Source organism: Myotis yumanensis, unplaced genomic scaffold, assembly GCF_028538775.1.
Source record: "Myotis yumanensis isolate MYYU_CA2020_CCGP unplaced genomic scaffold, mMyoYum1.0.hap1 SCAF_16, whole genome shotgun sequence".
Taxonomy (NCBI): Eukaryota; Metazoa; Chordata; class Mammalia; order Chiroptera; family Vespertilionidae; genus Myotis; species Myotis yumanensis.
In genome coordinates this window covers 16,075,313-17,220,575 of record NW_027223767.1, presented here as the reverse complement: position 1 = coordinate 17,220,575, position 1,145,263 = coordinate 16,075,313, and the positions used below count along the sequence as shown (strand labels likewise).

The window sequence follows — 1,145,263 nt, the reverse complement described above, 5'->3', positions numbered from 1 at the left end:
TTCCTTTCTCTCCGTGTCAACCTACAGGGCTGATCTCCTTGAGAGCAGGGACCCTGGGTGTGGTCCACAGTGAATACCCATTTGTCCTGAGACAGTGTCGCTTGTGCCATGGCGGGTGCCGTACAAGGCTGTAGTCTATCCTCACCAGGGGGTTCAGAGCACTGAAGAGGACTGATGTAAAAGGAGAAGCCAGGCTGTCTTCACAACCTTGTTCAGCCTTCGAGTGTCAGAAAGAATGGCTGCTGGGCTCTGATGAGACAGAAGAGCATCAGGAAAAACCCAGCTGAACCACAGTTCAGGGGCTGTGGGCAGGGAGAGGCTCTGACCCCAGAGGAGATTTGGAAGCTGTGACTCTGGAGGAGATGAGTGTGGACCCTGGGCCCTGGGACATTCCCTGTCGCCTCTTCAGTGCTGTGGGCCAACAGAGGAGATGATCAGAATGCTGCTCAGTGTGCGTGGAGCAGGGTGGACTTTCTGTCCAGGTGCAGGTGGCAGTCAGGGTTCAGGAACTGCCTGCTGCTGGTTAGACCCTACAGCATTCTGCAACGTGGACGCCAGGGGGCGCTTAGGACCACGCTTTGTCCATGTGCTGGTGGGAGATGAAGTTAAATGAAATGTGGGTTCCCAGGGGCAGCCCTGACATAAAGGTGCCTGCCCCAATGCTCGTCGGTCAATTTCCCCCAAAGTCCCATTGTCCTGGGCCTCAAGAACGTCACATCCTTAGAGCAGAAGGCTCCTGAGAGACTAATTATTTCCAAACTATGACTCATAGTTACACGACTCACACCCAGAAGAAACAGACTTGCTCAAGGCTCTGAAGGATTGTAGAGTTAAATTTTATAGAATCTAAAATAAATTTATGTTTAAGAGTATTTCATTACATTTTCTTTAATTAGTCTTTATGTTACTGAATAGTATAAGAAACATACAGCAAAGTTATAATCATGTATATGATAAACACAAATATTTTAAAACTTCATATAAAGGAGGGGAGGGAGCCCTCTGTCCTGGCAGCGGACACACGCTGTGGCCCAGGATCTAGGACCTCAGGTTCTGAAGGAGCTGAGGCGAGTTTCTCAAATGCTGCAGGTGGTTCCACATCTGGAATTTCAGTGACAGCTGTGCCTGGCGCCTGCTCTGGCTCAGGAGAGGGCACCAGAGTTGGCGGTTCCTCTTTAGGTGTTTCTGGATCTTGCTCTGGAGCTGCTTCTGTAGATCCAGGAAAAGAACATGTTACCACCATGACTGCCTTTTGTGTGCCTTCCAAGGAAGGGACCTCCCATCTCCATCCCTGAAGTCCCAGTTCAAGCCCCCACCCCAGGACGTCCTCCTACTGCAGGCCCTGGGCACTGACCTGAGCGGCTCTGTGCTCCTGCCTAAGCCCAGCCTCTAGGAGCTCTTCTCTGTGTGGGCAGCCACATCCCCTCCCCTCACACACACCACCCAATCCACATGCACAGCTCTCTGACTCCTTCCATTTTTGTGAGGAGAAGCCCTCAGACCACTGCCCTCTTTCAGAAATCTTGCAGACCCAGGGTGTTGCCACCTTCTCCAAGTCACAGTCCCCATACTCCCCTTAAGGCTCTCATCCAAAGCCCATTCACTTTTTCTGCTGGTCTAGAGATCCACTTTCTGCTTCACAGTACGTGTAGATCAGCGATACTTTGAGGTAGATGTCACATCGACTGTGATGTCGACGCTACCTGCCTGTGCAGCCCAGTGTGACTGAGTCACTCCTGACTAGAAGGAAGCGCTGGAGTGCAGTCCTGGGGCAGCGCATTTGCTGAATGAATGAGCCCAAACCACCCCCATCTCAGATAGCTGCGTGAGCCTGGGGTCCCCCTGCTCACCCCTAGAATTTCTAATCTGGCTTCACCCAGGACAGGGACCCCTAATGGAATCTTAAACGTCTTTATCAAAAGAGAAAATAGCTTAGCCTAAGGCATGAGAATCACAAATAAGGCAGGAGCTTGGTTAAGGAGAAGAGAAAATGGCCAATAGGAACAACCACAGCCCCTCCAGCACACCTCTCCAGTGTCCAGTTTCCAGTGGGCCTTTTCCCAGGGGGACCCTCCCAATAACCCCATGAGGCTGGGCCTAGGCACTCCCCATGTTCAGAGAAAAAACACTCTGATAGGTGCAGTGACCTGAAGACTCACAGCAAGCAGGCGGCTGAGTGACCACTGTGCTGTGGAGGGGCAGGGCTCACCTGGTACGTGGTTGGTCCCACACACATTGGTTAGTCCCGAATGTTCTGTATTAACACAGATGGGTGGGTGGGACCAAGGTGGGGAAGCTGCCTAGGAAGCTAGTCACCAAGGATAGGACCAGTTTATCTAATCCATGTTCCTGGGCAGTCTGCAAGGTACAGATATATATACATATATATACCCTCTGAGGGTCAAGTTTATTTGGAATCCAGAGTGAGTGGTGCTGGGGCCACTTGGCTGGTTGGCAGCTGAGGCCCAGGGCTGGACTGACAGGTCTCCATGATAGGCTCAGGATGCCCCCAATGGGAGGCCAGCCCTTGGCCTCTGGCCACCCAGCTCTGAGTCCGGGCACAGGGTGGAGCCAGCTCCCTGGGAAGCAGAGTCCTGGCTCCAGGAAGGGCAGGTGGAGAAGGTGAGGACAGTTCTCCCTGGGTGGGTCAGGGTCCAGAAAAACAGACTTGCTCAAAGCTCTGAGGGTTTATAGGCTTAAATTTTATAGAGTCTAAATTAAAGTAATATTTGGTAGTATTTCAGTAAATGTTTTCAACAGTACACTGTATGTTATTAAATATCATAAAAGTATAGTAAAATTATAAGTATATGTAACATGAAGAGAAAACTTCTAACACTACATCTAAATGGGGGTAGGGGGGCGCCCTCTCTGCCGTGGCTGCTGACACGCGCTGTGGCCCGGGATCTGGCACCACAGGCCTCGCAGGAACTGGGGTGAGTTGCTCCAATGCTGCAGGTGGTTCTTCTGCCTCTTGAAGTTCAGTGAAAGCTGGGCCTGGATCCGGCTCTGGCTCTGGAGAGGCCACTAGGGTGGCGTTGCCGCTTGAGGGTTTTCCTGATGTTGTTCTGGAGCTGGTTCTGTAGATGCAAGAAGAGGACATGTTACCACCCTCACTGCCTTTTGTGTGCCTTCCAAGGGCACACTCACCCACACCACCCCCAGAGGCCTCCTCCTCCTCCTGTCTCGGCCTCAGTGGGCTCAGGTGCTCCCGCTGTGAATGGAGGCACTGGGCCTGCTTTGGCAGGTGGGAGACTGGAAAGTTGAGCTCTAGGGAAGCCGACAGCATCATCAGGCTGGGAAATTCTGGCGGTGCTGGTCCAGCCCGATGCCCAGGATGCAGGAGATGGCCCTGGGGAGAGAGATAAGTTGAAAGCAGAGTCTGAGGCCTGGCCTTTCCTTCGACACGGCCCTCCCAGAGCACCACTCAGAGAGCCTGGGGTCCTGTGCCTGCTGCTCCTGCCCATCCAGAAGCCAGACCTACTCCTTGTCCACCTTCAACCTGGCAGTCCTGGCAGAGAGTGCGTAGTAACCCAGGAGTCAGAGAATTTTCTGAGAGGCTGACTCTGCCCCTGGGCTCCCACTGCTCTCCCACACCACCCAAATCCTAACTGAGAGTCTGGGTCAATGAGGGAACCACCTGTCCCCTTCTTCAGGGGAACCTGACATGCTCTCTCAGTGTCCCTGTCCCCTCCCATACCTTCCCACCGAAATGTCAACTCCATGAGGGCAGGGAGGGCTGGTGTCTACTCTGCTCATGTCACTCATTAGCACACAGTAGGTGCTCCAGGAATAGCTGACCAATGAGCAAACAAATGAACTCTGTCTCCGTCCTTGGCTTCCCAGGGCCTTCCTATCACCTCAAACTTTGGCTCCTGCACCTACATGCTGCATAACTCTCTAGCTCCCCTGTGAGGTTCTTTGCCTCCCACTGAAACTCAACTCCCTCAGGGCTGGGTACACTTGCCAAGCTGGCCCTGAGGAGGTGCTACCAAATCAGTGAGCATGATCCCTGATTAGGGGTGCAGGCAGACTTGGATTAGGATTGGACGGCTATGAATTTTCTGAGAGGCTGACTCTGCCCCTGGGCTCCCACTGCTCTCCCACACCACCCAAATCCACACGCAGAGCTCTCTGACTGTTGTCCTCATTCTAGGAGGAGCCTTCAGACCTCTGTCCTCTTGCAGAAATCCCACCATGTGTGGCATCCAGGGTTCTGCCAGAACCTTGAATTCACAGTCCCCATACTCCCCTCAGGGCTCTGACCCAAAAGCGACTCACGTTTTCTGCTGGAACACAGGTTCACCTTCCTCTTCACAATACGGGAAGATGCAGCCACAGGGAGAGGAGGCGCGGAGGATGTCACATCGGCTGTCCTGTGGACACTCCGAGCCTGTGCAGCCTAGTGTGACTGAGTTGCTCCCGACTAGAGGGAAGCTCTACCGTACAGGCTTGTGGTTTGCTCTGTGCACTGGATTATGGTCAGTGCCTACAGATGTGTCTGAACCTGGAAGACTCTGATATATTTGCTGAATGAATGAGCCCAAACCAGCCCCATCACAGATAGTTGGGGGACCCTGGGCCCCACTGCTCACCCCTGGGGTTTTTGCTCTGGCTGCAACCAGGACAGGGACCCATAACAGAACCTCCAGTCACTTTATGACATGAGACAAGAGCTTAGCCCTGGGCCCGGAAAGAATCACATATGAGGAAGAGAAAGGAACAATTAGCACAACCACAGCCCCTGCTGCAGACCTATCCCCTGTCCAGGCACCCACAGAAAGCTTTAGGGGAACACCCTACAGGTCCCAACAAAAACCTATGATGTTGCTCCTTGATTTACCTCATGTTCTTAGAAACAAACACTCAGAGGGATGCAGTGATCTGAGAGTTCACAGCCAGCAAGGGGCCAAATGACCACTGTGCTGTGGAGGGGCAGGTTGCTCACCTTGTAAATAGTTGGTACAACCGTTGGGTGGCAGCAAATGGTCTTTGATAACCTGAAGAGGTAGGGACGAAGGTGGGTCGCTGCCCAGCGAGGAGGGCACTGGTTTGTCCAGCCCGTGTGCCTGTGTGATCTGCACCATACAGCTCTTTCTATGTCGCCCTGTGAGACCGGAGTTCATTGGGAACCATAAGTGGATGGTGCTGGGGCCACTTGGCTGGTTGGCAGCTGGGGTCCAAGGCTGGGCTGGCTGGCCTCCGTGTCGTGCTGCAGATACTCCAATGGGAGCCCAGCCCTTTGCCTCTGTCCGCCCAGCTCTGAGTCTGGACACCAGCTGGTGCCAGCTCCCAGGGCTAAGCTGAGCCCTGGTTCCCAGGAAGGGCAGGTCTCCAAGGCCAGAACCCTTCTCACTGACAGTGCTGGGGGTCCTGAGGCCAAAACACACCTTCCATGATGCTCCATCTCAACTATGATGTCCTGACCTCCCACCTGCCGGAGTGTTCTGGTTATTGAACAGACCATTTGGGGGTCCCAGTGAGGGCAACCCCCTTAGGTTCCAGGCTGTGAGCGCATGCAAACTCAAAACAGTTTCTCTGTGTTTCCACGGTCTGTGTCGATAATTAACTGAACTGTTGACAGAAAAGCAGCTGGGTCCTCCTGGGCTTGGCCCAGGCAGGGTGAAGGGCAGGGGGAGGGGCGGGGCTAGAAGGTGGAATTGTTGTGTTCGAAGATGCAGACTGGGAAGTGCTTGACGTGGGAGGACCACTGGGCTGCCAGCTGGAAGAACGTCACGTCGTTCCACTCCACGCCGTCAATGAGGACCCGCTGCCTGTGCTCCTGGTTCTGGGCAGAGCAGACCAAGCGGCCAATGCCCTGGATGCACTGGCTTTTGGACTCCAAGTCTGGGCCCTTGTCTTTCTTGGACAAAGACATCACCTTCTTTTTCTTCTCCTCGGTGATCACAGTCATGGACATTGTGAGAGTGGCTGCAGCCTCGCCGCTGCTGGGCAGCCTGCTGACCTGGAGAGACCGGAAGGTGCCCCGGAGTGTGTTTTTGGTGGCAGGCAGGTCTCCCTTCTCCTCGTTCCTCTTCCTGTTGGTGGGCTGGGCTGCCTCCCAGTAATCCACCTGCAACTCCATCAGCTCAGCACCCACACTCTGGCCGGGGGAGGACGGGCCCCCACTCACTGACGACAAGGAAATTAGCTTGTGTGTGGCCTCCCTGGCGGTGGACAGAAGCACATTGGAGCATGAGGGGACGGCTTCAGCTGAGTCTCCTGAAGTGGCTGAAATTGGCTCCACTCTTCCAACTTTCACTGCCCACACAAAGGGAATGAACTTCTGTGAGGACAGCTCGTCCGGGCTCTTCGGCTTCGAGATGAGCATGGCCTCTGCGATGGGCAGCTGGAGGACACAGTTGGCCCCTGTGAGGTACTCTCTGATTTTCAACACAATGTTCTGCACAGCATCCTGGGAATCCAGGTGGTAGAGCAGTTCCCACCAGGCCAGGTCCCGTAGGAGTTTGTGGTAGCGGCAATCCACGGAGCCCAGGTACCTGGCCAGGGGGTGGGAACCCAGTGGGATGACCAGGAAGCGCATGTGGTCCAGCCAGTCCGGGGCCTTGTGGGACAGCTGCTCCACAAAGGCCCGCAGCACGGTGCTGAAGTACTGCTGGTCCCCCCGCCACCGCGATCTTCACTGGCATTGTGGCCTCGGTATTGCAGTTGCGGTATCTTTGTATCCAGGAGATGATGGAGCTGAAGGCCTCCTGGACATCCACCATGGAGCCGGTGCACACGACGGGCAGCGTGTGCTGCTGCAGGACGTCCGACAGGCACTGCCCCTGCCTGTCGGAGGTGTTGATGAGGATGATGTTCTTGGGCAGATAGTCGTTGGAGATGAGGCTGTGGTTCAGTTGGTCGAACACAGTCTTCCTGGGGACCTGCAGTTGGCTCTGTGGGACTGGACAGCGCTCCTTGACCAGGCTGTTGGACGACTCATTCAGGGACCTGCTCCAGCCCCGGCGGGCAGGCTGCTTCCCCTTGGAGCTGGTGGAAGGGATGACCAGAGACTCGGTCTTGGTGGTGCGCCTCTTAGTGAGCATGTCCTGGCCAGAGGTCCCTGCCTCCGGGCTGTCCCCAGGCTGTGCCGGCTGCGGCCCAGGGTTGGGCATGCTGTGGGCCACCCACTCGGAGTCACTGTCGCTTGACAGGCTTTCACAGTATAATCTGGGCCTGTGGGTCCTGAGGACTCTGTCGTCCTCCTCCATATCTGGGCTGGACAGGCTTTCAGAATATGTCATGGGCTCAGGCATGGGAGGGGTTGGGAGACGGTCATCATCCTCCATGTCTGAGCCACTGTCGCCGGGGCACACCACGCTCTCAAACAGAAAGGCCAGGTCTTTGTCCACATCGGGGACTTGCTCCTCAGACTCCTGCTCCGAGTCCAGGACCTCCACCGTCATTTGGTACCTGCCCAGCCACTCTGCGACTCTCTGCTGGTAGTTCTGTTGCCTGATGGTGGATCTCCTCCTTCCTATCGGGTTCTCCAGGTCCAAGTCATCCTGGTCCAGGTCATGCCTGTGGGCGGCATTATAGCTGACCTTCAGCTCAGACTCTCCCTCAGAGAAGCTATGCGTGGCCTCCGCCCTGGTGCCGGCCGGCATGGCGTTGTCCAGATGGTCGATGGTCTGGCTGGATAGGGACAAGATCCAGCTCTTGACCACCTCAGCGGTGCGTGGGGTGCTGTAGCCCATCAAATCAGAGACATTGCCACTGAACAGCTGACCGCCTGGGCCCTGGGTCTTCATGGGCATGTTGGCCGGCGGAGGAGGCTCATTCTGCCTCCGGGCACTGTGTAAGCTCCTCGTCTCCGTCTGCCAGCTGGAGTGTGACAATCCTTCAAAGTATTGTCTGGTCTTGGGCTTGGTGTTGCTGAGGATGCTGCTATCATCCTCTATGTCTGGGCCACTGTTGCTGGGATTCTCAAGGATGTCAGAGAGAAGGTCCAGGTCCTCCTCCATCTCGGGGGCATGCTCTGTAGGGTCCTGATCCGAGTCCAGGACCTCTTCTGACATGTTGGACCTGGGAAGCAGTGCCATGACTTTCTGCTTCAAGTTTTGTTGCAGGCATTGCTGCTGCTTCTTGGGCTGCTCCAGGTCAAAGTCAGCTTCTTCCAGGTCCTGCCTGTGTGTGAGATTGTAGCTGGCGTCCAGCTCAGTGAAGCTTTCAGATTTCCCCTCCATGTAGCTATCCATGGACTTGGCCTTGGGGCTGCCCTGCATGCTGCCATCCTCGTCGTCGATGGGCTGACTGGACAGGGAGGAGATCCAGATCTCAGCCACTGTGATGGAGGACCCCTGGATCCTGCTGCTGAGGCTCAGCACCTGGCCACAGTCGGGGGGTCGCTGCATCACCTCGGCCATATGGATGGCACCTCTGGCCAGTGTCTTGTAGCCCAGGATGGTCCGGTTGTTATTGCACTTCCTCTGCTGCAGCATGATCTGCAGCTTGTTGCCTCCTCTCTTGAGGAAGTGGGGGTACTCCAGGGAGAAGGTCAGCACCAGGTCAGTCTCCACTGGTCCGCTGCTGGGCAGCACAATCTCGTGGGATCTCAAGATGCCCTTGGAGCCCTGCATCTGCACTGCTATCACCATGGAGATGAGCTCCTTCTCCAGCTCCTTCAAGACCACCAGCTTCTTTAAAGTGAAGGTGCACAATCTGGGCACGCAGCTAGGTCTGGAGCAGTCCACCTCCCAGGTAGAGAAGAAAGTCATGGGCACTGGTGTGTTGGGCACAGTGGGCGAGCGGGCCAGGCCCACAGGTGGCGAGGAAGCTGCAGCTGCTTCCAGCGTACAGGTACTTGATGGTTTCTCCCCCTGTGGTGGGACAGAGGAGGGACATGATTGGTGGCAAGAGGTGGGGCCCAATGATCGAAGGAGAGAGTAAATGACACATAGTCACACGCTCATCTGTGACTAGCACAGGTAAGGCCTGCATGGTGGCCTTTCAAACTCAGAGACATAAATTAACCACAAAGTTAGCCTGAAGTTAAAACTTGTTACCTAAACGCTGTTTATGGTGAATAGTCATGTGCTAGGCCAGTGTCTTCCCTGACAAAGGTCAATCTTTACCTTAACTGAGCCTGTCTGTTGTCTTTTGGCATCTGTGATAACATACCTTTGGAATGTTAAAGGAATTTCCCTTTTTCTCATCACCTAGGAGCACAGGCACTGCTCTGTGCTCTGCACAGACCTCAAAGCTGCTCATTCCTATTGAGTTCATTGCTAACTATCCTGTGAGCACCTGTATAAGTGAGGTATGTGTCTCTCATTTTACTTTTTATCTAATCCCAGAGATTTCCCTGCTTTGCTTTCTCCTGCCTCCCTAAGCAATGGATTTCATGTGACCCACATACATCTCCACTTTTGATTGTATGTGTAAAAGCAGGTGCAATACTGCCATTCTTGGAGCACTACCTCAATACAGTGAGATTCTGTTTTCCGGCCACTGTTGACAGTTGGGCTCCAATAAACTCACAAAAGTTCTGCACAGGGTTGAATGCTGCCCACATGGATATTTACTTGGCTTACTGAGGCAAAGGTCACACAGGAACGCCCTGCAGACCCAGACCCGGCCTAAGATCCAGCAACGGGCCCGTTGGGCCTCCAGTTCCCTGCCAGTCAGGTGAATTTGGCCGAGTTATCTCTTGAATCCAGAACCTTCCTTTGCTTGTGATAGAGGGTTCGACTTTAGTTAAGCTGTACTTTTAAATCCCCAAGGTGGAACGAAGGTTAAGGGTTGACAGAATCAAGGCTAAGGAGAGACAAGAGGAAACTTTTTTAGAAAAAGTAAACAAACAAACAAAAGAAGCATGGGGTTGCTCCAAGGGTGTTTCCCCTTCTCACTGTTAGTTTGGGAGAACTTGAAATTATCATAAAAGAGGAAGCTACTAAGGCTCCTGTAGATACTGGGGCTATCTTATTTTTCTTAACCGCACCCACTAATTGTTTCTCCATCAGACTAAAACTTCTGTACAAAAATGTCTGTTTTTTAATCAAAACCTGTTTCCTTTCAACCAGGGGTTGTTATGGACCCATATATATATATATAGTTTGCTAATGAAATCTTTCCCAATTCACCTGATAGTTGAGGTTTTTTTTTCTTTTATATGAAATCAGTGATGCCTACATATGCTTTTCCCAGGATAGTTATATATTTAGAATAAATGAACCAGATACTGAACCAAAAGGGAAAGTAATGATTTTAAAGGAACCTTCCAGGAGGAAACTAACCTTGAGACTGACCGAAGGTTTGGTAATCATCTTTTCTTTATTAGTATCTTCCACCAGAGCCTGAGAGATGGCTTAACAGGGCACCCCCCCTATTCAGAATGTCTCCAGACAGCTCAGAGACATGCAAACATGTCTCTAACACTGGGCTTGCTCATAGGTCTCTCTATAGATGCGGAACCAGCCCACAGTGACTTGAGAGTCCTCTTATGGAGTACATACTCACCAAGTGGGAGAAACTTGACCCTGAGTCCCCCAAGGAAGAAGCCAATCTTCTTTTGTTACACCACCTACCTGGTCCCAATATAAAGTGTGTAATAGAGAGGTTTGGCACCATTAATTTTAAGACTATCATGCAGCTAGAACCTGTTTTTCATTCCCAAGGGAGATGGACAGAGGTTTCATATACCTGAAAGCCTTTATACCTCTCAGAGGTGTGTGCTTTCTGGAAGCTAGAAAAATGTTCCCAAATAGAAGGAAACATTCCCAAAATGGGCGAATGAATTTGTCAGTCCCTTGCCAACATTTGGGTGGCAACCCAGTCCCTGGGGTATTGAAAATGACTATCCTTGTTTTACGAATGAAGTTTTCAAGGGGCCAGAGGTTTGGCTGCAGAAGCAATTCAAAGCCCACCAAATCCTTTTACCTTCCCCAAACCACCCCCCTAATTCATTTCAGAAACTTATAGATAACTCGAGGCCCAGTGCACAACATTCGTGCACTTGGGGGGTGGGGGGGTTCCTGTAGATAGGCCTGCGCCCTTTAGCAGTCTGGGAGTCCTCAGGGGCTGTCCAACTCACGACTTAGGCCCGCTCCTCGCCTCCCTCCTCCCTGCCCCCCAGTGCACTGACCACAAGGGGGCAGCTCCTGCATTGAGTGTCTGCCCCCTCGTGGTCAGTGTGCATCATAGTGACTGTTCTGCCATTAGGTCGATTTGCATATTACCCTTTTATTATATAGGATTGGCTTCATGCAACCAAAGTCCCAGAACCTTTGAAGTGAAAATACCTGAGTTCATTTTTTAAAATAAAACTACAAATCTCTGGAAGGTATGTCTGATCCCAATAGAAAAAAAATACCTCATCCACCTACACAAATCACTTTAGCTTATTGCAACTATTTCTTTCTAACTTAGTAAATTTTAATGAAAGTTATTGAATAACTAGATATTTTGAAATAACATGAAATACTGAAACATTTATTGCAAGACAAGTTAACCTGCTTTTGGGTTTTTTAATACATAAGGTTTATAAAATGGGTTTGCAGCTGTTGATATAATGACTTGTGTTTTGTTGAAGATGTGTTTCTTGGAAGTGAGAGTGTGATTAAAATATGTTCACCAACGTCAATCTAAGGAATGCTGGTTGTTCACTTTTGTGCTTATCATTGGGGAAAGTAAGGCTCCTAAGAGTTAAAAGTTCCAGTTAAGTTGGAGAAATTATATAGTTGTGATAATAAAAGGCTTGAGGTAGGGAGAGTCATAGTTGAAGGAAAAGGACAAATGTAAGTTCCTGTAAGGAGAGTTATTTCTGAATGGGTAAGAAGGTTTGTGAAAGTAGAGAAAAGGTTTGTAAAAGGGGGTACAGGCTATAAAATTTTGTGAACGTTTGAACTTTATAAAAAAATTCTTGCATTTTCTCTGTACAAATTAGTAATTCAAATTATGTGTATGGTCTGTATGTGATGTGTTCATCTATGTGATATGTATGGTGAATTTTCAGCCTCCAGATGGCATTACTAGCATATAGTCTTTTAGTGGCCTAAAAAGATTAAATACTTATGTAAATGAAGGCAAATTCTGTAGTCTGGACAAAATATTTAATATTAAAACTGTTTCTAAGTGTGATTAATGTCTTTCAGAGTTATTTCCATGAGTCTGTGTTTGCTTTACTTCGATTTACAAAACGTCCAGGCTGTAAGCTTTTGTGTATGTATATTTGCAACCTTCACAAAGTTTCCAGTTTAAGAGACTTTTTAAACCAGCGGTTCTCAACCTGTGGGTCGAGACCCCTTCGGCGGTTGAACGACCCTTTCACAGGGGTCGCCTAAGACCATCCTGCATATTAGATATGTACATTAGGATTCATAACAGTAGCAACATTACTGTTATGAAGTAGCAACGAAAATAATTTTATGGTTGGGTCACAACATGAGGAACTGTATTTAAAGGGCCAGAAGGTTGAGAACTACTGTAATTTAAACAAAAGAATGACTTTGAGTTAATTCTAATGGGCCCTGGAATACTTCAAGGATTTCTTCTGTATCCTTATTGAAGGAATGTTTTTAAACTAAATTAGGCCTATTTTATATGCTTGAAATTACATGGGAAGCTTAGCTAAATTAAAAAATAAAAATGGCTGATCTATTTGTGTACATATGCTTTTATTACAATGGATGTTCTAAAGATTTCAACCTGCTGTATGAGGGACCCACCCACCAAGATTCAAAGAAAAGGTCAAATAGGAAGCTCTCAGGGGTAACAGTTCACTTGTCAGTGACACCAGTCCAGCCAAGAGGGATGGTTCCCTGTGAGGGCGTCTGGCAGTGGGACTCCAGATATTTGCGGCACAAACATTGGAAGTTTATGAATTATTTCCAGTGCTCAATACAAGAAGCCATGGACAATGTTTTAAAATCTTACATATTATTTGTTCTTCTATAATTGAAATTATGCATTGAATCTAAATATACATGTACTTATATATATATAATATTATTCTCTCTCATTTTACAGAAATTATTTTCCAAAAATTAATGTCTTAAAATGTTAAAGCTTACTAAACAAGCAAAGTTTTTTTTATCAATTGCATTATAATCAAATCTATAACCATGCCACTTTGTTTTGTCATTCATAGACAGTTATTGTTTTACTCTACTGCATTTTCAAATATGTTACATCTTTAGAAAAATCCCTGAAAAGAACTCTGACTTATTCCAGATTAAGGTTTCTAAGCAGGTCACAACTTTGAACTGAATGAAGAAGTATAGAACTCCAAGGAACAACTGAATTTATGAAAATACTGGCAAATAATCAGGATAAACCAAAAAAATGGGTATGGGACTAAATGAAGTGAAGATGATTATTGTTGTTATGACTCTGTTTAAAATACTGCTAATTTTTAAAATTTTTTCTTTTCAAAAATATAAGGAAAACTAGAAGCAGACATTCTACATTACTATCAATGACTCACTAAGGTTACAGGGAATGATAAATCAGTGACATTCATTTCACAGTACTCCCAAGAGACAAAGACTTCAAAGACCAAAACATACAACCAGGAGATTTTTGTTTATTGAAACACATTCATTAAAGACTCTCTCCAACGTGTTAAAAAGGACCTTACCTTATCAGAGGCCTAACCACAGATGGACATCTGTCTCTGACACTGGTCTCCATCCACCATGGACATTGAAGACTTGTCAAGGATGAGAAACCACTGGCCATGGGGGCCGACAGCTTCCCCAAGAAGTCAGCAAGGCCTGGATGCTCACAAATTACTGCTGCTCAAACCTTGTTCTTACTTCACTTCATTGTTATTGATTAAATGTACATCAGATGATTTTATATAGTTATTACCCTCCTTATGGTTTTCTAATGGAAACAATATCTATCTCCCCAGGCCCCTCACTTATTAAATATGAAAAGTTGAATTTGGATACTGCTAATTTTTCCCACCTACTAGACAATGACATTCTGATGATCAGTTATGATAAGGAAAGAGTGGAGAGTCTTAATTCATCTGGCCAAACATAGCATAAGTACAAGGGACAGTGGATGAAGAAGGAAAACATATAATTAGCTTAGTAAACAATTATGATAATACATGGAAAGTGATTTTTGGTTGGTTGGGATGCTTATTACCTTCAGTCTAGCACTAAACATTTTTTATTCCTAAATGGTGTTAATGCTTTAATGCTGTTGCTTTTGTTCCTGGTATGTAAATGTTATACTACATGCAAAATACCAAAATGTAAGACAAGCAGCAAGAGGACTCTGCACATGGTAGCTCAAAATATAAAGTTGATCCAGAATATTTTTTAACAAGGACATGTAGGATGATCTCATGGCCTCCCATTCTCCTGCCTTTTTATTTTGAATAATAATTCCACCTTGAATGCCATTTAAGGTTATAGTCTTGCTCATCCCCAATGGTCCATTGTTTAGCACGACAAAATACTAACACTGATCATCAATGCATAATTTGTATTAATTTATGAACAAAAGGAATATGTATGGATGAAAAAAAGGGCCCCATGCTAACCTGACTAGCTCAGGGAAGTCCTGCCTGGAGGCCTTGCAAACTCAGAGACCTTAAGTAACTACAAAGGATGGTCTGAAATAAAACACTAACTGAAAGGAGCTCATGGTGGGTAGTCATGTCCTAGTCTGGCATCTTCCCTGACAAAGGTCAATCTTTACCGTAACTGAGCCTGTGTACGGCCTTTTTTCATCTCTGATAACACACCTTTAAATTATCAAAGGAATTTTCCTTATTTTGGACAACACAAGCACAGGCACCGCTCTGTGCTCTATGGAGAACACAAATCCCCTCGGTGTTATTGAGTTCATTGTTGACTTGAAACTATCCTACGTCCACCATTGTAAGAGAAGTATGTGCCTATCATTGTACCGTTTATCCCATCACAGAAGTTTCCCCACTTTGCTTTCTCCTCTCTCCGTAATCTATCACCATGGATTTCATGGAACCCACATAAGTCTGCACTTTTCTTGTAACTTATAAAATAAGATGCAAAATTGCCATTCTCTGGAGCATTCTCTCAAACCATTGAGATTTTGCTTGCCTGCAATTATTGACACTTTGGTTCAAAAAAAAACAAAACACGCAATACTTTTTCACAGCTTTGAAAGTTTTTCACGTTGATAAGAGAAAAGGTTCTTGGCAGGAAAAGTAGAATTGCAGGTGAGGAATAGGAAACACATTAGTATCTTAGGTCATTTCTTAGCAGAGGACGGACAGCACATGCTTGTATTAACAGTGCCACCCATGCGATTTCTGACAGAACATCCCAATGTAAGATGAGACACAGAGGCTTTTCCTGGGGTGGAGGGTTTGGATATTAGCACATGTGATATGTCCAGGGTGGCACTGTTGTCATGGCAACAGAAGGTTATAAGGTCCAGGTCCCACAGCAGTGAAGAGATGGATCGCCAGCCCTGATAACAGGTCCCCCTCTTGGTATGTTGTGCAGCCCAGGGAGACCCTAGCTCCTGACCTGCAGGAGACGGGGACACAGATTTCTTTGAAAACTGGACGCTAGGAGGGATCTCAGGGGAGTAGCAGGGAGCCTTCTGGAACCCAGGTCCAGTTGACTCCTGGGGTTCTGGAGTTTGGGTTCACTGGGCCCCTACACTCACCCTGAGGCCATGCTGCATACTTGTGGGTGTATCAGGTATCTGTGCCTCCTGCAGGGGCATGGAGTTGAGGACCCCATCTGTGGGCTCTGGTCCAGTCTCCTGTGTAGAGCTCTGTAAAGACAGTTCCCAGTCACCAGGGGGAAAGCCTCAGAGCCCTGTTTTTGTAGGTTCTCTGTCACACGCACACAGTGTGATCTGCTGAGACCTTCACTGGAGGAAAAGGCGGGACAGTCTGAGGCCTAGGACTCCCATTGGCACAGATAAGGGACCCTCTGGAAGCCCATCTCCACCTGCCTGCCCTGTCCTGGGGTGTGATCACAGCAGGACGTCTAGGTGATCCACTGCCCTGAAATCTGTTCCTGCCCCGGGGTTCTCCCTTCAGGTTCCTCTTCCCACCATGTGAAGGGAAGGGATGTGGGCTGTACAGGGGTGGCCCTCAGAGGAGGCTGGCCTGGCGTGAATGGGTCTGACCCAGGCCACCTTCTCTTACCTGAGGGGATCTTCTTGAAAACGGCCAGAGATGTCGGACACGAGTGTTAAACCGTCTACAGAATCTGGAACAACTCTCCCTGCAGGGTCTCCGGGAACCAGAGCCCCGATAACTGGGAACACAACAAGAGAACATGTTGAACTGTCAACTGCCTCTTGCCAAGTGAGTGGCGGTTGGGCAGTTGCTAGAAAGTGGGTACCTGGTTACGGGGTTCCGAGTTCTATTAGGAAGTGACCTCACTTCCTGGGATTGCCCCCTCTGACTCCCCTCACCTAATAACAGCTATAGACAGTGCTGTGGGCTGCTGACTGCTCACCCACCTTCTCCATGGAGCACCAACAGTGTACACAGTGACACCAACACACCCTCTCCACAGCCCCCTAGAAAGTCTGGGCGCAGTCAGGGTCTGAGAGTTGAGGAGACAGACCTGGGTTCAGATTCAACCCCTCATTCTTACCTCTTCTTGATCCTGGACAAGTCACTGTTCCTGTTAGGGCCTGTCTCTCCTGCCTACACAATGGATTATTGCAGCATGTGCTTCTTAGCGATGTTCAGGCTCATGTGGGTAGTAGCTATAAAGTAGGAGAAATATCACTTATCAGTAGTGCCTCCAACCTCCTTTTTCTTCCTATGTCACCTGTGTCTACTTTTCTTCTAACCCCAGCCAAAGTCATTAGATCTAGAGTGTGTGTGTGTGTGTGTGTGTGTGTGTGTGTGTGTGTGTATCCCAGAACTAAGCACCCTCGTGGTCCCCGGATACTGAGGAATAAGCAATCTGTCAGGATTTGTAAATTTGGAGACCAACTCTGTAGGAGAGTGTGGAGCCTTGGCCTGGAAGGCCTGAACACTCCTGAACTCTGGGCTCTGAATGTCGTGGACATTGGTACATTGGGCAGCATCTGCCGCTCTACTGAGGTCAGTTTCCCAATTTTCCACTGAGGTTGGGTTCAGAACTGCATACTAGGAAGCCTGAGCTCAGAAGACAGGGGCCCAGCTCCCTCCACCTGGGGGGGGGTTGTGGACAGAGGTACACAGCTGTGGGTTCCAAAGCTGAGCTCCTTTTCAATACTGAGGAAATGACCATCCTGCCTGGTGAGACACACATATTCTAGCTGGAAGGAAACAGGTTTTGATTAAAAAACAGATATTGGTTAAATATTCCTGCCATTTGTACAGAAGCTTTACTCTGAAGGAGAAGACAATTAGCTGGATGTGGTTAGGAACAAATAAAGTACCTCCAGTATCTACAGGGGTCTTCATGGCTTCCCTTTCTATGATAATTTCACCTGCTCCCAAACTATCAGTGAGAAGGGGAAACACCCTTGAGTCAACCTTATGCTTGTTTTTCTTAGTTTTCTATTCCTAAATCCTATTTTTGTTTCCTATAATCCTAACAGTGGACAGATTTCTTTTCAGGAATTTTCTTACACAACTTTTTTAATAATTGTGTTACATTTGCTCGCAGAAACCAGAATAGCCAGGATTACATGTTCTAACAATTATATGTCTTTGTGAACCCAGCAGGTTATAGAGAAAACAAGGAACAATTGCTGGTTCCTCCCTGGCTGAGAGCAGCTTTTCTCCAAAGGGAGCTGGTAGAATTCCTATTCTCATCTTTCCTTAAGTCAGTAGGGAGTGCTAGTGGAGGGGACTGTAGGGGAAGGAAGAAGGGAGGGGAAAGTGTGAAGGATATAGTGGGGGAGTTAGAAAAGGGGCGAGATGGGGTGTTGGCATTTAATAGCTTCAGAAGACTTCAGGGACAGTCCCTAAAATTTCTCATTCCTTTCTTTTTAAAAAATAATTTATCTGTGCTTCCCCTTAGACTCTCCTCATTTCCAAATCAAGATATGCTTCCGTTCATTCATTCAGTCTAATGTTAGAGCTGGCATTTTTCTAATTCTTATTGCATTCCAAAAAGGTAATTGAGCCGAGCCGGTTTGGCTCAGTGGATAGAGCGTCGGCCTGTGGACTCAAGGGTCCCGGGTTCGATTCCGGTCGGGGGCATGTGCCTTGGCTGCGGGCACATCCCCACTGGGGGGCGTGCAGGAGGCAGCTGATCGATCTCTCTCATCGATGTTTCTGGCTTTCTGTCCCTCTCCCTTCTTCTCTGTGGAAAATCAATAAAATATAAAAAAATAAAATAAAATAACTTTAAAAAAAAAAAAAAAAAAAAGGTAATTGAGGCACGCAAAGACAACTGCGTTCTGATGGATATCTTCTGTATAACATGCCGGAGAACATGCCAGAGAACACCATACAGGTCTGTGGCAAACAAGGAGGCCTCACACATCCTTCTCTCCTCCCCATCCCTGAGTGGAGGCGTGTCCTCCCCCAGCCAGGGCGATGGCGCCAAGCTGATGGAGCTGCAGGTGCATTACTGGATGGCAGTCCAGCCCACAGACAGGAAGAGAGACACAGAGAAAAAAGACCTGCCTACCGCCAACAACACACTCAAGTGCACCTTCCACTCTCTCCAGGTCAGCAGGCTGCCCAGCAGGGCTGAGCTGCAGCAACACCCACTATCTCCATGATGGTGGCACCAAGGAGAAGAAGAAGCAAGCACTGGTTTTGCCCAAGAAAACCAAGGACAAGGTCATGGAGTCCAAAAGCCAGTGTGTGTGGAGGGCACAAGCCTCCTGACCTGCAGGGCCAAACACCAGCAGAACATGCTGCGGGTCCTCATCAAAGGTGTGGTGTGGAATGACATGAAGTTCTTCCAGCTGGCAGCCCAGGATGGCGGAACGACCAGTGGAATGACTGGTCGCTATGACATGACCACCAGGAGCTGCCCCCAGACTGCAGGCCTCAGGCCAGCCAAGGGGGGCCAGGAGGGGCTCCCCTGATCTTCCCGCCGGCTCCCTGGCAGAGGGAGGTGACTGTCCGCAATGGGGGAAAGAGGAGCAGGGCAAGGGGGAGAGGAGCACAGGAATAGTGAGCTGGTAGAGCCAGGCCGGCTATGATGGGTACCAGCAGAGGCCCCTCAATCACACTGCCGGTTGCCCCAGTGATCGGCCCTGATTGCTGGTCAAGCCTACCCATGCATGAATTTTGTGCACCAGGCCTCTAGAATATACATAATTTTGCTAAGTCCAAAGAGCATTAAGAATCGCCATAAAAAACAAAAATTTTTTTTAAAAAACCACCATAGGAGAACCTATAACATATGCCTCTCATTCTGAAGCTTGAACTGATCACATTTTGAATAACATTTGCTCAGCTGGGACACAGGGGAAAAAGCATGCTGTGTCAAAATATATCCCTAAGAGTTTAAGAGCATGAAGGCCATTGTCAAATAAAATATTGACTTCTGGTTTCCACTCTGACATATAAGACCTTGGAAGTCCTTACTGCCATCCTTACAAGAAAAAAAAAATCCAAGAAACAGGAACTTTTTTTCAATCCATCTGAAATTAACTATGACTATGAAATTAACCTTTGCACCTGCAAACCACTGACATTAGGGCTTCATTAGCACAATACAACCTCGCTGATCTTCCTCACAAGATGGAAAACATCTTTTCCACTCAAAGTGAGAGACAAAATAGAAAGGCATGATAAGAGAAGACAGATTTGACCACATCAAAATGTAATGCATCTATTTGGCAAAACACACATCAAATTGTGACAAAAGGCAAACTAGAGAAACCATTTGCAAGTTACATGGCAACAAGCTGACATCCATGACAATGGAGATTTCCTAAGAAGCCAATGGAAAAGAGGGCAAAAGGTCTCAAACTGAAGAAATCAGCCAAAAGTATGTGAAAGATACCCAACTGCAGTTTAAACCAGAAGGAAAAATTCAAATGAAAATATTGCTCTTTCCCGCCCTGGACAGAGTGCCTCATCCGTTGGTTGGCCAGTCACCTATACACCAAAATGTTGCAGGTTCAATTCCCGGTCAGGACACATACCTTGGTTGTGGGTTCTGAAAATGTTCTGGAATTAGAGTGTTTGTGATGCTATGGAACAGTTGTGAAAAATTGTGAATGTACTTGATGTTGGAATTTATACTTTGAAGGATCATAGAGTTAAAATTTATATAATTTAAATTTATTTTTAATATAATATTATTACATTTTATTTAAAAAAATTTTATTTTACTCAATAGTATGAGAAAAATACAATAAACTTCTAAGTATATGCAAGATAAACAAAAAAAATTTAATGCTATTATTGGGGAGGGGAGGTCCTCTCTGCTATGGCAGCTGAGAACACTCTGAGGCCCAGGACCTGGGACCACAGGAGTCACAGGAGCTGAGGCAAGTGGCTCACAAGCTGCAGGTGGGTCCACATCTGGAGGCTCAGTGACAGCTGTGCCTGGAGCCTGCTCTGGCTCTGGAGAGGGCACCAGAGTTGGCGTTTCCTCTTTAGGTGTTTCTTCATCTTGCTCTGGAGCTGCTTCTGTAGATACAAGAAGAAAACAAGTTACCACCATGACTGCCTTTGTGTGCCTTCCAAGGAAGGAACCTCCCATCTCCATCCCTGAAGTCTCAGTTCAAGCCCCCTCCCCAGGAAGTCCCCCAGACTGCAGGCCCTGGGCACTGACCTGAGCACCTCTGTGCTCCTGCCTAAGCCCAGCCTCTGGGAGCTCTCCTCTGTGTAGCCCAGCCACGTGTCCTCCCCTCACACACACCACCCACTCCTCCTCCTCCTGTGTCTCCACCTCAGTGGGCTCAGGTGCTCCAGCTGTGAGTGGAGATACTGGGCCTGGGTTGGCAGATGTGAGACTGGAAAGGTGAGCTCTATGGAGGCCGATAGCATCATCAGGCTGGCAAAGTCTGGCGGCTGAAAAAATGTTCAGGGTACTGGTCCAGCCAGATGTCCAGGATGCAGGAGATGGCTCTGAAGAGAGAAAAGTTGGAAGCAGAGTCTGAGTCCTGGCCTTTCCTTCCCACAGCCCTCCCAGAGCACCACTCAGAGAGCCTGGGGTCCTGTGCCCGCTGCTCCTGCCCATCCAGAAGCCAGACCTACTCCTGTCCACCTTCAGCCTGGCAGTCCTGGCAGAGACGCGCCTGGTCACCCAGGAGGGGCTGGGAGAAAGCCCTCCTCACTGAGAGTCTGGGGCAATGAGGGAGCCGCCTGTCCCCTTCCTCAGGGGAACCTGACATGCTCTCTCAGTGTCCCTGTTCCCTCCCATACCTTCCCACCGAAATGGCACCTCCGTGAGGACAGGAAGGGCTGGTGTCCACTCTGTTCATGTCACTCATTGGCACTCAGTAGGTGCTCCAGGTATAGCTGACCAATGAGTGAACAAAGAAAATCTGTCTGCACCTCTGGCTGCCCAGAGACCTGCTAACACCTCAGACTTTGGCTCCTGCACCTACACGCTGCCTAATTCACTAGCTTCGCTGTGGGGCTCTACTCCTCCGTTGACATTTAACTCCCATGGGTAGAGAGCAACAGACAAGCTGCCACTGAGGAGGTTCTACCAGATTAGTGAGCAAGGTCCCTGGACAGGGGTGCAGGCAGGGCTGAGATTAGGAGAGGAATGGTATGAATTTTCTGAGGGGCTCACTGTGTCCCCACTCACCCACACCACCCATGTCCACATGCACAGCTCTCTGACTCCTGCCATTTGTTCTAGGAGAAACTCTCAGACCTCTGCCCTCTTGCAGAAATTCCACCATGAGTGGGATCCAGGGTTCAGCCAGTTCCTGGAATTCAGGCCCCATACTCCCGGCAGGACTCTGATCCAAACACACGTTTTCTGTTGAACGGAGGTACACCGTCCTCTTCACAATACGGGAAGATGCAGCCATAGGGAGAGGCCAGGAGGACGTCACATCAGCTTTCCTGTGGACACTACGAGCCTGTGCAGCCGAGTGTGACTAAATAGCTCCCGACAAGAAGGAAGCTCTGGAGTGCAGCGTTGGGGTCTGCTCTGAGCACTGGATTATGGTCAGTGCCTAGAGACCTGTCTGTACCTGGCAGGGCTTCTCATATATTTGCTGAGTGAATGAGCCCAAACCAGCCCCATCTCAGACAGCTGGGTGAGTCTGAATTCCACCGCTCAACCCTGAAGTTTCTGATCTGGCTTCACCCAGGACCGGGACCCATAATGGAATCTCCAATCTCTTTATCTAATGAGAAACGTGCTTAGCCCTGGGCCCCGAGGAGAATCACAAATTTGGCAGAGACTTTGTCAACAGGAAGAGAAAATGACCAATTGGCTGAAACACAGCCCCTCCAGCAGACCGCTCCAGTGTCCCGGCACCAGAGGCACCACAATGAGACCCTACAATAACCCTATGGGTCTCACATTCTGGGGAACAATCACTTAGAGACATGCATTGACCTGAAGATTCACAGCAAACAGGTGGCCAAATGACCACTGTGCTGTGCAGGGGCAGGGACTCACCTGGAACATGGCTGGTCCCACACCTGTTGTAGCAAACGCTCTATAAGAACACGGGAAGGTGGGGACAAATGTGGGGTCCCTGACAGGAAGGTGGGCACCTGGTATTTGCCCAGTTTGACCAGTCAGTGAGCCCAGGTTGTCGGTACCAAACTGGTCCTTGGTTTTTCTCTTCTGTTTTGCCTCATGAGGATGGAGTTTATTGGACACCACGAGAGGGTAGTGCTGGGCCCACTGGGCTGGTTGGCAGCTGGGCTCCGGGCTCGATAACCAGCCTCTGTGTTCTGTCAGGTGCTCCCATGGGAGGCCAGCGCTGAGTCGGGCACACAGGGAAACTGGCCATGAGGTGGGAACCCAGCTGGATGAGCAGGAAGTGCATGTAGCCCAGCCAGGGGGACAGGGGCACAGGTTGTAGGACAGCAGCTTCAGGAAGAGACATAGCACCACACTGAAGTACTGCTGTGCCCCTGACACCACGATCTTCACAGGTTGGAGGGCTGGGCATAGTAATGATGGTATCTCTGTATCTAGAGGAGGATGGTGTTGAAGGCCACCTGGTCCTCAGCCTTGGAGCAGGTGCACAGCCCGGGCAGCATGTGTTGCTGCAGGACAAAGGTGGGAACTGCCCCTGCCAGTCAGAGGTGCTGAGGAGGAGGATGTTCTGGGGCAGCTGGTTGACAGAGATGAGAGGTGGTTCAGCTGGTGGTACACCATCTCCCTGGGGATCTGCAGCTGCCTCAGCAGGTGGGGGCAGTGCTTGTTGTCCAGGCTGTTGGCCTGCTTGTTCCAGGCTGTGCCTCCTGCAGCTCCTCGGGGATGTGCTCCAGCCCCAGCAGCCCATCTGCTCCCCCTGGATCTGGTGGAGAAGATGAGGAGAGACTCGGTCTTGGTGATGCGCCCGCTGTTTGCTTGGGGCTCATCTTCTCTGTCTCCTGGGTGGACCTGGAGGCTCCTCCTGGCGCTGGCACTGTGGGTGCTCTAGCCTCCATGTGCCAGGTGGGCTGGGACAGGTCTTCCAAGTATGGCCTCAGCCAGGGCTTCGCGGTCCTGAGGACACTTTCATGGGGCACTGCCACGGTTCTCTATTGAGGCATAGAGCAGACTCAGGTCCTCTGCCACCTCAGGGAAATGATCCGAAGACTCCTGCCCTGAGTCCAGGACCTCCTCCCACTCTTGCACCCTCCGGAGCCACCCCCTCACTTTTTCGTTGGCATCTTGCTGCCAGGTGGTGAGTGGCGATCTTCCTACCCTTTGGCCCTGCTTTTTGGGCTTCTCAAAGTCGAAGTCCTCCTCCTCTTGGTCCTGCCAGTGCCCGGGATCATAGCTGCCCTGCTGATCCGAGAATATTTCATACTCCATCTCTGAGTAATGAACCCGGGACTTGGCCTTGGGGCCGGGATGCTGGGTGCTGTCCTCGGGGTCGAGGGGCTGGCTGGACATGGAGGCGATGTTGACCTCAGCCACGTGGGCAGGTGCCTCCGTGATGGTGCTATGGAGGCTCAGCATCCGGCCACCCTCGAGGGGTCGCTGAACCACCTCAGCCATGTTGATGGTGCCCATGGCGAGTGTCCGGTAACCCAGGCTAGTCTGGTTGTTAAGGGGCAGCTTCTGCTGCAGCAGGATCTGCAGCTGCTTGACTTCTCTCTTTAGGTTGTGAGGGTACTGCAGGGAAAAGTTCAGCGCCAGGTCGATCTTCCCTTGACAACTAGGGGGCAGCAGAATCTCATCCGACCTCAAGATCTTTTGGGAGCCCTGTATCTTTACACTGATCACCACAGCGCTGAGCTCCTTCTCCAGCTGCTTGTAGATGAGCAGCTTGTTTAAGTTGAGGCTACACAGCCTGGGCAGGCAGGTGGGGCTGGAGCATGCCACCTCCCAGGTGGAAAACAAGTTCATGGGCACCTGTGTGTTGAGTGCGGCGGGCATGCTGTCCAGGCCCGCAGGTGCCGAGATGGGGGTCTGATTTCCATCCTGTGTGGGGAGAGGGGTACATGCCATCAGAGGCAGCTCATAAACTGCCAGGTGGGTTGGGGGCTGCAGCTCAGACCGAACCCCAAGCACTCAGTGATGGGTGCAAGAGGTGGGACAGGAGTGATCATAGGGACCTCATGCTCACCTGGCGGCCTTGCATATTCAGAGACCTGAAGTAACCACAAAGGATGGTCTGAAATTAAAGTGGGGTGTGTGTGTGTGTGTGTGTGTTTGTGTGTGTGTGTGTGTGTGTGTGTGTGTGTGTGTGTGTTTTAACTAAAAGCAGCTTCTGGTGGGTAGTGGTGTCCCAGGCTGTCATCTTCCCTGAAAAAGGTCAGTCTTTATCTTAACTGAGCCTGTCTATTGTCTTTTTGGATCCATAACAACATATTTTTGGAATGTCAAAGTAAGTTTTCTCTCTCTTTTTTTTTTTTTTAATATATTTTATGATTTTTTACAGAGAGGAAGGGAGAGAGATAGAGAGTTAGAAACATCGATGAGAGAGAAACATCGATCAGCTGCCTCCTGCACACGTCCCACCAGGGATGTGCCCGCAACCCAGGTACATGCCCTTGACCGGAATCGAACCCGGGACCTTTCAGTCCGCAGGCCGACGCTCCATCCACTGAGCCAAACCGGTTTTGGCTAAGTTTTCTCTTTAGTCAGACCCCTCAGAACACAGGCACCGCTCTGCTCTCTGCAGAGACCACACATCCCTCATTGTTACCGAGTTCACTGTTAACTGTCCCGCACACACCTCAGTGAAAGACATGCGTGTCTATCATTTTACCTCTTATCCAGGCCCAGAGACCTCCCTGCTGTGCTTTCTCCTGCTTCCCTCGTCTATCAGCAATGGATTTCATGGGACCCACACAAGTCTCCACATTTGATTGTGATGTATACAATGAGGTGCAAAGCTGCCATTCTCTGGAGCAATATTATCTCATGCAGTTGAGATTTTGCTTCACCCCAATTGACTACAATTTGGCTCAAATAAACTCACAAAAATTCTGCACAGGTTTCCATGTTTTCTACATGGACAAGAGAAACGGTTCTCTGCAGGCAACGTAGACTTGGAGGTGAGTTATGATGAGACACATTGGTGTCTTAGTTATTTCTTTGCAGAGGATGGACAGCACCTCCCTGTGTTAACAAGGTCACCCTGGGATTTCTGATAGAACATCCCACTCTAAGATAGGAACACATAGGCTTTTTCTGGGGTGAGAGGGCCTGGATATTAGGACAAGTGGGGTGTTCAGGGCAGCACTGTTGACAGGAGGGGATCACATCCATGTCCCACAACAGTGAACAGCTGGATAGTGAGCCCTGATAACAGGTCCCCCTGCTGGTATGCTGTGCAGCCCAGGGAGGCCCCAGCCCCTGACCTGGAGGGGCCACAGGGATGTGGTCCTTGGGGCAGCAAAGAGCAAAGCAACAGACTTGGTACCTTGAGTCCCATGTCCTTTCGGGAAAAGCATTCCCACTAATCATGATGATGTGTAAGAGTGGGAGAAGGTGTGTAAGGATTGTCAGGCCAACATGGACACTTGGAGAAGGGCATTGAAAAGGGAAAATCTGTAGAAAAATGCAAAAATACTCTTGACTGAACATGATGGGAAATGGTTCAAAGTCTCTCTTCTGATATTCCTAAAACTTTGTGGGCAGTGACTTTGCATCTCATCTGAAAGGGGCAGGACAGTGAGAGTGGGTTGTGGGGAGGACACGGGCCCCAGATTCCTTTGGAAATTGGACTCTAGGCAGCACCTAGGGGAGTAGCAGGGCAGCTTCTGGAATCCAGAGCTCCCTTTGACTACATGGACCCTGGAGTTTGGGTCACCTCAGCACCTGTACTCACCCTGCAGCCATGCTGTACGCTGGACGATGTATGGGGCAGCTCTGCCTCCTCCAGGGGCATGGAGTTGAGAACCCCATCAGTCAGCTCCTCTCCGTTCTCCTGGTCAGAGCTCAGGACTGGGAATGGAGACTGTAAAGACAGTTCCCAGTCACCAGGAGGAAAGCCTCAGAGCCCTGTTTTGCTGGTTCTCTACCACTGTGACCCTCCCCTCCAGACACACACACAGTGTGACCTGCTGAGACCTCCACTGCGGAGGAAAAGGTGCAACAGTCTGAGGGCTGGGTTCCCATTGGCACAGATAAGGGACCCCTCTGGAAGCCCATCTCCACCTGCCTGCCCTGTCCTGGGGTCTGATCACAGCGGGACCTCTAGGTGATCCACTGCCCCGAAAGCTGTTCCCGCCCCAGACTTCTCCCTTCTGGTGCCTCTTCCCAACACATGAAGGGGAGGGGATGTGGGCTGCACAGGGATGGCGCACAGAGGTGGCCTGGCCTGAATGGGTCTGACCCAGGCCACCTTGTGTTACCTGAGGCCAAAAGGCAGGAAGTGGATAGATACGTCGAGAAGGACGGTTGAACAAACGTCGGAGCCGTCCGAAAAAGCTCTCACTGCCGGGTCTCCGGAAGCAAGAGCACCAATCACGGGGAAAACAGGAAGAAAACATCTTGCACTGGCAAATGCCTCTTGGCAAGTGAGCTGCCTGGTGGGCTAGATGTGGTTGCCTGGTTACGGGGGTAGCAAGTCCTATTGGATAGTGACCTCATACCTGGGATTGTCATCCCTGAGTCCCCTCATCTCATGACAGCTATGCAAGTAGTCCTGTGGGCTGCTGTCTGCAGACCCCTCTTCTCCATGAAACACCTTATCTGTGCACAGTGGCACCAACACACCCCTCTGCCCAGCCCCCTAGAAGCTCTGGGTGCGGCCAGGGTTCCAGACTTGAGGAGACAGACCTGGGCTCAGACTCAACGCTTCAGTCTTACTTCTTCTTGATCCAGGATAAGTCATTGTGTCTGTCAGGGCCCGTCTCTCTCCTGCCTGCACAATGGGTTATGGAGCAAGAGCTTCTTAGGGCTGTTCAGGCTCCTGTGGGGGAGGAGCTGTAAAGTAGGAGGAGAAAAGTCACATGTAGGTAGTGCCTCCAACCTCTTTTTCCTTCCTGTTCTCACCTCCTCTGTGTCTGCTTTTCTTCTAATCCCACCCAAGGTCATCAAATCGAGAGAGAGAGAGAGAGAGAGAGAGAGAGAGAGAGTGTACATGCCAGAGCTCGCTTTCTGGATCCCAGAACAAAATGGCCCCCACATAGGGAGGAACAAGCAGGAGCTGCCCAATATGTCAGGATTTCTAATGTCCAGACCAACTCTGTGGGAGGTGGGAGGTGGGAGCCTTGGCCTGGAAGGTCTGAACATTCCTGAACTCTGGGCTCTGAATGTCATGTACCCTGGCCAATCCCTGCCTGACTATGGGCTTCAGTTTCCCAATTATCCAACGAGGGTGTGATCCACAACTACTAAACCATGAGCTGAGCATAAGGGGACCCGGCTTTCTCCACTGCGGGTGGTTGTGGACAGAGGTGCACCATCGTGATTCCAGATCTGGTCGACTTTTCAGACAAATACTGTAGAGGCTGCCAAGTGCCCACCATCTCCCCCATGCCATCTCCATGTCTGCACACGATTCCACCAGCACAGCCTTTCCCAGAGCCCTGAGGAAACCTGGGGGCACCTAGGACCCCACCTTTGAGGACACAGCAGGGTTTATCGCAGGCCCTGCATTCTGACCATCTGTGATCCTGGGCAAGGCATGGACCTCTGTGGTCAGGGGTTCTCTCCTCAGTGACTCCCCATGGTCCCCACCTTCCTCGTGTGGTGTGAATGTGTGCCTCCCCGTAAGTGTGGGTGTCAGTAGTGACTCCATAGAAGACGGCAACGGGATCCAACACGACCTCCATGATTTGGTTCTAAAAGTCAGTGCCTGGCCCGGCCAGAGTGGTTGAGCATCATCCTGTGCACTGAAGGATTGCTGTTCGGTTCCTATCAGGGCACATACCGAGGTTGTGTGTTTGATCCCTATCGGGGTGCATACAGGAGGCAACCAATTAATGATTCTCTCTCACATTGATGTTTCTCTGTCTCTCTCTCTCTCTCTCTCTCCTCTCAATTTTTTGAAAAAAAATTAATAATTTTAAAGCTATCCATTTTATTTATTTTTTAAAATTGTTATTGTTGAAAGTGTTACATATGTCCCCCTTTTTCCCCATTGATCACTTCTAGTCGATCCCTGCCCCCCTCCCCAGGCCTTCACCACCCTATTTTCTGTCCCTGGGTTATGTATATATGATTACAAGTTCTTTGGTTGGTCTCTTCCCACCCTGAAAAGTTTTTAAAAAGTTGCTGCTTGCCCACTTGCTCAGTCTGATCTGGTCTCTCTCTCTCTCGCTCGCTCTCTCTCTCCTTCTCTCTCTCTCTCTCTCTCTCTCTCTCTCTCTCTCTCTCTCTCCCCACTGAGGAATAAGTCTCTGTGCTGTGAGTAGCTATCTGGAGAGACTGATATGATCTAGCACTGAATGAGACCAACAGATAGAGAGGAAGTCAGGCCTTCCATCCAAACTGAATCCCAAAGACCACCTCCCCCAAGTGAGCACGGACCCTCAGTGACACAGATCCTGCCTCTGGTGAGACCACAGAAGTCCCAGCTGAGCCATAAGGGATTTCTGGTCACAGACGTGTGAGCTAATAAGTGTGTGTTGGTTAAGTCTCTAGTGTGGGGTAACTCTCAGCAATAGGTCACTAGCACAGACGTCCCACACCAGGCCCTGGGCCTGACCTCCTATCTCCCTCGTTTTCTCCTCCATGTTCCCTTCAGTCCCCAGCCCCTCATTTCTAACACCCTCTGCCTCCAGTTTGGAGGATGGCTGTGAAACTTAGAAAGCACCCTGCAAAGTAGAGCCAAACTGAAAAGTGTAATTTGAAATAGGAAACAGCTTCTGTTGAGAACACAGTTCTGAGCTTCCAACGTAAGGAGACGCTCCACACAAGGCAGGCGGCTGCCCCTCCAGCCCCATTGCTAGTGCGCGCAAGTGCACTGCCGTCACCATGGGCCTCTAAGGTAGACCTGCCCCCTGATTCCCAGACCTCATTTCATTTCACAGGCCTTCATCGTCTGCCGTTGTGAAATCAGGATGAAGAGGGCAGACAAGTACTTATTCATCTTTCTGGTTTAGGAATCGCATCCTAAAGAGCCTGTGCAATGTTCCCGAGATGGGCTCACGTTCTCAGTGCTTAAGGCCCTCAGGGTCAGCGGTAGGTCTCATCAGACTCCATTCGAATTTCCTTTCTCTCCGTGTCAACCTACAGGACTAATCTCCTTGAGAGCAGGGACCCTGGGTGTGGTCCACAGTGAATACCCATTTGTCCTGAGACAGTGTCGCTTGTGCCATGGCGGGGGCCGTACAAGGCTGTAGTCCATCCTCACCAGGGGGTTCAGAGCACTGAAGAGGACTGATGTAAAGGGAGAAGCCAGGCTGTCTCCACAACCTTGTTCAGCCTTCAGGCGTCAGAAAGAATGGCTGCTGGGCTCTGGTGAGACAGAAGAGCGTCAGGAAAACCCAGCTGAACCAGAGCCTAGGGTCTGAGGGCAGAGAGAGGCTCTGACCCCAGAGATTTGGAAGCGGTGCCTGTGGAGGAGATGAGTGTGGACCCTGGGCCCTGGGACATTTCCTGTCGCCTCCTCAGTGCTGTGGGCCAACAGAGGAGATGATCAGAATGCTGCTCAGTGTGAGTGGAGCAGGGTGGACTTTCTGTCCAGGTGCAGGTGGCAGTCAGGGTTCAGGAACTGCCTGCTGCTGGTTAGCCCCTACAGCATTCTGCAACGTGAACGCCAGGGGGCGCTTAGGACCACGCTTTGTCCATGTGCTGGGGGGAGATGAAGTTAAATGAAATGTGGGTTCCCAGGGGCAGCCCTGACATAAAGGGTCCCTGCCCCAATGCTCATCAGTCAATTTCCCCCAAAGTCCCATTGTCCTGGGCCTCAAGACCGTCACATCCTTAGAGCAGATGGCTCTGGAGAGACTAATTATTCCCAAACTATGACTCATAGTAACAGGACGCAGGCCCAGAAGAAACAGACTTGCTCAAGGCTCTGAAGGATTGTAGAGTTAACTTTTATAGAATCTAAATTAAATTTCTGTTTAAGAGTATTTCATTACATTTTCTTTAATTAGTCTGTATGTTACTGAATAGTATAAGAAAAATACAGCAAAGTTATGAACATGTATATGATAAACACAAATATTTTAAAACTTCATATAAAGGAGGGGAGGGAGCCCTCTCTGTCCTGGCAGCGGACACACGCTGTGGCCCAGGATCTGGGACCACAGGTTCTGAAGGAGCTGAGGCGAGTTGCTCAAATGCTGCAGGTGGTTCCACATCTGGAAGTTCAGTGACAGCTGTGCCTAGAACCTGCTCTGGCTCAGGAGAGGGCACCAGAGTTGGCGGTTCCTCTTTAGGTGTTTCTGGATCTTGCTCTGGAGCTGCTTCTGTAGATCCAGGAAAAGAACATGTTACCACCATGACTGCCTTTGTGTGCCTTCCAAGGAAGGAACCTCCCATCTCCATCCCTGAAGTCCCAGTTCAAGCCCCCACCCCAGGACGTCCTCCTACTGCAGGCCCTGGGCACTGACCTGAGCGGCTCTGTGCTCCTGCCTAAGCCCAGCCTCTGGGAGCTCTTCTCTGTGTGGGCAGCCACATCCCCTCCCCTCACCCACACCACCCAATCCACATGCACAGCTCTCTGACTCCTTCATTTTTGTGAGGAGAAGCCCTCAGACCACTGCCCTCTTTCAGAAATCTTGCAGACCCAGGGTGTTGCCACCTTCTCCAAGTCACAGTCCCCATACTCCCCTTAAGGCTCTCATCCAAAGCCCATTCACTTTTTCTGCTGGTCTAGAGATCCACTTTCTGCTTCACAGACCGTGTAGATCAGCGATACTTTGAGGAAGAAGTCACATCGACTATGATGTCGACGCTACCTGCCTGTGCAGCCCAGTGTGACTGAGTCACTCCTGACTAGAAGGAAGCACTGGATTGCAGACTTGGGCAGCACATTTGCTGAATGAATGAGCCCAAACCACCCCCATCTCAAATAGCTGCGTGAGCCTGGGGTCCCCCTGCTCACCCCTAGAATTTCTAATCTGGCTTCACCCAGGACAGGGACCCCTAATGGAATCTTAAAGGTCTTTATCAAACGAGAAAATAGCTTAGCCTTAGGCATGAGAATCACAAATAAGGCAGGAGCTTGGTTAAGGAGAAGAGAAAATGGCCAATAGGAACCACCACAGCCCCTCCAGCACACCTCTCCAGTGTCCAGGTTCCCAGCGGGCCTTTTCCCAGGGGGACCCTCCCAATAACCCCATGAGGCTGGGCCTAGGCTCTCCCCATGTTCAGAGAAACAAACACTCAGAGAGGTGCAGTGACCTAAAGACTCACAGCCAGCAGGCGGCTGAGTGACCACTGTGCTGTGCAGGGGCAGGGCTCACCTGTTACGTGGTTGGTCCCACACACATTGGTTAGTCCCAAATGTTCTGTATTAACACAGAAGGGTGGGTGGGACCAAGGTGGGGAAGCTGCCCAGGAAGCTAGTCACCAAGGATAGGACCAGTTTATCTAATCCATGTTCCTGGGCAGTCTGCAAGGTACAGATATATATACATATATATACCCTCTGAGGGTCAAGTTTATTTGGAATCCAGAGTGAGTGGTGCTGGGGCCACTTGGCTGGTTGGCAGCTGAGGCCCAGGGCTGGACTGACAGGTCTCCATGATAGGCTCAGGATGCCCCCAATGGGAGGCCAGCCCTTGGCCTCTGGCCACCCAGCTCTGAGTCCGGGCACAGGGTGGAGCCAGCTCCCTGGGAAGCAGAGTCCTGGCTCCAGGAAGGGCAGGTGGAGAAGGTGAGGACAGTTCTCCCTGGGTGGGTCAGGGTCCAGAAAAACAGACTTGCTCAAAGCTCTGAGGGTTTATAGGCTTAAATTTTATAGAGTCTAAATTAAAGTAATATTTGGTAGTATTTCAGTAAATGTTTTCAACAGTACACTGTATGTTATTAAATATCATAAAAGTATAGTAAAATTATAAGTATATGTAACATGAAGAGAAAACTTCTAACACTACATCTAAATGGGGGTAGGGGGGCGCCCTCTCTGCCGTGGCTGCTGACACGCGCTGTGGCCCGGGATCTGGCACCACAGGCCTCGCAGGAACTGGGGTGAGTTGCTCCAATGCTGCAGGTGGTTCTTCTGCCTCTTGAAGTTCAGTGAAAGCTGGGCCTGGATCCGGCTCTGGCTCTGGAGAGGCCACTAGGGTGGCGTTGCCGCTTGAGGGTTTTCCTGATGTTGTTCTGGAGCTGGTTCTGTAGATGCAAGAAGAGGACATGTTACCACCCTCACTGCCTTTTGTGTGCCTTCCAAGGGCACACTCACCCACACCACCCCCAGAGGCCTCCTCCTCCTCCTGTCTCGGCCTCAGTGGGCTCAGGTGCTCCCGCTGTGAATGGAGGCACTGGGCCTGCTTTGGCAGGTGGGAGACTGGAAAGTTGAGCTCTAGGGAAGCCGACAGCATCATCAGGCTGGGAAATTCTGGCGGTGCTGGTCCAGCCCGATGCCCAGGATGCAGGAGATGGCCCTGGGGAGAGAGATAAGTTGAAAGCAGAGTCTGAGGCCTGGCCTTTCCTTCGACACGGCCCTCCCAGAGCACCACTCAGAGAGCCTGGGGTCCTGTGCCTGCTGCTCCTGCCCATCCAGAAGCCAGACCTACTCCTTGTCCACCTTCAACCTGGCAGTCCTGGCAGAGAGTGCATAGTAACCCAGGAGGGGCTGGGAGAAAGCCCTCCTCACTGAGAGTCTGGGTCAATGAGGGAACCACCTGTCCCCTTCTTCAGGGGAACCTGACATGCTCTCTCAGTGTCCCTGTCCCCTCCCATACCTTCCCACCGAAATGTCAACTCCATGAGGGCAAGGAGGGCTGGTGTCCACTCTGCTCATGTCACTCATTAGCACACAGTAGGTGCTCCAGGAATAGCTGACCAATGAGCAAACAAATGAACTCTGTCTCCATCCTTGGCTTCCCAGGGCCTTCCTATCACCTCAAACTTTGGCTCCTGCATCTACGTGCTGCATAACTCTCTAGCTCCCCTGTGAGGTTCTTTGCCTCCCACTGAAACTCAACTCCCTCAGGGCTGGGTACACTTGCCAAGCTGGCCCTGAGGAGGTGCTACCAAATCAGTGAGCATGATCCCTGATTAGGGGTGCAGGCAGACTTGGATTAGGATTGGACAGCTATGGATTTTCTGAGAGGCTGACTCTGCCCCTGGGCTCCCACTGCTCTCCCACACCACCCAAATCCACATGCACAGCTCCCTGACCGTTGTCCTCATTCTAGGAGGAGCCTTCAGACCTCTGTCCTCTTGCAGAAATCCCACCATGTGTGGCATCCAGGGTTCTGCCAGAACCTTGAATTCACAGTCCCCATACTCCCCTCAGGGCTCAGACCCAAAAGCGACTCACGTTTTCTGCTGGAACACAGGTTCACCTTCCTCTTCACAATACGGGAAGATGCAGCCACAGGGAGAGGAGGTGCAGAGGATGTCACATCGGCTGTCCTGTGGACACTCCGAGCTTGTGCAGCCTAGTGTGACTGAGTTGCTCCCGACTAGAGGGAAGCTCTACCGTACAGGCTTGTGGTTTGCTCTGTGCACTGGATTATGGTCAGTGCCTACAGATGTGTCTGTACCTGGAAGACTCTGATATATTGGATGAATGAATGAGCCCAAACCAGCCCCATCACAGATAGTTGGGTGACCCTGGGCCCCACTGCTCACCCCTGGGGTTTCTGCTCTGGCTGCAACCAGGACAGGGACCCATAACAGAACCACCAGTCACTTTATGACATGAGACAAGAGCTTAGCCCTGGGCCCTGAAAGAATCACATATGAGGAAGAGAAAGGAACAATTAGCACAACCACAGCCCCTGCTGCAGACCTATCCCCTGTCCAGGCACCCACAGAAAGCTTTAGGGGAACACCCTACAGGTCCCAACAAAAACCTATGATGTTGCTCCTTGATTTACCTCATGTTCTTAGAAACAAACACTCAGATGGATGCAGTGATCTGAGAGTTCACAGCCAGCAAGGGGCCAAATGACCACTGTGCTGTGGAGGGTCAGGTTGCTCACCTTGTAAATAGTTGGTACAACCGTTGGGTGGCAGCAAATGGTCTTTGATAACCTGAAGAGGTAGGGACGAAGGTGGGTCGCTGCCCAGCGAGGAGGGCACTGGTTTGTCCAGCCCGTGTGCCTGTGTGATCTGCACCATACAGCTCTTTCTATGTCGCCCTGTGAGACCGGAGTTCATTGGGAACCATAAGTGGATGGTGCTGGGGCCACTTGGCTGGTTGGCAGCTGGGGTCCAAGGCTGGGCTGGCTGGCCTCCGTGTCGTGCTGCAGATACTCCAATGGGAGCCCAGCCCTTTGCCTCTGTCCGCCCAGCTCTGAGTCTGGACACCAGCTGGTGCCAGCTCCCAGGGCTAAGCTGAGCCCTGGTTCCCAGGAAGGGCAGGTCTCCAAGGCCAGAACCCTTCTCACTGACAGTGCTGGGGGTCCTGAGGCCAAAACACACCTTCCATGATGCTCCATCTCAACTATGATGTCCTGACCTCCCACCTGCCGGAGTGTTCTGGTTATTGAACAGACCATTTGGGGGTCCCAGTGAGGGCAACCCCCTTAGGTTCCAGGCTGTGAGCGCATGCAAACTCAAAACAGTTTCTCTGTGTTTCCACGGTCTGTGTCGATAATTAACTGAACTGTTGACAGAAAAGCAGCTGGGTCCTCCTGGGCTTGGCCCAGGCAGGGTGAAGGGCAGGGGGAGGGGCGGGGCTAGAAGGTGGAATTGTTGTGTTCGAAGATGCAGACTGGGAAGTGCTTGACGTGGGAGGACCACTGGGCTGCCAGCTGGAAGAACGTCACGTCGTTCCACTCCACGCCGTCAATGAGGACCCGCTGCCTGTGCTCCTGGTTCTGGGCAGAGCAGACCAAGCGGCCAATGCCCTGGATGCACTGGCTTTTGGACTCCAAGTCTGGGCCCTTGTCTTTCTTGGACAAAGACATCACCTTCTTTTTCTTCTCCTCGGTGATCACAGTCATGGACATTGTGAGAGTGGCTGCAGCCTCGCCGCTGCTGGGCAGCCTGCTGACCTGGAGAGACCGGAAGGTGCCCCGGAGTGTGTTTTTGGTGGCAGGCAGGTCTCCCTTCTCCTCGTTCCTCTTCCTGTTGGTGGGCTGGGCTGCCTCCCAGTAATCCACCTGCAACTCCATCAGCTCAGCACCCACACTCTGGCCGGGGGAGGACGGGCCCCCACTCACTGACGACAAGGAAATTAGCTTGTGTGTGGCCTCCCTGGCGGTGGACAGAAGCACATTGGAGCATGAGGGGACGGCTTCAGCTGAGTCTCCTGAAGTGGCTGAAATTGGCTCCACTCTTCCAACTTTCACTGCCCACACAAAGGGAATGAACTTCTGTGAGGACAGCTCGTCCGGGCTCTTCGGCTTCGAGATGAGCATGGCCTCTGCGATGGGCAGCTGGAGGACACAGTTGGCCCCTGTGAGGTACTCTCTGATTTTCAACACAATGTTCTGCACAGCATCCTGGGAATCCAGGTGGTAGAGCAGTTCCCACCAGGCCAGGTCCCGTAGGAGTTTGTGGTAGCGGCAATCCACGGAGCCCAGGTACCTGGCCAGGGGGTGGGAACCCAGTGGGATGACCAGGAAGCGCATGTGGTCCAGCCAGTCCGGGGCCTTGTGGGACAGCTGCTCCACAAAGGCCCGCAGCACGGTGCTGAAGTACTGCTGGTCCCCCGCCACCGCGATCTTCACTGGCATTGTGGCCTCGGTATTGCAGTTGCGGTATCTTTGTATCCAGGAGATGATGGAGCTGAAGGCCTCCTGGACATCCACCATGGAGCCGGTGCACACGACGGGCAGCGTGTGCTGCTGCAGGACGTCCGACAGGCACTGCCCCTGCCTGTCGGAGGTGTTGATGAGGATGATGTTCTTGGGCAGATAGTCGTTGGAGATGAGGCTGTGGTTCAGTTGGTCGAACACAGTCTTCCTGGGGACCTGCAGTTGGCTCTGTGGGACTGGACAGCGCTCCTTGACCAGGCTGTTGGACGACTCATTCAGGGACCTGCTCCAGCCCCGGCGGGCAGGCTGCTTGCCCTTGGAGCTGGTGGAAGGGATGACCAGAGACTCGGTCTTGGTGGTGCGCCTCTTAGTGAGCATGACCTGGCCAGAGGTCCCTGCCTCCGGGCTGTCCCCAGGCTGTGCCGGCTGCGGCCCAGGGTTGGGCATGCTGTGGGCCACCCACTCGGAGTCACTGTCGCTTGACAGGCTTTCACAGTATAATCTGGGCCTGTGGGTCCTGAGGACTCTGTCGTCCTCCTCCATATCTGGGCTGGACAGGCTTTCAGAATATGTCATGGGCTCAGGCATGGGAGGGGTTGGGAGACGGTCATCATCCTCCATGTCTGAGCCACTGTCGCCGGGGCACACCACGCTCTCAAACAGAAAGGCCAGGTCCTTGTCCGCATCGGGGACTTGCTCCTCAGACTCCTGCTCCGAGTCCAGGACCTCCACTGTCATTTGGTACCTGCCCAGCCACTCTGCGACCCTCTGCTGGTAGTTCTGTTGCCTGATGGTGGATCTCCTCCTTCCTATCGGGTTCTCCAGGTCCAAGTCATCCTCGTCCTGGTCATGCCTGTGGGCGGCATTATAGCTGACCTTCAGCTCAGGGAAGAGGATCTCAGACTCTCCCTCAGAGAAGTTATCCGTGGCCTCCGCCCTGGTGCCGGCCGGCATGGCGTTGTCCAGATGGTCGACGGTCTGGCTCGATAGGGACAAGATCCAGCTCTTGACCACCTCGGCGGTGCGTGGGGTGCTGTAGCCCATCAAATCAGAGACATTGCCACTGAACAGCTGACCGCCTGGGCCCTGGGTCTTCATGGGCATGTTGGCCGGCCGAGGAGGCTCCTTCTGCCTCTGGGCACTGTGTAAGCTCCTCGTCTCCGTCTGCCAGCTGGAGTGTTCCAGCCCCTCAAAGTATTGTCTGGTCTTGGGCTTGGTGTTGCTGAGGATGCTGCTATCATCCTCCATGTCTGGGCCACCGTTGCTGGGATTCTTAAGGGTGTCATAGAGAAGGTCCATGTCCTCCTCCACCTCAGGGACATGCTCTGTAGGGTCCTGATCCGAGTCCAGGACCTCTTCTGACATGTTAGACCTGGGAAGCAATGCCATGACTTTCTGCTTCAAGTTTTGTTGCAGGCATCGCTGCTTCTTCTTGGGCTGCTCCAGGTCAAAGTCAGCTTCTTCCAGGTCCTGCCTGTGTGTGAGATTGTAGCTGGCGTCCAGCTCAGTGAAGCTTTCAGATTTCCCCTCTATGTAGCTATCCATGGACTTGGCCTTGAGGCTGCCCTGCATGCTGCCATCCTCGTCGTCGATGGGCTGACTGGACAGGGAGGAGATCCAGATCTCAGCCACCGTGATGGAGGACCCCTGGATCCTGCTGCTGAGGCTCAGCACCTGGCCACAGTCGGGGGGTCGCTGCATCACCTCGGCCATGTGGATGGCACCTGTGGCCAGTGTCTTGTAGCCCAGGATGGTCCGGTTGTTATTGCACTTCCTCTGCTGCAGCATGATCTGCAGCTTGTTGCCTCCTCTCTTGAGGAAGTGGGGGTACTCCAGGGAGAAGGTCAGCGCCAGGTCAGTCTCCACTGGTCTGCTGCTGGGCAGCACAATCTCCTGGGATCTCAAGATGCCCTTGGAGCCCTGCATCTGCACTGCTATCACCATGGAGATGAGCTCCTTCTCCAGCTCCTTCAAGACCACCAGCTTCTTTAAAGTGAAGGTGCACAATCTGGGCACGCAGCTAGGTCTGGAGCAGTCCACCTCCCAGGTAGAGAAGAAGGTCATGGGCACTGGCGTGTTGGGCACAGTGGGCGAGAGGGCCAGGCCCGCAGGTGGCGAGGAAGCTGCAGCTGCTTCCAGCGTACAGGTACTTGATGGTTTCTCCCCCTGTGGTGGGACAGAGGAGGGACATGATTGGTGGCAAGAGGTGGGGCACAAGTGATCGAAGGAGAGAGTAAATGACAAATAGTCACACGCTCATCTGTGACTAGCACAGGTAAGACCTGCATGATGGCCTTTCAAACTCAGAGACATAAATTAACCACAGAGTTAGCCTGAAGTTAAAACTTGTTACCTAAACGCAGTTTATGGTGTGTAGTCATGTGCTAGGCCAGTGTCTTCCCTGACAAAGGTCAATCTTTACCTTAACTGAGCCTGTCTGTTGTCTTTTGGCATCTGTGATAACATACCTTTGGAATGTTAAAGGAATTTCCCTTTTTCTCGTCACCTAGGAGCACAGGCACTGCTCTGTGCTCTGCAGAGACCTCAAAGCTGCTCATTCCTATTGAGTTCATTGCTAACTATCCTGTGAGCACTTGTATAAGTGAGGTATGTGTCTCTCGTTTTACTTTTTATCTAATGCCAGAGATTTCCCTGCTTTGCTTTCTCCTGCCTCCCTAAGCAATGGATTTCATGTGACCCACATACATCTCCACTTTTGATTGTATGTGTAAAAGCAGGTGCAATACTGCCATTCTTGGAGCACTACCTCAATACAGTGAGATTTTGTTTTCCGGACACTGTTGACAGTTGGGCTCCAATAAACTCACAAAAGTTCTGCACAGGGTTGAATGCTGCCCACATGGATATTTACTTGGCTTACTGAGGCAAAGGTCACACAGGAACGCCCTGCAGACCCAGACCCGGCCTAAGATCCAGCAAAGGGCCCGTAGGGCCACCAGTTCCCTGCCAGTCAGGTGAATTTGGCTGAGTTATCTCTTGAATCCAGAACCTTCCTTTGCTTGTGATAGAGGGTTCGACTTTAGTTAAGCTGTGTTTTTAAATCCCCAAGGTGGAACTAAGGTTAAGCGTTGACAGAATCAAGGCTAAGGAGAGACAAGAGGAAACATGGGTGGCTGGTTTTTGACTCTGGGTTTTCATTTGGATTTGCTTTCTGAGAGTCTGAGCAAAAAACCTTCACTGTGTAAGTGAGAGCTGTACTTGCTCAGCTCCGAAGGGACACATCCTCCTTCTGACCTGAATCTCGGTTGTTCTTAAGCAACTAAGAATTTTTGCGGAGGTGTCAGAGGTCATTCCTCACGCCAAGCAGGAGCCCCATCGGGAGATTCCACCTCAACTGTAATTCACCTGACTGGCTCCTCCGGGGAGAGCCCATAAGGTTAGGTCCACCAGCTTCCCAGTCCTTCCTGTGGTTTTTATTTTTATTTATTTATTTATCCTCACTGGAGTATATTTTCCCCACGGCTTTAGCGAGAGAGGAAGGGAGGGGGAGATACAGAGAGAGAGAATGAGAGAGACATAGATTGGTTGCCTCCCCCAGGCGCTCCAGTAAGGGACAGGGATCAAGCTCCAACCGAGGTACATGCCCTTCACCTTGAATCAAACCCAGGACCTCTCAGGGCCTGCATTCTACCCATGGAGCCAAACTGGCTAGAGGCCTTCAGGTCGCTTTAGATAATTGGGAGAGAAGCCCAGGCACATAAGAGGGGTGTGAGCATAATGGAGCTCAATCTAGAAGCAGCACACTTCCACCCACCACAACATCCCTAGAAAACTTGCTCAGATTCTGCAAATATAAAATAACAACAATAACAATAAAAACAAACACACCTATAATTAACATGGGAAGATGTGCCTCCAGGGCTGGGACCTCCCAGACCCCAGAACTCATTAACCCGTGAGAGGAAGCCTTTTCTTGCAAGTGCTTTACAGAAATGGCAAGATTTAACTTGAAAATATCAACTGAAAAATGGCCAAGATAAATAAATTTTTTGCAGGAAAAAAAAGAAAACTAGCAATATGCTGGCCCCAAAATGAAAATGATTGAATAGGAAGCATATCTTGATTTGGAAATTAGAAGCTTCCAAGGAGAAGCACAGAAAATTCTTTTAAAAAATAAATTGAGAAATTGTAGAGACTATCTCTGAACTCTCCTGAAGTGAATAAATGCTAACACCCCATTCTCCCCCTTCTATAGCACGTCCACTACATCTTTTGCTCTCTGAGCTTCCTTGTCCAAATGTGTTCTTTCCCTTCCCTTCCTCCTTCCCCTTCGGTCTCCTCCACTACCCCTCCCTACTGACTTAAGGAAAATGAGAATAGGAATTCCACCAGCTCCCTTTGCAGAAAAGCTGCTCTCAGCCAGAAAGGAACCAGCAATTGTTCTCCATTTTCTCTATGGCCCTGATAGGCTCACAGAGAAATTTAACTGTTAGAACATGTAATCCTGGCTATTGTAACCTATTGCAATTAATATACTCCTGGTTTCTGGGAGCAAAAGGAAGAGAATTACTAAATAAGGTTGTAAGAAAACTCCTATAGAGAAGTCTGCCCACATTAGGGATATAGGAAAGTGAAATAGGATTTAGAAAAAGTAAACAAACAAAAGAAGCATAGGGTTGCTCCAAGGGTATTTCCCCTTCTCACTGTTAGTTTGGGAGAACTTGAAATTATCTTAAAAAGGGGAGCCACTAAGGCTCCTGTAGATACTGGGGCTATCTTATTTTTCTTAACAGCACTCACTAATTGCTTTCTCCATCAGACTAAACCTTCTGTACAAAATGTCTGTTTTTTAATCAAAACCTGTTTCCTTTCAACTAGGGGTTGTTATGGACCCATATACATATATATATATATATATATATATATATATATATATATATATATATAGTTTGCTAATCAAATCTTTCCCAATTCACCTGATAGTTGAGGGTTTTTTTTCTTTTATATGAAATCAGTGATGCCTACATATGCTTTTCCCAGAATAGTTATATATTTAGAATAAATGAACCAGATACTGAACCAAAAGGGAAAGTAATGATTTTAAAGGAACCTTCCATGAGGAAACTAACCTTGAGACTGACCAAAGGTTTGGTAATCATCTTTTCTTTATTAGTATCTTCCACCAGAGCCTGAGAGATGGCTTCACAGGGCACCCCCCCTACTCAGAATGTCTCCAGACAGCTCAGAGACATGCAGACATGTCTCTAACACTGGGCTTGCTCATAGGTCTCTCTATAGATGCGGAACCAGCCCACAGTGACTTGAGAGTCCTCTTATGGAGTACATACTCACCAAGTGGGAGAAACTTGACCCTGAGTCTCCCAAGAAAGAAGCCAATCTTCTTTTGTTACACCACCTACCTGGTCCCAATATAAAGTGTGTAATAGAGAGGTTTGGCACCATTAATTTTAAGACTATCATGCAGCTAGAACCTGTTTTTCATTCCCAAGGGAGATGGACAGAGGTTTCATATACCTGAAAGCCTTTATACCTCTCAGAGGTGTGTGCTTTCTGGAAGCTAGAAAAATGTTCCCAAATAGAAAGAAACATTCCCAAAATGGGCGAATGAATTTGTCAGTCCCTTGCCAACATTTGGGTGGCAACCCAGTCCCTGGGGTATTGAAAATGACTATCCTTGTTTTACGAATGAAGTTTTCAAGGGGCCAGAGGTTTGCCTGCAGAAGCAATTCAAAGCCCACCAAATCCTTTTACCTTCCCCAAACCACCCCCCTAATTCATTTCAGAAACTTATAGATAACTCGAGGCCCAGTGCACAACATTCGTGCACTGGGGGTGTGTGTGGGGGGGGTGAGTCCCTTTCGATAGGCCTGCGCCCTTTAGCGGTCTGGGAGTCCTCAGGGGCTGTCCAACTCACGACTTAGGCCCGCTCCTCGCCTCCCTCCTCCCTGCCCCCCAGTGCACTGACCACAAGGGGGCAGCTCCAGCATTGAGTGTCTGCCCCCTCATGGTCAGTGTGCATCATAGTGACTGTTCTGCCATTAGGTCGATTTGCATATTACCCTTTTATTATATAGGATTGGCTTCATGAAACCAAAGTCCCAGAACCTTTGAAGTGAAAATACCTGAGTTCATTTTTTAAAATAAAACTACAAATCTCTGGAAGGTATGTCTGATCCCAATAGAAAAAATATACCTCCCCCACCTACACAAATCACTTTAGCTTATTTCAACTATTTCTTTCTAACTTAGTCAATTTTAATGAAAGTTATTGAATAACTAGATATTTTGAAATAACATGAAATACTGAAACATTTATTGCAAGACAAGTTCACCTGCTTTTGAGTTTTTTAATACAGAAGGTTTATAAAATGGATTTGCAGCTGTTGATATAATGACTTGTGTTTTGTTGAAGATGTGCTTCTTGGAAGTAAGAGTGTGATTAAAATATGTTCATCAACATCAATCTAAGGAATGCTGGTTGTTCACTTTTGTGCTTATCATTGGGGAAATTAAGGCTCCCAAGAGTTAAAAGTTCCAGTTAAGTTGGAGAAATTATATAGTTGTGATAATGAAAGGTTTGAGGTAGGGAGAGTCATATTTGAAAGAAAAGGAGAAATGTAAGTTTCTATAAGGAGAGTTATTTCTGAATGGGTAAGAAGGTTTGTGAAAGTTGAGAAAAAGTTTGTAAAAGGGGGTACAGGCTATTAAATTTTGAGAAAGTTTTAACTTTACAAAAAAAATTCTTGCATTTTCTCTATAAAAATTAGTAATTCAAATTATGTGTATGGTCTGTATGTGATGTGTTCATCTATGTGATATGTATGGTGAATTTTCAGCCTCCAGATGGCATTACTAACATGTAGTCTTTTATTGGCCTAAAAAGATTAAATACTTATGTAAATTAAGGCGAATTCTGTAGTCTGGACAAAATATTTAATATTAAAACTGTTTCTGCCTTAACTGGTTTGGCTCAGTGGATAGAGTATCGGCCTGCGGACTCAAGGGTCCCGGGTTCGATTCCGGTCAAGGGCATGTGCGTTGGTTGCAGGCACATCTCCAGTGGGGAGTGTGCAGGAGGCAGCTGATCGATGTTTCTAACTCTCTATCCCTCTCCCTTCCTCTCTGTAAAAAATCAATAAAATATGTAAAAAAACAAAAACAAAAACTGTTTCTAAGTGTGATTAGTGTCTTTCAGAGTTATTACCATAAATCTGTGTTTGCTTTACTTCGATTTACAAAAAGTCCAGGCTGTAAGCTTTTGTGTATGTATATTTGCAACCTTCACAAAGTTTCCATTTTAAGAGACTTTTTAAACCAGCGGTTCTCAACCTGTGGGTCGCGACCCCTTCGGCGGTTGACGACCCTTTCACAGGGGTCGCCTAAGACCATCCTGCATATCAGATATTTACATTACGATTCATAACAGTAGCAACATTACAGTTATGAAGTAGCAACGAAAATAATTTTATGGTTGGGTCACAACATGAGGAACTGTATTTAAAGGGCCAGAAGGTTGAGAACCATGTTTTTAAACAAAAGAATGACTTTGAGTTAATTCCAATGGGCCCTGGACTACTTCAAGGTTTTATTCTCTATCCTTATTGAAGGAATGTTTTTAAACTAAATTAGGCCTATTTTATAAGCTTGAAATTACATGGGAAGCTTAGCTAAATTAAAAAAATAAAAATGACTAATCTATTTGTGTATATATGCTTTTATTAGAATGGATGTTCTAAAGATTTCAACCTGTTGTATGAGGGACCCAACAAGATTCAAAAAAAAGTTCAAATAGGAAGCTCTCAGGGGTAACAGTTCACTTGTCAGCGACACCAGTCCAGCCAAGAGGGATGGTTCCCTGTGAGGGCGTCTGGCAGTGGGACTCCAGATATTTGTGGCACAAACATTGGAAGTTTATGAATTATTTCCAGTGCTCAATACAAGAAGCCATGGACAATGTTTTAAAATCTTACATATTATTTGTTCTTCTATATTGAAATTATGTATTGAATCTAAATATACATGTACTTATATATATTTTATATTATTCTCTCTCATTTTACAGTAATTATTATTTTCCAAAAATTATTGTCTTAAAATGTTAAAGCTTACTAAACAAACAAAGTTTTTTTTATCAATTGCATTATAATCAAATCTATAACCATGCCACTTTGTTTTGTCATTCATAGACAGTTATTGTTTTACTCTACTGCATTTTCAAATATGTTACATCTTTAGAAAAATCCATGAAAAGAACTCTGACTTACTCTAAATTAAGGTTTCTAAGCAGGTCACATCTTTGAACTGAATGAAGAAGTATAGAACTCCAAGGAATAACTGAATTTATGAAAATACTGGCAAATAATCAGGATAAACAAAAAAAATGGGTATGGGACTAAATGAAGTGAAGATGATTATTGTTGTTAGGACTCTGTTTAAAATAATGCTGATTTTAAAAATTTTTGTTTTCAAAATATAAGGAAAACTAGAAGCAGACATTCCACATTACTATCAATGACTCACTAAGAAGGTTATCGGGACTGATAAATTAGTGACATTCATTTCACAGTACTCCCAAGAGACAAAGACTTCAAAGACCAAAACATACAACCAGGAGATTTTGTTTATTGAAACACATTCATTAAAGACTCTCTCCAACATCTTAAAAAGACCTTACCTTATCAGAGGCCTAACCACAGATGGACATCTGTCTCTGACACTGGCCTCCATCCACCATGGACATTGAAGACTTGTCAAGGATGAGAAATCACTGACCATGGGGGCTGACAGCTTCCCCAAGAAGTCAGCAAGGCCTGGGTGCTGACAAATTACTGCTGCTCAAACCTTGTTCTTACATCACTTCATTGTTATTGATTAAATGTACATCAGATGATTTTATATAGTTATTACCCTCCTTATGGTTTTCTAATGAAAATAATATCTATCTCCCCAGGCCCCTCCCTTATTAAATATGAAAAGTTGAATTTGGATACCTGCTACTTTTTCCCACCTACTAGACAATGACATTCTGATGATCATTTATGATAACGAAAGCATAGAGAGTCTTAATTCATCTGGCCAAACATAGCATAAGTACAGGGGACAGTGGATGAAGAAGGAAAACAAATGATTAGCTTAATAAACAATTATGATAATACATGGAAAGTGATTTTTGGTTGGTTGGGAATCCCTCAGTCTAGCAGTAGACATTTTTTATTCCTAAACAGTGTTACTGCTTTAATGCTGTTGCTTTTGTTCCTGGTATGTAAATGTTATACTACATGCAAAATACCAAAATGTAAGACAAGCAGCAAGAGGATTCTGCACATGGTTGTTCAACATTTAAAATTGATACAGAATATTGTTTAACAAGGACATGTAGGATCTCATGGCCTCCCATTCTCCTGACTTTTTATTGTGAATAATAATTCAACCTTTAATGCCATTTAAGGTTATAGTCCTGCCTCATCCCCAATGGTCCATTGTTTAGCAAGACAAAATAATAACACTGATCATCAATGCATAATTTGTATTAATTTATGAACAAAAGGAATATGTATGGACGAAAAAAGAGGCCCCATGCTAACCTGACTAGCTCAGGGAAGTCCTGCCTGGAGGCCTTGCAAACTCAGAGACCTTAAGTAACTACAAAGGATGGTCTGAAATTAAAACACTAACTGAAAGGAGCTCATGGTGGGTAGTCATGTCCTAGTCTGGCATCTTCCCTGACAAAGGTCAATCTTTAACATAACTGAGCCTGTGTACGGCCTTTTTGCATCTCTGATAACATAGCTTTAAATTATCAAAGGAATTTTCTTATTTTGGACAACACAAGCACAGGCACCGCTCTGCGCTCAATGGGGAACACAAATCCCCTCAGGGTTATTGAGTTCACTCTTGACTTGAAACTATCCTACGTTTACCATTGTAAGAGAAGTATGTGCCTATCATTTTACCGTTTATCTAATCACAGAAGTTTCCCCACTTTGCTTTCTCCTCTCTCCCTAATCTATCACCCATGGTCCTCATGGAACCCACATAAGTCTGCACTTTGCTTGTAACTTATAAAATAAGATGCAAAATTGTCATTCTCCGGAGCATTCTCTCAAAACATTGAGATTTTGCTCGCCCACAATTGTTGACACTTTGGTTAAAAAAAAACACGCAATACTTTTTCACAGCTTTGAAAGTTTTTCACATTGATAAGAGAAAAGGTTCTTGGCAGGAAAAGAAGAATTGCAGCTGAGGAACAGGAAACACATTAGTATCTTAGGTCATTTTCTTAGCAGAGGACGGACAGCACATGCTTGTATTAACAGTGCCACCCATGCGATTTCTGACAGAACATCCCAATGTAAGATGAGACACAGAGGCTTTTCCTGGGGTGGAGGGTTTGGATATTAGCACATGTGGTATGTCCAGGGTGGCACCGTTGTCATGGCAACAGAAGGTTATAAGGTCCAGGTCCCACAGCAGTGAAGAGATGGATCGCCAGCCCTGATAACAGCTTCCCCTCTTGGTATGTTGTGCAGTCCAGGGAGACCCTAGCTCCTGACCTGCAGGAGACGGCGACACAGATTCCTTTGAAAACTGAATGCTAGGAGGGATCTCAGGGGAGTAGCAGGGATCATTCTGGAACCCAGGTCCCGTTGACTCCTGGGGTTCTGGAGTTTGGGTTCACTGGGCCCCTACACTCACCCTGAGGCCATGCTGCATACTTGTGGGTGTATCAGGTAACTGTGCCTCCTGCAGGGGCATGGAGTTGAGGACCCCATCTGTCATCTCCGGTCCAGTCTCCTGTGCAGAGCTCTGTAAAGACAGTTCCCACTCACCAGGAGGAAGCCTCAGAGCCCTGTTTTTGTAGGTTCTCTGTCACACGCACACAGTGTGATCTGCTGAGACCTCCAGTGGAGGAAAAGGCGGGACAGTCTGAGGCCTAGGACTCCCGTTGGCACAGATAGGGGACCCCTCTGGAAGCAAATCTCCACCTGCCTGCCCTGTCCTGGGGTGTGATCACAGCAGCACCTCTAGGTGATCCACTGCCCTGAAATCTGTTCCTGCCCCGGGGTTCTCCCTTCAGGTTCCTCTTCCCACCATGTGAAGGGAAGGGATGTGGGCTGTACAGGGGTGGCCCTCAGAGGAGGCTGGCCTGGCGTGAATGGGTCTGACCCAGGCCACCTTCTCTTACCTGAGGGGATCTTCTTGAAAACGGCCAGAGATGTCGGGCACGAGTGTTGAACCTTCTACAGAATCTGGAACAACTCTCCCTGCAGGGTCTCCGGGAACCAGAGCCCCGATAGCTGGGAACACAACAAGAGAACATGTTGAACTGTCAACTGTCTCTTGCCAAGTGAGTGGCGGTTGGGCAGTTGCTAGAAAGTGGGTACCTGGTTACGGGGTTCCGAGTTCTATTAGGAAGTGACCTCACTTCCTGGGATTGCCCCCTCTGACTCCCCTCACCTAATAACAGCTATAGACAGTGCTGTGGGCTGCTGACTACTCACCCATCTTCTCCCTGGAGCACCAACAGTGCACACAGTGACACCAACACACCCTCTCCACAGCCCCCTAGAAAGTCTGGGCGCAGTCAGGGTCTGAGAGTTGAGGAGACAGACCTGGGTTCAGATTCAACCCCTCATTCTTACCTCTTCTAGATCCTGGATAATTCATTGTTCCTGTTAGGGCCTGTCTCTCCTGCCTGCACAATGGATTATTGCAGCATGTGCTTCTTAGCGATGTTCAGGCTCATGTGGGTAGTAGCTATAAAGTAGGAGGAGAAATGTCACTTATCAGTAGTGCCTCCAACCTCCTTTTTCTTCCTACTGTCACCTGTGTCTGCTTTTCTTCTAATCCCAGCCAAAGTCATTAGATCTAGAGTGTGTGTTTGTGTGTGTGTGTGAGCGTGTGTGTGTGTGTGTGTGTGTGTGTGTGTGTGTGTGTGTATTCCAGAACTAAGCACCCTCTTTGTCCCCGGATACTGAGGAATAGGCAATCTGTCAGGATTTGTAAATTTGGAGACCAACTCTGTAGGACAGTGTGGAGCCTTGGCCCGGAAGGCCTGAACATTCCTGAACTCTGGACTCTGAATGTCGTGGACATTGGTACATTGGGCAGCATCTGCCCCTCTACTGAGGTCAGTTTTCCAATTTTCCACTGAGGTTGGGTTCAGAACTGCATACTAGGAAGCCTGAGCTCAGAAGACAGGGCCCAGCTCCCCCCACCTGGGGGGGTTGTGGACAGACGTGCACAGCTGTGGGTTCCAAAGCTGAGCTCCTTTTCAATACTGAGGAAATGACCATCCTGCCTGGTGAGATACACATATTCTAGCTGGAAGGAAACAGGTTTTGATTAAAAAACAGACATTGGTTAAATATTCCTGCCGTTTGTACAGAAGCTTTACTCTGAAGGAGAAGACAATTAGCTGGATGTGGTTAGGAACAAATAAAGTAGCTCCAGTATCTACAGGGGTCTTCATGGCTTCCCTTTCTATGATAATTTCACCTGCTCCCAAACTATCAGTGAGAAGGGGAAACACCCTTGGGTCAACCTTATGCTTGTTTTTCTTGGTTTTCTCTTCCTAAATCCTATTTCCGTTTCCTATAATCCTAACAGTGGACAGATTTCTTTTCAGGAATTTTCTTGCAAACCTTTTTTAATAATTGTGTTACATTTGCTCGCAGAAACCAGGAGGTATATTAATTGGCATAGATTAGAAGAGCCAGGATTAGGTGTTCTAACAATTAAATGCCTTTGTGAACCCAGCAGTTCATAGAGAAAACAAGGAACAATTGCTGGTTCCTCCCTGGATGAGAGCAGCTTTTCTCCAAAGGGAGCTGGTAGAATTCCTATTCTCATCTTTCCTTAAGTCAGTAGGGAGTGCTAGTGGAGGGGACTGTAAGGGAAGGAAGAAGGGAGGGGAAAGGGTGAAGGATACAGTGGGGGAGCTAGAAAAGGGGGGAGATGGGGTGTTGGCATTTAATAGCTTCAGAAGACTTCAGGGACAGTCCCTAAAATTTCTAATTCCTTTCTTTTTAAAAAATAATTTATTTGTGCTTCTCCATAGAATCTCATTTCCAAATCAAGATATGCTTCCATTCATTCATTCAGTTTAATGTTAGAGCTGGCATTTTTCTAATTCTTATTGCATTCCAAAAAGGTGATTTAGGCACGCAAAGACAGCTGCGTTTTGACCAGTTTTAGGTGGATGCCTTCTGTATAACATGCCAGAGAACGCCATACAGGTCTGCAGCAAACAAGGAGGCCTCACACATCCTTCTCTCCTCCCCATCCGTGAGTGGAGGCGTGTCCTCCCCCAGCCAGGGCGATGGCGCCAAGCTGATGGAGCGGCAGGTGCATTACTGGATGGCAGTCCAGCCCACAGACAGGAAGAGAGACACAGAGAAAAAAGACCTGCCTGCCGCCAACAACACACTCAAGTGCACCTTCCACTCTCTCCAGGTCAGCAGGCTGCCCAGCAGTGGTGAGGCTGCAGCAACACCCACTATGTCCATGATGGTGGCACCAAGGAGAAGAAGAAGAAAGCACTGGTTTTGCCCAAGAAAACCAAGGACAAGGTCATGGAGTCCACAAGCCAGTGTGTGTGGAGGGCACAAGCCTCCTGGTCTGCAGGGCCAAACACCAGCAGAACATGCTGCGGGTCCTCATCAAAGGTGTGGTGTGAATGACATGAAGCTCTTCCAGCTGGCAGCCCAGGATGACGGACCGACCAGTGAAATGACTGGTCGCTATGACATGACCATCAGGAGCTGCCCCCAGACCGCAGGCCTCAGGCCAGCCAAGGGGGGCCAGCAGGGGCTTCCTTGATCATCCCGCTGCCCCTCGTCCCAGAAAATATTTGGAAATATATTTGCTGGAAATATTTGCTAGAATAGATAGCAAAGAGACACCTGGAATAAGTGGGTTCCCAAACCTTATCCTGTCAATTCCATCTCAAAAACTTTAGCCTTTTTATGAGTATTTTCTCACTGACATAAACATCCTCACGTGATGTTAATTGTATTGTATATGAACAGCATGGCTGACAAATTCATGTGACATGATGAAATGTGGCAAAGTGCTGTGATGGAGCCTAAAAAAAATAGAATGGATCATCTGTGTACTTTCTTCTGCTGTCATTTGTAAGTAAAATGATAACACTGGGGGTGTGGTGGGTGGAGAAGCAAAATATCACTGTAGGTGTACATATAACCACATGAATATTTTTTGTAGTTTTTAAAGTGTGAATATTATGGACTAAATGTAAAAGAATAAAATACATGTAGAAGAAATTGTGATCACCTGTGTTACTACTAAATCTTAAAATGCTGCCACTGCATGTGTGTCTTTAAATAGAACATTAGGGTGACCGTTGGGAGACGGTTGAACTGATTCCATCCCAGTTTTCCCTTCCCCAGAGCTACTTACTATCATCCACTCTGTGCTTGTCCTTAAGTGGGTTTCTATAATTTTACTCAAAAGTTGTGTACTCACAAAATATCCTCAGGGTTGTTTTTGTATTTTTGAAATTTTATTTCAATAGCATCATTCAGAATGTATCCTGACACTTGCTATTTCACTCAAATTACACTTTTGCTGCACATACTCCAGTCCATTATTTTACCGCTTTAATAGGTATTTACTATGATTACTTTATTCTCCTCTTGAAGGACATTTAGGTTATCTCTAGTTTTCCACCATCATAAACAATGCTGAAATGAACTTCCTTGTATCCTTCATGGGCACAAGAATGAAGGTTGTCTAGAGTATGTTGCTAAGAATGAGTTTCTAGGAGGAAGGCCATGCACACCTTAGGTCTCACTAGTGGGTGCAACTTCACTGGCTGGTTCAGCCATCCCCCCTCCCAGCTGCTGTGGATGTTGGCTGCTCATGGCCCCTGAGGGCCCTTTCCCTGTCCAGAGGGGGTAGGTGCTCCCCCTCCACTGCCCTGGGATGTAGGCTCAGCCAGAGGCCAGTAATGACTGGCACTGGGTGGACAAGCCTGGCTCCTGACCTCCAATGGGACTCACTCAGTGGGTACAATTCCTCTTCCAGATCCCCTCTCAAGCCCAGGCTGAACGTAATGTGCTGAGTCCACATCTCTGCTCACCTCCCTCCATCTTCTTCTTCTGAGGTCCCTCCTTCACTACACTCTGTCCCAGTTCCCAGGAGTCACTGCTTCCAGGGAACCTGGCCCAAGATGACTAATATTGCCAAAGTCTCTCCAAAAGGGCTGCACCAATGTCTACAGTTAGGAGAGGCTTGAAGGCTGAGAAAGAGAAAGCCCTTCCAAGAGATGAGGTGGGGGAGGGGGAGAAGGCAAAGGCGCTGAGATGAGAGAGCTTTGTGAATTCAGCAAACTGAATGAAAGCCAGTGTGGGGAGCAGAAGAAAGGGGGTACTGGTTGAGGTTGGAGATGTATGTAGAAGCCAGACAAGTAGACTTCATAGGCTGGTTTCCATTTTTTTTTTCCTAATTGTAATAGGAAGTTCTTTAATAGCTTTGAGCAAGAAATTGATAGGATTTGATTTAGACTAAGAAAATTTGTCTGTTTCTAGAGAGAATGGTTTGGAAAAAGACAAGAGAAGCAGGGATTTGAGTATCCACACTGCAAGCAGAGTAGATCATAAAAATTATAGTGTTAGGACAGAAAGTAAGAAACACTATGGGATTTATAGCACCACACTATATGTGTATAAAACACACAAGCATACAAAGACATGAATTATTCAAGCACACATACCTATTTTTAAGTGGCTACCTTTGTGGAGGGAAAAGAAGGGAATGGAGATTAGCTGTAATAAAAGACAATAATATTAAGAAGATATCATGCAAGGTATGGTGGTGATGAGGTATCATGAATTGAGGCATATGATTAACTGAGCCCTGCACCAAGAAAACAAAAAACCAAAACAACAGCAACCACCCACTCCCTACCCATTATTTTCCTTCTCCTTCTGGAGACTCATTTCTAGGATGAGGAACAGACCTAGGTTTCTGAGAGACCTTCCAAATAATCCAAACTAAAGATAGCGGAGACTTCTCTAGTGATCAATGCAGCATCTGAGTCAAGGAACCTGGAGGGAAGAGGAAGCAGAGCCTCCCTGGAGCCTCATTAGTAAGGACACAGATGGGAGCCCTGAGGCAGTCTCATGCCTGACCTGGTGGGTGCTCCTGATGCTCCCTCTCAGCCTAGCTCCTCCTTTCCCTGGGGCTCCATGGAGCCGGGTCTTGTTTCTGGGATCAGAGATAATCCAGGTTAATACGTCTTGTTATTTCCCCTTTGCACAAGTTTATGACCTGGTCCCAGGAGATCTGAGGACCAAACTTCTAGGCACAGGTAGCTCTGTGCCTAGGTGCCCAGGGCAGGAGCAGACACCCATTGGGTATCAATAAACGCCTATGGATCAAAAGTGATCACTTGAATCCTTGGTTGGGGGCAAGGACGGTGAGATGACATGACTCCTTTTTACAACTGCAGAAGTATTTCTTTATGTATGCACAATAATGTATTTCACTCAGTTGTCTATTGGTAGATGTTGGAGTAATTCCAAATTTTTACGATGACAATGTTGCCATAAATTTACTAGTACTCATGTTTTATTTTTATCACTGTTGCTTGAATTCCTATAAAGTTCAAAGAGTGGCATTGTCTCAAAAAGAATGAACATTTTAATTTTTATATATCCTCTAAATTACTTCTCTAAATTGACTGTGTAGCATACTTCTATGACTTTCAAGAAATATAAAATTAAATATACAAAAAACTGGAAGAACAAATGTAAGCAGTTTGATATTTGTTTCAGTGTCTAAACCTATCACAATGATTTATAGCATAAAAGAAGTTTCTGGATCTCAAGTGTCTGCAATAATTATCAGTATAATTTATGATTGTTATCCTTGCTTCTTGGAGAGATACCTTTCTCAATATTCGTGATTTAGCTCCAAAATATTCCTTTTGTTCTTTTCTTAAGGTATCGAATTAAATAAGAAAACTTGTGTATCTTCACCTTGATTTATCAGTAAGGAGAGCTGTGAAAATTAAACATGTTTCACGGATCAGATCGGCAGGGCTGCAAGTTGACTATGGAAGTTAATGCAGTAGATATCATAATAAAAAGTAAGATTGGCACATACAAAAAACCCAGCTGTGGGCCAACTTATTAATAAATATGACTACAAAAGCCTAAATAAAGCATTATCATATCAACTTCATTCATTTATACTGGAACACAAGTGTGGTTTAATATTAGGAGAGCTATTAAACGTGATTTGCACTACCCTTATGTTCATTGCAGTATTATCTATATATATAAAGAGCCAGGGTCCCTAACATCCAAAACAATTGAACGGACTACCGAACACCGGAAGTCAGTCCTGCAGCTGTGGGTGCCGCGACCCAGCATTGACTGCCGAAGGGACTGCAGATCAGGCCTGGAGAGAGGCCCGGAGAGAGAAGCAGGGTCTGATCCACAGCCCCTGTGGCAGTCAGTGCAGGGTCGGTGCCACGGAAGTCAGTCCTGCAGTCAGTGCTGTGTCACCACAACCCAGCATTGACTGCCACCACTGCGAACACGGTGATCCAGCCGTGACTGCTGAGGGGGCTGTGGATCCTGTGGGATCAGGCCTAAGCCGACAGTCGGACATCCCCCAAGGGGTTCCAGATTGGAGAGGGTGCAGGCTGGGCTGCGGGACGCCCCCCACCCCCCATGCGTGAATTTCATACACCAGGCTACTAGTTTACAATACTCAAGATACAGAAGTAACCTAGGTGTCCATCAACAGATGAATGGATAAAGATGATGTGGTGCATATGTACAATGGAATATTACTGGACCATAAAAAAGAAGGAAATCTTACCATTTGCTACAACATGGGTGGATCTAGAGGGTATTATGCTAAGTGAACTAAGTCAGGCAGAGAAAGACAATTACCATAGAGTTTTATTTATATGTGGACTCTAAAAACAAAACAAAAACAGACTCATAAAAAAAGAGACCAAAGTGATGGTTAGCAGAAGAGAGGGTGTGGGGGATGGATGAAAAGGAGAAAGGAAATATAGTCAATAATATTGTGATAAGTTTGCATGGTGACAGATGGTTATAAGAATTAGTGGAGTGATCACATTGTAAGTATAAAATTGTCGAATCATTTATATCAGTGATGGCGAACCTTTTGAGCTCGGTGTGTCAGCATCTTGAAAAACCCTAACTTAACTCTGGTGTCGTGTCACATATAGAAATTTTTTATATTTGCAACCATAGTAAAACAAAGACTTATATTTTTGATATTTATTTTATATCTTTAAATGCCATTTAACAAAGAAAAATCAACCAAAAAAATGAGTTTGTGTGTCACCTCTGACATGCATGTCATAGGTTCACCATCACTGACTTATATCATACACCTGAAATAATACAACCAATATAAGATTGTATACCAGCTATATTTAAATTAAAAATAAATTTAAAAATAAAAAAAGAAATGTCTCAGATGCTGTAGCTTTTTAGAAAATTAAACCTAGGAATGAATATTCTAAAATTTAAAAACATATCTTTATAAAAGTTAATAAAACATGATAGGCACTGAAAAGGCATCTGATAAAAAATGCAGCAGTCGTATCTGATTATTAAAGTACTATGGTCAAATACAAACAGAAAGATAGTTGCTAATATCTTTCACTTAAAATCCTCTAAAAGTCCTCATTGCATTTGGAATAAATTTTACAGCCTGAACAAGACCCTGCAGGCTCGGGACCCCGTTGGCCTGCACAACTTCCTGTCTCACTCTCTCCTCTTTACTGCAGCCACACTGGTCTGGATTTCATTCCTTCACCCCAGTGAGCTCTTTCCCACCTCAGGCCTTTGCACACACACCTCTCTGTCTGCAAGGCTCTTTGCTCAGGACTTCACAGGACTGACCTTTTTCTCCTTTACATCTCACCCAAAAAAGACATCAAATTGTGGAAAGTGTTATCTATCTCTACATCATAAAATTAAATGGAGTCTATTTATGTTCTCTCATTTTTTTATTTTTAAAATTGTCATTCCACCTGCATTAGATTTTTAAAAGGAAAAGGCACAGTAAATTCTTTTCATCTTAAATACATTTAAATGTTTTCTGTAAGATCTGAAATATTGATCTAAAGTTTTCCCCTCAGTAGTTGACCAGCTGTCCCAGTGCTATTTGTTGCCAAAGGGCCCCCATAATGATCCACTCAGTCCCACGTGTGCTCAGCCGTGTTCCTGATGTTGCTGCCCAGCTCCCGTGACCTGCTCACTCCAGCACCAGGACCGCACTATTTGACTGAGCAAGTCCCCTTCTTATATTCTTTTCAACCATTTCCACATTTGTTTGCATATTTACTTTTAGATAAAATTTAGAACAGTTTTTGTTTCCCCAAAGTCCTGTTATGATTTTGACTTCAAATGAGTAAATTTTAGATTAATTCAGGAGAATATGTGCCTTTGCAATAGTTTATCTCTCTATCTAGAAATTAGTAAGTCCATGATTTATGATTAAATGGAGAAATAGAGCACTGGAAGGTCCTGCACAATTCCCATTAACATCTTATTGTTGATGTTACACTTTGTATTTCCACCTGATGATAGTTTACATACATATGTATTTATGATCGTAATTGGCCATATATATTGAGTGTCCACCACATGCCAACTCTTTGTGTTAAGAACTTTATTAATATTATTCTTATGACTCATTTGCACATGAAAAAAGCAAATCTTAAAGAGCTCAGCTAACTTGCCTGAGGTTTCAGTGCAAGTGGCAAAGCTCAGACATGAATCCCAGCATCTGACAGCACAATCTTAACCATTGCATTGTATGGCCTGCTGGGAACATCACTGCTTTGGGGTCCATTCTCTATAAATGGCCACTTTACTGAAGTTGCTTTTTTAAAAATATATTTTTTATTGATCTCAGACAGGATGGTAGAGGGAGAGAGAGATAGAAACATCATTGATGAGAGAGAATCACTGATCAGCTGCCTCCTGCATGCCCTCTACGGAGGATTGAACCCACAACCTGGGCATGTGCCCTGACCAGGAATCTAACCTTGACTTCCTGGTTTATAGATTGACACTCAAAACTGAGCCACGCCGGCCGGGCTGAAGTTGCTTTTTATTTCTAATGGCATTTCAGTCCTTCACCTTAGGTTTCCCAGATAGGACATCTTATCAGCAAATAAGAATAATTTTTCCTTCTCCTTTCCAATATTTTTCTTCCTCCCCTTTGCCCAAAGGACAATAGCCATTTGTTATAATACATACACTGTTTTAAACATCATTTTTAAATCCAGTAAATATCATAATATAGTAATCTTTAAGCTCCGGAGTACTGTGAAATGTAGGGTTTGAAATAAGACAAGACATTATTCCTGCAATGTTGAGTATGTCAGATTAAAAGTAGCTGGGATGGCTAAGTTGCAAAAAGACTTTCCAAGTAATATGTCTGTGCCTGTTTTTATCTTCTTACTAATCTAAAAATATTATACAGTTTAGTGTAAGTTATCTTAATGCTAAGACTCTACTTGATTTTGCTTCTATGAATGTCATTGTTCAATTGAGGGCACTTAGGAAACAAACATTTGTTGGTGTCAATGTTGCAGACAGTTGAGGAGATGGATGGAGGCCACCAGAGTCAAGTCTCCGAGTTCCTGCTCCTGGGAACTCAGAGAGTCCTGCAGACCAGAAGGTCCTGTGTTAGATGTTCCTGTGTATGTACCTGGTCATGGTGTGAGAAATGCGCTCATTATCTTGGCCATAGGCACTGACTCCCACCTGCACACTCCCATGTACTTCTTTCTGGCCAATCTCTCCTTCACTGACCCCTTCTTTGTCACCAACACAATCCCCAAGATGCTGGTAAACATTCAGTCCCTGAACAAAGCCATTTCCTACATGGGGTGTCTGACACAGCTCAACTTCCTGGTCCCCTTGGTGACCCTGGACAACCTCATTTTGGCCACGAAGGCATATGACCACTATGTGGCCATCTGCGGCCCTCTCCACTACACCATGGCCATGAGCCCTGGGCTCTGTGTGGTGCTCCTCACCCTCTGTTAGGCACTCTCTATCCTCTGTGGCCTCATCCACACCTTCCTCATGCTCAAGGTGACTGTCTGTGGGTCCCAAAAGATCTAGTACATCATCTGTGAGATGTATGTCCTGCTGAGATTCACGTGTTCCAGCACTCAGATGAATCACACAGTGCTGATGGCCACAGGCTGTTTTATCTTCTTCACCCTGTTAGGGTCCCTGATCCTGTCCTATTCCAGATTGTCTGAGCCATCCTCCGAATACCCTCAGCCACTGGGAAGTATAAAGCCTTCTCCTCCTGTGCCCCACATTTGGATGTCACCTCCCTCTTCTATGAGACACTTGACATGGTATATCTGTAGCCTCTCCTCACCTATTCCATGAAGGACTCGGTAGCCACAGTAGGCTGTGGTCATCCCCATGATGAAGAACCCTTTCATCTATATCTGAGGAACAAGGACATGCATGGGGCCTTGGGAAGACGCCACCTAGGGAAAGCCTTCACAGAGATTGACGTGAGGGTAATTTGGGGCATTGAAATGGAGACTGGGAACTTGCTCCATCATGTGAAGAGCATTACCCTCTGGGGAACACAGGTGTAAACAGGACAGAGCTCCTGCTCAGAATGAGCTCACAGATCTGTGACGAAGAAAAGACATGGTAACCCAATATCTCCAAATCGCACCTGCCTTGGCAATAAATAAGGTCATGCAAACACTTATACTAGAAATTTGTAAGTTCAAATCCTTCACTTACCTGATCACAGGGCCACAGTGCCCCTAACCCAGCCTTTCAAAACATAGCCGGTTATGATCTGGGAGGGGTCTTATGTTCTAGCACACACCCACTCATGCTGGTGAGTGCTGGCCCTCTCTGAGGAGCCCACTACTTGTAAGCCATTTGGAGGAGACACCTTGCACTACCCTCCCTGCAAGTGTTCTCTGTGAGGCTGCCCAGGTCCTGATGCTCTGCTGGGCACAGCTCCCGCTGCTTCCGTCTGACCCAGAGTTTCTGGACAAAGCCCCTCCAATTCAGGCAACACTTGAAAAGTTCTCTCCTTTGCTCTGGGTTTATTTTTGTCTCTTGGGCCTTAACCAATAGTGACTGTGCCTTTCTCCTGCTTTCCTTTTCTCTGCGGGAAGACCCTCCCCCTGGACAGCCCATCGTATCCTTTATGACTGTGGTTCCTCACTCCATTGCCCTTGCAACAACTCCATTCTTCCCTCAAAACAAAACTCTCAAGCATATCAACACACATTCCTGAACAGGAGTGGTGGTAGAAGCAGTAGACAGGAAGGAGATAAAAGGGAGATCTAATCTCTACTTAGGTTCAACCTGCCCTGTACAATGCACTGGCTAGAAAAGGGATAGTAACTGATAACGTCATTGGAAGGTGGCAGTTGGGAAAAGAGAGCAATCCTTTACAGATGAGGCAGGGGAGCCAGCACTGACCTCGACTTGGAGACAGTTGAATTGGTAAGTTTCACTTCATTCCATTGTTAATGACCAAATGCCTTTTAGGCGCCTCAAGTTGAGCTCCAAACATGAATCAGGAGCTCACGGGGGACAGGGAAGAAGACAATTTTTAATGCAGTGCCTGAAGGGTTATGGTCGGAGCAGGAGAGTTGGGGGCACAAAGTAGGAAAGCCTAGCCTGCCTTGTCAGTGATGGAGGATTCAGGAAAGGCTTCCTTAAGGTGGTGACAGCTGAGCTAAGATTAACGAATGCTGATGAGTCACCCAGGAAAAGTGGCCAGGGGGAACTAAGATCACTCCCAGAGGGGCGGAGGCATGGAGTAGAGGGGATATTCCCATCGGCCTTGGACAGCTCTCCCCATCCCTAGGGTGTTTGTGGAAGTCACTCACCATTCTAAGTGTCCTCTTCTCCCCTGTAAACTGAGAACAACAGCATTGTGTCACTCGGAGGGCAGCTGTGAGGATTAAATGAGATAATATGCAAGATCAGAAGGCATGATCCATAGTCAGTGTAGTTGTTAGCAGAACAGCTGGACAAAAAGGTAGAGAGGGTGGGAACACCCGAAACAAGTAAAGACTGCCTCAGCTGAATGTAACTGGTGACCAAGCCGCAGCAAGCCCTGTGCCTGAGGAGGACATAGTGGGGTACAGGCCGCCAAGGCCTTGTTGAAGAACTTGGAATATATTGTGTAGGCGATGAGATACCACTGAATGTTTACTATTTTTAACTTTTATTGTTTTTATTAAACCAACAATATGCGTTACTGTAGAAATGTTCAAGTAAAAATAAGCCCAAAATAATTAGCTGTATTTAAATTTTACACTTTGATCTCAGCTAAATCAAATTATTTTGAAACTTGCTTTTTTACAGACTAACATCTATGTTAGTAAATATCCGGCTATATTACAACTTAATGCAGATGCAGTAGTTCAGTGTGCAATTCAATAAATATATCAGAATTCATTTAACGCACTTCTCAGTATTCAATATAAAGTTGCTTCCAGTTTTTTCCCGTTGCTTGCAACATCATAGAAAATGCCTTAGTTTTGTTCACTTACCTGATTGTTTCCTTCGGCGAAACTGGTGACGTGCACTTGCTGGGCCAAAAGCTTTTATTGTTCAGAGTGTTGGTACATTTTTCAAAAACGACCTCTACAAGTCCACCCCTACATTTTCACCAGGAGAGGGACACAAGCTGTGGTTTTTGTTTTGTTTGGGTTTATTTGCCTGTTGAGGTTCAGAAAGGTGAGAAAGCTGCGGGAACTCTTAAGTGCAATAGGCAAAAGCAAAAGTAACATTGTGTTTTTTAGCAACACAGTGCTCGTTAACATTCTACTACAAATAGGGGTATTCTTTCTCTCTTTCAGATCATCATGGAAATAGCCGCCCGGAAGTTCATTCAAGTTCCAACGGACACTCAGAAGTGGGAGCAGTCCTTTGTGAGCTGGCTCCCAGCTATTTTTGTTGTTATTAATCCTCATTGGAGGATATTTTTCCCATTGTTTTTTAGAGAGAGTGAATGGGAGAGGGAGAGATAGAGAGAGAGAGAAACATTGAGACACATCGACCGATTGCCTTCCTCACATGCCCCAACGAGGGCCAGGGAATCCAGCCTGCCTGCAATCCAGGTGCATGCCCTTGACTGGAATCGACCTTGAGACCCTTCAGTCCACTGGCTCCCAGCTATTAACAGGCTATCTGCTATGTCTCTTTCTCTCGCTCTCCAGCTGCTCTAATTTAATTGAGAACATCCAGAATTTTTTTCTGGTCTAATATAAAGAATTTTATTAAACTAACGAAGTCACATGTCCACATAGAGCCATCATCTCTGTGGCCAGGCCAGTGAGCTGTGCTGATACCTCCACTCTGGGACCCTGAACCGCACTTCCCGGAACCACCTGGATGTGGAAATTGGCAGGTGTTAAAAAGGGGGAAACAGAAGTCATGTCCCCCACAGGCCATTGTCAATGTAAAATGTCGACTTCTGGTTTCTACTCTGACATAGAAGAGCTTGGAAGTCCTTACTCTCATTCTTACAAAAAGAAAAAAGATGAACAACCCAGAAAAAAAGGAACTCTTTTTAGATCCATCAGATCATTGAAATTCCATGACTTTGAAATTAACTTTTGCTGCTGCAAACCATTGAGATTTAGGGTTTTGTTAGCACAATACAACCTAGCCTATCTTCCTGATAAGATGGAAAACATCTTTTCCACTCAAAATGAGACATAAAATTAAAAAGCCATGAAAAGACAGATTTGACCACATAAAAATGTAACACATCTGTTTAGCCAAACATGCATCCATCAAATTGAGACAAATGGCAAGCTAGAGAAACCATTTGCAAGTTACATGTCAAAAAGCTGATATCCATTGTTAACTAACCTTTTTGGTCTTGGAGGAGAGGCAGAATATAGGAATCAATTTCTAAGGAAAGCACCCTTAAGAGTTGGAATGACTGTTCAGGGGGAAGCATGCCAAGGCCTGGGGGTAAGAGATTACCCTTTGGGGTAATAGATGAGTCGGGAGTGGGGGTGGGGGTGGGAGTGGGGGTGGAGGGGAATAGTACTAATTGCTCAGAGTCTAGATGAAGTGGTGAAAATGTGTACTGGTAATGCCCTCAAAATATTTTCTGGGTTCCGCCCTAGGAAACAGTTCATCCAGAATAGTGTAACCAAAGGTAGTTAAATGTAAAGAACCATGGAGAGATGATCCGGTCCGGGTCCTTATGGAAAAGGTAGAAACAAGCCCACCCACAGAAAGGAAGTCTCCAAGGTCACAGAGCAGCGGTTACAGCCGATATGCCTGGTTTTCCTTCACGAGAATTTTGCCCTGAGAGAGAAGCTCATTCTCTCCAACCCCACTGTGTCTGCAGAACCAAGAGTGTCAGGAAAGCGACACACTTCAACTCTGCTCATTAGACTATAATTAGATACATCTTCCCTCCCTCTCCCCATCTGTCAGTCCTACCCTGACCTTCTAAGATGGTCAGCTAGCCAGAGGAATGATAGGAGGAGTTCCCAGACATCTTTGCATCATTATTCCTTTGGTAAAACTTAAACTTCTTTTTTTTCTTCTGGGAAGGGTGGGGGCTAACATTAACATCAAATTTGCTGTTTATTATATGGCCACAGCTAATGGGAAGTCGTTCCGTAGTATGAATTTTGTTCTTATCTCCAACCCCTGCTCATTCTGCATTTTCTCCACGTCCATCTTTGACCTCAACATTCCTTAGTCATCTTGCTTGATGCTCCTAATTCGCCCATCTTTTCTCATCTCCCATTTTCTCATGCCCTTTTCCTATTTTCTATCCTTCTTTCTGGGTTCAGCTCACCGTCCTGTCGCATCCCTCCCTATATCCTCACATCTCATCTTCATGCCTCCACACCCAATCCTGTCCCACGGCCCACTCTCATATCTTTTTCCCCATCCCATTTCAGCTCATCCTTCCAGTTCCTTGGCTCCAAGAAGAGATCACAGAGCAGACGAGCTCCAGGTGTAGCCATGGAGCAGTTTTAGGAGTGATACAGCTGAGGGATATCACAGCAGAACTGCCAGGACAGGGTAAGTAGCCTTCCGATGGAGGCTGAAGAAGAGACACAAATCAGGAATGGATGAGCTGAGGCTGGATGAACACCAAGAAGTGCAAATTCTCTGGGCTGGAGCTGCACTTTTGTACTAATCTTGAAAATAAATTCAGAAAGAAGCATTACTCCCAAGGACAACATGATGGATATTTTCTGAACTAGGAGGTTTGGGAGAGAAAAATAAGACTTTGGAGGAGAAGGTTATGGTGGACATTCTACACCGAAAAGTCTCAGGATCTGGTTGGAGCATAAATGCTTACTCTTTCAAAGGCTTTACCGTATATGTGAGGAAGATGACTCAATAAGAGAGAAAAATATGGCAGAGGATGGAGATGAAGCATACCTTTTTTGACCTGATGCTATGTCCTTTATGCATTAATGTAGCTTTTATTTAATAGGCTATTTCCCTTTCTAGGCCCTACCTGTCACCTAGCCATCCTATGGGATTTCTATGTTAGTAAAAAGAAGGAACTGATTTTCTTGGAGGTGAAAGGTGAACAGTAGAATAGAATATTCCTTAGCACTGGTTTAAAACAGCTTTCTGCACTCTTTTTTTAGAAGGAATCTCACATTTGCCACAGGAAGAAGACTTCACAGTGATATTATAGGTGATTAAGGAGTGATTAAGCAAATAATCCTTCCTTGCTGCCCAGAACTACCTGGCTTCCAAGGCTTCAACTCAACTCGGAAAGTGAGCATAGCTAAATACAAGGAACAACTTGCCAGGGACACTTGCTTTGCAGATCCTAACCGCATGTCCCCTTATCTACTTGTCTTTCTCTATAGTATGTATCACTATGTGATCTATCATACAGGATGCCTATTTATTTCATTTCTTTTTTTCTCCCTTCATTAGAATGTGAGTTGCATGAGTGTAAAAACTTTGTCTATTTTGTTCACCAGTGCCCTAGAAGAGCGTTTGGCTCATAGAAGCAATTCAATAAATGTTTATTGTGTGAATAAATTATGCAGGATTTCTTTGAGGACAAACACATCACACAAAATTTTTCAACATGACGATCTATACATGAATGGTTCATAATCATTTCTCGAGTTACTGACTTCATGGGAAATTTTCCTCAACCCAAAAAAAGGCAGGAAAGGAGAGACCCTATCACCCCTCAGTTCAGTAACCGCCTCCCGACAAGGACCCGCCACAGGGCACCCTGAACATCAGGGTTTCTGAGGCTGTAGATAAGTGGGTTCAGCATGGGGTTGATAACTGTGTTGAAAATCCCAACCCCTTTATCCTTGTCTGAAGCCTCCTCTGTACCCAGACGCATGTAGTTGAAGATACCAGTTCCATAGAAGAGGCAAACCACAGTGAGATGGGAGCCACATGTGAAGAAGGCTTTCTTCCTGCCCTCCACTGAGCGGATTCGTAGCACTGCAGCTGTCACGTGGATGTAGGAGGTGATGATGAGAACCACAGGTGCACCTGTCATAAGGAAACCCAGACCAAAGAGCAGCAGCTCATTGAGTTGGGTGCTGGAGCAAGAGAGCTGGAAGAGCTGTGGCAGGTCACAGTAGAAGTGATTGACTTCATTGGGACCACAGAAGTTGAGTGTAGTTAGGGCAATAGTGTGGATCAGTGCATTGGTGAGGGCACAGGCCCAAGACACAGCCACCAATATCCACTGGACTGAATGGCTCATGCGGATGCTGTAGGTGAGGGGCCGGCAGATGGCCAGGAATCGGTCATAGGCCATGGCTGTCAACAGGAAGCAGTCCACACCAGCCAACTGATGGAAGAAGAAAAGCTGTGTGAGGCAGGCTCTATAGGGAACTGCACGCTTGTGGGAAAAGAGGCGGCCCAACATTGAGGGAACAGTCACAGTGATGCACCCAATGTCCAGCACTGATAGGTTCCCCAGGAAGAAGTACATGGGGGTGTGGAGTTTGGGCTCCATCAAGATGGCAGCCAGGATGCTGAGGTTGCCCCCAACTGTGAGCAGGTAGGCAAAGAGGAAGAGCACAAAGACCGGAGACTGCAGCTTCTCTGTTTCAACCAGGCCTAGTAGAATGAACTCAGTAACAGTAGTCCCATTGGTCTCAGCTTCTGGATCCATGAGTCCCTGTAAGGGAATGTCCCAGGTGTGGAAGCATCAGTCTACCTAATGTATTTATTCAACACTAGAGATCAGTGCATGAAATTCATGCACGGGTAGAGTCCCTATACCTGGCTGGCGATCAGGGCTGAATGGGGCCTTCCGGCTGCTAGCCAAGGCCCCCCTTCCCTGGCTGCCAGCTGCTGGCCAGGCCTTCCTTAGTTCTATGCCGCCCCCTGGTGGCCAGCATACATCATACCAAGCATATTAGCCTTTTATATATATAGATAAATGGTTTAAACCACCTATTTTCACAACTCCCTGATAAGTTCCCAGTGCTCCAGCTGATGATTTCCCACTCCCCACTACCTCACTCACTGACCTCCCACCACCTCAAAGCCTGTACCCTATTCTTAGCTGAGATGCCCCAAACCATCATCATCTTGCCCCTCCCATACTCTCTTTATTGAAAGGGCCAGAATACTTGGGAAAATACATTAAGATAAAAGCAGATTTCCTCTTTGAATATAGTAAGATTAAGATGGAATTTCCCCATTTTACTCTGAGGGATTAGTCCAAACCAATAAGGAGATTTCAAAATAAAAATTTAATGATATTTCCAGTAAAAATAGATGGTCTTTTAAAACATAGCCTAATCTCAAGGCTTTTAGAAATAGTGATGAAGCAAAGATATGGCAGGAATCAAGGAGACGAACCTATGATTGTGGACATTGGACACTCTGGCCAAGTTCATTTTCCCAAGGTGAGAGACATACTCTGAAATATAAATTCAAAATCCCTCAGTCAATAAATTGTCAATGTTGTTGTCAATTAAGCCCTTCCTCTAGACTTTGAATAACAGCTTGATTTTAAACGATTTGTTTTTATGGTATCTGCTACCTGCTTCTGAAATAAAAATTGCAACATAACCTACCTGTGGTTGCTGCTATGGGCAACCCTAGGTGGTTGCTGCTGGTGGAGGCCACTAGCCTCCACTTGTCCTTGCCCTGGGCATGGTCGATTGACCAATAGCTCTAAGGAGAGGTCCTCACATGAAGCAAGCACATACGTAGAGCCAGATGGAGTTAGGTTCTTATAATAAACTCCTGGTCAAAATATATTTATGTGCCTTTACTGCCCATGGCATAAGCAGAGCTAGAGCTTCACTAAGAATAATGTTATTCCCCTGCAGAGAACACACTGGCATCAGAGGTTGGAGTCTGGTGACTCTAACAAAAGGGAAAGGGTGATGAGGGCCTGAGCTCACAGGGACAAAAAGTTGGATGCGGTGAACTCTAACATAGTCTTAAAATTCTAAGTGCACATACTTGGTAAGATGGGGACGGGGGTCATTCTCAGGGGTAATCATCATTTATGAAACTGATAATTGATAAATGCTTTGCAAGTTGACAAATCAATAGATGAATAACAGCTCTTTACATATATTAAAGAGTAACTATTTTTCACTTTCCCTTTTGTGTCCATTTAACCATAAGCATTAGATTACGATTCTCTGATTTTTTTACCTTTTTACTCATGCTGTTTTCTCTACCTGCAATGGCTTCCCTCCAACTCCACATGGCCAAGTTTATGAAGACTTGACTCAAATACTGGCTATGAATGAATTCTTTGGGAAAAAAAAAAAAAAGTCTCCATCTCAAAAGGGTCTCTCTCTCCCTATCTCACTCTCTCCTTTCTCTCTCTCTCTCTCTCTCTCTCTCTCTCTGGATAGATGATAGATAGATAGATAGATAGATAGATAGATAGATAGATATAGAGATATATAGATGATAGATAGATAGATAGATCTCAACTACCACTACACATTATTACTGTTTAGCTTCTAGCTAAGTAACTTCTCTAAAAAGCATATCTCCCCTACTTCTCTGTAGACTGATTCAGTTTTCCAATAGCAGTACTTACCACAATATTTCACACATAGTAGGTACTCAATGTTTCTTAGGTAAATAAATGATGGTTCCAGTGTTTATAGGATTTCAGAGAAAGAGGCTCTAGAATGAGCTGGAGTTGTTATGGAAGACATTGTGGAAATATTGAATTTGCACTAGACATTTTAATGCATTAGTCTGATGTAGTGGAGGGGGAGGGCCCAGTGCAGGGTACGAGGTTGCTGCAGGGACTACTGCTTTCCTTGGTTTTGATGGAACAGGCAGCAAATGTAGCAATCCACACACTGATAAGTTTCTTTTCATGTAAATCACCCAAAAGAATAAGGCCCCTTAGGTGGGTGAAACCTTCCAGATAAGTAAGTTATAGCCAGGAATAGAACAACAGAACAGCTGCTGCCAACTCTCAGGTGGCCAGAGGTACAACTTACCTGAAATCAGTGGGATTCTGAGATGACCTCCAATCATCCAGTGACATCTAGAGAATCTGACAGAGTCACCATGATGCCCAACATGAGGAGCCCTCCTGTATGACCACTCTTGGGGCCTTGTAATGAGCCCCAGGTTCTCCTCACTGAGCTAAGACAGCTCCCTACTCTGGACCTCCACCAGTTCCTCCCAGTGATGAAAAGGCTCAACAACCTGCTACTGGAATGAAGGTTCTAGGCTGCCTGAACCTTCACTGCCCAGGACGATGAAGTCATCCTGGGCAGTGAACTAGACTCAAGGAGTACCTTCCCACTCTCCCCTAAGAGTAACAAGGAGCAGGTGGCTTCATCCAGGAAAGGGGGCCATGGGCAAAGGGGCCAGAGAGGAACCAGGACCTCTGTGTTATCTTCCCAGATCTTTCCCTGAAAAGGCTTCCCTTTTTAGGGGCATCAGTTGCACTATATAGAGTTGGGTTTGAGCTGATGGCAACAGAGGAGCAAAGGAAGGATCCCTGAGAATACTCACCCTGACATGAGCATAGAAGCCAGTGGGTTTCCTTCAGGGAAGAAACCATGAGCTGTGCAGACTCGGTTATCTACTCAGAAAATGAGGAGCTACCAGGATATAAAAGAAAATGAGGAAAAACAAGCTGACAGCTTCTCTATCCAAGGTCTATTTTCACTGGGTGTTATCCTCCGGGGAGACCTCAGAAATGAGCCCTCCCAGGAAAGAGGGGACAGCTGGGGAGAGATACAAGTTGTTTTGTAAACAACTCAAGCCCTTCATAACTATAGCAACAAGTCTTACACCTTCTGGTAGTTAGATTTCCTTTAAAAAGGCCTTATCTCTGCCCTGGCCTATAGCAGGGAGTTGGGGCAGGTGATATAAATTCCACTTAATGGTGGGTTGCTGAGGCCTGCAGGACTTGTCCATATCCTTAAAGTCACCCAGCCAACTAGAGGTGTAATTAAGACTAGATGCAGGTTTCCTAAGGGACAGGCTTTCTTTCCCAGAGGCTAGCCCCACGCAGGGCTTTTGAGCAGAGACAAGCTCATTCCCAAACCTGCCTTAGTCCTGGGATGAGGAGGAGGCCCCAGAAGAGAGACAAGAGAGAGAAGCTTTCTCCAAACCCACTTTTCTAATGAGTTTCCAAGAATGTGGTGCTTTCCCCCTCGGGGCCTTGTTAGTGGGGGCTACTGGGACTGTGCCTTGGGGCGCCTGTAATGGTTCTGGAACTGGTTGTAAAGAGCTATACCTACTAGAAGGACTCCAGGGAGGCTGCCTACCAATATGATGATCTAGGCCAGGCCCTTGAAAATGGAAAGCCCTGGTGAAGGTCACAGATTAACAAACAGTAGATGCGTGAGGTGGAGACATGTGTTCCCCTGACCCCTATACCCACCAGTAACTACTCACCCAACACCCCATCCCCCAAGAGAGAGCGCTCTCTCTTCTCCCAGCAGAGACGCCTGGTGCAGGAAGAAAAGCACTGTAGACAGACCTGCTCCTCTGGTTACTAGTTGTTGCACTGTGTGCAAGCTCTTGCACCCTTCAGGGACTCAGTTTCCTCATCTATGAATGAGCATATCTTCTATCACAGGTTATTAGTGAAGATTATTAATGAACTAAGACTCATTAAGCTGCTAGTAGAGGGTCAACAGTACATGAACATACCAATTGATAGCATTTATGTGTGCTTGTTACAGACATGGGAATGTAGTCAGAACCTTTCAAGACTGGAGTCCCTATCTGTCCTCACAACAATTCTATGAAGTAGATTAGAGCAGTGGTTCTCAACCTGTGGGTCGCGACCCTTTTGGGGGTCTAACGACCCTTTCACAGGGGTCGCCTAAGACCATTGGAAAACACATATATAATTACATATTGTTTTTGTGATTAATCACTATGCTTTAATTATGTTCAATTTGTAACAATGAAATTGGGGGTCACCACAACATGAGGAACTGTATTAAAGGGTCGCGGCATTAGAAGGTTGAGAACCACTGGATTAGAGCATTCAGAGCTGATGTTCTGACTCACGTCTTGCTTGGTCCTTCTTCTGATTTCAGTCCTGGCTGGGTTGGAGAGTTCCCTGCAGGTTTCTGCTCACTGTGAGCTGACAGACTGTAACCACTTCCTTGGAATCTTCTAATGCCCTGAACAATAGAGGGCAGGGGTGAGGGTGAGGGTGAGGGGGCGGGGAGGAGGGGGCGCGGGGGAAAGAAGCTCACTAGATCTGAGCACATGTGGAGCTCAGAGACTAAAGGACAACTTGAAAGTAGGATACAAGAACCAGTGGATAAACACCCCACTGCCTCTTCATCAGACAATTCCGAGAGGCATTCTACATGCTCTCGCACAACCCAGACTCTGCTGTCCACAGCAGGGACCTTGGAAATGACCCTCAGTCAGGGACAGTTCTTCCTTCTTTGTCTCACTCTCTTCATCGCCTCAGTCTTGCTCCCCGAGACCACCTCCAAATAAATAAACTTGCTCTTGCTTCTGAGATGACTTCCTATTTAAACTGTACATGCATCTTGTCTTGGGCTCTGCTTTGATGGGAGCCCAATTCTGACAGCTGGCCATGGGATAGCCCTAGGAAGCATATCCTCCAAATGAAATTCTGGAACTGGACCATTCACCACTGCTTGGGGTAAATGGGGCTGGTGATAACCCTTAGCATAAGTACTCGCTTATGGTAGGTTGGGATGAGGTGCATGTGGAAGGTGAAACACTGGGTTGTGTATTAGTACTAGCACACTAATATGAGAACCATGGTAATTATAAGAATAGGGAAGTTTTAAGAATAAAGGGTGATCTTTGTTAACTTACTTGGAAGTCTTCACGAAACAGAATGATGGGCCCAGGTCAGCCAGCCAACAATTCGAGGTATGTTGTGAAAGCCAGGATACTTTCATGGCAACACTTAATGAGACATGAATCTTATGCTGCCACAAGGCAGACAGTGCTGAAAATTCAACCTTGGAGCTAATTGTAAGGGTGGTAGAGCTACAAGGGATGATGAATATGTAGCATCTCCTATGCTAAATCCTAGCCCTGATAGGGAAAGAATGCAACCTGAGTCCTGAATGGGGGTGTTTGAGAAGTTGAGCATGAGAATTTGGAACCCCCCAACGCTCCTTAACTTGATGGGTAAAAGTATCTCTGCTCCCTTGCTAGAGGAAGTTAACCTCCTTTTGCCTGAAGACCACACAAAGGAGGTGATTTTTGTCCTCCTCAAGAACTTCTTCCATTTCTTCACAGTGCCTCCAGAAAAAATAGGGTTAGTTCTAACCATATTCTGAGGGGGGAAATCCCATCGATAATCCAAGAGAAAATAATTTTCTCATTGAAAAGAATTCCCATGCTTGGCTGTGGCAGGCTGAATAATGGCCCCCAGATATATATATGCCCAAATTCCTGAAATAATCTTTTTATATGGTAAAAAGACTTTGTAGATTGTTAGGAGTCTTCAGCTGGGGAGCTTATCCTAGATTATCCAAGAGAGCCCTAAAAGTAATTGCAAGAGTCCTCATAAGAGAGAAGTAGAGAGATATTTTATTACAGAAGAGAAAAATGGAATATGATGATAGAAACAGAGATTGGAGTGATGTGGCCACAAGCCAAAGAATGCCAGCAGCCACTAGAAGATGGAGGAGACAAAGAATGGATACTCCCCTGGAGCCTCCAGGAAGAACTTTCCCTGCTGACACCTTGAAGCTGGCCCTGTAGGACTCATTTTGGATTGGCCCCTAGAACCATGAGAGAATAAATTTCTTTTGTTTTAAGTCACCAACTTTATAGTTATTTGGTAAAGGAGCAATAAGACACTAATACACTAGCTTTTATGTCCTGGCATAAACTGGAAGTTCCTTCAGTTTATAGAGGAGTAATATAGGAATGGACCATGAGGAATGAAGGAGTAGGTAGAATGTAAGGCAGAATAGGAAGAGTTATTGACATGGGGGCACTTGTCAGGATTCAGGATTTGACATTCTGGCAGGGATGCCTGGAGCTGGTCCCAATAAACTGCTGAGATGTCTCTTTGAAGTTGGATATTGATTATAGGGCCTCTGCAAGAACCACAATCAGACCATTTTGGCAGGCCTACCTGTGGGACCATGTCTTCCTCCAAGTCACTGGGTGGGCAGATGTGTTCCCAGCCTATGCTTCAAAGGGTAGGAGCTGGATTATGGGGTCACTTCAAGATCTGCAGTTGGGCTGAGGTCAGTGGGCCTACCTCTGAGGACACAGAAGAAGAATGTGTCTTCTGATAGGTCCCTGGACAAGCAGGATTTGGGGTTCAATTCACGGTCATGGCACATACCTAAATTGTGGCTTCGATCCCCGGTGGGGGCACCTGCGAGAGGTAAACGATCGATGTTTCTCTCTTACATCAATATCTCTCTCCCTTCCCCTCTCTCCAAAATCATTAAATATATCCTTAGATGAGGATTTAAAAACAATTTTTTTGCATACAGGGATCATGCTCTCCAGAGTTACTAGAGTACACATGACCATTCAGCTTCCCATTTGTCCCCTCTATATCTCAGGGCATCTTAGTGTGATAGAAAGAGATGAGCTGCATTTTTAGACTTGTAGAAGCCTGATGAGAGAAATAAAATAATCCTGATCTCTAGGCCTATGTTTAATTAACAGACCAACTATACCTGAACTCAACCTCCTGGTGGGGAAACTTACAGGGATATTTTGGGGAAACCAGGCCAAAGAGCCATTCTCTGTGGGATATGAACCTGTAAGCATTCAGGGCTCCCTAAGTTTCACTTCTACCCAGAAAAGGGAGCACACAGTGACTGAAGTTGTAATTTGTTGAGGGAACTGACACATTAGTTTGCATATCCATTGCCTATAGCTGGGCAGGGCTTCTTTGGAGAAACAATAATTATTATCCCTTACTAAACAAAAAAATCCTCATGCTCAGAGAGATAGCAGTTCTGAATCGTTTGTCCTAGCTCCTGGCCCCAGAGGATTTCTCCTTTAGTCCAAAAAGAGAAAAGAAGGTAGTGACGCTGGAGACCTTATCATCTCAGTGACCGCTTCCCTGTGATCACCCGCCAGAGAGCACCCTGCACATCAGGGTTCCGGAGGCTGTAGATGAGAGGGTTCAGCATGGGGTTGATGACAGTGTTAAAAACTCCAACAGCTTTATCCTTATCTGAAAGCTTGGTTGAGCCTAGTCGCATGTAATTAAAGACACCAGAACCATAGAATATGGCAACCACAGTGAGATGGGAGCCACATGTGGAGAAGGCCTTCTTCCTGCCCTCCACTGAGCGGATCCGTAGCACTGCAGCTGCCACGTGAGCATAGGAGGTGACAATGAGAGCCATGGGTGTACCTGCCATTATGAAACCAACAGCAAAGAGCAGCAGCTCATTGAGTTGGGTGCTGGAGCAAGAGAGCTGGAAGAGCTGTGGCAGGTCACAGTAGAAGTGATTGATCACATTGGGACCACAGAAGTTGAGTGTGGATATGGCCACAGTGTGGGTCAGTGCATTGGTGAAGGCACAAGCCCAGGACACAGCCACCAGTATCTTCTGAACCATCTGGCTCATGCGGGTGCTGTAGGTGAGGGGCCGGCTAATGGCCAGGAATCGGTCATAGGCCATGGCTGTCAATAGGAAGCAGTCCACACCAACCAGGAGATGGAAGAAGAAAAGCTGTGTGAGGCAGGCTCCATAGGGAACTGCACGTTTGTGGGACAGGAGGCGACTCAACATTGAGGGAACAGTGACTGTGATGCACCCAATGTCCAGCACTGATAGGTTCCCCAGGAAGAAGTACATGGGGGTGTGGAGTTTGGGCTCCATCAAGATGGCAGCCAGGATGCTGAGGTTGCCCCCAACTGTGAGCAGGTAGGCAAAGAGGAAGAGCACAAAGACAAGTGGTAGCAACCCCGGTGTGTCCACCAAGCCCAGCAGGATGAATTCAGTAACAGCTGTTCCATTGGCCCCAGATTTTGGTTGCATTAGTTCCTGCAAGGAAACATCCAAGGAGATAAAGAATCATTCTTCTCAATATATTCATTCAAAAAAGAAGAAAATAGACTCCTTTCTATGTGTTGAGCCCTCTATTTAGTCCTGCCTCTCCAAGGAATGACTTTCTTATTCCCAAGGACACACCACGACTATTAACTCTCTCAACATTTACCTCAATAGCTTTTCTTCATTCTCAGGTATATGGACAGGTGACATCATCACTCTAAACCTCCCTCCCTGTCTTAAGAGAAAGAATCTATTTGTAGAGATTTGAAGGACAAAACCCTTGGGAAAAATAAATAAATAGAAAGTGTATTTTTGATTTGAACATAGCAGAGTAAATCTGGAACTTTCTCTCGTCAAATCTCATCTCTTCCCAAGACAAACAGAGGGAGAAACCAAGATGGCGGCATAGGAAAACACCGGAAATTGCTGCCTCCAACAACAACTTCAAAAATACAACTAAAAGACAGAACGGTCATCATCCAGAACCATAGGAAGGCTGGCTGAGTGGAAATTCTACAACTAGAAGGAAAGAGAAGAGCACACAGACTCAGAGGAGCTATGAAAGTAAAGTGCAGAGGTACAGAGGCTCCGGTGCGCGGGGAAAGGGGCTGGCACCTGAGGACGTGGCTGTCTTTTTGAATTGGGTGGGAGTCACAAGCTCCCGACTGCTCTGAACTCCGGTTCCGGGAAATCTCTGGGTTCCTAGGGCTCATACGAGGAGAAACTGGACGGTCTGGCAGCAGGCAGAACTCTGAACTTGAGGGCGGCTTTCCCTCAGAGGTGCTTGCAGCAATTACAGGGACACTGAGACTCGCGGCCCCTTAGGGCAGGGCTGAGAATCAGCCATAGCTGCTTGCTCCGCCCTGTTGATTCCGAGACCCCACCCCATCCAGGCTGCTGCAAAGCCTTTTGCATATGAATACCCAGGTCCTTTGCAATCTGACAACTACCTAACAAATTGCAGCTGGGCCAGACAGACCCAGAACTTCCAAGAGAAGGCCCAAGGCCCCACAGCAGCTTGCATTGCTTCTCAGCTGGGCCTCATCTGGGCACCTCCAAACCCCCAAAAAAGGAAGGGGAATCTGCATATCTCTTCGTGGCTCCTGCTGGGTAGCCTCAGGCAGAGGCTAAATTAGCACCTCCTTAGATCCAAGAGCCAGTGTACCCAGTGGTCAGAGTGGGACCATCCAGATTACAACTCCTCAGATTCATAAGGAACACACTCAGGGGGCAGACTCAGTGAGCACCAAAGCCCCACTGAAGCAAGTCTTGCCCCAGAAGGTTGTCTTCAGCACAGAAGTTCTCCCACTGCAGACAAGGCTGATTCTCACTGCCAATTGGCCTGGAGGTCAATTCCTCCCAGTGACACCTAAAACAATCAAGGCATAGCTACAACAAGACTGTGCACAAAGCCCACAAAGGGGTGCACCAAGAGTGTCCACCTCAGGTAACTGGGGAGGCTGAGCCACTGGGCCCTGTAGGACACCTAGCACACAAAACCACTCTACCAACACAGGGAAGCAGACAAAATGAGAAGACAAAGAAACAGGTCACAAATGACAGAAATGGAGGACAGCAAACGACTGGATATAGAGTTCAAAACCACGTTTCTAAGATTTTTCAAGAATTTTATGGAAACCGCCAATAAATGTAGTGAGATCCTCAAGAAATCTAGTGAGACCCTCGATGTTGTGATAAAGGACCAACTAGAAATTAAGCATACACTGACTGAAATAAAGAATATTATACAGACTCCCAACAGCAGACCAGAGGATCGCAAGAATCAAGTCAAAGATTTGAAATGCGAAGAAGCAAAAAACACCCAACCGGAAAAGCAAAATGAAAAAAGAATCCAAAAATACGAAGATAGTCTAAGGAGCCTCTGGGACAGCTTCAAGTGTACAAACATCAGAATTATAGGGGTGCCAGAAGATGAGAGAGAGCAAGATATTGAAAACCTATTTGAAGAAATAATGGCAGAAAACTTCCCCTACCTGGTGAAAGAAATAGACTTCCAAGTCCAGGAAGCACAGAGAACCCCAAACAAAAGGAATCCAAAGAGGACCACACCAAGACACATCATAATTAAAATGCCAAGAGCAAAAGACAAAGAGAGAATCTTAAAAGCAGCAAGAGAAAAAAAGTCAGTCACCTATAAGGGAGTACCCATACAACTATCAGCTGACTTCTCAAAAGAAACCATGCAGGCCAGAAGAGAGTGGCAAGAAATATTCAAAGTGATGAATAGCAAGAACCTACAACCAAGATTACTTTATCCAGCAAAGCCATCATTCAGAATTGAAGGTCAGATAAAGAGCTTCACAAATAAGGAAAAGCTAAAGGAGTTCATCACCACCAAACCAGCATTATATGAAATGCTGAAAGGTATTCTTTAAGAAGAGGAAGAAGAAAAAGGAACTCTTACCATTTGTTACACCATGAATGGAACTAGAGAGCATTATGCTAAGTGAAATAAGCCAGTCAGAGAAGAATAAATACCACATGATCTCACTCATTTGTGGAATACAATGAACATCATAAACTGATGAACAAGGACTGATCCAGAGACGGAGAGGCATTGATTGGACTGTTGGGCCTTGGAGGGAAGGTAGGGGAGGGTGGGGGTAAGGGGGAAAGATCAACCAAAGGACTTACATGCAAGCATATAGGTCTAACCAATGGACACAGACAACGGGGGGGGGGGGGGGGCATGAGCGGGGGGGGGGGGGGTAGGGGGTAACGTGGGTATAAGGACACATATGTAATATCTTAATCAATAAAAAAAATATTTAAAAAAAATACAAACAAAACAAGAATAAAAAATTGGTAAATATCCAAAACTTTTAGAGCACAAATTAGATCAGAGGACTTCAAGAATAACTGACATAAAATAGGAGAGTGGCAGAAAGAATAAAATCCATGACCATAGGAAAGTCTAGAGAAGTACAATTCTCCACAGAAAAAGGGCACTCACTAGGGAATACAACCAAAAGCCCTTCTTTGCAATAATGGGAGTAGGGTGCATAGTGTGGCATCATTACCTCTGTGATCCTGAGTTGGGTTCAAGAAGCAGGGGAGAGCTAAATGACAAATCTCACAGGCAGGCTGTATTTGCAAGCTGTAGACAAAACATAAAGCTGGGGTGAGAGATAAAGAAAACAGTGCCTGTTACCTATCTACATGGATTACCAACAGGGAAATGCTAAAGTAACTCATCCCTATTATGTGCCAGAAGACATAATAGTTATGCAAATGAATGCTCCCAATATCTGGTATTGATACATACAGCCAAAAGTGCAGGATTTTAGGCAGAAATAAGATAATAGCTAGTGGATTTTATTGACTTTTATAATAGACTTAATTTGACAGAAAAGTAAGGCTCTAAGAGACTTTAATATAATTAATTATTCAAGAGGTAGAACTCATATGCTCACCTTTTCCAAGTGCCCATGAAACATTCACCCTCCCCAAAGAGCATATGTAAACTAGAAATTCAGCAAATTCTAAAAGAATAAATAATTCATACAATAATATTTAATCACAATCAAATTTAAAGAAAAATGATTTTTACAAATAAATCCTAATATTTTAAAAAATTGTTAAGAAACAGGTGGGCCAAAGAGGGAAACAAAACTAACAATAAATAATATCTGTGGGAGGAAAAGGGGAGATAATGAAATCTACACACACCAGAGTAAAGGGTTATCATTAAATCAATGTTCAGAAGAAAATTTATAACCTTAAATAAATATATTAAAAAACAAAAAGAAAGAACATTGTTTAAATAATCACATCAAGAAATTAGAAAAACTATAAGAAATGAGAGAGGTTGGTAAAAGGGTGCAAACTTTTAGTTAAAAGAAGAATGAAGTTTAAAGATCTAATGTATATGATGGTGACTATGGTTAATAATATGGTTAATAATATTGCATTGCATCATTGAAATTTGCTAAGAGAACTTCAGTGTTCTCACCAAAAAAAAGTAACTATACGAGGTGATGGATGTGCTAATTCAATTGTAGAGATCCTTTCACAATGTAATCATCATGTATGTTCACTTCAAACATATTACAATTTTATTGTCAGTTACATTTCAAAAAAATTGAGAAAAAAAAGTTAAAATAAAATAACATTTTATAAGCTCTAAAAAAAATGACAAGTCCAGGAATAGACCTAAGGTAATGTAGGAATTTAATACATGATGTAAGTGGCATCTTAAATGAATGGGAAAATGTATTATGCAATAAATTCTATGAATAGAAGCAATAACATAGCTATCCTGAAAAAAATGTAAGTTGTATACATACCTCATATATTTTGCAAAAATAAAATTCTAAATGGATCAAATATTTAAATACAAAATTAAAATTATTCGGGGGAGATGTGGAATTTTACTAGTGTAAGGATGACTCAAAAAATAGGAAAAAAAAACTTTAAAATAACCAAAATTGAGTAATCTATAAAAGTTTCAAAATGCCAGCTACTGAGCTAAACTGGATTACATTTCCGAAATTCCATTCTCTGTATGCTTCCAGGTTAGGATTGGCCACAAGGGGAATTTGCATGGTAGTTATCAGATAGAATTGAAAAGGAAAAAAGGGGCCCAGCTGGTGTGGCTCAAGACTGAGTATCAGCCTCGGAATCAGGAGGTCAGAGTTCAATTCCCCATCGGGGCACATGACAGGGTTGCTGGCTAGATCCCCAATGTGGGACATACAGGAGGCGGCCAGACAATGATTCCCTTGCATCCTTGAGGCTTCTATCTCTCTCTCCATCTCCCTTCCTCTCCGAAGTCAATAAAAATCTTTTCTTAAGAGAAATTTGGCAATATTTTTCAAAATTACGAAAGTGATTTTCCTTTTACCCAGAAATTCCACTTCTGAGAATTTATCCAACAGATATATGGGCACATGTGATAAGTGCCATATGTGTGAGGCTGTTTGTTGCAGCACTGTTTGTAACAGCAAATCACTGAAATAACCTATCTGTTCATTATTAGAGGACTGGCTAAACTCATAACAGTATATCCTTACAAAGGAATACTATGCAGCTGTAGAAAACAGCTCTGTCTGTGCTAATTTGAAAGATATCAAAGCTATATTATTAAATGTAAAATACAACTTGTAGAATGAATATTGTATGCTTTGGTTTTCATTGAAAAGGAGGGAAAGAACACACACCTGCACATTGATATAGTATAGTATAGTATGATTAATATAATATAATATAATATAATATGAATTTTTATTTGTAAATATATATTCAGAAGAATACTCGAGACACTGGAAGTACTGGTCTTCTCTTGGGAAGAAGATTGAGTAAGTGGGAGACAGAGTGATAGGATGAATGAGTAAACAATATATTAGAAAAACAAAAGAAAAGCAAATCCATTTAAATAAGCCAATAAACTGATATCTGGGCAAGTAAGTATAGGCAAGAAAAAAAATGGGTAAATGCAAGCAATTACAAATAGAAAATATTACAGCCAGAGATACACAAGAAAAAATAAAATAAATTTTAAGAGAATTCTCCTTATAGCTCTATATTACTTAAATAAAAAATCTAAGTAAATAGGCACAATTATAGAAAAATGTAAATTAAAATATATTTTAAATAGTCTTAAAATGCAAATTAAACAGAGAAAAAATATCAAAAATAATTACTCTAGTAGCAATCTCTAGGCTCACAAAACTGTTGAAAGAAAGTTTGTTTAAACTTTAATGAATAAAATATCCTCATGCTATATAAACTTCCCTGCAGCAGAAAAATATTAAGCACCCCAATACTGCAAAACCATACAACATCATATCATTTTAATATTAACATAAAAACATTCAACGCTCACACTCTCACTCACAGGGAAACAAGACTTGAAGGAAAGACCAACATGTATCCGTGATTTGAGTAATAATACAGGTGATTTTTATTATCTTTCTTCTAATCTTCTCCACTTTCTGATGTGTCTACAATGAATATCATTTACTCTAATAATATTTTATAAAATACCACCTCCTGTGCATGATCAAGACATACCTATATGCACAATAAACTAACAGAACGAAAGAGAAACCAGAAACTACTTCCCCTGTGATTTCCACTGCACAGGCTGCCCCTGATAATAATCATAGCTAACAGTTCCCAAGACACTGACTCTGGACTAGGCACTCTGTACAGGTCTAAGTGGGTTGCATGTATTAACTCATTTATTCCATTCCTATTAGATGCATACCATTTTTAATCCCTGTTTAAGTCACATAAGTCACATAAAGCAAGTGGCAGAGGCAGGATTTTAACCCATGTAGTCTGACTCCAGAGCCTGCCCTTAACCTTCACACATACCGCTGCTCTAAGAAAACCAAGGTATCTCAAGGATCATAAGGCCATGTCCTTCTCCTGCAATTCTCTCAAAATCTATTTCTGACTCATTCTTATGACTCAAAGACCCAGTCCCACAATCACTGTAGCTGTGCCCTTTTAGATTCCAGTCTGCAGTAGCTGAAGTCCAGATGAGTGCCTTGGGTAGGTCACCGTCACAGTCAGCAGCTGCCCCTTAATTTCCCTTTTTGTTTTAACCCATGTCATCAGATTGCAAACTTTGTGACTTCCTATATCCCCATCTTTGCTCATGCTATCTCCTCTATGTAGAATGTCCTTGTTCCAACATCACATGGTCAAAGTTTTTCAAACTCAGCGCAAATGCTCCCTCCTCCAGAAATACCTCCCTGATCTGTGCCCACCTTAAAGTGATATTTACATCGTCAACATTCCCACTGCACTTTGCCTTCTATGTGGCACTCACCACTTCACCTTCTGGCCCAATCAGTTAGTCGTTCAGTGTACTCCTACAGTCCATTTTAGGATAACAATCGAGACTGACTCAACTTTGAGAACTATATGCACAAATTCGTTTTAGCTATGTTCCATTCACAGATAAATTAATATATTCTGACAAAGAGGGCATCATTGTGGCCTACAGGAGTTGGTCTTAGGGAACTGGTCAGGCTGCCTAGTAAGGACTGGGTTCTGAGCATGGAATTCGAACAATGAGTTTCACCTCACTCACCCTTAACAGAATAAATAAAAACAACCAGCTTTCATCTAAAAGAGAGAGAACTGATAGAGATGCCTGAAGGAGGAACCCCAATCTCTGGGTCAAAGTCCCAGCTCTTCCTCTCACCTGATATGTCATCCTGAGCAAGTCTCTGATTTTTGCTTGTGAGACCTTGGTTGCTGCATCTGTAAAACCAGGAGGTTTGACTACTCAAGTCCCTTCCCTCTTACATGGGAGCAGAGGGAGGGCCATGAAAGAACTCACCTTGCATTGGCACAGAGGTCAGTGGGGTTTATGAAAAGGAGTTTAAAGGGGGCGAGAATCTGCCCAAGCTCCGCCAGCTACTCAGGAGGCAGACAAGGGGCTATATATATGGAAATGAGATAAAGAGGCTGAGACCACCTCTGACATGGATTTCTCCACCATAGTATTATCCTCATGGGACCTCACAAAGAGCCCAGGAAGGGGGAAGAGAATAAGGGGAGAGCTAAGCACAGATAGATAATATAAGCCCTAATTAATACTACAGCGGCCAAGCAGTGGGGCCTCATGACTCTGTGGTGATTTAGAAATTCTCCAAACATTACTTCTATTTCCCCTCCTCCCCCCCCCCCCCCACCCGCCCCATATTAATCTGCGGGATAATTTGGGCAGTTACCTTAATAACTCCACTTAACGCCTAGGACATAGGGGAGTTGTTTGTCACCCAGGGAACTTGGCTCTCTCAGTTGTGTAGTCCACATAGGACCTGTGGGCAGAGACAAGCTGACTTCTGAAGCTGGAGATGAGGGAGAAACCCAAGAAAGGAGGCAAAAACTGGAGAAACCTTTTCAAACGTCAAATTCTTAATGAATTCTCAGGAACAGCGTACATTCTCACCCGGGGCCTTGTTAGTGAGGGCCACAGAGACCGTGCTGTGGGAGTCCCATAATGATTCTGAGAGGGGGCGGGAGCACTGTGCTGTGCTGGGAGGGCCCGGGGGCCCCTGGGAAGATGCACCCCACCACTAGCTTCTGGGCCAGGACCTTAGGGATGACAGCCTAGTGGGAGAGAGAAGGAAACACAGGAATTTGGAGAGGTTGTATAGTGCAGCCCTTGGACGCTCATGTCCTCCTCAGTGAATTACTCCCATCGTCCATGTGAGAGCCTACCCTCTTCTGGACTTTGTAGAAGAATAGATCTGCTCTCCTGTTACTAGCAGCTACTGAACCCCTTTGGACCCCAGTATTCTTGCCTTTGGAATAAGAGTACTATCCCCTCTTCAGGTTGCTGGGAGGATTAAATGAAGTAATACACAAAGTTCCTAGTAGGAGACCACGAATGTTGTCACTAACATAACAATTGGTAACACTTGTCATGTGCTTGCCATGTATGTTACACCATACCATGAGCTTTATATGCACTGAATCCCAATCAACCTTTAATCAATTCCATGAAGTAGACCCCTTTATTATTTCCATTTTACAGATAAATAAATTCACATTCAGATGATCCAGTAATTTGCCAAAGGCCACAGAGTTAGAACTTGTATTTGTCTGATTGATTCCAAGGTACATAATCTCAACAATTATGTGATGTGACTTACTCCCCCACCTTCTTCCAATCAATCCCTTTTCCCCAAACAATATACTTTTAGCTCCTGTTGTTTGTGGTAAATACTGTTTCAAATATACCACAGACTGTGCTCTAGGATTGAGCCTGAAGCATTCAACCCTCAAGTAATAGCAGCCTCAGCCCCTCCCCAATTAGCTCAGTCTGTAGCACTGAGATCCACATGCACCTATTACCTCCAGTGTCACTCTCTTGTTCTCCCATTGTATCGGCTACTTATTCTCAGAGTAGCAAAGAATTATAGACTTGGTGTTCATATTGTGAGTTGACCCTCCAGAGTTAGGCTTGCATTGTTGGCCTAGGGATGTAATGTGTGAATGTGAAGGCTCTTCATCATTCAGAAACATTTTTCTAAACATAAAAAATTATAAATGATAGTAGAAGCTTAAACATCAATAAAAATCCACAACAAAATCAAATACACTTTTAAAATAATTTTCAAGTAACAGAGGAAAACTACTACTGCAGTATTTACATTTATGCAAGAACCAGCCTTCATATTAATTTTCAGCCTAGTTACACATGATCTTGGTGGTCAGAAATCTTTAACCAGTTTAAAGCTGTGCTGGACAAGTAGTGCCACTGTTATAGACTGAATTTTGTGTCCCCACCAAAGTTCAAATGTTGAAATCCTAATCCCTAATGTGATGGTGTTCAGAGGTGGGGTCTTTGGCAGGTAATTAGCTCATGAGGGTAGAGGTCTCATGAATGGGATCAGTGCCCTTTAAAAGTGACCCCAGAGCCTGGCCAGTGTCTCTCAGTGGTTGAATGTCAACCTATGAACCAGGAGATCATGGTTGGATTCCCAGTCAAGGCACATGCCCATGTTGGGGGCTTGATTCCCAGTTTGGGGCCTGCAGGAGGCAGCATCATTGATGTTTCTCTCTCTCTCTCTCTCTCTCTCTTTCTCTCTCTCTCTCTCTCTCCCTTCCTCTCTGTAATAAAAAAACACATACATTTTTTTAAATAATAAAATAAAAGTGACCCAGAGCCCTAGCCAGCATTGCTTGATGGTTAGAGCACCACCCTGTGCACTGGAGGGCGGTAGGTTCAATTCTGAGTCAAGGGCACATATTGTGGTTGCAGGTCTGGTCCTCACCTCCAGTCAGTTTGGGTGCATGTGGGAGGCAACGAATGTATGTGTTTCTGTCACATGGATGTCTCTCTCTCTCTTCCCTTCTCTCTCTCCCCTTTCTCCCCTTCCTTCCACTCTCTCTAGAATCAATGGGAAAATATCCTCACTCCTTGAATGAGGATTGAAAAAGTTATAAAAGTAACCCCAGAGAACTCCCTCACCCCTTCTGCCATTCATCCCTTCTGTCCTGTGAAAACTCAAAGGGAAGATGGCCAGCTAGGACATGGACCAGGAAGTGGGCCCTCACAAGGCACAGAATCTGCTGGCACCTTGGTCTTGGACTTTCCAGCCTCCAAAACTGTGAGAAATTAATTTATGTTTTTATATGCCCTCCAGTCAGCCTATGATATTCTAACAGTCTGAACAGAATAAGAGAAGCAGCCACCAGGTACCACCAGAAGCAGAAACAAATCATCTTTGAAAGAAATGAATGATCTCTGGGAGAACATACCTTCATCTGAGGTATTAAATTATTCATATAAGTAACTTCTCTAGAACCTAGTCTGATTAGCACATAAAGATCCGACATAATCGTTTTCTAGAGCTTCCATAACAAAGGACATCAGACTGGGCTGCTTAAAATAATGGGAATTTTTTGTCCACAGTTAGATGCCTGAAATCATGGTATTGGAAGCACTGTGCTCCCTTTGATATTGATAAGGGAATCCTTCTTACCCTCTGACAGGTGATTGGATAAACAAAATGTGGTATGTCTATACAAAAAATATTATTCAGGCCTGGCCAGTATGGCTCACTGGTTGAGTGTCGACCTATGAACCAGGAGGTCACAGTTCTATTCCCGGTCAGGGCACAGGCCTGGGTCATGAGTCAATCCCCAGTAGGGGGCTGTGCAGGAGGCAGCCAATCAATGATTCTTTCTCATCATTGATGTTCTATCTCTTTCTCCCTCTCCCTTCCTCTCTCTGAAATCAATAAAATATAGATTCAGGCACAGAAAGAAGAAATTATTGCCACTGTGACAACATGGATGGAATTTGATGACATTATGATGAGTGAAATAAGCCAGATAGAGAGAGACATGTTCTGTGTGGCATTGAAACCAAGTGCTGCGTTCAGACTTTGCAGGTTTGTTGTCTTGCAAAACTGAACAATGAGTTCATGGACAAAGAGGTAAGTGAAAGTTTACTGAGAGTTAGACAGACTCCCCCTAGCACAGTGGGGACCCAAGTGGGTTGCTGCCGAAGCACTCTGTCTAGGAGGGATATACATATATGCCCTGCTGGCTTCTGATTGGTTCTTCTGCAGAAGCTCTCTGTCTAGAGGTTGCTAAGGCAAGCTGTTTGTATAGAGGTAGGGGAAACTCTCTGTCTAGGGTAGTGGTTCTGGCCCTTTAAATACAGTTCCTCATGTTGTGACCCAACCATAAAATCATTTTTGTTGCTACTTCATAACTGTGATGTTGCTACTGTTATGAATCGTAATGTAAATATCTGATATGCAGGATGGTCTTGGGCGACCCCTGTGAAAGGGTCGTTCGACCGTCAGAGGGGTCGCGACCCACAGGTTGAGAACCGCTGGTCTAGGGGTAGGGGAAACTCTCTGTCTAGGGGTGTTGGTCTTCCCTGCCCAGTTGGCTTGTCCCAGCAGCTCCCTCCTAGCTGGGTGTTTGCCCAGCCAGAGGGCCTTAGCCACTAGTCAGCAAGCTGTATCCCAGTGATGGCGAACCTTTTGAGCTCAGCGTGTCAGCATTTTGAAAAACCCTAACTTAACTCTGGTGCCGTGTCACATGTAGAAATTTTTTGATATTTGCAACCATAGTAAAACAAAGACATATTTTTGATATTTATTTTATATATTTAAATGCCATTTAACTAAGAAAAATCAACCAATAAAATGAGTTCGAGTGTCACCTCAGACACACGTGTCATAGGTTCGCCATCACTGCTGTATCCTGTCACTCTTGGACTTCCATATTTTCCTTTCCTCCCATGGTCCCGTCCCTAACTACCAATCCCCTCTTCTATCTCCTCAATATCACTTGTATGTGGAAACTTTTGTTTTAAGCGAATGTCATGGAAACAGAGAGTGGAATTTTGGTTGCCAGGAACTAACTGGGTGGTGGGGAAAACGTGGAAGGAGGGAAATGGGGAGATCTAGGTCAAAGTGTACACCTTTCAGATATAATATGAATAAGTTCTGTAAATTTAATGTACAATCTTGGGAAAAAATAATTTCCAATGAGGAAATACTAATGGATTGCATTAGTCAGCTCAGGCCTCTATTTGAAAAAAAAAAATATCAACAACAGAACTGTATTTCATTACAGTTTTGGAAGCTGGAAGTCTGAGATCTGGGTGCTGATGTGGTCAGGTTGTGGTGGGAGCTCTCCTCCTGGCTCACAGAGCTGCCTTCCCACTGTGTCCTCACATGGCAGGGGAGAGAGCGTTCCTCTCTATTTCTTCCTCCCGTCTAATGCCATGGTCCTATCGATTAGGGCCCCATCCTAATGTAACCCCAATTACCTACTAAAGACCCTATGTCTATCTCACATTGGGAGTTAGGGTTTCAACATATGAAATTGATGGGACACAATTCAGTCCATGTCATGGATAATAAACATTTGAAGATATATTCAACCTTATGTGAACATCAAAGACATGCATATTAAAATAATAGTTGGTAATTTTCAACCACTATATTCTCAAAAATTAGAATAATTTATTGACATTAGCCTCCGTTGACAAAGGTATAGGGAACCTTTTCATTCACCACCGGAATAATAAAATTGTGCAAATTTTTGTATGCTAAGAAGGAAATATTTATCAAAAATCTAAATTTTTATTTAGGAATTTTTATTTATTCAATTCAGTAATCTTATTAATTAGAACTTATTTTATGGCAATTCTTACAAGATAATGGAGACACATATTTAAAGACTATTCTTTACATTATTGATCATAATTGCAGTAAATCTAGAAACAGTCTAAACTCCAACAAAAGGAATATGGTTAAGTAAATTATGATTGGTTCATAAATTAACATTAGGCAGTCATTAAAATAGATAACGTAACTTTTAGGTATTTGACTGGTGAAAAAGTCTACCATGTCAACAATAAAACATGGCATAACATGCCCTTATTGATAGAAAATATACAATATGTTCATATTGTATAAACATGTTAATATTAATATAAAAATTATAAACATGTTTATATATGTATAAAAAATGGAAAAGCACCAAATTCTTAACAGTGGTGTCTTTTTTCTTGAAAATTAAATTATTAAGGATGAGAACAAATGGAGTGAAGTTTTTTACTTTAATTTTTCACTGCTAAAATTTTGTCTTGTTTTTATTTTTATAAACATAATTTCTAATGAAAACTTTTAAATCAATATATATTCCATTTTAGAAAAAAGAAGGCACCTAAAACGAAATATAAACTCTGCACTGTTAAATACCCCAGCATCTTGCAATGTAGACAGGGCACTGGAAATCAGTGTCTCAAATTATACTGCACTAGGTCTGAATCCTTTTTTTTTTTTAATCTGTTTTATTGATTTTTTTTACAGAGTGGAAGGGAGAGGGATAAAGAGTTAGAAACATTGATGAGAGAGAAGCATCCATCAGCTGCCTCCTGCACAACCCCTATTGGGAATGTGCCTGCAACCAAGGTACATGCCCTTGACCTTGACCGGAATCGAACCTGGGACTCCTCAGTCCACAGGCCGACGCTCTATCCAGTGAGCCAAACCTGTGAGGGCTGGTCTGAATTCTTGTGGGGAGTCCTGTGTAAGAGCAGTTGGGGAGCTGTTTCAGGGGAAGCCGACAGGAGGGGGTGCTAATACTTGGAACTAGGCTGCGCCTTTCCATATTCCAGTTTGGAGAGAATCTTTGTTGGTGCATTTTTGGGGACCCAGGCAGAAAATAAACAAAGGGCTGCCTGTAGGACCACCAATCTCCCAAGATACAGAGCTTCCTGGGTTGCAGAAAGCCACCATCCCACTGTGTCCTCACATGGCAGGGAAGCACATCTGGAGTGAAAAGGGTAGCTAGGTCAAAATGGCAATGAGCCAAGGATTCTGGTCTAGAGAACCTGCACACCCTTTATCAGGGAGAGCCTCCTGGGGAACAAGAAGTCTCACTCCTAACAAGTCATCAGGCTCAAGGATCTATGAAAGGGAAGGACCAGGTGCTGTGATTCTACCCTCCTGAGACACCTCTCATGCAGGGGCTCACTTCCCCATGAGCACTTTGTGCAGGGCACCCTGCACATCAGGGTTCCGGAGGCTGTAGATGAGTGGGTTCAGCATAGGGCTGATGACAGTATTGAGGATGCCAATCCCCTTGTCCTTGTCTGAAGCCTCCACTGAACCCAGACGCATGTAACTGAAGATGCCTGTCCCATAGAAGATGGCGACCACGGTGAGGTGGGAGCCACATGTGGAGAAGGCCTTCTTCCCACCCTCAGCAGAGCGTATTCGCAAGACTGCAGCTGCCACATGGATGTAGGAGGTGACAATAAGAATCACAGGTACACCTGCCATTATGATACTCAGACCAAAAAGTAGCAGCTCATTGAGTTGGGTGCTGGAGCAAGAGAGTTGGAAGAGCTGTGGCAGGTCACAGTAGAAGTGATTGATCACATTGGGACCACAGAAGTTGAGTGTGGATATGGCCACAGTGTGGGTCAGTGCATTGGTGAAGGCACAAGCCCAGGACACAGCCACCAGTATCTTCTGAACCATCTGGCTCATGCGGGTGCTGTAGGTGAGGGGCCGGCAGATGGCCAGGAATCGGTCATAGGCCATGGCTGTCAACAGGAAGCAGTCCACACCAGCCAACTGATGGAAGAAGAAAAGCTGTGTGAGGCAGGCTCTATAGGGAACTGCACGCTTGTGGGACAAGAGGCGGCCCAACATTGAGGGAACGGTGACTGTGATGCACCCAATGTCCAGCACTGATAGGTTTCCCAGGAAGAAGTACATGGGGGTGTGGAGTTTGGGCTCCACCAAGATGGCAGCCAGGATGCTGAGGTTGCCCCCAACTGTGAGCAGGTATGCAAACAGGAAGAGCACAAAGACAAGTGGTAGCAACCCCGGTGTGTCCACCAAGCCCAGCAGGATGAATTCAGTAACGGCTGTTCCATTGGCCCCAGCTGTTCCATTTAGCTGCATTAGTTCCTGCAAGGAAACATCCAAGGAGATAAGGAATCATTCTTCTCCATACATTTATTCAAAAAGAAGAAAATAGACTCCTTGAGCCCTTTATTTAGTCCCGCCTCTCCAAGGAATGACTTTCTTATTCCCAAGGACACACCACGACTATTTTTTTAAAATATATTTTTATTGACTTCTGAGAGAAAGGCAGAGAGAGTGAGAGAGGCACACACACACATCAATGATGTGAATCATTGACTGGCTGCCTCTTGCACGCCCCCTACTGGGAATTGAGCCCGCAACCCAGGCATGTGCCCTTTACTGGAATCAAACCCGGGACCCTTCAGTCCACAGGCCGACGGTCTATCCACCAAGCCAAACCAGCTGGGGCCACACCACAACTATTAACTCTCTCAACATTTACCTCAATAGCTTTTCTGCATTCTCAGGTATATGGACAGGTGACATCATCACTCTAAACCTCCCTCCCTGTCTTAAGAGAAAGAATCTATTTGTAGAGATTTGAAGGACAAAACCCTTGGGAAAAATAAATAAGTAGAAAGTGTATTTTTGATTTGAACATAGCAGAGTAAATCTGGAACTTTCTCTCCTCAAATCTCATCTCTTCCCAAGACAAAAAAAAATAAGAATAAAAATATAGATTCTATCTTCAAAGAAATTGGTAAATATCCAAAACTTTTAGAGCACAAATTAGATCAGAGACCTTCAAGATTAGTGGACATGAAATAGGAGAGTGGCAGAAAGAATAAAATCCATGACCTTAGGAAAGTCTAGAGAAGTACAATTCTCCACAGAAAAAGGGCACTCACTAGGGAATACAACCAAAAGCCCTTCTTTGCAATAATGGGAGTAGGGTGCATAGTGTGGCATCATTACCTCTGTGATCCTGAGTTGGATTCAAGAAGCAGGGGAGAGCTAAATGACAAATCTCACAGGCAGGCTGTATTTGCAGGCTGTAGACAAAACATAAAGCTGGGGTGAGAGATAAAGAAAACAGTGCCTGTTACCTATCTACATGGATTACCAACAGGGAAATGCTAAAGTAACTCAACCCTATTATGTGCCAGAAGACATAATAGTTATGCAAATGAATGCTCCCAATATCTGGTATTGATACATACAGCCAAAAGTGCAGGATTTTAGGCAGAAATAAGATAATAGCTAGTGGATTTTATTGACTTTTATAATAGACTTAATTTGACAGAAAAGTAAGGCTCTAAGAGACTTTAATATAATTAATTATTCAAGAGGTAGAACTCATATGCTCACCTTTTCCAAGTGCCCATGAAACATTCACCCTCCCCAAAGAGCATATGTAAACTAAAAATTCAGAAAATTCTAAAAGAATAAATAATTCATACAATAATATTTCATCACAATCAAATTTGAAGAAAAATGATTTTTATAAATAAATCCAAATATTTTAAAAAATTGTTAAGAAACAGGTGGACCAAAGAGGAAAACAAAACTAACAATAAATAATATCTGTGGGAGGAAAAGGGGAGATAGTGAAATCAACAAACACCAGAATAAAGGGTTATCATTAAATCAATGTTCAGAAGAAAATTTATAACCTTGAATTAATATATTAAAAAACAAAAAGAAAGAACATTGTTTAAATAATCACATCAAGAAATTAGAAAAACTATAAGAAATGGGAGAGGTTGGTAAAAGGGTGCAAACTTTTAGTTAAAAGAAGAATGAAGTTTAAGGATCTAATGTATATGATGGTGACTATGGTTAGTAATATTGCATTGCATCATTAAAATTTGCTAAGAGAACTTCAGTGTTCTCACCAAAAAAAAGTAACTATACGAGGTGATGGATGTGCTAATTCAATTGTAGGGATCCTTTCACAATGTAATCATCATGTATGTTCACTTCAAACATATTACAATTTTATTGTCAGTTACATTTCAAAAAAGCTGAGAAAAAAAAGTTAAAATAAAATAACATTTTATAAGCTCTAAAAAAAATGACAAGTCCAGGAATAGACCTAAGGTGATGTAAGAATTTAATACATGATGTAAGTGGCATCCTAAATGAATGGGAAAATGTATTATGCAATAAATTCTATGAATAGAAGCAATAACATAGCTATCCTGGAAAAACGTAACTTGTATACATACTTCATATATTTTGCAAAAATAATATTCTAAATGGATCAAATATTTAAATACAAAATTAAAATTATTCAGGGGAGATGTGGAATTTTACTAGTGTATGTATGACTCAAAAAAGTGGAAAAAAAACTTTAAAATAACCAAAATTGACAAATCTATAAAAATTTCAAAATTCCAGCAATTTAGCTAAGCAGGATTACATTTCCAAAATTCCATTCTCTGTATGCTTCCAGGTTAGGATTGGCCACAAGCGGAATTTGCATGGTAGTTATCAGATAGAATTGAAAAGGTAAAAAGGGGCCCAGCTGGAGTGGCTCAGAGACTGAGCATCAACCTATAAATCAGGAGGTCAGCGTTTGATTCCCCATCAGGGCACATGCCTGGGTTTCTGACTAGATCCCCAATGTGGGACATACAGGAGGCGGCCAGACAATGATTCCCTTGCATCGTTGATGTTTCTATCTCTCTCTCCATCTCCCTTCCTCTCCGAAGTCAATAAAAATCTTTTTTTTTAAGGGAAATTTGGCAATATTTTTCAAAATTACAAAAGTGTTTTTCCTTTTACCCAGAAATTCCACTTCTGAGAATTTATCCAACAGATATATGGGCACATGTGAAAAGTGCCATATGTGTGAGGCTGTTTGTTGCAGCACTGTTTGTAATAGCAAATCACTGAAATAACCTATCTTTTCATTATTAGAGGACTGGCTAAACTCATAACAGTATATCCTTACAAAGGAAAACTATGCAACTGTAGAAAACAGCTCTGTCTGCTAATTTGAAAGATATCAAAGCTATATTATTCAATGTAAAATACAACTTGTAGAATGAATACTGTATGCTTTGGTTTTCATTGAAAAGGAGGAAAAGAACACACACATGCACACTGATATAGTATAGTATAGTATGATTAATATAATATAATATAATATAATATAATATGAATTTTTATTTGTAAATATATATTCAGAAGAATACTCGAGACACTGGAAGTACTGGTCTTCTCTTGGGAAGAAGATTGAGTAAGTGGGAGACAGAGTGATAGGATGAATGAGTAAACAGTATATTAGGAAAACAAAAGAAAAGTAAATCCATTAAATAAGCCAATAAACTGATATCTGGGCAAGTAAGTATAGGCAAGAAAAAAAATGGGTAAATGCAAGCAATTACAAATAGAAAATATTACAGCCAGAGATACACAAGAAAAAATAAAATAAATTTTAAGAGAATACTCCCTATAACTCTATAATACTTAAATAAAAAATTTAAGTAAATAGGCACAATTATAGAAAAATGTCAATTAAAATATATTTTAAATAGTCTTAAAATGCAAATTAAACAGAGAAAAAATATCAAAAAATAATTACTCTAGCAGCAATCTCTAGGCTCACAAAACTGTTGAAAGAAAGTTTGTTTAAACTTTAATGAATAAAATATCCTCATGCTATATAAACTTCCCTGCAGCAGAAAAATATTAAGCACCCCAATACTGCAAAACCATACAACATAATATCATTTTAATATTAACACAAAAACATTCAATGCTCACACTCTCACTCACAGGGAAACAAGACTTGAAGGAAAGACCAACATGTATCCTTGATTTGAGTAATAATACAGGTGATTTTTATTATCTTCCTTCTAATCTTCTCCACTTTCTGATGTGTCTACAATGAATATCATTTACTCTAATAATATTTTATAAAATACCACCTCCTGTGCATGATCAAGACATGCCTATTAAGTGCCACATCACAATAAACTAACTGAACAAAACAGAAACCAGAAACCACTTCCCCTGTGATTTCCACTGCACAGGCTGCCCCTGATAATAATCATAGCTAACAGTTCCCAAGACACTGACTCTGGACTAGGCACTCTGTACAGGTCTAAATGCGTTGCATGTATTAACTCATTTATTCCATTCCTATTAGATGCATACCATTTTTAATCCCTGTTTAAGTCACATAAGTCACATAAAGCAAGTGGCAGAGGCTGGATTTTAACCCATGTAGTCTGACTCCAGAGCCTGCCCTTAACCTTCACACATACCGCTGCTCTAAGAAAACCAAGGTATCTCAAGGATCATAAGGCCATGTCCTTCTCCTGCAATTCTCTCAAAATCTATTTCTGACTCATTCTTATGACTCAAAGACCCAGTCCCACAATCACTGTAGCTGTGCCCTTTTAGATCCCAGTCTGCAGTAGCTGAAGTCCAGATGAGTGCCTTGGGTAGGTCACCGTCACAGTCAGCAGCTGCCCCTTAATTTCCCTTTTTGTTTTAACCCATGTCATCAGATTGCAAACTTTGTGACTTCCTATATCCCCCATCTTTGCTCATGCTATCTCCTCTATGTAGAATGTCCTTGTTCCAACATCACATGGTCAAAGTTTTTCAAACTCAGCGCAAATGCTCCCTCCTCCAGAAATACCTCCCTGATCTGTGCCCACCTTAAAGTGATATTTACATCGTCAACATTCCCACTGCACTTTGCCTTCTATGTGGCACTCACCACTTCACCTTCTGGCCCAATCAGTTAGTCGTTCAGTGTACTCCTACAGTCCATTTTAGGATAACAATCGAGACTGACTCAACTTTGAGAACTATATGCACAAATTCGTTTTAGCTATGTTCCATTCACAGATAAATTAATATATTCTGACAAAGAGGGCATCATTGTGGCCTACAGGAGTTGGTCTTAGGGAACTGGTCAGGCTGCCTAGTAAGGACTGGGTTCTGAGCATGGAATTCGAACAATGAGTTTCACCTCACTCACCCTTAACAGAATAAATAAAAACAACCAGCTTTCATCTAAAAGAGAGAGAACTGATAGAGATGCCTGAAGGAGGAACCCCAATCTCTGGGTCAAAGTCCCAGCTCTTCCTCTCACCTGATATGTCATCCTGAGCAAGTCTCTGATTTTTGCTTGTGAGACCTTGGTTGCTGCATCTGTAAAACCAGGAGGTTTGACTACTCAAGTCCCTTCCCTCTTACATGGGAGCAGAGGGAGGGCCATGAAAGAACTCACCTTGCATTGGCACAGAGGTCAGTGGGGTTTATGAAAAGGAGTTTAAAGGGGGCGAGAATCTGCCCAAGCTCCGCCAGCTACTCAGGAGGCAGATAAGGGGCTATATATATGGAAATGAGATAAAGAGGCTGAGACCATCTCTGACATGGATTTCTCCACCATAGTATTATCCTCCTGGGACCTCAAAATTAGCCCAAGAAGGGAGAAGAGAATAAGGGGAGAGCTAAGCACAGGTAGATAATATAAGCCCTAATTAATACTACAGCGGCCAAGCAGTGGGGCCTCATGACTCTGTGGTGATTTAGAAATTCTCTAAACATTATTTCTATTTCCCCTCCTTCCGCCGCCCCCCATATTAATCTGTGGGATAATTTGGGCAGTTACCTTAATAACTCCACTTAACGCCTAGAACATAGGGGAGTTGTTTGTCACCCAGGGAACTTGGCTCTCTCAGTTGTGTAGTCCAAATAGGACCTGTGGGCAGAGACAAGCTGACTTCTGAAGCTGGAGATGAGGGAGAAACCCAAGAAAGGAGGCAAAAACTGGAGAAACCTTTTCAAACGTCAAATTCTTAATGAATTCTCAGGAACAGCGTACATTCTCACCCGGGGCCTTGTTAGTGAGGGCCACAGAGACCGTGCTGTGGGAGTCCCATAATGATTCTGAGAGGGGGCGGGAGCACTGTGCTGTGCCGGGAGGGCCCCCTGGGAAGATGCACCCCACCACTAGCTTCTGGGCCAGGACCTTAGAGATGACAGCCTAGTGGGAGAGAGGAGGAAACACAGGAATTTGGAGAGGTTGTGTAGTGCAGCCCTTGGACTCTCATGTCCTCCTCAGTGAATTACTCCCATGGTCCATGTGAGAGCCTACCCTCTTCTGGACTTTGTAGAAGAATAGATCTGCTCTCCTGTTACTAGCAGCTACTGAACCCCTTTGGACCCCAGTATTCTTGCCTTTGGAATAAGAGTACTATCCCCTCTTCAGGTTGCTGGGAGGATTAAATGAAGTAATACACAAAGTTCCTAGTAGGAGACCACGAATGTTGTCACTAACATAACAATTGGTAACATTTGTCATGTGCTTGCCATGTATGTTACACCATACCATGAGCTTTATATGCACTGAATCCCAATCAACCTTTAAACAATTCCATGAAGTAGACCCCTTTATTATTTCCATTTTACAGATAAATAAATTCACATTCAGAGTGATTCAGTAATTTGCCAAAGGCCACAGAGTTAGAACTTGTATTTGTCTGATTGATTCCAAGGTACATAATCTCAACAATTATGTGATGTGACTTACTCCCCCACCATCTTCTAATCAATCCCTTTCCCCCAAACTATATACTTTTAGCTCCTGTTGTTTGTGATAAATACTGTTTCAAATATACCACAGACTGTGCTCTAGGATTGAGCCTGAAGCATTCAACCCTCAAGTAATAGCAGCCTCAGCTCCTCCCCAATAGCTCAGTCTGTAGCACTGAGATCCACATGCACCTGCTACCTCCAGTGTCACTCTCTTGCTCTCCCATTGTATCTGCTACTTATTCTCAGAGTAGCAAAGAATTATAGACTTGGTGTTCGTATTGGCAGTTGAGCCTCCTGAGTTAGGCTTGCATTGTTGGCTTGGGGATGTAATGTGTGAACGTTAAGGCTCTTCATTATTCAGAAACATTTTTCTAAACATAAAAAATTATAAATGATAGTAGAAGCTTAAACATCAATAAAAATCTACAACAAAATCAAATATACTTTTAAAATAATTTTCAAGTAAAAGAGGAAAACTACTACTGCAGTATTTACATTAATGCAAGAACCAGCCTTCATATTAATTTTCAGCCTAGTTACACATGATCTTGGTGGTCAGAAATCTTTAACCAGTTTAAAGCTGTGCTGGACAAGTAGCGCCACTGGTATAGACTGAATTTTGTGTCCCCATCAAAGTTCAAACGTTGAAATCCTAATCCCTAATGTGATGGTGTTCAGAGGTGGGGTCTTTGGCAGGTAATTAGCTCATGAGGGTAGAGGTCTCATGAATGGGATCAGTGCCCTTTAAAAGTGACCCCAGAGCCTGGCCAGTGTCTCTCAGTGGTTGAATGTCAACCTATGAACCAGGAGATCATGATTGGATTCCCAGTCAAGGCACATGCCCATGTTGGGGGCTTGATTCCCAGTTTGGGGCATGCAGGAGGCAGCATCATTGAAGTGTCTATCTCTCTCTCTCCCTTCCTCTCTGAAATAAAAAACATATACATTTTTAAATAATAAAATAAAAGTGACCCCTAGCCCTAGCCAGCATTGCTTGATGGTTAGAGCATCAGCCTGCGCCCTGGAGGGCAGTAGGTTCAATTCGGTGTGAAGGGCACATATTGTGGTTGCAGGTCTGCTCCTCACCTCCAGTCAGTTTGGGTGCATGTGGGAGGCAACCAATGTTTGTGTCTCTGTCACATGGATGTCTCTCTCTCTCTTCCCTTCTCTCTCTCCCCTTTCTCCCCTTCCTTCCACTCTCTCTAGTATCAATGAGAAAATATCCTCACTCCTTGAATAAGGATTGAAAAAATTATAAAAGTAACCCCAGAGAACTCCCTCACCCCTTCTGCCATTCATCCCTTCTGTCCTTGAAAACACAACAGGAAGATGGCCAGCTATGACATGGACCAGGAAGTGGGCCCTCACATGGCACTGAATCTGCTGGCACCTTGGTCTTGGACTTTCCAGCCTCCAAAACTGTGAGAAATTAATTTATGTTTTTATATGCCGTCCAGTCTATGATAGTCTAGCAGTCTGAACAGACTAAGAGAGGCAGCTGCCAGGTACCACCAGAAGCAGAAACAAATCATCTTTGAAAGAAATGAATGATCTCTGGGAGAACATACCTTCATCTGAGGTATTAAATTATTCATATAAGTAACTTCTCTAGAACCTAGTCTGATTAGCACATAAAGATCCGATATAATCATTTTCTAGAGCTACCATAACAAAGGACATCAGACTGGGCTGCTTAAAATAATGGGAATTTTTTGTCCACAGTTAGATGTCTGAAATCATGGTATTGGAAGCACTGTGCTTCCTTTGATATTGATAGGGGAATCCTTCTTACCCTCTGACAGGTGATTGGATAAACAAAATGTGGTATGTATATACAAAAAATATTATTCAGGCCTGGCCAGTGTGGCTCACTGGTTGAGTGTCGACCTATCAACCAGGAGGTTACAGTTCAATTCCCGGTCAGGGCACAGGCCTGGGTCATGAGCTCAATCCCCAGTAGGGGCTGTGCAGGAGGCAGCCAATCAATGATTCTTTCTCATCATTGATGTTTCTATCTCTTTCTCCCTCTCCCTTCCTCTCTCTGAAATCAATAAAATATAGATTCAGGCACAAAAAGAAGAAATTACTGCCACTGTGACAACATGGATGGAATTTGATGACATTATGCTGAGTGAAATAAGCCAGATAGAGAGAGACATGTTCTGTGTGGTATTGAAACCAAAGTGCTGCGTTCAGACTTTGCAGGTTTGTTGTCTTGCAAAACTGAACAATGAGTTCATGGACAAAGAGGTAAGTGAAAGTTTACTGAGAGTTAGACAGACTCCCCCTAGCACAGTGGGGACCCAAGTGGGTTGCTGCCGAAGCACTCTGTCTAGGAGGGATATACATATATGCCCTGCTGGCTTCTGATTGGTTCTTCTGCAGAAGCTCTCTGTCTAGAGGTTGCTAAGGCAAGCTGTTTGTATAGAGGTAGGGGAAACTCTCTGTCTAGGGTAGTGGTTCTGGCCCTTTAAATACAGTTCCTCATGTTGTGACCCAACCATAAAATTATTTTCGTTGCTACTTCATAACTGTGATGTTGCTACTGTTATGAATCGTAATGTAAATATCTGATATGCAGGATGGTCTTAGGCGACCCCTGTGAAAGGATCGTTCGACCGCCAGAGGGGTCACGACCCACAGGTTGAGAACCGCTGGTCTAGGGATAGGGGAAGCTCTCTGTCTAGGGGTGTTGGTCTTCCCTGCCCAGTTGGGTTGTCCCAGCAGCTCCCTCCTAGCTGGGTGTTTGCCCAGCCAGAGGGCCTTCGCCACTAGTCAGCAAGCTGTATCCCAGGGATGGCGAACCTTTTGAGCTCGGCTTGTCAGCATTTTGAAAAACCCTAACTTAACTCTGGTGCCGTGTCACATATAGAAATTTTTTGATATTTGCAACCATAGTAAAACAAAGACTTATATTTTTGATATTTATTTTATATATTTAAGTGCCATTTAACAAAGAAAAATCAACCAAAAAAAATGAGTTCGCGTGTCACCTCAGACACACGTGTCATAGGTTCGCCATCACTGCTGTATCCTGTTATTCTTGGACTTCCATATTTTCCTTTCCTCCCATGGTCCCATCCCTAACTACCAATCCCCTCTTCTATCTCCTCAATATCACTTGTATGTGGAAACTTTTGTTTTAAGCCAATGTCATGGAAACAGAGAGTAGAATTTTGGTTGCCAGGAACTAACTGGGTGGTGGGGGGAACGTGGAAGGAGGGAAATGGGGAGATCTAGGTCAAAGGGTACACCTTTCATTTATAAGATGAATAAGTTCTGAAAATTTAATGTACAATCTTGGGAAAAAATAATTTCCAATGAGGAAATACTAATGGATTGCATTAGTCAGCTCAGGCCTCTATTTAAAAAAAATATATATCATCGACTGGATAATTTAAACAACAGAACTGTATTTCATTACAGTTTTGGAAGCTGGAAGTCTGAGATCTGGGTGCTGATGTGGTCAGGTTGTGGTGAGAGCTCTCCTCCTGCTCACAGAGCTGCCTTCCCACTGTGTCCTCACATGGCAGGGGAGAGAGCGTTCCTCTCTATTTCTTCCTCCCGTCTAATGCCATGGTCCTATCGATTAGGGCCCCATCCTAATGTAACCCCAATTACCTACTAAAGACCCTATGCCTATCTCACATTGGGAGTTAGGGTTTCAACATATGAAATTGATGGGACACAATTCAGTCCAGGTCATGGATAATAAACATTTGAAGATATATTCAACCTTATGTGAACATCAAAGACATGCATATTAAAATAATAGTTGGTAATTTTCAACCACTATATTCTCAAAAATTAGAATAATTTCTTGACAATAGCCTCTGTTGACAAAGGTATAGGGAACCTTTTTATTCACCACTGAAATAATAAAATTGTGCAAATTTTTGTATGCTAAGAAGGAAATATTTATCAAAAATCTAAATTTTTATTTAGGAATTTTTATTTATTCAATTCAGTAATCTTATTAATTAGAACTTATTTTATGGCAATTCTTACAAGATAATGGAAACACATATTTAAAGATTATTTTTTACATTATTGATCATAATTGCGGTAAATCTAGAAACAGTCTAAACTCCAACAAAAGGAATAAGGTTAAGTAAATTATGATTGGTTCATAAATTAACATTAGGCAGTCATTAAAATGGATAAGGTAAGTTTTAGGTATTTGACAGGTGAAAAAGTCTACCATGTCAACAATAAAACATGGCATAACATGCCCTTATTGATAGAAAATATACAATATGTTTATATTGTATAAACATGTTAATATTAATATAAAAATTATAAACACGTTTATATATGCATAAAAAATGGAAAAGCACCAAATTCTTAACAGTGGTGTCTTTTTTCTTGAAAATTAAATTATTAAGGATGAGAACAAATGGAGTGAAGTTTTTTACTTTAATTTTTCACTGCTAAAATTTTGTCTTGTTTTTATTTTTATAAACATAATTTCTAATGAAAACTTTTAAATCAATATATATTCCATTTTAGAAAAAAGAAGACACCTAAAACGAAATATAAACTCTGCACTGTTAAATACCCCAGCATCTTGCAATGTAGACAGGGCACTGGAAATCAGTGTCTCAAATTATACTGCACTAGGTCTGAATCCTTTTTTTTTTAAATCTGTTTTATTGATTTTTTTTACAGAGTGGAAGGGAGAGGGATAAAGAGTTAGAAACATCGATGAGAGAGAAGCATCCATCAGCTGCCTCCTGCACAACCCCTATTGGGAATGTGCCTGCAACCAAGGTACATGCCCTTGACCTTGACCGGAATCGAACCTGGGACTCCTCAGTCCACAGGCCGACGCTCTATCCAGTGAGCCAAACCTGTGAGGGCTGGTCTGAATTCTTGTGGGGAGTCCTGTGTAAGAGCAGTTGGGGAGCTGTTTCAGGGGAAGCCGACAGGAGGGGGTGCTAATACTTGGAACTAGGCTGCGCCTTTCCATATTCCAGTTTGGAGAGAATCTTTGTTGGTGCATTTTTGGGGACCCAGGCAGAAAATAAACAAAGGGCTGCCTGTAGGACCACCAATCTCCCAAGATACAGAGCTTCCTGGGTTGCAGAAAGCCACCATCCCACTGTGTCCTCACATGGCAGGGAAGCACATCTGGAGTGAAAAGGGTAGCTAGGTCAAAATGGCAATGAGCCAAGGATTCTGGTCTAGAGAACCTGCACACCCTTTATCAGGGAGAGCCTCCTGGGGAACAAGAAGTCTCACTCCTAACAAGTCATCAGGCTCAAGGATCTATGAAAGGGAAGGACCAGGTGCTGTGATTCTACCCTCCTGAGACACGTCTCATGCAGGGGCTCACTTCCCCATGAGCACTTTGTGCAGGGCACCCTGCACATCAGGGTTCCGGAGGCTGTAGATGAGTGGGTTCAGCATAGGGCTGATGACAGTATTGAGGATGCCAATCCCCTTGTCCTTGTCTGAAGCCTCCACTGAACCCAGACGCATGTAACTGAAGATGCCTGTCCCATAGAAGATGGCGACCACAGTGAGGTGGGAGCCGCATGTGGAGAAGGCCTTCTTCCTGCCCTCCACTGAGCGGATCCGTAGGACTGCAGCTGCCACATGGATGTAGGAAGTGACAATAAGAATCACAGGTACACCTGCCATGAGGATACCCAGACCAAAAAGCAGCAGCTCATTGAGTTGGGTACTGGAGCAAGAGAGCTGGAAGAGCTGTGGCAGGTCACAGTAGAAGTGATTGATCACATTGGGACCACAGAAGTTGAGTGTGGATATGGCCACAGTGTGGGTCAGTGCATTGGTGAAGGCACAAGCCCAGGACACAGCCACCAGTATCTTCTGAACCATCTGGCTCATGCGGGTGCTGTAGGTGAGGGGCCGGCAGATGGCCAGGAATCGGTCATAGGCCATGGCTGTCAACAGGAAGCAGTCCACACCAGCCAACTGATGGAAGAAGAAAAGCTGTGTGAGGCAGGCTCCATAGGGAACTGCACGCTTGTGGGACAAGAGGCGACTCAACATTGAGGGAACAGTGACTGTGATGCACCCAATGTCCAGCACTGATAGGTTCCCCAGGAAGAAGTACATGGGGGTGTGGAGTTTGGGCTCCACCAAGATGGCAGCCAGGATGCTGAGGTTTCCCCCAACTGTGAGCAGGTAGGCAAAGAGGAAGAGCACAAAGACAAGTGGTAGCAACCCCGGTGTGTCCACCAAGCCCAGCAGGATGAATTCAGTAGCGCCTGTTCCATTGGCCCCAGATTCTGCTTCCATGGGTCCCTGTAAGAAGACATCTCATAGTGGAAGGGACGAGTCTTCCCAATTTAGTAAATTCTCAAGTGTCTTAGTGGTTATTTTCCCAACCTGTAGGCTGTGCCTCACTTACTAACCCTCTCTCTGTCTTCACTTCAGTCTTTACCCAGCTTCTAGGTGAGTTGCCTGGTGCCTTGGGCCCCCCACCCCCAGGACCTCATGAAAGATATATAAATTATTACTTCCTTTCTTCTCTAGATTCAAGGAATGAAGTCCTCCCATCAACAATCTATATGAGATTTTGGGGGGAAATAATGGGGAAAGTAGAAATTATCAGATGGTAAAATAAAAACGAATTAAAGAATTGATTACAAGTTTTTTTTAAAAAAAAAACAGTACAAAGAAATAAATACCTAGAATGTATCTAATCAATAAAAATGTAAAAATACACAAAACTAGGGATTGAAAAATTGGTATAACCACAGACCAAAAATAAATAATAATGGAATACTACCTACTCCTAAATTTTAACAATCAATTCAAGGACAGTCCTCACACCACATAAACTAGTTACAAGGGAAAAATATATTGTCAATAATGTATTTCCACGTGTAGGCTCCAGGCTCACATATTTCTTATACAGATTATGTTAAATTATCAATATAAATAAAATTATCATGTAACAAACTTTTCTTACTTAGAAAAAATGGAAGCTTTTCAACTCATTTTTTAAAGTTAGCAAATCTTAAGACTAACAGCCAAAAAAAGGAATTACGCTATTCTCATTGATAATCTTTATATATAAAAGCCTAAGCCACCATTATGACCGAACCACCAGTACGACCAGTCACTATGACACACACTGACCACCAGGGAGCAGATGCTCAATGCCGGAGCTGCCCCCCGGTGGTCAGTGCGCTCCCACAGCGGGAGCACCGCTCAGCCAGAAGCCGGCTCATGGTTGGCACGCAGCTGCTCACTCCCTCCCCCCACCACCACCACTGCCAAAGGTCGTCTTCCTCTGCGGGGCAAACAGCAGGGTGATTTGGGGGCCCCCGCTGGCACCCACCGTGGCTGGCCTGGGGCCTGCAAGCTGGGGGCAGCTCCTGCATTGAGCGTCTGCCCCCTGGTGGTCAGTGCACATCATGGTGACCAGTCATTCTGCTGTTTGGTCAATTTGCATATTAGCCTTTTATTATATAGGATTAGCAAGTTAAATTTTTTAAATTATATGCAAGTCAATAGGTACCTTATATGCCAACAAGGGTCAGCTATAAAACCCAAAAGTCCCAATTGTAAGATAACTTTCATCATATAAAATGAAAGGCAAAGCACGAAATAGCTTATACCTGAATTACATATGCGGGTTCCTAGAAAAATGACCCAGTACCATTGACTAGTAGGAATATGAGAGATTTTTTTAATTCTTTTTTTTGCTTTCAAATGATCTAGAATGAACCTGAGTACTTTTATAATAATAAACATATACTTTCAATGTTCTGTATTTTCCAGATTACAGAGATCTTCAAAGGCTGCCAATAGGAGCTCAGTAGCTCCTTTCTGTCATGTTTCCAGAAAGTTCAAGGTGCTGCTAGCCAGCAGATTAAGTAAAGGTTTAGACTGCTGTATGGATTCAAATTTGCCTCACTGCTCTATGAAGGAATAACATTTGCTCCACTGTGCTTCTTTTAAAAATATATATATGTTATTAGTACATGGAAATACTTAGGATTTTTAGAAGTATATATGCACTGCTATGTTCATAGCAACGTTATTTACAATAGCTAAGATCTAGAAACAGCCCAAGTGCCCATCAGTAAATGAAATGATTTAAAAACTGTGGTACATTTACACAATGGAATACTATGCAGCTGTAACAGGATCTCTTATCCTTTGAGACAGCATGGATGGACCTGGAGACTATTATGCTAAGCAAAATAAGCCAGTCAGAGAAAGAAAAATATCACAAGAATGAAATGAACAAAATAAACTGATTAACAAAAAGATCAGAGGCATTGAAGCATGCCACAGACTGATGTATTTCAGAGGGAAAAGGGAGAGGTGGGGTGAGATTAATCAATGAATTTATCTGTATATAAGCATAACCCACAGACAGAAAATAGTGTGGGGAAAACCTGGGGAAGGAATGGGAGCAGGTGAAGGGAGCCAGTGAGGAGGGTGGGGACATCTGTAATATTTTCAACAGTAAAGGTAAATTTTTAAAAAGTGTAATTAAAAGCATCATAGATAATAATAATTAAAAGCTGTGATATCTGCAACTGTGTTCATCATGAGGTAGGAATAATGAAAATAAGTTCCTAAATATTGAGAAACAACAAATCCAAGATGCAATGTCAGTTTCCCATCAATAACATAGACCCTGAGTCACGGTGGGATCCACTGTGGATAATATTCAGCCAGAATCCACTGGTACAGGGTAGCAGTCTGGTGTTTGTTAAATATTTTTACCATAACCTCTATAATGGCTTTGTTAGTACACTTAGTTATATTCAGTATACCATGTATATAATATTATTGAGTCAAAGAAGGACCTGGTTGGTTGGTATCTTGGAGAGTATCTGCTCCCTCATTACACTAATGAGGAAACTATGGTGACGCATTTTGGGGTTAGATTTATTGGGATTAGAATAAATACCAAATGTACTGACCAAATGTCTGGTTTTCATATATATATAATTGATTTTAGCAAGGAAGGGGGAGGGAGAGAGAGATAGAAACATCAATGATGAGAGAAAATCATTGATCAGCTGCCTCCTGCCCTCTCCCCACTGGGAACTGAGCCCACTGCAATCCTGGGCATGTGCCATGACCAGGAATAATACCATGACCTCCTAGTTCATAGGTTGATGCTCAACCACTGAGCCACACTGGCCAAGCCAAATGTCTGGTCTTCTTTTTTTTTGTTAAGTACCTGTTGCTGAGCCATCCCGCTGTATGTTTACTAAAACCCAAACAACTATGGGGCCACCAGAGAAAGGATTGTATGAGGACACCAGAAATGTGTCTAGTGGTCGGACCATCCCAAGATGGCTGCTTCCAACCAAGTCCTCAAGGTCACTCCTGATAGATACCACGTTCTTCTGCAATTCTCTCTGGAGCTGCTCTGGACCCCTCTTCTGACTGAGAAACCTGTTCCCACACTTTGTGGCTGTGCCTTGCAAACCTCAGGCTCTCTTATTCGCATACAGACCTGTCCCAACTAGCTTGTGAACAAGCAGGCTCTTTCGATAGGTAGGTCACAGTTACAATCGGCACCTGTCTCACTTCATTCTGCTTCTCAGTTAACTCTGGGACTCTCCTCCCTCACCCATCCTGTGAGAACCTTTCCTCTGATATGTCTGCCTGGTTCAGTTTTTCTAAATCTGCCACCAAATGGCACAGAACCACAGGTTTCTAAAGGCACTTCTCGGGCACCAACAGCCTGCCTCCCAGCCCTCTGCTTTCTGTTTTCTCCAAAGATTGCCCAAAGCAGTGGTCACCAACCTTTTGGACCTCACAGACCACCAGTGGTCAGCAGACCACCAGTGGCCGACCACTGGCCCAAAGGACACCAGCCTGCTTTTCATGCCTCTTCAATGTTGTATCCCATGGACTTCCACTGTGGAAGGCAGGCCACAGTCTCTCCCACCCATGCCTTTGCAACCACCCCTCCACCATCATAATCATCACTCTTTCTTGCTTTCCTCTCAAAATAGAACCTGAGTCTTTCCCATGTTACCAGTTTTTTCTGAAAATTATTTATAGTGCATAAAAAATGACAAATTATAGAAGTTTAGAGTATCTTGCAAAGTCCTTGCCATGAATATCCTCTTGTTCTCTCTGGACAGCCCCTAGAAACCACCCCAGGCCTCTGGCCATCTTCTTCCATCCCCTGCTCTCTTGGCCAACAGACCCTACAGACATCCTCTTTTCTATAAAGGTTTGCTTTACATATGCAAACAAGGCAGAGCAGCCACTGCAGACATGCTGGGATAGGTGGTGGAAGCCTCCAGAAACCAAATTAGGTCCCCATGTTGTGTGACTGTCAGTTCTAGGGGATCCTGCATAGAGGATTCCATATGAATGAGAGAGAAATCTGATGCTGTGTCTCCTAAAATCTCTGAAATCCATTATTCTTGTTGTGTCACCCTCTGGGTCTAATTATAGATCTAGATCTAAACTCATTCAATAAATACTACCTGCATTGACATATCAATGGGAGCCAAACATCTCCCACACATATCAAATAATTAAAGAATAATTAAACTGCCTTCCAATTACCCTCCCAAATCCACTCTAACTTGAGTTATAAGGTTTCACACTCTTTCATTTCATACCTCCCTATCTTTGCTCAAACTGTTCATTTTATCTGGAATGTTCTCTCACTAACCACAAGTGCTCAAATCCTTTAAGATTCAACTAAAAGTGTTTCTCTTCTATAAAAGTTGTCCTGATCCTTCTCCTTATCAAACTCATCTGCCTAAACTCCTGCAACACTTTACTTGTATACTTCATAGTGCTTATATCTGCTAACCTCTCTAGAGCACCCCATTACCCCTGTACCCACTCTAAGTGGTTTCAGGACAGACTTATGCCTGACCCACCTCTGCATCCTCAATGCTCACCATAACACTTTGCATACAGTAGGTGCTCAATATTTCTGAAATAAATGGATGAACTTGGCAACTAAGAGCATAAGACAAACAAGTTTTCAGTGAAAGGGGGTATCAGGTTGGGCTATCAGTTAGGAAAGGCTTTCTGGATGAGCTGGCATTTCCGCAAGACATTGAAGAACTGGTATGATTTAAGGGCGGTGTAAGTCTGAGTAAAAGGCCAGAAGTACTTCTGTAGGAGTTTCCACTGCCTTTGTCTAGATGGGGCATCAGGAATAATTCAGACAGCAGTTCAAACAACCCATCCACTGACATCTGTCTTTTCTTGAAAACAGCCCAAAAGAATTTGGCAGCTAGGAAGGGATAGCCTCTATTAATAAATACATAAGGCCAGGCAAGAAGAGGACACCCCACAGAAATACAATATAACCTCACTCTGTAGAGATAACACTTCTAACAAGATTCTAGGGTCACCAACAAGATTCTAGGGTGACCACTGGTCTATCATCTAAGAAGTCCATCTTAAACAAATCACCTTGGTGAACTTAACTGAAGAGGCTATCGTAGATTACCATTCAGATGTCCAGAAGGAGCCAAGGCTGCCTGATCTGACATTCCAGCTAAATCCTTTATACTTTTGATGATGAAGAATCAATCAGGGCTCTGATGTAGGGTGTGGCTGCCTGAGAAATGGATCCAGCAGGAAGGTTGAATTTGATGAATGTCCTCATACTCACTGATAAAAACAGAAAGCAGACTTCATCCAAAAATGAGAGGCATTGGCAAAGTGGCCAGGCATAGAAGGGTCCCGGCTCTTTTCCTCACTTGATGTGTTACTCTGAGCAAGACCCTTTCCCCCTACTATATCCTGTGTGAAATAGGTTTGACTCACTGACTCACTTGGTAACAACTCAAGTTCCTTCTTTATTATTAGGGGGCTGAAGGGGGGCCCTGGAGTTGACTCACCTTGTTGCAGGTACAAAGCCAGAGAGGTTTCTGTGCAGGGAAAGGAAGAGGGTGAGGCACTGTGCGGGCCTGAGCCGCAGGAAGCTAGGAAGGGCCATATGTAAGAAAATGAAAGAGAGATGAGATCATCTCTGTTGTGAGGCGCTACCCTCTACAGTACCATCGCCTGGGGACTTCAAAATTAGCCCTCCCAGGAAAAGTTGGGGGTTTGGGGAGCCACAGACCTAGAAACAACCCAGCCATTAATGGACCCAGTAATGATGCTTCACAACTTTGTGATGCTTTTGATTTTCTCCAAAGGGCTTCACATCCAGCTTTACTCCACCTCTCATATTGGTTTCATGAGGGTGACTTGGAAGTGTTATTAATCTCATTTATCGCACAAGGACAGTGCAAAGTTCATCCATATTCTCAAAGTCACCCTTGGAGCTAATGGTGGAGCTGAGACTCGACCACAGTCCAGACTGAGTGCTTTGCTCTACCAGATTCTTGGCCCAGAGAAGGGCTCTGAGCAGAGAGCAGCCCACACCAAAGCTTACTTGATCTGGAGATGAAAGGAGGCACAAGAAAAGAAGCCTTCTCCACAAAGTTTCCTAAGGAGTCATCAAGAATGCAATGTCTTCCTCGTTAGGGCCTTGTTAGTGGGGGCCACTAGGATTGCATCTTGGGGGGGTGGGGGAGAGGGGATATCTCATAATGATTCTGGAAGTTACAGTGGAAAAATTGGGTGTGTCAGAGGGACCATGAGGTCCCCAGAGATGTCATCCCCATTCTGATTTTCTAGTCTAGGCCCTTAGAAGCTGAGGGTCCTAGTGATGAGATTAATGAACAGAATGTATTGAGGTATCTAGCCCTCCCTCACTGTTGTACTCCTTGATGAAACAATTACTGCTCACCAAATACATGTAGACCTTGAATCTCCTTAGTTGCAGGACCCCAACTTCTCATACTTTGCCAGGGCAGCTTGGTGTGATAAGAAAAGCTGGGCACGATGTATAGTTCAATTATTAATGTGTGACCTAGGACCAGATGTTAAACTCCTCTGGACTTCAGTTTTCTTATCTGTGAAATGAGAACAATATCTCTGACCACACAGGGTTGGTCTGAAAATTAAACTAAAACATGTTTACAGTACTTGGTAGGGGATCAACAAATTAATAATAACAGTGATCACTTATATTTATTGTATTTTAGTGCATGATCTCACTTAATCCTTCCAATAGCTCTTTGATGTAGTTTCATTATTTGCCCCACTTTGCAGAGGAGGAAACGAGGCTCAGAGAGATTTAGTAACTCATCTGATGTTATACATCTAGAATGTAGCAGAGCTGGAACATTTGTGTTTCCTCTCCTGTGAAATCCTTGTTCACGTCTTTTGTCTATTTTCTACTGGGTCTCTTGCATTGTTCTTACTAGTTGTAGACATTTTTTATATATTTTGGATACTCCATGACAGCTATATGTGCTGCAAATCTCTTCTAATTTGTCATTTTCTTTCCACTTAAAAAGTGTCCTATGATGAGTAGAGGTTTTAAATTTTTATGAGGGCAAATTTCTTATGGTTAATACATTTTTGGACTTCTTTAAGAGCGAGTGATTGAACTCCTAGAAGATCATGAAGATATTTCATAGATTATTTGAAAGATTTTATATCTTTATTCTTCAATGTCTGGCATGGTAAGGGCCTCCAGGAGCCTCCTAAACTCTAGGTTGGCATCTATTCTGATTGGTAGGTGTTCAGGGCACATAATCTCAGCATTCAGTAGACATAAATTAAGTTCCACTGTGTGCCTCTCACCCCCTTTGGCAGGTTCAAGTCGCCTCCCACTACCTCTCTCAGCAGTGGCCTATGGAGCCAGGTGCCTGGGGGAACAGGACACGTGTCATTGAGTTCATCCTTCTTGGCCCAACAGAAGCAACCCATCCTTTTTGCTGTCTTCCTCTTTGCCTATGTAGTCACAGTCAGGGGCAATGTCAGCATTCTGGCTGCCATCTCTGTGGAGCCCAAACTCTACACTCCCATGTACTACTTCCTGGGGAGCCTGTCTCTGCTGGACAATGGGTGCATCACTGTCACCATTCCCCAATGCTGGCATGTCTCCTGGCCCACCAATGCAGAGTTCCCTATGCATCTTGCATTTCACAGCTCTTCTTTTTCCACCTCCTGGCCAGTGTGGATTGTCATCTCTTGACAGCCGTGGCCTATGACCATTACCTGGCCATCTGCCAACCCCTCATCTATAACACCTGCATGAGCTGTGAAGTCCAGGGTGCCCTGGTGGGCATTTGCTACACCATCTCCTTCATCAATGCTCTGACACACACAGTGGCTGTGTCCATGCTTGACTTCTGCAGCCCTAACGTAGTCAACCACTTATACTGTGACCTCCTACCCTTTTTCCAGCTCTCTTGCTCCAGCATTCACCTCAAAAGGCAACTGCTTTTTTCAGGGGAGGGATATTTTCAAGGGTATGATCCCCATGATCCTCATCTCAGTGTCCTATGCCCACATCCCAACTGCTGTGCTGAGAATCCACTCAGCTGAGGGGAGGAAGAAGGCCTTCTCCACATGTGGCTCCCACCTCACCTCGGTCTGTATCTTTTACGGAACCAGCTTCTTCAGTTACATGCATCTGGGCTCAGTCTCAGCCTTAGACAAGGAACAGGGGATTGGGATCCTCAATACTATTCTCAGCCCAATGCTGAACCCAGTCATCTACAGCCTCCAGAGCCCTGATGTGCAGGGTACCCTGAAGAGGGTGCTGACAGGAAAGAGGCCCCCTGAATGAGAAGGCATTCAGACACCCCTTCCTCCTGTGTGTCATGAGAAAAAACATTCAGAATAGTAAGTTTTGTTTTTATTTTTAGTGGAAAATGCACTGGTTCATATTGGACATTCTGTTTAATATGTATGTATAGGTGATTACTAAAGGGAGGAGACTATTAAGAAAAGAAAAATAGAGGGAGATGCTTTTTGGAATTTACCAATGAATAAATACTGGAAATCAAGATTTTACCAAACGGATGAAACTAAGGCAATCCAGAGGTTTCATGGGCTTTTGAGACCATTTCTATAATTTTTCTGAGAACCATTTCAGGCACTTCCCAGCCAAGAAGTTGGAAGTCTAAGAAGAGTGACCTTACCCAACAGGCTTATTAATTGCTTGAGGAGGGAGGCATGGAACCCTTAAGCTGCCTGAAGCCAAAGCCGAAGACATGGCTCCATCTGTCAAGTTCAACAGTCATCTGCATATGTCTAGTTGGAGATGCTCTCAAACACATCTCAACAATGCCTCCTACCCCCACATCCATTCTACCAGCTGCAGGCTTACACGTGTTCAGCACAGAGAAAGGTACTCTTTTGACTGAAGATAATTATAACTAAAGTACGGTTTCTCTTATTATTCCATTAGTATTTACAAAGCACTTTGACATCTATGTTCTCATTTGAATATTCCAACTGCACAGCTGAGTGTCACCCACAACCAGGGCCAGGATTAGACAGTAAGAAGGCCAGCTTTTATTATCCTCACTTTGCAGTTAAAAAAAAGCAGAGCTACAGAGAGGCTAAATGATTTTTCAAAATCTATAGTGTTAGTAGATAGGACAGCCTCCGAGGGCTGAGTCCTAGCCCAGTATCTTTGCCTCCCTGCCTGCCTGTCTCTAATAAATCGCCAAAGAATTCTACACTAACAGAGCAATACTGATGCTGGAGGCAATGAGTCTCAGAAACAAAACTCTGAAAGTAGAAATGCAATACTGTTGAGCGAAGAGGGCCTAGGACAGAACATCTGGAGACCTGGGTTCTAACCAGTCTCTTCTACTTAAGTCTACATGAACGTTCTCTCTAAGCACTAATTCCTTTATCCATAAAATTGGTCCCTTGCATGTATCTTGAGCTTTTTTTCATTCACCAACTACATAGTTAATACTCAACACACAGGATGCAGATGTTGTGCCCAGATTTCAAGATTCCCAAGAAACCACATCAGGGAGCCAATTCGATGTAAAAGCATAAGAATCTGTATTCAAGCTAGCTTGGGTTCCCCATCCACCAGGCTCACCGACATCAAGGCAAAACCAAATGGCTGAGCGAGCAAACCCCGCCTGAAGACCGGTTATATAGGGGGGATTGGAGTAAGGGGAGGAGAAAGAACTGTGCTCTGCCGCCTGGGTGTGGCTAGCAGAGTAGGACGTAGCCCCTACCCTGGGGCAACCTAGCCCTCGCCCTTTCAGCAGAAGGCTGGAGAAAAATAATGGATCATGGGCAATTAAATGGACAGGTTATAAGGTTGCGAACAGGTTTAAAACCAGGAACAATTCATGCACAGTGGATCTCTGATGGGGAAAAGTGGGCTCTTGGGCTTCGGCAACTGGAGAGATGCCCAGATCGGACGTGGTAGCAGTGACCCAGGCCGGGATGTGAAGGCCTGGAAGGTAATAATAATAATAAATTGAAAGAAGTGAGCTTGGGAAGGAAACTCGGAACTCAGCCAGAATATATCTACCCTTGTTTTCAGAGTTTATGTTTGTAGGATCTGAGGAAATAGTAGCAAGGCCTTAAAAGTCTAAACCTTTATTTGGTATTTACAGGTCGTTATCTAAGCCAGGATATAAGGAAAAGCAAATATGAATCAAGCATCTCCTATGTGCCAGGCAGCGAGCTGAGAAGCCCATGCATTAAAGCAGCTGTGGTCAAGTGAAGATGGCATTCGACTGAAGAGCTGGCAGATCTGGCTGTGAGCTACCACTACTACTGGCTAGCTGTGTGACACTGGCTGGGGCAGGTCATTTCCTCTCCGGGAGTTCAGTTTTCTCATCTCTAAAATGGGAATCATAATATTTCAAATGATTATTCTGAGGATTAAATGAATTGAAATGCAGAATTATTGAGTTGACAAATATAATGTAAAAAATGCTAAAATTATGTTGGATTTCAAGTAAGATGCCATTTCTGGAGTTTGTGCTCTCTCTCTAATAAGGACCAAAACATTCATTTACACCCCCACCCACCCACCCAAAACTCCAGCCTTCCAGCCAGCATTATGCCCTTTGAATCACACTGGCCCTCACTTTCCTTACCCTTAGCCAGTGAAGGACTCAGATCTGTAGAAGCTGCTGCCCCACCCCTCCCCCATAATTAATCTCTTGGGCCCCCAAACACTTCAGTAACTTTTGGTCTGTTAGACAAGAGGCTGCTATGTGATAAACTTTACTAATTTCCCCAGCTCTGCAGGGCCTCAGGAGGCACGTGCTTCCGGAAACCCTTCTAATGAAGGTTCCCACAGAAACAGCCAGGCCGGGGATTGGGGAATGAAGTCCTTGCAAGTTCCATAAACAGAATCCTCTAATTAGCTTCCAAACATGAGTTCAGGAGAATCGGTCGGGGCTTGGGGGATTGGGGATTTGCTGACTGACTTTGGCATCTCTGCTAATAAGGCCAGAGGGAAGGGACACCAGGGGGGAAATATTGCTTTTTTTTTGATCCTTTAGACAGAAAGGAACTAGACCTTAGAGAGTGTAGAAGGCCAATTAGTGATGAGTGGTTTTAATAGCGTCCTTAGCAGACTCATTAGCAAACTTGTGAAGTGAGGAAATATCAGCCTGGGTCCCAGCCTCCCAGCAAACACTGGGCTCCCATTTCTTCACCCTGGGTCTGATTTTTGGCGTTGTGTTCTTCCACCCTTCTCCACACCCCAGAAACCTCCCGTTCTCCCACGCCTCCTCCCATCCCAGCCTTGCCTTTCTTCAATTCCATAAGAAATAAATGCACCTGCTTCCTTGTTTGTGTGGCTGCATCATTTTATAACTGCATCAACATTTCCTTAATCAGCCCCTCCACATGGAACCTTTAGGTTGTTCCCAGGTTTTCACCGTTAAAGGCAAAGCTTTGCTATGTCTTTGCATAGCTATTTCCTTGAATGGATCAGATGCATGTATATATTTTCAACACTTTTATGAATTTTAACAAATCATCAGCTAGACAGATTGAACAGTTGCCTAACCCCAACCAACCTTAGTTATTACCATCTTTAAAAAACTTTACAACGTGAATCACTATTTCTATGGCTGTTTTGGTTTGCATTTCTTTGATTGTAAGAAGACTGAGCTTTTCTTACGTTAATGCAAGTGTTATCTCTTTTTCATATATACTGCAAAAGTTTTCCTTCTGTGTGTTTGTGTCTCATTAATACTAATGCTGTTTTTGACATCCTCACTGTTTTATTTTATGTAACCAAGTACCGAAATATTTTACTTTATGACTTCTGTCTTTGCTGTGACACTTGAAATTATTTTCCCCATTGCAACTATATATGAAGCATAGGCTACCTTATTCCAGCAATTACCTCTATGTTGTAAAAACTACTGTTTGAAATTTTCTACTAAAATGGTCCTTTGTTCTGTGAATTAACTCTGGTATTCTTGGCTTCTGTAAACACGCTTGCTTGCATAACAGGGAAAATGAACTCGCTTATCTGGTCCTGCAAGACCTGTTTACTTAAGTACTTACTCCCATTTTAGAAAGGCCGTAAATCATGAACAATACAACCCCCAGCTGGAGTTATCAATACTGGCGCCAGGCCAGGCCTTGAGATATAGTCTCACTGCCCATCCCAGCACATAGGGTTTTTTACAAAGCCTGCGAAAGGTCTGGAAACCCCATTCCATATCTGGGAGGCAAAGAAGCTGGGAAGGTATAAAGAGAAAGTTTTCTCCCTGTTATTTTGCTCAGATACTGGAAACAATTCCTCTGAGACCACTAGTGTAATAAAGACTCCAAAATTTGGCTTACTAAGGCATCCTCTGTTGAGCTCGCTGATTTACAATATAACATATACATACTCATATATATTTTCTACTGCTTATTTTCTGATTTCATTTTTTCATTTTATGCTTTACATTTTTGACACCCAAAATTCATTTTAGCACATGATGTGACAAGGAATACGACACTGTGCTTATAACTCTTGAGCTTGTGTCCCATGACTATTCCCAGTCACTTGAAGTACCTCCTTTTATCAAACATGAAATGTTTTTATATACTTGTGTCTGTTTCTGAACTTCATATTCTGTTGCCCCTTTCTGTGTGGTAGGTACCACAGTGCTTCAGCCACTGGGGGTTTAGAGTAAATATTCACATTTCATTCTGGAACTATTCTATTCACATCCCATCCTCACAATCTCATCACCACTCTCTTTCCTCCCATATGTATTTGACTAGTCTCACATGTGTTCTCTAACTTTTAAACTATAGACTCATTTTTCTGATTAAAATCTTCTACCAAGGGAATTTTATTGAGAATGAATTAAATTTATAGATAATTTGAGAATCATTGACAGCTTTGCAATATTCGATCCTTCCAGATAAGGACATGGTATGGTCTGTCCATTTATTCAAGTATTATTTCTAGGGAAGAGTTTTATAGGCTTTTAAAAAGAGAGTGTCCACCTTTTTTCCCCTAATGCATTTCTTTTATTTTGTTTTTATTATTATTTTTATTGTTGATATTATTACAGATGTCCCCCATTCCCCCCACCTTTGTCCACCTCCACCCAGCCATCCCTCCCCTCCCCTCCCCTTCACTAGATTTCCACCTTTTTTATTAAGTTTATTTGTAAGTTTATAATAGGGGTATTTTTACTAATATGAAGTGGATTTTTAAAAATATTTTTATGTATTTCAGAGAGGAAGGGAGAGGAAGAGAGAGATAGAAACATCAATGATGAGAGAGAATCATTGATTGACTGCCTCCTTCTGGGGATAGAGCCCACAACCCAGGCATGTTCCCTGACTGGCAATGAAACCATGACCTCCTGGTTCATAGGTTGATGCTCAACTGCATGCCAGCCAGGCTAAAGTAGATATTTTAATGTGAGATATAAATATTTTAGGATTCTAAGTACTTTTTTTTTTTTAAGAAACAGCATCCCCTGGTGGAATTGAAATGGGAATTTTAGGGGTAAAATAGAACAGGTTTAGGAAATTTTAGAAATTAAGGGGACCATGGAGGAAATACAGGGCTGCAGAGCAGCAAAAGGTATTTTTCCATAGAATCGGGCAGCTGAAAAGCTGCAACAGGTACATTTTCATAGAATGAGGGAGCTGGGAACAGCAAAAGGTCTATATTTACAAAATAAAGAGAAGGAAGCCCTTCGGCCAGAAGGGGAAGAAGAAAGCCCAAAGGGAATAGGAAAACAATAAAGAAGGAGGGGGGGAACCCATGCGAGAGGTTCAACCTTTGAGTTCAGGAGTTACTAGTCTAAGGCAGTGGTTGGCAAACTCATTAGTCAACAGAGCCAAATATCAACAATACAACGATTGAAATTTCTTTTGAGAGCCAAATTTTTTAAACTTAAACTATATAGGTAGGTACATTGTTATTAACTTAATTAGGGTACTCCTAAGGCTTAGGAAGACCCACACTCAAGGGGCCAAAGAGCCGCATGTGGATCAAGAGCCGCAGTTTGCCGACCACGGGTCTAAGGGAATAGTGACCAATCAAAGGGGATATCAAGGCATCAAGATCTGTAGCCTTTATAAGCCATGGGAAAAGGAACTCAGTGGGACCCTTTCTCCCTCCCCACGTGGGAGTCTGTACTTGTTCTTCAATAAATCTCCACCTTTGCTATACCACCTTCTGTCTGTGGATTCATTCTTTGGCAGACAAAGAATCAGGGTTCCAGTCCAAAAATTCTGCTTCAGAGTCACTGCCCCAGGACAGCCAACTAAGACAATTGCAGTTTCAGCCACTCACAGGAATGAGACTTGAAGCAATCATTCTGAAACTTTCTGATCCATGCTGGTGAGGTAATCTGCGTGACAAGACCCTTGCCACCCTTCCCCCGAAGGAAGTGACCTTGCCTGAAAGGATCCTCTCTCTTTTTTGCTAATAACTCTCTTGTCCCACCCAGTTCTGCTCTTAAAAACCTTCCATTTTATACAGCTTCTCAGAGCACCACTACTTACTAGGTGGGATGCTTGCCTAGTAATTGACTTTATTCATTTGTTAAAGCCAATTGGATCTCTAAATTTACTAGGTTGAATCTTTTTATAATTGAATTTATTAGGGTGACATTAGTTCACAAAACCATACAGATTTCAAGTGTACAATTCAACAAAATATCATCTGCACACTGCATCATAGGCCCATTGCCCAAAGCAAAGTCTCTTTCTATCCCCATTTATGTCCCCTGTGTACTGTGTTGAATCTTTACTCATCAACAATACACATTGTTGATGTGGGGGTGGGAGGATGAGAAGGGATAAACCAAAGAACTTACATACCTACTAGAGGCCTGGTGCATGGATTCGTGCACATTGAAAGGAAATTAATTAGAAGGTGGCTAGTGGGGTGGGACTGAGCAAAACAGGCTGGACACACCCTGGAGGCAACCTCCCGAGATCCCTCCCTGGCCGGCCACACCTGGGGTGGTGCCAGGGCTCTAAGGGTGTCTGCAGAGTGAGCGGGGTCCCTTCGGCATGTGGGGTCCCTTGGCCTGGCCTGTGGGTATCAGGCCAAAACCAGCAGTCCGACATCCCCCGAGGGGTCCCGGAGTGTGAGCGGGCACTCTGCTAAGTTGCTGTCACTCAGCAGCTCCTGTGTTGAGCATCTTCCCCCTGGTGGTCAGTGTGCATCATACCTACCAGCCAGTTGCTTAGGCTTTTATATATATAGCTATGCATCACCCATGGACTCTGGCAATAGGATGGTGAAGACCTGGTGGGGAGGGGAGGGGCGAAGAGGAGGGGAATAAAGGGGGGGGTGTAAATGAGAGGCATCTGTAATGCTATCAACAATTAAAAATATACATAAAAAGCAATACATATTGCTAATCTATCTACTGTTAACAAAATTACAGAAGGAATTAAAAGAGAGTTTTATTCATATATGATCTGCAAATCAAGGACATAGCCCTCAGTATGAACTGAAGACACTTTCTGGAGTGGCAGGTAAAGTTTTTAAAGGCAAAGTTGCAAGGAGCTAAAGAGATGGTTTGGTAGGGGAAACAAGATCTCAAACTTATCGTTCATTTTCAGATTGGTAGGGGCAATGGTCAGCTGACTCAGTGGTCAAGCAAGTGGTGTTTATGAGATGAGAACAATGGGTAATACACATATGATTAAGCATTTATCAGCATCCTAGTTTCAGCCCAGGCCTGCAGAACGAAGGTGCTTTTTTTCTCTCTCTCTCTTTTTTGATCTTTATTGTTGAAAGCATTATACCTGGTATATGTCCCCTTCCTCCCTCTCCCCCGCCCCCATTGATCTCTTCTAGGCCTCCCCTGCTTCCCACCCCAGGCCTTTACAAAATGCTTTTTTTTAAATCAAACAATTACAGTACAGGAAGTGTTATTGATCAAGGATACGAGGAGTACAATTTCTAAAACAGTACAATAAGCATAGGGCAGGGCTGCTTGCCCTACAGGTGGTTTGGGAGACCAACAGGGGAAGTCATGTCTTGTAGCAGCTTCAGAGTTCAAGTTGCAAAAATCCAAATGTTGGATCATAAATTACGATACTAAAGTTTTTGTAAGTCTGCACTAGCAACAAGAAAGTGGCAACTTAGTCCCCATTTAAAAATGATTCACGTCCATTTCACCATATTGAAACAGAATTTTTGAACTGGGACCTGTATTCTTTGTCCATCGGAATGGAAGAATAAATCCATGGACAGAAAGTGGTATAGCAAAGGTGGAGATTTATTGAAGAACATGTACAGACTCCTGCATAGGGAGAGGGAAAGAGTCCCACAGAATGGACTCCCAAATAGGGAGGGAGGAAGGGTCCCACTGAGTTCCTTTTCCCTATGGCTTATAAAGGCTGCAGATCCTGGTGCCTTGATATCCCCTTTGATTGGTCACTATTCCCTTAGACTGGTTACTGTAGTAACTCCTGGGCTCAGAGGTCAAACCTCACGTGGGACATGTGAGGTTCTTCCCCCCACCCCTTCCTTATTGTTTTCCTATTCCCTTTGGGTTTTCTTCTTCCCCTTCTGGCTGAAGGGCTTCCTTCTCTTTATTTTGTAAATATAGACCTTTTGCTGTTCCCAGCTTGCTCATTCTATGGAAATGTACCTGATGCAGCTTTTCAGCTCCCCCTATTCTATGGAAATATACCTTCTGCTGCTCTGCAGCCCTGTGCTTCCTCCATGGTCCCCTTAATTTCTAAAATTTCTAAAATTTCCTAAACTTGTCCTATTTTACCCCTAAAATTCCTGTTTCAATATCATCACCAATATTAATTATTTTTAATCATTTCTAATTTGAGAGACTAATATATGTAATAATTTTACTTTGTTCTTCTGTTTGCTAATAAAACTGAGGATTTTCTCCTGTTATCTATGTTTGCATTTTTCTCTTTTGTAAATTGCCTTTAATGTTCTTGGTTTACTTATCCAATAAGATCTCAATGTTTTCACTTCATTTTTTTCAATTTTTTGGTATATATTTCTAATAGTTAATAAATGCAGGGTAAATATATTAACCTTTTCATAGTTTCTGAAAATTTTCTTCAAGTTTGTTGTTTGGCTTTTAATTTGGGTAACTTTTTATATGTTTTTTAAAATGTTATGTGATCGAGTCTGAAAGGGCGAGGGCTAGGCCCTCCACCTTGCCCCAGGGTAAGGGCTAGGCCCTCCACCTTGCCCCTGGGTAAGGGCTAGGCCCTCCACCTTGCCCCAGGGTAAGGGCTACGCCCTCCACCTTGCCCCAGGGTAAGGGCTACGCCCTCCACCTTGCCCCAGGGCAAGGGCTCCATCTTACCTTGGCCACGTTTTTGGCAAGGAGCTTCTTCCCGGAAGTCTAAGCCTCTGCTAGCCACACCCAGGAACAAGACACCGACTTGTGCCTGGCCAATCAGCAGAGCACAGTCCTTTCTCCTCCCCTTATTCCAACTCCCCCTATATAACCAGTCTCCACACAGAGTTATCTCTCTCTCTGCTTCCTGTCACTGCGTCGGCAAGGTGGGGGAGCCGAGCTAGCTCGAATAAAGACTCTTATGCTTTTGCATCGGACTGGCTGGCTCCCTGATGTGGTTTCTTGGGGATCCTGAAATCTGGGCATAACATTTGGGGGCTCGTCCGGGATCCCCAAAACCATTGAGGGACCCCCCCAATCCGTAGAGTCTGACTGGCCGCGGTAAGTGTCTGTGTGTTGTGTATTCTGTTCTGTGTGATATATGTTATCTCTAAGGGACTTTTCCTGTATCTGGAGGAATGGCTTCTAGATGGTACTCACCGTCAAAACTCAAACTGGCTAAGGGTTTGAATCTGGCCTATCTTTTTAAAAAGGTAGAAGAGAAGCATTCCTAGGCAGTTTTCTACTGCCTCTGTTCAGGGACTTGTTCTGTATCTGTTCTGTGTGAGCTCACTTCTGAAATCTGTAATCGCCCGCAATGATCTACGTGGACGCACAGGGGGATCAAGGGCAGGAGGAGTCGGGGGACGCCTCGACCCTCCATCTGGAGGGGTGTAGTTTTGCTTCCGTGGAGTCGGAAGGTCTGTAGGAACCCCCTCAATCTGAGAATCTGAGACGAGGCGGGTCGCTCCCGCTGGTTTGGCGTAAGGCCATCGTCTAGTTGCTTCCATGGAGTTGGAAGGCTGTTCTTTGGGGCCCTCTGTTTGTCTGTGTCTGTGTTTTTCTGTTTTCTGTGGACTTACTGGACGGATGTTATGGGACGGACTCAGACTGCTCCTTTGGGTATTGTGATTGATCATTTCAAGGAGATTGGGGGAGGCTGTAGAGCTCCCTCAGGAGTTGGGAAGTTGTTATTGTTTAAACTCTGAGTGAATGTCTGGTGAAAGTGTGTGAGTGTGGAGGGAGGGGGCCTGCCCTCTCCCCTCCTTTGTGTGGCTCCATGACTTCGGTCAGGTGGGCATCTGAGTGAGGATCTGTGAAAACAGGTCACCCCCTCCCCAAGTAAATGCGTCTGGGATTTCTGTGCATGTGTAGAGAGAAAAGCTGGCTTAAAACTAATGCACGCACTGTCCGATTTTGGATAGAGTTTTGAGCTAGAGTCTCTTTGCAGATGTGCAGGATGGAGCCCAAGACTGATCATTTACCCAAAGAAAAAAAACGGATGCTAGCTAGATTCTAGACTGATTGAGAAATGCTGAATATTTTGACTTGCCAGCTAAAAGTTTAAGGTTCGGATTGAATTGGGAAAAATTGTGTTATTGTGGTAACTAAATGCCTTTGCTTATTGGTACAGCCACCATTTTAGGCTGCATGACTTGGCAGCTGCCATGTTGGCCGCATGGTTTGCCGCTCCCCTGGGGGCCGCCATCTTGAAACAGCAAAGGCCCCTCCCTCTGATTTAGTCAGGGGTGGAGCTTTAAGGCGGAGTTTTATGGGGCAGAAGTAAGCTTGCCTCGCGGATTTATTTTTAAGCTGATCTCTTAAATCTAGAAAACCCTGCTCTCCTTAAACTAAGGACAATCAAAGGTTATGTCAAAGTCTTTAAAAGGGACTGATAGCAGTAATCCAATTTCTAAAAGTCAGATAGAGACTGTGGTTTCATGCTGATATTCAAGGGCATATTTTTCCTTTGCCTGGGAGGGACAGTGCAGCTGTCCCAGGGTCGGGAGGGCTCCAGCTAACTTGCAACTCAGTGTTTGGGAGACCCAGGATATGCCTAAGTTTAACATAGGTTACCCAAGGACTCTAGATAATGTGTTTACCCACAGCTGTGGTTTGGATTGCATGCTGTCTCTGCTTCTGTAAATTAATCTGTCCTTATTGCTTAAATATGTATCCTTGTTGTTAAATTTGAATGTATTGTTAATCTGAGGACATGTCACCTAAAAATTAAGGCTAAAAGTTTTAACTAACTGAAAAGTATGGCTTTGGTGTGATGGGAGGAAAGAAATTTTGAATGGATGGTAGGCCAGTAAGCTGGAACTGGTCACTGGTGGTGGATTGTGAGAAGGGCTGGACACTGCCTAACTTCTCCTTCCTTGGTACCCCTGAAACATCAGAGGGTACTTTTGGCCTTGGTTTTCTTGGTTTCTGGTTTTGGATTTGTTTGTTTGTTTGTGATGAAAACCGTTTCTATCTGAATGAGACATAGGTCAAGAATCCTGTCCTGGAATGTGGGAAAGGGAAGACCCCCACATCTGTTCCTGTCAGGCCCCCATCAGGGGACTTGGGCGATGTTCCTGTTATCAGCTCAAGAGCCAAAGACTGTAAAAATACTTGTTCACTGAAAAGGTGTAAGTGTAAATGTGTATTTGATGTTTGTAAGCATCTCTGTTTGTTTGCTGGGAACTTTGATTTGCTATGTGATATTCTGTGCTGGGTTGGGATTTTGGAATTCTGGGGTAAATTTAAAAGGTATCTGTGGCTTTTCTAGTCTGATTGGGACATTTAAGGATGGGGCTCACAGTTCCTCAGGACAGAGATTTCATGGGCCCTTCCCCCTGCCTGTGAAAGGAAGGCAACGGGCTCTAGAATCTGTACGAGACCAGCCCAACCCCAACTCCTCCTCATCAGCACAGACCAGGAGATTGGGTCTACGACAGAAAGCACCGCCAGGAGAACCTCGAGCCACGTTGGAAGGGTCCCTACACTGTGGTGCTGACTACCCCCACTGCTCTCAAGGTAGAAGGCTTCGCGACCTGGGTCCATCTGTGATCCGGGAAGACTTCGTCACCAAATGGAGCGTCGATCGAGATCAACGCAACCCGCTCAAGCTCAAGCTACGGCATGCTCGACCTGCCTGATGCTGGTAACATTGCTTGCGATCACTCCTGCTACTGGGAGCCCCCACAATACTGTGTAATAGACTGAGATGATGCCTGCATCTTCATGGACATGGCTCCAAAGAGACAAGGATAATTCATAGGATGTTATATTGACCTTTGATTCTCTTGCAGGTTTGAATGTATGTTGGCTGTCCTGGAAGGGGACTGTGTGGGGTGAACCCCAAGAGTAGAGGGTGTCTTGCTGCCAAGAGGGCAGGTGCCCAACTGGGCAGGGAAGGGTGCCCATCAGGTTTTGGTCTCTGTTGAGAGACAGTTGATAGTTGGCAGCCTGTGTACTGCTTGCAGGCCTTTGTGACGATGCCCATGTCAGGGGTAGTAAGCTGGAAAAGGCCTGCTTAGAATAGAAGGTCTAAGGCATGGTTATGCATAGAAAGAAAGTTTAATGCCAACAATTAAAAGGAATTGGCAAGGAAAGTCAGAAAATCTTAGAAGAGTAGATCAGTATGTCTTTCTTATGTAATTCCTCCGAAATTTGGCAATGCTAACATCAGGACATTTCTTTGCATAGATTCAATAAGACTGGTTCCTAATAGTGGTTTTATTAATGGAAAACTTTGACTGGAGTATCATGTTTTAAAGAGCTCTGTCTGAGCTCTAAAGACTTGAAGCCAGTAAGAATGCCATGAAGAAAGCCTGGTATCCTGCTTGGAAGCCCTGAAGATGGCTGGCGCTGGAGTGTCAGGCCGATGCCCTACCATCACTGGTGGTTGGTAAGAGTAGAAGGGGAGCAGTAAAGATGCTTCTGCATCCCTGCGGAACCCCCACACACTCTGGGACGCAACAAGTAGGAGGGCTACTGAGATGGGCCTTAAAGCCTGGAGCGTGGGCTCAGGTGGAGTTGCTACAGGTGAGGGATTCACCTAACTCAGCAGATACTGCAGGCGGGCCTGATGGCAGCTGGGTGGCTTGGCTTCCTGGCCCTATGGGGCACATTAAGATTCAACCATGAGATTCCAGCAAAGGTAGTCAGTTACCATTCTTGTTGTGTTTATGCAAACATAATCTTAATTTGGCTTTTTGATAGCCATGGAGGAATTTTAAGAAGAAAAATCCTATTTCAATAGAAGTTGTTAAAGCTAAAATGGTTTCTTTCCCTTCCACCAGACCATTTGTTAAGATATGCCCAGTACGGGCCTCTAGCAACGGTGGAATAGAAATGCAGTCCGTCTCATGACTGAGCCGGAAGTTCCAAGACAAAGGGGGGAATGAAAGGGCGAGGGCTAGGCCCTCCACCTTGCCCCAGGGTAAGGGCTAGGCCCTCCACCTTGCCCCTGGGTAAGGGCTAGGCCCTCCACCTTGCCCCAGGGTAAGGGCTACGCCCTCCACCTTGCCCCAGGGTAAGGGCTACGCCCTCCACCTTGCCCCAGGGCAAGGGCTCCATCTTACCTTGGCCACGTTTTTGGCAAGGAGCTTCTTCCTGGAAGTCTAAGCCTCTGCTAGCCACACCCAGGAACAAGACACCGACTTGTGCCTGGCCAATCAGCAGAGCACAGTCCTTTCTCCTCCCCTTATTCCAATTCCCCCTATATAACCAGTCTCCACACAGAGTTATCTCTCTCTCTGCTTCCTGTCACTGCGTCGGCAAGGTGGGGGAGCCGAGCTAGCTCGAATAAAGACTCTTATGCTTTTGCATCGGACTGGCTGGCTCCCTGATATGGTTTCTTGGGGATCCTGAAATCTGGGCATAACAGAGTCTATTGATCCCTTCCTTTGTGCTTCCTTCCATTGTTTGTTTTCCTAGATTTTCTGCATCATTAATAGGTATGATAAATATTCACGTATATGTTCCCTTGGTCTTTTCAATTGTATTTAACACTTAAATCCATGCTGAATTTGTTTTGGCACATCGTGTAATATAAGCATCCAAGAGGTCTTTCTTTTTCTTTTTTTTTCTTTTTTAATTTTTTATATTTTTAGAAAGAGAGTGAAAGGGCGAGGGCTATGCCCTCCATCTTGCCTGTATCCTCCATGTTGAGGCCACGTGCGGCCTTCTTCCCGGAAGCCCAGGCCTCTGCTGGCCACGCCCGGGATTTTAAACTCACCAATGACAATCAAGGGAAGTGCGCGCCATAGATATGACCACATCCTGTGTAATGGGTCACCAGCTCGCACCTGGCCAATCGGCGGGGGGCACAGCCCCCTCTCCCGCCCCTACTCCAACCCTCTATAAAACCCCTGGTTCGAGCAGACTGCTTTCTCTTTGCCACCTGCTGCTGCGTCAGTAAGGAAGGTAGAGGAGCTAAGCCCGGGCTTAAAATAAGACTCTTTGCTTTTGCATCGGACTGGCTGGCTCCCTGGTGGCTTCTTGGGAATCTTGAAATCTGGGCATAACAGAGAGGATGGGGGGAATAGAGAGAGAGATTTGTTGTTCCACTTATTTATGCATTCATTAGTTGATTCTTATATGTGCCCTGACCAGGAATTGATAACTTTGGTATATCTGGACAATGCTCTAACCCAGGGGTCGGCAAACTGCGGCTCTCGAGCCACCTGTGGCTCTTTGGCCCCTTGAGTGTGGCTCTTCCACAAAATACCACTTGCGGGCGCGCACGTACAGTGCTATTGAAACTTCGTGGCCCATGCGCAGAAGTCGGTTTTCGGCCTGGGTGAGTCTATTTTGAAGAAGTGGCGTTAGAAGAAGTGGGGGGTGGACATATAGAGAGGATGAATGAAAGGAGGTAGACGAAACAAGTATACAAGAAGAGTGTGGATGGGAGAGTTGGAAGGGGTCGACCTCAGCCAATGTACCCCAATCAGATTGAGGACGTTTTTAGCAAAGGCCAGCTTAGGAGTACCCTAATTAAGTTAATAACAATGTACCTACCTATATAGTTTAAGTTTAAAAAATTTGGCTCTCAAAAGAAATTTCAATCGTTGTACAGTTGATATTTGGCCCTGTTGACTAATGAGTTTGCCGACCACTGCTCTAACCAATTGAACTATCTGGCCAGGGCCTAAGAGGTCTTTATTTTTCAAACGAACAATCAATTGCCTCAACACTATTTATTAAATATTCCATCCCCTGTCCCACTGATTTGCAATGCTCAATTTCAGCATATATTAAATTAATTTAAATCCAAAAAATGTATTTATGGTCTGTGTCCTCCACTCCATCAATTGCATATCTCTAAATAAGTTTCAATATGTTTTATTATCGATAATAATAATAATAATAATAATTACCTCTACTTATTTCCATTTATTTAGGAACTAACCAGAGACTAGGCTTTACAGATATTATCTCATTTAATTCTTATAGTTAGAATTTTTTATTTTACAGATGTCAAAAGCCCCGGCGGCGGGGGGGTGGGGGGGGGATTCTAATTCTGATAGAAAATACATTGTACTATTGTCTTAATTTTTTTCTATTTTGTTTAAGGGCACATCACCTGGCTTCTCTCAATCCCAAGTTATGTTACTAGGCATCCTCCAGAGCACCCGCACTGCCTCTCCTGCTGCACCTCTCAAATGGGTCAGGGGCCAGGACAGCAGAAGAGCTGCCAGAGGGGCCATAGCATAACAAACACTAAACTGTCACCTTATTCCCACCCAGATGGCCTCACCCAACTCCCTTCACAACTGGAAAAATACAAACTCACTGCCCATCCCTGCTGAAATACACAGAGCCCTCCAGTATACTTCCAGCAAAAATTTTTAAAACTCTCCTTGCCAATGCTGACCTACTTTGATCAAGAGAGTTACAAAAACCATAAAAATTTAACTTACCAAAATAGTCTCCGTATGCCCTACCCAATGACTCATTTTGAAGAATGCTAAGCTTTTTAAAAAATATATTTTTATTGATTTCAGAGAGGAAGGGAGAGGGAGATAGAAACATCAATGATGAGAGAGAATCATTGATCAGCTGCCTCCTGCACGTCCCACGCAGGGGATCAAGCCCACAACCCAGGCATGTGCCCTGATGGGGGATCAAACAGCATATATTACATGATGCTATGCTGAGCTATGCTGGCTGGGCAAGAATGCTAAGCTTTTAATGTGCTGCTTCTTGCTTTCATTGTCATGCATGATAGATAAAAAGAAATAGAAACCATGGCTCCTCTCTGCCTTCCAATCACATGTCATGAGGAAAACTAAGACATGCACTCAATAATCCGGGTTCAAGGTGAGGCAAATGGGATAAAGAAAGAGTGGGGAGAGAGTATTCCAGCTGTCAGTGCTGTTTCGGACACTACAGCGTTCTTTTGGTCAAAGCTTGCCCAGTGTCCATATCACCCTTCTCCCTTTCTTCACAGCAATCTAATGTTCGCCATACCTCACCCACCCTGATGCACCCATATGCTTCGGCAGAAGGTGGGTCCAGCCCCACCCAGCCCCCTTGCCTCACGACTGGTCCAGGTAACCACTCAGCACTTGAAACTCCCTCACATCGCCATTGGCAACCTATATAATCAAAGGAGCGGAAGGAGAGGTTTCTGATCCTACTTTGTCTAGGCACCTTTTCTCATCCTTATTCATGATTTAAAATACATCTCAGTGTTTCTTCCCTTGTTCTTTTGTTTTCCCACTTAATACATAGGAGATCTTGCCCTATTGGCACATATGCAGCTTGATTTGGGGCTGCTTCTTTTGGTGACCTATTAGATAAATGAGACGAAGATGACCTCTCGGTGTTGCCTTCTGGGTTGTTTGCTCTGTCTTCACTGCAGGCTGAGACCTGTTCGCTCAAAAGCCCCCTGACATCAAACTCAGATTTGTACACATCCAATTATTTTTAAAATAAAGATGACTCTCTCCCCTGGGAGTTGCCTTGCCCTCCTACCCTTCTGAGCAGTAACTCTGGGGCTGTAGCCTCTGTCCAGTCTGCTGTTGTGAGGATGGCCATGCATGCAAACCTGTCAGTTTTGCTCAAGTGAATATGTGTGTGCTACTGCCACCTTGTAGTTATATCTTTTCCCTTGCTCAGTCTCCAAATCCCTCAAATCCTCCAAATAACCACACTGATTTCCCTTGCGTATCCCATGGATTTCTAATCCATGAGTCGGGTTGGGCTGCATCCCAGCTCTAGATATGGCCAAGCAGTGTCCTCAATCCTCCAAGGTTATGGGTTTAGGGAAGGGCATGTGACCCAGGTTGGTCCAACCAGGGTGAGTCCTAGACCTCATGCTGAGCCAGGCAGAGGGAAAGGTTCCTTGTCTCCCAAGAGACAAAATAGGGAGAGTTGCTGCAGCAGCCATCTTGCCATCCCGAGGAGAAAGCCTCTCACAGGTCCAAGGGATCAAAGTTGCTAGAACTCAGTTTCTCTCTATGTCTTAAAACTGCCTTTTTCTGCCCTAGCCGGTTTGGCTCAGTGGATAGAGCCTCGGCCTGAGGACTGAAAGTTCCTGGGTTCGATTCCAGTCAAGGGCATGTACCTTAGTTGTGGGCTCATCCCCAGTAGGGGGTGTGCAGAAGGCAGCTGATCGACGTTTCTCTCTCATTGATGTTTCTAACTCTCTATCCCTCTCCCTTCCTCTCTGTAAAAATATATATATATATATATTTTTTTTAAACCCTGCCTTTTTTTATTTTGGCTTCATCCTCAAATGGACTTTAAAAAAAAGGATTTCCTCATTCTTCACAAGAAGAGCGAACAGTCTCTAAAAGGCAGGCAAGGGAGGATGAAATCCAGACAATAGGTAGAGCGGTGGATGCCAGGAAGGAAAGAAGGAAGGAAGGAAGAAAAGGAGTGAGGGAAGATGCCATGGTGTTGATGTAGAGTCAATGAAAAAAAAAAAAACCTGAATCTTCTAAAATATTAGAAAATTTTTTATTTATGGGCTTTGCTGAGGACTATTAGCCTGGGAGCAGAGCTTCCAGAAGCTGTGAAACAGGGCTCTAACTTCACAAAGGGGACGGGATGCTTATATAGGCAGAGGAGTAGGCAAAAAGTACACCTAGCGGTGTGTTAGAAGTTTCAGTTAGGGTTCATGCAGTTCAGTGATGAAGAATTTTACATCAAATGGAAGGAATGAATAGAAAGATAAGTTGAGTTGCCAAACCCCCGGTGTTAGAACATTTTAATTAGTGTCTGGAAACAATAAAATTACTTCAAACTCTTTGAGGTGATTTTTATCAGGATGTAGAAAGAACAGGCGTAACAGAATGAAATGCTTGAGTTCTCTGATTCCATCTTGTTCAAGCCTGCTTTGTTCCCATGGCCTCAGGCTAATAGCTGCTGCTTAGTCTTGCATATAGACATGTTAATCATCAGAGGAATTCTGCTTATGGCTTGAGGAGCTAAGGGAAGTATTTTGTTAATCAAAGATTTGCAAGAACTTTCTGACTCAGACTCACAGTGACTAGCACAGTCTTCTTGGATCCCTGCTGGCGCCCAGATGTCTGTGGTGGTCAATCACCTTTTGCCCCTCCCATTTCCCCTTCTCTTGGCATAAAATAAGCCTGAACTTTGTAGTTTATTAAAATGGATCTGAGAAACCAGTAGACCTCCCATCTTCTCTGTTGATGCCTTCTCAATCAATAAACCTTTCCTTACTCCAAATTCTGACATTTTGAGTTTGGGTCTTTTTGAAGCTTAGGGAACACAGACTTTGGACCAGTGACACAGGCACCGTTACCTGTAATCACTGATCTGTAGTGTTGAAACTGTAGCGGATAGACATGGTTTGTGCCTCAGGAAGAAAATTTAGAAAAGCTCATTGTTCTCTCTAGGTCCCTGATTGAGTCAGAGAAGCTGAAGCACCACTTCCTTTCTCAATAGGATGATAAATTCAGTGGAAAGATGTAGGCCCAGGCAAATCATTAGAAGATTTATTTCTCAGGAAGCTCCAAGGACAAGCACAAGATAAATGCATTCCTATACCAATAGTTAGAGATCAACCAATTAAATAGTCCAGTCCTGTCTATTGTCCCACAGCCTCACCCTGTCACAGAACTTCCAATCGTCTTTTGGGGGCCTCTGCCTTAAGTAATGAGGACAGTCAATATCATGTGTGAGAAAGGAATAACAAGACAGAAACTGCGAGCAAAAGGGGGAAAAACAAAAAGAAGTAACATGGGGTGGGGGAGAAGAAAAAGAAAACTATAATAAACATCCTTATAAAACAAAGGAGATTTTGAACCTATGAAATAAAAACAAGAGGCCTTAAAAGGGAATAGTTAGATACCAGAAAAGAGAGCTTGAGAATGTAAAATAGGATCACAGAAACTCATTTAAATCAATACCAAGGGGCACATATACAAGAATATTCATAGAGCATTATTCATAATAGCCCATGAAAACAAAATGTCCATCATCATTAGAATATGAAAATATGCTGTGGTATATTAATATGAGAGAATGTGATACAGCAATGAGCATGCACTTAAGCAACACCTGAATACTTGGAAGAATCTCAAAACATAATTTTAAGGAAAAGAGGATGTATAGATGATGTGAACTCCATATACATATGGACCTCAGGAGAGGGTGTCCATCTGGTCTGTCTCGGATCCTGGGCCCTCTCCTTAGCCAGGGAGAACCTGGCACTGGGATTCAGACCCATCAAACCTATCCACAAAGGAAGGGAGAAAAATTCCAAAAAAGGAAATGGGTAGAGAATTAAGAGAGAATGAATGGTAAGTATGGGGGGGGGGGGGGGGGGTGCCCACTATAGTCTTCTTTATATTTTTTAATAAATTATTTCTAATTTTTTTCTAGAATCCTTCCTACAAATTTTCTAGAACCTTGCTACTCAAAGTATGGTTGCAAAGCAGCAACATCTGCTTTATGTGAAGCTTGTTGGAAAGTCAGAATCACAAGCCTTCCCCAGACCTACTAAATCAACATCTGCATTTAAATAAGATCGCCACATACTGTGGATGCATAATGATGTTGGAGAAGTTATAGAAGTTGGTTTTAGAAACTTATTCCATATTCTACAGTGATAACACTAATTTTTTATTTTAAAAATTGAGAAGGGGGTTTTCCCAAGAACTCTTTCCTGTTGAGCACCTTTCTTTACAAAGTTCTCTTGGTTTAACAAGACAAGACCTTGCAGGATCTCACTGAGAATATGCCTTAGAACTTTTTAGCCTCTCCTGTGTACTCTATTAACACTGTTCCAATGAGAACCATCTATTCAGATTATTCAGCTGGGCTCTCCCTCCTGGCTGTCTACTCACCTTCCTCCATTTGTTGATCCCGTCCTGTAGAAGTTCTAACTTGCAGCATAGTGAGAAAGCATGAGTTCCCTAAGCTTCTGTGCAGTTTCAGGGGGGCCCAGTGGGGATGGGGTGGTGGTGAGATATAGATAGGCTGGAAACACCTCTGTGGACGAAAGGGGCCACATGCTGACCCGACAAGCTCAGGGGAGGCCTGCATGGCAGTCTTGCAAACTCAGAGACCTAAAGTAACCACAAAGGATGGTCTGAAATTAAACTTGAACTAAAAGCAGTTATGGTGGGCAGTTATGTCCTAGGCCAGTATCTTCACTGACAAGATCAACTTTGATCCTTACTGAGCCCATTTGCCTTTTTGCCTCTAAGATAACATACGCTTGAAATGTCTGGGTAATGTGTCACTTCCCTTTTTCTGGAGCCCCTGGGGCACAACCAAATGTGCTGGGCGCCAGGACAGATACTACAAATTCCTTCATTATCATGTTAATTGATCCTGCACCCACCTAAGTATGTGTCCATCATTTTACTTTTTATCCAATCCCAGGGGTTTCCCTGCTTTGCTTTATCCCTCCTCCTTAATCTATCACCAATGAATTTCATGTAACCCACCTACGTCCCTCCTTTGATTGCAAATGTATAAATATAAATGTAACCCCGCCATTCTCCGGAGCATTATCTCAATTCCTTGAGGTTCTGCTTCCCAGCATATGTTGACAGTTTGGCTCAAATAAACTCACAAAAAATTCTTTACAGGTTTCAATGTTTTTTTTTGTTTGTTTGTTTTTTTTACGTTAACACCTCCAATAAGCAATATGGGGAAGACCTGAGTTCTCAGAGCCAAAAATCAAGAAAAGAAAATTAATATTGAAAACCATAACAGTATTTCACAGTTGGGAGAAGGCATGTTCAGACATTGCTGATGGTAGCGTAATTAGTAAAAATCGTGCTTGATGAATTCCTTCTCCACATTTATCAAGAGTTTCAGAAATGTTTGCCTCTTTGACCCTGGATTTTCTTTCTGGGCTCTCAGAAAATCTTCCAGGAAGAAAAAAAAAGGCTCATTTTGACATACCTTCCTTAATAATTTCTTCAAAATTACAATGATGGTTAAATAACTTGTGGCATGTCCACAAGGTAGTGCCTCTTTATTGCTGACCAATCTCATTTCACGTTTACAGGGGAATGGAAAGATTCAAAGAGGTTCCTTTAAAAAAAAATCCAGATCCAGACGGTGAAAGAACAAACCCTAAAACACACAGTAGAGACGGCCCGAGATAATAACAGTAACAGCCAACTTGTAGCCAGTGCCGCTGTGTGCTGGTGCTGTTCTAAGGGCTTCCCGTTCGCTAACCCATCTGGTCCTCCCAGCATCCCTGTGAAGCAGGTTCTGCTACCTTCCCATTTTGCAGGGGAGACACTGGTGTGCAGGTAATTGGCACCTTTCCCCAGGTTTCACCGCAGCCAGTAAGAGCCGGATGCCAGAGTCCCAGGGAAGTGGATAGATGGGCCTTCTCTCCTCCTGCAAACGTGTACAGGCAGCCTCTTCCTCCCTTTGTACTTCCCGGAGCCCCCTCTGCAGAGAGCTTCCAAGATGCACTGCCCTCCCCCACATCCAAATCTTCCCATCCTTCTCCATTTAAACCCCAGTTCCTCCCAGAAGTGCTCCCTGAACACCCAAGTCACAGCTTTTCTTCTAAGACCCAAATCTCTCCCTGACCAGAATGTCGACTTCTAGGTGTATCCTCAGAATGCCCCATCCTCCCACATGAAGGGATCATCAGACTCTGTCAGTTCATCCCTCTCCATGTACCAGTAAGGAAACTGAGACGCAGAAGGGAAGGGAGACTGGTCCGATCTCCCTCAGCTGGTCAGGACTTGATATCTCCCTCGTTCCATGACTTCTCTGATACTCCCTGAAGGCCAGTTGGACCAGGCGCCCCAAAGTTGCTGAACAGTGTTTTCAAGAGAGGCTCATCCCCTGAGATGTGGCGACCAGTTCTGTGAGCATTAAAAGACACACCAGGTAGAAGAAGGGCAGATGAGAGAGAGAGTAGGTAGTTGGGGGGCGGGGGGTGACGGAGACTATCCTCAGGGGAAATTTATTAGCTTGGGAATTAGGTCTGCCCCCACCAGATTCAGGAGGGCTGCTTTGCCAAGCCAGAGAGGACAGAACAGTCAAAAGCTTTCAGAACAAGGAGCAGTAATCATCTTGCCCTGGCACCAACTGGGTAGGGCTGAGTTACTGGCATCTCTGACCTGGGCCATGGGGAGACGGAGAACAGCACCCCTGTAATCCATCAAACGTAACTCCTCAAGTGTCCCCTGATCCTGCTGTCCTGGGGTGAACCTTCCAGCAATTCCAGCCCCTTTTCCCTCCTATGATTTCTGAGTCAGGTGGGATCTCTGGGGCTGAGGAGGGCCTGGGGCTCAGGGAAGGGTTTTGGGGGGGGGGGGGGTCCGTGCTGGGAGACTGGGCACCTGGGTCCCCAGCTTCACTTCCCTGCTCTGCTCACAGTGGGATCAGAAGAAAGGGCTCTTCCCTGAGCAAAGGAAGCACAGTGAAGTCGCAGCTCTAGGGGTGATGGCTGCAGTTCAGCACGGGTCCAGCCAGGGACCCCTGGCTGTGTGATCTGTCACCAGCCCTGCCCTCTTGAGCAGAAAGAGGCAGAGGAGTGATAGCATTCTCTGAGCACAGTGGGCCAGCACAGGTGGTCGCCACACTGAGGGTTGTCCATCCCAACCTGGGTTCCCAGATACCCTCCTTCCCTCCAGTCCACTCGGTCTCTCTAGCAGGGGAGGAGGGGAGAAGACAGCTGGCGGGGGGAGCTAACCCTTGGCGCTAAGGACTGGAGAAGGAAGCTGGGAGCGATGGTGGAAAGCTTCCGATGCCCAGCTGAGCAGCTTGCACTGTACCCGACCGGCCACCGGGAGCCTGGCAGGGCAGTTAAGCTAGGTGGAAAGTACATGTCTCAGAATTCCCAGGGCCTTACAGCTCTGGCTTTCTCTCTCCCTAAGGCTGCTGCCCCAGCCCGCAGGAAACACGCTGAAGTCTCTGGGTGGAGACAATGCATCTGTCCTTAAGACCTGGGACCTCTAGCCTGGAGGGAGGCCAGCCCACACACTTTGCGGACAGACTGGAGGCCTGGCATGCTGCCCTTCAGGTGAGAAAACCCAACATTCCTCTGCGTCTTCTCACCTGGGTCCTATCACCCTTCCATCCACCACACTCCGCCTTACAGCGGTAAAGAAGAGGAGGCCATATTTTAGCTCTCCCCACCCACAAAGCATCCTCCTCTGCCTCCGCATTCTCTCCCCTGCCTGAAATGCCCTTCCCACTCCCAAGTCTCTAACTGGTGATCTCCTACTCATTCTTCCAACCCCAGTTTAAATCTCACCTCTTGTTGGGAATCCCCTCCCAATCAGCCAAGCAAAGGAAATCGCTGGTGCTCTGTCCATGCAGTTAGTGTAGTGTTTATTACGTTGAGCATGGCTGGCGGGCAAGGACAATGGCTGACCTACCTTTGGGTCCTGAGACCAACACAAGGCCTCACCCAAAGCAGGCATTCAATAAACAAGCGTGAGGTGTAGAGCTGAATGGCTATACTGCCACCTGGGAAGTCCACACGGCCCTTTTCCCAGCTGGAGCACTGTGTCCAATGAAGAAAAATGCTGACAAAGCACAGGGTGACCACAGTGAAAAAGGATCTGGTAATCGAGTCTTTTAGGAAAGAATGTAAGGCACCAGGGCTGCTTGGGTTGGAGAAAAGACGACTTCTAGACCTAGAATAAATCCTTTCCAGCGCTGTGTGAAAAGCTGCAGAGAAAACAGATTTGATATATAGTGCTCAGTTGCCAAATCTTGTAGAAGTTACAGGGAAGCAGATTTCACCTGAGACTAAGAAAAAATAGGTATATAGCCTAGCCAGTGTGGCTCAGTGGTTGAGCATCAACCCATGAGGTCACGGTTCGATTGCTGGTCAGGGCACATACCCGGGTGGTGGGCTCGATCCCCAATGGGGGGTATGTAGGAGGCAGCTAATCAATCAGTAATTCTCTCTCTCATCATTGATGTTTCGATCTCTCTCTCCCCCTCCCTTCCTCTCTCTGAAGTCAATAAAAACATAAAAAATAGGTATATAGTTATGGCCTTCCAGCAGTGCACTGGATTGCATCCGGTAGCCTCAGGGAGCAGGGAGAAGCCATCAGAAGTTGAGGGAAAGGGGACAAATGTCCACTGAGCACCCATTCTCTGCTATGTGCATATACACACATGACCTCATTTCATCTTGATGGCAACCATGTAAGGGGAATAATCCCCATTTTCTAGATGAGGAGAGTGGAGATAAAATGAAGGGAGGTCCATGTTTACACAGCCAACCAGGATTTAAAACCAGATGGCTCTGACTCCAAAGCCAGTGCTCTTTCCTCTCCGTCACACAGCTGCCCATTGGGGGTGGGGAGGGAGGGTCAGGGGCTCTGCAGAGGAGAACCCTGCACCCCACAGGAGGATGGGTTGGAGATGTGCAAGGTTCTGGCTCTTCGACACTCCTGCCTATGATGGAGTGGAGGGAGGGATGAGGTTGGTATAAGCAGATTATTTCTCTAGGAAATCATGTCAGCCAATGGGTGGTAGAGATAGAGAGGCAGAAAAATGAAAAAAAAAAAAAAGGGGGGAACTAGCCAGGGCTTCTCCTGAAAGGTGACAGGAGGGGACACAGCAGTTTGCCCACAATCTCCTCATTTCCGCCCTCCCTTTACCTCTCTTTTCACTCATTGCTCTTTAAAAGCTTCACTCAATGATATTTACTGGTAAACTGTGTGGGCAGATCACTGGGCAAGACAATGAGCTGCAGCTCCTTTCTGAAGAGCTTCCCTGCTAAGGGCTGACAGTCCATCTCTGGGATTTCACCAAAATATGACCCTCTTTCCTGGAAAAACAGGAGCAGGCTAGGCTAGTGAGAGAACATTTCCAGAAGTTTTGGAGCAACGGAAGGGGAAAAAATGTGTTTTAAGGAAGCAATTGAGTGGGGGAACGAATGAATGCATTGTTTCTGAGATCACTGAAGCCACTTGACTCAATTTGAAGTTTTCTGTCAGTGAGGTCAGAGCAAAGTCAAACCTTGCCCCGTGTCAACCCATGCCTCTAACAATAACCCCATGCCTCTAACAATAACCCCATGCCTCTAACAATAACCCCATGCCTCTAACAATAACCGCACACAATCCCTTCCCCCGGTCGGATGCCCTCCCCCTCCCACACCATGCTGTGCCCGCTGGGTAAAACCCTGTTTGTTTTCTAAGACCCAGTTCAAATCTTTGAATTCTTCTCAAAGTCCTCCTGACAGAATAATTTACCCTCACTTAGTTCAGAAAATTAGTAAAGTATGAAATACTCTGTAAGCTACACTAGGTCAAACTGTTTGCAGGCAGAAACTAAGACTCACTCGTATCTCTATTCCCCAAATACCTAGCGCAGGAGTCACCAAATTATGTCACAAAGGCCAAATCATTCACATGTTTTGTGAATAAAGTTTTATTGGAACACATCCATGGCCATTCATTTACATATCTTGATGGCTATTTTCATGCTACATCAGCAGAGTTGAGTAGCTGCAACAGAAACCATATGACCCACAAATCTAAAATACTTACTATATGATCCCTTACAAAAAAGGTTTGCCAATTCCAGAGCTAGCTCATAATATGTGGTGAATAAATGAATTCAGCAAGGTGCTTTGTGAGTAAACTTCGAAGGGTGTTCAGATGGCCTGGGGCCCAATTCTGCCCCTAACTCCTTGTTTGATTAAGCAAATGATAATGACAGGTGGATAGATAGATAGATATAAACACTTTTGAGTGCTTTTATATACTCGATACTATGATAAGTATTTTAAATTTATTATCAACTTTATCCTCACAACCAACTCCAGGATAGCTACTAGCACTTTTCTCGTTGAAAAAAGAAGAAACTGAGGCTCAAAGAGGTCCCACCACTTGAGTGGCAGAGCCAGACTCAGTCTGATCTGATCTACTCCAAAGCTTGAGACTGCCCACTACCTTAGGACGCCCTTCTGAGATTCAATTTCTTCAGAAAATTAGGATTACTGGGTGAGAGCAATGTGGTTTTCAAGCCATTTTTAGCAAGCAGACATTTCAAAATATTACATGGAACCCGACATGCAGAAGTCTACCTAGAGGTGTGAGAACTTGGCCCAGCTGCCTCCTCTCGCCCCCGCCCCCCTGGGGACCCCCACCTGCCTGGCCAATGCATGGCCCTGGACAACCTCACCTCCGCCCCCCAGTTCCTCCTCCTCGGCCTGATGGATAGCACAGACCCCCACCCGCTGTTGTTCCTGCTCTTTCTTGGCATCTACCTGCTCAACGCCCTGGGCAACCTGAGCATGGTGGCGGTGGTGCGGTCCGACGGGGCCCTCCGCTCCCCCATGTATTACTTCTTGGGTCACCTGAGCCTCGTGGACGTCAGCTTTACCACGGTCACGGTCCCCAGGCTGCTGGCCAGCCTGCTCCACCCGGGCCAGGCCGTGCCCTTCGGGGAGTGCTTTGCCCAGATGTACTTTTTCTTGGCTCTGGGCATCACCGAGAGCTACCTCCTGGCAGCCATGTCCTATGACCGCGCGGTGGCCGTCTGCCAGCCCCTGCACTACCCGGCGGTCCTGACGCCCGGGCGCTGCACGGCGCTGGTGGCCGCGTCCTGGGCCCTGTCCCAGCTGCACGCGCTGCTGCACACGCTGCTCCTCTCTGCGCTCTGCTACCCGCGCGCCTCTCCTGTGCACCACTTCTTCTGCGACATGACGGTGATGCTGAGCTTGGCGACTTCGGACACCTCGGCCCCGAAGGCTGCCATCTTCTCCGAGGGCCTGGCTGTGGTGCTGACCCCGCTGCTCCTCGTGTCTCTCTCCTACGCGCGCATCCTGGTGGCGGTGCTGGGATTGCGGTCGGCGGGGGGCCGGCGCCGCGCCTTCTCCACTTGCGGGGCCCACCTGGTGGTGGTGTCGCTCTTCTTCGGCTCTGTCCTCTCCGTCTATTTCCGGCCATCGGCTGCCTACTCTGCCCGCTACAACCGCCTGGCCAGCGTGGTCTACGCGGTGCTCACCCCGACCCTGAACCCTTTCATCTACAGCCTGCGCAACAAAGAGGTCAAGGGCGCCCTTAGAAGGATGCTCAGACTGAGGGCTGCACCCTGAGAGCTGTGAGGGCAGGTCTGTGTTCACTGGCATTTCAGTAGTAATAATTACAAAAGCCCCCCCCCCCCCCACTTCCCCTCCTTTTTAAGCTTTCCAAAGCACTATCCATTTTGATCCTACAGTGTCTTGTTTCGTGTTAAATCAAAAATTGCATTGGAAGCAAATGTGTTTGTTCATGGGGATGGGTACATAACTAAACTAAACTCGTTTCTGTATTGCCTGAATGTTTGAAACAGGGTCCACTTTTTAAATTTTGGGGAAGTGAAGGGGGGTCCGATAGGGGAGCGGGAACATGCCTTGTAGCACATGGAGAGGGAGAAGGAAGAGTGTGATCAGCCAGGTGAGTCTGAGAAACAGTGCAGGTCTAAGGTTATAACGAGGTTTTATGGGGTGTGCTGCAGTGTAGACACACCCTTGCACACTCCTCTTTTGGAAACTTCAGGAAAGATATAGCTATCGTTGTATTTTTAAAAATATTCAATTCCCTACATACTATATCCATCGTATTCATGGTAAAGAATAAGACAGAGATAAAGATTAAGTTCTCCTTGACTACTGCCCAATGCAACCTCCACTCCCAACCCATTTATCAGCTCAGTCCTTCCCTTTCTCTCCATCGCTGCCTCCATCTTTCCTCCCCAGGTTTGAAACATAAATAGTATCGTTCTCTACATACTACTCTGCAATGTCCCTTTTTCATGAAACAATATGTCTTAGAAATCTCATATCACTACAAAGAGGATGTCTTCATTTTTAACTTCATGATATAGCACCCTATACTCTAATGTTCCACAGCTTAACCATTTCCTTATTGATAAATACTTATGCTTTCCCAATGTTTCACAATAATGTAATGATATCCTTATAATCTATATCAATAAAAGGGTAATATGCTAATTAGGGCAGACGTCTTCCAGACGTCCATCTGGACAAAGCCACAGTGGCTGCTAGGCCAGGGGCTCCCGGCAGCCGTGAGCTCATGGCAGCCATGGGCTCAGGCAGCTGTGAGCCCCAGTGGCTGTGAGGACATCCCCTGAGGGCTCCCAGACTGTGAGAGGGGGCAGGCCGGGCTGGGGGACCACCCCTCCCCCCTCCAGTGCACAAATTTTCATGCACCAGGCCTCTAGTAAAAATGCTAAAAGAAAGCATTTAGTGAGGAATGCTCATGTGCCAGGCACTGTTCCCAGTGCTCTACATACATGTCTGGTTTAAACCTCACACGATTCCAGGGGGAGATTATTATTCTCATCGCACAGAGAGGAACTGGCTTGGAGAAACCAAGCAGCTTTCCCAAAGTCATAAGGCTAAGACATTCCTCTTCTTCAATGATTTTAGTCTATTCAATTTTTCACCATACTGAGAAAATTTTAGTAATATTTAACTTCTTAAAATGTAATTTTCCTGCCGAACCGGTTTGGCTCAGTGGATAGAGCGTCGGCCTGCAGACTCAAGGGTCCCAGGTTCGATTCTGGTCAAGGGCATGTACCTTGGTTGCAGGCACATCCCCAGTAGGGAGTGTGCAGGAGGCAGCTGATCGATGTTTCTCTCATCGATGTTTCTAACTCTCTGTCCCTCTCCCTTCCTCTCTGTAAAAAATCAATAAAATATATTTTTAAAAAAATGTAATTTTCCTCACATTTTCAATTTTTTCTTTTAAAGTTGTATATAGTGTTCTCATGGTTTTAAATGGCCTCTTCAGCTGTTCTTTTGCTCATTTTCCACCTCTAGAGTTCTGTATTTATGTTTTTCTCTTTTTTTCTTATTTTATACTAGTGGTTCCGTGCACGAAATTCATGCACATTAAAAGGGAATTAATTAGAGGAAATATTTAAATATTGCTACTTGCCCTTTCTATTTTATAATAGAGGTGTCAGAGATGAAAGAAAATTAGTAAAATGTGTATGAAAATCTCCCTCCTGTCAGAGTTTGGGGCGTGCTGCGGGACTCAGAGTCAAGTCCCCACCCACCTGCGTATGCGTCGAAATCGTGCAAGACCCAGACCCGGCCAGGCCAAGCCCTGTCAAACCCCGCAGGGTGGAGGGTGCAGCCTCAGGTCCCCTGTCAAGCCCCGCTGGGCGGGGGTGGGGGGGGTGGGGGGGGGTCACAGCCTCAGGCCCCCTGTCAAGCCTGGCTGTGTGGGGGGCACAACCTCAGTTCTCCTGGCCCATTGCTGGGGTGGGGGCCACAGTCTCAGGTCCCCCAGCCCAGCCTCAGGTCCCCTGGCCCTGGCGCAAGGATGTGAGGGTTGCGAGGACATGATGACAATTTGCATATTAGCTCTTTATATATAGGATGCCAACATTTCATCTGTTATTAATATTTCCAAAGAACCAACATTAACTTTGTTATTATTACTCTATTGTTTCTTGATTTTCCACACTAATTTTTCACTTTCATAGTTAGTAAATCCTTCCTCCTTTTTCCCTTGTGTTGATTTTGTTACATTTTTCTAGATTCTTGAGGCTTATATATCCTCTGACTTCAGGAGGGGGCGGGTGTCTCTGCTAATGTCCACTGCTGATGGATCTTGGCATCTCTCCTTTTAGCATTAACAACACGTGAGTTTTCTTTGAGGAAGGGAGCTGATGGCCTTCTCAGGGCTCTCTGCTTCTGCTGATTCTCTTAAACTCAACCATGTCTTCCATCTGGTTCTGGGCTCTGACTTCAGCTGCTGCTACAGGGTCCTTCATACCTTATTCTGGTAGCCTCTGGAGACACACTGGCTCTCACCTCCCAGTGACTGTCTGGGCTCCACCAGTGCATGTAAGAACTTTTCAGATCTTCATGGCCCAGGTGGTGGAGAAGATTCATGTTTGTGTGCATGTGGAGGTAGAGTAGAATTGGAGACACTGTGACCCTGCTCAGTGCTGCCATGATGTGGCTGCCCCATGCAGCGGTGGGCTTTTCTGCAAAGCTGCCTCCTCCCAGAGAACCAGCCAACAAGTACAGAAATTTCACGATGCCTTCCCAGTTCACCGTGCCCCAAACCATTTGGAAGGTTCTAGCATTCTCTCCCTTAGTTGTTGGAGAACAAAGAGCAGGGCCCCACACTAATGTTTCAATTCTCATTAGAAACACGCTCATTTTACATTATTCTTGAAGCAGTATTCAAAGCAATTAGAGAAGAGAAAAAACAGAGCTAAATATTTGAAAGGAGTATGTATACTTATCAATATTCTTATCTTTGATTGTATGTCTCCAGTACCCCACTGAAAATCCTTAGAAAACAATAAGAGAATTCAATAAGGTGGACTGTTGCAAAGTTCATATACAAAACAATTAATAACTCTTCTAAGTACAAAAATAATTACCTCTCTAAAAGCACAACAGTGACCGCCCCAAACATTTTTGAAGATGCAAAATATCTAGGACTAAATGTAGAAGTCATATACAGGTACCAAATTAAGAAATCTACAGCATTTAACTAAGAAAAAAAAACTTGAATTAATGGAAAGATAGTCCTTATTTATAGTTTTTAAGACAACTGTATAAATAGCTAACTCTCCTTCATAAGTCAATGTAATAATTCAATGTCATTCCAGTTAATTTCCCAACAGATTTTTGTTAGTATTTAACAAGATAGATCTGAAAAGATGTATGTGTTGGGAAAGTTTTGGAAGATAAGTATATTGAGGAGGGCTTATCACACAACACATTTAAAATGTATAATTATGAAGGTATACCTTATATAATACTAGTACATAAATAGGATGACATCAATATAATAGAGTCCAGAAATAGATTCAAGTATATATGAATACTTAGTAAATTATAAAGGTAGTTTTTAACATCAGCAAAGATGGGGACAACTAACTTGCTGGGCAAGTGAAGGAGGTAGTTGCCTTTAAGCCAAATTTCAGATGGATCAGAGATAAAGATATGGAAACTAAAATTGTACAAGAACTAGAAAAAAAAGGGAATTGTGGCTCAGTGGTTGAGCATCGACCTATGAACTAGGAGGTCCTGGTTCAATTCCCAGTCAGGGCACATGCCTGGGTTGTGGGCTCGATCTCTGGTAGGGGGTGTGTATATATATATATATATATATATATATATATATATATCCTATCTAATAATAGACAAACATGGTAATTGACCGTACCTTCGCTACGCCTCCCATTGGCTAATCAGCATGATATGCAAATTAATCCAACCAAGATGGTGGCCAGCAGCCACGCAGCTGAAGCCTTTGAAATGTTAAATCTAAGATGTATAATAAAGTGCACTGTTGACTAAAAAAAAAATCTACTCAAAGCAAAACACGTGCACAATAGCACACCAAAGGCAAATGACTAATCAATATAAAGAGGTATTTGATCTTATTAACACATACAGAAATTCAGTTTAGAAAAAAATAAAATCTCACCCAGCCAGTGTTGCTCAGTTGTTGAGCACCACCTATGAACCAAGAGGTCACCAGTTCGATTCCTGGTCAGGGCACATGCCTGGGTTATGGGCTTGATCCCCAGTAGGAGGCATGCAGGAGGCAACCAATTGATGATTCTCATAAATGTTTCTATCTCTCTCTCCCTACTCCTTCTTTCTTAAAAACAAACAAAAACATATATTAAACATTTAAAAAGTAAAATCTTATTTTTTGAGCATCAGGTTGATAAATACTTTGAAAGTAAAGTGTATCCAGTGTTGGAAACATCATAATGAAGCAGCTACTCTCCTTTACTTTTGGAGGGAGTTTACCTTAGAAGAATTCCAGGGAGGCAATTTGGCAGTTTCTACCCAATTATAGAATGTTCATATCCTTTGATCTATTACACCCATTTCTAAGATTATGTCCCTAGAAACACAGCCCAAGTCCACCAAAAACGTATGGACCAGAAAATAAAATCTAAGCATTGATGGAAAACTGAAAACAATCCAAATGTTCATCAAGAACAGATCATTTAAATAAATTATAGTTAATGCATCCACTCAACACACTACATAGCTTCTAAAAGAGTTACATGTCCTTGTATGAGAATACGAATTCAAAATGTATTTTATATGAAAACAATGAGAAAGTAGCATGTATACGTTAGCCCTATTTAATTATTATATGCAATATTAATCTGTTCATTAAATATTTTCCAATGTTCAACTGCCTCATGAGAGGAAACAGAGTCCTCAAATTCATGAAAGACCCTCACATTCTGTCTTATTATTATTTCTTTATTGTTTGGATATTTCCCAGTGAGAATGTATTATGTTTGTAATAGAAATAATTTTTGAAGAACAAATGAAGTCAATTTTGTCATTATTAAGAAGCCTTATAAAAGGTGAGCTTTTTAAAGTATAAATTAATTTCAAAAAACTTGGAAATGCATTCAAATCAAATCAATAAATATTTATTCTACATCCAGCTGACACAGGATACTAAACAAGGCACTGTAGAGATTAGAGAGCACTTGGTAAGAAAGGAAATAAACAAAGGAAGCACCAAATAATTTCAGCATCATGTTCCAGAGGGGAAATAATCTATCTGGAAGTCATAAAGAGATACTAATCCTTCTGCCATTATTTGCTTTACTTTAGCCTATATAGAGGCTACCATTTAATGTTTATAACTTAAGCAATTCATAACAAAACATAATGGTCCATTTCATATCATATAATTTTAATTCAAACGAGGAATTCTCTTCCAAAAATATATTATCATGCCGAAACCGGTTTGGCTCAGTGGATAGAGCGTTGGCCTGCGGCCTGAAAGGTCCCAGGTTTGATTCCGGTCAAGGGCATGTACCTGGGTTGTGGGCACATCCCCAGTGGGAGATGTGCAGGAGGCAGCTGATCAATGTTTCTCTCTCATCGATGTTTCTAACCCTCTCTATCTCTCTCCCTTCCTCTCTGTAAAGAATCAATAAAATATATTAAAATATATATATATATATATATATATATATATATATATCATCAAAAGAAGTAATTTGTCATTAACTGACAAATGATTGGTACAATTAAAGAAAAAAGATAATTTTAGAATGTGATCAATAAATAGGTAAATTAAGAAAATTGAGAACCAAATAGATTAGCAAGAGGAGAAATGATGATCCTGGAGACTGAAAATTTTAAAAGCATGAACATAATAAATTGGAAGATATTCTTCATGGAATAGATACGTTTGGCAGAAGCAAGGTACTGAAGTGGCAGAGTCATTTGGATTTATTGGAGAATTAGGAACCACTGTACAATTTTTAAGTACAATAAATACCAAGGTTGAGTGGTATTTCTTCAAGATTGAATAATAATCACTGAGCATCTTGTGCTACGTCACAAGTAAGACGCAGTGATAAACCCAAGAGGCACAATGACCCACCTCTAGTGACACGTGGGGGAACTCCTCCCTGGAAGTGCTCTGGGGGTTGCGTTAGCAGTGCCACGCTTGAGTGCTGCTAGAACTTTAGAATACTACTCCTCATCATTATGACACCTACTGTTTGAAAGCATACTTTAATCTTTAGAGTCACTGTCTCAAAGAAAACTGAATTATCCACTTAGTAAAGATTCTTTGCAAGGCTCCCTTTATGTCCTGATTCCTCAGGCTGTAGATGAAGGGGTTCAGCATGGGTGTCACCACAGTGTACATCACAGCCATGATAGTCTCCTTAACAGTAGAATTGCTGGCTGAAGGGCACAAGTAGAGGCCAATGATCGTCCCATAGAACAGTGACACCACGGAGAGGTGGGAGCCACAGGTGGAGAAGGCCTTCCTCATACCTCTAGCAGAAGGGACTTTGAGGATGGATGACACAATTCGTGCATAGGATGCAAAGATCAACAGGAATGGAACAATAATAACAAGCCCTCCCAAGATAAATATCATCATTTCATTTATCTGAATGTCAGAGCAGGCCAACTTTAGCAAAGTTGACATGTCACAGAAAAAGTGAGGGATCACATTGTCACCACAGAAAGACAGCCGAGCCATAAGCAAGGTGTGCAACAAAGAGATCAAAGTTGTCAGCACCCAGGACAGCGCCACCAGGAAGAAACAAAGCTTGGGGCTCATGATGGTGGTGTAGTGCAGGGGGAAGCAGATGGCCACATAGCGGTCATAGGCCATGGCCACAAGGAGGAAGCTCTCCAGGTCTGCAAAAAGCAGGAAGAAGTACATCTGGGTCAGGCAGCCTACGTAGGGGATGGATGGGACCTGGCTCTGCATGTTGTGCAACAATTTGGGAATGGTCACTGAAGAGAAGCAGAGGTCAGAGAAAGACAAATTGCTGAGAAACAAATACATGGGCGTGTGGAGGTGGGAGTCCAGGTGAATGAGCACGAGGATGAGGAGGTTCCCCAGGACGGTGGTAAGATACATGGCCAGGAACAGGACATAGAACAGGTCTCGTTGATCTGGTTCAATGGGCAGGCCCAGGAGGAGGAATTCTGAAATGATGCTTTGGTTTCCCATTTTCATGTTGCATCTGGTTTACCTTTTCAAAATTGAGAACAATTTGTATTACAGTATTTTCCCAAGTCCCCCTGCCCAACTCCACTCCCTTCAATGAGCCCCGCCCTTGGTGCCAGTGGGGAAGGTGTGGAGGAGCACTGTGGGTTGGAAGAAGCTCCTGGCCCTGAAGGAACAGACTGGAACCCCATAGTGAGGATCTCCTCTCAACTTATGATGAGTTGAACCTCTACCTAGACGTGTATATTATTAGAACAGCTCAATGGAGGGTGAGGAAAACTGGCTTCGTGGAAAGGGGCTCCCAGGATGGTGGTCCCTTAGGCTCTGTTTACCTCGACCCCAAGCAAAATAGTCAGGAGCCAAGAGGAGTCAGGCGTCATTGTTTACTGGCCTGTGATGTTGGCAAATTGCTGACGTTTTCCAACTTTACCAGCAAATCTTACACACCGCACAGAATTGTGGGTTTGGAATGACTGATATTTACAAAGTATAAAGTATTTGGGTGAGTCTCAGTTGCATTTGGAGATGGGAATCACTGTGAGGATGGAAAACAGTGAGGATGAGGACTTCTAAATCATCCTAACGGAGTTGCACTATAGAATTATGGAAACCCAATATCTGTTAAAGAGGGTTTTAGAATAACTACTTCTCCTGAACTCCCTCCCAGCTTACCTCGCTTGTCTGAGCGTGGCTTCAGAGCCTGCCTCCTGTTTGCTACTTCCACGTCTTGCATTTCCAGCCGGAGTCCCTGCCATTGTGTTTTGGCTCGGCTCTTCTCTTCCACAATGCCCTGCCCCCTGGGATCCCTGGGTCCCAAAGAAACCCATTAGTACAAACCCGGTGCTTGCCTCCAACCCTGCCTTCCTCAGGCACGTTTCTGAATGAATCGTGTCCAGAGACAGAATTCTGGATTCACCCCAAGTCTGACCTTCACAGGGAAGCTTTCCCTGACCACCACAGCCCGTGCTAATATCCCCCTTCCCCATCTTCTGCAGTGTCTGGCCTTCAATATTTTTTAAATAAATATATTTTTACTGACTTCAGAGAAGAAGGGAGAGGAAGATAGAGAAACATCAATGATGAGAGGGAATCATTGATTAGTTGCCTCCTGCATTCTCCCTACTGGGGATTGAATGAGCAACCTGGGCATGTGCCCTGATTGGGAATCGAACCGTGACCTCCTGGTTCATAGGTCGAAGCTCAACCACTGAGCCATGCAGGCCCAGCTCTGGCCTTCGATATTTAATGAGCAACTACCATGTGCAGTTATCAGCACCAAATACTATTGCACTTGATCACCACTCTCTTATACTGTCCAGTGAATGCTTCTATATATGCCAATCATCTCTCCTCACCTGGACTTTAAGCCCTATGATAGCAAGAAATGTGTTGATCAATTCACCCCAAAAATACATAATCCACTAGTTCATTAATGCATTCCTTCAAGAAATATTTAATGAGCAACTACCGTGTGCTCTGTGAAAACTGTGGTTAGGTAGATATGGTCCCTGCCCTCAGATAGCTTACAATCTAACTGGAACACATGACAACTAGGTAAGCTACTACCAAGTGTCACAAATGCTGTCTGGGGGGAAATGCAGGATGTGATAAGAGTAAGAACACCTAACCTCATCCAGCAGGTAAGGCATTTTTTTTATCCCATAAGAAGCTATAACTTTATTAATAATAGAAACAGAACAAATTTCAAACCAAGTTGCAGTACTCTTTTGTACATTTTTAATTTCATAACAGCATTTATAATATCATTACTGTTGCTCTTCGGGGCTCAGACTGACTGCTCTTGACACATTTGCGTGTGCCTTGACCAATTCTATGTCCTTCATTTTCATGCCTGTTTCATCAGCCTCTTCCTCTTCCTCTTCACTCTGCTCTGAAACAGTTGGAGTCTGTGTGTTTTCTTGAAGGTTTGAGACAGCTTCACCTTGAACTTTTGAATTTCTCAGCAGATGCTAACTGTGCTTGCTGAGATAAATCCTCAATCTTGGCTTCCCCCAAAACTATGTAGGTATCTGAAGCTGGGCTCTTGTAGACATCTGCTTTTGTGCTGGCAAAGAGAATAGTCTTAAATTTCAGGATAGTGACCCTAGAAACCCCTGTAAAATGTCAAAGACCCAGTTTGGACACAGCCTTCCATGCTCTCTTTTCACTCCTATTTTGCTCTACTGACCGGTTCTGCATCAATTTCAGCTGTGCTGCCAGCTGGGCCTGCTGCGGGTGCCTGTGTGGAGACTTGTTCCTCCAGCTCTGGTGCTGCTTCCTCACTGTCAGATTCTGGTCCTGCCCCTGGCGCAGCCTGGGGCCAGCAACTCCTGCTCTACAGCAGGGCCGGCTTCTGCAGCTTCACTGGGCATTTTGTGCAGGGAACGTGGAACCAGGAAGGTGGCAGATAGAGGGCGAGGAGCATGGGGCCCACGCCTGCTGTAGAAGGCAAAACATCCTTTTCTTTTTCTCAATAAAGTTGAAGAGGAATCTAAGGAGTCTTCTAGGAAAAGAGAATGAAAGTGTCCAGAGAGAAGAAAGAGTATATGAAAAAGCCCAGAGGTGAGGGAGCCTGGAGCTTTTCACAAGTTCCGGAAGGAGGGCAGAGGATAGGGGGATGGTTATCAGGAGAGGGGGGAAGGTGAACAATATATTTTAGTGATTCCTCAAAGAAAACAGAGGCGCTCAACAAATATTTGTACATGAATGTTCATAGCAGCACTATTCACAATAGGCCCAAAGAGCAAATAAACATTCATTGATGACTGGATAAATAAAATGTGGTGTACTGTCAGAATGGCTACCATCAACAAATCAACAAATGACAAGTGCTGGAGAGAGTGTGGAGAAAAGCAAACCCTGGTACACTGCTGGTGGGAATACAGACTGGTGCAGCCACTATGGAAAAGAGTATGGAGTTTCCTCAAAAAAATTAAATACGGAACTGCCATTTGACCCAGTGATTCCACTTCTAGGAATATATCCTGAGAGACCCAAAACACCAATCAGAAAGAATGTATGCACTCCTATGTTCATAGCAGCACAATTCACAATAGCTAAGGTCTGAAAACAGCCCAAGTACCCATCCGTAGATGAGTGGATTAAAAAGCTGTGGTACATTTATACCCTGGAATACTATGCAGCAGTAAAAAAGAAGAATCTCTTACCCTCTGAGACTGCATGGAGGGACCTAGAGAGCCTCATACTAAATGAAATAAGCCAGTCAGAGAAAGACAAGTATCACATAATCTCACTCATATGTGGGATCTAAGTAACAAAATAAGTTGATGAATGGAATGGATCCAGAGACATGGAAGCATGGAACAGAGTGCAGAAACTCGGAGGAAACAGGGGGGAGGGTGGGTGGGTGGAAGGTAATCAACCAAAGGCCTTATATGCATATATGCATAACCCATGGACACAAACAATAGGGTGGTGAAGGCCTGGGGCGGGGATGAGGGCAGGCTGGAGGGGTTCAATAGGGGAAAAAGAGGGCATATGTAATACTTTCAACAGTAAAGAATTATTCTTAAAAAATAAATAAATAAAATAAAAAATAAAATTTGATAGAGCCATACAATGGAGTATTATTCATCAGTAAAAATAAATGAAGTAATGATACATATTACAACACATAATGAAAACATTATGCCAATTGAAAAAAGCTAGTAATAAAACCCACCTATTATTTGATTCTATTTACATGACATTTCAAGAACAGGCAAATCCATAGAGACATAGATTGGTGATTGATAGAGGGAAATGGGTAGTGATTGTTAATGGACATGGTTTTTCTCTGGGGGTAATGAAATGTTCTTACATTGATTATGGTGATGGTTGCACAATTCTGTAAACATACAAAAATCTACTTAATTGTATACTTTAAATAAATAGTATGGCAGGGAAACTATAGGTTAACAAATCTCTCATATAAAGAAGTCTATCATTGGAGAAATTTTTACTAATGTTATAATTTTGGTTGCAATAATAACACTGTAATTATGTATGGGAATGTTCTTGTTTCTAGGAGATTCTGAATGCTGAATTTAGAGGCTATGTGTCTTGATGTTTGAAAACTATCTCAAATGGCTCAGCTATTTTTTAAAAAGGAGAAAAAATAGAAGAAAGAGGAAGAGAGGCCGAGAGGGAGGGAGAGAAAGAGGTTGATATGTGATAAAAATATGAGCAAATGAAATGTGGACCGACTTGAGCAATTAATACAGTATAAGAAAGACAAGCTAATTTGAAATTAAACTTGAAACTTTTCTTTCGAATGTCACAGGTTAATTGATATAGGATTTTATTTTTTATTTTTGTGTATGTGTTATGACATTTTTCCCTTTTTTCAGTCTATAAATTCAAGTATAAATCTTGTTTCTGCACTAATAATATTTATAGAAGCATAATATTATAAATTCGACTTCACTTTTTAATTTGTATAAAATAAAGTTATTATTTTTATATAGATAGATTGTAGTGCATAAATTTCAAACCTGCTATAAAAATTATTGGTCTTCGCTGCCGCAAACAACCATTTCAAAAATACAACTAAAAGACTGAACGGACATCACCCAGAACCACAGGAAGGCTGGCTGAAGAGAGACTCTACAACTAGAAGGAAAGAGAACAGCAAATCGAGGCTCAGAGGCGGCGCAGTGTGGAAAATACAAAGGTACCGAGGTGCGCGCGCAAAGCGGGCTGGTGGCTGAGGGCGCGGTTGTCGTTTTCTGTCGGGAGTGAGTCTCAGACTCTGGGCTCCAGATCCGGGCGAGTCTCTAGGGACCCAGACTCAAACGGGAGAAGCGGGATTATCCGGCATCAGTTGGGACCTGAGGGCAGCTTTCTCTCCGAGGTTTGCAGCGGCTGCCGGGGTTCTGAGAAGCAGAGCCTCTGGGAACGGGACTGAGCGTGGCCATAACTGCTCCCTCCGCCCGCCCTGTTGAGCCCACCCCGCCCAAAACCTGCGCACAGCCATTTGCCGATTGCCTCAGGCAAAGGCTGGATTAGCACCTCCCCAGAAGGCAGACGTTTTCCACACAGCTGATTTCCACAGCCAGCCGGCCTGGTGGTCAAACCCCTCTAGTGTTAACTGCAACAATTAAGGCTTGGCTAGAACAAGACTGCGCACAGAGACCACAAGGGGGTGCACCAAGAAAGCATAAAAGATGCGGAGACAAAAAAACATGACAGAAATGGAGGATATGGAGCTAAGAATCGCAATTTTGAGGGCTTGCCATAAATTTGTGCAGAGCCTCACGAAAACTAATGAGACCCTCGATGCTACGATAAAGAAATTAGAAAGTAAGCATACACGGACTGAAATAAAGAATATTATACCCAATAGCAGACCAGAGGAGTACAATAATCAAACCAAAGATTCGACAAAAAACACCCAATTGGAAAAGCAAAATGAAAAAAGAATCCGAAAGTGTGAAGATAGTGTAAGGAGCCTCTGGGACAGCTTTAAGCGGTCTAATATCAGAGTCATTGGAGTGCCAGAAGATGAGAGACAGCAAGATATTGAAAACCTATTTCAAGAAATAATGGCAGAAAACTTCCCCCACCTGGTGAAAGAAATGGACTTACAGGTCCAAGAAGCGCAGAGAACCCCAAACAAAAGGAATCCAAAGAGGACCACACCAAGACACATCATCATTAAAATGCCAAGAGCAAAAGACAAAGAGAAAATCTTAAAAGCAGCAAGAGAAAGAGGCTCAATTACCTACAAGGGAATACCCATACGACTGTCAGCTGATTTCTCAACAGAAACTTTGCAGGCCAGAAGGGAATGGCAAGAAATATTCAAAGTGCTGAATACCAAGAACCTACAACCAAGATTACTTTATCCAGCAAAGCTATCATTCAGAATTGAAGGTCAGATAAAGAGCTTCACAGATAAGGAAAAGCTAAAGGAGTTCATCACCGCCAAACCAGTATTATATGAAATGCTGAAAGGTATCCTTTAAGAAGAGGAAGAAGAAGAAAAAGGTAAAGATACAAATTATGAACAACAAACATGCATCTATCAACAAATGAATCTAAGAATCAAGTGAATAAATAACCTGATGTACAGAATGAACTGGTGATTATAATAGAATCAGGGACATAGAAAGGGAATAGACTGACTATTCTTGGGGGAAAAAGGGGTGTGGGAGATGCGGGAAGTGACTGGACAAAAATCATGCACCTATGGATGAACACAGTGGGTGGGGAGTGAGGGTGGAGGGTGGGGTGGGAGCTGGAAGGAGGGGAGTTATGGGGGGAAAAAAGAGGAACAAATGTAATAATCTGAACAATAAAGATTTAATTTTAAAAAAAAAAATGAAAAAAAAAAAAAAAAAAAAAAATTATTGGTCTTGCCCTGGCCAGGTTTGCTCAGTGGATAGAGCATCGGTCTGTGGACTGAAGGGTCCCAAGTTCGATTTCGGTCAAGGGCACATACCTCGGTTGCAAGCTGAGGGAGGCAACCAATAGATGTGTCTCTCTCACATAGATGTTTGTCTCTCTGTATCCCTCCCCCTCCCTTCCATTCTCTCTAAAAATCAACGGAAAAAATATCCTCAGGTGAGGATTAACAACAACAACAAAATTATTGGTCTTAATTAAGAATGAAAAAAAAATGGGACAATAATAATATTCCAAGATATAATAGTAGAAATCTCTTTTGAAATGAAGAAAGATGAAAGACTTGTAAATCAAAAGGCATTTGGTGTGTTACTACAAAATTGTAACAAAAGAAAATTGACACAAAAACAAAATCTGATGAAATTATTAAACTTCACGTTTGGAGAAATAATCCTACAAGTTTCAAGGGGGAAAGATGGCCATGTAAGGGGTGGGGGGAAGAGGGAGTAGTCAGCCTTACCTCAGATTTTTCCACAGTTACTTTGGAAAATGGATTGTAAGCGGGAAAGCAAATGTCCTCAAAAGTCTATACCTAGCCAAGTTGTCCTTCAAATGTAAACACAAATACAAAAGAAAAATCCAAAATATGTGACACTTTAATAGATACAGTATTCAGGTACCATTCTTATTTTTAAAATGACCTGAAGATGGCCGGAGGGAAGCGGGTTAGGGACTGGGTGGAGGCAAGTAAAAGCGGGGGAGGGGAACATCTGTAATAGTGTCAACAATAAAAATAAAGTGAAAAAAAATGACTTGAAGATGCAATCCAACAAAGGTATTAATCAAAATATGACCCTATTAACCAATGTCACCCCAATCAATTTAGTTTTAAAAAATCAAAGTATAGAATGAAGGACGAAGAGCACACTTGGGGGAACATAAAGAGTTCAATGATGTGCACGTTGACATTGAACTTTCACAGACCCTCAAGTGAGGATACCCATCAGCAGATGAGACTAACACCTGGGAGTTCCCGAGAACCGTCTGGGCTTCAGATGGAGATGTGGAGGTTGCCAGAGTATGCGAAAAGGTTAAAGTGGTAGGTTTGGGTGCCATCACTTAGTGGGAACAACTAAGGATACAAATGGACCAAGTTTGGAAACCTAGTCCACGCCACAAACGGAGCCAAGAGGTTTTTGTTTTGTTTTGTTTAAACTGTTGACACTGTTACAGATGTCCTGCTCCCCTTTTCGTTGAAGTGGAAGAAAATGAGAAGAACCCATAGAATCACATAGTCGGGGATCTTACATACATTCAACAATTGACACACAGTGTGACTTGGCGAGTAATTGAATGCCATATTTTTCCACCTGCGAAATAGTGGTAATATCATCTATACTTATGTACAATTGCCATAAGGGTAGAATAAAGATATAGATAAAAAGTTATTTTATGAAGTCCAAACTACCAAACAGAAGAGACGCATCCTTCCACTTTGAATTTGTATCCTAGCTTCTACCATCTTTTCCCATTCCTGGAGAAACAAATTTTAGGGCCCCTAAAATTTATTATTCCCATGTAAAGACAAAATCTACTCATGCAGTAAAAGGGTTATAAAAATCAATTTCAGGTTGGAAAACACAAGGTAGACACAAAAATAAATCAGAGAGGGAAAACGGCTAACAGATAAACTATGTGACTTGTGCAGGGAGAAGTATGTAGGAGGCATTTAGAGGGAAACTGGGAGCTGAAATATTTAGTATTGACCTAAGAGTATAGAGATTTATTTATTTATTTTTTAATATATTTTATTGATTTTTTACAGAGAGGAAGGGAGAGGGATAGAGAGTTAGAAACATCAATGGGAGAGAAACATCGATCAGCTGCCTCTTGCACACCCCCTACTGGGGATGTGCCCGCAACCAAGGTACATGCCCCTGGCCGGAATCGAACCTGGGACCCTTCAGTCCGCAGGCCGAGGCTCTATCCACTGAGCCAAACCAGTTAGGGCTAGAGATTTATTTTTAAATGCTACTGCCATCAAAGCAGAGTTCTGATTTTAAAAATAATATACTGTAGTGAATAAGTTAAGAATGTAAGTCATAAAGATCACTGAAAATGGTACTTCTTAATCTGTGCTTTGCCAAGGTCGCCGTGGTATGGGGAAGACAAAGATGTCACAAACACCCGCTTACCTGGTTCAGCTCCAATTTATCTGTTTTACATACTGAGCAATTGTGCAGCATGTCATTTTAATTGAAGTTAACATGGTGAGGGAAAATATCTGGAATAATAGTCCAATATTAATATATGTAAGAAATAAAATTATGAAAAAATATAAAGTGTTATGATCATAAATAACGAGAAAATATCTTTCTACAAAAGACTCTTCCCAGGGCTCCCTTCATGTCTCTGTTCCTCAGGCTGTAGATGAACGGGTTCAGCATGGGCGTCACCACAGTGTACATCATAGCCATGACCATCTCCTTCACAGTAGAATTATCAGCTGATGGGCATAAATAAAGAGCAATAATTGTCCCAAAGAACAGTGACACCACAGCCAGGTGGGAGCCACAGGTGGAGAAGGCCTTGCGCATACCTCTAGCAGAAGGGACCTTGAGGATGGATGACACAATTCGTGCATAGGACAGGATGATGAGTAGGAACGGGATGACAACAACGAGTCCTCCGACGATAAATATCACCAAGTCATTAACTCGCGTGTCAGAGCACGACAGCTTCAGCAGAGCAGACATGTCACAGAAAAAGTGAGGAATCACATTGTCGGCACAAAAACACAACCTGGCCATGAGCAGAGTGTGTAACATGGCATGCAACGTGGTCAGCACCCAGGACAGAGCCACCAGGGAGAGACAGAGCTTGGGGCTCATGATGGTGGTGTAGTGCAGGGGGAAGCAGATGGCCACATAGCGGTCATAGGCCATGGCCACAAGGAGGAAGTCCTCCAGGTCTGCAAAAAACAGGAAGAAGTACATCTGGGTCAGGCAGCCTGCATAAGGGATGGATGGGTCTTGGCTCTGCATGTTCTGCAGCAACTTGGGCATTGTGACAGAGGAGAAGCAGAGGTCAGAGAAGGACAAGTTACTGAGAAACAAATACATGGGCGTGTGGAGCTGAGAGTCCAGGCGAATCAGGAAAATGATGAGGAGGTTCCCCAGGACGGTGGTAACATACATGACCAGGAACAGGGCATAGAACAGGTTTTTCTGCTCTGACTCGATGGGCAGGCCCTGGAGGAGGAACTCTGTGATGGCAGTTTGATTCCTTCCTGTCATAGCTGTCTCCAGTATCTTTAGGAAGAAATAATAGTGTCCATTAACACCCAAATTTAAAAATGAACACATTTCTATGATACATGATGTTGTAGGTACTCTACAAAAATACTTTACATCACCTTTTCACCATCATTACAATCTCTAGATTTCAAATCTCTATAATCAGAAACTCTTATTAAAAATCATTCATTTTTTTAACTTTGCTTTAATACATAATAATGTTCTAACCTTTTTGAAATACTCTCATCCACTAGCTACTAAGACACATAACGTTTCAGTTTTCCTCATATCTGCTGGGTCAGACAGCCTCAGTAACTATAATTGTCTCCTGCTCAGTCAAAATCTTACAGGATGATGTTCCCTCAGGGCTTTTTCCTCAACACTCTTCTACTTCAAAGACTTTGATTACCATTTAAAGTTTATCAGTGGTTCTCAACCTGTGGGTCACGACTCCTTTGGCGGTCGAACGACCCTTTCACAGGGGTCGCCTAAGACCATCCTGCATATCAAATATTTACATTACAATTCATAACAGTAGCAACATTACAGTTATGAAGTAGCAACGACAATAATTTTATGGTTGGATCACAACATGAGGAACTGTATTTAAAGGGCCAGAAGGTTGAGAACCACTGCTTTAGATGTATATGTCCCTCTAATCTATGAGAGTATACACAGTTGCTTAATGATTTCCTTCCCTTGGCTGTATGACAGCATTTTAAGCTCAGAAAATCCCCCCAAAAAATCATGACCTTACCTTGCTCCTCTTCCACTCTCCACCTCTTCTGATTTACCTCATCTCATTAAAAGAGTTCCTAGATCTCCAGCCATAAACCTAAGGCTTTTCTTTCATTCCCACCTTTCTCTCATCATTAACATCCACTCCTTCAACAAGTCTGATAGATTCTGCCACTTAATTCTCATTCATCCATTCCTTATCTCCACTTTCATGACCCTATACCAACTGACCTCATGCCTTATTTATACTATTGAAACAGTCTCACTGTGGCACTCTAAGATGAAAATCTGATCATCATTCTCCCTACTGTCCCTAAGAACAATGGATCCTCATTGTTCTTAAGATAAAGGCAACATTCCTTTCAAATAATGCTTCATCTTTTTCACCCATCCAGTAAAGGAGAATAGAGCCAATGATATTGGGATAACTGTGCATGGTGACAGATGCTTACCTAGAGGTAGTGTGGTGATCACATTGTAAGGTACATAAATGTCAAATCACTATGTTGTACACCTGAAACTAATATGATATTTTATGTCGAATATATTTAAATTAAGAAGTGACCCTTTCTGCCCCCACAGTTTCATCTGGCCCCCCAATTGCACTCACATTCTTCACTCCAGCAATGCTGGACCTCAATGTCACAACTTCTTGCCTCCAGCCTTTTGCACTTACTGTTCCTCTTGCTTAACATTTTCCTCCCCCTGCTGTCTCTTCATCTGGCTAGCCCTTACTTACCCTCCAGGTATAGTACATGTCACTTACTCAGCTAAACCTTTCCTGCCTCCCAGACCAGATGAGAACCACTGCTGTGTTTCACATCACACTGTGCAGGCTCCCATAGCCCTCAAAGCCATTGAATTATTGGTTTATACCTGATCCTTACTAGACTGTAAGATCCATACAGAAAAGGCCATGTCTGCTCATGACTGACTGAGGCTGAGACATGTATCCAACTTTACAGGTAGCAGGAGTCCTTTTAAGTAAGAGTCACTACATCTAAATTTTCCCAGAGCAAGAAGTCTCTAGCCTCAAGCATGTAACACTGGATATGACACATTATTATAGAATTTATGAATGTGATCTTGTGCCCTTGGAAAATGTAGGGTACCACAGATTCACTACTCTTGCCATTAATGTAAATGATAAAGGTAATAGAGCTATATAGCTAGATGGATAGATATGTAGATAGATAGATAATCACCTTTTGGTCTTATCTCTCTGGAGCACCATGACTAAGACACCTTACTGTGCCTCAGAACAGACAAAGAAAGCAGAGGGGAAGGACTAAAAGATGTGGGAAGCTCCAGTTGCTGGGATTTCCACCGTTTGATGCTGTTTGATCCAGCCACATAGATAGGTTTTACACTTTAACACTATGCGCTGACAGTACAGGGGGGAAAACATGAAGTGAAGCACACAACTGGTTTCTCTGAATTTTGTTTCTCAACCACCGATAATGCAATAAGCCTCTCATCTTCTTCACCCACTAAGTCAGTAGTGCTCAGCCTGGAATGCACATAAAAATCTCGGAGGGGAGTGCTTCTGAAATGAATGTCCATGCAGATCACCTGGAGTTCAAGGAAAACACTGATTCTGACTCAGGAGGAAAGCAGCTACTTTGTAAATTATCATTCTGATGACGCCCATCCTTCTCCACTAATGACACAGTGAACTGCAAGTAGTAGTAACTATGATGCTATTGAAAATAAAGATCACTGGTCTCCCTAAGAGAACTTTAGAGAAGAGTCCTATGCCAAGGTTTCTGAAACTCAAGGTGCTCCAAAATATAGCAAGGGCTAGAGCTATTGCATTAAAGGCTGTCATTATAATTATATTACACTGTGGAATACATTACATAGGAAGTAATATTTATGGATGCTATTATTAATAAAAAAGATCGTAACTGGTGGACATTCAACAATATGTTTTAGGATTCGGGGAAGTCTTGGAGGCTGAGAGGTGGAGAAGAGGAGGGTCATCATACCTGAAAATACCACAGCAGAACATCACACAACCAGAGAAAGCAAGACCATCCTGTTACAAGGGCCCCAAGAGACCATCTCATTCACCTGCTGCCCAACTTAGTCTGTGTGAGGGTGATTTCTGGACCCTTGTCTGAGATTCTGCTCCCCTTTATACACTAAGCCATGTCAAGTAACAGCCTCTGTAGTCATCATCTGTGCCTGCAACATCCCTTCTCACATCTCCTATACTACACAACGCTACACCAAAGGGCCCTGGATCCCAGAGGAATCTAGATCCTGGAGAAACTCATTAAAATCAAAGTAATTATCCAGGATGGTTCTAGGACGATGATCTCAGAGTCCTGGAACAGTGACTGGTTATAGTCACTGATTACACATGACTATACTTGCCGGAAGCCAATTCCAGCATGACAGCAGTGCTGAATCTGGGAATGGCTGATGGCATTTCCCCAAACCTGAATGGGATACATTAAATTGATTGTTTGCTGCCAGACAGCTCAGGGCATCTTAATCTACATGTTATTGCCTCCTACTGGCCAAACACCTGAACAGCCTTAGGCTAATTCCCCCAAATCTGACAATGGACTCTGTATACTAAATCCTGACCTTTTGAAGAGTATAGCTCCACCTCGGCCTCAGGAAAATTTGTGTTAATAAAAAGCATGAGGTCCTGAGACAAAGAGATCTTGGTTTCCTTTAAAATAGGCTCCTCTGACCCCCAAATGCCTTTCAAAATTATATTTCAACTCTGGACTCCTATTTAATCTATGCACAGCCTTCTCCAGATTTCAGAACCCTTCTAGATGGAGGATCAAGACTTACCAGCATTAAATATCACCCAAAGTCCGGCATTATATACTTTGAGAGAAGTCCATGTATGGACAATTAAGCACTATCTGTTTAATGGACATTAGGCCTGTGAGGCTGGAGCCTACACTTTCAGAGGTGAAGGAAAATGGTTGGAGAAGCCAACTAGCAGAAATGAGAGTATGAATATCCTAAAATATCTTAAGAGCGTAGGAGGCTTTACCTGTGGGCAATTAGAAGCAATCAATGTTCTTTGGGTAAAATGCCATGAAAGATACATATTTTGGAAAGATTCTCAGGTGGTAGAATCTCTCACTGTACCCCAAGTCCTCATAAGCATACCCTGGGGGAGAGATATATCAGCAGCTAACACCTATTAGATCTCTATGACACAAGGATATGTAAGTATGTGGAAAACTTAGAGTAAGAGAAAAGATAAACTCTCCCAGATCATGTTCAATCTTCCTCAATCCAAGATTGAAAAAGAAAACTAGTTTTCATCCCATTGAGATACTTGCATCTCCTTACTTCTTTAAGAAAACCTTAATACACTGGCCTATGGGGCGCGGGTACAGTGTTTTGGCCAGGTTCAAGCCTCGGACTAATGAAAGGACAGGGTCCTCTCATTGCCTCGTGCAAGTCCCAGCTGGAAGGGCAGGGCCCTCCCAGCACAATTATAGCCAACGGCTGTGGTTGTAAGCTTGAACATATGGTCCAAACACGCAGACTCATGTCCCTTTTGATAGAGTTCGTGTGCATGTAGTTAAGTGTGGTTGAAACTCATGAGAATGCTGTAAACAACGTGATCATGCCCCTACTTTGCCTCGTGGCATCTGCTATAAAATAAAGACACGGCTTTGTTATGCCCAGATTTCAAGATCCCCACAAACCAACAGGGAGCCATGTTCGATGCAAAAGCAAAGGATCCTTTATTATTAGTAGTACAGACCCGGGTCTGGCTCCCAGCCCCCTCTGACCCAACAGCCAGAAGGGGGGAGTGACCGCAGTGAGAAAAACCAGGGTTTTAATAGGGGGTGGAATGAGGGGACTGTGGGCCCTGCCGATTGGCCAGGCGCAAGCCGGGTCTTGTTACATAGGATGCAGTCGCACATCCCTCAACTGTCTTTGGTTAGTTTAAAGAAATCCCAGGCGTGGCCAGCAGAGGGAAGGGGGTCTGAGCACATGGCTCCTACCCCAACATGGAGGATACGGGGCAAGATGGAGGGCATAGCCCTCACCCTTTCAGGCTTGTGGGCCCTGAGGCTGTCTCCTCATCAGGGAGCAGCGTCCCACCAAGACCCAGCTTTCATTCTCTTGTCTGTCTTTTCTCAATCCTTTCACCCCCCCACTCAGGGTCACTGAACCAGGCTGAGCTGGCATGGCACATAAGGCGCCCTGGGGCTGAGTATGCCATGGCCGTGCCGGCTCCCGACACTGGCCACTATCATTATCTCTACTGCTCTACAAGTGTGTCAGATTAACTCCTAGTCTCCACATATTTCCTTTTTTGCAATTGATGACCATGGTTGACTTATAATTCCTTTTTCACCACCCATTTCATGTTCTCCTTGACCATCATCTCAGCTGGATAGAGTTCTTTACATAGTGATGTTATGCAGACCTTCATTTCTGGGATACCTGCATCCTCACTGATCCTGCTTTTATTGGGTTGCTATAATCTTCATAACATTCATTATTAGACATAACAATACTGAGCTATAACAAAAGAATTTCACAGTATTTCAGACACAGTCTTCTCTGATCCAGTTGTGTAAAGCATCCTAGTTTTCCATCTGTAATAAATATGGTCACCCTAAGCAGAATGGCAATATTGCTCTTTGTTTATTTGTTCACATAAGAACTTCAAAATGGCCGAAACTGGTTTGGCTCGGTGGATAGAGCGTCAGCCTGCGGACTGAAGGGTCCCAGGTTCGATTCCAGTCAAGGGCATGTACCTGGGTTGCGGGCACATCCCCAGTAGGAGATGTGCAGGAGGCAGCTGATCGATGTTTCTCTCTCACCGATGTTTCTAACTATCTCTCTCCCTTCCTCTCTGTAAAAAATCAATAAAATATATTTAAAAAAAAAAAAAAGAACTTCAAAATGTCCAGTTGGTAGGCTCAACTTCTCAACCAATGAAACAATTGTTATAAGCACTTCTCCCTTGAGAACTATATGAAACCCATCTTGTGTGCCATTTTTAATTCTCTCAGCCTCATCTCTTCTTCCAGCCACAGGTGCAGCAGCCAACTCTGCACTGACTTCGACTAGCTTTAGAGGATGCAACCTAAAACCACTTCACCTCATTTATGCTCTACATGCTCCTGACTTCCTGCTCTGAACTTCTCTGACTCCATGACACAGGATGTCCTGGGGGAACTCCCTAAGTTCACATAAAAATATTTAGGTATCTGCCCATGTTGAATGAATTGTATGGAGTGTGAGCTATAGATTTTGATTCTGTTTTGCATATGGAAATTCAATCTCTCAAGTACTAATGGTTAAAAATACTATTTTCCATTGAATTGTCTTTAGATTTTTGTCAGTGATCAATGGATGATACATGAGTGGATCTATTTCTGGACTCTATAAGCTATTCTATAGTCTCTATACCTATCTATATTTCTATCTTTTCTCTAATACCACAATTTCCTGATGATTTTAACTTAATAGTACATCTGGAAACCAGAGCTATATGAGTCCTCCTACGTTGTTTCCAAAATCAACTTTGCAGTTTTAGTTTCTTCACATATAAATTTTAGAATCAGATTGTCCATTTATACCCCCCATTGTAATTCTAATGGAAATGTGTGGAATCTCTAGATTAGTTTCAAAAATGGCTATATCTTAACAATAGTATTGAATCTTCCAATATTTCCCATTATATTTATCCATTTCTTCAGATCATCTGTGATTTCTTTAATCAGTGTTTTGAGAGTGTCAAGATATAAATCTTTGCACATATTGTGTAAGATTTATAGCTAAGTAGTTAATTATTTAGTGCTATAATAAATGATACTTTAAAGTGTTTCTTCACTTTCTACATCTTCATTACTAGTTGATATTAATATAAATTATAATGTGGTAATATTTCTTTATTTACATACAGAATAAAAACTTAATATATGGGAGAGTTTAAAAATGCTGGCAGAAGTAAGTGGATGCTGCACAGACATGCTCCCAGGAACAAACTGGAATTACAACTAAAATACAGAAAATCTTCCTGAATAATCAATGGAAGACTGAGAGGAGGGAACCCTGATGCCCGAGGACCAAAAGTGGAGACTGCATAGAGACTGGTAGGAGGGGCAGAAGCATGAAAGGGCTGGCTGGGCACCCACAGACAGCAATTGAAGTTTCAGAGAGATATCTCAGCTGTGGGGGGTTGCCACTAAGTACTCTGGGATCTAATCCCCAAGTTGGACCCCTACCAGAGAGCACCACAACTGAGAAGGGTACCCACATAACATCTGGCTGTGAAAAGCAGCAGGGTTGCTCTGCCAGGGAATGACAGTGGAAAATTCAGGCTCCCTCTTAAAGGGCCAACACACAAAATTCCCTGTGAAGTCCCTTCCCTTCCCCACAATCCCCGTACTCTGGGAGGGAATGTGAAATGTACTGGAGTTGTGTGAGCAGAAGCCAGTATTGGGGATTTGGGGGTTAGAGCTCATTAGGCAGACACCCCCAATTTCCTGAGCTGAGTCATTCCCTCACACAGCAGAGGACATCTTTCCCACACAGACATTTGCCTTTCCTGGGGGGAAGACAGCTAACCCACTCTATTGAAAAACGCCTTGCCCTGAGGCCACTTAAGAAACTAAAAATCACAATTAGCCTCCAGGCAGAAGCAACTGTTGAAAAAAACTCTCGCCACACTGGAAGACGATTGCCACACTTGAAGATGATTGCCACACTTGAAGACGATTGTCTGGTGCCATCCTAGATGGAATCATATCAGTATATAGGCAGAGGCTGTCTCTGGAGGCTTTGAGTCTTTGCCTGATCTAATTAGTAAAACACAGAGTTTGACACTGCCCTGCACTAAAGATTGAGAGGTGCAGAAAATCTACCTAATACATAGTCACAAACCCAAACAGACAACCAAAATGAGGAGACAAAGAAACAACCCCCAAATGAAAGAACATTTCAAATGAAAGAATGGGAGAACTCTTCAGAAGAAGAGATAAATAAAGCAGAGATAAGAAATCTGTCTGAAACAGAGTTCAGAGTAATTATGGTAAAGATGCTCAACAACATGAAAAAAGATATGGTAAGTATAAAAATAAAACAGTTGGAAATAAAGAATGACATAACACAAATAAAGAACACATTGGAAGGAATACACAGCAGATTAGGGGAAGCTGATGATCAAATTAGTGAATTAGAAAACACAGTTGAAAAAAATCACTCAATCAGAGAACCAAAAAGAAAAAAAACAATTAAAAAATAGGAGGACAGTTTAAGGGAACTGTGGGACAATGTGAAATGTAACAATATTAAGATAGCAGGTGTGCCAGAAGAGGCAGAAAGGGAAAAGGGGAGAGAGAACGTGTTTGAAGAAATAATGGCAGAAAACTTCCCTAACCTGGTAAAGGAAAAAGTCACACAAGTTCTGGATGCACAGAGAAACTCCAAAAAAAGGAAGAACCCAAACAGGCCCACACCCAGGCACATCATAATTTAAATGCCAAAAATTAAAAACACAGAGAGAATCTTAAAGGCAGCAAGAGAAAATCAAACTGTTACCTACAAAGGAACTCCCATAAGGCTGACACCTGATTTCTCATCAGGCCAGAAGGGAATGTCATGAAGTACTCAAGGTAATGGAAAGCAAGGATCTGAAACCAAGATTACTCCTCCCTACCCCCGCAAGGCTATCATTCAAAATAGATAGTCAAATGAAGAGCTTCCAAGACAAAAAAAAAAAAAAAGGTTAAAGGATTACATCACCACCAAGCCTGCATTACAAGAAATGCTAAAGGTACTGCTGTAATGAGAAGAAAAACAGAGAGAAATCTCGGCATATCCTATATAATAAAAGGGTAATATGCAAATTGACCCTAATGGTGGATGACTGGGAATGACCAGTCTCTATGACATGCACTGAACACCAGGGGGCAGACCCTCAATGCAGGAGCTGCCTCCTGGTGGTCAGTGTGCTCCCACAGGGGGCGCTCCGCTCAGCTACAAGCCAGGCTGACGGCTGCGAGTGCAGTGGCAGTGGCGGAAGCCTCTCCCGCCTCCTCAGCAGTGCTAAGAATGTCTGACTGCAGCTTACGCCTGCTTCCCATGAGGAGCAGGCCTAAGCTATCAGTCAAACATCCCCCGTGGGCTCCCAGACTGCGAGAGGAGAAGGCCGGGCTGTGGGACCCCCTGAGTGCACAAATTTTTGTGCAGCAGGCCTCTAGTAGAATTAAAATGGCAATAAATAAGTACCTATCAATAATAACCCTAAATGTAAATGGATTAAATGCTCCAATAAAAAAGGCATAGGGTAGCTGAATGGATACAAACACATGACCCACCTATATTCTCTCTACAAGAGACCCATCACAGAAGTAAAGACACACACAACATGAGCATGAAGGGATGGGAAAAAATTTCTATAATAAATGAAAAAGAAAAAAAGCTAGAGTAGCAATACTCATTTCTGAAAAGTAGACTTCAAAATGAAGGTCATCACAAGAGACAACAAAGGTCACTACATAATATTAAAGGGATAGATCCAACAAGAGGATATATAACCCTGGTAAACATATATGCATCCAATATAGGAGCACCTAAGTATATAAAAAAATTCTAGAAAATTTTAAAAAAGAGATCAACAACAATACAGTCATAATAGAAGACTTTAACACCCTACTAACTACACTGGATAGAGCTTCCAGACAGAAACTTAACAAAGGTCAGAGGAAAGGTAGGGGAGGTTGGGGGTAAGGGGTAGAAATCAACCAAAGAACTTGTATGCATGCATATAAGCCTAACCAATGGACATGACAACAGGGGGGTGAGGGCATGAGTTGGGAGGTGTAGGGGGCAATGGAGCAATAAAGACATATATGTAATAACTTAATCAATAAAGAAATTTTTTTTTAATTTAACAAGGAAACAGTGACTCTAAAGGACACACTGAATCAAGTGGATTTAATTGACATTTATAGAACATTTCACCCCAACTTGGCAGAATGTATGTTCTTCTCAAATGCACATGGATCATTCACAAAGATAGACCACATGTTATGACACAAAACAAGTCTCTACAAGTTCAAGAAGATTGAAATCCTATGAAGCATCTTCTCAGATCACAGTGGAGTGAAATTAGAAATCAACTACAGTAAAAACACCCCAAAACATTCAACACATGGAGACTAAATAGCATGTTATTAAACAATGAATGGGTTACAAGCAACATCAAGAAAGAAATAAAAAACTTCCTGAAAACAAATGAAAATGAACAGACAACAACCCAAAATCACTGGGACACAGCAAAATCAATCCTGAGAGAGAGTACTGTGAACACTAACTGAGGAAGACGTAGGTTAAGAATTTGTAGTCAACAACAAAAAAGTCCAGTTTAGCAGAGGTAATCAAGAGAGTGAGAAGTTTGTGTTTTAGTCAATATTGACTTGGGAGAACAAATATTTTTAAAGCAGAGTTTTGGTTAAAAAACACATTAAATTATTGCTTCATTAACTGAAGACACATAGATCAGTTCAAAGTTTTTAAATAATGCTTCTTCAGGATCACCAGCAATAATAAAAAGGAAGACTTTGCTAACAAGTCACTGAGATCCGGTTTCTGAGTTCAACTATGCATCTCCTCATCATCTCTTTTACTTACTGTACAATTGTTAAGAATGTCATTTCTTTTAAAAACATCAATTCTAAAAAAAGAGTAGGTTAATATTACAATATTTTTTTACAAAAAATATCTTTTAGTTTTTAATTTATCTTTATTGTTTAAAGTATTACAGATGTCCGTCTTTCTCCTCCATTAACTCCCCTGCTCCTCACTTCCTTCCCATCCCCAGTCCTTCACCCCATTCTGGTCTGAGTCCATGGGTTTTTAATATGAATTTTTCTAGAGGATAAAATTATTCAAAAATACTAAGCTTTATCATCATACAGAAAAGGGAGTTTTTTTTCTACAAAAGACTCTTCTCAGGGCTCCCTTCATGTCTCTGTTCCTCAGGCTGTAGATGAACGGGTTCAGCATGGGCGTCACCACAGTGTACATCATAGCCATGACCATCTCCTTCACAGTAGAATTATCAGCTGATGGGCATAAATAAAGAGCAATAATTGTCCCAAAGAACAGTGACACCACAGCCAGGTGGGAGCCACAGGTGGAGAAGGCCTTGCGCATACCTCTAGCAGAAGGGACCTTGAGGATAGATGACACAATCCGTGCATAGGAAGTGATGATGAGTAGGAACGGGATGACAACAATGAGCCCTCCGATGGTAAATATCACCAAGTCATTAACTCGCGTGTCAGAGCACGATAGCTTCAGCAGAGCAGACATGTCACAGAAAAAGTGAGGAATCACATTGTCGGCACAAAAACACAACCTGGCCATGAGCAGAGTGTGTAACATGGCATGCAACATGGTCAGCACCCAGGACAGAGCCACCAGGGAGAGACAGAGCTTGGGGCTCATGATGGTGGTGTAGTGCAGGGGGAAGCAGATGGCCACATAGCGGTCATAGGCCATGGCCACAAGGAGGAAGCTCTCCAGGTCACCAAAAAACAGGAAGAAGTACATCTGGGTCAGGCAGCCTGCATAGGGGATGGATGGGACTTGGCTCTGCATGTTCTGCAGCAACTTGGGCATTGTGACAGAGGAGAAGCAGAGGTCAGAGAAGGACAAGTTACTGAGAAACAAATACATGGGCGTGTGGAGCTGAGAGTCCAGGCGAATCAGGAAAATGATGAGGAGGTTCCCCAGGACGGTGGTAACATACATGACCAGGAACAGGGCATAGAACAGGTTTTTCTGCTCTGACTCGATGGGCAGGCCCTGGAGGAGGAACTCTGTGATGGCAGTTTGATTCCTTCCTGTCATAGCTGTCTCCAGTATCTTTAGGAAGAAATATTAGTGTCCATTAACACCCAAATTTAAAAATGAACACATTTCTATGATACATGATGTTGTAGGTACTCTACAAAAATACTTTACATCACCTTTTCACCATCATTACAATCTCTAGATTTCAAATCTCTATAATCAGAAACTCTTATTAAAAATCATTCATTTTTTTAACTTTGTTTTAATACACAATAATGTTCTAACCTTTTTGAAATACTCTCATCCATTAGCTACTAAGACACATAACGTTTCAGTTTTCCTCATATCTGCTGGGTCAGACAGCCTCGGTAACTATAATTGTCTCCTGCTCAGTCAAAATCTTACAGGATGATGTTCCCTCAGGGCTTTTTCCTCAACACTCTTCTACTTCAAAGACTTTGATTACCATTTAAAGTTTATCAGTGGTTCTCAACCTGTGGGTCGCGACCCCTTTGGCAGTCGAACAACCCTTTCACAGGGGTCGCCTAAGACCATCCTGTAGATCAGATATTTACATTACGATTCATAACAGTAGCAACATTACAGTTATGAAGTAACAACGACAATAATTTTATGGTTGGGTCACAACATGAGGAACTGTATTTAAAGGGCCAGAAGGTTGAGAACCACTGCTTTAGATGTATATGTCCCTCTAATCTATGAGAGTATACACAGTTGCTTAATGATTTCCTTCCTTGGCTGTATCACAGCATTTTAAGCTCAGTAGATCCCAAAAGAAAATCACGACCTTACCTTGCTCCTCTTCCACTCTCCACCTCTTCTGATTTACCACATCTCATTAAAAGAGTTCCAGGATATTTAGCCATAAACCGGAGGATTTTCTTTCATTCCCACCTTTCTCTCATCATCTACATCCACTCCTTCAACAAGTCTGATAGATTCTGCCACTTAATTCTCATTCATCCATTCCTTATCTCCACTTTCATGACCCTACACCAACTGACCTTGTGCCTTAATTATACTATTGAAATAGTCTCACTGTGGCACTCTAAGATGAAAATCTGATCATCATTCTCCCTACTGTCCCTAAGAACAATGGATCCTCATTGTTCTTAAGATAAAGGCAACATTCCTTTCAAATAATGCTTCATCTTTTTCACCCATCCAGTAAAGGAGAATATAGCCAATGATATTGGGATAACTGTGCATGGTGACAGATGCTTAACTAGAGGTAGTGTGGTGATCACATTGTAAGGTACATAAATGTCAAATCACTATGTTGTACACCTGAAACTAATATGATATTTTATGTCGAATATATTTAAATTAAGAAGTGACCCTTTCTGCCCCCACAGTTTCATCTGGCCCCCCAATTGCACTCACATTCTTCACTCCAGCAATGCTGGACCTCAATGTCACAACTTCTTGCCTCCAGCCTTTTGCACTTACTGTTCCTCTTGCTTAACATTTTCCTCCCCCTGCTGTCTCTTCACCTGGCTAGCCCTTACTTACCCTCCAGGTATAGTACATGTCACTTACTCAGCTAAACCTTTCCTGCCTCCCAGACCAGATGAGAACACTGCTGTGTTTCACATCACACTGTGCAGGCTCCCATAGCCCTCAAAGCCATTGAATTATTGGTTTATACCTGATCCTTACTAGACTGTAAGATCCATACAGAAAGGCCATGTCTGCTCATGACTGACTGAGGCTGAGACATGTATCCAACTTTACAGGTAGCAGGAGTCCTTTTAAGTAAGAGTCACTACATCTAAATTTTCCCAGAGCAAGAAGTCTCTAGCCTCAAGCATGTAACACTGGATATGACACATTATTATAGAATTTATGAATGTGATCTTGTGCCCTTGGAAAATGTAGGGTACCACAGATTCACTACTCTTGCCATTAATGTAAATGATAAAGGTAATAGAGCTATATAGCTAGATGGATAGATATGTAGATAGATAGATGATCACCTTTTGGTCTTATCTCTCTGGAGCACCATGACTAAGACACCTTACTGTGCCTCAGAGCAGACAAAGAAAGCAGAGGGGAAGGACTAAAAGATGTGGGAAGCTCCAGTTGCTGGGATTTCCACCGTTTGATGCTGTTTGATCCAGCCACATAGATAGGTTTTACACTTTAACACTATGCGCTGACAGTACAGGGGGGGAAACATGAAGTGAAGCACACAACTGGTTTCTCTGAGTTTTGTTTCTCATGTAAATTAGTGGCACCTGACTCTTGTGCCGATAGTGTGCTGGAGATGACAAATAGGAAACAGAACTTGCAGATGCTACCACCGATGATGCAATAAGCCTCTCATCTTCTTCACCCACTAAGTCAGTAGTGCTCAGCCTGGAATGCACATAAAAATCTCGGAGGGGAGTGCTTCTGAAATGAATGTCCATGCAGATCACCTGGAGTTCAAGGAAAACACTGATTCTGACTCAGGAGGAAAGCAGCTACTTTGTAAATTATCATTCTGATGACGCCCACCCTTGTCCAGTAATGACACAGTGAACTGCAAGTAGTAGTAACTATGATGCTATTGAAAATAAAGATCACTGGTCTCCCTAAGAGAACTTTAGAGAAGAGTCCTATGCCAAGGTTTTTCAAACTCAAGGTGCTCTAAAATATAGCAAGGGCTAGAGCTATTGCATTAAAGGCTGTCAGTATATTAAAATTATATTACACTGTGGAATACATTACATAGGAAGTAATATTCATGGATGCTATTATTAATAAAAAAGATCGCCGAGACCGGTTTGGCTCAGTGGATGGGGCGTCGGCCTGCGGACTGGGGGGTCCGGGGTTCGGTTCCGGTCAGGGGCATGTGCATTGGTTGCGGGCACATCCCCAGTGGGGAGTGTGCGGGAGGCAGCTGGTCGATGTTTCTCTCTCATCGATGTTTCTGACTCTCTGTCCCTCTCCCTTCCTCTCTGTGGAGAATCAATAAAATATATTTTAAAAAAAAAAGATCATAACTGGTGGACATTCAACAATATGTTTTAGGATTTGGGAAAGTCTTGGAGGCTGAGAGGTGGAGAAGAGGAGGGTCATCATACCTGAAAATACCACAGCAGAACATCACACAACCTGAGAAGGCAAGACCATCCTGTTAGAATGGCCCCAAGAGACCAGCTCATTCACCTGCTGCCCAACTTAGTCTGTCTGAGGGTGATTTCTGTACCCTTGTCTGAGATTCTGCTCCCCTTTATACACTAAGCCATGTCAAGTAACAGCCTCTGTAGTCATCATCTGTGCCTGCAACATCCCTTCTCACATCTCCTATACTACACAACGCTACACCAAAGGGCCCTGGATCCCAGAGGAATCTAGATCCTAGAGAAACTCATTAAAGGCAAAGTAATTATCCAGGATGGTTCTAGGTCCTCTAGGACGATGATCTCAGAGTCCTGGAACAGTGACTGGTTATAGTCACTGATTACACCTGACTATACTTTGGGGGAAGCTGAGGAAGGAGAGAAGCTCATGTATGGACGACTAAACACTATATGTTTAATGGACATTAGGCCTGTGGGGCTGGAGCCTACATTTTCAGAGGTGAAGGAAAATGGTTGGAGAAGCCAACTAGCAGGGACCAGACTGTGAATTTCCTAAAATATCTTAGGAGTGTAGGAGGCTTTACCTGCTGGACAATTAGAAGCAATCAATACTCTTTGAGCAAACTGCCATGAAAGATACATATGTTGGAAAGATTCTCAGGTGGTAGAATCTCTCACTACAACTCAAGTCCTCATAAGCATATCCTAGGGGAGAAATATATCAGCAGCTAACACCTATTAGATCTCTATGACCCAATCATATGCAAGTATGTGGAAAACTTAGAGTAAGAGAAAAGATAAACTCTCCCAGATCATGTTGAATCTTCTTCAATCCAAGATTGAAAAGGAAATCTAGTTTTAATCCCCTTGAGGAACTTGCATCTCCTTACTTCTTTAAGAAAACCTTTATACACTGGCCACTATCATTACCTCTACTGCTCGACAAGTGTGTCAGATTAACTCCTAGTCTCCACATCTTCCCTTTCTTGCAATTGATCACAAGATCATGGTTGACGTATAATTCCTTTTTCACCACCCATTTCATGTTCTCCTTGACCATCATCTCAGGTGGATAGGGTTCTTTACATAGTGATGTTATGCAGACTTTCATTTCTGGGATACCTGCATCCTCACTGATCCTGCTTTTATTGGTTTGCTATATTCTTCATAACATTCATTATTAGACATGACAATGCTAAGCTATAACAAAAGAATTTCACAGTATTTCAGACACGGTCTTCTCTGATTCAGTTGTGTAAAGATCCTAGTTTTCCATCTGTAATAAATATTGTCACCCTAAGCAGAATAGCAATATTGCTCTTTGTCTATTGGTTCACATAAGAACTTCAAAATGTCCAGTTGCGCCCTAACCTGTTTGGCTCGGTGGATAGAGCGTCGGCCTGCAGACTGAAAGGTCCCAGGTTTGATTCCAGTAAAGGGCATGTACCTTGATTGCAGGCACATCCCCAGTAGGAGATGTGCAGGAGGCAGCTGGTCGATGTTTCTCTCTCATCGATGTTTCTGACTCTCTATCCCTCTCTCTTCCTCTCTGTAAAAAATCAATAAAATATATTTTAAAAAATGTCCAGTTGGTAGTTTCAACTTCTCAATCAATGAAACCATTGTTATAAGCACTTTTCCCTTGAGAACTGTATGAAACACTTCTTGTGTGCCATTTTTAATTCTCTCAGCCTCATCTCTTCTTCCAGCCACAGGTGCAGTAACCAACTCTGCACTGACTTCGACTAGCTTTAGAGGATGCAACCTAAAACCACTTCACCTCATTTATGCTCTACCTGCTCCTGACTTCCTGCTCTGAACTTCTCTGACTCCATGACACAGGATGTCCTGGGGGAACTCCCTAAGTTCACATAAAAATATTTAGGTATCTGCCCCATGTTGAGTGAATTGTATGGAGTGTGAGCTATAGATTTTGATTCTGTTTTGCATATGGAAATTCAATCTCTCAAGTACTAATGGTTAAAAATACTATTTTCCATTGAATTGTCTTTAGATTTTTGTCAGTGATCAATGGATGATACATGAGTGGATCTATTTCTGGACTCTATAAGCTATTCTATAGTCTCTATACCTATCTATATTTCTATCTTTTCTCTAATACCACAATTTCCTGATGATTTTAATTTAATAGTACATCTGGAAACCAGAGCTATATGAGTCCTCCTACTTTGTTTCCAAAATCAACTTTGCTTTTTTAGTTTCTTTCCTTCACATATAAATTTTATAATCAGATTGTCCATTTATACCCCCCATTGGAATTCTAATAGAATTGTGTGGATTCTCTAGATTAGTTTCAGAAATGGCCATATCTTAACAATAGTATTGAATCTTCCAATATTTCCCATTATACTTATCCATTTCTTCAGATCATCTGTGATTTCTTTAATCAGTGTTTTGAGAGTGTCAAGATATAAATCTTTGCACATATTGTGTAAGATTTATAGCTAAGTATTTAATTATTTAGTGCTATAATAAATGATACTTTAAAGTGTTTCTTCACTTTCTACATCTTCATTACTAGTTGATATTAATATAAATTATAATGTGGTAATATTTCTTTATTTACATACAGAATAAAAACTTAATATATGGGAGAGTTTAAAAATGCTGGCAGAAGTAAGTGGATGTTGCACAGACATGCTCCCAGGAACAAACTGGAATTACAACTAAAATACAGAAAATCTTCCTGAATAATCAATGGAAGACTGAGAGGAGGGAACCCTGATGCCCGAGGACCAAAAGTGGAGACTGCATAGAGACTGGTAGGAGGGGCAGAAGCATGAAAGGGCTGGCTGGGCACCCACAGACAGCAATTGAAGTTTCAGAGAGATATCTCAGCTGTGGGGGGTTGCCACTAAGTACTCTGGGATCTAATCCCCAAGTTGGACCCCTACCAGAGAGCACCACAACTGAGAAGGGTACCCACATAACATCTGGCTGTGAAAAGCAGCAGGGTTGCTGTCTGCCAGGGAATGACAGTGGAAAATTCAGGCACCCTCTTAAAGGGCCAACACACAAAATTCCCTGGGGAGTCCCTTCGCTTCCCTCCCAACCCCCATGCTTCGAGAGGGAGTGTGAAATGTACTGGAGTTATGTGAGCAGAAGCCAGTATTGGGGATTTGGGGGTTAGAGCTCATTAGGCAGACACCCCCAATTTCCTGAGCTGAGTCATTCCCTCACACAGCAGAGGACATCTTTCCCACACAGACATTTACCCTGTCTGGGGGGAAGACAGCTAACCCACTCTATTGAAAAACACCTTGCCCTGAGGCCACTTAAGACAATAAAAATCACAATTAGCCTCCAGGCAGAAGCAACTGTTGAAAAAAACTCTCCCCACACTTGAAGACGATTGTCTGGGGCCATCCAAGTTGGAATCCTATCAGTATATAGGCAGAGGCTGTCTCTGGAGGCTTTGAGTCTTTGCCTGATCTAATTAGTAAAACAGAGTTTGACACTGCCCTGCACTAAAGATTGAGAGGTGCAGAGGATCTACCTAATATATAGTCACAAACCCAAACAGACAACCAAAATGAGGAGACAAAGAAACAACCCTCAAATGAAAGAACATTTCAAATGAAAGAACAAGAGAATTCTCTAGAAGAGATAAATAAAGCAGAGATAAGAAATTTGTCTGAAACAGAGCTCAGAGTAATGATGGTAAAGATGCTCAACAACATGAAAAAAGATATAGTAAATATGAAAAAATTCAGTTGGAAATAAAGAATGACATAACACAAATAAAGAACACATTGGAAGGAATACACAGCAGATTAGGGGAAGCTGAGGATCAAATTAGTGAATTAGAAAACACAGTTGAAAAAAATCACTCAATCAGAGAACCAAAAAGAAAAAAACAATTAAAAAACAGGAGAACAGCTTAAGGTCATGGTTGGCAAACCACGGCTCACAAGCCACATGTGGCTCTTTGGCCCATTAAGTGTTGGTCTTCCACAAAATACCACGTGTGGGCGCGCACGTACAGTGCAATTGAAACTTCATGGCCATGCGCAGAAGTCGGTATTTTGTGGAAGAGCCAATATTTTGTGGAAGAACCACACTCAAGGGGCCAAAGAGCTGCATGTGGCTCGAGAGCTGCGGTTTGCCGAGGCGCAGTTTGCCGACCACTGGCTTAAAGGAACTGTGGGACAATGTGAAATGTAACAATATTAAGATAGCTGGTGTACCAGAAGAGGCAGAAAGGGAAAAGGGGAGAGAGAACGTGTTTGAAGAAATAATGGCAGAAAACTTCCCTAACCCGGTAAAGGAAAAAGTCACACAAGTTCTGGACGCACAGAGAAACTCCAAAAAAAAGTAAGAACCCAAACAGGCCCACACCCAGACACATCATAATCAAAATGCCAAAAATTAAAGACAAAGAGAGAATCTTAAAGGCAGCAAGAGAAAATCAAACTGTTACCTACAATGGAATTCCCATAAAGCTGAAACCTGATTTCTCATCAGGCCAGAAGGGAATGGCATGAAGTACTCAAGGTAATGGAAAGCAAGGATCTGAAACCAAGATTACTCCTCCCTACCCCCGCAAGGCTATCATTCAAAATAGATAGTCAAATGAAGAGCTTCCAACACAAAAAAAAAAAAAAAAGTTAAAGGATTACATCACAACCAAGCCTGCATTACAAGAAATGCTAAAGTGACTTCTGTAATGAGAAGAAGAAACAAAGAGAGAAATCTAGGCATACAAAATTAAAATGGCAATAAATAAGTACCTATCAATAATAGCCCTAAATGTAAATGGATTAAATGCTCCATTTAAAAGGCATAGGGTAGCTGAATGGATACAAAAACATGACCCAACGATATGCTGTCTACAAAAGACCCACCACAGAACTAAAGACACACACAGGATGAGAGTGAAGAGATGGAAAAACACTTTCCATGCAAATGAAAAAGAAAAAAAAAAAAGCTGGAGTAGCAATATTCATATCTGGCAAAGTAGACTACAAAATGAAGGTCATCACAAGAGACAATAATGATCACTACATAATACTAAAGAGATCTATCCAACAAGAGGATATAACCCTGGTAAACATATGTGCATCCAATATAGGAGCACCTAAGTATATTAAAAAAAATTCTAGAGGATTTTAAAAGAGAGACCAACAACAATACAGTCATTATAAAGGACTTTAACACCCCACTGACTTCACTGGATAGATCTTCCAGACAAAAACTTAACAAGGAAACAGTGACTCTAAAGGACACACTGGATCAGATGGATTTAATTGACATTTATAGAACATTTCACCCCAACATGGCAGAATGTACATTCTTCTCAAATGTACATGGATCATTCACAAAGATAGACCACATGTTATGACACAAAACAAGTCTCTACAAGTTCAAGAAGATTGAAATCATATCAAGCATCTTCTCAGATTACAGTGGAGTGAAATTAGAAATCAACTACAGTAAAAACACCCCAAAACATTCAACACATGGAGACTAAATAGCATGTTATTAAACAATGAATGGGTTACAAGCAACATCAAGAAAGAAATAAAAAACTTCCTGAAAACAAATGAAAATGAACAGACAACAACTCAAAATCACTGGGACACAGCAAAAACAATCCTAAGAGAGAGAGTACTGTGAACACTTGCTGAGGGAGACATAAGTTAAGAATTTGTAGTCAACAACAAAAAAGTCCAGTTTAGCAGAGGTAATCAAGAGAGTGAGAAGTTTGTGTTTTAGTCAATATTGACTTGGGAGAACAAATATTTTTAAAGCAGAGTTTTGGTTAAAAAAACACATTAAATTATTGCTTCAATAACTGAAGACACATAGATCAGTTCAAAGTTTTTAAATAATGCTTCTTGAGGATCACCTGGGATAATAAAGAGGAAGACTTTGCTAACAAGTCACTGAGATCCGGTTTCTGAGTTCAACTATGCACCTCCTCATCATCTCTTTTACTTACTGTATAATTGTTTAGAATGTCATTTCTTTTAAAAACATCAATTCTAAAAAAAAAGAGCAGGTTAATATCACAATATTTTTTTACAAAAAAGATCTATTAGTTTTTTAATTTATCTTTACTGTTTAAAGTATTACAGGTGTCCCTCTTTCTCCTCCATTAACTCCCCTCCTCCTCACTTCCTTCCCATCCCCAGTCCTTCACCCCATTATGGTCTGTGTCCATGGGTTTTTAATAAGAATTTGTCTCCTGGATAAAATCATTCAAAAATACTAAGCTTTATCATCATACAGAAAAGGGAGTTTTCTTTCTACAAAAGACTCTTCCCAGGGCTCCCTTCATGTCTCTGTTCCTCAGGCTGTAGATGAACGGGTTCAGCATAGGCGTCACCACAGAGTACATCATAGCCATGACCATCTCCTTCACAGTAGAATTATCAGCTGATGGGCATAAATAGAGACCAATAACTGTCCCATAGAACAGTGACACCACAGCCAGGTGGGAGCCACAGGTGGAGAAGGCCTTGCGAATACCTCTAGCAGAAGGGACCTTGAGAATAGATGACACAATCCGTGCATAGGAAGTGATGATGAGTAGGAACGGGATGACAAGAATGAGCCCTCCCATGATAAATATCACCAAGTCATTAACTCGAGTGTCAGAGCAGGACAGCTTCAGCAGAGCAGACATGTCACAGAAAAAGTGAGGAATCACATTGTCGGCACAAAAACACAACCTGGCCATGAGCAGAGTGTGTAACATGGCATGCAACGTGGTCAGCCCCCAGGACAGAGCCACCAGGGAGAGACAGAGCTTGGGGCTCATGATGGTGGTGTAGTGCAGGGGGAAGCAGATGGCCACATAGCGGTCATAGGCCATGGCCACAAGGAGGAAGCTCTCCAGGTCTCCAAAAAGCAGGAGGAAGTACATCTGGGTCAGGCAGCCTGCATAGGGGATGGATGGGTCTTGGCTCTGCATGTTCTGCAGCAACTTGGGCATTGTGACAGAGGAGAAGCAGAGGTCAGAGAAGGACAAATTACTGAGAAACAAATACATGGGCGTGTGGAGCTGAGAGTCCAGGCGAATCAGGAAAATGATGAGGAGGTTCCCCAGGACGGTGGTAACATACATGACCAGGAACAGGGCATAGAACAGGTTTTTCTGCTCTGACTCGATGGGCAGGCCCTGGAGGAGGAACTCTGTGATGGCAGTTTGATTCCATCCTGCCATATACTTCTTCAATGCCTTTAAGTAGAAACAACAGTGTCCATTAAAATCTCAATTTAAATAAAACATATTTTGTACTATGTGGTCTATTAGACGGTCTGCAAAAATGCATTATATCAGTTTCATCACGATAATATAACCTCTAGACCCCAAATCTCTATAATCAGAATCCTTATTATGGAAAAGCCCTATTTTCATCAATTCTCTTTAACAAGTAACGATATTCCAGCCTTTTTAACACACTCTTATCTATTTCCTTTAACACAATAGATATTGCTTTTCCTCGTATCTGCCTGCCCAGAAAGCCTCAGTAACTGTACTTGGCTCCTGCCCTGTCAATATCTTACATGTTGAGGTTCCAGGGCTTTTCATAAACATTGTTCTCTTATAATTCCACACATACCACCAAGAAAGACTCAACAATTCCAAAGGCTTCAATTACTATTTAGAATTGAGTTGTAGATGACTCTCTAACTTATAAAACTGTGTACCCATTTGCCTAATGATTATCTTTCCTTGGATGTATCCCACACATTTTAAAGTAAGCAGATTCATGATCTCATCTCGCCTCTCTGCCAATCTTGACCTCCTCTAATTTCCTATATCCCAGTAAGAGAGATCCAGGTTCTCCAGTCAGAAACCGGAAAGTTTTCATTCCTTACTCTCACCATCATACAATCTGCCAACTGTCCTATAGATTTTCTGCTTCTCATCAACTCCTTATCTCAAACGTCACTAACCTAGACCAGGAAGGCATCATATCTTGTCTGTACTATTGGAACAGCCTCTTAATTCATCTCCCTGCTTCCATGCTTGGACACTTTCCTTTGATGTCCTTCTTTGACACTGTGGACGTCTAAAATGAAAAACAGATCCTCATTCTTCCTTAAGTCTTCCTGGATTCTCATTGCCCTGAAGATACAGGCAAATTTCCTTTTTAAAAAAAAAGCAATTCGTTCCACCTGGCCAGGCAGCTTGCTCCCTCTGCTCCTTCCCCTGGCTTGCCGCCACTTAGTCCCTCTCTCCCCAGACCAGATGAGAACCCAATACTATGTTTCCACAGCATCCTGTGCTTATCCCCACAGCACTCAGTCCCATGGGGATTATTTGTTTACAGCTGTCTTTCCTATTAAATTGTAAAGTCCATGCAGAAAAGGCCCTGACTGCCGAAGGGCTAGCACCTGGCACAGTGCCTCAATGAAACTGATGTTTCATAAATATTTATCGGCTGTGCTTCAGGCTGAAACATGCATTTCTCCAACTTTAAAGTCAGCAGAAGTTCTTGTAAGTGACTGTCACTACTCCTACTAAATTTTCCCAGAACAAGAACTCACTGGCCTCAACACTTTCACACTAAATATGACAATTTATTACAGAATATCTGGTTGTAATTTTGTGCCCATGGAAAATGTCAGGGTACCTCAGATTCACTATGCTTGTCACTAATAGAGATTATAAAGATAATAGAGATATACAGCTATTTAGATAGATGATAGATAGATAGATAGATAGATAGATAGATAGATAATCTATTGGTTCTATTTCTCTGGAGCACCCTCACTAAGACACCTTAATGTGCCTAAAAGCAAACAAAGAAAGCAGAGAAGCACTAAGAGACAGGGGAAGCTCCTTCATAGAGACGTAACTGAGTCCAGTTGCTGGGATTGTTGCCCCTGATGCTGTTTGATCCAGCCACATAGACAGTGTTATACTTGGACACTCTGCACTGACAGCACAGTGGGGGGAAATCTCAGCTGAATCACACACCTGGTTTCTTTGAATTTTGTTTCCCAGGTTAATGAGTGGGACCTGACTCTTGTGCCAATAGTGTGCTGGAGATGACAAATAGGAGACAGAACTTGCAGATACTCCCACCGATAATGCAATAAGCCTCTCAACTTCCTCGCCCATTAAGTCTGTAGCTCTCAGCTTGGACTTTACATTAAAAAAACAAAACCCTAGGGAAGTGCTTCCGAAATGAATGTCTATGCAATTACCCTGGAGTTCAAGTAAAATACTTATTATGATTCAGTAGGAAAGCGGCTTTTAATTCAGTACCCAGCTGATACCAATGCTATTGTCCATAAACTACACAAGGGGTTGCAAGGATATATGATGCTTTTAAAAATAAGGATTACTGATGCCCTCATATAAATTAATCACAATCTCTGAGAGGGAGCCTGTGCAAAATTCTATAAAGCTTCCATGTGGTTCTAAAATAAAGCAAGGGATCAGAACTATTGCATTAAACCAGCCGTGGGCCAACTATGGCCCAGGGGCCGGATCCGGCCCGTTTGAAATGAATAAAACTAAAAAAAAAAAAAAAAAAAAAAGACCATACCCTTTTATGTAATGATGTTTACTTTGAATTTATATTAGTTCACACAAACACTCCATCCATGCTTTTGTTCTGGCCCTCCGGTCCAGTTTAAGAACCCATTGTGGCCCTCGAGTCAAAAAGTTTGCCCACCCCTGCATTAAACTCTATCTCAAAAGTTGCCATTATCACCTAGCCAGTTTGGCTCAGTGGATAGAACATTGACCTGTGGACTGAAAGGTCCCAGGTTCGATTCCGGTCAAGGGCATGTACCTTGGTTTTGGGCACATCCCAGTAGGAGGTGTGCAGGAGGCAGCTGATGGATGTTTCTCTCTCATCCATGTTTCTAACTCTCTATCCCTCTCCCTTCCTCTCTGTAAAAAATCAAGAAAATACATTTTTTAAAAGCTGCCATTATATTGGAATAATATAATCTTGTGGGAATACATTTATGCAATAGATAATATTTATGAATGCTGCCATTAATTAAAGAATTGCATTGATGAGTATTATTCAAAATATTCCTAGAACTTGGGGAAGTCATGGGAGGCTGAGAAATAGAAAAGAGGAGGGTCATCATACCTGTAAACTCTCCAGCAGAACATCACACAACCTGAGGAGTCAAGACCTTCCAGTTAAAAGGGTCATTTGTCCAACTTACTCAGTCTGTCTGAGGGTGATTCCAGGCCCCTTGTTTGAGATCCTGCTCCTCTTTATTCACTAAGGCACACGACGTAACAGCCTCTGTTACTTCATCACTGTGTCTGCAACATTCCTTCTCATGTCTCCCATTCTACACATCCTTGGGTCTAAGGAACTTTGGATCCCAAAGGAAGCTAGATCCTAGAGGAATTCATTAAAGGCAAAGCAATTACCCAGGACCTCTCAGGACAATTCTCTGAGTCTTAAAGAAGTGACTGATTACAGTCACTGATAACACTGATATACCTGGGGGGGAAGGTGGAATAGAGAAAAGTTCGTAAATAGATGTTTAAATACTGCCTGTCTAAGGAATGACAGTGGTCTTGTGGGGCTTGAACCTACATTTTCTGAGGTGAAGGTAGAGGGAGAAGTCATAAAAATTAGCAGGGATGAGAGTGTTGTGCATACTCACAAAAGATGTGGTACATATATACAATAGGATACAATAGAAAGGATAAAGATGGCAGTGAATCACTTTGGGAATATGGACATTTCATGATATTAATTCTCCCAATCCATGAACATGTCACATTTTTATATTTATTTATGTCTGCTTTAAATTCTTTCAGCTACATTTGATGGTTTTCAGTATACAAGCCTTTCACATCTTTGTTGAGTTTATTCCTAACTACTATTTGATGCGACATCAAATTAAAAAGTTTCTGTACACCAAAGAAAACAATCAATAGAGTAAAAAGAACTCCTGCAGAATGGGAGAAAATAGTTTCAAACCATCTACCTGATAAGGAGTTAATATTCAAAATATAGGAGATTCTCCAGAACTCAGTAGCAAAAAAATTAATTATCCCACTTAAAAAAGTGAAAAGTGCTTCTCCAAAGAAGACATACATAAGGCCCCCAGGAATATGAAAAAGGGGCTAAACATTACTAATCATCAGGAAAATGCAAATCAAAACCACGATGAGATATAACCTCATACCTGTTAGGATGGGTGGATATTATTTTTAAAAGATGAGTGTTGGCGAACCTGTGGGAAAAGTAAACACTATACACTGTGGGTGGGAATGTAGAATGGTGCAGTCACTATGGAAAACAGTAGGGAGGTTCTTCAAAAAAATAAAAACAAAATTACCATATGAACCAGTAATCCCAAATCTGTGGCAAGTACATATCCAAAGAAAATTTAACCATGATCTCAAAGAGATATCTGTTCTTCCCCGTTCACACTAGCCAAGATATGGAAACAACTCACATGTCCATCAATACATGAATGAATTAAAAAATGTGGCATATGCATGCAGACAGTGGAATATTATGCAACCTTTAAAAAAAACCTTGACATCTGTGACAACATGGATGAACTCAGAAGACAGCGTGTTAAGTGAAATAACCCTGTTACAGAAAACAGATACTGCATGACTCCACCTATATAAGATATCAAAATTAATCAAACTCCTAAAAGAACAGAATAAAAACGTGGGTGTCAGGGACTGAAATAAGGGGGACATTGGAATGACTTATCAATATGTAAAATAAAATAAAGTTTCTTTTGTGTAAGATGAGTAACTTCTCAAGGTCTGTTGTACAATATCGTCCCTATTGCTGATATTATGGTATTGTGCACTACAAAATAGGTTGAGGATAGGACTCATGTTCAAACATTCTTTAAAAAATTTTTTAAAAGACCAAGTACACAAGAAAATTCTTGGAGGTAACAGATATGCTTAATACCTTGGTTGTGGTGCTATATCATGGCTGTATGTATATGTTTAAATTCATTAAGATGTATAGTTTAATGTGTACAATTTTTATCAGTTTTACCTCAATAAAGCTGTAAATGGAATATAAAACAAATATGGAGGAAATATAAAAAGTTCATATTTGTATACTAAGATTAAAGTGTTCATAGAGTATTTAAAGTGGAGTTGTCTACTATGAAGATAAAAATAAAAATTAAGAACTGGAGAAAAGTATAGGCTGCAGATAGAGATGTGGAGGTAAGAATACATGAGAGGATTAAAATTATGGGTTTAGATATCATCACTTAGTGGGGAGAATAAGGAAAAAATGGACCTAAGTTGGAAACCTAGACAGTGCCATATATGGAGCTCAAATTGAAATATGCAGGCCTGCTACCTTTACTTCCGAGGTGCAAGAAAATGGGAAGAAACCCTAAGTTCAAATATACTGGGATATTAAATAAGCTTAATACTAACCCACTCTGGGACCGGCAAGTCATCAAATCCCATTTTTCTTTCTTTTTCTTTTTTCCCCTTTTTTCTCTGCATACTCACAACTATAAACCCACTTTTGCTCCACCTTCTATATGTGCTAGTTATATTATTAGGAAAGATATGATGGATCAGATGCTCCTAAAGGCAGGAAATTGTCTTTTTCAAATTTTTCATCTTTTGAAGATTTATCTTTGTTTTGCACATAGTAAATGTGTATATATTCAAATTCCTTTTTTTCAATCTTTAAAAAGGTGATAAGATTCCACAAAAAGGAGCAGAATTTGTCACAAGAATAGATTAAGATGATGAGTCTAAAATTTTTTGATAATTTCCAAAATACTGCACAAGAGTGACAGTGAGACTGTTAACCAGACTCTGGCTTTCTTTCTCATGCCTGAGGGGGAATGTTAAGGACTCCAGGTGTTAAGTGAGCTCCCAGGTAAAGACAAACTAAACTATTGTAGCAAAGAGAAAATCCATTTATGTAAGCTTCAGGTCAAAAGAAATGAAAGTAAATCAGATAACGAAAGGTTAAAAGAGAGTATTGTGAGCACTTGCTGGAGAAGAGGTAAGTTAAGAACTTGTAGCCAACAATAAAAAGTCCAGTCTAGCAGAGGTAATCAGGACAGTAAGAAGTGTGAATTTTATTTCATATGGACGTGGGAGGACAAGTATTTTTAGAGCAGAGTTTTGGTTAAAAAACACATGATATGGTAAATTACTGCTTTAGTAATTAGAGACACATAGATCAGTTCAAAGTTTTTAAATAATGCTTCTTGAGGATCACCTGGGATAATAAAGAGGAAGACTTTGTGAACATGTCACTGAAATCCCCTTTCTATGTTTAACTGCACACCTCCACTTCATCTCTTTTACTTACTGTACAATTGTTTAGAATATCATTTCTTTTAAAAACATCAATACTAAAAAAGAAGAGAGTAGGTTAATATCACAATATTTTTCTTACAAAAAAGATCTATTAGTTTTTTAATGTGTCTTTGTTGTTGAAAAGTTGTCCCTCTTTTTCCTCCATTAATGCCCCTGCTCCCTATTTCCTTCCCCTCCCCAGTCCTTCACCCACTATAGTCTGTGTCCATGGGTTATTAATATGAATTTGTCTCCTGGATAAAATTATTCAAAAATACTACGCTTTATCATCATACAGAAAAGGGAGTTTTCTTTCTACAAAAGACTCTTCCCAGGGCTCCCTTCATGTCTCTGTTCCTCAGGCTGTAGATGAACGGGTTCAGCATAGGCGTCACCACAGTGTACATCATAGCCATGACCATCTCCTTCACAGTAGAATTATCAGCTGATGGGCATAAATAGAGACCAATAATTGTCCCATAGAACAGTGACACCACAGCCAGGTGGGAGCCACAGGTGGAGAAGGCCTTGCGCATACCTCTAGCAGAAGGAACCTTGAGAATAGATGACACAATCCGTGCATAGGAAGTGATGATGAGTAGGAATGGGATGACAAGAATGAGCCCTCCAGTGATAAATATCACCAAGTCATTAACTCGCGTGTCAGAGCACGACAGCTTCAGCAGAGCAGACATGTCACAGAAAAAGTGAGGAATCACATTGTCGGCACAAAACCACAACCTGGCCATGAGCAGAGTGTGTAACATGGCATGCAACATGGTCAGCCCCCAGGACAGAGCCACCAGGGAGAGACAGAGCTTGGGGCTCATGATGGTGGTGTAGTGCAGGGGGAAGCAGATGGCCACATAGCGGTCATAGGCCATGGCCACAAGGAGGAAGCTCTCCAGGTCACCAAAGAACAGGAAGAAGTACATCTGGGTCAGGCAGCCTGCGTAGGGGATGGATGGGTCTTGGCTCTGCATGTTCTGCAGCAACTTGGGCATTGTGACCGAGGAGAAGCAGAGGTCAGAGAAGGACAAGTTACTGAGAAACAAATACATGGGCGTGTGGAGCTGAGAGTCCAGGCGAATCAGGAAAATAATGAGGAGGTTCCCCAGGACGGTGGTAACATACATGACCAGGAACAGGGCATAGAACAGGTTTTTCTGCTCTGACTCGATGGGCAGGCCCTGGAGGAGGAACTCTGTGATGACAGTTTGATTCCTTCCTGCCATAGACTTCTTCAATTCCTTTAAGAAAACAGTGTTCATTAAAATCTGAATTTAAATAAAACATATTTTATACAATATGGTCGGTGTGATGGTCTGCAAAAATATGTTATATCAGTTTCATAACAATAATATAACCTCCAGATCCAAAATCTCTATAATCAGAATCTTTATGATGGAAAATGCCTTATTTTCTTCAGTTCTCTTTGACAAGTAGCAATATTCCAGCCTTTCTAAAACTCTCTTATCTATTTTCTCTCTCCCCTTTCCTTCCACCCTTCCTTCCTCCCTCAATAATTTTTTAAAATCCTTCCAAATGGGCTTCATGATCTGACACTTGCCTATCTCCACAGCTTCATCTGGCTCCACAGTGACACAGTCCTCTCTCCACCAGTACAGGACTTATACGTCACAATTCATTGCCTTCAGCTTTTCGCACTTACGTTCCCCTTGCCTAGCACCTTACTCCCTCTGCTCCTTCCCCTGGCTTCCCCTACTTATTCCCTCTCTCCCCAGACCAGGTGGGAATCCACTGCTAGGTTTCCACAGCATCCTGAGCTTATCCCCACCGCACTCAGTCCCGTGGGATTATTTGTTTATAGGTGTCATCCCTACTGAATTGGAAACTCCATGCAGAAAAGGGCATGACTGCAGCAGGACCAGCAACTGGCATGGTGCCTCAATGAAGCTGATGTTTCATAAATATTTATTGGTTGTGCTTCAGACTGAGACATGCATTCCTCCAACTTTAAAGGCAGCAGAAGTTCTTTTAAGGAAAACAAAAAAAGGTTCTTTCAAGTAACAGTCACTACTCCTACTAAATTTTCCCAGAACAAGAACTCACTGGCCTCTACCATTTCACACTAAATTTGACACTCTATTACAGAATATGTGGGTATAATTTTGTGTCCATGGAAAATGTCAGGGTACCTCAGATTCACTACTCTTGTCACTCATACTGATGATAAAGATAATGGAGATGATAGATAGATAGATAGATAGATAGATAGATAGATAGATAGATAGACTATTAGTTCTATTTCTGTAGAGCACCATGACTAAGACACCTTAATGTGCCTAAAAGCAGACAAAGAAAGCAGAGAAGAAGCACTAAGAGACATGGGAAGCTTCTTCGGTAAAGACATAATTGAGTCCAGTGGCTGGATTTTCGGTCCCTGATGCTGTTTGATCCAGCCATATAGACAGTTTTTGTACTTAGACACTCTGCACTGACAATACAGTGGGGAAAACATCCAGGCAAAATCACACACCTGGTTTGTCTGAATTGTGTTTCCCAGTAAGTTCATGGGAGCTGACTCTTGTGCCAATAGTATGCTGGAGACAGAACTTGCAGATGCTACTACCGATGATGCAATAAGCCTCTCATCTTTGCCTATTAAGTCTGTAGTTATCAGCTTGGATTTCATATTTTAAAAAAACAAAACCTAGGGCAGTGCTTCTGAAATGAATGTCCACACAATTATCCTGGAGTTCAAGTAAAACACTGATTTTTGATTCAGTAGGAAAGAGGCTACTTTTTATTGAGTACCCAGCTAATACCAATGCTATTGTCCATGAACTACACAAGGAGTTGCAAGGATATATGATGCTTTTAAAAATAAGTATTACTGAAGCTCTCAGATAAATTAATCACAATCTCTGAGAGGGGTCTGTGCAAAATTCTATAAAGCTCCCATGTGGTTCTACAATAAAGCAAGGGATGAGAACTATTGCATTAAAGTCTACCTCAAAAGCTGCCATTATATTGGAATAATACAATATTGGGAATACATTTATGCAATAGATAATATTTATGAATGCTGCCATTAATTAAAGAATTGCATTGATGAATACTAATAAAAATATTCCTAGAATTTGGGGAAGTCATGGGAGGCTGAGAGGTAGAGGAGGGTCATCATACCTGTAAATTCTCCAGCAGAACATCACACAACCTGAGAAATCTGGTTAGAAGTGTCATTTGTCCAACTTACCCAATCTGTCTGAGGGTGATTCCAGGCCCCTGGCTTGAGATCCTGCTCCCCTTCATTCACTAAGGCATGTGAAGTAACAGCTTCCGTAGCTGTCACCTTTGTCTGCAACATCCCTTCTCACATCTCCCATTCTACACATCCTTGGGTCTAACTAGCCTTGGACCCCAAAGGATGCTAAATCCTGGAGGAATTAATTAAAGGCAAAGCAATTACCCAGGGCCTCTCAGGACAATTCTCTGAGTCTTAAAGAAGTGACTGATTAAAGTCACTGATAACACTGATATACCTGAGGGGGAAGGTGGAATAGAGAAAAGTTCATGAGTGAAGTTTAAACACTGCCTGTTTAGAAGACAGTAGTCCTGTGGGGCTTGAGCCTACATTTTTGGAGGTGAAGGAAGATGGAGAAGCCATAATAACTAATAGGGATGAGAATGTGAATATCTTAAAATATCTTAGGAGTGTAGTAGGTTCTACCTGGTAGATAATTAGAAGCAATCAGTGTTCTTTGAGCAAAGTGCCATGAAAGACACATATTTTGGAATTATTCTCAGGGTGGTAGAATCTCTCACTACAACCCAAGTGCTCATAAGCATACCCAAGGGGAGAGATACAGCTGCAGCTAACAAGATTAGACCTCTATTACCCAACCACATGCAAGTATATGGAAAAGACTTGAGTAAAAGATAAAACTCTCCCAGATCATACTCAATTTCCTCAATCCAAGAATGGAAAGGAAATCTAGTTTGAATCCCACTGACATATTTCTATTTCCTTACCTCTTTAAGAAAGCCTTAATACACCCACCACCACCATCTTCTCTACTACTCTACATATGTGTCAGATTAACTCCTAATCTCCAGCTTTTCCTTATGTTGCAGTTGATCACAATACCATGGTTGACATTTATAACTCCTCCTTTCACCACACATTCCATCTTCTCCTTGGCCATCATTTCAGCTGGATGGGGTTCTTCACATGGTGATATTATGCAAACCTTCATTTCTAGGGAATACGCATTTTCATTGTCCTTGTCTTTATTGGGTTGTTATAGTTTTCATTAACATTTATTATTAGACATGACAATACTAAGCTGTAGCAAAAGAATTCCCCAGGATTTCAGACATGATCCTCTTTGATCCAGTTGTGTAGAACATCCTAGTTTTCCCTTCGTAATCAATATCCCTAGACAGAGCAACAATCATGATCTTTGTCTATTGGCTCACATAAGAACTGCAATTTGTACAGGTGGTAGGCTGAACTTCTAATTCAATGAAACCATTGTTAAATTCTGGGGGAAGCACTCCTGAGACACTGCTTGTGCATCATTCTCAATCCAACCTTACCTCTTAATCCAGCCACAGCTGCAGTAACCAACTGTGCACTGACTTCAAACACCTTTAATAAATGCAACCTAATAGCACCTGGTCTCAATTCTGCTGCACATACTCCTCTATTCCTGCTCTCAGCCTTCCCTAGCCCCATGAAACAAGGCTTTAGGGAAACTTTCTCAGTATTCATACAAATATTTAGGTACATAATCCTTCATTGTAGAGTGTGAGCTCTTGATTAAGGTATTTTGCATATGGAACTCCAATTTGCAAGCACTGATAGTTGAAAAGATTGTTTTCCACTGAACTGCCTTTGTACCTTTATCAAAAGTCAATTGATGACACATGAGTGAATATATTTCTGGGTTCTATATACTATTGTATGCTTTCTATACTGATCTATATTTCTATTTTTTCTCTCATACAACACTTCCCTGATTATATTTATTATATTAGTGAGTTTGGAAAGCAGGCAATGTTAGTCATCCGATTTTGTTATTCATTTCCAAAGTTAAATTTACTATTTTAGTTTTTTGCCTTAACATATAAATTTTACAATTACATTTTAATTTGTAACCCAAAATAAATCTTTTTGGAATTTTTAAAAATGTTTTCATTGATTTTTAGAGAGAGAGGAAGTGAGAGGGAACGATAGATAGATATACTGATGAGAGAGAAACATCAACATTAGCTGCCTCCTGCGTGTCCCACACTGGGGATCAAGCCTGCAACCGGAGCATGTACCCTGACAGGAATTCAAACAGGTGACCTCTTGCTGCATGGGTCAGCATTAAATCATTGAGCCACACTGATCAGGCTCTTTTGGAATTTTGATTGGTATTGTTTTGAATCTTTATATCAGCTCCATAACAGTCAACATCTTAACAATATTGAGTCTTCCAATCCCTGTACATGTTATATCTATGATTTCTTTAATCAGTATTTTGTGACTTTCAAGATATAAATCTTTTTATATATTATGTAAGATTCATATGTAAATGTTTAGCAGTTTGGTGCTGTTGTAAATGGTACTTGAAAGTATTCTGTGGTATGTCCTAGATGGTGGCATAGAAGGTTGTTTAACTCACCCCTCCCATGAACACACTAAATATTCCCTTACATATAGAACAATTCCTGCTGAGAGACAACTGAGGGCTGACTGACCAGCTTTTGTACAACACACAAGAGATGACACCACATAAAGAAGGTTGGGGGACTTCAGAAGCTCTTCAGGATATGTGCCAGCAAGTGCCATCCATTTTTTACATTCTCCCTCTACCTAGAGCAGTGGTTCTCAACCTGTGGGTTGAGACCCTTTTGGCGGTCGAACAACCCTTTCACAGGGGTCGCCTACGACCATCCTGCATATCAGATATTTACATTACGATTCATAACAGTAGCAACATTACAGTTATGAAGTAGCAACGAAAATAATTTTATGGTTGGGTCACAACATGAGGAACTGTATTTAAAGGGCCAGAAGGTTGAAAACCACTGCTCTATCAAAAGTTCTGGCTGACCTGCACATTCCTTGCCACACTGCCCTGAGCCCACTTTGGCCCTGGACAGTTATAGCATGGATGTATGTGCATGTACACAAAGCCCCCCACCTGGAACCAGCTCCAGCCCAGACAGCCAGTGCCCCAGGTACCACACATGCTGACCTTGGCTACAACAGGCCTGACAAAATCACCCAACATACAGAGTCTACACAGAGGTCGTTTATATACCAGGTCATGTTTTCAAGATTGGGAGAGATGGCTATTTCATCTAATTTATAAAAATAAACAGAAAAGTCAAACAAAATGAGAAGACATAGAAATATGTTCTAAATGAAGAAAAAAGAAAAAGACCCTAATGAACAAGATAAGTTATTTTCTCGAAAAGAATTCAAAGTAATGGTCATAAAGATGCCCAACAAACTTGGAAGTAGAATAGAGGAAGTCAGGACTTCAACAGAGTTATAAAATGTAATAACAATCCAATCACAGTCATTTTCTTTAACAAATATAAAGGGAGAAGATGACAGAAAATCAATAAGGAAATAATGACCTTAAACATCACATTAGACCACATAAACTTAATAAATTTACAAAAACAGCTTAACACATATTCTTTTCAAGTGAACATAAAATTTTTGCCAGGATAGATTACATATTAGGCCACAAAACAAATCTCAATAAATTCAAGAAGACTGAACTCATATCAAGCATCTTGTCTGACTGAAACTAGAAATCAACTACAGGAAGTAAACTGGAAAAAAACACAAACAACATACCACTAAATAACAAATGGAACAAAGAGAAAATCAGAAATTATATTTAGTCAAATGAAAATGTAAACAGAAGTTTTCAAAATCTATGGGATGCAGTCAAAGTAGTTCTAAGAGGGAAGTACAGAGCAATACTGGCCTACCTCAAGAAACAAGGAAAATCCTAAATAAGCAATCTAACTTTACACTAAAGCAACTAGAAAAATAATAACAATCAAAACCCAAAGAAAATAGAAGGAATGGAATTTAAAAATCAGAGCAGAAAAATAGAGACTAAATAAACAACAGAAAATATCAATGAAACTAAGAACTGGTTCTTTGAAGCAACAAACAAAATTGACAAACCTTAAGCCAGACTCTATGTAAAACAGGGAGAGCCCAAATAAATAAATAAATAACAGAAAAGAAGTTACAACTGACACCACAGAAAAACAAAGGATCATAAAAGACTGCTATGAACAATTATATGCCAACAAATTGGGCAATCTAGAAGAAATAGATAAATTTCTAGAAACATACAACCTTCCAAGACTAATCTAAAAAGAAAGAGAAAATCTGAATAGACTGATTACTAGTAATACAATTGAATTGGTAACCAAGAAACTCTGAACAAGCAAAACTCTAGGGCCAGAAGGTTTCACAAATGAATTCTACCAAACGTTTAAATAAGAATTAATACCTACCCTTCTCAAACTTATTCCCCCCCAAAATAGAAAAGGCTAGAATACTTCCAAACCCATTCTATGAAGCAAGCATTTTCCTGTTACCAAAACCATACAAAGACACTACAAAAAAATACAATTACAGGACAATATTCTGGATGAACATAGATGTAAAAATTCTCAACAAAATATTAGCAAACCGAATGCCATGGTACATTCAAAGAATTATCCACCATGATCAAAGTAGGCTTTATTCCAAGATGCAGGGATGGTACAACATCCATAAATTAAGAAAAGCTATATATCACATTAACAAAACCAAGGATAAAAATCTTATGTTCATCTCACTAGATTCAAACATTTGACAAAATTTCAATGTCCATTAATTTTTCAAAACTCTCATCAGCGAGGAAAAAGATGGCGGCTGGCAGGATGGAGGTGAGGGATAGGAAGTGAGTGAGGGGATGAAAGGGGAGTGTGTGGATGTGTGTGTTGTGTGAGTGAGGGAGGGACAGTAAATCCGGCAGGAACAGCAGAAGCTGGCAGACCAGGCTCTCTGGGACAGGGAGAGACTAACACCGCTGCGGGCACTCCCCGGACTGCTGGACTCCAGCACAGAGCCCACGACATCTTGAAAGGGAGAGCAGCCTCTTCTAGGAACTCATCAGCATCACCACCCAGACAGGCCTTGGACACTGCCCGCGACCCAGCAGCCACTCCAGCCAAAATCCTGCAGCCACACCCGCAGACTCCCAGACCCTGGGATCTCCACCTCCAAAGGAGCACCTTGCCCGCAGCAGTAAGTGCAGCCTCCCCCTCCCCCGGGCAGACCTCCGACATAGCATTCGCGTGTCTCCAGCGCGCAGGTCTCCGAGGCACACCACACCATAGATTTCTCTTAGGAGTCACTGTGAGCCCCAGCTGGGTGTGATTTTGTACAGACACAGGCGCACTGCCCCCCAGTAGAAACTCTGAATTCCCTCTGCCTGAATAACTGCCCACACACACCCAACTGCACAACTTAAGCGCCAGGGCCCTTCAGCACCAAGGCCCCACAGAGTGCGTCAGAGCTCAGCGCCCGGCAAAGACACTGCCACAGTTACTCATTCCCCCTGAGCCCATCTATCCACAGGGCACTTTGGGAAGCCGCAGTGAGCCTCCACTGGGTCTGATCTTGGACAAATAGGGACGCACTACCCTGGGCAGTAGAATTCACCCATCCTGGATACCTGCCCAAAGACTCCTTGATTAAGCGTGCCAGGGGCCTTCAGGGTGCTTCAGTGCGCCTGCGCTACCAAACTCACTGCAGGTGCTCCTGTGTGCCACCACCTGGAACATGTGCCTATCCACCACAGGTGCATCAGCAAAAACTGAGTTTCCCCACCCCACATCTGCAGAACTCTGGGCACTGTAGTTGCATGCTTTTCCAGTGTGCAGGTCTCCCAAGACAACAGCTCCACAGGCAGCCCTGGGGCCCCACTGTGAGCCCCTCTGGCAACAGAGGACACTGGTGTCTTTTTCACTTGGGAGGAAGTCTCAAGCTCCCGACTGCTCTGAACTCCAGTTCCGGACAAGTCTCTGGGGACCCAGACTCATACGGGGAGAAACTGGACTGTCTGGCATCTGTTGGAACTTGAGGGTGGCTTTCTCTCAGAGGTGCTTGCAGCGATTACTGGGACACTGAGATGCGGGGCCTCTTAGGGTAGGACTGAGGAGCAGCCATAGCTGCTTGCTCTGCCCTGTTGATTCCCTGAGACCCCACCCCACCCAAGCTGCTAGCAGAGGATTTTGCATATGAAAGGCCTGGCCCTTTGCAACCTGAAAATTACCTAACTAACTGCAGCTGGGTCAGAGAGACCCAGAACATCCAAAAGAAGGCCCAAGGCCCCACAGCAGCTTGCATTGCTTCACAGCTGGGCCTCATCTGGGCACCTCCAAACCCCAAACAAGGAAGAGGAATCTGCAGATCTCTCCGTAGCTCCTGCTGGGTAGCCTCAGGAAGAGGCTAAATTAGTACCTCCTTAGAGATCTAAGAGCCCGTGTACCCAGTGGTCAGAGTGGGACCATCCAGATTACAACTCCTGAGATCCATAAGGGACACACTCAGGGGGCAGTCTCAGTGAGCACCAAAGCCCCACTGAAGCAAGTCTTGCCCCAGAATGGTGTCTCCAGCACAGAAGTTCTCCCACTGTAGACACAGCTGATTCTCAGACAATTGGCCTGAGGGTCAATTCCTCCCAGTGATACCAACAGCAATCAAGGCTTAACTACAACAAGACTGTGCACACAGCCCACAAAGAGGTGCACCAAGAGTTTACACCTCAGGTAATTGGGGAGGCTGAGCCACTGGGACCTATAGGACAGCTAGCACACAAAGCTACTCTATCAACAGGGAAGTAGCCAAAATGTGGAGACAAAGAAACAGATCACAAATGACAGAAATGGAGTGAGGCAAATGACTGGATATAGAGTTCAAAACCACAGTTATAAAGTTTTTCAAGAATTTTCTAGAAACCGCCAATAAATTTAGTGAGACCCTCGAGGATATGAAAAAGGACCAACTAGAAATTAAGCATACACTGACTGAAATAAAGAATAATATACAGAGATCCAACAGCAGACTAGAGGATCCCAAGAATCAAGTCAAAGATTTGAAATACAAAGAAGCAAAAAACACCCAACCAGAAAAGCAAAAAGAAAAAGAATCCCAAAATACGAAGATAGTGTAAGGAGCCTCTGGGACAGCTTCAAGCGTACCAACATCCGAATTATGGGGGTGACAGAAGAAGAGACAAAGCAAGATATTGAAAACCTATTTGAAGAAATAATGACAGAAAACTTCCCCTACCTGGTGAAAGAAATAGACTTACAAGTCCAGGAAGCACAGAGAACCCCAAACAAAAGGAATCCAAAGAGGACCACACCAAGACACATCATAATTAAAATGCCAAGGGCAAAAGACAAAGAGAGAATCTTAAAAGCAGCAAGAGAAAAAAGAGTCAGTTACCTACAAGGGAGTACCCATAGAACTGTCAGCTGATTTCTCAACAGAAACTATGCAGGCCAGAAGGGAGTGGCAAGAAATATTCAAAGTGATGAATATCAAGAACCTACAACCAAGATAATTTTATCCAGCAAAGCTATCATTCAGATTGATGGTCAGATAAAGAGCTTCACAGATAAGAAAAAGCTAAAGGAGTTCATCACCACCAAACCAGTATTATATGAAATGCTGAAAGGTATTCTTTAAAAAGAGGAAGAAGAAGAAAAAAGTAAAGATAAAAATTATGAAAAACAAATACATATCTATTAACAAGTGATTCTAAAAATCAAGTGAATAAAAAATCTGATGAACAGAGTAAACTGTTGAATATAATAGAATCAGGGGCATAGAAAGGGAATGAACTGACAATTCTTGGGGAGGGATGGGAAAGGGTGTGGGGAGTGCGGGAAGAGACTGGACAAAAATCGTACACTTATGGATAAGGACAGTGGGGGGGCGGTAAGGGGAGAGGGTGGGGTGAGAACTGGGTGGAGGGTAGCTATGGGGGGGAAAAGAGGAACAACTGTAATAATCTAAACAATAAAGATTTCTTTAAAAAAATAAGAAAACCCACTGCATGGGAGAACATATTTGCCAATGATATCTCTGATAAAGGTTTAATCTCCAACATTTACAGGGAACTCATACAACTTAACAAAGGGAAGATAAACAACTCGATCAAAAAATGGGCAACGGACCTAAATAGACACTTTTTGAAAGAGGACATACATAAGGCTGAGAGACATATGAAAACATGCTCAAAATCACTAATCATCCAAGAGATGCAAATCAAAACGACAATGAGGTACCATCTCATACCTGTCAGAATGGCTATCATCAACAAATCTACAAATGACAAATGCTGGCGAGGATGTGGAGAAAAAGGAACCCTCATTCATTGCTGGTGGGAATGCAAACTGGTGCAGCCATTGTGGAGAACAGTATGGAGTTTCCTCAAAAAACTAAAAATGGAACTTCCATTTGACCCAGTGATCCCACTTCTAGGAATATATCCCAAGAAACCAGAAACACCAATCAGAAAGGATATATGCATCCCTATGTTCATAGCAGCACAATTTACAATAGCTAAGATTTGGAATCAGCCTAAGTGCCCGTCAGCAGATGAATGGATTAAAAAACTTTGGCACACCTACACAATGGAATACTATGCTGCTGTAAAAAGGAAGGAACTCCTACCATTTGCAACAGAATGGATGGAGCTGGAGAGCATTATGCTAAGTGAAATAAGTCAGTCAGAGAAAGATAAATATCACATGCTCTCACTCATTTGTGGATTATAATGAACATCATAAACTGATGAACAAAAACAGACATAGAGACAGAGAAGCATCAATCAGATGCTCAAAACTCAGAGGGAAGGTAGGGGAGGGTGGGGGCAAGGGGAAGAGATCAACCAAAGCACTTGTATGCATGCATATAAGCATAAGCCATGGATGTGGACAACAGGGGGTGAGGGTGAGGGCAGGACTGGGGGGATGAGAGGACATTGGGGGGATAAGGACAAATTTGTAATATCTTAATCAATAAAGGTAAAATTTAAAAAAAACTCTCATCAAGCCCTAGCTGTTTTGGCACAGTGGATAGAGCTTCAGCCAGCAGACCAAAGGGTCCTGGGTTCGATTCTGGTCAAGGGCATATACCTCAGTTGCAGACTCCTCCCCAACCCAGGCCCTGCCTCAAGCCTTCACTACCCTATTGCGTGCAGGAGGCAATCAATCAATGTGTTTCTCTCACATCAATATTTCTCTCTGTTTTTCCCTCTCTCTTCCACTCTCTCTAAAAAATCAATGGAAAAATATCCTCGGATGAGGATTAAAAAATAAAAATAATAAAAGTCTCATCAAAGTGACTTTAGAGGAAATATACCTTAACACAATAAAGAAACCAACTAAATCCAGAGTGAGAAAAGTAAGGAAACAGCCAAAATCAGAGCAGAAATAAGTGAAATAGAGCCAGAAAACAACAGAAGAAAAATAAAACAATTAAACTAAGAGCTAGTTCTTCAATAAAATGGCAATAAATACATCTATCAACAATTGAATCTAAAAATCAAGATAAATGCACAAGGGATCTAATGAAAATAAATTGATCAATAAAATAAAACCAGAGGCATGGGAACATGGGACTGACGAATCTCAAGAGGGAAGGGGGAACAGGAAGAGATTAACCAAAGAATTTATATGCATACTAGTGGCCCAGTGCATGAAATTTGTGCACAGGGGTCGGGGTTTGGTGTCCCTCAGCCTGGCCTGCACCATCTCCAATCTTGGACCCCTCGGAGGATGTCAGAACCGGCAGTAGGAAATCCCTCTCACAATCCAGGACCACTGGCTCCTAACTGCTCGCCTGCCTGCCTGCTTGATTGCCCCTAACGGCTTCTGCCTATCCACCTGATTGCCCCCTAACCATTCCCCTGCCAGCCTGATTGACACCTAACTGCTCCCATGCAGGCCTGATCGCTCCAACTGCCCTCCCCTGCCAGCCTGATCACCCACAACTGCCCTCCCCTGCCGCAACCCGCCTCCTCTTGCCACGTGGAGCCATGAGACCCCCAGGCCTCACTGCACAAAGCAGTGGGCGGGCGCCACCTCAGTTGTGCATGTGGCCATCTTTGTGGCGGCCATCTTGTGGTGCCAATCTTGTGACGACATCACAGGCAAGGGCCACTTAGGCTTTTATTAGTATAGATATGCATTACCTACGGACACAGACAATAGGGTGGTGAAGGCCCGAGGCAGGGCAGGAACTGGGTGGAAGGGGATAACGGGGGAAGGTGAGGGACATCTGTAAAATGTCAACAATAAAGATTTTTTTAAAAGGTCAATATTTTAAAAGAATCATAGTTAATATCCCAATAATAATATCAATATTATGTCACTGGATATAATTGTACAAGAATTCCATTTTATATCCCACATATGAAAGAAATCGTGGTTCTTAACTTTTTCTGTCTGACATATTTCACTTAGCATGATATTCTCAAAGCCCATCTATACTGTTGCAAATGGCAGTATTTCATCTTGTTTCATGTATCATAGAAATGTACACTTGAAACCTATAAAATCTTATTAACCAATGGCACTCCAATAAATTTAACAAATATATAAAAATTCAAGTTTCACCATCATATAAAGAAGGAAGTTTTCTTTTTACAAAGGACTCTTCTCAGGGCTCCCTTCATGTCTCTGTTCCTCAGGCTGTAGATGAATGGGTTCAGCATGGGTGTCACCACAGTGTACATCATAGCCATGACTATGTCCTTCACAGGAGATTTATCAGCTGATGGGCATAAATAGAGAACAATAACTGTCCCATAGAACAGTGACACCACAGCCATGTGGGAGCCACACGTGGAGAAGGCCTTGTGAATACCTCTAGCAGAAGGGACCTTGAGGATGGATGAAACAATTCGTGCATAGGACGTGATGATGAGTAGGAACGGGATGACCAGAATGAGCCCTCCCATGATAAATATCACTAACTCATTAACTTGAGTGTCAGAGCAGGACAGCTTCAGCACAGCAGACATGTCACAGAAAAAGTGAGGAATCACATTGTCGGCACAAAAACACAACCTGGCCATGAGCAGAGTGTGTAACATGGCATGCAACATGGTCAGCCCCCAGGACAGAGCCACCAGGGAGAGGCAGAGCTTGGGGCCCATGATGGTGGTGTAGTGCAGGGGGAAGCAGATGGCCACATAGCGGTCATAGGCCATGGCCACAAGGAGGAAGCTCTCCAGGTCTGCAAAAAACAGGTAGAAGTACATCTGGGTCAGGCAGCCTGCGTAGGGGATGGATGGATCTTGGCTCAGCATGTTGTGCAACAATTTGGGAATGGTCACTGAAGAGAAACAGATATCAGACAGAGACAAATTGCTGAGAAACAAATACATGGGAGTGTGGAGTTGAGAGTCCAGGCGAATCAGGAAAATGATGAGGAGGTTCCCCAGGACGGTGGTAAGATACATGGCCAGGAACAGGGCAAAGAATAGGTTTTGTTGCTCTGGCTCAACCGGCAGGCCCTGGAGGAAGAAGTATGAGATGACAGTTTGATTTCTTCCTGTCATGGTCTGTGTCCAGTACCTTTAGGAAAAAAATAACAGTGTCCATTAAAAATCTGAATGAAAATGAAGATATTTCTATGATATATGGTCTGCTAACTGTTCTGCAATAATTTATTTCATTCTCATTATTTGTAACAACACTCTCTGTTACCACAAATATATCACCAAATATAAGCCACTTTTCAAACTTATTTTCTTATTTTTCATTAATTAACATGTCACAATATTCCTCCCTTCGAATCTCTTATCTTCTATGTGATCACACTGGTTCTTCTGATACTTCCCTGGGCACTTATTCTCAAAAGCTGTGATTGGTTTCTACTCTAACAGGTTTCGTTTTTTGTGTTTGTTTGTTTGTTGTTAATCCTCATCTAAGAATATATATATATATATATATATATATATATATATATATATATATCAGAGAGAGAGAGAAGCGGACGGGAAAGGAAGAGACAGAGAGAGGGAAACATCGGAGTGAGAGAGACCCATCAATTAGTTGCCACCCGCATGCACCCCGACGAGGGGCCGGGGATCGAGCCTGAAACCGAGGTACCTGCCCTTGACCAGAATCGAACCCAGGACCCTTCAGTCCACAGGTTGATGCTCTATCCATGAAGCAAAATTGGCTAGGGCTCTAACAGTCTTTTTTGTTGTTGTTGTTGAGAACATTAGCTGGTATTCAGTCTTTTTATTTTTATTGTTGACACTATTACAGATGTCCCTCACCTCCCCTTTTTACCCACCTTCCCCCAGCCCTGGCTCCCCCTTCTCTCCGGCCATCACCACACTGTTGCCTGTGTCCATGAGCTATGCATATATGTTCTTTGTCTCATCTCCTCACCTTCTTTCATCCAGTCCCTCCCTCACCCACCTTCCCTCTGACAGCTGTCAGTCTATTCCATGTATCCATGCCTCTGGTTCTATTTTGTTCATCAGTGTATTTTGTTCATTAGATTCCACATATAAGTGAGGTCATATGGTATTTGTCTTTCTCTGAATGGCTGATTTTGCTTAGCATAATGCTCTCCAGGTCCATCCATGCTGTTGCAAAAGAACTCCTTCTTTTATAGCCATGTAGTAGTCCATTGTGTAAATGTACTATATATTGGTGTTTCTTTGGGCTTTTTCTTAAACACTATTTCTTCCTAAGTCTCCATATACAGCCCGAAAGAGCTTGCACATCCCATGGCATCAATTGCCATATAAATCTCATGGGTAAAATTCTGCCACCTTCAGAATTGCATCATTAATTGTTTAGTGATTATCTCCCGATGTAATATCACAAGCATCTTCAGCTCAACAGATCCCAAATGAAATTCATAATCTCACCCTGCCCCTCTCCCGACCCACTCCTCCAAGTCTCTCACATCTCAGTAAAAGAAATTCAGACCCAAGTCATCAACCTCCCAAGTCTCCACAGATAAGGTGAGAACCCGCTGCTAAGTCCCCACAGCACTCAGTCCCATTGGGATTATTTGCTTATAGCTGTCTTCCCTACTGGATCATAAACTCCTTGCAGGAAAGGCCATAAACTGCAGCAGGGCCAGCACCTGGCACAGTGCCTCGATGTAGCTGGTGTTTCATAAATATTGGCTATGCTTCAGTCTGAGACATGCATCCTTCCAACTTAAAGACAGCGAACTCCTGTTAAGTTAGAATACCTACTCCCACTAAATCCTCTCAGAACAAGAGCTGACGAGTATTGGGCACTTTATTACAGAATTCCCAGATGTAATCTCAGACTTATAAAAATATTAGACTACTTCAACCACACTACTCTTTATCAGGAATAGAGAACCCAGGATATACATCCACACTGTCATTCCCTGCTTGTGCTGATATCCACAGTACATGATGACATTGCTGTGAAAAATAAACCTGATGGAGAGGTTTTGTAATTGCGGGCGGGGGGAGGGGGAGAAAATGAAGGAATAAAGATAATTTCTACCCTGGGGACCTCTAGTTCTTCTCCACATATCCATACCTCAGAATGTGCCTCAGAGCTGATGAAGCCGAGGAGCATTAAGGGATATGGGCTGAGTCGAACTGCTGGGATTTCCATCCTGCTGGTGCTGCTTAACTGAGCCACATTAATAATTTTTTAAAGGTAGACATAATGTGTTGGCTTTGCAATAGAGAAAACCATCAAGTGAAGTTTCATATACCTCGTGTCTCAGAATTTTACAGCCTTTAAAACAAGTGGGACCCACCTCTGGTGTTAAGAGTTTCACTAGGAACCGCAAGCCAGAGAGCCAGCACTTGCAAGCTGCTGCCACCAATCAGGCTTCTGTGCTTTGGCTGCTCAATGATGCCTTGTCCTCTTAACCTGGTGAAGCAGTAGTTAACTGCACATGAGAGTAGTGCTTCTGAAAATGTAATATGCATGTAAACTACCTGTTAAAAGCTGGTTTTGATTTAGTGAGTCTGTGGTGGTGCCTAAAATTCTACATTTTATAAGCACAAATTTTATATTTGGTGATGCCAATTCTGCTGGTCTGTGCACAACACTCTGAGTAGCGAGAACATGCAACACATTTTAAAATACAGATTACTGAACCCTCCCCCAATAAATGTAATCAGAATGTCTGGGGAAGGAGAGCCAATCTAAAATATCTTAATTCCTTATGTAATTCAAATACAAGGCGTTCCAAAAATGTATATACACACTTTAGCAGCTGATAGTTCAATTTTGAAAGTGAAATGTATTTTAATAAACACTGCCTTTATAATTATTCAAAGTGTGTGTATGCATTTTGAGGACACTCTCTCTATATATGGTCAGTCAAGGATTAAGAACCTCTGTATTGAAACGCTTGCCTCACACAGATGTCTGTTGTTGAAATGATACAATCTTAAGAGATACATTACCTAGTAACATTTATGAATTCTATCATTAAAACCGGTGAACATCAGTCAAAATATTTCTAGAATATGAACAAATCTTGAAAGGCTGAGATGTGGAGAATGATTATTACACTTGAAAACCTATCCTGCAGAACAACACAAGACCCTCTGATTAGAAGGACCCTACATGACCAGCTCATTCATCCTTTGTCCAACTTACCCAGTCTGTCTGAGGGTGATTACAGGACCCTGGCCTGATATCCTGCTCCCTTTTATTCACTAAGGCATGTGAAATAACAGCCTCTGTAGTCATCACCTGTGTCTGCAACATCCCTTCTCACTTCTCCCATCCTCACCTCTGTGGACCTAAGGGGCCCTGCATCTCAGAGGAGGCTAGATCCTGGAGGAACTCATTAAAGACAAAGTAAATATGTAGGACTAATGCTCTCAGAGTCCTGAAACAGTGACTGGTTATAATCAGTGATCATTACCTGACTACAGTTTGGGGCAGTAATGGCGACACGCGACATACTTCTTGTGTATCACTTCAGAGGTGACACGCGAACTCATTTTTTTTTTTGGTTGATTTTTCTTTGTTAAATGGCATTTAAATATATAAACTAAATATCAAAGATATAAATCTTTGTTTTACTATGGTTGCAAATATCAAAAAATTTCTATATGTGACACGGCACCAGAGTTAAGTTAGGGTTTTTCAAAATGCTGTGGCACGCCAAGCTCAAAAGGTTCACCATCACTGGTTTGGGGGAAGATAAGAATGGTGGGAGAGAAGCTATGTACAGACGATTAAACACTATCTGTTTAATGAACATTAGGCCTGTGGGGCTGGAGCCTACACTTTCAGAGGTGAAGGAAAATGGTTGGAGAAGCCAACTAGCAGGGACCAGAGTGTAAATATCCTAAAATATCTTAGGAGTGTAGGAGGCTTTACCTGGTAGGCAATCAGAAAAAAGTGCCACGAAAGACATATTTTGGAAAGATTCCCAAGGTGGAAGAATCTCTTACTATAATCCAATTTCCCATGAATATACCCAAGGGGAGAGATACATCTGCGGCTAACAAGGATTTGACTTCTATTACCTAACCATATGCAGACACATGGAAAGGACAAGAATAAGATACTCTCTCCCAGATTATGCTCAATCTTCCTCAGGCCAAGATAGAAGAGAAACTCAGATTTGCATTCCATTAAGGCACATCTAGCTTCTTACCCATCTAGGAAAACCTAAACAGCACCCCACCACTACCATTATCTCTACTACTTTACAGATGTGTCAGATTACCTCATTCCAGCTCCTCCTTACCCTGCAGTTGATCACAAGGCCATAGCTAAGGGTATAACCTTCCATACCTATTCCATCTTCACTTTGTCATCACCTCAGCTGAATGGGGTTATTTACATTCAACCTTCATTCCTTGGCAATCTGAATCCTCAATGTTATTGCCTTTGAGTTGTTATAGTTTTTAAATTAACTTTTACTAAGTGGTACCCCAAAGAAACTCCTAGGTATCCAACATGGTCTTTCCTTTTCTCATGAAGAGAAACCCAGTTTTTGTGGGGGGTTTTTGTTAATGTGGATTGAATTACCCAGACAGTTTAGTAACTCCTTTGTTTGCCTGTTGGTTCAGTGACCCAAAATGGCCAAGTGACCATCTCAGCTTCCAGTAAAAGAATCACTGGAGCAGTATGTACAAGTGTTCCTCCCACCGGAGCTGCATCGGATGCTTCTTGTGGATCACTTCAGATTCTCTGACCTAATTTTCATTCCAGCCAGTTCTGCACAGATTCAACCAGCTTCACATAGATACAACTTGACAGCATTACCTCAGGCCTGCTCTACCTGCTTCTTTTGTCCTGCCATTCCTACCATGGGGTTTCTCTGATTCCCTGAAGTAGAATATCATGGGAGGTCAGCTTAACACTCATACACACACAACCTGTAAGTGTAAGGGTGTTAATTTATCTTTATTGTATTACAATAAAGTATTACAGATGTTCCTTTTTTTCCCCATTGACCCCTTCTAGTCCACACTATTATCTGTGTTCATGGGTTATGCATATAAATTCTTTGGTTAATCTCTTCCATCCACCTTATGTAACAGATGCTGAGAGATGTTTAATATATGCTTCTCCTGTTTTCACTTAGGTGGATGGTCCTATCATGCATTTCATCAAGGCTTATTCCTTCCTGGTGGTGGCCAACTCAGTAAGCCACCCCACTATTGGTTCTCCCTTTTTCCTTACTTACCGCCTCTACTGTCACTTCTCACATGAGATAATATTCCCAAATAAACTACTAGCAAATAAGACATTATCTCAGTCTCTGCTTTTTGGGCAACCCAAGCTATGACAGAAATCTAAGATCTCTAAAACAGGAGAGCCCAAAATTGTGAGGGTGGGAAGCAAAAATTCTGTGAGTATATTACTTGATCTGATAATGACAGAAATTGGTCCTGCCACCACATCCCTTAATTCCCAGACTCATGAATCATGGCTATGGGGGAAAGAGCATCATATATGGGTTCCTGGTTCAAAGTATATACCATATTCTATAGGACTTTACACCAATATTTCTGGATGAAATCTCCCAGCTGTCACAACTGAACCTTTGTATAGGCAGTAGCCTTAAAGCTAGAAAAGAACATGCTATCATCCTCTGCATCCTCCTTTCATGCACCTTCCAGGGGATCCATCCACCTTGATTGTACTTGGTTGATGCACAGAACAGTGAGCAACAGAGATTTAATGAATGAGGGCAGAAAGAGAATGTACAGAGGAAAGGCAAGAGTGCAGATATGTTTCAGAAGAACAAGGCTGGGGAAATAGAGAATTAAGGAAATTAGGTACACATATACACACTAGAGGCCCAATGCACGAAATTCATGGAAGGGGCTTGGCCCTCACAGCCCCAGCTTCGTCTGGATGTGGAACGTCATCCTGAAGGACATTCAGAAGGTCGTTCGGCTATCTGGTCTAATTAGCATATTGTGCTTTTATTATAGATAACAAGAAATGTGCACGATTTTATTTTTTTAATATATTTTATTGATTTTGTACAGAGAGGAAGGGAGAGGGATAGAGAGTTAGAAGCATCGATGAGAGAGAAACATTGATCAGCTGCCTCCTGCACACCCCCTACTGGGGATGTGCCCACAACCAAGGTTCATGCCCTTGACCAGAATCGAGCCTGGGACACTTGAGTCTGCAGGCTGATGCTCTATCCACTGAGCCAAAACAGTTAGGGCGAAATGTGCAAGATTTTAATCAACAAATTTATAAAACTTTACTAAAAGACTAAGAGAAGGTCTAAGTAAATAAAAATAAAATACTCCTTAATGAGAAGATTTACTATTAAAACTTTGTCCACTCTCCCCAGTGTAATTTATAAATTTGATGCAATCCTAATCAAAATTCAGCAGGGCTTCTTTTATTAAATTTATTGGGGTAATGGTTAATAGGATTACATGGGTTTTGAGGTGTACAATTCTGATACATCATCTGTATATTGCATTGTGTGCCCATCACCCAAAATCAAATCTTTCATCATTGGATAAAGAAGATGTGCTACGACTATATAATGGAAAACTACTCAGCCATAAGAAAAGAGAAATACTGCCATTTGTGACATGGATGGATTTTGGGACTATCATGGTAAGCAAAATAAGTCAGACAGAAAAAGTTAAGAAACACATGATTTTACTCACATGTGGGATATAAAACTGAAAGCAACAAATGAAAAACAAACAAAAATTCATAGACACAGACAACAGTATGGTGTTACCAGAGGGAGGGGAGGTGGGGTAGTAAAGGGTAAAGGGAGCTAAATATATGGTGTCCAACAGGATTTTTAAAAGACTTTAGGGAGATACCTGTAAGAATCCCTAATAAATCAATCAAAAAGTGTTTAAAATAGACATGCTTGCACATTTGATTTTATAATAAACATGGTATTTCAAATCAATATGAAAATGATGTACTATTCAAGATATGGTGTTGAAATAATTAGCCACCTATTTGGGGGAAAAAAAAGAAAGTTAAACCTCTATGTTTGCAATCTTCATAAAGGTAACTTCTAAATGGATGAAAAAAATATCCTCGGGAGAGGATTAACAAAAAATAAATGAATGAAAAAGCAAAATATATAAAATAGGATTAGAAAAAAATAAAAACTTTAGCATAAAAAACTTTAAATATTTTCCATATCGTTTCCAGTGGTTCCAGTATCACTTATTGAATAGTTTCTCTTTTCCACTGATTTCAGATGCTATCTTTATCATTAAGTTCTCTATATACTTGAGGCTATTTTCCTACTTTAAATTCTGTTCCATTGATCTGTCTATTCATAAACCAGTACCATATTTTTCATGAACAAATATGCTTTAATACATGCTGGTTTTAAAATGTCTGTCATTTCTTTGAACTCTTTCCTTCAAATGGTGGAGCCTAATTCCCCTCTTCTTAAATGTGGTCACAAATAGACTGTAGTACACTGATGTGACTTCCAAGGCTAGATCATAAAAAGGATAGCTTCCACCTGGATAACTATTAGATCACTCACCCTAGGGAAGCCAGCTACCATATCATGAGGACACTCAAGCAGCCCTTTGTAAAGGTCCACATAGTAAGAAACAGGCCTCCTTCCAACAGAAAGCACCCCTTGGCAGTCATTTGCATCAGCCACCATACCATGCAAGTGGGTCCTCCTAAGAGACCACAAGCCAAAACTGCCCAGCCAAGTTACTCCTGGAACGCTGGCCCACTGGAAGTGTGAGAAGAATACTTATTGTTTTAAGCCACTAATTTGGGGGTGTCGGGATAATTGGCTAGGCAGAAATAAATAATATATTTAAGGCTTTATAATATACAACAAAACTATTGTCTATTGTTGTTTTTGGAGTTTTCTTGACAATTTCTTTTTTTTTTCTTACACAATCTTTATTTTCAGCTTGGCGTGTGTGTGTGTGTGTGGGTGAGAGAGAGAGAGAGTGTGTGTGTGTGTGTGTGTGTGTACATAGAGGAAATTACATGCTACAAATTAATTTGAGAAAAACATATTTTATTTCTATCCAAGAAAATTATTTTTCCATTTGTCCAAGTCTTTATTAAATATTAATTTACTTCATTAATATTTTAAAGTTTTATTCATAGATTTTCCATATTTACCATTTAGTCTTAATTAGTATTAGAATTTTTTCTATTTTAAATGGTATTTTTATCCATTTTACACTCTAATGTTTATGGGTCACTTAAATACTATCTAACTAATGATTTATGCATATTAAGTTTATTAAATTATCTCATTTTTTGCAGTAGTTTCTCAGTTGATTTTCTTAGGTTTTCCATGTATACTATTATATCATCTGCCAGTAGCAAAAATTCTTATGTCTCAATTTTTTATCTAAAGTATTCTCTGGGACCCAGATTATAAATTCCATAAGTTCAGAGATTTTTGTTACTTTGTTCTTTGTCTCCAGCACTTGAAACACTGCTTGGCACAGAGTATGTGCTCACTAAATAAGTGAAGTAATTAAATAAACTGCATAAACTAGCAGCTCCAGTACAGTGCTTAATAACAGTACTAATAGTGGGCACCCTTGTCATCTTGTTCCTGACATTAGTGGGAATGTCTCTATATTTCCCCATTAAGTTTGATGTTGAATTTGGGGCTAATTCAAATGTATTATTATCTTATGTTAAGTAAGTATCTATTTCCACTACACTGAACATTTTTATCTGAAATGGTTATTGAATTTTAGCAAATGTGCTCTTTTTATGAAAGACAGTAACATTATTTTTTCAAAAACTCTTTACACATTTGAAAGCATTTAAATATTTTAGTTCAACAACTGAAATACAGAAAAGCAATAGCTATAAAACTGTGCAGATGCTAATTTAAACAATAACAGAAAAGTGCTTTAAGTTATAGTATTTAAACTTCACTATTTAAATTTCATTCATTACATTGGTATAATATCTCATCTCAGTATCTACAATTTTGACAAATGCTTGAAAAGTTTTTTGTTCAGAAACAGATGCTGGTCTGACAGAAACACATTTGAAAATATTATTTTTCTGGTCATAGTTTCCAACACACCTATGAACTCGGCCTCTAATCAGTCTTGGAAGTTCACGATCCTGTTTTTAAAAAGATAAATATCAGTAGTCATTTATTACTTCATCTAAATTTCAACTGTTTGAAACTATATGACAAACTAAATATGCTATACTCTCTTACCTGATTTCGGGCCCCACTGCTGACAAGACCATGACAGCTGGAATTATGAGTGCCCTGTCACAGAGCAAAGACCTTTACTTGGGTAGGGCTTCTTACAAGCTAGCAAACTGCTGCTCCTTAAAAGACTGACTGATTCTCAATGTAATGGCACATGAATTACTCACTTCTAAAAGACTGCCAGAGTTCTACTTTCAACAGATGGCAGAAAGGTAGTTCATACCAACTCTCCAAGAACAACTGGAATAGCTGGGTGAAATACTTAAAAACCTCCTCGTAGATTTCAGAGAGATACTAAGGCAATGAGGAATTACAGACTCCATCTGGGAAAGGAGAGGAGTCCAGAATGGGGCCTGATATTTGGGGATGCTTTCCCCTTGAGGTATCTGTCAATCATAGTCAAGGCAGTGAGAGTCTAAGAAACTGAGCAGAGCTTTTGACAGGCTCATGGGGGAAAAACAGAATCAGAGGCTCATAAGAAAAAGAGATTCTGGTAACCACCCCCATCCATCCCAGACTTAGGATTGGGAACCAAAAGGGCTATGTCTTAATGGGACTAACAAACCAGAAAAAAGATCATCCAGCATCAGAGCCTCTTGATCATGAGTATATTTAAACTATTCTGGGATTGCTTTCACTAAATTGTCATAAAAAGCATTAACTATAAGGAAAGATGTTGATTACTGCTAAAAGAGCTATATTAAAGTGAAGAATTTCTGTTCCTCAAAAGCCACCATTAAAAGTTAAAAAGCAAACCATGAAGTATAAGAAAATATTTGCAATATACATAATGGACAAAGAACTTGTACCAAGAATAGTATTTTTTAAAATCTCCTATAAATCAATAACAAAAATACAAATAATTCAATAGAAAAAAAGTCCATGAACCTTAGCCGATTTGGCTCAATAGAGCACCAGCCTACGGACCAAAGGGTCCCTCAGTTTGATTCTAGTCAAGGGCAGGCTCCTCCCTGGCTCAGGCACTGGTCAGGGCGCATGCAGGAGGCAACCAATCGATGTGTTTCTCTCACACTGATGCATATGTCTTTCCCTCTCTCACCAACTCTCCCTAAATATCAATGGAAAAATATCCTTGGGTGAAGATTAACAACAACGAAAGGAAGGGAAGGGAAGGGGGAAGGGAAGAGGGAAGGGAAGAGGAGAAAAAAGAAGGAAAAGAAAAGAAAAAGAAAATAAAAGAAAAAAGAAAGAAAGAACATGAGTCCTGAATAGGCTTTACAAAAGAAGGTATCTAAATGGCCAGTAAGTATATAAGATGCTCAACTTCATTAGTCACTGGGAACTGTAGAGAAATGAGATAGCACTAAACACTCACTAGAACAGCTAAAATAAAGAAGACTGACATACTAAGTGTTGAAAAGAATGAAAGAAACTACACTCACCTATACTGATTGTAAGTGTGTAAATTGGCACAACCCTTTGGAAATTTCTTTGGCAGTAACTACTGTATTAGACCATAGACATGCACTATGATGCAACAATTTTACTCCTAGGTGTATACCCAACAGAAATGCATGCATATGCACAAGAGACATATACAAAAATGTTCAGAGCATTACTCACAATAGCAAGAAATCTGGAAATAATCCAGATGCCAATCAATAGTAGGATGGAAAACTAAACCGTGGTATATTCAAACAACAGAACATTCTACATATAAATATAACTAAATGAACTATAGCTACATACAAAAATAAAGATGAATCTTACATTGTGTTCAGTAAAAGAAATAAGACATAAAAGAAAACATACCAGGTGATATTTATATTTATTTATTTATATAACGCTTTAATAGAGGCAGAATTAATTTATGACATTAAAAGTTAGGAGACAGGAGGTAGTGAAGGGGAGGAAGCACAAGGATGCATGGAGTAATAACAATGTTCTATTTCTTAACCTGGTAATGTTCACTTTGAGATACGTCACAGAATTGTACAGTTATGAGTTGTACACTTTGTTGTATAAAGACTTTTGTTTTAAAAAGTCTTAAGACTAGAAAATAATAAACACTCAAGATAATTTAGAAATTAATAACCTGACAATTACTTTTTCTTAATCATCTACTATGTGTCAGAAATGCTATATATTCATGTGTTATTACCTAAGCTCCAAAACACCTTTTCAAAGTGAAAACTAGTCTCCTCACTTTACAGATAAAACAACTGAAGCTCAGAAAGTTTAAGTAGCTTACTCAAGGTCATAAAGCTAGTAAACAGTGGAATAAAAACTAGAATCCATGTCTGATTTCAGAACTACAGTCAATTTCAGAATTAATGCCAAACTCACAAAGTATGTAAGTCATATAAGGCCTCCAGACTTCCTTTGTCACCCCATTCTTCATCACCAAGCCTCTTCCTTATATCCCAGCCCACTCTTTGCCTTCCCCCAACCTCAGGACTACTATCTTAACCCCCATCACTTACTAACTCTACACTCTGATAACTATAAACTACTTGCAGTTTCCTATACAATCCAGGCTCTCTCTCAGCTTCTTGCCTTTGAATATGCTGCTCTCTCAATTTAGCGTGCTTTCCTCCCTACCTCTCTTTTCCCAAACACACTTTGGTTATTTAGTCCTTAAATATCTAAAATAAGGTTACTACATTCTTTTAATCATTTCCTGATCTTCCTATCCACTTTTATAGCACCCTGCACATATCTCTAGCATACCATTTATCATACCACAATGTAACATTTATATAACCGTCTTTTACTGAGATTACCATCCCTTTGAAAGAGCCATTTACCATTCATATTCCAATTTGTATCTGTTGCATCTAGCACAGGGCCAGGCACATAGTAGGCTCTCCATATTAGTTAAACAAATAATTGTAAAATCATAACTAAAACCAAACAAAATGTTGAAAGTACAACTAAAGTGTTAACATCATTTCTACTACAATGCAATTACAGTCTACATTTGTATGTTTTGTTGGCATAGGCTTTGCAAAGAACACTTAGACAAATACTCACTATTTCATAAAATACACAAGGTAAAGTATTTTTCCCATCTCTCATAAGAAAAGTCTTTGAATAATATGGTCCAGGTGTAACAGCTGAATCGAGAACACCTAAGTAACATTAAAAAAGGGTAGGGGGAATCATTAATGGCAAATGCAAATAAAATTTAATAAAGAGAAGTTGATATTTAAATAACTATTCCCATACCAACTCTCTCATAGTTTTATTTATACAATAAGAAAGAAGACATTTAAAGAGGAAAAGATATTTCTGAAACTGTTTTATACTAAGGGAAAGAAAATTTCTGGCCTTCTCCAACTAAGGAACAGGTCATATGCCAAAGTTCATGCAACTGACAATAGCTGGCCATCTGAATCTATCTCTTAGAATGTATTCTATAGAATGGTTAAATACCCAGATCAGACTATTACATAATAATAATGAAATACACACATACAACTAATAAGCATTGTGGTTTAATGAAAAAAACAAACATTGAATTAAAATCAAAAGGCATGCATTTGAGTCCCAGTTCTTCCACATAATAAATTGAGAAATTCGTTTTAAACTCTTTCAAATCTGTCTCATCTATAAAATGCAAATAATTATGTTTATCTCAAGAAAGTATCAAATGAGAGCATTTATTCCTTTAACAGCCACCTGCTGAAAACTGATAATGAACATTTGTTATTTTGAGGTCAGCCTCCATTTCCCCTATTAATACCTAGATTTTCCTTTAGAAAACCTCTCCTGTGCTATTCTTAGCCATATAATTTGAAATGAATTTGTCCCCAACCCCAAATGCAGGAGTGAGCTGAGATGGACTTAAACCAATTAGTGTATCCCATTCCCCAGCTTCAGACCACAGACAGGGTTTAGGTGATGGACTTGGTACCAGTCAGAAAATTATATGCAGGAGGTCATTTGCTAGCCTCTGGAAAAGAGCAACCAAAAGAAATCATTGAAGAATGTGGCACTGTGGTATAAGGATGGGTGGTATAAACAACTTTGATAAGCAACTTAAAGCCAAAAGGAAAGAGTCAGAAGCTGCTGAACAGGCCACAGTTGGAGCTCCAAGATAAAGACAATATTGTGGCAGGACAGAAAATGGCTAAATCCAAAAACATAATGCTGGCTGAAAATGCAAGCTGTGTATTTTAAAGCACAAACATCAATTAAAAGTCCACATAAATTTATGAAATCACATATATATAGTAATATTATAAAAGCATGGACAGGAAAGATACCACAGTGATTATCTCTAGAGAAGAAAAATGGACAGGAGTTTCACATGTATAAGATGGGAATATGGGTATTCTCTATATTTTTCTGTACATTTAGAATATTTCATAATTTAAATTAAATATTTATTTTACTTAAACTATTGAAAGAAGTCTGTTCTGAATCTCTTTTACTTGTTTATCTCTTCATTCTAATAAAATCAAATTCCAGAAACACTCTATAAAACTCTTCCACTTTTAAATATTAATTTAGGAAACATTATTTATAGGGTGTTAATATCAGTAAAGGGTTCTTTACAAAAGTTCTTTCAGAGTAGTTAAAATATGATTGAATTTATACACAAAATTACTACTGGATTTAGTCAAGTATAGTAGAAATAACACTAGATTGAGAATAAGGAACTTAGATCCATTTTTGCTGTTGACTAGCTTTGTGATTTCAGTCAAGTCTATTTTATTTGCCCCATTTCCTCACAAACTTCAAGGGTTGAGTTAGATTACTTGTAATAATCTTTTCAGTTTTAACATTATGAATCAGAAGAATACTGCATAAATAATCAAATACATCAAGTCACAAATCAATGACAGATCCAGGAACTAAAAAAAAAATCCTAATTAACTAATATCTCCTTGTGCAAGATATTTTTTCTTTAAGATCTCATAGGTATTCCTATCGACATTGAACACTATTATCTAATAGTACTACGTAAGTATTTTTGAAGTTTTATACCTACCCAATATTTCAAAAAGAAGTACAGTTTTGGGGGTATGTTCACGCCAGTACTTCATGCTTTCAATAACTGCTGATACAATTCTTAAAGAATGATCTTTTTCCTTAATCTTTAACTGATACAGTGAGGCATCCTTTTGAAAACATAAAATGATAGTATTAGAAAAACAGTCATATTTTCCATCACACTTTCACTTTCTTTGTAAGGATTCTAGGGGTTTATAATAGGAACATGTATAAAATATGTAAAAGAACTATTGAAAATTTTAGTAGTTACTCCCATAAATTAAAGGCATCATTAGCACTTTATAGGAGGAGAAACTAGGATACATTTGGAAGCAATCAAGAAGAAAATTATTTCTATGGGCATCCTTTGGTTCATTCATTTGTTGAATATTTTTTTAAATGTCGTGTACCAAACCTGTGATAAATATAGCTGAAAAGAACACAATTCTTTTCCTTAATGTTCTCATCCTCTAGGAGGGGAATCATTCATTCATTCGCTCACTCAAAAAGTACAAATTGGTACCTACTATGTGCCAAACTAGCTAATGAGGAAACAACAGTGAACAAAACAGACAAGATATACCCTCATAGATTTTGACATCCAGTGGGAAATTCAGAAAATAAACAATAAATATATAACAGAATGTTAGGAATTTATATATCTTATACATTTGAAAAACAGGATAAAAAGCTAAAGAGAGACAGATAATTATTTTAAATAGGTTGTTGAGTAAGGACTATGGGAATAGAAAGTGTAAAAGGCCCTGAGATGGAATGTGTTTGACATTTTTAAAGATCAACTAAGAATACAATGTGTTAAGATACTAATTTTTAGAGGATGGTGGCGGCACTTTCCTTTGTGAGGGCAAAGCATATCTAAGAACACGTGATGGGACATTGTTTCCCAACTATAATTACCTTTCCTCCCTCTCCCCCTCTTAACTAAGGTATGAATGTCTCCTATAGAGGAGTACTGCCATAATGAGCCACTTTTATGAAGGTCACTATGTTGTATCATTCTTATTTATAAGGAAACCTAAGGTTGAGAACCACTATATGACATGCTATTTTAGTCAGATTTCCAGTAGGGAAAAAGAATTTACCTCAAATGAAAAGACTGCTCACAGACATGTGGGCAGAACAAATCTATGACACTTAAGCACTCAAAAACTAACAACAATACAAAACTTTTACCACTCGTTGGCTGAAAGGACAAGGGGAGGAAATGAAATTACCAAACCTGTGAAAGCTAGACTCTTGAAGGGACTATATGATGCAGGGACACAGCTACTGCCAGTGACACTACATTTAAGCCGGGAGGACATAGAAAAACCCAACCTCTCTCCTCACCCTTTGATGTCCTGCCAGTGACTCCCACTGGCTGACCCCTAACAGAAGTCAGCTAAGGGATCCTAAGATGATGCACTATGTAGTACAATTCAGCTTTCCAGAGGACAGAGGGTAAACAATCCATTGGGCCAGGGGACAGGGAAGGAAGACAGCAAACCTGCTATATAGTATAGACATTTGCAAAGAACAATAACAGTAAAGAATGGAAACAGGAAGTAAGGCTGAAGGAAGTACAAATATAGGAAGAACATAAGCCAAAGCAGAGTCATATTATCATGTATATCATGTTTAGAGAATTGTGAATATCTGAAAATGGCAAGTGCATTGCAGAATTAGTGGAATATGAAACATGAGGTTAGAGGTAAAATAAAACCAGATTATAGAGCAAAGGTCAGCAAACTACAGCTTGTAGTCCATATCTAACCTGCTGTGTTTTTGTAAATTTTTATTGGAACACGCCACACTCATCCATTTATGTATTGTCTATGGCTGCTTTTAAGCTACAATGGCAGAGTTGAGCGGTACAGCTGAGCAGTTGCAAGAGAGACCATGTGGCCCATAAACAAACAATATTGTATTTACCCTCTGGCCCTTTATAGGAAAAGGTTGCTGACCCTTGTTACTTTGACTGACATATGAAGAGCTTGGAGAACTTCTGCAAGCAATGGATAAACTGTCCTCATCTCAATGATTAGTAAACAGTGAAATTCAGAACCCAGTAGGACACAAAAGCAACTATGAAAAGAAGCAGCCGTTCACAACCTCTACAGAAATATTTTAGAAACTAACATTCATTCACTCCAATTGACCTGCCTGCCATGGGATTGATTTCAAATATTCTTATCACTGTACTTATCTAAATATTTATTTTATTTTTTACATGTAAATACAAAAATGTAAATAATTCATACTTTAAAATTTACCTTGAGAGCGTTTTCTTCTGGAATATCACCTAATGTTTTTTTCTTGAATTGATTTTGTTGGATATTGGGCTTAAATGCCTGTAATGTACTGTTTTTTCCTAGACCTCTCATTGTGGAGCCAGGTGTTTTTGAAGAGTGTGCTTGTCTGAGTACTTCACATTCTCCTTGGTGAGGTAAGTTAGGAGGCTGAGATACTCTTAGCTGTTTCTGTTGTTGCACTCCCAAACTCCCTGGAGAAGAATTTATTCCATCATTTGCCGCTAGGTTTGTTCTTTTGCATTGAGGCCTAAAATCACTTCTATCCCAAGTTTTGAAGCTGGTATTTTTGTTGCCATCTCTGTAGCTGGAATAGTTTTTTTAAATTAGTATTAGCTTTTGTTTCCATTTACATTTTCTTAATTTAAAAATTAATAATTAATTCTTATTTCTGAACTAGAGGACCAACGAATCTGTGCACCAGTGGGGTACCTCAGCCTGGCTGATGGGGAGAGGAGGCCAGCCATCTGGCTGGGGAGGGACGGCGGGAGAGCTCCAGGGCATGTCCAGCCCATCTCGCCCAGTCCAGATGGGCCAGACCCCAGCAGCAAGCTAACCTACGGGTCAGAGCATTTGCCCTCTGGTGGTCAGTGCATGTCATAGTGAGTGGTCGAATGGTCGAACGAACTGTCAGACATTTAGCATAGGCTTTTATTGTATAGGATAATTTTCCTGGAAATGTCACAAGAGGGCAAATAATACAACTCATCTCTTTTAGGAAAATCATTTGTAACCAGATATAAATACAAATTGTATAAGATCTGAAGTTTGTATAATTTGGGGAGCCTTCTTAAGAAAAATAAGTACAAAATTTGGTATGAAAATAATGAGAAAATAAATAAAAAATAATTTCAAAATTTTAAAAGGTGATAAAAACCACAAACATCACAATATTCAGGAAAAATATTATTAGTATTATGATTAATTACCTGATATACCTCAATAAGACATTTTTCGTACACTGATCACCTCTTCATATAATAGCAATTTTATTTTCAAGAGAAAGAACAAAAATAACTTTGTCTTCTCTCTCTATGGCTGGGGAAATTACTTTTTTTTTTTTTTAAATATATTTTATTGATTTTTTACAGAGAGGAAGGGAGAGAGATAGAGAGCTAGAAACATCGATGAGAGAGAAACATCGATCAGCTGCCTCCTGCACATCTCCCACTGGGGATGTGCCCGCAACCCAGGTACATGCCCTTGACCGGAATCGAACCTGGTACCTTTCAGTCCGCAGGCCGACGCTCTATCCACTGAGCCAAACCGGTTTCGGCTGGGGAAATTACTTTTATTATTCATAGTTTAGAAAAGTTTCTTTCAGCTTCACAATTCCTTACTGGTAATAGCACATCTGCAACTTCCTCCAACATTTTTGCTCAGGAGGTACTCCTAGCCTGGACAAGCCCGCTTCAGTAGTCAATCCAGCCTAGCCAGATCCTCAATATCCCAACTAGACCATGAGGCCTAAGTTGTAGTGGCTCCTGAGCAGGGCAGGGAGCAGTGTCCCACTCAGATTCTTCTCTTCAGAGACAAAGATAGGGTCCAAGAGGTCAATAAGATCCCCCCAGACAAGCTGTTGTTGGGGGTAGATGGATGTGAAGGTAAAGCCTAGATTCTGAACCTAAACATAGAACCAGTTAAAATATCTTCAGCGGGTTATGAACTGCCTAGTTGAGTTTTCAAATGTTTTCTGTTCCTGGATTTTCTGTTGTTTTATTCTAACTGTCTGACAAATTACCTATTATTTCAAACTGGATTATCTAATATTGGGTGACTGCCCAGATTATAATCTATTACCTAATTCTCAGTCTAATGCCTATCACAATAGACTTTCTCCTAGCACCTGCAGCTGAAACTAGGCCTCCAAAAACCATCTCAAAACTATTAATAGGCCTAGTTTCAAGCCCTAGTCCTGAAGAAAGTAACTGAATGGTCCTGAGGAAATTAGCATAATAATAAAATCAAAACTCATTTTTAAAAGTGAAAATATTGTTTTGATGTATTTATTAACAACTTTATTAAGTTTCCCCTTTTTAAAAATATATCTTTAATAAGATTCAGGGTAATATTAACTTCATAAGGTTGTTGTCAGAATTAAAATAGCATAAATAATAGTAAAAAGCATTAAATAATTACTAATATATATGTTTGATGCACTTTTTCCAATACTTTGTTCCCCAAATTAATACACAGCTATTTCTGACTCTTTGCCTATTTTCAATTAGATCACTAATAATCTATAGAAAAATCATAAATTCATGGTGATCAATATTGGTGGAAATTTCATTATAACATGAAGAAATCTTTGGAAATATAATCACTGCCAAATTTACCTAAAGTCTTTTCAACTTCTTTTATAAAATGTAACTAATATTGCTATAGTTGTTGGTAAGCATAGAAATTTCCTAAATGTAATTCTGTCTAAGAAAGGAGGAAGACATAAAGAAGAGAGGGAGAAAGGGAGAGGAGAAGGAATAGAAAAAGAAAGAAATCTTAAGTAGACTTACCTCCAACCACTCTTGCTCCTTTCAGTGTTTGGTTGAATAGACTTAGACACAGAATCTTGACTTCTCAAGGGATGAGAAACTGAATGTGGTATTTGCCTTTTGAGGAAACATATCTTATCAAATATTAATAGTTTGTTTCCAAATTTAAAAATGTAAAATATACATAGAAGAATAACATCAATCAGTAACAGACACACATTCATTGATGTATGTTTTCCACATACCCTGTGTTGATTGTTTTTGTTAAAGGAGGCAACTCTGGATTCATTGCTTCCCAGGCCCAATCTCAAAAGTAAACAGAAAGAAAAGTAAAATAGGTAGCATTTAAAAATAATAATTATTTCATACTTATTTGACGGTTGAAAGCTTGAAGAAAAGAACTTAAAGATATGGACTTGTTCAACAGCACTTTGTTGAGGAATCTCTCACAGCATGCCTTACTAATTTTTATAGATGTCTTTCTCCCCATTGTGTTTTATGCAAAGGCAATAGGTTTATCTGTATCTTTTCCACAATCAATCTCAGTATAGTACCTTCTACTGTGTAACATGAATTGAATGTAATCAATGTTTCTTAAACTTTTTTACTCCAACCCACCGCAAGAAATACATCATAACTCAAAACATACTTATGTGTGGTGTGCATGTGTGGGTATTGGGCGGGGGGAGAAAGAACATAAAATTTCACCAATTGTTATTCTTACTATGTGTGATACAGTCTGGTATTTCTTATTCTACTCTACTCTCTTCTATTTTTTTTTTAGAGATTGATTGTTTCCCAACCTATCTTTCAAAATTTCAAAAACATTGATCTAGTCCTCTCTCTTACCCAATATAAGAATCTCATATATGACAGTTATCCTGGTCAGAGCCTGTAGAGTTCAGTATTTTAGGAGGATACAAATTTCTCTATGGAGCAGCTCAAATTTTTGTTAATATATAAGGTCAACATTATGCTACTTATAAAAATATTTTAACTGGTGGAGAATTTTTTTATTTTTTATTTTTGTTAATCCTCACACGAGGATATTTTTTTATTGATTTTTAGAGAGAATGGAAGGGAGGGGGAGAGACAGAAACATCGATGTGAGAGAGACACATCTATTGGTTGCCTCCCACACACACCCTGATTGGGGCTGGGGATCGAGCCTGCAACCAAGGTACATGTCTTTGACCAGGAATTGAACCTGAGAGCCTTCAGTCTGCAGGCCAACTCTCTACCTGCTGAGCCAACATTTTTTAAATGGCAGAGTTGGAATTTTTTAAATGGCACAGAATAACCAAATACCCATTTATGCATATTCATGTGAATATTTTATCAATAAAAATGGGAAAATATGAAATCCGTACTTCAAATTCCTCAAATGTGGAAGAATATAAATTTAGAAGTAGATTAAAGTCTATGGTTGAACAGTGGATAAAATTAACAATACAAGTATTGTGAAAGAGACTGATTGATTGATTTTAAAATTCTAATTGCATAAGAGTCTATTATTTTTTAAGAAAAATGTAAGAGTATATAACCAACATGCATAAAGTTTATTTCAGAATGTCTTTCTGTCCGTGCCTTCTTTCTGAAGATAAGTAAAAAATCAGTAAAGTTTAAGACCTCCCAGGGTCTAGAATTTGAAACAAGAGATACAGATGGAGATCAATATGGGCTCTGAAAACTAGACTTAAAAGGTTATGTTAATTCTTAGCAAAGGCAATTTAGTTAATGTATTTGTTGAAACTATAGGAAGCCAACAAAATAAAGATAAAAATGCTATAAGAGAAAAAATGACTGAGGCTAAACACTAGAAATTCCTGGGCTTCTACCCTTCCTAAGGTCTTCTACCCCTCCTGTGTTCCCATGCACACTTGAGGCAACTTGAGTTTCTTCATTCTCTAGCACCAAATGTCTAAAGCTGCAGTCGACAAAGTTTTGGACCTCACGGACCACCAATGGTCCACGGACCACAGTTGCCGACTGCTGGTCTAAACCACAATATCCATATGTATCATGAAAAAGAAAAGAAAATTATTTACAATATAGGTTACCACTTCATTAAAAGAAAGGCTCTAGATCTAAGATACTCCATTTAAAATTCTAAGCCACCCTAATAGACAAAGAAACTCAAACTACTGTACTGGAATGCTCAGAAAAAGTAATCCCTGTATTTGGATAATGGAAAGAAGAAAAACATAAAAAAGAAATGGTAATTTTCTATAATCCTAGTTCTTACTTTTTAAAAGTTTGCAACTTATTTTCTTACCTGTTGGTAGAGGAGGGAAATCATAACTGTCAGAAGTAGTACTGATACCTGGATCATTTTTAAGTGGATTGGAAGTTAATGGCTGTCTAGTCCTCTTTTTCTGATTGAACAAAGGTACAGGCAAGCAGCCTAAATGGAATGTTCCAAGAAATTAGTATATATTAGGAAAATAGATCTAGTTATAGAATAATTTGTCTACTGCTATATGTTAATTGTATATTTATTATAAACATATTTTATAGCTTTGATTGATTCGTACATTCTTTTTAAGATCCTAAATAGCCTCATTTGTCTCTCTAAAATCTCCTTTTTTATCATTTTATTTTCAATTGCAGCTTACATTCAACTCTACTAGTTTCAGGTGTCAGTGTGCAGCATAGTGATTAGACAATCATATATTTTATCCAGTAATCCTCCTGATATTTCAAGTACCCACCTGGCACCATACATAGTAATTAAAATATTATTGACTAGATTCTCTATACTGTACTTTCCATCCCTGTGACTGTTTTGTAACTACCAATTGGTACTTTTTAATCCCTTCACCTTTTTACCTGGTTCCCCCAAACTCCCTTTCCTCTGTCAACCATCAGTCTGTTCTCTGAATCTAGGAGTCTGTTTCTATTTTGTAAAAACTCCTTTCTTGTTCTAGGTCAGTGGCCAGCAAACTGCGGCTCGCAAGCCACATGCGGCTCTTTGGCCCCTTGAGTGTGGATCTTCCACAAAACACCACGTGCGGGCGCGCACATACAGTGAGATTGGAACTTCGTGACCCATGCACAGATGTCGGTATTTTGTGAAAAAGCCACACTAAAGAGGCCAAAGAGCCGCATGTGGCTTGCGAGCCGCAGTTTGCCGACCACTGTTGTAGGTTAACACTGCCTTATTTCCTCTTGTTTGGAAGTAATTCCCATCTCCTCCCGCCACCCCCCTCCCCACCCCAACCCTTTCCAAATCTACTTTTTTATTCCCTTATTTCGCACCTATGATTGCCTATTACCATATCAACTAGAGGGGACCCTTCAAGTACAAAAGGGGTAAAGGAGAACCAGACATTGACCCATGTTTTCAAAAACCCTAACCACTCTTTGGACTATGGCCGCATACCCTTTAGTGCCATGGTTCTCACACTTTAGTTTGACTAAGATTTCACTGGAATTATGCTTAACATGCCAGTTCCTAGACCCTACTCTCATAGGTTTTATTTCAATAGAAACTCTGAAATTTTAACAAGCACTCCAGGTATATGGAATGCATATTTTCTGTGGATCATGTTGACAATGCATTAGAGTGATAATATCCAATCCAAATGAGAACAAACACTACCCCCACACCCTCCAGATAAAAGACCTGGGATCTCAAGTCAAGCCAAAAGTCAGAATTTATAAACAGTAAAACTAGAAAGGATCTCAGAGGAAAACAGGTCTTAAAAGCTTGCACATTGCCACAGGGGAGAACCTAGATAGAACCCAAGCTTCCTCAGTCTCAATTTACACATCTTGCTTCTGTACCATACTCTAGCTCAGTGGTTCTCCATCCTTCCTAATGCCGCGACCCTTTAATACAGTTCCTCATGTTGTGGTGACCCCCAACCATAAAATTATTTTCGTTGCTACTTCATAACTGTAATTTTGCTACTGTTATGAATCGTAATGTAAATTCTGATATGCAGGATGTATTTTCATTGTTACAAATTGAACATAATTAAAGCACAGTGATTAATCACAAAAACAATATGTAATTATATATGTGTTTTCTGATGGTCTTAGGCGACCCCTGTGAAAGGGTCGTTCGACCCCCAAAGGGTCGCGACCCACAGGTTGAGAACCGCTGCTCTAGCTGGTCCATCAAAACTTGTACTACAGGAGAGTTTATTAAGAAATAAACAGTTGCCGAAACCGGTTTGGCTCAGTGGATAGAGCGTCGGCCTGCGGACTCAAGGGTCCCGGGTTCGATTCCGGTCAGGGGCATGTACCTGGGTTGCGGGCACATCCCCAGTAGGAGATGTGCAGGAGGCAGCTGATCTATGTTTCTCTCTCATCGATGTTTCTAACTCTCTATCTCTCTCCCTTCCTCTCTGTAAAAAATCAATAAAATATATTTTAAAAAAAAAGAAAAGAAATAAACAGTTAGACTCTGTGATAACTGATGAAATGATATGGGCTCTGGCATCAAACTTCCTGAGTTTGAATTATGACTTCAAAGTAGGGTGGAATTACATACAACTTCAAAGTATAAACTTGGGCAATTTTCTTAAACTCATTGTGCCAACAGGACATACTGAGAGGCAGGATAATACAATGATTAAGAGTATGAACTCTAGAGCCAGATTTCAAGGTTCAAATCCTGGTTCTGCCACTTCCTAAGTCACTTTTTAACAACCTCTTTGTGCCTTAGTTTCTCACCTGGAAAACAAGGATGATAATGCCCATCTCAAAGGACTGGTGTAAGAATTAAATATTTTACTACACATAACTGAATGTCTAGCAATACAGTACATTCACAATAAATAATAGCTATTATTATCTTCATTGTCCATTATCATCATTTCCCTGGTTCTCTTCATTCTTGTCTTCTAACTAATAAATCGGGAAGCAGGAATAATAAGGAAAGCTTTTAGGGAGACAACAGTGCTTCTGGAAGTACTTTAAATAAGTCATAAATACAAATAAAAACAGAACTCAAACACATAGGGTTTGTAGGAAGACCACTCATAAACCCACGGAAGTATGATTTTACTACCACTTCTGCCACTAAATGTTTTACCTTAAATTATTTTATTTCCTTGGACCTAAATAGTAAAGAAGCTAGACTACATGTTCATTTTTTTAAAAATTACTCCAAAATGCTCCATCTATAAATTACACAAGCTTTACATAGTGTATACAAAATATAGAAAATTTTAAAATGAAAGTTGTTCCTACCTGCTGTACTTCGGGTTGAATTTTCATTTAGGTTTCTCTTCATTTCTGTCAATATCCAAGTCTATACCTTTGTCTTTAGCACATGAAGTTATTGGACTAAACCTTCAAAGCAAGAGACTTGTAACTCATACTGTGTCAACAACAAAATCAAATTCTTAGCCTAGTAATTACTGAAATCAAGGTTTAAAAACTATGGTTTCAAACCTGATCCTGTTAAAGCTTTGTGGAGTCTTTCATCTCTGACTGAGAATGAACAACGTGAACCGTTTTCTCGGCTCTCTTCCAAATCAGCGAGGACCAGGGTGACTATAACCTCGCCTCCTCGTGTGGCCATTTCACAACAGCCTCTGTAATTAACTTTAGAACCCATGACCCACAGAGAGGATAATTCCGAACCAGGTCTGACAGAACAGACGGGCGACGACACTGGCCAGCTCTGTGCCTGGAAGGCCGGGAGGCAGCACCGGCCACAGCCCTGGCCGTGGGGAAGGGACGGGTCTCTGCACAGCACACCATGGCGGTCCCCTCCCCGTCCTGAGCCTGAGACCTCTGGGCTACGGAACCACAAAGACTGCGTCAAACCTCAGAGGGAAGGTGGGGGAGGGTGGGGGGGAGGGGGAGATCAACCAAAGGACCTGTATGCCAGCATATAGGCCTCACCAGTGGACACGGACACCAGGGGGGGCGGGCATGAGTGGGGGGGGGGGGGGAATGTGGGGATAAGGACTCATATGTAATAACTTAATCAATGAAAAAAATAAATAAAAAATTTTTTTAAAAAAGACTGTGGCCTCACTTAATACCCAGAACAACCGAAACGATGTTTCCACTCAGCGTTTCCAGAATTTCAACAAGACAAACACATTTCTCTGCTTGCTTGCTTGCTTGCTTTTACAACAGAATTTCCGCTATAATTTTTTTCTATATGTAGCCTCCTAATATAGTTCATCCCCAACCAAATTCAACAAACTCTTCCCGAACTTTCATGACCCAGTGAGGCAGGCAGACAGGAACGCAACTAAGTCATGGCGAATCGGACTGAGGTAAATGTTAATTCCAAACACAGACATAAAACCTGGGGACCGTAAGGACGGGGACGGCCTCCGCTTTGTTTCCTAACTTGGGCGTGAAGCCCCTTAGAACATATTCCTGATGCCATTCTAGGAACCCAATCGGCGGTTATGAGGCTTTTTCTCAGCCCAAAAATGCCAACGCCACGCGCACCCGAACCCGGAGGGTGGTGGGACAAGGGCTATGATGGTTCCGAGTTTCACGCAAACAGAATAAACGTGCAACGTCCGCCCCCAGGACCACGGACCCTGGGCCAGGGCTCTGAGTTGCCCCCACCCCAGCTTCCAACTGGCATTAATGTGGCCGGCGACGAGGACAAGCAAAAGGTTTGCTCGATCTACAACCCGAGCGCGCACCCACACACACACCGCACCCCCAAAGCCCACTGCCTCAGGGGGAGGCCAGGAGGCCTAGTTTGACCCCTCGTGGGAGAGGGGTTCCAGTCAGGGCTCATGCTCTCTTCCAACATCCTCTCCTCACGCTGGGAATGGGGTAGTTTGGCAACTAGCGACAATACGGTCTTTCCCTTCTTGGCTCTCCAACCAGCACCATACGCAACTTTTACCCACAGGTTTCGCCGCCTCGGTCAACGGTCGCCTCAGTCAACGGCCGCCGCGGAGACTGCCCAGTCCACGACTTCAGACCTACTAAAAATCGCGGGAAGTCGAGCCCTGCGCAGGCGCAGGCGTGCTGGAACCTGCGCAGGCGCACCTCAGACCCCCCGCTGCCAGGCGTGTCTCAAGTCTGCGCAGGCGCACCTCAGACCGCACTGCCCTCCCATCTGCCCCTTCCCCCTGCCCTGCGCAGGCGCAGAGGCCACCACCTTGGGCGACAGCGCACAATGGCGCGGGGCCTTCTGCTGAGGAGGACAAATACCCTCTCTCCCAGGAACCATGACGTTGACACGCCTCCCTTGTGTCCTCACACTGTCATGTACGAGGTGCAGGGATGGCGCTACCGCTTTAAAGTTCTGCCCAGAGAAGAAAGACTGTGTTCTAGTCACGGGTGAGACGATGGCAGATCTGCCCAGCCAGTTTCTGCCCCAGATTTGTCAGAATCTGTGCGAGGGCTGGTCGCCCTGCCCCCTGCCCACCCCCGGGGTCATTTATTAGGTTCCGGGCGTCAGTCCGTAAGATGCTGGTGGCAACCGCGTGTGCCTGGAAGAGAATGAGTCGAAGGCCGCCGGCCTTAGGAAGCGGGTCCAGGGTCTCCTTGGTCGGGCTGCGTTTCCCAGGCACAGCCATCAGGGAACCGGCCACAGGAGGCCGCCGGGCTGGTGCGAGAGCTGAGGCCTGGGTCCAGGAGACAGCCCTGCAGGTGGGCAGCGGCCGCCAGGGCAGGGCCAGGGCTGCAGGAGCTCGGAGAGCGGAGCACGCGCCTCGCAGGCCCGGCCAGAAGGAGCGGGATGGAGCCGTGACCCTACCGCTGACCTCCCACTCCAGGCGGCTGCTTCCGGACCTGTGACCTCGGGCAAGTTACTTACCCCCTTTAGACCTGCATTTCCCCGCTTAGTGATCAGAAAAACAATATTTACTTCATTGCCCTCAAAATAATAAAGAAGAAAATGCTCTCTAAATGTTAGCCCTTATGTATAGCAAGCTGCCAGCTACTGAGTGCTCACCATAGGCCCGGGCTAGTGACTCTCCCTCTGTCTGGGTTCCAAGACCATGTTTTGGGGTTACCATGCGTTCCAACCATTCGAGGTCTGGAAGGGGTGAAGGAGGAGGTGTAGAGAGCACAGAGGTGGAGGGAAGGGTGTTAGTAAAAGCCTAGGACTAGGGCACTGTTATGCCCAGAGTTCCGGGGTCCCCAGTAATCCACGACCAGGGAGCCTTTTCCGATGCAAAAGCAAAGGGTCTTTTATTCAAGCCTGGGACTTGGTCCCCCTCCTGCCTCCATTACTGGATGCAAGAGAGAGCCCCGAGTTCCAAGAGAACAAAGAATTTATAGGGCTTGGGGTTGGGGGGTGGGGGTACACTCTGATACCGGTTGGTTGAGTGAGGGCCGGGGGCTAGTGACGCAAGGGCAGCGTGCAGCTAGGGTCTGGTTACACAAAGACAGGGGGGTGGCTAGCATACTCTTGGCCTTGGGCTAGTTTTCCCCACTTTCCCATTGGCCGAGATAAGGGCAGGCTGAGTAACTGATACATTCTGTGGCTTTTTCTTGGAAGAGGGGTTAAGGGCACAGCTATCAGTCCTGTTCTGTCCTTTCAGCACCATGAGACCAAGAGCGGTTTCTTTGAAAATTAGGTCCAACAGAGGAGGATGTGGGGAGATAGGATTCGAGGTGGACTGAGACCGGCTAATACGGAACCTTGAACGCTAAACTGCAGAAACAGTCTGAAGAAACAGTCTTCATTTAATCTGGAAAAAAAGATTTTAAAGTGTCTGAAAAGACTTGTTACTCGTCATGGTTCCAGAGAGGAGACATTAAAAAAAACAAATGAGTAGAAGCTTCAAGGAAGCCAATTTTAACCTGATACATACATATTTACATAATATATACATATACACACAACGCCCACCTATCCCTGGCAAAATAGAGATCTCATTAAAAAGAAAACTATAGCCCTGGCCAGTAGGCACAGTCCGTTGAGCATCACCCCATGCACCAAGAGGTCGCCAGTTCGATTCCCGGCCAGGGCCCATGCCTGGGTGTCAGGCTCAACCCCCAGTGGGGGGCATGCGGGAGGCAGCCAATGGATGTGTTTCTCCCTCTCACTTCCTCTCTCTCTAAAATCATTTTTTAAAAAAAAAATTTAAAAAGGAAAACTGTAAACCCACTATGAACAACATCCTGTACTATATCTGTAAGGAATCACATACATGAGCAATGTGGAATCTTTGATAGCAGCTGACAAACTTATCTACCTTATCCCTATCTTGTCCTGGTTATCATTTATTTCCACCTAGAAAGTTGTTCAGGATGGTGGCAGCAATATGGCCCTAGGGGAAGAAGAAAATTAAAGTAGAATAGTTTGGTTACATGACTGCTGGACTACCACATTATATATGAGACACCTTTAAGATAGTATTGGAAAAAAGATCCTCTTTATCTCTCAATCATACTATTTTTGAAAACAATCCCACCTGAAATTTGACTCCCACAAAATTTCTGGCATTGATCTGTTGGACAGCCATGACTATAAAAAGTTTACTCTCCCTTTGCTTTAAACTACATTATTTTACCAATAAATCAGACACCACCACCACCACCCACACACAAAAACATTTGTAGTGCTGGAAGTTATTAGGCTTATTCTTTTAAGTACTTCAAACATTAAATATTCAACCCAGTAGTGAGATTGTGACAACTAGAAAGGGTTCCACTTTGCATACTATTAGTTCTCTGAACTTTCAAAAAACTAGACTAATTCTTTTTTTTTAATCTGAACTGGAGGATATTTTTTCACTGATTTGTAGAGAAAGTGAAAGGGAGAGGGAAATACAGAGAGACAGAAACATCGATATGAGAGGGAGACATCGACTGGTTGCCTTCTGCACGTGCCCCCACCAGGGCCAGGAATTAAGCCTGCAACTGAGTACATGCCCTTGACTGGAATCGAACCAAGGACCCTTCAGCCTGCAGGCTGACACTCTATACACTGAGCCAAACCGGCTAGGGCTAGAATAATTTCTTTAAGTGGTTTATGGGGGGCTCTAAAATTTAGTGTGCTTTGGGAAACAGGGAGTTAAAATCTTTCGGAAGTTAACTGGGTATAAGAGTATGAAAAGCCGCTTGCTCTGGCTCTAAGGAAATGCTCTCCTTTTCGCTAATAAAGCTTTCCACAGAAGACAGACTCTAACAATAAACAAGGTAAGAATGGGACAGATTTACAGGAATTTATTAACTATCAAAAAAAGTTACTCATTTTGTATGTAAGGGAAACTTTACTGATGAATGTTAAATGGGCTTCAAAGTGCTGACCTGTTAAAATTCCATGAAACAAGTCTCCAAATACGAGTCATCTGTGCCAGCCATGAGTAAGTAACTGCAGCAGCTCTTCCAGAAAGACTAGGGCAAAGGACACAACTAACCCCAAATCGTCAGAAGCCCAAACGAAATATAAGCAAGTGTTAATAATTCACCATAGTTACTGCTCTTAAAACCAAAGTAGCTACACAATACGGCTACCATCTGTTTGTACTTATGCTCGTTTTCAGCCTCTCCACACTGAAGTGTTCAAATGTACAGTGACGTGGGTAGAAAATCAAAAGCTACGGGGGCTTTTAGTTAGGGTAGGACAGTCATTTTAATATGTAAATTTAGGTTTCACTGTTTTGCTTTCACTATCTCTACGTTATAATCTTTTAAAGAAAGCACATAGGAATTGGTTGAATAAATGTTTTGAAGTTTTCACATTTTATATTTCTGTTATGTATTTTGTTTGTATGCTTGTTTGTTTCTGAGGCACACTGGAGTGACTGTTTACGTGAATTCCAAAGGAGCAAAATTTTGGGGAAGGCCAAAATTAACAGGAAGCACCCTATTGTTCTGGGAAAACACTGAACTTGACCTTAAAATCAGAAAACCTGGGTCCCAGGCCTGGTTTTCTCCTGGCAGCTGAGGAACCTTAATCAAGTTGCTTAAGCTATCTTTCCTTTACCCCTGTAATGGGATGTCAGTACCTACCACATCCTATTTTAAAAGTGGATACGTGAATAAACTGACATAACATATTCAGAAAAACATGACAGATTAAGCTGCTCTGCAGTGATGGATTCCTCTTGTTGCACCCCTAGCAAACAGCCTGGCATCACTAGTACACACAGTGTTTCCAGTACTTGATCACATTTGACTTTCTGGATGGTTGAGCAGGAAATCAAATCAGATTTGGTTCAGAACCATATCTCCAAAGGAATGTAGCCATCTTCGTGTTCTGGCTAGTCTGCCCTAATAAGACCCCCTCTTGAGTAACACAGTCCAGTGGAGAGCCTCTGCTGCCAGTACATTGGGCTGACTGTGTCTACATAAACTCATACAATCTGGCTAGTGCATGTAGCATGCCCCAAGACATTTTCAGGCATGACGAAGACTTGAAAATTACTAACAGTTACTTTTTCTTGAGCATTGAGCCAAAAAAAAAGTGAGCATTGAGCCAGAAAAGAAAGATTCCTAAAGAAGTTGACACAGAATTACCAAAAACTTTATGAGAAATAAATTAAAGGCATGTTTCAAAGTAGCTTTTTAAGTCCCGGTGGTCATTGATTTGGTTCTTGTGTGTCTGACAGTATAAAAGAATTCTGAAAGACAGGATGCAGTTCCAGAGGAGGTCTCTGAGGACCGGCCTTTGAAACTGTTTATAGAGCTAAGATTCAAATGCTCTCAGATGAGGTGTACCAGAACTCCTTTCAGAGAAGAAATCTTTTTAAATACAAGTAGAAATTATAAATATTGAATAATAATATGCATATTATATTTTTATATTTAGAAAAGTATCAACTTTTTATAACTACAAATGGTCATGACAGCACCATTAGATGGCATTCTAGCTGAAGAGAAAACACAATTTTTGTCTTATTATGAGATACTAATTTATCACTGCATTTAGATCTACCAGCCATTTGAGGGAGTTAGAAGTTAAAGTAAATAGCTGTAACTTTAGGTAATCTCTGCATATTTTGATCCAAATATGGTAAAGGGCAGGGCTAAAGCAGGGAGTGCCCTATAATAAACAGGGCTCAGACTTGCAACAGAAAATTAAAATACACTCCACTCAAGAGAACTCTGCACTTTGCACTTTGGTAAAAGTCTCATTTAGGTTTAGATTTCTTAAGAAAGTAAGTTTTCTTTGCTCTTTTTTCTTCCAAATTGCAGAAATCAGATAAAAATTACTTGATAAAATGACTTATCATGTTGTTGAAGATCCCATAAAAAATGTTGCTATCTTTGGAGGAACTCATGCGAATGAGCTAACAGGAGTATTTCTGGTTAAGCACTGGCTAGAGAATGGCGCTGAGATTCAGAGAACAGGACTGGAGGTAAAACCATTTATCACCAACCCAAGAGCAGTGAAGAAGTGTACCAGATATATTGACTGTGACCTGAATCGAGTTTTTGACCATGGAAATCTTGGGTAAGACTATATATTGTGAATGCATGTGTGTATGTGAAAAGTGGTATATGTGGGAGAAAACACATGTGTGTGCTATTCGTGTCTATACATATAGTGGCTATTGCGAATAAGATCACTTTCACTTTAATCACACTCCATTATGAATTATTCATTTCTCTAAACTGGGCATTAACATGCTCTTTCATAAACCTTTTTAAGCATCAGACTATCCTTCACTAATTTTTTAAATGTATTCTGTACAGACTGACCAATGTTTTATTTTTAAATCTATCTTTTAAAGAACAGAATTAATAGTCTTTTACATTAAATTAGTGTTTGGTCACTGTACTTGGGTACATATGTATTTGTTAGCTTTCTAAGTGATTCACTACTATGTTTTCATGCAACTATATTTATGATAGTACATAAAGTTCTAGTTAAGAAAAATGTTATGTTTTGATTAATATTTGTTTAATGAAAGTATTCAACTATAACACTCCAGGTATGTTTTGATTAGTTATTTTTGCCTCTGTTTACATTATTATAGCTACTATTGTAGATATGTAGATTCCTAAGTATTTTCTTTTTACCACTTCTTTAATTTGTCTAAAAATATTATTAAATACCTACTTTTCACGGGGCACTGTGCCAGGTACTGTGGAAGTACAAAGCTATGTGCAAACATGGTTTCTACCCTTAAGGAGTTCATAGACGAGTAGCTAAGATATAAGATGGGGCCAGGAACTACTAAAACAGCACTGCTTTATGTACTCATTTTCTAATAATTGCTCATTTGCATCTAGAGGGTTACTTAAGTATAATCTCACCTCAGATCAAAAGTTGGTTACTGCCCTAACCGGTTTGGCTCAGCTGATAGACTAGAGCGTCGGCCTGCGGACTCAAGGGTCCCAGGTTCGATTCCGGTCAAGGGCATGCACCTAGGTTGCAGCCACATCCCCAGTAGGGGGCGTGCAAGAGGCAGCTGATGGATGTTTCTCTCTCATGGATGTTTCTAACTCTCTATCCCTCTCCCCTCCTCTCTGTAAAAAATCAATAAAATATATATTTTTTAAAAAGTTGGTTACTAATTTTAGTACAAATATGCCACACTTTATGGAATAGATTTTTTTCCAGGGCAATTAGACATCAGTCATACTTTGTATATCCAATCCTATTTTTACTAGCATAAATTTTAATTTCAAAAATGCTTTATCTTCATGACTGAGGTTATATCAATACAACTAAAGTTTATCTATTCACTTAAAATAGTTAACTGACTAGTATTATAAGAATTTGTTGAAGTATAACTCCTATAGATAACATGTTAACTTCTCAATAACTCTTAAATGGACTAGGATGAGTTTTCTTGTTATGACCGCTCAGTAGTATGCATTTCAGTGAGAGCAGTCTTTTAAATTAAATTTGCCTTCTACTTCTTACATTTTAACATTATTCAGAGGCTAGACAGTTCTCTCTCAGGGTGGTTATGGGCATTTATGAGATACATAAATTGATTTCCTTCTCCTGTCCTTTCTCTCCCAAATTAGTTACTTTTTCTGTGTTCTCCATCTGGTATGATTTAATGGAAAGAGTTTGTCCCATGTACCCAGGAGAACCTGGGTTCAAATCCTGGCTTTCTCATTCACTAACCTTGGACAAGATACATTGCTTTCCTCATTTGATAAAGTTGACATAGTAACATTTACTTATATAGCTGTTTAAAACCTTAAACGAGATAAAGTAAAGCATTTAGCCTAATATCTGGAAGACAGGAAAGATTAACTATTGTTTTTGTTTCCTTTGAGTTTTTGACAATAACTAGGTAGTTCTAGTAGGAGATCATAATGTAGCTATTCTTCATTGCTCATTGAAGGAAAGCTGAATGCTTTGATTGCCAGGCATGGAAGCAGCATAGCTGACATTGTTATCAAAACTGAGAGACCTGTCTTGAATTCTCATTCAAAGACCTGGACTACAGGGTTAGAAACAACATTCTTTAAGAGCAATACTAAGCTAAACAGTAAGTGTAAACACTGATTTAAAAAAACAAATAACCAAATCCATTCTGAAGGAAAATGTATTTCATATTCTTTAATCATGGTTCTTGAGAATTCAATGTACATTTTACCCAGGAAGCTATGCATCATTCAATTTATATGTAGTTTATTTATGTTTTCAAAGCTTTAAGAACAATATTGGATTTTAGAGTATGTTTTATAAAGCTGTCTTACTAATTTTAGTTGATATAGTAAAACATATTGAAGACATTATTGACTCTCTAGCAGCAAAGAAAACAAAACATATGGTCTTGACATAATAAGAAAGATGTTTTCAATTCATTTCAGACTTCTTTGGCTCCATTACCCTGCTATATTTATCTTATTGAGCATCCTTCCCTTAAATATGCAACCACTCGTTCTATAGCCAAGTATCCTGTTGGTAAGTCATATTTCACATTGTCACAACTAAACAAAGTATGTCCTACATGAAACTCTGAGAAAATTATTTTTTTTTTTTGAGGGAGAAAAAATTCTTTATTGATAAATAGGTTATAGTAAAATAAAGTGATGTGTTTTTGGGGGGAATAAAAACTCTGAGTCCTAGTGTCTCTCCACCCCGCCTCTAGCTCTTGGCTTCTGCCTTCACCCTGGTCTCTTTGGATGATGAGGCCGTGGTGGACGTGCCAGGCCTTCTTGGGCCCCTGGGGACCTCTGTCTTCCTGGTCAGTGGTTCAGGTACCATCTTGGACTCGCTGTCCTTAGGAGCAGCAGCAGCTTTGGCTTTCGACCCTTTCCTGGCCCCCTGGGCAGTGGCCTCTTTAAGGACCTTGTTCCCTGTCTTCTTTTTGGCCGGGGCAGTCACACCATTTTCACTCTTGGGGACTGTGGGTTTTGAGCTCCGAGTCCCAGCCTTGGTCTTCCTGTGGGCCTTGGCATCTGGGCTGTCCTTCTTGCCTTTAATCTTTAACTTCCCATGGGGCCCGCTGGCACCAGGAGGGGCCTCTGTGGCCTTGTCTGGCTGTTGGGGGGCCTTCCTGGCCTTGCCCCCTCTTGCCTCTTCGCCCTTAGTCTGGCCATCTTTCTTGGGGGCCTCCTCCTTGGCCTCACCAGGTCTCCGGGGGGCCGACACGGTGGCTGTCTTCCTGGGCTGGATTTTTTTCTTTTACTTGGGAACTAACTTGAAGCTGCCAGTGGCCCCCCTGGCCCTGGAGTTGATGGGCCTGATGAGGAGGCCGCGCTGCATGCCCGTGTCCAGGGCCCGCTTCAGCAGGTACTTGAGCCGGATGGCGTCCACCGTAGGGTACTTCTGCAGGATGTACAGCTTGATGGCCATCACCGAGGTGCCCCGGCGCTGCTTGCCCGCCTGCAGCGCCTCCAGCACCATGCGCAGCATCGGGGGGTTGCGGCGTGGTGGTGGGACGGCATGTTGGCGCGGGCCTGGCTTGAGAGTCCCAGACCATCCAGAGGTGGAGGTCATGGAGGTTAGCGAGGCCGAGGAGATCAAGGTGTCACTGGAGGCCAAGCTCCCGGGAGCCATTGCAGGCTGACACAGACACAGAGATCTATTTTTAAAAAATATTTATGGCTACCTTAACTCATCACTGTGACTTATAATGATCAAGTAGTAAGCAAACTCACTCTGGGCAGGTTCAAACTATATAAAATTTCCTCAATTTCACTGAGCAACTTTCTGCATTTCATGTGGGAAACAATAAGCTGAGAGAACTTGAGTCTTTTATAATGTACAATAAACACGCCTGCCTTTTGCTCCAAGGAAGACACCATTCCTGGTTTTCAATACTGTTCACTATATAAACGTTCTTGAAAAATAATTTGGAACCAAGGCAGTCAGCGATTTGCTGGTAAGATGTGCAGAAACACAAAAGATCCATGGAAAGTCTTCTCCCAACATCCCACTTAGCCCCTTCTTTGCAGTAGAGTGTCCCATAGCTATTATCCATTCACGTGTTCGCCCTATCAGTTACTGGGCTGTGAACTCATCTTTACTTTTCAGAACCTCCAGCATGCAAGCAAGCACTCTCATAACCCTCTCACACAGAGGGTCTCTTATTCTATATTCCATTCTCTTTCCTAAATGCCCTATTAGCATAACTGTTGGCAGACTGCACTATAATCATTAAAATGGCTGTCACAATTTTACCAAGAGCAATTTAATTTCAAAACAAGTTGTCACCCTAGCTGGTTTGGCTCAGTGGATAGATCATCGCCCTGTGGACTAAAGAGTCCCGGGTCTGATTCCAGTTGAGGGCATATGCTTGGGTTGCTGGCTCTATCCCTAGTGGGAAATGTTCAGATGTAGCCAATAAATGATTCTTTCTCATCATAGATCAGTGATGGCGAACCTACGACATGCGTGTCAGAGGTGACACGTGAACTCATTTTTTTGGTTGATTTTTCTTTGTTAAATGGCATTTAAATATATAAAATAAATATCAAAAATATAAATCTTTGTTTTACTATGGTTGCAAATATCAAAAAATTTCTATAGGTGACACGGCACCAAAGTTAAGTTAGGGTTTTTCAAAATGCTGACACGCCGAGCTCAAAAGGTTCACCATCACTGTCATAGATGTTTCTGTCTCTCTTTCCCTCTCCCTTTCTTTATGAAATCAATAAAAATCTATATATACAAAAGGCTAATATGCAGTGTCCCTGCAGGAGTTCGACTAGGAGACTGGGAGTTCTATCGCTTGCTATGACGTGTGCTGACCACAAGGGTGTGGTGTGGAATGAAGGAAGGCTCTGGCCAGCAGCCAGAAGGCCCCGATCAGCCCTGATTGCCTGCCAGGCCTACGGACCCTAGCCATGCAAAAACCTCTTGTATATAATAAAAAAAAGTTGTCACACAATGTAAGCAAATTTAAAATCATTTTGCTTACTTAATCAGTGGTACTTTTGGTGCATAAACAAGGGTTCAGTTAGAGCAAGCTAAATATCCAAGTCTAGGTAATTATTTGAAACAAATTAATGCTTAACAATAAGGGATAGAAAACCTGTTTTTCTGTGACACCAAATAAAGCATATGATTCCCAAACGTTGAAAGAGCAATCTTTTTTTTTTAAATTAAATCTTTATTGTTCAGATTACATTTGTTCCTCTTTCCCCCCCCCATAACTCCCCTCCTTCCAGTTCCCGCCCCACCCTCCGCCCTCACTCCCCACCCACTGTCCTCATCCATAGGTGCACGATTTTTGTCCAGTCTCTTCCCGCATCTCCCATTCCCCTTTCCCCCCCAAGAATAGTCTGTCCATTCCCTTTCTATGTCCCTGATTCATTATAATCACCAGTTCATTCTGTACATCAGATTATTTATTCACTTGATTCTTAGATTCACTTGTTGATAGATGCATGTTTGTTGTTCACAATTTGTATCTTTACCTTTTTCTTCTTCCTCTTCTTAAAGGATACCGTTCAGCATTTCGTATAATACTGGTTTAGTGGTGATGTACTCCTTTAGCTTTTCCTTATCTGTGAAGCTCTTCATCTGACCTTCAATTCTGAATGATAGCTTTGCTGGATAAACTAATCTTGGTTGTAGGTTCTTGGTATTCATCACTTTGAATATTTCTTGCCATTCCCTTCTGGCCTGCAAAGTTTCTGTTGAGAAATCAGCTGACAGCCGTATGGGTATTCCCTTGTAGGTAATTGAGTCTCTTTCTCTTGCTGCTTTTAAGATTCTCTCTTTGTCGTTTGCTCTTGGCATTTTAATGATGATGTGTCTTGGTATGGTCCTCTTTGGATTCCTTTTGTTTGGAGTTCTCTGCGCTTCTTGGACCTGTAAGTCCATTTTGAAAGAGCAATCTTGGTGTATGATGTCTGTGGGGCAATGCTGCTCTTAGCTAGAATACATATCTACTGATATGTTTGGCAGCTTTTTATATCGCAGTATATATTTGCCCATCCCTTTGACTATATTATGATTTTTTTAATTTTGGCAATATTGAATAAAATTTAAAGAAAAAACCCAAGATCTTGCAACTATAACATAACTGATTTTTTATGTTCTCTCCTAGTCTTCATTCACTTTGCATAGAACTTGTACATGTAAATGTTAGGCTTTAGTTTATGCCCAACATTATGTCTCAAATAATTTTTTTTTAAATATATTTTATTGATTTTTTACAGAGAGGAAGGGAGAGAGATAGAGAGTTAGAAACATCGATGGGAGAGAAACATCGACCAGCTGCCTCCTGCACATCTCCCATGGGGGATGTGCCCGCAACCCAGGTACATGCCCTTGACCGGAATCGAACCCAGGACCTTTCAGTCCGCAGGCCGACGCTCTATCCACTGAGCCAAACCGGTTTTGGCAAATTTTTCATGATGCTACATGGCCTAACTTTGTACCAATTTTTCATGATTGGAATTCTATATCTTGATATATTGAAATGTTAATTTTATACTCTAATATATAAATGTGACTATCTCCCCGTTCTGTACCTAGGTATATATAGAAGTTGGTCCCCAGCCTCAAGGTGTTCTGAGAGCTGATATTTTGGATCAAATGAGAAAAATGATTAAATATGCTCTTGATTTTATACATAATTTCAATGAAGGTAAGTAGTAGGCGGGAGTTATCTTAATGGTTAGCGTGTGCATGTGTGTGTGTGTGTGTGTGTGTGTGTGTGTGTGTAAATATATCAGAAAAGGAAGATGGGCCCTAGCCAATTTGGCTCAATGGATAGAGCATCAGCCTGCGGACTGAAAGGTCCCAGGTTCGATTCCGGTCAGGGGCATATGCCCTGGTTGCGGACTCGATCCCCAGTAGGGGGTGTGCAGGAGGCAGTGAATTAATGATTCTCTCTCATCATTGATGTTTCTATCTCTCTCTCCCTCTCTCTTCATCTATGAAATCAATAAAAAATATATATTAGAAATGGGATGAGCACACATGCTAACTTCACCGCTAAATACTGAAATAGCAATTGTAGCCTATATCAAGTTTGCCATGCTCAGGATATTAGGTGTCTTTTAAAAGTTTATTTACTTAAGCCATTCCTCAATGACCAGAATAGACACATTCAAGAAAAGCCATTACCAATTAAAGCTCTCCTAATTTTCCTATTAACCCCATTTTAAAAAAACAACGATATACTAAGAAATACAAATGTCCAAAAAGCATATGAACAGATGTCCAATATTACTAGTAATTAGAGAAATGCAAATTAAAATGAGAAAGCATTTTCTCCCATTAGAGGAGGAAAATATTAAAACCTGATAATATTGTGTTGGTAAGGGTGTAGGAAAGGGGGATGGGAAAGACATGCTAAAGAATAATTTTACAGTATCCACTTTTGAAAATGCACAAATCCTATGATGCAGCAATTCCACATCTCAAAGAAACACAAACACATGCACACCCAATATGTCATCTACAAAGGTGGCTTCCATAGCATTGCTTGTGCCAACAAAACAATAGAAACAACCTGAGTATCCATCAGTTGGTAAACAGTCACACTACCATGGAAGGAGCTTCAAAATACATTGTTAATTAAAGAAAGCAAGTTGCAGACCAAAAAATGCAATATACCAATTTCCCCAAAACAATAATAAACACTTGCTAGAATATGTATACATATATATGTTAATGTTCAGGGAATGTCCTTAAAGAAAATACACCAAACTGTGATTATTGAGGAGAAGAGGAGGAGGAAAAACAAGTTAAATTTGTTTTAATTGTTTCCAAGAAGAATTATGTGTTGTAATTAAGAAATAAGACCAGCTGGTGTGGCTCAGTGGTTGAGCGTCGACCTATGAACTAGGAGGTCACGGTTCAATTCCCGGTCCAGGCACATGCTGGGGTTGTGGGCTTGATGCCCAGTGAGGGGTGCGCAGGAGGCAGCCTCTCAATGATTCTCAAGGGAATGAATCCAAGAATACTATACCCAGAAATGCTACCATTCAAAATTGAAGGTGGAATCAGGAGCTTCACAGACAAAAAAAAGGGCTAAGAGAGTTTATTACCACCAAGCCAGCAATGCAAGAAATGCTAAAGGGACTGCTATAAGAAGAAGCAACAGAAAGACAAGAAGAAACACAAATATTAAGAATAAAAATGACCACAAAAAAGTACTTTTCAATAATAACATTAAATGTAAATGGATTAAATGCTCCAATCAAAACACACAGGGTAGCTGAATGGATAAGAAAACATGATCCATACATTTGCTGTCTGCAAGAGACCCACCTCAGAACAAAGGATTCACACAGAGTGCGAGTGAAGGGATGGAAAAAAATTTTTCAGACAAATGGAAATGAGAAAAAAGCTGGGGTTGTGATACTTATATCTGACAAAATAGACCTCAAAGTAAATGCCATAACAAGAGATAAGGAAGGCCACTACATAATACTAAAGGGAGAAATTCAACAAGAAGATATAACTCTGGTAAACATATATGCACCCAATACAGGAGCACCCAAATACATAAAACAACTTCTGGAAGATATAAAGGGAGAGATCTATAGCAATACAGTCATAGTAGGGGACTTTAATACCCCACTGACACCACTGGATAAATCCTCTGAACAAAAAATCAGCAAAGAAACAGCAATCCTAAATGACTCTCTAGATCAGATGGACTTAATTGACATCTTCAGAATATTTCACCCCAAAGCTACACAATATACATTCTTCTCCAGTGCACATGGGAAATTTTCAAAGATAGACCATATATTAGGACACAGGCAAAGTCTCTTCAAATTCAAGAGAATAGAAATCATAACAAGCATCTTCTCAGATCACAATGGCATAAAACTAGAAATCAACTACAATAAAAACATTGAAAAAAAATCAAACACTTGTAGGCTAAATAGCATGCTATTAAACAATGACTGGGTTACAGAGAGATCAAAGAAGAAATAAAAAGCATCCTGGAAACAAATGACAATGAAAACACAACAATCCAAAATCTATGGGACACAATGAAAGCAGCCCTGAGAGGGAAGTTCATAGCTCTACAGGCCCATCTCAAAAAACAAGAAAAACTGGTAATAAATGATCTAACCCTACAACTCAAAGAGTTAGAAAGAGAGCAACAAGAAAAGCCCACAGTATCCAGAAGGAAGGAAATAATAAAGATCAGAGCAGAAATAAACGACATAGAGACCAAAAATCAATCAAAAAGATCAATGAAACCAAGAGCTGGTTCTTTGAAAGGATTAACAAGATTGATGAACCTCTCTCCAGGCTCACCAAGAAACAAAGAGAAAGGACCCAAATAAACAAAATCAGAAATGAAAGAGGTGAAGTAACAACAGACCCTACTGATATACAAAAAATTGTGAAAAAATACTACAAACAACTCTACTCCAACAAACTGGACAACCTCGATGAAATGGACACATTCCTAGAAAAATACAAGCTTCCAAAACTCAATCAGGAAGAATAAAAAAACCTGAATAGGCCAATAACTACGGATGAAATTGAAACAGTAATCAAAAAGCTTCCAGCAAACAAAAGCCTTGGACCCGATGGCTTCACAGGTGAGATTTACCAAACATTCAAAGAAGAACTAAAGCCAATACTTCTCAGACTATTTCAAAAAATTCAGGAGGAAGGCACCCTTCCAAGCTCTTTCTATGAAACCAGCATTACCCTAATCCCAAAACCAGATAAAGACACCACAAAGAAAGAGAATTACAGGCCAATATTCCTGATGAACATAGATGCTAAAATCCTCAACAAAATTCTAGCAAACTGGATCCAACATTACATTAGAAAGATCATACACCATGACCAAGTGGGATTTATTCCAGGAATGCAAGGCTGGTACAATATCTGCAAATCAATAAACGTGATACATCACATAAACAAGTTGAGAGACAAAAATCACATAATCATATCAATTGATGCAGAAAAGGCATTTGACAAAGTCCGACACCCTTTCTTGATAAAAACTCTCAGCAAAGTGGGAATAGAGGGATCACACCTCAACATAATAAAAGCCTTATATGACAAACCTACAGCCAACATCATACTCAATGGACAAAAACTAAAACCATTTCCCTTAAGAACAGGAACAAGACAGGGATGCCCACTTTTACCACTCCTGTTCGACACAGTACTGGAAGTGCTAGCCAAAGAGATCAGACAAGAAGAAGAAATAAAAGACATCCAAATTGGAAAAGAAGAAGTAAAATTGTCATTATTTGCAGATGACATGATACTGTACTTAGAAAACCCTAAAGACTCCATCAAAAAATTATTTGACCTAATAAATGAATTTGGCAATGTAGCAGGATACAAAATTAATGCCAAGAAATCTATGGCATTTTTTTGTGCCAATAGTGAACTTACAGAAAGAGGAATTAAAAAAACAATGCCATTTACCATTGCAACAAAAAAATTAAGATACCTAGGAATAAACTTAACTAAGGAGGTAAAAGACCTCTACCCAGAAAACTACAGGACATTGAAAAAAGAGATAGAGGAAGATATAAACAGATGGAAGAACATACCATGTTCATGGATTGGTAGAATCAACATCATCAAAATGTCCATACTACCCAAAGCAATCTATAGATTCAATGCACTCCCCATTAAAATACCAACAGCATATTTCACAGATCTAGAAAGAACTCTCCAAACATCCATCTGGAATTAAAAAAAAAAAAAAAAAAACAAATAGCTGCTGCGAGCCTGAGAAAGAAGAACAAAGTAGGAGGGATCTCAATACCAGATATCAAGCTGTATTACAAGGCCACTGTTCTCAAAACTGCCTGGTACTGGCACAAGAACAGACATATAGACCAATGGAATAGAATAAGAGAACCCAGAAATCGACCCGAACCAATATGCTCAATTAATATTTGACAAAGGAGGCAAGAACATACAATGGAGTCAAGACAGTCTCTTCAATAAATGGTGCTGGGAAATTTGGTCAGACACATGAAAAAAAATGAAACAAGACCACCAACTTACACCATACACAAAAATAAACTCAAAATGGATAAAGGACTTAAACGTAAGACAGGAAACCATAAAAGTATTAGAGGAATCCACAGGTAGCAAAATCTCAGATATATGCCGAAGGAATTTCTTCACTGACACAGCTCCTAGGGCAATGGAAACTAAAGGGAAAATACACAAATGGGACTGTATCAAAATAAAAAGCTTCTGCACAGCAAAAGAAACCATCAACAAAACAACAAGAAAGCCCACTGCATGAGAGAACATATTTGCCAATGATATATATCTGATAAAGGTTTAATCTCCAACATTTACAGGGAACTCATACAACTTAATAAAAGGAAGATAAACAACTCAATCAAAAACTGGGCAACGGACCTAAATAGACACTTTTTGAAAGAGGACATACATAAGGCTGAGAGACAAAACAACAATGAGGTACCATCTCACACCTGTCAGAATGGCTATCATCAACAAATCTACAAATGACAAATGCTGGCGAGGATGTGGAGAAAAAGGAACCCTCATTCACTGCTGGTGGGAATGCAAACTGGTGCAGCCACTGTGGAGAACAGTATGGAGTTTCCTCAAAAAAACTAAAAATGGAACTTCCATTTGACCCAGTGATCCCACTTCTAGGAATATATCCCAAGAAACCAGAAACACCAATCAGAAAGGATATATGCATCCCTATGTTCATAGCAGCACAATTTACAATAGCTAAGATTTGGAATCAGCCTAAGTGCCCGTCAGCAGATGAATGGATTAAAAAATATTGGCATACCTACACAATGGAATACTATGCTGCTGTAAAAAGGAAGGAACTCCTACCATTTGCAACAGAATGGATGGAGCTGGAGAGCATTATGCTAAGTGAAATAAGTCAGTCAGAGAAAGATAAATATCACATGCTCTCACTCATTTGTGGATTATAATGAACATCATAAACTGATGAACAAAAACAGACGTAGAGACAGAGAAGCATGAATCAGATGCTCAAAACTCAGAGGGAAGGTAGGGGAGGGTGGGGGTGAGGGGGAGAGATCAACCAAAGGACTTGTATGCATGCATATAAGCATAAGCGAATGGATGTGGACAACAAGGGGTGAGGGTGAGGGCAGGATTGGGGGGATGAGAGGACATTGGGGAGATAAGGACACATTTGTAATATCTTAATCAATAAAGGGAAAATTTAAAAAAAAAAAAAACTCATCAGCCCTAGCTGTTTTGGCACAGTGGATAGAGCGTCAGCCAGCGGACCAAAGGGTCCCGGGTTTGATTCTGGTCAAGGGCATATACCTCAGTTACAGAATCCTCCCCGACCCAGGCCCTGCCTCAAGCCTCACCACCCTATCACGTGCAGGAGGCAACCAATCGATATGTTTCTCTCACATCAATATTTCTCTCTGTTTTTCCCTCTCTCTTCCACTCTCTCTAAAAAAATCAATGGAAAAATATCCTTGTATGAGGATTAAAAAATAAAAATAATAAAAGTCTCATCAAAGTGAATTTAGTGGAAATAAACCTTAACACAAAGAAACCAACTAAATCCAGAGTGAGAAAAGTAAGGAAACAGCCAAAATCAGAGCAGAAATAAGTGAAATAGAGCCAGAAAACAACAGAAGAAAAATAAAACAATTAAACTAAGAGCTAGTTCTTCAATAAAATGGCAATAAATACATCTATCAACAATTGAATCTAAAAATCAAGATAAATGAACAAGGGATCTAATGAAAATAAAGTGATCAATAAAATAAAACCAGAGGCGTGGGAACATGGAACTGACTGACAAATCTCAAGAGGGAAGGGGGAACAGGAAGAGATTAACCAAAGAATTTATATGCATCCTAGTGGCCCGGTGCAGGAAATTTGTGCACAGGGGCGGGGGGGTTGGTATCCCTCAGCCTGGCCTGCACCCTCTCCAATCTGGGACCACCTCGGGGGATGTCTGAACCTGCAGACATCCCTCTAACAGTTCGGGACCACTGGCTCCTAACTGCTCACCTGCCTCCCTGCCTGATTGCCCCTAACCACTTCTGCCTACCAACCTGATCACCACCTAACCACGTACCTGCCAGCCTGATTGATGCCTAACTGCTCACATGCAGGCCCGATCGCTCCCAACTACCCTCCCCTGCTGGCCCAATCGCCCACAACTGCCCTCCCCTGCCAGCCTGATCACCAACAACTGCCCTCCCCTCGCTGTGTGGAGCCATAGGACCCCCAGGCTCATGGCACAAAGCAGCCGCCGGACCCCGCCTCAGCGGTGCACGTGGCCATCTTGTGGTGGCCTTTTTTGTGGCGGCTATCTTGTGGTGGCCATCTTGTGGTGCCAATCTTGTAACAACATCACAGGCAAGGGCCACCTAGGCTTTTATTAGTAGAGATATGCATTACCTACGGACACAGACAATAGGGTGGTGAAGGCCCGAGGCAGGGCAGGAACTGGGTGGAAGGGGATAACGGGGGAAGGTGAGGGACATCTGTAAAATGTCAACAATAAAGATTTTTTTAAAAGGTCAATATTTTAAAAGAATCATAGTTAATATCCCAATAATAATATCAATATTATGTCACTGGATATAATTGTACAAGAATTCCATTTTATATCCCACATATGAAAGAAATCGTGGTTCTTAACTTTTTCTGTCTGACATATTTCACTTAGCATGATATTCTCAAAGCCCATCTATACTGTTGCAAATGGCAGTATTTCATCTTGTCTCATCTATCATAGAAATGTACACTTGAAACCTATAAAATCTTATTAACCAATGGCACTCCAATAAATTTAATAAATAAATAAAAATTCAAGTTTCACCATCATATAAAGAAGGAAGTTTTCTTTTTACAAAGGACTCTTCTCAGGGCTCCCTTCATGTCTCTGTTCCTCAGGCTGTAGATGAACGGGTTCATCATGGGTGTCACCACAGTGTACATCATAGCCATGACTATGTCCTTCACAGGAGATTTATCAGCTGATGGGCATAAATAGAGACCAATAACTGTCCCATAAAACAATGACACCACAGCCATGTGGGAGCCACACGTGGAGAAGGCCTTGCGAATACCTCTAGCAGAAGGGACCTTGAGGATGGATAAAACAATTCGTGCATAGGAAGTGATGATGAGTAGGAACGGGATGACCAGAATGAGCCCTCCCATGATAAATATCACCAACTCATTAACTTGAGTGTCAGAGCAGGATAGCTTCAGCAGAGCAGACATGTCACAGAAAAAGTGAGGAATCACATTGTCGGCACAAAAACACAACCTGGCCATGAGCAGTGTGTGTAACATGGCATGCAACGTGGTCAGCCCCCAGGACAGAGCCACTAAGGAGAGACAGAGCTTGGGGCCCATGATGGTGGTGTAGTGCAGGGGGAAGCAGATGGCCACATAGCGGTCATAGGCCATGGCCACAAGGAGGAAGCTCTCCAGATCTGCAAAAAACAGGAAGAAGTACATCTGGATCAGGCAGCCTGCATAGGGGATGGATGGGTCTTGGCTCAGCATGTTGTGCAACAATTTGGGAATGGTCACTGAAGAGAAACAGATATCAGACAGAGACAAATTGCTAAGAAACAAATACATGGGCGTGTGGAGTTGAGAGTCCAGGCGAATCAGGAAAATGATGAGGAGGTTCCCCAGGACGGTGGTAAGATACATGGCCAGGAACAGGGCAAAGAATAGGTTTTGTTGCTCTGGCTCAACCGGCAGGCCCTGGAGGAAGAAGTATGAGATGACAGTTTGATTTCTTCCTGTCATGTTCTGTGTCCAGTATCTTTAGGAAAAAATAACAGTGTCCATTAAAAATCTGAATGAAAATGAACATATTTCTTTAATATATTTTATTGATTTTTTGCAGAGAGGAAGGAAGAGGGATATAGAGTTAGAAACATTGACAAGAGAGAAACATCAATTAGCTGCCTCTTGCACACTCCCTACTGGGTATGTGCCCGCAACCAAGGTACATGCCCTTGACTGGAATCGAATCTGGGACCCTTGAGTCCGCAGGCCAATGCTCTATCCACTGAGCCAAACCAGTTAAGGCAAAAAATGAACATATTTCTATGATATATGGTCTGTTAGCTATTCTGCAATAATTTATTTCATTCTCATTATTTCTAACAACACTCTCTGTTACCACAAATATATCACCAAATCTAAGCCACTTTTCAAACTTATTTTCTCATTTTTCATTAATTAACATGTCACAATATTCCTCCCTTCGAATCTCTTATCTTCTATGTGATCACACTGGTTCTTCTGATACTTCCCTGGGCACTTATTCTCAAAAGCTGTGATTGGTTTCTACTCAAACAGGTTTTGTTTTTTGTTTTTTGTGTTTGTTTGTTTTTTGTTAATCCTCATCTAAGAATATATATATCTATATATTTTTTTTTTTAGAGAGAGAAGCAGACGGGAAAGGAAGAGACAGAGAGAGGGAAACATCGGTGTGAGAGAGACCCATCAATTAGTTGCCACCCGCATGCACCCCGACCAGGGGCCGGGGATCGAGCCTGAAACCGAGGTACATGCCCTTGACCAAAATCGAACCCAGGACCCTTCAGTCCACAGGTTGATGCTCTATCCAGGGAGCCAAATTGGCTAGGGCTCTAACAGTCTTTTTTTTTCTGTTGAGAACATTAGCTGGTATTCAGTCTTTTTATTGTTGACACTATTACAGATGTCCCTCACCTCCCCCTTTTTACCCACCTTCCACCAGCCCTGGCTCCCCCTTCTCTCCGGCCAACACCACACTGTTGCCTGTGTCCATGAGCTATGCATATATGTTCTTTGTCTCATCTCCTCGCCTTCTTTCATCCAGTCCCTCCCTCACCCACCTTCCCTCTGACAGCTGTCAGTCTATTCCATGTATCCATGCCTCTGGTTCTGTTTTGTTCATCAGTGTATTTTGTTCATTAGATTCCACATATAAGTGAGGTCACATGGTATTTGTCTTTCTCTGAATGGCTGATTTTGCTTAGCATAATGCTCTCCAGGTCCATCCATGCTGTTGCAAAAGAACTCCTTCTTTTATAGCCATGTAGTAGTCCATTGTGTAAATGTACTATATATTGGTGTTTCTTTGGGCTTTTTCTTAAACACTATTTCTTTCTAAGTCTCCATATACAGCCCTAAAGAGCTTGCGTATCCCATGGCATCAATTGCCATATAAATCTCATGGGTAAAATTCTGCCACCTTCAGAACTGCATCATCAGTTGCTTAGTGATTATCTCCCGATGTAATATCACAAGCATCTTCAGCTCAACAGATCCCAAATGAAATTCATAATCTCACCCTGCCCCTCTCCCGACCCACTCCTCCAAGTCTCTCACATCTCAGTAAAAGAAATTCAGACCCAAGTCATCAACCTCCCAAGTCTCCACAGATAAGGTGAGAACCCGCTGCTAAGTCCCCACAGCACTCAGTCCCATTGGGATTATTTGCTTATAGCTGTCTTCCCTACTGGATCATAAACTCCTTGCAGGAAAGGCCATAAACTGCAGCAGGGCCAGCACCTGGCACAGTGCCTCGATGTAGCTGGTGTTTCATAAATATTGGCTATGCTTCAGTCTGAGACATGCATCCTTCCAACTTACAGACAGCAAACTCCTGTTAAGTTAGAATATCTACTCCCACTAAATCCTCTCAGAACAAGAGCTGACTAGTTTTTGGCACTTTATTACAGAATTTCCAGATGTAATCTCAGACTTCTAGAAAATATTAGACTACTTCAACCACACTACTCTTTATCAGGAATAGAGAACCCAGGATATACATCCACATTGTCATTCCCTGCTTGTGCTGATATCCACAGTACATGATGACATTGCTGTGAAAAATAAACCTGATGGAGAGGTTTTGTAATTTCGGGTGGGGGGAGGGGAGGAAAATGAAGGAATAAAGATAATTTTTACCCTGGGGACCTCTAGTTCTTCTCCACATATCCATACCTCAGAATGTGCCTCAGAGCTGACAAAGCTGAGGAGCATTAAGGGATATGGGCTGAGTCGAACTGCTGGGATTTCCATCCTGCTGGTGCTGTTTCATTGAGCCACATTAATAACTTTTTACATGTAGACATAATGTGTTGGCTTTGCAATAGAGAAAACCATCAAGTGAAGTTTCATATACCTCGTGTCTCAGAATTTTACAGCCTGTAAAACAAGTGGGACCCACCTCTGGTGTCAAGAGTTTCACTAGGAACCGCAAGCCAGAGAGCCAGCACTTGCAAGCTGCTGCCACCGATCAGGCTTCTGAGCTTCGGCTGCTCAATCAATGATGCCTTGTCCTCTTAACCTGGTGAAGCAGTAGTTAACTGCACATGAGAGTAGTGCTTCTAAAGATGTAATATGCATGTAAACTACCTGATAAAAGCTGGTTTTGATTTAGTCAGTCTGTGGTGATGCCTAAAATTCTACATTTTATAAGCACAAATTTTATATTTGGTGATGCCAATTCTGCTGGTCTTTGCACAACACTGAGTAGCGAGAACATGCAACACATTTTAAAATGCAGATTACTGAACCCTCCCCCAATAAATGTAATCAGAATGTCTGGGGAAGGAGAGCCAATCTAAAATATCTTAATATAATTCCTTATGTAATTCAAATACAAGGCATCCCAAAAATCTATATACACACTTTAACAGCTGATAGTTCAATTTTGAAAATGAAATGTATTTTAATAACACTGCCTTTATAATTATTCAAAGTGTGTGTATGCATTTTGAGGACACTCTATATATATATGGTCAGTCAAGGATTAAGAACCTCTGTATTGAAACGCTTGCCTCACACAGATGTCTGTTGTTGAAATGATACAATCTTAAGAGATACATTACCTAGTAACATTTATGAATGCTATCATTAAAACTCGTGAACATCAGTCAAAATATTTCTAGAATATGAACAAATCTTGAAAGGCTGAGATGTGGAGAATGATTTTTACACTTGAAAACCTATCCTGCAGAACAACACGAAACCCTCTGATTTGAAGGACCCTACAAGACCAGCTCATTCATCCTTTGTCCAACTTACCCAGTCTGTCTGAGGGTGATTACAGGACCCTGGCCTGAGATCCTGCTCCCTTTTATTCACTAAAGCATGTGAAGTAACAGCCTCTGTAGTCATCATCTGTGTCTGCAACATCCCTTCTCACTTCTCCCATCTTCACATCTGTGGACTTAAGGGGCCCTGCATCCCAGAGGAGGCTAGATCCTGGAGGAACTCATTAAAGACAAAGTAATTCTGTAGGACTGTTCTAGCACAATGCTCTCAGAGTCCTGGAACAGTGACTGGTTATAGTCACTGATCATACCTGACTATAGTTTGGGGGAAGGTAAGGATGGAGAGAAGCTCATGTATGGACGATTAAACACTATCTGTTTAACGGACATTAGGCATGTAGGTCTGGAGCCTACATTTTCAGAGGCGAAGGAAAATGGTTGGAGAAGCCAACTAGAAGGGACCAGAGTATAAATATACTAAAATATCTTAGGAGTGTAGGAGGCTTTACCTGGTGAGTAATCAAAGTGCCATGAAAGACATATATTTTGGAAAGATTCCCAAGGTGGAAGAATCTCTTACTATAATCCAATTTCCCATGAATATACCCAAGGGGAGAGATACATCTGCGGCTAATAAGGATTTGACTTCTATTACCTAACCATATGCAGACACACGGAAAGGACAAGAATAAGATACTCTCTCCCAGATTATGCTCAATCTTCCTCAGGCCAAGATAGAAGAGAAACTCAGATTTGCATTCCATTAAGGCACATCTAGCTTCTTACCCATCTAGGAAAACCTAAACAGCACCCCACCACTACCATTATCTCTACTACTTTACAGATGTGTCAGATTACCTCATTCCAGCTCCTCCTTACCCTGCAGTTGATCACAAGGCCATAGCTAAGGGTATAACCTTCCATACCTATTCCATCTTCACTTTGTCATCACCTCAGCTGAATGGGGTTATTTACATTCAACCTTCATTCCTTGGCAATCTGAATCCTCAATGTTATTGCCTTTGAGTTGTTATAGTTTTTAAATTAACTTTTACTAAGTGGTACCCCAAAGAAACTCCTAGGTATCCAACATGGTCTTTCCTTTTCTCGTGTAGAGAAACCCAGTTTTTGTGGGAGTTTTTTGTTAATTTGGATTGAATTACCCAGACAGTACAGTAACTCCTTTGTTTGCCTATTGGTTCAGTGACCCAAAATGGCCAAGTGACCATCTCAGCTTCCAGTAAAAGAATCACTGGAGCAGTATGTACAAGTGTTCCTCCCTCAGAATCTGCATCGGATGCTTCTTGTGTACCACTTCACATTCTCTGACCTAATTTTCATTCCAGCCAGTTCTGCACAGATTCAACCAGCTTCACATAGATACAACTTGACAGCATTACCTCAGGCCTGCTCTACCTGCTTCTTTTGTCCTCCCATTCCTACCATGGGGTTTCTCTGATTCCCTGGAGTAGAATATCATGGGAGGTCAGCTTAACACTCATACACACACAACCTGTAAGTGTAAGGGTGTTAATTTATCTTTATTGTATTACAATAAAGTATTACAGATGTTCTTTTTTTCCCCATTGACCTCTTCTAGTCCACACTATTATGTGTGTCCATGGGTTATGCATATAAATTCTTTGGTTAATCTCTTCCCATCCACCTTATGTAACAGATGCTGAGAGATGTTTAATATATGCTTCTCCTGTTTTCACTTAGGTGGATGGTCCTATCATGCATTTCATCAAGGCTTATTCCTTCCTCGTGGTGGCCAGCTCAGTAAGCCACCCCACTATTGGTTCTCCCTTTTTCCTTACTTACCGCCTCTACTGTCACTTCTCACATGAGATAATATTCCCAAATAAACTACTAGCAAATAAGACTTTATCTCAGTCTCTGCTTTTTGGGCAACCCAAGCTATGACAGAATCTATGATCTCTAAAACAGGAGAGCCCAAAATTGTGAGGGTGGGAAGCAAAAATTCTGTGAGTATATTACTTGATCTGATGACAGAAATTGGTCCTGCTACCACATCCGTTAATTCCCAGACTCGTGAATCATGGCTATGGGGGAAAGAGCATCATATATGGGTTCCTGGTTCAAAGTATATACCATATTCTATAGGACTTCACACCAATCTTTCTGGATGAAATCTCCCAGCTGTCACCACAACTGAACCTTTGTATAGGCAGTAGCCTTAAAGCTAGAAAAGAACATGCTATCATCCTCTGCATCCTCCTTTCATGCACCTTCCAGGGGATCCATCCACCTTGCTTATACTTGGTTGATGCACAGAATGGTGAGCAACAGAGATTTAATGAATGAGGGCAGAAAGAGAATGTACAGAGGAAAGGCAAGAGTGCAGATATGTTTCAGAAGAACAAGGCTGGGGAAATAGAGAATTAAGGAAATTATGCACATATATACACACTAGAGGCCCAATGCACGAAATTCATGCAAGGGGTTTGGCCGTCACAGCCCCAGCTTCCTCTGGAAGGTCGTTCAGCTATCTGGTCTAATTAGCATATTACACTTTTATTATAGGTAACAAGAAATGTGCAAGATTTTATTTTTTAATATATTTTATTGATTTTTTACAGAGGGGAAGAGAGAGGGATAGAGAGTTAGAAACATCGATGAGAGAGAAACATCGATCAGCTGCCTCCTGCACACTCCCTACTGGGGATGTGCCCGCAACCAAGGTACATGCCCTTGACCGGAATCGAACCTAGGACCCTTGAGTCCACAGGCTGATGCTCTATCCACTGAGCCAAATGTGCAAGATTTTCATGAACAAATTTATAAAACTTTACTAAAAGACTAAGAGAAGATCTAAATAAATAGACATGAAATACTCCTTAATGAGAAGATGTACTATTAAAACTTTGTCCACTCTCCCCAGTGTAGTTTATAAATTTAATGCAAACCTAATCAAAATTCAACAGGACATCTTTTATTAAATTTATTGGGGTAATGGTTAATAGGCTTACATGGGTTTCAAGGTGTACAATTCTGATACATCATCTGTATATTGCATTGTGTGCCCATCACCCAAAATCAAATCTTTCATCATTGGATAAAGAAGATGTGCTACGAATATATAATGGAAAACTACTCAGCCATAAGAAAAGATGAAATACTGCCTTTTGTGACATGGATGGATTTTGGAGACTATCATGCTAAGCAAAATAAGTCAGACAGAAAAAGTTAAGAAACAAATTATTTTACTCTTATGTGGGATATAAAACTGAAAGCAATAAATGAAAAGCAAACAAAAATTCATAGACACAGACAACAGTATGGTGTTACCAGAGGGAGGGGAGGTGGGGTAGTAAAGGGTAAAGGGAGCTAAATATATGATGTCCAACAGGATTTTTTTAAAGACTTTAGGGAGATATCTGTAAGAATCCCTAAGAAATCAATCAAAAAGTGTTTAAAATAGACATGCTTGCACATTTGATTTTATAATAAACATAGTATTTCAAATCAATATGAAAATGATGTACTATTCAAGATATGGTGTTGAAATATTAGCCACCTATTTGGGGGGGAAAAAGAAAGTTAAACCTCTATGTTTGCAATCTAAATAAAGGTAACTTCTAAATGAATGAAAAAAATATCCTCGGGTGAGGATTAACAAAAAATAAATGAATGAAAAAGCAAAATATATAAAATAGGATTAGAAAAAATAAAAACTTTAGCATAAAAAACTGTTTAAATATTTTCCATATCATTTCCAGTGGTTTCAGTATCACTTATTGAATAGTCTCTTTTTTCCACTGATTTCAGATGCTATATCACTAAGTTCTTTATATACTTGAGGCTATTTTCCTACTTTAAATTCTGTCCTATTGATCTGTCTATTCATAAACCAGTACCATATTTTTCATGAACAAATATGCTTTAATACATGCTGGTTTTAAAATGTCTGTCAGAAGAAAATGTCGGAGGAACCAAGATGGCGGCATAGGTAAACACCGGAGTTTGCTGCCTCACACAACCACTTCAAAAATACAACTAAAAGACGGAAAGGATATCCAGAACCACAGGAAGGCTGGCTGAGTGGAAATTCTACAACTAGAAGGAAAGAGAAAAGCATATCGAGACTCAGAGGAGGCGGAGTGCAGAAGTAAAATACTAAGGTGCGGAGTGCATGCAGAGCAGGCTGGCGGCTGAGGGCGTGGTTGTCGTTTTCAATTGGGAGGGAGTCTCAGGCTCTGAGCTCCAGTTCCGGGCGAGTCTCTAGGGACCCACACTCATACGGGAGAAGTGGGACTGTCTGGCCTCGGTCAGAACCCGAGGGCAGCTTTCTTTTAGAGGGGCTTGCAGTGATTACCCAGACACTGAGAAGCAGAGCCTCTGAAGGCAAGACTGAGAGCAGCCATAACTGCTAGCCCCACCCTGTTGATCCCATGGGACCTGCCCCGCCCAAGCCCTGCAGGGAGGCTTTTGCTGGATAGCCTCAGGCAAAGGCTAGATTACCACCTCCCTAGAGATCCAGGAGCCAGGAAGCCCAAAGGTCAGAGTGGGACCATCCAGTTTTCAGCTCTGTGGAACCATAAAAGACACACTCAGGGGGCAGACTCAGTGAGCACCAAAGCCCCATTGAAGCAAGTCTTGCCCCAGAGGAGTGTCTCCAGCACAGAAGTTCTCCCACTGCAGACACAGCTGATTCTCACAGCCAATTGGCCTGGAGGTCAATTCTTCCCAGTGATAACTACAACAATCAAGGCTTAATTACAACAAGACTGTGCACAAAGCCCACAAGGGGGTGCACCAAGAGTGTCTACCTCAGGTAATTGGGACACTTAGCACAGAAAGGCACTCTATCGACACAGCGAAGCATAAAAAATGCCGAGACAAAAAAACAGGACACAAATGACAGAAATGGAGGAAAGTAAACTGCTGGATATAGAGTTCAAAACCACACTTTTAAGGTCTTTAAAGAACTGTCTAGAAGCCGCCGATAAATTTAGTAAGGCCGTCGAAAAGACTGGTGAGACCCTCGATATTGTGATAAAGAACCAACTAGAAATTAAGCATACACTGACTGAAATAAAGGATATTATATAGACTCCCAACAGCAGACCAGAGGATCGCAAGAATCAAGTCAAAGATTTGAAATATGAAGAAGCAAAAAAACCCAACCGGAAAAGCAAAATGAAAAAAGAATCCCAAAATACGAAGATAGTGTAAGGAGCCTCTGGGACAGCTTCAAGCGTACCAACATCCAAATTATAGGGGTGCCAGAAGAAGAGAGAGAGCAAGATATTGAAAACCTATTTGAAGAAATAATGACAGAAAACTTCCCCTACCAGGTGAAAGAAATAGACTTACAAGTCCAGGAAGCACATAGAACCCCAAACAAAAGGAATTCAAAGAGGACCACACCAAGACACATCATAATTAAAATGCCAAGAGCAAAAGACAAAGAGAGAATCCTAAAAGCAGCAAGAGAAAGAAAATCAGTTACCTACAAGGGAGTACCCATACGACTGTCAGCTGATTTCTCAACAGAAACTTTGCAGGCCAGAAGGGAGTGGCAAGAAATATTCAAAGTGATGAATACCAAGAACCTACAACCAAGACTACTTTATCCAGCAAAGCTATCATTCAGAAGTGAAGGTCAGATAAAGAGCTTCACAGATAAGAAAAAGCTAAAGGAGTTCATCACCACCAAACCAGTATTATAAGAAATGCTGAAAGGTATCCTTTAAGAAGAGGAAGAAGAAGAAAAAGGTAAAGATACAAATTATGAATAATAAATACACATCTATCAACAAGTGAATCTAAAAATCAAGTGAATAAATAATCTGATGAACAGTATGAACTGGTGATTGTAACAGAATCAGGAACATAGAAAGGGAATGGACTGACTATTCTTGGGAGGGGAAGGGGTTTGGGGGGTGCGGGAAGAGATTGGACAATAATTGTGCACCTATGGATGAGGTCAGTGGGTGGGGAGTGAGGGCGGAGGGTGGGGTGGGAACTGGGTGGAGGGGAGTTATGGTGGGAAAAAAGAGGATCAATGTAATAATCTGAATAAAGATTTAATTTAAAAAATAAAATAAAAATAAAATGTCTGTCATTTCTTTGAACTCTTTCCTTCAAATGGTGGAGCCTAATTCCCCTCTTCTTAAATGTGGTCACAAATAGACTGTAGTACACTGATGTGACTTCCAAGGCTAGATCATAAAAAGGATAGCTTCCACCTGGATAACTATTAGATCACTCACCCTAGGGAAGCCAGCTACCATGTCATGAGGACACTCAAGAAGCCCTTTGTAAAGGTCCACATAGTAAGAAACAGGCCTCCTGTCAACAGAAAGCACCCTCTTGGCAGTCATTTGCATCAGCCACCTCGGAAGTGGGTCCTCCTAAGAGACCACAAGCCAAAACTGCCCAGCCAAGTTACTCCTGAAATGCTGGCCCACTGAAAGTGTGAGAAGAATACTTATTGTTTTAAGCCACTAATTTGGGGGTGTGGGGATAATTGGCTAGGCAGCAATAAATAATATATTTAAGGTTTTATAATATACAATAAAACTATTGTCTATTGTTCTTTTTGGAGTTTTCTTGACAATTTTTTTTTATACAATCTTTATTATCAGCTTGGTGTGTGTGTGTGTGTGTGTGTGTGTGTGTGTGTGTGTACACAGAGGAAATTACATGCTACAAATTAATTTGAGAAAAACATATTTTATTTCTATCCAAGAAAATTATTTTTCCATTTGTCCAAGTCTTTTCTTCTGTACTTCATTAATATTTTAAAGTTTTATTCATATATTTTCCATACTTATCATTTAGTCTTAATTAGTATTAGAATTTTTTCTATTTTAAATGGTATCTTTATCCATTTTACATTCTAATGTTTGTGGGTCACTTAAATACTATCTAACTAATGTTTTATGCATATTAAGTTTATTAAATTATCTCATTTTTTGCAGTAGTTTCTCAGTTGATTTTCTTAGGTTTTCCATGTATACAATTATATCATTTGCCAGTAGCAAAAATTCTTACGTCTCAATTTTTTTTATCTAAAGTATTCTCTGGGACCCAGATTATAAATTCCATAAGTTCAGAGATTTTTGTTACTTTGTTCTTTGTCTCCAGCACTTGAAACACTGCTTGGCACAGAGTATGTGCTCACTAAATAAGTGAAGTAATTAAATAAACTGCATAGACTAGCAGCTCCAGTACAGTGCTTAGTAACAGTACTAATAGTGGGCACCCTTGTCATCTTGTTCCTGACATTAGTGGGAATGTCTCTATATTTCCCCATTAAGTTTGATGTTGGATTTGGGGCTAACTCAAATGTATTGCTTTCCTCTTGAGGTATATTTCCACTATACTGAACATTTTTATCTGAAATGGTTATTGAATTTTAGCAAATGTGCTCTTTTTATGAAAGACAGTAACATTATTTTTTCAAAAACTCTTTACACATTTGAAAGCATTTAAATATTTTAGTTCAACAACTGAAATACAGAAAAGCAATAGCTATAAAATTGTGCAGATGCTAATTTAAACAATAACAAAAAAGTGCTTTAAGTTATAGTATTTAAACTTCACTATTTAAATTTCATTCATTACATTGGTATAATATCTCATCTCAGTATCTACAATTTTGACAAATACTTGAAAAGATTTTTGTTCAGAAACGGATGCTGGTCTGACAGAAACACATTTGAAAATATTATTTTTCTGGTCATAGTTTCCAACAAACCTATGAACTCGGCCTCTAATCAGTCTTGGAAGTTCACGATCCTGTTTTTAAAAAGATAAATATCAATAGTCATTTATTACTTCATCTAAATTTCAACTGTTTGAAACTATGTGATCAACTAAATATGAATCATCCCAAATGCTATACTCTCTTTCCTGATTTAGGGCCCCACTGCTGACAAGACCATGACAGCTGGAATTATGAGTGCCCTGTCACAGAGCAAAGACCTTTACTTGGGTAGGGCTTCTTACAAGCTAGCAAACTGCTGCTCCTTAAAAGACTGACTGATTCTCAATGTAATGGCACATGAATTACTCACTTCTAAAAGATTGCCAGAGTTCTACTTTCAGCAGATGGCAGAAAGGTAGTTCATACCAACTCTCCAAGAACAACTGGAATAGCTGGGTGAAATACTTAAAAACCTCCTCGTAGATTTCAGAGAGATACTAAGGCAATGAGGAATTACAGACTCCATCTGGGAAAGGAGAGGAGTCCAGAATGGGGCCTTATATTTGGGGATGCTTTCCCCTTGAGGTATCTGTCAAGCATAGTCAAGGCAGTGAGAGTCTAAGAAACTGAGCAGAGCTTTTGAAGGCTCAAAGGGCTAGGGGAAAATATTAGAATCAGAGGCTCATAAGAAAAAGAGATTCTGGTAACCACCCCCATCCACCCCAGACTTAGGATTGGGAACCAAAAGGGCTATGCCTTAATGGGACTAACAAACCAGAAAAAGATCATCCAGCATCAGAGCCTCTTGATCATGAGTATATTTAAACTATTCTGGGATTGCTTTCACTAAATTGTCATAAAAAGCATTAACTATAAGGAAAGATGTTGATTACTGCTAAAAGAGCTATATTAAAGTGAAGAATTTCTGTTCCTCAAAAGCCACCATTAAGTTAAAAAGCAAACCATGAAGTATAAGAAAATATTTGCAATATACATAATGGACAAAGAACTTGTACCAAGAATAGTATTTTTTAAAATCTCCTATAAATCAATAACAAAAAGACAAATAATTCAATAGGAAAAAAAATGAGCCCTAGCCGATTTGGCTCAATAGAGCACCAGCCTGCGGACCAAAGGGTCCCTGGATTTCATTCTAGTCAAGCGCAGGCTCCTCCCTGGCTCAGGCCCTGGTAAGGGCACATGCAGGAGGCAACCAATCGATGTGTTTCTCTCACACTGATGCATATCTGTCTTTCCATCTCTCACCAACTCTCCCTAAATATCAATGGAAAAATATCCTTGGGTGAAGATTAACAACAACAAAAGGAAGGGAAGGGAAGGGGGAAGGGAAGAGGGAAGGGAAGAGGGAAAAAAAAGAAGAAAGGAAAAGAAAAAGGAAATAAAAGAAAAAAGAAAGAAAGAACATGAGTCCTGAATAGGCTTTACAAAAGAAGGTATCTAAATGGCCAGTAAGTATATAAGATGCTCAACTTCATTAGTCACTGGGAACTGTAGAGAAATGAGATAGCACTAAACACTCACTAGAACAGCTAAAATAAAGAAGACTGACATACTAAGTGTTGAAAAGAATGAAAGAAACTACACTCACCTATACTGATTGTAAGTGTGTAAATTGGCACAACCCTTTGGAAATTTCTTTGGCAGTAACTACTGTATTAGACCATAGACATGCACTATGATGCAACAATTTTACTCCTAGGTGTATACCCAACAGAAATGCATGCATATGCACAAGAGACATATACAAAAATGTTCAGAGCATTACTCATAATAGCAAGAAATCTGGAAATAATCCAGATGCCAATCAATAGTAGGATGGAAAACTAAACCGTGGTATATTCAAACAACAGAACATTCTACATATAAATATAACTAAATGAACTATAGCTACATACAAAAATAAAGATGAATCTTACATTGTGTTCAGTGAAAGAAATAAGACATAAAAGAAAACATACCAGGTGATATTTATATTTATTTATTTATATAACGCTTTAATAGAGGCAGAATTAATTTATGACATTAAAAGTTAGGAGACAGGAGGTAGTGAAGGGGAGGAAGCACAAGGATGCATGGAGTAATAACAATGTTCTATTTCTTAACCTGGTAATGTTCACTTTGTGATACGTCACAGAATTGTACAGTTATGAGTTGTACACTTTGTTGTATAAAGACTTTTGTTTTAAAAAGTCTTAAGACTAGAAAATAATAAACACTCAAGATAATTTAGAAATTAATAACCTGACAATTACTTTTTCTTAATCATCTACTATGTGTCAGAAATGCTATATATTCATGTGTTATTACTTAAGCTCCAAAACAACTTTTCAAAGTGAAAACTAGTCTCCTCACTTTACAGATAAAACAACTGAAGCTCAGAAAGTTTAAGTAGCTTACTCAAGGTCATAAAGCTAGTAAACAGTGGAATAAAAACTAGAATCCATGTCTGATTTCAGAACTACAGTCAATTTCAGATTTAATGCCAAACTCACAAAGTATGTAAGTCATATAAGGCCTCAAGACTTCCTTTGTCACCCCATTCTTCATCACCAAGGCTCTTCCTTATATCCCAGCCCACTCTTTGCCTTCCCCCAACCTCAGGACTACTACCTTAACCCCCATCACTTACTAACTCTACACTCTGATAACTATAAACTACTTGCAGTTTCCTATACAATCCAGGCTCTCTCTCAGCTTCTTGCCTTTGAATATGCTGCTCTCTCAATTTAGCGTGCTTTCCTCCCTACCTCTCTTTTCCCAAACACACTTTGGTTATTTAGTCCTTAAATATCTAAAATATTACTACATTCTTTTAATCATTTCCTGATCTTCCTATCCACTTTTATAGCACCCTGCACATAATCTCTAGCATACTACTTATCATACCACAATGTAACATTTATATAACCATCTTTTACTGAGATTACCATCTCTTTGAAAGAGCCATTTACCATTCATATTCCAATTTGTATCTGTTGCATCTAGCACAGGGCCAGGCACATAGTAGGCTCTCCATGTTAGTTAAACAAATAATTGTAAAATCATAACTAAAACCAAACAAAATGTTGAAAGTACAACTAAAGTGTTAACATCATTTCTACTACAATGCAATTACAGTCCACATTTGTATGTTTTGTTGGCATAGGCTTTGCAAAGAATACTTAGACAAATACTCACTATTTCATAAAATACACAAGGTAAAGTATTTTTCCCATCTCTCATAAGAAAAGTCTTTGAATAACATGGTCCAGGTGTAACAGCTGAATCGAGAACACCTAAGTAACATTAAAAAAGTGTAGGGTGGAATCATTGATGGTAAAATGCAAATAAAATTTAATAAAGAGAAATTGATATTTAAATAACTATTCCCATACCAACTCTCTCATAGTTTTATTTATACAATAAGAAAGAAGACATTTAAAGAGGAAAAGATATTTCTGAAACTGTTTTATACTAAGGGAAAGAAAATTTCTGGCCTTCTCCAACTAAGGAACAGGTCATATGCCAAAGTTCATGCAACTGACAATAGCTGGCCATCTGAACCTTTCTCTTAGAATGTATTCTATAGAATGGTTAAATCCACAGATCAGTCTATTACATAATAATAATGAAATACACACATATACCTAATAAGCATCGTGGTTTAATGAAAAAAACAAACATTAAATTAAAATCAAAAGGCATGCATTTGAGTCCCAGTTCTTCAGCTTACTAAATTGAGAAAATTGTTTTAAACTCTTTCAAATTTGTCTCATCTATAAAATGCAAATAATTATGTTTATCTCAGGAAAGTATCAAATGAGAGCATTTATTCCTTTAACAGCCACCTGCTGAAAACTGATAATGAACATTTGTTATTTTGAGGTCAGCCTCCATTTCCCCTATTAATACCTAGATTTTCCTTTAGAAAACCTCTCCTATGCCATTCTTAGCCATATAATTTGAATTGAATTTGTCCCCAACCCCAAATGCAGGAGTGAGCTGAGATGGACTTAAACCAATCAGTGTATCCCATTCCCCAGCTTCAGACCACAGACAGGGTTTAGGTGATGGACTTGGTACCAGTCAGAAAATTATATGCAGGAGGTCATTTGCTAGCCTCTGGAAAAGAGCAACCAAAAGAAATCATTGAAGAATGTGGCACTGTGGTATAAGGATGGGTGGGATAAACAACTTTGATAAGCAACTTAATGCCAAAAGGAAAGAGTCAGAAGCTGCTGAACAGGAAACAGTTGGAGCTCCAAGATAAAGACAATATTGTGGCAGGACAGAAAATGGCTAAATCCAAAAACATAATGCTGGCTGAAAATGCAAGCTGTGTATTTTAAAACACAAAAATCAATTAAAAGTCCACATAAATTTATGAAATCACATGTATATAGTAATATTATAAAAGCATGGACAGGAAAGATACCACAGTGATTATCTCTAGAGAAGAAAAATGGACAGGAGTTTCACATGTATAAGATGGGAATATGGGTATTCTCTATATTTTTCTGTATGTTCAGAATATTTCATAATTTAAATTAAATATTTTACTTAAACTATTGAAAGAAGTCTGTTCTGAATTTCTTTTACTCGTTTATCTATTCATTCTAGTAAAATCAAATTCCAGAAACACTCTATAAAACTCTTCCACTTTTAAATATTAATTTAGAAAACATTAATTATAGGATGTTTATATCAGTAAAGGGTTCTTTACAAATGTTCTTTCAGAGTAGTTAAAATATGATTGAATTTATATACAAAATTACTACTGGATTTAGTCAAGTATAGTAGAAATAACACTAGATTGAGAATAAGGAACTTAGATCCATTTTTGCTGTTGACTAGCTTTGTGATTTCAGTCAAGTCTATTTTATTTGCCCCATTCCCTCACAAACTTCAAGGGTTGAGTTAGATTACTTGTAATAATCTTTTCAGTTTTAACATTATGAATCAGAAGAATACTGCATAAATAATCAAATACATCAAGTCACAAATCAATGACAGATCCAGGAACTAAAAAAAAAAATCCTAATTAACTAATATCTCCTTTTGCAAAATATTTTTTCTTTAAGATCTCATAGGTATTCCTATCGACATTGAACACTATTATCTAATAGTACTACGTAAGTATTTTTGAAGTATTATACCTACCCAATATCTCAAAAAGAAGAACAGTTTTGGGGGCATGTTCACGCCAGTACTTCATGCTTTCAATAACTGCTGATACAATTCTTAAAGAATTATCTTTTTCCTTAAGCTTTAACTGATACAGTGAGGCATCCTTTTGAAAACATAAAATGATAGTATTAGAAAAACAGTCTTATTTTCCATCATACTCTTTCACTTTCTTTGTAAGGATTCTAGGTGTTTATAATAGGCACATTTGTAAAATATGTAAAAGAACTATGAAAATTTTAGTAGTTACTCCCATAAATTAAAGGCATCATTAGCACTTTATAGGAGGAGAAACTAGGATACACTTGGAGGCAATCAAGAAGAAAATTATTTCTATGGGCATCCATTGGTTCATTCATTTGTTGAATATTTTTTTAAATGTCGTGTACCAAACCTGTGATAAATATAGCTGAAAAGAACACAATTCTTTTCCTTAATGTTCTCATTCTCTAGGAGGGGAATCATTCATTCATTCGCTCACTCAAAAAGTACATATTGGTACCTACTATGTGCCAAACATAGCTAATGAGGAAAGAACAGTGAACAAAACAGACAAGATATACCCTCATAGATTTTGACATCCAGTGGGAAATTCAGAAAATAAACAATAAATATATAATAGAATGTTAGGAATTTACATATCTTATACATTTGAAAAACAGGATAAAAGGCTAAAGAGAAACAGATAATTATTTTAAATAGCTTGTTGAGTATGGGCTATGGGAATAGAAAGTGTAAAAGGCCCTGAGATGGAATGTGTTTGACATTTTTAAAGATCAACTAAGAGTACAATGTGTTAAGATACTAATTTTTAGAGGATGGTGGTGGCACTTTCCTTTGTGAGGGAAAGGCATATCTAAGAACACGTGATGGGACATTGTTTCCCAACTATAATTACCTTTCCTCCCTCTCCCCTCTTAACTAAGTTATGAATGTCTCCTATAGAGGAATACTGCCATAATGAGCCACTTTTATGAAGGTCACTATGTTGTATCATTCTTATGTATAAGGAAACCTAAGGTTGAGAACCACTATGAAACATGCTATTTTAGTGAGATTTCCAGGAGGGAGAAAGAATTTACCTCAAATGAAAAGACTGCTCACAGACATGTGGGCAGAACAAATCTAAGGCACTTAAGCTCTCAAAAACTAATAATACAAAACTTCTACCACTTGTAGGCTGAAAGGACAAGGGGAGGAAATGAAATTACCAAACCTGTGAAAGCTAGACTCTTGAAGGGACTATATGATGCAGGGACACAGCTACTGCCGGTGACACTACATTTAAGCCGGGAGGACATAGAAAAACCCAACCTCTCTCCTCACTCTTTGATGTCCTGCCAGTGACTCCCACTGGCTGACCCCTAACAGAAGTCAGCTAAGGGATCCTAAGATGATGCACTATGTAGTACAATTCAGCTTTCCAGAGGACAGAGGGTAAACAATCCATTGGGCCAAGGGACAGGGAGGGAAGACAGCAAACCTGCTATATAGTAAAGACATTTGCAAAGAACAATAACAGCAAAGAATGGAAACAGGAAGTAAGGCTGAAGGAAGTACAAATATAGGAAGAACATAAGCCAAAGCAGAGTCATATTATCATGTATATCATGTTTAGAGAATTGTGAATATCTGAAAATGGCAAGTGCATTGCAGAATTAGTGGAATATGAAACATGAGGTTAGAGGTAAAATAAAACCAGATTATAGAGCAAAGGTCAGCAAACTACAGCTTGTAGTCCATATCTAACCTGCTGTGTTTTTGTAAATTTTTATTGGAACATGCTACACTCATCCATTTATGTATTGTCTATGGCTGCTTTTAAGCTACAATGGCAGAGTTGAGTGGTGCAGCTGAGTAGTTGCAAGAGAGACCATGTGGCCCATAAACAAACAATATTGTATTTACCCTCTGGCCCTTTACAGGAAAAGTTTGCTGACCCTTGTTACTTTGACTGACATATGAAGAGCTTGGAGAACTTCTGCAAGCAATGGATAAACTGTCCTCATCTCAATGATTAGTAAACAGTGAAATTCAGAACCCAGAAGGACACTCTAAAGCAACTATGAAAAGGAACAGTCGTTCACAACCTCTACGGAAATTGTTAGAAACTAACATTCATTCATTCCAATTGACCTGCATGCCATGGGATTGATTTCAAATGTTCTTATCTCTGTAATTTTCTAAATATTTATTTATCTCATTTTTGCATGTAAATACAAAAGTGTAAATAATTCATACTTTAAAATTTACCTTGAGAGCGTTTTCTTCTGGAATATCACCTAATGTTTTTTTCTTGAATTGATTTTGTTGGATATTGGGCTTAAATGCCTGTAATGTACTGTTTTTTCCTAGACCTCTCATTGTGGAGCCAGGTGTTTTTGAAGAGTGTGCTTGTCTGAGTACTTCACATTCTCCTTGGTGAGGTAAGTTAGGAGGCTGAGATACTCTTAGCTGTTTCTGTTGTTGCACTCCCAAACTCCCTGGAGAAGAATTTATTCCATCATTTGCCGCTAGGTTTGTTCTTTTGCATTGAGGCCTAAAATCACTTCTATCCCAAGTTTTGAAGCTGGTATTTTTGTTGCCATCTCTGTAGCTGGAATAGTTTTTTTAAATTAGTATTAGCTTTTGTTTCCATTTACATTTTCTTAATTTAAAAATTAATAATTAATTCTTATTTCTGAACTAGAGGACCAACGAATCTGTGCACCAGTGGGGTACCTCAGCCTGGCTGATGGGGAGAGGAGGCCAGCCATCTGGCTGGGGAGGGACGGCGGGAGAGCTCCAGGGCATGTCCAGCCCATCTCGCCCAGTCCAGATGGGCCGTACCCCAGCAGCAAGCTAACCTACGGGTCAGAGCATCTGCCCTCTGGTGGTCAGTGCATGTCATAGTGAGTGGTCGAATGGTCGAACGAACTGTCAGACATTTAGCATAGGCTTTTATTGTATAGGATAATTTTCCTGGAAATGTCACAAGAGGGCAAATAATACAACTCATCTCTTTTAGGAAAATAATTTGTAACCAGATATAAATACAAATTGTATGAGATCTGAAGTTTGTATAATTTGGGGAGCCTTCTTAAGAAAAATAAGTACAAAATTTGGTATGAAAATGAGAAAATAAATAAAAAATAATTTCAAAATTTTAAAAGGTGATAAAAACCACAAACATCACAATATTCAGGAAAAATATTATTAGTATTATGATTAATTACCTGATATACCTCAATAAGACATTTTTCGTACACTGATCACCTCTTCATATAATAGCAATTTTATTTTCAAGAGAAAGAACAAAAATAATTTTGTCTTCTCTCTCTATGGCTGGGGAAATTACCTTTATTATTCATAGTTTAGAAAAGTTTCTTTCAGCTTCACAATTCCTTACTGGTAATAGCACATCTGCAACTTCCTCCAACATTTTTGCTCAGGAGGTACTCCTAGCCTGGACAAGCCCTGGAAGATCATGCCACACACAAGCCCGCTTTAGCAGCCAATCCAGCCTAGCCAGATCCTCAATATCCCAACTAGACCATGAGGCCTAAGTTGTAGTGGCTCCTGAGCAGGGCAGGGAGCAGTGTCCCACTCAGATTCTTCTCTTCAGAGACAAAGATAGGGTCCAAGAGGTCAATAAGATCCCCCCAGACAAGCTGTTGTTGGGGGTAGATGGATGTGAAGGTAAAGCCTAGATTCTGAACCTAAACATAGAACCAGTTAAATTATCTTCAGCGGGTTATGAACTGCCTAGTTGAGTTTTCAAATGTTTTCTGTTCCTGGATTTTCTGTTGTTTTATTCTAACTGTCTGACAAATTACCTATTATTTCAAACTGGATTATCTAATATTGGGTGACTGCCCAGATTATAATCTATTACTTAATTTTCAGTCTAATGCCTATCACAATAGACTTTCTCCTAGCACCTGCAGCTGAAACTAGGCCTCCAAAAACCATCTCAAAACTATTAATAGGCCTAGTTTCAAGCCCTAGTCCTGAAGAAAGTAACTGAATGGTCCTGAGGAAATTAGCATAATAATAAAATCAAAACTCATTTTTAAAAGTGAAAATATTGTTTTGATGTATTTATTAACAACTTTATTAAGTTTCCCCTTTTTAAAAATATATCTTTAATAAGATTCAGGGTAATATTAACTTCATAAGGTTGTTGTCAGAATTAAAATAGCATAAATAATAGTAAAAAGCATTAAATAATTACTAATATATATGTTTGATGCACTTTTTCCAATACTTTGTTCCCCAAATTAATACACAGCTATTTCTGACTCTTTGCCTATTTTCAATTAGATCACTAATAATCTATAGAAAAATCATAAATTCATGGTGATCAATATTGGTGGAAATTTCATTATAACATGAAGAAATCTTTGGAAATATAATCACTGCCAAATTTACCTAAAGTCTTTTTAACTTCTTTTATAAAATGTAACTAATATTGCTATAGTTGTTGGTAAGCATAGAAATTTCCTAAATGTAATTCTAAGAAAGGAGAAAGACATAAAGAAGAGAGGGAGAGAGGGAGAGGAGAAGGAATAGAAAAAGAAAGAAATCTTAAGTAGACTTACCTCCAACCACTCTTGCTTCTTTCAGTGTTTGGTTGAATAGACTTAGACACAGAATCTTGACTTCTCAAGGGATGAGAAACTGAATGTGGTATTTGCCTTTCGAGGAAACATATCTTATTAAATATTAATAGTTTGTTTCCAAATGTAAAAATGTAAAATATTCATAGAAGAATAACATCAATCAGTAACAGACACACATTCATTGATGTATGTTTTCCACATACCCTGTGTTGATTGTTTTCGTTAAAGGAGGCAACTCTGGATTCATTGCTTCCCAGGCCCAATCTCAAAAGATATAACAGAAAGAAAAGTAAAATAGGTAGCATTTAAAAATCATTATTATTTCATACTTATTTGACGGTTGAAAGCTTGAAGAAAAGAACTTAAAGATATGGACTTGTTGTTCAACAGCACTTTGTTGAGGAATCTCTCACAGCATGCCTTACTAATTTTTATAGATGTCTTTCTCCCCACTGTGTTTTATGCAAAGGTAATAGGTTTATCTGTATCTTTTCCACAATCAATCTCAGTATAGTACCTTCTACTGTGTAACATGAATTGAATGTAATCAATGTTTCTTAAACTTTTTTACTCCAACCCACCGCAAGAAATACATCATAACTCAAAACATACTTATGTGTGGTGTGCATGTGTGGGTATTGGGCAGGGGGAGAAAGAACATAAAATTTCACCAATTGTTATTCTTACTATGTGTGATACAATCTGGTATTTCTTATTCTACTCTACTCTCTTCTGTGTGTGTTTTTTTAAAGATTGATTGTTTCCCAACCTATCTTTCAAAATTTCAAAAACACTGATCTAGTCCTCTCTCTTACCCAATATAAGAATGTCATATCTCTGACAGTTATCCTGGTCAGAGCCTGTAGAGTTCAGTATTTTAGGAGTATACAAATTTCTCTATGGAGCAGCTCAAATTTTTGTTAATATATAAGGTCAACATTATGCTACTTATAAAAATATTTTAACTGGTGGAGAATTTTTTATTTTTTATTTTGTTAATCCTCACACGAGGATATTTTTTTATTAATTTTTAGAGAGAATGGAAGGGAGGGGGAGAGACAGAAACATCGATGTGAGAGAGACACATCTATTGGTTGCCTCCCACACACACCCTGATTGGGGCTGGGGATCGAGCCTGCAACCAAGGTACATGCCTTTGACCAGGAATTGAACCTGAGAGCCTTCAGTCTGCAGGCCAACTCTCTACCTGCTGAGCCAAAATTTTTTAAATGGCAGAGTCGGAATTTTTTAAATGGCACAGAATAACCAGACAAATACCCATTTATGCATATTCATGTGAATATTTTATCAATAAAAATGGGAAAATATGAAATCCGTACTTCAAATTCCTCAAATGTGGAAGAATATAAATTTAGAAGTAGATTAAGGTCTATGGTTGAACAGTGGATAAAATTAACAATACAAGTATTGTGAAAGAGACTGATTGATTGATTTTAAAATTCTAATTGCATAAGAGTCTATTATTTTTTAAGAAAAATGTAAGCGTATATAACCAGCATGCACCAAGTATATTTCAGAATGTCTTTCTGTCCGTGCCTTCTTTCCGAAGATAAGTAAAAAGTCAGTAAAGTTTAAGACCTCCCAGGGTCTAGAATTTGAAACAAGAGATACAGAAGGAGATCAATATGGGCTCTGAAAACTAGACTTAAAAGGTTATGTTAATTCTTAGCAAAGGCAATTTAGTTAATGTACTTGTTGAAACTATAGGAAGCCAACAAAATAAAGATAAAAATGCTATAAGAGAAAAAAAGACTGAGGCTAAACACTAGAAATTCCTGGGCTTCTACCCTTCCTTAAGGTCTTCTACCCTTCCTGTGTTCCCATGCACACTTTATTCTTGAGGCAACTTGAGTTTCTTCATTCTTTAGCACCAAATGTCTAAAGCTGCAGTCGACAAAGTTTTGGACCTCACGGACCACCAGTGGTCCACGGACCACAGTTGCTGACTGCTGGTCTAAACCACAATATCCATATGTATCATGAAAAAGAAAAGAAAATTATTTACAATATAGGTTACCACTTCATTAAAAGAAAGGCTCCAGATCTAAGATACTCCATTTAAAATTCTAAGCCACCCTAATAGACAAGGAAACTCAAACTACTGTACTGGAATGCTCAGAAAAAGTAATCCCTGTATTTGGATAATGGAAAGAAGAAAAACATAAAATAGAAATGGTAATTTTCTATAATTCTAGTTCTTACTTTCTAAAAGTTTGCAACTTATTTTCTTACCTGTTGGTAGAGGAGGGAAATCATAACTGTCAGAAGTAGTACTGATACCTGGATCATTTTTAAGTGGATTGGAAGTTAATGGCTGTCTAGTCCTCTTTTTCTGATTGAACAAAGGTACAGGCAAGCAGCCTAAATGGAATGTTCCAAGAAATTAGTATATATTAGGAAAATAGATCTAGTTATAGAATAATTTGTCTACTGCTATATGTTAATTGTATATTTATTATAAACATATTTTATAGCTTTGACTGATTCTTACATTCTTTTTAAGATCCTAAATAGCCTCATTTGTTTCTCTAAAATCTCCTTTTTTAACATTTTATTTCAATTGCAGCTTACATTCAACTCTACTAGTTTCAGGTGTCGGTGTGCAGCATAGTGGTTAGACAATCATATATTTTATCCAGTAATCCTCCTGATAATTCAAGTACCCACCTGGCACCATACATAGTAATTAAAATATTATTGACTAGATTCTCTATATTGTACTTTCCATCCCTGTGACTGTTTTGTAACTACCAATTGGTACTTTTTAATCCCTTCACCTTTTTACCTAGTTCCCCCAAAATCCCTTTCCTCTGGCAACCATCAGTCTGTTCTCTGAATCTAGGAGTCTGTTTCTATTTTGTAAAAACTCCTTTCTTGTTCTAGGTCAGTGGCCAACAAACTGCGGCTCGCAAGCCACATGCGGCTCTTTGGCCCCTTGAGTGTGGATCTTCCATAAAATACCACGTGCGGGCGCGCACGTACTGTGAGATTGGAACTTCGTGGCCCATGCACAGAAGTCAGTATTTTGTGAAAGAGCCACACTAAAGGGGCCAAAGAGCCGCCTGTGGCTCGCGAGCCACAGTTTGCCGACCACTGTTCTAGGTTAACACTGCCTTATTTCCTCTTGTTTGGAAGTAATTCCCATCTCCTCCCGTCCCCCTCCTCACCCCAACCCTTTCCAAATCTACTTTTTGTTTTCCTTATTTCCCACCTATGCTTGCCTATTACCATATCAACTAGAGAGGACCCTTCAAGTACAAAAGGGGTAAAGGAGAACCAGACATTGACCCATGTTTTCAAAAACCCTAACCACTCTTTAAACTATGGCCGCATACCCTTTAGTGCCATGGTTCTCAAACTTTAGTTTGACTAAGATTTCACTGGAATTATGCTTAACATGCCAGTTCCTAGACCAGGGGTGGGCAAACTTTTTGACTCGAGGGCCACAATGGGTTCTCAAACTGGACCGGAGGGCCGGAACAAAAGCATGGATGGAGTGTTTGTGTGAACTAATATAAATTCAAAGTAAACATCATTACATAAAAGGGTACGGTCTTTTTTTTTTAGTTTTATTCATTTCAAACAGGCCGGATCCGGCCTGCGGGCTGTAGTTTGCCCACAGCTGTCCTAGACCCTACTCTCATAGGTTTTATTTCAATAGAAACTCTGAAATTTTAACAAGCACTCCAGGTATCTGGAATGCATATTTTCTGTGGATCATGTTGACAATGCATTAGAGTGATAATATCCAATCCAAATGAGAACAAACACTACCCCCACACCCTCCAGATAAAAGACCTGGGATCTCAAGTCAAGCCAAAAGTCAGAATTTATAAACAGTAAACCTAGAAAGGATCTCAGAGGAAAACAGGTCCTAAAAGCTTGCACATTGCCACAGGGGAGAACCTAGATAGAACCGAAGCTTCCTCAGTCTCAATTTACACATCTTGCCTCCGTACCATACTCTAGCTCAGTGGTTCTCCATCCTTCCTAATGCCGCGAAACCTTTAATACAGTTCCTCATGTTGTGGTGACCCCCAACCATAAAATTATTTTCGTTGCTACTTCATAACTGTAATTTTGCTACTGTTATGAATCGTAATGTAAATTCTGATATGCAGGATGTATTTTCATTGTTACAAATTGAACATAATTAAAGCACAGTGATTAATCACAAAAACAATATGTAATTATATATGTGTTTTCTGATGGTCTTAGGCGACCCCTGTGAAAGGGTCGTTCGACCCCCAAAGGGTCGCGACCCACAGGTTGAGAACCGCTGCTCTAGCTGGTCCATCAAAACTTGTACTACAGGAGAGTTTATTAAGAAATAAACAGAAGATGGCGGCGATATAGGCAGACGCGTCCCAGGTCTTGTCCCGGAGCAAACGGAGTAAGCAGCTGAAACTAATAACACCCACCCCGAATTGGCAAATTTACTCAGCTGGTGAGACGGCTTGCAGCCTGGAAGGGCAGACCTCCCCTGGAAAGGTTAAAAACCAGGGATCTGGGCAGGAAAGTTTGCCAGACCTGAGCCCAGAGGGTCGGAGGGAGACCGCATGGCAGACAGCCGCGTCTCTTGGGACAGACACAGACCCTGACCAGGGTAAGGAGTTCCGCGGGTTTGCTGGCGCCAGGAGATTTGAGATTTGGATTTTGTGATTGCGGAGAACTGAGACTAAAGGGGGCATCCTGAGGAACTGATCAGACCGTGCAGTGCCCATAAGAGAGGAGCGTTTCCCAGACCATGCAGTGCTGGTAAGAGGAGCGTTTCCCAGACCGGTAAGAGGAGCGTTTCCGCGGCCGGCCGGCGTTTGTCTGTTTCTTTGTTTTCACTGAACCCTGCTCATAGGACAGTTCGGATACAGACACTCACCTGTGCTGAAGAGAGGGTGAAGGTGCAGACGAGGGGAATCTGGGGAGAGGCTGAGGAAAGAGGGGGAGCCGGAGGAGGTGGCAGCGAATTGAGTGCTGCGACACCCCTGGGCCCAGGACTGGGGCAGCCATTCCTCCAGAGGGTGGAATTCCTCCCCCCAGCCCCCCAGGCAAGGAGCACAGCCACACCCAGATTCCACCCTGTATGAGATAAAGGACTAAAACAAGCTGATTAGTCCCTGGGAGTTACCAGGGTCTGGCCTATAGAGGGATTTTCAGTCCCACCAACAACACAGAGCAGGGTAAGGATTAAAAAAGGATAGAGAAGCTGTATAGCCTCAGAGGCCAACCCAAAAACACTGCCACCCAGAGGTTGAGCCACAAACTGACTCTTAGGGGAATACAAATTAAGGCAGACTGGATCACAAATACGGCCTGCTTTAAAATCAGGACTGTGATTTACAACACGGAGGAACAGTGTAATGCAGGCAACACTCTCCTAAATACCTGGCAGGACCAAGGCGAACCAGGCTGAAGAGTAGAAGAACCGAAAGACCATCACTACTGCAAATTTTTTCTTTTTCTTTTTCTTTTTAATTTTTTCACCTTTTTACTAAGAAACCAATTTTTTTTTCTCTTTTTCTTCTTTTTCCATCACCTGATTTTACCCTTTCAATTACCACATTTTTATTTTTAACCAGTATTATTACTCCTACCATTTTACCATTTTTTAAAGTGCCATTTTATTTTCTCTTTATTTTCTTTTGGGATTAGTGTTCTCCATTCTATTTTCATCGTTCCTTTAGCATTAATTTTCCCTATCTCAATTCCACCTCTTTGCTAAAACCCTCTTCCTTACTTTTCCCCTTTTGGTGTCCTGTTTCTCTTACCCTATTCCTGCTCCAGACCTTCCCAATTCCCTCTTTTTACCCCCTGTCTAATTCCACCCTACTTATATATCCTATTTCCAATCTACTGCTCTAAATCCTTATACACCTATTCTTTATCCTTCTTCACTTTCCAACCATTTTTTTTTCTCTCTTATCTTTCTATTGTTTTCTTGATTGTTGAATATATTGGGCTTTTTTTTTTTTTTTTTTTTTTTAAATTTGTTTGTTTGTTTTGTTTTGTGTTTTTTCTTCTTTTTTAGGACTGGTTGTGAGGTTGTTTTTCTTTTTCTTTTTCTTTTTCCTTTTTTTTTCTGCTGGTTTTTCCCTTCCCTCCCCCACCCCACCCCAGCTATTTTTGTGCTTCTGTTTTCCCTTACCCCTCTGGATATTATTGGTGGTTTGTAGTTTGCATTCATCTCCAGGGATCTGTTGCTGGAATTTGTTGAGATTAGTGGCAGTTCTATTGGAGTTTGCTCCTCATACGGGGAGTCTCTTCCCCACTTCTACTTCATTCTCTTTTTTCGCTCTCTTTTTTCCCCCCTCTTTTTTCCCAATTCTATTTTTGCACTCCTTTTTTGTTTGTTTTTTTCTTATTTTTCTTTTCTGTTCTCTCTTTTATCTTCTTCTCTTCTTTCTCCCTTATCCCCTAATTCTCTTAATTCGGTTGGTCACCTTTATTTGGAGTTATTAATATTGTGAATATACTTGTGTTCAGTGCCTGGTACGTTGTGCCTTGCTCTGTTGTATTTTGTGCCTTTAAATCAACGCAGCAGATCCAAGCAACAGCAGCCCCCTGATCACCGCAGCCTCCTGATCACCACAGCCTCCTGATCACCACACCCTCTGTCTGTGGAACAGCAACTGTACGTGAAGCCTCCCCCCACCAGCCAGAAGAGCCAACACAGCTGTGAACAACACCCACCAGAGGAGCTGCTGCCAACTGGAAAGCAGCTGCTACCGCAACCGTCTGAGCAGCAACCACAACCCAAGGAGCCCCTGCCACCCAGGGAGCAGCCACTGAACACCTCAACATCTACATATGTCAGCGAGATCAAACATGGGTAGGCAAAGAAACCCCCAAAGGAAAGAAAAGGAGGACTCGCCAGAAAAGCAGCTAAGTGAGACAGAGATATGCAACATGACGGAAAAAGAATTCAGAATAAGGTTCCTAGAGTACATGCACCACATGTTCAAGAAGCAAGAAGAAACAGATGAAAAACTCAACTACTTATGCAAGAAGCTAGAAGAAACAGATGAAAAAATCAACAACTTAAGTAAGTCCCAAGAAGAAATGAAGAGTGACATAGCTTCAATAAAAAACTCCATTGAAAGTATCAACAGTAGACTGGGAGAAGCGGAGGACCGAATTAGTGAATTAGAAGACAAGGAAGCAAAACACACTCAAACTGTACGGCAAATGGAGAAAAAAATTAAAAGACAGGAGGAGAGCCTAAGGGAGCTTTGGGACAACATGAAACGAAACAACATACGAATAATAGGGGTGCCAGAACAACAGAAAGATGAACATGGATTAGAAAACCTATTCGAAGAAATAATATCAGAAAACTTCCCTGAGGTGGGGAAGAAAAAAGTCACACAAGCCCAGAGAGTCCCAAACAAGGTGAACCCGAAAAGACCCACACCAAGACACATCATAATTACCATGGCAAATGTTCAGGATAAAGAGAGAATCTTACAGGCTGCAAGAGAGAGACGGAAAGTAACATACAAGGGATCTCCCATTAGATTATCAAATGATTTCTCAACAGAAACACATCAGGCCAGAAAAGAATGGACGGAAATCTACAAAGTGATGCAAAGCAAAGGACTGAATCCAAGAATACTCTATCCAGCAAGGCTATCATTCAAAATTGAAGGGGAAATAAGAAGCTTCACAGACAAAAAAGGGCTAAGGGAGTTTATCACCACCAAGCCAGCCATGCAAGAAATGCTAAAGGGACTGGTGTAAAAAGAAGAAATATCAAGCTCAGAAAGAAAACAGCCACACACACACACACAAAAAGAAATGGCTACAAACAAATACCTTTCAATAATAACTTTAAATGTAAATGGACTAAATGCTCCAACCAAAAGACATCGAGTGGCTGAATGGATAAAAAAACATGACCCATACATCTGCTGTCTACAAGAGACCCACCTCATTAGAAGGGACTCACACAGACTGAAAGTGAAGGGATGGAAAAATATCTTTCACGCAAATGGAAAGGAAAAGAAAGCTGGGGTAGCAATACTTATATCTGACAAAGTACATCTCAAAGTGAAGGCCATAACCAGAGATAAGGAAGGCCACTTCATAATACTAAAGGGATCAATACAACAAGAAGATATAACCCTGGTAAACATATATGCACCCAATGCAGGAGCACCCACATACATAAGAAAACTTCTGGAAGATATCAGGGGAGAGATCGACAACAATACAATCATAGTAGGGGACTTTAATACACCACTGACATCACTGGATAAATCCGCTAGACAAAAACTCAGCAAAGAAACAGCAATCCTAAATGACTCACTAGATCAGATGGACTTAATTGACATCTTCAGAACACTTCACCCCACAGCTGCGGAATATACATTCCTCTCAGGTGCTCATGGGACATATTCAAAAATAGACCACATATTGGGTCACAAGCAAAGTCTCCACAAATTCAAGAAGATTGAAATCATAAAAAGCTTCTTCACAGACCACGATGGCATAATGTTAGAAATAAACTACAATAAAAACAACCCAAAATACTCAAACACTTGGAAGCTGAATAGCATGTTATTAAATATTGATTGGGTTACCGATGACATCAAAGAAGAAATTAAAAACATCCTGGACACTAATGACAATGAAAACACAACAATCCAAAACCTCTGGGACACAATGAAAGCAGTCCTGAGAGGGAAGTTTATAGCTCTACAGGCCTATCTCAAAAAACAAGAAAAAATGGTAGTCAATCATCTAACTCTACAACTCAAAGAATTAGAAAGAGAGCAACAAGAAAACCCCAGAGTGAGCAGAAGGAAGGAGATAATAAAGATTAGAGCAGAAATCAATGAAATAGAGACCAAAAAAACAATACAGAAAATCAATGAAACCAAGAGCTGGTTCTTTGAAAGGATAAACAAGATTGACAAACCCCTAGCCAGGCTCACCAAGAAGCAAAGAGAGAGGTCCCAAATAAACCAAATCAGAAATGATAGAGGCGAAATAACAACAGACCCCACAGAAATACAAATGATTGTTAAACAATACTACGAGCAACTCTACTCCAACAAACTGGACAACCTGGAGGAAATGGACAAATTCCTAGAAAAATACAACATTCCAAAACTCAATCAGGAAGAATCTAAAAACCTCAATAGGCCAATAACTATGGAAGAAATTGAAGCAGTCATCAGAAAGCTTCCAGCAAACAAAAGCCCAGGGCCAGACGGCTTCACAGGGGAGTTCTACCAAACATTCAAGGAAGAACTAAAACCTACCCTCCTCAGACTACTACAAAAAATTCAAGAGGAAGGAACGCTTCCAAGCTCATTCTATGAAGCCAGCATCACCCTAATACCAAAACCAGGTAAAGACATCACAATGAAAGAGAATTACAGGCCAATATCCCTCATGAACATAGATGCCAAAATCCTCAACAAAATCTTAGCAAATCGGATCCAGCAGTACATCAGAAGGATCATACACCATGACCAAGTAGGATTCATCCCAGAGATGCAAGGATGGTACAACATCCGTAAATCAATAAATGTGATACATCACATAAACAAATTGAAAGAAAAAAACCACATGGTCATATCAATTGATGCAGAAAAAGCATTCGACAAAATCCAACACCCATTTTTGATAAAAACTCTCAGAAAGGTGGGAATAGAAGGATCATACCTCAACATAATAAAAGCCATATATGACAGGCCCACTGCCAACATCATACTCAATGGACAAAAACTAACACCATTTCCCCTAAGAACAGGAACAAGACAGGGATGCCCACTCTCACCACTCCTGTTCAACATAGTACTGGAAGTATTAGCCATTGCAATTAGGCAAGAAGAAGGAATAAAAGGCATCCAAATTGGAAAAGAGGAAGTAAAACTGTCCTTATTTGCAGATGACATGATATTATACATACAAAACCCTAGAGACTCCATCAAAAAGCTACTAGACTTAATACATGAATTTGGCAATGTAGCAGGATACAAAATTAACCCCAAGAAATCTGAGGCATTTCTATACACCAACAGTGAACTTTCAGAAAGGGAGATCAGAAAAACAATCCCATTTACCATCGCACCAAAAAAATTAAGATACCTAGGAATAAACTTAACTAAAGAGGTTAAAGACCTCTACTCAGAAAACTACAGGACGTTGAAAAAAGAGATAGAGGAAGACATAAACAGATGGAAGAACATACCATGTTCTTGGATTGGTAGAATCAACATCATTAAAATGTCCATACTACCCAAAGCAATCTATACATTCAACGCACTTCCCATTAAAATACCAATGGCCTTCTTCAAAGATCTAGAACGAACTCTCCAAAAATTCATCTGGAATAAAAAAAGACCCCGAATAGCTGCAACGATCCTGAGAAAGAACAAAGTAGGTGGGATCTCAATGCCAGATATCAAGCTGTATTACAAAGCCACTGTTCTCAAAACTGCCTGGTACTGGCACAAGAACAGACATATAGATCAGTGGAATAGAATAGAGAGTCCAGAAATTAGCCCGAACCAATATGCTCAATTAATTTTTGACAAAGGAGGCATGAACATACAATGGAGCCAAGATAGTCTCTTCAATAAATGGTGTTGGGAAAATTGGACAGACATATGCAAGAAAATGAAACTAGACCACCAACTTACACCATACACAAGAATAAACTCAAAATGGATAAAGGACTTAAATGTACGACAGGAAACCATAAAAATTCTAGAAGAATACAAAGGCAACAAAATCTCAGACATATGCCAAAACAATTTCTTCACTGATACAGCTCCTAGGGCAGTTGAAACTAAAGAGAAACTGAACAAATGGGACTACATCAAAATAAAAAGCTTCTGCACAGCAAAAGAAACCATCAACAAAACAACAAGAAAACCCACCTCGTGGGAAAACATATTTGCCAACGTCATATCGGATAAGGGCTTAATCTCCAAAATTTATAGGGAACTCATACAACTTAACAAAAAGAAGATAAACAATCCAATCAAAAAATGGGCAAAGGATCTAAATAGACACCTTTCAAAAGAGGACATTCAGAAAGCCAAGAGACATATGAAAACATGCTCAAAGTCACTAATCATCCGAGAGATGCAAATCAAAACAACAATGAGGTACCATCTCACACCTGTCAGAATGGCCATCATCAACAAATCAACAAACGACAAGTGCTGGAGAGGATGTGGAGAAAAAGGAACACTTGTGCACTGCTGGTGGGAATGCAGACTGGTGCAGCCACTATGGAAGGCAGTATGGAGGTTCCTCAAAAAATTGGAAATGGAACTCCCATTTGACCCTGTGATCCCACTACTAGGAATATATCCCAAGAAACCAGAAACACCTATCAGAAAGGATATATGCACCCAGATGTTCATAGCAGCACAATTCACCATAGCTAAGATCTGGAAACAGCCTAAGTGCCCATCAGTAGATGAATGGATTAGAAAGCTGTGGTACATCTACACGATGGAATACTATGCTGCTGTTAAAAAGAAGGAACTCCTACCATTTGCAACATCATGGATGGAACTGGAGAGCATTATGCTAAGTGAAACAAGCCAGTCAATGAAGGAAAAATACCACATGATCTCACTCATTCATGGATAATAAAGACCATTACAAACTTTTGAACAATAATAGATACAGAGGCAGAGCTGCCTCAAACTGATTGTCAAACTGCAGTGGGAAGGCCAGAGAGAGTTGGGGGGCAGGAGGGAGGGGAGTAAGAGATCAACCGAAGGACTTGTATGCATGCATATAAGCATAACTAATGGACATAAGACACTGGGGGGTAAGGGAGGGTAGTGGTTTGTCAAGGGCGGGGGGGGGGGGGAAAAGGATACTTATGTAATACCCTTTGTAATACTTTAAGAGGAAAATAAAAAAAAAAAAAAAAAAGAAATAAACAGTTGCCGAAACCGGTTTGGCTCAGTGGATAGAGCGTCGGCCTGCGGACTCAAGGGTCCCGGGTTCGATTCCGGTCAGGGGCATGTGCAGTAGGAGATGTGCAGGAGGCAGCTGATCTATGTTTCTCTCTCATCGATGTTTCTAACTCTCTATCTCTCTCCCTTCCTCTCTGTAAAAAATCAATAAAATATATTTTAAAAAAAAAGAAAAGAAATAAACAGTTAGACTCTGTGATAACTGATGAAATGATATGGGCTCTGGCATCAAACTTCCTGAGTTTGAATTATGACTTCAAAGTAGGGTGGAATTACATACAACTTCAAAGTATAAACTTGGGCAATTTTCTTAAACTCATTGTGCCAACAGGACATACTGAGAGGCAGGATAATACAATGATTAAGAGTATGAACTCTAGAGCCAGATTTCAAGGTTCAAATCCTGGTTGTGCCACTTCCTAAGTCACTTTTTAACAACCTCTTTGTGCCTTAGTTTCTCACCTGGAAAACAAGGATGATAATGCCCATCTCAAAGGATTGGTGTAAGAATTAAATATTTTACTACACATAACTGAATGTCTAGCAATACAGTACATTCACAATAAATAATAGCTATTATTATCTTCATTGTCCATTATCATCATTTCCCTGGTTCTCTTCATTCTTGTCCTCTAACTAATAAATCGGGAAGCAGAAATAGTAAGGAAAGCTTTTAGGGAGACAGCAGTGCTTCTGGAAATACTTTAAATAAGTCATAAATACAAATAAAAACAGAACTCAAACACATAGGGTTTGTAGGAAGACCACTCATAAACCCACGGAAGTATGATTTTACTACCACTTCTGCCACTAAATGTTTTACCTTAAATTATTTTATTTCCTTGGACCTAAATAGTAAAGAAGCTAGACTACATGTTCATTTTTTAAAAAATTACTCCAAAATGCTCCATCTATAAATTACACAAGCTTTACATAGTGTATACAAAATATAGAAAATTTTAAAATGAAAGTTGTTCCTACCTGCTGTACTTCGGGTTGAATTTTCATTTAGGTTTCTCTTCATTTCTGTCAATATCCAAGTCTATACCTTTGTCTTTAGCACATGAAGTTATTGGACTAAACCTTCAAAGCAAGAGACTTGTAACTCATACTGTGTCAACAACAAAATCAAATTCTTAGCCTAGTAATTACTGAAATCAAGGTTTAAAAACTATGGTTTCAAACCTGATCCTGTTAAAGCTTTGTGGAGTCTTTCATCTCTGACTGAGAATGAACAACGTGAACCGTTTTCTCGGCTCTCTTCCAAATCAGCGAGGACCAGGGTGACTATAACCTCGCCTCCTCGTGTGGCCATTTCACAACAGCCTCTGTAATTAACTTTAGAACCCATGACCCACAGAGAGGATAATTCCGAACCAGGTCTGACAGAGCAGACGGGCGACGACACTGGCCAGCTCTGTGCCTGGAAGGCCGGGAGGCAGCACCGGCCACGGCCCTGGCCGTGGGGAAGGGACGGGTCTCTGCACAGCACACCATGGCGGTCCCCTCCCCGTCCTGAGCCTGAGACCTCTGGGCTACGGAACCACAAAGACTGCGTCAAACCTCAGAGGGAAGGTGGGGGAGGGTGGGGGGGGAGGGGGAGATCAACCAAAGGACCTGTATGCCAGCATATAGGCCTCACCAGTGGACACGGACACCAGGGGGGGCGGGCATGAGTGGGGGGGGGGGGGGAATGTGGGGATAAGGACTCATATGTAATAACTTAATCAATGAAAAAAATAAATAAAAAATTTTTTAAAAAAAGACTGTGGCCTCACTTAATACCCAGAACAACCGAAATGATGTTTCCACTCAGCGTTTCCAGAATTTCAACAAGACAAACACATTTCTCTGCTTGCTTGCTTGCTTGCTTGCTTTTACAACAGAATTTCCGCTATAATTTTTTTCCATATGTAGCCTCCTAATATAGTTCATCCCCAACCAAATTCAACAAACTCTTCCCGAACTTTCATGACCCAGTGAGGCAGGCAGACAGGAACGCAACTAAGTCATGGCGAATCGGACTGAGGTAAATGTTAATTCCAAACACAGACATAAAACCTGGGGACCGTAAGGACGGGGACGGCCTCCGCTTTGTTTCCTAACTTGGGCGTGAAGCCCCTTAGGAACATATTCCTGATGCCATTCTAGGAACCCAATCGGCGGTTATGAGGCTTTTTCTCAGCCCAGAAATACCAACACCACGCGCACCCGACCCGGAGGGTGGTGGGACAAGGGCTATGACGGTTCCGAGTTTCACGCAAACAGAATAAACGTGCAACATCCGCCCCCAGGACCACGGACCCTGGGCCAGGGACCCAACTTCCAACTGGCATTAATGTGGCCGGCGACGAGGACAAGCAAAAAGTTTGCTCGATCTACAAACCCGAGCGCGCACCCACACACACACCGCACCCCCAAAGCCCACTGCCTCAGGGGGAGGCCAGGAGGCCGATTTTGACCCCTCGTGGGAGAGGGGTTCCAGTCAGGGCTCATGCTCTCTTCCAACATCCCACCTCACCCAGGAAACGGGGTAGTTTGGCAACTAGCGACAATATGGTCTTTCCCTTCTTGGCTCTCCTACCAGCACCATACGCAACTTTTACCCGCAGGTTTCGCCGCCTCGGTCAACAGTCGCCTTGGTCAACGGTCGCCTCAGCCAACGGCCGCCGCGGAGACTGCCCAGTCCACAACCTCAGACCTCCTAAAAAGCGCGGGAAGTCGAGCCCTGCGCAGGCGCAGGCGTGCTGCGCAGGCGCAGGCTTGCGGGAACCTGCGCAGGCGCACATCAGACCGCGCTGCCCTCCCATCTGCCCTCCCCCTCCCCCTCCCTCCGCGCAGGCGCAGAAGCCACCACCTTGGGCGTGAGCGCACAATGGCGCAGGGCCTTCTGCTGAGGAGGACAAATACCCTCTCTCCCAGGAACCATGACGTTGACACGACTCCCTTGTGTCCTCACACTGTCATGTACGAGGTGCAGGGAGGGCGCAACCTCTTTAGAGTTCTGCCCAGAGAAGAAAGACTGTGTTCTAGTCACGAGTGAGACGATGTCAGATCTGCCCAGCCGGTTTCTGCCCCAGATTTGTCTGGTCGCCCTGCCCCCTGCCCACCCCCGGGGTCATTTCTTAGGTTCTGGACGTCAGTCCAATAGATGCTGGTCACAGCCGCGTGTGCCTGGAAGAGAATGAGTCGAAGGCCGCCGGCCTTAGGAAGCGGGTCCAGGGTCTCCTTGGTCGGGCTGCGTTTCCCAGGCACAGCCATCAGGGAACCGGCCACAGGAGGCCGCCGGGCTGGTGCGAGAGCTGAGGCCTGGGTCCAGGAGACAGCCCTGTAGGTGGGCAGCGGCCGCCAGGGCAGGGCCAGGGCTGCAGGAGCTCGGAGAGCGGAGCACGCGCCTCGCAGGCCCGGCCAGAAGGAGCGGGATGGAGCCGTGACCCTACCGCTGACCTCCCACTCCAGGCGGCTGCTTCCGGACCGGTGACCTCGGGCAAGTTACTTACCCCCTTTAGACCTGCATTTCCCCGCTTAGTGATCAGAAAAACAATATTTACTTCATTGCCCTCAAAATAATAAAGAAGAAAATGCTCTCTAAATGTTAGCCCTTATGTATAGCAAGCTGCCAGCTACTGAGTGCTCACCATAGGCCCGGGCTAGTGACTCTCCCTCTGTCTGGGTTCCAAGACCATGTTTTGGGGTTACCATGCGTCCCAACCATTCGAGGTCTGGAAGGGGTGAAGGAGGGGGTGTAGAGAGCACAGAGGTGGAGGGAAGGGTGTTAGTAAAAGCCTAGGACTAGGGCACCATGAGACCAAGAGCGGTTTCTTTGAAGATTAGGTCCAACAGAGGAGGATGTGGGGAGATAGGATTCGAGGTCGACTGAGACCGGCTAATACGGAACCTTGAACGCTAAACTGCAGAAACAGTCTGAAGCAACAGTCTTCATTTAATCTGGAAAAAAAGATTTTAAACAAAGTGTCTGAAAAGACTTGTTACTCGTCATGGTTCCAGAGAGGAGACTTTAAAAAAAACAAATGAGTAGAAGCTTCAAGGAAGCCAACTTTAACCTGATACATACATATTTACATAATATATACATATACACACAACGCCCACCTATCCCCGGCAAAATAGAGATCTCATTAAAAAGAAAACTATAGCCCTGGCCAGTGTGGCACAGTCGGTTGAGCATCACCCCATGCACCAAGAGGTCGCCAGTTCGATTCCCGGCCAGGGCCCATGCCTGGGTTTCAGGCTCAACCCCCAGTGGGGGTATGCGGGAAGCAGCCAATGGATGTGGTTCTCCATCTCACTTCCTCTCTCTCTAAAATCAATTTTTTAAAAAACGTTTTAAAAAGGAAAACCGTAAACCCACTATGAACAACATCCTGTACTATATCTGTAAGGAATCACATGCATGATCAATGTGGAATCTTTGAGAGCAGCTTACAAACTTATATACCTTATCCCTATCTTGTCCTGGTTATCATTTATTTCCACCTAGAAAGTTGTTCAGGATGGTGGCAGCAATATGGCCCTAGGGGTGAAGAAAATTAAAATAGAATAGTTTGGTTACATGACTGCTGGATTACCACATTATATATGAGACACCTTACAGATAGTATTGGAGAAAAGATCCTCTTTATCTCTCAATCATACTATTTTGAAAACAATCCCACCTGAAATTTGACTCCCACAAAATTTCTGGCATTGATCTGTTGGACAGCCATGACTATAAAAAGTTTACTCTCCCTTTGCTTTAAACTACATTATTTTACCAATAAATCAGACACCACCACCACCACCCACACACAAAAAACATTTGTAGTGCTGGAAGTTATTAGGTTTATTCTTTTAAGTACTTCAAACATTAAATATTCAACCCAATAGTGAGATTGTGACAACTAGAAAGGGTTCCACTTTGTATACTCTTAGTTCTCTGAACTTTCAAAAACCTAGACTAATTTTTTTTTTTAATCGTCACCGGAGGGTATTTTTTCACTGATTTTTAGAGAAAGTGAAAGGGAGAGGGAAATACAGAGAGACAGAAACATCGATATGAGAGAGAGACATCGACTGGTTGCCTTCTGCATGTGCCCCCACCAGGGCCGGGAATTAAGCCTGCAACCGAGTACATGCCCTTGACTGGAATCGAACCCGGGACCCTTCAGTCTGCAGGCTGACACTCTCTATACACTGAGCCAAACCGGCTAGGGCTAGACTAATTTCTTTAAGTGGTTTATGGGGGCTCTAAAATTTAGTGTGCTTTGGGAAACAGGGAGTTAAAATCTTTCGGAAGTTAACTGGGTATAAGAGTATGAAAAGCCGCTTGCTCTGGCTCTAAGGAAATGCTCTCCTTTTCTCTAATAAAGCTTTCCACAGAAGACAGACTCTAACAATAAACAAGGTAAGGATGGGACAGATTTACAGGAATTTATTAACTATCAAAAAAAGTTACTCATTTTGTATGTAAGGGAAACTTTACTGATGAATGTTAAATGGGCTTCAAAGTGCTGACCTGTTAAAATTCCATGAAACAAGTCTCCAAATACGAGTCATCTGTGCCAGCCATGAGTAAGTAACTGCAGCAGCTCTTCCAGAAAGACTAGGGCAAAGGACACAACTAACCCCAAATCGTCAGAAGCCCAAACGAAATATAAGCAAGTGTTAATAATTCACCATAGTTACTGCTCTTAAAACCAAAGTAGCTACACAATACGACTGCCATCTGTTTGTACTTATGCTCGTTTTCAGCCTCTCCACACTGAAGTGTGCAAATGTACAGTGACGTGGGTAGAAAATCAAAAGCTACGGGGGCTTTTAGTTAGGGTAGGACAGTCATTTTAATATGTAAATTTAGGTTTCACTGTTTTGCTTTCACTATCTCTACGTTATAATCTTTTAAAGAAAGCACATAGGAATTGGTTGAATAAATGTTTTGAAGTTTTCACATTTTATATTTCTGTTATGTATTTTGTTTGTATGCTTGTTTGTTTCTGAGGCACACTGGAGTGACTGTTTACGTGAATTCCAAAGGAGCAAAATTTTGGGGAAGGCCAAAATTAACAGGAAGCACCCTATTGTTCGGGGAAAAACACTGAACTTGAACTTAAAATCAGAAATCCTGGGTCCCAGGCCTGGTTTTCTCCTGGCAGCTGAGGAACCTTAATCAAGTTGCTTAAGCTATCTTTCCTTTACCCCTGTAATGGGGTGTCAGTACCTACCACATCCTATTTTAAAAGTGGATACGTGAATAAACTGACATAACATATTCAGAAAAACATGACAGATTAAACTGCTCTGCAGTGATGGATTCCTCTTGTTGCACCCCTAGCAAACAGCCTGGCATCACTAGTACACACAGTGTTTCCAGTACTTGATCACATTTGACTTTCTGGATGGTTGAGCAGGAAATCAAATCAGATTTGGTTCAGAACCATATCTCCAAAGGAATGTAGCCATCTTCGTGTTCTGGCTAGTCTGCCCTAATAAGACCCCCTCTTGAGTAACACAGTCCAGTGGAGAGCCTCTGCTGCCAGGAAATTGGGCTGACTGTGTCTACATAAACTCATACAATCTGGCTAGTGCATGTAGCACGCCCCAAGACATTTTCAGGCATGACGAAGACTTGAAAATTACTAACAGTTACTTTTTCTTGAGCATTGAGCCAAAAAAAAAAAGTGAGCATTGAGCCAAAAAAGAAAGAAAGATTCCTAAAGAAATTGACACAGAATTACCAAAAACTTTATGAGAAATAAATTAAAGGCATGTTTCAAAGTAGCTTTTTAAGTCCCGGTGGTCATTGATTTGGTTCTTGTGTGTCTGACAGTATAAAAGAATTCTGAAAGAAAGGATGCAGTTCCAGAGGAGGTCTCTGAGGACCGGCCTTTGAAACTGTTTATAGAGCTAAGATTCAAATGCTCTCAGATGAGGTGTACCTAAACTCATTTCAGAGAAGAAATCTTTTTAAATAAAAGTAGAAATTATAAATATTGAATAATAGTATGCATATTATATTTTTATATTTAGAAAAGTATAAACTTTTTATAACTACAAATGGTCATGAAAGCACCATTAGATGGCATTCTAGCTGAAGAGAAAACACAATTTTTGTCTTATTATGAGATACTAATTTATCACTGCACTTAGATCTACCAACCATTTGAGGGAGTTAGAAGTTAAAGTAAATAGCTGTAACTTTAGTTAATCTATGCATATTTTGATCCAAATATGGTAAAGGGCAGGGCTAAAGCAGGGAGTGCCCTATAATAAACAGGGCTCAGACTTGCAACAGAAAATTAAAATACACTCCACTCAAGAGAACTCTGCACTTTGCACTTTGGTAAAAGTCTCATTTAGGTTTAGATTTCTACACTTTTCTTAAGGAAGTAAGTTTTCTTTGCTCTTCTTTCTTCTGAATTGCAGAAATCAGATAAAAATTACTTGATAAAATGACTTATCATGTTGTTGGAGATCCCATAAAAAAGGTTGCTATCTTTGGAGGAACTCACGGGAATGAGCTAACAGGAGTATTTCTGGTTAAGCACTGGCTAGAGAATGGCGCTGAGATTCAGAGAACAGGACTGGAGGTAAAACCATTTATCACCAACCCAAGAGCAGTGAAGAAGTGTACCAGATATATTGACTGTGACCTGAATCGAGTTTTTGACCATGGAAATCTTGGGTAAGACTATATATTGTGAATGCATGTGTGTATGTGAAAAGTGGTATATGTGGGAGAAAACACATGTGTGTGCTATTCGTGTCTATACATATAGTGGCTATTGTGAATAAGATCACTTTCACTTTAATCACACTCCATTATGAATTATTCATTTCTCTAAACTGGGCATTCACATGCTCCTTCATAAACCTTTTTAAGCATCAGACTGTCCTTCACTAACTTTTTAAATGTATCTGTACAGACTGAGATAAATAGCAAATGTTTTATTTTTAAATCTATCTTTAAATTAACAGAATTAATAGTCTTCTACATTAAATTAGTGTTTGGTCACTGTACTTGGGTACATATGTATTTGTTAGCTTTCTAAGTGATTCACTACTATGTTTTCATGCAACTATATTTATGATAGTACATAAAGTTCTAGTTAAGAAAAATGTTATGTTTTGATTAATATTTGTTTAATGAAAGTATTCAACCATAACACTCCAGGTATGTTTTAATTAGTTATTTTTGCCTCTGTTTACATTATTATAGCTACTATTGTAGATATGTAGGTTCCTAAGTATTTTCTTTTTAACACTTCTTTTATTTACCTAAAAATATTATTAAACACCTACTTTTCATGGGGCACTGTGCCAGGTACTGTTTAAGTACAAAGCTATGTGCAAACATGGTTTCTACCCTTACGGAGTTCATAGACGAGTAGCTAAGATATAAGATGGGGCCAGGAACAACTAACACAGCACTGCTTTATGTACTCATTTTCTAATAAATGCTCATTTGAGTTTAGAGGGTTACTTAAGTATAATCTCACCTCAGATCAAAAGTTGATTACGAATTTTAGTACAAATATGCCACACTTTATGTAATCGTTTTTTTCCAGGGCAATTAGACATCAGTCATACTTTGTATATCCAATCCTATTTTTACTAGCATAAATTTTAATTTCAAAAATGCTTTATCTTCATAACTGAGGTTATATCAATACAATTAAAGTTTATCTATTCACTTAAAATAGTTAACTGACTAATATTATAAGGATTTGTTCAAGTATAACTCCTGTAGATGACATGTTAACTTCTCAATAACTCTTAAATGGACTAGGATGAGTTTTCTTGTTATGACCGCTCATTAGTATGCATTTCAGTGAGAGCATCTTTTAAATTAAATTTGCCTTTTACTTCTTACATTTTAACACTCTTCAGAGGCTAGACAGTTCTCTCTCAGGGTGGTTATGGGCATTTATGAGATACATAAATTGATTTCCTTCTCCTGTCCTTCCTTTCCAAAATTAGTTACTTTTCCTGTGTTCTCCATCGCAGTGATATCACCATTACCCACCAAATCCTCTATGAAAATTCATCTTAGGCCCTAGCTGGTTTGGCTTAATGGATAGAGCATTAGCCTGTGGACTGAAGGGTCTCAGGTTCAGTTCTGGTCAAGGGCACATGCCTAGGTTGTGGGCTTGATCCCCAGTAGGGGACGTGCAGGAGGCAGCCAATCAATGATTCTCTCTCATCATTGATGTTTCTATCTCTCTTTCCCTCTCCCTTCCTCTCTGAAATCAATAAAGATATATTTTTAAAAAGAAGAAATGAAGAAAATCATCTTAGAACCTTCCTCATTCCTCACCCCTCCATGTCTAGTGGGTCACTAAGTCTTCCCAATTATATTATCTTCCTCTGCATTTTCACCACCTTAGTTTATGTGTTCTGTGGGCAGTTGGAGGAGCCTCCTGAAGAATCTTTCTGCATCTGGTCTACTCCAATCCTTCCTGCCATGGAATCATCCTAACATACAAATCCTATGTCTCTATCCTACAGAAAATTCTTCACAAATCTGTTACCCAGGATAGATTTCAGTAACAGTTTGGCTAATGCACCCTTTAGGATCTTCCCCTGCCTATTCTTTCAGCTTCCTCCTCTGGAACTCCTCTTGAGGACCTGACCTCCAGGCTCGAGGCATAAAACTTCAAGCCTTGACTCTGAGCAACTGGGTGGGAGGATTAGAAGCAAATCAGGTGAGGGTGGGAGGATCTAATGGAGATGTTCCATGAGGTAACGTTTTTTAATCCTCACCCAAGGGTATTTTTTCCATTGATTTCTAGAGAGAGTGGAAGGGAGGGGGAGAGAGAGAGGAGAGAGAGAAACCTCAAAGTGACAGAAACACATCAACTGGTTGCCTCCTACAGGCCCCCTGACCAGGGGCAGGGATCAGACCTGTAACCCAGGTACGTGCCCTTGACCATTCAACCACTGAGCCATGCCAACCAGGGCATGAATTAATTTCTTGTTATTTTTTCCCTTTTATTGAATTTATTGGGGTGACACTGGTTAACAAATTATGCAGATTTTAGGTGCACAATTCCACAACACATCATCTGTACAACTGTATATATTCATTAGGAACTATGTTTGGTTATATACAATAGAAACATAAAGACAGTGGCTTAAACAAGTAAGATTTTCTTTTTTACAAATAATAAATCCAGAGATGCAGTGGCTCAATTATATCATAAATGCCGCAGGTTCTTCCCATCTTCCTACTGCACCATCCTTAGCATGCACTTTTGTCCTCATAGTTTTTGCTTTCTACAAAAGACAGCTGCTCCACCTTCTTGATTATATTCCAGGCAGGAATTACCCAGATGCAAAGTCCCTTGAAGATAGTAGAAAAAATAGTCAGGAAATAGAAATACGTAGATGGAAGTATACAGGAATGGTTGGTTTAATTCGGGAAAATAAATTTAAATCATCATCATGTATAGTAAGAAAAAAAATGTATCCTAACCATTGCTGAAAGGGGACGAGGACAGGTAGAGACTCAATTCAGAATTCAATAAAAACTATTAAGCTTTATCCCAGAAAAAAAAAATGCATATACCTGCAAAAGTTTTGCATTTTCTCAGGGTTTACAAACTCGTCTGTAAAGCTTATCCCTAGATCACTAGTGGTTCCCAGACCTCAATTAAGAATGTGGCCAAAACCGGTTTGGCTCAGTGGATAGAGCGTCGGCCTGCGGACTGAAAGGTCCCAGGTTCGATTCCAGTCAAGGGCATGTACCTGGGTTGCGGGCACATCCCCTGTCTCTCTCTCATCGATGTTTCTAACTCTCTATCTCTCTCCCTTCCTCTCTGTAAAAAATCAATAAAATATATTTTAAAAAAAAAGAATGTGAACATTATCTAAGTTTAACTATTTTTATGCACTGGAATTAGCTATAGGACAAAAACAATTCCATTTGACTGTCTATCTCAGGGATGGGAAACATCCGGCCTGTGGGCTGTATAAGGCCTGGGAAATCATTTGGTCTGGCCTTGCCAAGGCATTAGGGGTGAAGTAACTAAATGTTTAACCAAATATAGCAGGCTAATTTTTAAGTTGATAATTTTGCATGGTCTGCAAATGATGTTATAAATATCCAAATGGCCCTTGGCAGAAAAAAGTTCCCCACCCCTAGACTAGGCCCAGAATATCTCAGTGCACATAACTACTAAGAAATAGTTGATTAAATCAATGAATATATTTTGTTTGAAGTTGAAGTCAAGTGGTAAATTCTGTTTGAAATGTCCTTCCTTTGACAACCACATAATGAAATATTATTTGCAATCATGCCGATGCAACAGTACATAGAATCAAATGAAGAAAAATTGTAATTTTTCATTTGTAAAGTTTTCAAATAAGTTTCCACTTCCCTCAGAGGTTTTTCATATTAAAGTTTGTCAACTGGTTCCTTACACACTGTGTTCTTATTGTATATTTGTGTTATATTAGCCACAGATATTTTTAATCTTTCTCTTTTTGCTAATAACAGCAAAAAACTGTCAGAGGATATGCCATATGAAGTGAGAAGGGCTCAAGAAATAAATTATTTATTTGGTCCAAAAGACAGTGAAGATTCCTATGACATCATTTTTGACCTTCACAATACTACTTCTAACATGGGATGCACTCTTATTCTTGAAGATTCCAGGAATGACTTTTTAATTCAGATGTTTCATTACATTAAGGTAATGTCAATGTTACTAATTTATAAGTTAGCAGAAGACCTGTCCTTTTAAGTCAATTATAGTTATAAAACAAACAGAAAAGTGTTAGGAGGGTGGATTTAAGAGAGATGGGGAAGTGGGAGGAGCACCAGAATGGAGGTTGTGGTGACAAGCAGGAGAAAAGGGAGAGGAAATGAGTCACATGATAAATACAGTGAATAAAATCATAAAACATTGATAGATTCTTGTATCTATAAAATTATAAATCTTTTACCTAGACAGCTGTCAAATCATAGGCTATTTGGTAAAATTAATACCAAACTTTAAAATTGTGTGGTGGAAGTAGTTCAATTACAGTTTTAGGAAGCTCCAAAAATAGTCATTTAATGTTGACTCTAGACGACCAACGATAAAAATATAGTCTGTCCTTCTCTCCATTTGATTCAGATACCCCAGCACACATCTGATCTTTCAATATTTCATATAGCTAATCATTTTAAGGCTCAGAAATCTACAAGATGAAAAATTTAGCAATACAGTACATGTAGCTAGAGAAAAATTGGTAGGAAATAACAACCAAGCAAAAACACAAATAATCATCTGTATGCTTATTATTGTGTAATAAATGTCCTTCCTTCTTTCCAGAGAGCTGGTATGATTTAATGGAAAGAGTTTGTCCGATGTACCCAGGAGAACCTGGGTTCAAATCCTGGCTTTCTCATTCACTAACCTTGGACAAGATACATTGCTTTCCTCATTTGATAAAGTTGACATAGTAACATTTACTTTTTTTTTTAATTAAATTTTTATTGTTCAGATTACATTTGTTCCTCTCCCCCCCCCATAACTCCCCTCCTTCCAGTTCCCGCCCCACCCTCCGCCCTCACTCCCCACCCACTGTCCTCATCCATAGGTGCACGATTTTTGTCCAGTCTCTTCCCGAATCTCCCATTCCCCTTTCCCCCCCAAGAAGAGTAAGTCCATTCCCTTTCTATGTCCCTGATTCATTATAATCACCAGTTCATTCTGTACATCAGATTATTTATTCACTTGATTCTTAGATTCACTTGTTGATAGATGCATGTTTGTTGTTCACAATTTGTATCTTTACCTTTTTCTTCTTCCTCTTCTTAAAGGATACCTTTCAGTATTTCGTATAATACCGGTTTAGTGGTGATGAACTCCTTTAGCTTTTCCTTATTTGTGAAGCTCTTTATCTGACCTTCAATTCTGAATGATAGCTTTGCTGGATAAAGTAATCTTGGTTGTAGGTTCTTGGTATTCATCACTTTGAATATTTCTTGCCACTCCCTTCTGGCCTGCATAGTTTCTGTTGAGAAATCAGCTGACAGTCGTATGGGTACTCCCTTGTAGGTAACTGACTTTTTTTCTCTTGCTGCTTTTAAGATTCTCTCTTTGTCTTTTGCTCTTGGCATTTTAATGATGATGTGTCTTGGTGTGGTCCTCTTTGGATTCCTTTTGTTTGGGGTTCTCTGCGCTTCTTGGACCTGTAAGTCCATTTCTTTCACCAGGTGGGGGAAGTTTTCTGCCATTATTTCTTCAAATAGGTTTTCAATATCTTGCTGTCTCTCATCTTCTGGCACTCCTATAATTCTGATATTAGTCCGCTTGAAGCTGTCCCAGAGGCTCCTTACACTATCTTCACACTTTCGGATTCTTTTTTCATTTTCCTTTTCCAGTTGGGTGTTTTTTGCTTCTTCGAATTTCAAATCTTTGGTTTGATTCTTGTGCTCCTCTGGTCTGCTATTGGGTATAATATTCTTTATTTCAGTCCGTGTATGCTTACTTCCTAATTTCTTTATCGTAGCATCGAGGGTCTCATTAGTTTTCGTGAGGCTCTGCTCAAGTTTATTGCAAGCCCTCAAAATTGCGATTTTTAGCTCCATATCCTCCATTTCTGTCATGTTTTTTTGTCTCCGCATCTTTTATGCTTTCTTGGTGCACCCCCTTGTGGTCTTTGTGCGCAGTCTTGTTCTAGTTGAGCCTTAATTGTTGTAGTTAATACTAGAGGGATTTGACCACCAGGCCGACTCAGTAACATTTACTTATATGGCTGTTTAAAACCTTAAACGAGATAAAGTATTTAAAGCATTTAGCCTAATATCTGGAAGACAGGAAAGATTAACTATTGTTTTTGTTTCCTTTGAGTTTTTGACAATAACTACGTAGTTCTAGCAGGAGATCATAATGTAGCTATTCTTCATTGCTCATTGAAGGAAAGCTGAATGCTTTGATTGCCAGGCATGGAGGCAGCATAGCTGATATTGTTATCAAAACTGAGAGACCTGCCGAAGCCGGTTTGGCTCAGTGGATAGAGCGTCGGCCTGCGGACTGAAGGGTCCCAGGTTCGATTCCGGTCAAGGGCATGTGCCTGGGTTGGGGGCACATCCCCAATGGGAAATGTGCAGGAGGCACCTGATCGATGTTTCTCTCTCATCGATGTTTCTAACTCTCTATTTCTCTCCCCTCCTCTCTGTAAAAAATCAATAAAATATATTTTAAAAAAAACAAAAAAAAACTGAGAGACCTGTCTTGAATTCTCATTCAAAGACCTGGACTACAGGGTTAGAAACAACATTCTTTAAGAGCAATACTAAGCTAAACAGTAAGTGTAACCACTGATTTAAAAAAACAAATAACCAAATCCATTCTGAAGGAAAATGTATTTCATATTCTTTAATCATGGTTCTTGAGAATTTAATGTACATTTTACCCAGGAAGCTATGCATCATTCAATTTATATGTAGTTTATGTTTTCAAAGCTTTAAGAAAATATTGGATTTTAGAGTATGTTTTATAAAGCTGTCTTACTAATTTTAGTTGATATAGTAAAACATATTGAAGACATTATTGACTCTCTAGCAGCAAAGAAAACAAAACATATGGTCTTGACATAATGAGAAAGATGTTTTCAATTCATTTCAGACTTCTTTGGCTCCGTTACCCTGCTATATTTATCTTATTGAGCATCCTTCCCTTAAATATGCAACCACTCGTTCTATAGCCAAGTATCCTGTTGGTAAGTCATATTTCACATTGTCACAACTAAACAAAGTATGTCCTACATGAAACTCTGAGAAAATTATTTTTAAAAAATATTTATAGCTACCTTAACTCATCACTGTGACTTATAATGATCAAGTAGTAAGCTAACTCACTCTGGGCAGGTTCAAACTATTAAAATTTTCTCAATTTCACTGAGCAACTTTCTGCATTTCAAGTGGGAAACAATAAGCTGGGAGAACTTGAGTCTTTTATAATGTACAATAAACATGCCTGCCTTTTGCTCCAAGGAAGACATCATCCCTGTTTTTCAATACTGTTCACTATACAAACGTTCTTGAAAAATAATTTGGAACCAAGGCAGTCAGCGATTTGCTGGTAAGATGTGCAGAAACACAAAAGATCCATGGAAAGTCTTCTCCCAACATCCCACTTAGCCCCTTCTTTGCAGTAGAGTGTCCCATAGCTATTATCCATTCACGTGTTCGCCCTATCAGTTACTGGGCTGTGAACTCATCTTTACTTTTCAGAACTTCCAGCATGCAAGCAAGCACTCTCATAACCCTCTCACACAGACGGTCTCTTTTTCTATATTCCATTCTCTTTCCTAAATGCCCTATTAGCATAACGGTTGGCAGACTACACTATAATCATTAAAATGGCTGTCACAATTTCACCAAGAGCAATTTAATTTCAAAACAAGTTGTCACCCTAGCTGGTTTGGCTCAGTCAATAGATCATCGCCCTGTGGACTAAAGAGTCCCGGGTCTGATTCCAGTTAAGGGCATATGCCTGGGTTGCTGGCTCAGTCCCTAATGGGAGATGTTCAGATGTAGCCAATCAATGAGTCTTTCTCATCATAGATGTTTCTGTCTCTCTTTCCCTCTCCCTTTCTTTATGAAATCCATAAAAATCTATATATATAAAAGGCTAATATGCAAAGTGTCCCTGCAGGAGTTTGACTGGGAGACTGGGAGTTCTATCGCTTGCTATGACGTGTGCTGACCACAAGGGTGTGGTGTGGAATGAAGGAAGGCTCTAGCCAGCAGCCAGAAGGCCCCGATCAGCCCTGATTGCCTGCCAGGCCTAGGGCCCCTAGCCATGCAAAAACCTCTAGTATATAATAAAAAAAAGTTGTCACACAATGTAAGCAAATTTAAAATCATTTTGCTTACTTAATCAGTGATACTTTTGGTGCATAATCAAGGGATCAGTTGGAGCAAGCTAAATATCCAAGTCTAGGTAATTATTTGAAACAAATTAATGCTTAACAATAAGGGATAGAAAACCTGTTTCTCTGTGACACCAAATAAAGCATATGATTCCCAAAGGTTGAAAGAGCAATCTTGGTGTATGATGTCTGTGGGGCAATGCTGCTCTTAGCTAGAGTACATATCTACTGATATGTTTGGCAGCTTTTTATATCGCAGTATATATTTGCCCATCCCTTTGACTATATTATGATTTTTTTTTAATTTTGGCAATGTTGAATGAAATTTAAAGAGTAAAAAACCCCAAGATCTTGCAACTGTAACATAACTGATTTTTTCATGTTCTCTCCTAGACTTCATTCACTTTGCATAGAACTTGTAAATGTTCGGCTTTAGTTTTTGCCCAACATTATGTCTCAAATAATTTTTCATGATGCTACATGGCCTAACTTTGTACCAATTTTTCATGATTGGAATTCTATATCTTGATATATTGAAATGCTTAATTTTATACTCTAATACATAAATGTGACTATCTCCCATTTTGTTCCTAGGTATAGAAGTTGGTCCCCAGCCTCAAGGGGTTCTGAGAGCTGATATTTTGGATCAAATGAGAAAAATGGTTAAATATGCTCTTGATTTTATACATAATTTCAATGAAGGTAAGTAGTAGGCGGAGTTGTTATCTTAATGGTTAGCGTGTGTGTGTGTGTGTGTGTGTGTGTGTGTAAATATATCAGAAAAGGGAGATGGGCCCTAGCCAATTTGGCTCAATGGATAGAGCGTCAGCCTGCGGACTGAAAGGTCCCAGGTTCGATTCCGGTCAGGGGCATATGCCCTGGTTTGTGGGCTCGATCCCCAGTAGGGGACGTGCAGGAGGCAGCCAATCAATGATTCTCTCTCATCATTGATGTTTCTATCTCTCTCTGCCTCTCCCTTCATCTCTGAAATCAATTTTATATATATATATATATATATATGTATGTATATATATATACATATATATATGTATATATATATGTATGTATATGTGTGTGTGTGTGTATATATATATATATATGTATATATATATATATATATATATATATATATATATATATATTAGAAAAGGTAGATGAGATGAGCATACATGCTAACTTCACCACTAAACACTGAAATAGCAATTGTAGCCTACATCAAGTTTGCCATGCTCAGGATATTAGGTGTCTTTTAAAAGTTTATTCACTTCAGCCATTCCTCAATGACCAGAATAGACACATTCAAGAAGAGCCACTACCAATTAAAGCTCTCCTAATTTTCCTATTAACCCCATTTTAAAAAAACAACAATATACTAAGAAATACAAATGTCCAAAAAGCATATGAACAGACGTCCAATATTACTAGTAATTAGAGAAATGCAAATTAAAATGAGAAAGCATTTTCTCCCATTAAAGGAGGAAAATATTAAAACCTGGTAATATTGTGTTGGTAAGGGTGTAGGAAAGGGGGATGGGAAAGACATGCTAAAGAATAATTTTACAGTATCCACTTTTGAAAATGCACAAATCCTATGATGCAGCAATTCCACATCTCAAAAAAACACAAACACATGCACACCCAATATGTCATCTACAAGGGTGGCTTCCATAGCATTGCTTGTGCCAACAAAACAATAGAAACAACCTGAGTATCCATCAGTTGGTAAACAGTTACACTACCATGGAAGGAGCTTCAAAATACATTGTTAATTAAAGAAAGAAAGTTGCAGACCAAAACATGCAGTATACCAATTTCCCCAAAATAATAATAATAAACACTTGCTAGAATATGTATACATATATTATGTTAATGTTCAGGGAATGTCCTTAAAGAAAACACACCAAACTGTGATTATTGAGGAGAGGAGGAGGAGGAAAAACAAGTTAAATTTGTTTTAATTGTTTCCAAGAAGAATTATGTGTTGTAATTAAGAAATAAGACCAGCCGATGTGGCTCAGTGATTAAGCGTCGACCTATGAACCAGGAGGTCACGGTTTGATTTCCGGTCAGGGCACATGCTGGGGTTGTGGGCTTGATGCCCAGTGAGGGGTGCGCAGGAGGCAACCAATCAATGATTCTCTGTCATCATTGATGTTTCTATCTCTCTCTTTCTCTCCCTTCCTCTCTCAAATCAATTAAAAAATATAAAAAAGAAATAATTTAATTGGTAGATATATGAAATTTTATGTACTGTCTATTCATATATTCAGTAAATCTAAAACTAAAGCAAAAACAAGTAGTCTATTAATTATTTTTTAGAATAAGTTTACTTTAAATTTTTTAACATAATAATAAAAATAAAATTAAAAAGACATCCTATGTAAATAATTATTCCAACAGGCTGAATTCAAATTGTTGTTGAGGAATGGGTCATTACAGTGACAAAGCTGGTGAATAGTTCAGTGTCTATGGGGAATATAATTCCTTAAGTTCAGACTGTGCACCTTACTGCAATCACAGGCATTTTTTTTCTGTGGTTGGGAATCCTTTGACTCCAAAGTCATAAAGACTGAAAATCAGCTTGTCACCACCTTTGTGGTCTAGTGGGCCTCGTATTGGGAAGGTCACCACCTAGTCACACCTTCAAATAGTAAGTGTGGGATTTAGTATGCTAAGAAGTGATGCCCTGAGTAGAAGGCCAGAAACCTGAGTGGAAAAACATGGTTTTCAAATCATAGTCCATAGATTCCTATCAGAGGGGTGGGATCTAGTAGTTGTCCTAGTAGCTCCATGACAGCCAAACCCCTGCCCTTTAACCAGAGCAGTTCTTCTATCTATTAAGCAAAGGATTCTGTGATTCAAACATTTTAAGCCACTATTAATTTAGACTATCCATCTTGGTGGATTTTTACCTAACGTGGGAAGAGCGCCATTATCCAAAGAATGCTGATCATAACCACCTGGAGAAAACTCTCTGGAAATGTGCAGAAGAGCTCCATCCTTGGCTCTGTGCTACTCAACATTATTATCGGTGACTTGGATGAGACATGCCTTTATATAAGTGATAGGTGGCAGGAAGCCTGCAAGAAAATATCCGTTCAGAAGGTGGAACCAAAAAGTCCTGACAATCTTTAACAATTGTCTAAACCAGATGTTTTAGGTTAAATACATCAGGAACAAAGTTTTGCTTTTATGTTGTTGTTTTTTTAAATCCCAGGATGAGGGTAGTGATGGTCTCTTTTTTGCCTTGGATAAACAGCACCTGGAGAATTGTGGATAAATTTTGAGTCCATATTTCAGGAGGAATGTCTATAAAGTAGAGGTTAGCCAAGGAGAAAGTTGAGAATGTTGAAGAGTTTGAAAACCATGATAAAAGTAATCCCTCAGATGCACATAGAACTTCAGTTTTCAAAGTACCTTCACATATATTCTCATGGACCTGCCACATATGAGTAGTGATTGATAGAACTCAGAATGCTGAGACTGGCCAAAAGAAGGCTTAAGGGTGATTTTATTTTACAGCTTCAGAAGTGTTATATTGGAGAGCCGTTAGACACGTTCTCTGTGACTCAGAGGGAAGAATAGAATCAGTGGGATCAAGTTAACTGGAGACAGAAATTTGCAATTAACAAAGCTGACCAACCGTGGAATGGACCACACTTGGCCAGAAAGATATGGAGAATACCCGAGCATCGATGAAGTCAGGCATTCGAGGCTCCTTCTAACTCTGAGATTCTAAGTAGCAACAAACATACTCCTTTGTGTCCTACCTCTTTTTCCTTTCCTCCCAATGGACCTTCTGGCTTAAAAAGGTGACATCTGGTAAGTTTCCATCTTCACCTTGACAGGTTTGATAGATTGTAAAAATGGCCACAAATTAATTCCTTCCCTGCATCCATGTCCTTGCAATGTGATGTATTAAATCCTTCTACCAAGAGATGGAGTCAATTTCTCTACCCCCTGAATTTGGCTTGGCCACATGACTTATTTTGTGTCACAGAAGAGGCTTGAAAAAGACTTGCACCTTGGGGCTTGCTCTCTTGCTGCCCTTGGGAACCCCGCACTGCCATTATGTGAATCAGTCTGCTCTATGCTTCTGAACAATGGGAAGCTGAGAAGTAGAAGACTCTGACACCCCAGCCAATAGTCCTGCAGCTCCAGCCGATGCCTGTCAAATGCTAGACGTGAGAGTAAGGCCATCTTAGATCACCTAACCTCCAGCTGATCTGCCAGCTCACCACAAATGCATGAGGAAGCCAATTAGAAATCAGCCAAGCCTGCCTAAACCAGAGGAGCTGCCCAACCAATCCACAGAATCATGAGATAAATTAAAGGATCATGGTTCTACGCCACGAAGTTTTGGGATAGTGTGTTAAGCAGACACATCTAACTGATACAGAAGTGACCACAGGATATCCACCTCCCAACCCTGGCTGTACTTTCTGCTCTAAGGGCAGAGGAAGATTTTCCTTTGAGTTGCAACCATAGCTCACTGTGGGCTCTACACTTGATGGAAGTTCATTCTGTTTGCTCAGAGATTGCCTGGTGCATGTAAACTACTCCTTTTTCAAGTTTCTGGGCGTTGGGTTGCTTCATGTTGCTACATCTTTGGAAGTTGGACTCCACTGGTGGCAGACTGCCTGCATCCCAAGATCTGTCCGGTGGTTAATGTACTTAGTTAAGAGAAGGAGCATGATGCTGAAGTCACCTAACCTGCTAGAAGTCTCCTGAGCATATGCAGGCATAAAATGTCAGAGCTGGACGGCAGCTCCAAGACCCGCTGATTCAAACCTTCCTTTGACAGGTAAAGAACATGAGTCTCCAGAAGTGAAGCCTCTTGCTCGGGGTTACACAGTGAGGAGATTAGAGCCCTGGAGTCCTGACTCCCTGCCCCAGGCTCTTTCTCTCACACGGGCTTTTTAAGCTGTTTTCTTCCGCTGTCCAGCAGTGTACTTGTGAACGTGTGTTGATAGGAATAATTTGAGAACATCTTTTGGCTTCATGTTATTTATGAACATCCTCAACTGACATCGTGTGTGCTCCCTGTGACTGTCTTTTTTTCTTTTTTTTCCAATGACATTTGACATTCAATCTGCAACTGTATGTCTTCACTTTTTGGTTGTTGTTCTTCCCTTAAAGTATGAACTTCCTTTTTTCAGTTGCCATTTTATACATTTTGTTTTTGCCTTAGGGAAAGAATTTCCCCCTTGTGCTATTGAAGTCTATAAAATAATGGAGAAAGTTGATTATCCCAGGAATGAAAATGGAGAAATTGCTGCTATTATCCACCCTAATCTGCAGGTAACATTTGCTGTTTCTTTAAGATATTCAAAATATGAGCCCCCCGCCCCCAGTGAGTAGTTTTATACTTCATAAAGGATCTTACATATGTTGGCTCATTTGTTGTAATCTCAAACACACTGCAGTGTAAGCAAGGTGTGCATACCTTCATGTGATAAATATTTACTGAGTGCATCCTGTGCTGGCTGTAGGATACATCATTGAACATGGTCTACTAGTATATTCTTGTGGAAGTCACAGTCTAGGTCAGTGGTTCTCAACCTGTGGGTCACAACCCCTTTGGCGGTCGAACAACCCTTTCACAGGGGTCGCCTAAGACCATCCTGCATATCAGATATTTACATTACGATTCATAAGAGTAGCAACATTACAGTTATGAAGTAGCAACGAAAACAATTTTATGGTTGGGTCACAACATGAGGAACTGTATTTAAAGGGCCAGAAGGTTGAGAACCACTGGTCTAAATAGACTAAAGTCTAAAGTGTAGGTTAAAATAAAGAAAACCAGATGCTCTAAGAGAATAATGAGGCAGGGAGGGGTGGTCAGACAAGAGCTGTCAAAGAAGGTAAAATTCCTGCCAAGTGGGTAGGAATGATTATATCCATTTTAGCATAAGAAAGCAGAAGCTCAGAAGTTAGATCTTTCCCACAGCCATCGAGCTATCAGTGGCAGATCCAGAGCTCATGTTCTCTGCAGTTCACCACACTGCTGCCACCTCCCTGTGACCACCGCTGAGTAAGTTAGAGCACAACGATCAAAGCCTCTTTCTTTGGAATGTTTTCTGCCATTTCCTGACTCTCTCAGGTCCCCAATATCTGCTGCTTGTCTGGTTTGATCAGTAACAGCATAGTGAAAGGGGGGTGGCTCTTGGCAGAGTGTAGGAGGTTTGTATCTCTTTTGACAGAATCCAGTGCTAAATGTTTCAGTTGTCTACAGCCTCACACAAAAATGTTTAAAGTAGGAGAGAAACCGAATGTAATTTATGTATTTTGTTTCCTGAGAGGATCAAGACTGGAAACCACTGCGCCCTGAGGATCCTGTGTTTTTAACTCTTGATGGAGAGACAATTCCATTAGGTGGAGACTGTACTGTGTACCCGACGTTTGTAAATGAGGCTGCATATTATGAAAAGAAAGAAGCTTTTGCCAAGACAACTATACTAACACTCAAGGCAAAAAGCATTCGCTCCTCTTTACATTAGACATCACTTCTGGTTCACTTGTTAGGCGGTATCTTGAAAAGCTCCCCTAGTCTGTAAGCCCCCAAAGGGCAGGGTTGCGCTGGATTTAATGTGCCTTATTCATATCCCCAGCACCTCCTTCGGGGCCTTGCACACAGTGGGCATTTGGGCAAATTCTTGAATGAATGAATAAATTAATTAATGGATATCTTTTACAGGTAGCATATTGTGTACATAGCTTATTCAAAGAGGTGTATTTCTTATTTCTGTAAAGCTTTTTATACATTATACTTTGATTGTTTAACATTCTTAATAAAGTTTTTAAATTCAAATTTTTAAGTTGAAATAGATACTATATACAAAAACTTATTAACTTGAGCATAGAATTAAATATATTTTCAAGTAATGTATAATGCTACTAGAAACCAATGCAGACTTACAGTTTTTAAATTTTCCATAGTTGGATGAATGATAATCCAGCCTGTGAACTTTAGTTGTAATATCAGTAAGAGATTTTTAAATGCTCTTTTGAAGATTACATGTGAATGAGAAATGAGGGCTGATTGTAAAAGTGACATTATGAATAAATAAAAATCTCTGAATGCCCTTTGTCCACAGACAGTAACCCTCAGAAAGCCTCGCTGCTCAGGCCTGTCCACTTGTTCTGCGCTGACCTCAGGGAGCTGAGAGCCTCCTTCTTGAGAAGCTAAGGTTCCTTCCCAATTTGGGAAAGTCGGGAGAGGCACATTCCTCACAGCTGTCACTTCTCCTTTTGAAAGAACGCACTTGCCCTCATTTGCAACCAACATATGAGGAAGTCTTTGGGTCCCCACAGCATAGGCAGTAAAGACAGAAATAGCAGCGAACAGTGGACACTAGTGGAAATGTGCCCAGACCCAGGTCTCTGGTTCTTAAATGCATTCTTTCAAGAGATTGTCCTCGTCCTAAGTGCCCACATCCCTCACATTACATGATTCTTCTTTTCAAAGATCTTCTGGCTGGAATGCTGCCTCCCTCCCTCTCCAGCCCCTCCAGGAGCCTCCCCTCTCTCTGCCCTTAGTCACAGCAGCAAAGTAAAGAACATTGTTATCCTAAGATTTGGACCCAATGGAACCCGTGTTTATGGTTTCAATTGTATTTACCAAAGTCATACTAACATTATGTGGAGCGTATATACATAATCATTTTCATTCTTCCAGAGCAAATTCCATTAAGCCAATTTCATTCCATACGTAATGGAATAGAGCACAAACTTTAATTTTTTCCACATTTATTTTTGCACTTTAACAAAATCCTTTTCATTGGAATAAACTCTCTTCCTTCTGAATTCTTTAGTAAAACTTCAACTTACCTATCAGTTTTTGTGCATACCAAGCTTCCTTCTCCCACTGTGAATGTTCCTTTGTGTTTTATGTCTGAGTCCAATTTTCCTGGGTCAGTTTTGTCCAGGTGTACATTTTAGCAAGAATACCTTATTCTTCCATCAAATTTAGTTACTTATAAAATTTACAAGGCTCACTGTATGCATATATATATATATGTATGTATATATATATATATATGTATATATATGTATGTGTGTGTATATATATATATATATATATATATATATATATATATATGCATTACCCATGGACACAGACAATAGGGTGGTGAAGGCCTGGGGCAGGGGGCGGGGGTGGGCTGGAGGGGATCAATGGTGGGGGAAAGGGGACATATGTAATACTTTCAACAATAAAGATTTTAAAAGGAAAGAAAGAAATTAGGACTTAATATTTTTTTTCAAAAAATGCAAGGTCCAGTGTAAACCACTGTGGTTTCAGTTTTGTACTGATTATTTCTAGCAAGTCTAATTTTCTCTGACTCAAAGCTTATAGTCTTCAGAGTTTCTAATTAAGTGTGATTTTTTAAAAAATCTATTACATATTGCTGTGTGGCTTTAGCCACTTTAGTTTTAGTGTATTTTCGTTATTTCTAAGTCTGCAGACTTGGTTTTCTCATTTATGAAATGGGGATAATCATAATATCAATGCCCCTCTTATAGGATCATTGTGAAGAATAAGTGAGCTAATGCATGTAAGCACTTAGCACAGTGCCTAGCACAGAATAATAAATTATTCAAGTTCAAATATCTAACACAAAAGGCCCTTTATGATCAGCCCCTCCTTCCCCCACCATCTCTCGACTCATCTCCCTTCAGGTCCTCTCTGTTCCAGTCTGCTTTGTGTCATTTATTTCTTTTTCCTTCACAGAAGATGGTCCTTCCACCTCGAATTTTCTTCCTCCTTTCTCCATCCCTCCCTCTCCGCCCCCCAGACGTCACTCTAGCTAATTCTTACTTTTCCTTGAAAATGCAACTCAACTCACCCTAGCAGGTTTGACTCAGTGGATAGAGTGTTGGTCTGTGGACTGAAGGGTCTTGAGTTCAATCCCAGTCAAAGTCATGTACCTCGGGTGCAGGCTCGATCCCCAGGGTGCATGTGGGAGGCAACCAATTGATGTCTCTCTCTCACTTGTCTCTCTCTCTCTCTCTCTCTCTCTCTCTCTCTCTCCTTCCCCCTCCCTCTCACTCTCAATGGGAAAATGCCCTGGGGTGAGGATTAACATAAATAAATAGATGATAGATAGATAGATAGATAGATAGATAGATAGATAGATAGATAGATAGATATATAAGCAATTCAATCTCATTTCATCCATAAAGCCTTCTTGGCTTGCTCCTTTCCTCTCTCTGCTTCCATCCCATCTCAAGGATATAACCAGTGTCGTTTTTTGGTGTGTGCAATCTAATAAGTGCCAAATAAAGTTTAGTTGAATAAATGAGTGTGCTCTAACATCCCTTCTCTACTGAAAAGTCTTCCTATTACACCCATGTCTGTGCCTTCTCTTTGCCTTCTTTTCTTTCTCAGTCACTTCCTGACCTCTCCCATCTCCCAAGTGAAATTCACTCCATTCCACACCCTCCAGACAGTTACTTTGTCCCAAAGAATGGCAGGCAGGAAAACACACTCTTTTAAGCCTGCAACCCCATACAAAAACAGATAAATATTAACATTCAATAATTCCCCCTATACAAAACTTTTCTTTTAGTGGCTTCCCCAAACCCTTGATATGAAATCTCAAGACCTCACCTAGGCCAAACAGGTCTTTTGTGTTCTGACCTCTACCCTGCTCTCCAGCCCAATTTCATGTCACTTGCCCCCTTGCTCCAAGCAATTTGGCCACACAGAGTTCTCTATCCTCAACTACCCTGAGCTCCCTACTACTCTGGGGTCTTTGCCCATATTATTTCCTCTTCTTGAAACCTTATTCTACCTCCGCACTCCCTTTACCTGTATGACACTCTTTTTTTATTGATTTTTAGAGAGAGGAAGGGAGAGGGAGAGAGAGAGACATCAATGCAAGAGAGAAACATTGGTTGGTTACCTCCTGTATGTGCCCAGACTAGGGATCCAACCTACAGCTCGATATGTGCCCTGACTGGGAATCAAACTGGCAACCCTTTGGTGCACAGGATGATGCTCCAACCAATTGAGCCACACATGCCAGGGCAATGACACTTATTCTTAAATGTGTTATACAAGCTCACTGACACTATTAGACTAGCACCAGTGAGCTTCAGTTTTATAAATGGGAATCATACAATATCAAAGGCTAAAAAAAATTGCAAAATACCTTCGGAAGGTAATTTTTCATAATATCAAGAGCCATAAAACTGTTCACACTCATTGATTTAGGCATCACACTTTAAGAATATATCCAATAACAGGGATTTCCACTCTTTTTTAAATCAGTCCATTCAGAATGTTCCCATAGGTGGCACATCCATTCCTAGATTATAGCTAAAGCCTATTTGATCTAGGATGTGGATTATGTACAATTCCATTTCTTGCCACTAAAGAAAACACATTCCATTAAAAGATGTTATTCTGGGATTAATTCAAATTAAGTAAATAATTCACCAAATGCAGCATTTCACTTATTAATAAATTGTTTGGAAGTTCTGCAACCTATCAAGACACAGCAGTGTCTTGGCATTTAAATTGAGAACTGTCATCGTTATGAAAGAATGAAAAGGTGCAAATACATATGAGTTGGGTAATAATGGTGGTAATAACATCAGCTCTTTCATAACAATTTCCTCATTGCCTCCTCACAAAGGTCCTGTGAGGTAGAAAGAAGGGATTTATACTTTCTGGTCTCCAGTGGGGGAGCCAGCAGGGCATGATGGGTAGAACACGGCCTGGGGGTCATATGTCCTGAACCATGTTTTCTGGCTGTGACTCCTTAGGCATGTCATTCAACTCCTGGGTCTCATTTTACTCAAACTCCTTCCAGAGTTGTTGAGGGCTTTCAATGGGGTACTGGAGGTGAATGCACTCTGAGAGGTCAACACTGTACAAAGATGACCTGTGTTATTGTGCTGGCTCTGTCCCTGAGCTGGGACCAATAATAATGCTTCAGGTCCAAGAGGTGGCTTTCCCTTTATCCACTCATGTTGAGTAACACTCCAGGATTCCTAGTAGGTCTTTATATTGGCACCCTTAATACAAGAAAACCCAATTATAACAAGGCAAAATAAATATTTATTAGAAATCATAAAAGCATTTCTTCAAGGACACTAAAATGTTCCTACTCTATGACTTCTTTCTTGAACATAGAGTCTCACACACACAAAACTAAGAACAAGTATGTAAATTAGAATTTACAAGGATAAGGCACATTCAATGAGAACAAGATGATAATTCTGCATTTGGAACCGAGATCACAGTAAAGAACATGTAAACCAATGCAGAAATCAAGTATGGCTTACAGGCCAGGATGAGGGCCCCGCTGCCTGGGTCCCGCCCAAAGCAACAGGACACAGCTCTCCAGGCCCTGAGGAAGGAAAGGAACGTCAATAACACTGGGCTCTCTCGGGCAGGAGCCTTCTAAGAGCTTCATGACTTCACAGTACAACCTCGCACACCTTCTCCCACACCCCAGGGAGGAAGGTAAGCACCATTTTTATTCCAAATAGATTCATCACATGATGTCTAGATTAATGGATTCTTCCTGAGGCAGAGTTTAGCTAAGGAAAATTTCCAGCGCAAATCATTACCTGAGCATGGGAGATTCTATCCCTGGAAAATGCCTTCCCCTTAAATTGCTGAAATGTAAATCATGGCGTTTTAACATGCCCTAATATGCCCATGGATTTAGTGTGACCTGGTGTGTATTTGTGTGTGCGTGTGTGTGTGTGTGTGTGTGATTTTATGCACATCGATCATAGGGACCATGTAGACCGTCATCATGAATCACCTGAGCAAGAAGCCATAGCCCGCTGACATATGCCAACCACAAAGGCAGACTCAAATTTACTGAGTAACCATTTTTTAAAATGATGGTGCAGGGGGACATCTGTGGTCCAGAAACCTGAACACTCCAGTTTCAACAGCTCTGCTATGACTTCCTGCCTGACTATGAGTAAGTGTGCTTTCCTTTCTGAGCTTTAGTCTTAGGTGTAAAATAAGGGGACTCGTCCTTTTAACCTGATGCTCTTTGGCCCACTGCTTCCCTTCACCTGAGAAACCCATCTAGGCTCAGACTCGCTAGGCTGAACGCCTTCTGGGGATGATTATCCAGAACAGCAATGGTCCTGCCAACAAATTCCATCCAGCCCCACAGCTTTCCGTACAAAGATCCCATTACTGCCGAAACCGGTTTGGCTCAGTGGATAGAGCGTCGGCCTGTGGACTGAAAGGTCCCAGGTTCGATTCCGGTCAAGGGCATGTACCAGGGTTGCGGGCACATCCCCAGTAGGAGATGTGCAGGAGGCAGCTGATCGATGTTTCTCTCTCACTGATGTTTCTAACTCTCTCTCTCTCTCTCCCTTCCTCTCTGTAAAAAATCAATAAAATATATTTTAAAAAAAAAAAAAAGATCCCATTACTGATTTCTACTTCCCTAACCTCCCAAGAAATGGAAATGGCTTTATCCATGCATATGGGAGTCAAAGCAATTCTGGAATTCCCAGCTCCAGTGTGTAGAGCATGGCGCCATGGACCCAAATGGGCTGCCCTTCAAACCAAGACATCTGTTCTGGATGTATGTAAACGGGTAACTCTAGGTACAGGATGCCAATCTGCAGGCTAAAAGGACCTTAAAGTTCACCTGACTGTGTTCTTTAACATCATCCCTAATAGGTTCTCAACCAGCTTCCACTTAAACATCTCCAATATCTAGAGCAGTTGTAGGACTGAATGGAACCAAAATCTTTCCCCTGAAATTTCCCACCTTTGGCACTAGTGCTGCCCACATCTGGCACACATCTGCTCCTCCCGCCTCCGTGACAGGCCTTCCCTTTCCCAGAGGACATGCCTAGTCCCTGCTCACACCTGAGCCTGGTCTAACCACTGCGGTGCAGAGCATGGTTGGCGCCTGGGTCAGCTGGAAGGGCACGGGCTGCTGCAGATTGTGTGGCTCTCAGGCTGCATCCTTGACCCATCCCATCTCTCCCTGACCCGGCCCATCAGGGGCACAAAGGCCAAGTTTCCACTCACCCAGGTGCTGGCACACAGAACAGCCCAGAGCCGAGAAACAGCCCAGAGTGGCTGCCTGGTTTGCACTTCTGCACTGGCCTCGAGTCAAATTAACTAGCTAATTGCCACAACACCTAAAGGCCAAATTCATCTTTGTGGCATTTCAAATTAAATTCATGGCTAATATATTTGTCAGTCTGCCTCAACAATTCCCACATGAATCCCTTTACCAGACAACCGAGGCGGAGTGGCTCCAGACAACTGGAACATTTCTTCCACCTCAACTTCATTTCTGCCCCCAGACTGGCTCCGTGTGTTTTCAGGGGGAGGAAATCAGAGGATGAGGCTCTAAAAGCCAGCCACTCATCTTGGCAAATGCGCCTTTCGCAACCTTTTCCTCAGCTTCCAAACTCACAGTTAACAAGAATATTTACTGCCAGAGCATTTCAGGTATTCTGTTGAATTCCTCCGATGAGAAACACTGATGTATGAGAGTCACCTCTGGGGTGTCAGGTCATATAAATAGAGCAGCTGCTATTTCTGTTTCAGACGAGGCTGGGACCCAGCTCGGAGGCGGGCACTACTGCAGGGCCGGGGCGAGGAAGAGAGCCGGGCTCTCTCACCCCATCACAGCCTCCAGCTGGCTCCGGAGTCAGCTGCCAGTGCCGGGGCTGCCTCACACTGTGCATGTCTCATCTGGACTTTTGTGTGCGCAAAGAAAAGCTTTTTGTTTTTGCTCCGGCCACCCTGAGGCCTAGTACACAATACTTACATCCAGTCCCAAATCCTCAAATCTACTTCTCCGCTTTTAAAATCATGGACTTCATCTGAAGTGTTTTTCATTTAAAACTGAAATGTCCTTTTTCTATTGAAAATAAAATAATAATAATAATAATAATAATAAGTGTTAATTACACTACGAAAAGTCTCTCACTTTGAGACAATTTGAGCCTTGGGTGCCAATGGGCATGCATTCCAAGGGTAGTTTCTGTTCCCTGAAGGTTCTAGAAGGGCATTTCCATAACTCACACCCTCCCTCCCCCAGGAGATCGGACTTGCTCAGTCCCCTGTATGTTCTGGGATGGGACCAGGAGTCCCTTCAATTCAGAAGCCCCAGTCACAGCAGGGGAGAGGAGGGATGTGTGGGCTGCGGCTGGGGCTCCCAAGGAGATGTTGGCAGGAAGAAAGTTCTGCTCCTCGGGCCCCGCCCCTTCCCTACGGCTCCTCTCCCAGCCAAGCTGACCTGGTCACCAGCTGGTGAACCCAGGGATTTTAGGAACCCCAGGTTCAGGACTGCTGGCCATCCGTCTACACAAACTCTTCACCAAGTAACAAAATCCAAGGTCTTTTCCACGCAGAAAACTGACAACTGCCTCTCAGTTCAGCCCGAGGGTGCTTTCTGCTTCCAGGCGGGCAGAGCCAGGCTCCATCATGAGGCAAAGCCCTCAGCACGCAGTCCCAGACCAGCCTGCAGCACCCATGCGCGCACCAGCTCCGGATTCTGCTGCTACACTGAAGTTTCCGGAAACTCATCTATTTCTTCGAACGCATTGAGGGTGGTTTTGCTGTTGCTCCTGGAAGAATCTTGGATTTTGTTGAAATCTGCTTTAAAAAAACACAAAACACTGTTTTAGAAATACAACAGTCTGCAAGGTCAGTAATTCCATACCTCACTGCACCACCCAGTTTGCCGCTGCCTGATTTTTAGAAGTTATTCCAACTGGGGTTCTAAAACATCAGAATTGGAAGGGGCCTGAGAACCAATTTAATTCAATCCTCCCATTTCACAGATGGGGAAAATCAGGGCCCTCAGACTCAGTTTGCCCACGGTCGCACGGTCAGGCAGGAATGGCTGTCACACGTCCTACCTGTCCGCCTCACGGACCCGGGATCTTCGTTGAGGAAGGAGACGTGTGTTTTCCATTCAGTCCACTTCACCTCGTTGATCCTGCGAGTGTAAGAATCATTCGCACTATTTCACAACTGCACCTCATTAAACACAAACAAATAGCATGGCCTTTGGGGGTCCTAGACAGCTCCCCTCTGTCTGTCCCAGGGATCAGGGTTTGAAACCCGCCCAAGTCCCCATTTTCCCAGGCCTCCGCGGCTCAGTCTCCTCCCAGTGTGTGAGACCCCAAAACTCAGAGAGGCATCATGGGGAATCTTCAGACAGCAGCAGTGTGCCTGACTGGTGAGGGCGGTTCTTGGGGAAGGAGGGAGGGAGGGGAGGAGGGGGGAGGGAGGAGGGGTTAGGGCCCCAGCTGAGCGGATGTGAGGGTGTGAGGGTGTGAGGATGAAAAGCATAGACGGTTAACTAGGGTTAAGGTGGCACTAGGAGGTGGTTGGGATTCAAACCCCTAAAGGGTGAGCAGTGTCTACGGTGTTGGATCACAACTGGCAGTGGCAGTTTGGCTAAAGTTCACACTCAGAGACCATCTCTAGAGTGAATATGTCAGAATCAGAGACAATTACAATCGGAAATGATGGCAGGGTGGGGGGGGGGCGCGGGGGGCTATCTCAGTCAGAGAAATAGAAAGGAAGGTGGTCTGCAGGGTCAGGCAGTCAGATGGGGTAGGAAGAGGTGGACTGAGCAGGAAAGATGGTCATGGCAGGTGCAAGCACTTTTTTAAAATCAAAAAAACGTGTTATTTGTCAAAGGCAGCTGCCTCATTTCCATCGCCAGTGGCAGTGTGCCTCTGTCCCCTAGTGTCACTGAAGCCACAGGGTGGACAGAAGGACAGAGTGCCCCTTGGAAAACCTTCCCTAAACCAGACACTGGAAAGGGAGAGGCTGTGGGGGCCCATCCACCCCCACAGAGAGGGGACCGAGGCAGCAGAGTCTCCCTTCCTGTCTTCCTGCAGCTCAGGAAGCCTTGTCGCAGGCCAGCGACCCCGGAGGGGCACATTCGCCTTCTGGAGGGTCCAGAACAGAGCGTGGCTGTGGGCGGCACGCAGGGGCGGCACTGCTTCTCTAGCATTCACCACCCGGCCCTCCTGACCCCCCAAAGACCACCCCAAAGGGCCTTCTCCCTCTGTTACCGCAGACACAGCCGGAAATCTTCCTCTGCCACTTTACACAGCTCTCCCATCCGGAACCTGCTCCTCAGCCATTCTGGCAGCATCTTCTCAAACTCCAAGATAGTCCTGGCTCTCTGGGGACAGAAACCAGCCTAAGCACATCGCTGAGGAGCCAGCCCAGGAGCAGTGTTGTGTGTGAGTGTGCATACATGTACACACACACACACACACACACAAAGTGCACACACACAAAGTACACACACACTAGTACGTGTACACATCACACACAAGTGCATGCATACATAAGCACGCACACACAAATACATATACACATCAGTGCATGCATGCATACACACACTAAGTACACACCCACAAGTCCATGCACACATACCACACAACTACACACGCACAAAGTACACACCCGCTAGTGCATGCACACGTACGCACACAAGTGCACACACACAAAGTACATACCCACAAGTCCATGCACATATACACCCACAAGTGCATGCACACATACACACACAAGTGCATGTGCACATACCACCAAACGGCCCACTCCACCCCCACTGGAAGCTTAGTGCATAGATCCTAAAGTTCAGCCAATCTACAGAATTCAAAAATGAAAAACCAGAAAGCTCGGGGAAGGTGTCCAAATTGCTTTAAACGTGACATAAACAATGTCTCTGGAAGTCCAGGCGCGTCCTAACTGAAAATGTTAGGATCCTGGGTCCCACAGTGACGGGAAGTGCCGGCGTCACATGGTCCCATTTCCATCCCAGGCTTGGAATCCCCTCGGTAGTTTTCCTGGCAACAATTTGTCCAATCGCTCCTAAATATTATCGACAAGCCGATTAAGAAGGCCCTAATCACTAAAAACTTCCTTGCATCAAATCAAAGCTTTTATTTTTCTTGCAGTTGCCCCATATACTTCAGTTCTGCCTTCTGGGGTCATAGAGGGAAGTTGCTCCCTCTTTCAAAAGTAGCTCTGCAGGTACCTGAAGAGATATACCTTTGTCAAGCCTAGCTTCAGTGCCATTTCTTGTAAGGCATGGTTTCCCGGCCTCTGCAAAGCCTGCTCACCACCTCTGGCCATTACTGTAGTGGTGTCCTCAGCATGTAAGGCCCACATTAGGTGAGGACTGTTGAGGCCAGGATGGAGGAGAGCAGAATTGACACCTCCATTGTGCTGTACCCTTATACTCCTCTTGATGTAACCTAAGGTCACATTTCAACATCCACATATCACACCAGGACTCTGAGCTGAGCACCCCCGTAAGCCTGAGTTGCTCTCACACCTGCTGTTGACCCTCTACTCAAGGAACCTAGACGAATGCTTCCTCAAACCTGGCCAAGCACAGGGACCTTATGCAGATTCCCAGGCCCTGCCCCAGGTCCACCAGTGCTGATGGCCAATAACGTGTAGTGAGCTGAGTCCCCAAGAAGGCTCCCACACCAGGGTCTCCACCAGGCTCACCTGCAGGCGCCAGATGCGCTCACTCTCCTTGGAGACGTTCTCAACAGTCTCTCCCATGAGGGCGATGAGCATGTTGAGGAGGAGGACGAAGGTGAGGATGACGTAGGTGATGAGCAGGAACAGGAAGAGGATGGGGTACTTGGAGTTCTGCTGGATGTTCAGGTCGCCCAGGCCTATGGTGAGTTTGAAGAGTTCCAGCACAGCATCGCTGAAGCTGCCATAGGAGCTGCAGTCCTTGTGGTCCTTGGGACACTTCTCAATCAGCGAGGCCAAGGCTGGGAGGACATCACAGGGTGCTCTCGTCAGCCTCTGGGCCTGGTTAATTACCCAACAAGCTCATGCCTACTTGCAGGTACACACACGCCCCCACACACTGCAGGCCTGCCTCCTGCCCGCTTCCTCTGGCTCTTTCAGTTCCATCTCCAGCCCCAGCTCTTCCAGAAGCCTCATCAGGCTGATTCTCTGCAGAAAGCCCTTCTTGCCTAACAAAGCCCATACCCTTCTGTGCCTCCTTTGCCTCACCGTCCAGCCCTTGATCGCCCACAGCCTTGCGGAGTTGCTAATTATAATCTCTGTGTGGCCCTGGCTCCCCATCTGGGCTTTGAGCTCCCGACTTCCTGTAGCCCAGGTCATCTCCCCCAGACTGTGAGGTCCTGAGTGTCCTCCCAATGCTCTGTAGTGAGATTCCCTGGCCGAGGCCTAAGCCCTTTCTTTTCTACAGCAGTGGCTCTTTGCTGGCTGGATGGGTAGGTGGGTGGGTGGATGGTCAAATTAATGAGTGAGTAAATAGATGAATGAATAAACAAGATAATGAAAGATCAAATAAATAGGCAAATTATGACAGAGAAAGTGTATCAGGCAGATGAAAACAGATGCTTAACCAAATGCCAATGACCACTGGGGGGAAAAACCGGCATGGAAATATAAAACCTCATCTCCCCATGCAGAGGTCAGACATAGGACCAGGTTGTGCTGTTCCCATCTGTTGTAGATGGAGAGGTTTTAAGAGGAGGCTCCCCACCCCTTGGTCCCCAGCAGACCAAAGGCTCTCACAGGTCTGTCTGAAGCGAACCCTGAGATAACGTAATGTGGAGGGCCAACGGGGATTACCTCAGTTCATTGCTTCCCTCCTAGTTTTCAAAGGCCATCAATCACATTTCTGTGAATTCATTTCCCCGTCTGTAAAATGAGGCCCAAAACACCTGCCCGGCCTCTCTCAGGCTGTGAGGGTCACATGGGGGGATGTGAAAGTGGGAGGCATATCCCACAGCGGGGATGGATAAGAGTGACGGGCCTGGTCAAATCCTAGAGTCTAAGCCTCAGTCACCGTATGATCAGGGATGATGATTCCCCCTTGACTGAGAAGCGAGAGAAGTAAAAAGATGATGATTGGAAAATGCTAAGCACAGCAAGGCTCTGTTGGTAGCTGGTGTAATTGCTGCTGGGGCCGCTATGTGCTCTGTCATTCTGTCATCTGCATAAAGTGCTTTACAAATGTGGGAGTTACTATTATTTATAAATCACTTACCTACTCCGAATCCGAGTAAGAACACGATATATACAAACAAGAACTTCAGAACATCGTGCAAAATGACCTACAAAGAAAAAAGAATGATTTGAGGGCAAGATCTGAGGACGGAATCACCGTACACCGATCTCGCTGCTTCCCACGCTCTCCCAGGCTCCCACCCTAACCATGGCCTCAACTCAGGCCGTTCTCCCTCACCCTTGGCCACGTCCCCCTGGTGCTCCAAAGCTCAGCTCTGGACCCCACCTTCTCCAAGAAGCCTCCTGTTCCTGCTCTCCGCCCTCCTCCCCACTCCCTCCTGGAAGACAGTCGATCTCTGTCCCTGCGGATTCGCCCTGTCCATGAGCACCTCTCTTCACAGTCTCGCATCTGGGATCCTCCCTCTTCCTGGGGCAGTGGTGTGCTGGAGCCAGCTCATACCAGCTCACCAGAGCTGACTACTACCATTTCCTGAATTGTGTGAGCTGGTTGTTAAACATGGCCACTAATAAAAATTAAATCATATCAACTTATAAGTAAATATATTATATGAAAAATAGAGATAATAGTCAAAACTCGTCACTTCTTAGTTATTTTACTGCATTTTGGAGTTATTTATGCTCTCAAGATTATTTACATCTATTGTAGCTATATGGTGGAAATACTATTAATAGTGTTATTGTGCATCTCTTCCCAGCTCCGTATTCAAAGATGTCATGTTGGTAGCTGGAACCGTTAGGGTGGGAGTAGTTATACCATAGAAATTGGTAAATGTGCCCGGCCGGTGTTGCTCAGTGGTTTCGCATCGACTCATGAACTAGGAAGTCATGATTCGATTCCTGGTCGTGGCACATGTCCGGGTTGTAGTCTCGATTGTGTGTGGGAGGCAGCAGATCAATGATTCTCTCTCATCATTGATATTTCTATCCCTCTCTCCCTCTCCCTTCCTCTCTCTAAAATCAGTAAAAATATATTTTTTAAAGAAATTGGTAAATGCTATAAATCAGAGATTGACCCATTGTTTTGTTGATTGCCTAGATCTAGATGTAAGACAGCAATGGAGAAAATGTTAAAGCAAATTAAACTTAAAAATGTGTCCTATCTGTAGCTGCTACATTGTGAGTAACACAATAATAATGAAATCGTCTTCCAGTATTTGAACACTATTATCCAACTCAGAAAAGAAGTGGCTCACATCATTGACAAACAACTGAAGTTCCGCCATGTCTTCATTTTCACCTTCATTTTATCCCTTAAAGAAAAATATCAACCAACACTTGTGTTGGAAGAACACTCGTTTGTCAGTTGAAACTATTGGTTAGCAACAGATACAGGCGTTCAACAAAAATCAACAACTTACTCAGTGAGACTCGACTAGTTATGTGGAATTTACTGTACGGAGTATTGTATGTTTTATTCGGAAGGAAACTGTGTACTACCTCCTTTAAATAGTAAATTTTATAATAAACATTTATGTATCTGTGTGTGTGTATGTGTGTGTGTGTGTGTGTGTGTGTGTGTGTGTTTCCCAGAGAGCCAGTTGTTAAATATTTACCAGCACACCACTGCCTGGAGCTGAGAACATTCCTTCCCAAAGTGTATCCCTGCTCAATGCCCAACAAGCCCAGGCATTTTAGGGTCTGACCAAAGCTGACCAAAGCTGACCAAAGGCAAATGGAGACAGTGGCATTCAGAACAGAGAGCAGCAGTCTGCCCCGTGGGCAAGCCCCCTTTGCTCTCCAGACCTCAGCTTCCCCATCTGAGAAGTGACCATCCCCTGAGGGCCCTCCCAGCCTGCACATCTCTGACGCTTGGAGGCCCCAAACGAACCTTCTGGATCATGACGCTGTACATGCCCATGGACTGGAACCCCCGCGTGTAGTAGAGCATGTTCGCCCAGCCCAGGGCCATGGCCAGCACGAGGCAGGCGAGGTACTCTTTGTAGGCAAACAAGTACAAGAAGACAGACAGTATCACAAGCACAGCTTGGACAAAACTGTTCAGGAGACACAGGAGACAAGGGCCTTACTTACTTCTCAGCATCAGGGCAGGTAGGCAAACCCACACCTCCCTTTAAACCCTGAACCGGCACCCTGGGGGCTGATGCTGAGGAGATGGATAAGGCTGCCCAGACCTGTCAGACTGGGCAGTCTGGGGCCAGCAGGGGGCTGGAGCAACGGACTTTTTAAAAACACAGATCCCCAAGGCCCCACCAGATTCGGGTTCAGAAGACCTGGAGAGCAGCTCCGGAGGCTGTATGTGTTTCAGTCCCCACATGATTTCTTTGTTAAACCCCTCTATGATTCTCACATAGATTCATAGAGAAAGGGTGCAATGGATAATTGCATTTATAATCAAAATGATAAAAGCTGACATCTATACTTATAAGCCAATCATAACAAAAGTATCCTCAAACCTACTTTTTTTAAAATCTTTCAACAGCATGGACCAACCTGGAGATGATTATGCTAAGTGAAATAAGCCAATCACACAAAAAATAAATACTGTATGATTTCACTGATATGATGTCCTTAGAGTGGTCACATTCATAGAGACAGAAAGTAGAATGGAGGTCACCAAGAACTGGGGGAGGGGAATGGGGAGCTGTTGTCTAATGCGTATAGTGTCAGTTTTGCCAGATGAAAAGAAATCTAGAGATTGGCTGCACAGCGTTGTGAACACTTAAAAATGGTTAAGGTGGTAACTTTTATGTTATGTGTATTTTCCCACAACTTAAAATGTTTGAAGCACCACATATACCAAATGTACAAGATCAAAACCTACTCCTAAGCAGTGTGTGCACACCATCAGTAACTCGGACATCTGGGTAAAAACCTTCTCTCGCTTATAACATCAGACAGTCTGCACCGTTGGAAAATGACCGGTTAAAGCTAGGACACGGGCCGCCTTGTTTTTCTCGTGCGGTGAAAAGCAAATGCTTGGGTGATGGGTGCCTTTGGGGCTGAAGGGAGGAAGCACATCCACACCTTTCCCTACGCTAACAAAACAGCCAAGAAGCAGAAAAGCGTGACCATGCACTGGTGCCTTTTGTCTGCACTGGAACCATTGGCTGCCTAAATGGTTTTTCTCTGGAATCACCATACTTTCCAAAGGGGGCAAACTCTCATGTGACTGGTATCGGGGGGCAGTGCCGGCCCCCGCCCATCCTTCACTGCAGTATCTGGGGGCCCCACCTGCCCACAGGGATGAAGAACCCAGTTCACACCTCTGGCAGGCAGGTACATCCTGAATGAAACACCTAGGAGGCGGTTGGAAACATCAGGCCAAGCTTCCAGGTCCTATAGACCCACCCTCCCGGAGAACTCAGAGCAGGAACTTCAGGGGCATCCGCGCAGCGAGGAAGCCAACATTCTTCAATGCTTGCTGCAGGTTTAATCAGCCTCTGCTCAATCAGAGATAGGACCTCTGAGGTCAGCCGCACATGACCTCCTTCAGGCAGGTCTGGGCTAGGCTTCCTGGCAAGAGCCCAGTGGTAGCCAAGCTGCACTGGCATGAGGAGAAGATGATGGAGAGGCTGGGACTGGCTTCAGTACCACTGAGGTTCCGAGTGACTGTGCGGGACTCACTTCCCTGCTCTGGGCCTCAGTTTCCATACCAGCAGGTGAGACTCAATGATCCTCAAATACTTTCCAGCTCCCATCTGCCAGGGTCCAAGATGGTACGTCTAGACCCCATGCAACTTGGAGGAACTGGGCTGGAAGCCTCCATAAGAACGTAAACAGCAGGGCTGAGCCTCTCTGTGCCTTCCCCCAGCTGCCTGCCACCCGGGGCTCTGTGGCAGGGTGGAGTCAGCCATCCCTGCAGCCAGATGGTGGGCACTGTCCTCGTGTTTTCTGGGCCTCTCTCTGGGCATCTATGTGTCTCTCTTACCAGAAGTGAGCGAGGCGGTCCCTCGCCACGGGGGTGGAGCAGAATGGCTGGGACAGGGTGACACAGTAGGGCACTTGTTTCAGAGGGACACAGCAACCGCCAGATAGGACCTCAGCCCTGCCTGTGAGGTAGCAACCGAGGGGACGGACCGACTTACAAGACAAAGTGAAACCAGGCATCCGAGAGGATGGACTGCAGATCCGAGGGTCTCAGCAGGAAGATCGCGATGCCCTGAGGCCAGAAAGCAAAGAAAGGCTTCAGCCTCCGCTTGCCTCTCAGTGGGGGGTCTGAGGAAGGGGGTGTCTCCCCAGGACTGAGACTCAGTGTGTGAAGGCCCAGCCAGAGCCCAGGTGGGGGCTACTGAGGGGCCCTGTGGCTGGAGGACAGGTGAGCCCAGGTGCAGGCTCCTCCGATCTTTGTGTATCTCTCACTCTCACCCTCATGCTCACCCCAGAACCTGCAAGGCAGCACAACATGTAGCTACCTGCCAACCCTTCAAACACAGGGATGGCAAAAGTAGGCGAATAATAATAATAAAGAATATAATAATTAATCAATAATGATACAAGAATCAGTTCTGTGTTTCAAGTACTCACAACTGTGGACCTACATTTGCCCGCCCTGTGTAGTCCAGCTTCCACCTTGGAGCTTAGTTCATACTGTTCCCCATGCCTGCTCAGTAATGACCTTCTCCCTCATGTCCTCAGGCCCACTCCTACCACGGTAAGTGCCATCACTGCACTAAAGCCTTCCCTCCTTCCCCTGCCCCAGTAAAGGTCATCTCTTTTCCTCTGAGCACTGGTCTGAACCCAATGCAGGGCCTTTTCACAGTCTATCGCAGAGTCTAGAAGTTTGTGTCCCTCTGAAATCCCCTACCAGACTGTGAGCTCAAAGAAGACAACTTTCCCTCCTTATCACCTCCCCCAGGGCCCCACATTAGTTGATGTTCAGAATCTACCTGTTGACTCATTGGATGGATGGATGGATGGATGGATGGATGGACCAATCAAGTGATCAATTGATAAATAGATGGAAGGATGGAAGGACAGAGGGTAAGGATGAATGGGTATTCAGATGGATGAATGAGTGGCTGGGTCACTGAGAGAGGGCAGGTGATTGAATGGGTGGACAGAGAGGAGAGGTAGATGGGTTGCTGAGTGGTTGGGACGGGTGGATAAATGGTAAATAGAAGGATAGATGGATGGAGGGGTACTTAGATGAAGTAGGTAAGATAGACCTGCTTATTTATTTCCACTTTGTAACTAAGAAATCTAAAGCTTAGAAGGGGAATGGCTCCCCAGAGCCCCCCAGCAGTAATGGCAGAGCAGGGTGGGATCAAAACCAAGCCTGCTGTCACCTGCCTGCATCACAGGCCAGTCCGGAGCGTCTAGTGGCCCACTCACCTCCTTCACAGAAATGCACATGGCCCAGATGAGCACGAACATCCTTCCCAAGAGCTGCAGCCACCCCATCTTGTGCGTCAGGGCCAGGGGGTGCGGCAGGGCCTGAGAAGAAGGGGGAGGAATGGATGGTGCAGGATGGGGGGTGAGGAGGGCAGGGGTAGTGCCAGCTCTGGAGGGACCTTGCAGAACCCTCAGGCGGGGCCAGAAGCCAGCAGGGAGCCCTATCTCTGTATGGGGCTAGAGGAGGAATGGCAGCCCCCGCCCCTGCCTTCCCCACCCACGCTGGGAATCCAGATCTCCACAGCGAGGAACATGCTAACAGCCCTCACGCCTCCTTACAGGAACCATCCATATCCAGACACTCACAGGACCTCATCACAGTCAAATGAAGCTGAAACTCTGTGCCCCGGGGAATGCATGGAAGCTAAGGCCCAGAGTGGCGGGAAATCTTGTATGAGTGACCTACCCCGCCCCCTCACTGCCCCACTCCCGTATCCTGTGGCCCTCACATCAGAAACACACAATCAGCTCTAGATTTAGGCAGAGCCTGGGCTCTGGGTCTCCTAATCCTCTAGTTCCCCTCCCAACATGGGTCAGCCTGAGGCTGAGCACCTGGGGCTCAGCCCAGCTAAGCTCCGGAGACATATTCCGTTCCCTAGAAACGTGAGGGATGACAATTAGGGAAGCCGAGGAAAATCTCGGCCTCTCTGGGCCTCAGTTTCCCCATCTGCACATGGGACGGCTCCAAGCTCCTGCAGCCCTGACCACCCCATTCCCCGCCCCCCCCCCCCGCCCCCGCCATCAAGGGGCCCACGTACCTCCTCCTCCCGAGGTCGGTAGTAAGAGATGAGAGTCAGGGTGATGTTGTAGAAGAAATAAAAGAAGAAGGACAGGAAGAACATGTACTTGGCAAACTTCTTCCACTTTATACGCAGCAGCGTGTGCAGGGGCTCCAGGGTCAGCATCTCGTGCCGGTTCTGGGGGTACACACCACAGTCACCACGGAGACGGGGAGAGGAACCACAGTCAAAGGCCCCCCATTTCAAAGGAAGCTCTGAGACAGCGCTGCCCTGCAGGGGGCAGTCATTATGTCCAATGGGCTGGTTCGGCAGGAAATGTGAGGAGAGTAATTTCCAGCTCCCGGGGCTCCTTGCCAGTGGGCCCAGGCGGCAGCCAAATGCCACAGGAGCTGGGCTCCCAGCAGGAGCATCTGCTGCCCCGTGGGAAGCAAGGGCTGGGAGGGAGAAGGAGTATGACTGGGGGTCTGGCTCCAACTTAGCCCCTCTTCACTGTGTAACCTCAGGAAAGCCCCTGAGCCTCTCTGGTCCTGCACCTCCTCGTCTATACAACTGACATCAATCAAACTGCCCTACCCTCTAGGCTGCCTGAAAGGTCCATGAAGAACCCAGACAAGGCAAGCTCTGGGAAGCATGATTCTTGATAAAATGTAAAGAGTGAAGATCCAGCCGAAGCCGGTTTGGCTCAGTGGATAGAGCGTCGGCCTGCGGGCTGAGGGGTCCCGGGTTCGGTTCCGGTCAGGGGCATGTGCCTGGGTTGCGGGCACATCCCCAGTGGGGGATGTGCAGGAGGCGGCTGATCGATGTTTCTCTCTCATCGATGTTTCTAACTCTCTATCTCTCTCTCCCTTCCTCTCTGTAAAAAATTAATAAAAATATATTTTTTAAAAAAAAGAGTGAAGATCCAGTCTGCTGCTTCATGTCCCCCCAAAGCCAAAAACTTCTCACTGCTGATCCTCTCTCTTCCCCTCACCGCCCCTTCTTGCCTCTTCCAAGGAGGCCTCCCTGATTGCCGCAACTATGCACTCCCTGTCCCTCACTTGGGGCCATGTTTGAGGGAAAAGGAATTCTAAGCACGGCCATAGAGAATGAGTAGGGTGGTGGGGGAGAAGATCAACACCAGCCATCCCCACTCCCACCACCATATCCACACTGCCCAGGATTCTGGGGCCAGGAGACCCTCACCCAAGGAACCCTGGGAACAAGTGAACCCCACACAGGCCCTGCCATATTGTGCCAACTCTGTCCATAAGGCAAAGAAGTGGGGGATTGCAGCCATGTCCAGCTAGTGGTCTTCCCAGTGGCCCAGAGCCGCCCCTCCCCCTGTGCCCTTCCCCAGTCCCCTGGGAGACCCACATCAATGTTGGTATTGTAGACAATGATTTCCAGCACCGAGTTGTCTGTTGTGGTGTCCACGTTGGTGAGGTCGTAGAGCGAGGATGATACAGGCCCATATGCCCAGTCGGTGAACTTCCTGGACAAGCTCCGGAGTCGCTTCTCCTTGATCTCACGACTGAGGATGTACTTCAGGATCTGGGGACAGGAAGTGGGACAACTGTCAGCCACAGGATGGAGCTTGGGGCCCAGAGAGCCAGGAAGAGGCTCTTAAAACCCAGTTCAGTGAAGAATCTGGGAACTGACAATTATGAGAGATAATTTCTGTTTGGCCTGGATCTGAGAAGAAACGAGAAGTTTTTCCAGCTTCCCCATCCCACCCTCAATCAAGACCTGCCAGCTGAAGCTCACTGCTCTGGTCAGACACATGGAGATGCAAGACACCAGCCTTACAGAAAGGCGGGGTACCCCCTCTAAGTCAGTGATCCTCAAACTCTGCTGCATATTAGGTCACTGGGGAACATTAAAAAGTCCCACTCCACCCTGGCTGGTTTGGCTCAGTGGATAGAGCATCGGCCTGAGGACTGAAGGGTCCCAGGTTCGATTCCAGTCAAGGACACATACCTCAGTTGCAGGCTCAATCCCTGGCCCAGTTGGGAGGCTACCAATCAATGTGTCTCTCTCACATTGATGTTTCTCTCTCTCTCTGTCTCTCCCCCTCCCACTCTCTCCAAAAATCCTATATAATAAAAGGGTAATATGCAAATTGACCAAACAGCTGAACAGTGGACTGACCATCCTGATGACCATCCGGACAACCATCTGGGACCAAACTATGACACCCACTGGCACCAGGCCAGCCAAGGCGGGTGTGTTGCTATTGGTCAGGGGCCTGGCCATCGCCCCATGATTGCTCCACAGAGGGAGGCCCAGGCCACCGACCAGCAGGCTGCCACAGGTGGGCAGAGCCTCCCTCTGCCAGGGAAGCCCGGGTCCTGGGTGCTGGAGGGAAGCCAGTGCCTGCAGCTGGGGGAAGGAAGGCCTACTCTTGCACGAATTTCATGCATTGGGCCTCTAGTAAATAAATAAATACATACATAGTCCCACACCACTGACTGACTCAATCCAAATCTCTGGAGGGAGCCCAGGCAACTGTAGCTTGTAAAGCTTCCTGGATGGTTCCAAAGGGCAGGCCAGATGGGTAGCCTGCTCTCCAGCTCACTACTCCCCAAAAGCTGAGTTTTGGGGCACCCTAGTACCCTGGGGGCCAGGGCTTCCCAAGGCACCAACCCAAGGCCCAGGAGGAGGGACCTGTTAAAGAGGACAGTGTCAGAGCCCTGATCTCACGTGAGACAGTGGGGTTCCCATCTCATCTCACAAGGGAGCCTTATCTGCACAGCCCAGGCAGAGAGCTCCTAGGGACAGGACAGGTCTCCCCAAAGTCAGTGTCTGTGTCTTAAGCACAGAAACAGAGGAAGCGCGGGGGGGGGGGGGGGGGGGGGGGGGGGGCGGAGACACAATTCCTCCCTTTGTCAAAGCTGTTCTCCATTCCCTCCTCCCCCAACAAGACAATGAAAAGGCCCCTTGTGGGACCAGCCCTGACCACTGCAACAGGACCCACAGCCCTCGGGGCACCCGCTTCCCACCCCCCACCTTGATCTCAGACCAAGCGTGGCTCCAGGCACCAGGAGATGTGAGCCCACCCCAGCTCGAGTCTCCACCAAGGCTCCCGGGCAAGCCTTGAGTTTCACGGCCGCATCACAAGCACAAAGGGCCAGAGCAGTCACGTGCTCTGCTGGGCTCTTGGCTCCAAGTTTCAACCTGAGGGGCAGGCTGGGATCTCTCCAGAGTCAGGACTAGCAGCCCATGGCTCTGGACCCAGAGCAGCCATTCTGGGGCTCCTGTCCTCCTGAGAGGCTGAAGGGCCCCAAGGGTCAGACACTCAGCCACACTCAACACTTGCCACCCAGGAATCCTCAGCCACAGGCATCTGAGATTGTGTCCTACAGCCTTAAGGCTCCCCCACTCTGGCCCCAGAGAGGGGGCCCCCAGGGCAGGAGATAGAAGAAGCATGGAGTATGAGGGACTGAACTCCAGAGGGTGGGCCCACGCACTGCATCTCAGTGGCTCTGTGTGGTCATCAGAACAAACCCAGCTCGGGCCACAACTGCACTTCCGGACCTAAGCAGTTCCCCTGCCGAGGAGTGGCCTATGGGGCCCCAGGCTGGTGGATGGTAGAGTGCCTCCTGCCCTCCCACCTGCCGCCAAGCCCCACCTCGGCCTTGCCCATCTTGGCGGCCAGCTGCAGCGGGGTGAGGCCGTCATTGTTGCGCATGGTCTCCAGCTCCCAGTTGCCACTCCTCAGCAAGATCATGTCATACATGCGCTTAACGAAGTCATTCTGTGTCTTAAAATCTTCGGCCACCGTCACCAGCGCATGTAGGATGTTGTTGCCCCGTGAGTCCTGCGAGGTGATGTCTGTCTGCTCGTTCTCCATCAGCAGCTGCACGATCTCGGGCTGGTTGGTACATGCTGCCAGGGCAAGGGGTGTCTCGCCTGGGGAAGGGAGAACACTGGGGCTCAGTTCTCTCATGGAACAGGGTGGTGTTCCCCAAGTCCCAGGACTGAAACCCATATCCTGACCATCTCAGTAGGATTGACCCCTGAGGCTTCCCAGCTCCACTTGTATGGGAAGAAACTAAAGCTAGATCATTGCAATAACCCCTTTTATTAAACACACCAGGCATTTTCCTACCTCAGGGCCTTTGCACAGGCTGTTCCCTCTACCTTTAATGCTGTTTCTCAGATATCTGCATCACTCCCTCCCTCATTTCCTTCAAGTCCTTGTTCAAATGTCACCTTTTCAATGGGTCTCCCTAACTGTCCTATTTAAAATTGAACTCGCCCTAGCTGGTTTGGTTCAATGGATAGAACATCAGCCTGCAGACTGAAGGGTCCGTGGTTTGATTCCAGTCAAGGGCACATGCCTGGATTGCAGGCTTGATCCCTAGTAGGGGATGTGCAGGAGGCAGCCAATCAATGATTCTCTCTCATCATTGATGTTTCTATCTCTCTTTCCCCCCCTCCCTTCCTCTCTAAAATCATAAAAATAAATAAATAAATAAATAAATAAATAAATAAATAAGTAAAATTGAAATCCACCTCTTTCCTGCCCTAGAACTCGGTTTCCACTTCTCCTGCTTTACTTGTTATTTTTCGATAGCGTTTATCATTTTCTAACATGTTAATTAACATTATTTACTGTGTTTATTATTGATGTTCTCTTTCCCATCTAGAATGTAAGTTCCATGAGGGGAGGGACCTTTGTTTTGCTCACTGATACATTTCAAACACCTAGAACAGTACCTTCTGTATACTGTACAGTGAGTGCTCGAGAAATATTTAAGAACGAAGGCAGGTGACTCACACCTGGTCACACCGCAAGCCTGGGGCAGAACCAGGACGGGATAGCAGGGGTCCTGCGGCTCACCTCCCAAACTCCATCCTGTCCCCTTTCTTTATCCCACCCCACAAATGTTCCCCAACACCGGCTTCAGCCAGACCTGATACGGGGCAACGGACTGGACAAGACCTGCCCTCAAGGCCACCCAGACCCATCTAGCCCGGCTGATGCAGAAACCACCCAGAAGAGGAAACAGGTCAGTGGTTGTCAGTCAGTCAGCGCTGGGGTGGGGTGAGAAGCAAGGCTGACTACAACGTTGTACCAGGACAATTCTCGGTGTGACGGAGCTGTTTGCTTCCTGCCCTAGCCTGGCGGTATGCATTTGTGGACAGTGGGAGAATTTTCATACTCTCACTGTTGACTCCGCTTGCAGTCCTGAGGCACTGAGCACAGAGCACAGAGGCTGAGCTGGCAGCCAGGACGCCCACACCAGTCCTCCTACACTGGGCAGCTCATTCCCCTGCCCAGAGCCTTCTCTGCGCCTGGGACCCAGGGCTCTGCTTGCTCTCGCTCCCAGGTCTCTGTTCCTTAGGCCAGTGATCGGCAAACTCATTAGTCAACAGAGCCAAATATCAACAGTACAACGACTGAAATTTCTTTTGAGAGCCAAATTTTTTAAACTTAAACTATATAGGTAGGTACATTGTTATTAACTTAATTAGAGTACTCCTAAGCTGGCCTTTGCTAAAAAACGTCCTCAATCTGAGGGGCCGACCTCAGCAAACGTACCCCCATTTCTTCTAACGCCACTTCTTCAAAATAGACTCGCCCAGGCCGAAAACAGACTTCTGTGCATAGGCCACGAAGTTTCAAGCGCCCACACGTGGTATTTTGTGGAAGAGCCACACTCAAGGGGCCAAAGAGCTGCATGTGGCTCGCGAGCCTTGGTTTGCCGACCACTGTACTTAGGCCACCGGGGTGCCTTCTTAGACTCTCCCCGACTGCAGGCTCCCCGCCTCCCAGCCCCGCCCGCTCTGGCCCAATTCAGAAGGGTCGCCCCTGCCCCCACACTGGACCAGGTTCTGCTCTCGGGACAGCTGAGAGCCGGCCTCCAGCCCCCAGCCCAGCCCCTAGCGCCTCTGGGGGCCGAGTCCGTGGGGCGGCCCCTCCCTCCGCCCTCCTGCCGGACCCCGAGCCCCAGCCCGGCGGCGGCGGCACCCACCGAAGTAGAAGCCCTCGTGCTGGTACTTGGGGTTGAAGAAGACCCCCTTGGCGTGGGCGTTGACGTCGGCGCCGGCCGCGATGAGCAGCGCTGTGATGTCTCGCTGCCGCCGCTCGATGGCGATATTCAGCGCCGTCTGCCCTGCGGACAAGGTGGGGTGCGGTGGGGGTCGGGGGGCGCTCAGGGCTGAGACCCTGGTGACACCCTGCCTGGCCTCTTTCCCACCCTCCACGGAGTTACGGCGAAGTAAGCCGCCTGTCTGGTGTTGGTGTCGCCAGCTGGGGGCGCAGTGCCCGCGGGATGCAGTTTTGCTTCTCGTTCCGCAGCAGCACAGTCTCGCTACCACACAGGAGGGGGCGCTCCAGGACCGGGGCAGGGGCTCTGCGTCCAGTCCCCGCGCTGAGGGCCTTCCCAGAGCGGCCTGGAGGCCCATCGGGTAAGTTTCACGAGGCTGGTGGGGCCAGCTCAAGGCCTGCTAAGCCAGGTGAACCTTAGAACCTGAGCCTAAGGGCCAGGGGAGTCAGCAGGCGTTGAAGCAGGGAAGTGACATGACCCGAATTTGGGGTTTAGGGCGTGTGCATTTTTTCTGGCTGCAGAATTGGAGGAGGTCTTAACGAGATCCCAGACCTATGTGGAACTCTGCTCCGTGGAGCGAAGAACCCTAGGAGAAAGAGCCCTCAGGATGGTCTGTGGGGCTTGGGGAAGAAGGCGTGTCTGGCCTGGGAGCTGGGTGACTGGTGCTGGTGACTGAGGAACGGAACAGGGGTCAGGAGCAGGGAGGTGGAGAAGGGACATTAACCCTGTTGGTAGAGCCTTCAGAACCCTCCCGTGCGTGTGTGTGTGTGTGTGTGTGTGTGTGTGTGTGTGTGTTGCGGGGGTGGGGGTGGGGGGGTGGGGGGGGGCTGTATCTCAGGATGTCCCACCAGAAACAGTATTTCCCAAAGAGATGCTGTCTTGCCATACATAAAAATAAATTCCTGGTGGGTTAAAAGAACTAAGCTTTTTTTTTTTTTAATTGGAAATTTTGTTTATAACTAACCCTTTGGTACAGAAAACCTTCTTAAGCAAGATCCAAAATGCAGAAACCATAAATAAAAAACTGACATGTTTGCTTACATAAAAATTAAATATTTCTGTATTTTGAAAGACCTCTTAAAGAAAGGTGAAAGGCAATTGGTAGGCCACGGAAAATATTTGAGACATATAAAAGAGACCATGTATTTTTTTAAAGTCCATAGTAAGAGCTCTGCAAATCAATAAAAAGACAAACAACCTAAAAGGAAACAAGAAAAGAATATTAAGAACCCCTCAGAGAAGAAAATACACATCGGCAATAAAGAAACTGAAAGATATTCAGAATCATTGGTAATCAGGAAAATGAAAATTTGAACCTAATGAATTACATTTGAACCTAGTGAGTTAAAGACTTTTTAAAAAGGGGGGGATTAGCGAAGAGTATGGAGAAGGAATAACTTTGTATTCTTTTGTGAGGGGAGAGTAAAGCAATACTTTTTGGTGGCAAATTTGTCAAGCATTCTAATTTTTTTTTTTTTTTTTTTTTTTTTTTTTTAGAGAGAGAGAGGAAGGGGAGGGAGAGAGAGATAGAAACATCAGTGTGAGAGTAAAACATAGATTGGCTGCCTCCTTCATGCCCTTTACCAGGGATCGAGCCGGAAACTCAAGCATGTGCCCTGCCTAGAAATCGAACCAGCAACCTTTCAGTGCACAGGATGACACCCAATCAATTGAGCCACACTGGCCAGGGCAGTAACCATTCTAATTTTAAATGTGCATGCCTCTGAACCCAGAAAGGCCAATTCAAAGACTTTCCCTAAAACTCGTGTTCACTGTGCACAAGGTCATAGACAAGAGTGTGCATCGAGACGTTCTCATAACAAAATATTGGAAACCACCTGGATGTCTGTCCACGGGAAAAGGGTGGCATTAGCCACAGTACAGTTATACTCAGACTAAGCAGGCGAAGGGGAGGCAGACTTTAATATTCTGGCATGAGAAGGTGTCAAAGATGTATAGTTAACCCCCAAAAAAGTAAGTTGTAGAACAGTACAACTTATTTATCACTGCTCTGCGTTAAATAAGTAGATAAATGAATAAATAGTCATCTATTTGTATGTGCACATACACACATATGTCAAAAACCTAGGAACGTCCTCAAAGCATACACCCCATACTAATCTCTGGAGAGGAGAGTGAGGAACAAGCAAAGTGTTCCTCTTTAACTTAATTAAAATATTCGAATGTTTTACAATGAAATTCTATTTATGTAATTAAAAATAACAAAAACTCTTATGAAACTGTGCAGAGTTTAAATGAATAAGTAAAAATAAAATGACTTTATCCCATGAGAATAGGTAAGGGCCCAACCTAGACTCCCACCTGCAAAAAGCTGAGACGTTTCGTGCCCCTGGCATATCAGTAAGGCAGCGTCCGTAATCCTTGAGCCCAACATTTTTGCCACAAGCATCTCATTAGATCCTAACGGGATGTTTATTGACTCCAAAGATTCAAATGAGGATCCACCTTACTGATTATTCACAACATATTTCCTGGGCAGGGAAACACTATCCCAGGGGGTCTCCTTGCTCCTCCCTGGTCCAACTGAGAGAGAAACCACAAAATTGAGACCCAACTGGGGCAGTTGATAATAATGACAGTGATGATACCAATAGTTGCCATGTGTTGGCCTCGCCCAGCTCTCTAACCTCATCTCCAGCTTTCTTTCTCCATCACTCCAATGTACCTAGTTCCTTCCTATCTCAAGCCAGTGCCTTTTCCTTATTCTACGATCCTTCTCATCAGACAGACCTCAGGTCAAAGGTCACCTCTCTGACCATCCACCCTAAAGTTGCCCATCCCAGTTACTTTCGGTCACATTAACTTCTTTCATTTTATTTTCAAAGCATTTTCCATAAAAAAATTACCTGTGTAGAGCCATGGCCTTCATCTGTCATGTTCGCCACTGCACCCCGGTGCCAAAAACAATGACTGGCATGTGGTCGGTGCTCAAAATTATTTGCCAAATGAAGGAAGGAAGAGAGTGCCGAGTGCCACGCTATGTGCTTTGGGCTTTCAATGATCTGTGTGGCCTGGCCGTCACCCACAGTCTGCACACCCCTCCGCCAGGCAGGTACCTTCATAGGCCTCCTCGGTATACTCGGCGTTGATGAACCTGCCCAGAATGTCGTTCTCATCAGCAAAGGCGAGCAGGATCCGCACGATCTCCTTGGTGTTGGGGTTGATGTTCAGCAAGGCCTTCATCAGGCAGGTCTTCCCTGTGTCTGAGGCCGTCAGCTTGTGCATGAGGAAGTCTGCAGGCAAGATCACAGGGTGGAGCTGCAGGAGGGGCCCAGAGGAGGGGAGCCCAGGGTGTGGGAGCTGCAGCCTCAGACCTCAAGACCTTGTGCATGGCCCCTGCTAGCCTCCCGGAACCTACACACCCCACTCTCCAGCTCCTTTGCTGGATCCTCCTTCCCAGAGGCCCAGGAGAGCCTCATCTTTCACTCTTCGGCTTCTTCACCCTCTCCCTGGCAGGAGGCAATCTTACCAGTACCCATGGCTTCCCACTGTCTAGAAGTAGACAAACGTCCTGAAGTCTCCAGTCTGCCCCTCCTGGTAGCCTACAAATAGAGCTCAACAACTCGCCCTAAACTGCTACTCCCTTAGTCCCCTAGACAGCTTGGGCTCCACCATCCACCAAGTCACCAATGGCACCACCCGACTCCTTCCTCTCCCTCACTGCCCACGTCCTTGAGTCCTGCCAGCGTCGCTGCCTGAATGCTGTTCCCCTCCCTCAGTCCTCTGCTGGGATCCTAACTCCACCTGGACAGCAGCCTCCTTCAGCTTCACCCCCATCCTCCAGGCAGTAGCCAGACCATGACCCTCACCTGTCTAAGCCCCTCCATGGCTCCCTATTGCCCTCAGAGTCAGGTTCAAAGTCCCTAACCCAGCACTCAAGGCTCCTCACACACCAGCCCCACGGGTCGGTGGGAGGGAAGGTGGACAGTAGGAGCCAAGCAGGGACCCCAGCCCCGCACCCTCTGCCAGGGCCTGGCACTGACCGGGCACGTCCAGGTTGCGGCGCCTCTTGCAAAGTTCCTGCAGCTCCACCAGTAGCTGCACCAGGTCCTCCACGCAGCCCTCGGACACAGCCGCAAAGAGGCACTTCTTCAGCCGCTTCTTTTTCCGCCTCTGCTCTTCTTTGGCCAGGTTTGCACTGAGGCCAGAAAAAGTTTCCAACTCACCACACGTGCACCCCCACCCCTACCCTCTCCTCGTTTCCCACCAGAGCTGCCGTGCCTACACCCCCAACTGCACCCCCAACATCTCCGCGTGCCTGTCACAGTGCCTAGTAACCCCTCCATTCGCACTCCAGGCCCCTGGGATCCAAGGCATCCTACGCAGTCTCCCCTTCTAATCCAAATGCAACCACATTTATCAAAATGTGTATTTGTATACACGTAGTAATGAATAGGAAGGTACCTGTAAATACCTTGAAAGTGTGGGATTAGGGGAAGGAAAATTTCATTTTCATATTTTGTGTTGTTTGAATGTTTTTATCTACCCCTCCCCGCCCCCACACTCCAAATAGGCAACCATGGTAACGCGTTGACGTGTATCCTTTCTGTGTGTGTGTTCTTGCAAAATGTACACTTGTTTGGTGTTTCACCACCTCCTCCAGGCCATAGGCAGACCATGCATCTTAAATTTGCATACATGGTATTGCATGAAGTTCCCATTGTGCTGCCTGCTGTAATGGATGGGTATTACTTTTACAGCTTATCAAATGTAACACTCCCCTCCCCCAATACATTTCCTACACATCACAGCCATGGGCCCGGACATTTGTCCCAGGCCCCAAGAAGGACGGCTTCTTTCTCTCTCCTTCAGGGTTCCAGGGCCTGTCCTCCCGGCATCTGCCTGGTGGGCACTGGGAGGAGGGGGAGGGCAGGCTCACCTGGGACTGTTGGGATTGGATGGGGTCTCTGTCGCATCATCCTGAGGAGATTGCGGGGAGTCCATGTCATCACAGTTGCCAGAGAGGCTGGAGGGGAGAGGGAGGAGAAGGAAAGTGGGTGACTTTAAACATAAACCATGTTAGCACGCCACAACCAGGCCCGGCCATTGGCCCAGGGCCAGCCCCTGCCATCCTCTGGAGCTGAGGGCCGGCCGGGGCAGGGGGGTGGGCAGCGGGTGGTACTCACCACTGCCGGATGTTGGAATCCATCGGCTTGGAGAAGATGGGGGGAGAGGTCTTGGCGACTGTGGGGTTGGGCTCAAACCCTTCAATCTCCAAGAAGAAGTGTGCGCTAGGGGGACAACCAAGCAAGGCCATTAGAGCAGGGGGGGTGGGGGGAGCAGGGCCTTTCTCCCTGCGGGTCCTGCAACCCTGCTGCCAAGGGTGCCGCCCACTCCACCAGCTCCATGCTAGACTCCGGGCCTCACAGCAGCCCTGAGAGGTGGGTCTCATCCTTCTCGCCCGCATTTCATAGGTGGGCATGTGGGGGCTCTGAGGTCACACAGCTGGTAGGTGGCAGAGCCTGGATTCAAAGCTGCTCTGGGTGACTTCTCACTAGAAACACTGGCTGGATGAATCCAGTGGTCTCTGCTGGGGTGGCCTGCCACCTAAGGAGGGTTTTCCTGTCCGCAGCTGCCTCCAGGTGCAAAGGACTCAGCAGGGATGGGGAACATGCCAATGGGAGCTAATTCCTCCATCCCCACCCCCTAACCCCCAGCCCCCATTGCCCCTCCCACCTCAGGCCTAAAGCTGAACCTTCCGGAGAAGTCCCAAGAGCCTGAGATCTACAGGGGCCTTTCTTGGAGTTACACTGGCTGCTCAGGTACAGTCCCCACCCCACACTCCACCCCCTTCTATCATCTCTCATGCTGTCAGGAAGGAAAACTCAGGAAAGCACTTTGGAAGTGGAGGTGAGGAGCACTGGAGGCATGAGGGAGGGGCCCGCCTTCAGACACACCCACAAATGCAGACATGACACGCATACTCTCAGAACCCACAGTCGCACACTCAGAGACACACCTTCTCGTGACAACCAGGATGGTGAGGATCAGGCTGAGGATGACCTCGGTGGCAGCAACACCCCCACCCATGGCCGCTGCAGTGTAAGTGCTGGCTATGACCTGGCTCCGTGACCCGGCCTGGACTGGGCCTTCTGACCAGGTGGCCTCTCTCCTAAGCATCTTTGCTGCCTGCCTCCCTCCCAGGCCTAGAGGATCAATACCCAAGACCACAGAAGAGCTCCCAAAGTACAGTCCCAGTCATACCAAGTTCAAGGGAGGAGAGCAGAGGAGGGATGGTGGCCCCATTCTGCAGAAGGGGGAACCAAGGCCCAGCATGGAGAAGCCACTCATCCACAGTCACCCCTGAGCATAAAAGCCAAGCTAGTCAGAGAACCTGACTCCTCACATCCAGCCTCAGGCTCATGCCACTCTCCATGCTGCTCTGCTCTCCCTTCAGCCCTCTGGGTCTGCTTCCCACCAAACCAGCTCCAGGAATTAGCTGCAGAGGGAGGCCACCCAACACAGATACCTCTGGGATGGGGCAGGCAGGAGGGAGACCCAAGCCTAGCCTAGGGAATCCCTCTCCTCTCCTCTCCTCCCTCTCCTCCCCTCCCCTCCCCTCTCCTCCCCTCCCCTCCCCTCCCTTCCCCTCCCCTCCCCTCCCCTCCCCTTTCCTCTCCTCTCCTCTCCTCTCCTCTCTTCCAGCCACAGACAAGCCTGGAAGGCTCAACTAATCCAGAAATGGGCATAAGTGGGGTGGGGGCAGTGTCGGCTGATACATTGGCCCTCACCTTCCTGTCTCCTTCCCACCAAGAGGAACCTTCTGGCCTGACCTAAAATCAGATCCTTCTTCCAAAAGAGAAGACAAAGGAAGGAGTAGACCCCTGGCTGGGATCCTAAGGCCTGAGTTCTATGCTGGCTCTGCCTCTGCCTCTGCCTCTGCCTCCTGTGTGACCCCAGGTGGTCTCTTGCCATCACAAGGCCAAGTGTCCTCACCTGGGTAGAGAATGGCCGGGTCAGATGACCCCCAGGGCTTGGACTCTGGAGCAGGGGAGCGCTGGGGTAATCACTTATGGACTGTCCAGGTGAAATGGGCATCAGAGGTCATCGAGTCCAAGCACCATTCCCCTGCCCCCTGCAGTGCCCCCACAATGGCCACCCCAAAGCTATCCCTGCCTGTCTGGGCTCCTCAGCAGTACATTTACTCAACAAATATTTGTTGAGCACCTACAATGTGCCAGGCACTGTTCTAGGAACTGGGGATATAATGGTGAACACTTGTGCAAAATCTCTCTCCTCACAGAGTTACTGTTCTAGTGGATTGGCCAAAACTGGCCCCAAGGATCAGACCAGGGCACAGCACAATGAGGCCATGGCTTTTCTTTTCTTTTTTAATTGACTTTTAGAAAGGATGGGAGAGGGATAAAGAGAAAGAAACATCGATTGGCTGCCTCCTGCAAGCCTCCCACCAGGGATCAGGCCCACAACCCAGGCATGTGCCCTGACTGGGAATCAAAGTGGAGACCTCTTGGTTCATGGGTCAACGCTTAACCACTGGGCAACACCAGCAGTCATTGTTTTTCTTGCTCTAAATAATGTACTGTCCTTCAGCTACAAGTTTCTCAATGCAGAAATGATAGTTGTTTTATCCTTGATTCACCAGAACCCAACACTGGTCCTAACACTCAGAAAAAACTAACTGGATGAACAGGGAGATGGATAGGCAATGAGTGAAAGATAAATGAATGAAAAGAAGAATGGCCAGTGGGATACATGGACAGATGAGTGGATGGATGAATAGATGGATAGATGATGAATTCATGAATGGATGAAAGGGAAGGAAGGAAGGAAGGAAGGAAGGAAGGAAGGAAGGAAGGAAGGAAGGAAGGATGGCTGAGGTGGATAAATATGTAAATAGATAGACTGGTGAACTGGACCAATAAGCAAACAGCCCAACACAAGCTTACCCTGCAAATGCTGTTTGGAGGTTGCATCCCTCAAGTGACTCCCCCTGGGCTCTCAGTTGCCCGAAGTCCTCACCTCTCATTCTCAGTTTTACACAAGAAGTTGGAGAGAGGTCCTTTGGCTCTCTTCCACTCCTCCTCCTTCTCAGGGCCTCCTCCCAGAGCCCACAGGGGTCTTAAGAACGGTCCAGAAAACCAAATCATGGAAGTATCTATCCACTCCAGGCCTGGAGACTGAGGGCCCGAGGGCAGGGAAGAAGTGTGTCCTCATCTCTCCGTGAGGTGTTCTCACTGATGCTGAGGGACTGTGCTGAGCCAACAGGCTGCTTACTCATCAACCCACCCACCCCTCTCGTTGTCTTGCCTGCTCCTTCACTGACTCACCCACTTACTCCACAACTATGAGTATGCTCTGCATAGGAAACCTGGGGGCAGGAAGGGAAGAGATGACCTCTGGAGAGGCCCTGACCTCAGAGATCTCAACCAGAGCTAAGACATTGTCCTAATAACTAACTGTGCTACCTGTTCAGAGAGACTATGGGAGCTCAGGGGAGGCAAAGGTCCTCCCAGTTGAGGACAGGGATGGGGAAGGTTCTGTGATCTGTTGGGTAAGATTTGGGCAGGATCTTGAAATAGACCTGTGGTTTGGGAAAAGCCCTGGAAGCAGAAAGAGCAACAGGAGAGAAGCACCTGGAAGGGAGGTAGGGGCTGTGTCTGAGAAGGGAAGTCTTTGGGGGCTTGGAAGGAGAGCGGTAAGAGCCAGGATCTAACTCCTGGGGCAGGGAGCTGCTGGACCATGAAGGCCTGTCCCTTGCCTATCCTACTTGCCACCGCACATGCCATCTCTCACCCTCCATCACAAGCAGATGGCAAGGTCTTGTGACATCCTGGCTCCTGACCGGCAGCAGATACTGCTTGCTTATTTCTACCTTTGGCCCAGACCAAAGGGCACCACCTGGATGTTGTTAACACAGGTGAGCAGACAGCTCTGCATTATTTCTCCTGCATTTCTGTCTCTTTGAAGGCAAAGAGCTGCTCCCTCAAGCAGCCCCAGGGCTAGGGAGGAGCCTGTCTCCCTGCTTTGTCCCAATAAATGCCCAAGCTCTGAGTGCCAGGAGGCCAACTCCTCCACAGCCTTTATCAGCCTCATCGCTGTCCCTGGGCATCACCTTGCCCAGTAAGATGGTCACCGTGCCAGCTACTCACAGGAGTGGCATGCTGGTTCCGGAAAAAATCTCTCCCCGATCTAGACTTCTTGATGCCTTCAATTCCACCACTTAGTTCACATTTCCTTAATGGTCACAATTTCCATCTTTATTTACATATAATTTTTCTTTTCTTTTTCTTTCTAGACCTGAGGAGCTCTATCCTCAGTTCTGAGGGAGATGCCCACATTTTCAGGGTCTTGGGAGAAGCAGGCACACATAAAAAAGGCCTTCCAGAAGGAGAAGGGGCCACCACGTCCTGAGAAAAAGGTCACATCCCACACCCAGGCCCTTGGCTGATTAAGGCCATAGGCAGAGCGGAGCCTAGAGTTAAGTTCACAAACAGGCATGGGCTCAAAATCATAGCTTGACTACGGGAAGAACCTGGGATTTTCCTGAAAACCTGTCGTCAATCCTCTGAGACTCAAACCTCCTCTGGGAACATGAGAGGGAGGGGGAGGGGAAGAGAGCCAGGAGGGTGGTGGTTGGGGGCTTGCCTCAAGGATCTCTCTGCTCTTACTCAGACAAGCCCACCAAGATCCAAGCCACCCCATGGTCCTACTGAGACCTGTCTGATCTCCATGTCTGATCTCCGAGTTTACTCTCCTGTGCTCCGGGATGGAGCTTCCATCTGGATGTCCCATGGGCACCTCTCAGCCAACATTTCACACCTGAACTTGGCTTATTCCTCCTGACCTTGCTCCTTCTCCTCTGACATGCCCATGTCAGAGATGGTCCCATCATCCCTCCAGGTCCCCCCATCAGAAGAAGGGGATGTCTTTTGTTCTTCATTCTCCCTCCCCTTCCATAGTTGATCCTGTGGACCCCATGATCATAATACCTCTCTGATCGGTCCCCTTTTCTCTACCCCTAACCACCCAGGCTCAGACCTCACCACCTGGACTTCCCAACAGTCTCTCCTCCAATCCGTCATCCATGCAGATCACCCAGAGTATCCTTTCCAAAATGCAAATTTCGCCATGCCCTTCCTTTCACACCAAACCCATCTATGTCCCATGCCCCTCCTTTCACACCAAACCCTCTGTGGCTCCCCACTCAGTTTTGTCCACTCTCCTTAACCGACCACCGAGGCCCAGCCCCAATGGAACTCATCTCCTCAAATTCCCCCACTCACCCAGCACTTCAACCACATGGGTCTCCTCACTGGTCCCTGCCCCAGACCTGATACATAGAAGACCTCAGTGATTATTGCTCAAACCAATATAAGGGAAAGCACCAAGCTCACCTCTGGCCAAGAGGGCCTGGGACAGGGACAGAGGAGGCAAGGCAAATGGGCCAGCCTAGACCAGTGGGCCCACCCCAGGGCCAGGGGAAGCACAGCTGGGGCAGAGGAGGGGCATTCAGGCTTGAGGGGCAACAAATAGGCCAAGGGGGTGGGAGGACAACAGTGGAGGCAGCTCAGGGGCCAGGTGTGACCCTGGAGACGTGCTTTCCCTGCTCCATGTTCCCAGCTGGGAAGTGATCAAAACATCCTAGCCCTGCCCCGTTCCCAAGGGCCCTGTGGAGTGTTGATGACAATGACAATGAAACTCAAGGTTACAAAAATACTATCAATGCCAACACGTGCTGGACACTGACTGCGGGTCAGGCACCGGGCTGAGTACTTGGATGGCACGATCCCAATTAACCATCATCCTATGAGTTGGTGCCGTTGCTGGTGTCCCCATTACACAGGTGGCGTTAGGCTGAGTGACCTGGCTGGGCACACAATGGTTGTGCATGAAAATAGTACCCAGTGTGGGGTCCTGACCACCTGTAATGTCACCCACCTTTTGCTCCTTGTCTCCACATGGCTCCAGCAATCCCTTACCTCCCCCAGGAGTCTTCCTATAGGTTCCTGCCCCAGTGCCCCCAGACACCCCCCCCCCCCCCCGCTGATGATTCCAGTCACACTGACCTCCCCGGCTCGGCCCCCTGAGTCTACGACATGGTTTCCCCGCCCACCCGGTTATACTTAGTTGGGCACCAGGCCACCGCAGATGAGGCTGAACCTCCTGGTCCGGCCCAGGCAAGGGCTCCCTGAGGGTGAGCACCAGGACTCCCGCACAGCACCCAGGCCCAAGCCTGCCCGTCCTACCTCTTCTTAGTGGGGGTGATCTCCGCTGGCCGCTTCTCCTGTAGGACGACTTGGTTCCCACTGGTGACGGTGGCTTTTCTGCCCATGAGGGGCACCATCTCCTTGGTGTGGGCATTCATGGCTAGAACACAATCACAGCACAGATGTTCAGGTTGACTCAGGGGCATGGAGGAGCTTCGGGGGCTTCAGACCCCCTGGGGCCCTTGCTTATACCCCTAGGATGGGGAGCTCACTCTCTCCCTTCCCAGGCCACCAACCCCTCTCAGGGGCAGGGAGACTGTCGCTGAAGCTGCCCCTGCTCCCTGCCCCCTGCCCCTTGCCCCCTGCTCCCTGCCCCCTGCTCCCTGCCCCCTGCCCCCTGCTCCCTGCCCCCTGTTCTCTGCCCCCTGACCCCTGCTCCCTGCCCCCTGCTCCCTGCTCCCTGCTCTCTGCCCCCTGCTCCCTGCCCCCTGCCCCCTGCTCCCTGCCCCCTGCTCCCTGCTCCCTGCCCCCTGCTCTCTGCCCCCTGCTCCCTGCTCCAGCACCCCTGCTCATGTCCAGCCCCGCCAATCTCCGGGTAGATTGCTGAGAATAAGCTCTGCTTTCTCTTATTTGTTTGTTTGTTTGTTCAGCCTCACCTGAAGATGTTTTTCCATTGATTTTTTTAGACAGAGTGGAAGGGAGGGAGGGAGGGAGAGGAGAGAGAGAGAGAGAGAGAGAGAGAGAGAGAGAGAGAGAAACATCGATGTGAGAGACACATCGACTGGTTGCCTCCAGCTCGTGCTCTGACCGAGGCTGGGGATCAAATCTGCAACTCAGGTACATTCCCTTGACAGGAAATCGAACCCGAGACCCTTTGGTCTGCAAGCCAATGCACTAACCACTGAGAAACACCAGCCAGGCCAAATGCTGTTTTCTCAATGCTCATCTCAAATTTTGTGTTCAGAGCTCTCCGTGACAGAACAGGACTTGTTACCTCCTTTGCTCTAGAGTCTAGACCAGCGGCTCTCAACCTGTGGGTCGCGACCCTTTGGGGGTCGAACAATCCTTTCACAGGGGTCGCCTAAGACCATCGGAAAACACATATATAATTACATATTGTTTTGTGATTAATCACTATGCTTTAATTATGTTCCATTTGTCACAATGAAATTGGGGGTCACCACAACATGAGGAACTGTATTAAAGGGTCACGGCACTAGGAAGGTTGAGAACCGCTGGTCTAGACACTATGCTCCTAATGACACAGCTTCAGCCCCTCTGGTTTCTGGATTTCTCAGCACCTGGTGGTCTCTGTAGCTAACACACTGACCAGCTCTCTCTTGCCCACACAAAGCACAGTGCGACCAGCCTTGTGTCTGTCTGTTCGCGTGGAGGGAGCAACTGAAGAGGCAGCTTCTCCGTCCAGACCTGCTTTATGGACAGTCAGTGTGGCTGGATTGCACGCTGGTGGGAGGCAGATGCTGGAAAGAGGGACCGAAGCATCTTCTAAGGAGACTGGAGGAAGGACAATGCCAAGACCAGGGGTCAAAAGGTTGAGCGAGTGGTAAGGAGCTGGTGTGGTTGTTCATGGGGAGCCCCGATAGCAAGAGGCTTGGGAGCAGGATGGGTCAAGTTGTGAGGACCTGGATGCCAGTCAGGTGCTGTGGCAGAGCCCCAGGGCAGCGGGGGACATGGGAAGGCCCCAGGTTACATAGGAGACAGCCACCATAGAGAGAACAGGCTGTGCGTGGGACGGGGAGACCAGAGGCGGGGGTCAGGGGAGGCTGCTGTGGGGGCCATCAGGATGGGAAGGGTGGGCTGGCCATAGGAAAGGGTTGTGTGGACAAGAGATGACTCTGTAGTTAACGGGGGCCATTCTCAGCTCGAGCAGCACTGAGGGAACTCCCTCGGAGTCAGGGAGGTGGGGGTGAGGGACAGATTTCTGTAAGAGCCCCGTTGGGTGGAGTGGAACTGGGGCCACTGGTGATCCTGCCCCAAAGAAGAGAGCTTCCTGGAGGAGGTGTCTGGAGCAGGCTGTCATCAGACTGGAGTGTGGTTTACAAATGTCACAGCCCCTACACACACACACACACACACACACAGACACACACACACACTACAGGTGAACAACTTGGGGAGAGGAGGAGTCGTTCATGTCCACAGAATGCCTTTGGCCCGGAGTATGGGCACCTCAGGGCAGGGAGCTCGGAGGAAGCACCGTAAGGCCAACCAGGTGCAGCAGCCCATTGAGAGACCATTGTAAGCGGCCAGATGCACGGAAGTGAAGGCCAAGAGTAAAGAAGAGGGATGAAAGGCCTGTTTCTCATGCCTCCTTGAGCCTCTGTCTTCTACTCTGAGAAATGGGCTGAGTGGTCCCCAAGGGCCCTGTATCTCTATGCATGCAGCCGCCTGCTCCATCCTCTCTGCCCTGGGCCCGCCTATGGGTGTGGGCAGCACTGGGCAGCTAGGCAAAGTGGCTCAGGAAAACTCGGACTGGGACATCGGCAGCTGTAATTAGCTCCCTGAGTCACCCGGGAGGCCCTGCATTCTCACCAGCCAGACTCTCTCGATGCCGCAGCATCCCTCTCTCTGGATCAGGCTTCCACCTGGGAGGTAGGAGGTTGTGCCTCTCCAGCCCGGGCACTGTCCACAGGCCCAGGGAGCCCCACGCCTCTGGCCCGGCACCTGTGGAATGAATGCCTGGGCCCTGTCCCTCTCAGCTCAGAGCCGCCTCCCCCATCCTGAAGTCCCATCACTCCTGCCCACAGAGCCGCATCCCTGCGCCTGCTAGAAAGACAGGCGCCTCATCTTGGCCCTGGGAGCTGTGAGCTTCTCCCTCCCCAGATCCCCGGCCCTCGGGGAAAGGCTCCTGGCTCCATCAGACCCTGTGCTCTGGCACACGCCCCAGGGCCAAGAGCTCAGCCCGAATCTGGCTTTGTTTCCCCTGCTAGAGGCTCACACTCCCACCAACACTCGCCTGAGGCCTAGCAACAAAGGGTAGACATGGCCCAGAGGACGCCATAGGTCCCCTCGCTGGGCTCCCCCTGGACTCCCCGGGGCTTTGAAGGGCACTGGCTGCCTGTGTGGCCACTCACCTGGTGAGGTCGGGTGGCGGCGGCTGCCCTTGCTCTGAGATCACCGCATGCCCGGGGCCCAAGGCCCCCCGGTGGGGCACTGGCTGAGGCGGCGGGAGGCTCTCATCACAGGTAGAGAGATGGCTGGAATGAGGCTTCAGAGGCAGAACTGGCTGGGCCACCTGCCCTCGGCGCCAGGCAGGCCACACCCACCAGCCACAGCTGCAGTGCCCGCCCGCCCACGTGCCATGCCTGACTCACCTCCACGCCCACACGGCAGCCTCACCCTGACCCAGGAGAAGGTGAGGAGGCAGCAGGTGTCAAGGCCAAAGTTCTGGTCCCGACTCTTCCCATCAGGAGCCTCCGTTTCCCCATCTGAGAAATAGGAGCCATACGGGCTACTTCCCAAGGATGCTGTGAGGAGTCAGAGACTCTGCCGGCGGGAGGGCCCAATGCACAGTCAAGTGCTCTGTCCTGGCCCCTCCAGGCAAGGCCACAGCTGAGGGCTGGCCTGAGTGACCTCAAGGCGGCCAGCCCCAAGACTTGGTATCAGTCCTTCAGAGTCTGGAACCAGGTCCCCTGAGAGACAGAAGTCCCCATTCAGTGCTCCCACCAGAAGTTACGCACCACAGACCTTGGTGTCAGACAACCTCACCCATTTCTTACTGTGTGACCCGACAAGTCACTCTCCCCAGCCTGTTTCCTCGCCTTTGAAATGTGCATAATAAACCACCTTCCCAAGTCACTGAGTTCCTGTGGGGGTTAAATGGGAGACCACAAAAAACAAGGCCCAGAGAGAACAGAAAGAACTCCATAAACGGTGACAGCTATTAGCCATGATTGGTTTTGTCATGCTGATCCATTCTCCCAGCAACTGCCCTGGACACGGGCCTCCAAGGCCAGAGCATCCGGGAAGACTCCTGCCCTCCCTGCGCTCTGGCCGCAGCTATGACGGGGGCGGAGCAAGGCTGGCTGGCCCTGCCTGTCTCCACGTCTCTCGGGAGTCACACACCTGTTCCCACAGGCGAGATGGAACTGGGATGGAGCAGGAAGTCTCTGGTGACAGGGATAGCACTGGTGACTGATGCAGCGGGGACTTCCCCTTGATCCCTCATCACCACCACCCACCAGCCTGGGGAGGGCCAGGAGGCGGGGTCAAGCTTCTGACATGGGACAGCAGGCCCTGTGCCCAGGAAGGAGCAGGGAGCCTGGCTTGGGGCCAGCAGGCCTCCGGTGTGCGTGATGTAGGGGCTGCTTTCGCTGTTTAAGTCTCGGATCCCCATGCGCACAATTCAAAACCTCATCGCCGCCTGGAATTCCACATGAAAGCTCCGTCTTGGACCAAGCCTAGTCCTCCCTCTATTACTCAGTTAATTGCCCCTCCTGACTGAGTCCCTCACCCCTCCTGGCGGCTTCTGTCTGCCTGAGAACCCTGGGGGCAAGGCCGTCACCAAATGTCGGTGTTTATGCTTTGCCTGGTGTCAGCACATTTCCCAAAGGCCAGGCTGGAACTGGTTAAAAAGGCCCGTCACCCACCCAAAAGGCATGCACTGTGCTCAGCCAGGAGTGAGGCGATCCTGCTCTGCTGGGGGCGGGAGCAGGGGCCACGTCCCAGCCAGAGACAGAGCCATGCCCCCACGCCCACCTCAAGCACATGGAGCCAGCAGCTCCAGCCGTTGGGCTGTCTACACTCAACCCTGTGTAATCCCACGCAGGGCGACAGCCCAGGGGGACAGGCAAGGCAAGGAAGCCAGGGGCCAGGGTGGGATTCAGAATGGAGAAGGTGGTCTCCCTCCAGGAATGTGGAGCCCTCACCCCCCCACCCCCCCAACCCCGCCCCCCCCCTCCCCCCCCCCCCCCCCCCCCCCCCCCGGCAGGTTGTAAGGACAAGAGGACTCAGGCACCGAGGAGGGATGAAGTCGCTCTGATGGGGCGGTGGGAGGTGGGTTCAGGAGAGAGGGGGCGTTGGGGTTGGGTGTGGAAGGAGGGAGGACAGTCTCCACAGGGAGAGCCACAGGAGCAGGGACTCGGAGGCCACAGACCACAGACGTTTGAGGAGTGGTTGGCGAGCTTGGGCGACATTTGAACTCAGTGGAGTGTCAGAGATGCTCTGCCCAGTCCGGCGGCAGCCCTCGGAGTGACCCCAGACCACCAGGTCAGCCCTGGTCCCTGTCACAAAGGGCTGTGCTGGCCTCGCCTTACAGGGCACGGGGTGCAAGACCCTGCTGGGGATGCTATCACCACCGTGGCCTGGCAGGGAACTGACCAGCGGGCTGAGCCAGCACCTCATACCAAAGGCAGTGCCTCTGCCCATCCAGACGCCAGCTGCTGCCTGCCCAGTGGGACTCCTGATCTGTGTTAGGGGGACTGTGGAGCTGCGGTCCTGCCTCTTTCTACCGAGCCTGGACCCCCTGCAGAAGTGAGTTTTGCCCGCTCTGCCTTCACTGTGCCATGTGGGTGCCCTCGAATGCTCATTCACAGCAGCCCAGCACCTGGGAACCAGGGAGCCTGGTGGGGGGCGGGGGAGGAGTAACAAGCTGCCCCCACGATCCAGCTCCTCATTTCTGGGAGCTGTGAGCCACGCTGTGCCTACCCTTCTTCCGTGACCTGCGCTCCCTCTCTGAGATACGGTCCCAGGAGGGACCTTTCAAACTGGCTGTGCCCGTGGAGCGAAACATCAGGGAACCTGGGGCCAGAGGCCCGGGTGGGAGGCAGGCTGCAAGAGAAAAAGGGCCGCCTCTGCATATTCCTGACCCGGTCCTGCTCCCCCCGAACCCGGAGACCTGGGTTTCAGGCGGCCCTAGACATCTGCCAGCACACCCCGTGCCCGCCTCCTCCTCTCCAGGCTGAGATCAGAGCGGAAGCCTCAGTGGGCGGGTGTCAGTCAGCTCCACATCTGTCTGCTGTGGAATTTAAATGCCCACAGACAGATGCCCCTCCCTCTCTCCCCGCACCTCCTGTCTTGCAGACATCGGGCCCCAGGCAGGTCCACAAGATCCCCCCAAAGAGGGAGGAATGAGAGAAGAGGTGTCTGTGGGTGGGTGCACCCAGGAGGGCTGACCCCTTGACCCACTCTAGGAAACAGCCCACTTGGTGCCGCGAGGAAGGGACCAGGCAGAGCTCCATCGACAGCCTTGGGCCCACTCCCCAGTGGTCAGCAGAGGGTCCGTCTTCGTCCTGGCAGCCCCAGCTGTCCTTGGGCTGAGCAGGGCAGCCTCCCTATCGCTGATTCTGGGTTGTGGCTCATCCTGCCTCCACGGGATGGAGGGGGGCACCTGGGGACAGAGAGATAAAGAGACAGCGACAGGAAGAAACAAAACAGAAATAGACTATAGATACAGAGAACAGCCTGATGGTTGCCAGAGAAGAGGGAGGTTGGAAGACGGGGTGAAAAGGTGAAGGGGCTGAGAAGTACAGGTTGGTGGTTACAGAATAGTCATGAGGATGTGAAGTGCAGCTTAGGGCAGTGATGGTGAACCTTTTGAGCTCGACGTGTCAGCATTTTGAAAAACCCTAACTTAACTCTGGTCCCGTGTCACATATAGAAATTTTTTGATATTTGCAACCATCGTAAAAGAAAGATTTATATTTTTGATATTTATTTTATATATTTAAATGCCATTTAACAAAGAAAAATCAACCAAATAAATGAGTTCGCGTGTCACCTCTGACACGTGTGTCATAGGTTCGCCATCACTGGCTTAGGGAATAGAGTCAATGATGTTGTGATAACTATGTATGGGGCCAGGTGGGTCCTGGAAATATGGGGGGGAACACTGTAAGTATGTGGTTATCTAACCATTATGCTATACACCTGAAACTAACAGAAAATAATATTGAATGTAAAGTGTAATTGAAAAAAAAAAATTAATTATAAAAGAGACAGCAACAGATTAAAAAAACACACACACACACAAAATGGCTAGTTGCAGGTGTGTCCTCCGCAAACCGCCCAGCTTCACAGCAGAAGGTTGTGAGCCTTCATTTTACAAAAGAATACCCACAAGGCAGTTCAAAATTTATCCAATTTGCAAAAATGTGTGGATAGTTCACATCTACACGACATTTTCCGAGGAAGACCTACAGGTGAAGCAGGGGGTCCCAGGCCCACGACAGGAAGTGAGAAGCCCTCACGTGGCTGCGTCCCCTCTCCTGCCCTGCCAGGCAGCCCAGCTCCGCAGTTCGGTTCCGGGCTTTGGAGTCAGACTGCCCGGGCGCAGACGCAGGCAATGCTGTTTCCTGGGTGTGTATTTTACTAACTGTCGCAGCCTCGTTGTTCTCATCTATAAAATGGAGCTAATGATAGCTTTTCATAGGCTGTTAGGAAGCTTGAAGGCTAATGCACTTTGTATGAACACTCAATACGTGCTGGCCACCAGTATCCCTCCTCTACGTCCATTTGCCACGGTCAGGCCACGGCTCACCTCACATCCTGTCAGCAGCCCTCCTGCCCCTCTGTCGGGCCTCATGTGTGGAGACAGATATGACGCTGGAGAACGTGGTAAAGGAATCCCATTGTTTCCCCCAGATACCTCTCTCACAGGAGTGGAAGCCCCAGCCTCAGCTGATGCCAGCCCTGTTTTCATGAACTGACGTCCAACAATTCCATGCCTGGGCAGCTCATCCCACACCCCACAGACATTACCACCACCCCGCCGACGGGGGCAGCTTCTCTGGATCTCTGTTTGCTGGGTTCTCTTTCGTAAAAGCAGGAGTCAGCAAACTTCCAGGCAAAGGACCAGAAGGTAAATATTTCAGGTTTTGCAGCCTATTTGGTCTCTGTTGCAACTGCTCCGTCCTGCATTAAAAGCCGCCACCAACAGCACAGAAGTGAATGGCCAGCTTCGTCCCAATAAAAGTTTATTTACAAAAACGCTGGCAAGCTGGATTTGGCCCACGGCCCATGGTTTGCTGCGCATGGTAGTTGTATGCATGAAGGAGTACCCTCACCCACTGGTAATAATGAGGTAAACACATGCACACAGAGAACACGCACATACACATGTGCATGCACGCACATACACACACAAACTGCACAGAGCCGATGACTGGCATGAAGTGCACACTTGATATATGTTTATTGATTTCATGGGTGACAGGAGGGGTGGAGGCGGAAGGACGTACCACTACAGGAGGCTTAAGATGACTACAAAAGGAAGATCACTAAAAAATTCTTGCCACGCGGCGTTAGGCCGTGGTTCTTCACTTTCATTTGAACAGCAATAGAGCTAATAGGTTTGGAACTGGGATGTGTCAATGCAAGATGAAGTCACTCTGAAAGAAACCTGATTCTGGCAGAGCTGGGAATGGGACCGGCCTTCCCCACCTTCTCTGAGGAAGAGAAATGACAATACCCCAGACCACGTGGGGGGGGGGGGGGGGTGAAAGCACAATGCAGAGTCGGCATTTTACACCAAGGGAAGCATTTTGCTCTAAAAGGTGTTTTTCTGGGCTTCATTGACCTTTACTTGCAGTAACACAAGATCAGAGAAGACAGGGCGCCACATATGTCCAAGAGGTTCGTCACGCGTGATGTTTAACAAAGTCAGTAAAACCTTGAAAGCAAGATCCTTTCCTGTTAGAAGATCCACTTGGGGACGGGGAGGGTTGGATGGGTATCTCTTCCCACGCACCCAGCAGCGCTTCCCTCAGCTCATCCAGCGCAGCCGAGGAAGGAGCCTGGGCAGGCGCAGAGGGGCCAGGCTGCCGAGAGGGCACAGGTGTCCCCCACACACACCCCAGCGACCGTGTGCCATCCTAAGGCCCAGTGTTGAGAGCCTTAGGGGTCCCTCACTTTTCCCCAAAAACAGCAGGATCCTTGAAGACCTCCGCATCTTCTGGCTTGAGGGACCCTGCAAAGTGCCTCAGATGGACCTCCTCGTGCTGAGCAGGCTGCCTTTCTCGAGTGCTTGCATCTCTTAAAAGGGGGACCAGGGCAAAGTTCTTCCAGTGTCTCCCTGAAACTAAAGGGTAAAACATCATTATTGCCTTGGATGCAGCAAAACAATAACAAACCAACGGTTACCAATCTCCAGATAAAAGGGGCCCAGGCGTGCCGGTGCCTCCTGAGGCACCCGGATCGGAGCCAGTTCCTCTTGCCTCAGCTGCTCAAGGGGCCTCATCCTCTCTGGCGGCTCCTTAAATTCGCTCCCTCCGCCCCACCCTGACTTGCTTCATGAGCGTCCACTCTCCTTCCTGCCCACGTGGGAGGGAAAGCAGATCTCCACAGAGCAATGCTGGGGCCTGCCCCACGACCTGCTCCACACCCGGTCAGGTATAGGGTGATAAACACCAGCCAAAGAATCAAGGTTTGGTCGAGGCTCCACCTGGCCATGGCAGATTGGGAACAATGCCAAGGGAACCATCGTGACACTGGGCCTCGCACGGGGATCTCACATGTGGCCTGTAATTCCAAGAAGCTCCGGAAGAGGACTCACCCTCATAGCCATCTCCAGCTCCGCCACCTCCGAGAAATGACAGGCAGGAGAGAAAGCTGTGTGTGCACTCCTTCCACCTGCCAGAGCCCTGGTCAGCCAAGCCCTCGGGTGGCCACACCTCCCACCCCCAGACCACGATTCAGGTCCTTCTACTGGAGTCCAACACTGGCCACATCTCAAAGGCATCAGGAATGCCGGAGGCTGGGCCTTTTGTGACTACTCCAGCTTAATACTGGCCTGTCTCTGAACCCCAGTTTGACTCTAAGCACCAATCGCTGAGAGACAATCCCTTGGGGAACCCAGGGATAGAAGCAAGAGAGCATTATTGGGAAATAGGCCAGATGCTCACTGAGACACCACCTTCTGGCTGACTAGGTGGTAGGGAGACCCTGCCTCAGGGACTGCTTGGCCCAGCTCCAGCTCCAGGGCCCTCAAAGGAGGTATGGGTTTTCCAGTGCCCACTTCCCACAGTCCTGATGCCAAGACCCCCTCATGTGCTCACCCTAGCTCAGTTACTAGCTCAGTTCCCTGCCTCTGTAACAAATGGACCAATTAACAATTAAAGACAAGCCTGGCTGGTGTAGCTCAATGGTTGAGCATCGACTTATGAACCAGGAACTCATGGTTCAATCCACAGTCAGGGCATATGCTTGGGTTATGGGGTCAATCCCCAGTGTGGGACATGCAGGAGGCAGCCAATCAATGATTCCCTCTCATCATTGATGTTTCTCTCTCTCTCTCTCTCTCTCTCTCTCTCTCTCTCTCTCCCTTCCTCTCTGAAATCAATAAACGATACTTTTTTAAAAATTGAAGACAAGGTCATCAAGTATTATGAAATGGCACAGGGAGTGCTTCCAATGAGACTCATGGGGCAATTACAGGACTGCAGGAGGCCCTTGGGAAAACGTATGAAGCCCTTGAGTAGTTTTCCAAAAGTAAGTCTCTTGATAATATGATTTCCACTTCCAGTTCTGATTGTGTCTAGTTCTGAGCCAGCCATCCTGTTGTAAACAGCCATAAAACCGGACAAAATATAAGCAGCAAATGCATGCCTTGTTTGCATGGACAGCAGAAGTGAAAAACTGCAACACTGAGAGAAATGAAATTCACAAGGTGAGCCCCATGGTTACCATGACATTTGCTTAGGGACAAGGTCTCTGACTGTGGTACAGTGAGTTGGAGCCCAAGCAGAGCAGCGCAGTGCCTCTGAGCTGAAGCAGCTAGAATCTGTGGGACCGGGTAAGGCAAAGAGGAAGAAGGGAACTTGGGTGTGGAGGGCCATAGTCCTTGGCTTCGAGCTGAGCTGTGATTGCATGGGGTGAGACTGCATTGGTCTAACAGAGAGTACCACTGTGAGGTTGAAGGTGGGACAGGGATGCTAGAAACTGAGCAGTGCTAAGGGATAGCGGAGGTCCAGCCCAGCCAGAGTGGAGAGACCTCCTCAACACCCTTTCTCTACTCTGAGAATTGAGCTAAAATACCAGAAATACCCTACTTACTCTACATGACCTATAGAGCAGGGTCTACTCAAGACCCACCCAACAAAGCCAAAACCAAGCCCTTACAAGCTCCTCAGTGGAAGGTTTGGATGTCCAGTCCCACAAGATTTATGGAATTGGAAAACACCTTGAGTGTCCTCATATCTAACCCTATAAAAATTCAAGGTGATTCATGAGTAACTGAACTGCCAACTAGAACAAAAATCCAATCATAAGTCTCTACAACATATTATCTGAAGTACCCAGTATACAATTAAAGGTTACTAGATATAAAAAGAGACAGGGAGCCCTGACCAGGTGGCTCAGTTGGTTGGAGCATCATCCTGTACACCAAAAAGGTTGGGGGTTCAATTCCCCACCAGTGCACATACCTAGCTTGCAGATTCAATCCCCAGATGACACGTGTACAAGAGGCAACTGATCAATGTTTCTCTCTCACATTGAGGTCTCTCTCTCTCTCTCTCTCTCTCTCTCTCTCATAAAAACATATCCTTGGGTAAGGATTTAAAAAGAAAGATACAGGGAAATATGACTCACAGTTAACAATCAATAGAAACCTACCTTAAAATGGCCAAGATGTTGAATTAAGCAGACAGACCATTTAAAGCAGCTATTATAGGGTTGGCAAAAGTAGGTTTACAGTTGTTCATATGGAAAATAATACAATAATTAATAAAGAATAATACAAGAATAAACTGTGTTTCACATACTCACAACTAACTATAAACCCACTTTTGCCTCACCCTGTATAGATATGCTCAAAGAAGCAAAGAAAAATATGGTATTAATGAAGGAACAGTTAAGGAATCTCAGGAGAGAAATTGAAACTATAAAAAAGAACCAAATAGAAATTCTAAAACCAAATAGCACAATATTTGGAATGCAATAAATATTCATTGAACAGGCTTAACAGCAGTTTGAAGATGGCTGAGGAAAGGGTCAGTGACTGTGAAGACAGAACCGTTTATCAGATTTGAGAAACAGGAAAAAATGAACAAAGCCTCAAACACCTATGGGACTATATCAAATGGCCTAACATACATATAATTAGAATCCCAAAAGGAGAAGATGGAGAGGATAAAGCAACACATAGTTCCCCACTGTGATGAAACATTGATGTACAGATCCAAGAATCTCAGCAAACCCTGAGCAAGATAAGACAAAAAAAAAAAATACCTAAACACACCTTATCAAACTTCTGAAAACCAAAAATTAAAAGAGTATTTTGAAAGCAGCCAGAGGAAAAATGACACATTACAGCAGGAGAATAACAATGCAAATAATGGGTGACTTTTCATCAGAAACAATGGCGGCCAGACTACAGAAGAGAAACATACTTAAAGTATTCTAATGTTCAAAAGAAAAAAGAAACTGTTACCCCAGAACTCTATACCCAGTGAAAATATCTTTCAAACATAATGATAAAATTGACATTTTCAGCTAAATAAAAGCTGATATAAAACTAATCTATAGCCCTGGCCGGTTTGGCTCACTGGATAGAGCGTCGGCCTGGGGACTGAAGAGTCCCAGGTTCGATTCTGGTCAAGGCATGTACCTTGGTTGCAGGCACATCCCCAGTAGGGGGTGTGCAGGAGGCAGCTGATCAATGCTTCTCTCTCATTGATGTTTCTAACTCTCTATCCCTTCCCCTTTCTCTCTGTAAAAAATCAATAAAATATATTTTTTTTTAAAAAACTAATCTATATAGTAAGTCCTCACTTAACATGATCGTCAATAGGTTCTGTGACTTTAAGTGAAACAACATATAATGAAAACAATTTTACCATAGTCTAATTGATATACATATATAAAAGTTAAGTTCCTATAATACTGGGTTTGGCAATAATTTCTTGGATATGACATCAAAATAACAGGCAACAAAATAAAAAGATAGATAAATTGTGCTTCGTCAAAATTTAAAACTTTCGTACATCAAAGGATTCTATTGAGAGAGTAAAAACTAAAACTCACAGAATAGGAGAAAATATTTGAAAATCATATAGCTGATAAAGGATTATCCTGAATAGGTAAAAAAAATTCCTATAATTCAACAACAATAAAACACAAATTTTAAAATGAGCAAAGGACTTGAGTAGGCATTTCTCCAAAGAATATCTATAAATGGCAAATAAGAACATGAAAAGAGGTTCAAATCCATTAGTAATTAGAGAAATGCAAATCAAAAGTGCAGTGAAACACTACTTCACATCCATTGGGATGGCTATAACTAAAAAAAAAAAAGACAAGAAATGTTGGTAAGGATGTGGAACCTTCATGCATTGCTGGTGGGAATATAAAAGACATAGCTGCTTTGGAAAATAGTTTAGCAGTTCCTCAAAAAGGTGAACATAGAGTTATCATATAATCCAGCAATTCCACACTCCTACCCAAAAGAATTAAAAGCAATGATTCAAACAAAAACGTATACACCAAGTAAAATCTCAGACATCTCACGTAGCAGTATTTTCACCGATACATCACCTAGGGCAAGGGAAACAAAGAAAAAAATAAACAAATGGGACTACATCAAACTAAAAAGCTTCTGCGCAACAAAAGAAACCATCAACAAACTGAAAGGGGAACCTACTATATGAGAGAACATATTTGAAAACGATAGGAACTCTTACCATTTGTAACGGCATGGATGGAACTGGAGAGCATTATGCTAAGTGAAATAAGCCAGTCAATGAAGGAAAAATACCACATGATTTCGCTCATTCATGGATAATAAAGACCATTATAAACTTATGAACAATAATAGATACAGAGGCAGACCTGCCTCAAACAGATTGTCAAACTGCAGTGGGAAGGCCGGAGAGGGTTGGGGGGCAGGAGGGAGGGGGGTAAGAGATCAACCAAAGGACTTGTATGCATGCATATAAGCATAACCAATGGACATAAGACACTGGGGGTAGGGGAGGCCAGGGGACATATGTAATACTTTTTGTAATACTTTAAGCAATAAAACAATTTTAAAAAAAGAAAACGATACATCTGATAAAGGGTTAATTTCCAAAATATACAAAGAACTCATACCACTCAACACCAGAAAGACAAACAATCCAATTAAAAAATGGGCAAAGGACTTGAAAGATATTTCTTCAAAGAGGACATACAGATGGCCTATAGACATATGAAAAAATGTTCAACATCACTAATCATCAGCGAGATGCAAATTAAAATTACAATGAGGTATCAGCTCACACCTGTCAGAATGGCTGCCATCAATAAATCAACAAATGACAAGTGCTGGCAAGGATTTAGAGAAAAGGGAACCCTAGTACATTGCTGGTGGGAATACAGACTAGGGCAGCCACTGTGGAAAACAGAATGAAGGTTCCTCAAAAAATTAAAAATGAAACTGCTGTTTGACCCAGGGATCGCACCTCTGGGAATATTAGTATATCCTAAGACTCTCAAAACATCAACCAGGAAGACTATATGCACCCCTCTGTTCATGGCAACATTATTTACAATAGCTAAGATCTGGAAACAGCCCAAGTGCCCATCAGTAGATGAGTGGATAAAAAAGCTGTGGTACAACCCAGCCAGCATGGCTCAGTGGTTGAGCATGGACCTATGGACCAGGAGGTCACGGTTCGATTCCCAGTCAAGGCACATGCTCAGGTGCAGGCTCGATCCCCAGTGTGGAGTTTGCAGGAGGCAACTGATCAATGATTCTCTCTCATCGTTGATGTCTCTCTCTCTCTCTCTCTCTCTCTCTCTCTTTCTCTCCCTTCCCCTCTTAAATCAATAAAAATCTATATTTTTTAAAAGCTGTGGTACATTTACACAATGGAACACTATGCAGCTCTAAAAAAAAAAAAAAGAAGCTCTTGCCCTTTGAAACAGCATGGACGGACCTGGAGACATTATGCTAAGCGAAATAAGCCAGTCAGAGAAATATCACATGATCTCACTTATATGTAGAATCTAATGAACAAAATAAAGTGGCAAACAAAATAGGTCCAGAGGTATGGATGCATGGAACAGAATAAAAGATCTCAGTGGGGAGAGAGGGGGGACAGGAGGAGATTAACCAAAGGAAATATATATATAAATATACACACACACACACACATATATGTGTGTGTGCATAACCCACAGGACACAGACAATAGCATGGGGAAGGCCTGGGGTGGGGCAGGTTTTGGTGGAGGGGAGCAAAAAAGGAAACAATGGGAGACATCTATAATACTGTCAATAATAATAATAATAAGCCCTGGCCGGTTTGGCTTAGTGGGTAGAGCATAGGCCTATGCACTGAAGGGTCCCAGGTTCGATTCTGATCAGGGGCATGTACCTTGGTTGCAGGCACATCCCCAGTAGGAGGTGTACAGGAGGCAGCTGATCGATGTTTCTCTTTCATAATGTTTCTAACTCTCTATCCCTCTCCCTTCTTCTCTGTAAAAATTCAATAAAATATATTTTTTAAATAATAGTAATAAATAAATAAAAACTAAAAATGTATGCACCGCTATTCATAGCATTATTCACAATAGCCAAAAAGGATGAAACAATCCTAATGTCCCCCAACAAATAAATGGACAAAGAAAATCTGGTATACCATATACATACAATGGAGTATTATTCAGTCAGGCATATATGCTATAATTCCAATTATATAAGGCACCTAGAATAGGCCAATTCACTGAAACTAAAGCAGAAAAGAGGTTACCAAGGATGAGAGAGGGGTGTACATGGGGAGTAATTGCTTAATGGGTACAAAGCTGCCATTTGGGATAATAAAAAAAGTTCTGGAAATATATAGTGGTGATGGTTGCACAACATTGTAGATATCATTATTAGCACCTAATTGTACACTTTTTAAAATAGTAACAATGGCAAATTTTATTTTATATATATATGTGTGTGTGTATATATATATGTATATACACACACACACACACACACCACAATTTTTAAAAAAAACTAAAAACAAAGAATTAGTGAGGAGTTGTACTTATAACTCAAAATGTGCTCAATGTAAGGTAAGTTCGCTTCCTTTTTAAGTAAGTATATTCAATTAGACCTTTAATGTCTACTATTAAATGTCTACCATTAACTGTCAAAGGACTTTTTTCTGGTAGTGATTTTCTGCTCAAGGGCTATCCTTCCCTCCCCTGCCTGCCTGGATGTGGCCACACAAGGTGAGTGTTCGCGTGGCCCTGTTGGTGCCCACAGGCCTCACAGAGCTGAGTGCAGACCCTGGGGGTGAGGCACGGGCCAGAAAAGACAGGACAGCCCACAGCGAGGCCAGCCATCCAGGTGGCTGGATGTGGGCGGACCTGCTCCCTCTGAGGCACTGAGGACAGGTGCCTGGGCCGGGTTCCTGAGCCGGGTGCCTGGGCACGGGGAGCAGTCGGCAGTGCAGGTGCACGTGAGAGCACGAAAAAGCGCCCGTGACTGAGTATGAGGGTGATTGACACTTGGAGCAATTCCAGCACCTGGCCTGTGGGGTGAGGAAGGCCTGCAAAGAGTGGGGGCAGCCAAGGCCCCACCTACCCAGCATGCCCAGCACCCCACACACACACTCACCTCTGCCCGAGCGCAGGGAGAAGCTCAGGGTGCGCTTGATGCCCTCGCAGTTGCCCGGGTCTTCATTGATGATGCCCACGTTGGTGTTCCAGGTGGTCCAGTTCACCTCATCCACCCTGCAGGGCGAGGAGATGGGAGAGCAGGGAGCTGGCGGCCTGAGGGCATTGGCCAGCTTTCCAGGTCGAGGGCTTGGGCCCACAGGCCAAACCCAAGAAGCCCAGCAATGAGGATGGGGAGACATAGCTGGTGGGGGAGGGAGGGGAGACAGACCTGCCTTTTGGGCACCACCCTGGAGATATGTTCTCAGACCACACCATGGGCTCCAGGTGCTTTAAATATTAGATTCTTGGTTAAGTCTCTAATTACCAGGTGACCCCTTCTGGGCACCTCATTTTCTAAGATTTAACACCTGGGTCTCACCAGCTGAGATCTAAGGTGGGCCCACTATGCCCACAGCTGAGCACAGGGGCAGATCCTGGACCCATAGCTGGCTCTGGGTGAGCCCCCATGCCCAAAGTGAGCCCTGAAGCAGACCTCTATACCCCTGTACCCACAGCTGGCTCTGAGTGAGCCCCTATGCCCACAGGTGAGCTCCAAACAGGCCTCTATACCCCTGTACCCACAGCTGTCTCTGGGTGAGCCCCCATGCCCACAGGTGAGCTCCAAGCAGGCCTCTATACCCCTGTACCCACAGCTGTCTCTGGGTGAGCCCCCATGCCCACAGGTGAGCTCCAAGCAGGCCTCTATACCCCTGTACCCACAGCTGGCTCTGAGTGAGCCCCCATGCCCACAGGTGAGCTCCAAGCAGGCCTCTATACCCCTGTACCCACAGCTGGCTCTGGGTGAGCCCCCATGCCCACAGGTGAGCTCCAAGCAGGCCTCTATACCCCTGTACCCACAGCTGGCTCTGGGCGGGTCCCCAACATCCACAGCTGGTCTGAGCCTCCCAGGCTGTGGTTCCCGCTTGGGCTTTACCTGAAACACCACCTGTAGTCATCCTTGCCGTCAGGCGTGTACCCCACCTGCAGCAGCTTGCCTGAGCGGAAGGCCTTCCGCATACACTTAAGGAAGCTCTTCTCCGTGTCCAGGATGGTGATGGCTCTCTGCAGGAAGACACAAGGGCAGAGGGGCAGAGGGGCAGAGGGCTCGTCCAGGGGCCACGCTGGCTGCCAGTGCTGCCAAGGTCAGCCTCCCCCAGGTCTCTCCCGGGCCCGGCACCTCGGAGCAGGACCTGTGCCCTCTGCACAGGCTTGTTTCCGAAGCCTTGTGGTCGCCCCTCCACAGAAGGAGCTCAGCCCGCCCGGCCCCCACCCTGTCAGGCCCCGCTAGTGAGTGGTGAGGCCATGAGTGAGGTGGAGTGGCCCAGCCCCAGACCCTTCCCTGCGGAGCCCGGGCCGCAGGGGCAGCATAGTAGAGGTTAAGAGCAGAGCCTCGAGTGAGAGACTGCCTGGGCTGGCTCCTGGCTGGGCTGGCTCCTGGCTGGGCTGGCTCCTGGCTGGGCTGGCTCCTGCCTGGGCTACTTGCTAGTTGCCCTGGACACAAAGCCCTAACTTCTCTGTGCCTCGATGCCTTCATCCAAAAAGTGCGGGTCGTGAGTACCCACTTCAGAGCATTGTTGTGAGGATTAAATGGGAGCATGTAAGTGCCCGGCGCAGAGTCCAGGCTACTCAATAAGAATGATGCTGTTATTATTAGTGGGAAGGCAAGCGTGGACCAGGGGTCTCAAAAGTGTCGCTGTTGGGGCCTGCCCCATAGTAGCTGCTCCGCCAGACTATGATCTCTGGTGCCCACCCTCAACCAAGTTCCCCTGAGATGGGCACCTCGTGGATGGGGCTGAGCCCTCTGTCTCCTTCCCTCAGGGCCCCCCCCCGCCCCAGCCCACAGTAAACACCGAGTCTATGAACACGGGCTAATGACACTGGGCAGGGGAACCCCGAGGAGGAGCCAGAGGGAGGTGACTGAGGGAGAGGCTGCTGCCTGATCCGGGGACCTGGCTGAGCTTTCTGCTCCTCCTCAAACCCTGCAGGGCCCATGCGCCCAGCTGACGCCCGCCTGCTGCACACACCCCACCAACCTGCCCACCTGCAGCTTCCAGATGTTCTTGCTCTCCTGCGCGATCTTGTTGACCGTCTCCCCCATGAGGGCGATGAGCATGTTGAGCAGGAGGATGTAGGTGAGAATCACGTAGGCCAGCAGCAGGATGATGAAGACGGCCTTGAAGTCGTAGTTCTCGGTGAATTCCAGGTCGCCCATCCCGATGGTGAACTTGAACAGCTCCAGACACGTGGAGTATAGGCTGTTGTAGGAGCTGTCGGGCGGCCGGCAGCCAGGCCCCCGCCACCTGTGCGATGTGGTCTCAGCCACAGTGTCGTTCTTTCCGTCCTCAATCAGTGTCACCACCGCTGTAGGTCATGGGGAGGGAGGGGTGCAGCTGAATGGGATCCAAGACCTCAGGCCCCCCCCAACATACACACCCACTTCCCCGGGTGGGTCTGCAGCGGGGACACTGGCTATGCAGCACACCTTTGTTTGCTTTGTTTGTTTTGGTAGATAGATGATAGATAGATGATAGATAGATGATAGATAGATAGATAGATAGATAGATAGATGCATAATATGCAAATCGACTAGAGGGCGGAATGACCAGTCGGCTATGACGCACACTGACCACCAGGGACAGACGCTCAACACAGGAGCTGCTCCCAACCCACAGACCCCGATCGCCCAGTGGGGAACAAGGAACCGGGAATTGGGGATGGGTGGCGGCTGATAGGGGTGACACCGGGCCCCAATAGCCCTGCCAGTCACCCCACACATAGAGGGTGACCACAGCAACAGTGGCAGGGGGCAGAGCTAGCTTCCAACAGCCAGGGAAGATAAGCCCTGATTGCAGGCCAGGCCTAGGAACCCTACCCCTGCACAATTTCATGTGCCTGACCTCTAGAACATATAGATAGATAGATAGATAGATAGATAATATAGATATAGATGAATATATTTATTTTTTTATTTTTTAGAGGGATCATCGATTGGCTGCCTCTTACATGCCCCCTACTGGGGATCCAGTCCAAAACCTGGGCATGTGCCCTGACCAGGAATTGAACCAGTTGAGCATGGTTCGGTCTCTAATTACCAAGTGACCTCTTTGTTCTTGGGTCAATGCTCAACCGCTAAGCCACATTGACCAGGCACACACCTTTGTTTAGATGTTTTAAAAAGCACCCCCTTCTTCAAAACTATCAGAAAATGGCCATAATACTATTTGGTTACAATAAGAACTTTATTACCCTGGTCGGGTAGCTTAGTTGCCTAGAGCGTCCTACCAATACGCCAAGGTTTCGGGTTCAATCCCCGGTCAGGACAAGTACAAGAAGCAACCAATTAATTCATAAAAAGTGGAACAAATCAATGTTTCTCTCTCCCTTCCTCTCTCTCTCTCTCTCTCTCTAAAATCAATAATAAAACTTTTTAAAAGAACTCGATCATCTGCTATGAAAACATTTGTTAAAATAAATATACATATCTATCTGTACAATGTAAATACAGTCAGCTTTGTGCAGTGCACCACCTGCTGAACCTGACATGGCAGCCCTGGACCCACACCCGCTGTCTCAGTCACACCATCTGCCTGCACCTCTGAGAGAGCCAGAGCCACAGGCTAAGCAACCACACTCTGCACTCCTCTGTGGGAACGGTAGTCCAGAGCCTGAGAGCTTTTGTTGCAGCTGTGCCCATGGTTACTACATAACTACTATCTAACCCATAACCACTATCTAACCCATAACAAGTATCTGACCCATAACCACTATCTAACCCATAACCAGTATCTGACCCATAACCTATATCTGACCCACATGGCTTCATCCCCTCCTGAGGCTACTGAAAACAGGGCCTTCGGATCAGGGCCGGGAGCCCACACCATTCCCTGTCAGTCCAAGCTCCTAGTTAAAGCTGCCTATGGCCCTAGCTGTTTTGGTTCAGTGCATAGAGCAGCCGTGGGCAAACTACGGCCCGCGGGCCGGATCCGGCCCGTTTGAAATGAATAAAACTAAAAAAAAAAAAAAAGACCGTACCCTTTTATGTAATGATATTTACTTTGAATTTATATTAGTTCACACAAACACTCCATCCATGCTTTTGTTCCGGCCCTCCGGTCCAGTTTAAGAACCCATTGTGGCCCTCGAGTCAAAAAGTTTGCCCACCCCTGGCATAGAGCATCGGCCTGCAGGCTGAAGGGTCCCAGGTTCGATTCCAGTCAAGGGCACATACTACGGTTGCAGGCTCCTCCCTGGGCCCTGGTCAGGGTGCATGCAGAAGGCAACCAATTGATGTGTTTCTCTCACATTGATATTTCTCTCTGTCTTTCCCTCTCTCTAAAAATCAATGGAAAAATATCCGCAAGTGAGGATTTAAAAGTAAATAAATAAAATAATAATAATAAAGCTGCCCATGACTCCCAGACAAAGATTTCAACATGGGCTGCAAGACAGGGACAGTTACGTGTGAACCATGTAATAGCGGGACTCAGATGAGGATCAAAAAATTATGTGGGTGTGTCAAAGGGCATAGGAGCCAGCTTGAAGGGGCTCCCAATGACAATTTCTCGGACAATTTGAGCATCAAACTAGATGGCGATAGTAAGGAGTAATAAGCCATTTTAAAAAGCGAGAACCCATAAAAAGAAGAATCTATTCTATGAGGCTATATTTAGGTACATAAATAAACGTGTGTAAATGGAAAGTTCTCCCTTATACCAGCAAATAAATGTGGAAGGGATGATGGAGTTAGGAAACCATTCTTTTGACCATCATTGGGATTAGTTGACTCGGGTGTGAATAAATCAGTGGATGCTGAAAGAATTGGATGAAAGTTTGATGAGAATATTTACATAGCCTCAAAGCCCCGCCTCGAAAATAACTTACCAATCACAAGGGGAGAGATAAGAACCTGACCGTGGGAGAATCTGGCAGACCCACCAAAACAAAACAATCAAGGCTAAGGTCACCAGGAATGGGGCACGCAGACACGTGGGACCCCCAATACAAGGCCGAGGGAGACACGCCTCACTTCCTTGAGCGGCTGACCAAGAATGCACCCCTGGATCTGACCATGAGGAAATGTCAGACAGACCCAAATTGGGAGACATTGTAAAAACTGGCCTTGACTCGTCAAAAATGCTAACGTCGCACAAGACAAGGGAGATTTGAGGAAGTGCCGCAGATTGAAGGAGACTAAAGAGGCATGACAACTGAATGGAGTGCGTGATCTGGGATTTTCATTCCCGTGAAAGACGTAATTAAGGCAAATTAGTGAAATCTGAACAAGGTTAGTAGATTAGCTAATAGTACTGTAGCAATGTTCATTTCCTGATTTTGATCATTATACTGTGCTTAGAGAAGAGAATGTCCTGTTGTTTAGGAAATACTATTTGGTGGTAAAGGCTGATCTTGTCTGATCATAAAAAACTTACTCTCAATCTTTTTAAGTGGTGTGTGGTGTGTGTGTGTGTGTGTGTGTGTGTGTGTGGCAGGGAGAGAAACTGATAAAAAGAGTGGCACATTTTGAGGAATCAGGATAGAGTGTAGAGCGTTATTTGCACTATTCTTTAAAAAAAAAAAAAAAAACTTAGCCAAAATGTAGCTATCCTACAGGCAAGTGGCACTTGCTACCTCAAAAATTACTTAAACATCCTAAGAATAAAATTTCCAGGTTCTCCTGCTCATTTCAGTGTGTCCTTTGTCTATCCACTCTGCCATCTGTAAACACACATCCCAGTGGGTCCCTCCCTCCCAGCCCCTGCAGAGCCTTCAAGGAGCTGAGGTGAGCAGAGTCCCTTCCCCCAACAGCCCTGACCAAGCCTGTTACCTGTGGAAAACCCGAACAAGAAAACAAGGTAGACAAACATGAAGCGACACAGGTCTCTCAGGATCATCTGCAGGAGAGAGCAGCTTGTCAGAATGGAGTCCAGCCCCAGGCAGGGCCGAGGGGTTAATGTTCAGCCCAAGTGGAACCCGAGCACATGCAGGAAGTATGTTTGGTGGCTTGTAGCTCAGGTGTCGTTTAGGAATCATTCACAGCTCCCCCCCACCTGGCCTTTGTTCTGGTGGCAAAGGGGGTCTGTCTGGTAGGCAGAGGGTCAAGTTTTAGGGAAGCTCCCAAACCCGGGTCAAGTCCAGATTGCATGATTGGGGTGTAATTAGCTGGGGAAGGAGGTCTTCAGCCAAACCAGCATCTCCTCCGACAATACAGAGAGGATGGATGAAGTTTGTGGGACCGGGTCCCACATACCCATGAGGGAAACGGGCTCTGTGGAGAACCCCCTCGGGCCCTGGCACCCACCTTCTCAATCATGACGGCATAGATGCCCATCTGCTGGAAGCCACGGGTGTAGTAGAGCATGTTGGTCCAGCCCATGGCCAAGGAGAACACCATGGAGGCCACGTACTCCTTGCGACGGCAGAAGTACAGCACCACAGTCCCCACCATGAACAGTGACTGCACAAAGCTGAGGGTGGAGCGACAGGAAGCGCTGTCTGAGGGCACCCAGGAGGCCTGGCAGCCCCACAGACAGGAAGACCTCAGCTGCCTGGGTCTCTCCTCAGAGGCACAAAGCACAGGCCATGGTGGGAGGTAGGGCTGGCTGTCCTGCCTCCTTTAGCGCATGGTTCTCAGTGGGAGCAGTATTGCCTTGATGGGGACAAATGTTGGTTTGGGGTGGGTTGGGGAGTGAAATCGTATGCTCTTTATACACAAAGCACAGATATAGATAGAGTACATAAACCATAGAGTATATATCTGGTATTAAAATTTTATGGGAGGGGCAATTGTAAAAAATATTATCTAAAAAGGTTGAGAAACACTGCTTTAGCCCCAACAACCTTCCTGCCCAGTCCCCAGGAAAACAGCCTCATGGATAACAGAACCTAGGAGGTTCCTATGCCAGTGAGAAAGGACAGGCCATGCTCTCCTGGGAAACCACAAGTAGAGTCTGATGGTCACACCCTCAAACACAAGAGCAGAGCCAGGAAGAACGTCCCTCAGCCCCCTTAGGCTAGTGGGAGTGTCCACGTCAGAGCCCTGGACAGGGTGGACATCTGGATGATCCTATGGCAGAATCTGCTCAGTGGTCCCTTCTTTCCTTATTCGTCCCAGGCTTCCTTGCTCATCATGACCTCCTCCTGAGAGCTCCCCCAGCTGCACTAACACTGTGGACCACAATGACCACCTCACTCCCACTGTGTGAGGGAACCCAGCAGAAAGCTGCCACTGTCCTGATGGAAGTCTATTAAAAACGGATGTCAATAAACAAGCCCATCAATTGAAGTTCTGTCGAAAAGACAAACCCCTGCATTTGCAGAACCTTGGCCAAATAAGAGCTGGTGCCAGCTGAAGTAGGGAAAGGGTTGCCTCGGGTGGAAAATAGAGTCCCCATATATGGATTTTGGAAGCTGGGAAGCAGTGGACAAATGGAAACTCACTTAGTAGACCAAGAAAGCCAAATCTGAATCATAGTGAAAGCTGAGAGCCAACTCTTTTAACCAAGGAGCCTCAAAAAGCTTAGGGGCGTCTGGAAGGGAGGTGATAAGGGACCTAAAATAAGAAAGAGTGGAGCTTTTGTTGCCGAAGAGAGGGTTTTTGGACACAATTTAATCAAATACCAGTGAAAGCAAAAGGATGGAAAAAGGAACAAGGGTGCATCTAACTCAGACTATAAACCACATGAGCCCGTGAAACAGGTCTGGCATCCCCTAGCGCCTGGTCCATACCTGGCATAGAGTGGACCCTCGGTATTCATTCACCCCAAAGCGTCTATTAAGTGCCTTCCATCATTCATTCAACAGGTTGTGAGGTCCTACTATGTTCCAGGCTGAGTGCATGCGAGAGAATGAGTGAGAGCTGATTGCTGTCACCTCGGGACTGGGCCAAAAGATGTTGTCTGCTACGGAGGCGTTAGAGCCAAGGGGTCACTTACAAAAGTATCTCACTGTAGCTGTCCACAAACAAGGACTTTAGTGACGGCCGCCTCTGCAGGAAATATTGAATCTGCAGGTAAACAGACAGAGTAAGGTCCCAGGAAAGGTTAGCTGTGGCTCAGTGGTGAGCACCCACACTGCTTCCCAGATGGCACCACATGGACCGTGGGAACGTGTCCAAGCAGAGGTTTTCGAGGGACGGGGAGGGCATGAGTCAGGTGAATGGGGTGATGTTACGTGACTCGGTCAGGAGAGAGCTGTACAAACAGAGAGTGCAATGACAGCTATAGCTACAAGTAGAGACAGGAAGGAACATGGCCAAACGTTATCAACTGTGGTGCTTGAGTGATGAGATTGGGCAATTTTTTTCTTCTTTTTTTAATTTGGGCTTTTTTCCTAATTTTCTTTAAGTATGCATTACAGTAAAATTTCTTTAAGCAGATTAACCAGTGCTCTCCCCTCCCTGAAAACATTGTGACTGATGCCCACTGCGCTGCTGAACGCTGGCGGCTCTAGGAGACCCTCTCCAGGACACCCACACACTCCCTACCCTCCCACCTGTTGATCCCGGGTTTGCCACGAGTGCTTTATGCCTGTTGAAAAAAAAAAAAAAAAGCTCGCCGAAACCGGTTTGGCTCAGTGGATAGAGCGTCGGCCTGCGGACTGAAAGGTCCCAGGTTCGATTCCGGTCAAGGGCATGTACCTGGGTTGCGGGCACATCCCCAGTGGGAGATGTGCAGGAGGCAGCTGATAGATGTTTCTCTCTCATCGATGTTTCTAGCTCTCTATCTCTCTCCCTTCCTCTCTGTAAAAAAATCAATAAAATATATTTTTTTAAAAAAAGCTACTGCAGTGGCTTTTATTTTATTATAATATAAACTATGAGAGTGAAAATAAAGGTAATTGTTTCCATGAAGACAGAGTCTGGTGATTTGGAAAGATTCTTTAAAGGATACTTAAAAAAAATGGATGTAGCTTAGATTAAGGGGGAAAAATCACAATAATATCAAATTCTTTGTATATGTAACAGTGATCCTACATTCAAAGAAAAGACTGCTCATATAATCAAAGAATGGCCAAGGAATGTGCATCTATGCGTTTTCAGTTAAAATAAAATGGTTCCAGTACACCCGGAGATTTCTTTCATTGTTCTGAGCTTTAATGGACTGTTTTGATTAATTAAGCAACTACCAATCATCATCTATCTCTTAAGAGGCTTCCCCTCTACTTCTGTAATTAAATATTACATTTGGTAGCGATCCCTGACTGTCTGTATCCAAGACTGACGGCCTGCGGGGACCCACCTATGGACGCCCACCCTCCAGCCCTGAATGCCTGGAGCCCTGAGTGCCTGGTCAGCTTTTATCTTCACCTCTGCATCCCTGGGCTCCGCAAGCAGGGCCATTTCCTGTCCGATGAATTAAGCAGTGAGGGAGCACTGAGTGGTTCTCCTGGCTTTTTGTTTTGGTGACAATGGACATTCACAGTGTGGAAAAGAATGCTTACCCCTCGGAAAAAAAAGTAGACTCCCCCTGATACAGAAAGAATCTCTCCAGTGACTCGGAAATAGTCGCCAACAGTGTATCGCAGCTTAAAGGGAGGCTGCAAGGTGCAGAGATGTTAGTGACTCCATTCATTCATTCACTCATTCATTCATTCATCCATTCGACAAACATTTACCAGGTGCCAAGCTCTGTGATTAAAACCCAGTCCCTGCCTGAGAGGCTCAGCCTCCATCAGGAGAGAGACACGAATAAAAACAATACACTATTATGGGGACACCCATACGGACGCTCCTCTGTGGAACCTGATTCCCAAAGTGGCGGTTCCAGGTGCCAAGCAGACATCCTTACAGTGCCGTGCTGTCTCTCAGACAAGTCGCAGCCCAGCGTCCCGCTGGGAGAAGGGTGATGGCATAGGTGGAGGCACTCTTACGGACCCAATGCTACCAGCTTCCCGCCCCTCCCGAGGATGGGGGTGAGCCCTGGTCTCCCAGAACTGTCAAGGTTTCCCAAGGAAGGTGGAGACACCCCACATGGGTGTGTCATCCCTGTGTTTCAGCCACCATTTCCTTTTAGCCTCCCATCAATGCTTCATAAGCGCTGGTTCGCTAGTCTATCTTATTTTCACTCCTCTTTTCTCTTAAAATGAAGTCATTAAATGGCCTTAATAGGTAGATAGAGATCAGGTTTCACCCAACTAGGAAGTTGAGTTTCTAAATCAAATTTGCAAGCAAGGCACCCTGGAAATAAAAGCAACAAAATTAAGTGTTTGGGTATTAATTCAGAAACTCGAGGGAGTCTATGTTTCCTGCAAGAGGGAAAAAATCTGGTCTTAAGCTGACCTGATGGATGGCCCAGGGCCTGGCACAGAAGAAGTCTCAAAGGTATACGCCCAGGGAATGGATAATGAGCGACGAGTGAACAAAGGTGGGCGGGTAAGCAGGATGGCAGTGGGCTTAGGGCTTATGCCATCCCAGGACCCTGTGGACACCCGGCTTAGGGGAGAGCTACTTCCTGAGCCCTAATTCCTGCATCCTTTCTAACCTAGGACTCCCCCTGTGCAATCAGGGACCTCAGCCGCACAGAACCAGAGGCTGAGGGAGCAGCAGGGAACAGGAGAGTGGGCAGGTTTCCAGGACAGCCCGGAGAGCAGGAGAAGAGTGCAGGGCCCAGCCTGGGTCTGGGGTCTTGAGGGTCATATAGGAACGCCCCTCCCCTCTCCCCACACCCCACGCCGAGGCCCGAGCCCAGGCCGCACCAAGCCGTCCACAGGCCTGTAGTAGGCGGCCGTGGTGAAGATGATCATGTACAAGCAGTAGACGAAAAAGTTGAAGTAGAAGATGCGCTTGACAAATCTGTCCCACTTGTCCTGCAGGAGTCGGTTCAGCGGCTCCACCAAGAGCATGTCATGGCGATTCTAAGGGAAGCAAAGAGAGGTGAGGCTCACTCCCCCCCAGGAACCACCTCGAGCCTTCATCAGCCGAAGGCACTCCTCACACCCACATCTCTGCACAGGACCCACCATGACCACGCCCTCGGCCCACACAGCCTGAGGGTCACAGACCTGAACCAGCAGGCCCCTCTGGGCCTCGTGCTCCTGTGTGTACAGTGAATGAGTGAAACTGCACACATGACCCTAAGTGCCCCTGACACCTAAGAACTAGCAAGGGTTGCCCGAAATTCTATGCCCATTACCTTTGATAACTCACTTCTGAGCGCCTACATCCTTATTATTCCCACAATCTTGGGAAGAGGCTGGCACAGGCAGAGTCTGGCACGAGGCTGCTCGGGGAGGGGCTGAGGGCAGATGTGAAGAGGCCTCTGGGTTCTCACATTCCCAGGCTTGGGTCAGGCAGGCTATCCAGGCAGAAGTGGTAATGACCGATGCATGAGGCTGAAGGCAACTAGACCAGTGGTTCTCAACCTTCTGGCTCTTTAAATACAGTTCCTCATGTTGTGACCCAACCATAAAATTATTTTCGTTGCTACTTCATAACTGTAATGTTGCTACTGTTATGAATCGTCATGTAAATATCTGATATGCAGGTTGGTCTTATGCGACCCCTGTGAAAGGGTTGTTCGACCGCCAAAGGGGTCTCGACCCACAGGTTGAGAACCGCTGAACTAGACAGTCTTCGCTGCTGTGGGTGGGGCTGTGCCTGGGACATCATCATTACACGTGTGCTTTGGGGCAAAAGTCTGGTACCCAGGAGATCTCTGTTCAAATTCAAATGTCCCCGGATGGAGGAGCCAAAATCAGGTCACCCCAGCCTCTTCAGACTATCGAGCCCAACCCCCCAGCCCGAACTTGAGCTTCTCCAACGAGATCCTTGTTCAGTGTCTTCTTGAGTGACTTTGGGAATGGGAAGCTCCTTGCTTCCTCAAGAAGCCTGTGTCACCCCAATAAATTCAATTTCAAAAATTACAACAATGAGAGAGCATTTTTTGCCCCGGTCACTTGAAGTAGTCTTAAAACAATAAAAAGATTGATAATACCCAGGTTGGCAGGGCTAAGGGCAACTGTGTACCTATTGGTGGTGGCCAAATGCATTGAAAAAGTTTTTTTGGAGGACAATTTCACAGTAGCTATTAAAATATCAAAATGTACATACTTTTTGACTTGGCAATTCCAACTCCAGATATCCTTCATAGAAAAAATCTCAAACCCGTGCCAAGTGGCCTGTAGGCATCGTAGTAGCAAAAACTGAAAATAACTCGAACGTCCTCCTATGGACCTGTCTCCCCGTCCCTGCTGTGGAATACTATGCAGCCCTGTTTTTAAATGCAGCAGGCCCATGTGGACTGATATGAAATTGTCTGCGAGACACATCAGTAAGTGAAAATATTGGTTGCTCTACATCATGTACAGCATGACCCCATTTGTGTAAACAAAATGAAGTTGCCTGTCTGTATGGGATAAAAGGAGGATTCTGTCTGTGTACTTCTGATTTACCTTGTTAAGGGAGTATCATTGTATAGTGTTTGGTGATGAAGGAAACCATTCAGGGGGAATGAATGGGTTGATGAGGCTGCAGGGCCTAGACCCCCGGGCAATGGGTTTTCATTGATGAGAACACAGGGAACCGCCCCAGGGCGGGCTGAGGGCAGGGGTGTGGTGAGACCAGAAGCCTCCCTGGCCCCAGCCCCGGCCCACTCACAGGGGTCTCACTGCTGCTGTAGGCGATCACCTCCAGCACCGAGTTCTTCTCGCAGGTGTCGATGCAGGACAGGTCGTAGAGGGAGGAGTGCACGGGCCCGTAGGCCCACTCGGTGAACTTCCGCGACAGGTGCCTGCACTCCGGCTCCTGGATCTCCCTCTGGAGAATATAGGCCAAGACCTGCCATGGGAGTACAAGAGCCTGTTAGAGACCAGCCTGGTGCCCGCCACAGGCTGTGTCCCCACTGGCCACCAGCTCTGCTTCAGGAATAATCCTGCTTCCCAGCCCAGCTGGAGGCCCCACCCAAGCACCTGCCCCCTTCCAGCAGCCTCCTGCAGCCGCATCAAGTGATCACACCTGGCTGATCACATCCATTTTACCCCCGATGCCCAGGTCCCAGCACCCCACCCTCTCCCCGTGTCTTGTTGGTGATACTCAGAGTTAGAAATCAGAAATGGTGCCCTGGCTGGTGTGGCTCCGTTGGTAGGAGCATCATCCTGTACACTGAAAGGACATGGGTTTGATTCCAGGCAGGGCAATACCTAGGCTGCAGGTTCGATACCCCGTTGGGGCATGTTTCTCTCTCACATCTCTCTCTCTCTCTCTCTCTCTCTCTCTCTCTCTCTCTTCCCCTCTGTCTGAAAAATCAATGATAAATGTCCCAAATGAGGATTTAAAAAAAAAAGAAATGGCCACATGTGGACTTGGGTTGGTAAACTCACAATACAACATACAGATGAGGTGTTATAGAATTGTACACCTGAAACCTTTATTAGCCAATATCACCCAAAAAAATTCAATTTAAAAACATAAATAAAAATAAAGTTCGCAAGAGCCAGTAGTTTAAACAAATAAAAGCATCTCTTGTGATAATTAGATTAAATGCTTATGTTTACATTTAGGTTTGCTTCCGTGAGACAGCAAATGAGTCTAAGAATGGAGAACTTTTTTTAAAAAAACCATTTGCAGTGAGAGAAAGCAAATTAGTAGCTGTGTAGAGTGGGGAGGGCAAAGGGGTAGGAAGACTAACTGCAAAGAGCAAGAGAGAACTACTGGGCAACAGCAGTGCTCTGTGTGTTGGTTGGGGTGGTGGTTGCAGCTGTATACACATCAAAACTCATCAGACCGAGTACTTTATGTTGTTGTTGCTGTTAATCCTCATCCAAGTATATTTTTCCATTGATTTTTTGATAGAGTGGGAGGGAGGGGGAGAGACCGAGAGAGAGAAACATGGATGTGAGAGAGACACATCGATCGATTGCCTCCCACACACGCCCTTCAGTCCACAGGCCGAGGCTCTATCCACTGAGCCAAACCAGCGAGGGCCAGACCAAATACTTTAAATGTTTCCATTTGTTTGATGTAAATCACAGCTCAATAAAGTTGATTTAAAACCAGAAAAAGAAAGAAATGGCCACGTGTGCAATGCTGGGTTCTGCTTGGCTCTCACATTTCCCCTGGCCTACTCAACAGCCTCACCCCCACCTGCCAGGTGCTGTGACAGCATCAGGACCGACACTGTGCACGTGTGTGATCACAGGCACGCACAGCGAGGCGGGCAGTCCGCTCCCACAGCACCCACAGCTCCGCGCGAAGCCCCCTCCCTACCCCAATCTTCCCGCTGCTGGCGGCCAGGGCCAGTGGCGTCAGCCCCTTCTTGTTGGTGAGCTCCTCCAGCTTCAGCGTCGGGTGGAGCTTGGCCCCCAGGATCAGAATCTCGTTGTACATGCTCGTCACAAACTTGGTATTGTCGGCCGTGTTGTCGGCCACTTCCACCAGCGCGTGCAGCACTGTGTTGCCCACCGAGTCCCGGGCACTGATGTCTGCCGGCTGCCAGGAGTTCTGCAGCAGGAACTTCACGATGCCCAGCTGGTTGGTGCACGCGGCCAGGGAGAGGGGCAGCTCGCCTGCAGCCAACACAGGCACACAGTGGGCCTCGGGAATAGACAGCCTGGGCCCTGCACCATCCAGCCTGCCTCTCCCTCTGTCTCCACCCCAAACCCCCCCTCAGCAACCATCACTAAGTCACGGGTCTGCCACCTGGTCTCCCTACCAAAGTAGAAGCCAGGCCGCCCTTTGGTTTTCTTAAAGAAGTCCCCATTGGCCGCAGCCTGGACGTCTGCCCCGTTCTCCACCAGGAGGGTCACCAGCGCCATGTTCCGCCTCTCGATGGCGATGTGCAGCGCTGTCTGGCCTGTGGAGGATTCGTGCTGTTGGCTTTGTGCTCATGTCCTGTGGGGGGTGCCCAGACAGGTGCTGGGGAGGCCTGGGCAGAGAGTGGCAGATGCCCCCCCAGTAGAGGAAGCCTGGCCGGGAGCCCCTGAGGGAGCCCGTGAGGCAGGACTAGAGACCTTCAGGAATGGGGACACCAGCCTGGAAGCTGGAAGAGTCACAACTGCCCAAGGACGAGGAACAGCAGCAGAGAAGGAAGCCACCAGGTCCAGAGGTCAGGAGCAGCAAGCCCACCGAGGGGAGGGCGGGACCCTGAGCACTAGGAGGAACCAAGCCAGCAGCTGGGGGGCAGGGACCCCAGGACCAGGAGATGCCGGCTTGGTGGCTGGGACAGGGAGTGAGCTGCTCAGAGGCTTGCTGAGGCTCACCGGCAACCGCCTGGCCCCAGGAGGGCTGGTGGGAGCTGAGCCGCCCCCGCCCCTCACCCTTGTAGTAGCTGTCTGTGTAGCTGGCGTTGACCAGCTCCGTCAGGCTGTCCGTCTGCCGGGCAATCTCCAGGAGCAGGGGGATGGTGCTGTTCTGCCCGTCGTGCAGGTTGAGCATGGCCTTCAGCAGACAGGTCTTCCCCGTCTCTGGGTCTGCAAGATAAAGTGAGGGTCAGAGCAGGTGGCAGCGGGGGTGCGCCCGGAACCCACCGCCTCCGGGCCCACCTTTGAACTCGCTGTCCATAAGGTGCTTCTTGCTCTTCTGCAGGAAGAGCAGCAGGCTCTCCAGCTCCTCGCAGTTATTCTGGGCGACAGCTTCAAAGATCTTCCTGCGGTCATAGAGCTTGAGCTTCCGCTCGGTGCCCGCTGGGACGGAGTCCTGGGATGACTGCCTGTGGGCCAGAACACACCCTGGTCTCCTACACTGGGCACCCCTGGGGCCTGAGGCTTTCAGAGCTCGTCAGGGAGCAGGATGAAACCCCAAGGCCCTCCAAAAGGAGAAGACACATGATATACTAGTAAACCCACCCCTCCATCGAGGTGACTGTCCAGGAAGCGGGTGTAACAGGGAACAGGGGTTGCACAAGCCCCCATTCTGTCCCCACCCTGCCTGTAGGCACCAACTACAAGCATGTCAAACTCATGGCCTGTGGCCCACCGGCCGCGAGTGTGACATGCTTGATCTAGAACGTCTTTGCTGCCACCGCTTCCTCCAACAGGCAGGCCCCTCGCTTCTCTGCCTGCTCGGGAGCTGGGGCCTAGAAGGCAGTTGCCTAGAGGGGCTGGACGCAGGGTGTGGCTGGCTCCAGCTAACTCAGAAATCGTCCTCACGCTGGCCTTGGAGGAGGCCGGAGGGCTAGTGGGCTCCTCACTGGAGCTGTTTTGTACTCTCTAAAAGCATATCTTGTCCTTAAGCTTTCTGACCGGAAATCCAGGTGTCTGGGCTAGTGAGCATTCCAAGTCTGGACCCCTGAGATCAGCCGGCAGCTAGGGATCCGCATATATGCCAACGCCCCTTGGTGACCACTGAAGGTCCTAGGAGTACAGATGCTGGAATAGACGACCCCTGAAGGCTCCCAGGCTCCCCAGCTCTATGACACTCAGCCCATTAGCTGGAGCACCTCATGGTGTCTCCAGGGCTGGGGCCTGAGCCAGCTGAGCCAGTGGGCTCCGGTGGGGAGGGAGCCAGGCTCCAGGTGCTGCTTACCTGGCACAGGTGGGGCCATCCCCAGTCTTCTGGACGACGACCACAGGACTGACCGTGATGGCCGGGCAGGAGGCTGGCTGCCCTTCCTCGTAAGAGCAGTCCATAGGAGAGGCCTCCTCCGAGTCACACTTCCCAAAGAGCCGGCTACGGCTCTTGGCCGTGGGGAAGATGCTGGGCTTGGCCGGAGCTGGCCTGGAGTTGGGGTCACCCTCCAGGGGTTTTGGGTGGGAGTCTTCTTGTGGCAGGTCCTCAGACTCCCCTGAGTCTGAACTCCCCCATTTCTTCATCCTTGTCCAAGAGGCAGCCTGCGGGCAACCACCAAGGTCGGGTTTGTTCCCAGCTCAAGGACTGTAGGACGCTACCCCCTAATGACCCTCCTTGCAAAGGCCCCCATGAAGCAGGGCATCCCAGAGGTCCAACGCGGCTGCCCCGGGCCCCCAGAATGGAAGCTCTCAGAGGTGCTGTACCTCCCACCCCAGAGACCCAGTAACAGCCCCAGGGGCATCAGCCTCTGGGAGTGGACGGGCCCCAGCTTGGAGGCAGCAGGCTCTGAGGGACCGGATGGATCACTCTGGATGCAGACGATACCACTGCTCTGCATCCCTCCAAGATCAGATAAGGGAAACAAGGGGAGTGGCTGTCTCTGGGTGTGCATTCAGGCCAGAGGGCCAGCTCAACCCCAAAGAGCGAGCAGTCTTGTCATGGAAACAGGGTCGCTGGCGGACATGTTCACATTCCAGTCGGCACAGGCCCTCCTGCCCCAGGCATCCCATCCTCAGCCACGCCCTCCCCTGCCTTGGCTCTTCCACCTGGCTGCTGTAACCATTCGGTTTGTAGAGGGGTTTTTTGTTTGTTTGTTTTTGTTTTGTTTTGCTTTGCTTTGCTTTGGTCGTTTTTGTGACATTATAATAGGCCAAGCATCCTGGCCCTGAACTTTCCTGCCTTGAGGGGCTGGCGGGCCTTCGGGCCTGAGCACCTGGAGCTGAGCTGGCAGTGAGTGCCAGCACGTGGGGCCGTAAATGTGTGTAGATGCTGTTTTTCACTCCCTTCCTAACCTCACCTCCTGCTCTTCCCTCCATCTGGCTGGGCATCCCCACACCCTGGGGCCAGGGCTGCCCACATCTCAATGGCCTTTGCTCCTGCTGTGCCTCTCCTTGGGGTGCTTTCTCCTCCTTTTCTTCAGATGCCACCTCCCTTGGGGTCCAGTCTCCTCCACACCCCCTAATCCCTGCACTGGTCATGCTCCTCCCCCTCCAGAGTGGCCCAGCTCGTTGGCCATGGGTCCCTGAAGGCCGTCTTCGCACAGTCCCTTCTGCTTCTCACTTCCTAGGGCAGTGATGGCGAACCTTTTGAGCTCGGCGTGTCAGCATTTTGAAAAACCCTAACTTAACTCTGGTCCCGTGTCACATATAGAAATTTTTTTATATTTGCAACCATAGTAAAACAAAGACTTATATTTTTGATATTTATTTTATATATTTAAATGCCATTTAACAAAGAAAAATCAACCAAAAAAATGAGTTCGCGTGTCACCTCTGACATGCGTGTCATAGGTTCGCCATCACTGTCTTAGGGCCTAGGTCTTGAGACGTGCATTTTCTTTATTTTTTTTTTTAACTTGCAGTATGTTGAAGAAGGGGACGAGTATGACTACAAGCCTTGAAACCACACTTATCCTGATTCAAATCCCACCTCCAGCTCTTACTGTCGAGACATGCATTTTCCAGTGAAATTTCAGGCAGTAAAACCCAGCGCACATGGCGGGGTCCTGCAATAAATCAGCTGTGATCCAATGCCCCGATCCCTGGGGGAGTGAGGCACTCTCTTAGCTCTGTTCCCGTGAACAGGACAGACAGCTGGCTGCCGGCCCATTTCCCCTCCTGCCTGTTATTCTACTTCCCGGAGGACCAGAGTCTTTCTCTGATTCATCCATCAGGTGGAAACCTTGCAGCAGGAAGTGCTCCTGGCCACAGGAAGCCCCACTTGCAACCACTCACACACTCATTCAGCCATCACTCAACACCCGCCTACTGAGTCCTGCTGAGTGCCTGGCCCTGTGCTGGGGAAACCCAGAGGACTCAGACCCCATCTGAGACAGAAACCAGGTGTGGCTCAGGTGTGGGGATGGCAGGAGGGGCCAGGGTGCTGAAGAAGGCTGCATGGAGGAGGTGGCCGATGAGCTGGGCCTGGAGGGGAGTAGGGTTGGGCTAGGCCGGGGGGAGAGAGAGAGGACCCCTGGAGAAGCCAATGAAGAGAAAGCCAGTGGGACTGGAGGATCAGCAGCGAGGTCAGAACCAGATGGCTGTTGGCCTTGAATGCCAAGGCCACAGGATGTGGGTATTATTGTGCGGATGGTAGGAAGCCATGAAAAGCTCCAGAAGGCTGACCCTGGTCACTAGTCTGTGCTTCCAGAAGATAACTTCCTGTCAAGGACTGTTCACTGTACAGGGAGCCTGTCACCATTTAATAGGCACAGGAGGCTCTGGCCAGTGTGGCTCAATTGGTTGGGCTCAGATCATGTTTCGCTCTCACATGGATGTTTCTCTCCCTCTCCCTCTCCTTTTCTCTCTCTCTAAAAATCAATTTAAAAAAAAACCTTTTTTGTTGTTGTTGTTGTTCCTCTTCATCCGAGGATATTTTCCCATTGTTTTTTTTCTTTTTTAGAGAAAGAGGGAGGGAGGGAGAGAGGAAGGAAGGGAGGGTGGGAGGGAGATTGAGAGAAACATCCATGTGAGAGAGACACATCGACTGGTTGTCTCCTGCACATGCCCAGACTGGAGCTGGGGATCAAACCTACTACTCAGTTATGTGCCCTTGTCTGAGAATCAAACCTGAAACCCTTTGGAGTGCGGGCCAACGCTCTAACCACTGAGACAACAGCCAGGGCAACAGAAATATATGTTTTTATAAAAATAACAGGCACAGGTGACTAGAAAGAATGAAAATAACTGATGTGCTTGAGCACATGCTGTGCAAAGGTGAGCACTGTTCTAACCCTGCACAGGCCTCACTCACTTCATTCCCACAGCTCTAGGAGGCACATATTTTACAGAGAAAGACACTGAGGCGCCGAATGGTTACATCATGTTCGAGGTCACACAGTAAGAAACAGACCTGCGTTGGCTCCCAGGCAGCCTGGCTCCAGAGCATCTCCAGCTCTCCACCAGCTCTCGGGAAGGTTTGGGGATCCTTCTCAGCCAGGAAACTCAGCCCCAGACCTCACACCGGAGCCTGGGGGCCAATCAGACCCTCGGCGCTGGGGCCAGGCGGCTGGGGACAATGCCTTTCCACTCCGAAGCCCCAAACCTGCGCCACCCTCTTGCTCAAACAAGTGTCCCAGGAAGTTCAAAACCCAAACGAAGTATAAATAACACCCAGGCCCTACGCCAGGACTGGCTCGCCCAGGAATGTCTCCCCTTGAATAAGGCTGGTCACAAAACCAAGAATAAGCCTGCTGCCTGGCTAGCAGCTCTTAACAGGCCAACAAGAGAGCACCTACCAACGTTCTGGCAATGATCCTTCTTAGCAGCTCCCCCTCTTCCTCTTCTTCCTCTGATCAACCCAAATCTAACCCGACCCAGTAAATATGAAGCAACCCACTCAGTCCGTCAACAAACCCTGGATCTGTTCTGCACGCCCTGCACCTGGTTCCCTGCAAAAACCAAGCTTCTCCCAGAGGAGAGAGCAGGGTAAGGACTGAGGGGCCATCTGCTCTGGGCGGGGAGGTGGACAGGGACAGGATAGTCTGTCACTGCCAGGCCTGGGATGCGTCCAGCAGGTGAGCCCCATTGGCAACCCCCCTGTCACTGTCAAACCTTCTACAGTGATGGGGGCATTCCAACAGCGACTCGGGGTGTCTGAAGGAGATGGTTGTTCTGCTTTATACAAGATTCACAAACTCACCATTTAAACTAAAGGCCAGTCCTGACAGAAGTACCTGCCCGGCAAAGACCGGAAGGACACTGCCCAGCCCCCGGGAGAAGCCTCCGTGCTCCTCTCCCCAATCCAAGTGAGCCGTCCTAGGGCGTGGCTCTCCCGCTGCCCCGTCTGCCCAAGCTTCTCTCTGCCCCCCGCTCCCTGCAGGCCCTGGTCATTCTTGTCCCCCCGGCCTCCTAAAGAGAGATGGAGAGCTGGGCGCTTCACAACCCACGGACGAAGAGCCAGAGGGACTCTGCCAAATCCCGAAAGAGAGAATGGAGCCGGGACAAGAACCCAGGGCCCCTGCCCGCCTTCACTCCAGAGAGAGCAACCCCTGAAACCTCCAGCCACAAACCGCTGGCCCTGGCAGCGGCCGCGGGCTCTTCGCCCAGATGACTCTGGTGCAAACACAGCCCGTGGGTAACAGCGACCTCCGCTATCACTTACCAAGCGCCTGCGATTAGCCAGGCTGAGTGCACCGCAGCTCCAGCTTCCCTTACGCCTCAAGCCGCCTTTGAGGCAGACACTGTTATGCTCCCAGTTTTCAGATGCGATCACTGAGGCGCTGAGAGGCTAGCGGAACTGCCCATAGTCACACAGCTGGCAGATGGCAGGGCCCAGCTCTGGGCAGCTCGCGATGCCATTCCACAGCTAACAGCTGCGTTGGCCACCAAATAACAGAAGGGGACTCACCAGCTAGACGCAGGCACACCCCCTAACAGCGGGGCGCGATGAGCTCCGGGCCGCTGCTACTTGAAGGGAGAGTTGGGTGGTGTGGGGAGAGCTGCCTCCCCTGCCTCCGAGGGTCCCGGGCCCCTCCGTGGGCCGCGCTGCTCCGCGCTGGCAGGGATGGCTGTGGGCGCGCTCTGGCACTCAAGGAAAAACGTTTCCAGCGATGGTAGCAGCTGCTGTTGCCGCAGCTCTGATTCCCAGAGGATCCCAAAGCCTTTCCCATCATTTTTGCCCTTTTTCAGAAACCACTTAGCCGCTGCCCCTCCTCCCACCAGGCCAGGGCTGCAGTGCACTTAGCCACACACAGCCCAGACCAGCCAGAGCTGTGACCTCAGCTCTCAGGGAAGGAGGGCGCTGCTCAGGCCTCCCTAACCCACCACTCCACAGGCAGGGGGTCCTGAAGCAACAGCTCAACAAAGGCGGTGTCCCAGCCCATCTGTAAGGCCAGGTGACAGGTGAGACCGATGGAAGCTGAGATTCAGTCATTCAAAGCTCACCTCCTTCAAATAGCCTCCCGTCACCCCCACGGACCTGGCCTGAAATGCTCACCTCCCCACTCCTGCAGAAACCTCAACTGTGCCTTCCCGTGGCCACTGGTGCCTGTGATCCCAGTGACAACAATAACAGCAGTGAGCTCTCCCCGGGCCCATGCAGTGTGCGGGTTCTGGGCTAGCACTTCATCTGCACCATCTCATCCGCCCTCACAGAGTTTCATGAGAGTGAGTAGGATTCTGCCCCCATTTTGCCCCAAGGACAGTGGGAAGCGTACCGGTCTTGTCTGGAGCTTCCTAAAGCTTGCATTGAGTTCTTATTTCTCTGATGTTCCTATCTTGCTTCACAGATTTTAACGACTCCAGACCCTCCATTTCCCTTCTCGAAGCCTCGCCCCGTGCCTTGCCAAGGAGCATGCTGACTGCTCTGAGTGGCACTGACACCGAGCGGCGGTTCTGCTAAAACTCATGAGATGGTGGTGGGGACAAGACCACAGGGCTGGGCCTCGCCGCCATCCGTGCGGTTTTCTGGATCATGATTTGAACAGGGTGTTCTTGAGTTTATGTAATGATGTACCCATTAAAATTCCCTATAAATAGATCATGTTTTAATAATGACTTCCAGTAGGGGGTGCTTCGCCAAGCTCGTGTGTGATGGGGACAGGAAGCAGTGCAGGTGGGTGGGCCAAGTCTTTTTTTTTTATAACTTTTTTTATTGATTTTACAGAGGCAGGAAGGGAGAGAAGAAGGAGACAGAGAGAGAGGGGGAGAGAGAGAGAGAGAGAGAGAAGAGAGAGAGAAGTTTCCTCCCATTCACACTCCGGGCGGGCATCAAACCCACAACCCAGGTATGTGTCCTGACCGGAATCGAACCCATGACCTCCCAGTGCACGGACAACACTCCAACGAACTGAGCCACACCGGCCAGGGCAGGGTGGGCCAAGTCTTATGCGACCTCCGTTAAAACTGCTAATATCGTGAAAGGCCAGTTCTCCCACTTCGTGTACCACCAGGGGGCACATTGACTTGCACTGAGCTCTCAACCTAGCAATAGGAGCCTAATTCATTTTCTTCATCTACCCGGGCTCCTCACAGATTTGAAGCCAGACTTTCTGGCACAGTTAGCAGCCTGCAAACTCCCATGTGCAGGAAAAGCCTGATCACCACAGCCGGGAACCGTCAGCCTGGCACCTCCAGGAGGGCAGGACCCGGGCGCTGCCAGCCCCAGCCCCAGGGAGAGTAATTAAGGCACCACTGGCAGGTCCCTGTCACCCACCCAAGGGCAGTGACAACTCTGCCAGTCTGGTCTCGAGCTTTCTAAATCTTGTTTTAACTTCCTGACTTCTGTGTCTTGCCTCTCAGATTTGGAATGGCCTCCGGGGTCCCAGGTCCAGATGACAAACTACAACCCTGAAAGCAACTTACTTTCCTTTCTGCACTTGGCCTGCGCAGGAGTGTCACCAGGTGTCACCGAGTCTGAAAGACCAGCTCCCGCGATGGGCAGGGCTCTACGGAGGGCTCAGCACGCTCCGAAAGTGGGTAGAGGCTCAGGGCTGTGCTGGGGGCAGGCATCCGCTCAGCACCTGACTCTGCACCTGACAGCCGAGCCTGCTCTGCAGAGCTGGGACCCAGGGCAGGGACTGGAGCAAGAGCGAGGAGCCGCTGCACGGTCAAGGTTGTGGGCAGGGAATGGAAGCGGGGAGAAAAGGCCGGGCCGGGCCAGACGCTGGCTGCATGAACCTGGGCGGCGGCTGAAGCTCTGGGCCTGCTCCTTAATCCACACCAACGGCAGAGTGCCTGCCCTGCCTGCTTGGCGGGGTTTTGCTGGGGATTAACGAGGACACGGGGTGTGAACGGGCTCTGAGCGGCAGAGCTCCAGGCAGGCACGGGGGTTGCTCTCATCCTCATTATTTCCTCATGAGAACCACATCTGCTGGCTGCGGAGCTCATCCGGCCATTAGCTTGAGGTTGGGACTAATTGTTTTTTAATTTTAAAAAATTTGCTTAATGTTTTCTGAGTCACCCAGGGAGCATCTCCATAGCATGAATATCTCACTTTCGGATTAGCCTGTCTGTAACTGTGGCTGCAAAGAGGTCAGTGCCACCGGCCCTCTTTCCTGCAGGCCCACTGTGCACGTTGTGAGCACATGGTAGTGAGTGGGGTGAATGAGATGGTCTCTGCCTTTAAGGAGGCCAGGACGGGTGAGAAAGGCAGGTGATGCTTACAGAGCGGGGCTCCCTGAAACAGGGACAAGCCAGGGGCCGGCAGGATGCCAGCAGTCACTGTGATGCAGCGGCAAATGTGCTGCCAGGGAGACTGCAGCAGGCGATGGCGTTGAGCTGGGCCTCAGGAGGGGCAGGGTCCTGCCCTGTGAGGAGAACATTCCAAAGATGGGCCCCAGCCCAGGTTAATGTAGGAAGAGGACAGGGCAGAGAACCCCTAACAGGGACCCTGCCCTCATGGAGCTTTTCAGTCCACTTGAGAAGAAAATGGAGAACATGAAAGCCACATAAACATGATGTGGGTATAGCAGTTCCCAGGGAAGGCTGTGTGTGGCAGAGGGCAGGGGAGCAAGCAGTACTCGGCACCCTGCAGAGGCTCCAGCCACGAGCAATAGAAATAGCAGCAGGACCGTTCTCGGACAAGCCTGGGCCACGGGAAGCTCAGCCCTCAGGGGTAGAGTGGGAAGCGGCCACACTGGATGTTGGGCTGGGCTGCCCGGGCTTGCAGGACACCATCCGCTCCCAATCTTATATTTACAGGCTCCATCCACAGCCCCCTGGCAATGCAAGTCAGAAGCCAGCTCCCCTGACCGACAGGGCTGTCAGCTGTCCTTTGGCTTCTCCTGGGGGGCCTTCTCCCCCAGGGGCTCCAAGATGACCTCACTCTGGCTGAGAGAAAAATTATACAACTTTGCTGAGTAATCTGTCTCCCCAAAGCAGAGAGATGTTTTCATTCAAGCGACAACGACAAGGCTCGAGAAGAATGAGTTTTAGTATCTGAAGTTCAATCAGCACAGCCAGGCAGAGGCACCTAAGAGCTTCAGACAATCACGAAATTCACAAAGTGACATTTACAAACAGACGGCATGACTGCTTCCCCAACACACAGCTGCCTGGGTGCCTCGGCGTCTGCCCAAGGCTGGGATGGCCCTGGGGAGTCTGGAGGCAGACACAGCGATGGCAGCCTTCTCCTGGAAGCCACGCCATGGTCATCCCCGCCGACCACGGGAAGGGTTAAGATGCTCCGGGGTCCCTGCAAGGCTCTGTGCCGACTCCAGTGGGATGTTTCTGCGAGCCAGGCCCACACCAACAGAAAGAAGAGCTGGGGCCTCGGGGATAAGGGGTCCTCTCTGATTAACTCGGCCATCTGTCCGGGGGGAGCATGCCTGGGTGCCTCAGAGTCTGCCTGAAGGCTTCCAAGGTTGTGCAGAGGCAAAAACACACTGCTGCACAGACCCACTCCCAGAAAAGGGTCCTGCCTAGTCAGACTCATGGGAACAATGTGAGTGGTGGGGCCACACAGCACCCACCCGCTGCTGGCCATGCTGTCCGACTCTCCTTCCCTGTTCCCTGCCCTCAGGCCAGCTGTGTTGTGAGGATCCGGGGCCGCCTCAGCACAGCATCCTCTCCTTGGGGGGAGCCCATGGCAAGAAGGCAGGCACAGACCCCTGCATCTTCACCTCAGCCCGCCTGCCCCACACAACCAGCTGTGGCCAGGGGAGACAGACTGGAAAGGGCTCATGTGGTCCAGTCCAGGGGGAAGGACTTTTCTGACAGTAATGTGACCCGCAGCAGAGCTACCTATCCCTGGAAACAACCAATCCGTAAGCTGGAGGTGGGGTGGAGGGCGGGTCTTCTCTTCGGACTCGGAGCCACAGCCACCAGGCATTTTTGGTGTCTGAAGTCCACATTTATTTTCTCTTTGTCTACAAGTGAATCACAGGTGAGCCTGCTGACCATGATGCTGGGTTACTTGTCTCTTTTCCTTTTTTCCACCTTTACACTGGCAGCCAGCTCCCAGGTGAGTCTCTGTCAGAGGCACTGACTGGGGACCTGGTGGCTGACTTTTGGCTGCATTAGTAGAGTGTGCCCTGGAGGAAAGTCCTTGATCAGGATGGTGGCCTGAGAACAAACATTGTTTAAAAGCTGCCCACAGAGCTGTCCAGGAAAAGGATGACTCCAGGATCACATCAGGAATGTTAATTAGATAAAATCGGCAACAGTGCTTTGGCTAAAGAGTGTGCGCACTAAGACTCCTCCTGGTGGAGGTTTCTCTGGAGCATGACCAGTGCTGCCCCCACGGCTGCGTCCACATCCTGCCCAAAGGACACTGGGAAAGGGAAAGCCCGCTGCACCTCCTGCTTCAGCACCTCGTTCCTGGACAGCGCACTCCCACTGCTGACCACCCGCTCCACGCCCCACTCCCTGAGCTGCTGGGACGGAAGCATCGAGTGCAGGTTCTGAACGATGCCTCGGCACAGCGCCCGCGTCACGTGCCCCAGCGAGAGGGCCGCGGAGGAGATCCTGGTCACGGAGGCCAGCTGGTCTGGCAGATGCCTCTCGCCCAACACTGTTGGCGTGATGGTGAGGCAGGTGTCTCTCTGCTCTGCAGCTGCCTGGATCATGCGTGAATACACAGTGGATTCTTCGACCTCCACGCCTGCCAGCAACAGAGAAGACCGTGTGAGCTCATGCACCCCTCGCTGCAGGATGAGACAGTACAGCATTCCCTGGGCAGGAGAGGTCTACTAACTGCTTCTTCTCAATGTGGCTGGCTGCTTCCTGCTCAGGGACTCACATAACCTGACTAGTCATGCTCTGCCCCAGATCTCAACCAGCTCTCTCACTGCAGACCCAGCCCAGACTTCAGGGAGAGGTCATATAAAGGTTTTTATGCGAGCCCCTAACCAGCTATGAGACCTTGGTCCCAAGGGGCCATCATGCACGTACTGATCAATAAGTACCATCACAGCTCCACCGGACTTATTAGCAGAGTCACAGAATCCCAGGATCCCAGGGCTGAGCATGGTCTAGCCATCCCCCGCAGAAGTGGAGAACCACCAGTCTAGACCGGTGCTTCTCACATTTGACTATGTATAGGAATCATGTAGGGATCTTATTAAAATTACAATATCCAGATAAGGGAAGTAAACCGAGAGTAAAACCATCAGCACATTTAACTTATACAAACTCCACTATAGCCTAGCTGGTTTGGCTCAGTGGATAAAAGCATCGGCCTGCAAACTGAAGGGTCCCGGGTTCAATTCCGGTCAAGGACACATGTCTGGGTTGCAGGCTCGCTCTCCAGTAGGGGACACCCAAGAGGCAGCCAATCAATGACTCTCATCATTGATGTTTCTATCTCTCTCTCCCTTCTCCTTCCTCTCTGAAATCAAAAATATTTTTTTAAAAAAACAACTATATTGTACATGCTCAGGAACTAGAGAGAGAGATTCTTTTTAAAAGGTCTTTTTGCATTTTCATGGTTCTTATTTTGAGGAAACAAAGAGTGTTTTGAAGGTTCGTGGATTCCATGTAACTTAACCTTTTATGAAAATGTTACAATTATGTCATTTTATTAAAAAACATATAAGTGCAAATACAATCACATGTATTTAGATAAGACACATTTTTTAACCAGAAATGGCAATATTACAGCATAAAGTACAAAAATAAAACTCTTATTGTATTCAGAATACCTTGAATTTGCACAGTCAAAATTTGATCAGCAGGACTCTGGTTAAGCTCTGCTGAATGAGTATGTGTCTTTCCTCTAGAAATTCTACTAAAATGTCAGAAAACTCACATACTTGGTGGGTAACCTATGACAGGTGTCCAAGCTGTACATCTGTAGGGCTGAGTCCTTGGAGGGGAACTGCTAGGTCCAAAGATATGCACATGACACTCCCTCCTTAGAAGCTGTACCAATTTACACTGCACAGCAACACATAAGAGTGAGTCTCTCTATGTCCTAGCAAACAGAGTGTGCTGGAAACTTCTAGAAGCACAGATATAAATGTAAAGCCATCAACTAATGGGGGAAAAGGGAAGGGGATAAAGAAAAACAGACCAATCAAGTAGAAGACAGAGAGACTAAGGAGATGTGATGACTAAATGCAATGTGTATCCTGGATTGAGTCCTGGAACAGGAAAAGGGCATTCGTAGAAAAATCACTGAAACACAAATAAAATCTACAGTTTAAAAATAATAATAACGTGTATTTCTTTAATAAGAACTCAAAAAAATGTTTTTATTGCTATCTTTGTCGCAACAGCACATTCTCAAAACTTCTTTTGAAGCCTCACCTGAAGATATGTTTATTGATTCTAGAGAGAGAAGAAGGGGGGGGAGAAAAACACCCAGAAACACTGACCGGTTGTCCCCCATACACGCCCTAAACCCACAACCTGGGTATGTGCCCTGACCAGGAATGGACCCCTCGACCTCTCAGTTTATGGGGCGACACTCCAACCAACTGAGCCCCACCAGCCAGGGCCGTTACAGTGTTATTCCTCACTGGCAAACACCCAGGCCCCACGCAGGCCTTGTGGAGCCTGCAGGAAGGTGTTCACAGCTGGAGGCCTGGGAGATCTGGCTTCTAGCCCGTTTCTGTGTGCCTAGGCTCACCGCCTCATCCGAATCCATTGGTGAGATTAACTGCTGTGAGTTGCCAAATGTCCACACCACGGGCTTAGAATCATAGAACATCAGAGCTGGGAAGACAGAGAAGGGAAGGGACGTCCAAGGCCACACAGTGACCTGGAGACAGAGCAGGGAACCGAGGTCACGCCCCTGGGTTGAACCCGCCACACAAACCTTATTTAATAAGCGTCATATCACACTCACTACCACTACGGGCCAGACACTGTTCTAAGTGTTCATAATATTGACTCACCGAATCCTCACAGTCCTAGGATGACCCCCATTTTCAGATAAGGGAGGTAAAGCACAGAGGAGGTAAGTAACCTTCCCGAAGGCACGCAGGAGGAGGCAGAGCTGAGATTCCAACCCAGGCCACCAGCCCCAGGGTCCTGCTCTAAACTACCACCCGAGTGTAGAACCCTAGATTCCAACCTCGGGAACAAAATGCAAATCCAGGGTATTCTGAATACAGCAAGAGTTTTATTTTTGTACCTTATGCTGTAACATTTCCATTTCTGGTTAATAAATGTGTCTTTTATCTAAGTACATGTGATTGTATTTGCACTTACATGTTTTTCAATAAAATGACATAATTGTAACATTTTCATAAAAGGTGAAGTTACATGGAATACATGAACCTTCAAAACACTTGTTGTTTTCTCAAAATAAGAACCAAGAAAAGGCAAAAAGGATCTTACAGGGAAAGTGAATATTCCCAAGTCTTTCAAGGGCAAGGAGAAGTGTCACTTCTGTAGAAAGAGAAACACTGGCCAAGTCGGTAAACAGCTGAGAGACCCAATCCAGTTAAACCAGTGCCTAGATAAAGGGCTGGCCGGACGGTTCTCAGGACTGGTTCTGCGTCTTGAAAACCTCCCCTGGTGCAGGTAAAACAAAATCCGAGTCCTGTCATTTAAATGAAGCTAACCTGAGGAGACCCCAGCCAAGGGGCCAGAGCTCCCCCCAGCCCCGACCTCCCTGAGACCCACGGGAGTCAGCAGCACTGACTGGTGACTGAAGGTCAAAGCCTCGCTGCTCCCTGCTGCCTGGCCTCCCCCTGTGACCGTGCTGAGTGCCTGATTCTGGGAATGGCCTGATTTTGAGCTCCTACTGGTAACCAGTGAGTCTGCTCAACATGATATCCCTAGACTGGAAATTTCATTTCTACCTTAAGTGGCTGGAGAGGTTTCATGTTTCCCTGTGAGTGCAGAGCAGAGGAAAAGCCGAACCGACTCTACCCTGAAAACTGGAGACGAGAGCAGGAGGACCCCAGAGTCTCCAGGGACCCTCCTGAGACAGGGACTCGGGAGCTACTGGCCAGGATTAAGTGCTGTGAGGATTTTATAATATTGTAAAATACCAGATTTTTCACTCGTCCGTGTTTGATCCTTTTATTTTCAACTGTCTGTAGTCATCAGAAGGAAAACCCCAACTGCAAGGGACCCAGGGGCTCACTGACAAAGAAAGTAAGACAGCAGGGCAGGGGAGAACTGGGAGACTATCTGACACTCCACAGTCAAGGTCAGGAGAGAGTAGGGGGTGGCAGCTCAGGAGATGAGAGGAAAGCTAGAGGCTCAGATTCCTAAGGAAGGAAGAGAGGGTCTGCCTGGGTCTGAGACGTGGATCTAGAAGCTTCCACAGCACGTTCACTGGCGTGATGGAAGGACAAGCAGAGAGGCAGCGCTGCGGGGGCACATCTTACCGAGATCCGCCATCCACTGGACCAGCATCTGGACGAACGTGGCGAGCACATTGCCCCCATTGAGGGAGGCTGCCACCGCCAGGTAGGTTCTGTCGAAGTACGGGAAGTAGGCGACCGGAGCTGCAGGGTCTGGAGTCTGCGCTGGCTGGAACCCTGACGGCATGGAGGCTGCCAACTGAACCGAAGTGCTGATGTTGAGAACTGGGGCCCAAGAAAAGCAAAGGTTAGGTCTGTCGGGCTAACTTGGAGGTCACAGTCACAACCAGGCAGGGGCGAGTGTGCTGGTTTGAAAAACACGTCCAGCCCAGCCGGCGTGGCTCAGCGGTTGAGCGTCAAACTATGAACCAGGAGGTCACAGTTAGATCCCCAGTCAGGACATATGCCCGGGTTGCAGGCTCAATCCCTAATAGGGGCCATGCAGGAGGCAGCCAGTCAATGATTCTTTCTCATCATTGCTGTTTCTATCTCTTTCTCCCTCTCCCTTCCTCTCTGAAATCAATAAAAAAATATATTTTTAAAGGTCCAAAATTCTTTGATACTATTTCTTTCCTTCAGGAAGTAGAGCCTAAATGCCCTCCCCCTGAGTGTGGGCTGGACTCAGTAACTTGCTTCTAGTGGGAGAATAAAGCAGAAGTGACAGTGTGTGACTATGGAAAAAAGTCACAAAAAGCACAGCAGCTTCTGCCTCAGATGGCTCGCTCTGGGAGGAGCAGGCAGTACTGTGAGCGGTGCTGTGAGGAGGCCCACGCAGCAAGGAGCTGAGCCCCCTGCTAACAGCCACCTGCGGGAGCTGAGAAGGGGACCCTCCAGCCCGGTCAAGCCTTCAGATGAGGGTGGTCCCAGGGCCACCAACAGCTTAACTGCAATGTCATGAGGGAGCCTGAGCCAGACGCTCCAGCCACACCCACACTCCTGACTCTCAGGAACCATTTCATCTGTTTTAAACACAGACGTTTACAAAATAATTTCAAACGCAGGTACACACACACACACACACACACACACACACACGTAAAAGAACATGTGTGAGATAAGAAACGTTTGGTGTTTTTAGGCTACAAAACGCCATGGGGTGATTTGCTACACAGCAGTAGACAACTATTTAGAGTAAGACTTCAGCCGAAACGTGTTATTCTCTGCGGAGGTCTCGTTCATGTTCAACCAGTTCTCCTTCCTCTCGTTTCCAAAGTGTTTTTCTTAACCTCCCCACGAGCAGGGGAAACGCCCAGATCCAGCACAGAGGGGCCGACTTCCTCCTCTAGCTCAAGGCCAGGCCTGCAGATGCTCCAGGAGTCTCTTCTCCATTTCTCATAAGACCTGACCAAAAGGCCTGTTCTTCTCCATCTGCTGGGGGCCAGGCTAACTGGGGGGAGCAGCCCATGTTCCCCCGCACCGGGGGGTCAGAAGCGAGGAGAGCAAAAACAAACCTCAGAAAGCCAGTAACGCCTACTTCCCGCCACATCAAGCCTCCCACCATCACCAGAAGCCAGAAGCAACATGCCCTCCGCCTGTCCCCTCTGGTGGCCATGTCAACAATGGGGGCCAACTTTGCCCGTGAACATGCCACAGCTGAGCACAGGCTAGCAGCCCATCTAAAGCCAGAGACTACAACCCGCTCAGTGAAGGCGGAGCCCAAACCTCACCTTCTTCCCATCGACAAGCCCCTCACTCACCACACAGCAAGCTCTCCGGCATCCACACCTCTGTGGAGGGAACAGCCTGATATTTGAAAACCACCAGGTGGGAGGAAAGAACCAGGCCTTTGCGGGCACCACCCCAATGCCTCACAACTGCCCGGGAGGAAGGCACCGACACCCTCACCAGGGGTGATGACAGGGAACCAGGAGGAAAAGCGGCTTGCCCAGGTCACCCAGAGCGGCTGACATTCCAACCCAGGCCTCAGCGCTGGACTCCAAAACCCACTGCGTTCCCTGCCGTCCACGCTTTGAGATGAAGGTATATACGGAGAGAGATGGTGTACTGGGAAAATTAAGTCACAGAATAAACTCAGCATGCTTTCCTGGGGCATTGATTTTAGTTGAAAATTGGGGAGAAAAGGGTGTTTGAACTTTTTGACCTTAAGTGATTTTTATCACAAACAAAAAGGACAGAATTTCACCTTTCCTGCTCAGCTAATCGTGAATTAATAGGAATTACTACCAAAACCAGTCACTTGAAATTATTTCTTAAAAATGTAATGAAATGGGGAATAAACTACTACACAGAGGCTAGTGCCAGTCAGACTTTTTAAACTCAGAGTTGAACTGTAATAGTTCTAACTGATGGAGGGAATAAAAGATGTGAGGACAAAGAGAACCTGGGTAAAATGAAGGCATTCTCTGCCCCCCTTGATAACCAGGAGGGGCTCCCAACCAGGACTAGCTCAGCCAGGCTGCCCCCAGGATCAATGGAAACACTCATCTTGCAACCACCCTGCTCGGCAGGCAACCCCAAGCCCCACCCTAGCCCAGGGTAGACACCAGCTGTTTTGGTATGGCCCAGGAGATAAAAACAGCTTTTACTTTTTGTGTGTGTGATATAAATGTATTGATATGTAACTCACATAAATTTGCCATAAAATATACCCCTGTAAAGCACACAATCCAGGGGTTTTTAGAATACTCACAGAGTTGTACAACCATCACCACAATCTAATTTTAGAACATTTTCATCACTCCAAAAAGAAACCCCATACCAGTCAGCAATCACCCCTGGCAACCATTAACTCCTTCCTGTCCCTATGGATTTGTCTACCCTGGACATTTCACAGGCATGGAATCATACGATGGGTGGCCTTCTGTGACGAGCTTCTTTCTTTCTTTCACTTCCATGCACATGTTGTGGCATTTTAGCTGTGTGGATGGACCACATTTTTTAAATCCCTTCATCAGTTGATGGGCATTTGGGTCGTTTCTCCTTTTTGCCTAGTATGAATAACACTGCTAACGACATTCACGTACAAGTTTTAGACTGTTTTCCAAAGGGGCTGCACTATTTTACAATCCCGGAAGCATGTTCTTACATTTTCAAATGGTTGAAAAGAACTCAAAGGAAGATTTTATGACATATGAAAATTATATGAAGAGAAACCAAGATGGCGGCATAGGTAAACACAGGAAATTGCTGCCTCGCACAACCACTTCAAAAATACAACTAAAAGACAAAATGGACATCATCCAGAACCACAGGAAGGCTGGCTGAGTGGAAATTCTACAACTAAAAGGAAAGAGAAAAGAACATTGAGACTCAGAGGAGGTGCGATGTGGAAGTAAAGTGCAGAGGTACGGAGGCACACGTGGAAAGGGCTGGCTACTGAGGACACGGTTGTCTTTTTCAATCGGGAGGGAGTCTCAAGCTCCCGACTGCTCTGAACTCCAGTTCCGGACCAGTCTCTGGGGACCCAGACTCACACAGGGAGAAACTGGACTGTCTGGCATCGGTTGGAAGTCGAGGGCGGCTTTCTCTCAGAGGTGCTTGCAGCGATTACCAGGACACTGAGACCCAGGGCCTCTTAGGGTAGGACTGAGGATCAGCCATAGCTGTTTGCTCCGCTCTATTGAACCCTGAGACCCCGCCCCACCCAAGCTGTGCTCAGAGGCTTTTGCATATGAAAGGCCTGGCCCTTTGCAATCTAAAATTACCTAACAAACTGCAGCTGGGTCAGAGAGACCCAGAACTTCCAAAAGAAGGCCCAAGGCCCCACAGCAACTTGCGTTGCTTCACAGCTGGGCCTCATCTGGGCACCTCCAAACCCCAAACAAAGAAGAGGAATCTGCAGATCTCTCCATAGCTCCTGCTGGGTAGCCTCAGGCAGAGGCTAAATTAGCACCTCCTTAGAGATCCAAGAGCCCATGTACCCAGTGGTCAGAGTGGGACCATCCAGATTACAACTCCTCAGATCCATAAGGGACACACTCAGGGGGCAGACTCAGTGAGCACCAAAGCCCCACTGAATCAAGTCTTGCCCCAGAGGGGTGTCTCCAGCACAGAAGTTCTCCCACTGTAGACACAGCTGATTCTCACAGCCAATTGGCCTGGAGGTCAATTCCTCCCAGTGATACCTACAACAATCAAGGCTTCACTACAACAAGACTGTGCACAAAGCCCACAAAGGGGAGCACCGAGAGTGTCCACCTCAGGTAATTGGGGAGGCTGAGCCTCTGGGCCCTGTAGGACACCTAGCACAGAAAGCCACTCTATCAACACAGGGAAGCATAAAAAATGCAGAGACAAAGAAACAGGTCACAAATGACAGAAATGGAGGAAAGCAAACGACTGGATATAGAGTTCAAAACCACACTTACAAGGTTTTTCAAGAATTTTCTAGAAACTGCCGAAAATTTAGTGAGACCCTCAAGAAATCTAGTGAGACCCTCAATGTTGTGATAAAGGACCAACTAGAAATTAAGCATACACTGACTGAAATAAAGAATATTATACAGACTCCCAACAGCAGACTAGAGGATCGCAAGAATCAAGTCAAAGATTTGAAATACGAAGAAGCAAAAAACACCCAACCGGAAAAGCAAAATGAAAAAAGAATCCAAAAATATGAAGATAGTGTAAGGAGCCTCTGGGACAACTTCAAGTGCACCAACATCAGAATTATGGGAGTGCCAGAAGAAGAGAGAGAGCAAGATATTGAAAACCTATTTGAAGAAATAATGACAGAAAACTTCCCCTACCTGGTGAAAGAAATAGACTTACAAGTCCAGGAAGCGCAGAGAACCCCAAATAAAGGAATCCAAAGAGGACCACACCAAGACACATCATAATTAAAATGCCAAGAGCAAAAGACAAAGAGAGAATCTTAAAAGCAGCAAGAGAAAAAAAGTCAGTTACCTACAAGGGAGTACCCATACGACTGTCAGCTGATTTCTCAACAGAAACTATGCAGGCCAGAAGGGAGTGGCAAGAAATATTCAAAGTGATGAATAGCAAGAACCTACAACCAAGATTACTTTACCCAGAAAAGCTATCATTCAGAATTGAAGGTCAGATAAAGAGCTTCACAGATAAGAAAAAGCTAAAGGAGTTCATCACCACTAAACCAGTATTATATGAAATGCTGAAAGGTATCCTTTAAGAAGAGGAAGAAGAAGAAAAAGGTAAAGATACAAATTATGAACAACAAATACACATCTATCAACAAGTGAATCTAAAAATCAAGTGAATAAATAATCTGATGAACAGAATAAATTGGTGAATATAATAGAATCAGGGGCATAGAAAGGGAGTGGACTGACTATTCTCGGGGCGGGGAAAGGGGTATGGGGGTGTGGGAAGAGACTGAACAAAAATCATACACCTATGGATGAGGACAGTGGAGGGGGAGGGTACAGGCAGAGGGTGGGGTGGGAACCGGGTGGAGGGGAGCTATGGGGGGAAAAAAGAGGAACAAGTGTAATAATCTGAATAAAGATTTAATTTTTTAAAAAAAAAAAATTATATGAAATTCACATCTCGGTGTCTATAACGAGTTTTATTGGAGCACAGCCATGCCCATTCATTTATGAACAGCTGTGGCTGCTTTCACGCCCCAACAGCAGAAACTACATGCCCACGAAGCCTAACGTATTTGCAATCTGGCCCTTGGCAGGAAAAGTTTGCCAACCCCGGCCCTACACTGCTGCTTCTACCTCCCTGTGGCTCTTGGACACCAAATGCAGAAAGGACTCTAGACTTTTAATCAGATGGGGCGAAACTCTCCCTGACAAACACACAAAGACAAAAACCCTCGTCTCCTCATCTATTTTCTTGGTCATGGAGTGACACACAGAAACCAGCCAGCTAGGGAGCCATCCCCTGCCCTGGTCCTCGGGAGGAAAGACACAAACCAGGGTCAGGGGCAGAGCTGGGCCTGCTGAAATGCAGGCTCCCAGAGCGGGGCCTCCACCTGCAGGGGGAAGGTGTTTCTCACGTTCACAGAATAACGGTGGAAAGCAGCTGAGGCTTCCCGGAGTGTGTGCCTCTTGGACCCTCACCCAGAGCAGAAGTCTGAGGAAAGGACAGAAGACTTACCTGCATCTGTCCTTTGGGCCATACAGGAATAGACGGAGGCCTGTAAATCACCCAGGGCCACGCCCACCCGGGTGCCTTTCGGGATTTCAAACCACGCACGGGCTGTTCTGCCTGCCACGCTGGCGGGCTCGGCGATGTCGGGGAGCAGGTGCATGGGAAAGCCGGAGGCCCTCAGTCTGCAAACGAGAAGTGGACAGCGCCTTGACCGGTGCCTGGTTTTCTGCTATTTGTTGTTTCCAGAAAACTCAACAAAGGAAAGTGCTACAAGTCGGAGAAGGGAGGGGAGAGGCCAGTGTTTTCACAGGGGTCTCTCTGGCTTTTTGAAAACTATGAGAAATAGGCTGGGATTTTTTAAAGAGTGAACATTGGCCCGGCTAGTGTGGCTCAGTGGTTGAGTGTCGACCTATGAACCAGGAGGTCACACGCCTGGGTTGCAGGCTGGATCCCCAGTCGAGGGCGACAGGAAGGTTTAGATAAGAGCAGGAGGCATTGGCATCTGACCCCTGTGTGTGAAGGGAACACAAATACCCTGCAAAGGGAATTTCAGTGCAAAGTCACGGTCAGTTAGCATGGGCCACACCAAAGTCAAACCCATCGGTCACCTCCTGAATACCAAATGCACTCATCACTCGGGGTTAGTGAGCGGGGCTGTCAGTGTTATGAAGCATGCTAGAAAGTCCTTTACCTGAACTACCAGGTGCTTTTTGTTTTATTACAGAGCTCAGAATTGGGGCCCTGAAGGAAGTGGACTTATAGGGCACTGGACTTCTGGACCTGAAAAGGCAAATGATTGTTTAAACAGAACTTAAAAGGCATCTCTCGCACCTACTGCTTCCATTTCTTAACCTTATTTTAAAATATATTCTAGAGTGAAAGTTGTTCTTTGAAATCTGTAGGTTGGGCCGGGTCACAGAGAACCGGGGAGCCCACCCTAGGTATTGGGGACCGTGGGGAAGCAGGGCGGCCCTCCCCAAGGGCTTCACTTACCACCCGGCCCACCCATGCCCCAGCGCCTGGAATGCCCACTGTTCCCAAATGGGAACGCCCAGTGAATCTCCGCTCCGGGGTCCCGCCCTTCGGCTGGAGCCAGCCCGCAAGGCTATACTCACATCTCCACGTTCCAGCTTTGGCTCTGGGTGTTGAAATATCCCCAGCTGGCGGCATTCTGGTCAGACATCAGGGGTCTTGGCAAGCCACACAGCATGGCAACCACGTAGTCATGGATGGTGCCAGCTGCGTCGTAGGACTTCAGGAACTCGGGGCTGTTTTCACACCAAAAATAATTCAACATGGTCTACCGGTGACTGAAAAGCCTGGGCTGCACCTAGCGGTGGGCAGTGCGGACCAGACATGGCAGAGCTGAGTGGCAGCCGGAACCCCACGTGTGTGGCTCCCCCAAATGGACCTCTGGAGGTGTGGCCCTCCAAGCAAAGCTGCCTTTAGGGGCGGGGACATCAACCATTCTCTGCAGCCCTGACCCCACCATGAACTCACCACATGACCCTTGGCAAATCCCTTGTCCTCTCTAGCCCCTTCTCTCCCCGCTGGTTAGAACAGGATAACCAACAGAGAGCCCTCTGGGAAGCGAAGCAGCTCTAGACCGAGTCTAGGTCACATCACTGAGGGATGGAGTGATGCTGACCAGCTGGAGGAGCAGCCCCCCGGGAAATACAGCACCCGATGCAGAGAACAGTTGTCTGTACCTATTTTTCAAAAGCCAGAAGATGGTTGCACAGCCAAACCCCGTGGCCACACTGAGATGGGACTCTGGCCGGGGCAGAGAAGCCAGGAACTCACTGTCACATCGGCCATCCTGCCACGTGACCAGGTGGCTCACAGCTCTGGGTGTGAAGGCAGCCCCTCCCTCTGTCCATTCACAGCCTGGAACAAAGGAGATTCGCAAAGTCAGAGAAAAGGGCAACTGACCAGCAGCAGCCTGTCCGTGAGATGCTCTGCCAGTGAGGTTCCAGCAGACCGTGTCACCCATGAGAACGCTCCACTCGTACACATGGTCCCAGCAGGGCACCTGGGGTCAGCACCCAGCTCCCCATCGACAGCTATGGGACTCTGGGCAAGTCACTCCCTCCCTCCATTTGTCCCACTTTTCCTAAGTTCCTTTTTATTCATTTTTTAAAGTTGATAGTATAACCCCTCCCCGCCCCAGGTAAGAAAAGAAGTGTAGCACACTCTCATGTCCCCTAACCTCTGTCCTTTGAACCTGCATCATAATGAGATTAGCTAAACTTGGATGCCAGGGATACAGACCATAAGCAGCAAATACACAATACCAGGTACTTTTAGTTGCTATGAAAAATATACAGCAGGGTAAAAGGCGTGGCTCAGTTGGTTTGATTCCCAGTGAGGGCACGTGCCCAAGTTGCTAGTTTGGCCCCCAGCTGGAGGGTGTGTGGGAGGCATCAATGTTTCTCTCTCTCCCTCTCCCTTTCACACTCTCTAAACAAATCAATAAAAGCATATTTTTTAAAAAGAAGAAGAAGAAGAATATCTGGGGATGCGTGTGACAGATAGACGGAACTCTGAGGGTTCTGTCAATCTCTGGTGGGTCTCCCTGGCCAGTACCCAGAGGACCAGGGAGGCGTGTGACAGATGCCCGCACCTGAAGCATCGCACGCTTCTCCTGGGGGATGGGTGGCTCCTCCTCAGAGTCATCTACCCTCACAACACATTCCTACCTCAACCTAAAGCTGGGTTCTTACCCAGCCCTAAAGCTGGATCTCTGCGGCTTTTCTTCAACCCCGCTATCTGCTTCCAAAATTCTTTTGGCATTTTTATTTTTAGACTATCACATTTATTTTCTTTGTATTATGAAACAAATACAGAGTCCTTACCAAGTACCCGGTATTATTCAAAGCACTTTAAAAATATTAATTCATTTAGTAGACATAATAGCCTTATACCATAGATGTGATAACTGGCCTCACTTTACACATAAGAAAAATGAAGAGCAGAGAAGTTAAAAATCATTTGCCAATGTTCACTTAAGTGGTAGAGCCGTAGCCTGCTTCAGTACAGAATCTGGCCTGACCGATACTCTTTCCTCTGTTTCTTCTTCTTTTCTTTTCTTTTTTTTGTAAAGAATTGATATTTTAATTTTTTTAATTACACACACGCCAAGTGAATGCATTCTCAATATAAAATGTTCAGCCGTAACCGGTTTGGCTCAGTGGATAGAGCGTTGGCCTGCAGACTGAAAGGTCCCAGGTTCGATTCCGGTCAAGGGCATGTACCTTGGTTGCAGGCACATCCCCAGTGGGGGGTGTGCAGGAGGCAGCTGATCGATGTTTCTCTCTCATCGATATTTCTGACTCTCTATCCCTCTCCCTTCCTCTCTGTAAAAAAATCAATAAAATATATATTTTTTAAAATGTTCAAACATTACAGATCAAGCAAAAGGCCAGCTTGATGACTCCCCCAGAGTCCAGCCCCCTTCCTGTCACTGTCAGCACTTGCCGGGTAACCACCCAAAGTTTACGCTCACACACATATTTTGGTTGGTTTGGTTGGTTTGAGTTTGGTTTGGGGATTTATTTTTGTCTATTAAAAAAAAAATAGTACTCTACTGCATTTATTTTTCCAGGGGTTGTGTTTATCACCCAACAACATGTTCTGGAGTTCTTTTCATGTCCGTATACCTGAAAGGGCCTTATTCTTTTTAACTAGTGCATATTACTCTACAGCGTGGGCATCCGAACATTATTTAACTGTTCCCCTGTGATGAAGTGCCACAGTGTTCACTACCATAAACAAGGATGCAGTGGGCGGCCATGATTATGCCTCCCCACGCACACATGTGTGTTAAAATGCTTTTCCTGAATAGATTCCCAAGTAGTAGCGCTGTGGACTGATAGCAGCTGTCTTATTTATTCTTCCTTTTGGTAGAAGCTATCTTGTTTTTAATAGGCCCCGCCACACTGTCCTTCAAAACAGCGCTGCTAAGTGACACTCCCAACAGCGGTATTTAAAAGAACCAATTTTCCACCCCTTTGCCAACTCTGGGCATTTTGATTTCTCGTGGCCCAGTGGGTGGAAAATGATTTCTCACGGTTGTTTTCATCGGAGCTTCCCCTAATTACTAATGACACTGTCCTTTCTGTTATTTGTTCTTTATATGGACCCATATGCGTCCTCTGTCTACTACGCACCAGCAAATCTTTCCTCCCCGTCTGCTGCCTCCCTCTTGGCTTGGTTTTATGATCCCCACTTCTCTCCTGCTGTTTCTGCGCCTGAAAATGGAGTCTGGAAACAGGCGTAACCACAGGCCTCTCAGAAGACGCTGGTCACTCCCTCCCACTCCTCCAGCTGCCTCAACTGTTCCCTCGTGGAGGCACTTAGCTCTCTGCGCCGGTTACTGGTCCCCATCTATGCCGACTGCCTCGAGTGTGCCCTGAAAGGTGGGGGCTTCATCCATTCCTTTCTGTGGCTCCCTCGGGGCCCAGCACAGAGCCTTATACTCCGTATATTGTAGGTACTAAACCCAAACTGAATTACAGCCACCGTTAAAAGCGGGACAACCTGATCCCAAATTGATTTCACCCAGCTCTGCTAAGCAGGTACAATCATCATCCAACAGTGGCTTTCCTTCTTCCCAGAAACAGAAAACAAGACAAAAAGGCATGCGGGCTGGCTCCATGAAATATTCAACAGCCTCTCCAACAAGAGCGATGGCTTGTGTGGCTGTGAGAGTCCAGGAGACGGACAAAAAGGAAAGCGTGGGACCAGACCACAATCATCAGATCTCTGCTGTCCTCTTCGGAAAGGGTTTTAGTATTAAAAGGGCATTTATTCTCGTTAATGCAAAATTAAGGAGTTTAAAAAGCTTTTACAACCTAGACTCCCTCTGAGAGGTCAGTTCTAACACCCTAACCGGCCTCTGCTCCTGCTACCGACGGGAGCCGAGCAGCGCCTGTGGTCCCAGCTGTCCCCACAACAGGCAGCTGAGAGGGAGGAAGGATGGAGGGAGCCTGCACTGGCTCACCCGGGCACCCAGCCCATCCAAGGATGCAGCCCTAGACGCCAGTATGAGAGGCAAGTCACACTCACTTGGCCCAGGGGAATCAGAATCGCTGACTCTGGGGTGAATCCAACGTTCAAATGCCCTTAACAACAGCCCCCCAAAGTGGCCACCCATCCTCTGCTTAGGACACCTGCAGTAAAATGTTGGCATTTTTAAAGCTGGGTGATGGGTGTATTGGTCCCTAATACTATTCTCCTTACTTTTACATCAATATAGAATTTTTTATAATTGCCAAAATATTTTCAATGCTTGCCATAACCGGGAGCACACAACTTCCTATGGAGTTTAATCCCTCCTGGGACATGCTGTTGGGAAGTTCTCCCCTCATTAAGCTGTTGTGCCCCCTGTAGCTCAGGTCCTCCCAGAGGCCTTTAAAAGTTCAGCGTCTGTACTCAGACATTCTTGGGTTGAAAAGCTGGAGTCACCACTTGCTGCCATATGACCCCAAGCATATCCTATATAATAAAAGGCTAATACGCAAATCAACCAAACGGCAGAATGACTGGTTGCTATGACATGCACTGACCACCAGGGGCAGACACTCAACGCAGGAGCTGCCCCTTGGTGGTCAGTGTGCTCCCACAGGGGAGCACCGCTCAGTCAGGGGGAGCGTGTTTAAGCCAGCAGTCAGACAATCCCTAAGGGCTCCCAGACTCTGAGAGGGTGCAGGCTAGGCTGAGGGACCCCTCCCCCACCAGTGCATGAATTTCATGCACGGGGCCTCTAGTATATATATATATATATATATATATATATATATATACACACATTTAATATATTTCTATTGATTTCAGAGAGCAAGGGAAAGGGAGAAAGAGACAGAAACATCCATGATGAGAGAGAATCATGGATCAGCTGCCTCCTGCACACCCCCACTGGGGATCGAGCCCGCAACCCGGGCATGTGCCCTTGACCGGAATCCAACCTGGGACCCTTTCAGTCCGCAGGCAGACACTCTATCCAGTGAGCCAAACCAGCCAGGGCCCCAAGCATATTATTTAAATCTCTCAGAATCTCAACTTTTCATCTCCACAGCGGGGGCAGTAATGTAGCTTACGTCACAGGGCGTTGGGAAAGTTCGATGAGATCATGCAGGTAGCATCCTTTGCCTAGCACTTGGCATGTAAACTGCTCAATGCTATTTCGCTGGCTTAATTCTCCTCCTGGAGGCCAAACAGAACAAGTCGCCCACCTCAGCACTAAGACAGACCTCCTGATATACGATGATCAACTAAATAATGCCTCGCTAGCAACTGAGCCCATGGAAAGGACACACCCTGGAATTTCAAAATCACAAACATCTGTGATTATATTAACAGTAATTTTTTTAAAACAGAAGAGTTTCCTCTGTGTCTTGGCATCTCCTACAGCAATATGACCTCCTGGCTGCCAGCAGTCACGCTCTGAGACACTGACATACAGAGAAAGCAACAGAAAACCCACAGCACGGAATCCTGCAGGGAATCCGAGAGAACTCCCTCTCCTGTTCCTGGCTGATGGGCTGATGATGTCGAATGAATGGATAGTTCAGATTCATTAACACATCTGTGCAAGTCAGGACGTACACAAAACACGAGGCAGGCTGAGCCACTGCATCCCCACGCTGACCCTCCAGACAGCGCTTGGCAGCGCTTTCTCGTTCCACGGTGATACTTCAGAGCGTGTGATCACCCCCGGAGCCCCGCATACCTTGGCCTGTTTTCCAAAACAGGACTCCATGCATCTGTCCTGACACTCCGATGCCACCGACTTGGCGGAGCTGCTGCCGGGGAAGAGCAGCAAGGCACTCGTTTAGGGCTTGGATGATTCTACTCACATCCTGCTCCCGCGCCTGGAAACAGAACAGACACATAGGGCCAGGGCCTGCAGGGATTTCCTGGGCGGTGGCTGGCCCAGATAATTCCACTGGGGTCCTGTGCTGACCGGCCGCGGGGAAGAGATGCGAGACTGAGGGTTCTCCCCACCTCCCCCTGACTTGGAGCAGGAACGTGGTGGGCAAGGTTGCACTTCCTCCCTTTGCGATGAGGCACAGCTGCAGACGAAACTGGGCAAATGGCCCAGGCCCTGCCCGCCCCTTCACTGTGGGTGCAGTGAGCTGAGGAGAGCACTGCCCCTGCCCTATAAGAACTTACAATCTAGCAGGAAGGGCAGGAAAGCACAAGACAGACCAGGCTATCAGGAGGAATAAGGTAAGGGTCTCTCCCAACGCACAGAGTGTTGGAGTACGAGAAGGATGAAACACAGCAGCGAGGAACATTTCCTAAGTGCCCTGAGGGCCAGGCCCTGGACTTGGAAACAAAAACCCACCTAGAGAAGGCAGGCATGAGGAAGGCCAGGGAACACCTGGTACAAAACCAGGGGAATAGGCTATGCAAGGGGGTGGTGGGTGGTGAGGCTGGAAAAGAGGAGAGGCTGGGACCCAATCAGTGGGCTTCAAGCCCAGGGTGAGGGGCTCTTCCAATGGGTCCGGGCTGCCTGTCACTACTTGAGCCAATTCACCAGACACAGGATTGAATCATACATGAGCATTCATTCCAATACTGCCGGTAGTATGGGAGAGCAGCAGGTCATCCATGAAAATCTGCTCTGCACCCCACCATAAGCCAGCTGCTTATACGGAGTAGGATAAAGATTACGTGGGGAAGTAGAGATGACAGGCATGGGGAGGTAGGCTATGCAGGCTGGGGTGGAACTCCACTGTTTGGGCAACACGGTTGTTCATCTTTCCATGAGATTAGGCAGTTCTTTTTTTTTTCTTTTTATATATTTTTATTGATTTCAGAAAGGAATGGAGAGGGAGAGAGAGATAGACACATCAATGATGAGAAAGAATCATAGATTGGCTGCCTCCTATATGCTGGCCCATCCTGGATCGAGTCCGCAACTCAGGCATGTGCCCTGACTGGGAATCAAACCGTGATCTCCTGGTTCATAGGTTGGTGCTCAACCTCTGAGCCACACCAGCCTGGCCAACAGGCAGTTCTTGAATGAGAATGGACCGAATTCCAAGGTTGACTCCCAGGTCCAAGGTGGACTCCCAGGTCCCGGGGCATACAACTTCAAGCCAGGTTAAAATGTTCTTTCTTTAACCAGAATAAGGCAATTGAGGTTAACAGAGCATGATTAATCAATTTTATCCAATAATTCGATGAAAAAACACCATTGCACCTGTTATTTTGTACTTTTTAAAATATGTGTACTAGAAAATTGAAAATTACAGGTGTCAGGAGGAGAAGGAGGGGAGGAATGGGAGATACCTGCAATACTATCAACAATAAAAAATTTTTAAAAGATAAAATTTAATTTAAAAAAAAGAAAATTACAGGTGTCGCTCACATTTGTGGCTCAAATTTCTATCGGACAGCCCTGGTTTAAAGAGTTCACACGTGGCAATCAGATGGAGAATCAACCCAGGACAGAGGAGCTGCTGTTTAAAATGGGCCCAGGGCAGGTGAGTTGTGTGGGTGGGGACCGTGGAGGAGGGAAACAGGCCAGATGGCAGTGAAAACAAGGAGACAGTGTTCAGCAAGCAGCTGGTTGCAGTTGTAGGGTGCGATGGGGAACAGACAATGGGCATGCCCACATGTGACAGGAAAGGCACTCTCCCCATTCCTTGGCTCAGATTATCAACTGGTCTGCATCCAGATCAAATCCTAGAACTTCAGAGTTGAAAAACTAACCTAGAAACTCAGTCAACCCTCCTCCTTTAAGCCTTTTTGCAAGTGAGGAAACTGAGGCCCAGAGAGAAAAAATTAATAATGCAGAAAGGGTCACAGAGCTTCCCTCAAAAACCCTAGTTACAAATATCGAAAGCCTGACCTTCCACATAGCTGCCAAGCTTGACCATGGTGTACACCAGTGATTCCCAAAGTGGGCGCTACCGCCCCCCGGTGGGCGCTGCAGCGATCCAAGGGGGCGGTGATGGCCACAGGTGCATTTGGGGGCGATGAGTAACTGCTATTAAAATTTTAAAAAAATTAATTTCCAGAGGCTGAGTAATATTTTTTCTGGAAAGGGGGCAGTAGGCCAAATACGTTTGGGAGCCACTGGTGTGCACAATTCTTCTTAAGACTAAGAAGTATGGTCATGAGGGAAGAACAGAACCATCAGCTATTCCAGTGATGGCGAACCTATGACACGTTCACCTCTGACACGCGAACTCATTTTTTTGGTTGATTTTTCTTTGTTAAATGGCATTTAAATATATAAAATAAATATCAAAAATATAAGTCTTTGTTTTACTATGGTTGCAAGTATCAAAAAATTTCTATACGTGACACGGCACCAGAGTTAAGTTAGGGTTTTTCAAAATGCTGACACGCCGAGCTCAAAAGGTTCGCCATCACTGAGCTATATTCTATCAATCAGTGGTTCTCACCCCGGTGATTTCTGTCCCCTGGGGGACATATGGCCATATGGGAATGTTCTGGGGGTATCACAACTGGGGAGGAGAATTCTGCTAGCGTGTCGAGGCCAGGGATGCTGCTCAACATCCGACAAGGCACAGGACAGAGCCCCAACCACGAAGAATCACCCAGCTCAAAAAAATCCACAGTGCCAAGGCTGAGGAGTCCTGCCATAGATGAAATTACAGGAATACAGTTTGTCCCAGAGCACAGCACACATGTGGGGCTTGCCAGGGGGGCTACCACAGGCCTCCCCTACACCCCTCAGTAGGCAGGTGTGGTGCACTGGGTGTGTCTGTAAACACAGAGGTGCCTGCTACGCTGGGGGGAGTGGGGACAGTAATGCTCAAGAAGTGGCCTATTTCAGAATAGGGCACTGCCTACACCCGCTCCCTGTGATCCCGGCTCTGCAGCTCACTCCCACAGAGCCAGAGTCCTGAGGTGAAATAACCGTTCTAAAAGGCCCTGGTGCGCCGGCCAACCTGACTTTGAAAGCCTCTATGAAAATGCAAAATGTTCCTGAAATCTTAATCCTCTGAAATGCTTCTGAGCAAGACGGACTCTGAACCCTAACGAACTGCGTCCAGATATGTGGCAAGAGTTGGGAAGACAGCTCCTAGAAGTGGTGTTTGGCTCGGAAATGGAGGCTGGTGGCTAGATGGGGCCAGAGGCCACCTACTTCAAGTCGGAGAAGAACAAGCTGAGATCCAGAAAAAAGGTTACTCAAAGTTCCCTGGTATTAATTTCTGTTGTCAATTAACTAAACATAGAGCCGCCTTTTTCAGGGAATTAATGGAATCCAGCTCTGAGGGACTGACACCTTTTCTGAACCCACATCTCACAACAGAGCCCTCTGTGGTGAAATCCTCCAATTCTCTCTTGCAGCTTTGACAAGACTAGTTGTAGTGCATTATTACCACATTTCACAAGATAAACCGTTGTAGGGTATCATCATCAATCTGAACTTTCTAATGACGGGTCTTTCGATATCTTTCTGTCGGTCTGTCTTTCTTCCAAAGTCTTTCTATCTGTCCTTCTATCTGTTTTTCCTCCAAAGTGTCTCACTCAGCCTTTGGGGCCTTGGGATGGGGTAGGGGTGGGGGGTGGAGGGGGGTGACTTTTGTGGACCAGGTGTTTGAGTTGTTCAGTCCACATTTTGCTCTGTTAGGCCTGATTCTGCATCTGATTCCCGGGGGGAAACCCAAACTCTGCCCTGGGGAACAAACTGATTCCTGAACTTGAGGACACAGGCAGGTGCGCGGAGAATTACCCAAGGAGAGGAATTCCCCGCGGGTCAGGTACAGAAAGTGGAGGGCAGAGCGCACGGGGTAAGCACTGAGGGCAAGCCCTAGAGGAGGCCAGAGAGTGGGGCGATCGGTGCCGACTGGGGGTGGGAGGGGGTGTGCAACAGGCAGGTGGAGGGCAGGCAGGCTGGGGCAGTCAGGGAGACTTCTCCGAGGACGGGGGTGTTGGGGCGGCCCCCTAGAGGAGGAAGAGGGTGGTCAGGGGGCCCTGGAGGCGGCACAGCTCCGGGACACAGCCTCACCTGGGGCCCGGCCGCCGCGCTCTGGGCCGCCGCCTCGGCCCGCGCGGCCCGGACACAGCTGGCCAGGACCACGAACCCCGATGGGTCGTCGGGCGCCGCCTCCACCACGGCCGCCTTCACAGACGTGGTGCCCAGGTCGATGCCGAGCACGACCGACCGTGCCGCCATGGCCGCGGGACCAGCGTAGGTTTTGTCCGCTGGGCGGTGCTCCCTCCCGCACCCTCAACCCAGGACCGAGCGCGGGGGCGTGGCCTCGCCGGCCAAGCTGTCAGCCACACGCCAAGTGAAGGCTGGTCGTCTTCCCATTGGCCGAGGAAGGGGGAGCCGCTCGGCGGGCCCGGCGATAGGCGGAGAGACGGCGGAAGGCGGGACCTGGAGGGCACCGCCCTGTCGGGCTGGGTTCCAGGACAGTGGTAGCGACTGCCCCCGCCGGACAGCCTCTGCCTCGCTCTCAAAACGAATGCAGGGTCCGCGGACAGTCGCTCGGCGCTCGGAGAGCCTCTGCGTCCCTAAAAGCGGCTGAAGACTCCCTCACACCGAGCCTCCATCCCTGCTCCGCCCCAACCCTGCTTCAGACTCGTCAAAACTACCGCTCCCAGAGTGCATCGCGGGAACCTAGTGATCCGCGAGTCAGGTGACTGGGGTCAGGTGACTTCGGGCCCGCCCTCCCGCAGATCTAGCCGGACCGGGGAAGTGGGTACAGCTCAAGCATCTTCTACGTCTCGTGGGTCGGTCCCGGAGCCTCCGAGGATCTCAGGTGAGAGCCGGCGCGGCCCCGACAGCCTCCTCCCGCTTCCCCGAGTGAACCCCCTGAGGCCCTGGGGCTGGTGCGGCAAGCCGGTCGGCAGCCCGCCGCCATCCAGCCCTGCTTAGCGGCGCCGGGGTCCATCCCTTGCCACTTGTCCCGTCCTAGCGACACCGGACATTCCCCAGGTGCGAGGGCCTGGGTGGAGGTGGGCGGAGGTAGGGCTCACCGTGCTGTCGAGGTGGTGGGGGTGGTCCAAGCCCCTTCCCCGCCTCCCGCTTAGTTGCCGCCTGAATCTGATCGCCGAGTTTACCGGTTGCTTTGGAGAAGGGAGACTCAGAGGGGACCCTTCCGAAACTCCGGTGGAAGTAAGTGCTGAGCTCTGGGCTGGGCTCCAGGGCTGTGGGCAGGAGCCGGCGCCGCCCTCCGGGGGCTTTTGGGCTGAAGAAAGGAAGAACAGCTGGGCTTTGCCTTTTTTGACAGTTTGGAGGAAAATAACAACCCTTAGGCTCTTATCCCAAGATAGGGAATGAAGTCAATTTCCTTAAGGTTTATAGGTTCACAAAGTCAAATATCTGACCACAGTTTTAATAATTTGGGGGGGAAAAGAACTCTAAGCCAGTAAAACTGCATTCTTTCTGTCAATTAAGTGGCAAGAAGCAGTTGAAGAGGAGAAAATTCAGTATTTGCCTACTTCCTCAGAGTGGGCCCTTACACAACCCACTTAGTGTCTCTGAGCCCATTTCGCTATTAAATTAAAGATAAGCCCTCCCTGGAGTCCTGTTCTCCAAGCTGGTGAGGCAAAGCCCATGAGGCCACAGGCGTGAAGTGAAAGTCCTTGATGAACAGTTCATGCCATGGTTCCAGGGGGCATATTGTCCAGGCGGCATATGGCACTTCTGTGGCCACTACCCCACGGGGCATACTGTTGCTGAGCTGACCCAACTTTAACCTGAACTTCTCTTGCTCTTTGTTTTTCTCACTAGCTCTTTGAAATTGAGGAACATGATAAGGAGTTGGCTGATTGTTTTTATCCTTTTTCCCCTGACGCTCATAGAGAAATGTGGTAAGTTTGGAAATGGGTCAGCAACTTTGTAAAGAGGGAGATAGAGTAAGGAGCCTGACCTGTTTGTAGCCAAGGATTTAGGACTGCCCAGACTGCGTGGGCTTGCCGGGCCCTTGGTCAAGCAGCCACAGGGTGGTGGAGCAGACCCAGGTCTGGGGTCCAGGAATTTTACAAGGAATCAGATGATTCCATGAATAGTTGGCCTTCTGGCGCTCTCCCTTCAGGGAGCACACCTGTGCCATTCCCTTCCCCCTCTCTTTCCCTGATAAGCACATATCCCCTAACTTCTAAGGACCCCATGAAACTTGCAACCAGGGGAGAAATGGCCCTTGTTTCAGTTTCCTAAATATGTTTTTAATGCAGGCAATGCATTCTTGTGTGCTTTTCTAAATAATAAATAACTAATCAGACTTCTGCACTGGGGTCCCTATTACCTTATCTGTATTACCAAAATCAAACTGTGGGTTTCCTACAATCTGGGATAATATCTGTAAAGAAGGGCTTGTGTTCCTGCCCTGTGGACCTCACAGAGGGAGGTATGGGCTCTGGGAGATGCTGCAGAAGCGTGATGTGGCCACCTTGTTGAGGCTGGATCTGCCAGGCCACAAAGTCCTAAAGAGTCTGCCCAGCATCCCCTCGTAAGATGAGAAAACCATTCCCTTCAAGAGGGACTGAGGAACAGGGCCAGGGGGGCCTCGCAGAACCCTGGCTCGTTGTCCAAAAAACACACCAGGGTCTGTACATCCTTACAGGGCGTGACTTTTAGTGCAGGGCTCTTAGAGGCCTGTATCATTCTATTAATTCTCCCACTGCCCCAAACACGACTGAGATTCCTTCCACAGAAGGAATTTGTGCGGAGCACTTCTAGGACCCCAGGCCCGTTATTCTGGCCACTGTCAAAACTCAGACAGATCTTAAAATCCCTGACCAAAGATTTCAAATCAACCTTGTTCAAACAATACAAATCCTATGCAAGCTTGTCAAGAGCCCGGTGCAGTGGCTGTCTACCATCACAGTTATCCGGCCTCTTAAATCTCTGAGAACATAAGTACCTGACCAGCTCTTCCAGGTTTGTTAAAAAATCAGCCGTGTTACTTTACAGTCACACCTTGTGGATAAGCAGTTTCCACGTGCTGCCTGGTGTTTCTTGGTACAGATGCCAGAGCCCCACTCCAGACCTGCTGGGTCACATTCTCTTGGGCTAAGGCCCCGGTATGCATATACACGGCATTGGCAGGCTTTACATGAAGCTCCATTAGTAATGCTAATGCATTGCTCTAGAGAAGAACAGCAAACCCACCTCAATTATACAGAGGGGAAATTTAGGCCCAGAGAGGGTCAAGGTCCTCCCCAAAGTCACAGAGCTAGACAGTAACTAAGATGGGAGCTGAGTAGGGTCCCTGCTCCATTTTACCATTCTGCCTCCTTTCCTGAGTGTCATAAACAGTGGAAACCACCATCAAATCAATAACTGGAATTGGCTTTCTGAGCTCAGCCTGGCGGGCCTGTCTTCTCCTTGCTTTGGGGAGTGATCGTCAGGGCCATTAAGTTGGCTCAGTGGTTGAGCATTGACCCACGAACCAGGAGGCCACTTTTCGATTCCCAGTCAGGACATATGCCCGGCTTGTGGGCTGGATCCCCGGTAGGGGGCATGCAGGAGAGCCAATGATGATTCTCTTTCATCAATGATGTTTCTATCTCCTTCTCCCTCTCCCTCTCTCTGAAATCAATAAAAACATATATATATGTATATACATACATAAATATATAGAGATATAGATATGAAAACAGACTCTCCTTAGAGGTAACTTGGGGTCGTCTCATTAAGATTCACTTGGTAATTCCAATGTTGTGTCCAGAGACTCCTGCCCCAGGGCAAACTAAAGTGTGCTTTCCCAGGATATGATGCCAGTTTTCTAACTGCCTCCCACTTAAAAAAAAAAAAAGTCCTGCCTTGTTTACATGGTGTTAAGAATAGTCAACAGCAATTGTTCAGCACTCAGTGTGGAAAGTCGCACACATCACTTTCTCTTTACAAAGCCCTGTGAGGTGGGTAGTACTATTCTCCCCATGTTACCGGTGAGGAAACAGGCTTACGTACACCCAGGGTCACACAGCTAGGGGGCGACAGAGCCAGAATGGGTCTGTTTGATCTCAGAGCCCAGTCTCTCCACTGCTGAGCACTAAGTGAAAGGGAAATAACCATCCCTTGATCTGGTTCTTTGAGTGTCCACAGACTCCGCTTTTGAAATAGAAAGACGGTGGAAGAGCAGAGGCCATGGGGATCGCCCACTCACCCTGATCACAGTCCCGGCAGAGCCCCGGGGACCCAGCGGTGTTGGTGGCTGCCTGGCATCACTTTCAGTGTCCCTGTCCTGGGTACCGTCCTGTCACAGTCTTGCTTATCCGGTATGGTCCTCAGCTCTAGGTGGAAAGTAACAGCAAGGACCTCCCCCAGCTGTGCAAGCCCAGAGCAAAGCCACAGGTGGTCTATGGGAGCAGTGAGTGAAAAAGGAGAGGTGGAGTTGTCAAAGCTGCCTCCAGGCCTCAAGGCTACACGTAAGGGAGGGACTTTCCTACTCTGTGCAGCTTGGCCTCTGCAAGGGCCGGGGGACGTGCCACGCAGAGCGACCCTGGTGGAGTCAGCTGGAGATTTGCAGACACGGGACAAAGTCTGCGTCTGCATTCACACGTGCAGGGTCAGCATGAGGAAGGTGGCTCAGATAGGGTCTGAGAGGTCTCGGGTAGCCGAGCCAGGCCCACGAGTGCAAGTTCCAGGCTGGCCCTTCCCTTGGAGGAGATGGGGTTACTCCTTCTGGGTGTCCACGCAGAGGAAGAGAAACTGCTAGGTAGGAGTATTGAGAAGCGGGATCAGACAGTGGAGAACCTCTAAATGCTCTTCCCACCTGGGCGCCTAAACTCAGTTCTTTACCTTCTGCCTTTCATGGTCTGGGGAGAGGGAGGCCTGGGCCCTGCCTGCGGCTGTAACCCAGCAAAGACCATCTTCATCAAATTGAGCATTTGCTTTCCCATTGTGGGCCCCCTTCCACTTCCATTCTAGATTCATGCCCATCCCTTATGCTGTGCGTCATCCTGAAGGCCTGGAGGTGAGGGAGGGGAGGTGGACAGGTGCCTGGATCTGTGAGCATACCTGGGATGGCGGGGGCGGGGGGGGGAGGTGCTGCCCTAAGAACACAGGAAGAGGTCAGAGAGAGGCTGACTCACTCATGTTCTGTAGCCAAGTTGCTCTGGGGTGTTTCGCCTCCCACACCTGCTTCTCCCCTCACCCTGGACGCCTGTTTGTCTACCTCATCCTAAGCTAACACCTCAAAGCCAAGAGGAAATCAGACTCCCCCCGCCCAGTCCCCAGCAGAGTCGGCCTCAGGAAGGGGGATCAGCGAATGGGTTGAGCTGGGCTCAGGTTCATATGGGAACCCAACAGGGTTTTTTGAGAAACAGGTTAGCTGGGCCCATGTGTCTGAGTATAAGTATTTCTCTCCTGGACCTCGACCAGCACGGCTAGAGAGCAGGCACGAGTCCTGAGTAGGGGCGATGGGGGATTGAGGAAAAAGAAAGAGACAGACACAGAGACAGTAGGGAAAGCTGGGACCGGGTGGGACAGCTGGCCCTCTGGTGCAGCACATGTATTTAATACAGTATTATTCCAGGAAGTTTTACTAGAGTTTAAGACAAAGGAAATTATGTGAAGTCATGGTTAAAGATCAAGCTGTAGTTCTTCATTCTTGTGGCTTCATTGTAATTGTCACTCCTGGCTGAGCCCGGGTAACTGCGTCCGTTCCTTGTGCCTGGCTGAACTTAGATAATGAAACTCACCCCCTGGCACCTGAGCCCTGTTTCCAGGACGTGGCTCTGCTGACGCCACTGGACTCAGCTGACAATAATCAAAGAAATGCGCAAGGAGCGGCCGGACCCATTCTGCAGGGCCACTGAAGCTCCACAAACAGAGAGACGCCTGTGCCTTCCATCTGAAGAGGTGGTTCAAGTCTGCGTTTTCCAGTCCCGGGTTGTGGCTTGAATGCCTTTAGTTTGTAAAACTGTCTCCAGATAACTCGGCTGCACACCCTCAGAGCCCGTGATGTTGGGGAGGAGGAAGCGGCAGCGTCTCCCGCTCAGGCCTGTGTCTCCCTCCAATGGCAGCAGGAGGTGAAAGAGCCTAATGAGGGCTTTGGTTTCCAGTCGCATCACTTAGTCCCTCAGAACCTCCGTGTCTTCACCCAGAAGATAGGGGTCATCATGGGACATAGTTCCTGAGTTCAGATGGCCGGGGCCCTGCTCCGTCTCTCCTTGTGGGCCTAAGTCTCTGACCTCGTGACTAATGCCACTGATTCGGGTCCTTCCAGAGTCGACGGTCAACCTTGCTGTTCCTCCCACGGTGAAGCTGGAAAATGGGAGCTCAACCAATGTCAGCATCGCCCTTCAGTAAGTGCCCAGGCCCAGAGCTGCCCTCGGCCCAGCTCATTGCCCCACGGCCGGCTCCGGCCCTTCATATCTCAAGTGTGATGCTCGTGCCTCTTCGCTTTCAGAGAAGCCAGAGGAAGAGAGGCCCCAGCCCTGGGCTGCAGACCGAGGTCCCGGAGTCTCTCTTTCCCCACTCACAGAGCCCTTGTTTCCGGGGGGAGGAGCAGGAAGGGGCTTCTCCCCAGTCATGGAGCCTTTTCCCCAGCCGAAAAGAGTCCTTGAGTGGCCAGCAGTTGATGCCAGACTTGAGAGTGGCTCTTCCAAGGCTCTAAGTATTTGAGGAGAGCCCTGAGGTCAGGGGTAAGGAGCTGAGCACTCGTTAGATCACTTTCTAAAGCAGAAGGGACTCCATCTGTGGATCCCGTTTGTGAGACCCTCACACTTAGCCTCCACTGAGAGTCTGTCTTGCTGACCTCTGCTGGGTCAGTCATGAGGCTGCCGACCGAGTTCAGACTGTGCTGAGAGCCTCCCTCTTCTGCATCCTTCACTGCTTCCCCCTGCACCTGCCTCCCAGTCACATGGATCCTGTAGAGGAAGGTCTGGAGCCCTGTCCTTTCTCTCTCCCCCTCTCCCTTTCCTCACCCCTCCTGGGAAGTCTGTTCTCAGCCACAGCTTTGGTACCAAGGCTCCCCAACAAACCTACATTCCGTCTATAGCCCGGCTGCTTGCACCCAGACACCTGGTGAATCTGACATGTCATCCCCTCACCACAGCTCTCCCCTCTCCAGAACCCTGGAGTGGCTTTCCACAGCCTTCTAAACTAACGCCGGGCCTCTCAGTGCAGACCTGAGCCCCCTGGGCTGCCCAGACATACCTCATGGCTTTCTGGGGACACAGTGCTCCCTGCTCAGACCTGAGCCTCTCCGAAGCCTTTCCCACCAGAGCAGGTGTCATCGTCCGGTCGGCCTCTGGACACCTTATTTGGCATTCACAGCCAGTTTCACACCTTCTTGTGGTCTCAGTCAGCACCAGTAGGACATCTTTTCCTCTGATAAAGATAGAAAGCTCCTGCCTGGCCGGTATGGCTCGGTGGGTGAGCGTTTACCTATGAACCAGGTAGTCACGGTACAATGCCTGGTTTGTGGGCTCCATCCCTCGTAGGGGGTGTGCAGGAGGTGGCCTATCAATAATTCTCTCTCATCATTGATGTTTGTATCTCTCTCTCCCTCTCCCTTCCTCTCTTCATCTCTGAAATCAATAAAAATATATATTTCTAAAAAAATAGAAAACTCCTAAGGAGCAGGGAGCCCACCTTCTCTCCCCTTAGAATGAGCACATAGCACTTCCTCACCCTAACTGCTTGAGAAATGACAGGCCCCGTGGGAAGTCCAGAGGTGGGTTGAGATCGCACAGTGTCCCACTCTGCACTAGTAATCAGACTCTTGTCCCCCACAGGCATCCCCTAAATGCAACCTTGGTGATCACTTTTGAAATCACATTTTATTCAAAAAACATCACTATCCTTGAGCTGCCGGATGAAGTAAGTAATGAACCTTAACTGGTGGGTAGAGAACTGCTGGGTAACAAAACACATTTTAATTGAGTGCTTCTGGAAGTGGGCCACCTGGTTTATAGGCCGTGGGCTGCCCCCGTCCCATCCCTCTAAAAATCTCTGATTTTGGCTTTGTTGGTCTCCTTGAGGATGGGCGTCTTATGCTGTGTAGACGGAATTAGGAAGGCGATGGTAAGAAATGTAAGGCAGAAAATGTTTCTGTGAATGTAGAAGAAATTCTTAAGGTAGTTTTCTAAGACTTTGCTACTCAAAGGGTGTTCAAGGCCTAGCAGCATTGTCCCTGCTGGAAACTTTTTAGAAATGCAGAACTCCCGGGCCCCGTGCCAGATCCACTGATTCAAAATCTGCACATGAGCATGATCCCTGGATGATTTGAGTCCACATTAAGGTTTGCAAAGCACTGTTCTGAGATCCCATTGGTTGAGTGTTATTTCCAAAACCCAGTGCTAGAGTCTGTCTGGTATTACAGCGATAACTATTCATAGCCCTATGCCTTTGTCTGTTAGTAAACACCCTGCTTCTGCCTTACTAAGGATTTGAGCCAATTACTGATAAATTAGATAAAAAACATCAATGGAGAGGCAGTATAAAGTAAACGAGGGTTTTAACAAAAAAACAGACAAGATAAATGGAGGGATGAAATTGGCCATAAGGCATGCCACGAGGCCCTGTGTGGTTGTAGAAATGGGCTGCAAACTGGCCCTGAGCCCCTTAGCAAGCAGACCATGTGGAAGCATGGGCTTCCTGTGAGAAGGGAATCTCAGCTCATCCCATGGTGAACATCACACATCATTGGACCCAACTTCTCCCGCCCCAGGGTATCAGGCCTGCTGCGGGCTAAGAAAAGCCAGTGGTTCTAACAGCAGGTCCTGGCATTCAGCTCTCTGAGGTCTGGCTTGATCCACAGATGGCTGGCTGGGGAGAGAAAGGGAGCCGTCCCATGTTCCCTCAGAGATGAGCCAGGGGTAGGCCCAAGGGCAGAACCACGTTCTGCTCAGAAAGTCTAGCATAAGACATCGGTGTATGGGGGTTCCAGTTGGCTGGTTGGTGGTGTTTCTCCCTTTTGTTAGTAAGCTCCCGGAAGGCGGGGAACCCTGTGTGATCTGTCCCCACATTCCCTAGTGCATAGTCTGCAGCGGGGCACTCAGGTCCCAACAAATACATGGCACTGGATCGAATTCAGTTTTCCTATAGGTTGTGGTGCCTCCCGGAGCGACAGAGTCCTCTTTTCAAGTGACATCTCGAAATGTGGGACAGATTACTGTTTTTCTGCACGAAAACCATTCCAGCCAAACCGGGTAAGCTGGGGTTTAAGTGGTGAGAAGAAAGGCAGTGCTGACCCGTGGGGGTTTCTCTCGGGAGCCCCATTTCAGCTCATCCTGGCCTCCAAATCCTTTCCAGCCCAAGGATACGCTTCTTGGTGATCCGCAGCAACGTCGTCAGTGTCATAAACCAGGTGGTTGGCTGGATCTACTTTGCGGCCTGGTCCATCTCCTTCTACCCGCAGGTGATCATGAACTGGAGGCGGAAAAGGTAATCTGCTGAGCTGTACGCTCGGGGTCGTTTGGTGCCCGTGTGACGGGCATTCCCCCGAGGCAGTCGCTAGCACGGTTCAGCCCGTCCCCCTCTGCCTATCTCCTTTCTGCCCTTTCTAGAAAGCTGTTGAGGTGAGAGCGCCAAGAGCCCGTGGTGGCACTTGTCCTGCTGGGCAGTTGGTCTCTCGCCCAGTTTAGCTCCTCTCTGTGAAAGCAACACAATGGGGCTTCTCGGTGAAGGGAGGATGGGCTGAGTGGGGGCGACGTCCCCCCAAATATTCTCTTATCTCGGTCCGTCCAGCCCTGGAGGAATTAAAGTCAAGCTGTGCTACAGTACCGGAGGTGGATCCTTCAGCCTTGGAGATTAAACCTTCCCACCTTGATTATAAAAACAAAGAGGGAGGCGAGGCCAGGTTATGGGTGTAGGAAGACCCTGAACTCATCTCCTCCCACAGACATACTAGGAATATACATTACATATAGAGCAGTTCCTGCTCAAAAACTGAGGGCCTAGCCCTAGCCGATTTGACTCGGTGGACAAAGCATTGGCCTGTGGACTGAAGGGCCCTGGGTTCAATTCCGGTCAAGGGCACATGCTTGGTTTTGAGCGCAATCCCCAGTAGGGGGTGTGCAGGAAGCAACCCATCAATGATTCTCATCATTGATGTTTCTATCTCTCCCTCTCCCTTTCTCTCTGAAATCAATAAAAATATGTTAAAAAAATAAAGAGAACTGAGGGCCTATTGAACAGCTTCTGCACAACAAAGGACAGAGGGACCACATACAGAAGAGTAGGAGAGATGGAGACATGGTAACGAAGGGCAACCCATCTCCCACACGGAGGCCTGTAGCAGGGAGGGATGTTACCCAGGGTCCTGTGCGAGGACTCACCCATCCTGGGGCACAGCAAAACTCGTTTTAAAGGCACCTAGACTATATGTGGAGGAAATACATTTAAATTGCATTTCTATACACGAATAACAATGTTTCAGAAAGAGAAATTAAGAAAATCCTATTTACAGTTGCATCTAAGAAATTAAAATACCTAGGAATAAATTTAACCAAGGAGGTGAAAGATCTGTATTCTGAAAACAGACATCAATGAAAGAAATCGATGAAGATACAAATAATAGAAAGATATACCATGCTCACAGATTGGAAGAATTAATATTGTTTTAATGTTCACTCTTACCCAAAGCAATCGCAGATTCGATGCAATCCCCATCAAATTACCAAAGGCATTTTTCACAGAACTACAACAAGGAATCCTAAAATTGGTATAAAACCACAAAGACCCCAAATAGCCAAAACAATCTTGAAAAAAAAGAGGTATCACATTCCCTGATATCAAACTATACTACAAGGCTGTAGTAATCAAAACAGCATGGTCCTGGCACAAAAACAAACACAGAGATCAATGAACTAGAATAGAGAGCCCAGAAATAAACCCACACATACACAGTCAATCTATAACAAGGGAGTTAGGAATATACAATGGGGTAAAGTCAGTCTCTTCAATAAATGACATTGGGGAAACTGGACAACTACCTGCAAAAGAATGAAACTGGACACTATCTTACAGCATTTTGATTAAAGACTTGAATGTAGTAAGACCTGAAACCATAAAACTAGAAGAAAACATGGGCAGTAAGCTCTTTGATATCAGTCTTAACATTTTTTTTGGATATGTCTTCTCAGACAAGGGCAACAAAAGCAAAAATAAACAAATGGAATTCCATCAAACTAAAAAGCTTTTTGTATAGCAAAGGAAACCAACAAAACAAAAAGGCAACCCACTGAATGGGAGAAGATATTTGCAAGTCATATATCTGATAAGAGGTTAATAGCCAAAATGTACAAAGAACTTATATAAGTAAGTATCAAAATAAGTAAGCTACTCGATTAAAAAGTGGGTAGAGGACTTGAATAGACCTTTTTTCAAAAGAAGGCATACAGATGGCCAACAGGCACATGAACAGATGCTCAACATCACTACCAGGGAAATGGAGTTCAAAAACCCCAAGATAGTACCTCACACCTGTGAGAATGGCTATCATTCGAAAGTCAAAAAATAAGTGTTGTAAAGGATGTGGAGAAAAGATACACTAGTGGCAGTTTAAAATGATGAAGCCACTGTGGAAAACAGTATGGAAGGTCCTCAAAACATTAAAAATAGGACCACCATGTGATCCAGCAATTCTACTGGGGATTTATCCAAAGATGACAGAAACACTAATTTGAAAAAATATATGCACCCCTGAGTTCAGTGCAGCATCATTTGCAATATGGAAGCAACCTGAGTGTCCATTATAGACAAATGGGTAAAGGAGATGTGGTACATATATACAATGGAACATCACTCGGCCATAATAAAGAATGAAATCGTGCCATTTTCAACAGCACGGATGGACCTAGAAGGTGTATGCTAAGTGAAATAGAAAAAATAAATATTGGATGATTTTATTTATAATATGAAATCTAAAAACAGAAACAGACTCATTGGTATAGGTAACAAACTGGTGGTTACCAGAGCGGGGTAGTGGGGAGTAGGCGCCATAGGTGAACGGGATGAAGAGGTACAAACTTCCAGGTGTGAAATAAATAACTCATGAGGGTGTGAGGTATAGCACAGGGAATATAGTCAATAATATTGTAATAACTTTGTACAGTGACAGGTGGTAACTAGACCTATTGTGGGGATCATTTTGTAATGTATATAAATAACAAATCGCTATGGTGTATTTCTGAAATGAAAAGGATATTGTGTGACAACTATACATCCCTGGGAGGAAAGAAGGACAAAGTGGGCCTGCGATTGCGTCTTCGTGCAGCAAGGACACAAGCTTTCCCACAATCACCTCGCCATGTGGGCCTCTTGTGGGGCTGCTGAGCAGGGCGCCAGGGAGGGGAGGCACCTCCTTTCTGCAGGAGGCCCCAAGCTTCCCTCGGGGGCCAGGACTTGAGGCAGGAGGAACCTGGTTCCCAAGAGGGTGGGATTGAGTGGCATCGACTGTGGCATGAAGGGGGTCCCAAGGCCAGTGCTCCACCAGGCCCTCCTTCCCGTGTGCTGGGGGCTCTTTCCCCTCCCCTCCCCTGCCTTCACTGGCCGTCTCACCTGCCCCGTCTCCATCTCCCCTCCCACAGTGTTGTTGGTCTGAGCTTCGACTTCATTACCCTGAACCTGACGGGCTTCGTGGCCTACAGCGTGTTCAACGTGGGCCTCTTGTGGGTGCCACACATCAAGGTATGGCCCTGCCCGCCCACCACCGCCCAGCCCAAGCAGTTCCTGGCCTGGCTGCCCCTCACTCAGCTTTGTCACCCCCCTCAACAGGAGCAGTTTTTCCACAAATACCCGAACGGAGTGAACCCTGTGGAGAGTAACGACATCTTCTTCAGCCTGCACGCCGTGGCCCTCACCCTGGTGGTCCTGGTGCAGTGCCTCTTGTACGAGGTGAGAGATGGGATGGCTCCTGCCCGCTGTGGCTGCCAGGCAGCACCCACCACCACCACCTGCTACCCACACCTGCTGTTTCACTACAGAGACACAGAGACCCTCAGAAAGGTCACGTGTTTGATCGCTCAGCATCTGATTGATGATTGGGCCAAGATAATAGGCCAGGCACAGGGATCACAGCACGAGCCCAAGTTCTTGTCCCCTCACCCCAGGTCTGGAGTGAGGGACAGAGAGAGGCATGATGATGGCCTAGCAGGCGAGAGCTGAGGGGAGGGGAGAGCATGGCCCAGCCAGCGAGGAGGGGGAAGGAGGGCGTCAGGAATTTGTGTTTACTGTGGTCCATGGGGTGAGTAATGTTCCTGTGGCCATGGGGAAGAGGGACAGGGTGGGGCATCTCCAGGTGGGGCACCAACTGTGAAGGCCGAGGGGCAGTGAGAGCCACCATGAGCCGGTGGAGGTAGCTGGGGTTCAGTGTGAGGAGGAGGCTCACAAGGGCCCCGAGAGGTCCTGGGGGGTCTGGACTCAGCCGCGTTGGGCCATGTGTCTGGTCGCTGACGTGGTGTTTTCTTTCACTTCCCCGTGGGCGCACCACTTCCCTCTCAGAGTTCCCTTCATACACGCAAGGCCTGCCATGCTGCTTGGGCCCCACCTTCTCGAACCTTCCAGGTTTTCTTACTCTTTGCTGTGGAGCTTGGGCGAAGGAGCCTTCTTTGGGGAAGGGGAAGGGGAAGGGGAAGGGTGGGGACAGATTCCAGAGTGGCTCCCTCTCTGCATCATGGAATGAACAATCCTGGGCTGGGATGGTGTTGGGTTCCATCCCCAACATTCTTCGTTCCTGGGGGGCTCTGGGAGGCACCCAGTTCTGCATTGTGGAAACAAGAAGCAATTGGGCTCTGGAAAGTCCAAGAAGGACTGAACTAGAGACCCCGATAGTGACAAGAGCATTGCCCCCACCCACGCCCACCTCCCACTTCCCCCCTCTCATCCCCAGCGCGGCGACCAGCGGGTGTCCTGGCCCGCCATTGGCTTCCTGGTGCTCTCGTGGCTCTTCGCGCTCGTCATCCTGATTTTGGCTGCAGTCGGGGTAACCACGTGGCTGCAGTTTCTCTTCTGCTTCTCCTACATCAAGCTCGCGGTGACACTGGTCAAGTACTTTCCGCAGGTACTTCTGGGGCCTTCCTTCCCTTCCATGTGGCCACCGGGGTGAGGGGGTGAGATACAGGCCACCGGTCCTGTCCTGGCTTCGGGGAGGACCAGGCACAGGAAGCCTCAGCGGGAGCCATGGGCCCAGCAGGATGGGACCGGGTGAAAGCTGGCCACACCGCCGCCTGCTCTTCTCTGGTGCCAAAATCTCACAAAGACTTCAGCGGAGACTGAGCTCACACTCAGCTGAGAGTCAGGGGTGGTGCAGGTCTCTCCCTCCCAACCTTCCTAGCGGCTTCAGTTCTGCCCCATTACCACAGCCAACAGCCCTGAAAGATCAGGTGGGAGGAGGAACCCACCACTGTGACCTCCACTCCCATCCAGGCCTTCCTTGCGGGCCCTCAGCAGCCTCCTTCGAGCACTCAGACAGGCCTCTGCAGACCCAGGGACTTAGAGTCAAGCATGCCTGCCCCATTGCTGGAGTGGCCGGGGACAGCATCGCTTATGACATAAGTGCCAACTGCAGACTCCACTTACAAGTGGAGGCCTTGTTCTCACCTCGTTCTCTGTGGAGAAGCCCCTTTTCAGCTTCCCCAGCACAAGGAACCTCATGCCCGTGGGCTCAGGAAGGAGAACGTTTTGGCCAGAGTCAAGGCCAGTCTCCTGGGGAGCCTGAAACAGAGCCAGACCCTGAAGGATAAACAAGACTCAGTTCTGTGGACAGAAGAGGGGGAATTCCAGGCTAGGGGCAGCTTACACAGCCCGCAGGCAGGAAAGCGCGGAGGCAGCAAGGACACCTGGCAGGCCGAGCAGTATTGAGCTAAAGGAAGGTGTGGCCAGGCACCAGGGGCTTGGGAAGAAGGCTTTGGGGTGGGGGCAGGTCTTGGGGGAAGTGGGGCCTGGGTCCCTGACTGTGGGAAAGCTTGGGGCTGGGAAACCTGGGAGGCAGGAGTCCCAATTTGGAGACGTTTGAAACTGTCCAAGACTGGAGAGGTGGCAGCAAGTATGGAGAGGGTGGGAGAGGACAAAAAAGGGGACCTGGCTGATGGCTGACTGGGAGAAGACCCCTCCAGAGGCCTAGCAGAGGAACCCGGAGGGTGCTGGCAGCAGCGGGACGGGGTGTCCAGTAGATCCGCCCACTAGACCTGGGAAGCCTGAGCCAGAGACCCCGGCGCCCAAGTAGGGCTGAGGCGGGAGGTAAGCCCACTCTACAGCTGGAGAAACCAAGGCTAGGAGAACGCCCCAGGCAACGGGCGCCAGTGGTGGAGCTGGTGTTCCAGACCAGGCGGTTCTCCTAGCCCGGGTCGCAAGCACAGCATGGAGTCCAGGCTGAGGGGGGAGTCTTCATGGGAGATGAGGAGGAAATCCGAGTGGCTGGAAAACCACAAAAGGGCTTTGTCCTGGAACGGGGCGGGGGGGGGGGGGGGGGGGGGGGCAGAGGGCCCTGCTCACTGTGTGTGCGAATGACACCCCAGGACCACCCAAGCTGTTCTCCGCCAAGCCTTGTCAGAGCCCAAAGGTCACCGTGTTCTTTGGAGCTGAGGCTGGAGCACACGAGTGGGAGGAATTAGAGCCGCTCTTGTCTGGAGTGGCCGTCACGAGGCTCATGAGGCAGCCACCCAGCCCCCTCACCGCCCTCCATGTCTTTGTCTGGCTGCCCAGGCCTACATGAACTTTGTCTACAAGAGCACCGAGGGCTGGAGCATTGGCAACGTGCTTCTGGACTTCACTGGGGGCTGCTTCAGCCTCCTCCAGATGTTCCTCCAGTCCTACAACAATGGTGAGAGCTCCACCCCCCAAGCCTGCCCCACGGCTTGGGAATCCAAGCAGTCCCAGCCCCTAGGTCCCCCCGGGGGCATCTGCAAGGGCAGGGTTGGTGGTTTCCTGGACAGGTGAGGACCCCCACCCTCCACAACCCCGGGAGCTGCCAGCCTAAAACTAGATTCTGTCCCCTCTGGCGAACAGACCATTGGACACTGATCTTTGGAGACCCAACCAAGTTTGGACTCGGCATCTTCTCCATCTTCTTCGACATTGTCTTCTTCATCCAGCACTTCTGCTTGTACAGAAGGAAACCCGGGTATGAGCAGGTGAACTAGCACCCAGGGCACCAGTGTCAGTGGCCAGGGCCCTGTGCCCAACCAGGAGGCTGGAGAGCGGCCTGGAGTGCAGGGCTGGCTCGGTGTGCAACATCGGAGAAGCGTTCTCTTCCTCAGGGCCAAACACCGTAAACGGGAACCAGCCTGCCTTTGTCCAGGACTTTCCAGGGCCGGGGAGAAACCTCCCTCTGAGACAGACGCCTGACTCTGCTCTGAGATTAAAAGGCTGGCTGCTGGCGGCCCCTCGGGTCTTACTGGCCAGTCACCTGGCCCCCCTGCGACTTGATGCTGCCATTTCTATTTTCTTTAAGGCTTCAGGCAGCACCCACAGGTTCTGAGAGCCATGCCAAGCAGGACTGGATGTGGAGCTGGGATCAGGCCTTGCCTCAAGCAACCAGTGTTTCTGGGAGCAGCTTGAAGGACTGAACTTGCAGCTTTGGTGCCACTGCTGTCCCCAGAGACCAAGCTGCCAGGTGCTGTGGCCAGTGGACTGAGGGGTGCTGTGCTGGTGCTGGTGGCAGAGGGGCTGGGACTTTGGGGTTAGGCCTTGGGGTCCCTTCTCTGAGTCTGAACACCCTTCCTGACACTTATTCTACATAACCCAGCTTCCACGACTGCAGGCACAGGCGGCCCAGGCCAGCGCCTAGTAAAGAAACAGTATTTCTGGGTCTTGAGGTGCCCAGCACCCTGTGGTTCTGAACTGGGCTCACTCCCAACACCCTGTGGCTCTTTATCACACTAACACCCCTTTTGGCTTTTTGGTAGGGATGTTTTGGAAGTGAGTGGCTGTCTGCCTACCTCCACTTTCCAGTCAGGGGCCCACGGGAAACCCTCAGCTGCTCCTTCCCGTGTCTGGATACAGGACACACACACACTCACACTCACTCATTCCGTGCCTTAGAGGCCTGTTGGACCCGCCAAATGGTGAGCTCCCCTGGAGAAGGGCAGGCCTGTCTTCCCTCACTTCCCCCAGACCTGAGACTCGCCAATTTGGGGCTGTTCAGTAGCCTCGGAGGACTTGAGACCACCTCACATAAGACCCATGGGCCAACCCTGATCCCAAATCCCCTTCCCTCCAAACCCAACCAGTTGACACCAGATGGCAGCCTCTGGAAACATGCCTTGTACATGCCTTGAGATTGTCTATCCACTCTCCAACTTTTTACTACAAGTTCAATGAGGGGCCTGTATCCTGGATTAAAACCCATTTCCTTTTGTGCGCTGAGCATTTGCCAGATGCAGGTGTGTTGGCTTCACAACCAAGTCCTTGGGGCTTAGGGAGATGGCCTCCCAAGGTGACCACGTGCCGACCTGGCACTTCATCAGGGGACCTGCTTGGGTAGTGCCAGACGCCTGCCTGCTCAGGGCCAGGTAGGTCCCACGGGTCCCACACCTGCATTCCCAGGGGCACGCTGCTCAAGCTTTGGTGGTGAGCAGGGGTTGGGTGAGGTCTTAAAGGGCACACCACCACTGGGAGGGATCTGTTTCCAGATTCTTCATCAATCCAGGGGTAAAAATACCAAATAATTTAGGCTCTTGTTTCCCCAAAGCAGAGATTGCAGCCTGACCAAGTATGCACACCTGTTTTATTTGGGCCACCCAGTATGTTACCAGGTGCCACACTTTAAAAGTGGGAGATTTCAAAAATCTGATTTGTCAGTGGGTCCATGAGTTGGCAACAATTCCCAGAGCTGGTGGTGCAGCCCATGGTGGGCCAGCCAGAGGCCTGGAGGGCTCCAGGCACCCCATTTTGTCAGGTGGCAGCCTCTGGAAACATTTGGGGTTGCATCCTGGCTGTGATCAACTGAGTGCTCTTAAGAGCCTTAGGGGGAGGGTACTTTTCCCATGAACCCCTTGGTCTTCATGAGGCTCCTCCTGGGTGGGGACTGAGACCCGATTCACAAGGGAAGTTGGGTGAAGGTGGGTGTGGCCAGGCCAAGCCCATGTCCTATGGGCCTAGAAACAGTGGGGCTTCTTCCCCGAGTAGCCAGGGCCAGGTCCGCCGACCTTACAAAGCTGTCCTCGTAATCCACCCCCAAGTACCCCAGCCCTGCCTGCACCTTAGCAAAGACCCCTGTGAATCCCAGCTCTGTTTATTGGGCACAAGGTGTGTGTGTGTGTGGGGGGGGGGATTCATACTGCCCCATTTCCACAGTAACCAAAATCAGGTTCTCTAATTTGCTGAGTCATTCCCAGATTGAATTAGTAAGCTAAATTCAAAGTAGAACCGGCATCTCCAGATAGTAAGATAAAAACCCTTTGTATCAAAGTGATTAAAAAAGTACAAAAGTTAAACAGGCATAGAGGAGATTGGCAATCTTGAAAAATGCCCTCAAAAGTCAGCCTCAAACCTCATCTAAATCTTGTAAGCTGGTGAACCCTGGAAGGCTAGCGCCCCTCGGAGGAGTGGGGGAGCGATGGGTGAACTGAGCCTGCTGGCTTCCATGCTGGCAGACTTCTGCTGCCTCTGAAGTGTCGAATCCCCTCTGAGCAACGGGAATGCATGGGGCACAGGCACTTTGGAGCTGAGACAGAGGGCAGAGCTGGCCCACCAGGCGTTCTGCTTTGCGGCCGCTCTCAGGAAGTGGGGGCCCTGCTCCCCTGGGCATTGCTGAGACCAGGCAGCAGGGTCTGGGGGCTGAACTTGTGGTCACTACAAACTGACTACAACTCAGCTCCAGGCCATTGTTTCCAGTCCTCGGTGACCAAGGGAGGGCTGGTCCCAGAGCCTCAGGCCACTGGTGAGAGGGGAAGGCAGGCCAGTCAGGCCTCTGGGACCAGCTCTTGCCCTTCGGAGTGGGCGCCCAGCACTCAGCAGGAGCAAGGACGAGGGGCAGACTGTGGAAGTAGTGTCACTGTACAAGGAGGCAGCAGGCACACGTCGGGACCTCGGCGGGCTGCTAGGACAGCATGGACTGCTGCACGGCCTTCTGCAGCGACTGCCGCGTCACCAGCAGGCGCACCACCTCCTCCGAGCGCTTGGTGAGCCGCTTCCGGGCCTGGTCGTGTGTGACCATGGTCATGTCCCAGCCGTTCACCTGACCCAGGGAGAAAATACAGCCACCTCAGCTCCCCACCCTCTGGGATCTGGAAGTAGGATGGGGTCTGGGGAGCCTGGGTTACCCAAAGAGGCCCCAGGCGGGTGACCCCTGGATAGGGGATGCCAAGCACCAGTTGCCACACACAGAAGAGAGCCAGCTTCCTCTGGGGCAAGGCCAGCGTGGGCTCCGAGATGGCTGGGGTGAGTCTCCCAGGAGGCAGGGGCAGCCTCAGCCCCACTCCCACATGCTTCAGCCCCTCCAACCCAAGCCTTGTTTTCCTCGTTTGGCACTTCTGTTACCTGCATGATCTTGTCTCCAATCTGTAGCCCAGCAATTTCAGCAGGGCCTCCTTCCGATACCCGTGTGACATAAATGCCCTGAAAACAGACAGCCCACGTCAAGCCCTGGGTTCACTGGACTGGCCCCTTATCCACAGAGCAAAGTCCAGTAGGCATACGCCCAGCTGTCCATCTGTCTATCCCTGCACTGAGCCTCCTTCCAGCCCCCACCCCCAGGCACAGGCTGTGCCAAGACAGCCAAGGGGATAGTTGGCTGCCCCAGGGATGCTCCAGCCCCTGCTGCTCCTGGGCTCTGGGTAAACGGGCCTTCCTCCGGCTGGGCAGCCCACTCCTCACTCCCACCCCTATTTATTCCCACCAGATCACTTCTTAGACCTTCTTAGAGGGGACTGCTGGCGAGAGACTAGGTCTGCTCCTTCCACAAAGGCCCGGGAAGCAGAGACCCACCATCTCAGGCCTCTGCTGCACGGAGAGGCCCCAGGACTCTGGTCCTCACCTTATCCGTCTTGTCTTCTGAGAAAGGATTCTGGGAGGGATCCTGGTCAATTCCACCTCCAATGCTGAAGCCCAGGATTAAATTCTCACCTTGACGCAGCTTATGAATTTCAACTCTTTGCTGGCAAAGAAAAGAATGAGTTGGGGGTGAGTAGAGAACAAATCTGGTCTGTATCTCCCACAGCCACCCCAGGCTACTGGAACAGCGCAGCCATGCCAGGAGGGTGGGGACCAGGACCCTCTGCAGAAATCCAGCTGGTCACCAGCCTGGGAGGCCGGGGGGTTGAGACTCGACTCGGCCACATCAACTCTCCCACATCACACTCTGTCCCAACCTCTCTCCCCTTCCTCTGTCTCAGGCATCAGCCTTAGTCAACAGGTGCTCTCAGCCCCGGTTGCTATGGTTGCTACGGATGGGGGGGCTGTATCCCAAGGGAGGGATCACTCAGGGCAGAAGGGGTCAGGCCCTAAAAAAACTGCAGGCAGATTGCCGAGGCAGCCCAGGTCAGGGCAACACAGGATGCTCAGGAAAAGTGGAGATCAAACTCACACAGGAAGGAGAGGAGGGGCTGTCCTGGCCAAGGGAATAGGAGCAGAGGCTTGAAGGTGCCATACATAAAGGTCCATGGAACCAGGGTGTACAGCGCAGGACCGGAACTGGGAGGTGAGAAGAGGCTAAGAGGCTGGGGCCAGGCAAGAAGGCCCTGGAGACTGGGCCCCAGGGAGGGTCTTTTCCCTAAGCCCCAGGACCTGCTCTTGTGCAGTGGAGGAGGTGGAGGAGAGTCCTAGGGTTCTCCTACCATATCTGGGGCTGTGGTCCCCAGCTGTTCCAGGCTCCTTTCAAAGCCCTCAGCAGACATGCTCCAGTCACCAAATACTGGAATCAGATCAGATCACACCACTCCAAAAGGTGACTTGATCTGGACCTGAGGGAGTGACCAGGTCGCTGTGACCTGATCTTCATTCTGGGCCCACTGGAGCGCTCGAGAGTTGGGAAGTAGGGCTGGTTGTGATCGGGTTAGATGCTAGAATGACCACTTGGGTAGTAGGGAATGGATTCCTCTTAGAGGTGGGATGTAGAGGCCAGGGGCCATGAACTACTTGTAAAGTGACATCAGTAGACTTGAGGGCTGTTCATAGCACAGAGGAGTCAAGGGGAGCCTCTAGCCACCTGGCCTGGCTGAATACAACCATCTCATGTTGAGTTTGAGTGCCAGGAGCCATTCAGGCAGGTATCCAGAAGGCAGATGGGCCTGTGGAGCCAGAGTTCCCAGGGGCCAAAATGGTTTCAATATTCTCAAGATGTTAACTACACCCGGCCAGCGTGGCTCAGTGGTTGAGCATCGACCTATGAACCAAGAGGTCAGGGTTCCATTCCCAGTCAGGGCACATGCCTGGGTTGTAGGCTCGATCCCCAGTGTGCGGGGTGCGGCAGGCAGCTGATCAAGGATTCTCTCTCATCATTGATATTCCTATCTCGCTCTCCCTTTCCTTCCTCTCTGAAATCAATAAAAATATATTTAAAAAAAAAAGATAACTACATGGAAGATGACAAGGGCCAGGGAGGAAGCCTCTCCCACCCATCCCTAGTCAAACACACCCCACCCACCATGTTCAGACATGTGTTAGAAGAATTGGGAGGTCATGGTCCTACAGCTTGGAGGAAGGCCCAGGGACCAGCCATGACACGTTAGAGGGGGGAGCAAGAGCATAACCCCTGAGGCCCACCAGGCCTAGATCCTCATACCCTAGGTCCTCCAGGCCTGCTCCAATACATACCTTTGACCCACCTTCAAGGTAAAAAAGTACAGAAAAAATAAAAAAAAAAAAGTGCAGCCGAAACCGGTTTGGCTCAGTGGATAGAGCGTCGGCTTGCGGACTGAAAGGTCCCAGGTTCGATTCCGGTCAAGGGCATGTACCTGGGTTGCAGGCACATCCCCAGTAGGAGATGTGCAGGAGGCAGCTGATCGATGTTCCTCTCTCATCGATGTTTCTAACTCTCTCTCTCTCTCCCTTCCTCTCTGTAGAAAATCAATAAAATATATTTAAAAAAAAAAAAAAAAAAAAAAAAGTGCAGGCCCTTGGGCTGGGAGACAGGCCCTGTAACTGAGTTGGGTGAAATCAGGCCAGTTACTGTCACCCCTTTTTTTCCAGGTAAGGAGGAAGCCTGGCCCCTCCTCCTCTCTGGGCAGCGAGGGATCTGGAAGTCAGGCTGGTGTAGCAGGCTGAAGGTTAGGGTGGCTTGGCAAGCCCAGCAATGTTTCCTCCTGGCCCAGGCCTGCCTCTGTGCTCACCTTATCAGTGACTTCACACCACACCACCTGACTCCCAGCACACCCATCTGAGATCATGACCCCAGAGCGGGGACTTCCACCTGACCCAATGCCTGCCCAACAGGCATTTCTTCTCAGAGATCCGGGTCTGTCCTGAGGGCTTCTTTTTGGGGCTGGCCATGACCCGACCTCTCTGGGACTCACGTCCCCACCTCCTGGCCTGCAGGTCCCATCCAGCTGTGGCACTGACATCTAGGTCTAATGTCCCAGCCTCCCTTCCTTCCTTGGATGATTCCAATTGCACCTGACACCCAAGACAAGCCAGGGGGAGGGGAGAAGTGGGGGGCCTGGGGCCTGAGCTGACCCCAAAGGGTCTCTCCGGCCCCAAGTCCCAGGCAGGGGACCTGGACTTTGCCCCAAGGACTGGGGATCCTAGCAACGTTCCGAGCGGGACCGAGCCAGTTGTATGAGCCTTCGCTCTGGACTGGGCGGTGGCGAGTCCAAGGAAGCAAGGCTGGACGTGAGCAGGGGTAAGGGGCGGCGGCGCCCCTGGCGTGGAGGGAGCACTTCCTCATTCCAGAGGCTGCGACTCACGGATGTCCGGGCCGGCGCCCGCCCCCCGCGGCTACCCAGCTGAGATCACAGGTCCGGGAAGGCCATGGGTGCTTGACTAGGTCCCCACAACCCGGCCTTTCTCCTCTGTCCTCCGCCCCGGCCGGCTAAAAGGAGTCCAACGCGGGGGCGGCGGCCGGGGACTGGCCAGGTCCAGGATCTGAGGCTCCTGGGTCCCGGCCTTGCCTGTTATGGCTGGGGAGCCCGTGGGTGAAACCAGGACCGAAGCTCTGGCCGCGGGTTTGCAGGAGCCCGGGGTTCGCCGCTTTGCCAACCTGTATGGGGTGTCCGTTTACCGCTCTGCAAAGTGGGAGCAAGCCAAGGGGAGAAGGAGCCCCCGCGAGAGCACTCACCACCACGGCCGTGACCGGCTGGCCCGGGATGTAGGACATCGCGACCCCAATCTGGCAGCCAAGTACCGCTCAGCGAAGCCCGCGGTGAAAATCCCGGCGACCGCGCCCTCGGGTTAACAAAGGCCGCCCGGCTCGGCCCGCCCCCTCATGAATAGTTAACAAGCCTCCAGCCAATCACCCGTCGGGTCGCTGTTCCGCTTTCGGAAGTCCCAGAGGATGAGTAGTAAAGCGGGAGAAGAGGCGGAGCCTGCCTGGGCGCCCCGCGGCGCATGCGCTAGAGGGCGGGCGCGAGGTCTGGACGCGTGCGCAGCCCGGGCCCTCCCAGCAGGCTCTGGGGCAAGATGGCGCCGCTGGGGTCTGCACCGCCGACTGTCTGAGGGGACGCCGAGGGACGGCGACCCTGTTCCAGGTAAGCGGGCGAGCCTGGGCGGGGGATGCAGACGTGCTGCCGCTCCCCGACCCCTGGCTGGTCTCCTCGGGCCGCGGGAAGGTGAAGCCCCAGCGGGGAGGAGCGGCGTGAACTCCGCTCGCCACGTTCCCGGCGCCACTTGCCCCTCGGTTTTCTCCGCAGCTCCGCGGGAAAGCAGAGGCCGAGCGCCAGGGGCGCGATGGCCGCGGTGGTGGCCAAGCGGGAAGGGCCGCCGTTCATCAGCGAGGCCGCCGTGCGAGGCAACGCCGCGGTCCTGGATTACTGCCGCACCTCGGTGTCGGCGCTGTCAGGGGCCACGGCCGGCATCCTCGGCCTCACCGGCCTCTACGGCTTCATCTTCTACCTGCTCGCCTCCGTCCTGCTCTCCCTGCTGCTCATCCTCAAGGCGGGCAGGAGGTGGAACAAGTACTTTAAGTCCCGGAGGCCCCTCTTCACGGGCGGCCTGGTCGGAGGCCTCTTCACCTACGTGCTGTTCTGGACGTTCCTCTACGGCATGGTGCACGTCTACTGACGCGGGGCGGGGCGCCCCGGCTCTCGGAGAAAAGCAGACGGTGACCGCGTGTAGACCGACTTCGTGTTTAAGTGGTTGGATTTACTGCTTGTTCTGTAACGTTATAACTTAGACCGGAGGACGGAGAGCCTGTGATAGCCTTCAGATTAAATTGAAGCGTGAGACGCCTGACGGAGTGTTTCCTGCCTGAATGCACCCTCCCCGCCCTCGCCCCAACCCCTCGTCTGTCGTGGGTGCAAAAGCACCAGGTGTTGATGCTCCTGGAAAGCCGGGAGTGAGGCGTGGCCGTCGGTAACGGAGAGGACTTACTGTTCACACCTGTAGAGCCAGTAACTGGGGGTGTGTAGTCTGTGCCCTGTATACCAGGCGTGATGCCGCGTGGGTTTTACACGCCCATGATCTCGTTTGATTCTAGCCTTGTCCTCATGGAGTAGATGTGATCCTTGTCCCCATTGGTGCACCTAAGGCCCCAGAGGAGGCACAGCTCCGAAGGACAGAGCCTGGATTCACATGTAGGTCTCTTCCCCACCCCAATATATTTTTCTTGATTTCAGAGAGGAAGGGAGAGGGAGAGAGAAACATCAATGATGAGAGAATCACTGATTGGCTGCTTCCTACATGCTCCCTACAGGGGATCGAGCCACAACCAGGGCATGTGACCTCCCTGTTCATAGGTCCACTCTCGAACCCTGAGCCGCCCCGGCCGGGCCTCGGGTAGGTCTCCTAATTGCTCTTGCTGTATTGGCTGAGTGTACCTTTTCCAGCCCCGCTTTCCCTTCCACTACCCACTGCTTTCAGGTGTGAGTGGTGTCCTGTCAGTTCTGTTTCACCTCGTTACAGCCAGCTGTCATTTCCACTTAAAAAAATTAATTCAAGCTGTCTTCTAAAATATGTCTCATGAAGATTAGACAGATTGGATGTTTGTAAACTAATCTGTGGGCTTGTCTAGAGGATCAGTGCCTCTGTATGCTAATTGGTGATTCCTTCTTGTCAGGAGGAATCTTATAATAAAATTCATATTTTAATTGAGGGATAAGTATTGCGTTAAAGTTATAGTAGTGAACATGTTGCTCATGAAATTTATAGTCTTAACTGGGAAGACCAGCATTACCTCATTTCACAAATGTTTAAATGATGGTAAGTGCTATGAAGAGACTACATAGGCACTCCAAACTGAACCCAGGTGGGGAGGGGGGTCAAGAAAGTCTTCTTTGAGGAAATAACATTAGAAAACCGAAGGCTGAATAACAGCCAAGTGTGGAGAAGGGTACTTGGAAGAAAGAACGTGTGTGAGGGCCATTGGGCAGGAAGCGGTTTGGCCTGTATCTGAAGCTGAGATAGAGCTGGACCAGAAAGAACATGGTGGAGAGTGGCTTTGATTCTAAGAGCAACTGAGGGAAGTCTTTAGGAGTTTTAGCCCAGAGTTATGTGATCAGATTTGGATTTTTTAATCAGTTTTAAATCAGAAGGGAAATAGATTGAACCCAAGTCCCCTTTTGCAGACAGTATTGGGCCATGGCCAATAATGGAAATGGGTCTGGAATCCAGGCTGCCTGAATCCCATTTGGGTTCTGGGCTACATGCTTGCACAGGAAGCCAAGAATCGGAGGCCACAGCTTTGCCTCCCTCTCCTCCAGTGGCTTCCTCTGAACCCACTCCGTTCACCACTGAAGATAATCGCTTTAATGGTTTGCATCCCCAATCCTCTCGGGGCCTTTTCTGAGTGGGAAGGGGGAGTTCATTCCTGATGTGGGCTAAGGAGGAAGAAGCAGTGGGTCCTACTTGGGAGGGTAGGAAGGAGGGGAGGTAAATGAGCTGATTTAACTAACCATTCCTCTGTTGTTAGGCAGTAAGGTTGTTTGAAATGATCACTATTACAAAAATACTGCAATGAATGTCTACATATCTATATTGTTTTGAGAATAGGCTAGAGCAGAAGATTAAAACTTAATTTCAAATGCTTTCCAGAGTATTACCAGATTACTCGTTGAATGAAAAGTGCCAGTTTTATCAGTGCCTTCTTAGTCTTAATGTTTGCTCATTTAAAGAGTTTCCTTACTTTCATTTTAATTTCTTTGCAAGATAATAAGGAACATAATATATTGTCCGCTAATGCTTTCTGTGTCTGCCTCTTTTGGGCTCCCTTTCTCCTTACATTTTAATCTAAAACATGGGTGACCATGCAGACGTGAAGGGGGAAAAAATCATGACACATCTAAAGTTAACCTTTGTGTCGTTTTATAACCAAATTAAAATGTCAGAGAATACATACACTGGGCCATCCCAGAAAATGTGCCAGCTCCCTCCCCCTCCCTTTAGTTCTGTGTACTGGCCTGAGGGGAAACCAACAGCTGGAAGGAAGGTGTGCCTTAGGGGGAGAGCATTCTTGTGTCCACTGGAGAGTGTGCTCTGAGGAAAGGTGCATCACTTGGGTGCAGGGGGTGGGTTGGAACGAAGTGGAGCCCTTTTCCAGATACACAAGATGCCATTCCAAGTGGAATGACTTAGCGACTCTGTAGTCCCTAGGCAGAGTGCTGTAGTCCTTAACCTGGTGCTTAGAGACTCCTGGAGGAAGTCACATTCCCCCTTCACAGCTGGTCCCCCAGTTGGCAGTCAGCCACTAAGAAAGAACTGATGGGGTGGCAGGGGAAAAGGCAGCTGTGATTGGTCAGTCCTGATGGCCCCTGCATCGGGTGGAGAGTGCACTGAGCTCTTTGCTGGCTGGTCCCTGTGATGTCATATTGATGGCACCCAATTTACAGATTTATTTTTGAGCTGTAGCATGGCACTCCCGAGGCGTGGAATAAAAACAGCAGCAGCAGGAGAATGTGCAGAAGCAAGGGGATGTGGGCAGTGTGCAGCTGTCCAGTGCTGTGAGGGTCACTGGCTTTTCTCAACATGGTGTCCCTGACAGGTAGTAGGGAGGCCACCTAGACAGCTTTTCTGGACTTGAAGAAATAATTAGGTTGAGCAGGTCCTCTATGGCAGTGAAGTTTATTGGGGCAGCGCTTAAAGTAAGTTGAAAAGGCCTCACAGCTCCAATCACAGTCCATCCAGTTCCTTACCTGGAATGCTTCCTCCGTCACCTACTTAGAGTGCTACTAACCATTCAGATGTGAGCTTATATGTCGCTTTTTTGGGGCAACTCTCTGGCTACTCCACCGAAAACTCAGTTCAGTCTGTGGTGTGTGTGACTACCGGTTATTAAGGTTTAGCCCCAGCACTGGAAACACTCCAGCAGGGACTCCGTGTTGCTTGCCATTGTGTCGCTAGCATTTAATCCAACACTTGACACAGTAGGTATTCAATAAATATTTACTGACTGAATAGTGTAGGAGGACATTTTCATTCCAATATAAAATAAACAGTATAACTGTTGTTATGTTTTATGGCTCCTGCCAAGCAATTCCAAAAATAGGTTAAGAGAAACCAGATCAACCCTGAGCAGCCATGCCCCTGCCCTTGTTACTTCCTGCTAAACATAAAAGAGGCTAGATTACCCAATCCAAGAGTTGGCTTTAGTGATGAAGTGAAACATCATAATGGATTGCCCCGATTTTTCACTTTTTTAAAAAATACATTGATTTTTTTTTTTTTTTTTTTTACAGAGAGGAAGGGAGAGGGATAGTTAGAAACATCGATCAGCTGCCTCCTGCACACTCCCTACTGGGAGATGTGCCTGCAACCAAGGTACATGCCCTTGACTGGAATCGAACTTGGGACCCTTTAGTCCGCAGGCCGATGCTCTATCTACTGAGCCAAACCGGTTAGGGCGATTTTTCACTTTCTATTCAGAGAGCAGGTGGGCTGTGGACTGGTTACCAGGCAGCCCATGGTGAGGGAGCTGCTTGCTCCAAAAGGGTTCCTGTTGCAGGGACCACAAACTTCTGCCCTGGTGGTGGAGCCTCACCAGAAACCTTCCAGCCCCTTCTGACCCTCTCCAAAGACCCCAGGGGAAGGATGCTCACCCCTCCTCTGTGTGCAGGGAATCAGGCTCCCCTGACTCCAGGGAGGTCCGAGGGAGCACTTCCAGAGAGGAGTTCCCCAGTGTCCTGGCAGCTGTGCAACGGGCACTGCAGGCCTTTGCGGCCATAGTTCAAGCAGAGTTCTAGGCCTCTCCCCCTGGGTTTACACAGGGGCTCCCAGACACGGGGAGGGAGAAGCGAGCTCTCTGGCTCCCAGACCATTCCATCGTGTCCCTTTCTGACAGGAGACGTGGTCTGATGCTGCAGGCATGAGGAAAAGTTCACGTCCTGAGTAACAAGTGGATTCTCAGTTTGAAAACGAGGGAACCTCTTGGAATTGGTAACACAGGTGGCCTCAAGAACGGGTGGGAGGGAAGCTTTTGCTATTCTTTTGTACCTTTAAAATTTTGAATCATGTAAGTGTTGCCTAAAATATTTTGATTTATGTGAATTGAGTGTAATGCTCCTTTCCCGGAGGCAGGAAGGGGGGTCCTGTAGTCTCAAGGGAGAATGTGTGTACTAGTACGTTTGGCCTGGAAATTGGCGCCACCCACCAAAGCTGGCTCTTTCCTCCCTCGGAGCCAGGCTTTGCAGAGCTCCTCACCCTTGCAGGGCTTCTGAGTGTAAGGAGCACACGAATCCCCTGGGAGCCCCATTGCAACACAGGCCCTGATTTAGGAGAAGGGAAGGGCTAACAAGCTCCCAGGTGATGCCAAGGCTGCTGGTCCAGGCACCACACCTTGAGGAGAGTCGCTCTACAGACAGTAAGGGAGGGAGCAGCAGGGTGGGGTGGGGAAGGAGGGTGAGGGGTGAGGGCCTCCCTAACAACTGCTCCCACCTGCTGAGTGAGCACCCTGTCCTTAGCCCTTCAGACCCAGCCAGCCTTTGAGGAGAGAGGAAGGGGAGCTGGGCAAGGACACCCAACCCCACAGAACAGCAAGAGCCAAACCAGAGACAGTGTCTCCCATCTGGGCGAGATGCTATGTCCAGAGCCTCCCCAGGCTGGGCAGGTGAGACTGGAGTGAGGCCTCCCTGCCTCCCCTCTGTGAAAGTCAGCTAGAGGCTGGAGGAAGGCCAGAATGGCTGAGCCTGGCTGTGAGTCTGTTGTCTCTAGAGGGAATTACACAGTTGCTCAGTTCCCTGAGGGCCAGGTCAGGGTCTCATTTAAGCATCTCTTGGATAGGGCCCAGCCCACAGCAAAAATAGTTTACTGCATGTATGAATAAATGAGTGAATGAATGCCCAACTAGGTTCTCAGAAAACATGAAAACACCTAGTATCATTTACACCCTGGCCTGCCCCTGCCCTCTCCAGCGTTTCCCCTCCCCCACACACAACAAAAGGCTTGTAGCAAGATCCCAAAGTGCAAGAGGGATGGTGGCTCCTGGAAGCCCCAATCCATGCAGACAGAGGCTCCTCGCTCTTCCCGTTCAGAGCTGCAGCCGGTTCTGCCCGACGTCTTCACTAAATCTGCTCTCAGCCGCCTCTGGCTACGCCTCCACTGTCTGCAGGTTCTGCAGCTGCTCCACAGTCACCTTTCCATTCCCCGGATGGCCAGACCTGCGTGTGGGTGGTGAGGGGCACACCGAGGACACAGAGGGTGGTTGGAAACCTGTGGACAGGGACAGCCTCGCACAGGCAGCACTGCAGGCAGAGCATCCGCAGAGAGGGGCAGTGCCGGGGTCCCTGCTACAGCCCAGGCACTCAGATGCTCAGTCCGGGCCTCTGGAGCTGCCCCAGCAATGACAGCAGCCACCACTTGACCAGTATGGTGGCTATTCTTCCCTCTCACAGGCTAAGGAGCTCAGGCAAGCACCCAAGAAGTGACAGGCAGCTCAGGGAGCATGTGGGGGCTGCTTGGTGCCCAGCCACCCCAGCAGATCCCCAGCCTCCACTGTCTCCTGGCCCCAGCTGCTGCAGTCCCTACAACCTCTCCTCACTCCTCTCCATCCTCTGCCCTTCCTCTCTGTCCTTTCCCTGCCCAGGCCCAGCTTCTGGTTGGAGGCTGCCAACTCCTGAGTTGGCCAAGAATGAAAGCTGGGGTGGAGAAAAGTCCACCCAGGCCAGTGAACTCCTCCTGGGATGTGGTTTACAAGAGGAGAGTCACAGAATCATAGCCTGACTGAACATGGGGGCTACTCTGTGCAGCCCCCACTGGGAAAAAAATTGGGGGAGGGAGGCCAGAAAAGGCCAGGCCCCTGCTCAAAGGCACAGAGCAAGGCAGAGGGGCCAGGCGGACCTGAAGGCCACCTCCTGCACCAAGTTGAGGTTCCATCTTCAGAACCAACCGTACTGCCCAGGGAAGGACCACCTGTCAGCAGAGCCACCACCCTTCCGAGCCTAGGGCAGCTGCAGAATTTCCACTGAGAGGCACTTAGGGAAGGCATCTGACTGGGTGAGGGGGTGGGGGGCTTGGTAAAGCAGAATAACCTGATGGAAAAGAACTGATTCTAGACACACTGCCTGGATTCAAACCCCAGCTCTGCCATTTATTAGCTGTATGACTTAACTTACTTAACCTTTCTGTGATTCTCTTTCCTCATTAGTGGAATAGAGACTGTTAGTGCCCAGCTCATTAAAGTTGCTGATGTGAGTTCACATGTACAAATTGCTCAGAGCTGTGCTGGGCAGAGAGTGAGCCTGAGTAAATGACAGCACTGTTGTCTTAACGCTGGGATAGCACAGCAAGCAGACTGCCTTGTGGTTGCTTAGAGGGACTGGGGAGCTAATGAGGGTCATGGAGGGGCTAAAGCACCACCAGCACCCTCTCCCCCCAGAATCCAGCTTGGTTGGGTGCTCCTGGGTCCTGCCTTATGCACAGGTCACCACAGAGCAGGGACCACAGCAGCCTGCTCCAGGAGGTGCCAGCACGCTCAGCCATTCTCCTGGCCACCTTCGTCCTGTGCCCAGCAGCCCAGGCCCCTCTTCTTCCTTCAGCCTCTGTGACCCTGTTCTGCTGCAAGGACTCTGTCCACAGGGCAAGGATCTCTAGGCACCTGGGCAGGACTTGCCATTAACCTGGCCTGCACAGCCTGGCCTTCCCCCAAGGACTGGTGGGGCAGGCCCTGCAGACGGTGCCCCTCTTCCTCCAGCAGCTCAGTTGGGGTGGCAGGAGCGGTCAGGGCTCAGCCTAAGAACCAGGCTGGGGTTCAAGCCAGGTGAATGATGTGAGCTGGCCACCTGCTGTCTCAGGTTGTGGTGGGACTGAGGGAGCACCACTTCGAAACCCCATTCTAATCCCAGCTCCTCCAGGGAGCCTTCCCAAGGGCTGGACTAGAGCCTCTGCCCCTTCCTTCCCACCCACAGACACACACAGCCCAACAAGCCCACAGCCAGGAGAGCCTGGAAATGGGCTCCTGTAGTAAAAAAAAGGAAATCCATTTTTTTCTTCCCTTACCACTCCAGCCTCAACCCCAGCCCAGGACCACCTAGTCCAAGAATACTAGATTGTAACTGCAACAAGTCACTGTATATAAACCAATTCTCTCATTTTGCAGAGAGAAATTGAGGCCCAAGGAGGCCTGGAAACCAGGTCTGCCCACCAGGTATGTGGTGGCTTTTCCCTCTGCCAGCTGCTCTGAGGCGGAGTCTGGTTCTGTAGAGCATGTACTCAGAACAGTCCACCTTCCCTCCCTTCCGGGGCAGCTCCCCATGTTCACCCCTGCCTCCACCCACCAGGCGCAGCCATCCACCCAGGGTAAAGGTCCTAAGACAGGGAGGGGGAGGCTGGCTCCACACGGTTCCCCTGGGACTACGGGGGAGGAAGCATAACTGACCGTACTTCCTCGAATTTCTTGTTGCGGTAAAAGTGGCTCTTTTTGATGAAGTAGATGAGTATCAGGTCGCAGAAGAAAGACCCCTGCAAAAGAGTTGGGGGTCCCTGACTCAGACCCTAGACTTCTGGAGAGCCCACAGGCACCTGACCACTGTATCCTGTTTGATCCTGTAACAATCCCAGAAGCGTGCATCATTGTCCCCATTTCATAGATGGGGAAACTGAGATCAGAAAGAGGTGCCTTTTGCCCTAGCTGGTTTGGATCAATGGATAGAGCATCGGCCTCAGACTGAAGGGTCCCAGGTTCGATTCCAGCCAAGGGTACATGCCTGGGTTGCAGGCTCGATACCCAGTGAGGGGCGTGCAGGAGGCAGCCGATCCATAATTCTCTCTCATCACTGATGTTTCTATCTATCTCTCCCTCTCCCTTCCTCTCTAAAATCAATAGAATATATATATATATATATATTTTTTTTTTTTTTTAAGGCACCTTTAAGGTCACAAAGCTGGTCCACAGCAGAGCCCAGGTGAGTCTGAAGTCCATCTAATCATGTTTAACAAACATTTGCGGAGCATTCACACGTGCCAGGTACTGCCCTGGGGTGCAGGGAGGACTAAGGCAATGAGACCCTCTGAGGACTCTCCCTCTCTGGTGCAAGAGACAGGCATGCAACTTATGACACACGGTGATGTGTCTTACGATGGGGAGAGGAGGAGCAAGGAGAGCGAAGGCAGGACTTGACTCAGTCTGGGTTGAGTCTTGAGGGCTAAATAGGATTAATACAAAAAGCTCAGGAAGGGCATTGCAGCAGCAGGAACAAGCTCGTCATGCCTGGGAAATCCCACAGGGCTGTGGGGAAGAGGAAAGACACTCTGGAGAGCTGGGTGGGGCCAGCCTGTGACGCTTCCTGAAATGTCTTCAAGGCACTGGTTCTCTTCCTCTCGGCAGCACTGAGGGTGTTGAATAGGGCAGAACACAGTCAGCATTGCAGCATTTTGAAAAGATCCCTCAGGGAATCAGTGTAAGAGATGGGTGGTAGGGGATCTGAATAACAAGGATGCCACAGCGATGGCCAAGGAAAGATGAGGCAGCCTGTGCTAACTCAGCTGGGACCCGCTGACACTTGAGCACATGCACTTCAGGCAAAAGTGTGTGGTGCAACACCTGTCTCTTCCACCAGAGGGCGAATCCACCTCAACACACAGCTGGTTTCCAGAATGAGTAAGGGTGGGGGGTGGGAAGAGTTGATGGATGGGCCACAGGTGAACCTGGTCCTCTGACCCTGGGCTCTGCACACCTTCTCCCCCCCCCCCCCGCAGATGCTAGAAATGCTTTTTTATCAATCTCTTGTTCCACAGAGTCATGGTGGAGAAACCCTATATATATAGGTGGACCTTACCTCTTTTTAGAATTTTAAAGTTCAGGGGCTAATCCAGCTGTTGTATATTTACCCCATAGAATACTATGCAGCTCTAAGAAAGAAGGAACTCTTACCCTCTTCGACAGCATGGATGGACCTGGAGAGCATTATGCTAAGCAAAGTAAGCCAGTCAGAGAAAGACAAATACCATATGGTCTCACTTATATGTGGAATCTAATGAACAAAATACACTAACGAACAAAATAGAACCACAGGCATGGATACATGGAGCAGACTGACAGGTGTCAGAGGGAAGGGTAATGGGAGAGACTAGATGAAAGAAGGTGAAGAGATTAGCCAAAGAACACATATGCATAACCCGTGGACACAGACAGCAGTAGGGTGAAGGCCAGAGGGAGGGGTGGTGGGGGCTGGCTGGAGATGGGCAAATGGCAGGGAGAACAGGGACATCTGTAACTGTCGATAATAAAAAATAAATAAAATTCAGGGGCTAATCCTGTATCCCAGAGAACCCCCAGCTCCTGAGAAATAGGCAGATGCCACTGGCTCTAGAAAGAGAAATTCTGGCAGTTCTCTGCCCCCTGGGGCCACTGGAGGGGCGTGAAGTCCCAGAAAGCCCTCTTTACCGGCTCCTGCGCTGACCTGTCAGTTCTTTGTTTCTGGGGCATTTGGACAACTCCCCCTCCACCCACCAGTGTGCAGAGGGTAAAGGGGAAGGAGGGGAGAGGTACTCACAACACCCATGAGTGCCACCCCTGAGCCCACGTTGATGATTGTGGGGATGATGTTGAACTTCCCTGCCTGAAGCACAGAGAGAGACAAGGCAGGGTGAGGGAGCAGGTGGATAGCAGGGTCCCTCCCAACATGCCTGCCCCGCCCTGGACCTGCCCAGCCTCCCAAGGAGAGCTGCAGCTCACGCACCCTGCCATTCACCAGGACATCAAAGCGGATCCCGTAGGCTTTGATCAGGGTGCGGAACTCCACCCCGGCTTCATCACGGTAATATTTGGCAAACCTGGGGAGACACAGCCCAGGGGAGACCTCAGCCTTCCTGGGCCTTCCCTGTTTGGCAACAGACTCAGTTGCTTTTGAGATTTATAAGCATCCCGGGACCTCGTTCACAGCAGCCCCGGGAGAGGTTGCAGACCCTCTTGCTGACATGCCTAAGATTCATCCAGATCTTTGAAGTCCCTGTCAGACATCCCCAAGAGGCAGGGGCTTTCCCACTGCACACTGGGCCAACCGGGGGCCACCAGAGAACGGATAGAGCTCAGCCAGCTGAGAAGTCAGGCCTCAGCTTCGCCGGGAGCCCAGGGCGATGACTCACCCTCTCTCCCCTCCCAGAGGCCATCCCTCTCTCAGCTGTCTCTCCCTGTACCTCCTCTGACATCCCCAAGAAGGGGTGTCACAGCGCTGGCACCCAGGGAAGGACACGAAACATGGACAGAGTCATAGGCAGCAGGCCCAGTCTGTTACCTGAAGTTATACCCGGAGGAGACAGAGTTTCCGGGAAACCTTCGGTCCAGCCGGCTAAAGTAATAGCGAGGGTTGCATTCAGAAGGAGCTTTGTCGAGATCACAGTCCCACTCAATCTGGATCCCTATCACACCGCCCTGGATGGGAAAGAGGAATCGGGTCTGGGAGGGCAGCTGGACAAGACTGGCCTGGCTGGAGCGTCCTGGAAGGGAGGTGGAAGGCCCAGGAGGGGCTGGGGAAAGTGTTGCCGACAGCCCCTAACCCCCTGCCGCCTCCTGCCTCCTGCTTCAGAGAAGACGAGAACTCCCCGGTGAGCACCGACTACACTATGGGCAGGCACCTTACACACAGCCAGGATGTGCCCGTGGGGCTCCTTTTGGTTCAGTTTCAGCTGCTGCCCAAGCGACTAAGAGCCAAACGGCAGGTGCTGAGTGTGCCCTCAATGAGTGCCCGAGGTCCGAGCGCAGGCACAGCCGGCTGTGTCACAGCGAATTCTGAAAACAGGAAGTCCCTGGGGCAGGTGACTTTGCAGGGCCACCCCCACCCCATGGGCCCCCCCACACACCCCTCCCCATTCAGACCCCTGAGGCCCCAGGGAAGGCTCTCTGAGGGCACGCCACCCACCTGCAGGGCTATCTCCTGGAAGTTGCTCCCCGTCCAGCTGACCACAGACCCCAGTCGGAAGATGGGGCAGTAGGGGTCCTTGGGGCCAAACCGACAGGACCTCAGGTAAGCTCTGTCTTTGGTGTCCAGCACATTGGTCCTGAGGGGCGGCCATGAACAGACGGTGAAATGAAGGGAGACTTGCTGTTTCCAGGCTTAGTCCCTGACTTTAGCCCTCAGCCGGAACCCCAACCACATCCACACTAACATCCCACCGCATTCAAGAACAGACCCCCACCCCACAGCAGGGAGGGGCGCCCAGCATCCCCCTGCGGTCCATTCACACACACACATACACAGGGGCCTATGCACAGCCACCAGGAGGGCCAGCCATGGCCCCAGCCCTGGGTCCCCATAGCCGAGCCCCACATACTTGGAGAAGTTGAATTTAGGGAAACGAATGAAGTTCTTTATGTAAATGGTGAAGTCTTCAGCCTTGCCCAGGAGAGGCTTCCTGAAAACCCAGCCAGGACAGCCTGCTTAGGAAGCCCGCCCTCCACGCCCCACCCCCCCCACCCTCTACCCCCACCCCTCACCCCCCACCCCCAGGCCTATGGTGGGCCAAGGCCTGCTGTTCCCAGGGTGCCCTGGAGCCTCTGCCAAGGACAGTTAACTCGTTCATGGTGGGGTGGAGTTCAGGCCTTTGTGGGTGTCCTTGGGATGAGGGTCTGGGAGTGGGCCTGTCTCTACCATCAGACTTGGACCCACTGCCCAGGACTGGGAAACCCCTTGGGGTCCCAAACCATAGCCACGTACTCTGGCCTGGACCTTGTTTCCACTGGGCACCAGGCGAAGATCTCGCAGGTGCCCCTTTGCATGTTCTCTGCCCGCAGGCAGCGGCCAGTCCTCACTCCTGCAGGGGGACAGGAGTAGTGCCAGGAGCCTCCAGGCCCCAGCCCCTCAGCCCCCCAGCCATAGCCATCCAGGCCTCACCATTTCCAGTCACGACAGGCTCCCCAGGAGGACAGTCACTGTCCTCGGAGCACACGGCATCAGGAATGCTTTCATTCTGCCAGGAGAGAAGGGGTGCCTGTGTAAGGGCTCCCCTGCAGGTTCCCAGCTCAGCCAGTCCCACCCCAGGGGTAGGACAAGGCTCCTCCCCTGCCTGGGGCCACACACCCTTTGAGAACCTGTTTCTCCCTGAAAGAGTACAGGTACATGCACCGCTGTACCTCCCGCCCCCTTCTCCCCACCCCCACCCCTCACCCGCCCCCCGCCCCCGTGCTAGGGTCTTCCACCACCTCCCAGCTCTGGCACCAAAGCAAACCTCAGCACAGGTTTCCTGGCGCTGGTTGGGGGTCACAACCAGGTTGGTGATGACGAAGAAGACATTCTCCCCCTGAAGAACCAGAGAGGATTTAAGGAACCTCCTTCTGCTCTCTTGGAACCCTCCTTCCCAGGGCTGCCTGGCAGGGCGCGGGGCCTCTGCATGGGTATTGAGGACAATGGAGCCATAAAATCAGTGGATCCCATCTGCCCACTGTCCTAAGTCCTTTAATAGGTTCCTCCCAGACCCACACCCACAAATCGCCCCTGCCCCACAAATCCCTATTTTGACCTCAGCCCCTGGCGTCCAAGCACAGATCCGGGAGGAGAGGAGCAGTAATGGGGCAGCTCCGCCCTGGCCCAGGGAGACTGTGATCAAGCCAGGGAGTGGATCTAAGGGATTCACACCAACTTGGAAATTCTCTGAGCCCCGTTGGTCTCAACAGGCTCAGGGTTTGCTGGGAGTAGAACAGTTCCATGAGGCACAGAAAAGGAAGGAGGGCAGGAGTTGGACTTGGGGGGAGGATCTGCGTAGGATCTCTATGTACAAAGCCTGGCAGCTGTTCTGGGCCACGGGAGACAATGAATGGAGGTCCCTGGGTCCCAGCCCGGCCAGCCAGGGTGCAGACCTGGGGTGGGATGACGTAGTCAGCAACATCCCAGAGCCGCTCCCCCAGCTCCGAGGTGTTGGTGAAGATCACGCCCTTGACTTTGGTGATGATGCTGCTCTGCAGGGAGGTGTCGGTGTCTTGGTAACTCTTCTTCACTAGGAACACCCAACTGCGCAAGAGCCAACAAGGTGGGCATCAGCCCAGGGTGGGAGGGGCGGGGGCGGGCTTAGGCTCCACCCTGCCCACCAGCTCCTGGGCTGGGTCACAACTCCCACTGCTGCCTGGAGCCCCATCCTGCAAGCAGCAGAGGTGACAACCCCAGGTAATAGTGGGCTGCTCTCGGTGGGGCTCGGATGAAACCTGCTCACCCTGGAACTGGCTATAGGACCTCCAGCAAGCCACCGAGCTCGGGGTAACAGGGTAACAGCGCCTCCCTCCAGGTGTGAGGAGGGTTAAAGGTCATGGTGCATGACCTGAACCAATCATGGGGGGACCTCAAACCCAAAAGGGGCAGTCCATAAAATTCGAGAGCATGAAAAACTAGATAAGTTGGACTTTACCAAAATTAAGAACTTTTATGCATCAAAATACACTATCAAGAAAGTGAAAAGGTAATTCACAAGATGGGAGAAACATTTGTGAATTATATAACTAGTAAGGACCTAGAACCCAGAATATATAAAGTCTTATAACTCAACACACCAGAAGACAACCCAGTTTAAAAATGTGCCAAGGATATGAATAGACATTTCTCTAAAAAGATATACAAATAGCCAATAAGCACATGAAAAGATGCTTAACATCATTAGTCATTAGGGAAATGCAAATACAAACCACAACGAGATATCACTTCATGCCCAATAAAATGGCTATAATAAAAAGGAAAATAGCAAATGGTGAGAATGTGGAGAAACTGGTACTAGTGATAGGAATGTAAAATGGTGTAGCTGCTGTGGAAAACGGTTTGGCAGCTCCTCAAAAAGGTTACCTTATGACCCAGCAATGCTACTCCTAAGTGTAAACCCAAGAGAATTGAAAACATGTTTACACAAAAATGAGCACATGAATATTCTTAGCAGCATTATTCATAGTAGCCAAAAAGTAGAAAACAGTCCAAATGCCAATCAACCAATGAGTAGGTGAACAAAATGTGGTATATCCATACAATGGAATATCATTCAGTCATAAAAGGATTAAAGTACTGACACATGCTTCAACATGGATGAACCTTGAACACGTTATGCCAAATAAGTCAGACAAGGAAAAGCCACATAGGGTATGATTTGATTTTCTAAGAAATGGCCAGAATGGGCAAATATATAGAGGCAAAAAGTAGATTTGTGGTTGCCAAGGGATTAGGGGTAGGGGAGAATGATGACTGACTGGTAATAGATGCAGGTTTCTTTGCCCGGGGGGGGGGGGGGGGGGGGGGGGGGTGTGTGTGTGTGCCGGGGGAATGATAGAAATGTGCTGGAATTAGGTAGTAGTCATGGTTGTACAACACTGTGAATATACTAAAAACCATTTAATTGTATAATTTAAAATTATTAAAATGGTGGATTATATGCTATGTATATTTTACCTGAATTTAAAAATGACTTATAAAAAATTCTGTATTCTTAAAAAGTCGGCAGTGTCACAAAACACAGAGAAAGACTCAGGAACAATTCCAGATTGAAGGAGCCGAAGGAGACATGACAGTGAGTGCAAGGCGTGAGCACACATTATTGGGACAATTTACAAAAGGCCAATAGCTTAAACAGTATCATTTCTATGCTAATTTCCTACTTATACTTAGTTAAATAAGATAATTCCTTATTTTTAAGAAATATACAATGAAGTATATAGGAGCAAAGAGGGATTGTGTTTGCCATCTACTCAAACAGAAAATAATGCCTATATATATGGAGACAACACAAATGTAGTAAAATAACATTTGGAGAATCTAGTTAAGGGCATTTTAAAAGTATTTTTACTACTCTTGTAACTTTTCTATGTCTAAAATTATGTCAAAATACAAAAAAATATTTTTAAGAACTGAGATGGTGCATGTAAATTGCTTAGCACAGAAGAGTGCCTGGCACAGAGGAAGAACTCATTGAATATAACTCATCAGTTTATTGCTGGTGCTACTGTTAATATTAGAGACTGTGCAGGTTAATTGAACCCTGGGAAAGTTGGGGAAACTGAGGCCAGGAGAGGTTATGCAGTAGTGGTGTGGGATGCCCTGCACCTGCCAGGGTGCCAGTAAGGGTTCTCTGCATAACTGGGGTCATCTTCATCTCTGGGGGCAGAGCTGGCGTGTCTTGGGCCCTAGACTGGCCTGTCGCTAAGGAACTCTGAGAGGGCTGTGACCCTTGAGCCAACCAGCCATTTTGGAAGGGACACACTGGGCTCCACCTGGACAGAAACATCCAGCAAATACTCAAGGAACATTCATTCACTCATTCATTTCACACCCATTGTCCGAGTGGTTAGGACTCCATGGTCGGCAAACTGCGGCTCGAGAGCCACATGCAGCGGCTCTTTGGCCCCTTGAGTGTGGCTCTTCCTAAGCCTTAGGAGTACCCTAATTAAGTTAATAACAGTGTACCTACCTATATAGTTTAAGTTTAAAAAATTTGGCTCTCAAAAGAAATTTCAATTGTTGTACTGTTGATATTTGGCTCTGTTAACTAATGAGTTTGCCAACCACTGGGTTAGGTGATGCCAGGCCCCTTCCTCATGATCAGTGGTTCTCAACCTTGGCTGCACATTAGAATCACCTGGGAATCTTTTTAAAATCCTGATTTCTGGGCCTCATCCTCTGGAAATTCTGTTTCTTTGTTACGGGGTGAGGCCACAAATTAGTAACAAAGAAACAGAATTTCCGGAGGATGAGGCCCAGAAATCAGGATTTTAAAAAGATTCCCAGGTGATTCTAATGTGCAGCCAGGGTTGAGAACCACTGATCATGATGTTCCAGCCTGATGGGGAGTCAGACACAGACATTAAGCAAAGGAGCCTCCAAACAAGCATGTAATTACATTGTGGGGAATTGTGTGACATGTGGGAGGAAAGCAGAGGGAGTTGTGGGAGGTCCCAGGTCGGAAGGAGGAGCAGACACTGCCCAAGTGGAGGAGGAACGGCACCCCTGGCTGAGCAACAGCGAGTTCAAAGGCCCTCAGGCGGGAGACAGGAGGGCGAAGCTGGGGAAATGCCAGGTGGATCAGGGCCTCCTCCCGGAGTCAGGAAATGGGAGGGACAAACCGCATTCACTGGAGGAGTAGGAGAGGCGCACCTGCATCCCAGTCCTCCACGGTCGTGTCCTCCCTCCACCTGCCCCCTCCCTACTCAGGGGCGAGGGTGCCCGGCGGAGCCACCCCCAGGAGCTGCCCCTCTGCTGCTGGCACCAGCTTCTGCCAGGTGGGAGGGAGATGTGAGGGGCCCACTGGGCAGGTCCCCCAGCTGGACGCCGGGGAGGCCAGCCACGGTGGGGTGAGTTGACCAGAGGGACATGCCAGCCTCATGAGCGGCCCCCGCCGGAGGCTTGGCTCTGAGCTCAGTGATTATAAATAACCTCCCTGTGTGGGAGGCTCGGGGCGACAGCTGCAGCCCAGCCCCCTGCACCCTGGCCCCTTCCCACCGCCCAGCGCCGGGGGCTCCAGGCCTGGAGGAGGGAGCTGCCCCGGAAAGCCTCCTAGATCCCCTGCCGCGTCTTGTCACCTCCGGAGCCGGGGTCCCGGGAGGAGGGGGTCCCTCCTTACGCCCACCCTGACCCCCACCCCCACCCAGGGGACACTATGTGACCCAGGCCGATTCCCGACCCCGGGGAGGCCCCCGCCCCGCCCCGCCCCGCCCCGCTTCCCGCGGGCCCGCACTCACACCACCAGGTAGGTCAGGATGGAGACCTGCAGCAGCCGGTAGAGCAGGCCCACCTTCTTGTTCTTGGCGATGACATATTTCTCGGTCTTGTAGTCGAACAGCGACTGGTAGAGCCCCTTGCAGCTCGCCTGCCCCATGGCGCCGGCTCACCTGGGCCTGGGAACCGCGCCGCCACGCGCGCGTCTCATGGGAGCCGCCCGCTCCGCGCTGCGGCGCCGGAGCTGCGGGAGCGCAGGCCGCGGGTGACGCCTGGGGCTGGGCAGCCCTGCGGAGCGGGCGGGGGCGGCGGCGGCGCCGGGCGGGACGCGACCTTGCCGCCACCTCCTCTGGCCTGACACGGCGACACCAGCGGCTGGACCGTCCGGAGGCGCGCCGCGGGAGGCGTGAGGATCGCGGGGTGAGAGGGGGAGGGCTCTTCCGAAGCAAACCTCCCTCCCCCTCCTCCGCTCCGCAAGGAGTCCGCGGCTCCTCCCGGGGATGGATGGGGAAACGGAGGCCTGGAGGAGGGACCTGCTGCACAGGAAGCGGATGTGAAGAGGGAGAAAGAGCACGTGCAGGTAAACGCAACAGGTGTTTCTTGCTCCCGGGGAGAGCCCGGGTCCACCACAGGCTGGGAGAGAAGGAGGATTTGACGAACGCGCCTGCTCGTCACCCAGTGGGCGCTCCCGTGGCCGCTGTGGCCGGTTGTAACCCCCTCCCAGGGCGTCCGTCGCCCGGCAGGTCGCAGTGCCCGCAGCCTGCATCTCTGCACCCACCTGGGGCAGGTGGGCTGGGGTGGAGGCGCCGGCAACCAAGGCCCGGGATCATAAGGTACATCTGCAGAGAGGGCCTGTGCCAGCCGTTTGAAACGTCCCCAAAGCACGAGCTAGACTAGCCTAGGCCGCCAAGACTGCACCCTCGTGGCCCTGATTAACTGAGGGAGTGGGGCAGGGATGAGGGAGGCCACCGCAGAGAGGGGGGCCTGGGGAGCTCTCCCTTTGCGTGAGGAGCTGTGTGTGCTCATTTTCTGCCTCCTGCCATCCAACCAACCGGAACCCTGCCCCTCTCCCTAGCCTACACACACACACACACACACACACACACACACTGAGAGCTTCCTCTCCCCAGCCCGCCATGGGCTCTGAGAGTCGGAAGGAACCCTGAAGTCCACCAGGTATGGTCCTCTGTGGAAGGCAGAAGGCCTCCAGTTTCAGTGTAGACGAGAATCATTTGGGAGGAAAATGCAGATTCTGGGCCCTAATGTCTTTATTTGCTAAATAGAGCCTAGAAATCTGTATTTTGCTCTCAACTGACATTTTGGAAGCACAGATCCTTGTACCTTTTCATCTATTTCAACTCAAATGCCATTTCCTCAAAAAGGCTTGTTCTTATTACCACCCACCAAAAGGCGCCCCCCCCCCCCCCGTCACTTTCTCTCATTATCCTCTTGCTCCCTCAGAGCACGTCACTCTTGGCTATGATCTCCTTTATTTGTAGACTGCCCCCCCCCCCCCCCACACACACACACTAAGATCACATAGAGCTCCAGGAGGGTGGTCACCTCCCCTCTGGACAGCTCTGCATCCGCGCCCACTGCTGTGCCTGCCATACAATAGTTTAGGACGCATTTGTTGAGTGAACAAGCTCAGGCCCGATTCTTAAACAAGGGCAGGATTGGGAGCTGCCATGCCATCCCTGTCATGACGAGGATTTTAGAAGCTGAGGTCATCCTGGAGGAGAGGCTCGGGAACTGTCGCCAGGCTCCCCTCCGCGCTCTCCTGCAGCCTCTTCCTCAGCCCTCCCTCACATGGTTCTCCAGCACTGAGGAGTTGCCGCCTCAATGGAGTGACATGTATGAAGGTGCCCCCAAGCTGAGCCCAGGGCGGACGGTGGCCTTTCGGGATCTTGCGGTCTGGCCTGGAGAAGAGCTCAGGCTGGGCCCCCACGTTGCACGGGCAGCATGTACGATGGTGCCACATTGGGTCTCCGCTCCCCAAGGGAGTCCCAGGCTCGATGGTCTATTCTGCTGGGGGATCCCTCAGAGACCAGGCCTTCATTTTGCAGGTGGAGTAACTGAAGCCCCGGGCCACAGAGGAGAGCATATGACTAGCCCCAGTCCAGGGCACTCTTCCCTGTTCTTGCTGTGGCTTAAACCTTTACTGAGCACCTACTGTGTGCTGCTGGAGATGCTGAAAGGCCAGGCTCCCTGCCCTGTGGCTTGTTAACTACCCCTCTGGCCTTAGAGAAGGGGCTCTCATTTGCCCTCAAGTGTAGGCAGGCCCTCCTGAACCACCCCAGGCTTTAGAGACCCATGAGGGGTGGCCAGAGGGAAAGAGCTATTCTCAGGCTGGGCTAGATCCTCCTGGGCTCCCTCACAGCACAGCTTCTTAGACTACCAGGTCCAGATCCATTGGTGCATCATGATGTCAATTTATTGAGTTACCACCAACATATGGTGGGGGGGGGGGGGGGCGGGCGGGGGGAGAGAGAAACATCAGGGTGCATTTAAGAAAGTGAGGTTGGTCACGGTTTTGTGAAACTTGTTTGATGTATGAGTGTGTACAGTGACATCATTATGTGGAATATATTTCTGTGGGTCATGGTCAAAGCAACTTGAATAATACTTCTCACAAGTTGCAAACCCCCGTATCTGCAATCTACTTCCACGCGGCTGGGGCCAGCTCATCACCCCACAAGGTCAGGTCCAACATCCACTATGCCCACAGGAGAAGGGGCCTTTGCTTTTACATTTGCATTATTTAAAGTCCAAGGAAGAGATGTTCCTAAAACCAAATGAGATAATTCCCCATGAGAGAAAATTGCCAGCTGCTTTTGAGTGGTTTCTCCAGTTTCTACTAACCCCATCTCAACAGTCTCAGAGCCCGAGGCACTGTCTGAGGGACCTTCCCCACCATTACCATGGCGAGCACTCATCAGTACTTACCACTTGCCAAGCACTGACTCATTCAATCGTCACAGCCCTACATCACTGGTACAATTATCACCCTGATTTTCCCCTAAGAGGTTAGATGTGTCTGTGATCACACCACTAGTAAGCACCTAGATCCCCAGCTAAGCAGTTCTCTCTGTGCTCACTATGAACACGCTGCCTTAGTATCTTCTTTTAAAATGTTTTTATTGGCTTGAGAGTGGGAGAGAAACATCAATGTGAGAGATAAATATCTGCTGCACCCTGCGGGCCAAGGATCAAGCTCATAACCCAGGCATGTGCCTGACCAGGAATCAAACCGGTAACTTTTCAATTCATGGGATGATGCTCAAGCAACTGAGCCACTCCAGCTGGGCACAGTGCCTTAGTTTCCACGTCACCTAGCTGACTCACTCTGTGAACCCAGCCAGAGATGTAGCTGTCCCATCCATTTCACTGGGTGGAAGGAGGCTGAGGTCATCTGAGAAGCTGGACTAGTAGGTTATAAGCCATCAGTTGGACATCCCCCAAGGGCTCCATACTGCGAAAGGGTACAGGCTGGGCTGAGGGACTCCACCCCCGGAGTGCATGAATTTCATGCACTGGGCCTCTAGTTATGAAATAAACTTAGAAAGGGTGTTCCTCTCTTATCTGACTTGCTCCTAAGATTTGCCAACATTCTAAGTCTGTTGTTCTGTGTGGTTTGGATACACTTCGAGGGCCAACTAGGTGTGCTCTGGGTCCTGGGACAGTCCTAGTAAGAACCATGGTGGATCCTCCAGGGTCTCTACCCCTCCACCCCCTCTAAGAAACGTGCTGCAGATCTACTTGGGGGAAACAGACCCTGCTGCCTCTGACTCCAACCTTCCCCCCATACCATTCTGTTCCTTCTATGAATTTTATAGATTTCAAAGGAGGAAATATAGTGCAATGGGGTGAGCCTTTGGAGGCAGGAGAATCATAAGATCACTCCTTCAGTCCCCACTCTCTAGGGCAGTGGTTCTCAATCTTCTAATGCCACGACCCTCTAATACAGTTCCTCATGTTGTGGTGACACCCAACCATAAAATTATTTTCGTTGCTACTTCATAACTGTAATGTTGCTACTGTTATGAATTGTAATGTAAATATCTGATATGCAGGATGTATTTAGGCGACCCCCAAAAGGGTCACAACCCACAGGTTGAGAACCGCTGCTCTAGGGGATGAGAAGAAGTTTCCAAGAGGGAACATGTTGGTTGTAGGATAGTGGCCAATGGCATCATTGTGTTTCCATTAGCAGCTTGGAGGTGGCACTTGGTCACCCTGCATCCTCCAAAGACACACGAGTTCCTCCTTCAGCCCGTGAGGACTTCCCCTGGTACTAAAGCCTTCCCCTTAGCCTGAGAGCTAAAACTCAAAAAAGGTTCTCCAATAACTAAAGGAAGCAAATGAAGAACACAGAAACCCCATAACTCCCATCAAATACTGTGGTTCTTGGGATAGAGGTTCAGATGTTACTGACACAGTGACTGTGCCTCTATTTCCACCTTAAAGGAGGAGGGTTCATGCAAGGCCTGGAGGGAGGAACTGAGTCTGTTCCCGGCCACACAAGGAGGTCATCACAGGCCTTCGAGGACCAGGCACAGAGCCGCATTCTTCGCAGTCCTAAGTATCCTGGGTGGCCCAGAGGGACATGAGGGGGAAAGGCGAGGGGTGGAAAGGGTTTCACAAATTAGCCTTTAATTTTTCTTCTGCTCTGGCAGTCCTGCTACGATAAACACATTCCATTAATAGACATTACTGGTCCACTTAAGAAGTAGCAGATGCATTATTAATGTCATTTTGATACAGTTAACAGGAAAAAGAAAGGCTCCTCTCAGTGGACGCATTTCCAAGCCCATCAAAGCACCCATGACCCATCTTAATTGACGGGTTGTTACTCATTCCTTAGTTCTCACTCCACCAGGGGAAAAACTACTGAGGTTCCAAACACTTGAAGAGTAAAGATTGCTTCTCCACTGGCCTCTGAAAAGGATAAAGATTCAAATTCAGGCCAACCACACCCACAGAGTAGCAACCATGGACACCTCAGCGCAAGCTCACCTTGTTCTTCCTCCTGCTTCTTATAGTAGTTTCCTACGCAGACCTCGTGAAATTCCTCCCACCCATCCCCTCCTCTCCACTCTCAAGTTCACAGGACTGTGGTGGTAATGAAACAAGAATGAGCAGGAAATCTTCACATAAAACTGCAAGTGGTGTGGCCATAATTCCTGTACACAGTTCTGTAGATGCTCGTTTTCCATTGCGATTTCTGTCCCCACCTGCCCTTCAGCGACATGCCCCGGGACACACACGTGGCTCAGAGCCTGGCTCACCAGCTTTATCACATCCTTCCCTTCCCAGCCTCCGTGCCTTTGCACAGGCTGGTCTCCCCTCGGCCCTTCATGGCTTCGAGGCTCAGCTTACAAGGGTCTATCTCCATGAAAGCCTCCTGGGTCTCTTTTTCTAAATCTCCAAAGGACAGGATCTGTGTGATTTACAGTTACAGTTGGGTATGTATCTGATCTTTTGTTCAGGGCCATGAGGGCAGGAAAGGGCTTTACCACTCTGCCACAGGACCCTGAAGAAGGAAGTCAGGGAAGCCTGTAGAATAACAGGAGGAAGGGAGGGAGGGAAAGAGGACGGAGATGGGAAGGGGAAGGAGGAGAGGAAGGAAGGGAGGATGGATTGATTTCTGATCACCCTACCTCTGCCACTAGCCTGAATATTTAAAGTGTCTGGGGTAGGGTGACTGAGCCTTTATTTTTGCAAGTATCCTATATAATAAAAGGCTAATATGCAAATTGACCCAACGGCGGAATGGCTGGTCACTGTGATGCACACTGACTGCCCCCTAGTGGTCAGTGTGCTTCCGCAGGGGGAGCGCTACTCAGCCAGAAACTGCATTCAAAGCTGGCAAGCGCAGCAGTGGTGGTGGGAGCCTCTCCCGCCTTTGTGGCGGCACTAAGGACCCCTAAGGGGATGTCCACCTGCCAGCTTAGGCCCACTAACCACAGCAGGTGGACATCCCCAAGGGGTCCCGGATTGCGAGAAGTTGCAGGCCTGGCTGAGAGACACCCCCCCTTCCAGTGCACAGATGTTGTGTACCGGGCCCCTCTAGTCCTATCTCATAAAAGCCTAATATGCAAATCGACTAACGGGGGGGGGGGGGGCGGACCAGTAGGTGGGGAGGGAGGGGGCAGGACCAGCAAGCAGGTGACGCCAGGCTAGCCAAGGCAGGTGGCAGCGGGCAGAGGGAGGGGATGGCTATGCGGGGGGGGGGGGGGGGGGGGGGGGGGGGAGACAGCATGGGGGGTAGGGCCAGCCGCCCAGCAGCCAGTGCTGTCTCCTGACAGACCCACCGGTCACCTCCCGCAGAGGCCAGACTGCGGCTTAGACCTGCTCCCCTCTACACCATCAGTCGGACATTCCCCAGGGGCTCCTGGACTGTGAGAGGGCGCAGGCTGGGCTAGGGACCTCCCCGCCCAGTGCACGAAAATTCGTGCACTGGGCCTCTAGTATTCATAAAGATTTCAAGAGATAATTCTACCAGAGAATGAAGTTAAATTTGTCACCTGAAGCAGCTTCTTAGTCACCAAGACTTCAAGCATAATCTCATAGCTAGCATCTCACAGGGTGTGGCTCGTGCATCAGTCACCTCATGTGCTTGCCAAAACAGTAGGTGCCCGGGCCCAGGCCAGGCTTGAGCATCAGTGTCTTTAGTGTGTGAGGCCAGGGAACCTGAAGAGCTCAGCTCCGCTCTGACTCTTCTGCCCAGCGAAGCCTGAGAACCACCACACTCCACGTCAGCTCCGCCTTGCCCCGTGTGTAATACGGGTTCTGTGGAAAAGCTATGAGACCTGGAGATCCAAAAATTTCCTACTGGAAGACGGCTCTGCCTTATACCCAGCCCTGTGGCCTTGGCAAGTGGTTTCCTCTCTATAAAACAGAGGGAATACTGCCTGGAGTGACCAAGATCTGCTGCAAAAGTACAAAGTCCAGGCAGGACACGAGCTTTTATTAAATGGACCTGAGTATGTAGACAAGGAAGTCTGTGAAACTGGACGGAAAAAATGTTCCTTCTTTGGTTTACTACCCTTTAACTGAAACTTAACATTTCCTCAATTAAAAGTGTAGGCAACAAACCATCATAGGATTAGCAGTATCTATATTTAACATCAATAGAAATTCAGGAATTTTCCCATCACCTTACAGGTAAATACTTCAAAACACACTTAAAGGTCATCATGATTTGAAAGCAGCATAGTTAATAGACTTTCTACTTAGTGCAGTAATGAAGAAGCACATGTATCTCCATATCATAATTTTTTTAATATTCTGGTCATCGTGTTCAATATAATTGGTTCTTTGTAAACTTCCATATATTTAAAAACAAGCTGATGGATGACTAGATGGGAAAATAGGCGATAAAGCAAGCATAGTAAAATGTTAATGGAAGAAACCAGGTGGTGGGTAGACAGGTCTTCACTGTAAAATTCGACTCTTCTGTATATTTGGACGTTTTCATAGCACAATGTTGGGAAATCATGAGAAGGGCTCCCTAGGCTTCACCAGACCACCAAAGCAGCCTATGGCACACACATGAGTTAGAAACCCCTCACTTAGAGGTACGAGTGGCCCTAACAAGCTAACCAGTCCACCAGGAGCCTTCATCCAGGATGCAAAGAGCCCCAAGCCACAGTGTGGAATTCCAGAAATTAGGCTGGTAGCCTTCTCCTAGGCTAGGAAAGCTAGCAGAACCCACATGGGCGTGTTTTCTCCCTCCAACATTGCAACCTTAGTCGCAGACTTCAGGGCTCTAGAGGAAAGATTCCCCAGGGTAGGATGCTAACCAGAGCCTGAGAACACCTGCCAGAGCTCTGGGCAGGGCTGCCCAGGCCCTGGACACAAACCACACCCACTGCTTCCTCATGCCCACCAGCACATCTGCCAGAATCCCCCATCCTGGAGGGCACATTGCTCTCAGATTCTACTTAGGCCAAATCCCTTACTTGCCCAGAGGCTCTGAAGTTCAAAAGGAAAAATGCACTTCTACGCCAGATGACACAGTTCAGAAAGAGCTGAGAAAAAGCCAAAGCCACATTTTAACTGGACAAGAAAGAAAAAGTAAAGCCCCAAGCAAAAAAATTGTCATCTTATTTCATAGGAAGGTACACAGTCTCGCTGTGAATCAAAGCTATGATCATATACCCATTAAAAAACAAGCAAAGTGAAACGGAGGTCCCAGGACATGTTCTTGTGGCTGATACCTATCTTCTGTGGTTTGGTCCTTCTGGAAAGCTTTTTGGCACAGCATAGCGATTACAAAAATATCTTTCAGTCCACTTTTGGAAAAAGCTGAAAGGGCTTCTTTACAAATGGTAAAGAGCTACACAAATTTATTAATTCCACATAGACATGTTAACCCACGGTACTACCTCTCCCTATCCCACTCTCACCCAGCATTTTTTTCTGAAATCATTCCTTGAAAAAGATCACAAATAGCAGAATATATGATCCTAAAAAAAAAAAAAAAAAAAGTGTTGTGTGTGTATGTGTGTGTACTAGAGGCCTAAAGGCCTGGTGCATGAAAATTCATGCACGGGGGGGGTGGGGTGGGGGGGAGGGGTCCCTCAGCCTGGCCTGCGCCCTCTCGCAGTCCAGGACCTCTCGGGGGATGTCCACTGACAGCATAGGCCAGCTCCTTGGTGGGCCTAAGCTGTCAGTTGGACATTCTTAGCACTGTGGTGGAGGCTCCTGCCACCACAGCCATCAGCCCGGCTTATGGCTGAGCGGAGCTCCTCCTGTGGAAGCGCACTGACCACCAGGGGGCTGCTCCTGTGTTGAGCGGTTCCCCCCTGCTGGTCAGTCTGTGTCATAACAACCGGTTGTTCCCAATCATTCTGCTGTTAGGGTCAATTTGCATATTATCCTTTTATTATATAGGATACATATACACACACTTCAGTTGACTTTTTTTAACCGTGTGAGTCCCAGGGGGTATTGAAAAAACACTGTCGAAGAATCCCAAACAGTGCAACCGCGCTTTCTCTAAATGAGTACGAAAAGACCCAAACAGCGTGATAGCGCTTGTTTTATTTTATGTCGAGAAATACCAAGCAGCGCGATTGCGCTGCTTGGGACTCAAATGGATATTAATTAAAAGGAGCTGTGTGATGTACTTGCGTCAGTAAATCTGAGCGTGCGACTTCGACAATCGGTAATGAACCGTCAGCTGTCCACAATGTTCGAAATGTGCTGGGTTTTCTCGACATAAAATCTCAGCAGCGCAATCGCGCTGCTTGGGACTCAAACGGTTAAAATATATTTTTATTCATTTTTTACAGAGAGGAAGGGAGAGGAATAGAGAGTTAGAAACATCAATGAGAGAGAAACATCAATCAGCTGCCTCCTGCACACCCCCCACTGGGGAAGTGCCCACAACCAAGGTACATGCCCCTGACCGGAATTGAACCTGGGACCCGTCAGTCCGCAGGCTGACGCTCTATCCACTAAGCCAAATCGGTCAGGGCAACTTGACCTTTTCTTAAATCCTCACCCCGTAGGACATGATTAGAGAGAGAAAGAGGGAGAGAGGGCAGGAGGGAGGGAGAAACTTCCCAAAGGGGCTGGGGCCGAGGACAGGCTGTGAGGCAGGCAGAGGAGGGTATGCAAAGCTCCCATTAAAGTCTGGCAGAGTAGCCAGGCCAATGTGACTCAGTGTTTGAGCGTTAACCTATGAACCAGGAGGTCATGGTTCGATTCCCAGTCAGGGCATTTGCCTAGGTTGCAGGCTTGATCCCTAGTAGGGGTCATGCAGGAGGCAGCCGATCAATGCTTCTCTCTCATCATCGATGTTTCTATCTCTCTCTTCCTTTTCCTTCCACCCTCAAATCAATAAAAACATATTTTAAAAAATAGAATAGCCCTAGCCGGTTTGGCTCAGTGGTCAGAGCGTTGGCCTGCGGACTGAAAGGTCCCCGGTTCGATTCTGGCCAAGGGCACGTGCCCAGGTTGCGGGCTTGGTCCCCAATAGGGGCCATGCAGAAGGCAGCCAATCAGTGATTCTCTCTCATCATTGATGTTTCTATCTCTTCATCCCTCTCCCCTCCTCTCTTAAATCAATAAAGAAATATATTTAATGCCCTAACCGGTTTAGCTCAGTGGATAGAGCCTCGGCCTGTGGACTGAAAGGTCCCAGGTTCGATTCTGGTCAAGGGCATGTACCTTGGTTGTGGGGCACATCCCCAGTAGGAGGTGTGCAGGAGGCAGCTGATCAATGTTTCTCTCTCATCGATGTTTCTAACTCTCTATCCCTCTCCCTTCCTCTCTGTAAAAAATCAATAAAATATTTTTTTTTAAATGAAGCTACAGAATAAAATCCTAGTCTTGTCTTTGCCTCTCCTCCTAGTGCCTGTTTTGATGACTTTTGTTTTTATACTTTTTACATTTGTTCTGGGAGGCTTTTTGTGGCCTGATTTGAAATAACAGGCAAGAGCTGAGGATGTTGAAATACCAGAGTAGGAACCGCTTTTAACCACTGTCCCTGCAGGATGAACTTCATAGCACACTATTTTGGAGACATCAACAATAATGACGAGAAAAACGCATTCTTACACAAAGTTGAGAAATGCTATATAATTTCTTGGGAGGAAAAAAGAATTACAAAGTATATTATATGTGTATATTAAAAACGCTTCTGTAAAGAAAACAGTTTAACACCATTTAACACCAAATCTTTCCCAAGTTCATTTTTGCACATGCAGAGGCACTTTTGGGACGATGTGTTATTGAAAAACAATATTGTATTGACAATTTGTCAGATCCTGCCCTGCATCCTCATACAAGACCAGGTCATCAGTACGACACGAAGTCTCCAGGAGTTGAGGACTAGCTGACAATCTCTCCCAGTGGACGAGGAGGGTGGTCCTCACCTTCTGCGAGCTGATTCTCTGATTTCAGCTGGGCCTTCCTTATGCTCTCCAAGTTCAGTTGTCGATATTTTCTTTTAAAAAAGCCACACTAAAACAAAGGGGGGAGCCCAATTTCAGACCAAAGATGCCCATCTGTCCCAGAAAACCATTTACCTGCTGGTTGTTGCCAAAAGAGCCCTTACATTCCTTGACTTCTCAGGCTCCCTCTGAATCTCTCCCAGTTCACCGTCTTCCAAGACCTGTCCTAAACACTGCCTTTCCACAGCCTTCCTGGTGCTCACTCCCGTAGGAAGTGACTTTCGAACTTTCTCTGAAACCACGGAGCTCTTTAACCTTTTTAACTTTTAATTGTGCAAAGTATTATAGTTTTGGCTGTACCGGATCTTATTTATGTAAAAGTACTCAGCCCACTCTGCTGAGGTAGATGATCAAGTACGGTGTCCTACAGCAAGGAACGCACAATCTAGTAGAAAGAGAAGTAATTAACACACAGAGCCACTTCTGGATTTCCAGCAGGGAGCTCACAGGAAAAGCTACACCTCAGCTCAGAGGACTCCAGAGTCCCTGGGCTGGGTTTTAAGGGAAGAGTGTGAGCAAGGTGAAAACGTGAAAAACAGCCTGGGGCTGGGGTGGATAGCTTGACTGCCAGCACAGACACAAGCCTATTTAGTTCAACTCTGGAGACAAAAGCAAGACTTAGGGTGAGCTGGTAGAAGCCAGGGAGTGAGAATCTTGAACAGCAGAAAAAGTTTGAATATTAAAAGAGGGGAAGGGAAGGAAAGGATTTAAACAGGGAACAACCATCAAATCTGTTTCAGGAAAATCTCTCTTTACTCCAATACTTCAATTCGGTTTTTATTTTTTTCAGACAGAAACTGTCTTACTCATTTGCCTACACAGATGTGTGGTGGAAGGAAGAGGGTAAAGTGGCCACACAGCCAGGCAGCTGTTCTAAGTCAGGGGCTGGTTGTCCCAGAAAGTACTGTGCCCAACCCCAGGGCCTGTAAAAACACAATAGAACTGACCTTGAATAGCACGACTATAATCACTATCAAAACCAGAAAGCCAGCGACACTGCTTCCGATGATGAGAGGCAAAGGAAGGTACCCCTCCTCTTTCAGGAAGATGACCGTGATCTAGAACAAGACAAAGTTGTGTCAGGTAAAGCAAATGAGAAAAAGTGCCACACATTATTTTAAGGAGCAAAATATGAGTAGAAGCTTACAGTGCTGGGACAGAAAACCTGAACTACGCCCTAGCCCAGCCCTGGGCAAACTACGGCTCGCGGGCCGAATCCGGCCCGTTTGAAATGAATAAAACTAAAAAAAAAAAGACCGTACCCTTTTATGTAATGATGTTTACTTTGAATTTATATTAGTTCACACAAACACTCCATCCATGCTTTTGTTCCAGCCCTCCGGTCCAGTTTAAGAACCCATTGTGGCCCTCGAGTCAAAAAGTTTGCCCACCCCTGCCCTAGCCGGTTTGGCTCAGTGGATAGAATGACAACCTGCAGACAGACGGGTCCCGGGTTCGATTCTGGTCAAGGGCACGTATCTTGGTTGCAGGCTCCTCCCCACCCCGGGCCCTGTTTGGGGCTCGTGTAGGAGGCAACCAATCGATGTGTTTCTCTCACATGAATATTGCTCTTTGTCTTTCCCTCTCTCTTCCACTCTCTCTAAAAATCAATGGAAAAAATATCCTTGAATGAGGATTTAAAAAAAAAAAAGGAAAGAAAAGCTGAACTATAATTGATGAACTGCTGGAGGCTCAGTGTGGACAACTCTGAGAGTTAAAAACACCAGGAAACCCAGTCATAGGGGCCCCCACCACATTGAGATTTACCCCCAGGAGCTTGACCAGGTTCCCACAGTAAATACTGGAGAAAAATCTCTTGGCTTCCCAACAGGAAATATGCCATTTTGAAATACACCAGAGCACTCTGTTCTTTTTTTAAGCAACATTACTCATGTTTGATAATTTATTGATCTTTAGAGAGGAAGGGAAAGGGGGGGAGAGAGAGAAACATCAATGTGAGAGCAGAACATCGGCTCACTAACAGACTGAGACCTACTTATAGGATGATATACACTTACCTTCCCCCCATACCTCACCACATTACTAAAGGCCTATTTATAGCAGTTCCTAAAGGCAAAAAACACAACTTGAAGAGACAGAGCAAGCATGAGAACTAGACATAGCAAGGATGTTAGAATTATCAGACGGGGAATTTAAGACAACTATGATCAATATGCTAAGGCCTCTAATGGATAAAGCAGACAGCACGTAAGAACAAAGATAAAGAACAGATGGGCAATGGAAGTGGAACAGTGGAAATCCCAAGAACCAAAAAGAAATGCTCAAGATAAAACACTGTAACAAAAATGAAGAATGCCTTTGATGGCTCATTTGTAGACAGAACTTGGCTGAGCAAAGAATCTCTGAGCTAGATAATCAATAGAATCCTCAAAAAGCCAACAGAACAAAAACTGAAGGGAAAAAAAAGAGCACAGTAACATGATCTAATGACCAAAATACTTTATAGAAACTATTTTGATTTGTAATGCAGGAATAGAGCTAAGTCTGTCAGGAGACTGTGACCTTCTGTTAAGGATTCTCTGCCAGTTTAACAGAGGGTCCCATGGCAGTGAGGTCTTCAGGCTTTAAAGACTGACCGAAAATTAAGATTCTACACCCAGCTATGCCATTATACATCCTTGATCCCCAAGCTTCACCTTCAAAATGATGACTTTTTTGTAAATGATCTTCCAGCTCTGTTTTTTTTTATATATATATTTTATTGACTTATTACAGAGGAAGGGAGAGGAATAGTTAGAAACATCGATGAGAGAGAAATATTAATCAGCTACCTCCTGCACACCCCCTACTGGGGATGTGCCCAAAACCAAGGTACATGCCCTTGACCGGAATCGAACCTGTGACCCTTCAGCCTGTAGGCCGATGCTTTATCCACTGAGCCGGACTGGTTAAGGCATTCCAGCTCTGTTCTGACAGCTCTTTTTGAGCTTCCACAAATCCCTAAAGTCTGATAATACACTTTCCCTCACCCGAAATATAAGACAAACACACTGTTCTGCTCCTCACCAGACTAAAGTATATGTTACTTTGAGACGGGAAAATAATGCAAAACAGCACCCATGTGTACAACCTGTAGAGCTCTTCCTATAGCAGCCGTCCCCAGCATTACTGTCTCAACTTCAGAGTCTAAGCTGTCTTTTCACAAAGAAGACTCAGCTGGGAGCTTAGGGGATGTGCTTCCCAAGTGAGACACAGATAGGAACATCCCAAGTTGTGGCCAGCATACACACCACACATCATGGTCCCAGGACTTAAGTGGGGCCCCAAGGGCCAGCCAAGCTTCTCTGCCTGGCCCCAGCCAGGTAGCTCAGTTGTTTGGAGCAACATCCCATGCACCGAAAGGCTGCGGGTTCCATTATCGGTCAGGGCACAGATGGAGGCAACAGATTGATGTCTCTCTCTCTCTCTTTCTCCCTCTAAAATCAATTTTTTTAAAAACCATATAAAACAAACAGACAAACAGGAAAAAAAAAAAAAAAAACAGCTTTGCCTGCCCAAAACAGTGAGCTCCTTTCACACAAATGTTTAAGCACCCAGGTCAGCAATGCTTCGGAGAGAAATTCTGTATGGGGGGTGGAAGGCTGGACAAATTTATCTGTGAGGCCTCTTCCTGTTGAGCTACAGATGGTGGATACTTCCTAGGGCTGACCCTCCAGGCACTAAATACACAGCCGACCTTACAAGGATTAGGTTCTAGGCCTTGACAGTTAGGGGGGAACAAAGCAACAGGGAGGGAGGAAGACCAGGAAGGGAGCTTGTTTTTTCTTCTGTGGAAGTGAAGGGGGCAAGGACAAGGAAAGTGATGAAAGGAAGCCCCAAGGTGACAGTGGTTTACCAGACCAGAACTGAGTGGAAGAAACGCTCCTATTTCTCAAAGTCTCTTCCCTTTCTCCGCTCCCAACCCCACAGGTTTCCAACGTGCCCCAGGGCTGCCCGGTGAAGGTGAAGGGGGAAGCAGGACACAGGACACCACTGCTTGTAGCAAATATCGATGGGGGTCTCCTCCACAGCCATTCTCTCCTTTCAGATTTTGTTCAGAAACCATGACTGGTCTAAGCTCATCAAGACAAAGCCTGGTTGCCCCCTTTGCCAAGGAGACAGAGGAGCCAGACCACTGCCCCTGGTCTGCCTCCCTCCTTTTATGGTACCCGCAGCTGACATGCACTTGGATATGCTGCTACTTATACTCATAGATTCACTGTAAGTCAGGTGCTTATTGTCAGGAACTAGTTAATACTTTGCTTAGGGTATCAAATTTAAAGAAAATAATTATAATGAATCTATACTGTAGAATAAAAATATCAGTAAGAGGAGCAAGTACCTAAATAATTTAAGAATATGCATATCAGCCAAACCGGTTTGGCTCAGAGGATAGAGCATCGGCCTGCGGACTGAAAGGTCCCAGGTTCGATTCCGGTCAAGGGCATGTACCTTGGTTGCGGGCACATCCCCAGTAGGAGGTGTGCAGGAGGCAGCTGGTCGATGTTTCTCTCTCATCGATGTTTCTAACTCTCTGTTCCTCTCCCTTCCTCTCTGTAAAAAAATATATTTAAAAAAAAAAAAAAAAAAAGAATATGCATATCAGAAATTGTTAACATAACCTCCCTTTGGGAAGAGGAAGTTGGGGTGTGGGAAGAGGGGAAGTAAAGGAACCATCATTTTTCATTTGGTATCTTTCTATAAGGCTTGGATTTTCTTCTAAGCATTATTGGATTTTTTTTTTTTTAATCTGGGCAATGGGATAATGGGGCACTTCTCTTTCTTTGTATCATTTTCTGTATTAGAAATGCCTAAAAATAAAGGGAAATGTTATTCCTGACACGTCTAGAGAACTGTTCCTTTCTCTTCCTCCTCCAGAAAGAAAATCAGAGGACCCAATATTTAGCAATCCAGTCTCACTCTCTTAACATTCCTTCTAATAATGAATCATGCCTAACTACAGAGCTCACAGATGGAGCATCTCGAAAGCCAGCAGCACATCTAGGTGAGTGTCAACAAGAATGACAGCTCAGGGGAGCACACACTCCATTTGGCCCACAGATCACAGACATCCATTTGACCTGTGGTCAGACTTCAGCAGAACAAACCCCAGGAGTTCCAGCACTGAGTCTAAGACCTGTCAAAGAAGTATGCACTCGGAGTATTGTAACTGGTTAATATTATCATTAAACTCTGACATTACACACTAGAGAGTTCATGCCTACAAACAATCATTTCTCACTTTGGGAAAAAAATTTTAAATACCTTTTCAAATCAAAGCATATGTAGCTTATGGTTCCAGCTTAGTTATTTCAGTTTAGACAACCTCAGCTTAAGCCTCTTATGTAATTGCCTCATTTCACAGATGGAAAAATTGAGGCAGAAGCTGACTAGCTCAAGGTCACAGAGGCAGTTGGTGGCAGAGTCAAGATCGGAGGTGATAAGACTGAAAACAGGAACAGGGCCACAGCAGAGTGCACTACGGCTGAGCAGTTCTCCTAGGACACCACCCCGAAGACAGGGCTTACCTTAGTTCTGTGGTTCTCTGCATTCAGACCCTCATACAGAGATTTGTTGAAAGAAATTTCACCAAGGATCTGCAGTTCAGTTACATCTCTTAGGAACTACAAGGGGAGAGGGGGAGAAAACATGTTTTAGATATGGACTTACTGTGTCTGTACAGCATTCACCATCCTTCCTGTTATGTGTTCCATCCTATGTATTCCTTAGATTAATGAGCTCAGCAACCACAAAGTTACCCAAGCAAAAAACCTGTGGTTATTCCACAACTTTCCCCTTTACCTCATGTCACACCCTCACCCACCCCGCCCAAGTCAGTTTTCTTGACCATTTTTTCATTCATTCATTCATTCATTCATTCATTCATTGGTTAATCCTCACCCGAAGGTATCTTTCCCATTGATTATTAGAGAGTAGAAGGGAATGAAGGAGGTGTGGGAGGGAAAGAGAGGGAGGAAGGGGGAGAAGGAGAGAAACATTAATGTGAGAGAGACTGGGGCTTGGGATTGGACCTGCAACCCAGGTATGTGCCCCTGACCAGGAATCGAACCTGCCACCCTTTGGTGCATGGGCTCTATGCACTGAGCCACACTGGCCAGGGCCCTTTTTCCTTTTTTGAGCCTCTCTTGCACCTGTCCCTTTGCCTCCATTCCCATAGCTATTTCTTCAGTTCAGATCTCATCAGTCATCTGGATCACTGCAAGACGTTACACTGGGTCGTAGTTCCCACTTTTGAATGAGTATTCAAGGAAGGCCTCTCCAAGAAGGTTACGTGTGAGCTAAATACAAGAAACCCCACACATGAAGATCTGGGAGAAGAACACTGTCACGGAGAAGGAATAGCAAGTACAAAGGGCCTGTGGCCAGAACAATATGGAACAATATGGAGGCACAGAAAGGACAGAACAGCTGGAGCATAAGAAGCTGGGCAGAGGAGAGTACGAGGAGATGAAGTCAAGAAGAAATCAGAGACCAGATCACGCAGGGCCTTGCAGACTACTGAAAAGGTATGAATTTTAGGACAAATGTATTAAAAAGCACAAAGTTTGTTTTTAAAAGGTAGCTGTTCCCCTAGCCAGTTTGGCTCAGTGGATAGAGCTTCGGCCTGGGGACGATTCTGATCAAGGGCATGTACCTCGGTTGCAGGCTCCTCCCTGGCCGAGGCCCTGGTCAGGGTGCGTGCAGGAGGCAACCAATCAATGTGTTTCTCTCACATCAATATTTCTCTCTGTCTTTCCCTCTCTCTTCCATTCTCTCTAAAAATCAATGGAAAAATATCCTAGGGTGAGGATTAACAAAAAATAAAAATAAAAAATAAAAGGTGGCTGTGAGGAATGTTCGGAGAAGGGCATGGCAAGGGCAGAGGCGAGAAGAGCAGACAGAAGGTTGGGGCAACGTTCTGGGCCAAAGAGGGCAGCCTGAACGACAGGGTAGCAGTGGCCAAGCAGGAGTGAACGGACTTAGAATGTATTTTGGAGGTGGGTGGAATAGGAGAGTTTGCTGTGGGTATAGACATGCGCCAGTAAGAAAGGGAGGAGGCCCAAGAAGTTCCTAGACAGTAACTGGAGAGGTGAGCTGCCCCGAGTAACGGGGTAAGGAGCGGGTTGGGGCCGAAGGGGGGCCAAGGACATGTGATACTGGAGATGCGCGGTCCGGCCACGGCTCTTTCTAGGGGAGACAGATGCCGGGAGCTGCAGGACAATCCCATCTGGAGCATTTCGCAGCCTCAAGTACCTGCTCAGACTGACTCGCGGCGAGCTCCGCTGCCACCGTCACGTTTTCTCTGTCGGAAGCGATGGCACAGCGCACCGAACGCCACTCCTCCACGGGCTGGGAACGGAAAGGCGGGTGAGCACCATCCCTGTCACTGTCACCCTCAGCACACGGGGCACCTGAAGGTCCCGGGGCAGATGTGAGCAGCTCCCTCGCTCCCCTGGCGGAAGCAAAGCCGCAACCTCGGCACACGAGACCCGGGGAAGAGACCGAGGAGGGCGCTGGGGCCGCCCTGCACGTGCTTTCGGGGTAAACTGCGGCCAAGTTGTCCCCGGGCCCTTCCGGTCACCCGCTTCAGACCCTCCTCCCTCCCTGGCCTCTCGGGGCCGCCGCGCTCACCTGAACCGCCTCGCTCCCACAAGCGCGCTCCGGACGCTGGGTGCACACGGTGTGAGCCTGGAACGAGAGCCATCCCCGCGACGAATGAGGACGCGAAACCGCCGTGGGAAAGCGTCCCCTGCCAAACCCGCGAGCCCGGGGTGATACGCATGCGCGCAGGAGGGGCGGCGCTAGGACCCGACGTGCCGGCCGGCAGGGGGGCGTGTCCACGTCCACGCCAGCGTCCTCCGGAAGTCTCGCGATGTTTGCATTTGAACAGTTTGGCGGGTGAGAGCCATGGCGGAGCCAGTCCCGCGACCCCGGAACCGGCTCTTACGAACGTATGGGGCTGTGGGCGGCGGGGGGCCGCGGTGGCGGTCGGGCCGGGCCGGCGCGCAGTGGTTCGCGCCTCAAGATTCAAAGCGTTTCTTCAGCAGCACCAGCAGCAGCAACGCCAGCAGTGACGACCCCTCGCCGCCCGCCGCCTCCGACGACTCTGACGACCCCGACTTCTGCAGCGAGGTGGGTCCGCGGCGGAGGCGAGCTGGCGGGCGAACCTCCAAGGCCCGGCCGAGCCTGATCATGACTCCGAGGCGCCTGAGGCTGCGAGCGCGGCCGCCGCGGAAGTGCAGCACGCCCTGCAGCCCTCTCGGGCCGCCGCCCTTCCCCAGCAGCACCCCGGGCCGCCTCAGCCCGGACCTCAGCGTGTGCAGCCAGCCCAGCGACGGCGGCCAGCTGGGCACCAGTGCCTCCCTGTTTAGCTCCCCAGCCTCTCCTGGTCCCGGCCGCGGGTCCCCAGCGCCGGGAGACAGTGTCATAGGTACCGGCCCCTCTACCTCTCTGGATGCCACCTCTCCGGACCAAGCACCTCATTCCTGCTCCCAGGAGGCAGCAATAGGAGGAGGCGGGTTCACCAGCTTGGCCCGCCAAGCTCGTGCCAGCCTCACGTCAGTTCTCTTTAGCCTTACGGACTCGGGGGACCCTGAGGATTCTGAGTTTGGGACAGGTGGGAAGGATATGAGGGAGTCCCGCTGTGCAAGGGAACTGATGGGGAAGAGGCTGGAGAGCCCAGCTTTGTCAAGCAGGCGGAGGAAGAGGGCCACAGACAAGGACTCTTGTCGAGAGACTGGGGCTCAAGAGGCTGTCCAGACAGAATGTGGGGAGGCCAGTGGTTGCAAGAGCTGCAAAGGACCCGGGAAAACCAACAGACCTGAGAGAACTGGGCCAGGCCAGAAAAGGAAACATCGGGAGGCAGTAGAAACCTCCCTCCTCCATCACGACCAGTTTAAAAAGGGCCACAGGATGGGCAAAGATTCACTCCTTACCCAGGACCTGACTCCATTACCGAATGACTGCTCTTGGACCAAAGCCAGGGCTTCCTTCAGTTTCCATAAGAAAAAGGTCGTGACTGCTGTGTCAGACGTGAGCAACAACGCCACTACCAGTTCTCCCTCGGGGTCCTTCATGTCCGAATATTCAAACCCGCCTGTCCTGAACAAAACAACAAGCAGTGCCCCGTCCCCTTGGCACTCCTCTTCCATGTATTTGCTCACCCCCTTAAAGACACTTCATGTCGCAGACCAAAAGGCATCTGATGCTGAAAAGGTTTATAGGGAATGCGACCAGGAGGGTCCTATCCCCTTTAGCTCTTGCCTTTCCACGGAGGAACTGGAAAGCTGTGAGAAGATTGGGGAAGGAGTGTTTGGAGAAGTGTTTCAAATAATTGCTAATTGTACACCAGTAGCCCTAAAAATCATTGCTATTGAAGGACCGGATTTAGTCAATGGAACCCATCAGAAAACTTTTGAGGAAATCCTCCCAGAGATCATCATCTCCAAAGAGTTGAGCCTCCTGTCTGATGCTGCATGCCACCGCACAGAAGGCTTTATTGGGCTGAACTCAGTGCACTGTGTTCGTGGACCTTACCCTCCCTTGCTCCTCAAAGCCTGGGATCACTATAACTCAACCAAAGGGTCTGCAAACGACCGGCCTGACTTTTTCGACCAAGACCAGCTCTTCATTGTGCTTGAATTTGAATTTGGAGGAATTGACTTAGAGCAAAGGAGAAAGACGTTGTCCTCCATAGCTACTGCAAAGAGCATTTTGCACCAGCTCACCGCATCCCTTGCCGTTGCAGAGGCATCGCTGCACTTTGAGCACCGAGACTTACACTGGGGGAATGTGCTGTTAAAGAAAACCAGCCTCAAGGAAGTCCACTACACCCTCAGCGGGAAGACAGGTACTATCCCCACCTGTGGGCTGCAAGTCAACATCATTGACTACACCCTGTCACGCTTGGAGCGGGATGGGGTCGTGGTTTTCTGTGACATTTCCATGGATGAGGACCTTTTTACAGGTGAAGGTGACTACCAGTTTGAGATCTACAGGCTAATGAAGAAGGAGAACAACAACTGCTGGGGTGAATATCACCCTTACAGTAATGTGCTCTGGCTACATTACCTCACAGATAAGATTCTGAAGGAAATGGTCTTCAAGAGGAAATGTAACACCCCAGCCTTGAAGCAAATAAAGAAAGACATCATACATTTCCATGGGACAATGCTGAACTTCAGCTCTGCCACTGACCTGCTCTGCCAACACAGTCTATTTAAGTAAGTCAAAGGTGCCTTACCGCCCCAAAGGGAGAGAGACCACTAGCCTTGAAAGCCCCCAGTGTTGTTTTCGATTTCTATCCCCAGGGGAGGGTGAAATTCCTATTCTAATCAGCTTTTCAAACAAGAATTTTGTTTCCAAGTGGAAACTGAAATGTTTGTGGAAATCTTTAAACAGCAAACATTCTTTAAAAATAAACTACATGTGAGAACCAGTGTTTACAACTTTTAAGCCCTCTGTCAGCAGAGTCTATTCTGTAGGTTTCTCTCCATTTTTTCATTTTTGAGCCTTGACACTTTATGTAGCCTAAGGGGGGGAAAAAATTCAGGAAAGCCCAAGGTCTCAGCTGTCATACTAATCAGAGCCTATAGGTATTGGCAGGCTGGCTTTGGGAACCATTCTACAGCTCAGGAGTCAACCGAGGGAAAGAGGCAGTAGCAAAGCAGAGACCAAGATAGACAGACTGGAGGGAGAGAGAAAAGGAAGATGGTAAGACAGTTTATAGGAGACATGCAAGAAATGCCATATATTTATCAAGCTCATTTGCCAGTCACACAGAAGTAGGATTTAACAATTTTCAACAGGAAAATAAATGTCTCCATGGCTACTAAAAAAGTTTTGAGTTTTTGCTTATTTTTTATCAAGGGAAGTAAACAAATATTGCTTTAAGAGGTGGGTGGTTGATAATCCTTCTGAACATGACTTTGATAATTTACTCCTAATGTGTTCTCAGGTCAACTAATCTTGTTTTTACTCTTTTTCTAGAACTCTAGTTTTTATACCTTTAAGAATCTGTAGTCACTGAAAAGAGATGCAATTGTGATAGAGTCAAGAACCGCCTCTAAGTACCTGTGTCTTTGTCAGTTTCTTCACTCTTATAAGCCGGAGCCCTTGTATTTTAATTGGAACACAGATTTGCAGCTGGAATTCGGCTCCAAAGAAGTTTTCCCCATGGATCTGCAAAGAGTAGGAAGTCAGAGCTGGTGTTGCTTTGTCACTTGTAGCTTTGCAATAATAAGTACTAAGCACTTACGTTGAAGGAGAATTCTTTGTGATCAGAAAGCCCCTGGCTTGTGTTCATGTACATCACTGCTGGTCTGCAATTGAGAGGACATGTGTTAGCCTCAAGGCCCCCTTGTTTTTAGAAGCTGAATGCTACTAGTTGGGTACATTAGCACCAGATCCTTAAGAGGAATCAAAGCTAAATATTAACATGTAAATTGGTGGTAGGGCAGTTGGGAGCAGGCAGAATATTTGAATAGTATATATTTGGGTTGGTTCTTTATCTAATTATCATTCTTCAGAGTGGCCTTACTTTTCTCCTTCCTTTTCAATCCCATAACCCCTCTCTTCTTCCCTTCTTAGCATCATGTCAGGACCCTTTTGTAGCAAGACCAGTTGACAATACTACTTTGATTACTACCATGGGCTTCTAGGAACCACTGTTAGTGTCCTAGAGATCGATGGGAGCCTGAGTTTTAAGCAGCCTCTTCTCAAAGAAAGGCAGTCCCCATATCCAGCCTGCCCACCGGTTCCACCCACAAGAGAGAATGCTCTAAACTGTCCCCTAGGTGTTGGCCCCTTGGAAGTGCTTACTTGGGAAGAACTGCAATGAAGGCATGCTTGAAGTGAAGTCTGTGGGTCTCTCTGACCAAAGAGCTTCTTCCATTGGCACTAAGAAATAAGAGTGTCAGTGCACAGCACACCTGCTTTGTACATATGGCCGCTTCTATACCTTGGCTTCCCAGGATCATCAGGGGTCAGATAAGAAAAGACTCTTGGAAATAAGCAGAGTGCAGAAGAGTTGCTAGAAGTCCAGGCTTGGCGAAATTGATTTAGAAGGGTTTCTCAGCCTCAACAATATTAACATTTTGGGCCAGATAATCCACTGTGAGAAGCTGTCCTGTATATTGTAAGATGTTTAGCAGCATCCCTGGTCTCTACCCACTAGATGCCAGTAGGACCCCCCCCCATGTCGTGTCAATCAAAAATATCTTCACGTAGCCCTGCCGGCATGGCTCAGTTGTTGCGTGTCAACCTATGAGCCAGGACGTCACGGTTCAATTCCTGGTCAGGGCACATGCACGGGTTGCTGCGGACTCGATCCCCAGTGTGGGGTGTGCAGGAGGCAGCCAATCAATGATTCTCTCTCATCATTGATGTCTCTCCCTCTCTCTTCCTCTCTGAAATCAATAAAAATACATTTTTTAAATATCTATCTCTAGGAATTGCCCCTGAGGGACAGTATCACCTTTATTTGAGAACCCTTCCCCAACACCATATCCCATCCTACCCCCAAACATAGAGGTTTTGCAGGTGAAAGCTTCCCCAAAATTAAATGAACCAGAATTAGAACTCCAGTCCAAGGCTCATTTTTCCACACTATACCGGAGTTTTACTTTGTGTGTCAATAAAAGAATGTTTAAATATATTTGATAACCATGGGGACACAGGTGCCTTCTCTGGGCTCACTGAAGTCCCCTTCTTCTCGGGCACGTGGGAGGAAGATTTCTTCCAGGGCCGTAGCCTGGGTCTGCTGTGGCACAGACACTACTTACTTTGTGACTGTCACAGTGATGTCAGCTGTCCTGTTTGGGAAGGCACTCTCCTCTAGCTGCCAGACTACTGAAAAGTTTGCCTATTTTGAAAAAAAGAGAGAGAAAAAAAAGTCACTTCTCTATACCACTCACAATTCAAACTACTTCCTACTAACGAGACAGACCTGGGAAATAGTTTATTTTGCTCACATTTTTGTATCATAGGCTTCCGCATTTGTTATTCCATGTCACCTTCTTATTCCCTTTTACAACTGAGCAAACATTTCAGAGATTCTCACAGCACAAAGATCCTCCATGGCACATCAGGGACTCACCTCAGGACTAATAACTTGGGGTCTGATGACCCTTCCATACTACGTGCTATTTCACTCTGTAGTGAGCCAACAATTTGTCTGGCTGTATTCCCCCTCCCACCTCTCCCTACTTTCAGAGCGGATTTGGCAGTTCTAAGCACAGCTATGGATTGACTGTACAGTGAAGGGAAGCATGGGACCACAACTGAGATTCCAATGGGACAGGAAAGTAGAAGACACCAACTCCAGGTGTCTATTGACAAGTCAGCCAATCAAAACACTCACAGATGCCCTCCTGAGTATGGGGTGACCAATCTTGCACTTCATGACCAGGACAGAAGCAGCTGGCTTAGGGTCATCACACTGAATATTTGGGGAAGGAGGCTGTTAACACAGAAAAGACTGTTCTTAAAAGGTAAAAAAGAAAACAGTTTTCTCACACCAATTTAGCATCATTTCCTCATTTTTTTTCACATTCAAGACACCTTGTCCAGAGCTGAGGACACAAATCAGACTTGGTCCCTGTCTTCCTCGCAAGCTGGGCAGGAGGGCTCAGTGGTAGATGGTTAAGGAATTTAAATACAAGGCCTAAGGAGTGGTTCTGTGAGAGGTACAGAGAACAGCAGTAGAGGAAGATGAATTTCAACTTGGATGAATGAAAGTCTTCCTAGGGAAGGAGACATTTGAATTGGGCCTTGGGCCAATGCAAGTTAACATAACTAAGATGGACTAGAAGGCTAGCATGAGCCCCAGCACCACCACGCTGCCTTTTTCAATCATGGCTCCTTATCGGGACCACTGAATACAGAGAATAATTTGAGTATCTGCTTTTTTTTTTTTTTTTTTTTAACTATTTTCTTAATTCTCCAAGGAGGGTGCATCACCAGTTCCATTCTGGATGCTCAGGAGATCATTTCATTCTTTCCATATAATGGATGCTGTCTTAGGCCAAATAGCCTAAGACCTTCAGGGACAGACCGTAGTCTGACAAAGCTGGGTTTATTGATTCCTTATAGAGGAAAACTTCACTGGTGTGTCTTACCAAAGGAAAAGACAGTTACTGAAGGACTCCCGGGAATGGTGGTGGTGAGGTGAGATGTCAATGAAGCAGTGTTTTGATAGGTTAAAAATAAAGCAGGGCTGTGTGTAAAAGGGTCACTCAACATCAGGTCTGCACTGCGGAGTGGACCCAGGGACCCATGTCCTTGGGAACTATTCGGATGGATGTGAAAAGTTTTGTCCAGAAATGCTATACGTGCAGCTCTGTACCTCAGAAGGATATAGGCTGTTTCTCTTTGTCAAAGTGACTTAGATTCTCCAGGCAAGCGTGAGGTGGTTTCTAATTACAGATACAACTTCAAAAAGCAAAGTTTCTGATTTCCAAAGACTTTAGAGAACACAGTTGCTCAATGTTATGATACTTTATAGCTGCAGGGTGTCCTTGGGAAAAATACCATTTCCTAGTATCTTGCAGCTGGCTTCCTGTCTGCAATCCCAGGCTGATGAATGGCAGGGCAGACTTTACATTTCAGTCCCAGCTAAGTTATTAGCGATTACTTCTCTCTCAGAACCTGGGTTAGGAAAGGCTGCGGCAGGGAGGAGTGATTGTGCGGCAAATGGCACCATTGAAGGTTTGTGAGACAGAATGGCATGACTGGATCCATGGCATGTAGCTGCTTGGAGGGGCTTCATCCAGTTAATTTATTTTTTAATATATTTGTATTGATTTCCAAGAGGAAGGGAGAGGGAGAGCGAAACATTAATGATGAAAGAGAATCATTGATCCGCTGCCTCCTGCACACCCGCTACTGGGGATCAAGCCCACAACCCGGGCCTGTGCCCTGACTGGGAATCGAACCATGACCTCCTGGTTCATAGGTTGACACTCAACCACTGAGCCACTCCAGTTGATTTAAATCATTTGTTGAATGGACCAAGATGAAGCTGGAGGCAGTTTGGAGGTTGCCATAGAAAAAGAGAGTATGCAGGGAGGAAAAGCCATGAGTGGCATGTCTCCTAAACTGCTGTCATAGTTACCTTTTGTATCCTCTTAAACTGTAAGTTTCTGGGGTAAGTCAAAGCCATGTTTGTCATGTAGGAATCTTCCCCAGAGTTAGTTAGGCTGATGTTCATTGTCAGCTCCTTTGTGACACCCACCACCAATTCCGTCCTGCACAGGGTAGCAAATAGATAAGTGTTACCAGTTTATTCTGTAAAAACCTCGATGCAGTGCAATAACACATTCAACTCACTTCTTAGGTAAATTGCCTAAAGGATATATTTAGCCTAGATTTTCTTCCCCTTAACATAATCAAACACCTGGACCTCCACACCCACCTCAGTTGCTGTGTGAGATAATAATAATGGCTACCATTTATTTAGTCCTTTCCATGTGCCAGGGACTGTGCTAAATGCTTCACATGCTCAGTTTATCCTCATAATAATCCTATGAAATAGGACGGTTAATCATCGTATAGAGAAGGAAACAGAAGCCAAAAGAGGCTCACTAATTTGCCTGAGATCTAGCAACCTCAAAAAGGAATTGGGAGAATTGGATCTAAATCCTCTTTCTGTTACCAATTCTCTGTGACCGTAGTCAAAGCACTCCCTTACACAAATCCATCCATTTCATATCTATCTATGGAGTAGCTTCCCTGTGTCAGATTTCCTACTCAACACAAGAGTGACAGTGGGTGTGAGACAGACACCATCCCTGCCCCTTTCCTGGCCTTAGCTTTCCCTCCCACAAAATCATTCAGCCCCTTCTCATTTAAAGGCTGTGGTTTAAACCAGGAGTCTGCTCAGCCTGGTGAAGAGACTTGGGGCTTTGTGAGAGCGTCCTTCAGTCTGCTGAGGTGCAGTGGGGCCCCAAAGTGCAGAACAACTACCAGTCATTGAAATCTGTAGGAAAATGTGTCACCAGGACAAAGAAAACTTTCTAGCCATCTGACATAGCCCAAGACGGAATAGGTAGCTCTGGGAAGCAACCATGTGCTTTGTTGTGTTGTTTTTATGACAGCTGAAAAGAGGGCAGATTGATTGGAGGGAGAGGGGTCAGACGGATCAGCCTGCTGTGGAGATCCATCTGAGGCAGGGGTCCTCACACTACGGCCCGCGGGCCACATGCAAATACAAATATTGTGTTTGTTCCCGTTTTGTTTTTTTACTTCAAAATAAGATATGTGCAGTGTGCATAGGAATTGGTTCATAGTTTTTTTTTTAAACTATAGCCCGGCCCTCCAACGGTCTGAGGGACAGTGAACTGGCCCCCTGTTTAAACAGTTTGAGGACCCCTGATCTAAGGGATGGCACATGTCTGAAATAAGACAGTAGTGGTTGGGATGGAGAGAACAGATAGAAACCAGAGATGGTAAGGCTGTGCTTGCAAGCAGAGCACAGGGAGAGAGGACTCAAGGATGAGTCCCGAGGTTACAGCCTGGATGACTGATGAGGGAGAGACCACAGGAGCAAGGGCAGAGGAAGTCGACAGAAGAGTTCAGTCTGGGACATGGTGAGAGGTGTTTATGGGATAACCAGGCAGAGACGTTGAAATGTCAGTTGGATGCACTGTTCCAGAACCCAGGAAAGAGATCTGAGAGTTGTCAGAATATTTTAACAGGGACAGTCTCAGAGGCCCCGAATGCAAACACTGATCTGTGCACACGTGATCTTCTAGACCAGTGGTTCTCAACCTTGGCTGCACATTAGAATCACCTGGGAATCTTTTTAAAATCCTGATTTCTGGGCCTCATCCTCCGGAAATTCTGTCTTTGTTACTAACGTTGTGGCCCCACCCCATAACAAAGAAACAGAATGCGATTGAAACTTCGTGGCCCATGTGCAGAAGTTGGTATTTTGTGGAAGAGCCACACTCAAGGGGCCAAAGAGCCGCATGTGGCTCGCGTGCCGCAGTTTGCCGACCGCTGCCTTAGATTCTTTGGGTGATCTATGTCCACAAGGTCAAAAACCACTGAAGTGTTTGGATGCTAAAGATTAGGCTTAATAATACTTTTGAAAAACAAAGAGGCTGCTTGCTATGTATGTACACTAGGGGGTGATGTAGGGCCAGCTGTGTGTGCTATGTCTCTAGATCACACACATTGGCTAAGAGGGCAGTGCTTGGTTTCATTAATTCCCTGTTGGAAGCAGCTGTGTCTGCTTGTTAGGCTGGATTCCAAAGTACTCAAACGTCTTGAATTGGATCCTTATCAATTGAGATGGGCAGCGCTAAGCCATGCACATCTGAAACACAAGTCTTGCAATCGTAGATTCAGCACTGGCCATCGGTACCATGTTATACACGCAGCACTGGTAGCCGGGAGGGCACTTAAGACCACCTACATCCCAAACCAAACTCGTGCTCTCTTCCTCCCCACCCTGCCTTCCAAAGTCATTCTTCCAAAGGCTTCCCCAGTTCAGTTCTTGGCATCACTGCCGTCCTAGAACTGCTGCGGTCATGGAAGTGGTTATTGCTGTGCTGTGCAGTATCACTAGCCATACGTGGGTACTGAGCACCTGAAATGTGCACAGAACAACTGAGGGGCTAAAATTTTAATTTTATTTAATTTAAATTAAAATTGGACAGCACAGTTCTAGATGCTCAGGCTGAAGCCTTGAAAGATTTCTTAGACCCCTCTCTTTCCCTCCCTCCCCACCTCCACTATGTCATCAAATCCTATGGGCTTTAACTTCAGAACATAACCACCTTCACTGCTACCACCCTGGCCCAAGGCACCATCCCTTCTCCCCTGAGTTATTGTAAGAGCTCCTTGCTAGCTCCCTGCTTCCACCTTTGCTCCTACAGTCTGTTCTCAACACAGCAGGAAGAATGACAAGGTGACAAATGAAAGATCATCCATTCCTCTGGCTTCCCAGCTCCCAGTAACAGCCCCATGGAAGAAGGCCTGTGCAGCCCCGGGTGACCGTCCCCTGCCCACACATTGCCTCTCTCCCCTCATGCTCCTGCAACCACTGCTAGGTCCTGCCATTCCTCCCATCCAGGGCATTTGCACTTGCTCTTCCTTCCAATACCCACATAGTCATTCCTCGACCTCCTGTGTGTACCAAAAAGCCTGCTCAGCGAGCCCTTGCCTGACCACTCCGTTTAAAACTGCCACCCCACCTCCACCCCGTACTCCCTCCCACCTTCCCTGCCTTATCTTCATAGTACATCTTGACAACATAATATTTACTTATTTGTTATCTTCTCCCCTTAAAAGCAGCAGGAAGGCAGGGCTCTTTGTGTTGTTCGCTGCTGTATCTGCAGCACCTGGAGTGCTTGGCACAGAGTAGACGCTCCATAAACATTTACTGAATTAAGTAATTTGATTAAGAGGTGAGTCGGGGAAGAGGTTGCCTCTAACTGACACAGGCTTATGAAAACAGCATTGCCCAGGATGTCGGAGACCTGGGTTCAAGTCTACGAGGTGACCCTTGTGACTCCACGCAGGCTCCCAACTACTGAGTCTATTCTCTAATGTGTAAAATGGGAAAGCAGATCTCTGTGTTGCCTCCCCTTATGGGATGGCTGGGGAAGCAATGAGATAATAAATGCAAAGCCCTTTGTGGGCCATGAGGGGAAGGAGAGGGAATGGTCGGTTCAGGTAAGTCAGGAGGAAGTTTACTACAGAAACTGTGATGACTGGATCCGACTCACGGAGAGGTGGTAGCCAGCTGTAACTCAGCAACACAAAACAGCTTATTCTTGCAGGCCTTCTCGTAGGGCAGCTGTAATGAGACAGGGGCAGGATTAGCCCAGGGACCCCGCCATCCCCGCAGCCTTCCCTCGTGATCTCCTTAGGACATGCTGGACAGGCTGGGCTGTGTCCACATGGCTGTGACTGTGACATTCCTTGATCTGGCAGCGGTAGGAGGAACAGTCGGGTAACAGATGGCAAGTGACAGCCTGTCAGGTAGGGGGTGTGCTTGGTCCTACAACACAGGTACACCATGAGTCAGGCCTCTGGCCAAGGTAAAAAATGGGGTGACCTTCATGGAATGGTGGGAGGGCCTGTCACATTTCTATCAGCAGAATGAAGCACCAACACTCACAACTCACTGTGTACTTTGAAATTTTGGGGAGGAAAACCTATATGAAGAAGAGTTTTCTTAATCCTTTCAAGTAGAGGTAGGAACAGCAGGGGCACAAATGGAAGAAACCTGATCAAATATTGTCAAGATCCAATCCTGCACACCCTCTGATTCCGTGGGCAGTCTCTGGGGGTTAAATATTCCCCTTGCAATCACTCCTACACTAAACCAAACTAATTCAGAGAGTCACAGAGGATCCACAGGCCCAGTCAAAGTTGAAAAGCCCTATTCAGGTTGAAAAATCAAAGTTTCTAAAGAATGTGGTGTTTCTGTTTGTTTGTTTGTTTTATTGATTTCTGAGAGGAAGGGAGGGGGAGAGAGAGAGAGAAACATCAATGATGAGAGAGAATCATTGATTGGCTGCCTCCTGCAGGCCCCCCACTGGGGATCGAGCCTGCAACCTGGGCATGTGCCCTTGATTGGAATCGAACCCGGGACCCTTCAATCCGTAGGCCGACGCTCTATCCATTGAGCCAAACCAGCTAGGGGTGGGTTCATTTTTTATTATGAAGGAAACAGCCAGCTCCTTAACTGAGAAATCTCTGCATTTGTCTCCCCAGCAGCCAGTGACCACATCAGCAGCTTACGCAAGGACTCTGCCCAGGGCCTGAAGCGGGAATGGAGCCAGAGTTAGAAAGGAAACCTCCTACTTCCTGGAGACTGGAGACACAATTTGCAGAAGTCAGAGCTTGACACTCCGACTGGGTCAATAGTTTGGGGCAAAGTTTTTTGGATTTTCTTTAGTTTTGTTTTTATTTTTTATTTTATTTTTTTAAAATATATATATTTTATTGATTTTTTTTACAGAGAGGAAGGGAGAGGAATAGAGAGTTAGAAACATCAATGAGAGAGAAACATCAATCAGCTGCCTCCTGCACACCTCCCACTAGGGACGTGCCTGCAACCAAGGTACATGCCCTTGACTGGAATCGAACCCGGGACCTTTCAGTCCGCAGGCCGATGCTCTATCCACTGAGCCAAACCAGTCACGGCTAGTTTTGTTTTTAATACAGACAAGTAGCCTGCTCTCTTTCACCCAAACCGAGTGAGCGTGAGCAAGGTTAAACTACCTTAAGCTCCCAGCTGGAACTTATTCTCTGGAAACATCTGTGTGCTTAAACTAATACCAAATCACGCCTCCTCGTCCATTTTATCAGTAGAATAAAAAATGTCTTTGCCAGACCATCAAAGTAATCATTGATTCAGATAAGAATCATGAATGGATGTTAAACAGGATACATTCATAATCTCCAAGCATCGCCTCTAAGATACTTATTCATGACCAGGGGAAACAGCACCAGTCGTGGGACAAAGCAGTGTACCCCTGACATGACACCTAGAAGGACCAACTTCACTTCTATGATATTCTTGCTCCAAACGCACAATCTAATCTAATCGTGAGGAAACATCGGACAAATTCAAGTTGAGAAACATTCTACAAAATAACTGGCCTGTATCCTTCGGAAATGTTGAAGTCATTAAACAAAGACTGAGAAACTGCTCCAAATTAAAGGAGACCAAAGATAAGTGATGACAAAATGCAATAAATGATGCTGGACCGGCAGAAAGTTTTTTCTTTTGCAATAAAGGACATTAATAGGACAACTGGTGAAATTTAAGTAAATTAGGTAATAGTATTTTATTATTTCCTGATTTTGATCATTGCACTGAGGTTTTGTAAGAGAATGTCCTTGTTTTTAGGAAATATATACTGAATACTGGAGAGTAAGGCATCAAATCTATAACTTACTCTCAAATGGTTAAGAAATATAAATGTGTATGTGTGTGTAATTTGTATATATGTATATGTACTGTCTATATATATCGAGAAAGAATGATAAAGCAATGTGAATAACAAAACGTGCAGATGTTAACATTTTGGAAATCTGGATAAAGAATGCATGGGGAGCCCGGCCAGCATGGCTTAGTGGTTTAGCATCAACTTATGAACCAGGAGGTCATGGTTCAATTCCTGGTCAGGCCACATGCCCGGGTTGCAGGCTGGATCCTCAGTGTGGGGCGTGCAAGAGGCAGCTGATCAATGATTCTTTCTCATCATTGATGTTTCTATCTCTTTCTCTACCCCTCCCTCTCTGAAATCCATTAAAAAATATATATATTTTTTAAAAGAATGCATGGGGATTATTTTGGAGTGTGCTTATAACTTTATAGTAAACCAACTAATTTAAAATAAAGTTTTTAAAATATATATATAATTAGCCCTAACTGGTTTGACTCAGTGGATAGAGCGTCAGCCTGTGAACTGAAAGGTCCCAGGTTCGATTTTGGTCAAGGGCATGTACCTTGGTTGCGGGCACATCCCCAGCAGGAGGTGTGCAGGAGGCAGCTGATTGATGTTTCTCTCTCATTGATGTTTCTAACTCTATCCCTCTCCCTTCCTCTCTGTAAAAAATCAATAAAATATATATATATATATAGATATATAGATATATAGATATATATATAAAATTAGTGATCATCTACTTATTGACAAAACTTTATTACATTAATTCTCCCAATCTTTTTTTCATCTAACTTGCTGTCAATACCAATTTTTTTTTTTTAATACCAATTTTTTAAAAAATTCTTTAGCCTGGTCGGTGTGGCTCAGTGGTTGAGCATCGACCTATGAACCAGGAGGTCACGGTTCAATTTCATGTCAGGGACACTGGGGCCTGCAGGAGGCAGCCGATCAGTGATTCTCTCCCATCACTGATGTTTCTATCTCTCTCTCTCACTTCCTCTCTGAAATGAATAAAAACACATTAAAAATTTTTAATTCTTTACAAAATAAATATACTATTATACATTTAAAATAAAGTCTCTTGCCTAAAAAATTAAGATGTCAGTCTTTGTTCATAGACGAACCTGTTCCCTCTCTTCCCGGGCAGATGAGCAGTGAAAACAGTCACCCTGATTGTGTTACTCTTTTGTTTCTATTTACTATTTGTTTTGTTTTGAGAGAGAGAGAGAGAGACATCACTTTGTTGTTCCACTTATTTACATATTCATTGGTTGATTCTTGTATATGGCCTGACCAGGGATCAAACCTGCAACCTTGGAGTATCATAATGACTCTCTAACCAACTAAACTACTCAGGCAGGGCTCTATTTACTATTTGTGATTAATACATTAGGTATTGACCAAAACTGGAGCTAAAAATCTTGTATAATTTAATTAACAGAACATTTGGGTAAAAAATATTGGACAGTCGGGACTGTCCTATGATTACCTGGAAATAAGTTACCTGAGCTTTTTTGTGCCCACATGAACAGAAAAGCTGTTTGCTTTTTAGTTCAAATTTTGGAGACTCAACTCATCCCAACTGACTGTAATTATTACTCTCTAAGGCTCACGTTGTCACTTCTTTGATCCTGCTGACTTTTCTATACCCCATAACACTCTCTAAATGTAGACAGATAGAATATTCCAGAGCCTGGATACAAGCAAAATCACCTTAGATATCATAGAGTCAGGAAATATGACTGTTTGCTTTCCCTGTCTGGTTTCCCTTGGTAATGAGAAAAGTTTCTTGTGACACTACCTTCCCGTTAGGGGCAAGTTAGGTGGGGCCAGACATTCAGCCCAAAGGCCCTGAGCGGGACCTGGGTAGACAGCTGTGCCAAAGGGCATCCTCTCTCCCAGCAGGACAGGGTGGCTCCAGTCCAGTCCCCACATGGGACCCCAGCGCACGGTCATCAGACACCCTTGCCAAGTCAGGCAGTGTGTTCAAATGCTTCATTAAATATTTAGCAAGCACTCTGAACACAAAGGAACTAGTTTGGAGACGTGGTTACCCACCAGTGAGGCCCTTGGTGCAGCAAGGGGCCCAAATGCTGTCTGAAGACCCTCCCAATTCTAACATTCTTTGAAGTTAGGGGAGCAGGTGCTTTGGAGGATGGTGCCCCGAAGGGTCTGGTCCCAGCTGTGGGTACAGTCACCTGGAAGATGGCGGAGGGCTCACTGTAGATATCCAGGACAGGGTGGGGATGGCTCCTCTGGTCCTTGGAGTTCTGGAGGTGGTAGCTGACCTTGACTGTAATGTTGGAGAAGCAGTCCTCTTCACAGAGCTGCAGTCACCAGGAAGGCGGAGTTGCAGTCGGATGTGGGGCAGAAGATGACAAGGAGAATGCCTTTAACTCCGGTGTAGTCATGAAATAAACCATGACAGTGGAGAGCCAGAAGTCCTAAGCCTCTTCCCAACAAGCCAGGCTGAAGGGAAGCTGTCATTGAACCAAGCTGCCAAGAGCATTAGAAAGATCCCTGGATCTGCTCTCAAATCTCATAACTCCTTATGGTTTCCACCCCAATCCTAAGGAGTTAAAAACTGACAACTTTGCCCAGCCTGTGTGGCTAAGTGGTTGAGCATCAACTTACGAACCAGGAAGTGGCAGTTCAATTTCCGGTCAGGGCACATGCTCAGGGCTTGATCCCTGGTGGGAGGTATGCAGGAGGCAACCGATCACTGGTTCTCTCTCATCATACATGTTTCTATCGCCCCCTCTCCCTTCTCTGAAATCAATAAAAATATATGTTAAGAAAACAATATATTCTTTAAAAACCTGATGATTTTATTCAGAGAGCAAATGGGAGGCACTGAGGGACGACTCATGGTCACATCTGTGTTTACAGAACAGCATGAAGGACATATTAGAGGTGAAAAACAAAATGCCATCCTGGGATGGCATTTGCCCTTCTCTGTGTGTGAGCCATGGTAGAAGCTTCGAGCCAGGAGAGTAGGTGAGCATGACTCCTGGTGGAAGGAGTAGTTATGCTTCTATTAAAGAAGCCACGGACTCACTGGAAACTCTTTCTTAATCCTATTAACAACTGGAACAGATGTGGGGACAGATGTGTGGTTAGAAGCATAATTCATGAGGTTGTTGGAATAAATGATCCTTATAGGTCCAAAGTTCTAGGGCCAGTCAGGCCCTGAGTCCTGACAAATACATTTTCTTTTTTTTTTTTTTTCTGTTTGAAAGAAATTTTTTTTATTGTTTTATTGCTTAAAGTATTACAAAAAGTATTACGACAAATACATTTTCTGTGAGTGTTTGTAGACACCTTTGTCAGGTGGAAACCTTCGTAAATAATAACCTTTGTCCTTCTATTTCTACTTTCTCTCATTCAGTTTTTCTGATAATGATTTGAAGAAGGACCCTCAGCTCCACTTTTAGGTCAGTTGACAGGGGAAAGGAATAAACAGCAATTAGAATATTTCACTTTCTGTTCAGATGCTAGGAAGCTCAGAGATATAGTTAGTGTTCAATTTCAGCACATTTCTTTCATTTGGATTTCTAACAATTAACTTCATCACCCATGCTATTATGTGGTTCCTGATCTATCATTTTTAAAAAATATATATATATTTAAAAATATTTTTAAATTGATTTCAGAGAGGAAGGGAGAGGAAGAGAGGGATAGAAATATCAATGATAGGAGAGAATCTTTGATCGGCTGCCTCCTGCACACCCCCTACTGGGGATCAAGCCTGCAACCTGGGCAGGTGCCCTGACCGGGAATCTAACCATGGCCTCCTGATTCATAGGTCAATGCTCAACCACTGAGCCACACTGGCTGGGCTATTATGTTAATTGTCTAGTTTGTATGGACGGATACATACCCTTCATTGCACACCCCTCAGTTCTTGTATCATAGCACAGACCCCTCTGGACTTTCCTAAACTCACTCACCTCTCCCTCTGCGGGGCTGAGCAGGCGGGACTCACAGAGACGGGGCCCACTGCCCCACTCCCGAAGGCAGCTCTGACAAGCTCTCTGGTCCGCACACCGCAGCCTCTTCCTCTCCTTCAGCACATCCACGTCCAACGTGAAATTCAGAGACGTCCCTCTGAGGCCTGGGAGTGAAGACCAGACCTTCCCGATGAGGCTGGGATGGGCCTGCCCCAGACACAGCACACCCAGCCCGCCTGAGGCTCCCCGGGAGCCCCTCCAGCGTGTGGCCCCGCCCAGGTGCTTCCCTGGGGCTGGACTTCTGAGTTTCTTCACTTCGAAGGTACTTTTCTCATGGTCTTCTGGCACCTGGCTAGCGTCCCTCAGTGTCCCAACCCCCAACCCAGAGCAGCACATTCCCAGGGCTGAGGCTTTCTTCCCTAGGAGAGGGAGGACTCAGGGAGGAGGCTGGGATTTAGGGAGAAAAGAAGGAGGAGAGGAAACAACACGGAATGGAGAGAGAAACCAGAGTAACACCTGAGGACAGCAGAGCTAGAAGCACCTTACCGATTACCTGGGCCAACTCCTTTACTGTGCAGAACAGAAACCAGGACCAGAGAGGGAAAGACACCTGCCTAGTGTCACACAGCTGCTCAGCAGCAGCCGTGCGGGCTCCACGGCCTGAATCATTCCACCTGTACAGCTGGACCTGATAGGCCCGTCATTTCCTCTCCGCATTTGATAATGGCCTCCTTCTGCAGGAAAGCCACCCACCCCGAGAGAGCTTTCTTATTTGCAGGAACCAGAGACATTTCAGGGACTGCTGCTGAGACTCGACACCTTGGGGACTCTTGCTGATGGGTGGCTCTGGAGGGGAGGTCTTGGGCTGCCAGGAAGTGCCTGGGCTGCGAAAGCCGGGCCCACCCTCTGCCTCCTGGAAACCATCTCCCAACCAGTGCCAGGAAGGGATGGGAAGAGAGGCCAGGCCTCCACCTCCGGCAGGTCATCCCATCCCACCTGGGCCAGGGAGACAGAGCGAGGAGGGCAGGGACGAAGATGTAAATCAGAGAGGAAGAGGAAGAGCACATCTCAGGGTCCCCTGCACACCCGTGGGCACTGTGGGTGGGGATGGAGAAACGGCTGCCCTTTCCTGAATCTTTTTTCAGAAACTCAACCCTTCACACCTGAGGAAGGGATCCAAGGTCCTCCTTCCCAACAGGGTCAGAGACACCCCTGCAGAGTGCGGGCTCCCCAGCAGGTCGGCCTTTTCTAGGGCACTTCACCCTGAACGGAACCTAATGTCAAAGGAGCTAAGCTCCGAATAGAGGGATTTCAAACCCCAGAACCTCATCACTCACATAGCCCCACCCACCCCATCCTCTTTCCCTGCCCCGAAGCCAACAGGAATGACCCCAACACTGCCTGGGCCGGCTAGGCTGCCTGTTACCTGACGTGGCAGCTGTGGTCTCGGAGCTGATTTCAAAACACAAGTTCACGTCCACACTGCTGTTGAAGCCAATGGGCAGCACCTCGGGGGTGAAGGTGACGGACACCACCAGGCGCACCACAGGTCTTGAGCTAAGCAAGACAGCAGAGAGGACCATGAGAAGTGACCGCAGTCTTCTGTATCAGTGCTTGGCTCATTCATTCCTTCAATGGATATTATCGAGCAACTCTCATGGGCCACTGCTGTTCTGAGTCTTCAGCAAAAGAGACAAATCTCTGCTCTAGTGGGAAAATAGACAACAAGCAAATAAACAAGAAGAAACAGTAAAATACTATGTTCGGGTAAGACTATGATCAGGATAAAGTAGGATAAGGTCATGGAGACTGGGGGCTCCTTAGGTTGGGTAGTCAGGGCAGCCTCGCTAATGAGGAGACATCTAAGTTGAGATCTGAGAGCCAGCTATGTAAAGATCCAGGCAGGAGGGACAGCTAGTGCAAAGGGCCTGCAGTAGGAAGGAGCCTGGTTTGAGGAGCACAGGGGTCAGCATGACAGGAGCAGTTAGTGAGACAGAGGGTAGCAAAAGACAGGGAGGGAGGAGGGGCAGGGCAGGTCGTGGAGAACTTCTCAGGCCGGGGTAGGGAATTTGGGTTTCACTCTAAGTGGGAGCCATTGAGGGGTTTTAAGCAGCAGAATGAAGGGATCGCTGGCTGCTGCGTGGAGAATGGAGCACAGGGAGGGGGCAGGGAAGAACGCCGCCATGGCGGTGATCCAGGCGAGAGGTGACAGTGTGTGGTAGGGGGAGCTATTTGGGAGGCAGAGCCAACAACGTGTTGACGGGCAGCAGGGGAAGGAAAAGGAGAATCAAGGATGACTCCTGGGTTTCTGTCCTGAACAAATGGTGTCATTTGCTGCGATGGGCAGCCCAGGGAGGGGCTGGTTGGGGGAGACTAAGAAGATGAGGGCCATTGTAGACATGTTGACTCTGAGATGCCTGGGAGCAACAGCACGAGGGGTGCTGAGTTGAGAGCCAAGTCTGGGGCTCAGTGGAGAGCACAGGGCAGATGGGCGCCCCGTCAGCTTACTTGGTCATTCGCTTAGGGACGGGCACAGGAGCACTGACATCCACGATAGCAATAACGGCAGCCACCATGGGGCACTGTGCTAAACTCTAGGCATAGATTCTCTCCATGGATCCTCATAACTCCGTGAGGTAGGCGCTGCTATTATTCCCATTTATAGATGAGAAAGTTGGGACTTAGAATTCACCAACCTGCCCAAGCACACAGCGTGAAGTGAGAGCGGAGGTTCAAATCCAGAGCCCGGCCCCTAACCACCTACTCTCTCTTGTCAGTGCCTGGCATCTTCATGGGGTCCCGTAGGGCAGGGCAAGTGGGTGAGGCTGGGGCCTGGGACCCCAGAAGGCAGGGCAGACCCCTACCGGAGCACAGCCGCCCGACCAAGGGTGCCCACGGTGATGTCAGCAAGGCCATCGCCGGTCACGTCCAGACCACCGTCCACGGACATGCCGAAGTAGTGGAGTCGGGGAGCGACCGCTGCGGCCCTGATGTGCTGTGGAGGGAGAGACACAAGGCAGGGGGCGGGAAAAGAGTCCTTTGGATGTGACTCAATCAGCAAATCAGCATCGGTCCCCACCTCTCAAGGGGACCCCTCGATTACGTAGAAGTTGGAAAGAGCAGGGCAGGGTCTCCCAGGGAAGAGGCGTTTGGATGGAGCCGGGAAGGGCGTGTGGGACTGGACAGGGGAGATGCAGGAAGAGGGGTGGCCGAGCAGGGAGGTCTAAGGAAACAGCCGGGGCCATGCTGGGAACAGGAGGGGAGTTGGGTGCAAGGAGGCCTGATGTGGGGCTGGGGTGTCTAATCACACACAGGGCGGGAGACGCAGAGGAGGCAGGAGGGCAGGCTTGGGAGAGAGCTGGAATGTTGGGATGCACACGGGGCTGACAGACTGTGCCCAGTGTGGGCGCCTGGGATTATCCGGGTGTTGGGGGGCGGAAGGGGGGGGGGAGGCGGGGCCCAGAGGAGCCGCAGGTCTCGGGGGAAGAGGCTGCTTTCTGTTGGGCAGCAGGAGAGTGAGCTGCTTCGGAGCCACCCAGGCGAGGTGCCCAGGAGGCAGCTGGACATACAGGACTGAAGCTGAGGAGAGAAGCCAGTTGGAGGGGGTGAAAGAGCCATAAAAGATATAGCATGAGCCTAGCCGGTTTGGCTCAGTGGATAGAGCATCAGCCTGAGGAATGAAGGGCCCCAGGTTCGGTTCCGGTCAAGGGCACATGCCCGGGTTGTGGGCTCAATGCCCAGTGGGGGACTTGCAGGAGGCAGCCCATCCATGATTCTCTCTCATCATGGATGTTTCTATCTCTCTCCCTCTTCCTTCCTCTCTGAAATCAATAAAAACATATTTTTTTTAAAAAAAGAATCATGTGTCTATCATTTTACTTAAAAAAAAAAAAAAGATATAGCTTGAGAGGTTGGCAACAGAGCCCTGGGGGTGAGAGCTCAGGCAGGCAGGGTTGGATGGAGCCAGAGAAGGGCCAGCAGGAGAGGGAGGAGAAGCTGAGGCAGGGCCACGGCCGGGAATGCCAAGGAAGGGGGTACAGGTCAGGGTAGACAGATGTTGCCACAAGCTCTTGCCCCACCTGATGGGCCGGGAACCTCCCACCAGCCTGAGTGACTTCTGCCCTGCACTGGGGACCCCCAACCCCGTGGGACTGCCTGGCACTTAGACCTGGAGCGGACTTGGGGCTCAGGCCATTACATCGGGGGTGGGGGGAGGGGTCACTGTCCCAGAGGAGAGGCAGGAGAGAGCCCTGCGGGTTACCTGCGAGGGGCTGGTAGAGAGGCCGCCCCGGCGTCCGTTGTAAATGTACACACTGCCGAAGCTGGCGCCATCACCTGCCCCCAAACCCTCCAGGGGGGCGCCGATGGCCACGTCCGTGAGCTTATCCTGACTGATGTCCCCCACTGTTGCCATGGCAAAGCCAAATCGGGCATCAGGGAACCCAGGCTGCCCACTCAGCGTGCGTACCAAGGAGAAGGAACCGCCCTGTAAAGCAAGCAGGCAGCTCAGCCCTCCAGACAGGCAAGGAGGGGGCCCAGCCCATCGCCACCCGGGAGGCCTGCTCCCTGGCCTTGTCAACGCAGAGTCCCTGGCAGGGAGTCTGAGGCTCAGCAAAGGCGGGGGCCTTCCCAAGCTGGCTCAGTGGGCCAGTGGTAGAGCCGGGTCCTGTGCTCTCTGCTCCTGCAGTTGGCAGCACTGGCCTGGCCCTTGGGAGGCCTGGGTTCTGGTCTTGGCTCTTCCCCACACTTGTATGTGAACTTGGACAAGTTTTAGCATCACTGAGCCTCTGCTTCCTCGCCTGTAAGGTGTGAGTGACAGCTACCTCCCAGGTGCTAGAGAAACAGGTGAGGTAACAGGCAAAGCCTGCTTTATGCTTTATCAGCTGCTGCCACTCGGGGTGTTGTCACCACCAACAGGAGATGATGAGGTGGGGAAAATGAGGAAGTGGGGTACGGGGGGTGGGGTGAGCCGCTGTCCACCCTGAGCACCTCCCCATCACTGCCTTCCCACGCAAGACGGGGCCAGGGCCATTCGACCTCCCCCACCCCTGGGCCGGGCCAGTGGCCGCAGCCTGCACCAGCGTGCAAAGACGGAGGCTCTCCCACCTGCTCACTCAGGCGGTACACGTAGACTCTGCCTTCCTGTCCGCGAACGTGGTAAAACGGAGCCGCCACCAGCAAGAGGTCCGTGGTTCCATCCATGTCGGTGTCCACAGGACACAGCTCAGAGCCAAAATAGGACCCCATCTACGGCCCAGGGAGAGCTCGCTGACCGGGCGGCGGGAGGCCCTCCCCGCCCCTCAGCAAGGACACCAGCTCTGGGTCATTCCAGATGGATCTGCTCTCCAGAGGAACACAGGAGCCCCACGCGGGGCACCGCTGGCAGTCAGACACGCCGGGCCAGGGCAGAGGCGCTGAGGTCTGCCCAGGCTGGGCCCCCCACCCACGGTGTGCCCTGGAGCCCATCCCTTTCCCTCGGGCCTCCGATCCCCATCTGTAATGGAGGGTCCGCGGTCCCTCCCCGGCAGGCACCTGCTCTCCCTCCAGCACTGGCATGACGTTGGTCTCTCTGCCCTCCTTCCAGAGCTCAAACACGGCCCCTCGATGCTTGTGCCGGGGAGCCCCGGCCACGTAGAAAGGACCACTGGCCTTGTGCAGCTCGGCCAGCGAGTAACCTGGGGCAGGGGTGGTGTGGCTGTGATCAGGAGCTCCCACGGGCCACGCCTTTGCCCTCCGCCCCCTCCCCCATCACCTTCCCAGCCAGGCCTTCGAAGTGGCCCGCGCAGGAGGACAAAATAGGAGACTGTCAGTCTCATCGTCTTCAAATTGGCATCAGGGAGCTCTCCCACTTACCCACTGTTGCTGGTCACACACTCCTGCCCACCACACAGATGTGACATACACACATCATCATGTATACAGCTCTGCTCTAAATACACGCATCCGCACACCCAGTACGTAAGGACTGAGGTGAGGGGTGGAGGGAGGCCCCGCCTTCCCTAGGCAGCCATCCAGGGCCACCCCCTGAATCCGGTACTGAGCAGGCCCTGTCCCCTCCCAGGAGCCCTAATTTTCAGCTTCCAGATCCCTAACCAGGGTCCATCCCTCAGTCCATGGAAGTCTAGTGCAGCATAAGGTGAAACCTCAGTGTCCGGCCCCACCCTCACCCAGGTGGTCTCCGGCCCGCCCTCACCCAGGTGGTCTCCCGGCCCCGCCCTCACCCAGGTGGTCTCCGGGCCCCGCCCTCACCCAGGTGGTCTCCAGGCCCCGCCCTCACCCAGGTGGTCTCCGGGCCCCGCCCTCACCCAGGTGGTCTCCAGGCCCCGCCCTCACCCAGGTGGTCTCCGGGCCCCGCCCTCACCCAGGTGGTCTCCAGGCCCCGCCCTCACCCAGGTGGTCTCCGGGCCCCGCCCTCACCCAGGTAGCTGTGCTTTCCAGCCTTGCTGTCCACCACCGTCTGGTTCAGGAACTGGCCCCGGCAGCTGTGCCTGTCATAGAGCAACACGCCCCCGGACCAATCAAAGGCCCCAACAGCACCGAGCAGCAGCTTCCCCTGCAGGGGACGAGGAGGCCGTTTGAGCTGGAGGTGCCCGGGGTCAGCCGCTGTGACCTCGGGTCTACTGCCAGCACAGCGAACCTTGTGCTGTGAGGGAAACAGGGGTGTTCCGTGGCCCCAGGCCCCTGGCCAGCCATGCAGGAGGAAGGTGGGGTGGCTGGTTCCTGCCTTGTACCCATGACCTTCCCTCTAATACCAACCCCAGAGCAGAAGCCATCCTGGCCCAGGCGTGAAGGAAGCACTGAAAGGAGACAGAGAAGAGAGTGCTCGTCTCCTTCTTCCCAGATCGCCCAGCCTGGGCCGAGTGACAGTCCTAACTAACCGGGCTTCTACCATGCCCTGCCCTCCGTGCCTGCGTCTCGGCCCACCTGTGGGAACAGTGCCAACTTGGCGAGCTGGCCCAGGCCAAAGCCTGCTCCTAGTGCAGTGATGGCGAACCTATGACACGCGAGGTGACATGCGAACTCATTTTTTTGGTTGATTTCTCTTTGTTAAATGGCATTTAAGTATATAAAATAAATATCAAAAATATAAATCTTTGCTTTACTGTGGTTGCAAATATCAAAAAATTTCTACATGTGACACGGCACCAGAGTTAAGTTAGGGTTTTTCAAAATGCTGACACGCCGAGCTCAAAAGGTTCGCCATCACTGGCCTAGTGTGTATTTTAAGAACAGCTCAATCCTTGAGCACACAGAACAAGACGACCCCCGGGATGAACATGGCCATTCTTTTGTCTACCTCAGGGTCCCAGATTAGGGGGAGCAAGCGGAAGTTTTCCGTTATCCGAACGTGGCTCCTTCAGCGGCATGACCAGGAGGCAGAGCTGCTCTGTGGGGGGCCCCTAGTCCCTGGGTATTGCTGGGCCCTTCTCTATGCTGAGTTGGCCATGTACCTCTTTCAGGATCTGGGCGCTGAACCCAACCTGTGCCAGCTGGAAGTGGAGGGCTTCTCCGACCGTGCCTGGAAGCCAAGACACCCAGTGAGACACTGCTCTGGGCAAGGTGGAGGGAGCAACCAAGCCAGGGAAGGGTCCAGCCTGGCCTCGCTCCCAGACGGAACTGGGTTTGGTGTGATGGGAACAGAACCAAGCTGAGAGCGGAGATGTGGGTCCTGCTTTAGCAGCTACCGGACGAGAGCCTGGGCAGTTCCCTCCCTCCTTCGGGGCCTGGGTGTCCACGCCCCAGTCATCCTTCTTTCTCCAGCACCAGGCCAGCTCATCAGAGCTGCGTGGAGACTCAGGGAAGTGCAGAGGCCTGGGGATACGGTCGCCTTTTTAGAGATGGAACAGCCAAGGCTCAAAGAGGTGACGGGAGTTGCCCTGAGTGTCACAAGGAGGGAGCCCCGGGGTGGGGCTGGAGGGCAGGGCTCAGACCTCCTGCTGAATGCCGAGGGGCAGCCACAGGGTGGCGAGGCCCCTGGAGCCCTCACCTTCCATGGGGACGATACTTTGCTGCAGTTGGCTCAGCAGCCCATCCAGCGCCGCGTAGTTGGTCACCTTGAAGGCGTGGGTCTCCGGGGGGTGCGAGGCGATCAGCTTCAGCTCCTGCTCAGTCTTAGGCTTCGTAAATGCCTCTCCCACCTGCATAGAGGCCCCGGATCCGTGGATCCACACCTGAGGGCTGGCTGTTTCCTGAGCCCCGAGGCCTCTCCAGGCCCAGGGAGAGGGCCGGCCTCGCCACCTGGCCTTCAGGGCCTCCACCTCCTGCCCCCTACTTTCCCTGCTCCCTGTTCTCCCTCAAACACACACACCGTCGTCTTACCAGTCTACATGTGTTGTCCTGAACACACAGGCTCCTTCTCACCTCTGCACACACTGTTCCCTCTGCCTGCAGCGCTTTCCCCTCCTCCCCTGGACCCTCGGCCAGTTACTCCTGCCTGTCCTCCAAGGCTCAGCCCACCACCATCTCCTCTAGGACCAACCCCCCACCCCACCCTGATGTGGGCTCCCGGAGTTGCCGCTGCTCTCCCCATCGCTGCTGAGCAAGTGTGCTATGACCACGTTGGGGAAATGAGCCTCTGTGGGAGTGGGTGTGCTGCCCCGGACGAGGCGGGGAGAAAAGTTGGTGAGTGTACACAGAACAGGGTTTGGTAAGCTGCTTACAGAAGCCCCTCCCAGGAACCCTGGCTCCACCCCTACAGAGACTTAGGAGGCGCCCCCTGCTCCTGGCCCTTACCCCAATGGCAAAGCGCTCAACACCTTGCATCTTTGTGGAGTTGATGACAGTCGTGAGGTTGAGGGGGTCCATGAATATCTCCCCATCGGTGAGCACCACCATGACCTTGGAGGCCTCTTTTCTGGAGCCGTGGCTTGGTGAGAAGATGTTGTCTCTAAGTAGGGAGAGTAAAGGAAGTGGAGGACTTGGCCAGAGAGATGGCTGAGCTTGGGGAGATTTTATTCACAAACCTGTTTTAGAATTGGAGAGGTGGTTAAGGTGCCCTCGCAGGAGAACAAAGGCCCAAGGAGGGGTGAGGATGCCCCTACGGCCCACAGCAGGGCTGGGTGGGGGTGGGGCACCTGCTCCCAACAGAAAGGTGCTGGGCAGCACAGGGAATAGATGTGTGTGGGAATAACAATGACATTAAGAACAGAGGCTAATATTTACAAAGCACTTATGTGCCAGGCACTCTTATAGGCACTGTATGTATTTTAACCCATTTAATCCTCACAGAATCCTCTAAGGCAGTGGTTCTCAACCTTGGCTGCACATTAGAATCACCTGGAAATCTTTTCAAAATCCTGACTCCTGGGCCTCATCCACCGGAAATTCTGTTTCTTTGTTATGGGGTGGGGCCACAACATTAGTAACAAAGAAACAGAATTTCCGGAGGATGAGGCCCAGAAATCAGGATTTTTAAAATATATATATATTTCATTGATTTTTTACAGAGAAGAAGGGAGAGGGATAGAGAGTTAGAAACATGGATGAGAGAGAAACATCCATCAGCTGCCTCCTGCACACCTCCTACTGGGGATGTGCCTGCAACCAAGGTACATGCCCTTGACCGGAATCGAACCTGGGACCCTTGAGTCCGCAGGCTGATGTTCTATCCACTGAACCAAACCAGTTAGGGCCAGAAATCAGGATTTTAAAAAGATTCCCAGGTGATTCTAATGTGCAGCCAAGGTGGAGAACCGCTGCTCTAAGGCAAGGGCTATTATTATTCCCATTTTACACGTAAGAACCAAGCACGGAGAGGTCAGGCACCCAGGTCTCCAAGTACAGACAGGCGCTGGGATGTGGACCCAGGCAGCCCGGCCACTGAGCCCCCACCCCCACCCACGGTCTGCTCTGTGCTCCACTCTTAAGAGGAGTCCTCAGAAGGCTCTTTGTAGGACTGTCCTGGGGTGTCATTCATCAGCCAAGGCTGGACTGAAAGACCTCACATTCTCCTCTCAACCGAGGAGGAGCTAGAACCCTGATCCTCTCCTCTTTACCGTTCTGTCCTGCCACCTCTCCAGGCATGACGCCTCAAAGCCTCTAGGCAGGGATGCCGGCGAGCACCCAGTAGGTGTTCAGGTAAGTCCCGCTGCCCTCATACTCACAGGACATGCTGCATGGCAGAGGCTGTCTTGGTGACTTCCTTCACTTGAGTGATGTTCTGGACTTTGCTGAGGGAGGCCATCACATCCTGGCTGTACCGAAGGTCAAACTCAGTCTGGATCACGCCTCCGTACTGCACCAGGGCAAAGCTGCACTGGAGGGAGGGGCAGAGGGAGGAGGAGGTTGGCAGAGTGGCCATGCCCAAAGCCCTTGAATGGCTCCCCCTGGACGCTGAGGAAGAATCCACTCATTCCTTCTTGTTGAAGGCAAGAGGAGGTGCTGAGGCAGAGGGAGATGTGACAGTGACGGCTCCCAGTGGATCGCAGACTTCTCCCTGAACCCACATCCACGTGTACGCCCTCTCCCGTTCCTAGCCACCATGTGACTTTCTTTGGCCTTTGGGATATCAGCAAATGGGATACAACCAGAGACATGAAAAGTGCTTGTGTGCATTAGGTCTTGCCCTCTTGGAATGTTGCAGCCATGAAAACGTTGGGCTGACCTGCTGTCTGACCACACATGGCCAGACAAGTGAGGCCAACCAGTCCCAGTCAAGTAACCAGACGCCTGCAGCTGCAGGAGAAAATTCAGGCAAGACCAGCAGCAGAAGAACCGCCCAGCTGAGCCCAGCCCAAACAGCTGACCCATAGAACTGTGAGCAGATCAATGGCAGCTGTTTCGAGGTGGTTTGTTCATAGTGATAGATAGCAACAGACTGTGTGCGTCTAGCTCCTAGGGAAGCCCACCTCGAAGCACTTCTCGTAGATCTTCCTCATCATGTTGGAGATGAAGTCTTTGGCTCTCTGGAAGTCGGGGGGATCAATGCTTCCCGAGCCATCCAGGACGATGGCGATCTCGGTGCCTGGGCCAAGACAGGGAGCAGGTCCAAAGTGGGCATGGAACTGGGGCAGGAGTGAGGGTGGCATGTCCTGCCCTATAGGACACCCACCCCATTCAAGCCCCAAGGGCTCAGTTCAGGGAAGAAGTTGGTGAAGCTCCCAACAGTGAAGCCTTGTCTCAGAGACTGCGAGAGAGCCAGGACCTGCTCAGGCTCTGACTCTGCGAGCCACTCCCATCACTCCCACTCTCTGGGCCTCAGTTTCCCCATCGGTAAGATGGAGGGGGGCAGAGCTGGAGGTGGTCAGGCCTGTAGAATCCAGACAGTAAAATCCAGCCACTGTTCCCCATCTCCCAGACCTAGGCAGCTCTCACCCGTGAAGTTGCCAGCCTAGGCATCAGCTCTGAGAGCCTCAGAGAGCAACCCAGATCTGCCTCTTCTCACCAGCTCCCTCCTCCTCCTCCTCCTCCTCCTCCTCCTCCTCCTCCTCCTCTTCCTCTTTGGCCTTCAGATCCCGGCGCTGCCTGGCTGTATTCCCAGTGCTGCCTTTTTTGTTCGTGTAGCAGTCTCCAGCATCCGCATGTGCCTCAGGATCCAGGAGATTTTCTTTAAAAATACACATGAAAGAGCTCAGAGTCAGACAGCCTCCTTGTTCACCTCGGGGCAAGCTCACAGCCTAGGCCCAACTTGCCCTCTCTGGGCCTGTGTCCTTCCGTATCTTCCATGGGCAGGTGCCCCTTCTTGGAAACTCAAGGAAACCTCCTTAGAGCTGCCAAGGCCAGCGAGTATCCTTACCAATGTCGTTGAAAGAGAACAGGGCCTGGTGACTGAGGTTGGAGGCCAGCAGGCTGCAGGTGCCTGTGAGTTCTGAGCTGAGGCTGTGGGGCCGCCGGGCCACCACTTGAATGCAGATCTGGGGGAGAGAGGGAGAAAGGGAGAGGGAAAGTCTGGGTCACCCCCAGCCCAGGCCCCTGAGTCACAGCTGCCTAGAACCACATGCCTCAACCAGGCAGGGGATACGGGAACAGCTTGCTCACCCCTCACCAGGGGTAGACGTTGGTGCCAGGGTCAGAGCTGAGATCAGCCCTGGAGTTGGCACCAGGGACACACCTGGCCTTGGCCCTGAGAATAGCATGCCAGTCAGGACTGGCATGAACACGGGTTTGCCACAGGGGTCAGTGCCCGCCTCCTGAGGCCCTCCAGCCCCCTGCCCACGCACACTCACCAAAACACCGTGGTGGTTCCGGGCAACTGTCACGCCCCGGTGCCTCCCCTTCGGGATGGGGACATGCTCTGAAACAGTGAAGTTCAGGTAAGGTGGGAGGGACACAGGGAGGCCACCGTGGAGCCCAGGTCAGAGAGGGCACAGGGCTGGGCCAGATGGTGATGGGGACCTAGAAATAACTGAGACGGGTGTAGAAGCGGCTATAGGGTTAAGCCTCGGACGGACCTGTTGGCAAAGCCACAAACAAGTCCAAGCTTAGAGGGCACAGCCCTCTTAGCATAATTAGGCTTGACCTTATGATGCCCCCTAGATCCTATCTGGAGAGCTAATGGGCTGTGGCAAGTGCAGCAAGTGCTGCCAAAACTCACAAGAACATTGTAACTATGGTGACCACTACCTTGTTTACCTTTGGCTAAAAAATAAAACCTCAGCTTGCCTTCTGGGTCTCTCTCTCGGTGGCCTCAGCCAGGCACAGGAGATCCTGCTAGAGCCAGGGGTGGGCAAACTTTTTCACTCGAGGGCCACAATGGGTTCTTAAACTGGACCGGAGGGCCGGAACAAAAGCATGGATGGAGTGTTTGTGTGAACTAATATAAATTCAAAGTAAACATCATTACATAAAAGGGTACGGTCTTTTTTTTTTTTTTTAGTTTTATTCATTTCAAACGGGCCGGATTCGGCCCGCGGGCCGTAGTTTGCCCAGGGCTGGGACCCAGCTTATTCTCTTTGTCTGCCTTTTCTACATCTTTCACCCCCCTGCCCCCCCCCCCCCGCCCCTGCCCCGCCCTCAGGCTCACCAAACCCTTGATTGTGCTGGCCTGGCACAACTGGGGCTTTCCTCCAGGGCTCCCAGTGTGGAGGGGCAGGTGGGTAGAGAAGCAGGAGTGAGTGTGTGCAGCGCGGGGGAGGTGTGCAGGATGCTGAGGGACTGGCTATAGGAACCATGGACCCTCCAGTCTCAAAGACCATCTCTGGGGAACCTTACTGCCCCAGGGGCAGATGCTGTCGCTCTGTCCTCTCCCTTCCCAATGTGGGCCTGGGGACGCGGTCTCATTTTGAACCACTAGATCACCTGTTACCCCCTGGACTGTGTCCCCCTCTGAGGCTGTTCAACACGGTGCCTCTCACAGAGACAAGGGTTCTGCCATACACAGCTGAGGGCCCACCAGCGAGTGTGTGCCGTGAGTCGGACTGAGTGGGATGGGCAGAGTTTGGTTAATAAATGAAGATGGTCCATTCATTTGTTCGTTCATTTATTCAAACAACATTTACTGAGCACCTAATATGTGCTGGACATTAGGATGGCCACAGTTAGATGGGGAGGGGAGGGATGGATGCCACTGAGGTGTGATCAGTTGGGACAGGTGAGGTTTTGGAACCAGGTCAAGCTGGGTTTGCGTCTGTGGTGCCCCCAATGCTATTTGTGTGACCTTAGTCATCTGGTCACCAGAGGACTTCCCTGAGCTGGAGGTTCCTCTTCGGTCAGATGGTACGGTTGTGAGGGTTAAAAGTGGATGGAGAAGTACTTAGGATGGGGAACATGCAATACATGTTAGCTAGGATTTTGCTGTTAGGATTGGGTCAGGAGAGGTGGGCGGGGATTAGGTTTGGGTTGGGATGGGATTGGGCACTGGGATAGAAAGTGAGGGGGGGTAGAGTCTGGGGGGAGGGGCTGGATTACATGGGGCTGGGGTTGGAATGGTTTGGGCTGGATGAGTGGGACTCCTGGAAAAGGGTCCTGGGAGCATTCCCTGGAGCTGGGCCTGACTTACCTACAGGCTGGCAAAGGAGCTCATCCCGGGTGAGGGAACACTGGTGCAGGGGCCCCGCTGTCCTGTTGGTTCTAGGGCTGGTGACCAGGAGCCTGAGTGGGAGGGCAGACCGCAGGGCTGAGCCACTGGCTGATACCCTCCTCCTCCTGCCTGCCCACGCCCCGCCTGCCCACCCCAGGCCCCGGGCTCCCAGGCTCCGCGCCTGGAAAACCACGGAGCGGGCACAGACCTGGGAGAGGCAGGCAGACTCCCCGCCCAGGGTGGCAGGCACCACATTCCGTGGAAGCCATGGCTCAGCCTCTACCTTTGCACAGCTCCAGGCAGGAAATGGTTAATGGCCCCCCCTGCCGGAGAGGGTGATAGTGGTGGTAAACAAGGACTCTGCTCTTCGGTGGGTGGTGGCCGTGGGGGGACCCAGGAAGCCACTAGCAGCACCGTTGGTTATACTGGGGGCAGTGCCGGATTTTCAGTGGCTGCCCCAGCTGGTGCCCCTATCCTGTGAGTCAGTCAGAATTAGAGGTCGGGGGTGGGCGCCTCAGCCTGATTAAGCCTCAGAAGATGTGATGCCCAGCAGCAAGCTTTGCCCCCCAACCCACCCACCCACCCCAAGCTCAGCCTGAACCTTCTCACTGCCCATGCTGCCCGGGGAGGGCTGGGCTGCCTGAGACAGGGAGTGAGCTCCCCATCCCAGGGCTGTGAGGGAGGAGTGCTGGGGCAGCGGCCCTGAGTCTGGGCTTGCTAACAGCGACAGCAGTAGGAAGCCACAGACGACTTTATAAAAGGGAAGAACAAAATTAGTCTACGGCTTGAAAGGTCATAATGAGGCTATAGTGGGCTGGGCGGGGGGGAGGGCAGGAAGGAGGTACTGTCTCCACTTCCTCACCTCCCATCGATCTACATCTTTTAAAATTATAAAATGGCCCTTTTGTCCGACACCTTATCGAGGCAGCAGTGGTAGCAGCTGCTCTTCGAGTGCCTCTACGCCGCCCAAGGACGACAACAAGAAGAAGAAAGATGCTGGGAAGTCGGCCAAGAAAGACAAAGACCCAGTGAACAAATCTGGGGCAAGGCCAGAAGGAAGGATGGTCCAAAGGCAAGGTTCAGGGCAAGCTCAATAACCCAGTCTTGTTTGACAAAGCAACACACGACAAGCTGTGTAAGGAAGTTCCCAACTATAGGCTTATTGCAACCCCAGCTGTTGTCTCTGAGAGACTGGAGACCCCCAGTTCCTGGGCCAGGACAGCCCTAGGGGCTCCTTAGTAAGGACGTACTAACCTAGCTTCAAAGCACAGAGCTCAAGTCATGTACCAGAAACCCCGAGGGTGGGGACGCCCCAGCTGCTGGCGAAGATGCATGAGCACCAGGTCCCACCAGCTGTACATTGTGAACAATGAAAACTTTATTAAATTTTAAAAAGTGTAAAATACATCCTTCACTCATCTCCACGGTTGATAGGACAATAATAACATCTGCACCTGTGTGTGTGCCCCGCCAGCTTAACCCACCCCAAGCTGACTTCCACCCAAGGTCCCCAGTGGTCCCCACGTTGCCAGAGCCAATGGACATCTTTCTGTCGTCATCTTCCTCACCCTCTCAGCAGCCTGGGCGTAAGTGACAATCTCCTCCTGCCACCCTTTCTCCTTGACCTCCTCCGACCTCTCTCATGGCTCCTCCCCAGGCCCCTTCGCTGGCCCCTTCGCTGTCTGACTTCTGACCGGAGTCCTTGCCAGCACAGCTTCCCCAGGGCCCCCCCGCCGCCCCATGGCTCCCATCCACCCACAAATGCTGAGATTCCCACCTCGGCATCTGCGGGCCTAGCATCCTTCCAGCACAAGGCAGACTGGCCTGGCCGTAGAAAGCAGAATAATGTCCACCGCACCCCGCCCCGCCTCCCCGCCAGATGTCCGCGTCCTAATCTCCAGACCCTGGGACTACGCTACTTTTCATGGTCAAAGTGATTTTGTGGACTTGGTTAAGTTAAGGGTCTTATTATGGGGAAATTATCCTGGATTTTTTTAATTTAAAGTTTGTTTTTCTTCTTTTTTAAAATGTTTTATTTTGAGGAATGTCTTAATTTTTATGTTTGACTGAAACTTTGTCTTTTTTATTATTTTTTTTATTTTTTGTTAATCCTCACGGGAGGATATTTTTTCCATTGATATTTTTGGAGAGAGGGAGAGAGAGAGAGAGAGAGAGAGAGAGATCAATTGGTTGCCTCCACACACCCCCCGACAGGGATTGGGAATTGAACCCATGACCCTTCAGTGGGCAGGCCCACACTCTAACTACTGACCACACTGGCCAGGGCTAAAGGTTATTTTTCAGTTACAGTTTACATTCAATGTTATTCTGTACGAGAGGCCCAGTGCACGAATTCATGCATAGATGGGGTCCCTCGGCCTGCCTGGCGATCGGGGCTGAGGAGGTTGGCCAGCCGGGGGGAGGGGCTGCAGGAGGTTGGCTGTGGGAGCGTACTGACCACCAGGGGGCAGCCTCTGTATTGAGTGTCTGCCCCCTGGTGGTCAATGTGCATCATAGTGACCAGTTGTTTGGTTGGCTGGTCACTTAGGCTTTTATATACATAGATTAGTTTCCAGTGGACAGCATAGTGGTTAGACAATCATCCACTTTTACAAAGTGATTCCCTGATGTTTCAAGTATTCACCTGGCACCACACATCGTTGTTACAATATTATTGACTATAATTCCTATGTCATACTTCACATCCCCATGACTATTTTGTGGCCATTTTGGAGACTTTGACCTTCAGAATGGAAAGGTAATAAATTTGTATTGTTTGAAGCCAGTAAATGTATTATAACTTGCTGCAGTCGCAACAGGAAACGAATACAACCACCACCTGCCCGTTGTCTAAGAGGCATTGCAAACTGGAAATGTCCAAAGCAGAACACATGGTCTTGACCCCCGAGCCTGCCCTGTCTGCCTTCCCCAGCAACCACCACAGTCTACATCCCCGAGCCTGGCGTCCTCGCTTCACCTTTCACTCGCCCCACGTCAAATCCACGCGTAAGCCCTGTGGGTTCTTTCTCCGACCTGCATCTGGAGAGCATTTCTTTCTTCATTTTTCAATTTGTCAATATTACAAATTTATTTTAACAAACGCCAGTCAGAATTTTTTGAAAATGTGACATTTTTCCTAACATTTAAGCGGAAAATTTTAAGTCCGGAAATATTGTACACTTTGAAAACGAACAAAAAGAAAGTGGAAAATACGAGATATTGAGAGATATTTTAAAACAAAAACAAGTTAAAAATGGTGAGGCTGTTGCAGAAACCAAACAGAACAAGCAACCGACCAAAAAACCCATGTTTGGCAGGTCAGAATCCCAGCGTCTAGGAGAGACCGGGACGTGTGATTAGAGATGGGAACCTGGTGAGAAGCAGCAACAGAGCGCATTCCTTCTCTCCCTCCCCTGCCACCATCCTGACCACCATCCTCTCGCCTGATCTGTGGCAATACCATCCTAACTGTTGTTTTTGCTTGTAATTTACACAGTCACTCCCCTGCTTCAGTAGCTTCCCGTTCACTTAGCGCCCATGTCCATACCGCTCGCTGCAGCCCACAGGGCCTCCATGATCCTGCCCCGCCTGCCCCTAAGACTTCGCCTCCCGCTCCTTCCCTCTCCAAGCCCCCTCCACACTAGCTGGCTGCTGCTCCCCAGGGCCCCCAGCCCCCAGCCCTCTCTGCCTTGCTGGGCCCTCTGCCTGGATCTCTCGCCTCCCATGCCCCAAGGCTGGCTCATTCTCATAAATGCCTTCTCCAACCAGCCCCCCCTCACCACAATCCCTCTGCTTCAATCGCCCTGTTTTTTTTGTTGTTGTTGTTTTTGTTATATTTTATTGATTTTTTTACAGAGAGGAAGGGAAAGGGATAGAGAGTTAGAAACATCGATGAGAGAGAAACATCGATCAGCTGCCTCCTGCACACCCCCTACTGGGGATGTGCCCGCAACCAAGGTACATGCCCTTGACCAGAATCGAACCTGGGACCCTTGAGTCCACAGGCCGACGCTCTATCCACTGAGCCAAACCAGTCAGGGCACCCCCTGTTTTATTTGCTTCGGAGCCTGTCCCCTCATAGTATCCTGCTCACATGTTTACATGCTTCTATCTGTCCCCCCCAGCGGCCTGGCAGTTCCCCAAGGATCTTGTCTAGCCCGTTATTCCCAGGGTCTGGAACAGTGCCTGGCGCAGAGCACGGGCTCAGTAAGTATTTGTCGAGTGACGACAACGAAATGACAGCCCAGGCAGCAGGTGAGGGGACTAATCTTGGGCAGGGCTGAGGAGTGGAGAGCTGGGTGCAGCTGAGCTCTGCAGGCTCTGCAGCTGAGCCCCCAAATTAGGTCACCTGCTCCGCACCCCTGCCTCTCTCCCTCCCCAGGCTCCTCCCCAGCCTGAGCCTCGGAACTGCGCTCTGCCCCAGGCCATGCTTTGGTGGGGTGTGCTAGGGTGAGGGACTGCGCCATGGAAGGGTTACAGAATGTGCTGGGAGAGGGAATTGACATATGAAAAATTATGTTGCCAGGATATGAGAATTGTATATGTGCTGGGAGGAGGGACTAATGAATGGAGGGGAGTTGCAGGGTTAGGAACCATGGAAGAAAAATTGCTAGATTGTCTTAGACCAGCCAGGTGTGACTCTGTTTACCCCCCCCTTTGTGCTTATGAACTTTCTGTGAGCTTCTAAGGTAACACTGTTTTGTTATAAAAATCATAATGCACACTTGCTCTTTGCCACATGCCGCGAGGCTTCCCAGAGGGGGAAGGTACGGGCTGTGGTCAGCTGGCCAGCTTAATAAACGGCTTTCAAATTTAAATTCTGAGTCGGTGGTCTATCTCGTTGAGCCAACCCATAACATTTGGAGGCCCCAGCGAGATACCCGGCAGGGGTGAGAGGGACCCCTTGTTTAGGGCTGGAGGCTCTCCCCCGGCAGGGGTGAGAGGGACCCCCTATTCAAGGCAGGAGGCTCTCCCCCGGAAGGGAGGAGAGGGACCCCCTATTCAGGGCAGGAGGCTCTCCCCCGCTTGTCGCCGGGCACTCAGCGAGATACCCCACACCTGTGGAGAATGACTACCAAGGAGGCCTCCAGTCCACCCAAAACTTTCAATTCGGAAACCGAGCCACCTGGACTCTCGAGAGAGGTAAGGGACTGGTCGTTAAACAGGAATTGGGACGTCCCACGGAAGGACCTATATGGAGGGCTGGACGCAGCGGTACTCCTGGTCCTGACCCGCGGCCACGACGGTGGCTGGGGTCCCTGGTTCGTGCGGCTGTAGGCTGCACTGGGTTTGTCTGTCTGGTATTTGTTTGTCTTGGTATTTGTTGTCAAGAAGTTGTCTGCTTCTGTGTACACCCTGCTGCAATGTGTTTTGAAAATTTTCAGGACTCCAAGGAGCAAGCTGCAGGTTCCGGGCAACCTTAGGTTGCATTTGGCTGATTTATTTTGTCTTTGTTATTTGTTGTCTTTGTCTTTGTCAAATGGGATAGGGTCAGTCATCTTTGTCGACCCCCTATCAGTCAGGCCCACTCCGGGTGAGTGGAAGGGGAGCTTGATCACCTCCCGGGAAGCTATAGAGCTCCCTCAAGAATCAGGAAATGGTTAGGAATTGGGTGAATTGTTTAAACTCTGAGTAAATGTCTGGTGAAAGTGTGTGAGTGTGGAGGGAGGGGGCCTGCCCTCTCCTCTCCTTTATGTGGCTCCACGACTTCGGTTACGGAGTCCGAGTGGGCCCCAACCTGCGGTTCCGCGATTCGTCATATGGCATAACGGTGACTCACCCCCATGTGGAGGTGACCAGGCCCGGGGTTTATACGGGTGCACCTTAGCTACGACGAATCTAAGCTCCCAAGGGACGCGGCCAGGCGGGCACCTGCGTGAGGATCTGTGAAAACAGGTCACCCCTTCCCTTGTCTGTCTCTCGCCACCGGTCATCATGGGGTCGGTGCAAAGTTTGTTTGTGTGGGACTGGCCAAATTACTACAGAGAAGGGAGACTGGATACAGCTCCAGCCTGGGCTGGTCTATTAAGAAAGTGTAAATCATTACTGGTCTGTGTAAAGTAAGAGCTACTTTGATTTATCCTGCTTTCTGTTGATACGCTTGGCTGAACGTTTGGGCTGGGCCCTTGGCAGTCTGCAAAGTCTCTCGGCAGCTGCGAGAATTATTTTTCTCAGAGTCTTTTGTTCACTGTTAAGGAGAATCAGCCCACTTAGTTAATAAAGATTTCTGTCTATCAGCTGCTCTTACCTAGGTTGTAATTTACTGTATTAAACTGAAGTTCTAGGGTAAATTTAAAGATTATAATATTAATACTTTTGATTTACAGCGATTCTGTGAATGGGAGTGGCCCACTTTCCAGGAAGGGTGGCCGGATGCAGGGTCTTTTGATCTGACCACTGCCTACCGGGTCCATTACGTCATACACGGCCGCCCGGGGCATCCTAATCAAATTCCTTATATTCAAGTTTAGGTTGACATATTGTCCAAGAAACCCCGGTAAATGAGGGCTTGCCTCCCGAGGAAAAATTGGGACAGAGACAGACAATTCTTTTGGCCGGGCCCCAGAAGGGAAAAGCTCCCCCGGTCCTTCAGGGAGAGAGGGGGAGAACCTCCAGGACCTTGCGACATCTGCCAGTCCTGCAGTTCCTATGTTGCCACTACGGCAGGCCGGCCCTCTAGGTCTGGGGCTAGACAAGCAGCCCTCTGGGGAAGCAAGGCAGACCAAGGCGTTATTCCCAGCTCCAGACCAGATTGGGGAGTGAATGAACAAAGAAGGGAGGCTGGATGCCTGAGCTGCCTGCAGTGGCCCTAAAAAAAGAAAAAAAAAGAAGCAGCAGCAGCAGTAGCAGCGAGAAAGTACTTGGGCCTTTGGCTTGCAGGCTACAGCAGTTAAGCCGTAAGCCAGTGACTGGTACTAGCCTTCCTACAGCCCCAGGAATAGAGCAGCAAGCCTGAGATCTATGAAAGCTGCAGATAGAGTTAGTAAAAGTTCCCTGCTTGCAAATGTACTGAAAGGGTTTAGTACCTATTGCTGCTGGAAGAGGAGGGGCTGATATCCCCTTCCAGTACATTCCCTTCAAAGAGGCCTGGTCACTGTTCTGCCATAAAGGGGACTGATGGGAAGACAAGGAAAGCAGGGCCCTGTAACTAATAAACAGAGAAGGGCACTCTCCCTAGACCTGGGAGCCATCGGGACTTTGAAATTCTCCAAGAGAGGAGAAGTCTGACTCAGAGACTGGCCGAAAAATCGTTGGGTTAGAAGGACCGAAGGCTGCACATTGAACTTATAGACTGCAATTTGCTAGGCAGAGATCCAAGCCCAGTTGTATAGGGATTAAGCTACCTATATACAGCAAAACAACTTTCTCCTGTGCCAGAATACATTTTAAGAAAATTGGACAAGCTGTATTTGTAGCTAAAAAGAACTGGCCTATGTGTAAACTATCCTAGAAAAAGGCTATGTAAAATAAACCCAAAAAGTAAAAGATATCTAGCTGCCAAGAGGGCAGTTGCCCAGGTGGGCAAAGAAGAATACCCATTAAATTTTGGTCTCTATTAAGAGACAGTTGACAGTTAGCAACCTGTATACTGTCTTACAGGCCTGTGTGACCATGCCCATGTCAGGGGTGGCACAAAACCTCAACTGTAGGAAACTGGGGAAGGCCTGTCTAGAACAGAGGGGTTAATAAAGTGGTGAATACTAGCCCTCTGTTACAGGAATTACAGACCCTGTGAGGTCCTGTGACATATAAGACCCTGTAGGGAAATAAAGCTCCTTTAGTCCATTCTGAAAGAATAAATAAAAGACAGATTGAAGGCTGTGTTTCCCTCCAGGCAACCAAACTGGAACCCCTATAGTGACAGGGGAAAGGAGGCTCTCGATCGGTATCGCCAGACTCTATTAGGGGGCATCCGAGCTGCTGCTTGGAGACCCACAAACCTCTCTAAGGTGACAGAGACAATCCAGGGGCCTAACCCTGATGCCCTGGAAAGTCGGAGGGCTGTCAATGTTGCATTTGTTTCCCAGTCGGCCCCAAATATTAAAAAAAAATGACAAAAGTTAAAAGACTTTGAGGAGAAATCAATCTCTAAGTTGGTTGAGGTGGCCCAGAAGGTTTTTGACAATCAGGAGGACCCGACAGCAAGTTTAAACACCCAAATGGCCAAGGTCCTCCTGGCCCTAAACGAGGAGGAAGGCCCAAGGGGCCGAAAAGACAACAAGGGCAAAGAAAAGCCTCGCGGAAGAAAAGGAGTCCAACCTAGACTTGGGAAAAATCAATGTGCATTTTGCAGAAAGGAAGGACATTGGAAAAGGGAGTGCCCTGAACGTGCGGGGGAACCGACTCCCTCCCATGCTGGTGGAGGAGGTGGATTGGGGTTGTCAGGGCTCAGCTGGCCCCCAGGAGCCCAGAATGACCCTGACAGTGGGGGGCCAAAAGGTGGACTTCCTTGTGGAACTCATAGCACTCACTCAGGCCCTCTGGTAGGAAAAGGGAAAAAGAGTAAACATTCCAGCTTCCTGAAAACAGCTGCCTTGAACCCTGCCACACTCCTCCCTGACGAGAAGGCAGAGGCCCCTTTGCCTGACTGCGAGGAGACACTGACTACCCTCACTTCCCTCCGTGAGGACCTTGTGGACCAGCCCTGCAGGATCCGGATGAGACTCTCTACACGGACTACCGGAGCAGCTTCATAGAGGAAGGTACCCGGTAGCGGGGGGCACATGAGGAGGAGCCAGGAAAGATCTAAGAAGCCCTGGTAAGCGCCCCGGCACTGGCCCTGCCAGACCTACCCAGGGACTACAGGAATATATCTCCTCACACTGCCCTTACAGGAGGACACGGGAGCCACCTTAAAGAAGTCTCCTGACCTCAGGAGGAAAGGAAAAAGCTCCTGAGATACTTAACCACCTGGCAGCCATATAGAGGCCAAGGAAGTGACTAAAAGACCAATAGGGCCCCTAGAAGTTCTCGTAGCCCTGCCAGCACGAAGGCTCCCAGAGAAGCCTACTCATCTGCCAGAGGAGCAGAGGCTAGCTGAGAAACTAAGGGCTCAAGAAGGAGGGGCTGGATGGCTAATTCTGCCAGATGAGAGGCCTATAATGCCAGAAGCCCTGGGGCAGACCATCGCTTTCCAGACCCACCAGAGCACCCACCTGAGGGGAATGAAACTATCAGAACTACTGGGAAGAGAATTTTACATCCCTCCAGAAAATATCTCAAAAGTTGACTAGAAGATGCCAAGTGTGTGCCCAGGTGAACCAAGGGCCCCTGTTGTGGCCGCTCCGGGACAGCGAATCCGAGGTCAGAAACCCGGAGAACACTGGGAAGTGAACTTCACCGAGATACCAGGAGGACAAGGAGGGTGTAAATACTTGCTGGTTTTCATTGATACCTTCTCTGGCTGGCCTGAGGCATACCCAACCAAGGCAGAGACAGCACAGGTAATAATTAGAAAACTCCTCACTAAAATTGTCCCCTGGTTTAGCCTGCCACTATACATGGGGTCCGACAATGGCCTGGCGTTTATCGCCAATGTTACAATCCATAGTTAAATCCCTAAAAGTTAAATTGCATACAAATAGAAAAAATAAATTGAATCTTAAAAAAAACATTAACTAAATTAAAATTAAAGACTGGCAAAAACTGGGTAAGTCTCCTTCCTTTTGCCCTCCTCAGAGCTAGGTGCACCCCGTATATAAAAAGACTCACCCCTTTTGAAATTATGTTTGGTAGGCCGCCACCTCTTCTTCCCTGCCTAAGTGAGGAAGAAATTGCCCAGCCGTCTACCCAAAGTTTGCTTAAGTCCTTAGAGGCTTTGCAGAGCAGCGCCACGTCAGCACAACGGATGATGAGAGCAATACGGGAGGAGGACGCACCGAGAACCAGTCCAACGCAGCCTGCCTTCTCTCCGGGTGACCTCGTCTGAATGAAACATCATGACCCTGGCAGCCTGGAACCTAGATGGGATGGACCCTACCAGGTGGTGCTGAGCACTCCAACCGCCATCAAAATCTCAGGAAAGAGGCACTAGAAATTGTAACCCTGTCCTCCTCATGCCTCTCCTGGTGAACTGACCAATAGGAAAAAGAAAAGACATGGGAACTAAAACTCTATATCAGTGGCCGAGACGCTGGCCAATTCTTCACCATACATTGCCAAATGCCTCCTCAATTTCATATCGTAGAGGAGGGCGCTGAATCAAAGATTTGATTCGGGCATAAGACCAGTAGGGAATGTGCTAGGGTGAGGGACTGCGCCATGGAAGGGTTACAGAATGTGCTGGGAGAGGGAACTGACATATGAAAAATTATGTTGCCAGGATATGAGAATTGTATATGTGCTGGGAGGAGGGACTAATGAATGGAGGGGAGTTGCAGGGTTAGGAACCATGGAAGAAAAATTGCTAGATTGTCTTAGACCAGCCAGGTGTGACTCTGTTTACCCCCCCTTTGTGCTTATGAACTTTCTGTGAGCTTCTAAGGTAACACTGTTTTGTTATAAAAATCATAATGCACACTTGCTCTTTGCCACATGCCGCGAGGCTTCCCAGAGGGGGAAGGTACGGGCTGTGGTCAGCTGGCCAGCTTAATAAACGGCTTTCAAATTTAAATTCTGAGTCGGTGGTCTATCTCGTTGAGCCAACCCATAACAGGGGCAGGTGCGAGCCTTCCTCCCGCAGCCTTTGCCCAAGCTGCCTGCTCTGCCTGCAGTGCCCTCCCCGCCCTCCTCCTGCTGAGAGTCATCCCATCACCAGCTCCTCAGGAAGCCTTCCCCAAAGAAAAGGAGCAAGGTGACCCTCCAAGCCGGCCAGGGGCCTGACTACTGGAACCCATCCCACCCCTGGCTTCTGTTCCCACCTGGACCACCAGGGGCAGCTGCCAGGCTGTGCCCTGCGGAGTCCAAGGTGGCCATTCACATCAGTCACGCATGGCTGCGGCCAGGGGAGTCTGAGCTGCCTCTGCCGCCCACCTCCTTATGGCCCCACCACGGTGGGTGGTCTCTGGGTCTCCAGGTTTGCTGACTGAGTAACTGATTAACTAACTAAGCAATAACTGAACCTACCATCAGCCGACAACCCACCTGATGGATTCACCCAACTGGAACCTGTCTCTCATCTCAGCCTATTCCCACACCCCCTCCTCCCCTCCCCCTCCCCCAGAAGGCCTTCCGTCTGTTCCACCCCATCCTCGCTGTGGCAGCCACACCCGTGATGCTGCCAGCCTGGCTGCTATGTTTTAGGGAGATGCAGCATGAGGGAGAGGGGACCTGGCCTCACACGCAGGGCAGGGAGGCCTGCTCCTCTCTGCGGCCTGGTGGCCCACGGGGCACTTCCTGCCCCCGCCGCGGGCGCGTGGTCTCTGGCTCCGTCATTGTGGCAGGAACCCAGGAGCGCCTCCCACCACATCCTCCGTGAGCCCCTCCACCTCAGCAGGTGTGCAGGGCCTTCATGAGCCCCAGCGCTGGGTGGGCTCAGAGCTCCTGTCCCAGGGCTTCCAACTCCCCTCCTCCGCGGAGGCCTTTCAGCTGCGGAGGGAGGGAGCCCTACGCCTGCCAGGTCTGGAGCTGGGGGGCCCCGCCCAGGCATTGGTGCGAGGGGACCGAGGGGGCCATGGGCATCCATCACTCAGACTGACACCCCGTCAGAAACACTGCAAAGTTTGAGAAACTGAATGCGAGGCCAACGCATTAGCCTGATCCAGCAACTCCAGTGCTGGGCACGTGCTGGAGGGAGGGAGGGAGGGAGGGGAACGGGTCCACTGGGAGAAAGGGCCCGGCCCTGCTACTCAGAAAGCCCAGGGAACAGCCCAAATGCCTCCATCAGCACTGGTCACACCGGACCAATTCTAGCAACGAGAATGAGCCCCCAGCCTCAGGCAAGCCCCTGGGGGAATACACAGGCTATGTGGAGGGAGAGACGCCTAACATAATAGTGCACCTACTGTGTGCCTGGTTTATAATACCTTCAAGGCCCTGACCTGTTTGGCTCAGTGGCTAGAGCGTCGGCCTGTGAACTGAAGAGTCCCAGGTTTGATTCCAGTCAAGGGCATGTACCTTGGTTGCGGGCACATCCCCAGTAGGGGGTGTGCAGGAGGCAGCTGATCGATGTTTCTCTCTCATGGATGTTTCTAACTCTCTATCCCTCTCCCTTCCTCTCTGTAAAAAATCAATAAAATATATTTTTTTAAAAAATAAAACACAAGCAGAACTGCCCAGCTGGCGTGGCTCAGAGGTTGAGCATCGACCTGTGAACCAGGAAGTGGGGGTTCCATTCCCAGTCAGGGCACATGCCTGGGTTGCAGGCTGGATCTCCAGTGTGGGGCGTGCAGGAGGCAGCCGATCCATGATTCTCTCTCATCATTGATGTTTCTCTCTCTCTCTCCCTCTCCCTTCTTCTCTGAAATCAACAAAAAAAATATATTTAAAGAAATAAAAAGTAACCACTGCACACACCTCATTCATTTGACCTGCTGCTAGTACCGATGGCATGATTCACGGCGTATTTCTTCCATTTTCGGAACAATGAGCATGCCTGTCTGTCGCCACTCCAAGCAGGGCTACCATAAACACCCTGCCCCCACGAGAATCCTCCAGGGCTGGCATCTGGGAGTGGCATCACTGAGCCCAAGGCCACAGGCATCTTCAGTCTGACCACACGTGGCAACCTTGGTGGTCTCACCAGTTTACGTCCTCGCAAGTTTCTGTACAGCCACATCCTTACCAACAGAATGTCATCAGATTTAGGTTTTTGCTCGTCTAATGAGTGCGTACAGATGAGATCTTCAAAAGATAAGATACCGTGATTGAGCTTTAATTTGGCCAGAAACTATGCTAAACCCTTTAAAATGTGCGTGAACTCAGCAGTCTTTGCATCACCCCTGGGAGGCAGGCGAACCCTGCCCCGTTGGAGAGACGAGAAGTGAGGCTGTGGGGGAGACGTCGTTACAGATACAGATGAAGCTGCCACCAAGCCACGGCCACCAGACCCACAGCTGCCTCTGAGCCACCACCCCCTCCTGCCTCAGAATTTCCATTTTATTTTATTTTTTTTAATTATGTTTAGATTGGTTTTAGAGAGAGAAAAGGGAGAGGGATAGAGAGATAGAAACATCAATAATGAGAGAGAAACATCAGTCGGCTGCCTCCTGCACGTCCCCTACTGGGGATAGCGCCTGCAACCTGGCCATGTGCCCCAACCTGGAATTGAACCAGCGACCTCTTGGTTCGTGGGTCAATGTTCAACCACTGAGCCACACCGGACGGGCCAGAGTTTCCATTTTTAAAAAAATATTTTTGTCACTGTCCAAAATTCCTACACTGAGCATGTGGTACTTTTGTAAGAGACAAAGGAGCCTTAAAAAACCTTATTTTAAAATAGTTTTGAAGTCCCCCCACCCCCACTTCAGCGATGAGGAAAGAGGGGCCAGGTGAGGAGAGGGCCCGGGGGACTGGCCTGGGGCTCACAGCCTCTCCCTCCTCTCTCTCCTCCACGCCCTGGGGAAGTGCACGGAGGTTCTCCCCAGACTGGAGGGGTGAGGGGGTGCCAAGGCCGTCTCTGGGGCCCCCTCGGTCCTCAGGCTGCCTGTGCCGGGCCCCACTCACCAGGTCTGGTTGCTGCTGGGGTCTTGGTGCAAAAGGGAGCTGAGCACATACGGCCCGTGCTCCTCGGGCGTCACCCGGATCCAGTTCTCATCCACGTTGAAGGCCCCCAGAGGAGGCAGGCCTATGAAGAAAAGAGGGATATTTAACAAAGCAGGTGCCTGGTGAAGCCATGGCGGGGCCTTTTCGCCAGTTATCCCATCAAGCCCTGCCGTGTCATCATCCCCACCGCACAGATGAGAAAAGCAAGACTCCCGAGGACCTCCCCCTTGTCCAGGGGAACAGGACTGGAACAGGTGTGTCTGACCAGGGCCCTGATCCTCCTACGGAACCTCGCCGTGTCCGCACCAGGGTCCCTTCTCCAGGGGGTCTTCCCCGGGCCTCCCCCAGAAACACTTCTCACACCTCTCACCACGCACTTCCTGTACCTGTCACATAGCACACGCTCATCACTGAGTCTTTGTACCGAAGTAAAAATAGTAAGTCCCAGGGTGAGGGCCTGCATACATTCAGACTATGTACCCGCAAGTGACTCGAGAGAAAACATATGTCCTCAAAAATACCTGCACAAGAATGTTTATAGCGGCTTTATTGGTAACAGTCCCAGACTGGAAACCACCCAGATGCCCGTCAACGGGGGAAGGGATAAAATATCTGTGGTCTCTCCACACCATGGAACACTACTCGGGAGTGAAAAGGAACGGACAACTGACACACACAGCAATGTGGGTGAGTCACAAACATCTTTATGCCGAGTGACAGAAGCCTAACATTAAAGAGTATCTCCTGTATGATTCCGCTTGTATAATGTTCAATCTAGGACCAGCAAAATGAAACTATAGTAAAAAATATTGCCCAGCTGGTATGGCTCAGTGGTTGAGTATCTACCCATGAACCACAGTTCGATCCCGGTCAGGGCACATGTCTGGGTTGAGGGCTTGATCCCCAGTAGAGGGTGTGCAGGAGGCAGCTGATCAATAATTCTCTCTCACCACTGATGTTTCTCTCTCTCTCTCTCTCTCTTTCTCTCTCTCTCTCCTCTGAAATCAATTAAAACATATCTTTAAAAAAACAGCCTGTGGGGATTAACAGGGATGGGACAGGAAGGAACTTTGTGGGGTGATGGAAATATCGTATATCTTATTGGAGAGTTTGGATTACATGTGCATTTGTCAAAAACACATTGAGTCGTCCACTTAAAATTTGTGTGAATTTTACCTGAAAAAACAACCCTATGCAAATATTGAACTCTAGTTGATATATATGCTGAAATATAAGATAGTTGATGGATGAATGGATAGATGGATACAGATACATATACGGGTGGATATATACTAGTATATACATATATGTGTTATGTAATATATAATATAAATATATAAACATATAAATATGGCCCTGGCTGGGTAGCACAGCTGGTTAGAGCGTCGTCCTAATACACCAAGGTTGCAGGTTTGATCTCCGGTCAAGGCACATACAGGGCATAAAGAATGCATAAATAAGCGGAACTGCAAATCAGTATTTCTCTCTTTCTCCCTCCCTCCTTTCTCTCTCTCCTCTTTCCTCTTTCTCTCTAAAATTAATTAAATATATATATATGTATATATATGTATATATATATATATATGGCATTCCAAAAAAATGCATATACACTTTGAATAATTATAAAGTCAGTGTTTATTAATACACCGTTCATTTTTCAAAATTTAAAGGAATCTACATAAATGAATTAATTTTTTGTCAATGCCTGTTTTCAAACTGATGACCATTCTGGTCCAGGCACTGCTGATAACGTGAAGCAATGGAATAAAAAACATAAAGAATCATTTCATTTGATATTTGTGTGCCCTCAGTTCACCTACTGTTGCCAGTTTTGTACTGTAAACTGTATCTTTAATGTATCCCATAAAAAAAGTCTAGTGGCACTTGAGGATAAATTTTCTTTGTTCAAAGCTTAGTCTGGCTTCACCCATTATTTCAAATCAGTTAAACCTAAAAAGGAGTGAAAATTAAGTGAGCTGTCAGCCGTTCAAGTGTGTATACATTTTTGAGACACCCTACATATACTATTATATACTATGTGTGATCGTGAAAAAATAAAATGTTGACCATTGTAAAATCTAAGTGTGATGTGTGGTTGTTCACTGTACAATTTTTTCAAGTTTTCTATGTTTGAAATTTGTCATTAAAAGTTTGGAGGGAAAATTGATATATCCAGATTGCCCCCCAAAGAGGCTGTGCTGGTTCATACTCCGACGACAGAGTAGGAGGCCTGCTTCCGCCCAGCACTGCTTCAGCTGACTGTGTGCAACCTTGTCGTTCTTGTTTTAAAAGAGCATCTCATTATTTTGTTCCAAAACTTTTTTTTTTATTGATTTCAGAGAGGAAGGGAGAGGGAGAGAGAGATGGAAACATCAATGATGACAGAGAATCATTGATCAGCTGCCTCCTGCACACCTCACAGTGGGGATCAAGCCTGTAACCCGGGCATGTGCCCTGACCAGGAATCAAACTGTGTCTTCCTGGTTCATAGGTTGATGCTCAACCACTGAGCCAGGCTGGCTGGGCCCAAAACTTTCTTTTTTTAATATATCTTTATTGATATCAGAGAAGAAGAGAATGATGAGAGAGGATCATTGATCAGCTGCCTCCTGCATGCCCCACACTGGGGATTGAGACCACAACCAGGTCTTGTGCCCTGACCTCCTGTTTCATAGGTGGACGCTCAACCACTGAGCAACGCCGGTGGGGCCAAAAACTATTTTTTAATTGTAAGTGAGGTCAAGCCTCTTATCAGCTCATTTAAAGCCTATTCATATACGTTATCTATTTTTATGAGGCATTTATTGTTTTCTTATTCATTACAGCTTTTTGAATCCAAAAGAAATGGTCAGCGTAACAGTTAGTGTTTCTCACTTAGCCCTTTGACTAGCATATTATATGTTTTCCACGTCTACACTTCTTATGGAGTCAATTTTTTTTTCCTTTCTGACTCTTGAATTTTTTGTCATGCTTCCCTACTCAGAGGTTTGTTTTTTTTCAATTCACTCAATGTTTTCTTTGATATTTTGTTTCATTTCTTATGCTTGAATCTTTGATTCATCTGGATTTTATTTTTGTGTGTAGATTGAAACAGAGATTCAGCTTTACTTCTTCTTCCCCCAAATGAAATGATCTCAACCTAATTCCCACAGATTTGAAACACAACTTCTCTCATTCTCAGAATCCTCATATGGGCCTCTGTCGGGACTCAGTTCTGCTCAACTGACCGCATTGTTTCTTACTTGGACACCTTCTTTAGTCCCCTGACCTTTCCCTTCTAAGACTTGTCCCTCTGGCTACATCCTCTCTCAACCAGCTGCCAACAGAATTTTTTTTTTTGAGAGAGAGAGAGAGAGAGAAAGAGAAAGGAAAGAGAAGTGGGGTGGGTGGTGGTGGTAATTGACCAGGAACTGGGTTTGGTGCAGGGTTGGGGGAGGAGAGACATCAATTTGTTGTCCCACCATTTATGGGTTCATTGGTTAGTTCTTACATGTGCCTTGACTGGAGATCAAACCCGCAACCTTGTTGTATGGGACAATGCTCTAACCAGCTGAGCTGCCCAGCCAGGGCTTGCCAGAAAGAATTCTTAAAATCATGGTCTGACCATGCTACTCCGCTGTTCAAAATTTTCCATGTACATAGAAAAAGGCAGGTAAAGTTCAGTCTATAGACTTATCTGTTCAATTAACTTTTTGCCGTAATGACTCTTAAAAAACCTATACTGAAGCATCCATCTTATATAAAAACTGCTATTTGAAATTTTAACGCTGCTATTTCTGGCTTCTGTAGATGCTTGCTGGCTTAAATAATAAGGAAAATAAGACTACTCCCATTTCAGAGAGGCCATTAAACCTTCCCCAGATGAAGTTATCAGTGCTGGCATCAGGCCAAGCCTTTGGTCAAGGTCTCAAAGTGCCAGCACATAGGGCCCTTTAAGAACTTGCAAAGGGAACCGGAAAAACCACATATTTGGGAGACAAAGAAGGTAAAATGGTATAAATACAGGAAACTTCCTGTGTGATTTCGCCCAGATTTGAGAGGCATTTTCCTCTGGGCCCGCGCGTAATAAATGTAACTCCATCTCTCTAAGTGTTGCTTGGTTCTTCTCCGGTTTTTCTGTAACAATACCACTATAGTATAATGACTTTTTCTTCCCTGAATATACCAAATAAAATGCCATAACGAATGACATTCTGACAGCACACTTTCAGGGATGTCAGAATATAACCGTTTGTAGCCCAGTGATGGCCTAGGGCAGTGGTCGGCAAACTGCGGCTCGCGAGCCACATGCGGCTCTTTGGCCCCTTGAGTGTGGCTCTTCCACAAAATACCACGTGCGGGCGCGCACGTACAGCGCGATTGGAACTTCGTGGCCCATGTGCAGAAGTCGGTATTTTGTGGAAGAGCCACACTCAAGGGGCCAAAGAGCCGCATGTGGCTTGCGAGCCGCAGTTTGCCGACCACTGGCCTAGGGAACAAACCTGCCTTGCTTGCCGGGTTCGGGTAAACCCCATGAGCTTTGTCTTGCACTTGCCCATCAGAGGGCTGCAGAGGCGGCTTCCATGGTCTGTGCTCTGTTGAGTACACAAGCTATTTCCATGTGTTTCAAAGGGCTTCCTTTGCCCTCAAGACATTTTTCTGTGCCATAACTTCATTTTTAAGTAAACATTTTGTAAGATAGCCATAAGTCTCCAGAAGGTTGAAAAACAGTGAAGAAATGGTGTCGAGAGAACTATGTACCTTCTCAATAATGATTCCCTCACACCATCCTTCATCACCCACATTAAAAGTCTCCATTACTCCTTTAACGAGCACAATAGACCTTCATTACAATAAGTTTTATATATAAACTGTATCTTTACACTTGTATTACTGGGTTTTTAAAAATATAAACTTGATTTATTGGTCAGTTAATAAATTTTCCCATCAGTAAAAACTGTTTGGCTATTGGGTTGGATGGACTGCATCACAATTTTTCACTGAAATTGAAGGAAGTATGTTTTTCAAAGAATGGCTTTTCACTTAGCAGTAGAGTTTTAGGCACAAATAAAAGTAAGTAAGCAAAGTACAGGTTTATAGACTATGCTATCTACACTAATAAAAGAGAAACATGGTAATTAGCGTACGACCGCTACCCTTCCCATTGGCTAATCAGCATATCCTTATGCAAATTAACTGTCAGCCAAGATGGCGGCCGGCAGCCATACACTGAAGCGAACAGGGAGGCTTGCTTGCTCCAGTGATGGCGGACTCCAACGTTCCCCGCCTGACTTGCCGGCCTCTCAGCTGCAACTCTAAGCAACTACGTTGCAAATATAGAAGCTAAACAAAACCCCAGAAACCGGCTTTCAGTCAGCCAGGCTTCAGCCAGCCGGACCGCAACATTGTATCAAATACAGAAGGTAAAGGCCAGAAACCTGCTTTCAGCAGCGAGGCCTCAGAGCTAAGGCTGGCCCAGAATAGAAAAAAAAAAAAAAAAGGAGCAGTTGGGAGCTTCAGTCAACCCGCCAGCCTGAAAACGGCCCTCAGCCCCTCAGCCAGACTGGCCAGGCACCCCAGTGGGGACCCCCACCCTGATCCAGGACACCCTTCAGGGCAAACCAGCCGGCCCCCACCCATGCACCAGGCCTCTATTCTATATAATAAAAGGGTAATATGCCTCCCAGCACCGGGATCAGCGGAGCAGCGAGGCCTCCTGGCACCGGGATCAGCGTGACAGGGGGCAGCGCCCAAATCCCCTGATCGCCCTGCGGCTCTGTGTGTGATGGGAGCGGAACCACAACCTCCCTATCTGCCCTGCTCTGTTCGTGACAGGGGAAGGCGCCCCAACCCCCTGATCAGCCCTGCTCTGTGCCTGATAGGGGGGAGCTCCCCAATCCCCTGATCGCCCTGCGGCTCTGTGTTTGACAGGGTGCGGCGCACCAACCCCCTGATCGGCCCTGCTCTGTGTGTGACAGGGTGCGGCGCCCCAAGCCTCCCACCCCCACGGGCCTTGCTCTGTGTGTGACAGGGTAGAGCCATAACCTCCCCATTGGCCCTGCCCTGAGTGTGACAGGGTGCAGCGCCCCAACCCCCTGATCCGCCCTGCTCTGTGTGTGACAGGGGGTGGTGCCCCAACTCCCCTATCGGCCCTACTCTGTGAGTGACAGGGTGCAGCGCCCCAACCCCCTGATCCGCCCTGCTCTGTGTGTGACAGGGGGTGGTGCCCCAACTCCCCTATCGGCCCTACTCTGTGAGTGACAGGGGGGAGCTCCTCAACCCCCTGATCGGCCCTGCTCTGTGTGTGACAGGGGGGGAGCTCCTCAACCCCCTGATGGGCCCTGCTCTGTGCGTGACAGGGGGGAGCTCCCCAACTCCTTGATCGACCCTGCTCTGTGTGTGACAGGGTACGGAGCCCCAACCCCCCTGATGGGCCCTGCTCTGTGAGTGACAGGGGGCAGCGCCCCAACCCCCTGATCGGCCCTGCTCTGTGAGTGACAGGGGGCAGCGCCCCAACCCCCTGGTCGGCCCTGCTCTGTGCGTGACAGGGGGTGGCGCAGCACCCTCCCCATCGACCCTGCCTTGAGTGTGACAGGGGGTGGTGCCCCAACCCCCCAATCGGCTGTACCCTGAGCGTGACTGAGGGTGGCATCACAACCTCCCGATCCGCCCTGCTCTGTGTATGACAGGGGGCAGCGGCCCCAACTCCCCAATCGGCCCTGCTCTGAGCCTGACCAGGGGCTGCACCTAGGGATTGGGTGTGCCCTCTGCCACCCGGGAGCAGGTTTAAGCCAGCAGGTCGTTATCTCCTGAGGGGTCCCAGACTGCGAGAGGGCACAGGCCGGGCTGGGGGACCCCCTCTCCCCCCCGAGTGCACAAATTTTTGTGCACCGGGCCTCTAGTGTATATATATAAAAGCCTAAGCAACCAAATGACCAAACGACCGGTCGACCGGTCACTATGACGTGCACTGACCACCAGGGGGCAGACGCTCAATGCAGAAGCTGCCCCCTGGTGGTCAGTGCGCTCCCACAGCGGGAGCGCCACTGAGCTGACTGACGGGCGCCAGACACTGGGCTCACTGCTAGCAAGTGCAGCTGCAGCGTGAGCCTCTCCTGCCTCAGTGGCAGTGAGCTACAGAGCAGTGACGGTGCAGGCACAGCAGGGCCAGGATGAGTGGGAGCGGCACAGCGCCCGGCCGCCTGCCACTTTGCGCACTACTACATCCCCCCAGGGGTCCCAGATTGCGAGAAGGTGCAGGCCAGGCTGAGGGACCCCACCAGTGCATGAATCTGTGCACTGGGCCTTTAGTATTTTATATAAGAGAAGGAAATATACACATACAAACATGTTGTTCTTCATCCATCAAGAAGTTATAACAATTTAAAATATGTATATAACCAATAACATTGCTTTAAAATATACATAGCAAGAATCGACTGAATTAAAAGGAAAATATAAAAATCAACAACGGCCCTAACTGGTTTGGCTCAGTGGATAGAGCGTCGGCCTGCGGACTGAAGGGTCCCAGGTTCGATTCCGGTCAAGGGCATGTACCTTGGTTGCGGGCACATCCCTTCCTCTCCCTTCCTCTCTGTAAAAAATCAATAAAATATATTTATTTATTTATTTTTTTAAAATGGAACCCTTCACGAATTTGCGTGTCATCCTTGCGCAGGGGCCATGCTAATCTTCTCTGTATTGTTCCAATTTTAGTATATGTGCTGCCGAAGCAAGCACAATAAAATATATTTTTTAAAAAAATCAACAACGAATGTGGGAGACTTTAATGTTTTAGCAAGTCTTTCATAGTAGCTCTAAAAGCAGACAAAAAATCAGTAAGGATATAAAAGATCTGAACAATACAATTAACAAGCTTGGGTTAATTGACTAACAGAACACTCTACCTGACAAAGGTAAAATAAACAGTTTTTGACATGCACGTAAAACACTTACCCAAACTGACCACATGCTAGCCTCAATAAATTGCAATAGTTTGAAATAATTCAGAATATATTCTCAGTCTCTACTGGAATTAAACTAGAAATCAATAACAAAAAGAAAATTTTAAAAATCTGAGTGTTTTATAAATTAATGCACTTTAAATAATCTAGGGTCCAAGATGAAATCACAACAGAAATTCTAAAATATCTTGAACTGAAAGAGAATTAAGATATGACAAATCAAAACTTGTGGGGGGCTTCTGTAGTGTGGGGGCATGACTCAGCACAGGGACCCTGGCAGCTGTCCTCTCAGCTCTCTCCCCAGAGCCACCCACCCCAGAGAGAGAGATAGAGAAGAAATCAAAACACTGCATTGGAAGTAATGAGGGAACCATCCCCTTATTCTGAAAATTGACTATTAAAAGGAAAGTACTAAGCAATTTTCTTGTCTTTCCTATGAGCTGCATCTCAGGCTCACCAAAGAGTCCTAGTTGATGAGAAAAAGTTCTTTACAGAAGAATTATTACTAATGAATGTGGGAGGCATAATAAAATCACAAAACACAATTTTGCAAGCCATTATATCACTAACTCGGGCCACGATCATCAGCTGATGAAGCTACTGACGAGTTTGGTTGAGCACTTGACAATTAGGCCGACATCCGTCCCCCGCCACCCCCCAGACCACTAGTAAACCTTAGTGTCCCCAGATGGGTCCCCAGCATGTGTGCCTCCAGGTGTGACACCCTAGGAAAGACACAGAGACAACAAGTGCTCAGTGACACCCATGCAGCTGGTCATCAGACCACATTGTGAGTAGCAAGTGTGTGAAATACTTTGGCAAAGGAAACAAAAAGAAGCAGGAGGGATGGCAAAATCCTCAGGACTGTTAGCGTACACTTGCCAAAAGTGTTTAGTTGAATTTAATTGAAGTCATTAGCACCGACCTCCAGGTCTGGGGAAGTTTAGGGGATAGAACAAACCACACCGAGGGGAAGCCAACATGCAAATCCTGACGGAGCTGGTCTACGTCTAGGACAAGTACCGAGCTCTACCGGAAAGCCAGGACTTAGAAAAGGCACACGAGCCACACGATGGGCTGGCGAGGCGGCCCCTTTGGACCTTCACTTGAACCAACTAACCGTCAAAGAACAGGAGGATCTGGGTCAGCATGGGCCGTAAATGATACCCCGGAGCGACTGGTGATCGGTGAGGCGGTAGAAACGTTGCAGCTCTACCACAGAACATCCACACATGACAGGAATGTGCACTGAAGCATGTGGGGGAAATGACAGGTGCTGGGATTTGTTTTTATGTCACGCTTCCGAAACATTCATGTGCAGATGACTCACCCAGGCCTCCTGTTAACATGCAGCTCCCGCGTCAGTGGGTCAGGGAGTGGGGCGAACCAGCTCCTAAGCCAGTGATGGCGAACCTTTTGAGCTCGGCGTGTCAGCATTTTGAAAAACCCCAACTTAACTCTGGTGCCGTGTCACATATAGAAATTTTTTGATATTTGCATCCATAGTGAAACAAAGACTTACATGTTTGATATTTATTTTATATATTTAAATGCCATTTAACAAAGAAAAATCAACCAAAAAAATGAGTTCACGTGTCACCCCTGACACCCGTGTCATAGGTTCGCCATCACTGTCCTAAGTGATGCCATGTGCTGGTCCCCACACCAGGTTTTGAGCAGCAAGGTCTTAAAACCTTTGTCGAGCCCTGGCCCGTGTTGCTCAGCGATTGGGCGTCATCCCGTGCACTGTAAGGTCGTCAGTTCGAGTCCCGGTCAGGGCACTTGCCCAGGCAGTGGGTTTGGGCCTCAGCGAGGCATGTACGGGAGGCAACTGATTGATATTTCTCTCTCACATCGATGTTTCTCTCTCTCTCTCTCTCTCTCTCTCTCTCTCTCTCTTTCTCTTTCTCTCTCCCCCTCCCCCTTCCCCCACCCCCTCTCTCTGAAATCAATTTTTTTAAAAAACTGCTTTGGTAAAAGAAACAACAGGAGACATTGAAATACATGCAGCAAGTGTAGCAAATGCTTGCTAACAATGCCATCTGTGTGATGGGTCTATTGGGCTAATCATTGTTGTTTTCTTGACTTTGGTACATGCTTAAAATTTGTTATTAAAAACCAGCCTTCCAGAGGCTCAGGAAGGAGGCAGTGTGAGGGGCTTGGGGGCGGATCTCTTCCTGAGCCGGCACAAAGCGGCACCTGGACCTCACCCTTCCCTGCGCACCTCCGCCTTCCCCCGCATGGCTTGTGGTGACTCATCAGAGACACCCTACACTAAGGTCAAGCGTGTTTTAAAATAATGGGGCAGGTGGAATTTTAGAAAAAGGACAGAAGGAAAATAATCAATAGAAAAAAGTAAAAAAAAAAAAAAAAAGAAGGGGGCCGATCAAAACAGAAGGAAGCTGAGAGCTAACCTGTGTATCAAAGAGCCAGCACTTTCTATGATGGGCCAGCGCTCGCCTCTGCACACTGCACAGCACGCAGTAGGCACGTAATGCAATTATTTGTGGAATAAATGAACAAATAATGGAACTTTCTCGAAGTCAACGTAAGGACTAAAATGTTCAGTTATGTCATTCACAGCATCCACAAAACTGGGGCGGAAAACTCAAAAGCTATTCTAGTGTAGCAAGAAAATAACAGAAAACAATTTCTCTTAGCAAGAACATTGAATGATACCTTAATCAATAAAGAAATTTAAAAAAAAAAAAGAACATTGAATGAACTGGGACAGAGTGGGGTGGGGGAAAAAGGCACTGAGTGAACAAACCTGCACCCCACGTTTCCCGGGTCTGTTATTCATGTCCTCCCCACCATGCCCCAAAGTAGAATGCAGACAATGCAACCATGAGCTCTTCCGTTTGGGGGCCTTGCATCCCTTTGCAGATTTGAGGGGAGCATCAGAACCCTCCCAGCCCCTCAAGTGCACATTTGCACAAATCTTGGCCTCCCAGGGGCTCTGCTTGGAGGCTGGCCCCGGCCCCTCCTCATCCTCAGCATGCACCTCCTCGCGAAGCCGCCCTGACCCCCAGGCCCCCACCTAGCCACTCCTCGCCCCACAAGCCTTTCTCCAGTTGGAAATGACCTGTTCATGCCCTGCTCACGTACTGCCTATGACTGTTCCCCCCCGCCCCGCCCAGGGATCCCCGAGGGCCCAGACTGTGGCCAGGTGTTGGACGGGTCAAGGGGGCTCACAGACCCCCTGTGGCCTATCCATTACCCTCAAGGGCTCCAGAGCAAGACACCAAGTGGGGAAAGGGGAGCCCTGTCCTCTATGAACAGTTTGGATCAAGGAAGTCCAAAGGGATTTGGGACTCCTTGGCCTGTGCCCAGCCCTGTGTCTCCGGGTCGGCCAGGCCGGTTGAGAGTGGCCTTCGGCACACTTCTTACTGCGTAACTGAGACATGACTTAAACCCCTGAGATAGTCCAGGGTCCTCATCCGGGCATCTATGGCACCCCCCTGCCTAGCTCCTCTACACCCCCTCCCTGAACACCATCTCACACTTCCCACCTCTGGGCCTTTGCACAAGCGGTTCCACACCCAGCCACCTTCCTCAGCACCTGCCCACTCTGCCACCCCTGGGGGCCGCTCAGGCACCCCGGCGCCAGGAGCCAACCCAGATCCCCAGCCAGAGTAATTCACTGCAAGGGGTCAGGGGGCTCCCCTTCCTAGCCCCTGGGATCCTGTGGTGTCTCCGTCTGGCTCTGACTAAGTCCTGTCTGGGTCAGAGCGATCTGTGATTAAGTCTGTGTCCCCCAAACGGTGATCTTCTCTGAGTCACCCATGACAACCCCACGCCCACCGCGGCGAAGCCAGCTCAGCAGAGCCAGGCCCAGAGTGGTGTCAGGAGATGTCAGCAGGCCCATTCCGGATCCCACCCCACCCCCATACCATTCCACCCCCATTTTCACTTTGTTCAACCGAGGGACCTTGATGCAAGACCGGAGGGCGGAACGGGGAGCGGACAATCACAGCTCTCCCAGGCCCGCCGTCTCCCAGGCCCGCTGTCTCCCAGGCCCGCCGTCTCCCAGGCCCGCCGTCTCCCAGGCCCGCTGTCTCCCAGGCCCGCTGTCTCCCAGTCCCACTGTCTCCCAGGTGGTCCATGGGGGAATTAAATATTTGTGTCTGGGCCCAGGTCTGCCTGAGTCCAAAACCTCATTAAAAGCTTGAGGGATGGAATCCGAGAGCAGGTCACAGGAGCCCCGGCGCTGGGCATGGCCCCCAGTTGTGCCAGCAGCTCACCGAGCTGGGGCAGAGCTCTGGTTTAGAGGCTGGTAAGTAGGTCAGCGAGGACCTGTGTGTGTGTGTGTGTGTGTTGGGGGGGGGTCCCCGTATTTGCTAAGCTCTCCTAGGCACCAGCCGCCAACCCTCCGTGCCAGGCTCCGCCAGGGGTGAGTCATTTGCCAAAGTAGATCCCTCCCAAGCCCCTGACCACCTTTGCTCAAGTGACCCCTTCATCGGGTGACCCCTTCCCTTCCCACTGCCCACTGGGGCTCAGGAAAAATGGCATCGGTCCCTGAGGGAGACGGTCCTGGGTTCAAATCCTGACTTTGCCACGGAATTGCTGAAGGACCTCAGGCCTGTCCGCCTCAGTTTCCCCATCTGTGACGGGGGGCTGTGCAGACCCAATGAGGCAACGCCTAGCCCAGCATCAGACCTGAGCTAGGCGCACGGCATGTGGGTGCGATGCTCCAGCGCTGTAACCACAGGGAGGCCTGCCATGCGCTCTGACAGCCTCACCCTCCGCCTGAGCCCCCCCGCAGGCTGTCAGACCTGAGCCCGGCGTCTGTCACCACACCACCCACAGGCTGCCGCCCCCATGCTGTTCCCAGCCGCAGGGACCTGCTGAGTCAGACTGCGACCCTCCTCCATCCTGTCAGCCACCACTGCCCGCCCCCTCCGCCCCGAACTCCCCTCCCCACCTCCCCCAACCCTGGGCATTTTGAATATACGTCTCACAGCCCCATTTCTGCTTTAGCAAACTGAGGTCCGGGGGGCATGGTCTGCCCCAATGTATACAAGGAACCAGTTGTGGACCTGGGACTAGACTCAGGTGTCGGGACACCCACCCAGAACACCCCGGTGGGCCTTGGGGGAGGTTATGCCTCAGAGGCGCCTGCAGGGCGCCCATCCGGTGCAGCTCACCCCTCGGCCCACCCACCTTGGTCTTCCCCAGGCCTCGGACACCGTCAGTCCACCTAACAGTGGCCATCAGGTCTGGGGCGCTCACAGTGCCCGCACCGTGTCCAGTGCTTGGGGGTTTTCTGATTTTCCTCCCATTTCTCACGAGTGCCTCCTCCTCCACACGCTCACCAGCCCAGCACCCCTGGACCTGCCCCGGCAGCACCCAGCATCGTCCCGCCCGCAGCACTGTCCTCCCGGCTGGCCTCCTGGCCGCCCTTTCCCCAGGACTCCGGCTCACACAGCACGCAGGTCTCACTGTCACTACCCCTCAGCGCTGCCCCAGGCCAGGTCCCAGCTCCCTCAGCCTGGCCCTGTGCCCACCCACATGCCCCCCATACGCAGCCCACAAGACAACCCCCCAGAGATGGTGGGCGACTCCGGGTCCTACAGGGCCTGCACTCCCCACCTGTCTTGCCCACAGGCATGCACGTCTCTGACATATTACCTCTGCCTGCAAGGTCCTTCCCCTCCCCCATGGGAGACCTGAAGGCAGCCTCAGGGGCCTTTGCCCTGGGGCTAGAGGGGCGAAGGGGTGTGTGTGTGTGTGTGTGGTGTGTCCTGCTTTCTTTTAACACAGAGGCTCCAGGACAGGGACTGCACCATGTCCTGGTTGTGGGGGGACAGGCAACATCAGAGCGGACAGCTTTCTGCTGCCACTCACACCTCACCCTGCATTTTCCTAAATAGACTCCTCACACCCACCTCTTTGTCCATACCATTTTTCCTAGACAGAAACCACCCCCTCCCCCCAGACAGAGCCGAGTCTGCAGCCCTCCTCTGCCCGGAGGGGCCCAGGCCTCAGCCTGAAGGTCACCACCACAGAGGAGCGAGAAGGCAGGAGCGCCCGGACTCTGGCTCCTTTGCCACTGGGAAGGCTTTGTAGGCTGACAGCAGAGTTTCCCTTCTCGACATGAGGGATGTAGACTCAACCTCAGACCCCAGGAGGAACAGTGAGCAGCTGTGGTCAGAGTGAGTCAGGGATGGAGTGACCTGGGGTCAGCAGGCCACTGGGGAACAGCCTGCGCTGGGGCTAGAAGCGGGGCTTGGAGCAGCTGCAGTTTCAGTATGTCTGGCATCTGCGCCTGACTCGAAACCTCTCAGACAATTAATGCCATCCCATTGGCTCCCACTCATGAGAAGTGGACATCCCCACAGTGGGTGGCCTGGGAAGAATGGAAGGTCAAGGTCAGGCCAGTGGCCTAGGGAGGCCCAGCCGGGCACAGGGTTCAGAGCCCTGAGCCTGGGGTGGTGGTCTGAGGGGGTTCCTCCCACCCTCCCCAGCACCTCCTTGTCACTTTCTCAGACTTTCCTCAATCCTCTAGACTCAGGGCTAGTTTCACCTCCTCCAGGAAGCTCTCCAGGATCAGTCATCCTATCTCAGGATATCATAGCTTAGAGTAGAACTGTCACAATTTCATTTCCCCACCCAAATTGGAGCTGCTGGGACCCTGCTCCCACATCCTTCCCATAACGTAGCCGAGTTTTGGGCTACGTAATCTCATAGCAAGCCCACTCCATCTTGCTCTCTGCTGTCCGTCAGCTTGGGGAGTGGCTAGGCCTCAGGAGGGGTTCGATAAATGTCATCTGGATTGACATATCTGAAAAAGGCCCCAGGCCATGGGGTGTTCTAGAGCTGGGAGGCAGGACAAGAGGCCTGGGCTGGACCCTCGTTTCCACTACTTGCTTGTAACCCTGGACGGTCACAGCTCCTCTGGGCCTCAGATACCTCCTCCACACTGGGGGAGCGGGGGGGCGGGGGGGGGGGGGAACCAGAATCTAAGATCTTCTCCGGACATTCTTGGTGATGGAGGGTCAAAGCCATAAGCTGTGAAGAGGGAGAGCCTCTCTGACACCGTATAAAACTGAAAATAAAAGTGTAAACTGTAATATAAGGAAAAGAAAGTCCAACCAAGTTCTCACCTTTCTACGGCTTTGATGTTTTTGTAATATTGTCTATTAAAACATGTCTCCAAATACTTGCTTTGCTGGTGCCTTGCACATGCTTGGCCTGCCCCTGGGTGCTCGGCCCGTGGTGGGCGCTCATCCTGAGCCTCTCCCAGCGTGGACTCAGCGCTCAGACACGGGCTCGCTTGCAGCCCCGGCCCGTCCCTCAGGGGAACTGCTTCTGCCCGATGTCCATCTCATTCTCCTGTCAAGCTGCTGCCCAGAGCAGGAGACCCCAGGACGCCTGCCCGATCACCAGGCAGGACCACCCCGGCCTCACGCGTGGCCCGAGCAGTCTCCGGGAGCTGACTGTGCTCAGTCCCATCCCTGCGGCCTGTGGGCAGGTGCAGGCTCAGGGCTCGGCTTGCCCCAGGTGGCTTCCCTGGGAGGCTTAAAGGCCAGAACGGGACTTGCAGGGAGTGGGAAGAGGAAGTGTCCCGCTCCCCCCACCACACACACATGCTCTCATCCTGGCCCCAACAGCAGTAACAGGAAGGTGACTCCCCCAATGAATTCAGCTCTGCCACACAGACACGACCCCAGTCTCTGGTCAACACATCCTCACAGGGCCCTCACCTCATCAGCGGAACCCCTGGTCTGTAGACGGGTGCTTTGCTGGGGGAAGGGAGGTACCTAACGGTGCCTCCACTCTGAGACCAAACTCGGCCCAGACCCAAGGACCTGCCCAGAGTGGGTGTCATAAGGAAAGGGCCTGGGAGGGGAGAGGGCCTGGGTGGGGAGGGAGGCTGGGTGGAGATGGAGGCTGGATGGGGAGAGGGCCTGGGTGGGGAGAGGGCCTGGGTGGGGATGGAGGCTGGGTGGGGATGGAGGCTGGGTGAAGAGGGAGGCTTGGTGGGGAGAGGCCTGGGTGGGGACGGAGGCTGGGTGGGGAGAGGCTGGGTGAGGGAGGTTTGGTGGGGAGAGGCCTGGGTGGGGACAGAGGCTGGGTGAGGAGGGAGGCTTGGTGGGGAGAGGCCTGGGTGGGGATGGAGGCTGGGTGAGGAGGGAGGCTTGGTGGGGAGAGACCTGGGTGGGGACGGAGGCTGGGTGAAGAGGGAGGCTTGGTGGGGAGAGGCCTGGGTGGGGACGGAGGCTGGGTGAAGAGGGAGGCTTGGTGGGGAGAGGCCTGGGTGGGGACGGAGGCTGGGTGGGGAGAGGCCTGGGTGGGGACGGAGGCTGGGTGAAGAGGGAGGCTGGGTGGAGAAGGGACGGGGCAGCAGAGCTCTGGAGTCCGAAGCCACTGGCTGTCAGCACTGCCGACAGAGCCCCCACTGTCCTTCAGAGGAAGCCGGGGAACCTCACCCTCGGAGGAAGATCATCTCCCTGGGGACAGTCTCACACTTTCTCCAACCCCTGGCTCTGACTTAGCCCATTAGACAGATGACAGAGGACAGACAAGGCTGCACGAGGGCACAGCAGCCCCTCCGGGCAGGGGTGAGGCTGACTTACTGGTCACGCAGAGCAGAGTGTGGAGGAGCCACATCCTAGCTGAAGCGGAGGCGCGGAGTGGGCCTGGGCTGGCTCAGCTTCCCCTCCTCCGCGGGGCGCCAGGAGGCGGGGACAGACACACAGACACAGGCCAGGACCCACAGGCAGACAGGCGTTTTCAAGCACACACAGGCGCTCCCACTGGTACCCGGCTGCTGGCCGGGCTTCCTCGGCAGTGGTGGCTGAGTCCTGGGAGCTGAGACACACCTGTCACCACATTTCCTGCAGCAGTGAGCTGAGCCGAGGCCTGGACACAGCTCCGGGGGCCTCAGCCAGGAGCAGTGTTCACCCGGCTGCTGTTTATCATCCATGTGAGTCCCAGCCCTGCCCCAGACACACCTCCAGGACACCTCAGCCCAGCACCTCCTCCGGGGCCCTTGGTGATGGTTCCCTGGGCCACAGGAAGTGCCTTCACAGCAGAGCTGGGCTCCTGCACCAGCCCCGCACTCCGGCCCCGGGCCATGGAGGGCCAGGTGAGGGGAAAGATCCAGCGCCCTGGCTGCAATCACTTCCTCAATTCAGCTGTGGCTGCTCTTTGCTAGTAAATCCTGGCCACCGCGCCGCGATGCCAGAAGCGGTTCACCAGAGCGCTGGGCTGGCAGAACAACACATGTAAGATCCCATCGATCCCCCACTCTCTGACCCGCCCCAGCACCCGGAGGACACAGCCGGCAGCCTGCAGTCACAGTTTAACGCCAACTCCACCATCTGCCAGATTCTCCGTGTGACATCTGTCGTGGAAGGAAGCTTCCGGCCCCGAGTCCCAGGCTGCCGTGCAGAGCAGCGCTGTCCCCCGAGCGTTCTGCGCTCAGTCCTGTGGCCGTCACCAGCCACAGGTGGCACCGGAGCCCTGCCCTGTCACCAGTGCCACCAAGGACCGGGCTTGTAAATTTTATTTAATTTTAATTAATTTACATTCAAAAAGGCAGGGGACTGGATGTCTCTTCTCACAGGGAAGACTGTATCTCGAGGGAGAGTCCTCTGAAATGTGGATATAAGTGTTAAAGCACAGAGGACAATGGTGTTGACTTAATGACAGTGAAAATCAATTTTATTTAGTTTCTCACATTAAAAGCTCGCTTTGCCAAAGTCTTGTAAAGTTTGGTGACACTTAAAACATTTTTGCATTGTCTGCTTTGGTCTGACCAAACACCGACTAGTAAGATAGTTCCCTGATGTTACATGGCTATTACACAGATGACAATTCATCATTTTCATACCACAACCACATGCCATCAAACAAAGAAGTTAAACAGCTCAGAAAGCAAAGCTCCAGGTCTGATCATCTCCCTCCCGGACCACGATAAAGACCAGCCCATCACAGCTCGGTCCCCAGTGTGGGGCGTGCAGGAGGCAGAATCAATGATTCTCTCTCATCACTGACGATTCTATCTCTTTCTCTCTCTCCCTTCCTCTCTGAAATCAATAAAAATATATTTTAAAAAAGAAAATGGAAAAATAAAAACAGTTGGAAACCACATTATTGGAACAGTTGACAAAATTGAAATATGAACTACAGATTAGATACTACTGTAATGATTAGATAAAATTATACATTTATCAAATTACCCATGTCATAGGGGAGGCCTGGCCCGTCTCCACATCACAGTGCCCCTGCTCGGTGGGTCAGGGGCACCTGGCAGAGCCACAGGAAGCCCCTCTGCACACCGAGCCGGAGCAGACCAGCAGCGGGGCAGGCTGGACCCCAGGACTGCAGCCTGCTCCAGACTTCTGGGAGGCAGGACTTCACATCTGCAGCGTGACCTTTGGGCACTGCAGGGGGCCAGGCAAGGTTGGTGCCTGGATGCTGGACCAGGCACAGGGCCGTTTTCTGCATCTTTGGTGATGTCTAGAATGAGGATTCATCCAAGCTTGCTGACGCCAGCATGGCAGAGCCCTAATCATGAGCATACACAGGGGCCCTTCAAACCCATCTGACAGCGTCGCTATCCCCACAAACCTCATTTAAGGTCCCAAGGACTGTGTACAAACCTGGCTGTTCAGCAAGTACATATGTATCCAAAAGGAATGTGAAAAAGACTTTAAACAACTGTTAGAGGGCCAACTCAAGGGATATTCCACAACACAAATGGACTGAACTCTTCAAAAATATTAATATCATAAAAGACAAAGAAAGGCTAAAGAATTGTTCCAGATTAAAGAAGAATAAATGTAGTGCGTGACACTGGATTGCATCCTAGACCAAAAACAAAAACAATTTGCTTTAAAAAACATTATTGATTTAGCAAAATATACCATTCCTGGGAATGGTAACCAGAAAGTCCAGTCTCTGGTTATGGACAGAAAGATGAGAGGTGAAGGGTATGACTGTGGAGAGTTACACAAAAGGCATCAACTCTACCTGAAATTTATTTTCATTGAAAGCAGTGGGGCCTGGCTGGCGTGGCTCAGTGGTTGAGTGTGACCTATGAACCAGGAGGTCACAGTTCGATTCCAGTCGAGGGCACATGCCCAAGTTGTGGCTCGGTCCCCAGTATGGGGCATGCAGGAGGCAGTCAATCAATGATTCTCTCTCATCACTGATGATTCTATTTCTTTCTCCCTCTCCCTCTCCCTTCCTCTCTGAAATCAATGAAAATATATTTTAAAAAAGAAAAAGGAAAAATAAAAACACAGTGGGAAACCACATTATTGGAACAGTTGACAAAATTGAAACATGAGCTACAGATTAGGTACTACTGTACTGGTTAGATAAAATTATACATTTATCAAATTAAAATTTGATAACTATACTATACTATTCTCTCATAACTATGAGAGAATGTCTTTGTTCTCAGGAAATGTTCACTAAAATATTTAGGGAGTAAGGGACACGACTGTGTAAGTAACCCTCAAATAGTTCATGGTTCAGAGAGGGAAGAAGGGGGAGAGGCAGGGAAAGAGTAAATGATAAAATGTGGCAAAATGTTCTTAATTCTACCCTTGAAACTGTTCTGTAATTTCAAACGAAAAGTTTTAGGGCTGGAGGGGCCATGTTCAGCTTTAGGGCTGGAGGGGCCGTGTTCAGCATGACGTAGGACTAGCTACTCTGTCTTGAGAGTCCAAGCACCAGCGGATGAGGGTGTTCCCACAGCCCTGCCTCAGGGCCCCAGCCTCCGGAAACGTGTCCAATCCCCCCCCTTGCCTTCTGAGTCCTGGGAGAGCATCTGGAAGAGTGAGGATGTTACTGAGACTAGAGAGGACTGCAGTGGAGGCCAGGGTTGGCGAAGGGGGCTGGGGGACGACTGGAGAGCAGTAGTCACCACCCCCGTTGAACGGGCACTCAGGAGGGAGCCGCAGACTCTGTCCAGGGCCTTCCTTGGAGCCCCCGTGGGGTCCTCACAGACACCCTGCTGGGTCATCCGATTTCACCAACGAGGGTGCTGGCTCAGAGGTGGTGAAGGAACTTGCCCAAGGCAAATGGCTAGTAAGTGGCAGAGTTGGGACTCAACCAGGTCCATCTTCTCCAGACCCAGGACTCTGAACCAGTAAAAAGCTGGTGCCTTCAGACCCAAGGGTCTATCATGAGCTATTAAAAAGCAGGGACCTCATTCCACAAACATGCTGGGATCCTTGCATCACTGGGTGCCATGCACTGAACTGTGTCCCCCGGAACCCCCAAATTAGTATGTTGAAGCCATAACACCCAATTTGACTATATTTGGGGATAGGGCCTTTAGGAGATATTTAAGGTCATAAAGGTAGGGCCCTAATCCAACAGGCTTAGAAGAGGAAGTGATCCCTCTCCCCAAGTGCAGGCAACAGGGAAAAGCCATGTGAGGACACATGAGAAGGCGGCTCTCTGTAAGCCAGGAAGAGAGGCCTCACCAGAACCCAACCATGCTGGCACCCTGATCTTGGCCTCCAGATTGTGAGCAAATAAATTTGTTGTTGAAGCCACCACATCTTGCTATGGCAGCTCAAGCTAATATACTGGGCCACCTCCTAAAAATACCTCCCAAATAACACACGGAATGGTGTGTGTTGGGGAAGGGGGGCTTAGTGGAGAGGGAGCAAGAGAGAGGATCCTCTTGGCTTTTCATGGCTGAGGGGCTGGGAGAGGGGGTTAGGGGTTGCACTTGAGTCATGGAACCAAGGGTCCAAGGTCTTAGACCTCCTGCTTGCCTCCACCTCCTTCCTGTCCAGCTTACAGGACAGGAAGCTCCCTGGGAAAGTACAGCAAAGAGCTCACAACTCACATTAACACTAAAACTGGAGATCCCTTCATGTGACAGATGGGGAACCTGAGGTCCCAAGAGGAGAAGGGACTTGCTTCGTCTTTTCCTGTCTGTACATGGGACCAAGGGAGTTCCCTGGGCTCCAGCCCCGGCTGTAGCCTCCATACTATTGAACTCTGCCCCAAAGACACTCTACCTGAGCCAGGAGTGCTGCATCCTGCTCACAGGCCCCCTGAGGAACCCTTACCAATGACACATCACAGGATTAAACACACACAACTCCAGGAAGAGATGGGAAGGCCACGTCTTCTCTCCTGCCAACTGTGTGGGCCTCTTGCCCTCACTAACCTGCACTGGTCCAGGGCCTCTGGAATTGCTCAGACAAAACATCTAAGAGCCCCAGGCAGGGTATGACTGTGGTAGATTAAACACTAATCACACTCTGGAGTTTTACTTATACCACAGCAAAACCCCACTTCAATGCCTCACAACTATTTGAAACAGGCTTGGAGTTGGCATTTCCCTAATTGCTCCTGGAACATCAAAAGCCTGTGAAATGTTCATAAATTTCATTTTTTTAAAATGCTACAGTAGTTTTTCTTCTAAGACTTTCTTTATAAACATGTAAGAAAAGTTCTAGGTTATTGGTGGTGAGATTACACAATAGTAATCTGCCTTGAAGTGTGCTATTCTCGAGATTATAAAAAAAATTTTGGTCTTTTTAGTTCTTAAAAGAAAAAATGGTTTAACTTCTAATTTACTTCTTATTATAAGGTTTAAATGCAAATAATTATACATCAAGCTTACTTGTGTAGCAGTTAATGAATCTGTGAAGCCACGAGTTGCTGTTAACTTTAACCCACACAGTCTGTCAGCATTTCGCCATCATTTTAAGAACGCTCCGTGTGAGAGCTGGAATGCTGCTGGAGGCAAAGGGCTGCTGCGGGGAGAGCTGCTTCCTTTTGCCTTCTCTGGGCTGCCGTCCAGTTCCTCCCCAACAGGACCAGAGGCTAGGCCAGTGATGGCAAACCTTTTGAGCTCGGCGTGTCAGCATTTTGAAAAACCCCAACTTAACTCTGGTGCCGTGTCACACATAGAAATTTTTTGATATTTGCAACCATAGTAAAACAAAGACTTATATTTTTGATATTTATTTTATATATTTAAATGCCATTTAACAAAGAAAAATCAACCCCAAAAAAATGGGTTTGCGTGTCACCTTCGACACACGTGTCATAGGTTCACCATCACTGGGCTGGGCCGTCCCAGCAGTCCTTCTATGGGGTTCCGCCCACCTGCCCTCTTCCTGTCCGGCTCTCCTGCCTTCTTGCCTACGTAATTCTCTAGCAAACTCTTCCAAGAGCTGGCTAAGTTTCTGCTCAGCTATGGCCAGATCACCCAAATGGAAATTTTATCAAGGGTTTAATGAGATGTTTCTGTTATACAAGTATGCACTGCTGAGCAACCTTCCTCTGAATCTGGTGGTCTTTACTAAAAGTAGATTGACGTGGAGACAAAAGTACCAGAGCTGGGTTAGGTTACCACAGTCCATCTACCAAACACTCTTTAGGCGCCACTTACTCTGGCATGTTGGGAGGACACAGAGGCGACAACAGGAAGACACCTGCTCACTGGGAACTCGCAGGCTGGCAGGGACAGTAAAACAAAGACAAAGTATGGTGGGTACAAGGCAGGAAAACAAGGACTAGCCAGGACTCAGCGGAGGGAGCTGCTCCTGCAGTGGGGGTTGTGCACACCCAGCACCTGTCCGTGGGGGGCCTGTCAGGTGCCAGGCATGGTGCCAGGACTGGGGAAACTCCAGGAACAAGCCAGAATGTCCCTGCTCTCACAGAGCTTACAGTCTAGCAAAAAGACAAACTAGGAACCGGGAACTACAATCCAGTGTAAAGGGGGCAGGCTTGGGAGAGGAGAGAGCTTTGGTTATCATACACTTCACTTAGGCAAACACTATGGCATGTGTCTGCGGAAAAAGAGACAAGGGAAAAGGGAAATAATTTTAAGTCGTTTGGCCCATTCTGCCTGCCCTCCCGTCACCCAGCAGAGGGCGGGAGGGCCGGTGGCGAGCTCAAGCTCTGCTGCTTCTGTGGCCTCTCAGCCCCCAAGCGCCTCTTCTCACCCGAGTGGGACTATGGCCCGTCAGCGCAGACCTGACACTTCCCCTGGTGCTCAACCACAGACACCGTGACCTGTGCCACACGGGCAGGAGCAATGCACTCATCATGGGCCTCCTGATGTGGTCTTCAGCACAGCACTCCTCAGGGTTTCCAGGAGGAACTGTGGGTACACTCAGTGTTTACCTGGGTATGCTTTTCTACTCTAACCCTGGAGTAAGCCAGGACTTCCATGTGGCAGTCCCGTGGGGCACAAAGCAGGGACCCAGACTCTGGCTCTGGGAGCTGGGGTCGCCCGTGGAGGGGTCGCTAAGTCCTGGAGCATGGAAAAGAGAAGGCAAGGCAGGAGGGGACAGGGCCAGGGGGTGCCAGTGCGGGAGGACAGCACTGAGCAGAGCCTGGGAAGATAACGATGAGCCCAGGGAAGTAGTGAGCAGAGGGCAGGGGAGGGTGGGCCAACAGGCCAGAAACAGTGCCAGAGACTAGGTCTCGACCAGCCGTGTGAGTATCAGAGGAGTTTGGGATTTATTCCAAGGGCAATGGCGACGCTTTGGAAAAGGTCTTAAGCAGAGAAATAACAGAAAGTTCATCCCGAAGCACATGAAAAGATAGCCAACATCTGTAGTCATCAGGGAAATGCAAATCAAAACCACAAGATACCAATTTATATCAGAAAATAAGTTGCTGTCAAAGATGTAGAAAAACTGGAACCCTTGTATATTACTGGGGGGAATGAAAAATGATGCAACCACTTGGGAAAACAGTCTGGCAGTTCTCCAAAAAATTAAAGACAGGGTTGCAATATGACCCAGCAATCCCACTCCTAGGTATATAACCCAAGAGTAATGAAAACGTATGTCCACATAAAACTTGTACATAAATGTCCATAGGAGCACTATTCAGAATAGTCTCAAAGCAGAAACAACCCAAATGTGCATTAACAGGTGAACAGATGAAAGTGTGCTACAGCCGTACAATGGAATATTATTCAGCAACAGAAGGACATAAAGTACTGACACATGCTACAACATGGATGAAACTTGAAAATATGTTTAGTGAAAGAAGCCAGTCACAAATCATACAAAGTGTACGATTCCATTTATAGGAAATGTGCAGAATAGGCAAATCCATAGCGACAGAAACAGTGGTTGCTGGGGGGAGGGGGACAGGGAATGAGGAGTGACTGCTAATGTACAAGGTTTCTCTTTAGTGACGCAATGTTCTAAAATTGATTATGACGATGGCTGCACTTCTCTGTGACTATACAGAAAGCCACTGACGTGCACAATACATAAAGTATATGTCAATAAACTGCTAACAACAAGAGTTCATCCTGGGTATGGTGCAGAAGAGAGAGGGAGAGATGGGGCAGAGACCAGTGAAGAGCTGCGATGGAGATGGAGCGGGAGATAGTGGTTGAACTTCGGGGAGGGATTCAAAGAATGAACGAGACGAGGCCAGATGAGGAGAGTGTACATCTGTGGAGCTTCTGCAAGTTCCCCTGGGTAGCTGGTACCTCTCCCAAGAGGTAGAGTGGGAAACAGAAATGAGGTATCTAATTATTATCAAGCAGCAAAAATGTATTTAAAATCTTGTACGTATAAAGACGAAGAGAAATCTGAAAAGTGCGGAGTCCTGCTGCCCACGTCCATGAAGTGCCCCGTGTAAAAGCCCACTGAGCTCCTGCCAGGGGACTGTCCTGACTGTCCATTCTCACTCCCAAACTCCAAAGGAAGGGCCTGGGCACTCGGGGCACGCCTAAGATATTGCACAATCTGAGTATCTGAGTACAGGCTGGAAAGCAAGAGAGGTTGAGACCAATAACTTTCAGAAATACACTGAAAATCCTTGAAGATCCTTTTCTGGGTTCTGTGTGTTTGTGAGAATTGCCAAGCTGCTAAAGTGGGCACTTTTCTTGGTCAAGTCAAAGACCCGGTTTTGACTACAAACCACGACTCACCTGCAAGTCTCCCCTGGTCTCTACCGGGGACTGGGAGGACCAAAAGGCCTGGGACAGATAGGCCTGCACCGCTGTGGGGAAACCCAAAGGAAATCCTAGGAGGGGGCACTTTCTGAAACTACTGAGACCGTGTCAGTTGGGACCCTGGCCACAAAGACTCTGTCCCACCCAGAGACTGGAATGGATGGGGTAAGTCCCTGTCCACAACCTCATGCACAACCTCAGTTGACTCCTTGACCCTTCCCCCGCCTGCAACAGAAACCAGTGCTGGCCAGCTTACTGCAGCTGTAACTGGGGCAAAAAGTCAAACACCACTGAGACACACCAACAAAGCCAGAAGCTCTGGTTCCAGCCCATTCATTTGCTAAATGGGGAAACCAAGGCCCAGGTCATGGAACACAGCCAGGGGTGGCACCCAGTCTCTGACTCTCAGGGACTCATAGTTCTCACTCCATCAGCTCCCAATCCCTCAAGAACCTGGTTCTCAGTGTGCTTCAAAGAGCAAGAGGAGCTGAGGAGCCTCAGAAACCTTAGGTCTCAACCGGCAGAGAAGCCTCAACTCTCTTTTCTAGAATCCTATTAGGAAGGTGAAACGTATCATGGGCCTGTTGTTCTAATCTTTCTAAAGGGACAGAAAAAAGCAGGTAAAGCAACAAAATACAGACAGGGCAGGCTTTGCTGCAGCCCTTTACTTGATTAACGACAGTGTCTCCAGGGAACATTAATGAACTCAGCCACAAGACGGGGAGGAGCTCTAGAACGCAGGGCTGCACCGGGGACTGGGATGCTCCCGGCAGGTGGAGAGTTGTGACATCACAAAAGGCTCAAGGCTTCACTATCCCTAACTCCCAGGTGCTGGTGAACTGAAGTGAAACACCCTTTTTAAGCTGCAGAGGAATGCAAACATTAAATACTTCAAAATAAAAATCAGACAGGAAAACAAACTAATCTACTGCCTTTTAGTTAAAATAATGGAACTAAAACTAGAAATAAATGAACAAAATTTCTATAACTATGTCATTTGCCAGTTTGGAAGATGTCTTCAGGTGTCAGAAAAAAGGTCAATGCGTTACGTCTAAAGGGATAATGAACAACAGAGCCCCGTCTCGGATGGGTGGATGTTTTCCTACAGCGGCCAAAGGCAAGCTGAACTCTATGTACAACAGACAATACAATTAGGATCATTTAAAAATAATGAGACTCCTCTCTTTGCCTTCTTCCAAAGTATATAATATATATTTAACAGCACATTAGACACCACTTGAGCTTCCCTGGTAGCCAACAGGAAGTATTTTCACATATAAAAATTAAAAATTTAAACCTTAAATCATTAATATTTTTTAAACATAATACAGACTTAGAAATTGCTCAACATTACCCCATGACCCCACCCCTAGCACAAAAAAATCCATCCCAAATCCAGAAGTCACAGTTTTTTGTTCCTAAAAAGCCCCCAGTACTGAACTTGATCTTCACGGCAAGCCGACTGCTAACAAGAGGTCCCTAACAGGCATCTCCAGGAGGAACGGAAGCACGACGGACGCTGTGTCTGTGATCTACCTGGCAGCACTGGTGCACCTCTGAGGTCAGGTCCATGAGATTCGGCCCCCACACTAGGGTCCTGGAAGAGTGAGCTGGCAGCTTCCCTCATCTTCCCCCTCGAAGGCTGTCCAATAAGCACCTGGGAATTGACTTTTCTTGGGAAAAGGGTGCTGGTAACAGCTGTCAGGGCCAAGGCAATAGTGAGAAGTTCAGTTCTCTGCTCTTTGGATGAACTGTGTAAAACATTTTTTTTTAAAAGACACAATGTTAAAAATATTAAGAAAAACATCTACAAAATCTGGAGGGCTGCCTTTTTCTCAAAGGGTAAAGCTTGTGGAGTGGTAGGAAAAAAAATCGAGGGCCCAGAACTATAACTTTGCAGCAAAAGATAGATAGATGCCCGTCAAACATGTCACATTCTTAAGAGGTCTTGCTAAAGTAGCAAGAGCTGAGGGTGACTGTGTGAGTAAAAGCGGGAGGGGCACCAACTCCTGCAGGGGAGGTTCCTACTGTGCACCCACCCTGCGCAAGAATGTCAGGCTTTAGGGCAGCTGCCATCGGCCCCAAGGGCATCAGGACTCTGCCTCTGAACCAGAGCTGCTTTCCCGACTAACTTCAATCTGGAGAGATGGTAAGTTATCTAACCGGCTCTTCTTTTGGCGAGACTGTTCTTTCTCCTTAATGAGAGCCCCCCATGCCCTTTGCAGCTCGGAGTCATCTTCCTCAGTGCCAGGAGCCCTACGATCCACTTTCTTCGTGTTCTTTTCTTTGGTCTTGGATGCAGATCCTAAGCGAGTCCATAAACTACCTGTTTGAATGAGAAGGCATTTTAGTTTTGGTAGTCAATGCTGAGGAAGCAGGGGTACTGCCAACACCTGATGAGCAGGGAACAGTGGTGGTGGGGGTGAGGGAGGAGGGTCTGTGGCACCTGCAACCATTGTGCAGCCTTGCACAGGTAATCTCATCTCCCTGGTTGCATCCCCTGCCTGCTAACTGAGGGATCTGGACCCAAGGGGAGATTCTCACAGCCAGGGAACATGGCCTCCATGCTAAGCATTTTAGAATCACTGGGAAGTCTGTGGGTGGGTGCACAGTAGGAACCTGCCCTGCAGGAGTTAGTGCCCCTCCCGCTTTTACTCACACAGTCACCTGCCCGCTCCCTGGTGAAACGCACCACCCTGTGCACAGCTGCATTCTGCCAGGAGTGGGCCATCCCCAGATCACCCCAGCTATAACGTTCTACAAATTGATCGGCCTGCAACACTGCAAACTTTTAGAGATTCTGCCCACCCTCCATTATATTTTAAAAATATACTTTATCAATATCTAATAATAGAGAAATATGTGTTTAGAATTTCATAGTATAGCCACACTATAAGGCAATTAAATTTTATTTATAAAGAATTTAACCTGCCCTAGCTGGTTTGGCTCAGCGGATAGTGCGTCGGCCTGCGGACTGAAGGGTCCCAGGTTCGATTCTGGTCAAGGGCATGTACCTTGGTTGCGGGCACATCCCCAGTAGGGGGCGTGCAAGAGGCAGCTGATTGATGTTTCTCTCTCATCGATGTTTCTAATTCTCTATCCCTCTCCCTCTCCCTTCCTCTCTGTAAAACATCAATAAAATATATTAAAAAAAAAAAAGAATTTAACCATGTAGAAAAGTGACTATGGTAAAACACTATATGAAAAGGTAGGATATGTATTTGGACAAAGACTGGAATGGCATACATGAAACTAAAAAGTAATTGTGCTAAACTGAAAGAACCAGGGATGGGTCTTTATCAATTTACTAAAATTTCCATATTACTGCCATTATTGTTGTTGTTGTTGTTATTACAACTATTATGAAAGAGAAAAAATATTTTTGGTACCTGCTATCTACTGCCTTCTACTAACAAAGTATTTCAATGCCTTACCCATTGTCCTTGCTCTTCTTACCCAATTCCCATCCCCATCAGTTTTAAGTGTTACCAACCTGATTTCTTCTCCCGAGTATCAGAATAGAGGCCTTTAGTGTCTTGCCTGGGAACACCTAGCCTACTATGAACATCAGAAAAGGGCTCTCTTCGAACGACGGGGTTACAAGCCTTTTCTGGAGAATGTGGTCTTTTTCCTAACCGCTGGCGTATATCTAGGAAAGAAAAGTACTACTGTTACCAAGTGTGTGTGCTTTGCTATCTGTACTGTCAACCTGGGATCCTTACAGGACCTGGTCCAGATCTCCCCGAGTGAGGACCAAGGGCCCATACACTCAAGCTTCTCAACATCTTCTCTCCATGCCAGTGATTTTCAACCTTTTGCATCTCATGGCACACATAAACTAATTACTAAAGTTCTGTGGCAGATCAAAAAAAGGTATAATTTTGATTCATCCACATGGGACAACATGTTGGCTGCTGTCATTCTTTTATTTGACAATCTAAGAGAAAAGAGGTCAGTGCCCCTGACTAAATAGTCAGGACCGGTTGAAAATCGATACTGTATGTAATCTAGATTTCCTTAGGAAAATTCAGATGTAAGGGTTCCCAGCGGGGAGGGGGGGGGGGGGGGCAGGTTCTCACCTGACTGCTCCAGAAAGGAATTTCTGTGGCAGAATCAACTGTCTTTTTTTTTTTTTTTTAAGTAGAACCAAGCAGACCAAATGATTTACAAACATTTTAGTTAACAAGCAATATTGCAAAAGCCGAGGGCAGAAGCCACAATCTTTGAACATATAAGTCAGAGGTCCTCAAACTGCGGCCCGCCGAAAACATTTATCCGGCCCGCCAGGTGTTTTTGCCGCCGCTGCCTGTTGCTTAGCAGCCGACTAGTTTTTTTTTAAACTATAGTCCGGCCCTCCAACGGTCTGAGGGACAGTGAACTGGCCCCCTGTTTAAAAAGTTTGAGGACCCCTGATATAAGTTCTCAATAAACTTATTACACTTAACAATAAATGTAATGAGAGTGGTGAAAAACAAAGGATTAAGGGAAAATGTCCCAAATCAAATTTGTTCTTCTCTATACCCCCTCCAACCCCCAAAATCTGCCTTTCCTCCTGAGTTCCTTCTAACAGTAACACAATAACAGCAACAACAAAACCACCTTTATTAGCAAATGGGCTCCTCTGAGCCTTGCTTATTCTCGGAGAATAGCACCCCATCATCCCAGTCCCATTGACCTGGGTCCCTTGGCTTCTCTCCCTTTCCTCCCTCACATCCCAGTGCTGAGTCTTCTTCCTTCACAATGTTTTTTTTTTAATAATTAAATCTTTATTGTTGAGATTATTACATTTGTTCCTCTTTTTTCCCCCCATAACTCCCCTCCTCCCAGTTCCCACCCCACCCTCCGCCCTCACTCCCCACCCACTGTCCTCATCCATAGGTGCATGATTTTTGTCCAGTCTCTTCCCGCATTTCCCACACCCCTTCCCCCCCCAAGCATAGTCAGTCCATTCCCTTTCTATGTCCCTGATTCTATTATAATCACCAGTTCATTCTGTTCATCAGATTATTTATTCACTTGATTCTTAGATTCACTTGTTGATAGATGCGTATTTGTTGTTCATAATTTGTATCTTTACCTTTTTCTTCTTCTTCCTCTTCTTAAAGGATACCTTTCAGCATTTCATATAATACTGGTTTGGTGGTGATGAACTCCTTTAGCTTTTCCTTATCTGTGAAGCTCTTTATCTGATCTTCAATTCTGAATGATAGCTTTGCTGGATAAAGTACTCTTGGTTGTAGGTTCTTGGTATTCATCACTTTGAATATTTCTTGCCACTCCCTTCTGGCCTGCAAAGTTTCTGTTGAGAAATCAGTTGACAGTCGTATGGGTATTCCCTTGTAGGTAACTGAGTTTCTTTCTCTTGTTGCTTTTAAGATTCTCTCTTTGTCTTTTGCTCTTGGCATTTTAATTATGATGTGTCTTGGTGTGGTCCTCTTTGGATTCCTTTTGTTTGGGGTTCTCTGCGCTTCCTGGACTTGTAAATCTATTTCTTTCACCAGGCAGGGGAAGTTTTCTGCCATTATTTCTTCAAATAGGTTTTCAATATCTTGTTCTCTCTCATCTTCTGGCACCCCTATTATTCTGATGTTGGTACGCTTGTAGCTGTCCCAGAGGCTCCTTACACTATCTTCACACTTTCGGATTCTTTTTTCATTTTGCTTTTCCGGTTGGGTGTTTTTTGCTTCCTCGCATTTCAAATCTTTGACTTGATTCTTGCGCTCCTCTGGTCTGCTGTTGGGAATCTGTATAATATTCTTTATTTCAGTCAGTGTATGCTTACTTTCTAGTTGGTCCTTTATCACACCATCGAAGGTCACATTAGATTTCCTGTACATCTCATCAAGTTTATCGACAGCCTCTAGAAGCCTCTTGAGAGACCTCAAAAGTGTGGTTTTGAATTCTATATCCAGTAGCCTGCTTTCCTCCAGTTCTGTCCTTTGTGGCCTGTTTCTTTGTCTTGGCATTTTTTTATGCTTCGCTGTGTCGATAGAGTGGCTTTCTGTGTTAAGTGTCCCAATTACCTGAGGTAGACACTCTTGGTGCACCCCCTTGTGGTCTCTGTGAGCAGTCTTGTAGTCAAGCCTTGATTGTTGTAGGTAATTACTACTTGGCCTCCAGGCCAACTGGCTGTGAGAATCAGCTGTGTTTGCAGTGGGAGAACTTCTGTCCTCTAGGGAGGTGCTAATCTAGCCTTTGCCTGAGGCTATCCGGCAAATGGCTCTGCGCAGGGCTTGGGCGGGGTGGATCCCACGGGATCAACAGGGCGGAGGAGGGAGCAGTTATGGCTGCTCTCAGTCTGTCCCCAGGGGCTCTGGCTCTCTGTCCCAGCAACCGCTGCAAACCTTGGAGGGACCGAAGCCAGACAGTCCCGCTTCTCCCGTTTGGGTCCCTGGAGACTCGCCCGGATCTGGAGCTCAGAGTCTGAGGCTCCCTCCGGATTGAAACAGACAACCGCGCCCTCAGCCACCAGCCCGCGCTGCGCACACTCCGCACCTTTGTATTTTACTTCAGCACTGCGCCTCCTCTGATTCTCGGTTCCTCCTAGTTGTAGAACTTCCATTCAGCCAGCCTTCCTGTGGTTCTGGATGATGTCCGTTCCGTCTTTTAGTTGTATTTTTGAAGAGGTTGTTCGAGGCAGCAAACTCCCGCGTTAGCCTATGCCGCCATCTTGGTTTCTCCCCTTCACAATGTTTGACATTCTCGTCCACTCTGCCTCTGTGGTCCCTGACCTAGTTCAGGCCTTTGTTACTTACTTAACCCTATACCCTACCTCGCTCTGCTCCTAAGTTATCTTTCTAAAATAGATATAAAATCAGGTTACTTCCTCAAAAAACTGTATTTGCCAACTGAGATCCTATTCTCTCCCCACATTCTCTAAGAAGCCTTCCACAATTCTGCCAGAAAATCCAGCTTCCCTCTCTGCTCCCACAGTCCACTGCTTATAGGACTATCAGAGCACTTCCTCCACTCTGCTTTCGGGGGAATGATCTGAATGTGTGCACTCGTGTTTCTCCATCAAAGTTCTAGGATGATTCTGCATCCCCTCTGAAGACTTTGAACACCCCCAGCACCTAGCCCAGGGCCTGGCACACAGTAGGCATGGCCAAGTATCCACTACACGCCTGTCTAGTCCAAATTCTTAACCATTTCTACAACAATTTCTACTACCCTGACATATAAAAAATACCAGTGATTGTCCAGCCGGCATGGCTCAGCAGTTGAGTGTTAACCTATAAACCAGGAGATCACGGTTCGATTTCCAGTCAGGACATATGCCCAGGTTGCGGGCTTGATCCCCAGTGTGGGGCTTGCAGGAGGCTGACGATCAGATTCTCTCTCATCATTGATGTTTCTATCTCTCTCCCCCTCTCCCTTCCTCTCTGAAGTCAATAAAAATATATTTTAAAAAATACCAATGACATACATAGTAAAATAATTGTTAGGTGCAAAAATTCTGAAAGATAGTATTAAAAAGTCGGATTTTTCAAGTCCTGAAAGCCAATGCCTAACCCAAAATTTAGAAGTAATGAACCAGAACAACTAAATCCGTCCACAAATGACATCATTTAATCTAAAAACCTATCCCTGCCCGTGTGCCTTCTGGAGCTCAGAACGAAGCCCAGAAGCAGAGCTGACCGACAATACCTGATTTAGTGCTGCTGCCTGACGGCCGCGGACGTGTGTGCTGACGTTTTTCATCTAATAAATGTCGGACGTCTGCAAATTTCTCAGGTGGCAATTTGTTGCCGATTCGGTTTTTGATATTGCTTGTTGATATAGTATCTGACCTCATGGAGTTCCTTAAAAAAAAAAAAAAAAAAAAAAAAAAAGACACAGCTAACCACTTCAACTATGGGACAAAGCCCACGCAACAATCACACATACTTCTCTGGAAACAATTAAAACCCAATCTAATCTAACATTCACTTACAAAGACTACACACTGATAATTATTTATTTACGAAAATCATGATCAGCCTGATGTAAAGAGACCAGCCAGGTGAGCAGTTCCAAGGTTCCCACACCTGGTATCTGTAAGCCATCACGAGCATGTAACTATGAGTCTCCTTCTCTTGGGACGAACACTGAGAGGCCTCTGCTCCCCGAGGCTGTAGACCAGATACAACAGAGTCTGCAATCCCTTTCTTTAGGGCTGACTTCTCCGTCAAAGACATCTGCTACCATGCTAGGAAGCAGCACGATTTTGGCAGCATTTGTCTTTACAAAGTTCTGTGAAAACTAAAAATAAGGATGTGAACAAAGCCATACAAACCAGCTTGAATGGTTCCTTCCTTTCCCCAAATACAGCGCCAAGAACACTTAGGGAGAGCATCCCTAGATTACAACCCTTTGAGTTGTGCATATGCTATCTGCCCTCAGGAATATGCTCATCCTCATCCCCACTAGTCATCAAAGAAAAGCATATTAAAATAACTGTCTTTGTCCTGGTTGGTTGCTCAGTGGTTAGAGTGTCGCCTGTGGACCAAAGGATCCCGGGTTCATTCCCGGTCAAGGCCACGTACCTTGGTTGCAAGTTCACCAACCCAGGCAGGGCTCGTAAGGGAGCAACCAACCGATGTGTGTCTCTCATGTTGATGTTTCTCTCCCTCTCCCTCCTCTCCTCTCTCCCTTCCACTCTCTAGCAATCTATGGAAAAAAATATCCTCGGTGAGGATTAAAAGAAAATAACTATTTTTTTGGTCCATAAAATTAGTAAAATTTAGAAAGTTATACCTAACATTGATGAATATGTAGGTAACAGGTGAAAATGTGAGTGAATAAAATCTCTCTGGAATGAAATTTCGCATACCACATATATTTTTTGTGCAATAATTGTAATTTAAGGAATTTATTTATTAGTGAGATAGTAAGAAAATAGAAACCTAAGTGTCCATCAATAAGAGATTGGGTTAAATAAACCATGATACTTTCAAACAATGGATTACATACAGCTGAAAAAACAGTGGATCTCTATAACATATTAAATGGAAAAAGCATACTGCAAAACAATATAAATAGCATAACTTCACTTTTGTACAACTATGTCTATAATTTCTCCATGTGTTATGTGTATGCATGAAACTAGCAGGAAGGTTATTTACCCAGCTGCTGACAGTCCTTGTCTCAAGAGAGGATGACTATACAGGTGATTTTCACCTTTTATACGGTCTATAACAAGGATCTCTTCTTGTATATTTTGAGGAAAAATCAAACACTTTTATTCAAACTCTACAAAGGACTAAAATTAGAACAGATAAAGTGATTATAAAACTAAGAGGAATTAAAATGAAGTTAGTAATTAGTATTTAAAACCAAATTAAAAGCTAGCACTGACAGAAAGGAGAAATAATCTTACCTAATATTTTTCAACTGAGATTCCACTTCATCAGCATACATAGTCATTTTCATGCTTTTCTTTGGTGAAGGAGTGGAAATCATTTTCAGTTCTAGATCATAGTCCATTTCATCAGAGTCTGAGCTGCTGGCACTGGACCTCCTGGATGAGCTCCGCTCCCGGGTCTGCTTGAGAGCTGGGAGCTCCTCATGGTACTCTACTACCACCCTGTCGTCGGCATCCATGTCCTGGTCCTCCTCCTCCTCCTCTTCCTCTTCTTCAATGGGTTCCTCAGGAACATTCACTAGTCCTAAGGAATTTAACCAAAAAACATTAGGAAGAGCAATGACAGGTCTAAATTTCTATTTACTTCACTGACTTCTTTAAAAGAAAGGGTTCCCATGCCCAAGATGTTACTGACGCATTATCTGTAACAGAGCCAATCTGGCTGCCATTCTGATACCTACAACAGAAGAACGGCTAGGTCAAGTATGATCTAGCAGCCCATGGATTATGAAATTACCTCAATTACAGTCAACTGCCATTATTCACAGATTCTCTATTTTTGATTTTGCCTAATTTATTTCTAACTCCAAAATCAATGCACACAGTGCTTTCATGGTCATCAGTGGACATGTGCAGAGTGGCAAAGTAAGAGTCGCCACACATGCACCTTCCCAGCAGAGGTCAAACGAGGCAGTGCTCTTTCTTCTTGCTCACCTCACACTGTAAATGAGTGTCCTTTCTGCCGTCGAGTGAGTGCCATGTCTTTCAGTTATGTGCTGTTTGTTGGTGATTTCACTATGTAGTAATGCCAAAACTGTCTAGTGTTCCTAAATGTAAGGAGGATGTAATGTGCCTTAAGAGGAAAACATGTGTATTATATCAGCTTTGTTCAGGCAGGAGTTATAGTGCTGTTGACTGTGAATTCATGCTGATGATTGTATTAAATGTATGTATTAAAATAAGGTGCCTTTAAACAGAAAGACAAGGTTATATATTGATCAGCTGACAAAATGGTATGACCAGATTCTCAAAGGTTCAGTATTTGCTCCTTCAAGGGTCACGGTGACTTTATAAACCATAATCACCAGAAATAATGTAACTTTAAAGTTCATGAAAAAGCACATATAAGTAGTGGAAGAAGCAGAATATAGAATATATATATGTTCACAAAAATTATAATATTTATTATGAAACGAAATAGGAAAAATGTAAAATGAAAGTCAGTATATTATAGTGCTAGAATTAAGAGCAATTCTCTTTTTAATGTCTTTAATATAAAGATTACATGATGAAAATATCTTAAATATCTAAATGTAACTGCATAAAATGCAAATTTTACATACAATTTTCTATATACACATTAGATAAAAATGTACAGATGTCACCTCTCCCTGTCCTTGTTACAATGATAAATGTGTATGTATGTTATTCCATGTTTGTATGTTGACTTAGTTAGTTCTAGTTTTATCAAGCATGTGGAAGATCCCACAACTTGGATTCAAAATAAAAAAAAAATCTTTATAAAACATAATAAAAATGACTCTTTTACAATAAGCAAAGAAAGAAAAAAAGAAAGACGAGAAGAGAAGGAAGAAAAAAAAAACAAGTCATGATATCCTATTTTTCTGGAGACATTCATGTGCACAAGCCAATATGCATAAAACACTAGATATAGCAGCCTATTTTCATCTTCAGATAAAAGAACAATAAAATCAGCTCATCTGATAAAATTTTTTTTTTAAATTTTTCATGCAGTTTTTGATATAAACAGAAAAAAATAGATTCCTAAGAATAGTTTTATTTTCATTTTCCCTATGTCACATTTGGGCTTTTTTATTAGAACAGCTTTTATAAAACCATTTGACCTCTTTGTACGGGCAATTTAAAATTAACTCTGACTTGACTTACTTTCCTATATGTTGGCAGAGGGTGAGGGCAAGGAAGAGAGGATGATAAAGTTTGGAACCTTAAAAGACTGTATTAAGAACAAAAATATGATTTCGGGAGCCAAACATGTGTCTACCCAAGAGCTGAGCAGGCAACTACCGGAATGTCGATGTTTATAGGACGTCAAGCCAACATCATCCCCAATCATGGCTCTCTTCTTGATCACATCCCGCTGAATGCGACGGGAATGATATCTTCGCTTCCTGCAACATTGCCAAAATAAGCACATAATCAAAGACCAACAGGAAGGACCATGAAACCCACTGGTTAATTTCAACTACACAGTGACAAGTGTCAGGTACATCTGAAATGAAACTGAAACTCAGTACAGTGGGGCCTTGACTTACGAGTTTAATTCGTTCTGTGACGGAGCTCATAACTCAAATTACTCGTAAGTCAAATCATTAAAGTGAAAGAGTGAGACACGTGATGCTGGGCTGATGTTGTGGCGTTCACTGTGACATTCACTGCACCAACTAGCAGTGGGGTGTCTGAAGCTGGCTCGTAACCCGAATTTTAGCTCGCAACTCAAAGCAAAAAATTGGCCGAGAGACGGCTCGTATCTCGAAAAACTTGTTAGTCAGGACACTTGAAAGTCAAGGCCCCACTGTATTCTCGCACCTTTTACCACAGTTAAGAATCTTGCACTCTTCCCTCTTGTCTTCCTTCGAGTCCACACATGGTGTTGACATTCCACTGCAGAATACCAACTAAAGGATTAAGAAAAGTTTAACTATTGTGTTTTATACTTTTGGACTCACCAAGAATTACTAAGAATTCCTTTCATGCCTCCGTAATTTGGATTCCCATATTTCATGTAATACTGACTTCTTCTGGCTGCTCCAAGTTCTTTTTTGTCATCTAAAAATTAATTACAACAGTTACCTAGGATTTCCTGTGGGTGTGAAAACAATGTGTAATAGTTAAAAATAAATAAATAAGAAAGACCGTTTTGCATAGCTGGGGTCAGGTCAGCACAATCAGCCAACAAAAGGGAAAGATGCACTGCAAACATTCCCTCTCTGTGCACCCACTAAGGCACTGTGTGTGTGTGTGGCGGGGGCGTGGGGGGGGGGGGGCATGAGGGAGGAGCAAAGCAGAGATGAATGAGGTGAAGCAGCTGTCAAGGAGGAAATGCTTCATAGAGGAAATACCACTATAAAACCCCAACAATATAAGACATAAGGTTCTAAGAAGCCTGACAGAGCTTCAACCATTACAAGTGCTCAGGCTCAAGTGGGCTTTTAAGGTGGCATTTTCACTGCCCCCTGAAAGGTAATATTAATTCCTTAAAAAATATATATATATATATACACACACACATATTTTGTATTAATTTCAGAGAGGAAAGGAGAGGGAGAGAGACAGAAACATCAATGATGAGAGAGAATCATTGATCGGCTGCCTCCTGCATGCCCCACACTGGGGATTGAGCCTGCAACCCGGGCATATAACCAGAATTGAACCTGGGACCCATCAGTCCGCAGGCCAACACTCTATTCACTGAGCCAAATCGGCTAGGACTAATATTCATTTCTGAATGATAATACACCAATAACACAGAATCGAGATTAAAGAAGCAGACATACATAATTCCACATATTTGATAAACTATTTTTTCCAGTTTATCGTGATTTCCTCAAAATGGCTTAAAGTACCATATGTATATCTAGAATGTTCTCAACCACTCAAATCAGTAAATGCAGAGATCCCTTTGTTAGGTTAAAAGGTCCATTAATAGGAAAGAAAGGAGGTCAGTGGTCACACATACATATAAAGGACTTGGACAGCTCTTTGGGCACTCACTGACTGCAAAGGACCAACCCCAATGTAAATGTATCAGTGCCGTGGGTAAACGCAGTCACACAAATTAGTATGCGCCCCTACAAAAACACATGCCTGAGGAGAAACAGCTGGTTCCAGATCAGAGGCAGGGAAAATACAAGTTGGGTCTGGAAAAACAAGATGTTTTAGTGTGCCATAAAGAAAGTGGTCCAAGAATCGTGGGGACATGTCAAAAGCACACAGCTGGAAGCGCTCTACTGGCCAAATCCAAGACAATTCGTGAATCAAGATAATGATAACAATGGATGATAGCCCAATGAATAAAATAAAACTCCATGAGTCTAAACTGATATAAATAAGTAAATAAATAAATGTGTAAAAGAAAGCTCTTCCTTATAGCAGACTGCCAACTAACAAAGAAACGATGGAGTTAATAAGTCAATGGATGTTAAAGCTACTGCATGAAAGCTTGATGAGCAATAGGCTACTTACATAATCTCAAAGTATCTTTCCACAAATTTTAAAATCACAAATGGAAAAATAGAAACTTGACAAGAAACCTGATGATCATTACCTTAACCAAGTGATAAAAGGTATGGGACAAGTTATCATGTGACTCCTGATATGAGGCACTGAAAACAACACAATATCACTTCTGTGGTATTCTTGCCTAAAATGTACAACCTTAATCAGAAAGAGACACGAGACAAGACCAAACCAAAGGGTTGTCTATAAAATAATGAGCCTATCTCTTTAAGAAATGGTTCAGTGAAGGAAAACAGCAGAGGAGCAGGTCCAGATCCAGGGAAACTGAGGAGACATGGAGTACTTCAACATGGTCTGGAGTGGACCCCAGGTTTGCGGGGGGGGGGGGGTAGTAAAAGGAAAGTTCACATTTATTTGACAATGATCATCGTCGTCATCATAAAAAACTGCTACACACAGCACTCACTGTGTGTCAGGCAGTTTAATATACAGAATGGGGAATTCTTGGAACAACTAATGAAATCTGAATGTGGATTATGGATTATTGTGTATTAATGCTAAATTTCTCGATTTTGATAAGTGTGCTCTGTGTAAGACAAAGTCCTCATTCTTCAGGAATACATATTGAAGTATTCAAAAGTGAAGGGTCATTTCTAATTAACTGTCAAACAATTAAAAAGAAACTGTGTGGGGGTTTAATGTGCACCGAAAATCACTGTGTATAAAAAGCCTTACAAATTATTATAGACTTGACTTAATTCCTTAGAGAATTAGACCTGAAGGACACTATGAACAATGTCCAACAGGCTATTACTGTGATAAATAAAAATATACAATTTTAAAAGGTTTTCATAGTTCAGATGATAAATTGGCTGAAAAGCACATAGCCAAACCAGCTTTAACAGAAAATAACTTATTTTAGCCAGAAATCACAAAAGAATACAAATAGTTAATATTTACTTTCAAAGTCTGAAATTCCAACTCGGGCAGCAAGCCATCATTTCATAAGCACAAAATATTACAGTTTGAGATTACTTGATCTAACCTCTGATTCAAAAGAGAAGGATGTCACTCAATAATCACTTTAATAATAAAAATCAATAGCAAATATCACACTTACCTTTTGTAGCAAATCTCATGAATAACTTATTTCCTTTAGCAAGTTTATTAGCTGGACGAAGATCATTTCTTAGCAGAGATTCTTCTTCTACCTGAGATAATGTTTCCAACTTAAGAAAAAAGAGCATTTCAATATAAAAAATTAAAGCCATTTTCACTTTTATTCAGTAGCAAAGTTACCATTGATTAAGAAAGCATTCTGCCTTTAATAACACTCTCAATATTACAGCACCAGTTCTAAGTCAGAGGTCTTCCCTGATCACTTTGTCAAACAATGGTTTCCATCACTCTCTATCCACTTACTCTTCCTAACTTTCCTCATGGCAATTATCACTGCCTGACATTATATTACATACCTGTGTATCTTATTCTCTGTCTTCTCCACTAGAATGTAGGCTCCAAGAGAGCAAACACTTTGCTTGGCTTGAAGCTATATAATGCATATTTATATATGAATACACTTTAATTTTTTCAACAGTAGTACATAATCTGTTAGGAAATATGCCATTTCTTGCTTTTTCCTAATTTTACTTATTAGGTAACACTTTAAAGTATTTCTTAACAAAATCATTTTCTCTTACAGAAGTGTGAGTACTATTCTAAGATCTCAAGATGAATCATTCATTACAGTCACACAAACTTAAAAACCAAGGGTCTGGCCCTAACTGGTTTGGCTCAGTGGATAGAGCGTCGGCCTGCTGACCGAAAGGTCCCAGGTTCGATTCCGGTCAAGGGCATATACCTTGGTTGCGGGCACATCCCCAGTAGGGAGTGTGCAGGAGGCAGCTGATCGATGTTTCTCTCTCATCGATGTTTCTAACTCTCTATTCCTCTCCCTTCCTCTCTGTAAAAAATCAATAAAATATATTTTTTAAAAAAACAACAACAAAAAACCAAGGGTCTGGTGCACCCTCAGGAAGTCTAATGGTGAGAGCCAGAGGAAGAATGCAACTTACTAAGTCTTTAAGCCTTAAATAAAAACATAGCAAGCAGTTTTTTACAGTGAAACCTTACACACAAACACACACACATACACACACACACACAAATATATATATATATATATATATATATATATATATATATATATTTTTTTTTTTTTTTTCCCTATTACTAACCTCTACATCACTTGAGTTTTCATCTTCAACTTCTCCTTCTTCAGCCTCATCATCTGAACTGTCTTCCTGCTTGTCTAAAATTGAATGTGAGGGACAAGATGAACTTTAACATAACTCCATCTCATATCATTTAAAAGTTCGATTATTTTCTCCATCTATTTACTAATGATCCAAAACATCAAAGCCTATTTCAGAAATAACTAGTGATGAGATACTATGTAACACTTTGCACGGAAACCCAAACCAACTGAGTAAATAATAGGACATTCAGCCCAAAAGTCCCTCCTCTGTGTTCAGTTACCTTTTTTGCTTTTCTCAGATGACTTGTCCTCATTGGCATCCCTGCTTCTTATCTTATCCAGGTCTGGCAGAGAGCTCATATTGATAAGGGCTCGTGTGGCTGTCATTTCATCCAGCCAAACCACATTACCTAAAATAAAATGTAAAATAAAACATTATATCACATCCAAATAGTTGTTTCCTAAGAGCAGAAACTGCATCATATTCATTGTTAAACCTCATCTAGGTTCAGACTGAGAGCAATAAATATACAAACCAACGAATGAAAAGAATAGGAAGTAGTAGTAAAACTTCTTTGATGAAATTGGCCTTGAGCTGCATTCCCCAACTGGGTTCCACAAAATAATGATCAAAGATTCCACAAAAAAGTGTTTATATAATAAAACTGCCCGGCACACAGTGCTATGTGTTAGTTCTTGATGAGAACGATGATGATAATTATCAAATAAATGTGGATTATCCTCTATACCACTGCCCCTCCAGGGAAGCCCTATGCTCTTCCTTATCATCCAGACATGCTTTTAAATGTCCACCCACTGATGATGGTACCATCACGGATATATACAATGGAGACATAACAGACACTTGGCTTTGTAGCAACTAATTGAATTTGCTGCATTTATATCTCAAAGTTGAGGTCTAAGAGTCTCACCTTTGTTACCGACACGCCATGTGGCCTTAGGCAATTTCCCTTCTCTGTTTCTCAGTTTCTTGGTTTCTGATGCACAATACGAGGTAGCTGAACTGGATAATTCTAAGGGTCCCTCCAACTGCAATATCCCTTACCTAGTTTTAATGACTTAGAGCAGTGGTTAGCAAACTAAAACCTGCAGGTCAAATCCAGCCCATCATCTGTCATTTATTTGTTTATATTTGTACCTGATTTATTTAGGTATAATTAATGTAAAATAAACTACACATCCACTGCCTGTTTTTGTAAAATAAAGTTCTATAGAAAATAGCCAGGCTCATTCAACTACATACTGTCGATGGCTGCTTTCATGCTATTATAGCAGAGCTGAATAAATGACAGAGACTATATGATCTGCAAAGCCTAAAACATTTACAACCCAGCCCTTTATAAAAAAAGGTTTGGCAACCCTGATTTGGAAAATGTAAGTTAAGGAAAAAGAAAACAGGAGAAAAATAGTTTACTCTGTCATGTTTCTTCTTATTTCAATGAAAACGTTGAATCAATATATCTTAAAGAAAGCAGCCAGAAAAACCAGGCTGCTATACAGGGCACCACCTGGTAGGCCAGCAAGCTAGCAGTAAGTGAGTCAAGACAAGAAGCCAGTAGCGTGGTCACCAGAATCAGAACAGACTTGGAGTGGGGAGGCAAGTTAAAAATTACAGTTGGCTCACAAGTTAAACAGCTCACAAGTTAGTGCAAGCAGGTGAAATTCCAGAAAACACAGTCCAAAGCAAGCAGAGATGAGAGGTCTGGTAAAGTGGCAGGGATTCTGACATAGTTCTAGGTTAGAGACACTGAGGCAGAGCCAGCCCCTGGATAGTCAATTGTATGGCAAGATGCAATGACAAAGTCTAAAGCCCTGAAAACGCAGCCCTCAGCTCAAGTCTACACAGCTGGATCCACCCCTTTGTTGGGAAATCGTGGGAGTTAAAGAGGCCTTAACCGTGTACACTGGGCTCAGATGCCAGCAACCAGATTTATAAGCCCTGGTCACCACTCTGAGCTGTCTTAGAATACTCACGGGGTGTAATTTGGTAGACTGATTAATGTATCTGGATTTTTTTTCTCTTCTACGCTAAGGGCAGAGGTTAGGCACAGACAAGTAGTCTGGGCCATAGTCATTCACCGTCTGAGGTGGCAAGAACAATTTCAAAATCATAAGCAAAAACATATTCAACAGAAAACTTGGTATACTTACAGGAGGTATCATCCAACCATTCAATGTGAGCCGGAGGGTATTCTTTAAAATAGGAAAAGATATCCTGGGTACTCATCTCATCTACTCCACAAATGTAGATTGTCTCCAGTCTTACTTTGGGGATTGCTAAAAACACAGGACACAGAAAAGATGATAGAATTTTCCCACCCACTATTGCACATTCCACCCTATTACACAGTTCAGGTAACATGTGTTTAGAAAAGAAATATGCTGAAAGAGATGACATTTATTTTAAAGAAAATGATAGATGACAGCAAGGTACACTATTTTGCTTTTTATCACAGACCAAACAGCATTAAATCAATTATTTAATTCAGAACAGGCTTTTGGCTGAAAAAGATTAAACAATTAATGTTGATAAAATACACAATACCTCTCCCCAAATTAACCTGCAATAATTAAAAGCAATACCAAATTCAATAGGCTTTTTCATTAAACTAGGCAAGCTGATTCTAAAATCTATATATATAAAAAAGCCTAAGCAACCGGCAGACCGGCCAACCATCCAGTCGCTATGACGTGCACTGACCACCAGGGGGCAGACGCTCAACACAGGAGCTGCCAAGCTGTAGTGACTTGGCAGTGGAGGTTCTCAAGTGACACCCCCAAAACCAGAGAGGAGGGAGCCCAATTCCTCACGGCACTGCACGATTTCACCTTCAGCCGTGGGTTATGTTGCTGGGGCACTGTTGGGCCTGAACGCAAACTTGCGTTTGCATTCCACACCCTGTACGACAGCAACTTTGCAGAGTGCCCTCTCGCACTCCGGGGCCCTTGGGGGATGTCAGAGCAGGTTTCGGCCAATCCCTGCAGGCCAGACCAAGGGACCCCACCTGCCAGAGGGACCCTGCTCACTCCACAGACACCAGGGAGGGACCACGAGAGGTTGGCTCCAGGGCGTGTCCAGCCTATCTCACCCAGTCCCGCCCTGCCAGCCACCTTCTGATTAATTTCCTTTCAAATGTGCACGAATCCGTGCACAGGGTCACCAGTTGTTAAATATTTATCAAAGAGCCCTGACCGGTTTGGCTCAGTGGATAGAGCATCAGCCTGTGGACTGAAAGGTCCCAGGTTCGATTCCAGTCAAGGGCATATACCTTAGTCGCGGGCACATCCCCAGTAGGGGGTGTGCAGGAGGCAGCTGATCAATGTTTCTCTCTCATTGATGTTTCTAACTCTCTATCCCTCTCCCTTCCTCTCTGTAAAAAATCAATAAAATATATATATAAAAAATATATATTTATCAAAGAAAAATATGAAACAGTTCAGCCATTTCTGAAAAAGAAGAGATGCTGCCCCTGGATATAAAGCAAAGAAGGAAACTAGAGTAAGGACATCCTACAAATACTGAGAAAATGACAGCTTAAAATAAAAACAGGCAAAGAACATGAGTAGACAATTCACACAATAGGAAATACAATAAATATATGAAAAGATGGCTGACCTCACAATCAGAAACACACATACAAAAACAAGATGCCACTTTTCAATTACTACAATTTTTTAAAATTTATGTGTTTTATTATCAATTGTTGGTAGTGTGGAGAAAAGAGCCCCTCCCTCTGCTGGTGGGATTGTGAAGTGGCACATCCACTCTGAAGGACAAATTGGAAGTGTCTATTATAAATGTAATTTAGCACGTGCCCTTTAGGCAGTTACTCCTGTGGGTTCACACAGTAGCTCACACAAAGATGTTTGTTTTGTCATTTTGAAGGGTAAAAGGTTTAAGGGGAGCCCATGTAGGTTCGTGCAGACTACCTGGTAAATCAGGTGATACCTTCCTGCCACCCAGATGATGAAGATGGAGACACCATTAAGACCTATATGCCCTGACCAGTTAGGCTCAGTGGATAGAGTGTCAGCCTGCAGACTGAAGGGTCCCAGGTTCGATTCCGGTCAAGGGCATGTACCTTGGCTTCGGGCGCATCCCCAGTGGGGAGTGTGCAGGAGGCAGCTGATCGATGTTTCTCTCTCATCGATGTTTCTAACTCTCTATTCCTCTCCATTCTTCTCTGTAAAAAATCAATAAAATATATTAAAAAAAAAAAAAGACCTATGACTCTCAGGAAGTCCTTATTAGTGACCAGTGGTGCAACAGTGAACAAAGGCCCAAATGAGACAGGTGTTCACAACATCCAGGTGGGAAAATTGAAGGAGTCAGACCAGGGAGCCTTTTCAGTTCTTGGAGCTACAGCCATGAGTATGGATGAAAAAGGTCCCACGGGAAGTAGAGAGGGAACAAACAACAGGAAGAGCTCCTGGAGATGGCAGAGAAAACAGACCAGGGAAAAATATCTGTGGAAGACTTGTTGACCTGATAATAGGGTTTAATCATAAATAAGACAAGCAATAAATAAATAAATAAATACCAAAAGAACCGACAAAAATAAATACCAAGAGCATCATAGCACTGTTCTAACATTATAATGCTTTTATTAAAAAAAACAACAACAACACAACCCTGCAGAAATGGCTTAAAAACAAAAGATGGTAAGGAATAAAACTTCTGGCCTCAGACTGTCTTTATTTAAAATTTTTTTAAATTGATATTTTGAGAGAGAGGAAGGGAGAGGAAGAGAGAGATAGAAACATCAATGATGAGAGAGAACCGTTCGGCTGCCTCTTACACGCCCCCCACTAGGGATCGAGCCTGCAACCGGGCATGTGCCCTGACTGGGAATCGAACTGTGACCTCCTGGTTCATAGGGTGATGCTCAGCCACTGAGCAATGCTGGCTGGGCTTTATTTTAATGTACAGAGAATGGTATACACATCTAGAAACGGGCAACGAACAGTCTTGTTCATAAGAAGCAGGTATAGATACAAAAGCCATTATCACTACAAAGACAAACGTTTCAATGAGCTGGAAGAAAAGTTCATTCTCAAAAGTGAACCAAACTGACTGTGGCAAGACCCACTAGAGATGGAAACCTTGTTAAGCTCAAAATTTGATGGAAAATTGCCAAAGGAAAATGCTCAATACTTCCTCACCTTGCTGACAATGTCGCTGCTTAAAATAAAACAAAGCAGGAGCCTACATTTGTGCCCAATCAATGAGGAAGGGCTAACTGCTGAGATGGCAGTGAACAGATGGATGAGGGAATGAGAACTGGCCATTTACTGAGTGCTGACTACCAGCAAGGTGGTGAGGGCAGCATCTTGCTTTTTTTTAACAGGAAAGAAAACAATGAAAGACAGGGAGTAAGAAAGGAGATTTCTGAAAATCCAGAGAAAAAGAAGCCAATCCCACGGCCTCACACTAGAATGTTGAAAAATTTATAAGACATTAAATATAGTTACGCAGAATATGAGAGGTGATTCCCAGGAAAGAGAAGGCAGCAAAGCTTGGGTGAGAACAATCTGCCAAATAACACATATGGGAGACAGACAAAGGGTAAATTACTAAAGACAAAGGTAGAAGAATAAATGTAAGAATCTAAAAGACCAGCATCAGGCTATACAATGACATGGAAATGCAAATGGCAGATTGTCAAGTGAAAAGGACAAACAAAAATAAAATCTGCATACAGAAAAGATTAGAAGGAAATACACAAAATGTTGACAATGACTGGGTTTGGTGATAGACTGTGGGCAACTTTTCTTCTTACTCTCCAAGTTTTCTTTGGTGAACATGAGTTGTTTGTGAAACATCTAATGAAGAAAAGGGTACAGTTCAGAATATATAAACTCATCAAAAATGCTGATGGCTTTTTTTTTTTCGTACACGGAAAGTTACAGGTTTGATCCCCAGTCAGGGCACATACCTATGCTGTAGGTTTGCAGGGTTGCTTCCCAGTTGGGGCACATACAAGAGGCAGCTGATCAATGTAATATCTCTCTCTCTTTCTCTCCCCCACCCCTTCTCTCTCTAAAATCAATAAAACATATCCCCAGGTGAAAATTAAATATATATATATAATTTTTTTTAATTAATGTCATTCTCTGGAATTTTTAAAAAGTAGCTGATCAAACAGAATCTACAATCCCTTAAGTCTACCAGGCCTGAGGCCCTGAACCTAACTGTCCCCTATACCTGGGCTCCTGAGCATTAAAGAGAAAAAACATGATATAGAAAATTGTTAGTTACATGCAAACAAATGGTTAGAATAAGATGGAACTTGGAGACATTGTAGAAAATAGGTCCACCTTTCATCTACCTTTCATCTAGTACCAATATTCCACCTTTGTGTGGAAATTACCTAAAAATTGGTAAAGCAGTCTGGTAGGGTTAAGAAACCAAGTCTCGCCCTAGCCAGTTTGACTCAGTGGACAGAGTGTCGGCCTGTGGACTGAAGGGATGCAGGTTTGATTCTGGTCAAGGACATATGCCTTGGTTGCAGGCTTGATCCCTGTCCCTGGTCAGGGTGTGTACGAGAGACAACCAATCGATGTGTGTCTCTCATAACGATGTTTCTCTCTATCTGTCTCTCCCCCTGCCTTTCACTCTCACTAAAAAAATCACTAGAAAATATCCTCGAGTGAAGAGTTACAAAGCAAACAAAAAATGAAACCAAATCTCTCCCATTGGAAATGACGTGAGTTCTCTAAGAAGCAAGCTACACGAACCTCTTTTCTTTTTTTGGCAGCATTACCCCACACCAAGAAATTCAAGTTCTATCTCGAGACCATTAAGGCATGTAATCTAGTTCCTCATGACAATAAAATGAAATGTGGACCTGATAATAAACTAAGGCTTACAATTCACGGATCTATGTTTCATGGCATGATAGGGGATTATCCTGATCAACATTTCCAACAACTGGATAAAGATGCAGAGGCCTGGCATACCAAAGTGAGGAATATAGCTAAAATGCTAAAAGGTACAGTTAAGATGAAAATGAACTCGACAGACTGAAATGGAGTCTTGAAATTAATAAGAAATAATTTGGTAAAGATAAATAAGAAAGTAATTTTTAAACAGTGCCTCAAGTACAAGACAAGACCGCTTTGATGGGGAGAATTCCTAGGGAAAAGACCAGGGTGCTTCGGTTGACTGGAAGGTGAGTACACTATGAAATAGGTAAGACAGAAATCATGGTGTAGCCCTGCCATACTCTGCATGAATCCAACAATATCTGAATCTACACTCACCTTATGAAGGACATTTAGAGATTGAAAAGAGTGTAGAGGAGAAAGGCTAGAAAGTCAAGTCACATAAACAAAGTGTAGGAAATGGGCTTACTGCTCATTCACCTGAAGGATTATTATGTGAATGAGGAAAGAACATAATGTTGTTCTAAGGCTCACACAATAACTAAAAGACAGAAATTATTAGAAAGCAATTTCTGTTCAACATGAGGAACATGTACTAACATGAATCCAAAAATTGACTGCTTCATAAGTAGTTCTTCTGCCGTCACTAGGAAATGTTCAAGCAGAAGCCAGAAGACCATTGGGAACTTTGCCAAAAGGCCCGCAGCGCTGGGCAGGAGGTGACTTTTGATGACCTCTAAGGTTCCTTCCAACCACGAAGGCTTTGATCTTGGGGATAAGGAAACGAAAGCTGCTCGACCCTGAGTCGCTAAGAGTAAGTAGCAAGTCACTCTTGATGCAGAATGATCAGTGCAGCACATCCCACACTCTACCTGAGAGCTGGCAGAGGTGAGGGACACCGGCTTCAGCCAGACCAGCCTTCAGATCCAGCCTTGCTACTTACCTAGCTGTGGGACCCCAGGCAAGGTTCTCAGCCTCTCAGCACCTTAGTTTCCCCACCAGTAAAACAGAAATGATAATGATGCACAGGGCTGAGTGGCATATAGTAAGCAACAACCAAACGTATCTTTGTTGCCATTGGTATTAAAAAGAAGCAATAACTTGACACCTAATGTGGCTGCAGGAGTCAAGATGTTTATTCCAATGTTCCCATTCTCCCAAGAGGCTAGGCCACTTAGAAGACTGCTGGGAAGATGGAAAATGCCAGATAATGAAAATAACAACTAACATTTATTGGGGACTTACTATGTACCAGACATAAGAACTATAACATTATGCTAGAGCAGCGGTTCTCAACCTGTGGGTCGCGACCCCTTTGGGGGTCAAATACCCCTTTCACAGGGGTCGCCTAAGACCGTCGGAAAACACATACATAATTACATATTGTTTTTGTGATTAATCACTATGCTTTAATTATGTTCAATTTGTAACAATGAAATTGGGGGTCACCACAACATGAGGAACTGTATTAAAGGGTCGTGGCATTAGGAAGGTTGAGAACCACTGTGCTAGAGCCTCCCAACAACCCTATGAAAACTACTGTTATCTGCCTCTCCATATGAAGAAACTGAGTTTCTTAGAGCCTAAGTAACTTCCCCAAGTCACGGAGCTAGAAAGGAACAGGTCAGGATTTAAATATAGGCACCCAGGCTTCAGAACCCACACTCTTTTCTTTAAAAAAAACAAACTGATTTTAGAAAGAGGAAGGGAAGGAGGGAAAGGGAGGGGTAGAAGGGAGAGGGGAAAAAGGAGAGGGGAGAGGGAGAAAGAGAGAGCGAGAGAGAGAGAGAGAGACCGACCTAGACATGAGAGAGACACATCATCAATTGGTTGCCTCCCACATGAGTCCCCACCAGGGCCAGGGAACCTGCAACCGAGGTACAACCCCTTGACCAGGAATTGAACCCACAACTCTTCAGCCCATGGGCCAATGCTGTAACCATGGAACAAAAAGGCCAGGGTCAGAACCCACACTCTTAATCACCATACCAATGGTTCTCAATCTTGACTGTACATTAGAATTACCTAGGGAGACAGAAAAATAACTATCGCTGGGACCTATACAAACCCCTCGCCTACCTCCCATCCTAATTTAAAATGATCTGGGATAGGCAGCAGGATTCTCCAGAGTTCAGGAATACTACCCTAGACTATGCTGCCTTCTGGATGAAAAACAGATTAAAATGAGCAACGTGTCCCAGCTCATCCAGGCAGGTCTATTGCTTTTTATGAATATCTTTAGAACCATAAGATTAGAATTGCTTTTCAAAAAAAAAAAAAAAAAATTTTTTAAATTTAACTCCAGAAAGGATCCTATTTAGGTAGGTATCATATTCTCACTTTATTAAACAAGGAGATTGAGACCTAAAAAGGTTTAATAACTTGTCCACATTCACAAAGGAACTGAGAAAAAGATTCCAGGAGGGCACCTGCACCAACAGAGGTAAGAAATTTGAGTGGGTGACTAGGGCTTCATGGGGAAAATGACATCTGAACAAGAAAAAGCATGGGACAAGGAAGGGCAAAATCAGCAGAACGAAAAGGCATGAACTGCCACAATGGACGCTCACCTGCTAGAGGTAAGCAAACTGCAGTTATGAGAGGCGTCAGAGCTCTGCTTGGGCCCAGACTGAGCAGGCACATGAATGCCAAGCTGCACAGCTATCCTTAGCCTTCAAAGGACTTTTCCTGAAACAGAAGTCCACTCAGGTAGATGCCTGGAAACCCAGCCTGCAAGGGAAGCAAGGCCATATTTCCAACTTGAACTCATGAGGCAGAAAAAAGTGTAAAGCAGGATTCAGAGTTGAGCTCTGCATCCAAGCTACTCTACCCACTGGGACAGACTGAGGAGATTTGGGTCTGTGCTGTCATATCGCATACATGAGGCGATAGAGCAAAGCAGTTAAGAGCAAGGCTTTAGAGTCAGATAAACCTAGGTCGAAATCCTGACTCCACTTTTACGAGCTGCATAACCTCAGGCATTTACTAAACTTCTTTGAGCCTATTTCTACTTCTTTGTAAAACAGGAATAAAACATATATTCCTCATAGGGTTGTTGTGAGAAATGAATAAGAAACAAATATGCAATATGCCAACTAACACAGTGCCGGGTAAGACAGCAAGTTCCCCCAAAATAGTTACTCTTTCGTTCATTCAACATGCTTTTATCAACCAAGCAAGCCTAGAGAAACTCGTACAGCAGAGCACAGACTTTTAACATGCAGAGGTCTGCCTATTAAGTCCTTCAGAAATACCCAAATTTGCAAATACAACAGAGGGAGACCTTTTGTACTCATGGATTGATATTAGCGTGGAATAATAAATATGGCTATGAACGCACTAAACATTTTCCCTTTATTTTATAAATTGCTTCAGAAGACTGGGGCAGATTACTCTTTATAATTCAGGGTGAGTTCCAGGAAGCAAAACACTTACCCTAATAAAACAGAAAAGTAAGATAAAATCACAAGCCTGCATCTAAAGCTGACAGCTTTAGAAGCACTGACAGCTTTCCCCCCAATTCCAATATTGCTCTGACTCCCCTGAAAGAGGTCTCACTGTGATATACTTCTAATACATTTATTTTATTTTTTTATCCTCATCCAAGGGTATTTTTTCCATTAATTTTTAGAGAGAGTAGAAGGGAGAGGGAGAGAGAGAGAAAAACACCAATGTGAGAGAGACACGTCGACTGGTTGCTGCCTGCATGCCCGAGACCAGGGCCGGGAGCCTGCAACCGAGGTATGTGCCCTTGACCAGAATGGAACCCGGGACCCTTCTGTCTGCAGGCCAACTCTCTAGCCACTGAGCCAAACTGGCTAGGGCTACTTCCAATACATTTAAAAACACAGAAAAGTTAAGCTTTCTATGATAAGAGCAGGAATGGGTGAGTCCATAGAAGCATAGGTTCTAATCTCAGCTCTGCCACTAACTGGGTGACGTTCTTTGAGCCTCCTCTGACAAGACAATCTTTTTTTTTCAGCTCTAACATCTGAGACACAGCTAACGCAACTTTAAACAGACCACCTCAAAAATAGAGACTTCCTTTCCTTTGGGAGTATTTGAATGAGGACTGGACATACAAGGCGAGGCCAGAAGCACCAGCCATGGTAGGAAAAAGTTACTGTCTGGGAAATGTGGAAAAATTCCCCCCAAACACCCAGTACCTTTCTTCATCATGTCTCGGTCCAAGGCTATATTTCTTTGGGCAAGATCTACTTCTGATCGTAAATGGAAGCGCTTGGCTCGTTGTTCTTTCTTTTCAATTGCTTCCTAGAAGGTACAGAAAAAGCCATGTTTCAATGAACGAGAAAAGTTCGATCGCACACACAATCACAAATACAACATAATGCATCAGTGACAACCCTAAAATAAATCAGAAGAAATAAGCAACAATGTACCTTTAATAATTTTTGCAGAGAACTGGATATTCAAAGTCAAAGACTGGGAGGGTGTACATTAATGCTGCTATAATTTGTAATAATCTCCATGATGATTCAATGCCTATCACTGTGTCTGAGGCAGAGTAGGAATTCAATCAATATTAGTTGATCCAATGAGTAATAAGGAATGCTTAATTCTCTGACATTTCATTTATTAGCAGTCATGATTCAAACAAATTACAACTAAACAATCTCAAATCTCAATTTTCCAGGTGCAGAAACTGAAGCACAAAAAAGTTAAAAGGTTTGCTGGAGGAACTTCAGCAGTAAGTGGGGCAGAACTTCTGATCTCAGTGCTATTTCTAGGAGCCCGCCCCCATCCCCATTTCACTGTCTATGTGCATGGTAATCACACCTATCACGCTCGTCCACATTATGTCTGCATGAGCAGTCCACTCCCTAAGGCTTTTTCCTGGTTTAAAAATAGCTTTGAGGCAAAGAAACTCTCTCTCTTGTAGGCTTGTGTCCATGGACTTGCCAGTTTTCATTTTTAAGTGACAAAAAGCATTGACGCTTCACTGAAAAACAAAATAAGCAGCTTCGTAAGTTTTTTTTTCCAAGAGCTAAAATAAATCCAGATCCAACTGTGAGTTTCTGATAGCTCCTGGGAACCCTTCGCTAATTACATACTGACTTTGCCACACTAATTGAAGGTCTGACTGTATAGAAAGCTTGTGGGGATTGGTAAAGCAACAACACTTCTGTTATTTCCCAACAGTTATGCTAATTTTCTTCCCTGAAATCTTCACAGTGCAAACAGCTAATCTACCTTTCTTTAGTAACAATTTAAGTACAAATTCTGGGACTACCACCCTTTCCCCCATTATATTTGTTTAATATAATGGCAAACTGTGTAGGATCAAGAACAGTACAGTCTACTTCTGGTTCAATTACAATAAGAAAACATCTTGACTTTATTTTCTTGTTTGTCTAAAAGATCACTTCTTTCTTTTGGCCTTTAAGCCATCTAAGACAGATTGAGTTCCAAATAAAATATAAAAATGTTAAGTATGACATTTTTATTTTTTATTTTATACATCCAATATAGCAACACAGTACTATTATTCAGAATTCAAGATTCTATTCCACTCAATTGCACACATTAACGTGGAAAGAATGCCTAAACTGGATGTCACCAATTAAAGCAACAAATATGCACTATTTATAATAAGGAAAATAATAGGTTTGGCTCTGTGAGGAATTACAGTGAAGTTGGTAATCTAGTAATCAATCACTAGATAAGACAGTATTCCCAGGTACTGAGAATAATTCAGCTGACTTGGTCTTCAAAGTTTAGATAGCCACACAGTAAGGAAATCCTATTTTTCTGGGTTTTTTTGTTTGTTTTTGTTTTTGTTTTTAGAGAGGGAGGAAGGAAGAGAGAGAGAAAAAAATAACATCGATGTGAGAGAGATACATCAATTGGTTGCCTCCCGCGCGCACCCCAATCAGGGATCAAACCTCACAATCTAAGTATGTGCCCTGACCAGGAACTGAAGCTGCGACCTTGTTGCACAGGATGATGCTCCACCAACTGAGCCACACCAGCCAGGGCAGGAAATCCTATTTTTCTAAGCCTGCAGCCAGTGAGGAATAAAAGACATTTACTAAGAGCCTACTATGTGCCAGGAACTTTTCATGTTTTGTTTCATTTAAAGTAAAAATAGTATATCACTTTTAAAGAATGTATACAGCATAAAAAAGCATTTGCAGTGCAGAACTTTCTCTTGGATATGATTGAGCACAGGTATAGTGATTTTATCTTAGCATGAACATGAGAATACACAAATACTGCCTGGATGTTTCCAGAATGCACAACGGCATCATTGTGTAATATAAAATTAAAGCTAAATAAATTTTAATCCAGCAACTAAGAAAACAGGTGGTAAAGAATAACTGCAGTTCCACTAATCCTAGAAACCAAGTTCACCCGCGTATCAAAATGAATAAATAAATCATGGTCTGTCTTACCTTGGAGGTGACATCAATTCCAGTGATGAAACTGCCAGCCTTGTTTTCATATCTTCTGCTTGTGTCCTAACAGGAGGGGAAGAGTAAGAAATGCTGGCAGCAACTGACGTAAAATTCATGATAAAAACAGCTGATGCTTTTTGGATAGTCACGCTCCTGAGCAATCCTTCCCCCACGCTGACAACCCCTTACCCCGAGGAAGCCCATCGCCGTGCCTGCAGTAGCAATCACTACTCTAAGGAGAAGTCACTTCCAGATGAGGGCCTGTCCAAACCTCAAACAATCCCATCTACGGAAGTTATCACGTCAATGGAACTCTACAAGCTTTTGTGAAAAGCATCCAAGATGGGGCACCGTCACTCATCTCCCCGACCCAGCCCGGCCCGATCCATCAGGCCCGGCCACGAGGTAAACAGAGCACACGTCTTCATCAAAATGCAGAAAATCCAGACTCGCCCAGACCTACGGAAAACACAGCACAGGGCAACGAAAGGAGAGTGGGATTGGGAAACCCAGGCCTGAAAAGGCAGCTCTGACGTTCTCGGGCTACGTGACACTTTATGGTTCCGGTTCCGTTGGCCTCTCTGGGCCTACGTGTCCTCCATGGCATCTGCCCACCTTCCTGCCCGCTTACTGCTCTCATACTTGTGCCCATCTCAGAGCCTTCTGCTGACTGTTGCCCCTACTGGGGACACTTCCTTCCAGGTCTGCACACGGCTGGCTCCCTTGTGTCACTCAGCGTTTGGCTTAAACGTCCCTCTCTCAGAGGACTTCCCGGACCATCCCACCCCACGCAGCTTCCCGCTCCGCACACCCTCCCTGCCCTCTGCACTCGCGATGCCATTAACATGCTTTATTCTGGTCACGGCACTGACCACGACCAGAAATCACGTGCTTACGCTGTCCCCCAACTGAACATAAACTTCGGGAGGGCGTTTCATCGTGAGCAAGTGCCCAGGACCGTGCCTGGCACCTGGTGGGGGCTGCCAGAGGTGTGACACCGAATGAGTTCAGGGATGGCACAGACTTCACAACCGCGGTGACAGTGAAACGATATAATGTGGTCAACGGTGCAGGGACACTGTTCATTATTATTACCGGAGTCACTATCCTGTGCTGTCTAGAGGGATCCACTTTCACCTTTCCCCATCATTTCAGTTTAGAAGCAAGGCTTGCTGACGTGGTAACAAGTCCTTCCTTCGTCCTGGGTGAGCAAGGAGGGGCCGGAGAAGGGCCAGGCAGGCCTGAGACCGGCCCCCAGGAGAGGGCAACGGGCCACGAAACACAAGCAAAACGCCGCTCGCCGGGTGCTGAAAGGCGGGCCAGAGCCTCTGCGCATTCGGGGATGTTTTGGTTTCATGAAAGGTCAGGTGTCGGGGCCGCGGTGCGGGGGCCCCAGAGCAGTGGGGCTGCCAGATGACCCTCAGTCACCCCCTCCCCACCACACATACACACACACACACATGAGCTCCCGCTGCTGTCAGGCGCAGCCCGCCCGGAAGACACCCCGAGCCCCGCTGACCGGCACCGGCCCCCCGCCACCCGCTGCAGGACGCGCCCGGAGCCCCGGGTGCCGCGCCGCCGGCCGTGCCATCCGGGCCGCTCGCGGTTCGGTTCCCGCCCAGACAACCCAGCCCCTCCTCACTCACCCCGGGCACAGACGGGCTCGGAGGGGCGGGAAGGGGACGCCCTCAAGCCCCTGCAGCTCCCCCGCCTCCTGCAGCCCCTCAGCACCCATTTCCGGGCGCCCGGCGTCCTTTCTCTCGCTCCGGGTCTCTCCAGCCAGGCGCCCCCGCCCCCGCCCCCCGGGCGCTCGCTCCCCTCTCTCCTTCCCCCGACTCTCCCAGGGCCGGGCAGCCAGCCGCCTCCCCTTCCGGCCCGTCCAGGCGCGGGGCACTCGCTCGCCCGGCGACCTCCCCCTGGCCCCCCCGTACCGGGATCAGTTCTTTCAGCGAGCGCCGCACCGGCACCATCTCCAGCTCGCCCTCCTCCACCTCCATGGGCTCCGGCTCTCCACGCTCCATACCGGACTCCGCCTCAGGCGACGGGAGCCCCAGGGCCGGCCCCGCCGAGGCCTCCGCCTTCACCGACACTCGCAGGCCCCGTACGGCCGCCATCGCCGCCCGCCGGCCGCACCACTGAGAGCCCGCCCCGCACACCCGACGGCTAGAGCGCCGCCGCCACTGCCTCCGAGCAGCCGCCTCCGCTGCCTAGAGCGTCACCCGCTTCGCTAGAAGGCCCCCTGCAGCGCCGCGCCCCCTGGTGTCGGGAGGAACCCGGCGGGCTGCAGCAGGACCTGGGAAGGAGGAGGCGGGACCAATGGGGACGAGGGTGGGGCCTGTTGGAGGGGGCGGGGCATGGAAAAAATAGGTGTGGTCTGGATTTAGAAAATGCTTTAAACCTGTAATAAAAGCTAGCTTTACTGTGGTCATTATGTGCCAGTGACTATTTCAAGTGCTTCACTCCTACAACAGCCCTGTTAAGTAGGTACTGTTATTCCCATTTCACATGGGAAAAACTAAGGCACACAAATTTACCCAAGGTGACAGGCTATCCTATCCTATGTAATAAAAAGCTAATATGCAAATTGACTGAAGACTGGTCGCTATGGCATGCACTGACCACCAGGGGGCAGATGCTCAATGCAGGAGCTGCCCTCTGGTGGTCAGTGCACTCCCACAGGGGGAGCCCTGCTCAGCCAGAAGCCGGGCTCACGGCTGGTGAGTGCAGCAACAGTGGTGGGAGCCTTTCCTGCCTCTGTGGCAGCGCTAAGGATGTCTGACTGTTGGCTTAGGCCCACTCCCCGCAGTCGGACATCCCCCGAGGGCTCCCGGACTGTGAGAGGGTGCAGGCCAGGCTGAGGGAACCCCCTGAGTGCATGAATGTCATGCACCAGGCCTCTAGTCCTATCTAATAAAAGAGAAACATGGTAATTAGCCGTACCTCCGCTACCCTTCCCATTGGCTAATCAGGGCGATATGCAAATTAATTCCAGCCAAGATGGCGGCCGGCAGCCATGCACTGAAGCAAACAGGGAGGCTTGCTTGCTCCAGTGATGGAGGACTCCAACGTTCCCCGCCTGACTTGCCGGCCTCTCAGCTGCAACTCTAAGCAACTATGTTGCAAATATAGAAGCTAAACCAAACCCCAGAAACCTGCTTTAGTCAGCCCGGGCTTCAGCCAGCCGGACTGCAACATTGTATCAAATACAGAAGGTAAACAAAGGCCAGAAACCTGCTTTCAGCAGCCAGCAGCCAAGGCCTCAGAGCTAAAGCTGGTCCAGAATAAAAAAAAAGAAAAGAAAAAAAGGAGTGGTTGGGAGCTTCAGTCACCCGCCAGCCTGAAAACGGCCCTCAGCCCCTCAGCCAGACTGGCCAGGCACCCCAGTGGGGACCCCCACCCTGATCCAGGACACCCTTCAGGGCAAACCAGCCAGCCCCCACCCGTGCACCAGGCCTCTATTCTACATAGTAAAAGGGTAATATGCCACCCGGCACCGGGATCAGTGTGACAGGTGGCAGCGCCCCAACCCCCTGATCCGCCCTGCTCTGTGTGTGACAGGGGGCAGTGCCCCAACTCCCCTATTGGCCCTACTCTATGAGTGACAGGGGGGAGCTCCTCAAACCCCTGATTGGCCCTGCTCTGTGTGTGACAGGGGTGGCGCCGTAACCTCCCCATCGACCCTGCCTTGAGTGTGACAGGGGGTGGTGCCCCAACCCCCCAATCGGCCGTACCCTGAGCGTGACTAGGGGTGGCATCACAACCTCCCGATCCGCCCTGCTCTGTGCATGACAGGGGGCGGCACCCCAACTCCCCAATCAGCCCTGCTCTGAGCCCGACCAGGGGCTGCACCTAGGGATTTGGCCTGCTCTCTGCCACCCGGGAGCAGGCCTAAGCCAGCAGGTCGTTATCTCTTGAGCAGTCCCAGACTGCGAGAGGGCACAGGCCGGGCTGAGGGACCCCCTCTCACCCCCACCCCCAGTGCACAAATTTTTGTGTACCGGGCCTCTAGTATATATAATAAAAGGGTAATATGCAAATTGTCCCCTTGGCCGGGAATTCAACCAGGGGGTGGGGACAGCCTGCCAACCGCCCGGGGTCCCTCCCTCTGGCCAGCCCTACCCCCATCGGCCCTCCACACCCCGATCAGGGCCAGCCAGCCGTACCCTACCCGTGCACAAATTTGTGCACCAGGTCTCTAGTATAAGGGATAAAAACCTGAATCTGAGCCTAGGCAATCAGGCTCCAGAGCCCAGAATGAGCTTTGGTCTATGACCTCTGAGCAATCTGTAGGTTTACAGTGGACTTGCTTTACCAACCTATGTCTCTTTCAAGTCTCCCAATAATTGACCCATTTTACATACACAAAAATGGAGCTGCCCAAAGGCCAGAGCTTTCCTGACTCCCGAGGGCCAAAAACCATGGTTTCTGGCATGTTCTAACAAGAGCCTGGGGGGGGGCGCGGCGGGGAGGCGGTGTCTTTAGGCTCCCAGAGGGCTCCACTGGTCAGTTTTCGCTTTGAGTCCTGACTTTGCACCTTACACCCTATGTTACCTTGGGCTAGTCTGGCCCCTTTCTGGGCCTGTCTTCCCATCTCAGGAGGGTGTAGATGGGGCCCTAGGGTCTCAGAGGCCCTACCAGCTCTGACCATGGAGGAACAGTCAGCTATAAACCAAGGGAGAACATGACCAGCATCAGACACACCTGCGTTTCAAGGGGGCAGAGTCTGCCCCTTTTACCACGTGTGATCTTGGGCAAGCCGCTTAACCATCAGAACCTCATTGCCCTCAGCAGTCGTATGGGACAATGTTACCCACCCCCCAAAGGAGGTTGTGGAGGTTAAATAAGTGTAGCCACCAGTTCACAGTGGAACTTGACTTAGGTCTCTAAGTTGGTTGGCCATCGGTGACTTTGATGAAACCAAGGTGCATGAAGGAGAAGGTAGCTTAGAGATGGAATTTGAGGAAGTGTGGACAACTCTCTTAGAAATTTGTGACGATGGAGGTTAGGGGACAAAGAGGGTATTGAGGGTCTTCTAAAAGATTGGCTGAAATTGGCCACTCCCTCTCCTTTCTCTCACCCTCTCCCTTCCAGGGAGGAGGAGAATACATAATGGAACCTACCTCTCCTGGGATAACACAGGGGAAAATCATTGAAAGGTAACATGAGCTCCTATGGTGAAATCAAATGCTACCGGCGGACTGGTAACACGGTCCATTGGCCTGAGGGAGTGTCCTGCTGACTCAAGCAGAAGGACACTTTGATGCGATTTTAAATTGGACACCCACAAACCCACACCCCCAGTTCATGTCCTTGGACTACTTGCAGGTCGGTAGTTAAGGAAACGTTTCTACAGTTATAGAAAAGGCAGCTGACCCTGATGCAGGAGGAGCACCTGTGCTCTGCCCAACCCTACACAGTGAATGATTGAAAGGACTGCCTTCCCTCACTTCCTCCGCGTGACCTGCCCACTCAGCAGCATTGACACTGATGGTCACTCCCGGGTTCTTGAAACCACACACACTCCTGATGTGGTCACACGGGGTTTCCCTTTCACCTCCCAGGTGGCCCCTGCTCCAGTGCGTTTTCAGGTTCTTCCTCTTCCCCCTACATGAACAGTCCCGCAGGGCTCCATCCTGGGTCCTCTTTCTTCTCACCCCAGGCACACTCCCTAGGGCCTAGGCCATCTCATCACACCCATGGCTTCCAGCTCCACTGCCATCCCTACCCTGAAGACCTCCAGGTCTCCATCGCCAGTTCTCCCCTCTCCTCTGAGCTCCAGTCCATCTGTATAAATCAGCGGTTCTCAACCTGTGGGTCGCGACCCCTTTGGCGGTCGACCGACCCTTTCACAGGGATCGCCTAAGACCATCCTGCATATCAGATATTTACATTACGATTCAAAACAGTGGCAACATTACAGTTATGAAGTAGCAACGAAAATAATTTTATGGTTGGGTCACAACATGAGGAACTATATTTAAAGGGTCTGGTTTGGCTCAGTGGATAGAGCGTCAGCCTGCGGGCTCAAGGGTCCCGGGTTCAATTCCGGTCAAGGGCATGTACCTTGATTGTGGGCACATCCCCAGTGGGGAGTGTGCAGGAGGCAGGTGATCGATGTTTCTCTCTCATCGATATTTCTAACTCTCTGTCTCTCTCCCTTCCACTCTGTAAAAAATCAATAAAATATATATTTTTTAAATAAATAAATAAAGGGCCAGAAGGTTGAGAACCACTGGTCTAAATGCTTCCTGGACATCTTCCCTGGAATGTCTCAAGGCACCTCAGACAACCTACCTGAGACTCAGAATCCCCTTTTCAAGCCACATCCTTTCCTATGTTCCCGACTTCCCTGATCAGCATCATAGGCAACCCAGGTGTGCAAGCCTGGAAAGCGAGGAGCCACCCTGGACCCCTTCTTCTCCCACCCCCACAGCCAGGCCACTCATAATTCTTGTCTGGCCTCCCACATCTCTCTCATGTCCACCTGCTCCTCTCCATCCTCTCAGCTGCCACCCCTCAGCTTCTTTCCATCCCAGCCACCATCATGTCCCCTCTTGTCTGGACACTGCAGTGGCCTCCTCACTGGTTTCTCTGTTTCTCTCGTTCCTCCAGCCCCATCCCTCCCCTACACACTGTAGCCAGAGGGGTCTCTTCAGCACATTATCCAGCCCTGCCCTCCTCTCCAGCTTCATTTTGCCCTACTCTCCTCCTCACTCCCAGCATCACCACTTCAGTTCTTGGGAAGCACTATGTCCCTGCTAACCACAGGGCCCTTGCACAAGCTGGTCTCTCTACTTGGATTTTTCTTTCCTCCCCCTTGGCCTAGCTAGTTCTTCCTCAGCCTCAGATCTCAGCTGGAGCTTCCCTTTCTCTGGAAAGCCCCCTAACTATTCTCAGAGAGCCACCACCACAGGCCTTTCCTATAGAGTTGCTCATATCAGTTCCAGATCATCCATACATGTGCATGGCGATTTGGTTAATGTCTGACTCCTGTGATGGACTGTGAGCGCCATGAGAGCAGGAACAGTGTTGCAGTGGTTCTCAACCTTCCTAATGCCACGACCCTTTAATACAGTTCCTCATGTTGTGGTGACCCCCAACCATAAAATTATTTTCGTTGCTACTTCATAACTGTAATGTTGCTACTGTTATGAATCGTAATGTAAATATCTGATATGCAGAATGTATTTAAAGGGGTTGCGACCCACAGGTTGAGAACCGCTGGTTTAGTGTCTCAGTGCCTGGTTATAGAAGGCCCTGGGCAAATATTAAAAGGATGGATGGAGGATAGATGGATAGATGGGTGGATGGAGTACATATCAAAAGGAAATGAGACCTTTTCCCACATTCAATTTAGAAACAGGCACCAGATTTCTCCTCACCACCATCACCACCCTTACCAAATTCTAGACCAGAGCTAATCATGTCAACTATCACTGCTCATTAAAATCATCAACCTATAGGCCCTGAATCAAGACCAGTGGTTTTTTTGTAGCTGTTGGTTTCAAACAGGAGCCAAGAGCAATGTCTTCCTGTGGTTTGCTGGCCATTCAGGACCCAGTGGGAATGGCCAATTCAATTGGAAGAAACATAGTAAAAAAAAAAAAAAATCACCAACCTAGCGCACATACTCGCAGTGGGAAGATACATAAGTCCTGGAGATCTAATACACAGTACAGTGGTTATAAACAACAAAACTATTATAAACATTGAACTGGCTTAGAGACTAGATATTTTTTTAAAATATCTTTTTATTGATTTCAGAGAGAAAGGGAGAGGGAGAGAGAGATAGAAACATTAATGATGAGAGAAAATCATTGGTTAGCTGCCTCCTGCACACCCCTTTCTGAGGATGTGCCCTTGACTGGAATAGAACCTGGGACCCTTCATTCTGCAGGCTGATGCTCTATCCACTGAGTCAAACCTGCTAGGGCATGAGACTAGATATTAATTGTTTGTATCACTAAAAATTTTCATTATGTAACAAGACAGAGGTGTTGGGTGTTAGCTAATGTGACAGTGGCAATCATATTGCAATATATAAATGTATCAAGTCATACACCTTAAATTTATACAATGTTATATGTTAACTAGAGGCCCAGTGCACAAAAATTCATGCACTCAGGGGTCAGGGGGGTCCCTCAGCCCAGCCTGCGCCCTCTTCCAGTCTGGGAGTCCTCGGGGGATGTCCACCTGCTGGCTTAGGCCCGCTCCCCGGGGGATCGGGCCTAAGCTGGCAGTCAGACATCCCTCTGGCAGCCTGGGAGCCAGACTTATGGCTGAACAGCACTCCCCCTGTGGAAGGTGGCAGCTCCTGTATTGAGTGTCTGCTCCCTGGTGGTCAGTGCACATCATAGTGACCAGTCGTTCCCAGTTATTCCGCCGTTAGTGTCATTTTGCATATTACCCTTTTATTATATAGAAATATATCTCAATTGTAAAAATTTTAAAAATCACCTAGGAAGCTGAGGGGATTACCTGCTGTATAATTCTAACTATATGACATCCTGGAAGAGGCAAAACTACAGAGATGGTAAAAAAGATCAGAGATTGCCAGAGGATGGGGGTGGGATGGGGAGTGAGGGGTGGGAGGGAGGGAGGGATGAGCAGGTAGAGCACAGGGGATTCTTAGGGCAGTGAAATGATTCTTATGATACTGTAATGGTAGGTACACAGCATTACACATTTGTCACACCTAGAATATACAACACAAAGAGTGAACCCTAAAATAAACTGTGGCTTTAGTTAATAAGAATGTATCCGTGTCTGTTCATCAGTCGTAACAAAGTGCCACACTAATGGGAAACTGGTGGAGGGATTATATGGTAAGCATCTGTACTTTCCATTCATTTTTTCTATAAACCTAAAGCTGTTTCAAAAAATAAAGTCTATTAATTTTAAAAAATCCAGACACCCAGGCTACATCTCAGACCAACTAAATCAGGGTGGGGCCTAGGCATCAGGAATTTTTAAAAAAAACACTTTTACTGATTTGAGAGAGAGAGGAAGGGAAAGGGAAGAGAAACATTGATCCCTATGCACCCAGACTGGGGACCCAACCCACAACCTAAACATGTGCCCTGACTGGGAATTAAACCAGCAACCTTTCGGTGCACAGGACGCCGCCCAACCATCTGAGCCACACCGGCCAGGGCAGCATCAGGATTTTTAAAAGCTCCCTAGGGCCTAGGCGACGCTAGCAGGTAGCCAGGTCGATAACTACTGTTTAGGCTGAATTGGGAGGGGCAGACCACAGCGGGAGCCCTCTCTCAGCTTTGGGGTGGGTTCCCCGAGGAGGTGGGTGGATGTTGGCACAGATTGCCTGAAAGCAGGAGAGGAGTGCACCTGAGGGTAAGGGGTCCTCTCCCGGGAAAGCTCTGGCACCTTGAGGCTGGTGCCCTGGACTCTGGGAGGCCAAGACTGGAGTTTAACCAGCCCCTTCCTGTGTTCTAGTCCCGCACTGTTCTGGTTCCGTTTCTTCAGCACAGACCAAAGGACTGCTGAGGTCAAAGGGCACGCAATGTAGAGAGCATCGGCCAGTTGCATGAGCTGCGGCTAGAGCAAACAGTGACCAGTCCTGCTGGAGATGGGACAGTGAGCTGGGCAGTAACAGGGGACACAGCCAGTGCCGAGAGCATCTGAGAGAGAAGGCAGGAGGGCTGCCTCACAGTGGAAATCTGGGCCAGGCCGAGGAGCAGGAACAGAGGACCGGAGAAGGCCAGAGATGTGCAGGCCCAAGAAGGAGCTCACAAGGGATCCGGTGGGGAGAATGGGGTTCCCAGAGGGAAGGCCCCCTTCTTGTGGTTTTGCTGAGAGATGCTCTTCGATGGCCTTCATTGTGATGGAGCTGTGAGTGGGCAGATAGAAGCTGTGAAAGTTCTAATTCCTGGCCCCGATTCCAGTCTTGTAGGAGGTGGACCAGACGCCGGACCACATGCCCAGGGTGCCTCTGGGGCTGTGGACCAGGGAAGGCTACCTGGAGGAGGTGACTTGGAGAGAGTGGGGGCCTAGGCAGTAGGGAAGGCAGGCAGAGGGACTACAAAGCCAGATGCGCCAATGGCAAATTGGTCAGTCCAACCTGCGTGGGGACTGGCAGCTGCCCTGGAGGGCGAGCCTGGACCCAGACTTTATTTCCTGAGTCATCCTAGCTGGAGAAACAGAGTGTCTGAGACCCAGGTCTGTATGTGTATGGGGGAGGGGGCCAGGAGCAGGAAAGGGTCATTTAAGCTGTGGATGCCCAGGCCAGCAGGAGGCTGGAGCGGTGCAGGGAGTCCTTGCAAGCCAGGGACTGTCCTGCAGGTGAGACCAAAGGCAGATCCCTTCACTGGCTCTCCGGGGCCTCAGCTGGCCCCTCAAGCCCAGGCCTGCTCATTTGCCCAAGGAGAGGCTGTGTAGGTGTGCCAGCCTGTGTGTGTGGAGGAAGGGAGGGTGAGGAGTGTGGGAGGGGAGGGATGCCTCCGTAACCTGTGGGTGTTTATATGGGGCCCAGTATGTGTCAGAGTGTCCCTTTGGGAAAATCAGAACCCTCAGTGACCCTGACCGACCCTCTCACCTCTCCCCCAGGCTGAGACCTTATAGGATGATAGCGGGTGGGGAGCGCAGAGAGCAGGCAAAGGGCCTGTGGGGTCTTCCAGAGAGAGCAGCAGGGCTGCTGGCAGGGACCTCGGATGTCAGGCTGAGCCCTGTTGGGAGCACAGGTTTCTGAGGGCTGGGTGTGCTCAGGTGAGACCAGGATCACCTGGCAGCTGGAGAGGGTGGGCTGGAGAGCTGAGGACCAAGGCCAGGAGACCATGAGGAAGTGAGAGGTGGTGGGTCCCAGGTTGAGGGGCTGCAGTGGTGGGGAGCAAGTGGGTGTAAGAACCCACTCATCAGTTGTGGTGATTGGGGAGTTTCTGCCTCACCACCGGCACCCCTGCTGGAGAGACTTTCCCAGGATGCCCAGGGAGCGGGCAGCAGCAGCTCTGGCCTCCATCTCTCAGATGGGAAAGCCGGTCACCATGCCAGGCAGCCTCTGGCGTGGTCTCCTTCTGTTTGGTCTCCAGTGTCATCCAGCTGGAGCTCCACCGATGGGCAAACACGCGGCCTGTGCCGAACCCGCGGCCCCTGAGGCTGGTTCCGGGCAGCCCCAGGGCAGCACGTCCTTTGCTTTCCCTCGCTGAGTGCCCACGCTGTGCCAAGCACTGTGGCAGACGCTTGGCACAGGACTTGGTTTAGCCTCAAAGAACCCTGAGGAGGTGCTATGATCCGCATTCGATCGATAAGGAAACTGAGACTCCTCCAATGACTTGCCGAGGTCACACGACGATTAAATGGCAAAGCTGGATCCAAGTTCAAGGCTGTCTGACCTCAACGATGACTCTTTTCATCGTGGCCATGAGGGCCCTAGGATCAGCAGGAAGCTGTGGCGTCGAACAACCCCAGGCCAGTGCCCAAGGCTAAGGAGGCACAGGGAGGACATGGGGCCCACGTCACAGGGCTCCTGTAAGGCTCCACTGGGACTCCTGCCACACGGGGAGCAGACAGCCCCGAGGACCAGACCCCGGCGCCCCTGGGCCCCTGTGAAACAGGCCGGGTGCCCCACGAGCAGCCCATTGGCTCCCCAACACCCTGTTGTTCCAAGCAGGAGCCACAGGACTTGCTCAGCAGCCTGAGCCAACCCTCCTCCCTCCCTCTTCTCTTCTCCTTCCCCCTAGAGCCCCTCCCACCACGGTCCTGCTCAGACCTTCCCAGAAATGCAAGCACAGCCAGCTGGCGAGAAAACACACCCAGGAGCACAGAATACACACACAAAGTGCTGTTGTTTTAACTCAAGAAAGGGCTTTTAATGTTTTTAACTCACTTCCTGAGAAGTTAATGTTTATAACACTCTTATGGAGTTTATTCATCACTTGTGCTACGTTCAAAAACGATGCCAACCCAAACCCACGGTGGTGGGGTCAGCACGCCATCCCGGCTGTGACCTGGCCCACGAAGCCAGGCTCACCTTGGAGCTCTGCGAGGGCAAGTCCGATGGACATCACCCCCTTGAGGCCCCACCCGCCAGGCCCCAGCGCAGAGATGCTCAAGGAAAGCTTGCGGGTCGGTGACCGGCCTCCCACGAACTCTATGACAGTGTTCTTAAAAACAGTCCCGAACTGTTTCCTGGTTACAATGCCTTAGCGGAGAGGAGCCAGGGAGAAACGTGGACCCATTGATGACGGGCCACATGCTGCTCATAGTCTTAAATAGACATAGAAACTATATTACAGATGCATGTGCCAGTGCAAGACATGCGAGTGTGCTGTGCAGCGGATGGGCACGCACATGCGTGTGTGCGGAGGCGCGACGGACACCCACAGGCACGGAGATGCGCGGGAGGGACCCTCCTCCGGCCCGGCCTCCCTTCCTTCTCGGCACAAGTCCTCTTGCGAGATGAAACCCACGCCCGCCACTGGACCCCCTTGTTTGGCCACGTTTTCAGGGGAGGTATCTGATGAGTCCTGCTTTGCTTTCCTTTGGAGGCCAATCTCTTGAGCATTTGGTCAGCGAACACCACGCCATCAAGGAGTCCCACAGAGATGTCTGCCCCAGCCTGGCCGAGTCGACACACACAGTCCAGCCCTCCAGCTCGGGGCAGGCTGGATGGCGACTGTCCTGGGGTGAGGCAGTGGCGGAAGGCCTGCTGCTCCATGGCCGCCTGCCAGCATGCACACCCCACCAAGGGCCCACTCTAGGGCGGCCTTCACCGTGGGCAGCTTGTCCTTCAGCGTAGGAATGTGAGGGCAGCTTCTGGGCCAGATGGGGAGGCCAGTGTACGATTGGAGATTGGGTTCCAGTTACTTCAGCATCTGCAAGGCCACGGCCCTGTGAGTCCAGGGCTCTCAGGCCATTCGGCCCCTGGTGTCTCTTCTGCAGCCATGGCTCTGAGGAGCCACAGAGGGAGTGATGCGGGCAGGGAAGACGTGGTGTTCCTGGCTCAGGTCTCTGCTGAGAGTTGAATTCAGCCCTTTCTCTGGCTAGTGCTGGGTGTGAAACACAATCCAGCAAGGTCAGTTCAGCTCACCTGGCTGCACATAAGGGTGGGGTGCACTAGGAGCCACCCAAAGCTTTGGAGAGGTCATTGGCTGTTCCCAAGCTGGTCTTTGTAGCCCCTTGCCCCCATGTAAAAAACAAAAGTAAAAGACAACAGAACAAGAATCTGAATTCTCCAATACTGGCCCCTGCCCCAGTGAGGCCCCGGAACACCCATCAAAGACTCAGAGACTCCGTACCAGTGTTCTCAGCAGACTCGAGCTCTGGCAGCGTCCCCCCAAGGTGGCAGGGAACACCCCTCCATGTGCGTGGCAGCTGAGCCCAGCCTGCCCAGCCCCGGTGGGAGGTCTCTGCAGTGGTGGTAAGCCAGGCCTCCTCCTGCCATCTTGGTTGCTCGCCTCCTGCCTCTGGGCCTTGCCGACGAGCCACGTGGGGTTTCTAAGGCACCGAGCGTACCTACCTTCCCCACAACGTGGGTTCCACGGGGAGAGCCAAGACGAGGAGAAAGGCTCGAGGGAGCCCTGCCCACCAAACCCCAGATGACACATATTCCAATCCTGTCTCGGACACGCGCAGAGGTCATGCAGCATGACGGGGGGAGGGGAGCCAGGAGAGGGTCCACAGTCCCCAGCCCCCTGCCCGCAGGGGCGGCTGTCGGCATGAGTGCAGGGGCCTTTGGAGGCGCAGGATGAGCGTGTTGCTGGGTGGCCCTGGGCGCATGCAGGGGCTCAGGACGCAGCCTCATCTTCTTGGACACCAGGGAGCTCCGGGCTCTTGATGCCTTCACCACACCCGTCTTTCCTGTTCAGGGGATACAGGGGCAGAGGGACCTCAGGGATCAGAGCATACACTCAGAAAGGACACTCTCCCGCACACTCACAGGCACCCCAAGCTCGCCTTCCTGCGTCGTGGCCCCTTGCTGGTCTCCCTACCCCAAATCTTGGCTTACAACACTCCATGGCTCCCTACTGCCCAGAGATGAAGTCTGGAGCCTCACACGTTCTGACTTGGCTGACTTCCCTGCGCCCTCGCAGGCCTTCCACGTAGGCCTAGATCAGCCCCCACAGTCCTGAGCAGAGGGGCTTTGGTTTTACATTTTCTTTGTCTTGTGCACAGGTAGAGTAACCCGTCAATCTTGGGATGATGTCACACGTTCAACAGATTCCAGTATCTGATTTCCCCCCTAAGACCTTTCTTTTTAAAATGACTAATGAACGGGTTTTGATATCTTAAAAAAGGATCAATTCCATTTAACTTGACTGTAGAGCTTCAACTATTATCCCAAAGCATACAAAATAGAGTCAATCAAGGACAAATTTAAAACCTGCTTTTCAAAATTAAACTTGAGTCACAGAATTGCAGAATTTTATAGCTGGAGAGTATTAGGCCCAATACTTAATAAAGGGAACTGGCCTGTCTCCCCATTAGCATGGCTATAAAAGGACAATGATTCCCTTCCTCACTTGCAGTCCAGCCCTGGGCGAGGCATAGATTAGGTGGGTACAGGATGTCTTTAGCCTGTGACTGGCCTGTCCCACCACTAGGGGGCGCTGAGTCACAGGCACTGAGCTAGGGTGACCAGATGTCCAGGTTTGCTGGCATGGCTTTGACTATGTATGTAGTCCTGGCATAGTTAGTAATAGCTTCCTCTTTCACTCTCAGAAGCGGCTGCGCTGGATGCTAAGTATGTGATTCCTTGCACTAAGCCCAATTCCATCACCGAGGCCTGCAGACCTAGAGGAGCCAGAGAAGCCCTTCCCCAGGCCTGGCCAACTTACTGAAGAGACAAGGGAATGGGAAGTTCAGTGACACCGAGGCCTCTCCCAGACTCTACCCCTCACCCCTCACTGACCAGAAAGTTTGTCAAGAGGAGGAAAAGAGGTTGGTATATGGATATCCTTGAGGGTAAGCAACCTCTGGCAGGGAGCAGACACCAGCTTGTCCATGATGAGGGGACCGGCACTTCTAAAGGGCCCACTCATGAGAGGGCGGCCTGAAAGAGCCCTTGTCTGGGCACCTGGACAGCACAAGTGAACAGACTCCTTCCTGAGAGGCCGAGGTACCTGGACTGTGTCTGGCTCCCTCTGGGGAGCACGCCTTCCCCACACAGCAGGCTGGAGACACAGCTCCTCCTCCCTGCAGCTCCCTTCCCGGCCAGAGGAAGGCACCCGCGTCTCAGGGCCAAATGCGGGTCCAGGACCCTCGCCTGGCTTTCTGTCTGCAGGTCTGTGCGCAAACTCCAGTAGACCTTGTTGGCATCCCCAACTGACTTTTATTTTATTTTAGTGGGAGAAGGTAGACAAGCTGAAGACCAGGCTCTCGGAGGTTTGCGGAACTGCTTTTCTGACTTCTAGCAGGTGGTGACCGCACATGCCTGGTTCACAGTAGGGAGCCTTCAGCAAAGGAGGGTTCCTCTTCCCTGGCCCGGACAGCTGGCCTGCTCATGCTCACTTGCTGAACAAGCGTTTACAGAGCGCTGACCAGGCACAGGGCCTCCGCAATGGCTGGAGGGAGCATGGGCCACTCAGGAAAGCAGCCAGCACTGCCCCACGCCGGGAAGTCGGCAGAAGCTCCCTCCCTCCACAGCCGAGCCACCCTTCTATGAGGAGCAGACATGAGGCCTTGCTGCAAACCCTACCATGGGCTGAGGAAAGACGTGCAAACAGGGCACCTCGGAGGCCCAGCTGAGTCTCCCCCTGAGGAGACAGAGGGAAGCTAGGTAGACAGGGACCGGGACCAGGGAGGGGGAAGCAGAACCAGGGAACCCAGCTAGGCGGAGTTATTAAGACAGCCCAGCTGGGCGGAAAAGAAGGGCACATGCAGGAGACATATATAGATATTACTAAGACAGGCAGCTTGCAAATAACCAATCACAAGAATATTACTAAGGCAGAAGTCTTTGAAAGAACCCATCAGAAGCTAGCAAGCATGGATACAAAAGAGCGTGCAATTCCTCTCCCTCATTCTCCAGCATCCGAGGTTCCTGGCTCCGGTGCCATAAGCCACCTGGGACTCTACACATGGGACTAATAGACTTTAGTTGGCTTGGATGCTGAACTACACCCAACTGCAACATGGAATGGAAGCTCTGGACACTGGCCGGCTTTTGGAACCCCAGCTGTACCTTTTCCAGGACTGGCTTCTCTCAATAAACGTTGCTTCCACTAACCCCTTCTGTCTGCGAATCCATTCTTCAGTTTTGTGAGACAACAAACTCGACTCAAATCCCACATTTTGGTTTCAGCTCAGCCTCACAGCCCAGTGACAGTGAGAGTGGGAGGATGTGCCCCCACCCCGCCCCACCCCAGGGGGTGCCCTGCAAGTCTCAGCCCACCGGTACTTACAACAGTAAGTTTCCTGGGACAGACATGGAGCGCTCTTCCTTCCGTGCTTGGGGCTCAAACGGGTTCCCAAAGGAACGCTTCCTCAGCATAGACTTCACCAGGATCTAGGGAGGGCAGGTCAGTCAGCATGAGGAACACAGGCCCCCAAGCACCAGACCCACTGGCAGCCTCTGCTCGGAGGTGGGCCCTGCTGAGTGGGCAGAGAAAGGAAGAGTATTCCAGCAGAGGGAAGGATAAGGGCACGGAGGACGATGGTTGAGGGTGAATTCCGGGAATTGGTAGGAACCCGGTGCAACTGGTGCCTGGGGGGCTCAGAGGCCAGAAGGAGGCCTTGAGGGGCCTGGGATGTCCAGCTGAAAGTGGGGCTTTATCCTGAGGGCATGGGAAATGCCTCCTAGCTGAGGCGGGAAGGATGGGGTGAGGAGTGCTTGTGCCAGACAGCGCAGAGGAAGCTGTGCAGCGGCCTGAGGGACATGCCAGGAGAGACTGCTGCACCCTGGCTCTCCGACCCTGTCCCTCCTCCTGCCACAAGGACAGTTCCAGGAAAGCCAGCAGAACAGGGGCCTCCGGTAGCATTGGGGCTGGCCCGCCAGGCGGCCTTTTAAACCCCGACAGGGCCCAGCAGAGAGCTAGTCTCGGGCAATGGCCACGCCCTCCTCCCAGCACCCCTCACCCTCTTACCACTGTGGTCCAGCTGGGGATGAGCTTGACCGAGTTCTTCACCTCCTCCTCGGTCACCTCCACCACGCTGCAGTGCTCCTCCTCTGAGGGAAGGGGGTCCTCCCCGTTCTTGGTCACCCACGGGTGCAACTGCAAAGTCAGGAGGGCAGGGAGGGTCAGGGACACACGCACAGACACCCAGTGAGCAAAGGCCCATGGGCATTCCACCACCAACAGCCTTGAGAGAGCCCAATGCCCACAAACCCACAAGGCCTGGGGTAGGGCTCACCACAGGAGAAACTGAGGCCTATGGTTCTCCCACCTTGATGTCTGGCACCCCAATTCTCCTTTCGGGATTCTTGTCTAGCATCTTCAGGATCAGGTCCTTGAGCTCCTCGCTGACCTTTGGCCTAAAGAGAGGAAGGAAAGAGATGAGGGGAAATGGTTGATGAGGACCCTTTCCTTCCCACCTCTCCCTTCCCATCCTGCTTCTGGGGTTCCCTGATTAGCACCCCAGGGCAGAGACACACCCATCCCTCATTGCTCAGACAGCAGGGGGGCACCCCTAGGGATGCCCCTGGAATAATGTGAAGAGTCACTTTATAGGACATCAGACGCTGCCACTCAGCATCTTATCCTCTCCTCCACCTGGGAGGTGGCAGGGAAGATTCTCACATGATAGAGGAGACCGAGGCCCAGAGAGGTGAGCGGGTTAGCACATGGCTGCTTAGCAGGGAGGAGGGACTCAGGGGACAGGGGACCAGGACAGTCAGCCCCACATCAGCCTGGACTGTCTCTGCCCAAACTCTGGGCTTCTTTGCTACCATTCTTGGGGAGCCCATCCCTACAAGCCTGCAGAGAGGGAACCCACTCTTGGGACTGCTGGCCCCGGTGCCCTCTGCTGTCCTAGGTGCTGAATCCTGGCTGGGAGGACGCTGGCCTGGCAGGGGTCCTGCAGGAGCAGAGGCCCAGGAGACTGGCAATGGCAGGGAAGGGGCAGAATCCGATGCCTGGTGCTGCAGGGCAAGGAGGCTGTGTGGTGGCAGGACCCAGACATCCTGGAATGCCAGGGCCAGGGCGTGGCCTCTCCCTGTGGGCTCTGGGAAGCCTCGCAAAAAGCTGAAGATATGGTGAGATTTATTGTGCTTTATCAGGGTCAACCTGGCCTGACTGGTGGCTGGGCTGGATGGAGGCTGACAACAGGGAGACCCAGGCAGGCACCCAGGTGGCAATGCCGCTAAGCGATGGTAAGAGGGGGACTTTAGAGGACTTGGGGACCAGACAGGCAGTGGGCACAGGAGAGCAGAGGTCACTGAGGAAAACTCCTGGGTTGGCTTGTGACCTGCCTTGGGCACTTTGGGCAGATGGCAGGAGGGGCCTGAAGATGAGGAGCCTTGGTAGCCAACATCATTATCAGAAGAACTGTGGACGAGCAGGGCGGCCTCTCTATACAGTCTCTCTGGGCTCAGAGACCTCAGTCACAAAGGGAGGGAGAGGAGGGACTGGCTTCCAATCCCAGGCCCACTGATAACTTTCCCCCAGGACTCCACTTTTCCATCTGTGAAACGGGGCAGCACATTGGCATCTGGAAACCCCTGTCCACCTGTGGGGGAGGTGGGGGGAGGTTCCCTATGGGCCCAGGGTCTGCATGGGGGTGGTGCCCTGGCCCCCCTGGAGGCCTTCTGTGAAGGAGCAATGTGAATGTGTGACATGGTCACCCTGCCCCATTCCCAGCCTCAGAGCTCCATCTGCACAGGGACCCCTCCCACTAGATGTCTCAGAGGCCCTGAGCCAGTCCCACCTCCATCTGCTCAGGGCCCTCCCAGGAGCAGCACCCCCACCTCCAGATCTGCAGGCGGGGGTGGGGCCTTCAAAGGGCAAAAGCTCTGCTAAAGGCCTGCCTCCCTGGGGGTGGACAGGAGCCCCAGTGGCGGACTACTCACTCCTCAGGAAACACCACGTCCTCATTCTTGATCTTCCTGTGCAGGGCCAGGATGTAGTCATCGATGAACGGGCACTGGGGTGAAGAAGCAGATGAAGGATGTAGGCCCAGAGCCTTAATGCGTGCTGGAGACCGGCCCCATCTCTCTAGGACCCCTTAGTCGGGAGGAACCTCATCTAACTTTGGTCCAGGGCCTGGCACACAGCAGGTGCTCAACAAACACTGACTGACCAAATCAGTCACTGAGGAAACCGCGAGGCTGGGTGTACCCATCAGGTACAGCTGCCAGCAGGGAGGCCGCCACTCCGAGGCCTGGGATCTGGGAACATGCTCACTGAGGTTCCCTCCTGCCCCTCAGTGCGGTCACTAGAGCGGGAGCACCTGGGGACAGGGATCTCGGCCAAATCAGTGTCGGGTGTCCCCAAGGCCCAGCCTGACCCAGAGCAGGAGTCAAAACCGATTGGTTGAATGGATGACCAACTGAGTGAATGTGTGTAAATGAATGGCATCGAGGGACCGGACCCGGAGCACTCGGCTGGAGCGGTGGCGACACCACCATCCATCCCTGCCTTCGGGGTGTCTGCTGTCCCAGGACGCCTACACATGAATCCCCTCCCAAGGGGATAAGAGAAAAACAGAAAAAGCCTCTTTTCCCTCGGTCTTCTCTGAGACCAGTGGCCCCTTTCAAATGTCAGGTCACTTTAGCACACAGAGGAAGGGCCTGCTCCTGTCAGCCACCCTGGTTTGGCTGGGCCCAGCCCATGGCACCAGCCTACCCAGCACTCACCTTCCCATAGACAAAGCAGTACAGCGTGACCCCCGTGGCCCACACATCCAAGGCCTAGAAAGAAAACAGCTCCCATCAGTCCTCCCAGAATGAACCAACACCCCTTGCCTGCCAGTTCCGGTGGGCTGTGGGAGAGGGCGTGCAGGGAACCTCCTTCCTCAGTCATGTAGTCACTCAGCAAACACTCCCAGGCCCTGGCTCCCTGCCCGACTCTGTGCTGAGCCCTGGGGCACAGGGATGACCAGAACAGGACCCTGGCCTTCAGGGATTCTAAGTTTCTTTGGAACAGGCCCAAACTAGATACATTTTCAACTCAACAGGTGCAAACCTCTTTTACCTCTAGGTCACATTTGCTGTACCCATCACACAGAAGCGGCCGGAAACGATGGTGTATCGAACTTACACATGCTAAACCAGCTCATCATCCCTCGTCCTGATGATCCACTGGAGAAGCCACCATATGCCTTCTTTCGGACCCCAGAAACAGCCCTGCCCAGGCCGAGGGCCAGTCCATAACTCCCCCAGCTCCCCCACACTCTGGTTCTAGCATGTGCTCTCGCCGTTTCCCCTTCTGGAACCCCACCTCCTCTCCTGGTATCCGCTTTATCTCGTATGGGAGTATATTCTCAAATCTCTACCTACATATTCTCGCTACAGATGCCTCATCTGAATCCAATCCAGGAACACAAACAAACGCAAACTGACATCATTCTACAAAGTAACAGGCCTGTTCTCTTCAAAATGTCAAGGTCAGGGGAGAGAGAGAAGCCAAGCTCTTCCAGATGAAAGGACACCAGGGATGTGACAAGTGGATTAAGCAACGGGCTCTGGATCCGGCCCTGAACCAGAGGAAGACAGGGCTCTGAGGACAGTATCGGGACAAGTGGTGAAATCTGAACAAGGCTGATTAGATAACAGTCTTTCATCAGTGATACATTCCCTAATTTTGATCATTGTACTGAGGTTATATAAGAGAATGTCCTTGTTGTTTTTTTTTTTTTTTAATTCGCTGAGGTTTTTAACAATAAAGGAGGAGGAGGACTCCAACTTAACTCTCCAATGGTTCAGAAGAATGTCATACGCTTACACATAAACACAGGGAGAGTGGTGAAAAGGTATATAGGACAAAATGTCAGTAACTGGTGAATCTGGATATATATATATATATATATATATATATAATTTCTTATATTTTTTTTCAGTAAATTTGGAATTATATCAAAATTGAAAATTAGCCCAGTTGGCATGGCTCAGTGGATTGAGCGTCCTCCCATGCCAAGAGGTTGCTGGTTCAATTCCCAGTCAGGGCACATGCCCAGGTTGCAGACTCGATCCCCAGTGGGGGGCATGCAGGAAGCAGCTGATTGATGTTCCTATCTCCTTTCCCTCTCCCTTCCTCTCTCTCTAAAACAAATCAATAAAAACATATTTTTAAAAAATTGAAAATTAAAAATTAAAAAAGAATCTCTATTTATACCCCTGACTTCTCTCTTGAGCTCCACACCCACACCCCACACAGGCATCCACATGCCTCCTTGGCAGGATGGGGGGTGCAGGGGGGGAAGCCATCATTCCACAGGTGAGAACAGGCATGTGCGGGGGACACGGGGAACTGCAGCCCCTGCTCAGAAAGCTTTGCCCACTGCCTCTCACTCAGGAGAAAACCTGAACTTCCAGGCCTCGCACTGCCCAAGCCCCACCGTGCCCCAAGCCTGTGCCCCCATGTTCTCTGGGCCCCACCTCCTCCTCAAATCCTCCCCATTCTTCAAAGCCTAGTTCAAACCCTGCCACCTCCAGAAGGGCAGAGAGCTGGGCTGTCTGGGCTCTGCCTGCTCCAGAGCCCCGTCCAGAACTCAGCACAGAGCAGCTGGCAGGGGCGCCTTGGGGACATTTTGCTGGAACACGAGAGGAGGCCGAAGTTGGGGCGTTTGTCAGACTCTAGGCAGAGGTAATTATGAAGGAAGGGACTGTGTTCGGTGTTCACACCCGAGATACAGGACACGGGCATCCTCAGCTTGGAAATGAGGCCTCACTGCAAACTACCCCACCCCTTCACCTGAACCCCAACTCAGCCCAGGCCCTGGGAGCCACCTTCCCGCTGAAGCTCTGGCCGGTATCGGAGATGGCCTCGGGGGCCATGAACGCCGGGGTGCCGGCCGTGCTGGACAGCTGGGCGTCGTTCCCCTCAAACTGGTTGCTGACGCCGAAGTCGGCGATCTTCACGTGCCCGTCGTCCCCCAGGAGCAGGTTGGATGGCTTGATGTCCCTGTGGACGATCTTCTGGCAGTGCACTGCGGAGAGAGGCAGCTGGAGCGCCGGCCGGGACCGCAGCCCAGGCCGTGGTCCAAACCCGCCGCCCGGCCAGGGAAGCCTGTCTCAAGGCAGCTAAGAAGGCGCCCACACACACTCCTCTCAGGGGGACCCCAGAAGAGGACTCCAGGGCCCTCTGCTCTGCTCTGCAGAGAAGGCACTGAGGCCGGGCCAGGCGGTCCAGACCTAGGACTGGACTCTTAGGGGCCTTGGGACTCCAAGTCCAGTGCTCTCTCCATGGCGATCAAGGCACCTGTTACTGAGGGGCAGGTCAGAGGAAACTGGGGGAGGGGAGTGCACGGGCCATCCCTGGCTCTCCCAGAGATGACGTGGGTACAGTCTGCAGGCCCAAAGCCTATCAGGCTTCCCCAGTCCCATCCCCCACCCAGACGGACAGAGATGCTCCTGCTCCTTGGACTCGGGGTGGGATTGCAGGGCATCCTGCAGAGGCACTGCCTGAGCCCTATGGACTCTGGGCTGAAGGAGATCCAGGGAAGGGGGCATCCCAGGCCTTGGGCCTACAGGATGCACATGGCCAAGTAAGGGTCAGCCTTCGCTAGCAGGCTGGGAACTCTTCCTGCTTCTTGGGCTCAGCACTGCTGGGAAGAGACAGGCAGCTCAGGCGGGGAGAAGGCACTGACCCCGCCCCACTGCCATGCACTGTAGGCTCCCTCCTCAGCAAACACCTTCCCCTGGACAGACCCAGGATGCTGGGAAGGAGGAAAGATGGAGAGGGAAACAGGAGAGGGGAGCAGAGGAGGGGAGGAAGGCTGGGGGCCAAGGGAACGAGTGAATGAGGGTTCTATAACAACAACACCAATGGTCCTGCAGTGATGGTACCAGATGAGCACAGGGATGTGACACACACCTATCCGTCTCAAGAGGCTGTGTATTTGACCATGGAAAGTGTCTCAAATTCTTATCTCAAACCCTGGCCTCCCCCCTGAATGCCAGGCTCTCTGTCCACATGGATATCCAGTAGACAGCTCAATCTTTCTCAAGAAGACGTCTAATCCAGAACTCCATTTCTCTGTCGGGAACCCCCACCACCGTCACCGCCAAACAAACAGAACAGAAAACCCCTGCTCCTCGGCTAGTCTTTTCCTTTCTGTTAACAGCGTGTCGCCCGTTGCTCAGGTCTCTCTCTCTCAGACCCCACAGCCAACTCATCAGCAAGTCCCACGGACCCAACTCTAAGATCTATTCCAGATCCAGCTGCTCTCACAGCTACATCACTGAATTTGCTCCATCTGTAAGCATCAGGCTGGACGCTCCCGCCAGAGCCTTCCTGGGCTGCCTCAAGTCTGCCTTCGAGGGACCAGAAACATGAGGCCGTCCTCAGCACCCCGAGCCTCCACTCGCCTGCCTGTCAGCCCCTGGTGCTCACCCATCCACCCAGGAAGCCCTTCACCTTCATTAGCTGGGTATTGATGAGGCTTTGCCCAAAAGTCAGGTGGGATTCGCTTATTTTTGTTTGTTTGTTTGTTTTGGGGGGAGTTGTTGAGGGGAAAAGAGGGTGGGAGATAGATCCTCAACTGAGAAGAAAGTCCCAGGATAGGGAAGGGGCGGAGGCCAAGCTGGTGCACCCACCAATGACCACGCCCAGAGCAAAAATGCCCCCTGCCTAGACCTCAAGGCCCTTGCTAGGGACTTTCGGCAAAGCCTTCCTCTCTCTGTGCCTCAGTTTCCCCATATGTACAAAGAGAATATTAATCTGGGGGCATCAGAGTGGCCCAAATGCGATAAAGACAGTCCTGGTTCCTGTCACCTCTGCTGGGCTCTCATCCTGTCTTCCCAGGGCAAGGATATGCTCCTGACAAACCAAGCTAAGATCTTAGAGAGAGGGGCCCCACTCCTGCTCCCCAAACCAGGCCAGAAGCCCAGGTGTCTGGGGGCCCTCCCCAGGACTGGTGCTGGCCACCCCACCTCCTTCCTGTCTCCTTCCACTGCCACTGCCCTAATCCAGGACTCACCATCTGTCACTTGGCTGTGCAAACAGCCTCGTCCCTAACCAGCTGGCCGCCTCTCGCCCTTTAGCCAGCCACCAGGCAGCTGCTGGACAGAGCTTTCTAAGGTGTCACCCTATCACGCCTCCCTGCTCCTCAAAGCCTCCGAGCTCACAACACAACAGCACGAAGTCAGGAACGTCCTCTGTGGAGGCATTCCCGGCCCTCATGCCTCAACCAGACTGAACTTCTTCCCATCCTCCAAGAGTCCACGCCCACCCGCTCTGTGCCTCTGCCCACCCAGTTCTCTCTGCCTGCTGTATTTCTCCCACCATCCCGCAAGCCTGGCCAACGAACTCCTACTCATCCTTCAGGACCCTGGTCCCAAGTAGCATCCTCCAAGAAGCCTCCCTCGGCCCTCAGTGCTCTGACAGCCCCATGCCTACCCAGCTCTGGCAGGCACTGCACTGTGTCATCTGCCTGCTTAGATCCCTGTCCCTGCTACTGGGCATGAGATCCTTGTCAACTCCCTGCCCCCAGCTATCACTCAGTAGATACTCATAAGTGAGTGAATACGTAGGAATAAAGGGACTTGGAGATAGAGGCTAAGATAACATCCTCCCTCCTGAGCTCTTGTCTCGTGGGGCCCCTCACAGTAAACCCACACTGCCACCACCCACAGGCTCCACGACAGCACAGGCTCCAAGCGGCTGGACGTACATCTCTTCCTTCCCACCCCTCTTGAGGCCCTGGAGAGAGGCTGAGCGTGGCTAAGAACTCAGCAGGGGAGAGAGCCAGACAGAACACCCAAGGCGCAGAGTCACTTGATGATGACCAGGCACCAGGAAGGACCCCATCCCCCTACCAATGGTCAGCAAACTGCAGCCCCTTGAGTGTGGCTCTTCCACAAAATACTATGTGCGGGCGTGCACGTTCAGTGCGATTGAAACTTCGTGGCCACACTCAAGGGGCCAAAGAGCCGCAGTTTGCCGACCACTGCCCTAGCCTTTTAGGAGGTTTAGGCCTCGCCCCCAGGTCCATGGTCCCATCCCCAACTGAAGCTGATTGGCAGATCGGCACTGACTGACAACACAGGCTCAGAGCCTTCTCAGCCTGGGCTCCGCCCCCTCCGGTGTCTCCCACCCCTGTCCCCTGTCCCCTGCCCCCTGTCCCCATCCCCAGTCCCCAGTCCTAGGCGGGAGGCAGGCGGCCCCTCACTCACAGTACTCAAGGCCCAGGATGATGTCCCTCAGGTAGAGGCGAGCTTGCTCCTCCGCGAAGGGCTTGTCGCAGGGCACCTCCATGACCGGCCTGTGGAGGGAGGGGCGAGGGGAGTTCAGCCGAAGCAGGTTGAGTGGAGGCAAGCAGCAGGGGAAGGGGAACCAGGGCGGGGACCTTCAGGCCACCTGAGACCTCCCAGGAGCCCTCTATCCTCAAATGGGTCCCCAGAACCTAAGATATTAGCTTTTTCCTCCCATACGTGATACAAATTTAGAAATACACATAGACACAAATATCCCTTCAGATCACTGTCATTTTAAATTAGCTTTATCTTAATTTCTGATGGGCGATAATCCTTCTTCTAAGTACTTTATTACCTATAATCAGACAGTGGTAAAGATGCCACATAGAGCCATCTTTTTCACACTGCAGGTCCAGACCCAATATAGAGCCATGAAATCAATTTAGTGGGTGACTACCCCAAGCTGAACCCTGACACTGCTTTTTTCCTAATGAAGTAGAATATATCCGAGTAGATCATGTGTAATATGGACATGCGCTGTTTTGTAAAACTTTGGTTTCAGTGACAGATGCAAATGGCAGTGTGAACCATGCTTCTCCCTTTGAATGGAGGTCAAAAACATTTGCAAGGCCCTGAGCAAGCAGCTCAATTGGTTAGAGTGTCATCCGGACACACCAAGGTTGCAGGTTTGATCCCCGGGCAGGGCACATACGAGAATCAACCAATGAATGCATAAATAAGTGGAACAACAAATCAATGTCTCTCTCTCAAATCAATAAATTACAAAACACACACATTTGAAAGCCTCCGAGTCTGAAAGGGACACCACGGCCTGTCTCCTCCCCAATAGGTCTTTAGAAGTCCCCCAGCAGAGAGACAAGTTATAGCCTGGATTCAAGGCCTCAGCAATCAGGGCTTCCAGTCCACCCAGGCCCATGGCCACTGTTCCGTGTCTGCTGCTTTGCAAACATCCCGAGACGGCCGAAGAAGGCAGACGGAGTGAGACCCCTGGGTTTCATCAGTGACTTGCTGTGTGGTGCTGGGCAAGCCCCTTACCGCTCTGAACCTCAGCTTCCCCTCTTGTAAACGGGAGTGAATGGAGTCCCACCCACCCAACTCACAAGCTTAACAAGCCGCAGGAACTGCTTGCAATTTGAATACAGGTAAGAGAGGTAGGAGTTGAGTCCCTTCTCTACACTTTTGCTTGAGAAACACTCCGTTCTCCTCCTCTTCCATCAAAATCTTCTTTCCAGTTCTTCCAGGCCTGGTTCAAAACACACCCCTCTTCCAGAGGCCTCCCTGGCTACACGACTCCGGCCTCACTGACCTCTTTCAAAGACCTGCCCTCTTGGTCTCTCATCCCCACCGCCCAGCCCAGAGCTTCCCAAAGCAGGGCCCGGGCCTCTGCCTTCTCCCAGAGCAGCTGACCCTAGGACTAGGGACACAGGAAGGGAAAGGAAGGCCTGGGTGAAACTTGACCTGCCTGATCGGAATGGGGAACTCACCCCTTTCTCAGGAGGTCAAACACTGAAAGAAAAGAAAAGAAAAGAAGGTAAGGTGCAGCCAGGCTGGCAGAGCAGGGGATGCCAAGGCCCCTCCCTGCTCTGGAGGGTGAAGGAGGGGGCAGGCAACCAGGCATCCTTGCGGGAGGGACAGGACAGGGGTCCCACGGTATCAGAGGAGGTAAATGGGTAAGAGTGGGGTCTACTATGGACCTGCCTCATCTGATACAGCGTGGACCCCTTTCACGGGGCAAGGGTGGGGTAACTGAGGCCCAGAAGGGGCAGAAATTTTCCTAAAGGTCATAACAGATAGGCAGGTAGGAGAGGGAGTGGAGCCTAAGCCTTGGCCTCTCATTTGTAAGCCAGTGTTCATTCCTTCTGCCCCTTTTCCTGTGGCCTCCAGAGCCCAACCACGAATCAGGCACCGGGAACTTAATTTAACAACAACATTAGCATTCACAGTGAGTACGTCTTCTCGCATGTAATGACTCATTCACTCCTCACATCAACCCCATGTGGCAGATACCACTATTACCCCCATTTTACAGGTGAGGAAACTGAGGCACAGAGCTATCAGACAGGGTCTGGGAACCCACATCAGGGAGCCTGCTTCTTGTGTCTACTCAACCCATTGTCTCTCTGGTCAGCAGAGTGGGCACTTGGAAATATCTGTTGGACTCAAACTGGATATTCTGAGCCTGGTTCAGCAGGGCTGGGCAAGGGGACCCAGGGCCGGAGAGTGTGTATTTCCTCCCTGGCCCCCTGAAGGCCATTGTATCCCCGAGGAGCCCCTGGACCGACCCCAGGTAAGCTGCTTTGGGAATGAGTTGGGTCACTCACCCAAATAGAGATTGTCCTCAGCTGGGTCATCCAGGACCTGGTCAGGGGGAGCAGACGTGGGGGTAGGGCTTGAGGAGGCCTGGGGTGGAAGTGCCAAGCCTCCTTGTCCTCCCAGCCCCGGGCCCCCCAGGATACTTTGCCGCTATCCACCGACAGATGAGGCCTCAGGAATCACCGACGCTCACCCTCAGGGAGACCGCGAGAACATCCCAGACCAGCCTGAACTGGCGCCTGAAGCCTCCCTGCCGTCCCTGCCCCAAGTCTGGCTGTGTCCTTGGAGGCCTCAGCCACACGTGTCTCTCGGCAGGATCCCTGGGTCTGTGCTCTACACGACTCGGGCACAGGTACCCACCCGCTCACCATCACCTCCTACCTCGATCAGCTTCACCACATTCACGTGGTCCAGCTTCTTCAGGATGGCGATCTCCTGGTACACCCGGTCCAGGGGCAGCAGCTGCTTGGCTGGTCCTCCCTGGGCAGCCTGGGACCCTCTCGGGGGAGGGCGACCTGTGGCCAGGAAGAGGAGGCAAGCCCGTTGCAGGAGTCTGGGCCCCCCTGTCGCCTCGCAACCAGCCTCAAGCAAAAACTTGCAAGACCATGGTCTTGTCGCCCACACACCAAGCATATGCCCACCACCAGACCTTTGCTCATGTTGTCCCTCCTCCACTCCCAGTCCCACCAAAAACTAGCTAGGGGGCTGAGGTCTCCTTCTCCTCTGTCCCCCCCCCCCCGCCCCACCGCACCCTCCAACTCACGCCCCAGCTAGGGGCCCCCAAGCACAGGGCCCAATAGATACATACGTGGAAAGCCATACTGCTTTAGTAACTTCTTTTTGGAAAGGACTTTCATTGCCTAAGGAGGGAGGGGTAGGCATGTCACTTGTGTGCAGCCACCAGGGGGCAGTACAGGCCGGTCACATGTGGCACCTGTCATGCCACTAAGGGTGTGGTTGGAGTGGTTAAGCTGGTGAGGAAGTGGCCACATCTGAGTCTAGGCCTGACCCTTCTCCAAAATGCCCTTCTGGAGCTCTGCCCTCAGAGGTATCAGCCTCTGATTGCATGTTACCAGGGTCAAGAAGGTCACTTCCTTTGCATACCCCTAGGGACAGGGAGTTCCCTCCCTTCAGAGACAGGGTCGTCCTCTGTCTTCCCAGCACAGCGTCTGCCCACCCCCCAGGTTTCCAGGGCCGGGCTTGGGCAACACCCCCCTCCTATCCCTAGACTCACATAGTGCCTGTCTTCACTTTCGTTATAGGCCAGCCTCACCACGCCGTAGGCACCCTGCGAATAGGCACAGGTCAGCCCCGCCTGGGCAGAGCAGCCTCCCCCAGGGCCGGTTCAGGCCAAGGGGAGCCCCAACAGCTCTGGCCCCCTCCTCCTGCATCCCATCTCCACTCCCACCACCAACGGGCTTACATTTCAGGCCTGCCTTGGTAACTGACCCTGCCTGGCTCAATGCAGCTCCATGCCTCCCCCAGTCCCTCCTAGTCTTCCATCAAAACCCTGGGGAGCCCTGGCCAGTGTGGCTCAGTGGGTTGAGGATCATCTCATGTACTGAGAGGTCGCCAGTGTGATTCCCGGTCAGGGCATATGCCCAGGTTATGGGCTCAATCCCTGGGGGGGTGGGGGGGACATGCAGGAGGCAGCCAATCAATGTTTTTTTTTCTCTCTCTCCCTTTCTAAAAAAATCAATAAAAACATATTTTAAAAAAACCCACAACTTTGGGGAGTCAGGAATCAGGACTCATCTCCCATCAGCCCCACCCACACCAGTCATTTCCTACAGGAGACAGAATTTTCCTCACTCCCAGGCCTGGGCCTTCCTGTCTCTGCCTCACATTCCCAGAGGAGAAGGGGCTGCACCAAGCAGAGCATCCTGACAGCCTGCCTGCAAAATCCCAAACTAAATTCCCGCTGCTCCTGACCAGCCCCAGTCCTACCTTGCCAATCTCACTCTGCAGCTTGTACTGGTTCAACTGCACACAGTCCTGGGGGGGAGAGGAAGCATCAGGTAAAGCTTGATCCAGAGGCAGCATTGTTCTCACCTCGGGATCCTGTTCAGGGATCAATCCGGGCCCCAGGCCCCTTACTCCCAGACCCCAGGGGGTTTCAGCAACATTTCAAGTTGGGGTGGGGGAAACTTGGTGGTGACAAGACCACCAAGAGTGACAAGAAGCCTCATGAATGGGGAGCCTGGCTAAGGAAAAATGCACTGATTCCTGCCTGGAAGCTGAGGTCTGGGAGACCCAAGTCTGTAAGAAAGCCATGAGCAAGCATTTCCAGAGGCGCTGGATGTGAGGTCTAGATTACACGAACAAGGATGAGAAGAGCGATGAGAGACCGGAGCCCTTGCTCAGGCATAAAAGGCTCAGCCTCTGAAGGCTATAGATTGCTCCATACTCAGGTTCACGTTTAGACCTAAGTGGCAAGGACAGAGCCAGGGGGAGCCCGGAGGCTGGCAGCATGCTGGCAGCTTCTGAGTCAGAGTAGACTCGAGGAGGCAGGATTCGAGGTGGGGTTCAAGCTGGGGAAGTCTTGGGGTGGGAGGACACTGTGTCTGTCCTCAAATCTCTAAGAGGACTTCTTGGGGGACAAGGGCGGGTTTCCTTCCAAAGTCCGGGTGGGGTTGGGAATGGTGGGATGTATAGGATGCAGAGGTCGGGTCAGTTGGAGGTTCCCTGGGTGGGAAGAGGCCTTATTGTGAGGTAGTGAGCTCCTCAACTCCGAGAGTATGCAAACCAAAAGCTACAACAGGGATAGGAAGAGAAAGGGTCTTCACTGAGGACTACTGAGAAGTTCATGAGCACCCCCTAGCTCTGCCCCACCCACCAACCTCTGCATCCGAGATGGCCACGCGGTGGGACTCGATGGTGGGCCTCCGCCAGGCCCGTGGGGAGATGTGGCTGGCAGGCCCCGTGGTGTAAGGCCCAGCCTGGGCCTCCAGGCAGCTTCCTGCTGGCCGCTCCTGCAGAGACAGCTTCCTGGTGGAGAGGCTGGGTCGGGGTAGGGGGAGTCCTGAAGCACTGCTGGGGATCATGGAGGCAGCTCTGGCCCGTGGTGGGGGTTCCACACCGTTCCTGGCAGGCCCCGGGCCACCATCTGCCTCCTCCAAGCGGGCCACATCGATGGCTGCCACTCGCTCCACCAGCTCTGCCCGAGGATCCTGGCAGCAGACCGCTGGGCCCCCCTCCATCGCCACGGTCAAGGGGGTCCTCCGTGCAGCCTTATTGGGAACCTGAGAAATGAGGGCAGAAAGGGCTTCAACTCTGGCCATGGAGCAAGGAGGTCAGAATTCTAGGCCCTTCTCCCATTGTGGCCACAACCCTATGAGTCCCACCTCCATGCCTTTGTTCTGCCTATTCCCTCTGCCTGGGTTGCCAGTAGCCAATCTTGGACCCGTCCCTACTAACTGGAGGATTTCCAGGAACTCATCTGGCTCTGCTGCACACCAGCCCTCTAGACCTCAGTATTCCCATCCATAAAACAGGCACATTTATGTCTGCCTTGCTGGCTACACAGGGAAGCAGGGAGAATCTGATGATCTGGAGTCAGAACAGACAGACACGGGCAGAACACGGGAGGCCCAGCAGCTTTGGGAGAAACAGAGTACAGGGTCAGCTGAGGCCGGCATCCAGCAGACAGCCCAGTGACTCACCAGCCTCACCCCTCGACAGTAGACAGTGGAGCATTCCAAGGCTGCTGCCTGGAAGCTGAGCTGGGCGCTGGTAACGCAGAGGCCTCCCTGGTGCTCCAGGCCCATGCACCTCCTGCACCTCCTCCTCCGGGGAGGCCTCTTTGATATTCGAGCCCCTGACCCCCACCCCTCTCACTGCTTCCAGGAAGATTTCCCAGGGGCTCCCAGGGCCACAGGGCAAGTCTCCCATTACTCCCAGCAGAGCCTGCAGCCCAGGACAGGGTCCATCAGGGCAGGGGCTGCTGCTTTGGGGGCTGTCCAGAGAATTCACTTGCTTTTCCAGTGTATTTGTGTGGCCACAGTGTATGCCACATCTGTTCAGGCTGAGATGCTCCCCCTGGCCTGGCCTCACACCCTCCCTGGCCCTAGGGCAGTCTGAGCCCCAACCCAGGCCAGAGGCCAAGAACTTGAACCCCGAATCCACCTCCAACCTCCAGCCCTAGCCCTTACCCTTGCCCACAGTGCTGGGCTGAAGCTGGACCCCAAGCTGAACGCCCGACACTCAGGCTGGGGCTCCATTTCCTCCTCGGCCAAGCACTGGCCCCACCCCAGCTCGATGCCCCACCCCCTTCCTGGGCCAAACTAGGCATCTTCTCAAGAATAGGAAGTGAGTGACCCCTGACCCTCTGCCCTTCCTGTCTGGTGGTAACTTCCTCTGACCCAGTAGAGCAACTGGAGAACACGGTCTGTTTCACCCCCTCGTTCCCCCGTCACCTTGCTTTGACAGCTGTCAAGGAGGCAGGGCTCACTGGAGTCCTCTGGCCACAGAGGAGCCCGGGCTGGCTTCCAGTCCCACTAGCCAAGCTCCTGTGGGGCCGTGGGCAGGCTCCTTCCTGACTCAGAGCCTCAGTCTCCCCATCTGTACTAGGGATGCAAGACCTTCCCTTCCCAGAGTCCCTAGGGCCATAGCAAGGCTTGGAAAAGGACCGTGGGTGAGGGGGCATTCCAGGCCCCTGTGCCTGGCACCCTGTGTTGGATGAATGGAAGCCTGGAAGTGGTGGAGCTGCTGTTGACATACAGAAAGGAAGGGGGAAGGGAATCCAGACTGGTAACAGGCAAAGAGAGGAGGCTGCACCTGGAAGAGTGAGAGTGTGTGTGTATGGGGGGGGGGGGGGGGATTTTCCCTGGAGGAGATGAGAAAGGAGAAGAGCTGGCGCATCAGAGAGGCTCCCTGGAAGAGCTGAGAAGGAACAAGTGAGTAGGTTGGAACAGGAGAGGCCTCCCTGGAGGAAGTGAAAGGGGGCAGTGAATGGGGTTAAAGGACCAGGGAGGCTTTGAGAACCAGGCCCCTTGCAGGAGGGAAGAAGCCAAAGTTGAAGGGAGCCCTCCAAGCCTGGCCCACCCATCCCCCTCCTCCCGGTTGGTGGCCCACCCTGGGGTCTGCTGCCTGTCCCCCTCACTCTACAGGCCCCTTTTCTCCCACCAGAATATAAACTCCGTACATTAAGGCTCTTGTCTGCCTTGTCTCCATAAAATCATCGGTGTCTGCAGCAGTGCCTGGCACAGAGTAGGAGCTTGGTAAGTATTTGTTGAATGAATGAATGGTTGCCATAGTGATCATTACAGCCCTATCCCCATTAGACAGATGGGAAAACAGCCTCAGAGAAGGGACCCCAACAAGCCTAAGGCCCCAGCCCACAACAGGGAATGAAGCAGTGCCCTCTGGACCAGGGCAGGCACCACGGGACAGAGCCCCCACCCACAGAGGGTAAAGGTGGCCCTAGCCCATAACATTTGCATGATTTTCCTGAGGAAGGCTGTTCCCTGAGCCCATCCTACTTTATTTCCCTTTCCCTTTTCTCAGAGGGGGAAAGGCCCAGCCAAGGGCAGGGATGGCCCTGGGGTCACACACAAGTCAGGGCAGAGCCTTCTTGCTTCTTACAGAGCCTGGGGCCTGGACCTGGTTTAGGCCCTGCACCTTCCTGGCCGCAAGCCCACGGGCAGGTGACTGCACCGTGCGCCTGGGTTTTCCTCGCCTACAGAATGGGGGGACTGGCCTCTCGGCTCCCTGAGCCGGTTGGTGGTGAGGAGTAAAGGAGTGAACGCCCATGCCGGGCTCAGAACTGGGCCTGCGGCAAAGGAAGCCCCGTAAAAGTGAGTTGTTGTGCTGCTGCTGCTGTTGTGATTGCCTGGCACACGCTGTCGCCCAGATGGATGCGCGGGCGGGCGGCACAAGGCGGCTGTGAGGGCTGACGTCAGGCCCTCCCCCCTCCCTCCCGCCTGGATCCAATTCAGGTGACTAAGCACGTCTGTGCAGGAGGCGGCCCGGGAGGCCCGGGAGGCCCCAGGCTCCTGCCTCGTGTCCAGGCGACAGGGCCTGGCGCCCCGGACTGTGCATGTGAGGGCATGTGTCCACACATGAGACAATGTGTGCAAACAGAGCTGTGGGCCTGGGGTGACAGCATGTGTCTGTGTGTATGTGGGGGGGGGGGGGCGCACATGGGCACACATCTGCATGGAGACAGAAGTCTATCAGTGCGGTCTACATGGGTGTGTAAGTGTGATCATGTGCACTGTGGGGCCATGAGAACCTGAACACCGGTCTAGTTTGAACTTCCCACACCATCACCTGTTCACCATCCTGAGGCTGCCTGCTGGGCTGGGCTGTGTGTCTTGGGCAGGCCCCAGGTCTCTCTGGGGGCTCCCCTAAGAGGTCTCTCCAGGCCTGCCCCAACCTTAGCCCTGGTAGATGTTTTATAGCAACTGATTCTGCAGATAACTAGGGACCCCATGGGCAAAGAGGCAGACAGAGTGGCTAGGAGCCAGGCCCAGGTCAGAGCAAGGACTCCTCTGGGCAGGCGGGGCCTCCCGGGTCCAGCCCAGGCCTGCAGCTGAGAATGGTTAGACGACGGCCTTCACGCACCAGGAAAAGCTACCCCAATCCTGTCCTCACAGGCTCGGGCTGTGCTGTCCTAAACAAGACACTGAGTGTGTTAGAGCCTCAGTTTCCTCATATGCGAATCAGATGGATGGCTACCATCCTGCCAACGCCCAGAGCTATAGAAGGAAGTGGATAAGACTGGAAAACGAAGCCGTTTGTGCCGGGGCAATGTGGGACTGGGATGTGTTGTCAGGAAGCCACCAAGCAAGAGCCTGGATGTACATAGTAGAACCCCTATCTGTCCCCTGGCTCTGGGAAGGCCTGGCCCAGTGCCCTGTCAGGAACGTCCCCCACCCCCAGGTGCCTGGCTATCCCAAGGGATGCAGACTCCGGCTCCAGATCCTGCTTGGCCAAACCTTCTCCTTAGGATGAGTCCCATCCACCCGGGCCCCTGAGAGAAGGCCCGGAGCAGGACAGAGCAAGCAGCTCCTGCCCTCGTCGCAGCTGGTTAAGCAGCACCGGCTGGGGTGACTTCAGGAACAGTTCGGCCTCGGTCTGCGTCCTGGAAGGCTGTGTGGACGCCAGGGCCAGGCTGAGCAGGGGACCAGCTACGATCCAGACAGAGAGCCCAGGGCCTTGACTGGCAGAGGACCAGCCAGAAGGGAAAGTTGTGAGGAGGCCGTCTAGCCACCCGGGCCAGACACAGAAGGTGGCCCTGACATCAGAGAGGCTCCTGTGTTTATGCTCCTGACAAGTGTTTGGATGGCCCAGGCAACGGGTGCCCTTGGCGGCTCCCGTTCCCCGCCTCTGCCTGGGATGACTCATTCCCCTCGAGGGAGGCCCGGGCGTCATCTGCTGCCAAGTCATGCTTGAGGATGCCTGCTGCGAGGACACCCCCTTCCACCATCCCCGGGGAGAGAGGCCCCAAGCACCAAGGTGGGCTCTGCCCGATTCTGCACAGCAAACCTCAGCGCAACCTCAGTGCACTCGGCTGATGGTGTCCAGACCTCACCCTTTACCAGGGCACCTCTTCCTCTGCAAACCAGGTATGCGCCTCCAGTCCAGCTCTTCCCACCCAGCTGTCTCCTCCCCTCCATGTTGCTGGGCGGCTCCGACTCAACAGGGCCCCGATTTAACTCAGCGTGTCCCCCAAGTCTGCCCTTTCTCCTCTGTTCCCATCGCAGTGATGGCACCACCACCCTCCCAGTTCTCCCAGGCCAGGACCCCAGGAGCCCTCATCACCCATCCTCTTCCTTCCGCCCAGCCTTGCTCCCCCTATCCCCACTTACTCTCCACTCTGGCCGCACCACACCACTCACGGCTTCCTGAACGGCAGACTGGGCGCTGCTGCCAGGCCTTTGAAGAAGCTGTGCCTTCTGCCGGGAGCACACCTCCCGCTCCTTTGTTGCCGGAGGACAACTCGGACATCTCCTCTGGGAGTCCTCCCTCCCGGATGTCCCCACTGCGGGGGGAGGTCACCAAGTTGATTCTCTCTAAAAGCCCAGATTCAGCCTCCACTCTCTTTTCCAACTGCTTCGGCCACACAGGTCTCCCCACTCTAGGTTCACATCCTGAACGAACCCCATCCCATCCTCCACACCAAGGACTAGAGGGAACATCTCTATTATGCAAATACAAGTGGCCCGGTACACAAATTCGTGCACATTGAAGGGAAATTAATTAGAAGAAATATCTTAATATCGCTATTGCCCTTTCTCTATAATAAAGTGTCAACCAAATTCACGATTGACAATGACAGATCGAAAGACACGCATGCGATTGGTGCCAGCAAGAGCTTTATATGTATCACACATGCGGGAGTCAACTTAGCCCTTTATAGCAGCGGTTCTCAACCTGTGGGTCGCGACCCCTTTGGCGGTCGAACGACCCTTTCACAGGGGTCGCCTAAGACCATCCTGCATATCAGATATTTACATGACGATTCATAACAGTAGCAACATTACAGTTATGAAGTAGCAACGAAAACAATTTTATGGTTAGGTCACAACCTGAGGAACTATATTTAAAGGGCCACAAGATTGAGAACCAGTTTTACAGATATAGAATAAACGTGCTTAATTAGACCTGCTTTCTAATTTAACTAAACTTTTTCCAGCCCAGCGAAGCACCCCAACTTCTCTGTCAGGTAATTGTCAGCAACACAGCAGTAAATATCAACACGAAGCAGGATTATTATTGTAGATCACGCAGGGAGAACAAAGGGTGAAATATTTAACTGCAGCAGTGTTTGACTATATTCTGCGCAGTGAGAAAACCTGAAGTCATTTTCAAGGTCCACCATTTCTTACTTCTTTTCAGTTGGGTCAAGTTTCTAAGCTTTCTAAATTTCCGTTTTCCAGCAAGTGAAAAGAAAATAGGATTCCACCAAGTCTCCTATCTACCTACTCCAGGACTTCTGTGAGGATCAAATGAGATGAGGCACGGGAAAACACTTCACAAACATTTGGTTACCGTGTAAAGGGTTTGCAGCTGGTTATAAAGCAAGTCGTGTTCCTGGGCTGAAGAACTGCAAGGAGGCTAGTTGTCGCTAGGGAGAGGAAGCCAGGCGTTGCTATGTGACATCATTACCCGGACAGAGGGAAGGACACTTAGCATATCAGCCTTTTATATAGATAGGTGGTCACCCTTCTCCCAGACCAGGAACTTGGAATCTGGAGGACAGAAGGGCAGGAGACCTACCCTCAGACTGGGGGCTCCGAGGCTGGGGAGCAGCCAGGGACACAGACTCCTGGATACAAATCCAGAGCCATTCATTCATGCAACAAATACTCAGTGAGCACCTGCTACACGTGCTGGGAAATAAAGCAGTGAAACAAAAAGATCAAGGCCCTGCTTTCATGCAGTTTAATGTCTACTGGGGGCAAGAAGAAGCAAACAAGAAAGCCTGTAATTAACAGATGACATGTCAAGTACCTGCTATAGAGAAAAGTACAACGTGCAAGGGAAATCGAGTGAGGGGCTGGGGTGTGGTCAGGAAGGGCCTTTCTGATGCATTAATCGAGCAGAATCTGAAGTGAGGGAACAAGCAGTGTGGACATCTTGGAAGGGCACTTCAGGCAGAGGAACAGCAACTACAGAGGCTGTGAAGTGGAAGCATGCTCCCTCTGTCTGAGGAACAGCAAGGCGGCCAATGGGGCTGCAGGGGGGTGTTCCCCATGGGAGAGGGGCCTGATCACCATCCGAGTCATACCTGGGTGAGAAAGCCCTGTCATTCACGGTGCCTGGCCTCAGGATGGCTTCCTGGAAGAGGTGGTGTTTAAGTTCTTTCATGAACACTGAGTAACGATTTCAGAGGGGGAGAGGGTGGAAGTTCACACTGTCCATGACAGAGAGCCATTTCCTGGCTGGGGACTCGGGGACTGGCTTGCAGGAGGGGGAGCGGGGCGGAGGGGGCGGGGGGGGGGGGGGGGGGGGGGGGACGACGACGACGACGACGACGACAGAAACCAGAAGGGCCTCAAAGGCCAGAGGAGGATTCTGAGCAGGGGAATGACTCAGACCAGTGAGGTTCAAACTGATACCTCTGCCTGCTGTGGGACTGGGGGTGAGAGGTCAAGGAGGAGGTAGGTGTCACCAGAGTCTGTGGGCCTAGGGCTGGGTCTGGCACACAGTGGGTGCACAGTCTGTATGTGCTGAATGAAGGAGTGCGGGCTGCGGGGGAAGCCGGTGCATTTTCCCTGGGATCCTCAAGGACACACGCCGTGTGCTCCTCCTGCACTCCTCCGCCCACTCGGCAGATAGACAACGCCCTCTGCGCCCATCCAGGTGCAGTCCTGTGACCCGGGACATAACTTTCTCCACACACCCCTGTGCCCTCAAGACACACACGCCCTCTCTGGGAGAGGGGGATGCCAACGTCCCTGTAACCGGCCCTCACACACCACTTATCCCTGTAATGCACCCCCCCCCCCCCCACACACACAGAGGCACACTCGTGTCCACGTGACACACGCACACCCGCCTCCAAACACCACACACAGGTCTCCGCGCACGTGTGCGCCCTCCGAGCCACCAGTTCTGTGCCCCCAGAAGACGCAGCGCCCACCGGCACCGCCCTGCTCCATCCCCTTCCACCCCGCCCTAGCCCGGGAGGACTGCGCAGCTAAGGCCACACGCCCCAACCGCCCCATTCAGCTCCCGTCCCCCTCTCCACCCCCCGCCCCCCAGGTCTTGAACGAAGACTCAGGGGAGGGCCGTGTGGGAGGAGCGCTCCGCGCAGATCCACACGTGGGTGCACCCGTCCCGGCCACCCCGCATAGACCCGGCCTCCCACCGGGAACTGGGGCGGCGGTGGGTGGTGCGCCGGGTGTGCACGCAGCCCCGCAGACCTGAGCCGGGGAGAGGACGCAGATGGCGGGGCGCCCGCATAGATGCGGTCCCGCTGCCGGCGCAACAGAAGCAGGTTCTGGGAGACACCGCGTAGCCCCGACCGGCCCCGCAGATATAAGGGGGAGGACCCCGCAGGGTAGAGGTCCCGGCTGCCCTCCTAGACTCGGCCTCGCAGACCCCCGTCTCCCGTGCAGGCTCCCAGCAGACGTTCGGGCGTTCGCCCCCTCCCGCTCCCCGATCCAGGTCCCCTCCCGGCAGACTCCTACCTCGGCGCCGGGCGACAGTCTCCGCGGCCCGGGGGGAGGCCAGGCTCGCTCCCGCGGCGCGCGCCCCACCCTGCCTGCCACGCCGGGGCCCGGGATCACCCAGCTCAGACCGCCGGCGCCGCGGCTCCAGGCAGCGTTCTCTACCCCGCCTACCGCCGCACCGGGCCCGCGCTCATTGGTCAGACCGCGCGGCCTCCCCGGAGCCGCCCAATCAGAGCCCGGGATTTCCGCCCTGCTCCTGAAGGGGCGGGGCCGCGGCGCGCCGGCGGCTCCCGGGGGCCTTTCCCCCTGCAGCGGGGCCGAGCCTTCGACGTCCCGGCGCCCCGAAGCAGTCTGGCCGGAGTACCCCGAATTCTTCCAGCCCGCGGCCTGGGCTTCCTATAGGGGACCGGTGTTTCCCTCAGAAAACCCTTTGTCCCCCGCAGTTTCGGCCTGGCCTGGGCAAGAGCGCCCCGCCCGGGGGCGCGCGGTGGAAGCGAGGTGCGCACTAGGGGAGGGAAAGGCGAGGTTGGCGACGAGGAATGGGTCGAGGTTGAGAGCCGGGGAGAAAGGCCTTGCATGCCAGTCAAGGGGTTCGCCATCTGCTGGGTGCGTAAGGGACACGGAAGCAGTTTCACATTGGGGAAGGGCTCTGGGCAGTCGGCAGGATTGGCTTAGCTGGGCCAGAAGGGAATGGAGGGGACGCCAGCACGGCATGACCCTCAAGGCGGCTGTTTCCGGGGACTCTGCCCCCAGCTCTCCCCTGGCGAACTCACCAACTCTTGGCTCAGTTATGCTGTTCCCCAAATGTGAATCCTCTGGCGCCTCACCTTACCACTTGTCCAAGACACGGCCCGTATCTCCCCCAATCCTGGCTTCTTGAGTTTCTGTTTCAATCTGGAGCCAGGAACTTGGGAGTCACTCACTGTAGGCTCCCCTTTTCCCGCCCAACCAGTCCATCCCCAACCCTGCCCATGCTGCCTCTTAAGTGACCCTGGAATCCAGCCACTTCTCTCCACCTCTCCGCCCCTCCCTTAGCTCAGGCCACCATGGTTTTGCACCTGGATTGCTGCAGCAGCCTCCTCATTAGCCTCCCACCCCTACCCAGTCCCACCACCCCACCCCAGTAGCTTTTCTCCACCTGGCAGCCAGAGACCTCTCTCAGAAACACAAGTCCAACTAGTCAGCTCCTGCTTAGGAATTCCATGGCTCACCAGTATCCCAAGAATAGGTCCAGTCAAGCCCTCCATGACCTCAGTCCTAACCATATGCCTAATTCATTTCAGTACCCTTCCGTCAAAGACCCTTCCCTCTGACCTCCTCACGCCCAGTGCCCAGTGTGGGTTACCAGCCCCTCCTAGGGACTTCCTTGTAACCAGCATCTGTTTACCTGCCTGTTCTCCCTCTGGACTGGGAGCTCCATGAGGGCAGGGACTGTGCCTGATTCATGTTTGTCAAATGAATAACTAATTAGGTATGGTAATTAGGGGAGGGGGGTGGGGTTGGAGTTCAGGAAAGAGGGCTGGGCCAGCAGACAGTTTTGGAAGTTGTCGGAAAGGATCCGTAGTTGTAAGTAGAGCAATGGGAAAGGGTGAGATAACGCAGAGCAAAGAAAGCAGGGTCCAAGGACAGAATATTCACTTTTTTAAAAATATATTTTTATTCGTTCCAGAGAGGAAGGGAGAGGGAGATAGAAACATCAGTTGATGAGAATCACTGATCGGCTGCCTCGTGCACGCCCCCTACTGGGGATCAAGACCGCAACCCAGGCATGTGCCCTTGACGGAATCAAACCCGGGACCCTTTAGTCCAAAGGCTGACATTCTATCCACTGAGCCAAAGCAGCTAGGGCCAGAATATTCACTCTTAAGGAGGAAAGACTTCTGTACCAGTTTTGACTTCGGTAACAGATATCCCACATAAGGACCTCAGGGAAGACAGTCCTGGGCTGGTATGTCAGATGTGCTCCACACACTTCCAGATATGGCTCTTTCCACTCACTGCTCCAGCAACCTCTGGGTATGACACTTGTCTTCGCGGCTCAGGGTGGTGGCTAGAGCTCCAGCCATCCCATGTACACTCCAGGCAGTGGGATGAAGACAAGGACGAAGAAGAAGAGGGTAAAGGATTTGCACCTGCTGGCTTTTCAGGAAAGTTCCCAGAAGGTGTCACTTGACACGTTCACATATATTTCACTAGCTGAAACTTAGTCACATGACCAGGCCCAGCTGCGAGAGGAGGTTGGGAAATGCAACTTTCATTCTAGGCAGCCACATGTCCTGCTAAGAACCAAGGGCTGTGTCACTATAGAGAGAATAGATATCTGGGGACAACTAGGTGGTTCCACTATTGGAAGAGAGGATAGAGCACTACTGTATACCAGGCTCTGTGCTAGGCACCTTCATATCTTATCTTATCCCGACCTGAGTAGAGGCTATTATTATCCCTGCCACACACACAGAGGAGGCTTAGAGTGTTAAGCAACCTGCCCAAGGACACACAGTGACCATGCCAGAGCTGCAGTTGAAACCTGTATTTTCCCTGCACGCCCAGCTAACTGGAAAATCAGGAGCAGACGGGTCCTGGAAGCTGCTGGAAGGAAATCTTTCGATAAAGGAGACTTGGTCAACAGTATCAGAGGCAGACAGGCCGAGCAGGATACAGCTGAAGTGTCTACTTGGATTTGGCAACAAAGATGCTGCTGGTAACTTGGCAAGGGCATCTGGGAGAAGTGGGGGCGGGGACTGGAGGCCACCTGCTGAGGGTGGGACAAGGGAGGTGTGAACTGGTCTTTCTGGAAAGGTAGCAGTGAAGGGGCAGGCAGAGCTGCAGGGGAACGTGGGCGGGAGTGAGAGAAGAGGTGGCTTCTGCTGGGAGGCCTCTGGACTGGGTTGGATACAAAGTTGGAATCCTCTACTCATTTGGGAGGGAAGGGGGCAGGAGGTGCAGAAGCAGGTGGGGCTGGAGAAGGAAGAGAGGAAAGACGAAGGAGTTCCTGGGGTTATAAACTCTGAAGTATGGTTCCTGGCTGGGGAAGAGGGCAGAAGGCCAAGGGCCTGCGAGCCTGTCCGATGTGGTAGCCACTAGCCATGGGTGGTGATTTCAATGCATTACAAGTGGATAAAATAAAACATTCCATTCCTTGGTTGCACTGGCCACATTTTAAGTCCTCAGTGGCCACATGTGGTTGGTGACTACTGCATTGGGCTGTGGTCTAGACAAAGCATGGTGATGGGGTGCCCAGAGACCCTGCGTGGTTCTAAGTTCAGATGAGTGGTCATGCTCTCTGCTTGTCCCAGTGCCAGGCCTCCTCTGCATGGGAGGGCTGTGTGGAGGTTGGGAAGAGCTCCAATGTTCAGGGCTGTGCCAGGACAGTGGCCTGTGGATAGAGGTGAGCTATCCCCCAGCACTGACCCTGCTGGTCTCAGGGCAAAGCGTCAGCTCACCGCCACCCACCGACAGATCCAGAAGGACCTCAAAGGTCACTCAGCTCAACCCACAGTGCACGGATGGGTTTCCGAGAGGCTGAGAAGAAGGTACAGAGGCAGAGGTTTGTCCTCATTCCTTTTATTGTACTCACCCCTCGCTTTCCCCCCCCCAACCTTGTGTTCAGACAGAGCCGGGCAGGCCTTGGAGGCTGGGGCTGGGCCACAGGCAGGGAGCCCCGAGTTTGGCCAAGGCTCACACCTGGCCAGAGGTAGCTGAGTAAGGATTCATGGCCGAAGGGCTGTCCTGGCCTGACACACGTGGGAGAATCATGTCCCACGGAGGTGACATGGTATGGACCAGGTGTCTGTGCTTGGGGGTGTGGGTGTGATCAGATGGTTGTGTTTGCAAGGCCCAAGCTGTTCAAATACACAGTGTGGGTAGAAGGGGGGTGTGCATTCAGGTGAGTGTGCACATGAAGGCGCGTGCACGACACACTGTGGGGCTTGTGAGCACACCACACACCTGCTCACTACCGGCACCTGACAGGCGCTGCAGGCCCAGGCTAAGTCTGACACCCGATCGGGAATCTTTTAATGAAGGTCCTCAAAATGGCCTGGGGTGTTTGCTCGCCTCACAGATCCCAGTGCAGGGGGTCTGGGGTGGGCCAGGGGCCTGCATGGTCGATAAGCTCCCCACGGAAGCCCGAGCCCGTGAGAAACCGGGCCGTCCCAGAGAACTCTCTGTGGTGCTGAAATGTCCGCACTGTCTCAGACGGCAGCCACCGCCCCGTGTCTCCTTGGTGGTTATAATGTGGCTGGTCTGAGGAACTGCTTTTTATTTTATTCCATTTTAATTCATTTAAATTTAAATAGTCACGGTGGCTAGTGGGTGTCGTATGGGAGAGCACGGGCCTAGAGAGTGGGATGGGTGGACCCAGAGCGAGAAGCACGAAGCTCCAGCTGAGGAGTGTGCGAGGGCGGCCCAGCACCAGCACCTCCTCTGCGCCCGGGGAGGGTGAGGCTGGGTGAGGTGCGCTTGGCGGGGTGCAGAGTTGGCGCCAAAGCTCAGAGTTGCACAGGTCTCTCCCCGCGTCCCCCCTGAGCTGCTGGCACACTGGTGTCTTTCTGGCTGGGAGGGCTGGCGAGCCCCAGAGGAGACCCCTCGACCCTGGCTGGGACCCCACCAGGGCCCCGCCCGAAGCCTCAGGCTGCGTCCAGTCAGGAGCCGGGGCTGAGGTCAAGACGTCTTCATGTTCTCCTGCAGGCCCAGGGTGGAGCTGGTGGCCGCGGGGTCCCGCTCCCGCTGTGTGAGCATTGGGGGGACACGAGTCAGCCTCAGGGGAGTGGCTGACTCCCCACCGCAGACTTAGAGGCCGAGGCCTCTGAGGGGCCTGACTCCGGACGTCTCTTACCGCCTCGGGCCCCATGTCCTCCGCGTACTTGAACTTCTTCTGCTTGTAGTAGTGCCTCTTGGGCAGGATGTGGAGCAGCAGCAGGTCACAGAGAACCGTGGCCTGGGGGCAGGGAGGTGGTGGCTAGAGCATGGGAATCCTTACTGTCTGTGAGGCCCTGACCGAATCCTGCCCTATCCAGACCCGGGTCCTGGAGGGGGGATGAGGCCCTGAGGCCCCTCGGGGAACCGAGACTGCCCATCCCCCCTGGGTCCTGCCCCAGCTGTGGGCCTCAGTTTCTGCAGACATACTGTGTGTCTAGGGTGGGGGGTGGGCTCAGTAAGGATGGACCATTACAGTCAAGTTATGGGTGAGAGACTTGTTGCTGCTACTGAGATGTGGAAGAGGGGGACTGACCCCAGCACAGTGACCCCATGTCCCCAGCACTTACCACCCCGAAGATGCCAATCCCGGAGCCGATGGTAGTCATTGTGGGGATGATGTCAAACTTCCTAGCCTGGTGGGGGGCCCCGGTGCGGAGGGGAGAAGGGTTAGCAGTCAGCAGGGGCCCCGTTGGAAAGGTCTTTCTCAGAAGCCCTAAGGCCAGGCAGTGTCCCTTCCACTGTCAGCTGGCCCACTGCCTGCTGCCCCTACATGCCTCTACATGCGACTCAGGGGCTGGTCAGGAGCCTGGGTTTTGACCTTGGCTCTGCCTACCTGGACCCAGGGAGATAGTGCGGGAGGGTGGTCACAGCTGGAAGGCCACCCTCAACAGTGCCCACGCCCATGTGCGATGAGGAGAACTGCTGAAGGAACCACCTGCAGTCGTCTGTAACCACACGTGCCCAACGGGCACTTGCAGGGCCCGAGAGCATGTCTCTGGCCACCCCTCACACTCACTCACCTTGCCGTCCACGAGGATGTCGAAGCGAATCCCAAACACCTTGAAGAGATGCCGGCAGTTGGTCCCATTCTCCACGAAGTACTTGGCAAACCTTGGGGAAGGAGTGAGGTTGCAGGGGGGATGATGGAGAAGCATTCTCGGTGGGGAGTTCCCAGAGCATCAGGGATGCAGGGGCCCTTGGAGGTCCCTGAGGATAGTCCCCCCTAACATTATAGAGACGGGGAGCCGCAGGCAGGGTCCCAGGCCTCGTGCCAGGAATGCTGTACTTCACCCTCAGCCTGGCTCCCGAGGCCAGCCATTTCCCAGCCAGTCCTGGCCAGGTGGGCCTCCCGGGGACCACGAGCAGGGCAGGGGCTCAGGCCTCCAGGGTCTTGCTCCCTGCTGGCTCCCTGTGTGGTCAACCCCAGGACTATAGGAGCTACCCGGCTCCTGTGCTCCCCTCCCGGGGACACCTGCTTGGCCCTGAGGGTTCTGGGAATAGAAGAGCCCACAGGACCCCGAGGGCAGGTGCCCCGGAGGGGCCTGGCAGGCACCTGAAGTTGAAGCCTTGAGCCAGGTCTTTCTCTTCATTGAGACTGTGGAACTCGTAGATGGGCTTGCAGTGCTGCACACGCCAGTCCAGGTCGCAGTTCCAGTCGATGGTGATGCCTATTGCCCCACCCTGCTGGGACACGGGCGTTAAGCTCTGGGGTTTCAGGGCAGGAGACGGCCTTGCAGCTGGGCCGGCAGCCTCTTGAAGAGGGAACCTGCTTGGGCTTGACAAGAGATGCTGAGAAACTGCTTCAGTGTCAAGCCTGTCACCCTCTCTGGCCCGCCTCCCACCCCCTACACTCCAGCTTTCTGCATTTCTACAATACACCGAGTTTCCCCTTGGGCCTTTGCACAGCAGTCCCGCCCCCCCCCCCCCCCACTCCCTCCCCCCATCCCCCACCCCGTTTCCCACAAGGCTGGCTCTTTCTCATGCTTCTCTCCGAACCCAGGTGGCCATGTGGATCTGGCCCCTGGAATTCCCAGGGTTTCTCAGGGCCCTGGGATTCGAGCTGCTTTTATCTGCTATTTTAAGAACAGTGGGACCTCAGCAGACATCCAGATGACCACATCTGCCCATGCCCATTCATTCTGGGCACCTCCTCTGTGCCATTCCATTCCAGGCCCTGCTGAGGAGACAGGCCTGACCCTGCCTCCCCAACATTAGAGGATAAACCCATTATACTCAACCCACACAGGGAGGCTGGAGGCGGATTAACTGGGCCTGAAAAGCCTTGATTGGCTTGACGATCCCAGGCCCAGCCCTCCCCACTCGCTGGCATAATACCTTCTCGGCCAGGGTGCTGAAACTCTGCCCCGACTCCCGCGCCACATAGCCGAGATTGAAGACAGGGCACAGCGGGTGAGAGATCTTGTGAAAGAGGCACTTCTTCAGGTATTTGGCGTCCACCTCTTCCACCAGGTTGCGCCTATGGGGCAGAGGGCATTGGCAGCAGCAGTGTGCCAGCTGGGAGGCGCCCACCATGCCCCGAAGCTCTGCAGATCCCTCGTGGGCCCCAGAAATGCCCCTCCCACAGCCCACCCCAGGGGCCCAGCGTGAAAGCAGCAGGAGCAGGGGTGACACAGGCAGCTGAGGCCAGCAGCTGCAGCCTCCTGGAGCCGCCTGCCTATCTTCCCGCTTCTCCCACGAACCTGTTGACCCCGAAGCGTGGAAAGCTGATGCTGTTCTTGATGAAGAGCGTGAAGTTCTCGGCCTCTCGGAGAAGGGCAGGGCTAGAGGAGACCACACTTCCTCACCACCCCTCCCCAGCAGTCCCCGGGCACCCACCAGGGCCTGGCAAAGTGTGTGTGTGGGGGTGCACCCTCCTGTGGCTTTGGGGTGGTGTGCTGTAATAGTGGACTCTCAGGCCTTTGACCAGGGCCCGAGGGGCTCTTTGGCCTGGGCTGCACAGATGGAGAGAGGGTAGGGTTGGAAGAAGGGGGGCCTGGTCCTACTAAGGGACCCTCTGTCTGGGCTCGGGGATCCTGCTCCCAGCTCCCTGGAAGGAGCAGGTGTTACCGTGGGACGCTATCATCTACTTCCACGGGGCACCAGCCAAAGATCTCACACGTCTTCACGGTGTTATTGAAGGCCACACACTTGCCTGTGCGGATGCCTGGAGAAAGGGAGAAAGTCCTGGGTGCAGCTGGGGGGCGGGGGGTAGGGGGGACCCTCCAGGCTCCATCCCTAGGACTCCCCATGGATGAGCCCCCCAAAAGCAGAAGCCCGAGGAAGGAAGTGTGGCTGGGTCTGGGACAGGGCAGGCCAAGGTCAGCATGGCAGGAGGGGAGAGGGCAGAAAGGACATCCTGGTAGGGGAGGCCTGGAGCTGAAAGGGGCTGAGGAGGGGACAGGAGGAGGCGACCTTACCTTGGGCCTTCCTTTCCGCCTTCCCTGGAGTGCAGCCACTGTCGTCCTTGCAGATGCCCCCTTCCGGATGCTGGGGGAGGGGAGAGCTGCTGGCTCCAGGCCCCTTGGCTGGGATCCTGAGAAGAGCCCCTCCCGCCCCCAGGGCCCTAGGGAGGGTGTGGGGCAGAGTCTCAGATGCCTTTGGGGTGACCTTTGCAGAAGGCCTCCTTCCCCGCTCTGGGCTCAGGCCCAGCTGCTGGGAAGGTGGGGGCTTGTGGTTGGGCCGCACAGAGGCTCAGCACCCCGCTTGGCACGCAGCTGGCAGGGCAGCCCAGCAGGGTCGAAGGGGGCCTGTGACTCCGTGTCAATCTATGCCTGGGATCCCTCCACGGCGGCCCCCGCAGGAAGCCTCCCCAGCTTCACCTCCAGTGCCCAGGGGACCTCTCCGCCCATGTGACTTTCCCCTCGGGGTGAAGGAGGAGGGATGGTTGGCGGCCTCACCTCTGCACAGTAGCCTTGGGCCTGATGGGGGGTCACGATGAAATTGGTCATGACCACGAAGGAGCTGTCCCCCTGGAAGTGAGAGGCAGGGCTCTGGGCTGGGAGGACAGCCCAGGAGCCAAGCACTGCCCAGCGGCTCCCAGAACCCACCCGGCGCGCAGCACAGTCCTCCACACGCCCCGGAGTCAGTGTGCGGGGATGTTAGCAGGCTGCGTGCGCCCTTCATCCCAGTCAGGGAAACGGAAGCCCAAGAGAGGTAGGAGCTGACTGGTCCCACAGGGAGGAGGGAGAGAGCCCGCCCCAGCTCTGAGCCAGGACTCCGGGTGGAGGGTGCCTCCCTGAGTCGGCTCACCTGGGCTGGGAAGACGTAGTCAGCCACGTCCCAGACCTGGGGGCCCAGGCCCGGCAGCTGCGTCACAGCCAGGCCCTTGAGTTTCACAGACACGCTGCTGATGAGGCCGCTCGAGGTCTGGTAGCCCTTCTCATAGAAAAAGACCCACCTGCGGAGAGCGGGAGCACAGGGGTCGCTCAGGACGGCTGTGCTGGCACCAGCTGGACAGGCCAAGTCCTTTCCCTTTGCCTCCCAAGATGCATTTCTGCCCGGCCGGCGCGACTCAGTGGTTGAGCGTCAACCTATGAACCAGGAGGTCACGGTTCGGTTCCCGGTCAGGGCACATGCTTGGGTTGCGGGCTTCTCAACCCCCAGTGTGGGGTGTGCAGGAGGCAGCTGATCAATGGTTCTCTCATCATTGATGTTTCTATCTCTCTCTCTCTCTCCCTTCCTCTCTGAAATCAATAAAAATATATTTTTTTAAAAAAAGAAGAAAAAGATGCATTTCTGAGCCACTCTCTGCTCCTAAAGCTACACCTTGGGCTGCAGGCAGAAGAACCACTGCCTCCCCCCGCTGGCCAGTGCCTGAAGTTCCACCATCCTTTTCGTCCCGAAAATAACTAATTCCCGGGGAGGTGACCCACTGAAGGGCTCTGCCAGGTCCTTTTCCAAGAGCAGAATTTGCTGGTGCCTGAAGGCCAAGCATCTCGAACCCCAGTCCTCATGACCCGCACGCCGGGCAGCCTCTGGCCCCCGGTCACGGCCCTTGTGGGAGTGGCTCAGGCGGAGGCCTCCCAGCTCTCCTGGGGAATCCTGGCCTTCTCTCCCCAGCATCGAGAACCCCTATTCCTATGCATTCTCCACTTTCAATCTGGAAGGTTCCACGGGGCCCCCCTCTCTTTTAGCCCCAGGGGTAGGCACATGAGCAAGGCTTGTCAATCAATGTTCCATCACCCTAGCAACAGTGATGGGTCTAAGGATGTGCCAGCAGGGAGGCCAGGATTCTTCTTGGAATTATTGGGGAAAAGACATCCTCTCTGCTGGGTGGCTAAGCAAGGTGGCTTGGAGATCAAAACGATGGCGAGTTATCTTTGCTCCTCACAGAGCAAGCGTGAGAAGGAAGCCAACTTAGAGAAAGCCAGGCTGGGAAATGGAGGGTGGCAGACTCCTGCCATGTTGTTTTAGCACCTGGACCCAGCCAGACCTAAAGCATGAGAAATCTACTTCTGGACTTTTCATGAGCTAATAAATCCCCTTCCTTTATGTAAGCCAGTTTGGTTTTGGTTTCTGTTGCTTACGACCGACAGTCCTGGAAACACTTCTATCCAGGGTGTGGTTCTCTTCCTCAGATCCCTGTAACTGTGCGTGTTTGTGTCCAGAGTTTGTGGCTTCGTATCCCCAGGGCAAATCTGTGAGCGCACCTATGGGCAGTTCTGACAGGGCAGGTGTATTTGTGCCCCCTTCACCCCTCACTCTACTCTCAGTCTACCTGTCCAAGCGGAGCTCAAAGGCCCTCTCCCGTGCCCGGTAACAGAATCCCCCCCACCCCCCACTCCGGTGCCCAGTAACGGAATTCCCCCCCCACTCCCGTGCCCGGTAACGGAATTCTCTCCCTCTCCCGTGCCTGGTAACGGAATCCCCCCCCCTCTCCCATGCCCGGTAACGGAATTCTCCCCCTCTCCGGTGCCCGGTAACAGAATCCCCCCCCCATGCCCGGTAACGGAATTCCCCCCCTCTCCCGTGCCTGGTAACGGAATCCCCCCCCCCCCCCCCGCTCCCGTGCCCGGTAACGGAATTCTCCCCCTCTCCCATGCCCGGTAACGGAATCCCTCCCCCTCCCATGCCCGGTAACGGAATTCCCCCCCTCTCCCGTGCCCGGTAACGGAATTCTCCCCCTCTCCTTTGCCCGGTAACGGAATCCCCCCCCTCTCCTTTGCCCGGTAACGGAATCCCCTTCCCCCCCCCCCCCCCCCGCTCCCGTGCCCGGTAACGGAATTCTCCCCCTCTCCCATGCCCGGTAACGGAATTCCCCCCCCCTCCCATGCCCGGTAACGGAATTCCCCCCCTCTCCTGTGCCCGGTAACGGAATTCTCCCCCTCTCCGGTGCCCGGTAAGGGAATTCTCCAGGCCTCTGAGCCCCAGAGTCACTGCTAGCTCTCCAGGAGCTGGCTCCCTGATCCAGGCCCAGGAAGGCAGCCCACCAATGTCCCCCTCTTGCCTCCTATAGTCCATTCCTCTTTCTGCAAGCCCCTCGCCCTGCCAGGCACTGGAGCCAAGCCACCCAACCCCCACCCCATGCCTAAGCTGGGTCACTGCTGCCCCCTGCAGGTCCCAGGAGGCAACAGGTAAGACATGACAAAGGCCCCCAATTCTGGGTCCTGAACCTGTCTCACTGCCTCCTGCAGCCGCAGGGAGAGTGGGCATCACCTATGCCCCACCCTCCTTAGGTTGCTTCCTCCAGAACGGCCTCTGGCTTCATGCCCAAGCTGCAGAGGAGGTCACTGGCCTCTCTCTGGGCACCCGGGACCCCAGTGTCCAGCAGCATTTCTCTCATTGCCCCACACCGACTCCTCACAATATAGATGAGAAAATGGAGGCCTGGGGAGCATCTCTGCCGGGTCAGAGGGAGACCCAGGCTCAGGGCCGCAGCCCAGGACCCTGCCCCTCCACAGGGCATCAGGTGTGGCCAGGAGCCAGAGGTGTGGGGGTTGGGGGAGGCAGCAGAGGCCCAGGAGGCTGCACGCTGGGCCGGTGCAGCCACTCTTGACTTTGTGCCCTGGGGGCTGTCAGGCCTGGGGGTCAATGGGAAAGATACAATCTGGCATCTCTGGCCTCAGTTCTGGTTAGTAAAAGAATGACCATGGTGCCAGGCCCACTCCTCCAAAGCCTGACCCAGCCTTGCTGTCACCACTCTGGGAAGCCACCATGGGCACCTAATGCCCCAAACACCGGCCGTTTTTGAAGTCCCTCACCTTCCAGAAATTCTCTTTCCCTTTCTACCCACCTCATTCTCAGCAAAGCCCTCTCTCTCTTCTCCAGTGGCCTCTCATGGAAGAGGCCACATGTTGGAACGGCCTAGAGGCCGAGGTTCAGGCATCAGCACTGCCACTCACCGCTGTGTGGCTTCTGGCTGGAGACTAAACCTCTCTGAGTCCTGGCTTTCTCAGTAAAACAGAGGTGGTGACACCTCCCACAAAGACTGTTCATTCCACAAATACAAGCAGGGCCCGACCACGCATGAGCAGTGGGCTGGCCCCTGGAAGGAAAAGAGGGGAGGTGACTGGGGATTCCCATGAGTTCCCATTAAATGAATGAGCATGCATAGGCACACAGTAAGTCAGTCTCCTGTTTTCACTGTCCCTACTCTTCCTTCACTAATTCTTTAAATGTCCATCTGCCCCCCATCGGCCTGGTCTCCATCCCCAGTCCAGGCAGAATCCCGTGCGAGCTATCACAGACCCACTGTGCGCCAGGGTTCCTACCTCCACTTCTTTACTCTCTCCCCAAAATTCAATCCCACGCATTCATTTGTCATTCAACAAATATTTATTTATCAACCCCTATGACAGGGGGAACGTCGGGCCCTCGGGCCGTATAAGGCCCGCGAAATCATTTGGTCCGGCCCTGCCAAGGCACTAGGGGTGAGCTAATTAAATGTTTGACCAATGGTAGCAGGCTAACTTTTAAGTTGATAATTTTGTATGGCCCGCGAATGATATAAATATCCAAACGGCCTTCAGCAGGAAAAAGGTGCCCCACCCCTGCCCTACTGTGTGCCAAGTACTTTCCTAGACGCTAAAAATACAGAAGTGAACAAAACAACCCAAAAGTCTGCGCTCACCGCTTGGTGACACACATTCCTCCCCTCTGCCCCGGCCCCACCCAGGCACCCCACAGGCTCCTCCAACCTAAGCCGACCCTTTGGAAAAGCCAGCTCAAAAAGGCAGACATGGAATTTCCATTTGACCCAGCGATTCCATTAATAGGTATCCTGACAACGTACGTCCATGCAAAAACATGCCCGCGAATGTTCACAGCCACATTCTCCGTGAGGAACCAGAGCGGAAACAGCCCAGATGTCCTTGAACCAACGAGTGGATAAACAACACGTGGGGGGTCCACACCGTGGAATATTATTCAGCCACTGAAGGGAAGGAAGCACCGATACACCTGAGACCTGGACGAGCCTCACAGATGGTGTGCGAGCTGACAAAAGCCAGCACACAAGACCACACGTTGTGTGACTTGACTTCTGTGAAATGTCCGGGATGGGCAAGGGGCGTGGGGGGGAGGGGAGACTGACTGCTCAGGGGCACAAGGTGGGGTTTGTTTGTTCGTTATTTTTGAACAGTGAAAATGTCTGGAATTGGATAGCGGTGATGGTTGCACAAATTTGTGATTATGCTAAAACCCACCAAATGGTATATTTTAAAATGGTGAATGTGATCGCATGTGAATTATATCTCAAAGTAGAAATCCAACAGGACCCACTAGAATGCCTCGTGTGTCCCCAGAACTTGCTCCTCTGGTGCCCCGTCCCCAGGCCCAGAACCCGGGCGTCATCCTCCCGCCCTTCCTGTCCTTCATGCCCATTCTCTGGTCTCTCCTGGCCGCCCTCGGCTTTCCTCTAAGGGCCAGAGGGGTTTGTTGTGGGAGCTGGGAGGAGCTGGGTGGATGCTGGGGCAGCTCTGGCTTGGGGCAGGGAGGGCAGGGGGTCACCCGGGCACAGGCAGGAGCTGACCAGGCCTCAGACGAGCTATGGGGCAGAGCAGACTCGGGGAGGGGCAAGCCAGACTCGGAGCCAGGAAGGGGCTGAGTTCAGAGCTGGGGCCCACGCTGGGGCTCAGAGGCTGGTCAGCGTGCAGTCAACAGATAAGTCATGCTGATGATTTGTTTTTAAATGTTTGAATGAGTTTCCAACCTCCGCAAATAAAGAGGGTCCTTTCACCCGTAAGTTCCAGTTTCCCACTGCTCCTAAGAAGTCGGAAACTCTGGCTGTGCTGGGCACATGTCCCCCTGCAGCAGTGAGGGGCAGGAGCTGAGCAGTGAGGGGCAGGAGCTGAGCAGTGAGGGGCAGAAGCTGAGCAGCGAGGGGCAGGAGCTGGGCAGTGAGGGGCAGGAGCTGAGCAGTGAGGGGCAGGAGCTGAGCAGTGAGGGGCAGGAGCTGAATGTGGCCACTCTGGTGTGGGGCCCGCCAGAGTGATGACCTCTGTCGTCCATACTCCCTGCTGCTGCCTCTTCATGGCTATCCTGCCTCTGGCCTCACCCCCACCCCAGCACCTGCCTGCCCAGGCCTTCCCCTGCTAGACACCCCTCAGAGACAGCTGCCTGCAGGAGGAAGCCCACGCTGCTCAGCCCCGGGTTCAGAGGCCTGAGCCAGTGGCCCCGCTCATTCCTCCAGTTCCTTTCCTTGGCTCCTTTATTATTTTTTAAAAATCCTCACCAGAGGACATTTTTGCCATTAATTTTTTAGAGAGAATGAAAGGGAGGTAGAAGAAGGGAGGAGAGAGAGAGAGAGAGAGAGAGAGAGAGAAACATCAGTTGGTTGCCTCCTGCCTCCTGATCACACCCCAACTGGGGCCAGAGATCGAACCTGCAACTGTGGGAATCAAACCCCATACCCTTCGGTCCTCGGGCTGACACTCTAGCTACTGAGCAACACTGGCCAGGGCTGCCTTGCTCCTTTCCTGCTGGCCCAGGGCCTTTGGTCACACGCTGCTTCCCCACAGCCCTGCTTGGACAAGGCGGGCATACAGCCGGGCTCCACCAATCAGGGCATTCACTCCTTGGCCACAGTGATTGGTTCTGAGCTGGGTTCATGACCCAGCCTAGGCTAGGAAGCGATGGACCCAGGACTTCTGCTGGAACTCCCGGGAAGGAGATGTTCTTGTGCCCCAGGGGAGGCTCAGCTGGTGGGATGTCAGCTCAGAGTTGCGGGGGGCCATTTTGCCACTCGAGGACAGAGAGCCTGCCTGAGGATGAAGCCTGCCAGAGGATGAAGCCTGCTGGGGAGAGCAGAGCCGGGGCAGAGGGAGCTACATCCTGGCTAGCTTCACTGGAGAGCCCAGACGGGACCAGCCTGAACTCCCCGTCTCCTGGATGAGATGTAGAGCTTGCTCCTCCATGGAGGCCTGAAGGCTGCATTGGTTTTTCAGTTACATAAATACAGTTTGATCAGTTTCTGTGTCTAGGAACCAAAGGAGTTCCGGCTAATTCATCCTCATCTCCTTGTTCTCCCCTCTGCCGACCCTGTCCCCACCTCTGTCCCATGAAGCCCGACACAGCACCAGGCATGGAAAAGATGCTGCAGAAATGTCTTCAGCCCTGGCTGGTTGCTCAGTGGTTAGAGCGTTGGCCCTCGGACCGAAGGGTCCAGGTTTGATTCCTGGTCAAGGGCATGTACCTGGATTGCAGGCCCGATTCCAGCCTGGATCAGGCCATGTGCAGGAGGCAACCAATCGATGTGTCTCTCTCACACCTTTCTCTCTTTCTCCCCCCTCCTTCCCTTCCACTCTCTCTAAAAATCAATAGAAAAAATATCCTTGGGTGAGGATTAACAACAACAAAGAAATGTCTTCAGATACATTTCTCCCAGCATGAATTTGTACCTGCTCTCATCCCTGGTTGGTGTGCTCCAGGATCCATTTGGAGGTCTTAGGAGTGCATGATTCAAGAGCTGTATGTGGGTGCGCAGGGACAGGGTCAGGACTGAGGTGAGAAGAGGCCTAGGGGGCCCTGAGGAAAAGTTCAAGGTTGGCTCCACCACTGTGTCACCTCCTCCAGGAAGCCTTCCAGGCTCCCCTCCCCAAGCAGCATTCACAAGTCCCCTTGGACTCTCCTGTGTGCCCCAGAAAGATCTTTCTCCCCCCTTGACCAGAACACCCCAGGCAGGGACATGTCTCAGCACACCTTTTATGGGCCTGCTAGATCGTGGACGGCAGCCCCACTGCCTGCACACCACCAGTTATGGAGAGCTCATTGCTGCCCAGGAGAAATGCCACTACGAATTAACCACCATAATTTGAGCCAAAAAAAAGTCTTCGCACAGCCTATCAGGGCCTCAGGCCCACCTGCTCCCTCCTCCTGCCCTGGGCTTCCCGGAACAGTGCGCCGGATGAGAACACAGCCTCAGCCCCCCTCCTCGGAACCCGGTCAGCTTCTCAGCACCTCAGCCTCCCTGCCTGCCTCAGTAACTCTCTCCGTTTCTAAGTCTCAGAGCCTCTCTCTTCATCTGAGTGGTTGTCCCCCAATGTCCCTCTGTCCAGTTCTGTCTCTGTGGCTGCCCATCCCCCACCCGGGCTGTGCCCCTGTCGCTGGTGTCCGGGAGCCTGGCATTTCTCCTGCAACACCCTCAGGACCAGACACTGACGGACGGGGGCCTTGGGAAGAGGTGTGTGTGTGTGTGTGTGTGTGTGTAACTGAAGAAAGGCCATTCTTTCTCAGGAGAGAGAAATGGTTGAACTTCTGTGCATGCTTTTAGAAGGGTTTTCCCCACCCAAGCTCCCTGGGGCAGTTGGGAAATTGAAGACTGAGAGTAAAACCAAATCCAGGCTGGTTTCCGCCTGCAGCTGTGGGCAGTGGCCAGACGAGGGCGCCAGAGACAGCGGGAGCCCCAGCCCAAGCAGGGGTGGAGGCTGACTTCTAGACTTGAGGGTGGGGCTGAGCGGTGCTGGAGGGACCCTGCCTTCTGGCTCTGCGCTGTGACCGGGGTGGTCAGTCCCCGTCCCCCGAGTAGGTTTCCCTTGCAGGATATCAAGGCCGACTTTGGAGCCACACAGTCGGATTCATGTCCTGGTTCGGCCACTTTCTAGCTGTGAGGTCCAGGCTAAACCCCTCAGTGCCTCTGAGCCTCACTGAGGCTGAGGAGGCCGCATCTATTTGGAAACGGAGTGGACTGTCTTAGGAGGGTGGAAGCGGGGGAGGGAGGTAGTGAGGTCCCCGGCACTGGAGGTCTGTGTTCAGGACTGAATGGTGGCTTGAGGCATATGCTGCACCGGGGATGGGGTGTGGGGGGTGTGGGAGGACTGTCCCTTTCCCTGGACAGTTGTGACCAGAGGGCCCTGGCGCTGCTCCCAGCGCTGCCCTAGAGCAGAGAGGGAGCCACAGGGCCACGGAGGACAGCATTCTCCCTGCCTCCCTAGAGGGTAACGGGTGGGCAAGCAACCTCTTTCCTCCCTGGAGGGTGGATGTTCAGGCCCGTCTTGTGTTAGAAAGGGGCCCTTGTGAGGTAGGAATGCAGAGGCAGAGCCGGGCCCCGGGGTCTGGAGGCCTCAGCTCTAACAGGGACTGTCCTGTCACCAGAAACCACACTGCTCCTCTCTGAGCCTTGATTTCCCTCACAAGCTCAAACGACACTGCAGATGTCAAACTGGTTTGTGAACAGGAGAGAGGAGCCGGAAGGGGTCCTTCACCAGCCCTGGCTGCCCTTGACCGCTCTCAGGCCTTGGGGTCCAGGTGGGGCAGAGGGAAGGCTGTTGGACGCCAGAGGCCCTGGGGGAACAGGACTCTTAAGCTTCCTGGGCTCCAGGCAGCAGTCCTGGTTTGGTCCCACGCAAAAATGGGGACACGGAGACCAGAGGGGCAGGGCCCTCGGGATCACATAGCAGTCAGGCCGAGGCTGCCAGGTGCCCCCGGACTCCCCAGCAGGGGCTGAGCTCCCCTAGGAGCCCTCTGCTGTGATGCTCCCCCCCCAATCAGGGGCACATGCACCAGGCACCCACCCACCTCAGCCACAGGGCATGCACAGGTGGGCATCCAGCCCCAGGGGCACACCCAGCAGCCACACCCATTGGACACACACTGACACATGAGGGCACACGTACCCACAGAGAGCTCTGGGTACGACACATGCATCCACACACCACACACATGTGTGTTCATACAAGCACACGCGTGTGCAAGCCCCTGCCAGGCTGGCCTTGGCTCCCAGGGCAGCCAGACTGATTTCGGGAAGACGGCCATGCACGGTCCCTGGAACATCCAGGCTGCAGGGGATGCTCCCCTGGCTTCCATCCCTGAACTCCTGGGACAATGGGACAGGCCCAGGAGGCCCAGAGAGGAGCTGTCATCCCTGGGGCCAGGATGACCTCCAACCTTTGCCTGATATGCCCCCATTAAGGCCCAGGTGTTCTCAAATACCCCAGGGTGCTTCTCATTTAGGCAGGGCCTTAGGAGCTGGGCCTGTCGGGTGGGGAGGGGCTCTGCCTCAGGACGGGCTGGCTCGGCTGTGGGGTCAGAGGTAGAGGGACCCTGGCTGAGCCCCCGAAGCCACTCACTGCTTCAGGGAGCGGGTCCTGGCGAGTCTGTCCCACAGAACCCGGCGGGTTTGCCCTCGTTGCCCAGGTGACCCAGGACGGGGCTCCCCTCTGTGCCTCGGAGTCTCCATCTCGCCAGGGAGCTACTGGCTCCCACTCTTTCTCACCAGCCCCAGGGTTTGTCCGGAAGGACGACAACCAGTGGCAAGAAAGAGGGGCTCCTTGGGGTCCCGGGGGGCATCCCGGAGCCTAGAGGGCAGGCCTGGCATCAGAGGGCAGCAGGGAGGGGCCCCGACTCACCCGATCACGTAGACCAGAACCACGAGCTGGATCAGGCGGAAGATGATGCCCACCTTCTTGTTGCGCACGAGCACCATGCGGGGGGTGTCGTACTCGAAGAAGAAGGCGGCCAGCTCATCCTGCAGCCGCCGTGCCATGCTGGCCCGGTGGGGCGAGAGCCGAGCCCGCGCAGCCTTCGCCCTCTGGGTGCGCGACCACCAGGTCCCCTGACCCAGGGCAGCTCAGGGCGGGCAGGTGGGGCCAGAGGTCAGGAGTCAGAGGTCAGCTGCAGGTGCCTGGATGGGGAGGGAGGACCTTGGGTGCCCAGAGCAGCTTTGGGTCCCTGGCAGGCAATGGACTGAGGGACAGCCGAGCCTGTGGACAAATAAATTCCCAAAGATGGACGGGGGCGGAGCTGGCAGGGTCACCAGCCCAGCCCCGCCCCCGGCCGCCTGCACCCTGCTGGGCCTCCGGAAACAGAAGCTGTTGGCAGGAAACCACGCACCCATCACACGGCCAGATAAGCTGTCAGCCCCCCGCACGGCGGGCAGCCTGGCTGCAGGCTGGAGGGCCCCCCCCCCCCATGCCAGGGACCCACCCCACAGCCAAACATCCCCACCTTCAGCCTGGGGCAACAGCCAGGACTGCAGGGAGGAAGGAGGGCCACTTACGGTCCAGCCCTGACACTTCCGGCGCCTACAGCGGGACCCCCAGCCCCGTCCTCGGCTGCCCATCCACCGCCCACCCACCATCCCTGCCTGGCCCAGGCACCCTCAGCGTGAGGCCTGGCACCCTCACCCCTGACCTCGCCCACCGTCTGTCCTGTCGCAGCCGCACCTCCACCTCCCGGATGAGCAGAGGGAGCAGGGGCCAGGCCAGGGCCACATCTGGTGCACATCGCCATGGCACCCCGAGACCCAGCGAGAAAGCCTGCCATCAAACGGGCTCGGTGACCATTCCTGGCCCTGCCACTTGCTGCCTGGGAGGGAAGGGGGGGGTTGAGGGGGGGCTTTCCCGTCCTCTCTGAGCCTGCTTCCTTATCTGAGAAATGGGGACCACATTGGGATTTCCCCGGGGGGACGTGTCCTGATAACACTGAGTTCAGAGAGCTCGAGGCCACTATTGAGCTTGGGGTGCAGCCCCTCTTCGGCTCCTGCCTTTAACCCCCATGCAGGCCCCGAAGGCAGGGGCCCCCAGGATGGGGATAGGGTGGGGGGTCCCCGTTAGCTCTCAGAGCCCTTAGAACTGGAGGCCTTCCTCAACCCCCACCTCCTGTTGCAGATAAAGAACGTGGAGCTGCCCTGGCCGTGTGGCTCGGTTGGTTGGGCATCATCCGGGGCACCGAAGTGTTGCTGTTCAGTTCCCTGCCAGGACCCATGAATGCATGAATGAGTGAAGCAACATTGATCTTCCTCTCTCTAAAGTTAATAAATATAAATTTTAAGAAATAGAAGCAAAGAGGAGCTCAGAGAGGACAAATGAGTTGCCCAGGCTCACCCGGCTGTACTGAAGGACCCGGCTGGAAGCAAGAAAGTCTCCCTGGCCTGCAATCCGGCTGCCTGTCCCTGAATGTCCCCAGGCTCCCTCCATGGAAGCTGGGAGGTGAGGCTGGGTGTCCTCAGAGCCACTGTGTCCCCCAAGTCCGAGCTGCCTCACCCTGAAGGCTGATAGGAGTCATCTTCCTGGCAGGCCTTGAGCCAGGAAATTGCTCTGGGCAAGGAGCCAGGCCCGGGCTGGGAAGCCCAGCTGCTTGTCTGAGCAGAGCCACTTTCTGGACAGCAAGGGGCCTCATTCCGCACCCCAGGCCAGTCCCCCTGTCAAACAGATCAGCCTCACCCCACACAGAGTTCCTGCCAGTCTCAAGCTCAACAGTCTGTCGGACGCCATCTTCAAGGGGGCCAGCGAGAACCACATCCTGGGCTTTTCTAAGAAAAAATCCAGAGAATCTGGGAGCCAGAGCTGTGGCGGTAGCATCCCCTTGGCCCCGTCTTGACCCCAGACAAAAGGGCCTGCTGCCTTCCCAGCTGACCCTGTGGCACTGGGAAGAGCAGGCTCAGGACGAGAACTGCTTGGGATGGGGAGTGGGGGAGGATGCTGACACTGTGTCTAAGCCATCTGTGTCCACTCCACTCACATCCCCACTGGCGCACCACCCTCAGGAGGGCAGCAGGTGCTAAATAAGGGGGGACGGGGCAAAGGAGAGGGGGAGAGGGAGGGAAGTCAGGCAGTCATTCTCCAATCGGTGCCTGTCCCTTTCATACCATTACCATGGCCGCCGCCTCCTCCTCCTCCTCCTCTTCCCCCTCCTGCTCCCCTCTTCCTTCTCCTCCAAGGATCCAGGCTTGCTGATGGGCAGATGGACAAATGGACTGATGGCCTCCCCTGCCTGGCTAAGATTTCACTCCGTGGAGTGTGGAGGGGCCTGCGTCCTTCCTGGAGGCCAGCCCAGGCCTTTAAGCGGGGTGGCCACAGGCTCCAGTGGGTCCCCTCAGCCACTCAGACATATTTGCTTGGGGTACACACATATGTTGCTGTTATGGCCTCAGTTCTAACCCTGACACTCAGAAAACAGATTGGCAAGGCCCTAGCCGGTTTGGCTCAGTGGATAGAGCATCGGCCTGCGGACTGAAGGGTCCTGGGTTCGATTCTGTTCAAGGGCACGTATCCCGGTTGCAGGCTCGATCTCAGTCCTGGTTGAGGTGTGCGTGGGAGGCAAACAATCGATGTGTGTGTCTCTCTCTGTCTCTCCCCCTCCCCTCCCCTCTCCCTTAAAATCAAAGGAAACTATCCTCAGGTGAGGATTAACAAAAAAACCACAGCAGACCGGCAAGGAGGACTGGCTCACCTGGGATGTTACCACATCCAAAGAACGCCCAAAAGAAAAAGAAATAAAAGCAGTAACTTCTCGCTCCCCAAATTAATTTTCTGTTTAAAAAAATTTTTTTAAATATATTTTTAAATTTTTGTTATTGTTAATCCTCACCCAAGGATATATTTTCCTTGATTTTTAGAGAGCGTGGAAGGGAGAGGTAGAGACACAGAGAGAGAAGCATCGATGTGAGAGAGACACATCGATTGGTTGCCTCCCACACCCACCCTGATTGAGCCGCAACTTAGGTGTCTGCCCTTGACCGGAATGGAGCCCGAGACCCTTCAGTCCGCCGGCTGATGCTATAACCACTGAGCAACCCAGCTGGGGACACATTAAAGTTTTTGCTACTAAGTCCAAGAGTCACTGGTGAGGTCAATGTCTCTTTTCACTGGTTCTCAGATAGACCTTTCCGTCTGCGGCCTGTGCTTTCTGTCCCCGACACAGCCCCAGCCTCCCAAGGACAGACACCTGTGCTATTCTAGGCGTGGGGAACGGAGGTGGCAGGGCAGGGGTTGGAGTTTATAGGGACACGGTTCCTACACCATCAGTAGGTGTTTTAAAATCAGCCCTGGGAGGCAGGCACCCGAATCCTCATTTTACAGACAAGGAAACTGATGCTCGCAAGTTGAGTGCCTTGCCCAAGATCATGCAACAAGTAGCTCCCATGTCTGCTGGTCGCCAGGAAGGAGGCTCCCCAAAGTCTGAGAGCTTGGCCCAGAGCCCACCCCAAGACTCCAGCACTTGGGTGTCTCCAGACCGGCCTTATAAGCCCAAAGGCCGGGTGTCCAGCTTGGGCACCGGCCAGGCCTTGTAGGGAGACAAGGCTGTGCTGCCAAGCGCTCGGCCCCAGGACAGCCTCCCCTGCCTGGCTAAATTTAGCGGCCCTGCGGAGCGTGGATGGGGCCGTGTGCCCATCCTGGAGGCCGGCCCGGGCCCTCAGGGGGTCAGCACAGGCTCAACGGGTCTCCTTAGCCTTTGAGAGTTCCATGGCTGCAGGGGCCACACCTCTGCCCGCAGAGTTCAGTCCAACCCCCCACCCCACCTGGGAGCCACCCAATGTCACAGCCCCTCAGGTGCAGGCTGGAGCAGGTCCCTGAGCCGACCTAACAGAGACTGCCCAGGGGCGGTGGAGGAGTGGGCAGCTGTGGTGTGGCTGCAGTGGGGGTCCCCAAGGGTGACTTCTCCCCATTGCTCAGACCTTGTCCTGCTTCTCTGGCTTCCTTTATGCCCCCACTATGATCAGGGCCGGCTGAAGCCTCTCCCCCTAAGTATCTGAGGCATTGCCCCCCCCCCCCCCGCCCGCACTCTCGCCCCCCGCCCCCCCGTAATGCTCCTGCTCTTGGGCTACTTCCTCTTGGTCCCCAGCCTCTTCATGCCCTGGATGTGGGGTTCCTCACTGCCCCTCAGACACTGAGCTCCCTTGGGAGGTGGTGGCCTCCCCGTTTACCGAGGATGCCAACTCCCCTGCACCCACATGGCAGCTGCGTGCCTGCCCCACCTCCTCTGGCTCCTCTTGTTTTTTCTTCCAAATCAAACTACATCGAGGGCTACTTCACATGCGATTTAAAAGTGCGCATTTCAGGCCCAGGCCCATGAGCTTTGATAAATGCATGTGACCCCCCACCCGGGTCCCTGCCAGCCCCTCTCCAGCCCCAGGCCCTGTGACCTGCTTGCTCGCTACGGACGTGCGCTGCCTGTTCTGGGACCTCATGAGGTGGGCACAGGATCCTCTCTCTTGGTGTCTGGCTTCTCTTACTCAGCACCAGGGTTTTCAGCGCCATCCGAGCCGCTGCATATATGGGCATGTTCCTTTTTATTGCTGCATATCCCATGGTGCAGACACACTGCTGTCTGTCTGTCCTTTCCCTGCTGATGGACATCTGGGCTGTTTCCGGTTTGGGGCTACGATGAATACAGCTGCTAGGTCACCTGCATTTGGGTCTTGTATGGGCATCGGTCTTCGTTTTCTGTTTTTGTCCCTTCATTTCTCCCAGTGCAGCCCCAACTGGGGTCCCTCCTACCCTGTGAGGGGTGCAGCGTGGGGACATGGGGAGCACCAAGTCCTGGTGGCTGAAGGGGGTAGGGGGAGGCCATGAGCGTTTTGGCAGCTGCACCTCTGAGCCCGCGGGAAGCGTGCCGGGCTTGCCCTGGAATTCCCTCCTGCCCCTGGCGAGCGGCGGTGAGGTGGGGAACCTCTGTTTACCTTGGCTGCTCCATCTTGGCCGGTCGGGCTCTATGCTGTGGCTGGACAAGGCCAGACTCAGGCCGGCCTGGCCCTGAGCCCCGGCGGCGGCCGGAAGCCCCGGGCTCATCTTATCTCCAAGCCCTGCCCGTCTGCCTCCCTGCGGCCGGCCCGGTGCCAGGCTCTCAGGGGCCTCGGCTCCTTGTCTGTAAGGTGCGCCCTGACCCTGCCTGGCCCGACGCACGGCGCTGGTCGAGGACCCTGCAGACGAGGAGGATGGGAAGGTTTTTGTGGTCTGAGAGGGCTGGATGGCCCTCTGCCCTCCCCCCAACTAAACCCTGGGCGCTCCCGAGGGCGGGCCTGGCTCCTGCGGTCACAGCTGGCTGCCTGGACGTGCGGCCTCTGGGACCCCGCGTTCAGAAGGGCCTGCGCCGGGTTCACTGTGCTGCTATCAGTTATGACATTCTTAATCTTTGAGCAAGGGGCACCACATTTTCATTTGGCACTGAGCCCAGCACATCATGTGGTCAGTCCTGCCTCGGGCCCTGTGGGCAGCACCGCTTCCCCTTCCCAGGGCCGCTGAAAAGATCTGGAACCTTCGCTAGTGAGTCTTCCCCCCAGGGGGTCACCGGGGATGGGGGAACAGGCAATTTGCTTCCCAGAGACCCTGCTCCGGGGCAGGCCCCCAGAGGGTCAGGAGGGGGCCTCCAGCAGCACGAGCTGAGGCTCCAGACTCTGAGCTGAGGAGGCCTCGGGAGGCACATGGGGGCTGGGCTCAGAAGGGCCAGAAGCAGATGACATCTGGGCTCCAGGAGGGGAGGGAAACCGGGCGAGAGAAAACTCAGGGCGTCATAGACCCTCAGGGCATCACAGAGCAGCCAAGGCTCCAGGCCCAGCCCTGCCCCAGGCAAGTTCTGAACCCCTCCTCCCCAGCCTCAGGCTCCTCCTGGTGACGTGTGAATTGGCATGTGTGTAAAGCAGCGGTTCTCAACCTGTGGGTCGCGACCCCTTTGGGGGGGGTCGAACGACCCTTTCACGGGGGTCGCCTAAGACCATCGGAAAACACACATATAATTACATATTGTTTTTGTGATTAATCACTATGCTTTAATTATGTTCAATTTGTCACAATGAAATCGGGGGTCGCCACAACATGAGGAACTGTATTAAAGGGTCGAGGCATTAGGAAGGCTGAGAACCACTGCTTTCAAGGGCTTTGAACACGAGCACAAACGGTCAAGTGCGGTCCCTGGGAGGAGCAGGCTCGGGAAGTCCGGGCCTCCCCTGGGCCTGGTTTCAGAAGAAGACAAGGATCCCTGGCTGGCGACGGGGCGCCTCGGACCTTTGCGGAGCTTTCTGGGGTGGGGGACCCCAGGTAGACGAGGGCAGATGGTGGGACCACTTTCCGGGAACACAGACACCGACGTCCTCCCATGTCCCAGGCACTCAACCTTTATTTCACCAAACTGCACGTCAGCAGGTAGGCAAGGTCCTGCCTCCTCCAAGATCCCCCCCACACCCCCACACCCCCAGCCCAGCTCCGCATCTCTCAGCCCCTCCAGAACCTGTGAGCGAGGGGAGGGGTGGGGGAGGTGCCACAGAACCTGGTGCCATAGAACCTGGAGCCCACTAGTCGCAAGGCAGGCCGAGGGGAAGGGGGGGTGGGGGCAGGACAGGAATGTGAGTCTTGATTTGCATATAAATAATCACTTTGTGCACTCGGTAGGGAGAGGACACAGTCATTTACTCAGGGCTTCCTTCTACAACTAATTCTTGCCAAAGGGGCAAAAGCTGGGTTACAGGAACATTCTGTCCATCAGAGGCTCTCCCTGCCGCCAACAGGATCCACACGGATCTTGCCGGAGGGAGAGAAGTGTCTTGCCAGCTGGCCATTCTGAGCGACATCCTTTCAGCTCTCGGGTGTGTGGGGTTGGGGGCCAGGAGTGAGGCCAAGAGCCCAGGGACTCAGGGTCACCCAGCCGTGCGGACCACGAGATGGGCAGGCGTGGGACTGGGTGGGAGGGCATGGCTGTCAGGGACGCAGGAGAGCTGAGGTCTCAGCTGCCAGGCACACAGAGGGCAGGCCCGGCTCCTGCTGGGTAGACAAGGCAGCACCGAGAGGACACGTGTGTCGTCTGCTTAGGACCGAGAACCTGAGTCCAGGAGTGAGCGGAGCAGAGGCAGGCAGGCTGGCTGTCTCCCGGGAGAGGGTCCTGGCCTAGCCTCCTCCCCCCACTCCTGTCTCTCTGACCCTTCAGCTCCCTGCGCACATAAACAGAAAGAGGCCCAAGCCCTCAGGAGCCGACTCTGTGGAAGCAGCGCAGAGTGTGTGGGGGTGGCCTGCCCTGGCTGTGCACAGCTGGGCCCAGATGTCCCCCCTCGCACCCCCAGCTGACCAGCTCCCAGACCAGGCACTAAGTGAGAGGTCACAGCTAGAGGGCGGGGCCCGAAGGAGTCCTCTGTCGGTAGAGACGCCTGGCACCGAGGAAAGCCCAGCCTCCAAGCAAGGGGGCGCGGGCTCCGGAAGGTGCTCGTGGATTTGGGGGTGCAGGGCTCTGCGTCTCAGGATTGGTCACCAGCTCTGGCTTCTGGGCAGGCCCCTCCTGGTCCAGAGCTTCGAGGGCAAACTCCCCAGGAGCTTCCCGGAGACGGAGACATGCAGTAGGACCCCCAGGCAGACAAAGAGGGGACGACGGCCGTGGGGACAGGACCGGGAGCCCGTCCAGCCTCAGTCGGGAGGGCTTGGTGGCGAGTGGCTGGCCGGCGTGGTGGCAGGCGGGAGTGGGCGAATGCTGGGCACCATCAGGATGAGGTACACGCTGGAGAGTCCGCTCTGCCCCTGCGCTCACTTCCGGTCCTTTTCTTCTGGAAGACACACCGGAGAGTGTGTTAGGCTGTGTGATGAGGGCACACATCCAGGCTGGTTCCTTCCGCCTTTCCACCCCGCGTTTCCCCCACACAACCCCACTCAGCGGCCCCCGGACCCTGCATCTCCTGAGCGGCAGCCCACGCTCCCCCGGATGCCCCGGCTCCTGCACACCACGTGTTCTGTCAGCCCCCAGCTCCCGCCCCACTCCTCCCCCGCCCAGTGCATCGCTTCTGGTTTTTAATGTTAAGAACCACAGTCCAGCATCATGACAGCCAGACACCATGCCTCTCTCTCTCTCTCTCTCTCTCTCTCTCTCTCTCTCGGGTGCAAGGCCTCTCAGCCTGCCTTCAGCTGCCATCTTACCTCACCATCACCCTCCCACCCCTGGCATCACACCTCAGATCCAGCCCATCAGCCCCTTGGGGTTCCCCACCGCCCTCAGAGTAAAGGCCAGGCTGCTGGGCCCTCCCAGGTCGGACCCCCTCGGCCTCTCCAGGCTTCCCCTCCCCTCAGCTCAGCCCGCGGGCCTCTGCCTGACAGCTGCTCCGCCACACCTGGGAGAGCCAGTGGGTGGGCAGGAGGCCCCCCCAACCCCTGGTGTTGACCCGGGATCCACAATTCTCCCCAGGACACACCCCATAAACCACACGGAGGCCATGAGCATCGGGCCTCAGCAAAACTTCCCTAAAAGGCCACCAGACTGGCTTGGGAACGGAACAGGGTCCCCTCTCTCACCCCCGCCCCGTCGGCTTGAGGAGGCCCCAGGGACTGCAGCCGCACAAGGAGAGCGAGCTGTCTGGGCTCCAGCGACAGCAGGGCACCACCTTTTAAAGCCAAACCTCTCTGGGACCATGGTCAGCATCTCAGGTTAACGGTGGACGCGGAGCGGTTGCCTGGGACTAGCTCTGGGTCTGGGTCTTCTCCCCTGACCAGCCTCCTGCCTTCAGTGTCACCCATCTGCCCGTCCATCCTCCATGCTCACCCATCCCTCCCATGCGTCCACCCTCTGTGGCTCCCACGGCCCTGAGGATAATGTCCGGGGTCCTCACCTCTGGCCTCACCTCTCTGCCCTGCACTCCAAGCTCCAGCCCCACGAGGGACGCCAGCCCTGCTCATCCCGCCCTCCTCCAGGCCCCGTTCTGCCCCACCTGTCCCATCGGCCAGGGCCCCGCGCCCTGCGCCTGGGCCCAGAGTCCTTCACGCCAACGGCCCCAGCTGGGCAGTGCCCACGACTCCGGCTTTCCCCATTGGCCGAGACATTTTTTCACCTTTATGTTTTGTCAAGAAAATGAGCCGAACCCCTTGGCAGCTGTGGCCACTTGGGGAAGGCTCTTGAGGGAGACGGAGAAGCTGCCCGAGCCGGCCACATGCCCAGGAGGTGTGGCTTCGCAGGTGAGTCAGTGTGGTCAAGGTTGGCAGAGGATTTCCTGGTTAGACCACCCTGTGCTCCCGTGGATGGGGTTTTAGGCCACAGACCCATTTCCCTACCTGCACCTCCCCAGGAGTATCCACGCAGGATGCCTTGTACGGCTCCCCCTCCCCCAGACAGGGGCTGCCCCTACCCCACCCGTGGGCTCCAATAGGCCTTGCTTTGTCTGAGCACCCACCTCCACCCTCCTGGGCTCCCCCACCCCCCACATGCCAGGCCCCCCTCTGGACAGATCTGTGGTGGGCCAGCTTCGCCAGAGAGAGAAGCACAACTTTTTTCAGCCTTTCTAATAACATAAAGTATTTGCAGCACCCAGGAGGGCTGGCTGGCGTGGGAGATGGGGGGGAGATGAGGGATCGCATGCCCTCCCCCAGTGAAGTGACAGCACAGGCTCTATTTCTAGCCCTCCAGGCTCCCTCCCCTGGGGCCGGGACACATTCCTGCTGAGATGGCCTCAGGGACCCAGCTCCCAGCCGGGCCTCCCCACTGCCACTGCGGGTCGAACCCTGGCTTCCAGCAGCCTGGCCATGGCGCTACCTCCTTGGCTCCAGGTCCCTGGAACCAGGAATTTCTCGCCTCTGCTTCCTCCCTCTCCCTGGCTGCCTGACCATGAGGCGATGCCGCAGGGCAGAACCACCCACTCTGAGGCCCTCAGGCAGAAACCCTCACCCCAACCTCTGCCCTCCTGCCCTTGATTCCTAGGTTAAGGCAGACCTAGAGCTGTGAATTCAGAAACAGAGAATCACCCCTCTCCCCGCCCACAAGGTGACACCAAAGAGGCCAACCCGGTGTGGTCTGGGGGCTGGTGGGTCGGCGCTGCCCACTGACGCCTGGGAGACTGTCCTGAGGAGGTCTGGATAACGATAGGCCGCGTTCAGAGAAGTCGGAGGCCAGGCCTGGGAGGACCCAGCGAGCCTGGCCGTGCAGGGCTGGTGGCAGGAAAGTGAGCGAGAGGCAGCGTGGCCCTGAGCAGCGCCCCCATGGGCTCCCAGGGTCCCTACCCCTGCAGACACCTCGGTCCCAGCCACCGGAGCCCCTCATGTCCCCCACAGCCACAGAGGCTGATGCCAGCACCGCTCGCAGCAGCCGGATGGCAGAGGCGGGCAGGAGGGGCGGGGGGGCTAGGGCTCCCACTCACCGTGGTGCCGGGACAGGTACTTGAGGGCCTCATCAAGCAGGATGACGGGCAGAGAGATCTGGAGCACCACCCCCCACTGGCGCCCACTCAGTGGGGTCACCTGGAAAATGAGCTGTGGGGGAGGCTGGTTAAAGGAAGGGCTGTCCCGTGCCCCACAGGCCACCGGCTCATCCCCCAGGCAGCAGGGACTCTCCCCGAGGCCCCACCCCAGATCCCTGTGCACCGGCTTTCTCTGCTACAAGTGCCCTCCCAGCCTCACCCCAGGACCAATCCCCCTGGTCCCGTTGGGCAGTGGGAGGGATTCTGCACCAGGGAAGAGCGTAGTCTGTCCTCCTGCCCCTCCCTTGGGGGACCCCCACCCCTTCTGTTCCCCAAGTCTGGGGGCTGCCGATGTGGGGACCTATCTGGAGGATGGTGGCTTGTCATGGGCTGAGCCCAGGCCCCGTGCGGTGAACCTCTCAGACCTCCCCTTCCCATCCTCCAGGGCTGCCCAGGGCAAAGCCACCAGGCCTGGGCTGTAGGTCAGAGGACTTGGACCTGGTCGCTCGGGAGCTGCAGGAGGGCATAGGGGGGGCGCCCCACTCACAGGCAGGGGCGGCACGAGCAGGATGAGGAAGTGCAGGGCCATGGACATGATCACAGCTGCCAGCAGCCAGGGGTTCAGCCAGGGTGGCATCCGCAGCAGCGACTGGTTCTCTGAGACGCTGCCAAGGGCACAGGGCGCTCACCTTGGGCCAGGATGCAGGCAGCCCTGCCGTGGGCCCATCCACCCCCGTGTGGAGGTGAGGGGTGGCCTGAGCCTCAGCATGTCCCTAATCGGGTCTGCGGACGGAGCACTTCTGGGAGGTCAGTGCGCCTGAAAGGGGTGTGTCCCTGCTGCCCGCTCAGCCCACGGGGGCTTGGACGCCTTTTCTGTCCCTCAAACCCAATCCTGGCCCCTCTATTTCTTCAGACCCCAATCTTGGCTTTCTTGGTCCTCTGGGTTCCCATTGTGGCCCCATTGACTCGTAGAACTCTCTTTAGATCCCTCTGACTCCCAGACCCCAATCCTGGGCCCCCCGAGCCCTCATACTACAATCCTGGACACCTGTGACCTCAATCCTGGGCCCCACCTGACCCTCAGCCCCCTAGTCTGAAGCCTCAGCCGCCATGCCCTCACCCCCAGCTCCGGGCCCCTCTGCCCAGCTCACCTGTTGAGGGCGTTGCACATTTCAATGGTCACCAGCACAGACAAGGCCATGGTCGTGGGGAAGCGCGACTCGAAAACCTCGCAGTCGATGCCGGCAAAGAGCGGGTTGTCCTCAGAGCACTTCAGGAAGTTCCTCTGAGGGAACGGTGGTGGGGTCAGGTGTGGTCAGGCGGGGTCAGGCGGGGTCAGGCGGGGTCGGGGACAACAGCGGTCAGGGACGGACGGCGCCGGTTGTGGGAAGGAAGCCTCATTCCACCTCTCGCCCACATCTGAGGACTCCACACGGCCAGGGAGAAAGGGCTGCCACGCGGTGGCTCGAGGGAGGGGTGCTGGCCCAGATGGGGCAGGTGGCCAGCACTGGGCCAGGGAGAAGGGCAGACCGTCTGGGACAGAGAGAGCGGCTGGCATTAGGCTGGGGAGGACAGTGGGGGGCGGGGGAGCTGGGCTCAGGGGGAGGGCCCAGGAGCGGGGCTGGTGGTGAACTGAGAACACTGAATACGTCAACATTGGGAAAACCTGTAAAATGTTGCTTGAACGGAGTTCACCTTTGGAGGGTAGAAAGTGAGTACATGCGCCCTGATCAGTACTGATACGTTCGATTCCTTTCATCCCTCCTCCATTTATGCCACTGAAATGGGGCTCCGCCTGATCTGCCCTTTGCTTTTGAACTAAGGAATCGCCAGACACCGTCTCACTGCCCCTGTCCGCCTCCTCCGTAATCAGCAAGAAGCACTCAGGGCCGCTCAGGAAGTGGCCCTCGCCCGCCTGCGCAGCCCCCAGGGAGTTTCCTCCACCCTGAACCTGGCTCCCGGAGCTGCTGTGACAAGTGCAGAACCGAGCCCCGCGGGAGCGCCCGGCTCGCTCCCTTCCGCGTCACCGGAGGAGTGTGAACAAGCCTGATAACAGCACCCTTGTCCTGTAACGTACGTTTGTCCTCTGGAGTCTCCTCTGAACTCAGATCTTTGAAGCGAAGGGTGTAGAAACTGGGGCCATGGGCTGTGAAAATAACCCTCAAAGAGAAACCCGTGAAATGACTGTCCGTCTGACCTCCACTTTCCCACACTGCACAACCACGGGGGCGCTGACTCAGCCGGAACGGGCTGCTGGCACGTTCATGCAGGGTGAGAAAGTACAAAAGTCGGTGGCCTGGCTACATGTCTTAGCTTAGTAAAAAGAGGTAGCCTGGCTGGTGTGGCTAAGAGGTTAGAGCAGCGGTCTCAACCTGTGGGTCGCGACCCCTTTGGCGGTCGAACGACCCTTTCACAGGGGTCGCCTAAGACCATCCTGCATATCAGATATTTACATGATGATTCATAACAGTAGCAACATGACAGTTATGAAGTAGCAACAAAAATAATTTTATGGTTGGGTCACAACATGAGGAACTGCATTTAAAGGGCCAGAAGGTTGAGAACCACTGGGTTAGAGCGTAGGCTTGCACACCAAAAGGTCAGGGGTTCGATATCCGGTCAAGAGCACGTACCTCGGTTGCAGGTTCGATGCCCAGCCCATTCAGGGCTTGTGCAGGAGGCAACCAATTGATGTGCCTCTCTTACATCGATGTTTCTCTCCCCCGCCACCCCCCCGACTACTCTCTCTCAAAAAAAAAAAAAATCAATGGAAAAAATATCCTTGGGAGAGGATTAACAAAAATATTTTAAAATAAAAAATAAATAAATAAATAAATAAATAAATAAAAAGATAGAGTCTTAAGTAGAAAGTGTGATTTTTCCCAAAAAGCAAGCTCTGGGATTTGGTTGGGACAAGTGCATGTTTTCGTTGCCTTGAACGTATACCTTGAACCCACCCAGTGGCCAAGAGGGCCGAATGCTCCGGCCATGGCAGTGACCATGGGTACATGTACACGCGTGCAGTGCACACCTCCCTCTTGGGCACCTGCGTGCTCACCCAGATCCTTCTGCCTGTGCACAGGGAGGGAATCTGAACAGGGCCACAGCAGATGTTTCAATCAATCTGTTGCTCTTGCCATAAGCACCCTGCCCTGTTCAGACCTTCTGGGTCTCACCAGGGAGCACCTGCCACACACGATGATACCTGGTCATGGGTCACAGTGAGGCCTCCCAACTGCTTATTAGAAGGTGCTCAGGCCTGTCTCACGGGTCCACGGGGAGCCCCTGTGGAAGTGGGGCCCGTTTCTTTGGGTGAAGCTACTGCCCTTGCCTTTGCCTCCCTGGCTCTTCCCCTTTTGCCTTCTCCTGCGAGGCTCCTCTGGGCTTCACGAACTTAATCAACATGTATATATGTGCCCTGTTGGTCTAAACCAGTGGTCGGCAAACTCATTAGTCAACAGAGCCAAATATCAACAGTACAGGATTGAAATTTCTTTTGAGAGCCAAATTTTTTAAACGTAAACTATATAGGTAGGTACATTGTTATTAACTTAATTAGGGTACTCCTAAGGCTTAGGAAGAGCCACACTCAAGGGGCCAAAGAGCCGCAGGTGGCTCGTGAGCCGCAGTTTGCCGACCACAGGTAAGCACTTGACAAGTATTGACTTGATTAACCCTCTCGATATGCTATGAGACAGGGACCGTTGTCCGTTTTACAGATGAGGAAAGCCACCGCGAGGTTCAGTAGCTGTCCAGTCACCCCGCTAGTGTGTGGGAGAACGAGGGTGTGCACCGGGGCTGGGTCCGGCTCCGTGCTCCGTGCTCGGAACCACTCTGCTGCCTTTGGGCAGCTTATTCCAGTAACTCGAGGGCTCTGGGCTCCTCTCCCGAAACTCCAACAACTAGAGCTGAGTTCTACCTGAGGTCTAACCCTGGACCACCTCCGGTCCCACGGCCACCTGCCTTGTCTCTGCTGAAAGCCTTCCCACCTTGACATGTGACTGCCCATTTCCAAGGCTCTCCCGCTCCAGACCCCAGCTCTCTGCAGACTCCGCCGGCTCGGGCACTGCCACAGCCCTGGTCCTCTGTGCCTGGCACAGTCGGTGCCTAACAGCCATTGGTTGGCCAAGTGGATAAGTGAGAAAGGGGATGACCAGAGAGGACTGTTGGGAAGGTGGCACCGGGAAGACTGGAGGCCGATGGGGAATATGTGCTGGCATGACCCCCAGGTGTCTGGCTTGGGTGACGGGCAGATAGTGAACCTGAGATGGGGAGGGAGGAGAGAGAGGATTTGGGGGCGGGTAATAGGTTTGATTTTGGAAGTGGTGCGTGTCATGGGTCTGTGGGATATCCCGGAGGAGAGAGCCAGCTGGACACATGGGTCTGCGGTCAGAAGGTCGGGGTGGGTAGGTCCTTGGAGATTTGGGATCCGCAGTATAAAGGATGGTAGTAAAGACGGGGCTGGAAGAAGGCCGCCGAGGGATGGTCAGCACAGCCCCCTCTCCACCCTGGGCTTCCTGCTGGCGGTAAATTAGCTGAGGTGCTCGAGCACCTGCCATCTCCTGAGGGCTGGGGGCACCAGCCTCTGGGGTGAGAGCTGGGCCCATGCCCTGCACTGCTGCCCACGTGCTTGAGGGCTGGCAGGTGCCAGGAAAGTGTCCCTGGACTGCCTCAACCTAGATGGGAACACCGGGGAACCCCTGAAATCACAGGCTCCCCAGGGAGGGCCAGCGATGGTAGCCCGGCCCAGGCACTGCCCTCAGGGCGGTCCCCTGACACTCCAGGGATAGGGCAGGAGTCAGGGCCCCTCCCGCGGGTTCTTCTGTCTGCAGGAAAGTAGCAAAGGCGGCACTCAGAAGGAAACCCTGCGTCCCTGCCGCTCTCGGCTTTCAACAACAAACCCACACACCCGCCGGAAGGCTCTTGCAAGCAAAGGAGATACCCTGGCTGCTCAGACAGAGGGACAGACAGACAGAGGCTGGGGAGGGGGGTCTCCTTGCTTGCTTCCAGAACTGTGCTGAGCTAAGAGAGCCCTGTGGAGGGCACCTGCCAGCCAGGTGACTTCAAGAGGTCAGGGGGGGTCCCTGCTCTGAAAAATATGTTGGTTTTTTTGGGGGGGAGCCTGGCAGGTTCCCGATCTCCTCAGTTTGACCCTCTGCCTGAAGCTGCATCCTTTAGGGCAGTGGTTCTCAACCTGTGGGTCGCGACCCCTTTGGCGGCCGAAAGACCCTTTCACAGGGGTTGCCTAAGACCATCTTGCATGTCAGATATTTACATTACGATTCATAACAGTAGCAACATTACAGTTATGAAGTAGCAATGAAAATAATTTTATGGTTGGGGGTCACAACATGAGGAACTGTATTTAAAGGGCCAGGAGGTTGAGAACCACTGCTTTAGGGGCTCATCTTTCTGAGCCTTCAATGTTTTGGGGGCTCCTCAATGCAGGTAAGATGCTCATGGGCAGTCATGCCCCTGGTCCCCCCTAAGTAAAAGCCTGGGAGAGGGAGTAGCCTCGTGTCCAGCTCGGGGGCCGGGCTGCTCTCTGAGCCCCTTTCCCCTGAAACTCCAACTCGGAAATCACCCCAACAGGCTCCCTGGCTGTCACTCACCAGCTGGTAGAAGGTGATGTGAGGTCCGTCGGCATCATACAGGAACCACCAGGTGGCAGCAGCCACGGTGGCCAGGCCCACATACACTGCAGGGAGGGCAGGAGGAAACCAGCTACAGCGGACAACTGTGGTTTTCCGGCATCCCTTCCCCTCCCCAATAATTCCCTGACACCACCCTCTCCCTCTCTAGGCCACATGAACCAGGGGTGGGCCCTGACTGGCACTCGGCGTGTCACACCCCTGGCCACAGTGATTGGCTGAGAGACAAGCAGGTAAACCGATCTGGGCCAATGAGAACAGGCCTGAGGCTTTTACCCTACTACTGAGGGTGTAGTATGGTAACAAGCTCTTTCTCCTATTGAATTTGGGTTTGCAATGGAGTAAGCACGAGGGCTGGAGCTGCCACAGCCATTCTGCCACCACAGAGGTACCTGCCTGAGAATGGAGCTGAGGCAGAGCCAAAATATGCCAGGGCTACGACTGTTTGAGGCCTGGGTCCAGCCATGCCTGAAGCCTGCTCTAGTCTGTTCAGTTAGATCAGCTCGCACAGTTTCTTTTGGCACAAGCCAGGCTGAGCCATACTGTCTGCAGTTTGCAAGCCTAACTGATATAGGGTCTTAGGAAACTCCTGGAAACCTCCCCCTGCCCAAGAGCTGGGGTCCCCCATTTACCTCCAATAGCCAGATATCGAAAGAAGAGCCAGCCACTGATGAGGGCCTCACGGGGGTTGCGAGGCAGCTTCTCCATGATGTCCAGGTCTGGAGGGTTGAAGCCCAGGGCGGTGGCAGGCAAGCCATCCGTCACCAGGTTCACCCAGAGCAGCTGCACAGGGATCAGGGCTTCAGGCAGGCCCAGGATTGCCGTGAGGAAGATGCTGGAACCAGAGTCATAGGCTCCAGCCCCCGCCAATGGAGGGCCCAGCTCCCACCCTCCTCAGCAGCCCAGCTTTGCCCTGCCAGTTCTGACGTGTGTGCATGAGTGAGAGGTGTGTGTACATAGCTCTGCCTCACACTGGGCCCCTGGCTCCCCCAGTCCCAGCTCTGGAGCCTGGTCATATCTGCTCTTCAGGCCTCTCCTGCTAGGACATAGTCCTCTTCGGGGCATACACATGTGGACAGTGGTGCCCAAGCATACACATATTTGTTCACAGACATGAGCAAAAACCCAGCGCAGGATACACAATCCCACAAACATCAGCAAACACCTACACGCTTGCCCCACATACAGAGATGAAGAATTCACGTGTCCAGGCAAATATGAGCTCCCCATTCCCCACAGCCATCTCTCACATGCTAACCTAAATGTGTACACAACTATACACCTGCACAGATCCCTGTGCCTGTACTCACCCCAAAGATGCAACAGAACACAGGTGCACACACATACACACACTTCTCACTCAGGCACCCACACCACGTGCACTCACAACCATGTGCAGCCTCCATGGACACACACAAACACATCACCGCCCAGAGGTGGGGCTAGTTCTCCCATCTTGCATGACTCTGAAAGAGGGAAGGTTAGGGCTGGAGGGATGATAGAGGACTTTTCAGGCACCTCCTCGGGGGCTGGGTACACCAGGGCCTCGAGAATGACAAGGTGTCCCCGTCCTGGCCCACCTGAGGTGAGACCCTGTAAGGCCCCAGCCAGGGCAAGTCATGGGCTTCTCCATCCCAGCAGCCCCATCCCAGGAACGGGCGCTTCCCTGGTCTCAGGGATGCGTATGGTCTAGAACAGGGGTGGGCAAACTTTTTGACTCGAGGGCCACAATGGGTTCTTAAACTGGACCGGAGGGCCGGAACAAAAGCATGGATGGAGTGTTTGTGTGAACTAATATAAATTCAAAGTAAACATCATTACATAAAAGGGTACGGTCTTTTTTTTTTTAGTTTTATTCATTTCAAATGGACCGGATCCGGCCCGCGGGCTGTAGTTTGCCCACGGCTGGTCTAGACGCAGGGGTCCTCAAACTACGGCCTGCGAGCCACATGCGGCCCGCTGAAAACATTTATCTGACCCGCCAGGTGTTTTCGCTGCCGCTGTGTGTATAGGAATTTGTTCATAGTTTTTTTTAAAACTATAGTCCGGCCCTCCAACGGTCTGAGGGACAGTGAACTGGCCCCTGTTTAAAAAGTTTGAGGACCCCTGGAGAGAGCTGGGAAGAGGGGATGGAGCCTCACCAGACGACCTCGCCCACATTGGAGGAGATGAGGTAGCGGATGAATTGCTTCATGTTGCTGTAGATGGCCCGGCCTTCCTCCACTGCAGCCACAATGGAGGCAAAGTTGTCATCTGACAGTACCATCTCTGCTGCTGACTTGGCCACGGCGGTGCCGGAGCCCATGGCGATGCCAATCTCTGCTTTCTTCAGGGCTGGGGCGTCATTCACCCCATCTCCAGTCTGGAGACCAGGTTAGGTGGGTTCACACCTGAGACAGTGCCTTTCTATCTCCCCAACTCCCTTCAACTCAGCCTATCCCCAAGCTCAGAGGATGTCCCCACAAAAGCACACAGCTGGACAGATCAAATGGTGGGGTCATGAGCTTAGAAACTGGGCTGAGGATGAGGCTAAAGGGAAGGCCAGGAGTGAAGACAAGGACAAAGTTGGGGAGCAGACCAGGTCTAAGGCCAGAGGAGATGGTGAGGTGGGCAGGAGGGTGGGTCAACAATGAGGGTGGGGATGAAATTTAGTTTGGATGTAGGGCAGAAGATAAAGTTTCTGCTAAGGACAAAGTTAAGGGCAAGTCAGGAATGAGGTCAAGGTTGTGGCTCAGGTCAAGGACCAGGTAAGTATTATCGTCAAGGTGAAGGCTGGAGTCAAGGGGGAAGGTCAAGGCCAAGACTGGACGCAGGCTCAAGATTAAAAATTAGATTAAGGTGGAGGTCAACTCAAAGTCAGAGGCCAAATCAAGGCTATGGCCCATATCAGGAGTGATGTCATGGTCAAAGTTGGCATTCAGTCAAAGTCAAGGTTGGAAGCCAGACCAAAGTTGAAGTCAACATAAAGTATTGAGTTGGAGGAATCAAGATCAATGTCAGGGATCAGGTCAGGGTCCAAGTAAAAACTGAAACCCATATCAGGATTGAGCTAAAAGTAAAGAATCAGATTCAGATGGTCAAGGTCAAGGTCAGGGACCTTCTTTGTGAATGTCAACAATACAGTCAAGAACAAGATTTCAAGTAATCAAGTCAAGGTTGGTGCCCAGTTCATTATCCAAGTCCAGGCTGAGCCACAGGTCAGGATTAAGGTGAAGGTAAAGGACTGGGTTAGGCTGGAGGTCAAAATTAATAGCAGAGGCCAGGTCAGGGATGAGGTCTAAGTCAAAAGTGAGATAGTGTTGATGAATAGGTCCGCAATCAAGAATGAGAGAGGCCCCAGCTGGTTTGGCTCAGTGGATAGAGCAACAACCTGTGGACTTAAGGGTCCCAGGTTCGATTCCAGTCAAGGGCACATGCCCAGGTTGCCGGCTCCATCTCCAGTAGGGGACATGCAGGAGGCAGCCGGTCAATGATTCTCTCTCATCATTGCTGTTTCTATCTCTCTCCCCCGTCTCTCTCCCTTCCTCTCTGAAATCAATAAAAATATGTATTAAAAAAAAAAAGAATGACAGAGAAAACTGAGCCCAAACCCCACGTCCATGCACAGGAGAAAGAATAAACTGTGGTGGACTCACACAATGGAATGCTACTCAACAATTAAAAAGGCAATCATCTACTGAAGCCCGCAGCAACACGGATAAATCTCAAAAGGAAGAAGCCAGACACAAAAGAGTACACACTGTGTGATTCCATTCACATGAAAATCCAGGACAGGCAACACTGTCTTGGAAAAATCAGCACAGAGGTTGCCTGTTGCCTGTTGCGGGAGAGGGGCCTGCGGGGAGGAGCAGGTGGGAAACTCACAGGTTGATGGTAATGCTCCCTCTAAGGGTTTGGATGACACAGGTGTGTCATTTGCCAGAACTCACCAAATGAATGGCAAGCTTAAAATGTGTGCATTTCACCGCATGCAAGTTTTACCTTAAAAAGGGGAAAAACGGAACCACAAACACTGCTCTCTAGAGCATGCATTCGGAAGCACGTGAGGGCGAAGGCAACTGATGCCTACCACTTCCAAAGGCATCTAACAAAAGATGGATTAAGGATGGACAGATGGCTAGGTATGTGCTAAAGCCATTATAACAAGAGGTGATTTGCAGAACCTAGATGGTGGATATATAAGCTCTCGCTATAAAATTATTTCAGTCTGTCTGTGTCTTGGAGATGTTTTGGTAACACAATGCTGGAAAAAATAAGCCTGAAGCAGAGGCAGGGGTTCACGGTTGCTCTTTCCAAGCCGTGTGGCAGTGCTCCCCCCACGCGCACCACCTCCCCCGCCTGCGGCCTCACCATGGCGGTGATCTCGTTGAAGGACTGCAGGTACTCCACGATGCGGGACTTGTGTGCGGGCTCCACCCGGGCAAAGCAGCGGGCGGTGCGGCAGGCGTGGCGCTGCTGCTCCGGGCTGAGGTCGTCGAACTCGCGGCCCGTGTAGGCCTTGCCCACCACGTCCTCCGTGTCCTTGAAGATGCCGAGCCGGCGGCAGATCGCCACGGCCGTGCCTTTGTTGTCCCCCGTGATCATGACCACACGGATGCCTGCCCGGTGGCAGCGTTCGATGCAGGCAGCCACCTCGGGCCGCGGAGGGTCCAGCATGCCCACGCAGCCCACGAAAGTCAGGTCCGTCTGTAGGGAGGGGCAGATGCCAGTGGGGCCCGGGCCCATCCTCCCCTTGGTGCCCGCCCAGCCGCCTCAGGCAAACGCCTGCCCCTGCCCCGGGGCCACCAGCACCCACCTCGTACTGCACAAACTTGCTGCAGTCATCCAGCTGCATGTCTTCCTTCCTCGGGGGCGCGTCCCGGGTGGCCAGGGCCAGGCAGCGCAGCGTGTCCGAGCCTGAGCCCCAGTCCCGGATCTTGGCTAGAATCTGCTCCCTGGAGGTGGTGCTCAGGGGTACCGTGCGGCTCCCCACTCGGACTGAGGAACAGCGTTCGATCACACTCTCTGGAGCCCCCTGCAGCATGGGAGGGGCAACTCTGTCAGTCAGGACCCGTCTCCTCCCTCCTAACCCACCTGGAAACTGCGGCCCAGGAATGGGGACAGGCCACCCAGGGGGACATGCGGCCAAGCAAGGACCAGAATCCGCTCTCTGAAAGCTCAGAGTGGGAACCGAGTGGCCCCGCTGTGAGAAGACCCCAAGGGAACGGGCGGGCCATGGCCCCCATGGATGGTGCCCTCCCCCCACCAGCCTGTGCTGAGATGACTGCAACATTGTGGGGGGAAGGGGCACCCTAATTCTATAGAGGGGCTCAGCAGCAGGAGGCAGGCTGGGCCCTGCTGGGGCACCAGAATAGAGTCACACACAGGGTGTGGTGGGTGTGGCTCTGAGAAGGGGGTTTGGGGGTGGCAGGCTCCTCAGTGACCTCGAGGTTGCACCTCAGACCTCCCCCCACGCCTGGGAATTGCCCTGAACATTCCATCAGGGCCTTCTCCCTTTCCCCGAAGGCAGGGCTGCGTTCTCGAAGCCGCCCAAGCCGCCCACAGAAGCCTTTCATTCCAACAGGGGCTGACGCCGCCACTGCAGGTGAAGTCAGAGCTGCGATGCCTCCTTCAGGCTCCAAAGCAGCGACAGGAGGTGCTGCGGGCAGAGGTCTGGATGGGATGGGGCGGGTTCCGTCCCTCTCTGGGAAGGAGCACCGAAGAGGGGCACCAACCACCTCCACGCCCCCAGCCAGAGGCACAGGGCTGCCAGCCTAGCCCTGCTATTCAGATGGGGAGCCTGAGCCCCCCAGCAGAGCATGGGTGACCCCAAGGTCGTGTGGCCAGGCAGTGCCTCTCAGCCCAGAGCGGGGACCATGGCGAGGGGCAGGCCTCAGCTCCTGTCCCTGGCCGTCCCTCCACCACGTCCAGATCCTGCTCCCAGTCCCCCCAGGCAGGCAACCACCCTGGTTCCGGGTCCACTGTTTGACGGTGAGCCTCACACCTCCCTTTGTCTCTCACAGCTGCAGCCTGTGCTCTTCAGAGGCCTGGAGACCAGGGACCCCAGGGACCCCGCGCATGTAGAGGCCCCAGCCACTCAGGCAGCTCCCACCTTCACAAACATCTTGCTGCCCTGGGCCGCCTGGCCGGGGCGGGTAGGCGTGCAGTACACTGACATAGACTTCCGGTCTCGGGAGAATTCCAGGGTGAACTCCTTCCGCATCAGCTGACGGATGACCTGTGGGGCCCAGGTGGGTCAGGGCGTGAGGGGCAGAGCCAGCGACCTGCTGCTTTCTCGCCAGCCGCTCCGCCTCTAAAGAGCCTCTTGCTATAGAGGGACAGCGTCTCTCCTCTGCCGTCTCTCCTCTGCCCCCGGCAGGAGGCCTCCACCTCCCTCTCCAGCCCCCGAGTGCCGTAAGGTTGCCGATTCCTCGCCATGCCATGCCGTGCACTTCCCAACTCCAAGTCTCTGGCCTCACTCGGTGTTTTCCTCGATTTTCTTCCTAGCCAAGGAGTCCGAGGGTCTGAGGTCCTTCCTCCCCCAGAAGCCTCCCAGGACTTGTCCTCCTCTCTCCCTTCCCCAGAGGCCCCAGAAGGCCCAGCCATGTGGCCCAGCCCCCACCCTGCTCACCGCGTTGCAGGCGCCAGCTCGCTCCACGCGGGAGAGGTCCTGCAGGGTGGTGTCGAACACGTTCATCTTCTCCACCAGGCAAGTCAGGGCTGTCTCTGTGGCCTCTCCCACCTTCTCATACACGCCCTTGGCCTGGAGGGGCCCAGGGTACAGGAGTAAGGGGAAGGGTGGCCCCCAGAAGGCTCCCAGCCTCACCTCCCCGCCACTTCCTGCCCCCTGGAGCTCCCTCTGCCAGGTACCTGTAGCCTCCTTTGCATCAGACCTGTGTGCCCTGCCCAGACCAGCTCACCTGGGGTCTGAGTGGTGTCTGGCACTGATGCTCACCTTCCCTTCCCACCCTCCCTTCTCTGGCACCAGTGGCCTTGCACCCTCTCTCCCTCCCTCCGCCTCTCTCTCCTGGCCCTCCTCAGCCTCCTTCCCAAATCCTTCCTCTTCGTAAATCCTGCTCTCCGATGCTGCTCCTTCCCTCCCACCTCTCCCTGAGGTCTCATGTGGCCCCTGCCTACCCCACCCTTCACGTGCTCACGAATGCCAGAGCCCGGCCGGCCGAGACCGCCCCTGAGCTCTCAGGCCTCCTGTCCAGCTGCTGCCCGCTGGCCTTTGTTCGTTGGGGACCGTCAGGCCACCTCGCCTCTCCCTATAGTTGCTACCTTAGTAACTATAGTTACAGCTACAGCCTGACATCCACCTCCTTCTCATCCAGCCAGTTACCCAGTCCCAGGGTCTGGGCTCCTAAGTCTCTCTCCAACCCTCCATCTTCCTGAGGCCGCAGCCAGCAGCTCCCTGGCCTGGAGGACCACACGGGGCTCCCTGGCCCCAGGCTTGCCCTGCCTGTTCCATCCTCCACACAGAAGCCTGGGTGGCATTTGTAAATGTAAATCTGACCATGCCACTCCCTTGGTGAAAGCCCTTCGGTGGCTACCGACTGGCCTCAGCCTGGCATTGGGCCTGGCCCCATGTGGCCTAAACCACTTCAGGCTGTTGTGGTCTGTTCGCCTTTTCTGGGCTGTGCCTTCTGCTTTAAACACCCTCCCTGGCCCTGCAGCCCCTTACATTACAGTCCCCCACAGTCCTAGAGCCCCGGGGCAGGGTTCCAAATCCAGTGGAGAAAGAGGAAGGGGTGGCAGTTGGGTGTGTGTGTGTGTGTGTGTGTAGGGGTGGCAGTGCTCCTGGGGTGTGGCACTCCCAAACGGCCGGTGCCACCAATCCTGGGAGCTTTGAGACCCTGGGAGAAGGGTCTGTCCTGGGAGCTTGGACACCAGGGAGACCATAAAACAGAGTCGCGGCCCACCTCGTTGTAGTCCAGGGCGGAGTCGTTGCACAGGGCACAGATGGTCGCCAGCTCCACCAGCCCATCGAACTGCCCGCAGCGCACCGGCTGTTCTCCCTGCAGCCTGAGGAGCCAGGCGGTCAGCACCAGGGCCCTGGCCCTGCCCACCAGGAAGCCCCGCCCACCCACGGCCCCTCGCCCAGGACTCACACTTCGCCCTCTGGGGTGTAGGTGGTGCCGGAGATGGTGAACTCGTGCAGACGGCATGCGCCAGCTTCTGCCTCTGCTACCACGAACATCTGAGGATGGGGAGCACGGGGGCCTGCTGAGGTGGGCCCTCACCTCCCTCCGCCTTGGCAGCCAGTCTGAACAAAGCCTGGCCCCAGATTGGGGTCCTGTGGGTCCCCATTGGAGCCACCGGCCTTCCCTCCCACAGGCTCACAGAGGTGCTGTGCACAAGTACAGAGTCCAGGCTGAGGCGGAACCTCTGCTCTGCCCAGGTGTGTGGTTCTGACTCGTCCCTTTGCTCTAGACCCCTGAGCGCTTATGGCAGACTCTTCAATGTTCTGGGGCCCGCTGGGAGCTTGACAGAGCCCTGAGCTGGGGCAGGAACCTGGGTCCTGCCCTCCTGCAGTGTGAGCCCTGGCTGAGCACTGAGCCTGTTTCTCCACCGGTGACTTGGAGAGAAAGTGGGATCAGCATCCAGCTGCCCCTTCTCTCCCTTCAAGGGGAGGGGTTCCTGGCCTCTAAGGGAGAAAACCCACAGCCTGTTCCGGGGCACAGGACCCCTCCTGTCCAAAGGTGTCCATACACAGTGAGCTCCCGCCCAAAAACCCTACTGGGTTCCCCGGGCCCTGCCTGTGCCTCTCAGAGATGGGGGCTCTCCCTGCCCTGGGCCGCCCACTCCCTGCCTGCCGGCCAGCTCTGCCAGGGAGACAGACTTGCTTCCTGGAAACTGCCTCGCTGCACATTCCCACACCCGTGGCCAGCCCAGCACCCAGCAGGTGCTCAACAAATGCCCCTTCCCTCCCGCTCCCCTCCCTGCTCCTGGGGCAGCCCTCCAGCCAGCACAGCCCTAAGAAGTCAGATTTCTCAGCCATCGCCCAGCACGCAAGGCTCTACTGCCCTGTCCTGTGCTTCTCAGCCAAGGACACTGTTCAATGAAGTCCCACTAGGGATTTTAGCAGGTCAGGGGCTGCCCAGCAGTCAGGCCGCGGGTGCCCCCTCCCCTGCGGCGGCCTCTGATGGGCTTCCATAGGGGTTTGAAGTCTCAGACACACTGCCTGGATTTCCAAGGCCCAGTGGGCAGGTTGTGGGAGCAGAGGTGGGACAGAAGTGCTGCGGGGGCGGGGGGGAAGGGGGGGACCTGAGACAGGTGGGAAATCCATAACCTTCACCATCACCTCACCCACCCGTCTGCCCGCTGCACCTGCCAGAGTCTCAGCCAGCATCCCTGGAGCATGTGGGCAGCAGGGCCAGGATCTGGGATCGAATTCCAGGGAATGAATAATTCCTGCCCTGGCTCTTCCCAGGACACTGGAGCTGGCGGATCTGATGACAGGCGTTGACCACAGGGAGTCATGGCGGAGCAGGATAGAACCTGGGTCCAGGCCCGGTTTGGCTCAGATGCCTCAAGGCTGTACTTGACCCTCTCCTGTGTCTTTTATGGCGACCGGGCAGGGCTGACATACCCACACTTCAGATGAGGAAACTGAGGTTCGCAGGCGGGCAATGACCTGCCTACTGACACATGTCCAGCCAGATTCTGCGGCTCTGCCCCACGAACACCTGACTCTGTTCCCCACCAGGGGGCATCCTACCGGTTCTCTCCTCCACCCCCGGCCACAAAGGAGCCAGGGAGCGACCCAGAGAGGAGCGAAGCATCACTGAGCAACACCAGTGGGACCCCAAGCTGGCCCGGGACACTCACCCGACAGACAGACATCTGATTGGTGGTGAGCGTGCCCGTCTTGTCGGAGCAGATGACGGAGGTGCAGCCCAGGGTCTCCACGGAGGGCAGACTCCGCACGATGGCGTTCTTGCGTGCCATGCGCCGCGTGCCCAGCGCCAGGCATGTAGTGATGACAGCCGGGAGGCCCTCGGGGATGGCGGCCACAGCCAGGGCCACGGCGATCTTGAAGTAGTACACAGCACCTCGGAGCCAGGAGCCGCCATGCGCCGGGTCGGCGAAGTGGCCGATGTTGATGACCCACACGGCCACGCAGATGACGGAGATGGCGTGGGACAGCTGTCGCCCAAACTCATCCAGTTTCTGCTGCAGCGGCGTCCGCTCTGGCTCCACGGCCGCCATCTGGCTCCGGATCTTACCCAGCTCCGTGCACAGGCCCGTGGCCACGGCCACACCCACTGCCTTGCCCGAGGCGATGTTGGTGCCCTGGCCAGGAGTGAGGGAAGAGCTGTTTAGCACCAGGGAAAGGGCCCAGGACCCCTGCACCTTCAGGGCCGGGCTCGCATCCCCCGCGTGGCTCTCTTTCTCCATGTTGCTTAGCGCCCCTGGACTCACACAGCTGTACAGTGTTGAGTTACTGCTGTCATCTCCGTGACAGTGCCAGCTCTACGAAGGCAGGGGCTTGGTTCAGCACCATATCCCCAGTGCCTACCCTGGGGCCTGGCACAGAGGAAGCTCCAGGCCAATATTTTAAAAACTATGTTTTTACTTATTTCAGAGCAAGGAAGGGAGAGGGAGAGAGAGATAGAAACATCCATGATGAGAGAAAATCATCGATCACCTGCCTCCTGCACACCCACTACTGGGAATCACTGTCTGGGAATGGAACCATGGCCTCCTGGGTTATGGGTTGATGCTCAGCTACTGAGCCACACCTCCTGGGCCCAGGCCAATATTGACAGTATAATCAACCAGCACAACGCAGCACCAACCCATCAAAGTAAGATTCATAGACAAGAAAGCGGCCACGCAGGAATGTGCCTGCCTGTGATCACAGGTAAACCACCCGTAAATATTCACGGACGAATCCGGGAAACTTGACCTTAAGTCCATCCATTTCCAAGGCCCGAGTCAAATCCTGGGCAGCCAGGACTTTAAGGGCGAGTGTAAGGGCCGGCCAGCCTTGAGCTTCCAGGTCCTCTTCTGAAAAATGGTCCAACAGGGGCCCAAGGCAGCTGCTCCCGGAGGCTAAGAGCTCAGTACCCCTCAGACGGTGGCTGAGCTGAGGATGGAGCGAGGGGGGTGCTGGTGGCAGCCTCAGCCTCTCTTCTGCCCTGAGCCATGCAGCCCCCGCCCCCACTCGCAGGCCCTCAGCTGAGGAAATGACCTGCGGTTAGCCAGAGCAACCTCCTTACAGGCTGCTAGTGACGGCTGCTGATCCCCGAGCACGCCCTCAGCGTCCCCTCCCACCCCAAGGCCTCCCTGCCTCGAGGCAGGGCGCCGTCCTCAGGAAGAGCTCTGGGTGAAGATCATCTCCCACTGCTGCTCCCTTCCAGGGAGGCTCTCTAGCCCCTTATAACGTGGTGCCCTGGCCCTGCCCACCGACCTGAGCCATCCTTGTGGCTTCCGTGCTCGGCTGCAGGCTGTTTCCGGGCAGCCTGAGAGCATCACTAGTTAAGTCCCTCTGAGCCCCAGGGACAGGTCACTCCCAACAGGGTTGAACCCATCAATCTCCCTGAAAAGAACCAGGGGGGCCTGGCATTGTGAGGTGGGGGGTGGGTTTGCTCCGAGGAGAAATGACTACTCCTGCCATCCTCCACCACTTTAGCAATCCTCTTCCTCTAGAACAGTGGTTCTCAACCTTCCTAATGCCGCAACCCTTTAATACAGATCCTCATGTTGTGGTGACCCCCAATTTCATTGTTACAAATTGAACATAATTAAAGCATAGCGATTAATCACAAAAACAATATGTAATTATATATGTGTTTTCCGATGATCTTAGGCGACCCTTGTGAAAGGGTCGTTTGACCACCAAGGGGGTCGCGACCCATAGGTTGAGAACCGCTGCTCTAGAACATTCTCCGTTGAATGACTATAGGCAAACTCGACCCCTCTCCAGTTTAAGGCAGGATAAACCTAGCAGGTAAGAGGAAAAGCTCTGGAGTCAGAATGTCTAAATTCACATCCCAGCTCTGCCAGTCACTGGCTGTGTGACCTTGGGCCACTTACTTAACATCTCTGTGCCTATTTCCTTGCTGGAAAATGCAGATAACCAAGGTGTTGTCTTGTGAAGATTAAATAAACGAACACAGGCACAGCTACTATTTTACTATGAACTTATGTGTTGTCAATAATCGATGAGGTTCTTCCCTGTAGGGCTTTACTTGATCCATCTAAATGTTATTCTCTCTATTATCATTGTCCAGGTAAAGGCCCATGGACTTACAGAAAACAGCATGTTCTTCTTGTCCTGGTTCACGGCTCTGGGATCTGGGATGGCATCTGTGTGCTTGGTCACGGACACGGACTCACCTGGTCATGGAATCGGAAATTAGAAGCCCCGTGTGAAGACACCCCCAGGCCCTGACCCAGCCCCGCTCGGCACCGCCTCCGGGCCTCGCCTGTCAGGATGGACTGGTCCACTCGCAGCGTGGTGGACTTGATCTCCACGAGGCGGAGGTCAGCAGGCACTTTGTCTCCCACTGCGGAGGGAGAAAGGCTTGGCTGAGGGTGGCTTTGGGCACCACCCCGGCCTCGGGTTCCGGGGAAGAGCCAGGAGGGCTGCCGGGACCCAAGGCTGGGGCTGGGAGGCAGGATCCCAGCTGTGACCCCTCAGGTGGGCCCTGTCCTCTGGCCTACGGTCTCACCTGTCCAACAGGGTTTGGGCCAAGAGCTTTGGAGAGATCTACATGGACAGCCAGAAAGACGGGGGCACCGAGAGGGATGGGCTCGCCAGCATCACCACGGAAGAGAAGGGGCCCCCAATGTACCCGCCACTTCCACGATGTCTCCAGGGACGATGTCCCGCGCGCGGACCCTCTGCACACCGGTCCGGTCGGAGCGCAGCACCTTGCCCATCTCGGGCTCGTACTCCTTCAGGGCCTCGATGGCACTCTCGGCGTTGCGTTCCTGCAGCACAGGGCGGGTGCGGTCTGTACTCCTGGCCCCAGCAGGCCCCCCTCTTGGAGGGACACCCTTGGGGCTTGGGCTGGAGCTGGAAGCAGAAGGGCCTGCAGGACTCCAGCACCAGGGAGAGATCGCACCCAGCAGCCCAGCCCCGCCCCCATGTCTCCCACCTGCCACACGCCCACGACTGCATTGGCCACAAGGATCAGCACGATGACCAGGGGCTCCACGAAGGCCGTCATGGTCTCCTCGCCCTCCTCGAACCAGGCCAGGACCTGCCGGGGTCAAAGCTGGTGAACTGGGGCTCTGCTGTGGGCCAGGGTCTGCTGACCACTTCCTTTGTGCCTGGGTCTCCTGTCTGCTCCCCTGCTTTGGGGGAAGATGCCCCTGGGGGCGTGGAGAGGGCTGCTCTGAGAAGGCCGTGGCGGACACGCAGCCTCTGTGGGTAGCGACCACCACAGCCCAGTCCCACCCGCCAGCTCTCAGGGACCTGGGCCGGTTGCACAGCTGGCAGCTGCAGGTCTCACTGTCTGCCTAGCTGAGGTTTTCCAAGCGTGGGGCTCCCACCCCCACGAGCAGCAGCACCACCTGGGAACCTGTTAGAAATGCGATTCTCGGGGTCCATCCCAGACCTCCGGAGTCAGCAGCTCCGCAGTCTGTTTTAACAAGCCCAGCTGATCCTGCTTCCGGCTCCCGCCCGGAGGCCGGTGGCCAGACCCACATGATTGCAGCCAGAGCCCGGGCCCGAAGCAGGAGACCCGGTGCCAGTCTCATTCCCACCGCTCGGCCTAACTGGGAACTTGCCACTCCCCTCCACTGCCTCCGTGTGTCCGTCCGTACCAGCACCCTTTCGGCTCCGCCATTTTAGGGTAGACTTTTTTCTCTGTAAGAGTCCTCTGTTTCCACAGGGACAGGGAGCGGCCAGGAGGGCTAGACACAGCTGGCTAGACGGGAAGGGTCAGTCCCACCAGGGCCCTGCTGCCCCTCCGCTCCAAGTTCCCAAGACCAGGTCTCCGCCCAGGCCCTGCTGGGCGCTGGATGGAGCAGGAATCCCGTCTACCCTCAGGGCAGCCATGTGTCTGCATCACCTGTGGGTCTCTGCTGCTCACTCCCCAATGACAACCACTGCCCCCCTCCCCACTCCATCCTGACCCCATGGCCCTGCGGGTCCAGGAGGGGTCCGGGCAGCTGGAAGGGGCGAGAGCAAAGGGATGCAGCAGCCCTGGGAGGTGGCAAGAGGTTGCGGCCTCAAGTCTTCTGAGGGGCACAGGGAGCCACAGAAGGGGCCCTCAACCAGGGTGACTTCGTTTCCTGGGGACATTAGGCAACCTCTGGAGACTTGCTTGTCACAACAGGGGGTGCCACTGGATCTGGTGGGTGGAGGCCAGGGGCGCTGCTAAATACTCTACGGTGCCTAAGACAGCCCCCCAACAGAGATCAGCTGATCCAAATGTCAGTAGTGCTGAGGCTGAGAAACCCTGAGCTAAAATGGGCAGGGGCAGGGGCAGATGCTGGCAGCCAGGGCGGGACAGATGGGAGTGGGGTCCAGTGGGGGCTGCAAGGGTTCACAGGGGAAGCTGACCTCTGAGCAGAGCTGGGTGGGCAGGGGCCCAAGGATGCCAATAGCGGGGAAGACAGCCCTGTGTTCAGAGCCTGGGGCTTTGAGCACTGGCCCGGCCTGGCTCCCCGCCTCCCACCGGCTGCCTGATGCTGTGGGACGGGGCCCCACTTACAAAGGAGACCAGGGCGGCCAGCAGCAGGATGCGCACCAGAAGGTCCTCGAACTGCTCCAGCACCAGCTCCCACAGGGACTTCCCTGGGAACAGGAACACGGTGTGAGGCCTGGGCCCCTGACCAGCTGGCCTGCCCCCATTCAGAGCTGGGACAGCCTCGGAGACCACCTGGCTACCACCCCCTCCACCCCCACCCCCCACACCCACCGCACCACCACCACCATTCAGAGGGAGGGCCCAAGGCCTGGAGAGGCACAGGTGGGCGATGCTCGGGGGCTCGGCAGGGCCTCACTCTGTCCAGGAGGGGAGGACACAACGTGACCATAAATGGCCCAAGGATGTCACCCAGTGGCCTTGCAGCCCGCCCTGGCACAAGCCTCACCTTCCTCGGTCGGGAGCTCTGTGGGATCGGCAGCCACGGGAGCCATGCGGAGACAAGAGAAGATTGGGTTATGCAGTAGGCCCCTCCCTCTGTGCCCCCACGATGGTTTAGACATGCCCACAGCTCTCTGGAGTCACAGAATGGACTCCCCCCGACTCCCCGCCACACACACACACACCCCACTCTGGCTGAGGATGGTCTGGTGTGGCCTGGCTCCCCCAGGACAAGACCAGGCCAGGGGAGTCCTTCCGGAGCCTCCAGGCTAGCCCCTCCCCCAGTCACAGAGGGACCCCGAGGTCACAGCAAGTCAGCAGCTGCCCTGTGCGGCTCCTTCTCCATGGCTGCCCAGTCCTGACCAATGTCCCCCACCCCAACCCCTCGAATTTTGAACATGGGCTTGGGTTGCCTCTGACGCACCTGCCGCACCAGGACGAGGTCTCAGCCCCACACCCCCCGGGGCTCCTCCTGGACACGGCCACAGCAGCCAGCAGCCAGGCAGGGAGGACCCCTGCACGCTCAGCTCCCGGAGGCCCAGCTGACCTAAGCCCTGCCTCCTCTCTCCCTGGCTCCTCCGGGGACAGGCTGGGCCAGCAGCGCTGGTATCACTCGGGAAATGGGTCAGATTCTGAGGCCCCACCCCAGGCTGGCTCCCCCCACTCCTCCTCCTCCTCCTCCTCCTCCTCCTCCTCCTCCTCTTTCTCGACACCAGTCTTCACATTGTCCACCTGTTTTGGGCTCGAGTGCCTGCCCATCATTTTCCCCCGTGGGAGCCCTCTCGAAGGCCACCTGTTTGGAAGATCTGGGGCCTGCACCTGGCAGCCAAACCGTAAAGAGTATCAGGCAGCCCGTTACGGTTTGGCTGCAGGAATCCAGGAGGGAAACATATAACCTAAAAATACACTTTCTAGCATTTTCGCCAAAGTCCTATTTTAGGCAGCGGCTGACATTTTCCGTGGAAAATGTAATCTCCAGTGTCCTGCGTTGAGATTAAAATCAAACAGACGTGTTCCTCCTGATCTATTTAGCTGAAGTGAACAGGAAAGGCGGGGGGAGGGCTAGGCCTGGTTTCTGGGCCAATTCCCTAATGGAGGAGGGTCCTTGAGCGGTCGTCTCAGCCATGCCCACCTCGGCTGGAACAGCGCCAGCCTCGGGCACCCGTCAGCCTGCCTCTGCTGCGCTCTGCCCGGGAGACCCCTCACCCCCACCTTCATGGGCATCTTCAGGGTCCCTGGCCGAAGGGAGCTTACCCGGAAGTCCCACCCGAACCCCTCCCGCTGCCTCCCTCACCCTCCGGTAGGCACACAGCACCTAGGCCACCATACTCCTCAGCGCATTCTTTTTTCTGGGCAGGAGCAAGGCCTGGGGTTGGGAAGCTAGTTCCCCTCAAGCCACCCTCTCCCTGCCTCGCGAGTTCTTTCTCTACCCTTCCACGCGGGTCCCCACTTCTGCTCTCTGACCCCCAAGCTGACCCAGGACCCACTCTTTGGTGGTCGTTATGCTGTCCCCCAAATACAGCAGGTCCTCAACTAACATGTCGTTCAGTGTCGTTTCATAACAATGTTGACGAGACGCCGCAGGAACTTAACCAGTTTCTACCAAAGAGCCTATCATAAAATTGGGTTTGTTATACATCGTTTTGCAACTGTTTCTAGAACCTGTATCGTTAGGTGAGACCTTACAGTACTTCCGATTCTCCCACCTTGTAAGCACTTCCCGGCCTCCATGGGACTTGTGAAAAGAAGGCCCTGGGTTAGCTCCAGGCCGTCGCACTGGACTGCGGTCCAAGAACTTGTCTGAGACGGAGTGTCCAGCAGCTGCGCTGTCCCGCACAGCAGCCGCCAGCCACAGGCAGCTCTGAGCACTGGGAAGGTGGCGAGCGGCTAGCGTGACTGTGGAGCTAACTTTTAAATTTTACTTAATTTTCATTCATTTACATTTCAATAGCCACACGAGGCCAGTGGTTGCGTATTGGACGGCACAGGTCAGGAGCTCTTTGTCCCTCCACTGCAGAAGCCAGCAATCTGCAAGAGGTGTCTGGTCTGTGCACCCGAGTCACGGGGTGCAGGAGACAGAGCCATTGACATACACATATTCAGAGTGGGCGAGACAGGACCCCTATTGTTTGAAGCCATTGAGATTTGGGGGTTGTTACAGCAGCATAGTCTAGTTCAGTGGTTCTCAACCTTCTGGCCCTTTAATACAGTTCCTCATGCTGTGACCCAACCATAAAATTATTTTCGTTGCTACTTCATAACTGTAATGTTGCTACTGTTATGAATCATAATGTAAATATCTGATATGCAGGATGGTCTTAGGCAACCCCTGTGAAAGGGTCGTTTGACCGCCAAAGGGGTCGTGACCCACAGGTTGAGAACCGCTGGTCTAGTTGGTCCTAACTGATACCCGCTTCTCCCCAAACCTGGCTTCTACCACAAGGCTTTCCCCCCTCCCCCCGTCCCACTCACTATCCCTGGGGGAGGCTCAGCCAGCCATGCGATCACAGCAGACAACCTGCCCAACCTGCACATGCACACACATGTGCTCCTGTCCTGCCTGGGCAGCTGGCTCCTGGGGGGCTCTGAGCCTCATTTGGAAGACGGGGGTCCACCCTATCCTGAAGGGCTGCTGTGAAGATAATCGTTAATGTTAATAAGAGCCCCATTTACTGGGCACCTACTATGTACCAAACAGCGTGCCAGGTGCTTTACCTCCTTTATCTCCAAAGGTAAATGGGAGGGCACTGTGTGCTGAGCACAGAGAGGACGCGCGCGATAAATTACAGCAGAATTATTAGTGCTGAATGCGCCAGATGCCCTGTTAGCGCCCCACGTGCATTACTCTCCTGTGACTCTCAAACAACCTGAGAAGGAGCGTTCCATTATTATTCCCATTTTACAGAGTAGACAACTGGAGCCCAGAGAGGTTGGGCGACTAGTTTATGGTCACACAGCGGGAAGTGGGAGTGGCAAGAATGGTTTTGAGCTCAGGTAGTTCTCAACCCTCTGCTCAACCCTCTTGACCTCCTGCACTAACTCCTAGGCTGTCCTGCCTTCCCGGTCCCTCTGCCCCTCCGAGCCAAGGTCACCTGAAAAAACTTGTTGTCTCATGTCCTGCTTGTTGAGCTGGATGGCTCTCCTTCTATCAACTGGCGCATCCCTCTACTGTGGCCCCAGAGCCACCAGCCAAAACCATCCGTGCCCACAGGCTCTGCTCTCCTCACAGGGGTTGTTGGGGGTCACTAGGTCCTGCCAGCTCAGGCCTGGTCTGCTTCAAACTCCAATCCTGCCAAAACCCTAGACCAGCGGTTCTCAACCTGTGGGGTCGCGACCCTTTGGCGGTCGAACGACCCTTTCACAGGGGTCGCCCTAGACCATCCTGCATATCAGATATTTACATTACGATTCATAACAGTAGCAACATTACAGTTATGAAGTAGCAACGAATATAATTTTATGGTTGGGTCACAACATGAGGAACTGTACTTAAAGGGCCAGAAGGTTGAGAACCACTGCCCTAGACGACCAATTCTTCTGTCACGTGACCGAGCCCAGGGGCTATGGAGCACCCTCTAGCTAGCCGCTCCCTGGGCATCCCTGTACGATGCTGGCTCCCCTTTGCTATCTGACCCGGCTGCACATAGCGGGGGAGGGCTGAACCAGTTCCCCCTGAAATGGTGGCACTGGGCTCTCAGCAGTGCCAGATGCCCACTAGTTAAATGAGGAGAATGCCCCACCCTGCCCACCTCGAGGCGCCATCCGCCAGGCTGCACAGGAGGAGTGCTCCCTCCAGGGCCCGGCTGGGCCAGCACGGGGGCAGGCAGCCCCCCTGCTCTTCTGCAGGACCTCTGGACCTCCCACTAACGCCCTCTCCCAGCCCACCTCTGCTCTGGCCCATGCCCACAGATGCCTGATGTGGGGCTGGGCTGCCCGAGGGAGGGTGGGATGGGTGTGAAGCGGGTGTTGGGAGTTAGCCTGTGGGTCCTGGGGGGCAAAAGAGAATGTGATCAGAGAAACTTCAGGGTTAGAGCAAGGAGTCTGGACCAGAGGACTTGACTTCAAATCCTATTCTATCTCTTGGTAGTTCTGTGACCCCTTCTGGGCCTCAGTTTCACCATCTGCAAACTGGGGGTAATCACAGTCACTATGTCATAGGGGTGGTGTGAGGATTAAATGGCATGCTATGCATAAAACACTTAGAATATGCACTGCACACCGTACATGCTCAAGAAACATTGGCCATAATAGTTATTAGAACGTAGGCTCCGTGACAGAACTTTGTTAAGTGCAATGTCCCTAGCACCTGGAGTAACGTGTCGGTGCTCCATAAACAACTATAATGAACGAATGGCCCTGTCTCCACCTGGTTTATAGATCTCCAGTGGCTCTCCCTGGCCTGCAGAATAAAGACCACCCTTAGCATGGTCTTCAAGGCCTTCCCAGATCTGCCCGGCTGCCCTTCCAGAATCTTAGACATCTGCCAGCCAAGCGAGGCGCCTCGGGGTTGCCACCACCTCCCCTGGTGTCCCCCCTCCAAGATTTTGGGCCATTCCTTCTGTGCAGGACGCCCTTCCCCATCTCCTCCTCTGAACCCCAGCCTCCCAGGAAGGCTTCTCCCAGGGGAGAAGTCCCCTCCCGGGATCACCCTGCTCTGGCCAGTCATCAGTGTGGGGCCGCCCCACCTGGCCGAGCACCTTCAGGGCAGCAGGCGCTGAGTCACCCCTGGGCCCACACAGCTTGGCAGGGCTGTTTACTCAGTTGCCCACAGCCCAGAGCCCGGGAGAAGGTGGTACAGGGCCAGGGCTGCACCTAGGACCCAAGCACCACCTGCTCCCCTCACTCCCCCGCTCTGGACTCCTTCCTTCTCACAACACTGGAAACTGGTATTTCAGCTTCTAAATGTCAGTTCCAGCCGAGAGAGGCAAGTGCTCACCAAGGTCTTCCTCAAAGGTAAATTTACAGAGCAATTAAATTGTCACTTGCAGAATAAAGGAGAGGCCTTACCTGGGCAGCCCCGCCCAGCCCACCTGGCCCTGCCCGGTCTCCAGGGCCCACCTAGAGTGGGCAGCCTGGCCCTGCACTGCAGGGGGCCTTGGAAGAGAGTCCTGCTCTCCAGGGCCCACGCCTGCCTGCCTGGCTGATCTGGCGCTAAAGTACCCGGAGAAGGCTTTGCTCAGCATCCGTGCGCCAGCTGTGCTGCGGGCAGACCTGGCCCCGCCTCAGGAAGCTCCTGGTGCAGGGGGATGGGGAGTTCTGAAGGGACTAGCCTGAGGCCGGCCCTGGGAGGGGGCACTGTTTGGCCAATAAGGGTGTGGAAACCAAAGTGAAGCCTGAAAGACTTGGAGCTTCTAACTCCCTGCAGAGCCACACCCCTCAGATCCAAGAGTCGGTTCACACCTGCGAGGCCCTGAGGGGGTCTCAGGGCCCATCTCTGCTCTGCCTCAGACTCGGAGGCCAAGGAGGACAGGTCTGCCTGAGGCTGGCACCTCGGATCTCTCTCCCTCCTCCTTCCTGCCTGCCCCCGTCCTCCTGACCTGGTTTCTGTGGGCTTCCGAAAAATTCCAGCGGCCACCTGGGGCCCGCGCTAAGGACAGGAGATAAGGCCACAGCTGACACTGCTGGCGGGAATCTAACTGGGAGCCAGCCCTCCCACCTGGCAGCCCTGCGGCCGGCACACCCACCGCACAGATGGCTGCCTGAGAGCCAGGAAGCTAGCTCCCCTAAAAAGATACCAACCCTGGGGCTCCCAGGATCCCTCCCCACTCCCACGTCACTGGGCTTTCCAGGGACCTTGGGTGTTGGCCCACTTAACAGGATGCCCGACCTTGGCTGCTGCCTCCTGCCTTGGCTCACGTCCAGAAAGGTGACGGCCAGCCGGTTCATGACATAAGGAAATCGGATGGCCCCTAAGCCTCTGAAAAAATGCCCAAGCGGACTCGGAAGCAGAGAGATGCAAACTGGAACCACCAGAGGACACTTTTCTCAGCAGGTTGGCGCAGACGAAAGTGGCCAATAGCACACTGCCACGGTGAGGTGGCAACCGGCAGGCCAGCCGGTGCGACTTTATGGAGAACGATTTAGCAACGACCGTCAGACGTGAACTACACGCGCCTTTTGACCCAGCAAGTCCACTTCTAGGAATTCATCCTTCGGTGATATTCACAAGAGTGAAGTGACATGGGGTCAAGGACATGCCTTGTAACTGGTGTGGTGGCAGAGGCTGCGAACAAGCCTAGCGCCCAGCAGAGGCCGGAGAAGAAACGCTGGGACGGCCGCAGGATAAAGCCACGGGGAGCCCAAGGGGCACCACCGCTGAGGCCTGTCCCGGGGGAAGCAGGGGCCCAGCAGCCCGAGCCATCCGCTCCTCGGTGTAAAACGATGATGGGTCACAGGTCTAGGCGTGCCCATGCGCACAAGGTCTGGGGGAGGAGACCCAAGACCCGGACGCTGGGAGTTCATGTTTGGGGACAGGGCTGGGGAGGCATGACTGTGTATCCTTTTTGCCCTCTGAACGTTGTCCCTCGTGCACATTTTAATTTTTGTTCAAAAAATAAACTTAAAGGATGTAGAAAACCCTTCCCCTGAGGGAGCTGAGCCCTGGGCACCTCTGGGACCTGCCGAGAAAGGCAGTGGGCAAGGGGCCTGCTGCTCACTGCCCGGTCGGGCCTCAGAGGACACCCCGCCTGGCTGCGGTTGGGACAGGCGGTGTTTTGTGTGTATGGGGGACTCCTTGGCTGGTTTCCTCGCTGAGGGCACAGCTGAGGCCCCTCCCCCAGCTCTGAGGTGAAAGGGCGGGATCCCCCACTCTGTCCCTGCCTCCCACTGGCAGAATTTGCAAACTTCAGGACTTAAGCAAATGACTTCCTTGTGGTTACCAGCGCTAACGACCTTGCAGGTGCATAGATTCCTGGGGTTGGGGGGACGCTGACCCTGGGGTGTTCCCCTCCACCAGCAGGCCCAGCCCACCCCACCATCCAGTTTCTGGCCCAAAGCCAGGCCCGCCGCTTCTGCTACAAGGAGGGATGGTTTGGTGTAACGAACACTCACAAACAACGCTGTGACACGGAGCCTCTTGTAGCCTCACTTAGGACGAAGAAACTGAGGCACAGAGAGGCAGACTCAACCAGGGTCACACAGCTATGAAGGGGCAGAGCTAGGGTCCACGCCCCTGTCAGTCCCCTTCAGAGGCCGTGCTGGGAGAAACCATAGGACACCCCGGCCGCCCCCTCAGGCAGGAGCTGGGCAGGGAAAGCAGGAGGCGGAAGGGGCAGCTGGCTCTCCTCTCCTCACCTGACCACGTCCAGAGCCCTGAGGCCTCCTGAGGAAAAGCCATCAGAAGAGCCCTCTGGGACTCGGAGGGGCTGGGGGCCGAGCTGGAACAGCTCCTGCCTAGCTGACCCCAACTCCTAGCACAGGCACCCACACCAGGTGCCAGAGCCTGCAGAATCTGAGCCCCTTGTGCAGACAGGGAAAGTGAGGCACGGACGGGGACAGGCTCCCAGTCCCAGCTCCGCCACTTGCTCTGTGACCTTGGGCAAGCTGACTAAGCTCCTGGGGCCTCCGCTGTCTCCTCTAACATGCGGTGACAACAGCTGTTCTCAGAAGAAAGGAGAGATGAAAGTCCCGAGAACAGTGCCTGGCACATAGTAAGTGCTCAACGAACACTCAGCTTTCATTATCACTACGGTCAAAGCACAGAGGACTCAGGGGAGCCATCAATGGCCCCCCAAATGTTCCTAATGCACATACCCCAAGGCACCCACACACCCCGCTCCTATGCACACCCCCCTCTGTGGACCCACACAGCACACCACCATCCTTGTCCATCACCTCGCACACCGGCTCAGTGGCCAGGGCACCTCGCCCAGGCAAAAGAGCATGGCGAGAACTAGAGTCTCCCTCCTTCTCAGTCACCCCCCTTTTGCTGCACCAACAAAGACATGGGGTCAGAAAGGAGAGGGGTAGCGGCCAGGGTCCTACAGGACAGCATCTGTGTGACTCTGGAGGCAGAACCAAGGGCTGGGTCTCCAGTTTCCCCTGGGAATCCGGACTCGCACACGCGAGGCCACAGCAGCACAGAAGAGGCTGTGAACCCCCGGACCTGCTGCTCCGGCCCCGGCCCGACCCCCACCTCGACCCCGACCCTACCTCTACCCCAGGGTCGGGGAACAGGCCCTGCCCCCCGCCATCCTGCAGCAGCGACACCCTCCCTGCCAAGTCACTAATGGGGGCATTAAATAATATTTATCTCCCCAGTTCCTCCCACAGCGCAACTAAATATAGCAACTAATTTTTTTGAAAAAGGATTTCTGCTCCAGAAAGATAATATTTATATAAGAGGTGGTTTTTCTAAACCAATACAAAACCCCAAGCTCCCTTTCTGACAGCTCTTCTTAATCTTGAGCCAGTTGGGAGCAGTGAGGCACCCGGGCCAGGGCGCCTTCCCCTCTGGCTGCCTGGGGACCCCGGGAAGGCGAGGGGAACCCTGGGAGGGCGAGGCCCCAAGCCCTGAGGGACTCAAGCTCAAGCTGTGCTTTGGGTACGGGACGGGGCGGGGGGGGGGGGGGGCGTGCATGTCCGTGTGCGCCTCTAACAGTCTGCGGCGGCCAAGGTGTGCACAGCCCTGCCTTGGATGGCACTTGGGGAGCGGCCTCTGCACCTGCCGCCTCTACCCAAGGCCTCCGAGCGGCGGGGCACGTCCGCGCAGCCCCTGGCACTCGCTGTGCCTGTGGGTGGATGGAGAACCCCACATTCCTTTGAAGATGAGGAAGGAATGATACCTCTCCCCCCCAGACAGCAACAGCGAGAAGGCCCCCTCCCTGCCCAGAGGTGGGCAGCACCGCTCTGGGTCACCCAGGGGTGAAGGGCTCCCCAGGCAGCTCCCCGAGTGAGGACTTGAATCTGCCACCCTCAGGGGGTGGGTCTCGCCCCGGCAGTTCAAAGCCCCCACCGACTCCCGCCAGCCACATCCGCCTCGGCTGCGGAAAGAGGAAGACCTGGGGGTGGGGGTGGGGGCGCCGCGGCTGCCAGCTGACATGCTGCACCTCCCGGGCATGCTATTGAGCACTCGGAGGAGACCTGGGGGCAGCTGGGCGGCAGGGCCTCAGTCCCCGCGGGCCCTCCGTCAGCGGGCGGGGTGCGCACCTGCACCGTGCGCGGGGGATGCCCGCCGCGCGGACCCGGCGCTGACCGAGGGCGGGTGGGCTCCGGCTGCAGGGGTGCATGGGGCTGGGGTGGGGGGAAGTCTGAGGGGCTGTGCAGGTCCCTGGGGCTGCAGGGAGGGGACGCGGAGGGGGAGCCTGGCGTCCGGTCTCCAGACCCGAACCCGCCCACCCTACCACCCGCCGCGAAGGTGGCCGCGCAGTCTCGCCGGGCGCCCCAAGAACATCTGCAGAGGCTTCCGGAGCCCTCGCTTCCTGCCCGCCCGCGGGGGCCGCGAGCTGGGGGTGGGGTAGGGTGGGGGCCCCCGCGGCCGCGCGGAGCTGGGGAAACTTGGGGCTGCAGCGCGGCCCCCGGCCCGGCCCCCCGGCCCCCGGCCCCGCGCTCACCGTTGGGGCCGTAGCGCTCGCGCGCGCTGGTCACCTGCGCCGGGCTCAGGCCGCCCTCGGCCGTCACCGCGAAGTGGCGCAGCACGTCGGCGGCCGGGAGCAGGTGCGCCGCCTCCATGCCGCCCGCCCGGCCGTCTGCGCCGTCCGCACCGTCGAGGCCGCCTCTGTGCGCGGCTACTGCGCGGAGCACAGGGGGCTGGGGCCCAGGCGGGCGCCGCGTGAGGCCATGTCCGCGCTGGGACCTTCCCCGACGGTAGTGACAGCGGCCGCCAGGCCCGCGCCAGGATGCTGCGCCCCGGGCTCCCTCCCCGGGGCGGGGCGGCGCGGGGCCCGCCCCCGCACTGACACCCCTTCCGGCCGCCCTCGGAGCCCGCCGCCCCGCCCCCGCAGCGCCCAGGGGCGCAGAGGCTGGCCACCCGCCCATTTTGCAGAAGAGGGAACTGAGGCCGCCGGAGGGGAGCGCCCCGAGCGGAAGCCAAGGGTCCGTGGCCCGAGGGACCCTGGCCCGGGTCGCAGAGCTCAGGGCGCCTCCAAGGGCCAAAAGCCGGGTGGGCTTCGGAGCACGGGGCCTCCGCGCTGCCTCCTTTTGAGTCCTCTGGGTCCTGGGAGGTTGCCAAATGGAGTTGGCCTTAGAGGGGCTCCCTACCCGCCCCCGCCCCCCACCACCCCCTTCGAATTTTGCAGGTGGGTCTAACCCAGAGGCCGTGAACAGGCCTGTCTCCTCGGGAGGCGATCGCTGAGGCTTCTACTTGATGTTTGTGCTTTCGTCCTTCTTTTCCGAACGTCCAGTGATTAGAGGTCCCCCCTACAAGCAGACCTCTAACAATGACCCAGAACATGAGAATGCAAACGAGTCTTGTCACCCTAGAGCACACCCTGACCCCAGCAGGAAATGTGACTGCGGGGGGAGGGGGGGGCTCCCTAGAGAGGCCTGAGGGGCGGGTGGAGGCCCGGCCAGGGAGAGGAGGGCCAGCAGAACCCTCCAGTGCCCCTGAGCTCCGCTGGGGAGGGGGCCAGAAGGGGCTGCAGGTCAGGGAAGCAGAGAAGAGTCTGCTTGGCACCCCCTCCAGGGTGAGAGACGCAGCCATCACCCCGGGCAGTCGTACCCCCACCAGCTGGCCTCGGCTGACCACTGGCTGCACAAGGTCAGAGACTCCAGGACAGAGCCCACCCAGCCAGCTGTTCAAATCCCAAACCCTTCAGTGCCTCTGCAGCCAGAAAGCCTTCCCAGACACTGCAACTACACACACACACACAACACACACACACACACAACACACACAACATACACACAACATGCATCACACATAGCACACACAACACACACACACAACACAACACCCATAACATACAGCATACACACAACACGCATAACACACAACACCCATAACACACAGCATACACACAACACACATAACACACAACACCCATAACACACAGCATACACACAACACGCATAACACACAACACCCATAAAACACATACAACATACAACATACACCACACAACATACACACATACCACACACACCACACATAAAACACACAACACACACATACAACATACACACATACACCACACACACCTCACACACACCCCCACACCTCACAGACACATGACACACACACACCACACACTCACACCACACATACCACATACCTCACACACACAACATACACACCACACACACCTCACACATCACATCCCCACACACATGACACACACTGCACAAACACACCACACACACCACATGCCTCACACACACATGCACACCACACACACACCTGACACCCCCCCCCCCCCCCACACACACACACACGCCTGCCAGCCTGACCCTGTGGCTGACTCTACCCAGCCATGTGTACCCGATTCTGACCTCTTCCTTGCAGGACAGGGCTGCAGGGCTCCTCTGTGCCCCGTGGCCGTGCCTCCTTGAGCAGTGACACTCGGTGGCTGGTGGACCGAATGGCCCAGCCTTTCGCTCTCCCTTGGCGGGTCACCCAGACTTACTCCCAGGGCCCCGCTGGGTCGGCCTGTGCCTGGGAGGTAGGGGAATGCTGGTTTTTTGGCTGAGGCTCCTTCCAGCCTGACATTTTAGATCTCAAGTCCAATATCCCTGGCATTTCCACCCTGTTCCTTTCTTCTCTCACCACTCCAGTCCCTAACGACAGCCCCACCTGTATTCCTAAGCTGCCAGGAAAAACTGTTAGCCAGGGCTAGGTGAGGACAGAGCCCTGTAGCTCCCCTCCAGAGTCTCTGTCCCAGGAACAGGAAGCCTTAGGCATTCAAGCAGCTGGGAGCCCTATGCCCCTCCCCCCAGACACATCCTGGGGCTGACGCCCCTTTGCCAGCCCAGGGACCTTAACCCTGAGCCTTTCCCATCCTACCCGACCCTCAGGTGTGAGGGTGTTTGTAGAAGGCAGGGCTTGACGGCGGCCTGTTTGCTCTGGCGGGCTAGCCTGCCTTCCCTTTCTCCGGCCCACCCCACCCCACCCCACTCTGCCTCCAAACCACCACAGCCAGGGCAAAGGGCTGCCAGCAACTGTAGCCCCCACCTGGCAGGCTCACACACCTGTCAGCATGCCCACCTGCCTGGCTGCCCTCCTGACAACTTCTGGGCGTGCCTCCAAGCTCCCACAGAACCGCACACGGTCATGTCACACTCAGACTACCTGTCTGGTTGCTGGTGCCCTCCACCTGTACTTGGACACATAGTTGGTGGCCAGGGTGACCCGGCCACAGACACGCTGTCCAAAAGACAGTTCTGTCCTTCCCCCTCCCCGCTGCCATATACAGAGGGCTGCGGGCTTGAAACCCCGTCCCAGCTCTTTCCAACTTCCTCACAGAACAGGTGGTGGTGAAACTTACCATCTCTCTGGTATAGGGCTCCTCACCTGAGGGGGTCAGGGTGGAGCATGGGGGCACGGAGAGCTAGCTCTTCCTGGAAAGGTTTCCAGGGGTGGGCAAACTTTTTGACTCGAGGGCCACAATGGGTTCTTAAACTGGACCGGAGGGCCGGAACAAAAGCATGGATGGAGTGTTTGTGTGAACTAATATAAATTCAAAGTAAACATCATTACATAAAAGGGTACGGTCTTTTTTTTTTTTTTTAGTTTTATTCATTTCAAACGGGCAGGATCTGGCCCTCGGGCCGTAGTTTGCCCACGGCTGGTTTAGACACATGGAGATGAAGGGATTGCAGGCAGAAAAAGCAGCCTGAGTTGAAAGTGGGAAACCTCCGCTGTGTGCCAGGGACAGTGATTCAGTTCCTCACACGGCCGGATCATAAGGAGCAGGAGCACCAGGATCAGGAGTAGACCAGAGAGGCAGGGCCAGGGCACCGAGAACCTTGATTGCTCTATAGTAGCCTGGGTTTTGTGCTGAAGGCTTTTTAAGCAATGAAGAGATGGGGTCAGATTTGCCTTAAAGAAAAGCTTCCTGGCCCGGCCGGCGTGGCTCAGTGGTGGAGCATTGACCTATGAACCAGGAGGTCACGGTTCAATTCCCGGTCAGGGCACACCCAGGTTTGGACTTGATCCCCAGTGTGGAGCGTACAGGAGGCAGCCGATCAATGATTCTCATCATTGATGTTTCTATCTCTCTCTCCCTCTCCCTTCCTCTCTGAAATCAATTAATATATTGTGTGTGTGTGTGTGTGTGTGTGTGTATATATATATATATATACACACACATATACATATTTTTTTTAAAGAAAGGCTTCCTGCTGGAAGTTGGTGTGGGGAAGAAATTGAAGGGGACAACAGGCTGAAAGAACCCCAAAATAGTTCCAAAGAAAAATGAGGTCTAGACCAAGGCCGAGTGGGGATGCAATGGATAAGACTGGGAAATGGATTAGATTCAGAGATGAGAGAACATAAGGCGTCACAGCCAGCTCTCGAATTTCTGGCTCCAAGAGTGGGAAGATAGGGGTTTAGCCCTGAGGTGGGCAAGCAGCAGGCTGAGGTCAGGAGAAGAGCTAAGGAGTGCACCGGGGGCCAAGAGGAGTGTGAGGGGCCTGGGGGACTCTAGCTGCAGGTGTCTTAGGGCAGCTGTGTGTTTGGAGCTGAAGAGAAAAAGCTGGGAGGAGCCTGAGCTGGCATGGAACCTCCCCTGCCTCAGCTGAGTGGACAGGGAGGGCCCTGACCGAGTCCTCAGCCACAGGCAGGCGAGCAGAGCCAACCTAGCTCTCTCTTGAGAGTTTCAGCAGTGAGCCATAGAGTGTATCGGAGGGCCATGGATGCTAAGAGCAGCGTTAGACGCTAGAGTTAACATCATCTGAAATACAGCCGTGGGAGGGCAGAGAGGAAAACCAAGTCCACATGAAAGAAGATATTGAGACAGGATGCCATATGGTGTCAGAGCGAGAAAGAGAGACAGAGAGAGACAGAGACTCCCTAATGGCACTCACGTTCCTCAAGAGCCTCGACTGTACTTCTGCCCTCGCCTCCCCCAGATTCCACAGGGCACAGTTCTGAGTCTTTCCCATAGACCTGCCTTTATTTGTTCCCGTTCAAACACGTTTCTGTCTTTTGCTGCCAGTGGGTTGTGACTAGGGTCAGACCTAGCTTTGAATCTGGGCTCAGCCCCTTACAGGATGTGTGGCCTTGGGCAAGGCATGCCACCCCTCTGAGCCTCACCTGTTCATTAGTTAGGGTAAGCCAACTGCTGTAACAGTCACCCCCCAAAATATGTAAGGACTTGAGCGTCATAGAAGTTTGTTTCTCGGTCACAAAAAGTCCAAAGCAGGTGTTCTGCTGGGGGTACTGGCAATACTGAGACCCATGCTCCTTCCGTTTGGTGGCTCTGCCATCTTCAACATGGTTCCCAGGTCACAGACTCATCTGCATCAACCGAGCCCAAGGACAAAGAGCATGGAGAGCAGCAATACGTAAATGAACCGGTCCAGGCGGCTATGACATCCTTTCCTCTCAAATTCCATTGGTTAGGGTTTAGTCACATGGCCACACCTAACTGCAAAGGAAGTTGGAAGATAGAGTCCAGCTGTGCTGGAGAAGAAGCGGAAGCAGGCCTGGTGAACAGGGAGTCTTAGGAGATGATAAAGGACCTCTCCCAGGGTTGATGAAGGGGGTTGCACAGTCAGCATCCATCCTCCTTGCTTGGTTTTCTTTATGAAAATCTTCCCTGGCCCTCCCTCAATCCTTATTGTTCCCATAGAACTGACCTCATCATCTAGATCCAGGGGCGGGCCTAGGACTCTTTCCTAGCCAATGAGGGGCCTACAACCCCCTAGCCATAGAGACTGATTGGTTCCAGATGAGCATGTGACCAGAAGTCAGCTGCTCAGCACCATAGAATTGGATGTTTTTGTTGGAAGATTGGGGAAAATACCCCATTCTGAAAGTGGAGGTGAAGCTGGGGTGATGTCAGCTAGGTGCTGCAGGAGGCCACCTTGCTACCAGGAGGGTGGCTTTTGGCTGCCAATGAAGCCACCACAAAGAGAAGCAGCGATGGAGAACAGCAGGTTTCTGAGGACATCTACCTGAAATCGGTCCATCCCCAGGCTTCCATCAATGGTTTCTGGTAACTATTGCTGTTTGGGGTCTGGGGGAGGGACCTGCAGTGGAGATTGAGAAGCAGCAGCCAGCCAGGGGGTTGGAGAATTTAGGAGGAAGAAAGGAAGGTTCCCAGAAACCCCTGCTCTGGGCCTTGTCCTGGAGCCCCATTGGCTGGCACTGGGGCCCTGCCCGGCACCCTGACTGGCCTCAGGCCCACAGCTGAGTCAGCACTCACCAGGTGCCCGGCCCTGTGCTCAGTTCCTTTCAGGCATCGTGGCACTGACTCCTCACAAAGACGCTGGGATAGGTACGACTGACCCTGTGCAGGGCTGGCTCCATGGACATGCAAACTGTGCACTCACCCAGGGCCCAGGAGAGGGCCCTGCACTTGGTTTAATGCGGCCGCTGCCTTGAAATTCGTAATCATTTTCTCTCTAAACTTGGACTTTGTAAGCGAAGTTGGCTGTGCATGTGTTGCAAGGAGGACGTGGGTAATATGCGGTCCCATTCAGAGTGTCTACTCTGCTCCGATGCTCTGTGAGCACAGGATTCTCGCAGACTCACGATGCGTGGGACTCAGTGAGACTCAAATTAGCATAAGGGAAGCAGGTCAGGCCTGCAGCTGAGTAAGTGGGGGAGGACATGCTTTCCCTTTGAACCAGGACTTGCTTCAAATGTACAAGGAAGGCAGTTGTGTTCTAAGAAGCACAAAGGATCGTGGAACCTCCCATGCCTTTCTTACTCACGTTATTTCCCTGCCTTCACCAACCACTTATATTAAAAACTAGAGGCCTGGTGCACAAAATTTGTGCAGTTGGTGCAGGGGAAGGGGGGTGTGGGGGGTGGGGGGTTGTCCCTCAGACCGGCCTGCACCCTTTCACAGTCTGGGAGCCCTCGGGTTTTTTGTTTGTTTGTTTAATATATTTTATTGACTTTTCACAGAGAGGAAGGGAGAGGGATAGAGAGCCAGAAACATCGATGAGAGAGAAACATCAACCAGCTGCCTCCTGCACACCCCCCACTGGGGACGTGCCTGCAACCAAGGTACATGCCCTTGACCAGAATCGAACCTGGAACCCATAAGTCTGCAGGCCGACCTTCTATCCACTGAGCCAAACTGGTCAGGGCAGCCCTCGGGGTTTGTCCAACTGATGGCTTAGGCCCACTCCCCCGGCCTAAGCAATCAGTCAGACATCCTTAGCACTGCTGTGGAGGTGGGAGAGGCTCCCGCCACCACCACTGCACAGCCATGAGCCTGGCTTCTGGCTGAGTGGTGCTCCCCCTGTGGGAGCACACTGACTACCAGGGGGCAGCTCCTGCATTGATCATCTGCCCCCTGGTGGTCAGTCCGCATCATAGCGACCGGTCGGTTGGTCGGTCGATTTGCATATTAGCCTTTTATTATATGGGATGATGCCCCAACAGAAAGGGCAACCCAGAGCTCCTTTCCTTTCAGTCCATCCTGCCTCATCCGTGAGCCGCGTGGAGAGTGGTGTGGGACGTGTGTGTATCAAGAAGTGCAATTGTGCAGCATTCCCACAGTTCTGGCAGAACTCAATACACATGTGTAATGAGCTATGAAATACAACCTGGGTACTTTTAGCGACTGCACATATGAGTGACGTGCTCTTCATTTTGCATTTAAAACTGGCATTCCAGCCTTAGCTGATCTGGCTCAGTGGATAGAGCATCAGCCTGTGGACTGAAGGGTCCTGGGTTCGATTCCAGTCAAGGGCACATGCCCAGGTTGTGGGCTCGATCCCCAGCAGCGGGTGTGCAGGAGACAGCCAATCAATGATTATCTCCCATCATTGACGTTTCTATCTCTCTCTCTCCTCTCCCTTCCTCTCTGAAATCAATAAAAAATATGTATATTTTAAAAAATAAAAGCTTTATAAAACTGACATTCCACAAAATAAAGATGAATGGGGAAATCCATGTTAGTAATTTAAATTTTGAATTTTTCTTTACTTGGAAAATGAAATAGGAAATTAAAAAAGCAGCAGGAGCAGTACAGGAGAGACTGCAGAAGAAAGGAAAAGCTTGGCTTCAGTCCCTTTAGTAGCACTTTTCCCGCTCCATTCGTAGACAGGGGCCCCACCTTTCCATTCTGCCCTGGGCCCTGCAAATTATGTAGCCAGCCCTGTTCTCATTTCATAGAAGAAGCAAGGTTCTGAGAGGCTTCAAGGGCCAGCTGACTTGTCCACGGGCACTCAGCTGGGAGTCAAACCCAGCTGGTCTGACGCCAGAGCCAGCTTCCTAAGTACCCCCCCCCCCCCCCCCCCAGCTGGCCTGTTCCCCTCCCTAAGGGTCGCTGGAACGTTGACTGAGCAGAGAGGGCTGGTCTGCATGCTCCATCGCCCTGCCTCCGGCCTCATGTCACTGCCCAAGCTCAGGCCCCAGCTTCCCTCTCAAGCCAGACCTTCTCCTCCCTGGCCCGCTGCGCCAGGCTTCCCTCTGTACCAAGACTGCCTGACTGAGCTGCTGCTGCATCGCCTTCCCCCTCGGCTCAAGAACCCTCCTCAGCTCGGTGTGGCTCAGCGGTTGAGTGTCCGCCCAGGAGCCAAGAGGTTGCTGGTTGGATTCCTGGTCAGGGCGCACGCCCAGGTTGCAGGCTTGATCCCAGTAGGGGGCATGCAGGAGGCAGCTGATCGGTGATTCTCTGCCATCATTGCGGTTTCTATCTTTCCCTCCCTCTCCCTTCCTCTCTGAAATCAATTGTATATACAGTATATGTCCTCCTTAGCTCCGGATTATCAGCAGGATAAAGTCCAAACTCTTCAATCCAGCCACCATGGCCATCTCCCAGTTGCTCCTGCTCATATGCAGACCAACTGGTCTCAAAAGTCCCCCAGCTCGCCTTGCACATTGTAGCTTCACCCCTTCGCTCATGTTGGTCCCGGCCCAGGCTACTCTTCCAGCTCTTCTCCCAGCGTTTCTCCCCACTTTGGGAACTGGTTTCCTTGGCTCCCCATCCTGTGTGTTCACACTCTGCCCTGCACATCTTTGACTGGCTCTGGACGAAGCCCCATAGATCAAGGGGAAACTGAGGCCCAGGGAGAGGATGGGACTCAAACCAGGACCAGGAGCCAGGGAGACCACGGCAGTGCTTCAGCTGGAACTCCTTGGCCATGTCCGTGATGGCCGGGGCCAGGACAGTCTCCTCCAAGGCCAGGGAGTGACCCTAGGATAGCCTGGCCTCACGGGGGCTCCACCCCCCACTCTGGGGAACGCTCTTGAGCAATAGTTCAGGGGACAGGTGCTGGGCCAGAGTTTAGAGGGCTGGAGGCAGGAGGCAGGAGGACTGGGTTCTAACCTGTTATCACAGATTGTTTCCTTTCTTCCCTCCCTTCCTTCCTTCCTTCCTTCCTTCCTTCCTTCCCTCTCTCCTTCCTTCCCAAATATTTATCAAGGACCCAGCCTGCACCAGGCACAGGGTCAGGCCCTGGAGAGATGGTCCTTGTTCTCCCTGAGCTCACACCCACGAGGAGAAACAGGCTGCAGAGTGGCCGGTGGTGCGTGGAGAACATGGCAGCCAGGGGTTTCGCCCTCAGGGAGGTCAGGGGAGAGCTCCTGGGGGAATGGATGCTTTTGCTGAAAGTGGAAGGAATGGGGCAGGGAAAGGTGTTCCATGCCCAGGGACCAGCCAGTGCAAAGTCAACTTAGCCTGGAGGCCAAGGAGTTCCCTGCCCGTCTCCGGGCCTCGGTTTCCCTATTGGGTCATTGCGAGCCATGGGAGTGGCCCAGGCAGTGGCCACCCTTAGACAAGACACAGAGGCTGAGTTACCTTCCCACCAGGCCACTTTGGTTTGTAAATGGGTTTGACACGAAATGCAAATGGCCCTAGAGACCTGGGAATCTCCCTTCCTCTTCCCCAGGAGCCGGGTCCCAGGCTCCCTAAAGCCCTGCTGTCCACTGTCTTCGCCCCCACACCCACCCACGTTGGCAGCCTTCCTCGGGAGGGGGCAGGGAAGACTGGCCACCAGCTGTTCAGAGTGGGAGACCGCAACCCCAAGTACTTTCATTTTGGTATTTCGGGCTTGGGGACCCCTGTGCCAGTCCCTGATGCACCCCCATTAGTCCTCCTGGGACTGGGGCCCCACCTGGCCTGGAGCCTCCCTCCAACCCTGCACCCCCAGCCTCTCCCTGTCCTCTAAGATGGGGACCCCCCGCCCCCCGCTGCTCAGCCCTACCCCTCAGGCATCCAGCTTCCTCAGCCCACCATGCATCCTCACCACTTCCTGCCTCCAGGTGGCCATGTCTAGCTCCCTGCACACAATGGGAAGGTCTTGGCAACGTTGTCTCCACCTCCGCTTGGAACACCCTCTGCCCTTCAGTGCTCATTCCTACTGGTCCTGAAGGCCCGGAAGTCACCCCTCATCCCTCAGGCCAACAGGGCTCCCGTAGCCCTCAGGGCCCCATCGAGCCCAGAGCACCCTAGAGTTCATTGCCTGTAGTCGCCCTCGAGGGCAGGCACCTGGCCCAACTCACCTGGTCCCCAGCAGGTGTCGGGGAGGGCCTTTGAGTGACTGAGTTAAGGCAGGAACACCCAGAGCCTCAAGGGTCGGGAAGGAGAGGCCTGTGGGCAGCAGCACAGAGGCGCCCAGCGCCCCTCTGCTGGCCAGGACAGCTGGGCCGCTGCATTTTGGCCTGATGGCCTCCTCCCCCTGCCATCCACCTCTACAGGAAGGCCCTGCACAGGGCTGGGGCGGGGGCCTTGGGCCAGGCTGCTCACTCCTCAGCTCCTTGAGGCAACTTCCTGTCCTCACCCCCTTATCTCCCTGGCCAGGCTGAAGAGAGGAAGTTGTCCTCTCCCTCCCAATGGTGGACAGAGACACCCCCTGGACCTAAGGAAGGGGGGAGCATATCGTGTGAGGGTGTGCCTGCTTCTTCCAGGCCTGCCTCCTCTTGCTACTGCTACCAGATTCCTCTTCCCAAAGCAGCCATGTTGCTCCTCTCCTGCTCCAGTGCCTTCCATGGCTCCCTATGGTCTTCCCAATTGAGATCAAGTTCTCAGCTTGCCAGCTGGATCTGGAGCCCCTCCCCCTCAGCACCTTGGCCTTCAGTCACTTCGCCTGCTTTCTTCATCCCCGCTCCAAGATCCCCTCCCTGCCCGCCTTCGCTCCTGTTATTACTTGTACTTGCTCTTCTCATCTTTTCCTGTCCGAACCCTGCTCACTCTTTAAAGCCAGGTGCAAATGCTGCCTCCTCCAAAAAGTCCTCTTTGGCCCCTTCACGGAGTGAAATGCCTGCTTTCTCTGACTCTATCTTAATTCTAGCTTGCATTTCTCCCACCGCCTTTGGGGGAATAGCTCCTGCTGTAGAGGAATTCTGCTTGAGGCTTGAGCTTTTGGCAAAGATTTACAGGAGCCTCCACTCAGATCAGCAGAAGTCAATGGACAGGGGAAGGGGGAGGGACAGGAAACAAAGAGATCTAGAGATTTCCCCTGCTCCCACCCCTCTTCCTTAGACCCCTGTTGGTGTCACATACCTCTTGCCCTACCAGCGGTTCTCAACCTGTGGGTCCCAACCCCTGAAAATACATCCTGCATATCAGATATTTACATTACGATTCATAACAGTAGCAAAATTACAGTTATGAAGTAGCAACGAAAATAATTTTATGGTTGGGGGTCACCACAGCATGAGGAACTGTATTAAAGGGTCGCGGCATTAGGAAGGTTGAGAACCACTGCGAGCCTTTCTCCCTTCCCTTGACATAAAAGAAGCCTGAATTCCGGGCCCCTTTAAGATGAATTTGGGGAAGCTTTAAGGCAGCGGTTCTCAACCTGTGGGTGGCGACCCCTTTGGCGGTCGAGCGACCCTTTCACAGGGGTCGCCTAAGACCATCCTGCATATCAGATATTTACATTATGACTCATAACAGTAGCAACATTACAGTTATGAAGTAGCAACGAAAATAATTTTATGGTTGGGTCACAACATGAGGAACTATATTTAAAGGGCCAGAAGGTTGAGAACCACTGCTTTAAGGCCTCATCTTTGCAAGCGGCACCTTCTTGATTAATAAACCTTTCCCTACTCCGAACTCTGCCGTTTTGAATATTGGCCTTTTGAAACATGGGGCTCACAGACCTTGAATCGGCAACACCCAGAAACAGGAGCCAGTGACCTCCGCCTCCTAAGAGACCCAGCATTGGTTTGCTTCTCCGCATTTGCCTGAATTCTCAGCTGCAATACATACGACAGGAGCTGCATTTAAATCATCGCCAAGTCTCTACTGGGTGGCCCAGTGCAGGATGCTATTAGAAAGCTGCCTTCAGATGGGGAATCTCCTGAGGACGGAACTGTGCCCATAGCGTTCATCATTGCAACTCAGTGCCTAGCAACTGGTCTGGCACTTACTAGACTCCCCAAGGTATCAGTGAAACGAACAAGGTTCTAGGCCAGCAGTTCTCAACCTATGGGTCGCGACCCCTTTGGGGGTCAAACGACCCTTTCACAGGGGTCGCCTAAGACCATTGGAAAACACATATATAATTACATGTTGTTTTGTGATTAATCACTATGCTTTAATTATGTTCAATTTGTCACAATGAAATTGGGGGTCACCACAACGTGAGGAACTGTATTAAAGGGTCGTGGCATCAGGAAGGTTGAGAACCACCGTTCTAGACAACGCAATAAGAGAAGAAAAGGAAACGAGGTACGAATACTGGAAAGTGAAAGAATGAGAGAGTACAATCGCATCCATGATCGGCGACATGCTCACTCTGGGACACATCAGAGTTCGCCCTCCTGTTGTATGGACAGGGGGCTAAGGCCCGGCAAGGGGCTGGAATTTGCCCAGGGTCACACCGGGGGTGGGGTTTCCTCCCAGCTCTATGCTTCTTTCTCTGCTACAATGTCTGGCACAAAAGCACAGCCTCCCTGTGAGTCTGGGGCTGTGCCCATCAGCACCTTGGTCAATGAGGCGAGGGGCCCTGCCTGCCAGGGAGGGCGCTTTGTTCCAGGCCATGCCTGACCTGTCCGCCCATAGGGCCTCAGCTGGTAGTGGGTGGTAAGGAGATAAAACACAAAACTCCATTTGCCTTGTAAATTGTTACACCAGACCGGGCTCGTAAACCTTGGGCATGACTTGAAAAGGAATTTGAGATCTGGGACTTGCTTCCTGGAACAGGGAAAGGCCCTTAGCCTGGGGGCACCTGAGGGCAAGGCTGGTCATGGTCAGTCCTTAGCCCGAAGGGCTGTCCCTGGTGCTTGTGTGTGACAACAGAGGCAGCTGGTTCAGCCTCACCCCAGGGTGCCTGCAGGCCTGGGGCTGGGCTCCGGGGGCTGGCCAAGTCCTCTGCACGGCTGGGTCCGTCTGGGTACCACGCTGGCTACAGGAATCTGAGGGAGACCTCTGCGCTCCGGACCCAGGTCTCTCTGTAGCGGGCGTGGGGCAGTTGGTATCTTGAACTCGCAAGAGCCCTGGTCGGAACTTGCGCACACTGCCCACACAGGAGCAAAACCAGGAGGAAGTGGCAAGAGACCCGGGCCTGCCCTTGGCTCCCAGGCGGGAGGCGGAGGAAAAACTCAGGTCTACTTGTGGGCCCCTCACTGCCCACAGTCACGGTATCCATGACAACCCTGGCCTGCTCCTGACACTCGGCCGGCTGTCCTGACTTTCCCTCCTTGTGCCCTTTCGGGCCTCTCGTCAGTGGTGCCAGGTCTCCGCCCGGTGTTCCCTGCGTGGCGGCCAGCCCAGCTCCCTGGGGATATCCTGTCATTGTGGCCCAGGGCCCAGGCGCTGCCTCTTTCCAGGTCAGCCCCAGGACTCCCGGGTCTATCCACGTCCCCAGGTGGGGCCAAGAGGGGTTAGGGAAGTTGGCAAAGGTACCCTGATCCCAGGGTGGCAGAGCTGGGCACTGTGCCTAAGACACCTGACACCTGGGCCATGGTCAGCCCCTGGGCAGACGCACAGGCGGGGCTCTCTGCCTGGTGCCAGCCCTGTGGGTGACCTTGGCATGTCCTCTGGGCTCCCTCTCCAAGGCCATGACTATGGCAGACCCAGCGGAGGCCCAGCGGACTGAGGAATCTGGGTGACCAGTGAGGGTGGTCCCTCCCAGAGGCTGGCTGTGCTGGGGCCTGTGCCCCACGGTGCGGGTAGTGGGGTTGGCGGGAGCTTCAGTTGGGCTCCACCTCCTGCCACCAGCAACTCCATGAAAATGTCCAGATTTGCAAGTTGGGTTCCATTTGCCGTTGATTCCCTGGAATCACCCGTCATTTGTGTACCCAAATCAGCCCGGGGCCTGCTGGGGCCCCCATTCACAACTCCAGCTGCTGGGTCTGAGGGAGGATGATCCCCGGAAGGGGGTTTGCCGTGGGCCCCTCACAATGCTGTCTGCTCTGAGGATCAAAGAGCAGCTAAGACAGCGGTTCTCAACCTGTGGGTCGCGAGCCCTTTGGTGGTCGAACGACCCTTTCACAGGGGTCGCCTAAGACCATCCTGCATATCAGATATTTACATTACGATTCATAACAGTAGCAACATTACAGTTATGAAGTAGCAACGAAAACAATTTCATGGTTGGGTCACAACATGAGGAACTTTATTTAAAGAGCCTGAAGGTTGAGAACCACTGAGCTAAGAGGTCTCAGTGCCTGCTAAGGGCCAGGCGCCGGGCCTAGTGCTCTGTTTAATCTTGATGAGCAGCCTGAGAGCGGATTCCCTACGCTCCGGCTTGATAGAGTTGCCCAGTGAGCAAAGGGCCACACAGCTGGTACCTGGGAGAGCAGGGCTTTGAACCCGGGCCATCTGGCCCCAGAGCCCAGACCTTTAACCACTGTGCTATGGGCAGAAAGAAGAGTAGGGCAGTACTTGTCCCAGGTCCCTAAACAGTTCAAGGCTAAGAGCCTAACTTGGCTCTGACTCAAGGCTCCTGCTTGTGATCACTGAGTTAAATGGCCTGGTGAAAGCTTTGAGGATGGGCCAGGGACGCCACCCCCCTCCGCCCCCCCGCTTAGCCCCCAACTTGCCCTCAGTATCCTTTTCAAGGTCCCCGAGATAGTAGTCACTCTGGACCAAGGAAAGAACCCCACCTGAGAAGTCCACGGGCTTTCGTGTTTAAGCTCTAGCCTGCTGTGTGAACTTGGACAAGTGACCTCACCTCTCTGAAGCCCGTTCTCTCAGCCATAAAACGGGAAACATAGCAGCCCAATCCCGCAGGTCACTGTGAGCGCTGCCGGTCAGTGAGCTAGTGTGTGCAGCGTGGTCCGCGCGGCCGGCTGGGCCACAGGCGCCCACTATTCTCCTGCATCCACTCCCAGGGTCCCAGCCTGGTGCTGCCCCCCCCCCCCCCCCCCCCCCCGTTCCCCAGACGCACACCCTCTGATCAGACTGTCTGTGACCTGACCAGGAAGCTGGCCAAGGGCAATACCCTCCCAGATCCTGGAGGCAAGAAGCCAACAGGAGGGAACAAAGAATTTTCCGAGGCTCACAGTTAATGAGGAACTGACACTCTTAGAGCCTCAATTAGTCTCTCCCCCTCCTCTCCTTCCCCCACATTTCCATCATTGCTGATATTTACATTGGAACTCTTCCCAGGACTTTAAGAACCCAGCATGGGCGCGTGGAAAACAACACAAGAGAAGAGATAGGTGTGCTTTGAAGAGGTAGAGCTGGCAAGTTTGCACTCTTGGTTTTAAAATATGTTACAAAGCAGCAAGTATCAAAACGGAACACATTTGTGCTCAACTCTCAACTGAGGCTCTGTCAGTGGGAAGACACAGTCCCTCCCCCGTGAGGCGCAGGCCTGGGGCGGGTTAAGCGCAAAGACAGACTGGGGATGAAATCCCTACTAGTTACCAGTTCTGTGGTCTCGGGCAAGTTACTGAATGTGTCTCGTTTCCTCCTTTGTAAAGTGGGAATAATGACAAGCCCCACCTCGGTGGACTGTTTTGAGTGTAACTGAGAAAATGCATGGCTACCCCACAGCAGTGCCCCCCTTTTTGCTAAAGGAGTCCCGGCTCTGCTCCCGGGAGCAGCGTGCCCTGGCCCAGGGCATGAACCACGACTAGTTTAAGCCAATCCCAGCAGTGCCTGTCCTCTCCCCAGTACAGCAGTGACCCGCTTATGGCCGATGACGTGTAAGGGAAGTCTGAGGGGGCTTCCCGAATAAAATACAGAGGATGAGGCCGTCGATTCCCTGCCACCTGCCCGTGAAGAGCTGTGCTGCCTGGAGCTGCAGCGGCCGTTCTGTGGCCATGAGGGATCCAGCTCGGGGATGTGAAGCCTGTGTCCTGAGGATGGCCCGGGGGCGGGAGGGTGGCAGAGGAGGCATCGCTGGGCTGCAGGACAGCCTGAGGTGACCTCTATCCGACTTGTTCTGAGACAGGACTTGAAAAGCTTTCATTCAAAGCAGCTGGGAGATGGATTGTCTGCTCGCTTCAGGTCCTTAGTGCCACGCTTCCTTAGCCCACGGTAAGTGCTCAGTGAGTGCTGGCTGCGACCTCACGGAGAAGTCGCGGCACATTCCACGTTCATCCACGTGCACCGTGTAGACAGAGGGCCGGGAGAAGGACGAGCACAGATGCTGTGGGTCCTCCACTCGCCTTGCCACTCAGTGGGCCAGCCTGCTGTCGTCCCCGAGCCTCTCTCAGGACCTCGGGGTGTGAAGATGGCCTTGGGTGTGGGCTCCACTGGAGGAACCCAGGCTGCCCCAGGCCCGGCAGGAAAGCCAGTGGTCTGGGACCAGCGACAGCGAGGGCATCTGGCTCCCCACGCCTTCCTGGAGGCCCTCGAAGGTAACTTCCTCCTCTTCATGCTCTGGCTTTGGAACGGTGGGACGAACACACCTGGCGTGTGTTTGAATCAGACCAGCCGGAGTCACCCCAGCTGCTTGGGAGCTGGGCGGAGGCCAGCAGACCGAGGGGCTGCCCTGCCCCCCAGCTTTCCCAGAGAGAACAAAGAAAGGAAAAGGGAGAAACACAGCTCACTTCGAACCTCAGTGATTAATTACAGTCTTAATTTATGAACGGCTGACTCTGTTCCCTACAGCAGGTCCTCCTGTGCCTTCGTGCCGTGTCCCAGCCCGGAGTTAATGCCGGCTCTGAGGCGAAACCTCTCGAACTCGCCATTACAAGTCAGGGAAGGCGCGGAGGGTCTGGGACTGTGATCAAGGGCACATTCCAATCAGGATGAATCCCATCTGGGGTCCTGCCCCCCCGAGGCTTTCTGATTAGCTCTGGGACATACATCCTCCCAGTTGGGTTTTTTGTTTGCTTGTTTTTAATATTTTTATTGTTGAGAGAGAGAGGAAAGGAGAGGGAGAGAGAGAAACATCCAAGTGAGAAGGAAACATCAATCAGCTGCCTCCTGCACGCCCCCTACCTGGGATTGAGCTTTAAACCTGGTCATGTGACCTAACCGGGGCTCAAACCAGCAAGTGAGGACGCCCAACCCACTGAGCCACACTGGCCAGGGCTGGTTGTTTTGTTGTTGTTTTAATTTTTTGTTAATCCTCACCCGAGATATTTTTCCAATGATTATTTTAGAGAGAATGGAAGGGAGAAGGAGAGACAGAGAGAGAGAGAGAAACATCAATCTGAGAGAGATACATCAATTGGTTGCCTCCAGCACACACCCTGACCAGGGCCAGGGCCAGGGATTGAGCCTGCAACCGAGGTACGTGCCCTTGACCGAAATCAAACCCAGGACCTTCAGTCCGCAGGCTGACACTCCGCACTGAGCCAAACCGGGCAGGGTGTTTGTTGTTTTGTTAAACAGGAAGTGGTGTGGTGTGGAGGTTAAAAGTGCAGGCTGATGAACTGCTGCCTTGGGGAGCTGTGGGGAAGGAGGCTGGGCTGTGCCCCTCACCCTGTAAGTGACAGTACAGCGGAACTCCGGTATCTGACCTGAAAACAGCCCCTGAGCTACCGCCTCCTGCCTCCCCTTGCACAGATGGACACAAAGCCCAGACGTGAGGGGCATTCCCGAGATGAAACGCACCGAGAGGAGCGAAACGCAAGTACTGACGAGACAGGGAGTGTTGTCCCAGAGAAGATCGGCAAGGGCAAATTAAAATGATGCCTGCTTGTGTGATGACATTTTCTGCCATAAATGCCAAGAGGACAGCTACAGAGTGGGAACACGTGGGCAGCAGCCACACGCTGGCTCACGCCTGGCTGTATGGGGACCGGGCACCAGCTGGCCCGGTGCCCCCAGGTGCACATGTGGCGGGAAAGTAGAGAATCTCCCCGGCAAGAGAAACACAAATGCATGTGGTGTGAGGGTTTCCATACAGGCCTATTAAACTAACAAAAATCAGGTGGGATCAGGGCCGGGCAGAAGCAGGTGCATTGCTGGGCTATTGGATGTGCTCATTAGACCTGGCCTCGTCTTTCTGGAAAGAGTTTAGCCCCAGGCAGCATGGTCTGTGCTCTTTGATCTGATGGCTCTAAACTGATCAAATATGACCTCTCTCCACCTCTTTCCCGCCCCCCACCACACCCCCTGCCAGCCATCACCTGTCTATTTGCTGCCCAGGAAGAGCCCGCCCCAGGCAGGCCGGCGCTCTAGCCACTGAACCAAACCGGCCAGGGCGGGAAGTGTTTTTGATCCTTATTCTTAGAAACAGGAAGTGGTAGTAGCTTCCTGAGACCAAACCGACCTCATGCCCAAGCCCTGGGAGGGCTCAGGGGTCCAGCCACTTCCAAAGGGCTGTGGCTACAACTCAGTTGGGGAAGCCCAGCTAGGAAAGCCACAGCTCGCCTCTCTTCCCGCTTGTAATCGCGAAGCGAATCAGCACCCACTTAAAGGGGGGGTGATCCTTAATAGGCCCCTAATAAGGGAGGACAGGCAGCGTGTCATCCATGTTCGCCGCCCACCGAGTCTTCCTGATTCACACCTTCCAGGTGCGGGTCCCTCCCAGGTGCCAACTCTGCCCACAGGCTCAGGCGTCCTGGTGCCAGTGTTCTCCAGGCGCTAGCACCCTGCTGGGGGTTGTGAGGGGCTTTAACTGAACAGCACAGGCCGTGCTTGGAACCCCTGGTGTCCCTGGCTCCTCGTTCTGGGCACCCGTAGAGGCCAGGGTCTGGGGAAGGCTGAGGGCTGCCCCCAAGGCTCCTCCGAATGACAGTTCAAAATGCAATTCCTGCTGTTTGTCTACCGGCTTCTCTGGCTGGGAGCAGGGAGCGGAGCGCGAGAGCCCGGGGCCTGGGTGCTGCCTTGGCCCTGGCCCTGGCCCTGGCCCTGGCCCTGGCCCTGGCTCGCTGGGTGACCTTGGGGAATCCTTGACCTCCCCAGGCCACCCCTTAGGCCTCTGGATCTGTTTCGGCAGATTCCTGGCTCCAAGGTGGGTCTCGGCCAAGCCGCAGCCTCCTCCCGGCCTGCACCGCCACCTCACCCGGCAGTTCCCATGGCGGCGGCCCCGGGTCTCTGTTTACTCGGCTCTGTGTGTGTGATTTTTCCACAACCGGCCACTGAGAACACAATGCCAGCTTCCCCCCAAGGAGGTGCTAGGATCCCACACCGGAGGCCAAACAGCGGATGTGACTGCAGCGGGGGCAGGGGTGGGGCAGACGCCGACACCAGGCATTTCAGACTCCGGGGCCCCCGGGACCCAGACCCGGCCTCCTGTGCGGGTGCAGAGAGCCAGGGCACAATGGCTTTCCATCCCCAGGGACATGCAGGAAACCCTGGGCAAGGCCCCTCCCCTCGGAGAGGACTCCTGGCGGTGAGATGGGTCACAAGCCAGCCTGGTGGCAGCCGTGAGGCTCCCAGCACCCACACCTGACAAGGGTTTGCCTGGGCTCCTCCCAGAGAGGCAGCCCCAGGGTCAAGGGTCAGGGAGTCCCGGTAGCAACCGCTTCCTGCTGCGGCCGGCCTGCGCCAGGCACACAGCCTGGCTCGCTCAGGTCAAACTGATAGCATGGCCTTCGCCCTGGCCTCCTGTCCCAGCCAGGAGCAGGCCCGGTTAAAACACCAAGACACAATCCCTACTCCTCGTGAGTGTACACACCAGCCTTGTAAAAAATCCAAGTGTGGGCATAACTAGGAAATCAGTGTCACTACACAGCCTGGGTACCTGCTCCTCGATTTTCCTAAGATGAGACACGAACGGATACTTGGCATGCAACCAGGGGCGGGTATATTCTAGCCCAGTGATGGCGAACCTTTTGAGCTCGGCGTGTCAGCATTTTGAAAAACCCTAACTTAAGGCTGGTGCCGTGTCCCATGTAGACATTTTTTGATATTTGCAACCATAGGAAAACAAACACATATTTTTCATATTTATTTTATATATTTAAATGCCATTTAACAAAGAAAAATCAACCAAAAAAATGAGTTCGTGTGTCACCTCTGACACGTGTGTCATAGGTTCGCCATCACTGTTCTAGCCCTTTGCATGACCTGACTCAGGTTATTCCCCCTGAGGGTTTCCTCCTCTGACCGTCTATCGGGGGCTCAGAGGCTCGGACAGCCTAAGTGACTTACCCAAGGTCACGCACGTGTCTGGGGTAGATCCAGGAGCTGAATGAACCCTGACAGGTGGGTCCCCGAACTCACCAGCTTGGCCACTGCACCTGCTGCCGGGAAATGCTGACGTCATTGTGGAGGGGCGTAAACCCGATGGGGGGGAGGGGTCAGGGCCAATGGCTTTTCCAGGAGCTGAGAACAGTCAGCAAGGTGCTCTATACCTTTGTCACCCTCTGAGGGTCCTTCTCCAGGGCCAGCCAGGCGGGGTGATGAGGAGCCCGCGGCTCCAGCCCACCTCCTGTCTCCTGTCTCCTGTCTCCGCCTCACCCCAACCCCAGGCTCTGGGCCCTGGACTCAGCTGACTTGCCCCTTGGTCAGGGTGGGCTCCCCCTCCCGCAGCAGCTGGCCTACCCTGGCCCCCTCATTTCAGTGCCCTTCCCCCTCCCCAGGTCCTCCCCCTCTTGCTTTATCTTCTGATCCTGTTATACTGTTCCTTTCTCTTAGTCTGTCCCCTGTCCTCTCAGACCCCAACCATCCTGGGCCTGGCATTAAGCAGACCCCGTCTTTTCTAAACTGCTGTGTGTGCCCTCTTCAAGGTTCCCGGGGGAACCGGGGGACACGCCCCTAGGGTCTGTGTGTCTGACAACTGGCTCCCCACATGCAGGCGAGTGGAGCTGAACCCTTGCCTCATACCACTTACAAAATGAACTGTTCTGAGGAGAGAACGGGGACATCATCATAACCTTGAACTTGACCACAGTGCATGAGATATGACAGTACAAGCAGAAACAACAAACGAAAACCTACATTGGGTTTCACCAAAATGACAAACTTTTGTGCATCAAAGAAACGATTAAGGGAGTGAGAGGACACCTGACAGAATGCGGGAAACGATTCCCAAATCACGTATCGGATAAGGGCCCCGCGTCCAACTCACGGGATACACGGGAGGAGAACGTGCCTTTGGTGTGCACACGTACCGCTAGAGAACGAAAAATCCGCACAAGATGTAAGCTGCCGTGAAGACAGTAAGAATTTGGAACCTGAAGTCAAGCCTTTGGGGGATGTGAGTCCAGCTTCTCGCTCTCCTATAGGGGATCATGTGGCAGAGCTTCCCAAACCTGTGGGCTCCGCTGGAGGGACCCAGAGGGCCGGCCGGCAGGGAGACCACGGGCCAGGCCAGCCTCCGGGAGGAAGCCTGGACCTCGCTGGGCTGTGGACGAGGAGGCAGAGGCTGGCTCTGCCCTCACCACCGTGTCTCTGGGCCTCGCACAGCACCGGCTCCTCGTTAGGCCTCTTTTGGTCGCAAGTGACAGAAAGCCATCTCAGAGTGATTGTGCACAAACGGGAAACTCCGGGCGTATGGGACTGACCAGCCCAGGCGAGCTGGCCTCAGGCTGGCTGTACCAGGAGACAAGCCGTCCGCCACCGCAAACGTCCTGGGACAGTTTCACTGGGATGACTCGGGTCCCATGCCCAACCCTGGAGCAATCACTGCGGCACGGAAACAGAAGGCTCTGATTGGCCAGGCCTGGGTCACAGGCCTCGTCCTGCTGGGGGAGCCACATGGAGAGAGAACCCTCCAAGAGAGGAGAGGAGATGCCCCGAGCAGAGTCTCGGGCTGCAGTGCTCACCTAACTGCAGGTGAATGAAATACACGGGCCCGGGTGCTTGGCTCTGGGTAGAGGGGCTTGAGGCCTGACCGGGGCAGCAGGGTGCTGTGTGGGGCTCCGTGTCCAGGGCGTGCGGTGACACAGGCCCAGGGGGTCAGGGCTCTGTGAGAAAAGGGCAGCTCCTCTTTGTTCCAAATTCCCAGTGCCTCTCAGGCAACCTGGAAAAACACAATTCCCCAAGCAGGAAACCGGCGCATATTCCAGCCGGGAGCCCAGAAAGCCAAGCCCTGGGACACATTTAAAAACAAAACTTGAAAAAGCAAACTCTCACAATAGAACTTTAAAAAAAAACCCACCACCCTTTCCCCCCTTTTTTATTATATAGTACTACACTTTTATTGTAGAAAATTTTCAAAATTCAGATAAGCAAAAAGAGATAAAATTTCCCATAATCTCGCCACCAATGGTGACCAATGTTAATATTTTACTGCAAATTTTGTCAGACTTTTCTCTATAGGTAACAAATATTGTTTTTCACCCTGGCCGGGGAACTCAGTTGGTTAGAACATTGTCCTGATAAGTCAAGGTTTCGAGTTCAATCCCAGGTCAGGGCCAATGCAAGAATCAACCAATAAATGCATCAATAAGTGGAACAACAAACCGGTTTAAAAATTGCTAAAAATATGTTTTTCTTATATAAACGGGACTATTGACATTATTTATACCTTTTTCCACTTAGTAATATATTGTGAACATTTTTACATGGTAATAAAGATACATGCACAGTCTTATTTAAAGCACCTACATAGTATTTAATTTTATTTAATACATTTTCTAATGTGGGTGTGTTCAGGGTCTTCAGTGTCATAAAAGATACATCTGAGCACGTTAGCCAATTATTTCTGGACTAGAGGCCTGGTGCATGAAATCGTGCACTTGAGGGTGGTGTCCCTCAGCCCGGCCTCTCGCAGTCCAGGACCCCTAGGGGGATGTCCTCCTGCTGGCTTAGGCCTGCTCCCCACAGGCCTAAGCCAGCAACATCCCTCTTGCAGTCCGGGACCCCTCATTCCTTACTGCCCACCTGCTCGCTGTTCCTCAGTGCTTGTTGCTCCTGCCACCACTGCTGCGCTCACCAGCCATGAGCCCAGCTTTTGGCTGAGCAGGGCTCTCCCAGTGGGAGCGCACTGACACCAGGGGACAGCACTTGCATTGAGTGTCTGCCCCTTGGTGGTCAGTGCACATGATGGCGACTGGTCGTTCTGGTCATTCCATCGTAATGGTTACTTAGGCTTTTATTACATAGACTAGAGACCTGGTGCACGAATTTGTGCACAGGTGGGGTCCAGCCGGCCCACCCCGATCGGGGCTGATAGGGCAGGGCTGGCGGGGGAGAAGGGCTGTGGGCGGTTGGCTGGCAGGCCCCACCCCCTGGTTGAACTCCTGGTTAAACTCCTGGTGGAGGGGACAATTTGCATATTAGCCTTTTGTTATACAGGACTAGAGGCCCAGTGCACAAAAATTTGTGCACACAGGGGGGTCCCTCAGTCTGGCCTGTGCCCTCTTGCAGTCTGGGACCCCTTGGGGGATGACCACCTGCTGGTTTAGGCCCGCTCCCCGGGGGATTGGGCCTAAGCTGGCAGTCAGACATCCTTCTGGCAGCCCAGGAGTCCTTGGGGGATGTCCACTTGCCAGCGGGGAGCAGGCCTAAGCTGCAGTCGGACATCCTTAGTGCTGCTGAGGAGGCAGGAGAGGCTCCCACCACCACTGCTGTACTAGCAGCCGTCAGCCTGGCTTGTGGCTGAGCAGAGCTCCCACTATGGGAGCGCACTGACCACCAGCTCCTGCATTGAGCGTCTGCCCCCTGGTGGTGAGTGTGTGTCATAGTGACCAGTCATTCCCAGTCTTTCCGCTGTTAGGGTCAGTTTGCATATTAGCCTTTTATTATATAGGATAGAGGCCTGGTGCATGGGTGGGGGCTGGCTGGTTTGCCCTGAAGGGTGTCCCAGATCAGGGTGGGGGTCCCACTGGGGTGCCTGGCCAGCCTGGGTGAGGGGCTGATGGGTGTTTGCAGCTGGTCACACCCCCTTCAGGGTGGGGGTCCCCACTGGGGTGCCTGGCCAGCCTGGGTGAGGGGCTGAGGGCCGTTTTCAGGCTGGCCAAGCCCCCCCACGATGGAATCTCCCAGCCTCTCTTTTTTTTCTTTTATTTTGGGATTTATTTACCTCCTATAATTGAAACTTTGTTGCCTTCAGTGGAGTTCAGAGCTGGCTGGGAAGCTTGGCTTCCTCCATCACTGGAGCAACCAAGCCTCCTGCTCGCTTCAGCTCCGTGGCTGCCAGCCGCCATCTTGGTTGGGTTAATTTGCATATAGTTGCTCTGATTGGCTGGTGGGCATGGCTTAAGGAGTAGTGAAGGTACTATCAATTTGCATGTTTGTCTTTTATTAAATTAGATGAGTCTCTAGAAGGGGAACATTGGGTGCTAAAGGTTTGCTCCTTTAAAGCTCTGACCTGTTGCCAAGGCCACTCGGGACAGGGGAGACTCCGGCTGGCTCTCTCCCAGCACCGCGGGGCCTGGTGTTTGCACCCACCAGCGTGCAGCTTTACCCATTTTGCCAGTCTGGTAAGTGAACATTTGCATCTTTTTTTTCTTTTTTGCATTTCTTTGATTACTCGTGCAGATGAACATTTATCATTTGCTTATTGGTCATTTTGTATTTTTTTCAGTTTTGTATTTTTGTCAGTTTCAGATTCTTGGCCATTTTTCTATTGGTGGGTTGATCTTTCTCTTATTGATTTGTAAGGGCTCCTTATAGATTATGAAAAACAACCCTTTGTTGTATATGTTGTGGCTATTTTTCCAGCTTATCATTGTTCTGTATGTCTATCTTTAAACCAGTATCACACTGTCCTGAAATTCTGTTGCTTTATAGGAAGTTTTGAAATTGAGAGTGGGAGTTCTCCAGCGTTGTTCTTTTTCAGATTGTTTTGCTATTCAGGGTCCTGTGTGATCCCATGTGAATTTTAGAATCGGTGCACCAATTCTTCAAAGAAGTGGTGTGGGAATCTGATAGGGATTGAACTAGATCAGTTCAGGGAGTATTGCATCTTAAGTCTTCTGATCTACAATTTCCATTTATTTAGATCTTTAATTTATTTCAACAATGTTTAGTGATATATGTTTGCTGTTTAGTGATATATCTTTATCAATTCCTTTACTTTCAATCTATTTGTACTAAAGGCCTGCTGCACAAATTCGTGCACTGGGGGAGGGTCCCTCAGTCCAGATTGCAAGAAGGTGCAGGCCAGGCCGAGGGACCCCATCGGTGCATGATTGGGGCCGAGGAGGGATGCAGGAGGGCTCCAAGGTATGTCCAGCCTGTCTTGCTCAGTCCTGATTGGCTGGACCCCAGCAGCAAGCTAACCTACCGGTCAGAGCATCTGCCCCCTGGTGGTCAGTGCATGTCATAGTGAGCAGTTGAGCGGCCTTAGCATGTCATTAGCATATCACGATTTGATTGGTTGAATGGGCAACAGGATGACAAAATACTTAGCATATTAGGCTTTTATTATATAAGATTTTAAAATCTAAAGTGTTTCTAAAACAGCATAAAGTTGGATCTTGTTTTTATATAGTCTGATAATTTGATCTATTTGCATTTAACATTATTTTTGATCTAGTCGAATTTATGTCTGATAATTTACTTTTTGTTTTCATGTTTCATGTCTTCTTTGATCCTCTATTCTCTTTCATTGCTTTCTTTTGCATCAAGTAAATATTTTAATGTAGCATTTACATTTCTTTAATGATTTTTTTCACTATATATATTCTGCATTATTTCCTTCATTGTTGTTCTAGGGCTTACTACATCTATCTTAACTGAGAATCAGTTTCAGATTTATAATAACTTTAATGCCAGTGAAAAGTATAGAAACATTACTCCTATATAACTGTCCCTACCCTTTTTGTGGCATTATTGTTATACATATTGCATCTATAAATGTTACAAACCCAACAACAGATTGTCATAATTATTGCTTTACATAATTTTATGACTTTTAAGGAAGCTGATAGAAGAGGAGAGCAAGTATATATTTATAGCTTTTGTTATCTTAACCTTTTATTTATAATTTCTGGTTCTATTCACTTGTTCCTGTGGATTTGAGTTACCATCTGGAGTTACTTCCTTAGCCCAGTTCAGCTGTTCTCCCACTCATCTCCTTTTCCTGTTATTGGTAAATATATAACATTTCTATATGAAATAGGCCCTACAATACATTATGACATATTGTTTCATATAATTGATTTTTAAGTGAGTTAAGAAAGGAGAAAAAAAATTCATCTATATTGTCTTATGATTACATTATTGCCTATACTAGTTCTCTTTGTCTTTTCATATGGATTCAAATTATTGTCCAGAGTCACTTGCTTTCAGCTGTTAATCTTGTTGGGGTTCCCTTGTAAATGATGCATAATTTTTCTCTTGCTGCTTTTAAGATTCTCTCCTTGACTTTCAGCTTTCTTCTGTGATGTCTTTTGTCAGTCTCTTTGTATGCATACTACTTGGACTTCACTGAGCTTCCTGAATATGTAGAGTTTTTAAAACTTGGGAAGTTTTCAGCCATTCTTTCTTTAAATATTCCCTCCCCCCCTTTCTCTCCTTCTTCCCACTTCATATATGCAGGTAGGCGTCCCACATTTCTCTGAGGTTCTCTTTATTCTTTTTCTCTCTGTTCTTCAAACTGCACAGTCTTTATCAATCAATCTTCAAATACACTATTTATTTCTTCAGCTATGTCAAATCTACTACTGAGCCCCTTGAGTAAATTTTTCATTTCAGCTACTGTACTTACCAACTCCAGAATTTCCCCTTGCTTCTTTTAAAAGAAGGTCTATTTACTGATACTTTATATCTCGCTGCTCTTACCAAATTTCAATAGAGTTTCTCAAGTAAATGTTTCATCAATTGCTGCACAGAGTGTCTAAACGGTTGGGTTTATTAAACAGAGTTGCACCAGTCTCACTAGGGAGTGGGTCTGTGGAGCTCTTCACGTCGCCATGCCAGGAGAAGTCCCACCGCTTATTTATGGGACCCTCCATGTGTGGGTCTTGTGGTCTTTCTTTTTTTTTGCTCTTACACACAAGCTGCAGTCAGTGTTGTGATACACATTGGTGCGCATGTCCTAAAGCAGTGATGGCGAACCTTTTGAGCTCGGCGTGTCAGCATTTTGAAAAACCCTAACTTAACTCTGGTGCCGTGTCACATATAGAAATTTTTTGATATTTGCAACCATAGTAAAACAAAGATTTATATTTTTGATATTTATTTTATATATTTAAGTGCCCTTTAACAAAGAAAAACCAACCAAAAAACTGAGTCCGCGTGTCACCTCTGACACGCGTGTCATAGGTTCGCCATCACTGTCCTAAAGTTTCTGCAGGATCCGTTCTTGGGTGTGAAATTGCTGGGTTAAGGGTGGGTGCGTTCAGCATTTGGATAGATCCTGCCAAATTGTCCTCCGGAAAGGCTGGACGGGTTTGCACGCCCACAACAATGCGAGAGAGATCTGCGCAGGGTAGAATTTTCGAGTTCCTGCCAATCTCATGGATAAAACAATTGCTTTGATTTCCATTTCGGTTGCACGTGAGATTGCGCATCCTTTCAGGTGTTCATTAGCCAGTTGTATTTTTTCCTGTGGGGTTTATATTGATGTAAAGTGTGAGGTAGGAACTAAACTTTATTTTGTTTCTCAAATACAATCCAACAAGCTTCCCTCCCCTTTGCAACAGTCCTAACTTTTGCAGTCAAAGGTGTCCGTTCCTCTTTTACGGCTTCTATCTTTGCTATCACGCTGACGGCCATGGTCCCTGTTGGACAGAGGTCTTTATGCCTCGCTACCCACGGGCCTCCCTTGGTCAGGGCTCCACTCAAGTTCTTATCAGAGGCTCCCCTTGTCTAAGGAGCAGCTCAGGCCAGCGGCCTTCACAGGACAGGAACGAGCTGGCTATTTACAGGAATGATGGTGGACCTGTTAGCTGTGTGAATGTCGAGAGCCCACATTCATCCACTTTGCTTTTTATTTTTTCTAATTCGTTATTTTATTATTTTTTACAAAATATATTTTATTGATTTTTTACAGAGAGGGAGGGAGAAAGATAGTTAGAAACATCGATCAGCTGCCTCCTGCACACTCCCTACTGGGGATGTGCCCACAACCAAGGCACATGCCCTTGACGGGAATCGAACCTGGGACCCTTCAGTCTGCAGGCCGACGCTCTATCCACTGAGCCAAACCAGTTGGGGCCATTATTTTATTTTATTTTTTTATTTTTTATTTTTTTTTTAATATATTTTATTGATTTTTTACAGAGAGGAAGGGAGAGAGATAGTTAGAAACATCAATGAGAGAGAAATATTGATCAGCTGCCTCCTGCACATCACCCACTGGGGATGTGCCCGCAACCCAGGCACACGCCCTTGACCAGAATCGAACCTGGGACCCTTCAGTCCGCAGGCTGACGCCCCATCCACTGAGCCAAACCGGTTTCGGCCATTATTTTATTTTTAAAATACTCTTCCTTTTTTTTGTTATCTTGGCTACATTAATTTTGTGGGGGGTTTTTTGTTGTTGTTGTTTCTAACTTCTTGACATAAAATGTTCTTTTAATTTTGTTTCCTTTATGTTAAAAAATGCACTTATAGTTATGATTTCCTTGAATAAAACTGCCCACCTCCACTACACACACGCACACACACACACACACACACACACAACTTTTATGTTTTCTCACTGTCATTAACTTCAAAATACTGTGTAATTGCAGTTTGGACTTTCTTTTATCACCAAAGAAAGACCCAGACTTCCCTTTTTCTGGTGGTTGAATTTCTAAACCTTTTGTTAATAACATCTGTTAATAACATCCGTTAGTAAACATATGGCATGTAATTTCTGCTTTAAATTCGTTATTGAGATATAATTCATGTAACATAAAATTTACCATTTTAAAAGGAAACGCAATTCAGTAATTTTTAGTATATTCACCATGCTGTCCCTCCATCCCCACTAACTATTTGAGAATATTTCCATGATCAAAGTTCTGCTTTAAAATTATTTATTGAAAGCCCACTCACATCAACAAGTAAAGAGGGGGGCTCTCACAGAAACGACATGCAGGAACCGTAGCTGGGCTTGGAAGGAAGAAGAGGGTAACAGGAAGCTACTCTACGCTGGGGAGGTTTATTGTACCTCTCCCCTCATCTCCAACATCCGCCCGGAGGTAAGCTCCCTTTGCTCAAGCACGGCTCAGCATGACCACCAGCCCCAACTTCACATAATTCCTCAGACCCAGGGGGCACCACAGCCTTGGGCTCCTCAAACCCGAATTTCCAAAAGGACCCGGTTGCCCTGACTTGGGTCAGGTGTTCACGCCTGGGCCGATCACCTGTGTGGCCATAAGGGCTGGTTACTTGCTCACCCCTCCAGCTGGGGAGCAGGGGAGCTTTGTCATAAAGGCTTCCTTACAACTCTGCTGTTCATCCTTTCAAATAACCCGCTAGCAGTTGAGAAAGATGCTACTTCCCATTGCTATTGAGTTTGCCCAATTCTCCACACATTTCTAGCAATTTTTGCTTTATGTAACTTCTTGTGGGATTTGCTGCAGAAAAGTGTTTTTTGTTTGTTTGTTTATTTTTTTTAATCCTCCCCTGAGGTGATTTTGTCCATTGATTTTTAGAGAGAGTGGAAGGGAGGGAGGGGAGAGGGAGGCTGAGAGAGAAACATCAATCTGAGAGAGACACAGCAATTGGTTGCCACCTGGATGTGCCCTGACCAGGACCGGGATGGAACCTACAACCCAGGTACGTGCCCTTGATTGGGAATCGAACCTGCAACCCTCTGGTGTGCAGGCCGGTGCTCTAACTGCTGTGGTCACTGGCCAGGGTGAAAAGTGTTTTTTATTGCTAAGTATACTGTTTATAGAAAATATTCAAACATAAAATGACATTTGCTCTAGTTTAATTCTTGAATTGCCTTGCCTAACACTAATCGCCCTGCTTGTCTGTGTGTATCTGCTCAAGACACTTGTGCACATTCTTTTCCATGTAACCTTTTTGGTTTTGAGTTGGTCGTTTGGGGATGCTTCGCTCACTCCTGTGGAGGAAAGCTCTCCACTCACGCATGGGTGAGCTCCCCCCCATTCGGGGCATCTCGCCCGGCAGGGTAGCGGCAGGGTAGCGAGTGGTTGAGCAGATGTTGCCGTGACTCACAGGGGTGTGTGGGGATCTCCCAGGCACCTCTTCTGCCCCGTTGTCATGGATGTTGTGCTGCTCAGCAGTTTTGGGATGACAGCCTGAAAATTCATGGGTCTCCCAAGTCGTTTTTAAAACATGAAGTTAAATCATAGCTGGGAAACATCAGTTACCACCTTAGCAAAGCCTCACGGGGACTGTGGGGTCAGCAGTCAGGCGGAAAGGGAGACGAGGCCCTGAGGCCCAATCACCTGGCTTTTCACCTTCACCTTCCTGAAAGCCCGAGGGGGTGGGGGGGGGCGAGGGAGCAGGGGAGGGAGATGGGGAGGAAGAGACAGATAGACTGACCTGGCATCACGAGCCCCCGGATCTGGAACGGGATTTTCAGCTTCGGAAGTCAATGAATTCCCTTTTCAAATTAAGTTAGTTTGGAGTGGGTTTCACTTGCAACAGAAGAAGACCCAGGGAATCGGGGCAGAACTCACTGAACGTGAGCGCAGCTGCGTGTGCAAGAGCCCTAGAAAGGAGGAGAGTAAAGTCTGTGAAGAAACGCCAGTCTGCTGAAGGCACACAGTCAGACAAGAAAGACGTTACAACAAAACGTAACGCGTGGTCATTTGGTGAAGTGAAGCTGCTGTATGGACTCTGAACTCATACCCATAGGTTATTATAAATTGGTTTTAAAAAAAGGACAACTTGGTAATGCCTGCAGCTTAATGCTATCAGTGACTTGACTGGACATTGTTAAGAGGGTTTTTTATTCATTTCAGGAACTTTTACATATTTGCTTCTCCATATACTGTTCATTGTGATGTGATGAGACAGGGAACTATGACATTTTTTCAGCCTTTTGGAGCCAAATTTTTTGCATAAATTTGGGTTAGAAATACTTTCAGCTGTAAGAAATCACCCACCAGCATAGACTCTCTCTCTCTCTCTCTCTCTCTCTCTCTCTCTCTCTCTCTCTCACACACACACACACACACACACGCACACACACACCACTAAACCTGGAGGTGGACGGTTCTAGGGGTCACTCAGTGCTCAAATGTCATAATTAAGGAGTCAGACCCTCTTCCTCCTGCTCCCACATCCTCATGGTTTCCCGTGCTGGTGGCAAGATTGCAGTGGGAGTGCCAAGCATCCCGCTCTCTGGCAGCAGGCAAAGGGAGCAGTAGGGGCTGGGCAACACCCCTTCCCCAGAGCCTCCGCTCGCTTGCTTGCTTGCTCGCTGGGGCCTCAGTTTAACTCTTTCCAGAACTGGGCCCCAGAGGCACGCTGATGGCAGGCAGGGCGGGGAAAGTGAGCATCCAGCAAGTACACAGTATACCCAGCGGGACCTAAGGCAATCGTGACTTTCCTCAGGAGCTAGTAGGTCCTGCCTTTCCTGGGATTAAAGTACCTCCAGTCACCACCTGCAAACTCTGGAACTGTTAGCAGGGAAGAAGGGGCGTGGGTGGGAAAGGGCAGGTGGTGAGACAGGGGCACCACCCGCACCCTGGGCCGTGTTTAGATTGTGAGGGTCCACCCTCACTCGGAGAGCCTGGGTGTTAACCGGGTGGTTTCCAGGAGGCCCCAACACCTCGCACTGCTGATCTGTTGAGTGAACGGGCACGTGCGCGCAGTGGGGACAGCCTGTGGCTGGGCATCAGGAGACCTGAGCCACTTCTTGTGCATTTCCCAAGCTGACCTCTCACAGCTCGTCCCTCTCAAGTGAGGGGCTGGTTGAACTGTTTCCCTTCCATTGCCTTTGACCTCTGCCACCTTCTATTGTCTGTGTGTGGGTCAGTCTCATGGGTAACCTTCAGCAGCTCTGGTCCTGCTTTCTAGCCAAGCAGAGAGCCAGTCATGCCAGAAGCGCCGGGCTCAGACAAGGCAAACAGCCGGCTTCTCCAGACCAACTTTTCAGACGCAAGGCCCAGTGTGCTCAGGCCCGTGGCTGGGGGAGGGGGCGGGTGAAATGTTACCACTAAGACCTACAGCAGGGGTGGGGGGCATCAGGCCCGAGGGCCCGTGTAACGCACGCAAAACCATTTGGTCAGGCTCTGCCAAGACATTAGGAGTTAATTAAGTGTCCAAATATGCAGGATAATTTTTAAGTTGATCATCTTGTATGACCCACGAATGATGTTATAAATATTCAAATGGCCCTTGGCAGAAAAAAGGTTCCCCACCCCTGTCCTAGAGGGAGACTTGGGGGTTGCACAGGCCTTGGTGTAGCTAGATATTCATAAAGGAAGGGAGCATCCCTCCACTTTGAGGCACGGAGCAGTAAGAGAAAAGATGGTGAAAGATAAAGGCCTGTCAGTCTAGCCTGGGAAAAGGGTTGGATTGGATAGGGACACAGAACCCCGGAAGACCTAGAAAATGGCCTGGTTAGGGGAAGGACCCAACAAGAGCCTGGGAAAGACTGGGAAGTTGATTCGTTAGTTTGAAAAGCGCCTAGTTCTTCCCAAGCTCGAGAGTAAAATCAGCCTAACAAAGTAAGGGCCCCCCTTTTCTCCCTCAGTAACGTTCACACCCGGCTCTTTCACACGTTCTCGCTCCATAGCAGCCCTGGGGTCCTAGCAACCCCGGGGGATGGGACGGCAGCCGCACAGACTCCAAGTGCGGGCCCAGAGCGCCCGCTGAGGTGCCGCCCGGGACACAGACTCAGCAGCAGGAGGGGACAGGGACTGACCGGACTGAAGCAACGGCACAGGATTTCTGGAAGCCGGCTGTTTCTGGGCTGGTGAAAACAAGGCTGGACTCACTCACAGCGGGACAAGGCTGAGCCCAGGACTGTCCTTTAATTTTGCTTCTATAATAAACCTAACCGTCCAATCTTACCCTCCCCGTGGGCCCCCGGAATGCCTTCCTGTGACTCTGTGAGAGGGTCTCATTCCACCGGCAACATTGCGAGCACCCGGTTCTGCTGAGTCTCACGCTCAACCAGCTTTCTCTCTGGCCTCGGGGTGGTGGGGGCTGAGGCTGGGCCCCGGCCCCTGACTAGGATTCCTCGGAAAGCAGTTTGGGAGCTTTAGGAGGACGTGGCAGCAGATGATGCCAGGCCATGAGGCTGGTTAAGTCCAGGCCCCACCAAAAAGTCTTATCTTCTCTAATTTCCAAGAGACGGCCCTCAGCATCGGGAACGTGGCTGAGAAGGGAGCAGAGCGGTAAGTGACCAACCAGACATGTGAACGAGGAATAAGCACGAGGCTCAAGGGGAGGCAGAGGCCAGGCCTGTGGTTAGTGAGAAGCAAGGTCAGGCAGGCGAGCCCGTCCTCGGAGGGGCAGCAGGCCCAGGGACTGGCCCCCAGCCGTCCTCACAGCTACAGGCTGTGTCCTGTGTCTCTAAGAGATGAAGGATGGGCAGGCGGGTGGTGGGGATGGGCTGGGGAGAGTCGCAAGTGCGTGAACCTGAGTAGCAGTGTGGAAAGGACCAGCCAGGAAGCAGGGGCGCCCCCTGCAGGGCCGGGGTCAAGGCTTAGTGAGGTGTGGTGGGAGGTGCAGCCCAGAGCCTAGAACAGTGGTTCTCAACCTTCCTAATGCCACAACCCTTTAATACAGTTCCTCATGTTGTGGTGACCCCCAATTTCATTGTGACAAATTGAACATAATTAAAGCATAGTGATTAATCACAAAAACAATATGTAATTATATATGTGTTTTCCGATGGTCTTAGGCGACCCCTGTGAAAGGATTGTTTGACCCCCAAAGGGGTCACGACCCACAGGTTGAGAACTGCTGGCCTAGAACTTTCTGATTCCTTTCAACCCCAGGCCTTGAGATTCCAGAAATTCCATCAGTTGGGGCTTGGTAGAAACTATGGATAATGTTCACAAGAGGGGCAGAAGGAGGGGAAGGAGAAAAAAGGCCCACACACTTTACTTTTTTATATAGAATTTGTACAATATATTTCTTTTCATTTGCATATTTAACCACAACTTAACATCCTTTTTACAGGCTGAACGCAGCTCATATAATCAAAATTCTTTCTTTCAACCAAATAGGAAAAATTCAAAATCGTAAACCCGTAAGAAAACAAATTAAAAACGATGATGAAAATAAGTCACTCCTCATTAGGAACAGTGTCTGTTTGCTCATTATACATGATTTGGAGCAGAAATTTCTTTATAGATTAGGCACATGTTTCCACAACACCTTTATTCCTGCCAGTGTTATCTCATTCCAGGCAGTCAAAGGGGTGTTGGTCTTCATGGAAATCTGTTCTCTCAGATACTGCTGGCACCGACTGGGGACCAGGAGCCGAGGGAGTCACCAGCGTCACGAGGGCCAGGAGAGCAGGGCCTGGCTCGGCAGCGCCACCTACTGGCTGGAAGCAGAGGCAGGGTGGGATGCAGGGATGCTGGGCTAGGCCCGCCCTGCCAGGAGAGAGCAGCAGTTGTGTCTGAAGGGAAAACTTAGGCTTGTTCTATGCAAATTAAAGAGACCAGAATAGCAAGGGTGGTGTATAGAGAGAAGGTATGAGGAGTCCAGTGTTTATTTTACAACTTATCTTCCTGATGGGAGCAAGGGGGTAAAGCTGGTGGCGGCTGCCATGAGGGTGTGACACCTGCCCGCCTGTCCCCTCCACCACGCGTCAGTCAGGTGGGAGGGGTGGGGGTGGCATGGCGAGGTGAAGCAGTGAGTGGCACCATCTGCTTGTCTGTCTTCCAGGCAGGGAGTCCGTCAGTGAGTCAGCCCGCGGTGGGGACCTCTTTGTCCTGTGACTTCCCTCCTCACGGTGACTCCTACTTGGGTCTGGGTGTACGGAGCGTGGGGCCTCCTCTGGGGACGCAGGCAGAGCAGAAGAGGAGAAAGGGTTTCTCCCAAGCTGGCAGCGCCCGTCTCACCACATCCCAACACCCCGGAGACCAGGTCAGGGTAGGAGCCCCAGGTCACCAAGTTCGGGACCTGCCCCATCCGTTTCTGTCTCCTTTGAATACTCCCTTCCCCACGGCTCCACACGCAGCTGGGCCTGGCTGAGGATGGAGAGCCGGGCTGCAGAAGGTCGCTACGCCTGGGCCTCCAGAGCCAGAAGCAGCAGTGCCCTTGCAGGAAGGCCCTCCCGGGACCCGTAGCCTTGGCCTCTCCTGTGCGGACACCTGTGGAGCCTGCAGAGGGGCTTCGGAGGCCACGGCCATGCTGACCTGCTCACCTTGGCCCTGGCTACGACCAGCCTGCCTGGGGTTTGGTCCCGCCCGTGGGACGTGCTCAGGCCCAGACACCAGCCCTTAAATGGCAGCAGCCTCAGGCATTCCTATGCCCACAAGTCCCACTGAGGCTTACATACGTTCCGCATGCCAATCTGGCTTCACGCTCCAGAGCGTGGCTTTGGAAAGAGTAATAATCAGCACTTCAGGGCAAGACTACAACCATAAAAAGAAACGCAGAAACAGCATTCATTGGAACGAATGTAGTTATTGCTGGACAAGTGACAGCCAAGTGACTGCGCAGAGCTCCGAGGGGTGTGATGAGTTCCTGTGGCCATGGAGCAGAAAGAAAAATCAATGGGTCTGCTTGTTTGTGTGACTTCCAAAATAAGATCCTTTGGTGACATTTCAGGTCTTTTCAGGCACAGAAACTAAAGAGATTCCTTAGTTCTGCTGCTTTCACACAAACCAGTTTGCCTGAGTGCCTGGGCCACTGGCCACTCTCCTGATGCCCTCTCAGGGAGGCAGTGCAGTTCTGTTCTAAAAACAAAAATATGCTAAAACAACTGAAACAACCTGGATGTGCTGGGAGCATGAGCAGACGCCCTCGGGCGGCCTGTGCTGTCCCCAGGGCACATGTTCTCATCTGTTCCCACCAAGGGATTTCTCTGGGACGGCCTTGGCCAGGGAGCTGGCACAGCACCTGGCCCCGTACTAAATGCTGGGAACCAGGTGGTAGCAGGCGGGCTCTCACTGATTTCAGGTGGGATTGCCCAGTCTCAGAAAGCTAAAGCAAGGGAGGTGCTCTTAGGCCGCCACTGCGGGCCCTGCCAAGAAAGGCGGCTCTGCAGACTGGTCTTCACCCGGAGGGCACGTGCAGGCAGCTCCAGCTCAGCTGAGACAGACGCTGGAGAAAGCGACTCTGAACACCCTCTCTGGGTAGTGCTGCACTGCTCTGCTTATGCTCACATGCTACGGTACGTGCCGGTGTCCAGCCTGTTGGGCAATCTGATCGGAGTAGAAGTGGAGCTCAAGGAAAGCCAGGCGCTGGCGCTGCAGGGATTTTCCTGAATGAGTTTAGATTTCTGCTCTAAAACCCCGGGGTCAGATTCGCTGGTTCCATGCAGGCCTCCCAGGAGCTAGCAGTCGGCATTCCAGAGGCAGGTTGCCTTGTTTGGGTAGTTGATGGCGAGGCTGATAGCAGCGATGTTCTGCAGAGCCTGTGGAGAGAGTCAGTGCCAGTGTCAAGAACCATCCCTGCTCGGTTCGCTGAGTGCTGGCTGAACAAGACCCTCAGCTGAGCTCTTGAGGGGGCCGGGGGTGAGGAAGACATGAGCCAGATATGGTTCCCCTCAGCTGAAGGAACACAGACTAGAGCAAGAGACAAAAGCTATTGAGACCACATGAGAACTCCAAACATAAGGTAGAAATCACCACTGTCCTGAGGGGCAGGGGGAACGCAGTGGGGAGGTTGGGGCGGGGGGGGGGGGGGGCCCTCAGGGGACACAGAGGACACTGTCTGCGGGGCCCTGGGAAAGTTCTTTAGGGAAGGAAACAGCACAAAGGCGCAAAAGGGAAGAAACAGAAGCCAGTGCTGGGGACCCAGGAAGCAGTGCTGGGGAGGGGCTGGGAAGGGGCCGGGGAGGTGGATGCTGTAGAGCCAGGTCAAGGCTGGTCTTCAAGCTCAGGGAGCAGGAGTGGAGGACTGGCCAGGAGAGGAAGAGGCGGCAGGCAGGGGGAGGAGGCAGCACTGGCCCAGCCAAGTGGATGGGCTATGGGAAGGTCAGAAACAGGGTGAGGAGACGGGGCACGGGCACAGGCAAGAGGGAGGAGCCGACAGAGATATGCAATGTTCAGCTTTCAGTGCCCAAACGGTTAAATGTCTAAATTTCATTTTGTGTTCTGCAACCAGGGGTGGTGCTGGCAGTGCAGTGGGCGCCCGTTCGGAGGTTTCACTCTGCCTACAGGTCTCAGGAGAATTCACACAAACTCTTCCACAGCTGACGGGGGACCCCTGCTTCTAAGCAGGCATCTGACGCTTCTTGCAGGAGGAAGGGTTCGCTGAAAAACACTGGCAGGGCAGGGGGAAGCTCTGGCTGGGAGTCCCAGCTAGAGCCCACTCAGCGGTGACCCTGGGCATCTCCCCTTCCTCTGAGCTTCAGTGCCCCATCTGTCCCCTGCGGGGGTTGGGCCACATGCTCTATGAGGTTCAAGGAGTCTGAGCCTGAGCTTCTCAGAATGGGATGTGGGGCCTGCGGGTTCCTGAGACGCTTTCCGGGGCTCCACGTAGTAAAAACGATTTCCACGGTGATACTAAGACGTGGTTTTGCCTTTTTCACTTTCGTACTCTCACAAGTACGCTGTGGAGTTTTCCAGAGGCTAATGTGTGGTAATGTAACAGGTGGAAGCAGACATGGGACTCCAGCTGTCTTCTATTAAGGCAGATGTTACAGAGATTTTCAGACATGGAACACAACGCCACCCCTCTGATTTTCACCAAACAGGCTACTCATGTGAACATGGAATGGGTTTATTATTTTTTAAATGAATTGATAACGTTTAAAATTTTTGTCTTAATTTCTAAATTTCAAATCTAATTTAATTTCCAATGGTATATTTCAATATATATATAAAGCACATAAACAAAAGCTGTTTGAGATCCTCCATAATTTAAAAGTGAAAAGGGATCCTGAGACCAAACAGCTGTCAGAAGAGAGTTCTACTAGGAAAGAAAGTTACATCCCAAAATATCTGCAATCTAACTCTATGGAAACTTCAGGGACCGGCCAAACAGTAAATTTAAGGCATTGGTTGTTTTGGTTTAAAAGACACAAATTCTTGCTAGTGTCTTCTGACCCCACAGTTTAATATGGATGACACTGATAGATGGGGCTGGACTGCTCTCTCAGACACTGAAGGAAGTGGCTGAATGGGAACAGAGCTCCGTGTAAATCCTGGGTGGATTCTGTACTCAGGCCACAAGCACAGGCTCTCTGTCCTGGCCACGGTGATGGGGACAGCTGCCACGGGCAGGCAGCACGAGGGCCAGCGCGAGGTGGGAGAGTACCTGTGCTGCACAGCGGAGAAGGTGGTCGTCGGTGGTTAAGGCCAGCAGGTAATCCTGCAGCAAGCCGAGCTCCTGTGGGGAGAGCATGGTGCAGCGTTAACAGACACCCACCCCAACCACAGAAGCCTCGAGTGAGAAATCAGTGCTCGCTCTGCTGGCACCTCACCCAAGAGCCCGGAAGGAGCTGGACCGGGAGAAGCCAGGCGCCTAGTTCCAGGGGGCTCTGCCCAGGGTGACGGAGGGGCAGCGACCTCCCTCCTCAAGGCAGTTTCCTCATGTATAAAAGGAGGGGGGTAAGCTCAAGAACTCTGAAAGGCCCTTTCATCTCTCACATTAATAAGTCTATTGTGCTGAGTAGAGGGGGGAAAGGAAGAAGAAGAAAGAACCCATCCGTTTTATTTTCCAAAACTCAATGTTGTCAAGGGCTGATGCAAGCCAGTTTCCCTTGGCCTTAGGCCTAGTAAAATAGCAATCTCAGTGCTGCCTGGACTGGGTGGTGAGGGCCTCACACTTAGGCCACTTGTACCTCCCTGTGCAGGTTAGCTGAGACCAGGGCTGGGGATGGGGCTGTGATCTGAGTCCTACTCTCCCGCCCTGGGCAGCAGAGGGAGAAAAAGCACCTGGCAGCGCTGTGCCGGGGAGAGGCAGGGCAGGACCCTCACCTGGGCGCGGTTCTCGGTGACGAAGAAGAGCTCAGTGAGGGCGCGGTGCAGGGGGAGGAGGATGCCCGGCTGTGTCACGTCCTCAAACAGGCTGTACTCCATGTGGGTGAAGAGCTGCCACAGGGGCTTTAACAGCGAAAGGTCACAGAGGTCGCTGTGGGAGGAGATGGGGTAGTTTGCTGAGCACCACGTCAGACAGATGGTAGGTAACAGGAACTGCAACTCTGACTCTCACTTTCCCCACATCCAGTAAAATCATTACAGGACAGTCCCACTCCCCCTCTTCCTAAAAGAGCCAAAAACATTCACCAGCAGATAAGGAAAGGGGCAGAACCTAAACTTCAAAACAAGACACCACGGAAACAGGAGATCCTGAAGCACATTCATGTAAATCAACTGCACATCTTTAAAAATGGCTGTTACAGAGAACTTCCAATGACTGAAAAAAACTCAAGTGAAATGTTAGGTGGAGCCCCTGGCTGGTATGGCTCTAGGTTGGAGTGTCATCCCAATACACCACAGTTGTGGGTTTGATCCCTGGTCAGGGCACATACAAGAACCAATCAATAAATGCGTAAATTAGTGGAACAATAAATTGATGTTTCTCTCCCTCTCTTTCTCTCTAAAATTAAAATTAAAAATAAAAATAAATAAAACCTTCCCTCTGAGATGAGGAATAAGACAATTAAGTCTTCAATCCTCATTTCTATTCAACATTCTATTGAAAGTCCTGCCCTAACCGGTTTGGCTCATCAGATAGAGCGTCGGCCTGAGGACTCAAGGGTCCCAGGTTCGATTCTGGTCAAGGGCATGTACCTGGGTTGCAGGCACATCCCCAGTAGGAGGTGTGCAGGAGGCAGCTGATCGATGTTTCTCTCTCATCGATGTTTCTAACTCTCTATCCCTCTCCCTTCCTCTCTGTAAAAAGTCAATAAAATATATTAAAAAAGAAAGAAAGTAAGTCCTGGCTAGTGCAAAAAGGCAAAAAGAGTTTCTACAGATTGAGAGGAAGAAATAAAACTCATTATTTATAAATAACATGGCCGTGTGCTGAATAACATACATATACACTCATAGAATTAACAAATAGAACAAGGTCACTAGACAAAGGCAATACATGAAAATTAATTATATAGCAGTAAAAACAATTAAAAATAAAAATTTAAAATAACAATTACAATACCATTAAAAACATTAAATACCTAGTAATAAATCTAACAAAATGTTGTATAAGTCCTCTACATAGGAAACTATAAAACATTAATAAGATCTAAATAATAGAGGATTAGAGAATTCAATGGTATAAAAATCTTAATTCTCTCAAACTGATCTGAAGTATCAATCAAAATTCCAACAGATGAGAAGGGTATGTGTGCATGCATGTGTGTTATCTATAAAAATAAAATAATCAGGCCCTAGCTGGTTTGGCTCAGTGGATAGAGCATTGGTCTGTGGACTGAAGGGTCCTGGGTTCGATTCTGGTCAAGGAACATGCCCCGGTTGCAGGCTTGATCCCTGGTAGAGAGTGTGTAGGAGGCAGCCAATCAATGATTCTCTCTCATCAGTGATGTTTCTATTTTTCCCTCTCCCTTCCTCTCTGAAATCAATGAAAAAATAAACAAATAAAATAAAATAATCAGGATCAAGACAAGGATGCCCACTCTAGCAGTTCTACTCAACACAATACTGGAAGTCATAGCCTAAGCAATTAGGCAAGAAAAAGCCAAAGCAATTAGGTAAGAACAAGATATAAAGGTATCAGAATTAAAAAGGAAGTAAAACTGTCTCTATCTGCAGATGACATATGATATATAGAAAACCCTAAAGACTCTGCCAAAAAAAACTGTTAGAACTAATATATTCAGTACAGTTACAGGGCACACAATCAATAGAGAAAAATCAAGTGTGTTTTTATAAACTAACAATGAACTACCAGAAAGAGAAATTAAAACAATTCCATTTACAACAGGATAAAGAAGAATAAAATACTTAGGAATAAATTTAAGAAAGAAGGTGAAAGATCTGTACACTGAAAACTATAAAACATTGGCAAAAGAAACTGCAGACACAAAGAAATGGAAAGATAATGTGTTCGTGAATAGAAAGAATTAATATTGTTTAAATGTTCATACTATTCAAAGAATTTACAGATTCAATGTAATCCCTATCAAAAATTTAATGGAATTTTTCACAGAAATAGAAAAAATAATTCTAAAAGTCAGTGGAACTGCAAAAGACCCTGAATAACCACAACAATCTTAAGAAAGAAGAAGCTAGAAGTATAATGCTTCCTGATTTTAAACTATATTTCAAAGCTATAGTAATTAAAACAGAATGTTATTAGCATAAAAAGAGACACATGGATAAATGGAACAGAAAAGAGAGCCCAGAAATAAACCCATGCACATTGGTCAATTAATTTTCGACAAAGGTGTCAAGAATATGCAATGAGAAAAGGATAGTCTCTTAAATAAATGGTATGGAGAAAACCAGACATCCACATACAAAAGAATGAAGTTGGACCCCTATCTTACACCATATATAAAAATCAACTCAAAATGGATTGAAGGCTTGAAGGTAAGACCTGAATCTATAAAACTCCTGGAAGAAAGCATAGGGCTAGGTTCCTTGACACTGGTCTTGTCAATGATTTGTGGATTTGACACCAAAAGCAAAAATAAACAAGTGGGACTACATCAAATTAAAAAGCTTATGCACAGCCCTGGCCTGTGTGGCTCAGTTGGTTGGAGCATCATCCTGTGCACCAGAAGGTTCCATTCCTGGTAAGGGCACATACCTAGGTTTTGGGTTCAATCCCAGTCGGGGTGCAACCGAATGATCTCTCTCTCACACATTGATGTATCTCTCTCTCTCTCCTTAAAATCAATTTAAAACTTAAAAAAAAAGCTTATGCATAGCAAAAGAAATAATCAACAAACTGAAAAGGCAACCTACTAAAAGAGAGAAAATATCTACAAACCATATATCTGATAAGGGGTTAATATTAAAAATATATAAGGAACTCATACATCTCAATAATAAAAAAACAAATAACCCAATTTAAAAATGGGCAAAGTATCCTGGTGGCAGCAGTTCTTTGTTGCCAGAATGTCCTCTTTTGAAACACAAATGGCAAACAGGTACATGAAAAGGTGCTCAACATCACTAATCATAAGGGAAATGCAAATCAAATCACAATGAGATATCACCCCATCTATATATATAAAAGGCTAATATGCTAAGTGTCCAACCGGTTTCGGCCCAGGGCCCGCAGGCCAGGCCGAGGGAACCCACCAGTGCACAAATCCGGGCACCGGGCCTCTAGTGGCTACTATAAAAAAGAACAAGAAATAACAAATGCTGGCAAAGATGTGGAGAACAGTGAACCCTGTACACTGTGAAGTGAGAGGTGCTAACTTAATGGTCAGAATCCTTTCACAATATATATAGCTATCAAATCATCCTGTTCTATACTTTAAACATATTACAATCTTATTTTTCAGTTTTGCCTCAATAAATCTGGAAAAAAATTAACTAATTCTAAAATTTATATGGACATGCAGGATTAAAAATAGCCAAGACAATTTTAAAGATGAAGGATGTATACTACTAGATATGTAAGTTTGTTATAAAGCTACAGATTTAAGATAGTGTGGTGCTGGCATAATAAAAAAGACGAATGGAACAAAAAAAAAAACCAGACACAGACCCAAGCACATTGGATGCCTACTCTGTGACAAAGGTGGCCCTGGAGTGTGGTGAGGGAAAAGCTGGTCCTTATAGTCAAGTAGAGATCCATGTGAGAAAAAACTAATCTGCCCCTACACTTCATATCATTCACTAAAATTCATTCCACGTTGACTGTAGATCTAAATGTGAAAGAAAAAACAATTAAGCTTTGAGAAGATAACATACAGGAAATACCTTCATGACCCCATTGCCAAGTAAGGCAAAAATGTCCTAAACAGCACAACAAAAGCACTACCATTACAGAAATGATCAATAAAATGGAAGACATTAAAATTAGAAACTTCTGCCTGACCATCGTGGTTCAGTGGTTGAGCATCAACCTATGACCCAGGAGGTCACAGTTCGGCTCATGCCCAGGTTGTAGGCTCAATCCCCAGTAGGGGGTGTGCAGGAAGCAGCTGATCACTGATCTTCTTTCATCATTGATGTTTCTATCTCTCTTCCCTCTCCCTTCCTCTCTGAAATCAATAAAAATATATTTTAAAAATATATAAAAAATAAAATTAGAAACTTCTTTTCACCAAAGACACCACTAAATGAGTGGAAGGGCAAGCCACAAAGTGGGAGGAGATATTCACAATACAAACACCCAGCAAGAGACTCATCTCCAGAAGGCAGCTTACCTGTGGTTGCAGCACAGCACAATCCTCAGAAGTAGGTGAATGGCTTTTAGTCGCTGATGACCAGTCTGGCGACAGGCCACGCCTACCAGCCATTCCCAAATTTTGGCCAAGGGAAGGTGCGGCACAACTCTTTCTTCTGACAACATTTGCTTCAAAATCTCAAATCCTGGGCAAGCCCCACAAAACACAGATATTTTAATAAATATGATGAAACAATTGATTATTTAAATGTTCCCTGAAATTATGCCTTTTGTAAAAGCAACATAGGGACATTTTCATTTCCCCTTTTTTGCAAAAATGCCCTGGACATTCTAAGGGAACAAACATCTTTTTTAGGTGGCTCTTCTCTCTGGCCATTCAGGTTTACAACAAAACAACTATACAGCATATTCAAGAGTAACACATGTAGGGTTTGCGAGACAAATCTGTGGAAGTCTTAGAGAAAAGTAGCTGCTGTGATTTTAATGAAGGTCAATGACACAACGGCACTTACACCCTCAGAGGGGCCCTGGCAGGGGATGGTGCGGGGGAAGAGAAGAGCACACACCTGTCTGGAACCGCCCCAGGTGTCCAGCCGTCACAGTGAACTTGTAGCCCCACTCGGTGTTGCTCATGTCAGAGGTGAAGCGGTAATACAGAGTGTCTCCTGTGTCACACAAGAACCAGAGACAGGTCAGAACACTGCAGTAAGAGGGGATGGCAAGTGAGGGGTTTCTGATGAAATATAATAAACCCCATTTTAAAACCTCCAATAATTTCCCTTCTTAGTATTAAGTTTAATAAAACCAACTATTTATATACCTGGAAGCTCAAAATCTTTCCATTTCTGTTGAGACCCACTGAAGTTATGTCGATCCTGTTGGAAGTCACTGCTGCTGGACATGGCTAATTCGTCACAGCCTTCCTCTGTATTGCACTGAGGATCAAATTTGATTGAGAGGTAGATTGCACCAGGAATGTGAACTTTATCCTAAGGAAGGGAAATGAGAACACTTGTTACTGGTCAGTTACTGAGGGCTTACCTCATGCCAAGTCCTGAAACTGGGAATGTAGGAATGAGTAAGTCAGAGCCCTGCTTCTAGGAGCTGTCTAGCTGGGACGGAAGCACCCACAAGGCTGCAAGCACAGCAGGCACAACACTTGTGCAGACTGGGCACGGCAGGCAGACTTCACCTGGAGAAGGCGGGGAGGCAGAAAAGAGTCGCAGTGAAGGGATGTTCAGGTTGTTGCCAAGAATGAAGAGGAGAGGAGGGGCCTGCCAAGAAGAAATGAATGGCAGGAGACAAGGTGAGAGGGGGATGTGACCATACGGGGCTACATTTCAGGCAAACAGCTCTGGAAAGTCTGGCATGTTCAGGGAACAGCAAGGAGCTTGCTGTGTCTTGGGTAAAGGGTGAACTCTGTGAGGACGGGGTGGCATGTGACCCTGGAGAGGCTGGCAGCAACAGAAGTGAAAGCCTAGTGTGCTAAAATAAGGCGTTTAGGCTTTGGACAGCAGGGGGAGCCCTGGAGAGATTGTAAGCAGGAGAAAGCCTTAGGTTTGTGCTGTGCAAGGATCGCTCTGAGAGCTGGTGTGACCAAGGCCAGGCTGAGGCAAGGCCAGCATGAGAAGGAAGGAAGCCAGAGAAGAGGAGAGTTGGGGTGATGAAGATAGGCAATCCCCTTTGAGGTAGGACTTGGTAGCTCACCAGATGTGCCTACACGGAGCTGGGGGAGTGGGGCTGGACCCAAGAACACAGGAAGAGAAGAGGCTTAGAAGGAAGAGAGTGAGGAGGTTTACACGCTGCAAAAGGAAATCTCAGCGAGCAATACCCAAGTTCTGCATGAGTTTCTCTGACATCCACCACTGGTGCTCTAGTGTGCTGGCCCCTCAGAAGCTTATGACTTGCAGTGCTAAAGCCCTTTTCAAATGTCCCTTAAACATGCAGGAACATTTTTAAGTCAGTGAGACTAACAGGACTTCCCACATGTGCCTCATCCAAACTCCTACCTCCCCCTGTCTAGGTACAAAGTTAAGGATGGATCCGATGAGGCTTTTCAGTTCTGAGTCATTACACAAAGGGGTGGGAGTCTCCAAGGTGTGGCCAGGTCATCAGGAGACAGGTGGAGTGAGGGTTGAACTCAGATTCACTGCTGGAAGATACCAAGAACTCACTCCAAGGAGCTTGCTGCGGGGAAAACACTCTCCCCCAGGGCCCAATGGCCCATCTATAAAAACAAGGTCAGGAGAAGGGAAGACTTGGTTGTGCAGAATCTCTGACTGCAGCTGAGACTAAGGAAGCACTTTCTTGGCCGGGGCTGTCGGGAGAGGAAAGAGCTGCTGTGGGAGTTGATGAGATTCTTGCTACTCAGCAACCCTGCGGGTCCTGCCAGCTGCATGCCCTGAGGCTGGGCGAGCCTGGCCAACCCTGGATCGTACCTCAAAGTTGGTGTTGTTGTTATATGGGTGTTTGGACTCTCTCACTTGCACTTCCATTCCTGGCTCCTCCATGAACTGGCAGGCAGCCAGGGCCATGGTCCCCAGCATGTTCTCTCGGCAGCCTTGGAGCACCTTCTGCAGGATCTGGCGGGACACAAGGCAGGGAACATCAAGGCCTATCAGCGGCAGGGCCATGGCGCCGCTCCATCAGGAAGAAGGGAGGGTCTATGTCAACCCAACACCCATCCGAAGGGGCTGGCATCATCCTGGACCCTGACTCCAGCCCCTCAAGCCACCCCAGCGGCCAGGTCTCCCTGAAGGAGCTCTTGCTGGAAACCAGGACACTGCAGTGCCTTCAGAGCAATACTACTTGAAGGGAGTCTGAAAGAACCAACAGAACCCATCAGAGATGGCCCTGGCCCCTGAAGAGTCCCGAGCCCAGCAGGGGGATGGACATGCAGACAAACAATGACAGCACAACAGGATAAATGACCAGTGTGAGGTGCAGAATTAGCAGCTCTGTGAGGGTAGGAACGGGGGAAGGGCATGTTCAAGACAGGGACTATCAGAAGCAAAATGCCCCCTTTTCTCACTTCCAAATGAGAAATGTGGCTACAGCAAACATGCCAGTGACTCCCAGGCTCTGAGGTTGGGAAAGGACCTAGAGGCCTTAGAAATGGGTGGCAAATTAGGGGTTAGAGGATAAATTCACTTCCTAAGGAATCTGCACATACAGTGTATGTGTGTGTATGAGGGGGTGAGGATGGCAAGGGGACAGGACAGGGATGAAGAAGACAGCAGCGAGTGTGACTAAAGATTTTTGCACCTGGAAATTGGGAAGGTGGTGATAAAACTTTCTAGTTCAGCGGCAGACAGTACCTGGGCCTCCTGAGTTATAGGCCATTTTCTGCTATGTGAACTCTTCATTTCTACCCAACAGGAGGTGGGAGAAATGCTTTTAGACCCGTGAAGGATTGCTAACCCAGCACTCCTTTAAAAAAACAAGTTGAGCCGGCTGGTGTGGCTCAGTTGACTGGAGCATTGTCCTGTACACCAAAAGGTGGTGGGCTCAATTCCCAGTCAGGGCACATACCCAGGGTGCACGTTCAATCCCTGTTGAGGTGTGTGGGGGAGGCAGCCAATCAACGTTTCTTTCTCACATTGATGTTTTCTCTCTCTCTCTCCCCTTCCCTCTCTCTAAAATAAAAACATAATGACCAAGTTGAAGATTTGATTTAAAAAGAAAATAAAAAATGGCCTCCACCTGTCACAACTGAACTTTAAATTAGAGCACTGGACTTAAGAGGATGCACAGTCAGGCCCTGGTGAGCCCCATGTCTGCCACCCAGAAGCTGGAAGCCTTGGAGAAACCTCCCCGCTTGATTTCCTCACCTCTGGTCACAACGTAATACAGGTACAAATGCTGGCAGAGGGTCTGACCTGGGGTAGACATTCTAGAAACAATGGTTGAAAAGACAAGACACAAACCGCCCTGGGAGGTTTCCTGTAGGATGGGAACAGGCCACCAGACTTGTAATTAACCTTGTGCCCTGGGCTCACTAAGTGAGATGCTAGGAACACAAGAAAAGACAGGCTATCAAAGAGAGACTTGAAAGTGTGAGAACAAAAAGGGAAAACTGCAAAGACAAGTTTTATGGGAACATTTCTCCAAACACTCTGAGCACCAAGTCTGTCCTAGGCTATGAGCTCAGCTCTAGGCCAGTAGTCGGGAGAGTTCAACAGTGACCCTACCCTGCCTGTGTTGCATTCACACCTGCTGGGGAGTCCTACAGCCACACACGTGAGCTCACTCCAGGAAGGCACTTGCTGGAGGAAGGCTGTTCAAACACTTGGGGTCTGCGGTGGGGAGAGGACAGAGGAGGAGTGAGGGGGGTGAGTGCCCAGCTTGGCCTGCTTAATTACCTTCTCCCACCGGTGCTTTTCTTCCAGCTGCATGAACATGTCAAAAATGTAGGTCATATGGGCAGGGCCACTTAGCTCCAGGATGTCCTCGCTCACTGGGACGTGCCCAGGCCACTCAGCAAGCAAGGATGCGAGCACATGGCGGGCATACAGGATTGCCGTGGCCTCATTCACCCGGAAAAGGTAGTCCCGGACTGCCCTCTTGCTCTTGCAGTTCAGTTCCTTGTGCAGGAGGGCGGCGCTCTTAGTACGCCGCTGCTTGGCGTAGCTCTGCTGCAGTTCACTCTCCGTGCTGGAGATCAGCTTCTGGGTCACGGGGTTTGATTCTGCTGTGGCCTTGTCACAGCGAGTAGGCTGGGACTGCAAACCCAAAGACCACGTTACAGAGGCCTGCCTTTTCACAAGTAGGGGTGGGGTGGGGTCAGGGAGAGACCATTTTTTCCAAGTGGAGGCAACATACCAAGCACGGTAAGATAATCATGTCTGTATCCACAGCTTTGGCACTCTGCTCCTCCAGTCTCAGGCTCCTACTGGGCTGCCACTTCTGAGCCAGGGCCCGTATCCTTTCATCCGTGGTGAGCTCATCGCCATCAAACCTGAAGAGAAGGAGCACTAAGCTGGGTACATAAGGTACAGCCAGGCCAGAGTTTACCTTGCAGTGAAACTTATCAGAAATGTTACTTCACAATTACATGACTTCCCATATTTTGCAAACTAGATTCACAGTGTTCATTTATTCGTGCATGCAGATGTGCATGTATTCCTTGTGGCAGAGAATCCAAACTGTCCCTCAGGATCCATCTATCCTTTCTTTTAGAGCAAAGTTCCCGGGAGTTTTAGCAAGCTACAGAATCATCTAGCTGGAGACATGGTCCCCAGGACCCTTTGCAGTCAGATGGAGTGATGCGACTAGGTTCTTACCAACAGGAGGGCAGTGAGGTGATGTGTGCCACTTCTGAAGCCCACCCTCAGACAACAGCACTAAGAATGTGCTCCTTTCCCTACCTCCCCCCTTTCCTCTGGGCTGGAACAGAGAGGTGGTGTGGGTGAGCCAGCTTGGACTACACGGATGAGAACAAAAGAGGGTCGTTTGTGGAGCAGGGCTGCCCACTCACCCCGGACTGCTGCCCACCTCGGACTGTTCCATGACAGCAAAAACAAATCCTATCTTTCTGGACCTATGATATTTCTGGGTGTCTCAGCTACAACAGCTTCGCCTATGCCCTACACAATGCAACCCTGCTGCATCTCACAAAAGATTTGGGGCCATTTGGAATAAATACATATAGAAAAACAGAAGTATGAAATAAAAATTAAAAGAAATATTAAACTGGAATTGGATATAAATTAGAATAGGAAGTCAAAACTAGAATATGGGGACAGAGGAGGGGATTAGTTGCAAATAGGCAAAGTTCTACACAAATTTAAGAGCTGGGCCCAAGAACTAGCTCTGAACTTCCTACCCAAGAGAAAGGCATATATTGTTAACTGTATAATAGTTCTTGAAAAAAAAAATGGGTATAATATGCAGTGGTGAAAAACAAACAAACAAAACAACACTTTTGATAAGAAGGTCCCGCTCTGCACTGTGTTCCCTGGGATGACATAAGAGAGAAACCTCGGTGTCTGTCTCCATTCCTGCATCCATAATGAGTTTCCTCTAAGAAATGTGAAGTTTTTCCAGAGGAACATACAACACAATTCAGGATGATGTGCAGTGCAGCACAGCCAGCTTTCAGATCCCTGTATGAAGCGCTGACGACCAGCTCCGCACCAGCGCTGGGCCTGTCAGGAGCTTTTCTCCAGACCCTGCTGGCAGGAGGTTAGTGCAGCCCTGCCTCGCGTGTTCTCACACGCACTGCACTTCAGCTGCACCCAGACCGCCCTTACCTCTTCTGGACCTCCAGGAAGAACGAGTCGGTCCTTTTCATCTGTAGCTCGTAGATGGCCCGGAGAATGTGCAGAGGGGCATTGAGGGCATCGTGAGCCATCTGAAGGCCATGGGGAGGAAGTAGGAGAGAGAGAATTTAATGTGCTTTAACACGTTACTGACCATCTAAACTCAAAAGTGATAAAACTATTATGTTCTAAAGTTACCACAGGTAATAATTTAAGAACACCATATGGGTACTTAAAGCATATAAACCCTAAAACATGGATTTGTAAACTCTGCATTACTATTATAAATTCAAAGGAAAATATAAAACACAGAAACACCAAAAGAAATATGTCAACAGAATGCAATGCTAACATCAATAACTACCCACCACACTGTATTTATTGCTAGCTTCTCTGTCACAGCCTCGCACTCAAGTTTGATAACTGGCGCATAAGTCTAAGTATACTGTACTTATGATTTTTAAAAAACTGTACTTGTTTTTCAGATATCCATCTCATACTGTTTACTCTTCATATAATTAGACCCCTTGAGGTCATGCCCTCCCCCGTTTTCACATCATTCTGAGGAAGAGTGGTTTATCCCGGGAAAGTAAGACAGTGTGTCTGAGAAACTATGAGGAAGAACTATCATTTGGAAGTTTATGGATGGGGTTGGAAATTACATGCAAAATTGTACATATATATTTCAATGTGTATTTTAGAGGAGAAATGATCTACAGGTTTTGGGCCCATGAACCAAAAACGTTGAGAAGTACTGTTGGAAGGGCCTTTCCATTCTTCTGCAATGGTTCTGCACAATACAGACTGAGTCTGCAGAAAGTGATTCTCAGGATGTGGAGGCTAAAACAGAGTCCAAGCCAAAGAGAATCCATCCCTTAAAGTCCCTGTCTCGGGCCACGCCATGACCTAAGAACATACCAGGAAACATATTCTGGTGGGCTCATCCAGGCTTTCCAGAGGGTCTAGCTTTTTCTGCTCTGGCTCACTCGGGCTGCTGACGGACTGTTCCACCTCCTCCTCTTGGTCCCCTCGCTCATCGGACTCCAAGTCTCCATGCTCGGCCAAAGTGTTGATCTCCTTTTTTGAGGAGTACAGCATGATGGACAAGATCTACACCGAAAGGAAATCAGGCAGGGCAGGAAAGTGAGTGAGTGCTGGCTGAGAAGATTACCCAGATCCTTAATGCTCAAAGGGTAGAAAATATTTGACCTAACTTTTTCAAAGATGTCAGGATTCACAAGAAGAATGTATAATTAGAAAAGAAACACAAAAACATGTTCAATTATACTTATAATAAAAGAAATGCTAAAACTATGAGGGAACTTTATGAACTTTGCCACTGACCGTGTAAATTGATATCATGCTTTTAGAATGCTTGTTGGTGAACTGAGAGAATCTGATGGCCATTTTTCTAAGTTGCTAGTTTTCATAATACCATTTCTAATGGTTGCATATGGTATGTGAAGGTAGATGGTTATTTACATAAAGAGCTATAAGAATGTTTGGGCTCTAACCCAGTAACTCATCTTTGAGGAATAATGTAAAATATGTTAAAAGTTATATTCATGATATGGTCAAGGAAGCATTAATGGCAAAAAACTGAAATCTACCTTCACATATCATATGCAGCCATTAAAAATCTTGATTATGAAAACTAGCAACTTAGAAAAATGGCCATGATATGATCTCAATTTATTGTACACCATGCTCATTTTGTAATCTCTATCATCTATCTATCTATCTATCTATCTATCTATCTATCTATCATAGATACAGAGGAAAAAAAACAGGTAGCTGTGTTTGGGGATAAAATTTAGAGTTTTTCTTTTTCTATTTTTCAAATTTTCTGCAATATGGTTCTATTGTTTGAATAATAAAAAATAATTTAATTTAAAATATTTCCTAAGAACAAGAGCTCACATGCTCTCCAGGTTATCCATTAATATGTTCCAGCACAGTGGCAACTATGACCTGTTCCTTCAAGTTCAGGCCTCTGTGGGCTGAGCAAGGGTACTGACCACCTCTCACATAGCAGCAGCCTTTCCTGGACCTGAAGTTGACTGACACTTGGTACAGAAACTCCACAGGGAACTATAAAAATTCTATTAAGAACAACCTAAAGCCTATGGGGAATAGTAATAAAATGAGAATATCAACTAACATCCTACAAAAAATAAACAACAGTGAGGACAAATTTAGAAACTCATCTAAGCTCAAAGGAACTTTAAAGGGAAATAATAATCAAGGGAACACTTTATTATCATGATATAATATTTCCATATAAAATACTTCTCTTCCAATATTCTTTAAACAAACATCAAATTCGTTTTCCCTGACAGGGGAGGACAGGTGTCATATCCCTATTTAAAAAGGGAAGACAATACAAGACGCAGTTTTCACCACTGCACAGAGGGAGAGTGCATGGGGAAGAACCAGCTGTAACTGACACTCTATCTCTCAGGCCAGGAAATCTGCACCAGTTGGCAGCAGGAGGAGCCACCCTCATCCCTTACTTCCAGGTCCCGGAGGAGCCACGTTTTACTGAAACCAGTCCCTTTGCTGCATTTTTTCACCAGTAGCTTCAGCAAATCAGTCTGAAGGAAGGTAGCATGGGTCTCTTCAAAATCATGAGCCTGCCAAACAGAAAAAGAATGATTTGCAACTGCCTCAGAATGAAGAAGCTAAGGGTCACTAGGGAGAAGCAAGCCTTCAGAACCCAGTCTCAGCTAGTGGCCCAAGGTTACTCTTAAGTGAGGAATCAGAAGGAAGAATGAACTCTGAACCTTAGCCATAACCTATGTCTGTTCATTCACTCTACAAGTCATTCATTCAACAAATATTCTGAAGCCTAATACATCCTGTGTGCTAAGTCCTGTGCTAACAACAGAAGTTTTTTTGTCCCTCTCCTGCTTGCTACCTTCCAAAAGCTTCCCACTGCTCTTTAAACTAAAGAGTTGACAAGGACCTAGAACAGTGATGGTGAACCTATGACACACGTGTCAGGGGTGACATGTGAACTCATTTTTTTGGTTGATTTTTCTTTGTTAAATGGCATTTAAATATATAAAATAAATATCAAAAATATAAATCTTTGTTTTACTATGGTTGCAAATATCAAAAAATTTCTATATGTGACACAGCACCAGAGTTAAGTTAGGGTTTTTCAAAATGCTGACACATCGAGCTCAAAAGGTTCGCCATCACTGACCTATAGGATCTCTGCCTGCTTCTGTGGTCTCATCTGTCTCTTCTATACTATCCTGAATCCCTGGAGGTGTTCTTTCTGCTTCCTGGCAAACATGCCTGTTCCTGGAGTTTGCTACTCTCCCATCATGAAATACCCTACCCATATTCTTATCTGTCACCTTAAATTTCATCTTCTCAAAAAGGCTTTTTCTGACTCATGACAGTTTCCCTTGCAGGCTCTTTGTTGTCTCTCTTGCAGTTTAGACTATAAGCTCCATGAGATCAAGGACCTTCTTTCTAGTTCAAAACTACAACTCAGTTCTGGCACTGAATGAAGGATTCAAAAACAAAAATGGTCTCTGCCCTCAGGGAGTTTATTATATTCTCTCACCTACTATAATGCAAACAACTAAAACCATAACAGATTGTGATAAATGCCATGATATCAATAAGTAGTGGATGCATAGTGTCAATCCTAAAACTACAAATTCTCAGGGCTGGGCCAGAGCTGAAATGCTCTCTAATCCAGTCTCCCTGTGGTGCTGGAGTCTTTCCATGGCTTCCTCGCCAGCGCTGTCAAAGTCAAGGAACAAACTTTTTAAATGAAATCCTTGTTTTATGGCTAGTTCTGTTGGGAAGATCATCCTAAACTGACCCCTTCCTTCTCATCCATGCCCCTCAGAGAGCAGAAGAACTATGTTCCCCATACGTCAAGGCTTCTCATCTCCACACCAACTACGGCCCAGCTCTTTAACTTGTCTACCTCCTCCCACCCCAACTGACAAACCTATTGCTCAAAGATGCCATGGGATGCTTGCCCCTTTATTCTTCCCTTCTTCTTATCCTATGATGAACCAGAAGAAGCTATGGTTCAGAGGGAAGACATTCAGTCCATTTTTCTTCTCATCTTCCAAGGTTCTGTGCCCATTAGACAGTGGTCCCATAAAACAGTACTGAACAACTACAGAAAACCAACTATCAGGAAAACTCTGTTTTTGCTTTAAAGCTATCCTTGTGCAAGGCCCCAACCATTTTTAAAAGTAATCAAAATCCTATAGTTAAGCCTCCATTGAAACCAGATGGCATTTCTTGCTAGTTAGTGCCCTGCAGATATTAAATCACAGCCAGATTCAGTAGCAAATGGAAGAAGCTACCATTACCTTTAGTGTTTTATATAATCCTTTGAGGGCCAGGGACAGGACCCAAGTTGCTTCCACTGCCTCAGGACAATGGCTGTCCATGCTGGTTTGCAGAAGGTGACTGGCGATAAAGGCAAAGTGCTGGGAATATTGGCTCAACTGGGCCTGAGAGTCACTGCATTCCTGTCCTCCTCCTTTCTGGACCAGCTGGTAGTCCTTCACTGAAGGGTGATGTCAGGCAGGAAAAGAAGGCATCAAAAAATATAGTTAATGCCTCCTGCAGCTAAGTTTCTTCCCCAGTAATGTGTCTTATGGAAGCAATAAATGCAAGCCCCCAAAATCTCCTGGTTTCAAACTAAGCTGTTATATTTAAGGCCAGCTTGCAGGGTAGCACAAAAATGGTACTGGACCACCTATTCACCAAGCAACTGAAAGAGGAAATTAATATTCCTACTACTGTGCACAAACAAGTTCCCTCCAAAAGAAGACAAAGGTTGTTAAACGTTGTTCTTAAATATAGTACACAAGAGACTTCCACTTCCAAGCAAGACTAAGGGATCGGATTTATTCTTCTACCTTCAACAACTAGAACACTGAAAATATATGAAACAATGGTTTGCAGACATCGGACAACAGGTAGTACAAGACTATGATCCCTGAGAGAAGGGACAAAAACCAGGTGACCCCTCCAATAGGTCTGGCTATCCTATATAATAAAAGCTTAATATGCTAATTGGCCCCCTCTTTTGACTGGGAGACCAGGAGTCAGCTATGACATGCACTGACCACCAGGGGGCGGTGTGGTACACAGCGGGCATGGGCGAAATGCTGCGACCTCTCGCTGGCTACCTGGGGGCGAGGGTGACAGGACTGAGGTGCGGTGAGAATGTGGGGTGTTCACCAAGCTCACTCTCACTCCCCCTGCTACTCTCCCCCGGGACACCAGGGCTTGTGCACCGGGGAAGCCTTCCTGCTCAGGCGCCTGCCCCGCACCTGCATGACCTCTTCCGGGTGAGCCACTGGGACCAAAGGGGCTGGTCAGGCTCCCTGTGGGTTCGTATAGGAGCTGGTCTGCAAGGCCAGCCAGGAGAGAGTGTGCTGCCCGCCCGGCTTCTGTGCAGCACTGCTGGGCGGCCCAGAGGCCCAGGCTGCACCCAGGCCCACAGCGTCTGACCACGCTCACCGCATCTCCACGTGGGGACTTGGGCACCATGACTCAGGGGGAAGGAGGTGCACAGGGGCCTGGGGGCCCAGGTGCTGCCCAGAGCCCAGAGGTCAGCTGGGACCTGCCCTTCCATGCCAGACACTCGCGCTTTGATTGCCAGCCAGGCCTAGAGACCACACTTGTGCATGAATTTCATGCACCAGGCCTCTAGTCTAAAGATAAATTTCCAGGCTGCGGAGCAAGGAGTGAAAATCCAAGCAGAGTCCAGCAGTCAATGAACTGAGGAGATAGAGGTCAGTATTCAAGGAAATCAAGGCAGCTAGAATTTATGGGGCAGTATATCACAGAGAAGAGAGATGGAGAGAAAGAGGAAGAGGGAGGAAGAAAGGGGGGGAGAGGAAGGGAGGGAGGGAGGGAGGGAGAGGGGGAGAGAGAGAGAGAGGGAGAGAGAGAGCGAGCGAGTGCGACCCTCAGGAGTCTTTGGCTGAGTACTGATCTCACAAATGTGAAAGGAAATTATCCATATAGGAAACAACTTAGTTTTTTTAAAAGTCTACCAAAAAACAATAGGCAAAACAGTTCTTGGAACTCAGGGAGAGCTGGGAATATTTTGTCTTCCCACAAGTGAGAGTGGAAGTGTCCTAGTGGGGGGCAAAAAAACTATTTGAAGATACAATGATTAAAATGTTTCCAAATTTGATGAAAACTATAAATCCACAAAGCTAGAAGTTCAATAAATCCCCAAGCTGAAGAAACAAAGAAAATCATGCCAGGGTACAACATAATCAAAGTGCTAAAAACCACCAGCTGGTATGGGTCAGTGGTTGAGCACCGACCTATGAACCAAGAGGTCATGGTTGGATCCAGTCATGGTTGGATCCATGCCCGGGTTTTGAACTCAACCCCCAGTAGGGGGTGTGCAGGAGGCAGCCGATCAATTATTCTCTCTCATCATTGATGCTTCTATCTCTCTCTCCCTCTCCCTTCCTCTCTCTGAAATCAATAAAAATACTTTTTTAAATGCTAAAAACCAGTGATTAAGAGAAAAATGTTAAAAGCGATCAGAGAAAAAAGACACATTATAGCAATAACTTGCCAGCAAAAGGGATCCCCTCAGCTGTGATTTCTTCCTTTGGAGGAAAAGGAGAGCAGAAGACCCCAGCAGCTTTCACCACCAAGGACTCAAGCAGCCCTCGTGGCTATCAGGGACACCCAAAGCTTTTGTCACTAAGAACTCCCTCAGTCTTTGCCTATGTCAATCTCAGCTGATGGAGCTGCCCAGAATCCATGCCACTGAACCCAATGCTTCGACCCCAACCACAGCAGCCCTGGCCCAGCGCATAACACCGATACCCTTGATGATTAGATATGAATAAAATGGGCACTGATGGGGTTCAAGCAAAGATTTTAACACAGTACTACACAAGGTGGTGCAGGCCAAAAGGACCCCACACAAAAGCCTCAAACAAGTCTGCTTTATTTATCCTGGTTTGGAGACATTTTGAAAACGAAGATTCAAAGATTATAATGAGAAATCTGACCTGCAATTGCTTCAAGCAATGGTTTGGGAGAGGAATTAAGATGAAAGCTGACAAAAAGACCAGGGTCCCTCGACTCAACCCTTAACTGGGGACCCAAAGTCTCTGCACTAGAGTGGATAAAATGGCCAGAATGTGAAGAAGAGAAGTTTCTGGACTCCTTGACATGGGAACCCCACAAACTGTCGTACCAAAATCCACTGGGGAAGCCCTGGCCATGGGCTAAATTAGATTGAGAGAACATAAAGGTTCTAAAAAAGAAAGGGTTGATGGGATTATGAACATTGGACTGTTTAACCAGAGAATGCAAATAATTTGTGTCTTCTTTACCAGAATGTTTTATGAGAATGGATATTCTGTCTGGCCGGGGAACACTTACCCTACCAAATGTTATAAAACCAAAACTATTAATAAAGTCAGAATGGAGGCAACACACACACACACACACACACACACACACACACACACACACACATTTGGCTCACTATGAAGAATAACAGAGAACGACAGCAAACTTTGTGGCAGAAACTATGCAAGCCCAAAGAAATGGATCAATATCTTTAAAATATTCACACACAAAAACTTCTCAGCGAGCATATTTTGCTCAATAAAATTATCTCTCAAATATAAAGTCAAAATAAATATTTCTTTGATTTGGTAGGACAAACCAAAACAAAGATTTTGTAGCAGCAGACTTTCACTACAAGAAATGTTAAGGGAAGTTTATCAGGCTAAAGAAAAAAAATACCAGTGGAAATTTGAACCTGCACAAAGGAATGAAGGGCACCAGGAATGGTAAACATATGGCTAAACATGAAAAACATTGTTTTCTCATTTTTAAATGTCTTTTAAAGTGTCTGACTTTTTAAAACAAAAATAATGTATTGGTATGTTTATGTCACATAGAAGTAAAATTTGTGACAATAGTAGCACAAAGAATGGGGGATAAAAATATAAAATCTGTGTGTCTTCACTATACGTGAAGTGGTATAATATTTATTATTTGAAGGCAGACTATGATGAGTTAAGGGTGAATATTATAAACCATATCTCAACCACTAAAAAATTATTTGAAGGTAAACTATTGTAAACCCTAGAGCAGCGGTTGGCAAACTCATTAGTCAACAGAGCCAAATATCAACAGTACAACGATTGAAATTTCTTTTGAGAGCCAAATTTTTTAAACTTAAACTATATAGGTAGGTACATTGTTATTAACTTAATTAGGGTACTCCTAAGGTTTAGAAAGAGCCACACTCAAGGGGCCAAAGAACCGCATGTGGCTCGCAAGCCACAGTTTGCTGACCACGGCCCTAGAGCAATCACTAAAATAAATAAAGAGTTATAGTTTACAAGCCAATAGTAGGGATAAAATGAAATAAAAAAACTCAATCCAAAAGGCAGAAGATGAGAAAAAAAAAAAGGCACAAAGAGCAGACAAGACAAATAATTTTAAAAATCAGGAAGAGAATAGAGTTAAACTCAACTATCTTGATAACTGTTTTTAAACGTAAACGGTCTAAACATCTCAATTAAAAGGCAAGGACTGTCAGATTGGATTAAAAATGAAGACAATACTAAATGCTATCTATAAGAAATCCACTTTAATTTTAGGTATAGGTAGATTAAAGTGAAAGGATGGAAAAAGATATGCCATGCAAATGTTAGTAATAAAAAAAAAACTAGAGAGGCCACATAAATATTAAAGTAGATAGCCAGAACAAGGGATATTATCAGAGATAAAAAGGGACATTCCAGAATGAAATGAGAAATAGACATACACATAATTACAGTTGGAAACTTCAACACATTTCTATCTCAGTAATTGTAAGGATAGAAAATCAGCAAGAACATAGAAGACTTAAACAACACTATCAATTGACTTGACCTAAATACTGTCAAAAGAACACTCCACCAACAACACAAGTATATATATTTTCTTCAAGTGCACATGGAACCTTGTTTCAATTTGACCATAAAACATATATGCAGAGATTATACAACTTTCTTCCATTTTTAGAAGAAATAATTATGATTAGGACCTGTTTTCCTTTTCCGGGTTTTGACGTCAACAATCACAGCCCTGTTTTTCTCAGTAAAGTGCTTCAAGATGATCACATTATGTGGCTCATTGGCATTATCCATATAAACACAGCGGGTCCCCACACAGAGAACCTAGAACATGAGAGAGAGAGACAGAAAAAGCAAATCAATAGCACAAAGAAACAGGAAAAAGTACTTAATTAAACACAAGTCCAGTCCCTTTTGCTTGTGTCCTAACTTCAAGAAGCATTCAAGGATGGGGTTCTTCCCATCTCCAAGGCCAGAGCCTGACACAGGCTTGGCACAGAACTGGTTTAAGTGCTTGCTGGATGGAGAAGCCATGATTTCACAGTCCTCTTTGTCCCAACCAGTTGAGAGAGATGAAGATTAGAAATGAGATCAAAATGAATGCCAAAGTGAAAAACAATTGTACTTTGAAGTGCTTTGTAATTTACTGTATTATAGTTACTATTATTCAAAGCCAACTACTGGCTAGCAAAATGAATCAAATGACTAAATCGTTGAAAATGCAAGTTAAACAAATCATCCCATAATCTTAAAAATATATCAATATTATATAAAGGCGATTATACAACAGGGGGAAAAATTCCAAAGATATATGCTAGTATAGAGACTTTGATGTGTGTGCTGAAGACAGAAAGAGGTGGCCAGGCCTTCAGAGGGATATACCTGGGGAAAGCCGACCAGCACTAGCAGGCTGAAGATGTTGGTGTGCTTCAGCTGGAAAGGCAACTGCTTGATGCAGTGGTCTGTGAAGGTGGCAATGACGTCGCGCCACAATGGGGCACTGTTGAGTGACCGCAGGATCTCTGCCATGGAGCACGCCCAGTCCAAACCCACTCGGCTGGAAGGCAAGAGCTCCATGAGTGCACAAGCTCCAAATTAAACTCAGCAAAGTTTGCTACACTCCAAAGCAGACCCAGAAGCATACCAAAGAACCACTCATTAGTGTTTTTTAAATATATTTTTAATTATTTCAGAGAGGAAGAAAGAGGGAGAGACAGAAACATCAATGATGAGAGAGAATCATTGATTAGCTGCCTCCTGCATGCTCCCCACTGGGGATCGAGCCCGCAACCTGGGCATGTGCTCTTGACCAGAATCGAACCTGGGACCCTTTAGTCCACAGGTCGATGCTCTATCCACTGAGCCAAACTGGCTAGGGCTCATTAGTTAATTTAAAAACTACCAGAATGATGCTTTTCATATAATGGTAAGTGGAGGGGGGAAGGGGGGGGAATCAAGATCTGTTACTTACATATTGTCTACAGCTATGTTTTTTTAAATCTCTATAAAAACTTATACACATTTGTGTGCTTGTGCATATTCATGATAGAAAAAAAGCTTGAAAGGAAATATATACATATTTTGTTGTTTATTTTTATTTCTTTTTTTTGTTGTTGGAAAGAAGTGTGTATATATATATATATATACACATATACATACATATATATGTATATACATACATATATATATGTATGTATATATATTTTAAATCTAGGTGTTTTTTTTTTATACGTCTTTATTAATTTTAGAGAGAGGAAGGGAGAGGAGTAGAGAGATAGAAATATCAATGAGAGAGAAAGATTGATCGATGCCTCCTGCATGCCCCCTACCAGGGATCGAGTCAGCAACTCGGGCATGTGCCCTGACGGAATGAAACTGGCGACCTCTTGGTTCATGGGTCGACACTCAACCACCAAGCCACACTGGCTGGCATGGCTCAATAGTTGAGCGCTGACCTATGAAGTAGGTTTGATTCCCAGTCAGGGCACATGCCTGGGTTGCAGGCTTGATCCTCAGATTGGGGCATGCAGGGACAGCAGATCAATGATTCTTTCTCATCATTGATGTTTCTATCTCTCTCCCTCTCACTTCCTCTCTGAAATCAATAAAAATATATTAAAACAAAACAAAACAAAACCAGCACCCTTAATATGGTGTGAGCCAGGATGATTTTTAGTCTTCATTTCTGTCTTACAAATTTGGTATTGTGATTGTTACATTTATAATAAAAACAGATCTATTTTCTTCAGCCTCAAAGCCTATACTTACAGCTCTCAGGAGAAACAAACCAAGCAGGGAGTTGAATCAGCAGACCGTGCCCAGACTGAACAGCTGTTTTAATGTGGGTTTTGAGTCTGTTGACAACATCCTATCTAATAAAGAGGGAATATGCTAATTGACCCTCATGCCATCGCAAAGATGGCGGTGCTCACAGCCAATAAGGAGGGAATATGCCAATTGCTCTTCCCTCAAAGACGGCGGCGCCCACAGCCACAAGATGGCCGGAAGTGGGGGCAGTTGTGGGTGATCAGGCCAGCAGGGGAGGACAGTTGTGGGTGACCAGGCCTTCAGGGGAGGGCAGTTGGGGGAGGCCAGGCCTGCAGGGGAGGGCAGTTGGGGGAGGCCAGGCCTGCAGGGGAGGGCAGTGGGGGGACTGGGCCGGCAGGGGAGGGCAGTTGGGGGCAACTGGGCCGGCAGAGGAGGGCAGTTGGGGGGGAGGGGCCAGGCCTGCAGGGGAGGGCAGTTTGGGGCGACCAGGCCGGCAGGGGAGGGTAGTTAGGGGTGACTGGGCCGGCAGGGGAGGGCAATTGGGGGGACTGGGCCGGCAGGGGAGGGCAGCTGGGGGCCATCGGGCTGGCAGGGGAGCAGTTAGGCATTGATCAGGCTGGCAGGGGAGCGGTTAGGCGTTGATCAGGCTGGCAGGGGAGTGGTTAGGGGGTGATCAGGCTGGCAGGCAGAAGCAGTTAGGGACAATCAGGCAGGTGAGCGGTTGGGAGCCAGCAGTCCCGGATTGTGAGAGGGATCAGGCCTAAACCGGCAGTTGGACATCCCCCAAGGGGTCCTAGATTAGAGAGGGTGCAGGCTGGGCTGAGGGACACTCCTCCCTCCAGTGCACAAATTTTGTGCACCGGGTTTCTAGTTGCTAATAAAAGTAATTCTATTCCCACAAAAGATTCCTGGACAATAGCACTGAAGCACACTGATATTAATCAACAGCCAGACCACTGACTTAAAGAAATGAACACCAAGGTGGATTAGAGTGGGTGTGGCTACCTGTCCAGACACACAGCTCCCAGGCTAAAGAGTAGGTGGGTGGTCTTCCAGCCATCTGGCATAATGGAATTGTCCCCTGCAGCAAATAGGTTGTGTTTGGCTGAAAGGACCTTGATCACTGCGGCATCTACCTCTGATGGCAAAAGGCGGATTATTAACTGGCCAAGAAGACCCAACGTGAGGTGGTAGGTTTCATTCAGGTGGCCTGCGTTTGAGATGACAACCTGAAACATGAGTGGGAGGACGTGCTCCAGGTCTATCAGGGGGACTGTGGGATCCTGCTAAGAGAGGGAGAAAAATCTGTTCAATACAAAATCCACATAAAATCACCAACTAAAGACTCCATTCCCTTCATGCTTTATTTACAACTATCCTAGTGTCAAAGGAATTACGCAATCCTATCTAATAAAGATGGGATATGCTAATTGACCCTCATACCGTCACAAAGATGGCGGCGCCCACAGCCAATAAGGAGGGAATATGCTAATTGACTTCCCCGCCCTCAAAGATGGCAGCGCCTACAGTCAGTAAGGAGGGGATATGCTAATTGACTGACATGCCCTCAAAGATGGTGGCACCCACAGCCAATAAGGAGGGAATATGCTAATTGACTGCCACAGCGACAAGATGGCAGCGCCCAGTCCCCTCAGCCCCACTGGGACAGCAGGCACTCTGCGTGCCTGCCTCTGGAGTCCCCCAGTCCCCTCAGACCCCCAGGCCCCCAGGGCCAGCCCAGGGTGCAGGCAAGCCTTGGATGGTGGCTGCCCAGCTGCCCAGGCTGCCCGAGGCTCAGGTAACCAGGGCAGGCCGAGGCTTGCACTGCCAGCAGTGGCAGCAGCAGAGGTGTGATGGGGCATCGCCTTCCCCTGATCACCAGGTCACCTCCCGCCCCTGAGGGCTCCTGGACTGTGAGGGGGCAGACCGGACTGAGGGACCCCCCTCTAGTGCATGAATTTTCATGCACTGGGCCTCTAGTATCTTTCATAAATGGCTTACGTTCAATCAATTATAAAATACATTCTCAGGTATCATCTTACAATCCTACTTTAATTTATAACCCTACCCTCAGGAACACATAGATGACTGCTAATAAGAGTTGGTTTTAGTATATGGCTTACAAAACACTTATTCTATGCATAATACCACTGCTCTTTTAAAAAGAAAATGCCATTTGTCTCTTACCAACTTTAAGGGAGGTAACATGGCTGCTAATAACCCCAAAATCCTCTTCTGGGAACACTCAGCAAACACCTGCTCGGGGCTTGGAGTAACTGCCTTTTCCTCAACCGGCTTCTGGGATGATGCTCCTAAATTGTCAGCATCTGAGTTGTAAAATACCAAACTTTCAGATTTTGTCAGCTTCTATGTATGTACAAAGAGGCAAGTAAACCATTGCATTGTGCCTGTGCTGCTACAGAACAAAGCTGGGACTTGATTTATCTATTTAACTATCTATCTATCTATCTATCTATCTATCTATCTATCTATAATCCTCCAAGGATATTGTTTTCCATTGCCTTTTTTTCCCCCTAGAGAGGAAGGGAGAGGGAGAACCACTGACCAGCTGCCTCCTGCACACCCCCCACTGGGGTCCAAGCCTGCAACCTGGGCATGTGCCCTTGACTGGAATCGAACTGAGGACCCTTCAGTCCACAGGCCAACGCTCTATCCACTGAGCCAAACCAGCTAGGGCTCCATTGCTTTTCAGAGAGAGTGGGAGGGAGGGAGGGATGAGGAGAGTAAGAGAAAAACATCAATGTGGTGAGAGAGATGCCCTGACTGGGGGTGGAAAATGAACCCACACACGCCCTGACTGGGGGCAGAGAGCAAACCAGCAACCCAAGTACATGCCCTTGACCAGGAATCAAACCCACAACCCTTTAGTGCATAGGCCAATGCTCTAACCACTGTGAACACTGGCCAGGGCCAAAGCTGGGACTTTAAAAACTTTTTTTTTTTTAATATATTTTATTGAATTTTTACAGAGAAGAAGAGAGAGGGACAGAGAGTTAGAAACATCGATGAGAGAGATCGATCAGCTGCCTCCTGCACAGCCCCCAGTAGGGTTGTGCCTGCAACCCAGGTACATGCCCCTGACCGGAATCGAACCTGGGACCCTTGAGTCTGCAGGCTGACGCTCTGTCCACTGAGCCAAACCCGTTCGGCTAAAAACTTATTTTTGAACATGTATGTTTTGGTCAAGGAGGCCTACCCTAATCGCCATATTACATGTAGAGCCCACCCATCCTTCTCTTTCCCATCCTTTCTGTAACCCACATTCTGCTGGCCCTGCTCTTTTGTGCTCACAGTGTTTAACTGCCTTTTAATATACCATGCTATTGGAATAGAAAGATAGAAACATCAATGAAGAGAGAGAATCACTGACCAGCTACCCCCTGCATGCCCCACACTGGGGATCGAGCCCACAACCCAGACATATGCCCTGGCCAGGAATCGAACCATGACCTCCTGGTTCATAGGTCAACGTTCAACCACCTGGTGACCAGAATCCCATTCCATCTCAAATTACAGTTACCTGCACCTTTGCCTTAAACCCTCCCAGTCTAAGCTCCACAAATGCAGGAGTTATGTGTCTGTCTATCTGGCTTGGACTCTGTTTCATCCCCAGGGTCTAGCACAGTACAGGGCACATAGAAGGCACTCAGTAAATTAGGAATAAACAAGGTAGGAAAGCAGGCAAAGTGAAGGAAAGATGACTTTTATTTTAATTTGTTGTTGTTGTTAATCCTCACCCGAGGATATTTTTCCATTGATTTTTAGAGAGAGTGGAAGGGAGGGGGAGAGAAACATCTATGTGAGAGAGACACATTGATTGGTTGACTCCTGCACATGCCCCAATCAGGGCTGGGATTAAGCCTGCAACTGAGGCACGTGTCCTTGACTGGAATCGAACCCGGGACCTTTCAGTCCACAGACCAATACTCTGAGCCAAACCGGCTAGGGAGGAAAGCTGACTTATGAAGTATTATCAGTATCATTTGATACAGAACTAAGAAATCATGCACCTTGATTTGCTGGCCAATTTTACCTTGTGCAACCAATAGCTCAGGGACGAGTATGTGTGTATTTTAAGATGAAAGAGCTCAAGAGAATGGTCAAATAATCTTTACCTGAAAGTCCTGTAGGTGTGGTAGCATCAGCAGGAGAATCTGAAATTTGAGTCTGGCATGACCCACTTTCATCTGCCTTATTTCTCTGCTTTCGATCCAAAGGTATACCTTCCTTATGAACACCATTCTCTCCCTAAAATCAAAATGATGAGTGTAAAAGAATTAAGGTTTCTTACTATGAAAGTTTACTCATTCATATTACAATACAACCTTTAAAATCATTAACTAATCAGCCCTGGCCAGGTGACTCAGTTGGTTGGAGCATCATCCTGTACACCAAAAGATTGTGGGTTTGAGTTCCAGTCAGGGCACATACCTAGGATTTGGGTTTGATGCCTGGTTGGGGTGCTAATGGGAGGCACCCAGTTGCTATTTCTCTCTCACATCTATGTTCTCTCTCTCAAAACATATCCTGGGGTGAGGATTAAAAAAAATGTTTAAGTCATTAACCAATCAGCCTTCACACACTAAAAAACTTCTGAATACCATTAGAAAATGTCCTTCATTTCTAATGATAAGTCTATACTCTAAGATAGTAATCACGGCATCACATAACAACAAACATCTTCCCAATGTCCTTCAGTTAGAGCCTGTAATCACATAAGCAGTGGCTCTATTAAAACCTTTAATACATCCTATTTGGCTTTCAGAAGCCAAGTATGGAAAGTTCTTCTCTTGGGAAAAAGAAAAAAACAAAGGTTTACGTTTCCTTCTAGCACACAGCACTGACTTACAACTTTTTTAAAAAATATATTTTATTGATTTTTTACAGAGAGGAAGGGAGAGAGATAGAGAATTAGAAACGCTGACGAGAGAGAAACAACGATCAGTCGCCTCCTGCATGCCGCCTACTGGGGATGTGCCAGAAACCAAGGCACATGCCCTTGACCGGAATCAAACCTCGGACCCTTGAGTCTGCAGGCCAACACTCCATCCACTGAGCCAAATCAGCCAAGGCAACTTACAACTTTTGAGAATTCCATTTTGGCAAGTAGACTTGGTAAGGGGCCCTTAGAGTAGCTGCGATGGTTTTCTGGGCTCAGGAGTTTGGTGATGAGCTGCCCAGCTTGGCAGGGAAGCAGACCTCAGCCTGAATTTCTCCAGGAGTCACCGTGTTACCCCAAAACCACCTGCACTCCCTAGGCCTGCAGGGTGCTTCTCCCTGTTGTCACACAGGTTAAACATGGAAAGCAGGTCATATAGGAAGTCTGTGGGAAGGTCAAGAAGTCTGGGGAGGCCAGGATGCTTTGAATCCAAAAATGCGAGTTTTGTACAGCACCAAATACCATGAGAAGATGCTGACATCTCTCAGTGGCCACTGCTTATCATCCTCTCTCTAGATTCAGTAACCACAACATCAATCCTACCCTGAATCCCCTCCTTAGAAAAAGTGATTATAAGATCATCCTAAGAAGGGACTGAGGCTGGGAGAGCCATCTGCCTTGTTAAAAATACCCCCTCTGAAAATCAGACCTGTAAAACCACACTTTCTGTACTATGTGGCCCTTTATAAAAACAACAGAATTCCAAAGTTCTGGCTAATCATTTTACTCTTGATCTTCTTTCCTGTTATCACAGGACTCCCAAGTGCCACTGCAGTGCACATAAGCAGCACCCAAATGAGCCTCATTACTGGCCTGAGGCCCTTGTAGATAAAATCCCCTGGGTGATGCCTCTGGCTGAGGTTGTTTTCTTGGTTGTTTAAAACAAAAAGCATTTCTAGTCATTGGAGGGAGAAGAGTGGGAAGATACCCTTAATCTGCCCTGGAATTGGCTAGAAACAGCTGGGAGTTTAAACAAGTGATTTGTACTCAAGGCCCAAATGGGACGTGGTCCTTAGGGCCAGCGCAGTGGGGACATGTAGGTTCTGTTATGGGGAAAGTGCTAGAAACTGAAGCTTTTCAGAGACTGTGTCAGAGGCTGGATACCAAAGGGTGGAGACAATTGAGGGAGAAAAAAATAATGCCCTAGACCAGTGATGGTGAACCTTTTGAGCTCGGCGTGTCAGCATTTTGAAAAACCCTAACTTAACTCTGGTGCCGTGTCACATATAGAAATTTTTTGATATTTGCAACCATAGTAAAACAAAGATTTATATTTTTGATATTTATTTTATACTAGAGGCCTGTTGCACGAAGAGATTTGTGCAATAGGCCTTCCCTTCCCTTGGCTGCTGGCACTGGTTTTTCTCCCGCACCTGGGACCCAGGTCTTCGCTCTGGCTGGGCTCTGGCCAGAGCCGCCCCGGAGCCATTAGGCTTCGCTGCTCGGCAGGCCCTGGGGCCGTGAGGCCTCTATGCTCCACCTGGCACTGGGGCCCTGTGGCCCTGTGGCCTCGCTGCTCTGCCTGGCGCCAGGGTGTGTGGCCTCGCTGCTCCGCCCCGGGCCATCAGACTTCGCTCCACCGCTTGGAACCTAGTATGCAAATTAAACGCCATCTTTGTTGGCGGTTAATTTGCATATCGTGCTGATTAGCCTATGGGAGGCGTAGCGAAGGTATGGTCAATTACCATGTTTGTCTATTACTAGGTAAGGTATTTAAATGCCATTTAACAAAGCAAAATCAACCAAAAAAATGAGTTCGCGTGTCACCTCTGACACGCGTGTCATAGGTTCGCCATCACTGCCCTAGACAGTGGTCGGCAAACTCATTAGTCAACAGAGCCAAATATCAACAGTACTTCTTCAAAATAGACTCGCCCAGGCCGAAAACCGACTTCTGCGCATGGGCCACAAAGTTTCAATTGCACTGTATGTGCGCCCGCACGTGTTATTTTGTGGAAGAGCCACACTCAAGGGGCCAAAGAACTGCATGTGGCTTGCAAGCTGCAGTTTGCCGACCACGGCCCTAGAAGAAGGCTTATTCCAGTCTCTAGGCAGGGAAAGCCTAAGATAAGCCTGAAATATCTTTTTGCATAAAAAATTAAGGGCATGCTTGCCCTGGCTAGTGTGGTTCAGTGGATAGAGCACTGGCCCAAGCACCAAAGGGTCATGGGTTCATCATGGGCCAGAACTAATCTTTTTAGGTGCATAATCTTATTCAATCCTTGTAAAAACCACTAGGAGGCAGGTAAGAGTAGTTGGCACTGACATGGAACTACTTGAACAGCGTTTTAAGCACTTTACATACATTAACTCAATGTACATAATGTATGTAAATCCTCACAACAACCTTATAGGATAGGTATTATTATCGCCACGTTTTACAGATGAGAAAACTGAAGCGAAGAGGTTGTGGTAATGTGCCCAAGGTCTGATGGAGCAGAGAGCAGCACCCAGGTAATCTGAGTCCAGTCTGTGCTCTTAACCTCTCTGCTCTGCCCCTCGTGTGAATGGCTCTCTGTTCAACCTGCACAGTAAAGAATCATTACTTACATTGCAGTGCACAAAAGGGCCTGTATCTGCCGGCTCCTCAGCAACCTGGACAGCTTCCTTCTCCAGCTGCTCCTCTGCTGTTCGGGTGGGCACGATCACTGGTGGGGCTTGATTTCCTGGAGTAGAGTTACCATCTGGCAATACACCAAGAAGAGCTAGAGCTTTAAGACCTGCATGGAAGCAAATGAGAGAATGGTTAAAAGTTTTATAAAAAGGGTGATTTCCTGTAAATGCCATAAACCACTTTGCTACTTTATGGAAACAAAAGACTGAATTCTCTGTAAGCCAAACCAAGGAGTACTCAATACAAACCTCCCTGGCTATCTAAATCTATTCAGCTCTGATTTCACACACCAAAAGTTTGGGTCACACACCAAAAGTTTGGGTAGTAAGGGATACATGTACTTTACTAACAATAGATACAATAGGATTGTCTATTTAGAAAATCATCAACAGTAACGTAGTAGCCCCACACAACCAGATTTCTAAATTCCCACTGCCATCAGATAGCAAAATAGCTCTGAGGCACAGAGACTGCCCACCTGCTACTTATTACAGGCCTGATTTCCCCCGTGTTGACTAGAATGGGGAGTCCGTTATTCTGCAAAGAATTTAAATGTCTCAGAAGTTTAATATTCACGTTATTTTCTTCTTAGCTCCCCTCAGTAAAGTCAAAATCATGTAGATATTTTATTAGTCAAACTGCTTTAGTTATAAATAGCTCTCATTTAGAATACAGTTGTGTGGGAGTAGATTTGCATTCCAGGTTTAAAAAAAGGCTAAATTCCTTTGGCAAAGTTAAGTCTAATAGATCCAAATACTAAATACTTCGTCCACAGACATCAAGCGTTTAATTATTAATTTATTTTACATCTTCACGTACATATGTTTGAGAAACTGCTACTTTAATACCAACGTTTCTCTCAAATGCATTTGAGAATTAAAAATAAAGTCCTGCCACAGGGGGGACACTGCTTGTGGGAAACTGGACTGTGTAGCCTCTGAACAGAGCAGAGTGTTTCACTGCTGCGGGCTGGTTTGGTTTGGCTTCTGTGCATGAGGAGCAATCACCTTTTCCCTGGTGAGCCTTCATGAGACAGTCCCCGACAAGCTGCATGCACTGGCTCCGCAGGGTGATGGCACAGCTGCGGGCCCGGGGATCCAGCTTCTCACCATCCACTTCCTCTGAGCTGGCCAGGTGGGCGCTATAGAGAGCCAGGGCGGCAAAGAGCAGCCAGGCATAGTTGTGGATGTAGGGCTGGATGAGCCTCTGCCGGTCGCTGCTCCGGATGGTCACCATCGGGTGGGCTGTGATACTGTGGGTAGGCAAATGGCTGCAAAAGAAAGACATTTTTAAGGCCTACACCCTTTTGTGAGGCTCCAAAAAGGAGAACATAGCCTCAGGGGAGCACAAGCATGGTCACAACTGAGCATTTATTACCTCTAAGGCTATGGCTATTAAAAATTTAAAGGTAAATAGGTGTCCTCACCCAGAAAAATGAATAAACACAAACGTTGTACATATCATTTCAGGATTTCACAACCCCCAGAAAACTGTATATGAAAACCAGAAGATGTAAGAGTTCCTTACTGATAAATTTTGTAGGTTGTAGTTACAGCATATTGGTAATGTAAGGAAATGCCCATAATTTTCAGAGATGGATATGAAGTATATAGAAAAGAAATGATTTAAGATCTGTAATTTGCTTGAAAATACTTTAACAAAGAAAAAAAAGAGGAAGGAATAAGCTAAGCACACAGAGCAAAATCTTCCCAACTGCTCAATCTGGGTAATGGGTGTTATGGGGATTCATTGTACTAGTACTAGTTTCTTTACTTGTAGGTATATTTGGAATTTTTTATAATAAGAGGTTTTTAAATTATAAAAAATAGCCAAGGAATACATAGAAAAAAAGTTACAGGGTTAGAGGACATCTGAGACATACCCATAGGAATATTTCTTTGCTGCATAGCATCCATAGCAAAGGTCAAAGTCATCGCACACATTGCAATTCATCCTCCGGCCTATGATCAAACCCTGGCAGTGGTCACAGGTAAACTCCATGTTGACCATTTCATGGTCATCTCCGTGGCCCTCAGGCTTCACCCCACCTGAGGAGAAAAATATCAGTGTGAGGTGGACTGGGCAAAGGGCTCTTAGAACGGCTGCTTCCAAACCTAAACCAACTTCAGAAGCAGAGCTGTTCCCAATTCACTGATCAGGACATTAGAAGCCACAAGCATCTTCTGGAGACCAGGCATTCTGCCCAGTGGCTCTGCACATATAGAGGAACAATATTCTCCGCACAGAACGTCTTATCAATGGTATCGTGGACTGACGCCCTTTTCCAGCGCAGCAGAGACTGATCAAATCAATGACCAATTTCCATTATGACCACTGTTTGGTAGAAACAAATCCACGTGCCCATTCATGAGCTACCTACCAGGACCCCTCCTCTGACAAATATTAGGCATCTACTGTGTATTCCTGGTAATAAGCATTGAGGAGGGACCTGGTTTTTGCTCTTACCTTTTCATTTCAGAATCAGAGATTAAAACAGACTTCATAACCCCGTAGTGAGAAAGAATGTTAAACACAAAAGAGACTGACTGACTGCTCTGGTTTCCTTCCTACTCTAAATCTAGTGGGTCTCCAAACACTGCCATAGACTCTACTTACTGATCCTCACACCTGACCCACTTCTGTTCCCACTGCCACAACCCTAGCCCAGACACTAATCCCCTTGTCACCACTGTGACTGACTTCCTAAGGGAAACTTATATGGACAGAACCACCTTCCTCTAGCATAGCTCTGATCATGTTAATATTCTGCTTGAAAAACCTTCCTGCTCTCTGTAGACTCATTCAAATTCCTTAGCCTAGTATCTCAGGGCCCCACAATCTGAGCCCCGCCTGTCTCAATCCATCACTCAGCTGGACACGTGAGCATGTCTACCTAAGCATGGACAGATGCTCACTCCCCTGGCACTGGACTTTCTGTTCTGGATGGTGATGCACTCACTCTCCAATGTTTCCTTCACGTCACCCAGTTCTAACTTTCTTCAAAGACCAATTCACATTCAACCTCCTCCACAAGCCTTCCCTGCAGCAGTGATCACAGCTACTTCTCAATGTTTCCAGAATAATCTGCACTTCTCCTCTGTAACTCAGTATGCACACTCTTGTACTAGAACACACATGTCCAGTCTCCTTCCAGGGCAGGGCTGTATCTTTTAACACTGGGCCACGTGCACAAAGAGCACTCAACTGCTCACTACTGTTGGTCTGTTTTACCTCAGCACCTACAAGTCAAGAGTTTCAAGAATTTTTGAAGTTTGCTTTTTGTGTATGTGTATTTTACTAATTCTAAACACTGCACGATTCAGAGGAAAACTAGTTTCCCGGAAACTCAACTGAAAGTACATTCATTGGTCCTGAGTACTTATCAAGTGCCTACATCCAGCATGATGGAAGGTAACAGAGCTCTGGAACCTAAGATTCAGCTGGAGAGATAAGGCTCATATTTGCTAACAAGTCAGAGAATACTACTGGGCAGTATCTTCATTTAGTACAAAGAGAATCTAAAAATGGACAAGATCACAGAAAACAGAAACAATTATTCCTTTTGGGCATAGCGTATGCGACCATCGAATTTACCTAGGAAGCAAGTTTTGCAGAGATCCATGTCACTGCACTGCAGGCACCGGTAGCGATGCCAGGGGGCAATCTCATCGCACCCATCACAAGAGATGTCCACATTTAACAGGTCACAGTAGCGAGCGATAAACATGTGCATCTGTAAGGTGAAATAAGCACAATTATCCAATAGCCACTATACATTAATCAATCCATCCTTTAATAGGTCCTTAAAATATTCCAGGCATGTACTAGGTGCTAGGATTAGGAAATGAAGGAGCTTAGTGTCTAGTTGGGAACTCCCTCCAGCAAACAGATGACACCATACAATATAATAAGGGCTGTGATAGGCACATACAGGAGGCTTAGAGAACACAGAAGAGGGACATCAATGGGTGTTAGGTTTTTCAAAGGAGATAATTCCTCAATTGTGACCTGAGGGACAAATTGGTATTAGCTAGGTGGGGTTAAGGGTGAGAGCATGCCAGATAGAAGCAATAATAAGCTCTATAGGAAGCAAAAGGGAGCTAGACTCAAGAAAGTGGCAAATATTCAGTATATAGAATACATCAGGGATGGGGAATAACCAGGGAAAGTTAGAAAGGGTAACCACAAAGTGCGTCCAGTGCTAGTCTACGGAGTCACCGACCATCTTAAAATAGAAGACGGACGTGGTCAGATTTGAGCATGGTTATTACGTGAAGACTGGATTGAAGGGGGCAAGACTGGATAGGGAAACTGACCATGACAGACACTGTTAAAGCAACCCCATGACCTCCCGGTGCACAGGGCTGGGCTGAGCAGTAAATGAGACTACAAAAGGTGGGCAGATTTGAAAGGCATTAAGGAGGCAGAAGGAGGATGCTTGGGGAACCACAGGATATAGGGATCAGTAAAAGGGAAGGGTCAAGAACGACATCCAGCCTTCTGGCTTGGGTACTTGGTTGGACAAGGGTAGTGTTCACAGTTACAGGAAACTGCAAAAGAAGCATTGTTTACTAGCATTTAAAAAGAAAAATCTTCTGGGGAGACAGTAAGGGCACTGTTTCATGAACAAACAAATTGTTTTACTGGAAAGTAACTGGGGGCCATGGTACGGTTTATCTTTATAGCTTAGAAATAAGGGAAATAAGTCACTAAGTCACCATATAGTAGTCGTTCAGAGCAAATACGCCAAGTCACTCTAGAACTACAGACATTTACAGAGAAAAATCGCAAAGGCCAATTTGGTGTGCTCCATCCAAGCACCACATTAGTGCTATATGAGTAAAGTAACTGGCACATAGTAGGCATACAATACTAAGAAAAACCAATGAATCTGAGGCAGCAGATGCCTGGCACAATGTGATGGTGACAGATTAACACCGAGTGGGAGAGATGGACATGCAGTTATCTGAGCCTAGTGCCTTTACACATCTGAATCATGTAACTCTGATTCCATGTCCACATGGCTGCTTCCATGCTCACCAAGCAACCTGATTGAAACATGGCTTCCCATGTTGCTTGCCTATAGGAGAGGTCAGGGCCTTCAACAATTCCATCTCTCACTGTAAATTAATAAACTGGCCTCATGAGCCCATTTTCTGTGAGTCTAGTTCTATGGGAGAGAGCCACCCCCTGAGTGTGGTCAAGTCAGTATCCAGGGCCCCTCAGGTAAAGACCACACTCAGTGACAGTGCACTCACTAAGGCAGTGGTCACCAACCTTTCGGACCTCACGGACCACCGGTTGGCGACCGCTGCTCCAAAGGTTTCCTTAAACCAGCGGTTGCCAACCTTTCGGACCTCACGAACCACTAATGGTCTAGGGACCACCGATTGGCGACCGCTGCACTAAGGTGCTGTCTGTCCCCTGAGCCCTCTCAGGAGACAGCCTGCTGCACTCCCCCAGGCAGACTCGCCTCTCCAAACTCCTAGCAAATCGCTTTAGATTACTCTAGTTGAAATGTCTTACTTTCCTCTGCTTCTCTGGATCTTCCTGGGCTATTTTTTCATACCAGGTCTCAAACATGCCATCCTGACACTCATCCATCCATTCTGAATTCTGCTTGGCATCAGCAAGCTCATCGTCTTCACTCCATTGGCTGAAAGAAGGACAAAAAGAGAGGAAAGCATGCCTCTCCCAACAATCCTAGAAAGTGCTGGTTAGCAGACTGTGTCCCATGGGTCTAAAACATGGGGTATTTTTAAACTCAGGGGAAGAGGTCAATTTGCTTTTCAAAATCCCAAGATTTTCCAGATGCTTGATGAATATACACCAATAAAAAGGGAGATGCCGCCGAAACCGGTTTGGCTCAGTGGATAGAGCATTGGCCTGCGGACTGAGGGGTCCCGGGTTCGATTCCGGTCAGGGGCATGTACCTGGGTTGCGGGCACATCCCCAGTGGGAGATGTGCAGGAGGCAGCTGGTCGATGTTTCTCTCTCATCGATGTTTCTAGCTCTCTGTCTCTCTCCCTTCCTCTCTGTAAAAAATCAATAAAATATATTTTTAAAAAAAGGGGGGGGGGGGGGGGGGGAGATGCCCTTTCCAGGGCAGACTACAATGGCTGAAGAACTAGAACTTAAAAAGTTGTACCTACATGGCATAATTCTACTTGACAACCTACTATGTGCCAGGCACTGGAGCCAAATGAAGTGATTTTTTTTTATAAGTCTTATTTGGTCATGTTCAGCACACCCCAGTGGGATCAGCATGAGAAGAAAATCAGGAGACCCTGGGGCTTTAACTCTCCCACTAGCTGCTGCAAGATCTTAACACAGCACTCAGCTTGGTCCTCAGTTTCCTCATTTCAAATAAAATTTCATATAGATAATCCATGGGCCCTTTAGCTGCAAAATTGTAAATATCCATTATTTCAGTTTACAGTTTGTTTTAGTCACTAGAATTTTAAATACAAAATGATTTGCTCGACAGAAAATGCAAAATAAATTACCAGCCAACAAATACTCATTTGTTCATTCACGTGTTCCAACAAACTGACTTAAGTCCTGCTCAAACTGAGCTCTGAGCTAGGTGCTATCAGGGACTGGGAGGCCAGGTGTGGTCCCACCCAAGGACTCATCACATAGGTGCAGACAAAGCCTGAAACAATGAGCAGACTGCCAGGTGACGGCCCCTGTGCTGTGTCCCCTCTGTCAGCCAAGAGCGCCCTCTGACAGCAGAGCCATGGCTGAGGTTTGGTAAACAGAGACAGCTTGAATTCTATCTCCTTTTGTCAGAATATCTCTTGAGAGAACTGTTCTGGTGTCAACTCATTCATTTATTTCCTCCTAATTCTCTCCTCTTGCTTTTCTTCTCCCATTCTCTTCTCATTTCTTTTCTACCCACATGAGTGCTTAATGAGTAGCTTGAGCAGTGTGGAAAGACATTCATTAAAAGAGGAAAGGAAAAAAACCCTTTGCAAACTATTTTTTTTTCCTCATGCTTTAAGTCCTTATAATGTGCAAGATGTTATAGTGGCTAAAAGCACATATACACATAACAAAAAATAAAGAAAAGGATTCTTCAATTTAACAAGCGATACAATTCCAAAAATGCAGAGAATCCTCATCCTCCGGGCATACAGTACAACCACCACCAACTAGCTTACACACACAACCATGTACCAGGGACTGGTCCAACTCATTTATTCCTCCCAACAATCCTGTGAGGTAGGTGCCATTACTATCTCCAGCTCTAAACATGAGGAAACTGAGGCACAGAGCGAGTGAATAACTTCCCCAAGGTCACCAGCTAGTATAGCAAGGCCAGGATATTGCACAGAGAGCCCAGCTCCAGAGTCCATGCTCTGAACCCCTATGCTACATGCAATCTCTGTACTGCACACTCACCTTTAAGGGCTGCAGAGTGTGGGACTGTGCTCTTACCTGATCACACTGTCATGGACACTTATATTTTCTTGTGACATTTTCATGAGGAGATCTGGTAACTGAATGTCAACAAAGAAGGTGAGATCACTGGGTTCCCAGCCCATATCCAAGAGATGAAGTAGAGCTGTCTGAACACAGGATAAGGCAGGCAGCAAGGACCTAAAGAGGCCATAAAAGTGAGAGTTATCAAAGCTGCCCATCACCAGAGACAGCAGACACAAAGGCAGGGAGCTGGTCTGACTGAAGTAGAAAGCACAGGGGAACTCCAGACTGTTGGTCTGGGTTCCTTATCGTCACCTCTCAAGTTTCTCATACTCCATACAAACCTTCTTCAAAGAACAGGAGTTCAGAAAGCACAGAGTAAGATTCCCACTGTGCCAGGACTACCATAGGGGACATTTAATGGTAAAGGACTGACTAGTAAAAATCACCTCTCAATAAATAGCAAGAGCAGGGCCAGCCCCAACTTAGATTATGCAACTTAGATGTAGAGAAGAACCATTTGATTTAAGGTTTATGTCCAAACCACGTACTATGGAGAAGACTGGGGAGTGGCTTTATTATTTGTTTTAAAACTGTACACAATACGCCCTAACTGGTTTGGCTCAGTGGATGGAGCGTTGGCCTGCAGACAGAAGGGTCCCAGGTTCGATTCTAGTCAAGGGCATGTACCTTGGTTGCGGGCACATTTCCAACAGGGGGTGTGCAGGAGGCAGCTGATCGATGTTTCTCTCTCATCAATGTTTCTAACTTTCTATCCCTCTCCCTTCCTCTCTGTAAAAAATCACTAAAATATATTTAAAAAATAAAAAAATAAAACTGTACACAATATAATAAAAACTAAAAATAACAAGTTACAAATTCTTAGATAAACCAAGACCCATCCCTTTTAAAAAACTGTATACCCCATATAGATTAAAAGCTGGGAGAAAATATACTAATAAGTTAACATTAGCAATTAGCTCTAGATGGTAAGATTAGGGGTTATTTTCATTTTACTCTTTGTACTTTTCTACATTTTCAACACTGATTTTAAAATCAGAAAAAGTATAAATAAATTTTTTCTTAGAAATGACAAAGTTATCCAGTACCTGTCATTTATGCTACTAAATCCTTTAATTGCTTTGACCATAAAGAGAACAAATCGATAGTAAGTGTCTCGAATTTCTTTGTGTAGAGCTGCACCACAGCCTTCCAAATGTCCAAAATAACTAGAAACAGAGGAAATCATTGATCACTTAACTGTCAAAACATCATTTATTTAATAATAATTTTACATGAAAAAGAGCTAGGAAGAAGCAAACAATGAAGTGGCACAGAAACGTAAATAAATACAAATATACTGGTAATAACTTCAGAAAATAACAGACAAAACAGCAAGTGAGTCTGCCTGGTTCAAGAGGGCTGCCACAGGAGTACGGAAATACAATTAATCTTCCTTTGCTAATATAAGAACCACCTTCCCACCACTACCTGAATGCCAGATATTGTGTTAGGTATTTTTCACGGATTACCTCCTTTTATCCTCTCCCGCCCACCCTTTAGCTTCCCTTCATTGATGCCGTTAGCACCAAGCCCAGTCTTTGCTTCCTTGATCCTAGTCACCTTGGAGACTTCAACATCCATGGGAATGATGCCCCAGTCCCTCTGTCCCTGGTTTCTCTGCCATCGCCACCTCCAGTGATCTTCTCTATCCCCTTGGCCATCCCCGCCTGACGGTCACTTCCTTGACCTTGTCATCACAATAATGGCATTATCTCTGAAATCCTCACTTCAGAGCATCCTACTCTGACGACAACCTCTCATCTTGCTCACCTGCTCTGGGACTTCCACACAGCATTTTCTTTTTTTTTTTTTTTTTTTTTTTTATTTTCCTCTTAAAGTATTACAAAGGGTATTACATAAGTATCCTTCCCCCCCCCCCCCCGCCCTTGACAAACCACTACCCTCCCTTACCCCCCAGTGTCTTATGTCCATTAGTTATGCTTATATGCATGCATACAAGTCCTTCGGTTGATCTCTTACTCCCCTCCCTCCTGCCCCCCAACTCTCTCTGGCCTTCCCACTGCAGTTTGACAATCAGTTTGAGGCAGCTCTGCCTCTGTATCTATTATTGTTCAAAAGTTTGTAATGGTCTTTATTATCCATGAATGAGTGAGATCATGTGGTATTTTTCCTTCATTGACTGGCTTGTTTCACTTAGCATAATGCTCTCCAGTTCCATCCATGATGTTGCAAATGGTAGGAGTTCCTTCTTTTTAACAGCAGCATAGTATTCCATCGTGTAGATGTACCACAGTTTTCTAATCCATTCATCTACTGATGGGCACTTAGGCTGTTTCCAGATCTTAGCTATGGTGAATTGTGCTGCTATGAACATCTGGGTGCATATATCCTTTCTGATTGGTGTTTCTGGTTTCTTGGGATATATTCCTAGTAGTGGGATCACAGGGTCAAATGGGAGTTCCATTTCCAATTTTTTGAGGAACCTCCATACTGCCTTCCATAGTGGCTGCACCAGTCTGCATTCCCACCAGCAGTGCACAAGTGTTCCTTTTTCTCCACATCCTCTCCAGCACTTGTCGTTTGTTGATTTGTTGATGATGGCCATTCTGACAGGTGTGAGATGGTACCTCATTGTTGTTTTGATTTGCATCTCTCGGATGATTAGTGACTTTGAGCATGTTTTCATATGTCTCTTGGCTTTCTGAATGTCCTCTTTTGAAAGGTGTCTATTTAGATCCTTTGCCCATTTTTTGATTGGATTGTTTATCTTCTTTTTGTTAAGTTGTATGAGTTCCCTATAAATTTTGGAGATTAAGCCCTTATCAGATATGACGTTGGCAAATATGTTTTCCCACGAGGTGGGTTTTCTTGTTGTTTTGTTGATGGTTTCTTTTGCTGTGCAGAAGCTTTTTATTTTGATGTAGTCCCATTTGTTCAGTTTCTCTTTAGTTTCAACTGCCCTAGGAGCTGTATCAGTGAAGAAATTGTTTTGGCATATGTCTGAGATTTTGTTGCCTTTGTATTCTTCTAGAATTTTTATGGTTTCCTGTCGTACATTTAAGTCCTTTATCCATTTTGAGTTTATTCTTGTGTATGGTGTAAGTTGGTGGTCTAGTTTCATTTTCTTGCATATGTCTGTCCAATTTTCCCAACACCATTTATTGAAGAGACTATCTTGGCTCCATTGTATGTTCATGCCTCCTTTGTCAAAAATTAATTGAGCATATTGGTTCGGGCTAATTTCTGGACTCTCTATTCTATTCCACTGATCTATATGTCTGTTCTTGTGCCAGTACCAGGCAGTTTTAAGAACAGTGGCTTTGTAATACAGCTTGATATCTGGCATTGAGATCCCACCTACTTTGTTCTTTCTCAGGATCGTTGCAGCTATTCGGGGTCTTTTTTTATTCCAGATGAATTTTTGGAGAGTTCGTTCTAGATCTTTGAAGAAGGCCATTGGTATTTTAATGGGAAGTGCGTTGAATGTATAGATTGCTTTGGGTAGTATGGACATTTTAATGATGTTGATTCTACCAATCCAAGAACATGGTATGTTCTTCCATCTGTTTATGTCTTCCTCTATCTCTTTTTTCAACGTCCTGTAGTTTTCTGAGTAGAGGTCTTTAACCTCTTTAGTTAAGTTTATTCCTAGGTATCTTAATTTTTTTGGTGCGATGGTAAATGGGATTGTTTTTCTGATCTCCCTTTCTGAAAGTTCACTGTTGGTGTATAGAAATGCCTCAGATTTCTTGGGGTTAATTTTGTATCCTGCTACATTGCCAAATTCATGTATTAAGTCTAGTAGCTTTTTGATGGAGTCTCTAGGGTTTTGTATGTATAATATCATGTCATCTGCAAATAAGGACAGTTTTACTTCCTCTTTTCCAATTTGGATGCCTTTTATTCCTTCTTCTTGCCTAATTGCAATGGCTAATACTTCCAGTACTATGTTGAACAGGAGTGGTGAGAGTGGGCATCCCTGTCTTGTTCCTGTTCTTAGGGGAAATGGTGTTAGTTTTTGTCCATTGAGTATGATGTTGGCTGTGGGCCTGTCATATATGGCTTTTATTATGTTGAGGTATGATCCTTCTATTCCCACCTTTCTGAGAGTTTTTATCAAAAATGGGTGTTGGATTTTGTCGAATACTTTTTCTGCATCAATTGATATGACCATGTGGTTTTTTTCTTTCAATTTGTTTATGTGATGTATCACATTTATTGATTTACGGATGTTGTACCATCCTTGCATCTCTGGGATGAATCCTACTTGGTCATGGTGTATGATCCTTCTGATGTACTGCTGGATCCGATTTGCTAAGATTTTGTTGAGGATTTTGGCATCTATGTTCATGAGGGATATTGGCCTGTAATTCTCTTTCATTGTGATGTCTTTACCTGGTTTTGGTATTAGGGTGATGCTGGCTTCATAGAATGAGCTTGGAAGCGTTCCTTCCTCTTGAATTTTTTGTAGTAGTCTGAGGAGGGTAGGTTTTAGTTCTTCCTTGAATGTTTGGTAGAACTCCCCTGTGAAGCCGTCTGGCCCTGGGCTTTTGTTTGCTGGAAGCTTTCTGATGACTGCTTCAATTTCTTCCATAGTTATTGGCCTATTGAGGTTTTTAGATTCTTCCTGATTGAGTTTTGGAATGTTGTATTTTTCTAGGAATTTGTCCATTTCCTCCAGGTTGTCCAGTTTGTTGGAGTAGAGTTGCTCGTAGTATTGTTTAACAATCATTTGTATTTCTGTGGGGTCTGTTGTTATTTCGCCTCTATCATTTCTGATTTGGTTTATTTGGGACCTCTCTCTTTGCTTCTTGGTGAGCCTGGCTAGGGGTTTGTCAATCTTGTTTATCCTTTCAAAGAACCAGCTCTTGGTTTCATTGATTTTCTGTATTGTTTTTTTGGTCTCTATTTCATTGATTTCTGCTCTAATCTTTATTATCTCCTTCCTTCTGCTCACTCTGGGGTTTTCTTGTTGCTCTCTTTCTAATTCTTTGAGTTGTAGAGTTAGATGATTAACTACCATTTTTTCTTGTTTTTTGAGATAGGCCTGTAGAGCTATAAACTTCCCTCTCAGGACTGCTTTCATTGTGTCCCAGAGGTTTTGGATTGTTGTGTTTTCATTGTCATTAGTGTCCAGGATGTTTTTAATTTCTTCTTTGATGTCATCGGTAACCCAATCAATATTTAATAACATGCTATTCAGCTTCCAAGTGTTTGAGTATTTTGGGTTGTTTTTATTGTAGTTTATTTCTAACATTATGCCATCGTGGTCTGTGAAGAAGCTTTTTATGATTTCAATCTTCTTGAATTTGTGGAGACTTTGCTTGTGACCCAATATGTGGTCTATTTTTGAATATGTCCCATGAGCACCTGAGAGGAATGTATATTCCGCAGCTGTGGGGTGAAGTGTTCTGAAGATGTCAATTAAGTCCATCTGATCTAGTGAGTCATTTAGGATTGCTGTTTCTTTGCTGAGTTTTTGTCTAGCGGATTTATCCAGTGATGTCAGTGGTGTATTAAAGTCCCCTACTATGATTGTATTGTTGTCGATCTCTCCCCTGATTTCTTCCAGAAGTTTTCTTATGTATGTGGGTGCTCCTGCATTGGGTGCATATATGTTTACCAGGGTTATATCTTCTTGTTGTATTGATCCCTTTAGTATTATGAAGTGGCCTTCCTTATCTCTGGTTATGGCCTTCACTTTGAGATGTACTTTGTCAGATATAAGTATTGCTACCCCAGCTTTCTTTTCCTTTCCATTTGCGTGAAAGATATTTTTCCATCCCTTCACTTTCAGTCTGTGTGAGTCCCTTCTAATGAGGTGGGTCTCTTGTAGACAGCAGATGTATGGGTCATGTTTTTTTATCCATTCAGCCACTCGATGTCTTTTGGTTGGAGCATTTAGTCCATTTACATTTAAAGTTATTATTGAAAGGTATTTGTTTGTAGCCATTTCTTTTTTGTGTGACCACACAGCATTTTCAATCCCAGGAAGCCTCACCATGATGCTGTCTCATGCTCACTATTTGCTATTCCCACCACGCTTTCTTTCTTTTTGTTCCATATGCAAGCTTAACCCTTTTCGGTCCAACGTCGAGGCTGACTCGACAGACCAGGTGCTAGGAGCACGTCCAACGTCGAGGCTGAGGTCGACACCGCAAACCGGTTCAACATTCAATCCCGTCAATTAATTTGGACCAGACTATTTGAATTCCAAAAATAAAATTGGACCGCAAAGGGTTAAGATCCCACGACCAATCACACCTTAGCAATCAACTCCCTTACTTTTTTCTCCCTCCATATACTTGCGTAAGAAATCTTACACCAAATCAAAACAGCTAAGTGATGCTGAAAGAAACACCACACAAACAAGCTTACTATATCTCTTTAAATTCACAACCATAACTCTCAAATAAGGACTCAAAATTGTCAGGCAATCAGATTGACTTTCTCAATTGTTATTATTACTTCAAACCTTCCTACTTCTCCGTAAAATGCCACTACCTCCTCTTAAACCATATAGATAGCTGATGACTATATGTGTGTGTGTGTGTGTGTGTGTGTGTGTACATACACACACACACAGAGATTACCTCCTTTACACATATACATACATACATACACACACACACACACACACACACACACACACACACACACTAGAGGCCTGGTGCATGAAATTCGTGCACAGGTAGTCCCTAGTCCTGGCCTGCGATCAGGGCCATCTTCCCCGGCTGCTGGCAGCCAGCCCCGCCAACCACCACCACCCATCCCCAGTTTTCTGTTCCCCATCAGGTGATCGGAGCCTGCTGGATGGAGGAGGGACCGAGAGGCTGGCTGTTCTGCTTGCTCGCTGGCCCTGCCCCCTGCCACCAGTTGCCCTCTGTGTGTGGGGTGACCGGCGGGACGGGGGCCTTGGCCTGGTGTCACCTGAGTCTGCTGCCACCCACCCCCAGTTCTCTGTTCCCCAAAGGGTGATCGGAGCCTGCCAGCCGGGGGGAGGAACAGAGAGGTTGGCCAGCAGGCTCCAATTGGGCGATCAGGGCCTGTGGGCTGGGGGAAGCTCCTGCATTGAGCGTCTGCCCCCTGGTGGTCAGTGCGCATCATAGTGACTGGTCGTTCCACTGTCCAGTCGATTTGCATATTACACTTTTATATATATAAAATAGAAGTGATAAGCCCTGGTGGGTGTAGCTCAGTTGGTTGAGTATCGTGCACCAAGAGGTCACCAGTTCCATTCTTGGTTAGGGCACATGCCCAGGTTGTGGGTTCGATCCTCAGTAGGGGGCATGCAGGTGGCATCCAATTGGTGTTTCTCACTGATGTTTCTCTCCCTCTCTCTCAAATCAATAAAAACATATATTCTTTCACCCTAGCCAGTATGGCTAAATGGATAGAGTGTTGGCCTGCAGACTGGAGGGTCCTGGGTTAGATTCCAGTCAAGGGCATGTACCTAGGTTGTAGGCTCAACCCCTGGCCCTCGTCAGGGTATATATGAGAGGCGACCAATTGGTGTGTCTCTCTCACATCGATGTTTCTTTCTCTCTCTCTCTCTCTCTCCCCCTCCCTTCCACTCTCTATAAAAATCAATGGAATAATATCCTTGGGTGAAGATTAACAAAAAAATAAAACAAAACAAAAAAACATATTTTTAATAAAAATGATTATATAGAAATTCCCCCCTCTTTGTACCAACAAAGCTACCAGCCAACTTGCAGCTCTATCCATACTGTGTTTCCTCCTGCTATCACAAATAGAGTCTCCATGGCTCTATTAAAGGATGACTTCTCTACCTATGCAATTGCTACTACATTGATCCCTCTCTTCCTGCATCAAGTTTTCCTCCTTACTGACTCATTTCCACCAGCATATAAATATATTACTATGTCTCGAGAACCCTCAGTTTATCCCACATCCCCTGCAATTACTACCCTATTCCTCTGCTCCCCCCACTTTAAGGCCAAATTTATGGAAAAAATGTCTATAGTCTTTCTCTACATTTTATCACCCCCACCCCCCAATTCTCTTCTTAAACTAATCCAAGGGGGCTTTCGGCCCCATGGCTCCAGTAAGACTATATCAAATCCAGTGTGTTCTTCTCTCATGTAACCTCTCATATCAGCATTTGACACAACCAACCATTCCTATCTTTTGAGATACATTTCCTCTTGGCTTCTATGACACCACCATACCCTGGTTCACTCTCAATGGCCACTCCTTCTTGATTTCCTTAGCTGACTACTCTTCCTCTGCCTGACTTCTAAATAAAGAAGTGTCCCAAAGGCTTAGTCCTGAGCCCCCTTCTTGTCCATCTCTGCATTCTTTCTATGAGGTCTCACCTGTCTCATGGTTTTAAATATCATCTATATGCTGATAGTATCCAAATTCTATCCCTACTCCTGGCTTCTTTCCAAAGATATTTTCTTGATATCTTTCCTTAGATGTGAAAAAAACAGTTCAAACTTAACATGGACAAAATAAAACTTATTGAGTTTCACCCCAATCTGTTTCTTTCATACACTTCCTTTCAGTAAATACATTACCACCCACTCAACTGCTCAAGCCAAAATCCTCCGAGTTTCTTTCCCCAGTAGAACAAGGGCCCTGTCTGCCATGTCCACTGCCATATGTGTATATACAACACCTAGAACAGCACCTGGCACAGTCGACACTCAGAAAGTATTTACTGCGTGCATATTAGCACAACCTGGTGAGGTACTTAGATCAGTATCATTACTGGAAAGGAGCATTACATTGATTTCACAGCTTCCAGGAGCCAAATGATGAGCATGAGGAAATGGCAATATAATCCTGTCTGGTAAAATATAAACTCATCAGGAGAAATAAACACGTTCCTGGTATTTAATTACTAAAAGGACAGAATAGAACCCAAATTTCCTTAGGATGAGAGAACTGACCAAAAACATAAATTTGTTTCTTACATAGAAATGATAGAATTATTAATTAGAGAAGATGAGGATTTCTTTAAACAACCCCTGCTCATTTTCCTTGAAGACTTGTAGTTTGTACTTACTTAGTGAACTCTTTCTGGCAGGTCAAAAGTTCCAACAGGAAAAGTATGTAAGGTGGATGGAAGCAATGCGGCTGCCCAAGGGCTTCTGCACAATACTGAATTATCTTCAGGACTTCAAGGATGCTCTGGGCTTGGGCTTTTCTCAAGGAAAGAACCTTTACAACACTGGAGACAGAACTCAAGTCAGGAACACCCAGAAAACGCTTGAGCTGGGGCAGAAAGAAAACACACCCCCGCCCAAGTTCTGATGCCATATTAATACAAGGGAAATACTATTGTGAGGTATCAGAAATATCACTCAGGCAGGATATCAATATCTGTTGCTACTTTCAGTCCAGCATTACAGATCAGTTCACACCATCCAGAAGCCCAACAACCCACATGAAAAATTAATTAAAAAGGAACTTCGGTACATCTTTACTTCCCCATAGAGACAAAGCCTTCATTCTTAGGGTAGGAAATTAAAACATGAAATACTTCCAGAGATGTTGGCCCACTGACAAATAATTTTGACAGAAAATATCAAATTCTAATTTCTCCCAGGGTTAAAATAAGACAAATTTATAAATAGCAGCTACCAAAAGAAATGTTTTTTTTCTTATCCTAACAGTACATTATTGAGATATAATTTACATACAGTACAAATCTTAAGTGAAAAAATACTTCTTGAAAAGAAAAACATTACCAATTTTTTTTAACATTCTAAAATAAATCTTCATCTATCCTTCAAGTATTATTTGCTCACTTTTAACATGAACTTCAAGCCTTTGGGTAGACTGGTTACCTATGGCTTGAGAAAAGAAAGTGCTAGAAAGGTCATGCCTGGCTCACCTCTCATGGGAGAGTGACTGATCTTTGATGAAGTCCATGACATCCCTCAGCACAGGGTATTTCTCTTTCACTGTGGGAACTGGTCTGGCCTCCTCCATTGACCGGAAGGAGAGCAGCCGGAGTCGCCCTCGGGTGAAGGGGGGCCGCCGAGTGGGAGTGGAAGGTGAAGAGGGCTCTTCGGCTGTGGCAGAGGACACTTCTGTGGCAGGAGGGCCACTGCTGGGTGGCAGCTTCGGCTGGACATCCAAGCCAGGACTCCTGTCTCCCGCAGCAGGGGGCGCTGTGTCCGTGGGAGATGCCGAGGCTTGGAAATGCTCTTCCACCACAGAGCTTGTCCTCTGGCGCTTGTCAAGTGGCTGCAGATGGTGATCAGGTTCATCTGTAGTCACCAACTTGTCAGAGCTTTCTTTTGAACTTATACCCATGGACAAAAATTTTAATAACAGAAGACTCTTCTGAATACATTCTTTTGCTACATGCAAAAAGAAAGACCATGGGGAAAAAGTCAAAATTAAACTTATTGCCTAGTTTTAGAGAGAAAATGACCTATTTAAACTCAACAATTTAGGACAAGAAATACCTCCATTATTACAGTGATAAAACATATTAACTAAGAGAATAGAATCAAATTTTATCTCATTTATATAAACCAAAATCTTCTCGGCACTATCAGCACACTTGAAAAAGTTTTATTGTAGACAATTTCAAGCATATATATACATAGAGAGAGAACAGTATAAAGTTCCTCCCTTACCCCTCACCTAGCTTCAATAGCTAACAACCTAAGGCCCGTCTAGTTTCACCCACTCCCCACTGCCATGCAGATTCCAGGCATCACATTATTTCAACTGCAAAAACTTCAGTATATTTCTCTAAAAAAAAATGAGTTAAAAAACAAACAAACATGATATCATTTTAAAAATTAACAGTAATTCCTAATTTCACTGACTATTCAATGTCTGCACACTTTCTTTTTAAAAAAAAGAAGTTATTGACTTTAGAGAGAGCAAGGGAGAGAGAGACAGAGAAACATTGGTCAGTTGCCTCCTACAGGCCCCTTGCTGGGGATCAAGCCTGCAATTTGGGCATATGCCCTGACCAGAAATCAAACCGACGACCTTTTGGTGCATGTGATGACAGTCAACCAACTGATCCACCAGCCAGGGCTTTTTTTTTTTTTTTTTTTTAAATCCCCACTTGAAGATATGTTTTTGTTTTTTTTAATATATTTTATTGATTTTTTACAGAGAGGAAGGGAGAGAGATAGAGAGTTAGAAACATCGATGAGAGAGAAACATCAATCAGTTGCCTCCTGCACATCTCCCACTGGGGAGGTGCCTGCAACCCAGGTACATGCCCTTGTCCAGAATCGAACCTGGGACGGTTCAGTCCGCAGGCCGACGCTCTATCCACTGAGCCAACCCGGTTTTAGCGAAGATATGTTTTTATTGACTTTCAGAGAGAGAGGAAGGGGGAGAGAGAGATATACACATTGATGTGAGAGAGAAACATCAATAGGTTGCCTCCTGTACCCACCCCAACCAGAGATCAAATCTGCAACCTAGGTATGTGCCCTGACCTGGAACTGAACTCACAATCTTTTGGTGTACAGGACAACGCTCCAACTAACTGACCTACCGGCCAGGGCTCAATGTCTACCCGGCCAGGGCTCAATGTCAGCACACTTTCAAAATGTAATAAGATGTAGTTCCAAAATCACCTGATGCCTCCTAAGAAAAATAATTAGAAGTAAAAAGGAAAGTTTCTATATCCCTGGAAACTACATTTAGAACCTGTGTTATGTTCCCTAGGTCAACACAGCTTCAATGAAACTAATCTAGAAGACAGGTCACTGGTTTTCTATGAAATGGAAACAGAAGGCCCAGTAATGACTAGAGTCGGCACACTCACCCAGGCTCTCAGGGTTTGCCTCAGCAGCTTCTGACCCGCGTTTTTCTTCTGCCTCATTCCCCAGGCTCACCAGGGACTTCTGCTTTATCTCTAACTGAGGGGAGAATTTGAGACACATAATCAGGCTGTCCAGACACGACAACAGGGCAGCCACAAAAAATTACTTCAAAAGCACACAGGGTTGAGATCATGGAGAACTTTATAGTTATTGTTCAGCTAATGAGGACATAGAACTAAGACATTATTGTTAATCCTAGAAGTAACCCAGGCTATGGAGCTATCTTAAGGTAAATCCACAAAACTACCTTCAACTATTTGAGAGGAGCTTGTACCCATGACCCTATTATTTAAAAAAACAACAACTCTAGAACACTGGAGGTGGAGAGGTGACTATCTAAGGCTGACCTAGTACAGATGAAGAAGTGAAGGTCCAGAGAAGTGAAGAATCTTGCAAGGGTCATACACTTGGTTTGCTGCAAGAGGTTAGACCGAAACTTGATCTCTATTCTACCCTGAACGAGGGGATACCGCTAAGTGATGTCTAGACTGCCAGGCAATGGTCACAATATGACCACAGTACTAACATCCCAGGCAGAAGGCCATGTGTGATTTATGAGAGGCCAAAGTCTTAGAGAGAAAGCTGGCATCTTGTCCAATGTCAGCAGCGTATATAAGGCTAAACCAGAAGCACAATCTACAATATGCCTCATCACCTGCCAAATCTTTTTTACTTAAGTTGTTATGTGGTAGCTGACTGCATCATACACTCTTTTTCTTAAACTGTTACTAATGCCATGGTTTCTCTGACAAATCTTCTGATTCTTCTTCTACCATCCTGATGATACCTTTTAGTTTCTTTTGAAAGATTCTGTTCATTTTGGCTTCCATCTATCTATCCAGTACTTTTGGGCACCATGTATGTTCTGATCATTGTGGATTCTGTCCAAGGCTATGTGTTCCTGGATAAACTCATACTTTAAAGAAAAACTATTACCAATGATTTGCAGATTCCCTATCTCAACTTTGACATGTCTGTGATGCATCAGCCATTTAAACTCTTTCATGTTTACTAAATTTTCCAGCTAGATGTCTCAGATAACCTAGATGTCCTCATCCTCAACATGACCCAAAGTGAACTTTCCTGCCCATTCTCAGATCCAAGACCATCTTTCCTATTCTGGTCAATGCTTCTATCGTCCACCAAGTCAACCAGCAACATGGGAATGGTCCTAAATTCCATCCTCCTGTTCACCACTCACATCAATTACAAAGTCTAATTAATTTCATTATCCAGCCTCTACTAAGTAAAAGGTTTTTTCCCCAATTACTGTACAATATTTAAGATGATTGTGTATATATAAAAAAAAATACGGATATATGGATATATAGGTATTCATCTCCATGCCCAAGAAATAAAAACAATTCTCCTAATTTTTGTGTTTATAATATGCATGCATTTATATGATTTTACTACATATTGATGTACATAACATACAGATTTGGTTTGTGTTTAAATTTTATATAAGGAATATCATACTTATGCATTCTTCTACAACTTGCTGTTTTGCTTATCATCATGTTGGTGAGCACCACCCATGCTGATACATGCAACTCTACGTCATTCACTTTCATTATAATCCTGTATTGTTATTATCACTTTACATTGTAATATAATATTATATAGTAGTATAATATGCAACCTGTTTCTCCATTCTCCTACATTGTTCTTTCGGTTTATTGCTGTCAGAAACAATGCTGCAGACCACTTTTCTAAAATGCAGAAGGGCCTCTCTCCAGACTAAAACCATCAGTGGTTGCCCAGTACCTAAGGCAGTGATGGCGAACCTATGACACGCGTGTCAGAGGTGACACGCGAAATCCTTTTTTTGGTTGATTCTTCTTTGTTAAATGGCATTTAAATATATAAAATAAATATCAAAAATATAAATCTTTGTTTTACTATGGTCGCAAATATCAAAAAACTTCTATATGTGACACGGCACCAGAGTTAAGTTAGGGTTTTTCAAAATGCTGACACGCCGAGCTCAAAAGGTTCGCCATCACTGACCTAAGGTAATGCTTTCCTTCCTGACCTAACAGGTTCCACAGGGTGCCCTTTGGGGTTTCTAAGGATGTAGGTGGGCTCAGCTGAACCCTGTTTGTTCTGAACATTCTCAATACTCACCTAATTATGATTTCAAGGATTCTAAATTAGTTCATATTCATTCATGTCACTAAACTTTAGTTTAAAAAACATTCCTAAAGTTATATTCTTGGGAAGAGAGTTACTTATCTTAATTCTGTGATACTGTGGTGGGAAATTTTTAAAAATATAAAAATTACATGCAAAGGAAAATCTTACCATCCATATTCGAATCCCATCTGCCAAGGAATACACCTGAGCAAACTCCTCACTCAGGGTTGTCGTGCCCCCACTGTTTACTGGGGAAAGGAGAGACGAAAAGATTACATTCAGTTAACACAATTCACTACTGCGACACTAAGCACAGAGTAGTTTCTAAGTCTAACCCACAGAAAAAGCTCTTCCCCTGACACTCACACATTGGGAGTGGTTAAAAGAGCCATGGGGAAAAAATTATCCACTAAGCCACAAATAGCTGTGATGGGTTCTCTGTGTTACTTCAAACTAACATTTTTCAAATGAACATCTGAAATGGACATACTAGTAAAGAGAGTAAAATATTAAAAGAAAAAACGTAAAAGACATGAAAAGTATTAAAAGTAAAATAACAGATACTAAAAATGAGCAAAAAATAATTATTGACATTAAAAAAAGTCATGGTATATATTAAATTTAAAAAGCTGGTTATAAAACAATATAAATAAAATTGTCTTATTTAAAAAGAATATACATTAAAAACATATAAATATAGGGTAGGACAAAAGTAGGTTTACATTGTTTGTATATAATAATACAAGAATAAACTGTGTTTCGTGTACTCACAATTGTAAACCTACTTTTCCCCACCCTGCATGTATGTGTGCTGCTTCTCAGCTTTTAACTCACAAAGCTTTTTCCCTCTACTCAAAATTCCCAGATAACAAAGATTGTGCAGCTCTCTAACCACAATTTGATTATGAAACACACTGAATTTTTCAAAACCATAAAGGTCCCGTTGTTCCCCATTCCCTAGCAGAGATATACTTTTTCATATGATGGTTGTTTCCATTAAGTCACTCATGTTTCAATGTAGTTTTATTTTAGCAACTTCTTAAAGGAGATATTAATGGGGGACTAATCAAGATACTTTGGAAATTAGGAAATAAATTCTGCAATATGAGATCCAAAGAACTCAGCAATAAAGGCAGTAGTGATAATTTCAATATTAATATTAATATCAATAATAATAATAAGAGCAACAGTCAATTACCTACTCTAATGGAAGGAAGCATTTGTTCCTGCTTATTTCATCTGCACCATGGAAAAAGCACATAACCTGCCAGAGTGCTCGGGAAAACACACACCTCATCTTTAGATGGGTTTTTCCCCTGAAGGATTAGGAATGGAGAGAGACTCTCCCTCCTGTGGGTCCTGTGAGGCTGCAGGCCACATACACAGGAAATACACAGAGATGGTATCCCTGATGGAAAGAAATGGTGGAGCAGGCTCTCAACAAAGGAAGCCAAGCAGAGATGATGCTACGAAGAAGCTGCAAGTCTAAAATTAAGAATTAATACCAACATTTTCCTCCTTAGTCATGGCACACTGAATTACCTAAACAATTGTTTTAATTGGAATTTCCTAGAATGTTAGAACTAATCAAAACTAAACTTTTATAAATAAGGACACTAAGGAGCAGAAAGGTTGTCAGATTAACCTGAAGTTGCACAACTTCTAGTTTTTGAGCTGGTACTATAGCCCAAGTTAAGGGTTTCTTTTTTTTTTTTTTTTTTAATATATTTTATTGATTTTTTACAGAGAGGAAGGGAGAGAGAGAGAGAGTTAGAAACATCGACGAGAGAGAAACATCGATCAGCTGCCTCCTGCACACCTCCTACTGGGGATGTGCCTGCAACCCAGGTACATGCCCTTGACCGGAATCGAACCTGGGACCTTTCAGTGTGCAAGCCAACGCTCTATCCACTGAGCCAAACCGGTTTTGGCAAGGGTTTCTTTTCCATTAAACTTCTTGGTTGTTTCCATTAGAATTTTGGATAAGACAAATTATCTGCTAATTAGGAAACTAATTAACTGCTAATTAGGAAAGTCAAAGCTACTTGCCATATATTCCAGTCATGAATCTTGACTGGCAAAGCAGACCTAACAAGATGATGTCTATAATTATAGAAATACGAGAGGCCCGGTGCATGAAATTCATGCACTTGGGGGGAGGGTTGGGGGGGGAGTCCCTCAGCCTGGCCTGAGACCTCTCGCAGTCCGGGACCCCTCTGGGGATGTCTGACTGACAGCTTAGGCCCGTTCCCAGTCAGACATCCTTAGCGCTGCCACGGAGGTGGGAGAGGCTCCTGCCACTGCGCTCGCCAGCCATGAGCCCAGGTTCTGGCTGAGTGGCGCTCCCCCTGTGGGAACGCACTGACCACCAGGGGGCAGCTCCTGCGTTGAGCGTCTGCCCCCTGGTGGTCAGTGCACATCATAACAACTGGCTAACCAGTAGTCTGTCTGCCCCTTGGTGGTCAGTGTACGTCATAGTGAGGAGTTGAGCAGCCTTAGCATATCATTAGCATGTTACGCTTTGATTGGTTGAACGGCCAACTGGATGACCGGACACTTAGCATATTAGGCTTTTATTATATAGGATATTTATATTTCAAAATATTTTATTTACTTAAGTTAGGCTTTCTTAAAACTTAGCAATTGGCCTTCAGATGAAAAATATTCCCTGTAATATAAGTTACCATATTTTTGCAGCTTCTCATATAAGTCTGGAGTGCGATACACCAGAGCAGCAAAGGTGGCGTTCACAGCTTGATCAATAGTGGAACCAGCAACTATATCTGTCTTTGGGGCCTGTTTTCTACATGCCTGTATGAATCCTTTGAAAAGTTCTGAATATGGCCCACAGAAGTTCTGGGCAGGATCTGACTGTGCAAAATCAAGAAGAAAACGGTGGCAGGGATCATCAGGGATGTTCTTAACCTGGGAACAACAACAACAAAAACCAATCATGTTTAAGACATTCGTTCAAAAAATAAAGTTTACAGAACACCTACTAGGCCAGAAGTATAAACCAGAGTGCATTCTTCTCTCAGGAAGTTTAAATCTATTTTGGGGAGACCAGACAGGCATATGGGTTAAAAAAAAAAGGTAAACATAAGTAAAAACATTACAAGCATTAAAGCTAGCACTACCATAAAGCAAAAGATTATGAAGTGCCAAATGCCTATAAGGGATACCCAGTGCTGAAAATTCACAGGAGAGAGTTCAGAAAAGCCTCCTGGAGGAGATGGGCTTTGGACTGGACTGTGAAGACTGGGCGGGTTTGGCCCTGAGGAACATAAACATTAGCAGAAGTTAAGAGTCAGTGGGGAGACTGACCTGGCCTGAAGTCTCAGCTGGGGAGTGGTGGGAACTAGAGTCAGATAGGTAAGGTGAAAGGAGACTGCAGAGAGCCTTGACTGTCACTCTGAGGAGTTTAGACTTCACCCTGTGGGCAATGGGGAGCCATTAATGGTGCTTGGCAGTGGAATGACAAGATAATGCAGTATTAAAAAAAAAAGAAAGAAAACTTGGTAGGTATCAATGTGACAATGCAAGTGTAAGATGAGGGCCTGGATAAAGATGGAGACAGAGGGAATGAAAGAAGATGAACATCACAAGGGAAAATCTATAGGGCTTGCAGCTGACTGGATAGAAAAGTGAGAACAAGGTGAATAAAGGTAATGCTAGGGAACAGTGGCTCAGTGCCTAGGAAAACAATAATAGGAGTGAGCAGTCACGGACAGGGGAGGGAGTAATCCCGATTTTACACTTCTGAGTTAAAGGGAGTCAGAACTAAAATGAAAATACCTAACAGGAAGATGAGTAACTGGCAAGTCTGGGAGAAGAACCAGAGCTCTGGATACTGACATTTAGAACTATTCACACAGATGTGACAGCAGAAGAGAGAAGAGGATAAAGTCTGGTAGGTTGCAGGGAAGGAGAGAAACCCTGAATTAAGCCTACTCTTTACAGGAGAAATAAGTGAAGTCAATAAGAGAGGCTGTAGCAGTTAGATGTAAGAGAAGACAGTTGACTAACATGGAATCAAAAGAAGAGAGGGTCCAAAGGAACCAAATGTAACAGAGAGGTAAAGAGGAGGAAGAGTCCCTGCATTCATAAATTAACTGAGTAACTTGGGGGTGGGCAGAGGAGGGAAGAAGGAAGGAAAAGTAGTAGAACAGAGAGAGAGGAAAAGAGATGAAAAAGAGACAGCAGGCAAACCTGTTTAGTGTTTTAAATATTGTAAGCCTAAATAACATGCTACCACTCAAAAAAGCATAGCATGAAATCTTTTACTCTAAAGCTTGACTCAGTGGGGACTAGAACCAGACTTAACATATTTGTTTAATAACTCCATCAAGAGAGATTTACTGAGCAATTGGTGTATTTTGCTGAAGAGCCACCTATTCAATATTTTTGAACATCCATTATGCACTGGCCCCTGTGGCACACAGTGGGAACACTAAATAAATAAGAGATAATTTCTTCCCTCAAGAAACTAACAACTTAGTAGGGGTGATTAGATATAAACACAAACATTTATAATTTAAAGTAATAAGTATTAGTAAGCATTTTCCATTCCAAATAGAAAGACAACAGAAGAGTAAATACCTCCTTAATATCTTGTTGTAGATGAGTGGGCCAGCTTGCTTCTAGTCCCAACTCTGGACATATCTGATGCCTGAAGACAGGTTTCCACAAGGGGGAGTTTAGGACTAATGCCATTTTTGCCTGAGGTACTGCCATGTTACTTCCTAACTCTGGAAAGAGAAGAAGGCTTATGAGAGTTCTATTTTTTCCATACTATACTAAGAATATTTGAACTGATGAAGAAAAGGTTTTAAAATGTGAGAATTATTAAGACTTGGAGGGAATTCACCCACATTTACCAAAATGTAACTGTGAACTTCAGGAACGCATACCCCAAATGAGCCCAAGCCATAGGAAGTCCTGAAACGCTGCCGTTCTGTGCAGCAAATTCAGCTAAGGTACCTCTGAAATGACTAATCTGCGTAAGCTGAAAACTGACTGTGAACCACCCCTAGGGTCTAACAGGAGACCATTCAGGAATGTTTAATTATGGTGAAATATTCACACTTTGTAAACTGAACAATTAAATATTCATCACATGTGTGTTTATGAAGACATAGAAAAAAAGACTAGGTGGAAATAAATTAAAATGTTGATAATAATTATCTCTGGGTGTTAGGATTAAGGATGGCTTTTCTCCATTATGCAATTTTTCTATGATATTTTACTTTTATCATCAGAAAAGTCAAGAAATGATACAGACATAAAATACTCTAGTAAGTTTATTCCATATAGTTCTTGTTTCCTGGATGAATTTCATAACTAAATTGAAGAAATCACTTTAAAACAAAATCCAAAGACTAAAATTAATTTAGTCTCTATTTCTGCCTTCTTATTGGAATATACCAAAATTCACTTATAAAAGAAGGATGAGATGCTACTAAAACTCAGCTCCCTCCCCAACTAAGCCTCCCCTATGGTGTCAAGTAGACATTTTATTCTGGTTTGGTTTAAAGGAAACAAAGATAATTTTATTAATATCTTTTACTCCTCCATTGTGTGGAGGCACCTTAAGGAGAGAGAGCACCACCTTGCTCTTCAATGTGGCTGTAGCAAGAAGGGAAGGGACAGGGACGTGGACTTACGATGCACAGACTTGAGCGCCATGCACTGGGAAGCAAGACGTCCCATCAGTCGGGAAACAAGAAGTTGTAAATCCAACCCCCAAGACACGGCAACATCTGGCAGGCCATAAGCAGTAACAGTGAATTTGTAGCCCCACTCATTGTTACTGCTGTCAGAATGGAAGAGAAACTGTAGCCGAGGACCAGCCTTAAAGGTCACTTTCTAGAACAAACAAAAAAAGTCATGTGGTCAAACAGGTTTGAGGAGGTAGCATTTCAATAAAAAATAAGCATGTTCTTCATGACTCAAAAAAATCTCAATTTAAAACTGGGTTACAGGCTCACCATTATATCTTATCACTCCCACCAAAGCTACTGAGGAGAAATGTACAAAGGAGTGGCTGAAACAGAAAATTCACAACTGTACCTTGTAAGGAAGCAAAGCTGGCAGAAAACTGCTGGTCAGTTTCTAAACCCAATGCCCTTCTGTCCACTACCTACTCAGCCAGAGCTCCCCTTACCCAGTGCTGTGCTCCCAGACAGCAGAGGAACGGTCAGCAGTTCAAAGCACTGAACCTCCCGCCCCAGGGGTCATGCAGCCCTCACTGTGAGGGGGACTCCTGGCTTTCACTGCCATGGTCTGGGCCCTCCTGGGGCCCTTCTTGCTAAGGATTACAACTATCCATTTACTCTAGGCAATGTGATATAGACCAGAGATTGGCAAACTTTTCCTATGAAGAACCTTATAGTAAATTATTTGACTTTCTGGGCCATACATCTCTGTTATGACTACTCAAGTCTGCAAATTGCAGTTCCAAAGCAGCTATAGTTGATATGTAAACAGTGGGCATGGCTGTGTTAAAAAAACTTTATTTACAAAATAGGTGACAGTAGTAGTTTGCTGAATTCTGATATAAACACTTCCTTTTACAAATATATAATATAAATGCGTCTTTTCAAAGACATACATCTATTACTCCTGAGGGATGCCAAAAGGAGAAGACCTGATACAGAAGTAGGCATTTTATCTCTTTTGGAGAATACCACTCACCTTGGGCCATTTATCAGTGCCAACTTTTGTGTCATAACGTGTTTTTCCACCTCTAGCGTCGGTAAATTCCAGATAATCATACCTGTGAAAGCACAATCTCTGTCACTTCCCTTCTCTCACTTTTGATTCATTATTGCTTGGGAAAGAAGAATATGTGAGTCTCACCTTTTTTCAGTTTCACACCTCTCATCAAATTCCACCTCAAAATAGGTTGCCCCTGGGCTAACAAAGACAGACACCTCGTGGCAATTATTTTCATAGTTGTGGGCAGACTCCTTAGTCCATGTATGTAACACTACTGGCTGTTCCTGTTGCCAAGTCTCGACATCCAGCTATGCAAACAAACAAGATAAGAAAGGTTTTCATCACTTTACATCCAGCCATACGCAATAGACTGTGCCGTATCCATGATCTAGACAGCCCCTGACAGTCCTACACAGATCACCACACAGGCTAAAAATATGCCTGACATTCCCATCTACACACACAGAGCATCCTACACTTAGATTCCACAGAACAGACATGCAGTTTCTACTGCACTACAGTGACTCTGATTAGCTTTCATTTTCTAATTATAACAGTACTATTTCTTACAAATCACTATTAGCATGAATTTCCAGTGGGAAAAACACTGAGTTAGGAATTTAAAGACCTAAAGTCCTATTTGGGACTTTAGCAAATCTGAGCCCATCAACTCTCCTTCTTCTTTTGTTTAAGTCTTTGTCTTTTTACCTTTAAAACTGACTTTTTAATATATACCCTTTCTACTCCTATAGTTGTGAGACTCAAAGAAGATAGTGAAAACACTTGGTTCCCTATAAAGATAAGTGAGGGAAAACTTCTTTTAAATACCAACCCATCTTGTGCCTTGCAACATACATTTTCACTTCTAGATTTCACTCTGGTTACTCACTTACATGGTTTTTATATAACTTTACTAGAGACCCAGTGCACAAAAATTTGTGCACTGCGGGGGCGGGGGGTGGTCCCTCAGCCCAGCCTGTGTCCTCTCACAGTCTGGGACCCCTCGGGGGATGACCACCTGCTGGCTTAGGCCCGCTCCCTGGGGGGATTGGGCCTAAGCTGGCAGTCAGACATCCCTCTGGCAGCCCGGAGCCCTCAGGGAATGTCCATTTGCCAGCAGGGAGCAGGCCTAAGTTGCAGTCGACATCCTTAGCGCTGCTGAGGAGGCAGGAGAGGCTCCCACCACCACCGCTGTACTGGCAGCCGTCAGCCTGGCTTGTGGCTGAGCAGAGCTCCCCCTGTTTGCAGGCTGGCCACGGCCCCTTCAGGGTGGGGGTCCCCGCTGGGGTGCCTGGCCAGCCTGGGTGAGGGGCTGATGGCTGTTTGCAGGCTGGCCACAGCCCCCAGCCACCCAAACTCCCAGTGGAGGCAGACTGGAAGCAGATATCTGGGATTTATTTAGCTTCTCTAATTGAAACTTTGTTGCCATGAGTGGAGGCCACAGCTGGCTCAAGGCATGCGGGAAGCTTGGCTTCCTCCATTGCCTGGGCAACCAAGCCTCCTGCTTGCTCCAGCTCCGTGGCTGCCGGCCACCATCTTGGTTGGGTTAATTTGCATATAGTCGCTCTGATTGGCGGGTGGGCGTGGCTTGGGGCATAGCAAAGGTACAGTCAATTAGCATCTTTGTCTTTTATTAGTGTAGACTAGAGGCCCGGTGCACGAAATTCGTGCACTGGGGATGGGTGGGGGGGGTCCCTTAGCCCAGCATGTGACCTCCTACAGTCCGGGACCCCTCCCTTGTTACTGCCCACCTGCTTGCTGCTTCCTACCGCTTGGCTTGCTGCTCCTTAGTGCTGCCACGAAGGCCTTGGGTCTGCTGGGTGCTGGGCCTGTGGGTTTGTGTCTCTGATACCCCCAACAGCCCCAGCACCAAAATGGCGGGCCTTGGGGCTGCTGGGTACAGGTCCCCCGTTGTGTGTTTGTGTCTTCTATCAGGCCCCCAGCAGCCCCAGCACCATCTAAATAACTTAAGGGAAACTTTATTTAGTCTTCTTTTAAAAGCAATCTAGTTTAAAAATGAGTTGCAGTTAAGACAGAACAAAGAACATGGTACCTAAGAGTGAGATAGACTGACAGAGGAGAGGCTGGGCACTGGTCAGGGGCTTACATGCCAACTGTTCTACACCTGGGAAATGATGTAAAATCAGTTTCTTTAGTTTTCTGCTTAATGGTCTTCTCCAGCACTGAGGTCAGAGGAGCCGCCTTCCAGCCCGAAGGCTGCTTCTGAGTCGAAAATTTCGCCATAGGCCTCTGCCTAGGACAGGACCTCTGAACCCCCAGGGTGCATAAACACACAGGGCTTCCATCAGGCTCCGCTGATCCCAGGCCAGGAGGCCTCTCGGCTCCGCTGATCCCGGGGCCCGGAGGCCTCTCGGCTCCGCTGATCCCCGGGCAGTGAGGCCTCTCTGCTCTGCGGCTTCAGGGCTGTTTGGCTTCGCTCTACCGCTTGGAGCCTGAGTATGCAGATTAACCGCCATCTTTTAGCTTCTATAATTGAAAGATTGTATCTTTTGGAGCTGTTGCTTCAGGAGCTCAGAGCCCCACAGCTGCAGGAGGGAACCCTGGTTTCCTCTATCGCTGGGGCAACCAAGCATCCTGTTCTCAGCTGCCTGGCTGCCTGCCACCATCTTGGCTGACAGTTAATTTGCATATACTCACTGATTAGCCAATGAAAAGGGTAGCGGTCATACGCTAATTACCATGTTTCTCTTTTATTAGTGTAGATGTGCTATAAAATTCTGAAGTTAATATATGCACAGCTTTCTCTGTGTCTCCTTTCTAACAATGACCTCACCAAATAAACTCACACTGGCATTTATCCTTATTAGCAAAACCACTGATAAAATATAGGGGGTCTTCTCGACAACATTTATCTGTGTAAACCCGTTCCATACCGTGGTATGCTTCACTAAGCGTGGTCACAACGCTCGTGAGGGAAATACACAGCAGTTTAAGTGCCAACTCAAGTTACCTTATTCAGTCCTCCCTCGGGGTCACTGCAGAGCCTCTTCAACAACTCTGTTAGGGTACTGAATTCTCTCAAGAGTTTGCAGTGGGAAATGTCTAAAGTGCAAAAGTCCAGCAGAAAGATTACCTAAAGGAAGATGAACATAGATAGCACTTAGTGTCCACTGCAGACCCTCCTGCCCTTTACAAATGGCTGCCACTTTGTCTTACCAGTTGTCGAGCTGCCATTGAAAACACTGAATTACATAGTTTTTCTACTATCGTTTTTCCACTATACTGTGACAAAAGGGACTCCAAAATCACTCTTGTGCTTCCCAGAAACTGTTCCACATCTACCAAGACAGAAAAAAAAAATGTGTTATACAGGAGAAATATCACTTGCTTGGTCATCATCAAGGGTAAGCTGTCACAGAAGCTATGAAGGAAATTCCACATCAGAAAGACCAGGAGACCAGGAAGTACTATACAAATGCTTTCCTCGAGGCAAGAAAAGCAATGCAAATCCAGTAAAAGATTCCCTTTAGAGTAAGTAATTCATTTTTGCTTCTTTTCAAAGAGGTGGAGATATTACTTTTGTAAGTGAAATTGCATGGCTGACCGACCCCGTTGCTACTTTCCCTTTGTTCACAATGGGCCATCACTAGGTGTGCCATATCATGGGACAAGCTTTAGGTGGCAGGGCTCAACAGTGTAAGCATTTTTGTCACAGCTGCTGAGACCAAGTTTGATGGAACTAAATTTTCCACATATAATTTCTCAGAACCTGCTAAGTTTCATATAATTTTCTGTGGGTTTATGGGACATGAATCTGAATATTTTCTGTAATCAGCAAAGATCACAGCAGTGCTCACACACCTTAGACTCTAAAGGTTTAAGACTTTCCCTTTTGCGTGACTTAACTAAAACTAGGAAGGCAGACTACTGAAGAGTGTGACATCATCTAGTAGTGCTGTATGACTGCAGAGTGTGACATCATCTAGAAGTGCTATATGACTGCAGAGGCAATGTTTAGGTTGTGCAATGACCCAAGCCTGCAATAAAAAAAACTTAGGCATGCTACCATATTCAGACAGGAAACTTTGGGCAAAAAGATACGCTACCGAATTCTATTTTAAGAAGAGAAAACAACCCAAAGACAAATCCGATTTGTATCAAGAAAAGAAAACCATATGCACATTCAATGAATGAGTACTAAAAAGTGAGAACATGCAGAGTCAAAACCCAAACACCCGTTTTCATGGATTTTGTCTTGAAACTCACATTTTTCAATAAGGTCAATGGCAAGCTCTTTGGCTCCAGGATCTGTGCTCTTCAGCTGCAGGTAGCACCAGGAGAGCAGGCTGCCTTGGACAGACCAGAACAGGGAGAAGAGCACAGAGCCAACCTCCGCTTGGGCCTTGTTGAGCATCAACAGTTCACACTGCAAGGGAGGAGACAAAGAGAAAGTGTTTACAAGGCCATTCACAGAACACAGCCAAGGGCATTTAAGACAGCAGCTGCCACTGGCAAAAAAATTCTAGGGAAATGAGAATGGTCACAAAAGAGCTTTCAACCCAGAAGTGACCAAGAAAGAGGTATTATGACACCTCCTCTTTTGCCCTCAGCTTTTCAGAACCTTTACAAATGGTTTTCACTCCATAAGGTTCCTTCTGCCCCTCAGGAACCTTAACCCACCAATTATCTCGTTTCCCTCTCACATCATCCAGTCCCTTTTCTCTGTGGATCCTCTCCCTGAGCCTTCCGTCAAATCTCTCCCAACTTAGAAAACAATTCTTAGTCCTCTATGGCTTTCTAACCATCATCTTTATTCTCCGGAGTTTCTCTGAAGAATCACCTGACCTCCAGGAATAAACTATTGCATGTAAGAACCACAAGACATGTTCATATCATATCTGTTATGTAACTGCCCCAAACTGGACCTAACTGCCCCTCCATAATACAACAGATAAATTAACTGTGGCACACTCATAAAGGAAACACTGTGCACATGCATGAACATGGATGAGTTTCAAAAATGCCCAAGTGAAGAAAACATGTCACAGACATGTCCCCTCACTCATTTGCAAAAGCTGGCAGATTAGGAGCCAAGGCAGGCTGGGAAATCTGTGTGCTCATTGATGGTCACAGGAATAGAACTATGTTCATACTGTAAATGAGGGTTGAAGGTGAAGGCACAGTGACAGCTCTATTACAAGCTCCTAAAAGCAGAAGGCAAAGACCACAGGGAGCAACCATCAGTTACCTCTCGAGCAGCAACAGAGAGGAGAGTCCTCATGACGGCCAGGACTTCACCAATGTTCGTGTCGGCCAGGTCGCCTTTCTCAGGTAAAAGCAGAAGGCCGCCTGGGTCCCTATCACTGAAAGAACACAAATGAGTCACGACACCTTGTTTCAGGAAGTGGATTTACATGTGTTTTTATCTTAAAAGGTTCCAAAAAGGAACCTAGCAAGACTTCAGTGTCAGTTCAATGGGATGAGATGAATTTGGGTCAGGAAAAAAGCCATGGTCCCTGCTGGGTATGGGGCACTGTCCCAGCACATGTCCTTATGTAAGCACAGGCACATAAATCCTCAAATCCTTAAAAGAGATTCCAAGGAATAAATCTGATGAATAAACCACCTTGACCACCAATAAGAAACACACCTAACCTCATGACTGCTAACTTGACAATCTGGGCTAATCATTCCGTGTCTCAAATGTTCACATGACAGCCCCAGCCTCTTTCATCATCCTTGATACTCCACTCTGAACAGATTTTATAGAGCCCTCTAAGTCTGGCAGCCACACCAAGTATGGTTTGACTTGCAGACAGTAGCTCAGGCTGTTAGTTATCTCCCTCCTTTAAGAGTCTATACCTTCAGCTCTGGCTGGTGTGGCTCAGTTGGCTAGAGCATCATCCTGTACATCGGTCATGGGTTTGATTCAAAGTCAAGGCACATACCCAGGTTGCAAGTTCGATCCCCTCTTAGACAACTGATTGATATTTCTCTCACATCAATGTTTCTCTCTCTCTCTATCTTTCTCTCCCTCAAATCAATAAAAAACATATCTGCACAGCCAGTTGGCCTGGAGGTCAAGTAGTAATTACCTACAACAATCAAAGCTTAACTACAACAAGACTGCGCACAAAGACCACTAGGGGGTGCACCAAGAAAGCATAAAAAATGTGGAAACAAAGAAACAGGACACAGATGTCAGAATTGGAGGATATGGACTCAAAACCACACTTTTAAGGTCTTTCAATAATTTTCTAGAAACTGCCGATAAACTTAATGAGATCTATAAGAAATCTAATGAGACCCTCAATGTTGTGATAAAGAACCAACTAGAAATTAAGCATACACTGACTGAAATAAAGAATATTATACAGACACCCAACAGCAGACCAGAGGAGCGCAAGAATCAAGTCAAAGATTTGAAATGTGAAGAAGCAAAAAACACCCAACCGGAAAAGCAAAATGAAAAAAGAATCCAAAAATACGAAGATACTGTAAGGAGCCTCTGGGACAGCTTCAAGCGTACCAACATCAGAATTATAGGGGTGCCAGAAGATGAGAGAGAGCAAGATATTGAAAACCTATCTGAAGAAATAATGACAGAAAACTTCCCCTACCTGGTGAAAGAAATAGACTTACAGGTCCAGGAAGCGCAGAGAACCCCAAACAAAAGTAATCCAAAGAGGACCACACCAAGACACATCATCATTAAAATGCCAAGAGCAAAAGACAAAGAGAGAATCTTAAAAGCAGCAAGAGAAAGAAACTCAGTTACCTACAAGGGAATACCCATACGACTGTCAGCTGATTTCTCAACAGAAACTTTGCAGGCCAGAAGGGAGTGGCAAGAAATATTCAAAGTGATGAATACCAAGAACCTACAACCAAGATTACTTTACCCAGCAAAGCTATCATTCAGAAGTGAAGGTCAGATAAAGAGCTTCACAGATAAGGAAAAGCTAAAGGAGTTCATCACCACCAAACCAGTATTATATGAAATGCTGAAAGGTATCCTTTAAGAAGAGGAAGAAGAAGAAAAGGGTAAAGATACAAATTGTGAACAACAAATATGCATCTATCAACAAGTGAATCTAAGAATCAAGTGAATAAATAATCTGATGTACAGAATGAACTGGTGATTATAATAGAATCAGGGACATAGAAAGGGAATGGACTGACTATTCTTGTGGGGGAAAGGGGTGTAGGGGATGCAGGAAGAGACTGGACAAAAATCATGCACCTATGGATGAGGACAGTGGGTGGGGAGTGAGGGCGGAGGGTGGGGTGGGAACTGGAAGGAGGGGAGTTATGGGGGGAAAAAGAGGAACAAATGTAATAATCTGAACAATAAAGATTTAATTAAAAAAATAAAAATAAAAAAATAAAAAACATATCCTCTGGTGAGGACTTAAAAAAAAAAAGTCTATAGCCTACAGGCCCATTAGAAATCAAAGCAAGCAAAACTCTCCAAGCCATCCCCTCGAAGCACACTTTTTTTGCTAAGCTACCCTGCTGCAGTTGGTTTTAATGTAATTGGGTTTTTAGACTTCAGTACAGGGCTTCAGTTTTTGTTTTCAAAATTATCTAGAAACTGAAGTATTCAAAAAAATCCTCATTGGGTTCAATTTTAAGTTATCTTATAATGACTGGGACTTAGATTAAGGTCTGGATAAGATTATCATTCTCCCACTACTTCAGTCACTCCTACAACAAGTGGTTTATCACTCAGAAACTTGGCTGAGCAGAGGGATGTAGCTGGTTACTCCAAAAGCACATGAAAGGAAGGGATAGCTAAGGAAACCAACTTTGCAAAGATTTGAAATATTGGACAATTGCAAAGAATTACAAACTTACCTAAAATACGTGCACAGTGAGCGGAAAGTGAGCTGCAGGGATTGCTTATGTTCCTGCTCAGTGACATTTTTCTAGAAAACAAGAAATGGCACATTCAGAAAATCTATTCATTGACATTCCAATGACCTAGAGCAGCATGAATGCACCTGCCCTCTGTTCCCAAGCATGAGGAAAGCCGGGGTCAGCAGACCACATCACGGTGCCCAACTTAGACCTGGCATTGTGCTAAGAGGGAGCAGAACCACCCATCTAAACAGAAGATGGCAATTTACTTTTTGTTCACAGCTAAAGTTATCATCAAGGCTTCCTGCAGGAAAGCTCGTTGTAAATGTTTAAGAAGATGACTTCCAAAAGATGTACACCAGTACTTTTCATCACTGGGCATGCCATTGCAAGAGGAAAGAGCAGGGACAGGGAGCATTTCTTGTGAACTTTGTTTTTAAATAGGATCTAAGCTCTTTCTATATAAGTCAGAACAGCCTATGGTGACAGTTATATAAATCACACCTCCTGATGGGGCTACTAGGCTACACTGGGCTGCTCGGCTAATAGCAATGTCATTCAAGAGGTTATATGTACTCTTTCTATTTTTCTCCGTGGGACACATGCCAGCAAAAAACAAAAACAAAAACAAAATCCTTTGCTTAGCTGCCTGGTAAATACTTCTAATAAACAAGTAGGACTGAGCTTTGCCCACAGTCCAGTGGGTCAGATCTAAAGGTTATAACTCAAAATGTGAAAGCCAGTGTCTCAAGCTGATATGCAAACTTTGCAGACAGTGAAATACAACCAGAGATTCTTCCTCCTCCCTGAAACCGTTCTTAGTCATTTAGCATCAACACAATTCTCTTCTACTCCTAATGCTATGGGGTTCGTTTTTCCTTGTGGCAGGTGTTCCCAACTGGACTGAAGACCTTGGTATCAGAAACCACATTTTACACTTCTGTTCTGTCCTTTATTTCAATAAGCTTTTATGCATCCCACAGAGCACTTTTATTCATTTGTTAATTAGCTGCTGCATATAGAAATGCCTTTTCAGAATGCTGTCTCTAATTTTCCATATCAAACTCTTACCAGTAATCCTATTAGATGCTTGTCTACACAGGCAATAACAAATAATCTATAACCATATCATTTATAAATAATTATTATTGGTTTTATTTTTTTCAATTGTTATTTTGAAAATTTCTTTTCCTGGTTCTACAGCACTGGCGAGGCCTTCTATTACATCATTTTTATCAGGAATATAATCCATACTTTTAACTTATATATGTACCATCATGGTGAAGAGATGGTTCCGCTGGGTCTGTCGATCAGGAAAGAAGATGGCAGCTCCACTGAGAAGGGTATTCCTGACTTCTTGTTTTAGTATTTCCATGGGCACAGAGTCTCCATCCACCCTATCCACCACTGACAAAAATGAACAATGGAATCAGCTTTAATTTATTCCATCTATTCACTTACTATATCTATATCTGCATTAACTAGCCTATAAACTCATTACTCTCCATTTTGCAGTTAATACCAGAGCAAAGAAATATTTCTGTACACACTAGGCAATGTAAGGAAATTATTTTTTGTTTGTTTGTTTACATTTAACTAAAGACCATACATATCAGTTTTAATTTCATTATTTCCCTGTCCTTTTGAGACACAACTTGGCAAAGACTTAAAATAACTTCAGCCCTAGCCGGTTTGGCTCAGTGGATAGAGCATTAACCTGCGAACTGAAAGGTCCCAGGTTCAATTCCGGTCAAGGGCACATGCCCGGGTTGTGGGCTTGATCACAAGTGGGGGACTTGCAGGAGGTGACCAATCCATGATTCTCTCTCATCATGGATGTTTCTCTCTCTCTCCCTCTTCCTTCCTCTCTGAAATCAATAAAAATATATTTTTAAAAAAATAACTTCAGTCAGTCACGTTTTTTATTTTCAATTTATCATTATAATATCTCCCTCAATCTATCAAACTCATCCCAGTAAAGACTAAAAAGTGTGACAATAATTTCTCTCAATATCAGACAACCATATATCAGAAGCCAGAAGGAAGTTATTCATGAGGGAATAAACACTGAACCAAAATAAGATTCAAAAGAGGATCAAAGGAAACTCATTTTCCAACAAAGCAATCCCTTTACTGGGCTTGCATGATCAGAGGACCGCCTGTTCTCCACAGCAAGACTAGCACAGGATCACATTAAAGAAAACCCCAATCCTACCATCACATAAGTGTGTATAGAGCTCCTTGGCGGCCTCCACTGCCCGAGGGCTCTGGCGGGGAGCCTTTGCATCCTCAGAGGCAGCCGTGGAGTCTCTCTGCAGCACCAAGAAGCAGCTCTGAAGGAGCTGCAAAAGCAGGGTTTGGGCACAGATGCATTCTTCCCTCGGGCTACAGAAAGATAAAATACATCAGAGAGCAAAAAGGCAAGTTGCTTTTATTCCCCCCCCCCCTCCCCCCCCCCCAAAAGCCAAACAGTCCACAAAGGACTCTTCTCTAGGCATCAGGCTTGGTGAAAACAATGCCAATCCAGAGGAGTAAAAGGTGGAATGGGAAGAAGACTGTGCTACGTAGAGTCTGCAAATACAGACCCCACCTGACTGCCCACAGTGGGGCCAGGAAATGCATTTTTCATCCTGTTTCCTCATCTGTAAAATGAGGGTACTGCTATAATACTTAAGCTGCTCATCCCACAAGGTTGTAATGATAATCAAATGAGAAAATGTTTGGAAAATACCACCCAAATCACAAATGATTTATTAAAATGTGTAATTTCTATATAATATTACTTTTTGTTATTTCTATATCTAGGTGTTATTTTCCATAAGAACCAAATCTTTAAAATCAGAACAATAAACTAGTGGGAAGTAAAAAAAAAAAAAAAAAAACTTAGAAAAAAAGTCCATTTAGAATAGCAAAACTCAGTGTCTGCAGTGTGTTTTTATATGATTATCACCTTATCACAAACTCTGACCTACTTTTGCTTTAATTTACTGTAAAAATTCCAGAAGATCTCCAAATCAAGACCCGCGAAGTCCAGAAAAGACTTATATTTTAAGCCACTTTCCTTCTGCTGCACCTAAAGACCAGAAAAAAGAAAATTAAAAATGCATATGGAGAAAGACCATAATGGCTCATTTACTTCTCACTGTTAAGGGAAGATGTAGCCACAGGATAAAGTTCCCATATAATGAATGCTTACTTTTTACTACTAAAAAGTCTATGAACAACTTTTTCGGTGTGAAACTTTCTAAAATATGTATATGTGTATGTGGTATGTATATGTACATATGTATGTAAATGTGTACATATATATATGTACTATACCAGGGGTGGGCAAACTTTTTGACTCGAGGGCCACAATGGGTTCTTAAACTGGACCGGAGGGCCGGAACAAAAGCATGGATGGAGTGTTTGTGTGAACTAATATAAATTCAAAGTAGACATCATTACATAAAAGGGTACGGTCTTTTTTTTTTTTTTAGTTTTATTCATTTCAAACGGGCCGTAGTTTGCCCACAGCTGTACTACACACACACACACACACACACACACACACGCACACACTAGTGGCCTGGTGCACGAAATTCGTGCATGGAGTGGGGGGCTTCCCTCAGCCCAGCCTGCACCCTCTCCAATCCCTCACAGGGATCGGGCCTAAACCGGTAGTCGAACATCCCTCTCGCAATCTGGGACCGCTGGCTCCTAACAGCTTACCTGCCTGCCTGCTTGATCACCCCTGCCTCTGCCTGCCTGACTGATTGCCTCTAACCCCTCTGCCTGCCTGCCTGATCGCCCCTAACTGCCCTCCCCTGTTGGCCTGATCTTACCCCCAACTGCCCTCCCCTGCTGGCCTGATCACCCCTAACTGCCTCTGCCTGCCTGATCACCCCTAACTGCCTCTGCCTCGGCCCCCACCATCATGGCTTTGTCCAGAAGGAAGTCGGACATCCGGAAGATGGCCAGTCGACCCGGTCTAATTAGCATATTACCCTTTTATTAGTATAGATCAGACACACACACACACACACACACACACACACCCATGGAGGCTCCCTGATTTCATCAACATCACACCTGAAACATAAATGAGTCTTCACTGGATGATGATTACTGTCCAGGACCACATTACAGTATATTTTGACCCTTCCCTGAATGTAGGTTAACAGACCAATTCTGCTATAAATGCTCCTGCTATTTCTCAGCAACTCTCTCTCATTTGCTATTTCCTGCTGTGATAAGAGAGCTTGAATAACAAAGACCAAACAAACCATATAAATTGAGTTACCAGCGTCTGAGCAGCGCCCTGAAGCAGAATAAAGGTCAAGAGTGGATACTGCTGCCCAGCTGGTATGGCTCAGTGGTTGAGTGTGCACCCATGAACCAAGAGGTTTTCAGATCAATTCCCAGTCAAGGCACATGCCCGGGTGTAGGCTTGATCCCCAGTGGGGGACATGCAGGAGGCAGCCAAATTGATGTTTCTATCTCTCTAACCCTCTCCCTTCCTCTCTTTCTAAAATTAACAAAAACATATTAAAAAGAGTGGACACTGTTGCACACCACATGAGAGAGCATCACTGAATTCCTGAGACAAACTATGTTCTCTATAGTGGTGGCTATAAGAATTAACCTTTGAGTTATTGTGTTTTTATTAGTGACTGTAGAAGTCAGTGTGAAAAATACAATGATTTCAAATTCTGACATTATTTTGGTATTTTTAATAAACAAATAGAATTTACCTACACTTCAGGAATAATTGTCCTTAAAGAAGACATAAATCCTATAAACTTGCTTCAACTCCCCAGTCTGCCATTGGCAACCTTAGCTGGGGATCTTTAAGCTCTGTTTGCATGTCTAGTCTAGGAACCCTCACAATGGTGGCCATAAGCAACTTAGTGTTTCACTGACTGATGCCCTCAATGACCAGTACCTCACTCCCCTTGGCCTTCCAATGTCATCCCAGCATGATGCCTCCCCACTCATTGATACTGCATGGCTTCAGCACAGCCAGGTTCCACTGACTGGTGTTCATTTCCCTGGACACTGTCGTTATTTTCCCAAAGGAGTGAAGTCTAACAACTGAGGAAACACTACCAGGTCATGGGCAAGCTGCTGGATGAACTGAAGGGTCCTAAGGAGCAGTGAGGCCCCGCAGACACTCTCCTCCATGTCCTTTCTGCAGTGAGCACAGATGGCACTCTGTTCTGCTTCTGCTCTTGCAGGCCGGAGGTAGCCACTGATGCTCAAGCCTTGTACTCCCAAGCGCTCTGCTGACTCCTGACGGGTGCAGAGGAACTTCACCATCAAGTACTAGAAAGACAAGAGAGATTTCAGGCGAAGGACTCAAGAGCCCTGGATATTGATGAAAGGGCCATAAGAGCCTTCTTTAGAAGGTGCTCCTATGACTTTAACAATTTATGAGGTACCAGTATGCCTACCACTGGGGACGCATCTATAACAAATAGGGGGGGAAACACACACAATACAAATGCTGAATGAAATCTGGTTTGGGAAAGATCCTAATAAGAGAAATGTCATTATTCCCTCCTCAAAAACAGGATTAAGACAGGATGAATAAGAGAAGTATGTTTGCTCTGTGGCACAGTCTTTTTGAATAGAAATCAGTTATATGCCCTAACAGGTTTGGCTCAGTGGATAGAGCGTCAGCCTGCGGACTCAAGGGTCCCCGGTTCGATTCCGGTCAAGGGCATGTACCTTGGTTGCGGGCACATCCCCAGTAGGGAGTGTGCAGGAGGCAGCTGATCGATGTTTCTCTCTCATCAATGTTTCTAACTCTCTATCCCTCTCCCTTCCTCTCTGTAAAAAATAAATAAAATATATTTTAAAAAAAAGAAAGAAATCAGTTATATGGCAAAAACAGTCCATGAATGCCATGAGGAAGCACCTCAAACTCCCAGCGGATATATGCAACCCATGTGCTGGGGGCCCAGGACACAGCCTTGTTTGCTCAAAGCTAAAGCTATTTTCAAAACCCAACTTCTGTGCAAACTATCTGCTTCTTACAGTGAAAGCTCCTTGGTCAGGGGCCTTTCAGAATCCACTCCTCAAACTGCATAAATATTTACTGAGCATTTACTAAGTGTAAACCCCAAAGGTAGTTCTTATTTCTCTATTTAAGCTTCTAAGACTTACACTAGAGGTTAAAAAAATTAAGTAGCCAGATAATGTCCTAGCTATGGAAACACATCTCTCTTGCATTTATGCCTGTGCACTTGCCATTCTCTCAGCCTGAGATGCCCTTCTCTGCACAACTTATCCTGGCTTAAGATGGTGGCTTAATCAACTTTCCATAGTTAGCATCACACCACCTTTCCTGGAAAGCTTTCCTTAGTGAAATCCAGGTTAGGTAAGATATTTTTCTTCTGGGCTGCAAGAGTCCCCTGTATATCAGCCCATATCACAGTCTCACATACATCTGTGCCTCTCACGAGACCAGTGGTTCTCAACCTTCCTAATGCCGTGACCCTTTAATACAGTTCCTCATGTTGTGGTGACCCCCAACCATAATTATTTTCGTTGCTACTTCATAACTGTAATTTTGCTACTGTTATGAATCGTCATATAAATATCTGATATGCAGGATGTATTTTCATTGTTACAAATTGAACATAATTAAAGCATAGTGATTAATCACAAAAACAATATGTAATTACATATGTGTTTTCTGATGGTCTTAGGCGACCCCTGTGAAAGGGTCATTTGACTCCCAAAGGGGTTGTGACCCACAGGTTGAGAACCGCTTCACTAGACTATAAACTCTTTGAGGGTCATAATCATGTCTGATTCACCACATGGGTTCCAGTGCTGGCACATGGCTGATACACAATAACCACTTGACAAATACAGAATAAAAGGAGGGGAGTGGGCCAATACATGAAGGCCACAACTCAATAATGCTTACTCTGGCAACTCTGCACTGCTGCAGCTTGATCTCTGCTTCATCCCACTCTTCTTCCAGCTCAAACCAGCCAATAGGATCATCCTCTCCAAGATCATCAGGTGAGCAACCGATCCTATAAACACAAGGCAATCACAAACATTTTCATATTCCTAAACCTCTCAAGGGTTCAATGAATAAGACACCATGTAAGTGTCATTTAACTTGTACATATGGCCTGTCAATTAACATATAAGATAGTTTGTGGTAATTTCCACCCCATTTCTCAAACCTTCTCATCCGTGAAATGGGAATTATTATCAGTCCCAAATGTAATCTGAGAACTAAAAAGAACGTTTGCTTCTCTAGATAACTGGTTTATCTGAAGAATGAGACATGAAGTCAAGGCATCTTAGATGAGCTACTCAGGAGTAGGGTACAATGCAACAGCTGGTGTGTGTTTGTGGAAAGAACCAAATGGGAGGCAGGTTCAGTTTTGTTTCCCTGGCTACTGTATGTCTGAGCAGCCCGAGGCTTGGGCCACTAGCAACAACTGAAGGGTAAAAGCTGGGCAGCCTCCAGGTCCTCGAGCTCCAAACATGGAAAACTTCAGCCTGCAGAAGCCTCAGCATTTCCTCCTGTTCCTTAAGAAGTCCTTCCAGGAAAGCAGTGCACCCTGGAGGCTGAAGAAGCACAATTGTATGCCACTTCTTTTTAAAAACCAGATGGCCTGGCTTAGTGGTTGAGCACCGACCTATGAACCAGGAGGTCATGGTTCGATTCCTGGTCAGGGCAAATGCCCGGGTTTTGAGCTAGATACCCAATTGGGGGTATGCAGGAGGCAGCCAATCAATGATTCTCTCTCATCACTGATGTTTCTCTCTCTCTGCCTCTTTCTTCCTCTCTAAAATCAATACAAATATATTTTAAAAATAAAATAAAAACCAGACACTTGAATGGTACTCCTTTCAGGAATTAAATAACCAAGACAAAGAAAAGGCAGTCTTTTCAAGTAATAGTTCTAACTTCAGACTACGTAGCTTGTGATATAGCTAACAAGTTAGCATCGCATGAATATCCTTTATGGACAGAAGAAGCAAGCACAGGATTTACAGCAAGAGGGAAAACACAAAGGATCCAGAGTTGGTTCTGTAACACAGAGAAAAAAATGTTCTCTCTTTTAACATAAATCCTTCTTAGCATAAAGCTTTCACAATATAGTTAGTCCTAAAACCAATGGGATAGCTGGTATTTTGTCTTTGCCCAAAATCCTGTTTCATCAATATTATGTGTTTGAGGATTTTTTAATTTACTCTTTGGAAGGCTCAAGGAAATCTTTGAGATACAGCGAGGTGGCAGGGTGTCAAAGAGCAGAGAGAAGCAACCTTTCTCACTACACCACACAGCAGGCAAGGTGGAGAGAAGCAAGCTGAGTATTAGTAGTTAAGTGTACACAGCAACCAAACAGATGGTCCTGGAGCTGACTGACCATTGTCTGGACAGAGAAAAAAAAAAGCAAAAAGATAGATGCATGTACATTAAAGTTTTGACTTCCAAACTGGAAAGGCACTAATAATATGTAGGCCAACCAAATCAGGATTCCAAAGTAGTTCAGGCTGAACCCAGAGGTAAAATCAGCAAGGGAGTAGCAAACAGGCCTATATTGAGGTTAAAATAAGTCATCCTATATAAGAAGTGAAAGATCTTGTTTGACAAGCAGGTTAAGGAAAAAAGACCTAGTTTAATATGCCCCAAGAGTGAGACATGGCTACTTAAAAACAACTATAATCTCTAATTACTATTCTAAAAGAAAAATATCTTTGAAAAAAAGAGAATATAGGGAGATTTTAGGAGTGAGGAAAATTTGATCATTTTTATTAAGAGGGCAGAATTAAGACCACTGAGTTGAAATCATAAAAGTAGATTTCAACTAAACATATTCCAATTACTGTAGTGTAGTGAATTCTCTATCATTAAAAGTATTCTGCCCTAGCTGGTTTGGCTCAGTGGATAGAGCATCAACCTGTGGACTGAAAGGTCACAGGTTCAATTCCGGTCAAGGGTACATGCGTGGGTTGCAGTCTTGATCCCTAGTAGGGGGCATGCAGGAGACAGCTGATCAATGATTTTCTCTCATCATTGATGCTTCTATCTCTCTCTCCCTCTCCCTTTCTCTCTGAAATCAATAAAAATATTGCCCTGACTGGTTTGGCTCAGTGGATAGAGCGTCGGCCTGAAGACTCAAGGGTCCCTGGTTTGATTCCAGTCAAGGGCATGTACCTTGGTTGCAGGCACATCCCCAGTGGGGGATATGCAGGAGGCAGCTGATCGATGTTTCTAACTCTCTATCCCTCTCCCTTCCTCTCTGTAAAAAATCAATAAAATATTAAAAAATATATATATATATATTTACACAGGTGTGTACTTCTATTTTAAAGTTATCATTTAAATGTCTATATATATATATTTTTTTTTTTTAAAGGAGTATTCTAGAGGCTGAATGACCATTTTTAGGGATACTACCAAAGGAAATTCAGCAAAGAGAGGGAGTTTTTCCAGATTCTTGCTATTCAGAAAGTGGTCTGTGGATGGGAGCATCAGAGTCACCTGGGAGCTTATCAGAAATAAAAGTATTGGGCCGCACCCAGATCTACTGATTTAAAATCCACATTTTCACATAATTCTTGGTGATTCATCTGTACATTAAAGCTTAGTAATACAGTACTGGATGATAAAGGCTTCTGTTAACTCCAGCACCCCATTACCTGTGATATATAGTAGCAAAAACAGCAAGCCTGGGGTTCAGCTTCATGATTTTGAACTTGCAACTAGTAACAAGGGGGCAACACTGCTCAATGACCTCTGCAACTAAATTCAATAGGTCCACTCCTAGACTTGATCTTACTGTTTCCTGGGTAACATTCCGCACCATTGCCCACTCCCTACTTCTCTCAACCTGGCTTCATGATGACACATGCTTAGCTTTCCTGCTTGTCCGGCTGTTTTCTCGTCTCCTTCCCTCTATTGCCCCTTAAATGCTGGTGGGTCTCAGCATGTTGACCTAAGGTTGCTTCTCTTCCTAGCCCCCATACACTTCCAGAATGACCTCTTCTAATTCGTTTAAAGTTATCATTTAAATGTCTATCGTATTTGTACTTTCAGCACAAATGTCTCTTCCAGGCTCCTAACCTATTTATCCAGCTAGCTATCAAATATATCAAAGGCTTCCTAAAATATCAAATTCAAAAGGACCAAAACTAAGCACACCATCTTCCACCACAAACCTATTTTCCCCGAGGTATTTTCTCTTTCATAGAAAGATTCTACCAATGCTCCCATCTTCCCAAGCCAAGACCCTAGAACTCATTGATGCCTAAGCTTTCTTCCCCCTCCTGCTCTACATTCAGTAACTCAACAGGTCCTATTGCTATTAACTTCTAGTTGTCTCTTAAACCAGTCCACATCTCTCCATTGCTGCTCTTGCTGCTCTAGTTGAGATCACCCACACCTCTGGCCTTCTGGTGACAGTGACAGCCTCTTCCATTTCATCCTGCTTCCATGCTTGCTCTCCTCCAATCCACACTGCAGGTGTGTACTTCTAAAACACACACCTGATCTAATTCTTAGATTCCCTCAACAGCACACACTACCCACTCCCTGCCCCACCCACCCCTCCCACTGCTTTAAGGATAAAGTCCAAACCCTGAAACAAAAGCAAAAAGACCTTTAATGACCTGGCCTCTTCCTAGCTCTCCAGGTTCATCGCTGACCATTCTCCACCTCACAGTGTGGGGCCTGTCGGTCCTTGAATATGCCATACTTCACTTCTGAGTTCTCAAATCTGCTCTTATCTTTGTTCAGGACATTCTCCTTCCACTTCTTCAAGTGGCTAATTAACTGTAACTCATCCTTTAGTTCTTAACATAAACATTTCCTACAGGAAGCCTTCCCTAACCAGGTCAGGTGCTCTACTGTGTGCTCCCAGAACACTCTACCTTCTTCTACCTTTTTCATAGAATTGTGATACTACCAGTTTTATCCTTTGCTTCTGAGCTAAACAGGAAGCTCCTCAGAGCAGCAACTGTCAATTTGCTGATTATAGTATCTTCAGTGCCTAGCAACAGGCCTAGCACATAGTAGGTGCTTAATAAATATTTTCAATAAAAGCATGGCTAGAAGGAGGGAGGTTGGGGTATGGTAAATTTCCAAGTAGCTAAATAAGACTGAAGAGCTCAGGTGGCCCACAATTCAGGTGTGTACTATTATCCAGACATCTTGAAAATGTGTGTGCCTGGGGACCAACTTAAGAGTCTGTGAACAAATTAAAATACACATCTTCACATATGCTGTTAGAAGCAATGAATGCTCATGACCACTGAGGGTGGGTAGTGGCACATTTTCTATAAGGACAAGAAAGCATATTTCACCAATAAAAGAATGTATACAATCTTATTAGATTTTTATTCTGTTCCTTACCTGCTCTTTACAAATTGCCTGAATTCCTTAAGTTTCCATTTGTCATATTTTTCAAACCTTTTGAAGTGTTCTTCTGCATGAAATTTATCGGAAGATGAGTTATAGGCAAATATCAACCCACACTGGGCACCAATGCCGCCACGTCGAACCTGGAAACAGAGATCTAGATAAAGTACAGCAGAAGGGCAAAGTTCTGTGGCTGTTTTCTTTCCAAGTAACATGGTTAAATTCAAATAGCTTCAAACAAAATCAAACCAACAAAATGATCTTTCAAATACATTAAGTCCTAGGAGATCCAAGATGGCGGCAGAGTAAGTGAAGTTACCTTCTCCCAGAAACAAATTGGAATTACAACTAAAGTATAAAACAATCAACCTGAATAACCAACTGAGGACTAACTGAACAGAAGTCTTATAACTAAGGACACAGAGAAAATGCTACAATGCAACTGGTAGGAAGGACAGAGATTCAAAAAGGACTGGCCCTGCACCCACACATGGCAGTTGAGAATCCGGAGGAATATCTCAGCTGCAAAGATCTCCCCTGAGGATCAAGGGGTCTCAACCCCAAGCTGGGCTCCCCAGCCCAGAGTACAGAGCCAGGAAGAGGAGCTCCGTAACAACTGGATATGAAAATCAGCAGGGAGTCTGCTAGAAACCCAGGGTCCCTCTTACAGGGCCAGCGTACAAAATTTCATTCTCGGGTACTCATCCAGTGAAAGGATGACTGCTCAGAGCAAACCGGAGTTATTCAGGGAGAGACTGAGTTGTATGGCCTTGGGGAGAGGGCTAGAGGGACAGCTGCCATTGTCTCTGTGCTGAGTCCTTCTCCCACACTGCCCACAGACACCATCTTCCCTAGGGAGATCTACTGGCCCCACCTTCCCAACTCCCTGTGGCCCTGCCCTGCCAAGCTCACACCCTGCCAAGGAATCAGCTAGTTGTGGGCAGCCTGGGCCCACTGCAGTCTTCCTTGGAAAGCTCCTGAGGAGGTCTGGGAAGACTCAGGTCAGAGACACATAGAGAAAGACTGAGACCTGTGACTCTGGGGCCATTTCTCCCCTCCCCCAGCTTGAACACTGCCACACCCCCCATGGGAGATCTACTAGTCCCAATCTCCCACCTCCCTGTGGCCCCCACCCTGCCAAGCTCCTGCACTGCTGAGGAATTAGCTAGCTGCAGGTAGCCTGGGCCCGCTGCAGTCTTTCAAGGGGTGTCAGAGATGCACAGGAAAAGACTGCCCTAGCCGGCTTGGCTCAGTGAATAGAGCATCGGCCTGTGGACTGAAGGGTCCCAGGTTCGATTCTGGCCAAGGGCACATGCCTGGGTTGCGGGTTCGATCCCCAATGGGGGATGTGCAGGAGGCAGCCGATCAATGATTCTCTCTCTCCCTCTCCATTCCTCCCTGAAATCAATAAAGAAATATATATTTAAAAAAAGAAAATAAAATACTGAGTAGTGCGATTCTAGGGCAAAGGCCATTTATTCCCCCAAATACCCTAACCCAGTGTCACTGTTCCTGCAGAGACCTCCCTCCACATGGCCAAATCTTAAATCTGTTTTACCCTGAGGCACTCGACTGGCCTCACCTGATGGCTCCCAGAGACCCTGCCTCACTACAGAGGTCCACAGCCCCCAGCAGAGAATGGCTGGCCTTGGGGTACTCTGAGACTTTGGTTGAGTGGCTGAAGACCCAGCACTGGTGCCAAGTCTGAATCTGCCTGGGGACTTGAAGCTGCCTCATGGAACTTGTGTACCACCAGAGGCTCTTTCAATGGCTGAGCCTAACAGGCACCTGGGAGGTGGGAGCCAGGTCTCAGGGTGCACTGGGCCTTTTGCTGACCTGCCCCAGGCTCAATACCGAGAGAAGCTGGCCTCAGTCATGGCTTGGCCCCTCCCCCACACACCCAGGCCCAGCAGAGGCAACCACCAAACCATAGAACCTTTTGTAGTTCCTAATGGGTAGCTCAGGGCCAGTGACAGAGTCTGACATTGACCTGCACAAGAGTCCCTCCCAAGAGGCACACCCAGAACCAACAAACCCAGTGGTAGCTTCAGACCACATCAGAGCATGACCCAATTAGCTCCACAAGTGGCACACTCAATGGGAGATCTCAGCAGACACCAGACCTTTCTGGGACAAATTTCACTTCGTGGTGTCAGCCCCTGCACAGCAGTTCATACATTGTGGTTGCGGTCAATCCTCATAGTCAGCCAGCCTGAGGGTCAACCCCACCCACAGACAGACCAATAGCAATCAAGACTCAACTACAATAGGAGAGCTCACATAATCCACACAAGGGACATTCCTAGAGCACCTAGCTCAGGTGATCAAGGACACTTCCACTGGGCCCCACAGGACACCTACTACATAAGGCCACCCTACCAAGACTAGGAGACATAACAGATCTACCTAATACATAGAAACAAATACAGAGAGGCAGCCAAAATGGGGAGACAAAGAAACATGCCCCAAATGAAAGAACAGGAGAAATCAAATACATTAAGTCCTGGAAAAGTTAGAAAGCTGCATCCTAAGAAATGATTCCTTACCTTTCTCAATCCTATATTCACACCATTCACAAGCTTAAGAATCTATTCACCTTTGTGTCCCTGCCCTCTGCTACAGGCCTAACATAAAAATCATTCAATGTCCAATGAAAAACAATGACATGGACCTCTGAACTGTAACCCTATTTTTACAAACAGTAGTAATATTGCTTAAAGAAGGTAACAGAAGAGTTACCATAATTCTGATCTGTGTAACTTGGAGGGCAGATTCAGTTGCTGTAGAAAAAATAGTACTGGCTCTGGTTTTTCCAGTCTCTGTGAGAAAACCTGCAAAAAAAGAAAAACTAAAATTAGGATGACTGACACTTATTTATAACCCTAAGAACTAAGATCAACAAAAACAAACCATGTTTTCTGAGGCAGGGGATAACTAGTTCATCTTGGAATTTCATGGAAATTAGGAAAAGATTTCCTCTCAGGACAGATTCAACCCCACTGACAAACCCCTAGGTATCAGACCACTGGCCAGGCACAACTTCCTCAGGGTACAATTGGCTCAATCGTATTGGCAGCCCTGCTCTGAGATTATACAGAAATAAAAAAGTTTATAAAAACTGTGACTTTCATACAAAAGACAAAAGACTGGACAATCAATCATCTTTCTGAGCCATTCCTAAAACAATGACTGATGTTTGACTTGCCTGACAAAGGTAAGCAGGCTTAGAGGCTGAAAGAGGGATTAGATAGCTTTTAGAAGACTGTTGTGAAAGACTTTAAAATGGGAAAAAAAAGATTCCTAGATGTTCTGTGTAGCACACTGTGTTATCTCCACCTTTCATGGTCTCAGGCTATTTTACATTCTGTAAATTGTAGACTAATGACAGTAACGCAAATGACTCCTGTCTACAAAAATAAAACCTGTGTTCTATGGAAATGCAGCTGACTATTCCTTATGAGTAGTGACCATTTTTGTATGTATTTGTAGATTCCTGTCAGCATTCCCACTGGTCTATGTGTATTTTATGAAATCTTTGAACTTTTCGTAACATCTTACTGGTTCCCTCATTAATGACACACATAAAATGTTTGATGTGTTCAATTTATAGTTGTATGAGATCACAGTTTACCCTTTGTGTTGTTAATTATCTACACTAATAAAAGAGAAATATGCAATTGCTGTCACTCCATTACGCCCACCAGCCAATCAGGATGAGTATGCAAATTAACCCAACAAAGATGGCGGTTGATCTGCATATGCAGGTGCGGAGCGAAGACTGAAGATGACTGAAGACTGAAGAGGCTTGGCTTCTCCACTGCAGCCAGAGTAGAGAAGCCAAACCTCGCTGCGGCCCAACCAGAGAAGCCAAGCCTCGTTGCTTCAGCCGGAGAGGAGAAGCCAAGCCTCGCTGCTGCAGCCCAAGCAGAGAAGCCAAGCCTTCTCTGCTGCAGCTGGACCAAAGGCCTGGGTCCCAGGTGCCGGAGGAAAACCGGTGCTGGCAGCCAGGGGAAGGAAGGCCTATTGTGCAAATCTTTGTGCAACGGGCCTCTAGTCCTTTAATAATTCACAAAACTGCCTGCTGCTACACCCAAGGCTGCCTTTCTTTCAAACCTCTGTAAATGCATCTGCTAAAGTCAGCACTAACCAACCATTCTTCCTGGGACTATGAATTGCTCTAGACCCGTGGTCAGCAAACTGCGGTTTGCAAGCCACATGCAGCTCTTTGGCCCCTTGAGTGTGGCTCTTCCTAAGCCTTAGGCATACCCTAATTAAGTTAATAACAATGTACCTACCTATATAGTTTATGTTTAAAAAATTTGGCTCTCAAAAGAAATTTCAATCGTTGTACTGTTGATATTTGGCTCTGTTAACTAATGAGTTTGCCGACCACTGCTCTAGACCATTCTGCCTTATCAAGAGGAAAACACTAAACCAGTTTCATGCTTCTTACTTCATTATATTGAGTTCAGTAAAACAAAAATTTGTGAAGTCAAATTTCCATAAGATAATACGCAAAATTTGTCACCAACACCAAGAAATTTAAATCCAAAGAAACCTTTACTAATTCACCGAGAGTAGCTATTATATAATCTAGTTCTATCAAATAGTAATTCTCAAACAATTTTAAGAAACCATATAGCCATAAAAATCACACAAATTCCACTAAGCAATTAATACTAAAAACTACATCAATTATTGAACTATCACTTTCCCAAGGGTCTGGATGCCTCTATCTTATCAAATCTATTGTAAAGGCTGAAATACTGCCTAGAAATTAACTGATTAGTCAGCACTTTTAGCCTCAAAGTAGCCAAAGCAATACTTTAAGTCAAAAGAATCAGGCTCTTTTTATCTATTTTTTAAAATATCTATTTTTTTATTAATTTCAGAGAAGGAGGGAGAGATAGAAACATCACTGATGAGAGAGAACCAGTGACTGACTGCCTCCTGCACACCCCCTACTGGGGATTGAGCCACAACCTGGGCATGTGCCATGACTGGGAATTGAACTGTGACCTCCTGGTTCATAGATCGATGCTCAACCACTGAGCCACATCGGCTGGGCAATCAGGCTCTTTTTAAATAACACTGCCACCAAATACACATGTAAGCACAAGAAGGAAGGAAGAAAGGGAGAGAAGGAGGGAGGGAGGTAAAATGAAACCTTTCTGCTTCCTTTTATTGGTAAAAAACAAAAGAAAACACAGCTCATGTGTGTAATTGTGATATTTTAAGGCAACATTTGTTTTGAAACCATGCACCCTTACTCAATTTACAATCTTAAAATGCCAAGGGGGAAAATAACCAATCACAGATTTAAAGAATTTAATAAATCTACCCCTTCAGTTATATTGGCAGCACCCTGCATTCCTTTAAAATACCAGACTGTGGCGTTGGCTCCCAGGAAAGTCAGCCCTCTAAGTGCCAATGTTGGGGTCCTCAGGCTCTCTGTGCAGCAAGTGGCACTAGTCCAGACCTGATAGTTCTCGCAGCTGGGGAGTTTACAGCGTACCAGGAAAAGGGCTTTCCCCCCTCTAAGAGGAAGAAACAAATCACTCCTCAAAACCTAGCAGTTCTGGCTGAGAGGACTTTCCCCTGTCCCACCTGTGTCCTCCGGTTCAGCTTTGGTAGTACAGCAAGACCAAAACCTACTGGAGTTACAAGACCCAGATAGTGATGGCTGTTGAGCAAGCGGCCAGGAGAAACTGAGTCTCCTCCCCATACCATTCACATCCCACACACACAACAAAAATAATAAATCCACAAACTACTACTAGTTCACAAAACCCATCCATCCCAGGGAGAAGAGGTACATGGATAGGACACAGGGAGAATAACAAAGTATTCAAATCAGACCAGGCATAGCGCTGGCAAACGCTTCTGATAGCTACAGAAAAAAACATGGTTCTTGCAAACTTAGAATAGCGTTAGAAATGCACATACTGATTTTTAAGACAACGAGAGTACTCTGTATAATATAATGAATAAATGTCCTTATAAATTTGTTTAAACTCACAGAATATGCAAAGAGCCTTTGGCAGAGTGGTCTGGTCTTGCCTTTCCTGGATGGGGGAGGGGGAGAGGGGAAAAGGAAAAGAGCTGCCACGGCCTCCTCCCAACCCTATCTTGGATTCAGGTGATTCAGCGGCCTGTGGTGGCCTTCAGTATCACAGGAAATGGATGCAGTGAAGAAAATGTCTTTGCAGAGGTTGAGCTGCTCAGGAAGGAAGACTGTCTACTGCAAGAGTCTATTGCTTAAGACTACCAAGTAGAGGAGGTGCAACGGGGAAAAGCACGTTTTCCCAGAGGTCTTTACTTCATTGGTACTAAGAATGAATATAGGCCCGGCCAGCACGGCTCAGTGATTGAGCGTCAACCTATAAACCAAGAGGTCACGGTTCAATTTCCGGTCAGGGCACATGCCTGGGTTGTGGGCTCGATCCCCAGGGTGAGGCATGCAGGAGGCGGCTGATCAATGATTCTCTCTATCCCTCTCCCTTCTTATCTAGAATCAATAAAAATATTTTTTTAAAAGAATGAATACAGGAAACAGAACAGAGAAGAGGGGACATAGAGAATGTGTGAGATCTGTGTTGCTGTGAGGAAAGCAAAGGACAAACCAAATTCAAAGCAGTAAGGCCAATTCCTTTCAATTTTTCACAATTGCTAGAACATTCCACTTCCTTTACTGAATTAGCAATAATCAAAGCAGAAAAATGACTAGAAAGGGGACATATGCAGGAGACTAACTGGCTGGCCAACCAGATGGACGAGGAAGAGACTCACAAACACCCCGCTGGATGAGGAAAAGAGCTACCGCAACAGTGAAGAGAACATCAGTGATTATCATGCTGACACTAGGGAAGGAGTGAGGCTTGCTTCCCACACATCAAATGCCAGACTGGCCAGACTGAAAATACCCTCTTCTTAAATTATGTTTTCAGCTCTACAGTGCTGCTGATCCACTGAGTTTCTTAAACTTTAAGATAACATAATGAACAATCTGAACTTTGAAAAGGTAACTTTTTATATTCCAAGAGAGAGAGTCCTTGCTTTCCACAGGCTCTCAAATACTTTGTTTACAGGTGACTGACACCTAGCAGATTGTAGTGCTGTAGTAAAGAAGCCACACCAATGGTTCTGGGACCACTGTCAATCTGAAGGGCAACGTGACGTGATGACTGCGTATCCTGAAAATCTCAGTCCAGCCTGCGATTTCACAAAGCTGTCTCTAGTGAGCTCACTGTGGTTCTTTCCATTCACTGGAAACAGATCCACCACTCACCATCCCTCGTCCATGGTTCAACAAGGAGGTTTTCAGGTCCCGACTTCTCTTCTTTTCCTTTGACATCACAGGCCTGCAAAGTCAACTGGAGAGGCTTACCTGATCACAGGGAAGAGAGAGAGTGCATTAAGCCAGTGCTATGAGGAAATGAAAGCTATTTAAAATATATTTTTTAAATATGTCCCGTAGAAAGGGGACATATGCAGGAGACTAACTGGCACACTGAAGGCCACCACAGGCCGCTGAATCACCTGAATCCCCACCAGGGGAAAGGGAGTACCTGTGGCCACCCAGATTGCTGACTAAAAATTTACCCATTAAAAGTTAAAACAGCCGAAACCGGTTTGGCTCAGTGGATAGAGCGTCGGCCTGCGGACTGAAAGGTCCCAGGTTCGATTCCGGTCAAGGGCATGTACCTGGGTTGCGGGCACATCCCCACTAGGAGATGTGCAGGAGGCGGCTGATCGATGTTTCTCTCTCATCGATGTTTCTAACTCTCTATCTCTCTCCCTTCCTCTCTGTAAAAAATCAATAAAATATATTAAAAAAATAAATAAATAAATAAAAAATATAAATAAAAGTTAAAACAGCCCTAGCCGGTTTGGCTCAGTGGATAGAGCGTCAGCCTGCGAACTGAAAGGTCCCAGGTTCGATTCCGGTCAAGGGCACATGCCCGGGTTGTGGGCTCGATCCCTAGGGGGGGACTTTCGGGAGGCAGCCAATCCATGATTTTCTCTCATCATGGATGTTTCTGTCTCTTTCTCCCTCTTCCTTCCTCTCTGAAATAAAAATATTTTTTTTAAAAAAAAGTTAAAACAGAGAAGTAATATTAGACAACAGTTGATATCATCTTCTGTGCTTTTCTAGAAGACAAAATACAGCTTATCTCCCTAAGTGAGTTTAAGAAGAGCTCTCTAGAATAACCACTATTCAGAAACAAAGCAAACTGTAGGATAGAGATTAATACATAGATTCAATATATTTGGAGGTGGGAACATTCCCAAAATACTATTTTGGAGCCAATAATTACTTTTTATTGTGATTGCATTTAAAAATATAAATAATGTCTTAGGGGTTTGAGTCTTATTACTTTAAAACACCTCCAGACAAATTTTTAAAGTTCTAAGAATTGTAAAAATCAACATTTCCTATGATGATCTGAAAACTTTCCCTTTTTCCTTTGTTTTAATAATATAATGAATACCCATGAACCTCTAACCCAATCCAGAATTAGAACATTACCAATAACGAACATTCCCTGCCCCTCCCCCTCAGTAGTCCTCCCTATCCAGTGCTCCCTGCCCAAATGACTGCTTATCTGAATATAAGCAGTATATTCCAGACACTATGTATCCCTCCCATCCAGCCATACTGCTACGGGCCCCCCCACCCCTCCAAAAAATGACCTTTCCAAATTTAGGAGAAAACCTGAATTTATAAGGCATCAATTGTCTGACTTCAAAAACTAAACATAAAATAAATTAACTGATATTAAGGCAAAGGTACAAATACCATAGTGGATATATCATAATAATGCCTCTATTACTGAAGAGAATGGGATCAAATCTGTACTTTGTGGACAGAAACTTTAACACAAGAGGCTGAATGGCAAGTAAGTTGTTCCTCACATGCCAACTGTAGTCATTTGGGAGTAGCTGTATGGGCTTTCCTGTTGAGAAGGATTAGGAGGCCCCATCCTGGGCAAATAGAAAAGTGTAAGATGGATTGCCCAGGAGGGGAAAGCGGTGGCAGGCATGTACGTATGTCCATATATGTCCTCCAATCAGCTATCATAGGGATGCATTCTAAGACAAGGATCCTTTGCATTGTGTCAGGGCTAGTTCCCTCCCTCTTGCAGGTGAGAGGTACTCAAACTTCCCAACCTTCTTGGCCTACACAATGAGACACTCCTGTACTTCACCAAAGATGGCTATGACCAAATGGCTACCAAGCCTGAGTGATTAGGCCAGTAAATCCTGGAAGTACAGCCTAGTGGATACTCAGATCCTCTTCTGCTGATGCTGCCATCAATAAACCAACATCCCCCTTCTTCCTCCCAACCCCAGTGAAAGAAGGTATATTTATCTAGGAATTGTGGTATATCTATAACAACTCAGTGTACAAACTACCCAAAAAGATAAGAATATGCCAGAAATTCCCACATGGACAATGGTTTTATGATTTGTCCATCATGCCTATGGCACTCCTTACCATATTTAAGGAGTAGGTTCTGCCTGACTGATGCCATGGATGAGATGAGGGACGAGGCATCATAGTGTGTGTCCAGGTGGTCTGTGACAGTACACAGAGAGCTCAGCACTTTAGCAACACTTCCTCTTGCTAGTGCAAAAGCCAGGAGAGTCAGCTCCACATCTGGGGTAGAACAGCAGCTATAAACAAAGAGCAAAACACTTCACTTCTTAACAACATGAGAAAATCCAAGTAAGCTCAAACCCCATGTGAATTTCACCTGAAGTAAAGTCAACCTGCCATGTGCTTCCAATACGTTTACCAGAAATACTTTTTCAAAATCCTTAAGATAAACGAAAGAAAAACTAAACCAATCCAGAGAATCAGATAATCAAATCCTCACTTCTGTAACCTTAATCTGTAAACATTAAATAATACTAATGTCAAACTTTACAAATCAAAAATAAATAAATCAAACATAAATAAGCAACTGCAATAAGCCCCTGCTATTAAGAAGGCTTGGGTAGCCCAGACGGTGTGGCTTAGTGATTGAACCTGTGAACCTGGAGGTCATGGTTCGATTCCCGGTTAGGACACAGGCCCAGGTTGCAGGCTCAGTCCCCAGTGTGGGGCATGCAGGAGGCAGTTGATCAATGATTCCCTTTCATCATTGATGTTTCTTTTTTTTTTTTTTTTTTTAAATATATCTTATTGATTTTTTACAGAGAGGAAGGGAAAGAGATAGAGAGTTAGAAACATCGATGAGAGAGAAACATCGGATCAGCTGCCTCCTGCACATCTCCTACTGGGGATGTGCCCGCAACCCAGGTACATGCCCTTGACCGGAATCGAACCTGGGACCCTTGAGTCCGCAGGCTGACGCTCTCTCCACTGAGCCAAACCGGTTTCAGCATCATCATTGATGTTTCTTTCTTTTTTTTTTTTTTTTTTAATATATTTTATTGATTTTTTACAGAGAGGAAGGGAGAGGGATAGTGAGTTAGAAACATCGATCAGCTGCCTCCTGCACACTCCCCACTGGGGATGTGCCCACAACCAAGGTACATGCCCTTGACCGGAATCGAACCTGGGACCTTTCAGTCCGCAGGCCAATGCTCTATCCACTGAGCCAAACCGGTTTTGGCCATCATTGATGTTTCTATCTCTCTCTCCCTCTCCCTTCCTTGCTCTGAAATCAATAAAAACATATTTTTAAAAACAAAGGCTTGGGTAATTATTTGGGTTGGCAAGAGAGGTAAGAGTTTATTTCTTCAAGCACCAAAAACCTATTTTAGATTAACTGCACATCACATTATTCTGCCTTTTTCAAACACATGACCAAGAAACTTTAAAAACTATCCAGATGGCCCAGGGCCTGGTTTTCTTTCTAATATAGTAATGTCACTATATCAGAGCTAAATGTTCCTACCCTAAGTGATCCCCACTATCAAGGTGTCCTTTCCCAGTTTTATAGACAGTCAGGCTTCTTAGATCTGTGCATAGAGTAAGCAGTTCTGAGTAAGGCCACAGGCTGGGGAATGTACATGAACTGAGAAGTTTTGTACTTTGTACTTTGGGACATCTGTTCTAGCTGAATCAGAGGACTACTCCCTCTTTACCCCCAATTCCTAAGGTCAGGTGATATTGCCAGATAATAAAATTTATACCAAAAAGGAAACATTTTTAATGCAGATCTTATACATTTTTAGAAATTTAACAAGCATATATATACCTTCTATTTCCCACAAATCCCACCCCATCAACCTTGACTTTACCTAGTTATCCTTATGAGGAAGCTGTCCACTTCTTCCAGAACGTTGGGAGACAGGAAAGTTGAGCCATCCGTAGATCCCGGTGAAAGGGACAGTGGAGGCATGTGCTGCAGTGCCTTCCTAGAAGGGTAAAATGTAAAATCAGGACAAACCCAGGCAAAAAAATAAATTTAACAGTGTATCAGACAAAAAAGAAATCATCAGAAAGCTTGTCTCGATAAGTCCCTTATAAACAAACAAAACATGAGATAATCATGTTTCCCCAGTCATCATGGTGCTAAGTAGTTAAATAAGGTTTCTTTCTATACATACAATATTAATACTTCATTGCTTCTGAAGCTGGTTGTTTTACCTTATAGGTTATTACTGGGTCTTTTTGCTCTAGCAGTTTTTAAAAAGAAGATTTTCAAAGGTGCTCTACATTTAAATATAAATAAGTATAGTGGTCTTGAAAAGATTTCATTCATTAGTGAAAAGGGCCCCCCTTGGAACCTGGAGTCCAAAGACCTAGATTCAAATTGATCCATCACTGCCTGGTCATGTACTCAGGGAAGATCACAATATCCTTATCTATAAAATGGGGATAATTTTTACAGATACATTTCATAATATGCCTGTAATACTATACAGCATCTGAAAGTGCTTTATCAACATAAAGTGCTATATAAATGTGAGCAACTGTTACCCAAAGGATAATAGGAATGGCATGTGTGATTGCTTCACAGGACTGGAGTTGCAGGCATAAACGCGAAACAACAGGGCATCTGGGGCTGAGCTGCTGACTAGGTCTCCATGATCAATGATCAATGGTTGCTCAGTGACAGTCCCTAATGGGTTAGAGAAGAACGAGTATACCTTGAAGTAACTAGAAAGCAGAGAGAGTAACTTACTGAGTATTGCGCAGCACTGTCTGGACAAAGGCTGGATTTGTCTCCATGGAAGCCGTCACCAGAGATGTCAGCAGGGACCAATACCATATTGCAGAAGCATCTGAGACCGAGACCCCAGACTTCTTAACTCTCTGAAAGCCAACAGCCCTCAGACCATGAATTCTAGTGTCACATCCATCACTAAGACAACGCTTTATGTTAATCTGAACATCTGTCAAGAACAAACAACAAATTTAGTATTGGATTAGCTTCTTTAGTTCAGCAAAGCTAGGCTCCCAACTAAAAAAACAGCAAAACAGTATTCATATTTCAAATATAAAATTCTGAAGCTACACCTTGATGTCAGAAATAAATAATGTATACAATGAGCTAGTATATAATAAACTTGTCAAAAAAGCATTGACCAATCTAAGGAATCATAGGAATAATGTATAAGATTAAGAATGGCCTGCCCTGGCTGGGTTGCTCAGTTGGTTGGCGCATCATCCTGTACACCAAGAAGGTTGGGGGTTTGATCCCCAGTCAGGATGCCTACAGGAGGCAACTGATCGATACTTATCTTTCACATTGATGTTTCTTTCCCTTCCCCTCTCTCTAAAAATCAATAAAAACATCCTCAGGTGAGGATTAAAAAAAATTAAAGGGGGCTTAAATCTTTTCATCACAAAGCTTCATTGGAATTTATGAGTCCTAAAAATTAACACAAACAGCATTTTAAAAATCCTAATTAAATACATAGTAAGAAAATTTATAGAATTTTTTTCTAGAGTTCTGAAACTTGGATTTAGTTACAAAGCAGTAGCTAGGTCATAGCAGTTGTAAGAATTTATTTTTAATAATCAGGTCCAAATAAACGACATAGGCATGACCTACTTTTAAGAGCTGTCATTAAATTGCTTATTTGGGTTGGAGAGGAGAAGGTCAGAGTTAAAAAGGACACAACTTAGAGAAAAGACGACCACAGTGTAAGACAGGAAGCTTCTACTCCACAAGTATAACTACTTCTTTGCCTAGCGGTGAGACACAAAGACTCTACCTCCCTAGGCCTCAGTTCCTTTGGGCAAAGTAAGAACACTTCTTTTGGCCCAGGAAAGCTTTAGAAGAAATGAGACAAAACATGAAGCATTCCAGTTGCCTGAATGAAATAAGCCTGGAAAGAAATCACAGAATTGTGATTATTTCCAAAATGCTATATGTGAAGCAAGATTTTAAGAGTACAAAAATGGAAACAACCTAAATGTCCAAGAATAAGAGGGGAGGTTAAAATTAAGGCATATTTGTACAACACTAAAGGTATGCATGACTACATGATATGACATGTTAAAAAATTACAAAAGAGCAAGTACAGATGTCACTATTTTTGTTAAAAGACATGTAGAGACAGATGTAAATATATGTACACAACCTTTTTTTTTTTAAATGTGTGTGTACATATACACACATCATACACAAATACAAGAAAAGGTCTGAAAGGATCCACCCCAATGAATTCACAGTGACAATATCCCTGGGTAATGGGATTTTGAGTAATTTTTGTTTATCTATATTTTTCTAATTTTCAGTAAGAAAACAAGAATAAAATATTTTTAATTTAGAAAGGCTTTAGCCTTAGCTGGTTTGGCTCAGTGGATAGAGCATTGGTGGTGGGCTGAAGAGTCCCAGGTTCAATTCTGGTCAAGGGCACATGCCCGGGTTGTGGGCTTGATCCCCAGTAGGGGGCATGCAGGAGGCAGCTGATTGATAATTCTCTATCATCATTGATGTTTCTCTCTCCCTCTCCCTTCTTCTCTGAAATCAATAAAAATATATTTTTTTAAAATAGTGAATACATAAATAAATAAGGCTCTACTGCCCTGGCTGGGTGGCTCAGTTGGTTAGAGCAGTGGTTGGCAAACTCATTAGTCAACAGAGCCAAATATCAACAGTACAACGATTGAAATTTCTTTTGAGAGCCAAATTTTTTAAACTTAAACTATATAGGTAGGTACATTGTTATTAACTTAATTAGGGTTCTCCTAAGGCTTAGGAAGAGCCACACTCAAGAGGCCAAAGAGCCGCATGTGGCTCGCGAGCTGCAGTTTGCCGACCACTGGGTTAGAGCATCATGCCATACACGGAAAGGATGTGGATTTGATTCCCAGTCAGGGCACATTCCTAGGTTGCAGGTTCACTCCCCGATCGGGAAGAGTATGGGAGGCAACCAATCTCTCTCTCTCTCTCCCCCTTCTCCTCCTTCTCTTTTTCTCTCTCTCTCCTCTCTCTCTCTCAAATAAATAAAAATTAAAACGGTTTTACCTCTTTTCTATACTTTTAAAAACACTAAACAGGTGAAATCATTTCTTGTGCATCATGAGAAGCATATCAAATCTTCAAAGAAAAACTAAAAGCTTTGCCACCTCAGAGGCCTTTGTGCTAAAAAAGATTACAGTGGGGCCTTGACTTACGAGTGTCTCGACTAACGAGTTTTTCGAGATACGAGCCGTCTCTCAGCCGATTTTTTGCTTTGAGTTGCAAGCTAAAATTCGGGTTACGAGCCAGCTTCAGATACCCCACCGCTAGTTGGCACAGCGAACGTCACAGTGAACCCCACAACATCAGCCCAGCATCATGTGTCTCACTCGTTCACTTTTTGATTTGACATACGAGTAATTTGAGTTACGAGCTCCGTCACGGAACAAATTAAACTCCTAAGTCAAGGCCCCACTGTACTTCCTTCCTCCTTCCCAATCCCCTTAGTTAGAAGGGCAAGATGCTTCTTGGTTTACTCACAGAGCTGACTAATGTTAGCATTTTCCAGCAGTGTCACATAGCCAGTGACATTGCTGGGAATGTGCACGTCACGGACTTCCTGAAGATCGCTGGCATTCCTTCCCACTGCTACTGTCACCTGCTGCGGCATGTAGCTCTGGTCAGTGGAAGCCACTGCAATGGATAGGTGCCTAAGTACCACATCTGGCTTCATTTTTAAACTGGAAAAAATGGAGAACAGAAACAACAAATGTTTACATAAGTCAAGAATTGGCAGGTTCCACAAGTCTCATCTCCAAGACCTTATATTTGAAATTCCCAAAGACTGATTTTCCTAAAACCAACTTATTTGAAATGCTGGCTATTAGTTTCGAAGTTCTTATGGCTTTCCCAAATCTCTAAAATTCATTTATCTTCAAGATTAACCTTATATTTCCTTTTAAGCTATTAGTACAGGCAGGAAAATACAATATAAACATTCTGATAAAATCCTTTTACCTGGCAAAGAAGCAAATTCTAAACTGTATCCAAAGAACTAAGCATATGTCCTCATCTACACATTAGATGGCTAAAGATCATATGTACCCTCTATGACAAGACATGATAATTATTTCTATTTCCACCAACTGAAATTAGCCCATTCTCTGAAGGGATAGATGAAAATTTACATAGCAGCTTCAGAACTTCTAGAAATATCAATTTCACTCAGGGATTCCTGACTACCCTCTTCCTCTTCTAAACTAGCCAACTGAGTTGATACTAATTGTTTTTAATGTTCAGAAAAAAAATCTTAAAAAGTGAAATCACATCTGATATATGAAAAGTACTTGCCCATTATACCATTTTCCTGAGAAAGTAGTGAAAAAAATCTGAAATCAGTATCATAAAATATTAGTCAAATGCTATTTTCTCCCTTAAAATATCAAGCAAAGAAATTATCTATGTTTATGACCATGTGAACCAAGTTACATATTACCTGATGCTTTTACTTGATTCTTAAAGCACCTTCATAAATAATCACAATAAGAAAAACACAAGGCAATTAAGTAGAAAATATTTTAAAATTAAAAAAAAATTTTAATGCACTGATGGGATAAGAGAAAGAAAGCAGGTAATTTTCTTGAACTTTCACTCAAAAATTGGTATCATACCACCCACCGAATCCAGTGTGAGCGGGCACTGCCATCTGACTGCCAGTAAGATGATGTTTCTCCATTTGTCATCTTGTCAATGTCTGTAGGGTTGGAGGATGTTTCTATATAAGCATAGCACTTTGCTATTGACTTGAGCTTATCCATCTCTGGGCTTCCAGTTAGATCTCCAGGGCTTTCTGCAAGAAAAACCAGATTTTATCATAGGACATCTCTTTCACAAAGGCAGGGGAGAAAAGGAGGAATCATTTAAAAATATACATATATATATATATCTCCTTATTGATTTCAGAGAGGAAGGAAGAGGGAGAGAAATAGAAACATCAATGATGAGAGAGAATCATTGACCAGCTGCCTCTTGGGGATCGAGCCCACAACCTGGGCATGTGCCCTTGGCCAGAATCGAACTTGGGATCCTTCAGTCCGAAGGCCAATGCCCTATCCACTGAGCCAAACTGGCTAGGGCAAAAGGAATCATTTAAAGTACCCAGCCCCTTTCCCCAGCTGCCAGTATGTGCTTGGTCCTTCCGAGGGAGTTAAGGCCAAGTTGGGGTGAGGCCCTCACTTCATCCAGTGCTCGCCCAACACTTGCCCACACCATGGCCTCCCGTCAGAGCTCGCCGGCTTCTACTCTGACCTCATCCTGCATCATGATGAGGTGACGATGTAAATGTTGAACCTTTCTGACCAGGCTTGTTTGCAAAGGCTCTAACCAATGTCAACACTGGGAACCTCATGTGCAGTGTGGGGGTCCTGCTCCTCCACCACTGCTGCCTCAGCTGAGGAGAAGAAAGTGGAGGCAAAGAAAGAAGAATATGAGGAGTGTGATGATGACATGGGCTTTGGTCTTTTTGACTACAACTCTTTTGTGACACGTGCAATAAAAAGCTGAACACTGGGAGGGGAAATCTAACAGAAATATGCTTGGCACTTGGCCCTAGAAAAAAAAAAGTTCCTTAAAATCTCCTTCCAAAGAACCCATACAAATCAGAAATTGGCCAAGGACCGCTCCATGAGCTCATTATAGCACAATACTTAAATCACTGATGTATCTGCAAAACCATGCCAAGAGAAGAAAATGGTATTTTATAATTTAATTTACATTTCTTTAATTATGAGTGAAACTTTTTAAGCTACTTGTTTATAAGACATTTGTTTTTCTCAGTATGAGCTGGTCCTACCCTTCTCTACTTTCTACTGGGTCATAAGTCTTCTTATCAATTTACATTATTTCACATACATTATATAATGTATATATACACATACATATAGATGATATATACTGAGTGTATACTGTGAGCTGGGTACTCTTCCATACATGTTTTATGTATTAATCCATTTTGGAGATGAGGAAACTAAGGCCCAAAGAGTTAAGTAATTTGCCCAAGATCAGTGTTAGTAAAAAACTGAATCTGTCACATATTCTTCTTTTTTTATTATTTATTGTTGAAAGTATTACATATGTCTCCTTTTCTCCCCATTGACCTCTCCCAGCCCACCCCCATCCCGTCATAATATTCTTGTGCCCTAGAATGTCATTTGTCTTTTCACTCTGCTTACATTTTTTGCCATACAGAAATTTAAATTTGCATATAGTCTAATTTCTTAATCTTTTATTTTGTAGTTTCTGAGTTTCCTGCACTGCTTAGAAAGTGTTTTCCATGTCAGGGTTTTTATAAATTGGAACTATTTCCTTCTAATACTCTTAAAGTTTTCTTTTTAATTGAATTTTTTTATCCCTCTGAAATTTAGTGAATAAAATATGTTAAGATTCTAGTTATTTTTTCTCCAGTAGCTAACCAGTTGTCCTAACCCCACATGTTGAGTCATTCATCTTGCCACCTGATCTGTAATACTGACTACTAGTATATCTGGTACTACATTCCCACAGGTACTGAACTCTATCAAGTTCCACAGACCTGTCTATTCACATTATCAACTTTTGTTGCCATCACTAAGTGAGTCTATAGTGGCTTCCCTCATTTATTCAACAGCTACTCCTAGAGTAGCAATTAAGTGGCAAGCACAGTTCCAGGTGCCATGGGTAATGAAGTGAACAAGACAAACTGCAAGTAAATAATAATGCTAAAACTTCAGATGATGTTAAGTGCCATTCAGACCACTAGACCTGCAAAAGTAATAGTGACCAGAAGAAGAGGAAAGGGCTCCATGAAGTCCCATCTGAGCAGATGCCTAAATGATAAGAAACCAGTGTGTTAAAAAGGAAGGAAGGAAAGAAGGAAGGGAGGGAGGGAAGGAGGGAGGGAGGGAGAAGGGGAGGGAAAAGGAAGAAAGAGTGAGCAGATGACATTCTTATGTGACAAACTGGTCACTATGACATTTTAACAAATAACGGCAGGGAGAAGGGTGGCTCATCTGTTACTAAATACTACATTTGAAAGAAAGGATGATAGAATTTTCAGGACACCCCATTCACACACACATGTACCTTTTTCTTTTTGTACCAGTTCATCCAGAGACTCCTTCAGAACAGAAGCCCTCATGGTGCACATGTTATTGCAGTGGTCCAACATGGGGTAGGGGATGACCACACTAGAGAGCCGATTGCGATGCAAAAAGCGCAGGATCATTGACGAGTGAACGCCCAGGCCTTCCTTGGACTCGGAAAAAATGTCTATGAAACCTAAACAAACAAAACCCATCTTTAGTGTCTTCAGGAGCCACCACAACAGTTTCCACACCCCTGCCTGGTGGCCTACCTACAATGGCTGGACTAAAAGCAGCCATTGAGAATCTGCACTGAGCCCTTGCAGGTGTGGCTTACCCGAGTTGCAGGTCCCATCCCCGCACTAGGGCACATGCAGGAGGCAACCAATGGTTGTGTATCTCTCCCATTGATGTTTCCCTCTCCCTTCCTCCCTCCCTCTCTTCCAGTCCCTCTAAAAATCAGTAGAAAGAATATCCTCAGGTGAGGATTAACAACAACAAAATTCACTGATATTTTCAGCTTTAATCATTTAAAAATCTGAACAAGTTTTTAAGAAATAAACCAATGGTAATCTCAATTTAAAAATTAATTTCATTTGAGTTTAATAGAATTTTAGAAGACTTAGAAGAATAATGATTCTTTGTTTCAACACAAACTTCAAAAAATTATAAGTAGTTAAATACTAACTAGAAATTTTTAAAAGTTTTGCATATAGAATATGGGCCAGGAATAGCTTACTGCATTAGCGAGCAAAAGCATAACAGCTTTAATACTAAGCTAAATAAGACAATGGTAATAATACAACCACTACTCTGACCACAATGTCTGATGGCATTTTATAGTTTATCAGGTACTTCCACACACATTATCTCACTCGGTCCTCACAGTGAGGTTGGGGGAGGGACAGGAAGACACCAAAATTACTGGTATCCTTGTTATGCAACTGAGGACAACGAGGTTCAGGTGACACCAAGAAAACAAAAAAGGGTAGGACTGGGAATACCCCTTTACACTGTCTCCAGTGCTCCTTCCACCACTACAGTTTTCTCTTTCCCATGTGACTCCTCTGGACGCTCCGCCATCTGTCCTTCCCTCTGGCCACTGTACAGGCTCTGACTTCAACATCTCCCGTTCATACACCTGCCCAGATTTTCTAAGTAGCTCCCCTCACCAGCCTTTGTCTGACATTAACCCAGGTAATCATATAAAAACACAAAACAGACCATCTCTACTCCTGTTTAAAAGCCTTTCTTGATTCCCCATAACCTACAATAAGAGGCCTTGAACTGAGGTGCCCAGAAACCAAAAGAATGTTAGGGCCAAGTGAAGAGATGATAAACATGACGGCTTTGCCTGGAGCTCAGATACCTTGTAGATCTGAGGGGTTTTCTTTTCTTTTTTTATTTTCTAGTAAATCATAACATACATAGCAAAAAGTACCTATAATTGTATCACTTAATGAGCTTCCACAAACTAAACACACCCAGGTAAGCAGCACCCAGAGCAAAACTCTAGAAGTCTGTAGGAGAAATTGTTTTTAAGTGTAAAACAAACAGATATGTTAGAGTGGATGAAACATGAGGCTGAGGAGAAATTTTGCACTTGAAGCAGCTCATTTTGATTATGACCCTACACAACCCTGAAGACACTGGTTTGACCTCCCAAGCAAGACTCAGAGTCCATGCCATCCCTTGCCCTCCTTTTACCATTTTCTTTTCTTAGCAGATTCCCACAGTAATGCCCAAACCTCACATTATGACCCTGCTGATGCTGCACTGATTTCCCAGAACCCATGAGAAAAAACAGACTGATTCTTGTAATGAGAAATATTTTTTCATATGTTGAAATAAGCAATCGATTCAGTAAAGGTGCTGTTTCTCATTTAAATTCTAAGCACTCCCCTGGCTGGTGTGGCTCAGTTAGTTGAGTATCGTCCTGTGCACCGAGAGGCCCTGTTGGATTCCAGGTCAGGGCACATGTCCTGCTTGCAGGTTCCATCCCTAGTAGGGGGCATGAGGGAGGCAGTCAATTGATGTTTTTCTCTCTCCCTCCCTCTTCCTCTTTGACTGGAAATCAATAAAAACATATTTTTTAAATATATTTTATTGATTTTTTACAGAGAGAAAGGGAGGATAGAGAGCTAGAAACATCGATCAGCTGCCTCCTGCACACCCCCTACTGGGGATGTGCCTGCAACCAAGGTACATGCCCTTGACCGGAATCGAACATGGGACCCTTCAGTCTGCAGGTCGATGCTCTATCCACTGAGCCAAACTGGTTAGGGCAAAACATATTAAAAAAAAAAAAAAATCTAGCTGTAACCGGTTTGGCTCACTGGATGGAGTGTCGGTCTGCGGACTGAAGGGTCCCGGGTTCGATTCTGGTCAAGGGCATGTACCTTGGTTGCGGGCACATCCCCAGTGGGGGGTGTGCAGGAGGCAGCTGATCGATGTTTCTCTCTCATCGATGTTTCTAACTCTCTATCCCTCTTCCTTCCTCTCTGTAAAGAAATCAATAAAATAAAAAATAAAAAAATCTAAGCACCAGTACAATAAGATACAAAAGGAACAAGTTTCAGTCTGGATTTGAAAAAGAGACTCGGAAACTGAAATCCTACCAAAGAGGTGACTCAGCTTACTAAGGTTTGTCCAAGATTGTGATAAAATAATTCTTTTAAGTTGGGTACTGACAGAACATTGTGAGTAGAAAGTCCTAAGCCTTGGATCTGGAGCCCCAATTTTTCTAACCTAATCTCCCCTCTCCCCACAGTCACCTTAGAGCAAAGTACACAAAGTGTCATCTGTTGGTGGGTTCCCTGGTCTCCCCTTCCTTCTCTCTCCTCCCAAAATATCTCTTTGGGGTGTTCAAATGAAGTTCCTGATGCTGTCACAAGCTAGTAATGCAAAAGTGTGAATAATATGTAAATGCCAAGATATAAGGTAGCTAAACATAACTCAAAACATAATTTTAATTGCCATGAGAGTAGGAAAAAGTTAATATGTAAGGCTTCCTATAAAAATTATACAATTAAATTTTATAAAAATTATATAATTAAAGACAATTTAAGGAAGAATGGAAATATGCATTCTTCGGTGGAATACAGAAACCACCCTTCCCTTGCTTAATACATCATCAGCAGTAAGCCAGAGGTCAAGGGCAATCAGATTTACAATTATGTATCTATCAAATCTTTCTCCATTGCTGCCTAGCTTGGCTCTATACTAAGTATTATGACTCCAAGGGCACAAAGCAGGAAAACTTCTTAGGTTAGATAATCAGAGCCTAAAAGGATGGTGTGTAAAGTTTTTTCCCCCCTTTCAAATTTGTTTTCTCACTGGGGAAATAAAGGTAATTTTATTATGATGATTCCGTCTTCTGAGCCCCCAAAAGAAACCATACAAAACCAAAGTTTTTCCATATGTACAATGTAGAAAAAATATTGCTTAATTTCAAGCTATTTTTATTCTTACTTAAAGTTCAGGGTGAAAGCTTTCTAAAAAAAAACACTGAGTGCCTACCATGTGCCAAATTATGTACTAAATGTGAGGACACAGCAGAAATAAAAGGTCCCTACCCTCACAGAGCTCACAGTATAAGAGTGAACATAGGCATTTAACAAATAAGTAATTACTTAGCTAATCACAATGCTACTATGTTGCAAAAAAGAAATGCAGGATGCTAGGAGAAAGTACAATAGGGGCCAGGAAAGGCTTCAACAGAGTGAAATAAAGAGACCCGCTAAGAGCGGTAGTCTCATGACAGAGGTTCATAAAAACGGTAGAACTGCTCAACCATCACTGTGTTGGGGGACAAAAGAAATGATTACATTGAACAGAAGTAGTTCAGATCATATGCCTTATGAAGTACCTTTATTTCACAGTGCCCACAAGCTTGCCTAATTACAACCCATAATACTGCAAAGTTCATTTTGGCTCAGAGAGAGTGCCCTTAGGCATTAGGCACTCAGATGAAGGCCTTATACCTGGAACAAGAGAACAAGCTTGAAGTTGTCTGATGATGTGACTCAGCTCCCCCTGAAGATTAGCTCCACTGGAATTCTTGAGGGCCTCCAACATGCTCTCAGCATCAACTGTCCCATCACCTTCAGCATCAAATTGGGCAAAGGCCTACAAAAAAGAGATGCAAGAAAATCAAGCTCCAAATTTTGAAAAGAAAAAAAAACTTAAAACAAATTTTTAAAAAATTTTCATTGATTTGAGAAACATCAATTTGTTGTTCCACTTATTTATGCATTCATTGGTTGCTTCTTATATGTGCCCTGACCAGAGATTGAACCCATAGTCTTGGTATTTCGAGACAATGTTCTAACCAACTGAACTACCCACTAGGGCCTACAATTCTTAAGGTCAATCATTTTTGTTGTTGCTGTGGGGCAATTCCATATATGTCATTCAAAGAACAAATAAATTCAGGACAGTAATTCACTGTGCTTTGCAGATATATGTATTTAAGTATTACTACATGTATATACAATTTTATCATCTCATCTCTATTTCAAGAGAGTACTCCCAAATAATTTCAGAAGAAAGCAACCAATACAAAATTTTTCACCTGGTTACAAAGTGCTAAATACAAAGCTAGAATGAGAAAGAATTGGCTTAGAGTAACACCTCAGCTAAGCTGGGCCTTTGCTTTTATTTTTTTTTTATTTACTTATTTTTAAAAATATATTTTATTGATTTTCTACAGAGAGGAAGGGAGAGGGATAGAGTTAGAAACATTGATGGGAGAGAAACATCGATCAGCTGCCTCCTGCACACCTCCTACTGGGGATGTGCCCGCAACCCAGGTACATGCCCTTGACCAGAATCGTACCTGGGACCTTTCAGTCCGCAGGCCGATACTCTATCCACGGAGCCAAACCTGTTAGGGCAAGGGCCTTTCGTTTTAAACACTCTTCTGACATATCTACTTCACAGTCCTGTTTTCACTGACCTTTAGCCATAATCTAACTTGCTCTTTACCCATGTTAGGGCCATCTGAGGAACTGAGTACAGCATGGGATTTGGTTTGAATCCTGCTCTGTCACTACCTGGCTATGTGACTTTATACATATTTCTTTACCTCCATAAGCCTCAGCTTCTTGATCTGAAATATCACCAAACTCACAGGCTGCTGCCTGGATTAAGTAACAGGTGAATAGAGCCAAAAGTGAAAGCACAGCAGCATTGCAAGTGTTTCCCTTCTCCTGTCTAGTCTACAACGTTACCCCCTCCATTGCTTCTGACCCCATTCCCTCTTATATCCTATAAGACTTTCCTCATTTGGTAACTGCCCCTATTCCCAGATCTCAAATCCTCCCTCATCAGTGGCTTCTTTCCTTCTGCTCATACACTCACTCACAGACATCCCTCACCAGGAAATACTTCAGGAGTCTCCTACCCTCTTTTCTAAGCAATCCCCTCTCTTCCTTAAAACTCCTCCTCCTTTTCCTTATTTTTCTCCTTCATGAAATACGAAAATGTCCTACTGAGGTTTCAAACTAATACAAATACCCCTATTCCATCACAGACCTCTGAACAATGCAATGTGTAATAGGGACATGTACAACCCCTTGAATTGGGGTCCAAAAACCAAGGACATAAATGCAGGACGGGGGACAGAGATTGGAAGCAACATGTGAGAAGGTTCTTGGCATTCTTTTTGCCTCTACTCAAGGTGATAAGATTATCCAAAAAGTTAGTAGGGTTAAAGACTTTACTAATCCTATATAATAAAAGAGAAACATGTAAATTGACCATCCCTCCACTACGCTCACCAGCCAATCAGGCGTGGGTATACAAATTAACCTGACAAAGATGGCAGGTTAATTTGCATGCACAGGCGCCGGGCAGAGAGCAGAGCGGGAGAGCCGGCGGAGAGCGGAGGGGCTTGGGGAACTTGGCTCCTGAAGCCGCCAGACGGAGAGCAGAGAGGAAGAGCTGGCGGCTTGGAGGACTTGGCAGAGTGGGAGGCCGTGGGACGGAGACAGAGCAGGAAGGGAAAACCAAGAGCGCGGGGAGCACCAGGAATTCTGGGAATAGTAGTTCTGGTGGCAGCCCCAGGACTGGAAGCAGAAGCCCAGAGCGCAGAGAGCACCAGGAATGCTGGGAATCGTAGTTCTGGTGGCAGACAGATCTCCTAGACCAGTGATGGCAAACCTTTTGAGCTCGGTGTGTCAGCATTTTGAAAAACCCTAACTTAACTCTGGTGCCGTGTCACATATAGAAATTTTTTGATATTTGCAACCATAGTAAAACAAAGACTTATATTTTTGATATTTATTTTATATATTTAAATGCCATTTAACAAAGAAAAATCAACCAAAAAAATGAGTTCGTGTGTCACCTCTGACACGCGTGTCATAGGTTCGCCATCACTGTCCTAGACACTAGAACAAAGTGAGCCTGGAGCAAGTTACTGTTGCGGTAGGGGATGGAGGGAAAGCAAAGGTGAGAGACATAAGTAAAATCAGTGTCTAGGAAAAATTGAAGGGAAGATATCCTAAAAGTTCCAGAAATCTCCACCCATGAAGCAAAGAAAAAAATTGCCTCTATTATTCTGTGAGCAACAAACCAAACTGAGTTGGGGTCTCAGACAATTCACTCATATGATTGCAAAGACAGACAGAAACTCCTGGATTGGAGAGGGCTCCCCTGAGGGCTCCCAGATTGGAGAGGGCGCAGGTCAGGCTGAGAAACCCCCACATCCCCCAGTGCACGAATGTCATGCACTGGGCCTCTAGTCTAGGTATAATGTTCTAAAGGATAGAAGATATCCTATTCTTTTCTGATTAGACCAAATCAAAGAGCCTGAGTTAGTTTGGAAGCTACACACCAAAAGAAGAGTTACAGGCCAGTTGTTTTGTAGAGCATTTCTCAACTTGGGCTGTGTGATGCTTCCTCATGATTAGATTCAGGTTATGCATTCTAACCAGGAGTACCACAGAAGTGACCCTGTGATCTTCTTGGTACATAGTATCAGGAGTTGATCTGTTCCATTACCATTGAAGTTACTTTTAATGACTTGGTTAAGATAGTGTCTGCCAGGTTTCTGCATTTTAAAATAGCTATTTTGGGGAGTTCATTTGAGATCTTGCTCTCTGGCATATGTTGTCATTTTAGCTCAAATAAACTCTTAAAATCCTCATAGAACAAGCTTGCAAACAGCAGATTACCCACCCCTCGTCTGGCCTATGAACCTGAGTCAGGCTCCTTAGGGGCCCATCCATCCATTTTTCCATCAGAAACCAGGGGTGAGGCCACGTAGGTGTTCTGCATGTGTGTAGGTTGCAGTGAACTCCTCGGATGGTGGAGGGGCAACCCCGCAGTGGAGCAGAGTGGCTCTGTTTGTGCCACTCTGAGAGGAGCGTGGGGTACCTTTAGTCCCCCACTTTTAAATGAGTAGACAGCCCAAGACCACTAGCCATTTGAGGAAGTGATTAATATGAAACAGAAAAAACAACTCGGAGAAAGAAAGGACTATTCAAGGATAAGAAAAGAACTATCATTAATATCTTCAGAGAAATATTTTTAAAGATATTTTTAATGCCAGCTTTACTGAGGTTTAATACAGTGAGTTTTAGTAAATTCTGTGTAGCCACCACAACCACTAATAAAAAAGGATATTACAACCATGAAATAACAAAATACTAATATTAAAAACAGGCTATTCAGAAAAATTTTAAGGCTCTTGAAAATTAAAATATCAAGGCAAAATAAAAATATTGACAGATTTTGGAAGACAATCCTTATTAGGCTGGAAGGCAGAGTTAACTAAAGTGCCCCAAAAGTAGAGTAAAAAAGACAAAATGATGGAAACTGAAAAAGAAAAGAAGAAAAACCAATCCAGGACATCCAACATCCAAATAATGAGCTCCAGAAAAAGGGTACACAAAAAACAGAGAGGAGGAAATCACAATTGTTATGGTTCAAGATGATTTCCCCATACAAGGGACAAGAGTTCTGAGACTAAAGAGGCTGAATACGCTGCACAACGGATTAAAGCACATCATAATGAAATTTCATAACACTGAGAGGAGAGGAAAGAGAAGTCCCTACCTTCAGGAGAAGATGCAGTTCCAAGTAAAAGGCTAAGAATCAGAATGGGACTGATTCAGCAGTTACACTGGAAGCCAGAAGGCAAGGGGAGCAGGACCTTCAACATTCTCAGGGACTCTCCTAACCCAGAAGTCATACTCAGCCCAATACCATCAACTGTGCAAGAGAATAAAAACATTCCTACACAAAAAAGAACTACTTAACACTCCCTTGTTCAGAAAGCTACTAGACGAGGATGTGGCCATTTGAAGGAATACACCAAGAAAGAGGAAGAATGGGATCCGACCAAGAGAAAATGAATCCCCAGATAATGGAGATTCTAAGATGCTACCTGCACAGAAGACCTAGAGAATACCAAGTTTACCAGTAGATTGAAGCAGATCAGAAGGCACTAGGAAACAGGCTTTGAGAACATGAACTGATAGAATACCCATGTAACTGAACATATTGAATGTTTGTAAGAGATTTAGAAAATCTGGGGTTAAATTAATGGTAAAAGACAAAAATATTAAGTAAAAGAAAAGTACCAATTTAATGGTTAACTCCAAAGAAAATGTGTAGTAAAGGAAACGTAACCATGGAATAATACACGGCCAAGCTATGAATAAAATTTCTATAATAATGAACATATCAAGAGTGATCTAAAAAAACTGAAACAAGGGAGGACAAGAGATGTGCACGTATGGACAAGGACAGGAAGGTGAAAGACAACTAAAGTCTCATAGTCTACAGTAGGAATACAATGGATATAACCTAAACCTAAAAACTCATAAAGAATATAAACACAGTCAGACTAAAAGGAAATCTGGATTAGAGTATGATGTCAGATTTACTGCTTACTCTGAGACCTGGGACAAGACTCTGGGCCTCTCTGAATCTCAATTCCTCTTTCCACCCGACCTTTCTTCATAGCTTATCGTGAGGATCCAAAAGCTTAGCAAAGAAGACTATGCCTAGTAAACCGCACGGAGCTGTTGTTACAATCTAGCTAGAAGCCGTTATTGCTCTGTAGAGAAGAGATGGAAGAGTGGGCTGGCTGACTGCAGATTTGCATCCATTTGCCTTGGTCGGAGGGCAGCATGAGACAGGACATAGGCCATTCCTATTGAACCTCCTTGACCACTACTGAGATCAAGACCATGGTACATACATGAGAATGTGCCAAAATCATCACAGACCAGAATTGTGTGCCCAGATCAGCAGAATGCAATGCAGCGGGCATAGGCTGCACGCTAGTTCAACTTGGGAGAAACACGCTCCATCAGAAGTCCAAAGACCTGGATCTGGTCCCAGTTCTGCTACTTATTGTCTGAGAGGACCACTATCCATTTAAGGCCTAGTTCACTCATCTGTAAGACTGTCTCACATCCCATGTCTAAGTGAAATAGTAAAAGGATTCTCACATAGAAGGAATAAACAATCTAGTGTAAAACAAAAATAGAGAAAAATAACACTACTAACAGCAACATTTATTGAGCATTAAGCATGTGCCAGGCACTGTTCTAGGTGCTTCACATGAACTAATTCATAATCCTCACATCAACTAGGTAAGGTAGATAGTATTATTATGCTCGTTTTATGGGTGAGGCAACTAAAACACGAAGTGGTCATGTAAGTCAATCAAGGTGACATGGCTTGAGGGTGGAACTAGGATTTGTCCACAAGCAGGTTGACTCCAGGGCCCAATTCTCAAGCTCAATCTAAAGAACAGTAGAATAGGTAGACTTATAAAGCAGCAAACTTGCTGACACCATTAATAGGCTAACTACAGGTGTCCAGGATATTACAGAAGGGAATCCCTTTATGGGGGAAGGGAGACAGGTTGTATGCAATGGTTACTAAGGTCCTAGCCAACTCAGACTCTAGATTAGGTGCCAAACAAGTATCATCCCCGCGATCTACCATGTTCTCTCTCACCTAAGAAGGTACAGCACATGCTGTACCTTTCTTCCTTTGCCTGGAAAATTCTTCCAGCCTCTCAAGTTTTGGTTTGGTGAAGCCTTTCTCAAACTCCATTCTACTATTAAATGCTTCTCTGTGGTCCTTTTTTTAAAACGTTGTTTTAGCTTATTTGTTTGTTTGCTTATTTATTTACTAGAGGCCCGGTGCACAAAAATTTGTGCACTCAGCAGGGGTGGGGGGGGGGGGGGGGCGGCCCTCAGCCGGGCCTGTGCCCTCTCCCAGTCTGGGACCCCTCGGGGGATGACCACCTGCTGGCTTAGGCCCGCTCCCTGGGGGATTGGGCCTAAGCTGGCAGTCAGACATCCCTCTGGCAGCCCGGCAGCCCTCGGGGGATGTCCACTTGCCAGCGGAGAGCAGGCCTAAGCTGCAGTCGGACATCCTTAGCACTGCTGAGGAGGCGGGAGAGGCTCCCACCACCACTGCTGTACTGGCAGCCGTCAGCCTGGCTTGTGGCTGAGCAGAGCTCCCCCTGTGGGAGCGTACTGACCACCAGGGGACAGTTCCTGCATTGAGCGTCTGCCCCCTGGTGGTCAGTGTGTGTCATAGTGACCAGTCATTCCCAGTCGTTGTGCTGTTAGGGTCAATTTGCATATTACCCTTTTATTATATAGGATTTTAAAATATATTTTTATTTATTTCAGAGAGGAAAGGGGAGGTAGAGACAGATAGAAACATCAATGATGAGAGAGAATCACTGATTGACTGCCTGCTGCACACCTCCTACTGGGGCTCAAGCCTGCAACCCAGGCATGTGCCCTTGACCGGAATCGAACCCAGGACTCTTCAGTCCGCAGGCCGACGCTCTATCCACTGAGCCAAACCAGCTAGAGCTAATTTATTTGAGAGAGAAAGAGAAAGAGACACACAGAGAGTGACATCGATTTTGTTGTTCCACTTATCTATGCATTCATCGGTTGATTCTTGTATGTTTGCTGACCACGATCAAACCCACAACCTTAGTACATAGGGATGATGCTCTAACCAACTGAGCTATTCGGCCAGGGCTTCTCTATAGTGCTTGAAAGTGGAAAGGGCTTAGGATGGACAAAAGGGAAGAGAAAGAGAACAAAGGACAAAATGCCCACATGTATGGGAAGCAGTGAATGGACCTAGATGCTTAAAGAATACTGGGAGATAAGCATGGAAAGACTTAAATGTTAGACTAACATTTGACACTGAAGTTTCTAAAGCAAGACAGTACATGATGAAGTGGCATTTTGGAAATCACTTAAAGGCAAAAGAGATATGACCTTTCCTCCACAGCTCTCTTGGATCATGAATTGCTCCACAAGAAGCCAATACCATCAACCTCCTCACAGCAAAGCACTCAGAGCCAAAATCACCCAAGATCTTTCTCTTCTAAACTGCCGCATCACCCGTAATGGCCATCACTCACTGAAGACTTCCTGTGTATTGGATATTACAGGCTCCTGGCTAGGGGGGGACTCAGAGCCTCGCTGCAGAACAAGACCAGACAACCAGACAGTGTGCTCTAAGTGCCAAGTGACCTGTATAGAAGAGAAAACAAAAAGCCTAAAGGGTGGGGCTGGAAACACCATTATACAGAAGCCATCTGAATCCCGCCACAAGAAAGGCTTGGTCCTGGTCAGGTGACAGTACCAAGACAGGGAATCTTGAAGAACTGAGAAAAGCAAGGTCCACACACAGGACAAGGAAGGGATCCCACTGGCTAGAGCACAGGACTTGTGCAGGAAACAGAGATAGATGAGGTCAGACAGGGGAATAGGCCAGCCTGTGGGCTCCCCCTTATTCAGAGGATCCCCCGTGGGCTGCGAGCTGAGGATAAGCCATGCTTGTAGCCTGCTTCATCTTTATGGTGCATATACACGCCTCTCACACTCTGTGTCTTGAAGGGGTAGAGAATTACAACTGTATTATATTTGCATGGTTCTGGGGCTCAGAGCCATTTTAAATTAGTTGATTAATACTTCCAATATGGTAACACCAAAATAGTATTGTTCTCCAAATTTCCTCTAAACCCAATAGTGACTAAGAGCCTTTTAAAATTTTCACTAATATCTGTTTCCTCCAACATCAAGAAATATCTTTTTTTTAAATATATTTTTATTGATTTCAGAGAGGAAGGGAGAGGGAGAGAGAGAAACACCAATGATGAGGTAGGATCATTGAACTGACTGCATCCTGCACACCCCACACTGGGGATCGAGCCTGCAACCGGGCATGTGCCATAACCTGGAATCAAACTGTGACCTCCTGGTTCATAAGTTGACACTCAACCACTGGGCTATGCAGCTGGCCTCTTTTTATTATTATTATTATTATTATTATTATTATCATTATTATTATTATTATTATTGTTAATCCTCACCTGAGAATATTTTTTCCATTGATTTTTAGAGAAAGTGAAAGGGAGGGAGAGAAAGAGAAAGTGACAGAAAGAGGGAAATGATGGGGCGGGGGAGAGAGAGGAGAGACAGACACATTGATTGGTTGCCTCCTGCACACACCCTGACTGGGGTGGGGGACTGAACCTGCAACCCATCTGTTTGTGGGCCTACACTCCAACCATTGAGCAACACCAGCCAGGGAAAGAAATATCTTATTAAAAGGTTGCAGATTGAATATAAAATACAAGTTTGGAGATGAAGACTGCACCATATTCAATCTCTTAGATGAAACTGGGGGCACTATGGGTAGAAACACTTACTGAGTGCTGGCTATGCACCAGGACTGTGCTAAGACAATAAATAAATGAATAAAAATGGTCCTTCCATCAGGGTTTACAATCCAATGAATTTCACAAAGCAGGCACCAAAACTAATATGACAAATTAATAAAATAAGACCTACTCATATTAAATTCCTACCTTAAAGCCATCTGCTATCAGCCTGTGTTGAGCACTTTTTTCTGCTCTACATGATTTTCTGGAAGCATATAATATTAAGAGCACAAATATTTAATCTCTAATCTCTGATGTCAAATAAGAATTTAATTTTAACTGTTTCTCTTCTACATATGAGTCAATTAAATATTGCTTCCTGTGAGCAAACCAGAGTATTTCTCCATGGACCACACCCACCATGAGAAAAGAAAGGTGTGTTGTACTATAAAATGATAACATCTCAGACTCTGGGCCATACAGCAACTCCTTTAGGACACCACCTTAAGCAATTATGGTCAGAAACGTGAAGGCAAGACAGCTGTGTGGACATGGAGAGCAATGCAAATTAGTGGCCAAGAAAAAACACCAACATGTAAACCTTGGAAACTTTTAGCTATTTAATAGTAAATAATGTACACCAATGATAACCTGCTCTATGGTGCTAGCTCTTATAAATTGAATGAAGAGAAATAATTCATCATTTTAGTTGCTATTATAAAGATATTTTATTATTTCACAAAAACCCTTAAACTTTTATTAGAATATCACAATACATTTTCAGAAGCTTACTTGAGGAATTAACTAAGACACAAAAATGTGTACTTAATCAAGTCAAAAGACAGACTTGTTTTTAAAGCAGAGAATCAAATGCATGGCTTATATTTACTTATTTTTATATTACTAATATAATACTCCCTTATTTATAGACAGGACTACCAACCACAATGAGATGATCCCAATCACTAGGTATTATTATTATTATTATTATTAATAATTTTGATCCTCACTGGAAGCTATGTTTTATTGCTTGTAGAAAGAGAGGAAGGGAGGAAAGGAGGGAGGGAGAGGGAGAGAGAGAGACATCAATATCGGTTGCCTCCCCTATGCACCCTGACCAGGAATTGAACCTGCAACCTAAGTATGTGCTCTGATTGGGAATCGAACCCGCAACCTTTTAGTGTATGGAGACAACGCTCCAACAGGCTGAGCCACCCGGCCAGGACCCAATCATTAAGTGTTTAAACTTTGGCTAAGCCTTCACTTTGAGTCAGAACCACTCTCTTCAAATAACCAGTGCTAACCAATGAGAGTCATGAAATTGTAGTAACAACCTAGGCCCCAACTCTCCCACCCAAATCTGCCATAATCGCCTCCTAACTGATCTGCTTGGGTCCACTCTGACCCCACTCTGGTTCTCCCACAAGGCACCCACAACTAGCATGGCACTTTATTTAAAACTCCCCTGTTTCCAAACTCCTATTTAACGAGGATGCAAAAAACTCCCACAATCTGGTCCCTGCCTACTTCTCTAACCTTGTTCTCCTCCTGCTGCATTCTATGATCTAGCCCAGTGGTCGGCAAACTCATTAGTCAACAGAGCCAAATATCAACAGTACAACGATTGAAATTTCTTTTGAGAGCCAAATTTTTTAAACTTAAACTCTATAGGTAGGTACATTGTTATTAACTTAATTAGGGTACTCCTAAGGCTTAGGAAGAGCCACACTCAAGGGGCCAAAGAGCCGCATGTGGCTCGCGAACCGCAGTTTGCCAACCACGGATCTAGCCACATGAATAAAAGACTGCTGTTATAACCTAATATCTATTTTCTTCCTCAGTAATTAAATTCTGAGTTTTAGCTGAATATGTGGGAAAGGAATAAGGATCTTTCCCAGCCTCCCTTGCAGCTATGTGGCTGGATTTGGGTCAATGGGATATGAGCCATGCCCTTAGAGAAGAAGTATGGCCCTTTCCCTTTCCTGCTGGTTGGAATGTGGAAACTAAAAGCTGAAGGAGTCATTTGGATCACTAGGTAGAAAGTGTCTGGTGGAGGATGACAGCACAACAAGATGGATAGAGACAGGTCTGATAGCTGTGAAACTGCCAAACCTGGACTTTTACATAAGAAGCTTCTTTACTGTTTAAAGCACTGTTGCACTGGGTTTTCTGTCCCTGAGGCAGTTTTACCTAACCCTAATATATGATACCATTCTGCCATATTCTCCATTCTCTGGACTCTGGAGTCATGCATGTGATTCCCACTGCCTGGAACACTGCTAACACCTCCTGCACCGTCTGCTTTCATCCTTCAAATCTGAGCTGAAATGTTACTCTCTCAGGTAAGTATTCCTTGACTCCGTAGATGAGGTTAAATATTCTTGCTATTTTTCCCTTACACCTTCCCTTGGGTAATCCTCGCCATGCCTATAATTGCTGGGTTAATGTGAATCTCGGTATTACATACTCTTTAAGGACAAATATCTGCTTTGCTCACTGTCATCCAAGTGTTTGGCACTCGGTATATGCCCAACAAATATTTGTTCAATAAACAAATGAATAATGTCATAGCCCTTGCATAATTTCTGGACCACACCTTGAGTACTTCCTGGCCTTACATTACAGGACTCCTGTAAACTTCACCTGTAGTTCTATTCCTGTCTAACAATCTCACAATGTAAACACTATTTCTCTACTCTCTCTCTTGGATAATTCTGAAATGTGTCAACTCCTTCAACAGATCCACACAGCTCTTTCTTGCACAGTTTCACTTTCTTATAATGTACCTAAGACTAGGGTGGAAAGAATTATGGATATTCTTGGAATTTTAAAAAAATGGAACAGCAATTTTAAGAAGAACAAAGTTGAAAGTATCATGCTATCTGATATCAAACTATATTACAATGTTATAGTAATCAAAACATCCTGGTACTAGCATAAAAACAGACACACAGATTAATAGAACAAAGTAGAGAGCTCAAAAGTAAACCCACGCCTTTCTCTTATCAATATTTTTTTCTAATGTATTCCCTCAGACAAGGGAAACAAAAGAAAAAATAAGCAAATGGGACTACATCAAACTAAAAAATTTTCACACAATACAGGAAACCAGCAACAAAACAAAAAGACAACCTACTGAATGGGAGAAGATGTTCAACAATGATATATCTGATAAGGGAATATATCTCCAAAATTTATAAAGAACTCCTACAACTCAACACCAAAACAAACAATCCCATTAAGAAATGGGCAGAGGACCTGAATAGACACTTCTCCAAAGAGGATATACAGGTAGCCAATAGACATATGAAAAGATGCTCAATGTTACTAATCATCAGAGAAATGCAAATTAAAACCACAATGAGGTATCTCTTCACACCTGTCAGAATGGCTATCATCAATAAATCAACAAATAACAAGTGTTGGCAAGGATGTGGAGAAAAGGCAACCTTTGTGCACTATTGGTGGGAATGCAGATTGGTGCAGCCACTATGGAAAACAGTACAGAAGTTCCTCAAAAAATTAAAAATGAGCCCTAGCCAGTTTGGCTCAGTGGATCGAATGTCGGCTGCAAACTAAAGGGTCCCAGGTTTGATTCTGGTCAAGAGCACATGCCCAGGTTGCGGGCTCAATCCCCAGTAGGGGGCGTGCAGGAGGCAGCCGATCAATGATTCTCATCATTGATGTCTCTCTCTCTCCCCCTCCCTTCCTCTCTGAAATCAATAAAAAAATATATTTTAAGAAAAAAAATTAAAAATGAAACTGCCTTCAAAAAAGAAAAAGAAAAAAATGAAACTGCCTTATGATCCAGCAATTGCACTTTTGGGTATACATCCAAAGAAATCCAAAATACTAATTAGAAAGAATATATGCAACCCTATGTTCAACTGCAGCATTATTTATAATAGCCAAGATATGGGAGCAACCCAAGTGCCCATCAATAGACTAGTGGATAAAAGAGCTGCGATACTATATACAATGAAATATTCCTTGACCATAAAAAAGAATGAAATCTTACCATTTGTGACAGTGTGGATGTACCTGGAGGGTATGATACTAAGTGAAATAAGTTAGAGAAAGACAAACACCATATAATATTACTTGTATGTGAAACCTAAAGATGAGAATAAATGAACAAACAAAACTGAAACAGGCTCACACATAGAGAACAGACTGATGGTTGCCAGAGGGAAGGTGGGTTGGGGGACTGAGTGAAAAAGGTGAAGAGATTAAGAAGTACAGATTGGTAGTTGCAGAATAGCATAGGGAATATAGTCAGTAACATTGTAATAATTATGTATGGTGCCAAGAAGATACTTGAAATATCAAAATGCTTTGTAAAATATAAGGCTATCTAACCACTAGCTGTACACCTGAAACTAATACAATATAACATTGAATGTTACCTGTAATTGAAAAAAAGAAAAGAAAACCCTCACTCACTAATATGACCAACATTTTCAAGAGGTGGGATGACTTACAGGTCTTTTTTAAAAGAAAATATAAAAAAAAACATACAAACCATATTATCTGAATCTGGCCAGGTACAGGAAAACATTCTTAAAATATTTTACAAGCCTCTGGACCACTTTTTTATGGCATTACAAGTAGCTGTCAATTTACTGCTTTAGGTACTCACACTTACTTCACTGACAGCCTACATGGCTTATTTATTTCAAAAATTAAGCACCTTTTTGTTATAACATTGTGGAGTTAAATAAAATAGAGTCCCAAGAAGGAGGTAGTGGAGATAAGACCAACAAAAATCAAGAGATATGAGTAGCAGTCTTCAGTTTTGCCAATGATTTACCGGGTGACCCTGGGTCAGATCTCTTTTAGTAACAATCCAAGTTCTCTTCTTAACTCTAAAATGAAGTGTTCAGTACACATAATTCCTTAGGTCCTTTCCAAGGAAAATATTTTGTTGCCATATCGACTGGCTGTTAATAATTTAATAGAGGTGACATTGGTAATTATGCCAAAAACTATAATTACAAGTATTCACGGGAAATCTGGTATCTGCCTTTAAGTTTTAGGCTCGATGAAGGTTTACATTAGTCTAAAATATGGTTCTTCAGAGATCTAAAATCAAATGTGTACTTGGAAACGCTAGTTTTTGCCTGATGAGAATGGCTTTTAGAATGTGTTTTTCCAAGGTATGTTATTCTCCTCCCACATTCGTTAGGCGCCCACACTGGATTCAAAAGGTGCTCGGCACAACCCCCCTGGCCAATAAAAAAACAATGGGTTCGCCGGCACTCCCTGGATCACTGTGCCTCCCTTCCCTCAAGCTGTTCTGGAGCCTGATAAGAAAGCGCCAGGGAGCGGTGGATCCAGCGTCCGGCAACTGCACGAACGTCTGCATTACAACATCTGGTCTCCTTCCGTTTTTCAGAGCAAGGTCTAGTCTAGGCTTTCCACATTTCTATGCAAAGTTAAAGCCATTTGTAGCCGCCTCTGGTCGCGAACAGACTGGAAGCACCCCACGCACGTCCCGGCGCCCCCCTGCTGCCATTCCCGGACGCTGCGGGCTCTACCTGGCCCCTCCAACGCCACCGCCCACCTCTTCTCGCCCCGGCGGACGACCGCCTGGCCCCCCGCCCCGCAGCCCCAGGCAGCCCTGACCTCCTCGAACTGCTCGCCCGAGCAGCCGGCGCCGCGAGCCTCCAGCAGTTCCCGGAACTGCTCCAGGGTGACGGACTCCTCGCCACGGCCCAGCCGCTCCTCCAGCCAGCGCAGCAGCGCGCCGTGGTGCCTGGACACCAGGGACTCGCAGGGCGGCGAGGGCCGCAGCGCAGCCGCCGCCTCTCGCAGCCGGGCCGGCTCCAGCAGCGCCGGGGCCGGCGGCAGCGCCGGGGCGGCAGGGCCTGGGCCGGGGGCCATGCCGGGGTCCGTGGCCCAGTCCTGGTGCGGGCCCCAGCCCTCGCCCCCGGCGGCTGCCGCTTCGTCTTCACTGCTGTGACTCGGAGCGTTCCCCATGGGGTCTCCGTCTCGGGCACCCGGCTCTGTCGCCGCCGCCGCCGCCGCCCCGCCTCGACCTGTCAACCTCAGACAGTACCCGGCGGGCGGGGACGGGGAGGGGACGACGGCGGCAGCGGTGGCTTCCGGCTTCCTCGCCGTCAAGCGAGGACTGCTGTCGCTAAGGCGCCGTCAAGCGGACTCGACCCGCTGTCGTGCGACAGCCGCGGAGGACGGTGTCGGCAAAGGGCGGAACTGCGAGTGACGAGCAGGCGCTGCTGTCGCGTCTGCGCCGTCCCCTGGCCTCCGTGGTCACGGTCTTTGTTAGGGGCGGACAGCCGGCAGGCCCAGAAGGCCCTTTCGCCGCTCAATTCCTGAAAAGGCACGAGAAAGAGTAGGAGCCAGGAAGTGAGCTTTACCTGGACTTTCTCCCATTCAGTCCTCCGCGTCCCCTCCGTCCCGGGCGGACAGGAGAGAGTGTGACGCCGGTGACGTCACGACCAGCGTCTCCGCCATCTTCCTTGTGGGCGGAGAGGCGGCCACCTTGACCGAGCGGAGGGCGGGCGGCCGTCGATGCTGCGGCCCGGCGGGCGCGGGCTCCTCCTGGGCCTGGCCGTGGCGGCGGCCGCGGCGGTGGCAGCGCGGCTGGCGGGCTGGTGGGGCCCCCGCGCTGGCTGTCGCCTCTTCACACCCGGGGAGCTGGCCCGCCACCGCGGCGGCCCCGAGGAGCCAGGCCTCTACCTGGCGCTGCTCGGCCGCGTCTACGATGTGTCCTCCGGCCGCAGGCATTACGAGCCTGGGGCTCCCTATAGCGGCTTCGCAGGTACCAGCGCGGCGGCTCGTGCCCTCTCGTGCTCGGACGCAGGCGGGTAGCCGCCTGTGCGGCATTCATTCATTCATTCATTCATTCATTCATCTGCTGTTTTCCTCCCCGTATTCATCAGGCCAGCGTGGGGGCCGGGCTCTGCGGCTCGGCCCTCCCAGTCTCGCTGACTCGGCGTGACTATGGCCAGCAGTTAGCGGCCTCTCGTCTCCATGTCCTTCTTCCTGACTTACGGGGAGAAGCGCGCCTCCTGCCTCTTGTTAGTCACCCATTACCCACCGGCAGAAGCCCCCGAGGGGCACCTGCTTTGTGCCACACTGCGTGGCTCTCGGGGCGCAGAGATGAAGGAGACCCTGCTGACGCCAACCTTCTCTTCAATTCCTCCGGACCCACCTTTCCCCTAAAAGTAGTGCATTTGGCTTGAGTAGGTCTTGCTTCCGGCACAGATGCACTTGTCTGCCTGCCTTAAAGAAGGTTCTGAGGTTAGAGCGCTGGCAAGAGCCTGGCCACCTTTTGCAGCCCTTCAGTACTCACAGCTGTGTGTATGTTACCAAAGAACAGGTGTCGGTTTAAGTTTGCTCTGCCGACCCTGTTTTACAGCTGAGGGGATTAAAGGATGTGATTTGCCTAAAGCCCTCACAGCTAACAGGACTTAGACCAGTGGTTCTCAACCTTGGCTGCACATTAGAATCACCTGGGAATCTTTTTAAAATCCTGATTTCTGGGCCTCATCCTCCGGAAATGCTGTTTCTTTGTTATGGGGTGGGGCCACAACATTAGTAACAAAGAAACAGAATTTCCGGAGGATGAGGCCCAGAAATCAGGATTTTAAAAAGATTCCCAGGTGATTCTAATGTGCAGCCAAGGTTGAGAACCACTGAGTTAGACGAAAACCACCAGCTTATTACTTGTAGATGTTGCCTTACCAGCCCCAAGAAATGACCACCTCTCAGGTTTAAAGAGGGGGGAAAAAAATGCAGAGCAAGCTTAAGGCCAGTGACAAGGCTGATATTAAATGAGCATTTTTCCACTTGTTCGTTATCTTAGGGAAATTGGGAAGCTGCCTCTGGTACTTAAATACAAGCCACTTCCCTGTTTCTAGGGAGAACTTAAGAGACAGAAGAAGCATATAAAGGGAATCAAGTTCAGTTGGTGTTGCCAAGCTCCTCAAACAGTTGAGCAGGGGAAGTGGAGCTGGGACTGGAGTCGGAGGTTTTAGTTTACCTGCGAGGAGAGGGCACTTTTGGGTGCACTATCCTGCCCCACCCTGATGCAGCTGTCATGGCTACATCCACAAGTGTGAGCATAAAACCCTCCCCTTCTGGGTGGTGTTTCTTCTGCAGTGTGCTCTGCTGTCTACAGAGTTCCTCGGTGCCCATTATTCATTCAGCGTCCATTTATTGACCACTAATGTGTAGCCTGCCTTGTGCCAAAGATTACAACATGCTCCCCACTGCCCACACAGGCTAGAAGAGAAGCAGATTAGGTTCGTCTATTCATTTGTGCAGTCAATCTTTTTATTACCTTTTATTGATATAATTCATACACTATGAAATCTACCCCCCTTAACATGTATAATTCAGTGGTTTCTAATATAGTCAGAAAGTTGTGCAGACATTGCTAATTCCAGAACATTTTTATCGAACCCCCTACAAAAAAAAACCCACATCCATTAGCAGTCACTCCCCATTCCCTTCCATCCCCCAACCCTCGACAACCACTATCCACTTTCTGTCTCTGGGCATTTCATATAAATGGAATCATATATGTGGCTTTTGTGACTGGCTTCTTTCAATTAACACAATGTTTCCAAGGTTCGTCCGTGGTATATTAGTATGTACCAGTACTCCATTCCCTTTTTTTTTTTTTCCCTCACCAAGGATATTTTTCCATTGATTTTTAGAGAGAGGGAAAGACAGAGAGAAATATCAGTGTGAAAGAAACACGTTGATTGGTTGCCTCCTACCAGGGCCAGGGCCAGGGCCAGGGCCAGGGCCAGGGAGGAGCCTGAAACCGAGGTACATGCCCTTGGCTGGAATTGACCATTCCGTCCGCAGGCCACCACTGTATTTACAGAGCCAAACCTATTAGAGTTCCATTCTCTTTATGGTCAAACTAGAGGCCTGGTGCATGAAATTTGTGCACTGGGGGGGGGGGGGGATCCCTGTGCCCTTTCACAGTCCAGGAGCCTTCAGGGGATGTCTGACTGACAGCTTAGGCCCGCTCCTAAGCCGTCAGTCAGACATCCCTTAGTGCTGCTGCAGATGTGGGAGAAGCTCCCGCCACCACTGCTGCACTTGCCAGCCATGAGCCTGGCTCAGGGCTTCTGGCTGAGCAGTGCTCCCCCTGTGTGAGCACACTGACCACCAGGGGGCAGCTCCTGCATTGAGCATCTGACCCCTGGTGGTCAGTGCACATCATAGCGACTGGTCATTCTACTGTTTGCTCAATTTGCATATTAGCCTTTTATTATATAGGATAATATTCCATTGTATAGATATACCACTTTTGTTTATTCATTTGTTGGAAATTGGGTTGTTTTCACTTTTACCTATTATGAATAATGCTGCTAAAACATTCATGTGCAAGCTTTTTTGTAGGCATGTTTTCAGTTCTCTTGAGTGTAGAATTGCCAGGTAACTATTTAAATAATCTTTTTTCAAAGACATATGTTTTTATTGATTTCAGAGAGAAGGAGGGAGAGGGAGAAAGAAAACATCAATGATGAGAGAATCATTAATTGGCTGCCTCCTGCAGGCTCCTCTATGTTTAACTTTTTGAGAAACTTCCAAATTGTTTTCTAAAGTAGCTGCACTATTGTGCATTCCCATCAGTGTATTAGAGTTTCAGTTTCTCCACTTCCTCACTGAATGGTTGTCTTTTTTATTATAGTCATTTTAGTGGGTTGAAAGTGCTATCTCATTGTGGTTTTGATTATTTGAATTTCCCTAATAACTAATTTGCTTGTTGATCATTTGTATGTCCTCCCCGGAGAAATATCTATTCAAGTTCTTTGTCCATTTTTTAATTGGGTTGCCTTTTTATTTTTGAGTTGTGAGAATTCTTTATATATTCTGGATGCTGATAAATGATTTGCAAATATAGGATGTCCCAAAAAATGTATACACACTTTGAATAGTTAGTCATTCCAATGGATTAAATCTGAAAAGAAACATCAGTTGAGCTATCAGAAAAAAAAAAGTGTGTATACATTTTGGGGGGACACCATGTATTTTCTCCCATTCTGTAGGTTGTCTTTTTACCTTTTTTTTTGTAACTTGATATTTTTAAAAATATTTTTAATTGATTTTAGAGAGAGGAGAAGGGAGAGGGAAGAGAGAAACATCAAGTGGTTGCCTTCTCCCTTGAGCATCCCAGGTACCTTAACTAGGACAGAACCCACAGTCAGGAATCAAACCAGTGACCTTGCGGTGCACAGGACAATGCACAAGCTACTGAGCCGCACGCATCAGGGCTCTTGGTCAGGGCTCTTTTCACTTTCTTGATAGTGTCCTTTAAAGCACAAAATTTTTTAATTTTGATCAAGTTCAACTAATTTTTTTCTTTGGTTGCTTGCGCTTTGGTGTCCTGAGAAACTATTGCTAAATCCAAGGTCACAAAGACTTTCACCTATGTTTTCTTCTAAGAATTTTATAGTTTTTAGTTCATAGATTCAGCTCATTGATCTATTTTGAGTTCATTTTACATATGGTATAAGGATCTAATTTCATTCTTTTGCATGTGGCTATTCAGTTGTTCAAGCACCGCTTATTGAAAAGACTATTCTTTCCCTCTTGGAATTGCCTTAACAGTCTTTTTGAAAATCAATTGGGTTTCATTCAGTCAATACTTATTGAGAATGTACTAAAGAACAGACACTACCACACACTGAGTAATCAATACTAAAGGAGTTTCGTGTTTCCCTTATAAAATTTTTTTAATCTATTTTATTAATTTTTTACAGAGAGAAAGGGAGAGGGATAGAGAGCTAGAAACATCGATGAGAGAGAAACATCGATCAGTTGCCTCCTGCACACCCCCCCACTGGGGATGTGCTCGCAACCAAGGCACATGCCCTTGACCAGAATCGAACCAGGGACCCTTCAGTCCGCAGGCGGACGCTCTATCCACTGAGCCAAGCTCCCTTATAAAATTTGCTGACAGGTAGAAAAGACAAAAATTCAGTAGTTGTCACATAATTAATGAATTATTTTTGTGATGAGTGTAAAAGGGAACACACACTGCTGTGACCAGAGGCCAGGGAGCACAGAGGGAAGGCAAGGTTGGTGGCAGCTGGTGCAGAGTTCTGAATGGCATGTTATGGAATTTTGATATCATAGAGCAGAAGGAAGTCACTGAGGATTTTTAAGCAACAGAATGACTTGATCAATTTGTGGTTAAAATAATCTAAGTGTTGTATGAAAAATCGATCAGTAGGGAAAGAATGACTATATAAAGAACTGCAGCCGAAACCGGTTTGGCTCAGTGGATAGAGCGTCGGCCTGCGGACTGAAAGGTCCCAGGTTCGATTCCGGTCAAGGGCATGTACCTGGGTTGCGGGCACATCCCCAGCAGGAGATGTGCAAGAGGCAGCTGATTGATGTTTCTCTCTCATCGATGTTTCTAGCTCTCTATCTCTCTCCCTTCCTCTCTGTAAAAAATCAATAGAATATATTTTTTTAAAAAAAAGAAAAAAGAACTGCTAGGGGTTTATTGTAGTTCAGATGAAAAATGATGACAGCCTGGGCTTGCTTAGTGGGAGATGGAGAAAGGTAGATATAAGCACTATTTAGGTTATGGGATTTGGGGACTGATAGGATGTGAGGGATGAAGGAGATGTCAAGGACTGCATTTCTGGATTGTGCAACTGGTTGATATTTACTGAGCTAGGGAATGCTAGAACAGATGCATTTTCCTAGGGCTGGGGTGCTGATGACCATTAGTTGAGTGTGAACATTTTGAACTTGTGATGACATGTAAGTGATGCTGAGTAGACAATTGGATATATAGGTCTGGAGCTCAAGAGAAGTCTGAGCTAAAGATACACATTTAGCAATTTTTGGTTTAGAGGTGGTATTTGAAACCACGGGAGTGGATGAGATTGTCAAGTGGAGGGTGTGGACGGAGTAGAGGAAGTGGACAATGATTGATCTCAGAGGCTGGTAGAAAATGCCTAGAGAGGTAGGAGGAAAACCAGAGTGTAGTGTCATGGAAGCCGAGGGACATGGTCAGCTGTACTGAACGTTGCTGAAAGTAGATGAAAGAATGTGATAAATGCCAAAATGTGTGTCCAAGGTCCACGAGCATCTGTGACAGAGGAGGGGGATTATATTTGGGAGTGGACAGGGGGGTTTTCAGATGTTTCTCAGGAAATAGACTCTTGAGTTGGTACGATATCAGCGACTTATAAGTTAACCGACTGGAAACATGTCTGCTGCAGGCCGAGACGCATCCAGAGCGTTTGTGACTGGGGACTACTCTGAAGCAGGCCTTGTGGATGATGTGTCTGACTTGTCATTTTCTGAGATGCTGACACTTCAAAATTGGCTATCATTCTATGAGAAGAATTACGAATTTGTTGGTAGGTATCCCACAGGCCATTTCCAAAGATTTCATTTCTTTTTCTTGCAATTTTTTTAACGGCCTAGAATTCTTTGGGGCTTGGACTCAAGGTTAAAATCTGAAAAATACCTATGGACTTTTCACCTTAAACTCTAGTTGGGAGTGTGGCAGTGAGTCCCAGAAGGAAATGGCTCGGGCACCTGGTCCCTCACTTTTAATCTTGGGAAAGTATTGCCTGCCCATTTGCTTTGGCCTCTGTTGCCCTAAGCCAGTTGCCTGCACCATGCTTCACCAACCAGCTCCAGGAGGGCAGCTTTCTTGTCTCGCAGCGTTCCGGGCATCTGGCTTCAGCAGGCAGGAAGGCTTGAAGCCCAAGTTCATGTGCAGTTTTGACAGATATCCTTTTACTTTGTCCTCTAAGGAGAGAGACATTAAACTATGTCCATCCTTAATGAATTGTGTCCCGGGGGGAAGTTATGCTAATCAAACGTGTTAGAGCCAGTTGTGTAGGGCACTGCCCTTGCTGTTGACTGGTGAGGCAGGAGGGAATTCGCCTTTTAAATGGGAAGACACCTAGAGAAATGTTAGTCACAGAAACTGGGGTGGTTGGAGCCCTTTTTCCCATCGACTGCAGCCCCAGCCTCTCACTGGAGCCCCACTCGGACCCAGCTGACTTCCTGAGGAACGTCAGTGTCTTCACCTTTGGAACAGGTCTACATGGGAAGTTCCTCCTCCACCCCCCAGGCCTCTGAGTGATGCTTCTGTCATTACTACTTGGGTTACCTTTTCTGAAAACCTTGCCATTTTTACTAACTCCTCTGCTCCCTACACATCCAACTTGCCAAGGCTTTTTTAGTAACTTCTAAGGTTTTGTTTTCATCCCCATGCTCCTCCACACCAGCCACTGTTGGCCTTTGTCATCCCAACCTGTAGCACCCCTTCTCTGTTTTCACCCAGGCTGTCCCAGTTCATCCCTTAGACCACAGCCATGTCTGCCATGGAAGGAACTGGCCTCTATCCATCTGCCCTTCCAAAGGCTTGGTTCTCCCTTTTCCCACCAGGTTGCTGAACCAAGGTTGAAACATTACTGGGTTAATAAGGAAAAGAAAATTCAACACAAAAGAGTAAGGGTGGAGTCCTGTGAGTGGGCAAAGGATGACAGACCAAATGTGTCATATTGGTGTTTGGTGAGATGAGTGAACTAGTCTTATTTGAAGAGTGTTGATGTATGTGAGGAGGGTGGGGGTCATATGGTTGGAAATGCTTCAGAAGGGTTTTAGTTGAGTCGGGATATGTTTGAATATCTACTATGCATAAGCTCTGGCACTGGTCCTCGTGGGGACCAGGGATGAGCTGAGTGCAGTGCCTGCCTCTGTTAGCTCACTCTATAGGAGGGGGTTGTGTTAGGCTCTTACAGGGCATCAGAAACCCTCAGGACACATCCGAGGATGAATGTGTATATATGGGTGCAGAGTGAGGTGAAGACAAACAGAAAGCCATATTGGCAGCCACCTGGCCAGGTCTCCAGGGAAAATGAGATGTCTTTTGTTGTTTTCTGGATATAGCACCGACTTGGAGACTCAGCCAGTGGTGACCACCATTCTCACGAGGCAGCTACTACAACTCTCTCTATTGCCTCTACTACTGCTTCTGCCCTCTCTTTGGGTCGCATGCCTAAAAGCCACAAGATAGCCTGTCACCATGCATAGAGACCTTCAATAGGAGAAATTCTTGTGCCAGGCCAACTCTAGACTGCAGGCCTGGGACTAGGGCCCTGTACCCTTCATTTAATCTAACAAGCATGTAAAATGAAAGCTCTGTACTAAGCTGTTTTGAGTGCTGGGGCCTCATGGTAGGGAGAGATAGATCATAAATAAGTAAGCAGATCAAGCAAGTCCAGATAGGACTGTGAATAAACTAAAACGCTAATGCAGTGCAGGTTTGGGAGGGTGTGGCCCCTTTAGAGAAGAAGGTCAGGGAGGCCTCTCAGAGGAGATGACACATAAGGTGAGACCTGGAAGGCGGGAAGGAGCAGCCATGCTGAGATCTGGACAGAGCCTTTCAGGCCGAGGTGGAGGCAGCTAAACATGGTCAAGGCAGGAGGCCAGTGGGCAGGAGCCGGCAGGAAATGAGGAAGGGACAGCTTGAGAAGAGGCTCAGAACGCAAAGGGAAGCCAGATGCTTATAGAGTGTTGGAGGCTTTGGTAAGAAGTTTGTACTTTATCCGCGTGTTTTAGGAAACCATTGCAGGGTTTAAACCTAGCATGGAGGTGACATGATTATCATTTTTTCAAATGCTCACCTAGCTGCTTTGTGGAGAAAGAATTCTGGGAAGGGATGAGCTGAGGGAGACACACCAGTTGGGAGGCTATTGTAATCCAGAGTTTGGATTAGGGTGGTAGCAGTAAAAATGGAAAAGGACAGAATTAGGGAGTCGCTAATGGATTGGACATGAGCACATGGAAGCATGCATTTGGGTGTGAAGGAGGGGGTATCAGAGAGACCCAAGGCTCCTAATCCAAATAACAAAAGCCAGAAGTGATACAAATACAACTGGAAAAGTCCCAATGGGGAGCTGAACTTGAGAAGAAGAACTGAATCTTGGGAACACTCTATGTAAGTGCTCTGGGATCTAAGTGCTCAGGGCCTGGAGAGGTTGGACAGGCACAGCTGGGCAAGTATACACAGCTACCTCGTCCTCCCTGGTCAAACCTTCTAGAAGTGCTTTCTGCTGCTTCTCTTGCCCTGTGACGGTCACTTACACTCAGGACTTGAAGATGAAAGTTCCTGCCCCTGAGGAGACCTGAGCCCTTTGTAGCTTTAGCCTACAGGCTCTCCGGCCACTTGCTGGCTGCTGCCATAGCTTAGACCATTACAAATTCTGGCATGGATTTTAAACTAAAACCAATTTCCACCCAATATGTCCATAGGACTGAGCAAGAAGAGAACGGGGGGGGGGGGGGGGGGGGGGGGGCAGCGCAGGGAAGAAAGCATGTGCGGGCTCAGAACCACTCACTAGTTTCATAGACACCCCCCTCCCCCGTCTCTCCTGTGAATAGGGGAACAATGATTACTTTCTCATAGGGTTATGAGGATTAAGAAAATAGTAGTTATGTGCTAGCATAGCACTTGCCACTAAGTAATTGCTTAATAAGTAATTAACTTATAGCTATATATGATAAAATAATTCAATTTTGGGAAGAATTAAGCCACAAAAATGTTACACAGAAGGCCATTTATTTGTCAGACATTTATTGAACACCTACTGTGTGCCTCAGGCACTGTGGAGCATTGAAAATGAATCACATGGTTCCACTCTCAGGGGACTGATGTCTGGAAGTGAGACGTTTGATAATTTCCTCAGAAGACTCTACAAGTACAAAAGGGATGCTTCTATCTGGAGTCTTGTACGATGTTGAAACATTGGGATAGAAGGTGCCCAAGTCCTCCAATATGAGTTCTTAAGAAATAAGCAGCCAGCAGGCTCCACTAGAGCCCTGACCCCAGAAGCCCTGGGAAGCTGGGCAGTATTAAAACTGCGGGAGAAGCCAAGCATCAACTCCTGCCTCCCCCTGACACACACCATCCCCACCCTCCCCCCCCCCCCCCCCCCCCTTGCCCGCTCTGACAGCAGCTCTCCTATCACTACAGGAAGAGTGATTGGAAGGTTCTACGGAAAGGATGGGCTCCCCACCTCGGCACTAACCCAAGTAGAAGCCATGATCACCAAAGGCTTGGAGGCAGACAAAGAGCAACTGAAAGAGAAGAAGAAGTTTCCACCATGCAACACGGAGTGGAGCTCAGCCAGGGGTAGCAGGTTCTGGTGTTCCCAAACGAGGTGAGCAGGCTTCCCTTCTGCTGCCTCTGCCGCTCCCAAACCCAACTCCTAGCTCATCCTGTGGTTCAGGGAGGCAGTAAGTTGATTGTTAACCCAGGGGAACTTTTTCAAAATACATGTGCCCTGGGATAGCGATTCTCAACTTTTGACTACATGTTAGAATCTTCTGGGCAATTTTTTAAAATTACCAATGGTGGGACCTTACTGCAGGCAACTGGGTGAGAATATTAGGATTGAGATCTGGCCATTTTTTCTTTCTTTTTTTAATTCCCCAAAGACCCTGCTGAAGAACCCTTGGCAGGGAATGAAAAGTCACAAGCACTGTTTTCTTGCTTTGGCCTGTTCATCCATCCAAGGGCCTTCGTTTCCTATTTGTCAGCACAAATCATTCCTGCCTTATGGAGGGATGAGGAGGTGGACATAACCACTTGCGTTGATGCCCTGAGGTACCGTCTTAAGAACTGCAAATTCTGAGGAATTCCAGGAGGTACCTAGATGAGAAGTCCTTGCCTGTAAGAATTGAAGTGAGCCAGATTAGAATAGATGCCACAGGGGATATTCCAGGTTGGTTTGGGGAAACTAGAGGAAAAAAATTGTTTTCCTGCTTTAATGATCAGGCCAGCCTGGATTTAAATACAGTTCAAGTCCCTCAAATCTCCTTTAGCTCTGATAAGGGGACAAGGAGACAGAACTAGACAAACGCCCAGCCTCGAGGGCCTCAAAGAGCGAGCCCAGGTCACTGAGGGTCAGGGAGACCTGCTGTGGCTTCCGCAAGAAGGGCCCCGTTGTGTAGATCTACTCTGTTCTATGGGGCGAGGCACACCTCTTTGCTCTCCTTGAGGCCGATTTCTTGTGTCAAAGCCAGCAGCTTTCTCCAGGCCCAGCCACCGTGTACATCACATGTTCCCTCCACCGTAATTCAGGGCAGCAGGGGTGAAGGCAGCAGGAAGGAAAACCTCTTCTCTCCTGGCCACCAGTTTTGCAGAGGCAGCCCCTCCAGGGTTATCATGTCTCCAGAAAGAGGGGCCCTCACTTTAGGGAGAGGAACTGGGACAAAGGTGGGCCTTGCGGGAACACAAGCCTGAATGCAGGTGGCTTCAGAGAGCACTGGTCCCGCCTGGGAGGGGCCCAAAGGCTTGAGTGCATTTAGATGCTTGACTTTGCTCCCTTGGAGAACCTGCCTCCCTCTCTGTCCTCACAGCCGTGTCTGTCTTTGTGTAGCGCCCTCTTACTTCCCTGAGTTGCTTAGGCTCTGCCTTCCCCACAAAGCTCTTCCAGACCAACTCCAAGGAGCTTGGCCCCATCCCTGAGCTTCAAGCCAATGCATTGTTTTCCACATGTACATACCTCCCTGGAGACTGGGAGTAGCGAGTCCTGAGGAGGGACTGGGTGTGGAGCACAGGTCACTGCGATGGGATGGATGGTTAGAAGGAAGGAGGTGGCGTTTCAGTGCCCTTCCCTGACAGCCTTGCTCTTGGGTAAGGTAACTGGGCAGCAGTTTCTCTGACAGCAAGTGATTCTGGCCCCAGGCACTTGAACCTACATGGGCACCAATTCCAAGAATCTCATTTTTCTCTGCAAGTCTTGTGAGTCCATGGGAGGCTGTACTCAGGACCCTAAGATGAGGTGGGTTCCCTCTGCCCAGGACAGGAGGTTGGCTCAGCTATGTTGGACCAGGTGACATCAAGGACTGCACCTGGGCAGGGTCAGAAATGGCCTCTCAGAGAAGGCTGACCGCCAGGCCTTTTGTTGTTGCCTCAGTTGTCCACCCTACCCAAGTGCCCAAGACCCTAAGATCAAGGCACTAGGATGGAGTGGGAAGGGAAGAGAGAATCAGAGCAGACACTGCTTCTGAGAAGCTCACAGGCCAGTGGGAGAAAGCCTTTCACTGGTGTTGCTGCTAAATCAGGGAGTGCTGCCTCCCAGGAAGGCACAGGGTGGGGCGGGGCCAGGGAGCAGTGCCAGGAGAATGCCCTGGGCAGGGGAAGCTGGTGAAAGGAGAGAGAACGAGGTTCAGGGGCTGAACACTGCAGACCTCCGCCTTGGGAAAACGTCAAGATGGCTCACTGCTTCCTCCTCCCCCACCCCCTCCCCCAAAAGACTCACTAGTTCACGCTTCTAAGTCCCTCTCCTTCTATCTTCAGTGGAGGCGTGAGCAGAGACTGGACTGGTGTCCCCAGGAAGCTGTATAAGCCAGGTGCCAAGGAGCCCCACTGTGTGTGTGTGAGAACAACTGGTCCCCCTAGTGACCCAGCACCAGACAACCCTACACACAGAGATCGTGGGGACTTGGACCACCCCAACTTGGAGGAATATACAGGCTGCCCACCCCTGGCCATTACATGCTCTTTCCCACTCTAAGCTGGTGCCCTACCTGTTGATAACCCACAGAGAAGCCTGACTCACGTGCACTGGGATGGCTCCTGACATCGAACAAGAGGGCCTGGAAGGACTCTGGCCTCTGCAAATGTGGCCCATGACCCTCACCAGCGGCTCACCATTCTGGTGACGGAGGCCAGAGCTCGGCAACTCGCCTAGTACTGGTCAGCCCGTTTTTGCCACTGTTCCTCTGGATCTACTTGCCATCCTCCTTCAGAGCTCTCAAATGTTAATGAACACAAATATGACCAACTCAAACCTAACTGGACAGACAAGCAAAGGGCTGTAAGCTCCAATCCTTCCCATGGACTCCCAGGCTGCCAGATCAGCTGCTGGCCTCGTCAGGGGCACTGGCAAAAAGGGACTACATCACTCTCTTACAACTCAGAAACAAGAGGATACATCCAGAAAAGACCAAAAATGAATGAATGAATGAATGAATGAATGAATGAATAAATAAACAAATAAATTTTAAAAAACCGGCATCAACATACTCTCTTCCAGGTTCCCCGATGGCTAAACTTGTTACCCCTGACTTTTATAACCTTTTTTCTTTCCTTTTTTTGTTAACACTCAACCAAGGATATTTTTAGGGAGAGTATAAGAGAGAGGGAAAGAGAGAAACATCGATATGAGAGAAACACATCGACTGGTTGCCTCTGCACAAGCCCTGACTGGGAAAGAGCCTGCAACAAAGATACATGCCTTGACTGGAATCGAACCCAGGGCCCTTTGGTCCGCAGGCCGATGCTCTATCTACTGAGCCAAATCAGCTAGGGTTGTAACCTTTCTTATATGTGACTCTTCCCTAATTTACAACCAAAAGCTGCATTGAGTTGATATGAGCTGGGCCAATACAGTCAGAGGTGACAATAAAAAAGAGTAGACTAATTCTGGAAATTGGAAAAGCTTTTGCTTATATAGATGCAGCAAATCCAGATGCCTCTTTAAATTTAAAGCAAGGATACTGTTTCTATTTAAAAAACTTAAAATAAGGTGTGCTGTGTTTTCAAAGGGAGAATTCTGCGTTTTTGGCGAAAGGTAGTTTCAGAGCTCTAACAAGATAATGGGCTAGCACAACATCAGCGTTTGCGCAAGGCTGCAAATGCCAATACAAACAGCCTCAATTTGCCGCTATCCGGGCTCGCAGCTCTTCCAGTGGGTTGTGTGCCGTGCCAGCACGGCCAGGTTTGGTGAGTCTAAGGGGGTGGTGAAGGATTAGGAAAAGACAGACAAGAGAAGAAAGCTGGGTCTGGGTGGGACGCTGCCCTCTCTGATGGAGAGACAGTATCAGGGCCTGCAAACCTAGTCTTTATTTTATAGACAGTTTCCATGAGGCAAAGTAAGGGCGTGGTTACAACATTCTTGTGGGTTTTGAATCTACTCAATATCACTTAGCCACGTGGGACCACAGGTTCGGACCGTAGGTTCAAGCTTACAACTATAGCCTTTGGCTATCATTGTGCTGGGACTTGCATGTGGCAAAGCCAAGAGAGGATCGTGCCCTCTCATTAGTCCCAGGCTTGAACCTGTCCAAACGCTGTAGCCGCTCTCCACAGGTTGTGTCCAAGGTCACTGTAATCTACACTTGACATAGTTCATACCCATTACTCCTGGATTCTTGTTGAGTAGACAGGGGCAAGGAGTGTTCTACCTCCTAGATAAGGCAATAAAGCCTGGTGCTATTAGACATGTTTTCTCCTCATCTGAGCTTTCACCTCCACTCCCTTCCCAACCCCCTCAACTCTTTTTTTAAAAAATATGTTTAAATTGATTTGAGAGGGAGAGAGATAGAGATAGAAACATCGATGAGAAATTAACATTGATAGCTGCCTCCTGCACGCCCCCTATGGGGGATTGAGTCTGAAACCTGGGCATGTGCCCTGACCAGGAATTGAACTAGTGACCTCTTGGTTCATGGGTCAAACACTGAGCCACACCAGCTGGATTCAACTCTTATTTTAAACTTCCTCTATTCTTCTTCCTTTCTTTCGTTTATAATTAATCTCACTAAATAGCTTTCCAGATTCACTGACTAGAAAATGGAGGCTGCCTCCCCTACAAGGGCAGTCTCATGGTTCACTGCCCATGTGGCCACACCTGCTCCTTAACACCGGACTCTGCTCTTGACTCATTTTCCCACCCAGAATCTTCCTCACCTGCCCTTCCTGTACCTTTAACCTCTCCCTGCCTAAGTCCGGAAGAGCACACTCTTCTGTGGCCCTTATCTATTCCTGCCATAGATAAGCCTCTGAAAAAGCTGCAGGTATTCACTGTCTTTGCTCCTCAGCCCCCATTCGCCTGGCTCCTGCCCTTCCCTGATCAACAGCAGGTAACTTCAGTGCTGCTACGTCTCATGGCCCCATTCCTTAAAAGCTGCCTCTCCTCCATGAACCCCTTCCCATGAGCTCTTCTCACCCCTTGGATCTAGTCCAGATGCTTTCCCGAGCAATTCTATAGGCACCTCAACTCCTCCTTCCTGGCATTCAGTCTTCATCTTCTCCCTCAGCCTCTCCCCACACCCTACATCCTCCACTCACTGCATGTGCCCACAATGCCTTCCACCTGGAATGATACCTGTTCCTCCGCTCAATTTGTCCCTCTTATCTCTTAAAAATTCAGCTCAACAGCACCTCTTGGGAGCCTTCATCAACCCTTGGCCCACCAGTTGGATTTAGGTGCACCTGTTCCCACAACACAGGTCCCATGTGCTCACTTCTCAGATAACAAATCTGTTCTGTAACCATGATTTCCTATCAGCCTCTCACTCTGAACTGCAGACTGAGAACAGGGACCAAGGCTACTGGGTTCGGGGTACCCCTATAGCCACAGTTCCTGGAGCACGTGGTACGTGTGCCGTTAACTCGTTTTGGAGAGGAGGCAGCCAAGGTCCAAAAACTTCCTAAGGGCACAAAGTAGTGGAGCCGAGCCTCGGACTCCGGACTCGGGGTTCTCGTCCTGACTGTGCTATTTTCACTCCCGCAGTCTGGCATGTCACTGCCCTCCCTGGAGCAGGAGCAGAGAGCTGAGGTTAGGACAGGGGTGGGCAAACTTTTTGACTCGAGGGCCACAATGGGTTCTTAAACTGGACCGGAGGGCCGGAACAAAAGCATGGATGGAGTGTTTGTGTGAACTAATATAAATTCAAAGTAAACATCATTACATAAAAGGGTACGGTCTTTTTTTTTTTTATTCATTTCAAACGGGCCGTAGTTTGCCCATGGCTGGGTTAGGACCTTCCTTGCTCTGCATCCCATTCAGCCCCTTAGGCATCTCAACTCCAAGCTAACTGGGAATTAGTCACTGCCACTGCGCTGGTTGTCCTTAGTCATTCAACAAATATTTGCCAAACACCCCTGTGCCATGGAGTGGAGGATGGGAGGAAAGCCAGGTTCCTGGCCTCAAGGAGCTTACAGTATAGTAGAAATATAGGGATAGTGGGGGTGGGGGGGGGGTGGGGGGGGGAGGGGTGGACCTTCAAAGGATTCAGCAAGAGCAGGTTGTCATTTTAATGGTCCGAAGGGCTTGGCCATGGGAGGTGGGTGGTTACTGGAAATGCCTCTTCCTTCTCTCTCCACAGAGGTGGTCCCAGGCAAACTTAGGGAGGAGGAAGGAGTCCCTCAGATGAAAGCCACAGAAAGTTCAGCTCAGGCAATTAAGACCTGCTGGCAGAGGGAAATGGAGAAGAAAACTAATACACATTGGGCAACTATGCTGGGCAGGAAATTTTATCTGTTCTCATTTAACCTCTAGGCCAGCCCAGAGAGGGCCTCATTTTATGGACCAGAAAAGGGGCATCCATCTGCCCCCACCTGCTAACAGTTACAGCAGTCATGGGGTGGTAGAGCCGAATGAGTGTTTTACCAAGTCGCTCCCTCTGCCACTGGGCAGTGTTAAAGCAAAGGTGGGGCAACTGCCCCCAACATGCTGAAGGAAATGTAGTATCTGCCTTTGAATTGAGATTCCAGTTTTCTATAAACACAAAGTTAAGAGTGAAGAGCCCAGCCTTTCTGGTCACAGCTTCGCCACTGCATGACTGTACAGCAAAGGGAGCCGTATCAGACCATCACCCCATCCCTTGCTTGCTTAGCTCCAGGACAAGCTGTGATCTGATAGATCCTCAGACAGGCTGGGGCCTGTCTCTGTCCCGAGATCTGCAGTGTCCCTCAGGATCACCCTGGGCTGAACCCCTACCCTCGAGAGCACCTCTTACTGCCAGAGCCCTGATTCCTGCCAGTAGGCAGCAGACATTGCTCCCATCAGCCCTCACTGCAGGGGACTCCCGGTGTGCACACCAGCTCTACTGGCCCAAGAGGAAGGACACTACTGATCACTTTCCTCCAAGCAGCCTGAAAGCTAAAAAGGACCTCGGTCACTTCCCTTTTACAGGTCCAGACACCAAGGCACAGCACTTACGGCATTTGCCCAATATTGTCAGCGAACAATGAGAAAGCAGAACGAAAGCCAGTGCTCTGACCTGGCTGGGCAAAAATGGGGGAAAGTGGATGCGTACCTGGTTCCTGTTCGTATTCACGTAATGACATAGTATGACCAGTGTTCATCTCAAGGGCGGCTAGTAGGGTTACTTGGAGGACTTAACAGTTCCTATTAACTGTCAGAAAAGCCACCAGAGAATGAGGTATCTCACCACGGGTGGTCCAAAATAAGGATAAGCAAAATGGGAGAGAGGTAAAGAAAGGGAGAACATTAATTCAAGGGAGTGTGAGGCCCTATGAGCTACTAGATTTGTACACTTCCTACAGGGTGCTGCAGGTCACTAAGTTTTAATATGCAAGACCTAACCCTTCCTTAGTATTCCATCAAACCAGTGTCAGTCCTCCCCTCAGCTCAGGACCAGCAGAAACCTCGCCACGCGTGGATCCTCTTGAGTTGCTGCTCCTCAGTAATGGAGCCAGGGGGAATTTCCAGTCTGTTGGAGAACGCCAGGGGGGTTGGGTGACAGAGGCTGCAGCTGTGACCACACACGTTGCCATGGGCTGAAGCTGGACCAACAGCACAGTAAATCCAGGCAGCTGGTCATTAGGCCTAAAATAGCTACTTTTTGACTGCCTCCAACAATGTGTTTCTGAAAAGTGCTAGAAATTCAGTTTCCTAGAGGGTAACTGTTAAAGAAATTTATTCACATGTCAGGAATTTTAAAAATGTGTTTGTTTTTAATGCTTATTGGTACTTTATGTAGTTACATTAAAAGTAACTACAAATGTCTTATTAAAGTTTCCACTTTAAATGCACAATTTTATCTCATTTTATTATAAGGAATTGTTACAGAAAATGCCAATATCAATATTTGAAAAATACATTCCATACACGGACTCCAAAGAAACAATGCTGATAAGCGCCATGGTCTGATATGATGCCATCACCCCACACTGAACAGCACCCCAACGGCTTGAAAGCCAAGGTGATCGACCCAAATGTGTGGCTACAGTTTCTGCCCAGTTACTGCCCTCTCCCTTGGTAACAGCCAACTCTACACATCTGCCAAGAAAGGACAAGCCATTAAGTCAAGCAGTCTGCCAACTTGAGACTTCCTAGCTACAGAAAGCCAATATTGTCAATTGTAACAGGTTAATACATTATTTATGCCACACAAAAAGGAAACATACAGGCAATGATCTTCCAAAAAATGTCTTTAAGGCATCTATGATTACTTCTAGGAATTTCATAAGTGTTTAGTAATATCTTATCAAATGATCAGCTCTTCACTAAATTTCTTCCATAAAAGGAGAATGTGGCTTCCAAACCTCTTTGGAAGGTGTTTCCTCTCTGCCGCCCCCTCTCCCCAGCTGGGAGTGGGAGCTTTGCTGCTTCAGATTAGGAGGGGCTGGGCTTGCAGTGCCCTGATCTTCCCGGCTTGTCCTGAGAGAAGCAATCCCAGGTCCTGGAAGAAAGCTTGTTGCAGGAGCTCTTTCAGTTTCCACCTGTGAACTCCAAGTGGCTCTGTTGGTGGGAGTTACATTTAACTGCTCAGGCTGTCACTGGGGGATTACTTTGCCTTTCGTGTCTAAACATTACGTAGTTTGACAGTGTTCTTTTTCTCCAGATTAAAGAAACCTACCTGGAGATCAAGGCTCTCCCCTCTCAAGACTTTCCCTCCACTTCATGCCTGTAGATAAGATCAGCACAATACAGTTCAATACAGCAGATGGAGACATGAGTTGGGGTGGTGGGGATCCCACAAGCACGCTGAGTTCCATGCAGGGACCCCATTCAGGGAGAAGAGTGAGGAAGCTGAACAGGGCGGTCAGAAATGACTCAGGGCTCTGAGGTAGAGGACTAACAGTCACAGGGACCCCACTCTTAGAACATGGCAGATGAACTGAGCAATCTAATCCAGCCTCGACTACATTGGTAATTGGGGTTGACAGTGCATAGGCAACAAACTCCAGATGAAACACATGTCCTAATACATCATTCAATGAGACACCACTAAAAACATAACTGAAAATTAAAAAGTCCTACGTGTAGGCACTTAAGTTTGTGCGAAATTTCTGTCTTAGAGGATCATAGCAAGTTAGTTTAGGCATTGGATTCCTATATAGCACATGGTTTGTACCATCATCTTTAAAAACAACTGTTAAGAACACATTGTATAATAAATCTGGTGATGAGCAAGAGGCAGTTAAAAAGCTAAGTCAGCAGAACAATGTTGATTGATGCAGCAAATTATACCTCAGTAAAGTTTATTCCTGTTCTACTCATTTACAATTGGCAACTTTCTAAATGAATAAAATTTAATTTTTGCTACTAGTATTTAAGTTACAAATTAAATTTAACAGGAACAGCCAGTGAGTTCTGTGGCCAAGTCTTGTCATCTTGGAGAGCACAAAGGAGACTGAGAGGGGTCAAGTCCCAGCCAGGCAGCGAATGGGACAGGCCCACCAGGCAGCCGCCACTCAAGGGACCTGCAGAGCAGAGCCCAGGGACGGCTGGCATGGTCAGGAAGATGTTCTAGTCTGGGGAAAGGTGCTTTTCCTAGGCCTGCAAGACTCACAAAATGTTCCCCTGACCCACGGCTGCTCAGTACCATAGCTATCCCTAGACTCAACATATTCTAAACATGATTTTAAGTGCAATTAGAGGCAATATTGTTATTGAAATTGGTATGGTAGGGCAGGGGAAGGACAGTCAGTCTCATCTCTGACTGAATTCCCGTCCTCCTCTCTCCACCATGAATGTTAAAACAAGTAAAAAGGACCAACCACCTCAATTCATACCTGGTGCATAACTATCTCACTTTACAATGAAAGAATCAAGCCAACTGCGCCCTACCTCCTTGTGGCCCTCTCAGGCCACAGAAAATGGAAACTGACCCCATGCCTCACATGGTCACATGTTTGCCAAGACTCGTTGTTTTTCTATAAAAATTCTATATGAAACATGTCACAGACTTTTAGCCCCCAACTCTTCTAATTTTTCTTTTAAACATTGTGCACAAGCTCATATTAACATAGAAAGCATATATATCTTATAAATCACAGAAATATTTTAAAAAGTAGCACTGATTTATCTGCTCATTTACACACACATTTAAGTAATCGAATGTATAAATCTACAGCAACATAGAGGACATACCACTAGCCAAAAAAACAAACAAACAAACAAACAAGCAGGTTGTTGCAAAAAATAATTAGTCCCTTTACACATATATCCATACTTCATTAATGCAAAAAATGTAGTGGTTATTAAATGTCTGAAAAATCAGTATGTATGATTGAGATTGTTAATCTCTAAGTGTAACTGTAACACATATTGTTCATCTCAGAGTTGTCTTTTGTTTTTTCAGCAGTGGTAAATAAAGGTTTCTCTCTAAATGAGTACTTTTTAAAAAACTGGCCAAACCCTGAAAAGATGTTTAACACCTCAGGGTTAATACATGTAAAGCAGAGACTAAGGCCCAATAAGCTCTGGCCCAATTTAGCATCCAAGCCAGAGCCTTCCAAAACCAGGTAACACACGTTTGGCCAGGGCCTTCAGCTGTGGGCTCGTATGGGGCATGGAAAGCTACACAGAACTGGGACCCGGGACCAACAGCATTCACAGCATCACTAGGGGCAGTTTCAGCAAGAAGCACTCATGTCGAGGAGATGGGTCCTTCCACCTGAGGCTGGAGATCCCCTTCTCATCCCCTGGCCTGTGTGACTCTTGCTCCAAAAGGTACTCGGCAGGAGTTTCCCTTTAAGACTTAGTGTGAGCAGAGGTCCAGTCAAAGCTGATCATTAGAATCACTGATGCATGGGTGTATTTTTTGAATATGGATTTTAAAATTGGAATCACCAATAATGCAGCTATATAAAAAGTGCAGCACAATAAAAGTGCATTTCCTCCACCACTCCCTAGTGGCAGAGTGAGGACTCCACAGACAGGACACAGCAAGATGAGAGAGGAGATGGCTGCTAGGAGGTGCCAAGCCCAAACTGCACTGCTGACACCCGAGTAGCATGAATACTGGTAAAGCTTTCAGCTGTTAAGGCCACGGTTTCTCAGCTCTCATTTTGAACCCTGTTTAGAAAGATTTCACCTTTTTAAAAAGGGGTAGCTCACTATAAATACAGCTTAGCTTTAAAAAAAAAAAAAAAAAGACTTCAGGGCAAGAGGATCCTGTAATCTTTATGAAAACACTGTGCAGGAACGTCCAAAGCCACTTACCCTAGAGTAAGACCAGCGCTCCTGGAGCAGCTGACGGTGAGTCGCCCAGGCAGGAAGACTGTATGAGCGCTCTGAGATGGACACTAGGCTGCCGGAAGGGAGAATGGTTCTCAAAGTGTTCTTGTTTGCTGCTAGCAGAATGGGGTCTACTTCCTATCACATTTACCACGTAGGCTCATGGCCTGGTCCAATTAGTCAGACACCTAGTGAACTCGATCACAGTCACACGGACAATCATACAGAGTCACCTGAAATGGGATCTATCACACATGGTCCTCAATTGTTCGTTCCAGTCTATTGCCGCAGGGAGACGCTGGCCAGCTCCTGCTCTGGGGGTCAGCCTGGTGAGCAGAGCAGCTGCTGGGAAGAGACTGGGGAAGTGGCCCGGACCCTCCTGGGGGCTCACTAAGAGACCCCGCCCAGAGTCAGTACATCAAAGCAAATGTTGCAAACTCGCACAGGCTTGTTCAGATCAAACTTTATAATGGGAATCTCCTTGGTCGAACATTTATGGCAGAGAAGACGTCCGCAGTGACGACTGTGGAAGCAAAGAAAGGAAGTGTGAGGAGGGTATTGAGGAGCAGGGACAGCCACACTGCCAGCCAAATTCTACCAGAGCACGTATAACTTTTGTCCATGAAAACAAATTTTCATCCAATTGTTAAGTTACAGTGATTCTGGAGAAGGCTCTTTCTTTAACAATCAAGAGAGACTCAGCAACAAACAGCCAAAGAACCATCTTGTTGTCTTGGAAATAGCCCCTCATTCTTGGGAAGCACACCTTCCAGGAGGCAGTAACTTGGCTCAGCTCTGCTACAAGCAGAGAGCCTGGCAAAGGCGACACAGGCCAGGCAGGCTCCCTGGGACCTGGGAGCCCTGCACTCAGCAGGAAAGACAGCAGTCTGAGTTCCCCTGCCCTCCCTGTATCAACACAGGTATGCAGTTCTGCCCTCACATCTCTCCTTTGGGTCAAGTTTTGCCCAGGAGAGTGCAGGGCCCTGGCAAGGTCATGGCTTATGGAAAAAGGCAGGAGCAGTGACAATAGCAGAAGTCCCCTCACTTCTCTGGTCAGGGTCTCACCAGTGATGTTTGCGAGTCGTGACTCCGAACTTGGCAGTGCACTCGTAGCAGTTGGAGCCGTCACACCAGGGCGGCTCCTTGGACAGCATATCTGTAACACAGGCAGGAGATGCTCCTGTCAGACAGCAACTGTGCCAGGCAAGATGCAGAGCTCCAGAAGGAGCAGGGAAACAGTAAACAATGCGCTGCGGAGTGACTGAGGGATGAAGGAGCCACACACTCTAACTGGGTCAGGGAGCCTTCACAGAGGAGAATATGGGGACCCAGCACCACCAGGCAGGCTGGGGAGAAGGAAACGGTATCCAGGGAGCAAAACTGCAGTGTTTGTGGGGAAATGCATGGCTGGAGTGTAAGGCACAGTGAGGAGAGAGCAGAGACCACAGCTAGAAACACCAGCAGGGACCACATGGTAAGGGGAACACGGAGGAGGAGACCAAGATAAGAGACACTGAGTGCGAAGGATCTGTAGGGTTGGTGAGTAAACAGCAGCAGGGACTGAGGGGGAGCGGGGAGCAGGAAGGAGACAGATGAGGGGTTTGGTCTTGGGTTTGCAGAGGCTGTGGAGCATTTGGGTTGGGGGTTATCAGTGTAGATAGCAGCAACAATCATGAGTATTCATTTAGTGATCACTAGCTGTACACCAGGCTCTGCCTGAGTACTTTGTACACAGTAGACTGAGTGCCCAGGGAGGAGGCAGCACACGAATCACTCATTATCAAGCACCTCTACACGCCAGCACTGCATTAGGCTCCTATTCTGAGCTCTTAAAAGGCCAACCAAGTGCATGTAAACAGTAGACCAGGCATCACAGAAACACAGCTTTAGCACTGGCTCTGCTACACATCAGCTTTGTGTCCTTGGGTAAATCACTTACATCAAAATCGATAGTTAATAAACATTTCTTTAATATATATATATGTATATATATATATGTACAGTTGATTTCAGAGAGGAAGGGAAAGTGGGGGAGAGAGAGAGAAATATCAATAATGAGAAAGAATCATTGATCACTTGCCTCCTGCATGCCCCCTACTGGGAATCGAGCCAGCAACCCGGGCAGGTGCCCTGACCGGGAATCAAATCCCGACCTCCTGGTTCATAGGTCACTGCTCAACCACTGAGCCACGCCAGCTGGGCTACTAAATATTTCTGAGCTCATTCCTCTGCCCATACTATGGGGCTAATAACCCTGTGCTGTGTCCATTGGGTGGTAACAGCGCAGTGACCTGCAGGCACTGGAAGCATTCTGACTCTCTCTGCCTCATCAATGGGGAAGAACAAGTACTGAAGAATCAAGAGTGAAGAACTCCTCTTCACAGAAGGAAACAGAAACAGAGAATGGAGAGTGAGTGGGGCTAAAGCAGAAGCTACTCTGAAGGAGGCAGAGTCTGAATCAGCCGAAGGATGAAGGTGCTGATGAGCAGCCAGGACCCAAGGAAGGGGGACCTGCCTGGAGCTTAGGGAGCTCTAGTAGCAGCAAGGGGAGTGGGAAACCAACAGGGGCCCCAAGGCGAGCACTGAGAGAGACTAATGGTGACCCTCCCCCCATGGCCCGAAGGCCTTTCATGGCATGCACACAAAAAGTCCTGCACGGTTCCCCAGAAAACAGCTTGTTCAGGAACCAGTCGTTAGGAACGCACAGTTCCCCACTACGTCTAGAGTCTCAGCACTGCACTGTGCTCGCAGGGCAAGGGCGGGAAGTAGGCCACTCACCTAACAGTCTGAACAGGAGTTGCTTGGTGGCAACCTGGTAGTTGAAAATGTTGACTCCTTGGTTATTATTCACCCCGAGGCGAGCCCCAGATCGGACGATGGCACGGCACAAGTTGGCATTCCCCTTCATGTATGCTAGCAGCAGCACTGGAAAACAAAACACAGTAGGGCTACTTCCCAAAGAGCTGGCAGAGGGCAGTTGAGGGAGGACAGCCCCATTGGGACAGAGGAGGCCTGTGGCTAGTGAGACCCTCACCGAGGACCCAGGCCTGAGCCAGGGGACGCCAGCGCAGCTCCAGCTCCAGGGATACCCCCTTGCCCATTCGGAGCTTCGGCTGCAGGAACTAAAGGGGGACAGACACTGATGGAAAAGCACACACTGTCTTCGCCGCCTTCCCCTGGCATGAAACACCAGGAGGACAAAGCTCTTTCACACAGTGTAACTGAATCTAAAGACCCTGGAGGCAGGCACACAGGCAGAAAAACGTCCGTGTGGGGAACATATTCCAGAAAGTTCTTCCACCCCCTGGAGCCCGTCTTCGGTGCAGGCGCAGGCGCAGGCCCAGTGGAACCAGGCTCTGACCCAGCCTTCTGCTGGCCCTTTTTACTAACAATTACAGCTAATTGTAGCTCCCCTTCGCTTACCTGTCCAGACACTTCAATTCTTTCACTTAATTCTCTCAATAATCCAGTAAGATAAGGGTTTTTATTTGAAGTGAAGAAATGGGCATAGAGAACTTGCAAAGTTTACCCAGAATTGCCTGCTGGAATATGACAGCGAGGTATCTGTAGCCAGGTCTGCTGTGTACTTCAGTGCCTGCCTGCCTGTTTCCTGCTCCTGGAAGACGGTGCTCCCCGGAGCAGGTGCTGGGCCCAACAGCTCACTCCCAGGGCCGGCTCCTCGGGAGCTCGGGCTCACCACTGCCGGCTTAAAATCCACGCTGTGGATCAAGGACAAGAATGCTCCCCAAGGCCAGGGACTGGTGACAAGATATTTGGTCCCGTGCTAAGGTTCAGGACACCCCTGGTGATGCATCGTGCCAACGCCGTGGAGGCGCTGTCTGGCTTGAGGGCAATGAATGGGACACAGCAGCAGGAAGTGCTCAAAGAGCCCTGCATTGGGAAGGAGAGATTTAGGTTTCATCATCGTTTTCTTACTTGAAAATGGGGGGACACTGTACTGCTTATCTTATAGCACTGTTGTGGGTGTTCAACAAGAAAATGAATGTTAAAGTATATGTATATTTTTGAAAGCTACACAAATTAATATAGCGATTGTTCGTAGCTAGAGCAACACCATGAGAGAGGCCTATTTTCAAACCCCCTCAATAAGATATCAGCCCTTATCTGTATATAACTTGCCGCGTTCCCAAAGCATGTCAGCACATGTGTAGCCCACTTCCTCCTTATGAAGCATCTGTGAGGTGCTTATATTTTATTCTCTCCTGGCATATGGGAGCTTGGGAAGGGCCCTTGTTGCCTACATAAGAGGTACATGAGGGCAACAAAAACAAGTGGGCGGGCCTGCTTGGACAAGGGTATGGCTGTGGAGCACTAGATAAGCAGACACACATCATGTGCTGTGCCTCAAGTCAGACACTGCCCGATCCAAGGCCGGGGTCTGTGACAGATGCTCAGAGCCCAGCAGGAGTGCACTGGGCTGAAAGCACTTACACAGCAACATGTGTGCCTGGGCTCTCGTTCTTCCAGGAAGCAAGGAATACAGGAGACAGGACACACAAACAGCTCATTACATACCCGTGTTTCCTTCTGCATCCGGTTTATCGAGAGGATACTCAGGCATGCACTCTAAGAAGAGATCAAAGATGGCTGCTGCATTCTCTTTGCCATATTGTCCCAAAATGTGCAGTGGCGACTGGCCTCTGACAAAACAAGTGGAAAAGTTAGGTATGTATCTGCCACAGCCATCACCCAGAAAAGAAATGGGATTTTTCTGAACTCTGTGATGCTAGACAAATCAAAAAACACATAATCCTATATAATAAAAGCATAATATGCAAATCGACCAGTAGGTGGGAGGGATGGGCCAGTGACCAGGTGGCATCAGGACAGCCAAGGCATGTGCCAGCAGGCAGAGAGAGGGGACAGCAATGGTGGGGGGAAGTGGCAGTGACCAGCGATGGTGGAGGGGCGAGGGCCGGGGGGGGGGGGAGGGGGGGGGCGCGCGCGCTGACCAGCACTGTCCCCTGATCAACTACCTGGTCGTCTCCCACAGAGGGAGGCCAGACTGCAGCTTATGCCCGCTCCCCCTTTGAGTGCACGAATTTTCGTGCACTAGGCCTCTAGTAGGTCATAAAAGTTTTTCTAAAAAGTATTCTTCAAAAAGAAAAATTCCAGGGTACCAAAGCCTGGTCCAGTGCCACAGTGGCCAGTTCTGCCGTGTGTGTGGGGGGCTAATGCGAGGCACCAGTGACCACCAGCTTCAAGGGGCAGCCAGGCATGTGGTGCACTGGCCTCTGCTCTGGACCACACACACTCACCTTAGGTTAAAGGCTTCAGCGTCCACGGTGCACTCAGTCAGGAGGGCCCGGATGTTGTTGAGTCGACCGTGCATGACAGCGAGATGAAGAGCTAGGGAATAGAGCCTCTTACTGTGCAAGCCCGGAAGCACACCCAGGAAATCTTGACTGTTCCTCACCCTCACAAACCTTGCTCTAAAAGGGACACAGACAGAGCAGCCGCGGTCCACTCATATCCTTTCCAGTCTTCACCACCCCCAAGAAAGAGCCATAAATGCAACCTTACAAGACTTTGCTTTCTGCTTCCACAGTTACCCAAAAACGAGCTTTAATGGTTTTGGCTTCAGGGGTTACCATTCAGATCATAGGCCGCCCAGAGCCTGGACAGTGGCATGTTGGGTGCCTGGCTCAGAGCCTTCCCTGCCATGCTCTGCTCCTATGAAAGCCAGCCTCCCTGAGGGGTAGCAGACCTAAGAGTGCAGGGCACCTCCACCCCTAGAATGGAGGGATTGCTTAAGGCACTCATCACTGGACAAAGGGGAACGGCTGGGAATTACCATTATTTCCATTCTCATCCACAGCAGCAAAGTCCACTCCATTCTCCAAGAGGACCGAGCAGATGGTGGGCAGGTCCTGCTGGGCAGCGAGATGGAGGGCGGTCTGGCGGTGCTTGGTTAATTCATTCACTTTGGCTCCTGCAAGAAGCTGTTGAAGTTGATTACATGAGCAGCTTCTTTGCCACAACCAAAGTCCCACTTAAGGGGGCCAAGCCTGCCTGACTCTGACATCCACGGAGTCTATCCTGCTAGCAAAGTGGGGAGCATAGGGCCTCACACACACTCCTGGCATAAGCCAGCAAACTTGCTCCAAGGACAAACTGACAATCATCAAAATGTTAAAAAGGCATTCCTTTGGACACAGAAATTTCTACTTGTAAACATCAGTACATAAAATTATACAAGACTGCAATGATGTTCACTATTAAGGATGTCCATTATTTAGAAAAGTAAAACCAGATTGCAAATACGATTTAGTTATGAAAATGACAATATAGCCTGGCTGGTATGGCTCAGTGGTTGAGTGTCGACCTACAAACCAGGAGATCACAGTTCAATTTCCGGTCAGGGCACATGCCCTGGTTGTGGGCCCAGTGTATGGGGTGCAGGAGGCAGCCAATCAATGATTCTCTCTCATCATTGATGTTTCTATTATCTCTCTCCCTCTCCCTTCCTCTCTGAAATCAATAAAAACATATATATTTTTATTTTTTTAAATATATATTTTTAAATAAATAAAGTATTAAAATATTTAAACAAAAAAGTCAAATTAGGAGACAGTATGATAGTATTATTTATTCATTTGGAGAGAGAGATACAGAGAAATATATATACATTCAAACATAAACATAGAAACTGAAGGTGTTTAAAAACCAAACTCAGAGGAAGAGTTGAGGGCTCGAGAGATACTTTTTGCTTTATATCCTTATATGCTTTAAGTTTTTCACAATAAGCATGTACTATTTTTTCTTAAGAGGGGAAGGAGAGGGAGGGGAGGAGGGAAGAAAGAGAGAGAGACATCAATGTGAGAGAGAGGAATATTGATGGGTTATCTCCCGACCTGCCATTGAATCCAAACCCTAGGTATGTGCCCTGATTGGGAATAGAACCCACAACCCTTTGGTGCATGGGACAACGCTCCAACCAACTGAGCCAAACTGGCCGGGGCTAGCATGTACTACTTTTATATTATTTTCTAAAAGAAAGACCATAACAAAAAAGACAGAATCAAAGGCAGGAAGGAGCTTTAAATAATATCTGTTAGTTTAGCATTTGAAATTCATTCAGAATCCACTTTCTGACAAAGTTTCACAAACGGTTGCTATTAACAGAAAAGGATCTGCAGTTTGTAGTCAGAGGTGTTTGCTCCCCTGAGGGCTGAGGCACCTAGTTCCTGTCTGTGTGCAGGCGCTCTGCCTCTGGGAAACCCCGGACACTGGTTAGCTGCTCTGCTTCTCACCCTGACTTTCCAGAACCAGGCAAACCAGCTTCTGGGCACCCAGTCGTGTTAGTCATAGGTCCAGACAGGACATAGCACAGAGGGGTAATTCATGGTCACAAGTGCTAGGGATCATAGCTAACCCTAGGTTGGTTAACTGGGGGAGGGGAGAGTTTGGGTAAAGGCATTATACAATGCGAATAGGTTCTAACACTAAGCTGTACCAATTCACAAACAAAGGACTGGATGGTCACTGGAAGATCTGCTATTTCTACTCCTATCACTGTGAGCTCAGGACTTGCTAAGGCAGAGGCATGACCTTGGTGAAGGGACCCCCAACCTCCCTAGGCTCTCAGTGTGGCAGACGGACTGATGAAATGCAGCCCTATGTTCACTGCAGCACTATTTATAATAGCTAAGATACAGAGACAACCTACGTGCCCATCATGGGTGAATGGGTAAAGAAGACATGGTGTGCATGTACATACAACGTGCATGTATACAGTGTATGTATACATATTATATATAGTGTGTACATATAGACTATATACTATAGATATACAACACACACACACACACACACACACACACACACACACACACAAGGGAATTCTATTCAGCCATTAAAACAGAATGATCCTGGCCAATGTTGCTCAGTGGCTGAGTGTCAACCTATGAACAAGGTCATGGTTCGATTCCGGGTTGCGGGCTCAATCCCCAGGAGGATGTGCAGGAGGCAGCCAATCAATGATTCCCTCTCATCACTGATAATTCCATTTCTCTCTCTCTCTCTGATACCAATAAAAACATATTTTCTAAAAAAATTTACAAAAAAAACAACAACAAAACCAGAACGAAAACTTGCCATTTGTGACAACTTGGATGAAGAGTGAGGGCATTATGCTATGGCTTAGGCTTTTATATATATATTATTTGTTTTTGAGAGAAAGACAAATATCATTATGATCACACTTATATTTGGAATTTTTTAAAAAAATGAACAAAAAAGCCCCAAGCTCATAGACACAGAGAATAGATTTTTGGTAGTTGCTAGAGGATGTGGTAGGCAAAATGGGTGAAGGGACTCAAAAGGTACAAACTTACAGTTATAAAAGAAGTAAGTCACAGGATGTCATGCATAGCATGGTGATTATAGTCACTAATACTGTTGTATATTTGAAAATTCCAAAGAGTAATTCTTAAAAGACATCATCACAAGACAAAAAAATTTTTGTGACTATATATGTTAATTAGACTTATTGTGGTGACCCTTTTGCAATATATACAAACTAGAGGCCTGGTGCAAAGATTCGTGCACTAGTGGGGTCCCTCAGCCTGGCCTGTGCCCTCTCGCAATCCGGGACCCTTCGGGGGATATCGGACTGCGAGGGATGTAGTAGTGGCGAAGCCAGGTGTCGGGGGAGGAGCCTGAGCCTGGGCCAGGCTCTGTGCCGCTCCCGCTCATCCTGGGCCCTGCTGCGCCTGCTGTTGCCCTGTAGTGCTGCCACTGCCCTGTAGTGCTGCCACAGAGGCGGGAGAGGCTCGCGCTGCCCCAGGTGTGCTCGCCAGCGTCTGGCACCCATTGGTCATCTGAGCAGCGCTCCTGCTGTGGGAGCGTACTGACCACCAGGGGGCAGCTCTTGCGTTGAGTGTCCATCCCCTGGTGGTTAGTACGCATCATAGCGACTGGTTGACAGGTCATTTGGTCGTTTGGTCGCTTAGGCTTTTATATATATAGAATATCAAATCAATGTTATATACCTGAAACTAATGTTATATATTAATTATACCTCACTTAAAAAAAGAGAGAGAGAGAGAGAGAGAGAGAGCGCGCGCGCGTGTGCATACACGCAAACCAGAAAGCCCCAGCTGAGCGTCTGACACAGAGCAAGCAATCAAAAGGGGATCTCCTTTCCCTAGATGCTCCCACCACCTCTGCCACCCAAATCCTGCTTTCTCTCGTGGCCTCACTCAGCACCTGCCTGCCCAAGCAGCCCATTGGGACTTAGGATATGCTGATACACCTACTTCTCCGGCACATGGCTTACTCCTCAAATGCGCACTGGCCTTTCACAGTAACTGGAAAACACCTATGATGAGAGATTTGGCACACACTCTACCACATGCTTTGTCTGCATGTTTCATGTAATGTTTCGGCGACACTTACCAAATTGCGGACGATAATCTCTGAGCCTGCTTGGACAGCAAGGTGCAAAGGGGTCAACTTGGAAGCATCCTGGACCCTGGAATTCACATTAGCCTGGACGCTGATCAGGAACAGGACACTTTCAATATCAGAGTTCTGAACTGCCACATGAAGAAAATTCCGGCCCTTGTTATCCACCTGAGGCAAGAACCAAAATGTGAGTGGGCTCCCCCATGCAAGAATGGCTCCTCGAGCACCTGCGGGCGGCTCTGACCACTGGAGAAGTCATGGTACATCCTTCCCTCAGTTCCAGGAAGGCCCCACCCCAAACAGACCACTCGACATGTGTGTGCATGGTCATCCTCACGGGCAGGGAAAGGCAGCCACTGCACTGGCCCAGCAGTGCTGGTGCCCTTGCACAGCAGGAGCTAGACTTGGAAAGCCAAGAAACAGACAACCTGAAGGACAGGGAAAGGAAGGAACCAACACACTGCAATATCAGGGAAAGGCAAGGGTGGAAGTTAACTTTGGGAGCCCCTTGCTTTAGCTAAAACAGGCACCCAGCATCCTAGCACCACAGCAACAATGCCAGCCTGACCCCAAACAGTCAAACAAATCTTCAGAAACTTTCAGGAAGTTTCCTCTTTTATAGAGCTATAGGATGACAGTACATATTGGGGAGGCAGCCAACAGTATAACGCAGACTTTGCTTCATGATGTAAAGCAGACAAAAGCTCACTCAAATCAAACTACAGAGGTTCCTGCCCTAACTGGTTTGGCTCAGTGAATGGAGCGTCAGCCTGCGGACTGAAGGGTCCCAGGTTCGATTCCGCTCAAGGGCATGTACCTTGGTTGCGGGCACATCCCCAGTAGGGGTGTGCAGGAGGGAGCTGATCGATGTTTCTAACTCTCTATCCCTCTCCCTTCCTTTCTGTAAAAAATCAATTTAAAAAAACTACAGAGAGTCCTGCAGTTATAAGAGCTGCCACATCAGTATGTGTGCTCAGTGAGAAGTGAGGGAGACTCCGACATGCTGCACACACACAGCACAGTCCCTAACACATTTCCACAGTGTGCGCTGGTATCACAGCAATGTATCTGCAAAAGGCTCTGATCAACAGTACCAGTTTCACACTAGACTGAGAAGAAATGTGAGATGACTGTCCCTTCTTGCACATTTTACATAGCTGAGCAACCTGCACGATGCAGCCACACCTACGTAAATGCTGAAGAAACACAACATACCGAAGTTTAAACACTAAGCTATAGTCTTCAACTATCTTAGATTGTTGCAAGGTCCCAAGTTTCCATCTACCTTCATAAATGGCTACTCAACATCTTGGCAGTATTCTAAGAGCTCAATAGAGACTCAAACAAACCCATCCCAGCTCCCGCCTCAGATCAGTTGCTGCTGTCATTTCCCACCCAATCTGCTGTTTCAGGTCAGCAGTTCACCATCCAGAAAGAACAGGACAACTGAGCCTGCTAAGCGGAATGATAACTTAACTCCTCTAAAATACGCAGAAAGTTGCCCAAATCACACCAAAAGCTCAAGTCAATTTCAATCTCTTAAACATATTCATTACTAGGGCAATCAAACAACCAAGCAAAGGCAAAGAGTGAGCTCAGTTGCACGTGACACCGTTATATGGCGGACACACAGGACAGAACTGACAGGACATCTAAATGGTCAGGTTTTAAGAAAGGGGAGTATAATTTCAAAACAATGTCTTTACACAGAAGAGACCTATATGACTGGAGACATATCTTTAGTCTCCATGGAACAGGGTCTGCCCTGCTCAGGACACCGTAGAGAATGCTGGGTGCTGGTCACTCACCTGCTCTGCAGCCCCGGACTCGCGTTTCAGGATGGCCTCGGCCGCCTTGTTGTTCTTGTAAGTCATGGCGCAGGCAAAAGGGGTCAGCCCTTGTCTGTCTCGGACATTCAAGTGGATGTCAGGGTGAGAAATCAACAGCTGAATGATGACACTATGTTGGTTGCTGATGGCCACATGGATAGGCGTTCTTCCTTCTGCATCCTACAGGGACAAGGCACAGATTTCAATCTTCAAATGAATGACAAAACTCAGGGTTTTAAAATATAAAGGGGGATAACTTTTAAACCAAATTTGGTTCTCAGAATCAATACTGCCACCCAGTGTTTGAAATCAGCTCTAAGACCAAGCAGAGACGACTAAAAGCCACTCCCCATCCCCTGCCCTAGTGACCTAGGGACACACACACACTTGTTTACAAGATCTGCAGTCAAATTCACTTCCAAGTTACACCCTCCTTCTCTGTCTGACTACAGGGCCGCCCACATAAATGTTCATAGGCTAGAATGCTGAAAAGCATCAAGAAACATGACTCAGGGATGCTCAGTTGAACTACTGGAACATTTTACTGAACACTGTCCAGATGCTCCTCAATTTACAGTGGCACTATATCCCAATAAACCTATCATAAGTGAAATATCTTTTAGTCGAAAATGCATTTACCACACCCAACCTACAGAACACCATTAACTTAGCCTCGCCTACCTTAAATGTGCTCAGAACACTTACTTTAGCTTACAACTGGGCAAAATAACCTAACACAATCTCACATAATTTACTGAATTATGCGTATCACTTTTGTACCATCATAGAGTTGAAAAATCATTAAGTCAACCATCATGATTTGGGGACTGTGTGTATGCAGCCTGGGGAACTAACTCTGAATGGAAATCTTTAACTAGCCGGGATAGGAGGCTAAGCCAAGTTGAAGGATCAAGGTACAAAGAAGAAAAGCCTCGACGTGAAATCATTAAAGTGACTAGGCAGGCTAGTCACTTCCTCTGTCTGCAGCTTAGCCCCATTTGTGGTAAAGCAGACCCGGGACTGAGAATCTGCAAGGCCGCTTGGCCAAAAGAGGAGCTTTTCCCTAATCCTGTGGTTACCAACACTCCCCCTGGAGAAGAGAGACTCTCCATACCTGTGCATTTACATTGGCACCAAACTCCAGAAGACACTGGACCGTCTCTTCCAGTCCCCAGGAGGCTGCCAAATGCAAGGGCGTCTGCCCGTCTCTGGCCTCTTCCTCACCTTCTCCATTAGCACCGGGCTGTCTGGGGCTGTTCACATCGCAGCCACTGAAGAGGAGGAGGAAACGAAAGGAAGGCTTCAAGTGCCAAGCTTCCACCCAGCCTCCAGGCATGCCGGTAAGTACCCAGCAGCAGCCCTGTCCAATCCAACAAAAAGCTCCGCGCCAGGGACTGCTGTCCTTGGCCTTAAATGTCAGTGTCTGGGTCCCCCTCCCACAGATTCTTCTGTACTGGTCTTGGGGACAGGAAAGCCTGGGCAGCAGAACTCTACATCCCCCCAGGGGAGCTGCATGCACTTAAAGTTTGAGAACCACTACTCTACAGGTTTCCTGCATGACTTGCCTCCCACACAGCCTGTTCTAAGAAGCTATGGAGCCTGTTATGGCTCATGTATCTTTGAGGGGGACCTGCAAGAGGCCATCTGGTCTCCCAGCGACCCACCCCCACCCCCGAGCCTCTTGGCTTCATTGTGTAAACTGGCCTGATTTGACTGTGGGCAGCCTGCAGGAGGCTGAGAGCAGATTCTCTGATCTGGGCACTCAAGGTCCTTTCCTCACAAATGAGTCACATCTCTTGGCTGACTTAACTTGACAGACAGTGACCCTCTGATAGCCTTAATTAGGAGAGTCCGGCCAACAAGACTGTAGCCAACAGTCTTGCTGAAAAAAAAAGATTTGAAGAGATACTTAGTCTTCTCAGACCTGCGAATAAGGAAGCAGGTGGTGGACTCGTTGTTCTCATCAATGGCTCTGTGCAGGAGTGTCTGAAGGCACCCACTAGGTCCCGGGCCCCAGCACGTGGAATCACAGCCATGTCTGACCTGCAGAAAAACGCGTTACTCACAACACTGCTTGGAAAAGGCCAACATTTTTTAAAAATATTTTTTATTGATTTTTTACAGAGAGATAGAGAGTTAGAAACATCGATGACAGAGAAACATCGACCACCTGCCTCCTGCACATCTCCCACTGGGGATGTGCCTGCAACCCAAGTACATGCCCTTGACCGGAATCGAACCTGGGACCCTTCAGTCCACAGGCCGACGCTCTATCCACTGAGCCAAACCGGTTTCGGCAAGGTCAACATTTTCATTACTATCTTGGAGCTCTATGCACATTATTAGATTCATTTTCAGGCAAGACATGGTTGATAATTAACTGATAATGATTTTTATCTGAATCATTCATCAGATTTTACAAACAATTATTAAAACCTGCTCTGTGCAAGTGTGCACAAGTCCTTGAAGTGATGTGTTTAGGAAATATGAGAGATATGTTTAATTAGTGCCCTCTTGAGTTGTGTTCTAGAAGGAATAGAAAACACACACAAGGAATAGAACGTGAGCATATGCGCATGCCCCCAGTAACACCCACCTGTAATTAACAGGGAAAGTCAGTAACCACTGGGTAAAGCCCCCAGGTGCAAATGCCTTATTGTCACATTTCAGGCTCTTCAAAAAGCTAATAACTTCCAGAGTTACCTCTGCTTTGGGGGCCTATCTTCTGAACAGGGAGACAAAACTGAGATTTGGGAATGTGTCACTGTTGTGACAGCCAGGGTAGCCCACATCAAATTAACCCACCTCAGAGCAGATTCCTGAGGAAACCCTTGCTTCTTGGCAGTTTTCTTGATACAAGCAGCCTAAAAAATGGGTCATCCGAGACCATGCTGAACTGCAAGTCTCTCTAGTGTGATTTCTTACTGCTCGTCCTTGGCTCAGTCTGTTACCTGGCAGATCTCTTGCTCCTTGTGGCCGCTATGTAGGTACCAAATCCATCTCTGACACAAAATATCCCCATGTGTAAACAGAGGCTAAAGTTGAGTCTGACTCACCAGAGTCGAAGCAATGTCCTCCAGGTTATTTGCCAGCGCGAGCCACAACGGGGGGTTCCCCATCTCGTCCGGCACGGACATGTCAGCTCCTCGGGTGCAGATGGCATCCACTACAAGCGGGAGCTGATTTTTGATGGCCAGCTGAAGGGCTGTCTCCCCATCCCGAGTCCTGCTAGGACATGCACACCACAATCAGCATTTGTAGTGAAAGCCAAACGACAAAGGGTGCCCTTCTGGCCATTCCAGAGACCTGAATCCATCATATCCCTTAAACTAATTCATTCACATTCATTAATATCCTTTCCGAGAAATATAACCTGTCAATAGCATCTGTCCCAGATCTTTGAAAACATACAGCCATGCCATCCTATGTCACAGAAAAGTAATGGTCCAACATTGCAGGGTGTTAGGGTGTTGAAATCTGAAGGGTGTGTAGCTGCTTCTAACAGCATCTCAAAGCAGTCCAAGTTTAACTGCATGTATTTCCCCCTCAGGCCTTTTGACAGCTCATATATTGGAATGTTCTTCGTTATAACTGAAATTCTTACTCAAGTGATTTGAGACTCCTTTTTAATGAGACAGTGCAAGTGGGGGTGGGGCGGGGGGAAGAGCACAAGTGTGCGGTCACGCCCAGTTTCTGCACCGCATTTACTTCAGAGTCCTCATCCCTTCCCCTAGCTAACAAGGACAATATGTTCCACAGGCAGGGCTATGCTTTTGAACCACCTCGAGTCAATGAGACCTGGCGCTGCCGAGGCTCAGCCCACCTGACGTTTATGTCCGCCTGGTGCTCCAGGAGAAAGAGCGCGCTCTTGCTATCCTGTCGCTGTATGGCCATGTGCAGCAGCGTCTGCCCGTCCGACATGGTGTCGTTGATGCCCGCCCCGGAGCCCAGCAGCTGGGCTGCGATCGTGTGCATGCCTGGGAAAGAAGCAAGCCCTGGTCAATGCATTTCCCCACTTCCCCAGCATCTTACTGCAACAAACCCATCCTCTCCACTTCTCAAAGCCGGCAGTTTTTAAACTGGGCATTACAGGCTTAACCCAAACAGGGAAGTTATTTTACAACCAAGCCCTCCCCACCTCCTTGCTTCTCTCCCTCTCTCCCTCACCCCCTCCTGACTGCCACTGTCTGTGTGCAGGTATCAACAGCCTCTCGTACAACCTTACCTGTCCATAATGCCAGGCCCAGCACAGTCTGGTCTCGGGAATCCTTGAGGCTGAAGTCCGGAATAATTTGCAAGTTGTTGGTGGCATGAAGAGCATTAGCTAAATTTTTTTTAAAGGAAGAGAACACTTGATTTCACCATCCCATGGATCATATTTAAAGTATCCAAGAGAGTAAGAGATCAGTTTCAAACTGACTGGCTAAAATATGAACTGATAAATCTTCTTGTGGAGACTGGAAGCCGAGAAATCTAACACATGGGGAAAGAAATTCTAAGCTTATGGGGAAAATGAAATATTTTAAAGTTTAAAACATTGAATCTTCATAAAAGGAAGCTAGACTCCACTGTGGAAACACACGTTAATTACCTGATTGTGGAAAAGAGGATCAAAACCATGCCTTGGCAATGTTTTCCTAAATGTGATTCCTACCATCTTACCATTCCTGTGAGGACTAAGAAAAGGTGCATTCTACCCAAAGCCCCATTGCCTCCACAGCAGTGCTAGAAAGGGTGAGCCTTCGCCAGGACACAGGTGAGAGTCCCCCTACGCCCGGGACAGGAGAGAACGCTGAGGCTGACTTTCTGAGGGGAACTGAGGGGGCTTCCTTGGTTCACTGCCAGGATGGCTGAGGCAGAGAGGACTGGTGGCTCGTAGAGGACCTGCCACAGCAGAGTTCTCCAAGACAGCTCATGCCAAAGCAAAGCTTTGCTTGACCTCCACGGAAATGCCTGGGCAAACACCCCACAATAAAGGACACAGTCAAAGGTCCTAACACCTTAACCTGGTGGTTGAAATGGGCAGGCCCCATCCTGAACATGTACACTGCAGCCAGGAGCCAGACTACATGCTTTTCTAATTTATCTGAGAAACTCACCAGGAAAGAAGCATCACCTCGGTAGTGACCTACCCAGCACCACCATCCCCAAGTCACAGGGGCCGGCAGCAGTTCCTACCACCCACCTTTTTGTTCCAGGATGACAGACACCACATCTGGGTGATTATAGGCGATGGCCATGTGCAACGGCGTCTGCAGGTAGACGCTGCCCACGGAGCTGGCCAGGGACGCAGCCTCCTTTGGCAGAGGCGGAGCTTCCTCGGTCTGCAGGTTTGGGTTGGCACCTTGCTGCAGGAGCTCTGCGGTGAGGTTGGCCAGGCCATGCCTACAGGCCGTGTGTAACGGGGTTTCTCCCTGAACAGAAACACATGATCCAAAGGAGAGCACTTTCAGGCTGGGAGTTCTCCTCACAGCCTAAGGGCAGTCACAGCTCTTGGCTCATCCTGTCACCAGCTGGCCTCCACGACTTTTGTCCCACTCCTCCTGATCACCGCTCTTCCCTTTCCCCGTGCCATCATCCCTAGATTCAACGTTCTGGCAAATCATCTTCTGCATTTTCAATGACCTTCTTAACCAGCCTTCACTTTGTTTTTATAATTACTTATAATTATAAAAATAATAGATGACTATTATTAAATAACAACAGAGGACTTCCAAGTGTCGCTAAAATAAATGCTGCAGAAAATGGAAGAGCCTTGCCAGGCCGATGTGTCTCAGTGGTTGAGCATTGACCTATGAACCAGGAGGTCAGTTCGATTCCCAGTCAGGGAGCATCCCTGGGTTATGGGCTCCCGATCAATAATTCTCTCTCATCATTGATATTTCTGTCTCCCTCTCCCTTCTTCTCTGAAATCACAAAAAATTAAAAAAAAATTTGAAAGCTACAAGAATATTTAGTGAAGTTTCCTCTCACTCCTTGCCCCCACTACCCAATTATCCTCCCCTAAAGAAACCTTATTACTAGTTCCATGTTTCCCTCCAGCGACAGAATATTCAAAGAAAGATATGTACACACATGTATATATGTGTATGTATGTACATGTAGTTTACAACCTAATATACCATAAATAATTAGGAAATGGTTGCTGAATGAATCAAGCAACCAACAATATTTGAGAATACAAGCACCTGTTTCACTCTTTTTTAATCCTGTGTACATTTTACTTGGAGACAAATTGAAAAAAAGAATCCATTCCATTTTCCCCTTTAAACTGTCATTGTCATTTCTTCCACAGATCAAAACTGCTCCCCTTGCTGCCCTGCCACACTTACCCACTTGTTTCTGTGGTTGACGTGAGCACCACTGGTTGCCAGGAAAAGAGCTGCTGCCTCATTTCCTGCTTCAGCTGCCCGCTGCAGTAAGCAATTTCCTAGGAGAAAGTGGGCATATTCATTCTTCCATTTGCATAACAATGAGGTCCAGTTCCATAGCACACCACACCCTGACTGCCCCACCACCTTTCACAACTGACAAGCCAGCACCTAAAGAAGGTTCGACTTAAGTCCACACAGGTACTCTCAGGAATAGTCCAGAGACAGGATGAGCCCGGTTTGCACTAGCCACCACCCAGAACCAGAGGTATGTCAGGTCTCCTTCCTGGGGCTGGATTGGAACACACTTCTCAGTAGCAGTGTTACTGACATTTTGGGCCAGATAACTCTTTGACATGAGGCACCGCACAGTATTTAGAGTATTCCTGGCTTCTGCCCACTAGGTGACAGCAGCACCCCCAACCTTGCTGTGACAATCAAAAATGGTTACAGGTGATGCCCAATGTCCCTGGGTGGGAAGTTGGGGGTGGGGTGGGGGAGGTGCCCATGTCTGAGAGCCTCTGAGTTAGATGTCTATTTTGAAGACACTGCAACCTAAATGCTACCAGAAAATGCCCCTTAAGTACGTCACTTTTCCTCTTGGGGCCTTAAATGTTTGTCCTTGGCTTAGAAATATTTTGTTTAGCATTATCACTCTTTTCTAAATAAAACAAAAATTTTTTTCTTCTTGTTTTCAAATGGGTTAGCTCAATTTTAACCTCTAATACAATAAACATCAAAAATACAACCCACCAAAACAAAAGTTCTTGAAGAGGGTAAAGGAGTTCTGAGTCCAAAAAGTCTGTAACTCACTGCATTAAATAAACAAAAGTATTTCAGCTTAATGGACACAACTCAAAGTCTGGCTAAATTTTTTTTTTTGCCCCAGAAAGGAAGGGAAAGGGAGAGAGAGATAGAAACATCACTGATGAGAGAGAACCATTGATCGGCTGCCTCTTCTTGCACACCTGACACTGGGGATTGAATCCTCAACCCGGGCATGTGCCCTGACCAGGAACTGAACCGTGACCTCTTGGGTCATAGGCCAATGCTCAACCAGTGAGCCACGCCAGCCAGGCAAATTTTTTGAAGCACAATATTAAAATAAAATAACTTGGACTTCCTCTATAGTTAAACTTAAGTATAAAATACTTCTTAATAATATGTCATTCAGTTTCTAAATTTTTGGTAAATCGCTGGCACAGTACTTCATGGAGCCTCCAGACTTGAGCATCAGCTCTTAAGGATGCGTGATTTACCTGTTTTAGAGTCAGGTGCATTGGTGTTGCTGCCCCGCTGAATGAGTCTCGCTGCAAAGCTGTTTTCATCAAATGAAGTCCCATTGACCACAGGGAGGTCTTCAAAGGGGTTTACGGACTGATCGGATGACACAGTGATGTACTGCACTGCAAGCCACAGAGCTGTGCTGCCCTCGTGGTCTTTCAGCTCTAAGTCTAATCTGAAACAAGGAAGCAATGTGAGCAGCAAATGCTTTCTTCAGACACTGTCCTGACAACAGCCTCATTCTTTCCTTAATATTTGTTGAATGACTATTTTTTAAAATTTACTTTCAATTATTAAAATTTACAATACTAAAAGACATTTAAAAATTATGTTTCACTCACAATCCCACCCTCACAACTGCTTTTTCATTTCTCCGTGTGTCCCTACGTACTGTTTACACTGCAGCAACTGGTTGAACACGTATTCGTTCCTGGCCACGATGGACAAGTGTAAGGGAGTCCTGCAGGGTGAAGGAGGAGAGGCGTCAGTCAGGATGGCCCCGATTGCGCACAGAAGCCGCAGCAGGAGGCGACCAGAATCACCACCCACAAGAAGGTCCACATTTCTACCACCGGCTTTTTCTACACCGGCAAACAGTGTCCCAAAACCATGACCAAGTAGCAAAGAATGAAAATGGGTTTGCTTATGTGTTACCCTTTACTATTCAGTAGCCAAAAGGATAAGAATAAAGGAAGAGATTTAAATAGTCTCCAATTAAATCCTGACCCTTATTGATCTTGCATATATTCATGTTTTTAAAACATCAGTTTCACCCTGGCTGGTGGCTCAGTTGCTTGGAGTGTCGTCCCATACACCAAAAGGTTGCAGATTCAATTCCTGGTCAGGGCACATACCTAGATTTCAGGTTCAGTCCCCAGTTGGAGCGTGTACAGGAGGCAACTGATCCATGTTTCTCACATCAATGTTTCTCCCCATTCCCCCCACCCTAGCTTCCTCTCTCTAAAAACAATAAACATATCCTTGAGTGAGGATTAAAAACAAACAAAAAAACCCCCAGCAGTTTCTATCATTCCATAATTCTCTGTTGTACTCAAAAACATTCAGAGTGGCAACAGGGAGGAACTAATTAAAGTGTCAGTTAACCACACCTCACTGTTTTATTTAGCCCTCGAGTGCCCCAAACGAGACTGCACTGCAGAGTACAAGGCCTCCCCGACTGGCATCTATCTCAGAGCTACAGACTGCCAGAGTTTACTGCAGCTGGCAGGGGTGGGGACGAAGAATCAACAGCAGAAAAAAAAGAATGCAATTATGTTTGGGTAATAACATAATTATCACATAATATTGAGAGTTCATGGAGATCCATCTTATTTAAGTATTTTGTCCATCACACAAATCTCTTTCCCTATTCTGACAACTTCACACAACTCTCTTCTTATTTTTTTGAGAGGGTTTTCAAAGATATAAAATCCTAAGTTGCTATGATGAAAAGTGGTGATTTAGGTGGCTTCACTCCCCTTCACCCCCCCACCCCACATTGCTGTCCCAAAGACAGGCAGCCCTTTCTTAGATTCTAAACCACAAGGAACCTTCAAGTAAATATTTCTGGGAAGGGGCAAATGGTATACAACTGCTACTGTCAAATTTGCAAAGGGCTGTGCGGAGGAAGAAGTGGCAAGCTGTGCAGATAGAGTTGTCTAAATGGAAGTATTTGCAAGAAGGTAGAACTGGGTTTAACGTACAGAATTTCCCAGCAATTACACCTCACAGAAATAAAACAGACGGCCTTGAGATGGTGTGCTGGTGTGCTCCACTTCTTCAATTTACCCAAGCAAGTCTAACAAAGAGGCTAGAAGAAGGTTCCATTGGAACAGTTGAACGAGATGACCACTCTGATGATGACAGAAATCGCTTAAAAATCCAAAGACCTCTGTTATCTAGAATGGAAATGGTTTCCCCAAATGCCTCAGGCCTTAGTCATGTCTCTCATTTGTGCAACAAATGAGTGTTTGTGACTTGAATAAAAATCAGATTGAATAATGCCAACCAAAGAACAACAAGTCCCTGTCTGCCAGTTACATGCCACTGGGAATGGTGCTAAGAACAGTCTGTTTGCTCGCCCACTTACCTGCCCTTGCTGTCCTGCATGTTGGGATTGGCACCAGCCTGCAGAAGGGCTTCTGCAATCTGTGCCATTGCAGACATCACATCCGCTGAATGTTTCTTTGAACTGTACAATGCCACCAGGTGCAACGGTGTCTCCTGGGCACTCAATGTAGCAGCACTGACGTGGGCCCCATTTTTAATGAGGAAAGTGGAAGCAAAGACATCTCCTTGAAAAGAAATAACAGAAGCAGTGGTTACATATGACAAAACCCAGGGCAAGTTATTCTGGCCAATGTTGCCTCAGAAAGGCATCATTCAGCAACTGCAGACAAAGAGAAACAATTGGGTGTGTCTGAGCAGCACCTCTCTGGACACCTGTAGGAGGGAACTCATCATTGAGACCACAGAATTACACTTGAATTCAAAAGGCTTTGTTCAATTTCTGATTACCTGTTATCTGTCCTGCCCCTCACCACAGTACCACTTCACTATCCTATATAATAAAAGGTGAATATGCAAATTGACCAAACAGCGGAACGACCGGTTGCTATGACGCGCACTGACCACCAGAGGGAAGATGCTCAAAGCAGGAGCTGCCTCCTGGTGGTCAGTGTGCTCCCACAGCGGGAGCACCGCTCAGCCAGAAGCCAGGATCACGGCTGGCAAGCGCAGCAGCAGTGGTGGCGGAAGCCTCTCCTGCCTCTGTGGCAGCACTAAGGCCCCCTCAGCGGACATCCCCTGAGGGGTCCTGAACTGTGAGAGAGTGCAGGCCAGGCTGAGGGACCCCCCTGCCCCGCAGTGCATGAATGTCATGCACCGGGCCTCTAGTTTAAGTATACCAGACTCCTATCCTTCAAAAGCCTCTTGTGATCAACAACTTTCAAAAAGGGTTCCAAGATTTCTCCCCAATACAATTTATCTCCCTCTTTCATTTCCTCATCAGTCTATACCTAAGTAACACACACCCTCAACCTGCTGTACTTGCATACCAGTTCCTCTTCAGAGTAAGACCACATCTGACTGATTTATTATTGCCCAAAGGTTCTTTTCCTTTTCTCAATCTAATTACATATAAATAGTCTTAACAAAAAGTTTACAACTGAATATTTGAAGAAAGAATCTGTACACATTGCTAGTTACAAAAAATTTTACATGGTAAATCAACTGGATGTAAAAATGAAATTTCTAAAATCCTTCCACAGCCTTGACTCTTGGAGCATTACAGGTAGAAAGGCTAAGTAGGACTATTCACACATATCAAACTGAAACTGAGTAATGTACATAAAACCCAGTAATTTCAACAGCTCAAACCACCATTTTTGTCTATTTAGTGTTCTGTGTGAGGGAAAAGAGCTACCTTGACAGACAATCTTGACAAAAGGCCAAAAATTACGTTTCATGAAAATATTAAAGGTATATATTTCTGGAACTATTCTGTTATATACCAGCAAGAAAAAGCTGACTCTAGATTGGTTCTGTGAATACATGATTAAGTTCAGAACCAAGCAATCTGACCAGTGGCAATTTAATATTAAAAATACTGTGGAAAACCAGTTAGACCATCTTGTCAAGTTAACTTGGAGGATGGTAGGAATTAAGCAATTAAGTTCACTATAAAATTAAAGTTCAATCTTCCTTAGATTTAATTCCATTTATAAATCAAAACAGGCATAAATCACTACACATAAAGTTAATGTTTCTTTTTTTTTTAAATATATTTTATTGATTTTTTTGATTTTTTAAAAATATATTTTATTGATTTTTTACAGAGAGAAAGGGAGAGGGAGAGGGATAGAGAGTTAGAAACATCGATGAGAGAGAAACATCGATTCAGCTGCCTCTTGCACGCCCCCTACTGGGGATGTGCCCGCAACCCAGGTACATGCCCTTGACTGGAATCGAACCTGGGACCCTTCAGTCCGCAGGCCGATGCTCTATCCGCTGAGACAAACCAGCTAGGGCAAATTAATGTTTCTTAATGAAAGTAAGACAAGAATGACAATGCATCATAATAAACTATTAACAGAGAGACCATCCTATATAATAAAGCGGGAATATGCAAATTGACCATCACACCCTCACAAAATGGCTGTCTATGACCAGGCTGGCAGGGGGGTTAGTGAGGAACAACCAAATGACTGAACAGCAGGCTGTGTGTGGTGACCAGGCCGGCAGGGGGGTTAGTGAGGGACGACCAAACAACTGAACAGCAGGCTGTGTGGGGCGACCAGGCCAGTGGGGGCTTGTGAGAGGCAATCAGGCCAGTGGGCGGGGGGGGGGGCAGTAAGGGGTGACCAGGCCGGCACGGGGGCAGTTGGGGGCAACCTGGCCAGCAGCAGGGGGCAGTTAGGGGCGACCAGGCCGGCACACAGAGGCAGTGAGGGGTGATCAGGCCAGTGGGGGGCAGTTAAGGGCAACCAGACAGGCAGGCAGGTGAGCGATTAGGAGCCAGTGGTCCAGGATTATGAGAGGGATGTTCGACTAAACCGGCAGTCAGACATCCCCCGAGGGGTCCTGAATTGGAGAGGGTGCAGACTGGGCTGAGGGAACCTCTCCTTCCCATGCACAATTTTTGTGCACCGGGCCTCTAGTCCAGTTATAAATGCACAATGCATGCTATGAGACATTCCAGCAGGGTGGAGGCAACTGTTTTTTCAGTGGCCTCCACGCAGCCCGATTAGCTCATAGCTGGGAAGTTTCAAATCAAACTCATCCTCCCCTTGACAGTCTAGAGTACATAGCTAAGTCATCCCAAGAGCTCATGGGATTCAGAGGTACTGTCTGTAGAGTCTGTCCCCATTTCACCAAGGTTTAGACAGGATTAATTTCTTGCAAATCACATCTCTCTTTAACTGGAAAATCCCAAAACTGCACAGCAATCTCCCAGGTTGACCTGCTGGTCTCATGATTGTTGATTATACTTAACTTCGCTGGAGGTCCTGGGATGAATGCCACGTTGTGAAAGGTGCCTTGGAACTTGTTCAATATATCGATCATAAGCAATGGTTCTCTTTCCATAGTTGATCTGTTTTGTCTTTGCATCTGGATACTTTTATCTGTTTCTAATTCTGTCCATACTATAAATGCACACTCCTCTGAATCACAACTTCCAGATGATGATTTTCTCTTAAAGTTACTAACGAGAGGTTTTCTTTTATATCTTACAATATCATTCCATCTTCTTCAACTATACTTACGCAGTCTAAACATCTAGAATGGGGCTTAGGATTCAGGAGTGGCAAAGCTCTCAAGTCTGTTATCTATATTCCTGTGCTCATTTTCATCTGAATATAAGGGTTTCATCTGCTCTTCAGTGAACATGAAATTTCAAAATCATTTGGTTTTCAACACTCCCAGGTACTTTCCTCCAAGGGACCATTTTGCTGGAGAAGGTGAGCTCTTGTACTGAGGTGGCTAGGCTACCATAGGCCCCTCAGATGCTGATAGAGCATCGGCCTGCAGACTAAAGGGTCCCAGGTTCAATTCCGGTCAAGGGCACGTACCTCAGTTGGAGGCTCAATCCCTGGCCCTGGTCAGGGCTCATGTGGGAAACAACCCATGAATATGTCTGTCTCTGTGTCTTCCCCTCCCTCCTACTTTCTTTCAAAAATAATGGAAAAGTATTCTCAGGTGAGGATTAACAAGAAAACAAAACTAAACAAAAAGAACAGAACAATGGGAGGGAATAGAAAACACCAAAAACATTGTTTATAAAGTTCCTGTCAATAAGAAAACCTCTAATACATTGTAGAAAGATTTCCATCAAAACCATTTCAAATAAAAACTGTTTAGTGCTTAAAAGTTTCAGTTACTTCATCACCTCATCTACAACACTGTCTGGTACATGAGATGTTATAATGACTTGACCACATAAAAATAGTCCTAACAACACAGTTAACATTAAAAAATAATCCAAATACATTTTTTTCTTTGAATGCAGCTTCCTGATAGAAGTTATATTCAGGGAACAGACAGTAACTTTCATTACTTAATTAATACAAACTGTGTCTCATGCTGCTCCCGGTGGTGCAAATCTACAAATAGATGGGAGCATCCTATTTAAGAGACCCGTTGACTGATGCTGGCTGTTAAGGAAAACCAGCACATATATAGATACATATATATTTTAAGAAGGATTCATCTTCTTGCCCAGATGCAGCTAATCAGAGCAATGGCATCCCTCCTGTGGTCTCACCCAGACACTGGCTGCCTATTTCATTCTTCATACAAATTGACTGGAATAACTTAGTTAATAGAATGATCACGGACTATTTTGTTTACAAATGTGTCCAGAACCAGACTCAAATCTTATATATGAAAGATCTTCACTCTTATTATAAGAAACTTAAAGTAAGGTTAATAGCTCAAGTTGAGGAAGGAAAAGTGAAAAAAGTTCCTACAGGAACTGGAGCTAGTTGTGGCACTCAGCACAGGACCCAAGTCGAAACCATGGGCTGACACTACCACGTGGTAGTCACTGTGCGAGGTGTGCTGCTAACACTGTCTCTTATTCTCACAACAATCAGTAAAGAGAAATGTTTCCACTTCACAGATGAGAAAAAGGAGACCAGGGTGGTTAAGTGACTTGTCCAAGGCCAGAGTAAGTGGATGAGCCAGGATTCAAACCTTGGTATGTCCCACATCCAATGCCAGTGCTGTATCCACCACACTGTGCCACACTCTCCAAAGTTAGCAGCAATCAGATTTATCATCCCCACACTGTAATCCATTTGCTTATAAGCAAATGATAAAATTCAGAGTGGAAGAATAAATAATCTGAAAATAAGCATCAGGAATGCATCACCAATTCTTGGCAATTCTTGTAACTAAGCAATCACCAAAATATTTAATAACTCACCAAAGATGTTTTTTCATCATACACAAGAATTTAACTCCCTAAGAGGAAAGAAGCATAATTCTGAGATTGTTTTTGTAGTAACATTTCTATTTGTTTCCAAAATAAACATCTCAGTCATTAAACAGTATGGGAAAGAATAATTCCCTATGTGGAAACTTTCCCCACTGAATACACGCCCAGCACTAAGCACCAATGGCTTTGCACAATGCAGAATGGTACTTAGGAAAAATGCATCTGCTCTCGACACTGATATACTCTAAGGATTTCCTTCCCAATGATGAACAAATTTTTCCTCTCCATCAGCCAACAAGCTTAGCCCTCTAACACATGGCTTAGAGGGATGTTTATATTGTTAAAACCTTTGCCCAAAAAGGACAAAGCCACAGCTACAACAGAACCACATTTGAAGTTACTACATTCCACCGACAAGGAACAACTTGTGAATGGCAAAAGTGCAGCAGAGACGACGATAGTGTAATAATAATACATAATTGAATGGGTAAATACGCATGATTAAGATGTGGGGGAACCAGTACACTCTGTCTTTGATATCCACATTTAAACAAAAAAGTGGCCAAGTACTTTAATCAAGTCATCTATCCCTCTACAAAATTAAAGCTTTGGCATTTTGTTGTTGGTGGGGTTTTTTTTTTTAATCCTCACCCTTTAATGTTTTTATTGAAATTAGAGACAGAGGAAAGGAGAGAAACAACGATGTGAAAGAGAAGCATAGATTGATTGCCTCCTGTACGCACCCTCATAAGAGATTGAACCTGAAACCTATAACCCATGGAATCAAACCAATAACCTTTTGGTGTATGGGATGACACTCCAACCAACTAAGTCACCGGGCCAGGGCAAGGCTCTTGCATTTTTGAAAGCTTTTATTCAATACTGGAATGCTACCTGTCAAAAATGACTACTGGAAGAAGAACAAAGTTGGAGATATCACAATACTGAATATCAAACTATACTACAAGACCAGTGTAATCAAAACAGCCTGGTACTAGCATAAGAACAGGCATATAGACCACAACAGAGGGCCCAAAAATCAACCTACACCTTTATGCTCAATTAATATTTGACAAAGGAGACAAGAGCATTCAATGGAGTAAAGACAGTCACTTCAACAAATGGTGCTGGGAAAATTGGACAGAATACATACCAAAAAAATGAAACTTACACCATACACAAGAATAAACTCAAAATTAATAAAAGACTTAAATGTAAGTTGCAAAACCATAAAAATTCTAGAAGAAAACATAGGCAATAAAGTCTCAGTCACTTCTAGCAACACTTTTTTACATGTTTTTATTAATTTTTAGAGAGAGAGGAAAGGAGAGGGATGGAGAGATAGAAACATCAATGAGAGAGAAACATCATTGATTGGCTGCCTTCTGCATGCTCCCTATTAGGGATGGGGCCCAAAACCCAAGCATGTGTCCTGACCAGGAATTGAACCAGTGATCTCTTGGTTCACGGGTTGACGCTCAACCACTGAGCTACACCAGCTGGGCTCACAGCAATATTTTTGCCAATATGTCTCCAAGGGCAAGGGAAACTCAGGAAAAGATAAACCAATGGGATTATATCAAGCTAAAAAGCTTCTACACAGCAAAAGAAAACATCAACAAAATGAAAAGAAGAGGCAGGCTAGAAGGGTCAACGGAGGGAAAAAAGGGGATATATGTACTACTCTCAACAATAAAGATTTATAAAAAAATGAAAAGAACCCACTGTATGGGAGAACATATTCGTTAATGATACATCTGATAAGGGGTTAATTTCCAAAATTTACAAAGAATTTATACAACTCAACACCAGGAAGCCAAACAATCCTATTAAAAAATGGCAAAGGAACTAAACAGATACTTCTCCAAAGAGGACATACAGATGGCCAAGAGACATATGAAAAAATGCTCAAGGTCACTAATCATCAGAGAGATGCAAATTAAAACTGCAGGTGTGATGTGATATCAATAAATCAACAAACAACAAGTGCTGGTGAGGATGGAGAAAAGGGAACCCTGGTGCATTGCTGGTAGAAATGCAGATTGGTGCAGCCACTGTGGAAAACTGTATGGAGTTTTCTTAAAAATTAAATTGCCTTTTGACTCAACGATCCCACTTCTGGGTATTTATCCTGAGAACTCTGAAACACCAATCAGAAAGAATATATGCACCCCTATGTTCATACCAGCAGTATTTAGCATAGCTAAGATTTGGAAACAGCCCAATTGCCCTTCAACAGTGGATAAAAAAAACTGTGGTACATTTACACAATGGCATACTATGCAGCTGTAAAAAAGAAGGAAATCTTACCCTTGCAAAGCAAAATAAGCCAGTGAGAGAAAGACAAATACCACATGATCTCACTAATATGTGGAATCTAATGAACTAAATAAACTGACAAACAAAATGGAACCAGAAGCATGGATACATGGAACAGACTGGCAGGAGCCAAAGGGAACTGGGGAGAGGGGTACCTGGATAAAGAAGTTGAAGGGATTAGCTAAAGAACATATATACAACTCCCATGACATGGACAATAGTGTGGTGAAGGCCAAAAGAGGGGGGAGTTTGGCGGATAGGTGGAGATAGGCAAAGGGGGAGGTGGGGGAATTCTGCAATAATTATCAACATTAAACATTTTTAATTAAAAAAAAAAAGACTGCTGCAAAGTTGAATCAGGCAGGATCCATTTGGGACTTAAGAATTAATAAGGCCATGAGAAAAAAAGACAAAAGGTATTTTTTCGCCTTGAAAGCAAATTCATTAAAATTAAAATGTTTTGACCTTAATTCTATCACTTCTATATTCTCCCACTATTAATGACTATGTACTCAAAATATAGCTACAAAATATAACTTTTCTAAAACAAAATGAAACTTTATCACTTTGACAGGACAGAAGAGAAGTCTAGTTTGTAAAAGTGACAACTCTGAATCCAAGAATATGTTTAAATATTTGTGGTTTTGGTATTTTCCCTCTTACAGTAACTGATACAAGTTAAGTCTTCCTAGCACAATTCCTGGAGAAAGATATTGAAAAGCAAACAAATCAATTGCTTCTAAGTAAAAGGTACTTCTGAAAATACCATCTCTCTAGCCTTTCTTCCGGGGGCCCTGTTGACACCATGAAGAGCCTAACCAACAAGGCACAGGCGATAGCTCTTCGGTCCTTCCTTGACTCACTGATCACAAATTCTAAATCATGTAGTCCTACGAGTACAGACTCAAAAAGCCTTTAAGAATCTGTAGAGCCCTAACCGGTTTGGCTCAGTGGATAGAGCATCGGCTTGCAGACTGAAAGGTCCCAGGTTCGATTCTGGTCAAGGGCACATCCCCAGCAGCTGATCAATGTTTCTCTCTCATCAGTGTTCCTAATTCTCTATCCCTCTCCCTTCCTCTCTATAAAAAATCAATAAAATCTATTTTTTTAAAAAAAGAATCTGTGCAACAGGGTCGGAGAGTATTCAAAAATTACTTGGATATAAGTAAAATTGCCTGCAAAGAAAAATATAAAATACACTTCTTCCTACCTCTTTGGATTCCTTTATGTAACAAGCTCCAGCCATTCTTGTCTACCATATCCACATCAGCTCTGTGACTAACCAGCGTGGTGGCGATGCTCTCTAGGCGCCGTGAAAGAGCTAGGTCTAAAGCAAGGTCTCCATTTTGATCCAATTCATTCAGCTTCCCAGGGAGCTGCACAGATAAATTTGTGAATTAGCATCGAGCCGGTAGAGAATGCAATTGATCTTAATCTCTCCCACCTTGAATAGCATCTTAAATAGCATCTCTTATGCAAATATCAAAATTTAGCTTACTCCCCAAATTCAACTGAATTCTATAACTTCTCTCAGGCCTCCTCAGGGCACATACTTTCAGGGAGCACAGAAGTAATGGAGAATCACGAGGCAGATGCAAATACCATGGAAGACAGTACAAGGATCGAGGGGGAAATGCAGACAGAGCTAGAGGAACACAAGTGCCAGGCTGAGGTTCAGAGAGCCCGAAGGGAATCTGCTAATGTTTTCATGAACAACTGTGGCTTCACTATTTAATTCCTCCTGGCATTTTTATGTCTCCCTCACACACTGGACACCCAGGATAAAACATACTACACTCCCATCCGTCAAAAGCAACGGCATTTCTCCTAAGGCAGTGTGGTGGGCAGAATACTAGCCCCCAGAGATGTCATGTCCTAATCCCCAGAACCTGTCACCTTCCAGGATGAAAGACATTTTGCAGGTGTGATTAAGGTTAAGGACCTTGAAAAGGGAAAGAGCATCCTGGATTATCCAGCAGGGCCCAACCTATTAATCACATGAGCCCTTAAAAGTGAAAAAGAGAAGCAAAGAGTAGGTCTGAGAAATGTGACACGAGAAGAATTTGATCCCCCATCACTGACTGTTTAGATGGAGGAAGGGGGCCATGCGCTAAGGAAGGCAATTGCCTGTAGAAGCTGAGAATAGCCCTAGGCTTATAGGCAGCAAGAAAATCGGGACATTGGCCCTATAGCCACAAGGCACTGAATTCTGCCAACAACCCAAATGAGCAGGAAATGGACTCGCCCCTACAGCCTCCAGGAAGGAACATGGACTGTTCTGACACCTTGTACTGGACTCCCAAAGTACAAATGATGAGATAATAAATTTGTGTTTTTTAAGTGACCAGTTTTGTGGTAATTTCTTATTACAGCAAAGGAAAACTGAAACAGATTTTGGTATCTAGAAGGTGGGTTCTGCAGTAAAAACTACCTACAAGTATGGGTGTGGCTCCGGAATTGGGCAATGGGCAGCGGCTGGAAGAATTGAGGAGCACGACAGAAAAAGCTCAGATGTCTTAAACAAACTCCTAGGAGAAACACTGCACTACAGACTGTGCCAGTAAGGGCTCAGAAGGAAGTGAAGAGCATTCTAGAGAAAAACAAGCAGAGTATAGTTTGGGGGAAAGGCATGAAAATGGAAAAAACAGCTACAGTACCTGTGAATCCATTTCAATTAGATAAAGAAAGACCACATCTTCTCTCTCCACTTTGATAGCTTTATGTAATGGGTACTCAGTCTTGGATTTGATCATTTTGTATAACAACTGAGCACTCATGCTGCTGAAGTCCTCTTTTCGCAAGTCATCCTAAGGATTAAAAAGACAGTGAAAAGCAGAACAGATTCAACATATCAAAACAACTGATACTCACTAAGAAGCCCTTAGAACAGTCTGGTCCTACTTTAAGGAGCTTAACATCGCCCAACTCATTTAATCCTCACAAAAACCCTGTGAGGTAGGTACTGTTATCATTTCCATTTTGCAGATGAAGAAAGGAAAGCACAAGGAGGCTACATACCCTGCCCGAGTCCACACAGCGATAAATGGCTGAGATGGCATCTAGAGCCACCAGGCCCACCTCCCAAGCCTGTACCAGTCACCACAGCAAGTGCCTGCTGGTGACAGAAAAGCACAACAACACTGCCATCGGGCACGGATGCAGCCACGAGGAGCCTCCACAGGACAAGAGTCCTTCGCCCCACCCCCACACAGGTGGCAATTCCCGAATTAATCAGAACTTCCACACATCATTCACTCCACTCAGTCACAACTGATCTCTACTACTGCAGATCTCTAAATTTAAACCTATTTTAGCAGAAAGGTTACCATTCCTGTTTCAATTCTTTAAAACCCAATTCTTTTAGACACTCTGTTGTTGTTGTTGCTAATCCTCACCAGAGGATATATTTCCATTGACTTTTTTAGAGACAGTAGGAGGGAGGGGGAAAGACAGAGAGAGAGAAAAATCAATGTGAGAGAGACACACATTGACAGGTTGCCTCTGGCACACACCCCAACCAGGACCAGGACAGAGGTCGAGCCTGCAACTGAGGTACATGCCCTTGACCGGAATCGAACCTGGGACCCTTCAGTCCGCAGAGCAACACTTTATCCACTGAGCCAAACTGGCTAGGGGTCTTTTAGATACTTTTGCTCACAATGTTGTTGGATACCAAATAATTCACAGAAACTAGGTTATAAAACATAGCATTAGCCATGATTCTTTAAAAATGCTAAACAGACAACATAAAAAGAAATACAAAAACTACTCTTTATGATAAAAGCTACTAAGAAGGGAAAATCTAAATTGAACAGTGCGCTCCACAGGATGGAGAGAGCACAGGAAGCCCAAGGCAATGCCATGCTCTGCAGGCCTGCAGCTCCACAGCAACTCCTGCTCCGGGGCCCACAGCCCTGACTCCTGTAGATGGAGGGTAAAGGCAGGAGCACCTTTGTTCCAAGCCTGTTTCTTGACTTGAGGTACTTGCCCTTAGCTCTGAAATCAGAACTATGAGACTTTGAGAGCTATAAAGATTCTCACAGCCCGGCTGGTGTGGCTCAGTAGTTGAGGATTGACCCAGCAATCAGAGGTGCGATTCCCAGTCAGGGCACATGCCCGGGTTGCGGGCTCGATCCCTAATAAGCAGTATGCAGAGGCAGCCAATAAATGTTCTCTCTCATCAATGTTTCTAACTTCCTATACCTCTCCCTCTCTCTCTAAAAATCAATTAAAATGTATTAAAAAAAAAAAAAAAAAAGAATCTCACAGACCATATAACGCCACTACTTAGCCTCCAACTTTGTGATAAGAAGAAACCAGGTGTCAGAGAGGTAACTTGCCATGAAACCAGCTCTCACGCCCAGGTCTTCTGACTTCCAGTGATAGTGCTTGGTCCACACCCCTCAACCTCTCACTCACCCAATGACTTGCAATAATTTCCGCGCAGTAGTTCATCAGAGTGCTGGCATTTAGCTCCTCCGCGGTCTGATAGAAGCGAATACAGTTCCTGACATTCACCAGAGACATAACACCCTTCTCACATCTGCAAGAGAATATTAATAATGAACAGTATTATCAGGACAAATATACTCATAAATTAACAAACCAAAGCAATAATCTGTGTACTGGTGGCTATGTCCAATAACACTACAGTGTAAGGTAAGCGAAGTGGTTATGAATAAATAACAGCTGAGTTACCATATTGTAAAAGTACTAGTATGAAATTATATTGCTCATTCTAGCCAGAATCCAAATAACCTGTAACTACACATTAAGCATAATCTCTCAAATATATGGGACAAAACTGCAGTTCCCACTAGCACATATCTATTAGGCAATCAATGTGGCTTAGAAATAGCTTCAAATATAATGCTTTATGCCTCCACATATTAACAGACTCTTAAAAGTCCTCCTAAAGGATGAACTATTCGTTTTGTGAATTATAACTCAATAAAGCTGTTTAAAAAGCCCACACAAAAAGAATCTATCATTTATAGAAACAAATGAGTGAATACAAGCCATAGTAAACCAAGACTGTGAAAAGCTGGCTGCAATGGATATCCCCTAAAGCCTGGTGACAACAACAATGATCACTAAGAGAACAACTACATCAGAGAAGGTAGGGCTGTACACAGGCGAGCAGGCCTCTGGTAGCACAAAGCAGGCCAACACCTGGCCTAGAAGATGCAGCGTGGGGGAGACCCAGGCTTCTGCTACCCCACATTTCCTGGAAACCTTAGTGAGCCTCCTCTCAACCGAGTCTGGGGGCAAGGAGGAAGGAGGCTTGTGGCAGGATCTTCCATCTTCCTTGCCTGTACATTTCTCCCCAAATCAGGTTTACCTCCAAGGATAGCAGAGAGGCCTAATAATAGTGTTAGGGGTATTCCCTGACACCCTACCATTGGTTTCTCTGTCCCACAGCCCCCACAAAAACCCTTTTCTGATCACAAGCACAGAATGAGAGCAAAATGAACTGTGAGGTAAATAAGACCTGAGTTGAGATCCACTGAATTTTAGAGGCCAAATTACATAAGCCCTCTGGTGCCTCTGGTGTCTATAAAACAAAGATAATACTCTATTAGAGGTTAGAGGATCTCTCTGTGTTTTTAAAAATAAAACTGTATAAACTATGTACAGAATAAAGTATGGTCATAAGTTTGAGGTCCTTCTCAGGAAGTTGCATGATTTAACAGCTAATATGAATGGGTTTCAGTACAATCATAAATAAGAATAACTGATTAGCTAGCACATTAATTCCTTATTTTAACAGATGAGGTTTAGTTATCAGAAATGGAGAAAGACCCTGGGAGTGAGAGATGGGGGAAGAAAGGAGTAGTGAGAAAGATCTGGAAAGAATGAGGAACAAATTTTCAAAACCTCACAAATGAGATCTTAGGCTAGGAGCAAGAATAATCTTGGAGTCATTTCTCCATTTAGCAGGAAATGCAGGTACCTAATTTATTTCAAGACCTATGCTTAAATGCTTTGTTTTTTTGTTTTAACTTTTATTTACTAATTTAGAGAGAGGAGGGAGGGAGGGATCGATTTGTTATTCCATTTATTTATGCAGTCACTGGTTGCTCTTGTATGTGCCCTGACCAGGGATACAATCCATAATCTTAGAGTGGGGGACGACATTAACCAACTGAGATACCTGGCCAGGGCAAATGCTTTGTTTTCAAGTAACACAGCTGCCTTGGTGTATGAAGAAACATCCCCCCACAGGACACCTCTAAATCAAATTGTTACAATATCTAAATATGGTTGTTATAGTAATGTGTAAACAATGTTACATTTTTAAGCCTCCTGTCTGCCTGTCTGAACCACTAGTTTCTGCAAACTTCTACCATATCACAGCTATGCTTAAGGTAGTCATTCTGACCTCAGCTATGAAATCAGAGCATTCCAGGAGAAAAATCCTCTTTTCAGATATATATATATATATATATATATATATATATATATATATATATATATATATATATATATATATATATATCTTTACAATGACAAATATCCACAGTCTTGCCATCCTAGTGTCCTAACATCTGGTATAATTTCAGGGAGTACCGACTCACCTTTGCAGAGCACTTTCAAAACATGTTTACAGCTTAGAGTCTGAAAATTCGACTCTTCCTTTCTATAGCCAAATGGCATTGCATCAAGAGAGTCAACTATGTTTCATGAAGACAGATGTTTTGTTAAAACTGGCAGACACTTCATTTTCACTAAACTCTGGGATCCCCAGAGAGCCATTCACTATCTGGATAGGCTATAAATAGTAAATGACATGGTTTCCACAACTGAAGATCATGTAACCTTATTTTAAAATTCAGATTCTCAGTTCACATCTTCTCTTTGAAAAATAGGAAGACAGACTAACTATTCTGAAAGGATTTTGTTGTTAATACATTCTTAATTTTAGAATACAGAAAGAATATAGATGCACAAAAACAATAAACCTGATTTTTTAAATACAAAATCAAGCATTTATCTGTGTCCCATTAACTCGTGTCTAGCTTTTGGTATCACTCCCATGGGTATAAATGAGAGACACAAAAAAATTACTGAAAAAATAAACAACAAATGGCTAACAGTGGTTCAATTATGGATGACTTAGTTTTCTTCCTTGTTTTTGTTTCTTTAATCCTCATCAGAGGATATTTTTCCATTGATTTTGAGAGAGAGAGAGAGAGAGAGAGAGAGAGAGAAATATAGATATAATAGAAATACATCGATTGGTTGCCTCCTGCACACACCCTGACCAGGGACGGGAAACCAAAATCGAACTGGGACCCTTCAGATCACGGGCCAATGTTCTATCCACTGAGCCAAACCAGCCAGGGCTAGTTTTCTTCTTTATATCATTCTATATTTTCCAAATACCATACACTGAACATGTTTTTTATAAACAGGAAAATAATTATTATTTTAACTGTTAATTTTTAGCATACACTATTAATTCTTTTTTAGAGTATTTCCCTAAGCTTACCAAAAAACTTCCTTTTCACCAAACTGGCTTCATGTTTAACTGCTCACATGTGTGTCATAGCCCTTTATTACCTAAAATGTGCAATTCCTCCAGCTGACAGTAGGGAGCACTCTGGGATAGTTAAAAAAAAAAAGGCAACATTTGATTCCACTCTTTTTTTTTTTTTTTTTTTTTTTTAAATATATTTTATTGATTTTTTACAGAGAGGAAGGGAGAGAGATAGAGAGTTAGAAACATCGATGAGAGAGAAACCTCGACCAGCTGCCTCCTGCACATCTCCCACTGGGGATGTGCCCGCAACCCAGGCACATGCCCTTGACCGGAATCGAACCTGGGACCTTTCAGTCCGCAGGCCGACGCTCTATCCACTGAGCCAAACCGGTTCCGGCTGATTCCACTCTTGGATAGCTACCATTCCAGCTCTTAAAGCCCTGACAGACAACAACTTAATGCCCACATCCAACAATACAAGATTGAGCCTGGTGATGTTGATAGTTATGAAGCCTAATCAGTCAATAAACAACAAGCATGTTAATTAAGGAATCCATCACACAGATTACAATTATCTAAACTACTCTAACCCCAGGGCATTTTTATCAAAGCAATTTAATTATAAACAAATTGGCAAAGACAATAGAAAAAACTCAGGAAATCTGAAGGAAAAAAATATAAATTACATTCAATCTAATTAAAATCACTCTCATTTCCCTCTCAGATGGTTCAAAAACTCACACAAATAAACACAAGGTCCTGACAATAAAGTTAGCATTAGTAGCCTAATGTGCTTACAAAAACCTTAGATATGTTTTGGTTTTTTCTTAGTTATTACATTTAGGTCTTCAAATGCACTCAAGCTCACATCAATCATAAACAATTAGGAGTAACCTGTGTACTAACTCCCACCGGAAACATCAGCCGCCCAGGGAAAGCAGAAAGCAGTGGTAGGTAGCAAGATCTCCTTAAGGGCAACACAACAACGGTGGAGGTGGAGTGCCACTCGATGGCTGAAACAATCCCTCACCCACTCAGGACTAAACCCATTACTTCACAAAAAAAGATCACAAAATAATGTAAAAAGACACTCCATCAACCAAGCTAATTACCAAGGGCCACATCTCCAACAGAAACTTAAGGGCATTTTGCCTAACATCTGTTGAATGTTTTCCCCCCATTGCTCTGAAAGGCCAACTTGGGAAAGCAACAGAGAAAATGCAGCATAAAAAACAGCAGGAAAACAAAAACAGAAACAACATAGCAGGCTATCTCCTTGGGAACGTAAGAACCAGTATCCAATGAGTAAGACCTCAGAAACTTACTGATCTATATTCTCTTGTGTGTTAATTTAGGCATTAATGTGTTTCCAACAAAGAGACTATGACCAAGGACTTCATTCACGTAGGTAGATCAGAAAGTACAATAAAATGTCAAAGGAAAAAGGTACAGGAGGGAAAGTTGAGGGTTTGAATACTGGATTTTGTTATTCCATACTCGTTTATCAATTCACACAAATATGTAATCTCAAATAATAAACCAGGGAAAGAAAAAAGAATACCTTAACGGCATTAGCAAAATTTAGCTTACAAGATAACACAAAACAAGAGAGATAAAATTCTCTCCCCCCTATAGCCTTTAAAAAACACCTTGCAAAAGTTATTTACATTAGCAGGAGAAGCTGTTTTCCCAGAGCTTGCCATAATTAAAGCTCAGCCACCACCATCTGAGGTGCTTGAATATATCTGCTGTGACTTGCCTCTCCCTAAGGAGCTGTAGCTGAAACCGATTAGCTAGTTTCATCAACTCAGTCAGGAACACATCATCTTCTTTGAACTCCAACTCATCCGTATAGATCCAGCGAAGCATTGTCATTGTCACCTCAGGGTTAGCATCTGGTTAAAGAAAGTAAGTAGAGAATCTAAAATCAAAGCACTCATGACACGTAAGCCTTCTTGAGGATCCTTAAAAGTGAGGTTAATAAAGTATATTCTGGTACATCCAACTCAAAGAAATATCACACAGCAAATAAAAATGGTGATTAAGCCCAGCTGGCATGGCTCAGTGGCTGAGCATCGACCTATGAAACAGGAGGTCGTGGTTCAATTCCCGGTCAGGGCACATGCCCAGGTTTCTGGTTCAATCCCCAGGGTGGGGCATACAAGAGGCAGCTGATCAATGATTCTCTCTCATCATTGATGTTTCTAGCTCTTTCTCCTTCTCCCTTCCTCTTTGAAATCAAGAAAAATATTTTTTTAAATGGTGATTTAGCATTCTGAGCAGCATCTAACTACAGAAAAGTATTAGCTTTGCAAGAGAGGTAGCTGGGGGAAATGAACCTACTAAAGAAATAAGTAAAATTAAAAAACAAAACAAAAATAAACTGGTGGAAGTCCTAGCTGGTTTGGCTCAGTGGATAGAGCATTGGCGTGGACTGAAGGGCACCAGGTTCAATTCTCGTCAAGGTCACATACTTAGGTTGCAGGCTTGATTCCCGGCCCTGGTTGGACACTTGCAGAAGGCAACCAATCCATGTATCTCTCTCACATCGATGTTTCTCTCTCTGTATGTCTCCCCATCCCTTCCACTCTCTCTAAAATATCAACGGAAAAATATCCTCAGGTAAGGATTAACAACAAAAAATGAGGGGAAATATTTTAAACATATGACAAAGAGTTTACATTCTAATAAAAAAGATCTTACCAAAAAAATGAAAAGATAGACATCCAATAGAAAAACAGGCAATAGATATAAATATGTAATTCACAGAGATAAATAAAAATGGCCAATAAATCTTACCAATAACTAAATACTAGTACAAATTTAAATTAGAATATATTTTTTGTCTCTCACACTATCAAAGATTCTTAGAAGTTCATAAACTTTACACAGCAACTATATATGTAAATTATTAAGAAAAAACTGAGCAAATACAAAGAAATATATGTACTAAGATAGTCAGCACAGTATTGTTTTTAATAATTAAAAAAATGGAACAAAAATCTTGGAATCCAATAACGGAGAACAAACTAAATAAATTACATCATATTCACACATTGGAAAACATTGCATCAATTAAGATTTAGATCTATATTCAGCATAAGAGGATAGTTACTACATAGATTTAAAAAGTAGGCTAAAAAAATACATATATTTCATAATACCATTTTTTTTAGATATATTTGTCTGAGTACATCTATGCGTATAAGGGTGTTAAAACTCAAATTCTAGGCCCCACCTCGAGTTTCTGATTCATTAGATCTGGGGTGGGCCTGAGAATAAGAATTTCATACACACATACATAAATACACACACCCCACGCGTATATAGTTTTGTGTCTGTCTCCCAAACAAGCACTAACCAGGTCTGACTCTGTTCAGAATTCCAGAATCAAGGACATTCAGGGTGGTATGGCCTTAGTCAGATTGACTGTTTATCTGTCCCTCTGTCTATTGAGAAATTAGAAAGATATACACTAAAATATCAACCCTGCTTGAAGTCATAATTAATTTTTCTTATAGTTCCTTTTTTCCTGATTTTTATTTAATGAACATGTATTACTTATTTAATTTTTAAGGTAAAGTCCCTATAGCAATTTGGGGAAATGCTTGGGATGAAAATCACAGTATAAAATATCAAAACTATGATAGCGTAAAACCATGGTCTACAGCAGTGGTCCTGGGCTCGAAGAATCAGCATCATCTGGGAGCTTGTTAGAAATTCTTATTCTCAGGCCCACCCCAGATCTAATGAATCAGAAAACTCTGGAGCTGGGGCCTAGAATTTGGCTTTTAACAAGTCCTTCATGTGATACTGATGACTAGCTAAGGTCTAAGAAACTATACTCAATTCTTCATTATGTAAGAAAGGCAAAACATGGGCCAGTAACATCTTATTAACTTAATAATTAGGCAACAACTGATTAGCTCTTATTAACCCACTCTCTTCCAAATGTAGTGGGAGATAAAACAGCCAGGTATTTTTTTAAAAAGGCATAAAAAAAAGTGAAAGAAAATACACCAAAATACTAATAGTGATCATGTTAAGGCTTATTTTTTCCTTTCTCCCTTACCTGGCAATGTATTTTTTTTTCTTTTTTCTTTTTTTAAATATATATAATTTTTATTGATTTCAGAGAGGGGGAGAGATAGAAACATCACTGTTTAGAGAGAATCATTGATCGGCTGCGTCCTGCACATCCCACACTGAGGATCAAGCCTGCAACTTGGGCATGTGCCGTTTGGGAATCGAACCATGACCCCCTGGTTCATAGGTTAACACTGAACCATAAAACCGGGATGGCAATGTATTTTTTTTTAACCTGGTAATGTATTAATAGAACTTTTAAAATGTTTTGAGAAATAATTAAAGTATGCTCTTGTTTGTGTGTTGAGAGAGCGGATTTTCGTGGATGACCTGTTGCTCTCCCACAATGCCGGCAGTATTGGAATAAACGCTCATATATGATTCAACCCTGTCTCTGCTGAATTGGTTCAAGTAGTGGTAGGCAGCCTGGATCCACTGGTTGTCTGGTTTTATATTCTGGCAACCCCGATGAGACTGACAAGTGAGGGACCCGTCTCGGGCACCAGGGATCCCACTTGTTGCCTGGACTGGAGGTTCCTTGGCTGAGGTCTGGGCTCTTTTAATTCGCAGTGCTGCCAGGAATTTTCCTGTTTTGAGACCCAGCCACAGCCCCAGCAATCCCCATCGCCTCACCTAACACCTAAGTTGAATCAAGTGTTTTTGTATGGCATGAGAAACATTTACTGCCTCTCCTCTGGGCAAACCTGATCAGCTCTGGGTGGCAAGAGACCTCTATGGTCCTTGCCTGGTCCCCGAGCCCTAGTCTGACCCACTCTGGGATGAGAGACATGCTCTGCTTCAGTGGTTTTTCTTATGCAGGGCATTCTGAGGCTGCCTCCTGCACACCCCATACTGGGGAAGGAGCCCACAACCTGGGCGTGTGCCCTAACCAGGAATCAAACCAGCGATCTCTTGGTGCATGGGACGATGCTCAATCCACACCGGCAGGGCAGTACATCATAATACTTAACAGCAACTTTAACTCAGTGACTATCTAACCACAAGATTGTATCATAGTGAATTGAGAATTTCTAGAGTTTAGGAAAGTACAATGTTAATGCCTTTAAAGATGCCTGAACTCTCCTCCTGTATAATAGTAAGCATGGTTTGATTCCTGCTATGTTTGCTTTCAGGAGTGAGACTCTGCAGAGTCAAGTTTTTGTGGCTTTACTAAGATAGCTAATAGGCATCTTTACTTTATAAAATTTATCTTTGAGGAAGTGTATCGTGGGGGAGGGATCCAAGGAGATGGTGGCATATGTGGACCTGTTCATGTTGAATGTGTTTGGCCCAGCAGTCCTGCTGAACTGCCTGGGTGGGTGTGGGTGTGGTTGCCTAAATCTGGGGTTGCAGTAGCTGAGACTGCCTAAGAAGCCTGTGTGTTATGCGATACCTGGAAGCAACAACTGCATGGCTGGCCAGCAATTTGAGGGAGATTGGAAATCGGTTCTTGTAAACAAGTGTATAAATAGTGTAAAAGCTGTGTTTTAACTTCTTCCTCTCTAAAACCAATAGAAACATTTTTTTAAATGTTATGGTGCCCAAAAAAGTAAAAAGTGTTTAATTTAATGTTTAAATTAGACATTTTACACCTTTGTGCAATTTTTTCTTCTTATGCAATTTTAGTTGTTCCAGGGAGCAGTCGATATTTCATTTTTTCCACTCTTATCCATTTTGATTGCATACAGTATTTCACCATTGCACATAATTCATCTGGGGCTTTCACAGTCCAAGGCTCTCACAGTTCCGGACCCCTCGCTCCTTACTGCCCCCCTGCAGCAGAGGCGGGAGAGTCTCCCGCCACCCCCGTTGCACTTGCCAGCCTCTGAGCTTGGCTTCTGGCTGAGTGGCGCTCCCCCTGTGGGAACACACTGACCACCAGGGGGCAGCTCCTGTGTTGAGCATCTGTCCCCTGGTGGTCAGTGCACGTCATAGCAACCAGTCGTTCCCCTGTTCAGTCGATTTGCATATTAGGGTTTTATTATATAGGATACCTCCTGACCTAATGGGTTTTAATGTTATCCATAGTTGTTATATAAGGGGTCAAAGATATATGGCTTCAAAAGACTTAAAATTGAAAGGCTCAGCTCAGAGATTTCAGTCATGTAAACTGGTGCTGTTCCAGTAAAGACTGCTTCCCAAGTAGATGTTTTAGTTACAGACATGAATGCATGTGCACATGTAAACGCATGTGTGTATATTGTTGTGCTTACAACTCTGAATTAGGGACCTCAGGTTAAACCCTAGAAATGATCATACAATGAGTTCACTCACAGTGGAGAAGCATTAGACATCTGCTCCCCTAAATCCTTGAGATAAGTGCCTACTTAACCTTTGCAACATTGCTCACCTCTGACACCTTTATCAGCCCTAGTTAGTGTCTTCTGTACCTTAACATAAAGCAATTATATTACCATACACACAGACCTGGCCTGCAATGATTTATTATTGGCCCATTTCCTCTAACAGAGTATGAGCTCAGTCTGTATGGCAAGGACTGTGTTATAACGATCTCAGTGTTCCCAGTACTACACATGGAAAACAGTACCTTCTGAATGGTCAGCAAAGACAATTTAACAAAATTTTCACAGAGCCAATCACTTCTGGAAGTAACTCATAATGTAATGCCTAGGTATTCTCCTTATCATGCATTAAAATTCTCATGACTATTAACAGCAGCATTAAATTTAAAATTTGTTTTTTTAAAACAACAGAGTACCATCTGAAAATGCATTTTGAAGTCAACTTTCAAAAATGATGTTTTTATGTCTACTTACCACCATATTTACCCAAATTCTACACAACATAATGTGGCATAAAACAATTAAATAATAACTTTAAACAGCTCAATGCACCTATTTAAATTCCGAAGAATGAAGCCCATTCTTTGTTGTTTTAAAAATATGTTTTTATTGATATTAGAGAAAGAGAAAGGGAAAGGGAGGGAGGAGAAAGAGAGAGAAAATATCAATGTGAGAGAGAAACATCTATCGGTTGCCTTCCGTACTTACCACAACAGGGGATTGAACCTGCAACCTGGGTATGTGCCCTGATTGGGAATCGAACCAGGAACCTTTTGGAGCATGGGACGACGCTCAACCAAATGAGCCCCACCAGCCAGCGCACTCATGTTTTGATTTTAAATAAAAAATATTCTTATTCCTTGGAGTACTGTTACTTCTGAATTCAGTTCTTACAGATCAGGAAAAGTACTTTGATAGTTATGATTCAATTTTAGGCAACTGAACAGGACGACTTTTTCTTGGAGTGAAAGAAAAATTGTTTTCTATACATGCTCCCATATTTATAGTATACTATTATATGAAAAGAGTTTCTGGACAGACATTTATATTTTATAAATTATAAAAATACTGTAGATACTCAAATATTTACTATTTATTAGCCAGATAGTAAATGAAGGTATTCACAAAGTATAACCTACTGATTCACTAATAATTATTTAACTAGTTCATGGTCACCACTGATCAATAAGAAAAGTGTTCTTGCCCGAACCAATTTGGCTCAGTGGACAGAGCGGCCTGTGGACTGAAGGGTCCCAGGTTTGATTCCGGTCAAGGGCATGTACCCTGGTTGTGGGCACATCCCCAGTAGGGAGTGTGCAGGAGGCAGCTGATCGATGTTTCTAACTCTCTATCCCTCTCCCCTCCTCTCTATAAAAAAGCTATAAAATATATATATATTTTTAAAAAAGTATTCTACTTTTGTTAAACCACAAATATTTCAAAACAACACACCTTAACCTTCTGCCAACCGGTCAGAGGCTCACCTGACAGGTCCAGCTCCTTGGTGGAAGACAAATTGGCCAGACTCCAGCTGTCACTACGGGCCGCCAGGACAAACTTGTGAGCATTGATGTGCCTTCCCCCAACCTTTATCTTTAGATCACTGATGAAGAAACATATCCACAAATATAAAAAGAAAAATGTCACCATAACTAGGTATAGCTAGAATTCACAGCTGACATTCATCAACATACATCTGCAAAAGAAAAAAAATCACAGCAAATTTCTTTCTCTATGCTAGCACTTAATTCTGATGGGTCATGTTTCTAATATGTTGCTAGACATGTTTTCTATTTCTAATTTATGGCTTTAGTTCACACGGATGTTCTGCTTTCAAAGACATCTAAACAAATTCTTAAGGTGGTGAACCTACAAGTTAAATAGGATGATTAACGTTCATATAAAAAGTAGAATAGGTTTTATGAGCAATAAATCAAGATAATCATCAGGGGAGAAAAACAGAAAGCCTAAAGATTGTGATGTCAGCTCTGAGACTATAGTGCTGCCATGCTCCACACCACATTAATGCACAAGTACAGTAAAAACAGAAAAAGTTATGACCAAATTAGCTTTGATAAAACAGTCAAGTATATGAGACCCAATACCTAGATTACTGTTCTTATGAGAAACATTCAGACCTTCTATTGGCCATCTTTTACTTAACCATTTATAAAGAAATACAGTGAGAGAAATATTTTCTTTCAAACATGTTTCCATATTTATGACATGCTATGATATGAAAAGAGCTTTCCAAATAGTTATCTATCTATGTTTTACTCTGAAATGTCAAATGCTAAGGCAGGAAAGCATCTAGGCCAGCCGTGGGCAAACTACGGACCCATGGGCCGGATCCGGCCCGTTTGAAACAAATAAAACTGAAAAAAAAAAAAAGACCGTACCCTTTTATGTAATAATGTTTACTTTGAATTTATATTAGTTCACACAAACACTCCATCCATGCTTTTGTTCTGGCCCTCCGGTCCAGTTTAAGAACCCATTGTGGCCCTCGAGTCAAAAAGTTTGCCCACCCCTGATCTAGGCAGTTAACAAAACCTAAAAATGACCTACTGAGCTGACACAGTATGTGCCATATGGCTGTGCTGACAGCAATCCCAAGTCATTAATTATCATCACCCTGCTTATATTTGTGTTTTTTAAATTTTCATACTCCCTCTAAAATAAATGTTAGGTTGGAAAGCTTTTAGAAACTAAATACACAAAAACTATTACATGAATGAATACATAAAACTATTATATTAATTAACTTATTCACTTAAAAGGAGACCCAACCAGAATATTGTTTCTATATAAGCTTCATGCAGACACATTTTACCCCACAAAAGCACTATCTAGAACATACTTTGTAACTATGTAAGAAGCGTATCAACAATTCTAGTTCGATTAAAGAGAAAACTAGATGGAGAAACTGAAACTGGAAAATCAGTTTTTGAAGCAGGTGCTCTTTTACCAATAAACTTTTCCCCATAAGCATGCATTTTGTTGAAGAATTTAAATAGTTTTTTAAAGATATATTTTTATTAATTTCAGAGAGGAAGGGAGAGGGAGAGAGAGATAGAAACACCAATAATGAGAGAGAATCATTGATCCGTTGCCTCCTGCATGCCCCCCTCCTGGGGATCGAGCCAGCAACCTGGAAATGTACCCTGACCAGGAATCAAACCGTGACCTTCTGGTTCTATTATCTGTGCCTAAGATAAGCAGGAAACATAGACAAAATCTTGCCTTAAGAAACTTACATTCTAGAAACTCAATACAGAGAAATAAACTTGGGAAGAAAGTCAACAAGAGATGAGAAGTTGAGCCCAACCGATGTGGTTCAGTGGTTGAGTGTTGACCAACCATGAACCAGGAGGTCAGGGTTCGATTACCAGTCAGGGCATATGCCCAGGTTGCAGCCTTGATCCCCAGTAGGGGGTGTGCAAGAGGCAGCCGATCAATGATTTTCTCATCATTGATGTTTCTAACTCTCTCCCCGTCTCCTTTCCTCTCTCTGAAATCAATAAAAACGTATTTTAAACAAAAGAGAGAGGAAAAGTTGCAATGTGGCCTGGGAATAAAGCTAAAGGGCTGGCTTCTCCAAACTGGCCCTGTGTCCAAGGAGCTCACCTATACTGCTCCTGCTCATAGAGGTCGGCCACAATCGTCAGCAGGCGGCTGATGAAGGACTCACTGCTGTTTTCCTTGTTTGCTTGTGCGGCCAAAAGAGTGCATCTCTTCTCTGTCTCTGCCAATTTCTTCTGCAGCTTGACATACTCTTGTCGGAGAAGCATCAAGTGCTTCTCCAACTTGGCCACCTCCTCTGCAAGGGAAATAAAGAATCAAGTTTACCATAGCAGGTGAAAGCAGTCAGCATTCACTAATCCCTCATTCCACAGATAGGATGGCTACCTTTTTTTTTTTTAATCTTCACCTGAAGACATGCTTAGAGAGAGGATGGAAGAGAAAGAGGGGGAGAGAAAGAGAGAAACAGCGGTTGCCTTCCGTACATGCTCCTATCAGGGATGGAACCCACAACCTTTCAGTGCACAGGACAATGCTCAACCAACTGAGCCACTCCGGCTGGGCTCTACGTCTCCTTTTTTAAATATATTTTTTATTTATTTCAGAGAGTAAGGGAGAGGAAGAGATAGAAACATCAATGATGACAGAGAATCATTGGTCAACTGCCTCCTGCACATCCCATACTGGGGATCGAGTCCACAAATCTGGGCATATGCCCTGACCGAGAATTGAACCGTGACCTCCTGGTTCATAAAGAATGGTTTAAAAAAAAAAAAAAAAAGAATGGTTTTATTTCAGGGTGTCACTGGATCACTGGGCCAAAAAGACCATCATGGTCCAGGGATTTCTCTTCTCAGTTTCCCTTGAAGATCAATATTCAATATATGACAATGAACAGACACACACATAAGATGCTAACAGGTACCTGCCCTACAAATCCTTTACCATTAAGCCAGGAGGTTCAAGGAAAGAAAATTATCAAAATCATTTAGAAGTCTTTTTCAAACCACTAGTAATAGTAACTAACTTTCACATGTCACATGATGTTCTAAAAGCTTTGTGAATCCTCTCATACAAACTTCATGACACACCCAAGTAGTAGGGCCTATTAGTAACACACTACAGATGAGAACACTGCGGCATAAAGAGATTAAGCATTTGCATAAGAACAGCATGGATAGACTGGAGAGCATTATGCTAAAAATAAGCCAGAAAAAGGTAAATATCACACGATCTCTCTCATTTGTTAAATATAATGAACAACATAAACTGGTGAACAAAAATAGATCTAGAGCAGCCGTGGGCAAACTCCGGCCCGTTTGAAATGAATAAAACTAAAAAAAAAAAAGACCGTACCCTTTTATGTAATGATGTTTACTTTGAATTTATATTAGTTCACACAAACACTCCATCCATGCTTTTGTTCCGGCCCTCCGGTCCAGTTTAAGAACCCATTGCGGCCCTCGAGTCAAAAAGTTTGCCCACCCCTGATCTAGAGACATAGAAGCATCGAACAGACTGTCAAACCTCAGAGGGAAGGCAGGGAAGGGTGTAGGGAGGTAAGAGATCAACCGAAGGACTTGTATGCATGCATATAAGCAGAACCAATGGACACAGACAGTAGGGGGGTGAGGGCCTGTGCTGGGGGTGGGAAGGGGCGGGGAGAGGTCAATGGGGGAAAAAGGAGACATATGTAATACTTTCAACAATAAAGAATTTAAATTAAAAAAAACAAGAATCTGCATAAGGTTACAAAGCTGGTGAGAGGTGGGGCTGCGAGGAGCCCAGGCATTCTCATTCCAGGACCTGTGACTTATTAACCACTACCCTAAACTATCTGACACCTGCCCTCCTTCAGGAGAGGATCAGGGCAGTCAATAATGGTTCAGATGGAAGCAAGTCATATTCCACAGGTGTGCTGGGGCAGATTAAAATGGTTGAGAACCACTATATTTGATTCATTAAATTCAATAAATATTTACTAGTGTCTAGGCAGGTGCCAGACACTGCACAATAGTAAGCAAAATCAGACATATCTTCCCTAAAAGCTTTTAGTTACTGGGGAAGTAAACTTTTATATAACAATTGTAACAATCAAAGGCAAAAACTACAACAATAATGAATACTAGAAAAAAAGAACAAAACTGTAAGAACCTATAATAAAGTAATTTAACTTAGGACATCAGGAAAGGCTTCCCCTAAGGAAGGAACAGTCAGGGAACTTTACCTGGGCTCTAGAGTTTTGGTGGGAATCACACAACCATGCAAATTACCTCCATAAATCAAAGTCTAACTATGGAACAATGGTGCTGCTATGGTCAGTCTCTGGGCCTCAGTCCTTCACCCTTCTATTTCCCACCACAGCTATTCCAAATCTTGACACTATCTTCAAGCCCATCTCTAACCCAATCTGCCTCATTCTGAGTCAATGCCGTTTAGGTAAAAGGCCAATTGAAGTGCAATGTTTTTGTTCATTCATTGATTTGTTCAAAGATTTTCATCTCTTAAGTGGACAACTGCATAACTTAGTCATCCATTAAAAATTTACTAAGCACCTATGCAGTGCCAGTGTCGAAGTAAAAAAATACACCCTGGTACATTTTTATTTTTTACAAAGTTATAGAGTAATGAAGAAGAAGAGCTGGTAAACAAAACAATTCAATAACAACAACAGCACTCTGACATGGAATACAGATAGAGCATGAAGCAAGACCACCTGTATTAAGCTAGTGCAAGGAAAGACATCCCAGAAAAGTGGTGTTTTACATCAAAAGATTTAAACCAAAGGTGGAGAACCTTTTTTCTGCCAAGGACCATTTGGATATTTATAAGATTATTCGCGGGCCATACAAAATTATCAACTTAAAAATTAGCCTGCTATATTTGGTCAGACATTTAATTAACTCACCCCTAGTGCCTTGGCAGGGCTGGACCAAATGATTTTGAGGGCCTTATACAGCCCGTGGGCCACACATTCCCTACCTGATTTAAATGGAAGCCTGTATGGTTTGTAGCATTCTGAGCCCAGAAAATGCAAAGAAAAGGCTTCAGCCTTTTACATTCTTGGTCAGATTCTCCTTTTAAACCATTATCAGTCAATAGGTTTGTGAAACAGACATAGTACTTGGCTCTATGGCAAATACAAATAATTAGAAGGCAAGACCTAGCCTAGTCCCCCAAGAGCTCACTGGCAAAAATGTCTGCCACTCACCTGCCTCTGCTTAAGTCAACTGAAAAGGGTGGCCAGAGGGTAAGTCATCTTGCTAGTTCAACCTGGGGTTATAGTCCCCTTGCTGGAGAGAGAGCTTCCATGTTTTCACAGGGGCAGCCTGTGGCTATGGACTACAGATTCTTCTTCCATGAACCAAACTGAACGAACCCATTAACCTTGGTTTCAATCACATAATATTCTAGGCCAGCGGTTCTCAACCTGTGGGTCGCGAACAATGAAAATACATCCTGCATATCTGATATTTACATTATGATTCATAACAGCAAAATTACAGTTATGAAGTAGCAACGAAAATAATTTTATGGTTGGGGGTCACCACAACATGAGGAACTGTATTAAAGGGTAGCGGCATTAGGAAGGTTGAGAACCACTGTTCTAGGCAACCTTAGTATTTTGCTCAAAAGCTCCAACCCATCAGGACTATAGCATGAGTAATTAACTCTGCACTTCCATGTCACTTAAGTCACCAATCTACATGTATTTATGATGCACCTACAGTGCACTAAGCATTATGGTAGATTATGAGTTGCCTCTCTGAGAGTTCTGAAAAAGGGCAGTCTAATTTGCACCTCTTGCAAACAACGGAGCACCAAAGTAGTATCAAATGTAAAAATAAGGGGTGAGGTGGGCTGGAGGGGGTCAAAGGAGGTAATATGTAATATTTTCAACAATAAAGATTTATAAACAAACAAACAAAAAATGTAAACTCAAAATAGTATCTACAAGGAACTCAGAAACAGGAGGGTCAAAAACAAAATTAATAGTCACAAAGAATCTGGGGGATTATTATGGAGAATTATGAGGCTATTTGCCTTCAAGAGTAGAAAGTTGCTGGTTGCTTTATCTAATCCTTAAAATGAGATAGTAAAAGCTATTTTGATCATCTTCTCAAACAGTCCCTGTAAATTTCTTTGGATACTGATTATACACATATAATTCCAAAATCCACAGCAATACCCTAAGTCTCGCTCCAGAATTTCTGACACAAATTTCCAGCTGCAGCCTGGACAATGACAAAAGACCTAAACCACAAAGGTTATGATCAGAGATGAGGCAAGATAAAAGAAGGCCTTAGGATAAGTTAGGGCTCTTATTCACGAAATCACAGGCCCTCTGCCCAGCATCTTTTGTAGGGGAAACAGATCACAAGTGCACCTATCAATTACCATTTCAGAGTGTAATGGAAAAAGCGCCCATGGCTGAGATGTTATCCTGTGGGGAAAATTGTCTCCTTGCAAACAGCAATGCAATGTGTCCTTGAAGTGTCACCAAGCTGTAGAGTTCTTACAGGAAAAAGAATAAAATTACCATTCTGAGCAATAATGAAGGGAAAAGCTACAGCACAGTGCAGCAGTGAAGGGTACAGGCAGGGGAGCTAGACTGACTAGGATCAGTGGCCCCACAACTTTATAGTTGTAACACCTTAGTGCGTTGTAAACATTGAATGTGCTGATACATATAACGACCTTAGAAGAGTATCTGCCCCCCAGTAAGTGTTCGTGGTTATTCTGAGAAAGGCAACACAACAGTCTTAGGAGCATGTGCTCTGGAGGCTCACTCGACTGGGTTGTAACCCCAACTTGCCCATTTACTAGCTCTGTGACCTTGGGCAAGTTACCTACTCCTCTCTGGACCTCAGTTTTCTCCTGTGGAAAATAGGAATAATAGTATTTCAGAGTGGTTGTCAAGGAGTAATTGAGTTAAGGTAGGCTAAATCATTTAGAACAGTGTCTGGTTTAAAGATTTACTACCACTATTTCTTTACAAAGTGGTTAGTTTTCAGCTGTGGTTTCTTCTCTCTCTACTTCCAACTTTGCTTTTGAAAAATAAGCCTAGAAATTTAAATAATGGATAAAACCTCTGATTTCACCAAAAGAGCTATGCTAAATATCAATGAAGAATGTCAACAGCTTGCATTATAATTTTGTCATGTTTCTCTACAAATAATACCCAATATCAATGCAGTCTGAGGTCAGATATTCTGATGAACTTTCTGATAGTTCATCAGTCTTGACAGAAACAAAGATGCCTGAGACAAAAAAAAAACAACTGCATTCACTATGAAAGGCCCTAAAACAGAGACCAATATTGATTGCAAATAATAATAATAATAATCAGCAAGTCATGGGACAGTCAAAAAAGGAACCCACAATGACCCTTACAGATCAAGAGTTGGCAAAGGGCCAGATAGTAAATATTTTAGGCTCTTTGTGCCTCAGTCTCTGTAGCAACTACTCAATCCTACAAAAGCATCAATGAATGAGCACATGGCTACCCCCCAAAATTTTATCTATGGACACTGAAAATTGAATTTCATACAATGTTCACATGCCATGAGTCTTCCTTTGGTTTTTCATTAACTATTAAAATATATACACACACCTACATATACACACATATGCATATACACAAACATACCCACATATATAATTCTTAGTACAAAAACAAGTCTCAGGTCAGATCTGGCCAACAGGTCATAGTTTACCAAACCCTGTTCTAGGGATTTTTTAAAAAATGTTTTTATTGATTTTTAGAGAGAAAGGAAGGGAGAGGGATAGAGAGATAGAAATATTGGTGAGAGAGAAACATTGATTGGATGTCTCCTGCACGCCCCCTGCTGGGGATCAAGTCTGCAACCCAGGCAAGTGCCCTGACCGGGAATCAAACCAGTGACCTCTTGGTTCATGTGTCAACGCTCAAACACTGAGCCACACAGGCTGAGCTGTTCTAGGGAATTTTTAAAGAATTAGTATACCCCTTGAAATATTCATTTTTTATTGCATGTAATATTACATTTAAAATCGTTTTTCTTGAAATATCAATGTTTATTGCATGTAACATTATTATACTTAAAACCATTTTTCTTGAAATACTAAAAAAAGAATTAGTATACCAAAATGATCAGAGCCAAATGAAAAGAGAAGAAAGTAGTTAATCTGTCTCAAATGCCTGTAATTCTATATCCTCTGATTTCCTTTACCAAAGCCTTTGCCACTAGAGGGCCCTTGCATCTTCAAGACCTCTCTCTCTCCAGGCTCACCTCCTACCCTTATACACATGCTCACAGTAACCTACCCCAAATAAACGTTTATACATGTTCACACTCTTGACTGTCTTGTCTATCATGCTCTTTTCCTTCTCCACTAATTTCTGAAGCCAGTCCTCTTTTCTCACTGCTTCCTTCCTTACCTCCTTAATCTTTTGAAACTTGGCTTCTATCCATACCACTCTACTCAAAGGATCTCCATCACAGTGATAAAACCACCCACTGCAATTACCCTTCCTTAACTCAAGATCCTCAACCTCTCTGCATTGTCCAGCTCTTAATCAGTCCATTCTTGAAATTCTCTTGATTTTCTTGAAATTCTTTCCTCTCTCTGTACTCCAGGTGTTTTTCCTACCTTTCTACAGCTAACTTTCTTACAGCCTACTCTGACTACCCATTCTCTAAAAGAAGTTTGCAAGGTTCAGACCTAGAACTGAACTTTTTCTAAACTTCCTTTCTTGGAGGTCTCAAGCATACCCATTCTTTGCTGTCACCCCTATGTAGATGGCTCCAAGTCTCTCTCAAGAACTCCTGCTGGAAGGGTAACCTACTGGTACTACAAACTCAACAAAGCCAAAATTAAACTTAACATCTCCCTTAAATCAAACTCCTCTTCCTGCTTCCATTTTAATTGTTATCCAAATTTGAAAGCTCTGGGTTATCATGCAGAGGCCATGATAATCCACTTACAATAGTATGGCAAATACATAGAACACTTAGGAATAAACTGAACAAAAATATGCAAGACCTGCACACTGAAACTATAAGACACTGCTGACAAAATAAAGATAACCTAAATATAGTCAGCCCTCTTGTATCCTTGGGTTTTGTATGCATGGATTCAACCAACCATGGATCAAAAAATATTCAAGGAAAAAAAAAATCCCTTATCTCTATGGGTCAGTTCTGATCTCTGCTCTTCCTTTCTCTCCCCTTCTCTTCCTTTCTTCTCTATTCTTCCACCCCTCCTCCTATCATCTACTCTTCCTCCAATGGCACCTTCCCTCTCCCACCCTCCCTCCCCTAACACTTTGCTCGAACACATATACACACACTTTATCTTTTATACTGTATTTTTACTGTACCTTTTCTATATTTAGATATGATTAAATACACAAATACCATTGTGTTACAATTACCTACGGTATTCAGTACAGTAACATGCTATACAGGTTCGTAGCCTAGGAGCAATAGGCTAGACCAGCCGTGGGCAAACTACGGCCCGTGGGCCGGATCCGGCCCGTTTGAAATGAATAAAACTAAAAAAAAAAAGACTGTACCCTTTTATGTAATGATGTTTACTTTGAATTTATATTAGTTCACACAAACACTCCATCCATGCTTTTGTTCCGGCCCTCCGGTCCAGTTTAAGAACCCATTGTGGCCCTCGAGTCAAAAAGTTTGCCCACCCCTGGGCTAGACTATATATAGCATCTAGGTTTGTGTAAGTGCAATCTATGATGTTCACACAATGACGAATTCAGCTAACACATTTCCCAGAACACATCCTCAATAAGCAGCACATGACTGTAATGGAATACTTCTCAGCCATAAAACATACTACATCAAAATCAATATGCTAAGTGAAAAAAGCCAGACACAAAAGACTACATACTGTATAATCCCACATGAAACTGTACAGAAGGCACACTATGGTGATAGATTATAAACCAGTGGTTGCGAGAGACCAGGGGAATGGGATAGACTGTGAAGAAGTTCAAGGAAATTTTTTAAGATTATAGGAATGTTCCATATGATGACTGTGGTGGTGGTTATACTACTATAAATATTTGTCAACTGTATTTGACATCTTTCTCTTTCTGAACACCATCACACCAACATTTCCTGGTAGGCTTAGCATCATTCACACATGTAACCAGTCACCCTTCTCTCTCCTTTCCATTCTATGCATATCAAGATTAATCTTCCTATTGGATAGGACAAAGATTACATGATGAGGTAGGCAATGCAGGCTGGGTCAGGACTCCATTGTTTGGGCAACAAGGTTGTTAATCTTTCCATGATAATAGGCTGTTCTTGAATGAGAATGGATGCAATTCCAAGGTTGACTCCCAGGTCCGAGGGGCATACAACTCCCAGCCAGGTTAGAATGTCCTTTCTTTAATCAGAACAAGGTAATCATGGTTAACAGAGTATGATTAATATACCTTATAACTGTAGCTAGTCCCCAAAATTCTACTTTTGCCCCTAACATAACTACTGAGCCATACCGGCCAGGGTCACTAAATCTTTTTAGATTAACAAAATCATAATATTTCCTTTCTGTAGACTTGTATAGTTCTTACATCCAAGTCCCGATTTTAGCAGTGAATTAGTGGTTTGTATAATTCCTTAATGACTACCTGACTATCCCTACTCTGCTCTATGTCTATTAGATAAAAGAAAATAATTGTAAAAGCTGTGATAGAATCCTATTTTGAGAACTACAAGAATAATTTTTGTTTCAGACATATATTAGGGTCTTCCACATAACAATATTTCTTAAAGTATCGTCTCCCTAAAATACAGTATCTTCCTTCTTGGCACTGGAATAGATAAGCTCCTCATGGCGATGAATTACTACCACTGCTACTTTTCTAAATCTGTCATAAGGCAGATGAAATTTTTCTTTCACTGGGGTTACTGAATACTCATTAACCAAGAGGGCTAACTATAGAAAATTGTTTAATGGAGAATAAGAAATAAGTGGATGTATTTACTATTGAGAACTCAAGTTCACATATTGTAATGAAAAGAAGGGAAGAGGAAAGAAAAGATAGCAATACCATCTGGAGGAGAGTGAAAAGGGATAGTAAGGGTCATAGATAGTCCTCCCAGTCTGCACTCTCCCACTTCACACACACACACACACACACACACACACACACACAGTTTGGATATTATTAAAAACTAGTGCCCTGGGTCACAGATTCGTGCACATTGCAAGGAAATGAATTAGAGGGTAGCAGGCAGGACAGGACTGGGTGAGATGGGCCAGACATGCCCTGGAGCCAACCTCCCATGGTCCCTTCCCAGCCAGCCACACCTGGGGCAGCGATGCAGCTTGAAGGGTGTCTGTGGAGTGAGCGGGGTCCCTCCAGCAGGTGGGGCCCCTCGGCCTGGCCTGCGGGGATCAGGCTGAAACCAGCTCTTCGACATCCCCCAAGGGATCCCTGATTCCGAGAGGGTGGTTCTCGGGTGACGCACCCCTGAATTGGGCTCCCTCCTCTCTGGTTCTGGGTGCGTCACCCAAGAACTGTCGCTGCCAAGTCACCGTAGCTCAGCAGCTCCTGCATTAAGCGTCTGCCTCCTGGTAGTCAGTGCACATCATACCTACCAGCCAGTCGCTTAACCTTTTATATCCTGTATAATAAAGAGTGGATATGCTAATTGACCCTCACACCATCGCAAAGATGGGGCACCCATAGCCAATAAGGAGGGAATATGCTAATTGACTATCACGCCCTCAAAGATGGCAGTGCCCATAGCTAATAAGGAGGGAATATGCTAATTGACTTCCCTGCCCTCAAAGATGGTGGCACCCACAGCCACAAGATGGCTGGCAGGGAAGGGCAGTTGTGGGCGACCAGGCCAGCAGGGGAGGGCAGTTGGAGGCGATCAGGCTGGCAGGGGAGTGGTTAGGAGGTGATCAGGCTGGCAGGCAGAAGCGGTTAGTGGCAATCAGGCAGGCGAGCAGTTGGGAGCCAGCAGTCCCGGACTGTGAGAGGGATGCCTGACTGCTGGGATCGGGTCTAAACCGGTAGGGATAGGGTCTAAACCAGCAGTCGGACATCCCCCAACGGGTCCCAGATTAGAGATGGTGTAGGCTGGGCTGAGGGACACCCCCCCCCCTCCTCCAGTGCACAAATTTCGTGCACCGAGCCTCTAGTATATAGATAAGATGGTACTAAGAGATATTTCATGTTATGACTTTTCACCATTTAAAGTATCTAGCATTTCATAACTTGACTGCTCTGACAAAGTCCAAAAGCCATTATTTAACCAAAGTTTGCTTTAAAAAAAACTAAAACTACTTTGGGTTTCTGGTCAAGATGGAGGCGTAGGTAAACATGGTAGCCATTTCAACATGCCTCAGACAATTCTAGTCATGTCACTATCTTGGCTGACACCTTTCATCAGCCTCACCCCATGGCTCAGAGTAAAATCCAAATGCTTCACCAATTCTTTCATAATCAGCCCTTAACATACTTTTCCAGCCTCATATCCTTCCATCAAGAACAGTGACCTCTTCCCACTATCATCTCTCCTATGTCCAAAAGAGGCTTATTTTCCAAAGCCCAGCTCCAATGCTTGCAGCAAAGACCTTCCCTGACCACCCAATGCTCCCCACCCCATCCCTAAAACAATCCCTTCCTATTCTGAATTCTCAAAGTAACTCCGAAGCATTTTTTACTGTCCACCACATAATACAGTTTCTTATGCACATACTTTTCACCTCCCCTCCTAGACTGCGGAGTTGCCTGTGAATAGACTCTAGGTCTAGCTATTCTTGTTTGTTTGTTAATACTCACCTGAGGATATTTTCCCATTGATTTTTAGGGAGAGTGGAAGAGAGTGGAGACAGAAACATCGATGTGAAAGAAACACATCGACTGGCTGCATCCTGCACAAGCCCCAACCAGGGTCAGGGCCAGGGAGGAGCCCGCAACCAAGGTACGTGCCCTTGACCGGAATCTAACCTGGGACCCTTTGACCTGCAGGCCAAGGCTCTATCCACTGAGCCAAACCAGCTAGCTGGCTATTCATTTTTAACCACCCACTACTTCTCCCTCTACTCCCACTCCATGCTCATCCCATCCTCCACCCAACAATGCCTCACTAGGTGGAATTCAATAGATACCTAGTTCGTTGGCCTACTCAGATTCAACAAGAGATATTAAGGACATAGCTATTTCTCATTTTGTTGGGCATGACTTGTAAATCATAATATCTTAACTACAACAACTCAACTTGCCAGTGACTAAACCCTGCATATCTCGACAATGATTCTACAGCTCTACTCTGGCACATCAACAGTCACTGCAGTGAATAGATAACTTTCTTTGGGAAAATAAAAATCCTCAAGGAGAAGGCTAACAACTATTGCTTGTGACAGAAATGAAAAAAAGGGAAGGTAGAGAAAAGAAAGAAGTGGTATAGAAAGGGATAGTGCCGAAAGGTATCCAGACTATATGCAATGGCATGGGACATGCCATTTATTCATTTGTTGAATGAATAAAATAATAAAGAGATAATTCTGATTAAAGTACAACAAGCAGCATTAAAAAAGTAACAACCCAGCAAAGCATTTTCTAGTGAATCTTGCCTTCCTCTGCATAAAAAGCACCTTCAGTTTAATGAGCTAACTGGACTAAAATGCCCTACTCAATTCTTCCTAGTCAACGTTTGCAACATGGTTTCCAAAGAGCTTACATCAGAAGAGGCCAGGAAATTAGGGCACAAAAATGGTAAAAGAAAACTGTGAAGTCAGAATCTCATGACTGTGCTTATCTATCTATCCTCCCTTTTAAATTGAACCCTGAAAGGATGTTTTGTTTAAGATGCAAACTCCACTGGCTAGATGTTACCCTAACTCTTACACGCACGTCAAGGCACTTGCAGGGTAACCATCAGCATACCCGCCCGGTGTGAGTTTCTCATGGCTGGAACCTGACTTCAAAGCCCCACCACACATGCTCAGTAAAACTGCTGAATGGAAAACCAGCTGCTCTCCACAATTTCAACCTTTATAATGTATCCCCAAAACACCAACTTCTATTCTCGTCCTAGTATGAAAGTACTGGACTACCTACCTGTCACCACACAATAAGGCCCTCCTGAACCTTTCTACCCCACCTCACTGCTCTGAGCTACAAGCTTTGCTGGCTGCTTAGGGCTAAGGTGAACAGTTAAACAATGTTACACAACATTCTGTTATTTACCCAAAAACTAGCTTCATGGAATGTAGCTTTTCTTTCTGCTTTTATTCCTCCACTGCTTTCATACAATATGTATCTGATGATTCCCCCTCCAGGGAGGTCTAACATGCTAAAAAAAGAGCTAAGATAAAAACTGGGTGGGGGCTGGGTGGAGGCGGGAAGGGGGGTAGGATGAGGGACATCTGTAATACTGTCAATAATTTTAAAAGGTTATTTATTTATTTGGTTAATCCTAACCCAAGGATATTTTTCCATTGATTTTTAGAGAGAGTGGAGGAGGAGAGACAGAGATACATCGATGTGAGAGAAACACATCAATTAGCTGCCTCCCCCAGGCACCCCAACCAGGGCCTTGGATCAAGCCTACAACTGAGGTATGTGCCCTTGACTGGAATCAAACCCAGGACTCTTCAGTCTTCGGGCTGACGCTCTATCCACTGAGCCAAACAGGCTCGGCTTAATTTTTTTTTTTTTTTTTACTGGGTGCCAGCCCCAGCTCTCTATCTTTTTTAACTATACAGTGCAAATAGCACACATGGCAGGCCTCCTTCACCTTGTTCTCAAGTCTAGTCCAAATGAGAAAAGCCTGCAAACTGCCACCCAAAGGTAAGATGGGTTTAGGCAGCCCTGGCCAGGCAGCTCAGTTGGTTGGAGCGCCCTCAGTGCACCAGTGGGTTTCGGATTCCATTCCCGGTCAGGGCACATACCCGGGTTGCTGGTTCCATCCCTGGTCGGGGTGGTGCGTGCGTGCGGGAGGCAACCAAGGGATGTGGTGGATGCTTCTCTCACATCGATGTTTCTCTCTCTCCCATCGATGTTCTCCCCCCCCTCCCCCACCCCACACACACTTCTCCCTCTCTCTAGAATCAACAGAAATATGTCCTCGGGTGAGGATTTAAAAAAAAAAAGGTGCGTTCAGACAAAGCTTAACTCAAAACCAACACGACAGGTCGTGACCAGCACCTTGCAGTCACTCAATAAATAAGTCAGATAAGGAGTATTTCCCTCCAATAATGGGATGGAACAGGAGAAGCACGCTGGCCAGGTCCCAGTGTCCCTGGCAGTTACCTCACATCTGGGCCTCCCCCCATCCAGCCCCCCAGGTACACTAAGGCTTTGACAATGAAGGATTCTAATAATGTTTCGTTAGGGAGGTAGGTCCTAAGAGGCCAATTGCCTCTACCTGCAGGTCATAACGACGGCAACAGACAGAGGCTCAGGGCGAGACAGAAGCCAGGGAGCACACCCCTCTCCCGCAGCGCGCCCCCGGCCAACTCCCTCCCACGCACGCCCCCCTCCGCGCACAGCTGTGAAGCCGGAGGAAGGATCGCAGCCGCGGATGCCGGGCTGCCGGCGAGTCCGCAGACCACAGCGCGTGCCCGTTCGGCACGCCGGCCAGTTACAGCCTCGGCTCTCGCCACCCCTCACCCCGAGAAGAGTCCGCGGCTCTTCCGCAGGCGAGAGGTGTACCCCTCCCGGATGCAGGACATGCCAGGACAGCAGTTTCGATTTCCTAAGGAGAAGGGTTACTTCCCCCGCCGTCCCAGCACCGCGGGCAATCCAAGAAGCCGCCCGGCCGCCCTCGGGACCCCGCGGCTGCACTCAGTTCCCGCAGGGGACCTCCCGACCCGGCTCCGCAGCCCGCCGGGGTCCCCTGGGGTCCCGGAGCGCCAAAGGGGCGTTGCCATAGGAATAGCGTTCAAGACCCCCGCCCTGGACGCGGGGGACAGGCGGAAAAGGAAGGCTCGCGACACCCGCCGCGCCCCGTGAGACCACCTCCCGCCGTTCCCTCTCGGGGCTGCCGCGCGCAGCCCGCAGCGCCCCCATAGCTCCCGCGCTGTCCCGCGCGGCTCCACAAAAACCCTACCTTCCGCCATGTCGGCCCGGCCCTGCCTGCAGCCTCGCGAGAAGTGCGCCGCTCAATCGGGGCGGTGCGTAACAGAGGCCGCAGGTCTCGCGAGAGTCATGGGAGTCCAGGCAAAGGGAGGAGCCTAGACTGTGAAAAAGCAGTGAATGAAAGTGGAGGGAGTAGCCGGTCGCTGGAAAATCCGAAAGCTTGTCTCCGTTCACCGAGTGCCTTCGAAGCCCGGGATGATCAGGCACCGACCTGGCTCTATCATGTTGCACTCCCTAGGGAGGGCCCTGGAAGGGATGGACAGCGTAGACTCCTCTTTGGGAGCACTTGGCCGTGAGAGGGGCGGGGGGGGTCTTTAGATTTTGTTGGTAAAGACGTGAGAGGCTGAGAGAAAAGAGTGAAAGGAGAGGGAAAGGCTAAAGATGGTTCTAGGTCCCTGGGCAGGCGGGATGCCCTGCAAGCGAATGCAAAAGGGAGTCTCTGTTATTCTACTAAAACATGAGGACATAGATGGGGTTGGGGGGTGGGGGATCGGGGCGAGCGCTGGATGACATCGATATTATGTTTGAAGTTTGTAGGCAAGAGTACCAACCAGAAGAGAATGAAGAAACGTTGGGAGAGGACACAGGTTGGAAGTCCTGGTTTCAGTGTCTCCTCTATGTATTTTTTTTTTTTTGAGACTACTTTTATTAAAGCTCTAAGAGTCAGAGAGGATGAATTGAAGGGAGGATTTGAGAACAGGATGAGCGTGTCAGAACAGAAAAGGGGGAGGACTTGAAGTTGGAGAAGTGTTAGGTGCTACCAATATTAAGCATTAGTGGGTAGTGAGGCGAAGTGGAGGAGGAATTTGGAGTTCAGAACACGGGAAACGGGGTCATGGGCTAAAATTCTGAGGAAGAGTACTTCTGGCTGAGGGACACCTGGGAGATGGGAGGGAAGAGGGTATTGAAATATGTAAGAACAATAAGATGCCCGGGGAAATGATGGTCCAGTTGTGGCGGGGAAACTAAAGATGTGGCGGTATGGGTAGGGAGGTGCTTAGAGGAGCTGCACTGAGCAAGCAGCTCTTAGTCTTAGACTAAGAAGGCAAGGGGAATACTATACTTGCCAGGTTCCATGGAGGTGTCCTAGCGCAAAGCTGCCCTGACTGTCAAGAAGGGGTTGTAAGTGTGCCAAACGGTGAGCCCTTGGGCCAGGGGTCCTCAAACTACGGCCCGCAGGCCACATGCAAATACAAATATTGTATGTGTTCCCGTTTTGTTTTTTTACTTCAAAATAAGGTATGTGCAGTGTGCATAGGAATTTGTTCATAGTTTTTTTTAAAACTATAGTCCGGCCCTCCAACGGTCTGAGGGACAGTGAACTGGCCCCGTTTAAAAAGTTTGAGGACCCCTGCCTTGGGCCATCAGGGTGACCAAGCCAGCCAGCCAGCCTCCTCTGGCCACAAGCAGCCTCATCTGTTTTATCTTAACAGTACCCTACAAGTATTCTCTGGGTCACAACATAAAAATAACATAAAAGTGGTGACATGACTGATGTCTGGTCTGACAGCACATGACTTACCTTTGCCTGACCTACACCAGCCTAAACTAGCGTCTGGCATACAGCAGCTGTTCCGAATGTTTGAGGAGTTGTTACCACTGTGACCTATACCAGGAGAACTGGGTTCAAGTTTGGCTCTGCAACTGATTTCCTATGTTGGTCATGGGCAAGTTCCTGCAAGCTTTACACTGCCATCTCAGATTCTCCATCTATCCATTTCAAGAAGGAGTTGGACTAGAATCCATGGTTCTTAATGATTTGAAGGGTCATGACCCTTAGAGCATTTGATGACAACCTTTTCCCTACAGAGCATGTGTTTATTCCTAACTTCAAATCCTCCCCCTTTCACTTTACTTGGGTCTAGATGTCCAAAGTCAAAAGAGAACTCACTTTAAGAGATTTAATCCACTCAAGGGCTTGACTACCTGCTCATCAAAACCCACCTTCAAGAAGCCCTCTAACAGGTAAAAGCAGTCCTTTTAGGAACACCTTTCATACAATCCTGTCTCTGGGCCCTTGTCTTCTGAGTGGGCTCTACCTGGCACGAGTCCTCTGAGCTCTAGAAGACTTAACACCTGTAAATGAAAACACCTGTAGTACTCAGCGACTACAACACCCAACAGACTTGGATGGAGCTACAATAGATATGACCTGAAATACGGTCATCTTGAAAATGTTGAGCACTAGAAAACACCGTTCATCTTAAGACCTAATTCAGGTCTTTCTATCAGATTAATAGAAACTTATTTTTTTCTTTTTACAAACCCTTCTGTCGAGGGCTGACTTTCAATAGATTGCAGTGAGGGAGCTGCTCTGCTACGTACAAAACCCCGACCCAGCAGCTGGTCGTCTACAAATGGTTTAGCACCAGGTTATTAGAAACTTAATGTGTAGTTGTCTCAGGCAAGGAACATGAAATACAGAAGGGATAAATGCTGACTGCCTTAAGAGCCCAAGGGAACAGACTTCTGGGGAGGCAGTGCCATAACATGGTAGGAGGAGGAAGGGCATTGCTAGACCCAGACTGGTGCAAGTCCAATGAATTGAGTTCAAGTACCAGCCTCAACACATCAACTCTCCATGTGACCCTGGAAAAGATGTTCCTGAGGTAAGGGATAACAGCACCCAGCACGTAAGGAAGGTTGTGGAACCGAAACCTGGCCGTGAAATTTGCTTGACAAATTTATCTGAACCTATTTCCTTATGAGAAACTATTACTTTGAAGGATCCATGTAAGAATTTGGCTAGATCCTTTATGAAGCCTACCTAGCACAAGCCTGTCACAAAGTAGAACTTCAATAAATAGGAGCTGGTGCTCTTTAGGGATAAATGAGATGTAACAAGTGTCACTTATTCCTAATAAATACTGCTGGCAGGAGAGAAAAATCAAGTATCTTTCCTGTGGTTTTCTGCGCAGCTCCTATGTCTGAGATATGGCTGCCTTTTGTGAATCTCTTCCTTCAATTCATTCCACCTTATGTGAATAGGATTCAAAATTCTTCAATCATTTTCACTATAGCTCAGTGTGATGCACTGACTCAACGAGTCAAAAGCCTAATCGTACCCTAGCAGATTATATCTGAAACTGAGTGACCAAAAATACTTTACCTAGAAATAACTTGCTCTGCAGACTGAATCCTGTTGAGGTTTGCAATCCCCCAGAAAATAAAAAACTTAATTTAATAACATGGTTACAACCTTCTGAGAGGTTGGGAGAAAATCAACTGGTCTTTACTAAAAGCCCAGTTAGTGCCTGACACACAGTAGCACACCTAAAACCTCATTTGCATTGGCAGCAGCATGCAAACAAAACCTTTTTGCTATGAACCTTGAGTAGATGGTTATGCATAAAACGGAGTGTTCAGCAACATTATTCACGCCCTCCTGTAATAATTTTATTTCAAATATATTTACCAGGGAAATTAAACTTGGAAAATGACTCCCAATCTTCCCCAACAGCTCCCAAGGATTTTCTTGCTTTGTAAAAAGCAAGCTCAGCTCCATGTTTTCTGTTTGTAAGGAAAAGATCTCAACACTTGGAGTGCGGGTGAATTTCCCGCCAAAATATAAGATGGCTCTGTCTTTTGGTTTTGTTCCATCCACCAAAAGGGTGGATTACAAACAAATATTTGGTAATACGCAGTTACAATCGGCCCGAGTTTACACGTTTCCCGCACTCCACCGCAAATCTATATGAACCGAGTTAAAGACGGCTCCCGCGGAGTACGCGCAATTCACGCGAGCCCACTTAACTCCTTTCCCGTTTCCCGCACTCCAAGTGTCAATAGCCACTGGCAACTTGTATCAACACAAACAAGCTTTCAACACCTAACACTGAACTATATGTAAAAAATGTTGGGTAAGAAGCTGAATGTTGACACCCTATTTAAACAAAACAAAGTGTATTGCCTCTTTTGCCACTAACTTACTAAGTGGTCCTGTGCAGAGATTTGGTCCATCTGTTTCAAAGAGGGAAGAGGGTGATTGAGATGGTGCCTGTGGTCTCTTCCAGTTCACATCTGAGTCTGGGTCCTTCATCTTTTGCTTATCTTTATGGTAGAGCCAGTTTAGACCAAAGACAAAATTTCCGATAATGCTCTAACATGTGCTCATTTTATTTAGATTCTAAATTAGCATCATAGAAAACTCTGATTAAAGGGTGGTTGGTCTTTTTACTAGAAAATTTAAGACCATTATATCAGGTTGGAAGTTAACTTCCCACCCTCTGGTTCCTTCTTTAAATGAAGTTTTAAAAATTATCAAGGTTCCCCTTGTGGACCTTTTGGTATCATGGGCTGTTTATATAAAAAGAATCCCACAACTTGCTTTTGAGACCTGCATCCTAAAACCAAAATAGCTCATGATACAGCCTCTAAGTCATCATTTATTGATTTATAGAGCCCCCATCACATGATTGAGGTGCTTTACAATACAGTAAACATCAAAACAGAACTCACATAGTTAAATACAATCAACAAATTACAGAACTAAAACTGGAATGAAGCAACATTATGTCAAATTTCAAAGATGCTGAGAAGTGGCAGTACAAAAGGAAATTCCACCAACTGGAGACCAGACGGGCAAAGATACACAGGCACCACAACCCCAAATAGGCAGATTTGTAAAGGGTGAGTGAGTGTAAGATAAAATTTCACAACTAAGAATGAAGGCCATTAAAAAATACTATGACACCCAAGTGATCACACAACCAGTGGAATAACCTCACAAAGATATTACCTTATAAATAACAAGGTAAAACCAACTTCATATGGATTTTAAACTCTTTACAAAGAGGCCAAAAAGCCACTGACATCATCTATCCTGTTATGAACAGACTGAAATCTATAAGCCTTTAAAGAACTTAGAATAAATTTAGGAAGCAGCCAACAGTTCTATAATCCATGACTATGGAGATGTCAATAGTTGGCACAAGGTTAGGGAGAAAAATCCTTTTCCTAAAGCAGAGAGGACTCACCTCACATTAATGGCAAGGCACTGGAGGGACAACAGCCACCTGGATCAGTGTCACCCAAGTGTGATTTAACAAATATGGAGGCATTTAAATTCACACTGTCAGATGAACTCTTGGAAAGGCACAGATGACACCTCTGACAGAGGAAAAGTCAAAACATCTATCTAGGCCTTTGTTTCCATGTATAGCATGGCCAGGGCACCAGGTGGAAAGGAGTATGGAAAGGTGCACTCATTTCTGGCTCTCCCTTCTAGATCTAAACTAAACACATATGATTATACCAAAGTAACTGAATTAAAGTGGCACTTAAAAGTTCAAGAATAGTTGTCCCTGAGTTACTAGGTCATTTGCCACTCCCAAATCACTAGGTTTTAAACTCAACAGATTGCTAGGCAGAATTTTTGCAACAGGATAGCAAAATTCAGACTTCATTTTGTCACAACCACCACCATGTGAACAATTTCTGATTTAAGAGTAAAGGGATTGCGTTCAAAGTCCCAGGTAGGTGTGCAGTACTGGCACGTTGGGGCAACAATTCTTAAGAGTCTTAAAAAAAAAAGTTAGAAAGTTCTTAAAGAAAATTGGGCCACAATGAATAAAATAAAAAATTTCACATTTAGTCATTACACATTTATGGGTTTTTATAATGCTTCAGAGTGGAAAACAGCCTGGGATTTAGAAAAATCACTCTCTATGGTGACTACGTCCTTAACCATTTTACTTCTGCTTAAAAAAGGACATGCAAAGTTCATAAAGGACTAGGCTACTTGCAGGAATCCTTTCATTCTTCTGCCAAAATAGTTCTCCAAACTCATCAGAGCAGAGATGCACCAATTCTCACAAATACCATGTCCCATCTGGTACTGTCTCAAGTTCTATCCCTCACCTGCCAAAAACTACTTCCCAATCCCAACCTCACACCAAACAGAGGAATCTGGACCTCCCTTTAACACTGTACATGCTCATTTTACCATTTCCTGAAATTGTTTTAGAAAACTCATGAAATATATTTATACTCAAACATTAATAAAATCCAAGTGCACTATGTCAGTGACAGAATCTGTATGTCAAAACAGAAAGCATTTACACCCCCGTAATGCTTTGAGATTCACTTAAGAATCTAGATAGAGACAAATAAATATACTGTCATGGTCATGTGATTTTCAAGTATTAAGAGTTTGTTTGCATAAAGAATCAACCTGAGATTTTTCTAAACTGCACTTCTCTGGCATTCAGTATTATAACCTTCATTCAATACAATAAAAGCCAACGACTTGACAATTATTGGAAAAAAATTATATTTTGGAAGAACTCACTACATAAGGTGACAGAATTCCAAAATCAAATTACATGAAAATATACATCGCAATTTCTTTGTACAATAAGTGAGAAAAATCTGAGTATAGAAGAATAGAGGCAAAGAAATATGAAGGGCTAAGGTTATGAGGGTAAATAGCATTTTTAATAGCAAACCCAGAAGTTAAGTAGAAAGCCTGTAGCTGTGCATGCTTTAGTCATCCAACCTTAACATTAGGTAACTGGAGGGCAAAAATAAAACCAAATCAGAATTTTATATAATTGGGGTAAATCTCACTAAATTGAATTCAGAACCAACTCTTTTTAGTTCTTAGGAATAATGACAGTTCAAGAGCTCTCAACAGCCAAAAAATGTTATTGCTACATCCAATCCAAGTGACGGGTACAACTAGAATACAAAAAGGACAAAGCACCTAGTGATGACCACTCCTCCGAAGTCATCATTAAAATCAAGTAACTGCTTATTTAGTATTTCAGTATTGGAACTAAATGATTTGAAAACCTTCTTGCAGATAGAAGAGATAAACACAAAGGGGAGTGTGTCAAAACAAAGAAGATACAAACTTTAGTAAATGGAAAGAGTTTAATGAAGCCTCAATGGTTTAAAGGAAATTAAATGGAAACTTTTCATCCTAATTGCTTTTCATCTGACATGCTTTAAAGAGTCTTTTAAAACATAAGAAACAATGAGTAGGGGAAGAAAACCTGCTAAAATCTTTTAGAATTTACACGATTCTTATTCTACTACAAGAAAGCATTATTTGGTACAAGGTGTATTTGTGGATGTACATGAACAGTATATATATTATCCGGATCATGTTGTGCTATGTACAGGTCTTTACAATTCTTCCTGAAGGTTAAAACAGTTCATTAGAATTCAAAATACGTAATCATCTGTAAGTTGGCACTTGTTAGGCTCTTGTCAGCATTGATACTGGCATGTTTTATTGCAGCCCAGTTCCAGCCAGTGTTTGCCAACTTGTTACAAGAGAAGTCCAGCAATAGGTGGGTAGAGTGCAGGAAAAACAGTGCCATGTTTCTCGATTGGAGACCTACAACAAAACAAACAGCATTACAAAATAAATTTATAAATTACAAAAGAATCTATTATAAATTTTTACTCACATGCTATTTCTTTAAAAACAAATTAATTTCATTTTAAGGTAACCTTTGTGTTTGTCCAATATGGGAGCCATATATGGCCACTTCACTTTAACTTTAAGCAATAGTAAATAAAATTTTAAATGTAGTTCCGGCCATGGCCAGTTGCTCAATGGTTAGGGCATTTGTCCCAAGTACCATATATCCACCTGTTAAAGTCACACATTAAAAGGCCCTAAAAATACAAAGCAGACAAGTATGCTTCCAAATAAAAAACACTTTTTGATATCACAGACAATAAAAGTAACTACTCACTCAGGGGTAAGTGTTTAGCCATTCTTAAGTGAAAGCAGTCCATGAATTAAACAGCTTAGTAACAAGAAGTTTTCCCATTACTTTCACACAGATACTTCCAAAAGTTCCAATTCATACTGAACTAGCACTAAGTATACTAGTAGAAAACAATTCTCCCCTCTCACCCGCCCTGCATATGACCAATTCACTGGTTTTCCACCAAAACTGTTCTTATATCTTATTAGAGGCCCGGTGCACGAAATTCGTGTGCGCACATGCACGGGCGTGCGTGTGCATGTGTGTGTGTAAAGGTCCCTCAACTTGGATTGTGAGAGGGTGCAGGCCAGGCCACAGGACCCCACCAGTGCACAATCGGAGCTGGGGAGGGATGCGGGAAGTTGGCCAGCCAAGGAGGGACCCCAGGAAGGTTCCAGGGCATGTCTGGCCTTTCTTGCTCAGCCCCAATCAGCAGGACCCTAGTAGCATGCTAACCAACCGGTCAGAGTGTCTGCCCCCTGGTGGTCAGTGCCCATCATAGCGAGCGATTGAGCGGCCTTAGCATGTCATTAGCATATTACACTTTGGTTGAACAGACAACCGGACACTTAGCATATTAGGCTTTTATTATATAGGATTCTTTGTCTTATGTCCTGGCATTGGTGACCATCCACATCCACTCCGTCTGAGGTCAGTAATGCTTTACTCTCCTTGTGGCCAACCAGCCCACATGTTTCTGTCTCTGTTTCTTCCTTCTGTCCCTCAGTGTGGAATTTATACAGGATGCTGTCCTTGGCCCTAATAAGTACTGCTCCCTACATCAAGTGAATTTTCACCTCTACTCTGGAAACTTCCAATCTCACCAGCACCTCTATGTCTAATCTCTGTCCTAACCATCGTAACCATTCAGTACTTAGGCATGTGCTGACTTATCAAAACCATACTCTGCTTCTACTCCCACTAGAGTTTTTAATGTGATTTAACCTTACCTTTTTATGTCTGATCTAACTGGCTAAATTAACAGCTTTTTAATTGGCCAGGATAATGTAGATAATGTATCTATGTAACTATCATGCCTTTGCAAATAGCAGGCATTTAACAAATATTCATTAACAAGAACTGAAATAAGCTCAGTGTGTCTCCTGTTCTTGGTGTTACCTCTCATTTCAGATATAAATCTTGATTCTTAATAATATGCGACTTTCACCCTAGCCAGTTTGGCTCAGAGGATAGAGCATCGGCCTGTGGACTGAAGGATCCTGGGTTCAATTCCTGGTCAGGGCACATGCCCAAGTTGCAGGCTTGATCCCCAGTAGGAGGCATGTAGGAGGCAGCTGATCAATGATTCTCATCATTGATGTTTCTATCTCTCTTTCTCCCTTCCTCTCTGAAATCAATAAAAATAAAAAATATACAAAAATAAAAAAATAATATGCAACTATTTAAAAAGGAAGCAGATATATATATTATTGAGCTAGCAAAATATCAAAAGACAATGTTGAATTAAAAGTACAGAAAAAAACAAGCTTAACCGTAGCATAACTAAGATAGTAACTAAAATTAATCACGGGAAAAAAAGAGTGCATTAATTTCATTTAAAATTCTATTAAGGATTTTAAACTGCCACAATATGCATACTGAATATATCTGGAGTACTTGCAACTTTAAAGAAGGTTGTTTTGTTATTAATGTGTGAACAGTGCTGACCTATGTTAGTAAAGATTTCCAATTATTGCTTCCATACTCTTTAACAGTAATTAGTTTAGTTTCATGAGTAACAGTATACTGTTTTTCAATTAACTTATTCTACGTAATGAGGTATTTTAACTCAACATTTTTTGACTCTATCTTTTTGATAAGTGAACTTTAATCTTGAGAGGTATATCTCTTTTTTTAAATAATTTATTGATTTTTATAGAGAGGGAGAGAAACATCATGTAAGAGCAACATCAATTGTCTGCCTTCTGCAAGTTAATTTAGCCAGTTAGATCAGACATAAAAAGGTATGTTTCTCTCTTAGTGTCTACAAGACATCAAGTCTGCAACCTGGGCATGTGCCCCTTGACCAGAATCGAACCTGCAATCTCCTGGTGCATGGGATGATGCCCAACCAACTAAGCCAGATCAGTCAGAGTTTGATAAATATATCTTTTTAAAAATATATATATTTTATTGATTTTTTACAGAGAGGAAGGGAGAGGAATAGAGTTAGAAACATCGATGAAAGAGAAACATCGATCAGCTGCCTTCTGCACAACCCCTACTGGGGATGTGCCTGCAACCCAGGTACATGCCCTTGACCGGAATCGAACCTGGGACCCTTCAGTCTGCAGGCCGACGCTCTATCCACTGAGCCAAACCGGTTAGGGCGATAAATATATCTTAAAGACGTGAATGTTATAAGCATAAATTAACTCTAGTCCCACTAATAAAGGAGATAATATATAATCCCTTATAAAATTTGTTTCTGACACTTCATTAGTACTTATCTAACTTACAATATATTATCAAGGTAAAAGTAATAAAATTCTTCGTTATTTCCTAAATTTTTAAAGTACTGTTAAGGTAAAATCACACATAAGCGTAGGCTTCAATATGTTATTTCGTTCCTCATCAATTCTTTGTTGTCGCCAAGCCCTTTTCTAACTTGAAAATGATATGGGTGAAAGCCCTGAGTGTGTCTGTTGTTCCTAAGGTTTTGTCATACTCATAAACCAACCGATGCAATGAGTTGAGCTAGCAGACTAAGGCAGTGTCTAGTAACAAGAACTTGATCTAAGGTGGTGGAAAGCAAGAGTTAAAGAAGGGAAAAGACATGGACCACTGACTAGATGTGATGGAGGATTACATGTAATGATAATGAAATAAGAACAAAATTATTAGCAAAAATAAAAAGGATATAAGCAAGATGAAAAACAAATAATTTTAAGACTATAAGCTTATTATTATATCTGGTGGTAACAGCAATAAGTCAAATTAATTTTCAGCATTTCAGGTTATTATAAAGAGATCAAAAAGTAGGTCTGCCGAAACTGGTTTGGCTCAGTGGATAGAGCATCGGCCTGCGGACTGAAAGGTCCCAGGTTCAATTCCGGTCAAGGGCATGTACCTGGGTTGCGGGCACAACCCCAGTAGGAAATGTGCAGGAGGCAGCTGGTCGATGTTTCTCTCTCATCGATGTTTCTACTCTCTATTTCTCTCTCCCTTCCTCTCTGTAAAAAATCAATAAAATATATATTTTTTTAAAAAAAAGTAGATCTGAGTCTCTTCAGAAATCAGAGATAGTATATACCCTTAACAATTCCACCCATAGGTATACACACTAAAGAAACTCATAGTACATGTGCAGCAAGAAACAAGAATAGCCACATTCTCTATAATAGCAAAAACAAAGCAAAATAAACAAGCAAAAAACCCCCACCATAATTTGGAAAATAACTGCAATAAGAAATTAGAGGAGAGAGGTAATTTATCTAATAAACCACTACATAACAGTGAAAACAGATTAAATGTAGCTGCACATTAATACAGACCAATTTCAAGAATCTGATATTGAATAATAAGTCACAAAAAAAGCATACATTATAATTCCATACATACAATTCAAGACATCCAATATTGTTTGGGAATACAAACTGATAAAATTACAAAAAAAAGCAATGGTAAAACTGAAGAAACTTGAAATAAGCACTTTACCATTGGAAATTTTACCATCTCTAGTTTCTGAAAAAATAAATAAATAAATAAACTGCTACCATACTAACTAGTTTGATATACCTACTTGAAAACAGCTGGGCCTACTAAAAGAAAAAGCAAGTAAGTTATACACTGTTTCTGTTGAGAAACAGCAAACTACTGGATACTAACCACTAGAAACTGAAGCCAATGAAAAATGCAATTCAAATAACTAAATCACTTAATTTCCCAAAACATATACAACATTTATAAAAAGGCAAAGTAATAATATGATTTTTAAAATGAACTTACCCTGAAATAAGTAAAATTACAGCTATTGAATAAATGTCACTCAAAAGCAGTCTCTTGGCTTTTTCTTACACAGCGGGCAACTTTTCTTTTGAATTCTCCATTTCTGTCTTCCCTCCATTCTTTCTGTAGGTACAGAAAGAATATCAACTGATTTTATCAATTCCTCTTATAATTTCTAATACTAATTTTACTTTGAATGTAATGCTTTGACAATATGTAAGCTGATAAGGTAGAAAATGAGTCAAAAAATACTTCTGCAAGGCACTCTGCTGGGATAAAAGAGTAGAACCCCTCCCCCCCATGCAAATCACCACTATAAGCAAAATTCTCTTAAAAAGGGAAAGATCATTAACAGTTTTATATTATACTGATAAGAAAAGTACAACTTATAAATAAATAAGATATTCAAGCTATCTGAAGGATTACCGACTCTCCCTGACGGAAGCAACCAGAAAGTAAGAAAGACACAAAACTCTCCTATATACAGTAGACAGGTGGAGTACATCACATTGAGATGATACTGAGCACTACTTCATGGGGGGGCGACGATGGAAAAGAATGAAACAATATCACTATCACTGCCAGACACATGAAAAAGGAACACGAAGCAGCACTGGCTTCACATAAGAACAGAGCAGATTTATCTAGCATGTAAATACGTAGTAGGAAATTCCCACAAAAATGCCCAGGCTTTTTTCCCCACCTTTTTATAAAATAACATCCATTTACAAACAGCGAAAACCATAGACCTCTTCAATCACTGCCCTTGTGGAGGAACACATTAGAAAAATAATTTTGCCCTCAAAGCAAGGAAGGCACCACCGAAATGCAATAATTACAATAAAATGGGCTAAATTATAATGCTAACATGTCCAGAGACTAAGATATATACTAAAGTATTTATGAATAAAATGTTATAAAGTCTGCAATTTCCTCATCACTTTAAGTAAATGGAAGAAAAGAGCAATTCTAGGCAAAGGGGGATGGGGTGAGGGGTGGGGAAGACACCTAAAAATACCATTTAGCAGAGAGAATTTAGAGTACAAGCAGGGTCCTGGCCAGTTGCTCAGTTGGAGCGTTGTCCTGTACACCAAATGATTGTGGATTTGAGTCCCGGTCGGGGGGCTTAAAAGAGGCAACCAATCGATGTTTCTGTTTCTCTTTCTCTCTCTCTCTCCCTCCATGTGTCTCCCCGCTCCCTCCCTCTCTAAAAATTAATGAAAACATATTCTTGGGTTGAGGGTTAAAAAAAAGACTGCCCTGGCCAGTGTGGCTCAGTTGGTTGGGTGTCATCCCGAGCACCAAAAGGTTGCTGGTCTGATTTCCCAGTCAGGGCACATGCCCCAGTTTCGGCTTGATCCCCAATCCCCAGGAGGGTGTGTGCAGGAGGCAATCTCACAAAGATGTTACCCTCTCCTTTCCTCTCTCTCTAAAGACGAAGAGCAGGGACCAGATAGAAAGCTATTACAACAATGTAGGTAATAAGTCAAAGGACTCAAGTCAATGGCAGAGGGATGGCAAGGAGCTTAGGGAGACGATTAACATGACCGGCATTCTCTGATGACTGAGACAAGATGGATTGGTAGATGATGGTTCCAAAGCAGGAGCTAGCTAATACAACCACCATTTGTTTCATCCAGTATAGCATAAACTTGGATAACCTGATAGGTGATATTATCTTCTGCATTTTATATAAATGGAGAACCTATGAATTCAATAGGGCAAAAAGCAGAAAATATCAAATGGGAATTTTTTCATTATCAAAGAAAATGGCAGGAAGTTATCTAATAATGGGGGGGGGGGGGGGGGGGGGAATTTTTTTGATGGAAGACCAGAAGATCAAAGAGTCATGAAATATGAAGAAGAAAAAGTAACAGTCTAGAAATGTTTCAATAGAACCAGAGCAACAGAGGGAAAGAAGCTATTAAACAGAACTCTAAAGAAGGTAAAGCTTGAAAATGGTAAATGTGAGAAGAATTAGAAGTAGGGCTGAAAATCAAGAAATAGAAGTCTGAATAACTCAACAGTTTGGCATTCCTCCCACCTATGTGCAAAATTCTAATGCCTTCCTGAAATAATAATGATATATATATTTTATATAAATATGCTGCACTGAAGAGTACTAAAATTAGAGATGCTTCATTTAGGCATTTAAATGACACCCCTCCTCCTCCAATCCTTACTCTTAGTTTAGTATCTGGCTTGCTATTCACACACTCGAGGGAAACATAATCAGTACCTGAGTGCAAGCGCGCGCACACACACACACAAATACATACATCTCCAATCTGCTTTCCTAAACCCTCATTTATTATTTATCATGAATGGAGGAGAGTTACGTAGAAGGCCTACCTACAGTTCTAAAGAAGTCTTCAAAATACAAAAGAAAAACGGACTTCAAAGAAAGAGACTTCAGAATTTAACTTTTAAAAATCTCTAATTTGAACTCCCAAGAGAACTATTAAGTTCATTAAAGAGTGATTTCACCGCCCTAACTGGTTAGGCTCAGTGGATAGAGCGTCAGCCTGCAGACTCAAGAGTGATTTCATGAAAAAGGAAACAACGAAGAAAAGACCAAGCATTTAAAATTAAAAGTAATACTGTCAAAATAAAAATTCAACAGAAGATTCAAAATCAGCACCATTTTTTTAAAAATTCTTTATTAGTTAAGGTATTACAAATGTGTCATTTGGCACCATTTTTTAGATTAAAAAGTTACAAGGGATCAATCTGGGTTATAGCTACAAGTTCAAAAGAGGGAATAATGCCACCCTGGCCAGTGGTGTTCAGTGGTTAGAGTGCCGCATGTTTGACTCCTAGTCAAGGGCACATACCTTGGTTGTTGCGTCCCCACCGAGGGCACATACAGGAGGCAACCAATCCATGTCTCTCTTTTACATCAATGTTTCTCCCCGCCCCTTTCTACTCTCTCTGAAAAGCAATGAGGAAAATATCCTCAGGTGAAGATTAACAACAAAAATGAAAGAATGCCAAACCTGAAAAAAATTTTCAAAATAATTTAAAAGATAAATTTCCCACAGCTGAAGTCTTCAAAGTATACATCAACTAGAGAGACGGAAAATTTTACATATTGTGAAATTTCAGAAGACCAAAAATCCAGAAAAGGGTCTAAAGGGAACTAGAAAGAAAAAGGAAAGAAAAGTCACCTACAGACACAGAAGAATGAACCTAGCATCAACTTTCTCCTCAGTAACAATAAGTACTAAAGATAAATTCTGTAGAAATTTTATTTTCTACCCTAGAATTCTGTAAACAAAGTATCAATTATAAGTCAGGACAGAAACACCTTCAGACATGTAAGAACTTAATTCCCAGTCACCTTTTCTTAAACATTAATCTTGGATGAAGAACAGCAAAAGAAAAAAATTAACAACAACAAAAAAGGGGGCAGGGGAGACCCAGGAAACAGATGATCCAATACAGAAGAGCAGCAAGTGAAGAAATGAAAATACAAGGAAAGCAATCAAGCAGCAGGCTGAATCAACCTAATTTGGATCCAAAGAATGGAGGGATCTAGGAGAGAGATCTCCAAGAAAAATGGGAGTTCCTTAAAATAGGTATCGTTCACTGATTGAGAGGTGACAAAAACAAACAAAAAATACCTAACAATATGATTAAAAGGTATGCAATGCAAGCAGAAAAGGCAAATAAGAAAGGTAAACAAAACTGTTTACAAGATAGTTGTAGTTTAAATATGAGACAACTGGTTAAATCAGACAAAGTAGCAGTGGGTTTCAAAAAAAAAGAACAGGATAGATTTTGCATAGTCTGTGAAGTCAAGTTTGTATATTTCAACTTCCTATAAAGGCCATTTTCTACCCTTATGAAAATTTTGCCTATTCACATTGTCAAATATTTGTTCTTATTTTCTCCTTTTTGAAGATTAAAACTCAACTTTTCAGTTCCAATCTTATAAAAGAGCTGACAACTGTGAATGAAATAGGAATTACTTCTCAAAATGATTCTATAAGATTTTTTTTAATATATATTTTTATTGATTTCAGAGAGTAAGGGAGAAGGATAGATGATGAGAGAGAATCATTGATCGGCTGCCTCCTGCACATCCCACACTGGGGTGTGCCCTGACCAGGAATCGAACCGTGACCTCCCAGTTCATAGGTCGAGGCTCAACAACTAAGCCACATGGGCTGGGCAGGATTTTTTTTAAAAAAAATAGCTTTCATCTCTTCTCCCTCACTCTCTCTTATATTGTTTGAATACTTGACTAAACAGAAAAATAGAATAGTGTTCTACCAGACTTTACTTCAACTTGTTACTAAATGTAAAATTTCAAAGCCATAGATATGAAAAGGGATTATTATCTATGTAGTGTTTTTCTACATTTAAGATCTCACCTAAGTTGTTTTGTTGTGTTGTTGTTTTTTTGTTAATCCTCATCTGAGGCTATTTTTCCATTGATTTTTAGACAGAGTGGAAGAGAAGGGTGGGGGAAGGGGGGGGTGGGGGAGAGAGAGAGACACACACACACACACACACACACACACTGATGTGAGAGAGACACATTAATTGGTTGCCTCCTGTATGTGCCACAACCAGGACAAGGGATCGAGCCTGCAACCAAGGTGCATGCCCTTGCCCAGAATCAAACCCAGGACTCTTTAGTCCGCCGGCCAACACTCTATCCATTGAGCCAAACCAGCTGCAGCGGTTCTCAACCTGTGGGTGGAGACCTCTTTGGTGGTCGAACGACCCTTTCACAGGGGTCGCCTAAGACCATCCTGCATATCAGATATTTACATTACGATTCATAACAGTAGCAACATTACAGTTATGAAGTAGCAATGAAAATAATTTTATGGTTGGGGGGGGTCACAACATGAGAAACTGTTTTAAAGGGCCAGAAGGTTGAGAACCACTGAGCTAGGGCTTAAGTTTTTATATATGATTGAAGTAACCCCCCAAAAAGGTGATTTTAATCTTCTGGCTTTCATATACAGTAACAAATAAAATTCCAAGAATAAGAACAAAAACAAAAGGCTTTTCAAAGAAGGACAGAAGATTGAGGAACTAAGACTATTAAAGAAGACTAATAAAACAAAAATATAATGTGAAAATATAATATGGGCCCAGCCTGCATGACTCAGTGGTTGAGTGTTGACCTATGAACCAGGAGGTCACAGTTCGATTTCCTTTCAGGATACATGCATGGGTTCTGGGTGGGCTCCATCCCCCAGTGTGGGGTATGCAGGAGGCAGCCGATCAATGATCCTCTCTCATCATTGATGTTTCTATCTCTCTCTTCCTTCCTCTCTGAAATCAATAAAAATATACATTGTTAAAAATATTAATAATAATGTGGGATCCTAGATTCTGGATTTTTAATAATAACCAAAAAAAGGAAGCTATAAGAACAATATTGAAGAAATCTGAGTATGGGCTGTATATGTATATTCAATAATAGTACTGTATCAATGATACACTTGTACTATGCTTATATGGAAAGAAACCCTTGTTCTTAGGAGATATATGCTGAAGTATTCAAGTACGAAGAGTTAGGATATCTGTAAAGTATTCTCAAACAATTTTGCCAAAAAAAAAAGTAAAATCTCCACTACTGGTAAATCTAGGTGAAGGATATAGGAATGATTAATGCCAGCTTTGTTGTAAATCTGAAATCAACAAAAACATACTAAAAAAAAAAATAAGACAAAAAAAAGCCCAACCGATGAGGTTTAGTAGTTGAGCATCAACCCATCAACCAGGAGGTCATGGTTCGATTCCCAGTCAGGGCATATACCTAGGTTGTGGCCTCAATTCCCAGTAGGGCATGTGCAAGAGGCAGCCTATCAATGATTTTCTCTTATCGGTTGATGTTTCTATCTCTCTCCCCCTCTCCCTCTCCCTTCCTCTCTCTGAAATCAATAAAGACATATTTAAAAGAAAATACAAAAAACTCAGGAATAATAATATGAACTTGATATTAAATTTTCCCAGGTATGACATGTAAGATGGTGTCCTTATTCTTTGAAGATCCAGGTTCAAGTATTTAGGGGTGAAGCTGAGTTGTATCTGTAATTTATTTTTGTAAAATGGATATAAACAGACACACACACACACACACACACACACACACACACAGATATAAAGATACTATATTTCTGAGTTTAATTAAAGGGGAGGGGATATGTGCATATGACCACCTTACCGCAGCATCAACATTAGCAGGTGAGTCTCCATTAGGATCTGCCAGCATAGAAATAACACTAATCATGATGGTTTCCACGGTGTGAATGGGAAGCCAACGTTCCTCTGGTTTTTCATAACCATATTTATCTTCACCAGGCTCATGAAGAATAGAAATGCATACATCACCATTTTTATCAACTGCAAAATTAGAGAAAACACAGTCCTGTTTAAAATACATATTTGAAATAACTTGGTTATACAGAAGATATCTATTATAGATCGAGTCCTAATTTCCACAGAACCTGTATAAAACAATGAATATACAGCAGTTAATTTCCCAAATGGAACCTGTTAACCTTCTAAGAAGACCATGGACTTTACTAACTAGGATTCATCTGAAAAACCCAATTGAATATAAGTTATCTTGTACATCTGAGCAAAACTTCAAGATACCTAGCATGTAGATAGATGTTGCCTAGCATTTACATGTAGTAAATACAGCAGGTCCTGGAATATTATGCAGCTGTAAAAAAGAAGGATCTCTTACTTTTTGAGACAGCATGGAGGGAGCTGAAGAGTATTATGCTAAGAGAAATAAGCCAGTCAGAGAAAGATAATTATCACACGATCTCAATTATATGTAGAATCTAATGAACAAAACAGATCCAGAGACACAGAAGCATGGAATAGACAGTCAAATCTCAGAGGGAAGGTCAGGGGTTGAGGGGGTGTGGGAAGTGATCAACCAAAGAACTTATATGAATATATATGCATAACCCATGGACACAGACAATAGGGTGATGGAGGCCTTTGGTGAGGGCAAGCTATAAGGGGTCAATGGGAGAAAAAAGGGGACATATGTAACCTTCAACAATAAAGAATAAAAAATAAAATAGCCCTAGCTGGTTTGGCTCAGTAGATAGAGCCTCGGCCTGTGGACTGAAGAGTCCTGGGTTCAATTCCAGTCAAGGGCACATGCCTGGGTTTCAGGCTGGATCCCTAGTGGGGGGCGTGCAGGAAGCAGCCAATCAATAATTCTCTCTCATCAGTGATGTTTCTCTCTCTCTCTCCCTCTCCCTTCCTCTCTGAAATGAATAAAAATATTTAAAAACGTATATAAAAAAATAAACAAAATAAAAACTCATATTCTAACTTCCTCTTCTATGCTACCAATACATCCTTGTAACTACATATCACTATCATCCCTCAGTTTCACCATTAAGTCTACATGTCCACCTTTGCCTTATATAGACCATAATTTCCTTATAGAAAGAGACCATAATGCATCAATCATCTTTATATCTCCAGTGCCTAACAGATACTCAGATGCTCGCTTTTCCTCTCATTCCTATTCAAAATGACTTTTCACTCTTTCCTTGTCTAATTCTTCCTGTACTTGCCATCATTGCCCCTCACCTCCTCAGGTATCCTTTCCTAAGTTTTAATTATTTCACTCCCCAGTAGGGGGCCTGCAGGAGACAACCTATCAATGATTCTCTCTCATCATTTATGTTTCTATCTTTCTCTCCCTCTCCCTTACTCTCTGAAATCAATAAAAAATATTTTTTTTAACCCTTTGCACTCCGAACCATTCTGGACATTGGCTACCAGCTACTCGACGCTACTTTGCGGCGGAAACGTGCATTTACAGACCCTCATATTATTTAGTATAATTTTGGAACCAAGTAACGTATTATAATCATATTGGACTTATATGAGTTGGGTGACATCGAGGAATGTATATTTGCAAAAAAAACAATATTTTATTGTTTATAATTTTGTACAGTATGATAAGTTTTGTAACACTCCCCAATATGCATTGCAGGCTGATTAGTGCATGTTTGACAGTAATAAGTGGTTTGACGCCTGCCACCAGGTGTTTTCCTGTTAGAACACACAATGCAGTCCCGTTTTCTTTGTCCCACATTGGGAATATGTAGTTTATTGTTTAATCCGACACAAAACCCGCTGACATTTCTTGTATATATCTTAGTAATTTTACGATATTTTGATTTAATTTCTTGTGCCATTTCAAGATAAAACTTCAGGGAAACATGCATGTCTCAAAAAGTTGCGTTGAAATAACTCAATTCCCCGTAATCACTAATAAACTGCAATGTCCCCTGAGAGGGGACATCCGAGTGCTATGCTAGAATTCCGATGTCCCCTGAGAGGGGACAGCGGAGTGCAAAGGGTTAAATAAGGGCACTGTGGTTAAAAAAAAAAAAAGCCTTTTCAACTTGAAGAAACACACACACACATAAGAAAACACTTGTTCCCTCAGCTTTCCTCTTAAATTACCTAGGCCACTGCTATCCTTCCTCTTCACAGAAAAGAAGTGCCACTTATTGTGTACATATGTGCTCTCGTTTAATTCTCACAGATAGAGAAAATAAGGCTCAAAGAGGCTCTGCCTAGAATTCTATAGCTAATCTGGTGTAGCCAACAGTGAGAAGCTTAGTCACGTCTTCAGAAATAGGTGCAAACAGACTGATATTACACATTGAATAATTCAAGTGAAGCATAAGAAACCCTGCCAAAAGCCCAGGAAGAGATGAAAGAAATTTCAAAGAAACAAGAGGTGAATGTCATTAATTCATGCATCCATACTTCATGTAGGACTATTGTTAATGCATTTTCCCACAAATAAATTGTTAGATATTTTTTCTCCCTTCTGAACAAAAGTAATTATATGCCTTTTGTAATCACTGCTACCTCAGATGCTATGAAGTATGGTAGTTCCCTTCGTTCCCAATAGTTTTCAATTTGCCAGTTCTAGTCTCTCATAAGACCCATTTGTTTTGCAAGCCACTAGGTTCTAATATATACTCCCTATCCATGCAATAATGCCTTAATTTATTCTATAATCCATACTCTCCCACAGATTTTGTTGAAACTAACAAATAAGGGTTTTTCTTCCTTGCAACTGAAAGAACCTTGACTAGGAGAAACAAAATGCAGATTAGTGTAGTAGTCTAAAAAGATAGCTGATTACAAAATACTGATAAGTCAACATACTTAGAAAACAAAACCTTGCAAGCTCATACAAAACAAGGCCAAAAGTTCAAGGAAACTGTGTATAATAAACATAACTTATCTAGCCTAACCTTTGGTTCACAAGGTGGATTTTATTTATTTTTTTTTTCACAAGGTGGGTTTTAAATGGTAGCACATCTTTGGGTAAGAAAGTCAATGTCTCCATTACACAAACAACAGTACTGGGATGCTTTCCAAAGGTTAAAACATACATTATTTCACCTCATTTGAAGCCCTCAGTCACCTTATGATAGGTAGGACATGCCCTGTTTTATAACTAAGACTATAGTTTAAAAAGTCTAAGAACTAAGAAGAGAAAAAGTAACTACACAATCCAGGTTTAATTACTTTTGTGCTTTTTGTAATAGCCAATGAGTCACCTAATGCCTTGGAAATTATCTCTTCAATTTTAAGAGTTCTATTAATGCTGAATATCATCCTATCACCCACCAAACTTGCCTCTAATTTGGAACATCATGAGACTCAAAAGGAGCTGAAAACTAAGTAAAAAAAAAAACATTTTTTCCATATGATCTCTGTTGCTCCTTCTCACCTAAAGAATCTAACACATGGCCATGTGCACAACAAATACAATGAACTTAGTACAAAAATTCCAAAGCAATTTCATTGAGAACTGTATCTTTCTTACTGAACTTGAAAACTTCAGTGATGGGCCATCATATTTGTAAATGTAAAAGTACAAATAGATAAACTTACCATTTGGATGCCAGATTTCTGTAATGAATTTCATTTTAGGGGGCCGGAGGGGATAATCTTTTGGGAAAGTGAGATGAGCCTTAAAAACACCACCTTCACTGGAAAACAAAAACATAAACAAGTCCTTGCCAATAAGTTCCTGCTTATAAGTAAACAATTATTAAAACAAATATAAAAACAAGGGTGCTAGTGTTAACAGCATAAATAAATGAATAATCTGGATTTCAAGCAGTTTACTTTATAAATAACCAAGTTTAAAAACTGTCATACCTACACCACCTTCTTAAACTCTCAAAAAACTAGTAAAGTAAATATCTCAAAAAAGACATTCAAATCAGATCGCATTACTGCTGTGCTACAAAACTTCTTATTACTTCCCACTGCACTTAAAACAAAATTTAGAAGGTTTAACATTGCCTTAGGGTCAAGTTGCCAAATTTCTATGTTGATCTCAAATCATCACTCTTTGTTCTAGCCCATTTTCTTTCCTTTTTTCAAACACAATAAGCTTTTTCTCAGCTCAGACTTTATGCACATTTTGTTGTTCCTTGTCTGGGAAGAAATGTGTTGACCTTCTATTCATTCATCCACTTATTTATCTCATCATTTAACAAATGATGTGTCAGACACTAGGAGCATAGTAATGAACAAAGCATACAGTCACTCAAGTAATTTATATTCTAGTGACTTTCCAAAGCAGTCCTGTGCAATAGAACATTCTACACATTGAAGATGTTCTATATTTGTGTGGTCCAATATGGTAGTCACCTGCCACTTGAAGTATGGCTAGTGAAACAAAGGAACTAAATTTTACATTTTATTTAATATTAATAGCCACATTTGGCCAGTGACTGCTGTATTAGTGCAGTTCCAGAGCACTGACATTTACTTAAGAAATGTTCTTGAAGAATTGTCAGAAGAATAAAATGAGTTTTATATGTTAACAATAAAAAACAATGAGATGAAGTCAACCTTATGGGGCAAAAATGACTAAGAACTCAGCTTAAATGTTACCTCTTAAGAAAAATTTGACTACCCAATTTTAAACAAGCCCTTTATTACATTGACCAATTTGCTGCAACAGCAATTTGCATATCAGATTTTTTTACTGTTCAATGTACATACCATTATGTGATTGTGTTTGTTTTACACCAGTGAGAAATAGAATTCTCAGCTCATTAAATGGTTTTCATTCACTGAACAAATATACATTGGTTATCTACTTGTGCCAGACACTAGACTATGTAAAAGGATATAACAGAGCAAGACATTAGCACTGGTTTCATGGCACTTACCATTCTAGTGACAGAGGAAAATACAAAAAAAAAAAAAAATCAGTAATAAGTACTAGAATAATATGAGAAATCTATTATTAAATTTAAAAAAGAAACACAAATATCTACTGGATAAACCCATCGGTCTTTAAAATATAAAAAACGCGGGTATGTTTACATGAAACATGACATAAATAAATTAACAATGGTTAACTCTGGAGCACAGGATTATGAATCTTTTACTTTTACTTTCTGTTTTGTACATTTCAGTAGAGCTTCACTTTTTAACCACAGCAAGTATTCATTTTTATTGCCTTTCTCTGATCATAAAAGCAAAATTGGGGAGAGGGTAATAAAAGAGAGGTAGATCATTAATACCAAGTAGTCCTAAACACTTAGCAAATGCCACTCACTGGACTCTAAGTATAAAAAGTAACCTTAATAATACAATTTTGGTAAAAGCAATAGGAAAAGACTGCCAAGGCAGAAAGTAAGAATAAAGTGGTAAAAAAAAAAAAAAAAAAGAATAAAGTGGTAAAGCACAAGCATAACAAACAGGATAATTTGATTTAACAGTTAAAGAAGATGGTAACTTGCCCTGGATGGCGCTGCTCAGTGGTTAGAGTGTCAGCCCAAGAACCAAAGGGTCGAGGGTTCCATTCCAGGTCAAGGGCACATACCTGGGTTGCAGGTTCAATCCCACATGTAGGAAGTAACCAATTGATGTGTGTTTCTCTTACATCAGTGTCTCTCTTTCCCCCGCCACCCCCCCTTCCAACTTTCACTCTCTCTAAAAATCAATGGAAAAAATATTCCTAATAATGATTTTTTAAAAAGAAGATGAGAAATAATACAAATGAAAGGCTTTAAAAGAGAGGGGCAGAAGCCAATTTTTTTTTAAAGTAAATGGCAGAAAGACTAAAAAAAAGAATAAATAAAAAAGTAAAATAAGAAAATAAGGCGCTAACAACAACAAAAAAAAGGCTTTTCCTTCTGTACAGGAAGAAAACCAGACTGAGTGCAGTACAAATAGATATCCAGAGGCAGAAAGAAAGAAAAATTACAAATGTTATGCCTGCCTTACTGGCCTTAACTTTCATAATTTGTAAGATTATGTACTGAAGGGGAAAAAAAACCTGAAGATGAGGAAAACTGAGAGTAGAGTATCTGTTGTGAAGAATGCATTACACTGATAAAGAGATAAGTCTATTTTCTCAGCCTATGTTACCCCAACTGTAAAAGACAGTGCCAAGCCGAAACCGGTTTGGCTCAGTGGATAGAGCGTCGGCCTGCGGACTGAGGGGTCCCAGGTTCGATTCCGGTCAGGGGCATGTACCTGGGTTGCGGGCGCATCCCCGATGGGAGATGTGCAGGAGGCAGCTGATCGATGTTTCTAACTCTCTATCCCTTTCCCTTCCTCTCTGTAAAAAAATCAATAAAATATATTTAAAAAAAAAAGACAGTGCCAAAACTGGTCTTAGAACAGAATTATATTAACTAGTTTCTCAAGCTGGGGCTATAAACCAATTAAGTAACTAGCCAGTTTTCTTCTTAAATAAATAAAATTAGAATAGAAAACAAAGGTGCTTATCACAAGTAATTTGTTTCAGTTATATGATCTACACACATGCTTCTATTCATTAAGACGTATGCTTATACATTGGGTCATGATGTAAATTATTCCTGATTATGGGTTGTGGTGTAAAAAAACAAAAACAAAAACAAACGGTTTGAAAGCCATAATTATAGAAAACAGCCAAGAATCATTGCCACAAAACCCAAGCACTTTATTCTACTGATGAGGCTAATCCTCAATATTCACTTAGCTTTTCTTAAATTTTGATTGGTTAGATCCTCTTAAAAGCTTTGTATTAGCTGACTGGAATTTCTGTCATAAAAAATTACCTAGTCTCATTATTTTCAATCAAATATAATTAACAGGATTATCCTAAAACATTTAAAGCGCAGATTTTTTTTTACTCTGTCTGCAATGCCCTCACCCATCCTGAACCAACCATGCTATTCCTTATAGTTTTTCTCCTATAGGTGGATTCCTTAACGCTTCCTTTATCTGTGAACATTGTGTGTGTGTGTGTGTGTGTGTGTGTGTGTGTGTGTGTGTGTGTTTTTAAGTCTTGCTCAGTAGTCCCCATTTGTGGGTGCAAACTTCTAGTGAACAGCTAAATTAGCAAAGAGGAACTCAAAAGACCTACAGGATACAAAACATTGTAAAATAAGTATTAACATGTCACATGCTCACTGTTTTTCAACTATACAGGGGTGCTATAGTGATGAGCAAATTCGAAGTTTATTGAAAAGCATCAATGAATTAAAAATATCTTCTCTTCTATTATATATTCTCTTCATCACAGATATTGGCATGATGTTAAAAAAGAGTGTACAGTCCAGCCAGTGTGGCTCAGTGGTTGAGCATTGACCCATGAATCAGTAGGTCAAGGTTCAATTCCAGTCAGGGCACATGCCCAGGTTGAAGGCTTGATCCCCAGTGGGAGACGTGCAGGAGGCAGCTGATAAATGATTCTCTCTCATCACTGACATTTGTATATCTCTTTCCCTCCCTCTGAAATCAATAAAAAAAAAATTTTTTTAAGGTATGCAACCAGGAGTGCCCCATTTGAAAAGGTTGAGAAACCTAGGCCTAGTTCAAGTTTCTTCTATTACGCCTATCTTACTGTTTTTGTATTAAATTATAAAAATCTGACATGGATCAGAAATCCTATCATTCTGCTTTGTCAGACCCTACCATTCTGCCATATTTACTTTGGAATCCCTATCATAAAATGATAAATTGTACGCTATCATATAAAATTTTGCTCAATATTTTTCATCTTGATACTTGTCTCTTGTTCATTTAGTTTACCTGCCACATTCCACAGTTTATCCATTACAATTGTGAGACATTTGATTGCTTCCAATTATCTTGCTACTGCAAGCAACAGAACACTGAACAATCCAAACACTTCCTAGGCATAGGGCTTTTACCCTAGAAATAAAACTACTAAGACAATGTTTAAGTAATTGTTCAATCATACAACTAATAAAAATGGTAGAGTCAGGGAACTAAACAAAGATAGTTCCCAAAGCCCATGTTCTTAAGCACTGAATGATAAATGGTATGGCATAGCCAGTGATCCATCAATTTCTGAGGAATACATGTATGAGGTTCATTCCCTCCAAAAATTCATTACAGAACATATGGCTTGTGACTGTATGTCTTAAAAGTATAAAAAAATTTTGTTACTGTAAAAGAATATTAATCAGAGTTTGGTTACCTAATTCTTTATTTTCTATATGACCTCAAGGTAAGGCAATACTACAAAATACAGCCCAGCTCAGTGGTTGAGTGTTGACCTATGAACCAGGAGGTCACGGTTCAATTCCCAGTCAGGGCACATGCCTGGGTTACAGGCTTGATCCCTAGTGGGGGTGTGCTGGAGGCAGCTGATCTTCTCTCTCATCATTGATGCTTCTCTCTTTCCCTCTCTCTTCCTCCCTGAAATCAATAAAATATATTTTTTTAAAAAAACAACACGCTGAAACCGGTCTGGCTCAGTGGATAGTGCGTCAGCCAGCGGACTGAAAGGTCCCAGGTTTGATTCCGGTCAAGGGCATGTACTTGGGTTGAGGGCACATTCCCAGTAAGAGATGTGCAGGAGGCAGCTGATCGATGTTTCTCTCTCATCGATGTTTCTAACTCTCTATCTCTCTCCCTTCCTCCTTGAAAAAAATCAATAAAATATATTTAACAAAAAACAACACTACAAAATACATATAATCTTAAGATTCTCTCATTTTTCATTGCCAGTAGTAAGAAACAAAGCAGCATACAACTTGAACAGAGTAGTCATTACTGATGAAAGAAAAAGAGAGTAAGAGGTAAAAAGAAGTTGTACATTCACCATTCGCCAATATAAATTTAAACATATATTTACACAGTGCTATCCAGGTGTCCAAGACTTTAAAAACACACTGCCACTTCTACCTGGATTTTTCATTTCTCTGAATATGAGTAGCTATCCACTACTGGATAACCAGTTGTATAAAAACAATAGGTATATCACACAAGTTTCAGAATCTCTTTCATAAAGACAGCTTCAAGAATTGATTCTTAACAGCACTAGAAAAATTAATAGACAGAGAAGTAATAAAGATTCAAGACTGTGTAAAGATAAATATAATGGCTAAATTAACACTCATGGCAACTATCAGTTTCAAATAAAGTAATGCATAAGTATATACCAGTTCATTACATAGATTGTAAAGAGTATGGACTGCCCTCTAGTGACTAAACGAAGGCTAATGTTGCCACCATGAAATATCACACTAGCTTTTAAAAAACTTTAGTACCCTATTCTTCTATTATTACACTAGAAGCCCGTTGCACGAAAATTCACGCAATAGGCCTTCCTTCCCCTGGCTGTCGGCACCAGTTTTCCTCCGGTACCTGGGACCCAGGCCTTTGGACCAGCCGCAGCAAGGCTTGGCTTCTCCGCTGAGGCTGCAGCGGAGAAGCCAAGCCTCTTCAGTCTTCAGTCTTCAATCTGGCCGGAGCCGTCAGCTCCACGCCTGCGTATGCAAATTAACTGCCATCTTTGTTGGGTTAATTTGCATACTCATCTGATTGGCTGGTGGGCATAGCGGAGTGACACCAATTTGCATGTTTCTCTTTTATTAGTGTAGATTAGAGGTCCGGTGCACGAAATTCATGCACAGATGCAGTCCCTAGACCTGGCCTGCGATTGAAATGCGAGCATCTGGCATGGAAGGGCAGGTCCCAGCTGACCTCTGGGCCCTGGGCAGCACCTGGGCCCCGGACCCCGGCACGCCCACCTCCACCTGAGTCACAGCGCCAGAGTCCCCACACGGAGATGCAGTGAGCGCGGCCGAACATCACAGGCCAGGGCGCAGTGTGGGCCTCTGGGCAGCCCAGTGGCGCCACACGGAAGCCAGGCGGGCAGCGCGCTCTCTTCCAGCTGGCCTTGCAGACTGGCTCCTGCGCGAACCCACGGGGAGCCTGACCAGCCCCTGCCGTCCAGTGGCTGCGGCCCAGCATCCTCAAGGTGCCCAGTGCTCAGGGCACCTGAGTGCCGGGGCCTCCCCAGTGCACAAGCCCTGACGTTCCAGGGGAGGGTAGCACTGCATCTCTGTCCCTGTCACCCCTGCCCCCAGGTAGCCGGTGAGAGGTTGCAGTGTATGGCTGACACCTGCCATGTTCCACGCCGCACCCTGGTCATCACCACATGTCATAATGAGCAGTCAAACTCCCGGTCCAACGACCGCCAGAGGGGATAATTTGCATATTAGGCTTTCATTATATAGGATAAATTATCTAATCATTAAGTGGAGAATTAATCACTTAGGTCTAGGTACCATCTAAGCCCACATTAACTAACTTTCAACCCTATATCCTTGCCACCTTGACCCCCATTGTCAGCCTCTATTTCTCTTCCCAGGCAGTTATTTATGCTCAAGGTCTATGTATTCACTCCCAAATCACTCCTCAAACAACAGAATGACTTCTACCCTCTTACCCTCTTCACTCCACTGAAGTAACTACAAGAACACCATGCCCGTTCAATTCCTGGTCAGGGCATATTCCCAGGTTGCGGGCTTGGTCCCCAGTGTACGGTGTGCATGAGGTAGCCAATCAGTGATTCTCTCTCATTACTGATGTTTCTATCTCTCTCTCCTCCCTTCCTCTCTGAAATCAATACAAATATATTTTTTTAAAAGAACACCCATAATCTCCTTACTGTTAAGTAAATAAACACTATTAAATACCTGATTTTTGATTCTTGATTTATAGAATTTTAGAAAGCTTACTTCTATAAAACCTTTCCTCTCCTTATACCTTTCCTGGCTAATCTCCTCTGCTTTCTCATTGTCCTACCCTAGACACATATGCTCTTTCTCTATCCTCTAAACAAAGACTGATGATCTCCCTACTTCAAGCAGCCACGAGAAGCCCTCAAACTCCTCAAAATTTGTCTATAACATTTTTATGTTATAGACAAAATTTTAAAATAACATTGTTAAAAGCATATTGTTGTTGCAGAAATACAAGTAACAGGAAAAATAAAACCCATAATCCCAAAGTTATAATACTTAGTAATTTAATGCACATTTTTAAATATAAAATTAACTGGTACCTCCAGATGCAAAATTTCTCAATGGCTGGGCTTTGTCCTTAGGACAAAAGATAAATTCAAACTCTTTAATAGTATTTGTAAATTTCAACTAGCCTTCGACTCCCTACCCAACCTCATTTCTTAAAATTCTTTATAATCATTTTACTGTTTCCATATCCTTATTCCATCCCTTTTTTCTAGGCTCTATGTATACAGTTCTCCCTATGAAATGCTTAATCCCTAGTTTCCTTCAACTTACCCCTACCACTCACTATTATTGCCAGAATATCTGTCTAGTTAATTCTTACCTTGCTGTTGACAGTCCCAAATCTCTTCCATCCAAGAATTAATCTAAACCAGATGTGGCAATCTCATTCATACTGCCAGTTACTGGTTAAAGAATGAGCAAGCCACTCAATTCTGACAAATGAGACAAGAAGCAGAGTCTGCTGAAGAAACTACCTTCTCTTATTTCCTTGGGTGATATTCTCAAAATGTTCGAAACTGCTGTAACCATTTTGTGTTGGGACAACAAATTATTCAAAGTATTCTAAGCCAGTTAAAATCAGATTTCTGTTACTTGTAGCCAAAAAGCCTAGTAACTAATACAGTTACTAACTCTTCATTTCCCATTTTAGACATCTTTTCCCCTGGGAAAAGTTCCTGGCACATTCAAAACCTGCCATGTTCCCAATGACTTATCATAATACCCCATGCCTACCTGCACCATACCTATCACCAAAGTGTATTAAATGACTATGCAATGATCTGTTTTGTCAACTAAAGTATAACCTCTTTGGGAACAGTGACTATTAACTAACTAATTCAAGGTCATGTTCCCATCTGGAGTAAGAGTACTCAAAAGAAATCGGAGAACTAAATAAATAAGTAGTGTAAATGCCAATATAATGCTTTATTTTTGCAACCATTCAAAGTAGGACATTGCCAAAAGTGATGGCATAAATTTAATAAATCATACACCTCTTTTTTGAGGGCTTGATAGTAAAAACAATTTTATAACTTCCAGTACATGAATTTTAAAAATAATCATTAATAAAAAGAAATCAGATCCAAGTAATTTTGGATGATTATTATGTCTCAACTGCATTAAGGCTTCATTACTCACAGGATGCTCAAATACGCATGGCACTGAGGTCAAATTTATATAGCCCAGGTGCTGCTGGTGCTCTCATCATGATGGGACAGTGTGGAAGTGGCCGTCAATTGTCTCATCAGTAGGTCCATACTCCAAAGGAGCTACCAACAAATGCTTCTGCTATGCACATTTCATATCAAACAGCCAGCACTTTTTAAATGTATATTCAAGGCCAGAAATAGGTTTGTATTGGTGAAAATAATGGTCTGTTAACTAGTACAGTAAGTATTAAAAAAATATTCAGAGACAATTGCATGAAAAAAGTATAAGAATTCTGTGAGGTCCTTAGAGATGGAACTCAAGTCTAGATGCCTAACCAAGCCTCTATATCAGGATTGAAGTCCAGCATGATGGCCATATAAGATGTGAGAAATCATTTGGTCAGGCCCTGCCAAGGCATTAAGTTAAATGTTTGACAGAATATACAAGGCTAATTTTTAAGTTGATAATTTTGTATGGCCTGCAATTATGTTATAAATATCCAAATGGCCCTTGGTAGAAAAAAGGTTGCCCACCCCTGTTCTATATAGACAACATCAGTTTAGAGGAATTTCTCTCATTATTCATATCAACTGTAAGAGTAACAAGATTCTATCACTGAAATATTGCTGTGTAAACGTTCATGCAATGTGTTTTGATTGCAAAATGTAGAAAAGACCTGAATTTCATCAAGCTCATAAACCAGGTTATATGTATGGTTTTGTGTATAAAATTTGGTTAATTAGCTTTCAGCCCTTGCTGGTTTGACTCAATGGATAGAATGTTGGCCCAAGGACGGAAGGATCCCAGGTTCAATTCCAGTCAAGGGCATGTGCGGGAAGGCAACCAATCAATGTGTCTCTCTCTTTGATATTTCTCTTTCTCTGTCTCTCCCCCTCTCTTCCACTCACTAAAAATCAATGGAAAAATATCTTTGGGTAAGGATTTAAAAAAAAAGAAGAAGAAAAAAGAAATTAGCTTTCAAATAATAACAAGACTGTGGTGAACTACTTCTAGGATGTTTTCAATGGCTACTGTTATCTATCAAGCTAACATGGTGGTTATTGTAAACTGAGTTATTTTAATTTGCAACAATTACCAATGCAAACATACATCTGGGAAATATACCAGCAAAAACTTTTATTGACAATACGTATGACAAAAAAAACACAAAAATCCACACTATAGTTCCATGCTGTATGTCATATACAGAGAAGTAGCTAAGTTTTCTTTTCCATCATGTATTTTGTGAAGTGAAAAGGGGTTGCCATCTTAGTATACCTAAAATGACACTACTTGCCCTAACCGGTTTGGCTCAGGGGATAGAGCATCGGCCTGTGGACTGAAGGGTCCCAGGTTCGATTCTGGTCAAGGGCACGTATCCTCGGTTGCGGGCACATCCCCAGTAGGGAGTGTGCAGGAGGCAGCTGATCAATGTTTCTAACTCTCTATCCCTCTCCCTTCCTCTCTGTAAAAAAATCAATAAAATATATTTTAAATAAATAAATAAATAAAATAAAAGGACATTACTTGACCATCAGAAAAAAAATGTGTGATGCATCCAAATCCTTGCCTTAATACCATCAAGGAAGGAACATGGCTGAGTGAGAACGTGTAGTTAGTCCCCAAGAGACTCAGATCTAGATTGTCCCTACTGTCTCTCAGTTGTCTGTCTGTGAGGTCACTGCATTTTCTTCCAATACCTCAACTTCTAAAAAAATACGGAATTTGTACCAGTCAGGTACAAGGTAGTCATGACCTCTCTTACAGAACATTGAATATTAGTAAGTTTAAGTTAGTCTATAAACACTTGGGGCAGAAAATAAAATTGTGGCCTTCGAATCTAGAAATATATTACATAAAATATTTAAGAAATTCCATCTCCCTTTTTCTATTGCTCTTTGATAGCAGTACATCCTGTTGTCCATCTCTTTTTTTTTTTTTTTTTTTATAGCAAAAGTGGAAATTTATTGAAGAATAGATACAGACTCCCATGTGGGGAGAGTCCCACAGAATGGACTCCCACATAGGGAGGGAGAAAGGGTCCCCCTGTTGTCCATCTTTACAAATCAGTTAGTACGTGGTTAATGAAAAATGATTAACTGTAACAGTCACATTTACAAACTGGGAAAAGATGACTGTGAGTTCATTTTAGAGCGAGAACACCTTGGTTCTAGCCAGTATTCTGTGAGAACCCAATTAGAGAACCCCTGAAATTAATATTCTTGAAAGTTCTTTCCAGCCTGCTTAAGACACTTTTGTGTACACTGTGCTCTGTATGAAATCTCCCAGATTAATAGTATGCTTTCATTAAACTGATAAAATGTTAAAATTTATAAATCCTTATCTTTAAAATTATAATGTTCCCTTTGAAGGCAACGCACAGTAAGCACAAGGGAAGGAAGAAGGAGAAACATTTCAATAAAGAATATTCTTTTCTATCCTGACAAAACCAATCCAATTTCTGTAATACAAGTAAAAAACTGTATTATTTATATGTAACCTCACCTTAAAGATAGCTTTTCTGTAATAAATTTATCCCAGGGAGCAAGAATATCTGAATTTCTGAAACTCATATATTTAAGAAAGCAACAAGTTTTAGACAGTTTCAAGCAGGATACGAAAGCCCTAGAAAGACCATTCCATACAAATGATACTAAATACAGCCATTTCATCTGCTTTTTAAATAATTCCATTTCAGTTTGCCAAAATAGTTGACATTTCAATTAATTAAAAGAGCTCTACTTTGATGTCAGTTTCATTGTACTTACTAAAGTGTATCTGGAGGACCAATAATAAGGACTTCCCATCGGTAGAGATCATTGTCATCTATTAAACCTGCTGAAAAACCTTCCACTGGATTTTTGTTGAGTTCTGTGGAGAAAGAAAAATTTGATCAAACCTTTAAAATTAAATCACATAAATTTCACCCAACAGATGAATTACAAAACTTGAATATACATTTTATTAATTCTAAACTATTAAATGAATATAACGGGATTCATTAGCAAAATGCTACCTAATGACCAAAACATTTCCAACTCTGATGACACAAGGAGCCAAATGAGCAAAAGCAAACTAAACTTCCCAGAAGATCATCTTCTACTGCCCTCTAACTTCTACCCTGATTTCAACTAGGTTCTTATTCTAGGTAGCTCTAATATAGTATAGAGACACAGTGGTGTAGAGAGCTTGTAAAAATGCAGATATCCAGGCCCATTTACCAGAAACTCTGTTTCAGAGGGAAATTATTAAACCAATACTTCTGACAATTCTTATGCTGTGGTCTATAGGATGCACTTTCAGAGTGCCTAACACCAACAGAGTGCCTAATACCTTTTCATTGGGATTTGCTGAGCTTAACCAACCTTCATTTAATACTAATATCTACATATCTTTTTGTCAATTCCTCTGTAATCTTGGGGAATATACACCTACAGTGGATGCTCAAACGTGCCCTGCTTGTGTGTGTTAATCCTTCTGCTGGCCACAGCTTCCAGCACACAAGAGTGGCTTAAGAATAATTCCCAGCCCAGTCAGTGCAGCTCAGTGGTTGAGCGTCGACCTAGGAATCAGGAGGGGTCATGGTTAGATTCCCGGGGCAGCAGCAATCGACCTGCCCGCCCGGGTGTCCCATGTGCGACCTGACCCAGAGCGGCGGGGCGGGACAGCGTGGCTCCTCTGTCACCCCAGCTTTCTCATCACAGCTCCCTTGGGGGCCTAAGCCTTTAATCGGACATCCCCCGAGGGTTCCCTGGCTGCCAGAAGGATGTCTGACTGCAAGCTTAGGCCTGATCCCTGAGGAGTGGGCCTAAGTCAACAGGTAGACATCCCCCAAGGGGTCGTGGACTGCAAATGGGCGCAGGCCAGGCTGAGGAACCCCCCCACCCCCAGTGCACAAATTTTTGTGCACTGGGCCTCTAGTAACACATAAAAAAGATACTGAAAATGGAAACATAGGAATTACATTTTAATCTTATTTTGTTTATCCATGCAAACATTTACTGAATGCTAACTACACTAAGAGCTGAAAGTCCCACTTTTACTGTCAATTGAGAGACAGGGTAGAGCACAGACAACTGCAAAAGATTTCCAATCTTTTTCTAGATAAACACAGACCATTTACCCAACACTATACAAGAGTCTTGTGGAAGATTCTATAATTTATCTAGAAATCGCCTAGTTACTGCAGTTTCTGTCTGAAGTTTTGTGGAGTTTTATAAATGTAGTTGGGTAAGCTCTGAAATGAGCATATATGGTTTAAAAAAAAAAAAAAAAGCCCTTAACAATTTTCTTACACTTCCCATAAAGTATATCATTGCATCTCACTTTTGTAAATACACAGTAAGTTCTTAAAATCTTTTGCACATTCTTTCCATGCTTTTCTTCCATAGGAATTGTGTCTAGTGCTTGTTTCATGTAAGTAACACAAAAGCAATGTTGAAGAATGTACAAGCACTTCAAACTCAAATACCGCGAGTTTGGCATGGCTTTTGCCCTCTACCATGAGTCCTCATAGGTCCATGGATATTCAACAGGTTTAATTTACCTGTAGTTGCAGATCATTACCATACCTTCATGAATGTTCCCTTCAAAGTCCAGCTCAAATAATACCTTCCTCCATGAGGCCTTAAGTAATTTACCAAATAATCTTCTTTTGACTTCTGAGTTCCTATTAATTATACTTGTTGTCTGCACTACATCACCTAGCACTTAACTATCAGCTCCTGATTCCACAATGTGTGTAAACTCTCCAACATTAGTACAGAAATGTGGAGAGCACAAAAGAAGGGCACATTATAATCATAAAGAGACAAAAAGGGCTTCTAAAAAAGAGAGGAGACATCTGAAATAAGACAAAGGATTTGGGTAAGAGAGTTTCTAGAGTTAGAACATATACAAAAGTTGAAATATGGGCATCAGTTTATAGAACAAAGGGGATGCATTAAGTTGAAACCACACAGAAAGAACTGGACAGCAAAGAGCCTTTGTAAGAAATATAAGTTTAGACTTTATATCCTGAGGACTATGATGATGAGCCTCTCTGTGTTTTGTTTTTAAAACAATGAAGTAACCTCTTAAGATTTACATTTTTGAAAACCAACTTTTCAGTATGTGAAAGATGACACAGAATAAGGCCATGGTGATGACAAAGAAAACAAAAAAGAAGCTAGTAAAGTAATCCTGGAAAGTGTACCTTTAGTATATGGTAGTGGGAATAATGATGAAAACAGAATATTTAGAAGACAGAATAACCAACCAAGCTTCGTGATTGTGGGGGGTTAAAATAATAAGTTAAAAATCACACACAATTCCTCAAAAAGTTAGAGTCCAATGTAACACAGCAATTCCACTCCTAGATATATACCCAAGAGAAATGGAAACATCTGTTCACACAGGAAGTTGCACACAAATGTTTATATAGCAGCATTGCTTATAATAGTAAACAGGTGAAAACAACCCAAATATCTATCAACAAATGAATAAACAAATTATGGCATATTCACATAATGGAATATTATCAGTCATAAAAATGAAGTTCTGATACATGTTACAACTTAAACGAATCTCAAAAAAATCAGGCTAAGTGAAAGAAACCAGACACTAAGGTCACATATTGTATGACTCCTTTGATATATCCAGAAAAGGCAAATCCACAGAAACAGAAAGCAGAATAGAGGTTACGAATGGATGGGCGAGGGGGTAATAGGATGTGATTGCTTAATAGGTAGGTATTGGGGGAGGGGGTGTTATAGGATGATGAAAAGTTTTGAAACTAAATAGTGGTTGCACATTGTGAATACACTAAACACCACTGAAATATATACTTTAAAATGGCTAAATGAATCAGTAAACACCTCTGAGTTTGTGTTACGGATTAAGCTCCGCACCCGCCCCCCCCTTTTGTTATTTGGAAATTTGTGAAGTGCTTCTGGTTGCCAATGGTCACATTGTCCTGGCCTCCCTAAGCTCAATTCCTACAGAGAATATTAAGGAGGTTTCCACATTAACATAAAGGTTTTATTTTCTGTTAGTTTTTAAGTCCAACTTTTTAAGTCTTTTAAGATTTAGATATTTTTAAATGGAACATTAAAATTTTGTTTTCCTGCCGAGACCGGTTTAACTCAGCGGATAGAGCGTCGGCCTGCGGACTGAAGGGTCCCAGGTTCGATTCTGGTCAAGGGCATGTACCTGGGTTGCAGGCACATCCCCAGTGGGGGGTGTGCAGGAGGCAGCTGGTCGATGTTTCTCTCTCATCGATGTTTCTAGCTCTCTATCTCTCTCTCTCTCCCTTTCTCTCTGTGAAAAATCAACAAAATATATTTTTAAAAAAAATTTGTTTTGCTTGAGGAACCAAGGTTACCTTGGTATTACTGTATAGTATATCTGCATGCACACCATTTTTGTGTAAAAACAATTTTTGCTATAAAGACATTTCAAGAAATTTAAGAGAAGTGCTTGTGAGTTATATGGTATGGCATAAATACTTTCAATTACTAATCACATAACTAAATGTTATTGAACTGCATTAATAAATGAGTTCAATGGTCCTTTGGATAACTCAGAATAACCTAATTTTGCCTCCCCTCTCCTCAAATGGAAACATATGCTTATACTTGTAGTGTTCGTTGTATTTTTCCCTTATTTTTAAAAATTTGTAACACATTGAAATGTGCCTATAGGAAGTTAAGAAAGGTATTTTGCAAGCAATTTCTGTAAAACCTTTCTTAGCAATAAAATTCCTTTACATTTTAAATTAAATTTCACAGTAGGAAGAAATAAATTCAATGAAAAGAGCTAAGTAAAGAATCTTAATATTTCTATTAGCCTTTGGAAAAGCTTCACTTTCTGTCCTTTAATTAAAATCTACATTTCTCTTATCAGTTTTGTATTCTGCATTTGTGCCCCAGTGAACATTCAGTGATGTAGCTGATATGCCAGGCTGGTGTCATAACTGGATGAACAGCAAAAGGGAATAAAATTGAAAGAAGGATACATTGCACTCATATAACTTGAGTTAAGGAGACCTTATTTCATATGCATAAGTAGCCATCGTGTGTGTGTGTGTGTGTGTGTGTGTGTGTGTATTATAAATAAGGGTGCATGTATAATGTGTGTTTTAACCAGCTCCAGAAAGCTGTTGGAAACTAAGATTTCTTTTGCCAAGAGCAAATTGCCAATAGTCAAAGTTATGACTCTGATAAACTCTTTTTAGTAATAACTAGATGCCAATACAGTCATTGAAAAGGTTAAGACCCTGCATCACTGAGTTATAAAATTGTAACTCTTACTCTGCAATGGCAGATAATGATGCACTCAGCAGGGCTGCTCTAGGTTTTCTGATACTTAACTAACCTGAAAAATAGTTTCAGGTCTTTTTAAGGACCACATATACTGAAGGGACAAACTTTCAGTAAAATTGACCATTAGGGGAGAAATAACCCATCATTTTCTTGGACAGATAACAGTTCTTACATATTGGATATGGGGCAATACTTTTCTCACTTTCCCCATCCCTTGATTTTTCATTTGTGAAATGTAGAAGGTTTTGCTTTTTGGAATTCCAATCTTTTGCAGACTTTATTGATTTATGTTTCTTTAAAGTGACTATCAATGTATTAGTTTATATAAGTTATTTAGGATTATTATACAATTTATATGCTTAATATTAGCATCATTAAACTCTTATGATTGCCCTTAAAAAGGTTGAAGGACATGAATACAGACAGTCCTCGGGTTACGTAGGACTCAACTTACGTCATTTCGTGGTTACGTCGCCATCTCCTATTTACAATATTTATTTTAAAAAAGTTCCGTCATTTTGACATATGTACCTATGTGCTTTATGTTTTTTATTATTTATTTACCACAAGTAAAGGTCAGGAATTGTTAACTTTCTTTTAAGTTTTTTTTTTACTGTTTCACTTCATTACTGCTGTGTGTGTGCTCCATGTGAGTGACATAAGTGCTTATGTAGATGGGTTCCAACTTACAGCGAAAATCAGGATAGCACCCTAGGAACGGATCTCTGACGTAACCAGAGGACCTACTGTAGTACTACAGAAAGAAGTGGAATCAAGTTCATGATCATTTTAATGAGTCACTGAAAAACACCTGGTTTTCAAAGCAAGGCTATAATTCTTAAATCAAAGACTGAGGGCACCATAGCCGGTGTGGCTCAATGTTAAAAGTGTCTGCCTGGGCACAGAAGGGTCACAGGTTCAATCCCTGCCCCTGCATGCGAAAGGCAACCAATCAATGTGTCTCTTTCACATCAATGCTTCTCTCCCTCCTTCTCTCTCCCGTCTTCCTCTCCCAGTCCCTTTCACTTCCTCTCCCAGTCCCTTCCTCTCCCTCTCCCTTTCACTCTCTCTAAAAATCAATGGAAAAAATATCTGCCAGTGAGGATTAACAAAAAAAACAAAAAACAAAAAAAACTTGGAGTAATGAAAGAAAATTATATCAAATCACCACAACACTTATCTTGGATTAAAATATGAAAAGTAGCCTCATAAAAAAAGTATCAATTCTGTAAATAATGAGATAAGCAGAATTTAAAAATTTTAATGCCCAGCACTATCACTGACTGATTGTACTGGAAAGGCATATTTCTTTCTCTCTCATGCAGTGTACATATAGACAAAACACCTTTTATAATCCTTAACTTTGTCTTTAAATAGATAGAGATTTCTAAATTATTACAGATGCTATTGAAGTAAAAACAAAAGAAAAAAATCAGAGTCCGGGGAGAGATACTGAGCAGTGTTCAAGGTTAATCGATGATTGGTTTGCCTTTAATCTTTGGTCAAAGTCACTAAAATCAGATGACGACGACCAAGGGTCTCAGGTCAAATGGGGCTAAGTTCAGACCTCAGTCACTGGCAACTTTGATTTTAGGTATCAAAGTGATCTTGAACAAGGTTATTAAAACTTTCTGAGGCTTATTTTCTTTACCTATATAATGGGATGATATCTACCTTCCAGGGCTTTTATAAGGATAAATTTGGTCGTGTTTATAAAGCATTTACAGCAAAGAGTTTGGTACTCAGTAGCTAATGTAGCTATAAATCTTAAAGGAATTTTATTTCTAACTATTTTCTGAAAGTGTTTAATTCATGAAATGAGCAGAAATATACTCTCACATTGAGTTTCTTGTGTTGAAGTTGTCTAATTGTCCAGATGTAAGTGATTTACTTTGCATATATTCTCTGGAAACTCTTCTTACCTCATGGAACCTAAGATACACCAGAATAATTTTTAAAGTAAAGGAAAAATACTATTTTTATCATTAGATCAAGTCTGATTACATCTACTTTATCTCCATTTAAAGAAATATGCCTTTCCAGTACAATCAGTCAGTGATAGTGCTGGGCATTAAAATTTTTAAATTCTGCTTATCTCATTATTTACAGAATCTTGGTGATGTCTACTGAATTTTTACTTATTATAAGAGCAATTAACAAACAAGACATTAGGAAGATATTTCCTATCAAATATCCATTGGCTTTTTCATGTTAAAAAATTGTAAAGATACAAATAAAATATATTTAAAATCATAAAAAGGTATATCACCAGAAAGTTCTGGAACTGTGGTTCATTCCAACCCATATTCCAGACACAATATATATGAGTGACAAGGACACAAGAGCATTAATAAATCAGGTTGCTGGGAAGAAAATCAGTAAAGTTGATTCTGAAGGTCTGGCTTTAATTAAATTTAAGAACAGAGTGGCTGAGAAAATGTACAGGACCATTTTAACTATTAAGCACTTTTACTTCCCCTCAAATTTCTTTTCTTCATCTATTTTTTCATCTATTTTTTAATTGATTTCAGAGAGGAAGGGAGAGGGAGAGATAGAAACATCAATAATGAGAGAAAATCATTTATTGGCTGCCTCATGCCCCCTTCTGGGGATCAAGCCCGCAACCCTAGCACATGCCCTGACTGGAATCGAACCATGACCTCCTGGTTCATAGGTTGATGCTCAACCACTGAACCATGCCAGCTGGGCCTCTTCAAATTTTTAAGATTTTAATAAACAAAATAGAAATAGATTCACAGATACAGAGAACTGACAGCTGTCAGAGAGGAAGGGGACTGGATGGCTAGGGGGAAAGGTGAAGGGATTAAGCAAAGGAAAAAAAAACTCAGACACAGACAACAGTATGGTGATTACCAGAGGAAAAGGGGGGGTGTAGGGAGGTAATATTGGGCAATGGGGGGTTAATAGTGATGGAAGGAGACTTGGGTAGTGAACACACTATACAATATACAGATGAGGTATTATAGATTTATACATCTGAAACCTATATAATTTTCTTTTTTTTTTTAAATATATTTTATTGATTTTTTACAGAGAGGAAGGGAGAGAGACAGAGAGCTAGAAACATCGATGAGAGAGAAACATCGACCAGCCACCTCCTGCACACCCCCCACCGGGGATGTGCCCCCAACCCAGGTACATGCCCTTGACCGGAACCGAACCCGGGACCCTTCAGTCCGCAGGCCGACGCTCCATCCACTGAGCCAAACCGGCTTCGGCAGAAACCTATATAATTTTCTTAACCAATAAATTCAATAAAATATTTTTAAAAATGGCTAAGTGTATGTTATTTGAATTCCAACTCAATTTTTTAAAAATATATTTTATTGATTTTTTACAGAGAGGAAGGGAGAGGGATAGAGAGTTAGAAACATTGATGAGATAGAAACATCGATCAGCTGCCTCCTGCACACCTCCTACTGGGGATGTGCCCGCAACCAAGGTACATGCCCTGGACTGGAATCGAACCCGGGACCCTTCAGTCCATAGGCCGATGCTCTATCCACTGAGCTATACCGGTCAGGGCTCCAACTCAATTTTTTAAAATGACAAACAAGTTTCTATGCAGAGCAATTGGGTATAAGTCTGTTCATTCTCTGAAGTGAGAAATATATGAAGATGTGCTGATTTGAGAGATGAGGGGGAAGAAATTATGATAAGTTTGGTTTTAAATGCCATGGGGCGTTAAGTACAAATATAAATTTCTTTTTAAAAAAGTCTGAGTTAGCCCTAGCCCATTTGGCTCAGTGGAGAGAGCTTCGGCGTGGGGACTGAAGAGCATCACAGGTTCGATTCCGATTAAGGGCACATGCCTGGGTTGTGGGCTTGATCCCCCTGGGGGCATGCAGGAGGCAGCCATCAATGATCCTCTTTCATCATTGATGTTTCTATCTCTCCCTCTCTCTTCTTCTCTGAAATCAATATATATAAAGTCTGAGTTAGAGATAGAGATTTGGGGGTTATATCAAAACATTGTTGATAACTGAAGTCATACGATTGACAACATCACCAAAGGATGCGCATTAAGTATCCTATATATTAAGAGAGGAATATGCTAATTAGCTGTTATGCCCTGAGGCGTAAAGACCAAGGGCATCACAACCAGATCACCACGGATTAGCAGGAGGGTGGGCCAGCAAGATACAAGCAGGCTGAGGAGAGCTACAGAAGGGGGCAGGGCAGCAAGCTGGGGGGTGGGGGGGCCACAGGAGGGCGGGGCAGTAGGTGGAGAGCTATAAGAGGGTGGCAGCAACCTACTGGTGCATGGATTCGTGCGCAAGTGTAATAGTAAACCATAAAGGATCTAACTGATAGAATTCTAGAGAATACCACTATCTGGGAGATAAAAAAGAAGAGGCTACTAAAGTGACCTAGGGGATAAAACTGAGGAATAGGAAGGAAACCAGGAAAAAGCTGTATCAAAGAAGATGCATTTCAAGGAGAAAGTTACCAACAATGATAAATACATACTGCTCAGGAAGGAGGGGTCTAAATTCAGTCCTTTGGGCTCAATAAACAGAAGACCAAAGGCTGGCCTATGCCTAAATAGTCTCAGTGTAATGATGAAGCAGAGACCATAAAGGCAACACTGAGTTGACTAAAAGAAGGCACAGTAGAAAAATATGAGTGGAAACTTTTTCTAGAAGTTTGTGGGTGAAAAAGTGTAGTAGCCAAATGTAGATGAAATTCAAGCAGGTTTTTTAATGGAAAAGGCCAAAAAGGATGTTTAAATATCCTATCTGTTTTAAATGTTGTACCTCACACTACATTCAAATCCCAATGGATTACCCATATAGAAAAAAATAAAACTTAACTAAAATACAGGAAATTTTTTTTTTACATAATTTTGGGTAAAGGTGGCCTTCCGAAGCAGAACACAGAACTAAAGTCAGATTACACAAAATATTTTAAATTCAATACAGCAATAAAATTTAAACACAAGTGACAGGATGGGGAGAACATTTACAACACAGTTGGTAAAAGTCTAATATCCCTAATGCAAATAGAGTTCCTATAAATCAAAAGAGGGAAATGTGCAAAGGGTACAAACACATGGGGAGAAAATGGAAATAGCTTATAAACACAAAAACCTAGCCTGCTTAAGGCAAATATTTGAACCAAGTGCCTATGCTTGGTTTTCTACTTGCATTTCCTAAGGTATTGCCGAGAAGTTTTAAAGGTGACAAAGATGAAGATAACAACTTTTGTGAATGCGAACTGGACGCACAATTAAGAGTTGGAAAGACCTACAAAGGGCTCTGTTTCCCACAAATCATGAATGATAAACAAAACTGTAAAGTTCTAAAGCAGGCAAAACTAATCAACATTATTCAAAATCTTTTTTTCTCTTTTCTTTTGGAAAGGGGAATGAGAATAGTATCTCAAAGGAGGAATAAAAAGGACTTCTTGGGTGCTGGTAATGCCATGCTGTACATAATATTTTGTTGTTGTTGTTAATCCTCACCCGAGGATATTTCTCCATTGATTTTTAGAGAAAGTGGAAGGGAGGCAGAAAGACAGAAAGAGAGAAACATAGATATGAGAGAGACACACTGATTTGTTGTCTCGCGAACAGGGAGGGAGATTGAGCCTGCAACTGAGACATGTGCCTTTGACAGGAATCAAACCACGGACCCTTCAGTCTGAAGGCCAATATTCTATCCACTGAGCCAAACCGGCTAGGGCTGTACATAATATTTATGCACTTTCCTGTGTGTATGTTATACTTCTTAAAACTCAGTAAATCATGGAGTGTCACAGGATTGTTAAATGATTATATATGCATTCTGTGAATCTAGAAATACTGTGGGCCAGAGTGCTCTACAAACCATGAAAAAAAAGGAAACCAAGCACAGGACATGTCCTTGAGAAGAATGATTTGAATAGGTATGTAATATACCTAGAGTAATGAAATATAATGCATGACTGACTTGCTATGATAGAGTTATTATTCAAGGTTAAGACTAAAAGAGAGTGAGGAGAACATATGAATAGAAAAAACTCTATAGTCCTGAATTTGAACTGGAAATATTAGTACAAATTCATGACACAGATTTAAAAATTCTAATCTCACCTTGGCTGGTTTGGCCCATTGGATAAAGCATCAGCCTGCAGACTGAAGGGTCCGGGGTTCAATTCCGGTCAAGGGCACATGCCCGGGTTGTGGGCTTGGTCCCCAGTAGCGGGCGTGCAAGAGGCAGCTAATCAATGATTCTCTCTCATCATTGATGTTTGTCTCTCTCCCCCCACTTCCTCTCTGAAATCAATAAAAATATATTTAAAAATAAAATAATATAGCCCTAACCGGTTTTGCTCAGTGGGTAGAGCGTCAGCCTGTGGACTCAAGGGTCCCAGGTTCGATTCCGGTCAAGGGCATGTACCTTGGTTGCGGGCATATCCCCAGTAGGGAGTGTGCAGGAGGCGGCTGATTAATGTTTCTCTCTCATCGATGTTTCTAACTCTCTATCCCTCTCCCTTCCTCTCTGTAAAAAATCAGTAAAATATATTTTTAAAAAATAAATAAATAAATGAAATAATATAAAAATTATGAACTCTGTCCACTGAAAAAGTGCAGAAAAAAATTACCAACCATTTAGCAATGAGTATGGTCTCCAAACATGATTAACTTGCAAAGAGATGAGGGCTCTTCAGAGAAATGGCTGATTCCAGATCCGGGACAGGAAATGCTCTAAGCTTATGTCTTACACATCAGATAAAAAAGCAAGCCATCATAAAATACAATGGTCTTTTTTTTATATATATATTTTATTGATTTTTTATAGAGAGGAAGGGAGAGAGATAGAGAGTTAGAAACATCGATCAGCTGCCTCCTGCACATCTCCTACTGGGGATGTGCCCGCAACCCAGGTACATGCCCTTGACTGGAATCAAACCTGGTACCCTTGAGTCCGCAGGCTGACACTCTAGCCACTGAGCCAAACCGGTCAGGGCAATACCATGGTCTTGATAAAAGAATTCAGCCAACTTGAAGAGGCTCCACTAGCCAAATATGGGAAAGCTGAAGTATCAATAGTTAATAACCACAATGAATTAATATATTAATGGATTCATAAACAGTGATATAAAAAAACAACAAACTAATTGGTCACCATTATGGGATGCTACTAAACCATTTTGTTATTTTGAAAACCAATTTAAAAAAACATTAAGAATAAAAATTTCTTTTTCTATACAAATTATATTTCTAAGTAATCATATAATAACTACCATGAGTTATCTCTCTTTGGAAATAGTACGGTTAAAAATGAAAAGTATGTACAACATTGCCATTTTGTCATTTTAATCTAGACATTTTAAAAAGAAAGACAACCTGACATTCTCTCCTGATAAACAAACCACCACTTACTTATAAGGTGATCTTACCTGACTCAAACCTGAACCTGTTTAAGCCCCTAGATACAATTACCAATTTACAGAAAATACAGACAGAAAAATATGTTTAAGGACAACTCTGCGAGACAATTAGCAAAATATACATTGTGGGAAATTCTAAAGAGCTAGGACTGGAATCTTCAATAAATACACTTGCAAGGGGAACAAAAAGAGAGAAATGAATTCAATTCTTAAAAATGTATGACACAAGTTAAAATGTTTTTGTTTTTTTAAAGATATGTATTTTATTGATTTCTGAGAGGAAGGGAGAGGGCAAGATAGAAACATCAATGATGAGAGAAAATCATCAATTGGCTGCCCCCTGCACGATGCCTACTAGGGATGAAGTCCACAACCCAGGCATGTGTCTATCCTGACCGGGAATTGAACTTCAACCTCCTGGGGTTCATAGGTTGGCGCTTAACCACTAAACCACACCAGCCAGGCCACAAGTGAAAATTGAATACTAACCAGATATTAAGATAATATTAATAATATTAAAATACTGTTAATTATTTTACAGTGTAATAATGGTAATGTGGTTTTTACCCCTATTTTTAAGAGACAGAAATATTTAGAGATACTGAAATATTTTATAGATAAATGATTGTGATGTTTGGGATATGCTTCAAAATCATAGGGGCTAGGAGTATTATTAAGTCTAAAACTTTTCTCAATAAGAGTTTAAAAAAGCAATACTAAAAAATTTAATGTAGTCTAAAATAATGTCTGAAAATATTTTGCTGCCCTGGACAATGTGACTCAGTTGGTTGAGCACCACTCATTGCATGGAAAGGTCCCCTGTTCGATTCCTGGTCAGGATGCGTATTTGACCCCTATTTGGGGTGCCTGCAGGAGGCAACCGATCAATGTTTCTCTCTCGCGTTGGTAATTCTCTCCCCCCTTCCTCTCTCTAAAAATCAATAAAAACATATTTTTAAAAATTATTTTGTCAATAACATGAAAACAAACATTCATGGAGCCTCAGCAAAAATACAAGGTCTCAAAATAAGAGCATACAAAGACCCAAATACTGTCATTTTATACTTGACTATTAAGGAAATAAGCTACTTAAACACTATAAATATACTTTGCCAAGACCAAATCTAACAGCTACAAAGCCAAATACAAACTGGTATTTATAGCCTAGCGCTGATTTTCCTTTGTGTCTGTGTGGTTGTAGTCTCCTGCTCCAGGGAATGTGCATTCCTGTCAAGTTTATTTATGTAACACACAGCTGGCTGTAAGGTGCATTTTATATGAAGTGACCATTTTACACCAGCTTCATTTTGAAATCACAGATAGAACCTTTTGTCCAGAAACTATCTAATTACTCTTAAGTATTGAGATGGTTTGTGAAAATAATTTTAGCCTTATTATTAGAGGAGTAAAATTGCCATATTACTTTAAAACATATAAATCACCACAAACCCAGTCACCAAAATTAACTGGGAAAACATTCCTTTCCTGCAAGCTTCCATAAATTAATTAATATTGAAAAAAGTAACATGTAAGCAAATACCTGCAAAAGGTTTACTTGTATTTCTTCTATAGATTTTAAGATACATCAATTTAATCATTTTTATAGGTTTCTTATAAGCTTTAAAAGTTTGCTTAAAATTTGAATTTCTTTTTAATATCATGCGATGCACTAGAGCTAGAGCTGGCTAATTTCCTAATCTAAATCATTTTTAACCCCAATGAGTTTCTTATACCATACTTTAAAAACATCAGAGCAGACAAGCAAAATATGTCAGAGATCATACCTTGCAAAGAGTTTGCCAATGTTTCAGAAAAGATTTGCTTGGCAGAATTCAGGACCACATTCCTAAAATAACACTAACGGAAGGTCTGCTGCCTGCAATATTTTACCTTGCTTACCCTTCTGCCAACACTTAGATCTAGGGGTTCTTCAACATTACGTGCAAAATATGTTGTTGCTTACGGTTAAGTTAAATACAGTAGCATCATCGTGCATATCTGCCAAGATATGCAATAGCAAGAATCCCTCACAATAGAGAAATTGTTATGCTTGACACTCTAGTATATAGTTTTATATAAACTTCAACTTACTTAGTGTTCTCATTTATTTATCAGAAACAACTTTGATAGACATTTTAGGGGAAAATTCTGAATTTAATTGCACAATAGAAAACTTGGGACATAGTTTTGCACACAGAGCATAGTATTGTATCAGTCAGACCTGTGTTTGATTGCCAACGCTCTCTTAAACAAGTCTCTCTTTTACAAGACAGATGAGAGGTATTGTATGTGCAAAAGATTCTCCATCTTAGAGTACACAAATGGTAGCTGTCCATTTTCTTCCTTTAAAATTGCTCATCAAACTCCAGACTATGAAAGGAAAAGAATACAATGTTCTTTAGAATCTCGAGAACAAGCCATACTTTAAACACTTTTTTGAAAAATACTATCCATCCCAACATCATACTCAACTATTTGTTTCTAGTGGGAGCGGCCAAACAAGGCCCCCAGACCCTTTGGCCATAAGAATGAGTGAATCAATATCTGAAACAAGTCAGAAAAATGAGATTACAGGGCTTTTCAAACTGGAATTAAATAAGGAAGGGAGCCCCAAACCATGGGGAAACTAAGTTTTAAAAGGCCTGAGAGCTGCCAACAGTTATAGTTCAAATCTCAAGGAGAAAGCTAATGTGAGAATCAAGCTAAATTGAATTAAATAAGCAAAAGTAAACAACAAAAAGAGAGAACCTGACAGAAGGAAGAACAACTATATGTATGTGTTTATCCCCTTATCCTGGATATCAATAAGACAAAGGGTTCTGCCGAAAGAGACAGTGTGGTGATTGTGGGAGGTGAAGGAGGGGTGGAGGGTTGAGGCGGAAGAGGGCATAGAGGGGATAAATGGTGATGGAAAAAAATAAAATTAAAATAATAAAACAAAGGTATCACTTTTCTGTTTCTTCTATGAGAGGCAAGAAGCCAAATGATATGAAGAGGATATAGATTAAAAACTAAAAACAAAAACCCACCCCAAGTGACATTCCAGGGCATCTATAGGAAGCCAGAAAGAAGATAGAAACTGATCTTAGCAGATGTTAATTTTCTTGAGTCACCCACACTATTTAGAACAACTGCAATGAATTCTCTAGGGCAAACTTAACAATCAGGAAAAAACTGATTTTGACCGGGCAGGCAGGGGAGGGCAGTTGTGGGTGATCGGGCAGGCAGGCGATCGGGCAGGCAGGGGAGGGCAGTTGGGGGCGATCAGGCTGGCAGGGGAGCAGGCAGGCATCCATCAGGCTGGCAGGGGAGTGGTTAGGGGCAATCAGGCTGGCAGGCAGAAGCGGTTAGGGGCAATCAGGCAGGCAGGCAGGCAGGCAGGTGAGCGGTTAGGAGACAGCGGTCCCAGATTGTGAGAGGCCCGGTGCACGAATCCATGCACCGCGCCTCTAGTTTATCTATAATAGCATTTACTTATAAAGTGTGTTTAACTCACCTTAAAATCGACCAAGAAACTAAAATATCAATATGAGAGAAACACATTGATCGGTTGCCTCGTCCACATGCCCTGACCAAGGCCTGGGCCGGGGAAGAGCCTGCAACCAAGGTACAGGCCCTTCGGTCCACCGGCCAACACTCTATCCACTGAGCCAACTGGCTAGAGCTCAAATTTCACTTTTAATTAACAATGAAAACTTTCCAGAAGTCAAAATAGTCATAACCATCCTGTGGTTACTTGCATTCTAAGTAGAAAGCTCTTTCATAGTCTTCCTCATAAATAAAGAAGAGGCAGGCAAATATTTTTAAGATTGTTTATACAAACTTAAAATACATCCCTGAGCTTAAAATATTTCATTACAATTAGCGCTAAATTTTAATTAGTAAATTTCCTATTTTCAGTTGTTTTAAATTCAGTACCATAAATATCTGTATTGTAATCTCATAGGCAAAAATATAATTTACTGCTACTTTATTAGTAAGGTGAGCTTTATTTTATGTGCTAATTACAACAAAATGGCATGCTGTCATTTTCCTGGTTTTTTTAAGATTTATCTTTTTCATAATTCATATTAAATAAAAACATCAATTTTTAAATATTATATTCAGATATATATCTAAGCTCTTATTTCTTTTGATCATTGTTTGGTAACATCTCACTTGGTTTCTTTGTTTGCATTACTTGTGTTTTACTTATTGTCTTGTTTTCCTGCATTGGCTAGAACATTACTGCAAAATAGAAAAAAAGGTAGTAATAAAGGTAGTAAATATAGGTAGTATCCTTTTATTATTTCTATGTATTTATACCAACTGTTGATTCCCAACCACCATTATTTATACATTACAGCAGTTTCATTCTTTTCATAGGGTTCTAAGTAGTTTGTTGTTTGTTTTTAAAGATCAAGCATAAATGGACACTGAATATTTTTTCAAATGCCTTTTCAACATTTGTGTACATTAGTGATCCACAATCATGGTATTGTTTCTCCCTTAATGTATGAATATACAGTATTAGTAATAATATGAATACATTATCTCAGCAATCCTAAATAGAATCCCATTGGTCATTTACTGTACTTCCATTTTCAACTACAATGTTGACATCTATACTGAGATTGGTCTAAAAGTTTTTCTATGCTGTCAGATTTTGATATCAGAGTTTTCATTTATACCCCTTACAATAGAGTAATTAATATAAACAAGTAAAAAAAAAGTGGGATAAGTACCAGAATAAATAGATCAATGGAACATGCTGGACAAAAACAGGTTATTTGGAAATTTACAGGATTGTACATTGGGGGAGAAGGGAATAAAACTTATATTCACATTATACATTTATTACATAATATAACATTTACCAAAATAATTTATTCTTATTTATTTATATATTTTTAAAATTAATTGATTTCAGAGAGGCAGAGAGACAGATAGAAACATCAATGATGAGAGAGAATCATTGATTGGCTGCCTCCTGAACGCCCCCTACTGGGGATCGAGCCCGCAACCTGTGCATGTGCCCTTGGCCGGAATCGAACCCAGGACCCTTTAGTCTGCAGGCCAACGCTCTATCCACTGAGCCAAACCAGCTAGGGCTATTCTTATTTAATTTTTTTTTTAAATATATTTTATTGATTTTTTACAGAGAGGAAGGGAGAGGGATAGAGAGTTAGAAACATCGATGAGAGAGAAACATCGATCAGCTGCCTCCTGTACAACTCCTACTGGGGGTGCGCCCGCAACCAAGGTACATGCCCTTGACCGGAATCGAACCTGGGACCCTTCAGTCCGCAGGCCAACGCTCTATCCACTGAGCCAAACCGGTTTGGCGCCTTATTTAATTTTTTTAAAATTTTTTTTTATTGATTTCAGAGAGGAAGAAACATCAATGATGAGAATCATTGATCGGCTGCCTCCTGAACGCCCCCTACTGGGGATGTGCCCGCAACCCAGGCATGTGCCCTTGACGGGAATTGAACCCAGGACCCTTCAGTCCACAGGCAGACGCTCTATGCACTGAGCCAAACCGGCTTAGGGCTATTCTTTTTTTTTTTTTATTATTTCTTTGGCTCAACTAAGCAAGAGATGAAACCTAAAAGTCAGAATAACAGCTTTGTCTACATAAAAATGTAACTACTTGAACCACAGAGAAAAATTACTAACATATGACCAAATGTTAATCTACTTTTAGTGTATAGATTCACATAAGAAATACAAAAAAAAGGCAATTCAAAAAGTAAAAACCAGAATGGATAACAAATGTACAGTGGTTCCTCCCTTAGCCTTGTATCCATGCATATGAGCATAACCAATGGACAATGACAATAGGGGGTGGGGGCATGTGCTGGGGGCGGGAGCAGGCAGACAGAGGTCAATGGGGGAAAAGGAGACACATGTAAAACTTTCAATAGTAAAGAATTTTTTTAAAAACACTAAACAATAATAATAATAAAAACAAAAAAACTTCACACAACTATTTCTTCACCTGGGTAGAGGTTATACTGTCATTAAATAACAATTCTTTAAACTGCACATGTTTTATACTACATGTATCTCACACACACACACACACACACATTATTCTGCATGTCTGAACAGAGCATAAGAGTAAAAAAGACAAATACTGGGGGGAAAACTGAAAATAAATAAATTTTAAAGAGAGACTTTTAAATAATTTTTTTACTTTAAACATATAAAAACTACCCAATACAATCTACAGATTCAATAAAATCCCTATTAAAATCTCATAAATGGACCTGGCCAGTGTGGCTCAGTTGGTTGAGCATTGTCCCAAGCACCAAGAGGTCACAGGTTTGATTCCTGGTAAAGGCACATGCCCAGGTTGCAGGCTCGATCCCAGGTCAGGGTGTGTTGTAGGAGGCAGCCAATGTCTGTCTGTCTGTCTGTCTGTCTGTCTATCTGTCTCTCTCTCTCTCTCTCTCTCTCCCCTTCTAAAATCAATTTTTAAAAAATACAACCCATAAAAGAAATAGTAATAATTTTTTTAATCTCATAAATGTTTTTTGAAGGGGGGAAAAAACAACCCATCCTAATAGTTATATGGAATCTCAAGAGACTCTGAATAGCCAAAGCAATCTTGAGAAGAAAAGAACCAAGTTGGCAGGCTCATACCTCTGATTTCAAAGCTTACTGCAAAGACACAATAATCAAAACAGTGTAGTGCTGGCACAAAAACAATCATATAAACCAATGGAATAGAATAAAGGCCCAAAAATAAACCCTTGCATACGCGGTCAAATCATTTTCACCAAGGGTGCCAAGACTATTCATTGGGGAAAGGACAGTCTTTTTTCAACAAATGATACTGTGAAAACTAGATGTCCACATGAAAAAAATAAAGAAATGAAGTTGGGTTCTTACTTCACACCATATTTAAAAATAAACTGAAATGGATCAAAGACCTACATTTAAGAGCTAAAACTATAAGATGCTTAGAACATAAGGGAAAATTCGCAATATTACATTTGGCAGTGATTTCTTGGATATGATACCAATACACAGGCAACTTAAGAAAAAAAAAGTTAAATTAGACCTACCATCAAAATTAAAAACTTATGCATCAAAGGCAACCTACAGAATGGGGAAAATCTGCAAATCACAGATCTGATATGGGATTAATGTCCAGAATATACAAATCTCATAAATTTAGGGGGGAGGGGTTTATTCAAAAATGGGCAAAGGATTTCAATGGACATTTTCCCAAAGATATACAGGTGGCCAAACAAACACATGAAAAGATGCTCAGCATCACTAATCATTAGGGAAAGGCAAATCAAAACTACGAGATACCCCTTCACACACCCATTAGAATAGTGATTATTTTTTAATTAAAAATAAAATAAAGCTAAATAAGTGTTGACAATGATATACAGAAACTGGAGTCATTATGCATTACTAATGGGAATGTTAAGTGGTGCAGCCACTACCAAAGATAATATAGCAAGCAATTCCTCAAAAAATTAAAGATGATGGGCAAAGGACCTAAATAGACACTTTTTGAAAGAGGACATACAGAAGGTCAAGAGACATATGAAAGCATGCTAAAAGTCACTACTCATCCGAGAGATGCAAATCAAAACAATGAAGTACCATCTCACACCTGTCAGAATGGCTATCATCAACAAATCAACAAACGACAAGTGCTGGAGAGGGTGAGGGGCTGAGGGCCGTTTGCAGGCTGGCCACACCCCCATCGGGGTGAGAGTCCCTGCTGGGGGGCGTGACTGGCCTGGGCAAGGGGCTGAGGGCCGTTTGGGGGCAGTTTGCAGGCCGGCCAAGCCCCCGGCTTTGCCCGGAAGGTCTCTCGGTCTAATTAGCATATTACTTTTATTAGTATAGACTAGTAGCCCGGTGCACAAAATTCACGCAGGGGGTGGGGGTCACTGGGCCCGTCCTGCACCCTCTCCAATCTGGGACATCCCTCTTGCAATCTGAAACCACTAGCTCCTAACCGCTCACCTGCCTGCCTGCCTGATTGCCCCTAACCACTCTGCCTGCTGGCCTGCTCGCCCCCAACTGACCCCCCTGCCGGCCTGATCGCTCCCAACTGCACCCCACTGCCAGCCTGATCACCTCCAACTGCCCTCCCTTCCTGGCGTGATTGCCCCTAACCGCCTCTGTCTCGGCCTCACCGCCATGGCTTTGTCTAGAAGGACGTCCGGAAGGTCTCCTTGTCTAATTAGCATATTACCCTTTTATTAGTATAGACTAGAGGCCCAGTGCACGAAATTCGTGCACTGGGGGATGGGGTTCCCTCAGCCAAGCCTGCCCCTCAGTTTGGGAGCCCTCAGTGGATGTCCTACTGATGGCCACAGTCTGGCAGCAGAGGCTCGGTGCAGCCGTCCCCGTGTGTGTGTGTGTGTGTGTGTGTGTGTGTGTGTGTGTGTCTGCCCCGCCACATAGGCTCTGAGCAGTTGCCGCGTGTGTGTGTGTGTGTGTGTGTGTGTGTCCACTGGTGGTCTGCTCCCAACCACATTGGAAGCTCAGAATAGGCTCTGTGTGTGTGTGTGTGTGTGTGTGTGTGTGTGTGCGCGCGCACGCGCGCGTCTGCTGGAGGCCTACCACCAGCCACACCCTGAAGGCTTCAAGCAGGCGCCCCTCTCTGTTGATCACTCAGGCTCCTGGCCTCCACCGCATGTTGTACTCTCCCCTGAGCTGTGGCCAGGGTGGGGCGCCCTTCCCTACTGTGGGATCCCCAGGGCTACCTAGGGAAAGGCACACAGGGGGGCTGGCTGCAGGCCGCCCTTTCATGCTCCGTGATCGAGGCTGTGATCCCACGGGCAGATGCACACAGGGGCTGGCTTCAGGCTGCCCTTTGCAGCACCTCACGGCAGCGATCCCATGGGCAGGCGCACAAAGGGGCTGGCTGCAGGCCGTCCTATCCTGCTCTGTGATCGCTACTGCAATCCCAAGGTCAGGTGCACACAGGGGCTGGCTGCAAACCGCCCTTTCCTGCTCCGTGATCGCTGCTGCGATCCCACGGGCAGGTGTACACAGGGGCTGGCTGCAGACCACCCTTTCCTGCTCCGTGATCGCTGCTGCGATCCCACAGGCAGGCCGCCCTTTCCTGCTCCGTGATCGCGGCTGCGATCCCACGGGCAGGTGCACACGGGCTGGCTTCAGGCCGCCCTTTCCTGCTATGGGATCTCCGGTTGCTCATCCCTGGTGGGAGGGCCTGTTGGGGGCCTGACTGCTGGCTGACGGACAGCAGTTCCCACCAGTGCCGGGGGATCTCCGGAGGGAGAGCTGGTTGGGGGCCTGGCCAGTGGCAGATCGCTGAGGTCATGCCTGCCAGCTCTGGGTCGGGTTGCACAGGGGTGCTGCGATCAGGGTCACAGATAGCAGGCCTGGATGGTGGCGGCCAGGCCGAATAGCATTGTCCCATCCTGTCTGTAGTATGCAAATTAGCCGCCATCTTTGTTGGCGGTTAACCGCCATCTTGACTGGCAGGTAATGTGCATAAGGCTCTGATTAGCCAATGGGAAGGGTAGCGGTCGTATGCTAATTACCATTTTTCTCTTTTATTAGATAGGATAGGTAGATATTCCCAATGCTGAGCTTTACATCCCCTATGCTAGTCTTGATCTTTAAAAAAATACTAGAAATACTTTTCACAAATTAATTTTTAAAGTAAATCTACAGTTGCAATTATTTTATGCTCTTCAAAATACTGACATACTAAATTTTTCGTAAAAGCACTTTAGGACCTTATGCATAAGAAAAACCTCTTTCATGTATTGGGTAGTTAATGAACATAATAAATATCAAGAGAATTAACAAGAGATACAATAAAGCCTAAGATTTTGGTCTGAATTCACTGCCTTACACCCTGACTACTAGAGAGAGGTGAAGATGGTGAAACAAAAAGGATGCTGTCTATATGCATAACCCATGGAAGTGAGACAGTGGGGTTGTGAGGGCCTGGGGCAGAGGGACAGGGGTGGGCTGGTGGGGGTTGATAGGGGAAAAAGGAGGACATATGTAATACTTGCAACAATAAAGATTTTTTTAAAAAAGGATGCTGTCATACTCACTTCTTTGCTTCCAGTTTCATTCCTCTACATCAAGGGTGGGGAACCTTTTTTCTGCCAAGAGTCATTTGGATCTTTATAACATCACTAGTGGCAGTCCGGTGCATGAAATTCGTGCACAGGGTGAGGGGAAGGTGTCCCACAGCCCAGCCTGCACCCTCTCCAATCTGGAACCCCTTGGGGGATGTCTGACGGCCGGTTTAGGCCTGATCCCACAGGGATCCCTCTCACAATCCTGGACCCTTGGCTCCTAACCGCTTATCTGCCTGCCTGCCTACCTGATCACCCCTAACCACTTTGCCTGCCAGCCTGCACACCCCCAATTGCCCACCCTTGCCGGCCTGCTCACCCTCAACTGCCCCCCCCCCCACTGGCCTGCTCGCCCCCACTGCCCCCCTGCCAGCCTGATCACCCCCAACTGCCCTTCCCTCCTGGCCTGATCACCCCTAACCACCTCTGCCTCAGCCCCGCCACCATGGCTTTTGTCTGGAAGGACGTCCGGAAGGTCTCCTAGTCTAATTAGCATATTACCCTTTTATTAGTATAGAGAGGCCTGGTACATGGGTGGGGGCCAGCTGGTCTGTCCTGAAGGGGGTCCCGGATCAGGGTGGGGGTCCCCTTGGGGGGCAGGGCTGGCCTGGGTGAGGGGCTGAGGGCCATTTTCAGGCTGGCCACACCCCCATTGGGGTAAGGGTCCCCACTGGGGAGCGTGGCAGCCTGGGTGAGGGGCTGAGGGCCGTTTGGGGGCCATTTGCAGGCCGGCCAAGCCCCCGGCTTTGTCCGGAAGGTCTGTGGAGGGTCTCCCGGTCTAATTAGCACATTACTCTTTTATTAGTATAGATTTGCAAGCCATACAAAATTATCAACTTAAAAATTAGCCTGCTACATATGGTCAAACATTTAATTAGCTCACACCTAATAAGTTGGCAGGACCAAGCCAAATGATTTCCCAGGCCTTATATAGCACTTGGGCCAGATGTTCCCCACCCCTACCAATGTGTAGCCTCCTGCTATAGAATAACTTATCTGCTTGAGGTACCAAGAACTCATAAAGCAACGCTGAAACATATATTTACTCAATTTTCTAAAGGAAACTTACACACTTACACAAAAAATTAAAATATAAAAATTTCTCAAGAGTAATGGGGGGGGTCAATTGGGGAAAAAGGAGACATATGTAAAACTTTAGACAATAAATAAATAAATAATAATAAAGAGTAAATGAGAACTTATATTACTGCCACTTGATGGCCTCTTGTGTTTAATTAAAAATGACAATGAAGACAACAGTGTAGCAAAATAAAAAATGTTTATATCACTGAGTAGAGTAAACATATAGGTGATTATAAAATATGTAAACAAATTATATTAAAAGGGTTGGAGAAAAAAACACAAGCAAAACCCTGAGTAATTATGTTCAGGTGAAATGAGACTGATATTTCTCTCTCCCCAATTAACCAACTTCTCATAAATATCAGTTTATTTCTATAGTTTAAAGAATAAATACATCAAAACTTTAAAACATTTTTATAATGGTTAAGAAAATAGGCATCCCTTCAATATAATATTGGTCTATCTTTTGCAGCCAATTCATAAACCAATTTCTCTCTTCCCCATATAACTTTTTTTCTTTACTATGATTCCATTTAGGCTTTTTAAAAAGGTTATTTTTTATTTATTAATTTTTCAAATATATTTTATTGATTTTTTACAGAGAGGAAGGGAGAGAGATAGAGAGCCAGAAACATGGATGAGAGAGAAACATCGATCAGCTGCCTCCTGCACATCCCCCACCGGGGAATGCACCTGCAACCCAGGTACATGCCCCTGATCGGAATCAAACCTGGGACCCTCCAGTCCACAGGCCGACGCTCCATCCACTAGGCCAAACAGGTTTTGGCAAAAAAAAAAAGGTTATTTTTTAAAATATTTTATAACATGCTGCTACTTATAATTTAAAATGTCAATAATGTTCTCTTAGACTAAAATTAAATGAGTTCATTTTCCCAAAAAAAGAACTAAACTATCACCAATAGAAGTTCCTAATAGAATTATGCCAAATAGTGATCCATTCCCTGGTGACACTCCATGACTCATTAAAAGAAAACTTAAGTATCATGCCTTTTGAATGAAAAGATTAGTTTAGTCAGCCAGATCATCCAGAGCAATGAGTTACCAGTACTAACAACATCTCATTTATTTAAAAAGCTTTACACATTATAAAGTACTTTCATGAAGTGTCTAACAATCTAGTATCTCTATTGTACAAAGCAATTGATCATACTTAGAGGTAGCATCACTCCAAAATCTAAATTATCCTGATGGAGTTTCTCAACAAAGCCACAGGCAAATTGTTTTTGAAGCAACTGTTGTCAAAAGTTTCACACACACACCCAATCCATTTCAAAGCTATTTTAAAATTTTTTATGATCTTATCTCATTTTAGGAATAGGAAATATTCTAAGTGTCAAAAAGAAAGAAAACTTAAGAAAGCCTAATTAACTGGACAACTAAAAAAATTTTCCATATGTCCAAATACCATTAAAAAATTAAAAGGCAGCCCCAGTCAGCATGGCTCAGTGGTTAAGCATTGACTTATGAACCAGGAGGTCATGGTTCAGTTCTGGGTCGAGGCATATGCCTGAGTTGTGGGCTCAATCCCCAGTGTGGGGCATGCAGGAAGCAGCCAATCAATTATTCTCTCATATCTTTGATGTTTCTATCTCTCTCTCCCTCTCTCTTCCTCTCTGAAATCAATAACAATGTATTTTAAAATAAATTTTTTAATTAAAAGGAAAACAACTGCTCTTACAAACCTTTAAAACAACCAGCCCACATGTATACAATTCAAAACTGTCAAGAAGTCTTCAACTTCCTTGAAATTTTTAAAAACAAATTTATATTCCTTTACCTAGCAGAATCAAACATTTTTAGAAGTCCCTGAGAGTATTAAGAACATGGTAAAAAGTGGCATTTTAGTTTTTAATGCAATGATAGTGGAAATATAAATTGGTACATTTTAGAGGCAATTGGTGATATTTATTAACAATATCAACAAGGTACATATTTAATAAGTACTGGGGATATAAAACACAACATGATAGCCCTAACCGGTTTGGCTCAGTGGGTAGAGCATCAGCCTGCGGACTGGAGGGTCCCAGGTTCGATTCCAGTCAAGAACATGTACCTTGATTTTGGGCACATCCCCAGTAGGGGGTGTGCAAGAGGCAGCTGATTGATGTTTCTCTCTTATGGATGCTTCTAACTCTCTATCCCTCTCCCTTCCTCTCTGTAAAAATCAATAAAATATATATATATAAAAACACACACAACATGATGACCATAGGTAACATAAGGAAAATCAACAGAAGCATTAGCTATAATTTAAATAATTTATAATTATATGTAATTCAAAAACAACAACCTGAAAGTCAAAATTTGGAGAATAGTATGATACCAGCATATGAAATAATGCTATATTATCTATTTTTAAAACTTTGAAAGAGTATTTAATGGCATGGGAAATATTTATAATATGTTTTTAAAAGATAAAATATTGTAAATATATCTAATTCTTTTTTAAAAACACATTACACATACATACTTTAAAAAAAAACACACAAAAAAAACTTTGGCCTAAACTTCTATCTTCCAGTTCAAGGTGTCAGTTTGAGCACATGTGTTTACTTCCTTTCCTTCCCAAAAACTTAATTAAATACATTTTCTAAAGAAGTTTTAAAATAACTTTTTAATTTAAAATATTAGGAGGCTAGGGTTAGATCGTTCACAGTTCTGAAAGATGAAAAAACAAATGGAAGAATGTGAACTGATTAAGCAAGAGTGGAGGGAGCAGAAGAGCAGAATACTCACATAGGGGGCGGCAGCGAAGGAGGAAGCTAATCTTCTGGGCAGAACCCCAGAAAGGCACCAGTTCAGTGACCGTCGTACGAGGAAGGTCAGTAGTGAGAAGAGGGACTGAAAACATCTGTCATAGCAAGAAGTCAACAGAGAATGTCTAAAGTTGATAAATCAAAAAAATAAACACTATAAGCATATTATTTAGAAACATGGGGTTTAAGCCCCAGGAAATTTGAACCAAAAAGGTTTTTTTCAATTAGTTGCCTCTGGGGAGTCAGGCTAGTCATTATTATGCCTTTTGTATAACTACTATTTGATTACTTGATTGTTTAAGTTAAATGTATATATAATATTGATTTTCAGTTTTTATTCCTTTTAATTTTATACTTCTTCATTTTCCTTTCATACACAATTCCCCAATGTTTTACTTCCTTCCCACTAAGGCTGAGGCTGTGTTTCATTTAGCAATGTTTTTCAAGTGTAAGTTGTGCAGTCATGAAATTGACCTAGTGAAACATAAAGAGCATTTCTTTTTCATAATAAAAATAAAAAGTAAAATAGAGACATTGGTGCTTTCATTTCAGTTATAAATGTTTACTTAAATGTGAGTACTGGGGTACTATGTAAAATCTCTTATTGTATTTATTCTCAGCCCAGCAGTCAGTGATCCTGTAAAAATGTGAATTCGGATCATGTCACTACTTTCACTTAGAGTAATAGCATGTATGATGACCCAAAAGTTCCATCAGAATTAACTAGCATATCTTTCAACCTTTCACTTGCTACCTCATTCACTTGGCTTCAGCTATAACTGCTCTCCTTTATCATTTTCCAACATTCGAGTATGTCCCCACTTCAAGGCCTCCCGATTATTCAAATATCACCCTGCTTTAAATTATAATCACACTCTTCCAAACTTTATTTCATACCCTTACTCTTTATTACTCTTAAACATTATTTTATTCCGCTTTACTTCCTCTATCACTCTAAAGCTTTCTATTAATTTTGTTTATCTCCCCCCACCTCCACTAGAATGCATGCCCTAAAAGGTCATGGATTTTTGTTTGTTTACTGAGCTAGCCCTAGCACCTGTTAAAGTCCCTGGCATGTAGTATGCCCTCAGTAAGTATCCGTTGAGTTAATAGAATAGACTAAAAATATATATCATCTTAGGAAGATGCTAAACAATTGGCAGTCAAGCACAACAGTTTGGAGTCATTAAATTCTTGCCCAGCCATTGTGGCTCAGTGTTTTAGTGTCAACCTATGAACCAGGAGGTCGGTTCGATTCCCAGTCAGAGCACATGTCTGGTTGTACCTCTAACTCGGGGGACACGTGCAAGAGGCAGCTAATCATGATTCTTTCTCATCATTGATGTTTCTCTCTCTCTCTTCCTCTCTAAAATCAATAAAAATATTTTTTAAAAGAAATTCTGGTAATTTTAATTATAAAGATAAGCTAAGAATTATACTCTGGAGCAATCAAGTAAGGTCATTCACAATACTGAATATATTGCTGACATAACTGTGCCATACTGAATATGCAAATCTACTGAAATAATTAAAATAACCTTGGTTAACATCAACAGTAACATTATCTCAGCCATCATTTTAAAAAAACAACATCAGAGAACCTATTTCTTAAACAGTTAACATACTTTAAGGCAGCCGTACGGCCCGCCGGATCCTCCGGCCCGTTTGAAATGAATAAAACTAAAAAAAAAAAAAAAAAAAGACCGTACCCTTTTATGTAATGATGTTTACTTTGAATTTATATTAGTTCACACAAACACTCCATCCATGCTTTTGTTCCGGCCCTCCGGTCCAGTTTAAGAACCCATTGTGGCCCTCGAGTCAAAAAGTTTGCCCACCCCTGCTTTAAGGTGTAGAAGTCTTTTACTTTTTTTTTTTTTTTTTTTTTATATAAATCACAGTGAAAGTCTTATTCTCAGTAACCACAACTGGCACATTCACAATTTTCACTATTTCCTTCAACCCTGGAGATCAAGGAGGCACACTGTTGATCACCTTCATTTCTTCAGAATAAAACAAAGAGCAAATTAAAATTCAGGTGAAAGTCACATAACAGGTCTTTTATTGGGGCACACATGGATAACAGAGCCTGTCAGTCATGATTTCAATGAATTATTTTCTAGTCTACAATACAACTTAGTGAATGAAAAAATATCTTCAATAGATTTCAACAATTAACAGGGGAAAAGTCCTTGAACACCTCTCTCATACAAAAAGCACACATGGCGCCTGGCCAGGTAGCTCAGTTGGTTAGAACAACCTTGATACGCCAAGGTTGCAGGTTCGATCCTCAATCAAGGCACATACAAGAATCAACCAATGAATGCATAAATAAGTGGAATAAATCAATATTTCTCTCTAAATAAATAATCAAACAGAAAGAGAATTCAAAAGGCACACATGGCTAAAACAGATGTTTATTGTACACAAAAAAGCTTATCCAACTGCAAAAAAGAAATGTCTTTTACTCTGCAAGTGAATAATGACTTTTCCACATTTCATGCCATTAATATAGCATGACTTGATAAAACAATTTTACTTATCACTCGTTTTGTGTTCTTGGAGAATAAATTTCAATATTAGCTGCTTTGAAACTGGTTTTACCCACCTTCTCAAAAACAATGTGGTTTTACTGTTTTGACCATAAGAAGGAAAGGTCTTGGGGGGGGGGCGGGGGGGGGAGGGAAATAAACAAGACAAATTGAAAGGGCAGCTCAGACATAAATAAACAAAATTGAATGAAGTACTGAAGCCATTGGCAAAATGAAAACTACATAGTAAAAAGAAGTAGTAGACCTAATACTGATGAAAACAAATTTAGGAAATGAAATATAATCTCAAGAAAATTACACAGAACACAGCTGAAAAGAACAAAGGAAGAAGCATTTAGAAAAATAAAAAATGAAAGAAAGAAATGAAGATGAACAATCATAAAACTGACATTCCTTAAGAGAACAAAAATGAAAACATATTAAAAGAAATATAAGAAAATACTCCTAAATCGCAGATTGAAACGGCTTACCATGTAACAGGAAAATGTAATAGAGAATCACACCAAGACCGAGATATATCCTGATGAAGTTACTGAACTTCAAGGATAAAGAAAGAATTCTACCAATACCCAGGCAGAAGTAGGTCACCTACAAAGGGAAAAAGAAAGTCAGGCTCACCCCAGACTTCTCTAGAGTAACCCTATACGCCAGAAGATAATGGAATAATGTCTACTAATTACTAAGGGGAAGATAATGTAACTAAAAATTCTATAACCAACCAAAATATCATTTCACTTGTGAAAACCACTCACAGACATTTTTAAACATACAAGAGCCCTGAGAATACAGCATTCAAATAACTACTCCTCAAACAGAAAAATCTATTTGGTAAACATAATAGATTTAAATATTTTTAAATTACAGCTTTATAATAATAGCCACAGGCCTATAAACAAATTACCATATTTCATCTTTTCTAAGATAGTTTTTTTTCATATTTTAGTATCTAAAATCAGCATGCATATTATAATTTCTTTGACAGTACTTAACCATATTAGTGGCTATCAATATAAAGAGGCATCTTACAATCAATGGTACCTTAGACATAATGAAATACAGTATATAACTTCCAAAATCAAAGGAAAAACAAAGAAAATAAACCATATAGTTTAAAAATTAAAATGAAAAGAAAACCAAGCAAAAAGATAGGATGAAAAAAAAGAGTATTACAGAAGCAAAACCAAACATACAATATAAATTATTTTTTTAATATATATTTTTATTGTTTTCAGAGAGGAAGGGAGAGGGAGGTAGAGATAGTAACATCAAGGATGAGAGAGAATCATTGATTGGCCGTCGCCAGCACACCCCCACACACTGGGGATGGGTCCTGCAACCCAGGCTTGTTCCTCGACTGAACTGTGACCTCCTGGTTCATACTCAACCACTGAGCCACACTGGCCAGGCCACATTAATATAAATTATTAAAAGTAGCTCAGACTGGGTCAAAAAGACTAATCTTTATCTCCAACTACATGGGGTCTACATGAGACAAACCTAAAACAAAGACTGAGGGGTTAAAAGTAAAATGTTAGACAATAGCATACCAGGCAAGTATAAACACTCTTAAAACCAGTTGCATTCAAAGTAAACACTAAAGGTGGCCAAAAAAGAAGGGGGGGAGGGTCACATTTTTAAATGATCACAATTATAATCTATAAAGAAGATATAATGTTTATAAAACTATATACACCAAAACCTACAAATATATATTTGGAATCAAAACTTTAAAAGAAAACTGGACAAAAATAAATATAGAAGGTAATCACCATTTCAGTCCTGAAAGATCAAACAAAACAAATGATAAAATGGCTGAACATATGAAGGAATAGGATGAAATCCTTATGGAACATTTATAAAAACTGATCATCTATTTACACTATAATACCTGAAAATTCAAAAAAGTAGAAATGATAGAGACCATAATCTGACAATGAAGCAATTAAGCTACTCTCCTTAGTGGAGGAGACTTGACCACTTATATACTATCTCACCCTAAACTTTCTCCATTCAAAGATGAAAACCAAAAGCAATATAGACTATCTAGTAAATAACAGTTATAAAAGCTTCCTATATAAAAAGCCTTTAGTACACAAATAAAGCTATACTCAATGGATCAAGAGTTGAAATTAAATGTATTAAGCACTCAACTCAAGATTAGAAAATAAAATACTTTGAAAATCAGAATAAAGGAATTTAAGAAATTCTCGAGTTAAACACTAGAAAGCAGAAGCTAATACATTTAATTCTAAAACAGAAGAGTTGCATTTTGAAGGAAAAAACAAAACAGATAAACCATTAACTAGACTAAAAAAATTTACATAACATTAGAACTAAAAAATAAGAAGATGCAGAGGAAACCAAAATAAGTATGAAGTAAGTTTCCAGGAAATTTTAAGCTACTAAATTTTAAAATGCAGATAAAATTGACGGTTTCCTAGGAAAATGCAAATTATCAAGTGGAATCAAGTAGACTAGAAAACAAACCCCTAGATAACCTCCAAAAAATTTAATAAATTGTCAAAGATTTAGCTCCCAACCACTCCAAACATTTTCATAGTAATTTCAAAAGGTAATTCCTTTATTAAAAATTTTATTAAACTATATCCAGAAAAGAAAATTCCCTACATTTCATCAAGCCAATCGCAGAGAAAAATCTTGAAAAAATTCTAAATAATAACAAACACTATTATATGGTACTTAATATATATATTCCAGACACTGGTCTAGATAAGCAAGGTTCATAACATCAACTCATTTATTCTCAAAACAATCTGACAAGCTTGAGGGTCCAAATATTTAACAGCAGGTATAGAATAGTCACCAAACCCATCAGAAGGATGCCAGAGCTAGGCTACGTTGGAGCCTAGTCCTAAAGGCCCTCTTTTTGTGTCACATATTATCCTTTTAGTGGCTAGATCACAAGGAAGAAGGCTCATAGCCAAGAATGGATCAAGTATTTTAACAACTTGTACATTACATTAATGCTAGTTCCTACTGACTTTTTACCACTCCTTGCCTATGTGCTGAGAACAACAACTTATCTCCATTTTACAGTTGAGCAAACAGACCCAGAGAAGTTAGATAACAGAGGTTGGGGTTTGAACGCAATACAATGAGGCTCCAGAGATGAGGCATTTAACCTCTATGCTATGGGACCTTCCTAAATTAAAATATTAGTAAATATAATCCAATAATAAATTTAAAAGGTGTCACTCCTTCACAAATTCAAGAGAGGCTCAATCTTTTGAGCTAACATCATATTAAAGTCTAAAGAGAAAAGGCATTCATTTTTATTGTTGAAAATATCTCATAAAATTCTAGTCTTAAAAGGAAAGAGAATTCCAGCCCTAGCCAGTCTGGCTCAGTGGGTAGAGCATTGGCCTGCGGACCAAAGGGTCCCGGGTTCAATTCCAGTCAAAGACACATACCTCGGTTGCAGGCTCCTCCCAGGCTCGGGCCCTGGTCAGGGAGTGTGCAGGAGGCAACCAATCGATGTGTTATTTTTCTCACATTGATGTTTCTCTCTGTCTTTCCCTCTCTTCCACTCTCTCTAAAATCAATGGAAAAACATCATCGGACCGTAACCGGTTTGGCTCAGTGGATATAGCATTGGCCTGCGGACTGAAAGGTCCCAGGTTCGATTCCGGTCAAGGGCATGTACCTTGGTTGTGGGCACATCCTCAGAAGGGAGTGTGCAGGAGGCAGCTGATCGATGTTTCTCTCTCATCGATGTTTCTAACTCTCTATCCCTCTCCCTTCCTCTCTGTTAAAAAAAAAAAAAATCGAGTGAGGATTAAAAAAAGAGAGAATCCCAATAAAAGAGGTGGGTATAGAACGAATATTTTAAGACACCACATAATATACATTAAGCTGTATATATGTATATATTTGTTAAAGATTTTATATACACAGATAATATATTAAGCCAGTAAGGTGAAAACCAGAAGTAGTCCCATTAAAGTCCACTAACAGGACAAAACAAGGATGCCTGCCAAGAAAACTATTGTGGAAGAGAGGAAATGAAGATGAACAATCACAAAACTAATGTTCCTTGAAAGAAAAAGAAAAATGAAAGCATGTAACACCATTAATAGTTAAATAAACTATTCATAGTAATAAATAATAAAAAACATTTAACACTTTTAGAACAATCAAGCAATGTACTCAGGTTTAAAATATATTTAAAGAGATTTGAAAATAATTACTTTATAGCTAGGAAAGCCAACAAAACCAAATGAAAACCTAGAACTAAGCAACCAATTAAACAAATTAACAGCTTCCTTACACATAAATACTAATAAAAACACAGTAGATAAATTAAAACAAGCTATTCAAAAGTAAAACACTGCATTAAAAATTTACTTAAAATACACAAAAAGAAACATTTTAAGCTTGATTTTAAAAGCACATCTATTATACCATTTGAATTTTAAGTATTCAGGGACAAATTTTTCCGGCTACTAAAAAGTGTACTCTAACTATTATTCTAACTACATCTTCATATACCAGTAATCCCCTCTTATTCAGAGTTGCAGTTTTCACTTTAAAAAGTGATCCTATAGTCAGATCATGTCTCTCCTCTGCTGAAAACCCTCCTTGGCTCTCCACTTTACTTAGAGTGGAAGTCCTTATAATGGCTCTTAAGTCCTACCTTCTCCTTTAGCTGTCTGACTTCATCTCCTACTTATCTTCCCACTGCTCACTTTAAGCTTTCCACACTGATCAACAAGTCTAATGTCCCATTAACCTAAGTTCCAGAAAGAGGTAATAACCAGAAAAGGGGAGGGACATCACACACACAATTTTCCCAGAACTACACTTAAATTTGTAATAGGACCTTCAAAATGCCTAAGACATTAATGGCAAGGTTCACACTAACATACATCAAAATAAAATTTCAAAACACCAAATCCCAAAAACTTCCAGACAAAAAAAAAGTGACTTTTTTAAAAATCAAAATCTCAAAATTGATACTGACTTTACAAGTGAGAAGGGCAGCTGTTATAAGTCCTTTAGAATTGATTTTTTAATCTCTTTGCTCATAATTAATAAAAATAAGATATATGTAAATGAAAAAAACTCTAAAATTACAGTAATCCACATAGTATAATTTGGCCTAAGAATGAACTTGGAGATCTAGAGAACAGAAATTAACCAAAATACACACAGAAATTTGGTATGTAATGAATGTGATAGCATTTCAAATCAGGTGGGGAGAATGATTAGTAAAAAATGGTGTGTTAAGACAATTAGCTCAGAGAAAACAAAGCCAATCTCTACCTAACTCCTTACAATTTAAAAAAAGTGCAAATGAATAAAATGTTTAAAAGTAAAAAACAAACCCATAAAAGTAAAAAAAAGAAAATGTGGAGCATACGATGGGAAGATCTTTATAATATTGGTTTAGTAAAAGCCTTAAATCATATACAAAACCTAGAAGCTGCAAATGAAAAGACTGAACCTTTAAGTTTCTCAAAGACTTAAAAGGGGGAGAAAGGAACTCAAAGGACAAAGCTGAGGGGAAAATATTGGCATGTTTGACAGAGTTAATCCCCAAGTGGGTAAAGGCCACTCACAAGTCAATGAGATTAAATCCTAACATCTGCAAAAGGAGTAAATACTAATGTCCAAAATATTCATGAACTATTTAACCTATTTATTATTTTAATAATTCTTTATTGTTGAAACTATTACATATGTCCCGCTTTCTCCCCCACCCCATTGACCCCCTCCAGCCTGCCCCGCCCTCTGCCCCAGAGGGTCTCCGCCCAATTGTCTGTATCCATGGGCCCATGCACACAAGGTCCATGGTTGATTACCTCCCACCCACCCACCCTCCCCCATCTTCCCTCCAAAATTCTGTACTCTGTTCCATGCTTCCATGTAATTCTCTGACTTCTTAATGCTGATGTGCCCAAAATCTTAGTCCTTTATCCTCTTCTCTTACTGATTGCATTTAGCCTCATGGCTTACATACAATCTATAAACTAACAATCTCCCAGTTTATGACTCTAAGCCAAGCCTCTTCATCACTGAATACCGTGTTATATATGGTAAGCTGCCTGTCTAACTTCTCTACTTCAATGTCCAATAGGCAAATCAAAATTAGTATATTCAAAACTGAGCACCTGGTAATTTTTTCTCCTAGTCCTGTAGTCTCTTCCATCTCAGTTAATGCCAACTTCATCCTTTCAGTTACACAGGCCAAAAACCTTGAAGGCGTCCTAGATTCATTTTCTTTCACACACTCCACTACCCAAAAAAATCTGGTTCATCAGTAAATCCTGACTACTCTATTTAGCAAATATATACAGAATTCAACCATTTTCATTTCCACTGCCACCATGTCCAAGCCAATATTTCATCTGGCATTGCTAAAGTCTTATAACCACTCTATTTATTTCTACCTTTTCTCTATGCAGTCTATATTCTCAGCATCATAACCCAAAAGCAATCCTGTTAAAATTTAAATCAGATCATGTCACACCTATGCTGAAAATTTTTTTACAGTTTCTCACTCAAGAGTAAAAGAAAGTCCTTACCTATAAGGACCACACTGCCACCTTGCTGTTTCTCTGACAAACTAGGCCCCTTCTCCCACCTCAGAGCCTTTGTACTTATTATTGCCTCTTCCTGGAAAGCTTTTCCCCCAGAGACCAATGCTCCACCCAACTTTTTATTTCAGTTCCCCGTTTTATTTTCTCTCTGGGGCACTTATCAGACTAATACACCATATTTTAAACCTAGTTATCTAGCTTATCTGTCTTCCCACACTAAATATATAAATTCTGTACCTGCAAGATTTTTATGTTCTGTTCTTTAAAGATTCTAAGCACTACTATGCTTAGAAAGTAGGCACTCAAATATTTCTTAAGACTATAGAATTAAACTTGATCTGTTAGCACTTTAAATTGCAAGTGCTATGTAGGATCATTTTTACATGAGCCTATCGCTTAAAAGCTAAAACAAAGTCAACTACTCTTTTCCTATGCAAGAGGATGAGGGATTTCATTATACTCTTCTTCAAACCTTTTTTCCAGAATGGAAAAAATATATACATATATTACTGGTAAATTTATCTTCAGTTGCAACAGATATAAACTCGGGAGACTAAAACTCTAGGGATGCCTCTGGAAGAAAACAGCAATGGCTATTATCCAAAGAGCTGAAGCAAACAGCTCTAGAAGGTTTCTGAAACAGCACTGAATCCTTCACTTATTGAAGGCAGAGCCAAAGTTATTCTGAATAGTAAGGCACTGTAATATGAGGGATAAATAGTAAAACAAGAAAACAAGCAATAAAGAGTATAGTTATTGCCCAGCTGGTGTGGCTTAGTGGTTGAGCATCAATCTATGAACCAGGAGGTCGTGATTCGATTTCCAATCAGGGCAACATTCCCAGTACGGGGCACGCAGGAGGCAGCCCATCAATGATTCTCTCTCATCATTGATGTTTCTCTCTCTCTTTCTCTCTCTCTCCCTTCCTCTCTGAAATCAATAAAAATATATTTTTAAAATAGTATAGTTATTGCCATTAACACTGACCACACAACATACATTTATACCACAAAGAATCTACAACCCAGAAGGCCAATCAATAATATGAAACAGGCTGTCAATATAGCTTGCCCTAGTAATAAAGCTAGTGGTCAAATGAAAAGGAATGGGTCTCGGTAGTTATTTTAATCCCAGTATTAAAAAATAAAAAATCCTTAACCTAACCACAAGGCACATAAGTAAACTAAGAAGTTGGCAAAACAAAATACTCCAATAACTAGAGAGAACCATAAATAACCCCAAATATAATTTCTTTCAAATATAATTTTTCTTAAAAATAAAGGCAAAATGCTAATTTTAACTCTATTATATATAATCATGTTTAATTCAGTATTCGTGGTTTTTCTTGAATTTTCAGGTAAACTTATTAGTTCTAGGATATTTACACCATATTTTATACTGTAGCTTTGGGTACACCCTGGTAAAATGTATAGCACTAGACAAGCATGAGTTGATGGCAAATTAGAGTAACCCTACATTTGCAAAAATGAGGCATGAATTTAAGTTTCACAGATTATTCAAATTATAAATACCATCACCAGAAAGTACACCTAGTCTAAACCAGCTCAAGAAAAAAATTTAACAATTGCAAGAACTCATTTAGGTAATGCATATTTGAATTTTATACAATTTAGATAAGACCAAAGCAGCAACACGTGACCTTTTTAAAAAATATGTATTTTTTAATTTTTTTATTGATTTCAGAGAGGAAAGGAGAGGGAGTGAGAGATAGAAACATCAATGATGAGAGAGAATCATCAATCGGCTGCCTCCTGCACACCCCACACCAGGGATCAAGCCCGCAACCTAGGCACGTGCCCTGACCAGGAATTGAAATGTGACCTCCTGGTTCAGAGGTCGACATTCAACCACTGAGCCATGCTGGCTGGGGTGACCTTTCTTAAAACTTACCAAATTTTCCGCAGAAAGGTAGAATAGTAAAATGACCTATCATTCGGGTTCAATTATCCACATGGACCATCTTATTAGTCTATATATCCTTACCTATAACCCTTCAACCTAGAGAGTTTTAAAGTAAATTCCAGATGTCACGATATTAATATCCTTTCCTATATAATAAAAGACTAATATGCAAATCGACTGAATGGAGGAATGACCAGTCACTATGATGTGCACTCACCACCAGGCGGCAGACGCTCAACATAGGAGCTGCCCCCAGCCCGTGGGTGGCAGCGGGGCTCCCTCCATCGCCCCGCCAGTCGCCCCACAGATCAGCCCTGTTCGCAGGCCAGGCCTAGGGACCCTACCCATGTATGAATTTCATGCATCGGGCCTCTAGTTTTAATATAAGTTCTAAACTATAACCACAACATTATCACATCATAAGAAAAATTAACAATTTGTTAGTACTCAGTGATCAATTTTTCCCTTTTGCTCCATGAGCATTTTTACGATTAGTTGGTCAGAATCAGGATTCGTCCAAACAAAATCCTCACATTGTATTTGGTTAATAGGTCTCTCTTAATTTATAGATTTCCTGAGCCTTTTCTTGTCACTTATTTGTTGAAGAAATCAAGACACTTGTCCTATAGAATTTCCTTCTAGATCTTACTGATTGTATCCACTAATGGTGTCTATGAACATGTTCTTCTGTACCTTGTATTTGCTATAAATTGCTAGAGGCTTGATCAGATTCAGATTTGAATTTTTTGGCAAGAAATTTTATAGGTGGTGCCTCTGCATCACATCAAGAGGCACATGTCTGGTTTGTCCCTCTTTTTATGATCTGTGGATTCAGGTGTTGTCAGCTTTTACTTATTAGCTTTTTTATTTGTTAATGATCATTGATTGCCTAGATCTATTTTATTAGAGGTTGCAAAATGGTGATATTCTAATTCTTTGTTTCTTCATTTATTACCTGGAATCTACACTAATAAAAGAGAAACATGGTAATTAGCGTACGACCGCTACCCTTTTCATTGGCTAATCAGTGAGTATATGCAAATTAACTGTCAGCCAAGATGGCGGCCGGCAGCCAGGCACTGAAACAAGCATGAGGCTTGCTTGCTGCGGACTCCAACGTTCCCCGCCTCACTTGCCGGCCTCTCAGCTGCAACTCTAAGCAACAATGTACTATGTTGCAAATAAGAAGCTAAACAAAACCCCAGAAACCGGCTTCCATTCAGCCTGGCTCTGACCGCAACATTGTATCGATGTTTTCAGCAGCGAGGCCTCAGAGCTAAAGCTGGCCCAGAATAAAAAAAAAAAAAGAAAACAAGGAGCGGTTGGAAGCTTTAGTCACTCGCCAGCCAGAAAACGGCCCTCAGCCCCTCACCCAGACTGGCCAGGCACCCGCACCCTGATCCAGGACACCCTTTAGGGCAAACCAGCCAGCCCCTACCCATGCACCAGACCTCTATTCTATATAGTAAAAGGGTAATATGCCTCCCGGCACCGGGATCAGCGGAGCAGCGAGGCTCCCGGCACCAGGATCAGCGTGACAGGGGGCAGCGCCCAAACCCCCTGATCGCCCTGCGGCTCTGTGTGTGACAGGGGACAGGGCCACAACCTCCCTATCCACCCTGCTATGTTCGTGACAGTGGAAGGCACCCCAACCCCCTGATCAACCCTGCTCTGTGCCTGATAGGGGGGAGCTCCCCAATCTCCTGATTGCCCTGCGGCTCTGTGTGTGACAGGGGGGAGCTCCCCAACCCCCTGATCGGCCCTGCTCTGTGTGTGACAGGGTGCGGCACCCCAACCCCCGCCCCCCCCCCCCACAGGCCCTGCTCTGTGTGTGACAGGGTAGAGCCATAACCTCTCCATCGGCCCTGCCCCGAGTGTGATAGTGGTGGCGCCCCAACCTCCTGATCGGCCCTGCTCTGTGGGTGATAGAGGGTGGCGCCCCAACCCCCCTCCACGGGCCTTGCTCTGTGTGTGACAGGGTAGAGCCATAACTTCCCCATTGGCCCTGCCCCGAGTGTGACAGGGTGCAGCGCCCCAACCCCCTGATCAGCCCTGCTCTGTGTGTGACAGGGGGCGGTGCCCCAACTCCCCTATCGGCCCTACTCTGTGAGTGACAGGGGGGAGCTCCCCAACCCCCTGATCGACCCTGCTCTGTGTGTGACAGGGTACGGAGCCCCAACCCCCCTGATGGGCCCTGCTCTGTGAGTGACAGGGGGCAGCGCCCCAACCTCCCCATCAACCCTGCCTTGAGTGTGACAGGGGGCGGTGCCCCAACCCCCCCAATCAGCCCTGCTCTGAGCCTGACCAGGGGCTGCACTTAGGGATTGGGCCTGCCCTCTGCCACCTGGGAGCAGGCCTAAGCCAGCAGGTCGTTATCTCCCGAGGAGTCCCAGACTGCAAGAGGGCACAGGCCGGGCTGGGGGACCCCCCCTCCCCCTGCCCCCCCCAGTGCACAAATTTTTGTGCACCGGGCCTCTAGTACTATTATAAAAAAAAAAATCTCTTACCAACTATTTGGTTATACGGTAAAGTCTTGAAAGATAAATGCTTAATTCTTCATAGCATCTTCCAAAGATGACCATTAAGATGTTTTGTTGTTATTGCTTTATTTTAGTATTGAGAAATGCCGAAACCGGTTTGGCTCAGAGAAATCATGGATTTTAACACAGTTGGTGTGTTTTAGCTCATAATTATTGCTCTTTTTATCCACCCAAATTGTACCAGTGAGTAATTTGTCCAATGTGAACCCTGGCCAGTGATCTTTGATAGCTTTCTTGTTTTCTGGTATGACAAGATATTCTGAACATTTCCAGTTCCAGAAGAATTGATCATTTCTCTATGTCAGTGGTTCTCAACCTTGGCTGCACATTAGAATCACCTGGGAATCTTTTTAAAATCCTGATTTCTGGGCCTCATCCTCCGGAAATTCTGTTCCTTTGTTATGGGGTGAGGCTACAACATTAGTAACAAAGAAACAGAATTTCCAGAGGATGAGGCCCAGAAATCAGAATTTTAAAAAGATTCCCAGGTGATTCTAATGTGCAGCCAAGGTTGAGAACCACTGCTCTATGGAGCCCTGTTTCCCTTTAGTAAGAAAAAGTAATAAATATGTTATCATATCCTGTGGCCCATTCTCCCAAAATCTCCTATCTATCATTGTTTCCCTAATTACTCCAGTATCAATACAAAGTATACCCAACTGTCTATCCAGCTAATAGACAAAGCTACCCTTTATGGCCCAATTCTAATAAGTCTACCTTGCCACCCATAAGAGGACAATAGTGGGAGCAAAGAACAGGCAAAACTCAGGGGTGGACTATTGTAACTTTAAAACAAACAAAAAAACCTTAGGTAAAAGAAAGGATTAAACTTACCAATTTCAAACAACAAATTATGAATATACAGACAAACCAGAATTTTAAAAGAAAAAGTAATGATAGTTAAGGTGTGGGAAATACCGAATAAGTATTTTCCCTGCCTTTTGAAATTTCCTAAAATTTAAAATGCAAACAAGTTTTGCTTTATTGCCGACCGGTCTGGCTCAGTGTATAGAGCGTCGGCCTGCAGACTGAAGGGTCCCAGGTTCGATTCTGGTCAAGGGCATGTACCTTGGTTGCGGGCACATCCCCAGTGGGGGGGGGGGGGGGGGGTGCAAGAGGCAGCTGATCGATGTTTCTAACTCTCTATCCCTCTCCCTTCCTCTCTGTAAAAAATCAATAAAATATATTAAAAAAAAAAAGTTTTGCTTTATTATATGCATTTATGTACCCAAGAAATAAAAGATCAAACTTTAACTTGAAAACATAATTATCTGAAAAGTTTAAATTGGCTTTGCAAAGTAAGTTGCTTCATATGATGTCATGTTAGGCCAGAGACCCAGAAAGAACAATTAAAATGATAGCACCAGGTGGGCAGTCAGAAATACATAATGTTCATTACTTTGGGGGAAGGGGGGTAAAAGTGTTATTAGGTCTTCTCTGCTATGTTTAGCAAAAGTAATCTTCTAACAAATAATCTTTTCAACCCAAACCCCAAGCAGATTCCAATGCCTTGAAAAGTACAGATGTTGCTCAATTTGAATTGTACTTATTTAATTTTTTAAATTTATTTTTATTTATTTCAGAGAGAGAGGGAGAGATAGAAACATCAATGATGAGAGAGAATCATGGATCAGCTGCCTCCTGCACGTCCCCTACTGGGGATGGGGCCCACAACCCGGGCATGTATGTGCCTTGACCTCCTGGTTCATAGGTTGATTCTCAATCACTGAGCCACACCAGCCGGGCCTCAATTTGAATTTTAAACAGTACTGTTTCATCTTCATTTAATAATTAAAATGAAGATAAAAACTGACTTGCAAGACCTGCTTTTAATTCAACACTCCTGGCTTATTTCCAACAATTTATAAATATTTCATATGTGTTACTTTCATTGATTCCTTAAAGAGTTAAAAATTAAACATATATTATTCAATACAAACAACTACTTCTAACAAGTTATCAGCCATAAAGCCAGCAATTGAATTTATTATTTATCTTTAGTCATAGTACCAAGAGACATTTGGTACAGCATTACTTTTCCTTGAAAAACACCTCATTCAATAAATGCTTACCAACTTACTAAGACATGTTTACTCTTTTAACAGTCCTCTTTACACAATTCTCACCTTACAAGAGAAGATCCCTTGTTGATCTTCAGAGCATGAAATCAGAGACAGCTTCGGTATGAGGATCCACAAGTAAAAATAGAACAGATTCCAGAGACTCAAATTGAGAAGGTGGAGGAAGAACACAGCAAGCCTTATTTAAGAAAATAACCTATGGTTCTATTCAAAACCAAAGAATGGATTATTTCCCATAATTTGATTATGAAGTGTTAAATAATTCAAGACTGCACTTTTCAAACTAATTTTACATCAGGATTACTAATAGGGTGCTAATATCTGCTATTGATATTTCAAAAATACAGCATTCAGAATTGCTATCCAATTCCAACTTATTCTTTATAGAAATTATTACCTTTAGCCCTAACCGGTTTGGCTCAGTGGATAGAGTGTCGGCCTGCAGACTGAAGGGTCCCAGGTTCGATTCCGGTCAAGGGCATGTACATTGGTTGTGGGCACATCCCCAGTAGGGGGTGCGCAGGAGGCAGCTGATCGATGTTTCTCTCTCATCGATGTTTCTAACTTTCTATCCCTCACCCTTCCTCTCTGTAAAAAATCAATAAAAATATATTAAAAAAAGAAAAGAAATGATTACCTTTAAAATACAGAAAATATCATTTACTGACATTAATGTAACACAAATCTGAATTCTCATCATAAGTATATTCTCTACCTACTGAAAGAAGGCTTTATATGTAGTTCATTCTCCAATGAACATCAAATATTAATAATGCTGGTCAACAATAACTGTGAACATTGTATCCAGACCTAAACGGAAATAATCCTAACTCTACTGATTAGATAGCTATCTCAATTAGATACCAAATAAACTCAAATAGTTTTATGGCCCTTGAAAGTATGTAAAATACTGCAGTCTCATTTAATGGAAGTCAAGAAAGGAGGAACAGAGAAAAAGAATAAAGATGCCAGAGAAAAAGGTACTAATGAGGAAGCAAATACAATTGTAGAAATTCAAGAATAAAAAGACTGCCCAGCTGGTGTGGCTCAGTGGTTGAGCATTGACCCAGGAACTAAGAAGTCACCAGTTTGATTCCTGGTCAGGGTACATGCCTGGGGTTGTGAGCTCAATCCCCAGTAGGGGGAATGCAGGAGGCAGCCCATCAATGATGTTTCTATCTCTCTATCCTTCTCCCTTCCTCTCTCTCTCTCTAAAAATTAATAAAAATATATTTTTTAAAAAGAATAAAAAGTCTGCTTAATTCATCTAATACAGTGGTTCTCAACCTTGGCTGCACATTAGAATCACCTGGGAATCTTTTTAAAATCCTGATTTCTGGGCCTCATCCTCCAGAAATTCTGTTTCTTTGTTACTAATGTTGTGGCCTCACCCCATAACAAAGAAACAATTTCTGGAGGATGAGGCCCAGGAATCAGGATTTAAAAAAGATTCCCAGGTGATTCTAATGTGAGCCAAGGTTGAGAACCACTGATCTAATATAATCTATCAGCCATTCCCTCTATAACACCCCTTACAGAGATTTAAATTTAGCAGCTACCTTAACAGTACCACCCACTGAACATGTATTTACTGCATATATACTATCTGTCAAGTGCTAGCAATATAATATAGTAATCATTAGTACTGTTGTCAAATATTTCTGGCTTTCCCCCCTTGCAGGCACTCAAGTAAGAGATTTCTTGGCCCCCTATAGTTGGCAGACACCAGGTGATTAAAGTTGGCCCATGATTTGTAAGTGGAAGTGTCTCCATTCACTTCTAGCCAGAGAATTTAACTATTGGTTAAACAGAGCCTCCAGGAAAACATTGCCTTTCTCTGGCAAAGTTTGAGATTGTAACCGCAATGAACAGAGACTCTAACCTAGGCCAATGAGAAATAAACCTTTGTGTTTTAAGCTACTGAGATTTTAGGGTTGTGTGTGCTTTTAATCACAGAATAACCTGGTCTATTGTGACTAACACAAAAGGTGATCAACACAGCTCTTTTTCTCACAAGCTACCTATGGCTAAACTAGGTCTCCCTGACTTCATCATGCTGGCAAAGTTTTTGTGAGTGTGTTTTTTAAGACAAATACTATTATCTATTATTTTAGCAAATTTTCTGCCCAACTAACATAATGGTTATTCAATTCCTGTGATTTCTACAAACAGTACATATACTAATGTCTTCAATCAAGTGATTATTTCTTATAACGGAATCAATCAAGTTCAGGAACCCTGATACAAACCAGCAGAATATCCGTCCTGTTTAACATGAACCAATCAACCACCATTCTGGTTATATCAGTAAATGTTCAACTTTTACAAGCATCCAGTCTTTCACATGGCTACAATGAACCATTCTGACAAGTGCCTTAACACAATCACTACAAAATATTATATGACTGCATGACTGAAAAAGGAGAAAAGGAAGAGAATGGGGATTAAGAAATAGGATATTGCCTGGCCAGTGTGGCTAAGTGATTGAGCATTGACTTATGAACCAGGAGGTCATACATGGTTCAATTCCCAGACAGGGCACGTGCCTGGGTTGTGGGCTCGATCTCTAGTGTGGGGTGTGCATGAGGCAGCCGATCAATGTGTCTCTCTCATCATTGATGTTTCCATGACTTTCTCCCTCTCCCTTTCTTTCTGAAATCAATAAAAATATATATTTTTTTAAAGTTTAAAAAGAAATAGAATATTAAGAGTATATTGACAGTTAATATCAAAGGGGAAAATGCAAACACATAAAACTAATAGCTAAGTACAAAAATGATAAATGCTTTTAAGGAAAAATAAAATATTGAGTAGAATGGGTAAAAGTTCACTAAAAATATGCCAGGCCCTACTCTAGACATATTCTCAATGCCAACAACCTTGAACAACTATTTTGCAAGGGATAGGGTGTCGGAGAAGTCATTTAAGCAGCAAAAACATTTTAACTGATCCTTTACCTTAAAGGATGAGTTTATTTTACTAAGCAGAGGTGGGAAAGAGAAAGGAATGCTTCCAAATAAAAAGTGTGTTTTACATAGGAAAAGAAACACATAACAGGATAGAATTTTTTTTCCCCCAAAGGGAAATTCCTAAACACAGAGGGTTTAGGGTTGGTTTTTAGATATCTGTCTTGGGGAGAGGGAGGAGAGTGGAGTAGAGGGATTCAATTGGGGGTGGGAGAGAAACATGTCTGTAATAATTTCAATAATAAAGATAAATTAACAATAAGAAATAAATAAATATCCTATCTTGCCCCCAAGTATAAAGCACTTTACAGAGATACATAAAATACAAATATAAATTAGAAACAGATGAGAAAAAAAGAAACGAGGGAGGAACAATTAAATGGAAGCAAATATTGATAATATAAAAATGCCTTAAAAATTCTCATAGGAGACCTCTACATTCACAAGATTAACAGCCTAGAATTTCAGCTCTAATGCTTAATTTTTGATGAATGACTAGTTCACTGTAATCAAAATTTCTAGCAGCTGACATGGAAATATGATCAGAGAGTCACACAACTAAGGCCACTAAAGTTGAAAAAATTATTTTTCTGACTAAAGAGAATTACAGTTAATCTTGGTCCTCAAAAGTCTCCCATCTTTGCCCTAGCCAGTTTGGTTCAGTGGATAGAGCGTCGGACTGCGGACTGAAGGGTCCCAGGTTGATTCCGGTCAAGGACACATGCCCGGGTTTCGGGCTCGATCCCCAGTAGGGGGCGTGCAGGAGGCAGCTGATCAGTGATTCTCTCTCATCACTGATGTTTCTAACTCTCTCTCCCTCTTCCTTCCTCTCTAAAATCAATAAAAATATATTTAAAAAAAAATACCTGTGGTACATCTACACAATGTAAAAAAGAAGAAATTCTTACCATTTGCAACAGCATGGATATATAATAAGCTCACTCATTTGTGGAATATAATGAACAGCATAAACTGATGAACAAAAATAGAGCCAGAGGAAAAAAACTATTTTAGAATAGAAGTAATCTGTTATTTGCAGGTTTTTAATATTTCCTACACTTTTGTGATATTATACTATGTTGGTACAGTTTTGGTAATATAATTTAAATTTTTATTTTTTGAAATATTAATGTTTATTGCATATAAGTGGCTAATCATTTTGTATCTACTCTGGTAATAGATTTATTTTGTACATTGTAAAAAAAATTTTTAAATATATGCTTTGAAAATAAAAAAATTTAAGAAAAGTGGCATTCATAGAGTAGTGAGGCATGAGGAGGCTGCCAGTTCTAATAAAGTAGCTGCTGATTTAGTGACAGAACTTCAATAATTCGTAGAGGCCAAGGGATGTGTTCCCCAGTAAGGGTTCAATTATGAAACAGGCCTCTTCTGGAAAAAAATGCCAAAAAGACCTACATCACACAGAAGTCAGTGCCAGGACACAAGCCAAAGAAGGACAGGCTGACGTTATTGTTGTGTGGGAATACCAGTGGGAATTTTCAATTGAAGCCTTTACTCATCACCATTCTGAAAACTCGAGTTTTCAAGAAAAATAATGCCATGAAAAACAAGCTGAATGTTATGTGGAGGACAAGAGCAAAGCTTGGGTAACCAGGCAATTTTTTATTGAGTGGATTCATAAAGTGTTTGCTCCAAGTATGAAGAAATATCTTCAAGAAAAACAATTCCCACTCAGGGCATTTCCTATAATGGAAAAGGCTCCTGCCCACCCTCCAGGCTTGGAGAAGTTGGTGGAATACAGCTTCATTACCGTTAGGTCTTGCCACCTAACACAACTCCTCTCATCCAGCCCATGGGCTAGTAGGTCATTTATAATTTTAAGGAACTCTACACAAAGACACTGTTTGAGAGGTGTTTTTGAGGTGACCTTTGAAACTAACTTAACCCTCAAGGAGTTCTGGAAGGAACATTTTATAACCTCACTTGCTTGAGGATCACAGACAAAGCATGGGGTGATGTGTCTTCCAGGACCATGCAATCAGCCTAGAGCCTGGAAGAAGCTGTGGCCTGGGTCCGTTCTTTAAAGAGACTTTGAGGGCTTTGGGGATGAGCCCATGTCTACTGTGGATATTGTGTCTCTGGGCAAGTCCATGGGCTTGGACGTGGAAGATGATGATGTGGAAGAGTTGGTGGGAGACCACAACACTAAGCCTACCACGGAGGAACTCCAAGACCTTCAGAGGGAGAAACAACTACCAGTAGCAGAGGAGCTTTTTACATAGGAGGAGGAGGGAAAGGAGGATATTCCTGCTTCACTAATCAAGGAAATACTTGGGAAATGGGAAGAAATGCAAAGTTTTATTGAGAATTATCACCCTGACAAAGAAGTAGCAAACCTTACAATAAACTTGTTCAATGACAATGCAGTGTTTCACTTCAGGCAAGTGTTAAATGCAGGCAAAAACAAAGTCACAAGATAGGTTTTTAGGGACACAGAGGCCCAATGAGCCTGAAGCAAGTTCTAATGAGAAAAAAGGCAAAAGAAAGAAAGAACCCCAAAAGAACAGCTACCTGACATTTTTATGGAAGGGGTCTCCCCTTCCAAATAAAAACATCCCTCTATCCCTCCAAATCCTCCTTTCCATATTCAGTCATCAATAACTCTCAACATTTAGGGTAAGTTCTAGTGTGTATGTAAATTTACATTTACATTTCATGTCTTTTTTGTTTTTAAAGTATTTATTCACAAACTAGAGGCCCGATGCATGAATTCGTGCAAGAGTAGGTCTTCCTTCCCGCGACTGTGAGCACTGGCTTCCCTCTGGCACCTGGGACCCGGGCTTCCCTCTGGCCACAGGCAGGCACCCGGGTCACAGCCCCGGCTTTGTCTGGAAGGTCATCCAGAAGGACTTCTGGTCTAAGTAGCATATTACACTTTTATTATTATAGATTTAACCATATGTTAGACATGTACTGTATACAAGAAAGATTAAAACGGAATCATTGGGGGTCTGAAACGGATTAATTCAATTTACATTATTTTTCATGAGAAAAATGATTTAGGTTTTCAAACAAATTTCTTCTTAAACAGCCTTCCAGAACAAATTAAGTTCAAGAGCCATAGTTCCATTGTATTAGCATTGATAACAAGAATGACTTTGCCGAAACCGGTTTGGCTCAGTGGATAGTGTGTCGGCCTGCAGACTGAAAGGTCCCAGGTTTGATTCCGGTCAAGGGCATGTACCTGAGTTGCGGGCACATCCCCAGTGGGAGATGTGCAGGAGGCAGCTGATCGATGTTTCTAACTCTCTATCTCTCTCCCTTCCTCTCTGTAAAAAATCAAAAAAATATATTTAAAAAAAAAAAAAGAATGAATTTACTTGTGAAGGTCCCCTTAAAAAGGATACTATAATATAACATCTTCACAACACCCAAAATGAATTTCACAGGGCTGCTACTGACAGCATACCTCCACAGGTAGAGATAGCAATGATATCACCCAAAGCACAAGTCAGTAAAGACACCTCTATGTAGGGTTGGTACACAGGACTCTACAGTCTGAAGTTGCATTTTAAGGTACCCAAGACTATGATAATTTGTTGCAGGACAAAAGGATTAAAGAAATCAGCAGGGAGGTAACTTCAAAACCCCACGAGACTCTATGCCCTGGTCAGGTAGCTCAGTTGGTTAGAGCGGGATTCTGATACACCAAGGTTGTGGACTCCATCCCTGGTCAAGGCACATACAAGAGACAACTAATGACTGCATAAATAAATGGAACAACAAATCAATGTTTCTCTCCCTTCCTCTCTTTAAGGAGGAAAAAAAACCAACTGTGAGAATCTAAATCAGCCATGGGCAAACTACCGCCGTGGGTTTGAAATGAATAAAACTAAAAAAAAAAAAAAAAAAGACCGCACCCTTTTATGTAATGATGTTTACTTTGAATTTATATTAGTTCACACAAACACTCCATCCATGCTTTTGTTCCGGCCCTCCGGTCCAGTTTAAGAACCCATTGTGGCCCTCGAGTCAAAAAGTTTGCCCACCCCTGATCTAAATGTAGGGACAGATTCTTCCCTCCCCCTCTACAAATGCAGACAATTTTGAATACAATTTCAAGGGATTCTAGACTGTAATATCCATCCAAAACGCCCACAGGGAAGGACTGACTGCAAAGACTATTCAATCCTCAAAATATATCATTTAACCTTGGCAGAACTGAATATGGTAGCAGCAAATCTAAGACTGTATGCCCTAGCCACGGACATATTACATATATTCTATGTGGCCAATTTAGAGTAAACCTAGAGTAGAGCAGACATCCTCGAGAGCCCTAATGAAGTCTTATGACTAATGAGAAGACTATCCCAATGGATACTTAAAATGGCTAATAGCAGTCACTGACTCATGCAGCCACCCCCTCCCCCCCGCCCCAACCATTCTGGACCTGTTTTAGTTTCCGAAAATGTCCCTGTCTTTTCAAACATTTGGCTACTTCCTATTATCTTTTTCTCCTCCTACTATATCATTCTCAGATTTTAGGATAATTAAAAATTTGACTGTCTTCCTTGCTAACCTAATGTGCTTTCTATGAAAATCAATTTCTCCAATGTCTCCCCAAACCAATAGTATTTAAAGTCAGCATTCAAATATTTAACTAAAGAATGAGACTACCTCTGATGAAAATCGAATTAGCCTTAGACATTTTTTAATCTCCTAATATGCAAATTTAGCTGAAAACACTGCCAAGGCAGTTAAAACCAAATGCCACCTTGAACATTTCAAAATAATAGAGCATTCACAGAATGTCTGGATTTGAGCAGTGTTACTTTCTGCTTTACTCTCCAACTCCAGCTATGTGTTAAAATGTGCACCCAGGAACTGAAAGAAGCAACTTATAATTAAACCTTGAAAGGAACTGTGGGCCGCTAGGCTGCAGTGGGCACAGGGGCGGGTCTCGGCCCATCCTCCAAGCCCCCACCCAGCCCCTCCCACTTGCAGGCCCCAGTCCCGTCAGCTGGCAGGCCTGCTCCCACGTGCTGATGGCACCACCCCCGCTCGCACCTGAAGGAACCGAGCAATTGGGACCGGACCAATGCGGACCAGTGCCAACAGCGGGTGCGTGCGGCGGCTGCTGCCCCAATCGCCCCTCAGGGGCAGGGGGAGGTGGAGAAGCCCTCAGGGGCAATCAGGGCCAGCAGCTGCCACTCACACCTGCTGACAGCACCACTGAGCCAAACCAGCCAGGGCAGTAAAAACACTAAAGTTTATAGTTTTCCACGTACAGATCTGCTTTGTCAAATTTAAATGTATTCCTATGTATTTCATGTTTTTTAAATGCTGTTGTAAATTATATACTTTACGTTATTTTCCAATTATTTATTGTGTGTGTGTGCATACACACACCCTATCTAATAAAGAGGAAATATGCTAATTGACCCTCACACCATTGCAAAGATGGCAGTGCCCACAGCCAATGAGGGGATATGCTAATTGACTGCCACACCCTCAAAGATGGCAGCACCCACAGCCACAAGATGGCCGGCAGAGGAGGGCAGTTGTGGGTAATCAAGCCAGCAGGGGAGGGCAGTTAGGGGAGACCAGGCAAGCAGGGGAGGGTAGTTGGGGATGACCAGGCCTGCAGGGGAGGGTAGTTAGGGGCAATCAGGCTGGCAGGGGAGTGCAGTTGGGGGCGATCGGGCCAGTAGGGGAGCAGTTAGGCATCGATCAGGCTGGCAGGGGAGTGGTTAGGGGGTGATTAGGCTGGCAGGCAGAAGCGGTTAGGGACAATCAGGCAGGCAGGCAAGCGGTTGGGAGCCAGCAGTCCCAAATTGTGAGAGGGATGTCTGACTGCTGGTTTAGGCCCGATACTGTGGGATTAGGCCTAAACCTGCAGTCGGACATCCTCCAAGGGGTCCCAGATTGGAGGGGGTGAAGGCTGGGCTGGGCTGAGGAACACCCCCCACCTGCCCATAAATTTCATGCACTGGGCCTCTAGTGTGAGTGTGTACATACATACATAATTTATCTTTGTGTTTTGATCCTGTATTATTCAGCCTTGATAAACTGGGCTATTAGATCTAGTAGCTTTTTCACATTTTCCTTAGAATTTTCTACATACACAATTATGGTCTGCAAAAACACAATATTACTGCTTCAATCTGTGGCCTTTTATTTTATTATGCTGGATATGATATGCACAGAACTGGTGTAGTGATTTCTTCTTGACTCATCTTTGTGAATCTGGATCATGGTGCTGTATTCTGTTCTTGAATTCTTAGCTTTTAAGGCTCCTGGGGGGTCAGTTCCATATTTCTCTGGTTGCTATACTGGAGATTTTTCTCCTTAAATCATTCTTTTAGCCCTTCCAATATTTTTGTAAGCACCTAATTTCTCTGTAATTCTTTCTCACGAGTTAGAAGGTTTATACTACATGATTTCAAGACTTACTATACAGCAATAGCTATGATATTGGCATAGAGGTGGACATACAGAGTATCCAAGGAAACATACACAGGTTGGTTAACAGATTTTTCAACGGAAGTTCCATGGTGATTCAATAGGAATAGGATAGTGTTTTCAACAAATGATTTGGAACAACAGATTTAATATACTACAACAGAGATCAACCTTAAAAACATGCTAAGTAGAAGAAGCCATACACAAAAGAACATATGCTATATTATTTCATTTATATTAAATGTCCAGAGAAGATAATTTCATAGGAACAAAAAGTAGATTTATAGTTGCCTGGATGTGAGGCTAAGAAAGAGGAGTGACTACTAATGGGCACAAGATTTCTTTCTAAAGTGATGGGAGTGTTCTAAAATTACATTGTGCTGATGGTTGAACAACTCTAAACATATCAAACTGTAGTGTAAAATGAGTAGATTTTATGGTATGCACATTAAAACTCAGTAAATGTGTTATTAAAAACAGACTTCTATGGGAGAGACTAAGTTCTTGGAAATTAGATATACAATTACTAAAATGAAAATTTGAATGGCCAGTCTAAATAACAAAACATGCATGGTTGAAGACCAAGTCACTAATATGAAAAAAAAAAGGGGGGGGGGGGGGAATATCCACAATATAGTAACAAAAGACAGAAAATAGACAATATGAAAATTAAAAGGCAAAGAAATGAGATTAAAAAGTTCAAACACCTGACCTAGCTGGTTTGGCTCAATGGACAGAGCGTCGGCCTGTGAACTGAAGGGTCCCAGGTTCGATTCCGGCCAAGGGCGCATGCCTTGGTTGCGGGCTCGATCCTCAGTGGGGGGGCATGCAGGAGGCAGCCAATCAATGATTCTCTTCTCATCATTGAAGTTTCTATCTCTCTCCCCGTCTCCCATCCTTTCTAAAATCATGCTAAGTGAAAATATATTTAAGAAAAAAAAAAGTTCAAACACCTGACTAGTAAAGGTTCCAAAGATAATGTAGAGGACAACAAAAAAATAATAAATAGAAACTTCTGAGCTCAAAACAGACTGAAGCCTTCAGCAGTCAAAGAGCCCATTAGAGCCTGACTGGTAAGTCTAAATGGTTAGAGCCTCAGCTGGTGCACCAAAGGGTCTTGGGTTTGATTTCCAGTCAAGGGCATATACCTGGGTTGTGGGTTTGCTCCCCAGTCCCCAATGGGGAGCATGCAGGAGACAACCATTCAATGTGTCTCTCTCACATTGATGTTTTTCTCTCTCTCTCTCTCCTTTCCTCCTTCCCTTCCTCTCTCTCTCTCTGAAAAACAATGGAAAAAATATCCTCAGGTGAGGATTAACAATAAAAATAAATAAAAGAGCCCAATAAGAATCTAAAATAATGAATGAGCCCTACCTGGTTTGGTTCAGTGTATAGAGCATCAGCCTACGGACTGAAGGGTCCTGGGTTTGATTCCAGTCAAGGGCACATGCCTGGGTTGCTGGCTCAATCCCCAGTAGAGGGCATGCAGAAAGCAGCCAATCCATGATCCTCTCTCATCGTTGATGTTTCTATCTCTCCCTCCCTTCCCCTTCCTCTCTGAAATCAATAAATGTGTGTGTGTGTGTGTGTGTATGTATATATATATATATATATATATATATATATATATATATATATTTTTTTTTTTTTTTTTTTTTTTTTTTTTTAAAGAATCTAGCCCTAGCCAGTTTGGCTTGGTGGATAGAGCGTTGGCCTGCGGACTGAAGGGTCCCAGGTTCGATTCCGGTCAAGGACATATGCCTAGGTTGCGGGCTCAATCCCCAGTGGGGGCATGCAGGAAGCAGCCAATCAATGATTATCATCATTGATGTTTCTATCTCTCTTTCCCTTTTCCTTCCTCTCCAAAATCAATAAAAGTATATATTTTTTTAAAAAGCTCTGAAAAAAAAAAAGAATCTAAAACAATGAATAAAAAAAGTTACACTTAAGACACAACATGGGTAAAAATTTACAACTCCAAGTATACAGAAAATCCTTTAGAACTTCAAAAAAGCATCTACACAGAAACAAAATTATACTGATAGGAGTCATTCCTTTTTTAAAAAAATGTTTTTATCAATCTTTAGAAAGGAAATGAGAGGGATAGAAAGATAGAAGCATCAATGAATGAGAAACATCATCAATAGGCTGCCTCCTGCATGCCTCCCCCTCCACACTGGGGATCAAGCCCCCAACCCGGGCATGGGCCTTGACCAGGAATCAAACCAGTGACCTCTTGGTTTATGGGTCGATGCTTGACCACTGAGCAACCCTTGCTGGGCTGACATGAGTCATTCTTCATCACTGTCTTCTCATTGAGAAAATTCTGGACAAAGGAATAACGTAACAATGGAAAAATGACATCAAAGTTCCATGGGAAAATATTTTTAACCCAGAATTCAATTTCCAGAAAACCAAATGATCAAATCTGAGGACAAAATTGAGGCATTTTTCGCCAAAACCGGTTTGGTTCAGTGGATAGAGCGTCAGCCTGCGGACTGAAAGGTCCCAGGTTCGATTCCGGTCAAGGGCATGTACCTAGCTTGCGGGCACATCCCCAGTAGGAGATGTGCAGGAGGCAGCTGGTCGATGTTTCTCTCTCATCGATGTTTCTAACTCTCTATCTCTCTCCCTTCCTCTCTGTAAAAAATCAATAAAAAATATATTTAAAAAAAAAAAAATTGAGGCATTTTTCAATATGCAGACTCAAAATTTACCACCCACATATCTTTATAAGAGTTAAGAAATACTAGAAGAAGACAACATAGGGTAGGAGAGAAGTGATAGTTGAGTATAAGCCATAATAACTAAGTGAAGATAGAAAGAAAATTTTGAGGCTTACAGATTTTTCTTCAATAGGAAAAGTTTCAATGATGAGAATTACAGCCCCTTGTTAGTACCAAAATCATTACAGGCAGTCCTCAAGTTATGACGTACGTTGTTTCATGATTTTGTTTCATGGTTACGTCGCCATCTCCCATTTATTTATAAATAAATAAAAAGTTCCGTCATTTCAACATATGTACATTTGTGCTTTATGTTTTTTATTATTTATTTACCACAAGTAAAGATCAGGAATTGTTATTTTTCTTTTAAATTTTTTTTTACTGTTTCACTTCATCACTGCTGTGTATGTGCTCCATGTGAGTGACGTAGGTGGGTTCTGACTTAACGGCGAAAATCGCATTACATCACGCTGTAGGAACGGATCTCCGACGTAACCCGAGGACCTACTGTATATAAAAGGCTAATATGCTAAGTGTTACTCCTACTGTCTGACCAACAGGGGGCAGACGCTCAATGCAGGAGCTGCTGAGCTGCAGTGACTTGGCAGCAGCGGTTCTCGGGTGACACACCCCAAAACCAGAGAGGAGGGAGCCCAATTCCTCGCGGGGCCACGTGATTCCACCTTCGGCCATGGGTTATGTTGTTGCTGGGGCACTGTTGGCCCTGAACCTGGTTTACTACACACGTGCATTTGCGTTCTACTCCCTGTACAACAGCAACTTTACAGAGTGCCCTCTCGCACTCCGGAACCCCTCAGGGGATGTTAGACTGCCAGTTTCGGCCCGATCCCCACAGGCCAGGCCAAGGGACCCCACCTGCCGGAGGGACCCCACTCACTCCACAGATGCCCTTCAAGCCCTGGCTTCACCCCAGGTGCAGCCAGCCAGGGAGAGACCAAAGGAGAAGGTTGGCTCCTCCTCGCCCAGTCCCACTCCACTGGCCACTTTTTTTTTTTTTGCCTTCTTGAGTTTAAATTTTATTTTACAAAAAGAGAAATAAAGAAAACTGATAGGCAATTATACTCACAATTGTTCTGTTTGCTTTTTTTAAAAAGTGACATGAAACACAAGTAAAAATAAATGTCATAGAAACAGCCAGTTGCCCAGTTTCTGGAGAAGGAGGACTTGCCCTGCAAAAGGAGGGAAGCCAATGACTACACTGGTAGAGCAGCAGCCACAGGTGCTCCTCAAAGCCAGGTGCAATCCCAGGCCTCAGGGGGCGTCCTGAGGAAAGAAGACAGAAAACCAAAGCCAGGTACCAGGTCCTCGGAGCCCCAAACCTCCCCCACCCGCTCCTGGCAGCAATGTGGCCTTAGTGGTTATTCACTGTGATCCCCTCAACCCACCTGGACCTCCTTTCCCTGACCCCTTTGGAGAGGGTACAGGAAAAAAACAGTCTTGAGCGGGCTAAGGGGATTCTTCTGGTGAGTCCCCAGCCCACCCTGAATAACACAACCAGACAAGTCAGTTTACGCTCATGTGCACACACACTCACAGTCACACACACGCACGCACACACGCACATACACACCTGGGCTGAGCTCTCTTCCAGAGGAGGGTCCTGGATCAGGTCATAGTATGAGGTCCCCCCTCTTCTGATATCACCCCAATAGTGGTAACAGAAAGTACCCAAATCTCTCCCAGCCTCTGCCCCAAAGACTCTGCAGCCTGCCTGGCTACCTCTCCCGGATTCAGATGCACTTATTCCTAGGTCACATAGGCCCAAGAGAGGAGAGAGGCAGACTCAGTCCCTGATGGGCAAAGAAGTTGGACATCACCTGCTCAGAAAGTTCACTGTAAGAGTTGGGTATTCAAAAAAGGCCCAGGGCCAAGCTAGTGGCACAGACAGACATTTAGGGGTAACAATGGAATACACAGGGCAGAAGAGAAGCGCCAGTAGGAGGGGAATGGATAGGGAAGGTGATGGATGGAAAGCGAAGCACTCTCAGACAGGCCTTGAGGGGCAGGTTCCTGGGAACAGTGAGCAGAGGGCCAGAAAGTCTCCTGGGGTCCATTAGGGAAAGGAGCTCCTCTCTCAGGAGTTTTGGTGGCAAAAGAGCCACTTAGCTGGGTGTACAGGATGCCATGGTTTGGAAGGGAGACTTATCTTCTGAAGAATCACAGGGAACTGGGAAACACAAGGAAGGGGTCATGGCCAGGAACACTAGGAACAAGGAATGTAAAGCCCCCAAACTTTCCACATGGGATGAGCACTCAGTTCCGGAGCAAGGCCAGGCTTCCGCCGGCCACTTCTAATTAATTTCCTTTCAATGTGCACAAATCCATGCACCGAGTCACTAGTGCTATATAATAGAAGCATAGTATGCAAATTGTCCCCTCGACTGGGAGTTTGTCCAGGAGTGTGATCGGGGCAGGGCCGGCTGGGAGTACACGGCAGGCAGCCAGCAGCTGCTAGGGACACTACCAGTGCACAAATTTCATGCACTGGGCCTCTACTTCATTATAAAAGGCTAGGCCCTGGTCAGTGTGGCTCAGTTGGTTGAGTGTTGTCCTGTACATGGAAAGGTTGCCAGTTTGATTCCCAGTCAGGGCACATTCCCAGGTTTCAGGTTGGATCCTGGTCAGGGTGCGTATGGGAGGAAACAGATCAATGACTCTCTCTTGCACAGATGTTTCTCTGTCTCCCCCCTGTCTCCCTCTCCCTCTCTTTTCCTCTCTCTAAAAATCAATAAAACATATTTTTTTAAAAAGACTAATGTAGAAAGTATGTTTCAGCCTGAAGTAGCTTACAGAAAATTAAACTACTGTTACTTATAAAAAACTAAATTTCATTGTATTTCAAAAATATTCACTAAACAAAAATTATAACTTAAAATCACCTATTCCTGCCCAGCCAGGTGTAGCTCAGCAGTTGAGCCTCAACCCAGGAAACAAGAGGTCACCAGGTCAGGGCATGATCCCCAATAGGGAGCATGCAGGAGGCAGCCAATCAATGACTCTCTGTCATCATTGATGTTTCTATCTCTCACTCCCTCTCCCTTCCTCTCTGAAATCAATAAATATGTGGGGCACGGTTACAGTGTTTTGGCCAGGACCAAGCTTCGGACTAATGAAAGGACAGGGTCCTCTCATTGCCACGTGCAAGTCCCAGCACAATTATAGCCAACGGCTGTGGTTGTAAGCTTGAACCTATGGTCCAAACACGTAACCCCACGTGCCTTGTGATAGAGTTCGGGTGCGTGTAGTTGAGTGAGGTTGAAACTCACGAGAATGCTGTAAACAACGTGATCACACCCCTACTTTGCCTCATGGCATCTGCAATAAAATAAAGACACGGCTTGTGGGCGATTTCGTTGTCTCATCAGGGAGGCAGTGTCCCCACCGAGACCCAGCTATTAGTCTCTTGTCTGTCTTTCCTTAATCCTTTCACCCTCCCCACTCGGGATCACCCTTGGTCGTGTTGGCATGGCACATAAATATATATATATTTTAAATCATCGCCGAAACCGGTCTGGCTCAGTGGATAAAGCGTCGGCCTGCGGACTGAAGGGTCCCAGGTTCGATTCCGGTCAAGGGCAAGTACCTGGGTTGCGGGGACATCCCCAGTAGGAGATGTGCAGGAGGCAGCTGATTGATGTTTCTCTCTCATCGATGTTTCTAACTCTCTATCCCTCTACCTTCCTCTCTGTAAAAAATCAATAAAATATATTTAAAAAAAACAACTCTTGTTAAAAATAAATAAATAAAATAAAATAAATCATCTACTCCCTAATGTTAAGAAAGTTCACTTATTCATTAAAAAGTTGAGACTTCCTTCCAGCTTTACTGAGATATAAATGGCATATAACATTGTGTACATTTAAGATGTGCAACATAATGATTTGATATATGTATATATTACAAAAATAAGACTATTTTAGATTCTGTAACACAACATAACAGATGCATAATTCTTATTTTGTTGTGTTAATCCTCACCCAAGGATATTTTTACCACTGATTTTTATAAAGGGACATATCAATGGTGCACCCCGACTGGGGCCAGAGTTCAAACCTGCAACCCAGGTATGTGCCCTAGACCTGAATTGAACCCGACACCCTTTGGTACAAGGGCCAATGCTCTAACCACTGATCCAAACCGGCCAGGGCAGATACATAATTCTTTGATGCTCCCTCTACTACAAGGATTGTAAATCATCCTACACCCACCCTCAACCAAAATGTTTCATCTATGCATTTTTTCTGACAATATATTTAGTACAATATGTAGTAACTGCATTCTTTCTATAATACTGTAATGATTTCTGGATATAAAAATTCCCAAACTCTGTTAAAGCAATTAGTAGTTTGATGCAATGTAAATTTACTTTTAGACTTTTCTTCCATTTCTAAATATGTGGGTCAATAATTATTAGCATTAAGATTATTAATAATTAGCCCAGCCAGGTAGCTCAGTTGGTTGGAGCAGTGTCCCCAATACACTGAAGGGTGGGTTCAATCCCCATCAGAGCAAATACAAGAATCAACCAATGAATGCATAAATAAGTGGAATAGCAAACCAATGTTTCTCTATCTCTAAAATCAGTAACTATATCTAAACTTTAACTTAAAAAAAAAGGTTATTAATATTTGGCTCGTCACCCAGAATCTTCTATCACTAGGATGTCCCTGTCAATAATCAATTACTCTATTTCTGCTTGTTTAAGATTGTTAATGGAGTTGTTTGTCAGAGTGCCAATATATTCTAGAAGGTCCAATAAAAAATATCAAATCATTCTAACTCCTCTTTTAAGAGTATTCTTTCAATATCCTATGAACACCAGGAGAGCTAATAAAACATAGCACATCACAAACTCTAGGAACTGGGGCTACCTGCAGGTCATCCCGATTGGGTACCTATTATTACAGCATAGCTCAGAACACCTGCTTCACAGCCACCCAAAGCGCTGCTATAAAAATTAGGTTTTCTTGGGCCCCATCAAGACATGTAGACTGTGGAGATAAGGCCAGGAATCTGTATTTTTAACAAACTCCCAATGACTTTATTGCACATTATATCTAAGAACATACATGACTCACTAATCAAAACAACCTACTTATAAAAAAAATAAAAATAAAAATAAACCTATTTATATGGGTAGCCAAGGAGATAAAAATTAGGGAATTTTCCAGATTATTAATATATGCAATCAAAATTTCTAAGTAAAAGATGCTCAATTATTTCATTGTATTGCATAAACAGATTCTTCCTAGTTCTAGAATGACAGGTGCCTGTGAGAACTACTGAAAACAATGTTATCAATGTTAAAAAAAAAAACAAAAACACTTGGCCCTAACCCCTTTGGCTCTATCGGTTTGGCTCAGTGGATAGAGCGTCGGCCTGCGGACTGAAGGGTCCCAGGTTCGATTCCGGTCAAGGGCATGTACCTTGGTTGCGGGCACATCCCCAGTAGTAGGTGTGCAGGAGGCAGCTGATCAATGTCTCTCTCCCATTGATGTTTCTCTCTATCCCTCTCCCTTCCTCTCTGTAAAAAATCAATAAAATATATTTTAAAAACAAAACACATAAAAAAAACCTTCAAGTAATCTTTAAAAAAAACACAAAACACCACCTTTTATTCCTTATAAATGCTTGTCATATAGTAAAATTTAGTATGTCTAGAGTAGGAAATAAGTCCAGTCAGCCCCAATATTTTTCCTCAGAATTAACTGCGAAAACCAAGAAGCTTACTGCTTGCCCTGACCGGTTTGGCTTTGGATGGAGCGTCAGGCTGCTGACTGAAGGGTCCTGGGTTCGATTCCGGTCAGGGGCATGTACCTTGGTTGCAGGCACATCCCCAGTGGGGGGTGTGCAGGAGGCAGCTGATCAATGTTTCTAACTCTCTATCCCCCTTCCTTCCTCTCTGTAAAAAACAGATAAAATATATGGGGGGGGGGGGGGGGGGGCGCGAAGCTTAGTGCTTTCAGTCTATGACATTAAATTCAAAGATATTTTCCTTGATTCTGCAGAATGTTGGTCTTAAGTTGACAAGAGCTAACATATCTTTTTATGATTACCTCTAGAATATCACTTAAATTTTAATGCATATTATTTTAATGCAGTAAGTTTTATTAAGATGAGAATGTTTTCTCATTTTTTAAGTTACTGGATAGATTAACTTTGTTTTGGGTTTCTTGTTTTGTTTTATTTTTAAATATATTTTTATTGATTTCAGAGAGGAAGGGAGAGGGAGATAGAAACATCAATGATGAGAATTATTGATGGGCTGCCTCCTCTACACCCCCTACTTGGGATCAAACCCTGAAGGGGAATCAACCATGCATAGACTTCTGGTTCATTGGCCTATGCTCAACTACTGAGAAACACCAGCTTTGAATATTTAAATGTATAAAACCCTACTGTGTTATTAATTACTAGAAGCCCGATGCACGAAATTGGTGCGAGAATAGGCCTTCCTGCCCTAGCTGATTTGGCTCAGTGGATGGGTCCTGGGTTCAATTCTGGTCAAGGGCACATGCCTGGGTTGTGGGCTTGATCCCCACTAGGGGGCGTGCAGGAGGCAGCCGATCAATGATTCTCTCTCATCTTTGATGTTTCTATCTCTCTCCCTCTCCCTTCCTCTCTGAAATCAGTAGATATATTTTTTTTTAAAAAAGAGTAGGCCTTCCTTCCCCCAGCTGTCAGCACCGACTTCCCTCTGGCACCTGGCACCTGGGCTTTCCTTGCAGCCCAGGCAAAGCCGAAAGGTCATCCAGCCTAATTAGCATATTATGCTTTTATTATTATAGAAGATTCCCTGGGAGGCAATACTGCCAATTAAAATCATCAAAGTCTCACCCTAGCCAGTTTGGCTCAGTGGATAGTGTCGGACTACGGACCAAAGAGTCCCGGGTTCGATTCTGATTAGGGCGCATGCAGGAAGCAACCATCAATGTGTTCCTCTCACATTTTCTGTCTTTCCCTCTCTCTTCCACTTTCTCTAGAAATCAATGGAAAAATATCCTCAGGTGAGGATTAAAAAATAATTTTAAAATGAAAAAAAAACAACACAAAAATAAGAGAAACTTTGTAAAAAATACAAATAAAAAAATCAAAGTTTCTCAAATAAGAAGGTCCTGAATATGAATCTAGAAGCACCACTTAGTACCTGTGTAATCTCGGGGAAGTTACTTAAGCTCTCTAAGCCTCTATTCCTTATTGGGAAGATAAAATAATACATGTAAAGCACTCAGCTCCTAGTATCTATCTGTCAGTCCTCAGTAAACATTAGCCCATTAACATATATAGAAGAATCTCTCTGAAAAGACAAGACACACAAGAAATTATCCATGATAGTTGTTTCCAAACAAAGAATTGGAGGTCAGGATGGAAAGACTATACCTTCTTGTACTCTTTGTATTTTTATCCAGTGCTTATAATAACTTTTAAAAAATGCTTAAAAATTTATCTCTTGTGCTGTGGGATTTCTTAGTGTTTAGCATAATGCACTGCCAAAGCTAGACTGCCACTGCAGAATTCGCAAAGGAATAAAGTCATAGTCCAATAATATCCACAAAGAAATACACAACCTATCTGATTTCAGGAATCTGTAAGGTGTTCTTATTCCTTTACAATAGCCAAATGGTCTTAACTAAAACACCTTAAACCAGTAATTTCTCAGTCCGGGATCATTCTGTCCCTTGGGGGATACTTGGCAACATTTTTGTCTGTCACAACTGAGGGGGTGTACTACTGGCATCTAGTGGATGGAGGCCAAGAATGTTGCTGAACATTCTATCATGCAAGTATAGAACCACACAACAATCCACCCAAAAAGTCAGTAGAGCTGAGGTAAGAAACTGCAACCCAAGGAATCATTCTGTTCAACTCTTAAAGTAACTAGGTTCTTCATTAAAGTTACCTACAAAACACACAATAAATTCTCCCCTTAAGTAATGAAATAAAATCCTATATAAGGACTAGCAGACTACGGGCTCAATAAATGTAACCATTGTTGGCCACTGCTGTTAGTTTCTGAAATTCTAGCAGCTAGAATGGCTTACAGGTTTGTGTGTCTACTAAATTCAATACATTTCAAGATTTCTAAAGTACTTCTTATAATGCCTTCCAAAAGTGCAGGCTAAAAGATTTCAAGAGATTACAGATTACCATTCTTTCCTGTTTTTAAATATCTGAAGAACCACAAAGTTCAAACAATGTAGTACCAAAATACAACAGGACCTTTATTTTAGTATGTACTTATAAACTCTTTCCAATAAACTTGATATTTTTAATTTCACCACACCTTGGCTTCTATTTTATACATTGAGCATGTTAATTAAAATCCATCAAAAATGTAAGAAATTAAGAATAGTCCATTGACTCTGATGAAGGCAAAAAAGCCCTAACCAGTTTGCTCAGTGGATAGAGCATCGGCCTGCGGACTGAAGGGTCCCAGGTTCGAAACCGAACAAGGTTGTGTATCTCAGCTGCAGGCTCAATCCCCAGTGGGGGCCGTGCAGGAGGAAGCCCATCAATGATTTTATCTCTCTCCCTCTCCCTTCCTCTCTGAAATCAACAAAAATATATATTAAATAGTCAATAAATGCGTATTTTAAAAAAAGCAGCTAAGTTAACTTTATAATGAGGCCTGAAAATTACAAACTAAATTATCCTCTCCTCTGATCTTAAAGAATATTTTAGTGTGCCTTACCAAAATGTCAGCCATTAATAAAGACCTTTAGAAAATGTTTTATCAATATGTGGGATTAATCTTGTCAAAAAAGAGTACTCAACTGAACCAGTGGCTATCAAAATCTATAGCTAATTCATAAATGGGTAGGAAATAACTTGTAACACTGCTACTGCCTAACACTCTTATTAGCCTAACTTTCTTATTAACTATGTAACTCTTTTATACCTTTTTAAGTGTATCTTTCTCATTATATAAGAGTTGAGTAGTATTTTAATACTAATGTAGTATTTCCATATTGCTTAATAATCCACTACATCACAAAAACTTATTCTGATTAAAGAATTTTTAGGGAGATTCCTTCATCCAAAAAAACAAAAACAAAAAATTACACAGAAAAATAAGGTGTTTGAAAATATAAGATGCAATGAGGTTATTATTCTTTCACTATTTTTCCAGATGAACATAGGTATCAAATACTTCTCCACTCACTTCAAGTCACTCCCCTTGGGCACCTAGAACTTTAATCCTTGCCCAAACCTGCTTGCTCATACTCTAATAATAAACCTAATTATACAATCTGTAACAGCCCCTGACAACCTTTTTCTACGAAGCCATAAAGGTGATTTAACCTCAAACTCTCAAACCTAACTCAAAAACAGATGTCTTCAGTCCAACCTTCGGCTTCTGCCGAGGGCTACGGGCTGCAGAGCGGGGAGGTAAAAATTCGCCTGGACTGAAAAGGGCACACGCTGGGCGCTGGGCAGCAGGAGTAACTGCTGGCTCATTTCTCTTTAAATCTGGCAGCACGTGGGGCGGCATTGTGAAGCCTCCAGCCCGCCTCCCCCCTGACACTCGGCACACGTACACCTCCAGCGCGCATGCTCCGCTCAGACAGTCCTAGCAGAGTCGGAGCCAACCCCCTAAAAAGTCAACCTGGAAGCCGCAAACGGCCGGAGGCCGGGACAATGGGGGAGGGGGGCGCAGGCACCTCTGGGAAGGCACAGCCGGCCGCCTCCCCAGCCGGAGCCCGCGGGCCGCAGTCCGGCGGTCGCACGGGCCTGCGCAGGGGCCAGAACCGCTCCGAGCACAAAGCCAGCCCCGCGCCGGCCAGCGAGCGGCTCGCGCTCGGCCAGCCCCTACCCTCCCCCCGCCGGCGGCGCAGCGGAGCCCGTGCCAGGCGGAGGCAGGCGAGGCGCGTCCCGCACCCCGCCAGGTTCTCAGACCCCGCGCGCCCGCGTCGAGGCCGCGGCTGCCAGCGCTTTGTTATCCGCCCCAACTCCGCGGCGCCGGCGCTGCCCGGGCAGAAGTTTTGCGCGCCTCACCTATCCGGCCGGGGGCCAGTTCCTTCGCCTACTCTCGCCACCCGCCGCCCGCCCGCCGCTCCGACACCCGAGCCAGGGACTCGCGGCGGGGCGGGCCCAGACGCTCCTTCCCGCCCCCCCCCAGGGTCCGGCGTCCTCCGCAGCACCTGAGCCCGCGACCCGCCCCTGGGAGGGTGGGTCTGGGCTGGGGATCCACAGCCCCTCCCCCGCAACGTCCCACCCAGCCGTGGGGGAGGGGGCCGCCTCCCTCCTCTCCAGGCCCCGTCCCAGCGCAGAGGCTGGGGCGCGTCCCCGCCCCCAACACCCTCCGAAAGCCGGGGAAGAAGTGCCCGCCCTCCCACCCGGCCGGCCGGGACCGGCGCCTCGGGCTCCCCACCCTCGCGAGCCGGCACCCGGCCTCGCCAGCGGCTGCCGCTCCCCTCAGCCGTCCGGCCGCCGGCCCGGGAGGAGAGGCAAGGAGGAGGGAAGCCGCAGCGCTCGCCACGATCGCGGCCCGCCCGCCCGCTCACTCACCTGCCAGCTGTCTTCGCAGTAGCAGTGCCGACTGCAGCTCCGTCATCCTCCCGCCTAGGGCCCGGGCTGGCGCCGGGGCGTGCGAGGGGCCAGGGGCAGGCTCGGAGGCGGCCGGAGCTGGGTGCGTTGCGGAAACCGGGCCCCACGGCGGGAGCGCCGGAGCCAAGGGAGGCCGGCCTGGGGCGGCGGGAGCGGCGCCTCGCTGCCGGTGCGAGTCCGCCCGGTTCGGCGCTCCTCACAGCCTCACGCCCGGAAGGGGAGGGTGCCCGGGCCGCCGCGGCGCGCGCTGGGATTCCGCTCGCCTGCTTCCCTCCTCCAGCCCGCGGGTCGGCCCCACCGGTGCCTTCCCCCGCTACAGCCTCACTGCGCGCAGGGCCGCTCCGCGCAGGCGCGCTGGGGCTGCCGACTGGGGCTCGGCCGGCCCGAGAGCCCTGCCCCCGTGCCTCCCGGCCCCGCCTCTCGCCGGGGCCCCGCCCCTGACGCGCGTTCGCCGGGTCGCCGCCATCTTGGGAAGGTCGACGCCCGGCCTCCTGCCGAGGCCTCAGGCGGCGGACGCCATGACAAAGAGGTCATGGAGGGTCAAGACAGCGCCTGGGGTTGAAGCAGGTGCTGTGGGAGCAGAGGGACCAGAGGAAATGGTTTTGTGTCCAGCGACCAGGTAACTCCCCGCGTGGTGTGCGCATCAGTCATTGTGAGAGCCGAGTTTAGGACTGGAGAGCCCCGTTTTAAGCAGACCCCCCAAACAGACTTACCATGTTGATAATTCACTTTACTACAGAAAGAACGCGCAAAGATTCCTGAAATAAGCAAAATATTTTGCACCTTATAGTACGAAACGTCTAAACATCATTAAAAATAATCTCTATTGCCCTACCAGTGGTTCTCAACCTTCTGGCCCTTTAAATACAGTTATGACCCTCAACCATAAAATTATTTTCGTTGCTACTTCATAACTGTAATGTTGCTACTGTGATGAATCGTAATGTAAATATCTGATATGCAGGATGGTCTTAGGCGACCCCTGTGAAAGGGTCGTTCGACCGGCAAAGGGGTCGCGACCCACAGGTTGAGAACCGCTGCAACCGGTTTGGCCCAGTGGATAGAGCCTCAGCCTGTGGTCTGAAGGGTCCCGGTTCGATTCCCGTCAAGGGCATGTACCTCGGTTCCTGGCACATCCCCAGTGGGGCGTGTGTAGGAAGCAGCTGATCGATGTTTCTCTCCCTCTCCCTTCCACTCTGTAAAAAAATCAATAAAATATATTTTAAAAAAATAATCATAGCCAGAACCGGTTTGGCTCAGTGGATAGAGCTTCGGCCTTTGGACTGAAAGGTCCCTGGTTCGGTTCCGGTCAAGGGCATGTACCTGGGTTTCGGGCACATCCCCAGTAGGGCCTGTGCGGGAGGCAGCTGATCGATGTTTCTCTCTCATCGATGTTTCTAGCTCTCTATCTCTCTCCCTTCCTCTCTGTAAAAAATCAATAAAATATATTTTTTTTTTTTAAATCATAATCTCTATGAGTAAAGGGAGTTGATATCAGCAAAATCTAATATACCCAATTCAAAATGTCATTCAGAAATGCATCTACTGTGTAAAATCAAAGTATGGGACCTGGGGTTTGGAAAAAGAATCTTTACTCCCCTCTGCCTGCTCATCCCCTCAGCCCCCTGCTTTGCACAAAAGTCTCAATAAAGAGATGGAGCAGAAGGAAAAGTAATGCCTCATGGCACTGAAATTTCTCTGTTTCTTCAACAGACATTTATAAAAGTTGTATTCACGTTGTGCCTGTATTATAGAAACACAATACAGCTCTGTCCCTGCCGTCAAAGGGCTTCAAGTCTCTGTGCGTTCCCGGTAAGGTAAACCCGCAAACAGCCGAAGGAGGAGCAGGTTCCAATACAATCCTTATTATAAATATTACTCTCCCTCTAGAACAAGAATTAAAAGGAGCAAATAAATATAATGAATGAATCCCAACTCCTTTGGGGACCCCAACCCTCAGGGACTAGCACAGGTTTGGTGAGGCCTAACGTTTACTGAATTTGAAGGACTAATTTTAGGCGGGCGGAGGAGTTAATAAGGTTCAAAAATGACTTTATTTAGAATAAGAAAATAAATTACAACTAACTGTAGGCTTGGGGAATCTGTCCCTTTCTCTTTTACATCATTTCAGGCAGGTTATCCAAAATGCTGCTGGTTGCAACTTGTTTGCTGTCTCCCCCCAGAACAAATCCAGCCCTTACAGGGGCTCTGAAGCTTCCTTAGTTTTACCATAAAAATAAAAATAAAAAACATTTCAACAACACTTCTTTATGGACAAAATTCTTCCTTTTTAAATTTTCTAATTTTATCAAAGTAGTAAATACATAGTTCATAATGTATCTCTTTTTTCCTAATGGTGTGTAGTGTAGTGGTATATCATTTTTATTCTATTGTTGACACTATTACAGATGTCTCCCATTTCCCCCTCTTTACCCTCCTCCACCCAACCCCCCCCACCTCTGGCCATCACCACACTTTTGTCCATCGCCCTCTCCTCTGATTTCTGTCAGTCCCTTCCATCTACACTAATAAAAGAGAAAGATGCAAATTGACCATACCTCCATGACGCCCACCAGCCAATCAGGAGTGAGTATGCAAATTAACCCAACAAAGATGGCACTGTGCTGGGGGTTGGGGAGCTCCCCCCTGTCACGCACAGAGTAGGACCGATAGGGGAGTTGGGGCACCGCCCCCTGTCACACACACAGCAGGGCGGATCAGGGGGTTGGGGCACCGCCCCCTGTCACACCCAGGGCAGGGCCAATGGGGAGGTTGCGGCTCCACCCCGTCACACACACACACACACCCCGCCCCGCCCCCGCCAGTGCACATGGCGACGACCCAGGTGTTCCACACTGCACCAGCCGCTCCGGGCCTCTGGGCAGCATGAGAAGGCGGAAAGGCGGCTCTGGACTGGAGCAAAGGCAGTGACGGCAGCCAGGGGAATGAAGGCCCATTCTTGCACGAATCTTCATACATTGGGCCTCTAGTCTTAATAATAAAAGGCTAATATGCAAATGGTCATTACACACGATCAGCAGGAGACTTCATTCCCCACCCGGCGGGGCTTGACAGGGGTGGGGTCGGCCAGGTCTGGGTCCCATGCGATTTCGAGGCAAGCGTAGGTGGGTGGGGACTTTACTCTGGGACTTGGGGAGCGCCCGAGACTCTGACAGGAGGGAGATTTTCATATACATTTTACTACTTTTCTTTCATCTCTGACACTTCTATTAATGTGCATGAATTTCGTGCACTGGGCCACTAGTCTTATATAATAAAAGTCTAATATGCAAATCGACCAAACAGCAGAATGACTGGTCACTATGACGCACACTGATCACCAGGGGGCAGACGCTTAATGCAGGAGCTGTCCCCTGGTGGTCAGTGTACTCCCACAGAGGGAGCGCTGCTCAGTCAGAAGCCGAGCTCACAGCTGACGAGTGCAGCAGTGGTGGCAGGAGCCTCTGGAGGCAGTAAGGAGTGAGGGGTGCTGGACTGCGAGAGCCCCGGACTGCGAGAGGGATGTCTGACTGCCAGCTTAGGCCCGATCGCCTAAGCCAGCAAGTGGACATCCCCCAAGGGGTCCCAGACTTCGAGAGGGTGCAGGCTAGGCTGAGGGTCCCCCACCCCTGCCCAGTGCACAAATCTCGTGCACCGGGCCTCTAGTGCAGAGGTCCTCAAACTGTTTAAACAGGAGGCCAGTTCACTGTCCCTAAGACATTCCACACATGTGCACTGCGGGCCCGGGACGAGTCGGCTGCTAAGCAGGACAGGCAGCAGCGGCAAAAAACACCCGGTGGGCCGGATAAATGTTTTCGGCGGGCTGCATGTGGCCCACGGGCCGTAGTTTGAGGACCCCTGCTCTAGTGTATCCATAATATATCTTAAGGCTTATAGCAAAAAACTATATATTTTTTAAATCAATGGAAAAAATATCCTCAGATGAGGATTAACAACAACAACAAAATGTTGACTAGGAAAGCCAAATACTATAATGGATTATAATTGTATTTATTCTTTAAACAGATTGGGGGAGGGGAGGCTGGAGTTTATACTTATTATAGTTGTTTTTCTTGCAGCATCTTAATTATAATTAATATCTCTCCCTTCCCTATCTCACCCGATTGCTATTGTGTTCTATCAAATCCTTTTTCTTGGGCCCTGGCCAATTTGGCTCAGTGGATAGAGCATTGGCCTGCAGACTGAATGGTCCTGGGTTTAATTCTGGTCAAGGGCACATGCCCTGGTTGTGGGCTTGGTCCCCAGTGTGGGGCTTGCAGGAGGCAGCCAATTGATGATTCTCTCACATCATTGATGTTTCCATCTCTCTCTCCCTTCCTCCCTGAAATCAATACAAATATTTTTTTAAATTCTTTTTCTTGGAAATCTCCCTCCTGGAAACCTCTCTATTATGTTTCTGATCTGCACTGGTTGCCTTGGGCCATGCCTGCTATATAGAAGTCTTCCTAAGATTTCCCCTGGCTGCTCTTCTGGGCTGAGTGGGCTGCGTCCTGGATTTCAAGTGAAATTGTTTTTTGTTTACTCCTTTCTTTTTCTGCGGCATATTATCAAATGAGTGATGAGTTTGTATGAGACAGATTTTCTACATTCTTATATATCCAAAAATAATAAAACTTTAAACATATATAATTCAATGCCAGTTTCGCTGGGTATAGAATTTTGTATTTAAAATCAAGTAATTTTTCTTTAAAAATATGAAACCATTGGTCCATTGTCTTCTAGCATCCAGTGCTGCTGTTGATTTTTGTTCTATTGTAGATGACCTATTGTTTTTTGTGGGGTTTTTTTCTTCTTGGATATTCTTAGGATTTTCTTGCTTTGGTATTTTAAAGTATCACAATAACATGCCTTGGTAGTCTATAGGGTCTTTTTTTTTCTTTTTACATACATATATATATATATATATATATATATATATATATATTATTGATTTCAGAGAAGGGAGAGGGAGAGAGAAATAGAAACATCAATGATGAGCCCTAGCAGGTTTGGCTCAGTGGACAGAGCGTTGGCCTGTGAACTGAAAGGTCCCGGGTTCAATTCTGGTCAAGGGCACATGCCCGGGTTGCAGGCTTAACCCCAGTAGGGGCCATGTAGGAGGCAGCCAATCAATAATCCTCTCTCATCATTGATGTCTCTCTCTTCCCTCTTCCTTCCTCTCTGAAATCAATAAAAATATATTAAAAAAAAAATCCATGATGAGAGAGAACCATTGATCGGCTGCCTCCCCCACGCCCCCTACTGAGGATTGAGCCTGCAACAGGGGCATGCACCCTTGACCAGAATCGACCCCAGGAGCCTTCAGTCCACAGGTCAACGCTCTATCCACTGAACCAAAGCAGCTAGGGCTCTTTTCTTTTTTTAATTCACTGTGCTCACAGTGAGTTTTGTGGTGATATAATGGTTGATTTTATTTACATATGTATAAAGATAAGCTTAGAGATAGGCTGTATTTTCCTGGTATAGTAAGAAAAATTTTTTTAGTAACAAAATTTTTAAAAACATTTTATTTTTGTAATTAACCAGCAACCTCACTAAACTCTAAATTAATCATTTTTTTTTAATGGATGAAAAGACATTTTATTATTATTTTACTATATAACATAGTAGTGAATATATCTGATTGCATTTTCTCAAATGGCAAATGAGAACAGGACAGCATTTTACTGAAAACCTCAATATCATCTGTCTTTTGGAGGATTCAGTTTCCTACGACGTGTATGATACTGTCCATAAGGATACCAACGGTGCTTAGTAGTAAAGAACATTTTGCTAAGTTGTTCTATCATGGGTCCTTGCTCCAAGTGTTCATCTTTTACTTCTAATCTGGTTTTCAGTATTTGATCCTGTGTTTCTTCATAATTATGCAAAGGATCTGGCCGAGGGATAGGCTTGGTGTGTTCATATGGAATATCCACAGAAGGATGGTAGCAAACTATCGTCCTGCCATCAGATGTCAAAGCAAGTTCTACTTTGCAATTATAGTCATCTGGAAGAGAAGAGTATGTGGATTTATGACAAACACAGTATAAAGCTCCATTTTGGATTGGAAATAAATGTTTCAAAATAGTTCTGTTTGATATCGCCCATTTCACTGCTGATACGGCCATGGTGAATCAAGATGCTTTATCAGGTGGTATGGAAAAAGATTTGAAGAGAAAATGCTTTTAAAATTTGCTTCTAGGCATACCTATTTTCATCCCTTGACGTCTGCTCTCCGCGAGCCCGCCATCTTCCTCCAGCCGGGTCCTAGGACAACCTAAATTAATCATTTTTATAGTTTTTTCTACATAAGTGATATATGTTCAAATTTCCTTTAAAAAAAGACAACACTATTTCTCTTTTTTCCACACTCAACTGGCTGGGATCTCCAGCAGACATGCATAGAAAATGTGGTAGTGGGCACCCTTGTTCCATTCTTAAAGGGACTGTTTTGATGTTTCATTATTAAGTCTCATGCTATAGATTTCTTTGTAGATCCTTTTAACCGGTTAAGGAAGTTCCCTTCTATTGCTTATTAAGATTTATTTCTTGCCCTGGCTGGTTATTTTTTTCTCAGTGGGTAGAGCGTCAGCCTGTAGACTGAAGGGTCCCGGGTTCTACTCCAGCCAAGGGCGCATGCCTAGGTTGCGGGCTCAATCCCCAGTGGGGGGGGCGTGCGGGAGGCAGTCGATCGGTGATTCCCTCTCATCATTGATGTTTCTGTCTCTCTTTCCCTCTCCCTTCCTCTCTGAAATCAATAAAAATATATTTTAAAAATGATTTATTTCTTATTCCCAAATCTTTTTTTTAAAATACATTTTATTGATTTTTTACTGAGAGGGAGGGAGAGGGACAGAGAGTTACAAACACCAATGGGAGAGAAATATCGATCAGCTGCCTCCTGCACACCTCCCACTGGGGATGTGCCTGCAACCAAGGTACATGCCCTTGACCGGAATTGAACCTGGGACCTCTCAGTCCACAGGCCGACACTCTATCCACTGAGCCAAACCGGTCAGGGCTTATTCCCAAATCTTTATGTTCAGCCCAGATCTTTCACCAGAGGATTATATCTGCACACCCACCTCTCTCACTCTGCATTCACTTATTTAACAAATGTTTGCTGAGCACCTACTATGAACTAGAGGCAATTCTAAGACCTGGGGTCTGGGTGTTAAAACCAAGACCAAGTCCCTGAGCTATGGTACTGACATCCAGTGGGAAAGAATAGTAAATAAAAAAGTAAATAAGTCAGCTTTGAATTATGAGAAGTGAGTGATATGGTGGAAATAAATAGAGTGAATAACTTAGGAAACGGATCTATGTAGATAAAAGGTAGTCAGGGAAGCCCTCTCAAGAGTTTATATTTGGGCTGAGATCTGAATTACAAACAGGAGAAGCTATTTAAAGCTTCTAGAGAAGAGCATTTCAAGCAGAGGAATGCTAAGGCCATGAGGTAAGAAAGAGCTTGGCTTATCCAAAGACTAGAAAGGAGGTCAGCATGGGCGGGGCGGCTCCGCTGGAGACTGATGAAAAGGAGGCTAAGAGGAGGTTAGAGAGGCAGTCAGGATCATCTTACAAGGGCCTTGTTGACCACAGCAAAGAGTTTGGATTTTAGTGCAGTTGTAATAGAAGCCTTGAGAGGGGTGTGATCTGATTCACATTGTTTAAAATTCCCTTTAGTGCTTATAGAAAAGGGAAGAGTTTACTGGAAGAACAGTCAGAAGGCTATTACAGGTGGTGGCTTGAACCAGGATGGGAGTAGGGATGGTAAGACAGGTGTGGGGAGGGAAGGGGGAATGGATTTGAGATAAATTCTGGAAGAAAAATAGAAAGAGCTTGCAGACAGATTGAATTGTGGGTGAAGGGGAAAGATGACTCCTAGGTTTCTGATTCCTGGAATGATTGGCTAGATTTCAAAAAGGGGGAAGGAATAATAGTTTTGGGGGAGGGGAGGTATTAAGAGATCTATTTTGGCTGAATTCTACTTTAGCTGTTTATTAGACTTCCAAGCAGAGATGTCAAATTAGCATATACATACATAAGACTGGAGCTCAAAGAGGCTAACGCTATACACACAAATTTGGAGAGATCAGCATTAGGTTGCCTAGGGAGAAAGTGCAATGAGTTTTGGGGGGATTTTTAAAAAATATAATATATTTTTATAGATTTCAGAAAGGAAAGGAGAGGGAGAGAGAGATAGAAACATCAACACTGAGAGAGAATCATTGATTGGCTGCCTCCTGCACATCCCCTACAGGGGATCAAGCCCGTAACCTAGGCATGTACCCTGACCAGGAATCGAACCCTGACCTCCTGGTTCATAGGTCAACGCTCAACCACTGAGCCACGTCGGCCGGGCTTGGGGGGTGGGGGGGTGGGGGATGGGTTAAACCTAAAAATGAGCCCAGAAGCACCCAGGCATTTAGAGGTCAGATAGAGGAGAAGGAGCTAGCAATGGAGATTAAGAGAGTGAACATAAAGGAGAGAACCCAAGGTGTGGTATTACAAAAGCTAAGAAAGGAAACAGTGTTCCCAGGAGAAAGAAATGATCAACTACCACATGCTACTGAAAAGTAGAGAAAGATGAGGGCTGAGAAGTGGTCACCAAATTGTGAAACTGAGAAATTGTTGACCTTGATAGAAGGATTTTGATGGAACAGCGCTGACAGCAGGCAAAGCAGAGTGGTCTCAACCTAAGGTGAGGAAATGGAGATCTCAGTGTTGAGTGCTTACATGAGGTTTGAGGTCATGAACTGAAAGTGGAACCAATAGGTACAGTTCAGTAATTTTTTTGGTAATGTTCATCTGCTCAGGTGCAGGCATGGAGAAGGCTGGTAGAAGATACATTTGGGGTTGGGGGTTAGCCAGTCAAGTAAAGGAGAGAGATGGAGATAAGACAGATTTGTTGAAGGTGTATGAAGAGTGTAGGAATGGACTCTCTTCTAAGCTGAGTAGAGAAGGAAGTAAAAACAGGAGGGAGCTGATGAATAGTGAAAAAATGAGACAGGGGGAGAGTGTGGATGGGTGTGAAGAGATCAACCAAAGAACTTGTATGCTCATATGCATAACCCAAGGACACTGACAATAGGGTGGTGAAGGCCTGGGGCAGAGGGCGGAGGTGGGCTAGAAGAGGTCAATGGGGGAGCGGGGGACATATGTAATACTTTCAACAATAAACTCAGGATTCCCACTTCTCGGAATATATCCTAAAAACACCGAAATACCAATCAAAAAGAATGTATGCACCACTATGTGCATAGCAGCACAATTTATAATAGCTAAAATCTGAAAACAGCTTAAATGCCCATCGGCAGATGAGTGGCTAAAAAAGCTATGATACATTTACACCATGGAATACTATACAGACATAACAAAGAAGGATCTCTTACTCTTTGAGACAGCATGGAAGGATCTGGACACTATTATGCTAAGCAAAATAAGCCAGTCAGAGAAAGACAAGTATCACATGATCTCACTTACCATATATGTGGAATCTAATGAACAAAATAAGCTGATGAACAATATAGATCCAGAGACATAGAAACTGTCAATCTCAGAGGGAAGGTGGGGAGGCAGGGTGTGGGGGTGGAGGGATGGGGTCTGGGATTAGGTGGGGAAAAGATCAACCAAAGAACTTATATACATATATGCATAACCCATGGATACAGATAATAGGGTGGTGGAGGCCTGGGGGTGGGGTGGAGGGGCGGGGCAGGCTATAAGGGGTCAATGGGAGAAAAAGGGGACATATGTAATACTTTCAACAATAAAGATTTTTTTTAAGATTCATTTTTTAAAAAGTGACACAAATAATGAGATCTTGATGAGATTAAAGACTTGTGTGGTGTAGCCACTAAAGCAAGTGAGCTGGAAGGGTAGGAAATGGTGGTCAGGGTGGGTGACTTGAAATCCAGAATTTGGCTGTGGTATGGTCATGGGAGGTGAGGTGGTCTCATGTGAAGATGGGAGAGGCTGCCTGGTGTGGAGGGGGGCGGGAGGCAATCAAGGAGGTGACAGGCAGGGGTACTGGATAAGTCATCCATGTAGGTGAATCCCCCAGCATGAGGACCAGAGTAGGATGAAGAGAAAGACTGTGAACCAGGAGCCGAAGTCATTGGTGAGGGGCCCACAGATATAGCAGTAAAGGGAGTAATAAGTGACACAGCTAGATGGCACTTACCTCAAGAGAGCTAGGGTGAAAGCCCTGGCCGGGTGGCTCAGTTAATTAGAACATGGACCCAATCAGCCAAAGTTTCCCACTCAGGGCACATACAACAATCAACCAATGAGTGCATAAGTAAGTGGAACAACAGCCCTAGCTGGTTTGGCTCAGTGGATAGAATATTGGCCTGCAGACCAAAGGGTCCCGGGTTCGATTCCAGTCAAGGGCACATATCTTGGTTGCAGACTCCTCCCTGGCCCAGGCCTGGTCAGGGCGCGTGCAGGAGGCAACTAAATCTATGTCTTTCTCTCACATCAATATTTCTCTCTGTTTTTCCCTCTCTTCCACTCTCTCTAAAAATCAATGGAAAAATACCCTCAGGTGAGGATTAAAAGAATAATAATAAGTGGAACAATAAATCGATGTCTCTCTCTCTCAAATCGATTAAAAAAAAAAAAAAAGTTAGGATTGCCGAAACCGGTTTGGCTCAGTGGATGAAGCGTCGGCCTGCGGACTGAAGGGTCCCAGGTTCAATTCCAGTCAAGGGCATGTACCTGGGTTGCAGGCACATCCCTAGTGGGAGATGTGCAGGAGGCAGCTGATCGATGTTTCTCTCTCATTGATGTTTCTGGCTCTCTATCTCTCTCCCTTCCTCTCTGTAAAATATCAATAAAATATATTTTAAAAAAACAAAAAACAAAAAATAAATTTTAAAAAAGCTAGGATTACGGGAAGGAAGAGGAGGAAAAAAGGTTGGAAAGCAGTGGTGAAGCACAAGAAAATGATAGGCCTGCAGGCCCTGAGGTCCATGGGATGTAAGAGAGGACGGCCTTTCCTTGAGAGGGCTACAAAACCGAGTCCTTTGAAGACAGCCAGGATCAGATAAGGCCAGGAGGTGAAGTATTCTATGAGCACCTCAAACTACCGTGACGGGAACCCATCATCTTCTCCCCATCTGCTTTGTCACAACCAATGGTACCCAGTCACCTAAATCAGAAACGGGAAACTCAACCTTGGTATTCCTCCTTTCTCACCCCTACCTCTCATTGATCTCCCAGGCCTAAATGTTCCCTAGTTTCCATTCCCATGGACATTCCTTAATCCAAGCCTGGATGACTGCCACAACTCCGTAAGGGTCTCCTGGCCACTGGTCTTGACCCTCCCTTCCCTCATCTGTTTCTGCAGCCAGAGCAAAACTTTCAAAATGAAAATCTGCTATTGTCCCACTCCTACTTCCACGGCCTCCCAGCTGTTTTAGGATGGAGTCCAAGCTCCCCAATATGATTTGATTGCTTTTCCCAGTCCAGTCTCCAGGAACTCTCCAGCTTCATCCGGACTCTCATCCTGTGCCTCTTCCTGACTCTCCACTCCTGACACACTTCTTTTCCTTCCTCCAAAAGGTCAGGGTTTTTTTTACACCTCTGAGTCTTTCCATTTACTGTTCCAATGGCCTTACAACACTTTTTTCTACTACGTACTTGGCAAACTGCTACTAATTCATCTCTCAGGTCCTTGAAGGAAGCAATTTTCTTTAAAAAAAAACCCGTTCTCAATCTCAAAATTAAAAATCTTACTCTTATGTTTCCTATTTCCAGCATATATTACATCTGCTATCCTAATGTTTATCATGCAGTATTGCTTTTTTTCCCTTTTCAGTTGTTGTTGAGCTTTGTGATGGCAGCACTCTATTTTACCTCTCTGTTCTCAGAATTTAATATAATGATGCTATGTAGGAGGCACTCAACAAATATCTGAATGAATGAGGCAATCCTATTAAATTAATAATAGGATAATCTTTCAATATTAATCTAGACCTATGCTTATTAAATGTGGGTTTGTGTACCTGGCAGAGGGTAGTACAGAGTGGTGTTGTTGAATCCACAAGATAAGCCTCTCTTGGATTATTAATTTTACTATTTTTCTTGAGACTAAAAAATTTTAAAAAATACTTAAAGGAAAATGTATAACTTTAAGTGTTTATATTAAAAAAGCATAAAAGAAGGCTCTCTCTGGAACATACCCATGCCTTATCCCAGGCATGAACCTTTTCTTTTTCTTTTTTTTAAATATATTTTTATTGATTTCAGAGAGGAAGGGAGAGGGAGAGATAGAAACATCAGTGATGAGAGAGAATCATGGGTTGGCTGCCTTCTGTGCACCCCCTACTGGGGATCGAGCCCACACCTGGGCATGTGCCCTTGGTTGAAATTGAACCCAGGACCCTCCAGTCCGTAGGCCGATGCTCTATCCACTGAGCCAAACCAGCTAGGGCAATAAATACACCTTAAATTTAAAAAAAAAATAAAAACAAAAAAGAAGAAACAGTGAAAACATAATGAGTTAAGTATTTATTGTAAAAAATAATAGGATTTAAAGAAATTGGAACCCTCATACTAGAAGAATAAAATGATGCAACCACTGTGGAAAACAGTCTGGCAGTTTTTCAGAAAGTTAAACATAGAATTACCATATTATTCAGCAATTCTATTCCTAGGTAGATCCCAAATAGATTTGAAAATATGTGTTCATACAAAAACTTGTACATAGTGCTTGTGGCATCATTATTCGTGACAGCAAAAGGTGGAAACAGCTCAAATGTCCATCAACTAATGAAAGGATAAACAAATGTGAGATATCCACACAATAGAATATTACTCATCCATAAAAAGGAATGATGTACTGTTACATGCTACAACACAGATGAACCTTGAAAACATTATTCTTACTGAAAGAGGGCAGACACAAAAGGCCACATATTATATGATTCCATTTACATGAAATACTCAGAATAGGCAAATCTATAGAGACAAAGTAAATTAGTTGTTGCCTATGGATGGGGTTGGAGGGAGGGGAATGAAGAAGAACTGCTAATGGGTGCAGAATTCTTTTTGGAATGATGAAAACGTTCTAAAATTAATTGTGATGTTTGTACAACTGTGAATATACCAACACACATTGAATTGTGGGCATTTTACGTGGGTGAATTGCCTGGTATATAAATTATGTTTTAGCAACCCTATTTAAAAAAATAATATACCCAAAGAAATAAGAAAATAATAAAAACAAGAGCACAAAACAGAGAATATACTAAACAATAAACAGGAAAACCAGTAAAGAGGAAAAACAAAGCCAAAAACTGGTACTTTGAAAAGTTGAAAAACCTCTGGGAAATCTGTTCAAGAAAAGAGAAAGCACAAATAAAATTAAGGATGAAAAGTGTCTTAATTGCGCTTTTGGTCAGACAGAGGTGTCTTTGTCGAGGGTCACATGGAACTGCCAGCTGCTTCAGGGGCTTCTTTTGGAGTCGGCAACATGGCAGAAGACATCAAGACCAAAATCACGAGCCCCCAGTGTGGCCGGTGTGGCTCAATTGTTTGAATGCTGGCCCATCTACCTAGAGGTTGCTGGTTTGACAGCCATTTCCCCAACCAGAACCAGACCAGGAACAGCTGGCAGAACTACCTCTGAGAAGGCAATGACCGCTAAAGGGAGTGGTGTCTTCATTTGAATGGGACCAGTATGTGTACAAGTCCCTCTGCCCCATATCCTGGGTATCAGTCTGAAGGACCGCTGGGCAGAAGGCACATGTCCTGGGAAGATCTGAACTGGCTCCACTCTGCCTCTCCTCTGTCCTCCATCCTTCTCCCAGGGAAGTGAAGGAGTACCTGGGTACACCTCACCCTGGGATGCTGAATCACGGCTTAACTAATAGTAAATACTTGTTGGAAAAGTGAAAAAAATTAAATTAAGGAAGAAAAGAAGCAAAACCACATGGATTAAAAAGATAAGAGGATTATGAACAACTCTGTGCCAAAAATTTGAAAACTTAAATGAAATAACTTCCTAGAAAAACATAATTTACCAAAAAGGAATCAAGAAGTGAGAGTGGGATCACACAGCTCCCACCACTTAGAGAAAATTTCTTATGCATATGTCTACTGAGAATAACAACAGTACCTACATAATCAGGAATGTTGTGGAGATTAGATGAAATAGTATAAAGCGTCTGGCACATAGTAAGCATCAATAGATTTGAGCTGCTAAAAGAAAAGCGAGTCAAGAAGTAACAGAAAGTCTAATTAATTTCATTACTATTAAATAAATGGAATTTTAGTTAAAAATCTTGCTACAAAGAAAACTACAGGTCCAGATGGTTTTACTGGTATTGATATTTTTTTTTACCAAAGTTAAAAGATTATATAACTCTAATTTTTGTAAAGAATTTACAAACTATTGTAAAGGACAGAGGATACATTTTATAACAGTAGCATACTCTTGATATCAAGACCTGATAAGAACAGTTTGAGAAAAGGAGAGTTGCAGGTCAGTATAAATCACAAGCATAGATGCCAAAATCTTAAAGAAAAAATTTAGTGAATTGAATACAGTACAGCAATACAGTATGTAGAAAAAAAAAAAACTAGTATATCATGCTCAAGTTAAATATGTCCAGGAATATAAGGTTACTTTATTATTAGAAAATCAATTAACATAATTTGCCACATTAATAGATTAAGAGAGGAGTGGGAACGGCATGTAGATACAGAAAAAGAATATGTTAGAATTCAACACTTTTTATAAGTAATAAACCAGAAATAGAGAGGAACATCCCTAATCTGTTAAATGGGAGCTATAAAAAATAATCCTTAGTATAAGGCTAAATGGTGAGACCTGGAAAACGTTTCCCTTAGGAACAGAAACAAGACAAGTTGTCCACTATCACCATTTCTATTCAACTATGCTGGGGATGCTGGCCCACACAGTAAGGCAAGAAAGAAAAACAATGTTTCAAGTGGAAGAAATTTGAATAATTTGTAAAGTTGGAGAAGAGGAGAACACAATGGTTCAAGGAGAGTGTGAAGCACACTGAGGAAGATGACCTTTGAAAGCTGTGGTATAGGGAGAGGAATCTGCAAGAAGATTCCAGAGAAACTAAGGAGGATGAAAACCAGGAGAATGGATGGTAGTCAAGATTAAGGAAAGAGCCCTAACCGGTTTGGCTCAGTGGATGGAGCGTCGGCCTGCGGACTCAAGGGTCCCAGGTTCGATTCCGGTCAGGGGCATGTACCTTGGTTGTGGGCACATCCCCAGTAGGGAGTGTGCAGGAGGCAGCTGATCAATGTTTCTCTCTCATCGATGTTTCTGTCTCTCTATCCCTCTCCCTTCCTCTCTGTAAAAAATCAATAAAATATATTTTTTAAAAAAGATTAAGGGAAGAAGGATTTTCAAGAAGAAGGAAATGGTCAACATGGAGGTTAAATAAGAAACAGATAGAAAAGACTAAAATGCCCCAGCCGGTTTGGCTCAGTGGATAGAGCATCAGTGTGCAAACTGAAAGGTCCCAGGTTCGATTCCAGTCAAGGGCACATGCCCGGGTTGTGGGCTCCATCCCTAGTGGAGGACTTGCAGGAGGCAGCCGATCCACCATGATTCTCTCTTATCATGGATGTCTCTCTCTCTTCCTCTTCCTTCCTTTCTGAAATCAATAAAAATATATTTTAAAAAAAGAAAGAAAGAAAGGACTAAAATGTCCTTTGGTGACAGAAATCTTGGGGGACCTTGGTGAGACCAAGGTCAGGGAATGGCACAGGCCAAAGCCAGAGGTGCAGAGACCGAGGAACAAATGGCCAATGGGCAGTGGAGGAAGAAAGTTAACATATATGTATGGGGACCTACTATGTGCCAGTACTATTTTAGGCACTTCTGAGCCAGCAGTGAACAAACAGAGAAACAAACAAACAAAAAAAACACACAAGATCTTCAAGGAGTGTACATTCTAGCGGGAACTGACAACCAGCAGACCAGTCAACAAATTAAAAAAGAGAATTGCACATACTGAGATATACTGTGAAAAAACTAAAACATGGTATCAGAAAAGGCTGACTGGAAAGATTACCTTAGCTAAAAGGTGGTCAGGGACAGTTCTCTAGGGTGTTGACATTTGAATTGAGACTTGAATGGTGAGAAGGAGGCAGTCTGAGGAAGAGTGACTCAGGCATAGGAAACCACGAAGACAAGGCCCCATGACTGACTGACATAAGAGCATAAAGAAGGTCGTAGAGCCCAGCCAGCGTGGCTCTGTGGTTGAGCGTCAACCTGTGAGCCAGGAGGTCTTGGTTTGATTCCCGATCAGGGCACAGGCCCGGGCTGTGTGGCATGCAGGAGACAGCCGATCAATGGTTTCTCTTACCATGGATGCTGCTATCTCTCTCCCGCTCTCTCTTTCTCTCTGAAATCAATAAACATTTTATTTATTTATTTTTTAAAAAAAGAATGATTGTAGGGCCGGGGCAAAAGGAATGAGGAGAGAGAATATCAGACTGTGTCAAGAGCATAAAGAAGGTTGTAGGGCTGGTAAGAGAATACCAGGCTGTGTCCTTAGAAATAGGTTTCCTAGGCCAACATGAGGGGTGGATTTTTCTATTTGCAATGGGAAGTCATTGTAGAGTTTGAAGAAGTCTCTTTTCTTTCAAGAAATTTGACTATGAAAGAGAAAAAAAGCAGGCTAATAGCTTAGGGGAGGGATACGTTTTCATCACTGTGAAGACAGAAACTTGGTCTTAAGTTCTATCGATGTTCCTACCTTGCACCCTACTCTCCCAGCTGCTGTCACAGATTTGAGCAGCAAACCTGTTCCTTTCTCGACTATGGTGGAGTAGCAACAATGCATGCATAGATACCTGCAGTTCCTCCTAAGTGATAATTAGCTTCTTTGTCCCTTGGTACCTTAGTTCTCTTATCTGTAAAATGGGATGGGACCTGTGTTCCTTCAGAAAGTCCTGAGTGTGCCCTAACCGGTTTGGCTCAGTGGATAGAGTGTCGGCCTGCGGACTGAAAGGTCCCAGGTTCAATTCTGGACAAGGGCTTGTACCTTGGTTGCTGGCACATCCCCAGTGGGGGGTGCGCAGGAGGCAGCTGATTGATGTTTCTCTCTCATCGATGTTTCTAACTCTCTATCCCTCTCTGTAAAAATTAATAAAATATATTTAAAAAAAAAAAAAGAAAGTCCTGAGTGTAAGGCCTTTGGGTCCCTCAAGGGAAATGTTTGCCATGACTCCACGCTTCCTGCAGGCTTCAGAACAGACCATCAGAGAGACCTAGGTCCAGAGAGGGGGAGGGGCCTGCCCATGTTCCCAAGGAGATGGAGATAAATCCAGAGCTAGAACCCAGGCCTCAGCTCTCATTTCCTGCTGTTCTCACAAAGCACAGTGTGGTGAATTTGAGATTCAGAGCCTGCTAAGATCTATGTAGTTCCCTGAAAACCTGACCTCTCCTCACCTGTGCTGGGTGTTCAGGACTTCAGGAAGTCCTTATCTGTCCCAGGTGCCACCCATCTCTGAGCGCTGCTCCCCTCACCTGCCAGCCTTAGCAACAAGGAAGTTGTTGTTGATCTTAGTAAGCATCGAGGAGTTGAAAGATAGAAGGCAGCTTCTCCATTTTGTGGTTTTGTGTTGTGCTTGTCTTTTAAGATGAAGGAGTTGAAAATAATCTGGATTGCTGACAGTAAGGAGTCAGTGGAAAGAAAAATGATAAAGATTCAGGAGAACAAGGGTGTGATAAATTGAGCAGGGTCCCTGAGAAGGGTAAGAGGTGTGCCCCAGAGCACAGGTGGAGAAGTAGGTGTCAAACAGGAAGTGGAATACTTCTTGACACAGCCTGGCATTCTCTCTCCTCATTCCTTTTGCCCCAGCCCTACAATCATCCTTTTTAAAAAAAAAAAATAATAATAATAAAATGTTTATTGATTTCAGGGGGAAGGAGGAAAGAACTCACATAGATGCAGGTGAGTTTGCAGGTGTCGGGGGAGCAGGCTGGGAGGGTTCTCTTCTGTGTGCTTTGTGAAATGGGAAGCAAGGCTCTTTGCTGAGCATGGGAATAAGGTGGTGGGGAGGGTTAAGAGATAGCCATTGTGGAGAACAGTAGAGAAAGTTGAGGAGGGAAACCGGAAGGATAACCAAGCAACCATAGATTCCAGTTGATGCTGCAACAAGTTTATAGTGGTACCAGTCTTCTCAATGTGTGATTTGGTTTTCAGCAGTGCTCACCTGCCCAGATATAGACGCAGGGAAGGTGGGGAGTTGGAATGATTAAGGACTGGTATGACACAAAGACATCTGGGCAAGAGAGTTGAGGATACTGGTGGTCCATGTGCTGCAGACAAATGTCTCAGAATGGTGATTGGTGCATGTGATGAGATTTGTTATACGTGCAGACACTCAGCATCTTTGGATACCATTTCTTATATTTTGGTAATTTCCCACCTACCAAAGGAAGATGCCAGGACTTGCCTGACCAATCTCCTTTGCAGCCAGGGCACAGAAGTTTGACCTGGCCACCGATCAGATGTACCCCCATCAGAACTGAGTTGAGGATACAGTGCCATAAGGAGGTGGCATTGGCATGACAAGGGTGGCAAGGCTCTGAGAGGCCGTAGGAGCGGAGGTCCTCACAATGGTGATGATGCTCAGAAACTGCTAAGTGAGCTCCTGTGCGGGGTGTCCAGTGGTGGTGGAGCCCTGCCTCCTGCCTGTGAGCAGCCTGGCTGTGTAATCAGCATATCCTATGAGTTTGGACAAATGTATAATGATGCTTCTCTACCATTATAGTATCATACAGAGTAGTTTCACTGTCTTTTTAAAAAATATATATTTTTTATTGATTTCAGAGAGGAAGGGAGGAGGAAAGAGACAGATAGAAACATCAGTGATGAGAGAGACTCATTGATCGGCTGCCTCCTGCATGCTCCCCACTGGGGATCGAGACCACAACCCAGGCATATGCCCTTGACCGGAATCGAACCTGCGATCTTTCAGTCTGCAAGCCGATGCTCTATCCACTGAGACATGCCAGCTAGGGCTGGTTTCACTGTCTTAAAAATCCTCCCTCTTTCTCCCCAACCTCTGTGTAACTAGCATATTATTTATAGCTCTAGAGCAGTGCTGTGTAATAGAAATCTAGAGTGAGCCACATAAGGAATTTTTAATTGTCTGATAGCCACATTTTTAAAAATTAAAAAGTGAGATCATCTTCATACTATGTTTTCTTTAACTCCCAATATACCCCAAATATTATTTCAACATGTAATCAATATAAAAAAGTATTCATGAGATCATTTATTTTTTTTAATATATTTTTATTGATTTTTTACAGAGAAGAAGGGAGAGGGATAGAGAGTTAGAAACATCGATGAGAGAGAAACATCGACCAGCTGCCTCCTGCACATCTCCCCACTGGGGATGTGCCCGCAACCCAGGTACATGCCCTTGACCGGAATTGAACCTGGGACCCTTCAGTCCGCAGGCCGACGCTCTATCCATTGAGCCAAACCGGCTTCGGCCATGAGATCATTTATATTCTTAATTTATACTAAGCCTTTGAAATTCATTGTGTATTTAGCACTTAAAGTATGTATCAATTCAGACCAGCCATATTTCAGGTGCTCATGTGTCTAGTGGCTACCGGATTGAATAGTCGATCTAGTGTAGATCTGGAGCCTCCTAACCTGACTATCTGGCCACCCCAGACACTCTTTAGGCTCCCACATAAAGTCCTCTTCTGCTTAAATGCCTTAGAAATGCCATTATTTGTAACTAAAGATCATTTGGGGAAGTTAGCCACAATCAAAAAGGAAAGCTCCATGTGCAGAGGGACATCATCTCATCTTTCTTACGTATCCACAATGGGTGGTTCTCACTATTTAAATATTACTTCTATGAAGAAATGAAAGAATGGAGTGAATGAATGAGTGAACGAGGAAAAATGTTCTTCCCTCAATACATCTCCCAGTATGAATGCTTGACCAAGGCTTTCTCTGACAAATTGCCTCCAGTTGCTATATCTCTTTATGGCTTTTTCATGATCAGAACCCACTTCAGGCAGCACATGTGGCTTGTTAAGTGTGGTCTTGGTGACAACAGTGCCTGGTGTGCCGTGGGCAACAAGGGCAGGAAAACACAGCTTCTCCATTAGAGACTGCCTCTGTAAGCAGACGACTAAGACAATGGTTCATAAGGAGTTTGGGTTCTGACCCTGAAGAGGGTAAGAGTGACTAAAGTGATAATACTGTGGGAATGGCACACCCCATCCTGGGACTTTCAGGGTCCATAGCTCCGGGCACTGGTATTTGATGCCACTTCTCCAGGTCCATAGATGGGCTAGAGACTCTGGAGTGAGCAGAAAAGTCCACAGTTGTTTGAACTAAGAAAATCACCCCACACTCTTGGAGTCTGCACAGACGGCAGAAGCCCAAGAAGCAGTGATACTCTTCCTGGCTGCTGTGGTGACTACCAAAGCCTCCTTGTCCTCCCGGCAAAGAAGGTCCCCGCTGGGGCTACCAGGTTTCTGGATTTTTAATGATTGTCAAGCACGGGCTGGTGAGAAGCAGTGCTTGTGCTGAAATCACCTGTTTACTTGTCTCCCTTTCCTAAATGGCAGTGCTGAGACCAAAGGCTGGCTCTGAAATGTTGACACCCTTGACTCCCTCCCTGCCTGCCAACTCAGCTTTCTCTCTAATAAAAGGGAAATAAAACCTCATGGGGCCCTAACTGGTTTGGCTCAGTGGATAGAGCGTCGGCCTGAGGACTGAAGGGTCCCAGGTTCGATTCCGGTCAAGGGCATGTACCTTGGTTGTGGGCACATCCCCAGTGGGGGGTGTGCAGGAGGCAGCTGATCAATGTCTCTCTCTCATTGATGTTTCTAACTCTCTATCCCTCTCCCTTCCTCTCTGTAAAAAATCAATAAAAATATATTTAAAAAAAAAAAAACCTCATGGGATTACTGTGAAGATTAAATGAGAAAACATAGGTAAAAGCTCAGAGCAGTGCTTGGCATTCCATAGAGGCTGAGAAATGCCCTTCTTGTTTTGTCCTTCCAAGACCTAATGCAAGTCTTATTTTCTACATTGACTGTCCCTAATACCTCACCCCCACCTTCTCTGAATCCCAAGGACTTCGCCCATTCTTTACAGTGCTATGTGTGTACACGCACATACACAAATGATGGAAACACACTGTTTGATGACTAGGAAGAGCCTGTGAGTTGATTTCTTTCTTTCTTTTTTTGCCATCTTTAATACAAAGGAAAGGAGATGAAAACGCAAGAAGAATGATAGAGGGGAAATTTATTCAGGTGGGAATTTTATTTTATTTTTGTTAATCCTCATCTGAAGATATTTTTCCATTGATTTTTACTAGTAGGGAAAGTGGAAGGGAGGGGGAGAGACACAGAGAGAGAAACATCTATGTGAGAGACACATCAATTGGTTGCTTCCTGCAAGGGGAATGGGGATCAAGCCTGTGCCCTTGATTGGACTCGAACCTGGGACCCTTCAGTCCCTGGGCCAATGTTCTATCCACTGAGCCAAACCGGCTAGGGTCCTGAGTTGATTTCTTAGTGGTTCAAATCCTGAGGGTGTGGCTGCTGAACTTAACATTTCCAAACAACAGGGCCTACTTCTTAAAAATTGATTACTTCAAGAGGATCAAAAGAGGCTGATAGATGACCCTGTAATATTCCTGGCACAGTTAAAAAAATCACTTATTCACTCTTTCAGACAATCATTGTTTATTCATTCCTGCACTTATTTCTCACACATTCATTCAGCAGGTTGTGCAAATGAGAAAAGGCTGGAGGCGAAAAGTCATCTTGTAGCATTCAGGATCTAATTTCCACCTTACATGCAGACAGACATCTTGCCCTGAAGAGGTTAACATTCCCAAAGAAAACCAAAGGCATTTAGCCCCATGCCTTAAAGACTCTGATTGAGATGGAATCTGTACTTCAGTTCTTCAGCGGGACTCACCTTGATGGTGGTGTCCCCAGCACCGTGCATGACTCTGGACAGAGCATGTTGATTTACACAAGAGCAAGTTCACACCCATTTATCTTTGACAAAATCCCATAAACACTCTATGTACTAAAACACTACCATCACCACCACCAACAACAACCCCCCCCTCTTCCCGCCCCAAAGAAAAAAGCATAACTTGCCCTGGTCGGTGTGGCTCAGTTGGTTAAAGTCGCTTCCTGAAAGGCTGGGGTTTGATTCCCAGTCAAGGGCATGTCCCTGGGTTGCAGGTCCAATCCCTGGCCAGGTTGAGGTTCGTACTAGCGGCAACTAATTGATGTTCCTTCTTCATATCGATGTTTCTCTCTCTCTCCCCCTCTCCCTTCCTCTCTCTCTTAAAATCAATAAAAAACATACCCTCGGGTGAGGATTAAAAAAAAACAGAAAGCATAACTCCACCTGGTTACCTTATTAGCTATACTTTGGCAATGTGTATGTTGATATAATGATATAATCAAAACACGGTAATTCTTCCAAAGGAACCGCTGGGCTTACAAAGGTGGGGCACTGCCAATGCTGCCCTCTGCTTCTCTCTGTGGCAGGAGCTTTCTCTGGCTGGAGCCCGCTCTGCCCGTGTGGCAGGCCCAAAGTGCAGGAAAATTAACATACCCGTCAGGTGCCCGGCAGTTCTCACTTGGTGACTGATGTGAGTTGTTATTTACCTCAAATTATCAAAAGTCTGAGGGACATGTTCTATGCTGGCCCCCAGAGTCCCTGAAAAATCGAGCCTGCTGCCCACAGAGGTGACTTGCCTGACAATGCTTTGTTCTGGCTTTCTTCACATCCCCGCTTGTCTACAGGGGTTCCTGGGATCACCTGCCAAATAAATCTCTGCATTCAAATCTTTGTCTCAGGGTCTGCCTCTGAGGGAGTCCAAACTAAGACAGGGGCACACTGCCTTTTTTAAAAATATATATATATTTTTATTGATTTCAGAGAGGAAGGGAGAGGGAGAGAGAGATAGAAACATCAATGGTGAGAATCATTGATGGGCTGCCTCCTGCACGCCCCCTACTGAGGATCAAGCTGGCAACCTGGGCATGTGCCTGTAAGTCCCGAGACCCTTAAGTCCATAGGCTGATGCTCTATGCACTGAGCAAAACCAGCCCGGGTGAAGCAGTCACTCTCTTGTGCCATAAAATAACTGAGCCTGCTGGTAAACTCAGAAGAGGTTTTACTCATTACATACTTCATGGGAGGAAAGGGGACTTCAGGGCAAACTTGGTGCATGGTTTACATTACTTCTTTCACTTATTTTTGACTCTTAGGCAGACACAGAGTATAAATTTGGGGGTGAGGGTGGGGTACAACCTGGCATGGCTGTGGTGCCATTCTCTACATCATTCTCCCTTCCGGATCAGGCTCTGCCTCGCTCAGCCATCTTCCTGGAATCCCCTTCCCACCTCCCTGTGCCCATTCAAAGGAGGAAGCACCCACACCGTGGTAGAGCATGACCCACCCAGCTCCTTCCCCAACCAGGCCTCCTCCTTTAACAGAGATGTTTGTGCCTAAGGATGTATTGGGTCCCCTGACTCCAAGAGCTGGGCTGGCTTCCCTAACTAAATCAGGGCTCAGGTGAGGTCCCGAGGCAGGTCTTTATCTCCGCTTGGCTCTGCTCTTCTTTCATTGGCTTCTTTCTCGGGCTTCAGGTAGAAGCTAAATGATGGCAGCAGCTTTCAGAGTCAAGGCCCACCAAGAGGCTTATCTGCCTCATTCCCAGAAGCTTGCCCAGTTAGGACCCTCGGCTTCGGAGGGAACACACAGGAAAAATGTAAGACAAAACCTCTCTGCAATGCACCCGAGGAAGGCTTCTTTAAGCCTGGCCAGACCACCTGCATCAGAACTACCTGGGGGCACCTCTTGCAGGTGGACTATGAGGCCCCAGGAAGGGGAGTGACTTTGTCAGGGAGCCAAGGCCAATCTAGGACAGAAACAGTGGTCCTCTAGTTCGAAAACCCAGAGAGAAAAGGAGAGCGAATGAGGGACAGGAAAAGCATCCAACTTTGACTCCTGCAATTCCCATGGATTTTCCCTTTGGCTCCCATCATAAGGGAAAAGCCCAGTACTAACCCGGCAGGAGACTGTGGGGGGAGGTGGCTTCCACTGAGTGTGCTCTGAGGGCTCAGGTTGCTCTCTTTCCTCCCAGGGAGGCTCAGTGTAGCGGGCATCTCAGGTCTCCCAGCCTCCTGCACAGACAGCCTCTGTTAAAGGAGGAGGCCTGGTTGGGGAAGGAGCTGGGTGGGTCACGCTCTACCACGGTGTGGACGCTTCCTCCTTTGAATGGGTACAGGACTGTGGGAGATGGGTGAGCTAGGCAGAGCCTGATCCAGAAGGGAGAGAGCCAGAGGGAGGCCAGGACCTCAGTCAAAGAGGAGAGCTGCATCTTCCCTCTGCCCCCACAGAACCTGTTCTGCTGCTATCTTTAGTTCCTCCCCTGGGCCAGCCAAGGGCCTCAGTGGGCAGAGACAGGTGGGCAGACACGTGATGGGAGGGAGAAGCTTCCAAGCCCTGGGGAACTGACATCTGCAGAAGCTGGCAAAGGCCGGGCAGACTCCTCCAGTGCAAGCAAATGCAGCTTTGCCCTCGTCACCTGCTCAGATGGAGTGAGACCCTTCCCCATCAGGTGATGGGCATTGCCTCCTGGTTTGATCAATGCCAGTTCATATTGCCCCCCTTACTCAGGCTATCCAATGTCATCTTATGGCCACTCACTACCCCAGTACTTAATTGGGTTGGTTAGCTGTAAAATTTAGGAATAGTGCAGGAATAGTCTTCTGGTCCCAAACTTCATTATATGGGTGGAATATGAGGTCTAGGGAGGAGCAGGGCCTTGCCCAGGGCCCTGCAGCTTTTTAATACGCTCATTACCTTCTCTCATGGAGCACTGTGGTAAAAAGTTACCTACTTTAAAATTTATTTTATATACACTCATACATCATATATAGATGTGTATATATATATATATATATATGCATTTCATAATATTTTGGTTAATTTGTTAATATTTCACAAAATTCAAAAGGCACAAAAAAGGCCCTGGCTGGCGTACTCAGTGGTTAGAGCACCCGCGGGAGCGCTGAAGGGTTGTGGATTCCATTCCTGGTCAAGGGCACATACCTGGGTTGCGGGTTTGCTCCCTGGGGGAGGCAACCAGTTGATGTGTCTCTCTCACATTAATGTTTCTCTCTCCCTCTCCCCCAACCCCTTCTACTCTCTCTGAAAAGCAATGGAAAAAATATCCTCAGGTGAAGATTAACAAACAAACAAAAAAATAGATCAATAAAAACCTTTTTTAAAGGCACAAAAAGTAAGCCTCCCTCCCACTGCTATTCTTGATCTCCCAGCATTCCACCCGAGAGTACTGCTGTTGACTTTTCTTATTTATCCTTCCAGAGACGTTCTACACATACCAAACATTTACATTTTTTAAATCACAAACTTTATATGCTGTACTCACTGTTCTGTACTTTGCTTTTGCACATAACAAATCTTAGCCCAGATCACTTAATTTTAATACCTATTTCTGATAGTGCATACTATTTTTTAGTGCATATTATTTATAGTAATTGTATGACTGGAGCATAATTTATTTAACCAGCTTCCTATTTAGGTTCTAAACTTTTCTATGAAAACAATGGCTAAATGAACTTTCTGGTACATATTACATGTCTTGGGGTACCTGTATACCTACAAGGTCAGTTTCTAAAAGTGGAATTACTAGGACAAAGAGTTTGTACATTTGATTTTTTTTATAGATATTACCAATTTTTTATAGATATTACCAAAGGAGTTGTGCCAATTAACTTTCCCACCAGTAATGTGTGCTGGTGCCTGTTTTCAGACACCTTTAACTGTGTGAACTCGATTTCGTTGGGGTTTTTGTTTGGCCAACCTGATAGGTGAAAAACGGTATCTCCTAGTTTTAATTTACCTTTCTTATATTATAAATGAGGCTGAGCATCAAAGATAGAAACCCAGAGGACAGTTTGTAACTGGAGTGAAGTCTTGTGCTTATCCCAGGCTGAGCCAATGTGTACCCCTACCCATCACCCCGGTAGATGACAGGAGGCTGGGCAGCCTGGGCCCTCAGCCCTCCCAAGAGCTGTTTCCCCGCCCCTTTACCTGAGATGAGTAACAGTTTCTCTGGTGTTACTGGAAGAGGCATGTTTTATTCAGGCTCCCTGGTTTGTCCTGCTCTTCTGTCCCTAAGGGCTGAGACTTGGCCTCTGATACAAAACAGACTAACGTACAGCAGGGGAATGGCAAGACGAGACCTGCTTATACTGGGAATAGAGCTGGGCTAGGTGGGGAGTAAGGAGGAGGCTGCAGCAGTTCAGGTGGGCGCTGAGGAGTCTGAGCCTAGCAGTGGCATGTGGGCCCTGAGATTCATCAGAGGTGGCCATGCAGGACGGACTGGGTGAGGAGGAGGAAGGAGAGTGGCAGACAGGTGATAGGGAGCGTTAGGGTGGAAGATGAGTGAATTGGAGGTTACCTGTGGGATAAAGGAGGAAACGTTTGTTGTTTGTTGGATTAACGTGTTCCCAGTGGCAATAAGAATGGAGTGGTCCTGTGTCCAGTTGGGAGATGGTTAATTCACCCAGTCTGGCCACAGCAGGTTAAACCACCTCTGGGGTGTGTCCTGCGCCTGGCTTTCTGCAATGACACAACCTGGTTCCCTGGGATATAATTAACACAGAGCTAACTTTACTCCTGATTTACCACCTTGGTCTAGTTCCTTCCATGAAGCCTCCTCCTGTCCCTGTGACTCACGGAAGGGTGGGTTGGGGAGTGGGCTGTTAGCCAGGTAGCCAGGCCAGTGGAGCTGGAGGAGGAGCAGGTAAACTGGGGGTGGGGGTGGGGCAGGGGACACCAGGTCCACTGAGCCCAGCTCCCATGAGAGTTTCTAGAGTGTGGCTGGCCTGAGAGCAGAAGGTGATCAAACAGGCCTGGAAGCCTTCTCCTACTTTGACTCATGCTTCTTCCTTCTTTTGGTGGCTCTCACCCTGTCTCTCCGAGTTCCCAGTCCCAAATGAAGGCTTCTCTCAGGTGGCAAGAAACCCCAACCTGATCGGTGCAAAATGGTATCTCCTAGTTTTAATTTACTTTACTTTACTTTTTTTTTTTTTTAATATATTTTATTGATTTTTTACAGAGAAGAAGGGAGAGGGATAGAGAGTTAGAAACATCGATGAGAGAGATCGATCAGCTGTCTCCTGCACGCCCCCCACCGCAACCAAGGTACATGCCTTGACCAGAATCGAACCTGGGACCCTTCAGTCCGCAGGCTGACGCTCTGTCCACTGAGCCAAACCGGTTTGGCTACTTTTCTTATATTATAAATGAAGCCGAGCATCAAAGATAGAAACCCAGAGGACAGCACCTTAGCCTCTGTGAGGGTTGCCAGAGACATTTCAATTGCAGATCATGAATAATTTTTTTTTAGTATAAGTATATCCCAAGAATTGCATGGAACTTACATACTTAAAATTTTAAAAAAAAGTAGTTGCATATCTATATTCAAATTTAACAGGTATCCTTATTTTAACCTCCCACAGTGTTGGAAACAGCTGCCCCCACCCTGACCTCACCCCTACCCCCTGCCTGACCACTCACAGGCCCCGATCTTTTATTTTATTTATTTATTATTTAAAATGGATTTGAAATATATTTAAAAAAAAAAGCCCTAACCGGTTTGGCTCAGTGGATAGAGCATCGGCCTGCGGACTTAAGGGTCCCGGGTTCGATTCTGATCAAGGGCATGTACCTTGGTTGCAGGCACATCCCTAGTGGGGAGTGTGCAGGAGGCAGCTGATCGATGTTTCTCTCTCATCGATGTTTCTAATTCTCTATCTCTCTCCTTTCCTCTCTGTAAAAAATCAATAAAATATATTAAATAAATAAATAAATAAATAAAATGGATTTGAGAGCCCTAGCTGGTTTTGCTCAGTGGATAGAGCATCAGCCTGTGGACTGAAGGGTCCCAGGTTCCATTCAGGTCAAGGGCATACGCACTGGTTTCGGGTTCCATCCTCTGTGGGAGGTGTGCAGGAGGCAGCCCATCAGTGATTCTCTTCATTGATGTTTCTTTCTTTCTCTCCCCTCCCTTCCTTTCTGAAGTCAATAAAAATATATTTAAAAATAAAATAAAATTGATTTGAGAGAGGAGGGGAAGGGAGAAGAAGAGAGAGAAACATCAATGAGATCTGGCCTTCTGCATGCCCCTCACACATGCCCCCCATAGAGGATCGAGCCCCAAGGGCCTGACCAGAGCCGAACCAGCGACCTCTGGGCGCCTGGGACGATGCTCAACCAACTGAGCCACACCAGCCAGGGGTAGGCCCTGGTCTCTAGGGCGCAGGCACAACTGCCATTCTTAAGGGAGCTCCACAGGCTCTATCTGCATTTTCTGGGCATGACAACACTCTGAGGAGGGTCTTCAGTCCCCTTTCACGGGTGAGAAAACCGAGGCTCCGATTAGTGATGAGCCGAAGGTAAAACTCGAGGGCCCTGGAAGGACTCCAGCCGTTGCCCGTCTGGCTCCAAAGTTCAAGCCCTTTGCGCGCCGCGCGCAGCTGGCAAATCGCCCGCTCTCGGAGCGGAAAGCCTCTGCGTGGGGTTTCCAACCAGCCAGCCACACAGGAGGAAACGGGCAACGCGGCAGCCGGGCTGAGGGGGAGGGGCAGGGGGCACCCAGCGCGGAGCGGACGGGAGTGGGTGCTGGATCCCCCAGCTCCTGTGAGTAATAACAATACCACCCCGGGCATTTGCATAGCTCTCTACAGTTGACAAAGGGTGCCCTTAGCAGTCAATCAGAATAACTAAGAAAGAGGGAGACGGCCTAGCGGACTTCTCCCCATAAAAGATGGTGGCTCGGGAGGGGGGAGGGGAGTGAGGGGGGCAGTGGTGGGGAGGGGCGAGGGGAGGGAAGGATCGGGTGGACCCTCTGGGCCGACTTCCGGGAGATCCCAGGTCAGGGACCTGGACCCCCAGATTGGGACCGCGGGCCTGGGCGGCGGGTCCAGAGCTCGGGTCGGCGTTGCGGGTTCCAGCCCCGCTGGTAACCCCGCAGCGGGCGTGGACGCGAGAGCGGGGTGCAGCTCCGGACACTCCCTGCTGGGGCCTGTTCCAGACCGTGTGACTCGTCTGTGCTCTGGGCGAGTGTCTGACAGGTGACAGGTCGGACTTGCTCGGGAGGGAACTGGGTGCCGGCCCGAAGGTGAGTTAGGACGGGGGCGGGGAGGGGTTTGGGGCGGGAAGGGGGCTGGGGGTGCTGGGGGTGGGAAAACGTTGGGGAAAACCTGGCCCAAACGAGACTTATGTAAATCAAACGTGATTTTCCTCTTGACTCACAGGATCCTTTCGGACCCTTCACCTCGAGCTCTCACCTGCCGCTGGCAGAGGCCGCTAAAGGCTAGTTTTTCTTCCCCTTTTACGTGCCCCGTGCGGCTGGGGGTGGGGCGGAGGTGGGGGTGCGCTTTCAGCCACCCAGGGTTTAAGGAGGCTGTTCAGGGAACCTTAGGGAATCTTTCTGAAAAGTTAAACAAAGTGATGCGAAAACAGTCTCCCCGCACAATTTCTGTTTTGATAACTGTAGTTTCTTTTCTTAGTTTCATTTTCGAAAAGCGTGGTGGGGGTAAAGCCGATGAAAAGAGAGCGCATGAGAGGACGTGCTGAGTTCAAATTTTATTTCAAATCTGTTGCAAAGGGAGTTACTTTAGAAAGGTCCAATGGAAAGACCCCCTCTGGGTAGAAACATTTACTATGAAAAAGAAGAAGAAGAAGATAATCATTTGCAAATTGGATTATAAAAATCCGGGTAAGTATCCTTAGCTTGTTTGCCAGATGGAAGGCTGGTTGTGTGCATAGATCTGACTTCCAGAGAAGGTCTTCATCTCAATAAAATTTACTTAAAACTACTCAAGGGTGTTTTTGTAAAAAAAATAAAATAAAATAAATCAGAAATGCTAATCACTGAAAGGTCAGGCAAAACATTGCTGCCCCAGATGAGGCCCCAGATGAGGCCCCAGATGAGGCGTGGGGCAGGCAAGTGGCACCCTGAGGTCCCAATCCAGACAGGTCCCAGCCCTCCGGGTCTCCTCTGTAAAAGGCACCTGGGGGATGTGGACGACTGGACCAGAGCAGTGCAGTGTGGAGTGGACACTGGGGAAAACTACCTTGGGAAGCACTTGGGCAGGTTCTGCAAAGCTGCAGGTGGTGCACTCTGTCACCCCGCAACTGTCGCCCTCAGCACGTACCCAGGGGAGCGGAGTGCATGGGCCCATGAAGAGACATGGGCCGCACCATCACCAACACTCCCCGGCACCCTCACCTTCGCCCTCACCAGCCACGCTGCACAGCACACCAGCTGCCGCAGGCCCCCCCTCCCAACCCCCACTGGCCCTCCTGGAGGAGCAGTGGACTGGAAGGGCCAGAGAGGGGGCGGTCCTTTCAGTATCTGGACATCTGTATGCAGCAGCCTCAGGCCTGGCGCTGCCACCTGGTCGAGCTCACACTCCACTTTTTTTCTGCAGCTTTCTTGCTGGCATAAGGGCTTCTTTTCTTCCGGGGGGAGCCCCGCCAGCCCACCAGACACCCCCCACCCCTCCCCACCCCGCACCTGTTTGCAAGGCCCACCACACCGCAGTTCCTGCCTCAGGCCTGGTTTCCAGAGGGGTCGGACTTGGGTGGACCCTCGGGAAGAACGGGGGCTAGTGAGGTGGAGCTTTCCCTCAGATAGCCCTGCCTGTGGATGTATAGGTGGCTGCAGGAGGTGGAGAGCCAACAATCCCTGGGCGTTAAGTCCTTTCCAGAGCGTCTGTGGAGAAAACCCAGCCACTGACAGCACCTACAGTATTCACACCTGGGACTACTGTCCGTCACACCTCCATGAGCGGTTGTAAACTTGTGAGGGCATTTCTGGTTGTCACAATGACATGGGGTGCTTCTAATGTTTTGTGCCCGCTAGAGTTTGGGGACCAGGATACTAAACTCATGCAGTGGGTTGGGAGTAGGTCCCGTCAAGGAAGAATTAATCCTGCCCAGATACCAATAGTGACCCACTGGGAAGCATTGGGAAGGTTGAACTGGATGACTTTTCTTTTTTAAAAATCCTCACCCGAGGATATTTTTCCATTGATTTTAGAGAGAGTGGAAGAGAGCGGGAAAGACAGAGAGAAACATCGATGTGAGAGAAATACATCAATTGGTTGCCTCCAGAACATGCCCTGTCCAGGGCCCGGACTGGGGAGGATCCTACAACTGAAGTCTGTGCCCTTGACCGGAATCGAACCCAGGATCCTTCTGTCCGCAGGCCGACGCTCTGTCCACTGAACCGAACTGGTCGGTGGGGCCTTTTTTTTATTTTTTAAATAGATTTTAGAGAGAGAGGAAGGGAGAGGCAGTGAGAGAGAGAGAAACATCAATTGGTTGCCTCCTGCATGCACCAGGACCGGATACCAAACCCACAACCAGGGCATGTGCCCTGACCAGGAATCGAACAGGCAGTCTTCTGGTGCATGGGATGACACTCAACCAACTGAGCCACTCTGGCCAGAGCTGAACTGGATGACTTTTAAGGGACTTTTCAGTTGAAAGTGATTGTCATTTTAACATTCATTGTAGGTGATATAGAGACTACTGGCAAAGTAACCCCCAAAAAGGAGGGTTCAAGGTCTAGGCACATATGGTCTAGGCACACACGATACATATGTATTTGCCTGTCTAGGTGCCATGGGTGTGTTCATACACGTACAGGCACACATATATACCTTGTTGCAAACAATCCTCTGGGAGAACTTTGACCAACTCAGAGATGGATGTAGTTAGCTGGGCAGGGAGATGGGGGGAGAGAGGAGTAGAGAAGGAAGGAGCGGGCAGAGAGTCCTGGGGACAGATGAGTGGAGAGAGGTTGGGCTGCCTTTGGGACCCAGAGGGTACAGTGGCCCCGGTTCCTTTCCTGGGAACTCGGTCTCTTCCTGGCCAGCTGGAATTGAGCCTCTCCCTGGGGCTCTGCCCACCGACAAAGGTAGTTGGAGCCAAGAAAATGCCATTTGATTTGAGTGATGGAGTCAGCTGGTAGCTGGTGGGCATTGTTCCCTGGGCTGATTTAGACACGTGTCCATCCACTGCCTTTTACAAGCTCCTGTGCACTGGGGCCAAGGGCACATGCAGCCTGGGAGGTGAAGGGCCCTTCCACTGGTTTTCAGCAGCCCCTTCCTGAACCCCTGGCTCTGCCACTTGTGCTCCTCCCCCACCTTGCCCACCTCCTGCTGATAGTCTGCCCCAACCCCCCTGGCTTCCTCCCTCCCAACCGAGGTTTGGGATATATCCCATGGACCTTCAGGTGGCCCAGTCCAGCCCCCAGTAGCTGGTTTCTAGGTTTGTCTTGGGCCACATGTGGACTTAGACTGGATGAAATTCCCATGCCTGGGCAGACAGGGCCAGGAAAGGGGTTTGGAAGTGCTGAGGCAGAGAGAAACCGTTTGTAATGAATAGCTTGTTACAAATGTGGGCATATTGGCACATGTGTACTTTTTTAAAGCATCATATTTAAATTTTATTATTTTTATTGATTGATTTTATTTTTTTAAATATATTTTATTAATTTTTTACAGAGAGGAAGGGAGAGAGATAGAGAGTTAGAAACAACAATGAGAGAGAAACATCAATCAGCTGCCTCCTGCACACCTCCCACTGGGGATGTGCCCGCAACCAAGGTACATGCCCTTGACCAGAATCGAACCTGGGACCTTTCAGTTCGCAGGCGGATGCTCTATCCACTGAGCCAAACCAGTTTTGGCGTGATTGATTGATTTTAGAGAGAGAGAGGAAGGGAGAGAGAGAAACATCGATTTGTTGTTCCACTTTTTCATGTATTCATTGGTTTATTCTTCTACTATGTGCCCTGACGGGGGATTGAACTCACAACCCTGGCGGGACGACGCTGTAACCAACAGAGCTACCAGGCCAGGGCCATAAGGATCACATTTTTAAAAATATCACCACTTAGAGGTCCATGTTTTGGTGCAACCTCAAGAACAGCCTCAAAACACACAGGTGTGTGCATGCACTACAGGTGCACACAGAGACTCACAGGTGTGCTAGTCGTCTCCAGCCATTCACTGGGCAAGCTCTCTTTTGGCCTGTTTTCCCAACTCTGACAGGCTGTATCTCCGGGCCCCTACTGAAGGGCAGAGACTGCCAAACCTTATGGAAAAGGAGGAGCAGGAGAGGCATGAAGTGTCTGTACCCCATTGAGAAGGCATGACCTCCCGTAGCCGTTCCCACCTCCAATTGGCAGACTTCTCCAGGGGGGAGTAGGCAGGCGCCTCTGATTAGCCTGAGCCACGGTAATTGCCAATGCACCAACTTGGCCAGATTGCCTGTCAGATTGAATTTGAAAAAGAGTCCAGATTCATGCTGTTTACCAAAGAAACACCTAAAACAAGGATATGGAAGTTTGAAAGTAAATGGATAGAAAACATTAACCCAAAAGAGCTGGTATATCTATACAGATAGCAAACAAAATATTATTTAAGGCCAAAAGTATTTTTGAGGGAAAGTAAGAGTGTCTACATCATGATTATAGGAACAACGTGCTAAGATAAAACAATTCCAAGGGCCTGGTCAGCGTGGCTCAGTGGTTGAGCGTCAACCTATGAACTAGGAGGTCACGGTTAGATTCCCCGTTGGGGCACATGTCTGGGTTGCAGGCTTGATCCCTAGTGTGGAGCATACAGGAGGCAGCCAATTAATCATTCTCTCATCATTGATGTTTCTATCTCTCTCTCCCTCTCCCTTCCTCTCTGAAATCAATAAAAATATATTAAAAAAACAATTCTCAGAACTCTAATCATATTCTTAAAACATAAAGCAAATATCAAGAAAGTAAACAGACAACCCATGGGAGAAAATGTTTGCAAATCATGTAGCTGATGAGGAATTTGTATTTAGAATATTTAAAGAACTCTTATAACTCAACACTAAAAAGGCAAATGACCCAATTCAAAAATAGGCCAGGGATTTGCATAGACAGTTCTTTGAAGAAGATATACAAATGGCCAATTACCACATGAAAAGATGTTCAACATCATCGGTCATGAAGAAAATGCCAATCAAGCCACAATGAGATACCACTTCACACCCACTAGGATGGATAGAATCAAAGACACAGCAAATGTTTGCAAAGGATATGGAGAGATCGAAGCCTTCACACATTGCTGGTGGGGAAGCAAACTGGTGCAGCCACTTTGGAAAACAGTCTAGCACAGGGGTGGGCAAACTTTTTGACTCGAGGGCCACAATGGGTTCTCAAACTGGACCGGAGGGCCGGAACAAAAGCATGGATGGAGTGTTTGTGTGAACTAATATAAATTCAAAGTAAACATCATTACATAAAAGGGTGCGGTCTTTTTTTTTTTTTTTTTTTCAGTTTTATTCATTTCAAACTGGCCGGATCCGGCCCCCGGGCCGTAGTTTGCCCACGGCTGGTCTAGCAGTTCCTCAAATGGTTAAACATGGAGTTACCATTTGATCCAGCAATTCTACTTCTAGGAATATACCCAATATTCAATATTTGTGAGAATATAGGTTCACACAAAAACTCAGACATGAATGTTCATAGCAGTGTTACTCTTGATAGCCAAAGGTGAAAACAACCCAAGTGCCTACCAACTGATGAATGGATAAACCAAGTGTAGTGTATTCATACAATGAAATATCATTCAGCTACAGAAAGGAATGAAGTACTGACATATTCCACACATGGCTGACCCTTGAAAGCATGCCAAGTGAAAGAAGCTAGGCACAACAGGCCATACATATATTGTATGATTCCATTTATATGAAGAGTCCAGGACAGGCAAATCCATAGAGACAGAAAGTAGACTGGTGGTAGCCAGAGCTGGGGTGGGGTGAGGTGGGGTGGGGGGAAGAAGGAAGAAGTTGGGGGGAACTAGGGAGCGACTGCTGATGGGTATAGGAATTCCATTTGTGGTGATAAGATGTTTTAAAATTGATTGTGGTAATAGTTGCACAACTCTGAATATACTGAAAACCGTTGATGTACAATTTCAATGAATCCTTAGCTAATAACGGTTTTAACATTTGCTTGTTTAGAAAAATATATCCCCCCCCCCCTCCTTCAGGACCTCCTCAACCCTCATAAGAGGAAGGGTCCCTGAAAATACAAGAGAAAAGAAAAAGGGCCCCTTTTATCTCACTTTCCTCCCACCACGATTCTGCCACAGGAAGGGTCTGAACCAGAAGAGCCTGGACAGTAAGTCTATCTACACCCAACAGACATATGGAAAAGCTGAGGCCCAGTCCCAGAGACAACCCAGGCCTAGCCCCAGGTCCTCTGCCCGGCGGATTGAGTCACTGGAGACACCCTATTTCAGGGTCCCCCTTAGGTATGTGCTGACACCAAGTGTTCTCAGTGGTGAGCTGACCATTTGTCACTTGGGCCCTGCCAAAAAACTGCAGCTTAGCGAATAGGTTCTCACCTTAGTCTTTAGCGACACCTGGTGGTCCCTGATCATTATAACTCTGACTCACCTTAAGGTTGGTTGGTCCTCAGAATCAGAAAGCTTATCCTCACATAACTTCATTTCCTAAAGTAGGTCACACAGGCATTCATTATTTTCTTTATTAAAATGTAAATGAAGACGGCCTGAGTGCCAGGGACCGTGGCGCGGTGATACAGCAGCTGCTGAGATAGACAGTGGGGGAGAAGAAAGAGAAAAAGAAACAAGAAAACTATCAGTTGACAAGAGCTTTGCAGAACATTAAAGTATGGAGCTGGGACATTCAGGTCACAGATGCTGGGAGGCAAACTGCACGGTCATGGAGGGCTTCTTGGAGGAGGTGACATTTAAGCTGTTACCTGAATAAGAGGAAGCCCCTTGTGCAAAAATCTCAAGGAGCAGTATTGCAGGCGGAGGACTGTTTGCGTCCCTGAAATGGGGATGGGCGCTCATGTTTGAGAGACAGAGAAAGCAGTGCGACTGTAATGGAGTGAGCAAGAGGGAGGTTGATAAGAGACGGGAGGCCAAGACAGCAGGGTAAGATCTGGCCTGAAGGGCTTGGTTTTACTCTATGTGTGGTGCAAAGCCTGTGGAGAGTCTGCCCCGCCTCCCCCTCCCCGCCCAGCCCTGGAGTGCTTTAATAGGGGAGTGACTTTATTGGATGTACATTTTACAAAGATCACGTGGCTGCTCTGTGGCTTATGGGCTGATGGGGAAGCCGAGGGGCCGGTCAGCATCCCACCGCAGTGGTCCAGGCCGAGGGATGATGGTGGCGTGGACTAGGCCGGTGGTGATGGAGATGGGGGAGAAAAGAATGGATGCAAAGAGGCAGAGTTGGCAGGATTTACTGAAGGACTGGGTGTGGAGGGTGAAAGAAGGGCAAGACTCATGGTTTTTACTCGAGCGTCTGGGTGATGGCGGTGCCGGAATAGATGTGAGAAGACAGGGCGGAGGAATTTGGGAGGAGGAACCAAGAATTGTGTTGGAAACGGTGAGTGTGCGACGCCTGTTGGATGTGCAGGTGGGGATGTCGAAGAGATGGCTAGAAATGTACATCTGAGGCTCGGGGGAGAGGTCAAGGCTGAGGTTGCAGATATATTCAGATATTCAGATGTGGGCGTCACAGAGATGACCTTTAGCCTCAGGGTGCTGGCTGAGAGAGAGGGGTCGGGTGGGGTGGGGTGGGGAAGAGGGAATGGCTGAGGGGTGAGCTCTGGTGTCTGCCTACAGAGTAGGCAGCAGCGTATGAAAATCAGCCATAGAAGCTGAGGGGAGCCAGCGAGGCAGGAGAACCAGAAGAGCACGCAGGTCACAGAGGCCAGAGGGAAACTGAAAGCGGGTGGGGTGAGCTGGGTGTCCTAATGCTGACAAACCGGGAGCAGAGACAGAAGCGACCGTTTGTTATGGCTCTGAGGAGGCTGTGTGGTGACTTCCATTGGTTGAGACACTCAGCTAAGAGGCCAGGACACCCCGAGGGACTGTGGGGCCAGAATTCAAGGTGAGGAAAGGAGACAGTGGGACAGACAGTGCCTTTGAGGTAACACCGTGAAGGGGATAAATCAAGATCTGAGCCAGGCCAGGGAGGCATTCTAGAGAATCGGGCAACAATAGGTTATTCACTTTTGCAGCATAACCACCGTTATGAGGGATTTAAAGGAATGTGCTGTTTTAATCTTTCTCAATTGATAGAAAAACAATATTCAACAAATTAGGGAAACCATCTCCAAGGTAAAATTGTGCTGCACCAGCTCGGCCAAGGGTGAGCCTGAGTGGGGGTGGTGAAGGATTAGAAAAGACAGACAAAAGAAGAAAGCTGGGTCTGGGTGGGACGCTGTCCTCTCTGATGAAGGGAGACAGTGCCACGGTCTGTACGCCGTCTCTTTATTTTATAGCCAGATTCCACGAGGCAAAGTAAGAGCATGGTTACAACGTTCTCGTGGGTTTCGATCCTACTCAATTACATGCACCTGAACTCTATCAAGCCCACATCACTCAGGCACATGGGGCCACGTGTTCGGACCATAGGTTCATGCTCACAACTACAGCTGTTGGCTATAATTGTGCTGGGAGGGCTTTGCCCTCCAAGCTGGGACTTGCACGTGGCCATGAGAGGACTGTGCCCTCTCATTAGTCCGAGGCTTGAACCTGTCCAAACACTGTAGCCACTCTCCACATAAAACGAGAAGGGTTTTTTGGATTTGACTCATCCAATGTCTGGGTTGCAGGAATTATTTTTAATTTTTCTCCTGTTTATTTGTTTACTTTTTAAAAAATATTTCTATTTTCAGAGAGAAAGGGAGAAGGAGAGAGAAATAGAGATATCAATGATGAGAGCAAATCATTAATTGGCTGCCTCCTGCATGCCCCACACTGGGGATTGAGCCTGCAACCTGATCATGTGCGCTTGACCAGAATCTAACCCATGACCCTTCAGTCTGCAGGCCAATGATCTATCCATTGAGCAAAACCGGCTAGGGCTGTAGTACTTTTCTGTAGCATATCCTTACTAGGGAAATAGCACCTACTTTATATGATCACTATCAATAAACTCTAGTTGGAAAAGGAAGAAAGAAAGAAAGAAAGAAAGAAAGAAAGAAAGGTTGGCGGGAACTGGGGCCTACCACCAGCAGCCAGCACCATTTTGCCAACAGTGAGAGACATTTTGTAAGTATACCCTCCACTAGGCATATTTTAAGAGTTTTATATTTTTAGCTCTTAAATTTAAATCTTTGATCCATTTTGAGTTAATTAAAAATATATATATATATTTTATTGATTTCAGAGAGGAAGGGAGAGGGAGAGAGAGATAGAAACATCAATGATGAGAGAAAATCATTGATCAGCTGCCTCCTGCACACCCCACACTGGGGATCCAGCCTGCAACCTGGGCATGTGCCCTGACCGGGAATCGAACTGTAACTTTCTGGTTCATAGGTCAACGTTCAACCACTGAGCCATGCTGGCCAGGCTTGAGTGAATTTTTGTATGTGCTGTGAGGTAAGGCTCCCACTTCATTATTGTGCATGTGGTTATCCAGCTACCACAGCCTTATTTGTTGGGAAGACTATTCTTTCCCCTTCTCCACAGTCTGCTCTCTTGGGCGGCTGTGAGGGCCTTGTCTCTCAGCGGCTTGATGGTGGGGTGGACCCACATGGAGCCGGGAGCCAGGGGCTCCCTCTTCTCTCTGGTGACATGAGGTTAGAGCTTGGGACACCTGGAGATGGAGCTGGGACTAGAACCTGAGCCTGGTGTCCCTGGGTTTCCAAATATTTTCATTGGGAGTGAAGACTCAAGCTTGAGTTTCAGCTCCTCGGTCCGTCTGTGGATTCCAGTTATGCTTAGATACCTGAGGAAGACAGCTGCTGTCTATTTGCCCAAGGGTCTAGCTCAGGGGTGGGCAAACTTTTTGACTCGAGGGCCACAATGGGTTCTTAAACTGGACCGGAGGGCCAGAACAAAAGCATGGATGGAGTGTTTGTGTGAACTAATATAAATTCAAAGTAAACATCATTCATAAAAGGGTACGGTCTTTTTTTTTTTTTTTTTTTTTTTTTTTAGTTTTATTCATTTCAAAAGGGCCGAATCCGGCCCGCGGGCCGTAGTTTGCCCACGGCTGGTCTAGCTTGTATCCTGGAAAATAATTTGCCTGAAATAGTGAGAGAGAGAGAGCCAGGACCCAGGCTTGGCTGGAGCAGCTAGCTCCCCAGGCTGGAGGGCAGAGCGATGCCCTGAAAGACTCCACTCACCTCCAGGCCCTGCTCTGCTCCTCAGACTCCAGTCCAGGCCAGAGCGGAGGGAGCTGTGCACACACCTCCAGGAATGGCTTCCTGAGGTCCCGGAGACGCTGGAAGCCCCACGGAGACACGCCCTCTATGCAGAGAGCACATGCCTGCTGAATAGTTGGAAGGACATTCCGTGGACACGCAAGCCTCCCTCAGCACAGTCCCAAAAGCAGTGTGTGGGCTCATGTCTCCCAAGGGGGTAGAATTCTCACGATTCTGCTGGTAAGGGCTAGCGCCTGACAGAAATACCTTAGCTGAAATCCAGAGTCTACTATCTTATCACTCTCAGGCTGGTGCAGCTGGTGGCCTAAGAAGCAAGATTCATTCACTCCTTCAGAACATCCACTCTGTCTTCCTGTTCGGGTCCAGGCGGGAGCCAGACTCTGGGGGAGGCAGAAAGGACACACACACTACCTTTCCCTTAAGGGGCTCGCTGACCAGTGGGAAGACAGAAGATTTCAACTGTGAGCAGTCAGTATCCTGATAAAGATTAGCACTCTAATCTTCAGCGGGCGTACAGGCTTCCTGGAGGGGGTGCATTCCGAGTGGAGTTGGGAAACACCAGTAGGAGGTGGTTTCCTGAAGCCCATGGGTGGGGTTTTGAAAGCTCAGGGAGCTGGGAGAGCCAGGGGTGAGGGGAGTTTAGAACATTCTCTTCCAGAGATTGCTAAGCATCTACATTTGCTTCTCTTTTCCCATCATTTCTTCAGTTTGCCAGCCTCCCTCATCCATACCCCATTCCTAGCCCAGGCCCAAAACTCACCTGGGCTAGGTCCCTGTTAAGTGCTAGTCCCTGTATTTATCGATGCCAAAGGAAAGGAGAACTTTTCAAAACTGCTACCCACTCAGGAGAGCCCAGATGACGAGTGGGAGGGGGTCTCTGTAGGCATGCAGTCCTGACCTTTCTTTCCCTTTTTTTTAAAACACACACACACACACACACACACACACAATTTCAGAGAGGAAGGGAGAGGGAAAGAGAGATAGAAGCATCAATGATGAGAGAGAATCATTGATCAGCTGCCTCCTGCACACCCCTCACTGGGGATCGAGCCCGTGACCAGAGCATACATCCTTGACCGGAATCGAACCAGAAACCCTTCAGTCCACAGGATGATGCTTGTCATAGTAATAGTGATAATGATAGGAAATACCCCTATACTCTACTCGGACAATGCTCTGTCCACTGAGCCAAACTAGCTAGCGCAGTCCTGACCTTTCTGATGTAGCTACCCCCACCGGGCACTGGCACTCCCGACCCCTGCGGCCACAGGTGTAACATGCAGTCATACTTCTTTTGTTTTGTCTGGTAGCATCATTATTTTGTGTGATGATAAAAACTATACATGCCACTGCTTTTTCTTCACTTATATTATTACATAAGCGATGCACCACAGAGAAATTAGTGCACACAAATAGGACAGGAAGGTCCCATTGGAGAGAGGACAGGAGCACAGTGTTCAGAGCCAGAGGGAGCCGTTATTGAGTCTCTCTGTGCCTCAGTTTCCTCGGCACATGGGAAGTGCTATGTTAGTATTTGCTATTATTACTACTGGCAATTAAAGAAAAAAAGCAAAGAAATGCAAGGAATTACCTATGATTCTGTGCTCCTGAGATAAGTGCTACTGTAAACCCTTTGGGATATACCCTCCCTCACTTTTGCCCTGTGCAGAAGCTCTATAAATACACGGTGGGGCAGAAGTAAGTTTACAGTTGTGAGGACGTGGAACACAGAGTTTATTCTTGTATTATTATTTATTAATTATTGTATTATTTTCCATGTGAACAACTGTAAGCCTACTTTTGCCCCACCCTGGATGGTCATATGGTCGTTTCCATAACGTGGTATACAATATGGTCACAACTCTTATTTTCCCAATCAATCGCTCATGCTTGCACGTGTCTTGTTAGCCAGGAATCCAGGATCTTGAAAGCTCAGGGAGCTGGGAGAGCCAGGGGTGAGGGGAGTTTAGAACATTCTCTCCCTCCTTCCCCTCCATCTCTGCCCACTTCCTCTTTCTTCCTCCGTTTCTTCCTTGAATTATCCAGGAACTTTGAGGGCTTACACCACGTCTGGAATCGTTCATGACTGCTGTTACTTCTTATGGCCACATGGTGTCGCTATTGAAGCCTAGTCCCTAGGACTTGCTGGTGAATGATGTGTCTTTTTTGAAAACGTGCTATAAACTCCGCTACCCAGTTCCCCTCGTCTTGAGATCCGAAGCTTGCAGCTCTCCGTGTTCAGCAGTGCTCTTTCCTGTACACTTTCCACAAGCTAGGGTGCCTCCTAGCTTCAGGGGCCCTGGGTTAGGACAGTTTCTGGCATCTGAGGCCTCCTAGATGCATCGGGAACCTCATTTTTTCCTTTCCTCCCCAGGAGCTTGTATAACCCTTCCAAACAGAAAAGCTCAAATTACACCCCGTTTCCTGGGAATGTGGTTGCTCGGTCACTCTTGCAGGGCGGGCGACCCTCACTAACACAGGCAACCTCCTGCAGGGGGGTGGGGGTGGGGGTGGTGGGGGTGGGGGGGCTTCTGAGCCTCTCTCGCAGCTGGGGCACGGACACGTGACTCAGACCTGGCCAGTGAGTCCTGAGGGGGATTTCTAGGAAAGATCTTCCTCCCTGGTCAGTGCACATGGACACACTTCAGGAGAAACCCCCCTCCTTCTCACCTGTGAGATGACAGGCCTCAGAAGGAAGGCCTGCTAGCCAGCCTGCGAGCCGGTCTCCAGTGTGCGGCCCCTCCCCTGCTCTGGGGTGGTCCCTCCCACCGGGAATCAGGGCTGACCACCAGAGAGACTACAACGGAATCCAGACCTGGGAGGCTAGGTCACCACAGGGGGTGAAGTTCCTGCCTTGGTCCCTGCTGGGTCGCTTCCCTCGGAGGAAGCCAGCCTCCATACTGTAGGAACATTCAAGGACTCATCCCCTACTGTGAGGGCACTCAAGCAGGCCTGTGGAGGGGAACCGACAGCCAGCACCGACTTGCCAGCCATGTGAGCGAGCCACCTTGGGAACGGACCTGCAGCCCCATTCAGGCCTCGAGATGACGGCAGCCCCAGCTGACCTCTCTCTGCAGCCCCATGAGACACTCGGGCAGCACATCCAATAGGCTGCTTGCAAATTCCTGACCCCCCGCCCCCAGACCACAGGAGGTAATAAATGACTGTTGTTGTTCAAAGTCATAAGTTTGGGGCGGGGGGGGGGGGGGGGGGGGGGCATTTGTTATGCCCTAAAAGATCAGTGGTCAAAGGCCAACACTGTAAAGAGTTGGAAAATGCTGGAGTCTTTGATGATGTCGCAGTGCCTCCGAGTGAACCAATCCTGAAGCCTCCTGCTTCCCGACTTCTGCGAGATGATTAATGTCCTTGCTCAGCTGTTGTTGGGTCTGCTGCTGTAGCTTGTAGCCAAAAGAAGACTCCCTGCGAATTTCTGACGACTGGTTCCTGGGTGATTTCCTCTCACCTCTTATTTGGCAAGGCCGAACATTTCTTTTTCTTTTTTAAAAAAAATATATTTTATTGATTTTTTGCAGAGAAGAAGGGAGAGGGATAGAGAGCTAGAAACATCGATGAGAGAGAAATATCGATCAGCTGCCTCCTGCACACTCCCTACTGGGGATGTGCCCGCGACCAAGGTACATGCCCTTGACCAGAATCAAACCTGGGACCCTTCAGTCCGCAGGCCGACGCTCTATCCACTGAGCCAAATCACCCAGGGCCGAACATTTCTTTTGTTAAAAAAACAAAACGAAAACAAAAACACAAATTTAAATTAGATTGGGATCCCCTCTGGAAGGGCCTCCATGAAAAATAATCTCAAATGAACTTCTGTATTAGTCAGTTTATAGAGGCAAGCAGCCAAGTGATTATGATGGGCCAACTCATAAGTTTTCTTGTATTTGTTTTTTTTTAAAAAATGTATTTTTATTGATTTCAAAAAGGAAAGGAGAGGGAGAGAGAGACAGAAACACCAATGATGAGAGAAAATTATGGATTGGTTGCCTCCTGCACACCCCCTACTGGGGATCAAGCCCACAACCCGGGCATGTGCCCTTGACAGGAATCAAACCCAGGACCCTTCAGTCTGCAGGCCAACATTCTATCCCCTGAGCCAAACCGGCTAGGGCACAGGCATTTTCCTTAAAGGGCCTGTGCACAGACTCGCTCTGAACTCTAGCACTGGCACAGCAGCTCAAAAGGTGCCAGGAACTTATGGGGAGGAACTGAATTGTCTGGCTTTGGAGCAAGGCCTGGAGGGGCAGCTTTCTCCCAGACAGAGATGCTGGCAGAAGCCATTCTTCCTTTGCTGAGCCCTTCCCCCACAGAGCTGGCAGGTGGGTGCCATATCTGAGTCTCCATCAACCTGACTAACACTATTTGCCCAGCCCTGGTGATTCCATGAGACCCTGCCCCACCCAACTTGTGGGCCCACCTAAGTTTTCCAGTGGCTTTTCCATACTAACAGTCTGTCTTGACACATGTTTTGTACTTTCCTAAAATCTCACAAAGGTTTACAAACCCCAAACCAGTAGCATCTGGCCTCTGCGTGCCCCATATTCTTGCTAAGCAACCCTAAGCCAGCACTAGCGGCAGCTGGCCTCAGTTCACAGCTTAGCCTTTCCCAGCACAAGTGGCAACCAACTGCAGATCCCTTTGTAACTCATACCAGGTGGCCCTAGGCATGGTACAAGCAGCTGACCTTGGCTTGCAACCCCCAAGAAGCCCCAGTACACCTGGCGGCCAGCTTTAGACCACATGAGAGCATCACCCAGCCACCTCCAATGACACATCCAAAGGCAGGCTCACCAGGATTCTGCTAAAGCAAATCCTACTCTGTGGGGTGAGCCCCTGCACAACAGTTCCTCCACTATAGTCGTGGCCAGGCCTCACAGACACTCAGCCTGAGGGTCAATCCCTCCCAGTGACTTGCCAATAGCAATCAAAGCTCAACTACAACAGAAGGGCACACGCAATCCACATAGGGATACACCTGGAACACCCAGCTCAGGTGGCCAGGGAGGCTGTGGCACTGGACCCCACAGGATACTTATTATATAAAGCCACTCTACCAAGACCAGGAGACACAGCAGCTCTACCTAATACATAGAAGTAAACAGGAAACAGCCAAAGTGAAGAGAAAAATAAACATGCCCCAAATGAAAGACTAGAACAAAACTCCAGAAAAAATAACTAAACAAAGTGGAGATAAGCAGTCTACCAGATGCACAGTTCAAAACACTGGTTATAAGGATGGTCAGTGATCTCACTGAGAGTTTCAACAGAGATGGGAAATCTAAAAATGGAGATAGAAACTATAAAAAAGAACCAGTCAGAAATGAAGAATACACTAACAGGAATAAAGAATACATTAGAGGGAATCACAGTAGATTAGATGAAGCAGAGGATCAAATCAGCGATTTGGAAGATAAGGTAACAGAAAACACCCAGTCAGAACAGAACAAAAAAAACCCAAGGAAATGAGGATAGTTTAAGGAGTCTCTGGGACGCCTTCAAACAGACCAACATTCGAATCACAGGGGTACTAGAAAAAGAGAGTGAGAAAGGAATTGAAAACTTTTTGAAGAAATAATAATGAAAAACTTCCCTAACCTGGCGAAGGAAATAGACACACAAATCCAGGAAGCACAGAGTCCCAAACGAGATGAACTCACAGAGGCCTACACCAAGATGCATCATAATTAAAATGCCATGGGCTGAAGACAAAGAGAGAATCTTAAAAGCCGTAAGAAAGAGCCAGTTACCTACAAGGGAGCTCCCATAAGACTGTCAACTGATTTCTCAACAGAAACTTTGAAGACCAGAAGGGAAAATATTCAAAGTAATGAAAATTAAGAACTGCCTACCATGTGCTGCTTGCCAGGGGTGTCACCTTAGAGATCTTGACGGGCTGGGCTTGTGAAAGGATCAACATGCCTTTGCTAGAGATTTATTATGTCTGTCCTTGGAAGAGGAAAAGAAAAGCCATAAAAAGAAATGGCTAGTTCAAAGTCCAAGCTCTTGTTTTATGGATGTAAAATGTTCAGGTTGCTACAACATCACCACGGTTTTCAGCCATGCTCAGATGGTGGTTCTTTATGTAGGTTGTTCAACAGTGTAATGTCAGCTGCCAGGGAGGAAGGTGTTCATTGAAGAAGGCTACACTAATGATCCACACAACTTCCTGAATTGGTGTTCTATCACTGAAAGCCTCATCAGCTCAGTGATTCTAGCTACTCTACCAAGATTATGTAATCTCGTTTAATTTTCTAAGTATTATACAACAGTGATGTCCTATTTTGGTGTTAGTTTTTCAATAAAGTTTTGATTATGGGCAAAAAAACAAGAACCTACAACCAAGATTACTTTACCCATGAAGGCTATCATTTAGAACCAAAGGACAGATAAAAAGCTTCCCAGAGAAGAAAAAGCTAAGAGTTCTTCACCACCAAACCAGTATTATAAAAAAAAAAAAAAAAAAGTTAGACACTTCTTTAAGATAAAGAAGAAAAAAAGATAAAAATACGAATAATAAAATGGTAATAACTATATATTTATCCACAATTACTTTAAATACAAATGGATTAAATGCTTCAGTCAAAAGACATAGGGTGGCTGAGTGGATAAATAAAACAAGACTATTATATATGCTGTTGATAAGAGACTTCAGATAGAAAGACACACACAGACTAAAAGTAAAGGGATGGAAAAATATATTTCATGAAAAAGGGCACAAATAAACAAATAAAGCCAGGGGAATACTTATACCAGACAAACTAGATTTTATTCTTATTAATTTTTTAAAAAATATATTTTATTGATTTTTTACAGAGAGGAAGGAAGAGGGATAGAGAGTCAGAAACATCGATGAGAGAAAAACACTGATCAGCTGCCTCCTGCACATCACCCGACTGGGATGTGCCCGCAACCCAGGTACATGCCCTTGACCGAATCAAACCTGGGACCCTTCAGTCCGCAGGCCGACACTCTATCCACTGAGCTAAACTGGTCAGGGCTATTCTTATTAATTCTTAAAAATATTTTTATTGATTTCAGAGAGGAAAAGAGAGGGAGAGAGAGTTAGAAACATCAATGATGAGAGAGAATCATTGATCGGCTGCCTCCTGCATACCCCCTACTGGGGATCAAGCCCACAACCCAGGCATGTGCCCTTGACTGGAATCGAACCTAGGACCCTTCAGTCTGCAGGCTGACGCTCTCTCTATCCACTGAGCCAAACCAGCTAGGGCCAAACTAGATTTTAAAACAAAGGCTATAATGCCCTAACTGGTTTGGCTCAGTGGATAGAGCGTCGGCCTGCGGACTGAAGGGTCCCAGGTTTGATTCTGGTCAAGGGCATGTACCTTGGTTGCAGGCACATCCTCAGTAGGGGGTGTGCAGGAGGCAGCTGATCGATGTTTCTCTCTCATCGATGTTTCTGACTCTCTATCCCTCTTCCTTCCTCTCTGTAAAAAATCAATAAAATATATTAAATAAAAATAAAACAAGGGCTATAACAAGAGATAAAGAAGGACCCTGCAAAAGAAGTGGTGCAGATAACATGATGGAATATGACTCAGCCATAAAAAAGAACAAAATTGTACCATCTGCAAGATGAACTTCGAGGGTAGTGTGCTGAGTGAAATAAGTCAGACAGAGAAAGACAAATGCCATGTAATTTCTCTTATATGTGGAATCTAAAAAGCAAAATAAATGAACACACAAAATAGAAACAAACTCATTGGTTGCCAGATGGGAGGGGCAGTAGGAGGATAGGTGAAAGAAGGGGAGGGATTAAGAAGTACAAATGGCCGAAGCCGGTGTGGCTCAGTGGATAGAGCGCCGGCCTGCGGACTGAGGGGTCCCGGGTTCGATTCCGGTCAAGGGCGTGTACCTGGGTTGCGGGCACATCCCAATTAGGAGATGTGCAGGAGGCGGCTGATCGATGTTTCTCTCTTGTTGATGTTTCTAGCTCTCTATCTCTCTCCCTTCCTCTCTGTAAAAAATCAATAAAATATATTAAAAAAAAAAAAAAGAAGTACAAATTAGTTACAAAATAGTCATGGGGATGGAAAGTTCACCATAGGGAAAATAGTCAATAATCCTGTATAATAAAAGCCTAATATGCAAATTGTCCCCCTCAAACCACGGGAAGGGAGGCTCTGGCTGGCCGGCAGCCAGCAGCGGCTAGGGACCCTACCAGTGCAAAAATTTCATGCACTGGGCCTCTAGTGTTGAAATAAGTATGTACGGTGTCAGATGGGTACTACATTGATTGGGGTGATCATTTTGTAAGTTACATAAATGTCTAATCACTGGGTTGTACACCTGAGACGAATATAAAATTATATGTTAAGTGTAAATGAAAAATAAAAAAATTGTTTAAAAATATTTCCCCCTAGATTTTTTTGTCCATTGATGAGTTTTGCCCACAGGCTGTCCCAGTCCCTAGTTCACATCTCTTGTGTGGGCAGCCAGGTCCTCCCACATCCAGGAGACTCATCTTATTTCCTGTCCTGTGAAGTTTCTCTTCCTCAGTGCAGCCACTGCAGCCACCACAGCCGCAGACTAGATCAACGGGGCCATGGCGTTCAGTCGCCCAGGGCGGGGGGGTGGGGGCAGGAGCCCTCTTCCCCTCCAGCAGCCTCTGGGGCAGAGGATGGTGAAATCTCGCCATCGAGGCTGTGGTGGGCTCCGCAGGAACCTGTGATAAGATGATCAAGCAGTTAGGGCAGCTGCTTTGAGGTTGGGCGGCTGGGAACCCACAGGAAGTGACTCGGTCCAGAGCTGTATGCCTCCTGGGACAGGAGTTGCAGGCCAGCAAGGTGTGGGGCATGTCTGCGGAGCTCCAGGAGCCGGGGCCAGAGGGGCCTCAGAGGTCCCCGGGGTCAGGCGGGCACTCAGGGGCCTCTGGGTCAGGTCAGTGTCCTCCTCCACCCACGCCTGCCCCCTGGAGCCTGCCCCGCTGGAGAGCGTATGTGGCTGCGGCGGTGCTCTGCTACATCAACCTCCTCAACTACATGAACTGGTTCATCATCGCAGGTGAGGAAGGGGATAGGCATCCCAGGCAGCCCTGCCCATCTACCCACTGGCTGTCCTGCCAGCTTTCTGCTTGTGAAGCGTCATATCCCTGCTGTCTTCACCCCTAGCCATGCCAACCTAGTTTCCCAGTCCAGCCCCAAATTAAGAGTGTGCACATGGCTGGGTGGGTGAGGACAGCAGGCCTGGGCCTTCAGGCAAAGGCCTGGAGGTTCTGGGTGCAATGGTGGGGTGAGGTTGTGGAGGACGGGGCAGCCTGGCCTGGTCCCTAAGCAAGAAGTAGTTTGCTGGGTATTTGTGGGACAGTAGGTGCGTGCAAACCTTGCACATCTGCTTTCCTTCCTGTAGGCCCTAGGGGTCAACCTCCTCTGTCACTCATTTCCCCATTCATTCATTCATTCATTCATTTAAAATTCAACCTTCTTTTCTCTATCCCTGATTCATTAAAAATTGACTGAGTGCCCAGCTATGGGCAGGACCCTCTGGGTGGGGCTTGGGAACCCAGGGGTGGGGAAGCCAATCTTGTAGTTCCTGAACTCAGGAATGATCATCTCATAGGGGAGAGGGAGAAGAAGCTCATTATCAAGACTCCTGCAAGGTAGAGAGATGCAGCCAGATGAGGGAGGTACCACGTAGCCTGGGAGCTCAGAGGTGGCACCTGGAGTGGTTGGGATCCCTGAGACCACATCAGAGAGTGGCTGTGGAATGAACGGGACTCAGGGGTTGCAGAAAGCCCTAGGTCCAGGGTCTGTCTCTGATGAACTCAGAGGGTCACAGACACGTGTGCAAGTAGGTCTAATACAGGCAGAGTGGGTGAGCATCAGCTGGGCGGCCCCAGGGCCAATGACTGAGGGTTCTGGTAGAATCCACAGGAGAGAAAGCATTTCTTTGGGCCTTAAAGACTCAGAAAATTGGCGAGGCGGGAATGGGATGAGGCAAGGACCTTCAGAGAGAGGGGTCAGGGTGAGCCAGGGCACAGGGGGCAAAAGTGCATGCTCTGGTCAGGTATGGTGAGGGGGAGAAAGCAGGAAATTGTTCTAAAAGGGGGCTTGGGGCTAGATCATGGACTTTTTTTGGCTAAAGCCAGGAGCCGGGACTTCCTGCTAAAGCAGTGGGGAGCCATGGAAAATGTTTTTACATGGGGGGGACCACAGTCAGATTTGAGGCCCCGATGGAAGCAAAGTGAAGCAGGGAAGCCAATTCAGGGGCAACTGCAAAGAATGAGGCCAAAGCCGAGGAGGCCTGAGCTGGAGTGTGGGCCCAGGGCATGACGAGGGAGGGACGGGCAGGACACAGATGACAGCAGGGCCATCATGGGTGCAGAGCTCTTTGAGCCCCACGGGCCGAGGTCCCTGCTCTAACTGCCACTTGTCTGGATGCCTTGTTTGGGTCAGGCCCTGAGTTCTGCCTGCCCGAGGCCCTTCCCGGCTGGGGGCTGGGACTTCCTCTGCTGTGAGAAGCAAGGCCGAGGCCGTTAGTGAGAAGAAGGAGGCCTGGAGAAGTGAAACCAAGCCGAGGGCGTGGAGGCTGCTGGGGGCAGGCAGGTACCCCAGCCACTAGAGTTCTCTGTGGGAAGCAGCCCTTTGGGAGGCCGGAGTGACCGCTTATGGTAAAAACTGAGGCTGCGCCCAAGCCCCAGAGCACCACAGGGCTGGGAGGGGCCCAGGAGCGGACCAAACCGGGGGTGAGTCCTCGTCCCTAAACATGGGACATGAGTGTGGTTAGAGAGAATTTTTATTTAGCCATTTACTTTGCTGATCTGCTTGTCTATTTATTCTTTCCAATGATTCTGTCTTATTCGTGTAATTAAAAAATATTGAAAGGGAAGGAAAAGGCATAGAGGGTGGTATGCCTAGATGCTGTGGCAATTGGGCCCAGAGTGAAAGTCTGAACAAAAATCTTACTTCGCTTCTCCGATTCGTTGCTCTTTCTTGACATGTCTCAGAGGTGTGGGTGGGGGCTTTCTCCTCCCTCCCCACCCCGTGGGCATTTCTGCAGGGTCCCATTGGGGGTTTCTGCCCCCGTCTGTGACTCTGGGTGGGAGGGCGGCCTGCCTCTGGCTGGGATTCTAGTCCCAGCTCTCCCGTTTCCAGCTGTGCAAGCATGGCTGGCTGGAGCCTCCGTCTCCTCGACTGTGTTGTGGGGACAATGATAGTTCCCCCTTCTTGGCAAAATACTGCAAGTGTCCAGCTCAGGGTCTGGCCCTCATGCATCTCATAATTCAGTGAAAGTAATGATTGCTCACCATCATGACAGGCCAGAGCCCCACCACTCAGATACTCGGGTGCCTAGAACCCCAACTTCCTAAAATACACCAAAGGGCTGAGGGATTTCAGGGAACAGAGCCTGGTGTCAGGGGGCCCGATTCCTACTCTGCAATAGGCTGAGGGCCCACGGCACCTCCCACGGCCTAGCAAGGCCTTAGAGGGGCTTTGGAGACCTGGCTAGTGCCACTCTCAGGGAGGTGGGGCCAAGGTCGGACCTATCTCTGAAGCGTTCACGTGCACTCTCATGTCTGCGTGCTCGCGCCTCTGGAAGAACATGCTTGGGTGTGCGCACGTGCAGGCCACGGCACATATGTCTTTGGATGTAGATGGATGTCTGTGAATATCTGGGGTTTGTACGCGAGCGGGGCTGCTATGTGCAATCCCAGGAACTTCCATTACACTGTGGCCCAAGGGGATGGCTGTGCACTGGGCAGCAGCAGGGAGCGGCCAGTCCCTCTGACTGTGATGTGAATGGCAGCCCTGCACATGTGCGGACGCGTGCATGCCTGTGGTGTGCCTTTATGTGTACATCTCAGTGTGTGTGTGAATGTGTGCCTGGGTGTACGAGGCTGGGCTACCAGGTCTGTGAGCACAGGCTCCTCTGTGTATGTATATCTGTGTCTCTGTGAGTGTATTTCTCTGGGGGTCCCTGTTTGTATGTATGTGGACCTGCATGTCTGTATGACTGTGTCTATGCCTGGGAGTGCATGCTGTGTGTGAATGTGGCTGCATAAGTTGGGGCCTTTGGGATGCATGTTTCTGCGTGTGTTTGACATGCACGCGTCTCTCTGTGTGTCTGCTCGCGTGCGTGCGTGCCTGTGTGTGTGTGTGGTTGTATTATGTGTAGGAGAGCGGGGAAAGAACAGTGGGCCTGGGGCACGCCCTGTGCTGCCTTTCAGCTGTGGCCCTTTCCAAATGTGGGGCAGTTGCCTGTAGAGGCCCCTGGGCTACTTCCTATTTTCTGAGTACTGTCTGTCTGTCCGTCTGTCCGCAGGAGTGCTGCTGGATGTACAGAAGTTTTTCCGGATCAGTGACAGCAGTGCTGGTTTGCTTCAGACGGGTAAGGAGGGAGTCCTGGCCCTGGGCTGGGGCCGGGGCTGGGGCCGGGCTGGGGTTCTCTGGCAGGTCCTGCTCTGTGCCCAGCAATAGCTCAGTCCCAGGCCCAGGAGGGCACTGCGGATGCGGTGGGTGAGAGGGACAGCCCAGTAGCAGGGGAGACTCCTGCTTGAACAGCCAGCCCCTCGGGTCTGAGTGTGGTGCTGCCGAAAGAGCAGGGGCGCAGGGCTGGGAAGGGCTCCCGGGCTCCCAATCGTGGCTGTGGAGGTGGTCACTCACTCTTCATGTTGCTTCAGCTCAGCTGGGTACCGGAGCCTGGCAGGGGTTGAGAACTCCTGACGCCTGCTTTCCTCTCATGGACCTGAAAAATTTGGTCACCAGGACAGACAGACAGACAGACAGACAGACAAAGACCCCCACCCCCACACACAGCCTCAGAGAGGGTCTGGGCCCATAGGCGCCTGCAGTCCAGCAGCAGGGAGCAGCCACGCATCCTATTCCAAGGAGGGGGCAGTTGGGGTCATGCGTGCCTGCACATGCACCCCCAAATGTGTGCACACACTGTCATAACATAGGACACACATGTGTGAATACACCCGGCCAGTAACCAGCACATGCGTGGTTCCTCCTCCTAACAGTCCACCATCTCAGCATTTTAGAACAAGGCTCTCAAACTGGAGTACGGGGAGACATAAAAATTTTCCAGGAGCTGCCGGAACAGCGCCTTGAGAAAACCATTTATAGATCCTCAAGCCTGTGGCTGTCTCTCCTACAGTGGACCTGCCTGAGAGCAGCCTCAGGCTCTCTCCTCTCTCCCCTCCAAACACCCACCCTCCACACCTCTCCCCCTTTCCTCAGGGGTGCATGGCTTCGTCTGGGGAGGGGCTGGGAGCAGAGCAGTCAATAGGGTCCCCTGGGGATGTTGTCTCCAGGCCACAGATCCATGGCAAGACGCCAAGCCTCATCTTGCTGTCTCGCTGGCGTGACAGTCTGCTATTTATCTATGATTTAGAATTCAGAAGTGAGAAGGTTGTCTCGGGGATGGGTGTCGGCACATTTATTTCAATAAAAAGTGAAGCCAACATTTTAACGTCTTTCTTACAGACAACCAGTCTGATTTGTCCTGTTGGTTTGGCAAATAGGTCTGGTTTTGTTCATTAGACTCTCGGGCAGGCATTTCTCATAAACTGAATGAACTCGATCTGCAGCCTCGAGGATTTGGATGAAAATATAGTTAAAAAATACGATAATGCTGGAAATCACATCCTTTGCAACTATTTACACTTATGATGAACGTGTTTTAAATGTCGACAAAAAGCAAGTGGAGGGGTGCACAATTCTATAAACTTCTCTAAGAGCCACCAAGCAGAAGCGTGAGCAGAGCCCTGCTTCAGACCATGGCTCTCCCCGTTGCTCCTGTCTCAATTCCCTCATAATTGTAGCTAAAGCGAGATCATCTCCGCTCAATGCCCTCAAACTTCTAGATTAAACAGATAATGGTAGTTGAGTCAACATTTCCCTTGTCTGGTTCTTAACATGGTGAATAAGATCATTACTACAAGGCCCCTGATAAGTGAGATGCTGTGGAGGAAATAGTGTGTGTGTGTGTGTGTGTGTGTGTGTGTGTGTATGAAAAAGAGGGAGGGAGGGAGGGAGAGAGAGAGAGAGAGGGAGAACGTGCAGATGTGGATATGTGAGCCTGTGTTTGGGAGTGGGTGAAGGGCAGGGTCACCTCTGTAGAAACAGCCCCAAAAGGTGTGTGGATGGATGGAGAGGGCAGTGGGACTGGAGGCCTGATGGCCAAGCGTGTCTCCAGTGACCTCAGGTGAGTATTTTTTACCTTTCCAATCACCATGCAGTGGCCCAAAGACTCACCCTGCTGTCTGTCCACAGGGCTGCAGCATGAAGGAAACCGCTAAGAGAGGGCTTGGCCAAGCTGTAAGAGTCGGGTAGAGGGAAGGGGGAAACAGTGCTTAGACCCCCTGCCCCCCAGTTGGACAGAGAAAATTCTGGAGTTAATTGATTAATAATATTAAAAAGGAACATTGATGTGGCTTTACCCTGTGCCAGGCACTATTCTTTTCTTTTTTTGTTAATCTTTACCTGAGGATTTGAATCTAATGATTTTTAGACAGAGTGGAAGGGAGAGGGAGAGACAGAGAGAAACATCAATGTGAAAGAGACACATGGATTGGTTGCCTCCTGCATGCACCCAGACCAGGGCCAGGGAACCTGCAACCGAGGTGCATGTCCTTGACTGGAATTGAACCTGGGACCCTTCAGTCCACAGGCCAATGCTCTATCTACTGAGCCAAACCGGCTAGGGCCCAGGCACTATGCTAAGTGCTTTATAATATTAACTCATTAAATCTTCAAAACAATCCCATGAGGCAGGTATTATTATTATGCTCATTTTACAAATGCGAACCTGAGGCACAGAGTGGCTATGGAGCTTGCTGAAGGCCACACAGAGCTGGGATTCAAATCCAGGCAGCTGCCTGTAGAATCCTCTTAACCTGGTGGTCCTTGGTGACTCACTCCCACCTTGTCACAGAAATTATTTGAACTTGGAGATGCCAGAAAGGAAAGAAGGAGTGCCTGCCTTCCCCTGAGGGGCAGGTCTCTCTACCCCAGGGCATCTGCGGGTTTAATTAAGGTGTTTTCGTCCTGTGCAGCATCCCTGCTCCAAATCTCATAAAAGCATTAGGTTTAGGGAAATATTTTTATATCCTTTGGGTAAAAAAGATAGGTGTTAACAGGACACAAGACAACTTCCCTAGAGGGAGATTATAAATTTGACTACATCAAAGCCAAACTCTCCTGCATGATGGTGATTGAAACTACAAATGCAATAAGTAGTAACAGGTAACATTTATTAGGCATTTATATAAAGCCAGCCACTGCCTTTTATATGCCTTATTTTATTTAATCTTATGAGGCAAGTACTCTTCCTGTCCTTGTGTAGGGGAGAGGGGAACAGTTAAGGAATGTGCCCAAGCTCACAGAGCGAGGAAGTGGTGGCATCAGGAGGAGCCCAGGTAGTTTAGTCTCAGATCTTGCATTTTAAATCTTTGGGAGAAATTACTTCCACACAACAAAGAGCCCAGAGGAGAAATGGGCAGCGGATGCTGAGCTTCACTGGGAATAGCACGCAGATTAAAACATCAGGGAGACACCATTTGTTTTTCAGCCATTAGATGAACAATAACAAAGTGATTGATCCTATCAGGTATCACAAGGGTGCTGGCATATGATTCTATGCAAGCGTAAATCGATACAGCCTTTTTGGAGGCCTATTTGGCAGTAGCTATTAAAATTATAAATGCCATTGACACCAAAGACCATTCTCGGTGGAGTATTAGGTCGAACCATATTAAATCCTCGTTTTTGTAGGTCAAAACTGGCCTAATTTCTGCAATGGCAGGCGGCTCAACCCAATACTGGAGTGGGAGGGGCTGGAACCTGAGCCGGGAGGAATCTGGACATTCTTTGGACTCAGGAAATGTCAATCATATGTGCTCAATGAATGGAGACCCAGGCAGTGGGCGGGGCCCTCCAAACCCTAAGGCTCTTGGATGGTGGGACTGGGTGGGGAGGGTCCTCCAGACCTTCCCCTCCCACCTGCAGGCGCTCAGAGGCAGTGGACACGTCCTCCAGGGAGGGTGGAGGTGAGTTATTTAAGGAACAGAACCAGTGAGGGTGTCTATTCACGTGGCAGTTTCTTTGTCTTCACAGAATAGCAAACGTATTCATTAATACAGCCGCCAGTTCTTAAGGGTTTGGTTTACTTTAAATAATGGTATAAACACAACTCACTTGTCAGGGGACTGTTTTACCTACTTAGGAAAACCAATGCAGTTCCAGCCTCCAGGAACCACTGTGCTCATTCTAAACTGTGCTCATCTGCTCCAAGAGGGCCCAGGCACATCAGCATCCCTTCTGCCACCCCTCACCCCCAGCAGGCGCAGTCCCAGCTCAGGCTCACAGAGGGCACGAGTTCTGGCAAAGCTAGGGCACTGGTGGGCACCAAACACTGTCAGCTCCACGCCAGGCTCCGTGTTCACTTCTATCTCACAGCCTCGGAGGGGCTCCCGGGGGTGGGGGGTGCTGGGGTGCTGGTCGGAGAGGTGGAGCTAGTAACCCACGGCCGCACAGTGAGCCCTCGCCCTGCTGAGCCTCTGCCGGGTCCAGCCCCTGACTCTGGGCAGTGGGTTATGTGCTAGGAGGGGATTGAGGGTTCACCTTCTTCTTTCCTCCTCTGGGCCTTGACCTGCTGCCAGGGTGCCCTTCTGTGGGTCTGCTGGGCCCACCTGCCTGCCCCTTTGTGGGGAGATGCATGCTGCCCTTGCCTGTCTCCTCCAGTCTTCACCGGCTGCCTGCTGCTGTCGGCACCCGTGTTTGGCTACCTGGGCGACCGACACAGCCGCAAAGCCACGCTGAGCTTTGGGATCCTCCTCTGGTCAGGAGCAGGCCTCTCCAGCTCCTTCATCCCCCCCCAGGTAGGTGCTCTCACCTCTGCACAGACCCCAGGGAATGTGCCCCCTTCCTCCCTGACCCAGGCCCATCAGAGCTGGGTGGGGCTGCTTCGGGCTGTTCCAGGCTCCAGGCTTCCAGAGCCGAGAGAGGAGCCCGTTAGGCTTTCTTAACAGGGTCCTTCCTCTCTTGCACTTCCCGCTGCTGCTGTGGCTTCATTTCTGCCCGCTGTGCTGGGGGTGGGGGGGTGGTGTAATACCACCTTACAGTTTGGGGGAACTGGCCTAGTGAGCAAGGGCTCCTTGGGGCTCAGGGCAGGCAGCAGCCGCAGGCGCCAGCAGGGGGCACCCGTGTGATTTGGGAACCTGGGCTGGGAGGATAGCTAGGTGCCTGCAGCTGGGGGCACGTGTCTCCAAGTGCCCTCGCCCCTCTGACAAACCCTTGAGTCCCTTGCCTGTGGCGATTTCTGGACCGCACCATGTTCTCGTGCCCGCCCGCCCAGTACTCCTGGCTCTTCTTCCTGTCCCGGGGAGTGGTGGGCATCGGCAGCGCCAGCTACTCCACCATCGCGCCCACCATCCTGGCCGACCTCTTTGTGAAGGACCAGCGGACCCGGGTACTGGCTATCTTCTACATCTTTATTCCTGTTGGAAGGTTAGTAGCACCCTGGACCCACTTCCTGGGGTGGCAAACTGAGGCCCAGCGGAGTCAGAGCAGGGGCCCGGTTGGGGGAAGATCCATCGGACTCTACCCCTTTCTCACCGGGTCACTGTCCCTCTCTGAGCCTCAGCTCCTCATCTGTGAATGGGGACAATACACTGGTGGGCTGTGGAGAGGTTCAGCGAGAGTAAAGGTGCTTCCGACACACTAGTGCACTTCCGAAGGGTGAGCAAGAGCAGCCTGGAGGTGGGCCTGCTCAGAGAGGGGTGGCTCTGGGAGGGGAGGCAGAGAAGTGCACCAGGGCTGCAGTGTACCCCACAGCGGGGCAGGACAGAGTGGGACTTACGGTTAGGCCCCAAGCACTCTGACCCGGGTTTCCTGATATGGCCTGACTCAGGCAGAGCTGGGCCTCGCTCGAGGGAGGGGGTCCTCGTATAGAGAGAGAGTGGACAGTGGTGCTGGGATGGGGGAGGAGCCAGAGGTCCCTGGTGACCTGACCAAGGGCAGTGGACATCTGGGCCTCACGTGGCTCACTTTTCCTAGTGAAAGGGCCAGAACTGCAGGGGGCCGGCTCCCTAGGGAGGGAGCGCCCGGGCTCAGGCTGGTGTGGAGCCCTCACGGCCCCTCTTTTGCAGTGGCCTGGGCTATGTGCTGGGGTCAGCTGTGAAGGCGCTGACTGGGAACTGGCGTTGGGCCCTGCGGGTGAGTCCAGCTCCTGTTTCTTCCCTCAGCTTTCCCCCTGGGCCGAGGGGACTTTCCAGCCTCCAGTGACCTTTGCCACTTGGCACCGTACCCGGCACCATGGGGGGTAATCAGTATCAGCAGCTCGGACAGTTGGGCCTCCTATGGAATGTGGGCTATGGAAGCCATGGCCCTGGGTTCAAGTACTGGCTGCTCAGGTTGCTAGCTGTGTGACCAGAAGCAAACCACCTCCCTCTTAGGAGCCTCACTTTGCCTATTTGTAAGATGAGGGAGTAGGTGCTGCCTTAGGAACTCTCCAGATTAAGGAGATGAGATGGAAAGTATTAGGGCAGGGCTGGCGTGGCAGATGGAGGGGGAGGGGCAGTGATGGGGGCAGCAGGACACAATAGCCAGGACTCCGGTTCTCAGTCGTGTCAGGCTCATTGATTCAGAAGAGAGCAGTGTCTGCACTGGACCCACAGGTATTAAAGCAACCCCAAGGACACCTTGCTCTCATGGGGGGGCGGGAGGGCGGGGGGTAGGGTGATGGGGGGAGAAATGGTTAGGCTCTGTATAACCAGCACCCAGGAACTGAGCCCTTTTCCCACCAGCCCCAGGGCACAGAGCACCGAAGAGCCTGGACCACAGAGCTCAGTCACCCTAACATCTCTGGGCCACAGGGGCATGTGGCACTGAGCCTCCCGGGTCCTCCTGTCCCTAGATCATGCCCTGCCTGGAAGCTGTGGCCTTGATCCTGCTGATCACGCTGGTTCCAGACCCGCCTCGGGGAGCTGCGGAGAAGCAGAGGGAGGTGAGGGACCTGAGGAGCAGCTGGTGTGAGGATGTCAGATACCTGGGGAGAAAGTGAGTGTTCCTGCTCCTTCCTGCTTGTCCCCAGAATCCCTGACTCCCCCTCTCTGCCTCCAGGGAGCCCTCTGTGACTGTCCAAGTTCACAGCCCTTTCTTTCTCCTCTGAGCTCCCACTCACCACCCCTCCCTCGCTTGGAGGCCCCCTCCCCCTAGCCACGTGACAGAATATGGGCTGGGAGGGAGGGAGAGAAGGAGAGAGGAGGGGGTAGCATGAGCTCCAGCCTTGGCTCTGCCACGGCCTTAGCCCTAAGTGACCTGAGGCTTGGAGCTTCACTTCCCTCATTTATTCAATGGACGTAATTCTCCAGCCTCGCCTGCTTCTCAGGGCGGCTGGGGGGATGGTGGGAGGTAATCACTTACCTCTCTGAGCCTCCTGGGAGTGCATCTTGCCTCAATTCCAGGCATGGTCGGGGAGGCAGACAGGAGGCAACTGCACTCCCAGGCCTCATGATTTACCCAAACGTGGGGCACGACCAGGACCCAGCTGTTTGTTACAGAACCATGAGGCCGAGGGAGGGCGCCCGGAGGAAGGTGGGGGCAGCAGGGGCAGCTTCTGGAGAGTGTGGTGTTGGATGTGAGCCTTTCAGGCTGGGGAGAGCTGGTCCCAGGGGAGGGAGGAAGGCAAAGCCTGAGCACAGGCGTGGAGGTGGGATGTGCAGGGGCCTCAGGGGATGCTGGGTAGGAAGCGGAGCCCACCTGAGTGCCCAGACGCTGGGAGAAGGGGAACGAACAGAAGCGGGCGCCCCCTGCAGCCCCAGCCCTCTCCCTGCTTCAGCCAGGGTGCTTTCTCTTGCAGCTGGAGCTTTGTGTGGTCGACCCTTGGAGTGACAGCCATGGCCTTTGTGACTGGAGCTGTGGGCTTCTGGGCCCCCAAGTTTCTGTTTGAGGCTCGCGTGGTGCACGGGCTGCAGCCTCCCTGCTTCCAGCAGCCGTGTGACAGCAAGGACAGGTGAGGCCTCTGGGAGCCCTGGGCACCTGGCCCAGGTTAGGGGGCTCTTGGTGGAGAAGTGTCAGGAGGTTCCGAGCCCCCAAACTCAATCTGTCTGGGCACATGGTGCTCGGCGAAGACACCAGAGCTCGGGAGCCAGCTGGCAGCAGGAGGCTGGTCTGGCTCTGGCTGAGCCCCAGCCACCCTGGGTGTCCTGAGGCGGCTCCCTTGTCCTCCCTGGACCCCAGTCCCTGGCTCCCCACTCTTGGACTGCTGTGGAGGTCCAGAAGGCACTTGGGGTCGCAGTGAGAATGATGGGACTCTTAGGCAAGTTTCCTTTGAAGGGACCCATAGTATGAGGTCATCCCATTTTACAGATGGCAAACCAAGGCACTGGGAGGCCTCGTTACTCACCTGGCTTAGGGATTTCATCCATGCATTCATTTGTTCTTTTTTTTTTTTTTTAAAAATATATTTTATTGATTTTTTACAGAGAGGAAGGGAGAGAGATAGAGAGTTAGAAACATCGATGAGAGAGAAACATCGATCAGCTGCCTCCTGCACATCTCCTACTGGGGATGTGCCCGCAACCCAGGTACATGCCCTTGACCGGAATCGAACCTGGGACCTTTCAGTCCGCAAGCCGACGCTCTATCCACTGAGCCAAACCGGTTTCGGCTCATTTGTTCTTTACCTTATCTGGGGCTCTGAGAATCCGGGAAAGCTGCTGGGAGGGTGGGGAGGAGCGGAGAACAAAAGCCCTCAGGGAATGCCCACCTCGCTCTCTGCCCTCCTCACCCTCTTCTCCAAGGACTCTGTGTCTCCTGATTGAGAGAGCACATCTCGGTCCTCTCCTACTTGCTTTCTCCTCCTCCTTGAAACCCTTAATCCTAGTTCCTCCTCCTCCTAATGAATGCTTTTCAGTCCCTCTCTCTGCCCCTGCCCCATGGGCCCTTCAGAGTCCTGAGGGCTCTGAGCTCTTCCCGAGCTCTGTGCTCCCTGAGGCTTTAGTGACACCAGTTCTCTGCTGGCCCCTCTCTTGCCTCTTCCTCACTCCCAGATGGCCAGAGGGAGAGCCCCCTGTCACTGCCAGACTGGCCCATGCTCTCTCACTTGTTGGTGCCTTTGCTCAAGCTACGCCCTTTGCCCATAGCTTCCTCCCCTTCTCTCATTGTTACTTCTTAGGCTTTCACTTTACTTCAGGCCCTAAGCTATGCATTCTACATGAAAAACCATCTGAGGTTTTATAATAATTAACCCTATTATTCCTGTATGACAAATGAGGCGTGGTAAGATCAGAGAGGGTAAGTGACTTGTCCGAGGTCACACAACTAACAGGTAACAGAGCCAGGACTCAAACCCATCTGACTCCAAAGCTGGTGCTTTTAAGCTCCACATCCTGTTGCCTCTGGAGACTGCCTGTTACTGTTAATTGACCTGAACATCTCTCCACTTAGCAGCTTCCTGGCACTCACCCTGTGGGTGCTCAGGGAAAGCACCCGTGAGTGAATCAATGGGTGCATCCAACGAGGCTGCCATGTTTGTCTTGGAGCTTGTTATCTCCCCGGAGGCAAAGACTGAGTCCTCACAGCCCCCAACAGCTTGAAAAAGTGGGGAAAAGCAGTACTCGGTTCCACCTCGAGCATTAACTGGCTGTGCATTCCCTGGGCAGCTTACTTCCCCCTTTCTCAGCTTCAGCCTCTTCTATCTCAGCCCCGTCATAGGACCTGTGTGAGAAACTGACATGGAAGTTTCTGTTAGTGTCCTGGGGTTGGTGTAACAAATTACCGCCAACGTGGTAGCTTAAAGAAACAGACATTATGTTCTCCTAGTTCTGGAGGTCAGCAGTCCAACATGGTTTCACGGGGCTAAGATCAAGCTCAGCAGGGCCACAATCCCTCCGGAGGCGCTGTGGGAGAAACTGTTCTTGTCTCTTCCAACTCTGGGTGGCTGTCGGCATTCCTTGGTCTGTGGCTGCTTCACTCCAGGTTCCACACCTGCAGACACATGGCTTCTCCTCTTCTGTCTCCAATCTCCCTCTGCTTCCTTCTTATAAGGACACGTGTGGTTGCACTTAGGGTCCACTAACTAATGGAGGATAATCTCTCCTCAAGATCCTTCGTGCAATCACATCTTGTCATGTGAGGTAACATTCACAGGTTCCAGAAAATAGGATGTGGACATCTTTGGGGGCCGTTATACAGCCTATCACAGAGTGGGTAGAAGGTCCTAGTGTTGAATTTCTGCACAGACTCCATCCTATATAATAAAAGGGTAATATGCAAATTGACCCTAACAGCAGAACAACTGGGAATGACTGGTCACTATGACCCACACTGACCACCAGGGGGCAGATGCTCAATGCAGGAGCTGCCCCTGGTGGTCAGTGCACTCCCACAGGGGGAGCTCTGCTCAGCCACAAGCCAGGCTGACGGCTGCCAGCACAGCAGTGATGGTGGGAGCCTCTCCTGCCTCCTCAGCAGCACTAAGGATGTCCAACTGCAGCTTAGGTCCTGCTCCCCGCTGGCAAGTAGACATCCCCTGAGGGTTCCTGGGCTTCCAGAGGGATGTCTGACTGCCAGCTTAGGCCCGATCCCCTGGGGAGCGGGCCTAAGCCAGCAGGTGGACATCCCCTGAGGGGTCCCAGACTGCGAGAGGGCATAGGCTGGGCTGAGGGACCCCCGAGTGCACAAGTTTTTGTGCATCGGGCCTCTAGTCTATTAATATGCCCTCTGTGGTTAGGATAAGCCTTAGGGTGAGGGTGGGTGAAGGCAGAAAGCTGCAGGACACAGGACTCTAGCTCAGCCAGAGGGAAAACTTCCAACACTCAGAGCTGGCCAGGTGGAAAGGCTGCATGGGGGTAGTGAGCGTCCCACCCCTGGAGGTATGTTAGTAGAAGCTGGACAGCTGCTTGCCAGGACCATTGTGCAGAGAATCAGCATAGAACTTGCAGGCCTTTAAGGACCCCCCACTCTTGGCTCTGAGAGTCTGATTCTGGGAAGGCCTTATAGAGGGGCTTGGTGGCTGGGTGTGTCCTCTGGCTACACCCTCTGCTCAGGGGTCTCCCCTGTCTACACAGCCTGTCTGAATAGTCAACCCTAAGACCAATCAATCTTGGTCTCAAAAACCTGCCAACGCCGGCTCAGACTAGGACTCAGGCAGATCGCATTCATCCGGGATTCAGGGTCACTTGACTGGGCTGAGCCGGAGCCTTGCACAGCGTGGAAGGGTGGGAGGGTTCAGTGAGCACCTTTGAGCTGCCTAAGGACCCACGTGCTTCGGTCGGCAGAGGGCCAGGAAGCCCTGGCTGTGTGGAGGTCAGCAGGGGCTGTGCGACCTCAGGCAGGTGCCTGCCCACTCTGGGCTCTATACTTTCTTCTGTAAACCGAGGGGGTGGGGCAGAGGAACAGACTCCTCAGTCTGCAGCCTGTGGAATGGACATTTTACAGAAGTTGTTTAGAGGAGAGGAGTTTCTTGCGACACTCAATTTGCCAGTAACCATAGTGTTGCATCTCTCATGTTCTTCCATCTTGTGGGAGCCACCACGAAGGTAATGGCAGGGCAGCGGGACATCCCATGAACTTCTGGAAACGTTTGGGTCTGGCCAGGTGGAGAAGTTGGGTGGTGGGTAATGCTACTCAAGGCCAAGAGAAGAGTGTGGGCCAAGGCAGGGAAGCTAGAAAGCTTAGGGCGAGTTTAGAGAATTCCCAGTCATTTGTGTAGAGGGAGGGAGAGAGAAGAGAGGGGAGGTCACACAGGTGTGCTGGGGCCAGTCCTGCAGTACTGGCCGAGAGCTTGCCCCGAGGACAACAGGGAGCCACTTGGGGGCTGGAAAGGTCCTGGTTACATTTGTGTTTCAAGAATTCATGTTGGTCAGTCTCGGTATCCCTTTGAGCTCCTTTAATAGGAGGCTTGGGAGAGCAGGATGGACTAGAAGATGAAGATGTATGTTCAAATCCTGCCTCTGTCATTTATTAGCTGGGTAATCTTGACCTTAACCTTTTTCAGTCTAACTTTCCTCATCTGTCCACCTGGGAATTCTGGGAAGGTTCAATGAGCTCATCTGCTCAGCATATATCTCCTGTGGTCCAGGCTCTATGCTCCCAGCACAGTCAAGAAAGTAAACCAAACCTGGTCTCTGGTCTCCAGGAATTCACAGGTGTTACCTTGATGACAGAGACACAGAAGTGCGATGGTAACCGAAGGGAGTAAAGGAATCAGCCAAGGGCCAGGGGAAGGCATTTCCAAAGAGGAGATAATTGTGATGGGTCTTGAAGGATGAGTAAGAGTTCAGTAGGTGCAAAAACTAGTGAAGTGTGTCCAAATGGAGGAATACAAGGATGAAGTGGGAACGACAACAAGTTCCCACTTCTGGAGGCAGAGGAGGATGGAGCTGGAGGTTGGGGTTGAGGTCAGCCAGGGTCAGATCATGAAGGGCCATGTGTGCCAGGAGTTGGCACCAAGTCTGGTGATGTTTGAGAGCTGGTGGAGACTTTTAGGCTGGAGGTGGGCAGGGGGACAGGCAGATCTGTGTTCTGGAAAGCACCCTCCGGGGACCTGTATGGAAATTGATTTGGAGGCACAGGTTTCCACAGGAGGGAGGTACAAGAGGGGCCAAGTGCGTGAAGTAGGCCCCGGCGTAGGCGGGAAAGGTAGTGAAGTTAGGAGGGGGCTACTTGAGAGGTGCTCAAGGACAGAGAGTGGAAGGTGGGATTCAAGGAGGGAGGGTGTGCAGAATGGCTAGACCAGGGCTGAGGATCATAGGAACTCAGTAGATAAATGTTCACTTGCCTCCGTTCCCATTAGTATTGGGGGTAGAAGGTGAGGAGGTTGGGGCAAGATTGGCACCAGAGAATTGAGAATTCTGAGTGGGATAGTTTTGGGTGGTGAGAGGATGGAGAAGGTTACTGGGGTTGAGGAAGCCTGGGAACTGGGGTGCTGGGCAGATCATCACATGGCCAGTGGCATCCCCAGAGTGAGGCAGGAAAGGTGGAGTACCTGGGTTCCTGCTTAGGTTCCCAAGGGCCTGGGGGCACTGTGAGCAGGGAGGGAAAGGGGCCCACACCCATGTTTCTTTTGGGTCCCAGATCATGCACAGCGGCAGGTGGCTGCACCCACCCACTGACCAATCCCTTCCTGTGCTTTCCCATCAGCCTGATTTTTGGGGCACTGACCATTGTGACTGGCATCATTGGGGTTGTCCTGGGAGCAGAGGCTTCAAGGAGGTACAAGAAAGTCAACCCGCGGGCTGAGCCCCTCATCTGTGCCTCCAGCCTGTTCGCTGCCGCCGTCTGCCTCTACCTGGCTCTCATCCTGGCCCCGACCTCTCTCCTGGCCTCCTATGTAAGTGAGGGCCCCATCGGAGGCGGGGTGAGATGGGGTGCGATGGGAACTCCTGCCTGATAAAGGTTCACGCTGTGCCAGGTCTTAAGTGCATCAGGTGTATCAGTTCTTCCGGGTGGAGCTTGTTATTCCCATTTTACAGATGAGTAAACTGACGCTTACCAAGAGTTACCCAGCTAGGAAGGGGGAAAAACTGGGATTTGAGATTAAGCCTTTCAGACGCGAAAGTGTGTTCCCTGAGCTCCTGGCTAATGCTTTGATTGGAGATAGCGAGACTCCCTTGCTCCTAGGACGTGAAAAAATAGGGTGATTCCTTCCAGGTTACAGAGGAGGACAGTGAGGCCCAGCTTGGCCATAGACAGTGCAGACCCTGCTTTAGAGGTGACCCTTGTGATACTATCGAGTTTCCAGATCCATGACCCACAGGTGCGCCTCACACGCTATACCAGTGACAGGTGCTCACGCCTCCCAGCCTTGGTCATGTCTGCACCGCCACCAGGGGCACCGTTCTCTTCTGTGCACCTGGAGATCCTTCTCCTTCTGCAAGACCCAAATCAAAGGCCACCTCCTACTCTCCGTCTGCTCTCAGTTCACTTCCCACTTGGGCTCAGTGCATGTGTGGGTCCCATCAGGCACTGCGGCGCACGGGTGGGGCTGTAGCCACATACACACGCATGTGTGTGCAGCGGTGTCCCTGCCCCCAAAGCACCAGCCCTGACGGACCCACCTGGTGGGAAGGGCGCCGACTCTGGGAACATGGCTGCAGCCTCGCCCCGGCTGACAGGCTTGAGCGCCTCCCTGTCCCTGGTCCCAAGGCTGTGAGACCCATCGCATGGACATGGAGGCCCCTGCACATGTGTGTGGGGTTCACTGAGCAGACTGGACTCAGAAAGAAAAATAAAAACAGAGAAAAGGAAAACAAAGAAAGCAAATCAGTAACAGCTTTCCTGTTTTCCTGCCAGCAGTTTTGGAGATCTCACTGCCACCAGATCTCACAGCTTTTCCAGTCACACTCATGGGCTAAAAAGCTAGTCCCATTTAAATCGAAACTTGGGTTCTACTTCCCAATAAAGCTTCTATCCAGGCCCCGATGGCATTGGGGGAAGGAGGGGAGCTCCAGGCGGCTCTGCTCTCCTGTCCTATCTCTGTCTCTTGTCCCCAACACCGCCCCTTCCCCAGGGTCCTGACCCCTCCAGGGCTGGGCAGGTGGGATGACCCCAAATGGGAGCTGAGCTGTTTTGCTGACTGTGCGTGCCCTCCACGGGCGGGTGCCCAGAAGCTGGCTGACGCCTCGCTTTGGGCCACGTCGTTAGGTGTTTGGGACCCGGGCCCTAGCTGCAGCAGTGTGCGGCTCCCTGATGCAGCCGACACAGTCACAGCCGGCCTCGCACTTCTCCCTCTGCCCCTCATCAGGTGGTGCCTTTCCAACCTTCCTGCCAGGCCCCGTGTCCTGATAGGCACCCTGTGGGGCTTCTCACGTGAGCCTCAAGCCTGTCTCCTCTCCTGTGTCCGTTTAACCCCCTGGATGAACTCAGGAAGTGCAGCTGCCCCCACCCCTGCCCTCTCTCCTCACCCCACACTGCAGGCTGCTCCCTCTGGCACTGCTGTCCTCAGCCTCCCAGTGCCAGCTGACATGCTTCAAGATGCCCCGAGGATGCCCTCTGTGGATGCCCCTGGGTGGTCCTGGTGTGAAAGGGTCAGCATTTCCCTGGCGTCCAGCCAGAGAGAGCTGCCAGCCTCCTTCCTGGTGGGCACTGCCCTGTCTGTGAGTGTCACCAAGGCCCCCCACTCAGCTTTCTCACGCTTCAAATATACCCTCCCAGCCCAAGTCTCCAGCCTTCTATACAAGCCGGGGCCACACGGGACAGTTTCATTTCTCTCTCTAAACCCTGAGGGTGTGTCCGGCGCCTCTTGTAAGGTGCGGAGCTTCTCACCTGAGTCCTTAGCTCTGGTTGGGCTTCTGCTGAGATTCCTGGAGAGCAGACAAGTCCAGTTAGCATGCCTCTCTCCCTCTGCTCTTATTTGGTCTTTATGACACCTTCACGGGGAAGGCTTTTTCTCATTTATGTGCACTTGACAGATTGGAAAACTGAGGCCCAGAGACAGCAACACAAAGAACAGAACAGACAAAACCCAAACCCAGCCCCGCAGACTATAAAGTGTCTGTCCTTCAGGCTGCACTGACCTTTGTCTCCTGCATGGGAGAGAGAGAAACAGCCTGCATACACGTGGCGCCGACAAATGCCTTAATGCTTTCTGTCTGAGGGAGCAGAAGAGTGACTGGGACCATCATCTCCAGCCGGTGGGACCTCAATGGGCCTGACCTTGCAGGCGGGCTGAGGCCCAGGCAGATGGAGGCCCGGCAAAGGCCTGTCCCTGTATTGGCTGGGGCCGTGGCCCCCCTGCCAGCTCTGCTTCTGCCTCTGCTTGGTTGGCTCTGGGAGGCAGCTCCTTGGCTGTATTTTGGGGACACAGCTGTCCCCCCTCCCACAGCCTGGCACGCTTCCAGAGCTGGAGGGCTCATCTAGAAATGACATTGCGTCTTGGCGGACAGAGCCAGCTGGAGAAGCTCTCCTCCAGGCCTGCCGGGTGCGGGCTGAGGGGCAGGGAGGCAGGAGGCCAGGATGCATGCGTCTTCCAGCGCTGAGAAGCTGCTCCTGCCAGTAGCTCGTGTTTGGCCCTGGCACGATGCCCGGCGGTGCTGAGCCTCCAGGCCGGAACTCCAGCCTCGCAGAAGCCGTGCGCTTCTTCTGGACCTCCCAACAGACCCCCACCGCCACCGTCCTGTTGTACCTCTGAAGTCCACCTGAAGTTCTGACTTGAGATTAAGGCTCCAGCTCCTTCCCCCAAAGTGGTTATAAAACCCTAATACTGCCAACCTACTCACTTCTCTCGGTCCCCTCTGTCCTTTCCTGGCTCATGTCTTCCTGTCTTTCTCCAAGACTGTTCTGGGAGCCACCTTCCTGCCCACCCACCACGATCTGTTCTTCCCACTCTGCCCGAGCGGCACCATGGACCTTCCCTGCTCCGAAGCCTTGCATGGCTCCCTGGTGCCTCTGGAACCAAGTCGAACTCTTCATCCTGGAGTTCAAAGCCCCTCACAGACTCTCCTGACAATCTTAGTAGCCTTATCCCCATGCCGTCCGGCTGTGCAGGTCCTCTCTCGATTTCCAGGACATGCCCCAGGCTTCCCGCATCTGGGGCCTCCCTCTGTTGCCCCCACCCGTTTTCCATATGCCCGGACCATTCCGGGCCTTCAAGGACCAGCTTGAGCACCATCTCTCCATGGAGCCTTCCCTGATTGGTAGGCCTGACCCTCTCCCCATCCTCCATGCCCCTCAGCATTGCCTTCCTTGGTCCATGGTCATTTATACTTTCACCCTCTCCCAGCAGGGCCCAGGGTGGCTTTGATCTTTCTCAGAACTCCAGCCTGAAACATCATGTCTTGGGATGGGAGGGGTGGTCACTGCTTGCTGAGTGAACGGTTGAGTGACTAGCAATGTGCGATCATTTATTTATCCAACACATAGTTACTGAGTGCCTAGAGAGTGGCATGCTGGTTTAAATGCTATGGATGTAACACTGGATCAAACAGACTAAGATGTCTATGTCCTCAGGGAGCTTACATTGTAGTCGGGGGAGATAGACAACAGGAAAGATAAAGAAGTAAAGTTCACAATGTTCTGGATGATCATAAATGTTTAGAATACATTGAGGAGAAGGGAGATAGGGAGTGTGTGGGGTTGTGGGGAGAGGGCTGAACATTTAAAAAAATACGTTTTTATTGATTTTTTTTAGAGAGAGAAGAAGTGAGAGGGAGAGAGAGACATCGATGAGAGAGATGGGGTGCGATGCCCCCTACTGAGGATGGAGCCCACAAGGTGGGCAGTGCCCTGACTGGGAATTGAACCGGTGACCTCTTGGTGCCTGGGACAACTCTCAATCAATTGAACTTCACTGGCCAGGACAAGGGCTGCAGTTTTATGTAGTGTAACCAGAGAGGCCTCCCTGAGAAGGTGGTTGTTGCGTGAAGACCTATAGGAGGTGAAAGAGTGAATTATGTGGCTATTTAGGGGAACAGTTTTCCAGGCAGAGGAAACAGTAACTGTAAAGACCCTGAGGCAGGAGTGTACCTGGTGGATTCGAGGAGCAGCAAGGAGCCTGTGGTTAGTGTGGAGAGAGTGAAGGGAGAGAGGGAGAAGAGGACAAGAAGTTGATGGGGCCGGGTTACATAGGGCCTCATGGGTACCAGGTGGGATCGGCTTTTACTGAGTGAGACAGGGTTTTGCGTTGAGGAGCGGGAGATCTGGCTTGTGTCTTCTGCATCAATTGAGATGATTGTGTTGTCTGTCCTTTATTCCATTCATATGGTGTATTACATTGATTGATAGTTGTGTGTAGCCAACCTTGCATTCCTGGGATAAATCCTGTTTTGGCCATGGTGTGCCGTCGGCCCTCCATAGCCATGGGTTCTACATCCATGAATTCAACCAATCTCGGATAGAAAACAACTGGAAAAAAGGGAAGTTATGTTGTTGCTGACTTGTACTATGTTAAGCCTACAGTGGTTGTGTCTATACTAAACATGTACAGACCTTTTTTTTGGTCATCATTCCCTAAACAATAATCTATAACCATTACTTACATAGCATTTCCATTGTGTTGGGTATTATAAGTACTCTAGAGATGATTTAAAGTATACAGGAGGATGCATCTAGGTCATATCCAAATAATGCACCATTTTATTTTTTATTTTAATTAAAAAATATACATATATTTAATTGATTTCAGAGAGGGGAGAGAGAGAGAGAGAGAGACATCAATGATGAGAGAGAATCCTTGATCAGCTACCTCCTGCACACCCCCTACTGGGGAGTGAGCCTGCAACCCGGGCATGTGCCCTTGACCAGAATCGAACCCAGGACTTTTCAGTCCACAGGCCGATGCTTTATCTACTGAGCCAAACCAGCTAGGGCTACTACACCATTTTATATAAGGAACTTGAGCATTCACGGATTCTGGTATCCTTAGGGGCCCTGGAACCAATCCCCCTCCGATGCCGAGGACAACTGTCTAAATCATTTTTATGTGATGCTGAATTCGGCTTGCCAGTATTTGTGGAGGATTTCTGTATCTAGTGTATTCATTAGGAATATTGGTCTGTAGTTTTCTTGGTAATGGCATCCTAGAATGATTGACAAGTGTTTCCCCCTCTTCTGTTTTTTTGGAAGGGTTTGTGACGGGCTTGTGTTAATCCATCTTTAGATGTTTGTTATAATCCATTAGTGATGCCATCTGGTTCTGGGCTTTTGTTTGTGAGAAGTTTTTGATTACTGACTAAATATTTGCTTGTGATAGGTCAATTAAGACTTTTTATTTCCTTTTAAGTCAGCTTTGGTAGTTTGGTATATTCTGAGTTTGTGGTGGGAGGTCAACATCCAAGTAGAGGTATAGTGGAGAGTTGGATACAAGAGTCTAGAGTCCAAGGGACATGACATCACCCCTAAAACTTCAATGGGTGGAACTGGCTGCAGCCCACTTTGAAGGATGTCATTAGGTTTGAAGAACCTGTGAGGGTCAACATCAGAAAGGCATCTAAAGGGGTTGAGGAATTGGCTGGTGTTGAACTTCAAAATAGGCAGGGTCACTTGAACCTCTTTCGTCCATCCATTTATCCCCTTTCCTCAGATTCCAGGAACCAAAGTTCTTGCACTATCTCTGCAAGTCCTCAGAAAACTGATGGGCCCCAAGATCTGCTTGGGAAAAGTCCATGGGAAATTGGGCATGTGTGTTAGTGTGTGTATGCATCTAAGTGGGGATATATTCAGGTCTGTGAATATGAGTGCTGATGTGTGCTCTGGTGTGTTCAACTTCTGTGTACCCGTATAGTCATGCTTCATGGGTATTGCATGTAAATGCATATTCACTAGAGGTCTGGTGCATGAAAATTTATGCACTGGAGGGGGGGTCCCTCAGCCTGGCCTGCCCCCTCTCACAGTTCAGGAGCCCTCAGGAGCAGGAGGCAACCTGGCGATCAGGTGAAGGCGATCCTCTATCACACCTCTGCTGCTGCCACTGCCGGCAGTGCAAGCCTCAGCTGGCCCTGGTTACCTGCACCTCGGGCCAGCCCTGGGGGGATAGGGGGCTGAGGGGACTGGGCGCTGCCATCTTGTGGCTGTGGGTGCCACCATCTTTGAGGGCGTGACAGTCAATTAGCATATTCCCTCCTTATTGGCTCTGGGTGCTGCCATCTTTGAGGGCATGACAGTCAATTAGCATATTCCCTCTTTAGTAGATAGGATTCTACATGTACACGGTGTGTATGAGTGAGTCCATGTGTGCGTTTTTTATTGTATATATGTTTGTGCATGTGTGTGCACGTACATGTGTCAGGGCATGCAGATAATTGTGTGGGACATGTGTGCATATGTGAGTGTGCACATGTGTGTCTGCAGCTGAGTATAGTTTTTCTTCCATTGCTTTTGTGGCTGTAGCTGCATCACCTGTCTGCCCCCAAATTTCCTGAAGTAGGGGCCAAATCGTGCTGTATGTTTCATGGCAATGAGGTTTCTTGAGCTTGCAAAGTCTAATCTGGGACCTTCCCCAGGGGAGCTCACGCCCAGTGGCCCACCTGCCGGCACAGGGGTTTCCATCTCTTCCCTCCTTCCAGTCCCCTTGGCACGGGAAATGGACTTTTTTGGCTGTTAATTGGGATCCAGACATGCACAGCAGGTCTTGGCTCACACCCTCTTCTTTGGCCTTCTTCCCAAAGCAGCTGCCCTTCAGCGGAGAAGGGGTTTGCACTCAGAGAGGGACTGAGCCCAATGCCAGGCTCCACCGTCACTGGCCTGATTGCTGGAGGACAGGGCTGAACTCTAGCAACCCCCGTGGGTGGGCTTTGTGGTCCAGATGGGAGGGCAGGAGTGGGGGATGGGAGTGAGCATGCATTGAGATGTCTGCAAGACCTGGATGTCATTCCCGCTTCTTCGTTTACTAGCTTTGTGAGCGAGGGCAAGATCTTGGCCCTGCTGTGCCTCCATTTTCTCAGCTATAAAATGGGAGTGCTAGTACTTACCTCTTGGCTTCCTTAGGGAGCAAAATAAACTTTTGTGCTTGTTTTAGTAACTATGACTACGTAATGAAACTTAGTTTAAAACAGCCCAAACACATTTGTTCACAAATTTGCAGTTTGGGCAAAGTTGGGGTGTGTGGATCATTTACCCTTTTTCCACTGGGGGTTAAGTAGGCAGGATGGGGTAGGGCTGGGCCGCCTGAGCTGATGCTGACTATCAGCTGAGGCCGCAGCTGGAACTTTTAGCTGGAACACCTGCCCGTGGCCTTTCCATGTGGCCTGGGCTTCCTCAGAGCATTGTGGCCGGGTTCCAAGGACCAGCATCCTGAGAGCCGGAGCCAGATGAAGCCATATTGCCTTTCATGACCTGCCCTTGAAAGTTACATAGCGTCACTTTCAAGACGTTCAGTTCTTTACTGGAGCCACAACTTCTCTCTTGGATTTGAGGGGAGAGAATATAGGTTCAGACTTTTGATGGGGACGGACAGTGATCTCAAAGAGCATGTGGAAATATGGCAGTGGGTGTTTGGGGTGAATCTATCTGCCACAGTGCCCCAAGGGCTCCTCCTCCACTGTGGTCTGGGTCCTGCATTGTGGGAAATAGTGTCTGCGCACATGGCCACAAGGCCCCCACCTCCCTGGGCAGGTGTCTAATCCCATGCTGCTCTTTTGGTCTCATAGGTGAGAAGCCTTGGGGTTCAGTCTTTACACTCAACCCCGCTGGGCCCCCCTGGGCTGAGGGAGCAGGGGCCAGGAGGAGCAGAGCCAAGGCCATGGTGAGGTGGCTGGAGGAGCTGCAATGCTCCCTTACTTATCAAGCATTTCCCAAGTACTTCCTGTGCTCCAGGCTCTGTTTCAGTTCTGGGGATACAACATTGAACAAAACAGACAAAAATGTGTGTGTAATGAAATAAACATGCAAAATAAGTGGTATGTTCGATGGGGATGAGCTCTGTGGACAATACCGGAGCAGGGAAAGGGGAGCAGAAGAGGGACAGGGCAGTGCAAGGTGGTCAGAGAGGCCTCACTGACATAGTGTCACTTCCGTAGTCACTTGGAGCAACGAGGGAGGGGCCATGCGAACCTGGGGTGGAGTGGGGAAGAGCATTGCACACAGAGGGAACAGCAAGTGCCAAGGCCACGAAGGGGAAAGCATGGCTGGTGTGTATAGGACACGTGGTTGGAACCGGGCGAGCCAGGGAACAGCAGGGGACATGAGGTCAGAGGTAATGGTGGTGGGGATGCAGGTTGCATGGGGCCCTGTACATATAAGGACTTTGGCTTCAAGTTTAAGTGAAACGGGAAGCCAGTAGAGGATGTCTAGCACAGACGAAACGATCTGATTTATGGGTGTACCAGTGATCTGTTGCTGTACAACAAATCGCCCCAAACTTAGTGGCTCAAAACAATGATTTATTATTTCCTGTGATTCTGTGGGTTGGCTGGACAGTTTCTCTGTTGGTGCTCACTCCAGTGGCTCCCTTCACCCGGAGGATGGGCTGGGCTGGCACGTCCAAGGTGGCTTCACCCAGGTCTGGCTGTCCGATCCTCCACGTGGCCTCTTGTCCTCCACTCGGGAAGACCACCTCCTTACATGGTGGTCCCAGGCCAGCATTCCAAGAAAGCAGAAGTGGAAGCTGCAAAGCCTCTTAAGGCCCTTAAGGCCCCGGGCCAGGAACAGCTCACCGTGGCTTCTGCTATTTATTAGTCAAAGCAAAGTGAAAGGCCAGCCCAATTTCACCACGGGAGGGCGCTATGCAAGAGTATGAACGCCAAGAAGCATGATGAATTAGGGGGGTCGTTTGGGAAGATCTACCACGTGGTTTAACAGGGTCTCTCTGGCTCCTGTGCTGACAATAGGATGAAAAAAGACAAAGACAGAAACAGGGAACGGAATTAGGAGGCCTTCCAATAATACAGGCAAGAGAGGCTGTGGCTGGGACCAGGGCCATTATGGAGGAGGTGTGGAGAAGTGGTCAGATTCTGGTATATTCTGAGGTGGAATCAACAGGATTTCCTGACAGGTTGGGTGTGGAGTGCGAGTGAGAGGGAGGAGTCGAGGGCGACTCCAGGGGTTTTGGCCCGAGCCATCGGAAGTATGGACTTGGCATTGACTGAGATGGAGATGCAGTTTGTTTTGTTTTTGTTTCAGAGGGGGTGAAATTAGGAATTCAATTTTAGACATGTTAAATTTAAGATGCCTCTTAGGGCAGTCAACTGGAAATGTTAAGAGGCAGTTAGATATATATGAGTCTGGAGTTCAGGATAGAGGTCTAGACTGGTTATTTAAAGCCATGAGGTCGAATGAGATCATCCAGGGAGTGAGCATGACCAGAGCAGAGGACCACGGATTAAGCTCCAGGGCACTCCACATGTCAAGGCTGTGGAGGCATCAAGCGCTGAGACCAACAATTCAGTCTACCACACGGCATCCAATGACCTTTACGTTTTTTAAAAAAATATATTTTATTGATTTTTTACAGAGAGGAAGGGAGAGGGATAGAGAGTTAGAAACATCGATGAGAGAGAAAGATTGATCAGCTGCCTCCTGCACACCTCCTACTGGGGATGTGCCCACAACCCAGGTACATGCCCTTGGCCGGAATTGAACCTGGGACCCTTCAGTCCGCAAGCCGACGCTCTATCCACTGAGCCAAATCGGTTAGGGCCCTTTACGTTTTTAATTGGGAGAAATTAAAAAAACAAAAGCAAAAGCAGAAAAGGACAATTTTATCCATATCCTCATCTTTCAGAATTAGCAGCGCTCAACATCTTGGCCTATTTGCTTCCACGTTTGTTATGTAATTAGGTGACTGTCATTCTACACATGTCACACAGATTTCTTTATTCATTTCTTTATTTTTTATTAAAATATATCTTATTGATTTTTTTACAGAGAGGAAGGGAGAGGGATAGAGAGCTAGAAACATCGATGAGAGAGAAACATCGATCAGCTGCTTCCTGCACACCCCCACTGGGGATGTGCCCGCAACCAAGGTACATGCCCTTGACTGGAATCGAACCTGGGACCCTTCAGTCCGCAGGCTGACGTTCTATCCACTGAGCCAAACCTGTCAGAGATATTCATTTATTTTTTGTTAATCCTCACCCGAGGATATTTTTTCCATTGATTTTTAGATTGAGTGAAAGGGAGGTAAGGGAGGAGGAGACAGAGAGAGAAACATCAATGTGAAAGAGACATCTATTGCCTCCCACACACACCCTGACCTGGCCGGGGATTGAACCTACAACCCAGACCCTAAATCGAACACTTGACCCTCCCCCTCAGGTGCATAGGCAGATGTTCTTACCCCTGAGCAATGCCGGCCAGGACCCAGTCTCCTGATTTTTGCTAGTTATTTCATTAGTTTTACTTTTTCTAGATGTATAACACCCACAGTCTGTTCTGTAAGCATAATCCTTCTGGTTGTTTGACAGCAGTCCCAGATTTAAATAGATGCAGTGCTCACTATCAGTCCCTTTACATAGATCCTCCATTCCCAAGTTCTTTATTTTGCTTCTTCTCCTAACCGGGTAGATTTTTGAGGTTAAGTAGTTTTATTCATTCTCCCTCGTCCCATGCCCCCCCAGAAAGGCTAGAGAGATTGTATTCCTTTGGTTCATTCATGTTTGAGATGGTCTTCTCCTCTTCGACTCTTTACTTGAACAACATCTAAGTGGGTGTACGCTCCTGGCTCACATTTTCTTTCCCTCGTTCCTTTGCAAACATTTGCTCCGTTGTCTTTTGGCATCAAATGTTGCCATGGAGAACGAAGTTAGCCTGATTTTTTAAAAATCCTTCATGTTGAGTCACTTTTTCCATCTGGATATCTGAAGGCTTTATTATTCATCCCTGAAATTCAATAGCTTAGCTAGGATATTAGTTATCTCTTGCTGTGGAACAAATCACCCCAAAACTTAGCCATTGAAGACAACACACATTTATCACCTCTCTGTTTCTGTGGGTCAGGAATCCAGGCACAGCCTAGCTGGCCCCCCTGCTTCATGGTCTCTTACAGGCTGCAGTCAAGGCAAGGGAGAGAAAACAAGGCCATCTTGGGAATCATGTCGGAAGACGCTTACCATGGCTAGGCTATGTCTCAGTGGTAAAGATCCTATAGCATAACAAAATCTCTTCCTAATAAAATTAATGTTCTTCTCTTTTTAAAAAAATATGTTTTTATTGATTTCAGAGATAGATAGATAGATAGATAAATAGATAGATAGATAGATAGATAGATAGATAGATAGAAACATCAAGGATGAGAGAGAATCATTGATTGTCTGCCTCCTGCACCCCCTGCCCTCCAATTGGGGATTGAGCCAGCAACTCGGGCCTGTGCCCTGACTGGGAATCAAACTGTGGCTTCCTGGCTCATAGGTTGCCGCTCAACCACTGAGCCACGCCGGCCGGGCCTAATAATGTTCTTCTTCTCTGAATCAGTGCGGAGTATCCTCCTTCCCCATCTCAACTCTTTGAATATTTCTTATGTTTGTTTGTTTGCTTTTACTTGTGTTGTATCATCTCCAGGGCTGGGGCTAGGGTGAGGCAAGCAAGGCATTGAGGACACATAATTTCAGGAGGCGCTCACTCTCAGGTATTGACTCTGCCCTTGTGTCACCTGAGAGTAAGCAGCTCCTTAAATCCGTGCCTTAGGTGCTTGCTTGCTCCAGTCCCAGCCCTGAGCACCTTCTCGTGTCTTCACAGTGACGTCTCTCTCATGTTTTCTCCTCTTGGTGTTTTAAAAAAATCTCTAGTCAGTGAGATTATATCAAGCATTTTCTTTATATCAGTAAGCCTTCTGTTAATGCCTATTCTGTTTCTAGCTGTGTATAATGTGTTTGTTCTGTAATAATGTGGTTTTCTGTTTTGCGCCCTCACCCCACCCTCCATGTATTTCCTCAGGTCTGTGATATTCCTTTATATCTCGTCCTATGGGGGTTCGTTTCATCTCGGTGCTCTTTCTTGATTGAATGAACATTCAATCTAGTTTGAAGCAATTATAAGGAATTGTCTACTGTTCCTTCTCATATTATCTGTCTTCTAGGTTGGATTCTTTTTTCTCTCCACCCGCCCCCCCCCCCCCCCACGCCCCCGCCTGCCCTCCTCTTCCTTCCCTTCTTCTTCCCCTCCCTCTGCTCCCTCCTTTTCATTTCTTTTTTTTAAAATATATATTTTATTGATTTTTTACAGAGAGGAAGGGAAAGGGATAGAGAGTTAGAAACATCGATGAGAGAGAAACATCGATCAGCTGCCTCCTGCATGTCCCCTACTGGGGATGTGCCCGCAACCAGGGCACATGCCCTTGACCGGAATCAAACCTGGGACCCTTCAGTCTGCAGGCAGACTCTCTATCCACTGAGCCAAACCGGTTGGGGCTCATTTCTTTCTTTTATTTTTATTTTTTTAAAATATATTTTATTGATTTTTTACAGAGAGGAAGGGAGAGAGATAGAGAGTTAGAAACACCAATGAGAGAGAAACATTGATCATCTGCCTCCTGCACATCTCCTACTAGGGATGTGCGTGCAACCAAGGTACATGCCCTTGACCGGAATCGAATTCAGTCCACAGACCAACGCTCTATCTACTGAGCCAAACCGGTTTCGGCTCATTTCTTTTTTTAATATTTTATTGCTTTTTTACAGAGAGGAAGGGAGAAGGATAGAGAGTTAGAAACATCAATCAACTGCCTCCTGCACACTCCCTACTGGGGATGTGCCCACAACCAAGGTACATGCCCTTGACCGGAATTGAAACTGTGACCCTTCAATCCACAGGCCAATACTCTATCCACTGAGCCAAACCGGTTAGGGCTCTTTTCCTTTCCTCTCCTCTCCTCTCCTCTCCTCTCCTGGCCTCTCCTCGCCTCTCCTCTCCTCTCCTCGCCTCTCCTCTCCTTTCCTCTCCTTCCCTTCCCTTCCCTTCCCTTCCCTTCCCTTCCCTTCCCTTCCCTTCCCTCTACTCTCTCTCTGTCTGCTGAGTGTTTCCTCCTAGCTTGGGCCTGGGCAGCTCTGCTCAGATACTGACTTTGCTTTGATGGCCTGTGGGCGACTTTGCTCTTGACTCCCTTCCAGCCTTCTCTGTGACATTCTCTTCTCCAAAGGGGTGGCAGTTGGAGTTGAGCAGGTGTCTGCCGCCTGAGGGAATTGCAGGGCTCAGGTGAGGCCTGAGGAGTCTTTGTTCCAACACCTGGGCTCCCCGCTCTCTCTTCTGGGATTTAGGTAAATGCTCTAGCATATTCTACCTAATGACTGGGTGTGTCCCCTTCTGGGATGGGGGCTGTGCTCTGGCCTTGAGTGGAGTCAGTAACTGAAGCCATTGTTCACTTTCTCTACTTTTACCCATTCCCCCCCGCCCCCCCCCCCCCCGCAGCTTTTGCCCCTGGTTCTCAGCCAAGAGCAGGGACTTAGAACCCTTCCTATTTCCCTCCCATAAGGGGATTTTGGAGAATAGTTTGGGGAGGGAGCTGGGAAGAGCTCTGCGCTCTACTCTAGTTCAGAACTGTTTGTTTTTCCCCTTGTCTGCCAATATTTAATGTTTGTCTCATTAAGTTTTGTTCTTTGGTGAAAAACAACATTTTTCTGAGTTACTATGTTTTCCTTTTGGGGGAAAGGGAAGTCTATGTTGCCATTTCAGCCTTCCATCTTCACACAGGAGCTGCCCCAGATGACCTTTGAGGCCCCTCTAGCCCAGACTAGATCATAGCTCTGAGTTCCCTACTTGCCCAAGGAGGGATGTGTCCACCACCACCCAGGACAGAGCCACTTGGCAGTGACCGGGCCTTTACATCCAGAAGGGAATTCTGTCCTTCTGAGCTTTGAGGACTCCTGAGCAAAAAGCAGGGATGGAGGCCCAGTATCTGACCAGCCTGGTGCCCACGGGGGAGACTTGTGAAGTGGTTGGTGGGGATAGTGAGGGTCAGCTAAGGATTTTTCTCTCTGGCCTGGGGTGGTGGGGGCAGATAGCTGGGCCATGTAGGTGCCCAAACTTGGACAGGGCCTTTCCTACAACTTAGCCCTGGAGCGGCTTCATGAATAAGCCCTTTTCTCTTGCATCTTGGGCTGGAGTAACCAGACCTGCCAGGGGCTTCCTCAGAGAAACGGTAGAGACCCACTGGCCCTTCCTCCGAAGGCCCCACTTCCCTGCTAAGATCTAGCAGGTGTCTCTTCTTGGATGGTCAGCAGAGCCCCCCTGGAGAGCCCACGGTCTCACTCCCCACCTGCCTGCCTATCAGGCTGCTGCTGGCCCCTGGGAAACAGGTGGTGCCCTTGTGCCCTGAAGCCAGTCCCTGCAATTACAGATTGGCAGGCCCAGGGGCGAAGTGTGCCAGCCAGCACGGCAGCTTGCTGGCAGCCAGTCTGTGCCTGGGGCCTATGTCCGGACTGGGCCAGCCTCACCGGGAGAGGAGCTGATCCATGACAGGAGAGGATCGGGTCTTAGCTCTGTCCCCATCCCCACAGGCCCATGGAGGATGTCTGCCACCACCCTTCCTGGCGGGGCCTGGAATCCGTTCTTTGCAGGTCAGAGGTCAGGTACTGCCCAATTGGAAGACTTAAGTGGACCAAGGTGAAGACACTGCCCACCATCCCATGGGGACTGAGCCTTCTCTGGGCAGGGGCTTCCTCTTCCCTCCGGCTCCCTCCCCTGCCGCCCTGTGTGTGCAGGTGTGCCCGAGGAGAGGTGTGTGTGTGTGTGTGTGTGTGTGTGAAGGTGTGAGTGTATGCATGTCCATGTGCATGAGTGGGAGGCTACAAGCATGTTTGTGTACATGCATATGTGTGTGTGCACATGTGATGGTGTGTCCTGTCCATGTTATGAGACCACAAGCATGCACACGCACATGCTAGGCTGTTTTTCACCAAGTGAGCATGTACCAGTGTTTACAGCCACCGTCCACTTGGTTGGTGCTTTGGCCACCTGAGTTTCAATGTCATTCATGTGACCTGCACATGCGTGTACTTGTGATGCATGAGTTTTATGTGTGTCCCAGGTTATGAGTGTCCATGTATGTGTGCGCATGTGAGATTGTGCACGTGTGCTGAAGCTTGTGTACACGTGTGTGAGGTCTTGCATACACACGTGTCTGTGTGTGCTTGTGTGCCTGCATCACAGTGTGTGTGAGTGTGTGTGTGTGTGTGTGTGTGTGTGCGCCCGCCTCCGTGGTTGGGGTGATCAAGGCCAGGGCTAGTCATCAAGGGGGAATCCTCTTGAGTCTGAAATGGGAAAGGCCAGAGGCTGAGGGGCAACATGGTTCTCAGGCTCCAGGCAGCGTTCCCAGGCCCTGTCACCCAGGGGGACTCAGTCAGGGTGCAGGGGAGCACGATGAGGTGATGAGGGGACAAGGGCAGAATCCGATTTCCCTTTTGGAAGTCCCCTCCAGTGCTGGGGCGGGGTGTGGGGCCTGGGAAACATGAGGAGGAGGGAGAGGGGAGGCCTGGACCGGGCCAACAGCAGAGGGCAGGAGGGACGGGCGATTGGAGAGTCGTTTAGGATGCAGAATGGACAGGACTCAGGGCCTGGAGGGCTGTGAGGGTGAGCCGTGTATGGGGGAGCTCCCCCCCCCCCCCCCCCCCCCCACTCCTCGTGTGTGGCCTGAGTGATGGCGTCCAACAGGCTTTCTCTGGGGCTCGCTGGTAGCCATCTGTCTGGGGCCTATGTCCTGGCTGGCTCATCCAGTGAGGACAGTGACATGGGGGCACAGCAGGAGACAGCACGTTTGGGGACCTGGTCAGTGAGAGGAGCCTGTGGCCATCGGGAGAGGGTGACCAGGAGGTGCCGGCCTGTGGGGCTGAGGCAATCACTTAGGAGTAGCTTCAAACAGTCGGCTACATTCTTCACGGCAACTGCATTTCAAGCCACAGCCCTTTCTCAGCTTTAGGAACCAGAGTCTGACCTGGTGACGGGCGCCACTGAGCTCTCAGACCCAAGCTGCACGCAGCCTGTGGGGAACAGGAGCGGTGCCTGGCGAGGGTCCCAGCTGTAGAAGCACAGGCTGGAGGCGCCTGGCAGAGCGTCTGGGCTGCCCGATTGCTGCCTGGCTGGGGAAACCAAGGCCCAGAGGGTGGTGCCCTCCCCAGGGTAGCCCGGCCTGGCAGGGTGGGGCCGGCCCATCCACGGGGAGGACACACCCCTTTGTTGGAGGGCCCCTCCTTGAGCCGCCGTCTCAGGAGACTGTAATTGTGGGATTGGGAGGCGGCGTCTCTGCCCGGCCTTTGGCCCCTGCAACCGCCGTGTGGAGAGGATTTGGTGGCTTGGGGCCGGTTTCCAGGTGTGTCAGGAAACCTGGCACCCTCGCCGGCGGCTGTGTTCAGTCTGAATGGCCCATTGTGGCTGCAGCCTCCCTCTGATCTGCTCTATTCTGGGCTCGGGATGCACCCTGCCCAGCTGCAGGAAGGAAAAGGTGTATTTCAGCATGTCCTGTGGCTGTGAGGGGGCAGGGAGAGGCAGAGTGCGCGGTGCCAGGGCGGGTGCCCGCCACAGGCTGGAGGTGGCGGTCCAGGTGGAGCAGCTGGAATGTGAGGGGCGGTGGCTGTGAGCCCAGCCCAGGCTTTCATGTGGCCTCAGGAGGCTGGGGGGACAAATCCTGTCAGGCTGGAATGCGGGCCTGCGGCCTGCCTGAGCCTCGCCTGGGACCTGCCTGCCAGCAGGTCTGCCTCCCACCCTGTGGGTGCCCAGCCCTCCTAGGCCCAGAAGGAGACCCGCCCTGCCCTTAGGGTTCCCGAGTTTGGGTGCAGAGGGCCAGGGCCTGGTTAGACGAGAGAACACACAGCTGCTCCCCCTCCTCGGTGGGTTCTGCCCTCTCCCCACACTGGGCCATCCTCCTGCCCGCCCCGCCCGGCGTGTGCACGCCCACCTCTCTGCCTCTGCTCCAGCGGGTCCTCTGCCTCCTGGCCGTGGGCTCTTCTCAGCCCACCCCGATCCTGCCCACCCTCCAGGGCTTTGCTCAGTGCCACCTCCAGCCGGGGCCCTGCCCGTCCTGGGCTTTCCGCTGCCTCTCTCCTGCCAGCTTCGCTGGGCATGTGGCTGCTGAGGCCTCTGTGGAGCCTCCCTCCCTGCCCCCCAGCTTCCTGTCCCTCACCTTGCACAGGGCCAGCCACAGGGCCGAGGGGTTTGCCAGAGAGGGTTTTGCTGTGTGACCTTGGGCTTGAGCCTCCTCACCTGTGAAATCGGTGTGACGATATCTACCTTAGGAGGTGGCTGAGAGGATAGGTGGGGGACACATTGGCCCTGCCTGGCACACAGTAGGTGTGTGTGCAGGCAGTGAGCCCTTGGTTCCTCTGCCCTGGGTGCTCACAGGCCTTTGGAAGCCAGAGCCTGGGCTGCCCAGGGCACAGCCCTGTGACTCCAGGAATGGCGGGTTCCACCCCAATAAGCTCTTGGAAACTCTGAGAAATAAGACTTCTTTTTCTCCTTCTTGCTGCTTCATTAAGCTCTTCTTGAGTGAGTGGAATGAGGATTGTCCTAATCCTTTGGCTCGAGGAGGGGGTTTAGGGAGCTGGGAGAGACAGGCCTCCTGTTACCAGCAGACTTTGGGGTGGGGGTGGGGGACACACAATAGGCACCTTATCAGTGTCCACAGGCCTTAGGGGAGCAGAGAGGAGGCAAGGGCTTTGCCCTCTCCCAGCCTGTTGTCCTCCCTCTAAAGGTGGCCTGGAGTCCTGGCTGCCTCCTGCTGGGGCCCCAGGGGTGACCTCAAGTGCTGGACCCGGGGGACTGCCCATGAGGGAGAGTGCTGCTCCCAGGCTGGGGCCTGCCCTCCCCTCCCGCACCCCCTCCCCCCCCCCCCCCCCCCCGTCATGGCTGCCAGCCTGCCCCGTGGGAATGCCCACCCACCCTTGAGGCTGCTGAAATAGGAAATAGTTCCAGACTCAGCCATCCCAAAGAAGTCTTTTTTTTAAAATAATATATTTTTATTCATTTCAGGGAGGAAGGGAGAGAGAGAGAGAGAGAAACATCAGTGATGAGAGAGAATCACCGATTGGCTGCCTCCTGCTCGTCCCACACTGGGGGTTGGGCTCACCCCAGTAAGTCTTGATGGGCCTTCCTCTGTGCAGCCTCAGTCTCCCTCTCGGCAGCGGGAAGAGCCATTGCTCGGAGGGGCCGGTGACTGAGGTCCAGGGGCCTCACCCGCTGCCCTTTGTCCACAGGTGTTCCTGGCCCTTGGGGAGCTACTTCTGTCCTGCAACTGGGCAGTGGTTGCTGATATCCTGCTGGTAGGTGTGGGGTCAGAGTGGGGGGCTGGTCTTGGGGCCTTTGAGCAGGGGGAGCTGGAATCTGCCTGGCTCAGGCTGGACCCCTGCTCTTAGGTGGCCTGGATGTTGGGAGGGAGACCCTGGGGTAGGGGACCGAGGTCACCGAATAGTTCCTTGGCCATGGGCTTCCCTGACACTCCTAAGCGTCTCCTCTATCACCCATTTTGCAGATGAGCAAATGGAGGCACAGAGAGGGCAGGGCCCGGATGAAGGGCACACAGCGTGCAAAGGCCCTGAGCCAGAACCCAAGCCCAGGCTTTCTGACTCCAGGGCTCCCTTCCTCCCACCCTCTTGCTCGACAACACTGCTTTTCAACAAGCAGGCTCCTTGGCCGCCCCTCTGGGCTTGTAGATGGGGATGCTGGACTTCAGGGCTCTGGCCACTGAGCCCAGGCGGGTCCGGGCCACCACAGCTCCCATGCCAGGGGCTGTTATGAGGCCGATGCTGTCCCGACCACATCCCTCTGCTGGGTCCAGAGTCTCCCTTCTTCCCAGTCTCCCTTCCTTCTTGGAGACACCAGAGAAGGGCTTTGAGCACCGAAGGGCTGTGCCCTGTGGATGACACAGGTTCCCAGACCTTGGGGCACCCAAGAGCCCTCATCCCTGAGCACAGGGAATCAGAGCAGCTTGGCTGAGCACTGTCCTGAGGATGGGGTGGCCAGGGCACGGGCTCGAGTTCAGGAAACAGACCTGGTTTCAGCCCTGCTGCTGTCCCTTTCGGGCTGTATGACCTAGGCCAGTGGTCAGCAAACTGCGGCTCGGCAAACCGCGGCTGGCGATCCACATGCGGCTCTTTGGCCCCTTGAGTGTGGCTCTTCCACAAAATTCCTGACTACTGCGCATGGGCCACGAAGGTTCAATTGCACTGTATGTGTGCGCCCGCATGTGGTGTTTTGTGGAAGAGCCACCATACTCAAGGGGCCAAAGTGCCGCATGTGGCTCGCGAGCCATGGTTTGTCGACTGCAGACCTAGGCAAGTGCTTTTGAGCCTCGGTTTCCCTGCGTGGCAAGTGGGGATGAAATGAGATGGTATGTGAGAAGCTTTGCCCGCTGGCCGGCACGGAGAATGCTGGCTGGGATTCTGAGGGCGGTTCAGAGGTTCCCACTTCCTCATCCTCCATCTCCCAGAGATATCCTGGCTCCTAGAATCTGCGTTCGAAAGGGCCGTGGGGAAGTACAGTCACTTAATCAGCCGACAAGGCCTGCTTGAATATGGCTGCTGAAGGGGTGCTCACTCCTGCTCCTCCCCGTGGCCCAGGCTCAGCGGGGCCCAGGAAAAACAGTGGGAGTCAGTGGTGCTGCCCCCGGCATTTGGGCAGCACCACTGACTGTAAAGCACAAGAGCCTGTGGGGTCTTTGACTCTGGGTGGCTGTATCAGCCGCAGGGCGGGCAGGTCTTCTCCTCCCTCCACACAGGGTACCTGGGCTCCCGCCCAAACTCAGCTAAGGACCTGCCTTGGGCCTCAGTTTCCTTGTCTGTAAAAAAGGGTAACCATACAGGCCTGGCGGGGCACGCGAGGGAGCCTGCAGGAAAGCCCTGCAGGTGAATGGGAAAGCAGGAACGTGTTGGCAGACGTGTTCTTTGTGGAATTGCCCACTTTCAGGCACAGGGAGCTACCCCTGACCCCACATAGCTGTTCTCCCAGGCGGGTCAGAGGGAGCTGAAACCGGCCCCCCGCAGCGCCCTCACCTGCCCCCCACTGCGCTGCTCCCTTTTCCACGCGACAGCACCAGAGATATGCGAAGACTGCGCTCATGTCCCCCGGTGTCTGTGTTAGCAGGAATGATTAACCTGGCCAAGAAGCGCCCTTTGTAGGGCTGTGTGTGCTGGGGGTAGGGGTTGGGGAAAGGGGAGGGCTAGGGCCTGCTCGGCCATAGTTGGACCCATCTGGCTCTGCTGGGGAGCTACCCAGGGGGCTGGCTGGCCGTGGTCCAGACCCCTGGGTGCTCCCTGGGGTCCTTCCCTGGCCCGGAGACCTCCAGCCCCCAAGCTTAGCAAGGCCCACCACCTTGGGAAGGCTTCATGCCTCCCCGCCTGCCCGGAGCCCCTTAGCGAAGACTGCCTTTGGGCACTTTGTCGGTGGGAGCTGGGCCAGCGCTTGCAGTCTTGGGAGCTCAGGTCCCTGGCAGAGAGGACGTGGCCTTGGCCAAGCACAGGTGAGGGGCAGCTGTGGGGACCTGGTGTGTGGGGAGGAGGACTAGATGCCAGCTGGGAGCAGGGCCAGGAAGGAGAGGGAGGTGAAGAAGGAGACCTGGAGTGCAGACCCAGCCCGCAGGAAGCGGTGCCCGGGGAGAGACAGGATGGCAGCTGGAGTTGGCAGAAGATCCTGGGAAGCTGGTGTTGCCTTTCCAGAGATGGGGCAGGAGCAGGGAGGAGAGAAGTGGGGGTAGGTGAGGGCTGTGGAGAAGCAGCCTGGATCAGGGCAGGGAGTGTGTGGGGACATGGGTATGGCCGAAGGGTCCCATCTGTGCGCAGGCTCTTGCTCCTGAGGCACAGGTGGTCTCATTGGGCAAGACCTAGGGAGTGAGGAGGCCCCGGCTATGAGGACAGGTGCGCTATCCCTGCTACCACATCCTGCGGGTTCCTGAGGCCTCCACGGAGGCGGCCTCCATGTCTGCCCTGCCTCAGGAACACTGCTCTCTGGTCTGAAAGTCCACAAAAAACAGGGGCCGGATTCTCCCGGGGAAAGAGACCTCAGGGCTCTCTGGTCCAGTGGTTCTCAAAGCTCATTATTCAGGTTTGGGGAGCTTGTTGCAAATTCAGCTCCGATGCAGTGGGTCTGCACTGGGGGCCAGGTACCTGCATTTCTAGTGGACGTTCCATGGGATCCTGACATAGATCCCTCGAAGCACACCTGGAGCCCACTGGTCTGGCACCACAGCTCCTCAGTCCGTGAACCCTCTGCAAAACCTGACTAGTGAGTCCACCCCTTGTTCACGTCTCTCTGACAAGGAGCTCCCTCCCTGAGCCCTGGGAAGACCCCGTCCTGGCTCATCCTGTTGATGAAAAGGATCTGGCTCCGTCACAGCCAAGCCCCACCTCAGACCCACCCTGACAAGCTCCCCTTAGCCCAGCTGGGTCCCCAAGGGCACTGCTCCCCGAAGGCTGACATTGTGTCTTCCAGACGGAGCTCCCAGCTTCCCCGAACCTACCGTGGGCTCCAGCTCCCGCCCAGCCCCCTGTCTGTCTGGGCCCAACCTGGGGTGACCCAGAGTCAGCTCAGTCCAGCCCAGCCCTGGGGAGGAGAGCAGAGGGGAGCTCACGCCCTCTCCCAGGTCTGTCCTCTGGAGTCTGGAATTCATCTCCCACCTCCCAGCAGATTCCTCCTACCTCCTGCAGGGTAACCCTCCTGTTCTGCTGACCCAGTCCCAGCACCTGCCTGCTCTGCCTTCTGCCTTCCAGGTAGCTGTCTGCTCACACTCCCAGGGGGTCCCAGTGTGAGGACTGAGTGGGGAGCGCAGGAGGCAGGCTGCCAGGGGGTCTGCACCTGGTGGTTGCCACGCTGAATCTCTGTGGGCCCTTGGCTGGCGCTGGTTATACCCCAGGCTATAAAGGGAACTACTCCTCTAAGGAGGGGAATAAAAACAGAGGTGTATTTGTCTCAGAATAGAGTGAGCCTGGGTGTTTGGGAACCCAAAAGCCTCTCGCTTCTACAATGACCAGCTGGGCTCTCCAGCAGCTGGCGGGCCCAGCCCCGGCCCTCTGGCCACGTGGAGACAAGGGGGCCCAGAGCAGGCAGGGGGCTTGGGGGGAGACCTCCCTCTCTAGCCACTGCCTGGGGTTCCTGGTGGGGGGGAGGAGGATGGGAGCAGCCTGCCTGGATCTTACTCTGAGGGTCTAAGCAGCCCTGGCCCCCAAATGGGCTTTTCTGGACACTCAGGGCCTGGCCTCTAGGAATTCCTGTCCTTTTCCCCAGAACTGCTAGTGAGTAATCACATAATTATGGGGTGAGAAGGAAGTGCTTGGGGAAGGTGCAGCGCTGTGGTCAGTTCCTCCTCAGGCGTTTTGGCAGGTTGCCGTGATGGGTGGGAGGCCCCGCTTTCTCAGCACCTGGAAAGAGTGGCTCAGCACCAGTGACCCCAGGACGAGCGGGTCACCCACAAGAATGACGCCAACTACTCTGCCCTGCCCACCCACGAGGCCCCTCTCACCAGACCCCCTGCGGCTCCCAGTCCCTGGCCTCCTGCTCCCTTTGCTCACACTGTCCCTGGCCTGGAATGCCCCACCCCAGTCTCTACCAGCTACCTGTTTGCAGGGCTAGGGATGAACCTGTCCTTCTTATCCTTCTCTCTGCTTTCCAAATGTTCTAGAACAAACACATAAATACTGTGGAAAGACTCCTTCTTGCTCCTCGAAGCTGAGTGGTCAGTAGGCCAGGCACTGGAGGGAGAAGGCCTGGGATCGAAGCTCAGCCCTGCTGTTTCCTGGCTGGGTGACCCTGCAGGTTACTTACCCTTCCTGTGGGAGGTTTGCTTACTGAGAAAATGTGGATAATAATCATATCCCCTCATGGCTGGGCTGAATATACATATGCATATTCATTTGTGTATATCTGTACATACACATATACATATACACACATATATTTAAATATATATACACACATATATAAATATACACACACATAAATATATATTCACATGTAAATATATATTCACATATAAATATATACATGCACACATATATAAGTGATATGCACACAGGAAGCATTTAGTACATGTTAGTGATTATTCTCATTGTTAGTGCTCTCTGATGGGCTCTAGGGACACCTAGATCTCGGGGAGAAGCTTCTGCAGTGGGAGGCTCCCCTGTGGCTGCTCCGTGGGGACCGTGTGGCTTCTGCGTGAACCCCCCACCCTGGCCCCTTCCACAGCTGTGGGTCCAGGCAGGGTTTTTCCTGGGACCAGTTTCCAGATCTACTTGATTTATGTAGCAGTCCCCTCTGGGCCTGGTGCCTCGCTGAACCCCAGGAACCCCAAGAGAAATTCGGAGCTTTGCTGCCCAGCCCTCCTAGAACCCACTGGTCTGGCACGGCAGCTGCTCAGTCCTTGAACCCTCTGCAAAATCGGATGAGTGCAGTCCATCCCCTTGTTCACGGCTCTCTGACAAGGAGCTCCCTCCCTGAGTCGAGAGGGGTGTACACAAGGGCCGTGGGAACCCAGGGCAGGTCCCTGAACTCTGAAAGGCTTCACAGAGGAGGTGACCCAAAGGTCAGCCCCAAAGGACAAAGCGGTACGCTCCAGCTGGACCAGAGAGGGAAGGCCGGCCAGGCAGAAGGCACAGCGTGTTCCAATGTCCGGAGGCTTTCTGCCTCCCACAGTTATAGGATGCTGTTTCCATCCGATGTCCACAGAAGCCTCCACGTACCAGATGAAGAGCGATAAGAGCATAACCCTCCGTGGAGGCACTATTATTATCCCCATGTGGGGAGGAGGAGACTGAGGCCCAGGAAGCAACTTGCCCAAAGTCACACAGACATTCTGACCCCAGAATTCATATTCCCAACCTCCCTACCCTCTTCTGGGGAGTTGTGTGGAGCTCCCCAGCTAGGCTGCTGTTGGTCTCTGCCAAGTGGGGCTTGAACAACTTCTTCTTCTTCTTCTTCTTCTTCTTCTTCTTCTTCTTCTTCTTCTTTTAAATATTTTTATTGCTTTCAGAGAGGAAGAGAGAGGGTGAGAGAGATAGAAACATCAGTGATGAGAGAATCATTGATCGGCTGCCTCCTGCACACCCCCAACTGGGGATTGAGCCTGCAACCCAGGCATGTGCCCTTGACTAGAATCCAACTTGGGGCCCTTCAGTCGCCAGGTCGATGCTCTATCCACTGAGTCAAATCAGCTAGGGTGGGCTTGAACTTCTTGAGAGAAAGACCCAGCTGTCCTTTCTCTGTCCTGCCCAAGCCCCCACCATGCCTGTACCTGGCGGTGTACCCACTTTCACCCTGTCAGCCGGCACTGCTACTTCCTGGGCCCCTGAGCTGGAAGGCCCCACCCACCTCTGTTGTCCCAGCCATGCCTTGTCCCTGATAGTTTAACAGTGGTTCTCAACATTCCTAATGCCTTGACCCTTTAATATAGTTCCTCATGTTGTGGTGACCCCCAATTTCATTGTTACAAATTGAACATAATGAAAGCATAGTGATTAATCACAAAAACAATATGTAATTATATATGTGTTTTCTGATGGTCTTAGGCGACCCCTGTGAAAGGGTTGTTCGACCCCCAAAGGGGTCGCAACCCACTGGTTGAGAACCCCTGGTTTAAGAGCAAACCCTCAAGAGGGGTGGCCTCAACAGCAGCCTTGGCACCCCCATCCTGGGAGACCAGAGAGTCTTCCTGAACCTCGGTGGGGCCTGCCATTTGGTGGTGGGGCTTCAGGCACTGGGGTCGTTGACTCCCTTGCGTCGTATTCCCTGGGCCAGCCTATCACACCTCCGGTTCTTGGCAGGAGAGAAGCAGGAGGGGGGATGAGGGGGCACCCACTCCCTGCCCTCACTTGGAGAGCTACCCTGGTGCTCTTGTGCTTTACAGTCAGTGGTGCTGCCCAAATGCCGGGGGACCGCAGAGGCGCTTCAGATCACAGTGGGCCACGTCCTGGGAGACGCCAGCAGCCCCTATCTCATTGGACTGGTAAGGCCAGGTGGGTGGCTGGGCTGCAGGCGGGCCTGAGTGTATGTGAGGTGGGGAAGGTCTAGGGAGGAAATGCATGTGGTAAGGCCTGCAAGCTGCCCTGGTGGGCCTGCAGCCCCAGCCTCCCTTCTCCGCAGATCTCCAGTGTCCTGCGGGCCAGGCGCCCCGACACCTACCTGCAGCGCTTCCTCAGCCTTCAGCAGAGTTTCCTGTGCTGTGCTTTCGCCATCGTCCTGGGGGGCGGCTGCTTCCTGCAGGTTGCACTGCACCTGGAGCAAGACCAGGCACAGGCCCAGCAGCCTGGCTCAGGTACCTCCACCCCTCACACCCATCCCAGGCTCAGGGCTGAACCCCATAGGAGCAAGGAGCACCAGCCACCCCCTGAGCTCCTGGCCAGTTTATTTGTTTGCTCATTCATTCATAATTCATTCATTCATCATTCATCATTCATTCATTCATTCAAAAATAATTATTATGCCCTTGCTATGTGCCAGGCAAGGTTGCAGATGCTGGCAAGTGAATGCCAAGTCCAAGTTCTCCTGGAGCTGATGCTCTAGAAGGCAGAGATTCATGAAACAAACCAAAAAAAAAGCAAAAGATGGAGTGTGTTTGAGGTGATAAGTGCTACGGAGAGACATAAGGCAGGAAAAGTGGGTTGAGAAGAACAGGTAGGGGCAGTTTAAAATTTTCAAAGGGATGATGAGGGAGGTCCTCACTGCACAGGTGACATTGGAGCAAAGATTTGGAGTTGAGGGCATGAGCCCGGCAGCTGTCTGGTGAGAGGGAACAGCTAGCGCAAAGGCCCTGAGGTGGAATGTACCTGATGTGTTTGAGGACTGGCAAGGAAGCTAGTGTAGCTGGAGCAGGAGCGAGGGGAAAGGCATAAGGGTGGCAACAACGGGGTCAGAGCATGGGGTGTTTCGAGGGGCCCTTGTGGGAACTGGGGCTCTAACTCTGAGTGAGATGGGGGCCCTGTGGGATTTCCAGCAGATGAGCCTTAAGGCAACTGATTTATCCTGCAAAAGCATCACTCTGGCTTCTGTGTTGAGAACAGACTGTAGGGGCTTGGCAGTGATGCAGAGAGGCCACAGGAGGCTCCATAGCCTCAAGGGAGAGCAGCGGAGCTGGGACCGTGGTGGCGGCATTGAAGACGGGGTCGGATTTGGAATTCGTTTTGAAAATGGAAGCTAGAGGACTTCCTGACAGACCTGGTCCCAGAGCTCCTTTTGCCTCCTTTGGGGTTGGCTGAGCTTTTCCTCACACAGGGACCCCGGACGACGAGGATGTGGAGTGCCAACGCCTGCTTCCTGGCACGGACGCTGCCACAGAGGACTCCTGAGGACCCCCCGTCCCGCAGCGAGGGGTCCCACCCACCCTGTCTGCAACCCCGCTGTTGGTCTCCACAGTGTCAGTGCCTCTGCTCACCCTTGGCTGTGGCTCCGGGACTCTGGCCGAGCTGCACCTGCCATGTCTTTGCTCCCAGCTAGAGAGCTGGCCGTGCCTGTGGCGGGGCTGGGAATTGAGCTATCAGCACCCTCCGTGGGAGGCCTGGGCCTGTGCCTGCACCCGGCACGGGGCTGCTCTAGCCTGGGGTCCTCAGCCTGTCTGTCAGGAGGCCCTGATTAAAGTCTGGCCAGTACAAAGCCCATGGATTTCAGGCCTTTGGGCCATTGTGTTATTTATAGTCTCGCCGTGCCTCTGCTGGGAGTGGGAGCAGGAAAGGGAAAGGTGGGGAAACTGAGGGAGCCGCTCAGATGGGTCTCTAGGCCTCGCCACCCTCGACTTCCCACTGTGACTCAGTGTCCCCACTCTGCAGGGCCAGGAGGCCCAGGACACCCCTCTCCATGAAGTCAGCCTCTGAACAAAAGGCGGGGGCCGAACCCCTAGTCTTGGAGATAGGTTTCTGCGAGGGTGCGGGTGTGGGTGTGTGGCTTCAAGTTCCAGGGAGCTGCATGGAGGAGTGCTCAAGCCTGCGCAGACCCAGCTGCCCCAACCACGAGGGGCTCACAGGGCTGAGCAGGAGCACTCCTGGCTGTGCCTTGCTCTGCACACTGCCCCCCACCCCGTCCCTACGCTCTGACCCTAGCACAGCCCACAAGGAGGGCTGGCTCTGCGGGACTCCCACTGGGCTCAGAGCAGCTGGGCGCGGTGGGCCCTGCAGGAGATCAGCAGCTTCCAGGCGGGCGGCATGTTCTTTCCGCCTGTGAGCATGAGCTCCTCTCCCCTCCCCTGGTGCCTGGCCAGGCGATCACTTGTTTACTTGCTGATCGCCCCCTTCCCTGTGCCAGGCTGTGCCTGTCTCCCAGCAGCTGTGGGCAGGGCAGTGACCCAGCCCTATGCTCACCTCCTGGCCCTTGCTTGCTCCATCCCTGCCCCCTGTGTGCCCTCCCTGTGCTCATTGGTGGATGGGACAAGTTCCAGGAGCTAGACTCTCGCTCAGCCCACGCCTGTTCTCCAGGCCCAGCTCTCCCCCAGGAGAGGCCACACCAGGCCGACCAGCTCCTCAACCCAGGATTTGACACTTGGAGCTCGAGCAATGGGGGGAGCTGTCCTGTGATAAGAAAAAGGATTCCTGAGGATATTTAGTAAAGGGTTCTGCACCCAATTACCATGTGGGTGGGGGGTTCCTACAGCACCAAGCAATTCTCTGACGCCAGCTGGGTGTCCTGCAGTCCCACTCGGTTCTGACAGTCTCCCCAGAGATGGCCTCAGACCCTACAGGCTAAGGGTTCAGTCCTACAAGCCTCCCCCACTCCCCCCACTTCTGATGCCAATCCCAAGTCCAGGTTGTTACCTGTGCCTCTGACCAGTTAGGCCTAGTGAGGCACACCTATGGGCCGAGGAACGGATTACATCCCTCAGAAGCCTTAGGGGAGGTGGCCTAGGAGCTGGCAAATAGCAGAAGTTGTGGGGGAAGGGAATTCCCAATGGAAGGAAGAGACCAGGCCAAGGTATGGGAAACGGAGCAAGTCTGTGATGAATGATGGGGGGTGGGGGGGGGGGGAAGGTATGGTGTGGCAGGAGAGGAGAGTGTGTGTGTGTTTTAGGGGAGGGAAAGGAGGCAGGAGAGACTGGCTGGGACCAGAGGGGCTCAGATGCCAGCTGAGGAGTTGGGGCTTGAGTCCTGTAATCTGGGACAGTTTCTTCTGACTTCAATGGATTCTGGTGTTTGGGTTGCTGGGCAGGGTGGGTGGAGCTTCTCAGGACTGAGCTAGACAAGATGCTGGGCAGGAGTTTATAGGATGTTATCATCGGAAGTGGTTTGAAGCAGAGTGGGAGCTTCGGGGCTGGTGGACTCTGGGAGGGAGAGACCAGTACCAGACTGCACTGAGGTCACAGGTGTAGGTCGGTGTGAGCTCAGCCACTCAGAGTAGAGCAGAGGAGTGGCCACTGGAACACACCTGTCTGGCTTAAAGGGTATTTGCTTTGTGATCCCCGTCACTAATACTCGGGACTTGTTTGTTGGGAATGTCACGAGGGAACATGCTGCTCAACAGGTTGAGGTCCTCAAGCCTGACCTGCTCCCACAATGTATGAACTGCTCTTCCCAGAAACGTGCCGCATGCCAGGTCCCAGGTGTCATCCTGGCATGCGGGTGTGCCTGCAGTGTGTGTGCCTGTGCTGCTCCTTTCTGTGTTGGTGTACAAGCATGTGGAGGTGTGTTTACAGGGTCTTGATAAAAGCTCTTCTTCCGCCCTGACCCCAGGCTTAAAGGATCGAACCTGTGTATCGAGATGATCACCCCAACCCTGGCTATTCCCCTGCAATACCAGACATCAGCCTGCCTGCTTTTAGTCCCTGAAGTGTCTGTCTTTCCTCCGTGCCTGGCAGGGGGGGCGGGCTGTGAGGTTCCTTGGTTTGATGCAGACTCCAGAGACAGAGCTGTCAGGTGGCAAGAGGTATGTGACTGCAGGTGCTCCTTCTGTGTGGCCATGCCAGTTAGGGTGGTAGGGTTGTGTGCAACAGAAACTACCTTAAGTCAGAAAGAAATGTGTTGGAAGCACATCAGGAGTTCACAAAATTGATGGGAAGATAGGAGATTCAGGAGCCAGGGCTCCTTGGATCATCTTACTGGGGGGCCTTCACCAAGCTCCAGACAGATTTTCCCTGTTCTTTTGCCACCCTACTCAAGATTTAAAACACTGGGCAAGAGGATCCTATGCCAGTGATGGCGAACCTATGACACGCGTGTCAGAGGTGACACGTGAACTCATTTTTTTTGGTTGATTTTTCTTTGTTAAACGGCATTTAAATATATAAAATAAATATCAAAAATATAAGTCTTTGTTTTACTATGGTTGCAAATATCAAAAAATTTCTATATGTGACACGGCACCAGAATTAAGTTAGGGTTTTTCAAAATGCCGACACGCCGAGCTTAAAAGGTTCACCATCACTGGCCTATGCCATGCCTTGATGTCTAACTCCACTAAGATCAGGAAACGAGGGTGCTGTTAGGAGAGGGGATGGACTCTGGACATCAAAACAAAACAGCAATGAAAGGGGAAAAAAAGACCAAACCCCCCCCCCCCCAAAAAAAAACAATAAAAAACAAGAGAACAAACATGGTGTCCATTACAATGGTCTTGGGCAGGCCACTGGTTCTATCTCAGATACAGTCTCTCCATGGGAAAGGGAAGGGGCTGGATTCGATATCTTTCAAGGGATTCTTCTTTTCTGATGGTCTGTGTCCATGACCAGAGGAGGATGAAGCTTCTGTCATTTATTTAGAAAGTGTTAAACATGTTCAGATGACAGAACAGAAATGCCTGTGTTTGTGGGGACTCAGAGCCATCTGTTCTGAGCAGGAGAGAGAGGCAGAGACGAAGCATTCTGAGAAAACTCCTGAGCAGGCCTGGGCTGTGGATGTAGGGGCTCCAACAAATCAGAGCTGGGAACACTGGGCAGGTGCCTTTTCCCCACTTGCGGGTGGTGACCTGGAGAAGGTAATAAAAGGGCGGACAAAAATGGCACTTAGAAGCTAATGGAGGGTGGAGTCAATCGGGGAGAAAATGCCTTTTCCAGAAGGGCCGGGAGAGGAATCTGGCTGGTTTTGGAGTCGCTGAGAGCAATAGACTCATGATACAAATCAACACATACTTCTGAGCACCTGCTAAATGTCATTTACTCATTCAATCAACAAACATTCTCTGAACACCTCCTGTGTACTGGACGGCAGGGATGAATCAGACAGGGTATGGGCCCTGGAGACTCAGAGCCTAATGTGGGGCGGGTGTGTGTGTGGGTGGACAAACATCATCAGCACAATGTGTGGGTGGGATGGAGGGACACACAGGTTACTCAGGTAGTCAGAGGAGGAAATGACAGTTGCTCAGCTGGCTCAAGAAGGGCTTCCTGGAGGAAACCATGTCTGCGCTGGGTTTCTAAATAACAAGTGGGAGGAGGCAACTAGGTAGACAGCGTAGGCAGAACAAAGGCGAGAGAGCCTGAGGAGGGGGACTAGCCCATGTGACGCTCTCCGTGGTACTGAAACATCATTGCATTAGTAGGACAAGGGCTTTAAAATATATATATATATATATATATATATATTTTATTGATTTTTTTACAGAGAGGAAGGGAGAGGGATAGAGAGTTAGAAACATCAATGAGAGAGAGAGAAGCATTGATCAGCTGCCTCCTGCACACCCCCTGCTGGGGATGTTGCCCGCAACCAAGGTACATGCCCTTGACCGGAATCGAACCTGGGACCCTTCAGTCTGCAGGCTGATGCTCTATCCACTGAGCCAAACCGGCTAGGGCAGGACAAGGGCTTTTGTGTGGATGGGAGAATAGGAACTATACACAAGTGGCCCCAACTCCTGCCACTCCTCTGGGCTCCAGGAAGTATAACTATGCGTGAGTTTATGGAGCTCACTTTTCCGTGTGGTGGAATGTAATTTTCAGAGATGGGCAGCAGGATCTGAGGCTAGAGGTTGGCATGGGTCACAAAGCGTTATGAAAGGTTTCGGAGATCATATTAAGGACCTTAGATATATATTTTTAAGGAACTTAGATATTTTTAATCCCACAGGCAGTAAGGAGACATGAAATGTTTTTGTGTAGGGTAGTGATGGGGTCATACGTATGATTTAGAAAATTGCTGGCAAGAAATATTGAGAAAAGACTGGAGGAGGATGGTGGGGCAGGCGGTGCTGAGCTTTAAAAGGGTCCAGGTGAGACGGAGAGATTTGTACTAAGTCAGTGAGCAATGCAGACCTTGGGAGATATTAGAGGAGCAAAGGGAAGGGACTTAGATGTGGGAGTTGAGCGAGAAGAAGGAGTCCCAAATGGCTCCCAGATTTCCGGCTTGGTGACAGTGTAGGTGATGATGCTATTTGTCAAGAGATAAATGATACTGGGGTGGGGGAGGTTTAGGAAAAAGATGATGAGTTCCATTTCGGATGTGCTGAGTTCAAGGAGCTGTGGGCGGTCTAGGAGGGAATGTGCAGAAGACTGCATATGGACCTAGTACTTGGAGATGAGGTCGTGTCTAGAGATGGAGATTGGTGTGTCATGGGCACGGGGTGAGGGCTGAAAGGCCATGCCTGGGTGAGAAGCTGCCAGGGGAGAGTGTGCCATGTGAGAAGGGAAGAGACTGAAGCCTGAGCTGGAAACATTCTCATGTAGGGGGATGGGTGGAGGAGAGGTAGACTGAACTCCCAGTTGCTTCCTTGGTGATATGGAGACAGAACCCTAGAAGTCCTTTGACCAATGGTCTCATGACTGCCACAGGCTCTCAGAAGGCTGCTGTCACTTGCCGGGGGCCACACAGCCAGAAAGGACTATGGCCGAAAGGATGAGGAATTTGGGGGAGGCAGAAGGGGCCCCTAAAGCTGGGCTTACAGCCGTGGCTGAGCCTCCTTCACAGCTGGACAGTCTCACAGTCGGACACTGTGCTCCAGCTGGTACCATCGCACATGAGGGTCATTGGCAGGGCCTAGCCCCAGCCCCATGGAGCTCCTAGGTCTGTCTTGACCTTTAGTCACCTGTCATCCCAGGCCGCCCATCGGAACTTCCCCTGTCCAGCTTTGCAGGCTTGGACTCGGCAAGCTGGAAAGGAGCAGCGAGGCAACTTTCAGAATGAAATCTGCTTTTCTAACCCTTCCGTCACAGTCAGTCATACCCAACATGCCAAAGCATATTTTTAGTCATTTCGCAGAATTTAAAATACACCTCAAGGGTGTCAAAAGCCACAAGCAGCTTGGGGATTAACTGCTCACAAGAGACAGTGGGCCGGGGGTGTGTGGGGGATGCCTCATGCTGAGTCACCCGTTTGCCATGTCATGACTCACTGTGGCCGACACCCTCTGAGAAGCACCTGCTTGTGGACTTTGGCTCTGGAGGAGCCTGAGGTAAGAACTGAGCTCCCAGCCCATGGGGTGGTGTTAGAGCCCCCTCCCCCCCCACCCCGCACTCCCAGTCAGCACCTGATACTGACTAGCCGCGTGCCCATAACGGGGTCATTTCTGGGCCCTGGGCCCTGTCTGTGAAAGACATGGAATAATTCTGGTTTCTCAGGTTCTGTCTAGTTCTACCATTCTGTCCTCAGCACTTCGTGCAGGATTTTAATTTCAATCAAAGTCTCAAACGCATGAGTGGGCGGGGGGCGGGCAGAACCTCAGCACCTCTGAGATGGAAGACAGGAATCCCCCTCCATTGATCACTCCTTTACTTCCAGATTGTCTGATTCCCATCTTTCCATCTACCCCGCAGAGAGAAACTGAGTCCCAGGGAGTCTAGGCCAGGGTCCTGCCACCCTCCGGGGCACAGCTGGGCTAGGCCCAAACCCCTTGTCTTCCATTCAGGGGTTCCTCCCTTACCTACTGCACAGCTGGAAGCTGACGCTTGGGGCTGCCACCCACTCAGGAGAGGAGGCCCCTTCCTAATGCCCTGCTTCTGGCGGAGCCCTGGCTCTCGCTGCCCGGGGCTGCCTCTCTGTGAGACAGGGGTAGGGTCTCAGTGCACACACAGGAATGGGCCCAGGGGGAGGTTGGGGACTCATCTGGTTTCCCTGGGGAGATAGCCTCGTGTGCCTGTTGGAGACCTGGGTCCTGGGCTAAGGCGGCAGGGCTCACGCTTCCTGGTTCTTATGCAGTTCTCTCCGAACTGATTACAGCTGCTGGAGCGGCCACGGGTTCTCCTACAGGAGCTCCCCTCACCCCCCCACTTCAGAGACCCTCTCTCCAGCACGTGCACGAGCTGGAGCCTTCAGCTTTCTTCCAGCACCGCCAAGGGCCCAGTCTCGTGGTAGGAAGTGGAGACGGAGGGCACTGAATGGGTTCTGGGGAGTCCTGCTTCCCGCACCCTGATCCTCTCCCAGTAGCTCCCGCGGTGGTGCGGTTCCAGCGTGACTGCGCCCCCGTCGGGCAGAAGGGGCTCTGCGGAAGGACACCCCCCCGGGGCAGCACGTGCGGGGCGGGGCCGGGGGCCGGCTCTGGAGCTGATTGGGCGCGGCGTGGTGGGCGGAGCCGGACCTCAGCTGTCAGAGCCGCGGCGGCGGCGACAGCGCATCGTGCTGAACAGTGGCCGCGCCGCAACCAGGGCTGGAGCGCAGAAGCCGACGGGGCCGGGCCGGGATGGTGCTGCGGCGGCTCCACGGCGCACACACGCACTGAGCGGGTCCAAGCTGGGCCGCGCGCCCCCCGCGCCCCCCGCCGCCGCGATCCCGGCCGGCATGATGTGCCTGGAATGCGCCTCGGCGGCGGCGGCGGGCGGCGCGGAGGAGGAGGAGGCGGACGCGGAGCGGCGGCGCCGGCGCCGGGGGGCGCAGCTAGGAGCTAGCGGCGGCGGTTGCTGCGGGGCGCGGGCAGCGGGCGCCGCTGGAGTTGCGGCCGCCGACGATGAGGTGCAGACGCTGTCGGGCAGCGTGAGGAGGGCCCCGTCGGGACCTCCCAGCTCCCCCAGCACCCCCAGCTGCGCAGCCGCTGCCAAGGGCCCTGGCGCGCAGCAGCCCAAACCCGCCAGCCTGGGCCGCAGGCGAGGGGCAGCCGCCGCTATCCTCAGCTTGGGCAACGTGCTCAACTACCTGGACAGGTACACCGTAGTAGGTGAGCTAGTGCCCCATCCAGCCCGAGAACCAGAACTCCCCGCCTCGAGGTACCCCGGGGAGCCTGTGGTCCCAGATCCCCTTTATCCAAGCCTTACGCGGGGTCCCTAAGGGCCTTCCGCTCAGGCCCCCCTGATCCAATCCAGAAACCGCCCCCCATCGGGGGCTAGGGGTTGGGGGAGTCCCACCCCTGGAATAGCCCGCGCGTCCTCGCCAGCCCTTAACGTCCCATCCGTTGTCCTCTTTTCCAAGAGTCTCCTTTGCGTCTCTCTGCCTTTCGCCTCCGCGCCCCGTTCCGCCCCCACCTCAGATTTTCTGGCCTCTCCTCCCCTTCCCCCCCGTCCAGGCTTCTGTAGGTCGGTAGCCCGTCAGATCCTTCCTCCGCCGCCTCCACTCCCCTGCGTCCGTACGGCGAGTGCGCGCGCCCCTTGCTGGTGTGCGCTACGGGGTGACCAAGTGAGTGCGCGCAGGCAGCGCGGGTGTGTGTGTGAGCGTGTGAGCGCGTGGCTGACAAAGGCTCCAGGCTGCGGGGAGCAGAGGGAGGGGCGGAGCGGGTCTGTGGCGCCTGGGGACCCAGGATGCGGTTTGCAGCTGGCCCTGGCTAGAGGCCTGAAGACGCCTCCCCCTGCTGTATGGCGCCTGGGGCCTGGGGTAGGGCGCTGGCCACTGGGGCTAGAGAAGGGTTGCCTCGTCCTCTATGGGCATCTCGGCGAATTAGCCTTGGAGATGGGGTGGCGTTCCATGGAATAACCGGGTCCAAGTCCCAGATTTACCTCTCCGGGACCTCGTGTGTGACCTTGAGCCAGTCTCAGCCTGTGTTTAGGTCTGTTTGTGAGGTGGTTGATCCCTGGGCCTTTGCGGATGGAGTTCCAGTCTGCTCCCTCCCCTCCCCCAATTCTCAGGAGTCTGGGAGTAGGGACTTAAATCCCCGGAGGCTGCCCTTAGGTGGGAATGGTGCAGCCCAGAGGAAAGGGACCTGGCATGGGCGGGGGCTCCGTGCTGGAGAGCTGGGGCGGTATATCTGACATGCTGGTCCAGAGCCTGCCCAAGCACAGCTTAGAAAAATCCGGATCTACAAACAAACAAAAGGCAGGAGGAATTTGGGACAGACTTTAAAGAGGACTTGGAGGTGATCTAGAGGAGAGCCCTGTATAAACCAGATGCTACCTGGGTCCCCTTCTCTGGGCCTTGGTCTCCTCCTCTGTTGATGGGGGTTTTGTGTGAAGTGGAAGGGAGGAACTCTGATGGGAGAGCAGCGGCCTCCCCCGTCTCTCACTCCAGCTTTCAAAACCTTTGCTCTCTCCATGCCTCCGCTGCATGCCGCAGGGTGGAAGTGGATGCCAGTGGCACCAGTTTCTTACTTTGCTCTTGTGAGCAGGAATACCCAGTATGGCCCAAGTGCAGCAGCTCTGTCATGCAGGTGCCTGCCTGGGACCTGGGAGTTTAAGAGCCACCCTAAGGTGGGGAGAAGTCAGAGAACATTGGGACCCTGTAGTCAATGCAAAACAGACTTCTGTATACAGATGGGGAAACCCAGGCCCCCGTACGAGCCTTGTCCAAGATGGCCCGAGAGTGCATGGCCATCGTTAGAACTACCAGTAAGCTTGCCTAGGAGAGGGGTTCCGCCCTCTCTCAGCTGAGCAGTGGATGGGCTGCTGCTGGCACTGCAGCACTTTCAACTTGTTTTTTCCGGCCCCAGACCACCCCCTCTGATCTTCTTAAGGAAGCCAATTCTGCGGAGGGGCGGGGGGGCGCTGAGAGGAGAGGGTGGGATCAGGGAGGTCTGATGTTTATCTGCCCCCACCCCAACTCGGGTCCCAGCATCAGAATATCAGAAGCTAGGAAATTTCTGGTGAATTGGTACGGGGGTAGGGGGGGGTAGGGGGGATGGGGAGCAGTGGGGGTTGGGGGGGATGGGGAGCAGTGGCTAAGCTGGGCGTGGACAGGAGGGAGGAAGGCCCGGAAAGCCCTGTGCAAACAGGGCCAGAGCCCATGCACCACCCCGCCTCCAACACACAACATACACAGATTTCCTCTCCGGATGAGCCTGGCTCCCTCTCCCTCTCTTTATGGTAGATTTCCCCCACACTCTCCTGGCCCCGAATTCAGTTTTTAGGAAGATTTACTGTCTCTATGGCAACTACTATGGCTTGGGTGGGGCAGAGGAATGGTCATTCCAAGTCTGAGCCCACCTGTTGCTGGCTGGCCCATTTGAGAGAGAGCCAGGGGATGCTGACACTCCATTGATCGGTCACTTTTGATGTCCCCACCCCCCACGCGCCCATCCCCCACCCCCCAGAACTTTACAGTCTGGTCCTGGCTCCCGCCTCAAAAAAGAGAGTTCCCACTCTCTTTTAAATCTGTCCTGTGGATTTCTGTCTTCATGGTATAGATCAGCTCTGTCCAAAAGGAATATAATGTAGGCCCCATATACCATTTAAAAATTTCTAGCAGTCGCATTTAAACAAATAAATAAGTGAAATGAATTAACATATTTTATTCAACTCAATATACCCAACCTACTTCGACATGTAATCAGTATAAGAGCTATGGGTGAGATATTTTGCCTTCTTTTTCATACTAAGTTTTGAAACCCTGCGTGTTTGACATTTTAGCACGTGTCAGTTCAGGCGAGTTGCATCTCAGGTGCTCAGCAGACACAGTGGCTGGGGCCGCTGCAGCGGGCAGTGCAGCTCTAGAGTCCCTGGTGCCAGATGTAAGTCCAGGCTCTTCAGCGGCCAGCTGTGTGACCTTGGGCATGTCCCCCTGAGGCTTCCAGGTGATCATTTCCTCCTCTCCACCTCTGGGTCGTGTGGAGCAAACGGAATGTCTTTTAAGCACCTGGGACAAGGCCAGACTCCTAGGAGAGCGGCACAGATGTCAGCTGCCTTCTCTCCCTTGCCTCTGAGCAAGCTGTGCCCTGGCCCCGATGCCCTCCCGCCGTTCTCTGTTTTGAACAGTCTTTCAGGACACCTTTTCGAACCTCTCTCTTCTCCACCAGGGCTGCTCTCTGTTCTGGGAACAGCGGTAGGCCTGCCTCTGCCCTAGCATTCCCAGCGCCACCCAGTGATCCAGCTAATTATGGCCTCTCCTTGCCTTGAGAACCCCTGAGGGCAGCAGGTGAGGAGGGCCAGGCTCCGGCTCTTACTTCCTTTCCGAGCTGTTTCAGTTGGATGAAATCATGAAATTGAGGGAACCCAGAAACCAACCCTGCCCTCTGCCTCCTTGTGCCGATGGGACACTGATGCCTGGGGAATGCAGGCGCTCATCTGAGGTCACAGGGCAGAGCAGAGCAGAACCAGAGCCCCCAGTGCAGTGTTCTCTTGGGCGATGACTTTCACTCAGTTTATCAGGGGCTGTTTAAGCCCCCCGAGGGCATGTGGCTTCTGCTCCCCTGGCCCCTCCCAGCCTGGCAGCCACCCACTCTCCATTCTGAGTCCACTTGTGGCTGCCAGGTGAGGAGAAGGAGGGAGCTGCTCAGGTGAGGGTCCTGGATCCCCTCTTCCCAGCTCTGCTTCCTGGTGCCAGAGTTGCCTCTGCCCCTGGACTCCCATTCTTTCATCTGTAAAGTGGGAGCAGAGCTGAGGGTGTGGGCGGCAGCCTTCTGCTTCTGGAACCAGGCCCCGCAAGAGGGGGCCGGCGCCGGCCCTATTCATGGTTGGAAGACTGACTACTTGAGAGCTGGGATCCTTCCCTAACTTCTCTGGGGCACCTGTCTCTTCCTAAGTTCCTTCCCTTTGATCCAGCCCATGGATCCACTTGAAACTGGGTGGGGTGGGGGCTGGTGAGGAGGAGCAGAGCCCTACCCTGGGGGAATCCTTTTCTGCCAAAGAAGCTGAGACCGGTATCTGTGGCAACCGCTCACTAACACAAACCCGGAAGAAGAGTGAAGCATAGGGACCCAGCCAAGAACACAGGCCTGGCACGGGGCCTGGGGGCTTCCCCAAACACCTGAGCCGGTGCCGAGGGGGCTGCCAGGCTAGGTGTCTTGGCTCCTTTTTGTCTGCTTGGTTGTCTGTTCAGAGCTGACAGATGGGGAAATGGAGGCCCAGGGTCTCTCTCCTACAGGGTTACCTGAGTGGGAAGGGCCCATTAAGCCTCACGTCTGTGGCTGTCTTTGTGGATAAGGATGGTCAGTACTGCCTCCATCCCGTCCCCCCAGGTAGTTTTGTCCCCTTGGGTGGGCCTGCTGTAGCCTCTGACACACCCACACTCCCTGAAATCTGCAGGGCAGGTGTCCCAGGGCTGCATTCCAGAGCACCTGTCTGGCAGGTCAGCAGGCAGGTGAACCGCAGGCCGGCCTGGAATGCGGGCACCCTAATGACTAACTGCCTGCTGCCCATTTCCTTGATCCTTCTTCCTCCTCAGGCATTTTGCGGTTGGTTCCGTCAGCACCTGGGCTGTGCTGTAGACCTGTTGGAGGAAGTGTCTTTAAAAAAAAATTTTTTTTATAAGCATAACTAATGGACATAAGACACTGGGGGGTAAGGAAGGGCAGAGGATTGTCAAGGGCGGCGGTGGGGGGGGGGGCGGAAGGACACATATGTAATACCCTTTGTAATACTTTTAGAAAAAAAATTAAAATTAAAAAATTTTTTTTTAAATTTATTAATTGACTTAGAGAGAGAGAGAGAAGAAGGGAGAGATAGAAACATGGATTTGTTCTTCCACTTATTTATGCATTCGTTGGTTGATTCATGTATGTGCCCTGACTGGGGATCGAACTGGCAACCTTAGTGTATTGGAACGATGCTCTGACTAACTGAGCTACCTGGCCATGGTTCAGAGGAAGTGTCCTGAACCTCACTACCTTAGTCTGGGACCCAGGGCCATGGAATGCCCCAGCCTGTGCCTTAGAGCCCCATTTGATGAATGGAGCAAGAGGCTGCAGGCTGCAGGTTACAGCCTGATCTGAGAGCAAGGCTGTCTGGGTTAGAGCTGCTCAGAGAGGGGAGAGCTCCGTGTCGCTTCTCCAGACAGGAAGTGCCTTTTGTTTCTGCCCAGGTGCGGGGGTCCTGAAATCCTGAGAGTAGAAAGGGAGTGAGAGGAGGGAGGCAAAGAAGACACAGGTTTGATATTCTTTGTGTGGTGGTTAAAATACATTTTTATTGATTTCAGAGAAGAAAGGAGAGGGAGAGAGAGATAGAAACATAAATGATAGAGAATCATTGATTGGCTGCCCCCTGCACTGGGCATGTGCCCTTGACCGGAATCGAACCTGGGACCCTTCAGTCTGCAGGACGATGCTCTATCCACTGAGTCAAACTGGCTAGAGCCTGGTTTGATTTTCAAGCTCCCGGGGCTGGGCTCCCTGTTGGGCTCTGAATGTCCTCTGGGCTGAGCTCCTGGCTTTGCCAGACTGGCTGTGTGACATGATGCAGATCCTGACCCCCTCAGAGCCCTAAATCCATAATAGGTGATTTTGCGCCTGTTTTTTTTTTTTTTTTAATATATATTTTATTGATTTTTTACAGAGAGGAAGGGAGAGGGATAGAGAGTTAGAAACATCGATGAGAGACAGAGACATTGATGAGCTGCCTCCTGCACATTCCCTACTGGGGATGTGCCCACAACCAAGGTACATGCCCCTGACCGGAATCGAACCTGGGACCCTTGAGTCCACAGGCTGACGCTCTATCCACTGAGCCAAACCGGTTAGGGCTGTTTTTTTAAAAAATATGTATCTTTATTGATTTCTCAGAGAGGAAGGGAGAGGAGAGAAAGATAGAAACATCGATGATGAGAGAGAGTGATTGGCTGCCTCCTACAGGATCGAGCCCACAACCCAGGCATGTGTCCTGACCTGGAATTGAGCCATGATCTTCTGGATCATAGGTCGATGCTCAACCACTGAGCCATGTGGGTTGGGCTGCTCCTCTCTTTTTGTGGTCGGCATCTTGCTCCCAAGGGTAGCATGGCCCATTGGTCACAGGAACACTGATCTGCTGGCCCCTGGCTCTGCCTGCACCTCCCTCCACCAGTTACTGCAGCAGCCAACCTCAGTTTCCCTGGTTGGGTCTCAGTGGTGCCGCTGCCCTCCTTTCGAGAAGTCCTCCCCAGCTTTCTGGGCTGAGCCAGGCACCTAACTTGTGGTTTTCAACTGCACTCTTTCCCATATCCATCCCAACACCTACCCCTGTGTTGGGTGGCTGTCTCTCTTCAGCCTTGAGGGGCTGAGCCTGGTCATCTCTGGTTGTGGGCTCGATACCCAAGGGCCTGGCACAAGCTTGGCCCTTGTTGATTGACTTGATTGGCAGAGTTGGGTTGAACCTGATCTGTCTGACCCCAAAGCCCATCCTTCTGAGCTGAAAGGGCCTTGAAAGGTTTGGACGACCTAGATAAGGAACAGGCGCCTGCTGCTGAGGCCAGGGTTTCTCTCTAGGTGGCCGGCCCAACCCTTTCGTCCTCACCAGATCACACAATGATCCGTGGGACCTTACACCCCCCAGAAGGAAATTGGGGAAGTGGTCAGCATGGTCCCTGCCTGCCCAGCTCTTAGCCCCGACAGTGGGGCCCCCTGGCCCCCATACTGGGAAGAATGGCTTCTGTACATTCAGGAGGGCACGGGGTGGCTATGCTCTGTCTCTCCTGCAGAGAGGGCACTAAAGGTGAAGGGCTGGCCCAGGTACACAGTGAGGCTGTCTGCTCTGGGCCTGGCCCTCTCCCGGTAACTAGCTGGGAAGGTGGTGAAAAGAGCCCTAGGGGAGACGTAGCAGAAATAAGCAGGAACAATGCTCTCCCTGGAGCTCAGAGGGAGGACTGGGGCCTGGCTTCCTGCCCCCGCTCAGTCCCCTACCATCACGGAGACCTTGCTGGGGTCTCCCCCCAAACCTGGTAGCTCATGGAGGTCTTTGTTGCCCCTTTACGTCAAGCATGGATTTCCCAATGGGGTCCCAGGAGGCAAGGTGCATGATTAGGCTTTGAAAACCGTAAAGGGCTGTGCCTGGGGAGGGGCGGTGCTACTTGGTCACACCCACGTGAGGGCTGTGGATGTGGATGCTCAGAAGGGGCTGGTTGCGCCCCCTTTTCTGGGTTTTGTTGGGGTGAGGTGGGAGAACACAGGCCAGGTCTGGACCTTGGAGGCCAGTTCAGCCTTGCTCCTGCCTGTTTCTTTGGCTTTTGTCCCATTCACCTCTGAATCTCAACTTTCCACCCGAGAAGTGGGAGCAGAAGTCGCTGGTCCCCTTGGCCACTGAAGCAGCACACCAGGAAAGCTGGGAGTCGGTGGCTTGAGCTGTGCCCTTCTGCGGTCTCTTATCTCTCTCCCTACACTCCCCTTATCTTAAGCCTGTGGTCACACAGGCCACACCCTCTGAGGATCATGACGAGGGTGTGGCCACCTTGTCCTCTGTCCAGTGGTCTGGGAAGCCTCTGAGGTAGGACAGGGCCAGGGAGGCTGAGCTGGGAAAGGAGTGGCTGTGCAAAGCCCCCAAATTGCTAAGGCCCAGCCTGGTTCCAGGAAAGCTGGCCCCAAATGATAGACTAGAACCACAGGACAGAGGCCGGGCTGCCTGTCCCCGCCCACCCTGGGCATGGAGACTTGGTGGGGAGAAGGGGGGCTCTCTGAGCTCTGGGGGTGGGTCCTCTCTAGGGCTGGCAGGCAGGGCTCTTGGTAGGGAGGGGTGCTATGGTCTCCAGCTGGAGTGCTCTTTAGGGGGACAAGTTGCAGTCTCGATCCTCTAGGGAGGGGGTAGGGCCTCTCTGAGGGGCACTGGGGCTGGGGCCTTATACTCAGGGTCCCTGCAGAGATGACCACTAAGCTATCCTGACATTAATGACCCAGGTTCATAGGACAACATGTGGGTAGGAGGGCCAGCATATGAAGAACAAATGTGAGGTTTAGGATGAATCTGGCAGGGATATAGGGCGATCCTGGGTTCCTCTCATCCTGAGGCTCCCAGTAGGGGCCAGAAGCTCCTGGCAGTCACTAAGCTTGTCCCTGGTGGGAGCTCTGGGTGGAAGAAGTGTGTGTGCTGGAGAGCCTGGGGCCCCGATCGGGGACTGCCTTGGCCAGTCCCGTTAGGCTAAAGGGCGCGGGGCGGGGGGGAGGGGGGTGGTGGTGGTGTTGTCAGTCGGGCCAGGCTGTGGTTTCCCAGTCTTAGCCATCCATCCAGAGCCAGGTCAGCAGAGCCAGGCCCTCAGGCCCTATAATTACTGGGGTGGGAGCTGGGGCCCAGTGTTAAAGCAGAGAAAGCCAGCTCTGAGGCCTCCACAGGGGCACCAGGGTCCCTCCTAGGGGGACCAATCAATGGCAGGCCTGACCCATCCCTTCAGATCCCTAGGCCCTGTCTCTCTAGCCATCTGCCCTCATTTTGGAGAAAAGATCACTGAGGTGGGAGTTCCCATTGTTCTCTGTCAGGACTAGGGCTCCTGCCCCATGAGCTAATGACCTGTGATGACATTTATTGACTACCTACTGTGTGCCAGGCACCATTCTAAGCACTTTACATGGACCAACTCATTCAAACCTCACAACCATAGAATGCAGATCTTAAAACTAAGCCATATTACAGACGATGAGACAGGCACAGAGAGGTTAAGTAACTTGCTTGGGTCACACAGCAGGGAAGGTTGAGAAGCCAGGATTTGAACCCAGATGGTCTGGCTCTAGAGCCCATGCTCTTGGGAATTCAGCTAAGTTGCCTGTTGCTCTGAGAGAGGCAGAGTGACTGTGGGGTGGTGATGACTGTGCTTGGGAGTGAGCTTGAGTGGCCTGCCCGGGCTGACTAGGCAAGGAGAGACCTCAGGATCACAATGTCCCTACCTTGCATCTGAGGCTGGTCTGAACTGGGGCTCCCGAGGTCATTGTGGGCTTCCTTGTACACCGTGGCCTTTCAGCGGACGCTGTGATGTCAGCAGTTTGGGTCTGGACCTGGCTCCTCTGGTGGCTACAGAGGGACCAGCAGTGATGGGGATCACCATGAGCATCTGTGACCAGCCAACTGGGTGAGTCAGGCCAGATTCCAACCAGCTCTGGGGGTGCCCTCAGGGTTACAGGTACCTCTTCAACAGGAGCTGCAGAGGAGGGGTTGGGTGGAGGTGGGGGTGTCCTGGCAGAAGTGATCTTGAATCTGGGCTCTGGATCAGGTGGATCTTAACAAGTGGACATGGACACTCCAGGAGGAGGGCATGGCTGTAGTCAAGTCCTGGAGGCCTACATACAGGCTGTTATGTGCGAGCCATCGTGGCCTCAGATCAGCCAGGCCCGTGGTTTCCAAACATCCGGGCTGTGTGTTAATAGGCCCCTGCTCCTCACCTCTAGACAGGGTGATTGTACAGACGTGGATCACGGAGGCCTCAGAAGCTAGAAGAAATCTGGCCTTCATTTGGGTGGCAATTGGGAGCCACTCAACATTATTGGGCAGCCACACCAATGAGCGAATACTGGTAGCCCTCTGAGAACAGTGTCTGGCACATTGTGAGCACTAAACATGTTAAAACCCAGATTATTGTTGCTGTTGGTAGTCGTTATACTGAACCAGGGGCCTGGGCCAGTGGACTTTGAAGAACACATGGGTAACTGAGCTCTACCCAGAGGTGACAACCACCGGATCATGGCATTAGCTCCCTGAGTCCAGACACTCTGTAGTCTCTGAACCCAGCCCAGGACTTAGTAGATTGATACGTGCTTGTGAGGTCAGGCTGTGGGAGCGATGCTAGACGGGCCAAGAGAGGAAGCAGGGAGCCTGGAGAGGAGGCCACGTGGTGAAGGAGAGAATTGTTGGGCCCATTCATGCGCCTGTGGGAGGCAAGAGGGTATCATGGCTGACTCCCAGGTGTCTGGCCTGGGGAGTGCCACTCAGGGAATGGGGACCAAGGGGTGGAGCCCAGGTGGCTGGAACACTGAGAGGGTCTGTGGGACTGAGTCACCAGGAGGAGTGATGGAGGTGAGGCCGTCGAGTTGAGGAGGGGCGAGGACATTAGCTGTAAAGGAGAAGAGAGAAGAAGCGGTTGGCAGAGGGGACAGGTCAGGATTGCTTTCGCCACCAGGATGAGAGAGCTGTGAGCGCTTTCTTAGGCTGATGTGCAGGAGACAGAGGTGAGGGAGCTGAAAGTCCAAGCTCAAGCCAGGGGCAGGCCCAGGGCAAGATCCCTGAGAGGCAGGAGGAACAGGTGGCCTAGAGGGGACCTTACACAGGAGACAAGACCCTTGGGCCTCGGAGAGTGTAGCTGGGGTCAATGAAGGAGAAGATTCAGATGCTCCTGCTGTTCCTGAATGTTTCCTTGGCTCAGGGAAGAGGACCCTGTGGGCCGAGGGCGATTCTGGCTGTGGATTTGGGGTAACTGCCTGGGAGCCGCCTGGATAGGGACCTGTGGCCATGGGACGGGTGGGGTGGGGATCCACCGTGCATTCCCTGGCTGGTGGGGCTGGTGGAGTGGGCTTGGCCTGAGCTGTAGGAGGCTTCTCCTGGGCGTGAGGCCCATCCTGTGACCCACCAAACCTCAGCCTCCAGGAAAGAGGCTAAAAATAAGGCTGTGGTGAAGAAGGGAGGGGTGTGGGCCCAGGCCAGGCTGGAGCCCAGAGGAAACTCTGAGACGACCGGCCGGGCTGCTGTGACACACGCTTCCCGTGCCAGTGGCCGGTGGGATCTCATCCTCTTGTGGCCATCGCTCCTTCCAGGCCCGTTAGCGGGACAACAACCCAGAAAGGCTCAGGCGGGGCCTGCAGGAGGCCCTGCTTCCTGGGAAGGTTCCCTCGGGCCTTCTGCCTAGAGCTCAGGCCTTGGACCTAAGCCGGGGTGCTGGGGGATGCGCGTGGGCAGGGGCATCCAAAGCTTCCTGTGTCTTGGGGTCTAGACTGCCTGGGAGCCCCCTGGAACCCTGGATGCCATCTGGATGTGGAGAAACGTTCCTCCTCCTTCCCAGGAGCTCCGTGCAGTAGAGGAGGCCAGGGAAGCTGCCTGGAGGCAGAGGCAAACGTTGGGCCATGAAGACATGGGAGGGAGGCTGTCTGGTCAGGTGGCTAGAATATGCCTTGGGAGGAAGCAAGAGTCTTTCTTTCTCTTTCTTTCTTTCTTTCTTTCTTTCTTTCTTTCTTTCTTTCTTTCTTTCTTTTGTTCTTTCTTTCTTTCTCTCTTTCTTTTTTTTTTTCTTTCTTTCTTTCCTTCCCTCTCTCTCTCTCTCTCTCTCTCTCTCTTTCTTTCACATATTTTTATTGATTTCAGAGAGGAAGGGAGAGGGATAGAGATAGAAACATCAATGATGAGAATCATTGATTGGCTGTCTCCTACACGCCCCCAACTGGGGACCAGGCCTACAACCTGGGTATGTGCCCTTGACTGGAATCGAACCTGGGACCCTTCAGTCTGCAGGCCGATGCTCTACCCATTGAGCCAAACCAGCTAGGGCGAGAGTGTTTTTATTTGTTGTGCACATAGGCCGTCTTCATGATGCCGATTGTGATATGGCCTTCTTCCCAGGAAGTGGCCAATAGTTACTGTAGATCCGTGCCCTCCATTCAGCTGTGGTTGGGGACCCACTGTTCAGGGGCCCAGGGGGAGTTTTACCCGCCTACCCAACTCCCAACTCCACCCATCCTTACCCAGTCCTTAAACAGCCCCTGTTCAGGTTCTGGAGGTGACATTCTGGCTCCAGCGCTCCAGGGGCTCCTGGTCTAGTAGGGGAGGGGGCAGACATACACATTCGTCTGGGCAGCCACTCCGCAAATAGTCACGGTGGGCTGGCTGCGTGCTGGGCCCTGGGCCGGGGACAAGAGCAAACCACACAGAAGCAGTGTGGCAGAAGAACAAGCTTTGATTCTGGCAATAGACCTGTTTCAGATCTCACCTCTGACACCTTAAGTGCTCCATGACAAGTTATTTAACTTCTCAGAGCCTGTTTCCTCCTATGTAAAATGGGGTCAATAATTGTAGATATTAGCAGAGGCAGCAAGGGGATGATAATCATAGACACCTGCACAGGTAGAAATACCATCTGAAGAGCCTCACATGGTACCTGGAACTGAGTGGGAACCAGTAACTGGTGGCTCTTAGCTCCTGGCTACAGTGCGTTCCCCACCCCAAGCCCGAACAAGGAGCTCATATCCATGTCTCTGTGGGTCTTTCCTGTAGAACTAACTAATCCTAGTGTGCCAAGTGCTAAAACAAGGACAGGGGCAATTAACTCATTGAGGTTGGTGGGAGGGGGAGAAATCAGGGAAGACTTCCCAGAAGAGGAAGCATCTGAACTGGTTTTGAAGGAGTGGCAGGAATTAGCAGAATCAACAAAGTTGTGCCAGGGTAGAAGAGGAAGCATGTGTGATTGTGGGGTTATGAGTAGTTTGGGGTGGCTGGAGTACGGGGTGGAGGGGTGGTTTCCTGAGCTGGAAGGTGGGAGGGTGGGGTTGATAAGGCTGAACCTGCAGCTGGTGGCCTGGTGAAGGGGCCTGTGTCCCCCTGAAGCCCAGGGGAGTCTCAGTTGATAAGGACTATGCGAGAAAGGGATGTGATCAGACCCACACGTCAGGAGGGGAACAAGTCCTGGCTCAGGCGTGGGAATGGACTGTGGGGTGGGAGGTGAGTGTGGGTGGTTCCCCACATCAGGCCCACCAGGGCCACCCACAGGCCCAATGGAACTCTGGGCCTCTGAGGCCAGGTCAGGCCCCTGGGAGGTCCCACTTGGTGGCTGCATTCCACCGGCCCAGGATGGGCCCTGGGCTTCTGCCTTCAAGGCAAGGCCACAGCCCGCCTTGGTTATTAAGTCATTACCGGAGCCTCACACAGCCTCTTCATCACGGGTAATTATGGTAAATCCACCGAGGCATTAGCAGAGAGGAGGCCAGCTTCTCTTGGCTGTCAGGCTGCAGCTGGGGCTGACCCCCATCCCAGGCATCTGCCCAGCATCCCAGCCCTGGGTCTTGGGAGAGACAGTGAGACAGTCTCCCCACTTACACCCCAGCCATCAGGTGGGACCCTCATGCAATGCTTGGAGGTTCCACTTTCACGTGGCATGACTTTGACCGTGCGGCTTAACTTCCTGTGCCTCGGTTTCTTCCTCTGTCCAGTGGGATAATAGTACCGTAATAGGGTTATATGAGGATTAAACTGGCAAAGCACTTAATGCTCAATAATTTGAACCATCCTCATTTCAAATGCTGACATCATTTTCATCATCATTATCATCATCATGAAGAGCCTGGGAATCCCCTGAAGGCAGGGTCTAATCCAGTGATGGAGAACCTTTTGAGCTCGGCGTGTCAGCATTTTGAAAAACCCTAACTTAACTCTGGTGCCGTGTCACATATAGAAATTTTTTGATATTTGCAACCATAGTAAAACAAAGACATATTTTTGATATTTATTTTATATATTTAAATGCCATTTAACAAAGAAAAATCAACCAAAAAAATGAGTTCACACGTCACCTCTGACACGCGTGTCATAGGTTCGCCATCACTGGTCTAGTCCCTTCTTCTGTCCCCTGCATGGGGTGCTCATAAGGCAGGCCCCGTCTCCTCCTCCTTTCCCCCCTGTCCCTCCCCAGGGCAGGCGTGTGGTGGTCAGCGGGGCTCTGGCCTGGCCTCCTGGTGTCCTAGAGATAAGCCTGCGGGGGCCCCTGGGTCCTCGGGGCTGGGGTTGTGTGCACTCAACAGTTGAGTGCAGGGAGGAGAGGGGGCCCCAGGAGCTTGTTGGCCCCAGACAGCCTTGGCCCTGTCTGTTCACAGCTGGGGGCAGTTTCTGGTTCTTCCGGTTCCCCACCCCCCCGCCCTGACATGAGTGCGCTAATGGGAGAGCAGAGGTGGCTGGGACTTGGGGAAAGGAATCTCCTTCCCCCAGAAAAGCAAGTCTGGAGCTCCACCTGCTTCTCTCTGCGTCCAACAGTTGGGGGTCCTGGTTATACTCCTGAGAACACAAGGGTGGATGTGTGCGCTTGTGCACACGTGCAGGTGAGCAGGTGTGAGCATTGCTCCTCAGCCCCCTCCCAGCTAGAGAGCTTCCCTCGCAGTTTCAGCGGCTGCCCCGCTGCTCTCTGGGCTGAGGGGCCACAGGTGGGCAGGTAGGAAGCTCAGCGGCCTCACTGGGCAGAGGAACCACGGAGGAGCCCGGCCTGCCTGCGCCTTGGGCCCCTGCAGTGGCGGAGGGAGGGGGTGAGATCCTCTCCCCAGGGTGAGCACAGGAGGCCCAGTGGGGCAGGATGGAAGCTTGGCCCCCAAGGTCCCCAGGGGCCTGGCTGAGGTGGCCAGGGTGGAGTTGTGTCGATGGGGCCAGGCTGGCCCCGCAAGGTGGAAAGAGGGCTGGTGTGGGACTGGGGTAACCCAGTCAGGTGGGGAGTGGGGGTACCAGGCATCAGACGTCACCAGTAAGCACCATCTGTCTTCCCCGCCAGGCGTCCTCCTGGACATCCAGCAGCACTTCGGGGTCAAGGACCGAGGAGCCGGGTTGCTGCAGTCAGGTGAGGCCTCTACCCCTGCCCGGTCCTGCCCCTCCTTCCTGGGGGGTCATTCTCCGCTGGGGCTCTGCTTTGTGTACAGATCCCACTGTTGCCACTCACAAAGGGCCCCCCTCCTCCCGCCTCTGCTTCTCTTCTGGCAAAAGAAATCAAGCTGCCACGCCCGTGCCCTGAGAGGCCGTGGGAGGCCGAGTGCTGGCAGAGGGCCCAGGTCCCTGCGAGTGGCTCCCAGGTCTCCCAGGTCCCTGTGGGCGACTCCGGGGCCTCAGGGGACCCAGGGCTCCAGGTTTCATCCAGAGGCTTGAAAGGAGCTCCTTAGGGTCAGTAAGTTGGGCGCTGTCCTCAGGGCCCGGACAGCCCTGTTTCCATATCCGCCCCACCCCCAACTCCTTCCATTGCCACCAACCTGGGAGTTATCGCTTAGATGTCAAATCAGGAACCCTCCTGGTCAGCCCAGAGCCCTTCCCAGACTTGGGGCAGGAGCCTAGATCCGGGCCTGAGGTTCTTGCCCCATCTCCCTTGAGGCTCCGGGCCTTCTGACTCTTGGGGAGGCAGGGCTGGAGCCCCTGGGCCAGGGCAGGGTGGCAGGTCATTAAGCAATTACCCCTCCCTCTAGGGTCCATGTCTCCCTTGTCCCTGCCCTGCCCACTGCATGGCCTGGGTGGGTCTGAGCTCCTGGCTCCCTGGCCCTCTCACTAGCGGGCCCAGGGGTCCACCTGACTTTGAGGCCCAGTCAGATGTGTGGGAGGAAGTCCATAGTCTGCATTCCAGGCTGTGAACCCCCTTCCCCTGCCTGGGCTCTCCTGGGGGGAGGGGCAGAGTGAGCTGGCTTTGTCCAGGAACCTGCCTGACCTGTCTAGGTGGCATTCCAGTCGAACAATGAGTTCATACAGCCTGGCTATCTGTTGGGGTCTTTGGGGCTCAGAGAGAGGGGGTGTGATAGCTCCGGGCTCATCCCTACTATGTGAGAGCTGACAGAGTGAGGGCTGGGGCAAGGCGGTGTGGTCCAGCACCTCCTAAGGTCCCTGCCATTGCAGATGTCACCTCCACCCGGATGTGAGCCCAAACCCCTCCCCTGGACCTTGCTGGGTGTCCCTGACTGGGCCAGAGCAAGTCAGCCTGCGCTGGGGTCTGGGACAGGTCCCTCCAGCCTGGGCTCTGCACTTAGAGCAGCGGTTCTCAACCTGTGGGTCGTGACCCCTTTGGCGGTCAAATGACCCTTTCACAGGGGTCGCCTAAGACCATCCTGCATATCAGGTATTTACATGACGATTCATAACAGTAGCAACATTACAGTTATGAAGCAGCAACAAAAATAATTTTATGGTTGGGTCACAACATGAGGAACTGTATTTAAAGGGCCAGAAGGTTGAGAACCACTGATTAGAGAGTTCAAGCCAGGTGGGAGCATGGGAGGGAGTAGGCTGCTGAGCTGGGGAGGAAAGGGCAGGAGAGAGCCCAGCCACCAGACCCTCCCTCTGTGGCCCCTGGGTCACTGCGACCTGCTGAGCTTCATCCCCTCCTGGCCTTGGCCTTGCTGACTGATACAGAACAAGGCTCTGCCCCAGTCTCTCCACTCGGCCCCACTAGTGAGGCCAGGCCAGTGCAGCCACCCAGCGAGCAGGTGGGAGGGCTCTGAGGCTTGTAGCGCGGCCACAGTGATGTCCCAGGCTGCCTTCTTGGCTAAGAGAGAAGTCGTGGTGGTCCCTGCGATCCCTGGCGACCTGGCCAGAGAAGGACACATATCCCATAGGCATCATCTTGTTTGATTATTCCTCCTCCAAGCTTCACTTTCTAGATCAAGGGACAGAGGCTAAGAGAGGGGAAGTGACTTGCTTAAGGCCTCATGGTGAGACAGTAGCAGGCCTGGAACAGGAATTCTGCATATACTGTCCTCTTGGTTTGGGGAGGGAGCACAGATGGCCCCGGGATTGGTGAGTCTTGTCCCAGGTGTCCGAGAGTCTGGATCTCAGCGTTCTCAGGGGGAGGGGATGGGGGCGGGGGCTCTGGGCCATGATGAGAGTCCCAGCACTCTCAGAGACCCCCTAGTCTTACGCCCTGACCCTCACCCTAACACCTACCCCAGCACAGCTGGGATGGTTCCTAGAGTGTCCTCACCCCGTTGGCCATTTGAGCCAAGAAGCGAGGTGAGCTAGACCGGGATACGGCCCAGTGGGCACCCAGGCAAATCACCTAATTGCCTGGGCCGCAGGCACCTGTCTCTTCCCCAAGCCCTGATAAGGTCGGAGACAGGTGGAGGGCGCCAGCCAGGTGTTGGTGCTTGCCCGGATCAAAGGGCCAGGGCTGAGAGCCAGTTGTCTGCTTATTTCTGGGCACCAGGGGCTGCTGGGCCAGGAGACAGGCTGGGATGTGGCTGAGGGTGAGGCCTGGGCCTGCCCCTGCTTTTCCGGTTGGGACCAGAGTGGGAACCTGGCTTGGGAAAAGCCTGCTTTCTGTAGCCCCCTTGCAGGTTGCTGCTAGCTCAGAGCTGACCCCCGAGTCTCCAGAAATCTAGCTCTTGGCTCCTCCTGTTTGGGAACCCTGGGCCTCCTTAACCTACACCTAAAGAGGCAGCTGCATGGCAGGCCCTGAGCTGGGCTCTGCCACAGACGCAGTCCCTGCTCTCGGAGTCCCCTCCGATGATGGGAACAGAAAACATCCAGTCTCCAGCCATGCCTGGGGGTCGGGGGCCAGCTCTGCCTGGACGCAGGTGGAGAAGTTCCTCAAGGAGGGCATGTGAGTGGGGCTTTGAAGGATGAGTTAGAATTTATTCAGGGGAAAGAACGTCTGCTCCGTCTGTCAGATTGCGTGGCTGTGAGAAGGCTTCCATTCCCCTCCACGCTGGATGAAAGATGCCGGGAAACATCTCAATTACACGGCTGAGCTTGAACGCTAAAGCTAGCAGGACAGTTTCAGAGGCCAGAAGCAAAGAACTGAACTCACACACAGGAGTGGGAGCTGGTATTAAAGCCCAGTGCTGCAGAGTGTTTTGGGAAAGTATGTCTTAGACGCTTCTTACAGTATTTTTAATGTAAACGTTTAAAAAAATACGTTTTTATTGATTTCAGAGAGAGGCAGGGAGAGGGAGAGAGAGATAGAAACATCAATGCCAGAGAAACATTGATCAGCTGCCTCCTGCACGCCCCCTACTGGGGAGCCAAGCTCACAACCCAGGCATGTGCCCCGACGGGAATTGAACCATGACCTTCTGGTTCATGGGATGACACTCAGCCAACTGGGCCATATAGGCTGAGCTCATGTAAACATTTTTTATGATGAAAAAAAATTTAAATATCCATACAGTGTAGAGAGAATAGTACAATGACCCTCCATCTAGCCGTCACCCGGATTCATCAAGTTATCTCCGGGCTCCGGGGTTACTTTGTTCTGAGGAGCGGGCAGTGCAGACTTGGCTTCTCGTGTGGCTGGGTAGCTTGGTTTCCACTCAGAGCCCAGGCAGCTCCCTGATTTCAATCTGTACCCCCAGGCCGGTAGGCAGTGTTTCCATGTGGAAGACATTGCCTTCCTGGTTCCGGCTTCATGCAAAGCCTCGTCCAGCCCCTGCTCTGTGCAGTTCTGAGACTTCCCCTGCCTTTCCCGTGTAGACCCGAGGTTTCCAGGAACCCAGCAGAGGCCAGTGCAAAAGTGCTCGTTAGGGAAGCCTTAACGATCCAGATCCTGCCAGGGACACAGGGGACCACCTCCACTGAAGACAAACTCAAATGTGAAATGGGTAGAGCACACACAGACACCCACCTTGGAGGGAGGGAGTCAGCTGGCCCAGACAGTGGGAAAACCAGCTCCCGGAGAACCGCAGAACCCCTGGAGGGGCCTGAACACTAGGCAGACTCAGCTTGCAAAGCTCTCTGGGAAAGAGGAGGATTCATAAGGCAGGAACAGTCCCTGATTACAAAAGAACAGGGAGATATCGAAAAGACCTACATTTTAAATTCTACTAAAGAAAAATCTAATGGTTAAAATTAAAAAGGGTAATAATTAGCATTCTTAACTGGTAGACTAGACCCAGTTGAAGAGAAAATAAGCAAGTTGGAAGATGGAGCTGAGGAAATCAGCAGAAGTGCAGCCCGGAGGCGGGAGAGTGAAGGCTGTGGCTGGAGTGTTGGGGGATGAGAGGAGGGGCTGGATAGCAGGCAGGGTCTGATGGTGAAAGGCACTTGGGCTTTGTCTGGGGCAGTGGGGAGCCAGAGAAGGTTTCAGGGCAGGGCAGGTGCCTCAGGATCTTTACTCCGGGGCCCAGTGTGGGAAGGGATGGCAGAGGAGGCTGGACGGCATTTCCGGCCTAGGGTTTGTGGAGTCATGAGGAAGTAGGGGGGTAGGGGGGAGGCCTGGCGGGGGGGGGGGGGAGGGGTAGTGGGGATAGAGGACAGAGGAAGAGCCAGCTCAGACTGAAACCAGACAGCGCATCTGCTTTGGGGCTGAGTCTCCTTCTGGCCTTGCTCCCCTCCCCACTTTGGCCAACGTAGTGACATCCTCTGCTTTGATTCTGAAGGCAAAGCTGGGCAGCCCCTGTGGCTACTCCCCCAGGACCTCCTGAGGCCCGAGGGGCCCACCTAGGGCTTCTATCCCAGCAGACTGTAAAGGAGAAATGGTTCCCGCAGGAAGTCTGGGCATGGTGGCTTTCAGGTACTGCTGGGTCCAGCTGTCTGGGTCCTCCCATCATCTTGGCTGGCCTGGGCCGCCATCCTCCACATCCCTTGGGCAGGGAGGGCACTAGGCAGAGCCTGGCCCCTGCCCACCCCATGCTGCCCAAGCACTGCTGCCCGCAGGATGTGGAGGAGGCGGATCTTTTCCAAATCACAGGCCAGCCAGATCTGGACTTGGTAAAAATAGTCCTGGTTCAGCCCGGGCCAAGGTGGGGGCTGGAGGCGTGCTCCAAGGCCACAGTGTGGGAGCCAGGGCTCCCCAGCTGAGACCTTGCCCACTCCTGTTCCAGGACCACCTTCTGGGGAGCATGTGCACTGAGGGTGGCTCAGCAGCCTGTGGTGGGTCCTGGGGTGCCCTGCCAGGGCACAGAGACCTCAGTGGGGCTGTCCTGAGCTTCTGGGTGCTGGTCCCTCTGTGGGCCCCCAAGGGGAAAAGGCCTTCAGCCAGTACCCTGAGCCCCTGGACCGCTGTGGGGTGGACAGATGGTGCCCATGCCCTGCCTTCTGGTGACTCTCAGCCGCAGGAGGAGGGGGCCTGGCCATCCCACTGGAAGCGGGTGAAGTTCAGCCCTGACTCCCCCCCACCCCCTACTCCCCCACCCCGCCCCATCCCACCCCCTGACTCCCTGCTGGCTACTCCATTGTCCCAGACCTGTGGGCTCAGCACACGTGAGCTGAGCGTGAGCTGAGCGAGGGCTTCCCCACACCCGGGCCACAGGATGTCCTCCTGCGGGAGCTGCTGGGAAAGCCAGCCCCAGGGAGATGAGGGGTGGGGCAGCCGCACTGCCCAGAAAGCTCTCCTGAAACAAACAAAGACGGTGGGGTGGGGGTGGGGCACAGGGAAGCTTCTAGCCAGGCTGGTCTCTCTTTGCAGCAGAGCTGCCTGCCCTGCTGGCCAGATTGGCCTCTGTGCCCTGCCCGGGACAGGCTCACGCGCCCCTGCCTTTGTCTGTGCCCTTCCTCCTGCCAGCAGCATCTTTCCTCCTGTTCCTGTCGTGATCGATTGTGGTCAGCCCCCTCCACTGGCCTGGGACAGCCCTGAGGGCCAGGAGAGGTCCTCTCTTGCTTGCTTCGGGGAGGGCTGCAAAGATGGGTCGCGTCTCCCATTTCCCAGCCGGGGCCACTGGTTTGTGGGGGACTTGCCCAAGATGACACTGACCCTCCTGACCCTGGACTCCCTTGTCCCCAAGGAAAGGCACTGAGGGAAGAGGGAGCCCGGGGTCAGGAGGGTCAGATACCATCTTGGGCAAGTCCCCCCATGTATCAGTGGCCTCAGCTGTGACGGGACAGACATGCTGAAGCTCAGGATGGTGCCTGGTGACCTCAGCAGGCTGGAGTCGGGGTGGGGACAGGGAGTACCTGCTGCAATAGGGGTGCACCTGCAGTCCAGGGTACTTCTGCCCACCCAGGTGAGCAGGCAGAAAGCCGGGGAGTGGGGTGGGGGGTGGGGGGCAGGGGGAGCCAGCAGCTGCCTCCCTGCTCCGCTGCAGGCAGGCAGGTGGGGATGGACCAGAAGGGTCGGGGTCTAGCCAAGGCCCTGCTCCCTTCCTTCAGCCCCTCTCCACCCACCAGGTGGAGCATGAAGGATGCTGTGGTTCTCTACTGCCCGCTAACTACAGCCCAAACCTGGTCCTAGTGTTTAGGGCCCATCCTCACTCCACGCCTTATCTCCTGCTGCTTCCTCCACAGCTTCCTCAGCTGTAGCCTGACCCACTTTCTCGCTGTCCCCAACACACTCTGAACTCTCTCTGACCTTGGGAACATCGGTTGGGACCACCCCCCTTCCTAGCCTGACAGTCTGTAGTGTGATTGAGAGCAAGGACTCTGGTGTCAGACAAATGGGGGGTTAAATTCGGGCTCAGCCACACACTAGCTGTGTGATGTCACTCCTTCCAGCCCCTGTTGTCCCCTCTGCGATGAAGACAATAGTGAGACTCAGATGCGAGAACCTGTGCTTATGTCCAGGGCACATCCTTGGGCCTTGCCTGTAATAAATACCCCGTAAATGATAGCTGAGGTTATTATTAACAATAGGCATGGTGCCTCCTTCACTGTTATACAGGATCGCTTATAAGATTTGTAGTTTATATTTTAGGTATTATTATCATGGCCAGTTGCTATGCACCCCTCAATGCCCAGCACCGACAGCACCACCTCCAGGAAGCCTCCCTTCATTATCCTGGCAGGAGCTGGCCTTCCTTGCTGGTTCCCTGACATTTTAGCCCTTTACTCTGGGCAACCCACGGATGGGGTCTTCCCCCGGGACCAGACAGGGTGCAGCTCCCACTCTGATTCTTTTTGCTCACTCCCCACCTGGCACAGACAGGCACAGAGGGAACATTCTCCCTCCCCCCTGAGGTGTGTAAGTCCTAATGAGACCGACATCTCTTTCCTGCCCGTATCCTGGTTTGATCTCAGAAAGGGCCTGGGAGACAGGCCCAGCAGGAAAAATTATTTTTCTAGAGACGAGGAAATGATTTCTGCCTTGATTAATCTAAACAAGGGCCCAGTGTGGACTGGGCGGGGTGTGGCACGAAGCACCTGACGATCCTTATCTCATCCTCTGCTAAGAGCAACTGGGGAGTCGCTACTTTTATCTTCATTTTACAGATGAGGAAGTTGGCCTGCTGGAAATGACTTAGACCTGCGCCTAAGAGTCATTGTTAGATTTTTGGGAATCGTGTGAGCTGGTTTTTAAATACAACCATCATTAAAATCTAAATTATGTAAACTTTAAACGATTAAACAACTTATATTAAAAACGAAGGTAATAGCCCTGGCCAGGGGTTGGGCGTCGTCCCGTGCACCTAGAGGTTGCATGGGACATTCCCCCGGGTTTGGGGCTCCATCCCCAGTAGGGGGTGTGCAGAAGGCAGCTGATCAATGTTTCTCTCATTGATGTTTCTCTCCTCCCTCTCCCTTCCACTCTTTCTAAAACCAATAAAAACAGCCCTAGCCTGTTTGGCATAGTAGATAGAGTGTCAGCCTGTGGACTAAAGGTTCCTGGGTTTGATTCTGGTCAGGGGCATGTACCTTGGTTGCAGGCTCCATCCCCAGCCCTGGTCCAGGTGTGTGCGGGAGGCAACCAACTGATGTGTCTCTCTCACATCGATGTTTCTCTCTCTGTCTCTCCCTGTCCCTGCCACTCTCTCTAAAAATTAATGGAAAAATACCCTCGAGTGAGAATTAACACCCTCCAAAATAATAATGAAATAAAATTAATAAAAACATGTTTTAAAAAAACACAAAGATATTAAGTACAATTCATCACTTCTTAATTATTTTACCGTGTTTTACTCTTATCTATGTTCTTAAAGCTATTTACTTCCATTATATCTGTCTGGTAGAAATACTGTATATACCAGCGGTTCTCAACCTGTGGGTCGCGACCCCTTTGGCGGTCGAACGACCCTTTCACAGGGGTCGCCTAAGACCATCCTGCATATCAGATATTTACATGACGATTCATAACAGTAGCAACATTACAGTTATGAAGTAGCAACGAAAATAATTTTATGGTTGGGTCACAACATGAGGAACTGTATTTAAAGGGCCAGAAGGTTGAGAACCACTGGTATATACAGTGCTGTGTGGAACAGTGGCATCACATTGGTAGCTTGAAATCAGCCAGGTGGGAGTATTTACACCGTGGAAATTGGCAAACAGTGTACATCAGGAGAGCCAGTTGTCCAACATTTATCAGCTCACCATTGAGGCGCAGAGCGGCTGTGACCTGCTTAGGTCACCCAGCTGGGAAAGAACAGAGTGGACTTAGAACCCAGGCAGTGTGTCCCTGGCGCCCACCTTTGTGCATCTGTATGTTGATTATGTCCAAGGTCCTAGTCACACATAGTTGGGTTTAACAGGCCCCCCCCACACCCCATACAACTGTTCTCACTAGGATAGGAGACCGCCATACCCTCCAGCCAGCCCTCTCTCGCCTCGTTCACCTCCTTCCCTCTTTCCTCCCCACCCCCTTTCTCTTTACCAGTCCAGCCTCCCTGGGGACTCTGGTCTTGAGAGAGCAGCCCAGCCCTTGTGCACATTCAGCCTGGTGTCAGAGGCCAGGCACCGGCCACCTTGTCTGCCCACTCCCAGCCTTTGTCTGGCCATCTGCCCATCAGCTGTGGGACTGACTTCCTGGGGGAGCAAAAGGGGGGCTGCCTTGCCTGTTGACCCAGACCTACCTTTGCTTGCTGGCCTCTTTATCCCACCTGGGGCCCCCAAGGCCCCTCCCATCACCGGCAGTGGCATCCCCACGGAGTCCTCTGAGCCTCTACCCTTGTCTTGCTCTGGAAGAACAAAACCAGGTCAGATTGCTCCTGTGCTCAGCATCCTCCAGTGTTTTCCTTTCTCACCCGCAGACGCCACAGCATCACAATGGGCCATAAGGCCGCAACCCACATGGCCTTTCCCCTTTGCCTCTTGTTCCAGCCACTCTGGCCTCTTTGCTGTTCTCAGATATGCTAAGTACACTCCTGCCCCAGGGCCTCTGTACTGCCATTCTTGCCCCAGTCTATGCATGATTTGTTTTTTTCACCTCCTCCAGGTCTGTATTGAAATGTCAGTTTCTCTGACCCTTCTATTTATTTTATTTTTTAAATATTTTTAAATTGATTTCAGAGAGGAGGGGAGAGATAGAAACATCAATGATGAGAGAGAATCATTGATCAGCTGCCTCCTGCATGCCCCACACTGGGGATCGAGCCCGGAACCCAGCCCACGCTCTATCCACTGAGCCAAACCAGCTAGGGCTGCCTGTTTGGTTGGATGGATGGACGAATGAATAAATGAATGAATGAACAAATGAACCACAGTGTTCCCAAATGTCAGGGAAGCCTTGCAGCCGGCTGGGTGGGAGGGAGCTGTGATGTGTCAGGGGTGGGACCTGGCGTTCCAGCCCACTCTGCCCTGACTGGCTGTGACCTTGGGTCGTTCCCTTCCCCTCTTCCCCAAGTCTAACGGGGAAGGCAGTGTGGCCAAGCATCAGGACCGCTGGCTATGGAGACAGACAGGCGGGATCAAATCCCCACTGGGCTGCTCACTACTGGTGGGGCCCTGGGCACCTCACTTCTCCCTGAGCCTGTCTCCCATCTGCGAGGTGGGACGGGCTGGAAGGATCCACAGGAGGCTGTGCGGTGAGGCCTAGCGCAGCTCCTGGCATATAGAAATGGTTCCACGAGAACATCTTTACTGTTTTAAAAGTACCCAAGGGCTCCCCTACAGCTGGGTAAGTCGTGGGCCTGCATAAAGAGGATGGGGTTATAGGATCACCTGCCGCCCCTGGGCCCAGGCCTGGCTGAGGTTGCTTCCCCATCATCATGAACATTTATCATTAACATGTGCTTCCTCTCTGGGGCTGCTGCCTCAGGCGCTGGCCCAGACTAAGCTTGTCTCCTGGGCTCTGGCCTCGAGCTGGCGTGGTGTGGGCAGGTGGGTCCAGGCTCAGGGACCCTGCACCAGCCCTCACGCTCTCCTCTGCCGGCACAGTGTTCATCTGCAGCTTCATGGTGGCGGCCCCCATCTTCGGCTACCTGGGCGACCGCTTCAACAGGAAGGTGATCCTCAGCTGCGGCATTTTCTTCTGGTCGGCAGTCACGTTCTCCAGCTCCTTCATCTCCCAGCAGGTGAGCCTGGCCGGACTGCCTGCCCGCAACCCTGAGTGTCCCCTCCGTTCCTCCAGTGGGTGCGGCCTGCTTTCCTGTCTTAGTCTAGACTGGGGGTTCTAGCCCTTTTGCTCCAGCTCCAGATAGTATCCTCCAAGGACAGTGGGATGGGGGGGGGGGGGGGTCTTTGGGGACTTTTAGAAACTGGCCCTGCAAATAGGGCCTCCCCACACTGGCCGGAACTGAGGGACCCACAGCCCAGCAGCCGGACTCTCTAAGCTGCCTCTGATCTGGGGCGGATGCAAGGGACACGGGGAACTAGGAGTTCCCTAGTCTGGCCTAGGAGTCGGGACCTATTGGTTCTAGTCCTGGCCCCACCATCATCTTGCTGTGTGACCACAGGTGAGACACTACCCCTGTCTGGGCCTCCCACAGCTTGCTCTTCGTTGGATGGCCAGCTAATTACTTGGGTCAAGTCCTAGGGAGGCCAGCATGACTTCAACATAAGGAAGATGTTTCTTACTCGGCTCCCACAGTTCTGGGTTTGAATATATCAATTCTGTTGCCCACTCAGCCTTGTGATCTGGAGAAATTTACTTAACCTCTCTGAGCCTCAGTTTCTTTATCTATAAAATGGGGATAATACTGCTCAACTTAAAGGTTATTGTGAGAAATAACTAAGCCAAGAATATCTAGGCCCTGGAACATGGCAGGTGTTCAGCAAATCATTACTTTTACTCTTTCTTCCAAAAAGGAGATATGTTGCTTTGAGAGGTAGTGAGTTTCCCATCACTAGGGATGTTCAAGCAGAAGAAGGACAGTCACATGATGGTGACAGTAGAGCAGCGGTTCTCAACTGTGGGTTGCGACTCCTTTGGCGGTCGAATGACCCTTTCACAGGGGTCGCCTAAGACCATCCTGCATATCAGGTATTTACATTATGATCCATAACAGTAGCAACATTACAGTTATGAAGTAGCAACGAAAATAATTTTATGGTTGGGTCACAACATGAGGAACTGTATTTAAAGGGCCAGAAGGTTGAGAACCACTGCAGTAGAGGGAGGTAGAGGGAGAAGGGGAGAATACCAGATCTGTCCTCAAGAAGTTTCAGCTTAGGGGACAGAGGAGGAGACCCTGGCCCTGTCCTTGGGAGCACCCAGGCTGGGGGTGGGAAGATGTAACAGAAGGTCCCATGTTTAGAGCCTTCAAGATGTGCAAAGTGCTGAGAGTCGATGTGAGGAGTGCAGTCTCTCAGAATCTATGGTTCAGGGAAGGCTTCCTGGAGGAGGTGGCATTGAGCTGGGCAGGCAGGACAGGGAGATGAGGTCTTTTGGTAAAGATAGCATGAGCAGATGGAGCAAACCCATGGGTGCAGATGGTGTGGTGTGTTCAGAAATGGAGGAAAAGAGTGTTTTGGCTGGAAAGAAAGGCAGGGACCAAGTCAAGGAAAGCTTCAGATGCCAGGCAGGAGGGCCTGGGCTTCCCCCTGAGGGCGGTGCAGAGCCCTGGAAGAGTGTGAAGAAGGACATGGTGAGTCAGATTTACGTTGATCGTTGATCGAGAGGAGGTTGGAAGCCAGGGCAGAGGGAATCAGCAGGTTTGGGGATACAACTTTGCTTCATGGGCCGCTTCAGAGGAAGGTCAGGCTCAGGAAAGCTCCGAGCCGTAGTGTCAACCTGACACCCACAGTAAACAATGGGGCCTGGACCAGAAGCCGCTAGGGCCTCGCTGGGCTTGCCCTGCCCTGGCCAGGCCCCTGGTCTTCTGATCTTTGGTGCTATTTCTGGGACTGACCAGTGAGTCCTGCACCAGGATGCCAGGGCTGAGCCCCTCCAGGTGTGTAGAGGAGAGAGGGTCGGGGAGAGAAGATGAGCAGAGGCAGAGCGAGAAGCAGACAGATCACCCCAATTACTCTGTAAACTCACTGCAAGCACAATCCGAGTCCCACAGGATTCCGAAGTTAATTTGGCAGAGAAAACGCCTAGGAATAGCCAAGGACATGGTGAAAAATAACAGCGAGAGGGGACTTGCCCTGTCAGTGATTCCAAGATGGCTCTTCCGCCCGGAACAGCAGAGGGACACACGAAGCCATCGGGAGACACAGTCCTCCTTCCTGTGGGAATTGGCTGTAGCATGAAAGTTGCATCTCAGGGTTTCGGGAGAACTGACTATCCATCTGGACGAAACATAAAGATTAGCCCGTATTTCGAACCACATGTCAAAATAAATTCCGGCTAAGTCAGAGTAAAGTGAAAAGCAAACTATAACCGTGTAGAACTCTAAATTCAACAAGCAAAAGACAGATAACCCAGTGGGAAAATGGGCAAAGGATAGTGACAGGCAATTGCTGGAGAAGATACCCAATGGGCATTGACAGTAGGAAGAGACTATACGCTCTCAAGTGATCAGGGAGATGCAAATTAAAGCAACAATGAGATACCATTTCACACCCATCAGATTGGCAACAATTAGAAATGCTGGCAATACTAAGTGTTATTCAAGCTGCTGGTGGGAGTGTAAATGGATAGACTCTTTGGAGAGCAACACGGCAGGGGTTTTGTAAAATTCTAGCTGTGTAAATCCCACAGCCCAGCCTTTTACTTTGAGGTCTATGCCCAAGCCAGAAACTCCTACTTGGGGACACGAGTGCATGCGAGGATGTTTGCTGTATCTTAAAATAGAAAAAAAGGGAGACTAACTAAAGGACCATGACTGGGGGAAGCTCAGATAAAATGGGGTGTCTTCATCTTATGAGACTTTTTTCTTTGTTAATGCTCACCTGAGGATATTTTTTTCCACTGATTTTTAGAGAGAGTAGAAGGGAGGAGGAAGGGGAAGATAGAGAGAAGAGAGAAACATCAATGTAAGAGAGACACATCATTTGGTTGCCTCCCGAACGCACCCGGACTGGGGCCAGGTATTGAACCTGAGGCCCTCCGATGCGTGGGCCGGCGCTGTAACCACTGAGCCACGGCAGCCAGGGCATCTTATGAGACTCCTAATCACAAAAGAAGGAACTAGATCTATATTAAAAGATAAGAATGAGGGAAAGAGCAAGTTGTGGGACAAGATTCATGGAATGGTTCCTTTTATGGTCATTTTTTACAAAGCACACGGGACACTAAATGCTGTTTGTTCATTGGTACGTGGGTGTGCAAGTAACAAGTGCACAGAGCAGTGGTCTGGGGGGAGGGGCGAGGGGGGGAGTGGAGATCAACAGGATCCCTGGTCAGACAGGGCTGGCTTGCCTGCTCCTGTACCGAGGAGAATGGCTGAGGACACCCCTCCCAGTCGCGGTCCCTCGACAATAACATTCCAGAGAACACTTCTCTCATTTGGGGATGGAATAGGCCTTCCTGAACGGGATGTGAAATCCAGAAGCCATTAAGGAGAAATGAGCAGACCAGACATTCTCAAATTAAACAACACGAAGTGAAGCTTCTGTCTGGAGGAGCTCCCTGTACGAAGTGGAGAGAAAGGTGACGGAGACTATTAGTGACATACCTAATAAAGGGTCATTACCCAGGATGCCCAGCAAGCTAACAGAAGTCAAGGCAAGAAAGACAGTCCAACAAAGAATAGGCAAGGGCTGTCGGCAGATGATCCCCAGGAAAAGAAGCAGAAGTGAGGAACCAGGGAAAGACTCGGGGATGGAGAGAGTGCCGAGCTATAGAAATGAGAGGCGCAGAGACGGCTGGGCAGGAACAGTGACTCAGAGAAAGGACCCGGAAAGAGCCCGGCAGATGGAGAGAGGGAAGCAGAGCGCGGAGGAGGGCTGGATGTGGGCGATGCTGGCCGGATGGGTGGTCAGGGTGGGGCCGGGGAAAGATGACCAGCTGGGTTCTCAGGCCCTGGGCAGCTGGGGACAGAGAGGACGGTCCACATCAAAGGGGTCGTACACTGGCAGCGGGCACGGCCCCACCCTTCCCAGATCAGCAGGGCTGAGCTCTTTGATGTGTGTGTGTGTGTGTGTGGGGGGGGGAGCACCGAGCACTGGGCTGCCCTGCCCACTCCCCACTCACACTTGCTCCTCACTGCTGCCAGGGCCAGCCCGGCCGCCCTGCCCGGGGGTGGGACACAGAGGGGGGTGACTCGAGGCTCCCAAGGCGGGGCCCGAACTCAGGGAGGAAGTCTCCCAATTGGGGTGGTGGGGAAGACACAGGCTTGTGTCCACGGTGCTAAGAGGACAGAGGGGGCCTGTCTGGGCCAGAACTACAACAACTCAACGTGGGAGAGTCAAGTTTCATCTCAGCACTGGGCCAACCAGGCCCTGTCAGACCCACTCTCTGGAGGGGGAAACTGAGGCCCCGAGTGGCCTAAGGGTGTCGTTGTTGCTGGGGCAGGGGTTGGGCTCCAACCTCTCCCCTAGCCCCTGGACCCTGCAGGGGTGCGGGGCAAAGTGGGGGCGGAGGATGAGCAGGTGGAGGAGCAGGACATTCCCCAGCATTCTCCGCCCCTCCCTCCCCTACAGCACTTCTGGCTGCTGGTGGTGTCCCGGGGGCTGGTGGGCATCGGGGAGGCCAGCTACTCCACCATCGCGCCCACCATCATCGGCGACCTCTTCACCAAGAACACGCGCACGCTCATGCTGTCCGTCTTCTACTTCGCCATCCCGCTGGGCAGGTGAGGGTCGGCGAGGTCCCCTCCAGCTCTGACCACGCCTCTCCCTGAGGTTTGGTCCTCGGTGACCTAAACATGCGGGGGGTCAGCCTTGGGGCAACACTGGCCCTGCTCTCCAGGCGGCTGGCCGGGTGGTGGGGGCAGGTGGGCAGGGGTCCTGCCTCGTGGACGGTGAGCATCCCCCGCCCCCACCTGTCCTGCTGACCGTGCCTGTCTTCCCTGCAGCGGCCTGGGCTACATCACTGGCTCCAGTGTGAAGCAGGCAGCCGGAGACTGGCACTGGGCCTTGCGGGTAAGGACACCCCCAGACCAGCTTGTGCCCAGGTCACCCAGAGATCCAGGGACAGACCCCGGGCTAGGATGCAGGCCTGGGCCCCCAGGCTGAGGGGACGAACTCTCCCAGCAGGTCAGGAAATTCCAGATCCACTATGGCGCTTCCTGCTGTGAGCACTGGCTCTGTGCTAGGGCGAGGCTGAGACAAGACCTCTTGGGGGCCTGCAGCCACTTCCTGTCCCCGGAAACAGAGATCCCCAGTCTCGCAGAGGAGAGGAAGCTAAGACAAAGTGTTTTTTCCTCAAAAGCAGGAAGGAAGCAGCCTCCGTGGAATTCCTTAATGGGAGTGAGGGCGCATGGGGGGTGGGAGCAGGTTTCCCGGTTCTCACGAGCTGGCGGAGGAGCCGGCACTGTGGAATCCAGGCTGCCGAATGGCCCCCCATGTGGAGAGAGGGCTGGGGCCTGGAGCTTCTGTTCTCACACGGGGCAGGACCCAGGGAAGACCCCAAAGGGGCCCTGAGCCTCTGTTCTAGGGCCACATGGGCTCCTCCCACACGATGACCTTCCTGGTCTATGTGCTGGGTGCTTCATGCCCAGCCAGTCCCTTCCCAGAGACCCGCAGGGCGAGGACCTGCCTGGGAAACCCTCTCAGACCCAGGGGTTCGGGCAGGGCTGGTGTCTGGCTCCCTGTCCACAGGCACTCTCTCCTTTCCCACTCATCATTCCACATGCCTGTCCATTCCCTACTTGTCTTCCTTCTTTCCATCCATCCATTAGCCATCCAGCCATCTTCCTGCTTTCCCATGTGTTAATGCACCCACCCAGTGATTCATCGTCCCATCGTCCATCTTCCTGTCTGTTAATTCACTCATCCATCCATTCTTCCTTCCATCTGTCTGTCCACATATCCAGCCATCTGTCCTCCCTCCTCTCTCCATCTGACTGCCCACCCCTCCCTTCTTCCTTCTGTCCCCCCTCCCATCCCGCCCTTGCTCTAGACACTGCAGGTTGATGCCCCAAGCCCTTTTTGCTGACCTCATCCCAGCGGCTCTGCTCAGCCGCCCAATCGGGAAGGCTGAGCAGATGCCAACCCAGAGGAACCCGGAGCCCAGAGCCCAGAGCCCAGAGCCCAGAGTGTGACTTGCCTGCGCTCCCCCTCCTGGTGCAGCAGAGACAATGCCGGCTTGGCCCTGGCGTCCTAACCTGGTGCTCCCTGTGCCATCAGGTGTCCCCTATCGCGGGCATGATCACAGGAACGCTCATCCTCGTCCTGGTCCCAGCCACGAAGAGAGGCCACGCCGACCAGCTCGGGGGGCAGCTCAAGGCCCGGACCTCGTGGCTCCGAGACATGAAGGCCCTGATCCGAAAGTGAGTCCTGCTGGGGGGCGTCTGGTGAGAAGAGGGGGGGGCCCACCCGGGGGCCCACCCAGCACCGGCAGCTGGGCTCCCTGCTGTCTCCGCTGCCGGCAGTGCTGGGAGTGACACGGTGGCCACGTGTTGATTACTCTGCTGCCGTAGCCCTCACGCCCAGAGCCCGCGAGGGGAGACAGCGGAGCCTTCCAACCCCGGGGGGAGTGGGGAGCGAAGGCTGCCTCCGGGCCCCACTCAGTGTCGCTGCCCGGCCTCTCCCCAGCCGCAGCTACGTCTTCTCCTCCCTGGCCACGTCGGCTGTGTCCTTCGCCACAGGGGCCCTGGGGATGTGGATCCCGCTGTACCTGTACCGCGCCCAAGTCGTGCAGAAGACGGCAGAGGCGTGCAGCAGCCCGCCCTGTGGGGCCAAGGACAGGTGGGGCCAGGCCCAGGTGGGGGAGGCGGGCGGCAGGGTGGCGAGGGACGCTGGACAGAGGGGCCAGCCCTCTGCCCCAGCGTTGGCCTTCCTCTCAACCCATCCCCCACCATCCTCTGTCCCACAGCCTCATCTTTGGGGCCATCACCTGCTTTACGGGCTTTCTGGGTGTGGTCACGGGGGCAGGAGCCACTCGCTGGTGCCGCCTGCGGACCCAGCGAGCCGACCCGCTGGTGTGCGCTGTGGGCATGCTGGGCTCTGCCATCTTCATCTGCCTCATCTTCGTGGCCGCCAAGAGCAGCATCGTGGGGGCCTATGTGAGTGCAGTGGGGGGCTCAGGGGTGGTGGGGAGCGGCCTGGCAGGAGAAGCAGTGTGATGTATGGGGCCCTCCCTCCATGGGGAGGCTCCTATGTGCCTGCCCCTGTTCTGTCCAGGGCCTGTCCAGGGCTCGGCTGTGGGCATCTTGATAAGCCGCACACTCCTCGCGAGCCTGACTGCCGGGAGCTGCAGGCCAGGGAAGGCTGGGAGGCTTTGGGGTTCCCTGCCTGCAGCCAGGGTGCAGGGAGCAAGCTGAGGCCACGGGTGTGTGTGTGGGGCTTCCTGACGGTTGTTCTGGTTTCTCCTGGGCAGATCTGCATCTTTGTCGGGGAGACGCTGCTGTTTTCTAACTGGGCCATCACCGCAGACATCCTCATGGTGAGGCAGGCTGAGGTCGCCTCTGCTGCTGACCAGGCCTCTTGACTCTCCAGGCAGCTGGGAGGGCAAAGGAAGGGGAGGAAGAGCTGCAGGACTTGGTGGTGGTGGTGGTGGTGGTGGTGGTGGTGGTGTGTGTGTGTGTGGTGGTGGGGGAGGCAGGCTGGGAAGGTGAGCCTGGAGGCAGGGAGGTGATCAGAGATGTTGGGGTCTGCATGGAGCAGGGCCTGAAATTGGAGTGTTGAGCAGGCAAGATGGATGTGGAGACTAGATAGGGGATGTCCGGAGGCTCAGGTCTGTGGCCGGGAGGCTGGCAGTGCCAGGCTGGCACCGAGGGGTTGCCGCCTGCCAGCACTCCTCCCCCAGGGTCTGAGCTTCCATCGACCCAGCTCAGCCTGGGTCCCAGGCGTGCCTGCCTGAGTGCCTGCTGCTGGGCTGTGGCCAGGCGGACAGAGGCCGTCTTCACAGGGCCAACAATGGGCTCCAGACCAGCCGGCCGGGGACAAAGGGCTGTCTGAGCCCGGGGGGCTGGGGGTGGGGGCGGGGGTTTGTGTCCTGGACAAGGTTGGGTGCGGCCCGGGAGGGGCTGTGGTCCTGGTCAGTGGCAGCAGTCTGAGGGTGGCGAGGGTTGGGGATGGGGTGACACCTGGTCCTATGCCCTGGACTCTAAGTCAGTGTCAGGAGATAACTGGGAGAAGGGGGTGCAGAGCCCAGCATGGTGGGGGTTGGGGTAGGGAGAGTGTCTGAGAGCTGCAGGGACAGGCCCTGGGGCAGAAGGCTGAGGGCTCCTCTGGGCTAACCCTGGGGCACTCAGGGTTTGGTGCCACTGTAGGGGGCAGCCCAGGGGATCAGAGGTGGCCGGGCGCTGGGCTCCTGCCAGCCCCTCTTCTCCAGGAAGGCTTCCCTGCCCACCAGCTTCCTGCATCTCTGCCTCCCCGGGCCATCTCTCTCTCACCCACACCAGGGACTGGGCTGGGGGTGGAGGGGGGTCTGACTCAACTCTGTGCCTCAGCATGGAGCCAGGCAGGGTGGCAGGGGTTGCGGGGGTGGAGGGAGGAGGAATCTGTCTGAATCAAGTGTGCTTGGTGCTGGCAGGAGCCCTTCCCTGCCTCTGCCCCCAGGGGCAGCCCCAGCTCCTGACAGGGTTTGGGTCCCAGGGAAATCGTGTCCCATTTTATTAAGTGTCACAGCCACGTGACGATTGTTGGAAATGGGGCCACACAATCCCATCGGGTCCAGGTCTCCTCCCTGCCCCCTGTAGTGGGGTGCCCAGGGGGCACTGGCTGCTCCCACAGACTGTCCAAGGGCAGGCACTCTGCCCAGAAGAGGCAGCTCGAGCTCGGGGCAGGGGGCTGCTGCCTGCCCTCGCGCCTCCGCTGGCCTTGGCCCTCGCAGCGCGGGGCTGCGACCTGTGGTTAGGGCCTGCTTGGTCTGACAGGGTTCCGGGGCCCAGCAGCTCCAGGCACTTGGTACTTAGGGTGCCCAGGGGTGAAAGTGCAGGCTCTTCCAGGTAGGGCCCTTCTCCCCTCCCTCTCGGGCCAACCTAGGCCTTGCCAGGTCCTCGGGGAGGGGAACCCAGGTGGGTCTGTAGCTGGGTGGGGGTGGGGGGCAAGAGGCTGAGGAGTCAGGGGCTGGGCCCAGCGTTGCCTGACCCTTGAGCAGCCTGTGTCCCTCTGGGCCTCAGTTTCCCTGACCACTGCAGCTGGCTCTCCAAGAGCCCAGTGCAGAATCCAAGGCGGCCGGTCTGTGAGCTGGGGATGAGCAGAGGGCCCTGGGGTGGAGGTGGGAGGGAGAGGGGGGCAAGGAGAAGGGCTGAGGGGGGTGAGGTGCTAAGACACCAGGGCAGAAGGGATCTTCAGAAGTGTCCTGACCCCAGGGATGAGGCCAGGTGGTGGCCTGGCTCCCCTGGCCTCTGACTGCCACCTCTTCCACAGTACGTGGTCATCCCCACCAGACGGGCCACCGCCGTGGCCCTGCAGAGCTTCACCTCTCACCTGCTGGGGGACGCTGGCAGCCCCTACCTCATCGGCTTTGTGAGTGCCTGGGGTGGGCGCGGCCGTGGTGGGTGACGGGCTGCAGGAGTTGGCCTGTCCTGACAAGCACCCACCATCCTCGCAGATCTCCGACCTGATCCGCCAGAGCACCAAGGACTCCCCGCTCTGGGAGTTCCTGAGCCTGGGCTACGCCCTCATGCTCTGCCCCTTCGTCGTGGTCCTGGGCGGCATGTTCTTCCTAGCCACTGCCCTCTTCTTCCTCAGTGACCGTGCCAAGGCCGAGCAGCAGTGAGTGGGTGTGGGTGGGCTGGCTGCCTCCGCTGCCACAACCCTGCCTGAGGCGGGGGGGTGGGGGGTGAGGGGTCACCTGGCCCCTGGGGTCCCGCCTCCCCTCTTGATGGAGCTGTGGAGCCCGTGGTGAACCGGCTGTGCCTGTGGTTCCAGGCTTGGGTTTTTCCTGGAGTTAACGGTTTTCAGAGCTGGGACTCCTCTCCTTCCTTTTTCTCTCGTTTTCTGACTTTCTCTTTACTCTTCTCTTTCTTTCCTCTCCCCACCCCTGGGCTCTCCCACCTCCCCCTGGGGCTGACGAGGTCCCTGCCCAGCACGTCCGGTCAACCGGCCCCCGTGACTCGATGCGCCAGAGCAGTGCCCGGGCCCGGCCCCCGCTGATGTGCCACCTTGACCCCTGCCCGTCTCTCCCCCAGGGCGAACGAGCTGGTGATGCCACCCGCATCCATGAAGGTCTGAGGCGGTGAGTGCAGGCCGGGGAGGCTGAGGGGGCTTCAGGGAGGGGAGGCAGGACTAGGGAGGGGGCATTCAGGGCACTTCCTCCTGAAGCACTGCACAGGGACTGGAGGATCGTGGGAGGGGTGCAGGCTCCCTCTTCCAGTAAATCAGCCCCCTTCCTTCCTCAGAAGGGCTGAGGGCACAGGTCAGGGCCACGACTCCCTGCTCTGTCATCCTAATTTCCTAGAAGTGCCAGGGCCTGACTACTTTGACCTTCCTCTGGACCTGGCCCCTGGGGGCAGCACTTCCTAGTAGGGCAAGACCCAAGGTCACCACCCCATACCCTGGCCCCCGCAGACCCACACCCCTTTCATGCCCCCCAGAGCCCAGAGGAAGTCACTTCTCCAAACAGCAAGGAAAAGGAAGCTTTAAAAATGCCTCCCAAAGCCCCACCTCTGACCTCTGACCCCCCTTCCCTCTAGGTGCCTCTGGAACTATGAAGAATGCTCGCTCCCACCTAGTCTGGGAAGTGTCCTTCAGCATTCCAGTCCTGCTGGGCTGTCCAGCTTTCCACGGGACCCACGGTTGGACGCCCAGCTCTGGTCTGGGACAGCCGAGTGGCCATGGCTCCAAGAGGCCGTGTCCTCAACTAATCTGGAAGGCTGTGTGTGCTGGGGCCACATGGTCAGACAGACCCCCAGCCCTGGGCTTGGACTGCAGGGCCGCTGGGACCCAGGGAGAAGACAGCCCCCAGTGAGTGTGTGGAGAGAGCCTGGCCTGTCACCAGCTTATATGATCCTGGGCCAGTCCCTGACCTCTGCAGACCGCGGGGCCAGGGAGTCAGACTTTGCAGCGCAGCTGGCCGGGCAAGGCACCACTGGCAGCTTTGAAGACCCAGCAGCTCCCGGACAGCGCAGAGAGGTCGTGCAGGCCTCAGGGTGGTCCTCCAGGCTCTGAGGCTCCCTGGTGTGTGGGGACCGTAGCCTTTCAGCTGGGCCTCTGGACTCAACCTGGCAGAGCTGGGCAGCTGTCGCTGAGAACTTCCTAGCCTGGCGGTCACTCTAGAGGGCACTTGTCTCTGTGGCTTTGTCCAGGCTTAGCCTGGGTCCCTCAGGTGGGGACCACCCCAACAAGGAGCTGGCATCACCAGGGGTGAAGGCCCTGGTGGTTGCTACAAGCCACCTGTGCCCCAGGCCTGAGATCACTGGGGTTGCCCACCACACAGGGCTCCTTGAAGCCCCTGGAAAACCTGTTCATCTCCTGAACCCCCCACAGGAGCCAGACCACTCCTGCCCCACTCCGGACTCTTTCCAGGGGCAGGGCCCTGGGGGACCATTCCCAGAATCCCCGGGGCAGTGGCCAGGGCTCTGACAGCCAGAGGAAGCAGCCTTCCACTCAGCTTCCTGACCCAGGGAGTAGCCTGGTGGAGGCTGACATCCCAGAACCATCTCCATCAACATCAGCTGCTGCTGCTCAAGCGCATTTCCACAGCCCACTACTGCCCCCAGCCGCGGGCCACCCGTGGTCCTGTCTGCATATACCACCCCACCCTCACAGCCACATGCAGGGTGCAGCTGCCAAATGTCACCCGAGCCCTGGTCCCCAGCGTGCAGCTTCTCACGTCTGCTCTGCTCCACTCCCTCCCTGCACATGTGCTGGGGCCTAGTGGCCAGGAGCCCCTCTGAGCCAGCCTAGACAATGCTCGCTGCCCTGTAGTTACTGGCCGGTGTGGCTTCAGTGGTGTGGAAGCTACTGGAAACCCCACTCCCTGCCATGTTCTGGGGCACCCTGGGGGCCTAGCGAGGGGGCGGGATCCCCAAAGACCAGCCTGGCCTCCACCCCCACCCCAGCCTCAACTGGGGCCCCAGCAATGTTTTCTTGTTGTACAAGAACCAGGTCCAAGTGTTGCCTCCTCTTCCTTCCGGAAGCCAAACTGCTCCTTTATTTTTTAGAGCTGCTGATTGTGAATCTCAGAGTCTTAAGAGAAGCCAAATATATTCCTCTTGTAAATGAAGAAATAAACCTATTTAAATCATGCCCTGGTGGCTCTTGCAGGAAAGCAGCATGGGGGGAGGGCACAAGGAGTGGTCACACCTGTGCTCAGCCAGCCTGTGGCCAGGCCTGCACTGGCGGGGGTCTACGAGCTGACCCACCTGAACATGAGCCCTGACCGGGCCCACACTGCCAGGAGCCAGGGGCCCAGCCCCATACAATGCACATGAGCTCTGGGCTGAGAAACAGGACAGCAGCCCAGGCCATGCAGGAAAGGACTCGGGTTGCCCCTGCTGCAGCAGGACCTCCCCGCAGACCCTCTCCCCCCAGTACCAGAAGGCAGTACACCTCAGAGTGGCTGGTTTATTGAAATCCTGGTGAAAAAATAGGAGTCTCTAGGGCTGACGGGGAGGGCTGAGGGGCAGGGCCGGCACTCAGGGCTTTGCCGCCTTCCGCAGCTGTGCTTTCTTTTTCTTGGCCCCACTCAGGAGAAGGCTGGGGCTCCTGTTGGCCAAAGACAACCTTAATCTTGCCTTTTTCCGCGGCAGTGCCGACTGTGGGGATTTGCCGGAGACCCCCTTTTGGGGCAGCTCCTTTTGATACTGCTTTTCGATAGCAGGCTCCGTGGGGGACACAGGCGTGTCTCCGTTCATCTGAGATAGCTTCCGATTTCTCTTCTGTAGCTTTGGGGTCTTGGCCGGGGGCTGCAGCGCCAACTGTGGCGATTTGCCTGAGACCCCCTTTTGGGGCAGCTCCTTCTGATACTGCTTTTCCGCAACAGGCTCCGTGGGGGACACAGGTGTGGTTCCATTCACCTGGGACAGCTTCCGTTTTCTCTTCCGCAGCTTCGGGGTCTTGGCCGGGGGCTCTGGGGACAGACACTCGGTGGCAGGACTCTTGGCAGCAGGCATCCCTTCCGCCTGGGCCTGGGCTGCAACCTTAGCCTTCTTCCTTTTCCTCTTCTTGCCTGTGCTGGGGGGCTGGGGCTGGTCCCCGCCGGTGGCTGCAGGCTTGGCCTCCTCCTCTGGTGAGGTGCCCTCTGACTTGCGTTTCTTGCGCTTCTTCGTCTCTGGCAAGAATCCCTTTTTCTTCTGTTTCATGCTAACAGGGCTCTGCGTAGCACTGACTTCCTTGGCTTCCTTCTTCTCTGACTTGGGGCGCCTGGGAGGAAGTGAGCAAAGGAAGGAAGCATCTGGTGAGGGCAGAGATATAGTGTCCTCCATCTCTGTGGTCCACGGGACCCAAATGCCCACCCTGGGCATGCCAAGTCAGAATGTGTGCAGCGTGGGGGTCGCTCCAGCCCTCCCAAGGTGTGTGGGCCCTCCTCCCAGAACCTACTGGACTCCGAGGAACCTCATGGCCTGCCAGAAGATGTCGTAGAGGCGGGTGGACCCGGCCCCTTGCTCCTTCTGCCGCACCCTGTGCTGCAGGTACTGCTGTTGGCTCTGCAGCACGCCCAGCACAACGGTCAGGTCCACGGTCAGCTTCTGCGGGAGGTGGGAAAGCTGTGGTCAGCGTGGAGATGGGAAGCGGGGCTTCTTCCCAGCTCTTGGCCCTGTCTTCCCACCCTTGCCCAATTACTGCCTCTCCAGGGACACCCGAGCCCCCTTCTGTACCCTCAGCCACTCCTGCCTGTGAGTCACCAGTTTCACTTGCCTTAGGAAGAAAAGGAGCCCAGGTGCCACATTCATTCCCTCTCCCTACAGCCAGAGCTCCGATCTCTGCTTCCGCACCTCCCTCCCTCTCAGCCCGCCCCTCTGACGGCACCATGCAATGACGCCAGGGTGGCCACATCCCTTCTACCCATCTCACCCTCCCTGCCACAGACGGGATGGGTTATGTGAAACCCACTGGCTTCCAGAACACCCTTTCCCCCTGGCATTTGGCTGCCACTCTGAGCTGCTTTTCAGGTCCCCCGCTGTTCGGCAAGGCCCTGCCCTGGCCCCACCTGCTCCCTCCAGCACCCTCAGCAAGCTTGCCCTGCATGTGGGCCTTGGCCAGTGTCTGTGCTGGAACTCCCAGACCTCTCCCTCTGGGCCAGATTGAGGGACCCAGACACTAAGCCACAGCTGCCCCTGCCCCATTCTGATGGCCCCTGGCCCGTCTCTGCAGGCCTGGGAACCGGCTCCTTCCCGCCGCTGCCCACCAGGAACTTTCACCTCCTCAGCTTTCTGACTGGAGCACAAACACCAGCACAGCCTCCTACCCTGACCCTGGCCAGGCACAGGTGGGCACTCTCCCTCCCAAGTCAAGCACCTGTGTCCACGGCTCTCTAAACACAGAAAGAGCCTGATTCCTCCCCTGGCAGCCTGAACCTCCCCCACGTGGCATCCAGAAGCTTCCCCTGTGACCTCCCCGCAGCTCACCTCACGATTCATAATCCAGAGGAGGGTGTTGAGCAGCTCCAAGGAGGACCGGTTCTTCAGCTGCTCCGACTTGGTCTGCGCCTCCCCCAAGGCCCGCAGATTCTAAGGAGAAGGCGGCCATGCTGAGCCACTCGAGCGCTTCCCATATGACCAAGTGTCTCCTGGGGCAGCCCCCATCCGCCCCAGGCTCAGTGACCCGGTAATCCTCCTTCCTCTGAGAGAACAACTCCTGAGGGGGCGGAAGGGGAGCCCTGTGGCTGTTACCTCCGTGACCTTTGCCAGGATCTGGCCGATCAGCTGCTCCCACTCGGGGTCCTCAAAGCACAATCTCAGCTCCCGCATGGACAGGGTCTTCTGAAGCAGCAGGCAGGCCTGGGCCTGGGGTGGTGGAAAGTGGTCACCAGAAGCCTGGGCATGCTGGCCAAGGATTAGGGAACCACAGGGGACCCCAAGAGCTCTGGCAGCCTGCTGGGCACCTGCTGAGGCCAAGGCAACACTAGGTTGGGGGAGGGGCACCTGCTGCTCTGGCTCCAACCTGCCTGGGTTGTCACCACAGAGCTCTGGGCTCAGTAGTCATCTGCTCCTGTCCCCTCTTCTCAGGGGGGTGGGGGAACAGCGGCCTGGGGTGGGGGAGCAAGGCTCTCAGCTGGGTAGAGGTAGCAACCTGGATTGAGAAGTTTTGCCCTCTCGCTACTCACTGCTGTCTTCCTCCAGCCTCCCCAGCCTCGTCTCCGTCCTCGCCCTGCCCTGTCTGCTAGGACCTGAGCGGGTAGCCAGATTGTGAGCACTATGGAGTCGGAGGGCTCAGGCCACATGGGAAGTGGCAGAGGCAGGAGCCGGCCAGGTCACAGGGACAGGGGTGGGGTGAGCCTGCCTGCCCTTACTCACCAGGGCACTCCTGGGCCTCACAAACACCCAGAAGTGAGTCGAGTGGGTAGTTCAGACAGGCCCCTACCTGATGGCGAGGCCGCGTTTGGCCTGTCACATGCTGGACCACCACAGGGAGCAGGCTCTTACAGAGCATCTAGGGAGGGAATGGCAGGGCTATGAGATGGGGAATGGGATGAGCAGGGCCCAAGGGGTGGGCCGGCCCCTATACTCACCGGGTGCCGGGAAAAGAGACTGAGGAACATGGGAATGGTGAGCGGGCTGTTGCGCTTGGTCAGGAAGGAGCTCAGTGCTGATGAGTAGATCGGGGTCACGAGGTTCAAATCCAAGCAGCTGGCAGCCTGGGCCACCTGCGAGAGCGCACTGGTTGATGCCAGGGAGAGGGAGCCCTGGTTGGGAGCAGAGCCCGGGCTGCCTCCAGGAGGCTGAAAGCTGGGCCCTTGGGAAGTCACCGCCTCAACTCCCCATCTGTGAAACAGGCAGATGGTCCCGGCCTGCTGCCTGGAGTCTGCTCCTGTCTACCGGCACTGCACTTCCTACTAGTAGGCTGAGCCCTCTGGGCCAGGGCCTGCTCACCTCGGGGCCCTTGGGCTTGGTGCTGGTGCCAGCTTTCTCCTTCTTCTGGGGCTTGTGGATGGACCTGTCAGCGGTGTTGCCCTTCAACACCCGGAGCAGGTAGAGGGAGGCGTTGAAGTAGTAGAGGGCGACGGAGGAGTCGGCCTGGTGAGCAGCCTGCTGCACCAGCCGCTCCACCTGGGTGGACAGAGTCTCCATGCAGTTGCCCACGTCACGGCAGTAACGCCGGGAGCGGCACAGGTGGTGTCTGCGGGGAAGTAAGGGACAGAACTGGTTACAACATTCTCTTCCCACCCCTGCTCCCAAGCAAAGCCACCCCCTGATAGGGACCCCAAGCCCATTTCCCAGGGGGGGAATCGACACCTAGAGAGGAAAGGGATGTGACTAAGGCTCAGTGGGAGGTCCAGGGCAGCTGCAGATCTGCTCCGGAATGGGCTCCCTGGGCCTTGGGCTCAACACCCCCAACCGGGTCCACATCTCCTGTCTACACCTCTCTCTCGTGGGCTTTCAGGCCCTTCATAAAGCAAGACCATGGTCTATGTACTCAGAACCTGCACGGCCCCGCAGGGCTGGGAACACAGTAGGGACGAAAGGTTAGGACACTAAGCAAGCCCAAGGGTGCCCAAGCAGGTGGCAGGAGGAGCGGAGAAGGTATGGCCTGAAGCTGGCACAGAAGAGTTGGGGTGCACCGTCCGTCACACTCTCCCCACCTGCGCTCGTCTGCGTACCCAGCATCTCGCGTCCCTGGGCCTTCGTCTCCCAGCACGCCTGCGCTCCGGAAGGCAGGCCGGCACCTGCCCCCTCTCGTCCCTCTGGCTGGGCGCCCTGCGCTAGTGCCGCCCATGCTGCCACCCGTTCCTTAAAGGGCAGGCCAGCCCTGCCCCCTGCCTGAGCCCTTGGTGAAACGACTGTGGCTCCTAACACAGCTAGAGGTCCACAGGACTCTCACGTCCCAGCTGCACCCGACCGGCTCCCCGCTGGACCTTCTGTCTCACCCGTGGCCGCAGGCACGACGGCCTCTACAGGTCCCAGCACTGCTGGCGCTTCCCCAGCCGGCCGGCCCTCACCCTGAGACCGGGTTAGTGCCCCCACCACTCTGTGCCCCCACTGTCTCTTACCCACTACCCCACCCCGCCCCCACAATTCCAGGGTGTCACTGCCGGATCAACAGTCTGGTTTCCCAACTGCAGGGACCCTGAGGGCTGGGGCTCCCTGAGGACTGCTGGTCTAGCGCAGAGCTGCTCCGTGTGGGAGATGGATGGATGAAGCAGCCTGTGTGTGGGTGGCTGAGTGACACATGCCCTCGGGGCAGAGCAGTGAACCTCGAGAGCGGAGAGGGCCCCTCTGGAAACTTGGCTTCTACTGTTTCTACTTGGGAAACCCCGAAGGCCTGGTGCTCCTCAGAGCATTGGTTTTGGGGCCTGTCAGCGGTCCCTGCCCACCCGCCCGGGCTCACGTGAAGATGCGGGCCGTCTTGTGCAGGAGGTCCTGTTCCTGTTTGGTGCTGCTGGTGCGCATGCTGCGCCGGATGATGTTCAGCAGCGGCTCGAGCAGCTCCAGGACCAGGGGGTTCTCGGGCTGCTTGGTCACCAGCACCTCAATCAGGTCCAGGACCTGTGGCGGGACGGGTGGGCTCAGTGCGGTGTGGTAGGCAACTGCGCTGGACAGCGTCCGAGGCGCTCAGGCTGGTTCTTGGCTCACCCTGATCTGGAAGTCCCGCCGGAGCGCCTTCTCCTTCTGGAGCTTGTTCTTCTCGTCCCTCCGGGCCTGGATGCGCAGCTTCTGCTCGGCAAAGAGGCTGGCGAGGTTCTCGTCCAGCGCCATCATGGCCTCGTCCCCCAGCTCCTCATCGTCATCATCATCGACTCCACCCTGAGCGACAGATGCCCAGTGAGCAGCCTGGCCTCCGGGCACATGCAGACAGACAGGGACAGGAGTCTCCGAGCTTCTGCTCACCAGCGCCTTCCCTGCCTGCAGCACAGCCATCAGCTGCTCCCGGAAGCCGGGGTCGACGTCCCCGTCGCGATCCTCCTCATCACTCTCCTCCTCTTCACTCCCGTCCTCACTCTCTGAGTTTTTGTTGTCCTCGCTCTCTGAGCTCTTGTCCTGTGGGTGGCTGGTGTGTAGTAGTCCCCATTGCACACCACGTGCCTGCCCACCCCGCGCTGCCCCTTGCTGGCAAGTACCTCCTCGTTCTCCAGCTGCTTCTCGGAATCGTCCGTGACCACCACATTGTCGTCCTCATCCTCGCTCTGCTCTGGGTTTAGCACCTGCAGGGTATTCCCGGATGCTGACACTTTACCTCCTCAGACCACTGGGCCCTCTCAACTAACTTCCCTGGCCTTGCCCAGTCCAGTCTCGGCCAAAAGGTCAAGGCAGGAAAGTGAAGCCCAGGAGGTAAGGCTACACCCTCCACGCCCAACGCCAGCACCTCCTGGGTCAGGGCTGCACGGCAGCAGAGTGGTGAGGCCCCCACGCACTCCGCAGGTTCCAGTGAGGACCAGGGGCTGATGTGGCAGCCCTGGTGCTTGGACACCCACCTCCTGGGACCCTTTTCCCCCAAAGGCCCCAACTTACATCCAGGATTAGCTGCAGGGCACGTGGAGTCAGGTGGGCGCAGACGTGGCTAAACACGCTCCGGGCCACCTGGCGAATCAAGTGGCTGGGCTGGGCCAGGAGGGCCAGGAGGATTTCCACCAGCACCTCCACCCATGGCGGCTCCTGGGGTTCTGCAAGCGGGAGAGGTCTGAGTCCGGGCAGGCACCGCTGTCCCATCCTGGTCCCCGCTGTGCCCAGGATATGCCCTGCCCATTCCCCGTCGCTCCCCCCAGGGGCAAGGACCCACTGGCGGCCTTGGAGCGGGTCCGGCGGGTCTTCTCCCCCAGGCTCTTCTGGATGCAGGTCTGGATGTCACCTAGGAGTTCGCAGCTCTCTGTGGGGTTCTGTGGGGAGGGCAGAAATCAGGAGCCGAGCCCCATCCCCATTCCCAGGGGAGGGGCCAGTCCAGGGGAGCTGCTGCATCATCAGAGGCCGAGAACATGGCAGCGTGCCTTGGCCAGTCACCCTCGCCAGCCAGGAGGACCCCAGCTGGACACCAGAGAGACAGAGCTGGATAAGGATGGCTGGGCAGTCACAGGAAGCCAGCAGGCCTCATGCTTAAGGTTCACAATTCTAGGTTGTTCCTCCTACTCTTAGTTCAACATTACTACACAGAAAAAATGGAAAGTCACTAATTTTAACAATATAATTTAAACTCATTTAACCCGTCTTGTTGGGGACAAGCCCAGACTCCAGCCACCCACCCTTTAGGGATGCGGGGGCTCTAAAACCAGCCTGTGCGATCCATGGTACTGAAATGGCGGAGTTCTCCCTCACCATGCAGTGGGGGTTTAATGTTGGGGCCAGGGGTCACAGAACAGGCCGGAATAGAAGCCCAGCGCTCTGGCCACCTTTGTTTCCAGCTCCCTGGCTGTATAGGCACCTTTTCTTTTTTTAAAACTCTCACCTGAGGAGATGTTTTTATTGATTTTAGAGAGAGAGGAAGGGGGGGAGGAGACAGAATATGATTTGTTGCCTCCCATACACACCCCGACTGGGGATCGAACCACAGCATTCTGTGTATGGGATGACACTCCAGTGGAGCCACCTGGCCAGGGCCATGGATCCCCAGCCAATTGATGTTTCTTACATCAATGTTTCTCTCTCCCTTACCCTTCATTTTTCTCTCAAATCAATAAAAACATGTGTTTTTAAAAAGCTTAAAAAAAAGTACCACTACAGAACAACCATAATTGAGAACAGCCTGAAAACTAGCTGACGGAAGTCCCAGAATTAAGGATGTACACAAGAAGCCAGGCTGGTAGGAGGGAGAGACATGGAAGGGGCTGGCCCCACACCCATGTATTGTGGCTAAAAATCGGGAGGCCTATCTCGGCTGTGGAGACCTCCGCTGAGGAGTGAAGGGTCCCGGCACCACAATGGGCTCCCAGCCCAGGGTTCCAGTGCTGGGAAGAGAAGTCCCCATAACTTCTGACTATGAAAACCAGCGGAGGTTGTGGCTGAACAAGACAGAGGGATGCTGGAGTCCCTAACAGCTCGAAAAGTGCCAGAGATATATAGGGAGGAACTGAATTGTCTGGCGTAGGCCACTGTTCCTTTTCTGAGCCCTTCCCCTACAGAGCCGGCAGCAGGCAACATATCTGAGCCTCCATTAACCTGGCTAACATGGTTTGCCCAGGCCTGGGGATTCCCTGAGACCCTGCCTCATCCAGCTTTCGGGCCCACTCAGTGCTTCCAGCGCCTTTTCCATACTAACAGCTTGTCTGGCTCATGACGTGGACTTTCCTAAAACCTCACAAAAGCTCACAAACACTAAATGAGTAGCCTCTGGCCTCAGACCTCTTGCTAAGCAGCCACACGCCAGCACCAGTGGCCACTGCCCTCAGTGTGCAGCTTAGCCTTTCCCCGGCACCTCCAAGTGGCAACCATCTGCAGGTCCCTTTGTAGCTCATACCAGGTAACCCTAGGCAAAGCAAAGGCCACTGCTGAATGTGGCTGCACCAGCCTCTCCCAAGAGCACCGCCCAACCACCTCCAAATGGCACACCCAAAGGGTGGACTCAGCAGGCATTGGAGCCTGGCCACAGCGAACCCTGCTCTATGGGGCCAGTCCCCCACAACAGTTCCTCCACTTTAGTCATGGCCAGTCCTCAGACACTCAGCCTGAGGGTCCATCCCTCCCATTGCCAACAGCAATCAAAAGTTCAACTACAACAGAAGGACACACACAGCCCACACTAGGGACACACCTGGCACACCCAGCTCAGCCAACCAGGGAGGCTAAGCCACTGGGCCCCACGGGATACCTACGACTTAAGGCCACTCTACCAAAACCAGGAGACACAGCAGCTCCACCTAATATATAGAAGCAAACACAGGGAGGCAGTCAAATTGAGGAGATAAAGAAACATATCCTAAATGAAAGAACAGGACAATAGCTCAGAAAAATAACTAAACAAATGGAGACAAGCAACTACCAGATGCAGAGTTCAAAGGTTATTAGGACGCTCAATGAACTCAATGAGAACTCTAACAAAGAGACAGGAAACCTAAGAAAGGAGACAGAAAACGCAAAAAAGTTAGAAATGAAGAATATAATAACTGAAATGAAAAACACATTAGAGAGAATCAACAGTAGATCAGATGAAGCAGAGGACCGAATCAGAGAAGACAAGGTAGTAGAAAACAACCAATCAGAATAGCAAAAAGAATACAAAATAATGAGACAGTTTAAGGGTCGCCTGGGACCACATTAAGCAAACCAACATCTGCATCATGGAGGTACCAGAAGGAGAAGAGAGAGCAAGGAATTAAAAAGTCTATTTGAAGAAATAATGACAGAAAAGGTCCTTGACCTGGCAAAGGAAATAGACACTTAAGCCCAGGAAACGGAGAGTCTGAACAAGATGAATTAAGAGACCCACACCAAACACATCATAACTAAAATGCCAAAGGTTGAAGACAAAGAGAGAATCTTAAAAGCAGCAAGAGAAAAGCAGTTAGTTACTTACAAGGGAGTGCCCATGAGACTGTCAACTGATTTCTCAACATTACTTTCCAGGCCAAAAGGGACTGACAAGTAATAGTGATGAAAAAGGCTATCGTTTAGAATTGAAGGACAGATAAAGAGCTTCCCAGACAAGAGAAAGCTAAAGGAGTTCATCATCACCAAACCACTATTACAAGAAATGTTAAAGGGACTTCTTTAATTAGAAAAAGATAAAAAATATGAATGCAATGGGAGTAACAATATCTAAACACTACTTCTTAGTGCAAATTGATTAAATGCCCAGTCAAAAGACATAGGTTGGCTGAATGGATAAGAAAATACGACCCGTAAATATGCTGTTTACAAGAGAGTCACTTCAGATCGAGAGACACACAGACTGAAAGTATAGGGATGGGGAAAAATATTTCATGAAAATGAAAACAAACAAAAAGCTGGGGTAGCAATACTTATAAAACACAAAATAGACTCTAAAACAAAGGCTACAAGAGACCAATTCCACTTCGGGGTATTTACCTTAAGAAACCCAAAACACTAATGCAAAAAGACTTATGTATCCATATGTTCATTGCTGCATTATTTTCAATAGGCAAGATATGAAAGCAACCTAAGTGCTTATCAACAGATGAATGAATAAAGAAGAGATGGTACATGTATGCAATGGAATATGACTCAGCCATAAAACAGAATGAAATCTTGCGTCTGCAGTAACATGAATAACCCTAGAGGGTATTATGCTAAACGAAATAAGGCAGACAGAGAAAGACAAATACCATATGACTTCACTTAGATGTGGAACCTAAAAAAAAAAAAAAACAAGCAAACAGAAACAAACTCATAGGTACAGAGAACATTCTGATGATTGTCAGGTGTGAGGGTGATTGGGAGGATGGGTGAAAAGGGGGCAGAAATTTAGAAGCACAAATCGCCAGTTATAAGAAAGCAGTCAGCATTGTGGATGGATATAGTCAGTAAATTGTAATAACTATGTATGGTGTCAGGTGGGTACTAGTGTTACTAAGGTGATCACTTTGTAAGTTACAGAAATCTCTAATCACTACGTTGTACACCTGAAACTAATACTGTACGTCAACTGAGAAACGAAGGTTCAGAGTTAAGAAGAAATCACGAGGGTTAAAAGAGCTGCTGGCACTAAACTCCACCGGGACCAGCAGGTTCAACTCCCTAAAAGTTCAGCTCCCCAGAGCCTTCCCTGGCAAAGCCCTCAAGCTGCTCAGGAGGAAGCCTTAGGGCCCCGACCCCACGTCCATAGCCCCTCCTGTCCAGGTGCCGTACCTTGAAAAGGTGGATGCCCACCAGGAGTAGCAGGTGCTGAAAGGCAGTGGCCTTGGCCTTGGCCTCTGAGGAGCAAGCCTCCAGTTCCTTCAGCGTCTGTAGCATCCTGGCGGGAGACGGGCATGCTCTCAGGCCACGGCTGCCAGTGTCAGACCCCAGGCCGTCCCACCCACCCTCTGGAAATCCCACGCCTCACCGGGTCCAGGCCTGGCGCTGCTGCGTAGTGAAGGGTGTCAGGGGGGACACGTTGCGGCTGTGGTTCAGCAGCATGTCAGCAAACTGGACCAGGCGGTAGGTCCAGGGCTGCTTGTCCTGGGTCTGCTCCAGAGCCTGCTTAAACTGTGTGCTGAGGGTCTGCAGCAGGCTGGGGAGGGCAGGGTCACCGGCTGGGTTAGCAAACACGGCCACCCATCCCAGCCCTACACCCTGACCCACCGGAACGCTAGCGTTTCTCCCAGCTTAGAACGGGAGAGAGCGAGCACCCAAGGCCCCCTTCCAGCCCTGCCAGCCCACCCTTAGCTTCTCTAGAGCTGCCCGTGACCTACCTGAAGAAGGAAATGCTGACCACCTCTCGGGCCCGGCCCTCCACAGGGAAGGAGAACCGCTGCTCAGTTTCAGGGATCTGGGATGTGGGCTTCTTTGTTTCAAAGAACGAGTGGAAAAAGCAAAACCTGGGGAAGGTGGGAGATGAAGCCGTGTTGCCGGTTAGTGCCACCCAGTTTTACCAGCCCCTCCCTAGATGGCACCACCGAAGGCCTGGAAGCAGAGGAGGGAGCCACTCCAAAGAGAGGGAGTAGACACTTCTCAGATCTGGAGCCAACATCCCTCCCTTGGAATCAAGACCCACTCAAGGCTGTGTGACCTCAACCAAGTCACACCATTGTTTCTGCAAACACGGGCTACCCGCCTGGGACTGCAGTGAGAGCCAAATGAGCACCTGGCACAGGTGAGGCCAATGGTGAGACCTCCCTGCTCATGGGACACTCGGACCCTGAGAGGCCCCTGCAGTCTTGCACTTCCTGGGTCCCTTCCTTTCACAGGCTCCCAAGGAATTTCTCCCAAATCCCTTCTGCCTAAGGGACAGGAATGGCTTGCCTGCTCCCCATGGACAACCTGACCCCAACACTTCTGGCTCCAGGGGCGACCCAAACTAGGACTAGGCAAGAGGCCCAGCTCTTTGGCTGCTCCGCCCATGGGGGGTTGTGGTTTGAGCACGTCTCACACCTGGCCACCTCCTCAATCAAGGCCTCCTCCTTCTCCAGGTGCAAGCTGTCCACGATGCTGACCAGGCGGAAGATGATCCACTTCCGCAGCCGGAACACAGCTCGCTCAGGCCTGGAGGGCAGAAGCCAGGTTACAGGAGCCATTCAGCCATGGTAAAAATGGTCGTCCTTTCCCCATCTTGGAGACAGGAACACCAAGACCTCTGCCCCCTTAACACCAGCATGGGAACACATGTGAGGAAACTGAGGCCTTCTTTGAGAGCTATGGCTCAGCTCCCCATCATCTTTCCTCCCTTTCCATGGAACCCCAATAGTGTAGGAGGGAGAGTCCTGGTCCCTGGGCTCAGCAGGCCCAGGAAGCCCACTCCTGAGCCCTGGGCCCCTGCCTGCCTCCCGCTGGGCCCATTCACCTGTGGATCGAAGCATCCTGGGCTTTCTTCTGATTGCCGGTGCTGAAGTCCACCAAGGAGTCCAGGTCAGGCTGCAGAAACATGTCCCGCAGCCAGGCCACATAGCCCTTGAGGGCAGGGGAACTCAGGAACCGCACGACCCGCCAGTAGGTAGGCACCACGGGGAGGCCCTGGTTGGTGATGGAAGTGAAGGCCACCAGCACAGCCAGCTGCCTCTCGGGGTCATCTCGGCAGCCTTCCAGGAAGGTTCCAACGTACTCGGTCATCTCTGAAGCAAACTTGAACTGGCTCGGGTACTGCAAGAATCAGGCACTGCACTGCCAGCCCTGCCAGCCTTTTCCACCACAGGGTACACCCAGGCCCAGCCAGTGCCCCTCCCTCGTGCAGCCAGGATTAGTTGTCCTGTCTCCCCAATGCTTGTCTGCCACCAAGGCCTGCCTGCCTGGCTGCTCTGGCCTCCACAACTCTTGCCCGAGGCCACTCCTTCCCACCCCTCCCTGGATCTGGACAGGCTGCTGTCTAGGCTGGAGGCAGGGCAGAGTCGTGGTGCAGTGTCCTGCCTGGGCCACTACAGACCTGGGTTCATAGCCCACTTCTGCCAGCTCCTAGCTGTGCCACTTGTTTTTGTGTGAAAGCTTGTTTAATCTTCGTAAGAACTTTTTTGTCATTTATAGATGAAGAAAATCAGGTACAAAAAGGCTTAGAAGCCAAAACCGGTTTGGCTCAGTGGATAGAGCGTCGGCCTGCGGACTGGGGGGTCCCAGGTTCGATTCCGGTCAAGGGCATGTACCTGGGTTGCAGGCACATCCCCAGTGGGAGGTGTGCAGGAGGCAGCTGATCGATGTTTCTCTCTCATCGATGTTTCTCTCTATCTCTCTCCCTTCCTCTCTGTAAAAAATCAATAAAATATATTAAAAAAAAACAAAAACAAAAAAAAAAACAAAAAGGCTTAGAAGTAATTTCTGGGGGCTGATTGGTACAACTGGGATGTGGGCCCAGTTGGCGGGGCCTCCCAGCCTGTGCTCTTTACTTTCTGATCTGTCTCCGCCCTCCCCCCACCCTACCTCCCCTCCTTGCACCCTCCTAAATTCTAACAGGAGGCAGCTCCCTGAAGCTGCTTGTGAGGGTGAAATGAGCTGGCGAGGAGCAAACCCAGCTATGCTTCCTGCTTAAGGGAACATCTTCACAACAGCTCTGAGGAAGCACCGCTCCTCTCCTCTCAGACAGGGAGAGGCAGGCACGGAGCCGGGAAGCACCCTGTGTGGGCTCACATGGCAGTGAGTGGTGGAGCCAGGACGGGGACTGTGGTCTGGCCCCCCATCCCATTCTCCTAACCACCACCTGACTCTCCTGTTGAGTGCTTAGCTCAGTGAAGGATGCGTGGACAGTGTTAAGATCGACACAGGGGTGGATGGGGGTCTGGGCAGGCTGCTGAATGTAATGCCTCTGCTGAGGGCAGAAGGGCCAACCTTGCCAAAATTCTGCTCAGAGGGGCAGAGGGAAGGGACACCTAGCTCCCAGGCTCCTTCCAAAAGCAGTTGTGCTTAACCCATACCAGGCAGGACCAGCGGCAGGAAGACCCCTGATGCTGGAGCAAAGAGCAACCTTGTATTCCAGAAGCTGACTGATTCCTGAGGCGGCCCACCCCCTTCTTAGCAGGAAGCCTGTCTGTTTCTAGCAGTGTGGGCTGCAGGGGTGGCACCTACCTTAGCAGTGACCACGTGCTCCCCATAAAGTCGGATCGTGTCTCCTCGCATCACCAGCTGCAGCTGCTCCTTGGACAGCAGGGGCAAGGATGCGCCCAGCAGGCGGAAACACACGTAGCTAAGGGTGTGCATGACAGAGCCTGGTCAGAGCCCTCAATTCCCCTGGGTGGACTTTGGGACTGCCAACCCACCTCAGCCTAACAAACAGGAAAGAGGGGTCAAGAGTGGAGAAGCGCCACAGGCACCTGGCCGGCCAGAACTGCTTCTTCAGCAGCCCTTGTTCCACGATTTCGTTCCAGAACCACGGAAACTTGTCTTCCCGAAGCGCCAGGCGGAGCAGGTCCAGAGCCACAGTGGGCAGTTTGCGCTCCCTCTTCACAGAGCTGGAGGCCAACTTCAGCACAGTCACCAGTCTGTGGAGGGCAGAGGGGACTCAGGTGGCATCCACCGAGCAGACAAGGGAAGCAGGGACACCCCAGGCCATACTGCAAATCCGTGAATGGCCAGATGCAGCCCCTTGGCCCCAGGAACCCGCCCAACTCCCTCACACCTGGGGATATTTTCATCCGACAATAGGTTGACCGATCCCATGAGCTTCTCCAGCTGCACAGGCACCTTCTGCTGAGCCAAGAGGAAGATCTCCAGGTGCTCAGGGGAGCCAAGTATTGAATTCAAGTCGGGCTTGAGAACCTTCGGCAGGAGCTCCTGCCACATGACGTCCGGGACCTGGGGTGGGGAGACACAGCATCCTTTGTCTCTTCTCCTATGAGTGAGCCCTATGGGCTCCCTCGAGGGCCCTGGTATAGTGCCAATTTGAGGTGGGGGAGCCACAATCCCCCTGCGAGGCATCAAAATCATCAGAGGATATTTGTTAAAATGCTCCAATTTCCAAGTCTCAGGAAGCTGTTTTTAAAATATATTTCTTTATTGATTTCAGAGAGGAAGGGAGAGGGAGATAGAAACATCAATAATGAGAGAGAATCACTGAGCGGCTGCCTCCTGCATGCCCCCTACTGGGGGATCAAGCCCACAACCCAGGCATGTGCCCTTGGCTGAAATCGAACCTGGAATCCTTCAGTCGACAGGCCAACTCTGTATCCACTGAGCCAAACCGGCTAGGGCAGGAAGCTGGGTTTTTAATAAGCACCCCACTGATGCTAATTGGTTTGGGGTCACCATTTTTATCTTTCCTCTTTTGCGTTTTTCAGGACTAGCCCATTTCTTATATAAGGAACCCCAAGTGGAGAGCTGGGGTTCAAATTCAGATCCTCTGGTTCTGCAGCCAGAACTGTGCAGAAAGCGGGGGCCCAGGATTTTACTGTCCTTGCCTTTTCCCCAGTAGCAAAAGGTTCCAGGTATTAGCCTATCTCCATTTCCTAAGTAGGGCAGTGGGGAGGGGGTCCCCCGAGGGGCCAGTTCTGCCCCAAAACAACAGCAAACATGTTTAAATATAGTTGCAACATACCAGGTGCCGTTCTAGTAACTACACTGTCCAATATGGCAGCCATTGGGTACAAGTGGCTACTGGGCACCTGGGATATGCTAATCGGAACAGACTTGCTCTAAGTGCACACACAATACACACTGACTTTCAAAAACTTAACATGACAAAAAGAATGTAAAGTACTTCTACAACTTTTTATATTGATCGCATGTTGAAATATCAGGTTAATTAAGTATGCCATTAAACTAGTTTTTTTTACCTTTGTAATATAGTTACTAAGTGTCAGTTACACATTTTTGTATTTCTACGGAACAGTGCTGCTCTAGAGCATCTCCACTAGTTAACATTATGTCATGTCTTCTCCATGTGTCTATATGAGTAGTGCTCGCTACCCAAGGCCCCACACCCCATAAACCCGTACCTCAGAGAGGATGTCCACCAGGGCTTTCTGGGGCTGCTCCTGCAAATGGTTGTAGTGCTGGGCCAGGGCTTGCAGTAGCTTCACGGACTTCATCAGTGCCTCTGAGTCCTGGTGCCCACAAAAGGGTAGAGGGTATGAGCAGAATGTGTCACTGTCACCCAGCACTCCCCAGCCAGTCCATATAATCCCGTTCCCCCAAAACTTTTACCTTCACCAGCCTGCCTGACTGAAAGAGGGCTAGCACCCCAAACAGGTTTGCAAAAAGAGCAGGTCTCTTCATCACCTGAAAAGGATTCGGGCATCGGTGAGAAGGCCCCAAGTACCCCGCCACCCAGGGCTGCTGACCTCCCTGGGGACACTCACTCTCACCTTCTTAACTGTCCGCAGGTCATGTTTCTCTTGTATCTGCTGCAGGATGCTGCACAAAGGGATGTCTTCGAAAGACTGTAACAACTGCCAGGAGTTGTGGCAGGAGGGGAGAGGGCTCAGGGGGGTGGCCCAGCCACATCCCAACAGACCTCAACCTCCTCCTGCTTCTCCCTTCAGTTTCTGCCCAGAGGCCTTGGATCCCTGCTGCAACCCTGAGGATGCCTCTGAAGCTACCCACCAATGATGGAATCTGCTGCCGAGAGGAACTGAATCTTGCCTCCCTGCCCCATGCCTACCCAGGCTGCAGAAAGTACCTCCTTCAGACAATAAATTCCCAGACACTCTATCCCCACAGCCTGCTCGGAGCTCCCCTCAGGCTGACCCTAAAGGAATGATCTTTATTGCGCTTCCAGCTCTTTATGTTCCTCAGAAGTGGTCGGCCTATAATCGGCTGAGTGGCACTTGGGATTGCAGTGGTTCTCAACCTTCTGGCCCTTTAAATATAGTTCCTCATGTTGTGACCCAACCATAACATTATTTTCGTTGCTACTTCATAACTGTAATGTTGCTACTGTTATGAATCGTAATGTAAATACCTGATATGCAGGATGGTCTTAGGCGACCCCTGTGAAAGGGTCGTTTGACCGCCAAAGCGGTCGCGACCCACAGGTTGAGAACCACTGGATTAGAGGGTCCTAGACGTTGCAGAGATAAGTGAACCCACTCCAAAGCTTACTGCCCCCAGTCAACTGCACCTCAGAGGTCGGTCAATCCATGTCCCAAAAAGAAAACCGCTCAACCTCCTATCCTCCTGTTAGGGCTTCTCTGCAGACATGCCTGGCTCATACACTCTCTACACCTCCACGTGGGGACGCGTCCCATCAGCTCAGATGTCACCTCCCCCAACTTCTCCCTCCGAAGACCACTGACTCCCTCCCTGCAACCGAGCATCTGCCCTCCTCACTCCCCACCGTTTTGACCAGCACGGCCGGTCCCCTTCCAGGAGTCCCCACCTCACCTGGGCCAAGGCCAGACTGTAGCAGGGCCGGGCGGTTTCTCGCCCCATCCCGAGCCCAGCGATGAGGCGCTTCTGGGCGTACTTCATCTCGGATCCCTGCGGAACCAGCGCATTCCTGGGGCGACCAGTCACGAGAATCGACCCGCGCCCGCCTCCCGCCTCCGCCCTTCGGCCCGCGCTCACCTGGGCATCCAGGTTCGCGACCACGTGCCCCAACCCCCAACCCCTCTTTGCTGAGGCCCTCGCAGCCCTGTCCCAGGCCCCGCCACCATACCTCCGGTCTCTCGCGCAGATACTCCAGCAACTTCTCCGTGGCCTGCAGCCGCGTCTCCCGCTCCGGCTTCGCAATGTCCCAGAAAAAGTCCAAGAACTCGCGGCTGTGCTGTAGCAGGCCCTGGCGGTCGGCAGGCCGAGCGCCGCCCTTCGCCGCTTCTCCGGGAGACATAGCCGCGGCGCCGTCCCGCTTCTCCATCTCCACCGCCACCATGCTCCGCGAACACGTGGGCTCCGGGGCAGCCTCTTCCGGGTCAGGTCGCGGCGCGTGCGTTCTGGGTTGGGTCGGCTGGGGACAGCGCAGCCGGGAAGAGATGGGCGGGGCCGGAGAGACTGGGCGGGGCCGGGAGGAGCTGGGCGGGGCCGGGAGAGGCTGGGCGGGGCCGGAGAGGCTGGGCGGGGCCGGGAGAGGCTGGGCGGGGCCGGGAGAGTCTGGGCGGGGCCGGAGAAGCTGGGCGGGGCCGGGAGAGGCTGGGCGGGGCCGGGACCGTCAGGGCCTTTCTCTTGGGCACCAGTAAATGAGTTTGAATTTTATCCTTACTGTGGTGGGTCGTTGGAGGGTTTCATGGAGGGGCAAGTCTTGATTCTGTTTATACTCTAAAAAGATTATACTGCAGCTGTGTTGGGAGGTGGGGGGTGGATTGTAGGAGTGAAGAGGTAGAAGCAGAAAGAACAGACAATGGTGGATTGGGTCAAGGTAATATGAGAACAGGTCAGAGTCCAGCTAATTTGGAACTGGTAGTGGGTGATGGATGTGGGGGTTGGGGGGGTGGGCGGAGGGGAGAGATGGATGCCAGATTTAGGGCTAAAATGAGTAGGTAGATTGTGCTACCATTTACTGAGCAGGGGAAGAGTTTTTCTAAGCAGGGGTGGGGGGCAGATTGAGGTGGTAGGATCTAGAGTTCTATTACATCAGAGATACCTTTTACAATGTGTATATATGGAGGTGCTACTGGTCACCCCGTTTGTCGACTTGAGAAGCTGTCTTTGGAGGCTGTAGTCCAGAGAGACCCCAGCCCTGAGGGAGGTGGGGTGGTCAGGGCCCAAGCTGGCATTTAAATTTCATACACCCAGCTTTTTTGTACCCAGGCCCTGGGGGACCAACTACTCACCCTCTCAACCTCTTCCTTGCTCTGCTGTCTGTTTTAGGAAGTGAGGTGAAGAGGTTTACCTTGTACATATGGTGCCCTAGGAGACAGGAGGTGGGCAGAGCAGGGGGAGCTGAAAGACATCAGCCCAGGCTCTGCCTCTCTGGGTGGGGGCCTCCTGTGCTGCTCCTCGGGGAAGCCCTGACACAGGTGCCTCAAAGACTTACGGGAAATTAACCAAGAAGCAGGAATGGCACATGGCATCCGAGGGACTTGATCTTTATTTTGTTTCCAGCCTCATTGAGGGAGATCAGCAGAGGGTGGCCTGAAGGGGAGGATGGAGATGCCAGCAGTAGCCCAGGCTCTGCTTGCCTTGCCCAGGGGGCCCAGAGCCTAGGCAGGCACTTGGCATTCTTCCTTCTTTCCTTCCCAGAGCTGGACCCCAACTCAGGGCTGGCCCCAGGCACTGGTGCTCTTTTCTTATTATCCTCAGTTTCCTTAGCTGAGAAGAGTCAGTCCCCGTAACTGACCAGGCCAGAGTCTGAGGGCTTGAGCCAGCCGTGAGCACATAATCCAGGCATATTCTGGCACTCCATCGCAGCTGGGCCTGCTCTGTCCTGCCCCCTTAGAAGCCCTGGAAGGGGCAGCAGCCACTGGGTACACTGGAGACATGGGCGTGCTCTGCATGGGCTGCCACCTGGAGCACCGTCCCTTGGCCACAAACACTGGAGGCCTCTGTTGGTCCTTGCTGGTGCTGGTGCTGGTGCTGGGCCTGGGTTTGGGACCCAGCCAGGTGGCCGAGCAGGGCATGAATTGTGACTCTGGCTACTGCGGGGGTCCCTGAAGCCACCAGCCCCAACACATCGTCCTCTGTGCCATCTGGGCTGCCACGAAGAATGAGGGGGCAGGCCCAGGTACTAATTGCGGACTTGTCCACTAGGTTGCTGAGTAGAACCCCAGTGCTTGGGGACAGGCGTCCAGAGCCAAAGGAGCTGTTGAGTGAGGAGATGAGAAGGAGCACAGAGCCGCTGCTATCCACGGTGGCCAGGACACTGCTCACGGGGGTCTCATTAGCGTGTAGGGGTGGTGGGCAGGGAGCAGGGCTGAGTCCTCTAGACTGCAGGGCTGCTTCCAGCAATGCCAGCAGTTCTGGGCCAGCTGAGGGGCTGGGGGTGGTGAACAGGATGCCTTGGGCCGAAGTTAGCTGCAGTGCTGGCTCCAAGGTGGGCATAGGCTCAGCTGAGGGTCCCTCCAGCCCCAGGTCTCTGACCAGCAGACTCAGTAGACCATCCTCAGCAAAGTCTGGGGTGGGGACCAGTTCTGCCCTGCGTAGCACAGCTGCTAGTTTTGGGTTGGTGGCACGGGCCCCAGGGCCCAGGGGGGTCCCATCAGTGTGGCAAAGTAGTGGACAGAGGCCCTCTGTGCCCTGGGCTGCCAGAGCCCTGGCCAAGGGTGTGTCCACCAGAAAACCCTCTTGAGCCAGTGTGGTGGGGCCCACCAGCAGCCGTGGCCAGGGCAGGCGGCCGAAGCGTGTGTGCAGCAAGCGCAGGGTAGGCAGAGCTGAGGGCAGCCCCAGGCCGGGGGCCAGGGTCTGGGCTGGGCCTGATGTCAAGGCAGTTGAATTGCCCGAGGAGCTATTGTGGAAGAGGCCCCAAAACATGGCACCTGGGGAAGACAAAGGGGTCACACACGGGTCACCGCCACTCAGTAGCCCCCGGTGAAGGACTACTGACTTAGCCTGGGGCCGGGAGTTACTGACTGGGCCTGCGGACCCACCTGGGGTCAAGATCCCATGGACCTAGACTCAAAAGTCACAGCCTGCCCTAACCAGTTTGGCTCGGTGGATGGAGTGTCGGCCTGCGGACTGAAGGGTCCCAGGTTCGATTCTGGTCAAGGGCATGTACCTTGGTTGCGGGCACATCCCCTGTATGGGGTGTGCAGGAGGCAGCTGATTGATGTTTCTCTCTCATTGATGTTTCTAACTCTCTATTCCTCTCCCTTCCTCTCTGTAAAAAAATCAATAAAATATATATTTTTAAAAAAGAATAATTAAAAAACAGTCACAGCCTCGGACTGGCCAAGTCCCAGTCCTGCTCACTAACCAGCCTTGAGGTCAGGGCCACTGACTGCCCGGGTTCCAGGTCACCGATTGGGCCCAGGGTAGGGATCACTGGGGTAGTGGGTCACTGACCTAGCCCTGTGGCATGAGGATGCACTACTGCCAGACACAAAGCTGCTCCAACTCCGGCGTCCACGACATTGCCCCCGGCAACAAGCAGCTCTCGGCCCAGGTCGGAGCACGGGGCTGCAGCAAGGAAGGGACTGTCATGGGAAGGGCCCGAGTGATCCTCGCCCTTCTCCTCCCCGAGCTGCTCTCATCACTGACCTGCAGGGCTGATGATGGCACCGTGGTGGTAGACGCCAGGGCGGTGCGAGTGCCCGCTGGGGGGAGGGGCCCCAGAGCCCGAGGTTTCTGTAGCGCTAGCCCTGGTGTGGAGTTGCCACACGGCCAGGGAGAAGCCAACGGCCAACAGAAGCAGGGCGGCCACTAGCTGAGCCCAGGCCCCGGGCCGAGCACCAACTTTCTTCCTGTGGAGAGGTTGTCCTGAGCCAGGGCCGAGGCGGCAGCCACCCGGGAGCCCCAAGAAAACCCAGGGAAGATTTCCCCAAAGGTTGACCTTGCTTGCAAGAGGAGTATAAGTTTGCCAAGGAGAAGGGCTTCCTGGCAGATGGCCCAGCCTGGACAGAAACAGGAAGATTGGGGAAACCGAGGACAGCGAGGGAGGGCGTCCTAGAGAGGAGGTTGGAGAGGCAGGGTTGAGCCAGTGGGAGGACAGCCTGACGGGAGCTTGGCAGGCTGAGGAGCGGGCCCAGCCAGGTGCAGCCAGGCCCCAACCTGCTCAACAGGTGCCTCCTGCACCAGGGGGTGGGATTGGGAACCTCTGACAGGGCTGGCTCGGTACAAATGTCCTTTCAGACACACAGACCTCGAATTAACTGGTTCAGGCCAGGTTTGGGGCTGCAGCAAGGGTTCCTCCTATTCAACCAGAAAGTTCCTGGAGCCGAGCCAAGCACTAGGGGCCCCAGAGGGAGGGTCATGCCCAGCCTCAGTCCTGAGTTCCCGGGTGCCCAGACCCCTCCCTGACTCACCCAGAGGAGTCCTGGGGCTTCCAGGGGCCCGGAACGAAGGGCTCTGCTATTTCCTCCTCCTCTTCCCCAGACTCCCAGCTCTCTTCCCAGAGCAGCAGTTTCCGATAGAGCACGGGCTCCGCTGTGGCTTCCATGGCCCCGGAGCCCGCCCCAGCCGCCTGCCTGCCAGCCTTCCCAGCTGAGTCTCAGGAGGCCCTGCCCGAGCCAGGCAGGTGGGAGGTGGAGGCAGCCTTGGGGAAGGGTGGTGTGGAATCTAGAACAGGTCTGGGCAGGTCACGGGCCAGGGAGGCTGCTGGAGAGCCTGGCCCAGTAGGGCACAGGGCCCTAGGGGCTCCCAGGGCAGGGGACTCTTGCCGGGAGATGCCACTCAGGGAGGCAGAAGGAGCCCAGCCCTTGGGCCACAGCCATAGGCCCTGAGATCCAGGATGCTTGCTTGCTGGCTCCCTGTTCAGGGGATGCAGCCCCGGAACCCCCAGGCCTGTTCAGAATGCTAATGCAGGGCAGTGGAGCTTGAATTGGGACTGCAGTTACACTGTTGCTTGGATCGGGGCTCAGCACTCCACTAGGTTCTAAGTGGAGGTAGGTGTCTGGCTGGGTTCAAGGCTCAGCCTGAGGTTCCTCTAGATCAGCGGTTCTCAACCTGTGGGTCGCGACCCCTTTGGGGGTCTAACGACCCTTTCACAGGGGTCGCCTAAGACCATCGGAAAACATATAATTACATATTGTTTTTGTGATTCATCACTATGCTTTAGTTATGTTCAATTTGTAATAATGAAAATACATCCTGCATATCAGATATTTACATGACGATTCATAACAGTAGCAAAATTACAGTTGTGTAGTAGCAACGAAAATAATTTTATGGTTGGGGGGTCACCACAACATGAGAAACTGTATTAAAGGGTCGCGGCATTAGGAAGGTTGAGAACCGCTGCTCTAGGATCTGGGTTTCTCTATCTGGGGAGCAACTGGAGGTAGAGAAACAGTCATATGGCTCTTGGCCAGCAGGTGGCGCTACAGCCCCCTCCCTTGGGGAGCCACAGCCTGGAAACCAGGTTTCCGAATTCCTTCACTCTGGGACTCACATCAAGGACTTGTTCTGTGGCAAAATCCCAGAATCCCCGAGTGCTACCGGGAAGGTTATGAACTCAGTCTCATTTGTCCTCCAGTCATCTCTCTGCTGACCATTCTGACCACCTCAAACCTTCCCCCTCTCTCCTGCCTCAAACCCCGAACCCCGCGACTCCACACTTCAGGCCACCATCTTGCTTCCTACTTCACGTGGGCAAATCAAGGCTGGTCCACCCCCAACTACAAACCCACCTTCCACCGCTCTCTCCTCCCCACCTGTTGCCACTCCCTGTCTCTGGTTCAGGCCCAACCCTTCCCACCGCTTGCCTCCTACTTCCCCAGGGACCTCACTCCCTTTGACGTCCTTCTCTCCTGTAGCTTCACATCTTCTCTACTGGTTTCTTCTCAACAAGGTTTAAACAGGGTCGAGTCCTCAGAAATTCCTCTCCTGGGTATGTACCCAACGGACACATCCTAGAATGTTCATAGCTTCACTAATTGGAACAGCCCACATTGGGAAGTGTCTGCACACCCATTAACAGTGGTTCTCAACCTTCTGGCCCTTTAAATACAGTTCCTCATGTTGTGACCCAACCATAAAATTATTTTCGTTGCTACTTCATAACTGTAATGTTGCTACTGTTATGAATCGTAAGGTAAATATCTGATATGCAGGATGGTCTTAGGCGACCCCTGTGAAAGGGTCGTTCGACCACCAAAGGGGTCGAGACCCACAGGTTGAGAACCGCTGCATTATCAGTAGCGGGAGTGGCGAATCCCTCTGAATACTCAGCAGCGGTGGGAATGAGGGATCTACAATAGTATGCCACAACACAGACGATCTCACAGACACACCGATGAGTGAAAAAGGCCAGACACCGAAGAGCACATGTCTTTTGCTTCCATTTATATAAAGTACAAGGACAGGTAAAACGAGTTTCTGCCATTAGCAGTCAGGTGGTGACAGGAGAAGGCACGAGAGGGCTGCTGGGATGTGGGTGGTGTTCTGTGTCTTAATCCGATGTTGGCTACACGAATGTGCTGTGAAAATGCCTCCAGCTGTTCATTTATGACACGTGCACTTCTCTGGAGGTGCACTGTATTTCAATAAAAAGCTTTTTTAAAAGCTCGGGTATTTTCTCCATTTAAACAACCTCCACAAACATCACCCGTTAGTTCCACTTGGCTCTCCAGCCACGCCCCTTTCTCTCGGCCTCTTCACAGGCAGGTGGAGTTGGTGCCCTGGCTTTGGTGTGCACTGGAATCACCCAGGGAGCTTGTGAAGTCAGGATGCTGGGCTCATTCCCAGAGAGCCTGGCTTTGTTGGCTTGGAGCAGGGACCAGGAGTTTGGTTCCCTAACTCCCAGGTGACGCTGCTGCCACCAGTCCTGGAACCACACGGATCTACAGAAAATCACCTGCCTCCCCGCCCCCCCCCCCCCCCCGAAAGTTGCTCTCCATTCCCAAACCCACAGAGAAACTGTTGATTTCCAGATTTTCTGATTTTTTTTGGACCAATAAAAAAACCAACCAACCAAATGGAGAGCTTAGCAAAGGTTGTCACCTCTTCTTTTTGCCAAGGGTGGGGTGGGGGAACACAGTTCCACTCCCTCTACTGAGAATGGGTGTGCAGACACTTCCCAATGTGGGGCTGTGCCAATTAGTGATGCTATGAACATTCTAGGACATGTCTGTTGGGTACGTACCTAGGGGAGGAATTTCTGAGGACTCAACCCTGTTTAAATAAATTGCTCTTATTAAAATGATTTGATCCCACTTCCTGTTAACACAATGTGGGAAGGTTATAATCTCCGAATGAAGGTCAGGCCTTCCTTCCTAAGAAAAGGTGGCCGGGACTCTAATATGCCTGGGCTACCCCATCTCCTGCCCCATCTTCAGTCTGACCTCTGGGCTCCCATGTTGGCTCCCTTTGTCCAGCAGACATGATGCTTTGGCCTCTGTCCAGCCAGTGTTCCTCTGCTTCAGAGCTATGTCCCAGCCAGCTCCTTGAGACCAAGGCCTCCATGATTGGGTCATGGGGACCTTTCCCTCTGTGGTCGTTCTCACTCCTGAAGCCCTGGGCCTGGACAGCACTGCCCACACCCCAGGAGATGACTATCAGCTAAGCTTCAATTAGACGCCAGGCAGGCTCTGGGGATGAATGGTGGTCAGGCCAAGACATCTTCCAGGCACATGGGGCCAGTCATTTCAATGCAGTCAGGAAAGGCGTTGGCTTTAGGACACCTGGGTCTCATCTAGTTTCTGTCGCTGACTCACTACGTGACTGCAGGCAAGTCATTTAACCTCTGGGAGTCTTGACTCCAATTCTGTAAAAACGTGTCTAACAATATCTGTCCTCCCAGGGCTATTGGGAGGACTCAACAAGGAAGTACATTCAAAGCTTTTAGGCCACTGTCTGGGACAGAGGGGACCCTCCAAAACACATGAAGTCCTTGCTCCTATTCTAATGGGCCTCAGTATCACAATGCTGAAATGATGGGGGTAATCCCCACCCCTGCAAACATCTCTCTCTCTCTCCCCCCCCTCCCCCCATGCTCACAGGGTAGCTCTAAGTGGGAAGTACAGAACTATAGATTCAGTCATGCCTTCATTCATTTCCCCATTTTAGCTTTTATTCATTCTCTTATCCTACTAGTTTTCAACCTCATCCTACTGCTTCTGCACTTTAGGATAACCTAGGACCGTGGTCGGCAAACTGCGGCTTGTGAGCCACATGCGGCTCTTTGGCCCCTTGAGTGTGGCTCTTCCTAAGCCTTAGGAGTACCCTAATTAAGTTAATAACAATGTACCTACCTATATAGTTTAAGTTTAAAAAATTTGGCTCTCAAAAGAAATTTCAATCGTTGTACTGTTGATATTTGGCTCTGTTGACCACTGACCTAGGAAAATCCCAATACCAAGGCAGATCAATTAAATAATTAAGTCAGAATCTTTAGGTTGGCAGTTCATTGGTATTTTCTTTTTTTTTTTTTAATATATTTTATTGATTTTTTACAGAGAGGAAGGGAGAGAGATAGAGAGTTAGAAACATCGGTCAGCTGCCTCCTGCACATCTCCCACTGGGGATGTGCCCGCAACCCAGGTACATGCCCTTGACCGGAATCGAACCTGGGACCTTTCAGTCCGCAGGCCGATGCTCTATCCACTGAGCCAAACCGGTTTCGGCAAGGTATTTTCTTTTTAAAAAAATATTTTTATTGATTTCAGAGAGGGAGGGAGAGGGAAAGAGATAGAAACATCAATGATGAGAGAGAATCATTGACTGGCTGCCTCCTGCATGCCGCCTATTGGGGGATTGAGCCCACAACCTGGGCATGTGCCCTTGACCAGAGTTGAACCCGGGAGTCTTCAGTCCACAGGCCGACACGCTAGCCACTGAGCCAAACCAGCTAGGGCCATTGGCATTTTCTTTAAAGCTTCCCAGGTGTTTTCTTTTTTTTTTTTTTAATCCTCATCTGAGGATATTTTTCCATTGAATTTTAGGGAGAGTGGAAGAGAGAGGGAAAGACAGAGAAAAACATCCATGTGAGAGAAACGCGAGTCCCAACCAGGACCCGCGCAGGGAGGAGTCTGCAACTGAGGTACATACCCTTGACTGGAATCGAACTTAGGACCCTTCTGTCTGCAGGCCGACACTCTATCCACAGAGCCAAACCGGCTAGAGCTCCCAGGTGCTTTCAATGTGCAGCCAAGGTTGCAAACTACTGCCTTCTCTAGTCTCCTAGTCCAGTGATTTCTGCAGCTGGAATCCCTACCAGTGATTAAAAAATACAACCAGTATGCCGGTCCTTCCCCGTCCCCCAGTCCCCACCAACGGCATCAGCATCTCCGGAAGTGAGCCTCGGTCATCATGAGCGTTGTTAAAGCTCCCCACGTGATTCTAAGGGGGAGCCAGGGTTGAGAATGGCTGCTTATCATACCCTCGCAGGTGCATTTCTCGGGCGTTCCCTGGCTACCTCTCCTGAGGTGCGTGTGCTGGGGGAGGGCAGGGAGGAGCTTGGGAACAGCTAATGGTTGGATGTCCCCACGTCCACAGAACATGTCCTCCAGCAGCCTGGCTGCTCCTTCCAACAGAAGGGCTCCGCAGGCCAGCAGTCCGCTTTTGTCCGGTCCCTTCAGCTGACTTTCCCACTCATCCTGTCTTCGGCTCAGACCTGCTGTGTGTGTTGACTTGACAACTGGCCCCCTGGGCCATGAGGAGATTTGACTCTGATGATAGATTTGGAGACAAGGAAGTGTCATGGGGATCGAATCATT

At 47.3% G+C, this 1,145,263-nt stretch overlaps 39 protein-coding genes, 2 long non-coding RNA genes, 2 other non-coding genes and 6 pseudogenes across 64 annotated transcripts; 13 read left to right on the top strand and 36 right to left on the bottom strand.

Annotated features, from left to right (window-relative positions):
• Positions 1-5,647: 5,647 nt before the first annotated feature.
• Positions 5,648-8,729, bottom strand: LOC138994844 (phosphofurin acidic cluster sorting protein 2-like). The gene is given in 3 exon segments (XM_070395041.1): positions 5,648-6,619; positions 6,621-7,158; positions 7,729-8,729. Coding segments are annotated over 3 exon segments (2,502 nt in total). The 5' UTR covers positions 8,721-8,729.
• A 26,480-nt stretch (positions 8,730-35,209) lies between these two features.
• LOC138994858 (phosphofurin acidic cluster sorting protein 2-like) lies at positions 35,210-38,305 on the bottom strand. Its single transcript, XM_070395062.1, has 2 exons — positions 37,305-38,305; positions 35,210-36,719 (listed from the first exon to the last, which is right to left on the bottom strand). Exons 1-2 carry the CDS (start codon positions 38,294-38,296, stop codon positions 35,210-35,212), a joined length of 2,502 nt encoding a protein of 833 aa, XP_070251163.1. The 5' UTR covers positions 38,297-38,305.
• An 18,502-nt stretch (positions 38,306-56,807) lies between these two features.
• On the top strand, positions 56,808-57,863 carry LOC138994995 (olfactory receptor 1D2-like; annotated as a pseudogene).
• Positions 57,864-63,445: 5,582 nt separating this feature from the next.
• Positions 63,446-64,405, bottom strand: LOC138994994 (olfactory receptor 3A2-like). The gene has a single exon (XM_070395371.1). The coding sequence runs from the start codon at positions 64,391-64,393 to the stop codon at positions 63,446-63,448; it is 948 nt and encodes a 315-aa protein (XP_070251472.1). The 5' UTR covers positions 64,394-64,405.
• A 7,345-nt stretch (positions 64,406-71,750) lies between these two features.
• Positions 71,751-72,710, bottom strand: LOC138994991 (olfactory receptor 3A1). The gene has a single exon (XM_070395368.1). The coding sequence runs from the start codon at positions 72,696-72,698 to the stop codon at positions 71,751-71,753; it is 948 nt and encodes a 315-aa protein (XP_070251469.1). The 5' UTR covers positions 72,699-72,710.
• A 13,994-nt stretch (positions 72,711-86,704) lies between these two features.
• Positions 86,705-87,646, bottom strand: LOC138994236 (olfactory receptor 3A2-like). Its single transcript, XM_070394017.1, has one exon. The coding sequence runs from the start codon at positions 87,644-87,646 to the stop codon at positions 86,705-86,707; it is 942 nt and encodes a 313-aa protein (XP_070250118.1).
• Positions 87,647-99,442: 11,796 nt separating this feature from the next.
• On the bottom strand, positions 99,443-100,378 carry LOC138994229 (olfactory receptor 3A1-like). Its single transcript, XM_070394000.1, has one exon. The coding sequence runs from the start codon at positions 100,376-100,378 to the stop codon at positions 99,443-99,445; it is 936 nt and encodes a 311-aa protein (XP_070250101.1).
• A 7,395-nt stretch (positions 100,379-107,773) lies between these two features.
• Positions 107,774-108,725, top strand: LOC138994989 (olfactory receptor 3A10-like; annotated as a pseudogene).
• Positions 108,726-135,088: 26,363 nt separating this feature from the next.
• Positions 135,089-136,024, top strand: LOC138994313 (olfactory receptor family 1 subfamily R member 1 pseudogene). The gene has a single exon (XM_070394147.1). It carries the CDS (start codon positions 135,089-135,091, stop codon positions 136,022-136,024), a length of 936 nt encoding a protein of 311 aa, XP_070250248.1.
• Positions 136,025-142,481: 6,457 nt separating this feature from the next.
• On the bottom strand, positions 142,482-143,432 carry LOC138994988 (olfactory receptor-like protein DTMT). Its single transcript, XM_070395363.1, has one exon. The coding sequence runs from the start codon at positions 143,430-143,432 to the stop codon at positions 142,482-142,484; it is 951 nt and encodes a 316-aa protein (XP_070251464.1).
• Positions 143,433-145,189: 1,757 nt separating this feature from the next.
• LOC138994987 (nascent polypeptide-associated complex subunit alpha-like) lies at positions 145,190-145,795 on the bottom strand (annotated as a pseudogene).
• Positions 145,796-152,119: 6,324 nt separating this feature from the next.
• LOC138994143 (olfactory receptor 1E2-like) lies at positions 152,120-153,064 on the bottom strand. The gene has a single exon (XM_070393835.1). It carries the CDS (start codon positions 153,062-153,064, stop codon positions 152,120-152,122), a length of 945 nt encoding a protein of 314 aa, XP_070249936.1.
• Positions 153,065-163,717: 10,653 nt separating this feature from the next.
• On the bottom strand, positions 163,718-164,662 carry LOC138994130 (olfactory receptor-like protein DTMT). Its single transcript, XM_070393808.1, has one exon. The coding sequence runs from the start codon at positions 164,660-164,662 to the stop codon at positions 163,718-163,720; it is 945 nt and encodes a 314-aa protein (XP_070249909.1).
• Positions 164,663-173,938: 9,276 nt separating this feature from the next.
• On the bottom strand, positions 173,939-174,883 carry LOC138994146 (olfactory receptor 1E2). Its single transcript, XM_070393839.1, has one exon. It carries the CDS (start codon positions 174,881-174,883, stop codon positions 173,939-173,941), a length of 945 nt encoding a protein of 314 aa, XP_070249940.1.
• Positions 174,884-181,251: 6,368 nt separating this feature from the next.
• On the bottom strand, positions 181,252-182,196 carry LOC138994122 (olfactory receptor-like protein DTMT). The gene has a single exon (XM_070393795.1). It carries the CDS (start codon positions 182,194-182,196, stop codon positions 181,252-181,254), a length of 945 nt encoding a protein of 314 aa, XP_070249896.1.
• Positions 182,197-194,631: 12,435 nt separating this feature from the next.
• On the bottom strand, positions 194,632-195,576 carry LOC138994173 (olfactory receptor-like protein DTMT). The gene has a single exon (XM_070393878.1). The coding sequence runs from the start codon at positions 195,574-195,576 to the stop codon at positions 194,632-194,634; it is 945 nt and encodes a 314-aa protein (XP_070249979.1).
• Positions 195,577-204,385: 8,809 nt separating this feature from the next.
• On the bottom strand, positions 204,386-219,673 carry LOC138994152 (spermatogenesis-associated protein 22-like). Its single transcript, XM_070393848.1, has 8 exons — positions 219,631-219,673; positions 216,707-216,835; positions 214,677-214,737; positions 214,453-214,548; positions 211,907-212,249; positions 209,632-209,761; positions 207,669-207,766; positions 204,386-204,577 (listed from the first exon to the last, which is right to left on the bottom strand). The coding sequence occupies exons 1-8, from the start codon at positions 219,671-219,673 to the stop codon at positions 204,386-204,388; spliced, it is 1,092 nt and encodes a 363-aa protein (XP_070249949.1).
• Positions 219,674-226,411: 6,738 nt separating this feature from the next.
• Positions 226,412-246,572, top strand: LOC138993775 (uncharacterized). Of its 2 annotated transcripts, XR_011468340.1 has the most exons (6): positions 226,412-226,481; positions 226,638-226,777; positions 229,102-229,195; positions 233,222-233,333; positions 242,096-242,219; positions 246,424-246,572. It is a non-coding gene; the product is annotated as an uncharacterized lncRNA (long non-coding RNA). The 2 variants fall into 2 exon arrangements; XR_011468339.1 differs by lacking the exon at positions 226,412-226,481 and having other exon boundaries at positions 226,488-226,777.
• Positions 229,379-230,293, bottom strand: LOC138994968 (histone H1.8 pseudogene; annotated as a pseudogene).
• LOC138994132 (olfactory receptor 1E2-like) lies at positions 240,509-241,453 on the bottom strand. The gene has a single exon (XM_070393810.1). It carries the CDS (start codon positions 241,451-241,453, stop codon positions 240,509-240,511), a length of 945 nt encoding a protein of 314 aa, XP_070249911.1.
• Positions 246,573-252,279: 5,707 nt separating the features above from the next.
• On the bottom strand, positions 252,280-277,391 carry SPATA22 (spermatogenesis associated 22). Its single transcript, XM_070395362.1, has 8 exons — positions 277,241-277,391; positions 264,418-264,546; positions 262,368-262,428; positions 262,144-262,239; positions 259,817-260,159; positions 257,540-257,669; positions 255,578-255,675; positions 252,280-252,471 (listed from the first exon to the last, which is right to left on the bottom strand). Exons 1-8 carry the CDS (start codon positions 277,389-277,391, stop codon positions 252,280-252,282), a joined length of 1,200 nt encoding a protein of 399 aa, XP_070251463.1.
• A 2,088-nt stretch (positions 277,392-279,479) lies between these two features.
• Positions 279,480-297,097, top strand: ASPA (aspartoacylase). The gene is made up of 7 exons (XM_070392878.1): positions 279,480-279,534; positions 281,553-281,811; positions 285,625-285,820; positions 288,746-288,839; positions 290,589-290,696; positions 295,186-295,295; positions 296,300-297,097. Exons 2-7 carry the CDS (start codon positions 281,579-281,581, stop codon positions 296,495-296,497), a joined length of 939 nt encoding a protein of 312 aa, XP_070248979.1. The 5' UTR covers positions 279,480-279,534; positions 281,553-281,578; the 3' UTR covers positions 296,498-297,097.
• Positions 297,098-304,504: 7,407 nt separating this feature from the next.
• On the bottom strand, positions 304,505-335,509 carry TRPV3 (transient receptor potential cation channel subfamily V member 3). The gene is made up of 18 exons (XM_070393197.1): positions 335,409-335,509; positions 332,353-332,473; positions 326,272-326,376; positions 326,025-326,111; positions 325,129-325,283; positions 324,202-324,378; positions 321,050-321,190; positions 318,700-318,980; positions 316,446-316,622; positions 315,111-315,269; positions 314,293-314,394; positions 313,047-313,120; positions 310,829-310,994; positions 309,020-309,086; positions 307,492-307,766; positions 306,036-306,148; positions 304,866-304,945; positions 304,505-304,599 (listed from the first exon to the last, which is right to left on the bottom strand). Exons 2-18 carry the CDS (start codon positions 332,469-332,471, stop codon positions 304,505-304,507), a joined length of 2,373 nt encoding a protein of 790 aa, XP_070249298.1. The 5' UTR covers positions 332,472-332,473; positions 335,409-335,509.
• A 5,644-nt stretch (positions 335,510-341,153) lies between these two features.
• TRPV1 (transient receptor potential cation channel subfamily V member 1) lies at positions 341,154-365,645 on the bottom strand. Its single transcript, XM_070393813.1, has 15 exons — positions 365,359-365,645; positions 364,377-364,543; positions 364,152-364,304; positions 363,548-363,688; positions 363,103-363,401; positions 361,495-361,674; positions 359,595-359,753; positions 358,341-358,436; positions 356,834-356,904; positions 355,201-355,366; positions 354,727-354,793; positions 350,944-351,263; positions 349,837-349,964; positions 348,862-348,977; positions 341,154-341,350 (listed from the first exon to the last, which is right to left on the bottom strand). Exons 1-15 carry the CDS (start codon positions 365,643-365,645, stop codon positions 341,178-341,180), a joined length of 2,523 nt encoding a protein of 840 aa, XP_070249914.1. The 3' UTR covers positions 341,154-341,177.
• Positions 365,646-374,390: 8,745 nt separating this feature from the next.
• Positions 374,391-396,066, bottom strand: SHPK (sedoheptulokinase). Its single transcript, XM_070394264.1, has 7 exons — positions 395,853-396,066; positions 391,590-391,731; positions 386,569-386,746; positions 385,975-386,127; positions 384,866-385,041; positions 378,845-379,045; positions 374,391-375,162 (listed from the first exon to the last, which is right to left on the bottom strand). Exons 1-7 carry the CDS (start codon positions 396,018-396,020, stop codon positions 374,750-374,752), a joined length of 1,431 nt encoding a protein of 476 aa, XP_070250365.1. The 5' UTR covers positions 396,021-396,066; the 3' UTR covers positions 374,391-374,749.
• Positions 396,067-396,516: 450 nt separating this feature from the next.
• Positions 396,517-419,050, top strand: CTNS (cystinosin, lysosomal cystine transporter). Of its 4 annotated transcripts, XM_070393296.1 has the most exons (13): positions 396,525-396,609; positions 396,881-396,965; positions 397,584-397,663; positions 402,025-402,103; positions 403,538-403,622; positions 404,850-404,953; positions 405,057-405,188; positions 408,335-408,434; positions 408,522-408,641; positions 409,636-409,806; positions 411,450-411,567; positions 411,753-411,867; positions 412,198-419,050. In XM_070393296.1, the coding sequence occupies exons 3-13, from the start codon at positions 397,603-397,605 to the stop codon at positions 412,310-412,312; spliced, it is 1,200 nt and encodes a 399-aa protein (XP_070249397.1). In that variant the 5' UTR covers positions 396,525-396,609; positions 396,881-396,965; positions 397,584-397,602; the 3' UTR covers positions 412,313-419,050. The 4 variants fall into 4 exon arrangements, with proteins under 4 accessions (XP_070249396.1, XP_070249398.1, XP_070249399.1 ...); XM_070393295.1 differs by lacking the exon at positions 396,881-396,965 and having other exon boundaries at positions 396,517-396,609; XM_070393297.1 differs by lacking the exon at positions 396,881-396,965 and having other exon boundaries at positions 396,517-396,609; positions 411,753-411,877; positions 412,198-412,314.
• On the bottom strand, positions 413,459-419,094 carry TAX1BP3 (Tax1 binding protein 3). Its single transcript, XM_070393299.1, has 4 exons — positions 418,960-419,094; positions 415,723-415,842; positions 415,227-415,304; positions 413,459-414,924 (listed from the first exon to the last, which is right to left on the bottom strand). The coding sequence occupies exons 1-4, from the start codon at positions 418,996-418,998 to the stop codon at positions 414,787-414,789; spliced, it is 375 nt and encodes a 124-aa protein (XP_070249400.1). The 5' UTR covers positions 418,999-419,094; the 3' UTR covers positions 413,459-414,786.
• A 78-nt stretch (positions 419,095-419,172) lies between these two features.
• Positions 419,173-420,071, top strand: EMC6 (ER membrane protein complex subunit 6). The gene is made up of 2 exons (XM_070393301.1): positions 419,173-419,368; positions 419,531-420,071. The coding sequence occupies exon 2, from the start codon at positions 419,568-419,570 to the stop codon at positions 419,898-419,900; it is 333 nt and encodes a 110-aa protein (XP_070249402.1). The 5' UTR covers positions 419,173-419,368; positions 419,531-419,567; the 3' UTR covers positions 419,901-420,071.
• Positions 420,072-423,201: 3,130 nt separating this feature from the next.
• P2RX5 (purinergic receptor P2X 5) lies at positions 423,202-437,372 on the bottom strand. 4 transcript variants are annotated; one of them, XM_070393288.1, is made up of 12 exons: positions 436,903-437,372; positions 433,057-433,207; positions 432,429-432,500; positions 432,095-432,170; positions 431,918-432,014; positions 431,535-431,615; positions 431,123-431,261; positions 430,499-430,635; positions 429,944-430,037; positions 429,758-429,823; positions 427,642-427,724; positions 423,202-425,477 (listed from the first exon to the last, which is right to left on the bottom strand). In XM_070393288.1, exons 1-12 carry the CDS (start codon positions 437,037-437,039, stop codon positions 425,342-425,344), a joined length of 1,269 nt encoding a protein of 422 aa, XP_070249389.1. In that variant the 5' UTR covers positions 437,040-437,372; the 3' UTR covers positions 423,202-425,341. The 4 variants fall into 4 exon arrangements, with proteins under 4 accessions (XP_070249389.1, XP_070249391.1, XP_070249390.1 ...); XM_070393290.1 differs by having other exon boundaries at positions 436,956-437,372; XM_070393289.1 differs by having other exon boundaries at positions 423,202-425,425; positions 436,903-437,370.
• On the top strand, positions 437,206-454,442 carry LOC138993867 (uncharacterized). Its single transcript, XR_011468350.1, has 3 exons — positions 437,206-437,459; positions 452,722-452,848; positions 454,022-454,442. It is a non-coding gene; the product is annotated as an uncharacterized lncRNA (long non-coding RNA).
• On the bottom strand, positions 447,175-516,891 carry ITGAE (integrin subunit alpha E). Its single transcript, XM_070393302.1, has 31 exons — positions 516,823-516,891; positions 500,262-500,382; positions 486,639-486,730; positions 484,867-484,934; positions 484,437-484,554; positions 484,086-484,247; positions 483,550-483,665; positions 482,806-482,957; positions 481,436-481,589; positions 480,690-480,840; positions 480,154-480,221; positions 479,120-479,255; positions 478,235-478,377; positions 477,809-477,949; positions 476,964-477,188; positions 475,567-475,697; positions 474,129-474,259; positions 472,703-472,866; positions 470,951-471,079; positions 466,575-466,645; positions 462,956-463,088; positions 461,204-461,302; positions 460,626-460,705; positions 459,664-459,741; positions 459,101-459,164; positions 458,917-459,024; positions 455,476-455,532; positions 455,098-455,193; positions 453,372-453,467; positions 448,791-448,901; positions 447,175-447,853 (listed from the first exon to the last, which is right to left on the bottom strand). Exons 1-31 carry the CDS (start codon positions 516,854-516,856, stop codon positions 447,722-447,724), a joined length of 3,561 nt encoding a protein of 1,186 aa, XP_070249403.1. The 5' UTR covers positions 516,857-516,891; the 3' UTR covers positions 447,175-447,721.
• HASPIN (histone H3 associated protein kinase) lies at positions 455,752-469,151 on the top strand. Its single transcript, XM_070393287.1, has 2 exons — positions 455,752-458,066; positions 467,569-469,151. Exons 1-2 carry the CDS (start codon positions 455,752-455,754, stop codon positions 467,576-467,578), a joined length of 2,325 nt encoding a protein of 774 aa, XP_070249388.1. The 3' UTR covers positions 467,579-469,151.
• On the bottom strand, positions 507,913-508,019 carry LOC138995300 (U6 spliceosomal RNA). Its single transcript, XR_011468609.1, has one exon. It is a non-coding gene; the product is annotated as a U6 spliceosomal RNA (small nuclear RNA).
• Positions 516,892-526,638: 9,747 nt separating the features above from the next.
• Positions 526,639-556,417, bottom strand: NCBP3 (nuclear cap binding subunit 3). 4 transcript variants are annotated; one of them, XM_070394999.1, is made up of 14 exons: positions 556,227-556,417; positions 554,293-554,358; positions 552,046-552,151; positions 543,146-543,271; positions 541,255-541,383; positions 540,954-541,027; positions 539,837-539,945; positions 537,207-537,306; positions 536,545-536,648; positions 534,514-534,802; positions 532,803-532,957; positions 528,649-528,804; positions 527,319-527,481; positions 526,639-526,853 (listed from the first exon to the last, which is right to left on the bottom strand). In XM_070394999.1, exons 1-14 carry the CDS (start codon positions 556,407-556,409, stop codon positions 526,745-526,747), a joined length of 1,869 nt encoding a protein of 622 aa, XP_070251100.1. In that variant the 5' UTR covers positions 556,410-556,417; the 3' UTR covers positions 526,639-526,744. The 4 variants fall into 4 exon arrangements, 3 of the variants coding, with proteins under 3 accessions (XP_070251100.1, XP_070251102.1, XP_070251101.1); XM_070395001.1 differs by lacking the exon at positions 556,227-556,417 and adding an exon at positions 553,809-553,898 and having other exon boundaries at positions 554,293-554,354; XM_070395000.1 differs by lacking the exon at positions 556,227-556,417 and adding an exon at positions 552,280-552,394 and having other exon boundaries at positions 554,293-554,354.
• Positions 556,418-561,755: 5,338 nt separating this feature from the next.
• On the top strand, positions 561,756-561,889 carry LOC138995239 (small nucleolar RNA SNORA2/SNORA34 family). The gene has a single exon (XR_011468566.1). It is a non-coding gene; the product is annotated as a small nucleolar RNA SNORA2/SNORA34 family (small nucleolar RNA).
• Positions 561,890-566,100: 4,211 nt separating this feature from the next.
• Positions 566,101-593,104, bottom strand: CAMKK1 (calcium/calmodulin dependent protein kinase kinase 1). 2 transcript variants are annotated; one of them, XM_070393815.1, is made up of 16 exons: positions 593,011-593,104; positions 584,713-585,114; positions 583,820-583,867; positions 583,107-583,160; positions 582,681-582,732; positions 582,254-582,387; positions 581,881-581,917; positions 581,044-581,065; positions 579,518-579,606; positions 576,131-576,330; positions 574,040-574,093; positions 573,254-573,327; positions 571,633-571,720; positions 571,332-571,460; positions 570,651-570,754; positions 566,101-568,107 (listed from the first exon to the last, which is right to left on the bottom strand). In XM_070393815.1, the coding sequence occupies exons 2-16, from the start codon at positions 585,070-585,072 to the stop codon at positions 568,035-568,037; spliced, it is 1,518 nt and encodes a 505-aa protein (XP_070249916.1). In that variant the 5' UTR covers positions 585,073-585,114; positions 593,011-593,104; the 3' UTR covers positions 566,101-568,034. The 2 variants fall into 2 exon arrangements, with proteins under 2 accessions (XP_070249916.1, XP_070249915.1); XM_070393814.1 differs by lacking the exon at positions 583,107-583,160 and having other exon boundaries at positions 593,011-593,090.
• Positions 593,105-596,549: 3,445 nt separating this feature from the next.
• Positions 596,550-611,806, bottom strand: P2RX1 (purinergic receptor P2X 1). 3 transcript variants are annotated; one of them, XM_070393292.1, is made up of 12 exons: positions 611,475-611,806; positions 601,942-602,089; positions 601,590-601,661; positions 601,110-601,179; positions 600,760-600,856; positions 600,393-600,473; positions 600,028-600,169; positions 599,246-599,397; positions 598,713-598,803; positions 598,260-598,325; positions 597,830-597,931; positions 596,550-597,720 (listed from the first exon to the last, which is right to left on the bottom strand). In XM_070393292.1, the coding sequence occupies exons 1-12, from the start codon at positions 611,609-611,611 to the stop codon at positions 597,655-597,657; spliced, it is 1,224 nt and encodes a 407-aa protein (XP_070249393.1). In that variant the 5' UTR covers positions 611,612-611,806; the 3' UTR covers positions 596,550-597,654. The 3 variants fall into 3 exon arrangements, with proteins under 3 accessions (XP_070249393.1, XP_070249394.1, XP_070249395.1); XM_070393293.1 differs by having other exon boundaries at positions 599,246-599,376; XM_070393294.1 differs by having other exon boundaries at positions 599,246-599,373.
• Positions 611,807-617,943: 6,137 nt separating this feature from the next.
• On the bottom strand, positions 617,944-652,472 carry ATP2A3 (ATPase sarcoplasmic/endoplasmic reticulum Ca2+ transporting 3). 3 transcript variants are annotated; one of them, XM_070395308.1, is made up of 21 exons: positions 652,211-652,472; positions 642,667-642,684; positions 642,285-642,367; positions 640,722-640,826; positions 640,416-640,554; positions 640,047-640,127; positions 639,872-639,957; positions 637,444-637,908; positions 635,724-635,812; positions 635,535-635,637; positions 634,244-634,375; positions 633,725-633,850; positions 632,429-632,647; positions 631,984-632,319; positions 629,775-629,995; positions 628,266-628,468; positions 627,595-627,680; positions 623,134-623,267; positions 622,530-622,647; positions 621,944-622,055; positions 617,944-619,372 (listed from the first exon to the last, which is right to left on the bottom strand). In XM_070395308.1, the coding sequence occupies exons 1-21, from the start codon at positions 652,326-652,328 to the stop codon at positions 619,353-619,355; spliced, it is 2,994 nt and encodes a 997-aa protein (XP_070251409.1). In that variant the 5' UTR covers positions 652,329-652,472; the 3' UTR covers positions 617,944-619,352. The 3 variants fall into 3 exon arrangements, with proteins under 3 accessions (XP_070251409.1, XP_070251410.1, XP_070251411.1); XM_070395309.1 differs by having other exon boundaries at positions 617,944-619,369; XM_070395310.1 differs by lacking the exons at positions 617,944-619,372; positions 621,944-622,055; positions 622,530-622,647; positions 623,134-623,267 and adding an exon at positions 623,279-623,515.
• Positions 652,473-685,880: 33,408 nt separating this feature from the next.
• ZZEF1 (zinc finger ZZ-type and EF-hand domain containing 1) lies at positions 685,881-804,768 on the bottom strand. Of its 2 annotated transcripts, none has more exons than XM_070393125.1 (55): positions 804,316-804,768; positions 790,010-790,154; positions 786,028-786,222; positions 783,586-783,757; positions 782,449-782,648; positions 779,680-779,890; positions 778,793-778,909; positions 777,039-777,217; positions 774,828-774,926; positions 770,279-770,370; positions 767,534-767,682; positions 763,082-763,193; positions 761,254-761,469; positions 759,138-759,238; positions 758,381-758,550; positions 757,439-757,572; positions 756,163-756,233; positions 753,554-753,668; positions 752,572-752,731; positions 751,522-751,643; positions 751,316-751,438; positions 748,486-748,652; positions 748,321-748,402; positions 747,291-747,492; positions 746,227-746,375; positions 744,312-744,552; positions 741,796-741,875; positions 739,434-739,527; positions 737,523-737,994; positions 736,692-736,856; positions 728,743-728,862; positions 727,649-727,810; positions 725,735-725,864; positions 723,803-723,941; positions 722,091-722,256; positions 721,216-721,478; positions 720,145-720,314; positions 716,771-716,903; positions 714,822-714,961; positions 713,640-713,920; positions 711,249-711,423; positions 710,558-710,690; positions 705,834-706,033; positions 704,001-704,120; positions 702,406-702,597; positions 701,479-701,579; positions 700,049-700,184; positions 699,589-699,948; positions 697,666-697,809; positions 696,048-696,216; positions 695,794-695,892; positions 695,247-695,412; positions 690,874-691,027; positions 690,212-690,283; positions 685,881-688,364 (listed from the first exon to the last, which is right to left on the bottom strand). In XM_070393125.1, exons 1-55 carry the CDS (start codon positions 804,667-804,669, stop codon positions 688,284-688,286), a joined length of 8,895 nt encoding a protein of 2,964 aa, XP_070249226.1. In that variant the 5' UTR covers positions 804,670-804,768; the 3' UTR covers positions 685,881-688,283. The 2 variants fall into 2 exon arrangements, with proteins under 2 accessions (XP_070249226.1, XP_070249227.1); XM_070393126.1 differs by having other exon boundaries at positions 713,640-713,917.
• LOC138994520 (etoposide-induced protein 2.4 homolog) lies at positions 773,684-774,801 on the bottom strand (annotated as a pseudogene).
• An 80-nt stretch (positions 804,769-804,848) lies between the features above and the next one.
• On the top strand, positions 804,849-820,650 carry CYB5D2 (cytochrome b5 domain containing 2). Of its 3 annotated transcripts, XM_070393129.1 has the most exons (4): positions 805,207-805,471; positions 810,912-811,052; positions 814,685-814,871; positions 817,016-820,459. In XM_070393129.1, exons 1-4 carry the CDS (start codon positions 805,222-805,224, stop codon positions 817,230-817,232), a joined length of 795 nt encoding a protein of 264 aa, XP_070249230.1. In that variant the 5' UTR covers positions 805,207-805,221; the 3' UTR covers positions 817,233-820,459. The 3 variants fall into 3 exon arrangements, with proteins under 3 accessions (XP_070249228.1, XP_070249229.1, XP_070249230.1); XM_070393127.1 differs by lacking the exon at positions 810,912-811,052 and having other exon boundaries at positions 804,849-805,513; positions 817,016-820,650; XM_070393128.1 differs by lacking the exon at positions 810,912-811,052 and having other exon boundaries at positions 804,852-805,471; positions 817,016-820,650.
• A 1,772-nt stretch (positions 820,651-822,422) lies between these two features.
• On the bottom strand, positions 822,423-885,606 carry ANKFY1 (ankyrin repeat and FYVE domain containing 1). Of its 3 annotated transcripts, none has more exons than XM_070395494.1 (25): positions 885,583-885,606; positions 871,604-871,796; positions 869,461-869,579; positions 863,347-863,482; positions 858,524-858,647; positions 856,762-856,911; positions 855,315-855,480; positions 846,938-847,142; positions 845,240-845,308; positions 844,824-845,023; positions 843,526-843,623; positions 842,379-842,607; positions 841,419-841,517; positions 841,017-841,170; positions 840,250-840,418; positions 839,118-839,236; positions 838,308-838,464; positions 837,173-837,373; positions 835,356-835,532; positions 831,751-831,898; positions 831,215-831,305; positions 830,472-830,596; positions 828,714-828,860; positions 827,001-827,091; positions 822,423-826,458 (listed from the first exon to the last, which is right to left on the bottom strand). In XM_070395494.1, exons 1-25 carry the CDS (start codon positions 885,590-885,592, stop codon positions 826,326-826,328), a joined length of 3,510 nt encoding a protein of 1,169 aa, XP_070251595.1. In that variant the 5' UTR covers positions 885,593-885,606; the 3' UTR covers positions 822,423-826,325. The 3 variants fall into 3 exon arrangements, with proteins under 3 accessions (XP_070251595.1, XP_070251596.1, XP_070251597.1); XM_070395495.1 differs by lacking the exon at positions 885,583-885,606 and adding an exon at positions 875,897-875,932; XM_070395496.1 differs by lacking the exons at positions 863,347-863,482; positions 869,461-869,579; positions 871,604-871,796; positions 885,583-885,606 and adding an exon at positions 863,255-863,323.
• Positions 849,662-850,218, bottom strand: LOC138994519 (histone RNA hairpin-binding protein pseudogene; annotated as a pseudogene).
• A 4,328-nt stretch (positions 885,607-889,934) lies between the features above and the next one.
• On the bottom strand, positions 889,935-983,062 carry UBE2G1 (ubiquitin conjugating enzyme E2 G1). The gene is made up of 6 exons (XM_070394911.1): positions 982,696-983,062; positions 918,531-918,633; positions 907,202-907,299; positions 903,468-903,646; positions 897,281-897,403; positions 889,935-892,953 (listed from the first exon to the last, which is right to left on the bottom strand). The coding sequence occupies exons 1-5, from the start codon at positions 982,739-982,741 to the stop codon at positions 897,317-897,319; spliced, it is 513 nt and encodes a 170-aa protein (XP_070251012.1). The 5' UTR covers positions 982,742-983,062; the 3' UTR covers positions 889,935-892,953; positions 897,281-897,316.
• A 5,257-nt stretch (positions 983,063-988,319) lies between these two features.
• On the bottom strand, positions 988,320-989,009 carry LOC138993938 (large ribosomal subunit protein mL42). The gene has a single exon (XM_070393452.1). The coding sequence runs from the start codon at positions 988,863-988,865 to the stop codon at positions 988,437-988,439; it is 429 nt and encodes a 142-aa protein (XP_070249553.1). The 5' UTR covers positions 988,866-989,009; the 3' UTR covers positions 988,320-988,436.
• Positions 989,010-1,030,660: 41,651 nt separating this feature from the next.
• Positions 1,030,661-1,073,948, top strand: SPNS3 (SPNS lysolipid transporter 3, sphingosine-1-phosphate (putative)). The gene is made up of 12 exons (XM_070393155.1): positions 1,030,661-1,031,094; positions 1,034,353-1,034,418; positions 1,038,777-1,038,913; positions 1,039,390-1,039,541; positions 1,040,183-1,040,249; positions 1,040,950-1,041,092; positions 1,041,895-1,042,047; positions 1,047,180-1,047,369; positions 1,065,593-1,065,658; positions 1,072,228-1,072,326; positions 1,072,464-1,072,635; positions 1,073,592-1,073,948. The coding sequence occupies exons 1-12, from the start codon at positions 1,030,887-1,030,889 to the stop codon at positions 1,073,663-1,073,665; spliced, it is 1,527 nt and encodes a 508-aa protein (XP_070249256.1). The 5' UTR covers positions 1,030,661-1,030,886; the 3' UTR covers positions 1,073,666-1,073,948.
• A 6,903-nt stretch (positions 1,073,949-1,080,851) lies between these two features.
• SPNS2 (SPNS lysolipid transporter 2, sphingosine-1-phosphate) lies at positions 1,080,852-1,118,166 on the top strand. 2 transcript variants are annotated; one of them, XM_070394493.1, is made up of 13 exons: positions 1,080,852-1,081,376; positions 1,095,701-1,095,766; positions 1,105,918-1,106,054; positions 1,110,508-1,110,659; positions 1,110,882-1,110,948; positions 1,112,155-1,112,297; positions 1,112,563-1,112,715; positions 1,112,843-1,113,032; positions 1,113,347-1,113,412; positions 1,115,344-1,115,442; positions 1,115,528-1,115,691; positions 1,116,108-1,116,154; positions 1,116,612-1,118,166. In XM_070394493.1, exons 1-12 carry the CDS (start codon positions 1,081,004-1,081,006, stop codon positions 1,116,148-1,116,150), a joined length of 1,653 nt encoding a protein of 550 aa, XP_070250594.1. In that variant the 5' UTR covers positions 1,080,852-1,081,003; the 3' UTR covers positions 1,116,151-1,116,154; positions 1,116,612-1,118,166. The 2 variants fall into 2 exon arrangements, 1 of the variants encoding a protein (XP_070250594.1); XR_011468445.1 differs by having other exon boundaries at positions 1,080,905-1,081,376; positions 1,115,994-1,116,154.
• A 304-nt stretch (positions 1,118,167-1,118,470) lies between these two features.
• On the bottom strand, positions 1,118,471-1,140,079 carry MYBBP1A (MYB binding protein 1a). Its single transcript, XM_070394492.1, is given in 29 exon segments — positions 1,118,471-1,119,282; positions 1,119,460-1,119,608; positions 1,120,488-1,120,589; positions 1,120,752-1,120,865; positions 1,121,443-1,121,511; positions 1,121,591-1,121,725; positions 1,121,952-1,122,198; positions 1,123,408-1,123,565; positions 1,123,653-1,123,823; positions 1,123,908-1,124,057; positions 1,124,138-1,124,221; positions 1,124,529-1,124,680; positions 1,124,797-1,124,893; positions 1,128,813-1,128,918; positions 1,129,009-1,129,176; positions 1,129,358-1,129,483; positions 1,130,037-1,130,147; positions 1,130,446-1,130,741; positions 1,132,152-1,132,269; positions 1,132,397-1,132,564; positions 1,132,702-1,132,877; positions 1,134,017-1,134,124; positions 1,134,225-1,134,299; positions 1,134,386-1,134,469; positions 1,135,404-1,135,499; positions 1,135,678-1,135,916; positions 1,135,919-1,135,965; positions 1,138,956-1,139,069; positions 1,139,915-1,140,079. Coding segments are annotated over 29 exon segments (4,521 nt in total). The 5' UTR covers positions 1,140,049-1,140,079; the 3' UTR covers positions 1,118,471-1,118,555.
• GGT6 (gamma-glutamyltransferase 6) lies at positions 1,137,034-1,139,520 on the bottom strand. The gene is made up of 3 exons (XM_070394494.1): positions 1,139,151-1,139,520; positions 1,138,956-1,139,069; positions 1,137,034-1,138,429 (listed from the first exon to the last, which is right to left on the bottom strand). Exon 3 carries the CDS (start codon positions 1,138,422-1,138,424, stop codon positions 1,137,390-1,137,392), a length of 1,035 nt encoding a protein of 344 aa, XP_070250595.1. The 5' UTR covers positions 1,138,425-1,138,429; positions 1,138,956-1,139,069; positions 1,139,151-1,139,520; the 3' UTR covers positions 1,137,034-1,137,389.
• Positions 1,140,080-1,145,263: the final 5,184 nt, after the last annotated feature.

Excerpts from the sequence above, each read along its gene's own strand:
- LOC138994858 (XM_070395062.1), bottom strand. The coding sequence starts at position 38,296 with ATGACCTTCTTCTCTACCTGGGAGGTGGACTGCTCCAGACCTAGCTGC. Across the intron at positions 36,720-37,304 it reads ACCCAGGGCCCAGGCGGTCA|CCTGTCAAGCGACAGTGACT; the intron begins GCTGTTCAGTGG and ends ATACTGTGAAAG.
- LOC138994994 (XM_070395371.1), bottom strand. The coding sequence starts at position 64,393 with ATGGATCCAGAAGCTGAGACCAATGGGACTACTGTTACTGAGTTCATT.
- LOC138994991 (XM_070395368.1), bottom strand. The coding sequence starts at position 72,698 with ATGCAACCAAAATCTGGGGCCAATGGAACAGCTGTTACTGAATTCATC.
- LOC138994236 (XM_070394017.1), bottom strand. The coding sequence starts at position 87,646 with ATGCAGCTAAATGGAACAGCTGGGGCCAATGGAACAGCCGTTACTGAA.
- LOC138994229 (XM_070394000.1), bottom strand. The coding sequence starts at position 100,378 with ATGGAAGCAGAATCTGGGGCCAATGGAACAGGCGCTACTGAATTCATC.
- LOC138994313 (XM_070394147.1), top strand. The coding sequence starts at position 135,089 with ATGGCCCTGGACAACCTCACCTCCGCCCCCCAGTTCCTCCTCCTCGGC.
- LOC138994988 (XM_070395363.1), bottom strand. The coding sequence starts at position 143,432 with ATGAAAATGGGAAACCAAAGCATCATTTCAGAATTCCTCCTCCTGGGC.
- LOC138994143 (XM_070393835.1), bottom strand. The coding sequence starts at position 153,064 with ATGACAGGAAGGAATCAAACTGCCATCACAGAGTTCCTCCTCCAGGGC.
- LOC138994130 (XM_070393808.1), bottom strand. The coding sequence starts at position 164,662 with ATGACAGGAAGGAATCAAACTGCCATCACAGAGTTCCTCCTCCAGGGC.
- LOC138994146 (XM_070393839.1), bottom strand. The coding sequence starts at position 174,883 with ATGGCAGGATGGAATCAAACTGCCATCACAGAGTTCCTCCTCCAGGGC.
- LOC138994122 (XM_070393795.1), bottom strand. The coding sequence starts at position 182,196 with ATGGCAGGAAGGAATCAAACTGTCATCACAGAGTTCCTCCTCCAGGGC.
- LOC138994173 (XM_070393878.1), bottom strand. The coding sequence starts at position 195,576 with ATGACAGGAAGAAATCAAACTGTCATCTCATACTTCTTCCTCCAGGGC.
- LOC138994152 (XM_070393848.1), bottom strand. The coding sequence starts at position 219,673 with ATGAAGAGAAACCTAAATGAAAATTCAACCCGAAGTACAGCAG. Across the intron at positions 214,738-216,706 it reads TTTCCCTCCTCTACCAACAG|ATTGGGCCTGGGAAGCAATG; the intron begins GTAAGAAAATAA and ends TTTACTTTTGAG. Across the intron at positions 204,578-207,668 it reads CTTGTGTATTTTATGAAATA|GATCGTGAACTTCCAAGACT; the intron begins GTGAGTATTTGT and ends TTTTAAAAACAG.
- LOC138994132 (XM_070393810.1), bottom strand. The coding sequence starts at position 241,453 with ATGACAGGAAGAAATCAAACTGTCATCTCATACTTCTTCCTCCAGGGC.
- SPATA22 (XM_070395362.1), bottom strand. The coding sequence starts at position 277,391 with ATGGCTGTGCCTGGGAAACGCAGCCCGACCAAGGAGACCCTGGACCCG. Across the intron at positions 262,240-262,367 it reads ACGAAAACAATCAACACAGG|GCAAATACCACATTCAGTTT; the intron begins GTATGTGGAAAA and ends TTTCCTCGAAAG. Across the intron at positions 252,472-255,577 it reads CTTGTGTATTTTATGAAATA|GATCGTGAACTTCCAAGACT; the intron begins GTGAGTATTTGT and ends TTTTAAAAACAG.
- ASPA (XM_070392878.1), top strand. The coding sequence starts at position 281,579 with ATGACTTATCATGTTGTTGGAGATCCCATAAAAAAGGTTGCTATCTTT. Across the intron at positions 285,821-288,745 it reads AGATGTTTCATTACATTAAG|ACTTCTTTGGCTCCGTTACC; the intron begins GTAATGTCAATG and ends AATTCATTTCAG. Across the intron at positions 288,840-290,588 it reads TATAGCCAAGTATCCTGTTG|GTATAGAAGTTGGTCCCCAG; the intron begins GTAAGTCATATT and ends TTTTGTTCCTAG.
- TRPV3 (XM_070393197.1), bottom strand. The coding sequence starts at position 332,471 with ATGAATGCCCACACCAAGGAGATGGTGCCCCTCATGGGCAGAAAAGCC. Across the intron at positions 313,121-314,292 it reads TGTGCATTTCTGTGAAGGAG|GGCATCGCGATCTTCCTGCT; the intron begins GTGAGTGGGCCA and ends TTCTGGCCTCAG. Across the intron at positions 304,946-306,035 it reads GATTTCCGGCTGTGTCTGCG|GATCAACGAGGTGAAGTGGA; the intron begins GTAACAGAGGGA and ends TTACACTCGCAG.
- TRPV1 (XM_070393813.1), bottom strand. The coding sequence starts at position 365,645 with ATGAAGAAATGGGGGAGTTCAGACTCAGGGGAGTCTGAGGACCTGCCA. Across the intron at positions 364,305-364,376 it reads TATGGACAGCGAGTTCAAAG|ACCCAGAGACGGGGAAGACC; the intron begins GTGGGCCCGGAG and ends TTTATCTTGCAG. Across the intron at positions 361,675-363,102 it reads CCAGCAGCGGGAAGATTGGG|GTCTTGGCCTATATTCTCCA; the intron begins GTAGGGAGGGGG and ends CTCCCATGGCAG.
- SHPK (XM_070394264.1), bottom strand. The coding sequence starts at position 396,020 with ATGGCGGCACGGTCGGTCGTGCTCGGCATCGACCTGGGCACCACGTCT. Across the intron at positions 391,732-395,852 it reads GCGCGGCGGCCGGGCCCCAG|GCGCGGGAGCAGGATGTGAG; the intron begins GTGAGGCTGTGT and ends TTCTGTTTCCAG. Across the intron at positions 386,747-391,589 it reads GTTTTGGAAAACAGGCCAAG|GCTGTGAATGGACAGAGGGA; the intron begins GTATGCGGGGCT and ends CCTTTGTTCCAG.
- CTNS (XM_070393295.1), top strand. The coding sequence starts at position 397,603 with ATGATAAGGAGTTGGCTGATTGTTTTTATCCTTTTTCCCCTGACGCTC. Across the intron at positions 405,189-408,334 it reads ATGAACTGGAGGCGGAAAAG|TGTTGTTGGTCTGAGCTTCG; the intron begins GTAATCTGCTGA and ends CCCCTCCCACAG. Across the intron at positions 408,435-408,521 it reads TGTGGGTGCCACACATCAAG|GAGCAGTTTTTCCACAAATA; the intron begins GTATGGCCCTGC and ends CCCCCTCAACAG.
- TAX1BP3 (XM_070393299.1), bottom strand. The coding sequence starts at position 418,998 with ATGTCCTACATCCCGGGCCAGCCGGTCACGGCCGTGGTG. Across the intron at positions 415,305-415,722 it reads CAGAAGACAAGACGGATAAG|GGCATTTATGTCACACGGGT; the intron begins GTGAGGACCAGA and ends GTCTGTTTTCAG. Across the intron at positions 414,925-415,226 it reads TTGGAGACAAGATCATGCAG|GTGAACGGCTGGGACATGAC; the intron begins GTAACAGAAGTG and ends TCCCTGGGTCAG.
- EMC6 (XM_070393301.1), top strand. The coding sequence starts at position 419,568 with ATGGCCGCGGTGGTGGCCAAGCGGGAAGGGCCGCCGTTCATCAGCGAG.
- P2RX5 (XM_070393288.1), bottom strand. The coding sequence starts at position 437,039 with ATGGGGCAGGCGAGCTGCAAGGGGCTCTACCAGTCGCTGTTCGACTAC. Across the intron at positions 430,038-430,498 it reads TCCTCCGGGTATAACTTCAG|GTTTGCCAAATATTACCGTG; the intron begins GTAACAGACTGG and ends GTGTCTCCCCAG. Across the intron at positions 427,725-429,757 it reads GGGTGGCACTCATGGGTGTT|GGGTCTTTCTTCTGCGACCT; the intron begins GTGAGTACCTCT and ends ACTCTTTTGCAG.
- HASPIN (XM_070393287.1), top strand. The coding sequence starts at position 455,752 with ATGGCGGAGCCAGTCCCGCGACCCCGGAACCGGCTCTTACGAACGTAT.
- ITGAE (XM_070393302.1), bottom strand. The coding sequence starts at position 516,856 with ATGTGGCTCCTCCACACTCTGCTCTGCGTGACCA. Across the intron at positions 484,555-484,866 it reads GGAACCACCACGGTGTTTTG|ATCTGCATTCAAGTGGTGGC; the intron begins GTGAGTGTGCGT and ends TCTCTCCCCCAG. Across the intron at positions 474,260-475,566 it reads GGTCGGGCGGCTGTGCTCCG|CTCAAGACCTGTGGTGCGCC; the intron begins GTAGGGGTCTGC and ends TGTCTTGCTTAG.
- NCBP3 (XM_070394999.1), bottom strand. The coding sequence starts at position 556,409 with ATGGCGGCCGTACGGGGCCTGCGAGTGTCGGTGAAGGCGGAGGCCTCG. Across the intron at positions 541,384-543,145 it reads ATGGTTGGATGATACCTCCT|GTAATGTGGTTTGGCTGGAT; the intron begins GTAAGTATACCA and ends ATTTTATTTTAG. Across the intron at positions 528,805-532,802 it reads AGGCAGCAGCACTAAATCAG|ATATACGCCAGCGGTTAGGA; the intron begins GTATTGTCGGTC and ends TTTCTTTCCTAG.
- CAMKK1 (XM_070393815.1), bottom strand. The coding sequence starts at position 585,072 with ATGGAGGGGGGCCCAGCGGTCTGCTGCCAGGATCCTCGGGCAGAGCTG. Across the intron at positions 581,918-582,253 it reads ATGTGGTGAAGCTGATCGAG|GTCCTGGATGACCCAGCTGA; the intron begins GTAGGAGGTGAT and ends CCCCCTGACCAG. Across the intron at positions 571,461-571,632 it reads TTGGGGTGCCAGACATCAAG|TTGCACCCGTGGGTGACCAA; the intron begins GTGGGAGAACCA and ends CTGACTTTGCAG.
- P2RX1 (XM_070393292.1), bottom strand. The coding sequence starts at position 611,611 with ATGGCACGGCGGCTGCAGGATGAGCTGGCCGCCTTCTTCTTCGAGTAC. Across the intron at positions 601,662-601,941 it reads ACTACGTCTTCCCAGCCCAG|GGGGACAGCTCCTTCGTGGT; the intron begins GTGAGCCGACTC and ends TCTCACTTCCAG. Across the intron at positions 600,474-600,759 it reads GTAGATGATAGCGTCCCACG|CCCTGCCCTTCTCCGAGAGG; the intron begins GTAACACCTGCT and ends GGTCTCCTCTAG.
- ATP2A3 (XM_070395308.1), bottom strand. The coding sequence starts at position 652,328 with ATGGAGGCGGCGCACCTGCTCCCGGCCGCCGACGTGCTGCGCCACTTC. Across the intron at positions 635,638-635,723 it reads TACACCCCAGAGGGCGAAGT|GCTGCAGGGAGAACAGCCGG; the intron begins GTGAGTCCTGGG and ends CTGGCTCCTCAG. Across the intron at positions 622,056-622,529 it reads TGCTCGTGCCGCCCCTGCCT|CTCATTTTCCAGGTGACCCC; the intron begins GTGAGTGGGGCG and ends CCTCCCCCACAG.
- ZZEF1 (XM_070393125.1), bottom strand. The coding sequence starts at position 804,669 with ATGGGGAACGCTCCGAGTCACAGCAGTGAAGACGAAGCGGCAGCCGCC. Across the intron at positions 706,034-710,557 it reads AACCCGGAAAAGGAAAACAG|TGAAGGACTACCAGCTGGTC; the intron begins GTCCTAATCATA and ends ATCACCCTTCAG. Across the intron at positions 704,121-705,833 it reads GATTATATAAAACACTAAAG|GCTCATGATTTTGAAGAGAC; the intron begins GTAATGGTAGCT and ends TCTGTTTGGCAG.
- CYB5D2 (XM_070393129.1), top strand. The coding sequence starts at position 805,222 with ATGCTGCGGCCCGGCGGGCGCGGGCTCCTCCTGGGCCTGGCCGTGGCG. Across the intron at positions 805,472-810,911 it reads TCCCTATAGCGGCTTCGCAG|GCCGAGACGCATCCAGAGCG; the intron begins GTACCAGCGCGG and ends TGTCTGCTGCAG. Across the intron at positions 811,053-814,684 it reads GAAGAATTACGAATTTGTTG|GAAGAGTGATTGGAAGGTTC; the intron begins GTAGGTATCCCA and ends CTATCACTACAG.
- ANKFY1 (XM_070395494.1), bottom strand. Across the intron at positions 856,912-858,523 it reads AAATTATTGCAAGTCATTGG|GATGACTTGCGAAAAGAGGA; the intron begins GTGAGTGAGAGG and ends TTTAATCCTTAG. Across the intron at positions 847,143-855,314 it reads ACATAAAGGAATCCAAAGAG|GAGATGTCTTTGCTTCCACT; the intron begins GTAGGAAGAAGT and ends TTTCTTTTCAAG.
- UBE2G1 (XM_070394911.1), bottom strand. The coding sequence starts at position 982,741 with ATGACGGAGCTGCAGTCGGCACTGCTACTGCGAAGACAGCTGGCAG. Across the intron at positions 903,647-907,201 it reads AGAAATCTGGCATCCAAATG|TTGATAAAAATGGTGATGTA; the intron begins GTAAGTTTATCT and ends CTAATTTTGCAG. Across the intron at positions 897,404-903,467 it reads CTGCTAATGTTGATGCTGCG|AAAGAATGGAGGGAAGACAG; the intron begins GTAAGGTGGTCA and ends CTGTACCTACAG.
- LOC138993938 (XM_070393452.1), bottom strand. The coding sequence starts at position 988,865 with ATGGCCGTATCAGCAGTGAAATGGGCGATATCAAACAGAACTATTTTG.
- SPNS3 (XM_070393155.1), top strand. The coding sequence starts at position 1,030,887 with ATGTCTGCGGAGCTCCAGGAGCCGGGGCCAGAGGGGCCTCAGAGGTCC. Across the intron at positions 1,038,914-1,039,389 it reads GCTCCTTCATCCCCCCCCAG|TACTCCTGGCTCTTCTTCCT; the intron begins GTAGGTGCTCTC and ends CCGCCCGCCCAG. Across the intron at positions 1,072,327-1,072,463 it reads GCCCCTATCTCATTGGACTG|ATCTCCAGTGTCCTGCGGGC; the intron begins GTAAGGCCAGGT and ends CCTTCTCCGCAG.
- SPNS2 (XM_070394493.1), top strand. The coding sequence starts at position 1,081,004 with ATGATGTGCCTGGAATGCGCCTCGGCGGCGGCGGCGGGCGGCGCGGAG. Across the intron at positions 1,112,298-1,112,562 it reads ATGAAGGCCCTGATCCGAAA|CCGCAGCTACGTCTTCTCCT; the intron begins GTGAGTCCTGCT and ends GCCTCTCCCCAG. Across the intron at positions 1,112,716-1,112,842 it reads CCCTGTGGGGCCAAGGACAG|CCTCATCTTTGGGGCCATCA; the intron begins GTGGGGCCAGGC and ends TCTGTCCCACAG.
- GGT6 (XM_070394494.1), bottom strand. The coding sequence starts at position 1,138,424 with ATGTTTTGGGGCCTCTTCCACAATAGCTCCTCGGGCAATTCAACTGCC.